The sequence below is a fragment of the Sturnus vulgaris genome, chromosome 8, assembly GCF_052056855.1.
Source record: "Sturnus vulgaris isolate bStuVul1 chromosome 8, bStuVul1.hap1, whole genome shotgun sequence".
Taxonomy (NCBI): Eukaryota; Metazoa; Chordata; class Aves; order Passeriformes; family Sturnidae; genus Sturnus; species Sturnus vulgaris.
Window position 1 is genome coordinate 10,155,955 of NC_142250.1, and position 1,027,417 is coordinate 11,183,371.

Consider the following 1,027,417-nt stretch of genomic DNA (forward strand, 5'->3'; position numbering starts at 1 on the left):
GTTATCACAGGCAGGCCAGTGAAGGGGAAAAAGGAGAGGCTTGGTCCCTTGGCAAGGCTACAAAGTGCCTTATATTTTAATGATAGATACTGTCAAACACTGCACTGATATGCCTCAGAATTAATATATTAGTAGTTAGCACAAGAGGTCCTTACCCATGACTAGGAGATGTCATTACAGAAATAATGCAAATATTGATTGAAATTAGTCATGGGACACTCAGTGCAGTTTCCCCTTACTTTTATATCCTTTTTAATCCTTGTTTCTTTTTTTTCTTCTTTCTGGAGATCTTTCTTTTCACAATGTCATTTCTTTAAAATTCACTGGCTTTCATGATAAGTCTTTGCACTTGGAAATTTTATCATCATAGTCCTGTAGTACAGTGGTTTAGTTCTTCAGGATATCAAGACTGCCCTATGTAATGAATGCTTCATGTGTTTTAGAAACTTTTTAGTAGATGAGTCCAGAACAGAAGTTCACAAATTGGCAGGAGAATGGTCACAGCAATAGTCCTATCCGAGGGGCTGAGGTCATGTGGGTCAGTTTTGATGGAGTGACTTAAGCAAAGTGGGTTTTTTGGGGGGTTGCAGACCTCTCATATTCCTCTCCTGGCTAATGTAGGAGCAAGTTTGCTACAAAAAGTAAAAGAAAGGTGCTACTGACACCTAATTTTATGGAGAGCCCGTGGCCATTGGTCACTTAATCACCTGTCAACATCTGGCCAAATGGCAAGGGGAAGTATTCTTTTACACCTGTTGGGAGAGTTCAGCAAAGGCATTTTCTCTCAGAGGCTGCATGTTCCCAAGGAGAAAACGTTCTCAGTGTCAAATCCTCTGCACCAATTACTGTCTAAGCCCCCAGCCCCCAGCCCCTAAGGCTGTGTTTACGGTTTGGGTTGCTTGGCAGTTTTTCAGTGCCTTGGCACTCCTGTTCAGAGCAGTGAACATGGTTCAGATGGCAGGAGTGCCCTTAAGTCTAGTGCATCTTCTTCCTGCTTTTTGCAGCACAAGAGAGATTTGATGGGTTGCCTTTGGTTCACACAGTAAGCATATCCCATTAAAATCAGTCTTCTGAATCTAATGTTTGTCTAATAGATTGTTTTCCTCACATCTTAACATATTTAACTGCTAGTAAAGAGTTCAGGCCTCTTGGGAGGACTCCCTGTCATTTGGCATCTTCTTAGCATGATTAGAAACACAGATCTTACAGGAACAACTCCCTGTGTACTGGAGCTATTTGGTCAGATGCTATTCATGCCCTGAAATGGGAGGTTTAATCAGGTTTCCTCATTCTGAGAATCAGACTGAAGGGATTAAAAGCTTATCCCTTTTCCCTTGCTGCAGCCTTGCATTCCTGTGCACAGTGTTCCATGTGGCTCCCGTTAGTGACCCTGCACTAGAGGCAAAGCCTGGCAGCAAATGCACACGGGAGGGGCCGTGTCCCAGCTCTGCTGGAGCCCTGCGGGCAAGCAGCTGGCACAGAGCCACTGCTCCCTTTCCTCTACTCCTCCCTTGCTGGAAAAATACCCATTGAAATCCGTGTCTAGCAGAGAGATGGTGCTACCCCAGCACCACCAAAACGTAGGGCAAGGGAGGTGGATTGCTAACATACAGCCTGGAGGCAGATAGGGGCTTTGACAAGGAGCAAAATTGTTTGACATCTTGGTTGGGGCTGAGGGACCTTTAGCAGCACAGCTCTGGGGACTGGAAGAGTTCAGCAAATGATGCTGTGTGTCAGCATGGTTCCATCGTTCTTTCCAGGTAAGGGAAGAAACGTCTCAGGTGAGGGACTGGGAACTCAGTGGAGAATCCAAGAGACAGAGACATCTAAGAGCACTGCTCTTTCTGCTGTACTCAGAGCTCAGTGATCATCCCGGGCAGGTCCTACTTCTCCAGGCTTTGAAAGTGTTGTTTGTTTGTTTGTTTGATTGTTTGATTTGATTTGAAGAGAAACCTAAGAGATGTAATCACCATATTGTCTCTATCTCTGTTTTAAGCAGCAGCCGAGGTGAGTTGATTACACCAATCCCCCTCAAAGTATGGAGCTTACAAGACAGGTAAACAATTATCGAGAGATTTTTTTTATCAGAGCAAAGTAAATTCCCTCCCTTCAATTTCTTCATTAAAGCAACATTTTTGTTTCCTGGCTTACTCAGGTTTACTCTGTGCTGATGTACTGTTTATCTAGATTTCATCTCCATGTGGTTGCCTTGCTGCTCTGTAAATACAAGCATGTCTAACAAAGGCAAAAATCATCCTGAGATTCAATGTTTTGAAGACTGAATCATCAAACCACAGCTTCTGTGTGTTCAGTGTAACATCCTAGCCCCATCAGTGTTGTGTATGCTTCATTCCAGGCAGCAGCTCAAACAGAAAATAAATTATTCAGACTGAAAGTCAGAGGACAGTAAGTTTCCAGAGTTGCCAGAATTTGATTACTCATTGACGCCTTTGTAGAGGTAACATTCTGAGGGACAGTTTTCATGTAAACAGTTTCTCCTTCAGAGTCCTGGGAGCTTTAATAGCCCATCTTCTTCCACATGAAAAACAATGCACTTGGTTTCTGTTTTTCTGGTTTCTATATGTAATAAGGAAAATAGAAAGAGTGATACTGAAGAGAAATGAGATGAAAACCACAGAGGATCTCAGCACACACACAAAACCCCCCCGCAAAAAAAACCACCTAACATGAAGCTCCAGATGTGTGTTTGTCGATTAAGCAGCAAATATCTCAAGAGCCAGGAATTCATTTTTTATGTGCAGATACATAAATGCTGAGATGAAAATCAAGAGATTACTTAGCAAACACCTTGCACCAGGTTCAGCTCCAGTCAGTGGATTTGGTGTTCTTATGATCTGTTTTGCTGTCAACATTTGAATCTGATGCTGAATTTTCTGGCTGTTATTGCACAGAAATCTGCTGCGTGAGCAGTGTGAAGGGGGCCATATGGGTGTGCAGGCTGGTGAGGGTACACAGCAGTTTTATTATTAAGGAGAGATTTGTGTGGCTGCAGTAACACAATTTTAACCAGCTCCCAGCTGATTCCACACTCCTGTTCCCTGGGTGCCTGAAGGATGCAGTAGGATTCTGGAGTCCCACAGAACAATTGTGGTGGTTTCTCTCCTCTCCCCTCATTGATGCTGCAACTTTAACAGTTTCATCAAGCACCAGAGAGATCTCTGATGAGCAGGGGAAAGCAGAGGAACTCCAGAGGTCCTTACAGAAATAATTCAGATCTGCATGCTGTGCCTGAGTTCATTCTAGATCCGGTTTTCCTGTCTGAATGACATGTGGATGAGCAAAAAGTATCTCTCTAGAACCCAGTTTATGCAAGCAAAATCTGAGCTAATGCTCTTCTCGTCCAGAAGGCAGCTTGAGAAAAAGAAAACAACCAACCAAACCACAGCCTTATAATAAGCTGATTTATTTTTTAATACCTTGATTTGCCATTCCTTCTTTCCCAGTTTTTTTTGTTGAACACTTTATCAAAACACATATATTCATTTAAAGTTGTCCATTTGTCTGCTAATTCCTTTGCAAAAATCTTTGCAGGAATAAGAATCCTATCATTATAGATGCTGATTAGTGGCATAATATCTCAGACTCAATAGTTTTGTCCTTTTGACTGAATGTATCTTCTGACTCAAGGCTATGTGTAGCTGCAGTTGAAAAAGCAAAAAGGAAACTAGATTCCACTGATTGTTTTAATGTAACTGCTAGAAATCAAGGGAAAAGCTTTAATTTTCTTCAGAGATACAGAAATCAGATACAAAGAACAGAAAGGTACTTTTCAGCTTTAAATGTGCTTTTTCTCTTCTGATGTGTCACTTGACATATGTCAAAATAATGTAACTGTAGGAATTTAAAATCAGGGAGCCACTGAGTGATTTGGTACAGCAGTAATTGTTTCCTTTTCAAGTTCTTATGGATAATTATCATGAGTGACAGTAATAACTTTTAGCTGAGCTACCAATTGCCAGAAGGACTATATCATGACCCTCATTAGTGATGATGTTGTACCGGTGAGGTTCTATTCAAAATAATACAGTGCAATTGCTGCTTACCCCAGTGGCTGTGCAGGACAGCAAATCTGGAATAAAAAGAGAAAGAAGAAAAAAAGAGGGTTTTTTTAGCTCACATTCTGTTTAACAGAAAGATTACTTAGAACAAGAATCCACAGGCTCCTGGATCAAGCCCAGTGCTAAGCAGAATAAAATCTCAGTTGAAAACTAGAATTGCAGTTCTCAACCAGATGCTGATCGTTGTGTTTTAAAACCAATTCCACCCCAAAAAATCCTTAGATTGAGCTGTTCCTGCGAGAGACTGATCACTGGTTCCATCTGAAGGCTGCAGAGCTCTGAGGTCAGTACTGTACCTATCCAATTCTCACTACTGAGCTCTGGGAAGGGCATTGCATTCTAGAAAAGCCTTGCTGAAAGAGGTGTCACCAAACCAATTTCTCAGGAGGCTTAAAAGTCAGCACCTGTCAAATACAGGAAAAGAGAAATTTAGAGAGGAAACAGTGCTTAAGGCCATTAACAGCCCGTAACAGAGACACAGATAAAATAAAGAAGTAGCAATGCTGAAAGCAGGATTAACCTTAAATACGGGGTTAAAAGTGGTAATAAAGATGCATTTCCCAGACTGACTAAATAATTAGGTGAAGTGATCAAGTGAAGAGGGGCAAAAACTTGCTACACTTCAAATTCTTCCTAATCAGTGGAGATTCATTACGGCTGACTCCAAATGACACTGAATTGAGACAGGTTACTCTGTTGCTGAGGAGAACTGCAATTAGGGCCTAAGGCAATACATTGCGATTATTAGTGTATTTTTAAGAAATATGCCTTCTGCCTGGCTCATGACAAATGTTAAACTTGCACTGAGGAGAGCACAGCACTAATGCAGGAGGTGCCGTCAATTCTCCTGATTATGTAAGTTATTAGGAGCCTGCTGTTTCTTTTGAGTGAAAGGTCAGGGTGGAAAAAGCTGCAACTCGTTAAGTAATTAGTGGATAATGATTGGGGAGGAGATAAAAATCAGTAGAACAGCTCCCAGGATAGGAGTTGGGAGATGGTTGGGAAAGTGTGAGTGGATTTTTTTTTTTTTGGGTGGTTTCTTGGAGGTTTTTGTCTGGGTTGTTGTTTGTTTTTAATAATGTCTAAGCAAAAGGCTGAGGATATTTACCGAGTGTAAAGTATAACAGTGAGAGGGCTGAGTCTAGGGCCTGTTTTTCTTTCCTCTGGGGAGAACGCTGTCTCCTCCCATAACTGCAGGATCTTGATGCTAAATGCTTCTGGGTTGGTTTGCTGGAGTCCACAAGAAGGGTGTCTGCCTGCTTTCAGGAAGGTCTGGGAGCCTTTGTTTTGCTTTTTTTACTGTGGAAAAAATGCAGATCAGTTTTCTGTCTGCAGCTTCTTTGTGCTAAGTTGTGGTCCCTCCCTGCTCTTCCGTGGTAGCTGTTATTTTCTCCTTGGAGTTATCCCTGTCAGCAGTGACCGTGTCTCTCAGCCCTAAACCACTGCCGTTTCCAGGGCTACTGGGATGAGAGAAAAGAGATCCAGTGCTAGCTGTAATCCTGTAAGCCATTCTTTGTTTGGTTTCTTAGAACACTTTAAGCTTCTGCTTGTATTTGAAATTGTACTTTGGCAGACTCTTGTGAGGAGCAGGGGCTGCCTCAGTAGATGGAAAATACTGCCCATTTGGAGCTTTGCATCACAGCATCCCCAAGCATCCTGGACTGCTAACACACTAACAGCATTCCAAATGAGTGTAGCTTTTCTGCATGGAGATTTAGGAAGCATAGCATGGGAGATAATTAGAAGAGCTTAAGAAGCAAGATACAAGGAAATTGGCATTTCTATCTAATAGAAATACAATTGTTCAGATTAAACTGAAGAACTATGGGTTGTCACTAATTTATTACTCTGAGAGGAAAATAAGCTCCCAAATTGCACATAGTGCAGTAGTTGGCTTGCTGAGCACTTTCCGTAATGACTCATTTGTGATATTCTCCAAGTGCAAGGAGGGAGGGGAGGATGATGTTCCTAACTAGACATGGTCTATCGTTTCCTGTATTGGCAATTGTATTGTAACTCATAGGTTGCAGATGAAGGACTTGAAGTACTCTTCAGCTTTGTGATAAAAGGGGGAAATGTAATGCTTTTATGAAAATAACCTTGAAGGTAAAAGAAAACCTACATCCATCCCTGGTGCAGGTCCATTAAATGTTCCCTTGGTACACATCACAATAGAAACATTTAAGCAGGCAGTGTAGCAAAAATTGAAAGAAATATTAAGTTTCTGAAGTCACTGTATCACCTCACTTTTTGCAGGACTGTTTTTGTGTCAAGTAGGTTGATTTTCATGGTTTTTAGTTGCTCTTTTTGTAGTGAAGAAGTAGTCTTGTCTTGTCCTGTGGTCAGGTGGAGAAAATATGACTTCAGAGATATGGGGCTTTTTCTATGTAACATTACTTAGTTTCTTTTCAACTTTATAACTATGTGTGCCCCTACTTTGCTATGAGAATTTAAAATGTTTCCCTGTGCTGCTTCAATTGCATTACCTATTGTCATTTTGGAAAGGCAGATCTAACCTTCTGGGCTTTTTCTTTAGAGGTGATTTATTTGCAGCTGGCTATTAACTGAACAAGAGGAGACTTTAAGAAAGTATAAGAGAGGCAGAAGCTTAAGGTAGTGGGAGAAGAAGGAACAAGAAGCCAATAATGTGAGACTCAGTTGTAGGAGGAGTTTTGGATGTGGAGCCTTTCTGTGACTTAGAGTGATGAGAGGTGTATATGCATCTCTGTATGTCTGTGTATAATGCCTTAACATCCCTTAGGTAACTATGGTGTGAAATAGTCCAACTCAGGCAGGTAATAACAGAGTTTAGTGGTGCTAGACTGGGAAACTTGGAGCCTGAGTAGGTAGGGATGGAGAAGTCAATTCAAGTTTATACCTCAGTCCTGAGGTGTCCTGTCACTAATGTAGAGGACAGGGGACTTGCACAGTAATTCTCCTGTCATGAGACCTGTGGAGAAAACCTGGAGGGGTGCCTGGTCTGAAAGAAGTGTTGAAGGACAGAGCCTTGTGAACTGGACAGTCTATCCATGGCTCAGGATCTGGGAGACTCTGCTAGCAGCCTGAGGGCTCCCAGAAATGTGTGGGCAGCCCCAGGGCCTTCAAGGACAGAGGGGGAAGGCACAGGTCCTTTCCTGCTCTCTGAACACTGCCAGATAAACATTGATTGTGGCTTTGGGGAGAGAAAAGGGATGATGGCTTACCAGCTTGATGCACCAGCCTGGTTTTGTATTAGCTCCTTAGGTGATGTAGATGTGAATTAAAGAAGGGGACAGGAAAGAGTCACTCCAAAAGGAGGTGAAGTCTTTTACCTTTCATCTCAGAGAGTAGGATGTAGTAGTCTCTCTAGAAAGGACCTTTTTTGTGTTTCTGTGTGTTATCTCTACTAAGCTAAACTTTCAAAAGCCTATGGGCAGATGCAGTGACCACAGGCATTTCATAAAATCATAGAGTGATTTGGGTTGGAATGGACCTTAAAAGTCATCTGGTTACAACCCTGCTGACATGGGGGAAAGGCGAAAGCATTCAAAAAACCAGCCTGAGACAGCGTGCTCTTGGCAGTGGGAATACCTTTCCTGACTTCTGTTTTTCTTCTCATTAAAAAAACCCCACAACTCTCCAAAACTTGATTAAAAATTGCTACTACCCAAGCTGAAAGCAGATCTGCCTTTCTGAAATGACACTAGATAATGCAATTGAAGCAGCACAGGGAAACATTTTAAATGCTGGTCTTTAAGTAATGGCACACACAGCTATGAGGTTGAAAAGAAGTAAAAATTATGACTGTCACACAAAGATATCACTTTAAGGTTGAATAATAATGAAGTGAATGAGTTTTTGAGTGGTGATAACAATACAATATTACTCATGATTCCACGGCAGAGTCAAGAGACATTTCCATATATTTTTATTAGGAATATCAAGGCATCTTCTATGAAGCTAGAATGGAGGAAATTACAAAACAAAACTGATAACATATACATTAAAATGTCTGAGATGCTATCAAGTCCCACAAACTAGTACTGTGCAGAAATAATACGTATGAAAATGATGGTGTTTCCCTTTCTTTTCCTTCTTCTGCTAAGTTCTTGGGGAATGAAAAGTGAAAATAGTTTTCATTGATACATTTGGAGGTTTTGAAGCCGTTATAAGGGCTCAAGATGACTTGCTCAGAGTTTAAGTGCTGCTGTTTGCCTTTAAATTTCTGTAAATGAACATGGCTTTAACATTGGAAGATGTGGTCCCAGTAGCAGGGATGAATGTTAGCAGTAAAAGTTAATTTTTACAGCATTCAATTCTTACATCTCATTGATAATATTTTACTGATAGTAAATTCCCTAATAGGAACAATGATGAGATTTAGTACCTACCAGCCAATGCTATGTGACCATCATTGAAATGGCCATGTTAGTGATAATACTAGGAAATATTTAGAAGAAAGAAGTTCATTGGAGGGTGAGATATTTGTGTAGATTTACCCTGGGAATCATGCAAATGCTTTTGGACTATTCTCAGTTCCTTGGTATCAGGGTATTTGGACTAAAGTGATTTCTAGTGGCTTCTGATAACTTCTGGGTCATCATGCTGTCAGGATCTCTTGTTACCGTCTTGGCAGATTCTCACAGAACCGGGCACACTGCTAATTTCAGTGACCTGGGGGGATGGGGAAATGCACTCGGTCAAAGTGAAACATTAATCTATGTTCCAAGAGAAAAGCCTGAGATGCTGAAGCCCAGTTGCAGTACTTGGGGTGTAGTTTTCATTAAGATCTTATTTTAAAATAAATCAGACAATCATTTTTTTTTTAGAAAGAGAGACATAGCACTTACTGCCTTTTCTCCGTGTTCCTTTCATCAAGTGCTTGTTAAATTCTGTAGAATTTAAATGGAAGCACTTATATTACTTTCTTTCCAGTACTATTCTTAGAAGTAAAATTAAGTTCTGTGACTTAAATTCAGGCTTAAATGATGGTTCTTAACAAGAATAAAATACGAGTTTGGGTGCAGCCAAGACCAAGTATTTGCTTCCCAGAAACTCTACTGTATAAATGTATAAGGATATATAACAGTAGCAAATACCTAAAATCTGCATTTAAATAGATTAATGATGGGAAAAATGATATCTGTTTTCATCTGTGTGAAGTTTGATGTTAGTTTGTTGAGGTTTTTTTGTAGTTTAAATCTGAAGTTTTGTGATGGAGGGTTAGTGGGTACCTGCAGGAATTGGGATGATTTACTTGGTTATATACTGGATGTTGCATTGCTGAGGGAGAGTGGCAGGACCAAGGAAGGGTACTGTTCTAAGGCCCTGAAATTAAATGCAATTTTCAAGTTCTTTTTGCCAAGAAGATCCTAAGCAAAGGGGATTGACAGTTTTAATCAGACCACATACGTATAGAGGTCTGAATTAGATGGTATTTTAAGGTACTCTTTTTAGAGCTGCTTGTGTATATTTCATTTATGTAATTAGGATTGAAGTGGGTGTGCTTTCTGACAGTGCACTCTCCAAACAGCAGCACTGTTTTGGGACCCTGATAAAAATGAACCAAACGTAAGAAATTTTTCTAAATTATATGTTTATAGTTAGGAGAGAGAAGGGAGGCAGAAGGAAAGTCAGTGCCTTGTAGGCCTAAAAGCAGACAAAATAAAACCACATTGCTTTGCATTTTTTTTTTAAATTAGTCTTGCTTGGGAACAGAATCTGCTGCTCTGGTCAGGTCATGTGTGTGGCCACCTCCTGCCCCGTGCCCATCCCCGTGTGGCTGTGGGGACAGAAGTGGCACCATCTCCTGTCTCAGCAGGTGCAGTGGGCAGCAGCTCCTGGCAGCATCACAGCCCAGAGGGCTCTGAGGGCTGCTGGGCACCTGCACACAAGACAGGGAGAGGGGAGGGTGTGTTGGTTTGTTTTTGCAGTGCGGGAGGCGCCAGGGCTGTCTCTGCAGGGCTCTGGGAGAAGCTGGGTTTGTGGCACTGGTGGAACCATGTGCCAGGGCACTGTGGGGGCACCTGGAGAACAGGGAGCAGGGGATGGGCAGGTGAAATAGAGCTGTCCCCACCTGTGGGATCCAGGAGTGACAGACTAGGAGTGCTGGGGCTGGCTCTGGGACATTATTCCAGAATTTTCTTCACTGGTGGTCAAGCACTGGGGCAGAGAGAAGAGGTGGAATCACCATCCCTGGAAGTGTTGACAAAGTGTAGATGTGGTACTTGGGGAAATGGTTCCATGGTGGGCCTGGCAGTCCTATGTTAATGGCTAAACTTGCTCTTAGAGGGGCTTTCCAAACTTAATGATTCTGTGAAGTGAGAGGATGCTGTAGGACAGCAGGGCCAGGGCAGGTGGTCTTTGAGACCTGCCACAAAGTGCAGCTGCTTTTGAATCTGAACTGGTTCAAGCAGTTCCATTTATTATTTCCCTCAATTAACAGTTCCTTACAGACTTCCTCAGATGCTGCAGAGGGAGGCAGTCGTGATGAACTGCTACAAGGCACAGGAACAGTACAAAATATCAGGAAATAACAGTTTCTGTGACAGGATTGGAACATGAAGCTCTGAAAATATAAAAGGGTGGCATCAAGTGTCAGAAATAATACTGCTTTGAACTTTACAGCCTTAGAAATTCCTCTTCTGTTATTCAAGCTGTTTAGGATCATAAACAGTTATTCTTGGTACTGCTGAAACCACTGTGACACTCATATTATCAGTTTGATGTCTGTCATGCATCAGAAGGCAAACACAATTACGTATCAGGAATATCTCAGCTGTTTAAGAAATCAAGGTTAGTCACAGGCTTTTGATGCTCCTCCTCTCTCCTGACTGTAGAGTTTTAAGTGTAGTGAGGATGTTCTAGTTAAGGTTTGAGAGATGTTGAGAAACAGGGCAGACACTTCAACTTACATTTCTAACAAATGACAGAGTCAGTGACCTCTTGTCAAACTGTGGGGAGGTGATCAGTAGTACTGTGGGCTCTGGGAATCTAAGGTGAAGAGGTAACATTCCATTTTGGAAGAAGTGGAGTTTTTTAAATGAGCCTTGTGTTGTTTCAGTCATGTTTCTCAGTTACCATTCATCAAAACACCGTATTTTGGACTCTGTCTCAGTGATGCAGCCCATTGCAAGAGCTGCTGCTTTGCCTCAGTAATTTTGTTTTGTGGTTTGAAAGAAAATGGCTCCTACGGTGTTAGAGCATCTTCCATGCAAGCTCACCTACCTGTGCTGATGTAAAACAGGACCAAAACTGCCCTTTCAACTTGGCTAAGAGTGTGTGTGCAACAGGTGCACCATGTTGTACTCAGTCTATTATTTTAAAATTCAATGGCAGAAAAGACAAGGACAACATTGTCTGTTTTGATTATCAAGACAAAGTTGTTTCTAAGGGCCTTTTGAGAACCTGAATGTGTTGAAAATCCTTGAAAAGTCTCCAGCAGTCCTTGGCAGATTTCCGTCTGTGCCTCTTCCCCACACCCTTCAAAACCAGGTCTTGCATTTTGGCACTGAGATTATCAGTGATGATCAGATGCTGCTACTATTGCTATGTTATTCTCTGGGATTGTTTCATCAGTGTGTAAAGTCAGGCCACTATCTTCCAAATGTTTTCTGCTCCTTCTTTTTGTGTACAAGAGTCCCTTCAATGACAATAGAATGGTTTGGCAAGTGCAGTGCAACACAGGTATGAGCACTTCAGTCTCATTATTATGCAAGATGGAAAAGCAGACTGTGAATGTGAAAGCTCAGTGTGGAAAGAGCACTGCAAGATGAAATACATTTATATGAAGAAATATTTTGTGCATAGGAAGCAATGTTGCACAGAAACAGGTGATGCTCCAGTAGTGGGGCATCAGAAGTAAAATTGCCAGATATTTGGAGAAACCAATAATCCTTAGCCCTTCTACAAACACAAGAAAATTTCATTAACAGTGTTGTGTTTTCAATTGTGTGATGGATCATTTAAGGTTTGGCAAACTCCTTTTATTTGTGAGCAAGCTGGAATTGTAAGGATTGATCTGGATCTTTGTTGTTCTCTTGGGCTTAGAGCTGTGTGCAGAATAGAGAAAGAATAATGAACTGGGTGCTAAAATAATCTAACACTGAGGGTGACTTTTGGGAGGAGTTTGAAGTCAAAAGATTTATTCAGCTAAAAGTAAAGTATCAAATAATATGAGAAAGCTGTGTGGTCAGTCTGCCAGAGGAATTTCCAGAGGAAAAAAAGGAGGATGGATTGTGGTTGGAATAATAGGTTTTGGCCATTGGATATAATCAAATCTTCCTCATTTATCTTTGATAGGTTACTTCTCACACCTGTAGTTGTCTTCTCTCTTCTTGCTACCACTTTTATTTTTACTTACTTTTTGATGTGAAAGCCTTTTATTCTTTAAATAGCAGTGGCCCAAGGATTGAACCATGTCTTTATCAGGGAAGTGTTGGGGAATACTTTCCTCTAAAAGGTTGTAACAGCTCCAGTGTTTTGAAAATATAATTAATAATGAAGAGTCAGTGTATCATGTTACATTCCTGAAAAGGAAGTAATAATAATGGTTTCTGTTGGAAATGCCATTATATGCCACTGTGCTGACATGGTACGTACACTCATTGTGTGGCTGTTATACTACTCACATATATAACAATAAATGAAGCTTTTTTTCCTTGCTATAAATTCTGTGTTCACAAGCATAATACAATAATGCAAATGACTGATAGTTTGGGTACTGCTTTTGTTGGCTGTTGCTAAAAAAAAAACCTAAACAAGGAAAAAAAAAAAATCACAAAAAAGAACCAAAACCCCCCAAACAACAAAAAAAAAACCCAGTCAGATTTCCATACTGAATATATATTGTGGTTGGAATCTTCTGGTAGCAACTAAAATATTTTTTGTTTGGAGTTTCAGTAATGGCTCTTTTGCATGGACTCCAAGATCTGCCTATCATGAATTGAGCTCACATTACAGCCTTTCAGGAAGTAATTATTAGGAATTGCCTTCTTTGCTGGCTGTAGTTCCATTAAATGTTTAAGTATTTGACCTTGTCAGATCTTGTTGTCAGATTTGACTGAAATTAGTCATTGGATTCAGCAGATAGCTTGTCCCTTGGTCCTGCTATGGAATGGCTGAAAACACCTGATAGATCTTGTATTGGTTTCTATGACTAGCTAAATGGCTCTAATATTCACATTAATATCCTGCAACAGGTAAATTAAGGTGCCAAAACTATCAGGGTCCATTTAAACCAAATTTTTCAGTGATCTCTACTAAGCCATGCATATAGAGGGAAATATACAGTAAGATGTAGCTTATTGTTCCCAACAGAATCCCTACATATTGTATTATTCTGGTACAATTTAACAGTTTTCAGTTTTGTCTGCTGAGAGAGCTTTTCGAGATACTTTTGGTTTTTGTGAAGATCTCAGGATATGGCAGCTGTACAATGTCATTTGTCATACTTAGGCATAATGAGTGGCTGGAGTGCTGCAGTGGCAAGGATAGAGCAGCCTGCTGCATTGTCTGTTCCTGTCTGGAAAGGCTATTCCAGCCTGTGTCCTGCTTCTCCTTCCATAAAAGTGGAGGCTACTATGGTAAAAGCAGTCAGGTTCTTTCCAAGTGCAGCCTGCTTCTCCTAGGGTGGGGTGCACATTTTCTGTCCTGCAGAGATAGTGGCTGCTGACATGTCCGGGGGAGAGGGGGGAAAGAAAAAGATGGATTTGCTTTGTTGTTTTTGTCTTTAAAATACTTAGAATGAAACAAACCCAAACAAAACTCCCAAATCAAACTACAGACACCAAAGCCTCAAAACCCCCCTACCCAAAAAGAAGCCCAAAGCCTTCAGCTGTTTCCAGGGCCCTTTTGTTCTGGCAGTTCCACACAGCATTGTGAGAAGCCAGCAGATACACTGGATGAAATTAATGAGCTGGAGGAAATCCAGGCGTGCTGCTCAGCTGAATGGGGACACAAACCTGTTTTACACTGCAGAGGGCTGTGCTGTTGAGCCACGGCAATTTGTCCAGTCCTGAGTCTGAAAAGCTGCAGGCACCTCCTGCCTTTTATGCGCTGTGTCCCATGGGATTGTCTTCTTTATGCCACCAGATGGTGGATTTCTGTTGTGATTGTGTGTAGTTAAAGGAAAAGTCAGTTCTACACAAGCACCTTCACAACTATCAAACTGGCAAACGTGTGCCAAGGAAGGGTGGGGGACTGGAAGGAAAAGTCTTTACAAAGGCAGGGAAGAGTGGAGATTGCAGTACAACCTGAGATATAGGTCTCACTTTGGTAAACAAATGTTTCCTTACTGTTGATTTCCTCTTGGGACTTCTCTGATGGTTAAAGGTATGCTGAAGTGGTTTGATGGACCAAAGAACTGATTAAAAAGTGATGTACTCAAAGTCTAACTTGATGTTTGTGTTCTTCCTTCCACATATGATGGGGCCTCAACAGTTGTCTGTGTGGCTTTAGAAAAAAAGGGAAGAAAAGCCCTAAATATTTTTAATAGTAGAGTAAGGATCTTTTATGTTTATGAAACATTTAATGCTGGATCTGGCATTTCTTAACCATCTTTAAGCTACCCCCCAGGCATCATGAAGCAGTTCAATGGTATGCTTAGGAAACAAAAGGAATGACAAGAACTCAGTTGTTCTGATTATAGATACGGTAGGTGATAACACTTGAATCTATGGTGGCCACTTGCTTTTAAAAAGAAAGCTGTGTTTTCATAACCTAGATATTTCCATTAACCCTGTGAAGTTTACAGACACAAAACCCACTTGTTATAAAAACTTATCTTTTATTTCAATCTAGTATACTAAAAATTGCAGTTGCTTTTATTATTTCAGACAAATCACACAGATTTAAGTACCAGTGTCAGAAATTAATTGCCATAATTAATAGGGAGATATGCATAGACTGTTTTAAAGAACTTGAGTTTTGGCCTGCAGCAAAATCTTTCAGTCTTTTCATTTGAGAAATGTTCTCCTTTTTGGTCTGAATGACTCTGAGTGACAGGAAAAAGCTTTTCACCATCGTTCAAGTATGGTTCAGGCTAGTAGTAAGTGAAAGTCATATTTCCTAAGGCATGCTCAGTGATTTGAAACGTGGTTCTGAGGACCAGAGGCAGCTGAGGTGTCCAGAAACAGGGCTTGCTGCTCTAGATTTTAAGCACTTGGTTCTCAGAGGAGAGATGAGCTCTCTGTAGTTCCTAGGACAGGGCCTGGGGACAATGGAGTGCCTTCACACATGGCTCTGTGGCCCATGTGGCGAGGTGAGCCTGCTCAAACTTGCTGAGAAGTGAGAACCTACCACCACCAAGTAGAATGTCTTGGTGAGGAGGATGTTACTGAAATTTTGTCCCATTCCAGGGGTCTGCTACCTGGCTTCACTGTCAACTATTTGTTGATAATAACAAAAATGGGGCACTTCCTCCACAGCTGAGTGCTCCGAGTAGTTTTTTGCATATCCTGGGTCTTCTGTCACTCAGGTTACCAAATTCTTGTCTGGAATGGCTTCAAAAGGAACTGAATCTGCTCTGTTGTTCCAACTTAACTCTTCTACCAAGCATTTGTTCTGGGATTAATGCAAGTCTGCTGTGAGATGTAGCTTTGCAGTCCCCCAGGCAGGGTAGAGGACTGAACCAGGGTCTGCTTTTTCCCAATGGGGTTCTCCAGCAGCCATGAAGACTTTTATAAGTAGAGGGAATATAGTTCATGCTTGCCCTCTGACTGGTCAGTTAATATAAAATGTTAATGCTGCATTTAGATTTGTAGAGTTAGTCAGGAATTGCTATAGCAGTGTTGAGCCATCATAGCATTATAGCTTGAATTTCCAACTTCTGAGAAGCAGCTTGGACATGGGAGCATTCCTTAGATCTTAGTTTCACATTTGCTTTCCATCAGATTCTGTTACAAAAGGGACTTCAGCATGTACATTTGTTGCAAGTGAACACATGTTCACTCATCACATTGGTAGCAACCATATGCCAAAATGCATTCAGTCAAAAATGTCTTTGCATGACTACCCAGGCAAAATCTCCTCACAACTCTCAGAGATGTTTCAGCCCCCCTTAAAGGGTTGATAATGAGCTCTATGTCATGTCTGGAAGCCAGAGAATTTGGCTTTGTTGCACTTAGTCCATCTGTGTGGTCCTGGGTACCATTTGTTTTGTCATTGCTAAAAACACCTTGTGGGCCTTTAGGTGCTTCAGGTGAGTTATGATTGGTGAGGGAACTGGTCTCTGTTCAGCTGTTTCAGGTCGCTTGTGGAGTCATTTGTCAAAGAGTCTGTGGTGCTCACTGCTTTCCTTCGAGTCTGCCCATAGCTCTGAGAGTCCCCTTCTCAATTAAAATTCCAGCCTGTAGAAGAATAGTGGCTGCTGCCTTCATGGCTGTAGTAATTTCATGATTGCTTGAGGAAATAGGTGGACAGGTAGGATGAGGATAAATCAACCATTCATCCCCCTGTCTTTCAAGTAAATGGTCCATTGATCACCTCCTAATAGTCTTGTTGGACTAAGTCAAGGATCTGAACTGTAGCACTCTACTAAAATGGCAATTTATCCTGTGGCTATTCAGATGCTATTAATGACACCAAATGGGAAAGGATATGAACAAACAGAATTTTGAAGTTTTTTTTATAAGGCAGGGCCGGAATGCATCCTTGAGAAGGCAGTTTGGCCACAAGTTCCTTTCTCCATAGAAAAACCTCCTACACAGAATTACTCAGCACTGAAAGGAGGTGTAAAAATGCATTCTAGAAAAATACATGTCAAACTGTTTCCCAGTCAAAATAGTGAGTTTTTTAATTCAAAGGTGTTATGATTTTGCTTCTCCTTCCCTTTCAGTCTAAGCACTTTTTTTGATTGTATATTTTTTCAAGCCATTTCAGTTGTGAAACAGGAGAGGTTACTCTGGGTTGCTATTTGGACATTTGAGTCTTGAAGGTGCAGGAAGACTCCTTCAAAGTTGAGAGCTGGTAAACCTTTCTCCTCCTAGAAAACTCCATCTATTCATCTGAACAAGCCCTTTCAAAAGATACAGGATGCAATTCAAAGCAGATTCTCTTATCTGGAGGAGAGGAGCTTACACAAAAGTTGCATTTCAGACTTAAATGTAGGACAGGGAGCAACAGTTGCACCTAAGGCCTTCTCAGTGCACATATTCAGACCTGTTCCTGCCTTTGTGTTTGGAATTTCCATTAAATTAGATCAATACTTGGCTTCTTTCCTGATGTCCTATCACACTCTGCTGAAGATATTTTCTGTGATCCATAATGAGCCTTGCTACTATTCCAATACTAATCACTGCTGAATATTAGCCAGGTAACAGAAAAAGCAAGGAGCTAGGTGAGAGAAATCTGGGCCTGAAGAGTTTGTTCCAAGTTCTTATGATTTCATATCTTATTTTCAAGACTGTAGATCTGTGTGGTGGGGAAGGAATTAATGGGGTTTGTTTTAAAAAACCCAAAACGTCATACTCAGTATCTTCATTTAACTTTCATTTCATTTTGATGTAGATGCAAAATGGTACATGCTGAGAAGTTAGTGGGGAGGAGGGAGACAATGTGGAAGAATAGCAAATAGCACTGGGTGAGGTATTTCATCCAGGGTAGGGAAGAGACAGACCTTCCTTAAGGGGCTTGTGCACCTTGCTCTTCTTGATACCATGACATTGTTGGAAAGTTTTTTTCTTTTTCGTTCCTTCATGACAGAATTTCTTTCCATTGTTTCTTCATGTTTACACTGAAAGTAGGTGCTGTAGGCTTGCAAAACTTTTGTCTTTTTATTTATACCCTTCTCTTATTTGGGAAGGAAATTGTCAGCCAAAGCCAACCATTTTATATATTTCATGTAAGTTCCATTTCCTAAAGTGTAAATTAGAAGATTTTAAAGCAAACTCATTTTGTTTGTTATAAATAACAATTATTTCATAAGTGGCTTGCTCAAATGTATTAAATAATTTATTAGCAATTAAATATTGATGTCTAACAGCTACTGAGGCCCTACAAGGATAAAGGGGACAGATATGGTCGGCAGGGTGTTATCTCAAATATTGCTGAAATGTTGAGCACAAAATTACCATCTTATTAGGGTAATAATGTTGAAAGAATTGTTCAGACATTTAATTGATATCAAGCAACATGTGATTGTCTGTTGATTAGATATCAATTGCAACAAGGTACAAGCTGAGATTTGATAAGCAATGGTGAGTGATAGCTTGCTTTTGTTACGCCAATTAAATGTCTAAACAGAATTATAAATAATTAGAAATTCCTGACATGTTTGGCAGCTTGTCAAGTTATCTGTAAACATGGGGGGTTCTGCCTGTATGTGGGAACTTGGACATTTTCTCACAGATTGGGACTGTTTAGCATAGACACTTTGGACAACTAAATACCCAATTCCATGAAGTTATGCTATTCCTCACTAGCAAATGAATTTGTTGAAATGGAGGTATAAATGTTTACTGAATTGGGTTAAATGCAGTTAAACAAGATAATTCACAAGATCTTCTTACCCAGTTTTGCCAGCAGACATCCTGTCTGAAAGCTGTTCCTTGTCATGGTTTAATCTATGTATATTTATATACATACCTGCCTACACCTTGACTTACATTTCTCCATGTAAATTAAGATTTCTTCCTTTGTTGAGTAGATCTTTGAGACAGAGTACAACTGAAAGTCATGGAAGAGAGAATGTAATTTTCTTTTGCTATGCAACCAGGATGATATTTTCCCACATGCTCTGTAGAACAAGGATTTTGTTTCAATCTTGAAACAGAGTACTTTTCTGTACTCAGTGCATGTTATAACTGTGACAAGAGATTAATATAAAAAATAAATTAATGAATATATAGGAAAGGGAACTTCTGTGGGAAGGAGAGAAATCTATGGGCATAAGCCTTGATAAGGTTCCTCATTTACTTGTATAAATTAAAATATTTCAGGAGTCATGTTTCAGCCCAGGGCTTACTTGGTTCAGCTACACTCTCATGCTGCAGCACAGAAAGGAAAGCGTGTTCCTGGAAATGTCTTGCTCTCTCTGTAGCTATGTTTACAACCACACCCAGCAGACCTTTCCTATTCTAAAAGAAACCCCAAAGGGTAAAAAAGGGCAGAAAAGGAATATTTCCAGTCAAGTTCCAGTATAGATTTATTCTGGCTGCCCTATACTGTTACACTGAATGCAAAGGTAAAAGCTCTGACTGACACTTGGCAGTCTTTCTTCTGTGTTGAGCCAGGTGATGGTGGCCATAACAAAAGGTAATGCCAGTGATCCAGAGGGACCTGTTTCCCTTTTCCCCTTCTGTGTCCAGAGCTTATTCTTACTGCTTGGGGTCTCCTGAGACAGCTGGCTGCTGATTTGGGTGCCTTTCCTCTTTGGTATTTGCTACCCTGCAGTGGCTCTGGCTTTCCAGTCTTTGCATCTGCACTAAAGAATATATACAAGGCTTACAATTTTTTTTAGTTAACTCAGAAGGAACAAAGGAAGCATTTCTGTCAAATGGCAGATGATGGTGGTGTTTGTCTGAATTCAGTTTCCCTGCATGTGCAGCTGTGTAGTGCTAGATTTCAAAATGCCACTTATTAACTTCTGACTCCTGAAGGTTGTGTCCTATGGCATACTTGCTCAGACAACCAATGCATCTTGCATAGAGCACTGAGAATATTTGTGTGAGTAGTGTTTTGGTGCTTTTTTTCCTGTATGAAATGAAATTATATTTATTGCCTATGAAAAAAATTAATTCATCACAATGCAAGAAGGCTTGTCACTGAAATGTTGTAAATGTCAACAAGTGTTTTTATCATGATGTAATGTCAAAATTAACTTAAAATAGCTCTATTACATGCAAATGAAATGTTTATTTGGGAAATGATCCATTCTGTGTCAACTTCATTACCTAAAATGTCTTTGATTACTTTGATGTATAAGATCTTGCTGTAATTCAAATACCTTAAATGAGTGCTCTGTAATCATCACAAAGCTTTCAGCGAAGGGAAGATGGATAATTATGTGCTGCAACCTGTAACAGCAGAGAGGTAGCTCTTGGCTATTGTTTGCTCAGCTGGGTTATTGCTGTTTGTTTAAAACAATCGTGCTGTCCCATGGCTGGGAGGGTGGAGAGAAGTTTACTTTTGAATAAGCTGGGAGTTTTTTACAAGTTGTCACTAAAAGCATTGCTGATAACTTTGAAATATTCCAAGTGCTACTCAAGCCGATAGCAATCCCACTTTTTGTTATAGTATTGAATAGAAAGGTTATTCCTTTCCTGTTTCAGATCCTAAATATGCAGTCTTCCAGCTCTTCTGTGCATAATGTTGCTTCTGGGGAGAGAAATGTACCAGATGGAGCATTAAAAATTTGTGTTTGATGGTTTGTTTTGTGTAGTTTGCTGAGTTTTCTTGGTGGTGTGGTGTTTTTGTTTGGTTGTTGTTTTTGTGGTATGGTTTTTTTGGTTGGATTTTGTGGGTTTTTGTTGTTGGGTTTTTTATGTGCTTTAAGGAAAGAAAGAAGTCCAGACAGACAGGAATTTTATAACTTGTTTTTTTTTGTTATAGAGACTTGCATGGAATCTGGGCTCAGTCTGTGCAGACCTGTCTACAGTGAAATGCATTATGAGAAAATGTGGTGATTCACTGGTATATCATTTTAGAAGAGAAGAAATAAAACCAATCTGATGTTGGAACATTCTATTTCAATGTTTCCCAAATGGTGCTTTATTTTCTTTTGGCTGTGATTTGAATGTTTTGTCTTTAGATATATTGATACAGACTGGAGAAGTAAAAATCAAAATAAGGCTTTCCAATTCCCCTGCAAAAGTGTTTTGATTAGGCAAAAATGAATAGAAATAATCCCTCCTTGCCTTCCCACCTACAATTTGTCTTCAAAATATTTAAACTTTAAGGGTTTTTTCTATATTAGATGAAGCAAGAGAGTTGAAACAGAGCTTCTGTTGCTTTACTGCTGCTTTCTGCATTGCCTCAGCCGTGCTTTGCTGATGTGTACCTTTTCATATTGAGTACTTTGTGCTTCACAAGTATACATAAAATACATAATTGCTATTAATTTTACAGCTGAATACAGCATGTACTGTAAGAGAGTCATGGAAGTGTGTTGCTCTGTCAGCTCACTGCACTGCAGTAGGTAAGAAGTTCTTTGTTTTTCCCCCTACTCCTCTTGCAGACCAGATTTTTACATTCCTTCCCCCCTGCCCTGTTTCTCATGGTGAGTTTCTCGAGTAACTGAAAGATGCTACTTTGAGTCCTTTGGACCAAGGAGTCACCCAAAATGAGGTAAAGTCACAGCATCTCACTGTCTCTTCACCATCCTAGGGAAAAATCTTCCCTTCAGAAAACTTTGGAGGAGCACTCCTGCTTGCAGCAAACACTTAATTTCTCCAATTAATTAACTTAATTGTAGCCTTGAGCAATCAATCTCATGCTTGTGTTGTTGGGGTAACTTCTGTGCCTATTAGAGAATCTCAATTTCCACTTGTGGCTTGGCAGGAGTGGTTGGAGAAGGGAGAAATCCTGTTGTGAGCTGCTGGAGGTAATTAAAATGCTGACAAAGGTGGTAATTCTCCAGCTGGAGAGGGGAGATAGTGTTAGGGGGTGAATTTCTGGGCCCATTCAGATCACATTTGGTGCCAATCTGAGGCTGGGGGTGAGGAGACAGAGGTGAGTGCCATTTCCCATTGCCTGCTGCTGACAGCCTCACAGCAGGCACTGTGCTCACACATTCTCCTCCGATGTGAAAGGGGATGATGAGAGCAAACTGAGGGGTTTAAAGAGCCTTCCACTTCATCATTCTTCCTAATCTGTCACATTGTATTCCACATTAGGAAAGGAGCCCTTTTTCCATTACATTAGCTGATATGGACGGAGCTGGATACTGTTGGCATCTTGGATTTTCTGTTGTTTCAATTTGTTTCCTAATGTGCTTGCTTTCCATGAGGAGCTTGGACAGAAATGCAATTTGCCAGTGAGTGAGTTTGTGTTTTCAATTAGCTCTTTTCCTTATAGTACATGATATACGACAATGAAATAGTAGTGCAGTTCTCAAAATCATTAAAATGGAGCTGTTCTGGGATGGGGAAGAGCAGTAGCTCTTAAGTAGCTCAACTGTTAATCATTTTGCTTTATCAGATGTCACTTTTTGAGAGTTTAAGGAGTGTTACCACCTGGATGTCTGCTCTGCTCTAGCTGCACTGTAAATTGGCTGTGTAGGACATAGTGCTTTAAAATAACTACATTTATTGATGTAAAGCATGGACTGGAGCTGGTGTGATGGCATTAGGAGCCCCCAGTTTCTCAGCTTGTACTTTGAGGGACATGTGAAGCTTGTGCTCCTGCTCTCAGTAGGACAGATGTGACCCTCTTCCTATTACAGAAGACTTATCCTTAACCTAAATGCCCTTTCTTCCTGGCAGAGGTTTCAAACACTCCTTTTCCCTGGTTGGCTCACAAGAAGGAGGTTGCTGGTGCATTGCACAGGGGAAACAAAGAGCTGCAAACAGTGAGAAAAGCCAACCTGTACCTTTCAAAGTGTGTGTGGGACTGTGGACTCTGATTAACTTCTGTGGCCCTTAGATCACAGGTGAAACTCTGTATTCATGTTCTTTCAGCTCAGTGCTAGCAGCAATACCTCAAAAAAACATAGGAAGTAAGAAAAGATGTGATGTTATGACATGGCAGACTACTAGAGTGCTCTGTCTTAACAGGGAATGCTCATTAGAAAATTCAAATGTAATAAGCTGAGGTGCTGAAAACTACCTACCAGGAAATATTTTTTTTTTTACACAAGCTTCTTAAACTCAGAGGGAGGCTGAGAAACTGAGAGAGTAGGGGAACAAGAAGGGAGATAGGCCCATTAGTCTTCTTTGAATCATAAAAATAAGTGGAAATACCATTTACTTACCTAGGATTTGTTTGAATGGTATGGAGTAACGCTATAAAACACATTACACAGATCTGCCAGGAGGGAAAATAAAAACACTTTGGTGAGAGATGGGCAGGATTCCTTTACCTGAAAGCAGCATTTTTAATTCCTCCCCCACCTTCAAAAACTGCTAGCTGAAGAGCAAATTTCCTCAAAACTGTTCAATAGTTTGGGACACCTGTGTGTCATCATACAGAGCAAACAAAGCTTCACTTCCAGAATTGTCATACTTCTTGTTGCTGTAATTGTACTGAAGCTGAGCAGAATTAGCTAGTTAGCATCTGTTTAACACAGCTTTATATTCTGATAAGTATGTAAGAAGCATCTCTTCAACACCATCGATTTTGTTCTCTTTTCCTGGAGCAAACCAGCTCAGGTGCTTGTCTCAAATCCTCTGCAGCACGTATTCCAGCCCAGGAATAAATGGCTGTACAGAGCCAGAGGAAAGGATCAGAAACCTTGCCATCTGAAAAGTATATCTGAATAATGAATGATCCTTTTTTTTAAAAAAAATCAGTTGTCTAAAACCCAGCCAGCAGCAGCCTGTTTAAAGAAGCTTGCCCTTCAGCTGAGAGTAAGTATGATGAATTGCATAAAGGAGAGCTTTTCAGTTTGAAGCATTTGAAGATAAACTTTTGAAAAAAATTAATAAAGTGTAAATTCCAGAAAACAAACCAGCAAAAAAAAAATCTTCTGTGCCAATGATCAAAGCTCTAGGGCAGAAGATGAGCTCCCTGTTCTCCATGCTGTGTTTTAGCTCACTGGTTATAGGTAAGTGGATTAAACCTGCTGTCTTAAAGAATTCTCACCCACAAAAACTTGGATCTGCTGTTTGTATTCCCTCACCTTTTCCTGGGGCAGTGAAGTGCATGCAGCTGCATTGTAAATATAGGCAAGGATTGCTTGAAGAAACTGAAACCTGAGCTTTCAAAAAACCTGGAAGTCACAATCTAGAAGCAGCCACAAAAACTTGATCCCCGATGAGTAGTACTACCGGACCAGATTTATGAAGTCTTACTTTTTTTAGATGAGGTCATCTGATTTTGTTGCATTTAATGGATTTCAGTGCACATTGCAGGATGGAGACCCAGTTGAATACCTTGTGACTTCCATATGACCCCACTGCTGGATCTTCCTTTGGGATCCATGGTATTGGTCTGGGTAAGGAAGGAGAAAGGTGATGGCAATTTTCAAATTCAGATCTTTTCTTTACATGACATATGATGATACGTATAAAAAAGCTGTATAAAAAATTTAGTTACAATCCTTGAGGTAACACAGCTTTAAAAGTTCAACCTGAGCTTGTGTATGCAGTGTCTGGGGTTTATCTTTGCTGAATGCATATTAATGTTTTCAGTTCTGTTCTGAAAACATCTATATCTTTTAGTGTAGTCCTAATAGACATCATCATTCCACAGATAAAATCTTTACCTTGTGGAAGCTAATAGCAAAACACCTACTATTTTATTGGGTCATGATCGATTGCCAGCTTATTCTGCATTTTTTACTGACACTAGATGGCATTTAAAACTCTCATAGTAGCTGGAAATGGTCCATTGTCTAGGAATTATTTCCTGTAGTAGTCCCAGTTTCCTGTGTAGTCCCTTCTCCTGTGCCTCTTTGGCTAATAGAAATTGAATTCCACACTTCAGATTGTTTGTTATTTACTGGGTTTAGTGCTACTTACTGAAATCCAGGTGCATTTCTTTGCTTTCATTCCTCCTCACGATCCTATATATTGTGAAAATCTTAACTTGCTACATCCTTTGCATACAGACAGTTCTCCATTCTTTCAGTGGTAGTAAGACAGTTGTTATCCCTTGTTACCATTACAAATTTGTTTTTTTGAGTCCAACATTGTGCCCATCGTGGAAATGGAGTGTTGTACAGACAGTGCTCACCTGTGTCAACGAACAGAGTGAAGCTGCAGGGGTAGGTGGGAAATGGAGCTTATGTGTAAATTTATTAGGCCTATATTTATTATTTCTAGGCCTTGGCTTTTCATTTGAGATACTATTTCTTCCTCTGCTGTGCTTTAGAAGGTGTCCTCCATTCAGATGATTTGTCTCTTTCCTTGACTGTCTGCCTCCTGTGTGATGAGAGAAGTGCACTTAGACTGCAAAACTTCTGTTGAAACTTGGTCTTTTTTACCAGAGAAGGTTCCTAAGGCAGGTGTTTACATTTCTTCAAGATTAGTCTTGACGAAGTGGAAGACTAGAGAAAGATGGAGGCTCTTTGCAGATTTGCACCTTCTAATATTTCTCAGTAGAACATGAGGAGTTTCCAAGTGCACATCTCCCACGCAAATGTTTCCAAGTCACAGGTACCTTCTCAAAGCCAACAAAAGCCTGTGTTCTGACAGCCTCTCTGTCCCAATTCCCAGTTCCCACAGCTATTTGCACTAGCTGGTTTTTAATAATGCAAGACAAATAATGTAACAATGTCAAATGAGAAAGCAGGGGAAACACTTTGATTTTTCTGTTCTAGTCAGTACTTTGGCTCATTGAGGTTGATATCCCAGTGTGAAGGTACCTGGGCAGAATACCCAAAGTTTCTGCAGTGCTGAGACGTCTTTATGGAGGCCACTGCTTTACTTTGCAAAGCCTGAGTTAGTTTCTCACAAAGCTTTCTGTGCCTTGAACTCCAATCTCACCATTGCCCTCAGAGTGAGAATCTCTTACTCCACGTTGTGTTCTGAGGTCATGAATGAGGACGTGTTATTCCCTGTGTCGTGTAACACCTCCTCTTGTCACAGCCTGACGTTTGAACCACACCTGCAGCCTTGAGTTTAACTCGTAATGATGCTTCTGAGATGTGCTGGCTCCATTTAACAGAAGAAAAAAGGTCCAAGGCCAAAAGTTCATCCTTCTCTGAGGTCACAGTCAAGTCTGTCATTCAGCTGAGGGCCTATTCTGCCTGCTGACCCATGTCTTATCTCTAATTCCAGAGTATATTTTCCACCTTTGGTGCTTATGGGGTGCTGGGCAGCCTCCTGTTCCCCCATTTATTTGCTGCTTGCCTTTGTACATTCGGGTCATTTAAATATCTTCACAAGGGGCTCTGAAAGAATTGCTCAGACACCTCTGAAGTTGAGAACTGCACAGACACTCAAGTGTGTCAGGAACCAGACTTAATGAATTCCCAAATTTCATAAGAAGGGAGTGTGCTTCTGTGTTGCAGATAAATGCAAGAAACCAAAGGTTGAATTGCAGCCTAGAACTTCAATCTTCCATCAATGCCCTTAAATATAAACAACTTGCTTACATAACTGTTTACCAATACAATGAAGGCTGCAGCAACCCTTTCTCAGGTTTGATTTGATGTTTACAGATAGAAATTTTCTTCTGACACAGCCAGGAGATTACATTATTTGTGTGACATGGGAAGAAAAAGATTACAGTAATCTTTTCTTGTCTAAAGCGCTATGTAGGAGGAGAAAGATTATAGCATGCTTCCATAGGAACATGGAACTGATGAGGGAATTATCTGCAAGACTTTGAATAGCGACCTGGCATACATTATAATATTGTCACACTACTGCTTTTGCCACGAAACAAGTCCCTTGTGAGCCACTAGGCACAGCTCTTGAAAGGGAAGAGAATTATCACTTATTTGTTTGTGAGTGTAGACAGTAGCTTGAGTAGTAGTTTGAGTAAAATCAGGCATTTCAGTGGCATGAAGGAAAAGGCCTGGCTGTTTAATAGAAATGCAGATTTTGAACGAACTGACAAAGACATCCTATTACTTGAATGTGTACGTTCCTTGTTTTTTCCCCCCTTAAAGACCTCAGTCAGGAAATAGGGACACATTAGCATTATAAATGGTATTGGCAAGGAAGGGAAAGGGCTAGAATGATTTATTTTTAACTTTATATTCAGTGAAAAGCTGTAGATACCTTTTTTTTTCTATTATTTTCTTGATATTTGGTGTTGTTTTACCAGGAGTTTCAAGTGAAAAGTATGAGGCCTTTGATCAAAGGATCAGAAAAGAGTGTTTGGTTTCAGAGAAGGAAGTAATCTTTTTTTTTTTCCTTCATGGAAAGCTCCTTTGTGAGCTCTGATAGCAGTGCTTGTCAGGGGATCTCCCAGACTTTGTGGCAATTACATTAACAAAACCAGCACTAAACTGAGAGTTTCCTCCAGTTCTGCAGGATTGTTTCCTTAGGAGTGTCTGAGGTTTCTTCTCTGAGCAAAAACTCCCCTTCTTCCTTTGCTACCACCCAAAGGCAGGGAAGGAATACCCTGGGTCACAGGGTGACCGCCCTGTTGTCTTGCATACCTAAGTCACTTTGAACAGGATTGCTCACTAGAGCCAAAACATGCCTTTTCTAGTGGGTTTGGGCGTGTTTCTTCTTTCCTATCGGTAGAGATCTTTTGAAGCAAATGTAAAATTCGACCAAGTGGCAAGACTCTGAGTGGGTGTGTGGAGGAGTCAGTGTCCCCATGGAGGCCTGGGTGATAGCTTGGTCTGGAGCTAATTTTCCTTGACTGCTGCTGTTTCAGCAGATCTTCGACTGGGCAGGGAGGGGCTTTGTTGGGCTGCAGTTACGTGCAAGGCTTGTTCTTCAGGAGACTGGAGGACAAGAATGTTATCACAACTCTGGGATTTGGTTTCTTCAGCCATCAAGCAGTGTGGGCGTTGCTACCTCTGCCTTCGAAGCTGTATAGAGAATCCTTTATGAAAAATCACTCTCACCTACATCTTTGGTATTCTTGTATTAACACTATAAATCATCAGAGACTTCTGGGTGGATGACATAATTTTTCTTGCATTATTTTTCTGCTTGATATTTATTTTAAAAAATATTTGCTACAAGAGAGAAGATGGAAATAGGAGTGTTAGTGAGAAAGCCAAGAGACTGACAGCAGGAATGAAAAGCAGAATGTAACAACTGGTGGAACAAAACTGTGAATATTAAAGAATCTTGTTACCTTGGTAATCTAGCAACAGTGGGCTGCAGTGCAGACATGGGAATAAAAGGAACTTGTAAATATGAACAGGTCAAGTCAAATCTGAAGCTAGAGAAACTTGTCCATAAATGTGGTGTACCCCAGGAGAGTGTTAAAACCTCTGTTAGGAAAACAGTCATTAAAACTCCTGGGCAGCACAGCTCCAGGACTGACATGATACACGAGTTTCCTGCCTGTAGCTACAATGCCGTGTCTGCTGCAGGAGGGCTTGTTAAACATGTGAAGTGCCTGGTGCTGCCGAGTTTGCAGCCTAATGTTTGCCCACAGTGGCCTTCCCTTTTGTGTCAAGGACATTTGAATCTTCAGATGTCACAGGTTTCAGGTTGGCTATTGGGTTCCTTTCATAGATATTAGGTCTTTGCTATGTCAAGGTACAGATAGCATTTTTCCTATTTTATCTTAATTTTCCACATTGTTTCTTTGCTCTGATCTCTTCTCAGTATCTTGCAGCAGAGACAAATTAGTACTGTCCTTTCTAGGGAAGACCCAGTTCAGACACTCAGGAGTGTGGGAACCTTAGTATTCTCTTGAAGCTGAAGTCTTCTGTGGAAAAATCATTTCTTGCAGGCCAATTCCATTCAATAAATGGGACTGTTTTATGCTGATTCTTACCTGGCAAAGATACCACTAGCAGTGAATCCAATCAGAAATGTTTTAGAAATGTTTTTCTTTCTCTAGTTGGTTTTTGCAGTCGTGTTGTGTTCTGCTTCCATCAGCAATAAACTAATCTGTGATTGAACCATTCTAGCAGCAGAAGTAATAGGTTCTCATTAGAATTACGGATATTTTGTGGTAGTTTCACTAAGGGACATAAAAGTGATTTTATTTTTCCCTTGATGGATGTTTTTCCTGCAGGTTTTTAATAGTTTCTGAGACTGCCTCTTCCAGTTATTACAACCTGTGGTTAGAACAAAACCCAGATGCCTCTGATCTGCAGAAGATTCTGGGCTGACAGAATGTTCCTGTCATTGCAATGTCACAGCTACCATCAGGAGAGGCAGCAGCAAGAGAGCTGCTGCTTCCCTTGTGCCTTATCCAACCTACGCATCTCAGAAACTTTCCTTGGGGTGTAGTGGAAAGAAGTGGTTTGGGTTTTTTGGTTGGGTTTTTTAAAATATATTTGTGAGAGGAGGCTATTTTTACAGAAGATCCTAAAAATATTCTCTGAAATATTTCTTCAACTTCACAGAACTTTCTGTGATTGAAATGTGTTTTAATCAAGTCCCTGTGGATAGATTATTTCCTCTACTGAAGAGGATAGAAAGATCAATGTCCCACTTCCATTCTTACAGCCAAAAGACACAGAGTTGATTAAAGCTGCCTTGTACACCCTGCTAAAGCTGAAGAAAAGCAGTGTCTCCTTTTAATTCAGAGATGCCAGAGGCTCCATCATATGGGGTGGACAAAAAGTGGTCTGGGAAGCTCTGATTGCAAAATACGTGATTTACATAATTGCATCCATGTTTACTTTTGCCCTTCAAAATCACAAGCACAGCAAGAGAAAGGTGCCCCAAAGACACCAGTTAAGAGTTGCAGAACAATCTACAATCTAAGTCATTAATGGGCATCTCCATTATGCTGTAATTTTTATTGATTTTTACGTAGTATAACCATTTTATTCACAGAACTCACTGAATGGATGCAGTAGTCAGCAAATTGATAAAAATGGGTTAGATAAGAGGATTTTTAAGCTTAAACCAGTTGTATAACAACAAGATTCTAAATTGTCATAAATGAAAATAAAAGTAAGAGGAAGAGTGGGCAGAAATAATTGATAGAACATATTGTTGTTTTTTCCCCTCACACTCTGAAAAAGCATGTGTACTCCAAGCCCTACCAAAAAGCCTTCATGATATTTCTGTTTCTTTACAATTGCTTCATTTTCCCAATAGCTTGTATAATCTGGCATTCTATCCCACAGAATGGCCATTACCAGATGCATCAGAGGATAATTCAAAATCAGTGGTGGAGATAATCAGCTAACACTGAGAAGCACAGTTTTTTTCAGGCCTGCAGGCTGAATGTGAAATGCAGCCTGGAAAAGGAAAGAGCTGCTTTACCTACTGGTTTGTGGGGTCACCACTGGCTGAATGCCTTGTATTCACCAGTAGGGTTTGACCCCAAGATTTACATCCATTCTTGCTTCATATCATCAAAAAAACCAAACCAAAACAACAACACAACAACAAAATAAACAAAAAAAACCCGTCAAAATGTTTGGGAAATATTTGAAGAGCTGGCATTTTCTGCCTATTTTTTTATTATTTATTTTTAATTTGATGGTGTTACTGCAACAATTTTTTCTCCACTGGGCAGGATAGTTTGCAGTTTTTCATGTATGTCTACATGCACACAAATGTGCAGAACAATTTTATGGACTGTTGACTCAAAGTAAGCTTCTGTTCATTTTTGGAAATCTTAGGTTAATAAGAAAATGCGGGTTTGGTTAATCTAAAATGATTCTAGGGATGCTGTGAACTAGGATTTAATGCTTATGAAAAATAAAACCTATTAATAAAATTGACAAATTCCCATCACCACAACTCGTGGTGGGGCAATTATCCTTTACGAAGTTTCAACACTCCTTGCTTTATTGCTCCCACCAGCCTCTTGACAGGCCATGGGGTTTTATAGAAATAAGGCTTGCTCTGCCTTGCCTCTGTCCTTCAATGCTCTTTAATCAAATGGAGGAATGGACTGGAGGAGCTTGCAGCTCTTAGATTTGTTTTGCTTTTTCTTTGCTGGGATGGGGCTGTGACTGAGGCTGCCCTGCTGCCCTCTGAGGAGCCTGCACAGCGCGCGCAGTCCAAGATGTGACTGCTCGTGTACTGTCATACATGCTGACTTTTGATGCATATCTCTTGTAAAATTTGCAGACAGGTCCTCTGGGGATCAAAGAAACCTCAGAATAGAAGCAGAGAAGTAAAGTGCTGTTAGGGCAGGGGTCAAAGCCTCCTTCCTTCTTCCATGTATGTAGGGCACATTCTTTTATATTCTTTGAAAACTCAAATTCTCTCCTAGGCAGAGTGTAGCACTATCCTTGTGGGGTTTTACTTCCAGGAGCTGTCACTGAAGACAAATCTGCAGGCTATGAAGGAGAGACCACGGGACCAGCCATTCAGTGTCCTTGGGGAATGACAAATATTTTTTGCTGAGGGGGAGGTGGAGGACAGAGATTGCCAGAAAGCACTTTTTTATGGTAACTGAAGTAATGAACTCAAATGAAAGGAATAAAATGAGGTTTAGAGTGGAAGTGCCATTTCTGTTTTAACTACAGTGTTGCTACTGCAAAGCTATAAATTAGAGCAGGGTAGTTAGGTAGGATGAAATAAAGGAAGAAAGGCAACAGGAAACTTAGAGGAGCCCAACCTCTGATAATTGCTGTACATCCCCCACTGGCATGGTCTGCTCTCAGCTGGTAATTAGCAGGGTTGGCAGAAAGAAGCAAAGAACAACTTGCACAGGAGGGTGTGTGCTTTCCCAGCTGGGCAGGAAACTTGTTTTTGCTGATGATTAAGTGCCTGGTTTTCCAGTCTTGGATAAGAGATTTGTAGCTGATTACTACAGCATGTTTGTCTGACAGTGATACTTACAGAAATCCATAGGCCACCATGCAGTGTCTTCTCCAATAAATATTTCTCATGTTTTTTACCTTCAGCTATTCCAGGTCTCTGTACCCATCTTTGTGACACAAAGTTGTTGAGACCCTGAAATTCCACCATCTTTCTCTGCCCAGGCTGGGAGAAGTCTGTAGAACATATTGACCAAATCAGTTTCAATAGAATCTATTTTTTCCCCTTCTGCTTTGTTTTCTTGTGAGTAGAGACTCGTTTCTAAGAGTTCATGGAAAGCTGGGGGGAGTGTTGGATTACAAGAATGAGGAAAACACAGAAGCTCTTCTTAAAGACCAAAAAAGACTCAGAAAATTCTAATGTGGGTCAATTGGTAGTTAATAATGCCTTACAGACAAAGAATAAACAATTAGCAAATCCCACAGAACACAAAGAGAATCTGCTTCTTTTGATTTAGCGTTGCAGCAGATGGAACTGCAAGAGATTCAAATGCAACCTCCCTGACTCTTTACTGCTCTGTAGTTTATCACTGCTTCATTGCTAATGCTCACAAGTGTGGCTGAGAGGGTACCTATAGACATTAAAAAGAAGGTGAGTTAAGGAGCTGCTAAATCCCATGGAATAAAGGGCATCATTAGTTCAGGGCTTTCCGTGCTCTAGAATGTAAGAAAATGTTTCATTTTCTCTAGAAACCACCTCTCATATCCAAGAACCCTCCTGTATTTGAATTGCTTTGGAGGCTCTAGGCCAGGTTTCCAGCTTGCCTGCATCCACAGGAGCTCTCAAATGAGATTGCTATGCTAATTATGCTAACTTGTGAGAATGCATATATAGTGTGTGTGTGTATATGTATATACAGTACCAGCTCTATATTGTCTTACAACTGGCTTGTATCTGATATACAATGAAGGGAAGAATGGAAGTGCACAAACAGTGATAGCCAGTCACACTGGAATACCCACATAATTATATAATTATAAATTATATCTGAATATTTGCATATCTGAATAATTTTACCTGTGGGTAAAAGTCAATGAGCTGAACTTGGTCAACTTCTGAAAGCTTTGTCAGGTAGCTGAAAGGCTCACACATGTATGTCAGACCTGCATCCTTCTTGTAGCAAACCAGAAATGCTTCTGTCGTTCTAATGTCACAAACAAAATGTGTGCTGCTCAAGGTTAAGTTGTTCTTGTCACAGAAAACTGCTAGATGTCTTGTAAGAGGGTGTTCCTGGAGAATTGATTTCAGGTAACTTCCTACAATACCTTTCATTCTGAGAAACGCTGAGTCACTTAGCAGACTGAGGTCTAAACTTTTTGAAGGAGTGATGAGGTGACTTCAGTGAGTTTCTGGCAAAATGTGTCATCTGCTGCTATGTGACTCAAGCTGGATGTCTCTGAATAACTTGTAGTCACCCCATAATACAACACTCTCCTTACAGGAGAAGGGTTACAGCACTGCTCTGAGTTAGGGAACTAAGCATTAGTTCTCAACACAGCTCAGTCTATACCTGTTTTTCAAGTTACAAAATGGAGTGTTCCCAAAAAAGCATTTGTAGTTTAACTTAGACTTCTTTTCCCCATTCCTCACCCCAACCTGCTGTAGTGCCCATACCTAGTAATTCTGTGTGGTTATGGCCTGAGATTTATTCACCTGAGTCATAGTCAGCTTTATCCTACAACACAGTAAGCAGGAAACTTTACTTGTATTGAAGTGCATATTTTTCTTAGGCAGAACTTCTCTTCTGGGAGTAGGACAGAGTTGTTTTTTTTCCTAAAATGCATAGACTTTCATCTCTCTTTGTAAATCCACTCCATGACAACATCTTGCACTTATTTGCTCAGTAGAGGGCTCAAGACACCTCTATCTGCTGTGTCATCCCCATGCACTTGCCTGCAGTGGACAGAGATCCCTTAAAGCCCCACAAGCAGCTGGCAGCAGGGCCTCTCTCCTGCCTTTCTGAGAGCTAATGGGATCACAGCTCGGGATCAAAAGGTTACAGGAAGTCAATAGTCACAAATCTGCACTCATAAATCTCTGTGCACAGAAGAGCTACCTAGGGGCCTCTGTGCAGGGCCTTACAGATGGATCTCATTCATAAAAGACTTTGCCTTGTTACTGTGGTACAGATACCTGTTTTGACAGAATATCAGTGCTATGGTGAGCAGCCTTCATCAAGCTGTTTGTGCTGAGCTTGCTGGAGATGACCTGCACCTGCCTGTCACTGCCACTACTTATCCTCTCACCAGCTCTCTTCAATTTAGTCTTCATGGTAGTTCTCATACAGTAAAACTAAACACCCCATCAATCGTTGCAGTGGAAGGAATTTCTGGGAAAAGTGAGATAATAGTTTGGGTTTTTTTTTTTTGACTGGTCTCCTAGGAGAATTTGGATAGTCATGTATGAAATATTTCAAGGGACAAAGATCTAACCTGTGGATATTTTCTGTGGAACCTCATATGGCAGGGGAGCAATTTTACAGGGACAAGTCACGCATGGATTAGGTTCACTCTTAGAAGTAAGCAAATATCTTGTATTCAGATGTTAGGTGTGTCTTCACATCTCATCTAGTCCTCTTAACTCTTGTAGAGAGATTTCCATATAATTCAGAGACTACTTTCAAATTTTTGGGTAAGGTTCAAGCCTGATATATTCTCTGGTGCTGAAAAGCAAGCAGACAATGCTCCTGCCAGGCTTGGTGTAACTCGGGCCAAAAGTTTCCTCATTGTACTGCACTGTCAGCTTTATTTCACTGGGGGTTGAGCTGGTCCAGTCCTCTGCTCTGCAGATGGGCAGGAATAGCAGTTCCTGTCCCCTCTGTGTCAGAGGGCCTCCTGTATCCCAGGAATACTCTTTATGGAGATGTAGCTCATTCTGGGGGCAGGGATAACAAATCTGGTGTGACCAAGAACAGGTCAGTGCTGCTCGGGGCACTGCTGTAACAGCTTGCAGGAGCACACTGCAATAGATCATCCTTTCCTGTCTGCTCCATTTTTCTTGAGGAAATAAATCACTTGGTTGTAGGTGAGAAGCCGTGTGGCTTTGACACATATTCACTTTTCTTCTCAGAGGAAAAAGGACTGTGCTTATGAAGAGATGGGACAATGCTGTGCCCTTGATTTGCTATTGAATGTGGAAGTGATTTAAAATAGGATAAAAGATACACTGGGAGGTGTGCAAACTGCAAAGCATAACTTGATGTAGTTTAAAACTGGAGCATACATAGGGCATGGACTTCAGTACAGGTTTGATTTTGAGCCCTGGACTTGGGTCCCTTTGCAGTGCACTTACCAGAGAACATGCATGAAAAGTAAATGTTTTTTTTACCTGTAACTTTTTGTTCAGGAGACAAAAGTCCAGTAAGTCATAGAAAATGGAACTTTAATTTGGTTTTTAATTTTGTATGAGTGCAAACTCTGGACTTGCAGAAGTTTATCTCTCACTGTGATTTTAGTGTTTGGTTCCTGGCCTGGATTTCTCCAAGGACTTGAGCTGAGACAATTTAGGAACCTCAGGCACAGTAGTTGGTGAGCACCAGATGACTAAAGGCCAGAGCCTCTAAAAGATTTGGCACTGTAGTCAAAGCTACAGAAAAAGGAGAACAACAGAAAATGGAGAGGGAAAGAGAAAATATATTATTATCACTGGTGTTACTGATTTTCCTGATAAATGCAGGTTTTTTATAATCTGAAATGCAATTTCTATGGTCCCAAATTGGGGTTTGTTTTCTATTTCCTCTTTATTGAAAGGACTCACAACATGGTGAGAGTACCTGTTTACTGCTAATTATCTGAATCTGAGCAGCCTCTCTTGGCCAGCCTTTTACTACTTCAGATTTTCATGTGTCTCCAGCATATGCAACTCAGAGCTGGCCTTTCTGAATCAAGCACTGCACTCACAGGTTGTTATATACTACAACCATCAGGTTTCTATGATTATTTCTTTTTATTTTTGGGGGATTTTTCCTCCCAAAATTCTTACAGGAGTTGTGTTTTCATGCCACAATAACTCAAGTGACCCTCATCTGAACAGGGATTCATTGCCTGAAAATTGCTTACAGTTAGTTTTGTTTCTTGAGTTAGTGTCGCTTCTCTTTAGTATTTTTGTTTTGTTAGTTTAAATCATGTCTTTTACAAGTACAGAAATCCCTTATTGTGCTCTTTTCTTCAGCATGAAATACTGTTTGAAACAGAACTCTGTATTTTACCTCTTGAGATATTAACTTTTTCCCATGAACTATGAAGAGTTTGCCTGCAGTGGCTCTAGAGCAGCAGGAGGTCTTGTCCTATGGAACTTATTACTCTTCCTTGATTAAGCATGAGCTCAAGGCAAATAACTAAAACAGTGAGGGGGAATTAAGGGTGAGAATTCAAGATGCTTGGCACTGCAGGGGCTGATGCTGAGTGATTTGACTCCCCAGCTAAACTGACAGCCTTTCTCTCAGTCAGTGTTCCCTGGAGGTGTACTGGAGCATGTCCCTGTAATCAGGTGCAGAGCCATGCTTCAGAAGGAAGGGCAATTGGCTGGGTATAAATAGTGCTTTGTTTTGATATCTAAAGATGGGTCCATGTGATTTGGCTTCTTTTTTTTGGATGGACTGTTCTCTGAAAAGCTATGTGACCTCTGTGTTGCATTAACTGCAAAACCTGACAGACCTGGATAACAGTTCTCTCACTTCAAATTTGCTTTCCTATTTGACCATATTTTAGTTGGGAGATTTTAGTATTTCTTAGGCTATGGAGTTAAAATACTTTGCCTCTGTTTTTGTCACCATGCCAGTGTGTCAATGAATTGGAGCCTGCACTAACTTGCAGGATTACCGTTTCTGACTCCATTCACCATTTCAGTTGTGTTTATAATAGGTAAATAAAAAAGCAGGTGTGAAATTGTTAAAATTGAGCTTCAAAAACTACAGCAGGGATGGGGAGAGAAAAAGCTGATTGTACTCAGATGTTTGAGGCAGTGCAAGTTTTATGTTGGTGTCTCTGCATATATGCAATGCTTGAAACTGCTCTGTGTTTATCTTACATCCTTCTTAGGTTATTTATAACTCGTGTATGTCTATTTCTGTCTTGGCATTTAGGAATAAATTAGGTTTTACTGTTCCTTGTTACTTTAGAGTGCTGATGGGACTTATGTGTACTTTAAAGGACCAAAGAGCCAAGATGTTTTGCTAGGCAGACAATTTTTTTTTATTAAGGAGGTAGGAGTCAAGAAGTAAATTAATGTATTTGCAAGAATTTATTTATTAATGAACAGAGCTATGAAATCAATCAGCTAAAGTGCTAGTGACAGACATCCTGTCTTAAACATTCACCCTGTGTTGGCTGACTCATGCTTGAAAGTGTTGCAGTTTCACTTGGGACAGTACTTTTTAGTCAAGAATATCAAACGGTGAAATATATATATATATTTAATTTCATTGTGCTTTAATTTGTCTTGGGAAATAGTTGTTTAATGATGTTCTGGTACTAGGAGTCTCTTAATACAACTGAAAACTGGTTCTCCCTTTGAGTTATCCTGTAGCTGTCATAAATGTGCCCAGCATCTTTCAGTCCAGCAAACTGCTGTGGGGGTTTTTATCGTTTTCTCTGTTTTTCCTCTGAACTCATAATTGTAGCTATCTTTCTAGTCATACTCCTAAACATTAACTCACTAATAACCATGTAGCTTCACTGCTCGAGCCTGGACATTTAACTGAGTTCAGACACAAACTGACACACATGGCATAAACTCAGGGATGAAGTTTAGCCTGTACTACAAAACTGAATGCACAATATTATTTTCCTTTTATATTAAAGGCAAGCCAAATATTAAATAAAGTTTCTGTTGATGAACAAAAGTTTTGAAAAATTTCAGAATGCTTTCTTGAAGAAGGTCATGTTTTTCTATGAGGAAACAGTAATTTTCTGATAGTCCTATGATGTTCCATGTAGTCAGAGAATATCTACCTGTATCTGGTCCATATATGCATATACACATTATGCCTCTCTATATAGGCATACATACATATATAAACATACTGTTTTATTAGTTTATCGGGTTCCAGCTTTCCTTACTACAGAAGACGTGTAGACCAATTTTTGGATTATTTTGTTCCGGATGTCTTAGCTTATGACTTTGCAAATTGCATCTTGCTGGTAATTTCGGCTCATGTTTCTTATCCCTCTAATCTGGAGTTTTCATTACCATGCTGTTTACTATCTTCCTGATCATTATTATAAGTATTAAATAGGACTAGCTATGATGCCTCCAAACCTCAATCATCTGTCATTTAATATTATCTTTTGTTTGCACAATTTAAGCTATCTTGTATTTTGTAGGGCAGATCTCACCTCCAACGTGGTAAGAATTAATTGAGAGGAAATTTATGCAATGCAGTTTTGAATCTCTAAAAGCCACGTCTTTTAAATCTGCTAATGGCCTCCATCTACTGATCTTGTTTTGTCAAGAAAAATAGTAATGCAATTAGCTCAGCTCAAAGAATCTGCCTGCTGCAAGCTCGTTCTAGTTTCTTCTAGAATTTGAGAGTTGAGACCACTGCTGGTTCAAAGATGTCTGTATCTGTTTGCTCAAATTAAAAAGGTGAAGCTGTGTCTCTATTCTGTAAAAAGAGAATTCTGGTGTCAGAAAAATGTATTACATGTTCTACAGCTGCTCTGCAGTTATTAGCTATGCCAGAATATTAAATAGTGTGTTGGCAGGTCTCTGGACTTGCCAGGAAAGTTACGTGAAGAGGATAGGAATCTCCACAAGGAATATAGGAATTTGAAACTTCTGCTGAAGCGAGAGAAACTTGGTCTCAGCGTATTCTTTCCAAAGCAGCAAATTAATTTCAGCAACAGCTGCAGGTGGAACAATGTGAGATGCTTGAAATCTTTTGCAAAAAGGTCATAGTGAAAATTTTACTCCCGCTTGTGAGGATTGACATCCCCTTCTCCCAGCTGTGCTTGCCAAAAACTGGTCTGTATTACTGGCTGTTACTGGTCTGTGAAGATCTGACTTACAGAAGGCTGGTTTTTATTTTTGGGTCTTCTAGCTGATGGTCCAAACAATTATTTATTCTCTATGCATGCAGTGAATATCTTGTGTCCTTTGGCTCCTCCAGTAGGAGTTGTATTTCAGAAATGGTCTGTGTGAACATACTGATTGGCAATTCAGTTCTTCCTGCCTGCTTTCCGAAGACATCACTGTGATAGAGCTGTCTGCTCCTCAGGAAAATGCTGCAGAGAAGTATGCAGAGAGATTTTTTTTTCCCACTGTAGTGGGCAGGTATATGAATTCCAGATAAACTGAAAAATCAATTCTGCCTGGCTTTCATCTAAAAGCATTCACATTCTTGTAAGGCCACATTTTTCAGGGTAAGGACTTCAGCAGCAGCACCCACCATAAGGCAGAGGATAATGGTCTTCTCTGATGTTTGTTTTATAACCAGATTATATGGACTTCATGGGAGGTTTTGTCTCCTTCTCCAAAATGGAATGTCTCCAGTTATGTTGGATCAGGCAGAGACCTAGAAGCAGTCAGTCAGGACAAACATAATTACTCTTTTCTTTGTTAGGGTCACTCTATTTCGATTACTCCCTTCTCAGGCCCATTCATCTTCTCCTGATCACTCAGCTGGAGGAGAAATCTGGATATTCTGTAGTAGCAATGTTCCCCATCGAACAGCCGTGGCAGGAGTAAGACATCTGTGTAATAAGTTCATAAAACCGAGGACAGCATAATCCAGATGAAATCTTCTGAAGGATTTGACCAAAAAAATATAAACTAATATTCCAGAGCTTTCCAATTTGCAGTTTTAGGCCTTTTCTTCTAGATTAACTGGTACTAAGAAAGGCCAAAGAAGAAATAGGGAAAGGAAGGAAAGAACTGATCTAGTCTATTGCTTCTCTCTGCAAGGTACAACTAAAATCTCATCAGGAGCATAATCTGTCTTCAACATTTTCTGTTCTTCCTCTGTTTTTCACTGTGTTTATACATTTCGTCTTATTTAGAGATTCTGGCTTCAGTTATTTTCTTTTGTAAGTTTGGAGAAGAGGTGAGCTGTTGGAATAATCAATGTGTTGCTCCATAGCAAAGTTAAGTTTGTTCATCTCTCTGTAGATTGATCCAATTAGTGCTTATTGGTGTTACTTCGAGAAAATCTGGTTTCATTAAAGTTAGTAGTGACAATAATATGCAGTTAGTCACTGACCTTTTGGGACAGCAGCTATTTCAAATGAGAAGAGATTAATTTTTAAAGTGCTTCTCATACCCTACAGTACAAAAATTTGTTTCAGGCAATACATCTGCCTTGTTTTGCTCCTGGTTTGGTTAACAATTAAAATGCTGTGCTCAAACAAAGAGTTCTGCTTCTCTAGCTGGAATTGTAGCATATCCCTAAATCCTTCTGGACAGGAAAGGAATGGCAATGTGTGCTCACATTATTTTAGAAGAACTGTGTGCAAGGCTTTTTAAACTTTCCCTTTCCTGAGACTGTTGAACAGGAAAGTTTTTCCAGCTTTCTTTCACTCTTGCTTCATTTGTGACTTTCTAAGTATAGATCTTGGTGTTCTCAACAATGCAAAAACTATGGGGGAGAAAGAAAGTTAGTGTGGTTCCTAACGTTAGCTAAGCTTATTTCTGAGAGTCCTTGGGGGAAATGCTGTTAAAGAATTGTTGGGTTTTTTTGTTGGGTGGGAAGAAAGTAATGTATGGACGAGTCAACCAGAGACTGACTTCAGCTCAAACATGCTGCTTTGTGACTTACATGAGTTAGTCATAGAAGAAGTCAGTTTTTGAAGATAAAACACTTTGTTACATTTTTTGACATGCTTCTGGATGTTGAATGCTTGGAAATGTTTGTATTTTTTCCTTGCCTTTTCACTGTGCCAAGTGAATTCAGTGAGACTTTTATTTATTGTTACATCTTTGTATTGGGAAGATGCCTGACTGAAAGGTAAGTGTTCCACTAATGAACACAAGAAGGCAGATTGCAAATATTTGGAAGAACACAGGATGCAAACTGTTCCTGCAGATATCAAGGTTCTACCATGTGTGGGATAATTGATAAAATCCTATTTTGTCATGGTGCAGTAGTAACATCAAAATGCCCTAGAATCTCTTCAATGCAAAGGAGCTTGAGTCACAGATTGTCTCACACAGAGAATTCTATCACTGTTACATGTAATTTAACTTTATTAATACTTGGAAGTGTGCCTATATACATGCTTATAGGACCAGGATAATTTGTTACAATGTGGGGTTTTGAGTCCTGCTTTAGCTTGCTAAATTAAAAGTACCAGTAGAAGGATGCAGAATGCCATGGGGCAGCATAATCCAGAATGCTGATAGTTTGCTAAAGCCACAAGGTAGCCTTCAAAATATGTGTTCAGATTCCCTTTTCCTGGCTTTGTCTGTATTCATCCTAAGGACTTGCCCTGGCTCAGTAGGTTTCAAGCATAGTTTAGGTTTTGAGGTCCAAAATAGTGACTTAATTCAGCCTTTTCAAACTTTAAATTTATCTTCAATTCTTTTGAACCTGGAAATGACTAAATATGTCTGCACCTTTTGTCGTTTTGGGTTTTTTCACCTGATTTTGGACAGTACAGGCTTGAAGTGGATCTTAGTCTACACTGATCTTGTTTGCATGTAGACAAAGAAAAGGCTGCAATTCAATGTGACTGGATGTGGAGGGAGGCTTAATTTAATTCACTCTGTGGTGTTCAGAACAAGTACAGCGCTGGGAGTTGAAAATACAGAAATCGTGGTTGATATTCCTTTTATAATCTATTCCAAAATTGTGATGCAAATCTGTAGGCACAGACCAGAGTAACAATCAGTGGATGTATTTCCTTATTCCATTATTCATCTCTTTCACAAGATTCTTTTGTTTCTGAATGCCAAAGACTCCCTAAGTCTTCGCTACAAAATAGGATGTTAAGATGAACTTTTATGTGTCTCAAAAAATTATGGAAAACTATGTCTCTCAGTTCTTTTGGCCTTTTTTTCTGTCTTTCAGGCTAATGAAAAATGAAGTTTATGAAACACTGTTATGTCCCTGTTTCGTTTTTACCCTTGTTTTCTTTTGACTTGATATATGCTCCTTTCTTATAGGTATAACTTATGTTCTATGATGTTAATTAGAATGAGCACATACAGCAGGCAGGGTGATTTAGCTTGTATGTACAGTTAGAAATCAAATTTTTGAGCAAATGACTGCATTTTTGGCATGGAAAGCATATGGCCATGTGATTGAATGTAAAAGAACTATTTTAATTTGTAACTCTTCTGACCATGCCTCAGAATGAAGGTGAGAAATAAGTCACAGATTTGTATAAATTAAGGCTGTAAATGACTACTGTGATTATTTCATGAGCATTGACCTCTCTTGCATGCTGGTTTTCAATCCAACACCTTTTCTTGAGTTAGACCATGTGCTGTGTTTAAACTTATTCAATTGTGATTTCAAGGTGTGCAGAGAAGGAGAATTCTGGGTAAGCTATTAATGAACCTGACCATATCAAATATACCTCTTATTTCTTATCTGAATATGCCTATCTTCAGCTTCAGTTATTGCAGCCTCGTTCTCTCTTAAATTATGGCACTGAAAAGCTTTCCCTGCCATCAGATTCTGCTCTCCCTGCAGATCCCTATTACACCACAATGAAATCCTCCCCTAGCCACACCTCTAGGATAAACAACTTTTGGAATTTTTAGTTCAAAATCTTAAGTAATTGTTTTGTTGTTGTTGCTTTACAACTATTTTCAATTTTTTTATATTCTTATTAAAAGCTGGCCATTAGGACTGTATGTGGCATTCCTGAAGGTCTTTTTCTGTGGACAAGTACAAGATTGAAATACTTCTTTATCTCAGTGTTTCTTTGCTTTAGAGTGTGTAGCTCTTTCAAACTGTTGCAGTCTGTGCTCAGTTTTCCATTTTGAATGTCTGATAGATGTAAATTGGCTATGAAAATTCTGCCCTTAGCTGCACCTTCACTGCTAAACAAAGACAGGCACAAATCATCGCTGTTATCAGAAAACTTCAAGACATTGGAAACCTCTATCACTATCTGAGGTATTTAAATGTTTGCTGTATCTGTGGTTTTGGTCACAGGTCTACAATAGAATTTCCAAAGATACAATCTTGGGTAGAGCCTTTTGAAAGCAGGCAAAGAGGGAAGGAGCTCAAGGGAGGAAGATGTGAAAAAAGTTGGTGGCAGGGATGTGAGTTTCATACAGTGATTAAGGTTTGACAAAACGTGATGGGGATTGTGGTGCCATCTGTTCTCTCTCTCTCCATTTGAGTACATCCTCTTGGGATCAGTGACAGCTTGATATTCCAGTGGACTTGGAGACAGTACTAGATAGTAGATCAGTTGCTTTGATGGTAAATTTTGCTTCTTTCAGTCCTTCTCTTTTCCTCTTTAGTGTCAGATTAAGGATTGCAAGGCCAGGGATAAGGCATGGAAAAGCTCACTTGTCCATGCTTCATGTTAAACTTCATCCCTGCCCTCCCCGTGTTTCTGTGTTGAGTTGTGCCCCTGTCCCCTGCCACCCATGGGTCAGGGGCTGATTGAATGCAGTCTCTCTGTGACAATTCATTATTTACTTCTCCACTTTCTAGTCACCTGTAGTGACTTCATGGTAACAGTTTTATGGATAGCATTTTATCAGGCTATTGACAAACTTTTAAAATAGATATTTATTAAGCAATCACTCTGGCATTCACACTTGAAACAGTCTCTTAACAATACTAGTTTAACAGTTAAAATTTTATTTTGAGCTCTATAATTGGATGGATTTAAATTGATTTATAGCCAGTCACATACTCTTTCATATAATCCTGATTTCTAGCTATATTCAACTACTCTTACATGCTAGAGCAAAGTTTATATTAGGTACAGCAAAAGGAAAGTAGGCTTATGTCAAGGGCTTCTGAAAACCCTCCCTCATAAAGAGATTTTAAGTGGCTAGAACTGTTGTTTCATTTCAATGGCAAACACAAGAAACTAATAAATACACATTACCTAAATAAATCAAAGTCAGGATGCTTCTGTTGAAGTGCAAATCTGCTGTCATAAAAATTTCTATAAAGTTATCTAATTTCCATAAGCAGGCTTTCTATTGGATAATGATTTATTCATCTAATGTTTTGCCAGAGATCTTAGCTAGCTGCAAGAGAAGATATCTTGAATAAAAATAAATCTTACTGATTTCTAATTTCTGTATAAAACGTTGACACTGCTTTCCAAAGATTTCAGAATAAATGTTTTGGTTCTATTATACTTTTGTTTCAGAACAATGAGGTAACTCAGTCTATTCAGCTCTGTGGTTCATGGATTGTTACGTGCCATATAGAACTTTTTGCAAAATTTTTTGCAATTGTTTCATCTTTCCAAGATGTGAGAAGGGGGCCTTTTGGATGTCCTGTAAAACATCCAGTTAAAACTGTATTTGAGACTGCCAGACTGAATGAGATCTGCTCTTTTGTTTCAATCTTGCAAATTGTATAAAACAAGAGGCCCATAAATGTTTTGGTTTGCTACATGAGACTGGTTTTAGTTCTGCAAGTGCACATCATTCTTACTGAGTGAGAGTGGGAAGAACAGTATGCTGAAATAAAATCACTGAAATAGTTGGAGGGAATACTGTGGTTTCAGGCTTGACCTTTCTCTACTATTGTCTGCAATAGAAGAATTTCTTTGCCCTTTTTTCCCCTCTATTATTCTACTGCTGTTGGCAGCGTACACTGTAATCCTTGTAGAAGACTTCTGACTAAATACTTAAGTAAAGTTTTTATTGTCCATAAGTGGAGATGAGAATGAGTTCTTCAGGATATTTCATCTCTTGGTAAAGTAGTAGGAATAACTGGAAAGGAATAGGAGGAATATTGCTAACATTAAGCTTTTGTTCTTGTGAAAAGAGGGAAGGAATCCTGAAGACTGGTGAAAGCACTAAATGCTCTGCCGGGTGTCACTGCACTATTTTATCCAATAAGCAGCAATCTTAAAGGCAGAGAGTGGCTGGAATATTAGATCTGTTTGCAGGCTAGGCAGCTTTCTAATATTTCCAGGTGGCTGGAAACAAAAGCAGAAGCATATCCACCTTTTCAGGATGGGACAATGCACTTTCTTGTTTTTAAAGCCACAAGCTGCCTTCCCAGAGAACTGTTCTTGAGAGAGGCACCTGTTTGAGACAAATAATGGACCTGTGGAGCTGCCTTTGCTGTTACAGCATGAGCAGTGCACAGAGGGTGATGAGGGAGCATCTGTGCTCACTGAGCTGTGCACTGTAACCTGCACTTCAGCTGAGCTACCCTGTCAGTGAGCACTAAAACTGCTTATAAAAAAATCCCCCACTGCTGCAGATAATTTTATGACCCTGCCTTGAATATGACAGGACATCAATAGCCCTTGCTGAAACAGGACTTCAGATAAGGTGAGCCTCGGGCTATATGTACTCACTGTTATGGTCCTCTTTCAAATCTGGCATTTCAAAAAGTTATTGCAAATATTTTCTGAAGTGAAGCCCTTGGCTGGCTGGCATTTGCCAGTGCAGCACTCCCACAGTGCAGTCCTGCTCCTCAGTTATCACAGGGATGCTCTAGACTGCTGCTTCCTCAATAAGTGAGTAACCTCTCTTCTGGAGCATCATGCTCAGTAATGTTTCAGGATGAAACAGTTCATTTCCATAGAATATTTGGAATATCTTGTCAATGCAGTGGTCTTGCAGCGAAGTGACTAATGAAGCTCACTTGAAGTGATTCATTTTCAGAGGCAGCTTTTTATCCCAGGTGAGGGCAGAGAAACCTTCTCAGAAGTTGTGCCAGGCATTTGAACATTTGCTTGTGAAACCCTCTGAAATCCAGGCATGGTGAGAAACTTTTGTATGCTCTCTCTTCATAGGGATAAAAGTTCAGGGGTTTTAGTTCTTTTTTAAATGTCATGGCTTAAAAATTATAATTACAGATATTTAGACACTTTTGAAAACAATTATGGACTATTTCATGTAATTGTTTATTCTCTCAAATGTAATGTCTGTGTAGAAACATTTATTAACTACTTGCTTACTAGTTATAGAAGTGGAGTTTAAGTGATACACATGCAAGTGCTTGAGAACTGACACATATTTTTTAAAATGTCAGGTTATTTTCTTCTTAACATTAGGTTCAGAGGCACCCGGATCTTCACTCACAATAGGTAGATATTAAGTTGTATAATGTGCTGCAATGGAGCATAAATGTGTTATTTTTTTATTATTTCTAAAAAAACAAAAAGGTGCTTTGTAGAAATAATTTAAAAGAAATGGAGTGTGATCAGTCTTCATGGCTTGAATACTGTGAAAAAAGATTCCAAGTGATATTTACAGAATCAGATTCAACTTAGGATGTGATGCTTTTGTGTGTATTTGCTGCTCAACGGGGACAATAGGAAGTATTTGACATTATGTAGACAACATTGAAGTGGAGGGAAAAGTTGTTTCTGCACTATATCTTTCTGTGAATTGAACAGCAGCACTGTTGTGATGTGGCATTGTATAAATGGCAAATATTTAAATTATGTGCTTGTTATTGTAAGAATAAAGCATGCTACCTACATGATGATGCTTTTAATAATTTTTAGAGATAGAGTTGCTGCAATTTCTCAGTAAATTTCATGGTGTCACTAAAGAATTTATAGGAAATGTCTATTTTTCTGGAGTTTTGTGTTTCTTAGATCCTGTATACTTATTTATTGTATCTGGCTCAGTAATATTGTCTGTCTTTTATAATCTCTATCACGTTCCTGGCCCATAAGTGCATTAGCTGACTGCAGGGCTGGTGATTTTGCTGTGCCTAATGGAAGGCAAATGCTTTTTATATACAATTTTAGCCAAATGATGTCGGCTGAGTTGTGAGCTAAGCAATTTATGTGAGAGGAGAGCTGTGGATTTACACTGAGGGTGAGGCCTAATAGCAATCTCCAGGAATGAGCTTGAAAAGGATGCAAGAATTGTGGACATTTGAAAGCTTCTTGAAATTGTATTGACCCCAAATTGGGTCAGGTTTTTTTGTGGCAGAGTAGTGTTCTGTTGGCTGTAGTCACCACACTTGTGCTAAAGCTTCAGTCTCTTTCTATGAAGGGATTCTTCAATGATCCGAATTTGTCAGCAAGTTTTCCCTGGGCACAGGAAGGAAGCCCTTACTGTGGTGGTTGTCTTTATTCAGCCATATGCCAACATTCTTTTCACTTGTTTTAAGAAGGAAATAAACTGGAATAGGTGCTGATTTCTAAAAGGCTGAAAATACCAAAAAATGGTTGGATTACCTGTGTTAAGTTGGTGCCAGAAGGAGGAGGTTTGGTTCTAGTTCTTGCTGCCTAAAAAAAGGTAAATAAGACTACTTAGCTTGCTCCTTTTTTTAATTTTTTTTTTTATTATTATTAAGGCCATTAAACTGTAGATGGAATAGAATTTAGCAGAATTACCCTCTGTAGAGCCAGATAGCCAAGATATAATGAAATATAAATCTATTATCTTTACACCAAATGGGACAATCAAATGCAGAACTAATCTTCTGTGTGCAATAGTAAATAGAATGAGCAGTATATATTATCTGCTGAGGAGGAAAAAAATGTGGGAAAGGAAAATTTGGCATTAGATTTTAATCCTGTGGTGTATTTTACATTTCTCAAAAGTATTGGGCATCTCCATTTCTGGATCTATAGCATTTTAAAGAGAGGAGCCACCCAGCTAATAGGTTTTAACTATTCACTGTCAAGTTTCAGGCCTAAGATTGTTTCTCTCCATTCTTAAAAAGTGTTTTATATTGTTAAAAAAAAAAAAAAGTGTAGAACTTGTTTAATTGGCTGTAGTGCTTAAACAGTTTACAGCTTTTCCTAAATTAATTTTACTGTTCTAATTAAACCTACTTTTGACATCTACTGTATTAGTACAGGCCACATAAAAATATGATCCTCAAATTACACCTCTTTCCCATCTTGTACCTCTTTTTTTTGGTAAATGAAGGCTCAGCACAAGGTGTGGCAGGTAGGCTGGCAGTGGATCAGTCACCTCTGCTTTGCTCTGCCTGCCTTCGGGGCAGTGGGGAACAAACCCACCCACAGGGATCTCCCAGCTGGCTTGAGGAGAATTGGTGAATTCCTGTTACTGTGGTCACACACGAGCTGCTCTAGCTCATGGATTCCTTGGTGAATAGCTTTCCTGTCAAATTGTTCCCAGAACTGCCAGCTTGTGACAGTGAAGGGACAGTCTAAGAGAAATATCGTGGGTTTGGTTCCAAATAATTGTCTCATTTTGTGCCTTTCAAAACTGAAGAGTGAACATTATGGAAGGTGCTATTTAGCATGACTCTTTGAACATGAAGTCTGGATCTTTAGCAAGCAAGAGAGCATGTGGAAGTGGATAATTCATACAAAGGTGGGAAACCATCTGTGTTAGGCAGCCATAAATGAATCAAGCCCAAGACAAAAAGCTCCTCAGAGTCCCAACAGGAAATATTGAAGTTCAGCTGCCTTCTCTTCCTGTGATCACTGCTTGCTTTTCAGTGCTTCAGCCCTTGTAGCTCGGATCAGTCAGACCAAACATTACTGCAACCTTGATGTATTCTAATTGTCAGCAAAAGTTTGCAGTAATAAGTTACTCAAAGTTTGGAGTAATGGGTCGCTCAACTGTGAATGGCATGTGAGCTGTATAGAAAGCAAAACAAAAGGAGGGGAGAGGTGTTTGCTTCTGCTTCACTGAAGGTATTGATGAGGACTGTGTTTATGTTGGTACAAGAGCAGCATTGATCAAAAGGGGAAAAAAATTAGAGATATACCTACTAAAACCTGTTTGGAACTGATGAGATTGCAGGTAGCTAAATGCATTATTAAACACCATTTTCAATAAACAGGTTTTGGGGCTAGTTTCAGTACTACAAAGTTGGCTTGTATATTGTAAACAGTCCTTCACTATAACCTAGAATTAATCATCTGTTCTTTGGAGCTATTGCTCCAAGTACAAAAATAAATACACCAGAACAGATAAATGAATGTTGGCATTCGTAAGTAATGTATTGTGCAGTTCTTATATGGCATCTGTGGCAAAGCTCCAGCAACAAAAGCTTTGGTGCCTCTGAGCTGCCTGTTATCTCTGAGGGAAGCAATTATGGTTATTTAGTGCAGGAGAGCTAGATTTAGAGACTGCAATAGCCACGGGGACTGTGTGAAGTATGTGGGAGTAGGAAGCATGTATCTACTAACTGTACAGATTATTACTCACAGCATGCACACAAGGAGATCTTTAGATTATCAGGCTCATGTTTTCTATTAAATGTTTTGATTGTTCATTGGGTGTGTGTCAGTAGAAAAGTGATTCACACCCTCTAATTCATGCTTCCCATCCGAAGTGCAGATTGATGATGTTCTACAGGAGCCTGCATCTTTATCTCCCTGTAGAAATACCATCACACTCCAAGTGTCCCTTAAATCCTCAGGTTTGTGCTATTTAGAGTTGTGGTTCTCTTTGCCTGTGGTTTCAAGGCTGTACAATGCATTGGCTGTCTGTTCTGCCAAATTGCCCCACGCACCTTTGGAAAGGTGCACCCCTCTTTCCTTGCTGGCTCCGTCCCTCCTAAAAAAAAAAAAAAAAAAAAAGGTGACTCCAGCACTGACAGCTTTTTCAACCCCTTATGTATGAACTAGACAGCTAAGCTGGAGTTGGGGGGTCTGGAGAGATAGACTGATCTCCTCTGTGTGTGTGTGTGTGTGTGTGCAGAACAAAATACTGACTGACCACGAGTCCTAGTGATGCCACAAGAACTTGAAATAAAAATGACTGCATTTCTCTTTGATTTTAGAATAGGTCTCCCTCTGATATCCATAAAACAAGTTTGCTTAATAGACTTCTGTCCTGAGTTGGAGGAGTCTTGTCTGTGATGAAGGACCCAGCAGGATTGATGATATGTTGGGTTTGGGTGTTTTTTTGTTTTGTTTGTTATTTTTTGTTTGTTTTTTGTTTTGTTTTGTTTTTCTTTGGGTTTTTTTTGTGAGGTGGGCTGTTTTTCCCTCTGACTGGGCTGACTCAGCTTTATTGGAAGAGCTGAAAAAAAATCTGCCAAAAACAAACAGTAGAGAGAACAAGAGCTGAATTTTTTACTTTTCTTGCCTTCTTGTCTCTGGTAATGGAATAAAACTAGGCCAACCCTGATGGCTCCTTAGACCCTATTTTATCTTCTATCTCAGGCTGTTTTGCCTTTCTAAGAGCCTCGGAGGCCCCTGTTCTTCAGAGATTTGGTGAAATAAGGCCATGCATGTACTGGGGACACAGACACCTCACTGAACACCCTTTGTCCTGTCTCCATGCTCACGTTGTCTGCAGCACTCTGGAGGGCTCAGTTTTGCTGTCCAAGTTTTCCAATGGAAACCAGATGGTCTGGGCAGCAGGTAACCACCTTTTGACAGGAAATTAGGACTCCAAGTCTGGGAAGTGTTCCTGGGTTCTTTGCTGTTCGCAAGTGGCCCCTATCTTTTTCTTCAAAAAACACTGTCTCCTGCAATATACATTATTAATTTTGGGGACCAGAAGAAATAAAAAACTACTTAGTAAGCATGGAATTAGAGATCAAAACAAATTATTTGGGCAATTTGCCAGACTGTGGAGTTAAATAGGTTACAGATAAAGCCTTATTAATTAGTATCAAATCTGCTTTGGTGCCATATGGCACCAAACGTTTTCCCTTTGCCTCTTCTTGTCATTATCTCTCCATTTCCTTTTTTCTGATGTGTGCAACTGATTGTGTTACTCTGAAAAGATTAAAAAATGGCTTAATCATATTGAAGGAAAATGCTATGAATCCTCTTGACTTTAATAGCAGTGAAATCTAAATGCAGAAAAGTGCTCTAATTGGCAGGTAAAAATTGTTTGGGTCAAATAATCTTTATCTGATGGAGGAAAGATTAGTAAAGTGGTCCCAATTGATTCTATGGTTCATTTCATATGATCAGCAAAGTAGTGCTCTAGTTGTACTGTAATTAGCATTTTATGTTTTACAGAAACATACAAAAGCATGCTCGAATACCTAATTTTTAATTAATTATTTTTTAACAATATCCTACAGAAAAAAACATGTAAGTGTAGTACAGGAGTTCAGAGGAAGGCAAAATTGAATTTGTTAAAACAATAGAAGTTGTGTTTTTGGCCTTGGAGAAACTTGCTTAATTCATTTGTGGCCCTATTTTTTAACCTGTTTAATTATGTGCCATGGTGGCAATTCAGCACAATGCTTGAAAATTCTGTCTATTTAAAACCAAAACAAAATAACACTCCAAGAAAACTTATTTTTCCCCCTACATTAAAGAAGCAAAATTTTGATTAAATTGCCAAAACTTTGATTTTGAAGAATATGCACAGGGAGAGGCATCCATTACTCACCAGTATGAGTTTTCCTTTTGGAACTTGACAGCCTCTGTAAGTTTTACTGTTTGATGGATAATCCTCTCACAGCTGCTCTTCCATGGAAGGCTAGAGATTAAGTTCTCCTCTTTACCTTTTCCACCATCAGTTTTAACCTCCATAACAGACAGGAGATTTTTAAGTCTAGGAAAAAAAATATGGAACCATATAAATTGACCAACAGTCAAGCTATCACAGAGCTGGTAGACTTACAGCTGCTCTTGTTGCAAAATACTTTTTTATCATTTCCATAAAACAAATACACAGATGTAATTCTGTAGAATAGAAGGGAAGATGGAAAAAATCATATGCAGTTACGGGACTTCTATATATACACAGATGTCTATATTCACTTTATATTAAAATATTAGACACTTAAATGTATACCACCAATTGCTTTATGCACAATCTATGCATTCATGATAAAAAGTGGCAGATTTGATTTTTATGAATGCTTCCCTCAAGAAGGGAAAGATCAAAAATTATGTGAACAAAAGTACATGTTGAAATACAAAAAGGAATATCCTCTTTATTCCAAGTGAAAAGTCACACACACTTCCCAAATCTTGTAATGCTCAGGGAAGCAGCTTCTGTGAGGTGAGATGTAGGATAAGTAGTAAGGTTGTTAAAGAATTAGAGAGGACAGGGTGTAAGAGTGTCTTTATGCACCACTAATCAGTGGTTTGTCTCAGTCTCGTCTGTTTCTGTTCGGAGCCAGGATTATTAGAAAGGTGATTGAGATGGATTCTCGTGTTTGGGCTTGGTTGTTTATTATATCTTATCAAAATCTACAGAAAGCATAGCAGCACCTCCAGCTCCTTGCTAGAAGTAGGAAAAATGGCTCTAAGATGAGCCTGTTTCAAGGCCTTTTAAAGCTAAACAGACCAATTAAAGTTTAACACCTATATTATTTATACTTTTAGCCCAATAATAGATTCCCATGACCCTTAGAGTGACTTTCAACTGACCAATCTAAAGGTAACTACCTAAGTTCTGTGAAGAAGAAGGAAGAGAAGAAGATGAACAAGAAGAAAGACACCACCCAAAATTCTCCATCTTGTCCCATAGCTACCACTATACATAAAACCTCAAATTTAAAACTCATCACCCACTGAAAATACACACATCTAATCCACTACACATTTATAATTTCTAACTCATTTTTTATATTTACAAACCTTCTCCAAGGTTTCAGGTCCAGTGCACTGTTTTTCAAGGGGGTCTGTGCCTGGAAGCACAGAGAGCTCAAAAACTCCAGTTTCCTGAGATCCAACAACAGGGAATATTTTTGAAGGAGTGAGAGCACTGCATGGAAATAGATATCCATGATAAAAAGTTTCGACATTTGGCAATACTGTGCAGTACAAATTGGGATTTGTAATGACCCCAGAGAGCCTTCCCAAACCTTTACAGAACTTGAATAAATCATGTGCTGGAGTGTGGGGGTGTGTGCTGATCTTTGCACCACTTATTAGTGGTTTGTCATCAGTCTCATCTGTTTTCCCTCTGAGCCAGGATTATTAGAAAGGCGATCGAGACAGATTCTCGTGTTCGGACTTGGATGTTTATTATATCTTATCAAAGAATTACAGTACATAAGACAGCACCTCTAGCTCCTTGCTAGGAAGTAGCAGAAGTAGAAGTAGGAAAAAATGGCTCCAGCTGAGCCTGCTTCAAGGCCTTTTAAAGCTAAACAAACCAAGAGAAGTTTAACACCTATATTATTTATCCTTTTGACCCAGTAATAGATTCCTACGACCCTTAGAGTGACTTTTGACTGACCAATCCAAAGGTTACTACCTAAGTTCTTTCTTCTAAGAAGAAGAAAGAAGAAAACAAACAAAGAAAAGACACCATCCAAAATTCTCCATCTTCTCCCATAACTACCACTATACTGTAAAAACCTCAAATTTAAAACCCATCACCCAGTGAAATACACACATCTAACCCACTATACATTTGTGATTTCTAACTCGTTATTCATATTTTCAAGTCTTCTCCAAGGTTTCGGGTTCAGAGCAGTGTTTTTCAGGGGGTCTGTGCCTGGAAGCACAGAAAGCTCAAAAACTCCAGATTCTTGAGATCCAACACCAGAGAAGCACATCAGAGCTACAGGAAACCAGAAGATGTGATGGCTCTGTTCACCTCATATATTGTTTTAAGTTCTGCTGTGGTATTTGAGGACTGGAATTCAGAAACTGGACTTAATCAGGAGTATTATATATTTGTAAGCTTTCTAAGTTAATATAGAATGAATTTTTAATCAAGAGCAATAGGTTGCTTATGGCAAGTGCAGCTTGGAGTGCTCAGGTGTGCTTTTGGAATTTGTCATAGTGGTAAATAAATAAATATATATATATACATATATATATATATATATAAAACATTAAGGTAGCCAACGCAAAGGACTTGGTTATAAACCACATTCTCTTGTGCTATTTCTGAGCATTTTTTAGATAATTCTATCTCCATTTGTAAAATAGCATCTTAATTGACACTGAAGCATTATCCTTTTGTACTAATTTACTGGATTTGTGATCATAAATAGACCAGCACATCAATAGTATTATAACTTGTTGATCTGGAAAGATCAGACAGGCAGGAGACTGGACATTATCTATGCTTCAACAATCTTGTTCTACCCATTGCTTCATTCACTGGAAATTCAGAACATTATCAGCTTGAATAAATGTCCAAATCCCTGTTCCACCTTGGAAATTTTTTCTTTCCTTCCTCCCACAAGTTTTCAGAGAACATGTTAGAACAACATGAAGGTTTCTCACACTTTGTCTGGTTTAGCTTAATCAAAAGCTTTTGGCAGTGCTATATGTACTGGCACTTGGTTGCTCTTCCACCTCAGATCCTGATCAGATGAAAGCCTACATCATTCTCCATGCTCCCAAGGCTTGTCCTAAAAATACACAAGAACTATGTATTATGTAATGCCTGTCTTCTGTCTCAAGCTAAATAAGTGTTAATTAAAGTAGGGAAGAACACTTTAAGTTAAAAGAAAGAAAAACTTTTAAGGCTTCTCTGTTTTGGTTTAATTAAAAAAAAAACCCAAAAACAAAAAAAACCAACCAACCAAACAAACAAAAAAAATCCAAAATCCCAAAAAAAAAACCAAACAGCAAAAAACCAAAAACAGAACCCACCCCCAAAAACAAACAGGAAATATTAGAATTTCATGTCCAATGTAAAGGTAAGGAAAATAATTATATCATATTTCTGCTTCAATTCCCTTCAGTCTGTCCGAAATGCTTTTAGTGCAAGTGAATGTGTTTAATTACTGCTCAGCTGCTCTGATTGCTCATTACACGACAGACTCTTACAAGGAGATCATTTGCCTGTCAAGATTTAGTCACAGTCATTAGCACTCACCTTACCTTGACAGAGAATAAAATGTTTTGCTATAAGCTGCTAGTGATACACTCTATGCACTGCTGCATTTCCTAAACTGGGAGCCAATTAAAACTGCTGTTACCCTGTTACACCTACACCTTTCCTGCTGTATGTGGACACTAATTTTGTTTCACTGACCAATATCTCTTTTCACCCTTTCTGGCACACTTAGATATGCACAAGCACAACATAGTGAGAAGTCCTATACAAGTATTTTGTCAGAATAAGGATGACACACGAGGTACAGCACAGGTGTTCACTTCTGATGCGTTTTGGTTATGTAATTTTTTACTGACTGCTGGCACTAAGAATTCTCTTATGCAATGAAGCTATATGGAAGAAGGGTTAAATATATTTTAATCATCTTTGGTGATATGTGAATGTGTCTGGGTCTTACCAGGTGTTTTGTTCCAGGTTCTGGTTCCTCTGTCGTGTGAAGGTCCCACAGAGGCAGGCACACGAGTAACACCATTCAGTCCTGTCATTTCCTTTGGCTGGAAATAACTGCACTGCACTTGAATGCTCCTCCACAGCTCATTGATCCCAGCTGCTGATACTGACAATACTCAAACACCCTTGGACCTGTAATTTCATAAAGGATTTTTGTTGGCATAAATTAATACAGCTCTGCTGGCTCAAAATTTTGATTGAGTCTGAAGGCTTCAATTATTAAACAACCATATTTTTACACATTGGGAAATGCAATTCTCAAGTACTCTTAAAAATTTAAAAGGACTGAAGTCCACTGTGTTACTTTTAGATCAGCCCAGTGAACAGGGAGTGTGTGATCTCTTCCAGTCCGTATTTCAGGGAACTAAAATTATTGCATCAAGAAAATGTTCCTTCCTCCTCATACATGTTCTTTTATTCCTTTTTCTGTTGCCATTAGTACCAAAAGTGCAACCAATAGTGCTTTATTTAGTCAGGATTGTTTGGGTTTTTTTTTTAAAGTATAGCCTTGACCCATAGAGACAGTCATGAAAGAACCAGTTTAGTGGAAGAAAGAGCTAAGTCTGAGAGAAGGGGGTATGTGTTTGTACTGATTTGTGCTTACAAAAAACAGGATAGAAAAATGTAAATACATTTGGAAATCACAATTTAGTGCTGTTTTACACTGAATTAAAACCTGCTGTTTAATCCTTGTCCCCAGAAAGTACTAGTCACTTTATCCATTGAGCTGGTCTCTCAGGGTGGTTCAGCAGAGTGTGCTGCATTACATTAGGGCTGATTTTATTTTGTTTTCTTTTCTCACCACTGGAATGAAGAGAAGATTGAGGTTATCTAGCAGTATTTGACACAAATAAAATCCCCCTGTTATTACTGAGGCTGTAGCAGTGAACAAGGACCTGCCTGGGAAGAGGTTATGATGGAGAGCACCTGATGGTGAGACAGGAGTAAACCCTCCCCCAGGGTCTGCACAGCTCTGGGTAGCTGTGTGGACTAGTGATGGAAGGAAAAAGGCAGTGGGAGGGCGGGAACTGTTGTGTTCCTGTGTTCAGGGCTTTGGAGTGATGCAGGTCCTTGTTTTACAGACACGTGTGGGTCTTCTTGCAGTTTTGGAAGTATTTTAGCACTTCCATGGAGTGTACTTTATTACTAATGCGAATTTGGCCTAGATACCTACCTGTTTAGTACTCCTCATAGTTGCACCTGAGGTAGAGTTAAAGCTTCTCTTTCAATTTTTTTAGTGTTGGGAATGAGCTGAGAGAAGGCAGCCTACACAGCATAGAGCCTTGGGTGCCTTCTTCAGTGAAATATTGTCAGGCATTCATTGGCATAATAACAGCAAATTCAATTCAGTTTTGTTGATGTTTTCTTCTGCTGAGTATTCAGGAACAGAAATACGTAATTTCCAAGTGTGGAAGAATGCTCACAGCAAAGGGAAAGTCTTTAAAACTGTGAGAGTAAGTGCTTGTGAGAGTGCCTGGGGAAGGAATGAGATGTCTGCAGCGTGTTGGTTGTGCTCAACCAGCCAGTTAAGAAGCAGAAGCAGTGACAGCTCAGGTGATCAGTCTGAAAAATGGCTTACAAATAGCATGAGTAGATGTTGTTTGACATATTAGTTGCAGTGGATTGTTTCTGCAAATCTTTGTATTGGTTGTTAGTGGAATAACTCTCTGTATCAAATTTATTAGCAATGTTTTGTGCTCATGATGAATTTGTGGACAGAAAAATGAGCTCCATTAGTTATGGAAATGGTGAATGCTTCTGGCAGAGGCATTTTGTCAAACTGCCTCACCATTTTCCAGGTATTAGTCAAAGCAGGATCTGACCAGTGCCTGCAGGACTCCCTGTGGCAGTAGGAGAACTGGAGCCTTCTCATTCCGTAGGCTGACAAGACACCTTGTTCCAGAGAAGGATTGTGTCCTTAGTCAACCTAACATTTTTATAGTTGCTTTGTTAATCTTTATCATAATCTTCCAGGTTTATGTTCAGTTTCATTTTGAAATAATACTCAATTTAGGTTGAGGTTAAAGAGGAGTCATTTAGCACTTAAAGTTTATAGTAAATGTGTTTCTGATCAGTCATACTGAAACCATTCCATTCCTGGAATGGACACAGCATGCCTACTGCAGGAAGGGTGAGCATCCCTTAGTGCTAAAACTGGAACATCATGTTTGTCTTTCTTATCCAGTTGCAACCCAAGGTCCAGGATGGGGTGGTGTCTAGAAACATTGCCCTGGTGAAAACTCCAAGGAGCTGCACTTTTTGTGAACTGTACCTTCATTTATGTGCTTTGTGTTTCCCTTACTGCAGTCATTAGCACGGCAGAATATCCATTTCTGATTTGCCACAGGAATTGTCACACTTTTGTTGCCTCCTGTGCTCGTGGTGGCTGCTAAGAACAGACTGGGGAGGGATGGGTGGGGAGAGTTTGTGACTCAGCTCTTTGCATGGTGCCTTCTTGAGCCTGGCTACAGGCTGCCAGGGACAAAGCTCCAGGTAAAACAGGACAGAATTCTGAAAATTTCCATCTGTGCATACTGAGCTTTTAGTGGTGAGTTTTTTCTGTGTTTAAATGAAGCAGAACTTGAACCAGAGCAAGAGCTACATCTGTGCACAAGCAGAAATTCTGACTTTCTAAACAGCATAGCAGTAGTCTACCAAAACACCCTGATGCTGGGCAAGAAGTTGCTATTTTCACCATAACTGAAACTTTAAGAATGAACTTTAACAATGTGGATGATTTTTTAATGGATTTTCCTTTCCATTTCTCAACAATATCTAAAGCTGTCAGTGCAGAACAGAACAATTCTTTCCAGCTATTCACACTGGATAAGTGGACAAATCTTGTTATGCACACTTAACTTGTCATGGTCTGTGATTAAGCCAGAAAGCACTTTTTTCCTCTCTAAAACACTTGCTATCAAATGAGATTTAAAATGCAATCCATGTAAAGCAATTCATGTAGCCCAGGAGATTATCTTGGGAAATTTCATCTGATGCTGGAACCCTTTGGGCTTCACGACAGCAGCAGTAACAACAAGTTCATAATAATAGCTGTATCTACTATATAAAACAACACAGAAACAGTGGTCTGAACAGAAGAAAACCCCACTAGATCCAAGTAGCTATAAAGCATTATTAATCCAGGAATCCTGCATCTTTCCTGTGGTAAAATGGCATTCTTAATTTCTGCTAGGGAATGTTTTCTCAAAGCCACATTTAAGGCAAGTAACACTTGCAAACAGATACAGCTGGTAGCATAATTTGCTTGTGTATTAGTTATAGTTCCCATTTCTTCTTAGAAGTTCTGTTTCTGTGCCCGCAAATACTAATAGTTTAAAAATAGATTTTTGGACTGGAATTCAAGTACTATTAGGAAAGAGGATTTGTTTTGGCCCCTGAATTCCACAGCAGATATTAGTAGTGTGTTGTAACAAGTTCTCCATGTAGCGAGTCTCAAAGAAATGGGCCTTGATTTTGAGTGGTGTGGTAGTATCTGCATCTCTGATACCAATCAAAAAAACCTGGCCCACTGTAAGTGTATCCTCTGGGTTTTAGTTTTATTTCCAAATCTGAGGTGGAATAAACAAGGGTCACTGTTCCTCAGCAGTCTGAATTTTTGAGTCTGTTCAAAAGTTAACGCAGCATGAGGAAAGAAGCTCTGAGAGGGGAAATTATGTCCTAGTGAACTGTGCCTTCTTCCTAATTTTAGTTACAGAATTACAGTTCTGGAATTCCATCATTCTCAAGAAATATTTACAGAACATTAGGATCTTATCCTTTATGGTGAGCTGCAAAGTCTAAATTGCTGTGGATCCAACGGGACTTATGGCGATTCTTGGAGAGCATTCTGTGATGTAGATAAAAGCTGGGACACCGTGTGCTCAGCTGAGAAAGCATCAAACTGTGTCAGCATTTGAGCACAGAGATGTGACAAACCAATAGGTGAGGCAGAAATCTGTAACTAAGATTGCTAGAGTGCATAGTCTCAATTCAGAGGGGAGCGAGCATTTGAAAAAAGAAAGGATCACGATCAGTTTCAATTGAGCAAGCAAAAAGAGTCTTCATAAATATTGTATGAAAGAAGAAAATGAAGGGATATGTGTAGTCCTCTTTAATAGAGGGAAGGAATAAACTGATCTCAGGGAATTCAGGAGAGTTATAGTGCTAACAAATTGTGGTCCTTCTTTCAAAGAGTAGTGGGAATATTATGTGGACAGCACTGTTTTAGGCACTGAGATTCCCCATAGGACCAAACCCCATATAGTGCCAGTTGCTCTTTTCCCATAGGCACATCAGCTGAGGCCTCATTTTTCAACACACTGGTTCCCAGTCCTGACAAAGCAGGAGCTGTGTCAGTGCAGGAATGCTAATCTGTCTGACAGCTCTCATGCAGGACAGTTGGCATCTCTGAATTTTGCATCAGCGTGACCTGGAATGAAATACCGAAAATGGGCAAATGTCTGACAGAATGGAATTAATTGAGACTGAGTTTGCAATCTGCTTTCCTTGGGAAAAAAATAGTTTTTACCAGTGCAAATATTAAATATTTTTTTTTAAGAAATACATAACTAATGAACTTGCATTTGGTAACACTATAATTTTTTTCCAGTACAAGGATCAGTGTTAATACCAAAGCAGGTCACTCATCAGCCTCACAGAAATTGAGGAGATGTTTCTTAGTGTCTCCATGCAATTTCAGAAACAGGTTTACCATTTTGTTCTCTTTAAAATGAGAGTTCTCAGGTCCTCACAATAAGATTTGCAGACAATACTTTGTAAGGATGAAAGGAAGTAAAAAAGTAATGAAGCATCATGAAAAATAGTGCAGAAAAGGGTTCAGAATTTTTTTTCCTGTCTCACTCATGTTTCTACACTCCTATTTTAAATGCAAAGCAATACATTTTCCATATTTCATGCTGACATAATTTTTCTAATGTTTAAAGTATACTGTTTTTACAGTAGGAAAAAAAAATTAAAATGAATAAGAATTATATGAGTGAACAATTATCCAAAGAAGAGTTAGAACTACAACAGGAGTCAGGACATGCATGTGGTCCTGGAAATGTGCCCTAAACATGGAAGTTGGATTGGAATCATGCACCAATGAAAAGAAAAATGCATAACTAAAAGTACTCAAAAGCAAAATCTGAGGGAGACAACCAGAAAGGCCAACACTAAAGAGAATTAGAAGCCAACCAAACAAATGCAAACAACCCTAATAAGATTTTAGTAATATACTCAAAGTAAGAAGGAAAGTAAAGGAAAATACAAGCCTAAGTATGTTCTAAAAAGGGATGAAAGATTCTTTCTGTTTTCATTTAAGTAATTCCTACTTATATTGGGTATATATTTAATGAAAGTGGGATTAATGAGAAGATATAAGTCAAAGCAGGTGAAATATATGTAATAATAAAGAACGATGTAAATCCACTGGGACAGGACCAAGAAATTCCCCCCAGGGCATTTAAAAAGGGCAAGTTAGTAATGAATTCCTAAAGGAATTGTGGTATTCACTTATTTAAAGGGACCTGAGTAAATTTGCAGCTGGTCATCTTCACTGTAATCCCCAGGAGTGTTAGGTACTAAATTATTACCTCAGTAGTTGTCGTGTTGCTTCAGGATAGTGAGGCAGTAAAGTTAAATCCAGCCAAGGTAAACTTACAAGTACTGATTACATTAATTTTTCCCTTACTCTCCTTTTTTTTAGTTACTCATCTTGTAGTCTTGTTTAAAAAAAAATATTAAAAGACAGGGCAAGAAAAAAAAAAGGCAGTGGTAAATGGTCATTTTGGCCAAGGAGTAAAGTTACCAAAAGGACCCCATGAAAATAAGTTGTGGGAATTGTCATTCCATGCATTTGTAGCTGAGCAAAAAAAGAAATTGAGGATTAAAGCAAAAAAATTTACAGTTGAAGAAAAAAGGTCAGGATAGTTCAACATAAGTCTGCTTAGGAAGAGTAGCAAAATGATTATTCAATGCTGAATGACTAGGTGATAAAATGGCAGATGAAATCCAATACTGATACATGTATAATGATACTGGGAAAAATAACTTCTAAGGCATATGCCATGATAAGTTTTACCTTAGCTACTCCCATTCAGAAGGACCTTCTTTAAGGTCACTGAGTATAGTTCACTGCAAATATCATCTGTGTGCTCAGTCACACTGAAAAGGCAAATAGACTCGTAAAAATTATTAAGGGAAAAAAAGGAGATCAAAATAGAAAACATCTTTATGCCATTTATAAATCTAGGCTTTCCCTGCATAGTGAACTCAACAGGCAACTCTGGTCACCCCCTGGAAAATGGCAGAGGGAAAGCAAATACTGAGAAGGGCAGCAGAGATGCTGAGAGGTAGGAAATGCCTTTTTTTGTGCAGATCTGGTCAGGCACACTGTGGGGACTTGTACAAGGAATACAGCTGGGACATACAGACACAGAAAGAACACAAAAAGTTTTGGTAGAATCATTTGTCAGAGACTTATTTTTTTTTTTTATCAGTAAGATATGCATGCATACACTGAAATCTGAATAATTCTAAGGTTCACTGATAATTTGAGTTTACAGCATCCAGTGATAGAGTTAGGCAGTGAGTGCCTTGGGATTGAGCCATCTCTAAGGCAGGCAGCTGCAATAGAGAGGTGCTGGAATTAATCCTGAGAGGTTGTCCTTGTGCCTCACATGTGTCACAGGGACCTCATGCCACTGGAGACCTGGATGACAGTCCTTAGAACAGGCATAATCCCAATTCACAAAAGGCTATGTCCAGTGATGCAAAATTTGTCAGAAAAAATTAGGCTTTGTCCCAGGCACAGCTTTTAGTCAGCTTAATCAGCAGTATGTGATTCTGTGGCACTTCATTTGTTTTAAACCCAAATTAACCTCTGTTACAGAGCCTCTGCTTAGTTTTCATAAATTAACAACAGGATATGACTTTTTGGAGCTGAGGTTATGTTAAAAAATGTACACATGTGCAGAAAATAATAGCCAGCTAAATGGGAAGCTTGTTAATGCTTCTCTTGCAGTTATGTTCCTAATTACTTATTTTAAAGACAAAGTGAAGCTACATGTTTTCTGTTACCTTTGGTTGAAGCAGCTGTATATTGCTGCCTATTTTAATATATTTTTCTTTCTCCTTTCCCTACTGCTTCTTCACCTCCAAAATGACCCACCCCACCCAAGCAAGCGCTGAAAACAAGGTGCAGCAGGACAGCATTGTCCCCTCTCTGCAGTGACTGGGTGAAGCCAAAGCCAGGATCTTGCAGAGCTGGGAATATTTCTTTAGTACAGTTCCTTCTCAGGGCTGGTGTGCTGTTTTGCTCTAAGCCATCTGGCCAAAGAAGTTCTGCAGTTCACAGGGAGTTCCTAAACCTATAGCTGTGACCTCCACAGGAGTGGGTTTGGGGCATGGCTCAGCTGTAGAGAATAGTGTTATGTTCTTCTGTCACCTGTCTCTGTGAGACAGGGTGGTGGCTCTTTGCTCTAAGAGTTATTCCAAGTGCTGACTTCAATTTTGAGATTATTTTTCCTGTTATGACCAATTCTTGTCATCCTTCTGCATACAGAGATGTTCCTCCCCCTCCCAGCAGTAAGTTCAGTACACAGACTGCTCTTAGAATTGGTCCATCTGTTATTTGTCCAATGGATGTCAAAAGAAAGAGGCCAGGTATATAAATGGACAAGTATAAGTCTTGTACAGTGTCTGTCTGAAGTAAACTGAGGTAGACTCTGGAAACGCATGTTAAAGAGTTCTCCCTGTGACCTTGTGAAGCAAGTAGGGGAAAATGCATTTGAAAGTTAGAAACAGGCTAGGAGAGAACAGAGTATAAATAGATTTATGGCAGTGTCAGTGAGTGAAGATGGAAGACAAAGTGCTGTTACAATTGCTGTTCTCAAAATGAAAGCTGTAAGGCACAGCAAGTCCAGTGCTGGCCATCTCAGCATGGTAAAGCTGCCAGCACACAGTTCCTGGCAGCACCAGCTTGTAATCTGAAACCCAGAAGCATTGGAAAAGATAATTTACCCATCCTTGTGTGTACTTCAGAGCTGGTTAAGCATGCAGGTGCCTAAATTAATCCATATGTGGATATTAAGTCTTAATGAATCCAACTGTTTCTATTTAATCTGTTATAATGGACATTTCTTAATATGCTTGTATTGCAACTGGTTTCCAGCTCTGTCTCATGAATCTGTGGCTCCACAGTGAAACACAAACTAGTTTACAGCACAGCAGCCACTCCTGAACTATGCCTTGAAGTCACATTGTGAGCGTGCAGAACTCCATCAGCTCAGTAATTCCAAGGAAGGATTGTAGTGATATTACAAACAGGATAATTGCCAGTAACGGTTTAATGCAAAAAGCCCCAAACTTTTGGTTTCCTTTCGTTATGAAATCTTTAAAGACTGAGCTCTATGTCTGTGTCTGTCTGTCTTCTATGATCATTTCAGTAAGGGGAAAAAATCCTGAGTCTGCTGTGGACCACTGGAATTTACCAGCACATGCATTTTAGGTAAATATATGAGGAGCAGCTCTTCAGCTTGTGTGAAATGTCAGAATATGAAAGGCAGCTTCCCTTATCTGCTTGTCTCTCAAGACTCTTTTCAATATCTAGCTGTAATAGAGAAAAAAAAAGTTGGGAGGAAGGGAAATGTGCTAGGGCTGTGATTGCTTCCCACCTTTTTGAGGAACTTGTATGTGCCACTAGTGATGAGGTAGCAAATGCATTTAGATTTTACTGTGTATTATGCTCCCTTTGCACTGAAGTAAATAACAGGGGTAGTAGAGAGCCAGGAACCTGTATGTTGCTACTCTTCATGCAATATTTTTGAACTCTGCTCTTAGCTTGAGCCACAGGACACTCTTATTTCCCACTTGATGAGCTTGGTCAGTGAGATTACACAGAAACTCATAGGCCCAGCTCTGGAAATTCAGGAGAGAGGTGCTCAGGAACAGCAGAGGGTACAGGGTGCAGTGGAGATTTTTTCACAGGAGGCAGATTTCAGCCAGAACACTCAAGGGAATGGTAGCAATGAATGAATGTTTGTCCATTCGGTTGAAGGAGAAATGAGAGGAAGGATGGAATTTTGCAATTGCCCTTTTGACTAAAATTTCTTTAATGATTCAAGTCTCATCTCTGCTGTACTGACAGAATGGGATTAAAAGGAAGGTGGGTGGAGAGAGGAGGAAGGCATACTGAGTAGATTTTAAGGAGGCCGGCTTCGAAGTTTGGAACACTAAGCACCTATAAGTACACATACAAAAGCATTGAGAAATTAATTTATAACATTGATAGGTTGCATTTTTTCTACTGAGTTTTGCTACTGAAGTGAGAAGTTGCACTTGAGTCATTTCACAGCATGTCAGTAATAGCAAATAATGCAATATGAGTATTGATATCACGTGTGTTATTGAAGATTTCAGAGCAGTGGTGAAAAATTAAACTCAAAAACACATCCAGAGGTGATTCAGTCACACCAAAGCTCCCCTGAAGTAAGCAAATGATACAGCTGGTGAAGAGATGGTGCAAGGCTGTGCCAGTTTGTACCTTTCTGTGAACACTGGGGCTGTGCAGGATAAGCAGGAATTCCATTCAGTGTCCCCTGCCTGGAGCCCTGGAGGGAAATAGAATGGTAACAATTCACTCTGAGCAGAAACTGAGGAAATAAGGCTGGAGTTGGCTCCCTGCCAGCAGCTGCTGAGTGTGATTGGGACCATTTTATGAGATTTTCATGATGTTGGTACAACTGAACCTGCGGGTGCTGAGATTTGTAGGATTTGTTACCCATTACTCACTAAAGGAGAATTGCAATCAAAACAAGTCAGGTGTTCCTTAAGAAATGTGGGACTCCACTCACAGAGCTGAAGTAAGATAAAAACCACGAGAGCTCAACGCTCTTCAGTGGGATGCCAAATCTGAAAGTGTAAGATTAGATCATTAGATTCAGACAGTGGTTTATGAGCTAATAAAAACACTAATGTGCTTTGGTGCAGCAGAAGCAAAAGGCGTGGGACAGACCCTACATCTCGTGTGGAGCAGCACATAAAAAATGGGGTGAATTGTACAGTGTAGGAGATGAGAAGTTCACAGAGGCAGTCAGGAGCTGTGGACTTTGCAAAGTGCAGCTGAAAGGGCCAGGGAGATTTCCCTGCATGGAAGAGAAGAGATACAGTGTGCTTGGCTAGCTAGTGGCTGAATATTCAGTGTATTTTTATTCCTAATCATTCATTTGCTTCATGTCAATGTCAGCTCTGTCAGCTGCTGTAAAAATATTTTTAACTGGAGAGCTGATCACCAGTGAGGTGCTATCTGTGCTTCTGATATTATAAACTGCTAGTATTAATAATCTTTGGCTGTTTTAACATCCTTTATATCATAACATAGGCAGGGGAGAGGCATCATTCTCTAACAGAATAATTCCAGGGAAAAGTTTTAAGTACTTTAAAAGTATTCATTTAATTACTTTTTTTGATTGAGATTGAGATAACATTAAATGAAGATAATTGAATAGTTGTTTCCAAGCCCAAATTTAGGTCTGTTTGTCAGTGAATTAAAATTTATGTGGTTGTCTTGATCTAGTTTTCTTCTGTAACTATCCAAGGACTGTCTCTTCCTGGGTCTATATTCCAAGGGAAATATACGGAGGATATTCAGAGTAGAAGGGCACTTGAACAATGTTTCCCTCTCTCCTCATACTGACTGTAATCATGTGAAGTGCTGAGAGACTGCTGAGATTGAACCAGAGTCAAATAAGAATGCTTGGATAGTTAACATGCTTACTGTGTTCATTAATGACAGATAAGCCAATCAAGAATGAAAATCCTTCTCTGTATTATTTCCCTCTAGGAAAGAAAATGGAAATAAAGTGCTAAGTTTATATGGAGAGGTTATAAGTAGAAACTGTGGAAAATTAATTACAAAGGATTTTATTTTACTCTAAACTTTTTCCTTATTAGTCTCTAAAAATTCTATTAATAAAAAGGGGTTTTTTTGTTGTCAAAACATTTCTACAAAATATTTTGACAACATTTTTTATTCTTACTTGCTGTACAGTTTGCAAACACTTTAAAGCTTTCTTTTTTATCATCAGTGTGAAGGCTGATTTTTTTTTTCCTGGAAGGTAAGAGGAGAACATCTTCCATCAAAGGTACAGTCTGTTTGCTATAAGGCAGAGAAATAAAATATCTGCAGGCTATCTCACTTCTTAATAATTATTCAGAAAGATAGGACTGATATTTTAAGGTCAAGGGTGAACATTTGGAGAAAGTTCAGTGGAGTAAAACTATAAACACCTGATTGGAATTACTGCATGAACAATTCAGTAGCAGAATTTTCCATCATAGAGGCAATGCCTTAATTTTTTTGTAGTGTGCCTAGAGCATTTGTATTGCATCTTTGTAAGTGAGCTGGGTCCTTAGTCTCCCATGAAAGTTATGGTATTTACCTCCTTACAGGGAGATTCCTAAAATCTTATTAATTAGGCTATGTCAACTTTTTCTTTCAGTGCAGATCAATCCCATACAAGGGAAAATGACCAAGTTTTCTGTCCAGTGTGCTCTGTGATTGAATAGATGAGACGTGGTTCAGGGAATCATGAGCTCTAACTTGATTTTACTTCTGTGATATGGCAAGCAACTTGGCAAGTCTGTTGCTTTGGGGTTTTTTACCTCACTAGAAAGGTAGGATTGATGCTCCTCTTGTTGTCTGCATCCTAGGGAAATATCTTAGTTTGTAGATGGGTATCTGTGGAAGGTTTGGACCACAGGTACATATTTTTTAGGGCTCATCCCTGAGGTCAGCTTGATGTATTTGGGCCAGTTATATGCAAGCAGAATTTCCTTTGAGGACTATTTAATGTATAAATGTTCTCTTTGCATAATGCTAGTTTAATTTATGGTAATTTCCTCTACCCTTGCCCACTTTGCTAGTACTTTTCCAGCAGACAAGTACTAGAACAGGACCCTGAAACCATAGCCTAGCTTTAAGAGCTGGTGTTTGGCTCTATTTGCTGTTCAAAACAGCATGTCAAGTCAAAGTCAAAGGGATAGTCTTCTGGATGAAAACGGGGGGGAGTTGTGTGGTCTGCCAGGGAGAATGTCTGACGAGTGCAGTGTGATCCTGATGTCTTTCCAATGGTGTGATGTTATCCTGCCTGACATTATCCTATGAGGTACATGATGTGAAATGGCATCGTGTTGCATGTGATAAAACCATGTTGCATTTAAAAGCTAGAATGGTAATGACAAAGCCAAACAGGCTAACAATAACTTCCTTGAAAGCCAACAAATAAAATAACAGTTTTCTAATCTAACTATGGGTCTTCCCATTCAGCTGAAGTTAATATAATTTCATGCAGGCTTAGCTTTTTACCATTACATGTACCTTCACGCCCACACACAGTTTATTTCTGGTTCTGCCTATGAATTCTTAATGTTCAAGGTTTAATAGAAAATGCACTGGCTGAGTCAATTAGTGCTGCAGCTACTACTACTTGTTTTAGCCCAACTGTAGCTGTTATAAAAGAAAATGTCATAACCTTCACAGCTGTCTCCTGTATCCATCATGAATAAAACAGGACTGCAAGTTCATCTGGTTTGCCAACCTTCCTGTGTCTTAGCAAAACACACTTGAGTTTTATATTGCTTCTTAAAAAAATCAGAATTATTTTGCCATCCAGCCCTTCTCCTGGCTATTGCAGCCATCAGCATGTCCAGAACTTGCCTTGGTCCATCATGAATGGAGAGGTTCTGAGTTGGACTCGTATGAAATTATCACTGGCATTAGGGGAAGAGGAAGGCTGGCCTGTGCTTTTGGACTACAGGTGAATGTCCCAAGGATTTTCCTGTGTGTAATCTGCCACATCCTACCTATTTGCAGATTTCAGGATGAACTCCTTAGGAACTAATCCTTTATCCATTAATGGTACAAACAGAGCACTTTTTTTTTTTTTTTACAGTGTGTATGTCTTTACTGAGCTGTTTCTCAGTTTATCATTTGCAGGTGTCATGTAATTAAAGTTTAGTCTAGCCTAAGGATTTTTTAATGGTACTTTTCCCATTCAAACCATCTCAGGGTACTTCGTTGGATTGGAGAATGATTATATAGGCAATTAACTCGGTCATTATGCTCTCAGCAATAGTTCACACACAGCTTTTTACATTACGACCTGAATTTTATAGATGAAACTAATGTTAGTCTAGACATCAGGGTCATTCACTCCTCTCTTCAAAGAAGCCCTGTGGGACATTTAAGCTTCTACTTAGAGGCCAACAGAGGGTCTGGCTTTATTATTGCTATTAACAGAGAACAGCAGCTGGACTTGCCTAGACACTAAATGCTGCAGTGTCAACAGCTGTTTATAAAAACATGTCCTGATCCCCTCCAAAGCCCATGATCTGCTCCCCCAAAAGGAAGAGAGTCAATCAGTGAGCAGGACGGCGATGATGTGTCTCAGTTTGTAATTGCTTGGAATTGTGCTGTTGGCTCTCTTGGATAGCGTTATAGCTCCAGATGTCCTGAAAGTCCTTTGCTTTCTTTGATGATGAGTAATCATCTGTGATACTGTGATTTTTAGGCCCAGAATTTTGGCCAATCGATTATGCCCATCAGTCACACATGGTAGTTAATGAATCATTCCCATAAAAAGCCCTCTATGAGAGGCTCTCTCGGTGAAAGACAGTCTTGAATTATATGTGAGGAGCTTGTTTGTGTGATTGACTTTCTATTTTAAGAATGGCATAACCATGAAAGGTCCTTTTCAGTCTTAGAGTCCAGAGCAAGGACTCCAATGTGCCAGATCCTGCTTGCTCTGAGAGCAGGATGCCAATGTCCTGATTGACAGACCATGTAACTTGCTGTAAGAACAGAACTGCCCTGTGGCCACGTGGTCTTAAGGCATTTTATTTGGGGTAAAGTACAGGCTAATGAGGTCTGTACACTTGGGTGACCCTCACTGAGGGTAGGGAACACCATCAGTAGGACATCAGTCCCAGTCACAATTAATAAAACTCTTCCACATGTTAGAGATGTCCTTTGCTCTTCCCCATGACCGTGATTGAAGAACCAGGAGAGGGACACAATAAATATTTTCTGAAGAGAGGGACACATCTGGAAGGAATGTAGGTTCCTGCTCATTGGTGAAGATGAGAAAAGAAATTAATTGTGAAATGTGTTTCAATAGCAAACAGCTCTAGAGCAGGAAAAAAGGTCAAAACTATAAAGAGTGTTTGTCTGTTCAAGAAGGGGTAGGCTCCAGTTTCCTGGAAGCAAGCAGAGACGGAGAGAGAACAAACCGAGCATCTTCTCAGCAGTGGACAATTTCCTTCATTTTTTGGGGAAGAAATGTAAAAGTCACTGTGGCTGTGCAAGTTAGAAGGGAATTTACAGCTGTTGTAAACACCTACTGGGCCTAGCTAAGATGATTTTCTACTGCATGTCTATAAACAGTGTGAAGATTTGATAGTATTTCTGGCTGTGGCTTTGCAGCAGCAGGAACCACAGGACAAAATATATCTGCTGTGATTTGTGACTTGTCAAAAAAACATTGATTTCCCTGCAGTTCATATACAATTTCATGGCATTCATTCATACTTTGTGCTTTGTGGCACCTCCTGTGTTTTGTGCCTTGTCTCATATGTTCATAGGCAATACTTTTTTTTGCATTCCCATGTAAATGAACCTGTTCTTCAAAATGTAGATCATTGACACAGTCCTTTCCAAACAGAGTCCAAACTGGGTTTGTCAGTTGGAAGGTGATTGCTTTGATGATCTCTGTGATCTGGCTATAAATTGGAAGTGCCTGATGAAAATCAGTATAGTTTAGAAGAGCTGGCACGTAAGCAGTGCTTTCATAAGAGGGGACTTTTTGACAGCAGTATTAGGGTGTGAGATTTCTCTGAATGTGTGGATCTGGTACTTGTCTGAGAATTACCAGTGTGGCAGCTCTTGGTAAATCTGTGTGTGTCACTAGGTGCACTAACACATGAATGGAACATTATTTAAACCTCAACAAGCCCTCAAAAGGGGAAAAAACAGCCCACAACCCTCTGGATTGCAGCTGATATTCTCACAGATGAAAGTGGATTTGTTTTCAAATACTGTCTGAAGTCAGGATGCAACTATCAATGTCCAGCTAGCACCAGCTTATTTTAGTGTGGATTTTTTTGATAATTTTTTTAGGTATTTTCTTATGTTAAAATATTCTGTCAGGGACTTCTCTTGCCTCATGATTTTTGAAGTGATGTTATCCCCATGCTTGTTTTTAATGGCCATTTGGCACCTGACAGTGCATGTTTTCTTACATATTATCTTCCATTCTGTATGCACTACTGTTTGTTTATTTTGTTACTATTTATAGGAGGGTCTCCCACAAGGCTGTGGGCACTGGTAATGATTTTTGAGAACAGAAATATCCTTGGAGAAATTTCATAAATGGAAAATAACACAGATGATAAACAAATGCATCGAGAGAGCATATATTATAAACTGGTTTTTCATGCCCACATCACTCAGAGGAACCTGTCAGTCCACAGCTGAACTTTTTAGGAATACATGCTTTATCCTCCAAATATGATTATTTCCCCTGCCAAAAGAAAATGCCAGCAGACCTACATTTCTTAGGAAATCTAAGTAGTTTTAAAACAGAAAACATGGAAATCTCTGTAATTTACATGCAACCATCATTGTTTTAAGTGCTTTCCAAAAAGGACCTCATAATCTATAATGCTTTAAAAAAGCATTTAAAAGAGGAGGAAATAATATGTTTGCTAGGAAGAGAGGAAGCCAGTCATAAAGACTCCTTTTTAAAATGTTGTAGATATTGTATATGAGGAAATAGTTATAATCATTGATGAAAAATATTACATTAAAATGCTGATGTGATTCCAGTGTAATAATAGGAGTTTTGTGCACAGCCAGTCCTAAAACACTGGCAGTATTTGAATTCAAGACCAATTGCTCACCTGGCCCCAGATGACAGAAGTCAGCCCTCTTCAGTTACACTGGCAGAGTGCTGGAAGGTTTAGAAAAGCAAATGCCTCTTTCATTGAGGCTCAGCTTTCAAAACTTTTGTCATGTACCTGTCCATAAAGAGAACAAGCAGGCAAAGAGCTTCAAGGAGCTCTCACTCCTTTTTAACTTTCTCCTGTGGCTAGTTCATAGGGACCCCATAGCCAGAAGTGCTGGGGCATGCTTTTATGCTTGGAACAGGGATTTTTTTTTTTTGTGCTGCTTTCTCAGAACACAGGCAATCCCCTATGTAGCTCTTAAATTCTTAATCTGCAGGGCCTGTGTTTGTGTGAGCAGACAATGTGTTTGCAGCGCAAATGCAGGAGGGCTGAACAGACATCTGCTTGACTTTTAATAATTGCTTACATTTCCAAATATGTTAGTTCTAAAATATCCAATCTGTACCCAAATCTCACACTAGGCATTCAGAAACCTAATTATAGAGTAAAGCAAAACATTTAGATTAGGAACAGATGCCTCATGCTAGGCACCTAATTTTGAGTGTGCTTCTTTTCTTGCTTTAAGAGGGCAACTGAGCTGTGTGAGTCATTGTAGTCTTCAGTTCAGGTGATGGGGCATTATCTATGGACACAGCCTTCTTCCTTTCCAAGCCAAACAAAATGCTAATGGCGACTAACTAGTAACAATGGGCCAATCTATGTTTAAGGTAGGTCTTTTCCATCATAAAGCTCTATGCCTACAGTTCTATGTTAAACATAGCTCAAGAACACAGGATGAAATCTTTCATCTGGAATTAATGGAACTTTGTCCAAATGAATTCACGAGTGTGATATATAACAGCTTCTTCAGCACTTTTCTGTCCTGTCCTGTCAATATTCAGATAGAGACACGAAATTATTTTAGCTGCAGGTTGCATCTCCATTCAGCTGTATGCATTAGACAGTTGTTTTCTCAAGTTATCACTGTGAATTTGCCCAGGCTTTTATGTAAGCATGAAAATGTGGACTGGTGCTTGTAAACAGTTTCAATACTTTAGGTACCTTGTGTTTATACTGGGGTAAAGCATGAGCAATAAAGCTGTCTTTTCCCAAGATACGGAAGTGGGTTTTTTATTTCCAAACGTGGGAGCCAGCATGAAGCAAACCACTTTTTACAACTTTTGTAATTAGATCAAATTTTTCTGTTTCATTGGTGCTGACTGAGATCAAATGCCATGATATTGATGGGAACTTTTTTCAGATAAGACATACACAGTTTTCATTACCAGTATCTGTTAGAAAATTCCTCATCAAAGCTCAGTTGGAATTGTGATTGGGCATGTATCTGTGGATATAGATATCTGTATTGAATAGACTACCAAATACAGTTAATGATCACCTCCAGCAAGTTCCTCATACAGAGGAACGCTTAACAAGGGGCAATCAACGATCAACAACTCCCAAACATATTTATGTTATTTCTGACTTTCATCATGTGCATTCCAGTAATAAATATTTTTCTTTTTTTCCACCTGAAACACAATTTTAAATGCAAAAGAAACAGGGTGTTCCTGACCATGGATTGGTGGTCAATCCAGAAGGCACTTTACAATATTATATGCACCCACATTTTTACTAAACAGAATGATCACTGCCTAAAATCTGCAGCTTTTCTAGAACTGGGAATGAGATTGAATCTTGTTAATTAAAAGAGAAATCTGAGATAACTGACAATTTAGAAGTTATTTCTATGTTTTGTTTTGCTGTTTGCATGCTCAATGTATGCTCTCAATTATAACAGTCAATAGAGAGGAGCAAATGTTGTGCTGATAAAAACTGGTGAAGCTGTGTTGAAGTCAGTCCAAGTCTGTCCATTTGCAAGAGTGTTTCACTTCTTTGGACTCACTAAAGGAGATTTTTGCCTTTTGTATGTATAATCAGAATGTTGGAAAAACCCTAAAGAAGATGAACAACGGATTTGATTCAAAACAGTAAGGAATGAGGGGTGATTTCATAAAAAGCAAATATTTGCTCTGGTCTGTAAAGCAAGGAGGACTCCAAATATTTTTGTATTTTCTGCCTCTCCCAGTCTTGTTAGAAAATTCTGGTGCATTTTTATGGCAACAGAACTCTGATGTTGCCAATGCTGCAGAGCCTAGTGATGAATAGTACCTGTCATTTTACCTAGCAGGTTTTTCAGCAATATTTAGCTAAGTCTTGTAGAAATAACTTTAAAAGATTATTTTGAGTTCAAGGTGACATTCTGCTTTGATGGTGTCTTTTTCCTGCTTGTAGTTAGTTTAATTGGTTGGGAGTGTAAGGGGCAAGGTGTAAAAGCTAATTCACCCTGCTCCCTGCCTCTTGTTCATTACAGGGAGCTTCCTGGAGCTTTCTCTTTCCCTTTTTGCCTGGATTCACCACTTTGAGTGAACTTTAAACATCTGATTTCACTTGTCTCCATCACAGCAGAGCTTAGGAACTTTGCTTTGCTGGATACTTGAATATCATGTGGGAAGTGCTAACACCTATGCATGTTTATGGTGTTTGTTCTGCAAACAAGTCACACGTCCTGGAGAGCCATGGCTAGATGTGGTTGTTTCTAAGGAGCTTTTCCACATTTCTCCTCAGTTTCTTTCTCTTCTGTCTCCCTTCTCTAGAGGCTCCTTTTCAAGTATGTGCAGAGAGCCTGAACAGCAGCACTGGCTTATTAGACCCTGCTTATTCTGCATCAGAGGCTTCAAATTTGGCTGTGGGCTCTAGACAAACTGGCGCAGAGTTCGTATTCTCTTTCAAAACCTGCTAGGTGTCTTGGTGGAAACACAGTTTTGTCAGTAGTAAAACATTTTCTCCCAGCATCCAGGCCTTGTTCTCTGTATTGATTTCCCCTCCCCCCAATTTGGAAGTCTTCTAATCAAAAGAAGAACAAGATTGTACTTTTGTGCTTATTACTTCTACTATCCTCCTGGTGCCACATATAATATCTTCCCCCATAATAAAATTAACTTAAACAGTGCACTTCAATTTATAAAGATATTTTCCAGCAAGCTAGGTGTCTATTATCATACACAATAATAAAATAAAAATAAAAAATAAAGAAAACTCTCTCCAGCTCAACTGGGATTTATGTATCAGCCACATTGTTTGTTTCGTGGTGGATCTTTGACTAATTTAAATCTCTGTCACAGTGAAGAGCTTTTCTTAGCTGGGCTATGTTAGAGAGCCCAGGAAGCCTGAGGCAGGGTCAAATGTGAGCACAATAGCTGGAAAGTTTTGAGGGCTAACAGAAACCCTTTTTTATCCAAAAGGCTCTGACAATTTTTATTCTCTTCTTAATAAGCATTGTGGTTATTTTTGTGGAATCAAAGTTGTTTCTGTGCAGGGAGATGGAAGGGTAGGTGGGACAAATCATCTTCCCTTGCAAATCCTCTATGGTGGCTGTGTGTCAAACCTCTCTTCCTAATGCTTTCTGGGAAGTTCTTGGTGTTCTCTTGGTAATTTTTAAAGCTCTTGTTTTGAGTTTCTCCACACTGAGTGAGAGAAGCTGGTACCTAGAGGAAAACATGTTCTCCTTCCTGCCGCTCTTGTTTGGGATCTGATGTAGGTTCCTCTTGTTAATGGTGGACCTAAACCTAATCTCTGCATCTCTTGGAGCCTCAAAACCCTTTCATACTTCCTCAGTTTTCTTATATTCAGTGATTGATGGCTGAAAACTGATTAATTCTTATGAAACCCTTGTTTACATGGAAGGTTTCACCAGCACAATTTCTATGAAGGGCTTACTAAATGATTAAAAGGCTCTTTAAGAAGTGATTAGTCAAATGCCATAGGTTTTCCAATGCATCAATACCATGATTCTCATCAGGAGTCTTGCTTTTAACGTTCTGTGTTGCTCCTGGAGGAATCAGCCTCTCCTCTTGGGTGTAGCACCATGCCCAGAGGAGCTCAGGTGGACAAGGCAGATGCCAAGAGCTTTGTAGCTTACTCAGACTTCTCCACTCCTCGTCTGCTTTGAAGCAAAACCTTTCTGTCATCCTAACAGAAAAAACAGGGATTTATCTCTTATGTTGTAACGTAAGATGAATTCAAGGCTCAATATTTTCGTGGTATTGAAGCTGGACAGCTTAACACATCCAAACAGAATAATTTGGAAATTGTATGTAACAGTTTGCTTGTGTATTTTCATTCTATTTTGAAACCCAAACAGATTTCAAAATGTTAGAATTTTCTGGGGAGCTGAAGGTCTGAATTTTGATTAGTTCTGATGCAGACAGCATCTGTGGCTTGGTGTGTTCTGCGGGTGCTGCTGGATTATCCCTGTAACTCTGTACCCCAGTTGTAACATTGATAGCTCTGCTCAGTGCTCAGGCAGCTTCTGTCTTGCAAATGCAGCCAGGCTGTTTTCAGCTGAAGTAATCACATACAGAAGTTCATCATCATTTTTAATAAAGAGAATGGAAGTTTGACAAGTTAAAAAATGATTAATTTACAGTTTCTCTCAGAAGCTTCCCAGTATCAACAAAGGAGATAGGAAAGAAAAGACTTTACTCATTTTAATGGGATTACAGATTCTCCTCAGCATCTGGGGTTAAACTTGCAAAAAGAAACTTAAGTTGTGGATTTATCTTTTATTATTTTTTCCAGAGAAAAAGCATCATGCAATAGTCTGTGCTCTATGCTCTATTCTATGTATGAAAATTCAGCAAATGGGCAGTGAACAATCAAAAAATGTTGATCTCTGGACTGATGTTTTGTCCCTCATGCTGTAATGTGGCTTTTGTTCCCTGAGGCAGGCAGGCTCACTGGCACAGGTACTGTGGGCCAGGGACATGGAGAGCTGTGCTAATAGTCTGTTCAAATGGAAAACAAACACCTTGGAAGTGGATGTGTCTTTTATCCCTGTTGGTGGCATGCTGGGTTGCACACTGCAGCATCTCTCAGATATGCTCCAGTGTTGCACTGATGCTGTAATCTGCTGCTTTTCTCAGAATCGCTTCTGTTTAGCTGGAAAACTGCAACTGGTCACCACGGAGGCTGCTGTGATCCATCCTTTCCTCTTTGCTGTGTCAGACACTGGTAAAGAGTTTATCATTTAGTGCAGAAGGTGGGCATCCCCCATGGCCTCTCTAGGGTTCTGCTTGTGTTTCTGGTGCTAAATGTTCCCAGATCCAAAGACAGCAGGGCTCACCTGGCTGCTGGTTCCTTTGTGCTGGATGGAGGGAAGGGCAGTGCAGTCAGACAAGAGACCTTCTGCCTTATTCCTGAGGATCCCATAAATAAGTGGCACACTCCTTCTTGGACGGGAGGAGATTCACAAGATTGAAGTAGTAAAAAAAGAGAAACCATGTTTTGGTAACTAGCCTAACCAAATCAGAGTTGGGTTTGTTTTAGCTTAGTTTGGTAACTATGTGTCACTGTTCTGGGGCTGAGATGAACTCAGTAAGCCGCTGAGCAGGGACCTGCAAGACTAAATAAACCAGCTCATTTAAAAGCTCTGCACTGTGCTGTAAATCAAAAACATGCTCAGCTGCCTGTTTCTTCTGGATCCTGACTGGCTTGCTTATAATACCAGAATCATAAGCCTGTTTTGTTTAGATTCTGCAGAGGGTGGAAAAAGAGAGACAACAGGAGGAGGCAGGAACTGTTTGTTATTTATGACCATATGTCATTGTACTAGCTATGCAGAAACCAGAACAGTGACTTTAGAAGGAAACTCACTGAAAAGATTTGAAAAGGATTTAATTAATTCCTCCCTCCCTCTGTTTTATCTCTGTCTGGAAAGAGCTAGCCTGTGTGGCTTTTATATGGCTCTGTGCAGGAGCAGGTGCCAAGCTGTGGTAATTAAAATTGGGAGTGAGGAGGATGTGGTAAGACAAAAAGCCATTTTTCTTGGCACGCATCTCTGTTACAGTATTATAAAAATAATTTGCTCACAATTTTTTCCAATTTTTCAAAGCTTTAAATTCCCTTTCAATCCACATTCTCACAAGGGGAGAAAAAAGAAAAGGTGAAGTTTCACACATTAATTATCTTCTTCAAACTTTGCACATCATTTCAGAGCCTGTTCTCATTATAGCCAGTTTTAAGATGATGTGGCTTCAATAAGGTGTAAATCTAGAGATTCTGAAGGGGGAATGTTGCTACTCTGAGGTGTTCACGTCTGTAACTGGCACACCCCTGCTGTGAAGGGTGTTCCAAAGAAAACTGTCCCTGAAAAGGTGGTAAGCTCAATTAATGGTGCTCCATAATCCATATGAAATAAGTGGGGTGAATTTGTGCCACTGTATGTCAAGAATTAGAAAGAAACAAAGATTTGTTCCTGAAGAGAGATTCAGGCTGAAATGATACAGGATAAATCAAACAACTGCAGAAGCACTTATCTGCACTCCACAATGTCTCTTAAAGCGGTTGTAATATGTTTCATTTTTACTATTTGTGGACATTCTAAGCAATAGTCACAATCATTGATCTTGAAGGGAGAAGGAAAAAGAGCCTATATATTAAAAAAACATTAATAGTATACAAATACATCCTTTATACAGTATCCCAGCATAGCCAGCTTTGCTATGTTTTATCTGTGGGAACCACTCCAAACTCTGAGTGTCAGTCTGACTAAAAGCCCTTTGCTACACAATATAGCTAAAGAAAGCCAGATCAAGCTATTCTATGAAGAATTTCTTATTCTAGTAAGTAAAAGTCTGCTGAGTATGTGAAAGGGTAGAAAAAACAGTTTGGTCTCCCAGCCTACTAATTTCCAGTCCACCATATGGGGATTTTAATGTAATAGCATTATAGGTAAGCAGGGGATTTGTCCTCCACACGAAGGGTGGCTGCTTTTTGCACAGTTTATGCAAAACTCCACATTTATTTAAAGGAAGAAGGATATCCTGGTTACATAGAGAGGGTAAGTCTAGACATGTCTGAGGTGAAAGCATCAGCTGAAGTAGCTTAATTACCCCCAAATATTTTTGCCACATTCTGCACTCTTTCCTAAAGAATGGTTTACACGAAGGGGTTCTTCAGATGCTAAATGGATTGTAATATTTAAATACATATGAAATTTGTCACAGCTTCGACACCATAATGAGTTATTCAGAAAGCACAATCAAGTCATGTTTACAGTGCTTTTATTGGCATTCTGCTGTGAGTTACAAGGTGCTTGACAGCTTTTCTCTCCTCCAAGTTGTCCTTTTTCCTGTTTAATAAACACTGATTTGTGTCTTCAGCCAGCAGAGCTTAGTGTACTGTCGAAGCTACTGTGACAGCATCATTTTGCTTTATCTTGATGAGAATGTGTCCTTTGCAAGGAATCCCAAGAATGCTCAGGAAGACAAATGGGGCACAATGGGTGCAGAGGTGAAGGGCAGAACTCCTGTGTGCTCAGCCCCTTGCTGGTGCTGATTCCCTCCACGACTACTTTATGCTTTGCTGTTTGTGAAGGGCAAGTGCTATAATTCAATACATTAAATATGTAAGTAAGTGGCTTTGCAGGATTAAAGTAGTTATTTAGCCATGTAGCAGGAGAGCCAAAATGTCACCCTGCCTTCCTCCTGGAGATGAATGTGTACCTGTAGAAGCTGTTGTTGGAAGAACATTGAGGTCCTCGTTGAGATAGTATGGGTGCAGTTTTTCTAGCTGGACTCTAGAGAAACAGAAAATATGCTTTCTGTTTCTGAGGCTACTGTAAATGGACCTTCTCAGTCTCTGACATGAAATGAAAGCTCCAGGGAGATTTATATGAGAATAAAGTTCTGATAGACATATTAAAATGTCCTCCGAGGAAAATCCCTACTCATATATTTAATGTTTTTTGTTAACTGAACTCACTGTGTGTTCCCACCTCCTCATCTTAACAGGTATCTCAGGACTTTGACCCATTCTGGTGACAAAGTCAAAGGCAAGGAAAAATGCAATAAATGGCCTGAAAAAAAATGTGTTTTCAGAAGATATTTGCAATGAAGTTGTGCCTATTTTCCCCTGATTTATAGCACTCTCTGATTTCTTTAAATGGAAGGTTTAGCTGTGTAGCCAGGGATGCATGTGTACCTCTTCATCTGATGTCTCACCCTGATTATCTCCAAGGTGGGTGGACTGCCTTGGACTGGTGCCTGAAATGAATCAGATGTGGCAGGAAGAGTGGACCAACACAGGTGTGCTGGTCACAAGCAGGTATTGTTCCTGGGAACACACACACATACACACACACACATCCTCTTCATAGTGTGCATTATTGCTGGTGTAAGCACAAGGCTGCCCCCAGTTTGGTTTTTCTCTGCCCAAGAAAACAGAGGGAGGGCTGGAGTAACAAAGAGCTTGGTAAGTCAAAGAACCGAGATTTACATCAATGTAGGAAGAGCTTATCAAATCAAGATCTAAAAAGAGTGAAAACAAAAGCACACTCCAAACCTTACAGGGCATTAAGCATAGTAGGAGAGCAGTTCATTGAGGAACATTCATCCAGCAAACACATGCACTGTGTGCATTTGGCAGTAAATGAGAGAGAAATTACTTCCCTTCATGCTACACCCCTCTCCCCTCTGCCTTACTTTTTGAAGCACAGGACCTGTGAAGAATGCCAGTGGTTTAGCAAGAAATAATTCTGATCCACAGCAAAACAAAAAACTCAGAATATTTTCCATCATGTGTGGTAGAGATGGATGGAATACACGGGGTGATGCACTGTTGCTTCTCTGCCTCCTAAATCTAGCAGTCTGAGCAATCATTTTGAGATAAGCCCAGTGATTTGTACAGAAACCTGAACACATGGGAACATGCTGTCCTGTGGAGTGACAGGCAGGCGATGAAATCCCCAGAACATGCCTTTGCAGAGAATGGTTCCTTGGTGCAATCTGACATCTCCATCAAACAGCAATTTGAAATATTGCCAGAGGAGATGTTGTCCTTTGCCTCCTCTACATGGGCAAAAAAAATTTAAAAAAAGCTTTATTTGCTTTCTACGGTGACACCTTGCTAGTTGTAAATATGAAATTTCCAAAGTCTGTAATTCACAGCTTTAAAAGCATTTTCTCTGTGTTGTGTTGTCAGCTCTAGATAGGGAGGTGTGACATGCCAGGAACTGTCAAATGATGGTCAAAAGACTTGTGAGTGAAAAATAGCTTTAAAGTGACCCAGACAAGGCCAGGGGTCAGTCAGTTTCAGTCTTGAGCTGTCATTATTTGATGAACTCTACACAATTACTGTGTCTATCACTGCAGTGACAGTCTCCTATTTACTGAGAATTATTTACATAGAAGTTTCTGAATGTGTAGCATTAGTTTCAAATTCTCTTTTTTGAAAGAAACCTTCTGCTATCCAGACCTTTCTGGATTCTCTTCTAAGCTTAGCTGAAAAGGAAGACACTGTTTTCTTGAGGAACTGTTGAAGATACCAGCAGGTATTGGACTGTCAAGCAACTGAAACCCTTCTGCTCTGAGCTGTGCCTCTGCTGGATGTTAGTGGTGCTGCAGAAAGCACTGCTGAATGGGACATGTACCTGCACTGTCACACTGCAGGTCACTGTCCAGCACATCAGCAACTCCCCCTCTGGGGTCTAAATGGACCTAATATGTTTTATTATGTTCTATTCAGTTGAGAGGAACAACTACTGTTGCCACTTAGTCAAATATTCTGGAAGGCATTAAACAAGGAGGTTTCCATCTTGCCCAGCAGCTCAGTTCTCCATTGTTCAGCCAGCAGACAGTCAAAAATGCTGCAAGACTTCCTTCAGTGCCACGCTGTGTAGTGTAGTGATCAGTATGTGAGGAATGTTATTTATTATTTGAATCTACAGCTCATAGTTCAAGTTGCCTTGTGCTTGCTAGACACTGAAAGCAAGTTTCAGGAGATGAGACACCAGGGCCTCACACAGTTTGTGAAATCCTGCCATAATTCAAAGTTGCAGTATGGCTGATTCCCATTTATCCAGGTCCACGGGTTTCTTTTCTTTTTACCTCATTGTTCACAAGGGTGCAGAACTGTAGATTTGAGAAACAATTTGAACTTGACTTTTGGCAAGAATTCCAGAAATAGACTTAATCATGTTATCCTGTACTGCTACCTTTCTGGATTCTTGTCCCCCTATTTTGTTTGGCTGGCAGTATTTTTTTAGGGCAGAAATTACTCACCTAGCTTTTTCAAGGTGAATATGAATTAAAAACCTAAGACTTTCAGGTATGCATATATGTTTAGAATATTTGCCCAGAAAGAAACAGTCTAAACGTAGTAGCACGTGACAGACCCACTTTGAGTGGTCCTTCCAACCCAAACCACTCTAGGATGCTACTAATGGCTTATGCAGTTATAACTGTTTATAACTGCATTTTTCTTGATTAATAATCGAGATTTGTGGAGATCACTAATCTTTTCCCTGTTTGGTGGGAGAGGAAAAGTTTTTCAGGGAGACAGAAGGTATTTTTGAAAGCAGAATGTATGCATGGATAAAGCTTTTCCTTCTTTTCAGAAATAACTGAAGCACTTTGGCTAATATTGAAAGCAGCACCAATATTATATTAAAGCATAAGGCCAAGGGAGATGTCAGGAACATCATTCCAGGTAGTAAATTTCTAGTTAAGCCCAAATGCAGAAATCTTCAAGATGCTCTGGTACTAGAAAGCATCAGAAAAGTCCTACGTGTGTCCTGATTTTGGCAGCCTCCTTTCCTCTCTTCTACACCTCTGCTTCTGCTCTCGTCTGATGCATCCAAGTTGCAAATTCACAAACCAGTGAGTTTCAAGGGTCAAGAGATTTTTTAGACTCTTTGGGATTACATAGTATTAATAATCCACTTTGTTGTTTCAGTCCAATGAACCAGTGACCTTGTGAAGGAAAGGAGTGCTTAAAAAAAATAAAGCAAGCCCCCTGCAACAAACCCAACTGAAACAAAAAATCCCAAGGGATTGGCCTCTTTAGTACATTTGTAATAATTTGTAACATCTGAACCATTAAGAATACAGTTTGGAAGTTTAAACAAGCATAGGATGGTGGAATACTTGCTAGTGAATTGCTTGGCTTTTGACCCTTAAAATTCAGATTTTTAAGGATAAAGATAAATTTAAAACAGGATCTCAGTTTAAAGGAACCTGTCAAGATACTTTCCCATCATCTGTAAAACATCTCCCCTCAGGCTGTTTGTTATATAACAATAAGGATCTTGATATTAAAATCTATTGTGACTTTGTTTTTATTATTTTTTAAATGGTTATTTATCTCTGTTATTTCTCTGTTTATTTTTTAAGTCAATTTGTTTATTGTAGGGTAGTAGAGAAAACATCACCCTTGTTCTAGTGGGATATATGATAAAGGAATTCTGAAGAATAAGTTTGAAAGCAAAACCTGGAGAAATAAAGAATGTGAAATTCTGTTTAAGAATGATGGAAAATTGGAAAAAATACATATTTTACATAAATTTATATATAATAAATAATTATATATTTATAATATATTATATATAAAAATATATCTGTATTATATAAATTCTGATTTTTTTGAGTGTGCAAACACATAAGTGAATTTGTCAAAATATATCTTTCTGGTAATGCTGAAATTAATGCAACACATGTTGCCAGTATACATTGTGTGCACTTGTACAGTTTGTGTGCCTGTGCTCACATGAAGTGATCCACCTAATAGAACCTGAGAAAGCTGGAACAAAATGTCCTCTTTCGTCTTTGAAATTTCTCTGTTAGCTTCACTGAAATTGGCAGGCTCCCTCCCAAACTCCTTCACTGCAGTCAGAACATATTACCTGTTGGGGGAAAAAAGAATCAAGCTGACTAATTCTGAGTGCAGTTTTAAGGATGCCATATGAAAAAGCTTATTTAAATTAGACATTATCAACAATACACAGAAGGGTGCAATGTCATTTTCAAAATAACAATTTATCTTTGGTTTTGTGCATGTTTAGTTACCTTAAGTTCAGAAACACACATATTATTTTGAAGTCTTGCCCAGTGCATGCAGATATTTATGGCTGAAATGGTAGAAGAGCTTTAATTTGATTGGTGGCAAAGAAGGAAGGACGCTCAGGCTGAATCAGGCTTGAATGTCTGTCAGACAAAGGGTACAGGAGATTTAAGGGCAAGTGCATTGACTTGTTTGACTGAAAGATAGAAAACAGAAGGAGCATTAGTTTTAAAATGTTGTTAGGAGTGCTTGTAAGGTGGTATTTCTATCTTACAGTGACTTCTGAAATGAATAGAGACAACTAAATTTTCGTGCATAAACATTCTACCTTTCAGGTGTACAGTGATTTATTCAGTTTCTTAACTCACTTTATCACTTCAGTTTCTAAAATATTGAATCCAAATCAGATGTGGTGGACTCTTCCCAGTGACACCAATGTGTAGCTTAAACATCAGCCAAAGCAGTCAGCACTGGTCCCTGCAGAGCCATAACCTGTGTGAGCAGCTCAGGAGTGGTGGGAGCTCTGGCTTTGTCACAGAGGAACCCTGGGCAGGAATTCAGTCTTGTATCTGCACAGGTCCTGCAGCTTGTTGCACAATGTCACTCTCAAACATTCGATTTTTTAAATAAGTCTCCTCCAAAAAGTCGGAGAGCTGTAGCAGTATTTGGATGGGCATTTTTTTATGTACAAAGTAGAAATTATGGTAACCGCACTTTTTAACACGCATGAAAAGGAACCATGTCCTTCATTAGCTTACATTAGAATTGTCTTGCTAGCTCAGATATTTTATTTTAGCAACGAGGTGGGGGGTTGAGTTATTTCTGCCTTTTTATTGGTGCCCATAATAACTTTTCCCTGGTTCTCTCATTTTTTCACCACTGGCCACAGCATGCTCGTTGTTGCCTGCAGGTCAGTTTGCAAATGAGGCAGCTGTTCTGATTTGGACACAGAGTGGACAGCATCTCCCTGGCAACTGGAGCAGCACAAAGGCTGCCTGCATGGCTCTGCCCGATACTTTTGTTTCTTCCCTCATTTTAGTGGCCATCACTCACATGGGAACAGACACTGCAGGACATAATGCACAGATACATAACGCACATAAGGAATGGAACCTAAGCAATGGCATATGTTTTCATTTCCTGCACAGTAGGACCCTGATATCCTTTCAAAATTTTTTTTAGTTAAAAAAAAAAAAGTATTCTTTTGTGCTCAAACACGTATGCATGTGGATGGGTTTCATTGTGTGTGTGAAATGTTCTCCAGGCACATGCCATCAGGGTAGGCTTGGCTTTAGTTACCCACAGCACTGAAGCCAGCACGGAGGACATGAGCTGCCTTGTTGAATAAGAGACCTTTACGCACATGGATTATAATTTTGCTTTTGTAATTCTCTGTTAGAGAAAATTAGCAGTTGTTTTTGTTGGCATAAACCACTTTTGAATTATAGGAGACATCTCTCTTTCCTGACATCAGCATCCCCCCTGATGCCAGCTCTTTCACTCACCAGTGAATCAGAGGCAAGTTAACACTTTTAAACATTCTTTCCTCACTGTGTGGACACTGTCGAGACTGTAGGAAAGAGAAAATCTGAGGTCGTGGTGTATAGTCTAGATATAAAAACTAGTTGTACCTGGAAAAATGGCTTAAAGGACTGACTCTCCATTTGCTGTCAGTGAATCTTCTCCACTCTGCCCCTATACTTCCTTCTGGGAACTTTCAGTTGCAAGACTGAAGAGCAAATATATAGAAATAAGGTACCATGGCTGTTACCAAAGCCTATGGTGGCTGTTCCCACAATTAACACCTTTCATCCTGTCAGTTCAGTTCTCTCTTCTCATGGAGATTTGCCTTTTAGACACCCTTGAAAGCATTTTAGTTACTTTTTTTCATTAGTCTGTCTACACTAGATAGGTTGCCCGGCTTTGGCTGTAATTGCTGGCAGATGCCTCGTTAGCTTAGGAGTGAAACGTATACTACAGGAAAAAAAACCCTGCCAAGAATCCTTACCTAATGACCCAGCCTCTGCTAATTGCTTGATACTGCAAACAAGAGTTTCACTTGCCAGATACCATGCTGAGTGTTGCAAAACCTGAAACAAAACCGTACTCATGCAAAAAGATATTTTTGGGGGAGTGGATAACAGCAAATGGCATGTCGGAGAGCACTGCCAGACCCTTCACCCCTCTTGCCTCAGGGTCTGATTACTCTTTCCTGGTGCAAGTGGGTGCTAATTACAGCTTTATGGACTCTTGGGGGGCTGAGGAAATCAGGGTCTTGTAGCTCTGCTGCCTGAGAGGGGATCTTTGCTCAGGACACAGGGATTTTCTGTCAGGAAGAAGTAAGAAAATAGATTTCCCTACAGTCATGAAGTGTCTGGCATGCCAGAAGGCATTGTATCGCTTTATTAGAGAACGAGAAGAGAAAAGCAGCATGAGATGGATATGACTAATAACAGCAGGAGCCCTCGGGCCTGGGTTTTTGGTTCGTTCTGGTTTTTTTGGTAGTTTGACTCTCCCTGTGAAGGTTAACTAGGGAAAAACCCTCTTCTCCACCAGCAGGCTTTCCAGACTGAAACATTGCAGCAGCGTCTCCTTGTTCTCTGGAGGCTGCAGAGCCGATTGTTTGGTCGAAAAACTTCGTGGGAAACACAGACAATTCTCCTTCTCTTCTTAGAATTTAGGATTTAAATCCCTTTAGAGCTGCTTCCACGTAGGAAATTAGCACACGTGGTACCGTGTACAGCACAAAAATACTATGTTGAAACCCATAAATGAAAAGGCAGAGAGAGCAATCTAGTATAGGATTTTGAAAACCAACAGTTAATACAATGAAAATGCTTGGGAGAGAAATTTTGGTGGGAGACTTGAAAAATCTAGCTGGAAACACAAAACTGCCACTCATTTATGGAAGTTTTGGATAGTGTCAGCAGAAGAGTAGAGAAGTAAAGTGGTGTCTGGCAGCTGGGCTACCTCTACTCGTGTGTCTAAGCATGGAACAGGCTGGTTGGTGTAATTAGGACTTTTCGGGGGAGGTGGTAATCAAGTTCTGTTGGTGCTGAAGGCTCCCCAGGTGTCAAAGAGAATGGGTCAGGTGATTGCTGGCTAGTACTCACCTGTAAAAAGGCTCTTTATTTCCAAGGCCAGAGGAAATAGGAGCGCCCTCAAACTGGCTGGCTCATGGGCTCCTTTCTGCTTACTGTGTGCTGAAAAGGAAAGACTAATTATCTCTGAATGCCTACTTAGTGTTTCATCTCTCTAGCAGAAGTTTTAGGGACCTTTCTGTGAGCTGGTGTCAATATTTTAGAAGCAGTCACTGTTGAGAGCTCGAGCTTCTGGGACCAGGGCTTGTTAAGGTGCAGTCCTGGCTTTTGCAGATAGGCTGCTTGATAGTGATATTTCTCGGTGATTTCTCATTCCTCTGAGGTAGCAAAGCAAACAGTGGAAATAATTTATGTTTGACTCTGATCCACATCTTCTGTCAGTCCTTGGCATATACCCATTAGGAAACAAGTTGTCCTGGCTGAATTCCCTAGTGAAAAAGAGGTGAGTACTTCATCATATTTCCTGTCAGTGTATATCACAAAATCAGTCTGGCATTAATTGCACAGCAATGGTTGCAACAAAGCATCTCCTACCTCAGTGATGGGAGGAGAGAGGGGTGTCCCAAAGCAAGCCTGAAGTGCCTGGAGTTTCCTCCTAAACCTAATTAGATTTAGAGGACCTTTCTGTTTGGAACAGGCTTTGGATCTGATCCAAGAAGAGCAGCCTGAGGCAAGGATGATCAGTAAAGATAGATTCAGGGAGCTGGAGGAAAGCAGTCCAGATCTTGCCTGTGCTGCTCATTGTTAGAAGTCCCAGCTTGCACAAACATAAAAGACTTCCTCAAATGCTACACTGAGTTTAATTTGTAATCTCTGGTGAAATCTTTTTTCCACTGCTACTTTTAGGAGGAGAAACAATCAAGAAAAAGTTTTTCATGGGAATGCATGAATGCTATAATATCCCATGGGAAAAGCTCTCTGTTTCTACCTGCCTCCTTAATTTTTAAGAAACCTTTTCCACCTCTCCCTTATGGATAGGAGAAGCAGGAAGAAAGACTTTTAAAAAGGATCAGAGTTCTCAAACTTTAATACTGCTCAAAGCAGAGGTCTAAAAAGGCCCCAAGAAGACAATTTGAATAGGAAAAATTTGGTTTTGTATCTGCAAAATTGTTTATTAAGATCCTAGCAATTCCCTTGCTCCATGCCAGAGGAAATCTGACAGCGTTCAAAAATCTGATTAAAAGGCAGCACTCTCATTTTTACAATTTTCCACTGATTGACTTCCTAGCACCTGCCAGATCACATAATCCTGGTTACATGCTTCATCTTTCTGCTTCCCAGGGCTCTTGGTATTTCTCCTGAGGCTTTCTTCTTCCTTTTCAACCTTGTGTACATGTTCTGGTCAGTGAAACCAAAATTCATCTACTTTTCTTCTGGCTTCCCTGTTTCAGACATCAGTATCCTTGTCTTCTATGTTTGTCTTCCCCTCAGAATTCCAAAGGGACATAAGTTTTGCTTTACAATGTGCATGTTTTCCCCTGCTTATTTATTTTATTTCTGAACTCTCTGTGATTTCTTTTGCTAAGGAGTTAAAATATCCACAAAGAAAGCAGCAATCCTAAAACTTTATCTTTTGAAAATTAGAAAAAGAGAAGAATTTAGAGCATCAGCTGTGTGCTTTCAGTTTCATGCTACATAATGGGAGGAAAGCTAATCGAGTCAAATGACATAACACGACATTCAGTCTCAATTCTGAAGAGTAAGAGTTTTGCAGTCCCTGGACGTGAAACTCCAAATTCTGGGCTTTTTTTTAATGATCAGGGTAAATAGCTACTTTAGTTTTTAGAGAATTCACCATGTTAGTATGGCCTCATACTCACATGAGATCCATGAATAGAAGACACCTGGCTGTCTCCAGAGCAGTAATATGTGAGAGCATAAACAAAGACAAAAGGGCTAAACCCTAAATCATTAAGATTAATCAGGTATCTGCAATAAGTGTAAATTATCTCAAAATGTTGCTACATTTGTATGGTTGTGGAAAAACATACTTGTTCAAAGAAAAACAAACAAAAATGATTGGGGATTTTTGAAGAAAAAACAACAAACATTAGTCATAGTGAAATATGATAATCCTCTTTATTTGCTTTAAAGCAATTTTCTGGTATTTTTTTACCAGAAATACAAGCTTACATAAAAGTGGTGTTTCTCTTTTGAATTTCAGAAAGGTATTTCCCCACCCCACCCCGAATCTAGCTGAACCGTGGTTTTCTCCTGTTTTCTCTCAGAATTGTTCTGCACCTCTCACGCTATTTTCTTTAGGCAAATGAATAGCCAGGGAAGTTTCTCTAAGAGGTGTTCACAGGAGCAAACCCATTTTCCCCTCAATTGACTCAGTAATGAAAGGATGGAATCCTGCAAGCATTTATTAGCTGCTAGGTGAACTGGAGAGAGACAAGCACTTTGGTGTGGTCTCAAATCTTTATCAATTAGTAAACGCAGGTGTCAGAGAGACACGGAACAATACAAATCCTGTAGCAGCAGTGGTGCAGTTCACATAACCTGCAGCCTAGACAGATTCCCTGCACCTTAGTTTGGAAAGAAGTGATATTTTAAAAAGCCATTACTGTTAAATCGATGCTATTGACAGAAGATCGGTCTTCTCTAAAGTGTTAATAACTCATCAAAGCACATTACCAGCTGGCGGGTTTAAAAGCTATCTGAATGTGAAATTAAAGTTTGATTCCACTGGTGTAATATGATGTTGGCATTTGTCAGAGATGAATTGCAAACAATGTTTCATTTGCTCGAAGGGTTGCTTACAGCAGTTTTGAGTTGGCACGCTCAGACAGGCAGGGAGAATGAGAAGATAAACTTGCAAAGTTTGCAGCTTGGTCAAGTGGTGTGGCTCTGCCTTTTGTCCTTTTTCGTGTTTGTGAAAGGTCAGTCAGCATAACAGTTTCCATAGTCTCAATCCTTTTAGGGTGCTGGGCCAGCCCAGGAGCTGAGTGCTGGCACCAGCATAAATAATTCCAGTGCTGACAGCATCCGTCTGGAAAAAAAATACATGAACAGTGGTAAAAGACAGCACGTCTCAAAATCCATGCTGAAATAATGAGGTGAACCTTGCCATTATTTTGTTAAATATTTACCTTCCACTTACATTTGAGGTACCCACAGCCCTTCTGTGACCTTAAAGATATTCCCTCGGAAGATTTCTGGCAAAATTTTCACAGTCGAATTTTGTTCCTTCATCTAAGGAGTCTGACTTTTCAAATAAAGAACTATTTTTTCCTCAACTCTTTCATTCACAGCTCTCATTTACCGGCATGCTCCCCTGTGTGTCTCTCCAGGGGCTGGTTCCGTGGCAGCTGTGGCAGCACTCCATGCCACACAGGAGCCTGCAGGGCTGCTGGCTCCCCTCCACAGCCTGTCCACAGCCCCTTTCAGCAATTCTCTGCTGGCCCCAGCAGGCTTCTGGCCACCACACACCCTTTGGGCATGCTATTCGTTTTCCTTTGTTTATCCATCCCTCTGCCAGGGTAATCCCGAGATTAGGGTACATGAGAACATATGTTGAGTACTACTGTATGGAAATTGGAGGTACTGATGGGAGGCTGTTACCTCAGAGAAATACCAATCCTTTCATTTAGGATCCAAACCCTGGATCTAGGCATTCTGTTCTTCTGCCTGGAAGAGAGAAATGCAAAGCATCGATGCCAGAGATTAGTGTACACCATGTCCGATGTTTCTATTTTCTCGCTTGCCGTTTCCCAGCTCTGGTGTTTGCTGCCGAGTAAGTGAAGGTGAAGGCACTATCCTTCTCAGCTTATTGAACAGCACAACTGTAGTTCATTAGCATCCAGATACCTTTAAGGTATTAAGATTGTCTCCTTGGTCACACTGCTCCAGAGCTTACAGGATGAAAGTACCAAAAGCTCAGAAATAATGGGTTGCATTGTTGCTGAAGGGAATATCTGATTAGTGGAGGCTTGCCCATATGCTGTATGGAGGAAATAGAAAAAATGCAAAGGAATTTTCTCTTTATTATTCATGTGTAATCACATTTTAAAAACACTCATAATCAGGCCAACGTTTCTGGAAAACACGAGGCAGATTATTCATAGTCTTCCTGTGTTTCACAAAGCATTGATTTTTATATAGGTAATTAAGAAAGAGGTTATGAAATCTAATAATTGCTAGGGTGGTCTCTTTTAAATAAATAGTTTGAATAGGAGTGAGGTAAGGAAAAGGATTGTGGCCAACTTTTCTCTCTCAGACTCACCTGTGCCAGGCTGATTTGAAATGAGGATAGACTCACTAAGAGGAAAATGGACTAGCATAGCTGTGTTTTGTATTTATCTGTGTCGTATTGTATCTGTATCTGTGGTGGTTGAAATGCAACTGAAGTGTAACATTTTTTTATTGGGAGAGGTGCTCTACTCGTTCAGTAGTGGATGAAAGGAGACACTGCAGTGTGAGAGTGAAGTGCTTGATGTGAGTGCCCCAGCCTGGGATAGCTGGGGTGCTGTGCCTCAGCAAGGAAGTGTTTTACAGATCCATATGAAAGAATTTCTTATGCCTGTTCTCCCCAGGTAGCAGCATCAGACGTTCACTCAGTGATATAAAAATATGATAACCAAATGGTGCAAAGAGATAAAAGCTGCTATCTGCTCATAATATAAAGGTCACGAGGGTCATGAAAAAAACCTTTGCTGGAGCCATTTGCATTGTCAGCTCTTTCTGTGGAAATCCCTGACTGCAAAACTTGGAAGTGGCCCAGCCCAGCAGCTCTGGGATTTACCTTCATAAGGAAGAATAAGAAAATCAATCTGTTAAAGTCTCTGCATGACTTGCCCCATGGAGAATAAGATATTCTGTCTCCTGCAGCAGGAGAGCAGGGGAAATACCTGAGGTGGTGGGTGAAAAGCAGCACCCAGCAGTGTCTGGTCCGGGGGCCACAACCTGCCAGGTTCTGTGTGGCAGCACCCAGCTGTGGCTGGAGGCTGTCTCACCTTGTTTTGCTGACTCAGGCACTGGCAGCTCATGCAGCCAGGTTAATCTGCAACAGGAATATACCCAGGACCTGCCAGCTCAGCCTGTGCGAGGAGCACAATGTGGCCTCTCCTCTTGCTCAGCTGAACGCTTTATGCTTTGCCTGGTTGCACTGCTGGGGCACTCTGTCATTTTTCAGCTTGCTGAACACAGATATAAGTAAGTAATGTATACATTTCAGGCCTGCCACTGCCTAGGGTTATTTATGAAGTAATATTTTCTTTATCATTAGGTAGAAGTAGTGTAAGCCAATACATACTGAATGCATAAATCTGCCAGCTCCACTCAAGTAGGGGGCAGCAGCTGGAAAAGGACATGCCAATTTAGGCAAATTTCAGAGAAAATATTTTTTTCTATTTTCATGGCCTGGGGCGAACTTGATTTGAAGGCTCATTTCTGATGCAGTGGTACAGAGGTAAAGCTTCTTCTTTAAGCAAAATAAATCTTTGGGTAGCAAAGCCTGCTGAGGGTATCAGAGAATCATTAATGCAGGAGAGTTGATCTGCTGTCTCAAAGTGCTCTGCACCAACCCAAGCCACATATAACTGATGCACTGATTCCTGCTTCTGAATAAAGGAACCTAAAATCCAGATGGCCATTTAAAATAAAAATCCATTTTGATGAGACATTTATTTTTCTTTCTAAAGCACTACATGTTTAGCAGACAAGAAAGAGAAAGGCAAAGATAATGTTTTAATTTGTTATCTCCATTTTAAATACAGTGAACAGAAACCTGGGCTGTATTTACTCCATTTTTTTTGCAAAGCAGACAGACCTACTGCAAGCTGCAAATTCAGAGTTACTGTCTGTCTAGATAACTGGAAATGAGTCTCCTGTGCTGACTAAAGATTTCTCTCCAGTGAATGCAATATATGTACCCACAAGTGCCTGGCAGCCTGGCTCTCTATGGCAGCAGCACACAACCAATATACTATTTGCAGAACTTTGGATGCAACCAGCTTTCTGCAATGTGAGTTTCCACCATGTGCTGACTACCTTCATCATATTTTTAGGAAGAGAAGGTGACTGGATCTAATGTCACACTGTCCACAAGCTGCTTTGAGGCATAAACCTTGTCACAGAGATTATGTGGTTTTCTCCTCTGTCCTCAGAACATAAATACATTGCCTTAACAAAAGGCTTTTATTTCTTGCCCATACCCTCAGCAGTGTCCCTCTAGCAGCTGCCTTTCACTAAGGTGCAGTTTAACACCTCAGCAGAGCAGACATTCAGATGCTGTTAAGGCGGGCAGGTAAATTGAGTGTGTCTCCTTCATGGCACAGCTCCTCCCCAGCGTGTGGCAGTGAGCTATGCTGCTGCTCTGAGCTGTAATGCTCTAAAGACATTGAGACCATCTGTTTGAAAAAATGCCTCTTTTACCTTGCTGGGCATGTCTGATGGAAGCCATCAGCAGAGCAAGGTACTCTAAAGCCGTTTATCTCGTCTAATGTTGCCTCTGTTCTCCCTTTCTCTTTTTATCTTTCATTCTCTCTCTTCCCTTTGTGAAGTATCAAGAAACAATATCAACACGTTGCACTAATCAAGGAAAAAGCTGTAGCACCTGCTTTAGCTTTTGCTAAAAAATGTGAATAAATGCAATATGTGACAGGTTTGACAGATGTAACTGTCATGGAAAGGAAAGCAGGAGTCACACTCTGGGGCAAGCACTGGACGAAAAATATGAAGAAAAGGGTGAAAAGGACATCCTTTGTGTCACACTGGCAATTTATATCCAGTGCTTCCCGCATTAGCATGCAGCAAAGAGGAGGGTTTCGCTCTGGCAATGACCTGGGGAAAGCTCGGGAGAGATGAGAAGGGTGAACTCACTGCATCTCTTCCCCCCACAGTTCTGGGGGAAACAGAGCTGTGGTCAGCTCTGAAGCCAGCCCCTGTTCTGTAGCACTGGCCAGGAGCTCCTGTGGACAGTGTTCTGTATAACTGGTGGAGGTCCAGCCCAGAGCCCTGCACTGATCTGACTTGACAAGGCACCCCTGTGGGCAGAGCTGCTACCCTGCACTTCATCTCAGCCTGGGGAGGTTTGCAGAGCTGAATGTGTGACACTCTGCAGTCTGTCCCTGCTCCCTCCCCACGCTGCTGCTGTGGCTAGGACAGTGCCACAAGGACAGGTTTGGGAGGAAGCAGCAGCACAGCTTTCCTTTCCTCATCCTGGCTGTGCTGCTGCTGCCTTCTCCTGCAGGGAAGCCGGAAACACAAAAGTGGGATTCTGCAAGATCTGTTTTATGCCACAAAAGTGTCAGCAATGTTGTAAACAGAGCAGCAAAGCTCCACTGATCTAGCAGACAAGCACAAAAAAAAAAAAAAAAAAAAAAGGAGAAAGCTGTGTGTGTTTTCTTTGTTCTTTTGTTTTTTCTTTCTAAATACCAACCTTGAATCGATCAGATATATTGGGTAGTTAGCAGGGGTGGCCAGTGAAAAGGCAGAAATTTGTAAGGAGATGCATTACCCTGGTAGACAGTGTCACTCCATATGAGAGAAATCAAAGGAGATATTCTGACATGCTCATAGCCCAGAATAGGCTATACTGACCCAAATTATCTATAACCCTGTGAAAAAATCCCCTCCTTTTGTAAAGATTTAAGTACTGTTATGAGTTATGAGGATTATATTTGGGCACAGTTAGAAACTTTAACTACTCCCAAGCATCTGAAATCTATATGCACAGACTGGATTATGTTTCTGTTTAAAGGCAAGAACAAACAAAATACTGCTATAACCGAGTAGTATTAAACTGCATGTTAACAGGACTTACTATTCTCAAAGGTACTTTATTTGATCAAAATCAGGCTTTTGTCTCTAAAGTTTAAATGTCTCAATCTTTCTTTCCTCAACTTTAATTCATTTTATTGAAATGGAAAAAATCAAAGTGCAAAAATGTTTTTGACCCAGTTCAGTCAGAAACTTTAAAAATATTTTTCCCTTTATACACTAAGAAAATCAATAGATATGTTGAATCTCAATCTACAAAGCACGTTGGAACCAGGAGGACAAAGTGACTGGGAAAAATGAATTAGAGAAATGACAATTCTGGCTGCCATCAATTTTCAGCAGAAGTGACATGTTTATCATGGAAGTCACTCCAGCAAGCAGCTGCATTCCCAGCGAGTGTCATATATCTGAGATGATGCAATCTCTCTTTCCCTCATGTCAGATATATATGCCAGCTGTAAAATGGCCTTTGGAGACAAGCAGGTTTGGGCTTTTTTTTGAGCTGACAACACATTATTCATGCGTTAGACACTGTCGAGATGGCTGTGATTGCTGTCAGACTCAGAAATCTTTTTCCAATTTCTTATAGGCAAACATGAGCAATAGCACGAGGGTCAAGCCTTTTCTTCCTCTCTCCTTTCTGCTGTTTCCCTTATTCTCCAGGCCGTGTAACTTTCTGAGCATGACATTTTGATGAGTAAAATACAGAATGTGTTACCTGAGGAATCCCAAAATGCAGGCAGAGCATGGCACTTGACTTTCATGTCCTGTTCACCTTCAGCAATAATTTGGTGTCTTAAGTGGTTTCCATTCTGTAAATTTGATGATGCATGTTATGGGAAGGGGAGACAGTGTGAGGGGGGAGGCAAAAAGGAAGGATGAGTAATGAAGTAGCTCAAAAATGAGATAACTACTAGAAAGTCCCCTTGAGATGGGGATTATGATTTTTGAAGGAAATTATTTCCAAGAAGCAAAAAGAATTTTCAGACTGGAAAAAAGAAAAAAAAAAAGTCCTGCTTTTAGGTTTTATACTTGTCAAGACTTGCAGGCAGTTGCAGTAGTTGGTGCAGCATTTATGTTCGGTATGAGTTTAATGCTGCAAGGTCCAGGCCACAAAGTGGAAAGAAAATGGAGTGTGCCATAAGCTTTGAAAGCTCACAGCTCTGGCCCTAGAGCAGATGCAACATGAGGGGCATCACAGCAGGACAGGCTGGTTTTGGCACCAGTGCAGTCTTCACCACTTTGTTCGTTTTTCTTCTGTAAAGTAGGGATATACTTTTTAGTGATTAAAGACAAAATCTGTAATGGGCCATTAGTTGCAATCCCTGCTTGTCATACAATCTTTTCAGATAACAGATAATGCTATCTTTGATTTGAGCTAAGTGTATAAAAATGTTTGTTTGTTGCAGGGCATAGGTGTCTGATGAACAAAGTCATGAAAGAGAGCAGTAACTATGTCAAGAGGAAGTTTTTTTATAAATAACACGTTTGAAGTCTGTTAATGTTTTTAACTCATTTGCATACAGACTTATGTTTCTGAAAATCTGAATTGCTTTTAAAATATTTGCCTTGAAAATACTTTTGCATTTATGTAGTCAGGGTTTTGTTGTTTGGTTTTATTCCCTTGGGACTGTGGAGCTGTTGGGAGACTATGAAAAAAATGATTAATACTGCTGGTAGACAAAATGCCTATTAGAGAGGGATAGCCCATGCAGCCCTTGCCAGAGCCAGGAACATGAGACCTGCAGGCAGTGATGTAACCTTTCTGACTGTGCCAGTCACTGCCAGTGTGACATTCCTCAGAAAGCTTCATCTCACTCCTTTCCATATCCAGTGGTGCCACTAGTCACTCATTTTGCTGAGCAGGGTGAGCAAGTCTCAGTTCTTAGAAAACACATCCTGTCAAAGCCAAGAAGAAACAAACAGGTACTATAAATGCCTGTCCTGCTGTAAAAAGAACTGTTAAGGCAAATTTTCATCATTTGATTTCAAAAGATTTTACATAAATATAAATATGTTTACCCAAAGAAGCTTAATCAAACAGAGGGTTTCTGTGGGAAACAAGAAGGAAATCTCAGAGCTAGTTAAGAATTTGTCCTGGAAGCTCCTTGGAAGGGTTAATTGTTTTTTCTTGTCTCCCTCTTTTAAAACTGCTCTGTGGAAGGAAGAAAATTTACTTCAGGAAAGTGTTTAAAGTAGTTTAAAATTTATCCAGGCCATGTAAATCCTTTTAGTTCAATTTTTGTGCCACCATTAATTTCTGTGAGCCGCCTTCAGTTTGAAATGCACTTAGGCAGTGTTCGTAGAAATAAACAAATGGAAGTCCCTCTTTCTGCACATCATAAATTGTTCTCCTTTTCCCAGTTAGGAGTGCAGAAGAAACATTGTATATGAGAGAGACATGAGCAGATGAACCAGAATTTGTTATGAGTGTTTGCTGGACCTAGGAGACGTCATTGAAAATGTATCTTTAATTTTCATCTTCATTAATGTTTGCCTTTACGAAATTGCTGATAAATTGATATATAGCTCCTCTTATAAAACAGAAGTCCATCCTCATTTCTAGACCTGTAGGGACTTTAAGTTCTGCATAGGAAGAAGTATAAGTTGTGTGGCAAACTTTCAGGGCAGCTCGGTCACAGCAGGACTTGAGAGACTGTCAGTTCAAAAGGCTGAGAGTGTGATGGGGAGCAAACAGACATCGTTGTTGAGGATCTTTAAAAAAAAAAATCCATCCATGGAATTTTTTTTAATTTTTTTTTTGCTATAGAACTGGCAGAAAGCAGGAAAGGATGCCTCAAAAATATAAAGGCTTGGAAAGTGTAAAATGACTAAACCATAGTCATCAGTGACAGAATATTCAGGCTATTTGGGAAGTTTGGCAGTTTATATTTGCATTTCTATTTCTGACCTTGTATCTTTGCCACTTTTCCTCTTGGGAATTGTATTGACAGTAGAGGTGGAAATGTGCCATGGCAGCAGTGGTGCTTTGGCAGGAGATGGGAAGGGTTGGTTTATTTAAATATTCAGACATGGCCACTGAGGTGTTTCAAAGTGTGGTTGGTTTATGCCATTTACTCATCTTCTGCACAGTGAGGTCTCATCATCTGGAGCTACAGCAGGACCGAAAACTAGATAGAAAATAGAGGATTCCCAAATACCTAGAGGATATGTTCCAGCATGGATGAGATGTTTTCCATTTTCATACTTTCATTTTCAACTAAGAAATTGAAGTAGCCTGATGAAAATGTAAGTGTTCAATTGCATGCATGGAAATTATCTTTAAGTGACTTTGGAGCTAAACTGTAGATCTAGAAGCAGAAAAAGTACAAAGTCTGATTTGTCTTTTCCTGAGCATGTCATTATGGGAAAATTCCTTCTTTCTTTTGCTTTCCTGACCTCATTTGAAATGTCTTTGAACTGCCACCTCTAAGAACAGGGAACCAAGTGGCAGTAGGTGAGAGTGCCTGAGTGGCTGAGAGTTGCCTACGTTTATTAGTAGAATTCTTCTAACTTTAGAAATGAGATGCTCTTTTGGACCTGAAAAATATTATCTTCTGCTTCCAATATTTTGAAAAGAAACAGAATTTCGATTTAATTTCAAAACATTATTTTTATTTAAAATACATTTTGGCTAAATGTTTCACAAGTTTAGCATTTTTAATAAAAATATTTTTAAAACATTATTAATACTGGGTAAAATTTAAATTCTTTTGGAAGCTGCCTTATATATCAGTTTTTCTTACTTAAAAATAAAAACAACCAAGAAAACCCCTTCTTCACTGAGATTTCTGCTTGTCCAACTCTAAACCTTGTCAGATGCTGTCAGCTAAGGATAATTGCAGAGGAGCAGGTCAGACAGGAGAGCTCAATATCCACATTGCAGCCTTGTCTCTTTTCCACATTTGTTCCATGAGTGTCACCACAATGAGTAAATCTTAATTTGGAATTACAATACAGCATTTTTCATTAAGACCAGAGAGCTATTGTGATAGGGATTTATACAAAACCAGAATAAAACCAAATCAACTGTTGATTTAAACCCAATTTTAAACCCAATTGTTGATTTAACCCTCACCCCCAGGAAGCAACCCCTCCACACACAACAAAATAAAGAGCTTGTTTATTGAGAAAAATAGGAATTTGTGTTGGGATATTTTCAATTATGGTGACTGGTTTAAGTTTCCATAAGGCAAATAAATGCTTGAGCTAAAAATTCTTGTAAAGGCAGAATTCACTTCTTCTCACACCTGTGCCACCTGCTTTATCTGTATTTATACACATGTGCCATGTTTATATATTTTTGCAGACAGTTCTCATTATTACCACCAACCAGGGTTGGAGAAGGAAAGTGCAGATGATGAAATAAATTGGAGTGTAGGATGAAAATTCTGCTTTTTCATAGGAAAGCTGTCAGATGGATTAATGGCTGGGCTGAGCCAAATAGCTCCATTTTCAGATCAGATAAAGACCTCTCCCCTCCATGGCTAAAATAATTGAGAAAGGGGGGTCTGATATGGATTTTGTGAGAGATGAACTCCTTGAGAGTAAATTAAAGACAGGATAATAGAGTTCCTCACTACGCATGTGTAACCACTACTCTGATAAATTGGGATGAATGTAATCTTATATAGGCCAGCAACATCCAGGTCTGTCAAAAACCCAGATATATCTGTATCTATCAATACAGATGTGTTTTATTTTCTTGCAGGGCTAGGAAGGAAGTTACAGAGTGTATGAATGAAATGGAAAATCATGCAGTGGGTATACCATACCCACACAGACAGAAAACTCCATTATCTTCCACTCAACCATAAATAATACCTTTGTTCAGGAAAAAGTAAGTGTGCAATAACCTCTCCCAGCCTAGCACAAGGAACACAGGAAAGACAGCAAAGCAATGAAGGGAATGAGCTCAGTGTCCCATCCTGGGCCAGTGTCCCAGCCCAGGGGAGCAGTGGGACCGTGCTTGCCCTGAACCTGCTGGGAGAAGTGCTGTGGGAGGAATTCTAACCTTCCATGCCCACAGTGGTCACTCAGGCTCTGAAGTGATGTGGAGAGCTACCTGGATGTGAGCACAGGTGCTGAGTGAAGGGCTGCTGAGTGCTGCAGTGCACCATTCAATTCCCTTGGAAGGAGGTGCCTCTCACAGGCATGGTCCTGCCCTTCATGTGGCACCAGGGGAATCAACTCCTCCCTGGTCCCACAGTGGGGAGGGATGGAGGGAGGCTGCTAATCTGTGCTTACCTCACAGGGGTGTGCTGAAAAATTAATAAAACAAAGTGAAAGGAGAGGTCGGAGGAACTACCTGACAAGATGAACTTGACAAATGATAAAGGAGGCTAGAAGAACTGGCTGGCTGTGTGCAGAAGAGCTGCAGATGAGATAGGAATGCTCCAAGCAGTGATTGCAAGGTGACTTGGCAATGTTCTGCAAATATTTGAGGGAATAAACATCATTGGGGAAGAGAAATTAGTACAACAAGTTTTATCATAGAGAGCAGGGAGATGATCTGCCAGAAAAAACTTTTTGAAAGACATTAACAAATGAGCCTTTCAGGGGCAAGAGGAGGTGTAACACTGGGTGAGATTTTTTTAGAATTGGAAATCAGCCACAGAAAGCAATCCTGTTTTGGGTGGAAGAATGAAGGTGTGTGTGTGTAGTAGGCGACTTTGGGGTTTTGATTCTCTTGTACACTGCTGCTTCACATGGGTTTGTCCCTCAGGGATGTGGTGTTACAGGGACATGGTAATAACTAAGAAAAGCAAGTTGGACAAAATGCATCAACCCTTTGAAATCATGAGAACTGAGTGTATAATCATGCTCAGCGTTGTTCAGAAGCCCAGAATAACAGCTGGCAGTTGTCTGTGTAGGGGCTTTGTGCCTTATTTGCAGCAGGAATGCTCTGTGTTGAGGACTTTTTTCAAATTGTAGAGGTATGCTGACTCTTTAAAACCAAAGTGCAACACATCTTTGTGACACTGATTTTCTTTAGAAAAGCTGTTACTTCTCCATCACTACATTTATTTGTATCTCCCAATTTTGTTATTTGTTACAGCTTCTAATAATTTATACTATGCCATGCTACAACTATAGTTGTCTCTGGCTCCTTATGCCAGTGGACCCGTGGAGGATTGCTCTCAGCAGAGTTGGGTTTAAATCAGAATCTCTGTCAGATTAATAGGTTATGAGCAAGCACAGAGGCAGGAGTTTGCTCTCTGGAGCCCTGTGATTTCTCTCTTCTCTGCCTGGCAGTGCTCCTGGATGCTGGGGGAGCTGGCTCCCTGTTTCTGCTCACCAGGTGGGACAGCAGATGAAAGTGTGTCTGAGTGTCCCTCCTGGCTGGATCTAAACTGATTCTTTTCCAGAAGTATTTACTTGTCACAGGAATATTATCTGTATTAAGATCTGAACACTGATTACTTTTTTCTTTCATCTATGTTCCTGTGTTTTTACGCTGTTTATCTTCCCTGGGTTTGCTGTACGTCATCCCTTTCAAAATGGTGGATCTTCCTTTTTTTTTCTGTTTAGGGATTTAATTTTTTTCTGTTTAGGGATTTGATTTGCCTCCCGAAAGCTGGTGGTGCAAAAATGATTCTTTCAGGGAAAGCTCTTAAAGGGGATCTGATTGCCTCCAAGTCCACACTCATCATCAGTGCTTTTGTTTGCCACCTTATCCATAATTTCTGAGTCATAGTAAAAATTCAGAGATCTCACTGAAGAATGAAGAATCTCATGCCTGTCTTTGTCATATCATCTCTTTCCAAGCAAATGCTCCATATTATGAAAAGTCTTCTCTCTGTTTTGCCTTAATCTATTTTTTAATTTTGCATAAAATAATTACATGGCCTTGGTAAGAAATACTTAGTAGAAATTTCCCTTCAATTACAGAATGATTTTCTCATCATCTCCCCTGCCTTTCTTTTATTCCCCTTTGAAGAAAAGAAGGGATAGATGGATGTGAGTGAGTCAGCACGATACAGACTGCCACCAGAATGCTCTAGCAAGCATCTCCTATACCAGGGGTATTCCCACTTTTCAGCCTATCTGACCCCTGTTAATTGCAGTGGTGCTTCCCTCTTGCTGGTTTGCAGACAAATGCTTGGAACAAGGTGTAGTGCTATAATCTGTTCTGAAAAGCTTCTCCAAGAGGACAGGAATTGTGGATGCTGATTCGCTTTCCCATGTTGAGAAACCAAGCGGAACAGATTAACACACTTAGTGGGAACACACTTTTGAATCTCACTGGGTTCGACTTGTTCTTCCTTCTTCAAAGCAATTAACTGTATATAAATTTGATTCTGTATGGTATATGCCTTTTTGACTGTTTTAAGATCTTTTCCTGGTGATGGTGAGGTTTTCAATAAAACATGAAGTAATTTACGTGACTGGATTACACAAGGTCCTTTTTCATACAGCCCAGCGTGAGTAATAACAATGTGAGACCTGAAATATGTCAGTGATCTCCAAAGCCATAATATCCATCTACTTAAAACCTATTAAAAAAAAATAGGAAAAGTAAGCTGGTTTTGCTCCATCCTCCTATCTGAGGAATTGACCTGAATAACAATCAGATGCATTTTACTACTTAATTCTTTATTACAGGGTTTTGGAGAACCAAATTATTTTCTATCTCCCATGCAGAGGTTTTGCTCTGAATATTCAATCCTGTCACTCTTTTGTTATCTTTCTTTCCAAGTTCTCACTTTCAGAATTAAAAAAAAAAACAACAAAAAAACCCAAAACACCAAAACAAAACAAACAAATAGAATTGGCTCCTCAACATTATATAGAAGGAAATGGAAGGAAGGCAAAGTGAAGGAAAAGCTTGTGGGAAAGCAAAGTAGTGATCTTAAATCCCTTGCTTCATCTCCTGTGTCTCTGCTGTGGCTATATAACCATTTTGTTTCCCAAGCATCTTTCAGCTGGCTTCCCTCTAGGCCATCTCAGATCCACACATCCCTCATGTGTGCTTCCTGCCTCTTCCCCACGGATTGTGTGCCAGTGTCACAAAACATGTCCCCTTTGTTTGTTAGCAAGATGACCAGCACTAGCAGGCACTCAGAAATGCCAGCTTTAATTATAAATTTTGCTTTCAAGGGGAGCACGCAAATTATGCCTGGGTATCTTAAAAGTGCTTCTTGCTTTTTTGAACTCTGACTTTTGTACTTTGAAAAATAATAGGGCTTCTGTTCTCAGGATTACTAGTCCTTGCTGTGACCCTGTCCTGGGAGGAACCCAAACAGAAGCAAATGAAAACAGACAATCTCGTGCATCTTGAGCTGGCTGATGGTAGGAAATAATGCAATTTCCCACTAAAAAGAAATAAAAAATCACTGGGTTTTATGCAATGAGTTGCTTGCATTATTTTCTCCTGAGAAAACTGACCCTTTGGTTTTTGAGATTAGCCATTGTAGAGGTGTCTCAGAAGCACTTTGTGTGGAACACAGAGCACCACATTGCTCAGTCTGCCTTGCTTTAAGCTTGCATGGCCCACGGCTGCAGACTCATCACTGTGCACAGTAATAGGGAAACAACTGGCTACTAATTTTCTCCTGATTGATGAACTACTGCTAAGATTACCCTGTGTGTAATCTTGCTTAATAAATGAGACCATAATAGTTATGTTAGTCACCATTTTGGCAGAGTAAAGTGGATGAAAGCATGATGATGTTTACTCTGTAGGCCCATAACACTTTCATAGAAATATAAAGAAAATCTGAGAACAGGGTCACAGAAAAATATATTGTCTGAGGTATGCATCTATTGTACTATATATATATATATGTATATATGTATATAAATATATAATCGTATCTACTTAGTACAACACAGGTCCAGGCATTAGATGATGACATACTTCAGATTCAACAAATTTGACATCAAAATTGACTTCAAGCTCTTATTATTTTGGGCCAATTTCACTGCAGTATATGACTCAGATTGTAGAATCTTTCTATGCAATGCTTGAGAAGGATGGTTGGAAATTGATCTGCTTAGTCAGAGTTTATTCTTCAGGGACTTACACAAAGAGGAGCTGTACATGGTGAGCTGGCCAAAGAGTTCAAGGTCAGTCCAGAAGCTTGGCAGGGCCGTGTTCTTTCACCCATGATATTCAATTATCTTGCTGACTGGATGTGGAGATGAGTCCTTGGTGATTACAAAGGAGAAAGCAAAGTTTGGGTATTTCATTAGTATGTTGACAGCTTTTTTAGATTTTGCTGCTGACCTTGGGTATAATCAAATACACAGAATTTTTACAGAATCCACTGCTTTGAAGAGGAAACAGAAATAATCCTGAAATATGAGACAAAGGGTTTTATGGCCAATGACCAGGAGAACTTTTTTCATGTTTTTAAAATTGTAAGGGTAAGAAAGGCTGGAGGAAAAAGTCATTTAAGTGTCTTTCTTTCAAAGTAATGATACTTAATCCCTTATAATTTCTTGGATTCTTATCTGCTCTCTGCTGGTATAATTCCACTAATTTTCTGTACCATCCCAAAGGAATGAATTGTCCGTCACTCAGGAGATATTAAATAAAACCAAAGAAGGTGATTTGCATCATTCTGAGCTGCCTACTGGCACTATTTTTAGCCATGGAAGGTACTGGCTGCACTCCAGCTCTGAGAAAAACAGAGATGAGTGCATTGATTCATTCAAACATTTATGCACATTCTTAAAATTTTTCCTGGCTCACAAACTGGTCACTCAAAAGCAAGTTATTGGTGGTCTTGTTTGTCTGATTGTTTTTTTTTTTTTCTTTTTTGGTTTTGTTTTCCTAAGACAGCATAACATGCATGATGTGCCCTAAGCCACATAGGTTCTAGAAAACAAAGTACAGGCCTTATGCTGAAGGGGTGGAAAGCCACAGCCCTACATTTGCTGCTTCTTGGTTTATGGGCCCAAAGGTGCAAGAATAAGAGACAGAAGTCAAGAGACCAAGTTCATTGCATGTATGGATATGGTGAGCCGAGGTACAATTCTGATTTGAACCATTTATTTTTTTGTGCCATAACTGTCATTAAATTAATAACTTGAGAAGAAAAAGATTAAATTAATTGTTATGGGTTGATTTTCTTTATGGGTCTTATAGGAACAGGTCTAAGTTAAAATCTATATTGTTTTTTAAATTACTTTATGCAACTTTTACAAGGAGATTTCTTTGTCCCTTCTGCTTTTTAAAAAAATTTCGTTCTCTGGTTAAGACTTTCTGGGTCAAAGCAGCTACTTCTAGAAGAGTCAAGCTGCCCTCATACATATTCCATTGCAGAATATTGACATCATGTGAAAACAGTGGTGATTAATCCTAAAATACTCTAAAGTAAGTCACTGAATAGCTAGTGCCAGGGAAATTAATTTTAGCTTAGAAAATCTATACTTACTTTGAGTTGAAAACCAGGGAAAAGTACTACATGGGATTCAGGCAATAGAAAAGTTTTCTTTTGAAGGTAAATATTATTTTCTCATCCACTTCAGTAATTTGGAACTAGGAGTAGTCTTTTATTCTTAAGAACCCTTCTGGCACTCCCCAAGTTCTCTTCCTTCACTGCAGTCCCTGGTTTTGACTAGTGCCATAGGGGCTGGATTTAGGTGACCAAACACAGACTCATCAAAGTCTCACTTAAGAGCCACCCGAAAGAAATAAACACTCCCAGAGCCTGTGTCCTCCCTCCTAAAGTATTTTCACGAAAGCAAATTCTGCTCTAAAACATGTCTTTCCTTCTGCTGACTCCCAGGGAGTTTCTGGTCATTAGCACAGGTGTTTGTACAAAAGCCACCTGAACCTCCTGAGCTGTGTCTCAGACCATGTCTGGAGTGATCATTAGGAGGTTTCTTGGGCTGACAGTGTGAAAAAGAAAAAGGTGGGAAAAATTTATAGAATAAAATGGAAAAATTTGTGCTTTAATTAAAAAAATGGTAAAGTTTTCTGCTTTAGTTAGAATTTCCTCCATAAAGTGCTTAGTGGTTTTGTCTGGTTGTAATGCTAAGGATATTTATGCTAAATCTGGTCTTTTGAAATATGAGAGTCTGTGGGCAGTGGTCACCCTTTTTCAACAAATCAAAATTAACTACCCTTACTGTAGGTTAAAGAATATCCTCACCAAAAAAAAACCAACCAAACCAAACCAAACCAAAACAAACAACCAACCACAACAAAAAACCAAAACAACAACAACAACAACAAAACCAACAAAAACAAAAACTGAACAAAAAAAACCCCATGAGTGAGCCATGTAGGGTGCTCAGGGTATCTCCTAGCTTATTTTCTGATTAAAAAATGACTGTGGCAGAAATCAGTATTGCTTCATCTAATAAACCCTTTGCTACCTCTGTGATGACATATATCCTCTACCCAATTTTATCCTGGTTAAACTTCTCCTAGACTAAACATTAAATACTAACTCAACCAGGAACCAGGTGAGTCATGGACTGAGTGAAAAGTTGTGTCGTCTCATTTTAGCTAGCCCTGGTTTATTCAGGAGTGCCAGAAGCTGCCAGCTAGAGGGGGAGTAGTTGAATATCCATGGCAGAGAGAGCAGGCACAGTGGTAGAGCCTGACTCACTTGTGCCACCCTGCCCAGAGGCAGATCCAGCTGTAGCAGAAAGAGAAATATTTTCTCTTCCAACTCAGTTAGTCTTTGGATCTTTTTGGGAGCTGGGGAACAATTAGAACCAATATAGTATCCAAACAAAATAGTAGGAATATTAATAAGAAAAACAAATTAATCTGTATTAAAAGAAGATAAAAGTATGTTTTATGTACAATGAGTACATCCTTAATGTGCCCATTTTGACTTCAAGAGAATGAAAGAGAAGCAGCTAAAAGGCATGGAGATAGGCTTGTTCCAGCATGTATTATAAATAAATGAAAGAAAAAGAAATGATGTGATCATCCTGCTCAGGTACTGAGAGGTTCCTCTGTGCTGCTCAGCAGGATGGGGGAGGATGCTGGTGTGCAGTGGTGTGTATGACACTAGTGGGGTGGGCTGCTCCAAGCAGCTCTTGTGCCTAGAGCAGAGCATTTCAGAAGAAACCTCTCAAGGCTGTTTCCATATAAAATAAAATGCCTACAAAGTTTTTCTCTGAAGTAGTAGCACGGCTGTGGTCTCCTCAGCTCCATTCAATCTGTTGCTTCACAGTGAGTTTCCCAGAGCAGGGTGCATGTTGTAGCACTGGCTGGGAGCTGCCCAGGACACAGTGGTGGCAGGAAGCATTCATCTTCATTACATCACCTTATAACTGCAGGGAGGCCACTGTAACAGCCTCAATAGCACTTGGAGTTTTTGAAAGCTGGAAATGCACTAGCCACCTGTATCAGCCTTCCAATATCCTGATTGAATAAGTAAAAAGACTGATATTCCCTTTCACTCTGAGGCTTTATTTTATCTCAGAGTTGAGATTTCTTATACTTAAAATGACTGTTTTGCTATAATAGTATAAATAGGGGAAGACTAGAAAATGGTTCATGTTCTGTAAGGATACAGTTTGACATCACTGTATGATATGCAGTAAGAATAATATGGATGCATTACCAAAAATGTTCAAGGAAGTTTGCTTCCATTAAGCTAAAAAAGTAATGTAAATATAAGAAAATCTCTGCAGGAAAAAAGCTGATAAGGAAAATTTCAAAAGAAAATGGTTTTAAAGCATATCACTGAAAAAAGGTATTTTAGATATCAGTTGTATTGTTAAGACATAGCATTAGAGTTCACACGCCTAATCAGGGACTGTGCCACAGAGCATCACACTGAGCAGGGTAAAAGAGTCACAGCTATATCTCTTTTTCCCTAGGAAATACTAAGGCTTTTTTTGAGGGGTGAAGCTGTGCAGATGGCTTCTCCAAAGCATCTTCTTCAGGCACAAGAGCTATTTGTGGTAATTTGTTTCTACCTGCGTTGAACTGGTTTTGAACAGGCACGGTGCTCATCAAAATATTTTTAATTCCCTCCAAAAGAATAGAGAGATGTGTTTAAAAGTATGTGACAAATGAGTTCATTTGGTGATGTTTCTGTTCAATATTCATTGAATGAACTGAGGATAGGTTTGCAAACAGTAGCACTTCAGATAGTGCTCACATCCCTGTGACTCGAAATATTCTCATGCTTCTAGTCTGGCCTTTTTTGACAGTCACAAAGCAGAAAAGCACTGAGGTCCCAGAATCTGATTTCACTTTCTCTACTTCTAGCTGTGGCCCATGCTGGGAGTCTGTCCCTCCTAATGAAGTGCTTGTCTTCATCTGTGCCATTCTAATGGCTATATAGCCCCACCATGTTTTTCCTTGGGAACCTGGGATTCCCAAGTGTTTGGCCATTTTTTTTTTTTTCATGACTTTCTTTTTACATCTTCCTTTCACACGACAGGATGATGTTTTCTCTTTGCAAGTGTCTGGGCCCAGGGACAAGAATTCACATTTGCAGGGGCACTCCCATCACCATGGATGTGTCAGAGGGAGGCCAAGGGCTGGCTGTGTGGGAAGCAGAGCTGTCTGCTTTCTGCTCACCTACCCTGGGTCAGGCCATGGGAGGAGAGCAAAGGGGAGGAACTGGAGTGGGCTTTGCCTCTGATTATGCTGTGCTGACTTGCTGGTGTCTGATAACAGCATCACAACATGTGTCAGTCCAGCAGCTTTTTAAAGAGCAGAATTGCTCTTAAATCCCTATTGCAGATAACGTTAGACTTGAAGATCAAGCCCAATTATTTTCTTTCTGTAACTTCTGCCACTGGTCCTTTTGTCAGCTGCTACAACCTGTTCAATTAGTGTAGTACTGAGGCTATTTTTTATGCACACTGCCAGTTTAACTGGTCTGTTTTTTTTCCTGGAGTACAGAAGAGAAGTGGATGTCTCCAAGAGAGTGAGATTTTCTTCTCAGATTTTCTGTTTTCTTTAAAACTCCTATCTAACAAGAAGAGAACTCTTGTTCTAACTTTTATCTGCTGATGGCAGATTTCAAGGGTTTCCAGCCTGGGATAAGGAGTGGGTTTATACCCTCCCAGTGCATTCTCTGTGGCTGAGTGTCATTGGAGAGGGCAGCTCCAGCTGCCATGAGCCTGCTGGAAACTTCTGTTTTAAGATTATGTCCAACAGAGGAGTTTGCCAGAGTTTGCTGGGTAGTATAAAAGGAGCAGAGTATGACAGCATGACAGTGAATTTTTTGGTGTATCTAAAGTCTTGTTCTAGTTGCCAACTTTATCCCATGCTCAGTTACACAGTAAATTCATTCGTATTTTAGCTCCACCGAAGTCTGTGACCTTACGGAACAAGTGAAGGAAAATAAGTCATCTTTTCAGTTCTGGAAGTGTTGAAGGGGTTCCAATTTCACCCTTGAAAATGCTCCAACCTACTGACATTTTATTTTCTTTCCCTTATTTCTGGCTGTCATAGACATGACAAGTAAAAAAGCTATACTAGATCAAATTCTGATATCATATGTGTGCCAATGAAATTTTTCTCACAGAAAATACCTTTTTACTTACAATTAATCCTCAACTTAGTTGTTTTTAAAACAAATTCAAATGAAGTTTTTGCCATTTTAGCTACAAAACTAAAACACAACAGTGAATAACTTCGTGTGGGAAGCCCTTGACACTTTTTCTTTTAATATGATGTGTGGCAACTTATCACTATCCATATTTCTGATTGCTTAAATGGCTTTCAATCCAGGACTAGAATTAGTACAGCATGTTTTTGTGATTGATACAGAAATTTGGGATATGGGATATTTGACTCAACCCCAAGCACACTCAGTATGTTCCCACTGATTTTGTCATTGCAATATCCCAATCACTTGGGATGCCATGCTTGCTTTGCCAGAGTTGCTTTTGCTGGTGGTAGCATTGCTCATCAGGGAGAAGTCGTGCCTTAGGTGTGCAGTGTCTCAGGAACAGGAAGCCTTTCCTGACGGCTGTGCTGAGACAGGTTTGCACTGCTCCCTGTGACAAAGGGGCATCTGATGTGACTGGCTGCTGTACCTGCAAGAGGAAAAGGTCTGCCCAGGACAAGTAATGAGCATGCTGGAAAAAAATTATTGAGAAGGCACTTCTGCATGCGGGGTTATCTTTTGGTCTGGAATAATAGGTTCAGGATGAAACAGAGAGTGAAAACAAGCAGCTTGAAGAAAAGGAGGCCCCTGGGCTTGCCTGTTCTGTACAGCCCTTAATGAGGATGAGTGATGCCCTAGCCTGAGTGGGGCCAAGTGTTGCCTGTGCAGAGAATGGAATGAGGTGCTGCCACCACTGGAGAGATCATCTGGGATCCAGCTGCAACTCTTGTCACCCATAGTGCAAACCAGAGGACTCTGAAGCACCACAGGCACAGTCTGCAGCCCTCATGAGAGGAGATTAGAAGGGCTTTGTCTGTTCACTTGAGCCTAATGAAGGGTGAGAGACAATATGGAAACAGCCTATAAATACATCAGGAGAGACGAGAGCTGTGTGGGTGAAAGGAGCATGCTGGCACAAAAGTCAGAGCAGGTAGGGTGCCAATGAATAAGCAAAGGCTGTACCAGAGAAGCCTGTTCTGGTCCATAATGGATGGAAGTCTGACATGGTAGAAACAGAACATGGCTTTTGGGGATGAATGTGACTGTTTTATGGGACAGTTCATTTCATAGGTTGTCTACAATAGCAAGTGGACCAGGCTCAATAGTCTAATCTGATCTAATCTAATCTAATCTAATCTAATTTTTTTTCACTGTCCTGCACTGAGTTGGAGCCCACCAGTCAAGTCAGTCCTCTCTCTCTTTACCTTCTTCCCCTGCTCCTATTCTCAGGAGTCTCCTATGCAAGGCTCTGTACCCTCCTACAGTCCTACCCTCCTACATCCCTCTTGCTGTACCCAGGAGGGGAAGATGTCCCCTTGCAATTTCCATTTTTGCCAGTGATTACACCAGACCCTATGATGAATGTACAAAACATTTTGTTTTCTTTTAGTATTTTTCTAAGAAAAGAAGTAGAATCCCTTAGGTGAGATTTTTCAGTGAGATCTTCCTTTATTTTCTGTATAGGGAAGCCCTTTTAGCAGTTGACTCTTCATGTGTCTCCTGCATTGTTTCTGTGATGATCTAATTGTCTAATGTTATACACTGATAATTTACTACAGAAAAAAAGGAACTTTACCTGACATAGTAATAGGAATATGAAATGAAATTGATTGAGTTGGATTTAGCTATTTGACTATGCATGTAAAGATCATCGCTTACCCTAAATTCAGTACCCGTTTATTTTAGCTGCAGTACTTTGCTTATAAATAAGGCATGGGACCTTAGTTCTAGATGCTTCTCTGAGACACTTCAGCTTGGTAGCTTTTAATCTAGCTAGTTAGATAACACAGTAATTACTGACGGGAAAGATCAATGCCTCCAAATCTCAGTGCATCCAAAGAGACCCTTCAGTCATCCTATAGAAGAATATATTTCTGCATTGACCTACCCAGCAGCATCAGAGATGCTGTTGCAGCTGAGGTGGATGAGCGCTTAGAGGAGTGAATATGGATTGAAGTATGGTCTCTTATGTTTTCCAATACTAAAATTCCTTTTACTTGCTGCATCATCCATACTGCATTTCAGCTCCAGGCCTTTTCATATTTTGTTTGTAGCTTTATAAAAACCTAGGGATAAGGAGTTATGTCCAGCTCTATAGTGTCTGGTTTTATTTCTCCACACCCCATAAAGATAAAGGCAAAGAAAGAGAAAGTCTCCATTTGGGTATATTATGAGGGTATGACAGCCCTATGTCTTAACAGGCATATGATTTAATTTCAGGTAGCTTTAATATGTGGATACAACTACTGGCATTGTTTCCAAATAGGTTTCTTGCTTTTATTCATATTGTTGATCATAAAATATGGTGGCTAAATAGTACCATGCCACCCATATGGTTTTGTTCTTGTAGATTTTCTTGAATAACAGCTGAAGTAATGTGTGTATAGTTACAGCAGTTTAAAACCTCTATAAAACCAAGGACAGGGCCTGCTAACAGAATATGAAAGCAGTACTTACTGTATATAGACTCTTTCTCCTCAGACTGAGAAGTTGCTTCCCTCTGCACAAAGGATTCACCTGCTGCAATTTTGGTTTAGCTTTACAGTCTGTTTGTTACTATTTTTGACTTGATTGTTGTTTAATTGGAGATACTTAACATAAAAGTTTGTTACCAAAAGGGACACACGAAGATTGGAACAGGAATTCAAACAGATAGGAACGGAGAGGTAAATCAATGCTGTTTTCCCAAATTTGATGTTACTTCATCCTTGCTGAAACATTTGGAAACCTGCTGGCCTTGTTTACAGCCTCACCAGGGTTAAGGGCCACAAGATGTCAGTGTAGCACCAAACATGAAAGAATGGCAAGCGGGCTTGTGCAGCCCCTTAAATTGTCCTGCCAGTAAAAACCTCTGGTCTCCAACTGCAGAGAGAGGCACAGCGGTCAGGAAATGGCCCATGTGATGAGGAGCATCTTCTGAGCCTGGAGCACGGGCAAGCAGCCAGGGGAGCAGGCGCCGAGCAGGGCTGTGCATCTCCTGTGTATGGAGACAAAAGGCTGAGTGTGCCTGCAGGAGCTGGGCAGTGCAGCTCCCGTTTTCCTGTACAGCACAATCCTCTGGGCTTGCCCAGCTCCCTTAGTGCCACTCAACCTGTTGGCTGCTACTAACTGGCAGTCAGGAGAAGTGTGCTTTATGCCACAGGTCCTATCCTATTACTGTGTCTAAAGTAGTAATTCTTAATACAGTGGGGGGACATTACTGAATAGGGAAAAAGCAAGTGAAAAAAGAACAGTTTCTTGCATTGTCCTCTGGGTGACTGCTAAAGAAAATCTTCTTCCAAATTTCTGAGACAGATAATAGCTAAAGAGACATCTCCAAAAGTTTGGTTTTGTTGTTAATTTGTTTCCCCTTATTTCTATTTCTAGGAAGTACAGTATGGGTCTAATTCTGAACAACAAAACTGTTAAAGGCGTCTCGGCACACTGCAACTGTGCTTTTCCAGGAGTGACTGTTCCTGGGTGCAAAAGGAACACTTGCTATTTGCCTGTATGTATCTGTACCCACAAGTGTGACAATAAAGGAAACCAGAAAAAATGGCACTGGAACAGTGCAGAGATGTCTGGGTTAGGTTAAACCAACTGTACAAACTACAGTCATTTATTTTTTCTCTTCCCTTTGTTCTTGCCTCAGAGGTGATATTTCTTTTGGATTTGCTTAGTTTTCCTTACATGGTTTCCTCTTCCAATTCAGATTTATTCATTCACAGTTTGCGTGATTACAGAAATGAGAGAGAAATTGCAAATCACGGACTCATTGTTGGCCATTGGATTTTAAAAAGGAATTAAAGGAAACCAGATATTTTGTGATGTTCCAGATGAATAATTCCAGAACATATTTTATTAAAGAAGATGAAGTGCAGCACTAATCTTTGGGAAAGTTACCCTTCATTAATACAGAGCTATTAGCACAGTTGTGGCCTGGAGCTAAAGTTGTGACTGAGCACCACTTTGAGACTCAGACGTCTGTGTTTGGGATCCCTTTGGCACAGGTGCTTCCAAAATACTCCCTGTCTCTCTTATGGACTGAAGCTAAAGCCAGTGCCACAGATACGAAGAGCTGAGAACTTAAAATCCAATGCTTGGCCACCATTTTCAGTTTTTGCCTCTTTAAATTTGTGCTTTTTGAATTTTCCAGGCTGTTTGTCCATGAAGACAGGTTATGGATACCACTGAGAACTGGGAAATGGGAGCCGCAGTTTGGAGAAGACCTCAGGGGGAACTGTTAACCCATCTCTGTCCCGCCAGGGCAGAAACAGAGCTCGTCTGTAATGACTGGACATAATGACATGTGAAAACTCGTGTTTTCTCACAAAATCTGTGTTCTGTTTAAACAGGTCTCTCAGTGTTGTGGTTTCTGAAAGTGCTTGGAAAATCTGAACTGAGGTTAACAGATACCTCAGTATTTCTCTTAAGCAAAGTTTGAAGCAGTACTTCATGCAGAGTTACCAGTCTCATCCAAGTAAACTCAAGCAATCTAAATGACAGAAGTGATGTGTGAGCATCACTGAAATGTGATTTCAGTGTATTTCACATCAGTACAGTTTAATTGCATTGACGAAAATTGTAAAAAAGGTCAAAACAGATAATAGTGACACTAAGACCAGACTTGCTCAAGCTCTTTTTATCTCTGTGACCATGCAAGCCAGCAGCTACTGAATGTTGCAGTGCCAAGCTCTTGGCTTTGATGTTTTAGTAAAAATCACTAGATCAGTGACAAAATGACGACCTGATAAAACTTGTTTTATTGCTGTATTACTCATTCCTTTTTTATTACATCTGTGCTATGGTAGGATATAACCATCAAAATACCCAGGCAATTTTGTTTTGCACACTAAAACCTAATCAGGCATTACCTAAACACTTTCTTACCATTGTAAGTGATGGCAAGGTTTGATTCTATTTCTGCCAAAATCGATACATGAAAACTCACAAAGATAATACTTTAGATGAACTATGGCATTCATCAATTCTCCTCTTTTCTTCCTCTGATTTTATGAATATAAAATCTTCCTCTTTACATTGTGGGCTTTTAGAACACACATATATTTGGACTTTTTTGTGATGAGAATACAAAGTGCTGAGTCTTCATTAATATAGGGGCCCCTATAGCAAATGCATATGGATATATACCCTGATTTTTATTACAGCTTGTTAGATTATCACCAGTCTGCTCAGCCTGAGTATTATGCCTTAGGTAGAGGAATTAAGTATAATTAGCCTGCTTTGTTATCTTCACTGTGGTAGTAGAAATGGGTGAGTAGATTTTGAGCCATCAAATATTCTTGACAATATTTTAAGGTTGTTTTTCTTTATGTACTGCTTAAGGACAATCTGGTGTTGGTGAAGCATCTTGTAGCAAAGTGAGCTAGGAGAAAGGAAAATTAAACAGCTTGGCTTGAGGTAGCATTCTTTTCACTTTTGTCAGATGTGTACACTACACTGACTTCAAAAGCTGTGCTTTGATTTCATTTAAGTGTGGCAATTATATAGTGCTATCACCCCCCAAAAAAAATCTTCTAATCATATGGTGGATAAGGAAAAAAAATGAGTTGCTTTTAAGGCCTCATTTGAGAATACTGAACTGAAGTATGTGTCTTGTGCTTAGTGATTAGTATCTATCGATAAATCCAGGCATGAAAAACTGGGAGTGCTGATGCACCTACAAGAACACATCCAAATGATACAGAGATAGCTTTATGCAATGCATTTATCTGGCAGAGACATGAAAGGATCTCTGTTTCTCCTCCTTTTGTATTAACATGAATGGATCTCTGTTTCTCCTCCTTTTGTCTTAATGTTCACCACACTATCCAGTCACCTTTTGGTGTGGAGGTAATTACTTCATTGATGTTCTAATCACCATCAGGTTGTATTGCTGTTCAGTGACAGATGAACACTGTATATTTGACCATAGACTTAAAAACCCCTTTGTCCTTCATGTTGCTCTCATATACATCACAGCTAGCACAAAATCTGCTGTCATCCTTTGTGCTTTTGGGAAGGTGTTCTTTGCAGGAAGGCTGGGGTTCAGAGAAAATCTTTGTCATGCAGGCTTGCATTGCTGCTTTTTCCCTTCAGTTTGCTGTTCCTCTTTAAACCCATTTTCCCAGCCTCTCTGGAAACAGGAAAAACTCCACAAATCTTCTTTGACCAAATACCCACCCACCCCACCTCACCCAGTCTGCAAATCCAGGAGTTGAAAGCTCTAAAAAAAGCTTTGCTCCTGAATGTGAGCCATCTCCCTTTGCTCAGTAGAACCTGACTATTAAAAACACACACTTGCTCCTTTCAGGGCTAGCTTTGGACTATATATGATGTCAGCTGCTGCTCGTCCTTCCGTATCTCAGCCTGGTTCAAAAGAAATGTGGCTGTGGGCCTCTGCCTGCCTGGCACAGTTTGTCCTGCCAGGTGATGCAGCAGCTCTGAGATGAGTATTAATGAGTGTGGGAACTATCAGCAGGTCGTGCTTCCCCTGACAAGGGATGACAAACTGTCCACGTTGTGTATCCTCGCTGATTCGCCCGTGTGCATGACGTTTGTTTCCAGTACAGATGTATTTCAGATTTGCAGTGTTCTAACGTGACAAATGATGCAGGCTGAATGCCATGCAGATGGAGAGAATATCCACTTCTTTGGCAGCAGAATTTTGCAATATTAGTGTATTTATGAATGCGATGTTTGAAATGGGACACTGAAAACTAATTATTGTAAAAAAATACAAAGGATAATAATGCCCAAAGAGAGATCACGGAAAAATGGAAGTTCTGTGTTGAAGAGCTCTTCAGTGTAATTGCCCAGATAACCCCTGGCCAGATGATATCAATAATATCAACACTGCTCATGCCAGTGAACACCTACCCCACTGCATTTTCCCACTGCAACCAACACCACTGCTGGGAGTGCTCAACCTAAGGCTGTCAGCACTGCTGCCCTACAGAGATCCTGGGAGACTTTTAAATGTTATTACAACTCTGTTAATCTCACAGTCACCTCACCAGCAATCCCTATGGGACAGCTGACTAAATACAGCCATTGTAAACCTGACTTCAGGTTCCATTTAATAAGTCTAATTGGATGAATAAAATTAATTCTGCCATGTGAATTACTGATGACCATGTATTTGCAATTTTTATTTCTTTTTCTACTGGTGCTGGGCCAAAACCATACTGGCTTGTCTGTTGCAGATTTCAAAACATGCAAATTTGCCCAAGGATAAAGACAATCTTATGTAAATCAGTTTAGGTCAATATTCAAGTCAATAGTGTGAAGAAACGACCACAATGGCTGAGCTAAATTTCAGTGAGGATTCAGGTTTGGGTGGATCTGAAACTTGTTAAAACCTGGAGAAAGAACTGGAATTCTTATGTAGTATTGCACTGACCTGTATGAATACCTATAGTCCTGAATGCTGCTTATAACTGGTGTTCTAAACAGAAGTGTATTTAAGTACAGCTGCAGTTTAATTTAGGGGAAAGGCTGAGTAGTAAACCTAAAGTAAACTGATGGGAGGCTTGTTCCTTCTAGAAGTTTGCAGGAAATCAACAGCATGTTTTTTAATAAGCCACAATAGTCACTGATTTGCACTTAGCCTCAAACAGAAGTGCTTTATTTCCTTTATCATTACATGAAATTCTTTCCTCCTCCTTTTAAAGGAAAGCTTCAAAGTTGTCAACCCAAAGTGACAATAATGCTGTTTGGAAAAATTCTCTGTGGCATGAAGTTTCACACCAAATGGTATGAAGTGAATAAAATCATCCTGAAAAATAGCACTTGAGCATGAAAGGCCATCTCAGCATATTTGAGTGATTTGTGCAGGATATAGTCAAGATTTATTTGATCTGAGATTTTCCTATGAGCATTAAGATTCCTAATAGCTAAAACAACAATTACTCCTGTAACAGGTTTGGGATACCATCTACTTGCTGGGAAACTTCCTGGAGATCATTTAGGTTTTATTCCACCACTAGTGACATGGCTGCATCATTCCTCATCTTTCTGGGGAATCTGGAGGAAAGCAGTCTGCCGTGTGATTTACTGCAGAAAACAAGCTGTGCACAAAGCAGAACGGTGTTGTGATGTGCACACAGGTACTCATTAATCACTCATTATTATTAATCAATAGATAAAGATGTATCTTTAATTTCAAAGTCAGCAGCCGCAGCCAACCCTTTCAGCGAGTTCCAGTAAATCCAGAGTGTTTCAGAAATAATCTAATAAACTTCAGACTGCATTTTTACCATGGAGAGCTTTCTGTCTTTCTGTCTCTTTCTTGGAGATTTACTTTCTTTTCAACAGATCAGCAATACAAAAAAAAAGTATTTTCTCTGCTTTTTTTTTTGCTTTCCTTTCTTCATGTCTTCTTGAATAAAGCCAATTAGGTCTCTGAATTAGGAGCTTTTTGAGTATGGGGCTTTGTTTAAATAAGAGCCTGGAGGAAGAGGTTAGAACACCTGCAGTCTCTTGATGGAGTGTCACAATTTGATTTTCCCAAGTCATGATATTCTTTCCCTTTTCTCTCTCCTCTTTTGGTTTCAGGCTAATATTTGTACCTTTTGATAAGCAGACCTCCACAGGGACTTCTGGGCCTTAACCCCAGCATTCTCAGGCTGTGTTCCTTTTGATAAAACCAGACGGTTTTGCGATCACTAAAAACTGTGAAGAAAAAATCCAGAAAAATTCTTTTTTTTTTCCTTTCTCTTTTTTCCTTTTTTGGGGGGATTTCAGGCCCCTTAACACTCCTCCAGAAAATGGAATAAATATTTTTAAAAAGAGGAAAAAAAAAAAAGAACTAAGTGCTGTTCCCTTGGAGCCCTGAAAAAGCAGAGCAGGGAGCACAGAATATTTATGTGCCTGATAAATGGCTGTCTTGCAGAAAACTAAAACTCTGAAGCGTCAAGACAAGGCATGGAATTCTTATCTTGTATAAAGGATGATGATGATGTACAGATATTTTAGGAAATCAGATTGTTAGGCTGACTTAGGGCTTTGACTTACCTGAGACTTGATTAATACAACAGATTACATATAAAATAGTTCACATGATGAAAACCAGGAATAGTTCTTCATGGAAAAACAAAAGAATTTGATAATCCCCTAACCAGTCTATGACATGATTCCCTTCCATATGAATCCAGTGATGTGGGACTACTCAGGGAAGCCCTCTTAGCACCCTGTAAAGAACCTAGAGCCTCACTGGAGATTCAGCTGCCCTGAGGATTTTAATTCTGGGGAATTTTTTTGCCAGCTCCTCTTCAAATTATACTTGGATAATACTTTCTAGACAGAAACACTGATTGATGGGAATCTGATGATAGATTTTACAAGCCCTGCACTTGGATTTGTGCTATGTAGAACCCCTGCCTTGTTTGTCTACAGAATAATGCATGCTGTGTTCCCCTTTGTAAGTTTAAAAGTATTGTTATAATTTGGGGCAGTGAAGAGTAGGGGTGCAGTAGAACATGCATGAGACTGGAGCTGTGAAAGGTGGGGGCAAAGCCACAGATTGAATCAAATAATGGAAATGTGAGTTACACCAGAACAGAGCAAAACAGGGCCAGAAACTGGGAGATGTGTAAATCCTGGTTATCATCAGGGACCAGAAAACTGGAAATGATCTCTCAGAAGCAGAAGGAACATTAAAATGAGAAATCAGCAAGAAAATGAAAACTTGGAAAATAAGAGGTTAGGTTGTTATCATGTCTCCTCCACAGGGTGGGGATTACAGGTAAAGGGGCTGAAAAAGCACGGAATGAGCAGCTCATTTTGAAGTGGATCAAAGCCACTGATTTTGGACAGAGTAGGATTTGTCAGGATTGTGACAAGGTTAGAATGTGGACCCTGAACTACTTTAAGGAATGCTCAAAGCCCTGCAAAGTGAGAGAAATTAACCCACTGTTACAGCTCACCCACGGAAAACTGCTGTGTGACAACTTCAGGAATTTAGGCCGAACTGAACAGGGAAAAGCAAAAACATCTTTAAAATTTACTTTGCTATTTTCAAAGTTGCATTGTAATCCAGAAATGCAGGAACTTCTCATTTCCACATCTTTGCACAGAACTTATTGTTTCCCAATTACAATAAGTCATTACAATTTCACTTAAAAGCTGGTCTAATAAGAAAAAACCTCAAAACATTTCAGAAAATTGAAAATCACCTAAATCATAGTACAGTGAGAGGCTTCTGTCTTTCTTAATTAAAACTCCAAAAAGTTAAAATAAGTAAAGTGATTTGCATTTGATCTAACCTTTTTTAAAATTTATCTTCATCCACCAAAGTATTAAAAAAAAAAAAAAATCCATTATTCCCCCAGATCTAATTAGTTCTGGATACAGGTACAGATTTTCTGCCCTTTTTCCTTTTGGTTTCAGCATTCACCCAGTGCAGTATCTCTTGATCTGTCAATTTTTCTGAGCCTGAACTTAAGGAAGATAGAGTTACTGTTGAAAAGTCTATTGTAAAGAAAAAGATTGATTTAATGCTAACAGAGGTATTAAACCCCAAGGAATTGAAAGACACCTGTGGATTTAAAAGAGAGGAAACACTTTCTGTGCAGATAAACTGTGGAAAGAAGAGTTCTATTTACTGCATCTGGCCAGCAGTTGCCCAATATCAAGGTGTGTACTTCAATGGTGCATCCAGGCAGGAGCCAGTGCTTCCGAGAAAAGCTTGGAGTTTTAGCCCTTAGCCAAGCAATCATTAAGTCGTTTAAGCAGCATTTCTGATCTTTGAGACAGCTGTACAGGTTACATAACTTTCCTTCTAGAAAAGCCAGTAAAACTGCCCAGGGCAGCACCTAAGCTTTCCCTGCCCATGTCCCAGAGTCAGACTGGTTTTCTGCCTTATGGAGGATCCCAGCTTTCCCTCCTGCTGTGCTGTCCCAGCTGAGCCCCCACCAAATGCTGCAGAAATGCTCTCATTTTCCTTCTGCCTCCGTGAATGCCTGAGTAGAACCTGTCCCAGCAGGGAGAGTAGGGGATTGTGTACTGGCTCAGGGTGGAATTTGCCATTTTTAATGGACAGTGAGGGTGTATCCACTGGGTCTCCAAATGTACTTCCTTTGTCCTGTCAGTGCAATAAACCACTGCAGGGGCAGTGTTTGGAGTGAAGGAGCTCAGACTCTAGTCATACTTTAGGTTTCTGTCTCTCCCCAGCAAATGGCTATTAGTGGTCAGTACACTTCAGAAAGATAAATGATTGCCAAGCTCAGCAAATCTGTGAAAAGGCAAAAGGCAATTTAGTTGTGCAAAATTTCCCACTCTTCCTCCAGATGAAACCTGTGCCTTTTCTCTTGGTGTTATAATCTGTCATGCACACGTGGCTCAGACTAGGACCGTGGTCCTGGGTGCTGAATCCGGCTGAAGCAGCTCAGTGTGCGACCGAGCCCTGTGTTCTGCCTGCCCTGCGGCAAGAAGGTGCCAGGTGTGTAGCAGGGTCAGCAGACAGGAGCATATGCAGCCCCTCAGCAATGGCTGCAGCAGCTCCTGCATAGCTGCAAGCATGTTGTCACTGCCTTCGCAGGCTCATTGGGCCAGAGAGGTGAGATCACACTGTAAAAGAGCCTGTGAGTGGGAACGGCTGAGGTGTTTGCACACATTCGCTTCTGCTGCTTTTCTTCAGGTGTGAGGGAGGCCGGCCAAGGAGCAGGGAGGTCAGCAGGGTATGGGAGCAGCTTTAAACACTTCAGCTAGTTTCACCAGGGCTCAGGAGTCAAGCCCTAGGCTTTATCCTTGTGGGCTTGATCAAATTACCTATAGTTTCAAGGTGTTTCTTGAAGATCTTTTTTCCTGAAATGCTACTTTTTAAAGTTGGAACATTAACAGTTAGAATTAAAAAATACAGTCACACAACAGAAAATTTGCAGGTCATTTTAAATCTTTCTCTGCCTCAACCTCACATAGATAAAAAAACTATTTTTTTTATCTCCCTCAGAATACAATACTTTTCAGTGACTTTTTTGTTTTTTTTCTTTTCTTCCTTCAATAGAATATGTCCTCTTCATTCATTCTCCTTTGTTTAAGAAAATAACGTTACTCAAAAACACCACTGCCAAATTTTCAACTCCTTGCAACACTCCTCTAGACCAGACATCATCCTGGGGAATGTTCCATCTCCTCGTGGTTGCTCCATTTGATGAGCTGATAATGCTTGGACAACAGGAATATGTGGCCAGGGATTTATGGCTTGGATTACAGCAAGGGATGGGCATCTGTGTCCAAACTTTTAGACTTGGTTCTCTCCTTCCAAGTGAAAAAAGAATGCCATTACTTTCTCTCTGAGAATGCCTGGTTAGAGTTCATGTATTTGTCACTATTTGTCATTGCCACCAGGCAGAACTATGAAGAAATAAAAAGAGATGATTTATTCCTTTTTTGTATTTACCCAGCTGTGGAGACGGGACATCACGCTAGAGCATCCCCTGGTAGCCTCAATGTTGCTTGACCCAGAGCAGATGTGATTTTTCTGAGAGGCTGAGCTGTGTGACAGGGAACAAGCTGCTGGGATAGTGTGGACATCTGGTATGGGCTGTGCTTCAGAAGATGTACAGAAAAGTGGCTGCAGTTTCTGTGCTGCCTGGAGCTGCCCGAAGCAGCGCGGTGGGCGACTCTTACCCCTAGGATGAACTGTGGATGGCAAGAACAGCTCCTCTCCTGTCTTGGCCAAGAGCAGCAAAACTGGGATATGAGCTGGCAGAGGCACAGGCTCAAATGTCTGTGCAATTAAGATATTTCACAGAGATTTCTGTGCCTCTGTAATAAACCCACAACTTTCAGAAATGCAGACATAACTCGTCCCCACTACATTCATCATGGAGCGATGAGACAACTTTTGATTTTTCCTTCCTGATGCCATTTCTCTGATCCAACAAAAAAGGAAAGGAGTCAGTAGGGATAATCCCTTGGGAGCACAGTATTTAACACTCATTTGGCAGGTGATATTTACCCTGTTTTAAGAGGATTAGACAGAGTCATAGCCCAGATACCAGTCAAGGTATCTCCGAAATCAGCGATTGCTTTGCCCAGTCTTTGCCCTTTTAACCACCTCTTTTGTAACACTGGGGGCCACTCCTGGTTCATCCTCTGTGCAGGGACCAAGGTTTTTCAAAAAATGAGAGCGTGAGAGAGAGAAGCTCTGCAAACAAGACACATCTGTGCAGTTGTATTGAAGTTACTATCAAGGCATTTATTGGTATGCCAATTGCACTTCAGCTTTCCAACTGTACAACTTCCTTGTTTTTCAAACCTGCTCTTGCTTGTAGCATTTGAAAACACACCATGGACAAACCATTTACAAGCAATAGTGCAAAATGGCAGCAGAAAAATAAATGGGAAAGTAGGAGAAATTGAGAGGTTTGTCAGTTCTGGGTTGTTTATTTATTTGTTACTTAATTTGGATTTGGAGTGGAAAGTATGTGTAATCATGTGGAAAGTAAATTAAGTCAGCTCACTTGTGGGTGTTAAAGAAACACCTAATTTTTCTGAAAGAGGTGTCTGTTGAGAGATGATAAGGTAAAGCATATTTCCAAGCTGAACTCTACTCCAGAGCCTTTTGTAGGGAAGAGAGGGTCCCTCCAGCCCCAGTCCCATCGGGACCAGCAGATGATCCTGACTCTGTGTTGGCAAGGTATACTGTGAGGCATGGAGAGGAAGGAGAACTCTTCTTGCCTTTATTTTCTTTCTTTGCTTCTTTCTAAATCTTTTTCACTTTCACCTCCTTTCCCCTTCAGCTGAGCTGCCTGGCTGTCCAAGCAATGCTCAGCTGATGGCTGTGCCAGGCAAAAGTCTGTGGAGAAGGAGTGTCTGAGACCATGCCTGTGGCAATGACCCATGTGGCTTTTTTCTGTTTTATAGAAAGGGAAACTGGTATTCTTCCATCAGTTACCTGAACTCATGAATGGGTAAGGAGAGTAACACTTCAGCTCTTGGTTAATGTTCATTGCAGAAGTCAGACCTGCTCCCATAGCTGCACCAAAGGACAGGTGTTTAACCCCTGGGTACAGATTCTCTTGAAACCTTGCAGAAGGGAAAAGGAAAACCTTTTATCACTATGTCTTTTCCTCAAAAGTATGAAAAATGGAGCAGGTTGAAAAAGACAACTCGAAGGCTGCCACATCTATAGCAGACAAACAGATGGGGAAAACAGAGGAGGGATCAAGCCAGGCAAACGAAGAAACAATTTCCACTGAATTCATCTCTTGGTCTGGGTCAACCCTTTTAAGCAAATGTGTCAGATGTTTGAGGCAGTGCACACCTCTGACATCATACATGGAAACAGGGACGTGAGGCCAACTTTGGCTTGAAAGACACGTACAGTATTCTGTGCTCAGGAGTGTGCTGGTGTGAAATGACAGCTACAATAAATGGCAAATACTGCCTTTTATGCACATGCCTGCTATTCCAGCTGCTTGAATAAACATTCCATCAAACCTCAGCCTGGGGAATGAACCTGAGCTCAGATTATATTTTGTTTTGCCTTTCTTATCCCTTAGCTTCCTGCTGAGGGTGGAACTGGCACCTGGAGGCCAAGCCCTCTGGGTTGTTTATCATGGCACACAGTAATTACACATCTCACTTGGCAACCTCGAGCCTGGGCAAGGTATCTCTAGGTGTGATGTATGGAGCATGAGGAGCCAGTTGTCTCGGGATGGGAAAAAAGGCAAAGGATACACTGAGAGGGGAATTTCAGTCAGAATTCATCAGGCATCAGCCAGAGCAATAAATATCCTAGAAAGGTTTTACTACCCATCAGGGAAGTTTTGCACATTTCCTCAAATCTAAAAAGATACAGTGGGAAAGACTAGGGGCTTAATGGCTCATTTTCTGGCTTTCATTATGTCATTTCATCCATTCTTGAAAATTTTCCCACCTATTCTTAAACCTATTTTTCATTTACATTTCATGTACTGAGTTCTGCAAGCACATCTGCATTCATTGTTTTGAATTGTCCAAATATGAAACAATGGACTGAAAATGCTTCATCAGCTACGACATACATTTTCTATTAAATATTTGCAGCTTTTCTTAGTATAAAAAATAAACCTCTGTTGAAAAATCACTCTAAAGCAAATGCTTAATTAAAAAGATATTAAATTAATTACTTTATCTGGCTTTTATAATAAAATGCTAAGAAAGCAAACATTTTGTAATGCTGTAGTTGTAACAGATTGTTTTTCTTTCTTTTTCTTAAGGCAACTGCTTTGATAAATATTTCTAGTTAGTCATAACATCATTATGAATTTGTACTAATAAGATTTTCTCATAATTATTTAACATTACATTAAATATTTCTGAGAAAAGCTGTAGAAACAATAACTGTGATTATGCAAGCAAACAGAAAATCCGAAAAGTCCACAGAGGGTATTTTTATTGTTTGTTGCACTGTGGGTCCTTTTTTGGTTGGCAATGCTGACAGGGAATGTGTGTGTGTGATATGAATGCAGGGCTGTGTCCACAGCCAAGGCTACGGTTGAGTGGGTGGGATTTGAAGTGTGCTAAGAATGTTCTAGGTTTCCAAAGGGAGTTTTTAGCTCTGGTAGTAGCCAGGCTCTTAGGATGAATTAACTACAGGGGTGTTGGGAGGCAGTGGGGGTGTTTAGGAGAATGAAAACCTTTATCTCACTTGCCAAATGTGAAATGAATTGATGCAGTAATTTTGGCACTCTGAGTCAGTGATAATGCCACATGTGATCATTTCTTAAAATGTACTTTTCTGCCTGAACTTGCAATGCTGCTGAGTTCAGTGGGAGAAGTAATGTAAATAAACATACATTTCATGTCCCCCCAGTGACTCCAGAGCAGGGCTCCTGTGCAGAGCCACTCGTGTGCTCAGGCTGTTGTATGTCACATCTCTCCATGTGAGCATGGGGACTGGGGGAGGAATAACACTGTGGTGCTCTTGCCTCTGACAATGACTTGCTCTATGGCCTGTCTCACTATTTCTCTGAATTTTATTTCCTTGGGTTCTAAAATGAGGATAATAGTGATGATTTACCCTGAAATGTTAGCACGCAGATTAATGAGGCCATATTTGTGAGGTTTTCAACTACAGAATGTGCTGTGAAACTCACAATAGTCGCTGAAAGGAGGATTTGAAGGGACAAGTTAGTGACACAAAGGATTGGATGCATAACCTTTGTAACACTGGGTAACCATCTAGAGATGCTGCAGAAGAAAAAGAAGAAAAATCTTACATCACCATTAGCTGTAGATGGGGTCTTCTATCTTCTAAACCAGGGGTGCAGACACACCCTGCCCTCGAAGAGAATGAGGTGTTCTCCTGTGGTTACCTGGGCCTGGGCAGGCTCACTCCTGGGAGAATTTAAGTAGAATTTTTAATGTAAAACCTTTGTAGGCCTAAAGAATTTAGCCAGCTGTTCAATTCTGCCAGGCAGTTGGCTCGCATTCAGGACATGTTTCTTGCTGTTCTGAAGTCAAATAGAAAAGCCAATATTCCTTGTTGTATTTAATGTGTCTGCCTTTGGAAAACCAAAAATTTCCTGTACCAACATTGCCTCTACAGCAGGGCCATCTAGGTCCGCTCTTTTGTGAGTTTTAATATGCCAGTGCTATGCTCACTATGCTCATCTTTTACCTACTTTCTACCTGCTGTTTTAGGAGGAAGGTTTTTTTGGTTTTTTTCCCTCTTTTATACAGTGGTGAGCTGATAGATGTTTTGAACAAGGCAACTTTGGTTTAAATTGAGTGTACTGCTAGGGCAGGGCAAACTGATGAATTGTAAATGTTGGTTTTTGAAAGATGTGTCCAAGGCACTGCAGGTTGTTTGAACTCTAGGACACCACTGCAGCTTCCCTCAAAAAAGAGAAGGAGGAGGGAAGGGAGGAGGCATCTGTAGCAAAAATATATGACAGTGTTGCAGAGGATGATAGCCATAGCAAGAATGAGGGATCTGAAGTTCAGCTGGGGCAGGAATCACCTCACTAAGTGCTAGAAAACTGCTTACCTGCTCCTATGCAGCCAGCCCAAATTCCCCTTCAGAGACAACTCCCCTGGCCTACCAGTGACAGCCATCAAATGAGATTAATTAGCATCTAGGAAGAGCTGTTGTCTTGCTGGACTTGACTAAGGAGAGCGTGGCTGTGTCTTGCTGGTATCAGGTGATTTCCACCTGGGTCCTGCACCGGGCTCACAAAGAGCCAGGGGATTTTTGCACCAGTTTAGAAACCCTTCAGCTATTACAGGGAGTGCTGGTCCTCTGGGCCAAAGGACAGGGACCTGCTCAGAAGCCCCGGGTCAGCAGGGTGGCAGCCCCCGGGGGAAGGTAGGGACACCGTGCACAGCACAAGCTGTAAAGGATGCTGTCCCGGGCTTTTGGGGAGCACTGACACTGGCACACGTGCTGGCTGTGGGACAGACACACCCTGACATGGGAAGAAGCTGCATAATCCACCTTGGTGAAGAAGGAGAAGCCAGCAGATTTCAGTAGTCCTGTACCACCTTTGTGTATGTACCCTGAGCATAGTTCTCCTCCATTTCACAGTGCACTGCAGTGTATTTTCCAGTTTAAGACCCTGATTTGAAGCCAACTGAAACAAATAGGAACATTTTAGATAAAACCATAATTGAATTAAATCTTCGCTGCATTTTCTTCTCAAGTTGCTCCAAAATTCCCTTCACAATAAATTCTTAAAGATGGAAGATGATTCCATGGGTTAAAAATTCCCAGAAAACTGTGTGTTTCCTCATACAAAGTCGACAAACATATAATTTCTTTCTAGTTAAGAACTTTGTTCAGTTTTTCCCTTCATGGATTAAAATACTACCACCATAATCACCATTTTTGTTTTTATTTTGTATTTAGAAGGTCCATTCATTCATAGGATAAATTTATCTAATTGGATCTAGAAGCAACATCTCTTTCATTATACAAATAACTATGGAGACTTTTCCTGCAAGTAAGTACATAAATACTGTCTAAAGTTTCTGTTGTCATTCCTGACTAGGAAATACAGCTACAGGCAAAAGCTAACAAAATGGCCAGCTTCAAAGATGCTGTCTTTCTGCTTTAGTTTTTTGTTCTTTCTTCATCAAAGCACAGTAAAGAATTCATGGCCTTCCTGTGTGTGTGCCACAAGCTTTCTTAGTTCTCCCTTGTAACCATTATAATCCAACAGAACTTTTTCATGTTTTTGTGTGGTGGATGTCCAGGAAGTGTCATTAAGCACCAAGCAGGGAGAATTTTAAACTTGAGAGTGCCAAATGCTGGTACAGCATTTGGCAGGGGGTGGACACAATTATATCCATCCTCTTCTTGTGCAATCCCCTTTTTCATTCCCTCAGTTCCCTTCTCAGCTTCTACCTTGAGCACCAGTTCTGGTTAGAAACTGGAATGTCGCTCCCAAATGGAAACCTAGGATTGTAAAGACAAACCTAACTGTAAGATTCTTTTTTCTTTTTCCTTTGCTGCTGATGAATAGAACACGAGCTTGAAAATGGGATTGTCTTCCTGCTGATAGACTGCAGGGCTTATCTGTAAACAAAAAAGTATTTGTGGAAGTAAGTGTTAGTTGTGGCTTTTCATAGCTGCCTTGAGGTATCGAGGAACTGTGGGAATATCTCTTTTAGGGTTTTTTTTGCCACTCACCCCTCCAGTATCTGTACATCTGCTGTATAAAACAGACTAGGAGAACAAAGACCATTGTGGATCTCATGGGTGTTTGACTCATCAGCTCTCTTTCTGCTTGCAGAGAGTTTGGCTTGGTTGAAAAATATTGCTTGTAAGTGCCAGAAAAGCTTTCAGTTTCTCTGGTCTAGTTTGAGATTTTAAAACTTTTGGAAAGTAAGGAATTTAGAAGCATCTTTTCAAAATACCCCTTTAGACATCCAGCTATTAGATTATACAGAAAGGTGTTAGGGAAGAAACTTTCATGAAGTAGCAACCAGATTTCAAACAAAGGTCCAAACCACAAGAAATATCAACAGGGAGAATTGTTTTTTTCCCAGAATTTCTTTTGGTGAAGTCTTTGTATTACTTGTGATTTATTGTCTAGTTCTGGTCTCAGAAAATGGTTTGTCTCTCACTTTTTTTCATATCAGATGTCCAAATGCATGACTATTGGATTTATTTATTTCCTAATTTCCAGTCTAGAATCTTTACAATGAGTTTAGGGGCTTAGGGTTTCTTTCCTTTTCTTGGCTACTACCAGCAGTAAAGGTTATTCAGGCCAAGCTAGAAAGATAAGTATCAAATTTAACAGAGAAGGAAAACAAAACAAAAAAATTAGACATTAGATATTATCTCATATTTTATGCTTTAAGTGTGCCTGCTAATGTCACTTCCAGTACAAGCCAGTGCACTCTGGCACTTAAGAAAACATGGCAAGGAAATAGGAGAGGAGACACAGAATGAAGAGAATGTTTTAATCAAGTCAGGTTTACCTGCAAACAGGTAGGCTCAGCTGGGCTCAAGTCTTAGTGCTGAAGGACAAAGGAGAGGATCAGGAAGAGTGGGTTTTGGATCATAGGTCCTCTCTGAGTTGTGAGCTGCCCAATATTGCATCCCAAAGGAGGACTAGCTCTGCCAGCTCACTTGCTCTGGTTGGATAGGTCAAGTTTGCTGAAACAGTAGGGTTTTGCAAACATGGCTCATTTTAAATGAGATTGCTGAGGGGATGATTATGCTGGCAGCTTAGCAGCCAGATACAAGGGACAGTGACTTTTAGAAGGCATTTTTTCAAGCTCTTTTGGTCACAAAGCTATTTAACTGGGTAATTTTTTTTTTTTTTTTTTTGTTCACAAGTAACACCCTCAATGGGATGTAGCCATTTTGTATGGCTTTTCTGCTCGTTCTGTGTGTTAAAGAGAACAATCGTTTTCATTGGAGGCCTAGCTGGAAAAGAGAAAATGCCCATGTGGTCTAAACATCCCATTGGGGAAGGCAGCAATGATGCTCTTAGGGCTCTGAGAAAAGAAGCTGCAAACTTGAGACTGAAGGAGGAGAGGAGAACAATTCAAATGCAGATAATTTGTCCAATCTGTGAAAAAAAAATGTTTAAGAGTATCAAAGTCTGTGCTGTGATTAATCAGCAAGTGAAGAGAGGACAATGGACCTGCACAAGATGATACTGAGAGCAAAGATTTTGAGGGATAAAATGGGAAAGGAGGTTTAGCTGAGAATAATGGCCAGATAGTGACATACAAACTTTCTTTTTTAATTCCACCGTTCTTCAAGATTGAAAGTTTTGCTCATCTTGCCAGTTAATCAAAGTAGCTGCCCATCAGGGCTACAATTAAGGAAATTATACAAAGCTGTTTTTTCCTGTGGAAGGTGTTCTGTTGAAGCTAGCATGTCCTTGCTCATTATTACTAAAAATAATAAGTGCATAAACAAATACATGTGAGATGTTCCAGACCATAAGGCTGGCTGTGTGCAGCACATGGCTCACCTACTGGCAGCGTCTGTGCTTCTGGGCTGTGTTACTTTCCCTCCAGTAACAGTCTACACTGATGTCTTTTTCCAAAGCAGAAGTCAAATCCTCCAGAGATGTGCAGTGCATTGGAGCTGCTGTTTTCTGGCCAGCCATCCTTGCTGTACCTGCATGTTAGGAAGAACTCACAAATACGCTAGGCGAGAATTATTCTTTTAGGCATCCCATGAATCAGTAAGATCTGTATTCCAGCTTCATCTCTCTATACTCTTTGCTGCCTATGCAATTATATTTTGTCTTCTGCTGAGGTCACTGTCACTGCAATTGTTTTAATTGCAGCTGATGAGTCGTGGGCTTTTGAAATCATTAGTGGTTCCTATGAGCTCTAGAAACAGAATAGCATCATTTCTTCCTTGCTGTTCTTAGTCTTCCATGAAAGTGAAATCTATACAGAACTTAATTACATTTTATATCTTATGTGTTGTTTTAACTGAACTAATATTTACAAATGGATTTGATGAATATCATTGCATTTAAAGGAAGGACCCCCTCTGTGTTTTCTTTTCAAGTTGCTGAAAAGAAATCAGAAAGAATTAGTTCTTTAGAAAACTTTAATTACTAGCTGATTTCATTGACCTGCTAGGCTGGTGGCATCTGCCTTCCAGTCTTTTTCAAATAATTTCTCTTTCATTTAGATGTTTAGGGATACATTAGCATGTGGCCATAATAATTACAAATTATAATGACTAAAAATTAGGGAGTTTCTGCTATCAAGAGTTTTTCTCATTCCAGCCAAAGGCAAAATACAAGCACAGATTTCTGTTCTTTTCTTTGTATTGAGGGGATGAGATGTGCAGATGAGTGTAGGAGGAAGGAAGCAGCTGATGGCAAGTTTAAGGAAGAAAGGAAGAATTTTGTGGTGACTTTTTGAAATCCCCAACTAACATCCCTCTGTTAGAGGGCACTCTGGTTTCTTGTTTCTGGCCACAATCTGAAGCAGCTCTTGAGCAGTAAAGGTTGAAGTCTTGGTTTCAGTTATACTTCATGATTTCAGTTCTCTGACATCCTTGTCCATCAGTTTTATGTTTTGCCTTTGTGTTTCTAAACTTTTAAACACGATAAATGAAGTGACTGCAGGCATTTAATTAACAAATACTAATAAGTTCATCTGCTGTATTCAGCCTCTTTTCAAGTAGCTGTTCACAGCGAGAAAAGACAACTGTGTGTCAGTAAAAGCAAATTGTGCATTTTCATAACCGAATACATCTGCCAATTAAAGCAATCCTTGAGGCACTCCCTGAACCCTCTCTGACCAGTCCTTTGGCCCCCTCATGTGCTGTTAAACTTCTAGTTAGAGAAATTGAATTTTTGCATTCTTTTCCAATCTAAATCTTCAGAATATGCAAAAGTATGTCCCATTTTACAGCCACTTACATTTGAGATGGGGACCTTCTACAGTTAGACCAATTACCTGAAGACAATTCTCCCATTCTTCTCCTAAATGGGATAGGAGGAATTCAGTTATACTAAGAAGCTGGGAGATGGAAAACATCACCCCTATTCTTCCTCCAGTCCTGGACTTTTCATGTACAAGCCTAAGAGAGGAGTTGGAGTAGAAGTTTTGAATTCTTTCTCATCCTTTGGCTGTCAAAGCTGGAGGGGTTGGTTTAGTCTGGACGGCCAGCACTGCCAGAGCTTCATGCTTGTAATAAAACTTCCACCTGTTGCAGCCCATCTGTAATGAATTCTTCAGTAAACACAGAAGTCCATGACACCTCAAGGATCCCTTGCTTGCCCTGGTGTTCCTGGCTCAGAGCCCTGTGTTCACATGCTGCAGAAATGGAGGCTTGGTGTGTGCAGTGCTCAGAAATCTCTGTAAATATTGGACTATGACTTGCCCTTTTAGCTCTACCACTTGCTTGTCATTCTCGATTTAATAGTAGCAGCTAACTAAAACTTATTTTCTGAATTTTTTAGTAAATGTAATGATCAAATTAATTTTTAACCTGGCTGCTTTCTCTGTGTCAGTTCTAACTTCATACCTTTGTTTCTTTTTTCTTTCCTTTGTCACCTTTCTAGGCAGCTGAAATGTTCCTTTCCTTTAATAATCTGGTCCTTACATTAGGCTAAATTAGGAAGGGAAAAATTCCTAAACCAACCTGAAGACAATTCTTGCTTGATAAGAGAAGAATTAACATATTTCCAAGGAGAAGAGAGAAGAAACCAAACTACCATTAATTTAATAAATTTTCCATCTTAATGTTTCATGGGAGGTTGATGCTTCTTACATAACAGGGGATTTTGTCTACCTTTATTCCAACACAGCTGCTCTTAGCCAGATGTGACCAAGAGTTGCCCTAAATGCATTTTTTTGTTTAATTGGGCAATACATCTCTTTTGGGGCATGTAAAGTGTGACTGACAAACATCTGCCATGAACATGACTGCCTCTGCACTAGAAACATGCAAATAGATTTGCCCTGCTCCAACAGCCACTGGCAGATGTCAGTTTCCAGTGAAAAGTCTGGAAACTTTTCAAACATATTAGTGAATATTTAGAAATGTTTCTGACTTGAGTGTTCTATTTCCTCTTATTTTATTCTCTCAGCATCCTTTATTAGCACAGTCATTTACAGGAAAGTTGAGATGCTGCAGGAGTTTTTCTATTGGTTTTGCCTTTGCTGATGCTATTATTGGTATCCTTTCCTTTTTTCCTTTTTTTTTTTTTTTAGTATCATTCACCTTTATTACTTAACTAAAATTTACAGTACCCTGTCTGTGGCATCTGCTTCATCACCACTGCAATGTATGAATTTTTCCAAGAGTTTACTTTTCTTCCCTTTAAACAGAGCTGTTGTGATGTATGTAGTGAGAGCTAGAGGTAAAGTAAGCCAAGAGTTTCCATAAAGGTGATTTTTTAATTACTTTTTTTGGGTAGAGTGGGGTTCCTAGTGACATTGCTGTCTTTCCCTGGGAGTAGGACACAGGTGTAGCTCTTTGAGGAGGAAGGAGTAGGGCTGGAGGGAGGTAGATTTCTGTGTGGTGTGAAGCAAATATTTCCACCTTAGCAGATTTTTTTTTTCATTGTTTATTTGCAGTAGTTTTGATCCTCAAGTTGCTCTCTCACAATGGAAAACAGAGATGAGATTTCCTGGGGCTTGACAAATCTCCACACAACTCACACTTTTTCCTGCAGCTTCTGAAGCCACAGGGCAGGCCTGGTATCAGTACCCATTCTGCTGCTTTTTGAAGATTGTGACACTAAACCAATGAGTGAATTTGTAAAACAGAGTTGAATGAATCAAAAATTCCCATCGTCAACACCAAATTTAGTTTCTGTTCTGTTTGATTCAGAATGGTTACTAACGATGAGGCCAGCAGGATACAAAGCAACTTGAAAAATGGTGTATCTTTTCTAAATAGAGCATTTAAGGGAAGCTGCTGTAGTATTCTTTTTTTTTTTTAATTTGATAATTTGATTTTAAATCAAACAAATCCTGCATTCAGAGTATTGCTTTCTGTGTGTTGGGTTCACTGTTTTACTTATGTCCATTTAAAACCCAAACTTGTAGTATTACAGTTTACAGCAGGATGGAGTTTTCTGAATTAAGTGTTAAGGATTGCAGACAGAGGCAAATTCAGCAGTCACTACTGCATCAACACAATGGCCATGAAAATAAGTTTCATTGATCCCACACCTAAATAGGTACATAAAATATTTTTGTTTTGTAACTAATCCCTGTAGAAAAGGCTAAGATCTATTTCTAAATAAAAATGTTTCCTGAAAGAGATGAGTATAATTCAATTCTAAAATATTTTGCTTTTGCAGTACTTATAAAACAGCACTCATAAAAATCCCAGAGTAATTGGTCACAAAGCAAGAAGCTGGTTTATGAAATACACACTCTTGTGCAAATAGATAAGCCATAGATCCCGAATGAAATTCTTTCCTAAAAAAGATCCATCTTCACTGGAGTTTCCTTCCAGATACCTCCTCTTGCTGGCAGAAGCAGCCTGTGGCTGCCTTCCACACTCTCTCCACTCCGTGCCAGTGAGCTGCTCACTCTTATTCTGTTGTCACTTGCAGGACATTTTGTGGTATAAATCAAACATTCCTTCTTTGCATGTAAAACATGGCTGGAAGTAAAGCAAGTCTGTCTTTCCTGGGGAAGTGTCAGATGCAGACTGTTGCCTGTACTACAGATTTCACAGGTAACAAAGCAGCTGTGGCAGGCTGGGGTCTGTGTGTGTTGTGGCAGGGAATCCGTCCCTGTCAGGCATTTATGAGTTCTGCCGTGGCCATGGTAAGGAGTTTATCTACCCAGTTTGTGCTCACAGATATGGGGTCTTCAGGGAGGAAAATGCTGCATTGTGGCTGAAGCAGCCCTGGCACAGAAGCCTTCCTGCAGTGTGAACTCACACTGTCAGAGCTGAGCCACGACTCTGTTCCTGGAGAAGCTGCATAATAAGAGCTGGGAAAGGCTGAGCAAAATTTCGACTATTTCTGACACAAGGGCAAAAAGGCAATTACACAAATACTTGTTTGAATCTCTGCAAAGGGTTGATATGGCAAAATCTTGTTATATGCAGACAATCACTAATGCTTTTGCTGCTATTTTTTAATGGGGTATAGACTCCTGGCAATATCCACATCACCTTTAAAAAAAGAATAAAATCAGTTGATATGCCAAAAGTATTATTTTTTATATTAAACTCTCTTTTGGGATACCATCTTAGGACAAAAACATTTTCTCTCCTATGTAAATTAATTTTCTTCAGCTTGCTTGGATGTATACAAAATGAAGATGAAATATCTCTAACGTTTCAAAGTTATTAGAATGGAAAAATAAAAGTATTTTTTGTTCAACTCCGCAGAGAATATTTCTTGAATAAACCAGGAAGCCTTTCCATATTTTTACTTAGTAATGAAACCACTGATGAATTTTGAACTGGTATCAAACATTTCTGCAGTTCTGCTCATTGAGTTCAATCAAAACTCAGTTTACCTTTGAAAAATAATTTCAATGAAAAATTTCTAATCTGGACTAGGTGTTTCCCAAGTAATGGATCTGACACATTTGGAACATCTCTTTTAAGTCGTCGTCTAAAAACCCTGTAACTTGCTTTTCCCATGATCTCTAAATTTCTGCAAATAACTTGGATTAACAACAAAACCTGTGAGAAAAATAATGATTTGTTAGGCTTTGGAAGGTAAAGCACTCTGTGCTCATGCAAAATGGGTTCCTACTCCATCTTCTTGTCTTGGTGATTTTATCAACTGGCAATTTCCAGTAACATGAGGAACGAGGGATGTCAGCAGGTCACCTGCATCAGCTAAAAGGAAACACACTTGGAAAAGTGAGAGAATTTAGAAAGCAAAAATGGTTTGAGAAAGCTGACTGTTTTATCTTTGTCTTTTATTAGTTCTGACTGTGGCCCTCAAAGGAAGGAAATGTCATCACAACATAGGTTTCCAGAAATCTCAAAATCAGCAAAAGGTAATGTTTATGGGTGTAATTTTGTGCCCACTGCTTATCTCTAAATACTGTAGTAATAGGCACAGACAAATCTGTTTCAACTGGAAGAGTCTTTGAAGACTTTCCAGAACAAATATTTAATGTTCCAGTTTTTCTTTCAACGTCCATGTGAGCATAGAAATCTCACCAAGAGCTTCAAAAATCACGCGCCATTTCCTCAGTAGTTTTGCCCTATAAAATTTCTGAATTAGTGTTTTACGGTTCTGCTCAATCTCTCAGTCTACAGATACTAATTTCCCATGAAATGTTTCTTTTTTAAATTTTTTTAAATCTTTTTTTTTGGTGACAATAGTTTTAATCATGATATGAACAGCAAAACATCAGGCCATCAGGTTCTCCTTCAACTTCTGTCACCCAGCCTACATGGCCTCTTGGATCTTGGCCTCTGGGTCTATCTCACATTACGTTTGCAGATGTGTAACAGCTTCTGGTTTTGAGATAAATAGAAAAGAGATACACTTGCATGTATTTTGTGGTGGAAGAAATAGCAGGAAAGAAAGGAAATTTAATCACCTCTTTCAAGAAGCTTGAGAGAAGAAAGTTCCACATGCCTCATTGTCTCTTTTAGGTGACCTTATTAATTTTTTTTTTGAAGATAGAAGGCAAGTTAAAAAGAAAATCTAGCCTACTTAAACACTTGCACTGCCTCAAGGAGAGTTCAAGATACAGTACAAGGCACAATTAACAGTGGCCCTGGCAGTGGCTGCAAACTGTATGCTTAAAATGAGTCACAGAATAAAATGTAGCAGGTAGTTTTACTATTACTGTCAAAAATACACTTTATTATTAAAAAAAATAGGCTCAATTTATTCTAATTAGGTCCCTGTTTTAGAGAGGAGCATGTAAAATAGCAGCAAAGCACTGATGAATTTTTGAATCATATATTACTTTCATTACCACCTGAAGCCCATATTTAACCTCCTGACTACAGCAATCAGGATAGATGATGTAAGAGGGGACTTCTATGTTAGTGTGCCTGAAACATTAATGCCTTCCAGGTTTGTTTTTTTTCCCAACACATAAGCAAATGGAAAAAAAAAAAAGCAGAAATAAAGGATACTATGGTAGACAACAAGGAATGAGGTGAAAAACTAGTGAGAACTGTAGTAAAATTTGAGATGCAGCTGATGAAAACGTGATCCCAAAGACTGGAAAGAGAAGAGGTGTGATTAATGAGCCAGCACTGCAATACCAATTGTGTTAGTAACAGGAGCATGGAGAAAAGTGGAGAAATGGGAGCTTCTGGGGAAGAACCCGAGGGTGGATATCTCAGTTGGCAAAAACCATGGTGAAATAAAGGATTTAATTGCAATGTCAAAGATGAAGTGCAAATCAGGAGAAACAGAAAATGCTTGTAATGGGATGGAAGGAAGATGGCAAAGCATGGCTGAAATACAAAAAAATCCTGGAAAAAATAAAACTGGAAATAATAAAAAAACCCAGCTCCTGGACTCAAACTGCTTAGGGTGAGAATGGTAAAGTAATTTTTAGGTACAAACTACACTAAAATTGTTATCAAATACAAATTGAGGAGAATTAAGAGAAGGATAAAAATAGGTCTGCAAATAAGTATGATTGAGTTGGGAACTTGCACCAGGGGGATGAGAAAAAGACCTTGAAATGGGGTCCTCACCAAGGCAGCACATAAACGGGGATGGCTGGGAGCAGGGTCAGCCTCTGTGGGAGATGGAGATTTGGTGAGCTGGCAGCTCAAAGACAGGAGCAAAGTGTTTCAGGACAAGAGGAAAATATTTTAGAGGCCATTGTCAGAGCTGGCTGAGGAAAAAATGGGCTGGCTGACACACTGGGAGGGCCAGTGTGGAAATGGCAGAGAAACTTTCAAGGAGCTGAGGAGGGAATTTCATGTTGCAGAAATACCTCAGCTTGTGCAGTGATGGATGTGCCGGACACAGCCAAGTGCCTCCCTTAGTCATGGCTTAAGAACAACAAATTAAGAGGATTAAGAAGGATGTTTGAGGACTCTTTGGGATTGTTCTGTTATTGTAGGGCTGAGTAGCTGAGGCTCTGTGGCATTACTGTTGGGGAAAGGAGGAATGATTAACAAACCTAGGGCAGTGCCTATTCTAATAAGGCTCTTGAGCTCAAAATAACTTTGAAAATATGTCAGCTACTCCAAAGCATTTAAATATTAGCAGTGTCCTCAAGTTACAGGTAGAAAAGTCATCTGGAGTTTATTTTAGGAACAGCAGAAAAAGCCTTCAAGGCAAAGGGCTGTGTGTTCAAAGAAGTTATGAAATCACTGAAATGAAATCGGGAGTTATGAGTTAAAGTAATGCAGAAGAATCTAACCAGAAGGTTAAGCTACAGCACAAAAAGTCAGGACAAGGTGATAATAACGTCATCACATTGATCTGGACACCAGTGTGGCTAAAGAAGAGCAAAAACCTTGTTGGTGACATATATGGAAAAGAACTCACGGCCCCAAAATAAAATGCCTGTTTTCAGCAAGGGAGAGATTATTGACCCTGAGAACAAAACCAGGTAGCTGATGAGATGGAAATACATTCAAGGTAGAAGAAAGTCCAGTACAGATCACAGCAAAGAAGGCAGGGAATTTCTGCAATGACTTGGTCATGTGTTAGAAACCAGCTCTGAAGGAGGGCAATTGAGCTCAGACTTGCAAGTGAGTCCCAGGATGTCAGGAGTACCCTGGGAGGCTGGGTATGGACCTGCTGCCTGGTCTAGTTTGAAATAAAAGCTCTTGCCTCAAAGCACAGTGAACCCTCAGAGCAGAAGGGTGATGTGCTGGAGCACTGGGCACTAGACCAAAAACAATAAGCTTGCTGCTGGAGAGTTCAGTCTTGCTAAAAGGCAGGTATGATGCCATAGCCTGATCCAATTGTTTAATACAACAGGGAACTCAGCTCAGAGAGCTCTTGGCTGACTATTTTTCTTTTGTATCCAATAATGATATTCATTGCAGTGTAAGATGCTACTGCCCTGACTTCATTATTCAGTGGCTTAAATGCTTTGACCTAAGTTTCTTGATCCCTGATCCTGTCCTGTCTAAAATGAAATCTCTACCCAGAAAACACCTTGGAGCAGCACTTCAGAGCTCTGTGACAACCAATGAGCCTTATCAGGTCAATGAATTAAAGCTGTAGCAGAACTTATTATCCAGAGATTTGCAATCAGTGATACAATGCAAAGTCAATTTTAGAAAACTTTCTGTGCTTCCAAAAGGCACCTGCAGGATATAAAGTTACTCTAGTTTCTCCTACTTTTTGTACACAAGGTAGTGGAAGGGTTTCTCATATGTCTTTCTTATGATTAATGCATTTGCAGCCATTTACAAAGTCCCAAAACTACACAGGCTGTTGAAAATGTTTATTGGATATGAGAAAACAAAACCATATGATTTGCCCTGTAGCCTAACCACTGGAGCAGTGGGTTAAATTAAATGCAGGTCTCAATGCTAACCTGTTTCTCTGAAACTGTCACATTTCTCTTGCCACTTGTGGCAGGAAGAGTTTCTCCAAGAAAGGATATTTGGACAAAACACTGCTTTTGAATAGGTCAGTCAAAACCAGCACATTTGCTGTAGAGCAGCTACTCTGTGGAATATGGGATGGGTTTTTTTTTATAGTGTCTGCATCTTTTCTTACCTCTGAGGGGTGTCTGTTCCTAGGTAAGCTTTGTTCCTTATGTATTCATGCACTTGTTTTTGAAAATAACTATTTTTATGTACTTATGTACTGAAGTTGCTGTGCCTCAGCTATGGACCACACTGCACTGGCATTCAGTACTTCTGCCTAAATTCATGCACTGAGAAGTGAGACCACAGTAGGACTGTGAAGGTGCTGAAGGGTTCTGCCTTTTCTAAGGAAGGGGCTGGCTGCACTCTTGTTGCTGCACAGCTCACTTAGCCCTTGCTGCTAAGCAGAAATTTGTCCAGCATGCATTGAGTCCACACTAAGAATTGTCTGCCTTGTCTTTTCAGGCAGATTTGGGTCTCCCAACTGGTTCTCCAGAGCTGGTTCAGGAGAAATGAGTCTCCAAGGAATAGTAAATGCTCTAATACTTGTTGTTCTGTAAACTTTTGTGAGACAACAGCTTCATCAGAAATAAAAACTAATAGCAAAGTGCTCTAAATGAGTTGATAAATGACGAGCTGAGTATTCCTATCTAAGTATTAATTTGATTGTATGACACTGTTGATCTCTCAGAGAAGCCACACCTTTGGATGAGATCAAATGCTCAAGGTGAAATCAGTAGAAGTAATTTGTGAGCATCTGAGAAGTATCAAGAGGCAGAACCATTCCACTGTGGTATCAGAGGTTAAGTGCCCTGGCAGTGAGTTGCACAGGAATGCAAATCTGTCCACATCTTAAATCAGAGGGAACATGAAGTATTAAACATAGACGTTTTAATTACCCATCTGTGAAATCTCACAAGCTGCTGTTGATTATTAGCTCTCACATTTACTTGTGGGTGGCCATGGGGCTGCTAAATATATGTTGCACTGCTTTATTTGTTTCAGGAAAAGGGAAGCAAAATGGATGCACTAGAAAAATAAAGATCCTTTAGGCAATTCTTTTTCTACATCCCAGGAGAGAGCTGAGAGCTCATGGGTTCTGATCCAGATCAGCAGGGTGTTGCAACACAGAAATAATTGTGTTTTGAATGAGAAAATGTGTTGCATAAGTCAAATTAGAATTCTACACTAGACGACAACATTTTAAATCTTTTAACTTACCTTTGTAAGGTGATCCAGCTCAAGAGACATTTGACAAAAAAAATAACCTTTTTCAACTCGTATTTCCTGTTACCTTCTTAATAAACTTTTTTTCTTTTCAAAGCTGAAATAAATAAAAGATGGGGAAAAAATCAATATGTAAACAGGTGGAGAAATTTATTGGCTGAGAGTGTGGGCAGAACTAATTTAGATAAGGCTATGCTTTTGCAGTAATCCAAGGTTTCAAAATAACCTCTTTTGCGAATCTTTGACCTTGTGAGTAAATCCACAGTTGATGAAGGCGTACCAGAAAAGTTTTCTTCACTTCTGGTACTTATTGATTAACTAAAAACATAGGTATTATTTGTTTTAATAAAATTTTCTTGGTTTGTTTTTGCTCTGTTTGGTTTGTTTTGGGGGTTTTTGTTTGTTTCTGGGGGTTGTTTTTTGGTTTTTTTCATAATTTCGCACTGAAATATTGTAATTGCCTAGAAGATTGCAGCATGTACCTTCTACTCCTGGCTTCAGAGAGAGCTTTAAGAAGAGTGGAATCTGTTTTTCCATGTGCCCACAAGAAAAACACTATGAAACCATACATTCTGTTCTCCTCTGGACTCTGAAAAGCCTGAGACACCTGACTAAGCTACTTCCTCTCTGCCAGTTGTTAGCCTAAATGTTCTTCCTGGAACTAGATACCAGTTCTTTGACCAGTAGCCCATTTAGGGGTTTTATTTGGAATTATGTAGAAAAAAGCATTTTTATCCCCATGGTTTCAATTTTACAAAAGTTCATTAGTGAGGATCTTTTTTTCAGATAAACAGTTCATTAAAAGAACTTAGAGTGTGATCCTTTATAAACAATTTTTCCATTTGAAGATAGAGCTTTAGGCAGAGCTCTATTTCAGCCAAAGGCAGGATTGATAAAGCCTTCATAGTGGGACCTAAAGAAGAAATGTGCTAAAACCTGTGCTAGAGCCATGTGCTATTGGACTCTGGCCTTATTGGGCTCTGTTTGGGCTCACAATCTCCAATTCTTTACATCAGTCCAGCCTGTGGGGTGCCCAGCTGAAGCCTGGGCAGATCTGACTTTCCCAACAGATCAGACTGCAATACAATAAACAGAGCATTTCCCACTGCTCTGTCAGGGAGGAACAACAGTGGAGGTAAATACAGGAATTAGTTCTGTGATGGCACTGAAAAGCTGTAGCTAATGGGAGCAGCTGGACTCTTGTTCTGTCTCATGTGTTCAACAAGTTTGGAGTTGCCAGGTCTGTCTCTGATCCTGCAGTTGTGCTGTTTATTCCTTGCTTGCACCTCCCAGACAGCCAGGAGGCAGCTGCTCCTTTACTAATGCACCTTTGTCTGCTGCATTTCTCATCAGCCTTGACAAGGGGCCAGTTTTCTGCAGGTCCCTGCTTTCCACACGGTGTCCCTGCAGCTGAATGAGAGGAAAAAATGGTGAGGAGATCCATCTCTACACACCCATGCATGATGGTGTTTGAAGGGACAGTTCTTACATTCTGGGTAATCTCTGGCTGTTTGGTCCTGAGACAGGTGTCAGGTATTTTCACTATATGGCACCAAGCTGAAGACACCAGGAAGGGGGCTGAATAAATAATACAGAATTAGCTAGGTTGGGAAAGACCTTTGAGATCACCAAGTCCAACCTATTCATGTCTTGGCAAGAAGGATGTGTGAAATTCCTCATTCTAAGCAGTGTACAGACTCTGTGAACTGCCATTGTAGACATTCACAGTGTATTCCAGCCATGCTCTAAGCCTTCAACTCACATGGAATAAAGGAGTAGCTCTTGTGGAGCTGATGAAGGAATTTGTATGAATGCCAGCTGGTGCTTTGGTAGCTTTCAACAGCTCAACAGGGCCACTGCTTTTCCTTCTGCTTCCAGGAGAGGTCAGGGAGTTAACCTATACAGAAGACATCCTAATTGCAGCTCATTCTCATGAAACAATTATATCTGACAATCCACCTGCTAAAATCTTCTCAGACTGGGGTAAAAAAGCAACAACAACAACAAAAATCAATGATTCCACAGAAATTGTTAGGCTTCTCAAGAACCCTTACAGACCCAGAGTATCAGACTTTCAGCGTCCCACCCACAAAGATACTTGGTTCTGCAAGAAGTGTAAGGACAAATAAGGCAAAAATGTTACTTTAGTAGAGCTTCCTCCATAGACCAGCATCTCTAGGATTTTATTATTTATTTGTCTGAGTGGCTGTGCAAACTTTATGAAACTTTAGCATTTAAAACTCAAGTAAAAATGAGTAATATTTAATTGGTGTCTTTCTCTATACCATACTGGGCCTGTCACCACTGATTTTAAATAAATGACTAGTCTAGCAAAAATCTTAAATTTTCTCACATCCTCTGCTGCCTCATTATAAAGACATTTCAGACAAGAATACCATAATTTTTTTTTTCAAGTCCTTCTATTTCCTCAGATAGTAAAAAGCATTGGAGAGGGAGAAGCTTCTTGGCTGAACCTGTCAGCCATATATGGGAGAACATGGATCTTGACTTATCAACAGAGTCATCAAATCTCTCAAAAATTAAGTTTTGGCTTGGGTAATATACACATATTATTTCAGACCACTGACTCGCAGTATATTATCAGAAGAGGAGAGGAGCTTGAGATCTGTTTCCTTCACACATTGGCAATGAAAAAGTCACTGCTTTTTTATGTTCTTTCACACTTCTTGAAACAAAATTTCTCTCACAGATGTTTTGTTCAGAGCTCAGCTTGATGGGAAAAGGCATATGTGGGGAACACATGAATTAGCATTTTCACATTCAGACTTGTTTACTGCCACATGCTGTGGAAAGTCTTGGCCAGAAGGTAAGGGGCTTTACCACCAGACAGTGACAAAAAGTGTGACTCTCTGTGACTATTTTCCTCTGGTTCTAGTCCTAGGAGTTTCTGCAGTTTTCTTTTCACTCCTGTACCTCTGTGTGATGAGAGGCACTCCAGGAGTGAAAGCAGCACTGGGGGGCAAGGGTTCAATGAATTCAGCCCTCAGGTCTCCCTGCTGCAGACTGGGCACTGCGAGGGAGTGTGAGGAGCACACCAATCCACTGCTTCCTTTAGGAATGGGGACTTGCACCTCGCCCCATAGCTGTAATCCCAAAATGAATAATCTCCCAGAGCTATGCTGTCAGTGTCAGTAATGGGAATGAAATCATTTCCTGCAGGAATGGTGAGAGCTCAGTTCACCATGGCAAACCCCATCTCAGAGGTCTCTCAGCAGTTGAGCATTGCCACAGGCATCACTGGATGTGGGAGCTCAGCAAAGTTCCCACAAATCCTTTTAGGATTATCAGTCATGTAAAGGTTATAAATCCCTGTGAGATAGCTGTGAGAATTCCAGTCCCAGATATTTGATTGAATACTTCAGCCCTGTTAAGAAAGGGAAAGGTTGCTGCTGGTTTGAGGCCCTTTCTGTGCCTGGCCCCATGAAGATGTGAAGTGTTTCTGAGGAGAAGGCAGTCAGCCACACCATGGGATTCACCACTGGCATTGACCTGAGGCGCTCTTTGTCGCTGCAATTTTTTGGCATCCCTTGCCAAAGTTGTAAAACCTCAATTTGGGAAAAGTATCACTGCATATTACCCTATTAATGTCAAATACTGGTTGTGCTACTTTAAAAAGGCACTGCAACGGGTATAGAGCAGGGCTGTGGAGCTTGTGCACTACTTTTCTCCTGCCTTTTAGACAATGATGGGCTGCCTCTGCCCAGGAGTCTAGAGCATCTAAATATCAGCAATTCCATAAAGTTCCACGCTGGGATTTGGTTTCTTCCATTAAATCCCAGTATTAACATTTGCTATCCATCATGCCGAGTTGGAAAAAGGAATTCTAACATTAAAGAACTTGAATATCTGAATTTGCATAGACAGAGCTATTAATCTCATTCTCTTTCCTTTCTTGACTTCAATCCTGCGTCAAGTTCTTTCTGAACTGATCACATTCCATATGTTATTTCAAAAGTGTTTCTTTCTCTTTTCCATCTCATCTTGCAGATGCAAAATCATGGTTTCCCCTCTAAGAAAATCTTCAATTTCTCATTTCTTATTGTATTTAAGTTCCACTGAAGTGTTTTCAGACTAAAAAAGCAGAAATTTTACAGTGACAGTAGAGCTGGAAACATTTATTTGAATCTATATTATCTAAATATTTTACTTCTGGGTTCCAAGACATGAGGAAATTGTTCTTTGTTTCTTTTCCTTGAAATCATAATTACTACATTGATAATCCCTCATTTTCAAATTCACCAATTTCCTGTTGGTAGTTTCATTTTTATCATCAGTGTCTGGCCAGTTCAATCAACTGTTCCTGTAGGCTACTTTTCTGTGTTTATGTTTATTTGTTAGTGAGGAAAATAAAAAAAAACAAACACAAAACCACACACTAAATAATGTATCAGAAATCACAGGAGGCTGAAAAAGCCCAGTATTTCGCTTGCTCTTTTGTTAGTTTAGAAATAAAATACCAGAATAGAACTTCTCCTGTCAAACTCTATGCAATTTATTTAATAGGGTATCCTATTGCAAATAATTTCAATACATTGAAAATAAATATTAGATTTATATAAACAAGCAGGTTTAGTAACCTAAAGGGAGAGTAAGCTGAAATAATTTTATCACAGGCACAATTTAGACTTTATTTTGGTTTACTTTAGAAGATATATATTTCTAAGTTATGTTATATTAGGGATTTCTTTGCACATCATTTAACATTAAAATATAAAATAAACAAACAAGGTAATATCTTATTTAAATATTCATAAGTGGCTGACTCTGTGCCTGTGTGTACTTTCAGACCTACGCTGTTTCTCTAAGGAGATGAAAAATAATTTATTATTAGTGCATATTCTTATAATCTAAATATCACCCCAGAACAGGAAGTTTTGGCAACACAAAGTCTGTCTTGCACATTCTGCCAGGAAAAGAATTGTCAGGAGGTAATTGTTTGTTCTCTATTGTGTGTTCTTAACCTGATGAAAGGCAAGGTGACCATTTTCTCACACCTGGAATTTCATGGTTTCAAGAAGTCATCAGTAGTCTCAAATATGTCTTCTGGTGGTCACCATGTTTTCTAAAAAGGAAGTTCATAAACTAAATCAGGAGAAACTGCTCTGTCTCTTTACCCTGTTCCTGAAATGAAAATGGCAGCCCATATGCTGCTCAAGATCATCAGAAAGTAATGATCATAGAGTATTATATTTTGTATTTCTGAAAAGAGAAAATGACTGTATTTGGGTTGTTTTTTTGGAGGGGGATATTATTTTTTAACCCAGTAGCAAAACAACTCGTCTCTCAAGGAGAATTTCATATTATTGAAGATGAAAAACTAAGGGCTGAGAAACATCTTATTTCTTCATTTCAGAGTCAAAAAACCTACCAGAACAACTTGGAAAATTACAACATATTCAATGTTTGATCCATTCTGTTCTCAGCCTTAAAAAGAAATGATTAAAAATTCATTTTGAAGTTAGCTTTGCATGTATCCTGTAGATACAAGCCTGGTTGACAGAGTGGGTTCAGATTTGTAGACATCTTTGTACATGTAAGAATAAATAAAAAAGAGAGCTAAGAATAGATGAGAAAGTGCAAACACGTTTGTTGGGTTTTGCTGACAAACTCTCAGGAGTGACATGTAATACATTGGATTTGATGCAAACTTATCATAGAGAGGTGATTTTAAATATTCAATGTGCTGGAATGGGGCAGTATTTCTCACTAGAGATTATCACAGATAACGTAGATTACTTTGCCTGTGTAGCTTCTTTGGAAAAGTTACTTCTGAATTTTACTGCTTCAAATACTCATAAGATGAAACCCAGAATAAGCCAAAACCTCTGCTAGCTGGCTAATGATCCATTCTTATACCTTTCCACACTACTTGCAGTGCTCTTGTGGAAATTGAAATGCCCAGGTTGATCCTTTTTAGCAGAAAATGGGTGGCAGAGGCTTGGTCACTCCTGAAAACATTTTGTCAGGGAAGAAATTCACAGTCAGACACAGAAATCCTGCCCTTTGCCAGTGTGTTCCTGCGAAGTGAGAACACTCTGATAGTGCTGCACTTCTGAGAGGCTACTGCAGCTCAGAGAACTGACTCAACATTGATTTTGAGGACTTTACATTCTCAGTTAATGGAAAAATGCCATAATTAGCAGACTTAGCAGGAGAAAAGCAATATTAACTTGAGAATGCTTTCAAGTAGCCCACTTATTTATTGTTCTTAAAAGACACCATTAAACTCCTTCATAAAGTAAGAGAATGTGCCCCATCAGAATAATATTATTCTATTACAAAACAAATTTTGGCTGTAGCATTTTCACCTTCATCTTCATCTTCTTTTTTTTCCTGTGAGCTTTCTTCTGATGAGGATTAGTTGGGCGGGCAGAGGCTCCTCATTCAGATCAGTGTGATATAAAGTCCATGTCACTCCAAATCCAATAAAAAATGACTCAGGGTTGATGGAGAATTGCCAGTCCCATCTGGTGGTGACACTTTTTCCCTAAGTGAAGTCTTAGCTGACTGTATGTGATTTTATTTGGGATGTACCTTCTGTAATTGAGACAGAAATGACAGCATAGATGTGAGGGCATCTTCATACCTCCCTTGCTGCTCTCTACATCTCAGCCACTTTTCTTCAGCACATTTTTCTTCTCTCCTTATTCCTAAATTCAGATTTGAGCGTAGCTAAGAACTGCAGGATGTATTCCTCTTGTGTTAGGATGAGAACAGAATCACTGAAACAGTCCAGAATGCAGGAGTGAAACTGAATTATGGGAATTCACCTGGCAATTCACCTAATACTTCATCCTTTAACTTGTAGGACCTTTCTGACACAGTAGCCTCATATTCTTTAATTTCCCTTCTTTCACAGGCTGATGGTCTTGACTGTGTCAGATAGCAGAAATTAGGATGTAAGAATGGCCTGTGGCCACACAGAGGGAATGCTGCTGTGCTTCTTGTGGTGCTGTGCTTGGGAGCTGGAGGACGTTTTTGCTGGAATATTAGCTAAGCATTGCTTCAAAAGGCAAAGACAGTAAGTGAGGAGGGAGGGAAAAAAAAAAAGAAGAAGTCTTATACACCCCTAAGAGTTAATATTTGTTTGAAAATCAGAAAAGGTGACTCAGGTCTAAAGGCCCTATCCCTGGAAAACAGTACTGGAAGGCAAAGCAAGGAAAAAAAAGCTATGAATGTAAATTGGCAAATATTTGATATATGAGATTCTGGTATTGTTGTCAAAATAGCTTGATAGCTACAGTAGCCACTGTTGCTCCATGTTTTAGCTTCAGCTCATTGGAGGAAATGTTTTAGGGAGAAAATGCCAAGGGGGTCGAAGTTGCCACATATGAAGGATAAACAAATGGGGGGTGGAGGGGCCAGGAATGAGGGACACAGGGTTATTTAACATGTGCTGACAGAACTAATATGGCATATGAAATCCACATTTCAGTACCTGTCCTGAAGCCTCTAGTTGCCATCAAGAATATACCTAGGACCTAATTTTTCTCTAGACATGCAGTGAAGACCAGAAGATGTGATTTCTCTAACAGTTCACACTGCCATAGTACTCCACTGCATTATTCATGTTTTCCTGACACATGAAACATTTGGTGTCAGGTCCAGAACATATTTCAATTTAAAAAAAAAAGAGTATTTGGAATGAGAGGGAGAGAGAGACAAAAAAAGGACATCAGGTCTCATGCAGAACTATCATTAGTTGTGTTGGTATAACTGGCAGTGTGACTAGAGATCTTGAATTCTTTAGAGAAATAAAACCAGAGCAGTTCACTTTTTGCTTCTTTGTTGTTCTTCTGTTGTTTGGCTTTTTAAGCTGCTGCTGAAGAGCTAAGGGTGTCCTTGAACTTCCATTCCTGACTATCAGGTTAAAATTCCTCCAGATGGGAGTGTTTTTCAGACTGACACTGGGTCTTTGGCTCCCAGCATCATCCTGACAGCATTGTTTTGTGCCACATTTCTGATGTTCTCCAACTTACTACCTTTACACAACACTTCAGCACATTCTTTATTTTCCTTTCTTCCTGACAAACCTTCCAACTCCCCTTTCTCTGTAGGCTTCAAAATTTAAGGCAGCACATTGCAACCTATATGATACCTCTCCATACCTTGCCCTAACAACTGGGCTCTTGAATGATATTTATCATTAATTTGGCCATTTGATTCTTCCCTGCTGAGCAGCTGTCAAATAAAAATTCTCATTTTACTGTGCATGTCTTTGAGTTGATGCAGATATTTGAGCACTTTCAGGAAATGCTTTAGTGTATTGATTTTATTGTCCATGACATGTTTTCTTTTCGGTGGTGAAAATGACATTCTGGGAGTAAGAGAGACCAAAACCTCTCAACTCTCCCCAGAACACCACATAAAACATTGAGCAATGCTAGTGGAAGTGTCCTCACATGAGTTCAGCCTTTCTGCTCATTCTAAATCTGAAGAGATCACTTTGACACAGGGCATTAAGCAGTTTCCTGTGGTGGTTTCTCAGTCCTTGGTCTCTGCAAATAGAGGTGAGAAATTCTGCAGCTGTGATTGTGTTTTGGAAGCTACAGACACTCTTTTTAAAGGAAATTCTGTAATTTCTCTACAGTTTTCTTTTAGGAGTACCTCACTTTCTCCACTCCATCCTAATGGATTTCATGAAAACTAATTAATGATAGAGTCTATTTTTTTTTCCAGTAATAGGAAGATATTAAAAAAGTCAAAGATAAATAATAGCTTTCTGGACTGTTGTGCTAAGGTCTGAACTGCCACCAGAGAAAGCAAAAGGAAGGTGTCCATGTTTTAGTAATGAAATTTTTGTCATTTTTTTGGTATCAAAACTGGACTGTGAGGTTTGGGATTTTTTGGTAATTCAACCAGTCCTCACTTTCTTCAGTATCTTTTGCGAATTTATTGTCAAAGTACATGGTACGCCACCAGAATACGGCATCTGCTTGGAATTTTATATTTTTATCTTCATTTTATTCCTGGGCTTAATTTTCCCAGAAAATTAGGGTAAGGTTCAATCTATGACCTTATTCTGAAGAGACATCTGTGTTTTAATACGAGTGAGGACTATTTTTTGCTCATGTTAACCAATTTGTGGTAGTGCAGTGCTTTGAAATTTGCAGGAAAGAAAGCAGAGTTTGCAATTTAGAGTAGTGATGTTAGGGATTAGCCCTTGTTGGATTTAAGTTGTTAAATCAGGTGAAGTCCACAGATCACCTGTTTTATCTCCTATTTCATTTGACTAATCTAACTCAGGTTGTTCTGTGCATGTATGGACAAGGAAGGAGAAGAAATGAAACAAGATGCAAAGGATTTTTGTATGTCTCCTATTGAGATTGTGGTTGAAAGCTTCTTCCTAATATTCTTGCAAGAACATTTTGTCTCCAAAGCCTGGCATGCTGCACAAGCATTATACTTTAAAGAAGAAAGACTCCATATTTTAAAAAACAAAATCAAAATATATTAACTGAACTATTTTAACTTAACATGAAATTTTGAAAAAATATAGAATGTGATAGTGAAGGTACTTCTCTGCAATTTGTCATGTGATATGAGTCTGAGAAACTGAGGCTTGCCTGGTGTCTTTTCTTCTATTGCAGCTTTTCTACCTTCTCTTCTGGACTTTTTAAATAATTTTTTTTTAATTCTTTTTTTTACCAAGTCTGCATAGACAGCTTGTGAATTGAAGAGTTTAATAGTCTAAAATCAGGTCCTCCAACATCTGCAGTTGTAGTTGAAGGACAAATCAGTTCTTTTTGGAGACTGGAGGGAGCAGGGACCACCATGCTGAGCACAGGGTTGAAATGTAGGAGTATCTTCAAAAAAGCAATTGAATGGCTTCCTGAATTCCCATTCCTGCTCTTTAAGCTTGCTGTGTCACATTGAGAGCCTTTCTCCTCCATCAGTTCATTGCCATGAGAATAAATGAGCTGCCACACACTGAGTACTCTGGGCTAAATCCTGCCTCTAGACGTCTGAAATTTCATTTGTGTCAATAGAAGTTTCATCCACGTGCATATCCGTGCATTTCTGTGCTGTGGTGTGGCATTTGCTTAACATTATGGATTCAGTAGATGGAGAATGGGAGGAGCTTTAATTTTTAAGGGAAAGTCATGTGTTAGACACCTGTAAGTAGGACATAGTTTCTACTTCTTACTTTTTAAATCACCACATGAATTAATGAAAGAAATAAATCCACAATCAAATTTATGAATCTCTATATATAAATGGATTGTTTTTACTGCAGTAAATTAGGTCAGATTTGTTTTGTGTTGCACATGCTTTTTAAAAACCCATGATGTTGCAGCTTTTTGTATTCACAACAGGCATCTGTAATACAGTAAAATGTATTAAATGCAGTATTGAGCATCAGAGGTAGCCAGGTGATTAGAGTTGGACTTTATAGAATCCAATCAGATGTTTTTGTTGACTTCATTAGAGATTTTTTTTAAATTATAGACATAGAAATAAACTGTTGCTATTTCATTATCATATTTTATGCTTCACTTCTACCACTGAAAATAAAAGGATCTATATCTACTTCCAAGAGTAAGCCTTTGAGAGAATGTGGATTTCTTCACAAGTATTAAATCTGTAAAAATATATTGTCTTTGCAACAAAGTAAAATCTCACTATCTAGACCACACAAAATAAAATCTACTATTACAACACTGTAAAAAAAATAAACTTTTCTAAAGGCTACTGGAGTTCCTGATATGAAAGCACTGTATTTGAGAAATAATAGATATCATGAAAAAGTAGATCAGTTTTAACAGAAGTAGCACTCAGTGAAAGATCAAGGGGGCTGGGGAGACGTTGGTGACAAATTTGTTGTGACAATGCTGTAATAAGATGTTTTCATTTGTACTGTGTTCCCTCCTTCCCCTGGCTACCAGAGCATAGTGGTTTTCAGTCTGGAAATGAAAACAAACCTTTCCATGATGGATCAAAACTTGGAGAGAATATTTCTATTTGCTTTTGGGTTTTTTTAGTATGTTTGGCTGAAAATGTCACCTACTCCAGTCTGAGAAAGTAAACTCCCCTGCACCAGACCCTGGCAGCAGACTTGTGACAAGGATGCTGAATGTGCTAAACCAACACCAAGATGATCTATAATACAAAGGTCAAAATAAACTTTACAGGGTAAATAGGAAGGATGACAAGTGCAGCTATTTCAGAAACTTTTAAAATGACTCAAAGCCTGCTGACTAAAATCAATGAGAGCCAAGACTGGGGCATCAAAGAAATGTGAAAGAAATGTTTCTTTCTGGACGTTCTTTTGCTCATCATGCTATTACTTTTAATTTTCTCCCTCCTTTATAGGTAGGGTATGACTGTTTGTTTGTTTTTAAAGTTCTTTTGTTCTTATTCCTTAGTTCTCCTCTTAAAAAGCAACAATTTGAGAACTGAATTGCTTCCAATCCATTGGACTGAAAGAAAATATTATCTGGTTACCCTATACTTTGAGATAAAATAGGTTTAGTATTGTTTTCATTTTAAACACAAAAGCTTGTTAAAGCTGTGTGAAGAAAATTGCAAACAGAAAATATTAGCAAATCCTCCTGAATAACAAGTATATCCCCCAACATTAATTTTTTTCAAGAAAAAAAGCTAAACAAATCTAATAAATTAATTGATAGCTTTAGTTACATCAATATATATTAGGGATAAACTGCCAAGAAAAAAGTTAATCAAGAAACAAACATTGCAATATTTATGCAACTATCCTCAGTATTAAAAACAAAAGGACAAACCCCAGAAAATGTGTGATGAGTAATGCAGTTATTTCTAAATGGAATTAGTTGTTATTTTAAGTTCTCTGTGTCACATCACAATGGTTTTTAGGATATGAAGTGACAGGAAGACCTGGAGGCCAGTCTCTCCCAGTGAGTGCCTGTCTGCTCCTCATGCTCTTAGTAAAGGTAGCAGGAGTTTCATCTGGGAAGTTCTTGCATAAACAGCCCTGGAGTTTTTTCGAGCTGGTTTGGTTTGAATCTATGATTTTGAAATTTTGGAGAAAATAGAGGTCGGAGAGGGTAAGATATCTCAAACCAGACGCTCAAAATGAAAGCAACATGTCTGAAATTAGGGAAAAGAATAATTTTCTGTACGTCTTGGCCAGTATTCCAAGGATGTACTTGAAGGACTTGGCAGTATCTTAAGTATCCATTAACACACTTCCCTTTCGGAATTACTACCACTAACCACTAAAAGGGTTCAGACTCAGGGGATGTATTCAGTGTACAGCTGCAGAAGCTGACACCAGGGCCACCACCTGAGCTCTTTTGGTGGCAGCACAGAGGTCAGCCTGTCACCTGACCTTGGTGGCCTTGGTGGCCTTGTAAATACTCACCTCCAGTCTTTAAAAAGGACATTGTAGCTGAGCTGTGGCAAACAGACAGGATGGCCAAAGCCACCTGTGCCTCCCTACAGGGACACAAACAGCTCTTTCCCTGTCTTTGTCACTGTCTGCTCTCTTTCACTGAACAAGGGAGGCAGCAGGAGAGAGAGGAGCTCTGAATTGCACACTGCTGGCCTGGAGACTGCCAGGTTTGCACCTGACCCAGTGACTCAGCCATGGTGGCCATTGAATATCCTTTATCAGTCGTGTGTTCAGCTTTAGGGCACAAACATCATTATTTATGCTATGGAGAAGGCTGTGTCACAGGAGCCACGTGTGAATTATTTCTGGAAATCAATGGTGACCTTTTGCAATGCAGCCATTGACAGTAGCCCTAGAACAGATGGATCTGTGGGGTGTTCTTTCTTTGCAAAGAGTGAGATATGCAGGTATATGGAATTTTTACGTCTTTATTTCTCCCTACTAGTCTGTATTTTCTGAACCAACACCCAATTTTCAAGATGTTTTCTGTTCCTCTGACCAACTTTCAAGTAACCAGGTCCTTGCTAAATACCTTATGATTTATTTGAGTGATATCAAAAGATATGCTCATGCCCAAAGTGCTAAGAAAAGTGTCAGGTGATTTCCATTATGCAACCTACCCTGTTTTGCGTGAGGAGAACAAGTATTCACAAAGACTTTATGAAAGTTAAGAGCTCTCAAACTGCCAAAACTACTTTCAGAGTTCAGAGTCTGATTCTGCCTCCTTTCTTGGAATTTTCTGACATCCACAGGTATTCCTTTGGAGTCTGCAATATTTCATGAGCTGGAACATCTTTCTCATCCATTTTCTGTCTCAGAAGTGAGGGTGGATGTGTCTCATTGATTCCATGCCCCGAGAGGAGGGTATGTTATCCAGAACTGCACCCATGCACAGGATGCACGCCCCATGCAGTATGCAGACAAGGTTTTAGCTGAAGCTGTAGATTTTCATCCCAGGGTGAAAGGCTAAGTTAAGTTTCCTGAAGAACTTGCAACACATTTGACTGATGTCACTGCTATTTTTCTTCCATGTGCTCAGGGACTATGAATTGCCATAATTTGTTCTAACATTAGCAACCCTCCAAATTCCTCTCCTCTGTGCTGTAAGTTCCAACACATTAATCACCCTGCTGTTAGATATTCTAGGGGAAAAGAACATGTTTTCATTTTATTTGCTCTTTTTGATATATGTCAAAAGTGTGCTTGTGTTTATTTTTTTTTCTACAAGGAAAGAAACCTTTTAGCTTTCATTCTTTTCTCTTACAGAAATCAGCAATGTCAAGTAAGGTCTTCCCTTTTTATGCTGATGTAGGTCCCTCATGATAAAAGTAAGATATGACTCATACATATGTTACTGCAGAAACATCTCTACACAAATAGGCTGAGGTAAAAGCACTCACTGGAAGCTTCTTTTATATGCTATGCAGTGTGTGTCCCGACTGAAAAACAGGCCAAGGTGTGAATGGGTCGTGTGCAGGGCTTTAGCTGAGTTTGATTTCTAGTGAAGCTCTGGCACTGGCTGCACTGCAGGGGCACTCCAGCACCCACACCACAGGCATTGACAAGAGATCCCACCCTAAACAGCTGCATCTGGCACGTAGGGTCTTACAGTGAAACAGGCAGCAAAGATGTGGCATAAATGTGCCCAAGTGGAGGAGCTGGAGAGAGCTGGGAAGGGAGAGGTTCAATGTCTGAGAGCACTGCAGTAGTCAGGAAACTGTGCAGCCCCTTCAGAGTGTTGACAAGGGAATGACAAGCTCAGAAAAAGTTGACTAACAACAATTTGACAGAATTTGTTTTTCACAGACCATTTTGTAATTTTAATTCCTCCTGAGACTCTTGTAATAGCCTAAAATATCTCAGTTATGATTTTACTTATCTCTGTAGTAAGCAAGGGATCAGGATATCAATGCTGACTTCCAGAGCAGTAATGGAACATCAGGGTCATCCCTGAAAAATTCTGTCCATAGGTAGATGGTTAGGTGCAACTCTAGACTTGTTCTATATCATTTTATCATGGTACAGTGACTAGAAATGTATCATAAAATATAGCCCTCCAGGCTACTCATGCTAAAAGTGACTAAATACTAATCATATCATTTTTCTGTCGGTGCATATCTAATGAGAACAGAGTACCAGTAATTATTGTATAAAGGGAAAAACATCTGTTGTGAATACAATATAGGAAAGATAAGTAGTTGAACTGTGTATTTGAGAGTGTTTCCAAGAACAATAAATGTACTATATGTATTCAAGCTTGAAATGTGTTGCTATGGTAGATATACTAATTACTAAAATAGCAGGACATGAGTGAAAAAAAGGCTTTAAAGTCCTTCTGATATTGTGAGGGGAAGCAGTGTGAGCACAGGGGGGATCTGTCTTTTTAAAGTAAATACGTACCTGAACGCATTTTGCTGGCACAGAGGCATTTTGAGATTATCTGGACTATTTACTGCTCCCTCCTCTGTATCTGCCTGATGCATAAGGGACTGTGAGGCAGGAGAACAGGGATAACATCTCCATACCTGTCCAATCAGTCTGTTTCCTTTGTTCCCTACCTCCTGGTCAGAGGGCTGTCTCCCACCCAGCATGGAGCAGAGCATTGCTCTCAAGGAAGTGCCCACTCTCCCATTTGACAGCAGGCAAAGCCGTTCTTTGTCACTGAGCTCTGCTGTATCTGCATATTAAATGAATGTTTGAGATTTGTTTTTGTGAGCCTCACAGTGACCATGCACTTTAAAAAAGAAATCTTTCACCTGAGTGTGTAAGCAGACAAGTTTCCTGACTCCTGAGGCATTACAAAATATTACTGGAGGAAAAAAGTAATCTGTCAGTATCTAGTTCCCTGGAAACCTCATGGTCAGTTCAGGTGCTTAGAGAAAATAGCTGTAATGGAAAACTTGGACATTTAAATGGTCATTAGAAATAACTCAGATGCCCCTGCAAAGCTCATAAGCCTTTGCACAGATGTTCTGAACTGAGAACTTGGTGCTAGAGGTACAATTTTCTCCCAAATTAAAATCAGCATCAGACCTCATCTTGAATGGCAATATAAGAAGAAAATAACAGTAAGATCTAGCTCAGCCATTCCTTCAGAGTTAAAGGACAGTTGGAGCAGCAGTCTAGGAACATCTGTGGGACAGCAGCAGAGCATTTCCTCAGTTGTTCACCTTTCCAACACATGCAGTTTAAATTTCTTTTGAATGATGCTAAGACATAAAAAGGCCCAAATACCACACAACATGTTGGTTTTATGTAATTCTGAGATCAGTGGAAGAAAAAAAAATACCAAGAGAAAATCCAGGAGAAAAATCTATTTTGTAGTCACAGAATTAAAACACAGATCTAGAACATTATTCCAGATTAAAAATACTTTTATACTTTACATAAAAAATATGTATACACATACAGAGTATGTCTGATGTCAAATATGTTAGCGATGCCCACCCAGCTTTTGTGGATGCAGAGGTGGTGTCCAAAATGTAAAATGACATTCAGTGAAATAAGTTTTGGGAAGGCAGAAAGAATGGCTTCACTTCATCTCTGGCTCTGAATCATAACGATGACGGTGTAATTGTCAATGAAAAAATTGCATTTCTATAGTTTTTCATTGCTGGATGCATATGCAGGAACAAGATTTCCTACAGCATGGGTTGCTTTTACTGTTCCATTCCCTTTCTCCCCACAGAAGCCCACTCCATGAGTTATGTTACCTATAGCAGGAAAGCATCAGGATGCTTCTTGGAATCCTGGACACTCATCTCTTTATCAATAACCACAAAATAACAAATCTACCTATGATCAAAATTCTTCTAATAATTAATGTTAACTTCTATAACATTTGCAAAATGGAAATTTATACGTAAAATTAATTTGAGGGTGAATCTAAGTTTTTATGGAAATAGCTTTCACAAATAATCAAATATTAAAACAGAGGAGAAGAGAAAAGATTAAGAAGAGAGAAAAGGAGAAAGAGAAAAGAACATATTTCTTGCAATTTTTCTTAAAGCTTTGCCATTTCAGCATATGACAGTCCATTCCTTCCTAGCCATATGTCTCAGGTATTTTCATATGAAGTTGACCTCTTATAAAACTGCACAGTATTTGTTCAATGATTATTCCCCTTTAAATACTGTTGTGGTTTCTGTGAACCTTCCATCCAGGTGGTTTATGAATATAATACTGTACTTTTATAAAAAGAAAGAGCTGCAAGCAGAACTCTGAAGAGACCTTATTCATGCACGGTGCAAGAGAAGGAACAGAAAGTCAATTAGCTCGCTGTAAAGATCTCAAGGAAAGCAATTTTAGGGGATAAATCCAGAATTGAAAGACTGGAGAGGAAGCGGACTGGGACTGGGTGATTAAAATTTATCAGGGAGGCTAGAGACCAGCAGTTATGTTCCATAACATACACCATCACCTCCCTAATCCACTGAACTCTAATAACCACAGCCATAAAAGGGCTGTTAATGGAGGCTAGTCAAATTGGATTGAAGAAACTTGGCCAGACCCCAAAGAGACTTGGTGCAGCACCCTTTCCATCAAAGTTTCTGATAGGAAAGCAGTAGCATAGCTGAATATTGTAGTAGTAGTTGGTTTTGGTGACTTTGACCCTTAATGCTTTGTTAGAAGTGCAGCTTCAGTGGTAGAAAATCACTGAATGGTGGGGAATGTTTAGCCAGTGAAAGAGAGTTGATATTTCAAACTCTAGAGAAAGAATGAATAGCTGGTCTTATCTCATTTTTCTCCTTGTGAAAGATAATGCTGGATTATTCCTACCACCAAAGGACGTGAGGATATTTGCTGTAGTAGATTACACTTCCTTTTCCTTCTTCCAGGTTCTCTGGGGAAATGAATGTGAAGCTTGCATTTTCATTTACTCTGCTGTTGACCTCAGTCTTATTTAGGCATTGCTTGGTTATTTTGTTTCTTTTAAGATACATTTCTCTTTCCCTGTCTCTAGTGTCTTGATGTACTTTTCCAAGTAAGTGGCTGTCGGAACGAGCTAATAGTGAGAGTCACAGATGGACAGGCTGCACTTTAGAGTTGGCAGATGGGGACTGGAGACAGGAAGATAAATCTCTTTCAGACTGCTGGGTTACTGGGGAGAGTTGATTAGGGGGTCTCTGAAGTAAACACACACTGCTAGGTGTGTGAGGAGCAGAGAGATGGAATGGTGGCTCCGGTGGAATTGAGAGGTGTACTCAGCTGCCAGAGTCACTGCTGTGGGCCAGTGGGCTGTGTGAGATGGCACAGAGCAGGCTGGCCAGGGGACCAAAGCTGCTGTGGTCACACTCTGCAAAAGCAAGCCATGGAATCTGAAAGCATCAGGGAACAGAGTCAGGGACTTAAGGACTTGGGAGACAGAGACATCCTGCTTTCAAACACACTCTGTCAATTCCTGCCTATTCACATTTATGTTTTCTTCCTTCTTGTGTGCAAGGAAAATATCCTACAAACAGGCAGAATGTCATTTAAATGTCACCACTTGCTGTCCTTTTGGCTTAAAAGGAAAATGAGAAGAAGGATTAATTATACCAGGGCTAGAGGTGGGAGTCCTTTGCCTTTCCTTTCCTCTTCAGTGTCAGCAGTAGAGCCCAGAGAGAGCTGTGGCTCGGGCTGAGGTGTGTCTGTTCCACAGACACACTGACACACCTGCAGACACGGTCCTTGGTAACACTGGCATCCCAGAAAAATCTCCTGCAGATAAGCAGGAGACCAATTTACTGGTCTGGTTCTTTTAATCCTGCTTCCCACCGATGCCTAGTGGCAGGGCTCAGGAAATATTATTTTTACCAAAGCTGAGGATTTTGTGCATATTATTGAACAGGCAAGAGTCAACGTCCAAAAAAGAAATTAAATAATTTACCCTCACGATTTGCAGAAGTCAGCCAACATGCAAAACTTTGTATTTTCAGAGCACACGAGAATATATCTCTGTTCTTTAATGGTGTTTTATATGTCCCTTACAAAATGCTACTTTCAGAAACATCATATATATTCCTTGGTAGTTGTGTTAATCAAGCAGTTTTCTAACCTTCTTTTAGGAAGATAGAAGACTGGAAATCATTTGTACAGATATTCAGTTTTTCTTATCTGTGAATAAGTCATGGCAATACAAGGGGATATGATGGGAATGCTTTTAACAGAGCTGTGTCTCTTCTACGGCATTGTTATAAAAGGAGGGAAGTCAGAAAATACCTACTTAGTATATGCATCATTGTGCTAATCCTTGCTTGTTTCCCACGTGATGGTCTCTTGTGATGTTTCAATTTGAAAAAAAAATGCAAAGCGGGAAGATTTTTCTTCTGAAGTTTTAAAATATAATTTGCATAGTCACAAGCCTCCCACTGAACATATTTAGTGGGTTGAGCTGCATTTCCTTCCCTCCTGTTCAGCTCCAATTTCCTTGCTTTAAAGTTCTCTGTTTCCTCCAACAGCAGCATGATCCATGGCCATGGGTTGGACTTTTTTCCTTGCCTGCATCAGTATTGACAGGCACATGCCTATTTTAAAAAAGGCACCTGTTCTTTTTAAAGCTGTGTCAAATCATGAGGCAGTTCTTAGTCACTTTCTTAGGGCACAGAAAAGCAAAGAGAAAAGTTGAACTCGATGAAGTGACCATTCCTGTTTCTGAGTCTCACAGTGAGGGTTGGTGCTTTGTTTGTCTTCCACAAAAAGAGGCAGAGGGTTGGATTTATTTGATATTTTCCCCTGCCACATAATGAAACCCTTAAATCGATAAAATGGAGAAATAAGTAGAAATTAAACTGAAAGAAAGATATAGATATGTAAGGCTAAAATAAATTCTTCGTTTTGTTTCTGCATTGGAGTGTGGTCAGACTTTGGCCTGAGCAGAAGAAATGCTCAGGAAGTTTGGACATGGAAAGACACCTAGGACAGACACCATGGGGTCTCCTGGCAATCCCTTGAGGGATGTGCCCCTCTGTGCAGGCTGAGATCCATATAAATGTATTTAATATGTATCGTTTGTTGTTTCTAAAATACAGAGCACAATGAGTCCTGCCAGGGATCTTTAGTCCCTGATCAAAGAGAAATTTCTTCATTATTATTAGTTAAGCATTACTTATCAGCTGAATATGCACAGTTTGTTAAAACAATTTTCATGTTCTAAAAGTAGATTCATTTTAAAGGGTTATCCCTTCAAAATCCCTTTCTTACCCTTTAGAGTCATCGTACTAAGGATAAAAGATTAGCAAAGACTCATGCCTGTCAAATATCCAAATGACAAATTAGCACATATGGATTTATTGACTTCATTTCACTAATAAAACCTGCTTTTGTGAGTAGCAGTTGTTTCAGCCCCTTGCTGGTGATTGGTATGTCATGTTCTGCTGACAATTCCAACCCTGGGACTCCTGGAGACCTCACCAGATCTTTGTTTTTGGCACAAGAAATTAATCTATTATTTCTATACAACTTCCAGGGAAATTATGATAATTCAAACTATCTTTGGTCCCTATGTGTAAACTTAAAATTTATCATTTTAATAAGAGTCAATTTTGAAGTTGCTGGAATCTTCAAATATAACATTTTTAGCTTCTGGTTTTAAAAGATTCACAACAGTAAGCTTTCTTATTTATTCTTGGAATATTATTTATTCTTTACATTGTCAAAAATAGAGGGTGAGCTGAGATTTGATGAAAAATCCAGAAGATGAGGGCAATCTAGAAAGACAAAGTGTGGAAGTATCTATGAGTGTGTTTTTGTGTCTCTTCACACATCTTGCAGAAATTAATAGAAAGGTACTGCCTTTGTACCCCACATAACACAAGTGCTTTCCAAAGATAAGGCAAGACTCTGGTAGTGTCAGAAAGGTTTTTTTAAGATAATGCAAACTTCCTCCAAATGTGCATTGGTGCATGAGCCTATCTATAGGGTAAGGACAGTCACCTAGAAATGTCAGGTTACTGTTCTTACAAGAAGGTAAAGTTTATTTTCAATGTGTATTTATGTACTTCCTAAAAAACCAATAACTTTATATTTTAATAGTAGGCTTTTCATTCTCAATAATTTAAATATTTAATGTCCTATCAAATTTTAGTTTCTTTTTAATAGCATAAACTACATAACATGCATAGTATAAGGTAAATATTTTTTTACTCTTGTATATCCAGAGACACGTTTTAAAATGTTTTCAAGCACACTTTTCAGGGAAATATGAATTGCACAGAATATAAATTTCCCTGATTACAACTCAGAACTCATCTAAACCCTTAAAGGGAGGGGAAGGTACATGGAGAAAATGTTGCACTCTGTACTGAACCTTAAATCAGACTAAGTGTTTGCAAGTGTATGTGTTCATATTGGCTTTCATGAATCCGAGGCCACATTTATAATTCCAGCTTTTTTTTAGGATGGTCCTAAAGCTAGATTGCACCTTATTTAAAAGCAGGGAACAAATTTCTAATAAGCAGCCTCTAAATAAGGATTGAGAGCAAAACAGTTGCCTGCCCACTTAAGTGAGGGCTGGGTCCCAGCTGGAGCTGGAAGGAAGGCGTGGTGTTTGCTGAGGATGGGAAATGGCTTCAGCAGGGACACTTTCCTCATCACTCCTACCTGAACTTCATGCACTGAGGGTTGGTAATCTTTCTGAACCAGTGACACGTGCTGTGTTCATCATCAGGAAACAGCTGTAAGTCACACAAGCAGTTTGCTCTTGTTGTTGTTTTGGAGTTTATTTATAGGATTTGTTGCTTGCTGTACAAACAAGCTGTATTGTTTGAGCTGCCGGTGGAGGAAAGGCAGATCACTCAAAGGTGCACACTTAGTCTCAAATGCTTTTTGATACGGTGACCTTAAAAGTTGCATGTGCCCTTCTTCAGTGTTGACAACATACAATTAAAGAGTTGCAAATGGAAACCTAACTGAAGATCTTGTCCTTTCGATATCTGTTCAGGATTTCCACTGGTGCCAAGTAAAATTGTATCTATCCTGTATGTAAAGCAGGATGCACAGGCTAAACAGTAATTATACATTTTATAAAGGAAGGCAAATTTCTGAAAAATCTAGGGGTTTCCCCCCATTATTTCCTTCTATATCTTCTGACAAGGTGCACTTGATTCTTCATGAAACAAATTTTCCTTTCTTCATTAATGCTCATGCTTGTCTGGAAAAGCCATCACTGCCAGGTGTGTGAGCCTGGGTTGTGTGATGATTAGTAGGAGGGTAATGAATCAGCTCGGGCTTTACATCAATGGGATAAATCATGGGCTCCAGCTGAATGTAAATAGTGTGTGTTGTTCTGTTTTATAGCATTCTACCAAAACCCCGTGCTTAGGAAAGAAAGATTTTGGTAATCCCCAAAGAGTAGGGATGGGAAAACTTAATGTTGGTTTGCTTGAAACAAAGTCTGAAAACTATTTTCACCAGATAAGTTTTGTAAAACCCTTTCTTGGTTCATGATCTTTTTCACTTCTAAATATGAATGCTATGTAAAGCTTTTTTTATATGGTGAGAAAGCATTTACTTTTTCTCCTAGACTTCATAAGGGAATAGTGTAAAAACAAACACAAATCAAACCTTTATATTTTCATAAAAGCTAGATTAAATTAAAGCTTCAAAAGTTTCAAGTTCTGCTCAGAAATTCTGATTTTTATTTACATTGCCTCTTTGTCACCTGGGAAACACTACTCTATGCAGAATAGCACAGTGGATATGTGGATCCCAATTGCAGCTCTTAAATTTCTCCTTTTCAAAACATCTCCCAGGACTTGCATATGTAGAGGGAAACTTTCCCTATGAGTATTTCAGTCCTTTTCTCCAACTTTTGTGTTTCCATTTGTTAACATTTCTTGTTAACAAAGGGGAAAAAATGACCTTGAAACGTGCATGTACATCTTGCTCCACAGTCACCTTCCTGTGATATAACAAAAACCTTTCCCCATAAGGCAATAAACTGCAGTATATGAGCAATACAGGCTCTTGTTGCTGATGCTGAAGTATTAGGTCTTTCCTGAGACACTGATGTAAGAGAATAGAGAGAGAGACACATATTTCGGCAAAGCAATAATTCAGCCCAGAATTTTAATATAAAGAACACCAAGGCAGTATCCTGTTATCTGAATTTTAATGACTGTATCTTTTTTATCCTGTCAGTTGTAGCAAGGATGTGAGAGGTTTCATGAAACATTAATGGCTCTAACTGCAGTCCTCTCCATTTCCCTTTTTCTCTCTTTTTTTTTGTTCTCCTGATGTGATGTAAAATATGGATTTGTGCAGTGGAACTGCTTTCCTCGCAGGGATGTATTGCTTGCTTGATCTTGCAGTGGTGATTGTGGTTCCTGTTTGGGCTGGGAGCCTCCACACAGGCTGCCTAGGGAGAGGGAGAGGGCTGGAGGTGTGTGGAGAGGAAGATCTTGCTGATGACAGATCATAAACAATTTTAAATACAGTCCATATTTCAGAGACTTTCCAATAAAAGGCGAGTTGGATGTTCTGCAGTAGCCTCAGTCTCATCTGTAGACTGCTTGTTGCTGGCTGGATGAACTGTTCAAAAGGCAAAAAAAGCCACAGGGAACGTCAGATCCTCTCCCCTCCTCAACCCCCAAGAAACAGGACTGAGAATGGGGTAGAGAGAGACTAAACCTGAGCAGTTTTCAGGGCTCATCGGGTGCAAGGGCACACCAAAGCCTGTGGACATTACTGCAAATGCCAGGCACTGCACTGGGGCTGCTGGGCAAAGTCCTGAAGGATAATGGATTCCTGCAGCAGCCAGTCTCTCACACCTAAAACCCATGCAAAGAGTTGCTGCCATTTGACTGAGTGCTCTCACATTATAACTTCAGGGGAGCACTGTAGGAAAACACACAGCTCTCAAGCCAAGTGAAGAAACCTAGAGGCAAACAAGCATAGCTTAGCACAGGCACAGAGACCAAGCATGTGCAGTGCTGAAAAAAGCAAATTCAGCACTCTGATCCACAAGATGTATAATAGGAAATGTTCCTATTTGTTCAGAGGAAGCCTGTTACAAACATAAATATGCATTGTGTGGTGCCATTATATAGTGACTATAACGTGCAGATGTAAGATGTAAGCCCTGGTGTGTTTATTTTCATCCCAAGACAGTATGACACCGACATGTTCAGTGAGAGGGTGTCACCACACCACTGTGACACGTGTCATGCTGTCTGCCATTCCCTGGGACTGGGATATTTGCTAGAAAATTTTCTGCCCTCCATGAACATCATCCTGAGAAACAAACCCACAGGCTTTGGGGTGCAGAGAGACCAACAGTGGCTGTCAGTCCCTGTGCTTCCTTCTCTCCTTGCCTCCCCATTCCTTAGGCAGCTCCATGAGCTGGGAATAGCCTGACCTCCAACAGTTTCCCTGTTGTTGTCTCTGGAAAATAGATGGCAAAAATATGGCTTACTCTTCCAGGAGCTGGAGAGCAGTTCCCTTCTCTCTGTTGGAGTTTGTGTCTGTCTGGAGGTGCTGGATGAATTGGGGATATCAGAGATATGCTGAGTGAGGCTGAGGCCTTCTACCATAAGAATATTTCAATTAAAGCAGAGGCCTGTGTGGAAAGGTGAACAGAGAAAGCATTATCTTCTTTGTTTTGTGTTTCAATAAGCAGTATTTCAGTTTTCTGTGATTTTCTGTTCTGGGAGCTGTGAGGAAGGTTGGAAATGTGCACTGGGTGTATCATGGCCTGTCTGCATTGCATGTATGATGGCCTCTGAGAAGGAGCTTGGGATTTTGTACAGTAAATAAAGCAATATTTAGTAACAGCACTTGTCTTTCAGCACTGAGTTTGGTTAACATGGGCATGCTGAACAGCTGGAGAAACAAATGGTGTGGCAATGTAGTGTGTGCTGTTCAGCCATGGACCAGTGGAGTCTGCTGCTGTTCACAGAGCCAAACTGATAAACGCAGGTGTTAATAGGTCTGATGCATATTTAGACTTCATCCATTAAAATGATCTATTTTGGAATAGGCTTGCAAATGAATAATCAAGTTACATTCTCTGTGGAACAGACTTGACTGCCAGTATACTGCAGAGTTTGATAAAAAGAACTGCAGAAAAGGTAAGGCCCAAAGAAAGTCGATGTGAAATAAAATTCAGTTCACTGTGACTATGCTAATTAAGGGAGCTTACCCATTTCACCATGATTAACTGAGATGCAGTGGTAGAACTCAATATATGTGGGAGTTCATTTAATTGTCTGTAGTTCTACCTTTTCATTTAACAAATGCTTCTTGATTTAAATGGAAATCTCTAATTGCAAAATGATCCCTGATGCAGCATGTCACAACAAATACATACATTCTGTTACAACAAGAAAACTGTCTGTTTATATTATTTTCACTATTGTCCCAGGCTTTCTTAATTCTTCCACTTTCCTTCATTCAGCATAAAGTTCACAGCATGTCTGTCTGAAACAACAACAACAACAAAATGGGATGCCTATTATCAATGAATCAGTGGCATTTACAAGTGGGATTTAAACAAATCTGCTGTAATAATGGTGGATAGTTTGTTTGAAATCTGAGTTTTCTTCCTGATAGAACCAGGAAAGGTTTTGATGAAATAAAAAAAGAAAAGGTGACATTTTGTGCTAGTTGACATCAATATGTTTCCCCGGACTCTAAAGAGATTCTCCTTATTGCAGAATCAGAGCCATCATTAGGAGATTAAGGGTTTATATGACAGGCAATTAATAGAAGGATGTTTGTGGGAGGAATGTCTGGTTTTTCTAGGGTAAAAATGGAGGGAGAATATGAAGGAAAGGAAGGGTAAAAGAGAAAAAGCCAGGTAAAAGGAAGGGAAAGATCCCCAGAAATGGAGTAGGTCAGTCTGAGGATTCCCATGCACTGCTATTTCTAGAAGGAGACTGGATTTGCATGCAGTGTAATGAACAGTAGAGGCACCCTGTGCCTGGCTTGGTCTGTCCCCATCAGTGCAGCAGCAGAAATCCTTGCCTTCAGCATTAATCGGGATTCACTGAAAGCAGTGCATGCAGGGGAAATGCTTCTGTTGCTGTAATATTCTTTGGGAAAACAGGAAGCACTTGTAATGGAAAATGTGCAATATGAGTGATAAAGAGGGTCACTGAGGTTCAGTCCTGCAGAAAAATTTTGTTTACATTTGTTGTCTAAGTATGAAGCAGGAGGGAGATAGTATTTCCCCTATGTCAAAGCTGATTGTTCTAGAAGTAATGTGAAAACCCTAAAGTTGGGGAAACACATTAAAAGGAAGGACATGACAGCCAAAGAATAGAACACAGATTAAGACAATACTTCCTGTCCCATTTATTAAATGCTATTTATAGTTTCAGGTAAGAATATACATGCAAGGCCTGATCATATATAGAAAATCACACTACACTAAAAAAATGGTTTTCTGATCCTATATAGGACTTTATTAATAACTGGCAGCTTTATCACAATATACATTAATTACATGTAGAGCTACATTTGCATAACACCACAGCTGCTGTTTAAAGTAAAACCACACTCAGATGTTTGCTAGATCTAAGCATTTTGTCTGGATTTCAGAAAATGTGCCTGTTAGAAGATTTAAGTAGACCATGAAATAAGACAATTTCCCTGCTGTTTTTGCCCATGTAATTCATTCAGCACAGGTGATGAGGCGATACCAAGTACCAAAGGAGTAATATTCTTTTGCCCTGCGGTTGCTGGGCAGTCTGTTTTCTCCACTTGGCATTAAGTTCACTGCAAAGGTACTACCCAATATGGTATATTCAGAATGTTCAAACAATGCAGGGAATTTTGGGAGTTTCTGTTTCACTCGGGTTTTTTTTCATTTTCTTCATTCTGCCAAATATCAAGTCCTCAAACAGGAAGATAATGACATATATATATAAAATTCCTATTTCATAGTGATGGAAGTTTCTTTGTCATAATTGCATAAACCTGTGAATTAATGTCCTGCCAGATGTGTAATATGTCAAATAATAGCTGGCTGTGGAGGCAGGAGGTGTCATTTGCCTCAGGACAGACAGACAGAGCAGAGCTCCAGGTCTGCCCACTATGAACCATTCCCAAGCTCGGTTTAGATGCTGTGGGGTGCCACATCCTGCATCTGTTCACACTGCTCTGCAGCACTGCCACTGCAGCCTGCACGTGAGGCAAGGCTTGCTTCCCAGATCATTGCCATCACTTTATGTCTATTTGGTGGAGCTCCTACTTCTTCCTGAGTTAGTGTGCTGAAATGTTGACTTTTCAGAAATTCCTGCCATGTGAATAAGTGCAAGAGTAGCAATAAAAACAGCAAGTGTTGAATGCATTCATTGCTTCCAACTCAGCTGCTGAGTATGCAATGCTGTTGTTTCTGACATACTGCTGTCTTGCATATTAAGTTTATATTTTTCTTTTCTTTGCACTAAGTTATTGTGTTTATGGAGTAGCTGGAGCCTCATTCACCATTGCACAGAAACTCTGAACAGAGCATTAGGTTTCAGGCAGGTTTTGAGTATGTTTGAAGATCTATCATCTTCATGCAGCCACTGTTCTCTGTGACAAATTCATGTTAAGTACTTGCCCTTAAGTGTTTCCATTGCTGGAGTCCAATTTCCAGAAAGTCATCTGTCCATTAAATACTAGTTGCAGTTTTTTGGTCTCATATCCCTTGTTCAATTTCTACTGAGAAACTAACTTCGGCTGAGTTGTTCCAGGTATAAATCAGTATAATAGAAGGCAGAATTTGTCCCTTCCCTTTTCAGCTAAATTGTGTGCTTTCAGTGTCTGGAAAACTATAATCTTCCCTCTTTCTGACTTGTTTGATGCTTACCAGAATTCCCTGAAATCTACTACAGAGATTAAATAATCCACCTTACTTGCTGCCTAAGTGATGTAATACCACATCTTTAAATCCTTGCACTGCTGTCCAGCTTGCTACTTCAACAATTTGCTGTTTAAATTCTCCTTTTGCAGGTGAAATACCTGTAAAACTGTAGCTTAAAAAACATGTAGGGATAGGTGCTCTCCTCAAAGACTGAACACCTTTGCTCCTGTTTGTCTCTTGCCTTTCATTTTTGCTTTCTAAGTAATGTACTTTTCTGTCCAACCCTTGCACATTATTCATCCATCTCACCTCATTTTCAAGACCTTCTCCTGAGCTTGGAATTCCCCCTCGGCCAGAACAGTCTACCACCACTTTTTCCTCTAAGACCATCAGTATTTAGTGACTATGTTTCCCCTGCTGATCAGAAGTTCAAAATTTTTGTCCAACTTGCCTATCTCATATTAACCTGAAAACCTAACTATCAAATGTCAGCTTCCTTTTGAGTCAGCTGGTAGAAACTGATCTAATAGGCTGGAAAGTATGGTGCCTGGTGTCCTGGGCATGTGCACTGTATTCCTTTGTGCTAATACAAATGGAATGGGATGAATACAGAGCTCCTGAAAGTGAGATATTATTTGGGTCCCAAGTAAAATGTGCTCCGGGGTGTGTTCCACAGGAGAATGTGGAATATTCCATGCTCCACTCCCTGGGGCTGTGTGGCACTGTAAACAGGCAGCAGTTGTATGTCTGAATTTATGCCAGAAGTAGGTTAACTGCAAGGAGAGACGAGATCAACCCCAGTTAATCCCAGGTCCTGAAGCAGCAGCTCTCACTTTCTTAAAGTGAAAATTTGCTGTGCATAAGACATAATCTCTGTGTTAAAGATGGTATTTATGTTGAATATAAGTGATGATAAGCCTTGTGAATATATGGCAGAGTTCCAGGGTGGCACCAGGCTGTTCTTGCTCTAGGAATCAGGAGGGTTGGCAGAACGCAGTGCAGGGCAGATATTTGCTCTTGTTGTATGCACAAGAGCCACCCAATATTGTTCCACGTATTCTCATTTACTAATGCCTATCCTACAGTGAATGGAAATGACTCTGCCTTTCTCACCAAGTAACCACACAAACCAAGCAAACTAAAATTAAAATCCTGATGGAATCTGTGTAATGATGCAACAGGGTCAATTAATGAAACCACATAGATTCCTGGGCTTGCCTAAAACTCACCCAAATTTCACAGGTGTTTACAGCAAGAAAGTTTCCTTGATCTGGGTTCAGATTAGGGTTTAGGTTCCCCTACCTTATGAATTTTCTCATTTCAGAGAAAGCTATTGGAGAAGATCAGATATTTTTTAATTCCTTTTTTACTAAAGGTTTTGGAGTACAGAAAAATAACCTGTACCCACTTCTGCCTAGTTCTTTATTATTTCAGTCATTTAAGCAGCTATTCTTAGGTTCAAGCAAACAAAGCTTTCCTGTTTTCCATAGTTGCATAATTAATCTGTAAGAACTTTGACATTTCAAAGAATGCGCTGTTCCTAGCCTTTGCTGCTATCTGCATATTTCTCTCTAGATTTCTGGCCTGATATTTACACTTAATGAATGAACATGAACTCAGACTCCTGAGGTCTGATCAGGTTTTTTGTGACTGTCTAAGCCACAGAGGACAAACTTTTAGGTGTTGTTTCTTTATTAATATCAAATCTGCTCCAAATTGCAGTAGTGAAGAATTTGCTGGATCCCTTAGAAGCTGTGAACAGTTCAGGATTTGGGCCTCTTGGCTGCAATAGCAACAGGAAAATTTCCATTCTGGTATTGTCTGTCATGCTTCAAACTGGTGTAAATTTTGTTACAGCACAAAACTTTACACTTTGTGTAAACTTGTGAGGACCATGGGTGAAAGAACAATGAGACAAAGCTGAGCGTTTCTAGGCCCATACAATGAAAGAAATCACCGTTGTACATCTCACAATGTGTGGTTTTATTGGCAGATGACTCAGAAGTGGAGAAGTTTACTTTTGATGACCTCTCTTGTTTTTTTCATGGTAGTATGAAGACTGGTACTGCCACCCCAGGGCATGTGGTACAGAAATAGAATCACATTCCCCTGGTCTGTTGAAAGTGCAAAGAAAAAAATGAGTGTAGTATATTGTTTTTTTTTCTTTCTATCTTATTTCCCTTTTATTTTTTTTTTAATATTCTGGTATGCTAAAGAGAATTGTGTATGTATCTCTCTGAAGAGCAGTTGTTCAAGAACACTGTTTGCTACCAGAAGTCCACTGGAAAATTGCAAAGAGTTGCCCCATGCCCCATGAAATTCAGTCCCCAGGTACCCACTGGGAAAGAAGATACTGTGTAAGTCAGGGCAAGAATCCAGTGAGACATCACCCAGACTGCAAAACCTTGGATGGTAATTATATAAATACTGAGTATTAATTACATAATATAAGATATTGCACTTCCTGGTTAAACTTGGATTCAGCATGTGTAGCTGAAGAGGTAAGTTACCTCAGCATTTATTATCTATTTATTTAGGCAGCACTACTTCCCTCACTTCTTCCCTGGATCTCTGTATGGCTGTGTTCCACTCAGAATAAAAACAACAGCCTCCTTGAGGTTATTCCTGTAACTGTGGGTCTGCAAGCAACAGAGGTGATTGACATTAACTTCAGTGATATTTGGACCTAGCACAGGAAGAGCTGCAGGAAATCCCAGGAATGCCAGGCTTTAACATGCTGGGTAGTACTGCCTGGTGGTCAGCTAACAATGAGGTGGACTGTACTTGTTAGAGGAAACATTTTCTTAATGGCAGAAAAATTCCCTTTGGACACCTTAGTAAATCATCCCCTTGGAGACTTCACTGCAGCTACAAGTACCATCTCCTCCCATCTGGCCACCACCTGTGGGCTCTGCTCTGTCCTGCTGCATTCCCAAAGTTTTCCGTGGCACCACACCAGCCCAGCTGTTGGCATGAGCAGAAGGGAGCTGCTCAGCAGCAGCTGGCAAGGGCATCCCAGCAGCCCAGACCTCACCTGCTACCAGACACGGAGCCCACTGATCCAGAAAGTGCTGGCATTTCAAGGTTAAGTGCAAAATCTGGAGATGTGAAGTGGGAAGGCCATTCCTGTGTTCACAGAGAGTGTGCCTAATATGTATCTAAATTGCTAAATATGGACAACTTCTCCTCAGTAAGTAATGCTGCATGGATGGAGTGCTGAAAATGTTATTTATGGATAAGAAATAATGGATAAGTGTTTGACAATAAGCCTGTGTGTGTGTGTGTGTGTGTGTGTGTAGATGCTGGTGTTGAATTATCAGTGAAAACAGTCCTTTAAATAATACGTGAGTGTATTTCATTGAGATCATGTGTGATTTCATGCCCTGGTAGCTCCACAGAAGGCAATGGTGTGGTGTATGCTACGAGGATAAAACCAAAACATTAAGCTTAATCTATTCATAAAATCAGGGGAAAAATGCTAACTCATTCACTTTGGTCTCTGTATGAAAACCTTCTGTCTGTCCTGTAAAGACATATACATAGACTCTTCCAGGGCAGAAAAACTGGAATTAAAAATGGCAAGAACTATTGTTAAACACAAAACTGCCTATGTTGCATTTCTGAATAATCTTTGACTGTGAGGGCAACTCTCATGAGTGGTTCAGTTTTGGGTTTGTCAGTCTTCTGGGAAGAAATTGTCACCATCTGCAAAGGCAGCAAAAAGCCTCATAGAATATTTATAAGAGTATGTTTTTGTTTTACCATATAACTGATAAAATCATGTTCTTATTAGCATACAGTAGTGTTTGTAGGTAGGAGGTGACATCATAAAACCTTTTCATGAGAATTAGGTGAAGGTATTTGCTAGAATCAGTAATTCATTCTTAAATACAATAGAGAATAATTCACTTTTGATCATCCAACCAACAATCTGGTTTTCAGGGCTTTTTTTAGTAAAATAGATGAAATCTTACATCTGGATGTTTTCAAAACATCATTAGATCTGCTTTTATTTTTTCCTTCTATCATCTTAGAACATGCTCTAGGCTTAACAGTGCAGGCTAATCATGAACAAGATGCACACAAGAGATAAATTCAGTCAAAAAGGGTTATCAGCTGGTCACTGCTAAATTTGGATTGCATTAAAATGGAAATTCTTCAAGTATATCACAATTTTGTTGTTCTTCATAAAGCAGTGAAGTAGCAGAGTGTCCAGTGCAAAAGCTTTGTTTTACCCCTGTGTAACTGAGCTAAGAATTCTGAATGAAAAATCCTGCACAGTTGCACTAGCAACTTTTTTCACATGCTGAGACAGAGCTCTGATACGATTTTCATTAAACATGTCATAATATTTGCAACACAGACATTCATTTTTTTAGTCTTTTAGACAGGTTAAAAGAAGTAAACTTAGAAAACTCCTTATTCTTTACTTTCTTTCTTAATCTATTGCAGGTAATAATTTTTCTCTCAACAATAGACTGTAATTTTGTTATGCCTGCAGAAATTTCTGTATGAATGTGCTAACAGGCATAATTTTCTAATAGCACGATAGATCCATAATAGATTTAGTTAATCTTCTGTTACATTGTCTCCGAGCTGTGCTCATTAATTACAGTGAAACAGCACAGGATTAGATGTCTTGCACTAAACTGCTGTTGCTGGGATCTGGCCTCATGTAGGGGCTGCCCCAGTGTCAGGTGAAGTCAAATCACAGCTCCCATCAATGTCACTGCACGAAATCTGTCCCAAACAGCTGCTGCTGTCATGGGGGCTTCACAGGGTTGGGAAGGTTTGTGTTCTGGCTTAGTGGGATAGAAGGGAATGATCCCTCAGGTCTCTGCCCCAAAGAACACACAACATAAAGAGCACGAGAAAATGGGCAGAAGCAGGATGGGAGGATCAGCGTTGTGAGGGCAACTAGATTTCCTGACAAAAGATAACAGTGTTTCAGATTGTCCTTCAAATTTTAAAGGATTTCATTTGGCTTAAAAATACTGAAAATTGCTAAGAAATGTGAAAATATTTAGTTTCTTAGCATTTTAAACGCAAAGAAACAATAAAAAAATGTCAGTATCATAAATTAAGTTGGACTGAGGATATGGTTTATAGAAATATTTCCAGTTCACTTTGTTTGAAATCCCCCTGAGCATTAGCTCACTCTCAAGTATCAGCATTGCCATGTTTTAATACTCAATCTGCCTTTCTTGCCAAGATTTTTCAAACAACTTGCACGTATAAATTTCAATCAGCATTCTCTACAGGACTTTTTAAAAATACTACTGAGATCAATTTAAAATAACATTTCCAATGAAATTTTAAGCTTCCGACAATTATTTTCAAAAAGTACTTCTCATATACAATTATGTTATTAAATTGTTGTCCATATCACAAAAGGGAAGACAACAAAATTGCTGTTAAATGAAAATATAGAACAATTTTGTACTCATTAAAGAACAAGATTGCAGAAATGGGATCATGATATGACACATCACTTTTAATTTCTACAAAAATGTACCTGCTGTATATTTTGGTTTGTGTGCTTCTTATGCTTTGAAATTCTTCAGGCTGGCTTTGTCTCCAGAAATGTAGGAGTTATGATCACTGAAATGGAAATGGGGAGAAGTGTGTGGGAACCAAGTGGATGTAAAGAAGGGATACACCCTAACACCCCCCAGCATAAATAGATCACTGGAAAATCTATTAGAAATGACTTTGCCATCCATCCCACAACCCCCCAGCTGCCAGACAGTTACACCCTACTCTTAAAGAAAAGGTTTTGCATCTCTCCTCTGGCCTTCCCAAGCAGAGTCACAACCACCTTGTACAAGTGGCTCTGATGCAAAGCTTGTGACACGAGCCAGAGTAAAGTGCAGGGTTTAACTCAACTTTGGCTGAGTGATGCTGCCTTGGAGGAGATGAGGCTGGGGGTTTCTGAGCAGCTGATAGAAGCTTCCCAGAGGCAGAATAGGATGCTGATGGTTGGGATTCCGGGGTTAATTAACCCCGGATAATGAGGTTAATTAACAGGGTAGCAGTTAGAAATAGAATATGACAGGATAGTGATGGCTTACCACCATCTTGTATTGTGTCAGAGCCATCTCTGCATGTCAGGAGATGGGATTCCAAGCCAGTAACTCATTTAGGGTTCCCTCTCATGAGCAGGAAATAACTGTTTGATTAGTTTGAGCAGTGAGGAATCATTTGGGTGACAGTGATCACAAGATGAGTAAGAAAGGAAGGAGTGAGAACAGCAGGACTAGAAGTAAAAGTCCTCACAAATAAAATTTTAGGAAATGGTTAATAACTTGGGTTTCTGAGGTCATTTTGGGGATTGAAGTGTACAAAATGCTAAACCAAACCAAACAAAAAGATCCCAGAAATTGTTCTCAGGGATTAGGCAGGAAAAAAATCAGTGACTTCCCTGATGAAAGGGAGAAAGAAACTGAACAATAGTAAAAAATACTATGGATACATCAGGAGTTTAGAAAAAACTGGACAATGATGCAAAAGAATAAATAAGACACAAGGTTAAGGATGATTGGCATGGACATATTGATAGAAAGCTGGAAAAGCTGAGGCCCAAAATTAATTACCAGAACATAAAAACTGAGTAGAGGGCTGGCATCCTCGCAGAGGAGATCTCAGTGCAGGAACAGCAGCCAGCCCAGAGCAGGGAAGGACTGAGATGAAGAACCTGTAGGATTGAAGTGACAGGGCATGAAGATTTTCATCAGACTGAGGAAGGATTCCTTCTTGCCCCTTGATGTAGTCAAACATCCCCACTGAAAAGATCTCCCACTGGAGATCCTGTCTGGCTCACCTGGCACTACTGAGCAGGTCTGTGTGCAGTAGCCAAGTTCTCCCTGCCTTGGGCCCTCTCCTCCAGCCAAACACCATTTTCCACAATAATAATGAAATGTTTGAGAGTTCTTTTCTTTCAAACAGGATCTAAATTGTTTTCCAGGCTTAGAGGCTGAGTATCTGCCAGCTGTTTTGCATAAGCATTATCTCTGTAGGATAAAAAAAGAATTGGGAAAATTATAAATCTCAGTTGTAAAAAATGCAAGAAAAAATAATTTAGTAAATTTCTTCACACCAGAGGAATGACTTGTTGAGAAGCCTGCACTAGTCTTCTATCTCATAAAAACAGTACCTATATCAACTATGATGTATTTTCCAGATATCTTCAGTTGAACTGTGGGAAAATTTTAAATAAAACCCTATTTGTGGTTATTTTGGTTTTGACAGCCAAGAGACTCGCCCAGCAAAAAGTGGTTTAAGGAAAAATGCAAATATGCAAACCAACTCTCAGGCTGAATAGTTTGCAGCACTTCCAGTTAAATCAGCAAGATTTCTAAAACCTGTAGGCAAATTGCAATTCCTTGTTTGTGCCAAAGACATGGCTTCATACAAGTTCTGTGAGGTCTTGGGAAGTCTCAAGTAGTGTTGTCCTGCATGGCTGAGAGTGTGAGGCCAGCACACATCTTCCTGGAGAGCTTTCAGCTTGGGGCTTGAGTTTTGTAAGGAGACAATTGCCACTTCTCAACTGCTGCTAATAGATGTGTGTGACCTGAAAGAGACCCAGTGCTGCTAGTGCCCAGTAATATCAGGCTTTTTTTTCTCTGCTAGTAAAAACAGTTATTCTCACAATAAGATGCAGTGCTTGCCAAAGGAATAAAAAATGGCAGTTTTTACCTTAATGGGAGCAATTTGAGAAACTGGAGTCATTTTAGGAACACACTCCAACACGGCTGGAAATGCATTAAAGGTGTTGGTGTCTGACTTTGTTGAAAATGATGGCTGGCAATAGCAGGAGCCAAGTTGAAAGTGAGTGCAGCACTGAAGGAGCTCGAGCACACCAGCACCAGCAAACCTGGAGCAGGGTCTGAACAGTTGCTGCAGTCTGAGCAAGGAGACTTTAGGGTAGTGTTGCATTTGTCCTTTCTAAGCATTGATTTTTAATAAATATGACTTCAAAGATTCATTCATGTCGACTCATATGTGTATCTTTGCCATTTCCATCCAACTCTGTCATTCCATGTTTAAGTAAATATTGTTTGCAGTGGTTCTTGTGTGACAGCCCTGGTGAGCCAATGGCAGCAAAGGGCTGGGACTGGGTTGATGTTTATCTGTGAATTATTGGAGTCATATCTGGCAGAAAATTACATTTTAGTGGTTGCAGAGAAGATGACCTGGTGTCTTGGAGATATCATTGAGGCTGCTGGGAGTGCATTGTGGAGTATTAGCACACTTTCCTTACACAGAGAATGTTGGTACTGCACTAATCTCAGCACAGCACGAGGAGTGAATGGCACATCTGGAAATGGTGGTTCCTTTATCTCCAGCACAGGCACTTCCTAAGCAGTAGCTTTGAGTCTGTTTTCACTGTCCTTGTCAGGGAATGGAAACCGCATTTTTCTGCCTTCTGCTCGTTTGTTAGGGTGCCAGGTGACACTCCCAATGCCCCTCCCTGTCCCACCTTTCCTGTGCCAGGATCAGCAGCACAACCATGGCTACAGAGGGGGATCATGACCTGTACAGAGGTAATGCTGAGCTGTATTCTGCTATTACAGTGTTATTATGACTAGTTAAAACAATGTGTCATCTGTAAAGTACAGAACTGGTACATTTTAGAATCCATTAGCCCTTTAAAAATAATTGGATATCTTCTCATCTTTGTTAATTTGCAGCCTTTGGTAATTCACACTGGGTGATCTAGTCATTAGTGCAAATTATATTTAAGAAGTAAAACTTAAATATATTCCATTCTACAAAACCTTCCAAGTATGGTAGGAAAACAATTGTGCTGACAGTTACTTGATTTGTGTGGTATTATATTAAAGAAACCCCAGTAGAATTTAATTTGGTGCTCTGGGTGCATCACAGTTTAAGTTATCATCAAAGAAGTAAAATTTAATTATAACTGAAACACTAAAACAAGTATTTTTTTTTAAATATTGTCAAAAAAAGATATTTACTTGTTTTCTTTTTCTCTTCCAATATCTTGTTGGAAAGAAGAAATCATTTCTCACTGATTTTTTTCAGAGTGGAATAATAAACACAGACAGACTTGCTATTTAGCAACACTGTTGTTAAAGACTGTAGAATTATTGTCTCAAAGAGCTCCACAATTGCTACAGTAAAAAAAAATTCTTGCAGCTCTGGTGCCAGTATAATTTCTTTTTGCCATGCAAATAAACAGGTTTTTAGCTACAGAGTACATGTAATAAAGGTGTTGTCAGATCAGAAAAGAGGGGTTCTCATTAACTGATTCTCAAAATATAAGTTGATGTTTTTCAAATGGATGCAATCAGCAGAATGCTTTTGCAGCTTTAAAAGCAAAGAGTGCTAATGGAGTGAAAGGAATCAAGTTACAAAATAAATTGAAGGAAAATAAGATATCGGAGATTGTCCGTGTATATATAGAGCTGACATAAGGACAAAAATGCACCTACAGATCTTTACTTTTGTGCGTGAACCATTTAATACAGGATCTCAAACAAGGCTGGTGATAATAAAGTGTAGATTCATAATGTATTTCTTCAAAGTAGCAGACAGAAAATGACAGGTAAAAAAAACAGCACTGCTTTTTCTAAATTTTTTGTTTGTTAGTGGTTTGGTAGCCCTAGGTCAGAGTCAGGGCAGGAAAGGAGGCTACAAATTAAACCTGCAGCGTTTAGGATGCAAATCTCAACTCTGTGTTCTGAAGAGTAAAAGGACAATTTTCCTAAGTAATGAAACTGGCACAGCGGTGCCAATTCTTCTCTGTTCCTTGTCCTTCTGTTATTTATCAGGGAAATTACCAGCTGTATTTACAGCCTCTGAAGTACTTGGCTGAGGAGGAGTCCTTGGAGACTGCAGAAAGACTCCTGAAGGATGGCACCTCACACACCACTCAATTGTTAACTCAAAGGAAATAAGACATGAAATGAGAGCAGATTATGGGCACAACATCAGCATGGCAGCATCTGCAATAGTATCTGCCACTGCTGCTGGAATGTGAGACCCAGCATGACCAAACAGCTCTGTCACAGTGGGTGGCTGCACCAGCTCCCACATGCTGCTGCCAGCTTCCCAAATTGTCACGTTCCTCTGTTCTTTTTATGTTTCAAATTAAAGGGGTTTTTTTGTTTTGTTTTTTTTGTTTTTTTTTTTTTTCACAGCCTTCTAAAAATGTAGTATGGACAATCTAAGTCAGTTAAGTATTTGTTATTTCTGTATCATGGGTAAATAATTTTTGATATTGCTGGGGTCACTAGAGGTCTCAGGGTTGGCAAGGGAAGGAGGACGCTGGAGACAGCAAATGTCGGGTTTTTTTCCACATAGGAGAAATGAAATCATTCCCAAGGAGACCCACTACAAATTAACCAATGAATAGATGTATTATGACCTTTACCAGTCCAGAGTTTCTGTGTCTGTGAGAGAGCAATCTTTCCTCTGCTTACTTCAGTTGCTGCAGTGTGGAGTCCGAGGCTGCCCCTCACCACTGTTCCAAAAATTTCACAGCAAGTGCTTGCTTTTCCTCTTAAAAAAAAAGTGCCTGCTTTTCCTCTTCATGTAGGCAGCAGGTATCGGCCCTTCCCAGCTTGAATCTGTAAGGTGAAATGTCTTCCAGGATACTTCAGGAAATTTCACAGGGTCACAGACTCACAGAATATTCTGAATTGGAAGGGGCCCACAAGAATCCATAAAACAAGAGGAAGGTAACCCTGCTTTTTAGTAGCAATAGTCAATTGGCAGATTAAATCTATAGTAGCTATGGGAAGCTGGCTCTTATAAGGAGCATTTACAGCCCCTTTAACCTGTTCCAGAGGAAGCTCTGTGCTGGCACAAGAATGGCTGTCCTAAAGGTATTGCAAGTAAGTGTCTCTATAAAGTGGTCAGGGAGGTCAGTAAATGAGTGGGAACTATTGCAGGGACCATATGAATTTTGTGCTGGCCTCCCCTAAAGAGTTAGCTTCAGAAAATATTTTGTCATATAGCCCAGTAAAAAAAAAAGAAGATGAATTTGCCAAGTCAGAGACTGTCAGAGACAGGGAAACTCTGGTATACTGGACAAAATAACACAGATTTATTCACACAGACATGGGGGAGAAAATCCCATGAGTTTATTTATCATCAGCTAGTATTCGACTGTGTCTCTTAGAATAGTTGTATTAGAAGATTGTAGAGTTCAGCAGGTGATAGTTTGTACTAAATCTGCTTTTGCTAGCCATGGTAAGTCTGACATAATTGTGTCAGACAACAAGCTCCCATTTTATGAGCATATGCTTAAGCCATTGCAATGAATTATGGCACAGCATATCCCCATTATCCTCAGTCTAACCCGTTGATTGAAACCAAAATAATAGTGTCTACTAAAATGGTGATGGGGGTCAGACCCTGACCCATATTTAATGTTGTTAAATTACTGAATGACATCAGTGGAGCGTGGGTTGTCATCTGCTGACATCCTGTTCAATAGAAAACTGAAAACAGGGTTGTCTGGGCTGCTTGTGGTGTATGTCAGAGTCAGTGGATACTTGTAGACATGCAGAGTGATAGATAAGATAAAACAACAATATCCAATGTGATTTAAGGGCCCAGAAGCTGCAGCCACCTCATGAAAATGAAGCTGTGCATGCCTGTGCTGGGAAGCTGTGGCTGCAAACAGCACACGTCAAAACATGTGCCACATCTAACGGTGTGTGTCATCAGGTGTGTGCTGGGGAGAACTAGGTGAGCCTCTTCCAACCCAGGAGATACAATGAGCTGGTGCCACAGAGTCAAAAACCCCAAGGGACTACTTCTAGACAAGGGTCTAGAACAGAATAAAAATAGAACAGTCGAAATCAAAAGACAAAAAGGAAGTCATGCTTTTTTCTCAGGGAGTCAATGTAACCCCAGTCTAAAAAGGGATGACTGTGTGGTCCTGTGTCTGCACCCTTCTAGAAACAGCTCCATGTCATTCCAGGAGAGCCATGCCCAGCTGCCATCAGGTGCATCCTCCCTCTGCCACATCTTTTCATTACTGGGTGATGCTGTTCCTTACCTTTAGAGGAGTTCTTCATTGTAATGGCTGCTTCAGCTCGTAGGAAATGGCATTTTCTTTCTGTGGAGTCTGCTTTGTGCAATGGAGAATCAAACATTGAATTTAATCATAATATATATTCTCTTGGATACAGTGGCTAGTCTGTATATTTAACTATGGCACAGTTTCCTTTTCTGCTCCTCCATTCTCCCCCAAAAAGGAAAGGAGATTCTCAGGCCTGTCCTGTCGTAAAGGTTGAATTGTCATTTTGTGACCGCCTAAAGGTTAGATAATTCTTTGGGTTAAATGCTTCCTCATAGACTCATACTTTGGAATAATATGCTATATAAAATTTAGGGACAAAATTGAACCTTTAGGATGCAGTGATCATCCATCAGATATTTCACTCCTTTCTCAAAAGCAAAGCCTTCAGGGTATTCCTTGGGGCTTTTTGTTATTTGTTTTTTTGGATTTTTTTTTTGGTGTTTTTGTTGTTGTTGTTGTTGTTTTTTGTTTTGTTTTGTTTTGTTTTGTTTTCCTGAGCAAATGTTTCTTTTCAGTACCTGGAGATTCACAGAAACAAAAAAGAGAAGGAAGGAAAGAAAGGAAATGGATGAGACAGATTTAAGGCATACAAGCATGCAGCCCATGAGATTAATGGATGCACCAGCATCCTGCCTAGCTGTGCTAGATCACTAACAGTGTCTCGATGGTGCCATCTGAGAGTTGTTCTGGGACATCAGCTTCCTTTAAGAAATACCCCTACTCACCACTGACCTTATTTTTTGAACATAACGTTAGAGGATAACCTAGAGGGTAGAAGGTAATGGATGGGAACCAATTTAATCTGAGCAGTTGTGAGTGTTGGATGAAGCTGCCCTGACTGCATGTTGACTTTCCAGGTAGTGTCAAGGTACGAAGTTTTGTTCAGATTTCAAAACTGCCATCAGTTCAAATTGCTGTGACAACACATCGAGTCAAGTAAGGATGTTCCAAGCCTCTCCCTTAGCCATCCTGACACAGCTGCTATTTAGCATCCCCAAATGCTGGTGTTCATTTCTTGGTCAAATCAATCTGAGTTTCAGATGTGACAGAAATGCCATGTGGGATACTAATATTTTTTGTTGCAGTTGGTTTCTCCTATTTCCCCTTCAAATTATAACTTCAGAGAAAATTTCTTTTAAAATGCAGTTGTGTTTTACTTCATGCCATGCTGGTGTAGCTTCATTAATGTAATGTTGTTCCTCCTTATTTCTGGGTTAGTATCAAAAGAATACAGCTAATTATTTTTGGAACACAGAAACAATTCTTAACAGGCCACATTTGCCTCTAGCATATACTCTCAACTCAAACTAAATATGTTTTGATATCTAAAAAAGTAATTAAGAAAAAGTTCCTTTGTTATATGTCTCCATTTTATTGGTGTTTGAAAATGCTAATGGTGAAATGTATCATAAAAGAGTAATTTAATTGTGCTTGGAGTCCAACAGAATATAAATAATGGTTTTCTCTACAAAATTAAGTAGTTTATTAAAATATCAATGTATTAACCAGAGATCACTGAGTTGTTTAGTAGCTACTGTGGGAGAGAGCTGAGCATTTATTGCTTAAATTATCAACTTTCTCCTGGTGATGACTACTGCTCTTAGGAGGGACAAGTAGCGTTAGATAAAAATATATTTTTTTTCTTTTATGTAAAATTTTCCAGTATGTATAAATTGTTTCATAGCTCATAGTTGTAAGTACTAGTGATTAAAAATAGTGGGCTATTGTGGCAGTTGTGATGCACACACAGAGTGAGAGAGAGAAACACACCTGACTCCAAGCTGGGTGAACAGGAAAAGAGAACTTTATTTACATGAGATGTCTATTTATAGACATCTAACAATGACCGTGGATTGGACAATGCTGAAAGAACCTCTGACTCCAACTGGCTTGTTACAATGTCAGTCCATCCTCTCTTCCTCCAGGGAGGAATGCAAACAATCCACTGTTTATCAGAAAGAAAGTGTGAGAAAGTATAAAAGAATGTCTCAACATCAGAAGGTGAAAACTCACAGGCAACAGGCTATAAAGTCAGATTCTTTCAAAAGTAAGACACTTTTTGGGGTGGAAGCATATGTAAGAATATTTCACAATATCTGTAAAAAGGTGAAAATTTGTGAAAATACAGATCTTAATTACTTGAATAATGTATTTTCATGTGCCTGTGATCTCTACTGCCAACTGCTTGACAAACCTCATGTCATACAGAAGATCCCATATGTAATATAATTGGTTTCAACTACAAACTGCCCACACAGGGAATTAAATGTGCTTGGTGCTCTTTTGGAAAAGGCCCCACATTGCAGAGATGATGGTTTTGGTCCAACAGTGGAGTTTTTTGCTCATGCCTTCAGCCCACAGGTGAACCTCTATTCACAAGTGTAACTCATGCCAAATACTTGGTTTCGGTTTCTTGTTTTAGGGCTTATTCCAAAAATAGGAATTCCAAAAATATTCCAAAAATTCCAGCAACCACTAATTTGGGTCTCTCTCTCCAATCCAGTCCCCAGTTAATAAATCTCCAAGTCATTTTGGTTGTTTGCTTCTCTTTGAGACATGTCAAGATACTGTCAGGGAGAAAAGGTCCACACTGATGGACTGTGTGGTCCTGTGAGCATCATTTCCTCTGAGCACTCCTGAGAGCTCCTTTCTGCTCCAATGTGTGCTCAGGACTGGAACATACATAGGTGATCACAGTATTTCTCAGCCTCCCCTTCTCCTCAACGATATTAAACTCTGCATTCCTATGTCCAGACATTCATTCTACATTTCTCTGGGCTCCTCAGCCCTCTCTAAGGAGCTAAGTTGGCCAGGGACATTGTGCTTTCCAAGCTGTCTTTCATCTGCTGCTGGATGGCATCCTATTGCACACCTTCACTAGAAAGTGACATTAGATGTCACTTCTTTGATTATTACATGGTGACTAGGATGTGGAAATCACCCTCACACAGCATATGGGGGAGTGAGAATCACAGAAAGCTTCCTAGTCCTGATGTGGGATCCTGTAGAGATAACACAAAAGAAAACAAAAGTTTTAATCTGGGAGAATTTACCGAGTGTGGATTAGGGAATGGGAGAAGGCTCCAGGGCACAGAGGGGAAAATCATCAGGCTGGAAAAAAATGCAGTAACAAGAATAAGAAAAGATGAGCATGATGTGACAAAGAAGGCTTGGATATACATGTCAGCTTTGAGCGCTTGGACAAGCAGAAATTTCTAATAGCTTTTGGCTTTTTCCATTAGCAGGTTTTCAATGCAGTACTCTGTAAACAAGTGGTTAAACCAGCAGTGCAATAAATACTTTTCAAGCTACAGATGACAATCTTCATCTTTCCAGGACAGAGAGCCTCCTGCACTGAGTGGAACCGTGGGATCTAAAAATAACAAATGCTTTGTTCCCTGCTTTTCTTGGAGAGCGCCAACAAGGAAAAGCTCTTTTGCTTTGCCTAAAAATGGGTAGCAGGTCTCATAGCTGTCTAGGGAAAGGAGAAGGAAGAGAAAAGAAGATGGCATTTGCATTTTAACTACAGACAAGGGAAACAGATATTGGCAGAGTTGAGTACTCAGAAGTACAGGGGCTCTTCAGGCAAAGTTGCCGTGGTTTTCAGTTTTTTGTTGTAGCTGTTTTTTGAGGATTTTTGGGAGGTTTTTGTTTGTTTGTTTGTTTTTGTTTTGTTTTGTGGGGTTTCTTTTGTTTTGTTGGTTTTTTGTTTCCTTTTGTTTTGGTGGGTTTTTTTGGTTTTTTGGGTTTGGGGGTTTTTTTTGTTTTTTTTTTGGGTTTTTTTTGTTGTTTTGGTTTCTTTGTATTTGGTTTTGTTTTGATTTTTTTTGTTTGTTTTTGTTTCTTGTTTTTTGTCTTTTGGTTTTTTTTTTTTTGTTTTTCCAGAGAGGAAAGAAGGGCTTTTTGTTTTGTTTCTTGTGTTTACTCAGAAGGGACAGCACTGGAGGGGCGGGAGGGGGTGCGGGGAGAAGAGAGGGCTTTGAGATAGTACATGAAAAGGAACATGAAATGTGCCCTAGGGTTTGCTCTACCTCTTCACCAACACAAATTCATGCCTGGCTCAAGTTCTCCAGACTTTGTGTCTGAATACTTTCAGCATGCTGAAAACAGCCTTGAGGGGTGTCAGGTGGGGCGGAGAGACTGTCACACAGAAACCACCATTTGATTAGTTTGGATACAGAAGTGCCCTGAAACCTGCTGACTTCGAGCAAAGACATTAAAGTAAATTAAGATTTCTTCCCTGTTTAACTCTTGAAACCCATAGCTTTCCCTTTCCACCCTTTAATTGGGAATAAACCAGCACACTGTTCTTTGAAATATCACTGTAATCAGCCCTCCTTTGTCCTCCTCTGCCCTTGTTTCTGGCTGGAATACAACCAGTGAAACTCTGTGGTACACCAAACAGCTGCCAGCTACATAGCAAATTACTTTCTTACAGACTTAGGGTAAACAGAAATACATTTTTTTTAAAAGTGAATAAAAGAAAAGGCAGAAGAAATGAAATGTATTGTACAAATTCCAGAGATTAAAGAGATTCTTTTACAGTTAGGAAGCAGCAAAAAACTATCGGTGATAAAATTACAAGAATATTCATAGTACTACTGCTAATTAATGTGTGAAATATTCTGAAAAAAGCTTTTGAATTATGTATGATAGCTCATTGCTTAACTGGAGACAAAGAAGCTTGGCTTTTTAGTTCTGGCAAAACCTTTATTATGCAGGCTTTTGGTAAATCACTCCCTTTCGGCCTACCCTTTAGTGTCAATGGGGAGCAGAAAAGACAGAATTCAGATGAACCCCCACCTCTTGGCAGGGAGGTTGGAGCGAGCTGATCTTTCGGTTGCTTTCCAGCCCAAACTACTGAATGACGAGATGAGGCAACACCTTGACACCCATTTCTCTCCCAGGTAGCAAAATCACCTCCAAGTACCAGAGAGATGCTCAGGCCTGGCCCCCCACACTTCAAGCCGTGCTTTCACTGGCAGGAGAGGCTCCCAAGTACTCTCTGGTCAGGAGCAGCTGAAAGCAGCTTCAGGAGTAAGGCTGGGGCAGCACTTTACCCATCCTGCAAACCTTGTGTTCCCTTCCCTGCACAACACAGATCAGGGCATTCCTTGCTTGACTTTGCAGCAGATATGTTGAGTCCTACAGGACTACAGTCTACATCTGTCTATTATCACCTTTGTGCCACATACCAGATGTGGCTGGATCTACCACTTTCTAAAAGAATACCCTGTAAGGGAGGAATCAGCCGCTAGATACTCCAAAGTGTGTTCATTTGTGTGACAGGGGCAGCGATAAATGTTCTGTTCTTCCCATCTAAACATAAAAAAATATACTTTGCTGATTTGTCTGGTGTTTTTAACTGGTGAAGGGTCACAAGACTCTGAGATGCACATACACAGGTATTAACGAATAACGTATGCCATAGTGTTGCATCTAAAACCCAAAGTTTTCCCAGCGCTTTGGTTTTCTTTTCAGTCCTATTTTTATTTACATCATTTCTTAACTCCAGCGCTTCTGGGCTCCTGCTGGAACAGAAGGTGTGTTCATCGCACTGGCGTTGGTCACCATAGTTACTGGCTGCTGCAGGGAGGAACGCTGCCTCTGTCTCTGCGACTTTGGGGAAGTGAAATCAGACATATTGTAACCCGAAAGAAATACACGAAAGCGAGACAATTGAGGTTACGTTGTGCTGGTTTGCAGCGGTGTGTCTTGAATTACAACCGTCTTGCGGGTGATTCATGCTGCGGACCATTACTTGAAAATAAGGTGTTGATGATTAACATTCATGGGCAGTAACAAAAGGCAGGAGTGAACCTGTGCTCGCTGGAACAGGATGGGCTCGGTGCTCCGCAGCCCACACGGCACAGCCCCCGCAGCCAGCGCAGGGATGATGTGCTCAGTGCAGGGATGATGTTCTCAGAGCAGGGATGATGTGCTCAGTGCAGGGATGATGTGCAGTGCAGGGGTGATGTGCAGTGCAGGGATGATGTGCAGCACAGGGAAGATGTGCTCAGCACAGGGATGATGTGCTCAGCGCAGGGATGATGTGCAGTGCAGGGATGATGTGCTCAGCGCAGGGATGATGTGCAGTGCAGGGAAGATGTGCTCTGCACAGGGATGATGTGCAGTGCAGGGATGATGTGCAGTGCAGGGAAGATGTGCTCTGCACAGGGATGATGTGCAGTGCAGGGATGATGTGCAGTGCAGGGAAGATGTGCTCTGCACAGGGATGATGTGCAGTGCAGGGATGATGCTCTCAGAGCAGGGATGATGTGCTCAGCACAGGGATGATGTACTCAGTGCAGGGATGATGTGCAGTGCAGGGATGATTGCAGAGCAGGGATGATGTGCTCAGCGCAGCCCGCTTAACTAGGTTGGCTTTAAAGGATTCTCGTCGCCGTTAACCCCATCCACTGCTTTAGGAAGTGGTTTCCGTGCCACAGCAGGACAGGCGGGCAGAGCAGTGGGGCAGGCAGGGGAGAGGGAAGAGTGTACTGCTGTACAAATGCAGGCAGTGCTGCTGCCTCTCTTGGCGAAAATGGAAATATTCACAAAGCCTGATATTTGGGCTGTTTTTTTCTCAGGGTCATCTTCCTCCTCCGGAGCTGTGTGCTCTGAGCGAGGCGGGTGCCCAGTCTCAGGGAACCACACAGAACTTTCCTGTGCAAGTCACACACAGCACCAGCAAGGCCCTTTGCACTGCCTGCTGCTCTAATAACCCCTCCTTGCTGCTCTGTGCTTTCCAGCCTAAATTCTGGCTGCTGCCTGCAGGGTTAATCATTGCCTGAGTTGTTTTACAGACAGGCAGGTTTGTGTCTGGCCAGAGGTTCCCCAGCAGCCAGGCCACCACGAAGGGAATGGCTTTGCCTTTGTGCAGCTGGTCGATGGCCACTGGCCAGGCATTGCTTCATATTCACTCAATCTTCCGTGGGCAAGTGTCCTTGCTGATACTAGTGCTGAAGCAGAAATGTATCTGCAGCTCCTTCTCTTTGATCTAACAATGCTATCTTTCGATATTTTAGGAGGGAAAATTATTTAACTTCTGCTCCTCTTACTCTGTCACTACTGTTCTACCAGCTTTATAGCCAGCTCAAGAGACATCTGAGCAGCCAGAGCCCACTTCAGGCTACGGAAAGGCAAGAGAAAGCCAACATGGCTTTCTGAAGTGGAATTTTTTTATTAATTTGAACTTCACGTTTAAGTGGCAGAAAAAAAATTCTAAGCAGAATTAAAACAAAGTCAGGATTGCCCATCTCCTGTGGATTTGGGAACACAGTGACTGTATTTTTCCCTGGTGGGGAAAATAGTGACCACTTGCTTTAATTAATTTCAGCTAAAAGATATTCTTACAGAGAATTTCTGTCTTTCGGAAGTAACAGTTTAATTAATACCTTAAAGTCTTATCTGGTAAAATCTAGCAAAACTAGTTCATTCTTGCTGCTTCTTTAGGGATAAAGGAATATTTTATGTGGTACAAATACTAAAGGTTTTATAAGAACACAATAACAAGCTGCTCCAGGTTATCAGACTCCTCTTTTTGTATTCCCCAAAGCACCTCACTGAGTCTGGGTCTGCCTCACTCCTACTGACAAACTACCTCCACAGAGCAACCAATTTCTGTCAGTACCTTGAGCAGAAATTTGAGAGGCTTTGCTGTACTGTACAACTGGAATGTTCAGTGTATATCACCAGAGCTTTTTGGAATTAATTTCAGCTGAAATTACACACAAAGTGATGAGCTCTTTTCTTCCCAAATTCAAACATTTTGAAAGCTAAGGTAAATATTTCTGGATAAAGAGAAAAATGATGAAACCTCCAGGGACACTGACACCAAGATTTATGGCTGGAAAAAAAAAAAAGAAACTGCCTTGCTCCTGATGATGTAGAACATTGGGTTTTGGTTCAGTTGTCTTCATTACTGTGCTGACAGGAGAGGAAGTAACCAAAATTTCTCTTCTCTCACTTATGTTATTTTTTCCACAACTAAAAAGGCTTTCTGAGAAAATAAAAATACATTTAGCAATATAATATTACCTATAATTTTTAAAGGGTGATGTATTAGGAAATTCCCAAACCTGAAACCACATTTTGTCCCCTTTTCAGCTTCTAGCCTCTCCTTAGAAGTTTTGACTTTATTCAAGTTCAAATACACATTAATGAAAAAGAAAGAATAAGCATAAATTCAAACTTTAAAAGATGAAATTATGTTAAAAATCTAAGTACAAAAATGAGTGCAACCTGTGCTGGTTTTGTATTAAATTATTTCTTGGTAAGGAAGGAAATAAACCAATTATGGAAATAATTCCCTGTAAGGACCTTGGCAGCTTCCTTTAGACCTGACAAAAAAACAATTAGTGGCTGATTTTTAATATTGACACATTGTTACACCAATGAAAAAGTTAGATGCACCTTTGTGAACATACACGTAAAGACGAAAAAACCCCGGGAACCCCTCTTTTGCTGCCGGTTTCTCAGCAGGTAACTCGTCTGGCCGGGCTGGGTTCCTTCCCCAGTGTGGCTGAAATGCTGCTGCTGCTGAGTTTCACCAGAAATTGTTGGGCAAGGGGGAGGGAAACCCATCAGCCCAAGGGTGCTGCCTCTGAGTTCTGGGATCCCGGCCACCCCTCAGCGTGGCCGCCGAAAAATTCTCCACTGTCAACAGCTTTGGCCGCCAGCCGGCAGGGATGGTGCCACCATCTGCAGGCCTCAGGAGAGATACTGACTCCTTACTGCACAGATGAGACTTGCAGACCTTCCATCCTCTCTCGAGTGGATGAAAAGGACAGAGTAAAGACACATGGAGACATCGAGGTCAGACACGAAGGAGAGTCAGGTCCCAGATGGGAGGGGATGAGGAGATGCCCTAATTTGGACTGAAATTCTCTTGTAAGCTATGGTGATGGACTGTGATATATTGAATATCCCTATAAATCATGGAAAAATCATGGGGCAGTTGAAGCATTCAAATTGCAGATATGAGCAAAGGCGTCTATGCTAAAGCAAGCAGATGCTGAAGTGGATGTGATTTCATGAGAAGTTTGAACAGAGAGAGAGAAGAGTGATGAACACCCTTTGCCCCCAGGAAAGAAGATCTCTGTTCACAGAGATGATCTCAGAGATAGATGAGGAGAGCCTTTGCTTCTGAGCAGCTCATGCTTAAATGTGTACCCTATTAGCTAAAGAGTGAGCCCTCGAAAATAAGCTGTGGGGAAAGCTGTAAATCGAGGGGAGTGACTTTTACACAGTGATCAGATTTCCGTTCTCACAGGCGGCTGATTCACTGTGACATTGAAGCCATGAGAGAAGCGTTTGCTTGTGGAGAAGTCTCCATGGCATGGCAAGAGAGACTCCTCCCTAAGTGAACTGAAGAAGGACAGCTCTAGAGATGGTAAAATGACTGATTTGTTTCTTACATTGTCAGTGTAAAGGGTGTGGGGGAGGAGAAGTGTTCTGAAGGTTTTATTCTGATTCTTATTATTTTTTTGTTTTAGTTTCTTTTAATAAAGTTTTCCTTTATACCCTTTAAAGTTTGAGCCTGCTTTACCTTCCTTCTAATCCTATCTCACAGCAGGAAATGAGTAAATAATTTTAGTGGGTGCACTGGCGATTTGGCCAGCCCTAGAACCACCACAAAACCTCATTGAGATGTTTTTGGAGAGCAGACTGTAGTAGTCTCAGGTGGGTCTCAAGGCAGTGCTGCACTGAGATGGGGGTGATGGAGGAACTGGTCCTAGTGGTGCTGCTGAAGGCACAGGCAGCTGCTCTGCTCACAGAGAAGCCCAGAGCAGATGTGAGCAGACTGAGAGGTCACCCTTGGCATACAATGTGAGACAAGGAAGGCAGCCTTAAATGCACTCCTTGCTGCAGCTGCAGCTCTGTAACTTCAGGAGAAGCTTTTGTGGGTTTGGCAGTGAAGATTATTTTCTGTACATGTATCTTTCTATTCTTTTTGGTTTTGGAGAAACAAGAAAAGAATACTTGTATCGTAAATTGTCTCCAAGAATTGGAAAGTTACCAGAAACTTGTGTGCAAAACAGATTCTTGTTTCCCCCAAGACCTAAACAATTAAAGGCTCATCATTTTATTGCCAATTGTTCTAGAATCATTCCTGTGCATAGTTTTAAGACAGCTCTGAAACAATTTAAACAGTCATAATGTCCCCAGTGCAGAAAGTCACTGTGGCAGCTCCACCTTCAGCCTCAATGACTGGAAATCCTTCTGCTGCTCCTACAGATCTGTCAAACATATCTGATTGACTTTTGTAGCTCAATGATATCAACTTGATAATGTTTAATGAGGCTATTAAATGTTGTCTAATGATTTTTCAGTAATATTTTCTCCAAAGTGTCTAGATCAATGATCAAAATACATTCTTAAAAAAGAATTTTGTTGGCAACTGACATTTTGTAGTTCGCCTGTAAGACCTGATGGTTTTCTTTCAAAAGTACCTGTCTGTCTCTATACTACAGCATAGGATGAAACTGCAGAAAAACTCCAAACCCTTTAGTTTCAGGAATGAAATTTCTAACCTGGAGCCCTGGGATTTTTTAAATTCATATCTCTAATGTGTAGTAGTGAACAGGAAAATTATACACATGGCAAAAGAGAAGACAATGGAGCCATGCCGTTTGTTAGCATCTACTTTCAATGTAGAATTGATATCTGTCATTTTAATCAGTGTATGACATTGCTACAGTAGCAATATCTGGAATATGAAAATTGTTCTAGTGGTTTTTGTAAATATTTTGACAAGTGTCTTCATGCCTGTTTCTATCCCCAGTCCATAGTGCAAGTGCTACCTTGCAGGACCTTGTGCAGTTCAGTGCCTTCTGCTGCTCCTGCTTTCTCCTCCTTCCTCCTTCCTCTCATCATTGTCTTGACACTTTGCTCATTCTTTCCCACCAGTAATTTATTTGTATCTTCCCCCAACCCAATTCAGTCTTGACAACAGGAAAATAATAAAGTTGTTCCTATGACCCTGAGAAGAAGTTATCCAGGACAGCTGTGTTCCCAACCCTTTTGTGTGCTTGGTGTCTGCAGTGGCTTTCAGCTTGTTTGGCTGCGAGCTCTTCAGAACTCACACCAGCTCTTACTCTGTGCTGCACAGTGATTTTGCATAACAGAGCCCTAGACTCATTGTGTCCCTGGGCATAACTGTAATGGATATAATAAACAAAATAACTTATCCACTTTCTTCCACTTGGCTGAGCTTTGTTTTTCACTGTCACTTCTCCATTCGTATACATGAAGATAGGTCTGAGTGAAGAATGTGTTCTTTACTACCTTTAAATCCTTCTCTGTGAAAAAAAGAGCCAGATGGGATATTCCAAATGTACACAATAAACTGTGTTCAGAGGAGGCTTCACTGGGACTGTTTCAAGCAGTATAACCCTCAATTCAGGGCTCTCCTTTTCTCAGCACAAGTGATTGGAAGGATAATTCTTTTTACCATGTCTACTGATCTTAAACTTCTTACCCTCAATATGGCATCATTACAGCTCTCATGGATAAACATGCACTTCCTTAGTATGGAGAACACTAGGAATGTGACCCTAATGTAGTATAAAACCAAGAATTGTGTCAGAGAGCAATTCACCCTACAGTAGTGGGTCTAGTATAGCCTAGGGTCTAACTACATGCCATAAGAAAGCAGCAGCCTTTGAAATTTATTGTCAGGGGGCCTGAAAAATGTCCCAGAGGTGCTTTTCCTTTTTGATTTGTATCTCTACCCTCCCTGTCAGCTGTGTTGGCCACAGTTATTTACACATCTTTAGGGAGAAACAGATGTCAGCAATAAAGGCAATAATAGAGCTGATTCAGTTTTTAGGTGTTAGCCAAAATCTGCAAACACATCTCTTGATGATACTCTGCATTTGCCATGATAAATGTGACAACATTTAACCTGGAAAGCCTTCTAGACAATGCAGCTATTTCCAGAGGGATTTAATGCAACTGGACCATAACCATCTTCAAAATAATTGTGTTTTGCCTTTGGCAAAGGTCCATATTCACCTTTTGAACAATAAGTGGTATTGCCTAAGGACAGCCACATCCAGGAATCCTCCCTTGGAAAAGTCAGTGTGACTTCCAATGTATTTTTTCTCTTTTTTAGAATTTTTACAAGGAGTGGAATTTCAGGGAGAAGAATTGATTATACATACTCTGAATAATTAATTCTCATAGAGAGTACATATCAGTGCTGTTATTGCATGGGTTAAACACCACAGGAGGTGGTGATCAGCACATGGAAATATATTACTGGAAAGAAATTCAGCTTTAATACTGTGTTTATTCTCTTCTTGGGGCTGAAGTGCTCTGTGAAATGAGGTCTCTGAGCCAGCCCCAGCAGCCACCCAAGGCATTTACTGCTTGGGTTATGCAGTGGGTAAGGACAAGTGTGAGGCAGAAACGGGATGCAGAGCCAAGCTGGGCACCAGCTCTGCCGAATGCCTGGGAAGGAGATGAGGGCAAAGCCCAGGCCAAGCAGGCCAAGTCCAACTTTTCACCACTTCCCATTGTTTTGGATATGAAGTGCTGCTGCTGGTCCCTGTAAAGCAGTAATCACATGCACTCCCAACACAAAGCGAGGTAATCAACTGACAAAGTGAAATAATCTGAGAAACCATTAGCTTTCTAATGACTCTTGGAAGTCTCATTAAAATTGGTCACTTACTGATTGTTCACATTGCTGGAAATTTGAGCAAAACATTGTGGGCTTTTTCCATGGCTGAAAAGTTAGAACAATTTTCTCTATTCTACAACAAAATTAAAAACAAAGAATAATGGATTTTTCTCAAGAAGCTTTAAGAGCTTCATTTGCAACCACTCTCTTTATTATTATAAATCCCAGTACCAATATTAACTTTTCTCTCTCAATTCCTCCATTCCAAAACATTTCCTCTTCAAACCCAATCACGTTTTAGTGTAAGGTTTATTACCCATGCTTCTCTTGACCAAAGAACTTGACAGTTCCCTGAGTTTTCAGTTCATGCTCCCTGATCAGACTGTCTCCTGCTAATTACTTTTTCTGCCTAATCATCACTAGCCAGTTTTTCTGCCTGATATAAACTCCCTTCATGGATGGCAAATAGTATGGGAAAGTGAATAAGAGAGGGCTCATTCGCTTCAACAGGGCTCCATTAAGGAGAGAGAAAACGATTAGTGCAACACAATTTAGAAGTTTTGTGTTTTCCTCAGAACTTAGGGAATCTCTACTCTTCTCTGGTTTAGACCCAACTCCTCAATGACTAAATTAGGATAAACTTTTTTTGCAGACATTTTGGTGTCTCTATGCTCATGACTGCACCTCTGCAACTGCTCAACACTTCTTTTCCCAGAGTGGAGGAGAAAGGTCCATGATATTACAAACTAGGGCAGTTCTAGCCCCACATGGGAGCAGAATGGTCCCAGAGGGAGTGAGGGAGACCGTCAGAAGAGTCTACTTTGAAATTTGGTAGCTAGATAAAAAAATTGACAAATGTATTCCTAGGTAGCTGAAAAGACCTCTCAGTTTAATGCTTCAGTGCATTAACTGTAAATGCATCAATAATCAACTTAAGAGGTGCATTTGTAATATTCTTAAAAATAAGAGAGACTTCTCAATTTTCACTATCATGGTTTTTATTTGTTTGATAATGGAATGGAAAATTTTTGTGAGCCTGGAAAACTCATTCTAATTTGCTAGAAATACAGAGAATTACTTCTGTCCTTTTATACCATGCAACACTGGCGGATGGAGCAGTGGCATCCAGTTGACTTCCCCAGCTGTTAGATGAAATTTCACTTGCTCTTGCTTCTCTGTGTTGTCTGGCCCCAAGCAGTTCTGTGGTTTGTTTTTGATAGTGTCCATCAAACTGAATCCATACTCCCAGGCAGCAAATGCAGCTTGATTTGTGCCAAATTCATTGTACATTTACAGGTAGTGAGTGGCTGTCAATGCATGTTAATAACAGGGAATTGGTTGTTAGGGAGTAGGAATTTAATAATGCCTGGAAACTATCTGCTAGCAATAACACTGGAAATAAATAACTACCTGAACTGCCTCTCCAGACAAGAACTGTCTGGCAAGGTTTGCTAGAACTTTGCTACTGGGACTATAGAAATTGAAGTATTTTGTGTTTTGAGGTATATGAAGCCTGTCTGTGCATGTTATACTTGCTAGGGCAGTGAACTACAATTCCTTCAATGGCTGTAATACTGAAAATTGGTGTGTAGCTATCTGCCCTCATGGATAAATGGCATATGTGACACAAAGCCCACCAATGTGTGTCACCCATAGCCTGGCTCACGCACCATTCCCATGACACACTCAGACCAAACTCTGCTTTTTCTGTTCACTCCAAATGATGCCTGAGTTTGCTGAATTGTTCTTTGACAAACAGTGCTACTACAGTCTGTGCTGAGTGGTATTTCTTTGCCCACGTGCATTCATTCCAGAAGGCTTATCTGAGGAGCAAAGCAGTGTAGTAAGTTTTGTTAATGCAACCTGAATCTTTAGGCAGTCTGGAGGCTTTATATTAAAGCAGTCTCTTTTTTACCACAGTAATGAAATGTAGTCACTGACTATTTTATCTCTACATGTAATGTCAAATTTAATAAAAATGCAATGATTTCAGACAGGCAGCTTCCCCAGAAATCTGATTCTATATTCAGATAATCATATCCTGTCGTGTTTCATTGTCAAGTGACAACTGAAATCCTTGGTCTCACTCCTAAACCACAAAAAGATACAGACTGGATTTGGTACTTCAGATAGCCACGGAAACACAGGTGTTGTCCTTGTTATGACGGACTTGCTGCTACTGTGCCCTCTTCAAAACAGCTCCAAATAACTTCTGAGGATGTTTCTTGATAAGAGCGACTGGGGAAAACATGCACCAGGCAGGGAGTTAGAGGATCCTGTTTGAGGGTTTTGCTGTATATGTGGAATAAGGATTCTTTCTAGCACTTTGTTTTGCTGTTCAAGGCACTCTGAGTATTACAGAATAAAGAAATACAGGCTTTCAGTGATAGACTGCAACTGAATAATGTTTTCTTATTCAGCTTGAGCTATCTTGGTCACTAAAAAAACACTGTATGTAAGCATGGATACCAAAGTGACTGGATATTTATTGATATTTTATGGTGTAGCTTCAGTTACCAGGCAGAGAAAAAACTTGCAGAAATTGTTGTGATATAAATGTGGCTATTGAATCTGAGCTCCTTAAGCAAGTCCAGAGCCTTGATCAATGAAGGATTTTCCTTAAGCTGATAAGTTTAATGAAAGTACAGACTAAGCTTCCTATGCCAAAACCCAGCCTTTTTAGTGCAAAAGAGAAATCCTACAATAATTTCTACTACTGGAGTTTGAGTAAGAACTTTTCTTTCAAATGCGTGAGTTTAGTAGCCCGCTAACAGTTTTCAAAGTACTTTATCTGAATTCTATTGCGTTTTCTTCAAATAAAGGTCTTGTTCTAGTTTTCCTTTTTTGTTTTGTTTTGGGTTTTATTGCTATATTTTGTGAAATTCTCTTTGTCCAGTTTTCATTGATCCGAAGTATAAAAAAATCCTCTTTTTGTTTCTTTTAAGAAGTTCTTTCCATTCTTTTAAAAAATCTTCAGGAGCTATGTATGCACCCAGATAACTCAGAATAGATTATCTTAGAACTTCTGTCTTGCCATGAGCTTGCTCCTCAGTAGAGGAAAAGTGGCTTTGACTCAGCTGAAAAAAATGTCTCTCAGATGTTGGAAAGTCAGTGTTTGAGCAGCTCATACTGTGCACAGGCAATAGATGATTTACCACAAAATTAGCAACAGGCTCCTGCATAGTCCCTGGTGTGGAGGGAGTCCACCTGTGGGAGATAAAGAATTCTTGGGGCCTTCTCTCTGAAGTACATGTAATCAACTCGAAACCATAACTGAAACCTTTGGCCAAAATAAAACACAGTAATACCAGAATACTGGAGTCAGTTTTTCCTTTGGATGTGTTGTGGATCTCAGATTCTTAGCTTTTCCACCGCTGAAAGCAGGACAACTTTCTTCTTCTGCAGCTGCTTGTTTTTATGTTGTATGACTGTCCCTGCCTCATTCTAAACTGCTGATATAAAAAGACAATAATAAAATCATCTTACTGCAGAGTTTGTTGCAGATAGCATGTTCAAAATACACATAATAGGAATTGGAGAAAGGAGAAAAACAGAAAAGCATTGCTAGCTGAATTCTGAACTTCAAAGCCAGTTTAATTTAGTTCAGGATCCTAGTTGAAGGCTTTGGCTTTATTTTTCATCTTTGGAGCTGATATTTTGTCTCACTCTTGCATGCATCACAATGCCATTTTACCTTTGAAGACAGTTTAGAGGTATTCAGACATTTTTAGGTAGTAGAATATAGTACAGCCAGGAACAATACGAGTGTACATTCACTTTCAGAGTTCCATTTTCTCTGGGATTTTAAGGCAATGTAAGATCTAAAAGTTGTTTGTTTATGTGCCGTGCAGACTATGGCCTTGACTTTCAAAAGCAGTTTTGAAAGCTTCTTTTCAGCAGCAGTTTTGAGGGCTGAGAGCATGTCACTCAAACACACAAAGGCTGTAGCTTGTCCTGATTGCTTCTGAGCGCCCCAGCCTTGCCTCTATGAGTCTGCAAGTTGCCCTTCATACATGAGCTTTTCATCAAAAAAGATATATTTATCTAGCAGCTAATCACAGGTTTTATTTTAGTATGTGTATGGTGGGGAGCTGAGAAGAGGAACTGTACCTTGTTGATACTGCCAAAGATTCAGAATATAAACGATGTGAGTCTTTCATCTCCATCCCTACAGCCAGAGAGCCTGGGGAGGGCAAGAGCAGCCACAATGACCACGAATCCAGAGAGCCCCCTGCACACCTGAGCCTGGGGCTCTGCCTGGGACTGTGTCTGCTCTGAGCTCTTGCTTCAGCCCTGGCAGTTCATTTTCCTGAATTCTGATATTTTTACTTTCCACCACTCAGCAACACTTCAAAGTGAAACTTCCCATTGGAACATATTATTAATTAAGTGCCCAGTGCCAAGGTTAGTTGTCATTCCTCCAACATCAATGTGATAGAACCATGAACCTTGCCATTTTATTTTCACAGAATTGTTATAGTTTGGCATTTCCAATCATGTCCTCGTGGTACAGTATAACAGAACAGAGATGACATGTTTTCAAAAGCAAAGCCAGAGTTGTTAGCTGATAATGCTTTCCTTTGGCTTGATGGTATTGTAAAGAATTTGAGGGGAACTGGAGATTAATAATGAACAATATCTGTCCAGCTTTGCCTTCTTTACGATGATACTTCCAAATGCAAGTGCATCCTTTCCAGTGTGCTCAACACAGCCATCATCTCAGTTCTGGCCTCTAGATAGATTATATTATATACAAAAATATTTTCTTTGATGCTCTTTATGTGTGTTCAGCCAATAAAAGTAGACATAAAATTGTATTATATTTCCCAGAATGTGAAGAAAGGTAACAAGAATGAATGAATGTGGAAAATATACTAGACTGGTTTTAATATGAAACTAGCTTTTGCAACAAAGAGGTTGCCCATAAAAACTGAAAGTGTCTGGGATTGCTGGGTATAATAAATTCAGGTAGAGAAACACATATAAATTACTGGTTATCAGGTAGCAACAGGCTGGGAATATCAGGATCAAGGGAATATTAACAACTTGATAAATTCCTGTTTTGCATGAGACCATCAAACAAATCAGTGATGACAGACAACTGAAGCTAATCAAAGATAATTTTAGAGGTGACATCCAAATCAGTCTATGCAGTGTGATGAACTGGGGAGTTCGACATGCTAACCCCCAAAATGTATTTCTGTCAAAATCTATTAACAGAAAGGTGATTTTTTAACAAGTGAAGAACACGAAAACGTGGGACATGATGCATGTGAATGTCGGCACAAGGATTGCCTCTCTAACCACTCAGGTCTCCTCTGTGCTTCTCAGGGATCCTTTTAGCAGAGGCCTGATCAAGAAGCTGCAATTAGAAAAATAAAAAGACAGGATTTGGCTGATGGAAAGGAAATTCAAAGTTTATTATAGCAATTTTACCAAAAGAAATGGAAAGATGAAAAGAAAATGAACAAGTTTTATACATTTTAAGGAACTGCAAATGCAGGGTATTTCTTTTCTGATAAAATAACTGAAAAAAAGATGAAGTTTATGAAGGAAATGGCAATCCTCTCATATTAATTTATAGCCAGATTTGCAAAAGATTATGCTTTTGATATAAGATGAAGTGTTATCAAATCACTGGATACTGAGGAAATTCAAAATTTCTACAGTTGGTGAATAAGGCAAGATCACTGGCTTGGCATTTTCTTCTGATCTGGTTACTCTGAACAGCTTCAATTTAAGAAGGAAAATACTGTTAAATAAATGAAGGAATGTGGAAAATTAAGTAAAAAATATGCCATAAACTTTGTATTAGTCAGGAGGCAAGAAAGGACAGTGAAGTGTGGCTAGCTGAGTCTGAGAATCTAAACATGGGGTTTGGGGTGCAAAAGGAAGTGATAACTAGATATTATGAATCTATACATGTAGGGAGGTAGTCAAGACTGTTTTTTGTAAGAACTTAAAATTCAGTTCACACTGAATTTTAAGAAGAATCTCCCTCCTCAAATTAAAACTGGACGTGCTGGACAAATTTGCAGTATTAGGATGTATGTAAAATATCAATAATATTGTTTCTAGGCCAACCTGCCTTTTCTTCTTGTGTCTAAAATATGGATAGCTGTCAAGAAATGGTCAGAATCTTCATAAATACTTTGTTTAATTTTAGTCCTATAATTCATTAACTGCAATGTAGATTGCTATTGCTAGAGGTGAGGCATATATTGATTAACCTAGTAAAAGTATTATCCACTGTTCCATTTGAGATGAAGATATAGATCCAGAATGTGTAAAACTATGGATCTGGGCTTGTGAAAATGAAAGCCAAATATTTGCAAACCTTTTGACAGCTGCATTGGCATCAATCATTTGAGAAGCTTTACGTGAAGAGCTAGTTAAAGAAGAATAATGCCACTGAAAAAAAAATATCCTAAGCAGGCAAACTGAAGAAATAATTATTTGTATCGAAAAAACCCACAAAGACTGAATACTTTTTGAAGTATTGAATTAGTAACAAAGGTAAATACAGAACAATTTTTAGAAGTTGCTCTAGAAGTTCAAGTAAAGTATGCTTTCCCAGGGAATTTTTATCATGGGGCAAGAAAAAAAGAATAAAAACTTCCTATGGTAGAAGTAAGGTCTTTCTTTATATGCAAGGGGACTCTTGTGACTCTTCTGAGGTCAAAATTAGGAGCTATGGTAATCTGTGTTCTTTTGAGTCAGAAAGAAGATACTAGATAGTCTACTGTAAGCATCATAATAGAGATATTAGTAATAAATATGAGAAGCCAGGTTTGACTTTTAAGAAATCCGTAATCATCTGGCCTGGGGGTTATTGTGAAACTTGGTGTGAAAAAAAGTCCTTTCTCAAACCCAGTCTTTCTCAGAAGTACTCAGAATATGGAAGTATTTATATTCTATTTATAGATTTATAAATATTTCCTATAGTTATATTTTATATATTATATATTTCTATATTTATATTGCTTATTTATAAATATTTATATATTTATATTCTGATTTCTCTTGAAAATGTGTTTATTTCTTCAGTTCCACTGTGTTATTTTCTGATTTTCTCTTGTTATGTTTTCTCTTGTATGATTAAACTTTTCTCTGCCTTTTCTCCTTCTATACTTCCATTTTAATCTGTGGGTCTCATAGTGATTCTCTACTGATGTATCTTTATATGAGCTTGGACTACTGTGAATGAGCCATCCTGGTGACTAATGGAAGGTTTTTCTCCTTGAGGCAGATCCACACGGAGCTTTTAGAACAGGTGCCTGGTCAGTTCTTTCCCAGCCTCTCTTGTCAGCCAGTCCTCTCTGCGTGGCAGAAGTAGCTGCCCACAAAACCAGGCTCTGTCACTTTGCTGCTGCTCCAGGTGAGGTACCTGACACTTCAAGTGCTGAAGGTGGCACGTGGCTCCTGGGTCCTAAATCTGGCTTTGCTGCTCTCTGGTGCTGTGGATCTTTGAGCAGAAATGTGTGTTCCTCCTTTGCTGCTCCGGGCCTGGGGACCACGAGTTCCAGCCTGGCAGAGACAAGAGGGTGACTGGCAGGTTTGGGTCTTTTTGAGAGACAGCAGCTCGCCCCTCCTGCTGCCGTTCTCTAGGCAAACTTAGCTTCTGCTTTGGAAAAGAACAGTGCAGTCCAGCTCACTTCTCAGGAAAACTTGAGAAATTCTATGAAAATAAGCAGGATTGCAGAGGTGAAGTATTTTGTCTGAGTAGAAGCACGGAGCTGTCCTACCTGCTGAGCCTGGGACAGCAGGGCACAGTTTGCTGGGACTCTGTTGAATTCCCTGGGGATATTGAAGCACAGCCCTTGCTTGTATGGCGTTGATGCTGGCGCTGGAGACTGCACCAGGTTGGTTTCTGTGGGATCACATCCATATTTTACAAATGAGTCACCGCAGTAAACCCTGCTGTGCGCAGAGCAGTCCCTGCGCCAAAGCAGGGCAGCCGTGGGAGGGGGCACCGAGGGCTGCTCAATGTGCTGCTCCGAGTCCCTAATTTATCCGTGGAAGCAACACATTAATGCCATCAGCAAGGGAAAAGCAAATGTTGTGGTGATGATTTACATGCTGTGAGAGGAGGTTTCCACAGGTTCCTTTTGCTTAGTCACCCGCAGGATGCTCATTTAGAAAGGAACAAATACAGAGCCTGATGATTACTGCAGGTAAAGCCTGTTCAGAAGCTGTTAGGTAATAAAATCAAATACACATCTACAGAAGCCTCACACAGCACAAGCAGCCATCTTTTTACATGGATATATGAATCCTCTTTTTTTCTCCTGAATATAGAAAAATATTACATAAATATGCTTCTCCTCTGTTGGAGGAGAGGAGAACTAGGGATTTTTTACTTCTTTTCAGCAAATAAAGCCAGCATGATCATTCTCTTGTTCATACTATATCCAATTACAGTCCTATGTCCATTTACATACCAGAGATCTGCCTTTATTAAGTTCTTCAGCATTAACTCTCATATGTAAAGAGCTTGAGTGGTCTGTGAGTCAAAATGTATTAGAACATTTATGGTAAAGGCATCTCCTGTATTAAGGGAAAACCTTCAAACAATAAGGAAAATCCTTAAGCTTAACAAAGCCCCAAGAAACAGCCTGGCAGGGATGGAGCAGCATAAGATTTGCCTGTTGTAGGCTGAATACCCTGTCTGGAGGCAGAGGAGCAGCTGGTGACTGATTGCTCTGGGCTCCAGTCAGCCAGCAGCATCTATAGGAAAATGGTCAGTGACAAAGAGAAGTCCCTGGGAGGAAGCAAGAGTCACGTATAACACACAAGTAACAAAGTCTCCAATTTAGAAGATTATTTTATCTGCAGATTGGCCTCTTACAGGTGGGAAACTCTTCAGTTGCTGAGGACCAAAGGTGTGGTTCACATTTATTTGATAGGACATTGAGCAATATTTGCATCATATTACCCCACAATAACATGAAGGACAACAAAACCAGAGACAAGAAATGTGTGAAATGAAGACTGGCTGTATGCAAATTCATCCATAGATTTCCAAGTCTCTCATGGGTTATTTCCGTGCTTCTTTCTGGCCATGGAGAAACTGCTTTGGGAAGGGCCTTGAAATTACTTAGCAAAATGGGATGCTCCCTTCAATCATATTTACTGAATAAATTCTGCTTTCAGTCCTTAACGACATCAACCATCCAAGTTCCTACCAACCAGTGTGACTGCAGGCAGAGTTGGCAGAGGTATCCCATCCCATCCCACTGAAGGCTTAATGAGGGAACAGGGGCTGGCTGTTGGATCACTGGTGTGGAGCAGAAGGCTATTTCCACACCTGCATTAGAGTAGTAAGGATGGAGCTGCTCAACGAACACAACAGCTCTGCTTTCACACAAGAGGTGCAATTAATGCTTTTTAATGGAAATTAAATTCTATAGCAGCTGGTGATCCAAAATGTTGACCAAAAAAATGGACCCTAATGAACTGTGCAATGCTCTTAATTCAGTTAGTTTACATAATTACATTTCTACCTCCTACTCAGCTCAATAATTGCACCAATGCCCTATGTTGAAAACCCATCTTTGTGCCTTAATAGAAATTATGCTGACCCACTCTGCTAATAATAGTGATCAATAGCACTGCTTCATCTCAGTTTGTTTTTAAAGAACTATCTACGTTGCTGTGCTGTTGTCACAGTAATTGGGATTTGCAGTTACAATTAGCTCTTCCAGGTGTTGCAGAGATGGGGAGGCTTGTTTCTGTTCTGGCTACTTGGGACAGTTAGAATTTGGTTTTCTTCCTTTTTCCTTTTGCTTCCTCAGTGTCTGAGAAATCAGTGAGCAATCCACTGTTGTTCTGTAAACAACTTCTTGGAAGCAGCTTAAGTTTACAAAATAGAAGCTTGATGCCAACCAGCTGGTGAGAGCAGCTCTTCTCATGCCATGTGGTGACATGTGAAGTCAATATCAGGTCACAGTTTATACCAGCTGAGGGTCTGGCCTTACAAACCTCCTGATGCATCTGTCTACCTGGCACCTCTCTCCTGACGTCAGGCCTGTGACCAAAATCAGTGCACAAGAACGGACAATGGTTAGAGAAGTGCAAGGTCACAAAATTGTCCCTCCCATTCAAGAAAAAAATATTTTAGTCCTGACCTTGAATATGTGTTTTTGTTGGGTTTTTGGTTGTTTTTTTTTTTTTTTTTTCAGTGTTTCAAGATGAGTGATTGAAACACAGAATCTGAAAAGCATTTATGAACCTGCAGACCTAATGTGCTCTGCAGGAAGTGTTTATAATTGTGTGTCTTCTTGAGCCACTCTGCATATATTATTGTTCTTGCTGCCTTCATAAACACCACCACCCCTTCTGCTCAAGCAGCACACACTCAGCAGTGGTGAGCTCATAGGCTGCAGTAGCTTTGTCTATTTATTTAATTTAGAAATTAAAGGGATATTATTTATTATTTAATTTATTATTTATTATTTATTATTTTTAGTGTTGCAAGGCTTTGAAAAACTAGACAAACAATGGCTGAGCTACAAAAAAAGGGCTTTTTTCTCTTAAACCCCAGTAGAGTTTTTCTTTGGTGTTATTTTTCATTGTTATCCCTGGTCATCCTGTGGTTTTATTGGAGTTATCACTCTAAAAGAAGCTAGGAAAAATCCTGCTAATGATGAATCAGCATGCCAGAAATCCTGTCAAATCACCTTCATATTAATGATCTTTGTCACTGCCACTGAAGCTTTGTTTTGCTGCTGGTGTTTGCCCACTGTCTCTCTATCTTTCAGGGGTCATTTCAAGTCATTCCCTTTTGACTTCTTCACCATGCATGGTGAGCCATGCAAAAATTCTGTCAGCTTTCTTGTCAGATGTATCTGTAGTTGTTCGTGCAGACTTAGGACGCAGTGGTTCAATCAGTTCACGCTCACTGTCTGAGAGATGTTTCAGTAGCACACATAAATCTCATCAACCTAAAACATGGCTTGTGGGATACAGTGATACTCTGTGTATCAGATACTCTGGGAAAATGCTGCCATGGCAAAGAGGTTGAGGTTTAGGTTTCGAGTTTTCCTTTCCTGGAACAAATCCAGTGGTCACTTGTTGCAGTTCGTAGTTTTCTGTTATTACAGTCTTGTCATCTCCTCTGTTAAAATGGTTCATTCCCATGTTGTACTCCTCTAGTTCTACGCGTTATGGTTCGTCCCCTTCCCACCTCAACCCCTGTCCATTACCCTAAACCCCTCCCATACTTCTGGAGCCTTCTCTGTCTGTAACCCTAGACCCTTCCTACCAAGTTGTCAATCCCCTTTTAACTCCTCCCTTTGTTCCAGAGAGTTCTGTGTTCATCATCCCTTCCTTGTAATATGATTTGCAGTTGTGTGTGTTCCCCGCCTATGTTTCCCCCTATTGGTTAGTGATGTGAGAAGCCCCTCCGGATGCCACATCCTCTGTTTAAGCCTACTGGTTAACTGGACCTACCCGCCCATGGGGGAGGCCCCCTATTTAAGTTTGTGTCAGGCAGCTCTCCCTGCCTTTTGTGCTTCCTTCTCCCCGACCCTGGTTGGACACCCCAACCAATAAACCTTTCCCTTGGACCCATAAAAGGACTCTCCTGCTCTCTTTATTCCCCTCTGGACACACCACTGAAGCAGTATCTGGGAGCTACGCTTCTACTTCGGGTTCTCCCGGATCCTGAAGAGCAGCCACTCTTGGCGTGGGCTCGCCCAGAGCTAGCTGGGTGCCCTGTTGGAGTGGGCAGGTGGCGAGCTGTGTCAGTCACTACTGGACAGCACTGTGGTGGTGCTGCAGTTCCTTGTGTGTGGCCTTGAGCTTCTGTCAGTGGACACCTCACATGTTTTTGAACCATGAAGCTGGGCTATCAAACCCAACTGCAAATAGAGGACTTCCAGTTTCAGAAGGAAAAACGTTTTCTGCAAGTTGTGGAAAAGGCCAAGGTAATTGCAGGCAGTGGCAAGTCACTTCTCTGAGAGAGGCAATGTACAAAAGTATATCAAGGGATGAGGAGCAGGCACGGCTCCTAATTTGGAAAAACAATTGCCTCAAGACATCCTCAGGAAAACCAACAGCTTTTTTTTTAGGCATTTCAATGGATGGAGAAGGACATCAGTGGGTTTTGTGTGTCATTATTTGGTGTGACCAGGCAGCGTACAGGAGATGCTGACTTCTGCACATATGATAATTCCTCAGCTTTTAAGTATGAACACACTAGCAAGGCAGAACATCTCAGGGGCTCACCTTCTTGCTGCAAATGCCTAGAAACAAGCTTAGTAAAGGCTCTATGAGCATGGCAAAACAAAGAAGCTCCAAAAGCAGCCCCACCTATGTCAGATCATCAGAAATATGCAAAGTATTTAGTTTCAGGGGAAAAGAAAAAAAAAACCGTAATGTTCTCATTAGTAAGTGAAGCTCTGGTGGTATAAAGAGGACTGTGTTGACTTTGTTTTATAGGAGGATTTAGTTTTGCAGTATGTGTGCTTGGATGCTAAAAAAAGCAGCAGGTTTCTCCACAGAGTGCATAATTTTGCAAGTTTTATACTTACTTCAGGCTGATGATTTCCTGATTATACTGTGTCCTTTTGCTGCAGAAGCTGTTGATCTTTGCAGAAAAAAAAAAAAGAAAATCAGACAAGACTGAAATGTAGAAACTGTAGTGCTGTTATTTCATGGTGACAGGAAAGATGCACCAGCATGCAGGTTTATTCTTATGTGACACATAATTGCTCAGAAACTATTTTTAAAACCAGGCTGAAAGAAATCACAAGGATGGCACAGATAAGCTGTCATTTGACAGACCTGCTTGGGCTGGATGCAGAGAAAATTTTGAGGGGTGTAGGGACCATGACTGCAGCTACCAAGGAAGGAGGAGAGAGGGGAGCAGAGCATCCCTCTCCCTGCTCAGCTCATATCAGTGACCACATCACCCAGCCTGTAACGTCCACTGCTTCCCCTCTGCAGCATGTAATCGGCTCACCACTCCAGGGAAATTCTCACTGAACAAAAGCTTTTTGGATGCTCTGCAGACCCATCTCATTTTTATCTAACTGCAGTTTGCTGGCACTATAAGCATTTATAAATCTCCATAATGCCAAACATTGCCTCCACTTACAAACCTTCCATCACTAATGTTCTTTGACTATTACGACTGCAGCAACATTATCCCCACTGTATCTTTAGTTTTTGCAATGCTTTGTGCTAACAGGAAGTTTAGAATGCCCAGCTCTCAGAGAAGCCAAGCATGCTTTCTTTTATGCTTAAGAAACACTTTTCAGCTTTTCATCTGAATCAAGTGCCCTCTACATTGTGTTATTGTGTTCCCCATTTCCTACAGAAACCCTTGATGTGCACCTCCAGGTATGCAGGATTTAAAGGCATTTTACTTTATTTTGCAACCCTAACCCAGTCCCTCCTTCAGTGAGACTTGATAATATCGAGTAAGATTGCTTCTGTGTCCTGTATTCTGTGGGTATCTGGCATGACAGTCAAACATCCTTCTTGTCAGCCCCTTTAGCCCTCAAGAGAATGAAATATGATCCCTCACCAAAAGAGCAACAAATTTCAGTTGCAACTGAACATTCAGGCTTATGTCTGCTTAGGGGGAGAGTGAAGGTCTTCAACTCCAAGGGTCACCAAGCACACTGACAAGGATCTCCCCATGGCAAAGCTCATTTTACTGAGTCTCTTGGTGCTGGCAAGAACAGAGAGATTTTGAATAAACTGTTGATATGATATTTGAAAAGAAAATGGTTTGGGTTGCATTATGTCCAGCCTGGTACTCACAGCCCCTTTAAGCAATTCTAGATTGCTTTAAAGCACAAACCACTGAGAGTGCACCATTGCTGCTGTGCCATTCACAGAGTAACCCAGAGAAGCAAAAAGCCGGCTTGGAGTGAAAGCTGCAGCTCTTGAGCTGCGGTGTGACACAAGAGACCTTTGCCAGAGAGGTGACATTCCTGGGAGAAGCTCATTTCCCGGGCCACCTTGATAATCATGCTGATTCCATAGACATAACACAAATAATGTGTCCTGTTTCAGAATGATAAGGTACATTAAAAACTTACTAGCCTTTATAAGAAGTAAAGGTGCTGTTAGAAAGGCTACCTTTTAGTATATGTGCAGGTCAGCCATGCTCAGTCAGCCATGATAAGCCATCCATCCTGGGGATCATCTGGTAGCCAGCAAGCTGAACAAATATGTTTATACATAAGGCACAGAACCTTGGTGATGTAACCAAGAAACTGAATTATTATTTCTGTCCCCGAAGACTGACTGTTGTTTAAAATTCCAAGTTATTGGGTTTTATACACTTTGCAATACAATTTATTCACTTATTCTCCCTGTAAATTTTCAAATACAAGTATCAGAACATGATCAAGGGTACTATGGAAACCCACTGATTCAATTTAAGGAGCAAGCAACTAATCCTTATAGAGCTGTGCTTCTATAATTATGTACTTATAGTTTCAGAGAGTCACAAGTATACTTGAGGGAGATGTTCAGTTATTGTGAATTACTCTAATTTATCATTGATAGTAGTCGGACAATCCCTAGAAACTGTGAAGGATAGGTGGTGACTCAATGTGTCCTGCAGAAAATAGGAAGAGAATGTCCATCCAAAATATCTTGTCTCTATAGCCAACACTCAAAGAAAAATGGATGAAAAAACATTATCTTATCTACTTTCAAATATGCTGCTGAGATGGAGAAATGACATGACTTGACCAGAGACATTAAGAAAATCTGAGGAAGAACTTTCTAGTAAACCAAAGAAGTCTTCTGAGAAATTTTCTATTGAAATTACCTTGTACTAGAAAATGGGGGGGGGGGGGGGGGGGAGGAGGATGTTTGCATTTTTTTCCCTTATAACAAGGGTGTCCTTTCCACAATTTTTTTCTGTGAATTAAAAAAGGAAAAATCTGCCATAATTAGTGTTACAGCTAAAATATTTCAGATTTCAGACACCCTTCTTGGAAAATTTACAGAAGAACTTATAAAAGCTTGTTTTATGTCATGGACATTCTCTAATAAATATTGTTAATTTTCAGTTAGCTCTGCTATTGAGGACCCCAGCATTTCAGTAATGACCAGGATATCTGTGTGCTCCTTGAAAAGTGGCCACAATTGCTTCAACAACAGCATCCATCCAAAAGCAAGAATGACTCAAACTTAATTCCTGCCCTTTGTGTGTGATCTTATGTGTGAAACAACAGAGAATGTTTGTGGAGTTCGTTCAGTGCAGTCTAAGAGAAATAACGTGCCTGAAAGTTATATATCTATTTATTTTTTAATATAGGTTGAACATCTGATTGTGGAATATGCAATCCACTGGGGAAGTGGAAAAAGAAAATCCTCCTTAACCTTATAATTAACACAAATGAGTACAGTGGCCTAGGGACAAAAGCACTGTGCCAAGCTCTTGTACCAGTAAAGTTTCTGGCACAGGGACAGTTCCCCAAGAGAAGATCGTGTGAAAGAAAAAAAAATAAATTAAAATATTTGGATCTCTTAGCCCAGTCATTTTCTCCTTATAACAGTTAGAATCCCTTGTAGAGTGCAGTAACCCAGTTTTTCCTGGCATGCAGATGAACTATTCCAAGTGCTGCTCCAGCAGAGCTGGGCATTCCCTGTGGCTCTGGACCACCAAGGACACAGTGCTAGGCAGCTACATTAGCTTTGGGCTGCCCAGCATTTGACCCATTGCTGGAGGGGTGTGCAGGAGGATGGCTCACAGAGAAATTGTACAACAGGGGCTGGGAGACAACTGAGAACTGGGCCAACAGTGACCTGGAGCACATTCAGACAGAAACTGTCGGGTTTTGTGCTTATATACAGCTGTTTCTTGTAGCTCTGGGAGTTATAAAATATGCTCTGCTTTTGCTGTCAAAGACCCTAATTTAAAATCATATTTTTTAGGACCTGGAAAAGCTGTAAAAAAAAAAAAAAAAAGGCGATAAAAAAACTCAACCACCACCAAAAAACCTCAGACTAAGAGAAAGTAATTTGTGACCATGTGCTTCTCTCATCAAGTTAATAACTCATTCTTGTAGTTCAAAATGATACAGCATCTCAGAGATCATAGCAAATAAGGATTTAAATGGCTAGCTACAAGGGAGAGGGCTACACCTTGCAATGCAATAGTTCACATTTAATGGGCTCTAGGAGATAATTTTTTCAGATTTGTAGGACGTTTCTGCATTCTTGAAGAGGCACAGGCAATGCCCCCACTTAAAAATAATGTGAAAAAAAGAGAGGATCTATGCTTTTTGAGATACATATTTTGCATGCACAAATGATCATTAAGTGATTTAGTTCTTTTAATCAACTTATGCTTGCTGTAAAAATACAGCCTGCCTTTGGGCTTGTCATCTAGGAACTTGTGAAAGAATAAAATGCTAACACAAAAAGAGTCAGGAGGACAAAAACTCCAGCTTATATCAATTTCCATGCTTCTAACACACCAGAGGGTCCGTTCAGTGCTAGGAAAAGATAATGGTTTAAGTACAACAGAAGGTTTTACCTCAAAACTTTCTAAAACCAAGTTGCATGTATACCCTGACAGGACTGAGCACTTGTATTTCCTTTCATCTTCTTTGGTGCTGTTGCTTAAGAGACCAGTGCCTTCTGCAATGTAGAACAGTGGTACAGGGAAGCCAGTCTATCCCCCTGTACTTATTCTGCATCAGTTTCTGTACTGACAGCTCCTCAAACCTCTGCCCGTGGTGGTTTTCAACCACCTCACTGGTTGGAGATGTGCTGCTTTTGTGCATTTGAGGTAGCTTAGTAAAGAATTCTGTGGTTTGCTACTTTCAGCAGAATTGGGTAGCCCTCTCATGGCTCTTCTCTGAGATGCATGACACAGGATTCTAGGATTTTTTTTTAAATATATATTATTTTATTATTTGCATCCTTGCTACATAAAAACTTGACAGTACCTGACTGATTAGATGAAATTATGAGACAAATCTGGAATCTCTTTTGACAGCATGTAAGTCCCAAAAACAAAACTGAATGCTGGAGAGGAAACTTGTCCTGAGTGAGACTGCCGAGTTTGTAAATGCTTATTTAGCTTAAAATTATTAATGGCAAAACCAGTTTGTGCCAAAGAAGATTCTGATAAAGATTCACATACTTATGTCTCAAGCTGAGTCTAGTGTTAAACCCTGCTAAAGCCATTCTGAGCTTAGAAAGCAAAGCTACATTTGGTGTCTCTGTTATTGCTATCATCCACAAGCTGTGACAAGCAAACAAAACCACCACTTCCCTTAAATATGAGAGAACAGGAGACACAATTTTGGCAGTTTAGCATGGCTTATCCAAGTCAGCTCTAAATATCTTAAAAAGTGCTGCAGCTTTAGGTATTTATGTTTTCATTGCTCACCTCAATTAACACAGTGATTGGCTGTAGAGAGCACCACAGCTGGCACAGCTTTGAGGAACATATGTTAAGAAAACATCAGTTTGACTGGAAGTTGGTTTTAATGGGCTAGTTTTGTGGCTGCTAGCAAAATGGGGAAATGAGTCAGAGCTCTCCTTTTTGGGGGCTATTTTTTGAATTGCAAAACAAATTTCCTGTTTTATGCTTTATGAAAGGTAGATAGAAACCTGTGATAGTGCAGAGGAAAATGCAATTTAATGTTACTTAACGTTCTCTGTTGAAATAAAGGAGAGATAGAAAGCAATTTTACTCTTTGTCAGAGCTGTAAGGGAAGACTTAAGGATGTGAGAGGAAAACCAAAAGGACCAGGTAACTATATAGGCAATCTATCTACCTACAAATAAAGAGAAGTGATCACTTACTCTCAGTGAAAGGGAAAGGGTGACAGCTGAAGCCTTAGAGGTGATAGACTGAAGACACTCCAGCAAAATATTTGGAGAAAACATTGTTATTTAGAAGTGAAAGGAACTTCTGGCAATGCCATTTATCAGCAATTTGTGGAACAGGCAGATCATCTTTGTCTGCTGTAAGCTAACCCTTGCTGAGGTACTTTGTCTTTCTGAGAAAGTGTGGGTTGAATCTGTAGTGTCATAGAGTTAGAGGGAAACACCAGCCCTTGCTCAGAGGTGTGTTTCTGACTCAGAAATGTGTCAGAAAGTGAGGGGTTTTGGATCCGTCTTTCTACTGTTTTTTTTTTCCCTCTACTCTGCTTTTGAACATCCTAACGAAAATGTGCTTAGTCCTTCTCAAGTAGCTTTTTACCATTGCTGCCCCAAGATTGCTGTTGGATAGAATAAGAAGGATAGCAAGGATAGCTGTCTCACTGTCCTCACTAGCCCACTCCACTCTGCAGCTGAAAAACCTGGCATTCTGATTTAAAAGGACAAAAGATACTTCATCAATTACTAGTTAGAATCAAGTACTTGTGCTACAATGAGTGCCAGAACTGGGGAACTAGTCACAAAAATTCGTGTCCTCTATGTTTAATTCCATGGTTTTAGTTTGTAGCCATACATTAAACCCTCTTTCAGCTTGGCAAATGATTGAAAAAGTATCTTCCTCAACAAAAGTGATTCAAGGATATAAAATGTTTCCAGATACATTTAGGAGATTTGGAGATTATCATTAAGTAAGAAAGCTGAGCAGAATGCATGTGAATAGCTCTGGTTTGCAGTCACTTGTGCAGTGTAAGAGAGGGAATACTCTATCCCTATGCTTCATTTAGTTTCTAGAAGGATTCTGGGTTCTCAGAAGTGTTTGCTGAGCCTACTGGCAGTGAAAACAGAAATAGACTGATTTAATTAAATGATTAAAATCTATCACCACCATGCCAGAAAAACGTGCTCAAGGTAAAGAGCATGCTGAGAAAGAGGCAGATGGATAGCTGTCATTTCTGCCTCTGACAGGTGCCCCTGGGTTCACTTTGGGGCTGAGGGAAGGCAACACCAAGGGGAGGCAACATGAAGGGGAAACTGAATTATTCTTCTTGCTCTGAAGAATTTTTCATATGTGAAAACTGACCCTCACAGGAACAATGAATGGAGGGAGTTCACCAACACTGAGCTGGAAGGACACTTCTTCCTACCTGGTGTGGAGTCTGCAGGCTGCTGCTGTACTCTCACACTATCAGGGTTATGACAGAGCTCTTATTTTCAGAAAGGAGAGAGAAAAATTATCCTGAAAAACCTAGGGTAAGCCTAATGATGTAGGTAGGCAAAACAAAACACTGAAAATACCTTAGTTTAGACTTCAGACAAGCAAGAAAACAAGGAGATTCCCAAAGCTGATGAGTCTGAATGAAAAAGCCTCCACTAATCAATGAGGTGTCTCTAACCCTGGTACAATATGAGGTGGTGGAGACTGAGTTGCTCTGCTGCTCATGTGAGGACCCCATGCTCAGGCAGTGACGTTCACTTACCATGGTAATCACAGAGAAAAAGAAAATAATAAAAAAAGCTAGGAAAGCAGGAGGACTTTTCAATATCTCATAAAGGCAGTCAATTACATGAGCATATTTAATGACTGGAATGAAAACTGCCATTTCCTACTTTCTGGCTGCAATCTAATATTATCCCTTTAAAATATTTTTGTGGAAGGACAGTGTTCCAGTTAACTTTAGCTCTTTAACTTTTCCTCCTGGATGAATTTGACAGCGTAAACTTTTTTTTCCTTTCCTTTCAGAAATAGAATATTTATTTATTTTCTTCCTCTGAAGAAAAGAAATACCATTACTGCAGTAAAATTTTATTATTGGGAAAAGTGTGTCTTGACAAGAGATTTTAGAGTTTATCAATAGGTCTTGAACAACCTAATCCCTTCCATCCCTGCTATTAGAACTTGCTTTTTAATGTGAACTTAGATTGATATGATATGCATATTATATATACATATATATGCATATACCTACCCCAGAAACCTGGAGTATCTTTTGAAATTATTTTTCCAAAGGTGGCATTCTCAGGGTGTTTGTGGGATTTTATTTTAGCTGCAAAGTGGTTAAGAAAGGTTAGGCTGTGAAGAAATTAATAAGTAGAGTAAAGCAGTGTGAGATTTTACACCAGCTGAAGCGAAAGTTGACCCTTTGGGAGAATTTAGCAGAGCCAGAGAGTTATCTTTTCACTGAGCCTGTGTGTAAAGAAACAGCAGTGATGAGCTCCAGCTGTCTCTCTCACTAGAGGCAATTACAGGTGTACTTCCCCACACTTGACATCTCATTTTCTGGATCTGTTCAGCTAGGATAGCACTTAGTTCATTAGCTCCCAGTGGTGGTGTATATATAATTTTTTAGGTTTTAATGAAAGCTAACCATAAAGCCATAATACATTCTGAGCTTCTCCAGTGCAAGGAAACAGGAATTGGTTTTGACAGATCTCATGCCTGTTATATTTTAATATACTGGGGTAAACACTGCTGTAGCCTATACAAGCAATAAGAGGGGAAAAAAACTTGATATCTCTGTGGGAAAGTATAGGATAATTTGGCTTTATAAGTTTAGGATAGTCATTCATGAAGGAACCTGTCAAGATTGGTGTCTTGTTGTGCTAGACATGACATGCAACAAGTACCAAGAAGCAGGGATGTCTTGGTGAGAAGTGATCATCCTGTTTGGGTCACAGTGGCAAGAAGGAGGAGACGAAAAGACAATTCCCTTGGTACAGATATTCAGTCTTTCTTTCTCCCCCCCCACCCTCCCCGCCTTTTATTAAGACTCCTCTATCCTGTTACAGAGTGGTTTTCCCCAAAAAGTAACAAAAAATGACATACTCACTCATTCTCTTCCTGGAAAGGATGTGATATGATTCACAATATATGGAAAACATCAGAATGGTGTTATTTTCCTTTTTTCTTTCATGTACTCACCCTGGAGGGTTTTTTTGTTGTTTTGGTTTTTTCGGTTTTGTTTGTTTTGTTTGTTTCTTTTGCAAATTTGAAAAATTAATTAAAATTATAGTTTTAGGATACCTTTCTAAAATGCTCACCTAGTCCTGGAAGAAGGCCTGGGAAAAGGGACATAGAGGAAGACAAGGTAGACAAGTAGACTAAAAATTAGAATAAAGAAAAGTAACTTAAATACAATTGGGACCTTCTTAGAACTTAAACAGAAATTTTTCATTGGATTACAGAAAAGTTCAGTTCAATTTGGTAAAGATTTTATAGCTTTTGTGGCAAGTGATTTGTGAATGTCAAGGTTTCTTCCCAGTCAGAGCAATTGCAAACATGTTCATAACACCAATTTAATCTCACACAGTTCAAATTGCCTCCAAAATTAGTAATTAATTCTCATATATGTTAAATAGATGCTCTGTATCATGATGAACTTTTTATCAACCAGAAATGTTAAACTGTAAAAACGGTGGGAAATTAGAATGCAATAACAGAGCTGAGACTAAGGAAACATGTTCTTCAATTAGTGTACTCATGCATGTCCTGCTTTTCTACTAAAATGCTATTGATTGAAAAATACTCTTCTCTAGAGGTTATTCTACACCCAGTGAAGTTGTTCATGAGTCAGAGATTAAAACCTTAAAGGATGAGAGAGCAGCACAGTTCAGACCACTGCTGATGGATAGATCAGTGACTGAGAATGCAGTTTGGTCTCTATCAATAACACCACTTTAAGTAATGTGAAAACCGCATGTTTTCCCAGTAGGTACAGGTGAAACAAACAACTTCAATGAATGTATGACTGGGTTTCTTTGCTGACAAACATGGAAGAGATTACACAGCAAAAAATGTAACATTCTCCTGAAATTCCAGCAGCACTGTCTGCTGGCCAGCTGGTTCCAGTTGTACTGTATCAGGAGTGGGTTTAGTGCAGGCAATAAACAGATCAATACCATTGGATATTAGGCACCAGACTTTCCCAGTGTGCACTCTGCTGGCATGGATGTCAGCCACATGGATGGCAACCACAGCCTAGGATGTCTGTGATTTGGTCACACAGGCCAGGAAAATCCTTAGTATGGAATGTGTTCTGCACAGAGCTGTTTGGAACTAAACAACACAAAAAGCCTGGAAATGGCACGCACCTTTCTTTAGGTCTTCATGTCTTCTCAGTGCCTGGCACTGAATGTCTCATTCTGGCTTTATTCTCCAGTTGGCGTTTTCAGTTTTCACATAGGCTGTGCCTAAGCTCTCACCTACATCTTCCCATCTCTTTCTTCTGCCACTCCTCTGCAGGAGCCACTGCTCTCATCCCACACCCTCCACCCTGGCTTTGGTACCGGCCAGGGACCTTGATCTGTGTGGGAGGTGGTTGTTCTGTGTCTCCCGAAGAAATCTAGTTCCTTCACTACGAGAGTCCTAACCCCTTCCCGGGATATTTTCTCCTCATAACTAAGAAAGGCCTGTGTTATTTCTACATCCATTGAAGTGCCCCAGACCCCCACATCCCAGACCTTCTCCAGGTATGTGAGGAAGAACAGTTTTCCAAACATTTAGAAAGTTCTTTTTCCCGCGTGCAGATCTTACTGTGTTACGTGCCATGATATCTGACAAAGTTCACACAGCGACTGCCTGAACATTCCTAAATTTTTAATTTTATCTACAGCTGAGAACTCACTCGTATTGATTTTTGAGTCTCATCCTCACAGCTTCTCGGAAGGTCTGGATGTACCTGTTAAATTCAGACAGCTGGAAGTGTGCTGCTCAGTGCTGAGCACGGGCAGCGCTCGGTGGTGTGCGCCTGGCTGGCCAGCAGGTGGTAACCAGCAGCTGCTCTTCCCAGAGGAGACACCTTTGTCTCCAAGGGATGCAGTGAGAGGCACTGATATTCACTAGGAAGGAGGAGAATGGATATCAGTAATACTGAAAAGAATTATTAGAAATAACCAGCAGTAAATGAGATCTGATTTTATTAGATGGTATGTTGGGGGGAAAAAAGCCCAGCAGGATTTTAGGCTTCTCAACACACAGCTGTGACATACTTACTCCTCTTCCTCTAGCTCTAGGGGTGACACTGTGTTCCAACAATATACATACACCCCCAAAGGAAAAAACAGACAGCCCTAAAGAGATGAGGCATGGACAAGTGCATTGCTCAGACAGTCTGCAAATAAAAGGCTAACAGAAGCCCATGGATTTGTAGTTGAATTACGTGGGGACAGAAAAAGGCTAAGGGATGAAAACGTATATTTATGTCAGATAGATGTGAACACGCCTAATAAGGAAAATGAGTAGAATAAAGCTGTTAGTCAAATTTGACAAGATCTTCTCAAAGTAAGAAGTCAGCAGTCCCTAAGTGGGGTTATTGGAAGTCTCCATCCAACACATTAAACGATTGCAAAAATCCTTAATGAAGAGGAATACAGAGATGGGCAAACTACCAAAAACTCAGGCAAAGAATAGCTAAATGTATGATGTCCAGTTCCTTTGTTTGCCTTTGTCTGGTAAAGCAGTAAGATGCAGTGACACTTTGCTTTTCAAACATATTCCAGGAGTGTAGTGTCATGAAGCAGTGCAGTAGCTCAGAGCTCTGTGCCCAAGTTCAGAAACAACTGTGCCTGACTCCTGAAATTTGCCAAGTATCTAATTTTCTCCTAAAACATCAGTCTTTATAGCTAAGACTTAATAGTCCAGGAGCTACCACTAAAAGAAGAACTGTGAGATAGAGTTTAATCATCCAAGTAATCACTGCAAAGATGGCATTGCCCTGTCTGTACACAGACGTGGTTCTCTTCTGTGAATGTTTAAATGACCAAGTTAAGAATGATGCCTGTTAAATGTCATCAAATGGAACAATTCAATGATTGACAGAATAATTTAATAATTTAGATTGAATAGGATTTCAAAAGAGCGTCTTGTCTGTTTTCTTGCTTGTGCTATGGTCAACATTAAATTCGGACCATAACAAGTTGGGTTTTTTACAAATCCTGAAGTATAAAGTATCCAGACTACCAAGTAAAAGTACTTTTGTAAACAATTGAGCAACAAGTCTCTTTAAAACACACTGAGAAACCTGGTCTTAATAAAAACATTTTCCTAAACTAGCAATTATTTTATTTTAAATAAAAAGAGAAAGCACTTCTGAAAACTGTTAGCACTCACCTTCACCTTCGGCTAGAAGTGCATCTTTTCTTAAACCAGCACTGTTAGATACTGTGCCTGGATAGGAGGTTACTTCAGCATCCCTTGTGTTCAGACATATCCTTTTTTCTTGTGGTGGGAGAATTTTTACCCCAGTTAAACATGGCAAGGACTGTCCCTGATCCCTTAGGAAGAGTGCATAAAACCACAGTTCGAGTTGTCATACAGGAGTTTGCAAACCCCAGAGTTTGTAGAAACAGAATCCAGGCAGTTTGTGGTTTGCCTGGTGTCTCTGTACCAATAACCTGCACTTCAATATGTTCCCACTGTAATGCTTTAAGATCTTCTCCTGTGTCCCCAGCTGCACTCTTTTTGGGTTTTGTATTGTTTGCCTTTTCTCTACCAGTTTTCTTCTTTCACTTTTCTTCTTGTCTTCCTACCCCTTTTTGTCCCTCAAGGCGCAGCATTGCAGCCGCCAGCAGAGCCTGATTTAAGGCTACCATAGTACAGTGAACTGTTTAATTCTCCTAGACATTTCCCTATGGCAACTATCCATAAAAATTTGTTTTGCTGAGGGCAATTCATGTCATCTAATATAGAACCAAACAGGAAATCTTATTTAAGGTAAGAAGGCTGTGCACTTCCCATATCATAAGCATGATGCTAAACTCATTTTGACTGTCACAGATTTTCAGTTTTCCTCTGAGATTATTTCTCCTTCTTGGCCCTCATTTGAACAGAAATAACTTCTCATATTCTCCCACCCATGAAGTGAGGCAGTCAGTTCAAAGGAACCTTTATTCCTCCTGAGTGATGCTCAACAGTGATGTTCCTCTCCTTGAACTGGACCCATCAGGAAAACAGTTTGGACAATATCCTCTGAGACAGCTGTCTCAGTAAGAGAGAGCAGAGCAAGGGCTTGCATTAATATGGGAATGGATCTCAGAAATCTTCCAGAATAAGGAAATCTAGTGTTAATGAATTTGCAAGGCTGGTGAAATCAGGCTCCATTTACAACTGATTTACAAGTTGCAGGAAAACCATTCCCAAATTCCCTGCATGTGAATTTTTACTTTTATTTTTGTTTGTTTTTTCTCCCCTTGGAATACTCAGTAGTTCCCCAGGGGTATTGTCTGCACAAAGCAAGGGCCACTTTATTATTTATTACCATAACTCCATACACCTACCATGTGTCTCACCTACCCATCTAGACTTTTATTTATAAATATTGAAAATCAACATTTTCAAGGTATAATATAGCCCATTCTATAAAGAGAGCTTTAGCTTTAGCTTTAGCTTTAGCTTTAGCTTTAGCTTTAGCTTTTAGCCTGCTCTTATGGGACACTCTGCTCAGGAGGTGTCATCTTATCTCAGAAGCACACATCTACACTTAGGGATGTGTCCCTGCTTTGAATCCTGCCCTGTGCAATTTAAATTTAGTAATTTCCTTCAGTCTTAGAGAAAGAAAAAGCAAGCCATGAATTGTTTTTAAAATCTCATTTCTGTTTCACTTCTTGAGTCACATGATGAGTGCCAGCGTGGTGTAATGCTGAATTTTATGCATTTCAGTGCCTCTCATAGGTTTGGTTTGTGCACTTAAGGAATCATGGCACTGGACAGGTCGCTCTTTTCAGTTTGTGTTTGGAAAAAATTAACTTGTGAGTCGAGATAACACAGCAATAAATGCTACAGTGTTCACTGCATAACAAAATCATCTTCTTTACAAGTCAATATTCCTTTACATGGACAGATTAAAGGCATTTTTCTTCAGCTGGGCAAGAGGAACAAAAACGTAAAACAGTTTCTTTGCTTCTTGCAAGAGAATAATCTTGAAACCATCTGATATCATAGGAAGTACAGTTGTCCCTCAAATACATTATAATAACCTCATGGTCCTTTCTTAGTGTTTTTGGAGAATTGGACCAGAAAGTCAGGAATGAATGATTCTACTTCTTCTAGTCTATACATAAAATATATCTGTGGAGACCCTGAAAGGCATTCCCTAGTTAGGGAGACACAAGAGGCTTCTCTCACAGCAAGCCCTGTTCTGTCATGCCAATGTATACCTATTCTGTTCCCTGGGTCAGCCCCGTGCCCCCTCCCTGTTCCTCAGTCTTTCAGTCATTCCCACCCTGTTTCCCCTTTGGCTCCCATGCCCCAACCCCACCTTTGTGACACCCCCATGTCCCATGGTAATTGGTCTCTGATGTTTTCCCTCACCCCAAAAGACCCATGTACTTAAACCTGGACCCTCACCACGAGCCTTTGCCTTTGCCTCTGACCCTGGACTGTCCACCCACATGGCTGAAATAAACATCTCAGTGGAACCCATACAAAGGCCCTTCCTGCTTCTTTACCTGCAACCATCCTAACAGCTACCCAGACCACAACATATATCCCAGCTGGCACAGCTTCCCTTGCTTGCAGCCTTAGCTTTTGAAATCGGGTGGTGATTGTGAACTCTGTTTATTTTTATTTAAGCAACATCTCTTAATCCACCATACATATTGTTTTAAGTTTTGCAAGTTTAAAGAAAGGCTTGGAAATATAAACCAGGCACAGTGGAAAGCAGCTGCCTGAGCTTACAGATGACTGAAATGCAGCCTTGGAATATGCAGCTGGCTTCTCAGGCAAGACAACAAGTGCAGTAATACTTGGGAGTACAACGTGCTTAGGAGCAGTTCAGGCCTATATCTTATAATGTATGGCCCTATTGTCTTCAAGATTTCCCTAAAATCAGACATTTCATTCACCATAGGAGACTCTCCTAGACTGTGAGGCAGCAGCTACATGACCAGTGTGAAGATGTGAGAATTATTCAAACTGAGTACATTTTTCCAATAGATAATGGATTTGATTATTGTAGCCTCTTCATCTTCAAATTGAATGTAATGTCCATCTGCAGATCACTGTCTGATTGAGTTAAGTTCTTACATTACTACCTATCATACAGCACATATACACATCATTTTCTCAATACTAAAATTTACTTGGCAATTTCTGTTAATATATTTTTCCATTTCCTTTGGCCTCATTATGAAGGAGTCATTGACTACACATGGCTTGTCTAGCCATGAGTTCTATTAGAAGCTACTGAAGCTTTTTCAGAGAATATTTATAACCAAACAAAATAACAGATTCTTATAAAATGTCTTCTTTTTATTCCTATCCTCATGGATCTTGCAAAATACTGACCTGTACCAATATTGCAGCTATGTTAAGTGCATACATACATGTTTATATTGTCCTTGAATGATTGGGTTTTTGATTGCTTTCAAAGCATATTGTTCAAGAATTTAACACAAAGTTTAGTAAAAATATCATTTTAAATAAACTGGCATCAAACAGTGTCAAATATACCATCACTTTTATTGCTCTGAAATAGCTGCAATCATTAAGCACTCTAACAATATTATGAATCTACCAGTACTCCAAAACATCTTTATCAGAGTGTTGCTGTGTTTGCCCAAGTGGATGGGTATTTAGAAAGGCATAAAGAAATAACCCAAATGGTGATATTAGGTGTTATATAACTGCTCGCCCACACATCATTCTGCTCTGAAAAGCAAAGCTCTGTCTCTTTTTGTCATGCTTGATGTTTCATTTACAACTGACTTTCTGAAAATGCTTCCATCAACAATTTTGGAATTTGCTCTCTACTGATAATCATGCAGTAGATAAATCATGCATGTTTCCTGCAGAGCCAGTGTGGATAGAGGGCACACATAGCAGAATATAATTATGCTTCCCTGTGGAGAAGCATTCCCCAAAAACTGGTCACCTGGCAGTGACTGCTCAGTTGTGTCCACTAGAACAAACCTCCTATTTGTTTTGGGTTGGTTAACAAACATTTATTATAATCTTCTGTATCTTAAGAGCTCCTTTCTAGGTGCCATCTCCTGTTTATAACCCCTTACCTATGTAATTTATCTATTTTAAGCACAGAGCATTGTGACTTCACTTTTATATGAGGCTGGTGCATATATTCCGTAAAATTTGCCATTAATCCATCTATCCTGTCATTAGGCATGAAGGGACAATGTTATTTCTGTCCTAGTATTTAAGATGCTTTGTGTCTCTTTGTGTCCCCCAGTGTTGACTGGAAGGTGAAGGATGTTATCTGTGTGCTTTTCCTTTAATCTGGATGGTAGCATTAGTAAATACCCCTTGTACTCTGTGACATCCTTAAAGTTCTCCATTTGTGCAAGGTTGGGGGGCACAAATAACTTGGGATAAAATGCAAATGGTTTCCTAGACAGGTCATTGTTTTTAATGTTCTCTTCATCTTAGTAATCTCATTAAAAGGGAAATTATGGTCCAAATCAGACTCCCTTTAAATGCTAAAACTTGCCAGATTATAATTTCTTTCAAAATTATGTACACTATTAATGCCTTACACTTAATGATATGTAGGGAAATTTTAAAAAGAGGTATAAATTTCATCAATTTTTGGAAAATAAGTATCATAGAAAGTATCCACTTCTGAAGAAATACAGTTTACATAATGAGTCCTCAAAAAGCTTTGTTGGAGCTTTTCCAGAGGGGCAAAAGTACACATTTAATGACACAATAAGAAAGTGAGAGAATATTGCATTAAAAAAATTAAATTCCCCTTTCCTTCTGTACCTTTCTTGACCTACAAGTCAGCAACTTGTCTTCTTAAGAAATATCTGAAAGCACTATGCAGTCAAACTGCTGAGGTACTGCTTATAACACTCAATAAATAGGTCTTAATAGTCACTGTTCTCGCTTTATTGAATATATAGCACAAATTCTTAGGAAATCTTGCATTAGTTGAACAAAGAAAAATGGTAAGTGATTTTATGCAATGCTACAGGACCATTAAAATGTTCATATATTGGCTCATATTTATGACACAGTAAATCTATTGGTGCTCCTCTTAATTCTTCTCCTTCTATCTTCCCTGCTTTTTATCTAATTTAAATCTAAATGTAACAACATAGCCTTTACATATCTGTACTTCAAGCACAAGCATGTATAAACATTGTCCTTGCTCCTTTTTCAGGAAGGATTTCTCAGTCTCTGGGGTATGATTACACTCTGTAGTGTGTGTCAGTTAAATTTGTCAAATCTCGAGAACAATGGCAACGTCCCTATTCATGTCTCCTTGCAAATCCTGTGTGGAAATGAACAGTTTCTGCAGCTTAGCTCGCAGGAATCAGCGACGTGCCCTGCCACGCGGAGGCTGTTCCAGTGAAGTCGTGATAAGTTGAGGAGCTGTGACTGCACCATTGCAGGCACTCTTGCTGTCTCCTGGGGAGCTCTGGTGGCCGCAGGGCTGGAGCAGAGCAGCCCAAGAGCGCCTCAACCTTTGTTTTGGGCACTGAGCGCTGCAGGGTCCTGAGGATGACACCAGAGGAAAGGAGCAGCCCCTCCCAAGAGCATCCCAGGGCCTGTGCTCGGAGCTCCAGCTCCTCCGGGTGCGTTTCCAAGCAGCTCCATCCTGTGCTGGCAGCAGCCGGAGCCTGCAGCGCTCGCTGCCCCGTGCAGTGCCTCGATCTAGGAACAAAGCAAACCCCTCTCACCTACCATTCGCTTCTCTGCTTTCTTGTTGGCCAAGGTCAAACAATAACTCCTTGAGCATAGCATATGCTGCTGGCTTTCTTCTCACACGGCTGATGGAAACAGTTATTTGAAGGTGTCCTGGCTTAGGGCAAATTTGGGAGATAACTTCCAAAGAGCCCCCCACAGGAAGCAAACCTGAGCGGCCCCTCCCCCAGCTGGTTCGGGAAAGCACTGCCCAGCACAAAAAAAACCCCCAACACCGAACAACAAAACCTCTCAGTGCTCTGAAGAGATGGCAAATTCAGAAAGTCTCTCTCCTGTGGTGGTAGCTTGGCTCAGTCTGTTCTCAGTCCCTCCGGCGCTGGAAAATGGCGCTGCCCAGGCCAGGCCCCGGTGGGCTGCAGGTGCGAGCTCCTGGTGCTCCCCCGGGTCCCCAGTCCAGAGCAGGGTCAAATAATTCCAGGAAAAGAAGGAAAAAAAAACTTTCCGGGGAACTTCTCTGCTTCAGTTAGTCAGAAACTAACAAAAAGCAAAGGAGATCTCTCTCCACCGTCCACCACGGTGACACAGTCCAGGAGGACAAGACGATGGAACTCCTATCTCTGTGTTTTGAAAACAACCGCCTCAGACATTCCACCGCTTCTCCTCCCCCCTCCTTCACTCTCATATCCAGCCTTAAAGGTACAAAACTTATTTCTGGGCTAAACAGACAAATGGGGAAACAATTCAACATGACAAAGTCACGCCAGGACAGAAGGTTTCTTATTTAGATTACTACAGCAATGACTTTAACCAACGCTTTTTAAGTCCATCACTAACAAAGGGTTTACAAAGACCTCCATCTTTCCAACAAACTTCCTGTCCCCAGGCTGCTAGAAATGCTGTCAGTCTGACAAAAAAATTCAGCTTTCTGCATTTTCATTATTCTCTTCTGTTCTTTTGAAGACATTTAAAGGCATAAACACTCCTCCGGTAGGAGTGCTTCTTTGTATGTTAGTTTTTTGTGTTTCGTTTTAGTTAAAAGGCCTGATAGCTTTAGGGCAGATATCGTCAATATTTTTCATTAAAAATGTGACCCCTATCTAACTTGTGCTATTTTTTTCTCCTACTTGACTCAGTTACTGCAAAGATCACAGACTCCACCTAAAGAAAACTGCCCAAGACATGTTACCTAATAAGTAAATAGCCATGACAGTCCTGAGACTTTACTATGCAAGTGTTTCTGCTGCAGATCCCAAATAAAATTTAGTTTGTCCAGGATCCAAGCATTCCAGGTTAATGTGTATACCTTTTCTTTTTTAAACAGTTAATAATTTTCTTGTCCTCTGTGGTCTTTAATTCAAACTGGGATTGGAACCAGAACTGCTTGATGCACAGAATGTCATATAAATCTTGAAGTTTCAGGGTGTACCAGGTGGTCATATTTAGCTCCTGGAGCCATCACCATGAGTGATGGTACTTTTGTACTAAGTCTCTTGGCCTGCAGAGCTCATGACCTGCTGCAGTAGGGAGTGAGCAGCCTCCCTCTACCCTATTGAAAAAGCACCTGCAAACCAAAGTCAGTGCTATCCTCAATCCTCCTAGCTGGGGACAAATGGTTAAGAAGAGCCAAATCTCTGCAGAAAATAATTTCTTTGTGTTATATGAAATAACTTCTGGAAAAGAAATAGAAGCAGAGGACAAACCCTTCAGCTATTCAGTCCACCCTTGTCTTGTCTCTGTGATGCTGCTTTTTACAGTTGTGTTTAGTCAAAGTATGTTCAGACACACAGTATGTGAAAACTAAATTTTTTGGTGTCTGGGAGCTGGATGTTCAGATCTTCAGGCCTGAGCTAAGCAGTTCAGAGAAAGTTCTGCAACCCAGTTCCTCATGTCTGAGGGTTCTGAGGTCAGAAGGCTTGGTGGGTTTTGTTCTTACAGAGTTGAGTAGTCCTGGGGTAGATGTTTTGGGATCTCTTTCTGTGTTGTGCATTGAAAGTCCTCAGCTGTTATTTATTGTGTGTCAATGCTCCTTTTTCAATCCCTGAGTCACATCTGAGAACTCGGGCAGAAGCGGCACTGCCTGTATTAAATACTTGGCAGTAAGTTAGCACTTTCTATGCGAGAATATTCTTGTGCTTTGCAAATATTAATTACATTTTACAGACCCTCTGAGGGAAGATGGAAAGCTAACTCTGTTTCTGGAAGACATGCTGATTTTCTTGATTGACTGTATGCTGAAAGAAATGTAAAATCAACCTTTATGTTGCTCAGATATATAACCGATGTAAAGTTAAAAGAAAAAGCAGCAAGATTCCAAACCCTGCTGCTCCAGTGCCACAGAGGAAGAAATGAAAATCAGTTTGTGACTAGAAAGGAGTGCTTTGATAACTGGGGTAATCACTTTACATATGCTACCTGATGGGTCTCGTTTTTGTCCATATATATGGCACTATTTTGTCTAATTATCCCTGACACTTCTTTAGAGCTTTATTTTTGTTTTGTATATACATATCGGAGAAGAAAGGTCTGCCAGTCCCTGGGAATCATGTATAATTCAGAATAACTATTAGCCCTTTGATGGATAGAAAGCATATTTACAACATAGGTACAGAGCAGCAAGCAAAACAAGAAATGGGGAAAAAAAGAAATGCAGTTAATGTGCTCAGCATATCAAATACAGATCCATGTTCTCATGTTCAATAACTGACTGAAAGCGTTAAATACTGCACTAGGGTATTAGCCAGCACGAAGGAAAAGAGGAAGCTCATAGGAATCTCTTCAGGAGTGAGAGATATTATAGCATCATGTCCAAACCCATTCTCACAGCCATCCTCAGTCAGTTTGTGGTGTGGAAGTTGGCACGGGGCTCCTGCCATGCTTCCCTGTAAGCCTGAGCTTGGAGCAGCTCCTTCCTTACCTGTTGTCCTGACCCCCCTTCCCAGCCTGCCCAAGCGAGACACTTTGATTTTTGGTTTCCAAACAAAACAGAGGAATTGGCAGATGTTATTAAGACAGAAATAGCTTTTAAATTACTGTTTAGTTGTTCTTTTACTACAGTCTCTTTTGTAACACATTGTTCTCTTATTATAGCTTAGACATTTCTTCTAATGATAATAGAATCCTTTCGGGTTTTCAGCACCTGTGTGCAGGATGCTGCTACTAATTTGGAATAAGAGTCAAGCTGCTGGAAAACATCTCACTTGAGGCTAGATCCATGTTGTGTTTTAACAGAAAGGAGCAGCCCTTGATACTTTCGTGTTTTTTACTCACAGGAAAAAGATATTATAGAGCTAATGTACTATGATTTTACTCATTTAATTAGAGATGGAATAGTGCATTGGACCAAGTGAAATTGATAAACTCTGAATTAGTGAAACAGGTACTTTGGATGGTACAAGCACCAGTGTAACACAATACATGATCAGTCTAAATGGGGAGCCTGCCAAACAACGTTATATTTGATTTGGTTGTACAATGAGAAGATTATTAGAGAAATGGTATTTTTGCTCACTTTGTGGCCATATTTTTTTGGTGCAAGGAAGGATAATTGAGTTTTGGTTGGATGAGTAATGTATGTGTGGCACAGGGCAGCAATCTGTGGAGGCATTTGCTTTGTACTGGGAAAAATTACAGTGGCCATAACTGACAAATGTATTCATGTTGGTCTGATTCCTGGCAATTCCTGCATGTCGCTCAGAGACACTTTGGCATTAATAGCCTAAGCAAGCACTAGCATTATAACATTTGAAGCAAGCAATTCTTTGTGAAATACGAGGTGTGTATTATGATATATATTAATATATATATAAATAAAAATAAATATATATTAATATATAAATAAACATATAAATACTAATTTATATGTATATAAATATATTATAAAATATAAATATATATAATTATATCATAATTATAGTCTCTATAATATATATAATAAAATATATATCATTTTAATGTATTAATATTAAATTATATATATGTATGATAAATTATTGCATCGACTTCCTTGGGAATTTGACAATTGCACTACTGTTCACAGGACCTGGAGTTCTTGATACCCTCTGAAGAAAGAACTCAGATTGAATCTGGTGAGTTTTGAGTGTTTGTGAACCATGGAATGGAGACGTTGGGAGCCTGAGAGTGCAAGCCATGGGTTCTTCCTGCTATAATCTCTATTATTGAAGCACATAACTCAGCCATGATTTTCTCAAAGTGGAAGCAGGCAGGGGATAGCTGCATGTTCTACAGAACAGCAGTCTCTCCCAACTTATTTGTAAGGCTCGAGATGATAATTAATGAAGAGAGTAACACTGAATTTTAATTGGGCTGTAATTATAATACAGCAATTTATAAAGTGAGACTTTCAAGACTGTTCATCCCCTACAGCACTTTTTTCCTCAGCTAAATCAAACTATAAAAGTTAGAGAGAGATAAATAATTGGTTCTGAAACATACTTACCACAAGTGGGTCAAGTGTATTTGTGTGCATGGGCACCATTTATTATAATTTACGTGGAGGAATCACCTCCATGTCAGATCTGATAGCCTGAAGACCAGGCATTTGCTAATAAACAGGCAGAGCTGACACTGGAGCAGCACTGGACTTACCAGAAGCCAGAGACTTCCAGCTGGATCCAGTCCATTCCCTGAGACTCACAGAGAATCTCAAATATGACCCCCAAAATTGCTTTTTGGAATATGAGTGGGATAGATGCAGGGATTTCCTTCCCCAAATTATTACAAGCTCCATCTAAAAGAAACTTCAGTGCACCTAAACCTGGATTGGCCAAGAGAGAAAACAATGAACCTGATGTAGTTTCACAGATTCTTAACTATTCTTTAATTATTCTTTAATTATTCTTAATTGGGCTTTAGATGTCAAGGAACTGCAGATCAAATCTTTTCCCCTTATTTGGATTTTTGTGTTATCAGCGTGAACAGTGGTGGCTTCTGCTGCTGCAAAAAGGTGTCAGAAGTTATGAAAGGGAAAAGCTCAAGTGAAGTCCACTGCTGGGCTAGCTCAAGAGATAAGATATTTATTTCAAATACCCAACCATTTGAAGATCTTGATCTCAGCTTCTCCTGTGAGATCTCTAATATTTCTTGCCTCCAACTGGGCTAGAAGTATTTGAAGGGTGGATTTTCCTGTGGTGTGGAAGAAAGATGCAAGAATGGTGCTATTACTTGCTTCCATCCTTATTTGTAAAATTCCACCTGCAAACGCTGCTTTTCCTCAAATTAAATCAGTCTCTAGGAGAAAAAGATGGAAAGATGGCCAGCTGGTCACAGTAGGGGTCAGCATTAAGGATTCTTGCAGGAGAAAAGTAAAAACAATTATCTGTCCTCAGGTAAGAAATGTCCCAAGAAAAATTGTAAAGCAAAGTCCATAATCCAAGTTGAATTATGAAACAGGTCAGGTCTAGAAAGCTGTAAAGACCCCTGCCTTCAGCTAACTCATTAACAAGCCTCCCATCTTGTTTAGAGTTTTCAACCCCGAGATTACAAATAATGAAGATAAGTAAATACCAAAGCATGTTGGAGCAGGCTTTTAAACCTGAGCTTTCAAAAGCAAGTTGAGGAGCTGGAATCCCATCACTGCAGATCTTCAGGAGAAGTTTAGAAAATAATCTGGAATGGAATAGCAGATATCCCATAGGAGATACCTAAAGTGGTTAAATTACAAAGGACATTGGCAGACCTACTTTTCTATGATTTGTGGTTAACCAAAATTTTGCCATTTCTTGGGCTATATTTTAAGATGGAAACATAATTTTCCAGCAACTGATAATGAAGGGATTTCCTACTGAGATTTTCTGGAAACTGTTGTGGTCTAATTTTGGTAATTTCTCCAAAGGAGTGAGGAAAAAAAGGAAATATCTACAAATGCCTCAAGCTGAATAAAAAAAATGTGATTTTAAATTGTTGTCCTGGTAGGAATACAAGAGACTTTCATGAAAGACCTCCCTCTCTCTTCACTCACACACATACAAAGTTCCACCACTAATTCTGCATTAGCCATTTCTGCTGCAGACAAGGAAATATCCCACTGGGAATCTTTGCATATACCAAAAGATAAAGCTCTGGATACACAGAAAGCAGTATAGGTGGTTATTGCAACCATTATTTTGTATGGTTGCATTTTTTTGGTATTCCCACAGAAATTAATCGTTACAGTATAATGTGGAGTCAGAGGCATCTTTTCTGTGCAGGAATTGAGAATATCTGAAGTGACTGACATGTGGTGGAAGGAAAAAAGAACAGAATATAAATCTCTCAGAGCTGAAGCCTTCTACTCAATAAACAGTTTTTAGGAAAGAAAAGCATGTTTCTTTGGTGATGCTAGATTTTGATTTTCTTTATTGTCAGCTGGCAGAGGGGGTTTGATGTGCATTGTTTTGCTGGGGAAGGAGTTCTGCCTCTTCTGTACCCGCAACAACAAAATTGAGAATTATCTCAATTTTCCGTGGAGAACTTAATGAATTCAGACAGCACTAATGTGTCATTTCCAGCAAGGGCTTCTGTTTATTTGCTTGGTTCATGGTGTCATGAAACTGTGTCTATTCTGAAAACTATCAAGGCTATGCAATTTGGCTGCTGATAGAAAAATTTCCTTCCGTTATGTTTCCTTTTTCTCATGTAGAAGCATTTAGAGTTATTGAAATTAGTAAAAAATGCTTCAGTTTGTTTCTTCAGATGTGTCAGTTAGCAACAACTCAATTTGCAGCTGCCACTCATGTTTAACCAAGCAAGTGAGCAAGTGAGCCAAGAAAACAAGATTGTGGTTGTGTGTGCTGACTGGTTAAAATGTGCGTTCTGGTACAGTTTCCATTCTTTCAACTTCCACAGGAATTAATTGGGCATGGGCACTGTGATATCTAGATGGGTTTTCCACCAAGAGGAAAAGCTTAATTAGGTTGCAAGCAGCAGCAGAATGTATTCCACAGTGCTCCACAGCAGGTGACACTGTATCCTGAATGACTCTGAGGCTCTGGGTGAAAATCAGGACAAATTTGAGCTCACACTGTCTTTTATGGATACTGTAAGCACTTAACAAGTACACACTAAACACATCCAGGTTTATCACATCCTGCCTTACTGAGGCTTCCAGTAAGGATATGCAGGAATTGGACTAGGCTGGATACACTGGTCTCAGGTAGTGCTGGGAAAAGAATTAGCTCGCTGAAACTCCCTAGGACAGACCATCTGCCTGTATGCAGCCAGGTTCAGGGGTGCACTGAGTCTGTAGCCCCTGAAACCAAAGCCTTGATTAGCACGACAAAACAAGATTACAGCATTGCCAGGAGATAAGAAATGCAAAAATACTGCTTGCAGGTGGTGTAAAATCAAGCTTTAGAAAACGTTGGTCTATGGTTAAGTCAGACTGGTGAGGATAAAGACCCTTTGTACCTACAGAGGAAAGCCAGGACAGGAAGGATTTGGAGTTGAAGAGTGGATATCTGATGTCTGACGGCTGCTAACACAGCCTTGATCTTTCAGCTCTCCATATCTCCCTGCTTTTGATCACCTGAAGCATAAAAAGGCTAAAATGTTGCACCGTTAAAATCTGCAGCGCCTATAAACATGTTACTTGTAAGCAATAATAATTTTGGCTATTGCAGAACAATACTGAACACCTTTCAAAATGCATATACACATAAATCTGGCGTGCATATGCATATTTGAAATGGTTGCTAATCAGCTTTAATTGCTCAGGTCTGTGCTTTTAGGATGTTTCTTAATGTTGCTTCTTATTCTTTAAAATTCTACAACAATTTGTTGGAATATTATTGTCATCTTTGACTAGTTTAATGAACACAGCCCATATGGAGAATCTAATATGCTGCACATTCATGCAGGAGATGAAAGCCAGCAGTAAAACCCAACACCATGGCAACTTTTTAGCAACAAGAATTTATCAGCAAGAATTTTCCAGGATTTTCTAGGACTACAAAATGGTTAGTTAAGGAAAAATCTCCTCATGACCGAGAGAATTTTTTTCTGTTTGTTTCCCTCAGACGTAATATCTTTCTAAATTATTGGTTTTGTCTGAAAGGATTTATTTTTTAATTTATTTGACAACAAGGCTATGAGAAAGTGATAGTCTACCTATTCTTACTAAAACAATATGGGATACTGGATTTATTCTAGCATGCAAACCTGAATAAAATGTAATTAATCTCTAGAGTTTTTCTAACAATATTTTAAATATCTTTCTTTTTACTGTTATTTTCCCAGAAAATATTGTTGTGTCAATTTATTTAGGACTTTGGCATCTTCAGGAGAAGTTCTTGTAAAAATGCAAGTAAGGAAGGCTTAGATATAGGAATTGGTTTATAATGGATTATATGTTAACATACTGAAGCTGCTCTAAAACTAAAAGATTGTAATGACCCTGTTAATTTAGAAATTTAAGAAATTTCCTATTTTTTTAATTACTCAGATTGCTACCATGAGGTTTTTGTGTTTGTGTGAGTGTGTTTTTATTTCTTTATTTTTTAGTTTCTGCTGGTTTTGTAGTGAAGTGCGAGATTAATTTGTAGTAATTACTTGACAGTAGTAATAAATGCTGATACTGGTTTGCTACAGATATAACGGAAGGATTTGTGTTTCTAGAACTGAAACCTTAATATGCAGATCACATACAAGCTTGGAAGTGCTTGAGAATGGAAATAATCATGTAAAACTGAAGTTAGAAAAGATACAAAGACATGCATGAGGTAAACAAATTTTAAAGCTTTCATCAGAGGAATGTTTTTGTCAGAAGACTTTCTTGCTGTGCCAGCTCATGCTAAAAGTAAAGAAGAACTTTGTCAAAACCGTGATGGAAAAGTGCTTTGATAATAAAATATTAGCTTTGTCTTATTCTTTTGCTGAAGAAGGGCCAAAATGATTTGTAATCATTTGAAGGGCAGGTCAGAATCAAAGTTGGTAAAAGGCTCAGAGGCCGTGTGATTCACAGTCTGCGAGGCTCTTACAGATTTCCCAGATCTGGCTGTGGGGCTCTGTGTTACTGGAACCTGGGGAGCTTAAGCCTCTTGGATGCTGCTGTTTCACTGGGCTGGCTGATAGAGTCTGCAGATTAATTAAGGGTATAACCGGATTGGCACTGAGCTTGCATCCTCACAGGAACACAGTCAACTTCCAAACACATTGCTTCTGCCCCCAGAAGCTTTGTTTCCAGGTACAGCCCAGAAGTCAGCATATTTGCTTAGGAATTTTTTTTTATTTTTTTTTTTGTGAGTAGTTGTCACAAGGATCTTGCTATAAAATTCTGCTATGAGTTAATATTGTTGGAATTTAAGACGCTGGTCTTGGCAGAAACTTGTTATGCAAGTAATATCCTCTAGATGTGAAGTGTATTATGAAAAATATTAAAGAATGCATCTCTATGAGTGCAGCAAGAATGTACAAAGTAATCTATGCCATGTCTTTCTATAGCAAGAAACATAAAATAGAAATATGCATTGAAACCCATAGATGACTGTTATATAGGCCTTTACAAAGCTTTGGCCTTGCTCAGATTTTGAACAGGGATTTTTCCTGATACTTTTCCCGGAATCAATTCCTTATAAAACAATGTAAATTACTCAGGCATGCATTCACCTATAGAATCCATACACTCTTACTAGGTGGGCACAAGATATGAGGAAAGACAGACGTGGATACTAAAGAGCTCTTAATGTACCATTGGCTTGGTATTAGGCCATGGTGAGTAAGAGAGGTGTGAAAGCCTTGAAAACAGCAATGAGGTCATCTCTATTTCAAGAGAATTTTTATATAATTTGGAAACTTAAAAATGAAACCCTGATTATTTGTTTATACTGAAGGAGCAGTGCATTCCTCAGTGACAGGTTTTGTCTTGAAACAGAGCAGCAAGGACCCTGAAAATATATCCAGAATAGCAATCAGCTTTGAAATCTTCAGAGCTCCTGTTGCAGCATGTGAAAACTTGGATCACTTTTTGCAGAAATTATAATACTTTAGGGAAATAAAACAAAACAAAAAAAATAATAGCCCTACACTGTAACAGGACTTAAGGCTCAAACATGCTTCAGAAAGTTTCGTGATTTCTACCCTCTGCTGTGCCACAAAGCCCCATCTCAGGTCAGGATGTAATTGTCGGGTAAGAGGGATGAAAATGGTACAGGCTGCCAGGATACAGCAGAAGTGAAATGAAGAGTTCAGTGAGGAATGCTCAGTGCCAACTCACAGCTTGCTTAACAAATACCAGCTCAGCTCAGAGCTGCCCCACAGGGTGGGGATCCTCACCACCTCTGCAGCCTCAGCTTCAAAAGCCATGACTGAGAAATTATTTTAAGAAGGCTGATGAGAAGATGTCAGAAATAGTCCAAGTCCAAAATTATTCATCAGCAATATTTTAGAAAGTTTTGCCAGATCCTTCAATGGATCTCTAAATTGGTCCTACAGTGAACCAGAAGAGCTTGTGATGCACTTTATACAAAATTCTGGATCCTGACCAAAGCTGCTCATAAGACACTACCTGAAATACACCCTTGTCTTCTACCATAAGAGAGTTTTGTTCCTCTTCACATCATAATTGTAAGCATCTTCATTTGTTTCAGCCTGCTTTTTGTTTTCTATTTTTATTTTTATTTTATCACAAAAAGGAAGGTAATTGTAACTCAGTAAACACATTTTTATGCAAAGCTTTTATATCTATCCTATAAACCTCTCATTTGTTTCTTTCTTCTAAAGGCATAAAAGTTTGTTTATTAAATATAATAATAATAATAAAGTAGAAATAAGCTCTTTCTTAGCTGGCATCACTTCAGATTCCAGTGTATTTTTCCCCAGCCTCATTATAGCTCTATTTCCCAGTGCATAACCAGCATGTGTCACACTGAATGAAGGCTGGCTTCAGAATAACATGTCTGTAAGGTGATTGCTCTTGGAACACACAGTGACCTTACTCTATAATTAAATGCAAAACCTGTGTGGAAAAAATTGATGTTAAAAGTCTTAACTTATGCTCACCAGAGACTTGTAGTGCAGAGACAAATGCTGTCATATTAACCTCAGTTGTTTAGTTTTGGTACCAGAGGACTCCTGCCAGAGGTTGGGAAAACACAGGCTGAAGGGGTGTTGGATCCTGTGCAACAGAATATGTAATGGATAGAGCTTTATTCGACAAAACTTTTGTAATTTAATTGCTGCAAAGGATATCAAACCCTCAGATTCCTAGAATGGCATTTTGAGATTAGTTCATTGGGTGGGAGTTTTTCTGAGATAAGAAAGAAAAAGGAGGGGACTGTGCCAGGATTTCTGGGTGCTAGTGTACATCTTGAACTCTTTCATAATTAATTTCAAGCATGATGGAAGATACCCTAACTGAATCAGTCCAATTTTAAGCTAAATGCAGAATATATTGCAATATTCCCCAGAAGTAAAATGTGTTTTAGGAAAGTTTGGAATTTTTTGTAATTTCTCTAGATTCACTTGAAAAAAGTCTGAAATTTAGGTAAATAATTTTAAATAGTAGTTTCTAGGCCAGCTTTTTCAGTCAGTACATCATGGACATTTAGATAAGTGAACTCGCTTTGCACAACGTGAACAGAATGAAATTATTTTTAAAACCATTAAAAATGTGTCATGTTTTTCAATTTTCCTTCACTGTCCCCTGACCTTCTTAGTAGAAGTGAAAAAAGTTTATATTCATCCGGTACAGCTTGTAGACTTCCAGATCTGAAGTTTCTGCCTTTCTTTCCCTGTAATGATCTATTTTTTTTTTTCTTGTAAGGTTACCTTCATCCCTACCAGCCTTTCCATTTACTCAGTTCTCATAAGGCGTAGCCACATCATCCTTCAAATCAGCCCATCATTTCAAGGCTGTGAGGTGCAAGCTCCTGAGACAGCCGACAGGATCTGTTTGTCTGATGCCCTCTGTGTCCTCTCCTGAACTGGCTCCCCACTTCCACAGCCATATTTTCGTTCTGCCTCCCGAGACAAGACATTCACTTTTGATCTCATCTGTGCCTTCTTTCTTCACACACAACTTTGGGTTTTCAGAAAGGCCATCTCAGGCACCTGCCATTAGGAGGAGCCCATCTCATATCCTTCTTGACCTAGCTTTAGAGTTGTACAGTAAAATAGCAAACAGCAAAAGGAGTCGCCTCAGTCACCAACTCAGCCAAGACCAAGGCCCTCTGAGATGTTCAGTGAGAGTTGTTGGGTTTTTTCTCCCACTACCTTTTAAGATCTTTAATTTCTGTTCTTTGACTGTTTTAAGTTGAGGAAGCCTAGTTTTGTTGCAGGCTCAGCTTAGAATGCTGTATGTTGCTGAAGCATGCAGTCAGTAGGACGTGAATGGCTTTTGCAACAGGTATTTTTGGCCGATGAAAATAACAGTGAGAAAAGAAGTGTGAACCTTGGCTGAGAGTCACTGCTATCAGAGTTCATTTTGGTTTTGACATCAAAATGCTCTAAGTGACCAAGAAAATGATCTAGGAGTCACTAAGAAAATGCTATGAAATTTTCTGTGACCTTGCAAGCTCCTTTCACTCCCTTCCCTCACTTCTCAGCAGAAATCTGAAGTTGTATCAAGGGATGAACTCTGAGAGTCCTCTGGGGCAGGTTAGGTAAGCCTTAAGGGTCAGACTTTGAATGGTTCTTAAACTGCTTCTCATCAGTAGCAAATACTGCATTTGGTAGTCTTTTAAAATCCTAGCAAAGATTTTAAATTTTTTATTTTTTACTGCCACTCCAGGCTATCATTCAGGAGTCTCCTTGCCCTCCCTGCAGGAGGCTGGCTGAATAAAGGAGGTCACCAGGAGGGAGGGGCACTGTTGTCACCCTGCCTTGCTCTGTGATGTTTGTTTCCTCTTTCCTTTGAATCCTTAGGTACTACCAAATCCACCTGGTGTAGACCATATTCCAGTAGGTTTTCATTGAGTTTGCAATAAAGGAGCTGGGTATGCAGCACTGCCTTGAAAGTCAGCTGGCTGCTGCTGTGTGATCAAACCTCTCAGGAATGAGTTTCTCAGCTTACAGGGAGAGTTAGGTTTGATAAACCTCATGAAGTTTCCTTGGGTTAAAACTTCACCTCCCTATCCAGCCAGCAGCCAGTAGAGAGCAATATTGCACACACATGAGAAATTAGTTCACTAAACTGTATTAGTCTAAGGGGAATTAGCCACTATAATTATTGTTTTCCTTCTTGGTACTGCTGTAATAACTAAGCTATACATAAAAGAGTTTAAGCTTTGCTAATTTTTTCATTCTTCTCAATACTTACTTTTTATCCTGTGTGTAGTCAATGGCTTGTCAAACCTGAAGCTGACTTATTTGGTATTACGTATTTGAAATGATTTATTCACTAAGAACCCACTAATGGGATGTAATACATAAAAATTAGATTAAAGAAAAAATCCTTTAATCATCTAGTTGAATAAAGCTTTCTGCTTCTATGATGAATTTATATCCACTCCCTGTTTTGTATAAACTAATATTATTTTCAGAATTCAATTTGAATTAGATTACCACAAAGGATTCACAAAATTGCAATGTATGTACATATTACATTAGTACAGTAGTACTTCAAGATCTTCAATTCGTATTTTGCCATTTCCTTTATGAAATTCAGTCAATTTTCTTCCCTGATATAACATTTATGATATAAATATACATATGCAATATATATATGCACATATATAAATATATATATATAAATACCTATATAAAATATACAAGGTGACTGAACTTCTGAAATAAAATAACTTATACCTTAATACCTCTCCGTAATCACAGTTTTTAATCTGAAGTCTTTCAAGTAAAGAATGGATGATCAAACTTTAATAATTTATCCAATATGTCCTGAAGTCTCTGAACATGGTGAAGTAAAAAAAGAATCTGGATACGCACTAAATATATCTTTGTACTTTTATAGTAGACCCTCTGTGTGAGGGACTCTTGATAAAAAATAAAAATCCCAGACCATAAACCAACCATCAGTAGTCTTTCATACATGTATTCTGGAGCAGAAATTATTCTGAACCTGGAATGCCAACATCTCTCCTCATTTGGGTCCAGACTGAGAATGCCCCCTGTCTCCCTGATTAGTCTTTCAGGTCTAGCTCTAGGATGTGAGCATCTGCTCCCAGGAACTGAAAGCCCATCCCTTGCCTGACAGGAATATGCTTAATGAAATAAAAGAGCAGTAAGATCAGCTACATTACTCAAGATTATTACTTTCTGCCACATTGTGTATTCATACTATGATTTACCACCACAGGAGATCCTAGGAACAAACTCAGGCTTTCACAAAGGCCTTTGTGGTGTTGTGGCTGAAATAGGAGGCAGCTACACCATAATGAGGGCAATCAAATCCCACACTCCAGCACGCCTGGGGGCTGCAGAGAGGACTGGAGGGACTTCCCTCCTCTTCCCCACCCACCCAGGAGACTCTGCACAGCTGGTTGTGAGTTACATGGATTTAGGATTTTATTCATGTGCCAAGAGCCAGGGGCTCCTGAAGGCTAAGGAAAAGATGAATGGGATAAATGTCCATTAAATCCATGACAGAATTTCCTTTTGCACGCAAATACTTGAAGATCTATTGATGTAACTGATTACCTACCAGTGAGAACATAAAAGTGTCCTTTGAAGCAGAGAGACATACTGCAAAAGGTGAAAAGAAATTAAAATTTGGAAAGAGCAAGTATATGTCAGGAGAAATAGATATTACCATGTTTTTTGCTCTTCCCATAGAAATGTCTCACTGATTTCCAAGGCATGCAGTTTTTTATCTCCAGATTTCGGGTGATTCCTTTCACCTCGCACATGTTGACTCTTATGTTGGTGTACAGAGCTGTCATCAGCTTTGGGATATCAGCATAAAGCTCACACATCTGAGAACATCTGGCTTGCTGGGAGTGGAGGAAAACATTTGTTTTTTATGGATTCTGTCCAGCTTGCCCAAAGACTTGCAGGGTCATAGATGTGCACAACTGGCTGAAAAGAGTGGGGTGTCCTTGTTTGAATCCTCAGAGCTGGGCAGCAAAGCTCAGCTCACTATAATGATTTCCCCTGCTGCCCCTGTGCCTGTTGGCCACCCCTACTGGGTGGCACATCTGGTTGGTGGCCTCTGTTCCTTCAATGTGCCTTGTGGTCAGCAATCTGTATCATATTCTATGATATTCCTGAAAAAAGGCAGATCAGTCTTTCGCTCTATTTGCTCTATTATTCAGGGTTTTCTTTTTTAGGCACTGATCTTTATTAAATTTTAATCTTCTGAGACATGATTGATACAATGACTGGAGAAAATAAAAGAAGACTGCAGAGCTTCCTCCTTAGGTCAAAAAGCTGTGACAGGATAGCTTGGTAACGTGAAGCAGAAAAGAGCTAACAAATCTCACTCACTCATTTCTCCACTCTGATGAAATCCTTTCAAAAGCTCATTATCTGAGCCCAGATTCTTACAGTCTTCATCAGCCTACCTAAGTGAAGGCCAGGAAGGACCCCATGAGGACACCAGAATCTGAGTTGGGGGTCAGCTGGAATGAGACTCTGCCATCTGCTAAGGTTTGTGATAGCAGCATTTCCCAGGAGGATGTGGGAGTTGGGAGGTGTCTGTGCAGTGGTTACAAAGGGGGAAAAAGAAACCTGAATTCTCTGCAGTGTTTTATTCTCAAAGTGCACATTTTTGTAATGAGGGGTCCTGGCTTCTACCTCTTTCTCAACATTTCCTTCTATCAAAAAGAAAGAAATATAACAGAGAAGTATTTTCAATATGTAGCAAGACAAACGTGAATAGGAAAAGAAATTAAGGGGCATCTGGCCAACTTCTCTCCTACTCCCACTTAAGAATTCTGGCTTTTCTCTCTCTTTAAAATGGTTTCACTATATTGCTCAGGAGAGAGATGATGAACCACTGAAAAGAATTTAGGATGACTTTCTAATAAATCAGATTTATGAAGAGATCTAAGAGTAAATTACGATTAAATTTCCTGGGAAAATTAATCTTGAAAAAATTATGGAAAAAATGTACCTTTCAGAACTTTTTGAGATTTTCTTCCAATGACAACCTTTTGTTTGTCATAGGTTCCATCCAGACCATTAGTTAACTTTAAAAAGTAATAAAATAAGCACCTTAAAATATTCCAACAGCCAAACCTGATTTGGTATATTCATATGGAGATCCTTTTATTTGAGGAAAGGCCATGTCCTGTGTGCTTTGACTCCTGATTCAAACTTTTTTCAGAGGAAGTGAAGGGTTCTGAGAACCAAACAAAAGCCACCAGCACTCTCAGGAGCCTTCCTTCCATTTGACATCATCTTTTGGTGTTAGCATGGCCTCAGTTTGCAGCCTGGAGACTCCATTCATTACTCCAACCTGACCGTTTTCAAACAGGAGTTTGCATTCAGTCTGAATTTGTTGGGTGTTCCAGATACACAGCCTTGTGACTGAGGGTTTGGTGCCCACTATGAATTCATTGAAGAGGAGATGGATGTTCCCATGACAGGGTAGACATCAGCTGTGCTTTTCTGGCCTGCTTGGGATGCCTCCCATGTCGTGGATGTCTCCCAGCAAACCTTCCCACCCACTCTGTGCTGCTCAGGCACATTGTGATGGCTGTGTGCATCCATAAATGCACAGAATTAGCTCACGAGGCTCAATTTAAAATAAATTGCTGTGCAAAAAGTCAGTCAGGCTCTGACCAGAATCCAGGACCTGCTTTGACACGACGACAAAGCAAGCAGCAGAAGTACATTTGTTTCCTTCGTGTTCTTGAGTTCTTTTTCCTTTGTATGGTTTTTGAATTGTGTTTAACAGTAGAACTGTGTCATGCTACAGCTTCTCCTTGCCTCTGAGGAAAGCTCCAGAGGCTTTATCTAGACAAAAGCAAAAGATTTGTACTGTGAAGGTCTAGGGAGGGATTCAGAGAACTGAAGTTGACACTAAGCACCTACAGAGGTGAGAGAAACAAGGCCTGAGAGACAGAGAACATCCTCAGCATAAAAAGAATGAGGAAAAAAACAGAGAGACATTGTCCCTAGAAGGGATGATATGGGGATCTGCTGGGTCAGGTAGAGAGGCAATTCTGAGCAAATTTCTCCTTTTAGCTCATGGTATTATAAAAGGTTATTTTGAATTCTTATTTCGGACTTACAGTAGTTAATCTAACCAAATTGGTTGAATAAATAGAACTGTGCTGTTCTCATCTACTGAACTAAAAAATCTTCCCAGTTTACTGTGGTGATCACCTCCATACTGGTGTGAATAATAATCACTCACAATCAAAATCATAAACCCAGTACCTAATCTCTGTTAGCTGGTGTTTATTTTTCTCATGCTGCCCAGGCTTTCCAGTGCTCTGGGACACAGCTGTGTGTCTGAGTGTCCCAGAGCACTCAGACTGGCAGGGTTCTGCCTGGCAGTGCAGCCCAGCTCTGTGCCTGTACTTTCCCTTGCTGTCAGCGTGGGGCATTGGTTTCTCTACCTCGTGCATCGTTATTCCCAGGCTGCCACGGTGATTCCACAGTGTCACCTCAGAGCCTTAATGCAATGAGAAGAGAAAGAAAAATAGATATTGCTGCTGTCTGAAAGTTCAGAACAGCCACGTTATTTTAACCTAGTAGCCCTATGATGTCAGAAGCCACTTGGACTGCAAAACAGTCTATGGGCTGGTGCATGTTTCTGATGTACTTCATGTACAGCCTTTATGTATAGCACAGATATATTATAAAATGACTAAACAGTTCAACATAGCGAATAGGCAAATGTCATAGAGGAATTTCACATTGATTCAATTCCATTTACAGCTCATAAATTCACTGAACATTTCCACACACTGCTGACTTTGCCAGTGCATGGCACGAACGTTCTGATTCTGAGGAGACGCTCACAGACTCTCCCCTCAGCCTGCATTTGTGGCAGTGGGGATGGGAATATGTAAATGTCTTTTATGCCTTCTTTTTGGTCACCAGAGCGCACAGGTCAGGCAGGGAGCATCCCAGGGACACAACCACGGGATCGGTGCAGGCAGCACAGCCATCCCTGAGTCAGTGTAAAGAGACGGGGGCTGCAGCCGGTGTTCTCCTTTCCTGGAAACAGGCAGTGCTCCCGCTGACATTTGCATCCACCACGTGTTGGAGTGAAGCCTGGCCATCCAAGGAGAGCCCCTGCCCTCCCCGTGAGCCGTGTGCTGTATTGCTGCCACCCTGTGCTGCCAGGTGTCTCGGTGCACCGCTGTACAAGCCTGTCTCGTTCCCTGGGAATGCCATTATCATTATCAGTGCTCTGGAAATGTGTAAGCTGCATATGTACAACCAGCACAAAGCCAGATAAAGCAAAGGTTAATTGGATAAAGCTGTTAGCGGTCGTTGTGCAAGGCAGACAGGAATGTCACTTTTCAGTGTATGTGCATGTTCCCTCAGCAGATGCAAAGGCTGGTCCTACCACTTCTGGCTAATAGCTCATCTTGTTTCTTGTAGGAAGCATAACCCTGTCTTCCATTTAACAGCAGGGATGGAAGTTGCTGGAGTGAGAGAAAAAAACACCATTATTTTGATGTTTTCTTTAAGAGGAAAGTATAATTGTGTGAACACACTAATTTATACAGAATTTTGTGAGTAAGGACAGTAGCAAAACTAAGACACATTTTCCTAAAACTCTGGGGAGCAGCACATTATTGATTTAATATGGAATAATCCATAGAAGAATCTATGAAAAATATTTGTGTTTATTTCAAATGTCTCTTGCTTGGTATATAAAATAAAAATACGTCCTATACCACAATGTGAATGTTATATATCAGAATATTTTAATTAGTTAGAAAGGTTTATTTTAGAAAAAAATAGTTTGATGAAATAAACATATGTGATGGTTTTACATTGCAAATATATTTTGCCATTTTATTAGGCCTGTAAATTCATCTCAGTGGCAGCTGAAGCAAACAAAAGAGAAAAGTTACATGTTTATAGCTGCCAGAGCCAGTAATTTAGAATAAGAAAGTTTTAAGCACCTAATGTGGATGTAGTGATGGCCATGATATTTCAAGGTGATTTTGAGGGCAAACACTTTCATAAAGATTTTGAAATGCCTTGATAGGCTAATCGAGCTCATGGGTGTTGCATATCAAAAATAATCCCTTTCCTTGGAGCTGTGTTCCTCCCACAGTTGACATCCTTGCTGCACCTTCCTGCTAGGTCACTTTTGCAAAGAACAGATGTGGAGATAAAACTTTTTCACCTTCCGAGCTGTTTCTTACAGGTCAAAGCTAAAGGATTTTAATGAAATGTTATGATGAAAAACATGTTATAATGAAAAACTACATGCTATGTAAATTCTTAGGTGTGGATAACCAGAGGTCATCACCAGCTACTGCTGTGAATCTGGCATCTTTTAAAAGAATGGTTCTCTTTTAAAAGAAAAAGCAAGAATTACAGTTAATTCTGTCCTGTACATTGCACTGGAAGTGATATATGAGTCTTATTAGTATGTACAGATTTATGAGAGACCATACAGCCTTGAGAAGAAAAATCTCTCAAATTATTGTATTTTACCTCTCTAACCTTTGCTTTTATGCAATGTTATATTACATATATAAAATGCATACTTGTTACATGCTTTCTTTAAAGATTAAGACTGCTGAAGACTGGCTGAATTTGCCACCCTAAGTACCCTCAACACTGAAAGCAGCATGAAGAGTTTGTCAGGTCATGATTCCAATTTGCCTGAGAGACGAGAAATTATTGCATTCTCTGGTACTCACGTCCCCATTCCAGCAAGGAGAAACTTTTCCAGAGATATTTTTTAAAACAATCAAACCTTTCTTAAGGTTTCTTAAATAGATAAACAGCTGTTTATTGTCATGTTGGAAGAAGAAATTAAATGTAGAAAGAAGAAGAAAGGAAGTAGAAAGAAAGAAGAAAGAAAAGCAGACAGTGGAGGCAAAAGGGAAAGGTAGAAGGTGAGAGGAATGGAATTTAATTTCTTATTTTCCTCTCTGTAATTTGTGTGTTGTAGTTGTCCATTTCAGCATGAAATTTTGCAGTGTATTGCAAGTAATCAGCTATGGGTGTGGGGAGATTCAATAAAACTGATTTCTTGTTGGCAGATTAAAAGAAACTTTCTGAGTCTACAGGAAGTTTGTTAGAAGAGCGTGTCAAAAGACAAGGTTTTGTCTAAAGCCTGATCATGAACAAATTTAGACAACTGGACGTTTATGAACAGGACTGCTTTTAAAATTTAGCTTTTCGTAATAATTTTCATCAAGAAATGCCCAAGCATCCACTTCAGTGGTGAAATAAATCTTTCCCATCCAGTCAGAGGAATGCCGGCAGTGCTGCTGGTTCCTGGGCCAGGCTCACTGCCCACAGGAGATGTTTGGTAAGAAACCAAGCACAGAGGAATTTGTGATTTAGCAGAGATGACTCCATGATAATTCCTATGAAAAGCAACTCATTTCAAGGAGTACAAATGAGGAAAGCTATTTTTTATAAGATTGGCTAATGCTTCTCTTTAATGATCTGGATAATCAATTCATACTAGGGTTAGAACTAGATGGAAGGAAATTCAAGCTTAATCTCATTCTGACACAGAGTAATTAGGCATTCTCCAAGAGCAGATGGTTTGGTACTGTAATTATAGTGCCCTCAAATGAACACTAAAACAATACTCACAATTCCTCTGTGATGTGTCTTGACAGATTCATAAATTGAAGAAAACTTTCCTAGGTCACTGACTTCTGTATTTCTAAGTTTCGTTTAGAAAATGCACTTGTGTGTATATGTTAATGACTTCTCCTGCTTGAATTCATTTACTAGAAGTGCCCTGCAAGAGTAAAATCTTTGATTTGTCCTGTATGCAGGTACCTGGGCCCTGGTTCTGCCAGTGCAGTGTGGAGAGGATTATGTGCACAGGACCCGGCACTGGTTTCCAAGGAGACATGTACATCATGCTTGGGGTAACAAAGACCCTGGGATAGTGACAGTGGGTAGAACAGTCCTCTGTTTATCAGTTTCCTTACTCACTGGGAGCACAAAATCAGAGCCTGGTAGCTTTCTAGTGCCTGTCCCCTGGCAGGCAGGAACTGCCAGCTGTGGCTGTGACCACTTACAACACCAGTGCTGAACTGTTTCTCATCCAAGTTATTTCCATGAAAGGGACACGTGTGGGACCTCCTTGTGCATTAAAAGCTATGGAGGTGTTTGTCACCAAGAACACTCAGTGATTAAGGTGCTGTTTCCCCTCTCTGCTGGTCACCCCACAGCTGGCCAGTGATGGGGCTGTGGTGACTGCACTGAGAGGCACAAAGCTTCTCCTTGCTCCTGTGTCACCCACCTGCTTCCAAGCTGGAATAACCTCCAGCAGGACATGGCAGGGCTCAGATCAGTGAGACAATGCTGGGCTCTGCCATCAAGAATCAGAATAATACCGCAGTGTAGACACTGCCTTTAAAGCAGCAAAAGCTCGTGGGGGAAATCCCCTGGATCAGTGCTGGAAGTGGACTTAGAATAATCTCTCTGAAAATTAAATAGAAGTGCTGTCTAGACACCTTGTTCTGAAATAATCTTTTATTCTGTGGACAATTTAAGTGGATTTTCTAGTCAAATTGCATTAAGCCTGAATTTAACTGTGTGCATGTGAACGTATATATGAAATAAAGCACCAGGCTGGAAAATCGGTGTTTCAAATTGTATCCAGCAGAGATACAGCATAACAACCCAATGTCTTAATGGCTTTAGCGACAACCCTACTACAGCTATGTGGAAGGTTTTTTTCATTCCTCCTCAAAAAGTGAAGTCATTTGTAGGTTATTTTGGTAGGTGTTCTGAATGGAGTGCACAAAACTGCAGTGATGTAGCTGACAGGTAATAGGAGGCAGATATGGACTATAAAAGCAATCACACTCCCATCACAAGGTAGGTTGTAAAATCTGGATTTTTCCTTACTCTGTGAATTCAAGCAGTAACACCCTCTGAAGAAGATCAGAAAGTAGCTGTAAAATACACATTCATTATAAGGTGCTGCTTTTACTTCCTTTGATGTAAGATGTCTCTCAGCTTATCTATTCTTGTTGCCCTCCAGAATCCAGCTGAAGTGTAGATAATGCAGATAGTTGCATTGTTGGTATTTTTTTATTGTCTGCTTTATTGTCTGTATTTATTAAATGACTTATAAGAAGCCAGACCTTTTGAGTACATTGTTTTAGTAGAGAAGGTGAGCACAATAACTCAGTTTCTTATATGAGCCTAGGTGACAGTGCTGTGAATTCTCTCTCAGCTTAATTCAAAGATGATTTTATCAGCTTGATTTTAGTCTTGTACCTTCTCCAGATGTGTTCATTGAGGTAATAGATGGGCAAAGAAAAACAAATCAATGCTCACATCATAGTACATGCTGTATTTGGCTCAGGCTAAATTATATGCAGTATTCTCAGTACATCTTTCTTGCCCTGAAGAAAAATAAGTGGGAAAGGCAACCCTTTTGGGGTTCAGTAATTGCATAGAGCATTTTCTGTAGGATTCTGCAGCTTCTTTTAAATGCCACAAAAATTAATGTGAAGGAAAATCTACACATAGAATGAAAGTGTGAAAGAGAGAGTGCAAGGGAATGAAAGACTCTTCTAAGAAAATAAAACCTAATTAATCAGGGCTTACGGCTGAATACTGGTGTGATGTGTTCAGATGGCACTCAATACACCAAGTATAACCTGTCTGCATCAGGGATGTTACTGCACTGTTTGTGGGTTGATGCTGTCTGCCAAGAGCAGTCAGCCCCACGGTGAATGCAGGGGCCCTTTCCGATGTAGTGAACACCCCTGACGGTGGGTAAATGTCCTTTTCGGACCTCATCGGAGGCAATGCCACGAGGGGAGGAGTGTGAGGTGCAGAGGTGAATGTCTGTGTGGGCACAGGGGGACAGAGAGGAGCAAAGTGAACTTTCTGAATGAAGCACATCAGAGCAGGATTTTATTTCACAGAGCTCATGTTCCTTTTACTTACCAAGGCAGCCGAGCACAGTCTGAAACCCCATACCAGTTATTCTAATGTGTTTTACAAACCTGCTGATTTGGAATGCATATGGTCATTTCAAAACCATGGCTTTGGCAGAGCACTGTGACCACAGGAGGGTGACCATTATTACATTTGCTCTTGTTACCATGCCAATGTGGGACTGTATGAGACACAAATCCCAATGCAAGTCTTTTATAGCCAGGTTGGAACAGTTAAATAAAAGGATTATTTGAACATACTGAATATTAGTGTTCAAGGTATTTTGATGGAAAATGTCTTCTGACCACATGAAACATGTCATGACTGCAGGTTGATTTACTCAGAATTTCGTAGAGAAAAAAGGTAACATTCCTGCAAGACAAAACATTACACTTTCGCACTGCGAAACAAACCACTTCAAATATAATTTAAAATGGGATAAAAATGAAATATTTGTAACAGGGAGGGCAAGAGGGAACATTAGAAGGAAAAGCAAAATGGGATGTTTAGATGAGATGCAAACATTCCCTCATCACTGCCCTTGCTCCCTTCATTGAGAAACATCCTCGTATCTGACCTGATTTTAGAAGAGAGTAGGATGTTACATTTTCTAACAAAAACCAAACAAAAACTAAACAAATGAACAAACAAGCAAAAACAAAAATCCCGACACATTTGTATCTTCAACAAGATGATATTGCTTTCAATATATCTGAAAATGATGTCACTAGTCTAATCTATGAGGACAGTTTGTCGTGGTCTTATAACAGGATTACTCGCTGTGTTTGTTTCCAACCACCATGTCACAGGGTGAGTCTGGATCAGGTCACGGGCATGTGGCTGCAGCTGGCTATTTATCCTTGCAAGGCAGCTGTCCATGGAGACCTGGATTTCCTGCCCAGCAAGGCTTTGAACCAGTATTGCATAGGCGTGCTGCAATGGAGCAGCTGGGAGGGTGGCAGGATCAGGGACAGTCCCCTGCCATCCACTGGGCTAGGTCAGGGCCAGCAGGGCCAGCAGGGCACAGGACACAGGACACAGGACACAGGACACAGGACACAGGACACAGGGCACAGGGGACAGGGCTCAGGGCACAGGGCTCAGGGCACAGGACACAGAGCACAGGGCTCAGGGCACAGGACACAGGACACAGAGCACAGGACACAGGGCACAGGGAACATGGCACAGGGCACAGGACACAGAGCACAGAGCACAGGACACAGGGCACAGAGCTCAGGGCTCAGGGCACAGAACACAGGGCTCAGGGCACAGGGCACAGGGCACAGGGCACAGGACACAGGGCACAGAGCACAGGGCTCAGGGCACAGAGTTCAGGGCACAGGACACAGGACACAGAGCACAGAGCACAGGGCACAGGACACAGAGCACAGAGCACAGAGCACAGGACACAGGGCTCAGGGCACAGGGCTCAGGGCACAGAGCACAGGGAACATGGCACAGGACACAGGACACAGAGCACAGGACACAGCACAGGGCAGCCTCTCCCGGAGGGCTGGGACTGCACTGCGTCTGTGAGTTCTGAGAGACATCCCCAGTGTTCAGAGTTAATCAAGTTCTGGTCTAATTAAACCACATTGCTGCTGTTATGTCTTTCTTCCCATGGTGTCCAAGACAATAATCTGCAATAAAGGAGGCCTGGCTGTGTGGTTTTATGCATCTCTTAGCAGGTCAAATAACTGTGGTATACGAGTGTTAGTCATATAGAGAGACAAAAAGCTAAGATTTGTTAACTTTATCCTTCCTGCCAAGTTTAATTTGATACATGTTTGGCGGTTCTAATTAAACCATATTTCATTCTTTTCCATTCCCTACTAGATAAATACTAACAAACAGAGCTGTCGAACAGCTGAATCTTATTTAAAATTACTTCTTTATCATATATAAAATACAATAAACTCAAAAGAAAAGTTTAAAGACACTAGAATGTATTTATGCTGTCAGTCTCTCTGAGATCTGTAATGATCACCTAATCACTGAGCATCACTAAACTAGGATTTATTTGTACTTCTGGCACTGTGGAGAAATTCAGTACCGTTCAACAACACATGTAAAATTTTCCCTTGATACCTTTCACAGTACTGTAGAAATTATTATACTAAGCTGTAAACAAGAACTATAACAACATAAAAATATTTAAGAAAGTGATGTAGTTTTGGACAAACACAGAACTGACAGGCAGGAATCATTATTAAATACTACTTCCTAGTTTATTGCTATTGAAATAAAATTCAGAGCATAATTTATTCTTTTCTCTGTATTATGAGACAGTGTAAGGGTGTAATGATGGCAGATTGCAAAACTTTTTTGTAAGTTTTCCATACCGGCTAATTCTTTGTAAGTTCAGAATTCATCCAGAACCCCAGTTTGGCTTTTCTTTTTTTTTTTTCCTTGGGTTATTGTTGCCATGCCAATAGCATTGTTTGTATTGTGTTCTTGTTTTGTTTTGCTTGTTTCTATTTTTTATTTGTTTTGGGGGTTTTTGGAGTTTTTGGGGTTTGGTTTGGTTTATTTTTCCAAGGAAATTTTCAGCTTTCTAAAGGAAAGAGCTTGTAAACCAATTCTAATAATTCAAAAGCTAATAAACTAAAGAATAAAAAGACTTTGAACTACAATCACTTTTTAGTACTATGGTCTCATGCTTTATAAATAGTCTTGTTAATGGATTGTCGCTATTTACATTTACCAGTGTAACACATTCAATGCAAGGCTAGACTTTTTTTTTTTCCACTGCTGGCAGACGAGCCTTTTACCTGGAATTCTTTTTCAGTTTTGCACCCAAAATCCTCTTGGAAAAAAATAGAAATGCTTTTAAAAATTGACCAAATTATGGTCTTGTAATAAAGCAATTCAGGTACAATTAGTCTAAAAGCAAGAGAACAAAAATTTTATTAGCTCTTATGAGATCATAATGTGACTCTTTGTTTTTATTCTGTCTGTGGTATGCATAGTAAGTAATTCCTTATTTCTGTAGTGCTTTTTTTCTTTAGTAACCACTGTTACCTCTTAATTCATACATCAAACACCAGAATATCTGCTTACTAAAATCAGTTCGATTTTTCCCATAAGCTACTCTCCCCTTTCTTAGGAAAGCAACACAAAAAAGAAAAAAAATCCAAAACAGAACAGAATGATCTAATTTTTTTTTATCTAAGGGTGATGAGAATTTATATTTGTTTTTCTTAGCTGCCCAGGGTGCAGTGAGCCCCTTTAATTTCTCTTACTGCTGGAGCCACAAAGCAGAACCAGCTGCCATCACAAAGTGGCAGTAGATTTCTGGTTACTTCCACTTTGGACTTCTGAGCCCTGGAGATTCCTGAGAGCTTTGTCTTTCACAATGCAGCTGGTCAATACTTTGAGGACCTCAAAACCATCTACAAAGAATCTGAAACCTTGACACCTGAAAACAGGTACCTTCTGAGAAATGGGAACCCAAAACTGAAGGCTACCTAAATCAAGAGTCTCTTTTCCACAGCTCAGAACCCATTTGGCTACTTTAAACATTTGCCCTGGCAAGTCCATATAATCTCAAATTTAGAAATGCAATGCATATGTGAGAGTCTATTGCAGGGTCACTGTCGCTATAGGGCAGGCACGACACACAAAAGGCACAATATATTTCAGGAGGCTAATATCCCATTTATTACAATAATGCATCACCTTTTATACCCTCAATATAATTTACAATTTCTTATTGGTCACAATTAGTCAACATAGCAGTCATTGGTGGAAAGTTCTCCACCCCTATTCTTCCCAGGAACTTTCTAAAAATACTTTCCACAGCTGTGGAGTTTTTTTCTCTAGTTACCTTCTTTTTTCCTTTCTCTCTTCTTAGTCTCCATGCCAACAGCCTTGGTCAGAAAATACTTCTCAAAACAATCCTCATTTATTAACCCTCTCTAGCCCACAGACAAGCTGTGGGTCCCACTATAGGTCACCATAACTGAGAACCGATTTTACTGATAAAAACAGTGAAAACTCCTCATGGGAGCATCCAAATTGGCTCCTCGTTAGCAGTTTGGATACCAGGGAATATCTAGAATCTCTTTCTTGGTTCTGCAGTATCCTCCTGAATTTGTGTCATAAAAATGCTCCTCTCCATATCTCAACATTGAACTGCTCTGGGATCCAGGACCTGAAGCCAGATGAGGGAGGACAGGAAGAGAGATGGAATTTTGTCAATAACCATACAGATTCCCATTAAAAAAATCCCATTTCAGGTTTGTTGAAACTACTTGAAGGGTATCATTTTCTAATGAAAATGGTTTGGTTGATTAAACAGAGAATAATTGGAATATTTTTTGACCATCTAATTAGGCAGAAGCAGAGGCCACCAAATGTTGAGGAATCAAGCTAATAATGGGAAGAATTTGCATTAAAATGTGCATGAGTGTCATAGTGGCAGAGAAACTGTAAATGAAAGTCATGACAATAGGTTAGCTCCAAGTGTTTGTGTGACATATATAATTTAGAAAAAAACCTTTATATCCATTGTTAACTGGTTTTATGATGATTTGCTAAAGAAATCTGCCATCTCTAGTTACACTAGAGGTCCATTCATCTGCCTGACAACTTCTGTATGATCAGCCTGACAGTGGGACAGACCTCAGAAACTCTTTTACTGTCAACATACACAAAAATATGTGCCCAAATAATTTCCCACCTAATAGGGGGAAGTGGAATATCAGTTCAATCCTGCTGGGAGAGTCCAGAGTATCAGCTCTTGAGAAACCTGTGGAAAAGTAGCCTGTGTAAATGCTGCTAATTGTGCTAAACCTGCCTTTTTCTTGTCCAGTTTGCTATCACTGATTAGCAGAAATGCATTCATCTCAGACCTAGGTGTTTCGATCAGAAAGGGGGAAGGTTGCTACATGAAAGGAAAATCTAAATCAACTGACCCCTCTGCTATTTAAGTTATGACATCAAGAGGTTTCCAAGGCTTAGCACGTTTGCCACGCCAGCTGTAGGCACATTTTGATCAGATTGGTGGCTATCCTGACAAGTCATGCAAACCTTGCAATCACACAAGGGACAGGATATGTGTTGTCAGATGCTATTTTATGTTCTATTTTCTCCCCTCTTACCCTGGTCCCTTCTCTCACTTCCAGGATTTTACAACATCTGAAATGACAATGTCAGAAATTACACAAAACTACATCACACAGGATGTTGCCACCGCAGGAAAAGATGACTGAGGCAAGCTCAGGCTGTCTGAACATCTACAAGAGCGCTGTCATGTCTCATTCATTGCCTGATCAAAGCTGCAGGACCAATGATTTTTCCTAGCACTGTGCTTTATTTCTTGAGAGGAGGCTTATTTGAATGAAAATACTAATACAAGCAAATTCGTTTTGGGCATGCTGAACTCAGGTAGAACCATTTGGCTTTCTGATTTATTTTCTGTTCAGTCATTCAGGAGATATATATGCATTCTGTCTCTGATTTTTCTTCTGATGGGACTCACAGAATTGTGCATTTAGAGTGGGTAGGCTCCTGTAGCCCTGAAGTGCAGTTTGTCACACCGGGGTGCTGATATGCTGAAACCAGACACAATGAGGTTCCTCTGTTCTCTCCTTTCCTCTGCAGGGTCTCTGGCATGGGATAGAAAGCCAGAAATCACCTTTCTGACCATGCAGCCTGACCTCAGGCATCCAACAAAGCTCTTGCCTTCCAACAATAACTCATTCTTTCTCTCCCACGAGTTGCATTTGTTGCATTGTCACTTTATTCTGTAACACATTTTCTCTCTGTCCTTTATCAGCTGTGTGGTTGTTGTGGCCTTTCATGGGCTACAGGAAAAAGAACATAATAGACACCAAGAGAGATGTCATGGAGCTCCCACATATTCATTCTCAGCAAGAGGTGGGCAAAGGGCCATGATCTGTATAGAAAATGCATATGGCAGGGGAATATTGAATCTGGTAGCTGCCAGATTCAATAGCATTTACTCAGGGAACACTTATGAATCAAGAGGATCACTGCATGGCATCTATAAGGACACACATCTCAGGGGTGAAAGGAAAACTGCTGTTAGGGTTATTGTGTTGACTTCCTTATCAAGAAAAGAGATAGCAAGTGAACAGTGTTGAAAGAGACAGAGGAAGTCCAGTAAATGTGGAATAATAGGTGTCTTGAAGTATTAGGTCAAGTTAACCCACTGGACAAGTATTATGGATGTTATTTCTTATTCCTTGAGTTTACTGCTTCTGAAAATAGGCAAGAGGCTGCCGTCATCTTAAATAGCCTGAGGAAATGTGAGAATTACAAAAATAAAAATTAAATTAGAAAGACCAAGTAAGATGAGCTTGCATTCAGATTGAGGGTCTGTGCTTCCCTCTTGCTCTGACTGGGGAATAGCTCCAAGTGAAGTCAAGGTGTTGATAAAATTAAAGCAAGAAGGGGAGATTGAGTAATTTAATTTCATTTTCTAATTAAATATGTCCTTCTTTGGAGGTAAAATATGTTAGTGATTAAAGGAATAACAGAAAAACTAACCATGAGATTATAGGAAGGCGTTGAAGACCACGTCATGATCCCAGCAAGCCTGGACAGTGACAAGGCCAGCAGTCTGTTGTAGGAGCTGGAACATGGGAGCACTCCTCCTGCTCTTCACTGCTCCCAGAGATGCAGTCAGAGCCAGATTCTGGCCCACCATTTGTCCACCAGTGCTTTTCTTTCTTCCTCCATTCACCAGCCTTCATCTGGTGAAGTTTCCATGGTTTCATTGTTGAGGACTGAAGGCTGCTGTATGCCTGGCATAAAACATAAGAAAATGTGTTTACAGTGCTGCAGAAGTTTTAGTGGGTGCTTCTGCAAGCAGGACTCCAGAAGCACAGGAAAAAGAAATTACACAATACTTAAAAATTGTTTTAAAAGAATTTATAAGAAGACTTGTATAAAAAATTGTAAACAACCATTCCTTAAACAGAAGATATTCTATAATCTAGTGGCATATGATTTCCTGTGTACTCATACCTGTTGAACTTCTAATCCTAATTTGTGTTCTCCCCTTGCTTTTTTAGCTAATGTCCGCATGGGCTACTGAAGAAATATTGTGAGACTTCCTGGCTTGTTCCTGACTCCTACAGGATAAATCTACACTGAGTTGTAGCTGACTTTCCTCCAGAAAATAAGTAATTTTTTTCTATTTGACACAGTTGGTAAGTAATGATTTTAGGGACTGGATATATTTGAAAGTTACCTCTGTTGAATTTGAATTTGAAATTGCCCAGTTGCCAGAAATTGTTAGTGAATGGACTGGAACAGACACACGTAGATGGACAGTGCAAGTCCTGGTTTAGCTGGAAACCAGAATGCAAATGAAGCAAAAAAGATATCACTTCAAAGGAGGGTCATCTTGGGAACTGCTGACTGTCTTTTCCCATGTGTTGCAAGTCAGGGCTTGCTTGTCCAAAAGAGAGAGACAGGTTGTAAAGGAGTTTGCTTTATCTTGCTCATCACATATCTGTTCTAGTTAGGGGTTGAGATGAAATATTTAAGGTGCCAGGCAAACAGGATGGCTGCGGAGGCTGCTCCCAGCAGATTCCCCAGCGCGCTCGCGGTGCGGCGAGACAAAGCACAGCAGCTTCTGAAATGCAGACACTCGGTGCCAGAGGCTGCAGGACACGCTGCTGCCTCCCAAAAGGCTGCAGATACCTCCTGCAAGATGTGCTCATCATTTTGCTGTCCCTTTCCCTAAATAATAAATGTGATCACTGTTTTTGCTTGGCCTACATGGCTGGGAGTGCTGGGCTTTCATGTGAGTTGGGGTTTTGTGCAGGCTGAATTGCGTTCAGTTGCAATGAGAGCTTTGTGATCACCTGCTATGCTTATTCATGGGATCCGACATCATCCAAGGCCTACCTTTAAATAAAATCATGATATACACGTTTTATCTTCAATGAAAAAGATATATGCTTTCAGGAATGTTTTTTTCATCAAATTTATAATTTATCTCCTTTTTGTTGCCAATCATGTATAATTAGTTTGAAATGAATGTAATATAGTTATTCTAACTATTGGTCGAGTCACTTCCATGAATAATTCTTGGTTTATGGTTTGCTTCTTTTGTGAAATTCAAACAGACCTGGTAACTGTCTGTTCTTTCTCCAGCTAAACTCTTCAGAATGATCCTCCTGGTGAATCCGGGAAAAAGTTCAAATACCTCTCTCTTTGAACTCATGATGAATTTAATTCACTAAGAAAAAATACACAAGTTCACACAGGAGAACTAAACAGACACAGTAGAAATAAACTAAAATCTGAGTGCCATAGGCAACTATTAGGATAAAAATTATTGTTAAAGTAGTCAAATCAATAACTGGACAGTGTGGGGGAGATATTTCTGAGCTAAATATGAGGTACAGGGCTCTCTAAAAGATTAACATGGCTAAATTAGGTCAGATCATTAGCTGACCCAGGGGTGTCTCTTTATTTAAAATCTCTTGGTATAGCCATGGCACAGGAATGATATACACCTGTATATCTGAGCTATGTCTTGTACTTAAACTTCCCAATGGTACTTTAGCATTAAGGGGAAAAAAGCAGCTACATTTTAAAATTGTTTCTGCTATTAGGAGTGGCAATATTTATGCAGAATTGCAGGACATCTATGTAGTATCTGTATCTAGCTTGTACAAAAATTCCTTATGTGTTGAAGGTAAGAGAATAATTGAATGGCCTTCTATGATAAGGAAAAAACTGTAATTTGAAGATACTTCAAGATATGGAGCATTAGCTTTAGTCCTGGGAGAGAAGGATTGCAATAAGGCAATTAGAGATGCATACTAAATTAATTAATCCCACAGCTTTATCACAGCTGATATTTTTGAGAAATAATTTGCAGGAAAATGTTTCCTCGTGTTCATCCACATATGGGATTTTCTGTTCAGCAGCATGGCTGAACTGGAGGGTTCTGAGTGTGCTCAATACCATGAGAGGTGTGTATCAGAGGTGGAAAGCCACATGAATAGCAAGCCTCATATTCTATAATTCCGTGCTATGTTTTGCTTAATGTCATGGATAAGAAGATTAAATTCTGGGGTAAAAGCTTATCTATTTTGATACTTTAACTTTTACTGTATTTTATAACTCTAAATTACAAGAGGCTTTTTTTTTTCCAAAGGACCTAATACTTTCTTCTGGTTGTAAATTATCACAGAAAATAGACTTTAAAATTGTCAGTTCTCTCTCTCTAAAACTAGCATGTGTAGATATATTTGTGGAGTTATACAAAACTTCAACTCAAATGACATTAGGCATCCAAAGAGCAAGCATTTAATCCAGCCATGTGTAAGATGTGTAAGTCTCAATTAGCTGCCTAGGAGAGAGATGGGAATGGCCCAAGCATCCCCTGTTTTCCACAGGGGGAGATGAGCCCCTTCTGTGATATTTGTGTTCTTCACTGGCTTGGAGGGAAGCCTAGAGAAACTCCCTCAGGTAGAAATCTGAAAGGGGAAAAGGATAGTTCACATTAAGGCTTTTAACTTCCTTCCACCAGAGAGACAAAGAAAACCCCAGGATCATTTATGAGTCCTGTGTATGCCTATTTGCAGAGAGGCACATGTATGCCTCTGATATTTGCCAGCTCTGAACCAATTTACAATAATTGTACTTTACAGAGTGGAAGGGCTGGGCTGGTGCTTGGTGTTATGGCATACTGGAATTTTTCCCAGCCTGTCGACATGTACAATTGAATCTTATTTTTCATTCCTGCTCCTGCTGTGAAAAATAAGCCTTAAAAACATTTATTGAAGTGCAGAATGATGCTGCGGTGTCCACCCACATTTGCAACCTGAGCCAGAGCCAGTGAGAGATGTGAGCTGGCCCTTCCATTTCCACACTTGTTGTGGGGGTTATATGACAGCAATACAGGAGTCAATATTAAGTGCTACTTTGCCAAAGAGTGGGGAGGAATCACATCAGGAAGATTTACACATCTATCTCTAGTGGCCCTTCATTGCCATGCAGATGGAGCTGGGTAACAGTACATCTCCCTCTTCTTGAAGCCATAAATAGCATCCCTGCATGCGAGTGCATATCCCACTCATCTTACACTTAATTTTTAGGCTATAAATAGATGTAAAGCCAAGGTTTCTCTTTAGTTACACTGTTAATATTATTTCTGCATCTGCTTAATATGAACAACATTTTTACTACCTTTTGTGTCAGATTTTCCTGCAGCAAAAACTTATTTTTACTGTGTTCTGAATTAAACTTTCATGCCTTTTCAGCCTGCATACATTTTTTTAGTCAAGGATGATAGTGGAAATATTAAGGAGTTATTAAAAATTATGATTAATCGATTTTATTACAATAGCACTTAGAAGTCCCTGCTGAGACAGGAGACCTATTGCACTGGGCACTGTAGGGACACATAAAAGACTGAGTTTCTGCTTCAAAGAGCTGAAAATTGGACCAGAAAAGACATGTTTCTTCTGGCTTCAAGGGAAACTGAATAAGGGCTTTTGCAATATTCTTGAGCAAGCTGGAAGCCCCATGTTTCATTCAAGCCTTTTCTTTTTAATTCCACTGTTTCATAAAAAATATATAATGAATGAAGCTGTATTGAATTTTCAGTCAAAAGAATCTCAGTCTATCTCTGCTCTCTCTCCTCACAGCCTGCTCCTTTTGCTCTCTCCATTCTTTCTGTGCAGGAGCTGTACAACAGCCCTGTGTTAGCTGTTCAGCAAACCTTTTCAAACAGTTACATTTGTGTCTTCTCATCACATTTCTAATATTGAATTTTCACATTTCAAAAGCCATTTTACTCCTCATTTTTGTTAGCTCTGTAGTTATGTGAAAATACTCAAAACTTTCAAAGTAGTGAAGAAAAGGAGCAAGAAGGGGAAGGCCTCCCCTCTGTCATTCTCCTCTCTATCAGCTCTGTTAGCAGAGGAGTTATCAAAATGAGAACTGCAATGGTTAAAGACTATGCTCTCTCTTACCACTAACCTTGAGCCAGGTTTTCTTCATTGTGCAACAAGAGGAGAAAAAAGGAAGGGAGCAGAGCTGGAGGTTATTGCCTCTGTTGATGCAAAGGCAGAGAGAAATCTACCTTGGGAGGCAAAGAATAGCGAGCTACCAAGTTCACAAAGCAAATCTTCCTTTGTGCTTGGGTTTAGCCTTATGCTTCTGAGGCTCCTGCTCTACATCTGGTGAGTTGTCCCTCTAAGCTCTCTCCCACCAGTCTCAGCAGTTGGGAAGAAGCTGAAATGAGAAGGTAAGGAGAGGCTACATGTGGGGGGCAGCCCCAGAGGGTGCCAGGCAAACTTTGAAGTGACTGATTAGCGCAGACAGTGACAGAACAAGTTCCAGCCAAGTGTGATTGCTGCTAAGAAGAAACGGCCTTGTTTTAACTTGACTATTGTTCCCTGATAATCTGTGAAGCTGGAGTGGAATTCAAAGCAGCATTGGTCTGAGTATTAATCCGAGCACAGTGGTTCCTTGCAACTTGCTCTGATATCCAGTGCCTTTAATCTTGCAGTAAATTTTGATTTGATTTCTTGCTATGATATACCTCCCCATGGAGACAGACAAAGGAGAGCTGAGGGAAAAACTGCCCAGGCCAGTTAAGCATTGGAGGTCCTGCTTGAAGCCATTGTGAAGAAAAAAATACAGCTTCTCAGGCTCTGTAATCTGTTTTCTCTTATGAGTAATAGGCTGGTGGTTTTAAATTGAGTAAAACAAGTGGCTAAATCACCTTCTGAAAATGAACTACTGAACAGGAACGCAATCTCTCCCATGAATTTCTGTAGACGACAACCAAACTCCCTGCAGACTCTCTCTGACACAAAACCCTGTTTAGTTTTCTGTGGAATCTGGTGAATTATATTAGCTGACTCAGAATCCATCAGGATTCCTTCTGTCTGCTCCACGGATCTGGCTTTCAGGGTGTGACCACCATCTCCCCCCCTAAGCATGGTGTCACAGCCCCAGGCCAGCTGCAAGGCTCTCTGTGATGCTCTCTCAGGCAGACTAGGACTGGGTGGTCCAAATTCAGGCAGCAGGACTGGGAGCCAGCTCCTTCCCCACATTCCTTGCTCTCAACATTTTCCTGCTTCTCCTGGAGGGGGGGAAAGCTGCAGCCTTCCATGTGCAACTGTGCCAGGCCCTGGCAGAATTTTGTTCTAGGAGGGGTAGCCCCAACTTGCCCTCAGCTGGGTAATGCTGCCCAGTGGCAGAAATGTGGCTGTGCCCCTCTTCCCTTTGGTTTAGCACATGCTGCTAACAGCCTTGTCTTTTACTCAGTCTAATGAAAACTTGGGTTTAGTTGGGTTCTGCCACTTTAGTGCTTTCTTGGGAAATACAACCAGGCAGCATCTTGCCAGCTGCTCAACTATGGATCCAAATAGAGCCTCTGGAAATATTTTAGACGGTGTACATTTCTTCCCATCCACAAATGCTAGGAAGGTAAAAAAAATCTAAAAACCTTTGTAAATTGAATCATGCTGCTGTGATGAATTTGTAACCTTTTATTCTCATTCTGTACAATTTCAAAACAACGAGCAATTCTTTAATGGAAAATTAATTGGAATCTTTAAACACTTTTAAAATGCTTTCACTGTTTTTCTCCCTCCTGTATTAGGAATTTTATTATAATTGATATTTCCCACTTGTCTTGGGTGAATTTACATCTCTTTTTCAAAAAAAAAAAAAAAAAAACCCTAACAAAAACGGGTGGGAATATTTCTTATTGATAATCACTCCTGGGGTGAACTTGTTACTATTATGCTTATGGATTATTTAGGAACTAGCACAGCAGGAAGGTGGACTGTGCTTAGCCACGTGGTCAAATTGGCAGCAGCTGAAGCTTGCAGAGGAGCCCTTGGTGCCAGGGACCTGGGCAGGGGCTAGAGAGTCATTTCTGTGCCCTGAACATGTGCTGCAGCTCTGCTCTCCTGTCCTGGGGCCTCATCAAGTGTCAGTAGTGGTATATTCAACACCAAGTTTTAGTAAACAGGGTAGTTCAAGACGTCTGGATTAAACCTGAAGCCAAGGTGAAAGCAGGAGGTGTCTTTCAGGCATAGGTGTAGGAGATTTATAGAAGAAGAAAGGACAGTAAGCATAATAGGAGGAATGGATTATTTTGTTCATTTTTTTAATGCCTTAGAGTCCCCTGTTCTGCTGTTTGCAGGTTCTTGGTGCACGCCTTCAGTTAAATATTCATGGTACTCCTCTCCCCGATTAGCCCCTGCTGTGTTGTCTTGCCCTGTAGCACCAGGCAACAAAACTTAATAATGGAACAAACACAGCAATCACTTTAAACTAATGCTGCCCCTCTTTCATTATTCAGGGAGTTACATCCTGGGCTGCTGACAAGGTTGATCTTGGAAGTAAATTTAAATGCATATTTACGTAAAATACACAGTCTGTGTGTGTGTATATAAGTCGGTAATTTCAGTGCTCTTCTTCCGTGCACTCAGTTCTCTTAGGGTAAAAAAGTCTTCATTCAGTGACGACATGAATAAAAGGAAGAGGGAACAGGCACAAACATGAATTCTTTATACACATAATACACATCTTTAAGCTCAGCCTCTTACATTTTTGGAAGGTTTGCATCAGCCTTATGCTTAATATTGTCTTAATTTACAACTGCATTTTGTAATATTATCCTACCTTCAAAAACAAAGTATCTTGAGGATGCGTTAAATCAAGGTAGTACTATTATTGTTCGGTGAAATATTTATAATTAGTTGGTGTAGTGACTTAAGAAAATACCAAGACAATCCTAGTGTTTTTTTCTTTCTTCACACAAATGCTGGGAGAATGAGTGTGAATGGCAGAATTGGCAAAATATTGAGCTTTCAAATGAACACAGTAATGAAATAAACAGGCAAGCTGATCGCAGTATGAAGACATACTGATCATTCCCTTGGCATGTGTGGATTTAGTACTAATTATTTATGATACTTCATACTGTGATAATGAATGTTCTTTGGTATGCTTTGGAAAGCTAATGAAGTTCTACTGCCAGATTCTGACACCTTTCAATTTAATTATCTAGCAGTTGTCATGCTCATGGCTTCCATGATTTAAGAAGGAGTACTGTGTCTATCAACATGGAAAAGAGGAACATGCTTTGGCTGTTCAAAAAATTGGACAGATATATGACATAGGACAATCGGGTTCAAAGAAAGGATTTACACTGATGTTCTGTGAAAGCAAGAAATAGATCTATTTTGATTCAAGAGAAGTCTTGCTGGAAGAGTTAATCAAAAAGAGCTCCAGCAGAGGACACAAAAGCATTTAGAAGAGGCACAATGAATTTTGACTGCCTTTGAATCTATTTATCAAAGCCATAGCTGTTTCCATTTCAACGCAGGTGGAACAATAATAAATATCGAACAAAGCAACTCAATCTGTATTCAGAGCATTTCAATACATGGAAAGTTAACTGCAAAAAGAAAGCAAGCTTGCAGAGTCAGACCTATTGACTCCTGCTACTTCTATTCCTTATTGAAAATGAGTGGTGAATGGTGCACAGAGATCTGCAAGATATTTACATTATTGCCATTAACATATAACAAGAAGTGCATTCAGTAATGTGATTTTATTATTTAACAGAATCAATAATCTTTTACATCATAGGAACCTAATTTAGCTGTAAATCTTGTCACTTTCTTTCATGTTAAGTGACTAACTTTACAATGTCAAATTTCAGGCTCAGTAGGGCTGTGTTATTTTCCTACCTGCCACTTATCCCTCTAGGAGGGACTTTTTTGCCATGAATCCTGTATGATTAGGAGCTGCTTCTTCTGTGGTGGACAGGCAGCAGGAAGACTCTGGTTTCAAGTGAAGAGTTTTGGCTGGCACAGGTGTGAGCAGGCAAGTGTGGCACCAGTGACTCTTTCTGGCAGTCCTCATTCACAATCTTTTCAAGATCACCGTGTGTGCACACCCTTCCTCCCTTGGATTTTTCTCCCACTGTCACTGTAGTAGATACTCATAGGAAATCACTGGAGAGAATTCCACCTGCCTCAGGCAGGGCACAGCTGAGGCTGATGCCTGCCAGGCACTCAGCAGAGACTGTCCTAGAGAACTCTCCCTTAGAGGCAGCCTGGGGTCTGCATAATCCCTACTTCAGCCACAAATCCTTGATGACATAAAGGGAAAACAAATTAACAAAACCTGGATATATTAAGTCATTATAAAATGTAGTTAAATACCTAAAGGACATCATCAGATCACTGACATAAATAACTAATGTTCAGCAGTTCACTGCTGCTGCTGTCTGGACAAAAACCAAACCACAACAGCTCTCGTCCCACCCCTGAAAAAAAAAAGCTTAAACCAAAATACACTACCTTCCCCTCAAGACAACTTAATCTAAAATTATAGTGTAGATCTGGCCAGATCTAAAGTGCTCTGAGACCCATGGCAGAACCTTCATTGTCTTCAATGCCTCCTCTGGCTTTTGGGTCAAGTCAGCCAGTCTAAATGAGTCTTTTATCTCCATGATTAGTGCCTTGCAGCAGATGATAAAAAATTCAGTCTCTCTGTTTTGTCTTGAAATTTCCAAGGCTTATGGGTTTTATCTGATTTCACCTGAGTATTCAGCAAACAGCTTGGCACATCACTGTTTGCTTTTGGTGATTTGATCTGTCCTTTGGGCAGCCATTCAGTGTTTTTTTCATTTCAGATGTCCTCATTCACAGTACACTGCAGCACTTCCTCAAAGCTGGTTCAGACCCTGAGAGCAAAGCAAAGCAGTGGATTTTAATTTTGAGTTGCAGCTGCTGTTGTCAAAGTTCAGTGCATTAAGCATGGATTTCATTTTTACTGCTCTCTCACAACACCAGGAACTACATTAACTACAAAGCACATGCGCTTAAAGTAAGTAAAGTAATGGAGAAATATATTGTTCTCGTTATTTGAAATGTCGCACGAGATCTTGGGCTCATTTCAGTAGCACAATGAAACCAAGCTGCAATTCCCACAAAGGCATAGTTAGGGATGCTTAAAGTGAATAAATGAAATGTTCTTTTGTTTTCTTTTGCTGTTGCTTCACAGCAACACAGCAAACAACTGCCTCCATGTTGTAGTTATGAAGTTATGAAGCATTTTTCTTACTGCCTTCCATTTTGGGGAGTTCAGGAGAGAAGATTTGATGATCCCCTGCCTCATTTGCAGCCATATTCCCTCTATTCAAATGGACCAGCTCAGTATCATCTTTTACTCATCTATTTTCTCAGCTCAAAAGTCATTACACTGCAACTAACTACCATATTAAACTGCAACTTGGATAAAATAGGAAATGGGAAATGGAATGGGTTGAAGAAGAGCCCACAATCTCTGTAAAGGATGGCTTGGATATCAAATGTACAAATGTTAAGGTATCAGTTGCCCAGCTGGCTAACTCAGAAAGAAAGGATGCTGCTGCACACCCGTGTGAGGCTGTCGTGAGTAAAGCTGTGCAGGCTGTAATCTCAGTCTCTGCTCGCTTCCCAGCCTCCTCCCAAATGCTTCTGTTCCCATTGGTAACGATTTTCCTCTTTCCTACTCTGCTTCTGGAGGGCTTTTCTCACCCTTTTCATTCCCTAGCTGTGTCATTGAATAGGTGAGACAATGGCCGAGACAGCCTTGGTGCCTGGCTGGTAGAAAGGAGGAGGGAAGATTGGTGTTGCTATGGAGCAATGCAAAGGTTACTTCAATCCCTTTAGTATCATTTTGGCTGCAAAAATGTTGCAGGGGAAAGCTGCAATAATCCTATTATTCTTTCTATTTGTTTTTCCACCCCTGACTTTAAAAAATAAGTTCTCTAGGAAAAAACCAAAACATTACAGAACAATAACATGAAGTGTTTTAAAGCTCATCCTGTATATCTGATTGCTCTGTTCCACAGACATACTCAGTACATCTCTTTCTGTGGCCATGTCTGCAACCAGAGTTGTAATACAAATCAAAAGTTGTTCAGCTCCACCCATCTCTAGGCACCATATTTAAGAGACTAATATTATGGAAACCTTTTTCAAGTTTGAAGTGTCGTCCTGAGCATTTTAGCCCTGGGATCTCATGTGATATGCTTATCTAAATCTTGTCAGTGGTGGATTCCTATGTTGCCAAGAAAAAACCCAAACCCAAACAAACACTATTTGAACTGCTGGCTACAAATGATGAATTGATACTATCACATTACCAAGCAGAGATATGTAAAACAATGATAGTTCTTTTTACAGCTTGTTAAAGAGGATTTTAAGGCATTGAAACAGTTCCCAATAAGCAGAAGTTCATAATAAAAAAGAGAAAACATTTTTGTTCTTCTCACCCTTATTATAAATCTCAGTCCAAAAGGCAAGGAACGAATATAGAAGGCAGAACCACACAAGTGGAACTGTGGCACTCACTAGTTCCTCCAGCATTTCTGAACTAAGTTTTCAACCTCAGCTGCCTCTGCAAGAAGTTTCCTCGGTTGCAGGGGAGGCTTCACCAGCGTGCCCTGTGCAGCTCAGGCTCAGGACTCAGGCACAGAGTGCTGTCAAACAGGTAACATCAACAGGCATGAATGATCACTCACAAATCAATTAACTCAATGATAAGTTAAATAGTATATGAAGGTTGGCCAAATATGAAACAGCCCTGTGTTCCCACTTACAGAGATTTCTCATCTCCACTTATTGACCTGATTGCATGAAGTACAGAAATCATCCTTCAGATTTCAGGGACCCGAAGGGAAGAGTTTCTTTTTTGTGGAAGATTTTGAAGACCCTTGCCATGGGGTTGAGTTCTTGATGTTTTCATGTACATCTCTTTCAAATATAAAGGTTTATTCTCTCCTTAACAGTTTGAAAACTTTATTTTGTTCTGAAAGCCTCTATTTTCATATCTTTGTTTAGCTTTTTTTTTTTCCTTTCTTTTTTCTGAAACATTTCAGAAGCACCATAAACCAAAAATACTTGAAGGCCATAACTGACTCTAAACTATAACTTCCCCTCAGCAGTGTATGGACTTCCCATGAGCTGATTGCAAGAGAGCTTTCAATGAATAATCTTATCACCTTTCACTAGGATGTAAAGACATCCTTTTCCTGAGATGGAATTCTGAAGGCTATTCTTTTAATCTGTTCCTGGGATTTCCTTTAATACTGTCTGTGTACACCCTGTGGGAGTCTGTCAGGGTGCAGAAGTTTTTCACTCTCCTGCCACCTATTACAGACAATTCTAGCTGGAAACTCATTTAGGTGACTTGAAACTGCAGAGATGTGAGTAGGAACTGAGACGTGTCCCATATTTGCTGTGAACTGGCCTGGCTGAAATGCAGATGCAAGCAATTAGAAAAAGATACACAGGCTTAACATCCTGCTTTGCTGAGTTACAGAGCACAGACAGACACATATGAAATATGAAGGATGTCTCTTTGCCAGCTTCTGAATAAATTATTAGTTACTCATCTGAATGATTGGTTTGATGCAGTTTTGGATTAGTGTCTCATGACATGTTAGGTCAAAACTGAAAGTCTGATGCCCCAAAGTACTGATGTTCAGGTTTTCAATACAGCCCGAGGCAGAAGTTTATAGACTTTTCAAACCTGAAATTTGGTACCTTGGGATCAGGAGGTTTGTTTTATACAAGACAGGCTTTGGAAGCCTGAATTCACAGATAATGAGATATGCAGAAAATGCCAGGGAATTAAACTATTCCAGAGTAGGTTTTCCATAGAACTAATAGCAGAAAATCACATTTGTGGTATGATGCAATTGTCTCAACTAGAATCCCTCAGAGTGAGACAGATGATGCATGGAGAGAGTTGGGAACTGCATAATGTATGAGTTGAGAAAGAATAGTTTTTGCTTAAATGTAAGGTTGAGAAGAACTGCATAAAATTTAGGAGAGAATGAAACAAGCCAAAGCTGTTTTTAAAGGCTTTACTTTTTAGATATTTCCTAACAAAAATTAATACAGAGACACAAGTAAAGATGGTGTAGCACGAAGCCACTGTGCATTATGAAGCCTGGCAAAAATGATGGCAATTCATCACTTCATGCTTCATGGCATGTCTCAGCTCAGACTGACATTTCACGTCTCTGATAGAAACTGCTGCACTCTCTGCCTGAAAAATCTAGAACACTGTCCTCATGGATGAGGAAGGACTTTTGCTTCAGCTGCACACGTAACATGAGCATGCAGAGTCAACTTGTGCCTACCAAGTAGCATTTGTATGCCATGGAAAGATAATTCAGGCCATACAATGAAGTATAAGCATTGCTTTTTGTTTGTTTGTTTTTTCTGCTCACATTTAGGGTCATTGTCATATTATTGAATCTTTCCTTTTCACTGTAATAAATAACATCACTAGTAACAAGCTGAAAGTGCAGCTGTTGCCATAAATGGGTCACTATATTGCTACTAGGAAAATATGACAGACTTAAAAGCTGAGGGTGGGGAAACACAAAATAAAACATCAGATGATTCCAAAGGCTTTTGCAATGTTGGCCACTCTTTCAAACACCATATGTTCAATATCATCTGTACCCACAAAATTTTCTGATATTTCAAAAGCTGTCTGCAAGCTTTACAGCACAGATGCTGTACTTTCCCTTGGTATTGCCATGGAAATGGCAATATGGTACTTCCATGGCAGAGTAGCAGCTCAAAATCTCAGCAAACTTGGATAGTCTTTTCCCTTTCCCTTCTTTCTCTTTCCCAGTCAAGAACTGGAATATGTTCTCCTGCTGCTGAACCTGTAGCAAAGGCGACCTTAGATGGAGACCAAAAGGATGTATCTCCTTGACAAGGACAAAGATAGACCTCATCATACTGCCCATAAAATCTCAAAAACCTCATGAGTTAATCATATAACTGTCATAAAATATTTAACTTGCAGTCCACAGAGCTTATTCATTATCCCAGAAATAGTCAGACAAAGAGGTTACTATTCGTAACTATTCGTGTTTGAATTTGTGACAGTCTTGTGCTGTAATAATTTATTTTGACCTGGTGAGTCAGTAGTGCACAATCATGGCAAACAAGTAGTAGCACAATTGTGGTAGCACAATTTGTAAAAGCACATCTTCCAATAGTAATGGTGTGCATGCATGTTTGAAGAAAGAAACTTTGGGGTGAAGGGAAGATGTCAGAGAGTTAATGAACACTTTTTCCAATGCAAGTAAAAAGACAGTAATTCTAGACAAGGGTGATAAACAGGTTTCCACAGCAATAAGTGAAGTTATCTCCCTCTTACTCTTTCATCACCTGAACTCTGCAAAACTGCAAGTGGCATAAGAGGTTTATATGGTAATATATGTGAGAAAAATCCTGACTGAGCAATCTGCCCTGAGTGCAGCCATAAATGTTCTGTTGCTGTGTAGTCTGCCATAATAATTCAACCTTTTTCTTCACAGTTATGACTGTTCCTTTAGCAATGCAATAATTTTTTATTCCATCATAAATGCAGTTTTGATAAGGCAGAATACTGAAAGTGTATTCATATTTATTCTGTATCTTACAAGCTCTATTGGAATTCTTTTGGTTTTAGATTCATCTCTTGCTCATGCATCCCAGAGCTTTCTATATAGCACCAAACTTAGAAGGGACTTTTTCCTTGAGTTTCTTTCTGCTTTATGCCACTCACCATAATTATCAAAATTGAGCATGAATGACTATGAATACCCCCACCCCATCCCATATGGCTCAAAATGCCTTAAAAATGAGTAGAATCTTTATGAGTCCTTTACAACTGGGAAAACAGAAAACAAAGAGGAAATATTAAGCCTGTGGTCACAGAGTGAATGACAGAGTTTGGAATAAAACTCTAATTTTTCAAACCAGCAAGAAGATTTAATGAGTTCAGGGCTGTGTTGTGTAGACATAAACACTGTGCTGGAGCTGGCGTGGGCACTTCTGGCAGGACAGGCTTTCATTAGCATTAGACCTCCTCTCTGATGTGCAATCTGTGTGTTTGACCCAGTACTGGATAACAAGCACTGTAGCTCATCTCTCATGCCTTGCCCACTTGTATGAATTTTACAAAAAAATGCTTATACTGTGATTAATATTTGCAGAGCTGGTTGCAGAATAGGCAAGCATTAAAATATGCTAGGTAAAATAGAGGAATAAATACGGAGGTGAAAAGGAAAGAAAATTAAATGGTTAGGAGAAGGTTATTTTTTAGAAAGAAATTTGGATGTTTTACTTATATTTGTCATTGTTAGACTACTATTTATTGTGTCACAGTTAGTCTTGGCCAGCATAGATATCTATACATACTTCATGCCTAGAACTGGGAACACCAGTGCCTCTCTCTGTGATGATTTAAGACCTGCCAAAGTTTGCCTTCATTCATGAACTTTCTTAGCAAAAGTGGACTATCTGGAAGAGGATGTTTAATCTCACTTGAGATACCTTTGGGAAAGTAGAAAAAGGATGGCCCAGCTGAGTCAGATCTGATAGGGACACAGAAGAAAATAATGGATGGTGTCTTTATTCAGGGCTTTCTCACAAAGGCATATATTAAAAATTAACAGTAATAATAACAAAAAGAGAGAGGGAGATTGGTCCAAAACAAGAGGGAGCAATAGAAGAGGAAATAGTCCAGTGCTTTGGACCTGAATCCTGCGATGGTCAGGACTCACAAGAAGTATATCCTTGGTCATTAACTTTTATGAAGTGCTGATTTCCCTTTTGGCTTCCACCCGTCCATCAGCCCTGCAGCGAGGGCTGCCATTCTCACTCACACAGCTGAGCCAAGCAATTGCTCAGTGTGATCCTCCAGCACAACATTTCCTCACTACCAACCTCTCCCCATCCACCTAATAGCTCTGAGACAGCCGTGCTCTGTCTGACTGAATGGCCACTAATGGCCCAACTGCTCCTAGCAAGACATAGCAGGATTTTGTGCCAAGACTTTAAATGTTGTTGTTAGGTTTGGCACTCGTTGGGTACGCAGTGCAAAGCCAGCACAAAGCAGCTGGGTGCCCTCAAAGACACCCTTCTTTCCCTTCTTTGTGCGTGTAGCTTCTTTACTCGCTATAAATCACCTGAGGCTGGTGTATACAGCACTCTGAAAAGTGCAAGTCAGGGCTGGTGGAAGTCTCAAAGGCCATTTAGAACAGTTACTTTGTTGGTTTTCAGAAAACAAAACAGTTCTGAGATGAGAAAACTGACTGTCCCATGTTAGGTGTTTTCTGCTTCTCACAGAAGGGCACAGGTGGGTCTGAAGCCTGAGTTGCAGCAGCATAAATCACAATTTCCTCCATAACCTCATATTTTTTCCACAATTCACACAATTTAAAATATCAGACTGAAAAAGCTTCATGCTATGTGCTTTGTAATCATTCAGGGAAAGAGAAGCATATCCCTGTAAACTGTACTCTATACAGAAGGGGTCTTGACACTCCTCCTAAATCACTAAGGAACAGGGATACAAAATTAAATGTTAGTGGTAGTCAAGGAATTCTAAAAAAACAAAACAAAACAAAACAAACAAACAAAAGAGGCAAAGAAAACAAAATAAAAATCCCCAGAAAATGACAGCCATCTGAAGACTACTGGAGGGAATGTGGATCCAAGTGTGGGACCTTTTTATCACAAACTGGTCATGCAAAGGAGTATCCAAGGAAAGCAGACATTCCTAGAAAGGAAGCCTGGGATTGCTCAAAGTACTTGTATATCCTTAAATGACTCTTACACAGTCACCAGATCTTTTATTGTCTTTGTTTTTGTCACACCAGGAGGTTTAAAATCACCCTTGCGTGGCAACCAGAACGATAATGGGTAGAAGCAGAATGGGAGTTGAAAATAAGGCAGCCATCCTTAATGGCCAGAGTGCATGGAAGTGCTACTAATATTCAGCTACTAAAAATGGACTTTTGACTGAACAATTTTCTCCCAGGAAAATAGTCAGTAGTTTTTCATCAAATGTTGTAAAGAAACACAGATTAAAAAATAGGTTGAGCAAATAGAGAGATAGTTTTATAAAAAGGCATTTTTACTTAAGTGTCTGCCCTAGAACAAACTGGGAGAAACAAGAGGAGGATATGTTTTCATACTACAGAAATCAAATGAAACCCATGGAATAGATTAGGTTTTTAAAGATTTAAATACATGTCATCTCTCATGCATTTTTCTCTCAAAAATCCCAAAGAAAACACTTTAATTAGGTATTCTTTTTCAGATTCTCCTTCTTAAATAAGAAAGTCTCCCTTTTTAGGCAGAACTATTTTTACATCTTAAGTGATAAATTGGCTTCTGTAGCCTGAATTCTAAATCTCTGCACTAAAAATCCAGATTTGTTTTGGGGTTTATGAATTCAAGAAATAAGTAATGAAAAAAAGTAGTGCATTAAGACTTAAACAAACTAAATACTTTTTCCAGCAATACATTATATTGAGCCATTTGCAATACTTAAGACATAATACGAGCCAATTTATACTCATTCTGCACCATTTGAGTGTGTCATTTCTGGGTCACTTCATTGCTGGATGTCACTGTATATGACCATCACATCATCTTCACTTTTCCCCTTTAACAGTGCCGTGCCTCTGTCTCTGTGCTTGCACATAGTAGCACAATGCATGAAATGCAGCAGTAAATATGCATTTCTTTCTGAGAATATCTTTCTCCAGGCTGTACCAGACTGATTCTTAGAAAGGAAATAATTTATCTCATGCTTCTGTTGAAGACCTTAGTGGCCTCCTGTGGAAAAGGGGGTGCTTCTGTCACCCACCTCATCAGGAAGCTCAGCGCCTCCTTTTTTTCCTCTTTGCAGCACTGTTCTTACACAAAGGATAAACTTCCCAGACACTCGCTGTCAAGGAGCAGCAACCACAAGTCCTTCCCTGAGAAATCTGGCAATAGATTGTTGGAACAGAGAAGGAAGTCAGTGATGCTACTAATCCTCCTGCACCAGGCAGAAGCTGATATTTTAATAAAAAATGCCTTTTAATATGAACTTTTTCTCTCTCATGTAAAGAAAATTGTTTATATTAAATAAGGGAAAAAAATCCAATTCCCATGTCTCAAAAAGAAAAAAAAATTCCTTCTGTGGGTCATCAGAGCTGAAAATAAACCAAGCTGGCTGCCTCTGGGGATTTATTGAACTTAAAGTGTCCATGACTCATTCCAGTATTACAAAAAGCAGAATAACTTTCAAATTTGCTACATGAGAGACTGAAACAAGGTCCTCAATGCTGTTGCATGCTGGAGAGAGGAAAAATGGAAAGATCATATCAACTCTAGTACAAAATATGGCTCTGGTTTACTTCCCTAGCCTGCAGTGCCCATTGGAACCAGTGGAAAAAGGCTTTAAAAATTATATCTGATTTAAAGAGGAGGCATTTAAAAGTAGCTGTGCACGCACTTCACGAAACTCACCGTCAGAAAGCAAATGAACTCTTTGTGCATTGAGTGTAGTGGATGCAGAAACAAAGATATTGTTAAAAAGTTGGTTTTTGAATACACAAGGAAAGACCAAAATGGCAGAACTCTCATCCTCATTCTGTTGAGGGTGGAAGAGAAAGACCATTGCTGCAAGGAGAGTGCAGATTAAATAATACCCTGGGAGTATTTCCAAATGTAATGGTAAAAAGTGCTCAGAAACAAGGAGTACTCTGAGCACAACACCCTTTTCTACCCTTCCTGAGACAGCCACTGAAGAGTTAATGCTGCTTCTCCCCTCCCAAGGTGGGTAATTAGAATAAAAGGTTGCAGCTCTGCCCTGGGTAGGCCCTTTTTGACTACCTCCAGTCGTAGATGAAATGCAAATGGTGTCTTTTTAAGCTGGGGCCGTGCTTGGTTAGTGCTTGTCACAATTCTTTGTCCTTAGGGGTTATACAAATATCTTTTATATTTGTTGCAGTCAGTAAAACCTGGATCTCTGCTCCTGACTAAGGACTTGTTGTGACAAGATAAACACATATTATAGGTTTGGCTTTTGCAAATATTGAAGTTGGTGCTATGTGCTGTGCATTATAATATAATGTTAACTTTTGCAGAAGTAGCTATAATTGTGAAATAATAGCTAATCCTTTTATTTTTGTAGCTAACTGTCAATAATTAAAATAACTCAAACATATTTGTAAGGTAGCTGATGTTGATTTGGAGTACGTGTGGTTAACTTGCAATAACTGAAATAACTGAACCATCAGATAACACTTGAGGAACAGGCATGATGGGGACCCCTGCTCCTGACACTTGGGCTATCAACAACTGTCACCTGCTGAAACCACGGAACAGGGGCCTTTGCGGGGGCTGACACACGACCCCAACACCACAACCAAGATGACTGCACCTTCTCTAAAGAGGTGGATCAGAAGAGGGGCCATGCTAAAAAGTTCCTGGGACATATAAACTGGTTCAAAACAATGCTTGAATATGTATAGTCATTGATGAATATGTATTTGACCGGTGCAATAGAAAGGGTATATAAGAAGGGTTGCTATAGTTACTCTTATAATTATTGTTATAGTTATAGGTGAACCTCTGGCTACAGCTACACACCCAGCGCTGTTACTTTTGCTTTATTGATTTTGCCCCCTATTGTCCTTTATCACATTTTTAAAAATTCAGCTGAGGAGTGGGCTTCATTTCTCACACATGATAATGGTCTTCAGGTGCTTGGAAGCTGCAGGTGAATTCTGTAAGTGCCTTCTAACTGTTCATAATTCTGCAAGCCATAGATGGAGCACTGCAACGCCTCATTTACACCCCAGAGCCTGGAAACGTGGGGCACATCTACAAGAGCGTGAGCGAGTGCTGCAACTTGAAAAGAGGACAAATCACAGAATAAGAACAATGTATTTGTCTGTGGGGGCACTGCATACTCCTCAGCAGGGGGAGGTGTTTGATGACCAAGGCCTGCAGCTCCTCTTGTGAATATATCTGTAGTTGCTTACACATGAGATGGTCCCTGTATAAATTTCAAAGTCTCTAAATCAATGCACTGGTAAAAAGGATAATAGAGTCTAAGGCTGCTTACTTCCAGTCCTTGTTCCACCAGTCTTATTTCATTCACTGCAGCAGGAGGCACATTACTGAAAAAGCTGAGACAGTTAAGTGAAAAAAATTTGAGGGTATCAGATTTGAAGAAAAAGAATGGCTGCTATTTGATACACTTTTAATGCATTTTTATCTTTCTGGGAGAATCATGAAGATTGATTACTCAACAATCAGTTCTTAAGGGACTGGATAAGTAAGTAGTAGCATGACGCCCATCTGTTTCTGTATTTGATGCCTGCATGCCACAGTGCCGACCTCTGCAGTGGTGCCCTACAATCCACAACAGTGAAATTGGGGTTTCTGGCCCTAGAGAAATGGAGTGGGGTCAGTGGGGGAAGGTGCTGTTAATGTCCCTGGCCTGGTCAGGTGTGAGAGGTCGTGGGTGGCTGCAGTTCAATAACTTTGGGAGCACAGGTGAATACGGCTCCCTTCGAAAGAGGTTCAAGTGACTCCTCTTCTGTGTAGTCACAGTTGTAAAGTGATTTGACTTCCCTGGACTTGTTCAAATAAAATAGACAGAGAGGACAATGGAACATTTACAGAGTAGGACAAGATGTCAGTGGTAATGGTCTGAATTTCTCTCCTTTACCCTTTTTTTTTTTTTCTTGAGTGTTCTTGATTGCTGAAGTGCTGTGCTTGATGGAAGAAGGAGCAGAATTTGCTTTCTGCTAGAAAGAATTTAGAGGAATGGGAAAGGAGTCAGGAGCAGGGTGCCAAATCTTGTGTCTAGTGAAGGTGGTAGTGTCCATGACTGTGGATATCATCTATAAAAGACTGTCCAAGGAAGATGGGAAGGACTGAAAGAAAACAGGAAGAGGTATTAGAACTGAAATATCCTCTTTCTCACTTCAGCCCAGTATTGATCCACTGAAAATCCACTTTACCTTCTCTACAGTGTCTTTATTTTGAAAACCTCACCTCTAATAGAGGATATGATACAGTTTGCTAATGGTTGATCCAATGGGATTGCTCCTTGAAGTCAGATCTCTCACACATGCCAGTCTGCACTGAACACAGCAACTTTGGGAAAAGCACTCCCCAGAAAGCAGTCTGGCTTTTGTCTGGAGACATTAGGAGTTGTCTACTCATTCTCTGAGTAATCTCATTTCTAACCTAAATAAGATCTGCAGAATTGGCTATGTAAGATACTGTGCATCTGGTGTTAGTAAGAAATCCCAGTTTCTGTACAATTTCAGAGTAAAATGCAAAGTAGTGAGTGTGAAGAGTAGACTGAAAAAAAATAATTAAATGAAATTAAGATTCAGGTCTAGCTCTTTCCACACTTATTTCAGTCTGTTGTCATAGCTACTGCAGCATAAGGCTGGCTTAGTTTGTTCACTTTTTGTTTAAAGACATGTTCACCTTTTTAAGAAAATTGAAGTAACTAAGCAAATATCTGGAGAATAAAAATCAAAGTTGTCCTTTGTGCAACCATAATTTTATCATGATATATTATTTGGATCAGGGATATTCAGCCTCTATGAGCTAGGAGCCCTTTGTTCCTCAGGCCACAAAACCAGAAAATAGTTAAATGAATATTAAAGTACACTATAGTTGCAAACTTCAAAAGGGTAAAAATTCAGCATGGCACTGTCCCCTCAGTCTCACTTTGTTAACATAAGTTATCAAATTATATTATTATGGCCTCAAACTTTTGGCTTCTAGGAACAAAATAACATTTTGATTTCTGGACTCAGGAGGTACCAAGGTTTAGACACATTTGAAAACATTAACCTTTTAAATTTGGCTTAAGCTATGGCAGATACATGGTATTACTTAGCTCTTTATTTATACTGCTCATCCTATATCAATCTTTTACTCTAGAATTAGTTTTTACATCCCATTATTGGACAATTAAGATTAAGCATTTTGCTTAGGTAAAATTGTGATCTTTAGATTGGACTGGAAGTTGGAAGGTAATGATTATTTTATTGCAGGCAAAGTATAATTTATATCACCTGCCTGAGTCAGCTTGTGTGCCTGGCCTGTGAGCTTGCCCCTGAATCCTTTGCCTCTCCTGTGGCCCTGCCCCTGTGCATGACTCATTTCTTGAGCGAGTTTCCTCACAGCTCAGGGCACTTTAGCCCTTAGCTGAGCTGGATCCCAGCTTACCACATTTGGGGAATTCCCTCTGGCCAAGAATTGCTTTTTCTATACAATTTGTCAAATAATAGGCAGAGATCTTATGTATCATTGCTGTAATGATCTGACAGATGGGTGTCTTATCTCAAGAAAAGATGGAGAAAGGGATGTCTTGCTGTGCAGATAGGAAATATCTCTAAACCCTATGTGTCAGCCACAACTTGATAACATACCTTGTTTCTGCTTTGCCTGGTGACAAGTAGTTTCCTCCTTGCCCAGTGTTTTTGAACTGTCATGTGAATAATTTGAATCATAATTTAGTCAGATTTTAAAATGTTCCTTAATCTATAATTTCATATATGTGGTTTCCTAAAGTCTGCAGTGCCAATAGCTGTTTTATTCCTTTACTGGTAAACTTTTTTCTATAAAAGTGAGTGAGAAATTAGTAGGAATGAATTGGGGTGTTAATCAGCTTCAAGACAGTTTTCTAGAACTTTCAACTAAGCAATTCTCTGACAACAGGCAAAGCAATGATTGTGCAAAGTGCTCGAGCTTGTAGATAAGCCTGAACCTATGACATATCATTTGCAAAATCTGAAATCCATGCCATATTTAGCTTTCTGCTCTCTTTAAACATGTTTGCTGTCCATAGGCTCTCTTTCTGGCTTAGAGATATGTATATACTTCACTGGATCTGGACCCAATTAAGCAAATTCCATCTGGTTTTGCCCCTGGCTTTTCTGGCTGATAGTCATGCAGTAATTCATGGGGACTGTATTTTCCCAGTTTTTACTCAGTTCTAAAAAATGAGATCGTTAACTTTGTTTTCTTGTGCACTCTTTCAAGGCACGCAGAGTGGTTCTTCATACAGTGTACAGAGAAACAAATTAATGTTTAATACAGTATTTTACATATGGCAATAGTTACATGGTATATATTGCTAACTATGAAATTACTATCTATGAGTGAAAGTTCTTTCATTTTCTTAATTATAATGTTTGCCTGTTCTGGAGCTTGGCTCTCTTTAAGCACAATCCTAGAAACAAACACACTGATGGTTAACTGTCTAGGCTGTGCTCCTGCTGCTTTGGGGGTTTTTGTCCAATATAAATGTGAATATGGCTTATTGCTCAATACTTTATGTTAAAAAAAATAAATATTCTTATGGTAATAACAATAAGCATGGGTAGGTTTGTGTGTTTTGGTGTAAGGGTTGCTTGCTGAATACTTAATGATCAAGTTTTAAGAGAATTGTGTGCTGTGCTGGGGCTAGGAGGGGCAATTTGCATATGCAGGTAAGCAAGCATGCAATTACTCATTGATGTCAAGGTGAAATTTTGTAGAAAAATCAGACTTTTTGTCGAACAATCACTTTTTAAAGAAACTAATTGAGCCATGTTTTGATGTAAAACTAAAAATACTGAACGTACATCTGTTCTTTCTTCCTCCTAGACACTTTTGGTGCCTAGCATAGCACGGATGGATTGGTTTCCCTTAAACCTGGCTGCTTGAGGGGTGGGCAGGGAGATGGATTGAGCAGTTCCTATCCCCACCTCCCTTCAGGTTAGGGAACATCTCTTTAGTATTCAGAGAGCTGTTTCAGCTTTCCCTGAGCTCCCTTTGGCTGGCTGGTGGCCCTGGTGGCACACTCAGTGCAGTGTGACCAGGGGGCCATGCTGTGCTCACGGGAGGATGGTGTTCATGGCAGCCCGGTGTAAACCACTCGTGCAGCACAAAATGCCTTCACCCCACCTGCCCTGGGGGCTGGGGGAGTGTGTGCCTGACTGGTGCAGATGACACTGGGAACAAAGACAGCTGTGCCCCAAGGCACAACACAACCAACCTCCTCTCTTCCTGCACGCCAGCAGGGCCAGGCCGTAGTCAGCAATAGCGATGTATTTTAAGTGTCTTAATTCAGCATGCCATACCAACACGCACTTCACAAAACCTGTAATTTCACTGAAAAAGCTTTGAAGTCAACTGTAATGAGAAATTTTGCTTCTCAGCTGTCTTTGTGTTGCTATGATATTAATATAGCCACACTGCTAGGCAGCTGATCAGATCTGGAAAGACAAATTTTGGATCTGTCTCCCTTTTCTTTCTCTAAGGAGTCAGTGTCCCCCATTGCTGCTCCAAAAAGGCTCCTAGGAGCATCTCCTCCAGCAGATTTGTCCATGAGATGAAGAAATCCCTCTTGAGAGTGAAGATCTTAATGGTGATATGATACTAAGATAGATTTCTACTATCTTATCAATTCCCTCTCCGACATGAGATGACCAGAGAAAATTTGGGCTGCAGCATCATGGCCAATAGTTTCCTCAAGCTGTCATTTAAGCAGAATGGAATTGCTGCAATAACTTCTGTGTCCTATCTGATTTAGTAGAACTAAAACTGCTTGGTTTTATGAGAATAAATGAGTAATCTGGAGTAGATTTGGAAGGAGAAAGACAAAGCTCTCTTTGCTAGTAACAGAACTGAATGAAACATGCTGTATTTGAACTTTTAGATGATTCCTGGAGTCCTGGCAGCACCACTTTAGGCAATTGGACTGTATTTTTCTGGTCATATCTGTAGATTTTGAAGGCTTAATATTTCATTTGATCATTTAGCTTTAAGAAACAATCTACCTCTCCATGAACATGACTTTTCTTTGGTAGCAAACAATCTAGCTGCTTTCTCCTCACTTTGAAAGCTCAGTCATGGTCTACCATTTATGAGGAAAATTCTTAGTTGGTCCAGGTAGGATAAGTGCTCTAAAAAAAACCTATAAAGCACCAAGAAGGAGGAACAAGGAGATTTCAAACCAATTTTTAAATATCCTATTAAAACTAGAGAAATCATAAGCTCAGAGTCTGAAACTGAGATACTATTTCTGTTTTGGAACTTTTAATAAGATATTGAAAACTAAATATCGTCATGTGACTGGCTGGAACTGGTTTTTATAAGCTGCTGTGCCCTCTTGGAGGGGGAAAATGGTGAGAAATTTAGTTAAGACATATCAGTGATAAATCTACCAGAAATGTAATGGTATCAGTCATCATGAAGGTGGTTAATGATGAACTTTTACAGGGTAAAACTCAAACTTTCTGGTTAGTTGGTGAAAAAGACTCAGCTTTTATCTGAGGTGTTCTGAATCACCACTTGGCAAACATCCCTGAGACCACAGAGTGTAGAGTGGTAGTGTAGGTGCATAAGTTAAACAGCAACAGCTCAGCAAGCGTTCCTTGAGTTTTTGCAGCAATAAAATAATTGGATGGTTTTATGTGGGATATTTTTTAGGTAAAATGATTTGATCTGTCACAGAAATATCTCAGTAGGTGCTCGTCAATTTTAAGATATATTTCTAACTTTATTAATATTTTGTGTGGTTGTTCCCTATAAATTCAAATTCTTTTTCTAAATTCAAATTCTTTTTCTAAATGACATGTCCCATCCTTTTCATTTCTAATCCTTTAATATTTTGTCAAGGCATTGTATTTTGACCTTGTGCCCCCATTAAACACTGAGAGCAATTATCACATGTGGAAATCTTCACCTCCTGTGATCCTTGAGCAGTGTAAAGCAGTTGTTCAGGATTATTGCTCATGTCTCTATTTCATTTGCATGTGTAAGCACACCTACTTTTCCTTTTTTAAGTAGAGCAATAGTGCTCCATCTGTAACTTAGCCAAGACCATCTCTCTGCGTCCCCAAGATGATTTCCCTTCAGCAGTTCCCATCTGAAGGTGCCCAAGGGTGGGGACTGCAGGCAATCCAATCGACCATCCCAATGACATAAATTCAATATCACATTACTCAGATGTGTGTCAGCCCCTGCACAGGTATTTTGCTTCTTTAACAGATAAAAAGTTTTCACAGCTTGAGCACTCTCTGGGTGGGCAGTGAGCAGTATGGATGACATAGAATTCTGTAAGAAAGTTGCAATGAAAGTCAGCTTAGATCGTCGTATCCTCTGTTAATTTTTAGTACTGGCAGGTATCTAAATCAAAAGTGTGCTATGAGAAGGAAAAGGAGACTGTGGCATTCACATAAATAAGGCAAAGAAGGGCAGGCTGTGGATGTTTAACCAAAAGCACTGCAGAGAACAGAGCTATGCAGTGCGGCCCCATCCTGAGGCAGTTGGGTGGGCTCCTGAAGAAATCTACTCAGTTTCTAAACTAACTGTAAGGGAGGAAAAGGGTAGATACAGAACATGGGTGCTTTGTGGCAGTCTCATGTGAACAGGAGAAATCCAGATAAGTTGTTGATTACTTGAGCTTATTTTTTCTTTCTAAAGAATAATAGCGTCACAGAAAATCAATTTTCCCAAGGAAGCAGCCAAAGGATATCCAAGGCAACAAATAAGTGTATAGCCATAAAAAATGTGTTTTGCAGGTAGAATTAGTACACTGGGGGACAGGATCTTAATGGGAAATTTAACATGAGAAAAAATCCATCAGAATAACTGAAGAAAATATGGGAAGAGAGCAGCTATAAAGAAGTTCTGTAAGAAGCAGTTTGGACATAAATGATAATCCCAAAGACCTGTAAATAGGAAAGCAACCAAACTCAGTGCACCCCACTACTGCTGAGTGCAAGGAAAGCCAAGTGTGCTGTTCAGGCAAGCTCAAAGAGATAAAAAATAAAAATAAATTTCTAACTGGTCTGTAAAATCCTCAGCTAATGTCGAGACAAAAGTAAACTGCATGGCAGAGGTGAAAGAGAGGGAAAATTCAGCTTGTAGCATAAATATCTGTTTGAGATATGGTACAGAAGCTGTTTCCTCTGCACAGCAGGGAACAGCACCAATATGCACAAGAGAAAAATGTTACCAGCTAGGTCCTGTGTGGCACATGCATCACAAAAAAAAGGCAGTGGGGGAAACAAACCCATTATTTTTCTAGATGTGTGTTTACTTAGGGTAGTCTGCCTGCCCATTGCAAAACCTTCAAGCTGACTCTCATTAGGAGTAATACCAGAAGTGATGGACAATAACGAAATGAAGGAATTTTTGCAAGCTGATATGTGGCCATTTTAAGAAATGATAGATGTGATCAAGACATGTGAAAATCCTCAAAAGGAAGATGCAGAAATGAATCAATTTATTTAAAAAAAAAAGAAAGAAACTCTTTTGTGCTGGCTTTGGATGGGATAGAGTTTTTCCTTCACTGTAGCCAGTACAAAACTGGGTTTTGGATTTATGCTGGAATCAGTGCTGATAAAACAGAGATTTTTCATTAATCCTGGTCATCACTTATATACAGCCAGGGTCTTTTTGGCTCTTCACCCCACCAGTGAGGGGCTGGGGGTACACAAGGAGCTGGGAGGGGACACAGCCAGGACAGCTGACACCAAGTGACCTAAAGCATATCTCATATACCATATGGCATCATGCTCAGCACACAAAGCTGGAGGAAGAAGAAGGAATGGAGAGGGATATTTGGAGTCATGGTACTTGTCTTTTCAAGTAACCATTGTGCATGATGGAGCCCTGCTTTACTGGGGATGGCTGAATCTCTACCTGCCCATGGCAAGTGGGGAGTGAATTCCTTATTTTCCTTTGCTTGCATTCATGGTTTTTGCTTGCCCTGTTAAACTGCCTTTAACACAACTCTTGTGTTTCGTCCCTCTTACCCTTTGGATTCCCTTCCCCATCCCATCCAGAGGTGATTCATTCCTAGTTTCTGGCTTGGATTAAACCATGACATTTGTACAAAACTGTAAAAATATGTTTATTCCGGATTTGGTTAGATAACTGGGAGTCTACTATTTCATTTGGTTCAGCTGGGGAAAAAAAGAAAGATAATTTATTGCTTTCAAAACTCCATTTCAAGGGCTGTCTGTTCAGCACAGGAGAGATTCCAGAGATGATACCATGTAGATTTTGCAAATGGCAGGATCTGAGAGAAGCACAGGATAAAACTACTTGCATGGCTACTCAATGCTGAAAGTGATTAGAACAAGTGTTCTTTCTACCTCTCCTTTCTGATCTTTGGAAATCAGGTTAGGAGTGATTAGACACCACCAATGTCACTCTAGCTAAGTAGAAAACAAAGCACTTCTGTAACACATTAGGGACACATTGGGTGTATCTTTAAGGCACAACTGAGACAGAGAAGATTTTCTGAAGATAACTAAGCTTAGAAAACAGAATGCTAAAAATCAGGCGGTGCAGCTAGAGAAGTTATTGCTGCAAAAAACCTCTCTGGTGGGATTTGGCTCATGAGTGGAGAGGTGAGCTCTGCTGTCCTTAGCTCCTGCCTCTGGCTGTAATAAACATATCAGTCTGCTGCAGGAAGAGTGTGCATTGTGGAGCTGTATGGTTCAAGTATATAACAACACACAAAAAAGGTGTTCTCAGCATAGCAGCAGCTTTTACATTGCTGAAGTTTCTGTTTGATCTTGAGCCCACAGAGGCGAAGCCTAAGGTGCAATATTGTTCTGGAAAGAATTTCCAGTGGCCAATCAGTTCTTGCACTGTTTCAGAGAGACTGAAATAAAACCAACAAGAACAAAAGATAAAATATGGAAGACTCAAAGGAACAAGTGAATGAAATATAGTAATTGTTCTGTATAAAAACATCAGAAGTAAAAATAAATGGGTGAGTGTTTATGTAACTGTCCTGAAAGCATCAGTGCAGGCAAGATTTCCTGTAATGAATTCAGGGCAAGGTAATATCCACCTGATGTTGTGCCATCTTCATTGTGATTAGTGGATCTGCATGTGGTCCTGAAAAATTTCAGCGGTTTTCAGTTCATCTTCTATGGGCAGTCAGAAAAATAAGTCAGAAAAAAAAGTCAGGAACAAAGCAAGTGAGTAAGGCTGGAGGAGAGGATCAAAATTTTTTGGTTTTGCAGAGCATTCAAATATCAGCTTTGTGGCCAGAGTTTCACCCATGCAATTTGACATCCCGAGCATGCTGCTGTAGTCAATAACACCTGAAGCATCTCTCCTGATCCCCAGCATTACCAGTCATGGCAAAAAGAAAGATGCTTGTATGGAGGAAGGCAGTAAAGATCCTGGTATAATAAAATGCCATAGGTTGGGAACCTCTGAAAAGAAACTTCATAGCAGGAATGGGAAGCTGACGTATCTGGAGTTCAGTAGCAAAGCAACTGCATCCCTGTGAATTTAGGGAATAAGCATCTGTCTAAGTGACAGGTCAGACACCTGAGGGTTGCTCTTGCAAGTGCAGCCACACCTGCTGATGAAAACAGTGGCCTGAGGTGCTGAAGCAGCCGGTGAGGAGAGCCCTGGCTGGGATCCTGAGACCCCATTAGCCAGCACCCACGGGGCAGAGAGGACACTGCAATTAGAGCTGCCCCCACAAGGTCCTTGGTGCTGCTAATGGCCATGTGCTCCCTGCACAGGCCTGCTCAGCGAGTGAAAGCCTCATCATGCTTCCACATAAGATTAACACACAGCTTTGTTAGCAGTGACACCTCCCCCCTGCCTGTGTGCCTGAAGTGGATATACTCTACTTATGCCCACAGTGCCCAAATCAATGTAATCAGGTCCTTGCTTTTCTGTCCCTGCTTTAGATCAGCCCTATTTCATTCAGTACTGACATCAGCTCACTAACAATGCTTAAGAATCCTGTGAGTTCCCACACAGCTATTTAAAAAAAAAAAAAATCAAAACTAATCCTTACCTGCAGATGGCAATGGTTGATTCCATGGGAGGAAGGCAATTCATGGCTCAGGCAATGAACAAAACAGCTGCACGTCATTGCAAAGAGGCTCTGTGCACTGAGTGTCCTTTCCAGTCACTTGTAAATTCCTGGAAAGCATTTCTGCAATGCTTTAAAGTCAGTAAAAATTTGCAGGGCAAATTTGGTAAAATGAGAAGACAATGGAAATAACGATAAAGAGAGAATAGTAATCTGAATAGTGAAAATGCTACTATTGAAATGAATAAGAAAATATGATTGTTTTAAAAAGCTGAAGAAATCTCATTCCAAAGATGGTAGCATATATTAATGTTTGCCTGATATTTCACAGCATATGTAATGTAGTTTTTCAGTAGTGATGGCCAAGAAAGCAAATGTTGTCATTAGGGATAGTTTTAAGAAGTAAAGGGTGAAGAGTAGATAAAAATATTGAATTATGAAAATTTAGAATTTTTTAAGATCTCAGGGATTAAGTTAATAGGTTAATGAATATTTGTTCATAAATTAATACATGAAATCAACATGTAGCTGCTATGCTATGGGAAATTTAAAGATTCTCCTTCTTTCAGTACATGCTGATTATTATTATTATTATTATTTTTATTGATTATTGTAATACATACATTATATGTATGGTTGATTACATGCACCCCATAAATCAGCAAATAAAGAACAGGGCTTTCCATGTAAACAGAGGGGGTGCTGGCAGAAGTACCTGTGTGCAAAGGGGAAAGGACACTTCTGAGACAGAAGCCACCTTCTCCAAGTCTGAGTGCAGCAGGAGAGCACTTAGCACTCCCTCCCTTGTGTTTGGCCAGCTCATGCTGAGAAGTTCAAAAACAAGGTTGAAAGGAGATGGGAAATGTTGAGAAGTTAGTGGGGAAGAGGCTTAGAGTGGCTAAGAGGTGGCAGCTGGACCCACATGAGAGAGACCAGCCCCAGCTGCTCTGCCTGCAGATTTCGGGTCTCTCCACACTGCGGTCAAGCGCTTCCCCTCTGCTCCTAACGAGCTGCCCTGCTGAGACTCACGCTGTCCTTTGCCTTGCCTGCCTTTGAAGAGAGCCCTCATCACCTACTAAAATGCCTCTAGACAGAGAAGCCTCTATTTTCAAGCTGGTGCCTACAAAATTTTCCTGACTGTGTGCTCTGTAAACAGCAAGGTGGTTCGGGCATGGAAATTAAGGAATCTCTGTTATACACGGGAGAGGATTGGAATTCTGACTTGGAGTGTTACAACTTGACGTTGTCTTTTCTCTGTACCGAATGTATTTATTTCATACTCAAATTTATTTCACCCTCTCCATTTTCCTGCTAGAAAATAATTTGTTGTCTCAGTTGCAGTTCTGTAATTCCTCAAAGCCAAGGAATTTTTCTTCCTTCGGTGCCTGCTTCTATCCAGCCCATGTTGTTTATCTGAGCTATTGAATTGCACAGAAGCTGAATTAACTGCTTTGTGTCATTTCATTTAAGCTCTAATACTTTATACACAAACTGAGTATGAAATTAGAGGCAATGAACAAGCGCCCTATTAAGAGTTTGTAGCAGTGTCCTGGTACTTGTGTTCTGACATCAGGACAGGGGAGCCTTTGGGCAACATTATTGTTAGAAAGTGATCGTCTTGGTTTCAATTCTGTCATTTCTCTGGGCTCAGTTGTCTTAGTTTTGTGGCTGGTTTGTTTGGGTTTTTTTTCTTTCTCTTTTTTCGTTTGTTTGGTTTTGTTTTGGTTTTCTTCTTAGCTAGTCTTTTACAGCTCTTTACCTGCACACGCCTCCCTTTCAAAATGTGAGATAGCAATGGCCGAACTCTCATCTGATATTACAAGAACTTTCAACCACTGTTTTCCCTTAATTGAGTCCTGTGCTCGTGACTGAGAAGAAAGTTTTGTCTCATTCTAACAGTACAGACAAGTTTCTTATTAGGGATTTGTGTAGGTTCCCAAATTCATAAGATGGTTTTCTGAACTCTAAATCAACTATATGTTTCAAAATCCCCCAAATAATCAAATTCTCCTCTTCCTCCCTCAAAAAACAAACCTCCCACCTTGTCTCCTTTCTATGCACAGTATGGTAGTACGTGTTAGGCTTCTAAACACTCTAAGAAGTCAAATCCTTTAATGTACATGATGTTCATTTTCTCTGCCATGAGGTCTGCACTTCAGGCCTTGTTAGAGGACTTTAACCTTCTAACCTTCTCTTCTCATGGCTCTTGCTGATGAAAATATTGTCACTTTTTTTTTTTTTTTTTTTTTTTTTTTTTTTTTTTTTTTTTTTTTGGTGTTCCTTCCTCTTATTTTTTTCCAGTTTAGGCTGAGCTGTTCGGCTGTTCTGAGGGGTTTCTCGTGTTTGTTTCCATTTGGAATGCTTTCCCCTGTCACAGTCACAGCTCTAGAGGTGCCTACGGGGTGTGCTTCATCCAGTGCCTGCTCAGCAATGAATGACATGGATGTCCCTGCAGCAGAACACCAGCATTCCCAGATGCATTTTGCCAGAGCTGTTTAAAGCACAGCTCTCTACAGCTGGCATGGAGAGTTTGGTAAAGAGGCAAAGCCAAGCCTTAAGGAAGTCAGGGAAACTGGGAGATTTTACACAGAGAAGCAGCAGTTTTGCTTGGAAAACTCTGGAGCTGCTAGACTCCATGGGAAGCTTGTGGGCCTTGCAGCAGTCAGTGGCCATACAGACTCACCACTTTTTTGATGACCTGAAGTCGTTTATCAGCTTAGCATTTCTTTGCAGCCTTTTCAGGCTGACAGTGATTTAGCTCGATAACTAAAATTAGCCAGTGCCACTGTCATAAATATCTTGATACTTGCAGCCCAGCAGAATTTAAAAATACACCTTTCCCACCCTGTTAGGAAGGCTTTATTCTCCAAATGGACTCCTGAGTTTCTGAGAAGCAGGATCCCAAGCCTGTCATGAAGCCAAAGCAGTCAATTATCTCAGGTGACCAGAACTTCTTAGGTCCCTCCTCCAAAGGTGCCCTTGTCTTTTGATCTTGAGTACAGGTCTCAGACCTAGATCCAAAGTACTGAAAACAACTTGCTTTATGATGTAAAGTAAAAAAATATCAGTACCTTTAGCCAAAAAGCTAAGGATTGAATTACCATCAATATGCTTTGCCTTCCAGAGAAGGGCTGAGGCATATTGGCAAGAGAGTGTGCATAGACCTGGCTTTCAGTCTCACAGCTTGGCTTGTGCAGAGCTTGAAGTGTATGCCCACTTCACATTTAGCATTCTCTCATCTGCCAAATGCTGCTATTAGATTTTTTCCTTTACTTTTTTTTTCTTTTAAAGCTGTTATCAGTTTGTATATTCCAATCTGTAGCCTGAACATTACTTGATCACACTACAGATTGCCTCTTGTTGACAATATCTATTGTACCTTTCCTAACTCACAACCTGGAAAGGCCTGGAACCAGTGCCCTCAGGCCAACTCTTAGAGTGCAACTGTTTTGCAATAGGTTTAACTGGACTCTTCTGACAAAGAACACTTCTATTGCCACAAGGATCCCTTAGTTAGTGCTGAGAGTTTTATTCTGTCTCTTTGCATTGCTTTGTTTCACATTAATGGAAAAAAAGGAAATGCATATTTTCATTGTTAGGGAATGAGAAGTGACAAACATTAAAAAATTGTATTACTGTATAACATCTTAAAATATTTGACATTTAACAATGTTTACAAAGAATAATATTATCAACTACATAAGAGCATAATTACTTGTGCATGTTTGATGAAAAATCAAATAGCAATATATCGTTATTTAACCAAATAATCATTCAAGCATCACTGAATTAATAGGGCTAATAATAACATAGAAAAATACTTCCCCTAGGGAAAGCATGGAAAGCTGAGGCATTGTTCCTTCTTCCTATTTTTACTTCCTGAAACACTAAAATCTTCCAGTTCTTCTTTGCAAGAAGACACAGTGGAATCTGCATGCAGTCAGAGGGAAAACCCTGATGGGAGACAAGCACTTGCCATAAATTAGCAGCTTTATGAATATTTGAGTTGGTTGCACTCCTGGAGCATCCTAGTGGGTCAGCTCTGCTGTGGCTGCACAAATGTTCTTCTCTGTGGCGTGCAAGTACTGCAAGAAAGGGATCCAGGCTGACTGGAGGCAGGCTCTCTACACTGATTAACATCTGAGCATGATGTAGGGGAAGATTAAAATGAGGATAAAGGATATTTTCTGTTAAATTATAAAGGAAGAACATGTTGTATGAGTTGCCCTCCTGTAATTTTCACTGTGTACATATGTAATGAGATAATACATGTTAATCCTCATGAATCGACCAGGAATATGTTAAAAAAAGTTTAACTAATTTCTTCCCCTTGTGGGTGGCTTTTGTAAAGATTCCAAATACCCCGGACATACTCCTTCAAAGTAAGACTTGTAAGGGTAATAGCTGTGAACTCAACACTGTATTTCACCTAAGCTCTGAGTAATTTACAAGCAGCCTATTCCAAGGTGTGAAAGTGTTACTACATCACCTAGAACTATATGAGGAACCAGCAAGACACACAGGTCACTATCTAATGTTTTGTTTTGTTTTGTTTCCTATTGTATAGACAGAAATTTTCGAGTTTAGAATGAGAGAGATGACCTAAGAAAGTCAGATGATGATGAGTTCTAGAGATACAAGGATAATCAATAGAAGATTAATTAAATAATGAAGGGCTAAAGTTCTGTGCAAAGGGCCTTAGAAGACACCATAAACTTGAAATGCAGAACAACACAGGCTCTTTCATTTTGCTAGATTGCAAGAGCCCTGAAATACAATTTTCCTTCTCCTGAACATTGGATTTTTACTAATAAAGCATTAGACTGTATAGGCAGCCTATTCCTGTCTCCATTGTTATGCTGTGCTGAAAATACAGTGACTCTCAGGACTGATGTTGGCAGTGAAAGGAACTGTTGTGAGAGAATTGTGTATCTTTTGGTCACACTTCTAGCACAATACCTGTTACCTTTATAAGTCTTTTAACTCTGGCAGATGTTTGTTACCCTTCCTTCCTAGAGTTACTTATGTTGCATCCTCTTTATTATTTAGAGACATATATAATTCAAAAGACATAATTAGAAAATTGAATATAAACACTTTGTGATAACCGTATTATGAATGCTGGGACTGTTACTGTAACTACATGAAGCTGCATTCAGTCTGCTTTACAAGGTTTCTGGTTGGAACAAGAGCAATGGGCTGCCTAACTTTAAAAACTAGTCAGATCTGGGACTTCACATGGCGTCAGCCTGAGAGCAGCCTACTTCTGGCAGACCTTTCCAGGCAACTTTCTAAAGAAGGAGGAAAAAAAAGTCAAAATACATAGAATTGCTAATGTGATTTGTCTTAAAAGGAAGCATGTGAGTGCAAATTTATGAAGCATACAGGTATTTGCTTTTTGGAAGAGGTTTTCTTATTAGACACTCTCTCCACCCTTTAAAGCTCTCAGAATAATCCTGATGCAAAATAGGACAACCTATTAATTATCAACAAAATCCTTCACAGGATGGAAAACTCATTTTACATAAATCCTTATTAGCCATATCTTCTCAGTGTAGCAGAACTTTACTTTTCATGTCTCTTGACAGCTCCCAGTTTGACAAAGGAAGCTTAGCTTCACTAAGAAAAGCAAATCCATTTTTTTGGGATTCCAATTAACACATTGACATTGTGTTATAGAGCTGGAGATGTATGAAATTATTCCCTGGGAGTTTACCACCACTGGGAAAGGTGATTGATTCTGCTACCTGGAGGAAGTAATAGATAACGTATTAAGTAACACAGGGATGGTTTGTTTTGTTCCCCCTAAGCAAAAGACAAATTCCATCTTCATTTTAATTTTTACATGAGAGGCAGCATCACACAGAGGCACAGCTGCAAAGCTCAAACTTCTGCTGCTCCATATTGGGACCCCAGTGAAGCAGAACATTAATCTGTACAGCAAACAAATGACTATCATTTACATAATTACATTTAGTCACAATTTATAACATATTCATAAGAGCATGAGTGAGAATGATGCATTTGCTGTGTAAGGGATAGAAATTGTGGATCAGCCAGGGCTTTGCCAGGACAGGAGGAGTAACAGAAAGAAGTGATTTTCCAGTATGTTAGAAAATTCACACTTGTAATTTTGAGTCCAGCTGTCCTTACCTGTACTTTCTGGTCTTTTTGTACTAATGGCTTTTATTTCTGTGAGTAACTGTGGGCTGAGGCTCTTTTGTGTAAACCTATGGTAATTCTTACAGTGATCTTTGGGAAAAAAAGGCAAAAATGTGTCTTTCTTCAGAAATGTTTCCATTAACAACTCATGATTTACTTGAAAATGAAAGAGAGTGACTAGAAATCAAAGGGACTTCCCATAAATATCTTTTAACTATGGCCCTTACGATTACCATAGTTACACTACACAAGAGATTAAATAGCAGAGAGTAAAGCTTTCATAAAGTTTAAGTAAGTCCTCTTTCCCCAGAAGAGTATCAAATAATAATCTTAGGCATGACTTTTATCCCTACCCATGTTTACTTTCTCCACTCTTACATTTTTTTTCTTGGTTTTACCTCCTTTTTTTTATGCTTTACTGTCCTTTTTCTTCCCCTGATAATTTTTACAAGTCAAAAGGGAAGCAATCATACCAGCAAATGATAGAACTGGTTAAAATCCTGTAACAGTAGCCTATATCTCAGTCTCCATATTTCACACATTTTCCTGTAATTCTGCCACTTTTTGAGCAATTGGGCAACTATTTCCAAGATTATTTTTGTTTTTAACTTCAATTATTTCTCTGAATTTTAGAGTTCTCAAATAAATGTGTCACTCTGTAATTCTGAAGAACATACAACTACAACTCAGATTTTTGAGAGAACAGAAAATTAGATGTTATAAAAAGCATCTCATCTGATATAATCAATTAAAACAAAAAGGCAACATTCCACTAAAACCAGTCTTTTGTTTTCTTCTTCAAATTAGAACCCTGTCAGATAATTATCTGTCCAAAAAGAATCAGTCTCCTAAAATCAGTATTTTTGTGTGTGTGTGGTGGGGTTTTTTGATTAGTTATTGGTTTGGTTTGGTTTGGTTTGGTTTGGTTTGGTTTGGTTTGGTTTGGTTTGGTTTGGTTTTTTTCCACCCAGCAACTTGCTGAAGGATTACCACCCACTCAGAGAGCAGATCAAGAGCACAGCCAGGAGTAGCAGGTTGGAGATTTTGTTCCCTTTTTCTGGCTTTGCCAGGACACTTGGCTGACAAAGTGCTTAGAGGGTGCATGTTCAGCTCTGGGGATCTGAAGGGTTCAGTAGCAAAGAAAAGGATGGAATCACAAAGAGGTAACCCTTTAGTGACTGGAACTACTCAGAAGGCTCTGGGATGAAGAAAAATGTCTTGATTTGGGCTGTACATGATTTCACTCGTCCACTTTGCAAATCAGCAAAGAGCCTTAGATGCTAATCTATCCCCTGCATTTAAACACGAGGTGAGCAAAAGGGCTGACAATTTTCCTTTTGAATCAAAACCTTAGTCTAGAGTCAGCTTTGGGAAGGTTGCCTGCCAGCAGTGTCAATATTCCTGCGACTCCCAGTTACTCATATCTTTTCAGACTGTTGTGTTCGGAAGAGACGCAGTCAAAGAAATCCCGAAGAGAGCTTTTAAATGCAATAACAATGTTCATTTCCAACTCCCACACACTTTATAAAAAATTAAATGTAATAGTTTCTAGAGTAATTCTCATGCAAATCTATTGCATTCTTCATAAAATCCAAGTAAATGCATCCCAGTTGCACTTCACATGACCTCTGTGTTTTCAGAGATTTAAAATCCCAAAATCCCATAACTCTTTTTGCATTCCTAAGCACTGGCTTTGGTTGGGGATTTTTTTGGTTGATGAGGGGTGGGGGGTTTTTTGTGTGTGGGGATTTTTTTTTTATTTGTTCTTTTTGTTTGGTTGGTTGGTTTTGGTTGGTTTTGGGTTGTTTTTTTTTTTTTTGTAAAAAAAAAGATATATTGTGAGAAGAAAACCTGCTTCTAAATTTTTATTTGTTTTTTAATCCTGGAAATTAAACTTAATAAATTAAAACGACATATCATGGAAATTAATTTACAATTGGTGTACGTTTCAGGCTACTGATACTGTGGGCTTCTTTTCTTCTAATCCAAGTAGTCAATCTATCGGGGAACATGAGAAAAGTTCTGTGACCTCTGGACTACTTCAGCCTTTTTTGCTTAAATAAACCTTTTGCCTTTGTGCAACCCTTATTAACCCTCTGGTAGTTCCCATGATATAATGTCGTTCTATGCAAAGCAGGACATTATTTTTCCTTGCAGTGGGGTATCTTGTATTGGTTTCTCTTGTGGTTAATCTCTGGCCAAAGGCAAGGAAGGAGGTGGTTCCACGCTGAGTTACTGCAGAGTGCTGCAAATGAGGTTCCACTGAAGGATTTGGAACTTGCCTCTGGACTTTTGTTAGGATGCCTCTATTTTATCCTTTTGTTTCCTTCTGATCTTGGGAACTGCAGGTATTCATTTTGACTGGCCACCTGGCTGTGTGATGGACCAGGACAGCTGAAATTAGAACCATCAGAGAATAATGAAGACCATGAAAATTCAGACCAAGCTTTGAAGGCATGTTTTCCTTAATTTAGTCAGATGACTCCTGGCTTTCCTTTTTTGCATATTGTCCCAAAAAGCGTCAGGCAAATATTTCTAGAAGTCCAAACTTTGTTAAAACTTATACAGAAATGCATTGCAAAACATCTATTCTCTCTGGACTCAGTCCTTTCAGTCAAATGTTACTGAAATGATATTTGATACAAAGGAAATAAACATTACAGAGGTATCAGGGGCACCAATGGAAAATGTCAGGATTTAGAAAACAATACTCAAACAAGTGAAGATAAAGAAAATGAGGTAGTGAAGGATAAAAAAAGACAATGCAGAAGGCTGAAGGGGTGGGGAAGACATATCATCAAAAATATATAAAAGGCTCCTTGATATGGAGAAAAAAATCTATGGAGAGAAGAGTTATATTGTGGAAATTGTTGTCTGAAGGAAATGGTAGAAATTTTATCACTGAAAATCCGTTTAAGGAGGGTTAGGTTGAGATTTTTATGGGTTTAGGTCTTCAAAGAGGCAAGAGCAGTTGCTGGTTGCTGTAAAATTGTTTATTGCAGGAGCACATCAGTCTCAGAGACAGAGTCCCAAGCTAAAAGTCCTAAAAGCTTTCTGTCATGCAGTCCCAAACAGAAGCAGCTCCCTGGTAAAAAGTCCCGAGCAGAGGCAGGAGCAGCAGCTCTCTGGTGCAGGGTCTTGAGCAGAGGCAGGAGCTCCCCAGTATTTCTTTTTCTTTTCTTCTTGTTCTTCTTTTTCTTCTCCCATGTGGTAGCAGTGATGATGATGATGGTGGTGGAGGAGGAGAGAGGGAGAGAGAGAGTTCTCATCTCAATGCATGTATTTTTATTTGTTAATTACCCAATGACCTAAAAACACAAGCCTAAAACATTTCTTCTAAACCTATTAAAATTCTACTTCTATAGTACGAAAGTGGTGTTAATCCTTATGCATAATTGTGCATGTATCTCTATATATTCATACAAATGATTCTATCTGTTCTCTCTTAAAAATGTAAGCAATTTTCTTACTATGTTTGTTTTAATGTTTTCATTATGTCTGGAGCGAAGTTTCTGAACTTTTACCGAGGCTTACACTTTGTACCAGATTCTAAGGCTTTTGCTCTTTTAAGGCACTTAAAACATATTCTTACTTACTTAGGCTTCTACTTCATATCTATGTGACTTATTAATATTTCTACTCACTTAAAACTAAAGCTTACACTTCTATTTCATGTCTGTGTGGCTTAATATACTTTAATTTCTCCAAAGGTTTCAATTCAATCCCTGCATTCTGACCTCTCTCTGAGGGACTCAGAGACAGTTCTATTTTACACACTCCAACAGGTCAGCAACTAACAAGGTTTTGAAATTACATTCTACAATTCAGTTATGGACCCCTTTACCCCATATATCAATTTCTTTTCTTTTGTCCTTGCATCAGGTGCTGCATCTCTGTCTGCACTGTGCTTGGTCTCAGAAGTGTGGTGCAAATAAGACACATCATTATGAAAGGAAGAGGGATTATTGTGGATTCCATAAGCAATGGGAAAGGATCTAATGGGAATTGTTAAAATTTGTTTGTCTAAAATGCCAGTAAAGTTCCCCTCAGTACTGCCCTACTGTGAAATGTTTCTTCCAGAGGATCTTAGAACCATAGATCAAGTAATTATACATATTTTTTGCTATTTCTTAGTTTAAGTAAAATTTTAAAAATAGGTAAATACTTTTTGGTGGGGGTAGTAGAAATTAGATATAATAGAGACATATTCCACATGATCAGTAACGTTATAGCTTAATACTGGGAAGTGAGTTGTTTTACTACATGTAGTAATGTGTTATTGGAAAATAGAGATGCCTTTCAGCATATGCTTGTGTCAATGAAATTGTATAAAGAAGATCCCTAATGCCAATAAACCTGATCATTTAGTGCTAATAAAAAGCTATCTTCTCATTTTTATTCACTCTGCAATTACTGAACTGTGTTTCGATAGGAAGCTGACAAGCCCCTTGGAAGCAATAAAATAGACAGGTTCTTGGAGATGACGTTCCAACCCAGCCTTCTGTCTCTATAACCTTTAACAGGTTTTAGAACCTATGGGATTTCCAACTGATTCTTGTAAAAATGATCCACGGTTGTGAGGATTAAATAACACTTGGGAAGAAACCTGTTCTCAATCCAAAAATGACCAGATCTAGAATGGTGTTAATATCTCTCAAAGAAATAAGAGGAAAAAATATAATGAAAACTTCTTTTCTAGCCATTATGAAAGAGATCTCCATGCTGAAGAGACAGCATCTGTACTGCACAAGAGAAATCCAGACACATAATTTCCTTCTGTACATCAGTATGCTCCAGCTCTGCCAAGAGCCCTGTTGTGGCACTTTGGGAAGGATAAGAGTGAGAGGAGGAAGGAGAATATTGTTTTAAAGACTGCTTAAGAGAATTTAGTCTTAATTTCCTGATGACAAGATAAATATTGTCTTGGGAAATTCCTAAAACCTAAAGTTTCTTAAAGTATCACAGCACCCTGATAATCAACTCACAGTTGTAACAAATACTGTGGGATGGCTTTTGGTTTTGTTTGTAGAATTTGGGACTTGGCAAAAATCACTTAAAACCCTCAATCATGAAAATGACCAGGAAAGGTTTACAGCTTCCTGTAAAGCTACTGTGGTAGGTGTGGTGGAGCAGAGAAAAAAGAAAGAATTTACAACACAGCAGAGTGATTAATAATATCATGAGTCAGTCATAATTTATGCAAGTGCTGTGGCAAGTCCTTGCCCCTGAGATTTGTGAACCCAGTCCAAGTTCAGCAAGGGATGTGAGCTGCTCATCAGTCAATGCAGAATGAGTGTTAGCTTTATCAAATCTCTGGGAGTCACTGGGCAATTTTATAATCCAATCCAACGTGCTGCATGATGGCATCCAAGAGGCATTCTAGGAGGTTGTCTAGGCCTCCCTTTCTTGGAACCTTGAGGAAGAATAATCTGCTTTGCACATTTCTCTCAGCTCTGTTGCAGTTGCACTTTTTGATGTCGTGGTGCCCATCTCAAAATCCAGGGCCCTTTTTCTCCAATTTGCACAGGTGGTTCAGATCATGCTTACTTTACAGCAGCCCTTGCTGTTTTCTTACCCCTGTAGAGGGCTATGGAAAATGAGTAGAACTTCAAAATTTACCCTGATATTCAAGTGCTGTCTATCTGTCCTACAATGACCCATGGAGAGAACAGGGCCTGATGGTTGTTCCTTTTAAAGTAACACAGCTCAGAGCGTGTCTGCTTCCCCTCAGAATGAAGTCACAATGTGATTATTGTGCTTGATAGCCATCTAAAATTCAACCATAAGAAATCCTGGCTAGTGCTGTGCAGCTTCAGCTAAGCCCTGGCCTGGCAGAGCTCAGGCCTCTGACTTGTTTCTATTTGTCCATCCAGTCTGTGCCCACCTCAGACACATCACAAAAAAACAACATGTTCACCTCAGGATCAGTTTCCCTTTGTTGTCTTTTGAGTTCAGATTCTGCCCATATCCTGCTCTCTATATTGAAATATTTCCATTTCAGATCCTAGTACTGAGAAGGCACATGAATTATTCAAGGAACAGGTGTATGCAGTTGGAGTAATCACAAAACTCTTCAGAAGTGGAATACCTTTTTTTATTTCTTTGAGTTTCAGTAAACTCTAAAAAAGATCTTTTCTAACAAGCTGGCAAAAATGTGTGCATCATTGAAAGAAAGCAGTAATTCAGCAACAATATGATAATACAAATTAGAAGTTATCTTTCATAGTACATTACAAACTTTCATAATTACAAATTTCATAGTAAATTATGAACTTTAAAGGTCACATGACAGACTGATGGAAGATGATAGGGTATATTAAGGAAATGTTTACTGCTCTGGAGGCCCGTATCTCTTCTCATCTCTGAGGCTTTCTTCAGCCCCAACACACAGTAATTACCATTTTCACAAAGTCCAGCTTATTAGAGCATCTGAATGTGTCAGGGCAATGGAGGGCACATTGCAGCTGAAAGATCAGTGAGAAAACAGCTTCCCAGGAAAAGTACCCTGTAATTGAAAAGAATGACCAGTTATAAATTAATAATTTGCCTTCCCTGAAAATTACTGGGTGTGATTACACTTCAGGCCTGCAGTCATTCCACTTGCTGTTGGCTAACATTTAATGTTTGCACACCATGATCCCATTAAACGAGAAAAAAACCTGACAGCAGACTCCTGTGATGCTACTTGCTGTGCTTTTCAGAAAGGGGATGGCCAGGCTCATATGGAAATCAGTTTTGAATGTTGGAAAAAGATTGATCTTTGTATGGCTCACTACCTTTTTTTTGCATGTGGGCAATAAATTGAATCAGTAAAAAACAAATCTGAGGCAGCCTGCCTGTCCAAGGGTCAGGATAAGCTGAGCTCATTGTAGTTTCTCTTGAGTTCCACAGAAGTGGTAAAGTGGGCAAATTTCCTTGGGCATTGCCTGGAGATTATCAGTGAAAGTTTTGCCAGGTCTCCACAGCACTGGGCAGTTTGAGATGCTGTCTTTAAGGCACTCTTTGACTCTTTTACATTCTGAAGCTCAATATCCATCTAGTTTTTGTTGCCAGAGGTCTGGAGACAGACATGGTGCAGTAACTTCTCAGCCTTGAAGCTGTTATCCTAAACCCTCCCCCTCATTCCCAAACCCTCAGTGCCTTTTGTAAGACACCACTATGAGCTGCAATAAAAATGCTTCGCTGCTCAGTAGGCTTTGGGAGAACTCAGCAGTGAAGGTGTAGTGTCTGTCCTTGCTGCTTTTAGTGTGGAAAGGATATGGAAGCATCCATATATCTGTTTCCTTGCCTTTCCCATAGGGCACCAAGCCCTCTGCCAACACAAGGGAGTTAGAAATAGAGAAGGTGGATTAAAGGCTTCTATACACATGCTGCAGGAACTTCTTCAGGACTTAGTTTGCACCAATGGAAATCCCAGAAGTCCAGTGACAGTTCAGTATGGTTGCATACTTTATTGACATTATGAACTCTCGATAAAGAAGCTTCTATAACCAAGAGCTGTAATTGCATTTAAATTTACTAATGCACATTAGGTTGTAAAACCTCTGTTTTAAACTTCAGGACCTGCAAGCTGAAACAAAATTCAAGGTAGAAGCAATTTCAGCTGAAGGGGCATTTTTCTTGGGAGTCGATGCACCAAGGAAGAGGCAGCAATACTCTCTCCTAAAGGTTTCTGAGCAAGAGAGGAAGAGACGCTTTGGCTGATTAGAGGCTATTCTGCTCAGTGTGGGAGGAAAGTGTGCTGCCTCAGACTGATGTTTAGTTGCAAGGACAATGTGACCCAGTCTAATCCCAAGTCTATAAACCTTTTATCTGTACAAGAATGCTTGGTGCTGAATCATAGGAAAAAAAAATAGAATGGTTTGGGCTGGAAGGGAACTTAAAGATCATCTGATTTCAACCCTGCTGCTATGGGCAGGGAACCTTCCACAAGCTTCACTGCCAAGGGAGGAAAGGAATGCACAAAGAATTGACCAACCAGTGCTGAAGTGTGTAGGGCCAGGGAACCCTCATTTGTCAAGTGAGCTTTCATTGACTGAGCAGAATCCAGAGTCCCCCAAGGAATTTTGTCAACAGAGCTTGAAAACATATCTCCAAATCCTGCTTTGTGTTTCTTCCAGAGCTGAGTGCAGAACCTTTGCCACCTTGCCTCTGCTGTGCTGGGAGCATGGCCAGCAAGACAGGGAGGTATTTAGTTTAAATATTTCTCTGCAAACTAGATTCATCAAAAATGCTTCTCAAAGCACCTTCCCCTGATTGCCTTGCTGTAGCTGAAGCCATCAAACTGCTGCCTCAAGCCTGTGGCACAGCCAAAACTCTCATTCAAAGCCCTGTTGGCCTGGCACAGAGCATGGCTTTCTATTGCTACCTGCCCAGTGGTGCTGCTTTACATCCCACCTGCTTCCCAGGAGGACATTCAATGAACTCTTCACCACCTTCCTGCAGGCATCAGCACAGAAACAGCCTCTGATTTTTCTCAGACTTATATTTTTGAGGAATAAGAGGTGAATATTGCAATGTGACTGGGGTACCTGGGCAGCCAATACTGCTTCTCACCCCTGTGCAGACAAACCTCTGAAGGAACGTGTATACCCATGTAGATGCTGCCTGTCTGCTCATCTTCTGTTGGAAAATTGGATAAAAACGCTTGGCTGTGACTTGGAGCACATCAGTAAGTCAGAGTGAGCTCTCCCTCGACAGCCTTAGCCTTTTGCACACTCAGCTGTACGTGAAATGCACAGATATTTTAGCAGTGTAACCAGCTTCTGTCCCCACCCCACCAAAAGGCTTTTGTTTAAGGAACTTGCTGTTTCTCTTTCTTCCACTACAAGCAAGGCTCAAGGATATGCAATAAGGGGAAATCTGTGTGCAGTAATAGCAGGAATCTCTGTTGAAGCTGGTCCTTTCCTTCATTACCTTCTGCTGAAGCTGTGATGAGTAAGATTTAACGACCAAATCTATCAAAGTTCTGTATTTTTTCCTTTTTCCCCCCCTCTCCTCAGTTATCTATCACACATTGAACTGAAGCTGTGCTGAAAGTTATTTTGGGGGAAAAGTTTTCAATATTTCTGTACTTTCCACTAGATGTGAAGGGATTCAAAAGGTTGAAAAAACAGTTTATTACTTTAGATTATTCCTGTTCCTAATGGTTTCAATTTTGCCCTCAGCATCCCAAATTCTATTGCTTAGAAAGGTCTTTGACTAGATATCCAATTGTATTACGTTTTATAGTACATTAATTTCTCATTTTTAACCAGTAACTTGCTAATTAAGTAAAGACATCTCATAAAAAGCATAGAAATGTGTCTGGTATAAAACTGATAAACAGGCATATTCTATTGAGCAGCACCCAATCCCTGTGTACACAGTCCTTTCTTGCAGACCTGGGCAAACTTTAAGACTTTGGACCTGTATTGCAGATTTCTAGTACCTTTTGTGTGTTTTTAAGATAATTCTTTTCTCTTGAAAGCCTTTCCCTGTTTATCCATTTACATTTTTTTTAATATATTGCATTTATTTAATTGCCAATCCATATTTATAATTTTGGTTCTGTTTTCATTATTTACTACATTAGAAACTGCTTGGTTAAAATCTTCCCACATATCAATGTGCAAGTCAAAATATTCAAGTGAAAATGCAGCTCAGATTTTGTCTATTTATGTTATGAAGAATTAAGCCTCAAAGGCAGGAGGTAAACTATTTGAGTAGGTTATTTAATCATTGCCTCTTAAATATAATTAACACATGGTAGTTAACTTCTATGGTCAATCTTTAGTGCTAGAAGATCAGTGTTAGCAAAACTGGAGCTTTCTCTTGAAGAATATCTTCCCAGTTACTCTGGATTGCATCATCCCCCTTATGCTCAAGAAACCAAGTTTGAGCCAGATCACCAGATAAAATAATACAGACTTCCTTACTGGACACCTTAGGAAGATATAGGGGGTGATTACAAATATTTAGTGTTGAAATTCCTCCTGACCTTCTGTTGATCACTCTCTGCAATCGTTCTAACACAGATAAAATCTCTATTGTCCATGTGCTATTTGAGTGATAAAGCAGACTCTCCTTGGCTGCAGGGCACACCGTGGATATTATTTCTGGGATTTCTTTCTAATCACATTTTAATTTTCTTTCACACTCTCAGCTTGCACTGTGTTAAACTCTACTGAGAAATTATTTAAACACAAACAAAAGTTCTCTGCCTTTGTTTTACTCAAAAAAACGTATATATATACATACATATATTTTAACAGGTGTCATGGGGCAACAGCTTTGGGAGGACACTGGGGAGGGTTCTCACATAGGAGACTTCAGTGCTTCTTAGTTTCTGGAGGGCTAAGGCAGGAAAGCCACTCATTCTGTGTGGTTACACATTTTTATAGAGCATTATAGGTCTTCTGTTAATACAATTTAAAAGCTCAACGTTTTGCTTTTTGAAATAAGTACTTTGGATAAACATTTCTCACCCTTGTAAATTTTCCATTCCTTTGACACACTAGACACAATGAATAGGAAGGAATTTTTTCTGCAAGTGAAGGGGAAAAATACATTTTATACAGTTTTTAAAATCAGCAGAAGTGAATTTGTCAAAACAATAGAACAATTTTTATTTTTTTTAGGGAAAAAAAAATTTGAAAAGCCCAAACCGCTATACTCTGCAGTTTTTTATTATAAACAAATCATTAATTCTGTGCTAAGAACCTACAATTTTTTTATACACTTGTCCCTTCGGTTGTCATTGTGGAGTTTGCCTTATGATTGCACAAAGTGATAGCCCTCTTCCCTGCATTTGCTTCAATTTATTTTCACATGTTCTGAGATAACATGTGAAACTTCTCCTACTTTTTTACTTAGTTAGCAAATACAGTGCTCTAGAATTCAAATAAGTAGCACCTCTCCTCCAACAGCTTTCCAGTTCACTGCAAATACCCACCACTGCAAAAATGAGAGCACAGGGGGTTGTTCGTTTGCTTTTACATAAATACACACAGGATGTATACATAGAACAAGAGATCTGTGTTCATATCCTGTGTATAACCCTGCCAGTTAGAAACAACAACAACCTAGTTTTCATTTGCCATTTGTTTGCTTCTTCCAGCAAGTGGATAATGCTGAAATAGTGGCCTCTTCCCCCAGGTCAGGAGGGTGGTGACACCCTTTCCATGCCTTGTCAGTGGCAAGTAAGACATGTCTTTTTTTGCCACTTGGTTGACCTCAGAGCATATGGGATTTGGGCACCAAGTTGGCATGTGTCACTTGTTCCTTTCTCCATGAAGTCTAAGAGGTGGCAAAGGTTTGAGTAAGGTGACACAGGAGTAAAATCCATGTAAAAACAGGTCTCAGGTACCCACTGGCTGGGGAGCAGTGCAATTCCCCCAACAGAGTCAATGTTTGTGTGCTGCAGCACACAAAAGAAAAGAATAAAAGAATATATAAATGCAACACTCTTGGAATGGAGCCTTGTGTCTGTTTCCCACAGTTTCCCTCTGGACTGCAATGGGACAGGAGGGGTGAAATCTGCACTGCCTTTGTTCATCTGGTTCAGGGGATGCTGCAAAATACCAAAAGTGTGGGTTTAGGAGCTTCCCCCTCACTAAATTCACCTCTTTATTGTCCATATGTGCAACACCATTTAACAAAAGACAGCTGGAAGTTTTTTATTTTTTTCATTTTGTACATACAGGTATGGAGAGAGAGAGACAGAAGGAAAATTTTGTTTTCAAATAAGTAAAAATGCATAGTTTCTCCGCTTGGTGAAATCTGCACAGATACGCCCAGATGTGTATGTGCACAAGACATTTCATACTTTACACTTCTTTGTGACATAACTCTGCCTCACCTGAGCACCTATAAAATATTTTTTTATTACAGTAAACTTGTAAAAGCGCTTTTTCATTCACTAGGGAAAATGAGGATGGAAACACGGAGGGCCCCAGATCTCCTATAGTATTAAGACAATCCTGTTACCCTATTTTCATGTACTTTGGTTTTAGCAGCAATTTCTTGGGCTTAAGGGGAGGTGGATGTTGATTTTTTTGTTTGGCATTTTTTAAAAGCATGGAAAGGAGTTTTATTTTCAGAGTTTGAAACTGAGAGTTTAAACTCCATGTACATTTTCACTTTAAAGATCTATCTGCAGCTGTAAAACTAATTCTGCAATAAAAGGTGGGGTTTGGTGCATCTCTTATGTTATTCTTTTCTAAAATTTAATTTCTTGGTTTATGGAACCTAAGAGGGGTGGAGGTGTGCAAGGCAGTGTGAGAGGATAGCTGGTCAGGGTGGAATTCATTCTGAGTTTATATCCTTTCTCCATCTATGTAACCCCTTTGATTACAGCAGTCAGGGCAGCATGTGACTAGAGGAATATATGTGTATAAATTGGATTATGTAAAGTAAGAATTCTGGGGCATGAATTTGTATGGATTATTGCCAGAGTGAGATCAAGAACTCCCACTCTTGTACCTCCCTCTGTTCTTATGGAAAGTGTAATTTTGGCAGTACTGGATATAGAGGATAACAGAAAATGTATATTTTTATAAAAGCACTGTACATTCTTGTGGGTTCAGCCTGTTGCATGACCCTGGCAAACAGATTTGTTTCAGATTTGTTCTGGAAAGTCTGTTGCTGGAAGAGGGCTCAGCAGTGTGGTCTTGGCCCATTTGTCACAGTTCTTCAGCATAAGTGACTGTCAGCCTCTCGTGGACACTTGCCTGCTGGCTCCTCGCCAAGGTCACTCCATGTCTCATTCCAAATAAACCTTTCCCGTGATACTGTCACAAGAGAAGGGATGGCACCTTGGACAGGCACTCACATCTGGGATGAGACCCAACATTTTTGGCTGTGTGTTGACAGGACACTTGATGTCTCTGAATTATGCTAAATTTCTATTATATTTTGTTAAGTATGCACAGCCTGCATAAACCCATGGAAAAAAAAATTACTTAACAAAGTGGGAGGTTTGCTTTTTTCATTCCATACAGAAGTAGACGTGGGTGGATTTCAATACGTGGGCAGTTTTCAAGAGTAATAGAGGCACAAGAACTGAACCCGAGGAAGACAAGGACACCATCAATCCATACTCATCCAAGCAATTTTGTCCATGCCCTGGTGGCCACAGCACCTGGATTTGAGTAGAGGGCAGTGACCTCCTTGTTTCATCACATTGCTAATCATACCTTATATTTACTGTGCCAGCTTCAGTACCTGATGGATATCAAACTTTTCACTCACAACCACGTTAGATCACACTGAATTATATTCTATCATAGCCCTGGGGAATATTAATCACCATTTCATTACATTTGTCTGAAGAAACTGGAATTCATTACTGTAATTTTCAGCTAAACATTATGGAGCAACAATGAGATTGAACTAACATATACTTAGTAATTAGCACTAATGGTAATTAGAGGGAGAGAAAAAAATTGCCAGTGATAGATTTTCCCATATGATTCTGAACAGGGTAGCATAGAGCCATCTGAACTACCTTACTTTGAATACTTTCTAAAAATCATTGCTCAGCATTTCAGAAGTGCAAGTTCTTTCCTTGTGAAATACAGGTCAGATTGTATTAGACTGGAATCTAATTTAATGTAGCTCCTACTACTCCCTTAATTTCCCAAAGCACTTTACAAAGCAATAACAGGAACTAGTAGTGTGATACAGAAGCAGGTAAATCTATAACTTATTTGCAGTGGGCCAGTTCCAGGCTTGTTTTTAGCTTGTGTAGCTCCACTACCTGTGGTGTGAGACTGATTTACACTAGTTAGGATTTGGTCCAAAGCCAAAGGTGTGTACATAAAATGGAAAAGCATATGAAATGCTATTTTAAAGAAAAATGAATGGTCAGCCAGGAGACCCCATTTATTCCTATTACTTTTTAGAGCCTTGTGATCCCACACCCATGGAATTTAATAAGAGGTTTTGGGTCGGGTCCCATGTGAGCAATAAGATCCTAAACTTTTCTCTGAAGGACACTAGCAAAGGAGATTTCATTAAATATCTCATCCACTACAAGCCACTTTTATAAGTGAAGGTGTGTTGCAGACACGGAAGAACATGTGGAAGAACATGTGTCATTATGTGTTCAGAAGAGAAAAAGGAAAACAGAATTTTGTTTCTAAAATGATTTATTCTTTGTCACTGGCACTTTGCACTCTAAGTGAGAGGCAAATCTGAGGATGAGAAGTTGATCTACTTGCCTGAAGTACTTGCAGAATATCTGTGGTCTCCCTGTCTTTGCAGACCCTCCCTCGACAGAGATCAAGGGTTGAGTGAGGAGTTGTTCTTTACACCACAATTAATTTTATTTTTTTGCCTCTCTCTTCTTCAAACATCTTTTCCCATGGAGGGCAGTAGCTGCATGTCTTTACATCAGGTGCCATTGGTGGATACAATCCCAGGGCTCCAGCTTTTTATTTTTTTAAGACTCCTTATGTTTTTCACTGAACTAAAAGCTCAGAGATCACAACTCTGCCTTCTATTTTTAAAGCAAATCCAGTGGCCACTGTAGGTACTCTGGAGTTAACACTTTCCTTGTACATTCTTTTGGCCATTGGATATGTCAGGTCAGTTTGCTTCGTACCTTCCAAAAATCTTGTCCTTGACCCCCGGTGCTGTTGATACCTGAATCAAATACCTTCCCTTTACTGTTTGCACATTTTATTTCTGGACAGGCCAGCATGACTGTAAGTGTACCACAGGAAGGAAGGGTGAGCCTTGTTTAGGGATTATGCATGAAATTTGTTTTCTCATGGATTTCTTCAGTATTATGTGTACATAACAATCTCCCTTTAGCTGTACTTGAGTTTGAACTTTCTAGCTTGAAAATAAGGTTGATGTTATTTCATTTTATACTTTATATTTTGCTTTTTCAGGTTTTAAACTTCTTGGAAAGGGGAATTGCTTTTTCTGGTGTTTTTTCCTAATAGTGTTGTTCATTTTCTATACGAAAGCATTGATTCAAAAACATTTTTCTTTTTAGAAGAACTAATGCTTTCAATACTTTCCCCTTTCATATAATAATAATACTTTTTCCAGCTTTCCAAGGGTGTTCTCTTAGCACCTATCTTTAGCAAACTGGAAAAGCTGACTGACTCTTTCAGCATTTCGGCTGGAGGATTTGGAGGCTTTGGAAGTACTGATTATTTCAGCCTCAGCTTTATCAAAATGTCTATACATTCAGTCAAAAAATATGCAGCACTAGGATCTACAGAGCTGTTAGGTCTCCAGAGAAATGGGAAGGGAAGGAATCTCCTGCGGGAATTCTTCATGAACAGACAACAGCAGCATATCAGCTATTTTAGCTACTTCTTTGCAGACGGTTTGACAATCTGTTGCAAGTTATACCCCAAAATGCAGCCTTCCTTCTCTGCTTTTCTTCAAGTGATGATGTCTCCAGATATCTAGTTCCAAAAAATATTCCCCTTCGATCCACTTCAAATGACACTTTTTGTGTGATGAGCTTTCTGCAGATGCCCACTGATCAGCAGGATGGCTCCAAATCCTATTATAATCTGCCAGGTAGAAATAGATAAATCTATTAGCCCAGACTGGGCTTGTTTCATCATTGTGACAGCTTCCCATGAGCCTGCATTCATCAGATTCCCTCAAAACAGCCAGCTTCCACATCATCTGACAGTTATATTTCCATGACTGGACTCTAGGTTACTACATCTTTAATTTGCATTTAATTAGTCATTAGTAATCTAGGTACTTATCCAACCCCACCCCCTCCTTCTTTCTTTTCTCTTTGTTTTTTTTTTTTTTCATTATTTTAAATTGATTATTGGATACCAAACTGATGGCTAAAATTGCTGCCATTAATTGTTTTATGTGAACTTCCTGAAAATGTTTTCAATGGAAATAAAATAAGCAGTTGAATATCTTTTGCTGCTTACCAAAAGACACTGGGCAACCCAGTTAAGCCTAGCACCAGGTTTCTTTTTAACAGAAGTGGCAGGAAGATTGCCATGCTGCTGTACATGCTGCCACAGCCACTCTGGAGATCACATCAAACACATGGATCACCACTCTCTCTGCAGACTTACTGCAATTTTGCACCTCTATGCCTTCTTTGCTAAAAGAAGGAAAAATAAAATGGTCAAAAAACAATGAGGGAAAGAAATGCTGCTTATAACTGAATAATGACATGTTGTCAGAATTTTACTTTGTAAAGGACATAAATCACATGTATTCCAATGTGTTGTGTATGGGACATGAAACTTTTGATTCTCAGTCATGTGAGAGGACAAGAGACACAAATCAGGTTTCTGCATGGCATCCATGAGAGCCTTCCTGGCACCCAGCACTTGCAGCCTGTCCTGTGGATTTTACTAAGATGTGTAGCAGCTTTAACCCTGTAGGCCAATTCCTTATTAGTCCTTCAGAGCTTTCTGTCTCACCCAAATCAGTCATGAGCCATTTTCTATCTTCTTTTCTACTATTCAGGTCATTGGGATTCATTTTCTACCTTCAAATCACTTTGTTGAATAATTACAAAAGCTAAAATACAAGGAGTTCCTTTAGTTCTTTACAGATGGAGAAATGAGAGGCATTGCTGAGCAGAGCACTGCTGTGGGTCTTCACTAGAAGTGTGTGTTTAGTAGAGTGGCTTCAATCCCCCAGCCAACAACAGTCACAGTGGGTTTGGTTACAGCAAAATATCCATGGCTGGGTGTCAGCTTTGCAGCTCTCTGTGGCTGCAAATCTATTAATGATGACAGGAGATGATTGTATCAGGCCAGCTAGAAATTATATCAAGGCAAGAAATTTTACCTCCTTCCCATGGAAGAAAGCAGAGATATCTAAGAGTCATATTTCCAAGGTGTGTTCTCCAAAGCTCCTCTGCGTTTTGGAGTTTAAATCTTGAGATGTGTAGAGTGCCTGAATGGAGAAGAATCTCTGTGGGATTTTTTCCAGTTACTCCCAGAAGTCACATAAACTTTTAGCATCTCCAGCATCCTGTGATAATGAGCTCCACGGTTTTAATTGCATTTTGTGTGAACTTTTTTATACGCTTTCTAAAATCTGTGATCTGTTCATTTAACTCCCCTTAATCCTTGCATTAGAAGAAAAGTGAATAATTGTCTTCTGTGCTCTTTTCCATTGCTCGATTAATTTTATAGATCTCTGTCATTTCTTCCTCACTTATCTGTACTCCAAATTGAAAAGTCTTAATCTGCTTAGCACTTTCTCATATAGGAGAGCTGTTCCTTACCCTGGTAAGACCCCCCATCTCAGCTAATTATGTAAAAGTAGGCATTATAGTAAGTCTAAACCACTGAAAGATTTTTAATTTTTTTTCTATGCTGGCTGTAAAGTTATACAAGAGGTAACAGCTCTGTGGTGAATATTTGTCTTGAAGGATTTTTTTAGTAATCAATGCCTCTTAAATTTTCTGCATGGTGAGGGGAAGTAGTGCTCCTAGTCTCCAACAGTTGCATAAATATTTTTCAGCCCCAGGATCCTGAACTAATTGAAGGTATAGCTTAGTGCCTGTTGCTCTCTATATTAATCCACAGATCTCATCAGCTATCACAGTCCTCAGGCAGGAGACTTCCATGGAAGGCAGAGGATGTGGAAGAGGTATTGTAGCTAATTAGCTAAATGACAAGAATATCAATTGCTTCATTATTAAAGCCCACTGTTTCTTCACAACAGCAGAGGGAACTGCCTCATGAGCAGCAAAATCTGATTCATGGTTGCTGGCACTCACAGTGAGCCTCTGGCCCTTGCCTGTTTCTGGTCAATGTGCCATTTATCCCATCTCAGAGCTGTATTCTCTGACCCTCCCTTCCACCCTCCCAGGCCAGCAGATCCTTCAGCTGTGCTTGGTCTCCTCAGGGCAGCTTCTCAAATTAAGTTCATCCTCTCCAGAAATTAATCTGGTCCTTTCAAGCCACACTGTCTTTAAACCAGGTCTACATACCTTCTCAAATGCACACTTTGCTCTTTCAGAGGTTTTTCTATCTGCTCCAAAGGAAGGTCTGATACTAACAGCATTCAAGCATGGGACAATAATTGCAGGTTTTGAACCCAGACTCACAGGCCCGTGTGGGAATCCATCTACTGGGAGCAACAGGGTTGTACAGCTTTCTAGGCAGTCACTACACTGCAAAATTTTTGTAAATCTTCATTCAGATTCTACCTCAGGAAGACACTGTGTAGAAGCAAACATGGCACCAAAACCATGGCTCTACAGGAAGGTGCAGAACAATCCTCTCCAGCATGGAGCTACTGGGCTGGGCATCCTCTCAGCAACATTGCTCCAATGGGCAGGAGTTTTTCCCTATATATTCATATATTTCCAAATGCTGGACACACAGGCATCAATCTGTTAAAGCACGGGATGCTCTCTGATTTGTGTTTCTCGAGGAAACTGCCAGTGATCCACATTTCCTGTGCTTGGCATCTAAGGACATTCTGGAGCAGAGAGGGGCAGGGATGAGCAGTGTGGCAGGGAAAGGGCACATGCAGTAAGTCACACACAGGGTGTAACATATGACAGCTTGCAAGTGCATAAACAGAAACTGATAAAAAAAACCAGTTAGCTGTCTCTATTGATCTGAGTCACAGAAGGAGTCTCTCCAATATCTTCACAGGACACTTTTTTTTTCTCTTAGTTTGAGAGACTGAGTTCTCATTAAAATAAAAAAGAGCTGTAGAGAAATAGAAAAAAGCAAACCAATAAAAAACCCAAACACCAATCAAACAAGATAAACACGAAACTGTTTCTTTAGACTTTAAAAAATTAAAAAAAAAAAAAAAAAAAGAGGAAGGATTATATCAGCCTAGCTGTGGAGGCTGTACTGTGGCTGCACCTTTGAGATATGCTGTCCATATTTGATCACCTTGCCTTGAACTTCTCCTTCATGGCTCCCCAGGTGTCTGCCAGAACACTCCAGTGCTGCTATGAAATGCCAAACAAGACTAAGTCCTGGGTCCTCCCTTCCACTGATCATACTTTTGTTGAGGAGTACTTTTAGTGATTAAAGTGTCTGCACTCATTTTCACTTGTGACTCGAGTTGGAATATTCAATTTAAATCTTTAAAATCTGGCAGTTAAAAGCTGTCAGTAATTGATTCAGTACTCAGAATGGTTTCCCTTTAATTTCCAAGCAAGGGTTCAGATTGATTTTTATTTTTAAATCCACATCACCGTGTCTACCGTTATGAATTACAAAGAATCTCCTTGGCTGGTTTCAATCCATTCTAATCTGTCACTCTTCAGAAGAAACTACAGCTACACACACTTGAAATTGGGTTAATTTCTACTAAGGAGGAAAAAAAACCCTGTTTTATTGTTAACATCTGCATCAGAACTTGGCTTTCTGAGCACCACTAGGATGTGGAGTTACCACTCTCAAACCACTGGGCCAACACTTGCCATCAGTGCCACAAATTTACTCCAGCTCAGGTCATATCTGACTAACAGCAGGGTTAGTGCAATGCATTTTGCATTGTGGTTAATGACTGTGTCAATATTTGACCAGTTTTCATCTGCTGACCACGGCAGAAGCAGCAGTGCAGCTCCTGGGGTGTCTGTGGCACTTGGGGGGCTGCTGCTGTGGGCAGGCTTTGCTTGTGCTCCCAGCCCCTTCCCCTGAGAGCACTCATTGCAGCCATGGCTGTCTCCTCATGGCTTACAGGGGGTGTGACCCTGGAAGTCTTTGCCTTCTGACACCCGTGGCTTGTGGTGGGATGTATGGCTCTGCTCCGGATACCTCAATCACATGGCTTGTGCTCCTTATGCTGTCTGGTAAATCTCTCCGTTTTAAATCTATGACTGCTCAATCAAGGGAACAAAGGAGAAAATGCTGACTGCATTGTAAAACTCTCTGGGCTGTGAGGCTCATAGATCAGCTTTATTTGAGCAGTAACACTTTTTGGAAAAGCTACTGGCAGTATGTCCCTGGGTTAGATGCGTGTTGAATGTATAATTTCCTTTCTACCTCTTCCAAAAGGATGCAGATAGAATAGCAACCCAACACTGTTAATAAGCCCTTTCTTCTGTAAAGACAAGTTGTTCTCTTCCTCATGCTGGAGAGTGGCTTTTTTATATTGATGTCCCTTTCAGTTTCAAGAGGATTTCTGGGAGTGAAATGCACAAATAGGTAGTGCAACACAAATTAACATAGAGATGGCAAAGGTTATGTGCCTGGTCAGAGGCCAAATTAATTACTTCATATTTCACGTTTCACCAGCTTTTCTGCTCACCTTCAGGTTAAGCTGGCATGGCTGGTAAAAAAAAAAAAAGAAAAATAAAAGCAGAAAATAAAACTACAGCATGAAGTTGTGTGCAAACTCAATCATTTTTCTCTCTAGGAGATTCTCACACCTGCCTGATGACAGGCAGCCATTGGAAGGAAAATCAATATATCTGAATCTATTTTTTTCGTATGAGTGATCCTATGCAATACAGGGAGGAAAGCTGAGCAGAAAGGTGGCAAGCCAAACTAAATTATTTCTGGATGAAAACTATTTTTCTGTGAACAAATGAAAATAATCCCTTTAGCACTTTCTCGCTGGAAATGATGGTCATTCAGGTTAAAGTACTGTTGTAAATTGAGGCTCCACTGAATTGTAAGGTAGTAGGAACTAAGAGCCACTGGACCAGTATACATAACCTAGAATTAAACTGTTCTATCGACATAAGATTTTTGCTTCTATTAAACTTAATTCTCACAATGTGAAGTAGATTTCATATAGTGGGAGAAAATCTTAGGAAAATTTTAATGGGGTCTGTTTATGTTTCATTCCTATTAGACATTTCACAGCCATAAAAATCATTATGCAGTGTTCTTTCCATGGTCTAGGATGTGGAAGAACATTTCTGGCTCACAGAGAACAGAAAAAAAATCTCTGCTGTAACTTTTTACAAGCATATTATTACCTGCTGAATTTCACTGCTGCATCCAAGTAGTCCATTTAATAAATATTTACTGAGCAGTAAAGTGTATTCAGAGTGAGTTCAAAATAAGGAAGTGCATTGAAATCTGAAGGAGATGAACATGCTAAGGGTTGATCCAGTCCTGGATCTGTGTAAGAGTCCTTTGTTTAGGCACAGAAGAAGAGAATTTGCATCAGTGAAATGAAAAGTAGAGAAATTAATCAGGGAAAATATTTTCTGAATAATGTTCTACCAGCTCAACTTATGATGGATTTGTTGTTGACAATAATGCAAGATTAGCATAGGCAACAATTCCACCTCCCTGTAACAGATCCATGAAGGGTTTGAGCGGGAGCATCTGGTAGGGAAGAGTCTGCAGCAAATCAGAAGGGTACAATTACTGGGAAGCTGTTTGAGTAGAGGTGGACTCCAAACATGCACATCAATCAGGGAACTCTGGAGATGAAAACAATGTCTTGGGAAAAGCCTGAGTGAATCTCAGTCAATATATTGAATAAAGATGGATTTATAATTTCAGGGCTTTACATCTCTGTGAGTTCTATTTCTGTGATACTCACAAAACACAATGAAAAGTTGAACTCAAAATGTTTGTTTTTTTTTAATACACAGTTATCAAAAGATCCCTGCTGCTCTTCTTTTCTTTCCTGGACAACTCCATTTCTCTCTCCAGATATTAGGCCTTGTAACTCTTTCTTCTTGTTAGACAAAAGTGCCATGCTGAAAATAAATAAGTAAACACCTCTTACTCCTACCTGAAGGTTGAAACACTTTCTAATTATCATTCCTTTTAAATTGGTGACATCACTCTATATATTGCCTGCCACCACCTGTGGATCAAATACTGATTTTGGCTTACTTTGACCAGTGATGCTGCAGCTCGTGTCCTACACTCTGCTGTAGCCAACTGGAACATTTAGGAAATAAAAAAAAAAAAAAATAAATAAATAAATAAAAAAAAATAAAAAAAAAATAAAAAAATAAAAAGAGGAAAAAAATCCATGATCATGAATTTCCAAAGAGAGCCCAGGAAAGTGTTCTGGCCAGAGAAAGTACAACAGAAGGATTAGAATATAATCCCAATTGTTGGTTGTATTAGCAAGGCTGAATTTTTCCACGGACATCTTGCGCTCTATTTTCCTTGCTGGTGTTACACTTTGGACATGTTTGATTTGCCATATTTTTAACTTTTACCATTAATTTTTTATTTTTCAGATAAGCACCACAAATACAAATTCTGGGTGCTGTTATACATCTACCAGTGGTGGTCGGCAGTGAGGAAATACATTGTCCATCTTTAGCTGTATGGAAGTCAAAGTCACCTCACCCAAAACAAGTGTTACCCTTTTCCTCAGCTATTCCCGTGGTCAGTGGCAGAAGGGAGGTGCCCAGAAGTGAGTGTGACAGCAGGCTCTTACTTTAGACAGACATTTATCTCTCCAATAGGTGAGATTAGCCCTTCTTCAGGTATGCATGGCTGGCACACAGCCTAAGAGACCTTCCTGGAGTATTTTCATCCGAGCGAGGGGAGACATAACATCCTCAAATCCTACAGCAGAAAGAACTCTTGTTAGAAAGCAGCACTAACAGCTGCTGTAATCTTTTCCTAGGGAAATTAATCCCTACAAAGAACTCCAGCAAAGCTCTATTCGTAACCTGTATTTTTCTCACATCCTCTCAACAGGATTGAGCAGCCATTGAGTGGTGCTCTCTCCAGCAGTTTGGCTGGCATCCTTGGCATGTAAATAATTTCATCAGTAAATTGTGGCATCTTGTGATTTCTTTAGAATCCATAGCACTACGAGCACATGAAATGTGGAGAGCTGAGACTGCTAATCAGAAATCTGTGCCGAGATAAGGAAGAAGCAGTTAGTGGTCTGCAGGGTGGTAAGAAGGTCAAGCAGTCAAAGGTGCTCGTTGGCTTTTGGTGTATGTTCTTGTATTAGCGTTTCATCATCTTAATGTGGATTAGGTCCATTAAAGCCACAGAAACCCGAGAGCAGAACAGCAGCAGCTCCTGACTATCCACAGACTGTCACTGTAACACTCACAGCACAAGGGCTGCTGCTTACACATAGAAATATCCGCGGTTTTTACCTCACTGTGAAAATTCTGAGTGAAACTACAGCGAAGGCAGAATTTTCTTTCTTCTTTCTTTCTTTCTTTCTTTCTTTCTTTCTTTCTTTCTTTCTTTCTTTCTTTCTTTCTTTCTTTCTTTCTTTCTTTCTTTCTTTCTTTCTTTCTTTCTTTCTTTCTTTCTTTCTTTCTTTCTTTCTTTCTTTCTTTCTTTCTTTCTTTCTTTCTTTCTTTCTTTCTTTCTTTCTTTCTTTCTTTCTTTCTTTCTTTCTTTCTTTCTTTCTTTCCTTCCTTCCTTCCTTCCTTCCTTCCTTCCTTCCTTCCTTCCTTCCTTCCTTCCTTCCTTCCCTCCCTCCTTCCCTCCCTCCTTCCCTCCTTCCCTCCTTCCCTCCTGCTATATTTCTTCAGCTATTCTGATCTCCTAATGTCAGACCTCATATATGAGATGCAGTGGACATGAAAGGGATAAATGAAGCCAATAATTCCAGAGAAAGGAAAACAATCCCACACACATCAGTCATATGTTTCAAAGCAGCAAAAAATTCACTGCAGTAAGACAAAGAGATAATCTAAGATTTAGAAGTCAAAAGTTATAAATAGAATGCAAACACCCAGTTTAAAGATAAAAATATCTGGAGTCAAACCATGATCAGGATGTGTACATTTTTAGGCTTTTTGGGCAGAAAAATAAATATAATTCAGAATTCTATAAAATATAAAGTAGCCTTCCTACTTTGTCTTACAAAACTCATTATTTCTAGTCTCTGGTTCATAAATGGAGACAAAAAAAGATAAAGCAAGACAAAGTGAGCCTACAGCCCATGATGTGTTGTTTCACCCATGACACCAAGGTGTCCAGCTAAACATATCATCACTTCCTCTGATGCACCTGGATTTTCTTCAGCTTTTCTGAGAATGCAGTGGCTATTTCAGATGATGAGGTATTCTTCACATGATGTAAGTCAAAGACTGCAGTAAGATGACTTTCTAACCAAAATCATCTGACTGGAAGGTCAAAGCATAGGCTGCAAAACATTACTTGCTCAACTTGTTACCTAAAGGCCAAAAAAAAAGGTCAGAGACAGTTCAGCTACCTATAGAGAAGGTGCATGCCCCAGGCAGCAGCAGAATCTTCTATTTTTCATGCTAGAGAGAAAAGATTTACATTATAGATATATAATTTTTACCATGTAACAATTGGAGGGGGGGTAGTTTCTGTATCTTTTTCTTTCCTATACCTTAAGAAAGTCAATTAAGTAATAAAATGCATTTAAAGGTAAAAGTGACCCCCTAATAGACAGACATTTTCTAATAAGAATCAAATTATCTCCTACTGACTATCACACCAATACACCTGCTTTCCCTGGGAAAATTTACATTCATATAGATAATTCTATCTTGACTTAATGTAAAAAATGAAATAATATTTTCAACTACTGATAAATATCTTTTTCAAATTATAATAGGTAGGAAAGTGGAAGGTGTAGTTATAAACTCTTATCCCAAATGAAAAATAGATGAGACTGCACTGAAATTTGAAACACTGAAATCTACCTGAAGAAAATTATCATAGACTACTGAAATCATAATAAAACTTGGATTTTAAGTGCAAATACCGGTCATTTCAATGCAGAAATATTAATATTTAATTCCCAACGGGTGTTAATATTGTCTAAAATGGAATATTCAGAGATTACACAAGCAGAATCTAAGGTATTTTTCCTCTCTCTAAGGACACTGAAGATTTAACTGAACAGAGACACATTTTACTTGCAACAAAATAATGAGGAATGCCTTGGTTTTCATTTTATAGCTCTTTCCCTAACCCAGTTATTCTTTCTGTTATTTCTCTTATAAAGCCACCCAAAATGTAATTCCAAAGTCCTCAGACGACATTCAGAAAGGTTGCCCAGAGAAGCTGTGGATGCCCCATCCCTGGGGGTGTTCAAGGCCAGGCTGGATGGGGACCCGAGCAGCCTGGGATAGTGGAAGGTGTCCCTGCCCATGGCAGGGATTTGAGCTAAAGGATCTTCAATGTCCCTTCCAACCCAAACATTTCTGTAATTCTCTGATATCACCATTGTCACTTCATATTCAGATGGAGTGCAATACATCTTGTCTTAAAAAGAATGAACATCACAAAATTAAAACGAATTTTAAAAGAGATGGTTCGTGGTTCATTAAATTCAGTGTACACACAGTATATGTGCAGAGATTTTCAGGTGTGAGACACCTGTATCTCACCTCTTGTGAGAATATCACTGGAATATCACTGAAGTCCTTCCTTCCCTTTTACTCTGTTACAAAAGTGTGCAGTAACAGTGACACAAACATAATACACACTTCGTATTTTACTCAGCCTTGTGTAGTGACTGTCCCACTGCAGTTCAGGGAAATCCTGGTTCTCTAATTACTGATGTTAGCCTTTTATTAGAAAACTGTGGATTCCCTTTAAAAATTGATCTAGATACAGCATTGTAAAAAAATTGAAAAAATATAGTTTTGAAAGCAAGTGGCTATGCTGTTTTTTAAAGACTGTTCAATAGTTTATATAGCTCTAGACCATAAAAATAGCATTATTTTATGTAAAGAATTTACTAGCAATATGGCAACAGAAATTGTGAAAGGGACTGGAGAAGAGGGAGAGAAGAAATGTGTACTGGATGACAGGAAGCTGCATACTTTTAATGCTTCTAACAGCTACCTTCTGTGGCTGTGCAGCACTCCAGTTAGAAGTTCAAAGATTGATTAATCATCCACTCAGATGCACCATAAAGTTTTAGAGTTTTTCCCTTGGTAGATGTCTGGAACATGTGGGGAAAAAAGAAAAAAAAGCAGGCAATTTACAAACAAGGACAAAGAAACCTGAATAGCTGTTATGATTTAAAACCAAGCATTTACTGATAAAAGCTGCCTACTCACTTTCAAGTACTTTGATCACAGAGAATTGAGGGAGTTGACTGCAATATGTCCTGCCTTACTGAAGACTTCTCTAAACTGGGGCATGCCAGTCCTATGAGCCATTAAGTGTTTCTTGGCATGATGTGCAATTTCAGAATGTGTTGGTTTAGTAAATGATGCACTTTCATATTCAAGAGTGCTTCGAAAAGGCTAAAAAGAAAAAAAAGAAAAAAAAACACAAAAGGGAGAAATTAGATCTATGCTAATTCAGACTAAAGCAACACAGCTGAAAAGCTGCAGGAAAGTATTTGAAGAAGTTATATCCTATTGTTGTGCTGTCAATAAGGACAATTTTCAGGTGTCAGTGAAGAACTGAAATAGATCTGTGCTCGAGTCCGAGACACCACTATCCTGAAGGGCAGCATCTGGACATTGGGCATAATCATCCTTCTGCATCCTCTCGTTCACTGGGACTCTTGCATAGGAAATCTAATTTAAAGTGCATCCTTGACATTTTCTCCCTCAAAAATAATTTGACATTTTCCACATCTTATTACTGACGAAACCTGACATCATGTCAGTCTTCTAGCATGAACCTACAGCCGCTGCAGTTTTCCTCCTACTTAATTACAACCATGATTGAAGTTGTTAGCTTCTCTTGTACAGCATGCACACTTATGGGTAAATGATGACATTTTCAGATCACTCTTCCAAATTTATTAGCATATTAATACAATAATGAAAATATATGCATATATTTTTATGTATATTTGGCTATGCATGCATGCGTGTTTATCTAAGTGTTTTGCAGCATATGCATCTTTGAAAAACTGTTTTATTTTCTTTTCAGTCTTGTTAAGGTAAACACTTCCAAAGCCATGTACATCAGCACTTTGCAAATACCTCTGGTGTTCAGTTCCCACAGGTTACCTGTGGCTTGCTTACCCCCTTGCAGGCAAGGATTTTCCTAACAGAAAACTCTGCCCTAAATAGAAGTGAAAGCAATGTGACTAATTTATAAGAGATCCTTTTAACTATTGTGCTTTGATACAGCATTATCAGAAAGACACAAAAAACCCCTCTCTTGTGGCTGTGTGATATCTAGAATTTCAGTCTTTGCACCTGCAGCTTTTGGTATCGCTTGTGGCTGTTTGGAAAGCATTAAGTAATAATGAATTTAAAGATGTGTTTTCTGACTTGTTTTTACATGAAGCAGAACTTACATAAACGTTCTGATAGTAAGGAAGTGATGAAAAAAACCGTACAGAGTGAAAATACTAACTGCTTCTCTGTAGAAAAAGCCAGGAAATCTTCAGGAGTTTCCAGGGATAAATGTCTGTGGCCAGAGACACACTGATGGGCCGTGGTGTCTGAGCCACACTCAAGGCAGGGATAGCAAATCCCGTCCTCACTCTGCTGCTCCTGAGGTTGCTGAATCCTGGATGAGATCCCAGAGGCTTTGGGACACCTTGGCTGAGCTTCCAAGCATGGCTGGAGAAGCAGCAGTTGTGTCAGTCTCACTTTGTGCCCCTTTCCCCAACTTCAAAACTCCTGCTGCTTCCTAACAATGGTGTGAACCCTCTGGCAGATCACAGGTAGCACATAACCCTGTTTTACTTTCCCAGAAAATCCAAACCCTGGTGGATTGACCTCCTAGAATAGATATTTTATTCTGCTGACTGAGGAATTTTAAGTTTACCCATGCTCCATATTCAGGCAGTGACACATCCCCATAGCCAGAGGTGAAACAACACATGCTGCTCAAGCGTTTTGGGATGGGGAGCTGGCAAGGGAGTCCCAAACTTCAGGGACAGGCTGGTTGGCTGGCATGGCTGTGCTTTTACCCATCTGCTGAAGTGGCAGAGTGCCTGCTTAAAAATTACTCAGCGCTGCAGAAGTGATTGTGCACGGTAGGTGAAAATGGCAACTTAAACATTCCTATTTGTCTTGTGACAAACTTGTGCTTTGCAGGAATTTTCGGCTGAATTCCTGTACATGTCTGTATGTGTGTAGATATATATATTTATGTTACACATATTATACGTGTGTGCATGTGTATACACAGAGATATATGTCTCTTATTTCGTCCAAGGAGAGAATTTTTCCAACATTTATCTCCTTAGAATTTTAGATCCCTGTTTCTCTGCCCTTCACATGTAACTCAGTGCAGAGAGTGAGGACTGTTCCATTCCACAGTTAGCCAGGCTCCCACCTTAACTGGGAAAGACACCTCCTCCCTTTCCCTCTTTCTGACTACTGACATCTACACTGTACTGTTGCTACAGTTAGAAAAACAAATTCTTTGAAGCTGTTGAGCTCCAGAATCCAACTTTCATATGGACATAGTAATTGAGAAGTTTGGGGTTTTCATGCTGGCTGTTCTGCTCTCTCTGGTGACTGAACAGAAGCAGCTGAGACTGATTTCATTCCCTTACTACCATCACTCACTTTTCATCTAAAAATGTCAGCTAAGTTTCAAGGTGAAGTCTGGATTCATCTGGTCAAATTAACCTTCTCAATAGTCTTAAAGGGAGAGCTGACCTTTGCTGAGGTATAACTTATGTCAAATGCTTTAAAGAAATCTTTAAAGCTCACAGATGGTTCTGCAAGTGAGCTGCTGTCTTGAAATTAGAAACACTATTTGCTGTATACAGAATTTTTGTCAAAATAAAACACAAAAACCCTCCAGTATTTTTCTTTGCATCTTGAAACAGAACCTTTAAATGGAGCCTCAGTTTCCACAGTAGCAAAAAATTTCAAACTGTGAACCTGTTTTTCATCTTATAGGATTGATATATTAAGCAGTAGATTTTAATTTGAAGCATATCATTTTCACCTCTGTCTATGAAGAATCTTGAGTATAATCTTAATTCTTGACTCAGCATTTTGGGAGGAAAGGGAAAGCTGAGAGGAATCTTTGTGTGTCCCAGAACAAGGAAAGGAGAAAATCTATAACTGACATGGTTTTTGCAAGCTGACTGTTGGATTGCATTTTATATAGTAAAAGAAAATAGGGGAAAACACTGGTGGCAATGATAGAAAAGCTAAATTTGACACAACTGCATCAGGATTTTAGATTACAATACTTGGGGCAGCATGCTGTATCCCAAGTCAGTACCCGTTCAATGGCAATTTGCTGGTTTGCTCTTTTTGGTTTGGAATCTGACTAAATATTGACTCTTGACTTGATCAGTATCTTATATTATAGGGGTGTGTAAGGAAAACATACCCAGAGTCAGCTGCAAGAATTCATTCAGATTAAACCTTGCACATGACACTTTTTTTTTTAAAGCACGAATTGCAGGAGTTGCAGGTTCTCTGCTATTCACAAACATCTGTCCCACTTTTCCTCCCAGACTACAAGGAACTGCTTGAAAAGGTCCAGGAGCACAGAAGTGCATCTCTGAGCTCAAAAGTATTCTTGGTATTTTCCTTTTACTGCAAATCTTGAATAGATGGTTTTTTCAGCAACTTAAACCCAGGGGTCTGATGCTGAAGTTTAACTGTCTCTGCTCAGAGTAAAGTCACAAAGCAGAAACAGAAAATAATCTGAGAAAGCTAGAAGAATGCATTTCCATGCATTGATCAAAGAAACTTTATTACAAATGCAAAACAGCCCTGGAAAGTGGATTGTGGATAGTGGATAGCAAAAAGGAGTTATCAGTAGCAGGTTTAGTATCAGCTTGAAATTTAGGTTCCACAGAGATGGACTGAGAATGACAAAGAAATGAGCATCTGTTCAGCTTCCAGTGATGCTAAGCAATCTTATTCCTCTGGCACAGATTTATTTATATGAAGAGAAGCACTGAAACAAAATGTTGGCTTAGCCTCAATCTGTTAATCTGGTTTTTTTTGGTTTTTTGTTTGTTTTTTTTCCAATCCAGTGTCATGAAAACCATTTTGTTTTGCTGCAATTGAAAGTTATGTTCCCATTTTCATTTTTGGCATTGTGGAAAATTGTTCTCACCAGGTAAATATTGACAATTTTAAAAGCCTTACGTGAAAAATGAATGGAAATTGCGTGGAAACTGGGGGGCTGTCCTTAATTTATAAACTTTTCCTGCCACTATCCTCTAGGAAAATAGTATGAAGCTACACTTGCATTTTCAAGTGCTTCTGTATGTGAATTCAAAAGCCCAAGGTATATTTCAAATGCATAGTTTTTGGTCAACTTAGAATTGAAAAGCAGCTGTGTTTCATATCAAATAAGTCCCCCAAGGTAAAATACTTGGTTTAAAAGTAGGTGGTTTTGGATCTGCCTATAGCCCAAGGATTTCAACAGAAAGATTCAAAGGTCTTAATGAAAATTTGATCATTGCCTCCTGAGAGAGCAGGGTTTTGTGTGAGAATTCAGCCTGTCTGCTTGGGTTGGAACAGCCCTTACAGCTGCGTTTCAGCACCTAGCCAGAACAAAAATGAACACATAATTTACTTTTTCTGCAGCCTCATTAAAATTGAACTAATTTTTGAGAACATTATGCCGTAGTTCCATACTTCATAACAAACTGTTTATTTTTTTTCCCATATAAATGAGTGTAAACCATTAAGCTTTCAACAACAGCACCTAAATAATGAGGAGGAACACATTTTTATAATGAGGATAATTGTAATTGCAGAACTTTCCAAGTGATGCACTAAATTTTCTCTCAGCTGTAAGATTGGCCTTTCTGTAAAATAAATGCTTTAGTTTATCTTTAAGTTATTAAGCTCATTACAGAAGCAACTGTATAAACTTTACTGGCCTAAATTTTCTAGAACAAACTGACTAAAGTTTGCTCTGTGCTTAAAATCTTTGAGTCTTTGAAAGTATCGTTTTCCTCATCATTGAAATCCAATATATTTTTGCCATTTTCATCACACAGATTTTTCTCTGCTATCTGCCACATCATTGCTAATTAATATACATAAAAATTATTTATATTGTTCAACTGGAATCAACATTTTCTGCACAGGAAAAAAAGGCACTGGTGTCCAGGAAATGCTAACCCACTCTCACTAGCTGCTATCCTCGTCAGAGATTCCCTGCTGCATTCCCTATTGCCAGCCACATCAAACTCAGGTTTCTGAGGGTGTAGGATAAAAGTCACATAACTGCAATTGAGTCATTATTTGGAATCACGTTTTCTTTCCTGTTTTTTTTTACACAGTAGCCACAGGGTTAGAGTAGCCAACGAGACAGGGTCTGTTCTGGTTCTTCATGAAGAGGGGAGACAATTAATAAGAACACCATCCTGCCCACTCCTGCTGTACAGGCTGTCACATTCCCTCCTTTCCTTAGGCTGTGGGTCATGAAGGCTGAGAAAAGCTCCAGTTCTCCCATTGTCCTTTAAGTTACTCAGCAGAGCTCCACATGTGTGAGAGAATATGTGAAGATGTGGGTGGTTTTCCTCAGAGGTGCAATGAATGTGTCTTCTTGTATTTATTTCTAAGGATATATTTGATTTCCCTTTTCAGGTCAAGGCACATAAGTGATCATACAGCATTTGGTGCTTCCAATTAGTCGCCTTTCTGGTCCAAAATCCAATATCAAAACCTAATGAATGGCCCTCGTGGGTTTAACTGGATTGCCAGAAAAAAAGGAACAAATCTTCCCGCACTTTATGAGGAATTTATTTTCTGTCCCCTTCTTTTTTTCTCAGCTTTCAGGAGCACAGATGCATAGGGCTTAGCTGCTCAGAGTAGCAGACAGATTGATTTGTTCATCTGCCAACTTAAAACAAACAGAATGGACATCTAGAGAAGAAATATCAGAGGGAGCTGAAGAGATGATGAAAAACACTAAATGGTGATACACAAAATGATGTGATTATTTATGTGAGGGCTTCCACCCCCCACACCCATCTATCCACTGCAGTTCAAACAGGTTTTTCCCTTGAATCAGTTCATCATATAAAATATTAATCAGGATCCAGTGAAATGTTTATTTAATTAACTGTCACCAGGCTGAGACAAAAAGGAAAAGTCTATCCTATCAAAATATGCTAAAAATAAGGATGGCAGCACAACAAAGTGATTGTGTCAAGGAACTGAGCTTTTGTGCAGAGCTCTCCTGAACATTGGTTCACTTTTTCTGTTTGACTGCTTTACTGTAGTGTTGAACAGTCAAACTGCAGCCCCAAGGCCTGAGGCAATGGATGTTCATTTTCACCAGACACCCAGCCCAGCACTGTGATTAGCACCTCCAGACTGAGGCTTTAGCAATTTGGGCTGTTAACACCCTTTGGGGCTGCCAGTTCTGATACGGGCATTGGTCTGTGCATTGTCCCCTTTAATGCCATTTTTAAATGTTTAATAATCTGATTGTGATAAATGGTCTGGATATTTATCTCTTTCCTCTCAGAGAGGGATCCCATTAGTGAATTCAATAATTTCACGACAGTCAGGCTCACTTGCCAGAGGCTCAGGTTGAATTTAGCACAGGATACATTTCTTTCCATGCACTATGCTCCTACCAGAGGTATCATAAGGGTCCATTTTTCCACCATAGAGTGCAAGCTGCCAAGTGTTGGTGTAAAACCCAGTCCTGCTGAAAGGATGCCCAGCAAACATGAGGCCCTTCAGCCCAGCTAACCCTTTGTTTCCCCTGGAACTTCGGATGTTTGAACATTGATTTACTAGTTCCTGGCTAGGAGACAAATGCATCTTTTCCTTCAGGACACCTATTTCCGCCTATCTCATGGAAGAGAAATTCCATTTAAGTCAACTGAGAGATTTCAAGTATAATAGAAAACAGCTAGTAAACTTCTCTTGTAAGATACTATGGTGGTTTGCAAAGATTTCCTGAAATTTTTACCTGCTAAGACATGGTCTTAAACTTTAAAATTTAAGCCTGTTTTACCTTCCTTCTAATTCTATCTCCCAGCAAAAAATAAGGAAATAGTTCTAGTAAATACACTAACAGTTTGGCCAATGCTAACCCATGACATAAATTATGAGCATTGACAGAAAAATCTCAAATTAACAAATCAAAACCACTACAAGTACCACTGCAAAACCTCAAAAAAACCTTTGTTAGTTATGTAAATAATGCGAAATTACTGTTATACTATGTGACACTTTATTCTTGCCATTTATTTTAAAATAAAATTTGGCACATGTTTAGATTACAATTAAATCACTCTCAACTACTTATTGCTCATGCCAAAGTAGTAGCTCTAGGTTTGAAAAAATTATCGGAGGCAGGCAAGTTTTGAAAGTCCCTCCTGAGACTGCCAGCACACACTTCACTGAATTACATTGATTTAGCCTTAAGAAATTCCCATTTGCAGGTGTTTTGGGGGCACACTGGCCTTCTCCAAGTGCTGTTTTAATGATTTACTTGGATTTGATTATGGTGACTCAGAGATCATTAAGAGGGTGAGGAACTGCCAGGCCATATCCTGGACCAAAACTAAGATATCATGAGGACTCTGTGTCCCAGGCTTGTTGTGACGTCTGTCTGCTGCCATCACTTTTCTTGCACTGCTGAATTAGTCTTGTAGTACTGATCTGTCTTGCAGATTTTAGTCAACTGATTTAAGTTTAATATCACTGACTTTTAACTAGGTTTTTTTTTTATTCTTTTGCACACCAGTAAATTCATACAGGGAAATCCTTCTGGAGCACAGGCTCGTGTCCTAGATCTCCCCCTCTGCTGATGATAAGTATGAATGGTCCGCATAACTTTTCATGGACAGGAATGGTATTGAAATGTAATGTGAAAAATGATAGACAAAGCAGGAGTAATGAACAACAGTTTTTGTCTGCTCTGAGATTTACTGTATGGTTATAAACTCATCAATGTATCACAGATGAATATTTTGTCCCATATGCACACACACGTTCACTTTATTTTTTTTTTTGCCCAGTGACTGTCATGAAGAGCTGCTATAAAATTCCCAGGGAGAGAGACACCCTATGAGGAATGAAATCAGATGTTTAATGTGGTACCCTGGGCTTCTCTCCTCAACAGGAAAAGCCTTGTAGAAGACATTGAACATGGTACCTAGTAAAGACAAAACTCTCACAGGGGAAATGCCAGTGGAAGAAGACAGGTTTCTTTGTGCAGATGCCTCACCCACATTCATATAAACACAAGGAAAAGTCCAGCCTTCCTAGTTTGTAAGGTTAAAAACATGAACTTGTAGAAAAAGAGCACGGCAGATCTTTCCATCTGCCCAAATCACTTCCCTCTGGCAACCTCCTGAGTGCCTGAAAAACCAGCACTGCTGATGCCTCTCTCCAGAAAGCACATCGTTGGTGCTCTGAGTGCCAGAGGGAGGGAACACCAAATAAAACGGAGTTTGCTGCCTCCTTCCCCGGGCAGAGTGGGCACCACCCTTCCCTGCCCTCCCCTCCCTCCCATGTCCTGGACACAGGGCACAAATCCCTGCTGCAACAGCAGAGCTGCTCCCTTGGCTCCTGGCAGCCCCAGCCAGAGCCTGCCAGGGGGACTAACATTTTAGAAATCACTGTTTGAGAGCACAGACAGCCAGGCAGGGAATCAAGATAGACAACACTAGACACAACTTAATTTCCCTAGGACATTCAGGGTACAAGTTGGATTCACAGAGGCTTTTTATAGCTATGACCATCTTTCTATGTTGAAAGTTCTTTTTCCTTTCTTTTTTTTTTTTTCTTTTTTCGTACCCTGCAGATAGACACAGGTTCAAAGACATTTGCAAAACAGATCTGAAATAGTGTAAGGCTTATTATTATGGACAAGTACAGTCTTACTTCTGGGAAGTGTTTAGCCCGAAGGACTTGCATTTTCCCTCTGCTTTTCCTGAAATTGAAACATATACAGCAGTGCAAGTGATCTTTCACCAGTGTGAAAATCCTGACTCCATTTCAACTTAAAGTCTGAGAGCTGCTGAAAGCCCTCAGTGAACCCTGTTACTGGAATTTATCATGCCTATCTTAAAGCATCTTGTTGAGTTGTCTCGATACCTTGGGTTCCTTCTCTGGGTGGTGGATCTTTGCTAGAAGAATTACCTTGCTTTCTATTCCTAGCTTTTCCATCACTCTTGTCACAGAACTGAATGCTTAAGTGACTCTTCTTAGAAGAAACCTAGGCCTTTTTTCATGTTTATTTTGTAATGGTGGACAGAGATCCATGCCATTTTGGAGTGTTTTATTGTTTTCCTAGTTTATATGCTGCCAACATGCATGCTTCTATCTGATTGGAGTTTTTTATGTGCCTATGACCACTCTTGTTTTCTGCTTTCCTATCAGAAAATGATGACTGAGTCTGTAAGAAGCCTGTGCTGAACAGTCACCCCAAATGCTCTCACTGTGATCAGTTGTTTCCTGTTTGAAAGTGTTAGCAACTCCTGCAGTGGAGTTTCCTCTCTTTTTTTTTTTTTTTTTTTAAAGAAACATTTAATGTTTTACTCAGCTCCAAGTTATCAGCATTTACAACACTACATGCCTTACATGTACCAAAAAAGTGATGCAGGTGCCTTATATAAAGAAAATATTTTGGAGGTGAAGAGATGATTTCTTGACTTGATTGGGGAAGCAGCCTCCAGTTCCAATTTTACTTAAAAAAGAAGGAGCATCCTTTATAACCCATTGAATTGAAGCAGCTGCAGAATATCTTTGTTAGTTAAACCAGCCTGTATTTTTTTCATGGGAAGGCAATATAGGGTGCAGTGTGAGTCCATGTGCCTTATCTCAGATATGGGTGTTGGTATCCACTACACTCAAATTGTCTTGGTCTAGGGAAAAACCATTACACAAAAAGGAGTCTACAGAAGAGCACAGGCAGGCTCAAGGGTGGGAAGAGGAGGTGAAGGGCCCCTCATCAGCCCCTGCAGATGTGCTGGGGCACATCCCTTTGGAGAAGAAACAGTGGCAGGGAATGGGTGTAAATATCCAGTGTTTTCAATGGTGATGGTTTCAGTCAAAAGTACATTTCCTTCATTAACCCACATTTTTTCTTTCTTAAACAAGTGGCACTGCCATTCATTTTTTAAACAAAAACATAGCCAGATAATTCCTTGGCAATGGAAACATTTGTGTTAGATATGTGTATTCATGAACACATAGGAAGTTACTGTAAGCCTAGAGAAGTCATTGCCATTTCATGTCAATCCTATGTAGGTTTTATAAGTCTGTTTAACTCTCCTGCTTCCCCCAAATGATTGTTACCTTAGCAACTGCCAAGTTGCATACACACACTTGCTCCAAGAAGCAGAGCTTAACAAAGTGAAGTATCAGTGTTCAAGGAGTCACCAGGAACACAATGTTTATTGTGAGGCTTTTAACTCTCATATATACTCACCTACATAGATGGTGCATTCTTTCATTTCAAAACTTTATTTCAAAACTTGAAATAAAAAAAATTAAAAAGGAAAAAAACCAAAACCACCTCCCAAACCTTTTAGCAGCTAGTCAGTCATAACATCAATTTTGTCCTTTTCTCTTCTTTCAGCTCCTCAACTCTTTTCAAAAACTAATATTTCATTCATAATAAGGCTGATCAAGACTGCAGGGTCAGTGATGTGTGTGGAATGTATTAGGATTGAGCTGAATTGGGTAAAACAGGAGGCAAGGCTTTGTGTGCCAGATAATTCATATTCACTTCTTGTGTCCATCTGATACACATTTTGATCCACATACAGATTATGACATTTAGCATGAAGGAACATGTTTGGATAGATTCAAATTAATTTTGAACTTTTTACTAACCACTTAAATCTAGTTATTATTTTGTAGGATTTGAAAAAAAATAGGTAAGAAAATAATCTTTTGCTGTCTTATCAGTACTGTTTAATTTAAATGTGGAGGAACTTCAACTTTTTATGCAGTAAATGTTACAGGTGCATTTTACATCTGTTGTGTTATTCTTCCCCTCTGCCCCTGCACAAGATACCCATTAGGCAATCCTCCATCTAAAGAAATGCATGTCAGCTAGGGCTGCCACAGGAGCACATCTCAGGTTGTTCCAAGCAGCTTTCCACAGAGGCCAGGCTTTTCTGCTCGTTTTCCAGCTGATTTCCTGAGATGTAATCAGAAAAGTGATTTATCCAAGGTTGTACACCAAGTCTGGCTAAGCCAAGACTGGAAGATTCTGGGATGCTCCCCTTTCACATGCTTTTGTTTTCTTTACTTCTGCCACAACACTCCATTCCTGTGATGAAGTCCCAAGATAGTGATCTTACAAATGAATATTGTTAATACCAAGGAACATTTTTCTGCCCAGAGTCATCAAGGTGATTTTTTTGTTGTTGTTTTAGTTTTTGTTTTTGTTTATTTGGTTGGTTCTTTTACAGCAATTGTTTTCCTAGATTTGCTTTTAGCTCAACACTTGACTGGAAAAAATCAATTCCTTCAATTTAAATATCCTGCTGAATACACAATTTGGAAGATATTTCTTACTTCATCTTGTTCTGAAACCACTAGAGGCCACTTCCGTGGGACATTATACCTGTAATACAAAGCATGAGCTACTAAGAAGAAATAGACATCAGGAAATTACGCCAAGTGTAATGAGTTTAATTTGAAATCTATTTCAAATTGGTTTTCCTATACAATGACTGAAGAACATCAGTTCAAATCAATTTTCTGGAGGAGTCACATAGCCACACCATTGGTACTCTCAGAGAACCTGTTCTTGGGACTATTGAGACTTTTATGAATAGAGTTACACAGGTAAATAAAGAAGCAGGCAATGCTTTAATTTTGAACAAGCTTTTTAATTTAGTATGTGCTTGAGTCACAGTCATCCAATTTTGTGTTAGCCAAGGGAGGAGAGAAAAACACAAAAGGAAAGGAAGAAGAGAAAGATTAAAATTCAAAGCTTCACTCCCTATTACTTTCTCTTACAGATTGCCCGGTCATAGGCAAAAAGTCAAAATCAGCACTTTAATGAAGTGCATTAGAAAGAATTTGTTTCCCTTTCCTGCAGGTGAAACAGAATTGAGTCCTCCATTTATCACAGCACCACAGCATTCCAACATGGTGTTCAACTAGAGTTTTATTTTATTGAAACATAGTTTTAAAGGCATTTCTTTTATGTCCTGTTCTCTTTCAGTCTTCTAGATCTGGTCTTTTGCAAAATATTTATATCAAAATCTTTTGTGTGGTTGAACATTCTAATCATGTTTCTTGTTCTGTATGTTTTTTTCTGAGCAGGCTGTAAAGGAGTGTAGGACCTCAGAGCTCAACACTGAAATAGGCTAGGTGGGAATACCTCTTGAAAAAGATTTTTAACAAAAGAAAAAAAGAAAAATTAGATTTAAGTCCGATACCACTGATGGTTTGCATTGCAGGGTATGCAATTCTTTCAGCCTGTCATAGGTCTGTTTGGGGTGTCAGGGGTGAAGTACCTGTGCAAAGATGGCACAGAACTAAAGCCAGAGGATAATATAACAGCAAAGAATTGTGTATTTCCATTAAATGTGAGGAAAGAAGTAAAAAAGGCCTAACTTGACAGCTTGGAACCACAAATATTATCAGACAGTGAGCAGAGAGCAATAAACTGCAGCTGGAGTTGGTGCAAAACAAGATGTCCAGCAATGTTGTTTCAAGGAAAAATTTAATTGAAAAATGATGGGGGTTTTTCCAGTTACTGAAAACATGGCAGCATAAACTATTCTTTTGAAATTTTCTTTTGTTTCTGATCTCTCTTCCCAATTCCTGAAAAGACCATCAGCATGACGAAAACCATGAATCAACATTGTATATTCTTTTTCTGTCTCCACCAAAGGTCTCTAAAATGTGAGTTATCAAGGTGAGGTCAAAGGTGAAAGCTGGATCTTAATATAAAAAAAAAATTAAAATCCCCAGGTAACTGAGTTAGTTTTCTTGGGTGGATAACAGCAGAGGCTTGGGTACTGTACTGATGTAATGATGAATCTCACTAATGAACTAATTAGCCTGCCTACACACACTGTGTTGTTCCTCAGTGCTGTATATGATAAAGACATTTGGAAATGAAATTATTGTCATGGGACAGAAGAGCACCAATCCTCTGTTGCTTGCCAAGCTCCAGTTTAGCAGTTGTTTGCCTCACTTAGATTTTCCTTTTATTCTGATACACATAAACAACATTAGTTTGTATTTTCTACTTCCAGTTTTTCATTGCTTCTTGAAAGTCAAGAAAATATAATGGTTATCAGGCAGGACAATAAGCTAGAAAGTATCAGATATCTCAGTGAAAAACTTCTGAAGAAATCACTATTGTGCATTTGCATTCTTCACAGGTATGATAACATTTTCCAGACTTGGAGTTGTGTAAGGGTTAACATTTGCCAAACTTTTAAAAATACTTAAATACGGGCTATGCTGAAGCTGAAGAATAATATTTTTAATTGTTATTAATGTAAATAATGGGTGGACTAACCACTGTGACAGTAGCTCTGTGTCAGCAAAATTGGAATAGATATGAGTGGAATATATATCTACATAAAATACATTTAAAAACTAGCTGAGAGCTTATGAGATAAGAGGTGCTAGTCATAAATTAATAATCTCAACACTGAAAAACTTCTTTTAGCATACTTTGCTTCTGGAGGGTGTACACAGATGCTAAATTCATGAAGAAGGGCGTGCATTAGATTGAATCCAGAAAAGCTCAGTTCCTACCTCTTTATATGTGCTTCACTGTTAAATCTATTAAACATTCTGGCAACAAATGTAGCAGCTGTCATTTGGGATGGCTCTCCATGGAAAGGGACTTGAAGAAAGTCTCTCTGGATCTCAAACATCTATTTCAATGATTCTTTTGAAGAAAGGAAGTAGACCTTCTGAAGTGCCATAGGTGATATTCCTGTCTCATGTCTTTGGGGTCATTATAGTTTATGTGGGAGGAAAGAGATGAAACTAAAACAAGATTTTAGCCCAAGCCCACAGAAAAGTTCAATTCAGATCCAGTTGTCTTCTTTTGAGGTTGGGGCAAATCACACATTCCTTTGGTTCCACTGCCAAATCACTGAGGATTTGAGGTGTAAAAGAACTATCTTCAACCCAGCTTCACTCCCATTTCCACCCAGCCTTCCCCATTTTTGTGCTCTGGGACACCAGTGCCCAAAGGTGTAGATTAACAGCCAGCTGCCATTTAACAAAGTTGGTGCTGCTTTTGAGCCACAATCCTTTGTGCAGCCAAAATGCAACAAAACAATCATGCCAAACAGTGAGAAGGCAGTGGGGAAATTCTACTTTCATTTTCTGAAGTGTCAGAAGAGCGGCAGGGTAATAAAGAGGCTCTTTGGAGAGCAAAGCACCTTTAAATTCATTGGTCCCTTTTCAGTCAAAGGCACACAAGCTGAGCAGAAGCCACACTATCTCAGACAGGAGAAATCTGCCAATCAATCATTCAATAATACTGAGTTCAGTGCTAGCAGAACATTTTGTCAGATCAGTGCTAAACCAAGTGGGGATTTGAAAAGTTAAAAGTAATATTGGGCTTGAGGGCTTTTTCCAGAGCCCAGTGTTTCAAGAGAAAGCCAGGTTTAAGCTGACTTCAGGATAGTGATGATTTCATATCTCATGTCAGATGTGACTTTTGTATCTGATCTTTTTTATACTGTGCTTTTAAAAGTTGTGGGTTTTTTGGGTTTTGTTTTTTGGTTTTTTTTTTTTAACTTTCTGGTACCATACTGAATGACAAAAACCCAAGCACTATATAAGTAAGAAGGGGGAAAAGGAAGGAGTAGGAGTGTGATTCAAAGCAAGGAGGGGTATCATGTCAAAATGGGATTCATTGACTGAGTCAGCTGATGCAAATAACTTTTGGTGATTTTCTCTCCCTTCCTAAAGCCTTGACTAAAGAAATTAAGTAAAGACAACTCAAATGATCTTCCCAGCCTTTTCCTGAGGAAGGCGTAAAGTTTGAGGTATAAAGTTACAGAGCAGTGTGAAACACAAGTCACTGGAAGCAGTGAGACTTCCCCACAAAATGCGGCCAAATGACCCAACAAGTCCTGCCTCTCCAGAGAGAGTTCCTGTGGTTCCCAAATCCCTCCCTCTGCCTCCAACATCTTCCCTGGACAGCTGAGAGATGGAACAAGCAGCTTCTGGAAACAGAGTCAGAGCAGTGCAACAGTGCAATGGAGGTGATGCTGGCAATGCCGAGTGTTTCCTTCATTGCCAGAAGTTGGAACAACCAGTTTCAAAAGGAAAGGGGGACAGAGAAAGGAGCACAGTAATTATCCTCACCAATGACTACAGCAGGGATGGAAACAAGCAGAAACTAACACCTTATTATAGTCTAAGCAGCTACTGTGTGCCAATACTGACGAGAACATAGCATGTATGGCTAAAACAAAGGTATATAAAATGAGGAAAATCCATATGATGAGCTCCATGGGAAGGTGAGAAAATCCAGAAGAAATTCCTATCTGTGCAAATGGCTGGAAAAACTTGTGGCAGTTGCTGGGGGTGAGGATAACTGCTGCTGCTTTACTTTGAAATCCCCTTGTCTGCACCACATTTTAACAAATAAAAGTGAACAAGATCATTTCTTAGCCAGGGATTTCTTTTGTACATACACATACATCCATGCATTGCAATCTTCTAAACATTTAAGTTTTTGCTCCCCTTTCTAAATCTTCCAGGTTACAATGTGGTTGTGATATGACAGGCAGGGTATGATTATTGTATTTTTCCTCTATTGCCTTCTCTCGAAAACCCTATGAAATGAAACATTACATAGATAAGCTATCTGCATGCTTGATGATTTCACTCTATAAATGGAAAAAGGAAAATAAAGCAGAGGAAGTTGTGATTCATGGAATGTCTTTGTTCTGCTGATCTTCTTATCCCTTGAGTAGCTCTTCTTTCAGTTCAAGGGAAAAATCACTTCTCATTCCATTTCTTCAAGTATGCAGGTATGTTACTGCAGGAGTGAGACATCACTTGGAAGCTGGCCATTTATCCAGCTCCCAAATCTAGTCTTGTGTATTGCTGTTAGTGTCTGAGCAATTCTCAAGAAATACACCTCCTCTTTTCACAATTATGTGAGATTTATTTTTCTTATCTGCTTCTATTTAATCGTCAGGGTTGTAGTGGAGAAGAGGAGCAGATGATGGGCTGGAGAGAGGGAGTTGAATTGGGTTGCCTGAAGAAGAATCATGGAAATGTAGCAATGATGGACCCGACCTCAAGTTTTTTCTCTTTCAAAATGTTTTCTATTATAAGTTTCCTGCCAAGTATATTCAAGAATTACTACTAAGGTAAGAAACACTGCAGTAAACACCTTTTTAACAAAAACTATATTGATATTTATATTCTACCTTATAATGAAAACTTCTTTCAAAATTCATACTCTTTCCCTTTAATTTTTTTTCTGTTGTTCTGGCAATTACTAATTTATGTAGTCATACTTATAATCAGTACTTTTATCTCTCTGAACTATGCCTCATTTCTGTTCAAGCATTTTTAAATTAAGACATCTGAAGCTAGAAATAACCTACACCAAGCTTCTGTGGCAGGTGAGAGTGTGATGCCAGGCCTTTGCCCACTTGCAAGTTTACATTCATTGTCAAAGGCAAGATCCCAGCCAGGTCAATGTGTGATAATCTGGCACTGAAGGGCTCACAATTTCTTCTCATGGGAATGTCCTCTAAATACCATCCAAATATGAACACATTAGGGACCAAGTTAAGTTGTGAGAGCCCTTGGGTGAATCCTTTTGTCCTATAAGCGTGAGAACTATAATTTCTGCCTCATTCTTAAGCAGAATGGGAAACCTTATTTCCTCGGAGCTGCTGGAAATGTGGAGCCATGCTGTGGTTTTTTGCTGTGGGTTTTACATCAATCACAGTTTCTCTGAGACAAGGCAAGGCCAGTCCTGTCAAGTATTTCTGCCTGGAAAAGGCACTGTTCCCTCCTTAGGTTTGCTCAGCCTTTTCTTGGGTTGAGTAACCAGCTCATTGCTCACAGAACTGAACAAAACTACTCTAGCATTTGCAATACAGTAAGGATTGATCAGTGGATGATGGGAAGTCACCTCTATCTTTCCTTGCACCATAAGAAAGAATCTGCCTTACATTTATTTTTCTGCCTTTTCGCCTGTTTAAATCTGCATATCTCTAAACAGTGCTTATTCAGGTGTTTCATAAAACTATGTTTATTAAATTTAGGGAAACAAATCCCCAAGCATTTCTATAAACAGGTAGGATGCTGATAGATATCTGGAGTACCTGACAATTTATGGATGTTTAAAGGAACTCAGTTACATCATACAGGGCAAAATGAACAGTACTCATAAGCAAAGTATTTATCATGAGAGCACTGAAACACTTTCCTGGTCTAGCTGATAATGGTGGGTGTTGTAATGACAAAGCATGACTGGTTCTGAACATTTCAAAGTGGCAGACCAAGCAGCTGCAGTATTTCCTATTTTGGAGGATGATAAACAGAGCTGTATTATGAACCCTTCTCCTTCTGATGGAAAAGAATTTGTTTCTACTAAGGCTGCTGCCTCTATCACCTCAGTAGGAAAAAAATAAAAATAAATGTTCTCAGTTAATCCTGAAGCCTTTCAAGATGAAAGTCAGCAAGATGAATGAGCACAGAAAAACCACCATAATATGTGGGCTTACTTTTTCCATACTCTGAAATGGAAATTAATCCCTGCTCTGAGTATTGGGATATGACCATGTAAAGGGTGAAAGAGAGGTTAGAAATGTAGGATTTTTGAAAATTTTGTTTATATCTGAATTCATCAGATAGCCATTTTCCTAATAGGAGAGTTGTGGAAGAGTAACTGCAGGTCTTTGTACTGAACATGTTTTTTCTCAGATACATGTAGTTTCCTGAAGAACAAATTCTGAACAAATTCAGCAACAAATTCTGAAATATATGGCAGCCTCTCCATGATGCCTCATGTTTGCTTTTACTGCCAGGCCTTACAGCTCTCTTGTAAGTATCACCCCTGGGATTAGATCAGGTGGTTAAAAAAAAAAAATACCATGAGGAAAAGATTACCATGAATCAGAGGAGCAAGGAGAGACCCAAAAGGCTGCGGTGATATAGCCCAGAACTCAGGGTGGAGGTCACTTTGCCATTGGAATGTGAGGACAAAAGAGGAAAATTAGAAAGAGAAAGCTAAGACCTGGAAAATACTAGAGGACATTTAGGAAATTGTACTAATATATATTAAAAGGAAGTGTGAAGAAACAATTGTCTGTATTATTGAAGTTTCATTTGGTCTTGAAAAAGGCTTCAGAGAAGGGAAGGGAAGGAGATGAAAATGGCAGGTGAGAAGGCATCAGTCTTGGAGTACCTGGCTGTTGTTCTGGAAGTGGAAAGCAAACAGTGAGCTGGAAGGAGGGCTGTCCTCTATCTATTTGAGATAGTCTGGAAGCATTTTAGAAGCCTAACCTTCAGAAACTCGATATGGGTCACAAATCAGTCTCCTTAGGACAAAATCACTGGTACAGATCTGCAGAGATATGGTACATGGGTTAGGAGGAAAATGACAAGATATAAATCTCTTGAAGACAGCCATTAGAGATAATTGAGAAATGGATGATACAAGGAATGATGAACTCACAAGCTGATACTGAATTCACATTCATCTGTCTCATCAAGATCTATAATTATACAAAATTACAAATTAAGTGTACTTTCATTAGGCTCACACGTAAAAGGAAATGGCTTTTCTAATGATACGAGTAAATCTGCACTGGGGGCCCCTCAGTGCCAGAGCCAAATCTTTTCTGGCAGCTTAGGAGGGCCCCATTACCTTTTTAAGGTGAACTGGAAGAGCTGAACCCCACACTAAATTTGGAAGTACATTAAGCATAACTAATGACACTGAAACCTCCCCTCAGCCTATCTCCTGTTTTGTCTCTGCTGCTGGGACTCTTGTGTCTCATTTGTGAAGTAAATTAAGGCCATTGTTCTGAGACCACTTGCTTCACCTCTTGAGTTCAGTCTTGTGTAAAAACACTGAAGAGTAAAATTTAAATAAATAAATGGGATTGTTTTTTCTCTGGTTTTGCATAATAATATTGCAATTCCCTGTGAAACACTTATTCTCCTATCCCCACAGTCTCATATTGCTTAGCCAAACAGTATAAAGTACACTTGGAGAAGAGAAAGGGGAGACAGGAAAGTATTCCTCTGAGTTACCTGGATCCTTTTCTTTGTGTGAAATCAGTTCGAGATCCTTGTCTGGTGGCAAACCCTGGGGCCAAATCCACCAATTAACATTTAACACAGAACTAATTGCAGTCAGTCTGAGTTCCTGTTTGGTAGCTGCAGCCCAGTGGAAACAGACATTCTTAGTGGGAAATCCTTTGGAAATAAATCCCTTACCAGGACCAACCTGCTGTCTGAAAAGGCACCAGGGCTGAGTTGGGCTGGATGTGTTGTCTTCATGTTGGAATGGGTGGACCTAGGTAGTCTTCAAATACTCTTGAAACAGTTTTTCTTGGATTTTAATGTTAATCTATGGCAACTTTAGGAAAGCTTCCATGTTGCAGAAACAAACATCTGAATCCAAAGAAGTGACAAAGTTAACCAAGGCAGCAACAACTGCATGGCCTTGGCAGCTGCCTTGCCAGAAGCTTGGCCTTGTGTGTCCCCACAAACTGCAATCATGGGGACCTGTCCAGCAGGACAAGCCCTTCATGGAGAGATATCCAGTGGGACACCACATTTCACCTTTCAGCTCTGTGCAGAGCATGAGGAAAGCTGAGAAAAAAATGCCTGAGTAAGTGCTGAGACTATTAAATTATTACTGAGAGATGGGAAATTAAAGGATTGTAATCTTCCCTCTGTCTTCACCAGAGTCAAAATCTCAACCAAGATAGCTAAGTCAATTTAAATATAACTAGAGTCTATAGTGAATTAAAATACTTATATTAAAACATAAATTATGCCAATGAGATTACTGTAGATTTATAAGAAACATAAATTCTGATAAAATATGTGAGTCTCATGTACAAGAGAAAGTTCAGCACTTCCTTAGATATTGCAACTGTAGGCTGCAATGATGAGTAAAAAGAAAAAAAAAACTAGAAAGGGGATATTTATAAAGCCTTATGATCAGTATTTTCTGATTTCTTGACATCTTTTCACAGCTCTAAAATATCCTACTTTCCCATGGAATTTACCCTGAAATAAAACAAATGTCATAGCTGCTGCATCTTTTACAGCACAGAGTTATCATAGGCAGGCAAGGGTCTCTAAAAGGTTGCTGAAATCAAATATGTATCAGACATCTCTCTAATCCCATTAAAATAGAGCTTTAGAAAAGATGACTTTAAAATAATCCCTTCGGATCAATTTGCCAGTAAGTCCCCTTTTGCCACACCCTCCACAGGTTGCATTACGCAGCTCATTTTCCTCCTGTAATCCTACCAGCCTCCTGTGTACTGCAGATCAAACAAAATGGAGAATTAGGAAAGCAAGGAGATAAAACTAAATAGACAATTTGCAAATGTGTACTAAATCAGGGATGGCGTATTGCTTCAGCTTGGTTCTTAAACGGAGAGAAGAATAATGAAGAAAAGCAAAATTCAAGTAGGAAAGGATAAAGGGAAAATAAAGAATGTGTTCCCTTACTGCTCACTCAGAACATAAGAAATACTGTCAATATTTAAACCTTCTTTTTCTTATTGCTAGGAACAGAGTGCTATCAGCAGCTGATCTGGAAATAAAGCGTTTCATTTTTCAGCAGAAACACAAATTTTCCCCTTCCTGAGTGCCAGAGAAGGTCTGGGCAAATATGCTTTGCTCTCAGCAGAGCGCTGATGGGCAGCAGGCAGCTGCTTGTCTCTGTGTCCCGTGTCTCACAAAGCCATCATTTATTAACAGCTCTGTTGACAGATTCACCTGGAGCCCCTTATTTTCCCCAATTGCCTTAAATCCAGATTTGTCCAATGGTGCCTACAATTAGAGAACCAAATTTGGATTCTAGCCTTTTTCTAAGGATTCATGTTTAGGGCTCACATTTTTGCAGCTTCTCCACAGCAGAATGAGTTTTATTTTTCCTCTCCAGAGGGAGACATCTTTTTAGATGTTTTTTTCCTGTCTGAGGAGAGGAAAGATCAGGTCATTTTATCAGCAGAGAGCACCTTCATCTTCTCAGGGCTGGAGCAGCAGGGGGTGGGAGAGGGTGCAGTGGTCACCTCTTTTTTTGTGAGGGACTGCAACTCTGCCTCTGCTGACAGAGATCAGAGATGCTGGGTGGCAGAAAGAAGAGAGAAAAGCCCATCTTACTGCTTCTGCTGGAAAATAAGAAAGAGGTAAATTGTGGGAGAGCTTCTTCAGAATTCTTTGAAGAATTTAGGGGGGGTGAATTTCATCAGATGAAGTGTATTCAAAGCCAAAACATTCTAAAAAAACATTTTAAATTCACATCTAAGTTCATAACATAGACGAGGCTGATGAGTAATAGCTTTTTACATAGAAAACCTAACTATAGGCTTCAACAGGCACATATGTTTTAATTGCTCACACTTCTATGGGAAAGGAATGTTTAATAAACTTTCTTTTTACCTGTCTGCCAGTGGGTTTGCCCTTCCTCGATATCAAGGCCAGATCAATCTCAAAAGAATTTGACTTTTTCCTTTGCCTTTTCTCTATAACTGAACCATCTACACTAACCAGTGGTTTTAGTAATCTTTTTATCATGCAAGAAAAATGGCAGCATAGTTTTATAACTGCATGTATATTTAAAGGCTGGCAAGCTGCCCAGAGCTCTTTTCATACCTGTATGATGTTGGGACCATCACTTGTGTGACTGATCCTTCTTTACCCAGTCTGCTTTTTGCTGTCTTGATATCATCACATTTACAAACAGAAATGGTACCCCATAAAAGAAAATGTTATAGAAAAAGGTGTGTTAAGAAATTAATATTACCTTTCCATATGGTAGTGTCTTCAGTGAGAAGTATCCTTCTATGTGTTCACCTGAGGGAAGTTTCAGATCAGTTTTTGGGTGTTGGGTTTACACACATTTAGATGCAACCGATTACTGAAAAGTGAATGTGTAAATGTTTGTTTTAAATGAGCATTTTTTTCTTTGAAACCAATCTCAGACTTCCAAAAGGATTTAATTTTACTGCCAATTAATTTTCAAATAGTTTATATTGAATAACACTAAAGGCAAAAAGAATAACTAAGTCCTGGTGATCCTAAGTCAATGAGAAACTGATTTTTCAGGTCCTCTCTTCTGCTGATTCATCCAATAGCTATTGAGATTTATATGGTATTGGAGAGAGACAGGAAAGAACATTGATCCAATTGTATGTGCATGAGACACTGCTGCGAACTGCAGTTAACTCCTTATTCTATTTTTAAAACCTTAACCTCATTCATGGCAGCTCTCACATGGTTAGATGCACCTACCTCTATGGGTTTCAATCAAACTGAGCAGCAGGCAAAGTTCCAGTTGTATTCCTTCAGCCAACTAATACCACATTCCATTATCTCTTCTGGAGGAACTGATGCTTTTCACTGATGACACTCTGCTCCCATAGTCCATTCTTGCTACTGTCAGGAAGCAATATCTCCTCTGTTATCCAAAATCTACATTGAACTCTGGGGTTTTATAATCCAATATATCACCAGCATTGTGCATGGAACTTAACATTACACATCTGCAAAGCATGGTTGGGCTATCTCACATTTAATTTCTTCTCTTTGTCTTCATCTCCTTGTCGTGCTTTTTTAGTTGTGCATTAAAATAAATCAATATCCTGTTTCACAGGAACTATCACAAAATGCAAATAAACTGCAGGGAAAGGACTCAGGAGAAGAATTAAGAGGAGGTAAACCCTCAGGTTATAACAACACCGTATTTTTATCACAGTCCCTTAAAAAAAAAAAAAAATGAACATTTCTGTGGCTGTGAGGAAACTTGAGGAAACTTGCACTTGACTTGTCTGTGAGGATTTCCCTGTGATTGTTCCTATCAAACACATATATTTCTACTGAGAAAGCTGTGTGACTTCTGTTCTTTGTCACCAGCTTCTCAACTGCTTCCTAATTTTCATGTGATAACTCAGTTATTTTTAAAACTATCCTTGATGCTGGAAAAACTGGCTACTTTGCCCTGCCCAAAATAAAAGGACAAGGAACAATTCACATATGCTCCTCCTTTGTGTTGACCCCTGAAATGAAGTGCTTTTTGGGCACAGAATTGTCTTGGACAGAGTTTTATTTCTGATTTCCTCTGATATTGGACTTCTGCTGTAAAATGAGAAGTCTTCTCCACACAGAAGACTACATTGCAAAGGGATGCTGGTAAACCTCAGAGGGTTTTAATTTCTGATTCGCTCAGAGGGAATGGGCCTTGCTGAGATGAGGTTCCTCCTGTGTCCCCCTGGACAGTGGCACAGCCAGCAGTGCCAGCTGCTCACACTCAGGTGCTGACACATTCCATAAACAGAGATGTGCCTGGGTGAGTGCCTCCAGTCCTCAGTACCACGCTGGCAATGGCACTGTGAGCATGGAAAGGTGTTATACAGCTCTAATGTGCTCTCAGTGACACCATGAGCTTTGGTGATCAATGCTTCCACCTTCCCTAGGTTTTCCTCATGGAAAAGGAGCTGAATGAAGACATAAGAAACATGGCAATATTCTTTCAGGTGAAGCCAAGCATGTGCTTATGGCAATTGCAACTGTCTCTGGCAATATGAAAGGCAAAAGTATTTAAATTAATATTTATGACGAAGTCTAAATTAAGTTTTGGCTTTCTTTTGCCACGCTTTATTATTACATACAGCTAAAGCACAGTATATAAAGATACATTGAGAAGAATTATCAAACCGTGGATTCTTGAGAATCATTAAAAAATCTTTAGAGAAAATGTCAAGATACAGAAGCTGAAGTATGGTGGCAGTTGGAAAGAAGTTTCAGACTGTGGTTAAAAGGAAAGCCAAGAAATCAATCACAATTGTTAAAAGTTGCTGCAAGAAAGCACTGCATATGACAAAAGAAAGGGCACACTCAGAATACATCAAAGGAAAAAAAAAGCATGATCAAGACATCTTAGAGAGGATTTGATGTCCTCTAATTCTTATTCTACTGCAGAGCAGAAATGAAGAAATGACAAATAGGGCGCATTTAGTTCACCTCAAGCATGTACAAAATTTAAAAAGAGAAAATTAAAAAATTAAATATTATCCACATCACAATTATAGCTGAACAAATGACAAAATAAAGTTACACATCATAGTAGTAAAATGCCTTTTGCGATGGCATGACCCTTAGGGGTAAATTTGAAATGTTCTAGATATTTCACTGTTTTCTGACCAGCCAGTAATGATGAAGAAAATCACTCCCATGAGAAAAAATAAGGAAAAAATAAATGGGGAACAGAAAAGAGAAGGGAGAAATTTAATTTATTCTTTCTCATGAAAGGCTTTTTATGTTTAGATGTATGCCTCGGCCACAGTTAAAATCTCCCCTCTGTAGTTCTGACTCTTTTTCTGCCAGATGGAGCACTGTACTCCCTCAGCTGGATTTCTGCAGAGAAGAAATGACATCCAGTGACTTTCCCTGAGTTTGATCTGTGTAGGCAGCCCACCTGTTGCCGCTTTTCAGGGGCAGTCCCTTTTTTCACAGCTGAATTTCCTCATCCCAGACAAATGCTCATAAATACATTGATGCATCCCTTGCTTTGATACATCTGTCTCCTCTCCCATGGACTCACTCCCTTCTGCAATAGCTTTGCTCCTTTTAATTCCTTCTGTTCAAATGCAAGCCATTGTCCACATGCCTTTTCAGGACTTTGTGCATTAAGTATTCAAGATTACACGGGCTGCTTACAATGACATAATTGCTGCCATGTGCTGCAAGGGTGAGAGTGGCAGAGTCATCTCCCAGCCATACATATTGATTTGCTTTATGGATGCTAAGAACCATTTTAAGGAATTCAAGGGGGATCTCAGAAACCTAAGGCGATTAGAGGAGATGATGATGCAGACATCAATTGGGAAGAATAAAAATGCAACACAAACTGTAAAGAAATGAGTAATGTGAAGGAAGCCCTGTTACAGTGAGTGACTCAGCAAAGGTGTCAGCTCTGTGCTCTGAGGGGAATGGAGCAGAACCATCATGATTATTGACAATACATGCTTGTCTGTTCCAGTGAAGGATGCTCCTGTGAACAAAACAAATTCAACTCTAATGTTCTCCCCACAGAAAACCATATGGCAGCAGAGCTAGAAAGCCTTGAGGAATGATTACTGGATTAGTACAGGAACTTGTAGAGACAAATTCATTTGACGTTGTCTCTAAAGTGTCTCTGAACAAGTTCTGTTTGCTTTAGTGAGAACTATGCATGTGAAGTGTTTTAGAAAACAGTTATATAGGCTAGTAAACATGGATTTATTCCTATTGAAAATATGATGCATATTTGGACAGCTGGATGAGTGTTCTCATTTAAGCTTCTGCATTTTAATCTTACTGTCTTTATCAAGAAGACTTATGGGGTAAAAATGTTAATAGAAGCTGTCTCACAACCTACAAAGCAGAGGGTATTCAGGCATTTAATCTTTAAATTAAGATTACATATATTTCTTTCAACTTCAGGCAAACAACACTGAACTACAAAATTTCAGCCAGAAGTTTATGCATGTAAGTTGACTGTGACAGCTGTAAAGTTTTGAGAAGTACATTTACAAGAGGTACTGACTAATAAGAAACTGTGATTTAGTATAGATGCTGGAGCACACAGCTGTATGTGTGGGGTTTTTACCCTAGTGCAGAACTGATAGGGGCATTCAAACAAATCAATAAATTAAACTCAACCCATCTTAATGCATTATATTCCTTGCCTGAAGACATTAATAGGGCAAGCAGTGAAGTTTTTTCAAAAACACTAGATATGTATCTGAATAAGAAAAAAGCACAGCCTGGCTCTGTTGTGCTCAGATGATATTCTTTAAGTTTCTTAACTTTAAAAAACTTACACAGCAACTTCATAATATCTCAAGGCAGTAATGAATGCCTTGATTCAAGTCAAGTTGAAATCAATGATAAAGTTAATTAAATCAGTGTAACTCCAGTGAAAATTCAGTCAGGTCCAAAATTCTGGCAGGTAGTTGTTCCTGTACAAACTGCTGGATTGTGTCATCCTTATACTTACTGATTTACTTTATCATAATCAACCTCCACGTACTGAAATGTACCTAGAGGGCTGTAGTTTTAATTCAATCTAAACTACTTGGACTGAAAGGGGAGAAAGGCTTTTCAAAGTTCATGGTTCTCTTGACCACACTTGGTCACCAGAATAATCATCTCTCTCACAGTGATATTGACTCACTCATTTAAAAACAATCTGTCCATCTTTCAGTGAGGTATGCTCATGTAAAAACCAGCTAACATGGAACAAAAAACATTTTCAAAAGATTATTTGTACTTCATTAATTTTGACCAAAGGTTTAGTGCTTCAGCCTATGTGAAAGATAACTCCATCAGGTAAGTAAGACTTCTTTCAGGCTGAAAGTGCTGCAGATTTACTTTTAGAATTTTGCTCATTTTTTTAAAGTAGCACATGCCTAAGTTTAATTTAAGAAATTGAACAGCACAGTATATAGTGCATAGTTGAGAGCACTTCTTTGTGCAGCAGTGGGATACAAGACAAGAGCTCCCTGTTTTAATTGAAGCTCCAGCAGTATCTCTGAAAGGAAAACAAAGAAAACAAAAAAAGAGGGAAGAAAGATTAGAATCACAACACTATGCTTGTACAATTTCTTGTTCCTTCAAAATTAGCAGAAGCCAGAGTAAAAGATAAATGATCATGTTACAATTATATCTTTGAACTGTTACAACCCACTAGGATAATGAATGAAAGCAGCTTAGGTGGGTAGATATTCCCACACTGGCTTTGTAGATTGAAAGTGATTTTTTTTGCTATTGTTTTTGACATTACCAGGGACATAATGAATTAAGTCAGTTTTAGTGGAGATTCTGGAGAAGGAACCTAGAAGTTCACAGGAAAGTGGTTACATCTATGCCAGCAGGAATTCAGTTTCAGAGGAATGGGTTGGTTGACCAAAACAACTCATGCAGAGTTGCTATCTGCTGGTATTTTGCATTTCTTGGGGGTTTACACCAGATAAGAGGTAATCTGGTGCTGGAGCATAAATGCCTCTAGGGTTTGTGGTTTGAAGCTTTGTGCAGGAAAGAAGCATTAGGGATGCACTGAGAGAGCCTTGGCCTCCTGGGCTGTGTGACTTGTGGCATGGAGCCACCACCTGGGTTCCCTCCGGAAGGAATCGACCCTGGAGCATCAAGGCACTCCAAGAACTGAACCAAAGGCCTGTCAGGGGTTTCACTTCACAGCTGCCCCACTGGTTTTCAGCAAACCACTTGTTTGAACACAGCCAGGCATCCCCCATTCTGTCTTGGGACACCATAATTTTCCATAAATAATGGCACAATAAGGCATTTTGATGCAAATTAGTTTTGAGTATCTCTGCAGAACAGTGATAAAAGGAAAAAAGAATAAACTAACTGAATGGGAAATAACAGGGAATCTGTCTAGAAATGTCACAAAGAGGTTTCATGTTATTAAACAGAACTGGAGTTACCAGTGAGATAACACAGAAAGAGCCAGCCCTAAAATTCCCTGCATGTCACACCTCCAAGCAATGCAAACAGTAATGCTCACAGTAGCTCTTGTGTTCCAGTTCTTTATTTTTAGTTCATTTATCCCAATGGAGCAGCATGGAGCTGAGTTGTAGGAATCCTTATTTCCACCAGCATTAGTAAGATCAAGACCTTGTTTGCAAATGAGGGAAATCTGACATTTGGAGCTCTGCAAAGAACAGTCAGTTGGCTTGTGCTTTCTGTCAGCTTTTATATATGCACCTAATGAAGGGTGGAAAGTTATTACGGTGGAGACATGGAAGTAAGCATGGGTGCTATAGCAATAAATATGAGCTGATATAAATCAGTGGCATTTTATTGACTTCAGTTCTGCTGGTCTGATTTAAATCAAGAATGAATTTGGCCCTAGGGCCTTGCAGAGAAATCTCTGGGACTGAATCCTGCTGTCTTGGCTCAGATAATTTTTTTCCTAAATTTCAGTGAGAGTCATGGTTGAACAAGGATCTCGGGATTCTGCTCTCACATAACACAAAAACCAGCTCTCATCAGTAGCTCATTTAGATTTGAAATGTATCTAAATGTTTTATGGAAATTATAAGCTTTAAAATCATTCCCATTGTGTTTTTAATGCTGAGGCATTTCCACTCTTCGTATGTTCAGAAATATAAGTCAAATTCTCCAGTTAAAAAAAAATCAGAAACATTTATAAGAAAATCCTCCAAACAAAATAAATTACCTTTTTTGGTGTGTTATCTAAAATGTAGAAGTTGCATATTGAATGGAAACAAGTAAAATACCAGTGGATTCATAGGCACACTGCACTGTAGGTGGGGAAGCCAAGTAATATGAGGTTTCTTCATTTTCCTTTCTTGTGTCTTTTTCTTTTGGTGTTTTCAATGCACACTCATCAACTTTACAGGAGTGTCAGACTATGAACAGAACCACATGTTAAGATAATCACTAATTATGGAGAAAGGAAAAAGGCATGAAAACCACATGATTTTTTTAAGAGACCTGGTCATCTCCAGGTTTTCTACTTCCCAAGGAAAGGTATTTGCATTGCATTTGAAATCACAAACTAAGACCTGAGTGTAATTCCATGTTGCTGTAAGTGCTAAAGGAGATCTACATTTTTATGATCTTCTGCCTCATTTTCAGGAGGCCACCCCTGTCTATGTGTAAGAGAATGCTCAAAACTTGCTCTGAAAGGGCAACATCCATAAGCCAGCATCCAGCATGGGAGCACGCACTCCCTGGGATGGCAGCAGCTGCCAGGGCTCAGGGACAGCCAGCACAGGAGTGTCCCAGCCGGGGCCTGGTGAGCCTTCATTAGCTCAATCAACCCTAATGAGCTAACAAGGTGTGAGGGCAGGAGGGACATAAATGCCTGAGTCAGCAGGTACTCTGCTCTGCTGTGTTGGAGCTGCTTCTCTCCACTGTAAGGGAACTTATTTCTCCTCAGAGTGAGCCAGAAAAAGTAATGTTCTGTTTGGTTTATGACATATATCATAGGTGTTTGAGCATGGTAGGATTGGGTTGTTTTTGTCAGTTTGCTCAGAATAACAATCTGGTTCAGGTTTAATAGGAATGAACTTTCTCTTTGTTTTATATTTTTGGGGGGATGGAGCAAAAGGTGAAAGACAGCCACTGTAAGTAACTAGCTAGTTCAATCTAATCCCCAAATAAGCATTTTATTTTCTGTGGGAAGTGGGAGATAATGTTAAAAAAAACCCACAAAACTTGTATGAATTGTATAATAAAAAATGCTACTCCCCTAAGAGAAAAAGAGAGACTTAATTTTTAAGCTGTTGACTTGTTTGTTTTTGTTTTCTTGCTGTTTTGATCTGTTAAAATTGCTTGACCAGTTATTGTAAAGCCACATATTGATTCAGGCAAATTCACGTGAGTGGTCTTTTTCATGCAAAGAAAGTAGTCTCCTGTAATATTTTCCTATTTCTTCTTCAAAGCACATATAAAAAATTTTCAGCTTGGTCTTTGACTTGATATGGGCCTCTGAAGAGGTCTGAGTGTCCAGTTTCCACTGAAGCCATGCTCAGTATTCTGAGACCATGCAGCATTTCCCAGCATCATGTTACCAGCTCCTGCTGAAACTCTTGTATGTGCTTTAGCTGCTCCTGTCACTGCAAGGCTCTGAAATACTTGTCCCAGTCAAGAGTGTGCTGCTTCTGTGTGTGTGAGCAAACTGCCTGGTTTTATATTGCAATATCTGTAGACAGTGCTTTTTTTTTTTTTCCCTAGTAGATAGCTTTCCAGTTGGGGTTAGAGTTGAGTAGCTCAAGTAAAATGATGAAAATAATTAAGCTTTATTTCTTAAAGATGCTGTGAAGGGCTGTGTCTCAGTCAGAAATCTGGCCTTTTGTGTCTTATGTGCTGTTGTCACCCAAGCTTTTCCTGGGAAAATTTGTGTATCTTTTGGGATGTGATTATTCAGACTTTGCTAGAAAGAGAAAACTCCTGTTTAATTTACTTTAAATGCAACAGAAAACCTGAAGACTATTGTGCAATTCCCCCTAGGGATAAGCACCAGCTCAGCCGTCCCTGTGTCCCTCAGACTCCTTGTTTTCAGAGCAGCCTCTTTCTGCTCATTTCCCTCACCTGTTGGGCTGTTGCTCGTATTCCCTGGCCTGGCTCTGCCCTAAGGCTGCAGCTAGCAAAGCCAAGCTTACTCTGCTGCTTGTATTTTCTGGGAAAGTGCAGCATTAAGCCTAAAGCAACTCCCTTTAAAGCAGTGGTTTGCATCTCCTGGTCATAAATCCAGCCTGTTCTGCTTGTTGCTGTGCCTTTGTTGCACAGGCATTGCTGCTGTGCAAGCTGCAGAGGGGTCAGGGCAGTGCAGAGAGTGCTGGAGCTGCCTGTGAGTGCCCTGAGGAAAGGCAGTGATGCTGAGGATGGAGGCAGCAGCCCTGCTCTCTGGCCCGTGCCAAAACCTGTGCTTTGTGTCACATTCACTGCCTGCACCTGCCAGTTCTGGAAAGCACAAACTTCACCCAGGGAATGTTTCAGATGGTTTGCTGTTCTTGGTTGGTTGCTGTGTTTAGAAAGACAAATTGCATTATTTTTCTTTATGAGGTTGTAAAAATAAGAAATAATTAATGGAGGATGGGAAGTAACGATTGAAGTCAAAGATAAATGTATGGTAATTGGTTTGTTTTCTTCAGTTCCATTGGAACTTTTGTATAATATCCTTGGAGTTCCAGAGTGCCCTTTATCTGCCAGATAAAACTATCCTTGGCTATTAGCATAAGCTTAGCCCTCAAGTAAAAACATGTTGAAGAGATGAGCAAAAGTCAATGACATTTATCAGAGTGGAATAATTAATTATGAGTTTTGTGGCTTAGGCATGGATATACATGGTTAATGTTTCAGCTGAGTGAGAGGACAAAGGCTAAGTTAGTCTGTACTGCCCAGGAGAAGCAGTTGGTTGTACAGTGAGGGCATTTTTTGGCTAGGTCAGGTAAAGCAGCTTTGGGAACAAACATGAGAACAGAAGAGGATTCTGTGAAACCACCTTGTAAAACAAAGAGCTTAGACATGGAAAGAAATACCATGTGATGGTCTTCTCTGTTTCTTTCAGCTTTGAAATAAATGTATTTGGTTCCTGCCCTGTCTGGTGAAGGTAGAATGTTGTGCATATCATCTAAGCCCAGTAGGTGCACGTTTCCATGTATACAGATGATTGACTGAGCTATAGCAAACTTTAGACTCTGCTGAGGCTGATACACGACCCTGAGAGGTCCCAAGATGTTAATTTCAGTGACATTTCACTTCTGTAACAGAAATCTTTGGATTACACATTGCTTCTGATTTATAGCCACATGCGTCCATTATAAGGCTATATAATATTTATCAATAATAAAGAGTTAAACACATCTCTAAAACCCCAGCTGTGAGAAGAAGCCTCTAATGTCAGAGTGGGTAGTTAGGAAAATGCTGGGGATTTGGCTATTTTAAGCCTTAGTACACAACTGCTCTTTAATGTTCTTTGAACCACCCTTTCTGTATTCTCTAAGGGAAAACATGCAATGATTTGTGGACAACATATCACTCTCTTGAAGAATATTTAAATGTTTTTAGTAACAGGAATAGTGAGGGACTGTTCTTGCTGAAAAAATTGTCCATGCTTTGAGGGCAGAACCCTCCTGACACCCTCCATCTCCCTGGGGTGGAAAGCTGGGTAAATGCTTTAGGGCACATGGCTCATGAGAAACGTGTGACAGTCCCATGTTAGGCAGAAGGATGTTCTGGATTGTGATGGGATGGGAAATATCTGGTTGCAGACAAGCACAGAGGATACTGAGAAAATGTGGAGGTCAGCATGAGACACCAGATCAATGTCCCTTAGTTGGGTGAATTAAATATCTTAAAGACAGGCTCTTACATTAAAGTGACAGTGAGGAAGAAGACATCCTCCCCTTGGTAAGCAGAATTTAGTCCAAAGTCACAACCATGTTCAGAGCGTGCTCCAAGCACAGGATCATGCCAGTTCTGGTGACAGCAGCCACCTGGCTGCAGCAAGGTGATACAGGGACACCAGTGCTTTTGAATTTTGTATTGTCTTGATTCTTTTTGGTAGGTCAGGTCTGCTTTTTGTAAGTGCCGTAATCTTCTGTTAAGGTGGAACCATTTATTTATATTTTTTCCCTGCAGTGGAACTGTTGCCAGATGTATGTTGCACTTTACTTTTAGAGCTGTAAAGTTCTAGTGTCACTGCCATAGGTTTGTTAATCTACGTGTGCATGACATAACTCCATCCGAGCTTGGGCAAATTCCATTCAGCAACTGAACTGTATTATATTGTTCTGAAGAGCTCGCTGATGGGTTTTGAATGATTTTGTAATTATCAGTCTCAACCACGATTTATTGTAAAAACTTTCCTGTTAATGTCTGTTTCCTGGGATGTGCAAGTTCTGAAAAATGGAGAGTTAAAAAAGCTGTATTTATCACTTAGCATTTTTAACAGTTCATAAAGCTGAAATATCTAAAAATTGTCATTTTCAGTTCCAAGCAGCCCTAGAAGACCTCAGACAATAGCTTTTAAAGAAAACACTGAGAAATTTAGTAATCCTTCTGGTTTATGATAAAACCACAAACACATAGATTATTTAAAATATTCCTACTGTGGATTTAGCTACCAATACGAGAAAGAAGATGAAGAAATGTCCCTGAAAGAGCAGTCTTTCTCGTTTTAGCAAGCCACAGTTTGAATGCTTACCAGGCTGCTTCCAGCTGAAGTGTTCCATTGCTGTTGTATAGGGGATGAAATACAGAAGAAAAAGGAAAAAAAAAGACCCACAACAAGAAATCCTGTGACTTACAACTTTTACATATGCAGGATTTTCACTCTTTTCACCATAGCTGGTTTGTTAGTTTATAAATTGATGGGAGATTGCAAATTGTATTAGTTTTGTCTTGTTGGGCTAATGCTCCATGTATTTTTTTTTTTTTTTTAATTTCAGCTGAAAAAACTCAAAGCAAATTAAGACTTAAAGAAAATGCCACCTTAAAATTATATTTAGTGAATAGTATTAAGAAATAATAATGTGGAAATAACAAGAAGATACTGATGCTAATGTCTGAGCCTTTGTTCAGCATGCCTCAAGAGAATAAATTTTCTGCTTAAATTGATATCAGAAGAGATACAGTAATTAAATAATAGTATTTAGAAATTAGGCTGAAGATATTTCATGGATTTAGTTGGTTTAAAGTTAATGTTATTTCAATATGGTTATTAATTAAATGTAATTTCTGCTACTGAGTAAGCTAGAACATCTGAATACATCCTTTTGTACAATAGCTCTTTTTTAAACCCTTTCCCTTATCCTTCATAAGATTTAAACGGTGGGAGTTTAATATCCTGTATTTCTGCTTTGGCACCAGCTGAAAGGCACATATCGGTGTTACAAAGCCTCATGGAAAATCCCATCGTTCCTCCCTATAGACTTTGTATTCTCTGCAGAGCCTCATGTTGTGAGGAAAGGTGAGGCATAATCATATCTAGCAGCTGGTGGGAGCTTCCCCTGAGCTGGGCAGGGACAGGTTCTCAAAAGGTGATTATTTTCACAGCAGGGTGCTGGGCTGCTCCCAGATTTACCAGGTTAAGTGATGTGTGGGGTGGGTGTTAGCATCTCTGTTATCCCTGGTGTCCAACTGGCCCTCCAGGAACCACGCGGGAGGCTGGGATGTCCCTTTACCAGCTCCACAGTGTGTGCCTGCCAAAGCCTTGCAGCTTCCTACAGCACAGCTCAGGGGCCTTCAGCCCATCCCTGTTCCTCACAGCACCCACCATCCACCCCCCCCCGCCTCTGTGCAGCAGATAAATTCCCTGGCTTGTTCTTCTCAGAGATTTTCTCCCAGATGTGAGCAATCCCAAGTGCAAGATCTGACCCTTAATGTTACATCTTCCCTGTTTTCACTTCTTTGGATGTGTTGTTAAAATACTAGCCTATTTTGGGGACTTGTGAGAAGAGTCTAAAGATAATTTTGGTAATTTAATTGATATTTTCACTGCCTCGTGAGTTGGTTATGGTGAGAATGGAAGCAGATAAGATTCTAGCACAGAGAGTGACTTCAGCTATTCTAGAGCTAAGTCAGCTCTTTCCTGTAGCCAGTGGGAGGTTACATTTAAAACTCATGAAGATAACCCTGAAAAGACTAGATTAGTTTGGATGTGTTATTCCAGCCTTTACCCATTACACAAGCAGCAGATGGTTCATCATGTTATATTTTATTGACCTACAGGAAGTGAGAGAAGAGGTGTTTTTGTCACTCCTACTTGCTACAAAGCCTACAAAAGTTGCTTTTAGCTGTTAACCAGTGACTTCAAATTGGGAACCTGTCTTGTTTAATGAGGAGAGGAAAAGAGTTAAAAAAAAATCAATGAGAGTAGGGTTTGTAAATACATTATCTGAATCCCCTGGGCTTATTAGGTAGGATAGTCTTGTAGACAGCAAGATCCATATGGAAATCCTTGAGGTAATTTCATGCAGTGTTGTTCCATACTTGTAATTCTTTGGCTGTGCAGATGATTTCCTATCTGACCAGACTAAGTAAGTCGGGTGAGTCACCCATTAAGAGGATTAAATGCTTCTGGCTAGAAGAAAGAAGAGACCAAGCTTTCATGTGTGGTGTGGAATTGAGCTGGTGTGATAAAAGGAATGCAAAAAACAATCTAATTTTCATTTCTGACATGCTTAGATAACAGAAGAATTTGTAGCTGCTCTATTTTAAATGGGAAACATAAATGGCTTACAAAGGACCATTCAGGGGTAAATCAAGTTCAGAATATAAACTAGATGCCTAAAAGCAACCTTTTTAACTTTTCTGTGAGTTATTCTCCTGAAACAAATGACAGTCTGGAACTGTCAGTCTCTTGAATGTTTTATAGCCTTAAAAAGTTATGTCAAAAATCTGTGCTTTGACAAAATTCTGACCTTAGGGCATAGGAACTCCACTTTTTTTATCTTGTACAGAGAAGTAGTTCTGGCCAAGCCAAATTTGGACAGATGAATACTGGGAAATGTGACTGCATTTACTAAAAGTGTAGACAAAACCCATCAGATGGGTTTTCAAGTGGCATAGTTGAGAAAAGTCTACAGATCAGCCATAAAGCTGGAGGGAATTTATGGACATATTCATTTCAATCAGCAGGACATAGGTGGCATGTACATGTTAAGGATTGAAGCCATAGGGATGAACAGATAGAAGAGTGGACTCTAACAAATGGTAATAATCCTGGTTCATATCCAGCTTTGATCTGTTTGGATGCCTGAAACTTTCAGTGGGAAGTTGCATATATTTAATTAAATAATTTCTGAATTATGAAGACTCATGGGGTGGCTCTACTCTGCAAATTGCTTGAGAGGTTATATCCCCAAGGAAAATTTTGGAAAGAGAAGAGCTCTGAGGTATTTAATTTCCTTGGGGCGGGTTTTGAGAGCCTGTCTTGCAGCCAATGGCTCTTCAACTTGAATGGGTCACCTTTGTGTGCTTCCTGCTTCAAATCCCAGAGTTTACAGGAGGATTGCTGGTGATGACTTGTGCTTTCTTCCTGTAGTAAACAAGCCAGTGCTCTCATTTCACACACAGAAAAAAATGAGAGCACACTTCAACAACCCAGAAAAGACAGTTCATTTCAAAATCCTCTTGAATTATGGTTCGTATTAGGGCAGGGTGCCTTGAAAGCAGGCAAATGTAGTTTGAGGCCAAGGCAAACATGGGATGTTGGAGACCTCATGCATCAGTCCATCCTCTTTACTGGGAAGAGGCACGGTGCCTTCCTGATGAAATAAACTTGCTCAGTGAGTTTTGACTGGCACTCTGTGTGTTTTTCAGCTGGGAAATTTCTCATCAGCTCTGTAACAGCTTTCATTGACTGAGGAGAGAAGTCCAATCCAGTCAAAGACACCGAAGCAAAAAATAATTGACTTAGAGTAATGCTCATGTCTTGTGAAAGCCAGCTGTAGTAAAGAGTAGATCAAATCTTCTTAAACATTTTTCCTACTTAAGTGCATTTTGAGTTGCTGAAGAAGTGTAAACAAATAGCAATAAATCAGGGACTGAATGAAATGTGCATTTGAGCCAATTTTCCTGTGCATTCCAGCAGCTTTACTAAAACAGTTTGGCATCTATCTCCTTCATCCAACAAAGCTTTGCCTTCTACTTCTTTTTTAAAACTGAATTAAATCACTCAACTTCAAGACTTTTCTCTAGCAAATCCAGTTGGTCTGTTAAAACAGCAGCTTATTATACATCCATGAAACTTCATGCAAGCTTGGACAGGGAACAGAATGAAGTTCTCCTCTGCTGTTGTGGCACCTTTGTGCTACCCTTTGCCCAGAGAAACTGTGGATGCCCCATCCCTGGAAGCGTTCAGGGCCAGGTTGGATGTGGCTTTGAGCAACCTGATCAAGTGAGTGGCAAATGACTGAACAAAATGACAAAAGTTTGGTGGTCAGAGACCGAATTGCAGTTTCTTGGGGAAGGTGCTTATTAATGCTAGGAAATCCAGCCTGCTTGGGTTGTATTTCTTCTCGTACACTGCAGCCACATCCGAGAGCCCTTGAAGTGGATCCCCTTGCACCTAACCCCCTGTTCCATCTGCCTTGCCTATAGGAATGGGGAGGATGCCCAGTCCTTCGGGGTCTGGGCTCTAATGTGTTGTGTGCTGTGAGTTATTCACAGCCTCACTGGACTCAATATAGGAGTGGAGAGATTCCAGCTCAGAAAGTGTCCATAAATGTGTTAGCTCTGTAACATGCTTGGACTCAAAATGCAATAGTGGGGAGAAAAATAACTCAAATTTACTCACTAGAGGTTCAAAAGGGGGAGCAAATAGTGAAAAATAGCAGAGTGGTGGCTATAGGAGGTATTTTATCTGATATTCTTAGAGAAAAGCCCTGAAGAGCTGTGGGTATGTTGAGTTTAAGCCAGTAATTTTTTTTTTTTTTAACTGCAAGGTTAACTGCAAAGCTGTGTGAAGTCACCCTGCACTCATGAGCAGTGGCTTGAGGCCTGAGAGCTCAGGCTGGTGCCAGGCTCCCTCCAAACTGTCCTGCTTCATTTTCCCTTCTCAGCAAGCAGGTCTCAGTCACTATATTCACTGAATGACACAGCTTGGGACAAGCTATGATCATTTTCTATGTAAGCATTGCTTTGAGCAACCTGTGCATGCCCTGAAAAATGCCTGCATTGCCCAAGTATTTTTCCTAAATTGTAAGCATGCAGTCCTGTTGAGAGCATATTTCCTATTTGAGAGGTGGATATGCACGAGTGGCTTGGCAAAAGTGTTCTGAATAATGAACAAACAGTTGGAAGACCCAGTGTACATTGGCCATACAGAACACATGGTATGTGAGCTATGTTCTTTTTTACAGATTTTTTGACTGGATCTAATATACTTTCTTTCCTTGTCTTGAGGTGAGACCAGGGAATATGTTCTATGGTGTATTTCTGTTTAATTTCTTCTCTCACTGAATGGGGTTTACATTTGAAAATTATCTGCTGCAGATAAACTTTGTGAAAGTGACCCATTCCCTCATGTCAACCTGCCATTATTTTTCTATCTCCTTTTGGTATCCCACTTTTATTTCCCCCAGCCTTTAAAGAGTAGAATAGCATTTCCAAATTCCCAAAGTACAACACATTACCCTAGGACCGTCTTGCAGCCAGAGCCCTCCAAGATGAGGCATCGAGGGGAATTCCCATTTCTCTTGGAGAACAACAGATAGAAAAGCTGCTGTGCTGTTATTTTAAGCAGCTGTGTCTTCTCTTTACTAAAGTTCATAGACCTGTGCATGATCAACTTCAGTGAAAAGGTAGTTTCTTCACTCTATTATTGCTAGAAAAAGTTATTATTTTCTTTTTAAATTAATGGATTTAAATCCTTTCCTCCCAGAGCAGTGAGAGCTGGGGAAGTAGAGAGTAGTGTACCTTGAAGGCTGTCAGAATTCAGATTTGCTCACCTCTTGGTGCTGCACACTCGGTGGCAGTGAGCTGTGTCTGCAGCCTGCTGTTGGCAGAGCCCATGCAGGTGCAGTCCAGAGTTCAGATCATTCAGTATCATTTGCTCTTTCTGGTAGCTCTGCACTCAACAGCAAGAGCCAAACCTCAAAATGAGCTGCTGTCATAAATGTGGCCGTATGGGTCGTTTCTTGTTTGGTGCTTGTTCCCTCTGCCATCCTCGGAGTTTCCTTCTCCTCTGCTGCTGTCTAAGCCAGGATCTGTGGAGTGTTTAGCATTGCCTGTGTGGGCTGGCTCTGCCTGATGTGATGGGGTGCCCCAGCCTGACCCTCACCTTGTACCTGCCTTGGGGCTGCCTGGGCCTCTGCACAGCCCTTGACTGCAAGCCAAAGGGCCCGTGGGACTGATATTTGGTAACTTGCCAGGTGGTGCAGGAAGCAGAGTGTGTGGGAATGCTGGAATGGATCCAGAGCAGAGCTGTGCCCATCACCTGCCCTGGCTTTGGAGGAGAAGGCAAACCTTGGCTTGGCAGCTGGAAACAACTCACCCAAAGCTCCTTCCAGAAGTGATAACATTTCTCTGCCCCGCTCACCTTCCCCCAGGTGCTTGAGGCTGTTACCCTTTTGAGGTATTTGAATTTGATGATTCTCGTGTTCATTCTTTTGGGTGCTTTCTGCCTCCACCTTTTTTTTTTTTTTTTTTTTTTTTTTTTTTTTTTTTTGTGTGGCTTTCTCGACATGATATTTGAAATTATATCTTGAAGTGCTTCGATATTGAATGCTTTCCTTGCAGCAAGCCTTGGCAAGGCATAGGCACAAATATACACACTTTCTATTCTTATTTTGTGTGCAGTAAGTGATATCTATGCTTCCCCATTGCTTATTTTTATCTGCTTACCCGTTTTCATCCTCTGTTGCTACATTGCAGTTTTCCTAACCCTTCTCCCTTTCTGTAGAAAAAAAGGACATTCAGATGAAGAGATCTTTTTCAGCTTCTGGAAAGTTTACATTTTTTGATTGTCCTTTTCAAAAGTGAGATTACAAAAGGTAAAAAAAATAAGGAAGAAAGCATGAATGATTCTATTACATGCAGTGAAAACTTTAAAGTGTAGGGGTTTTTTTTAAAGCTCTCTGCTCTGGGATTTTCTGGTGGGGGGAGTGGGAGGAGAATGTATTAAAAAAACCATTGAAGAAATGAGCATTTGCTATTAAAGACATAACTGAGAATTCAGTGTTCCCCAGCACCAGCATTTGGATGATTAGCAAGGAAATAGTTTTAGTACTCTTGTGAATACCATAAAGGTAATCAGGCAGAATTTGGCTTTTAGTGGCTTCTGGAAGTTATTGAACTGTATTCCTATTCCACAGATTTCATGAGTGTAGTTTGAGGTCAAAGGTTATCAAGAATCAGGAACAATCAGCAGACTGGGATTCTTGCTTTCCAGAGCTGGCTTTTGACCTTGGGTGGGCATTAATTTCTCATGTTGTTGGATAGGAGACATTTTGTTGTTTGCTGAATCATTCAGTAGCTGAAGGTCTGAGCCAAGTGTGTCCATCACTCATCATCCATCGAGGAAAAGAGGATTTCAGCTCTCCCAAGAGCCCTGTGACTCTGTGACAAGGAAGGCTTATGTTCCTGGTGAAACTGGTGATGTTTGGCTTTGGAGGAACCAGTGAGGTTTCTAAGGAATGGTTTGCTCCTCCAAAGGCAGGGCAGTTTTGTGGGATGAAGTGAAGATCATGACACTGTAGGATTTTTACATCCCAGCATACAGGTCTGTAGCTGAGTCTCTCTCTGTTCCCCCCTACAGACTGAGCCAGCAAAGTGAAACAATGCAGCATTTTCATTTCTTGCTGTAGGGCTTGAGAAATTCATGACCAGTTACTGATGCTTATTTTTATTTGGATGTAAACACTATATCAGATGTACATTTATTGCCATTTGTTCCAATAAAAAGGTAAAAATACATAATCTAAATGTAAATTTGTCAGTGAATAAAAGCAGGCCACAAAAAATAGCTAGAAAGTTATCAGTCTTGCTGAACATGAAATAGTATGGAAAAATATCGTAAATGCATACGGAAGGAGAAATGGAAGAAAATGCATTTATTTGGGAAAAAAATGCAAAGAAGGAGACAACTGTACTCCATTCTGTCAGAAGGTATAATAAGCTCTCTTGATTCTTCAGGGAAGCCTTTCAAGGTACTTTTCTGTAGCTCTTAAAACAGTAAACAATAAACTAAGAATGAAACATGGATTACTTCTCTCAGGAGCATCTGCAACTTTCAGCTTTCTCAAAACCCTTGTCACTAGAACTTCTTGGCCATTATGTTAGGAACAAGAAATGTGTATTTGCCATTAAGAGCATCTTCAGAAGAGCAAAGCAAGGCACTAAGTAGATACTTGAAATGACAGGTAGCTTTTCAGCAGCATAGAAGCGTTCTAGCATGCTGCTTCTAAAAGTCTGCATGGCTGGTGTGCCTACCAGATCTTATCTAAATGTAACTTCATTCAGAACTCTAAAATCAACCCCACAACATCTTTGTGTTAAAGCTGTGTCCTTTGCTGTGCTTATGCAGGCTGGATAGTGCTGCAGGGCAATGCACTGTCTGTTCACCTCCATGTTTTGGAGACCCTGGGTAATTCCAGAGGAATGGGTCTCCCCTGGTCCCAGAGGGAACTCCTGAGCAAGCACCACTAATGAAACTGCTTTCTTCTTGATTTGTGTCGCTTGGGTCAATTCATTTTTAAGCTCACTTATAGATGGAGTGTTTTGCTGATTCTGCACCCTCCAAAATGATTTCTCTGCCTTTCCCCTTTTTCCCACACTGAGTATTTGGCAGGATTCACCTGCAGAAAACAGCTGCAGTGACCATCACTGGGGTTTCTAAAGTGCCAGCCTTTGTTCTTTAGCTCCTTGTTTCTGTAAAACTCCTGGGAAATTCCTGACCTTTGAGAGGCAGGAAATACGGGAATGGTTCATGTAGCATTATTGTGTGGTTCCTGTACCAACAAAACCCCTTGCCTTTTTCCTGCTCCTGCATGGATAGCCAGTGAGCTCAGTAGTAAATTGAGGATTTGCAGTTTGGGTGTATCTGAGTGTCCTGTGTTCCAGGTGAGCTGCATCTCAGAAATAATCTCAGGGACCTGTGCAGGGCCCCGGTACCTTGTCAGCCCCAGGCCAGCACTTTGGAAAAGCACATGCCTTTATCTCTTATTGACCTTAAAGTGACCATTTTTCAACTTTGAAATTCTTGGAATTATTAACAACTGGGAGTTATAGGATGCTTCAAGAGCTGCTAGAAGCTTCCATGACACCTGGAAGTACACTTTTATATTTAAGCCCTGTGTAAGGGGACAAACCAGGCTTGATTTAAGGGGTTTTACATGCAGTAGTATTACTTTGGATGGTGAAAGTTCTCACAGTCTAATCTGAGGATAAAGAAGTATTTATCCTATCTGATTGCATTTCAGAGTGGATTTTGGTCCTTTTCTTAGCACATGGTATTAGTTGTACTGCTCCAATGTAAGTTAGGAGACAGTGCTCAGGTTAAAAAGTTCTGAGCTGTTTGATGATGCAGGTTATAATAAAGACAAATTATTTTATCTAGAATAAGACTGGAACAGTAGATTATGTGGGGAATAAATCCCTAAGTAAAAATTTTGTTAATCAATGTTACTGTTATCAACGTTTAGTTATCTATGCCTTAATCACCCTGTTGTTAATGTTCCCAGTTGTCTATCCCCGACCCCATACCTGTATCCTTTTTCCATCTGGTTCCATCTCCACTGCTCCCTAAAATGGCACATGACAATATGCAAATAAGGAGGTATAGGGGACTTATGGGTACTGTGCAAAGACAAAAACCCCTAAACAACGAGCCCAAATAACATCTGTAACTGAGAATAGTGTTCCTAGGTCAGGAAATTAGTGGAGAGAACAAATTTACCATCTGGAGCTGCTTTGTCCCGTCGCCATGACTCAAACAACACTTGACCAACATGATCTCTCTTGATGATGAGCCAGAATTCTCTTCCTGGGACTCCCATGAGGATGGAAGCCCCAGCTCTGTCTCCAGCCAAGGCTGACCACCTCCTCTTCTCCCGACAAAGCTGACCACCTCCTCTTTCCTCGTCGTGACTGGGGAGCGGTGACGGTGCGCACGACCCCTTGAGTTCCACACCCATGGCTGTTTTTAATAAAGACCTTTTCAAAGGAGTTTTGGCTCCTGGCCCATTCTTTACAGATTAGAGCAGTATTTTAGTAGTAATTCATAAAAAAAGTATTGACTTTTATTGCTTGTAAAAATATTCAGAGGCTGCACTTAAGACTTTAAAACAGAACAAATATCAAAGCAAAATGGGAGTTCTCGCTAATAGAGTTAGTGTTACATTTGAGTAAAAATCCTTTGGTTTACACCAGTTGTTCATGTTCTTGATTTTATGTTGTAAGTCTTGTATTTGGATAGTGGCCTTTCCTTAAAGTCCATAAATTTTTTTTTTTTAATTCTCCCTCATCTGACTGTAGGGCAATGTGGCTTAAGGTCCTGCCATGTCAGAAGCAAAGGATTTAAGGATTTAGCCACTGTTGACATGGCTGTTGCACTGCCAGGCCCCTTAGCCTCCCTTCTGAGACCAAACATTTGCTTGAATTGTGAGGGTGGCAATGAGACAATCAGGTGGGGTCAGACCAGAAGTGCTGAACATTATTGTCCCTTTTGTGTTGGCTGTTGTCCCTTCTTTTCTGGGAAGATACTTAGTGTCTTTCCTTCAAGGAGAGCATTTAATTTTGATTTGTGTGGAACAGCATGGAAATGGGATTGAAGGGATCAGCTACTGAATTGTGTGTCCTTTACCTTTTATTAGAGGTGTTAGTTCACATCTTGATGAAGGATGTATTATGTGATCACAGAAATAGAATAGATTTAACTCTTTTAAAATGCCTTTTATCAATTTCCTCTTTCCATAAAGTGTGAATTATTGACAAACCCCAGGCCTTCTGTCACACCTACTCCTCTGGTTTAACAGCCCTCTCCTACACGCCCTTGTTGCTATGGTGCTTCATTTCACAGCTACACTGCCTTATATTATTGTAATAAGTGACATATGCTCAAGGCAGCCCAAAAAAGTCAACACATTGGCAATTGATGACTCTGAATTCTTTGCCTAAGCAAAAAAATTTGAGGGTGTAAGGCAACCAAAGGATTGACAGTACTGGCAAGAGTGCTCAGGAGATAATTATTACTATGCTATCTTCCTCTTGAAAATGCATTATGGGATGAGAGGTTTGCCTAGAAATGAGTAAAAACAGTTTTCTCAGATATAGATTATCATATTTATTGATGTTTTTAATTAAAAGCAAATAAACCTATTTCTTATGCTACTTTCCTTCTGTCTTCTAAGTAAATATTGGCAGGAAGAGTAATGATGTCTTTAATGTGAGATTGGATGTTTTTATGCAACAATTTGAGTGAAAAAATCTGGAATTTTTCAAATAGGAAAAAAAAAACCCTAGAAAATTTCCATTACCTCTTTTCTTAAAATAACAACTCGTATTCTGCACGTTATTTTGCATGTAACTGCCAGGATTATTTTAAAAATAAGGGGGGAAAAAAAAGGAAAGCAAAATGTCTGTCCTGGGAATTGGATCTTTGGTGTTCTGGGTAAGTTTTTGAGATGGTACTATCCTTGTTTCAGAGGCATAGGCTGCTGTCCATTAGGACAGCTATCCATCTAAAAAAATGTCTTCAATTGCAGTTACAGGAACATGCATATTCATTGTAGTGCTAATGAAAAATTTAGTAAAGCCACATTTATTCACTGAATACTAAGGTTGTTAATAACAAAGCATACATTATTAATGCAGAATAAAGTGAAATAATATAAACATATAAAGTAGTATTTGACAGGAACTGCTAGAAGGTGTCAAAGAGAAATGAGTCCAGGTGTAAATCAATGTTAAAACACAGCTGTGAGGGGTCTTTCTAGATGAGTATTAATGCTAACACCATGCTGAAGCAAAATATATTGCCCAGAGTATCTTTTTTTTTTTTAACTTCAAAATTCGGACTATAAAATTGGGAAATAAGCATGATCTTAAAGCTCTTGTTCTCACAAATTAATTGAACTGAAGCACAGGCCAGCAGTTCTCCTGATGCTTGGCTGGGTATGCTCTGTGGTGGGCTGCCCAAGACACACTTTAGAGAAAGTGTTGAGTGTCCAGTCTTGGTGGACATTGAATTTTCCGGCAGTGGTGACTCCCTTGGAGGGCATAACCCACTTGGGGTATCCTCCGGGAGAAGGAGTGAGTGTCTCATTTTATCCCACTTGCTAAGTCATCCTATCGCTGGTTTTTGAGGTTTAACTGCCCAGCCCTTTCTGGCTGCCTGGTGCTTGTGCCAAGCTGGTTCCCAGCTGTGCCAGCCCCACTGCCAGGCAGGTGCTGCTGTGCCTGGCACCTCTGCCTGGCGGGGAGGGCAGGCAGGTGGTGGCACTGTGACTCCCCAGGGTGACACTGCTGCTGCTCCCGCTGTCCCAGCCATGAGCTGTGTCCTGCTGCCAGCACAGAATGAAGCAGGCATTCCTGTCTCCTGTGCTTTTTACCTTGTGTCAGCTTGTGATGTTTATCTGGTGAGCAGGAGTAACCTTAAAAATAACTCTCAGGAAGAATTCTAACTCTGGCTTTGTTCTGTCTTTAACCCCAGGCAGACTGTGTCAGCAAGAGACTTTGAAATTACTTTTTCCCTCATACCAGCTTTTTTCTAACAGATAGCACTGTACTGAGACCCAAAGACACAGACCGTATTCCCAGCTCTGATGTTTTTGGTAACTCTCTTTATCCCTTTCTAAACCTTCTACTGTGTATCTGGCTTGTCATACACCATCCCTCTTGGGCATCAATTCTCTGCTCTTTGCTGCACAATTTTACATCACCTACCAGGTCTCTACTGGGGTCTTCTGGTTGCATGCAAAAGATAAATAACAAAACTAAAAGGAAATTGCTAATAGGACCAATCTCAGTATTTTTTCAAAATATCGTACCAAAAAGCTTTAATAAAAGGCAAGAGGGGTAGATAGGCTTAATAAAAGGCAAGAGTCAAAGTGGCACCTGCCAGGCAGAACTTAACTCCATGGAAATTTCTGATCTTTTAAAATGTATTTTCAACCCAAAATGGACAGAGGCTGCATTTTGAGAACCTTAGACCTGAAATGTTTCTAGTTTTTTGGTATGTCAGATCATTTTTCAGAGTACACAAGACAATTCCTTGCAGGGAAACAAAACAGAAGTCTTTTTTGAAATAGGGTCAAGACTCTATGATATAAACATCAAGTAACATCCATTATTAAGCAGGCTGTATAAATAACAATTGCCACTAAGTTCTTTCACTCATTAACTCATTGAATAATTTGGGTTAGAAGGGGCCACTGGAAGGGTTGAACAGTCAGCTTGCTGAGGGGTTCACACAGCCCTGCCCTTACCACCTTTGTGATGGAGACTCTGCAGACATTTTGGACAACCTCTGTAGTGCTTAACCTTTTCATGCTGCTCTGTTTGGCTTTTTTTCCCCCCCTCTCACCTTATACTCAGCTGTGATTTATGAACATTTCTTCAATCTTTTGCTGACCACTGCTGAGAAAGGTCAGGCTCCATCCTCTCTGGATTGCTCTCCACATGGTTGAAGACTGTGGCAGGTTCCCCTTTCTCCTTGCCTGGAGGCTGAGCAAGCCCAGCTCCCCAGGCCCCTCCTGAGCTGTGTGCTCCATCCTCTTCCATGGGGGTATCAATACCCCTCTCCTAGGGAGGGACAGGATTTTGGGCACTGCACATGCATTTGAATCTTCCTGATGCCCGGTGGTAGGAAATAATTAACTTCCAACCTGCTGGCTGCTCCCTTGCTAAAGCTGCCCAGGATGATGGTGCAGGGCTTACATTTGCCTTTGCTGAGCTCCTTGAGGCTCCCCTGGGTTTTTTTCCCAGTTGTTTGGTCCCTGGAGGAGGTGCCCCTGTATTTATTCTTGAGGATGCCACTGGTTTGAACCACTGCCCACCCAAACACTTCAGCCCTGTTCAGATTTGTACTCATGCCCAAAGACAATCATTACAGTGATTATAAGAATTATTCTTTCTAATTTAATTAAAAGTGAAGGCAAACAGAATGGAAATGGGAGCACTGGCATGTTTTCCAGAATTGAGATGGTGTTTCAGCGTGCTTTAAGCTTGGTGTAAGTTATTTTGATATAGTCATCTTTCCTTTCTCTGCTTTTCATTTAAAATTCAGAGATTGCTAGAATCAACTTCTGAATTATTGAATTTTTAAACAAAATTAAGTAGGCACTGTCTTGACTGTTCTGAAAGTAACATTAAGATATACGGGCATGATCCTTTGAATTTTTAACAGAGAATTTCAAGATGCATATATATATTAATTTTTTTTTGTTAAAGGAAAAAGATATGGCTGCCAGCCTGGATCTGAAATTATGAACACCAAGGAATAATACACTGTTGCTCAGTTTCCTGCTTTTTATTGGCTTGCTTGAGTGTTATGGCTGCTGTAGAGTATCAGTTCTGCTGAGAATGTGTTTGACAGCAGCCAGACAGGTTCCCTCTGCAGAAGCAGCACGAGGCCGGAGTCAGAGCTGCTGCTGCTCGGAATTCATCGAGGCAGCTCTCCAAAGCTGGTCCAAAGGTTGTGATGCCCAAGATTTATCTTGGTAATTTTAGTGCCGGCCCATTGGAAGTGTTTTTTAGCCTTCAGGCATGCTGCTGGTCAAAGCTTTCCAATGGGATGTGAGCCACAGACTTTCTCAGTCGTCATAGCTGAGTTATTTTGCTACTCAGCTATGCAGAAGCAGCAGGCCTTTAGGCTAATTAATAAATCATCAACGCATTTGTGGTGTGAAAAATGAAATATTTATGCTTGCCAGAGTAATGTTTCTGTCTTGCAGCCCCATGCTCTGTTGATGCCTGATGGAGGATGAAGTAAATACCAGCTGGTGTAGAATGAGCAGAATATAATTACTTTCTACAAAGTTAACTGAATATTAAAAATAGAATCCAGAGGAGCTGGCAGAAAGGGAAAAATATATAGATACATGCCTGTAAGGCAGGACATAGCCAATGCATGAAGGGAACACTTGCCTAACTGGTACTGTGGGGCTGGGAAACCTGCAGGATCCATATTGTGTACAAATGTGCCACACAGAGGCTTTTTCAGAGAGCAGTTAGTGGCCAGCTGGAGTAGTTAAAAGGCCTGAAGGGAAGCCAAGGATGCTCTGCTTTTCTGGTCAGTCATCGTTAGGGGACCAGTGAAGGACTTAAAGCATCAGCTGTTGTTGCTTTTCAAAAATGTGTCCACTAATAAAAGAAAGAAAATATTACTTCTAGGTTTTAAGGCAACCAGGAGCTAGTTTTGTTCTTTGTGTTCTGACACAATAGTAGATTTACTGGGGCTGTGCTGGGTGTCATTTTTGCAATCACTGCCCTAGTCGTTCTCCACAGAATGAATGTGTGAGCACCAGGCCAATCAAACCCCTTGAAGAAAAACATTATCATGTAAGAGAAAGAGGATTTAACCCCTTATTTGAAGTGGAGCCTCTTTAAAATAATCAGCTAAAAGTGATTTACACAAGTGGCTGATTTTACGTGCTGGCAGTTGCAATCAGAGGGATTGAAAGGGTGAGCCATCAAAAAGGCTTTTCAGATAGGTGAAGGGGAGGCATTGTGCAGGTCAGGCATCAACCTTCCCCCACCTCCCAGTTGTAATTTCAGGGTTGTTTGTTGGTTTTTTGTTGTTTCTTTTTCCTGGGCAATTTAGTCTGGCTTTTCCCCCTTTGTTTTGTGTGTACAGTCTGAGGTTGTGATAAAATCCCAGTGTTCAAAATCCAAGAACATTCCATTCCTGTAATTGTTTTCATTTGCTTTCACAGCCTTGTCAGCATACTTTGTCCAGGGGTTCAAGTCCTGTTGTGCAAAGAAGCTTGTGAGCCTGTCCAGGCCAAACTCAATGCCAAATCCTTCAGACTGGTAACACCACCTGTTGTACATGTTTGAGTCTGATGATTTGTAGCTGAATCAGTATGGAAGGATGGACTTCTAATGGGAATTATTGGTCTAGTTAGTGAATAATTTCTTTTAAAATAGAAAAGAAGCATGCTTTTCCCTTTTGGTTATGACATTTCTGAAAGCAGGCAATGGCCTGAGGTGAGCATACAAGACAGTGGACAGCTCATCAAGCTGTTCCTCTTAAGGGGAGTGATTGGCATCAACAGGAAGAAAAAAGACTTGTAATTTGTGGGGTTTGGTCTGGTGCTTGATTTTTATCTCCTGTTACAGATTTGTGGTAGAATATTCTTACAGCATCACTGCAGCTGTTTAACAGTTGCCCCTGAGCTCTGATCAACTCCCATGGGATAAAGCTATCCCAAGGTGCTGCTCCCTGCCCTTGAGCACCTTGCTGGAGGAGTGGAGGAAGCTGGAGGTTTTGTCCATTTTCTGCCCATCGCTGAGAGTGTGTGAGCACAACAGCAGAGAGGGAAAGTGACACACAAGAAGCTGGAAGAACTATTCCTGTGTGGCAGCAACAAACAGGATGCAGCCAGGTCCCTTCCATCACTGTCAAACTGCCTGCTAATTAGGATTTGAATGAGCCAGTAGTATAGGAACAGAGAGGGATGAATGCACCCCTTTGCACTTGTCTGACAGAATAAAATCAACTGCATTCAAGGAATTGGAGAAATAGATATAAATATGTCAGGAAGAAGTAAATTTAAGATCTTCAAATGCAGCTTTAAAAAGGTGCTGGACGGTTTGAGAATGCTCATTTTAAATAGAAGAATTACAGAAGCAGCAAATGATCTCTCTTCCCTATTTGCAACAGGGATTAGAACTAAATGTCATATTTTAGGTCCGTGCTTCATGTTTGCTTCTACAAGAACAGACAATTTAAATGTCAGTTATTATAGCTTGTCAATAAATTTCAGAATCTAAGCAAATCTGGAAAACATGACTGACAGCTACAAGTTAATTTATCTGTTAAATAACCAGTCAGCACTTCACTGCTATTGCTGACATGCATCAGAGTATAACACTACTAATTCAGAGTGTGAGCTGTTGTTTTGTCATGAAGTACAAATTATGCAGATTCTACTCATCTCCTAGGAAGAGAGAAATCTCTGAAGCTGTGATGCCCTTTAGGAGAAATAATCAGTTATCCCAAAAGTTCTATGCTTTTATATTCGCAGAGCAGTGGTATGGTTTAAAACAAAGCAGGCTCTCATCAATGCATAAAATTATAACTACTAGAGTGGATGGTAAAAATTAGTATTTGCTGCTTAGAAAGAAAAGAAATAGTGTGGGAATAAAGGCCTTCACAAAGTTAGAAGTGAGTTAAAAGCCAGCATGAGCCACTGCTAGGTAATCAGAACTGCTGAAGCCATTAATTTAAGCACTTAAATAAAGACACAGCAGACTAAATACAGGGGTGTGTGTGTGAAACAACAGGTTCTATCCACACTGGGGTGTTGTACCTGAAAATAATACTAAGATTAATGCCAGTTGTTGGGGTTAGAATTTCCAGATGCTTTTGTTGCATATTATACAATAAACAGTTTCCTTGATAGCAGTCCTATAAAAAAGAGAAACTGTGTAGGAAGGTGTTTTTTCAGAACAGGTAGCCAAACAGGGATGATCTAGAAATACCCAAGTTGCTTCAGGGAGTCTTAGAATGGCTGGGGTTGGAAGGGACCTCAAAGACCATCTAGATCCAACTCCCCTGCCATGGGCAGGGACACCTTTCTCTAGACTGGGATGCTCAGAGCTCCATCCAGCCTGGCCTCCAACACTTCCAGGCATGGAGCATCCATGACTTCTCTGTACTGGATCACATTCTGGTGAAGATTGAGCAAAAAAGTCATTGAGTACCTCAGCTCTCTCTGTATGCTACTGTATGTGTGCTGCTCAAATTCTCTACAAATATTTGACTTTTTTGGTTTTCTTGAACTTTTTTCTATGTTTAGTTGGGTAAGCTTTTTCACAATTTTTCACCATTTAGCAAAACATCATAAAGAAGGAAAAGAAATTCTGGTCTATCATAAGGCTACTTCTCCACCTGCAGAGAGATTCAGCCTGATGTGTCCTCCCCTATAGAAAGTCTTAAATTATTAATCTACAGAAATTACAAAAATGCTCAGTCATCTCAGCTGGCTGTTAATCCTGAGGTTTAATGATAGTGCAATTTTAAAAAAATTATTTCGTAGAGATGTCTAGAAATATTTCTCTGATTTGAAGCCTTTTAAGAGGCCAATCAACAAAAGTTAATTTTGGAGCTATAAAGGATCAGATAATAATCCAGTTAGATTTTTGTGCTTCAGTAGAAAGCCTGAGAGGAAAACAGAGAGGTGTGATTTGTAGAGCTCAGAGGGGAAATAAAGATATTCTAGGAGACTGGATTATTTTAATGGTTGATTTTATTTAAAAGATTCCACCACAGTATGACTGCTGTATTCTATAATTTATTTGGACTTTGAGAGGTGTTGTGAGACCAGGTTTGAAAGCCCTTGAGCAATATTCTGAGGGGAGAGCATAGCAAAGTGGATACAGTTTGTCTCTCTGCTCTAGCAGCCACCATGTAATTTAGCAGTCATCATGTAATTTAAAGTAGCCCTTTCCCATTATTTGCCTTTTATCTGGCTCAGCATCCTTCAGTCTGATTAGCATGGGACTGTGGTACCCTTTGGCTCTACCTGGTGCTGAGCATTTTGAAACTGCAGCTGTTTCTTGAGGGCCCAAAATAAGTGGTGGTGTTTGTTTTGCTGAAGACTGCCATGTGCCACTCCTAGGTGGCAGCCTAGGCTGTGATATCCTTGCAAGTCAGGAAGTGTTTTGAATGGCTCAGTGCTTGCTTAAGCCATTTTCCCTGGATGGAGTCTTATGAACTGAAATTTCTATTAAGGTCAGTCTTTTCAAGCTACAAGCATCCCTGTGATGTCTACTTTCAACCACTGGGCCTTTATGTCCTTGTACATTAAATGAATGTGCTATGACAAATAATGCACCTTAACCCGTTGGGTTGGGAGATTTAGAGCTTTTTCTCCTCTGTCCAAGAGCCCAGAGTCACTGTTCATTTGATAATCACTCTAGTTAGCTGATCAAATCTGCATTCCATGAACATGTCAGGTTTGGGTGGTGTTTTTTGGTTTGACTTTTTTTTCTCTTGTCAGTCGATGGGGGTAAAAAAAAGGTGATATAAATAGAACATGTAATGAAATCAATCTGAGTAGGAAACTCATCAATCTAGAACTCATAGGTGCTGCAAACTCAACAGGTAATAGATAAAAGGTCAGCCTATTTCATGGACATTGCTTTAGATAAAATACCTGTTGGAGTTAATAATTTTCACAATAAATCTTGCTAACATAAAGAGCTCAGTTATACAACTGTAGTTATTTTTATATCAATGAATGTAATATGAATTAATTAATAAGAGCTATTAACTGTACCAAATTTTGCTCTATCAACTGAGCTTGGAGGTCCCCAAAATGACCACTAGGGAGTCTGTATTATTGCAGTATTTAATTTGTATCTGGTACCTTAAAATCTAAGTGTTCCTTTAATTTACAGTGAACCATATCAGATGGATCAGTATTTAGGTTCAGCATCAAAAACAACATTGGCAAGGAGCCATATAAAGTACAATCATTTTGAAGTCACAGCCTGGTTTGTACTTCAACTGACCTCAAAAAGAGGTTTTGGACATGAAAAAGTACCTCTGTAGGTTTTTTGGTGCTTTCAGATGATATGAGTTGGCCTAATGAGAGCTACCACCTCTCACTATGAACCTGACTTCCTATATCATGCCTATACAAGTTAAATTCATTAGTTAAGCATAAAATTAGGCTTGAGCCCTTCTCTGGTCAGCTGTTCATAGGGGTCATGTTTATTCTGCCTGCACTACTAGGGTTTTAAGGTTGAACATGACCTTCTCTCTGAAGCTATAGAGCCAGACCATGAGGAAAAGGGTAGCAAGAGATGAGGTGGTCAATGTTTAGTTTTAATTTAAGTGGCTCTGGTACTGTGTTGTTTGTCAGCACAATGTGCAAATACAGAATGTTATTCTGATTTATGGAAAGCTTGGTTTATTTCTACTCTGTCTTGTGAAAGAGCTGAAAGTTTTCTGCTTTTGTGGAGGAAGACTGAGAAGCACCCTGGGGGATCAGGGTCTGAGTGTTGGTATTTTGTCTTAGCATGCCTCCAGAATGAGCTTGCTGAAACTAAACACAAATATAAAGCATGTTTCCTGCAAAAATTATCCACCTCTTCTTTTCCTGAAAACAAAAACCAGGGAATTACAGGGAAGATTTCAGGTAATCTCCAGGTGATTGCCTTGCTAGCTGTGACCTCGTGCTGGAATTTAACTTGTGTTTCCCTCTTCAGTCACCAGGCTCCTTCATGGCATCAGACGGATCCTGCTCTGGGTGTCACAGCAGGCGTTTGTTCCAGGGCTGGCAAACAATTTTGCTGCTGTGTTTGTGTGAGAGAGGCAGATCTGGAATTAGTTTTTGAGGCTCCAGGACTTAGATTAATTGGTCAAGAGGTCTGATTCAAACTGCTGTAATTGTGCAGCCAGCAAGTGTCCACCACATGTGTTTATTCTTTCCTACTTTCAGCCAGAGGGCTGAAATAAACTTTCTTAATTAGTTTCTGAAAATAGGAAGAAACTGTTGTTCCATCACTTCCTACAGAAATGAGGCACACTGCATGTGAAACAGGACAATGGGCACAAAAGTTGCTTATAGATAAAGGACAAAATGTGTGCTCACTTAGGTATCAGTTGATAGGTGTGCTGCCAGCAATGGCTTATGAGTGTGTAAATCAAGTTCTATTTCTGGGACCCTATAATTTCTATGGGGTTTTTTTCTTTTTTTTCCAAGACAATTCTTGCTTTCTGAGTAAAAAAAATAACTAGGAGAAAGGATTACAGTACATTATAGTAGGGCGCTTATGTGCAAAGGACCTAAGAAGGTTTTGGAATGAAAAGCAAATGAAAGATAACTTATAAAACATTCTTCTCTAGCATATGAGATTTTGTGGTGTTTAGTTAAAGGGAGAACTATGTGAATGGTTATGCTTTATTAAAGTGACATTAGTAGAAAAGGAACTATGGGAAGTACAAGCAAAAAAGTTGTAAGAAGTTAATAGTTACTTTCAAATTTAACATGGAACATTTCAAGTTTTCTGAAGTAGAGATAATCAGACCTTGCTAATCTATTTTACAAATTCTCATCACGTAAGGATGATTATATTAAAATTACTTCTTGGTATCAAAGCAGGATTCACTACCCATACTAATATGATAGATCTCTCAAACTGTTTGCTTCAGTGAGTGTTCCTTTAGTATGGTTCAAGGCATTCCAAAAGCTTGTAGTGAACTAGCAAAGGTGCCTTTGAATACTTTAATCATGCATAGCCATCTTTACCCTCTTTAGACTGAGACTTATCTAGATTACATGATTGGTTAGCCTCTCAGAATAAGTTGACCCTTAAATTAAAATGTTGCCTCTTTGAAGATTACCAATCAAATTAAAACAACCAGTCACACTTTAACCTCTAAAATAAATTGAGTTTTTTTAAGTGTTCTCTTTTAATGATCAGTTCCTATAAAATAATTTATAATTGTCAGCACTCCACACTGCAGAAGTTCAAGCTCATTTGAAGAGTAGAACTGCAATGGGTCCTTTATCAAGCACTTTCTCATCTTTAGAGCTATGGTTTTGGTAAGATCAGAGAACAAATTAAAATAACACTACTCTCTATATTGGGTTCATGGTTGAGATGAACTAAATAGAATGCCTGGAAACCAGTTCTCTTCTGACCACCATGTGAAGAATTCTAACTGCAGAGTCAAGAGCTCTTCTTCAAGGACATTTGGAGAACTTTCCAGCAGACACCTAGTCCAAAGCCTTTTCAAAAGTTTCTGCTTTTCCAGCATGCCTCTGATGCTGGCTTTGTAATCCCAATGCTGGCAAGCTCCTCTCCTCCTTTTAAGTGTTTTTCAGGTGGTATCACCCACAATGGAGGAGGCTCCCCAAGCCCTGGTGTGTTCTGCAACTCCAGACACCAATGTTTCTTCCTCCTGCTCTTTGCAAATTTGTTAAGAGATAGTAGATAAAATGAGGAGAGTATATTCTCTTTTCTTTTTTATTTTTAATTTTCTCTTTCTATAAAATCCCTTAAAGTATTCTGTGAAGTACTCTTATAGTACAGCTAGAGCTAGCTTGCAACAGTTATTTTGTATTTTTTTTAGTGTTTCACATGCACTTTTCAAAAATACTTAATTGTAAGAGAAGTTCATGTCTCTATTGACAAAACTGGTAATTAAGAGCTGATGTAAAATTCTTGCATAAAACTTCCACATCACTCCTTCAGTGTTATGATAATAATGATTATTACTCATCTTGATTTAAGCCTCACCATTGACAATCTGAGTTTGCATCCAAAAAAAGATGATACTTGATTTAAACCAGTATTTTTCAAGTATGCCTGCAGAAGTTATCATGGGGGATATGCTGGATGCTCCTACAAAACATCTTAATTCAAGTTTTTTTTATACAAAGTGATCAGCATCTTTAAAATAATGCAATATTTTCACAATAAAATGTCTGTGTGTCATGATGCCACATGTGAGGTGGAGGGGGGGGTTCTGCTGGATCCTCATTCCGGTCTCTTTTTTTCAGGAAGAAAACTCACTTTCTGTCACTTTTCAAGATATTTTATTGCACACATTGTGCATATGAGCTTATGCCCACTCTAGTCAGTATCATCTATATTATTCCATCAATGGCTACATAACTAACATAATATTATATAATATATAAAGAATTATTTCAGTATTTCCATGATACATGTGATGTCATAGATGTGATGGTGTTCCTGGGAACAGTAATTATTTTAACTCAGAATGAAATTATGTCTTGGGCTTGAGCATAATAAGCAGAGACCTCATGAACAAGCCTTTATACAAAAGCTGAAAGCACAAGCACGTCCTGGTGGATGTGGCTCTACTTAATATCAAATGAACTCAGCTGAAGCTCTGTTTAGATGTTTAGCAAAACCTAATCAAGGTGTGTTCATGTGGATGTATTTCTTCCTAGTGAAAGCAGGCAAAAACAGTACATGAGAGAACAGAGCATCACTACATACAGAAACAAAAAAAATCAATAATTATAAATAATAGAAGGTACAGTAGTAATGAAATAGCCTTTAATGCCAGTTCTCTCTCCACTTCTATAAACTGCTGAGAAGGTTTTTTAACTGCCACTTTCTTCTTTGCCATCTCCCACACCACATGTCCCTCCATGTGGTGCACAGTTACTATACACAGTTTTTTATGAATGGACCCACAAAGCCAGTAACACAGTGTCCTGAGTACAGAAATGTAGTCAGAAAGGGTTTTCCTTCCCACTTGACAGAGATTCAGAGGCTCTGCTGTCTAGCCCAGTGTATTGATCTCTGCTTCTTGCATGTTGAGTAGGAAATTCTCTCCAGAGTTTATTTGTACTGGCTTTGTTTCTCTGTGGTTTCAGTAAATAATAGCATTTCACCAAGGAGTTTCTTCTTTGTAAAAATATTCCTTTTGAAGAAACCAAATAAGCAGCAAACAGATAGAAAGGTGTCTGTTGCTTTGCAGTTGCAGGTTTTCACAGATCTTCCCTCTTTTTTTAATATTACTTTAGGCTTGGAGCTCTGGAGGCAATTCAGAGTAAGACTGAGTAGAAAGTTTATGTAAATGAATATATATTTTCTTCTCTTTCCTAGTGCACCTTGCCACCATATTCTTCCCCTTTTACTCCCTGGTCATCAAAAAAAGTGAGAACTATGTCCTCCTCTGAAGGTTCCCATGTGCTCTGTGATTTTTGTGGACTCTGCAAGTTTTATTGGTGTAAACTGATATTGCTTTCAAAAGGTCCTGATTGTTTTGTCCTGGCTTGGCACATGACTTGTGGTATTTTTGAATGGTTTGTTTGCCCAATCTTCCCATAACTGTCTGGTTGATCTACGACACCTTAGATCAAGTGTTGCAAAAATGACATTGTACATTCTATGCCTCTTTGAGTTAAAAACTTTCTGTCTGGAGTCTCCAGGGGATCACAACCCAGCCACTTCAAAGAGAAGATCTTGGAGTGATTCAACCTCTCAATTCTGCATAGGGTCCGTGTATAGATTTGTGTCTTCTCTGGCTCGTGGGAAATAATTTGCAGTACTTTGAGGAGACAAATGTATGAATATGCATGCACACATATGAAAAACCCCCAATATTACAGGTGCTTTGATTTTTCTACCGCTTTTACTTGACTAGTTTGGGTATGCAAGCAGAATAAAAATTAAAATGCTGTTAGATGACAGAAATGTTGACAACAAAGCAACTGCTTTCAGAACACCATTCTTCTGGGCAATATTCTTACATAATTATTTGCAAAATGGTTTGATTTTGTTATGACCTTTTCTCTTTTAATTGAGGCTTACCCAAATGTATATAATTGATTTTTTTTTTCTTTGTGCTGTAATGTGTTGGGGGTAGTTCTTCAGAGGCCTATAAGCCTTGCCTGCATTATGCTTTTTTTTTACTTTTTTAGTAACCTATGGCCATTGCAGTTTGGAACCTCCAGACAGGGGGTTTCAAATGTGAATTGAAAGTATTTGACCTGGTCAGAAGAAAGTTTTGACTGACTGTACAGCAAATTCCTCATACAGTTTTCTGTGCATAAGGATGATTATTGCTGTTGATTCCAATGCACATGGAAACCTCACCTTCTTCAAATACAGCAATTTTAGGGACACGCTTGAAGTGTTCTTTCCTGCTGGTGTGCAGTCCAGCCATATGTCTGGGGAAAATGGGAATGCTACCTGGGAAGATTAATCCTTGGCACACAACCCTGAAAGCAGCCAAATCTGGGAGAGATTATGACTGAAATTTGTCTTGATTCAAGTTTCTCTGAAGAGCAGAACTAACCTTGATAGTGCATGGAGGACATAGGGGAGCTCTACAACCCAGTGCCCCTATCAGGAACAGTTTATCAGTTTGTGCTTATACAGTTTTAATTCAATAGCCTTTAAAAAAAAATTAAAAGTTGTAAAACATCCCCTCCCAAGCCATCGCTGAGCACAGTAACTGAGATAGATTTCAAGTGTGTTTCTTGCATGATAAAAGAAAAGGTCTTTTAGGAAAGCAGTTTCACAAACATGTTTCAAGGAGTTGGACATCTTTTCCCATTCTTCAGTAAAGTCACAGGCATTGCAGGGAATCTCAGAAGTCATGTTGGGGTGGGGATTTTTTCACTTCATTCTGGAGAAGCCAACATTAGGATGTGGTTAATTTTGTAGGCACTTTGAAAAACATCTTCTAATTATGTGTAAAGACCTTGTTGAGTGTAAGGTTAAGAACATTTTCCATTATCCTTTAGGGACAAGTTGTTAGAGCTGAGGTTCTAATCTCTTGCCTGGTTTCCCTCTATATCAGGTTGAATTTTATTCACAACAGAAGCTGAAAAGTGACAAAGTATAATTTCTCCATCTACTGCAGAAAATTGCTCATAATTTTTGATAGCCATTTAGTCTTGATAAGGTCACATCTTCCAGCTAAACTAGGAGTAGTCATATTTATTATTTATTTCTTTGTATTTAAGGTTGATAGCACACAATATTTAAATTTTAACAAGTATTTATAGTCCAGATTCTGCGCTGCATTTGCCACCAGGGTTGTGACTGATTCCTGGAAGGTGTGAGCTCACCTGCCTTAAGGAATGGACTGCAGGATGAGTGCCCTTTGTCGAGGGATCCCAGGAACACAGGTCCACGTACTCAGCTTAGAGAGAAAACAGCAGTTACTTAGATGTGTGCTGAAGAGTTTGCTGGCATGTGTTTAATTGGTGGCTTGAGATCCTATATAAAATGGAATTGAAAACACAAACACCCACTGAAAAACACAAGCTCCAGTCAGTAATAGGTGATCCTTTATATTTGCCATCTTTGGAGGGGAAAAGAAGTACGACACGTTACAGAATTATTTTATTGAAAGGCATAATAGATTTCACATTTCAAATTCTTGCAAGTAGTTTACCAGTTTGAAATGCATCAATAAATGCATTTGATGCTCCTCCAAAAGGCACTTCCATCATTTGTTCTTTCTCTGAGAACTTAACTGATTGTTAGGTAAGATATCCAACTGCTAATAATTTGGGACAAAGGGTTATTTCCTGGGGGGAAGAGAACAAAAGTAATTCTTGAGGCAGAAGAAGTCCTGTCTGGGGACAGGACTGCTGCTTAGGGTACAGTTTTCATGAGCTGTCTGTAGCAGCAGGAAAAAGGCAGTCTCCTTCCCCTCCCTTTCCCAGGAGCAGGAAATGAGATTGCACTGGCTGGAACAGGAGGTGCACCAGACCCACGGCCCCAGCAGGCAGGGGAACTGCCAGCCTTGGTGGCCATCTGAGGAATGTGGAGTCCCAGAGACGCCTCCTGGGAATCCTGACAGCTTTGTGTCAAGGTGAGAAATAAGAACTAGCATAGATGCTAGAGGTTTGTTTCCCTAATCAAACAGACACAAATGAAACAAAGGACTTTGGGACTGCCAACAACACTGTTTTGAGTATTGCAAGTTAATATGTTTAGCATATAAAATCAAGTTTATGCAGGAATGTTAGATTAATGTAGGATTTTTATCAAAAGTGCAGTAGCTCTTTGTGCATTTGATAACTTAACTTTGATCCAAAAGCCAGTACTTCAAATGAGGGCACAAAAGCTTTCCTTCAAGCCTGAAGGTAGCTAAAGTGACAGCTCTGTCTAAGCTTCACACCAGAGATTCAAAATTCTGCACAGCCAATGTAATCTGGGGTGTTTTGTTTCACAAAAGCTATGGGATCATGGTCCTAAATATTATTTACCTACTTGGTAGTAGATATTTAAGAAATAATAATTAAGTATATTGAAATAGTAAACATATATAAGTGGTTTATGTTAATGTAATAACTTGTTTTAAACTGACATCAAAAATGTTCACATCAAACCCATTTGTTGACTGCTAATTATTTGAGTCTGAGTGTATTTCTGTGTATGTAGGTGTGGGGAGAAGTGACTTTAGCTAACTGCAAGTGCTCCTGTAGTGGATGTGCACAGTGATGTCAGAATGAAATCCTTCTGGTATTGTGGGCTTGTCTCAGTGTTCCTTTGAATTTAATTATTTAAATGACCTACTATTGTTCCTAAATTAAATATTTAAGCTTTCTAAATGGCTGCCATCCTGGTTTAGTTGTCAAGGTAAAGGTAATTATTGGTGACAGAAGAGCTGAGTTGGATGCTGGTATTGGGCGGATTTCAACTCCTCACTGTTTCCTTAGTGCTGCCACCACTGTAAGGGCCAGTCCAGCACCCAGTACTGCACAGGCAAGGAATTTCCATGGAGATGTGTTTGCAGCTCCTGGCTGGGCAGAGGAGTTTCTGGAGCTGGCTGCCACCTCTGGAAGTACCATAAAAATGAATATGATTTCTACATTACCTGAGATTTCTCAGAGCATGTCTTTTGCTTCTCTAATGTTTAATGAGATAATGAAGGAAAGTCACTAGGGGAAGAGAGTCAACCTAGTAATGCATCCTTTCTTTGATTTGCATGGAGCTAGGTGTGAATTTTATACATCTATCTGTTCTTCTAATTATAAGGAGGGGTTGTGTAGGTAATTTCAAAGTCCTAAGGTACTAAGGGTACCCTGCATGCAAGAACTTAAATTTTAAATGAAGAACTAATAAAATTAACCAGCAGTTTAATGCTACCATGGTGCTGAACAGAAAGGGCTGGGAATGTCAGATTCATCTTTGTTGCAAGCCTTCAGCTTTTAAAAAGACAGATGCTTAAGTTCTAGATACATGTTTTCTGACTTTGATTTTCGGGGTGTCTCTTGCAGGCACCTTAAAACTTTTGAGAGCATGTAGAAAAAAGTAATGATTTTTAAAATAATTTCTTACAAATGAAGACTGGAGACAGTCACATCTTCTTGAATATAACATGAGAGATTCTAATAATTTAAATTATTCATAAAGCCCAAATAATTAGTCACTGTACTTTGCAAGCAGACAGAGAAGCAATATATACTACATAACTAAGGTTAGAATTCTGTTTTAGGTGTTAAGTAGCATGAACACATTTATTAAATGTTTCTTTAAGAAGTCCACCTTGTGCTTTTAACAGCACAGACATCACATATTTCTTCTCAAATCTTGTATCATCAAGCACAGATTCCATGCTAGCCGACCTTAATAGTTACAGCAACCTGAATATTTTTAAGCCCTTTCATTTGCTGGCCAGGCTGCATGTCCCACATCAGACCTCCAGCAGACACCTGAGTATGAGCTCAGGAACAAGGCAAGGGCAGACTGATGTCCCCAGAGTACTCTACCATCGATAAAGCCAATTTCTGAGCCCCACATGCCATCTTTTGGCTTCTATGTCCTCCGTGGTTTTTGTTTTTCTCCATAGCTGTATCTTGTTTGCTTTTGATTCTCTGTAGCCCTTCAACTGCAGATATTCAAAAACAGAGCTTTTCTCAGTGTAAATTCACCACACCAAGAGAAGAAATACTTAATTTTGTTTGTTTTGAAACTAGCAACCATTTGCTTTTATCCTTCTATTGCTCCTATCACTTCTTTAGAGATAGTGATGACTGATCTGACATCCACCCTTGCCCAAGGCCCAGATTTTATCATCCTCTTCCAAGTCCTCTTCAGCCACACTTGTGGTCTTGTTAACTTAGTCCATCAAGGAGAAGCTGGTTGATATCTGATCATCCTTTGAACCACCTTTTGTTTCTCTACACCCTTTTATGAGATGGTAAAGGAGGAGGAAAGCAGCACAGCAAGCAGCAATCTCGATGTAAGTGTAGCAGAGATTTATGTATTGCCTAATGATGGCTTGTTTTTGTGCTCTGTGCCCAGCACTGGATTGCTCATATCAGTTTTCCTTTATTCTGTTGTTTGACTGTTAGCACTGTGCTGAAGCTGTCCTAAAGCTGACTCGGAGGTATGGCTTTTCTTGGGCATTAGACAGGTTACAGAGGCAGTCTTTTCATATGAAAAGCTATCTGGGGGCTGAGGGTAAAGGTTTCTCATGTTCACTTCTGTCACTGAATTTCCTCAGCCATTTTTTAATATCTTAAAAATAATCGTCTTTTAATCACTTTGGAGTCACCAAGTCTGTGGTTCTTTCTGTGGTCCTGAACGTGTGCTTCTCTCCTTTGAGAACAGCTTTTATTGTCATGAGCAGTTGTGAACCCTTGTTAAGCCCCTTGAGCCTGTTCTTCAATATCTGGCCAGGAACTGTGTCTTGGTTTGAAAGACAGGTGTCTGCTAAGAAAGGCAGGAGCTTCTCTTGAACTGGAAAAATGTAAACCTCCTCCCTCCAAATTATTATAATTTTGAAATTATGGAGTTTTTAGGCAAAGATATGGGAGTAGGAATCTTTACTAGTTCTTTACTAGGAAAATTTAAATAAAAATACAGTAATACAAAAAGAACCAAAACACTGACAGAGTCAGAATACAACCTGACACCTCGCAAATCAGGGTGATGATAGTAGTCTGATTAAATGTGGCTGCAGTCCTCCTGGATGACAGATGTGGTTCTGTTGAAGCAGTGATCCTGTAGAAGGGTGGATTTTTCCTCCGAAGGTGCAGTGATGATGTGGAAGGGTCTGGTTTTCCTCTGGAATCCAGTGGAAAGGGCTGCCTTGGTGTTCCAAATCTCAGTTTTAAATCTAGGTAGGAAAGGCTTGGCTCCTCCCCCTGGCTGGAGCATCTCCCAATGGGATGACGTAATCTTATCAGTCATGCAGTGGGAGTCAATGGCCCATTAACAGACGATACCTTCCTGGAGGAAGGATGGGTTGTGGAAAAAATAAAGATGACTGTCCCACATGATTTGATCAGATGGCCCATCAGCAGAGGATATCTCCCACAGAGATAAGGATCACTGCCCCACCTGGTTTTAACAGATGGTGATAGAATAAATACTTTTGGGCACATCCTGCTTTGCAAGTGAAGACAAAACTGGTAAAAATTTACCCTGACACAGAGCCTGGCATTTTCCAGTTTCTATTTCCTGGGCAGTGTTATAGCTGTGGATGGGACATGACAGCCAGGTGTCCTGTGGTGGGTGACACCACTGAGCCACCTGCCCTGTCCCCGTTGCTGCCTGGCACAGAGCAGGGTTTGGGGCAGGGGTGGCTGCCAGGCCCTTTCCTGCTGGGCTCTGTGGGGCTGTGACTGAGTCTGAGCAATTGGTGTTCAGCTGTTGGTCCCACGATGGCTTCTACTGCTCGTGTTGTTGTTATTTCCCTAATCCCCATCCCAGGTAAGCATTTCCAGCACAGGACCTCATTAACATTCTCTCACATTGCCAGAGATACCAAGTAAGGATTTATTTTTCTGGTGCGAAGTCAAATATGCACAAAAAAGAAATGAAAACCAACTGTGAGTATTTTAAATCAAAAACCTGCTAGAAATGGCATGGCAGTATTCTGTTGCCCACTTTTATGGGAATTAAATATGGCTCCTGACTTGTAGATACTATTTGAGTATTTCCCTGTGCAATATACTTGGTAATGCAACAAGGACTGGAGCTCAAATACTTTTTCACAGGTAAAGATTTTACAGGAATTTTCTCTGAGAAGAAGAAAAATGAGGCACTGGAGAGCAGAGCAGCCTATAAACCATGCAGAGATGCAGCTCAAAAGTGACCAGTTTTGAAATAAAGGATTTGCTTATTTTCATGAAACTGAATTGTATTTATTTCAAATCTGAGAAATGCAGACACACATGTGGCAAATGAATGTCTTAGTAGTTTTGGACAGGGAAAAAGACAGGATCCTATCTTTTTTGCATCAAAGTCCTAAAATCTGAAGAATTTAATCAAACCAGAAGTGCTCACTGAACTTTATAATTATGGCAAAATAATACCTTCTTTTTCCCTAATAAACCTGATATCTATCAGCATTGTTAACACTTGGCTTTTGATTTATTCAAAATTATTTTAAATGTCACATACTCTCAGAACAGAAGGAATGATTTCTAGTAAGACAACAGGATTGAATCACTCTATAATTGTAATAATTGTATTTACAGAAGAGGAACAATCTCATAGAGAGAATATTTTAATTTGTTCTGCTGTTTGTGATGTCTCCTTTTTTGTTGTTTTTCTTTATTTTTTCTCTTTTTTTTTATTCTTAGTGAGTAGATTAAAAAGTAAAAAGACCGAATTTTCCTCAGGAGACTGATTCTCCCCAGGCAGAATACATATTTTAAAATTACTACCATCAATGTGATATAGTAATAGACCTTCATCCCTAATGCAAGCACTGGCAACAACTGAGGCATCCGAGGCATCATTTACTTGAATATATCTGCGGATGACTTTTTGTGGCTTTTTGTAGCAATCTGACTTCAATTCAAACCATAATCAGCTAATCACTGGCAATTTTCAGATATGAGTCAAGCTAATTTCAAGACAATCTGCCTTAGTTTCATTGAACAGCCCTGGAGATGATGTTTATGTTGATGTCCATTAGTATTCCAACTGATAGTAATGTAAGCTCTGCAAAAAGAAAAAAAAACCCACAAAAAAAAGGCCTCTCTAAAATTTGCAATAACAAAAAGTCTGCCAGCCTGAAGTGCAGAAAATAGAAGTTTATTTTTTGCCCCCCGTGTTCCCCCAGCAGGTGAACTGAACCTGGGATGGAGCTGTGTAAAGAAGCAATGGGTCATTTAGAATACTTACCCTGACTGGAAGGGGTACCTTAGCTCCTCTTCAGCACTGAATATCAAAACACTTGCTGTGCCTAAAATCATGGAAACTAAGAATGGGGCTGGAATCAGGCCTTACGATGTGCCTGTGAGTTTTGAAAGATCTCTTAGCTTCAAACCACAGACAACGTCCCTGCTATGCATCACTGAGGTACATAAATGAGTCTAGAAATTCCTTGATTGATTGATTGATTGATTGATTGATTGATTGACTGATGGATCTTTTTCCCTGTTTATTGTCTCTAACCATTTCTTGATTTTTTTCTCTCTTTGCAGCATATAGATTTAGATACACACAGCACTCCATTTGCAGAGAAATAACCCTCACAACACAGAGGGATGGGTCTTTGAGTCATGCAGCCAAAGTGATGTGCTATGAGACTGAAGTGGGCAACTTAGCCAAATGAGTGTTTTCTTTTATGAAAACACTCTGTAAGTCCATTAGTTTGTGAAGAGGATGGGTAAAGCCTGTCCCTGGCATTGCTAAACACAGAACGGGAGGGTTTGGTATCTATTGCAGGGGAAGCAAACACTGAGGTCCATTTCTTGAAGCAAGACAATATTGTCACTGCAACACGAACCTCGCTAAGAAGTATTGGTTTCATTTTGCCAGTGTGGTTAGCAAATGCAGATTTGGATTTTGCCATTCCCTCGGTGTGCCAGTAATAGGGAATTCAAGTACTGTTGGGTCTCTTGGCCTCTGTTTGGAAGCTGGAGAGAGAAACTTCTCAGTGCCTCTGTGCCAGAAACACGCAGGGTCTGTCCCTCCCACCTCAGACGCCTTAGTGGTCTGGGCACTTCACTGTAGGGAGGAATTTTCACCTAAACCCTGATGGGGAATCCACAGAGAGAGGCGTTGGAGTATCTTATTGAGGCTATTGGTGTCTGATCAAGTTTGAAAACAGCATATCCCAGAAAAACCCATGAAGTATGCAGCACTTAAAAAAAAAAAAAAAAAAAAAAATCTTTATTTCAAATCAATCACCACTTAAGCAGACTGAAATGAACAGTAAAAAACACAACCCTAGTGTTGGGCAATCAGATATTCAGTGCTTCATTCTGAGCAACACCAGCCAGGAAACACTTCTGTGGCCATCTCCTGTTTGTATCTCAATTAACTGTGATCACTGAGGAAGTGGACCTGGAGTCATAAACAGTTTTACTCAGTGTACAAGGGTGGTGGGATGGCAGCCAGAGCAATAACACAGCTAAAAAGGGAATACAGATTTATAGAAAAAGTGCAGAATATCATTTCAGAAATCAGTGGTCTTTCACCCTCAATAGTGTGTTCTGCTGGCTGCATCTTAAAAATCTGAAGAGTAGAAACAGGTCCACAGAAATAAAATGATTGGTTTTGGAGGAAAACTTTCATAAGGAGAGAATGTGAAATGATAGTACCTGTTTATTATGGATGAGAGAGATCAGATAGAACAAGCTCCTGCTAGACAAAGTAATTAATGGCATACTTGTTCTCAGAAAGGTCTTCTTTAACAAGATTTAAAACAAAACAACATCATTCAATTATGGTAGGTAACAGCAGTTGTGAAGCTTGCACTGATCATACATGATCAACATCATATTACATGATGTGTGTTACAGGTCACATGCTACACACTATAACATAACACAATTTACAGAATGTTACCTATCATAGATGTTATGTGGAAAATGGCATAGAATACTTGGATGTATGATATTGGACCACATTAACTTATTGCAATATTACATGGTGATACATTATATATGTATATATCCACGTTACAGTACATCATGTATGATAAGTACAATGTATGCACATGTGCTATAGGTACATCTATATATGAAACAAAATTTTAAATGTAATCAAATGCAGACTTAATATATTAACACCAAATTTCTTTCTGGTCACAAGTAACAAAGATATAGGAGAGAAATTTAAAAAAAAGTAATTTGAGGTGAATGAGAAGACTCTATAGGTATATTAGCTACAATTATGTAATCTCTATAAGACTTTAGATTATGTGAGTATGCATATTTTTATAGAGTGCAGATATTGAACTATATGTCTAAATTGCATATTTTAAAAAATATATACACAAATAAAGCATGTGTTAATTATTTTTGTATTTATAAAATATACAAATCCTACACATATAGAGATTCTTATATACATGACATATATAGAAGAGATGCCATCATTCTCTACAGATACACGGATTGATATAAAAAGCAATTTTTCCCATGCAGGTCATTCCATAATTGCCCATTAGGAAGGAGGTTTCCTGAATAACAAGGACTGAGTAGCAGCAAGGAAATAATTAGTGTGGATTACTGAACACAACTTTTTCTGTGTGTCAGTCTGAGCCACAGTTGAGACAGTTTTACATTGCCACTGTCTTAAAGCAGTTACAGAAGAAAGCTTCTAAGGCCCTTTTTGAGGCAGCTCCCAACACACCCAACTCCCCAGACATGTCTGATTGCAGTGGTTCTGAATGTCATTCCTTTGTCATTGCATGTTGATGCTGTAGCCAGTGGAGTTGATAAGAACATTTATGTGCATTTGACAAGAAACTTCTGCTGCCCAAGGAGGCTCCCAGCTCCCCAGGGAGCTGTGGTGTCCCCACAAGGCACCTCGTGGGGAGTGTGGGACAGTGTAGTGGAAATGTGGGACAGTGTAGTGGGAGTGTGGGACAGTGTAGTGGGAGTGTGGGACAGTGTAGTGAGAATGTGGGACAGTGTAGTGGGAGTGTGGGACAGTGTAGTGGAAATGTGGGACAGTGTAGTGGGAGTGTGGGACAGTGTAGTGGGAGTGTGGGACAGTGTAGTGCCAATGGGACTGGCCCAGAGAGTGATTTAAAATACCTTCCATGCAGATTTTGCACAGCAGCAATGCCAGCTCCATAAATATTCATATGAAGCAAATACAAGAGGAATTTGTACAAAACGAATACATTTTAAAAGGGTTGCATAAAATATTCAGAGGAAATATGTCCAGCATGAGCTAGAGGCCCAAATCTGGGAGTTACTGACACATTCCCTCAGCACTAAGCACCTCATTGCAGCTCCCTGGATTCCTGAGACTGGCCTAGGTCTTGAGCAGAACCAGTACCCATAGTTCAGTACTTTGTGGATTACAGCCCTACCAGATTGCTTGGACCAGAGATATTCTGCTGGAAGCCCTTAAAGTGCTCTCTGACTTCTGGTACTGCTGTAGGCCAAAGTCAGATATTCAATGAGACAAATGTGGAACAACCCCTGATTAAATAGAACAAATGGCAGAATATGAATACAGTTTTGCTATTAAAATGAGAATTTTGTTCCACAGTTAAGTAATTTTTCATTAAAAACACAGCCCAAGCACTAGATCCAATGGTAAAAGAGAAAGGTAATGTAATTTTTGGTTGCAGGAATGCTAAGCTGTATTTATCTGGTTTCCTCTCAGAACTATCTTTTAGCAGGATTAAGATTTATTGAGCCTTGTTTGTTTCAGATGAGCAATGGCTTTCCTTTCATAGCTTTTTGCTGAGGGGGAGGTATTCATTCCAAAGGTGAGGAAATGAATCAATATCTCTTCCATTGGATGTTGATTTATCTCCATTTTGAACTCTTCCTTCCTTGAAAAATGATGAAATATTTTCATCATTTGTGTGTGTGGAATATACCCAGTTAAGCCTCCAACAGGATTAACACTATTCAGGGGTGGTTTTGAGCCATGGCAGACACAGAGGGCACAGAGCTCACCTTGGCCAGGGTGACGAGTGGAGTATCTCAGGTACACAGTGTGCAATACCCGGGCACTGCACCTGCAAGGCTCTGAGGAGCAGAAAGCAAAGGCTGTGCTTCAGCACAGTCCCCAGTGGAAGTATGGGCACAGCCACTGAGAGATTGAAGGGGGAAATTAAACAACAGCAAAGGCCAGTGCTGGCAGTGTCAGCCCAGCTGTTGCTGTGCTGCAGGGAGGGACAGGGACAGTGTCCCAGCCTTTCCCATGCTCAGCTGGCTTGCCAGGGTGCAGTTCCAGCCAGCAGCCCAGTCTCATGGCTGTGCATGGACTGTGTGACCTAAACAGGGGTGAGGAGCTGAGTGCAGGCAGACCTCATTGCCTGCACTGACAATCCCAGATCCAAAGGCTCCAGGTGCTCTGCAGTGATCAACAGTATCACAAAGCATCCTGGTGATGTATTTTCCTGAAAAACACATGCTGGGAATAATCCTAGTGTTCATTAATTTATTAACGTGTCAGATGGCTGTGCAAACACCTGAGTTGAAATCAGGAAAAGTCTTGAGCAAACTTCAGTTGCCTCCAGGCTAAAGTCTCAACTTGGAGTGCTCCTGGGATGTCTGGGAAGGGGGTACACAGAGACACAGTTGTCTCACATGTGCTCTTATTAGCACCCACTCCTCTCCTGCCATATGGCACCTTATGTTGAGATATGCTGTAAACAAAATTGCAGAAGTCTAAATAATATTTAAGTAAAAGCAGCACAGGCCCAAGTGTTTCTTGATACAGCTGAGAGTTGTAATCATTTCTTTTCATCATTACAACTAAGCTGCTCAGCTGCCCTTACAGTGAGTTTCATCTCTGTCTAATTCTTTTCTGAAGTTAGAAGTGAAAGTTCATTTGATAATAATCAATGAATCACACTATTGGCACTGGGTTAGCTGAGTGCTGCTGTGATGGCAGCTCAGCTGGCCTTCTATTGTAGTAAAGAGATTGAATTTTCAGTAAAACTGGCATCCTTGTAGGGCCCGCCGTGAATTACAGCGCCCGTGGGAAGTCATCCTTTCCTGGCAAGGAAAAATGAAGTGAAAAGCAATTTTCAGTTAAGAATTTACTTTCTCCAATACCTGATGAATTCTGGAGCAAGTCTTCAAGTTTCTTTGTGCCAGACACCCACGAACACAGGGCTGCACAGCTGCAGCCCTTCCTGGAGTAATAGGTCAGCACAGCAGAACAAGGAGAAAGAGAAGATGATGAAAGTAGCAGTGGTTACAAACATTATTCACAGAATCACAGAATATTCTGAGTTGCAAAGGACCCATAAGGACCTTCCAGTCCACCTCTAAAGTAAGTGGCCCATAGAGGGATTGAATCCATCTTGGCATTAATAGCACCAGGCTCAAACCAACTGAGCTAATCTCAAGGTTAATTCAAACCACATTTCAAGGAGACTTTTTTTGGTTATTTGGAGACTTGTCTTGTGAAGCAGGACACATAAGTAGCACTTCTAGACAAAAACTAGCCAGCTTCAGCATTTGTTTAACACTGCCAAATCACCAGCTCCTGGATTCCATCAGACACTTCTATTGATTCCTGTCATGCTCACGCTAAACCTACCATTTTCCTGCCTCCTCCCAGTAACTCCTTCCACTCTTAGCATTAACCACAATAAATGACTCTAGTGTAATCTCTGTAACTAAGTGTTATACCTGCATTTAAGCTGAAAGAAGAGACAGTCCAGAAGAAAGTAAAAGAAAATCTAGCTCTAGGTTGGGACTTACCTTTTTCTAAAAAATGGGTCTTAAACTGTGTGAAGTTAATTGCCAATAATTTTTTTTGTTCTGCTTCATTCCTGTAAGGACACTTTTTTACTTCTTCCTGCAATTGACCTAAGCATGCCCTGTTTATACAGTGTATGTGTCAATCAGCTGCACTGACATACGTTTAGTCACAAGTAATTATGTTTGGCCAGATAAAATTGTACAATTAAACTTAATTATCACCAGATGTTTTTCAATATAGCCTTTCAACCTCTGAATTACCCAATACCCTCTCACTCACACTTTTACTTTATCTCATTAATTGACTCAGTAAGTAATCCCAGACAACTGTCTATAGTGTAACCATAATGAGGGAGGATGTAGGACTACAGGCTGGGCTGTGGCTTTGCCTGACAGCTTCAGGATCCTGAAAGCCTGGCTTTTAAAAGGTTCCAGGTTACTCCAGTGCCTTAGGTATTACTTGTTCCCTCCCAGGCACAGCTCCATTGGAATGTGGAGGTGGTTTTGTTTTCATCCCCATTTATGAGTCAGAGGAAGCTGGGGACAGGAGACAAGAGCTGAATACATCACTGTTCCATTCACCCGGCTGAAGAGAAGGCAGAGGAAGGGCTTTGCCTCACTAGACTTTTCAACCAAAAGTCAACCAAAAGCTCGACTTTTGGTTCCCAGGACAGTCCCAAGGACACTTGTCTGTGTGGAGTCCATGGATCATTGCTGGTGTTGGGGTTTTTGTCCCAGAAGAGGCCCTCGGATGTGAGGAGCAGGAAGATCCTTTGAAAAGAGAGCAGCCAGGCCACTGAGACCTTTCCTCTCTCAATACAATTAAGGTTTTGTCCTTTTATTTTTCTATATCTTCCAATCATTTCTTTTCTAAACTTGCATTTCTTCTAGTAATGATGTATCCCACGGGTGGGGGTGGGGGGGGTGGCAGAAAAGGAGCACTTTTAGTGTTTACCTTGGAATCTTTGCTGAATTGATTAAAAGTATGATAAAATATTTTACCCAGGAACCTATAGCCATGATTTATTTAATATGGTTGTATAAAAATAGATATTCCAACACCAAATTCCATTCAGAAGAGATAATTCAGAAGGGATATGTTTTGTTTATTAAAAAGATAATAAAATGAAAGCAACAAATCTTCATAATTCAAAGTATACTAATGGCCGGATTCTATAATCAATAGTGAGTTCTCTCTTCATTTTGTGTGCCAAAGAAATTACTGCTCGATAAGATTACTGCAGCAGATTCATATAGGACATTTCTTTCATCTCCATACCAAGAACGACGTAAAAATGAAGTCATGAAAATTCCCTGCCTTAGAGAAAACTTAAAATTATGAAGGTAACACATTTTTGAAGAGTGTTGGCCCAAAAGGCCTGGGAGAACAAGGTTTAAACTGAAGAGGTGGAAGAAGGGTGGGAGGAGGGGTGTGGAATGATATTGTCAATTAAACTCGGGGTGAGGGAATGAAAAATGACATCACCTGCATATTTCTGACACCCACACCAACACACAGGGCTGATAAACACTGCAAATCCCAGCTTGGTGAAGTGGGACACTTAAGAGTAGATTTAAAGGGACAGTTTCTCAAACATGCTATTTTAGAGGAGGGGAAAAGAGAACAATAAACCATCTTGGCTGTGTTGTATGATGGATGCTCATCCAAAATGATTTTGCCTGGCTCCTGAAATATTAAGCTGCTTGCCTTAAAGGTGATCATTCTCCCCATCCTCTGCTTATTACTTATCCTTTCCCTCCCACAATACGAAGCTCCTTGAGGAAAAAAACAACAAAACTCACCACTTTGAACGAGTTACCTCATCTTCAAGAGACTTTTATAAATGGAAGGCTTAGAGGATTAGAGAAATTAAGGACAGAAAGGAGAGGAAGACAGGCATTTATTTTATTCTGTATGTGCTATGTCATATAAACTGTTAGGTGAGCTCAAACTTCTGTTGTGCTCATGGTTCTCACTACAGACCAGTGGTCTTCCTTGAGAAGGTGAGGAAAAATCTCCCTTGGAAGTCCACAGGATCGTAGAGAGCAGTTACTGAGCCAACAAGGTGGGAGTTCATGGCTTGCCTTTGAGTCCTAACCAACAGAGCATTTAGAAACCTTAGACAATCTAAGCCTTTAGTTAGGAGGTTATCCACATCTGGCTTTCACTGAGTGTGCACAGTCAGACCATCAGGGACAGGAGATGGGCATAGGGTAGCAGTTCCATGCTGAAACCTTACAACTGGAGTAACTCTAACCTTGGGCACCCATGGATTGTGCTGGCAGTGCTGAACAAGACACCTGGGTGGTGCCTGGATGGTCAGAACTTTTCCCAGCTCTGTGCTCACTGCCAGTGAGGAACAGCAGGGAGCAGGGAGGGCCCAGTGCAATGCACAGGCTCTTGAAAATCTCAGTCCTTAGTTTGAGAGAAGGAAAAATCCTAATGATAATTACAGATAAAATGTAGTTTGTTCAGCAGGTGCTGGTTTCCAAAATTTGAATAGGCTCCTTCTCCTGTAGCAAAAGCCCACTAAGATAATAAAAATTTTAAAATTCCCTGTCTGCTGCTCCGAGCAGAGCCGTGAGTCAAGCGTGGTGTGTGCCCTGCAAACCTGTCCAAGGCCCTGGCTCAGGAATCTCCCGTGCCAGGGGCATCCCCTTGCCCCGTGTGGCTCTCACTGTCCTGCCCAGGCTCCACACGTGGCTGCCTTTCCCCAGCCAGGCAGGATCCACGGCTGCCCCTCGTGATAAGGTCTAACACAAAGTGCATTTTCAGCACCATATCCATGGTCGTAGCAAAAGAAAAGCAATTTTCCCCTCAGGAGGTGAGTCCTCTGAGCTCCTTTGCACAGTAACCTCATTGAGCAACTCCAGAAGCACAAGGTTACTGCACTTACTTAATATGCAACCCAGCACTGTGTATTTTCATACTTAATATGCAGATCTAATTGCTTGCTTGCATTTTGATTACCTTCTCTTCCTGGAATTTGCTCTTGTGTGGCTAATCCTAGTGAACTTCAAAGCATGAACTCGGTGGCTTTTGTTTTTTTATTTCTGCAGTTTGTGTCTGAGGCCAATGTCAAAACTCTTTGTAAGGTCCATGAATTAATTTTTTTAGAAAAAAAAATAAAGTCTCTTAGAAGTCAGTTGTCCTCTTTTTTTAACCTCAGGACCTTTACTATTACTGACCTGGAAGGTTACCCATTTGTTCTGGCTTTAATTAGCACTTCCACATAGTTTCCTGCCAGCAGCATCCTCAGTCCTGCCTACCTAATACCAGCTTCAAGAATGGCTCATATCTAGTTCCTTTTAAGAGAAAGGCTATTCTTCATTTCTGAGTGTAAATGCAAAGCAATTTGTCTAAGTACTTCTCTGTCTCAAGCTGCTAAACCCAACCCACACAAATGTATTTCCCTGTAAGTGCCCCCACCTCCCACACTCTCCCTCACTTTTCATATCCTTTCCCATTATCCACCTCACCAGCAATAAAATGCAATAAATTTGTTTGCTTCTTTTAATGTGATGAGTGTCTGCTTTAAATGCCACCTTGTTAAAAGATTAAAAAAAAAAAAAAAGAAAAATAGCCACAGAATAAACTAATCTCCCTTTCCAAATATAAAATAAAAGCTATCTTATTTTTAGGCTTTGCAGCAGCTCATGTGTCATTTTCAACATTTCTTTCTCTCTCGATGACTGAGAAGCAGTGAGAGGAGGCGAGAAAAACTTTTTTATTTTGTTCCCACTGGAAAATACATATTCAGAGCTTTCCCTAACCTGATTTCCTACTGTATTAAATCATCCATAGCCAAAGGTAAAATAAACCTCAATAATCTGACATATTTGTCAACTTTTTGTAAAATGTGTATCAGTGATTAGACTAATATAAGAGCACCAGCAACATGAATCATGGAGGCTGTAATTTTTAGGGTTGTAAATCATTAGATTTGCAGCACATGGCAGCAAGCTAAAGGAAGCAGGGCTTCCAGGGATGGTTGAGAGCAGGCTGTGAAGTAGGGCAATTTGGTCAGAAATGAACCCTCCCTTTACTCCAAGACCAAAGGGAAGAAGTAGTGCAAGAATCAATTTTAGTCAATACTGGGCCCATTCATTATCTTGCATGAGTCACACAGGACCTGTCTCCTGCTCTGTAGGACCAACAATGAGTTGTTCCAGCAGTTCTAAGGACAGCAGATCCAGCCATTAACTCTTTCAATTTCTTGGATCCCTCATGAATAAGAGGAGATTTTTTTTTCCCCTTTTGTTTTTTTTCCAATACCCTTCAAAAGGGAGATACCAACACCAGAGGAGCTTTGAGCTCCTGCTCTTGAGACTTAATTTTCCCAGAATGACAACTAATACCTTTACAGACAGCAGCATTTCTGGCAGGTATCAGCTCAGTGACCACAGGTGGTAATTCATTCTGATGTCTGGATGTCTCTTCACATGAGGTTTTGGTAGCCAGTGTACTATGCTGGTAGAAACATCCAGCTGGGCTGCACAATTACAAACACAACAATCTGTGCCTTAAATATTTCACTTTTAGCTTAAACTGCCAGGAAAGAAAGGTGAAAGCTTGGTTCATACTGCCACAGCTGCTTTGCATCAAAAAGCCTTTCTGGTGTGTAAATACTGATTTTTTCTAAATGTATTAACTACCCTAGGAGAAGAAAGCATGAATACATCCAATAAATACCCTTGAAATCCCTTCTTCTGTCCTCTCAGCTGTGGTGAAGAAGGTTATTCAGGGATGTACATTACAGTGATGTTATTTGTCTTTTGGGACCTTTGGTTGTTGATCAGAAGTTCCAAGTGGAACGAGCGAGGGCAGCTGCAGGAGGGCTGGCTGTGCTGTGCTGTGCTGTGCCCTGGGTTTGTCCTGTGCTCCTGAGCAGCAGCTCAAGACCTGGCACCACACATTGCTGTGGAGGGGTGCTGCTGCTTTGCCCTGACCCTGTGTACATCTCCCCCCTTTCAGCCCTAGAATCAAGTCTATTTGCCTGCCCTGGTAGTGAACCTGGCTATTTGCTGTGTAATCCACAACACCAATTCCTGTTTCTGCCTTAGTCTCACTCCCCAAAATGCAGTCTGAGCTGTCCCCGAGCTTCTTCCTGGAACCTCTGTCCCTGTTTGCCATCAGCCATACACAGCCCTGGTCCCTCTGTATTGGACAATACACCACCTTCCATCACCATCCCACCCTTAAAAATAGAACTATTCCTTTTTCTCTCAAAGACTGCCAATGTCTCTAATAGAGGAGCTGGAATAAATACTTACTCTTTCAGCACACAGCTATCAATTAGAACTGGTGCTTCATCTAGTGTTTCAAAGTCTGATGGATCTATTAATAGTAAAGAGTCAAGGCACCTAATTTCTGGGTACTCTAAAATTCAATTTCAAGCCTGACTGTCCTGGATTTCTATGGAAAATTATCATGAATAAGTGTCTGCTAAGCTGTGTTTCTTTATCCTGGTGTTATCAAGTTTGGTGCTTGTTTGTTCAATGGATAATCTGGATTCTGCAGCAGACTGTCCTCATGACTGATGCAAGATCCAAAAGGATTGAGGAAAATGTCACTCCACCAACATAAAGCCACTGAACCCCACAACAATCTCCTGAGGTTAAAAAAAAAAAAAAAAAGGCAGAAGAGAGAGTCAAAAGTGAGAAGTCTTGAAGGATCTTTTGCAGGACTCCAGTACTGGACATTTAGGAGTCACAATTTTCCTTTAAGGACTGCAATTAACCTCCGACCTTGGCAGCTGTTGTAAGGGTTTTACTCTACTGTGTGTGGCATGAGCCACAGCTGGTTGAGGCCCTGAAGCACAGGGCAGCACAGAATCTACATTTACCTGGTTTTAACTCACAGCAAGAGCATTAGGAGAGGAGTAGGTGCCCTACAGATCTTTTCTTCATATATTGAAGGAGGCAGTTTTCTTTCATTTGAGAAAAAGAGAATATAGAATATATGGATAAATGAGGATGTCTAATAACATGGCCAATTATAATAGTAACCAGTCCCTTCAGGAGACTTCAGGGGCAACATAACATTGCCTCTCAGTTGTATTTCCCTTTAATATTCACTGTTTACCTACTGTCTTATAGAAAGTCCCACCACAATTAGAAATTTCAGTTCTCATTCATTAGTACTTAAAACAGCATAATGTTAATGGTAATTGGACAGAGCAAACAGACATCCTGCTTTTAGAATAATAACTCCTTCTCTGTGCATTACCATTCTTCTCAGAAGTACAGTATGGACCTTATACTTTATATCTTGAAAAAAAAGGAGAAAAAATAGAGAAAAAGCTGTTTCTGAAAGATAGGATAAAGCTTTAACACAATATCTTAAAAAATATAGCATTAAAAGTGAGAAATGCTGAGAGTGAACAAATTATTTTGTAAATTTTTGTATCCGTGAGTGGTGGAATTCACCTGGTCAGCACAGACTGGATTTGTTCCACTGTTTTGCACTGTTCTGGACATAATGCTACAGAAAGTGATAAAGATAAATGGTGATAAAGAAGTGGGACCAAAGAGAAAAACTATGAAAGATGAGGTTTTTATATCCAAAATAGGGACCTGACTTTTAAAGATAATGACACCACATACAGATCAATAAAGGAGTAAATTAGACTTGAATTAGGTCCTGCAATGAATGTGTGGGACTTTGGTCTTATTTAGCTAATTCCAGCCAGCCAGAGGAAGCCAGAACAGAGGTTTGTGTGAACAAGAATCTCCAAGTCAAACCAAGGGCACCAGCTGCATGTATTGCCCTGTTTCTTAGCCACAAAACCAGTACACAGGAAAAAGTGCATTGGATCCTCTGGAAAAGCAGAAATCCAAATGAGTGACAGGGACTGTGGGACCAGAACCAGATGGAATAGATGCTGAAATGTGGAATGATCTCCCCAAGGACAAGATCTTTGCAAACCAACAACCAGGGTTGTGTCAGGACTAAACCCAACTCCTTGTTCAAAGGCTATGGAAGAGTCCTTTGCTATAACTGTGAAAATCCAAATCGCTCTGTTTTATTATATAAACTCTTTTTTTTTTCTTTCAGATGTTACTCAAGAACTATACACCACTGAAATAGATTAGTATATTTCATTCATCCTGAAACTTCTCCACACTCAGCTCTCCCTTATAAATAATGGCTCGTTCCTCTGATCAAACAGTGCCATTTGGAGCACATCCACAACTGTGAATCCAAATCCACTCCTCTTGAGCAGTAAATCATGCCTTGGGAAGTCTCCTACCCATGCTAAGAAACCATTCAGAAGCATAGCTGTCTAAACAAACAGGCTAAATAGAATTTATTATTTTTTAGTATAGTTTAATGCTCTTGTATTTAGCCATTTTTCAAGTAAAAGATCTCTCTACAATAATTAAATAACAGTAATTCCAGGTGCATATGAGGAACAGTGAAAAGTTCGGTACCCAGAATTATTTTGATTTATGATTAATGTGACAAATAGCATACATTTACTGTAGAGAATTTCAAAGAACAGCATATATATAGCTATCACATACACTAGAAAGAAAAGTAAGAAGAGGGAAGACTAGGGAGAAGTAGAATTCTAAGTTTGTTCAAAGGTAGAATTTTGAAATTGGATCATTTTAAAGCTTTTCTCTTTTCAAAGACAAAAATCCATGATATTAATACTCTCCAGCTAAGGTACTTGTTCAAACACTTTGTTATATATCACAATTTTCACAAACAACAACAACAAAAAAGAGTAACACAAAAGGCACTATTCTCCAGAAAAGACACTTCAATAAATTTTGTATATTTTCCACCCTGGACTTCCATTTCTGTCATGCAGTCCACATTCTCTTGATATGGAAAGATGGAAGGAAAAACAACATTTCTTAAAAATGCTCTCTTTGTTACAGTTTCAAATCAAATTTAGTTTGGAGTTAGACAAGGCTTTCAACAAGAAGGTTCAAAAGCAGATATTAGTCACAAAATACCCCAGAGGACTGCTATATTTTTAGTATCTACAGAGGCATCTCCAGGGCAGGAGCTCTTCATTCTTTCTCTCTCAGTTTCCTGACCTCTTGATTGGGAGAGTAATTTCTACCCATCAGGATGTTTTTAATGAGAAACATTAAAAACATCATTACTGTGATAAAAATTGGGGTTTCTGGAAAAACACACTCTGACATTGTATTTAAAACCAAGTCTTTATAAAGACTCTGTTCTTCCAATTCATTAGACATTTCTATTCACAAGACCTAAAAAATGATAATTACCTCTGACATACAATTTGAGTTGAAAATTGAAAATATAAGCTTTAAATTAGGACTACAGTACAGGAAAGGTTCAGTAATAAACAGAGAGTTTATTAAAATAAAAAAATCTTTACAATAAAAGTCATAGAAAAAATAAAACATTTCAGCAGAATTTTTAATAGTATTTTTTCACTAAGTTTTTTGTAAAGAACCTGCACTAAATTTAATCTCCAAAGACCAGTAGTGTTAATCACTGATTGAGTCTTTATATCAATTATATTCAAATTTCCCAGATTGCTTAAAAATATCAATCATTAAACACGATGTCAGCTAATCTAATTACATCCACAGAAACAGGGTTTTCTATTTATTTCTTTTGCCTTTTTCATCTCCATTTTTATCCCTCTTAACCAGCAGTTCGGGTTGACTCTCTCTAAAAACTGTACATGTAATTTCTCAGATCTAAACAGGAAAATATACTCACAGTACACATAACTGCATTTTTTCTCCCCTGTCTGGAGGGTTTGGACCCCATTTGCAACACTTTGCCTCCAAAACCCTCCTACCTTTTCCTCCTGGCATTAACAAATAGACTTTGATGTCATTGTTCCACTGTGACTGAAGTGTGCAGTTCATTGACCTAAGTTAGTTAATTGTTAATTTTTGAGGGCAGTTTGCACACTGAGCCTCCTGGCTTTCCATGAGGGTGAGACTACTTTTCTTTTTTTTTTTTTTAACCTGCCAAAATATTATTTCTATGTTTTAATGACCTTATAATGGGTTCAGCATACTCTGTTTCACATATTGAAGACCAATGGCAAAATTACTACACCGCTGTAGCATGTCTACAGCATGTCTAATGCCAGAGCAGTTAAATTAACATTTTTTGTAAGTATTAATACACCCATGGGTACAGTTGTGCACATTCATAATAGTTATTAACATAAATAAGAAAGAAATTATTGTAACAGTTGAGCTGACCTATGATCGAATTATCTGCTGGCAAGTCCCACCATATATCAAATAACTTGCTTTTATTCTTTAGCAAAAGTGATGCTTAACAGAAGAGCAGTGGATAAAATATTGGAAGAGAAGTAACCAAAAATTCTCTGTCTTTACAAGAAGTAAAAATTGTGCTATTTTACAAAAATAGATTAAAAAAGATATAGCCTGGGAGAAAAACCCCAAACCACTATGATCTTGATATATGCCAGTTAAAATTCATCTGATTCCCCCCACTTTCCCCCATAAATCAAAACTGAATACACAGATCCCAGGGATGAGGAGCAGGTGGTAAAACAGCGTAAAAATCTCTTTTCTATACTTCCAGAGAGAAGTAATTTCATGTTGAAAATAATGGGTCATTTTTACTGCTAGTTTAGCCACATGGCTCCCAGGTACCAATTTTGTGAAGTATTATCCATTTTTACTGTGGGTCATTTGTTTCCTCTGCAGATCTCCTTGAGACTGACAGAACCGACACGCATGGATTTTTCCAGTTCTGCTTTTGAGCGTATAATGATGATTGGGCAGGTTATCTTTCCTTTAATCTGCACAAGTCATGACAGAGAATGCAGGAATTTTATCCTCTGTAACATAAAATGCTTCTCCAATCCCAGCAACTGAAAGAGACACAGGCATGATATGCTGTAAATTGCCCATGTTCCACATTCCTCTAGGCCAGCTGGAGCTGCTAAAACCAAACCTACCAGGCACAGGTATCTCAGAAATAGATGTACACAGTTGGAGATTCGCTATAGAAAAGCTTGGATTCACTTGGGAATAAGAGCCTTGTGCTTTAACAGAAAACTCTTTGCCTTATTAACCTCTGTACTTCTCCAGTTTCTGCCCCAATTACATAAAATCATCTGATTTTCTTAATTTTTTAGTATATGCTCTAAATCTTGAGGCACGTGTCCCAAGTCAAAACTTAATGACATCAAGACTAGCAAGTCATATACCCCTGAGAGCCAGGAGCTGGAACTTGGGTGTCACCGAGTCATGGGTGTCACTGAGACCCTGGACTAAGTAGCAACACAAGAGCCCTCGTGCCACTGCCACAGAAGGCCCCTGGAGATAATCCAAAACAGAAATCTCAGCTGCATTAAGACTTCCAGTTTTTCTTCATTTCTATTTATGTATGTAAAGAGAGCATGGGATGGCTGCTGAGACATTGGCTGTGCTATTGCCAAGGCAGGGCTGTGCAATCCTGGGACCAAGGGCAGGTCTGAGAGTAAAATTCTCCTTGCTCATGGAACATAATGTTCAACCCACAGACACAGGCATGGGAAAAAATCACGGGAAAAACACCCCAAGAGGGAGAAAAGGAAAGCAGTGCAAGGCTGAGCAAGCATTCTGTTTCTATGATCAGTGTGTTCAATCACACAGCACTGGAGAATTAAATAGTATTCAGAAGGCTGAGTGCACAGAATAGAAATTCATATCGAGTTCATTCTACAGTATCAGACATGGTTTGTCACCATGCAAGGAAATGTATTTGAGCTACATGAAGGCTGATGCCTTATGTTTTTTAATAAAGTTGAGGACAGATTACAAACCTTTGCCTTCAGCCCCAGCAGTGGATGGAAGCTATTTCCTCTGACATACTGAATAACTCGCCTTTTTTGAAATTACAATAAGATAATGTAAAAAGCTTTGAATACCACACAATGTGAAGTGCTAAGGTGTTAAGCTACAGCATCTGAAAGAAAATATTGTTAGGTGTTAAAGAAATAGGACACTAAAGCAAAATAGACCAGCAGAATTAAATAAAAAATGACCATGTGGTACCAGTATAAAGGGAAGAGTTGACTGATCTTGCTCCTTTAATTATGGTTTCTTGAGAAGTTCTAACATTTTAACACTATGCTCGTGGATCCTATCTATGTGCTAGGAAAAAAACAACAAAAAGCCAAACCCTTCCAGGGCTGCTAAACCAGGACCTGCTTTTTCTCCTGGTCACATTCCTGAGTCACCGGGTCTCTTCCCTTCACTGATGGCCCAGCCCGAGGCCAGGCTGGCCAAGGCACAGGACAGTGGCACATCTCCCTCCTTTCTCAGTTGTAGTCAGCAGCCAGGAGGGATGCTGCAGGGGTTCAGCTGCATGGACAGCATCCTTCAAGGAACCCACTCTGGAGCACCCTCCCTCTAAGCAGTAGACACAGAAGACAAGTGAGGATAGGAATCAGGAACCCAGCTACTGACCAGTGAAGGGAGTGAAAGATTTTTGTCTCCAGGAAGTTCAGAAGTTCACATCGGTATGGGGATAAAGGCAGGAAGGTTGTAGGTGTCACAGGAATTAAATGACATTGTTACTGACATAAGTCTACTAATCCCTTGAGGCGCCAAGTGTTTTAAGACCTTTGGTATGAGTTATATCCTATGAGTCTGTCTAAAACTCACAAAGCTTAGAGGCACAGCTCCTTATGGGGCATCTGTTTTGTTTTGGGGTTTTCCTTTTTACTATTGCACATGCTTTTATTTAATTTCTTAATTTCAGCCAGTGTTGATGGCCTCTTAAGAGAGCTTTCAAATACTGCAAAGGAAGATTCTGTAGAAGCAGCTTTCAGAAAGCCATTTAAACATCTTTATTTATCTCAGTGGCCCTGGCATCATCCCACCACAAAGCTTTCCAAACACAACACGTGCATTTTTATGGTGTCTCAGAAGAGGCATGTCAGCCTTCAGGGCTGGTTCCTCGCAGCACTGGGGAGGTTGTACAGCAGATGTAGGGAACTAAATCAAGACAGTTGATTCCTGTGCAGTGTCACGGCTGTAAAATCCTCCATGAGGAACAATGTGGAAAGCAGTTGTATTTGTGCATTCATCATGCATGCCATGACAAATGACAGTTTTATGGTTAAATGCACTTGAATGGAAGGTTAAGGTTCATCTCTCTCCTCTGCCCTAGACTTCATATATCACCTCAGGTAAAACTAGGAGTCAAATAATACCTTAAACAGCAGATTTACTTTTCCCTGCCTTGTATTTCAAGTGTGTAGTAGCAATTCTTCCCAACCTTGTCTCTTTAGATTAGGCACGTACGCCTGGAGGTTTGCTTGGGGCTTGGAGCAAGGGGAAGCCTCAGCTCCAGCAGGGACCCTGGCAGCTGCAGTGACAGCAAAACCAGCAGCACATAAAGCAGGCAGTGCCTGAGCTGAGGCCAGCTCCAGTGAGGACAGTGTTGTGCTGTCCCTTTCTGGCGCTGAACACTTCCCTGGGTCAGCTCTCAGCTGCAGAGAGCTCATACAAGACACCAGGCTCTGACGCTATTTCAGAGTTGTATCAGAACTAAGATTGAATTAAGGCACTGACAGTTCCTATGGCATTAGACAGATAACAGACAGATTTTATTTTCTTGTTTAAATGTGTGAATTTCAAAATACTCATAAATCTGTGAGAAGTAAGTACACATATTCTATGCATGCAATGAGGAATGCAATGTGCAATAAGTTTGTTAAAGCTGAATTAACTGAAACAGAAAAATCATTAAATCAAAATGTTTCTGTCATTCTTGTAAACTCAAAGATAAGATTTTTTTATGAAAACTATGAACCTTTATGAATCTTAATATGAACTTCTATGAAAGCCAGAAGGCAGTGGAAAAATGGGGATTTTTGCCAGCTGACCATTTAGCACTTTGAGAAGTTGTTTGTGTCTCTTCTCCGTTATCCTTGCATCTTATGAACAAATGTATTTCTTAGATGCAGAAGTTCATAAGTTCCTTATTCAGTCATGTTTATATGGCCCTCAAAAAACTGAAGTACTGTGCATGTTAAGTACATGAAGATTTCTAGGAAGAGTGACATTTCATGGAGCTGCTCATTCATCTATGGATAAAATAAATTCTAAATTTATTTTTTCCCAGCATGATGAAGATAAGATGGTTGGTGGATAATGATTACACAGAGGCTGGGCTCCAATAGCACTGTGGGCATGATGGAAACTGTAGAATGCAGATACTGCACATGATTTGTAGGTTGTGAAAAGAGAGTTTAGTGGAGTTTTGTACATTTTGCCCAGTGTACTAAAAGAAATTATTTATTTAATAGGCTGATGGGTTTTCTTCAAATGGATGGCATGGTACCTTGAAAGTACTATCTACTTAAACAGACTGAAAATAGGCTCCCTCTCTTGTAACTCCCATCCCAGAGAGATGTTTTAGGGGCTTTGTATGTTCATTCTGCACACACAACTGTCAGGCAGATTTTGCTGCTTTACTTCCAACAGCGAACCAAAAGCCACATTTCTCCACTGGTAATAGCAGCTACAGTTTGGCGTATTGAATAGGAATCAAAGATCACACTCTGGGAAAGCACAACTTCAACTAACAGTACTTACCACAAGAATGATAATCGAACGTATGTTAAATAGAGGTATAATTCAAGCAAAAGAAAAATGCCTCAGCTAGAAAAGATTGGAAGAAACAATCTGGACATTGATTATCTGGCACAAACAGCTTAGAGGAGGAAAGAATCCTAAGTCAGTATTTCCCATGTTATCTCTCTGCTGAATTTCCTTAGTAGTGTAATAGAAAATTCCTGGGTGGCTCATACCCCTCCTCAGCATGTGTTTTCATTTCTGGTTTTTTTGTTTGTTTGTTGCTTTTGGTTTCTTGGGTTTTTTTTTGTTTTGTTTTGTTTTTGTTTTGGTTGGGTTTTTTGTTGTTGTTTTTGTTTGTTTGTTTGGTTTGGTTTTTTGTTTTGTTTTGATTTTGTTTTGTGTTTTTTCCCCTATAATTTTTTCTTTATATCTGTTTTTATCTTCTTTCATGCCTTCACTCCTTTTTCTCCATCTCCTCTCTTGTACATTTGTTTTCTTGTTGGCAGTTCTCTTACTCCCTTTCCTAATGTATTTATTTTTCCAGGTATTTTCCTCTCTCCAGGTTTTTTTTTGGAGGTGATGGAGATGTAGAACAGTGCTGCTAAAGCTCTGGGCTGAGCTGCTCCTTGCTAGGAACAGGGTGAAAAAAAGGCTGAAGAGAGCAGGAAGAGGTGCCTGAATTCTGAGCCTCTCACCTGCTCCTTATCAGCTGTTTCTGCAGGACAGTGCCCTGGGGTGAGGAGAATTCACTGGGCAAGGGGGAAGGATGTGAGAAGCCCACACTGAGGCCCAGAGCCAGATCCAAAAGCTTTTCACAGACATAAACAGTGAACTATCCAGGACTGGCCTCATGCTAAAAGGAGGCAGCAGTTGCCAGGTTTGGGAATTTGGAGCATTTGGAGCATTTTTTCAGAAATGCTGCACTTCAGGCTAATTATTTCACATTTTTCATCCAGAGATGAAGGTCATTTAATGTACTGAGCTATCATCCAGGGACCTGAGGGCTTTGGAGTAACAATTGCCCATTATGAACATCAGCTGTGGTTCTTCCCAATTATGATAAGAGATGTTAAGCCCTAAGAGAGGCCTAAAGAAACAAAACTTGCCAGATTGTAGGGGATTGTATCATTCAGAGGCTCTGATAGTCACCAGTTGGATCAGCCATCATGCAGTGAAGCTCCCATGATCCAGGATTAATCAGCCAGAGCTCAGTCCCTAGAAAACCCCTGCAAAGCAGAAATTGCTAACCAACTTCTCCTTCAGCCCTTCAGCCCTTCAGCCCATCAATATCTCTGAGGCTTTAAGAGTTGTCCTGCTTTAATAAAAATGCAAAGCTATTAATAGAAATCTCCACAAGGAAATTCTTTGTGCTGATTCCATTTCCTAATCCAATAGCTTTATGGAGTCTTGAGAAAAGCAGGTATATCTTGATCAAAATCTTGCATTTTTTCAGAATCAAAAAGATGCAAAATGTAGCAAGACATTTGTCCATTAAAAGAGACCAAATAAATAAAATAATTAAAGAGACCAAAAGATTTAGCATTTCATTGGCCTTCAAGGCTTTTGGAAAAGCCATTCTTGTGGCCAGAGAAAAGCAATGCAAATGTGACTATGTATTTACCCAGCTGCTGGTGTTAAAAAACCCCAGTGTGCTCAAAGTGGCCCTCAGAGCAGAAGATCCTTGTATCACCATCCACTGGCTGATGACAACTCTGTGGCTACAGGCTGTTACAGCAATGGGTGAAGAAAAATATTCAGCACATGGTTTACTGATCTGCAGTGAAATGGTTAATTTTTGTGGGTTTTACTGCACATTCATTACGAGGCAATTTGACTGGAAATTTAATAGGATTATTTTTGACTGCTGAGGTTAATGGTATTACCTGTTTGGCTTTTATAAAATCTCCATAATTTAGCAATATTTATCTAAGTCACCATAAAAGTATAGAAATTGATAGTAAAATTACAGACAGCTGGGTACAGGAGGAAATGAAACAAATTAAACCAAACCTATGCTCTTAGGAAAACACAAATGCCAAATTAAGTATGTTAGGCTAACATTTAAATAATCCAATTTAATGCTAATAAAGGTACTTTAGACCCAAGTTCTGCTTGATTTTCTATGTGAGTGTGCAGAGGAAAATATCAGTGGAGAGGCAGAGAGCCAGGGCCCAACAGGGATACCGAGGGAATGGGCAGCTTGGGCACCTGTAACTTTCCATATTCATTCTTATATTCCTAATAGTTTTTCACTAAAGTATAGAGGCACAGGTTTTATCCTGGAGAATTGCTAAGGGACAACATTTATAATGGAAAAGTATATAGAGCAACAAATGGCTTTGGTGTTTTTAAGGCTTTGTTTGATTATTGTAATATTTCTAATTGGTTTCTGGTTTACACATAGAGGCTATTTAACTCAGAGGTTTGCATCCCTGTCTCATGGCTGCATCTCTGTTTGAAAGTCATGATTCAGAAAATTCTATTTCATGACAAAGTCATTATTCAGATGGAAGCTCCAGCTAAAGCTTTTGCCTTTAATTTGTCCCTTCATTTTCTTTGGATATGGGCAAGCCAATTGAATAGAATACTTACAGCTTTTACAAAGCGGTGCCACTTGGTGAATTTTATTCAATGGCTGTTCAGACAACGTGCAATGCATATAAATCTTCCATTCCCACAAGCAGAATTGAAAGAAAAGGAAATTTTTTTCAAGGTTTAAGAGCTTTGTTTCACAGTACAGTACACATGTACAGTATATGGCCAGGAAACAAAAGTCAAAATAGAATAGAAAAGCAATATAAAAGAGAATTGTTACATGGCATACATCAAAAGATGTCAACAGCTGTTCCAAAATGCAAAATAACTGAATACAACTATCACTCACAAAGGATGATGATGCTGTAACTTTCATGTAAGATGCAATTCCCCAATATCCTTGACTCTTCTTGTTACGTGTAAATGTTTTATACCTTTTCCTGTATTTTCATGTAGCTGTGACACTCTTCATCTCTTGCTGTTTACATCTCAAATGGGTACCTGAGATTTTATAAATGTAAAAGATCTATTTGGATCGGTGCTAGAAGAATGCCCTCACAGGAAGGCATGCAAGAAAAGGAAGCTAATAGAAAATTGACTGTCAATGTGTGAAACCATTCCAATATTCCCCTTAGTACATGTAATTTCACAGACATCAGTAGAGCAGGTCACTTCATGTTGATGAAGAAGATTTTACTGCCAGCACCTTTGATTCAGATCCTCGTGGGTCCAGGTCTCCTGAGGACTTCTGGCAGATTTATGACTGAGAAAAGTTGTATATTTTGGCTTGATGGGGAAAAAAAAATCCAAACAAACCCACAAATATTAATAAAAATATGTTCAACTCTAGAGATATGACACTTGGAGAATTCCTAGGGTGAAATAGCACAAGGAAAAGAGTAGTGATACTTAATTGTAGGGACATTGTAGACTATGCATCCAGGGCTCATTCTATGGCCAACTCTCAGACACAAAGATGAACTTTCCCTTATTCAGGTCAAACTGAAAAAAGTATTTCAAAATCAAGCTAATTTTAAGATTAAGGAAAGAAATTTATTCCTTATAACTGTTTTTTTTACGAAGTGCTTTGTCAAGAGATTTGATACACTTCACGATCTTGAAGAAGGAATAGCAATACAGTCCTGTGCCTAGACTTGTGCCTGGGAAAATATTACCTGTGTGCTGGCAAGTGCTTCAGAGCTGGGTCTGTGGGACTTTCCTGGCTAGTGCCAAGCTGGGAGAGCATCTTCCCTTCTTCTCTTCCTGCTGGAATTCGAGCAGCAAGAAGGAAGGGTAAGACAGGAAAGTTCATGATTGGAAGGGAGACACTCATTAAGTTCAAATGAGTCTTGGGAGATACAGAAAGTGTTCCTTGACCAGACAAAGGGATAATGGAAAGTACAGAGAGTCAAATGCAAAGCCAGGAAAGAGGAAACCTATGTTAGCATCCAGTTCATCCTGCCCTTGTACCACTGCAAATCCCTGTGGTTTGGTTTCCAGCAGCGAGCAGGACACACAAACTGGGCCCCTCTCAGATGAAGTTAAACTGAAAGGTGTGCTCTGCTTGCTCCCCACAGGACCAGCCTAGAAGCTGCCCAAAGCAAAATCTCCCAACGTGTGCACAGGTTGGATTTCAACCACCAGCTGCATGCCAGCTCCTGTTGTCTTCAGACCTGCCCCTTTGGGCTGCACTCGTTTGCTAACATGAGCACAGTCCCAGAGACCAGGACTTCTTGGGATACAGGAATGAGAGGATGCTCAAGGTCGACAATCTGGGACTTTGCTGACTCAGAAACTTGGAAGGGCAATGTCTGGTGAAGCATCAAAATAACAACACAAAAGTTTGATCCCTCTTCAGCCAGTGGAAAAGAATAAAATGTAGTAGAGGAACTGGAGTGAAAGGAAAGAGCTGATGACCTGGCACAAAGCTGAAGAGAGAGAGGGTGGAGAAGGCTGAAACATGAAAGAACTCAGACATTTTAGCTTGAAACTGTGCTTATATTTTACATCACAGTAAGTGTTTTATCAAATATTTCCTTTGATGCCAAAGCAAAAAGTATCATCTCTCTCCAAAAAGCTCTTGCCCTACAATGGAGTCTGTTTAAAGTGTTTTTGAAATAATGCTGAAAATGCTTGAGGTTTCCCTGTGACCAAATTAAAGTGCATGGACTTAGACTCATGGTCTACTAGAATTTTGGTTAGCATGCACATTTTATCTCAGATGTTTTAATAAAACATCTCTGTGTGATGTCATTATTAATGTGTCATTATCTAATGACTTGCTTTTTCAATCACGATAGGTCCCAGGTTTATGACATGCTCCTGAGAGTTAAACAGAAAATAAATTTTCCAGTTCTTACCTGCTGCCCTTCCAATTTGAGTTGGAAGCAGTAGTCTCATGGATGTATCTGATTTGATTTGCATTGCTGAGGAAGTAAATCCTACAAGAAAACTAAGCAAAAAAGATGTGCTACTTTCTTTTCCTTTAGTCAATGTTATTCCATGTTAGATGAGAATATATATATATCTTCAATTTAACTGCATTCTTCTATTTCTCTGCTCCCAGATCTTTTCATCCAATGTCCTAAAAGTGGTTACAAGTGGGCAATATCATGCCTGAATATTACTTGACTGAGCAGCAGGATAAAATGGGATACTTCCCCCATGTCTTGGAATGAACAAGGAAACCAATTAGTTTACAAGCACCAGCTGAGAAAAAATAGGGCAAGTTGGACAGCACTCAAGCAGAGATGCTTGGGAGGAAGAGGAGGTGCAGCACCAAGCACCTCAGGAGGACAGCAGTGTTTGAGAGGTTTAGCTCAACCAGCTGACAAATTAAAGGTTTCAGGACACTGGATGGAGATAAACTGAGACTGATTCTTCTTCAGCATCCAGGAATGCATACCAGAGAGCTGCTTTGGTCATTGGTGATTCCAGGAGAGCCCTAACTCAGGCCATGGCCTCCTGGCAAGGCAGAGCTCAGCCTGCCTGGCCCCAGTAGGCTGTGGCTGATCCCAGACTGCAGAGCTACACTGCTGCTGGGTAACAGGATTTGGTACACATCAGGAGTAACACCCCCATGGTTTATTGTCTGATGACAGCTCCATCCATCACATCCCATCCATCTGTTATTGCCTAGAGGTCTTGACTCAATAAAGGCAGTAAAGAAGAAAGCCATGGTTCCTTAGTCTCTGCATTACTGCTGGTAGTGTTGCAAATGGAAAGGATTTCTTTACATAATTAGGGTATTTTCTGAAAAGTTCCCAAAAATCAAGAGTTCTGCATACAAGAGCAGTTGAACTCACATACTGCTCCCATAGCCAACCTTTACAGACTCCCAGAGAGGCAGATTTCTAGCAAGGATTGGATAAGAATTCACATAGCCAGATTTCAAACATTTTTTTAAGTACTTTGATGTCAGCCATCAGGTACTGGTTTCCACCCTCTCTCCTTTCCCCACAGAAATATGGCTTTGCAACTCAGAGTCCCAGCTATGGGGCTTGCACTCTGCTCAGCTGCCTGCCTGGTGCAAGTTCAGGAACGAGAGGCACCGCTCTGCTGAGCTGCAGTGAGGAAAGCTCTCCTGCCAGGAGGATTCCTGATGGGACACCCTCACCGCAGGACATCTGAATATATCTGTGCCCCACTCAAAACCCAGGCTTAGTTACTGGTATTTCGCAACACTGTAACATGGAAAAAGAAATAACATATAAAATGTTATACAACCAAAATAAAGAAAGCTAGAAACTTACCAAAAATACAGAGGCAATATTTGTGTGTCTCATCATCCCAAAACTGTATGAATGCTGTCCCCACCAGAGCCCTAGAAAATTCAAGAAAATAATATCATTTGTGTTTGTTTACCAAACAGTTTCGATTTATCCAGTTACAGTGATTTTTTTCCTTTTTCATAAAAAGCACATTAAGGGAGGAGCCCATTCAGAGTGTGCTGTTACAACATTCACCCTAATAGGGCAACGGAAGCTACAGTAAATTGATTAGGGAATTCACCATTCAGTGCTCCCCTCAAGTGTTGCATCCATCTTTTACTGATTAATAATGAAGCATTAATGAAAACGCTTCTGTGTCTCCATGTTCCCACCAATTAAACATGGTGCAGAGAAAAACCATACAGCCTGTGGAAATTTTTATTTGTCTCACTTGCCAGACAAGCAGTAAAGTAGTTCTTAACTGGGAATATTGGTAAAACAAGATTTGCATTTAGGGGTTTCAGGCTGGTAAAGATGGATTCTTAAGCTGACATTTAAGAATCACTGACTCTCAAATACCACATTAGCAATCAAGAAATCAACAATGTTTAGAAGAAATGTAATTAGCTCAGCATGCTCTGCTTGAAGCCAACACTGTAGCTACCAGCTGCACCAAGTGCCAGGAGAAAAGATATGGGGAGTTTGTTTTCCATTGAAATACATTACATTTTACTTTACTAGGGCCATGAGAGCTTGAGACATTAATATTTCTGAGAAACTACTGGAGCCAGCTTAGATCAGGGTGGATTTTTCTCCATTAACTGAGCGAATTCTGGGAAAGCAATCTGTCTTTCTCTTGCTTGGTCTGTACTAAATGCATTGCCATGACACTGGGTGAGACAGCCAGGCAGGATGTATGCGAGGTTATTAATGTGTTTTCATTTCATTTATGTACAGAAGTTCCTGAGATTGTGTTTGAGACGTAATTGCATTAGGCTTTATCTAAATTGACCTTCTTAGTCTAGACTTAAGTGGGTAGGATGTCAAGCAAACAGGCCACAAAAGCCAGTGCTTCTGGCTACAGATGGCAGAGCTTACAGGTAGGGAGAGAGGAGTAATTGGAATCAAAGCAGTAAATATTTACTCAAAGCCAGTCAACATTGGTAGGGCTTTAATGTGACCACTGCTTTGAAACTTGTTTGAGTGTATGGTGGCCTCAGATCACTGCAGGATTGAAAGCTGCCACCTTTCCTGGATTTCTTAGCAAAGAAGGTGTGGATTAAAATCCTAAATGTGTTTGGGAATTAAACTGGACACGCAAAGCTGATCCCTCCAGTATATAACATAGGATGACCATTAGCTCCTACTGTACCTCTTCTCCCAGCAAAAAGGGGCTTTAAGTTCCTCACTGTCTATCACTTTAGCACTTCTCACAAGTATCTTTAGTGCATTTGGAACTGGAGAGAGAGCTGAAGCATGAAATCACACTTCTTTAACTTACTCAGTGCCGACACCACACTTTTCTCAGTAGGGAATAAGAAGGAAGTAGCACCTTCATGCCCTTGGACCTCCCGAGCACTAAAGGCTCTGTCCCTGCAAAAACCACGGGGTGCAGTTCCCCAGGGGAAACAGGTCACCCATCACTTGCTGACAAAGCCCCACTTCACCCAACAGGTACTGAGAGAGTGAGAAGTCTGTTGATAAAAATTTCATGTGACCAGAGACTGACAAGGAGTTTGCTAAAATAGGCAAGAAATATGAAAGGCACTGGGTTGGAGGAGAGTGACAGAAACAGGAAATGTGCACTTTTAGGCGGAGGGCAGGGACAGAAGTTGAAGTGAGTGCTGTGTAGACTGAGAGCCAATGTTCCTAGTTGCCTTGGTCAGATAAATAGCAATGCATTAGTTTTAAAACTCTGCTCTGAAATGTCACCTTCATCTTCATTGATCTCTATTACCAAACAGGTCCTTCACTGTCACTTGTGACAAAAGGCATTAGTCAATGAAAAGCTCTAAATAACTTGAGAAAGACAAGAAAGCTCTTGTCTCTTAGCCACACAAAATAACATTAGAAAAAAAGGCTAAGAAAGTAGGGCACTGAAAAAAAGCATCTTGTACTGAAACTAAAAATTGAAATATTCTATTCTAATCCTGTCACATTTATCAAAAATATTTGGTGGTAGGGTTATTTTTTTCTCCTCTAGAAAGGAAGTATCTGTCAATGAGGAAATAGCCTAGTGAAATGTTCTTAATATTTAATCCCCACACTACACCAACTACTACACCAACCAGGACAGCTGGTATCACAAATCTACTGCAAGACTGAAAGTTATCCAAGATGTCCCAAGGCTGAAGTTGCATTTGAGCCACTGAACCATCTCCACTGAAGCACTGAGGAAGCGCTGGTGGCTGGCAGACAGCAACAATCCAGGCTGCTTCAGCAGTGTCTGCACACTGTGCATCCTCTGTCCCCTCTTACTGAAACACAAGTACCATGCTCGCTGGCATCCCTGCTGCTGCAGGACAAGGTATTTCCCCAGCATGTACCCAGCAGGATGTGCTGCTCCTCTGTGTGCCTATGAGCACACCCTTGATTTTAGGATAAGCAGCTCTCTGGCTTGTCCCTCAAGCTGTATGTGCTTCCCAACTTCAAACCCAAGCATGCATGCACCATTCATGGAACAGGCAAAAATTGTATTTTGGGTGAGACCAGGAGAAAGGCTTGCTCACAAATCACACCGTGGGACTCTGAGCTTGGGAAATGTATCAGTGATGTTTAAGCACACCTGCTTATGCTGGGCAGGGGGCACCATTTAAATTTATCCAAATTGCAAAGTCAGTGCTCTGTTTTCTTACTCTAATAGCCTGTTGCAATATTTGTTCTCTGAGCAGCAGACTTGTTGTGCTTGGTGTTCAGTCCAACAAACATTGTCAGCAGAACCAGGGCGAGTCAGTTGTAATGTCCCAGCACTTCTGTCCACCTGCCTGCAGTCAGCCTCCCCCAGGCTGTGCTCCTCCAGCCACGTTAGCTGTGTTACCTGTCTGCCATTGTGCAGACCACGCCACCATTTGGGAGGCACATAAAGTGAAAACTTGGTCTTAGCAGAGTTGTCCATTACAACCAGGTAGGTAGGTAGGTTTAGGCAATGATTTGGAAAGCCAGTTGCAATAATTCCTGTGATCATTTTGGACAGGCACAGCTACATTGGGGAAAAAAAAACCCCAAAAAACAAAACACAAAACAACAACCAACCAACCAACCAAAAAAACCCAAACGCAATCAGTTTTGAAGACATTTTTGTCATTGCTTTAGGTCTATGTGATGAGCTGAGAGCAAGGGCCCTGCTGTAACCACTAACATATCCATGAACTGCCATCACATCCATCTGTCAGAGCTCGGTGTTTCAGAAGCTGTCACCAGAGAGGAGTGTCCAGGGGAATGATGTTTCTCTGTTCTTCCCTTAAACTGAAGGCAGATGAAGGTGGCTGTAAATCTCCCTGGTGCTGTCCAGTCAGAGGGACATCTCCACAGAGCTGAAGGCTGAGGCACAGCCCAAAGCAATCCTTTCTGTGACACAGCCCCGAGACTGATTTGCTCTGCTGACACATCCTTCATAGCAAAGAAGAGAAATGGAAGCAAGAAGATGTTATGAGGGAGGGTGTGCATGTGCTGACTCCACATCACCCAGTGGGATGCAAAGGGAAGGGCTGGGCTCCCTGAGGTGTCCCCAGAGTCACCACTCTGCCCTACAGCTTTTCTTAGATCACTCCTGTGCCCTTACATACCAGCATAAGTGTTGAACTACAGCTTTTGTTCCTTGTTTTCCATAAATATTGCAGTAATTAGCTGAATTTAATTACAGTTATCATGAAATAACAAGCATTAATCAGATTCTAGTAGCAGCTGTATTTTGCTCTTTTGAAAGCAAGAAACTATTTTAATACTATTACATTAAAAGCATAAAATTATTTTAAAATCAAAGCAAAAAGCATTCTATATATAGAGTGACATTATTCCAGTGCACACAAACATCTCAAAATAAAAATAAAAAGGCCATCTTGCTGGGATGAAGAACCTCTTACAGGGACAAAATCTAAAGAAACATTTAGCTGGACAGTGCACTGGACCTAAAAGGGACACAGAGAAAACAACATAAAATACAACAGTTTTCTTATCTCTTCTCATTAGGCTGCTGAGATGTACTTTCTGTAGAGATGCCCATCTAATTACAGCGTCATAAAGTTTTTTAAATGTGCATAAATTGCACTAATTCACACATCAGCTCCTCCTTTGCATTGCAAGAAACATGTCAGTGCAATGTGGATCAAGCCCTTTATAGATAAAAAGCAGTTTGCTTTTGAGATCCTCTGCTCATTAGCTTTCCATTTTCCCTCCTCCTCGTGTAACGTGGGATCCATCTGGGATCAGACCTGAAACGCAGAAGTGCTGTGGGAGGTTCCCACCTGCAGACCCCTGAGGGTGGTGGGCAGGACAAGGTGTCTCCAGGGGGTTTCAGGGAAGTGCCTGCACATGATCACACTCAGCATGGTTTGCTGCTTATCTCCTGCACAGCTTCGGGGTTCTGCACCCATGGGATTCTCCTGGGAGGATTTGTATGCAAAATATTACAGATGTGCGAACGAGTCCTGATTTAGGCTCAAAATTAAGATACTGCAAACCGCACAGCATGTGAAGCATCAGCTATTCTTTGTTATTCACAAGAATTAGGATTTAGATCCCATTTTTGAGCACCCCTTCCAAGCTGAAGGTTGTTATGATACAACTATTACTACTTATCATTAGAAAATGTACCAGGCAGTGCAGCAGTTCCAGAAAGATGTGGAATATCATGCAATGACCTGGGCAGCTACATCCCAGGCAGTGGGAGCACCCGGTTGCTGTACCCTGCACATCACCACGACTGGGTGCTGCCCCTCACTGTGGTACAGCCCCACCGAGCACAGCAGCCTGCAGGACTTCTCCACTCACAGGACAGCCCACCCCTCTGCTTGTCCACAGGATTGCAGAAGCATTTTAACAACTCCCCTGCAAGCTGAAGTGTCCCATAAAATGTGTCAAGGCAGGGTTTCAGTGCTTTACGGACAGGCAATCTGGGGCACGAGGCCAAGGGAAGTTATGGCTTTGCACAACTCTGAAGCTGTAAAACAGCTTACACAGATTGCTATTTTAGCACTGGTACTTTTGACTCTTGTCCTGCCTTTGAAACTAATCCTGCTGCTTCCCAGAGCTTCTCAGGAGAAACATCCCAAGCTGTAATATATTTCATAAGTGCAGAGATATTAAAATGTGAAGTATCAAGTCTCTTCTTATCCCAGGTGAAGAAACTTCCTGCGATTCTTCACTACAATGATACAGAAAGAGAAATACTTATCATTAGCAGACGAATACCTTGAAGCAACATAAGCAATATAAACTCTCTTCTCCCCCTTCCAAGTTGGAAGTTAAAGTTTAAATCATACTTTAGGAGCTCATATAATATATTTATTCCTCCAGGCCACACACTTGCATTAATAGTTTTCCATTTCTAACTCCTGACACACTGTGGAAAGCACTTTGCAGTGGTTATTTCCTCCCTATCTTGATAAATGAGCCTACCCCATAAAGAAAAGTTTGAGACACAGTCCTGTTTTCCCAATATCCAGTTACTAGCTTCTATACATACTTCTTAGAGACTACTAAACATCACGAATTCTTGCTGGGGACACAGGTGGCTTTGGCAAGTAACAGAAAGCACATGCACCCAAAACCTACATAGATTTGGGGGCTGGGACTAGATGATCTTTAGGGTCCCTTTCAACCCAAGACATTCTGTGATTCCACCAGGATGCCAGGAAACCTGCCTGCATTGAATCACATTTACATAGGGAAAGGGGACATTAAATATCTCTGTCTTCCAAGGCAAGAAGGAAAGGGTGCATGCACACCCTTATATATACACACAGACATATACACATATGTATATATATATATATATATATCCATCCTGTACACACACACCATCAGCCTCCTCCACACTGTGCTCCCCTCTCTCTTTGCCACAAACAGACCCCTGCTTCCCTCACTTCCATTGCAGAAGGCTTGATCCAGGGCCCAGTCCAAAGTCTTGAGAGCCTGAAAAGTTCAGACAAGTGTAATGGTGAGGGCGAGATGCTAAAGGAGAACTACCCAAAAATACACCTGCCTTCTGATGCAAGTCCCACTGCCTCCTGTTCTTCTTGGATGACTCCCCATGCAAATTCGCACGAGCAGAGCCTTATTTAGCAATTAGATAAATCCCAATTGTCACTGCAGGAAAACAAAATGGTTGATTGAAGTAACTCCTCTGAATTCTAAAAAAAGTGCCTGGGACTTTGATTTTAAAATGTCCTGTGGTGGGTAAACAGAGAGATGGAATAGGTCCTTGGATGAATGAGTGCTGACAGCCTTAAAAAAAAAAAAAAGTCAAAATCAAGCTTTGGTTTTTGAGCCTGCTGTGCATCAGAACATTAACCTACTTTGAGCAAAGTTTGCTAAGCAAGCAGCAGAGATAGCAAGCAGGGCAAGCTAAAGGGAGCTCCAGGTAACTCCTTTCTCGTTCCTTCAGACCTGCAAGGCCTGAGCACAAGGAGAAAAACCCAGCTGAAAATCTGACTGCCATGAAAAAGTTTAAAGCTTTTGAAAGAACCCTGTGGTGAAAACGAAGGTAACTCAACATTTTGGTATTTCCCCATCTGTTTGGAAAAAAGGAAAAGGCTGACTTTAATTACATTTAGTGGTCAAAAATTGAGACATTTTATGTGTGTGTGAATTTTGGTATTGGTGACTATAAAAATCTCCCCCGGGTTATTTGCAGGGGCTCACATACCAGTTTGTCTCTATGATGAGGTATCAAAAATTATTACTTATTCAAATGTGTAGTCACTGCTGAGAATGGCACTGCTGACATTTCCATCTCCTTCTGAGTACTACTGACATTTCCTAGCTATTGGAAGGGATAAATGAGTATGGACCCCAAAAGATGCTGAGCATTTTTATCATGACAAAAGAAAAGCATTGGACTGTGAAGTGGGAAACAGTTTTTAAGACATAATTTTCCAGGAAAAATTGCTTTCTTTTATGGATTTTTTTTATAACTCTGCAATAAATGCTTCAAAAAAGGACTTTCCAACTGCATCTGAAAAAACCTTATATGCCCCTTTAGCACAACTCCAGTGACTTTTCATTTGTAGCTTGCCTCTTCACGCTAATTATCATGTGCCCTTTAATTATGGGAACAAATTCTTGCAGGGGATGCAATTAAAGATGTAAAAGATACTTCCACCTAGGTTTCCTTTTTCCCTCATGGAGTTTCTAAGTTCCTGGCATTTGATTTTTAAGAAAGCTTTTAAGTCTGACTGTGTGGCATCATTTACAGAGCAGGAGTCTCTCTCATATCCCAAATAGCAGCCGATGAATTTCAAAGGCTTCCTTCAGAACAAACATCTAAAACTCTGGATAGTTATTGAGCTTACACAACCTCCTTGTCTCTGGAAAGCAGAGAGCTGTGTGTGCAGACACAAATTGTGTCACACTCTGTCCAGTAGCTGAATCTCAGGCTGCTGATTTTAGACAGGTGAGAATTCATGTATGGAATTTTGATTTTCTATTTCAGAAAACTTAGATGTATGCAGACCAGAGAACACAGAGCACCTTTTGGCTTTTACCCAAAAACTCTGAAGCCCCTGAAAGGCTTACTTTTGGTTGGGAGCAATAGTCAGATATAGATGCTGATTGCATTTTATTTAGCCCACTCAACTGAAAGCAAGCCCAAATATTCTGCACTAAGCTTTGTCTCTGCTTGAAGCCTAGAAGATGACATTTCTATTTAGTGCATACACAATTTAAAGAAGTGCAGTGATGAAAAGGAACGAAACAAAACTCAGAACTGCAGTGTTCTTTGTAAAAACTCTGTCCTTATAATTTTAGACTAAGATTTAAGATGGAATATATTAAGGGTTGAGGAGGAATGATAGACCATAAATTATTCTGAAGTTTGGGGGGGAGGAAATCAGTGTCATTGGCTGGACAGAGGCCGAAATAAATGAAAAGGGAGCTGCCTGGGTCCATGTACAAAGCACTGTGCAGACACTGAGCTCTGCATCCTGTCCCCAGCAGTCCCTGCTTGGCTGTGTGGGAATACACACACTGAGTTATCTCACCATCTTCAGGAGAGGGATTTTATTTTCCTTTTTTTGCTTCCCTCTGACATCTGTGTACATTAAATCTCAAACACCATGGGCTTCTTTGGGAGCCAAACAAGTACGTGCACATTGGGTGCACAGGATGCCTGTGCCCTGCAGTGTGCAGTGCCCAACACTCGATGACACATTTGGTGGGAGGATGTGAGAGAAAAGGCTGCTTGGTACTTAGATGCTGCCTGGGGTTAAACCACAACAATAGTGGGCTCTTATTTTACTGTTTATAATACGACTGAGATACCAGAAGTGTTTTCAGATCATCTGCTGCAAAGGTGCTTTTTGGAGATGGGTTTCCATCCTGCTTTGCACAGCACTCAGTAAAACATTCCCCAACCCCCTCACTGCAATGACTGGATGTGTGACAGAGAGAAGTGGTTCTTAGAGAAAAAAAAACCACCCTTATGAATGTTGAATGAGCAACACCATGGTGACTTTAGCAAAAAGCCATACAATCACTGTGAAAAACAATCCAGAATAATGGTATTTGTGAAATAACTTGTCCCATAATATGGGGAATTACTCAGTGTCAGACTTTCCCTGGGAAATAAGTTTAATTCCACTTAAGGTTTCCATCTTTAATTGCTTCCTCAGGGGTAAATGTTGTCCTGACTTGGGAGAGAACTGCAGGCACCAAAAGCAGATCTGAACAGAAATTTAAACACTTAGAGGGTTTCTTTTTTTCTTTTTTTTTTCAGAATGGACCTCTCTTTTTGAATCTGAATATCTTTCTGGGGGTAAAAAAAATTAAAACATTAATTTGTGGTGATTCTCATAAAATAATGTTTAACAAAAAAGAAGATTTAAAATGAAGGGGGAAGATGGGGAAGTTTTTGAAATGTTTAAAGGAAGACCCCTTTTCAAACACGACGGAATAGGAAGAGAAACAACAGGGAGGCAGGAAGAGATAAGGACAAAAGCTCTGGTCCGCTCAATTTTTGTGCAAGCTTGTAATTATTCTGTTGTATGTGGGGAGGACAATGGGACACGGAGAAACCTCACAGATAAATTCTGCCATTTTCCTCTGTGCAGGGAGAAGCTGCTGCAGTCAGGCTGGGCTGCTGGGGAGCACATTTGCAGGGGTACACAAGTTTATCTCCCCAGTTTTCCTGGAAGCCTATCACCAAGGGACAAAGCAGAAGTTGTTCCCTGTTGGAATTTCCCCATGGAAGGGTGTTCAGGGCTTGCAGTCCAGATCAGGAGCTCGAGGTGAGGAGGAGATGTTCTGCACCACGGCTGCACTCCTCCAAGCTTAGGGGTCAAGGATGGAGCTGGGCTCTAACCCATCACTCCCATTTTCATGTGATCTCTAGCTGATATGCTAAAAGGAAATGACTTCTGGCCTCCCCAAGAGAGAAGTCAAATTCAAATCACACAGAGTTGAGTTCACCCATCAAGGGCATACAGATCTGAAATTTTTCCTTCCTTAGCCTTGAAAATGAATCTGACTCTGCTCTCTGCTCAACCTCCTGAAAATACCTTGCTCACACCATGCTACGCACAGAGGCTTCATGCAAGATCAGGATTGAAGCCAGAAGTTTCTCACTAAGTAGCACTTCACCAGACTTTGCAAATCACTTCCAGAAATGTTTTCTTGACTGAATTCCAGGGCTCAGAGCAGCAGCAACAATTAACTTGCTGCTGTGCTCACCAAAGACTCACTGTCAAGGGGACAGTGGTGGTCACCCTTGGGCTGCTGCTGAACACATTCTGGTTTTTTTACTTCCTGCTGAGCTAGGAGGTGCAGGTCCAAACCACAGCTTGTATGGAGATGCCAGGAATGGGATTCCTTCCCCAAACACTTCCCCAGGACTTGGGGAAAGACTGAGCTGTAGTGCTGGCTCACTCCCACCTCACCAACTTATCTGGGGAAGACAGAGGACACTCTTAATGAGGGAATCAAGGGAGTTACTTCTATTCTTTATGATCTTTATTGAATGATTTAACTTCAGAGTAATGGAAGATGGGTGGCTTGGGAAGGTAAATTGTGGCTCAGAAAGACATAGGAAATGAAGCAAATGTGCTGTAGGTACCAAAAATCCCTGAATTAATTAGACCAATAAATGCATAGTGCAAGCTAGTTTAGACTTAATGAAATGGGAAACCAAAAGTAGAAGCAAAACAAACAAACAAAACAAAACAAAACAAAAAAAAAAAAAATCAAAATTTTATTGAATTCAATGCATTCCCCTCATTGAATTTTTTGGGGAAAAAATTAATTGACAGAAAACCATTCAATTAGAAATAGACAGAAAATTACCATCTTGAGCAGTTATGTAAAGGTTTGCAAGTTATGCAATTCTGGTTAATTCATTGCTTTAAAATACCTTTCTAAACTGGAAAAAGTGATTTCAATTCTTTCCAGTGTAACCTTTACAGCTAGGGTTCATCTAGAAATACATGCTTTAGTATTTCCGGTTAAATGAAAACCTGTATTAGAGAAATTTGGGAAGTGAGGTAGGGGTTATTGCAAATAATTCTGGGGTAAAGACTGGCAGCTCTCCCATGTGTTTTATATGCTATTTTCTGGATCAGAAGCAACAGTCAAAAAAATCACCAGCACAGTAGCTTTTAATTATATCAGAAAAAATATATTTCTTCTCCTTTTGTAAACAGCATGTTGAGTTCCTTTCCACCATTTAAGTTTCTCTAAGAAGACAGCAGAAAACACAAGCACAGTATTTTCAGATGTCTACACGCATGTGTCAACATTTCAGTTCTTTTAATTTCTGATAAAGTGAATAGATTTTATTTTCAAATATTACTCTTCCAATAACAATTTTTTTTTTTTATAAAAACAGGCTCAATTGTGCTTTCACAGCAGGAATGAACAGAAATGACCTTTAGAAGTTGAAGGGAATGTGTCAAGTTTCAGTCTAAGGGTATAACCATTCTCTCCCTACTGAGAGGAAGTCCCACCCTACAAAGCATGGTGAAATGTGTTTAACCCTGGTAAAGAGAGAATGCAGAGGAGTAAAACAGAAATAGGGGAGGGTTTATGGCTTCTGGAGTTCATGTCAGACTAATGACAGCCTGTGATTGATTTCTGGGGTCCTTTCACCACAGAGGTCAGCAGTTGTAACTCACACCACACGTGTGCTCATGACAACAACTGGCAACAAATATTATTTATTTTACATACCCTGGCACCACTAGATAATGGTTGGCTGTTCAATTGCACAGCCACATTAAACAAATGCTTTAGCATGAATTATACAACAAAACCACCCATTGGTGATTTTGCAATGCAATGCAATGAACCTGGTAAATTCATAACCTGTAGCTGTTTGAAAGATGACATGGTTGAAATAGCACATTTTTTTTACTAGAAGGTTGAACCTACTTTCAGTTTGGGAAAGGGGGTATTTGTGGAGTTTTTTCCAAAAAAAATTCTCAAAAGTAGGAAGCCAGAAAATTACTAGTGAAGCTGTCAAGCCCTGTTGCAGCACATTTATTGACCATCCTGCTGCACACACATTTGTTTGGATTCTACCCGTGCTGGGTTTACAGTGTTACTCATTTCCATACAAGTTTCTGAAATGGCTGTAGGGCTTTCTGGGCCAAATCCACAATTCCTGCTGATTTCAGTGGCACTGGCCCAGCCTCTCCAGGGTCTCCACAGCCAGTGGAATTCACAGCTTACCTTGAACTCCACTGCAAAGTTCCCTGTGCATTTCCCATCCCCGTCCACCTCATCTCCACGGCACCAACATCGCAGCAGGAGTTGTCTCTGTTGCACAGCTCTTTGAGTTTTAGCAACAAATCATAAGCTGCTGTAGGTATGACTATTAGTGCATGAATAGAATGGAAATATTAGATTTTGTCATTAATCACCCTGTTTTTATGTTGAGGTAGGGAAACAAAACAACATACTTATTGCTCAGTAATAAGCATCACTGAATCATAATGTTACTGATACCTAATGTTTAATTTGCTTCTTTCAAAGGCTGTTTGTTTCAAATCTTTGTATATCTACGACTGTTTATGCTTAAGGATATGAAAGTAACAAATTATGGCAGAATGAGTGCTAGAAATCCACTGGGATAATAATGAATGATCAATTACTATGTGGTTGTGAGGAATTTGTTGAACTCTTCAACTACTCTGAGGCATGCACCACTCAATTTACATTCACTTAAGTACAATGAATATTAAATTTTCCTGTACAGAATCTCCCTCTTCTTCCTTTTCAGTATGTAAATGAACATGCACTCCTCTCTGAATAGAAGTTCTTACCTAAAATAGTTTTCACAGTAGTGACCGAGTTGAGCTACAAGTTAATATACAACCTACTGTTCTTGAACAATCCAGATCTTTCTCTGAATTTAAAACCAATTTTGCTTCATAAATTACATGAAAGATAACATTTCTACAGTATAACATATGAAAGTAGACTTAATGTGCTGTTCAAGTGATTGTATAGGTCTGAACACTGGAGCAGAGGAGTTTTATGAGGCAGAGAATGCTCAACTCTAACAAGATCTGCCTGGCTGTGGTTTTGCAACTGGGAAGATGGAAGAGTCACAAAATAGGTTACACATTGGAAGGGGCTCAGCAGCTGCTGACAGAATGCAGGTCAGGATCTGCTGCATCAGGATGTCAGAGGTTGCTGTGTCCTAACAGCAGGGAAATCTTTAAGATGGTCAAGGACACATAGTCAGAAGACATGAAATACCCATATGGTGCTAAATAAATGAACTGTGATGAAATTTATTACAGCAAATAGCAAATTAATTAATAATAGAGATGCCTAAAATGCAGCAAAGCGTTCTGAGCTGGAGAGCCTTTCACTGGAGGGAGCAGTTAATGGAAAAGCCGTGTAATGGTAGAAAGAACTTAGCTACAGGCTACAGTGATGGCTGGTCTCTGATGATAATAATAAGATTAAGTGTCAGAATCCTACAACTAAGATTGATTCCCCCCTCCCCCCCCAACAGAAAGAAGGTGGAAAAATGCAGTTTCTCATCACTTTTCCAGGATGGTCCATTACACCAAGAGGAAACCAAGTTTGCATGTCAAGGGGAAGGGTCAGCTCTTTCTCTGCCTGAGCCAGCAAGCAGGAGCAGCAGCAAGCAGCAGTGGCAGTGCTCTCACCATGCCTGACTCATGCAGTAATGAATGTGGTGTGTCACTTTTGGGGACTGCACAGTTGACAGCCCTGCCTGCAGCTCTGGCTGCTCCTCAAAGCACAGAGAAGGTCACAGTCAGCGACTTCCCAATTCCAGGTCACTGTTGCGCAGAAAGCTCCCCTCCAGCAGTATATGCATTTCACACCTAGCTGCTCCTTTTGTCAAGCTGTCATATTTAATTAAAATGCTGACAGCCTTTAAGGATCTCTACAATGTGCAAAAAATACGTAAGATCAACACTTCACACTTTACCAGCAACTATTCCAGTAATTTAATTTGCTACCTCAAGAACCAGGGGTTTTAAAATTATTTTTTCCTTTTGCTGTTCTTCATATAAGGCAGAGGAAGAGCCTTCTAATCAGTGTCTTGAACTCTTTTGTGCTGGTCTGCTCTCAGCCAGGTCATTCTCCACCCAGAGAAACTCTCCTGCTGTGAAGAGCTTGGGGTGATGAGAATTCTCACTGTACACTCTCTCTCCAGTTCCCTGATCAGAGAAAGATTCTTTTTTAAACCCACAAGTTCTTTACTTGGCATTAAATCCATAGGTGGTTAATCTATCTGACTCTTTATCTGACTCTCTTTGGGATCACCAAAAGCCTTAATCCACTTCTGTGGTATAAATTCAAGTGCTTGGTTTCCCTGACGTTGTTCTTTGGGCTGAACCATGAGGTGATGACTTCACCCCTGTGTGTAACCACAGACAAATCCTTTCACATTTCTTTCCTCCAGACACTATAAAAACTCAAATTTGTCATCTATTATATATGACATTATATAGCAACTAATCACCATCTCTTTTTTTTTTCTTTAAATACAACCATAAGATGCTATTGTAATTACAAATCATTTTCGAGAGCTAGAATTTCTCTCTGCTTTCAAGGAGATCTATGAGATATTAATCTCTACCTGCACAGGGCTATCAGCACTACAATTCTATATGTGTCCTGCCCCTGCATTAACTCGTGCTTTGTTTTGGACATTGATGCATAGCTGTGGGGATTAATGACACCTTGTGATATTGGGTCCCAGTTGCACCAGATGCTCTACCTCAGTGATTTTTATTACAGTGCACCTCTGACCATGCAGATGGACAGACAGACAGACAAGGCAGGCTGAGAGGAGGAAAGCTCTCCCCAGCATGAAACCAGAGACAGCATCTGAAACAGGCCTGATCCCTGTGAGCTCCAGTAACTACAAGTCCATCTACCCCCCTCTGATTCCTGCATCTTCTCATCCATGTGCAAATTTATTCAAATTTTAGCTTGCTCAGGCCGTCAGCTCATCTGCTCAGGGTAAACTTATCCCCAAAAATATGACAGAAAGCCTCTAAACTGAAGACAATTCAGGCAGAAAGCACTGATGAAATAGGAATATTCAGTCCCAGCATCCCCTTCCCTGAGGAAGTTAATAGGAAATCACTCCCTATGCTGTGTTTCCATTTACAGGAGAATGAGCATTGTTACAACAGCCTTCCTCACACAATTTGGGAGCCCCTCTGGAGTGGGTCAGTGCCCAGGCTGTGGGGTGGGGTGGGATGGGGTGAGATGGGGTGAGATGGGGGGCGTGGGGCAGGTGGGCCCTCTCCTCCCACCTGATCATCTTCCATTCCTTCAACTCAGACAAGCAACACCTATCCCCAGCCCCAGCTCCTTTGCTCCATTGCAAATCAAGGGCAAATAATTTCTAAAGCCATTCAAGGGAGACACCTAAAAATGGCCAACATACACAAAAATAGTAGCTTTCAGCAATTCATCTCTATAAAATATGCTCAAGGGAGCATTATGGTAGAAAATGGATTTTGCTTTGCAAATGTAATGATTCATATCATGATTATCTGTGCATTCATCCAATCATAGCAGAAGAACAATGTCATATTACACATCTGACCAAACACAACTAATCAGTATAGATTGAATAAAAATTGAGATACTCACAGAGGGGTTTTGTTGTTCTTTTCTTTTCTTCTTCCAACTCAATCTGCAGAGTTACATAAAAGAAGTATAAGATACCGACCTGGTAATGAAAATTATGATTTTCTAATGAAATTTAAAGTAGAAAATCTGTATAAATTACTCAGGTGTAAGAGCTACTTATTCTCTAAACACATCTAATATCTATATATATTTCTGTAGACTGAGACAGTAAAATAAAACTGGCTAAAAGGTCTAAAACTCTTAGGAGGATATAGTTCAAAATTATTTATATCTGTTATTTTAGACTATAAATACATAAGGATTATTTAAAGCTCCAACTGCTGATTTTAATGGCCATTTTTTGTGAAGACGCATGTTAAAAACTTGGTGCAAATACATTCACATTCATGAAAGAGAAGTCAAGAGGAGATCATTTAAAAGGTCATTGCATGGGACCTGAATGGACATGCTTAAAAAGAGGAAAAAAGATGAAGGAGACAAAGGAATGTGCTTCAGCCCAGTCTGCTTGGAAATACCTCCCTATGTGAAATGTTTCAGGGGGCTTGTGCCTGCACAGTTCTGACTCCTGAGTGTTCCCACAGGCACTTAGAGTCACGAGAATGTGGGGTACTTCACCCAGCGACAGGTCTGCTTAAAGCTGGCTGAGGAGGTACCCCCAAAGGCACCCTTGCAGCCTCTGTTCAGAAGCAGCAGAACACACTGCATCCCTAAAACACAAAATAAAGTCCATTCAGCTCTGCAACGGCCCAGATCCAACTCTCACTAATGGCTTAAACTGATTGTGTCATAGCTGAAGTTCTACATATGTTAGGAATTAGGAAACACGAGGCTGCCAAGCCCTTTGGTGGCTTGTCAAGCTCCAGGATGCTCGGTGCACAGGCACTGGAACAGGCACAGGCAGGTGTTCCAGATGGCATCTGGGCACCCTCCTCAGGGCTGCTCGGTGGAGGGAGTCCACTCACAAAGGCTGCTCCCCTCTGGGGACCTGCAGATTCTGATCCTACCACTTAGAGAGAGGCTCAGTGAAGTGCTTCACCTTTCCTAGGAAGGACATTTTTTTCCACACCTCCTGTTTTACACAGCGTCAAAGCTGGTGCCTGTTCTCTGCTGCTTAGAGCCCGTGAGTTTGGCTGCACCTCCGGCCAGCTGCAGGGTGGAGGAGCTCAGAGCCCTGTGCTGTGCTTGCCACATCTGCTTCCCGATGTACCCAGGTAATGAAGAGCAGGTTGTTCTCTCTCCTCACAGATTTCTGGCTGACACACAGGGCTTTGCTGCCTGGCAGAGGTCCTGGCACTGCTGTGAGTGAGCTGGCGAGTGGCACTGATCCACAATGTCCCTGCTCCCAGGGGGACATCCCAGAGCACGTCACCCTCCCCACACCTGCCAGCCATGCTCCCAGGCAGAGAGGTCCAACCCTTCCTGTTCCAAGCAGAAACCTCAGGCAGAGACAGCTCTACTCGCAGTATCATCTCCTCAACCTGGACTGTTCACAGAGATACTGCCCAGAAAATGCCCTAAGAGCCTCATGGCAATCTCTTTGGCATGTACCCCTGGATGGGGGCTGCTGGCCAAGAAATAATTAAAACAAAGGGTATTCGAGATATTGGAAAGGGAAGGAAAGGAGACCTCTAAGTCATTTTATACACTGTCAGAAATTGGATTTCTGGATGACTCCATTGTTTCCTCAGATAGTTTTTTTCATTTGTTTTGGGTCTTTTTAATCATTAAAGAGTGTCATAACATAGTCAAGGACCTCAAAACACACAGAACTATACTTTGGCATGATTTAAGCATGTGCTCTTAACTATGATTACATAAAATACACATCAAAAAGACCAACTTTCATGAATCTGCTTTTTTTTTTTTGTTTCGTTTTCTTCTTTTCCCTTGAATATACTGATGTCTGTTCTCAGAATTATTCAAAGTCATTGAGAATCCCAGTGACGTGACAGAGGGAATTGAAAGTGATTCCTACCTAGCACATGTCAGGTCATTGTCAGCTACCTGGTCTTCAGCTGAGCACGTGTTACTCCAATTTCTCTGTCAAGCCCTGCTTTTTTATCTGCACATCTCAGCAAAAGCCTTTCTTTCCCCTTCTCTCCCACACTGTAGTTCCATCATAAATCTCAGCATACAATGAAGTGTCACTGTGTTTATCCAGAACGAGTAAGGCAGGAATATATCACAGCATGCAGAACAGGCTCTTAACTCTTCACTTGTTTATTAAACTGCTTGAAATGCATAGGGAGAACACATCGATACTGCTAAGGTTAATGACATTGATTCATAGCAAGAGGGAGCCAGCGTTTACAGTCAAATGATCCTTAGTAATTGTTGTAATAAAGTCTGCAGATGAGCTCTCAAGGTACATGGTTACGTACAGTGTCTCTGTTCAGCTCAGCTCAGAGGAGGGACATCACTCGGGGACCTCCTAGAGGAGTGGCAGGTGCTGCAGGGAGTGGAGGAGATGTCCAGCATTGCCACCAGCCTAAGCCATCCTCTCTCCTGTGATACCAAGCAGGGGAAAGCCCAATGCTCTTCCCAACAACCCTCTGATGAAGAGATTAGTTCTTGTTCCTCCCACACCACAAGAGATATGAATCTGAGGACCAGTGCATGCTCCATTTTCTGTGTGGTTTATAATAGAGATATATGGTGAGGAAAAGAAAAGTTGGCTCTACAGAAACAACCATTCTTTAGAACAGATTTGTGTCACCAAGCAGCATGTGGGAATTAACAGCACTCGCTGTCACTGTTCAGATAATAATGCTGTCCCTTTCTGTAAAAGAATATTCTAGCTATGTAGTTTGTGTCAAAAGAATGAGATTTGCTGGAGAAATGATTTTTAACCTGTAGCTTCAAATGCAATGCAGACAAAATTATAACAATTCCCACCAGTGAATGAATGACATCACAGGAGTTGTGTGAGGACAGGTCAGGTACAGGTGAAAGAAGCAGAAGCAGCTTCTCATCTGATGGTTTAAAGTCAACAGGAGGCTACATTCAATAGTGGGACTGTTTTAAAATAACAACACCTAAAAATTGGGGCTTTTGGTGTCCCTAGCTTTCCTCTGCATAAATACTCACTGAATCACATGCTGCTTCTACCACAAACTAAGCAAGCCACCTGAACTCTTCCCGTCTCAAAGATCATTGCCTTATTTTAGCTGAAATAACCACTCTGAGTCAGAGATGAGATTCAAATCTCCCTTGCAGATTCCTTTAAGCTCTGGACTATTAAGTGAAAGGAGAGCAGCTCAGGGCTGCTCTGTGTGACAAGAACATGCTGTGCTGGCCTGGCCCAGAAAATGCCACAGTCACTGCCAAGACAGCCCTGCCATAGCATCCGAGGGTGTAGCTCAGTACTCAGGCAATTGTGTGTGTGATGAAACAGAGATTGAGGCACTTGCTTTTCTGCCAGCAAACTTCCCAAGTGCCTTTAGAGCAGATGTGTTTCCAATGTGAGGCATGGGAGAGCATCACACTGCCAGCAAGTGTGTGCCAGCCTCACTGAAGGGCTTCACTACAGCACCAAGTGGCAGTAACTTTGTGACAGGGTGGGGAAAAAACTCTCAAACTCTGACTGCTCTTTGTCTCCTGAAAATTCTGTGGTTTGCTGGGGCTTGTTTTTGTGCTTCCCAATCCATCTCCAGATGAGAGAGGCAGTGGTAATACAAGGCTGCAGTGCACCCTCTATGCTGGCTACAGCCACATGTTTAGGCAAGGTAACCATGGACTGGTTGACATTTCATTTAGTTGGTCTTAATAATTCAACACCAGTTGTTCTGGAGTCACTTTATATAAATAATTTCCATCTTTTAATTTTTGAAAGTTGTATTTTTCAACTGTTTCCACAACAGACTGCATAGAAAATATCATTTTGCATAGGACACATGGAGCATTACTGTGACCTTCACTGACATCAAGTCACATGCACTGTTCTCAGGAATAGAATCTCCCTCAGAATAGGTATTTGGAAGGAATATCAGTGTCACCCTGATCTGCTCAAGCCCTAGAAGAAATAGCGAGCCTGTGATAAAAGAAAGGCTTTAATCTCATTTTAGGCTTTAAAATGGGATTTTTTTTTACAGGTATCCTCTCTGCCTCTGAAAACATTAGGAACATCCTTCCTGTGCATTCCTGCATGAGCCAGTCTGGTTGTGAAGAACAAGCAGGAATTTCTGCTTAATTTCAAGGACAGAAGAGGGAATGGGATTTGGACTTCATTTAACCTGCATCCACACACTGTGCTAAAAGAAGATTTGAGCTCTGGCTGAAAGGGAATAATTAGCAATAATTAATTTCTGCTGCAGATCATTAGCAATTTACAACTCCTACAAGCAAATGAAAGGAAAACCATGGTTCATCAAACTCCTAAAATTAGTCCTAACCAAGTCTCTAACACCAAGGATGGCAGCTCTTCCTAAAGGGCTGCAAGGCATAAGAGCCCTCCTGTCCAGCAGCTGCTGCCTGGCTGCAATCCAGCACACGGAGAGGGCTGTGCTTGAATTGCAGCACATTCATGACAGATTCCCTGGCACTGGCAGCTGGGAGTCAGGGGGATCTGAGGCCTTCAGACACCCAGTTTTCAATACCTGTAACTTTAAACACCATCAGTTGCATTCTTGGTGGTTCTTCTTTCTCTCATTAACAATTTTTCAAAGTTAGAAACCAACTCACTACTCCAATGGATTATGTTAAAGCCCTCCAGATTTAGAGCTTTATTTGGGAAAATCAGCTGAAACAAGAGTTTCTGTTCAGCAGGTCTGAAGGAGATGTGACCTCAGCTATTTTCTACCTGGTTTAAGGGACTTGAGAGTTTTCTTTAAGACTGCAGGAATGTCATAATTGATACAATTTATTTCCCTGCATATTCTAACTTCTCTTGGCAGACACCTCAATTGTAATAATAATTTCCTTCATGTGTTACTTGGGGAAAACCCGCAAGGAAAAAGATAAGTACTGTATAAGCATGAAATATATTGTATTATTTGAAATCAGGTACTGCCAGGATGCTAGAAACTTCAGCAGGGGGCTTTACTGCAACTCTCATTTTGCATCATGCCAAGATTCTCTTCAATTAGGAATTCATCTACTGAAACTGGGAGCAGGTCTTTAACAGCCTTGCCCTGCCAACAAAACAAACAGTCCACATTTCAAGACCCTTGAAGAAAATTTTTAAGCCAGAAGTTCACTTGCCTCTTCCCACAGAAACACACACATCTCCACCTGAGTCATACCTGGAATTTATTACTCATACTGATTTCACTGAAACTCTTACTGAGGCTCTGTTAAAATGGATGGGTATTGTTTAATCAGCCCAGCAATAAGCAAAACACTGACTTGTGGTGTACAAAACAGAGATTCAAGTTTCCTACAGCACAGGCTGTCCCGATTCTTCACTAAAAATGTTGCTCTGGTTAGGCTGACACCCAGAAAAGCTTTAGGCTTTCCTTTGGCACTGGAAGTAGGTAGGAAAAGTATTGTTTGTCTTTAACTGAACTCCTCAGATAAGCAGAGCTTCCCATCCCCGTCCTGTGTAGTTTTCTAGACCAGCCATGACCCAAGTGTTGCAGGGATGGCCAAAGCAGCCCAAAGCCTGCTGGAAGCAGAGAGCACCCCCCTGGGACCCCTCTCACTGCCGAATGGGGTGGAATGCTCAGGACAGGGACTCACTCCCCTGCTTCCCTGCAGCAGCACTGCAGCCCCTCACCAAAGCAGGATGCTATCCTGAAGCCAGGATCTCCAATGCCTTTAATGGCAATTAGTAAAAATGACAGCAGCATCTCAAAACAAGATTTTCCATATCACCAGCTGTTACCCTTTCAAATGCATTCAGGGTAGTCTATATACTGTGCATATATCTCAAGAGTTTGAGAGACTGCTAAATTAACAAATGTAATCTATTTCTGCAGGGCACAGGTTTTAGCTTCAGGTAGGACATATTCATGAGTATAGATCTTCCCCCCAGGAAAGATAACTTGAACTTTTAGCTTGCACTTTAATAATTGTGAAATGCCAGAAAGCACATTTTAGATTCTAGACTTGCAGATTAAAACACTGTAATCTCTTTACTCCAGCTACAGCACTGTTTTATTGCTACTTATGTACATATTTACAGATACTCAGCATCAATATCTGTGTGGACTGTTAAAATAACTGATTGTTTATGGATATGGTCTGCAATCTGAGGTGTTTTTGGCTGAATTCCCAATATCTTGTATGGAATTCTTCAAGAAACGTGGAAAAAAATAATTATTCTATTTCAGGTTTCCCATCTGAAGCAAGAGGAAGAAAATAATGGAGATAATGCCTCTTTAGACATTCTTTGTCTTACAGAATTACATATAATAAGAGTAACCTCTTTGAGAATGAAGCACTTTTTACAGTCTAAGTTTGTGCAGAACTTGCAGCCTTGGGGGATCAAGGATAATACTGCAATATAAATGATAATTAATTTATATTTTACTGGGAAATCTTTACTATAAATACATCCAGAACAGCAGTCAATGGGAGATCATGCTATGAATCCCCAAACTAGATGCAGATCAGCTAATATAAGTAGAAGTACATTTCTAAATACAAGAAAGCAGCAAATCAGCATTGCCTATAGTTTTGATTAGCCAGCACATCTCCAGGCCTGCATCTCCAGGACATGGAGCTCTGTGTGCAGAACCCCTGCCAAGGCAGAGGGGATGGAGCTTGTGCAGGACAAGCACTCAGGGATCCCACACCCACTCCCCAGCCACCAGTGCCAGCAGCCCTGCCCCCAGCTCTGCTGGCCATGGCCTCAAATCACATGTTCCACCTGCATCTGCACAGGGCACAGCTTCCCAAAAGCTGTGTGAGAATCACAGAATCAGCTGAGCTGGAAGGAGCCCACAAGGATCATCCAGTCCAACCCCTGGTCCTGCACAGCACCATCCAAGAGTCACCCCAAGTGCCCAAGGGCATTGGCCAAAAGCTCCTTGAACTGAGGCAGCCTTGGAGCTGTGACCACTGCCCTGGGGAGCTGTTCCAGTGCCCAGCCACCCTCTGGGGGAAGAACCTTTTCCTGATATCCAGCTAAACCACCCCTGACACTTCAGGCCATTCCCGTGGCTCCTGTCCCTGTCACCAGAGCAGGGATCAGTGCCTGCCCCTCCTCTTCCCTCACGGGGAAGTTGTGACTGCACTGAGGTCTCTCCTCAGTCTCCTCCTCTCCAGCCTGAGCACACCAAGGGATCTCAGTCACTCCTCATTTGGCTTCCCCTCAAGGCCCTTCATCATCCTCATGGCCTCCTTTGGACACTCTAATAGCTTTATATCCTTCTCAAATTGTGGCACCCAAAGCTGCCCCCAGCACTCAAGGTGAGGCTGCCCAAGTGCAGAGCAGAGCAGGACAATCCCTTCCCTTGCCCAGATGGAGATGCTGTGTCTGACACACCCCAGGACATGTTGCACTAAAATTCTGCTTTAAAGTCCAGTCCTTTGGCAAGAGCAGTTCTGACCTGCCCATTGTGTCAGCTCCACCTGGCATAGGATTCTCTCGTTTGGGGAGTTTTTTTCCCTTTTTTTCCAGCTTTCCAGCTGGTGTCCTCTCTAAGAGCTAGTGAAAGGAGCCTCAGCCCACAGCAGTGTCCAAAGACTTTCCATGGGCTGTGAGAACACATGGCCACATTTGTCATCACACCTAAAAAGCCTTTGGAGCCTGCTCTGTGCTTTCAGTGGCAGATCTGGTTTATCATTTTTTCTTTTTCTTTCTTTCTAGGGGAAACAAAGAAATGAAGAATCTTTAGGACAGCAGCTCCTCCCCAGTCAGCTACAAGGCAGGGAGCACAGACTCACTGACACCATGCAAAATGCTTAGAAAACCAACATTAATGTTTTTGCTATGGGCAAAGTCAGCAGCCTAAACACTCCTAATTGCTCCTGTGCCATCCCCAGTCCTCTGCTGCACTCAGAACCAGCCATGGCACCTGCAGCACTTCAGGACCACAGTCAGGACACACACCTGCCTACCAACAGCTTTGACACCTGCTGAGGTTTTTGTAATGTGTTATTCACATGCTCTACACAGTCTCAGGCATGGTAGTGTTCTCCTTTCAGCATTTTCCACAGAGACTTTATTTTTCCATTTTCATTATTACTAATTACTACTATATTGGTTCCTAGAGCAACAAAAGTAATTTGGCAGAGTCTGTAGGCACCTACAAAACCTGAAACCAACTATACCACAGTGAAAGAAAATGGTCTTTGTATCCATGCCAAATTTGTCATTGCAAAAAATAAAACATTATATCATACTAAGTTTTTTCTCTTGTATTATTCTTTTACTTTGCATATTTTAAAATATTACTAAAACCATTTCTAATTTAAAGTCATATAAACCTTGTACGTCAATGCATTCTTTTAAATGCTGAGACTAGAGTTTTGAATCTTTCAAAAATAGAAAAACAAAATTACTGATGTCAGAAAGTAATAGCAAAACATTCTATTGTTGTCAAGGTTGCATATTTTGTGGAAAAGTTTCGTGTAAAAAGCTTCACCCAGCCCTCTGCCTCCATGAATTTTCCCTTTACAGTCTGTTAGATGTATATCCTTCATGTTACCCTCCCACAGAAAGTGTCTGTTAATGGGTCACTGCTACAGCTGAGAAAGACAAAATTAGATCTATCTCAAAATTAAATATTTCATTCTTTTTGTTTACCTCCATCAGCCCTATGTAAGCATTTCTGTTCTGCATCCACAAACTCTTCTGAATTCCTTTTCCTGATTTGTATCCATTTCACTCTCCTACGGCAAGGATACTGTCTTTCCTCAAATATTACCTCTGCTAACACATCCTAAAGAAACTATTTGAACAGTGTCTAGGTTGTATAGAAATAAGAAATGATGAGCTGAGTCTCCAAGGAGGGCCTGGAGCTACAGAGCCCACGGCAGTCTGTTGGGCAAAACTTCCTTTCAGAGGGGAACAGAAGCAAGGAAGCTCACTTGGATCGCCACCCTCATTTTTGCTGCATGCTTTCTTTAGCCTCATCAGTAGCTAAAGCACCACCTCTGGTGCTACCTGCCCTGGTGCTACCTGTCCTGGTGCTACCTGTCCTGGCAGCTGAGCTCAGGCCATCAGAGGCTTGTGGTGTTTTCAAGGCTGATGATGCAGTGGCTCACGTGGCATTTGAAGTCGCATCATTTCTCTCAATTGCCTTACGAAACAACGTGAGCCAAAACTGATTTCAGAGTTTTGAAATCAGATTCTTTCTAATAATTGTCTGATGAACAACATGAAGCAAAATTGATTTTACGGTGTCAGAGACTGATTTATTCAGCGGTGCATGAGTCATCACCCAGTGCCCGGAGCCTGCAGTTAACTGGCACTTTTGAATGTCCTTTCCAAGCCCTTCTTGCATCCACTTGAATATGATTACAAGTGCTACGTACAAATCAATTTGCTTAATTATGATCAAAGGTTTCGAAAGAAACCCTTCTGAAGTGACTAAATCCATCTAAGTGAGAGGAGAAAGGGCAGCAGAAGAAAGAGTTAAAGTAGCAGCAAAAAAGTTCACATCAGCACAGCCACTGCTCTGTAATAAATAGGGACAATCAAGGATTTCCTGTTGGAGTCTAACAAAGCAGATTTCTTTCTCCATTCGTATAGTCTTTTGCACAACTTGCTTTTCAGAGCAGGACTCTTGGCCTGGAGACACAAGGAACATTTTGGATCCCCATCTAAGCCCCATGGCACTCACAGGTTTTCTTGTCATTAATTACAAAGGTTGTCAGCATGGAACAGCTTCTTCAGTGCAACACATTGGAAAGAGATACAGACTGACACCGGATCAAACATCTTTTGTTCATCCTACTATTACAGCATTTCTGTCAAAGCCAATGCAGCTTAAGAGACAATCTCTTCGTTATACCAAGAAAGTGTTAAAAAATTCATTTAAATGTCTGTTACTCTGCTTTTTCATACTGGTTTAAATTAAGTGACTTTTATCAAGTTGTATCAGATCTGCAGCACGCTAATTATTGGTAATAAGAGTATTATCATAACGTTTTGGTAAGTCCTAAATAACCCCTTTGTTTTCCGCATATACTAATTTTAAAATTCTGATTTAAATATATAAATAACACCAGAAAGCAATCAAGATTTCTTCACTGCATGCTTCTCACAGGATAATTTCCTCATGCATATGCATTAAGACCAAAAGATGTGTTCTGCATACTGACAGTAGTGACACAGCTTGGTGTTCTTGGGTGCTGTGATAGGTCAACATTTTTTCATACTGAAAAACTAAGCACTTTTTTTTAATATTAAAAAAATGTTACTTGCTTTGGTAAGTTCACTTTCTTATCAAAATAAAAACAGGAAGGTATTTCCATGTTAAAAAAATCACCAGTACTTCACAGAAAATGAATATGTGTTTCCCTCCTCTCCTTTATCTGCCATTAAATTACAGTCACACTTCTCACACCACACTCCACTAAGTCCCATCACAAGAGAAAAATCATGATGCGTTATTGAATATAGAATCTGAGGATGGCACAGACAAACACAAGGTACTTAAATCATCTCCCCAGAGGAAACAGTGGTAATTCAGAATTAGAATATTTTTTTTCATTTGATCTGGAATCTATCAGGTTTTGATTTGCAGCTGAAAACAAAAAATATTTTTCAGCTGAAGTTTTTACAGAAAGTTCCACATTTTCCAGTAGTCACTTCTATGGATGATATAAATACCAGCTGTGAAGTACTTGTAGCAGCTGAAGGATATGCACAAACATGCAGTATTTCTGGAAGAGAGACTTTCATTCCAGAAGTTATTAATGAAAAACTGTTTTATTACCCCATCCATGATTCATTGTATGCAGACTGCAGCCAAATAGAGCCATGTAGGTAGGGGGAGAGGACAATTCTCTTCCCTGATGTGATTGCCAAAAAGAAAACATGGTTTATAACAAACACTGAAAGAAATGGTCTCCTTGCACCACTGAAGTATTCTTAACAACTTACTAAGAGTGACAATAAAAATAATCTTGTTATTTTTTTCCAGTATCTTAAAGTTCACCTCAGGGCACTTCCTTTCATGAAGTTGTGTTTTAAAAGCAAGTACACCTTGTCAGCAATGACTTAGGGAGCTAGGCCTGATTTTCAGAAAGGACCAGGCATTCTTTAGTGAACTGGGACATTTTTTTGAAAAGCAATTTAGTAATACCAAATTTCACTGAACATTAGTGTTTGTGAGTGTGGAAATGTCCTACCCTGTATTTCCTGCCAGAAGATGAACTACTCACTGAATGCACTCACCCAATACACACGATATGTGCTTCCATCACACAAAATAGAGCAGCTTCAGCAGGCAAATTTGGGCAGGTTTCAGCACAGATTTTTTAGAGCTGGTCAGTAGGAGAGTTCACACAGGGTCAGCAGCCCAGATTGCCCTCGACAGAAGAGGGAGGGCTCTCCAAAGAGGTCTCTCATTTCATACAGGATCTGGCCCTGTAAACACAGCTTGAGATTTCTCAGAGCAGGAGCTGAAGGAGAAGTAAGGACTTTTGTGGGGTTTGTAGGTCCTGATAGTCCTTAGGCTCCAGCTGCCTAGCCTATAGGGTTTTTCTAGGTGTACTCTGAATAAAAACTGTACATAATAAGGGAATTTTGCTAAGAAAACCATGATCAGTAGCACAATTAAAAGTAGTCCACAGTTCCTTTAGGCTCTGTCTTAGGCTCTGTCACATAGAAAGCATTAGAGACAAGACATTTTCTCCCTGAGGATCCGATCTTTGCATTAGTTAGAGAAATGTTTTATTGCCAATGAGGCAAAAGTAGTGGAAAAAAAGGCTGAGGTTTGTTTGGAGGTAAACCTGTGTATGATCTCTGCCCAGGACAATAGCAGAAGATTCCAAGAAAACTCACTTACCCCATCTTTCATTCCCAGAGAGCCACAAATTACAAAGCTATCATTCAAATTATATTTCCCTCAACCATTTATAAAAAAAATTAAATATTCAGAGGAGCAAACAAAAAAAAACCCCACACAAAATGAACAAAATTAATGGGACAGCCACTTTGCTGCTGCAAGTAGTACCCTCATTGCTTACCTTCAGAAGAAGTAGGGAGGAAAGACAAGGAGGTGAAAATTAATAACCCTTCCAGCAGACAGCAGAGAGCTGTCACAAGTTCTGCAACCTAGGAATTTTTATCCACTCCCCCCATCTTCCAGAAAGACACAATTAATTTACCATCATTTTAACCTGCAAATGACACTTGTACAGTTGGAGGACTGAGAACCAACTTTCCAGGCTGCCAGAGGGGTGCAGAAGTCTGAGTGTTGCAGCATTCATGTGGATGCATTGAAAAATATAATTGATGGGACCTCCTACCTTGTTAAGTGCAGTAGCTATAACTCCACACAAGCCATGAGGGATACACACAGTTCCTTGGCAGAGAGTATCAAAAGAAAATAAATTAAACAGTCCTTTAAAATACTGCCTTAAGGAAGATTTAACATAATACTTGCATCTCTGTGTTTTTACTCATAGGATGTGGTGGTGTGGACATACACAAACTGTCTGATGCATAATTTTATCTGCTTCAGATTGCAGTAAAATTGGGACATGATGTACACAGTTTCTGCTAGAACCACTGTAAATTACAAAGGTTAATGATAGTTCTGTGAGGGGAAAAAAGACTTGGAACAGTAGATGTGTGTGTGCATTTGTATAATAATTCAAGGAACCACAGGCGGCAAGGTCCCTTTTGCTGAAAAATTGTTCCAATAAAAGGAGCCCACTTCAACAAGATTGTAAATACTAGACACCATTTTCAACACCTAGAATACCCAGAAAACAGCCTTAAACTTAGAAACCTCTACAGCTCTCATCACAAGTGCACTCAGGGCTCTATGGACAACACTTATGAGTTGGAACTGCCAGTCTGAAGAGTGGGAGAGCCTTACAATGGCTGAGCCTTCTGCTTTATTGAGCCAGACATTTTTGGTGATCCTCCTGGGTTACTGAAGTAGTGTTAAAGCATTTTAGTTAGCAAATACCCTTAGTGTTTTTGTTAATGGAGGGTGTATTCACCAAAAGGTATGTCTTCAATCAGAATCTGCAGTCTTGTCAGGTGACTCCACATAATTACCAGGAATTTTATGAACAGAATTCTGTGAATTCCTTACAGCTGCACATTTTCATCCCCTTACCCCACTCCTTTCTATCTCTTCTACAGCCTGGCCTTGCATCCAGCATCCCAGGATGGTGAAGACCAGGCACTCCAAGAGAACAGCCTCAAGGTCAGGTTTGCTCGAGAGTAAATCAAAAGAGGCAGCACCATTCAGCTCCTTAAGCAAAAATCCTCGTCCCTTTACCCAGGATGAAAAGATTCCTTTATTTACTGGGCAAGGAAGACGTTTTGTACTTTGCAAAAGTACGTGTGCAAGCAGCCTTCTTTCTGCCAGTTCTGCCAAAGGGTCCCTTCCTCTTCACACCCTTTCCCAGTTTTATGTATGGAGTCAGCAGTACCATGGTGCTAAAGGAGCAATATTCTCTTTATAAATGCACCTGCTGCATGATTGTTCTCTCCATGTCAAAGGAAGAGCCTCTGCCTAAGAAATGTCTAGGAGTGGCAGGCAGGAGAGACGCCCACCCTGCTCTAGTTTGGAGAATATGCACAGGAGATGCTTTTTAATAAAAAAGGTTAGAGAAGCAAGCTTAATCATGATAAATATCTGGTTTAAAGTGGTAGAGAAATGAAATAAGTGGTAATCAATTTGTTACTTCCAAGCTCAGGTACTTAAAAAGTTTTCTTGGTTGTAAAATGTGAGGTTAGTCAGGAATTCATTTTATTTCTTGAGCAGCATAGCAAATATGAGCCTGCCTTCGGGGTGTGGGAGCCCTCCTCTTTTGAGGGAACAGCAGATGCCCTTGGGGCACTTTGTCATATGATACTGTACCACAGAGCTAAAAATAGGAAATTGTGTCAAACTAGATTTATAAGAGATCACTTTCTCTGTGTGCAGACAGCAGGAATTTGGATTTATATAGTTGCTTCAACTGCATAGAAGTGTTCCCTCCTGAACACCTTCAGAGGCCATAAAAAAGTCCACTGTAATACAACTTTAGTGATAGAACTGCCCCACTGCCACTCACTAGGATTAGAGGGGAAAAAATTTTTTTAAAAATTCAAAAAAAATAAAAAAGGAAGAAACCACCTGACAAACAAAAAAACCAAAAAAAACCCCATCCTAAATAAAAAACCTAAAGGGAGAAGAAGGGTAGAATATGCAGCAAATGTCACGAGCACTGCTTTCTGAACCAAAAGTACACATAACCCCAGACATTTAAAAAAGTCATATCAATTCTATCAGATCATGCTTTGGTCTTGGCGTTTTTTATCAGCCCCTCTTCAGCTAATCACTTTTCTTTTAATCACAGCTGAATTTAGTCTCTATTTTAATTCTTCCCTTAGAAGATCTAAAAAGTGTTTTCTGCTATGTCCCTGTTTATCTCTCCACTCCAAGAGCAGAAGACATGACAGTGTAGCATAAAAGTTTATTGGCCTGTATTTTGGCTGACCAAATTACTCATGAGCAGTGAACTCATGAATAAGTTATGAAAGTCATTACTACAAGTGCCAATAAAACCTTTTTTATATGGGATTGCCATATATTCTACATATGCAACTTATTTTACAGGACAGGCAAAACTCTGTATAAGACACTTTTTAGAGAGTCTTAAAAATTTTTATGGGGACCATTTCTTCTATCCTTGCAACTTCAAACCAGGCCTTAATTAAAATAATCCATGCTGTACTGTGCTCAGAGGTACAGAAAATTTAAAATCTCTCTCAAACTTACGGCTGTCAGCTTTTACTTTCTCAGAACTCACAACCCACCAGAATCTGAAGGAAGTGCTGTCACCCTGGAAAATCATAGTTTTCCTTTTCCTACAGGTGAAAAACTTCTGGATACAATTCTAGAGGGTCTTGTAGTTAGAAACATTATACTTATCAAAAATCGAAGATCAAATATGGTATATTCTGAACATTAATCATTACAGTTTCCTAATGCAGGGGGATTTCCAAAAAGAAGAGAGTTAACATTAAACTAGTTTTAATGTTAAACGTTAATGTTTAAAGTTGTAGGTTAAACTAGTTTTATCAGAAAAATACCAACAAGAAAATAATCAATCCTCAGATTAGTCAGGAGAGTGTTAATGAGGATATCCATCCTGCTCCATTTTCATTTACCCCATAACTACAGGACAACAAGAGAGGAAGAAGGATGAGTGTGTACATGTACATTTTCCCCCAGATTTACAAACATCTTGATACATGAACCTGTTCAGCATTCTTCTCAGAGTTAAACGCTTGCAAGTATTTTTTTTCTTGCTGAAATGTCACACAAAGGCTCAAATCCCCAGGAGTTGGTAATTGGCATTGTTTACAGGGAAGCTGCGGGCATACAGGGCACAATTAAATATAAATACAGACAAATATAGGTTTTTCCACCTGAATGGGTTATCTACTTTTTTATTTTTGTCAGTAAAGAATGAAACTAAGAATTACCAGCACCTAAGATAGACCAGTCTGAAGTAAACAATTTGAGCTCTGCAAGTGCTTGCTTTCCCTCAGCAGCAGAGGCTGTCTCCACAGCACTCCACCACCGTTTTGGCATTTGCAGGCAGGCAGAGGTGAATCCAGCCCATAGGCACTAATCCTGGCTGTCAACTTCTCCACCAGTTTTCTCCACACACCACCATTTACACACATGTAAAATTAGGCATCAAAGACCTCTTAAACTCAGTAACATTATTAATTCAGATCCTGCCAGATCTGTGACTGCAGAGCACACATCAGCAGTTAATTTGTGTGTGATTTTCTTTCTAGCAAGATTAGCACTCAGTCAATGACAGGGCTTCTGCTGATGTAGGATCTGCAGTGTGGAGCACATTTTGACATATTTGCTAGTTATGTAAAGATATTTCCTGGTGACTTTTTTTCAGTTATCTGTTGCAGTACTGTAATACCCTTTGCTTGCCCATGTTGATTTCTGAAGTGATTTGCCACTGCTGTCAAAACACCAACATATCAAAGAGCAAGAGTAGACATCAGCAGTCCTTGATGACTGCTAGTTCTGTGTCCCCAGTGTAATTCTTTCCCAAGAAGTTTACAAGCACAATTTACTTAAGCTATTAGTACTCATGTTTTGTCTTACTACCTTTCAAACTCTGAGATGTCAGCTGGACTCTTGTGCTCTTGCCCAGGGACTTTCAAGATGTATTATACACAGCCAGTGCTGGAAAGCAAAGAAATGCCAGATACGTGCCGTGCTCCTACTGTTCTCCTGACTGCTGCATGGACAAAACCTCATTCCTCCTGCCAGAGATCCCAGGGTCCTGCTGCAGAAGGGGGCTCCTGTGGGAAGGGAAGATGTGACAGGAAATAAAGGAATGGCACCATGTGTCCAACAGCTAAATGAATTAAAGCTCTGGTAAAGCACTCTCTGTGCCCAGACAGCCAAGGCAATTCAACCCTGGAAAAACTGGGCTGCTCTAAAGAGCCAGCAGTGACATCCTCCCTCAAACCGATGGGAAATGCTCAGTTCACAGCACAGGACAGCAGGGACACGTGGGGAGGGGACATTTTACAGTAGGATTAGTCTGCTATGAAGAGCTAATGAGGCTGTACTGTGTCTTACTGGCACAGGCTGAAACCTGCTGGACAGTCACACATACACTTCGATGGTGTGTCCTTTATGTTTGCAATAGGAGGCAGTTCGGGATTCATAGGCCAGGGCAACACAGCATCCAAGTGGTGGGCACATGGAGCAATTTAGATTATTTTCATAATGGCTGTTCCCACCAGACTCTTCTAAAAATGTGATCTCATCCTGATTTTTTTTCCCCAACCTTCCATCTTCTAACCTGTGCTTTGCCTCTTGATTTCCATCATGTGTCAGTGGAGATGGCCTCACTTCACCCCACAAGCAAGCGGGTTGACTGCTTAAGGAATTTCCTTTTATTTCCAGTTAAAGTGAAATGACAGGGAACTGCACAACAAGGGAACGGAGCAGAGCACCGATGGTGCTGAACTGCAAAAGCTGGAAGCACTTGGGAAGAGAGCTCCTTCAAGCATCTGTCACAGCAAGCTCTTATCATCTATGACTTAGGTACTTACATCTAAACATCTTGGCAAAGGAGAGGAAGGAAAGTAACGTGAAACATCTGAGTTACAGAGCTTTAGCAGAAGTTAAAGGAGGAGGTACAAAAATTGTTAGTGAGAAGGAAAGAACAGTAGGGAATTGGAGAATTGTGGAAAAGAACATTTACGCTAAGAAACAAATAAAAAAAGCTTGTTTTTAAAATGCACCAAAAGTAAAATAAAAAAAAAAAAAACAAAATAAAAAAAAAAAAAAATTAAAAAAAAAAATAAACAAACCAAAACCAACAGCAACCCCCAAAAAAGCACAAAACAAAGCACCCCTCAAAAAGCAACAAAACAACAAGCTGTGCTTGAAAAAAGTAATGTTTAGAACTATATGATGTGACTTATCCAGACATCCTAAATATTAGGCATTTTCTCCAAAACCTGACTGATATTTGGGATAGTGTCTTGCTCTCTAAGTCCCGAGCCCATTTACTTCAATAACACAATAAAACAGACATGCAAGACAGACAACTTTCTTCTTTTATATGCTTTGTTCTGCAGCCCCATCCATGCCCGCTGTTTGTTTTGTTCTGTTCAGATGCAGTCATACCTGCAGCATAGTTTAGCAAAGCCCAGCCTGGCCCAGCAGATCCAGTGCAAAGCCAAGCAGTAATCCAGACACCAAAGCAGGAAGCTCAGCACCAATTAACTCACCCTGGGCTGAAAGTTCAAAGCCAAGCTACACTGTAACCTGCGCCCCACGCATTGCCATTGTGTTTTGCAGTCCTAAAATGCTGTTTTCTGTTTTTCCCTCCCAGTTTTACTTGCACTGATCTGACGTGCAGCCATAAAGATGGAAAATGAGTTGGAGGATGCAGAAAGAATGTTAACATTTTACTTATGCCATTTTTATTTATACACGGTGACCCAAAATAACTTCTGCATATAGATGTGGCTGTAAACACTGGCTATATTTATGCCAATTATTCTGACTTTATTTTTTAAGGTAATTATTCATAGGTTTAACACTTCCCTGACCTTTTCTAAAATCCAAGAAAGTCCTGCCTGTCAGCAGGGGCAGCCACTACTTTGCTTGAAAGGAAAACATACTGAGGGACCAAGACTTAAGTAACAAAAGTGACGGTTGTAACAATAAAGGAGAATCAATATCAGACAGATAAACCTGATCCAGCTTGTGATCATAGTCTGCGGTCAGTCTTAAGCAACGTGTTTCGGGAACAGTCCTTCAGAGATGTCAGCATTCCTTGTCAAAACATAAGCACCCCAGAAAAACACAAATCATTCTTCCAGGAGACTGAAAGAAGACAGTACTGAAAACACCCGTGATGTGCTCCCTATGTAGGACAGCACTTTTAGACTCCACAAAGGTTTGTGCAGCCCCTGGGGCTGAGATAGGCATGGTAGGCAGCAGCTCTGCCTGACGTTTCTTCAGACAAGCAACCAGCCTCTGCTTGCTTCTGCTCTAAATCTGGGGCACTTTATTCCTTCCTCCCAGCTGAATGCAAATCTCTCCCCAGAAAACCAGACTGAGCCACACTCGGCCATGGCTCCCCAAGGTGGTTCATTTGTGATGGAGGGCATACATGTACACGCAGAGGAATCTAATCTCACTTAAGTCGAGGGTCTGCCTCAAGTCTAGGAAGGCCAATGAGTTATTCCAGATAAGGCAGTTATCTCTGATAGCCCATGGAAAGCAGACACAGGCCTGCTGCATCCAGAGCTGCATCCATTGATCCCTCACCCCCAGCTCTGCACTGACCCCCACTGCCCTGCTGAAGGCAGCCCTCCCGAGCTCAGCACAGGCTGGCACTCAGACCCCTGAATCCCAACCACCATCTCTTCATCCATATGTGCTCAAGCAGCATCCCAGACTGTGCAACAGATGGCTGAGAACAGCTGTCCATGAAACACTCTGAGAAACATGAATGAGCACCAGAAGGAAAATAGAGATTCCCAGGGACTTCTTCCTCAGCAAAGGGGTAAGTTACTGCTTGATCTTCCAAGAAGCAGAAAGCAGGCAAGCTCTTCTGCTCTCCCACAGAAACTCCTTGCAAAGTCGTCAGTGTTACAAAGCTATAGGAACGGTGAACAGGCTGTGCAAAGTGCATTCTAGAGAAAATGCGAACAAAAAAAAAAGGTAATCTAAAACCACCACTTCTATTCCACTCAGAATATGATTTCAATTCAAAACTGGCTTATAGTCCAGTACAAGGTGACATAAACCTTGAAAGATATGCCTGAAACATCACCCTGAAGAATATTTTCACTGACTTCATTAGCAGAAATATCTTTTATCAAACATTGTATCAAAAAAACTAGATACATTTACAAGATTAAACTCAAAGGAGAACTATTGATTTATAAATCACCTTTTCAACAGACAAAAAGAAAGATGAAAGGAGAAGAGCAATAGCTAAAATCTGCCTGTGATAGAAGTCCTGTATTTTTTTTTACAGGGTTATGTTATTCTCTGTATGCCTGAGAAAAATATGAAGGTAAACCAATGTTTAACATAGGCAGACGTTTGGCTAAGTCATTCCATGCATTTGGTGACATGCAGGGAATGGCACCTCCTGAGAACTCCAAAGAGTGAAGTCCTTGTGCAAGAAGGACTCTGTGGCAGCAGCTTTGGAGAACCGAGCACATCCAACAGACTCCATATCCAGGAGCACCTTCTGTGTGCAGTGGGGATTTCAGGTGACTCCTAACCCCACTGAGGCACAGCAGCAGGCAGGGATGGGGGCAGGAACTGGCAGAAATGCACTGGCAAAGGCGCTGGCTCCTGGGTGGGATACAAGCAAGGTGGGGGGGTGGCTGGACAGGGTCTGTGGCTCCGGAGCTGTGCCGGATGGGTGGCTGCCACAGGAGACAGCTGAGGCAGGAACACTCACAAAGCTTCCTGCAGCTCTCAGGATTTCAGCAGGGGTAAATTCAGCTGGGGTAGGGTGGCAGAACTGCTGGAAATAGCGGCCAGCTTAGAGCAGGAGAGGAGTCTGCATGGCAGTGGGGCTCTCCCAGCCTCAGGAATTAAGTGCAGTTAGCAAGGTCCTTAGGCAGGCACAGCTGGGGGCAGAATCCCAGGCCAAAGTCCCAGGCTGTTGTGGCTTGGGTGGATGAAATCTGCTCACCTAATATAGAATCATAAAGGCTGTAAAAATATTCTCAGGTCTCTGGTACAACTGTTAACCCCACACAGACATGCTGACCATTAAATCATGTCCCAGGTGCCACATCCACCTGCCTTATGAATAGGGGATGCAATGCCACCACTTCCCTGAGCAACCTGTTCCAATGCCTGACCACCTTTTCAGAGAAGAATTTTTCCCTAATTTCCAAACTAAACATCCCCTGGGCACGACTTGAGGCCATTTCCTCTCCTCCTGTCACCTGTAACAGATAGTGACCTTGACCTCTGGTAGTCCTAGAAAGCAATAAGGTCTCCTCCAGGCAGGAGGAAAGGAGGCACAAAAGGAGCAAATGGAGGCAGATTTCCTGGATTTTAGTGCATTTCTTTCTTTGCCACTCTGCTTTTCTTCCTCTAACCCTTCAATTAATGAATGTGGAGTAGAGAAGTCCTGTATGTTGCTGTGTGTTTATGGCTAGTGCTAACTTGCGTTTGTGTTGACTATTTTCAACAGAAATCCCTAGAAATGGAATCGCACTCATGTTACAGCCAGTTAGTTCCCAGCAAGCTGACAATGAATGCTTCCTCATCTATTAAAAATATGCATTTAGCTAGCTAGCATACATGATTTCCTAAACACAGCAGGCAATAATACATTGAGTACCGGGTGAGTACACCTTACATCTGTGAAGAGATTTGGTGATAAACAGCGAAGCAAGAGTTTCTGTCATGTGCTTTTCTATACAATTTTAATTGACAGACTGGGATGTTTTGTTCCTAGATAAGGCTTGGATACCTCTCCAACAGCTGAGAGACCACAGAGAGCTCAGAAAGCAAAGGGTCAGGCTGTTTAGTTTGGAACAAGCTCCTTGAAAGCTCTTGAAATTTCATTTGCTTTCAAGGAGAACATTCAGTGGGAAAGAGACTGACTTTTCTGACCAGCTCAGATTGCCAGCTCTGCCACCAATCCTGCTGTGAGACCTTTTGCAAGGCTTTGTTTCCCTATGTCCTCTCTGACTCTTCACAAGTTTTTCTTATTTAGAAACAAGTTCTCCAGGAGGCTTTTTCTCACTACATATTTTTGCAAGTCTTGGCACAATTCATCTTCAATCTCTAGATGATGTCAAATAACACAGCTGTGACCCTGCAGTCCTGAGAGCAAGACCCGGGCAAGGCTGCATCCTCCAGGAGCTCAGCAGCAGCCCCTCCACTGCTGGGGCTGGGGCCAGGTCTCAGCACAGCCCCTCTCCTGTGCCTGGAGAGCCCCTGCTTTGCAGACTCAGACCAAACACGCTCTTGGGTGGTGTCAGCGTTTAACCAAACAGTAGAAGAGAGGAAATGGCAGCCAGCCAAAGTCTTCCAAGCTTGCAAAGCACCTCAGAGACAAGTCCTTCCCTTCAGCTTCCCATTGTTGCACTTGTTAATTATCCCATTTATTTCTGTGGAGGGTACACCGGTAACTTGTGCAATTACATGAATGTGGATGATTTTATAATAATAGCTCTTTTCCAGAAATTTGTACATGGCTGACAAAAAAATCCCCCAAAACAACAAAGTCAAAACTATTGATCTGAGTTACATCTAAAACTGAATGCAGAAAATCACAGTGGACCTAATTTGGCTTCATTTAGTGCATGATCAGGCTGCCTTAATTTTGGCAGGAATTAGCCCAGTGCTGGGATTGCTGGAGCCTGTCACTGTGCATAAACAACCCTGGGCAAGAGCCCGAGACTGACATTGCACTTCTGTACTTGACAAAGGCAGCAGGAGCGCATACTCAACTTCCTTGCAGAAGGCACACACAAAAAGACATAGCCTATTTAAAGGAAAATTAATGGCACCTTTTATTCCTGCCACCAGTTCTGTGGTTACTTGAAGAGCAGATGGCAATGCTGTGTGCAACAGCTCTGCTCCTAGCCAGGGCCTTTGGAAGCACATGGCAAGGGATGCCTGCTAGGGTAGGCACACAGCTGCCCTTCAGTGCCATAGGATTCCTACTCTCCTTTGTCCTGCCCAGAGCAGCCCTTTCCCCATACTCCTATTTGACATAAAAGCAATGAGGTCTTGTGCAAACGCAATTAAGGAACTTTTTTATTCTTTTTTTGTTAATAGGACTTTTCATCCAGACAAAGTGCTACTTCAGTAATAGGGACACACAATATTTCTTTAACCATCCTTATCTCTGCTAATAACACTGGTGCAAGATTGCTGTGCCTTCAAATAGCCCTTCCTGAATAAGAGGGAAAGAAAATAAACTAATTTCCATTGCAAGTGCTTTCCATTTTTAATTTTTTTTTAAACTCGAAATGCAGCCTAAATAGTTGATGCAGTTCTTCTGAGAAAGTAAGTATGTTAGCAATGTCTTTCATGTTGCAAAGGTGACTGAGGCAGGATGTTGGATAGCTTACTTGTAATCCAACAAGAAGCATCTTATACTGCAAAAATAGCTTATTGTAGTCCTTGTAGATAGCCCCTGAACCCTCTGAAACCTGAAAAAGCCAAAAGCAGCAAGTGTGTTCTACAAATCTCACGTCCCTCTTTTCTTCATTCTCGAGCAAACTTTAGGAAATCTTCACCTGGGCATTTTTTTCCCCTCATAATTTATGTGACTCAGTGAGCATCTTCCAGAATTCATGGAATTAAAGTAAAGAAAGACTAGACAAGTTTTGAACTATTTGAACATGTGTCTCAGATAGAAATGCAAAAGACAACAAGCTATGGAAGTTTAAAATTTGCTCTTGCAGCATTTCTCTAGGCAAGTCTTCCTTTGCCCCCAGTTGCACTCACACATCTACCATCAAATATTTTCACTGTGTGATCAACAAGCTATGAATGAGGTGACTTGTACTGCCTGCTTATCCTCCTGCTATATTTTAACAAAAGCAGAGATTTGCAAAGGCAACTTGCAATGTTAAATGCCCGTACTTCTTTCAGCTTCCATCATGTAAAGGATCTGAGCCAGACATCGTGGAAATGTATATTACCATCTGTCCTACATGCATGTTCTGAGATGTACTTGCTTGCCAAGATCACTGGATTATTTGCCATCTTCTGATAGCTGCTTATCTTCTGTCCTTGACCACTCATTGTGAAGCCCTTCCAGTGATTTCAGCAAGGCTGCTTAATTAGTCCTTTTACAGGAGTACTTTGTGTGCTAGATGTTTTCTTATAAGTTCTTAACTATATACATTCCATATTCTACTAATTTATGACTGAAGTCCTGGAGGAAACATATACAATTTAACAAAGCCCCAAATCCCCTTGATTTTTAATTTTTGAGTGGTCCTTGACACCAACACCAATCAACATCTATGCTATTGGCTGGGAATGCAGCATAACTATTCTGTATGGTAGTAAACGTTCTCTTATCACTACATTAAATGTACTGAAGGGGTTTGTGCTTTCATCCTAAGAAACAAATGAGCGTGGACTCAGTTGGGGACCAAGTTGGCAACCTCTTTTCCAATATATTCCAAGTACAGAACACCCACAGGGTTGAAATGGCAATCTAAAGCCTTTGGTTTTTTTTTCCCATCACTGCAAATTTCCCCATGACTTCTTTTAAATACATTCCTTACTATAGCAACAATTATTTTTTATGCTTTTCACAATAACTGAGAAAATCACTGCCATTCATTCCCTTTGTGGGAGCTGCACAAGTGGGAAATATTGATTTCTTCACATATTGTTCTGCTTGGTATTACTGCTTGGCGTATTTCTGCTTTCAGCTCTCATCCCCACTGTACTCTACATTTCCAGTAGTCGAGCACTACTGAGCATTGTCATAGCTACATAATCACATTTAGCTCCAAATAAACTTTTTGGGCATCTGGAAAGAGTGACTGCATTTAGTAATGCATGTGCTTACCACAACCCTGAGTTGGCTGAAAATATCAAATGTATAGGATTATAAACATCTTTTGTTGAGCTTTGCAGAAAAAAAAAAAAAAAAAAAAAGCACTAAAATTATTAGCTTCTGACACACATAGAATTCAGAGTCAGGTAGAGAGAAAAAAAATACTAAAACCCTGACCAGCTGTCCTCCCACCTGCTTTGTCTTTTCAGGCAGATTCATTACATGGTTTTATTTGCTCAATAACATTCTGAATCACTAGACAGAGTGCAGTGCACTTTGGACCCTAAATAAAGCTCTGCTGTCACCTCTGAAGCCAATGTCCTGGCTGCCCTCTTCTCCCCACTGAAATGATCTCCAGTAAAAGTTTATCCATCCAGCTCTGCACCATGTTCCTCACATCCTCGTGGACTTTTCTGCCTCCATGCAGGTGTAGAAGATTCCTGGATGCCTGTGGTGAGCAGGAGCCCCCCATGGCACAGTTCAAGGGATGTGCAAGGGATGACAGCAGAACAGTGCCAACAAAACTGTTTCAGCCTTGGTGAGGATGTACTTATCACAAGGAATAACATAGCCTCGGGCTCCTTGTCAAGAAAAAGGAAATACAGCCCACAAAGAGTTTGAAAACCTTATAAAAATTAAATGCAATCAGGAAATAACAGTCTGTTCACACTAGAAAGAAAGAAATCTCCCTTTACACCTCTGCACAGGCCACCCTGCCCGTGCCTTGCCATCTGCACAATAATGAGGAAAAGTTTTGCTCCTCTGCTGCAGCTGCCCCCCAGCATTATTGTGTCTGAGAAATACTCATCTATTAGCCAAGACATGTAGCCTAAGAGGCTGAGAAGTTTTATTGTTGATATTACCTGTCAGCATGGAGCCTTGCTTCCCAAAAATAGACTGAGGAACATCAAAGCTCCTTCCAGTGCAGGCAGCATCTGGAGCCATTTGCACCTATTAATTTTAGAGCAGAGTCAGGAAGAAAGAGCAGGTTTTTTAACTCTCAAGGCAAATATTTATTTGCCTGGATCCTGAATGACTGGCAACTTCAACCAATCCCACTTTGGTCAAGGGTGGAAGAATTGGGCCACACCCAATGCAAGCAGCTTCCTGGGTCAATTGATGGATTTTCTACACATCTCACAATCACAAAATTCTATCTACCCTGGGATGAAACTCACCAGCTGCCATTCTCAAGGATATATGCCTGCTTATCATTTAGGTAATTTTTCAGTTACTGAGCCACATCTGTGCTGGATGCAGCCCATGCAGAGGGACTCTGCTTTGCCCTGGCACCACTACCCAGCCCTGAGCTACCATCCCTGCACAGGTCAGTGCCAGGGTGCAGGTTCATCAGGAGCTCTGCCATGGCATCACATTGGACCAGAACAATTACTAACAGGCACCTTGTCAAGTTGAGCAAATGTCATTGTCCTTGTTTTACCTTGTACTTGACTGTACATTGATTTCTCCCCTTTATTTTAGCAGTTCCAACTAAGCTTTGACTCCCCCCGATTTTTGCTTTCTTTGAACCACACTGCTCCAATTATTGCTACAGTCAGTGATGCTTCAGTGTTTATTTTGCATCCTTCTATGAGCATGTCTTGAGTATACAGTGATTTTCACTGTAAAAGACTCAGCCTTTAATTTGAGAAATGTTTGTGGTTTAGCTTTTATCTTTGAATTTTATTGGTTTCTCTACATTTGTTAAAATAGTTGAAGAAATATATTACCATTTCTATACTTTTATTTACGTTTGGGGTATTTTTATACAGACTGTGTAGCTAGTGTTGGGTTTTTTCCTTCATTTTTCCTTAACCCAAACCCCAAAACTTCCACTTATAGTTCAAAGCGCTGTTTAAACATTTTCCTTATCTCCTTGGCCTTCTCCATAATTTTAAAGATCAGTGAAGGACTTAGAACTCAAAACTCAAACAGACTCCGTAAGAACATCATAAATGAAAGAAAAGAAAAAAAAAAAAGAAAAAGAGAGAGAGAGAAAAAAGTTCTCCCTCAGTGGGAGGTTCATCAAACCAATGTAATCTGCACTCTCTCCCCGGGCACTGCAATTCTTTGCTTCTCCCATTAACAAGAGCTGAGATACAAATAAAGTGGCACATGTTCCATCATTAATAACAGGAAATAACCACAACTCAACTCTACCTAACATTGAAAGCAGGACCTTAATAGAAAAGAGAGTGACCAAAATCAGTCCATCATGTATCACACCAATAGTGCTGAAGTGTAGCTCAGGGTTTCTTCACTCTGTCAGAGCCAACATCCACTGCATACTTTCAAAAGCAGGTACCTAAATTTCCCATGTAGCCAGGAGAGGTATGTAGGAGAAACAGAGATTATTCAGGGCACCACAGTTCAATGCTGACAAGATAAACCCACACTTTTTTTGATGCCATCTAAAGTTGTCATGTCAGTGTCTGCCCTCTAAAAAGCCCTCAAGGGAATGCTCCTATGCTCTTCACTTACATGGGACATGTTATTGCAAAGCAATGGAATATATCTCCTGCTTGTTGGAGTCAGTAAGTCAGGAGTCTCTCTGATTTCTTCAGAGAGAAATCAGAGTGCAGGGATTGAATTAAAGTCTTTGAATGGAATGAGTAAGTGAATAGTGGAATGAGTAAGTAAGTAAGTAAATGGAATAAGTTTTAAGTGCTTTTAGTGAGTAAAAGGTCTTAGATGCCTGAGAAGTAGTACATGTTCTAGTGAAGGTAGAAAAACATGCTAGTGTTTCCTTAGAGGCTCCAAGAACCTAGCTTCAGACATAATAGAGTTAGAGTTAAGAATATTGCTTACATTTTTCAGTTAGAACAAGATAGGCCGTGTAGTCTATACGTAGCCTGGTGTGCTAAGAAACTAGAATTCTAATAGGTTAAGGAATAGTGGTCCGAGTTTGTGTCTTGGCTATTTGGAAAGTTTCTATAAAATAATATGTATCAGGGAGAGCTGGTGCTCTATGCCATGTGCATTTTGCCATTGCATTTTGCTACTGCAGTCTTGCCATTGCTTTGCTTTGTTTTTGCCTTTGAGACTGATGTGCTTCTGTAATAAATAACTTTATAGCAACTATTAACTTGCTTGGCTTTTTAAAGAAGAACATAACCCAGCAGTGTGGGTGCCCAAGAGCACCCGGAGGTTTTCCTAAACCTCACACCTGCTTCTAATGCAGCTGGCCTGGCCAGAAACACCATGGAAGTAAGATACTGTTCTTTATTAAAATAAGAAGTTCCCAGATGCCATGCCTCGTGTTAAAATTTCTTATGTGTGGAATTCTCCCATGTTATTTATTCCATGACTGAGCAAATCCTTCTGTACAATACCACAAGATATAACAGTGCTGGCCCTGGGTCAGAGATGTGAGGAAGAGGAAGTTGTGCCTTGCCCAGCACAGACCATAGCATGAGGACTTGCCAGTTTATGTGTGCCTTCTGCAGGGCACCTTTCCCCCTCAGTTTATTTTACACCTGCACCTGTGCCAAGGAGCTTCTTTAATTCTGTACTGGTCCTAAGTTCTGGTTCGACAGCTCTCTAAGCTGAAATAATTTATTTATCTAGAGAGCAGCTCTTTCTGCCCTGTTGAAAACATTCAGTTCCTACCTGGCCTTATCCTGTAATAGGGAGGAAAGGACAATTCATCTCCTGATTCATTAGTCATAGATCTCTAATGAGATTCCAGTTGAAACAGCCAATCTGCATCAGGTGAGACAGTGACTACTGCCAGGAGAGGACCCCTGTGAGACCAGGGGTTCATTTCACACAGTGCCCAGTGCTCAGCTTGTGGCTACAGCAGCACTAGAAGCTGAATTCACACTGAAGATGCTGGAAGTTAATTCAGCTCTGGGGGCTTCTAAAGAAGAAAGAGGAAGAAGTTGAAACCAAAGAGCCTGAAATTAATTTTCTAAATATATCTGTGAGCTGTGCAGAGAATGATAATTCCCAGAGAGCTGAGGAGTTTTAGTGTTTTGCTTTATTCCAGTTTGGAAATTTCGGGAACCTTCAATGCTTCAGGACACCAGAGCACCAGTCACACTTTTTCAGAGGTTTTGGATTTTTGTTTCCCCTTCAATACACTGATGGAGTGAGAGGACCCAGACAGACAGCTAACCTGAAAGTCTTGGTCAAGGAAATAATTCCAGTCCCTGCACAGGCATTCAGAAACCTTCCTTCCAGTGCCAATGCTTCTGCTTGGTTTAGGTTTCGCTATCAGGATCACCTTAGACAGAGAAACAAAACCTTGAACACAAAGGAAAACTCCTGAATCTTTCTCACTAATTACTTATGAGGTCAGAGTGGAAGGACCTCTGGAGCACCTCAACTAGAGTCTCATTTCTCCATGCCCAAGACCGACCCATTTGAAGTGCTGCCTCCCTTGCTGCCATTCCATTTCATTTGATAACTTCTGACCATCAGTGCCACCATCAGAGCACCTTTGGAGCCACATGCTGTTCTTGACAAAATCCCATAGCACTATCAAATGCAGCTTATGAAAGCTATCCCAGTAAACACAGCCATTTGTCACTGCTTTCCCACCAATCAGCCATAGCAGCAAGTATTTTGCTTTTCGCCTTCTCTTTCAAAGAGAAGTTGCAAGCAAAAGTGTGAGGCTTAACTGGGTTAATCAGGTCAAGAAAAGCAGAAACAACCACAACAGCACAAAAAGGGCACATTTATTTGCCATGGCCAAAGGGTAGGAGCAAGGCTCAGTGACCCCCTAAGGCAGAAGGGGGACAGGGAAGGGTAACACTGAGCTCAGACCCTGCTTTCAGGTACAGGTGAGGCACCTGTGCTGAACTTCGTCTGATTTGCCTCCATGGTTTAAAACCTGCCAGGCTCTGGTGGGTACTTAGTTCCTGTGCACCCAAAGAGAGAAATACAGTCAGTGCCCATTTCCATTTCATTCACCATCGTCTGTGTGCCCAGGAACTGGTTCTGAGAAGGATCAGATCAAGGCAGGTCAAACAGGGCCCAGAGACCTCTGGAGTTACAGGGAAATCTTTCACACTCATGAAAACCACTATAGAGCCGCTCTTCAACATGGATTTTCCTTTGTTCTTTTTCCCTGGAAATTAGCATGCACCAAGCAACTAAGTCTATTAGAGAAAATTGACCTTGGAATCATTTAGCTAAGGATTTGCCAAATCCCAAAGGTATTTATTATTCTTATAAGCAATGAGGCATATGGTTGACTTTTCCAAAGGCCATTTCAGAAAGAAAAGTAAATGACCATTTCTTGAAATGGAAACAAGAGATATTTAAGAACCTTTAGTCCAGATCTGGGGCAGGACGATTTCATCATAAGGCTATGCATAAATGCACAAAATGTGGAAAATTAGAACTTGAGAGACCCCGTGCTGTGGTTCTCAGAGGCTGCTGCCATTCCACCCATACTGCTAAAGCACTGGAAGGTCAATGTCAACAGATGGGCAAGTGTTTGTCAAGTGGCTTTCATACCTCTGCTCCAAAAGTTAAATGGAGACAGTCTAGCAGAAACAGAGAAAGTTCTTTATTTAAAAGGGGCCCAAGGTCTAACACAAAAGCCTGGAGAAATTTCAGTTTGAATGGAGTGAAGTTTGTAACTCAGATTTGAATCTGTAGGAGGTCAGATTAGATAGTGGGTTCTGAATTTTCACTTTCTATTTTTCTTTACCAGAGATCAAATGTTGTCTATAAAATGCTAAGACAGTTCTTTGGCAAAAGCACAAACCAAAAAAATATCATTGACAGAAATTTAACCGAAGCCAAACATCTTTTTTTACCAAATAACAAAAGAGTTAGCAAAGGAAGATAAAAGATTCCATACCATCAGCATCAAACCTCAGCAACACCTCTGTATTTGACAATCTTCTAGTCTTAGTCAAGAATGCCAGATCTTCTATGCACAAGAACAAGGTAACGAAGCCAGATTTAAGGGGGAAAAAAGTAAATAAAAATCCTTTTGTTCTTTCAGCACTATTCTGATTACTTATCTCTGCTTTGGAAGTCAAGGAAGGCTAAACTTGCCTTAAAGAAAGAGTACAATAGACTTGAATAGTAAAATGCAACATCTGCATTTGAAAAGAAAACAGTATATTTAATGGACAAACTCATTTAACAATTTCATGAGCGTGGGCATCAGTGAATTTTTTTTTATTAGTAGAATAAGTCATAAGTCTCAAAAAAAATCCAGTGCTAGATTTTTACATGGACATAGAATAATAGATATTCTTCAGGTATACTGCACTCAGCTGACTGCTTGTGGCAGGAGTTGGTGCTGCCAAATATAAAGCCAACTTTCCCAGAATTTAAACAGCCCTGGTTAAATAAAGTGGGGCAATAATATCCAGACTAGAGAATTCTACAGAAGAAGAAAGCATGAAACGATGCAAAGAATCCTTCTGCTCAGGGGAAATCAGAGCCCTGTTCCTCCACATAAAGGTGTTCCGTGTACTGATGTTGCAAATTTCATGGGGACACTGAAAGTATATTTGCAATTTTTTTTGCCACGTACAAAGACTTCTATAAACAGGGTTTGCAACCTGCTTGGCCAGTCAGTAATTCTTAAGTTTGGAGCCCAGCTGCTGATGTCTTTTCTAACAAATAAACTGTGCTGCTCTTGTGTTTCCAGTCCTACACTCAGGCATCATCAGCCACCAGATAATCTTCATCGCTATAGACAGTGACATTGACCCACCTTGGAAGGCAGAAAAAGCTCCTGAGCTTCAAGCTACAAAGAATTCTGGTTTGTCATGCACTCAACAAGAAAGAGCGCCAAAGCATTTCAAATACTACAAGAAGAAAAACACAAGCATTGTGGTTCTATACAACAGAAACATTCACATGCCACAGAATATTCCAGGCGTGACATTTTGCTTCACTGAAAGCATTAAAAATGCACTGGGATGCCAAAACAAAATGCACCAGTTCCTATGAACATCATTTGCTGCTTTTACAGAGACATTTCTTCACCAGAAAATAACACTTGGTTAAAGCTCAGCTACTTGTGGAAAGAGGCACTTACAGCAAGTTTTATTTGCTAGATTTTTTTGAAATATTTAAGTTGAAAGAGTGGAATATTATGACCCTGCTAAACACAGCTCCTTTCAACGAAGGAGAACATTTTTCTTTCCCTCAGAAGATAGGTTAAATTAGAGTTAAAGAAACTAGAAACTAAGTGCTGTAAATGAATTTGACTTATGTATCCGTTGGGCATCTTGAACTCCTGAAAGCTTCCAAGACAGGCTGTTCGTGCTAATCTGAGATCCACAACTAAAACCTTCTCATTTAAAACATTGCTTTGCATTACAGATTCATTTCAGCAACCAGTTCTGTTGAAAACAGAACCAGGCCAGTTTGTTGACCTGAGAAGCAATTCTCACGCACAAGATTCTGCATGGCACACTAAACTCATTTGATCCCATTTCCTCTGGAACAATTACTTAGGTTTTTTAGGAGTCACTTCCCCTGCTCTGTGTTCATGATGCAGAGTCACTTGTAACTCGGGATTAACTTTCTTTGACTCAAGAAGCTTGTTAGGTGCGAGTATTACAGTTTTCTTTGAGTTGCTAATATAGTGATGCTAATTAAGGCTTCCAAAGACTGTTGCAATATTCTAATTACAGCAGCTACATGTCCTTTAAATCCATTTACTGTAGAACAAAGTGGGGTTTGCGATCTGTGTTTCTTGGCACTACATTCACAGCAGTATGCTACCACTTCCCCATGTCAGGATTATTTTAAAATTCCAACCATTAGACAGACAAAAGAGGATGAATTGAAGAGGGCAGTAGATATTGAGTATCAGGATTACTTTAACTAACCCTGCTCCTGGAAAAAGCATTCTTGCAACTATGCATCAAGCTACTGTACCCATTAGAGGCACCTCCTGAACCCCAAATGCTCCTGGGATGACAGAATATTTTCCTCCCATCTCCATCCTCCTCCTCTAGACCCAGCCCCAGAATTCCTCCTGGTCCTTGGATTATTACCCATGGCAAGAATAAATTGGTCTTTCCTGGACCTTTCCAGCAGTTCAAAGTCACATCTCTCCATTACAAAAATTTGCAATACAGAGTCAGTTCTCTGTCCAGACAGCTGGGTGCATGTACACTTCCTAGGAGACACAGCTTCGAGGAACAAAACATTCTTTCTTTTCTGATATTTTATTAAAACATTTCATTTTGCAATTTCTGGCTAAACATAATGCTCCCGGGATCTAATATATTCCAAAGCCTCTGGTTTTCTTGCCCACAGTGCTGGAAAGTGGCAGGTTCTCAGTTATTGGTATGTGATTTAGTTTCAGCTCATGGACTTTTAACCATCTTCTTCATATCTTTTGCAATCATTTCTAATCTGTCAGAATTCAGAAGGCTTTATGTTCACTTTACCTATTTTTGCCAAATAGGCCTTGCTCTCAGCACAGTGAGCAACAAGGGAGCAGGAGAATGCAGACAGGACAGGGAACTTCATTCCCTTATTTCTATCACTGTAAGCCTGCATGACCCATTTCAGCTCACAGACCTACAGAACAATTCTGCAGTTTTTGCCACTACGAACCGGGTTAAAAAAGAAAACTCTCAGAGGAGCCAACTGAGAATCCAAAGAAAAAAACAAAACCACACCCCAGTGCATTCAAAACAATTTGTTTTTATTTTAGCTTTCCAATCACAAATTCACTTATTTTTCAAATGGAAAGCCCTCTTGAGGTCCAGAAGCTTCCTTTCCATATGTGCTAGAACTAAAATAAAATCCACTACAGTGTGAAAAGGAAAATGACATGCAGTGCAAAGCGTATGGCTGGTGACACACCAAAGGGCTGGAAACCAGCATTTGAAAAGTTTTTTAGCAGTGCTGAAAAGGGGAGGCAAGATAAGTTTGTGGAGCACCAAAATTTTTCATTCACTACCAAATAAAATTATTACCTGGCACACAGCTGTGAGTAAAGGATGAGGTGAAGTTGTAGGAAGGTATTCCTTCAACGGAGCTATGAACTCATCTCATTAGCTAATGGCAGGACAAAGGGTAAATTGTTTCTAATCTTCTGATGTAGAGCTGTCAGAGGGGGAAAAAAGGTGTAAAACTCAATGTTGGTAATGAGGCTCCCCACACGCCTCAGCACAGAACAAGGGACTCACAGAGAGCACTCCTATATGTCAAAGCTATTAAAATAATATATAAAGCTAAGTATAAAGAAAGATGGGTTAGTCAGATGGCCACTCCATGAATATAATGACACTTGTCTTTTAATATTTCTCTTACTTCTCTCATTTACAGTGTTTTCAACCACGCTATTTGGAGAAAGATGAAAAAGAATAAAGAAAGAGGGAAAGCATGCAAAACCAAGAAAGTCCTCGGCACTATTTCTATCCCACAATTAATATTGATTGCTTTCTGATTTTCATAGGAAATTGTCAGAATCCTGGCAGTGCAAGACTGATTTCTGTACTTCTGGATATGGTAGATTATCAATATAATTGCCACCATCAGAGCTTTTTCACAATCCTTCCTGACATTTCTGCTCCAGGGCCAAATTAGTGCCATGTTGACTATTTCGTCACCTGAAACAGCTACCAATGCATTGGGATTTTATTTTTATTTCCCTCCCCAATAGCAAAGGTGACACCCCAAAGCACCATTTTTCTATTATTACTAAACACCAAAGAATCATTAGCCAAAAGCCTAAAAACCCAAATATCTTCCTGGCACTTATTTCTGCATTTGAATTTTTTCCAGGTATCAATTCTGCATGCAGAAAAATTGCACCTTTACAATTCTTGCACCTCCTTTGGGAGCACAGGGAATTTAGGGAACCCTCAAGCTTATGCTGCATTACTGCACTTCACAGGTAGATAACAAAGCAGTGAGTCAGACTGATGCTGGCCTTGCAGATAAGCACCTGCTGCAATCAAACCTTGGAGATGCTGAGCAGATCCAGGCCAAAAGGAGATTTTAGGTGCTCATCACCTTTCTGCATCTACCTACCAAAATGTGCTCAATCCCCTATCAACTCACACCTCTGAGCAGGGATCAGGTGATCTTCATCACCACCCTTTCATACATGTGACACCCAGATTTTCATCATCCTCAGTGCACTGTGAGAGGAGAAAGCATTCTGCAGGAACAAGAGCACTCATCCACACAAGAACCGAATCCAAAGTGGCTTCCTAAGGCCAAGCCAAGTTATTTCTGACCTTCTGTCCCACTCCCCACCAAGAGCAAAGCACACCATAAGGGCTAACTGGGGACATATTGAAGTCACTGGGCTTTGGAGAAGGCCTTGAACCATGACAGCTTACACATGGCTTCCAGAGAGCTGCCTTGGAAACATCACACCCCAAGTAGCAAAAGCCTCAGACTTGCACTTCAATTGAGCTTTGATTCACCTCTCAAGTGTTAAAGGATTTAGGATCTGCATTGAGAAGCAATAGCAGGAGTTTTACTTCTGTGGTATCCAAGCCTTCATAGTAGTACATCCTCTGAAATACAGCAGGTCAAAAACCTTCCACAAAAAAAAATCAAAAAGGAGTTGCTGTTCTTTGCCTTTTCAATCTGAGGATTTATTAAAGCAGAAGCTTTCTGTGAGAAAATATCAGTTGGAGAACAAAGTATTACTCAGGTCTGAGTATTTCTCAGCATTCTAAATGGAGACCAGTGCTTACACCTCCAAAAAAGTCAGGACATACAGCTGAGTAGAACATGACTTAAACCCCAGCCTGCTTGCCAAAAGGGTGCCTGCAAGTAATGTGGCATCTCTATCCCTGGGATGCTCTAAACTCCAGCACTATTTCTGGAGACCATCCTCAGAACTTTGAACATTCACGTGCTTAATCTCAGTTCCAGAGAATTCAAAAAACAACAGGTGAAAAGTCTGTATATTTCTGTTGGTTCAGTGGGAGTTTGTTTTCAAGCCAAGCCCAGCTCTATAATTCTGACAATTCTCTGCTTTCCTCAGAAGCTTTCAGGCTCCTCCAGCAGCCCTGTCCATGTGTGGCTGCAGCCTGGGGAAGGTTAGGAATTCATTGGATGATAACAGGACTGGCAGCAACACCTTACTGTGGTGAGCAGGAACTCACAAAGTCCCTGATAAAACCCTGCTTCATTCTGTGAAGCACAGGTTTGCTGTAAATCTCTGTAATTGGTATAAAAGTGGCCTGAGCCAACTCAGATAATAGAGTTTGCTGGCAGCCTAGGAGACAGGCTGAGCTGAGGCTGGACACAACACCAAGCCACTGTCCCAAGGTGGACATCGTCCCCTCAGCTTTCCTGTCAACATGTAACCACAAATAATTCACCGTGAGGTCGGCACAGAGACACTGTTTGTAAGAGGAGGCTCATTTGGATGTTAGCAGGGCTGGGGAGCAGCACTCCCAGCAGCATTCCAGCCCACAGACACCTCTGTGCCCGAGCACTGATTTGGCAGCAGCTGTGGCATTGCCAGGTCAGATAAAAATTCTCCTTTACTGAACCCCTGGCCCATCAAACACACATTTACAATGGATAAATATGTGCAGCACAAACAAGTTGGAGAGATTACCAGGATTAGCCAGAGTCTCCTGCTGCCAACGTTTCAGGCAATCCCTCGAATACAGCGAGGGCAGCACAGCACAAATGCACAGTACCTATAAAACACATCCACTTGAACTGATGCACTCACTGTGACGTGTCAAAGATACATGCAAAAAAGGTTTTGATATCTGCTCCTTGCCAAAAGGAAAATATTGGAAACAGTGTACAACTATGCATCACAAGGTCAGCCACTGCCAGGTCCAGCTCCCTGCTGGAGATGACAAACCAATTCCAGCATGCGAATTGTGGGCACACATATTGAGAGAGCAAGAAAATTACAGCCCAAAAAACATTCCAGGCTGGAGCTTCTCAGCTCTGTTCCCAGCCTGATAAGCTGGTCCAGCTCAAGGCTAGGGAGAATCTCTCCCAGGATGATAACTTGGTCAAAATAGAGAGGAATTAATAACAAAGATAGAACACCTGTTGTGGTGTGTGTCCAGGCCCTGGGAATGGGGTGTCTTCTCTCTGAACCAATCATCTTTGTTCTGCCCTTGGAGTTGCGAGTCATGCTGTAAAACCAAGTGTGTTTCTGAATAAACTGGTCTCTTTCTTTCCTATCATGAAAGACGACCATGTAGCTGTGTGTTTTATTTCTACCACATCTAAAGGGTTAATACCCCTTTACACAGCTACATTGAATCTCTTTCAAGTGAAGCCTTGAACATGTTAAATTATTCCTGTTGGTTCTCCAAAACACTGGAGGCCCACTCACTTTGGAAAAGCTTACAGAAGCATCTAGTTATTGCACCTAGTTTCTGCTGTCTGGAGCACGCTGAGGGTGGAGAGCCCTGTGCCACCACTTGGCATTTGATGCTTCACACCCCAAACCACAACATCCCTCTCTGTTCTGGAGAGGAAATACCAGAGGCTACTCCCAGCATTGGAGGTCAGCTTCAAACCAAACAGATTTGGGGGTTGTTTGTTCTGGGATTTTTTATCTTGGTTTTTTGGGGTGGTTTGTTTGGTTTTTTTTGGGGGGGGGGGTGATTTGGTTTTTTTGTTTGGTTTGGTTTTTTTTTTTGTTTGTTTGTTTGGTTGGTTGGTTGGTTTGGTTTTTTGTGGAGGGGGTGGGGGTTTTTTTGTTTGGGTTTTTCTGACTTGGAGAACTTGCCAAGTCTTGCTCCATTATTACAATGTTTACAATGTGAACACTAACTCAGGGAAATATCTCATAGTATTTGGGGTGACTTTGGGTATTTTTGTAACAAGTGACTGTGATCAATTAGAAAGAGGCCCATGTTCCTGAAAACTAGAGGGGTTTCTCTTCCCTAAAATAAAATAAATGCTCTTCTATAATATGCACACACATATCCACACCCACTCACCATATATTTAACAAATAATGCCTCATTTATTAATGCTCTACAGTAGTTAGGCTTCTCTAGTGAAGCACTAATATAACATTTCTCAAACAAAGTTCTTGTTCTGCTTGATCTATTTGGGAAATGTTTGGTAATCTATCTTGATACACTTCTGTCTGTCAGGGGCTGCTGCCTCATTCATGCTTTTTGCTAGACAAGGCAGGCAGCAGCACTGGGAGGTACCTTCCTAGGACACAGTAGCCCTTCTTCCTTAATTCTATATGAGAACAGTTTCATTGATTTTGGAACTGATGTGAAATATGAATAATTAGAACTAAAATGAAGTATCTTTGGTCTGCATTTAACAGTACATAAAGAAATAGCAATGCTTAACATGAACTGGAAATATTGCCAGTCTTGATTCCTACACTAAGGATAAGTAGAAAGTTTTCACCAAGGATTTCATATTGTAAAGTCACAGTATAACTTGCAAGGAAACATATGGCTTAATTTTTGAAATTTATTTCTGCTTCTCTTGGGGTCAAATTTTTGAGTATTTTTTTTCTCCTAATAATTCTGGACTTCATAATCTAGGTTAATTTTATGTCTTCATCCACTTTACTATAAATGAATAATAATTAATTAGATAGACACGTAACATGATTCGCCAAGCATATTTTCAAGGAAAAGACTTCATTAGATTCCCTCCATGGGGTTTGCTGTTCATTTTCCAAGATGTTGGCTATCAATATATGTTTTATTCTCTTGAGAAAATGATAAAAAATTTTGTCTTTTTTTTCTATGAAAACCACAAAAAAGCTCTACATTCCTCTAAATCAAGAAATCTCTACTTCACTATTGCAAGACTATAGCCAAAAGCAGTTCACAATGACTACCTCTGCAGTCACATACACAGAGGTCCTGACACAGCACCCCATTCAAAACCAGCAAGTGACATAATATTCACCGTGCTTTGGGAAGCTTCTGGAGTAGATATTCCTTCTAATAGGTGAATTCTAGTACACCAGCTGTGCAACTGGTACCATCCACTCTGATATCAAGGCCTTTGTTTCTGACCACACAAACCACTTTCAACTAAAGGAGCAAAGCCCAAGGCAAATCATACTAGCTACAGAAAGATATCAGCACCTGTGGTGGTAGGCTTGGCCAATGGACAGGGCACAAACAGAACTCTCACAATGTCCCTTGTCACTGAATACTTGTTAACAACAGTCTAAAGTTCCTCACAAGCATCCAAGTTCCTCTGAGCAAACCTAAAATACAAATCCAGACATTTCAGCACACTGGAGTTTAGGGCGGATTAAGAAAGCAAGAGACAGAAAGAAATTATTTCACTTACATTTTTCATGCTGCAGCTTCAACCAAGACCAAATATTAGAGAACAGGAACTACTGAGACAAGTTCTCTTGGACAAGCACAGCTGTCCCTGCACAGGGAGGGGTGGCAGGACAGGGTACAGCCACCAGCACCTCAGCTGCTCACGCTGGCACAGGGCTGCACAGCTCCAGCCAGGACCACTGGGGGCTCCCCCAGGCAGCACGTGGAGGGAGCACTTCTCCCTGGGAAAGGTAAAACAAAGGTACCTGCAACAGTGCAAAAGAAGGCAAGGATCTGGGTGGGGAAGTCAAATTAGCATGACACTAATGCAAAAGTGTCACACTTCCCCCAGCATAAGTCCTTTCTCCAAAGGGCAAGGCATTGCTTAGCTACTACACCTGTGTAGGCACACATATTGAGAAAGCAAGAAAATTACAGCCTGAAAAATATTCCAGGCTGGAGCTTCTCAGCTCTGTTCCCAGCCTGATAAGCTGGTCCAGCTCAAGGCCAGGGAGAATTTCTCCCAGGATGATAACTTGGTCAAAATAGAGAGGAATTAATAACAAAGATGGAATACCTGCTGTGGTGTGTGACCAGGCCCTGGGAATGGGGTGTCTTCTCTCTGAACCAATCATCTTTGTTTTGCCCTTGGAGTTGCGAGTCATGCTGTAAAACCAAGTGTGTTTCTGAATAAACTGGTCTCTGTCTCCTATCATGAAAGACAACCACATAACTGTGTGTTTTATTTTCACCGGACCTAAGGGGTTAATACCCCTTTCCACAGCTACACACCTGGACTTTGTGTATCTCCTAATACTCCACTGCCATCTGCTACTGGAATTGTAGTGTAAGTGTAAGAGTTCCTAAATGGCCATAAAGTGCTGCAAATAGTGTCTTTTCCATGCAACTTATTAGCACAATCTCTTAAAAACCAAACTGCACTTGCTATCTAAGTTTGAGTGTGTTGGCACGTCCCGGGGTACAATGCAAAAATGTGTATTCTATCACCATCTGTTGAAATGTGGGAGGGGTGGTGATCCTTATCTCTGTGGGAGATATCCTCTGCTGATGTGCCATCTGATAAGATCGGGGGATGATCATCATTATCTTTCCACAACCCATCCTTCCTCCAGAAGATATATTCTGTTAATGGGCCATTAAGTCCTATTGTGTGACTGATAAGATTACATCACCCCATTGGGAGATGCCCCAGCCAGGGGCAGGAGCCAAGCCTTTCCTACCCAGATAAAAAACTGAGGTTTGGAACATCAGAGCAGCCTTTTTCCACTGGATCCCAGAGGGAAGTTGGACCTTTTCCACATCATCGCTGGACCTTCAGAGGAAAACTGCACCTTCTACAGGAGCACTGCTTCAACAGAACCACATCTGTCATCCAGGAGGACTGCAGCCACATTTAATGGGACTGCTACCAACACCCTGACTGACAGGGTGTCAGGTTGTATTCTGACTCTGTCAGTGGTTTTCTTTTGTGTTATTGCATGTATTTTTTCCTCTTTTTTCCTATTAAATTGTATTACTGACTTTGAGTCTCTCACTGGTTTTGCTTTCAAAGCAGTACATGGCAGCAAATTGAAGCTAACATATGAAGCCAGGGCTTGTGGATTTAAGCAGAAGGACTTTTGGTACACAAGAGATAGGACTGTTCATGGTGTTCTGCTGAGCATGGCCTGCATGGAGCACATTCTCTGTTTTTTTTCCGCCTGCCCTGATAAGGCACAGTCTTTGAGTCCCTCCTTTTTGAGGAGAATAGAACAGTTTCCTCTGGATTCTCAAACAGCTTGCCCTTCAGAGACACAAGTGCTCCTACACAAGAAAATAGGGATGGATTTTTCAGAGGAGTTTTAGAGCTGTAGACAATTAGCCTCTCTTTCAGAGAAAGACAAGTCTCCTGGCTGGAAGCCAAGGTCATTGCTAATCAAAGAACGAGACACAATGTTTGGAGAGAAGCCTACTTTTCAGAGAGTCAACACCTCTTGGCATATGGAAATAAACAAATAGGGATTTCATTTGACATCCCCACTTTTTAGTGAGGGGGAAAATGGACCCTTTTTCTGTAAGAGGCAATAGATGCCAAATACTTTTTTCCTCTGTGCAAGACAGTTCCAGGTGAGGAGTTTTGCTGCACAGGGATGCAGGTAGGGATAAATTCTGGAGATCACACTTCCCCAGCACATTTCCACACAGGAAATGTAACTTGTGGTTAACCCCAGACCATGGAAGAAGCAACCCCCTGCCCAGCACTTACACCATGTTCCCCCATGTCTTAAATAAGCTGTGAGTGTGTGCACACTGGCAATCACATGCACAGGGGAAAGACAGACTCTGCTTGCTGGCTGCTTTAGGGGCAGAGGTTCCCCACGAGCTCAGTATGAAACAGTCCCATGTTTTCCATCCAGAGACATCCACATGATATTAATAAGCACTGGAAAAGCAGAGCAGAAGAGGTGGATAGCCTTTAAGATTTTGGGAAAGTCTGAAGGGTAGGGTTTTTTTGTCAGTGAAATAAGATCAGTGTTTAGAAGATACATCTTCAGATCTCAGGCCTGGGCACCTTGAAACAAGAGCAGTTCTTCTCATTTCCGTTTAACCTTGAGATCATAATTGCTAAAGCAGCATCATCGTGTTTCTGTTGGTAATTGGCAGTCACTGAGCTGAAGATTAAACTAGCATGAAGACTGAATTACTGCTCAAGTCTTATAATAAATTGGAAAAAAATAGCTACCTACTCTATATTAGTGCATAAGAACTAAAGGTTAAAAATGGCAACTTCTGCTCTTTGGGTTCATAAGTTACCTGATGCACTGAAAATAGGATCAGTGTTGACTTTAACATGATACAGCCTTCAGCAAAGACAGGGAAGACTTTTCCCAACTACATTAATAAAGGAGTTCTGACTTTTTTTTCTGTATTTTAAGTGTTGCATAAAATATGCAGTGCATAATGAAAGGGTACTAGGAGATTTTGCACTGAGCTCCTTGCTATTTCTGCAGTTTTCTAAGGAGTATTTTACAGCAGTAGAAACTGAAGTTTTTGTAGTTACATAACTCCAGGAGTAGAAGGCCTAGGTCAAGACAATGGGACACATTTTGTGGAATTGAAGAGTGACTCAGATACTGTTTTCCTCTCTCATGGAGTTAAGCCAGCAGTCACCAGCTAAAACCAAGAAAGCTTCTTGAGCAAGGCTAAAAGGAGAACCGATGGACTCCATCAGCTCCCTACTCAAATCTGCTTGTAGTTGCAAGCTGTAATCTACCACAAATAGCCACATTTAGAGAATGCAATTACATGGAACAAAGCTGATGACTCTTTCAGTGCACAGAGATCATTAGAAAATGGTAACCAGTTGCAACCTATTATTTCTTCACACCAGAGAAATTGATTATGCGTCAGCTGATTTTCTGTCACACGTAAGTGGAGGGGTGCTTACAAAAACTACTCAAGCCTGCCAGCTCTAGCCCTGATGTTCACAGGGCAGGCATCCAGAGGGAAGATAAGTTGGTTTGAGGATGCCAAGGAGGCCCAGAAAAACTCCATTTGCTACTGCAGTCACTAATACCCAGCACAGGTGAATACAAATTACAGCATCACTGGAGCTGCATAAGCTTGCCCCAGAAAGCACATTCCTGTCCAGGGCTAGGGCTGACAAATGTTTTAACATGCTATTTGTGCATTAAGGCCTAATAAGACAGTTCCTGAATGAGGCTAAGCTTGGTACACCTTCACTTTTTGCCACCCTTTTCCAGCAAAAGTACTATGGTTAACAATGAAGGACCTCCTGGCCATTTTTTGGGCAGTCAGTCTCACTGCAAAGTGAGGCAGTCAGAGTTCACAACAAATGCTGTCCATCAGGTGACTCTCTAGTTCTTTTCCTTTTTAATAATTAACTTGAAATGTTCATTATGCATTCATCTCACTCAAGAGAGGAGAGCCTAAAGAAGCTTGGACTCACTTCAGAGAGTTTTCTGTGCAAAGGTTGGTGACATCACTGTGGGTTTCCAGGGTAGCCAGAAAAAAGTTTAGGCTCCAAGTTTTACAGCATCCCAAAAGAATGTGCTTAGGTGATTCCCAAACCATAAGCTGTAGTAACTAAATTCTGAGGTACTTGCTACCATTGTTCAAGCATCTGTTCCATTTCCCAGGAAGCAGCTATTGAATCTATTGCTGCCAAAAATGACTCCACTGTCGTTTGCCACGTAGTTCATCTGTCCTAAGTGATGAAGAGCTTTTGTCATTCAGAATGAAGATTCATTGAAAGCAAAGATTTTGCTGCAGAAAATATTCCAGCAAAGTTTCATTTATTTCAGTTATATTGTTAACTCTCAGTACGGGAATAAACGAATATCCTTTATAAAAATTTCCCAATAATTTTCATTCTAAGAAAACTAGATTTTCTCCCCATTTTAACTGGGGGTAAGGGGGGGAAGTCCTCCAGTAATGATAAAACTCACATTTTATCCCCAGACAAACTCCAGAGAGCCATCATTTATTTCAAAAATTCTTCACTGGACTTGTAAAACTTTAAATAGAGAAATTTATGACCATGAATTGAAGTATCAAGGTGTTCATATAAAGCAGAAACAAACCAACTCAAGGAAACCAAACCACCCTCAGAATCTCACTTTAAAAATAAAACCTAAAAAACCTCCCAAACTCACAACAAACAAAGAAGTCAAAGTTTTCCCTTCAAAATAGGATAAATCTTGTGTTACCCATGCAGCTCAAATTAACAAAGCCACAGGACTGAAATGCTCCCAGACAGTGTTGGAGTGACCTGACGCCCTCAGGAGCCTCCAGCCCTCTCCCAGGATATCCTGGCCATTGCTCCACCTGCCAGGCAGGTGCTGCTTATCTCTGGTGCGGGGCTCTGCCCAGAGCCATGACCTTGAAAAGCAATTTTGCTGATCACTACCTGTCAGGGCTTAGATTAAGGGAGAGCATGTGCTGGTGGGGAGGCTACAGAAATCATGATGGGCATTTCAGAGATACCAAGGAAACCTACTGTTTGCCTCAGCCACTCACAGAGAAGGGACTGTGGCTTAGGAATCTGCAGCTGATGCATCTCAAAGATTCCATTCTTTCCTTTAACCCGCCTTCTTACTTGCAATAAAGAGTTAAACACAGTCTCTTTTGGAGCAAACAATAAATTCCCCTTTGGGTTCACAGAAAAACTTATTTCAACTAAGCAATTTCAAGCTTTTCAGACAAAGGAGTTATAACCAGAGGAAATTTTGCAGCAAGTAAAACCTTGGGAAAAATAAAAAAGCATTGCTTTCTAAAAAATATTTAAATAAATACCTTATATAAAAAGCTCTCAAAGAACAAAGCTAAATAAAAGAACACCGGAGAAATTTATTTTCTAGATATCATAGTGGCATGGTCACAGCTTCATTACTGTCAAAAAAAGCTTAATTGCTATTTCCCAGCTCTATCTACCTCTCACTTCCCATATAGACAGCAGTATTAAACATAAAATAGAATGACTTCTCTTCAGGAAGTGTAATTAAATAAAATTGGGAATATAACTAAGGAAATGAGCCCTATAAGACTCATTTAAGGAACAGCACACTGGTACTGGGAACCTAGCAAGGACTGTAAATCCTGGCTGAAGAACAGGCACAGAGACTTCCAGAGATATGGTTGGGAGTCTTCCAGAGGCAATACGTGATTGATAAATGCAGACAGAAAATGTTATGCCCACAGAGACTTGAATGCAGGATTTGCTTAGGGAATTTTAACCCAAAGATGCCAGGTGACTTCACACAGTTCCAGCAGTTGGATGGTCAGAGAAGGGAGGCCCCAAAGGTGGTGGCACCAGGTGTCCCACCTGGTCACCAAAAATCTTAAGCAAACTTCCCAGTGTGACCATTCCCAGGACTCCCTGGCAGTCACACTCCCAACTCCAAGATTTTCACTGCTGAGGCTGAATCCCCTTCACATCAGACAGCTCCAGTGACTAGACAGGTCCATCCCACACTCACAGCCAGACCAGCTTTCCTTACCAGCTCAACCCCATCTTTTTTAATCCCAAATTGCTCAAGCAACATTGCAATAATAACAATAGTATCTAGGAATATAGGCAGAGTATTAGGTATTAATTACTTCTTTCTCCAGGAAAAGTTTCTTGCAAAGAGATAGTGCCTTCCAGAAATACCAGGCTGAATTAAGAGATGTTGGTGCCAAAGCTTTTTCTACCCTTAAAAGACTTCAGATTCAATTGACCATTAGCCTTACTACAGATAGAAGAATAAGGGAATCCATGCCATATGTTAACAGAAGGTGCCTCTGGTATTTTGTCACTCTTTCACCTTCTGAGGCAAGAGCCAAAACCTCTATTTGTGTAATCCTCCAGGGCATCTTTCCTCATTCTACACACAAATTGTTGGGGTTTTTTTTCACATTTAAAAACGATAATACCTAATACCCTCTCTCTGTATGCTAGAAATGACTGCATTTTCTTACCATTCCTAGCCTGTAGAAGTACCCTGACTGGGGCTCTGAATCTTATAAAAATTCAGATTTCATAGGCAGCATAGAAATCCTTTCAGCAAGATCACTCTGAAAATAGATTTATATTAATATACATCTCTATCTCTCTCTCCATTGACAATCAGCTCCCAGTGACTAAGCAGTGACCAGGAGGGTCACCCTTGCAGTACTCTAATTGTGACACCCATAATGATTATTGGCATTGCAAAACCCACAGTGACAGTAACTGACCTTTCATCTCAAACAGGGAAAGGGTTTCCTGCTTTGAGATGCATCCAGGTGGTTTGCACCCATGAGTGCTCAGCATACACATAGACAGCCTCAGCTTTTACAGAGCTGCCCTGGGATATAGAAGGCAACAGCTATAAACTGTTTCTAGCTGAAGGAAACCTGAGCCAAACCAAGTGACAGATGAGGCAATGATTCTTTATCCTGGCCAGAACAGCCAAATTACAGCAGTTAACAAGCTACAAAAATGGCATTTTTATTTTTCATCCTGAGCAGTAGGTGGTCCCCAGGCCCAGCTCCTTCATAATTAACCTTTACAGCAGGGTAGGCCTTTTACACATACCTCAGACTAAAACATCTGGTGACTTTGGTAGGCAAGAAAGGCAATGCTGCAGAGGATGAACTGATATTCTAGAGTGGATTCATCATTACATTGGACTAAAAATATTTTATCTTCCATCCATTAGAATTACTGTTTCTCAGACAGGCAGTGAGTCTTCAGCAATAGGTGTCATTAAAGAGGTTTCATTCCCCTAATTAGCTACTGCTACAAACAAAAATATTTTGCCTAGGAACTGGAAACAGAGTGTTTACCCAAAAGCCACAAATTATAAGATTTCATTTTACCAAAGAAAGTATTGAAAGGATGTAGACATATAGTTGGTGACAATAGCTAAAAAGACAGCAACGTATACAAGGTGGGAAGGGGGAAAAAGCTTTGAATCCAAGCAGACTAAAAGGGCAACAAAAGCACTCTCTAGCTTGCTCAGGGTTTTAACAGCATCTGACACAGGAGCTTTCCACCAGATGACCAGCAAGGGACAGATAAGCTTCTTGCCATTTTCCCTGCCTCAGTACCCTTGGTAACTCTTGACTCAGGTGCACAAAGTGAGCTGTGGGTCAGATTCCAGCTGGAAACACAAGATCATTACCCCTGCACACTCCTGGGGGGAACCTCCACCTAGCAGCAAGTTCCTCACCACTGCACCCCACTTTGTTTTTGAAAGCACAGATAACAACATAACAGGCACTGAAGTCAGGTGAAACAAATCCACTTTCTCCCCAGCTGTATAGGCTGGCCATAGCTGAAAATTGTGCAACCCAAGTTTTCAGACTTTGGGCTTTAAATACTGCACTGGGGAGAGCACACCACTCTGGTGATCCCTTGGGCTCTATCCTTAGCACACATTATTCCCCTGGGGAGAAGAGCTTCAAAGCCTGCCTGTAGGGGTTTTAACTATGCTGGCACTTTTATATGGGTGTTTTTATTTCAAACACCGACATCACCACAAAACCATCTGATTCTGGCTGGACAAATAAGTTACTGCAAGCCAATGTTTGCTTAAAACAGTTTTAGTTTTATAATGAACTTTACTTTAAAAAATAATATTCAGTACATCACTCAAGAAGTGTGGTGAAATATCATTACTCTCTCCAAAATACAGAGCAGCTCTGAGTGACAGGGAATTATTACATCCTTCCAGACAAGAACACAGACAGGCAGCTTCTTTATGAAAACTCTTCTCACAGAGGCACTGGCTCAGCTCTGAGCCAAGAAATATTTTGGACCAGAAATCTCCAAAGGAAACAGTAACAAAGTTCAGAGGATGGGAACTCACCTGGGCAGAAGCTGTATGGTGTGGGAGATATCTACAGCCAGGAAAAGCAGAAATGGTGTCAAGTAATGGGGATCCTATCCGGTAGGGTTTGTTGCACATTCATCCCTCACCAGAAAATTTCTGCATCAACTTCAGACCCAGCAATTGTGTTTCACTGACCCAGACAGCCCAGGGGAGCACAGCACCAGGGCAGAGGGGAGCAGGAGCAGAGCCAGGAGCCTCTGCACACCCTCAGCCCCACTGCAGGCTGGCAGGGAAACTCAGGGAGCAGAGAACCACTCAGGTCTGGCTCTGGTTCTCGTCCCATCCTCTCGAATTACCAGCACAGCCCATGCAGCAGGGTCTGTGCAGGAACAGGTGTTCGAGGCGGGACAAAAACCCATGCCAGCTTTCAGGAGGAAAAAGCCACACTTCTTACACCTCGTGTCCTTTAGAAAGGGTCACAAAGGATGAGCCAGTTGACATAACAAAGGTGCATTTTCAAAAAAACATTTGAAGCTGTCTCTGGAAAGTGCTTCTTAGTGTAAAACTCAGTTGTTAAGAGATAGCAAAAGATCTTTTCTTGGATTAAGAATGGATTAATCTTTCAGCAACTTACCTTTTTACACGACTAAAAAACAAAGAAATAAGGATAAGCCAGTGGTCAGTTTTCAAAGGAAGCACATTCCAAGAAAAGATATTTCTTAGGTTTCTGGACAAAAATAGTCCTCATTCCAGCTTCATACTTCAAAAACATGAATATAAATTCTGAAGGTCTAGAGGAAAACAATAGCTTTCTTTATACATAAAAACCCCCCAAAAATATATCTCAAATAGAGGTAAAAGATGAATCCATTTTTGGCAAAGGGAGGTGTTTTTTAATATACCACAACATCTTTCTTTTCTTTATTATTTGGAAGGGAAAGAAGAAAGGCCTATACTGCTGTATAGGAGTAAATATTTCAATTAAACTCCATTGGGATGTGTCAGAACAATCCCAAACACATCTATATTTTAATAATGTATCGGTGAGATATCAATTATTACGTACCAATAATCCAATTAAAAATGCACTCTGAATAAATAGTCTGGCCCAAATCCAAATCTCCAGACTATTTAAACAAGCTAATGGAAACATTAGGTGTCAGGCTGCATATTTTGTTTTCTAATTAAGGTAGGTTTTGGCTGACATAGAACCAATTTACATGTAAAAGCCAAACAATTAAAAAGGTCACACAACTAAAACGTCGACATTTCACACGTCCAAATTGAACGACGAAGCAGAAAACAAATCCACACAGGCAAACAGGGATGAGTTACACTGCACGTGTAAGTTCAGAAAAGAGCCACAGAGACATACACTGCGATTTCATCAAGGTCTGATAATTGTCTGCAATAAAACCTAAGAAGTTCTATGATAAGATTAGGGTTATGAATGGTAGATAAAGTTTCCAGCCAGAAGCTGATTGCTCGTCCCCTGGATCAGACTGACCACTGAGGCGTTCACAGCTGGATCAATCCTGGGTGCCCCGGCTCAGGTGTGAGCCCGTCTGGGTCTGCAGGGACACGGACAGCTTCCAAGTGCCTAGAGATGCTCCAAGGAACGTGAGACACCAAGGCTGCATAGAAATCAGACCCCAAATGCCTCTGCCCCAGGGTGAGGAGGAGAGTTCTGGTCTGGAGCAGCATCCAGACTTAACTGGGTCAAGTCAGCCCTGCAGAGCCCCAGCAAGGACCAGCCTCTGCCCAGGCACCCCAACTTTCCAGCCTGTGGTGATGCTCAGAACAAAGGGGACTGTGTGATGGCTGAGACGGTAACTTACTGAGAGGGGGAAAAAAGAAAAACAAAAGTAAAGAAAGCAGCAATTCTCACGTCACAGAGCATGACAACTTCCTTAGTTTGCCACTTCATCCAGCACTGACCCCGTGGGTGAGGCCACGCTCTGGTACAGCTTTGTACAAAACCAGCCTCAAGGAGAAGCACAGGCCAGGCTGAGAAATCCTCTTGCTTACAATGATGATTACTTTAATGCAGAGCTGCTAATATACCATACTCAAGGGACAAAGTTGCAAACCTCTACTGGCTAAACAGAATTATCCCCAGACACTGAAATTTACATTTTGAAATTATTTTGCTATTATTTTCTGCTTAATTCTCCACACACACCCCTCATCATTTTTCCACTCCGTCAGCTGCACAAGTATATCAGCCAACAAGAATACAGGTATTCCTAAATCCCCAAATTACTCTGTGAAAAAAATAAGTGACTCCAGTGGAAGAAATATTGTTTATAGGAGCCATGTCAAATATACAGCAGATCACTCCTTCAGGAAGGAAAAGGATTTTCATGCAAGCAAATCCCAAAAAGAGAAGCAAAGAGCAGCTGGAAAGCATGAATAAACTCTCATGGATAACCACAACTGGAACTGTTGAAGTACGTGGGAAGGACAAAATAAATTCCAGCTAGAAATCTCATCTTTCTGGGGCAACAAAGCAGACGTCCCAGCTAATCTTGCTGACAAATAAGTCATTGTCCTACATTGTACCTAGAGCCCCAGTAAGGAGCCACGCCTGATGTGCAGGCACACAGGAAAGCAGCAGCAGCACTGGGAGGAGTGGAATGCTTCTGTTTCCCACTGCTTTGCTTTTCCTTCCATTATAACCAGACGAAGATTTTCTCTGGCTGGAACATCTGAGAAAATTGCCAACTGTGCCTGTGACAGTGCAGAGGGGTCAAGCCTGAAGGTGACACAATTAGGCACTGCATGATAGATCACAATCCACAGAAAATTATCCTCATTTACACCAGCCATAGCAATACATCAAAGCTTTTAGTTCTCTGGGAAGTTGAGTAAGAATTGATTATGACTGAGTCACAGAGAGGACAGATCCTGCTAGGCAGAAAATAATTCCCTGCTCTTAAGGCTGAGACCTGGTGGCCATTTTCTTCACAATGAGAACATTTATACAACGCACAAACAAACAACAAAAATCCCAACCTTATAATCCCCCACAATCTTCATATGCCACATGTATCACAGCAACCTTAAAAATAAACATGCAAAGGAAAGCCAGAGAAAATCCACATTTTGTCTCTTCTCATCCAAGATTTAAAAAAAAAAATTCAAACACTTGTCAGGGAAATTAAAAACCTACCTAAATAACAAAACATTTTAATTTCAAGGTTTCCAAAAGGCAGAAGGACCCTATTATGTGCCCCATTACTCAGAAGTGCTTTTGCTTTTTCAGCCGAACTGATTCACTTACACGAGACAATTCTTTATGCTCTTAAAATTAGTGCACTTTGAACAATAGCCACAATAGAGAACAGGTAAAAATAAATATTCCTTCCTTATCCCATTGAAAGAGGTAACATCACCTTTGTGTTTATACACTAATATAATATTTAAAAAATCTATTCCAACGGAAGCTGCAGAAATTATTGAACTAAATTTACTAAAGAGGACTGAAACGTACAAACAACATTAGTATTAATAGAATATAAGCAATATTTACCATAGTTTATTTAATGGCCTCAGCATTAATAGTCCTTGAAATGCACTTTCTCTCTCTATACACAGCATTAGGAGTGAAGTAATAGCTGCTTACAGTGCTGAATGGCTTCTATACTGCTTTTATTTTTGAACAGTTGGGTTTTTCCATGGGATTTAAGACCTCTAGCCCACAAAGGTGGGCTATACATGATGTCTAATGGAAGACATATGCAAACATTAAGCCTTTGAAGATTCAATCAATCTGAAATATTTGACATTATCAGAATTCAAAAACGCATGTCTTTCTATATTGTGTATTGTACCACAACAGAGACCAAAAGCCCCATGGCATGAGCCTCTGCCCAGACAGAATAAGGCTGAAAGTACTTCAAGAGTTTGGGGTAATAATTATGATTTAAAGCCCTCTTTTCTGTATTCTCTTCTTGCTCGTGGATTCAAAACGTGTCTGAAGTTTTCCAATTATTAAGATGAAAGTGTATTCAAAATAATGAAACTTATCAAAGCAGAAAAAAAACAAACACAAAAACCCAAAACAAAATTAAAAACCCCACCTTCCACAAATATTAGGGTGGGGGTTTGAATTATTCACCCAAAATAGTGAGACAGCTTGGAAGTCTCAATCCACGCATCTGATGTGACAAGTGCAAGAGAACATTGAACTGACTTCTGCTTTGATCAGGGACTATCAAAGGGGCTCTGTAGAGTTAAGCTTATAAGTCCCATTGAAATTTAATAGTTAGGAGATTTAAAATGTTTTTGACTCCATCATAGCATTAACTTTTACCTGTTTTTCTCGACTGTCAGAAGACTTGAGCTATTTCTTCTAGTGCTTGAAAAAAACAAAGGCAAGTGACAGCTAAATATAATCAACATGTGCCAGCATTCAATCTCTCAATAACAACTTAATAAACCCATCATAACTAAAGCCAGGTGAGTAATTTAATGCTAATTATTTCCAATTAACTGCTTCTTTTAAAAACAAAAGCAATGTGAAATTTTAATGTTTCTTTATCAACTATGAATACTTCTAATTTGCATGCAACTCACAAGAGCAATCATTTTGACTTTCGCTGGTGTTTATATAATATTGACCAGCTAATTTAAAACCAAAATCCTATACAATTCTCAACTAGATGAATTATAGATCCTCAGTTCTATTGTAACCGTTGATCAAAAAAAAACAAAACCAAAAAAAAAAAAAAAAAAAAAAAAAACAGAAGCAGAGGAGCTGCAGAGGAAGAATTTTTTTCTGATTTTTTTAAAATACATTGTTATTTTTTCATCAAATCCCACATATACAGAAGCTTTTGTCTTTGAGAAAATAAGCACTTCATTGGTGAGGAAAATAATTCTCCCTCCTTAAATTTTATTAAATATTTTTTTAAAAAATATGTCTTAATGCTTGTTCTTATAATAGTTTGAGGTCAAACAAAAAAAACAACTGAAGTCCCAGCCACTGAAGTGAACTCAGTACCAGTCTGAGTGCCGAGTGCTGAGCCTGTTCCTGCCCAAGGCACCAGTGTACCCTGACAGGCACTGCTGACTCCGTGCCAGAGTAGAACCAATTCCTATTCCCCACCCTCAGCCAAACTAAACCCCAAGATCCCAGTCTATGAGAGGTGGAATTCCCAGCTGCTGGCACTGTGCCTCACACCTTGCTCCCACACACGGGAAGGGAAAGCCAGGCTCACTGCTGGCCGGGCTTGTCTGCTCCACCACAGCTGTGTCTCTCAGCCCTGCTCAGGTCTGCCTCCACGCCTGTGTGACAGCATTCCCCAATCCCCCTCCTTCCCTCTCCCCTGCAGGACCTCTGCAATTCTTCCCTGAAAAGCAGAGAAGGGATTGCCTTTAACAATCCACACAGGTAAAGGGATTACCTGATAAAGAGTAATTAAATTGACAGTCTAATTTAACACTTTGCATTTTGTGTGCTTACACTGGGTGCTGTTTGAGTTCTTAATAAAAGGTTTAATACACTTTTCATGGCACTTAATACTGTGGAACTAAGCAGCTTTACAACTAAAGGTCTGGGACTTGCCCAACCATTTAATATCCCAGCTGGCACTTCAAGGATGTTTCTTTTGCAACCCCGTGGCTTTTCATGGCAAAATACCTCTGCCCTGGTGGAAGCTTTGCTCTGGGGCCAAGCAAGCAAGCTCTTTACCTGTCCCACACTCTGCTACCAGCTCTCCCTAGTTGGGAGAGCTTTCCTCTATCCTACCTTACACCACCATTTTCTGGATGTGATATTCCAGCCCTTAGAGATGTACCTCCATGTCCAAATTTTACCAGGAGGGACACAGGGGAGCCTTCACCTTCTGTGCTCCTACAGAATGTGGTCAGATACTCCCTCCAACCCAAAGCCCTCTTTCTGTCCTCAGGCAGGTGGTTTCACTCTGAAACCCTGGAAGTTGTTTAGGCATTGTCTCACAATAACTCAAGTTATTGACTGCACCAACCTTCAGAGGAGCCCAGGGAAGATCAACAGCTGCATTGAGCTGTCAGGAGCCCAAAATGACATGTCTGTGGATTAATGGCCTGGCCTGTCAGGATGGCATGTATTTGCTGTGTGCAGAAGATGAAACATCTACTTTCCAAAAAGCAGGATTTGCTTTACAATAGACCTCTACATTGCCCAGAGCAGTGATATTTTTCTGTCACTGAATGTCAACAAGCTACAGTCTGGAGTAAAATATGGTTTACTAAGCCACTGAATTGATAGAGCTTCATATTCCTCTGTGGTAGATGTTACAAATATGCAGACAGGCAGTCCTCATTGATCCAAATGGTCTGCAGAAACTCCATTTGAAAGCATATGTTTCTCTGCTTGACATTTTGACATGAATGACAAGACAAAGCTAGGAATGCAAATGCACAAGAAGAAACTGTTCTTGTGTTGTAAAAGCACATTCCCCCTGCCAAAGAGCTGGTAAATGTTGCACAACTAATCACAGCCCAAAAAGATGTGTGAGCTGACCTACAGACACAGAACAGGAGGGGAAATCTGACAGCATGGACTTAAAACAGCTTGATAGGATCTGCACAGCCCAATCCAACCACTACTTGTTCTCTCCGTGTGCCAGGACCAGCCTAACAGCAAGTCCCACCATGTAGAATCACATGAATTTCAGGAAACCTTTATATAAACAATTATAGCAGCATCCAGCAACTCAAGTGCTCCCCAGTCCATAGGCCAGGGTGCATTCATACTCCAAACACAGCATTTTCACTGCTTTATTTCCAAGGCTCACCAACCCATCTCTATGGGCCTATACTCTCAGCACTCCTCTCTGGAGTCCTGCAGCCCCCCAGCTCCTCCCCCTGCTCTCCAGGGTTGTCTCCAATTCCCTTTCCCCAGCAGCTCCCCATCCCAGTGCTCTGGGGTTCCCTGCCCTCCCCTTCTCCCACAGCAGCAAACACTGCCTTTAAATTCCACCTCACTCCACTGTGAGTGGAGCTGGGGGCTGTGCTGCCACATTAGTGTCTCCTAGGCTGGCAGCTTTCATGACCAAAGCACCCTCCAAAAAAATTCTCACCATCATCCAGTCTGGCTTTAGAATCAAGCTAAACATTGCAACATGTTCTCCTGCCCAGCTCTTAAATGGCAGCTGAAATGCAGGAACTACTAAATTTCAGCAGCCTGTAAATGCTCTACCTACCCACACCCAGCACTTGTCAGGAGTTTCTCCTGCCTGCAGCAGCAACAGAGCCAACACTGCACAGCAGCATCCTTCTGCATGGGCAAAATGCACAGCACACACGGACAGACTGCACTGCCTCAGCCCCAGCAGGACACCCCTGTCCTGCTTCTGGGGACAGTGGGCAGCAACCAGGACCAAGCCCACTGGAATCCCTAGTAATGCCCCAGGATGAAAGAGGGTCTTTGACCTGTAACTATAGCCACTACAGCAGACTGAACATAGAAACATCACAATGTCTGCTTAGATTTACTTGCAATTATGCATTTCAGCACCTTGGTGGGCTGGCATATTTTGCTTCTGGTAAGAATTGAATTTGACACAACTGCTTCAATATAAATCATATTAAAACACATTAAATAAAAGCAAATTCCCCTTCTGCTAATATATAGAAAAAGCTGTACAAATCTGGGATCTCTCTTCTTCACAGTTGTCATGGTGTGTAGACTTGTAGCTCAGTGTAGACCCCAGTGCAGCAGAGCATTCAAGACTTAAGGTTAACTTAGAGCAGCTGAGTAGTCCCAGGGAGTTCAATGAGCTCACTCACCTGATTAAAATCAGGCACATATTTAATTTGAAACATAGATTTTTAACTCCACCATGAATCCCTTTTATTCTTTTAGCTGCAGTTCTCATCCAAAGTGTAGGATTCTGTTGTGCTCTACTCCACTTTGGAAATAATTCCATCAGGAAACAAATATGCACATTTTATACAATGAAAATAATTTTAGAAAAATACTGAAACATAAAAGAATTTCCAGGATGCTTCCTTTCATGAATGAGTGACTTTTTGAATCAGAGTCTAAAAGCAGCTTGATGATTACCTACAGCTGTAGGTAATAAACCCTCAGCTTCCATCTCCCCTCCCATGCACTCTCCCTTATAGCACTATAACAAAACAGTTAAAAATTTAATCAAAATTCTTTATCTCGAAAACAATATGGGGGCACAATGAGCTATGTTGTGGGGTTTGCACCTAGAAATGTTTCAGATGGTATCTACACTACAGTCACATAGAGCATATTATTCAAAAATCAGAATCTGTCCCAGCCACTCATCCAAGCATTTGAAACTTCAGCAAGATGGGCAGAGATTTTTTTTTTTAGTTTTTTTATTCAAACTTTTTCCTTACCTTTCTGTGTGTATTTATGATTCTGAAGACTCATCCTCCTCATATGATATAGAGGCCAAACAGACCTCCTCAAAACTACAGAGCTTTGTAACTGCAACAACAGAACTAATCACTGAAAGATAAGACACCTTTCAAAGAGGCTTACAAAAATAAAATTAAAAACTCTCTCCTATTTGTGCTCTACTACAACACAACGTGAAGTTCCTACCTATATTAATTGATTTCAAAGAAAGCTATCAATTTCAGTAGGAACATAAGAAAACAATTTCGGTAGCATACTTGAAAGCACACAGCTAAAAAAAAAAAATAAATCTCTATTAAGGCTGACAGTAAATTTAGGAAAAGACAAAACTCAGTAAAAAAAACTGAAGCTTAATACGTTATTTGCTTCTCTTAATGGCTACCTTGCAAGCTTGGAGAACCCACATTTCTGTTCTACTCCCCTCCAAAACAGAAAAAGCACCATCCATCTGCCAGGAATCCAGCAATACACACAGCACAAAGCCGAGACTCTTCCCCCCAGCCGGGGAAGTGAGAGCTTTATGGGGAGCTGATTGGAGCTGATTGAGGCTGATTTGTCCCAGCTGCAGACCTAAACAGCCCTTGGGAGCGTCTCCCAGCAAACAGCCCACAGCTGCTTTGGGTGAAATCACTCATTAAAGCTGATTCTCCCCAGCTGAGCAACAATCAAGCCAAGAAACAGGAACCGTCACACAAATAATTTCAACTCTTAAATAATATAACAACTGTTTCTGGTAGAACAAATGCTGTTTTTATTTGTTTCCTAAAAATTAAGAAAAATAATAATTAGCTGAGGCAACTGCTTGTATGGTGGAATTGAGGCTTCTCATACAAGTAATAACAGCTTTACTAAATATGAGTTGTAACCATCCTTTTCTCCCTCCCCCTTCACCACATGTCAGTTTTTACCTTTTCTTTTGCCTTTCTTCAGAGTTTTCTTCTGACTTTCTCCTTGCCTTTCCCAGGACGATGCCAAAGGATATGATTTCTCTGAGAAATTTCCAACAGGGTCCCCCAAATATGTTGTGTTTAGATTTATGTCACTCTTTAGCTGCTCACAACATAAGTTCAAGTCAGTAAAACAAAATAAAATAATAAGGTCTGAACACTGTGGTTGCTGTACCATCCCACTAACATGATTTCCTCTGAATGCTTCACTTGTCACCAACCCAACAGCTTTAAACCTATCTCAGAAGAGAGCTATTCTGAAATTAAAAACAGATTTTAGGAAGAATTTTCTTTTTTTCAGCAATCCAGCAATAAAGCTTAAACTGTAATCCATGTTACAAGCTCAAAATTTTAATAAAGTTCCTCTTTGAGATTAATTTTTGAGGCATTTTCCTTTCCTTTATACCCCTGAATACAAGCTTATGGAAAGCAGTACTCTTGAGACCAATATTAAGAGCTAAACCTTCACCTGCTGAAACTCAGTATTTTTGACCCATTCCCTGGAGGGAAGCTGATTTACACAGGTGAGAACCCAGGTTTAAGTGGTTTATTCTATCAGCAAACTAAGGAAAAGTGAGTTGTTTTGCTGAGACTTCACCTACAATGCAGCAATGGTTATCAAAGCAAGGCAGATATTGGGAATTTCATTTTGCAAGACAAGTATTGCACACATGTAGTTGTAACTCAGCATAAAAACATTCTATCAAGTTTCAACTCTGAAATTAAAAAGCACAATTACTCTTTTTTTCCATTGCAATAGGAAAACATGACATACTAAGAAATAAGAGCAATGCATTCTTCAGATTGAAAGCAGGTTGCTCATGGATTACAAGCAAATAGAAGAAACTGAGTCACATTTTTGTAAGAAAATAATTTCTAAACTAATGGGTTGGTAGAACAAGACAGACTAGAAGTGCTGTGCCACAGATGTCACTTTTGTGAAAGCTCATCATCAAAAGAGCACAATAAAAGGAAGGTACATTTCATGTACAATCACCTTTGCAATGTAAACATTCCAGAGGAGTTGGAATATTTGGGATCATATGTTATTCCCTATTTTAAGTACACTCGGGGAAGTTCCAGTTGAAAAAACAGAGCATAGTTTGATCTTCAAAGTTTTCAGAAACTTCTGTAGTTTTTTTATTTTAACTTTCCAGATATTAAAGGTGAAGGGTCAAATCTGCAGGTGGTGTAAATAAGCACAGCTCTGTGAGAGCTTTCACCTTATGCTCATTTACATCACATGGAAATTATATTTCTCACTTCTTCTGTGAGTAATTGCTAATGTATATATATATGCATGTGTGTGGTGAATACATATTATATAGAAGGTGAATGCTTTGATCTGTCAAAAGGAAGATACAAATATAAAACAGGAGACAGGATATGAAAATCATACATTCTGCATTTACTTTGAAAACGGAAAGTTATGGGGAAAGAAACATTGTTGATGCTCAAGGAGAACCTGGTGATTTGCTTAAATAATCTAAAACCAAACCACTAGAACATGAAGGATTTAACAGCTTCAAGCTATGCCTTGCTACCTTTTATATAAACAAATAATTACTAGACAGTGAGAGATCCATTGCAGATTCCTAGTTTTGCAGTATAGACCCTGGTGCAGCAAAGCACTCAAAACTTAAGGTTAACTTAAAGCAGCTGAGTAGTCCTAGGGAGTTTGGCCAGCTCACTCACCTGCTTAAAATTAGGCACATATTTAATTTGAGATGTGCAGTTTTCACTCCACCATCAATCAGCAACGCACTTCTGTGCATAAAGCAGGTGCTCCCTATAGGGCTCACACATGCTTAAATACTTTTCTGAAAGAGGGCTGTGTGGTTTGATTCTTCAAGATTCTGCTCATCTTAGCTGTAGTCATGCAAAGCATTCAAATAGGTGAGTCATATTCTGTGCATGAGAATAAAGGAGCTCTAACGTCACTTATAAGTTAAACCACACTTCTAAACTTTACAGCACATTGCAAGAGTAAGCTAGGAGGAGGACACTGAATATGAAGAATGCTAAAGTTAATCCCCAAAATATTTTGTATTCACAATTTATTCCACAAATGCAGGTCAGTTAAAATTACAGTGTTTTAGTCCATAAAATGAAAAAGATCTAATGTGAAAGCAAAGATGCATCAGTAAAAGAGGGTTCCAAGCCCCTGCTTTGGGCTTTGCTGCAGCGAGCCAGCAGCATGTTTTGTGAGTTAACAGCAGGGCAGCAGCTCAGCAAACCTTCAGCAGGCTTGTGTGCCACATCAGATTGCACCCTCGTAGCCACTCAAGCACCTCCTTGCACGTCCTCTGCAGCACATTCCTCTGCTGCTGCTAAAATCTGAAATTGGTCATGAAACGAGAGATTTTTCCAACACAAATCCTTGCACTCTTTCTCCAAAGCATCTTTACAGGTTCCTGTGTGTGCGTAGTCTTTTAGTGCAGCTATTTCTGCCATAACTAATTAGTGTATTTATGGAAGATTTTTTTCCTGTGGCCATAGATTTGTAAAGACAACAAAGAGAAAAAAAAATGACAAAAGAGAAAAAAAATCAAAAGTTTTTGTGGACTAAACCTCTAAATAGCATAAATTTAGTCAGCTAGTCAGCTTTATTATTATTTTTTAATTAGTGTGAAGCAAATAGTGCAATTTGTGCCAAGCTACAAAATTGCACCATCTTTGTGAGGAACCAGCTTGACAACAGAGACAAACTAATTATCTCCAAGAGTACCCCTTCTCTAAGCCCACCATCAATATTCCTCATTTAAAAAGTGGTAGGCTGAGTATACTCTTCCATAAGGCTGGTTTTATGCACAGTTTGACTTTTCCTCCCTACTGCTTAAAGTAGAAATGTAAAAATGTGGGGACTTTAATCACCCTGTAAATATACGTGTTGTGTAATTATGCAAATCAAATTAGGAGCAGTGAATGGAATGTTTATTTATCCAAACACCTGACCCAGAGTGCCTGCTGACTTTCCTGGGATGTGAATGCATTTTACCTCTTTCAAACAGAATTTTTCACCCTAATGTAGACAGTGATTTTGCTGCACCAGGATCTACAGCCTTTTCCAAATAGCAGTGTTCTAATAAAGTGAAGAAATCCAGCTACAAAGGGAAATTACAACCTAGTCTTAGGGCTACATTTGGGAAGATACTAAACTATCCTAATTTGGAAAGAGAGCGATGGTCCATGAAGAGTAGGAGGGGGGATAGGGATCCGTTATATTTGGCATTCAAACTTCTGTTTGGGAAGGAAACAATGCCTTAGATTTTTGTTTGTTTTTTTTCCTGCAATACGACATTGAACTGGTAATATTTGCATGACAAGACATTAAATAAGCTATATGTGTTGCTCTATCTTTGTCCTCCGTGTTTCACAGACAAAAAAAAAGGGTTTTGTATAGCCATTTCTACCACAATTATAGACGTGGCCATTAAAATACCTCTCTTTATAAAATCAATGGAAAAAAAAGCTGAGCTGTGCTTATAGTCTTGTCATACAGGGATATGACTTCAATAGGGGGCATTGCATCTATTATGCAACAAATTCAGTAAAATCTTAAAGAAAGAGATGGCACCAGAGGGCACAGTCACTGCAGTGCCATTTTCTCCTGCCTCACTCCATTGGTTCCTCCCCATTTTCAGTCATGTACATGAGAAACGAAAAAGAGCTGAGCAGTTTTCTTAAAAGCTTTCCCCTTAACCTAAAACCTGTTCATCAAAGCATTTATATATATAATATATACGTCATAATATATATAATATATATTATATATATATAACAAAAGACAGAAAGTTAAATAAAAAGAGCCACACAGCACAGCAGACACATAAAAACACAATTCAATAATCCTGTGCTTAAATTTAGAAACTGTGTGGAAGCTTAAATCCTTGTTAGAAAGAAAATGTTCTCTGTTTATTGTTTGTTGGATTTGAGTTATAATTCACCTTTAAAGCATTTTTTACTGCTATGCTAATACCAGCTGCTAAGGTCTCTGAGTGAATTGTCATCTTAGCTATAAAACAGGGTTCTGGGGAAAGGAGAGATCTGAGCACGGTGAATTTTTCTAGCAAGAAACAGATAAATTTTTTGCTCTTAAAAAAATCATACCTGTAAGGGAATAAGTGTTTAAATCCATGGAAAAAAAAAAAAAAAGAAAAGTATGGCCCTCAGTCCCAGTAATAGGTCTTCTTTGGCACTTGAGAACGACCACAAGTAGTTTGCCTTTTTATTCATATAGAACAAAATTTACAAAGTCATTCATACATTTTTGTTTGTTTTTTGTTTTGTTTTTTACTTACTTCGAAAATTGGGAATATTCAAAATACACTTTTACCCCACTTCATTCTTTCGTTATTTACAAGTATATACAAGAAAAATGTAAGAGTTTGTTTTCTTTTCCTTTTTTTTTTTCTTTTAAATTTTGTATTAAAAATCTCTGCTGGTTGTTTGTACTGTTTGTTTTCGTCATATGGATGTTCCATGCGAGGGCTCCATTGCTTCTGGAATGACTCCCCCCGGCACGGACTGGAATGACATTGGGATCGGGGTTTTCACGGGGCTCTGCCGGAATAGTCCTCCGTTGGGTGACCTGTGTTTGCACTGTATGGAGGGCATGGTGGCTGAGCTGCTCAGGGGCAGCGGCAGGTTGCTGCCTGAGGCAGCTGTGAGTGTCCTGCTGGCACCATGAGTTGTCTGTTCTGGTAAAAAGGTGGTGACAGACAGTTGCGTGTTCTGGTACTCGCGCACCGGCTCCAGGGTCTGAGCTGGCTGCATGCCACCGATCTCCAGCGCTGAGATCTCGATGGACGCTGGCGAGATCTGCTTGTGGGCAATGTCTTCATCAATTAAACTGTTCATGCGTCTGTGGACCTGCTCCAGATTCACCTCTTTGTCCTAGTAAGGAAGAAACCAGAACAATCAGTCCAAACACAGTCTCCAACCCCATCCGGACCCCCTTCCTCTCCTCTGTGTGACCTGAGTTGCTGATCACTCATTACATCACTTGGATTTCAACTGTGCCTGTGCAAAACCTCAAGGTCTGGCAACATCTCCAAATGAAAAACCTGCTGAAGAAAATGCTGAAGAGAACACCGGCTCCATCTCAGCTTGCTGGAGCTCCTGATGTTGTCAATCCCATCCTCCTGGAAGGTAAACTGATGGCTGTGCTTCAGCTAACAGGGGCTGGCATCAGGGACCAGCACATCCCTCACACCCTTGGCTCACCTTGCAAAAGCTCAGAAAAAAGCCTATAGCAGGCAAACAAATGACCTGGGACTCCAATTCCAGTGGGCAGCTCAGCCCCTTGTCACCACATGACAGCTCACCACTATCTCATCTATCTGCAGAGCATTTTCTAAAGAACACATCAGTAAAAACCCTGACTTCAGGGTAGTTGCTTCATGTGTCAAAATCTACTGGCCAGGGGTTGTGGTGGTGATGAATTCTTGCCTTCCCATCAGGAAGCCCTGGGTCACCTGTGTGGCACACAATATAAACCTACTGGAACAGCACTTCTCTGGGAGCCCTGGGGAGGGGACCACGCACTTGTGTTTGGAACAGTTACATGACAGACCATAAGCTGTCTGTCACCTTGGCATGTCATCTGGAAAAGTCCGTCTGTGGTCAGAGCTCAGGAAAACAGTGTTGGTCTTTAGAAAATGCATCACCACCTTCTGAGAATGTGTTTCCTAAGGTTCCCAGAGTGGTCTCTTCAACTGACTGTCAGAACCCCTCACTCAACACATTTTAGCTTCCCTGAGGAAATACAGCAAAAGGAGTTGTCTTTAAATCCTGAAGTAGCAAAGATCTACAGTGGGCTGTTTATCACCTCAGCACCACATTCAAAATGCTCAAATTGGGAAGCAACAAAACTGGCAGGGTGAAGTCAACCACCTGGGATGCTGTCTGACTGAATTTTAACAGCTAACATTGTATTGCCAATAAAAAAGGTATTACATTATATAATTTCTCTACATTTCATAAAGCACAGATATGATTGCAGTTGTAGTTATTTGATGCAAGTGTAACACACAGCAGAATAGCAGCAAAGCATTAACAGCCCAACAGCCCTGGAACTGGAGAAATTCCCTGATCCAACAAAAACTTCTAATTACTTTACTCAGACAGCAAGACTCCAACCCAGGGAGCAGGACTACCCAAAACTTTTGTGTTCCAGTAATTCCTGACTGCCCAAGGTCAACCTGTGCTTAAATGTTGGTTTTAACCCAACACCAACAGCATTACTGATTCATACCAGGGTCTAGGCTTGGGGAATGAAGAAGTACAAAGTATCACAGCCACTCACTCCTCTTAATCTTTCATCAGTGGTGTTCAGGTGGAGCACAGAGAATTACAATCTTATTCCAGTGGTATCCTCTGCCATGCAACTTTGCTTTCCCCTGTAAATTGACAAGCCAACTCCAAAGTCCTTGATTCCAGTCAACGTCAACTACGGATTCAATTCTAACCTTGTGATTTAACACCCCTTCTACATTACTCAAGAACCGTTGAATTTGCTGATCCCTGCATGGGTTTGGAAATGAATTAGTTTTACATGATATACAGTCCAAACCTCTGTCCTTAGTTTAGGCTAAATCCATATTGATTTCTACTGGAATACAATTGCTCCACAATTACAGAGCTGAGCTGCATGTTGCAAATTCTTTGCTAATCAGTGGAAAATGAATTCCTATTTAATTTATGTTATAAATTCACCAAAATCCCAATGCAGCTCCCAGATACCTGCGGGATATAATCTTCCTCACCAAAGAAACAAATAACTTTTAAAAAATCCCGCTTTTTCAGCCAAATCCTCTAACCCAAAATTATCAGATTAGAGAAAAATCAATGGGTAATAAAATAAAAAATAAACTTATTTGACATGAAGTGATCACACAACACTTGATCAGATAACCCCTGCAGCTGCATTAAGTCCTTCCTGACAAAAAACACACCTGACCTGTCAGGCCCTTCATCCAATACATTAGACAATGCACTAAGCTGATGATAACTCAAAGGCTCTTTCCTAAATTCTGTAGCTAGGAAACTTATGGATTTATGGTACAGTGGCCAGAGGATTACATGCATTTAATTCATAATTTCCTCAGTTCCTTTTCTGGAAGTAAAATTGTAGACCTGGGGCAAATGTGAGAAAAGTTCTTACGTTATTCCCCGATGGGAGTAAGAGCTCGACCTCTCTGGGTGGGTTCCTTTGGAACAGATGTCCAACCACTCACTGCTGCATTTTCCTCACCTGTTTGCCAGCAAAAGCTTGCTGCAAAGTTCTGCTTGTCCACAAACTTCAGCTAGCACCATGTATGATGATATTGTGTCTAAGGAGCTAACTCCTAGAAGCCCATTGTGCAATGCCTCTTTAGGTACCCTGTACTATTTATTTTCTAAATGATGCTGCTAGTTGGGATGTAGACTCCCAGCTGGCATTCTGGGTATCTGGGGTTCATATTCTTGTCAAGCCTCCACTACAAAATAAGAAAACAAAAGAGAACTCGGGTTAGAACTGAGCAAATATTAGAACAAATATTCCTAAATGAGGCTTTGGTGAAATGCTCATGACTCATTTACATTTTTTTGAGCTTTTGCCAAATACTAATGCCTTCTTCAGATCATTTCAAGTGAAAATATACACCAATGTTTTATTTATATTTTAATTTTTTTGATTGCAAGTACACCCTAAGTGTATTCATCCTGCTTTGCAAGTGGAACAAGTAAAATGTGACTTGAATAAAGCCAAGCCAGAGGGAAAGGCAAGGTTTCAATAATTGAAACAAGCAGTCATGAATTGTTTGCAGAGCAAAAATAAATTCGTGAAAGAAGCAGGATCTTCATTTGGAGCATCTGGGCACAGAAAGTCATAAAATTCAAAGCATGAATTAATCTTGGTTACATATTTATCTGAGCCCTTTTAAGATGCAAACATGAAGAGCCAGAGCTGAGATGCTCTTAAAACACATCTCCGGGTCCAGACCATAGGGATTATTAAGAACCACATCCTTTGGAAAATTCCCTTATCCTGGCCCAACGGGCCTTTTCTTCTGCTATGCACAGTCCATTCTGGGACAGCATTCCTCAGGAAACGGTGGATTTGCAGTTGCTTATATTTCACACTACAAACTCATGTTTCAGTGTGCTAAAATTTTCATTCTCGATAAAGATTAAATCCAGTTCCTGCACATAGACTTCACATTCTATCTACATGAGAACACTGTATGAAATACATAGAGAAGTAAATGCTTGGGATCTCTTTAAGGAGCAGGGATGATGATTTCTTTTGCCTACTTCTTTTTCAGCATTAAGGACAACTTGTTGGCCTTATTAAAATCAGAGAAAACTTTTTAAAGGCTTTCAACAGACCAGGAATTCACATTATTCCTTCTTTTCATTGTCAAAATAAAATGTTTGCAAAGGTTGTGGAAAACAACTTGTCTCTGAGGAATTATAAAACCATATTTTTAAAGGTTCTTCCCTTTTTCTTTGTCTTATTAGACAAAGAGCAGCTAAATAACTAAATGTCAAGGTTTGTATGAGATTATCTTAATGATGAATGAATGATTCTTCAAATACTTTTAAAAAACCCTAAGATAAAATTCAGAAACCCTTGAAAATATTAGTTTGGCATTGCACACCATAAAACTGCTTTGAATCCCAAGATTTCTAGAAGTGCAGGTTTTGGGATAGCTTTACATGACAAGTCAACCTTTCAGAATCTGTAAATTCTGTGAACCTAATCTTTTTCTTTTCCTTCATTGCTCTTCTGAGAAATCAGTAACATAGCATATGTTACTGAAAACTAACAAGTTAAATGGAAAAAGGTTTAAATGGCAATAAAGCTAGAAAAATAAATCTTAAAAGTTATGATGTTTTGCTCCATTGTCAGCAACATGTTCTCCTTTATTTTTAGTTCTGTGCTTCTTATTAAATATCAAGTAATTTGTTAAAATTTCTTTTTTGCACTTAATATATAAAATTTAGTTAATATTATAAATATGTCACATCTCAGACACTTCATGCCAATTCAACTTCACTTCTCATCTACAGCTGTGTTGGACACAAGTATATGCTTATGTTGCCAGAGAAGATAAATATTTTTCCTTTGCTGGCTTCATAAATATATTTTCAATATTAATGTTGTACTCCAAATAGATCAGTTGAAGAAATTAATCAGAGGAAAATTGATTATACACCCAGGCTTATCCTCTGCAGGCTCAAAGAGAACAGCTAACCAAACATTGTTCCTGGTCAGGAAATTCTCTTATTCATAAATACCAAGTGAAATGTCAATGTCCCCCAGTGAGTTTGAGTGCTAGCAGGGCGTTTGAAGGGCAGGTTTCTGATATGCAAGCACTTGATCATGAGCAACAGGTTCAATGGCCTATGACAGACAGCAGGAGCACACCTTGGCTTGGAGTGGATCTAGAGGATGCCCACCAGAATTATCTGGGAATGACTACATCTGCATGGCCACACCTGCAAGAAACTAATGACTCCCTTCCAGGAATAACCAAGCCTGGCTTTTCACACAGAGTAAAATTATGGCAAGATATAAATGCTGACGCCACGATTTACAGAGTAATTAATATTTTTTCCCACCTTCCTTGACAGTGGGTTCTAATAAAAGCCTGTGGGCAGTCATATTGAAAGAATATGCTACTAATTGGGAGGTTTGGAGTCAGTTAACCTGATCAAATTCAAGGGTGTTGGAAAGGAGCTACTGGCTCCTTTTGTTTTTAAGAAATTGCCTACAATCACTCTAAACACAATTAATTAGCAGGTAATATGGCTCAGCTGACTGGCTTGCAACACTTGGGATTTTCCAATGGAAAAAATTTTTGAGAAAAATATTTTAATTAAAGACACCATTGTGGTGTCTGGTTTTTCACTTGTGATTTCTGTGAGCTTATCTCAGAGTTCAAGAAAAGCCATTTCAAGACATAAAAATGCTATAAGACGATGAAGCAGTTCCAGTAAGGCAAAAAAGGAAGACAAATGCCCAAACAGGAAGTCTAATATCTGCAAAAATGTGATGCTAAAACTATGCCAGAACTGCGATAAGTTGCATTGGCATCTAACACATGCAAATAAAAGCACACTAGACTGGAAAAGAAAAAGATTGATGGCCCCAACCCCAGAAGGACTAGAATTTCAGAAATGTAGTCAATATGGGCAGACAGGGTGATATAGGGAGGGAATATCTTGCATATGTCAATACCTCCCAGTCAGATGCTGGAAACTGCCAAGAATTAAAAGCCTGTTAAAGTAGTTAATAAGATTCAGGAGATATGCAGAAAACAATGCTTGTAAGGTAATATAGCCTTAATCATCAATCAGGGCACATTTCTGATTTGGTTTTTTGTTTCCTGTTCTGGGTGACAACATGAAGGATTATCTTTTGGTGAGTGAAAGAAACCAAGACATAAGTACTAATATAAGGGTTTCATTCCATGCAAGAAGTATTTTTAAAAGGTTAGGTAATTTTGTGATTACAACTGGGTTTCAAAATTTGACACAAACCCCAGTGTCAGACAGACATTTCCTCTTCTGCCCTTGACCAGGAAACATGCTGGTCTCTCTCCCAACCATATAAAAGTCCTCTTGACTCATACATGTGTGTTCATACTGACAGGTGTCAGAGGTCATGAGACACAGGTGCTGGAAGGCAGACCTCTACCCACTTAGAAAGGAACACTCTAAGGCATTTCCAGGCACAGACAGCCATACTGCTAAACTGAAAAAGGAGGCAGAGAAAAAAACAGCAAAGTTTCCATGCTCAGGTACCCACAAACTATTCTCTTCTTACTCAGGATCAAACCCCACAGCTCCACCCAGCAACCGACTTCAGCCTGTGGGGTTTCAGACATCAGGGACTCCAACATTTAGCTTGTTAAAGAGAAATAAAGTAGCAGTAGCTCTGCATATGTACAATTGTTTAGGATTATTTTGAAATCCTGTATTCACCCAGGGTCATTATCATTACTTTCTGTTATAGCTCCTGCATATGCAAAGCTGTAATTTTAATTTATTCCAGGAGGCTCTGACAGACTGGCAAAAACAGGCATAATTGGCTTGCTCAAGAAGAAAAAGCAGTGATGATATATGTAATAGATGTGCTGCAGAACAATGACAATACAGTATGGTGTTACATTAATACAAATAACCCCTTTTTAATATGACTCACTGTGTGACACTCATTATTCCGGAGATTCCGCAGCCGACAATGCAGTGAAATGCAGAGAGACGTGTAAACAGATGCAGTGGTGATGTATGTCTGCTGTCATTAATTTAACACAGGCAACTGACCCCGTCAAATAGCACTTAATGTTACAGAAAATTTGCTGAGTGGTTTCTGAGTGTGCTCTGCTCGAAGCTGGTTTGACCATAACAGAATCTTATTAGAAATATGCAGGGATGCACCTCAAGAGTCTACTTGAAAACCTGCTTTTAGAAATAGGCCAAATCCTGCAATCAAGCTTCTGCTCTTACAAGTGGAAGCTCTACCATGTATTTTAAATTAGCAATTAGCTAAATTATCGTCCATAAACCAGCTGTTAGAAGAAGGCACTGAGACTGACATCAGGTGAGGTCCAGTTGGCTGTTACCTAATTGAAAGAATAAAAGAAAGTTTTGCAGTATGTTAATTTAATTCAATGTGGAATCATCTGCAAAGAAACAAAACTTCATAAAATTGTGTACAAGAGGCCACCTTATTCACTAGGTGATGCTCTCCTTCATCAAGAGAGCAGAAATTCCTTTATGAAGAGACAGTAACACTCTTTTTCCTTCTAAGTAAACCTGGAAAAAAGTGAGATTTTACAGAATACTGCAAAATTGATGTTAATGTGATAGAAAATTGTTTCAAATGCATTGCCAAAGCTTATTTCCAGCTATCCTCAGCCAGAAAACAGGTGTAAATAAATTATTACCAAAAATATAGACAAGTAACAGAGAATTGCTACAGAGCTGGTGCAAGTAGCAAGAACCTTCATGAAGCAGTTCACATCTTCCCACACTCCTGTTCAGACCTTACTCAGGCTGGATTTATCTAACTTGAAATCACATCTAACCAGGGCTCTAATACAGGTCCTGCCTGTGAGCCTTGCCAGGAATACCCCAGACAGTGATCTCTCCAGCAGGTCAGTGAAGCTGACAATGCACACCACTTTAAACCAGCTAAACCTCTCTCTTCGTCTTATTTACCTTTTCAACTGCATCCCAGTCTCTGTGAATAAATACACAGGACACAGTCCTGATGGGGGAACAGCAGATTGCCCCACAGTGTGTTGCAGTGATCTGCTCCCACATTCACCACCATCCATTAACTAAGTGCAATCAGCAGTCTAGACCTCAAAACTCACAACAGACCCAAACCAGCCAGGGAAGAAGCTGTGATAGCATTTTCATTTGTTACTAAATATGAAAGGGGACATTCAGCCTCATGCTGAGACAGTCAAGCTTTAAAATCCTTACCAACCTTGTTTCACCAGCTGGTAACCCAACGACAAAGAGAATGAGTGAGTGGTTCACATGGTACAGATGTTTCCACAGTTTTCATGATATTAAAATAAACAGGATAATAAGAGAATGCAAAGAAACACTTCTCAACACAAGCAGCAAAATGCAGTACAGAATGAGTGCTGGTTGATGAGCATGCCAATGTCTCTGCAAAGGAACTCGGGAGAAAGGAGAAACCTCTAGTGTGAACACACTACAGACTGCAGTTACAGGCATTTCCAACACCACGGAGGGTAGGATCACAGGGAGTTCCAGGGGAAGGTAAAGATGAGGAGGAAACTACGAGGATTCATCTGTGCAGGCATTTTCAACAGGAAACCAATCATCTGTATGTTTATTATAAATTCTCACCATGCTTCTGAGGCCCAGCCTCACATCATTGGCCATCTCCAGATGGAAAGGGAAAGGAAGATGTTGGGAGAAAAAAAAAAAGGATCAAGATAGTGAGGCTAATAATGTAATTAATATTTCACTCTCTTTAGCAAACATATACTAATAATTTCTTACACTTCTGGTCTGAAATAGCATTGCAACAAGACAGGATGGCCCTCAAGAGGGTGGTGTTTTCAGAATTTGACATAATCTAAAATTACACTGTGATGTGACAGATTACTCTTTTATGAAGAAAAAATTAAATTCATGGAGGTTCTGTTACAAAACTCACTAAAACTTAATGGTTTCTTTACATTTCTTTGCACATTTTTTAAATCCTAAATTATAATCTAGTCCATAAGGGATGCAACTTCTAACTCTAGTGAGCCCAAATCAAAGCAATGCTCTTTTAACAGACTGAATTACTCGACTGGAGCATCAGGCGTAACAGATTGCTCCACACACCCTCCTTCTTCATCATTGCTCTACAGTCACATTCAAATCTCAAAAGTTCCCACTTTTTCCTATTATGCCAGGAGTAGAAGAGAGAGTTGGCACAGGAGACAAAGAATTGCTTCTACAACCTCTTTGATGCCCAGAGTTAGCTGACTTACAAAGCCTCTCATCTCCAGCTATATGAAAGCCTTATGAAATCCTTACTCCTGACTATTAGCCACAATTTTTGCAATGAAAAACCGAATTTTGAAAAGGTTTCTGTGCCCCCATTCAGGGCTGTATTTTGGAAACTGCCCAAGCTCCTATTTTGACATAAGACAAGACATGACCAGTCAAAATCATTGAAACAGCTCAGAATAATAAAAATCTGGCCACCAGTTTCCCAAAAGATAACTCTTGCATACGGAATAATTCTGAAGAAATAGTGCTTGTTATGTTGAGTGAGTTCGTGCAGCTCTTTTTTATGTATGTGCCTATAAATATGGGTCTGGACTTATGGAAAATCTTAACCAAACCATTGATTAATTTAGAAAAAAAAAGAAGAAAATATTTCCCACAATATTGGTATCTGTGATACCTTAATATTTTGGTTGTTTCAGGTACTGTAAAATTATTTAAATTCAATTGATAAATAAGTTTAAAAATTGCATGTTAATCGCACTGCATGGTAAGGTCAAACCTCACCAAATAACTTCAATGCACCTGTAACTCCCAGTTCCTGCTTCATACATGGTGGTTTCAAAGCAACTGAAGTTTGGTCCTATGTCACTAAAAGGAATGGAAATGTTTTGGTGCTCTGGGTGAGATTAGAATACACCTCTTATTTAATTTTTTGTACATGCTTAAATTCTTAGTCAGATCAACACCTAAGGCATTCTACAAACCACAAAAATGCAAAACAAATTTGAGAAAAGTCACATTTTATGCTATTTTTTATTTTAAACTTTTACTGATTTTGTTATTTTACACCCCCTTCAAAAAGTCAACTTTAAAACACCGCCATAGGCTGAGATAAGACACACAAAAATTAGCTCTGTAAACATTGTGTGAAGAATCTAAAAGAATCTGACACATTAAGGCTCCAATTCAGTAAAATACATAAGCTCATGCCAAGCTCATGAGTAGCCACAGGAATTCTCTGGGATAGGCAATGTAATGCAAATTAAGCAAGTACTTACACTCATCACCAAACTGAAACTTTAAACAGGTTACTTCTTTTTGATTTTCCTGCATGGCAACACTCATTTTTCAAGCTTATTTCTGTTGAATAATTTTCTTGCTCCCCCCTAAGGTTCATGCCAGGTAAATTCAGATAATATCCCTAAGGATCCCATTAGCAGGGTTTTCTTACATGACAGAGGAAAATTAAACCAAACACAAAAATCCCTTCCTTGCAGTTAGGAAAATATGATGGTACAAAATTCAATTGCTTCACCACTGCTTTGGGTAGCAGAAGCCTGGGCTCAGTGCCATAAATCACAGGGATGACATGTCACTGTTAAATCCATTACAGCCTTGACCAAAATCTATGGTGATCAGTAGCAGGAGTCGAGTGATTTCATTGGATTCTGGATGTGCACCCTGCCTGGGACCAAGAATTACAGAATATCTGCTTCACTATAGGCACCTCCAAAGAGAAAATCTTGTTTCTTCACTCACATAAAAAGCCAGCATGGAGTTAGTCAAGATGCCCTTCCAGCTATTACTAGGTTCTGTACAAGGTAATTTATATATTATATATTATATTGGCCTATTTTTTTCCTTTTTTTTTTTTATTTTTTGACTCGTTTTTCCAGCTTACACTTTATCATCAAACAACAGTAAACTTTGTATTCTGGGTTGACTGATTCCTAACACTGCCTTGCTGATTTAAAAATGCTAGTTAAATGAAGTTCCTCAGCTTATTACATTCAAAGCTGGTTTGAAACTGAATTTCTAGATGGCATTAAAATGTATTATTTTGCCAATGTTTGCATGATTTATTTCCCCCAAACAAACCTTTATTTATTCTTAGAAAAGCAGAATACAATACAGTAGTACAAACAAATGATAATTTATATGCAACTGAGCAAAAAATGTACAAAGATTTCAGACATGTCATTAAAATACAGAAAAAATAATTTAAAATAAAAACAAGATAAAATATAGAGAACATGCAATGAAGGGAAAATAAAATATCGGTTTGATGATCTTGTGTTTCCTTTCACTCTCAAAAGGAACCATCCCAGGGCAAATCAAATTATCACATAAAAAGATAACACCACAGAGGAGACAAGGTAAATGAAGTGACAAGGAAAAAGACAAGGAAAGTGAAAATAATGGTGAAAGCAAGAGACTCTTTAATAATCAAAACCAACACTGCTGACACCATGCTGAAGATACAGAAGCCTTGGTTGCCATGGAATAGTAACTGGCTGGAGAACTACAGTGAGATGAATACAATGCAAATCACAATTCTTAGCAGTGACAAATTTGGATCCATTGGACTCATGTCTGCCAGCTCCTATTTCCATTGCTAAGGTACATTGGGATTCCTGCTCTTCTAATACCAGATGAGAGTCTTAGTGGGTAACTTTCATGACTGCTAAAGTTGGAAGAATGGATTTCTGAGGTAGGCTGGGATTTGCACATCAGTGGACATGGAAACAAGGGAGTTTAAGGCAGATCACAAGAGGCTGCCCTGGACAGAGATACAGGGTTTTTTCTTTCACCCTGTGTACTGCCAAAATACTTGTGACAATTTTTAGAATAATTTTGCTACCTCCCACTATCTCATTGAGTTCACAGAGTCTAGAGTTTTTGAGATTCAAGACATTATTAAGCTTGGAGTAGTAAGAAATAGGAATTATAAGGTGCTGTTACTAGTACACAAGACCGTTCCCACTCTGAACAGTACCTGTAATGCTGCCCCCTTCTAATAATTTAAAAATAAGAAAGATTGAAAAGTGAAAAGAGTCTATTGAATAAAATTATTTTGCAGAAGCATGAGAAAGAAAAGAAATCACAAACTAAGCTGTGAAGACTGTGATTGTTAATGAATTATAAATTTGACACAAGTTATGAGACAATGACTAGAAGCAACTCAGGAGGTGGAAAATTATGCTATGCCTTAACCAATAAAACCCCCAAATCTTCTTGCACTACAGATTCCCAAAAACACTGGGCCCAGTTTCTGAAAAACTCACATTGCTAAGAATAGCACAGCTGGTTTGGAAAAATAGATTTTTGATTAATCATATATGTTATCTGTGCAAAGAAAAGAATCAAACCAAGAATTTATTTGGGTTATTCTAATATTGTCTTTCAAGAGCTGTATCAAATGTAAGCGAATCAATATCACCTCTTATGAGAGGTGTGTAACAGGTATCAGATCCCAGAAAACAAAAAATCATCCTGTACAAGTGACTAATTTTGTTTGACATGGGGTTGCCTGTTAATTTTTTTAGTGAATAATCTCATGCACAGTGAAAAATATGAGAATTTAACTTTCTTTCCATGAATAGTAGGATATTTTATCTTTGCATATAAGTTTCCATTGTTTTGTAGTATATGGAAGAACTTGTAATGCTTTTTTCATAGTTCTGACGAGATCTCAGAAGTAATAATCTTCAGAGGAATAGCACATCACACAAAGACACAGCTGATAAAGCACAGAGGATGCTGGGGAGCCCATTGCAGGAAGCAGCCACGCTGGATCATAGTGACAACAAAGATGTGAAAACTGCCTTTCATTCCTTCAAAGGGGATAAAAGATACCTACAATCTGATGATGTGGCAAAGCCCTTGGCTGTTAAATCATCTAAATTACATTATGGCTTACTGATATTGTGAAATAAATGCATAGGACTTACAACAAAAAGAAATCCAGAGGCAATTGTCAAAAGTTCAACATTTATATGGTAACCAGGTTTTAATAACTTTATCTGATTGCTCAGTCATTTAAAAGGGACATAAAGTGACTGAAAAAAGACTCCAGAATAAATATTAGTTTTTCACAACTCCCTAATTTTCTGAAGCTTATCGAAGTCAAAAGATTAGGTATCAGTATTTCAGGCTGAGTAGCAGCTGTGTAAATTCAAGATTTTAACACATAGAGATAGAGGTATGAGCTGACTAAATTTCATTGTGGGTATTGGATGGCTGGGTACTAACAATGAGTAGAGGGTGATTATAAATTCCAGAATATCTTTTGGAAAAAAGATGACCTAGTGCAAGTTTTTCTGAGTTAGAAAGTAATAAGGCAATTTTAACATCACCAGATATTTTACAGCTTGAAGAGATTGCAAATTTGAGCCCTAATAGAAGAATATGGCATGGTGTTGCAGCAGTACATTTTTTCCTGATGCTGGAGTTAATCTTTCTTTTGTTAATCTGATCTGATAAGGATTAAATAGGGATAGTATTAAAATTTGTACAGCAGAACTCATTAGAAACATTTTTTTTTAAATCTCCTGCAAATAGAATAAAAAATATCTTGTATCAACATCCTGAAAAAGATCAACCCAGCCGTCACTCTTCTAGCAAGAAATTTCACTATTACTTGAAAGATACAATTGTGAACTAATGGCAACATGGAAAAATAAAGGGAATTAATCTCTCCTGGAGGTTTGTCTTAGTGAACTGACTTAGTGCATAGGAACAATACTAACTTTTTTTTTTAATTTTATTTTTGTAGTATTGAGTTTCTTCATATGCAAAAAATGTAAAAAATATTCTAATTGGAAGCAGTGTCCCCTTGACATAACTCTTCCTATGAAGTCTACAAATGTAAATCAGGTTAATATCAACGTCCAAGTTCTGTTGTCAGGTTTCAAAAGAGGCTTCTGTTCATCTCATAGTTAATAATACATTCTTCACACTCAGTGTAATTAAGAACTGTGATTTATACCATGCAGACATCTGAGTCCTTGGACATCAATGTATTGGCTCAGCCTAACCTCCACAAAAGTCTAAGGAATACAAAGTGGAAAAAGAAAAGACAACAAACTAGCAAAAAGCACCGCCTTAATGTCAGCTGAAAACATTTCTCCAATGCCCATGAAGGCAATGCACATTTTTCTAGCCACAGACTTCACAGGCCCTCTACATAAAAAATAAGAGTCTCTAAAGAATGCTTTTTCTCTCTCTCCAGCAAGCTGCATGCCACCCAACCCTGTCATAGATCTGCCATAGTAGTCCAAACATTTTTTATTTTTGAGTTGGCAATTATTGAAATGATACAACCAACCAAGTGGATCATGCCAAAGTCAGAACGCTACACGAGGGCTTCACGAGTCAGGACAACTCCTCGTTCAGTTCTGGTTCTACTATAATTTTTTCCAAGGGATTTCTAAAGCTCCTAACAGGGTGAAGGTCACAGAAGCCAAATGTTGCCACCTTCTCTTTGCCTCAAAGGCCACATCAAAGTAATCTCAGACTGCAAGAAAAACTGTTTTCTGTGACCCACAACAAGCTCTGCTTCACAGAAGAAAGTGGCTAGGAGACATCCCAGTTCACACCATTTTTAGGTGATATCACAACATTTGTGTTTTGCCAAAGCCTTCCCAAAAGCAGAAGAAAATCAGCAGCATGACTTGAGTTTGCAGCTCTTACTGAACTAATGACTTGGCTGGAGCACCAGACGCAGCTAAGAGGGAGATTTTAATGTTCTGTGTATGCTATTCGGGCTGTAGCTCTGTCAGTAGAGGAGCACCCAGGACTCCCATTAGAGCAGAGGAGCACACAGGACTCCACACCCCCTCACCCCTGGATCCTGTCTTTACCATAGTTTTGAAACTTGGTTCCTCTAAACAAGTCAAAAACCTGCAGCCTATATTCACCATCACTTTCGAAACTTAGTTTCCTACCTTAATTGCAGTAGCCATCAGATATCCCACTTCAATCCCTCCTCACTGGTAGTACATAAAATATAAAATATGTCAGGCCACTAATCTGCCAGGAAGTACTGCTACATTCTTTTGCTAATTTAGTTGAGTGGATGTTGGGGCCACTGCAACGAAAGTCTCCAACCCCTGGTGTGCAGCAGGGCCAGAGCAAATGTGGCCATGTGGCACGTGTGGCCACTGGCCTAGGCAGAGGGTTCCTGAGGATCCTGCCTGTTCCTGGCTCTGGGCAGCTCCAACTGCTCTGATCGACCCAAAGGTGCCTCTAGCTGCCTGCCTGTCACTGCACCCAGCTGTCCCTTTCACGGACCCTCATTCCATCCCATCCTGCCTAGCATACCCTCCATCCCCCTTCCTCCAGCCGGCTCAGCCCGGCGCTGTGCCCTCTCCCTGGGAACACACACCTCCTCGTTCAGCCTTTACACCTGCAGGGCCAGGGCTCACTCTGCTCCCCCTCTCCCGGCAGCAACCCCATCACTGATCTTTCTGGAACCTCTCCATGCTCTGTTTAAGTTTAATTTGCCTCTAACCCAGCCTAGTTGTGCTCCAAGGGCAGGCCCAGCCTCACAGACAGCGATCTCCGCAAGCACAGCTCTACCATGAGAGTAATTTCAGTTTACTTTAAAACACAGAGAGTTAAAAGTACTCTATGTTTGACAAAGAAACTGCCAAAGAGCAACCTTGATCAAGAACACACTGGAGGAAAAGGGGAGGAGAAGGATGGGAAAGGGAGAAAAGATGGGATGGGATAGGCACAGATATGCAATAATCCTTCTTAGCGTTAATAGTAAAAGAAAGGAAGGGGATGGGTGAAAAAGAAAATATTTAAACTCGGGAAGACAGATCCTTTTTCAACAATGGAAACTGAGTATTCAAACTCCTTGCAATAAAAGAGTGAATTATTTCACCTTAGCTATATGAAACTGCCTTTAGGGCATATTCTCATCTCACTCTACAAAGATACACAACAGCAAGTCCCTGAGCATAGAGAGGGGAACACACACATAGCATGGCCAGATAGGTGCTTGTGCACACAGCATGAGGACACTTTAGAAAGCATCCCTGCCTTGCCCTGCAGGATTTCACAGTGGCAGTGAAACACCTACTGCTGGGCTGTAGGCCTTCATAACACTAGCATGGGGGCACCTTTGCAGTTACAGCAGGAGCAACATCTCCAAGGCAGCAGGGAAAAATCATAGGATATGGAACTGTTTGGGTTGGAAGGGACCTTTAAGATCCCCATTTGCAACCCTCTGCCAAAGGGAGAGATGCCATCCACTAGACCAGGTTTCCAGCTTGCCAAAATTGTTTACAGGTGACAGGTATGTCAATTAGTCTACTGCTTCTGCAGCTTGAGAAAGAGAGATTAGAATTGGTGGGCTATGTACTGTTTTTGAGCTGTAGTGTAGTAGTGCAGCTCACTGCTATTATTTGCTTGTAACAAACACCTGTTCCAAGATGAAAGCACCTACAAATGCCTCAGTGTCTCCAAAATTGCAAGAGGTTAGTTTGTTAAACATTAAATCTATGTAAACAAATACGGGCTTCATATAAGACAGATCTGAGAATAGACTGATTATTCTACCTTAGAATAATCTAACTACTACTGGCTGCTGTGCATGGAAACTTCAAACCCAAGAACTTCTCAGATATAATTTCCTAGATAAAACATGTTATATGAAGGTCAGCTTCCTCAGAGGCTCCTACTTTTAGAAATAAAATTGACTTCAAAAGAAAGGACACATTTAAACAGTGTCATGGCAATATGGCTTATTCAATTATTAACTAGCTGATTTATTTTTAATTGTTTGTGTACCTCTTCAAACCCAGCCTAGGTCAGCCATGAAGGAGAGCAGCTACCAGACATCTGGCAGCTGCAGAGCCTGTACAGGGTGGACATGGATGTCCCAGCCAGTGGATGGGGGCTCAGATCAGAGAAAACATCACCACAGATGGCACAGCCAGGTGCCTGTGACTGGCCTCCCGTCACTCACAGCAGAGTGGCCGAGGGCATGTTTCTGAACCACTCTCTTACCCCTAAAGGTGGTCTCTCCAGGTCAGGGCTGAGGCACATTGGTGGGGCAATGAGGGGAAGTTTGCACTGCTGCTGCCCATGCTGTATCTGCTCTACAAATAAATAGAGGACTTTAGTCTCCAGGGCTGTCAGTTTGGCACCTTCCATGTGCACAAAAGACACTTCTGTTTGTTTGTTTTTATTTTCTTAGAAACAACCACCCAAAAAGTTATATGCAAAGCTTAGTATGGCAAATCAAAATAAATCAAATTTATTGCATGAGAGCACCTAAAATCCCAAAATTTCCACTTGCTCTCTCTTTCTTTTGTGTTTTCTACTTTTAATTGTGATAAGAATAAAAGTTATGGACCTCTTTCGGTGTTTCTTGATGACAACGGTTGCTGTTCCACCACAACTCCAATGCTGCCACCAAGCAAGCAAGAAGAAGGCCTATTGCTAAAATGCAGAAAACGCCTGCAAAACTGTGCAGCTTGAGTGCCTTCCCATCTGTCTGTGCATTGGTATGGCTATTCAGGTCACAACGTCCCATCCGTGGCCACCACTTCTGTTTAAGAACATCCAAATCTCCACTTTCTTGCAACTCTAGGATCCTGCAGAAATTTCAAAAGACAAGTATTATTTGCAATGATACTTTTTTACAGTTTTTTTGTCTTTTCCTTATGCTTCAAAGCTCTTAAATCTACCATCCCAGTATTCAAAACTTCATTCCCCACCACCAGAGTGATCTGAAACTCCCTTATAACAAGATTTCTTTCTACTCACAGCAGCAGGTAAACTCCATCGGGTAACTTTAGGAAAAAGAAAGACTGTCAAAAATTCCACTCCAATGCAAACAGCATTTCCAAGGGAAATCACCACTGTTAGTTATGCCTGGTCTGGCTACATTCAGCTGCAGCAGCTGGTCCCACTAGTGAAATGCTCAACTCACTCCACTGCTACTCTCCTACAATAATTCCAAAAATATGTGAGGCTAAACATGCTACTGTCTGTGCACCACTTAGTACAAATCTGTTTAAGCAGCGACCAACTCATTTACTTTAGCAGATGTAGTTTATTCAAAAGGATTTTACTTCAATGCTGTTACTTAATGCCTGAATTACTGTGTTAACAGTTGCTAATTAATCATTGTTTTGTCTCTTGTGAAGTGTCCCTTCTCTGCATGAATGATTCATTTTGGATTTGGTTTGATAACTGTTTTAGCTGTTTACCAACAATCTTTTCTCTTGAGGCAGCTTTGTTTCTAGTTATGCAGCTGGAGATTTCCTCCTTTTTATAAAAGAGTAGCAAGATGGGGCAATCTTGCTTCTGTTCCCTGCCTGGAGCAGAGCACCCCTCATCTTCTGCTAAGGACACAAATGCCTGCACAACCGTGTGTCTTTGTTTCAGAGTACATATTCACATGGACAAGAGATACCCAGCTGATAGCTCAGAGATCACTAAATGGCATAGTTTACAGTCTCCTGGTCTTGTCAGCCTCATGCAATTCTCTGCAATTCTTGTTTCCCTGCACCACTGTGAGTCCCTCAACCCTAAAGGATAATCCAGGGTGCAGGGAGCAACACACTGCTTCAGAGCCTGCAGAATGCGGCATGAACTCAAGACCTCTCTTCAATCTCTCCTCTTCCTCACACCGAGCTCTGAGGACATCAGTCCTCTCAGCCAGAGGCAGTGCTGTCTGAAGGTGTGAGGCCACACATCACCTCCAGTCCCCTCCTCCAAAACCAGATGCACATGGAGCAGAAGGAGCAGCAGCTTTGCTGGAGCCTGAACTCATAACCTTTCTGTTGTCATGTATTCATTGCTCTTTATTAATTAAATGCCAAAATTAATGTGAACAGTTGCTGGCTATAGAGAGAGATCCTATAAAACAAGCTTTCTTTCAGTTTACCTCTGGGAGAAAAGATCTCTGTAGGGACTTCCATGCTGAAGTGCTATCCCATATCCTTTGCTGCTGATGCTGTTTCCAATGACTGTCACAGAGCATTCATCATCTGTCAGTGCAGCATATTCCACCACTGTCACATCCCACAGGAAAGCATAATTTCCTTTCTTTGCCTGCAAATACAACATGAACACAATACAGTCTAAACTAAACTGCATTTCTAGGTAGGACAAAACCTAAGCCAGCAAACAAATCCAGATCCTGTCATTATTCCTTGGTGGTATTTCATTAGGTCACAGTTTATATGTAGACCTTCAATATCTTAATACATTTCTAACAGTCTTCTCTCCTAGCAGGACCTCACCTACTTCAAACCTTGCTAAAATATCTTCCTTTTTTTAGTATGCACATAGGAAAACACAGCCAACTATAACTGTAAGTGAGGCTTATGTAACAGGTTATTAATTATAAATGAAAGCTATTTCTTTAGATGACGAAATTCGATGCACGTTTTGTAGGAGACAAGGAATGGGACTGGTTCCATGCATTCATGTGACAAGACTGGCATAGTATGAGCATTAAGTGATGAGCATCACAGGCACCAAAATTGTAATTTTGCAGCTTTGCTCATATAAACATGTAAATAAACAAATTTCCCTTGCAAGTAAACACAGCTCTTCTGAGAGCTATGTTAGTCCTGTAACAAAAGGCATGCATTGAGCTGAAAGAGTTCCCTCTTTTCTTCACAGGTAAGAAGATCCATAAGCATCTACTACTATCTCAGTTTTAGGATAAATATTGTTTTATTTTAACACATATCCATGCAGATATCCTTAAATATCACTTTTAATTGGGACTGAAACCAAGGCCTGCACACAGTGTATATAATGAATGTAAATCACCTTACTTAACACAAGATCTAAGAAACATATTTGGATAGGGATTCAATAAAGTAAAATAAAATATTGGGTTTTGGTTAAAGGAACCATTGGTTGCCTAATATATTTAAGTAGCTGAAGTCCTGTATATATTTCTTTATGGGAACTGATTCACAAAGCTCCCCTAGCAAATGGCTACAGCTCTGGCTGTATTAGTTCATCCTTCTGCATACTTTCAGTTCTTTTCTAAGCTCAGTTTTGAATTCACCTGTACGTTTGTAAGACTCTATCAGTTATTTCATTACTCTGGATTTCTCAGTTGGGTAAATAAGATAATTTACTTCACCATAGTTTGACATAAATCATACTTTTCTGAAGTCCCTTACAATTGCTTACACATGACAATAAATCAAATGGCTGAAGTATCTTCTAGAAGGCAGAATTCAGGGAAACAAAGGTTAAAATTATGTTGCCTAGACCTCCACCTCTTTTCCCTGATTCCCTTTTATTCACATTGAGGCAGTCAAAGATCCACAAATTCATTTGCTTCTGGGTTAAAACAGAGTAGAAATGTCATATCCTTTCTCTTTTGTAAGATGTGAAAGAGTCTGTACACTGAACCCTTGAAAAATATTATTTTTATTACTCAGCCACATTGTGGTCCATGATAAATAATAATACATAGGATTTTGCTACCTATGATAGGAAACTGTCAGCATTAAAAATATGTCTTTAGGGGATAAAAACCAGCAGCACTTGTTACTGCACACAGAATTTATTCAAAATCCATTATACTAGAGAAGTCCTGCCTGATGGATACATAGAAATCTGACACCCCAGAAAGATTTGGCCTAAGTCACTATGGTAAAATGTGCTTTACATTTCTCTGGGTATTTTTGTTGATTGGTTGAATTTTTGTCTTCTTGTTGTTGTTTTGGTGGGGTTTTTTTTGTTTTGGTTTGGGTTTTTTGTGTTTTTTGTTGGTTCTTTGGGTTTGTTTTAGTGGTTTGTTCCGTTTAAAGAGCTGTATTTGTCTTCTTTCAGAACTGGTCAGTAAATCATCTTTTCAAATTTACAATTTAGAAAAGAACACTGACAACACAATACATTCCTTATCTATCTCTTACTAATACTTGGAGAACACAATGTTCTTCAAATATTTGACTTCTATTACAATGGACTGGCTAAAGAAAAGAACATTATTGATTCTACTTTTCAATCCTCAGATTTCAGTATGTTATCTCATATACAAGAGCTTTGTACACTGACTTTCAATGCTGGACAGCAGATCTTATGTAAAGGTCTACTTTTCTTGTGTTCATAGTGCTGCTATCCTAAATCACATCCTGCAACTGTACATGGTCAATAAACCAAGTCTGCCAGATCTCTTCACATCTATTTTACATATTTTTAATGACATAAATCAGTCTATCCAACATCATCACATCTGCAGAGCATTATTTCTCTGACAGCATGATCATTTTAGCATAATCAGGAATCTGACTTTTAAACTCTTGGTTGTGCATATGTCTCAACTCTCAGAAATCCTGGATACAAGGCTGTGTCCGCTCCCTCTTTTATTGTCAAAACCAGACTCTCCAAAGATCTCTTTTTCCTAAGGGAAGACTCAGTTCTTTCCAAACTTCTTCCACTTGTGAAATTTTCTTCCCTGAAGAGTGAAGACCTCATACTATTAGTGTATTCGTTGTGTGGAAAGTTTTCTTATAACAAAATGTTTATTTGCTGTCTAAATTCGGCATCCTTCACTTCCCTGTTCATATCTGTTGTGACAGCTAAGCACTATCATTTGTTCAATTTAAGGAAAAGCTGTCAAACTTTGAAAAACATATGTACAAGATACGTAAGTGCACACATACATGTGTGTTTGAAGTAGGCTGACTTTTTATATACCTTCACTAGGCAAGCAGTAAAAGCCAAATAAAATCAAACTGACATTTATTTTCAATGAAAAATCAACCTCAATTTTTAAATGTAGTTTTAATTTTCTTTTTTGTGTGTTTTTTTTGTTTGTTTGTTTGTTTGTTTGGGTTTTTTATTAATTAAAGAGTCCATGTGTGCACTTCCAGACCATGAATGCAGGAAGATTGGCAAAAGGGCCTGTGGCAAATGCCAGCTGAGAATAGGTGAGATAGCTTGAATAAAAAAATGACTGAAATAAACAGAGAATAATGAGCTCAAATTTATACTGCAGTCTTACTAATTGCACGTCATATTTTGCTCCTTTGCTGTGGCCTTACTGTAACTCTCAGCATAGAGGCATGCTGCCCAACAAAACAAAAACCTCTGCATGCTGCACAAACTTTCAAAAACCTCTTTATCAGAAAGTCAACTAAAGGTAGCACTCATTTATTCCACCCAAGTAGAACAACTACTACGGTTTACACCAACACCAGATTTATCTCTGGTTTAAGAGATTTAAGAAAACAGATTTAGGAAAGAAGAACCCCCGGATAATATTTACATTAAAAAAAAAATTCTTCTTCGCAATCTTAAAAAAATTAAAAGGCCAAAGAAGATTGCTTCCTAGACAAGACAAGGACCACAAAGAAAATAATACTCCAGGAAAGCAGTAAACAACCCCATAATGTCACTCTTCAGCGTGGATGGAGATAGAGGAATATTGTTCAAAAAGTCTTGGCTTACTGATGGTTAAACAATGTTGCTTCAAAGAAAGCATGATAAGAAATAATAATAACATGAAAAAAGATTGATTCCAGATTAATCATTGATATATCTGTGATTTATCTGAAATGTACGAAGAAGCTATCATACTTAAGACAGAAGTGCCAGTATAATGAAAAATTCATCATTAATTTACTGCCAGAACAAAGTGTCAGTGTAGCTGATCCCATTTTATGGCTGGTACCACAGAAATATCAAAAAGTGACCTTTACATTGGCATTAGTGGAGTAGTTCAAAAACACAGTTGGATAACATTTATTATCTATAAAAAGTGCTTTAAGAGAAGCAACACAGTTCTAATAAAAAGAAAACATGCCATTTAATCCTGTTGAAATGTTTCAAACATTAAAATAATTAAGGAACCACCACAGGATGCAATAGATTCAGGTTGAAGGAAGCATTTGCTTCAAAGGCTGATGGGTCAAGAAATGAAGGAATTTATGAAGCTCTATGAGACCAATCACAATTCACAATATAAAATTCATTGTGGACAAAGTTTTAAAAAACCGTATTAAATGAACTTCTAAATTACTTCTACTCTCAATATTGGAATGAAGAGAGAAGATCGCTCTGATTCAGTGCTCAGTGATCATTAGAGAAGCAAAAAAGAGAAGGAATAAATTCTTACTGTGCCATTGTCTAAATCAATGATCCATTCTCATTTTGTGCTCTACTTGGTTTTGATCGTTTTTGTTTAAAAGTGATACACAGGAAGAAAAGAAACAATTCAGAGAAATTTTGGCACCAAATTGATTGGACAGGGGAACAAAGAATCTCAACCAAAGCAAGGCATTATAAAATGCAATAATGACTTTAATTCTCCTATCTGTATATATAGCAGATGCAGAATCGCAGGGGGATCATATTATTTCATTCTTTCAAAGCAAACATGGGAGCTCCCAAAGGAAATAAAAACCATTTATTACATATGTTGGTGCAATCAAAAATTACCCTGATTGCTAGTGGATGTAAAGCAAACAGTTCACTGAGATGCTGGCTGTAGAAACTTTCCTGATACAGCATTAGTCAATCTTCATCTGTGATAGTCCCAGACAGCTCAAAGTGGCAAAACAGCATTTTGTATGAACTGGTAGTTTCTGCTCCTGTGCTGTGCAGAGGTACTGGTGAATAGGAGGAGGTTTTTCATCTCCAATGATCACTTTCAACTATCTTGGGAATACAGCAAAAGCAATCTTCACCACCCTCAGCTCTCAAGAGTTCTCCTGTCACTTCTGTGACATTGAACTGCATTCCTGTCTTTTCCGTGGCTCTCCCAGTGCTGCAAAAGCCGTGCCTTGCCCGTGGGAGACGGTCACTGTGGCTGCAGGGACCCTGCTGTGTCTGAAGAGACATCTCTGCTGTGGCAACCAAACGCCATGAAAGCTCACATTACTTTCTTCCACTGCCATCCCTTTGTTTTCGGACAGTCAGAGGGAGTAAGAAAATCTCCATGAAATGGAGAAAGATAAATGGAATAGGGACAAACACCTGAAATACCTGTCTGTGGCATAAATAACCAGCACTCCCTGTTTTGCACTGAAGTGGCATTGCTTTGTTTGTAACTGCAGCTTAACTGTGATACTGTCTGAAAAAAATGGAAAGGGGAAGGAGGGAAGAAAGAACAGGAGTGAGTTTTTTCTGTTTTTGCATTGTATCAGGCAAGTCCTCATTCAGAAAAATGCTTTATGAATCTTTTTATGCTGGAGAGATTTAGAGTCCCTATTTCCTATGAAACCCATTTGTAAGGCACACATACATCTCTTTCATGCAGCAGTATGTGTTTATGGATAGAAACTCTCATTTCCTTGGCTGATATCTATTCTCCTTTAGAAAAACCCCAGAATTTCTAGCCATAATACTTGACATAGATAACTTGTCTGTTTATTCAGAGAGTTCAATGAGCTAGGAAGAGTGACACTTAAACACAATAGTTTATTTGACAATGTTATTAAATATTAATGCCAATTTATGTAGGTGTCTAATCAAACAGCAGCCTTGGTCATCTTTGGGAACTGAAGTAAAATTTACTTGTTGTTGACATTAATTGAATGAGCTGATCTAGTTATATAAAAATCACCCTACAACACTGAAATCAAACTTAGTATGAAAAGTTATTATCACATAGATAGGATAGAGCTGCCAGCTCCATACAGACAATATAATTGGTATTCTCAACTGCCTGCCAATCTACAGTTACATTTCTGGCTTGGCAAATGTAGCTATCATAAATGGCAGCATGCACTCGGCTTACAGAATAAAAGTATTTACTATTTCATGGATAAAGAGCATCCACTGCCATAAGAATGTTAGAAAAAAGAAAAGTAAAATACAGTATATTTTTCTAAGGAAAACTGTTTTATTATTGGCTTAAATGCTAGGGTACATAGAAAAGTATTTAATGTCTCTATTTCTACTTCAAATGCTACCAAATCATCTCAAAAGAGGCCTCATTTTCATAAAGTGCTGAGCAGATTAAGAAAAAACCAACAACCACTGCAGACTTTGCTATTGCCAGAGCCCTACCTTGTCCCCAAGGAAGAAAGGATTTTGGAGCTGAGGGCAAAGTGCTTTGGGGAAGCTCATCCGAGGGATGGGCAGGGTGAACCCAAACTTTGGACTGAATACTCTTATGCTAAGACACGAGAGTGTCCACATAAAGGTTTTGTCCAAAAGTTGAGCAAAGAGTTGGGAATCTTTTGCTAAAGGAATTTGAATTGGGAAATGGGATGCCTTGCATTACTTGTGTTCAACCTCTTCACGGCACTGTAAAAACAGTAGATTTTGGATACTGTCCCTCTGACTGTTCAGAAAAGGTTTCAAAAATTCAAAATAGAAAAAGGAAATGCAAGCCAAAACCATTTTATTATGTCCCATGTACAAAAGCATAAAGAACTAGTAAACCAGTGTTTCACTGACAGGAGTATCTCTGATCAAACATTCACTATGGTAATAAAAACTGTTAACTTCTTTTAGGAAAATAATCAATTGACAGATGAAGAGAACACTTTTCACTAAAGAAGCAGCACATCAAGGCTTTCAGCATGTCTGCATCCCTTCGTGTAATGTACTCCTGGACATGTGTTTGATGTAAGGTACTGCCTGTTTTTGTTGAGATTCAAGATGGGGAGGAGAGGGGAAAGGCAGGCTATGAGAGAGAGAGGGAATTTGTAATGGCCAATACTCTTTATCACAGGACTCAGAACAAAGATGCAGCATCCTAAGCTGTTACACATCAGTCCTTGAATCCCACATTAATTCTCTGTTCCACAAAAAAAACCATGTAGTTTTTTCTGAGAGAAATAACATTTTGGTTATTTATTAAAACTCAGTGTCATGTGAATGCATTTTTCAAGATCTGGACTCAACAAAGAAAAATCTTGCATTAATTTTCTGTTTTAAGAGAAATGAGTATGTGTTCTGTGGATCCCTTAATTCTTACTCATGTTTCCAGTAATGAACTAAGAAAAAAAGAAAACAAACTCACATGAGAAAAGGACAGGAGTCATTACTGGATAATGTAAAAGAATTACATCCAAAAAGGCATTATCAAAGCTCCCAGGAAACTGAGAAACCTTATGACCAGATCCAAAGGACTTACATACTGAAACTTAGGCAGAGCTAAAGCACTTAAATTCAGAACAATGATACCAAAATATGATTCTTATCTGCCATCGAAGTACTAAACATAACTTTATAGAGGAATTTAGGGGGGGTTTAAATGACTGTAATTTCTTCCCTGTAACTTAACATTAACTCCATAGAAACAACATTGATATAGAAATTAAATTAAAACCCCTGTGATCCAGTCTTACCTTCCTGATGCCTTCAGAAGGGTTTGATACGCAATTATCTGCCCCATTATTCTTACTGATAGTCCTCCATAGTTCAGCAAATGTGTTATCCTGCTCCAAAGGGTTGGTCCCTTTTGCTTTAAAGTATTCATATACTGCTGAATCCCTGACTGTACCATAAGATATATCCATTTGTTTGGACAGATCCTGAAATGTTCTGAAATTCAAGCGATATTGAGAAATTAGTATTATGTAGTACATTAGCAAGATTTCATTAATTAAAGGTTTCCTTCTGTAGCCGTCATTCATGAGAAAGCACTTAGCCTCACCAAGTAACATTTCCATATTTCATTCCTCATCGTAAAGGAAAGCCAAGTAGTTATTTAATTGTACTGAGATCATATGATTTTAACTACATCCAAGCTGTGTTTCACCCCAGTGAAAGATTTTTTTTTTTTTACAGATAACATTCATGTTAAATATGCCACCAAGATTGCACAAGAATATAATGTGATAAAGACTTACCTGAACACAGGAAGAACTCAGATTATAAATATAAATTTCCAGCCCCATCAACTTCACCAGAAATACCTCGCAGAAATCAGTGGAATTAGTTTGCAGTTATACCAATGCTCCATCTGACTCCAAATCAATATGACTCTTTTAAACAAACAAATAAAATCTTGCTTCCAATTTCCACTAAGTCTTTCTTGCTCTCCCTTTTCACAGCCTCTGGTAAAACAGGCATTTTTCATTCACACAGAGGCCTAACTTTCATTTACTCATCATATACCACTCTGGAAGTGTAAATGGGCCTCACCCTGAGTGGCTGTGAATGCACAATTTATTTTCAAATTGTACAGAATGTAATTCACTCCTGTTTTACAGCCTCTTCTGCACTGGAAGGTGTAAATCACTGCCTGCATCAATGAAAACCAGCCCAAGCCTCCAAACATTTCAGGTGGCATGAGAAGCAGCATCCTGGCTGTTTTCCCTCTCTCAGAGGTTCATTCCCATTCCTGTGCCTTCCTCCTTTGCCCTCAAGTATCACCTCTGTGTGATGCCACCATTTTTACATCTGAGCATAGAAATATACAACACACATTCGACCAGTGACAACCACACACACGGCAGCAGGGACCAAACTGAATCTCATGAATAATGGCCTATTTTCATTAAAATGCTTTATAAATGTGTGACTTCACATATTGACAACATGCTTCTGATATAACCAACTAACATTGCTTGACATCTATTGAACTAAAGTAACCCTCCCTGCCTCACCCCATTTCTTTTTCCCAAAAACAATCTTTCAGAAACAAAAATTTCCTGATCAATAGATATGAAAAGCCCACTCTTGACACCTCCCCCACACTTCCAGCTCCTGGAGCCACAAAAGCAGAACATTTTTGCTTGCAGCTTGTGCACATTTCTTCCCAATGCTCCTGAGGAGTCTTCCCTTGGCCCACGAGCCAAAGCTGTTTTCCATAGCTGAAGACTTGTCATATACAGTATTTTTCTGCCACCCTCTTCCCTGTTTCACTGGGGAGATGCCATTGCTGACACATCACATGCCTGTAAGGTTCCCTGCTACACTATTTAAAGCAAAACAATCTAGGCATATACTCAATGCCACATAAAAATACGTAGAAAGCTCTTCCCTCTTCTCCCTCACATCACCCCCAGGCCTCCTAAGGTGCCCTTCTCTGGGACTCCTGGTGTGGGAGCCCTGCCCCCAGGATGGAGCTGCTTCTCAGCACCACCCCCCTCCCCAAACCCTTCGAACTCACAAGCTGCTCCACACAGTTTAAGTGGTTTAAGTTCTTAAATTGTGTTAAGGACTTTTTATCATTTTAAGCTGTTAAGCAGCTTTAAGTAAGACTGTGTGAACAGTTTCTATATACATTGCATACTTGTGGATTTGGGCTAACTCTAGGAGTTCCACCAAACCCCAAACCTCCTGTTATTTTCCCAGCTCTGTATACGGCAATTATTAAAGTACAAAATAAGCATCCTGGAGGCTGTTGGAAATTCAAAGTGCTAATGAAAAATGGCAGAATTTGTTCCGATTTTATTTCTTTCTTTAACGACCCTGAAAGGTCTATTATGCCCTGCTAAATGTTTCCTGTATATTCTATGGAACTACTTTTCCTCTAGTCTTGATCGACATGATTACATGCCACATATAGTTCGGTTTTTAAAGTAAGTTTCATCCTATCCCATGGAATTGCTTAAACCCCAGGAATGGATCATTTTTGGCTGTTAAAAGACACTTTTCTGCCTATAGAGCAAAGAAAGGTACTCAACACACACAGGAGGGCCTTCTGTGACAACTCTTTCCCACCAGGTTTAGTGTAGAGATTTTGGTGTGTGTAGGGAAGCATGTTTGGTAGAAGCACAGTAGCAGAAATATGTTTAACTAAAATACTTTAACACAGGTTTCAGCTGGTAACAACTTTACAAATGCCTACTGCTGATACCGTTATTCTGTTTGAAAGTTTGAACATGAGGGTTTGAATAGCTGAAAAAAAATTAAATTTGCAATTTTAATATTATCAGTATTTTTTCTTTTCCTTTATTGCCATGGAAGCTTTTATTCAGGAATGTGCATTTTGTTTTAGCTAAATTGCACTTTATTGACAATCAGTATTTTTATTTTAGCTAAATTACATTTTATTGACAATCAGTACTGCACAAAAGCACAGTACATGTTGCTTTACGAGCAGCACAGTTTGTTCAGTTCTCTAAGCATCACAGGGCAGAGAGAGCAAGTCTGGGGTTTAAATCAAGTGCTTGCAATAAACAGACAAGCACACAGGTGGCAGGGAGGGAAGCACAGTGTTGCCCTGGGTGTGGGAGTAAGGTAACCCCTTTAGCTGGCAGCATTTCCTTGCAAAAGAAAATGTGGAGTATTACGTGTCCTAAGGATTTCTTGCAGTGCACTGTTTGATATTTTGGGCCACTTAGCCAAAAACCTATCCCAGAAATAATCCTGACAGGGAGTGGCCTCAGCTACAGTTCTAACTCTGTATGAAAAAATATGTCTGCTGTATTTCTGCACTGAAAGTGGAGATGATGCTCAGCACCTCTATGGCTAGAGAAGTGGCCAAAAGATTTGGCCATGGTGGGCATGGGCACATACATAAATGATATTGGAGGGAGATGAATTATCTCCTACTTTTTACAGGGTGAAGTGAGATAATCACAAGGGTAGGTTTTAAACACCATTATTTTAACTCCCTCAAATTTGCCTTTGCAGACAAAATCACTCACAACTACATTTCAGACACTGGCTGTATCTTACAGTTGTGTCATTCTTTAAAGGCAGCTGCTGTCATTGCTCTTAAGCTTTATTTGTGCAACCAGCTGTTACCTGGACCCATCTCCTTTAGCCACTCAAATGCTTGTCCTACTTTGCTATGGCAAAGATTTCATGCATTTAATATACAAAATTATTTGCAACAAAAATGTGCAGCATAACAAGATGCCCCATTAACCTTACCACCCTAGTTATTGGATCTTACAAGCCATTAAAGTCTCTTTGTAAGTGTGATTAAAGATAAAGCCAGTAAAGCAGAAAAAGCCAATGTCCCTCACTTACAGGAGCTGCAACTTCAATTTGTAAATACATCCATGGTGTGATTGCTGTAATTGACAAGTACATGTAAACCAATTGATTTAAGTAAATGTATCTGCAGTCAATCTAAAGAAAAATGTTGTCTTTTAAACCTGTATTACCAGCCAAAATATTTAATGCCCATATTTATGCCTGCTAGATGAATGCAACAACTGATACGTATTCTGAGTGGAATTGCAATTACTTCATGCAGACTCAACTGAAGACTGGGCTCTCTGCTTGTTTTGTTTGTTACAAACTTATTGACATAAAACAAATGCTGCAGAAGACACAGACAGGCAACAGTGGGATTTGCATTTATAATTAGACCACTAGAAGTAATTGCCAGAATAAAAATACTGGTTAAGATACACTTTTTGGAGACGTTTTCTTACTTGTAAAAGCCTTGTGTAGCTGTAGATACACAGACTAAAAATATGCTGCCAGTACGGGTTTATTTTACTCTGTTGCTGCTATATACCCAAGATTTCTGGATGAATAATAAGTGACAGACTAAACTTGACACCAGGTGTTTTGAGGTAACTGCTGATCAATTAACTCAGCTGGAGGCACCAGGATCATCAGATGTGATCAAAGTATTTTTCAAAAGAAAAATATGATCCTGTCATTAAAAAGAAAAAAAAAGGGTGGATTTTTGTTTGTAGTGACCCTGAGATTTTTGCTCAGTGCATCAAAATATTCTAGGTGATGGCTGCCAACAAGATAAAGTGTCTCAGGGATGATGAGACTTTTTAAGCTGCTCTGCCTAAATGAAGTCTTAAAAATTCATACATAAAATGTATAGTATAAGTCCTGAATTTCTATCTTTAAATGCCTTGAGGCTAATTTATTTTCTTTTAAACTTTTTTTTCTCCAAAAGTTAGGAATTCATTACATCTACAGAATTAAATATAAGCACAGCTCCTAACAGGAACTGTTTTCTCCATACAATTATGTGAGAGGGAAATACGTGTCATGCACTGGGAAAACAGTAAACCTAGTAAATTTCAAAGTAAAACCAGAAGTATCTGAACTGATTTTACAAGCTTATATCACCACTGTAAGCCTAAGAAACACCTATGGCTGAAACCTAGAACATAAAATCCTATCTGAAAGGAGATTTATGGATAAAGGTATACCCAGTGGAAAGCAATGAGTTGAAAGCGAATTCTGCCTACTGTGAACTGCAGAAAAGTGCCGAATTTTGAGACCTAAAATTGCTCAAAACTCCTCCCTCCAAGGGAGAATTTTCTGTGACAATAAGAACAAATAAGAAAATGTTATTAGTTGCTGTTGACCTCATTAATCCACCCACTAAGAGATGAACTTGGAAACCAAGCAAGCATTGCCAGATCAGATTCTCATTTGTAGATGTCCCCCAAGTGAAAAGTCTGCAAAGCTGAATCAATGTTGAAGTAGGTACAGACAGTGTCTACGTGAGCAGATCTTACCATTCAGAACCTTAGTCCTGACCTGAGTCCTGATTAATTTTTATATCCATTTATGAATGTGCAAGGCAAAGGATCTGAGCCTCAGACCATTGTTCACAAATGAAAAATCTTTGAAACTCCAGTTTTAAGTAAAATTTATAAATGGGTAGGGTAAACCTTGTCTTCAGACATCTGAAACTGAGTTCAAACTTTCACACAAAGACATTCTGTAGAGCTGGTCTACCCAAGTTGAGCAGTTTAACTGGCTGAAGAGCTGAAAAAAAGAAATAAAAATTCCCTCCGTTATGGATATAAAATACCACTAGGGGATGATAGTCTCATTGACTCAGAGACTTGCATGAAGAGTTTCACTGTGTTGCTAAATGCAAGTTTTAAAAGCACAAGCCCACTTAAAAATGGAAGAGAATAGAAGTTAGTGTCTCTAAACATTATTACAACTGATATTTCATGAGCCTTCAGGTATACAAGAAAGGGGGATATATTGGCTGAACAATGAGGTAACATTTGACCTATCTTTAGCACCTACAAGACTAAAAAGTAAATATACTTTAAAAAATAAAAAGTATGACGACATATTTTGGTACAATTTCAATGTTTGTTCTAGGCACACATAGGAATGTTATTAGTGTGTGTTAAACTGGACATACAAAAACTAAATGATGGGCTACTTTAAAGATTATTCTTAGTGGGGCCAATGAAACTGTTCAAGGTATTCTTAGAACGGCACTACCCTTAGTACAGAGAATTAAAATGAAAACAAGTTATCTCCACTTCTTATAACCTTAGGCTTCAGAAGAACTGGGTCCATGATTTTAATTTGGGCATCTCAGATTTTCTTTGAAATTATGAATAATTAAACCAAGATCTTAAATCAATCCTTAAATTGTCAGCTTCTCTATAGTGACATGATCGAATTATGCATTGTTCCATTCCACGGCAAGTCACTTTAAATGCTCTTAATTCTGTCTCAGTGCCGTGACATGCAGAGCAACAAGTTTCTTCATCAAATACTCTAAGCAAGATTTTAACTTTAGCAACACAGGTAGTCCAGTAGAGACCAGCAGCAGAACTTGCATGCTTAGGATACACTTTTCTGAGTTAAGTCCTTCACCAGCAAGCATATACTGCTTTATAATTCATATAAAATTCATTTTATCTGCTCTCCATGAAAAATACCATCCACTTTAAACAAAAGCCTTAACAGAAAAAACCTCATGGGAGTTTCTAGAAGGGAAGCCGTAAGTATTGACAGATTAAACTATACTGAATCAGTGGAGTTGCAGCCCTTCACACCAGGACTGAAGCTTTCCAAATCACAGCAGGAGACAAACAGAGCAGACAGTCAGGGCTGTGTCTGCTCCTGTCCTCACCAGTGGGGCAGGAACAGCTGCTACACAGGATTTCAAATAAGCAGTGGCAAAACCAATCAATTGACATGTGTCACAGAACACGTTGCCATGTCAACCACCTACTCTTCCTATAGTTAAAACAAATAGTGATTGAACTCCTCAGCAGGTAATGGCACTGCAGAGCTTTTTTCATGATTATAATGGTCACTGCTGCCAGTGTGGTGGCATCTCTGAGACTCTGATTGGATTGGGACTCACTGCCCTAAATTAGGTGCAAGCAAAAGTAAAATGTAACATTCAGTTCTAGGGAGAGGATGCTAAAGCCAGCTTTATTTCTGTCCCAGGATAAAGGGGTTTGCTACACATCCTGCATGCCATGTGTGATGGCAACAGTCACCCACCCAGCCAGTGCAGCATCAGGACCCTCTCTCTTCTACTGCTCCCAAAGAAACTTCTTTCATAGGCTACCTAGCAGACTGCTGAGATCAGTGAAAATAGGCATGCACACAAAAGCACATGCTCAAGGTTCCCAGGATTAGGACAAAAATACAAACAGTAAGAAAAATGAAAAAAAAAAAAGGCCAAATAATACATACACAAAGTACTAGAAGCACTGAACTTGTACAGCCTCCAAACTGATTTCATTTCTTTCAAACTACTTCCAGTAGCCTCTGTTGTTACATGCAAAGGGAAAGACAAGTAAACTAAACTAAACTGTTTTCTTAACTCCTGATGAAGCACTGGCTTCCCTGCAGACTGAGTGTTTTCACTGGAGCTCTATTCCTGCAGACCTACTGCATGATTAAATTTTAAAAGAAGGGAACAGTTCCTTTCTTTTAGGGAAGGGAAAGAAGGGAATGTAAACTCACTGAAATCCAAAGACAGTCAAGCCACTAATAAATGATACACTGTCGTGTTTATGATTTTAGCAGCAATTTGTTACTAACTACAGACATCGTATTGGCAAAACATTTTGGAGGCTTTGTGTACTTCCTAAGAGTCTGTGATGCAGCAGAAATACATTCTATTAACAGCACTTGAAATTCCACTTTGCTCTGCCAATCTCAGAACAATGTGCAGCACTTTTGTTGAAGTCAAAGTGTGGAGGATGTAGGACAAAACCCCTACAAGTAGGCTGTGCCCCATTGCTCACAGAAGTTCTTAGTATCTTCCAGCAGTTTATTCAGGAAACATGCCCATTTTCAAAAAAGGACTTAACATTATTTCTGGCTATGAGACTCAAATTTGGATTCAAAAATCAAATTGGATTCTCATCATAATCAGTAAAACAGGTTCTTCTGTAAACAAAATTAAACCTCTGGGTATTCCTATCCATTGCTATTTCTAAATTACACCCTCAGGACCACCTCGGCAACTCCAATCATCTGCAGTGGTCTATGTGAGTGTGACTTGACTTGTCACTGGATCCTAAAAGTTCATTTTGCCTAGAGCTGATGCTGGCTCAGCTCCAGCACTGCACATAAAGAAATCTGTTAAACAGCTAGAAATAAGCTAAACATCTCCTGATTGCCAGTCCAGTGTTTCTAACTATACTTCCAACCCTTCTCCTCTCCAAACCTCCTCCAGGCAATAAAAGCATAAGTCACTTAGATTGCTGATTTTTCTTCATTATGTTATTTGTAATTTATTTTTTCGGTCTGGATGTCCCATGTTTTCTGAATTGTTAACACTTTGTAAAGAAACCACGATGGTCCTTACAGTAGAACTTATGATTGTTTTGCTTGAAATGTTTTCAAAAATTTAAAACAGCATAATAAACTATTCCATTAATAGTGATGGCAATGGAAACTAGTTTCTGAGCATTTGCATCTCAAAGATGGATTAACTGGGGCCGCACAGTTTGTGATCCCTGGATGAAGTTTCTCTCGTGGCTGAGCATTTATGATTGCATATGAATTCATCTGATGTCTAACTAAGGGAGTGAAGTCAGAGGGCAATCTTTCCTTTATATTTACAAGGGCTGTTTACAGGACCCCTCTTCACCACCACATTTTTCCATATTTTAAAAAACTTAATAACCTTGAGATATTACCAGTTTTCCTACCATGTTTGCAATTTAACAATGAAAAGTATCAGACTGACAAAGAGACATTCAGAGCGTCTAACACATTAGAGTCTCTTTTAAGATGCAGGCCCAGATTTTCAAAGTCTGGAGCTTTAATTTGTATTCTCAGTTCCACATTTAAACTGCTACATGACTGGGCAGATCTTCAGAACAAATCAAGAAAAGATTTGGCACAACAGCACATCTGTACAACATCGGCAGATTCAGTTAAAAGTCTGGAAAGGGATTCAGAGCAACTATGAGCAGTTACTGTTCACCCTGCAAATCCAGAATAATCAGTCCTGCTAAAAAATCTGAGTAATCCTGCATCCTTTATCCATACTCTATATTCCATTCAACAGTGAGAAGGAAATTAAAATGCAAAGAAAAACTTGGGAAAAAAAATAAATTCAAGAGCATGTTTGGAGGAAAAAATACTCCTGTTTGGATTTCCTTTGAGTATTTTCTTTCTTTACTTTTAAACCACTTTGTCATTGTGGCCTTTCTCTGAGTAGCTCAAAGGGTTAACATGTTAATTAAAGCAAGGTATTCTACTCCTTAAATTATTAATTAAAATAAAAACTGCAGCTGGTGTTTAACAGCACCTCGGTCCCAACAGCAGGTTTTAGTCACTTCACCTAAATCAAACATATCATAAAGTTGGCATGAAAATCATATTGTCTGAATCAAACACATCTGGCAACTGACACATGCTTTTACCTATAATGAAAATAACAAACTACCTATTATATATGCAGATGCACTTTAAATTGTTTGCTACGCTGATGTCTTCTACCGCTCACATTCAGAAGCTAAAAATCCTAATGAAGATTAATGATTAAGATCAAGAGGGAAGAAATTGCTTTCTTCCTTTTCCACTGCTGTTCTAAGTACTGATAACACAGCCGTTCTGTTTTGTGCTCAGATGACAAAGAGTAGCTTTTTATTAAACAGAGTGGGCAACAGATAAGCTTGGCTTCTTGGTGCTGGTTTATAAAGCCTTTACTCAGGTTTAGAGGTACTTTATACAGTGACTATTAGGATATCATTAAAGTCCATGAAATCCCAGTGTGGAGCAAGATCCTACATAACTGTTTATTAAGTTTTGATTTATCAGGAACCCTGCATGTCAGTAGTCTCATAGCTGGGGTGGAGGGGCTGGATGAATTCAGATCTGTCAAATGTACAATGTGATGCTGGAAAGCAGCTTCACACCCTTCCCTTTCCACCGGGAGCAAAGCAGAAGCTATCACTGTTGACAGAAAGAAGAGAAGAAAACAGAGGGGCTCTGAAGAGGCACCTTGATTGCTAGAGCATGTGCTGCATACTCCTGGGAAATCAAAATATAGGGATCATCATTAATACTAAAAGCACATATAACATTCATCAGTTATTATTGATGTCTAAAGTGCATGCATTACACATGCATATTTTAAAGTCGGGAGGCCCACATGCCTGTATCTCAGAGGACCCAGACTGAGCACACAGAGTATGGTGCACTTCCCATCTCATCCTGATGTGCAGGAAGTAACCAGGAAGAGAGACCTTACCCTTTGTCCTGAACACAAGTCTCTCTGAATAGTGAACCTCATACAAGAAAGCACCCAAAAAGCACATCAGAAACAACTCTCTACTCGTTATATTGAGATTAATTAGTTTATTTGGTAGCCTAATTATATACCTTGAAATATGAGCTTGGAAACTGCATTATTGCCATACGTAAGAAACACAGTATTTAACATCCACCCCATTCTGACTGATGGTTTTCTATTCTTTTGTAGATAGACATGACTATTCATAAATCAATTAAATTAAATCAGTGGCACATTCTCTCAGGCTGGTTTTAATGGTTTAGAAGGCAAACAACTTCAATGCTTGTGATTACATTTCTTGTAATGTAAGAAACTTTGTCAGCTGTATCAAAACAGCTTTTCTGAGGCAACGCAGTTCTCTCCCTCATCTCCAGGTGAGTCTGGAAACACTCTAATATATTATAAAGGGGGCACACATGCAGAAGAAGAGAACATTGCTCAGTAAGGCAGATGAGCCCAGGAAATGGAAAGAACACATGCAACCCTTCTCTTTAGCAACACAGTACTATTCCAGAAAATTTTTCTTTCCCTCCAGAAAATATTTTGCTATATAAGAACCAAGAGGATAACACTCATGCTAATAAACAGTGGTATCTTAGTTCCCAAGGAAAATAAGTTCCTTTCTCCCCCAAATATCCATAACCTGCTTTGATTAAAAATGTTTTGCTGGGCTTCTTTTTTTGTTTGGTTTGTGGGTTTGTTTGTTTTGTGTTTGTTTTTACATCATCAGGAATAGTTTCTAAATCTCTTTATAGAGATACTAAATTTTTAAAGCCTTTCTTTAAATGGCAAGTTTACAGATATCCACTTCTTGGCAAGATGGTTGATAAATATTTTAGAATGTATTGGAACAACTTTTTTCAGCAGATGAAATATCATTCTATATATCAGTTAAGGTGTTAAGAGTGTCTGGTGGGAGAGTGAATGCTTTTCTGTCATGGAAACAGACACTTATGAGGGGAGTGGCTATTTTAGATCTGATAGATTTAAATGGAAATATCAAAGAGAAAAGCATCCAGTTTAAAAGTGTCCACAAATTGTTGGAGTTTAATATCCTGAGGCAGAAGAAAAACCCAAACAAGATTAACAACATAAAAATAGTACATTTCAAAAGACCAGACTCAACAAACATCCAGAACTGGAGAAGAAAGTCTCTTGGGGTGTTGCTTTAAAGGATAAAAGATACAGAAGGGCTGGAAATTCCTGAAAGATACCATTTCAAAGACACAGATGCAAACTATCTTAACATGAGGAACTATTAAAAGAAATTGTAAGAAGCTGCAAGAGCTTCTGCAAGAGCTCTTTCAGACCTAGAAAACCAAAATCCTTCTCTCTAAATTTTAAAGAGTAGTGCAGCCATTGGACTAACTAAGCGTACATACTATAAATATATAGGAATTGTGCAAATGCACGAGATAAAAAGGATCAAGAAGCAAACAAAAATCCTCCTCACAACACCAATAAATTTAGTTTGCATGATTTGTCATTGCAGAAAGTGATTTGTGCCATCCCTTAATTGAGTGTCCGGACCAGAAGATGGGAAAATTACCTTTGCTGTTAGGTGGGTGAGAAAACCTAATGCTGAACAATCATGGCACAAAAATGACAGAACCACTGCTCATGTGGGAATGTTGGTGAGGAATTGTGCAAGTTGAAAAGAGAGGCTTTTCACATGAACAAATGAAGCAGTTCCCAAAGTATTTCAAGAGATTAGCAGAGTTGGAGTCCTATGTATGCCCTGTCTGAAGTGACAGTAATTAAAAAACCAACTTTTTAGAAGTGACAACAGTGACTTTCAATTTCATCTCATGGTTTTGCAGGAATGAACTTTCTGTGATTAAGTGTTTACTACTAGTACTTTTGTGAATACAATTTACTTGTTCTGGCTTCAGAAATGCTCGCAGAGAGACCTGCTGGCAATTTGGAAACCTATGCAGTAATATTCACTATACTACCCTGAGAACCTGCATAACTTCTATAATAGGGCCCACTGTTACACTACGGCTCTGACCAGTACTGATAAATGATATAAAATGCACCTTATTTTACAGGGGGTTTGGTTTGGTTTGCAGGCAGCTGCTTCACTTCACAATGTCATTAAGATATCTGCCTGAAAACGTGGAAAAAACCCCCCAGTGGCCAACCTTTTTAATGGCTCATACACAGAATTATTTCCAAAACAGAATTCTCTATGGATTTTTATTTCTTCCTCCTGTTTTTGTCTTTAGAGATGATGGATTGAGCCGTTAGGAGATGTCTGAAGCTTTAAGGCCCTTTCTGTTTGATTTGCTATAGTAATAATTTTTTTGCTTTTTTAATATCCTGCTATATTAGATAGTATTATCAGTTCATATAAGACATTAAATCAGCTTCTTTAGAGAAAAAGTAATAGAAATCTAAGTATCCTATTGAGCAAAAATCTTCTATTATTGTGTTATGTACTGTTTATCCCTTAGGAGTCAAATAGAAAATCTAACCTGACAAAATAAGTCATAGGTGCTACCCATGTAATAAAGAGAAACTTCATCCTACAACAAGGAAGGTGTAAGTCTGGGGCCAGTGGGATTTAATGCATGCAGAAAGCATACAGCTACTATGTGGACAGCTGAGGAATATAACCTATATTAATATGAGACTACCTGACCCAAAAGGTGACTCCAACTGTGCCAAGGAGAGTCTGCTTATCGAATATCAGATTTAAACCAATCCTTGTACATTTTGATGGGCTGTCCTGAGGGCTGCTACTCTTGTTAGATTTTTGTCCTTTCAAAGCAAAAGAAAAAAATAATAAAGATTTTATTACCTGCACAGATGGTAGATTTTGCTAATGTTATATCCAAATCATTTTCTTCTCTAAACTGCACATGCATCTGAATTTTAATGCCTCAACCCACCTCAGTCACAGAACTTCTCAGTAACCAGAACAAAGGAAAAGATGCTATGATACAGGTCTCTCAAAAGTCAAGTTGGAGATAGCAAATCTCTTGATTTGCTATTGATCTCCAATCTACGCCACATTTTTTAATGGCAACTGGAGAGATGGCATGCAAGCTTGATTTTCAGCTGTGCATTCCCTTTTTTCTCAGAAAAATGTCCCTGGGAAATATTTGCACTTAGATGCTTGCCTGCTTGTTCAATTAGAGTAATTAGGATCCATTTTAAACTGTGCTTGAACGGCATATGCCAACATTCAGACAGCTTTTCAAAAGGCTCCAGACTCTGTGGCTTTCCCGGCAGCACCCACTGGGCAGCACCATCAATAGGAGTGAAATGAAAAGACAAACAACGGGGAGTTGGAGCACTGGCAATAGCCCAGTGCCTTGTCCTGAACAGAGCCTGAAGGCAAATGCTGGCAAGCTCTGCCCCTGAGCACTGCTGCCCTGCTGTACAGAGCATTTCTCAGGAAACTTCACCCCATGCTCCAGACAGGGAATGTTCTGGAAAGGAAAAAAAGTTTTGAGTTGTTGCATCTTTCCTAGACTCTTTTTTAGCCTTTGTGTTTATGGAGGGACTTAATCTAGTTATTTAATGATTGAAGCTTTTGCTCACAGGCCTTTAATAATAATCACAATACATTTTTTTTATAATGTTCATTCATACATGCCTCCTGCCAACAGGCCTGAGGTGCTGCACAGACACTGCAAAACATAATACAAATTAAACATAACAAAAGAAAATCCAATGAAATATTTTAAAAGACACATCTGATATTAACGAGAAAAAGGTTATTTTCAAACATGAGGAATATCAAGACAAAATTGCTGTGAATACAGAGGGATTCCAGTGACGTTCTTGCCACCAACCCTATCAAATCCACTTAACTACAGCAGATGAAATGTTTGTTCATTTCCCTCTGGCTGGCATCTTCCAAGTACTTTTGTCATTTTATTTTAAAATATTTTGAGATCGCTTCTGTTTTGTATGCAACCCAGAAAATCTATCTTTTTTGATACCTGCAGTGCTACTATAATATGGTCATTTATGGCCATCATCTTTAAAATAAACAAACTAAACTGACAATATGCCATATAAGAAAATATTATTACTGTATTATACAGAAAGAGAACCAAGACAGAGAGAAGGCTAAGCTTGCCAAGATCAAACAAAGCTTGTGGTAGAAAAAGAATCTGCACTCAAGACTTCCAAGTGCCAGCCTATCACCCCAACTAAGCTTCTCTAAATCTTCAGCTGTCACTAAAACACAAGAAATTGCAGGATTAAAATACAAATAAGGAAATCTGAAATTATGAAACAACAGCTGTGATCTTAAAGCAGATATATCATGCATGTGCATGCAGTCCATGAACACATATAATACAGATGCCTTTCAAGGCATCCATAGCATGTGCAAATGTTAAGGATCAATTTGACAAAATCTTAAATTTAAACATTTTTGAATTTGCAAATAGAATACCTTTTTTATGTCCTATTTTTCTTGCATGATTCTCAACCTCTTGTCAGACAAGCTCTCCTAAACCTGAGTTTCAGAATATCTGTGCAGCTATTGAACTGTGTGTAGTCTGCTTGTTAACAAGAAATGAAGCTGGAATGTAAGTCACTGCTAATTAAACTCATAATTACAAATGGAAGGTTAGACAGCAGATCCAAGAGCTGTTTGAAAATGTAATAAGACAAAAGAAAGAACAAACTCACATGTAATAATTCTGCCTTACTTGGCAGACTGACCCATTAGAAGACTCCTCAGCTGCACACAGTACAGAAGGCAAATATTACAATCGTAAATGCAAATCGTTTGGGCTTAAATGAGTTTGTTGAGGATTAGCACAGGCTCTAAACATTACCTAGATTTCTTATTAAAAACAAAAATTGAGGATTGATCATTTACAAAGTTAGAACATGTATCATACCTTCCTGACCTGAGCTCCAAAGTAGTTGCCACCAGTAGTTGCCTTCCTTTCTTCTTTCCTTTTGCTTTCCCTTTTAACTGGATAATGTCTCTCTCCTCTGCCCATAAGGGGCCAGTAAATCTGCTTAATTTGTCACTGCCCTGCCTGTGGACCTCCACAAACACAGAAATCCCGAGATAACCACAACATTGCTTTTGCTCCCTGGCTGGGAGGTGGGGCACAGAGAACATGAGAAGTGCAGGAGGTAATTTGGACAAAGGGATTAAGAAGCAGCATTAAAAGATCAATGGGGAGCAGAAGTACCAACCACTAGCGCTGAAACATTGAGGGCAGCCAAGGAATGGACACCATATTTCCTGTCAGCTTTGATCTCCTGAGGGCATAGAGGTTTTCATGTGGGTCTCAAACTCTGTGTTTGGAACCATCCCATCACCATGTGACACCAGGATGAACGATGGGCATGCAGGACACGTAAGGAGTAAGGAAGCATGTGCTGTCATGCCAAACCAGAAAGCCAGTGCCTCTTCTTGTTGGCACACTTGAGATGAAGCCTTTGATGGTTTTGGGGAAATCCAAGGGGAAGAATAGCTTTTCTTTCCCAGTTAAGCCCGTTTCTTACTTGGGATCTAGGTAGCTGGACAAAAAAATCCTGTTCGGGATTTACAAAGTATCTGTCAGGAAACAAATACAGGTGGCAGATCAAAGCTGCTTCCTGCCATTCCTCCTACTCTGGGTATTTCACCTTTCTGTGAGCCACAGGAAGCCTCTGAAATTCCCAGCAGGGTAGAATAGCCTTGTGAGACCTGCCGATGGGAGATTTAAAAACCTAAAAAAAGTATTCCCTTATCAGCAGGCTTTCATCTGACACGATAATTCTAAAAATCTGCCTTCCAACAGTTCAACTTCGCTTCAGTGAATGTCTCACCAAGCCCCTTCTAATAAATACTGTTTATGATTTCTATGACACACTTGTTTTGCAGTGAAATTGTGGAGGCAGTGATCACTGGGTTGATTGACACCTAGTTATTCAATCAAACATACTTCTATTTCACTAGTCACAGACCACACATGCCAAATTTGATACTGAAACAACTTCTATTAGGTATTTTGGAGAAGGTTTGGGAAGAAAATCAGTCTTGTAATGAAAATCTTAACTTAGCTGCAGCTACTGCAGCACCATAACACTTATTTCTCTCCTGCTGGCAATTTGGAGGCAACAGCACTGAACACCAGAGGACTTCTCTATGGAGGGAGAGATAACAGCAGACATTTACTGAAAGGATGGGGATTGTTTTCTTAACAATGGAAGTGTACTAAGATGGATTTGGTAGTTCTCAGCTGGTGAGCAAATATTCAGCTCTAGCTCATTGTGGCTCTTTGGGTGGGAAAAATAGATTTCACATAAGTATTCCTTTCTGCGTTCATGAAAGACAGAATGCAGGCAAGCTGAGTGGCAGAGTTAGGGAAAAACAGCCACTGCACATCATATGATGTGAAGCCAGTTAGAGTGGGGAGCTGAGGCACAAGACCACAATTAAGTAATGAAAGGCAATAATTTACTTTGTCAGGAAAAAAATATTTGTTCTAAATCTGACAAATCATTTTATAAGCTGTTTCCCATAAAGAGTGGAGGACATGAAAATCACAGCTCAGAGATGGATACAGGTTCAACAAGAATTTCCAAAGAAACTATTTCTTTACCCCACCTCCTCTCTCCAGGACACTTCAGGAATGATTAGGGAGCCTAAGCCACACCATCCAGGACCAATTTTGACATATCAGGCAATATGAACAATCCACATTGTGGCTGACAACACCTACTAGAGATCCCTGCCCTTACAGCCAAGTAAGGCAGCTTCACATAGGCAGTGAAACTTCTGGCAACTTAAATTTCTTTTGGCATTTATGTTCTGGCACCTGAACGACTCTGCTGATATTTTCTTACTTCTACATCCTCATCTTGTATAAGGGGATGTGATAAAGGAACCTAGGAAGTGGCAGCTACCATTATTTATAGAAAGGCATTTAATTACTATTCTCCAGCTGCCATCTCTATGCCTGAATTCTATACTTGTGAGACAATTCTGAGCAGTTCCTTTACCCAAATAACTTCTCTCCTCCCCAAGATTCTTAGTAATGTTCTTTCATTTTAATAAGAAGGGGATTTAAAATCCCTTGTAAATGTTTTAACAGCTCAGACTCAAAGGCCTCCTCTAAAAATCCATAGTTCTGCTCTTAAACCACTTTTTTTGGAGATTACTCATGTAATTACACTCCAACTTTTGTCCTCCACTGAACTTTGATAAGTTTTGGAAAGTGCTGATTAGACCAAACAAAATTTCTTCTGCAGTGAAGGAAATAGAACCTTCAGAAATTTTTAAGAATATCATTAGTCAAGCCTTCTGGATAGCTATTTGTGTCTTGCTTTTCAAGAGCAATTTATTCACTGAGCTTAACCTTATTCCCAGTACATCCAGGCATCACACATAGATAGTTTTATTCTACATAGTTTCCCATGTTGTTTCCAGAAATTACTTGGAGTACTTATTTCTGTTACTGTTAATACCCAATTATTATGGCCAAACTAATAGAAAGTGAATTAAAAACCAAAGCCTGTTAGGGTATTGGCCTGGTTAGATGATGATGATGATGATGATGATGATGATGATGATGATGATGATATATCCACACAAAGCATTACATTATCTGCAAGTACACATTGGCAAGCTAAAAATTGGAAATTGTGTTGAACTCATGTTTAGAAGAAATGGACTTATGTCCTGTGCAGAAACCACCGACAGCAAAAGCCACTTTTTAAGTGCCAGCCTCACCTCAGTGACAATTCTGCTGTTTCAGGAAGTGAACACAAACATTCAGTGCCAGTCTTCCCAATGCAATCCCAAATGAGAGCAGCACCTCAACTGTGTCACCCTCTAACACCTGAAATCCTTGGCTCTGCACTTTCTAGAAGAAGAACCTGTGCTGCATTGCTACTGCTCCACTCCATCACTACCACATCAAACACGAGATATCAGGCTCTGACAAGGCTCTAACCTTGTCAGCACCGAGTGTGAAAGTTCAATGGCACTCCCAGTACTCCACACCAATATGAAGGTGGAAATTTTGTCCACATTTTGTGAGAAAAAAATTGAAAACCTTTAGTCTTTAAATTTGTAGAAAAAACCCCAAACACATGCACACACGAACTGCAGCCAAATAACCAGCAGTACATGAAAGACCTCTCTTCTGGAAAAATACAGAATTAATGTGCCATTGTCCCCTCCATCAGAACTGGTTGAGGGCTGTTGGAGAGAAGGTGAAGAGGGGGAGAGGAGAGAAAAACAGCCACTGCAAATAAGCAGAGTATTTTATTAGAGAGTTATCTCCTTCTTGCAAGAATGAGTGCTCAAATGGATAATACCTTCCTGTGAAATCCAGGTTTCCAGCTTCGTGTTAAGAAGAGGCTCTTACCTTATGGGATTATCCATCCTTGATACTGTGAGAAACGCTGCTAAATTTGCTGTGTAGGAAGAGCACACAATAAGGGTGAAGAGCCACCAGCTTCCCATTACAATGCGCATCGCCACAGAATTGACAGTGGATTCACCCCCTGCAAATAAACAGATAAATGAAGGGTCTCTCAGCAGCTTCCATTTACCATCACCCTCTGTGTGCCCTGGTATGTTAAACTTTGTTGGAGTTCCTCTCTGCTTCCCCTCCAGTCTGCCCTTTCACTGTGGGAAAAGCACTGCTTGTGTTAAGGCTGATAATTCACAAGTATTTTCTCCAGTCAACCTCTTGCCCTAGACAGTATTCTAGAAAAACATATTTCAAAATATTTCCCTTGAGAATTATTGAGGACAAGTCTAAAGAACATGAAAAGTGTTCTAAATAAAGTTGAATGGTGAAGCACAATATGCAGGAATTAAATCATTACAGTGTTCAGAATATAGTAATATTCTGTTTTCAATTACCCTTTCAGAATTGGAAGCCCCACAGAACTGCCTAATGGTTTATGTACTATCTTTGCTGTATTTAAATCTGCAAAGACTGAAGCATTAGTGTCATTACTTGTTATCCTTTACAAGATTTCAAACCATGTGAAGATTTCTTTCCAGCAGTCTTCAAGCATAGTTATGCTCCAGCATCATTGGAGACTAAACCTTACCGTAGAGCTGGTTCTACTTACTTCAGCATATGTTTGTGCTGATTATATTTTACTGCACTTAAACCCATCAAAGCTGTCACCTTAATGAGATCAGGGACCAAGTTTCATAGCAACAGGATGGATTCTCCAGCTCAAGCTTTAGAAGCTTGCAATCACAATGAAAAAAATGTAGGAAAAAAGTTAACAACTTTACCCGTATGTCAGCATTCAATAAAACCTGCCTTCCAGAATACAACTAACATTATAGATGTGGCACAAAAACTGTGTGGGCAGATTTTGTAAACAATTAGTTACAAAAATAGCTTTGTTAATGGCAGCAGTCCTACTGAATTCTGTAGGATTAGCCCTATGCCTAGAGATTCCTGAGTGTAAAGTTCCTGAGTGTAAAGTTAGTTACATACTCAGTTCAAACAAACAAGAGATGAACTATCTCACATGAGTTCAAAAACATATATGGTTCTATTTCTATTTATACATTAAACAATTGAAAAGGTGCGAGTTTTAGAGCTGGAGAAGTGTTGCAATTCTGCACCAAGCAGCTCTGTAGTTTATTTCTAGTGTAACAATTTTCCCAAAGAGGAAACGTCTGACAGTGCTTTTTCTGGACTTACTGAGAGACAGAAAAGGCATAAAAAAGACTTAAAGCCCCAAACTTGCCTCTCTTTCCCACTTTTGCTCAGCTGGGCTAATAAAACATCATATTTCCCCATACAGGCCTTTCTTCCATTGCTAGCCCACTGAGGGCAGGATGAGATGCCCTGCCCGCTGGCACTGAGGCAGAGCTGCCAGCAGAGCTGGCAGGGGAGAGGTGACATAGGGTGAGGTGAGGTCAGGTGAGGTCAGGTGAGGTCAGGTGAGGTCAGGTGGGGTGAGGTGAGGTGGGGTCAGGTCAGGTCAGGTCAGGTGGAGTGAGGTGAGGTGAGGTGATGTGGGGTGAGGTGAGGTGACATAGGGTGAGGTGGGGTGAGGTGATGTGGGGTGAGGTGATGTGATGTGATGTGATGTGGGGTGATGTGGGGTGAGGTGAGGTGATGTGATGTGGGGTGATGTGGGGTGAGGTGAGGTGAGGTGATGTGAGGTGATGTGATGTGGGGTGATGTGGGGTGAGGTGAGGTGAGGTGATGTGGGGTGAGGTGATGTGGGGTGAGGTGAGGTGAGGTGATGTGGGGTGAGGTGAGGTGAGGTGATGTGATGTGGGGTGAGGTGAGGTGAGGTGAGGTGAGGTGAGGTGATGTGATGTGGGGTGAGGTGAGGTGAGGTGATGTGGGGTGATGTGGGGTGAGGTGAGGTGAGGTGAGGTGAGGTGATGTGGGGTGAGGTGAGGTGATGTGGGGTGAGGTGAGGTGATGTGGGGTGATGTGGGGTGATGTGGGGTGATGTGGGGTGATGTGGGGTGATGTGGGGTGATGTGGGGTGAGGTGATGTGATGTGGGGTGAGGTGAGGTGATGTGAGGTGAGGTGAGGTGATGTGGGGTGAGGTGAGGTGATGTGGGGTGAGGTGAGGGGCGCACCTTGCTGGACGAAGGCGCCGTACACCACCCAGATGGCACTGTGCAGCGTGGAGGACACCGAGGGGCTGGGCTGGGCCGCGCTCTGTGCCCGCACGGCCTGGATGCGGTTGAGCACAAAGATCAGCACCCCCACGATCGGGATGGCTGCGGCGATGCACGCCCACACCGCGAAGTCGAAGGGGGCGAAGAGAGAGAAGATGTTGATTTTCTCCTCGGGCTTTTTGATTAAGATCCCCACGGAATAGTCCATGTAGCGCTTGCTGAAGTCCACCACGCTCTCCCGCTCGGGCGTTATAGTGATGGCTGAGATGGCCAGGTCTGCTCTCTGCAACACAAACGCAGCACATCACATCGCTCCCTGCCACCAGCAGCTTGGCCAGCCTGAGCCTTAAGGAGAAGCTTTCTAAGAGCCAAGGGACTCCATGCTTTTCCTTCTACAATTTAAAACATTTAGATGCATTTATATAAATTTTCTGAAAATAAAACCAGAATCACCTTTTAAACATTAGTTAACTGCACAGGTCTAAAGAAGAGTAATGAAACATAACCTGTCAAGGTACTCTTGAACAGAAAGCACGACCCTGAGTCCTCTCTGGAAAAAGGATATCTTATTTAACCTTTATCCCTCACTTGTTTTCCAATGGAGGCCTAAAACTCCAAACTATATTAACCCAGTGTACTGCAGGCAATAAAGAAAGAAACACCATTTATTTAGCTTGTGTATTTGATAGCAGGGTGGGAGAGTTAATGTTTGTTTTTCTCCCTGCAGAATTGCAAACTTTCCATATTCATGAAGAGATTTCATAGGACAACTTTGGAGATGATTTTGTTTGTTTTTTAAAATGAATAAATTGATGGAAAAAGCTCGTAACAGGAAGACTGCACAAAGGCAAGTTTGTTCCTGAAACTGTTTTGACTTCAATATTTAAAACAAGTAGGTTTTGCGTGTAGATAATCCTTAAAGAGTATGCACACTTGATGAAGGGTGAGATAGGAGTTAATAAATAAGATTCCCAAAGCTTTTGAAGAGCTTCAATTAGATTTTCAATATTTTCTGTCTTAATAAAAAGAGTTCTCTTCAAAAAACCAGAATATACATTTGGTTTCCTACCCCTAATTGTGTTGGGAATGTAAAGCAAATATTAGATGAGGGAGGTTTGCTCTGGAACCCTTTGGAGTCTGTGGAATAAATGGTAGCAGACATACTATTTAAAAAATACCATAATAGATATTTTATTGCTTCAAAGAAAGCAATTTCCAAAGAAATTTAACAGGAGTTCTTACCTTATTTTTAAATCCATGAAATTCAAACAGTTTATGTCAATGCAAAATAAATTAAAAATTCTTTATGCTCCCTAGCACCAACCAAAACATCCAATTATAACACGTTTGCTATTGCTTTAATTGCTTCTATTTCTTCCTAAACATCTCCTTACAGATACTGAACCACCTATTTACAAGATAATAAGAAAGCTTTCACTTTTAGTAATAACCTCCACTGCAGATGAGTAACCTTTTCTATAAAAAGCAGCAACATGGAATATCAATTCCTTTGGTTCTTCTTGATTAACTCTTATCCCATGTCAGGTTGCAAGAACATGAACAAAATATACTCATTTCATTCTCTGGTAGATTCAAACCTACAAATTCCACAACTACTACCATCAACTTACTCCTGGATTTGCAATACTGTAATTAAGAAATGTGGTCTTCTCAGTTTTAAATGAATGAATAATCTTGAGACCAGTTTAAATTCTGATCCCCTAAAAACAACCTTCAAAGACAAAATGACAAAAAATAAAACACTAGTAGCTAATATTTTAAGGGGAATACCTTACTTTTTCTCTATTTTCTATAGTCATTCCCTCATACACACAAATATGACCTCTATTCTTATAGCAATGTAAACGCATAGATTTATACCAATATAATTTATGTTGAGAGCAGCTGGGAACATATAAAACAAGAGGCTCTCTAGTTCCTGTTCTGTATACAGAGTCTTAAATTGCAGCTTATATCACACTCAAACCATCCACAGCTCAGAATCATTCTGCACTGGTTCCTTCATCCTTATTCATTCTCCTGTAATTTTTTTAAATTCAGCTTCTTCTCTGTGTACCTTGTTAATGAGTTCTCCAATCATGCCATTCCAGGAGCTGTTTTGGAGCTGGTGTCCATACTTGCCATCAGGAGCTTGATATATCTCATATTTGAAGCCCAGATTCTTGGCCAGTGCATCCAGGACATCAATGGAAAATCCTTTATATCGTTTTGGCTGCCCAAGGATGTTCTCTGCCACCATCACAAAAGGCTCTTCCTAGAGAACAAAACAGTATCTTAACTGACACTTGAAACAAGATTTTTAGTTTGCTTCTCTGAGCAAAAAGGTGCTTTCTGAGTTAATTCTGGACAACTTGGCACAGATTTTGAGACATCTGTAACCTTCTGAGGCAAAAACTGCAGGTCACATGTGAAGTTTCCCAGCCAGACACCACTGCCTCAGCACTTGAGTCCTATCCATAGCCTTGGTTTTTCCATAGTTCTTGAGATGAAGCCGAGACTACAAAAGAAATTCAACCTCAGATTTAGAAAGCCATCTTTTACATACAAGGCCTCATTGTTTTAATCCAGGACACATACTAAAACACGAACTAAAAACACTGCAATTTTGTGAACATTTAAAATTTTGAAAATTTGAAGAACAACCTTCATGGATACTGGTTTCTGGAGTATTTTCATTTAAGACTAAGGAAATGCTGCATTTTATCGTATGTTTTCTGTTGGAGATGGGTGTCCTGCTCTCCTACAAGGGCATCCCAGGGATGTTGGTGGCATGGCCACTGCAGTTGGCTGCCTTTGTAGCCTGATACTGTCACAGAAGGGATCTGCTCATCTCTCACACCAGCTACAGCATAAATTGAGAAAAGAAAATTGGGGACTGGAGGGAGTGCCTTCATTCTACATATGTACTCTTAGGTACTGCCTATTTGTACCATGATTCCAAAAAAGAGAACTGAAAACAAAAACCCCCATCATATTCTGCAATCTGCAGACTATAATATCTTAGCCAGGAATGCATTCAAGCCCTAATTTGCCCCTAATGTAGCACTTGGATGACAGGAGCTCTTAACTACTCCAGAGAGTAGTCCCAAAACCGTAATGATTTTTTTGGAAAGATGACACCTTTCTAAAAGATATAGTTTATCTCAATGGGAATTTATAAGCTTGATGCAGGAAACACTTGATTAAATTTTACAGCCTGCAGTGTACAAGAGCCAAGATTAGATTATCATAATTGGCCCATCTGATCTTAAAATCCATGAAATGCTGAAAACTGCCTATCCAAGCTGGAGGATGGTATCTGGAATGTACCCCTGTGCACTCAGGCCCTGTGCTTCTATGCCTGGTAGGAATTACAAGGCAGAAAAACAGCATAAGCAAACAAACAAATGTTCTATATCACTGACAGTGCACAGCTTCACATAAAATAATAAAGGGCCATCATCTATGCCATCATTTATCTCCCCTGCTTATGTAATTGATCATCCAAAAATACAGAACTGAAAACGATAGGGGGAAAACACTGCAGGAAGTGCCCAGAATATTCAGTCAGCTCCTTTTTCTTTTGACCATTTTGTTTCCTGACTCAGGAAGGGTCATACCAAGACAGTCACCACTTTGAGTGTCACTCCTTGCAGGTCGTTGCCCAGCCGCCGCTCCTGGAGGCTGCCGTTCAGTCCTTTCTCAGAGTCCCACGTCGCCAGCTGGAACAGAAAGCACCCAGAGGCTGAGGCATTGCCAGGCAGGAATCCTTCAGCATTTACAAAATGTTAACAGCAGCTGGGCCAAATCCAGAACTGATAGAGAGGGGTTGAGAGGTGTGTGGCTTTTTTTAATGTAGAATTAGAATTAGTGTGATTCAGAGGACAGACATAAACAAGTACCTTGCCTGAATGTATGTTCACAGACCGGTGCAATATAAATGCTCTATTCTCTGTAGTATTTATCATATCATTTCACTTAGTTCATGTTGACATTACATTTCTCCTCAGTAAGTTTATATTGCCTGAGAGGCCTCAGGATTACCTGTGGTTGCACTATCCCAGATTTCCCTCTCTGCTCAGAACCCTATTTTCAAATACCCTATGTTTATCAACCTTTTTTCCCATAGTGTTTTAGCTCACCTACAGTCATAAATTCTTGACACAGGTTCTATGGTGTCAAACTGTCTCAACTTGCATTTTCTTCAACTTCTATCTTAAGTCCTGTTTTCTCTGTTCTTGCCCTACTTCTACCTGATCTCTAAAACAGTTACAGCCTCTTGAGCTCCCACGCTCCTGATGAACAAGTATCTCATATCTACCAGATGTATCACATGTATGTTTTCAGGATATCTCTCTGGAACATTACATCTAAATATTTTATTTTTCAATTAAATGTATATTTTAAAAATTAATTTTACTGCATTTTCTGAAGAGAAATACAGTCCAATTCAATAGAACAGGTTCAATAGAAAAGTCAATCTTAAGTGACCTTTGGATTATTCAAACTAATGCTCCTGAGCAGCAGCAGCAGCAACAGTCAGACACTCCTTTTGCCTTCAAACAGAATCCACAGTGTCATTTTGTTCAGAACAGACATAAATAGTATCAAGTAGAAACTGTTTTCTTCGGGTTTTTTTTTGTTTCAGATGTACGCTTAAACACCAATATTATGCTCACATATTTGGAAACAGTGTTGTTAGCTGAAGGCATGCCCTGTAGAAATTAAACACAGTCCAAGATCTGTGAAATATGGATTCCTCCTGCCAGAAGCTAATTTTCATGTAACAAGTCAAAATCTTCTTGGAAAGAACTTATTTCACCGAAAATGCCTATGGCTAGATGTCTTACATGATTTATTTCTATGACTTCAGTTTTATCCTAAAGCCTCACAAATCAAATCAACAAATAAAATGTGATGGAAGAGATCTGTATAGTTTTATTTCTGTTTTGTTGCATTCAACTGATAAACAGGGAACTAGAAAAGAACAAGACATTCAGTGAATATTCAGCAACTATCACAACTGATGAAAATTATTCCAGTGACTAAATCTTCAAAGCTGCGACGCAGGAGAGGAAAGACTTAAGGTACACCTCCTTTTATCCAGATGACCTGGAGGATGGAGGACGAGAATGTATGAATAATTTCCAGCTTTCTAATGACACTCCTGAAAGCTAAAATATCTCAGATTGAACACTCTCCTCCTGTAATGGCAGTTTGGAGTGACAGAGGAGCGTCTGCACATCAAGTGTCTGCAGCAACACAGGCAGATAAATACCTGTAGCCATGGTATCTTTTGAATTTGAATTTAGATGCTTGCTCTAAAATGCTTCCAGATGTTTCTCAGCCCTTGCTACTGACAAACCAAATAGATCTTTCCTTTGACATAAATCAACATGGTTCAGCAGACTTCAAAGATCCGTGTAGGTGTGTATAGCATCTATTGTGTCTCAAATGTGTAAAGAAAATTTACTGTTTAAACCTTCTTCTCTCGTCCTAGGCATATGATCAAGTTTTTCACCAAAATGGCTTGCAAACGGCTTGATGATTGAATAGTAATTAAAAATGGGAAATGCAACACATTCAAGTTATTACTACATCACTGGTGGACTGACAGGTCAATTTTTTCTCCTACACATGCACCTTTCAAAATCTGATTCCATATAAGGGCTTTAGACTTCTCGAATACTGTCTGTTTCATATTCTGCACTACCTCGGGAGTTCCAAAAATCAAAAAATACCAGAGACAAGACAGTGTAAATCCATTAATTTATTCTTCTTTTTTTATTTTATTTTTTTTCAGAAGGAGCAGACAAAGATTCTTCTTCTATGCAGAAGGGGTAAGTGCAAGGAGAAGGAGCATATTTTGCTTCAGAACAGTACTCCAGAGTACAAACTTTTCAGCCTCTTAAAAGCAAACTAAAGAAATAAAAATCATAAATGGAACATAAGGAAAATTATTTCCAGAAGGGATTTTCCCTGTGCATCCTTGTGCTTTGGAATACTTAATTTGTTAAGAACAGTGCCAATTTTATCCTCCACTTCTTTCAGACAGACTTTTGTTTATAGGAATGATGTATTTACAGATATGTATGTCAATTTGTGACAGCTGACCTGTCAAGATCAGTGCCTCAGAAACCAATTTCCAGCATGGTTACACACCATGAGTACTCCTGTTAAGGCCATTAGAGTTTCATTCTTTGTAGAAATATGTACAAATTTCCTACCAGAAGTCTGGAGCCAAAGGTTAAAGCACAGCCATCAGCTGATAGGAGATAAAGGGCTTTTAGATCTGATTATGAGAACTGCTTGCAGAATCAGCACTTGCAGGATGTGTTAAAAAAAAAAAATCAATGGTCTCTAGAACATGTATTTAATGGCAGTCTGGGTGGGATTTTTTTATTCTCAAGTTACCTGGTTATGCGAGTTCAAGTTTTGAAATCAGCTACTTTATGAAAGACTTTCAACTTAAAGCTTCCTAGCTTTTCTTTCTGAAACAGCCCTGTTGCTGGGACTCCTCTAGTTCTAGTCATACAGCAGAAGCTAAACTATCCAGTAAAGACTATCCAGAGGAAACAAACATGGAATTCAGACAAAACAGTGATTTGTTGTAAAATTCTGACTCAAAACATGCTTCCAATTTTAGTCAATATTTACTGCATTTTCAACTAGAACTGCAAGGAAAGGTTTGGAGAGAGAAAATAACAATTTTAACATTGTTTTCACCCTCCACAAGCAAGGCAGGATGAAACAAAGACACTCAAAACACAAGCAAAACAAATGTCTGTCACAGGCCCAACCAAATGGAGATGCAAATTATCCCAAACTACTAGTAAATTCAGTCGAAAATAGACATTAGCAAATAAAGTGTTCAATGTTGCTATTACAGTATTGAATGTGATTATCTCCATTATTTTAGTTTACAATGCAGTAGTTACTGTACAAATAATGCATATCACTGCTATCACAATTTTAAGTACGACACCATCCTAAACGTGATATACTTTTTACGAAAAACGTGATTCACATAAAAAATAAAAAAAGATAATTCTCAGCAGATGCATATTAATGTTTGAAATGGTTACAATCTATCTAGAGTATATATCTTCTATTTCACCAAAACCTAAAAACTTTGATTGGGTGACTTCATTGGAGCTAAGGTTACACTATCCAAGAAAAGTAAACTTGGGAACCCCTTACTTGAAATCTGAAAAACTTCTAAAAGACAGGAAAATGAAAAGAGTGTAAGGCAGGCAGTTCTTACATCATGAGACAGAGACACATCAACCAGAGCACATTTTCTGTGAATACAAAAGCTGTTCTGTCCACGGAGTTAAATAAATTAATCTATGCCGCTCACAGTCAAAAAAATGCTTTTAGATTAAAGTTAGACTCAAACAGATTTCATTTCAATGACAACTTTTTTCTTAACCTTGAAGTCAACAGAGTTTATGTCAAGTATGATGTCCTTGTACCATGCAAGTGTAATTTACACTTTGGTGCCTCATTCCCTTTGTAAGCCTTGCAATACAGCTAAAAGCAGATTTTAAGTGAACCAGATAATAAAACAAAACACAAACAAGACAAGTAATGTTTACAGAAGACAAATATGAAATAAGGGAGTGTGCCATAAAACAAATTGAGTATATTAGACACTTTTCTGTTACAGTTCTAAGGAATAAAAATAATTTCATTTAAATCCTAAAACAAATATAGGTACACTTAAAACATTTAAGTCCACAATTCCTCTTCAAATGAAGTATAACAGTAATCTACAGAATTTTCTGCCATTCAAAGGAAGGTAGTAGTAGGACTCACACTTTGAATTAGTAGTAGCAGTAGTAGTAGTTAAGAACTCTTTCACATTTGTGTAATCCACAATAATATAAAATAAAAAGGTATCAAATCTTTTACTTGCAAGCAAATCCAAACATTGGTACAATTTATTTCCATCAGAGCTACATAATTATTATGTAACATTTCTAATATTTCTACTCTAAAATAAGTTTATAGTCAATATAGGGATAAGATACTGCGTAAGATCACCAGGTGAACTAAGATTTAAGATACATTAAGATAATTTAAGATACATTCTCTGGTCCAGAATAACTCACCCTGCTTGCAGTAAAATACCAGCAAGTCATCTACATCCAGACATTCTAGTTTTATATTTTACATTTGTTTGGATTAAAAACATATCTTGCTTCCAAACATTTGCAGTGTGACTGGAATATCTGTGCACCCACAGCCACAGAGAACTCCAGAACATGTTTAAACTATGAAGCAGAGTATTGAGAACCACGTCTCAAACAGTACATGAACTCCCAGTCTTTGGGTGAAAATGTTATGCCATCCTGCTCAATGCTCAAGAGGCTCAGTTTGCCATTAAGGGGCACGAAAAGGATTGCATCTACTTGATAAAAGGTCAGAGAATGGCAGGGAAACCATGGAAAGCTGCATAAAGTCGGAAAAAGGACACAGGCAGAAAGGCTGCCTCCCCTGGGGTTGCTTTGCCACTGCTGCTTCTACAAGGGGACTCTGGTCTTGTGTCCAGGACAGCAAAGGACATACATGTGGCTGTTGATGCTTTAATGGGTCTTTAAGAATGCAAGACCTTCAGGAAGAAGAATTCCATTTACTCCAATTTCAGCACAATTTTTTTTTGCAAATTTATGGTGCTATATTGAGGTTAATAAAAATTCTGCAGAGAATCACAGGAAGATGAGCATGAGGCAGTAAGACCTAAAAATTACCAAGTCATTCTGGAAAAACTTGACTGCTTTTTCAATAGTACTGCAGAATTAATAGGTAGCTGAAATGTAGAGGATAATACGCTTGTAGCTGAATTTTAGTGTTATTTCATACAAGGTCTTATGAACCCTCACCTAGGGCAATTGGTTTCCTAAAAAAAGACATTATCACATGATTTACAGATTAGCTTCTACGAAACAATGAAGAATGATGTATCAAGATGAGAAGAAAAGTTCTAAATAGGTCAGAGCAAGTCAATATTAAGACTTAATAGCTTTTTTACTGTTTAGAACAGGAAATAGGGAATTACTAATACTAAAATGTCTAAGATGCAAAGATATCTCAAGACTGGGGAGTGCTGGAAATATATCAAACTAGTACAGTGAGAAAAATAAATAGGAGTGGTAAGAACTCCGACATGAAACAATAATATGCATCTTGTATAAGTAGAAGTGAACACTCGTGGAACAGAAAAATGGGAAATAGGCATACTTCAACTGACGAAACAATCACAGAAATTAATGAAGTTGTGCAGGGTGATAATGAGATAGAAATGATGATAAGCTCGTAAAACAATACTGCTGCACAAGTGCCAGCGTGGTCCTGGACTCCACATCTCATGGCACGGGCTGAACAGAGCTGCCACAACACAGCTGAGAGGAATGTACAGTCTTAACACTGTGGTCAGCATCCATCTGAACAAGAGCTAGGCATGCTGGAAGAATAGCAAGGGAGAACAGGACAACTGCCACTGTGATGGAGAATTCAGTTCATACAAAGAGGACGAAAGATGCAACTGTGAGTATTTAAGATAATGATAACTAAGAAATGGGAAAATTAGAAACAAAATTAGATACAAGACAACAGAACTACTGCTGCAAATTTCTTGTAATCTACAGAGACCCTTTCACAGGAAATAAAATTGTTTCTAGATTCATACTCAGTGCAGACTGTTAAATGAGAAACAGATAAAAGGGCAGGGATTTTTTCAGTCTTTCTAAGACAAACAATTTTTCATGGGAAAGGCTTGGCACATCCAGGACATGAGGAAGTACACAGATAAAGGAAATCAAAGAATCCTCTGGTGGTTCTTGAATTCACCAGAGATACCAAATCCAAACAATTGTTTCACACAATACCAGATCCCAGCAAAAGGTGATTAGAATGGTTTTGTCCCATCCTTTGTTCCATGTGGAACAATTTCATTAAAGTCTCAGAGTGCAAAATTTAACCTGTGATCTCCTCAGTTTGCTGTTTCCCAGGTGAGTGGATTGACTGCCATCTTTACAGCTGATATAGGGGCATATCACCCACAAAGTTAGAAGGTACTGGTGTAATTTTTTCAAAGAACATCGTAATTCCAGAATACTTGAAAACCTCAGCTACTTTCATCTCCAAAAGAAAAAAATCACTCCCTACTGCTGAAACGAAACCATTCCTAGAACTCTGCCAGAGAGAAATTCTGTCAAAAGTGCACAGGAGCAATTTGAGGTTCCAGCCTACAACTGTTAACTTCACAAGCCTACATTAACACCACTGAGTCCCGAGAGCCACACTTATATAAAGTTAATTGAGCATAGACCTAGAATAGAAAATAGAGAAAGTTCAAGAACACTGAAGGAGGGATTTGAGTAGGAAAGAGCAATTGACCTGAACTGACATATCTAAGGAAACGGATATACACCACTGCTCGCCTGAGCAGCCAGCGAGACAAATGGCAAATGTCTAGGACTGAGATGCCACATGAAGTCTGCCCTTCAAAACTGTGAGGGAACAGGCTCACCATTAACAGAGAAAAGCTGCACTAACAGCGTCACCACCACAGAGACAGTCCCGTGAAACTCTGATGTGGATGCTGGTGAGAGCCAGGGAAAACAGCAGTTTAAGTTTTCCCAAGCTACTCAAAGGAAAACAGAAAGGAAAGAATTAATAACAAAGTTTAGCACCTGGTGTTGTGGACAGGAGGAGTGCATGAAGAACATGATGTTTTGGTAAAAGCATGTTTACAAGAGGTGTTGCCTTCCTTGGACCAATGAGCTTATTCTATCCTTGGTTCAGTGAACCAGTCTATAAGAATGTGCCTACTCCTACAATAAATCACTTCTTCTGCTTTCTGGATGAAGCCTGTGTTGCTCTATTTTTTTGCCACTCTCTAGCCTTACAGTGACACTCTGATTCAGAATTTAAGAAAACAAATCTCCAGTTGTGCCAACAAAATGTACTTTGTCAAGAAGCTGGATAGCAACAAGCAGAGAATAGGACAAGCGGAGAATATTCCACAAATTGGAATAAAAATTTCAAATTAATTCAAGCCGCTCAAAACCAAAGCAAAACACTAAAAATTACATTGCATTGAAACAAAATGAAAATTAGTATCAGAAGAGTATTTTTGCCATGTAAGATCAAAGACAGTATTTAATTGTCATTATCTAGAGAGTAACTAGATAGGATATGGAGTCTCTCTCTCCATGTCATTTACAATAATTCCTACATAATAAATAGGGAAAACCGAGAGGGGGAAACCTACATTAGTTAGCCCAAAACTATGGGGATAGTTTGGGACAGAGGACTACCAGCAGAGGCATTGGTAGAGGTATTTCAGCATTAATATTCTTATTCTCTAGAAGCCTGTGTATTTATTCAGGTCTTGCTCTTCAAATTCTGCCATTTGCTGCAGTTAACAATTTCAACCCTACCTATCATAACTCCGCAGTACCTTGCTCCACTATTTTTATGGTCCTTCATTGCAGAGAATATCAAATATTTTGACGTGAGACTAAATGTTTTCCCTTACGTTTTTCATTAGCCAAAGAGCAATTAAATTAAATGTAATGACCATACTATTAAAAGCCAACTACTTTACATATAATGGAGCTCTACAACATAAATGAAGATTAGACACATTATGCCTTATACTACTAATATTAGGGAAGCCAAGGTAGTCTCATAGTCTACAGAATTGTGACTGAGAAGTTTCATGCAGAATTGGAGCAATAGTTTTCTTTAACCCCATAGGTCTTATTAACACAGTGTCAGACTTCTTACACACCTTGGGAGTAGATCCACACCATATACTTTATACTGCATATACGTCATGTTTAATATTATGTTGAAGGATTACGAGAATTATCTTTTTTGCTGAAAGAAGATACTGCTCCATTATGTGACAGAATGAGACATTATTTTGCTAGCAGGTAATGAAGCACCAGGGATACCAATTCAGGGCTGCTACTCTTTCCATATTGTGATAGCTGGTAAACAGCTCTGACCCCCTATGCAACACAGAAAAACACCTGTGTTCTACTGTGCTGAGCCTGGACAATACTTGTGTGGGGCAGCAAATCTGCACTTGGTAGAAAAAGGAGCTGAAAGGACATGACAAGATAAATGTATTCTGTAATTCATTGTATAAAAGTATAAATAGGCCATCTTCAGCTCTGCTAGAATAAATTGCTTCAATTAATACTCGTCTTTGAAGGAGCAGTGACTGCAACATGCTGATGTTATTAGTGCTGCAACACAGACACTGAGAAAGATGTAGTACTAAATGAAGCAATCATGAGAGTGATGAAAACAATATGAACAAGAATCTTATCCTCTCATGGCTTCTTTATGAAGGGCAGGGAAGTATTACTCCATCCCAAAATTTTTGTATTTCATTTCCCTGACATAAAATCAAACTGTGGCAAAGAAGGTGTTGAAAGGAAATTGCAGGTATTTTCTTCTTCTCTCACAGGCTTCTCTCTTGAAAAGCAGGCAAGAAACTTCCACCCGTCCTCCTGCAGTTTTGCCACTTTTCAAGGCTCTAACACACAAACAATGTGCCATAGTGTAGAAACGCTCTTGTTGAATCAGATGGCAGCACTGCTATAGGAAAAGATGTGTGTACAGCACTACAACTCTTTTAAGGGTCAAATAAATTAACTGTGAATACCCAAGATACTGCTGAATCAGGCACTTCCCAGGGGCGTTGTAAATTACCCTTTGATATGAACAATCAGATCTCTAAGCATAAAATTAAAACTGATAAGTAATCAGAAAAATTAGCCCAATCCAGGTATAAAGTCCTCAACAGCTGTCACAATTAATTTGCTAAAAACACATTGCCACTGGGTTACCTATTTGAAAGACAAGCAAGCCCCTCTTCTTTTTCCTGCAGTTTAAAAGAGAAAGTCATTGTCCAGTGAAGTCCATCATGTAATGGACTCCAAGGATACTCTGAATGCTACAGCCAATTACTGAAAATCAGGTAGCTCAGGAATAGCTGCTTGTGGACAAAACTGAACCAATTCCCTTTACCACTACTCATTATGTGTAGGTAAAGTGGAAACAAATCCGTTTCACACAGAGAACAGATTGTTTTCAAAGCTTCCAAATGCTTTTTGGTAGAAAATTACTAGTTTTTGAGAGCAGAACTATCCTTGTTATTTATGCCATTGTGACCTCAGCAGACTGTTTGTAAACAAAAAAAACCAAACCACCTCATCATTGAAAAGCTGGATCTTACAAGTACAAATTTATGTTCATTTCCTATAGGTTCTTGTCATGCTCTACAAAGTGTAGTAACCAAATAACTCCCTGCTGTGCTGTTCTAAGAATTTTACTGGGGAGGGAGAGCAAGAGAGGCTTGTGCAGCTGTCAGGACTTGTTCTTTCCAGTCCTATGCAAGGGCTCTGCACGTAGGAATTAACCAGCATGCTACAACGGGCTATGTCAAAACTGCTCTTTTTTTTTGCAATTCCTTACTAGGTTTCTTGGATATTATCTGAGCTGAATGCTTTTGATGTTTCACATTCAAGAATCCCATCCATATTTCTGCAGCTCTAACAACATAACTTTTCCTAGCCTGGCCCCAGAGGTACAGACCACTGTGTGATTTCACCAGCTGTGATTTTCACCTTCTGAAGCCTGGCCAGCATGAATTCACCTGATTCTGGTTAAAGGCACTGAGTCATTTCAGAATGAAAGCAAAGTTCAGCCCACACTTTGGTATCACCTATCAAGCCACTTCTCAATTCTGTACCGAAAACTGCTCTCCTCTCAAGCTCCAGACACCTATGAAAAGCTCCACAACATTGAGTAATTTTTTTGCAGAAACTTATTTAAAAAATAAGTATTGGCATTATCTAATTACCTCATGATATTTTGATGCCTTGATATAACAAGGATATTTTTTTGGAGAAAAAGATAGCCACTTCCCATTTTAGTTCAAAAGGTGTGAATTCATAAATGTAATTTATAAACCAAATTGAAAACTTAAACACAAAGAGGTCAAAGTCTTAGATGAAATGTTGATACTTAAAAATGACAATTAAAAATGCCAATAATATCATAATTACTGTTAACACAAGTTAACACTTTCTCTTGACATCAGTAAAAACTCTGAGCGCCAAAGCTTCTGTGCTAAAGTTTTTAAGTGAATTTTGACCAGCTCTGGTTATTAGCACTGCAATCTACATCCACATCGATGGAACACTGAAAATTCTTGTAATAAATTTTAAAGTTCCATTTTTACAGAACTTTTGCTTATTTTGATCTTTACAGTATGACTTCATCTTTATCCTAGCTTCTCACAGAAGGTGACACAAAATAGCTTAAACAATTTGCAGATATTATTTTCCTCTACAACAAAAGCCACTGAGTTAAAATGGCATAACTTGGTGTTTGGTAATGGATAACTGCCTCTCCAAGAAACAGAAGAATTGTAGATAGTGTTAAGGAAAACATTAATTTTCTTCTCTGTAATGACAGGCATTTAATGTTTTTAATTAACAACAAGCTATATTGAGACAGCTTTCAGAAATGTATTTATCCCTTGGGCTTTTTTACATACATAGAACAGGTTTTGTAAGGCAAATAAAATCATCTTGCTCACAAAGCCAATTAGCAGAGAATATACAAACACCAGATCCACAGATATTATAGTTTATATCAACTATGTACCGGTTGCTAAGTATTCACAAGGAACATAACAATACACTTAGCTAATCTTTGCATAGTCTTCATATAGACTGTGGTAAGCATGAAAAATACTTTTCCATGTTACTGTTTACAAAGCTTTTGCTCACAGCCTATTTCCCCGCTTCATTTTTCCCTGTTTCAAATCAACATTCAGGAGAATTTTTAGCTTAAAAAAAAAAATACTGGACAATGAGAACTTCTGAGCAATTTTGCACAGTGACAGGCACTGCACACAGGGTATATAAGAAAGATTACAGTAATAAATACTTTCTCCCAGCTCCACAAACTGTCACATACCAGCAGAACTCCATCACTAGAAAGGATGGGGTAATTTCAGCAAAGTAGTCAAAGGTAAGAAATAAAAGCAGGTAAGAAATACAGCTTGTACTATGTGTAATGCTTAAAGGGTCTCCTTTCAGTTTCCTTACTGCAGCTTTAAAAATAAACACTGATCTTCAGGAAGCTTTATTAGAGTGCCCTACATCATTTGTTTAGGAGGATTCAATAATTTAGTAGGTTTATGCAATTACTACAGAGCTTATTTAATATTGCACCTGATGCGTTGTTGTTTTCCAAGTCTTGAGAAAAGCTTCTAGAAAGGTCAAAGCTGATCAAATTAGAAAACAAGACATGATTTATGCATGGTCCAAACTTCTTAGTGGAGGGAGAGAAACACTTTGGGCCCACGGAGCGGCACAAATAAGCAGCTCTCTGGGAATGACCCAGCAGTCAGACCTCATTTGAACACCAGCCTACCTTAAAACATTACCAAATTTATTTCTACACTCTAAATGGCCTTTGGTCACTGCAGGGCAGGTGGTTTTTTAACAATGAACAGCACAGCATTTGTACATAGAATTAGGGCTAAAATGGGCAATGCCCTCAGAGAAATACAGATGCAGAAATATGGCAAAGAATTACCACAAACACATCTGAGGAGGAAAAACCATACACGTCACATTCATTAAATCCCTTTCTTACTGCCTTAACTTGATATTCTTTCTGTTGCTATGGTGATTGTTATCCAGCCATTTATACATTTAAAGAAAAAATCAGTATTCCCTCTCATGAAATTCAAAGTGTGAGAAGTATCTCCTTAATACAATGTAAAGACTATTTCCTCACTGGACCCATCAGGCATTCATTTTCCCAAGTTCTTCGAGTCCATTCAAACTTCTCTCTTCTACACATTCTGTGGCAATGAATTTCAAAATATAAGCAGGCAGTCTCTGAAAATGTACTTCCTCTATAGGTTGCAAGCTGCCTACCAGTTCATTTTATTAAGTATCATCTAGGTTTCCTTTATGAAAAAAAATGAATTATTCCTCCCATTTTGTCTTTTAATCTCTTTATTTCCTAACCTAGACACACTCCTTCCTTTTGTCTCCTTACTGAGCCGAAAAATTGTAGGCTGTATGTCTCTTCATATAGAAGCAATCTGATGTCTCTAGGAACCCTTCTCCCTCTTACATCTTTTCTAGTTCTTCCACGTATTTTTTGAAAGGGGAAAAGAAATAAAAATCACAAAAACCCTAACTCAATCCAAATTATAGAGACTGGCCAAAAATAAGCCCATGGAAAATTGGGAAACTGACTTAAGAAAGCCAACTTTTGAGTGCATTATTAAGCCTATATTTTAAAATTATCTTGGAAGAGTTGCCTTAGAAATCTTCAGCACTGCATTTCAGCATTAAAATGCAGAAACAGCTGAACAAGAAAAGTAGAAAGCAAATGTCACCAATAGAAATTGTATATATTTAGATAATATATACCTCGAAAATGGAAAATAAATTCTTACCTACTACATGAATAGTAAAAAGCAGAATTATTTAATGTTTCTTGGAAAAAAAACCACTTTCATTTATTAGAAGAAAATGCTAACACCAGCCATTGTATTTGTTGGGAACTCTTCCTAAATCCCTTCCCTTGCATAAGCAGAAGGTGGTACATACAAAGTAGAAAGCTATGAGCCTGCAGTAATCTCCCTCCTCTCACTACAGTAAAATAATTTGTTGGTAATTACTTCCCATAACTTTTCATAAAGTCAAGGGGAATTTGCAGCAACTGCTGAATTTCCAATTTTTCTTTTCCATAAAGTGCATCAGGCCTCTACAAGTGGTCCAGCCAACGTGATTTTTTTTGGTAACTCACAGAATTGCCTCATAGCTCCCAGAATGTCTGAAGGGTACAGACTTTGCTCAAAAATCCAATTAATTAAAGGAAACAAAATTAACAGTGTGTTAATAATTATGTGGGTTTGTCCACATCTCCATGGCAAAATATTCCTAGCTGCTTTGGAGCAAGCTTGGGACAAGCCCTGATGGCTAAAAGGCCCTACAAGTTGATGGGCTGGCTGCCATTGTGATATTGAGTGAAAACTTGGCCATTACTGAACTCTCAGGGCCTGCATTAGAGACTGACAACCAGCTTCACTGCAAACTTCAAACTGCAGCAGCTGCAGGGAGGGATGGATAAACGGGTGACAAATACAATCATCACATCAGCCCAGGAGATGTGACTAAAATGTGGTTTATTAGCACTGCTAAGGTGACAGTTGAGAATCTGTGCTCTGATGGACCTACAAAATTGACACAGTCCAGAACTGGGAAGAAACTCCAATAGCTGAGGTCCTTGCAGAACAGGCAGCTCCAACCATACAAAACTACATCTGTTCTTTGCTCAGTAGCAGAAGAAGGCCTCCTACACTGAGGACTGTCAGGCTGGTACTAGCAAGAGTACACAATAATTTTTAGAATTCCAGGAAGGGAAAAAGATTTGACTGTTTCTCATCCAAAATATACTGAAAAGCCTGAAGGCCAGAAAGATGGGTACCAAGATCACAGACCCTGCATCCCAAGAGAGACAAGATGAAACTCCTCAGGAGGTCCTTCAAAAGGCAGATTAGAGACAGCTCCCCCAGTGGGTAGCTTTCCTTCACCCTGCTGAGTAACACAGGCTTAATCTAAGATCATAAATGAATTAGCTAAAATGTACTCCTGTAAAAATATACTGCTTCCCACATTCACCTAGGGCTGTCATAAAAATGGCATTTCTTAAGAAACATACAGTTGTCATTAAATATAAATATGATATATATGATATATGTAGACAGATATATACGTATATATGTATGCATAAAGAAGCCTGTGCAGTTATCCCTCATAAGAATCTGGCTGAGTTTAAATTGCCTTTCAATACTAAATGTCACAGCCACTATAGAAAGCTACAATTTAAAAAATCTTACAGGACTGAAAATATTTTTCTCAATACTCCTAACTAGTTTTTTAAAGTTTATCAAACCTAGTTACTTGTCCTTTTGGGATGCTTCTATCTCCTTATGCCAAATCTCCTGGTCTTGAATTGGTACTGCATCAGTTAGGATAAAGAATATCAGATCTCTCCAAAGCAGGAGTTGGCTGTTATTGTGAATAAATCTCATGTTAATGACTTTCATCAGGACTTCAGTCTGTGTTAGTCTGGCAAAATTACAGAGGCTGCATGTGCACACAGAAAATCAAAGAGAACCAAGGTTTAATTGTATAATGGGCTGCACAGCAATATGTCAGAACCTTTTGGTTAAGGAGTCTTACAAGACTAAGAGACCAGCAATCACATCAAACAATGACAGCCACCAGCACATCACCCCTATCCCCCTAACAGCCCACCATATCAACACAGATTTCTTCACAGGCACGTTAAAGGTCACCTCGTGGATGCTGGACAAAGTGCTGACACTACAGCTCACGCAAGACTTCACATTCAATATTCTTCACTGAAATAAACTGACACTCTTCCCATCCCTGGCAAAAAGGGCTTAGGATCTGATAATCATTTCAATGATGGTGTAAATTACCACAGCAGACTCTCTATTAACGTGCTCCAGGCTATCACACTAAGCCGAATAGATGTAAAAAGACTAACACCAGACTCATATTTTGACCAGATTTCCTACGTAACAAAGCAGTTGCATATGAAAGAAATAAGGTAAAAACAAAAAGGAGGAGGTATATTATACTGGCTCTCTTGCTCTTCACAGATTTTCTATTTTTAACTTTTTCCACTGAAGTGCAAAACTAAATTGAAGCCTGCTGTGAATACATTCAAGAACTTCAACAGATCTGCACTCATTTTGTTTGGGCTGACCTGTGGTCCTAACCCTTTTTGTTGCTTTATAATGAACACCTTATATATTGCAACACAAGCCAAAGGCATCTACCTGTCACTGCCACCATTTCTGTGTCATAATTCATGATATCAATGCTCCACATCTTGTTATCTTTCTCCCAGGATACTTGCCCTAACATACCATGAGCAGGACATTTCTCGAGCTTACTGCACACCATGCCATTCCAGCTGTAGAACTGCTCCCCAAGCATGGGAACTCATTTTGTTTATGTATGACTTACACAACTTTTGTCACGGCCAAGAAAAGATTCTGGCTAAGCATCTTAGCATCACTAAATTTGGACCAGCTCTGTTAAGACTGTAATCCAGCTGGCTCCCTCAGTTTAGGGAGCGCCTTAGGCTCCAGCCTGCCACGAGGGTGGAATTGGAAACAGGAGCAGTGCTTATTTTATAGTTCAAAGGGCAATGATATTTCATAACTAGTCCAAATCAAACATGAAGATGGATGCATAAGTGAGGAGAAGAGAATGAAATGGGGAAGTAGGAGCTTTAGGTTTTCATGAAGTGATTATTATGAAATATCATCAGCATATGATATATTGATATATGTGCAGTTCCTGCAGCTGAAATATCAGAATGAGCAACAGTTGTTCTTTCACTACTGTAACCATTTGATTTCCCCCATTTTTAATACGACAGTGATGTTGGAATTGACTTAAGTGCATTAATGTCACTGGAAGTCATAAGGGCTTTTGGCAGAACCTATAAAATGGGAAGAGTTCATTTGTTTCATTATGCTGATGATGTTGAACAGCAAAGTGTGCCAGCCAGAACCCACCCCACATAACCCCAAACCTTTAATTAAGAAAGCCTGATATTAAGTTGTACTCAATTACAACATCTGTAATTTGGCACTGTGCTCCCAGAGCTAGTCCATATGCTTGTGAGGCACCTTTTCAAACCCTCTTTTGGGCACACTATGACTATCATACAATGCACTTGTATTATAATTAAATTTAGTATAATTACTTTACAGAGTGATCAGTGACACTCTATTGTGCAGGAGGAATTAATCCTTTGAGCCTTCCAACATCATTTTAGTTCCTGGTTCTAAATGAGATTTCAAAGAATGTAATTTATAGTAAGCAAAATCCCCAATGCATACTTTCACATAGCCTTCCTTTGTTACAGCAGCTCATTACAAAAATGCTCCTGAGTTAGAGCACTCCTGGTGTACTGATTTACCTACACTGCACAGGACCACTCACACAGGGAGGAAAGCAAGCAGGAATGCTTAACTGATCACCTTGATGCCTTCTCGTTCTTCCCAGAACATGGGTGCTCTAGAACCCTTTCAGAACCAATTCTCTATTTAAATAGAATCCTCCCCTAGGAGAATGCTTGCCTTTCCAGAAGCAACCCAAGAAAACCTCCCATCTGAAATATCACACTAATTCATGAATATATTTAAAGGAGGTGTGATGACTGGACTTGAGAAAAAGCTGGAACAGCTATCATACAAGAAACCAGGAAGTTTGATTTCTTCTGAAATGAGATACTTTTCCATGGAGAGGAATCTAAGTTGGGCAGTGTCAAAACATTTTGTTTAGACTTTTTAAATTCAAGTAAAATGTTTTGACAAGTGGAATCCTTGGAAAAATCCTTTGCAGATCTCATCTATTCCAGTATTGAAATCTATTTCCCTGTTTTGTATACTTTGCAATCCTGGTTCTCAATTTCTTTCTCTGGACTAGTTGTTAAGCATATTGCATATCCCACTAAATAAATTCTTTCAGTTGAACTCCAGTCCCTTAGGACCACCATGCACAGGAAATATATTAGAGAACCTGGCCCACAATACAAGGCAGAAGATATTAAAACAGGCCAATATTGTGGTGTTTTTTAAATTATCTTGTCAAAATTAAACCCTTCAGGCCAGTTAAAAAATTCTAAATTTCAATATAATATTTTTAAACCAAAATAAAAGCTTTTCCTGAAGCAACTTTATCCACCACAACATCTTTTCAATGAAAAATTGCCAACTGTAGCTATCACTACGGCTGAATTTCTTGATGTGATTTTTTTCTAAATACCATGTTAAAAAGCTCTCTTTCAGTCTACTTGACTAATTAATATTTCCCAGCTATTAAGGCTCAGTCCTTTCTATTGTCAGCAATGTTTGTGCAATCAAAGATGCTGGCCACAGATCTTCTGGAGGTGATATTCCAGGAAAATGTCACTGTTAGGATGATCAGCACTCAATAATATGTGGGTATTGAAACTGCATCAAAAGACATGGCAGAACACATTTTGGGCAAAGTCTGAGAAAATCTGCGTATTTCACACTTCTGCCACCTAACAGATAGAAAAAAAATTTTCTCAGCATAAAAATTCTTTTTTTATTGGCTAAAGTAATTTAGCAAAATAAGAGAGAATCACTGACAGTCGTTCTGCTCCTGCCTCGTGCATGACGTTAGCTGGTTTATGAGTTAGTTTGTGAACCCCAACTGCAATGCCACTAGCAAGTGAGAGTAAAAGCTTTAGAGTCTCCAGTGCCAGTGTAATATGATCACATGTCCATCTTATCTCTAATTTTAAAGAGACAAGTCCAAAATCTCTTATAATTATCTTCCTGTCGTTCGTTCTGCATGGAGCTATGAAGGGAAATATTTGTTGGAAAACATAAGAGGTATCAAATGCATTTGCTGGGAGAAATAGAAGGTTTTAGATATTGACACTCAAAACATGATTGTTCAGAGTTCAGCTTACCCTCTTCCCTATGGCAATCTATTCAATAATGAAGAGAGGGACATGAGGAAAGTTGGAGGAGAAAATAGAAATGCCACTGGTAGCTGACTTAGTGGCAACATCTGCAGGTCCTATCTGACTTGCTGCTGAGCCTAAACAGTAATATAATCAGATTTATCAACTTTCCCCTCCATAAAGATCTGGCCACTGCTATCCATACATCAGAAAAAGCACTAATACACAAGAATAAATGCAGAGAACGAAAAAATGTGGAACCTTCAGCTGGAACAAAATCCATCAACTCTGCAGGTTAAATTTCAGTTGCACATTATGTGCCTTCCTCCTGCAGGTTCCCTGTCAACTCTCCATGATCATTTTAAAGTTTCATATTAAAATATTAATTTCGAATATTCTTCACAATTAAATCATTCACTGTGTAAAACTTCAAACATATTTTCATCTATAAAGTAACACCAGAGGCATTCTTCTAAGACAGTATAGTTCACTAGACTTGGGTCACTTCCCAGAAGTGGTGATCAAGCACTCTTCATCATGAAAATTGAGCTGTAAGACAAGTTTCCCAGGTGAGCAGTAAAAAAAAGTAAATGCACATTTTAAAAAATCCAAAACAAAACCACAAACAAACAAATAAACACACCACTTCCTTTGAAAAGTACACTGACAAATTTAATACTAATTCACTATAGAAACAACACTGAAAATGGCACGGCTTTTAAAAGAAAAACAGCTAAAAAAGAAAAGGTGACAGGAAGTTTGTGGGGACCTGATAAGCTGATGATACTATGGAGTGGATGGATGTAAAAGAGAAAACATGACTGTTTGTATGGACACAGTTTAAATCCCACAGAGCAGTGGCACAGAGGGTTGAGAAGAAGTGAGAATAGCCAGGTAACACTGAATAAGAAGGCCAGGAGGTGGAAGGAAGATGCAGAGAGGGAGACAAAAGGGGAGGCACTAAGGGCCGAATAGACAGAATACCACAGCACAGGAGAGATGGCAGGCAAGCAGGGACAGGCAGCTCATTTTCCCTGATGGCAATCAGCAGAAGCATCATTTACTGCTGCTGCACCTGACAGGCAGACCAGCTTAGTAACCAAATAGGATCCTTTAGAAAGAGAGGATTATTTGTTTGTTCCTCCCAGAACACCCTCCAGATGTCATGGCAAAATATTGTTAGTTGTGTCTCTGATGAGATATCTAATAAAGACATCCTCAAGGTTCTTCTTTCCACCATTATGTCACAAACTTCAAATTACTTGGTAAAGATGCCATATTTTAACAATAAAATCTCTCTAAAGTAGAGTAAGCAGAACTCTAAAATATAAAATATCAAGTATTAACATCTGCAATATGTCTCTGATTTGTATTAGACAATATCAGTTTACTATTGCAGAATAAATATTCAAAGGAAAATGGTCACAATTAGACATGTCACAATTATACTACTTCTGTTCATTTTCTCCTTTCTTTTCTTAAAAATTGGAGATGTTAGACTGTTTTGAAAATGTCTAACTTATGAACTATAACAGTAGCACTGACATTATAATTTCATCCATGGTACAATAAACAAGTTCAGTAAATTCTCCCACATTCATAAACCAACATTATCTTTTTATATTATTATCTTTTAATATAAAGAAATGCTAATGCATGACAAAGAGAGCAACAAAGTGATTACATTGTACATTGACACAATCATCACATTCACTCCAGATTTTCTCTGTGGGCTGGAATTCAGGCATTAGCAGCCATCTCCCCTAGGAGACAAGCATGAGGCTCTCACTGGAGTCAGCAAGAACTGAGGATGTTAACAATGGGCAAAGTTTCAGTCCCAACTCAGCAAAGAAATTAAACATTCCAACAGTCACTCTGAATTTTTAGGTTAGACTCAGGTTAAAGGCCTGGCTGAATCATGACCCCTTCCATCAAGTGTTAAACATCATGAGAAATAAATATAATTATTAGCATCTTTCATAAGCTGCCTACATAAGTCCTCAGCTGTTCAGAGAAATCTGACAAGAATAAAATCCACAAAATAAACCTTGGTTTGGGTAGTCAGAATCCTATGAGCAATATAAAATCAATTGGATAAAAAAACCCCAGCCCTCACTTTGAATTTGGTATGCTACTGCTTTCTATGCTTACTGACTGTGAGCATGACTGAGGTAAAATGTGAACACAAGAGGCTTAAAATAAAGCCAGATCAGAATTCTAGTCTTCAAATCCCCCCAGAGTCTTGAGAAACCCACCACAAGAGATGTAAGACAAATCCCACAGCTCCAGGTTTTCCAGAGGGAACATAATCTGCTTAAGACAATTAAATATTTTAGTAGAACACTGCTATTCTCCTACTTAACTCCCATTTATTAGCAAAATGCCAAAAAGAACATAAAATTTCATTAATATGAGCAGTTAATATAGCAGTCTTGTTTACAGTAACTGCATTTTATCTACTGCATCCACATAACTGTACTTGTTAGGTTTTTAGCAGGAACATAAGTGGATTTTGCAGTCTTTGTATGAATTTTATGTTGTTGTGGAAATATGACTAGCAATGCCTAAACTAATTTAAAGCTAGATTAGATATGCCTAGGTGAACTCTTATTACACAGCTTGCAGAGCAAAGAGAAGCTGTAATTCTACTGGGAAAATATTCCAGGCAAGATCCTTAATTGCCAAAATCAGATCAATATCCCTTGACTTGACTGCTCTTCCATGACTATACAAAAACTGAGGTTCCAGCTCACTTTTTACAGTGATATCTTTTCTAAGTGCTCCTAGTAAATTTCCATAGGTGGTAACAGGAACTGGCTCTTAAATTATTGCTACAATATTCTGGACATCCATGTCATAGATTACATTACCAAAGTATCATAGTGAAATCTCTGTGAAACTGCTGTCTTAGAGATTATTTATCTTATTTACAACTTTCTTGTTTTGAAAGCATTTTATTGGCCTCATTTGGTCATTCTTAAATTACCACTAATACAAGTGAATTGCAAACCAATCTCTGTACACCTCCTAAAGTACAGTAGGAGCCTTAAATTGTTTTAATGTAATGAAAGTTGTCAACATGACATTCCATTTATAGGAAAAGGACAGTTTGGAAGAATAGAATAAAATTAAAATGCATTTAACTTTACAAATCTAGAGACTTTTCTAAAGGTTTCTATGTTAAAGGAAAAATAATTTTTACAAATATAGTCTTAAATGTAATGTTTACCCAGCTCAGTATATTGCTCAAGACATACCATAGACTCACAGAAAAATAAGAATATTAGTGGTCTTTTTTCTTTTCTATTTTATGCTGTTCTCCTCAGTTCTGCTCTCAATTCATTAAAAGATGTTAAATATAGAAAAAGCATCCAAACATCTAACAGTGTTACCCACTACACCAGCAGAAATATGACAAGGTTAATAATCTGATTTAAAGGAGTCTGACTTCCCCTTGCAGGAGATTGCTGCTATCAGTTTCCTTATGGAAGAACAGTCAATAATGTCTTCTAATCTCTAATAACAGACACGGGACAAACATTCTATTACAACCTAAATAAATAAGACAAACTTTAATTTTAGACCTGTCTATCAAAGGGTTATTCCAGTAATTATTACTGCTATGCTTGGCATATTTTTTTTTTCTTTTCCAGGTTAATGTTTTTTAGATACTGCTTCAATTAACTGTCATTACAGTTACAAACAATGAGATTAAATTATATTTTGGTTAAAAATACAATTATTTGCCACTTATCCTCTCTTTTCCAAATTTAATTTTTTCCAACTCTGTTCTCCCCTTTCCAGTCACTTCTGTATCTTCCCCCAAAAAGCTCTCTACTTATTCCCCAAGTCAATTTAAGATCTTGTTCTCACAAAAAAGGAGGGGCCAGTGGGGAATGTGAAGCTCCAGAGCAGCCTTGGCCAAGGAGTGACCATGACGTGGTGGAATGTTCAAGTGTTGGAACAGAGAAAAGGGTGCACAGCAAAGTCACTGCCCCAGGCTTGAGGAGAGCAGACTTTGGCCTCTTCAGGGATCTGCTTGGTACAGAGCCATGGGCTAAGGTCTTGGAGAGAAGAGGGTTCCAAAAAAAAGGTTACTATTCAAGGATCACCTCCTCCAGGCTCAAGAGTGATGCATCCAAAAAGAGGAAGCCAGGCAAAAACACCAGCAGGCCTGCATGGAGGAGTTCCTGGACAAACTCAGCCATTAAAAGGATGCCCACAGAGGGGCAGAAGGAAGGACAGGGAACCTGGGAGGGAACAGAGAAATTGTCTGAGCAGCCAGGATCAGGCTAGGAAAGCTGAAGCCCTGACAGAATTAAATCTCATCAGGGACATCAACTTCTGTTGTACTGCTGTAGTGAAGCAAGTTGTTTCTGAATTTCTGAACAGTCACATATAAATGGTATATCACCACCTCACTTTTACATGTATTACAAAGCAAGATATTCAGGGCAGATACAACACACAGAAAAATAACTGTAGCTCAAAATACACAAAACAATCAAAATTGTCGAAGAGGATATAAAACACCACCAAGGTAATGCACCAGCTTTTCACTTCCTGCATTTTGATATTAAATATGTGTTCTGCAATGTGAAATTAAGACACATAGATCAAGTCTAAAGGAAGAAGTCAGCAAGCCCACATTTTGTTTTCACTATTTATGTCCAGATATTAGGCACTGTCACTATTGTGTTTCAGACTTTTCTGTCACAATGAAAAGGAAAAAAGTGAACTGAACAGATTCCAAAATTCAGAATTAAAAACAAAAATGTAAACATATATCTACTAAAAGAAAATTCCAAGTATTTCCAGTGTCACACTAGGACAAAGAATGCCTATTTTTGAAATTAAGTTTTCTATTTAGTAAGGAAAAAAAATCAGAAAAAGAAATACATTTGGATATTAAGGGGTATTTCCATGTACTTCTAGGTTTGAACCTGATTCTGAGCTGAAAATCCCAAACAAGGTAAATCAGAGGCAACTGAAACCCAAAATATGGGGCTTTTTCCCCATGAGGGAGACCAGCTGTGACAGACAATTCCATTACCAGATTTTGGAGATGTTAAACTTGATTTTAAGACCAGAAGAGGTCACTATAATGACTCCACTTTGGATTCCTCTAGTACAAAGTTTGAAGATAAACACTTAGGCCTGTAGTCTGTATTAAAATAATAGCATGTCTCTGAGATATCTAACTTTGTCCTGATAAATGAACTCATGAAAATTTCTTGTCAGTAAATAGGTTACTCTACCATCTATTTTACCTCATGTAGAAAAACTGAAGAGGAAATTCATGCCCTTTTCTCCATATTAAAAATAGAGAAAAAGACACACACAAATTTGAAAGTGCCACTGCTCTGCAGTCTTTGTGCAATATGAATTCTAGAATACAGAATAATTATTATGACTGTGGTGTTGATAACATTGATCAAATCACCCTGAGCATTAACAAAACACTGCATTTTCTGGTAATGAAACTGACCCCATGACATCTTTTCACTGCCATTGAAGTAAAAGGTGACAAGAGAACAGCAGTGAGAGAACACAGATCCTTTGATTTTAACCACAAATCTCCCAACAGTACAAATGGCACCTATTGTTGTGTAATGAAAAAAGCTCTCTTATTAATAATTTCACTCTTTTCATCTTCAACCTACTAATTTTCATGTTTCCTAGAATTTATTTTGCCTTTATTACAGTTCTTGATTCAACCCAAAGTTAGTATCTTGTTTCAAAGATGCTGGTTCATTCTACCTCATACTGGCAGAAAGCTTTTAAACAATCATGAATTCAGTATTACATCTACTGTGCTATTAGCATGGAAATATCTTACTGTTCAAGAATATTTCCTCTGGGTCATAATTATAATAAGAATAGATTCCTGAGGGCATAATCTAACAAAGTACTGAAGTTGAAAGATTGTTTAAAATCTTATTGAGGTAGATGTCTACCATTTTCTTTCAAAAAACATCAGAGGTTTATAACACATCTGAAAATTTTAATATTTTTATTTTTTCTTGTTTTGAAGAAAAAAGAACCACATGCAGTTGAGAGTTTTATCAATCGGCATAATCACTGTAGCATACAGATTTTCATAAAGATTTTTTTTCCTAAAGGGCTCTTCATCATTTTTTTGCACATGTATTCAGTAATTTTTGCAGTAGAAAGTCACAATGTCAACAGTTTGAGATATGACAGGTAAATCATTTCAAAGTACACAATAGTTGGGGAAGGGGAAAGTCAAGGGAGTTTTCAGGAGGATGGGAACTAGCAGCTTACATTTATCTCAATATAAGTCAATTTGCATCACAAATTAATAATACAGCTAAGAATCTGCTTCAAACTCAGAGAGACAACACAACTGAGAATAAACTTCAAGAAGAAACTAGCTAGGCATAAATGGGCTAATTTGCACTGTAATACAAGCAGAAAACAAGAACAAGAGATCATGGCCAATATTATACACCTAAAGGAAACACGATCTAGGCTGGAAAAGGGATAGAACCGGACTGTGATCAGATCCAAATCAATCTGCACTTCATTACAGGATTCCGGCCACCTTAAAGGCACCGAATTTTCACAAGAAGCCAGGCAGCTGCTCTTCCTGGGTGTCCTTTCTCCCCACCCCACATTCTCCAGACAAATCCTTCAAAACATGAATAAAAAAGCAATATATAGTACTGATGTAGTTAGAAGTTGTTTTGTAAGTAATGTGGTTTCTATATACTTGGTTCCATATATCCTGGTTCCCTTATATTTAATTAATCATTTAGATTATATAAGTGGGTCCCTTAGAACTCAAGATAGTCTATAATTCAATATAAATCACTATCTTCCAAACACATCTATTAAGAGAATTAGAAATTATCTAGTTGGGAGATGTCCAGGTAGAGCATATCATCTGTCATTGCAAATAAACAAGTTTGGGTTCTTTTAAGCAGATTACTACAAAACAGTAACAGAAAATATTTATTAAAAGCCATTAAATGATACAGAGTGAAGCAATGCCACATTTGGAGGAAGAGGGAATTTAAAAAATCCATTCAAAACCCATTTTTGAGCCTCATTTTCTACTAAGGAAAAATAAAGATCTGCAGATGTACAAAGGTCTTCATATGAAGGTAACTTTAGGGAGACCATGCTTCTCTGAAGACAAAAGGCAGCAGCAGGAAGAAAGACATCAAAGTCCAGCTAGCTAGGATTCCAGCTAGCCAGAATTCAATATATCAGACTTTGCAAAAGAAAAATTAAAAGGAAAAAACAGTTTGTGCCTTTTCTCTCAGATAATTAAAAGAAATGCCAAGTGAGAGAAAGCTTTAATAAAGGAGACCTTGTAAATTAGAATCAGAGACACATTCATGAATAGAAAATACCTGGTTTTAATAAACTCTCAGCTGAGACATATGGATGCCTGGTAATGATGCACAGCCAATCAAAGGTGTCTGGAATGATTGCAAAGAGAAGCAACAGGCAGAGAAAAACCAGCTAAAGGACTGCTGGTATGTTTGGTGTGTTTATCTGGATGACCTTACATGTGCTGCCTTTCTGAACACAGAACCCCCACTTGCACTGGTTGTACTCACTGCCTGCCATCTACAGTGGAAGGAATTATTGCTTGTTATTGGTGAAACTGGGGTAAAATTTAGTTAGGTTTTTACACTAAAGCCTTATATTTACATGAAAGAAGGTAATATTTGTATATCTACACATAGAAAAAATTCCCTATACGAAATTAGTTCCTGAAACTGAAAATCACATAGATAAAAATGATGGCCAAAAGATTTCATAGCTTTCTGAAAATGAAGAAAAAAAATTGACCTGGAAGATTAACTATTTATTATGCCTATGAAATAAATATATTATTTTTAAAAATGACACCTGATTTAAATAAATATTTGCACAGGCGCTAAGCTAGCCTGCGTTTTCTTTATATCCAAATTTGCCCTATTTTTTATTCTAAACTAATACTAGACAATCTGTTGCCATTTTTCTGGGAATTGTCTAAAAATATCTATCAAATCCTCATCAGCTGATAGGTGACACACGAACATACCAGTTTCCTGTACTGGAGGCAGCTGAAGCATCCCAAATATCCCCAGCTTTCCAGTTTTCTGCACTCCCTGAGCAGACGTGAGGCTGCTCTCCCTGTGCAGTAACCAGGGGTGTCACCCTGGCCTGAGCTCAGATCCTCTGCAGAGTGGATGGGTGAGAACTGAGCCCTGCCTGTGCTCCAGCCAGGCAGCTGGACCAGCCCAGAGAACTGTGAGGGACACTGCAGGACTGTCTGCAAAACACCATGCAGAGATAATACAGAAAAAACTCTTCCTCACAGCAATATTAAGTTCTACAATATAATGTACAGTCTGGAAAGCGCAGCTGTATTTCTAGCTTGTAATCAGCTAAAGGAAGCACTGATATTGTCTGTCAGGTTTATTGATGACTAGTATCCATAAATTCTTTTTGGTTTTCTCATATCCTTGCATTTCCACTGGGCATGTCTTGTTTCTCAACACTGAATTCTTGACAGCATTAGTGAGCACACAAAAGTAAAATAACGAATCCTACAGCTGTGCTTTTTCCATCCTAAAAATGTGTCCTTTAAAATGCTCCCAGAAGAATTGCTTTTTATTGATTTGTATATTTTTAAGCAACTGACATGGAAATCAGATTCTAGTACGCCACAGAAAAAATTAAGAGACAGTGAAATCTATAGATGCAGTATACATCTGTAAGAGTTTGCATGCTTTATAGACCTGCCCAAAATTTAAAGATTCAGAATGTTTATGCAAATGGTTAACAGCAACAAAAATAGGGAGACCATTTGGATTTACAATCAAGCACACTGGGACATAAAAAAGTCTGAGACAGCCAAGACCAGACATCCTTCAGTACAAATACATCAGGAAGGCAACAGAACTAGTTCCTGGAGTGGATTTCAGCAGAGATGCTGTCAATCAAACGAGTATTTAAATCAACAGATTTTGTCAGTTTACTTAAGTTGCAGGCCAGCTGGAGGTCCCTTCCTCATGAATCACTGCATCCCCAAGTTTCTGGGATTGCTCAAATTAACAGCCTGTGCTCCTGGTGTACTTCCACACAGAGCACTGTGCTGCTGCCTGGCTGACCTCTGCAGTGACAGTGACAGGAGCTGAAGGAATGGCCTGAAATTGTGTTGGGGAAGGCTTAGGTTGGATACCAGAAAAAGGTTTTTTACCCAGAGGGTGGTTGGGCACTGAACAGGCTCCCCAGGGCAGTGGCCACAGCACCAAGAAGTGTTTGGACAACACTCCCAGGCCCATGGTGTGATCTTGGGGCTGGTCCTGTGCAGGGCCAAGACTTGGACTTCATGATCCTTGTAAGTCCCTTCCAACTCAGCTCACTCTGTGATTCTGTGATTTTGAGATACTAACAGAAAGGTAAAGAAATTCTGGAACTAAGACAGATCAAACCAACAGCCATCCCAATTTCTATGCTGGAAGACATTGTTAGTGCTTATTTTTGATGACAGGGAGCATAGGGAACAGGGAAGGATCTGAAGCAATGATCGCAGGATCGCAGCTGTACACAAACAGCTTTTGGTTTAAGATGTGTTTACTTCCAATGGAAAGGAGGAGAAAAAAGTCCTTCCTTTCCTCACTGATATGGAGCAGTATTAACCCATGCACTGTCTTTCTGGACTGGACTATGAAATATCTACTGAAGAAAGCCAGAGCTACAGAAGAGAGATATCCTAGAGTGGTGTTTCAAAATCAGAATTAAAACTGCTCACTTCAGCTAGAAAGTCAGGCTCTACCTACTACTAGTCAGCCAGAGAGGTAGAAGGTACATTGATGTACCTCTTTTATACCACCTACATCTAGAAAGATAATTCAGCTACAGGAAAGGACAATTAATCTTTGTTTCGGCCTGACTAACTGCCATGGAACAATGGAGATTTTTAATGTGCCAGGCTGAGTTGGGAGACACAGGAGGAAGGAAGCTGAAGAGATCCTTGCTGCTCCAATTCTTCTTATCCTTCTAGGGGATCCTGCTAACTCTAGTTCTTTGCCAAAAAAAAAAAGAGCAGCTTATCTTCAAAATACAGTATCAATACTCAAAAGACCTACCATAAATCCTCCTGTACAGACACAAGCAAAATGAGTACAGGTTCTTAAGGAATATTTTGCTCAAAATCTGTGAGAATAGAGAAAGATAATCTGGCAGAGAGCAGAAGCAGCAGGCAGGTGAAGATCCTCTCTGGAGTGCTGTATATTATGAAGAACAGGCTGTACTGTACCTGTTCTTGGCAAAGAACAAAGATGTATTTTCAGCAAGAAAATTTGTTTCGTGATAATACTAGGATCCAGCCCTGGGGTCACCAACTTAAAACAAGGATATGGACTTGCTGCTGCTAGTCCAGAGGAGGCCAAGAGGATGATCAGAGGGCTGGAGCACCTCTCCTAGGAAGACAGGTGGAGAGAGCTGAGGTTATGCAGCCTGGACAAGAGAAGACCTCAGGAAGATCTTACAGCACCTTCCACTATCTAAAGGTGGCTACAAGAAAGTTGAAGGGGACCTTTTTACCCTCATGGAGTGACAGGAGAAAGAACAGTCCCTTCCAATCCAAGCTATTCTGTGTTTTGCCTGCAGTGTTTTTGCCTTGTTAAAACAGTTGTAACTCTATCATGAACTTGAAAAATCATAGTAAATTATACAAAAACTATTGTAATTGCAATAATTGTTTTAAAGGCAAAACTACTTATTGCCTTAAAATTTTGATTAGTTCTGAAAAATGCCCATCTAGTGTAATCTGAGCTCCTTTCCTTATGACATCTGACCCTTAATGAAAAATAAAAGAATGTAATAAAAAAAGACCATTCAATCCATATTTCCCATTTGGTCTTCTCTACTGGCTACAACAAATGCCTGTTTCGCACTGCAACTTGGGAGTGGAAGAAATAGAAAAGGAGCATGGCATGTGGATAATGAAAAAGATTCAACAGGAGTCATCATGGATAAAGTGTTATCGGTGTTAAGTCCTGTCTGACACAGTAGAATTGATAATAAAGTCTTGTAATACCACCCGTAGGAAAAACATATAGAAACACACTACATAAAGAATGAAAACATATATGAAAATTTCTCCCTTTCTTCTTCTCCGATTAAACACTAGGCATTTTATGGTTTTTTCCTTACTTTTCTAATAAATCAAACCATAGTTAGCTATAGATCTTTGAACAATTCATCCATCATTCAAAATAGAAACAGGAAGGAAATATTTATAGATTTGGAGAATGGATGGAATCTATTTAATTTTCAGTTCAAGTATGACAATATGTTGCGTTCTATTAAAAAGCTGTGCTTGGGCAGCAGAGGAGGGTACCAGTCTTTCAGAGTCAGTCTGCATACAGAGTCACCTTGGATTTCTTGCCAAAATGGGGGCATTGTGGCTCCTCTCCTCAACAGAGAGACGTTTATGGGGCACAGAACACAACACACAAGTGAGAATCATCAGCCGGGTCTGAAACTGGGGGATGCATGAGAGGAAGAGAAGCAAACCCAGAGAGCATGCCTCTGACATAAGAGACCTTCTTGAGATCCCAGCAGGACTAGACATTTTGTTTCAATTAAGAAAGGAACTGAAATGTGCTGTAATAAGAGCCACACTAGAGTAGCAGAGTCTGTGGGCTGTACTCTAGATTCAGATTCGGTTTTTCATTTTAAGCCAACTCAGCCAGCAAATCTGTGTTTTTCGCTTCACTGTTACTGTGTTCCTATTTGTGTTCAAAAAAAGAAGAAAGCCCTGAATGCTGAATGGTCTGTCAGTGAGTCTATCGAGGAACAGTCCTCCACTGAACACTCAGAAACCAATCAGAGTTAATGAAAAATAACAACAAAATCTCAGTGCACTTCCCTCATGCTCATAAAGTAAATGTTTTGTGTTCTCTTTTGTCCTCTCTTGTCCTAGAAAGAAAACCCAAAAGTCATGCAGTAATAACACTTGTTTCTCTAGTGCAATTACCTTGTAGTATTACTGAGAAAGTTTGGAAAGCCTACTATGAAATACTTCCTATTATTTTAAAATTTAGGAGAAAAGAAAGAAAATAGCAGACACAGCTTCAGATTCTATTCCAGAAGGGAGCTGCTTTCTCTGCAAGTTTGAGCCATGAGCAGCCCTGTTTGCTATACCTAACCTGAAAGTCACACCTTACACCTGATGCAGAGAAATATTTATCCCTGTCTTGGCAAACACCCTAGAGAAGTCCCCATACTGAATGTTCTCCAAACTTAGATTATGACAAGATTTTCCCGTCAGAATGGCAAAACAGCAGTAGCAGATTTCTGAACACACAACCACATGGTTTACATATTACACAATAATTATACATTTAATTACCTGGACATCTCTTGGCATAGCAAAACCACAGCCTCCAGGTGCTACTGAAATGTAAATAGCTACAGTGGCCTTGTAGTTTAGTATTGAACAGCATCTTGAGAGCATGAGCTCAGTTTAGATTCAATACGGCTCAGACAGCAATCTTGCAAAGCAAACTTGGGCCTTACTGTATTATTAATCCTATGGCAGAATAAATTGCACATAAAACTTTAACAAAATTATAGAAGTGGTAGAACTACTCAAACAGAAATGTTGTCATAGAGTTAAACATCACCCACGCTCCTAGTTACTAAATATTAGCTTTTTTTTCTCCCATGTAAGCAATTGCTGATTGTTATACTTGTCTAGGAGTACTTTCTGGTAAGGCTGCAGGAACTAGTCACCTCCCTGGCCAACCACAGTATTTAGAAAGCTTTAGACTGCTTTGTAAAAGCACACTTGTTTTTTAATTTCACCAACCTCATGTGTACTTAGATAACAATCCTTACTTAAAAACAGCCCAGACAAATGCCCAATAACTGGTATGAGCCAGATACCATCCCCAAATTTTGTTATTTCACTTACTTTAATACCCACTTCTCTCGGAGCAATGTAAGAAAATATTACCAATGCATAACTTGAAAACTTGAAAAATTTACAATGAACAGTGCAGGGAGATATTGTGGGCAACCTGCTGAAACCAGCAATTCCCTCGACAGGCTGGTGGAATCACCAGTGCCTTAGCCACCTAACACAAAATGTCATTGTCCACCCCAGACACGGTATCCCAGCATGTAGGAGAAAGAATGTGACTCCCCATTTTTTCCCAAAGTCCTGTGATGGTGGGAGAAAGGGCAGGACCAGAAGACAGCACAAGAATTTAAGACACAGTGAGAACATGGGTAATTGTTGTCCTAAGTAAAACATCCTTTTGGGACCTTTTGGTGGTATTCCAATTGAGAGGAATTTACTGCCTCTCAATAGGCAAGCAAGCTCTCTTTCTTCTCATTTTGCTCATATTCAAGGAAACTGATCTTGACAAGAAAATTAAAAGCAAATAACTGGTGTCAGATTAAACTCTTTTTTTGCTGTTTCTTTTCCTAAAAGAAAACCTGTATACCTGGCTACCTGCTTTGGTTGAACAGCAGGCAATTTCCCTGACACGTTCACTATGACAGAGAATCCCTGGATTATTTGCTGTTTTTCCTCTACTCCTCATTTCATCTGCTTTCCAACAAAGCCCAATGTTCTCAAGTTCTTCAGGCCTCATCAGTAAAGTCTGTGGGAGTCTGTAATTTAACTTTTCATAGGAAACATACTGTTTGAGTTAAGTAAATGTTTGTGCATCACACTCATTAACATATTAAAAATACAGACATACTACAGCATGTTCAGAAAGAATATGCCATTGCAGTTTTTATGTAAGCCTGTCTTCATTCCAGTAAAATGATGTTGTCTCAAAATAAAAAACAAGTTTCATTACATGTCATCTGTGTACTTTACCCAAATACATAAACTCATTCACTCCTATTGCAAGACAGATTGTGGTACTGGACCAGGCATATTTTGGAATTATTTCCTTGACACGGGCTCACACTGATTATAGATTGTACCTATTTTAAGGTAAGACTCAGTGTTTCCTGTGTTGGTTGAAAACAGGAGGTCCTCAATTTAAAGGTAGTTCTGTGAGGAACTGGAACAGCAGCAGGCAATCTTTGCCAAGTACTGTAATTGCAGTGAATTAGACAATAAAGACAAAGAAGCTTAATCAGAACTCTGATGCCCTTTTGAAAGTATCTTTCCAAAAAGATAAATTCAGGAATTAGCATTATTCGTTTTTTAAGCATAACTAAATTAAGGAAACAAGTCAAAGCAAGCCAGATAGTTCCTGCCACTTGGTAATACAGAAGTTCCTCATGTCCCACATTTGGACTGAACACAAAGTAATCTTGTCATTAAGCCTTTCTTTTGAAAACCTGCATGTGAAAATATTTATTCATATACAGTAGTGTAATCTGGCATGAAATGGCAAAAATAAAAACATAAATAAAAGGGGAAATTTAGATAACTTCTATTTATGTTGTTTATTTTAATAAGACTAAAGAGAAACCATAAAATTCTTTCATTCTTCTTAACTACGATAGAAGCATGAGCAAATAGATTAACTACCTATATTTCACGATCCACTTTTGGACATATTGAATATATCAGAGCAATACACACAGGCAGGCACCAGATTTTAATAGCCTGGATTTTAATATTACTGCTGAAATAAATTACTTCATAAATTATGCTCGGCCTAAATGTATTTGCAGTTTATCAAATGATGCAAGGCAGCAACCATTAGAAGAATTAAATACATTTTTCAAATACTGCAGAGAAGACACTGTGCATGGTCTCCCTCGATATACAGTCCTTGCAACTGTCCCTGACACTGAGACCATGCTGTAAATGAAGAGATGTTAGATCTCCTTACTTTATGTCCTTATAAAAGCCAGGATGACATCTATTCCATCTGACAGTTAAGATAACAGTATTCTGGCATTATTATTGTCATTATTATTATAGTTTTCTTTCAAAGCAGTTTTGCTAAACAGACATTATACTAAAAAACGTCATGAATGTTATTCTAACATTCAACAAAAAGTTCTAGATTTTAAACAACAGTCAGGGATCAAAGATATTTCTCAGGGCAGGAAATTAAAAAAGACAGACTGTTCCTCTTTTCTGGAGTAGAGAGCTTGTTGCCTTTGTTCAAGCTTTATACCATGAAAAAGAAAATTGTAAATAATTTCCATTTTTGGATTTCCAAAAAGGTAAAAATAATTTGTGCAGTTTTTTCCCAAAGACTTTTTCTTTGTTAAGCTCAATAAAACTTGACCTGTTGCTGTATGAAAATACTTCTTTTTTCATGGTGTCCACACTTTAGCACAGATTCTTCATGAACTGAGCTACAGAAAGGGGCTTTTCTTGTACTAGAATACCTAGGAGGAAATACCCTCCTAGGATTCATCAGTAAATTACAGGAGCTTTGGTGAAAACTCCATAATTAAAGATGCAACTGTTTTTACAAGGCTGATTTTAGTACTCCTATTATCCAAATTTTATGCCCTACAGCATATGTGTGAAAGAAGGAGAATGTTTTACCACCATTCATTATAACCTGATAGGTATGATATAATATGTGACTTAGAAATTAAACAGAATTTCTAAACATACAGGTAGTGGTGTACGTGGCTGTGGAAACTTCTCCAGCACCCTAATTGTCCTGGCCCCACTCTTACCTCACATGTGGCTGCTTTGTAAAATCTACCCTCAAGCTTCACACTGTGAAAATGTCATAGAAACAGTCTTCCAAAGGGGAAGACCAGCACAATCTTATGCTTGGAGAAATTCCAACTCAAATTTGCAAGACATCCCTTTTCCTTGGTGTTGACACTGGCACAATTTGCAAATATAAATAACAGTTTATGCACAAGCATAGGTCCCATTGGCAATGCTTTCCAAAAACATAATTTAGAATTAAAAAAAAAAACCAACTTTTAAAGAACTATGTATCACATTCCTGCAACAGAAAATATGTTTTAAAATTGCTTATCCACTCTTCAGTGAAATAATTCCGCTAGAATTTTACAATGAATGCATACACAACATTAAGTATATGTCAATTAGAAAAAAAAAAAAAAAAGACCAATTTGCAGAAATTGGGCAAGCAGCGACCCCACTTTATTTCAGGGAAAAAACAAACCAAGATGCTCAAGGTTATTATGTTTCTTCTATGATTTAAAAATTTATCATAGCCATTTCCTATATGTTAAGCTGTATTTTTCACCATGAATAATTCAACTTATGGAATATGCAAGGCATGCATTTACTTTTATTCCTCATACACATCATGCACAGAAAATCAGAAATAAAAATTTAAGGGAGTTTATTATTTTGAGTAAAATACTTCCGTTTTTTTTTCAGTTTGACACAATGTGGTTATAGGATGAATCACAATGCTCTTTTTACAAATTATTCCACCACTCAGTCAGCTCAGGTAGAAAGAGAAAATTTAACCAAATGTAAATATGTGGAAAGTGCATTCTACCTAGAGGGAGAGGACTATTCACTCTTCCCTTTGCAATGTAACAGAGGGATTTTACTGATCAAAAGTAGATACAAGTTCTGTCTTACATTTCTGCTGAAAGATACCTTGGCCAAACAGCTAAAACTGAAATACTACATCCAAGTGCCTGCTTATGAAGTGTTCAAGCAGGGGGCAGGAATCTGTTTTGCAGCTAAAGCCACGGCAATTAAGTTATGTATTTTTCCATGTAAGTAAAACTGGTTCAATTATGGTAGGAACCACGTAATTCTTTTGGTGTAAATATAACTTTTAGCAGCATATGATGGGATTTGGCAATATTATTGGAGGTGAAAGTACTTGATACTGCAGATGTCTAAAAATACCATTCATTTTTGCAATGAACAAGAAGCATAGGACTTGTCTTGTGATAATAATGAGATATTTTCTAAAAGTAAAAATCCCAACTAAACCATGGTATCAGAATTCAAAAATGTGGTTTCAACAACTGTGAAACATATCACAAAAACTACTTACAGTGACTTCTGCAGTCTGCCTCAGAAGTGCTGTAGGAAACAACTATAACTGTTTACAAAGCTGATGATATTTCAAGAAAATCTAATTTTGAAAAAAAAAATACCAACTGACAGAAATGAATAACCAATCATACCAATCATAAACATCATTTTGCACAGAATGCTTCTTATGAAACACAAAATGTGTGCAAACCATTAATTCTGCCTTCATTACAGCCAGCATGGGAAAGAAATGCAGATTGCTTTAGAAAAAAACATGTTCCCTGTCATAAAGTAAACTGAATACCCACATCATTTCACACTTAAAGAAGATCTTCCTGCTAAAGATGAAGATTATCATAAAGCTCCTTACAGGCATTGTCTAACTTAGCCTAATCACATCCCTGTAAGGTGTGCTAGCTGTTACAGTGATTTCTGCACATGTGCTCAAATAAGAATAAAGAGGTTTGCACCTCGAGAGCTCACAGTGCCCTGGTGACTCGCTGGGAAAGCCACCCTGGAGCTCCAGCTCCCTTAGGCTGGCCCTCACAGCTGGATTCTCCAGCTCTCATACTGTGTAGAAACTACCCAAGTGCAGGAACATAAGAAGTATGAAGCAGCCCAGATGTTCTGAAAGTTCCATCAAGCCTGTCATTAGTAAGAGCTAATAATACAGACAGTCACTAAGGAATGAATTGCTGTAGTCCTGCCTTCCTTTCCCCTTCTACAACCATTGGACTATGAAAGTAGGACATCAGCTTTATTTTTGCTTTTTCCTATTTGATATATTCTGTTCCCTTATCAACTCATTAACTTTACATTCACTTATTTTTCTTATTTATTTCAATATACAGATACTCTGGTTGCTATTTCTGAAGGTGTTTATAGACACTAGGAGCATAAATCATAGTGGTAATCGTCAAGCAGGAGACATTTAAGCCTTTTCAGTTTCTCTAGCAATCTTCAACTTTCAAATGCCCCAATAAGCCACAACACAAATCTCTATTTTAAGCATGAATACATGACACTTTCTAAACTTTGACATGTACACAGTGAATAGAAGGCAGTTACCTGAGCCTTCTGTAAAACAAGGTGATATACCTTAAGGGACATACCCAGTCCTTAAGGTATGTACCAATCTTCCTTTTGTTGATTTTAAAATGAGCATGCATGAATTTCACTACAAATGTGAGAGGGACAACAATACAAAATGATATTTGTAGTAAAACTAAAAACTTATAATCAGGGATAATTTAAATATAACAATCAACAGTATTTTAAATTATAGAGACACATATATAAAATTAGGTAATTATAATTCTTTAAACGATTATGTTTTTAGAAGAGTATGTTTAAAAGATTATGTTTAAACCAAAGAAATTAGAGCATTTTCTGAAGTTTCCCTTTCACTAAAGTGTGCTCAAAGGAAAAACAAACAGTAACACACAAAATACACAAAAGCCTCTGTGAGCCTTTACCAAAACCACATAGTGTTAGACTTGAGTAAGAAAGAAGACAAAGTGACTTAAGGAATAAAGAAGCTACCCTGAGCAATGAAATACATATATTTAGGTGCAATGGTAACTAAATCACAGCTAGAGGAAGGAAAAATGGTCTGTGGAAAGACCAGATCTCAGGACAACTGGAGAGTCAAGATGCCTCTGCAAAATAGCTCTGAAAATTTCTGCAGATTTGAGTTACTGACTTGGACAACCTCCCAGGATCTCCAAGAAGCTTTGTAAGGGATGCTGAGTGTTAGAAGTCCAATTAAAAGCCTTTGACTGGATTCCCTCTAAGGTTCAACACTCAACATTATAGTCTTTTGCCCTACCCTACCACTGATCCAACTGCAAAGATTTCTTGTAGGATCTGGACAGGGATGAGTAACTACAGATGCTCTTTATCTATAAATAAAACCATGCAGAAAGGACTCTATTTTCTACCCAAAATACGTGCCTCCACAGCTAAATCTGACCAAAGGCTGAAATGGAAACAACTGACAATAAATCAGAAACTGGTCTCTCACTCAAGTAATATAAATAAGACAAGGATGAGCCTTTAAAACCTGTAACATATTTTTGCTGCAATAATAAAAAGTCAGGCTGCCTAAATAATTGAATTCCAATAGTTACATGGTAATTTTGTTCTAAGAGCTATCATCTCTTCCAAATTCTCCAAATTTCTGTAGCATATTGCTGACTTTTTACTCTCTCTATATATTAGACTGAAAGGATGATTTCCAGAACTTCATTTTAGCTCAGAGCAGTATTCCACAGCCATTAGCTTTTTACCCATTTAGAATTATATTCCCTTTCAATTTTTGGGAACTCTGTAGTGTTCTGCATTTAACACCCAAAGAGCCTTCCTATATTAACCACCTAGCAGCACAACCTCAAAGTAGCACACTAGGGATCAAAAGCAATCAGCAGTATACCAGGGCAGCCATTTTAGTAATTTTCCCATTTAGTCATTTTACCTATTTCTTTGCCTTGTGGTCGCTTTTGAGTGATATTTTAGTTATCTCCACCTCACACCTTTGGATTATGTGTCAATTTGGTCAGTGAGCTGCACATACCAAAGTGAGAGAATTTGTATCTGTAGTACCATATTTGAAATGCACATTAGAAAACACCTAATAATGTACACTCACACATCCCAGTTTGCCTCTAAGGCTCAAACCTGTGTTCTCTCATGTTCATGCCAATGTTTACTGGAAGGTAAATATTGAAGCATCAAGCAATTATGTGACTTAAGCAAAATCACTTGGGAATTCTGTTACAAAATGGGACCAAACTTAAATGTCCCATGACATCCATGTGCTAGGGATAACATAGCACTGACAGCACACTCAGGCTTTTCTGGGCTGGCAGCTGGGAATAGTGGGGTAGTCCACAGCATCTCACATGGCACCAGATCCTTCTGTTTTGCATACTTGTGTATGTAAAAGGAGCATACTGCTCCCTGAGAAACAGGATTGATTCCTACACCTCCTAAACCAACCTCGTTTTATTAAACAGGCCACACTTTTTCCAAAATTAAGACAATATGATAATCTTTTATAATTCACACAGTGTTTGAAACTTAAGACTCCTTCATTTTCAATCTTCTAGAAATGAAAGTGGACTGAAAAGTAGCCTTTCCTCATCACCACAATGTAAGAGCCAAACTGAAGTGTTCGGAGGCATACTTTTGGCAACAGAAAATTTTCAATTATATCTCCTGGAACTTTATGCATTTCAAATACTTGTCTCCCTTCTGTTGAATTTCTAATAGATACTGTACAACTTTGGCTTCATGTCCAGAATCCTTTTGCCAAATTAGACTCTGAAAGAATCTCATGTTTAGCTGATAAAGATGATTATGTAAACACAAGTTCTTTGCTTGTTTTTCCATTTACACTTCTCTAATTCAGACAAATCAAAGCAAATCACAGAAACCAATGGCCAAATGAAAATAAGAAATCATATATATTTTAATTATTTGTGAATTCCTCTTTGGTCAGCTCTGTTTAATGTAGGACCCATTGATCATACCATGGTAATGTCTGCATTTCAACCATCTGAGCAGTTTAGAAACTATTTATAGCATGGGCTCCAATCAGAACTTCACTGTTCAACTGAGAGTTTCATGTATTTTTGAAGCATCTCCTCTGCCTGAGTATGTTCAAGGTAGCCTTTGCAGAATAAGACAATTTATATCAATAATCCCATGGAACCATTTTAACTCCTTCTAATCCTTGGCAGACCTTGTTCCACCAGCTACCACTGATAGGTCAATCTTTACTTTTCATAACAGAGCATCTTTCATTTTGGAAATTATTTTCTCCACAATTTTTAATTTATTTATCTCAAATTCTTGCAGCAGCTATAATTAAAACATCCTAGTATGTTTACGTAATTTATATGCTCAGCTAGCTTCCTTAGTAAGACAAGTGTCACTTGTGTTGTATCTTCCATATTCATATTATAGCAATCCTATCTTAATTAACAATAAAATACATAAGCTAAATGGTGCAGTCTTCACTATTATATTCACAAGATGCTTATGGTATTGCATTGTTACTGCACATGAGAAATAACTTGCAAGATTCCTGCCTACCAATACAAAACCATTTTTCAAGATTTAAGTGTGTAATAAATTAGAAAATATTTCTCATAGAGTAAATGTCTTCTGCAGCATAGCACTAATTCATTCTTGAAGATTAACACTTTCTCCTGTGAGGTAGGATGTATATTATTTAGAGGAAAACAAAAGGGAGAAGGAAGCAGCATATCTTTACCCTCCGCACGTCTTTGCCAAACGTTTCGCTGTAGCTGGTGCCCAATATTTCAAATTGGACATAGGGGTTGGCTCCATCTTCTCTGAACTCCATGACACCAGTTAGCCCAGTTATATGACCCTAAGGAAGTAAGTTGGAGAAATTTCAGAACAGAAGACATTTGCCTTCATAAACACTCTTCTGCATAAAATGTGTGCAAATACGCTTTAATCATGTTTACAGAGAACTTAAATGTAGCACACATGTTCTTCAGTAGCTCAAACCTGGAACCAGACAAAAGACTTAGTTTTTAAATTATTTCAGACAATTACTTTAGCACTAACACACGCAGTATTTATGGCTGTTAGGTCATTATTCTCCACAGAAACAGACCCCAAAGAAAAAGAGAAGGGCTTGGTGGACTCTGAGACAACAGCCCTCCTGGTGCAACTGAGGGCAGTGGGCTCAGTTCTTGGCTTGAGTACCAAGGCATGAACTCCCAGCCCAAAACAAAGGGCATGTCTGCTGTGCCCTCAAAAGAAGCATGAAGGAAAGATAAAATTGCATCTCTGTGAAACTATCAGTTTGATTCTGGCTTTGTAGCAAAGAGGCTTGAAATGACACCAAAGTTCGAAATAATTTCGCAGCAAAGGATGACATCATTAGGACTTGTCAAAATGATCAAATTGCATCATTTTGCTAAAGGAAAATTATTTCATCAATATATATTTGGGAACAGGGGGTTTCTTCTGAACAATGCAAAAGTGAGTATAGTAAAATTAGGTTTTTTTCTACTAATACTTGTGATCAAGCAACTTTTATACAAGAAGTTGTCAGGTGTCTGCAAAGCCACAGTTCTGTCCATATTTGAGTATTTCAGCATGGTGCAAGACAGTGTAACTACTAGTGATAGCTTAGCCAAATCAGATCCTTTTTGTTCTGATCTGGGCTACAGTACACAAATAGATCCTTACCAATGCTCAGCTAACTTACAAAGCTATCTGAACTGTAGAAAATGGAACATACGTCTTCAAACTCATCATTGGTTTCCCCCCCTGACCCCCAAGCTCCTTAAGTTATCCTTTTGCAAAAATGCATGAATCAATTCCTATAACTACTCCTGATCCTACTTCCTCCACAGAAGGCAGCTATGAGAACAAGAGAAGCAGAACACACACCACTGGACCCACGCTGCACTGTGTGTAACTTGTTTATCATAAATCATTTACTTGTTTAATAGCTGTGGATTGTCCTTGGTCGTTGCAGATCACTTGCTTGTAATACATCAAAGAAAAGTTGAATAGAAGTTAAAACCGTCTTCAAATGCTCAAGCAGACATGAAGCAACTCTTTCAATTGCTCACACAATAGTGGTTTGTCTTTTCTCACCTTCTTAATAGTCTCTAGCATGGACCTTCCTCCATTCCAAGGTTTGGTGGATTTCCTCATGCAGTTCAGACTTGCCATGCTGTGCCATTTCCTGTCCTCCAGTTTTCTGTGGAAAGCATTGGCCAGCATGAGCACACTGTCATACAGGTACAGGTTGGAAACCTGCAAACAATAATAAGAATAAACCTCTTTTTTTTGTGAGCACCTTTCAAAGAAACGATAAAAACCAGCAAAGAAAACAAAAGAAGGCATAAGTAAGAACTAAAAGCTGGGTATGTTTGACATGTTCAACAGTCAAAGGATTTGAGACAAATGCCCATGCTCCTGGGTCCCTCTGTCCAAGGGATTCTAGCACACTGGCACTGCCTGAGCATTACTGCAATGCAGTGCTGTAAAGAGAGATCACACTCCACATAAAAACTCAAACTATAGAGGGAGTACAGCTATCTGTCAATGAAAGACAAGGATTGCTACTTTGTCAGTCCTTTCAGCAAGGAGGGAAAGATAGAATGGAATTAAGTTCTTGGGGATTTTATTCATTTGAGCAACTGGTAATTCCGGGCACAGCAAAATACAATATACACACAACTCTTTAGAGGAAGGAGAAATGACAGTATTATTTTAGTCTTAGTATCTCTTTCCACCAAATATACATGAGACTGGTCATGTGCTACTTTTTCTGGAGCTACTGAATTTAGTCTTTTTATTCTACAATTTACATGAGAGATACAGAAATAAACAATTGATGACAAAGACTCCAGTAAGAACAGAACACCACACTAGTAACGCTGAGATATGTATTTAATTTTTCCAACCAAGACATGTCTAGCAATATATTATTAGATCTTTGACAGGCAGTGGTATCCACCTCAAATGGTAAAACTTCAGCAGTGGAAGTTGGCTGAGACAAGTGTTTTTAAAAAAAAAATTAGATACTCTTCACCTGTTCCCAGAGTTCACATGCACTCTTCATTAAACATATGCACAGGGGTTAGATTTAGTCTTTACTAAACTCAAATCTTCACTTTACATCATTGGCCAGATACAGCTTTTCCTATTAATACAACAACAACGATAATCATAATAATAGTAAAGAACAAGAACAAGAATAAGAACAAGAATAAGAATAAGAATAAGAATAAGAATAAGAATAAGAATAAGAATAAGAATAAGAATAAGAATAAGAATAAGAATAAGAGTAGTAATAATGATATTTCTTCTAGCTGTAGGTTTTAAGCATGGTCATCCCTGACTGTCATTTATCTCCTGGATTTTTCTAGTTCACCTTAGAAAGTAATGCCTAGAGATGAGGAAAGGGTTGTAGGTGGAAGTTAATTCAGCTGCATACTTCCCATAAATGTCACTTGCTTGGTGTCCCAATAAAAGTGTCACTCTGTGAAAGCTTAAACATATATTACTATTGAATCACTGGCTGCAAGTAAACTTCTGATGGCTGCAAGATGCTAATCTTCAGAAACAAAATGTTTCATGTTCCATAATCTGGACTTTGACATAAACTGAAAACCTAGGCACTTTGAAATATCTTCTAGTATAAGTAAATCTGAACAAAATATATGTAAGCAAAAATTAATTTTGAAAGAATCAAAATACAAAGAAAAAAAAGATGATTCAAATACACACTTATTTAAGTGACTAAGCATAAAAAAGGATCTCAACATGAAAACAATGCAAAACCTGCGAGATACTATCAGAGAGAATCTCTCTCATCTGGCATTGCCATCTTTTACCCCTTCTTTTCTTTCCAGCCTGCCAAAAAAGCATTCAACAATGCCTGTATTTGCTGTTTTATCCATTTAAACCTTTTCTTCTAGAATATTTTCTGAAGTAGCTATATGCCATACTTCCTCTGGTTTTAAGAAAAGTAGTTAAAGAGTTAATAAGAATCCCAGCAACCAAGTTTCTGCTGCTCAATTGCATTTGTTTCCCTATTCTGCAGATATTTCCAAACAACTTTCAAATAAAGCAACCAAGCAGATCCTTATTATTCAATATTATTCAGAGGGCACTTCTGGGTTAAACAACTCTTCAAAGAAAAAAAATCAAAACAAACCTCAGATCCCACAAGATACACCACTCCAAACCACATGCCACAAAATCTACTTTCTTAGAAATAGGTTTTACATACATAAGGAAAAATGTCATTTCTTACAAGCCTTCATGATCCTCTTTGCTCCCAACTGAATTTTACACACTCACTTTTAACTGACAATAATTGTCTGTTGCCTTGGAACTCCCACAGATCAGAAATGCTTTGTGTTTTCTCCATTTGGCACTGTTCTTGGGTAGTTCTGGGAAACTGCAGCTTCATTCCTAAAAACAGTGCTTGGTTTGCTAGCAGAGAGCTCTAAGGCAAAATATAAGAAGCACTTGGGTACACTGTTTTCTTCTTTTCATGTGCTTGGAGAAGACACCACAGTTTTGCACATGTGACTGACAGAGCTTGGGAGAAGTGCACTGAGGATCTCAGCCTGCACAACCTTGTACCCAACTCAAATTATCTCCTGCTGCAGAGCAAAACAGAACAATCCTGTGTTTACCAACCTAATCCTCATAGTACAGCTAGACCTTTAATGGACTTTGCATCACCATTGTTCCATTAATTTCTTTTGAAAGAATGCTATAAACAGAGATAGCAAGATGGGGTCTGCACAAGAGGAGTCTCCCACTATATTTGTACTTATTCTGCACCTGGAGATCTGGACCAAGGCAGAAGAAAATGTTGCAGAGAATACACCAAGGCACTTTTTCCCATGGAAAGAATATTCTGCATGTTCTCTTGTACTATCCACTGGTATTTTGCTCCTCTGGTTCTCTTCTGCTGAAAGCTTCATCCCAAACATGAGTAAATGGTGCTTTTAAATCAGCAAAATTCCTTCCCTCATATAATCATACTCTATTTACTCCAGTAAAAATGACATGCATGCAAAACTTCATTTTACTCATTACTCACTGAAGAGTCAATATGCTATGGAAGAGTAAGTTCCATCTTACTCATACAATCAACATTTCTATTTTAGAACAGAAAACATGCAAGTTTGGGAAAAAACAACATCAAAATTTCTACAAATAAGCCTGGATTTGGAATAGAAAGAAAAAAAAGACACACATTCTGGGCTGATCTCACAGTAAAGTCAGGGCTATAATAAATTTTAAAATTACATTTAAATAAAGAAAAATCTCTGCATATGTCCTAAATAATAACTGCAATAGGAGTTTGCTGCAGTCTCCAGAATAGTGATGCTGTGAAAAGGATTCAGTAGACATGGCCTGTACGTCCTTATTACTGCACCTGTGTACATGTTTTAATTTTCAGTGATCAGTCAAATTCCCTATGGGTATGGACATGACCATTGAAAGCAAACTTTTGAGATACCTAAAGGTTCAGCTGTACTCTGATTCCACCAGCACTGTCAGAGGCATGAGAAAATAGTTAACTTTAAAAATTCATTTTCAGGTAGCATTCAGAATTGGTAGTAAAATAAGAGACAAGTGAAACAAGGCAACATACTTTGGGATTTCAAAGCTCTGGAGCATTTTTTAATTCCTCTATTTGGAAATTCACAAGAGAACAGAAGAGGAAAGAACATATATCTGTCTGAAGAGATTCACCTTAATAGAATAAAAATTCCTAGACTAGAACAAAGTACTTAATTTTGGTCATGTTTGGAGGAAGTGACAGTAATTTTTAATTCTTCTTTCTCTCTATTGTTGACAATGAAAGCACTGGAGGAACTGAAATGGTTTTTGATCTTCTATAAGAATGATTGTGACTGCTTCACCAATATGTTAGAGAATATACTCTGTGCGTGAATAATTTTAGGCATGTTCTGGTTTATCTTCTTGAAATTATTCCAGACTTTATGAAGCTCTTTTTTGCACTAAAGAAATAAATCCACCATACACTAGTAGAGCACGGCAGAAATTTTCAAGGATGGAAATCTATCACAGTATTAAATGTCATTTTATAGAAGTTTCTATGTGAACTCCATGAGATTTTCCAGAATGATTTTACTTTTAAAGTTATGTATGAAGAAAGCTCTTAGCTCCTTCAGAGGGACTAATCATAGACAAGTGCTCTTCTGAGAAGGCCAGCAAGCCACAACGACTGACCCCAACTCCTGAGTAGCCAGCAGAGCCAGGAGTCCAGCCAGAGGATGCTGAAGAGATTAGCTGGAACACAAGCTGACACTGAGATGCCACTACTTCAAAAACTCATTCCCAAGCTGGGCAGCTGTGCCCTGCTGCTGCCAAAACTGCTCTGTGAGTGGCCACAGCAGTCAGCTCCAAGGATGAAGCAGATGGAAGAGGAGTTCAGAGCAGAGCAGCCTGCCAGAAACGCCTGCTGCCTGAGGAGAGAGATCATGGTGACTGCTGTGCCACCCCAGCGTGCCCTAAAGCTGTGGGTCAACTTTCAGAGCCCAGGTACTGCCCAGTGCAGCTGCACATTTGTGTCTCTAATGACAGAGTGCATCTTAGCAGGAGCAGCAAAGATTGATGGTTTATTCATGACATAATGGTGTGCTAACAAGGATATTGTTAGAGCAGAGGGACTGAAAATTTGACCTGTTTCATTTTCTTAAATACTTTTCAAACAATGGCAGAATTTCTTAGGTTGGAAGGGACCTTTAAGATCATCTAATTCTGACCCCCCTGCTGTGGGCAGGAATGCCATTCACTAGATCAGGTTGCTGAAACCCCTGTCCATCCTGGCCTTGGACACTGCTGAGGATGGGGCATGTGACTGGAGCACTTGCCAGTGAGGACTGAGGCAAACAAATCATTGAGCATCTCAGCCTTCTCCTTATCCTGAGTAACCAAGTCTCCTATTTCTATCAGAGAGTGTTCATATTTTCCCTCATTTTCCTTTTATCACCAACTAACTGTACACATAGAAGATTTTGGCTTTTTCCTTGACATTCGTGGCCAGACAATTCTATCAGGGCTTTAGTTTTCCAAACCTGATCCCTGACTTCTCAGACAATTTCTCTGCACTTCTCACCAGCATCCTGTCCCAGATTCCAGTCTCTGTAGACTTTCTTTTAGTGTTTTGAGTTTGTCCAGGAACTACTTGTTCATCCTGGCATTTTTGATTGACTTCCTTATGGATCCTCCTCAGAGCACTCCTGGCTGTATCACTGCCACTGATGACATGGATCAACAGCAGCAGAAATGGTCTGTGGGCTGTATGGGGTCTGGTAGTCTCTGTCACACCCCTGGTGCACAGTGTCCTATCAGAACCGTGCGTCTCTGTGTTTCTCAGAAGAGTCACTGCTGCTCTCACCTGCTGCCTTTGCTTAGTGGAGCTGCCTGCTACACAGGAGCAGATGAGGCTGCCTTACTCAGCTCCAGCCTCTCTCCTGATGGGAACAGTCTTTTCAGCCTGCAGAGGGGTGAAGTGGCTCTGCAGGGGCACTTCAGGCTTTGGGGAAAATCTCTTCTTCCTGAAGGTCCTTGTTTTTGCAAATTTTCACTCTCCTCATCACTGCCTCCTCCCCCCACTTCGGGGTGTACCAGTGGGAGATTTCGGGTCTGTTTAGCTGTAGGTCCACTGCAGACTGTGCTTGCAGCCAGCTCTCCAATTCCTTCCCAGTCTCCCTGATGTTCCTCCCCCCTTTCCATGGCTCCTGCAGCTCAGCCAGGTATGTCTGGAGGTTCTGTGCCTGGACACACTTTCACTGCAGACCCCTGCACCAGGAGATGGGGCCCGGCCATTCCTGGAGACTGAGGCTGCCCTGCAGCCTCTCCCTCCAGAGCCCCAGCTGTGGCACAAAGAGCCACACCCCATCCCTGTCCTGGTCACCACTGTCCCCAGGGTGCCTCGGGAGCCTGGAGCCGGCTGCTGCTTGTCCTGGTCCTGCCCACCCATCAGCTACTGAGAAAATGCACCGGTGCCTGTGTTATTATAAATACACGCTTGCTGCTCAGGGAGAGCAAAATCATAGCCAGCAGTCCGGCATTCATGGGAAACACAGTCAAAAAACAAACGTTCATTTAAGGCTCAAATGTCAGCTTCAAACTTCCAAAGGGCTATTTATTTATTATCCCTTAGGCAAATGAAATAAAATTCTCCTACAACCACTAAAAAACAGGCCTCAGCTGTATATTTATTCAAGCTTTCTGACAGTAAGGAATCTAACTACTGTATTATTTAATGTTTTGCCAATTCTAGTTTAAGTATCTCAATGAGCTTTCCAAAGAGTGCTTTGTAAGACTGCACTCTCAGAATCTCTTTTCAATTGATAAGCAGCTCTTCTTTCCTTTCTAGTCTTCTCCTGTTTTTACATAGTTACACATATCACAATACTCTTCCCTTCTTACATATTCTATTCTCTGAATGCTCACTGTCCTTCAGCTATTCATTACAGGCATTTAACATCGTTAGGAGTGTTTTCTTTGCCAGTATGTTTTGTAACAACATGTCAACAATAATACAAGGCCTGAATTACCCTGTAATGCTCAAGTTTGTTAGCTGGAGGCATTGGCTTCACTCACTAAACATCTCAGGAATTTGGCACAGCTAACACTAACTGTGCAAGGGAAGTCCGGTAGGAGTGCCTTGATAAAAAAAACTAAACACAACCAAGAGGCAAGCAGGACAAGAGGTAAACGCTGGAATTGCAAAACAGTGTACAAGATTATAATTTTGTCCTAGCTCATTTATAAATAGATATAGGTATAAATTAGGTTTCAGAGGCAAAAACAAACGAAAAATGGAGGTACTGATGCTTTCCTTAAGCCAGTACTGTCTGCTTCCTGACTGAGCAGCGAACAAAAATTCATTGAAATAATTATGCAAATAGAGAAATCCAGCAGTCAAAAGAGGCAGAGAGGAAAAGATCACTGCAGAGCCTACCTGGGGTTTTAGCCTCCAGCATGATCACAAAACCCCCCATGGCCACGGGACACCCACAGTGCTTTGGGGTTTTTAATGAATTCTTCTGCAAACACACCTTGTAGAAAACATGTCATTTGGCTTCAGGGAGAGATTTGTGCTGTGCAATGGGCAGTAAAGTCAGTTCAAGGATATTTTACATTCACATTGTACTCAGAAACAATTTCACCGTGACTGAACATCTGGCCAAAAATCCAAATTAAACTTTGCTAAAAAGACTACCAAATACAGGTTTGCATTGAAAGAAAAGGAAAAATGTGCCTCATCAATCCTTTATGGGAGAAAGTGAATGCTTTAATAGGGTTCAATAAATATTTACTGCTCCTCAGTAGGACTCTACAGTTGTGTAATAACAGCAGTGTTAACAAGCCAAATGAGAATAAGGCCATTTAGTTGGACAAAACTGCAGGATCAGGCCCTTAAGTTTTGGCACTCAAATACATCTAAGAAAATAACTTCACTTACAGTAGTTAAATTGTAGTGACTCCTGAACAGAAACTAGATCAGAAATAAAAAGCCGACTTTGCAGGAGCAGCTGCTAAGAGATGCCTACATAGCTATCTGATGGACACATCATTGAAGAATGGAATTTTTACTCAAGGAGAAGATCAGCTCTTTCAAGGAATATCCTCCCACACTTCTCGACGTCTCCTCAAATATGTCCAAGCAATGCCTGGAATACTTCTTCAGTAGAGAGGCTGGACTCTTAATCAGGAATATCCTCATTAATTTTCTGACACAGGATGCTGGGGTTTTCTTTTTACCTTTTCAATCCTACTATGTATTTTGGGTCATGCTAAATGATTTCAGATACACTGTGTCCTTGCAATCTATTTTAATATCTTTAGATTCTTACATGGATTGAACTCATCAACTACACAAATGGTAAGCAAAAGCAAAAACAAACTAATGGGAATTACATTTCTGAAAATAAATCTTTCTTAAAAAAACATAAACAAAAAAAAAATCTGATTTTGAATTCATGAATGCATTGTGACTAAACTGATGAAAGAAAAAATACCTTCATCAAAAATCAGGTTTGTAGAGTACCATCAAAACTAGTACTTAATGGAAAATATTCTGGAAAGAAGCAAGTTATATGGCAAAAGTTTTTCAAATTGAGTCTGTAAGAACGTTCCTGAAATAATCTAAAAAGTTTAATAGCAATTATACCACTATATGCTATCCAAATACCACGTGGGGATACATACCAGGTCTGGCTAGGACTAACTAGATTTAGCTATAAATCCTGAAGTGCTTCAGTGCTTTCTCTCCAGATGAGGCAACACTGATGGCCTAAACCACAGGACATCAAGGGCCAGTGGAAGAAAGCAAGTTCTAAACTGTGTCTTTTCCATTTACCAAAAGTAAATGAGATGGACACAAAAAATCCTACCTGAAGACTAAGACACAGAGAAATGCAGTCCTCTGAAGTCAAATAAAATGATCAAGACAAGGAACTTTATAAAGCTTTTTCTCCACTTGAAGCAGAAACCCAGCTGAGTACATTATACGTGCAAGAAATAAGGGCATGAGCAAAATTTTGACAAGTGGGTTGATGGAATAAGATTGGATTTCCACAAAGCATTCAGAACAGATGAGTTTTTGGATGAGCTTGCAGAACAGCCTGATCTTTAAAAGGCTTGTCAGAATGCCAAACTGGGATGATCACCCACTGAAAAACAACCTTCCAGGATATGGTACTAAAGACACAGAGAACAAAATTGTTCCAAAAAGATTTTCATTAATTTAGCCAGAACAAAGTTAATAATCCATGACGTAAATGTTTCTTTCTTCACTAGCTTGTTAAAAGTGCTAAATTCTCCCCTAGAAAAATACTACAGCTAGAGGTTGACAGAGATTAGCTTATTCTTCTTCAAAGTCATTAAATAAATAATTAACCAACAGTAGCTGGTAAGTTACCTTGACAACAAACAATTATTAATAAGAGACTGCCCAAGGGAGAATGAGGCAGGGATTTCCAAACTGTGGTGTTAATCAAAGTACTTCAAAGCAACACAAAGACTCGGTGCTGGCAGGCGGTCACTGCCTCTGGTGGATTCATGGAGCCTGACATGGAGCTTGGAGCTCCTGCAGCCTTTGGCAACGGGGGTAATTCAGTGATGTACTTCTGTACAGCAAAAGGTCACCACTCTTTTTTTAAGCAAGAAAAATGAAACAGAAAATTGCAAGTACCTGAATTACAGGACCATTAATAACATGTCAGTCACACTCAAATTAATATGAGCAGTATGTCCACCAGGTGTTATATAAGATATTTTGGCAAAACCTATGAAAAATAAATGCAGCTAGGGAGCATTTCAGGTATAACTGTGCATGATAAAAGCATCCTGTATTCAATCTATAGACACTTAAAAATATACTGGGACAGCTAATTTGGAGAACTCTCACATGTGCTCTTTTTCATGCCAATGCAGTCGTACATGAAAGTTATGGAATCAGCTGCTAAAAACATTTTATCTCTGCACTTCTTTATCTCCCTTGTTTTTAAGTTCATAGAGAAGGAACTAATGGGCAAAACATAGCATTACCACACCATTCTCTCAAAGACAGTTTCTAAGGTGGTATAATATTTCTGGAAGACAGAAACTGAGAGTGTTTTATTTCCCAAAATCCATATCTAGAAATCAGCAGGAAGAGTGTCGTTATCTAAAGGTCCTTATCAATGAAATTTAGTAATAGGACATGAGGCTGCTGGTGCTAGCAAACCGGTTACCAGTTTGCAAATTTGCAAATTAGAACTTGCTCACAGGCCTGTCAGAGCCCTTCAGAGCCTCTGAATTAGATTATGCATAAACCAGCATAGGCAGCAATACTCAAAATGCTGTAATGGAAGATTATTCCCCAATGAGTGATTTGTTGGTGCAGCATAGATAATTTTTCATCATACTGGAAATTGCTTTGATCCTCTGAAATGAACGGCCTTTGTTCTCATTACAGCATACCTCAGAGTTACTAATAAAGATCAAAAATGTCTTTTCTTTCTGAGCCAAGGCAGACATACTTTCCCCTGTGCAGAAAGAACACAGCCACGCTTAGAACTACAGGGGGTGTGTTTGGCTTTTCCCAAACTCTGCCATGGCTAGGACAGAACCTGAGCTTGCAGAGCTTCTCTTCAAGGAGGAACTGCTCATATCTGTCCCTTAAAGAATATCAGTCTCTGCTCCTACTTTTTAGTAGGGTGCAAGTAAGTAAAATTAACACTCCTATCCCTTGGGAAATCTTAGTCCACTTCCCTTCCTGACAATCTCCCTGCCTCCCCTGGTCTGAAACTCTTTGAAGCCTGGATAGGAGTTCCACCTTGCAGGAGTTCTGACCCCACACCACCCTCCTGAGCAGGATGCAGCAGCCCAGGCTGGTGACAGCCCCTCCCCAAGCCCTGTGGATACACATTTAAAGAGCTAGGAAATTACAGCTTGGCAATTCCTCTCAGGCCTGGATTTCTCCTGACTCTCAGGTCCATTCCCAGGCTGACAAGCTGACTACAGCTTCAGTTAAGGGAGGCAGTCTCCCAGAGTGATAACTTGGTGAAAAACAGAAGGGAATTCATAATAAAGATTAACACCTGGTGTCTTTCCCATGGGACATCCAGACATGCTGTCCCAGGAGATGTTTGTCCCAGTCGTCCAATGAACTACTGTCCTGTCCTACCTGCACTTAACACACTTTAAATACGGGCTGTCTGTACAATAAAGTTGGCCTTTTTTCCCCAAAAGAGGTCCGTGTGTGTGGCTGTCTTTTCTCTCTCTTTGCAGCACAGTAACCACAAAGCCCCTTCTTGATCACTCCACCACACACACCCACACTGGACAGCCCACAGGCTCAGCCACTGTGTCCTCACTCAACCCATCTCAGTTTAAGACGAAGTTTGCAATTAAATGGTTTTAAACAAGTTTATATTCAAAGTCCCGCTACAGTTTATAGCTATGTCCAACACCTTTAACAGTGATACAAAAGTGATTTTTTACCTGTGTCTAAAGTAAACCAAAATACACAAGTCTCATTGAAAGTCCAAGACCTTTGTTTTTGAATGATTGCACTGTCATTGGTAAATAGCACCTATTAAATAGTATTTAAATTACTGCATGAAAAATTCTGATATCTGGGACAAATTGCTAAGAAATGTCAAGATGTTGCTAACACCAGAGTCAAATGTGTTACCAAAACCTGAAACTTGAACTAGTAGTGCATATTTTACACACAGACAATTATCAGCTGCTGGAGACTTCTGAACTATTGAAAAGGGACAAACTGAATACATCATCTTGATTCAGTCCATTACCTAAATTTTAAATGCTCTGCAACACAATATTTATCAGAGTTTTATTATCCTCCCAGATTAACTCTTTCACAACAATTAGATGTACAATAAGCAAGCAGTAATACCACAGGACTATGATGATACAACGATTTTCAAATATAAAACCATTCTTAAGAGAATGAAATGCAAAATCAGCTCTGAGTTAGTGCAACTGCTTGCTGCTACTTCATGGATGTAACATCACACCTAAAGCACTCAGCACTGGGAAATGAAATAAAGTCAAGAAAAGTTGACCAAAGGTTACATCCTCAGATTTATCTGTACTCATTTCCTTCCTCCTCCGAGTTAATGCAGCCACAGAAAACTATCCCATGGCAAACTTCTAAGATGGACTTTTTTCTGCTGTGCACAGCTACTGACCTGCAGCATCTGAAGATAGCCTTCCTGTGGATCACACAGCAGTGATGATATCCGGTGGTTGTTCCTCATGCACCTCTGGTTGTTGTCCCTTGACAGAGGGAAAATTTGCCGGATAACTGTCATCCTCCCCAGAGCACTATGCACCAACTCTAGTATCTCATTGTCAGTAATTTCCTGTGAATGGAGACACAGCCATTTAGAAACATTGATTTGTCCAGACATTTTATGTATCTCTTTCATTATTGATTAAATGTTTTTTAAAAGACAATAGAAGAAAAATTTTAGAGATGCACATGCTTAGTCCAGGCCAAATGTTATTTTGTGTTTAATGACAACAACGCTATTTTTTAATACATCATTTGAAACAAAAGAAAACACGGTATCTAACACGGTAAAGTCTAAAGTCTAACACGGTATCATCTATCTTGGCAATACTACAATTTTGCAGTTGTAGTTCCTCAAAGGAAAGCACCAAAATGGTCTCAATAGATTTCTTAAAAACAAAACAAAAAAGAAGCAGCTTTGAAATGAAAGTTATATAGGAAGACCTTTTGTTTGACAGACTAGAACCTCACTATATCCTCAGGACAAAAATAACAACTGAAAAACATAACAGTCTTCAGGAAATATGGCTCTTTCACCTGTGAACAACATTAAAAGAAAGCACTTTTCCCATAAGTACAGTAGATCATTTCTGCAGACTAATCCTGATAATGACTCAAGGAAGTCTTTTGAGGTTACCTGTATTACAAAATAAAAAATAGGAGAAACTTTATGGAGGGGTCTGACACATTTAGGAACATCAGGCTGTGCACACAGAATAATTTGGGAGAAGATATAAGAGACTGCAAGGACAGGTTGCTTTTTCTTTCCAGGCTTCACAACTTCTAAAGCTTCTCTGCAGACCTTCACATACCCCAACCTCCTAATCCATCCTGGGATAAAGCCTGCATCTACTGCTCTTACAGGGAGACTGAAGCCAGCTCAACTCCATGCTTTACACATTTTATGTTTAAAGAAAGACACAAAACCAAACCTCTTTTTTTTACCCCAGTTTGAAAAACACAGGCTTAGCTGATCCTGAAATCATAATAAAGGTGCAGCTTGTGATGTTTTCATCCTGGCAGGAGGCACTGCTGCCTGCACTCACCCCCCAGGCACCTCTTGTACATCCCAGCTCCTCACCAGGGCCACCAGCAGCATCTGCAAGTCACATCAGCCCATCCCCAGCACAGCTGGACTGCCCTGGCTGCACAGCTGGCCCAGCCCAGTGCCCAGCCTGCACAGGGCTCTCTCAGAAATTTGCAGCTTCAGGGGGCTGCAAATACTCGTGGTGCTGCAGGTACTTGGTCAACATGGCCCACACCTTGTGATGCATCAGCAGCAGAATTGAACCTGGCCGTGGACATTTAACATTCAAGAAAAAAAAAATTATTTTGTTTTCTTGCCATTTTCTCTGTCAAGCTGTGAGTGAAATGACCATGGGGTTGTAATAATTACTTGTTATGGTTGACTAGTACTGTACCTTTGCTCAATTTAGTTCTTTGCCAATTTATCTTTTTTTTTAGGAACATGAATTTTTAACTTTGAAGAAGGTGAAATTCATTGCATTAATGACAGACCAACCAGTGTGGCATGAAAACAGTAAATCAGAAAACAAATATATTCTTATAGAAGACAAAGATTTTGAGGTTTAATAGAAAATGCTATTTCGAAAGCATTTTCTAGCCTTGCAAGGAGACAATGTAGCAGACCCCCAAGCTCTACAGACCCCTCCTGATTTCCCCTCTGTGGATCTGAGGGAATTTAAAACCACACACTATATCTAAGCTCAAGTCTGAGGGAGAGACAATTTTATAGCGTAGCTTTAACTCATAACCTCCTCAGCTGCATCCCTTGGTAGGCACACAGACCAAATGGCTGAAAGCCAAAAAAAACCATAATCACAATTTATCCAAACCTTCAGTTCAGCTCTCACCGCACACATTTTGTGTCCCCTCTAAGCGATACACAGCCTTTCAAAGATGTCTCAGAAACACAAATATTGGTCATTTGTGGAATTAGTTTATCTGTTTATTTATCTGCACACACAGAGCTCCAGTTAGTTTGCAATCCCACGTCATACTGCTCAGGGGAATACTTCAATCCGCTTTTGTTGTGCTCAACTATCATAACACAAATCGCAAAATGAGACAATTATGTTTCACATTACAATCTCTATTTTCCTAGAGGTAATGACAGAAAATTATAAATTTTAATAACATTAATAATTTACAGAACCAAAACATATTTCCAGATAATATATATCCCTGAGAAAACTGGAGGATTAAACAGAACACAGTGAGAATAAGGATGCTCATTGAGACAAGCTAGAGATTTATTTGGATTTTTTCAGTAGTATCAATGCTGTTTGGTGAGTTATTCTAACTCCCCTCAATGCACTATTTACATCTATAAATGAACTTGTTTGAACTTGTTGAAAATCCAGAAAACATCATTCAGTTAGCTATTCATTCTAGAAGGTTCACCACAGCTTACCCTGTAGACAGATTCATTTACATATTGCTGGCTTCTCTGCATCCCACATGAACAGATACACACACACATATATGTAAATAAGAAGATTAATCCTTTAAAGAAAGGACACCAGCCACTTTTCTTACCACAGGAAATGTTCTAAGCATGCAAGACCACCTGTCCAACTCCCATCCTCATTGTCCTCCCACACATTCAGTACTACACCTCACTTCTTTTTACACAATGCTCCTAAAAGTCTCTACAGGGATGTAGTCATAATTAAATTTAATTAGCTCCACTTCTAGATATAATGACTCTGCACTGGGTGTCCGGATGTCTTTCTCAGATCATAGTGAGTGCCTATACAGTAAAAGATCCTCTGATTTAACAAAATATTATTCCATACTAAAATTCTCAGGGGAGGGAGGAGGAAGCACACAAAATGATAGTTAGTAAAAGCTGGACAAAACAAGCAAAAAGCCCACTATTTATATTACTGTGGAAGAAATATCCACTGACAAAACAACTCATCACAGCTCATCGATGACCTTGCTCCTAGCTGACTGAGACTCTTTTTGTGTAATCCCACAGCATTTGAATCAGGCCAGTCCTAAACTCTACAAATGTCTTCGGGCAGGATACAGGTATCTATCCAGCTTCAAGTTTATGTACAACTTTCAAGCAGTTATCAGAAAAAGAGAACCCAGAGATTTTTGTGGGAATAAATAAATAATATAAATGCTGTGTTAAAGATGGCAGCCAAAAGGAGAGAAGTGAGATTTCCTTAGGCAAGTAATAAATATAGAGTACCTGGAATACAATTAGAATAAATTGTAATTGCAAATTGCTACATTTGGCATTGAAATGTGTCATTTCCTAAATCTTACGAAATTTCCACACTGTGTTCCTTGTATTTCTATTCAATTTTTAAACTTTTTTACGCTGTATTTTTGTATAATTTGAGAGTATCTTAGAATGCTTGCCCCACTTGCATTCATAAATGATCATTAAAAGGTCTGAATTTTTTAAAGAAAAAGTAAGATATAGGGAAGTATGAAAGGTTTACTAACTTCTGCTTATCAAAGTAAACACAAATATTATAGCACAGATTGGTGCTTTAAAATGAAGCAAAGAAAATAATCTTAGGTACTTCCATTTGAAGAGAAAGAGTAGAACCCCAGTCCTGGCTCTACCCAAGCAAAAATTGGGCCACAACAATCTGCACAGGGACTAACTGTTGATCACCCAAAATGCATATAACATAGGCATTTCTGGAAAAATATTCTCCAAAAAAGTGAAGAATAACCACTGCATTCATAAGTTTTTTTCCTCCCGAAGTGAGCTGTCCCAATATTGCTCCACAGCCATGTGCTAAGAAAAACTCTGCTCATCATTCATTATCTTACACCTTCCTACATGCTGCCCTTGGCAAAAAAATATCTTGCTGAGATAGAGAATTTATCTGATAATTATTATGCTATTTTCTGCTCATTTTTCTCAACTTTCAAAAAATATTTTATAAAGGAAAATAATGAAGAAGTGCCCAGATGACAGCTGAGAAGCCATTTGATTCTCAAATCAAGAGGACCAGTACCTACAGACATACTGAGCACGTCTGATGTGGTGAAAGGAAAGAAAACAAATATTGGCAGAAGCAATGGAAGTGCAGGATGAAAATGGAAAGTAAGATATACATCACATCAGGGGGTTCATGAGACACTTTCTTGTCCCTCATATAGAAAACTGCCTCCTGTAGACAACAGTGGGGAAGAGAGACCTATAAAAACAGCAGAAAAAAGAACTGAGCTTGAGTCCAGAGAAGGATTAGCAGAAAGATGCTCTGAGTGAATGTTCTGAGAGGGAAAAGGAAAAGCATCAATAGCCATTTTTCTGCACTATGCTCTGACTGATCACCTGGGCTGAGCTTGGGAAAGTTTTATCTGTCCACTGAAGATCTATAAATTAATCTGCTGGCAGCACCACCAGCATCATTTGGAAAGTGTCATCTGTCCAAAAAGGAAGAATAAGGTCAACTGCTGTCTAAAATTTTTGACTGGTATTCAAGTGATGAGGACAATGTCATCTCCACATGGGCCAGAGTTCCCCAAGTCCCTTAGCACTCTAACTTCCTGTCTAAGGCTTCTCTGATGAATTGTCTTCTCTTGCTATATTTCCAAAATTTTTTATTACTTTTCCTTCAAAAAAAATTCCAAGAACTTTTCTTCCCACTTTACTTTTCTCTTCTCTTTCTCAGCTAAGAGGCCTTTTCTGACAAATATCATCATTGTTAGGAAGAATTCAACCAAATACATTTGAACTGTCTTTGCTTTAGTACTTTCTCTGTGCTTACTGACTCCATTTTTTTCAAATCAGGATCTTTATTGAGGATTGAAAAAAGAAAATATTCAAAAGCAACTTTTTCTGGGTATTAATCAGAGTTTAGTTTTATTTTTTAATTAAAGCTTACAAGAGTTTCAGGGGTTTTTTTTATTACTGAATACTTTGCTTTCCTATGGACTTGGAATTTGTCTAATACTCTATTTCTACATCTATTTGTTTCTTATAAGATTTCTTATTGAAAACACATTTCTACCAATAACAGACTGGTCCCTTATTTTTTTTTCATTTTATGCGTGTTTTTGCTTAGCACTGTAAAACCTATTGATTATTTTTTAAAAGCCCCAGTTATTAAGCTCAGCTTAGTACATGAGGATCAACTGGTTTTTCACATTCTATTAAAAAATCTTCTTTTTGCAGGGGTCATTACAAATACAACTTACCTTTCCCCTATCCACCCCACAATGTTGCATTGTAAGCTGTTGGATTTTTGTTTGCTTGCTTTTAAATGGGACAAATAACAGCACAACTTTTTCTACAAGATAAAGAAATGAGCCCTTTTCAACCTTAGATTCAAGTTACTCTGCATAGCATTAAACTCGGTTTAAACACAGGAATACAGAAATTCAGTCACCCACAGAGCAGTTCCTGTGAACACCTCCTCACTTCTTAAACCATTGCACCATGAGAAATACCCACAGGGGGTGGCACTTAACCTACAAGGACTTCTTTACCCCATGGTGCATTCCTTTCCAGTGACTAGTTGAATTTCTAGACAGTAAAATACTAACATAATGAAATTTCTACTAGTTTTCCCCACTACTGCTGTGGTTGCAGTTTGAGAATTTAGAAGTGAATATTGAATTTGAGCATTTCTTAATCCATATGGCACAGAATGTGGTGATTTTAAAACTAAAAAAGAAGTTATTTTGTGTTAATGACAAATGCTCCTTTGTATCTGCTCCAATGTGGACTGATCCAAATCAATGAGAATTAATGTAATGTAAAAGCAATAAATGAAAACCGTAGTCAAGAGGGAGCTCTGATCTTTAGCTTTCAAATTTATTTTTTCACCTTACATTTAAATATATTTTTAAAACACTAAAAGTGCAAGTAATTCATTACTAGGCATTCTTTTATCCAACCCAAACACAATTACAACATAATCCTCCATTACAAATGGCTGATATCAGGAAACACGATGCTCAGTTCATCCCTGGCTAAGTCAAATCGCTGAGGCGGCCCCAAGGGTGGATTTGGCTGACAAAATCTAATCAAACACAGTCATTCCAGCTTATTCACTAGACAGAGAAGGATGGAGTTCCGTGATGGCTGGCAATCAACCATGAGTCACAGATCCCATACATTCATGTCTACCACCGAAAGCACTGAATAAATGGTTTGGTAAGAAGCATATGCAGTGACTCTTTGCATAAACAGTCACTGTCACAACCATACTGAAAAAAAGATATGCGGATAGACCTGGAGCAGGAGATGCAGATCAGAAAATACGAAACACAGTTGTATTTGTCTTTCCATACTGACACTGAAATTATTTAGCTGACATATAATGTGAGTAGGATGCTGAAAAATGAAGAATACAAAACAAGAGCAGAACCAGGTATGAAAAGAGATAGATGATGGGACGGAAGAAGGTAACCAAGGAAGTTGTTCCTATACACTCTCATACTTAGATCATAAACCATTTTCCAATACTAGATCTTATTTCCAATGCAGAAGATTAAATTGTATTTCCCTTATATTTTCAGATTGAAGATGTGATCATATTCTTGTTTTATTTGTTCCCAAGTTTTTCAGTCTTTACACGAGTCATATTTTACCAAGCTTTCATCACACTAAGTGCTTTCCTCTACATTTTCAACATTGTTCTGCATGTCTTGTTCTGCTTTAAAGTGTTTTGCCTAAAACTTGCAATACTGTTCCAACACAGCCAAGCTGATGTCAAACAGAGTGAAATAATTGCCTCCCTTATCTTACAAAGGATGTTTCTGGTATCGTATCTGAGGACTATATTTGCTAACTCAGCAGGTTCACAACAGCACTGATTCTTATTCTGTTTTTTATCCACAAGGATTCTAAGCTCCTCCTGCAGATGCTCACCACCTATACCTCATTTTATAGCCACAAGCAAAAACACTTCTCTATATTAAATCCCACCCAATGGAGTGCTTCAAATTAATCTAAAACAACTGGAACTACAACAATCTGTTTTTAACAATTTTATCATAATTAATAGTTTTTATAAAGTCAGAATCAGGGAACTGACTAAAAATATTAAACCCCCATTTTTCAAGTAATCACCTCTCACTTTTCTTTATCTTCTGCTATATATAAACTTTCTCTTATTACTTTCCATGTTTCTCTTATTACTTTCCATGATCTCTGGTATGAGTCATTTTGCAACACAGCCTTATTTTATAGTCCCTTACTTTTTTACATCTTTACAGTCTTCCCTAGCCCTTTTCTTAAACAACTTTTGCTTTAGAATTCATCTCTGATTTCAAGTTCTGTGCCGATAACCCACTGTCACCATAAGGATACATTGTTATGCCTTCATCTTCAGAGAATCCCACAGTTCTTTAGCCACTCTTTACCTACTGTGTTATCTTTCCAAAAGCATTACGAGTTTCCCAGAGGTGTGAAGTTGGACAATCTTTAGATGTCCATTAGCCCCATGGTCCTTTTCCCACTTCTCTCTCTTCTCCAAAGAGTGCATGTTACCATGGCACAATCAGTCTCACACCAGCTATCTTCTGGCTTCCACAGCCCATTCTTCCTTGGCCATAATGAAATCTGAACTGATGGCTGCCTTAACATTTTAAACATGTACAGAAATGCCAGTCAAAGGAAATTTGTGAAGCCCTGTCTGTATCCCAACCCTAATTTCTTGTCTTTGGGACATTTCTGTCAAAAAAAAAAAAAAAACCAAAACAAATCAAAACCAGCACTTTCAAAAATAGTCTTCCTCAGTGCCTTCTGCATATTTCCAGGCAAAGGTTAGTGCCTCACCTCTCCTCAGCTTTACATGGCTACAGATGGCCTTCACATGTTACACTACATTGCATTTTTTTCATCCCTACCTACCCTTCACAAAAAGTGTTCTCCTATACCAATGAGTAGTCCTGTGCTTTGCCTGACCATGTCTTACAGCTTTCAATTAAACTACTGAATAAAAAAGAAGTTAAAAAAGAAATTAAAGAAATTATGTCATAATAGTGCAACAACTAATTTGAATTATCTGTTGAATTCTGTACCATTCCACTTCCAGGAAGAGTAGTTCATTGCTCTTTGTACTGATTTATATGTAAAAACAGTGAATGTGTAGAAATCTGGAATTAGAATTAAATATTTTGATATAAGGGAATAAAATACTGTGTTTAATTTGATTACATTTTTGTTCCATATTCCAGTTTTCTAGAATATTTATCTTTTCTTTACCTTGGGATGGAGACAATTTTAAAACCATGAAATGTCCCACAAAAAGGGAAATATGGTTTCTAATTCTTTTTATAGTCCCAGCCCTACTGCTGCTGCTAATAAAGAAAGAGACACAGGCTCCTGGAGCACTGCTCCTGGTTACAACCACATCCAAATTCAGTTTCAAGTGTTGCTCTTGTACCTCTCCCACAGACGCACGCCCTGGGCAAGGCACAGCATTTTCTCAGAAAAGGCAGAAAAAGAGAAGGAGAGAATGAAAAATGTCATGAGGAGCCAACAGAGACACTTAATGCCAAGTATGAAAGAGAAAGAAAAGTAAGAGAAACATCAAAATAATAAAGAAAACTAGGGAAGAAAAACCCAGGAAATAAACATCCAAAAAACAGGGGCCGTCTGTAACTGTTCCAGTCTTGCCAAAAGGAGCAGCAGCACAGGTCTATCAAAGCTGGCAGGTCACTTCAACCATCAAAGGTACAAACAGCAAAGGTTCAAGCAGAACACCAGATATGTTCTAAGAGATCTTCCAAAACTGCAAATCATTCACAAATGCCCACACAGTCAATGATAATAGCGTTTTGGACTATTTTGGAGACACAGATAAGCATGTAGTAGTCATTGTTTGGAAGAGTTTGCTTTTACACAGATTTATACCGGAATCACAAGTGTTCTTGCTTTTAAAAAGCTATCTGGCATGTTTAACCCAGAATTTAGGTAGAATCACTACCAAAATGAAAGCAAAGAATGATTTAGCATTTCTAGATGAATAAAAACAAAAAGTGCAGATGATGAAATATAAATCAAAAAGGGGATGGTTAGTTAGAAATATTTCTCTTTTTTTCCCCTTCTAACCTCCACTACTTTTGACAGCTATTGCAATATTGAAACACAACCTGTTTGAAACCAGAAGAGTGGACACACAAATATATATATTTTTAAGCAGTAGGTATTTCATGACTTTGGCTGCAAAGAGGACATATGAGGGCACGATACTGCCTGAAAAGATCCATCTCTCCTACCCTAGAAAACCTGCCGGGTAATGTTTCAACCTTCCAACTCCACACAATAAATTTAACTCCCAATTAACCAGCCTTCTTCTAAAGATGACCAAGTCCTTTCTCACCAGCAATGGCATCCAACTGAACAGATACTTTTGCACAGACCTGGGTTATCGAAAACTAGCAAACAGGATTCTGTCAATACAGCTGTTTGTTCATTTGCTGTGTAATTACCAGTCATATAGATTTACAGTTAGCTCATCCAAAGCTTGGTGATCTTGCTTACCTAACAAAATTTAAGTGATAAAATTCGTTCTACCTCTAAAACTTAACTCCTATTCAACTACATGGGAAGGTGCCCAAGGGAAAAAAAAAGAACTGAACACAAATTTTTATTGGATTATCAGTGCAGAGAGAGTAAAGTAGATTTAATTAAAGTAAGAAGATAATAAAATCTCTTATTGAAATAATACCATGCTATACAGTCATTCTTACTATAGCAAGGTAAGTCCAAGTGTCAGGTCCTCGTTAGTTTGACGAGAGGTGGGAGACAGAGCACACTGTAAGGTGCTCTGGGTCAGCAGATCTCAGTAGCCCAAGCTGTCCAAAGCCCTTCAATGGCTCCCTGAAGTGCAAAAGGCCTGAAAAGCCTGTTTACAATCCAGTGCTCTTCACATCAGGAACCTCCATGGAAATAATTGTCTGTGTGTTCTTTTCCTGCTACTGCCTCTTCAATCTGCCAGCCCTACATCTCTCTTTCCTTGCAATGGGATCATTAGGTCCCAGGATGAACAGGGAAGTGTAGGGTCCTCAATCTGCCCTGGACAAAAAAAGGATTAGCTAAGGTTTTGGTCCATTTGCATAATGGACTTCTACTCTCACGGAAACACATCAAAAAGAACTGATTTGACTGTAGGGAATTAAAAGTTAATTCCATTCTGAAAATCACAGAAGAATCAGCATCATCTTTTCTATCAAATACTCACGCAGTTCCCACTACCACTAACTGGAAACATGTACATGGAAAGCTTAATCAGTCTGTCCTCTTGTTAGCATGGCGGGGATGCACAAATAAGAAGCAAGCCCTAAGGAACCGCCATCTTTCTATATATGCATCCATGGAGATGCTCAATGCACCTTCTTCTCACAGTAGTTTAAGCACACACACAAACTCCAACACTTCTCTGAAAGAAAGAACAGCCAAAACATTTCTGCTTCCTATTGCCTGCAAAGACTTCTCCAAAGTGTTGTGAGTCTGAAAAGCTTCTCTAATTGTTTGGACTTAATTGCATTTTGAGATATTTATAAATTATGTGCACTGATATTTTTCACTAGAAATTTGTACTCTAAATTCACATGCTGCTCTCACAGCTTCCCTACCCAGTCTTTAGCCACAAAGGAGAAAAAACAAAAGCTTCCAAAGGAGAAGCAGAACTGACACTCTGTGTGATTTGTGTGTGTACGAGTGTGCACACCTTAGTGCAGAGTGCTGAAGGCTTTTATCACAATGTTACAGATTCAGGCTCCGTGAAGTGAATTTTAACATGTGAACAGTAACAGCAGTAGTAAAAAATTCACAAACAATCCCTCTCTATAAATGTTTAGGGAAATATGCACAGTATTATCTTTATGTGAATATAAACACTGACTCTCTGGGCATCTTGCTGCTGTTTTGTAGTGGGTCATTACAGCAACTGACAAGCCAGGAGGTACTTAAACGTAACAAGGACTAGAAAGAATTTATAAAGCCTTTACAAGCAGGGATTTCACTTGCTTTCCCTAACCCCCATTTAATTACAGAGCCTGTCTAATGCCACACAATACAATTTAGAGTTACTATTAAAAGTTGCCTATCCAAAATTATTAGTGAGGTGCAAAGAAAGGAGTAAGAAATTAACAAAGGAATTGGCTATTAAATTAGAGGCTATGCATTTATAATATAAAAATAGGACAGTGAACACTGTTCTTTTCAAATTAGATATTTTGCTATCTTTAAATAAATCATTATTAAAACAAGGAATTTATAAAATACTGCCATTTATCAGTGATTTGTAAGTTACTATATATGGTACGACATTTCATTGTTTTTTAAATACGAATCCGAACAGATTCCCATTAGGGCATCATGGCACTAAGGTAAAATAAATAATCATTGTAGCAGGACAGGATCCCATTTGCTGCAGAGGGGAAACATTACACTTTGAATTTAAGCTATTCTGGGTCTTGGCCAATATATCAACACAGTTCTGCACTAGAGAAAAAGACTGTGTATCATGTAAATACGTATTTGAATGGACTAAGCTCGCAAGCACTCTTTCCTCTCCTGGCATCTGTGTGCAGGCTTTCACAGCAATGGAGGATGAACTTCTGCCAGAGATGCCTGTATTTGAGATTTCTTTTGAGATATTCTCCTCTTCCTAAACAGCTAATGAAATAGTGCCAGCAGGAAGGTAAAAATAAGTCTCCCAGCTGCTCTGAGGTATATTGGAAGTTTTATCTTGACCTCTGGTGTGCAACCTATTCCAATTTAACTAAGACAGACAAGCAATGACACCACAGAATTTGAACCTTGTGCTATTCAAAAAGCAAAAATGTTACATGTATGCTCTGTTTGGTGTGTCAAAACACATAAAACAAAATATGGTGATGAGTGAATGTAGCAAGCTGTGTTTTCTCTTTTGACTTTCTTACCTCATTTACATAGACCCAGTGACTATCCTTTGATGCAAGGTTGGTTTCCACAGCCTACAAAAATAAAAAGAAACATAACAATAAAAATAAATAAAACATGGAAAATATATTCCAGAAAGAACTTATATAAAAATATGCTATTAAGCTCATTTGGACTGTTTTCATTGCTACTGACATTATTTCAGTATAGTTCATTTCTTCCTCTGCTGCTTCATGGAACAGTAACTAACATTTCTCTGACTTCAGTTCTTAAATCAAAGTACCCTCACTGTGTTCATGTACCACAAAAGCACTCTGGGGCAGGGTGGTACTTCAGCATAAAGGATCCTGTGATAAATAACTGCATGGAACATGCAGTTCAGGAGATCTAACTTCTTTATTATATATCTAATGCATCCTATTCAGCTGGATTTCTTTTCAATATGCCTCCCAAAATATATTGTCTCTGGCCCATTACACCTCTGATAGTTTATCTGTTAACTAGCCTAGTTAATTAAAAACATGACAGTGAGATGCTCAAGGGAAGTTCATACATTTATATGAGAGTTCATTCTCTCTTCATATTTACGTAAGGCTCAAGACAAAAGTAATGATCTGCATGGTCACTTCTTTTGTATTCCTGGCATGAACTTGGATAACCGCTACATATTATAAAGAAACATCCTGTCTAAGCAGTTTGCATATTTATCTATACATGTATAACCCACTGGGAAGCTAAAACCGGAGAAGATTGCACTACTAGTTTAGAAAGAGAATCTCAGTTGAAGGCTCTCACAATATATATAGAAGTTCCTCAGTATCCCCTTTATTTGACATAGATAAGCTCACTTCAAGACATTTAATAGTCTAATAAAGTGATAGCAAGCATGGAGAGATGTACACTACTGATATTGTTAATGTCCTGCTTAGTACACGGTTAAACAATTACTACATTGTGTTCATCTCTCCTAATAAAACAGTGCACACATGTATTTCAGGAGGCAGTTTATTACATGGTTTTGAATGTTCCTGCCATCAACCACTTCTTTTCTCTGTGCCAGTATGACCCCATTTATTGAACAGATATTCTTATCTCTCTGTTATAAATGGCCCTATGAATCACTGAAATGAACCTAGTTAAAAAAAACCAAAAACGCAAACAAATGCAAATGAACAAAATACTTCCAGTTACTGTTTTTTAACCTGGATAATTTCCACAGTATTTCAAAAATGACTGCAGTGGTACTGAGAGGCTCTGTAGACTGTAGCACTGGGCTGAGCAGGAACATCATCAACCACCTTCCTCTTCAGAACACATTTGCATAATAAGCCTCTCAGATATTTAGTGTCAGATGGGATGAATCACCTTCTCTTATGACACTGACTACAGATGACTGGCTTAGAATAAACGCCCACAACTTCTAAGGCTGCAGTGGAATGACAACAGATCCATCCTTAATACAGGCTAAGGGATATCTGATTCCTTCAAAAAAAATGAAGTTAAACTTCACTAAGTAGCCAACACCGCATCTTTAACATTAATCCTAGCTTACGCTGTGTCCTTAACAAAGGTATAAATTACTTGCCTAAGTAACTGTGTTTTAAAATTTTGCTCATTTGTGTACCCCACACAATCATAAGAGAAAACTGTGGGCAACACGCATACCTCCATCCATTTCTCACATCCACAAGCTGAAATACTCCTTTAAAGAGACAAAATCCCAAGAGAAACTGCAAACTCATCAAAAGAGGAAAATCAACACAGACAGAACACAGTAATTGTCTTCATCATGAAGAACATTACAAGAAAGCAACAAAACCTGGTGTCAAAGCAGATAAGAACCACTAGAGATAACACTTCTAGCAACATAATCCTCTCCTAAACATATAGTAAAAACTGTCCCCTTGGTAACTGCCCCCTTTGCAGTTCTTTTAAGCTGGAACATTAAGCTGACCACCTGAGGAGCAGCAGCACTTAGGAAAGATAGCAGTGACGAACAGGAGGGGAAAAATATGTGCATTTTCTCCCTATTCACCTCCTAAATATATCCAGACAAAGCCAAAATACCCAGGTGCTGTAACATATAGAGAAAGAGTAAAGTGCTGCTAGCATTAGCAAAGCAGAATTAAATAATGCTCAGGTGCAGAGTTATTGCACTGGCTACATTTAGTGATTCATCTGCAACAGTGAGCAATTTGTATGAATAAATGCTCAGTCTGGGGAGATGCAAGAGCCAAGGAATTTGAAATAAATTATCGTATCTCATTCTTCTGGGTTCACATATCTGGGCCAAAGTTTTTAAAATGAGGTGCCTAAATTTAGGCTGCTAAGAGTTTATCTTTAGTCATCAGAGTGCCAGACCATTCAGCACTCCTCCTACAGAGCCAGTGGCTCTGCATTCTAATAGCTTGAAATGTATTTAGAAACATCACTGTAGGTAGTCAAGTCTAAATGGCTCTAAACATCTTCTGTTCAGAACTGCAACACATAGCATGAACCATTACTCAAAATGAAAACGTGCTGGGAGGAAGCTGAAACTTTTTGCATTTTGTGCTTCAGATTTTGCACCATATATAAAGACTTGCAATCCAAAAAAACCTTTTAAATAACTCTATTGAAAAACAGCTCTCAGGTTTCAACTTTCTGGTATCATGAGTCTATTGCCTGCTCATGAAAGTTAAGCAGTGTGAAAAGCAAGGTCCTGGAGACCTGTGTTATCATAAGGAAGTTTATTGAGACTTCTCAAAGTAAGAAAGAATTTAATGTTTGTAACTTAGTGAGGCTTTTTACTTGAAAGAGGAAAAAGATATCAACACTTGAGAGATTATGGCCACCAATTTTTAATTATTCAAGCTGTTCAGGATCTTGCCAATTGCTTGAGATTGTGTCCATCCATTAAAAAAAAACCAACAAAACAAATTGTCTATGAAACATCCTTGAAAGACCTATTCCTCCTACTTGATAAATGTACCCTCTACAGAGAAAGTAGGCTATGAAATTGTGAGATCACTGTGCCTGAGTAAAAGAATTGCCATCTATTGGGGAAGGATTCACAGGTTAAAATAGGCAATAACTTTATATGGAAAAATTATTAATATAGGTGTAAAATGTCCTAGTTCTTTTTCTACTTTCTATGTAGATGGTGTCTAGGTGACAGTTGGGAGTAATATTCAAAATATTTCTATCAAAACAAAATCTGTTTTGGAGAAAAAAAACACACTGGAAATTAAAGAGCATCCACCTTTTGCTTGTTTTATCTCAGAGTAGCAAATAAATTCAATAAATTTTGGGGAAAAAAAAGGTTTATTTGAGATTGTGCCCTTCTTCCTCCCCAACTACTTTTCATGAGTCAAATGTAAAATGCAGGACCTAAACAAGAGAATAGTAATTCACTCAGTGGACCACTACAAGTGGCAACATATAAATGACAGTATCAGAATTGGGCCAGAACTGGAAGATGGGAAGGGAAGCAGTGAATGCAGGAAACTGTTTAATTTCTCAGTAGAAAGCATTTGCAATAGAAATTAAAAAGAAAGAAACTGAAAATCAAAATACGAGCATTAAGATTTCAGATTTCATAGCAACACTGATAAAAGAAAAGAGTAAGAAGCTTCATGAAAAATAATCAAGGATAGTTTCACATATACAGTTTTGTTTACTCTTAAATGTATGACTTAAAATAATTTACTGCCAATAATCCACGACAACATTATTTTATTGGAATATAGTGGAAAACAAATATTTACATTGCCTTCATGAATAAGTAACTCGGTTCATTATTTTATCTAATGGCAGTTGCCAAGATTAAAAGGAGTTAGGAAAGTAAGTAGTAAATACTGCTGTGTTCAGAAATAATTCTGCAGGAAAAAAAACAAAACAAAAAAACACAGAAACAATCCTTTCTTGACCTTCTCAAAAAATCTGAAACTGAAAACCTCTCCAAGCACATAATGGCTGACCAGTAATAGGGAAGGTCTTTTCCACAACACCTGGCTGCTTTGCCAGGACCAGCACCTTGCTGTGAACAGCAAAAAGCAGACTGCATACGAAGGGATGCAGGCACGAGTGCCCAGACACAACTGAGAGGAGATGCTGTGGGTGTTCAGACAGACCTGGGCAGGCTGTGTTCCAGTGACAGCAGGATGTGCTGAAGAGTTCAGAATTACATGCAGCAGTATTATAGTTAGAAACTTGTTGTCTCCTCCCTGTGCACCCAGGGGAACAGGCACTAGGAATGTCTGGAAGCCCTGCAACCAACCCTGGTACCCTAAATGGAAATGGCTTGCAGATGGCAAACACAGATGTTCCTGTTGTCTCGATTTTTGAAAACAAAGGCTGCCACCCTGAAATCCATGCTATAGAAGAGCCACCAGGGAGCGGTGTTTTGCTAGGAGGGATACCAAAGGAGCAAAAGTTATTACTTGTACATCCTTTAACTTAATGATGAGGACAAAGAGCATCATAGCTTTCCACAATGAAAAAACAAAGCAGAGGGCAACTGGGGAGTTCACAGAAAATAATTTGAAAAGGATGTCCTAAGAGACACTGGAAGAACTCAAAACCAAATCTCTTGCTCACTGCAATGGTTTAACCACAGTCAGCAACTAAGTACCATGCAGCAACTTGCTCACCTCCCTCCCCTCTCCCAGTGGAACAGGGAGTAGAATCAGGAAAAAAGAAGGTAAAACCTGTGGGTTGAGATAAGAACAGTTTAATAACAAGAACACCACAAAAAATCTTTGAAAAATAACTGCAATGAAAAAGGACAGAACAAAAAGACAGAGAAAAATAAACCCCAGAATGACAATGATGCACGATACACTACTCCCTACTTGCTGACAAATGCCCAGTCCTTTCCCAAGCAGCCACCAGTGCTCCCAGCCAACTCTCCACAGTTTATATACTGGGCACGATGCTCTATGCTGTGAATGTGTCTTTGGCTACTTTGGGTCTGTGTCCTGGCCATGCTGCCTCCTGGCTCCTTGTGCACGTCCTCACAGGAGGAAACTGAAAAGCCCTTGATTTGGAGTGAGCACCTCTTAGCAACAACTGCACCATCAGGGCGTTATCAGTGTTATTCTCCCAGTGAATACAAAACACAGCACTGAACAGCTACTAGGAAGAAAAATTAACTCTATCCCAGCTGAAAGCAGGGCACGAACCGATGACTAATGACAGCTGTCATCAGGGAGCAGATGCACCTGCATTGCAGTGAGCGCTCCGTGTCACCGACTGTCCCTAGACCAGAGCTCTGGGCCTCAGTCTGTCACAAAGCTCCTCCTCCACAGCCGTATTCCCATTGCAAGACCCCCCACTGTAGCCCCCTACATGCAGACAGACAGACCATGGCCAGCCCAGGGTGCCTGTGTTAGGAAATTCCCTGTCCGAGCATCCAGGACTCCCGTGGCTGTCACCCTCGCAGCACCTGAGCTGAGGGACAGAGGCCCCGTCACACCCGCACCCCTGCACTCACACACACCACATTTCTCTCCTGGCTCAATCCCAGGTTTCCCATGGCAGTGACTCAGGCATCTCCAACCTTAAAATAATTTAATCTTAGTATAGTACAGTAACAAAATAACAACAGCTTGAGCTTGTGCATCTGAGGAGAGACGACAAAGAAAGGAACCCCTGAGTTGTATCCCCTCGCAGTGTAAAGAAGGGGATATCTGGGGGTCATTAGCTTCTGCTACATCCCTCAGATACCCTCAGCTGGCCAGGCCACAGGTCCCTGCGCCCCTTGGCATGCCAAGGGTTGTCAGTTCAGGGCCTGAGTCTCGGGCTCCCACGCAGAGCTCCGGCACTAAATATTCCCTTGGCACTGAGAGCAAAACCCAGCACAGAACTGCTGGCCACGGAGCACCTGAGGATCCAGCCTGCAGAAGAGCTGAGCTCTTCCCAGAGAACAGCATGACAATGACTGATAAACCCATTCTTTACTTTTTAAACTTATTTTTACTTATGTTTCATAAAGAAGGTGTGAAGCAAAGGAGGGCTTGGGGAAGTAGTCTTGTCTAAATCTCAGCTCTTTACAAATCTTTCATAGGGGATCAGTCTCAGTAGTTCATTACCTGCTTAATTTACATTTGCCCCTGAATAGCTTTCGAAAGAAAATTGTTGCCAGCTCTTGTCCCAAGTAAGTTTGCTTCCAAAGGAGCTTTTTTTTTCTTTTCCCTTCACATCTTCGGAGATATTATTTGCCTACTGTGTTTTCTTTCTCCCATCCACCAAGATTAAGGAAAAACTTTTTAGAAATATTTCTTTTAGAAAGAATAAGAAAACTTTTAAGATTTTGAAATATACGATAGTAAAACTGCAGTAGGGGAGAAAAAAAAAGTCACTATTTTCTGTATATCATTTTGTAACCTGAGTCAAACATAGGTCCAGCTGTCAGGTTTCATTGCAGGAGATACATCTGGATTCTTAAAAATAGCTTCGTTCTTGATTTAAATGTCCAGGAAGACATCCTAAGAATCAGGAAACTGGTTTTGATCCCAAAAAAGAGCTACAGACCAAGTTTCCACTGCAGTACAACTGACAGTAATTAATTGGACAATATCAAAGTGCACCTGTTTATCTGAGAAGCTTTGTGTATGTCTTGGATACAAATAAGTTAAGATAGCAGATATGAAAAAGTCAATTTTGGTAGAACAGATGGGTTCATTTTATATCCCCTAGATACTAAACTTATATTTAGAAATCTCTTCAATTATAATAGCGCAGTTCTTGTCCAGGTGTGAATTGCATAGGTAATAGCACTTCACAGAAAAACAGTTTTTCTGTACCAGTAACGGAGATTTTTGTACTTCCCTAGAACCTTCTTTCCTTTGTATTTTAAACAAATACCTCTTGGCTCAGTATCTCCAGAGGAGCATTACTAGATTAAAAATAAAGTAAGCACTACTAGCCATAGTAAATCAATTATTTATATAAATACTATAATTCTTATAACATACTAAAGAACACTCCAAACTGATACTATTTCTAAAGTTTAATTGTTAATGGTACCATTAGAACAGAAGTTAAAGCAAAAATTTCTAGTACAACATCCCAACTCTAGATAAAACTAAGATAATTTAGACTAAGAATCTTGAAGACAAACACTCAGTTGCAGTAAACTATATCAAGCCTGTAGGTTTATTTTTATTATTTAATAGAGGCCAACTGAAATGTCTAAATGTAATTTCAAAGTGAAATATGAAAGGTTTTCTTCTCTAAATGGTAAAATGGGAATTCAAAGAGTTTCTATGACGTATTTTTGCAGACAGAAAATTCAGTGAAACTGTCTCTTTCTAACTGAACCTCATTTTCCAACGATTTGAACTTTTACTAAAAAAGTGTTGCCAGAAATTCCATATTCTTCTTTCTTTATGAACTTATTCCCAGAACATGTTACATGTACATGTTTTCTCCAAAGCACCTAGCAGGCTCAGCTGTTTCCCTGATCACCACACCTCATGTCAGTGATGGAGTTCATTTTACTGCACTTACACCAGAAGCTGTCAGTTCTGAATCCTGGTACATAGGAGCTTCCTACAAGCCATTAATGAACCACAAGCATAGCATGCCTTTAGCATCCACATTTTTTGGTATTTCCTCTATGTGTATGACTTCATTCTTGGGCTACACTCTATAAACACATTACTGACGGCCCTCTCTCAGCGGGGACATTTTTTCAAGTTATGCACTGTTACATTAAAACATAAAGCCTGATACTTTCTGCAGAACTGCACTGCTGAGAAAAGCTGTTCTTCCCTCTGTGGTCCCAATGAACCACAAATAATAACCAAAAGGCTATCACGAGATCCAATGGCATTTTAACCATTCCAGGCTCCTCCATTAATACAAGCCTATAAACCTGGCATGTTCAGCCTGAATCTCCCACAAAAGAGAGGCCAAGTCGGTCATGGAGATCTCTGTACTCTCATTAGTCTGAGTCAGTTCTCCAGGGTTTTTGCTCCCCATAAATTCCATAATATTTCATTTATGTTCTGTCCAAACGATATGCGATAGTCCTGTCTTGACCTCTGTCTCAGTTCCTTCACAAGATAAAAAACTCAGCCTAATGGGGTGGGGAAAAAAATAAAGAAGGGTGGGAAGAAGGAAGAAGAAAGAAAAAAAAGGGGGGGGGGGGAAAGAGGAAAAAATAAAATACATTCCTGAGCAAATTCCCAAATACCATCCACAACTGAATCCCATTTTTGGTTGCTAACAAGAGATTTCACACAAAGAGGAGTAAATATAACCCAAACCTTCACCCACTTTTAGCACACACCCCTGGAACTGATGAGTGCTAATTAGAAGGTGTACCTGAAATTTTGCATTTATCAATATAATTTGGTAACAGCTGAAACCACAAGATACAATTTAAGGTTTGTACTGCACTAGTTGCCTGTTACTTCGGTCATAGTTGATTAGAAAAAAAAATACACCGGAGGAAACCTACATAAAAGGTAAATGTTTATCAAGAGAAATACTGGAGATGAAGAAAACTATAGGAAGATTATGGAAGACTAGTGAAACTTCCTCTAGCTACACAGCTGTATTGTTCTTGAGTAACTACTCTAATATATGTAGCACTGCCTATCGTTTTAGCCTTAATCATTTTGATGTAATGCACTGGGATTTCTGTTTAATCTGATTCCCATTTCATACGTAATGCTTATTACCGTCAGTCTCTGCTGTCATTCCATTTAGTGCACATTCCACTGAACAATGCATGAAAATACCGTACATGGAACTCTTCCAAAAGCATTCAGTAAGAATGTACTCTTCAAAGCTCAAATGTCACACAGTATTTATAAACATGGTAACTGCTGACCATTTAACTGCATGGCACAGTAGTGACACGGGATAATTGCACAGCTGTCAGAAAGCAACATTTCCATTAAGACATGAATCTAATGTTAACTAAAGAACAAAACCTCCCAGAAATATGGCACTTAAAATTTTACCACAACCACATGCCAAGTTGAATTTGAAGACCCAATGGATACTTTTAAAAGAATAACTAAATTTTGCTCACTTTGACATCACTTTTTTCTTTTTGAAAATAACAGGCTTGTTTATCTACATTCGATTAAAAAGCCTCTGTTTTTTAGAGACATTTACAAAGAATTTTGTAATGTTTTGCTGAGAACTGTATACCTGAGTCACGCTTCAAAGAAATTCCAAACCAAAATTCCCAGAACTTCCCAGCACGTGGAGGTTGGCTTTTTTGTTGCTGTTTGTTTGTTTGATTTGATTCTCCACCTACCTTCCAATAAGAGAAGAAATTCCCATTGAAACAATATAGCAGTTTAAGTCTTCTGTTTGGAATGCCTACAGGGGATTGACTGGACATTGGTCTGAAGGTTGAAAATGCTTTTACAGGCACAGACTCTGGACAAAGAAACCAATTTCCAGAATGGAGGATTGCTCTCCATCCTCATAATTACAACACTTTAAGTGCATACCACCAGTCCCATTCACTGTGCTTTCTCAGCTCTGCTCAGAGCAACAGCTTAACTCCAGCTCCAGCTTGCACTGGAAGTTCAACTATGCAGAGTTTGCATGGAGGTTTCCAGAGTCTGATCTTTTTTAAGGTATAAACAGCAGATGGTAGCTATTCCATTAAAGATGGAAACTTCTTACCTCTCTGACATGCACCCAACACCAAACAGTGAAAATACACCTTAAATATTCCCAATTTCCCCCTTCAAAAGGCTCATACTTCATGCTGATAGCATGATAGCTGAAGCTCTGAGAGTCATGTACCACAAACTTTGAAATGAAAGAACCAGCTATAGCATGAAGAGACCACATTGATTTTCAGGAACTTACAGTTTAATACTGATTTACTGCCTCTAGCACAAAGTTGCCAATCACACTGCAAAGCTGTTATTTAATGTAGGTTATGGGGGTTTAAACTCTGTGAACTTGGAAAGGTATACCAATATCAAAGGTTGCCCTGTCCAATACCCATATTTTCATCCATTCACATTTATTCTATCTCTTCTCTTAAATTTTTTAAAAATCATGTCTGGTTTTAAAGGAAAGATGGCAATAGTCAGCCATAAACACAATTCTTTTCAAAACAGTCCTTTTCTGCCTACAGCACTCTTCTGCTTTAAATTGCAAAATAAATACATAAATAAAGCAAACTCCTTACAGGTATGAGGACCTTCTTGTCAGTCACAGGGTACTTTACATGCACAAACAGTGCCACAGGCTGTGTGAGCATTAAAGAACACCTTAAAGATCACCTTAACCATCTCAAACCACAAGACTTTTGCTGACCAGCCCTGCCAAGAGAAATGAATATTTGCTGTTCTTTACACTGCCTGAGGATACAGGCCTGCTGTGCATTTGCCAAGAGAGAACTCTCAGGATGCTGGAGGAGGATGGTGACCCTTGGGGAGCAGCAATGGTGGTGTGGAAGGGCTCCCTCTCCCTCGGTACGCCCACAGTGTTGAAGACTTTATGGAAAGCCTTATGAGCTCATGAAGGGCACACAAAGGCAGCAGTCACCCAGCACAGTGTGCATGTACAGCTCGTGCCAACAGAAAGCAGACACAAATAAATTCACTTTTTGTTCGCAGATTTTTCTTTCAAGCAGATGTTCAAATATTCACCACTTGGGTCCAATCCTGTGATGTTTTGCACCTATACTTTCTCAAAGCTTGCAGAGATACACTGGAAGCCCCACGGTGATCTCATTACTGCCAGTCTGCATCAGCTTTATCTTTGGCAGCAAGAATAGTATTAAAAATATACATTACAGTAATGGGGCATGAGCAGATTTGACTGGAAAACATAATTACTTTTCCTAAAGGCTTGCACACAGTTATTCAGAAGCGTATGGCAAAGTTACTAATTTAAAAAAAAACAAACATATTTCATCCTTGGAAAAAAATTCTGCTTCATCTAACTAACACAAGCTCACACTGTGTTTGCAAAGTTATAGACTAATGGAGTTTTGAGATCGAACTCTTCCACACTATCTGGAGCAACAGCTTATCTTCTGACTCAAGGGACACCACCATACATTACAGACTATGCCATGATTCTGCTCTTAGAACAAAGTCATTTTGAGCATTTTAAGTATTGCAATTTTCCCCCCATTGTTTCTGAGGCAGAATTTAGACAAAACACAGATTTTTGTTAGAATTTCCATATGTCTGAGTCTCCCTACAAATCCAGAGGAGGAAGAAAAGGCAAACTAATAAGTTTCTTATTTTAAAACATGAGCTGGTTTGACTTGTGATATACTACCCTTAGCACTGATTTCTATCATTCCATCTACGCAGGTATGAAAGGATGCACAAGGAAAATTTCTATTATGTTTAATTAAAGTGGTCTACACCTCACTGACAAAAAAATAAAGTCCACTATATGGTACATCATTTAGGCAGGATAATTTATGTAGAAGACTATCAATCTATGTCTTAAACCTCTAATGATCTGCTTAGGGAGAAGAAAAGCAGTCCCAAAATATTATGAAATGCACAGAGTTTTAATTTAATAATTACGTTTATGTTTCGAGCTATGACTCGAAAACACAAAAGTATTTCAGTGTTTATCCCATTAAAATGGATTAAAATTTCAGGCTAATGTATGGAAGCATCCATCAAGTGTTAATTTCTTTTTCTGAAGATGAAGTGACAGCAACCTGTTGTGTAACAATACAACAAACAGTGCTGAACAAGGAATTTGGCATGAAATCTATCCTCCTCGAGGGAAAATCTGTAGGAGATGGAAACAAGAACCAAGTCTATTAGTTGATGATAGCTCTATTCATAAGATTTGTGCTGTGGAAAAATTTCTCTGTTTGCAGAATCTACTGAGGCACACCCCACTTCTGAACAAGGCCACACATTTGACCACATATCACAGGTACCTTCGGCTGTGACTGATGCTCTTGTCTGCAAAGAGAAATAGAGATGCTGCAGGGAGCAAACAGAGAAGCAAACAAAGAGACCAAAAGAACTCAGCAAGCACAGAGGAAGATAAAATCCAAGAACTGAGACCTATGGGTGGTGAGGACAACACACAGAAGATTAAAAAACATAAATGAAGAAGAGGGAAAAGAGGACAGGGGAGGTAGGAAGTAACCACAAACCACATGAAGGAAAAATAAAATTGAGAAGATTGGAGATTCACACAATCCCAGGAACTGTTGAATTGCATGAGGGACAAATTGACTGGCCTGCCATCAGAGAGCACAGAGGGAAGAGGTCAGCTGCCTAGGACAAGAATTACAGTCTTGAGACAGAAAAGAAATAATAAAGAAAGAGAAAAAATAGCTTTTCTTCACTTAGGTCAGGTGTCACTGTAAAGTTACTTCTGGATAAAGCAAGAGTTATATATAGGTGAGATAGATGTACAGTGTAAATTGAAGCAGGATGCAGCTAATGAAGAGGAACAGACAGATAAGACTTGTGATAGAAAGAAATGGTCAGCAAATGAAACCACTGAGAAGTATTTTCATTAAGTGAACATTTCTTAGCTGATTATTTTAGATAATACTTCAGTGTTGGGCTAGAGAGACTAAGTCTGAAACTAATAGAAGAAGATTAAATATTGAAAAGCATACAGGGCTTGCAGTCTCTAAAACTACTTTTAATTTGTAAGACTATAAAAAATTTTTAATGAGGATATACTAACAGCCATTTCCAGAGAGAGCAGTGCAAGATGTAAAAACAGCAATAAGAAGAATACAAGTGTGGTGACATTTTATTCAGAAAGAGAATGATACTTACACAGTAAGATAACAGATAAGAAAAAAATTAACAGGGATATCATTGAATCTATGTGAGAGAAGTAAAGATGTCTTGGGACAGCAGCCCTACAGTCAAAGCTGAACATAGAAGAATAAACCTTATCAAAATGTTCTGCAGGGATGGTGTGCATTTAATAAAACTTAAATTCTTGAAGTCAGAGCAAAATAATAACAATAATAATAGTAATAGTTGTAATAGTAATAATAGTAATAAATCTTGTAACAAAATGCAATCATTACTTAAATGAAGCTAAGTACAGTCAAGTTTGCTAGCTTCACAACAGAGGCTGTAAGAAATTCCAAATTTCCTCTGCCATCCTTAGATTTTGAAGTTTTCACCTATCCAATTTACTCAGCAGGTAGTCCTCTGGAGCCTGAGAGCTTTAGTTGCTTATCTAATATTACCAGCAATGAATCTGACAAATACTATCAAAGGAATTAACTACAATAGAAAACTAGGAAGTATGATAAATACACAGGTATTTAGAGAGCATTTAAAAAGCGATGATTTCTGAAGCCAGATAATATAATTGCACTTAAATTCACTACTACGAAAAATAAGGTCATGCACTCAGATAACAAAGAAAAGTCTATTATGTGAAACCTCATCAGTTTGAGAAACACCAGGGGTGTTATTACAGGTTCATTATTTGTGGTCTAGCAATCTGTACACCATGAACAACTAGACCTTAAGATATATATAGATATAGCTGGATAGATAGGTGTAGACAGATATATATGTATAACAGATGATATGTCATCAATAGAGTAAGAGAGTATGCATGCCAACACAGAGAGAGTCCTGAAGTCACTGGTAAGTTGAGAGTAAAGTTTAAGTTTGGACAGTTGAGTAGCAGAATCATAACACAGAATGTTTCCTGTATTTCAAGTACTACATTAAAGACTCCAAGAGGATAAAAAGAAAACATCCCACCTGCTAAACTCACATGGCCACACAAGCAGAAAAATATATGGATACAAGTATTATCATAGATACATTCTGGTCAAGAATAACAAGGTTTCTTCTAATTCTTATGTGGAGATTCTACATTCACCTCACAATGGTAGTGGCAAGCCAAAATACACAGTTTCATGCCAGGAGCATGACCAGTTTATGAAAGTGATTATGGAACACATATTTATATATTTATGGCCTCTCTTCTCAGGAGACAGAAGCATGCAAGCCAGGAGTTCACTTCTTATCTCGTATTGCTGAGTCAGTACAGAAACCCAGCAGCAGCCTCCTGGGTTTTATGAGAAAGATAGAAAAATATCCACTCTATGTGTTATTTACTACAGCAAAGAGTTAATACTGAGGCCCTGTTTCTATTAGGAACTCAGACATTCAAGGTTTAATATCTCAGATGTCGTAAATTGCATCTCCTGGAACTTGGCAAGCATCTTGTCAGCTTCAATATAAGTTGTTTTTCCAAACCCAAATTGTTTTTAGAAGATTAAGGTGTACTAATTTTTTAAAGCATTAAGTACAAAAGGAATAATCCTTTACCATTGTGATAAGGATTGTCTACCATAATGTTTATTATTTACTAAAGCTTGACTGCCAAAGAAAAGGAACTCATTTTTCAAAGTCCATTTTTTAATGTACCTGAATTGCTATATTCTGAATTTAGGCTGAGAAAAGAAGACTGATTACTTCAGTTCTAAAGATGTTGCACAAAATAAATGCGATTCAAGAATTTATAAAATAATATGGGATAAATATTAGCTCCATTCAAGTCTAAGGGGGCAAGGTTTCATCCTCAGGAGTCTTTTGTCTCCCAAATATCACTTCAAATCCTAGACAACTGACAGATTTAGAAGACTATTAAGACCCAGTTTGCCCAGATATTTCAGTAAAGTAAATCAGCTAATAGGTCCTTGTAAAAGACTATCTATTAATTTTAAAAAACCAACAAAACAAAACAAAACAAAACAAAACAAAAAAAAAAAAAAAAAAACAACAACAAAAAATTTTAAAAAACACCAACACACACCAAAGCTAAGTAAAGAAATCTGGGACTTTGCTCTCTTGATAAAAGTAGGTATGGCAGAGAGTTCTGGGGAGGGAGAAAACCCACCCACCACCATGTTCAATCAGGTTGATACTGTTCCCACTGGAGAAAACCAAGATGATAAAGAAAGAGGTTTCAATAGAAAAGAGTAGGAAAAAAACCCATAAACCTTTTCTTGCAAATTGGAAATTAGGGCAGAGAGAAAAAAATGCATAATAAACATCACCCGCATGTGACAGAAAAAGGAGCTCAAGTCACTCATCCTTGTTCAAGACCTTCAACAGTATCCTTGCTTTAAAAACCTGGAATCCTTCTTGCCTTCAGCAGAAGAGTTTGTAAGAGCAAAGGATGTGCTGAACCTGCTGCTTTCTGCCCCACAAGAAGAGAAGACAGCACACTCCTGGAGATACACTGCCAGTGTCCCAGAGGCCCTGACCAGAAACACAACCTTCCTGTGGCTCATTCGGTATCTCTGCTTGAAAAGAGCTTTAGAGATGTGCTCTCCTGGCTACACATATTTATCTGTGCCTTTTACCACTTTCTCCATTTCAGCATTCAAACTGAAAATGAAAGCTTAGCTTATAAGAATATCACTGCAAGTTTGCACTGCAAATTCTACCCTTCTGCATCACTCCTGCAGCTGCTCCTAAGTCTGGGGCTTGATTGTTAATTGAACACTAGAAGGTAGCAGAAGGACTTTTCCTTCATGGATCTGAAGCTCATAGCCAGAACTGTCAATCCAAAACCCATATCTTCCCCTTCCCTGGGTAAATACACACATTTGTGTATGTACATATTTGTGTGGCTATGCTCCCAAAAATATATCTATATACCCACACATCTGTCTGGGGACAGGCACATAAAAGAAAAAAGGAAAATGGAAGGAAGAAAATCAGGTCAGCACTGACATCCAAAGCATAAAAGGGTATTTTAAACAAAGTCTTCTCACCACACTGAATGGAGACTCAAAAATTTACTCTGGGATTTATCATACAATTCCTGGGAAAATATGAGCAAATTTTCTCAAGTTTGATGTACCTTGATAATACACGTGTGCATTTTTATAGATACATACACATATACTCATGCATAAAATATTGCAAATCTAGGACTGACATGGGTAGAAAAACAACTGTTGCAACTTTTCAGGGATCATACAGAACAGGATTGTATTAATAGGTATGCTAACAGGTAAAAAATGTTTGCATGTGTCTTGGCCACTGATTTTAAGTTTGGCTATATCTAAGTAGGATTTATTGCTCAAACTATGCACTTACCTGGAAATCCAATGTAAATTATTAGGGTACAGAGTTTGTTTCTGTTCTACTTATGTGTCATGCATTCATTCTCTTCTGTGGCTTTAGGAAAAGGAAAACAGAGGACAGTCTTTTTGAAAGGGTTTGAATAAGTACATTTTTATGTCATCATTTGTTGCCTTCTGGGAGAGAGATGCCTCTCCTATCCAGGGCAACACTTCTGGGACAAGTGGCACGGAGCCATTTTCCCCACTAGATTTCCTGGTGCCTTGCCTTTGCGAGCACATTTCAGCACTTCGGTTGGCTGTGTCAGATGAGATAGCACATGGCTGAGACCTGTGCAAATTGCCTTTCACAGCAGCCTCGGACCATGCTCAAACATCACCTCCCTCACCTCCCATTGTTCCCTGTTTCTTTTCATTACGTCTATTCAGCAATTCTCTCTAAAATCTGTGTCTTGGCTGTCTCTCTGTCAGCTGATTCCTTCCTGTCCCTCTCAACAAGCACAAGACATTACTCACCTGTCTGTGCTGCACAGCTGAAACAGAAAAACTATCAGTCAAGTGAGAAGACTGCAGCACACTCCTATACCATTATTTTGCTGTCCCTTAGCTACTCTGTACTTCTATTCCACAGGAAGATTTATTTCCCAAATTAATTAAAAGTACACAGCCTGTCTTCATGCTGAAACTCTCACCAGCTATTTACTCCATTCCAAATCCAGAGACAGATGGAGCTGTTTGCCCCTAGCTGTAGATAAACCTCTGCAAACATAAAACTCTTCCTCCTCCTCTACAGCAGCTCTGGCCCCATGTGTCCACAGATAGATTGAAGAGTCTACTGCAGCTGTGTGAAAACTCTAGACCATTGGTTCTCCTACTCTTTTTAAAATGAAAGGCCACTTGGAATTTTGAGCCACGTGCCTCTTGTTTTCTGGGTCTTGCCTAAATAAGGTTATTAGGCTCAGTAAGATGTACTCAAAAAGATGAAATTGTAACATAAACTTTCATTTACTCAGTTTTGGTTACTTCAACACGTGTTCTCCTTGTACTCAAGCCTTCTCGACCAGAGACTTCTGTCTCTGTTCTTGGGATGGAGACAAGACAAGATTCCCCACTCCTCACACTTTTGTTAAGAGATGTGACCTTACACCCCCTGAAACTGCACAGTGAGAAATGAACAAGCAGAACAAGTGTTATTCAGCTTTCAAAAACCAAACAAAATTATTTTCTACTCCATCTACCTACCTAGTTAAAAAATGGGGAGGACATTTCTTTCCTTGGGCTCAGTAAACAGTAATAAATAGCCATTGCAGTTTGCAATTCTCATTTAGCATAATTACAGATACTTAGACTTACCTGAGGAAAAGCTATGCTAATATGGGTTCATACTCTTCCAAATACCCTCTACAACAGGGTCCACCTTTCAGCCAAGCCAAGTGCCAGAAACTTGCCAGAAAAACCCTACTTGTCCAAAAACCCAAAACAGTAACAGCAACCAAAACTATTCTATGGCACTGTTACACAATTCTCATTTAAAATTCCACTGCTAGAACCTGTGGTAGACTAAGAGCAACCAAGAAACAATCTCGAGATGTATTTTTAACTGTTTTATTTCTGTAATTTAAAAACAACTAGAACATACAGCTTTCACAGCCTTCACATGGGCCTGAATCCTTCTCTCTGACTACTGAGCATTATTGATTAACAAAATTTGAACTTTCACTTATTAACTGATTATTAATTGCTCAATATACTGATGCTTCTCAAGTTCTGCTTTTGAACTCCATGCCTGTGCAGCTTGGGAAACCACTACATGAAATCTTGAGCTTTCCTATTCTATCCTATTTGCCAAAGAAGGCTCAAAACCTGTCGCAGATGAATAATTGTAGTAATAACTGAAATAAACTGAAATGTCTTGTTTTTTATCACTGCTTGAATTACTACCACAGAAAATGAGGAGCCTTGGGAAAAAAAATGTTAGAAGCATTTGTCTGATGCAAAAATCAAAGTTCCTTCGACGTTTTAAGTAAAGTGACAGCAAGTCAAAAATGGCTATAAATTTTCAGTGCTGCGCTTTTAAAATCAGTAAGATTTAAAATGCATGACTAATTGGGCTGATACAAATTCCTCTTTTGAATTTACATATGTAAATGTTTGCAGAATTATCCAAGTAATTATGCCACCCTTAGCTACATGATATACATCATATACGATCTGGATAAGATAGAAACATTGATAAATTAGTAATCAATCTTTACAACAAGCTTTTCTTTTCAAGTAATCCTACGACAAGTATGGGTACAAGGAGGAAATCAGAACACAGCACCACCACTCCTTCCAAGTGTGTCAAAGGCACAGTGTATAATTACCATGTGGTATTTTCAGTGCAAGGCAAGACCTGCCAGCTTTTCCTCAGCCTCTGCCCTCTGACAGAGCTGACAATGTGTTGCTACCACCAAAGTGCTTCCAGAAGACCCATCATCTTCCCTCTCTCTCCCAGACAGGACTGCAACACTGAAAGCCTTTGTGCCACATACAACTCCAGGCTGAGGAGACAGACTCGATATCAGGAGCTGTGTTTGATGCAGAAAGAGCAATTAATTGAAAATTTCACCCTTGTTTAAACAGAGACAAGTGGGGATGGCTGAGAAGAGAGCAGCAGGAATTCCCTTCCACCTCCTGTGTAAGGTTTCAGAGGAAATGCTGCAGGAATATCCACCATAATTCCAAAAGCTCTGGGGGCCTGATGACTTGTTTGCACCTCCCTGCAGCTGCTATACCCTAAATTCAGCCTCTCTGACCATGTAGCTTCCAGTTTGCTCCTCAAGGGGCAGTTTTACAGCCCTTTCTGACACATCTTCACTGAGGATGCTTTTCAATGCATCTTTGTTCCTTTTATTGAGTATAACGGGAGTTAAATACTAGAAAAATGACTCCCCTCAGCTTTCTTGAGATATTAGTGCTTTCATCAGAAATCTATTGAAATTAGTGGGTCTCTCTTCAGTTGTTTTCAGCAAACATGGGACCAGACTTGGAAAAAAGAATATGAAAAAAGCAAGAGTTAGCTTTTTTCATTAGATCCTATTATAATCATCTTGGCAGAAGAAATAATCATTTACACGAGAGGACAAATTAATATCTAAATAATAAACTCTCCATGCTCTGGAGTCATCTCTTCACAACTGAGCCCTCTATGCATAATGTAAGACTGCTGAGTTGATTACTTTGAATAATCACAAATGACCTGAAATAACAGCAACACAGAGAACCGAATCTTTACAGTTGTCTCCCACAGGGACTAGAATCCATTGTTCCACACTGTAAAATGTTGTTTTGTGTAGATAATAATTTTATCTTGTCTAACTTTAAAGTTCACATTCATAGGCTTTTTTGATTAATCAAATGTCTCTGACAGCCAGAAGCTTCTTTCCAATATAAGACAGAAAGTGGTGGATTCCAATTTATGATTATTCAAACCTCTAATCTCCTGTGTCTCTGGCTGCTATTATTCCCTTGCCTGTGACCCAGCCACTTAATGAAGTGAAATTAATTTACAGTAATAGGAAATTCTCAGAACTACATGGAAGCACAAGCTTTAATATGAGAAGAACAAATGGCTATTTCATGCAAGGCTGACCACAAGCATTGTAAAGAAATTTGAAAGGACTTTATACCTTTTTAAATAGGTATGGTATTAGCTGGAACAATATACTGCAGTAAATATGATAAATCAAACGCCTCTTCAAATCAGAAAGCACCAACACAATTTTCCCCTTTTGTCACACAGCAGAATTTTCTCATTTACATATAAATATATGACACACATATATTTTATAAAGGTAAAAGCAAGATCTTATCATCCTTCAAATCTCTTTTAACTCTTCTATCATAATACCAATGACAATCTCCCAACAGTAAATCAGTAACAGGGAGATTGACATTTATTTTGCTTACTCGTCCTTTACAAATGTATGTATGGGTGTGCATTAGCACTGAAATAAATATCTTAAATGGCAAAAGAAAGCTCTCATTTTTGTCCAAAGATATTGTTTATCTACAAAATTCTACAAAAGCATCAAACTGCAACTCAAATCTCTCACTTCCTTTTATTTCCTTTCATGTAGGAAAGTATCACTTTCGGATCATTTGCTAACTAGCTCTGATATTTGTTTTGTTATCCCTCTGTATTCTTATACTAATTTGTCAAGCCTTCTTAGGTCCCCTGGGGGAAAGAGTGGTTTTTCATGCAGCAGTTAACACCATGATCCTTCGGGGTAGCTGGGGGCTGTGGGACAAAAGGCACCACTCGAGTGCTGATGTATTCACATGCTCTCATTGCACACATATGGTGGGGATGCTCGAACAACACACTGAGAACATCCTCTGACATTTCCCATCACCCTCTTCCCCAGCCTGACTGAGGCCATCTGATTCCTGGTATGTTGTCACAAGTTTCACCTCCTCCCCTTTCTATTTTGCTTTTCCCTCATCCCTGAGCTTGGGAGAACAGGATAAATATTTTCCCTTCAAAAAAACCAAAAAGTGGCAACAAGATGCTGTGGTGACACTTCTGCTTCAAGTGGCAGCTTTTCTATTTTGCCCAAAGTTTCAGATTATCTCCATCTGAAATCAATTTATCACTGCACAAGTCTCGGCTTTACAATTACCAAGGTTGGAAAACAAGCTGTTTACCATTGTTAGCAAAACTCTGCTCCAATTGCTAACCCTGGATGGATCTCTTTTTTCCCCAAGGGACTGTTAATTTATAGATATTTCATGGGAACAAGGTTTACTTCCTACCAGACCTGGAGGTCTTTATGCAAGGTCTGGGCTGCTACCCAAGGTGTTATCAGCACATGTAATAGGTCCAAGCTTTCTTCTGTATTTATCCTTACAAGCAGGCTTCTGTTCAGGGAAGTATCCAACCTACATCGATAAGGGGAAGGGCAGTCGTACTCCTTGGCAAACAATGCAAACTCCAGCCTCTTTCAGGTCCTTCAGCAAACTGACTGTGATTGACAGACAGCCACAGAGAGATACGTGAAGAAAAGGCTTTACCAAATAGAAAATGATTCATATCTAATGATAATTCAAAGATTTTTCTTTCTCCTCTCTATTCATTTACTTGTTCAAATAAACTGAAAAGCTCCTCCATCTCCTTGATATTACAAATTCATCCTTTCAAAAACTGCTTTTCAAAACTGCTATTTAATTTCTTTTCTGGCAGTGCATCTAAATCTTCTGTAACCCAAACACAGTATACACACATTACCTCACTAAAGCAGAATGGGATGCATTAGTTTGGCAATGTGTTCAAAGTAATCTTTCCTCAGGAATCTTAATAGATAAAAATGAAGAATCTTCAACTGCTAGTCGATGGATGCTCAGAAAATTATGCAATGAAAATATTTCCGTATTACAAATAAATTAAAAAATACAAAAGAGAATATTAAAGGAGTTAACTGACGGGCAGCTTAAACCTGTAATTTCAGCGTTTAACAAATCTCAAAAAGCCCAGAAAAACCCAAAGTATTAACAGTTCTAAAACATGCAAATATAAAACAGTTAAGGGGTAAAGAGAATTGTATGCCATTGATCAGTTCTGATGTTCATGTCAGGTAACAAAATAAGTTATCAATGATTGGTCAACCAATAATTAGATATTTAAGAGTATCCAAGAATTTAGGTATTTAAGCATTTAAATAATAGATATTTAAACCTATATAGAGGTGGTTTTTTTCCTTTAACAGAGTTATTGGCAAGTGTCAGAAAAATAATTTACTGATACAAATTCTTCAACTATATACAATATTTATTCTTTTAAGAGAGATTTTATATGGATTTAGGAGAACAAACATTGGAAGGATTAGTGACTGGTTAACTCCCCTTGCCCTACCACTGTGCTAATTCTATTAAAAGTGTGGAATAATTTAGACACTCTGCAATAGTCACAAAGGCTAGATTATCTTTCTCTACCCTTTAGCATTATATGTTGTGAAGTTATAAAGTATTGAGGCAAACTCAGAGGTAGTTAGAAATGCTTTAACCCAGACATCTCTGACCATTTGCCTGTCCAGCATAAAGGTGTTATGGATTCACAACAGCTTCAGGAAATACTTAAAGCAGCATTTACAAAGGTACTTCTTGACACTTGTACTTAGAAAAAACATGTAGCTTGTTCAACAAACAATCCATGTTTCTGACACGTGAAGACTAGAGGTTACAGGAAGGAAATTCAGTTGAATTATTACACTTTAGAGAAAAAGCAAATTTTAGGCACATTTATAAATGTGCCTAAAAATACTAATTGCAAATTTAAGCCCCATTCCAAAGCACAGTGCATTCATGAGGGAAAATCCAAACCAGTAGTCTTCAATTTACCTTCTACTTTCAGTGTATCAGAAAGCATCTATCTCTTCTACAGAAAAAAAAAAAAATTACTGTAGAGGCAGTATCTTGGAGTAGTTTTACTGTAAATTTTTGTCTATTTAAGCAAAATACAACTGTATAAAAATAAGTAACTGTCCTGAGATTAATATAGACTACTTTAAAACCCTTGACCTTCACAGATTTCATTTGGAACCCTGAACAGGTGATTCAATACCAAATAATTTGTCGGCCAGAGCAAAAGAGCATAGAAATGCTTACTTAGATCATATGGTGCTGTGTGAGTAAAATTTATTTTTTCTAAGGGGTCAGAACCTTTAAGTGCAAAACCTCAGAAAGTACACAAGACACGGATGCATGGTAGAAATTTCTCATTTCAAATATAAATATAGAAATGTTAAATCAAACTCAACATTAAAAAAATAAATATTCAGCTCTACCAACTGATGCAGTCTGGAAATTTGTGCACATAAAAGTTAAAAATATCTAACTACTGTTATGATTTGCCTTATAAATTCCCCATATAACTGTATCTCACTATTTGAAGGTTGATCAGAAGAATCATGAGACACAGAAGACTGGAAAGTCTTGGAAAAGCCAAGGTCTTTTCTGAGCAGCATGCGAAAAACAAGACTGGACTGAAGAAAAGAGAATCCCAAATCACGAAAATACATGAAACTCAACTGTCTGTGTCCACAGCTCCTTTGCAGGCAGCTGCACATGATTTCAAATGGATAAAGTGAAATGTATTTAGAAATCCATCTGTAATTTGGGGAGTTAATGGTTTAAACCTTCCTGCAAAATTCAGACACTGCCTGAATACTAGTGAGGCTGGATCTTAGTAATACTCTGAGACTGTGACTTAGCTGCAGAGAGAAATGTTAACTCAGATCCTGCACAAGGAAAACCAGTGTCAGGGTGTGAACCTCTAAGCAGCAAGTATAGGTAAGGTCTGCCCCTGAAGTCTACTGCCTTGGACACACACAGGCTGGACATTAATACATTTTTTAAAAATATCTTGCTTTTAACAACTAACTCAATCCATAACATGTGCAACAATTAGTAACAACAACAACCTATTAAGGGATGGAATTATTGTTTCTTTACTTCTCCCTCCCTCTCCTCAGCATTTACTCAGCTGATTTAGAATAGTTAAGGCGGGAAAAGGCCTTTAAGATCATAAAGTCCAAATACTTCATTGTTAAAAGGGCTAAATTATGGAGCAGATTTTGGAATCAACAATTCTTAATGACTCCTTCAGCTACAAAGTTCGTATTCAGACATGAATTTGCAGTCTCTTTTTCAGTGGGGTTTGAGTGTTTTCTGCTCTGGGTGTTCCAATAGCAGCTGCCTCAAGAGCATTAATCTAAAGCTATATATGTGCAAAGAGATCATCAGAAGAATGTGTAATAATGGATCTTTCAAAAACCAACTCATTCAATATATGTGTACTCAAATCCAGAGCTAGAATACTATTCTCATGAAAATGTTGCTCAGAAGGATTACTGAAAAGAAAGGCTTCAGAGAAAAATCAAGAACACCTGAAAAATCGTCTGGAAGTGGACTTTTACACATTTAAACACCATCTAAACAAGTCTTTCTTTGCCAAAAGGAATACACAAATTCCCTGAGAATTTACTCATGGCAGGAAATGAAAACAGACCTTTTGTGTTCCCCTGCAGACTTGGCAGCAGAGACTCACAGCCAATTCACACTTGAATGACTCCAGAGCTGATCCAAAGCTTGCAGTCCCTCCAGCACTTCCAATGTGCTCTAAAGAAAAGCTGACTACCCCATAATTAAGTAAATACACAAAGGTAATGTCTAATATCTAAAAGTGATGGGATGGGCAGGATCTGTTGATACAGGATATAATGGCAGAACTCATTAGGATCACTAACAGCTTAATTTCAGAAAAGATGTAAAAAGCAAAAAAAAAAAACAGCCTGCAAATTTTTTTTATTTGGATGAATCATCTGGAAGTGGAAAAAACTGCATGACATTTTCTTGGATAAAGTAACCACTCTGTCTTGTTGGTCTACAGATTTTGAATAGGTCTATGAATGTTGATACATTATGAGACGGGTAAGATTTACCACCTGTATGCCTTCCTACTCTGAAACTGATATATTATAGCAATTGCAAGACCATGGAAAATTTAGAGCTTGATTACTCATAAGTGAATATAGAAATTATATATATGTATTATTGATTTTTATATAAAAATATTCCTCTAAGTGTGAGTTTTTGCCTTTCTCCAAATCTCTGTATTTATCAACTAAAAAATCATCTTCATTACTTCAATATTTTAACAAAACATGACTTCACTCCACTTGTGAACAGAAAAACACCATTGACCCCTTCACATCTGATTGATCAAAATCAGTCTTGGTCAATACTGATCACTGAGCACATGTCTAGTAATATTAAAATCTTTGCTGGCTAAAATTTTATCAAGTCATTTGCTGTGAATAAGTATCTACATTTTAACATATATTTAAATCATATAAGGAGAAACTAAGTAGAGTTTGGGTATGATGGTTCCTTGGTGGAACCTGTAGATTGTCTTACACAAAAATGAAGTTCATTCAATAATCATCTTGGTATAGTATTTCCTGTGACCCCCTAGCACTGTATGTCAGTGCTCTGGCACTTGGGATACACAAACAGAGCTGGAGCAAGCTCACTGATTCCAAAAGGCACATGGTATGTTTAAAATTACTGAAACACTATCCCAGTTATTCCACTCTGTTCCATTGTTGCTGAGGCTATAAAAGACAATGTCCAAAACTGAGTAACTTTCTGATTCCCTTGCCATGGTGTTGCTGAATGCCTTCTCCTACTGATACCATCATACTTGGGAATTCTAACCTCTACTGCTGTTGGTACAGGATTTTGGGAAACAAGTTTGAAGTCTTTGAGACAGGACAGACATTTCTGCTATTGGGTAGCACAGCTTCCAAAATCCCTTTATGAGGTAATGCCACTAGTTTCCTGGTAAATTGATATACAGACTTCTGTGGGCATCCTGGAATGGTTCCACATTTCCACAGTGCGTTGTAGAAATTCAAAGTAGTAACAGTGGAGCCAAGGACACGGGCAAAGACAGGAGGATGGAGTGTTTTTCCAAGGTCAGAGATAGTCAGTGTTGGATGTATGAAGAATGATAGTTATATCTACTAATGGAGTGGTTTATGTTTTCTGTTGTTTCTTTTCCATTTCTTTAGTTTTGTTTTGGCTTTTTATGTTATTTCCTTTTCTTTATGGTTTCATCAGTCCATCCAAAAGGCCCTAAGAGTAGTTACATTGAAGTGCCAATTTCTGACCCATAAACATTGGTTTAAAGTAACAAATGACATTCAGTTTGAATGACACTGTAAATGCCTTTTGGTCTTAACTTCCTGGTTCTTTAGTTCACAGGAAAATAATATCCTTTCACTTGAACAGAAAAGGGAAAGTTTTCAAAAGACTGCTCAGGAAAATATCACTAATGACTCATAATATTAAACCTCTTTTAAACCCAGGGATATTTCCTTGATGCGCAATTAGGTTTTTTATATGTTTCATGCAGTCCTATTTAGTGTTTAAGATACTATGACTCCAATACTTTGCTTTTTGTAAGCAATTTTCATGAAATGATCATTACTGCAAGCCTGAATATCCCATGCCACTAGGTGTCTAAGCTCCAGTTCCTTACAGAGATCTGTACAGCACCCAGCACCACCTAATGGCTTTTCATTTAGGTAAGAAAAGTAAATGGGGTAATGAGCAACATTTTACTTTCAGGAACAATTTTCTCAGCATTAGAAATGTTAGTCTTTGCTTCTTGTGCACTTCTAAGAGACTTATCTCAGCTAAGTCCAAGTATGTAAAATTAAAGCAGCTCACAAAGTCAATAGGTCCAGAGTGACTTATCCTATTAAAGACAGGCCTAATGAATCATCCTTTGAAGGTGTCTCTCTCTCGATCACAAAAGAAACCTCGCTGATAAGTTTACAGAAGACCAGATTACTTTACATTTGCTTTCTTTGTCCATCCCTTGTGTTTTATAGCTCCAATGAAGACTGTCAAGTCAGCACAGCATGAGCAGTAGAAGCAATAAGTACAGCTTTCCCAAACTCTTTTCCATTATGGCTCTTCTCTTTTTCCACTTTTAATGACAGGACCTCTGGCTCTGCATTGCAGCCCCTAAGGTACAGACCCAGTGAAGACCAAGGGAGCAGTGCCAACAGAAGGCAAGAAGAAACCAACCACCAGACTTCTAGAGAAACTTGTAATGCAGGGGCCAAAAGGTCTCTCAAAATTAGCAAAAATGTGAAGATCATTTAGAACAGATATTTGCATATTTATGCAATGCACAGTAGAGAAATCTGTGAGCAGTCTTCAAAGACTGAGTTGCTTGTTGAAGTTAATATACAATAAAAAAAGGAAAAAAATAAACTGAAGGAAGAAAGTTGTCCAGTTTGTGATTTCACAAAGTGGACAGCTTTTCATTACACAATGTTTTCATGGGTGTGAATCACACTATTAAGGAACAACTGTGATATGAGTCATATAATGGAAATCTCACTGTAACTCATTTCTTGTGACTGCCTGCACTACAAAGGATACAGAAGAAATGTATTCCTGCTTCTACCACACCAGAACTGCCAGCCATGCCCTTGATCCAGAAATTAATCATGATTAATTCTGAGTAGGTTATCTCTTGGTCCTGTTTCTGAAGATATCTCTCTGTTTATTTTCAGTTAAATGCACACTTTGGTACTTTCCTGAACAAGAATCTGGTTTTTAACTGAAATTCCTGGGTTATGTTTTTATGTGTTAGTACAGCAGAAAATGCAAAAAAAGCATATGATATGAATACCTGAATCATAAACATTTAAAAACATAAATTCCATATTAAATACTGATTTAAATTTTAAAGTGCTATATTGTATAATCCAAAGGCTCTATATTTGCTAACTTAAGAATGTAACATTAAACAGGTATTAAAAATGCAAGAGGCTCCTGGAAAATAAATAATCCTACTGTTGTAAATCACGCAAAATATATACAAATCCAAACTAAGAAACAAAAGTTTTAGAGTTAAAAGGCTAAAATTAAGAATCCTTAAAAAAGGCTTCAACATTAAAATTCCACTAAAAAGAGCAACACAAGAAGATTTATGAAGAAAGCTGTGAAACTATTTCTTTTTGTGTCCCTCAAGATATGTCCCTCCTTAACACTGTGTAAGCCTTTCTGCAGTTTCTCTCCTTTCCCTGACCATCTCTGTAAAGGCAGAAAGATTTCCAAAGAGATGCCTCCACAAAGCTCTACTTGGATTAGAGTGCTGTTTTTTTTAAATCCTATTACAGAACAAATAAAAGTGAATCATATACATAGATAATGGTGCTATTAACATTTAAAGTCTACCAGGTAATACAATGCCATGTAAGCCTCTGAAGAAAATATCATCTTGCAAAACTGGATTTGAGATGCTCTATGACAATGCAATTTCTCTAATACCATTAACAGCTTGTGCAGTATCTCTTCCTGCCAGCCAGAAAGCAAATAATTGAGGATTTCATAACATCTATGCTAAAATTTTGAGAGCAACATGGACCATGTGAAAACTATGTATTTAATACAATAGTTTTCTCATTTAATAGGTCCACAAAATAATTGGCTAATACACCAATTAAATATATTGATGTTTCCACTCCAGGAGACTTAGAGTAGAAATTTTAATGAGTAACGAATCACTCATATGAAAACTCGGGTTTTGTTTCTTTGTGTTCAAAACTCTTTTATTTCAAGAGTAATGGCAAAAGAAAGAAAAGCACCCCCATTTATCCCTAATTTAACAGTAGGATTCTCCCTTCATAGTAATTAAAGAACACTTTCCAGAAATCTTATTGCTGAGGAAGACAGAGAGGGGGTTAGGTTATATATGATTAGGGACATCAAATATTTTACTTATGTGACATTTGAAAATGCTCTGTTCTTTCATGAAATCACACTTTTTGTGATTGATGCAAAATCTAGTTTTCACACTGATTATATATGAACAAATATACCTTATCTACAAGGAAAGTTACACACTGCTATAATTTCTATGATTAAATATCTTTACTTAGAGCTCAGTTAATAATGGTGGGGTTTTTGTTTGGTTTCCTGGCAGACAATTTTAAAATGCATAAAACAGTTTCAACTTAATTGAAATAATATTTTCTTTAAAGAAGTTTTTCTGGAAAAACTTTTTTAAAATAATGAGAAATTCAATTTTAGGTCAACTGACAAAAGTCATTCAAACCAAAAGATTTGTTTGTGTCCTAAAACGTCCCTGCCTTTCTCCTTTTGACAAAATGTTCTTTTGAAATGAGAGAGAAGTCAAAACTGCATTTAAAAAACATCAAAGCATTTTCTTTTCTCTGAAATACTCTTTTATTCTGAAATGACCAATAATGCCTGTATTTTATGCAGAGGGATTGACTGTAAAATGGTTGGAGGTGGTGCTTTAGTACAGTTCTTACTTAGACTTAGCTACAAAAAGTGCATAAATTAAAATAACAATAAAAGTCCACCAAGCAGCTTGCAATAGGGCTTTGGAATGTGAAATAAATCCTTTCTATTCCTTTCCCATCTCTGTTTGTGCTGAGCTTAGCCATAGTGTAATACACTGCATTAGACAAGAGGGGAGACATCAGAATAATTATCAGAGAATCACCAAATATCCTGAGCTGGAAGAGACGCACAGGAATCATCTAAGCCCAACCCCTGGCCCTGCACAGGACCCCAAGAGTCACCCCAAGTGCCCAAGGGCATTGGCCAAAAGCTCCTTGAACTGAGGCAGCCTTGGAGCTGTGACCACTGCCCTGGGGAGCTGTTCCAGTGCCCAGCCACCCTCTGGGGGAAGAACCTTTTCCTGATATCCAGCTAAACCACCCCTGACACTTCAGGCCATTCCCTTGGCTCCTGTCCCTGTCACCAGAGCAGGGATCAGTGCCTGCCCCTCCTCTTCCCTCACGGGGAAGTTGTGACTGCACTGAGGTCTCTCCTCAGTCTCCTCCTCTCCAGCCTGAGCACACCAAGGGATCTCAGCTGCTCCTCACATGGCTTCCCCTCAAGGCCCTTCAGCATCCTCATGGCCTCCTGTGAACACTCTCTGATGGCTTTACATTTTTCTGATGTGTTGCCCCAAAACTGTGCCCAGCTCTCGAGGTGAGGCTGCCCCAGAGCAGAGCAGAGCAGGACAATCCTCTCTCCTGCCTGCCCAGCAATGCCTGATGCCCCTCAGGACACGGTTTGCCCTCCTGGCTGCCAGTATCCATTAGATACTGTGAGAAAAGCTTTTAAAAAATGCCTTGTACTGAGCTTTATCCATTGATGAATGGATGTAATGACAAATCAACAGAAGTCCTCTATAAGAAACTTTTGGAATTGTTATAAATTGCAAAATCATATCAATATTAATTCAAAAGGCTGAAAGATAAAAGTTTAGCAACTGAAGATGCAATAACCAGATGATGAGACTGGGCCAGGCCACAGCATTTTAAAGAGTGTCAGTAAAACCTCCATAGAAAACTTGAAATGGGTCAGTATTTCACCCCTGTGGCCTTGTTCTTTTTGCAATGGTATTCCAGTCATTCACTTTGGCACAAATTATTATTAATTTTCTTTTCTTTATGAAAAAAATACTAAAGGCTTCAAAAGAGTTTAGCAAAAATTTAGCTCATTTAAATGTCCTCTTTTTCATTTTCTCATTGTCACTTGTGTATTTGTTTATTTAGCATCTCTTGCCAGATTTTAATTTGCAGTGCTGATACCTCATTAGGCTGTAAGGATTTCAAGGACAAAAAAAAATTGCAAGTTAAAAAGATTACAGTTTTTTGACCCATATTTATGACTGAAAACCACAATAACATATCATCAATGATTCTGGAGAGAGGAAAGATTAGGTTTCACTGCTGTTGACTCTGTAGTAAAAGTCAATGTTTCTTCTGGGGAAAAGCTTACCAGAATTTCCTCTGTATTACTCTGTAGATCATTACTCCTGTACAACTCCTTAATGAAAATATAATGCACAGTTTTAAACTCCTCATAAGGTGTTCTCACTTGCTGGGTTTCAATTAAGAAGCCTCGAGTAACTGTTGATAGGCAAGTGCATGCTCTGGGCAGTTTTGCCTTATATTTTGTTAGTGTTTGCTTTTATAATTTCCAGGGATAAAATTTCAGGATGCAGTACCACTTTGTAAACTGAGAACTTCAGGAAGCCTCACACTACAAAAAATGACCAGACCTCTTAATTTTTGTTTCTTCAAATGAGACTTTAAACTGCTCTGAAACATTTCCTTCCCAAGGGCTAGCACAAATTCTCCCTCAAGCATGTAGGAAACAAAACCAAACCTTTCAAAATCTAAATCTTCTAAAGAGAAAATTTCACATTTTGCCTGGCAATAAACAAAATCCCTTGTCTGTTAGTGACAGGAAGAAAGATTTTGTTGTATCTATTAGCATATACAGATTTAGAATTAATACTTAGCACTTTTATTGCACCTGAAATGTAAAGCTCAGAAAAATTTACACAGCTTCATGACTAAAGTTGAAGCTAGGACTTTTTAATGTATGTTAAAAAAATTATTTACTTTGATATCATCTTTTCCTTCCTGTGATGGATTAGTGGCTTCATTCCAACAACAGGGCAAACTCGAACATTACCAACATTGGAAGTTTTCCTTTCCTGCAGAGGCTTTGCTAATTCCAGAACAGGCAGATATGCATTTTGTGTCTGTGGACCAAATGCATCCACATTACAAAAATCCAATGATCACTAGTATTCACTATTTCAGATTTCTTTCCTCAAAGATATGATAACCAAAACAGAGCTGGGAAAAGAGAAAGCAAGCAGAATAAAAAGCATGAGGATACAACAAAAGAGAAAGGTAAAGATTCTTTCCACTTTATTGAGTCTTAGGATGCTCCCACAGTCATAAAAATCAGGTGTATTTAGAAAGCATTACTTGTCCTATAGAGGTCACATAGGGCACCAGCAGAGATAGGACAGGTGCTCTTTAGCTTCAAGCTAAGCTTTCCTACCCATGCTGGAAGTTCAAATTTACTGCTTTTACTACTGAAGGGTCTTTATTAGTAGTCAAGATATTTAGCAAATTCTTGCAAGCAAAGATTCCTACTGATATATAACTGCCAGCAAGATTTTACTACCCATATTTCCCACCAAATGTTCAAAAAGTTATAGTTATCTAAAATTATCTTGCACATAGTGGAATGATGGATCTTAATGCTTTACTACTTTACTGCAGCAAATATGAGATAAGTGAAGGGATTCAACATTATTCATTGAGTAATTCTTAAGAGGGCTTTTACTGTGCATCTACTACTGTGCAAACTACATAGGCTTGAATTTGTAGTTTCTTTCTGCTTAACTACAGGATCAGAAAATGCCTTTTTTTTTTACTATGAAACAATAAATAAAACTTTTCTGTTTACAAAATACGTATTCCAGACACTACTATCAAACCACAAGGAAATCAGCTCTTTTCCAAATCCATGAATGATATGTACAAATGAATAATAATTTTAGTTATGAGAGGGCTACTGAAAGATTAAAATAATAAAGAGAAGTTAGAGATGCTGGGAGCAAAGCTTTTGTTGGGAGTACATTGTACTCCTACCTCATATAGCATTAATTCACTTTCTTGGTGCTGTGCATATCCTAGAGTCTTGATTAAATTACTTTATTATCTCATATGAAAATTTAATTTCAACTTTCTCCTCCCTCCTTTCTGAAGTTTGTAAAAATATTATTTTTCTAAAAATATAACAACTAATTTTAAATACGAGGCTTGATTTAGCAAATGTTAAAACAACTAGCTTGATTGCTTTTCCAGCATGAAATTCTTAAAAAAAAAAAGACCCTGAAAAATATTTTAAGCTTTAATTTAATGACACAGCTTGATGAAAAAGTTAACATCAGAATATTGCCCTACATCTCTAGTGCTGCACACAATGCTGTTAATCCCTAGTAGGCTGCTCTTGAAAGTTTTTTAATGCTTTGAAATATTTTGTTGAAAACCTCAGTGTAAGTGCCAAGTGCATTATTTTCAATGCGGTGTGTGATCAATTCAGCAATCATGCAACACAAATATGCAACTGCAAGCCAGGGAGCCCCCTGTCCCAGGACACACATGCCAAGAGATTTTTGTCCCAAGCAGAGGATTCATTCAGATCTCTAAGGCCCTATTTGTGATAAGGACAGACAGACACTCAGGTTGTCTGGTTTACCCCAAATCCTGTACCAAGCACTTAGGAGTTCTCAGTAGCCAGAAGTCCAAACCTCTGGTAAGAAAAATCTTAAGTACCAGAATTTGCATCGTACCACTTCTTCAGAAGACTTTTAACTCCAGCCATCCAAATGTTTGTCCAGTCACAGCCTAAAGTAGATAAGGCTTTGGGAACAAAGGCAGGCACTATTAGATGGATGGGGGTCATTCCTTGCACTGCTGTTCTCACTGGATATAATTCAACTTAACTACACAGTGAGGGCGTGCTTGCACTGATCACAAAAGTCATAACTACCAACTCCCATAAGAATAGAACAAATAACAAAAATAAAGGATATATATTCTTATTAAGTCTGGAGAGATTAAAGCACTGCATTATCAGTAGTGATAAAGCTTCTGATGAAGAGGCATTTCCTGTTCTGTCGGAGGAGCTTTCATTTGCTGCTCATCACTGTGAAATACTACTGCACAACCCCAAATAAAAAGACAGATCATCTCCTAAGCTCACCCTAAAACAGGTACAGTTCACAGTAAGACAATTCTGATTTCTGAAAACAGGAAAAAAAATTTAAAAACAGCTTTTTTGAAAGAGTATTATTTACTCTGCACATCACCTATATATGTACTTGTAGTCTGGGATGTTTCTCATTACACACACCTTCCTGAACTGCAAGGGGAGTGAGGCAACAATAAAATGAATGTCTGAGAAGACGTTTTCACTTGACTCTCAGGAACAATATTTGAAATCAAGAAATCCACACTGTCAGGAGCAGCATCATACAAAAAATTGGTGTGAATTGGATGTCCAGAGAATCAACACCACCACCTATTAAATCTTTGCCTACCCCAACCCACACTAATTTGAGATTCTTTTATGATTAAAAAACTCAGTAATTTCAGAGTAGTAAAACGAGTTGAGATTGAGCACCAGCATGTTACAAACACAATGAATGTAAGTGTAGCAAGTTAAAAAACACAGAGAGAAAAAAAAGGCAAGGCAGGGATCTAGCAGTTTTAGGAGTAAACTGAAGAAGCTAGTTCCTGCTAGAGCTGAAATCATTCTTCAACACTATTTGCTAATATTGCAGTTATAGATAAAAGGAGATTATTTAAATGCTGCCTGGCTGATGCCACTGCTAGCACAGCATCTGAGACATGGACAAACTTGTCAGCTGCATCACAACCTCACAGATACCAGAGAAAAAAACCCTAATATGGTTAGAACACATTCAGGAGAGAAAATGGCTACAAATAGGATGCAAATATGTCCTTGATAAATGGAAATATAATGGACCTTCATTGTGCAGAGGGTGTAGACTGCTTTTTTTTTTTTTTCATTGAGTATATTGAAGTGAAATAGGACAGTCATTCACTCAAATTCTGCAAAATGTCTATTCCAGTGAAGAGCACAATCTTATAAATGTTTTTAAGTACTTTTGCAAAGGAAATGTTAAATAACACCTACTGTGCTTCGGAGAGTTGTGACTCATACTCCACCTCCAACAATCCTTGGTTTCTGTTATAATTAGGAAATACTATTTGTTTTCATGGAAGTGCCTAGAGACCCTAGTCCCTGGCACAAGGCACCACAGGAATATGTAGGTGACCTTTTTAGTGCAAGCTCACCGAAAGTACTCTAAAAATAGAAACAGCAATATTTCAGTCTACCACTTTGCAGAGGGAACATAAGTAGCACAAGAGTCTCTGCATATTAACGATTTTATAAACATCCTCAGTGCTAAAGATGCTGAGCACTTCAGTGCAGGAAGACCTCCACAGCATATGGCAGTCTGTAAAAATGCTGTTTATAGTGACCACAAGCTTCTTTGTGCTGGGAGCAAATGCTGGTCTGGGATTGAAAAGGCAGCCTGAATCCATAAACTGCAGCTGTGCTCTACATGATTCATTTCGCCCGAGTCATTTGCTGTCTCTGTCCCCTACTTCCCCACTGAAGAGGCAGGAATCTCTGTCAGGCAGTGAATTCAGGACATTTAGAGTAATTTGGATCTCTGAGGGGAGGTGGGGTGTGAGGAGTGTGTGCACAGAATTATCCTAATGGGAGATGATTTGAGCAGAGAACACAGAATTCTTTAGCAGTTCTCCAGTCTGTGCTGTTTGTTTCTAGCCTCTTCCTCCACTGTGCAAAACCTCCTGTTTTAAAAGGAAAAATAACAGTTTCTCTGTGCTGTTTAAGCAACTTTGATCCTTACAAAATACCAGCCCAGGACAGCTTTTAAGTCACCAGAGCAATGGGAAGTTAGGTGTCACAGACAGCTGACAGTCTCCCACAAGCAGCAGAGGGGATGGCAGCGGATCAGGGCGATGGCAGAGCCATGGCAACAAGTGATCTTAGCTGGAACACTGACCCCCTTGTAATTGCCAACCTTAATTATAACACAGACAACACTTTAAAGAGTAAAATCTCTGACCTTAACATTTGTTTATATCGCCTGCTTTAGAGTTTTCTGGAAAAAACTTCCAAACACTTTTGCATTCTTACAAGTGAGATTCACAAAGGGAAAAAAAGAGAAAGGGAAAAATAGAATACAGTAACAAATATAATTTGAAAAATAAAAAAAAAAGAAAAAGAAACCCACAACAAAAACACAACAAGCCAAACTAAAAAACCTAGACAACAACACTCTGGCTCAGTAAAATATTGTTGATTAAATATTGTTGATTTCTACCAAGCTGCAAGGTTTCGTTTAAGTGAACAAAAGCAGCATATCCCCATCACTACTATGTAAGTCTTTTATAACTCTGCATTATGCCCAAAATCTAAGCAGGTGCTCATGTTATGTAAGTTTTATATAATTTTTCTCTCAACTCCTGACAAAAATGAGTTTTCTAAAAAAACATGCAAAGGCTTTCTGAGACTTTGCATAAACAGTTCTTATTTACTGACTTTACAGCCATTATGCAGAACTGTGGTTTCAAGTCAACCAAGACATCAAAGAACCAAATCTGCCCACCAGCCAAAACTGCCAGCGCTAAACTGGAGTAAGAATATCCTCACATTGGTAGCCCAGTATAGAAATCACATGACAGACAGAATTTAAAGTTTCTTACAGACAATGCTAAAAGACAAAGACGTAAAGCACAAAGGGACATAAAAAGTTCACACGTTTTCACATGTTCATTAGCCAGAGAATTTCCTTTTTCCCATTTTTATCCTACAGAAGTCAAAATACAGCGATGACTTGCAACCTTTGAAGCAATGGGAGGGATAAATATACTCAGAGCTCATATCAATTTTAATAAAAATAATTTTCTGTGGAAATTACATACTGAACAAATAAAGATAAGAATTAATGGGTTCTTTCTAATATTGCAAGAACTGTTTTCTGAACCTTCTGTTTTCTCATAAAGTGTTTTAATAAAAGAGAACAAAAACTCCATGTTGTGAACACTCCTGAAGGGAAGTGAAAACTTTTTAGATGTGAGAATACAGTATTTCACCTATGCAGATAATTTTCAAATCTCTTGGTTGTGTATTTAGGCTTATTTTAAATGGAATGCTTTCTCCATAAGATTTCATCTCCTCCTTCTACTTATCCCCTTGACATTTGTGCTCTTACTATAATGGGATTTAGTAGCACAAGTGGGTTAAATTCTTATGAAATAAAATCCCATTTCATGGAAACTTTCCTGGTAATTAAAGCAAGGACAAGGAGAAATACAGAAAATGCATTGTTTGTGGCATGCAAAGAAAATGTGTCTGCCTGGAACATTACACAATCTCAATAGCTCTAATGTAATTCTGAGACTGAAGAATTGAGGGAAACAAGAGAATAAACAAGCCGTAAATTCTCACAGCCTAATGCAAAAATAATAATGAAAAAGTAAATTTGATTCTTTGATTTCCACTGAATTTAAAAGAATGGTGACATTTAAAAGTCACACTGTGAAGAAATAAATATAATTCTATGAACTACTGTTAGTTTAATTTGTATTTTATTCTTGTATCTGGCAAAGAAAATGAATCATATTAGGCATGTTTATGTTCTGTGTGGTTTTCTCTAATGCTGTGCTGGATGGCAAAGAATTCAGGCATATTGTATTGTTTTAAAACAAACTGTTCAATTTAAAATTAAAAAAAAAAAAAAGGAAAAGAAGAGCACAAAACATTTCCATTCATGGTAGGTTTTTTTTTCAAAAAGTTTGAGCTATCCATAGCATACACTGTCAGCCACATCTTGACACATTATTAGTTATTATGATTGTCTCCAGTTTTATTAGTCAAAAAGTACATCCTGCATTTACAGAAAAACCACTGCATTACATTGAATGAAAAGAAACCTACTTATTCTTCAGCACTGCAGTGATGGCAGGTCATATCCTACCTCTGTATCATTAAAAATAATACCTTCAAGCAACTGGCAGCGTGCTTGGCTGAATATTTTGTGTAAATGTTGCATAATCAAAATCTCTGGACTTTGCCAATTTTGTGCTACACAGACTTAAATACTGAACAACCAACTGTCTCTGCAGTATCAGAAAAGTGCCAGCACATCACCATTTATGGCACGAATTAGGAGTGAAAAAGTCAATTTATGAAAATCAGATGTGATACACGCAGAACAAAACTACCTTAGGTAAAGCAATAAACTGGGTTTTAGGTAAACAGTTAAGTTTAGGTACAAGACTGAAACAGGAACTATACCAGAATGATGGACTTGAACACGATATTTTAGTCAAAGGAAAATATTGATATTCCTCCAAGTAAAACAAACCAAAGAGATCTAGATAAATAGCCAAACTTCAATATGTTTATCAAGTTCAACTTTTACATCACCTTAAGTCCACTGCCATAAATTTACTGTTTATTTATTGTATGCTGAGGGGGTAAATAGTCTCTCCAGTATCAAACTTCAGGGCAAAACAGACATAAAGTCTGTCTCATCAATCCAGATACATATTAGAGAAATTCAGTACCCCAGTACATATGGGAAAAAAAAAAAACCACACTAAAATCTCTGATGCTTTGTCATTTGCATCTGTTGTTTTGCAGGGGACTTCTGTTCAATAAACTAACTTTCATTCTCTTAAAAATACAATTTTTAAAGTTAATTAATTCAAGAAAATCCCTTGTCCACATTTTCACCTTTTAACTGACAGCAAAGCCCATTTAACAAAATAGGAGAAAAAGAAAAAGTAGGTTATATAGGCTCCTTAGTATCATTTAGTCCAAGTGTTTCAAATACAGCTGGTCTTTTTGATACCGGGGTTCTAGCATTTTTATAAAGCATTATTAACCATGTGCATTTAGTATTAGTAGAATTTCAGCTTCCAAATGAACACCAATAACAGACATTCTGCATAGAAATCCTGTTTTACAGGACACTTAGGAGCTATGTGAGACCAGACCATAAAAATTATTAACCAGAAATCATGTTCAATTTAGTGTTTTTCCAATTAGCAATTTAGATTGTATTACAGTTGGTCATACTCAACACTGTAACAGAACTGTATTTATTTTAACTCAGGAGCAGTAGCAAAGGACAATTTGGGCCTCAGAGAATGAATCTTTTATCAGTAGAATCTGCACTTTGGACCTTGTGTCTCCTGAAGGAAATGTGCGTCTAGGGACTTCTCCCAAATGGGATGTTGTGAAAATCCAGCTTCTAAAAAACCAAAAGGTGATAATAAAGTTAATTCCTTCTTCTCTGTTCTCAGCCCAGACAGGAAAGCACTTGACTTGGTATCTTACTGCCTTCAAGAAAAACCAAATTGTAACGGGGGGTGGGTCACAAAAGGACGCACCAAATACAAAATACATGGTAGCAGACATAGCAGGCTTGTCCCTCTGGAAGCTTCAAAGCCAGATCTGCTGGAGAAACAAGGAATGAGCTCCTGCAGGGGGGGATCAGCTCTAACAGAGTGTGGCAAAAGACATTGAGCTATCCCATTGTAACAGAAAAGGAGTGTAAAACCTTTTGGGTCTTTAGCTCAAAGGAAAACAACTAGAGCTGGGTTTCCCTTTCTTTATTACCAGAAGAAAATGCAGAGAACCTGATTATAGATACTGAGATGTATCCATATATATATATATATATATATATATATATGTAGATACATATCTAGAAGCTCAGATATATGACAACTGTGCTGCTGCCCTCAAGATTTAAACTAATGGTGCTGAGTTCTCCAAATATTAAAATAAGAAGTATGCATTAAAGTTTGAAAATACTTAATTAAATCTAAAGTAGCTGATTGGGCACTAATGTTTTTAAACGCAATTCAAAACCCACAGACTGTAAAACCATTATTCAAGCAAGGAAACACAATTTTATTTTTTAAACATCAAAATCAGAAAAAAAAGAAAAGACAAATACAACCCAAAAGACAGTATATACACCAGTGGGCCAGTTCATGAGAAAGCTGATCCATCTTTCAAGTGCAGAGCTGGCTTCTAAGTCAAGCCTGTTCTGAGTCTGGGATTGGATCAGAATAGAACCACTAAAACATCAATTCTCTTATCATCCCGTAATAGATAATTGATGTTTTAGTGGTCGTTTTCTGGTAGATTATAGAAAACGTTTACTTTGCTTCATCCATAAAGAATGTACTATAAAATTGTTGCTATTTTGCTTCAATTGGAACTATTCTGCTTCAACCTGCAGCAAGAACTTCTGCTAAATGTCAGTGTTAGATGAATCTGTCAGAAGGAAGGAGCAGACCTGATAGAATAGATTTCCTCAGTGAATTACTGTACATAAGACTTCCTTTTGAATTACTGTACATGAGGCTGTCTTTGGATTTGGGGATTTCTTGTCAGAGAGAGATGGAGGAAAGCAGAAATTTAGCATTGTACACCATTTATGAAGCCTTTTTGTTAGTAGAGTAAAATATTTTAAGTAATTGCAAATACAACCTGCTACTTTCCAAATTTCTAATGACCAAAAATAGTTCCAGTATGATAACTTCTTAGTGAAGAAAGCTGAAAGAAGTCAGTCGTGTCAGTCAATTGACTCCTCCACATGAGAAGAGGCTAAATACAATGTAGCTTTTCAGCTGGAAAATACATGAGTAAGGGGATGTAGGATAACTGCTCTAAAATTTTAAACAGCCTGGAAAAGGTTATAGGAAGTGATTATTCACAATTCAAGAACCAGACAGAGCCAAATGATGTTATCAGCCTGTAGTTTAAAAAAAAATCCAAACCACTTCTCCATACAAAGCGCATTTGTAACTCAGCTCCAAAGAATGAGTAGAGATCAAAAGATCTGCCTGCAAGTCTGAAGGAGACACGTTCCCAACAGTGATACCTCCACCATCCAGACAGCTTTCTACTCAGCAGAGTCACCTGTTTAAGCCATGATCAGCCGGTTTCTCCAGGGGAATGTTGCAGGAAACAGTCTCAATGACTTTGCTGACGTCCAGGTAGACAACATCTACAGCCTTTCCCTCATCAACAAAGCTTCATGGAAGGAGGTCAGGTTGGCCAGGCGGGACCTGCCTTTCCTAAACCCCTGCTGGATGGGTCCCATTCCCTGGCTGTTGTGACTGTAAGGAAACCTGTCCTTCTGCTGCTTGAAATAAACTCACTATGAGGGTGAAGAGAGGAGCACCCATTCCGAGCCTCTGAATCAGATTTGCTGCAACAACTCCCATGTGCAGGGGAAACAGAGCAAGCACAGCCAGCACCAGCTCCCTGCTCCCCGCTCAGCACTGAGAGCGAGCTCCATCAACAGATGGCAGCCCTCATCTGCATCTCGTCAAGATTCATGGCCACATTTTTCAATGATTAAACTATCAGAAATATGTAACAAGCTCTTTAATTGGGAGAGAGGAAGGGGGAAAGAATGCCATGCTTGGCCTCTGTGTTCTTGACAGCCTGACATGATAGTTGTTTAACAGGATGGTTATTTCCAAAATGTGACTGCTGGTGGCTGGAAGCTCAGGGAAGGATCCAAGAGTACCCCCTGAATACAGAGCACCCCAGAGAGAGAAGAGAGACCCCAGTGCAGCCTGACTCTAGCCATGGGGCAGCCCACTCATCAGCCACACTCTGCAGCCTTCACACTTCTCCTCACTTTGAAATTTTGCATCTGCTCAGGACAATTTTAATGCACCATTCCTGCCCCAGCTAAATCCAGGTCCTGGAACCAGTCTGGCTGCACGAATCTCCCAGACCCTGCTCAACAGAGCTCAAAAAAGAATCTCCAGCCAGTGCCATGACCATACTTGACTGCCAATGCCTGGTAACATCATCCCTCTCCTTTTCTCTTGCACCTTTTCTCTGCAGGAGGCATTCAGGTGCTCAGAAGAACTCTAGCATGAAAGACCCACCACGCTTAGCAATGACAGTCTGCCTTTAAGTCTCTCTCTCTAAGTGTGTATTTCTAATTCTATCCTTAACTGTAGCCTTCATTTGAGTTTTTCTCCTGTTTTTAAATACAAGCTTAAAGCAGAAGTGGAAATGTGGTAAGAAAAGTTCTGAAAGTCTCTTAAGTATATCAGTCATGAGGATATATGAAGATGAGAAATCTTAGGTTTCAAGAATGAGAAGAATTTTTAATTACTTGTATTTGAAAAGCTCGCTAGTAAGGATCTCAGGTATTGCCAAAGAACATAAACCAACATATATGATACACATGTATAGGAAACTGTACAGACAATGAATATAAAAGATGATACAATATACATCAGGCATTTTTAAATTTATTGTGCATAAAAAATGTTATAAACCTATTATTTTTACAACTATCAATGATGTTCTGGTATCACTTCATCACCTTAGCAAAGCTCCCTTAGAAATTAGGCTTGATTACTCCAAAGTCTCCTGATGGATACAGAAGGAAAGGACTAATACAATATGTATGGTATTTATCTCGTACTCAAGAGATTTAACTTCACTACTTCTAACTGATAAACATTTAATGTTAGAAAAATTTCCTTCATTTCCATTTTGCCTAATGTTCCTCACTGTAAAATATACAGGACACATATTAACTATGCATAAAACAAATAATTGCATAGTAAGTTCTTTAACCTGTCATTTTAACTCACCTGACATGGTAACAATGCTTAAATAATTTGCATGATGTTATATTCTAATTGTGTATTTCTGCCTTTTCCTAACACCCACCTTGCATTTTAATACAGGCAAGTTTAGCATAATAAGTCGCATGCCATTCCTTAATTTAGAGTGGTAAAAGATGCAATTGTCTTTTATTTTAATGCAAATAAAGCATACAAAAAATAGTATGTGCAAAGAGACCATGTCAGTGAAAAGTTTATACCTACAAAATAGTTACAGATGAGAGGAAAACCACAGACATTTTCCTAGTCCAAGTCTCAAGTAGTTCAACTTCTTAAACAAGAAATATTTACTGCTACCCGGGAAGCTCCAGAATCACAGTATATCTAGCACTTCTGGAGACTCAGGTTTGTGTGCTGGGTCACCAGTACCACTCCACATTTTCAGCTGCTGAAAGCAGCAGAGGCCACTAGACCAGTTTACCCTCCTGATATTCTAATGCTGTCTTTGTCAGCGGAACTAAATGTTTATTGCAAAAGAGGATATAAACTGCCTACCCTCCCTGACATTTATTGAACCAATATTCAACATTAAATTTCCTCTCTGGCATCCTAGAGTAAGATAAATAAGGATTAAAATGGCAGCAGAGCAGCAGAGGAACAGTGGATTTTTATTTATGCATTCATTCTCCCAGAACTAAGAATAAAGATATACCGGAAAACAACATGCACAATGAAAACATTGCCATCAAACTATTGGATTTCTAAAAGAAAAGGGATAAATCAGGTTTGATAATCCCTAATACAAGTTGTCCAATACAGAGCAGCTAAGGGAATTTCATGCAACAAATTAAGCACGTGAATTTCTTTTCTCTACAGAAACTAAGTGGCCTCAGGAGTTTCTACCTCCTATAAGACAAATGGACCCTAGATCTGTGTCTTCCTATAGTCACAGATGATATTTTCCTTTTTTCTACCATGCAATAATTAGATAGATTTTTTCCCCCTGTTGCATAATGGAGTTATGTTGAACTTAGCTATTTCCAGAAAATTCAAAATGTTACCAAAGACTTGTTGAAATAGGTTTAAAGAGTAAGGAGAATCAATCAAGACGTTGAGGCAATCTTCAATTAACAATAACACATACTGCACAGTGGGGAAACATAACTAAAGCATTTGCTGGAATAGACCACTTGCTCTGAGTCATTTACAACAAGAACTAACTGAGCAACTAAAAAGATATTTCTTTCAGATGAGTACTTGAATTCAAGATAATTAATATTTTTAATCTACCTGCCACACATACTGAAAGATTAACTCTCTGGTTTTGCATCCCTGGAAAACAAGGACTATATAATTGTTTTTCATTTATAACTTTGCCAAAAGATACTTCTCTTTAAGCTTCTGAAACAAGTATGTGATGATAGGTATGTCTCTCCAGTCAGCAGGTTGACTGCTAGGAAATATGCAGTTGTAGGAAAAATGTGTTTTAAGAGTCACTGTTATCCTAAGAATCTCCAGAGTATCATCAGAATTTGTCATCTTATAGATTGTTTCTTGGCCTTAAATCTTTAGGAAAAGACAAAGATATGGGTGCTTGTGATCTTTTAATCTGAAAAACCCCATGAGACTGCTCAAGGAATCTTGAAGTGCTGCAGTCAACTTATCCTCAGCCTTCAGCTCCACCATGTCTGGAGAAAGAGGGTCCAACTCATCAGTCCACTGCCACTCACTGTCCACTGTTTTCCTGGAGAGCAGCTAGATGAAGAGGATCCTTCCAATGGAATTGGTGTGTAGGGGGGAATTACATCTACAAACGGTGTTACAGATGTGTGAGAGGATGGTGACACACCTCAAATGATTGTTTTCATTTGGGTTTTGTTTGTTCAGGTCATTGTGCCCTGAACACAAGTACTGCAATCACAACATCATGAGGCCACGAAAGGAAAGATTCTGCAAATTCAGATTTTGTGTCTCAGATTCCATTACTGACAGGATCCCCACTTTCCTTTGACTTCAACGTAACTGGTTCTCAACTTGCAGTTTTGTCATGTGCAGCCTAACATAGATCTGAAATCAGAACTGTGATTTCACTGAAACACAACCATACTAATTGCACTGCATGCTTACTTCAATCTTCATTCCTTTAAAATGTCATTGTCTAATTAAATTTGAATTAAAAGGAAATAAAAGCACAAAATATCTTACTTTGTTTCAAGAAGCATTACCCACCAGAATATGGTTAACTTCAAGTCAGACCTTCTAGAATGACTAAATATTTCTGAGATGCTGATATATATTAAACTAATAGGGGTCCCTGCTTACTTCAGCTGGTGGCTGTATAATTTTTTCCTTCAAATAACTTTAAGAATTGCTGACACACGCAATAATTCTCATGCTCTGTTCTCTTTTAAAGATTATTCTCATTTAAAAAGTATTTCATAACATCACAAATATTATACAGATTCTTTTCTATGGATCCTGCCTTCCCCAGTGAAGAGCAGTGGTCAATAATCAACTCAGAACACTGCTACTGTAAATTCTTTTTGACTGTAAAAAATTCATCCCATACGAAGAAGTTGACAAGTGCTCTTTTTAGCGAGCAAAGCTTTTAACTCTCTACTGGTGAATAATGGAGTAAAATAGAGGGCCCACTGCAGAGATTTTGTTACTATTATTATTGTATTACTGGTCATTTAAAGATAAAATCTAATTTTAAAACTCCAGTTGTAAGAGTAGCTCTAAGTGGCCCATATATTAATAGCCATAAAGGGGCTGCTCTGCCTGCTGCTGGCTGGCATGGAGCCACTGCCCTTCCCAGCCCACAGCCCCAGGACAAGGAAAGGCTCCCTGCCCTGGAATCAGCCCCCCTGCTGCAGAGCTGCTCCATTCCAGGCACAGCAGCACTGCCACAGTCTCAAAACACAATCAGGTCACAACCCAGTTCAGTATCTTGGTATAATGAGATATCTTTCTGTAGTTTCAGTATATTCTGTACCTGAACTAAATCTTGTTAAAGCCAGCAGAAAAGTCCATTCTGTTGCCGTTAATGAGTTTGTATCATACGCTTTGAAACGTCTGCAGATACAGCATACCACAAATAAAACGAGATGATAATGTTTCTCAAGTAAAACTGAATCTGGATGAAAACTAAAGAAATAGCAACATTTTTCTAGATAAATGAGGCTTGCTCAGATTTGGACACATTATATATATTCAGTATGCTGCACTAATCAATAGCAGCTAATTAGTAAAACGAAAAGAGCCAAGTCTACCTAAGGAGAAACAGTTCTCGTGCTACCATTTATTTCAAAAGTCAGCTTGGAAAAAAACAACTACTTTGAGATTTATAAATATTGAGATGGAATTGAAAAAGCACAGATATTATTTTTATTCCACATATGATAATGAATGAAGCTATCAGAGCTGGTTTTGTCTAAATACAAACAGCTAACCAATGATATTTTAACTTATTACTCATAACACAAGCAATTTCTATTTTCCACAACCCATAACGAACAGGATTCACATAACTTTTTTTTATAATTATGGTTGTTACTTTTCCAAATGCCTTTTCCATAAATGATTTGACAAAACATTTCCATGGGGGAAAAAAAAAAACCCAACAAACAAGAGAGTGTCCCTCAGCTAGGGACTAGGTCTCCAAATGAGTCTAAAAAAATGGAAATATTTTCTTCAAAAGGAAAAGGCAAAGACAAGTCTAACTAGTTTATTTCTGTGCTTGTCAGCATTTTTCACCAGAAAGGGTTCCAAGTCAGAACTAGTCTCATATGAAATAAAAAAAACAAAACAAACAAAAAAAACTAAGAAAAAAACAGACCCAAAACAATCAGCTAACCAACCTCAAACAATCCAAACGAAAAAATCCCCACACTTAGCAATATGAGCTCAGATTCAAAATTACAACATGAAGGTAAGAGGCCTTACATGCCTCTCTCAGTCAGCAAGTTAATAGGACTGGGTAATTCTACATTGAGATCAATTTCATGTATTTATAATCTCCATAATGGAATAATAAGAGGAGGCATAGAGTGAAAAAGAGGCAACCTATTAAAAATGTGATGCATGTGACAGGACTGTGTCAGCCATTGCTCAAAGAGAAAAGTGTGAGCAGATAGGGGAATCAGCCACATATTCTGCAGTATGTTAAAAATAGCCAGGTAGAACACACCAGATTTTTAATACATACTTTCTAATCTGATGCGTGTTCCCTCAGCAGTCACTGCAAGCCACCCTCCACTAGATATTTACAACAATGTTGATTTTCTCCAGGACTTTTCTGCTGTTAATAATCCTCACTCCCCCAAAGAAATCCTAAACCAAATGAAGGGTTACAAAATGAAGAGACAGGCAATCACAGCAGTGCATTATGCTGCTCAGGCTCCCAATAAAAAGTCCAGGAAATTTACTATCAAAACTGTTTTTCCAGGCTTCCAGTCATTTAAAAACTTCATATATTACTCTGGAGTTACTTCCAAAATTATTTTTATAATTTTCTTTATTTCCTTACAGCATAACTCTTTGTTTATCTCTTGGTGTATAAATCCAACTTTATTTACATATATATACTGCATCTATTACTAGCTGCCATGCTGCAGGCATTACTGTGCTGCACTTTAAAATTCAATCAAGGCATCCATTTAGGTACACAACTGGGTTCTCTATAATTGGAATTAATCTATAGGAAAAGGTTCTTCCCATAGATACACTGTGTTATCATGCATCAGCCAAATACCAGTAGACATTGCCTTCAACATAAACAATTTTTGCGCATTTATTTTTAAGCCCTACTATTTCTGTGATATAAATCTTCAGGTGCTAGTCAAATTTTCCTGCATGTGAGACATTTTTGTAGATTTATAATAGAAACTATGTAAATATTGAACTCTTTAAAGTCTTTCCCAATAAATTCCTTCTACTTTAGCCTCCCTGTCATGTACTTCTTCAGCTTTCAGCTTATTTCTTCTCTAAGCCATTATGAATTCCTGCAGCAATTAAAATTATAAAAAGAAAAAAACCAAACCATTGACCACAAGATCTACGCATATTTAGATGCAGCCCAAGCATGCAACACTTTCCAAAATGCTTGCACACAAATTACATTTTGTGAAGATACAGTTTTATACATGGTAGTGGAATTTAAAAGGTATCCTGCCTCTTTTAAGCTGAAATGGCATTTTCCCACCACTGCTGCAACTGCACCGACCATTTAACAGTCTGCTAATTTTTAAAATCTCCATCACAAAATGTACTTTCCTTAAAATGCAGGAAATTACAACCGTTTACTGGAGAAAGCTATTGTATACCTCAGTGGGAAGCTGCCTATTTTTCACTTTTGTTTACTCTGCAGAAATTAAAAACTTAGTGCTGAAATCACGAAGGTGACTTGGAGACCTAAACATACCTTTAGCTACTGAGGTCTGATGTCTTGTAAAACTGAATGTCACCAAATTGATCCACAAACCTCTGTCACCAAAAAGCTCAGGACACCTTATTTTATTACAGAAGATGGAAATTAAAGCCTCTAACGAAGGTTCCAGTTAAGCACCACACTATTATTCACATTATTAGCCTTATTTCTTATTATAGAAAAATGGTTCTGGCCTGCTTCCTGACCGTATAGGAACTACAGCAATTTAACACTGCCAGCAGCAGATCTGCTCAAAAACAGAATTGCTACTCAGCAATCGAAGAGGTTAAATAAGCAAGGGTGGCAGAAATGCCCTGAGTAGGATTCTCTCCATCAGGAAATAAACAGACCCGCAAGAAAAGCATGAGAAGGTCACCAGAAAGAGAAAAAGAACCCCAAAAATAAGCATTAATTATTTCAGCAGAGTCTCAGGTCATTGAAAACAAAGAAAATTTTATATGTTACAGAATTTATGCTGTAGGAGAGGCAGGACACAGAACAGGATGCAGTTGGTACCTACAGCACATTCCCAATAAACAGAGTATTACTCGAGGAAATGTCACCCAGCTTGGCTCACAGGATCTTTTAAATGTCTTGATCCATCTTAATAGCTGATAGCAAACAGTCACTGTCCTCTTTTTAAGCAGCTGGTGATTACAGATGGCACATGTTAAACTGCTGCTTTCAGAAGCTGGGGACAGATGCAGAGCATGGCCAGTGCAGTATTAGTTCTGCTGTTCAAATCTACAAATATTCAAATTTTTATCAACAGGATTCTCATTCTCAAAAGTTATTAGTATCTGACAGGGCATCATGTAACTGAATAAATAAATCTGAAAGATTTCAGCTTCCACAAGTTTCATACCAACAACATTGTTCATCAATGTGCTTTAAGAAAAGTAGTGACAATAAACAACAAAGAAGTCTGAAACTTATCTCTTTGTTTCACTACTTTGGTAGTTTTAACTTCTGTGGAACAATATAAGCATTTTAACAGAAGAAAAATCTTGCAATTTCAAAATCTTCTGAACAAATTTTCTAGGTGTGATTGAAGCAAGGGCAATATTTGAAACATTTGTATCTGACAGCCTAATGTTCAAAGCCATTAATTTTGCATTATAACTGTAAGATTTAGAGTCCCTGATAGTGAAAAGATCAATATGAAATTACAAATTGTCACTCCTTGCATGTATGCACGCCCCCCTCCATGGAAACCACTAATCTGACAACAGGAGCGCAGCCCTTTCACAAATCATTTCCCATTAAACACGAAGCTCACAAGGCACAATTAGTTCAGCGCAGCATTCAGGAAAGGAAAAATATTTTTAGACATACACTTTTCTACCTGAATGCGTGTACCAAATTACATGTTATAATTAGTCACTAATTGATGAGGTAATTCACAGTATTATGCAGTGACATTTGAGAAAAAAGTATCTACAACATACTGGTTTGGGAGAATGTTCTCCTGTGACAAGCACCCAAAAAGTAAACAATACAAGTGCTGCACAATACAATTCAGGACTTTGCTGTTGTGAGCCCAGAATCACCTCAGAGAAAACTTGTGAAGAACATAAAGAATGAAAATTACTGCAGAATATTACAGTGAGATTTGAGCACACAAAAGTTGGTACAGTGGTAGCAAGAGCTCCCAGCCATTCATATGAAGCAGAAACACTGTAGTTTCAGCAAAGACCAAATAACAATTCAGTTACCAAAACTCTGTTCTGTCTTTCCAGCAGTGAAAATTGTCAGCATTGAGGTTCTCTGGAAACTTTTGACTGAACCTCAGGGTTTTCTTGGAAATTTTTGTTCATAAAAATTACTGATCTTTTACAGCGATCTTCAACTGTTCATTTAAATTCTATTAGCTAATAAAAAATGAAAATTGTCCAAAGCATGCTTGGGGAGGGAAAACCACCTTGGCCTAACAGACTATTCCTGGTTACATCCTCTTGTGAAGTTTTAACAAAGACATGCTAACATGCCAAAGTGAACTTTCTTCAAAACCTCTCCAGGTTTTGAAAAGCGTTACCAAGTATTAGATTCAATCCTGCTTCACTGCACAACCAGGCTGCATTCACATGCAATTTCCATGATCTTAAGCAGAAAATTTCCCAGCATCACGGGAGATTTCCATTGCCATGTAGGAATGCAAATCCAGACTGATTAAATCAGCCCTGATTTAATTTCTAATCCAGTAAATTAAAAAGTCTGATTCTGAAAACACCTGCTTTTCCAAGATGCAGTTGTATGTCTCAGAGTAACATATTGGAAATTTATCCACCATCCGTTTAGTTTTGATTCAACCAGCACCTCTATCAGTTGAAATCCCACTGACTTTTATTCGAGAAGCACTTTCAGGTCGCAAGTTTACTAAGTTATCCAAATATCAGCAGAATGAAATTATCTTGGGCTTTAATACTATTTCTGGATTTGTAGTATCAGAACTTGACTCTATATCTCAATCAGATAAAACCAAGTGCAGCAAGTTCTGCACAAGAAAAGTCTATAGGGATCAAAAGAAAATATAAGTAGAGCAAATAGGCAAATGAGTCCGTTTTTAGTAATTTTTAACTTAAGGCAAAATTTCATGGCTTTTGTACTAAAATAGCACCAGCACAAAAATGTTCAAAATTAGGTTTTCATTAAAGACTAAAGCACAGCTTACCAAAGCACCTTTCAGGACACTCATTTTAAAGGCTTTTAAACCAAATTATGTTTATATTACATATCCAGTTTGCCTCAAATGCCTTAACAGGATTTATATCACAACCCTTAGATTTAGGAACCTTCACAACTTCTACAACTACTTCCTAAAATTTTTGTGCAAATTTAGCAACAAGGCTGTCAAATTCCTGCCGATAGTGATGACTTTTCATCACAGCTGCAGTGGCTCTGGAGAGTTGCAACTGGGAGTTTCTGAGCAATCCAAATTTCCTCTTTCTCCGAAAAAACCCAACCAAAAAAAAAAAAAATCACAGAAACAATTTGAGCAATTTTTAAAACTCATGAAGAAAAAAAATCGTTTTTAGTCAATGACTGGGCTCCTTATTTTTTCCTGCAGATGAAATAAATATAGAAAATTCTGCTGGACAAATATTGCTAGGGAATACCAACAAGCTGATGGTGTAACTTGGAATTGTTAAGGGAAATGATACAAAAAACTGTAGTTCATTAAGATTTTGTCATTCCAGCTATCAAAAATGAACCGTTTTTCATACTTGGACAAAAAAGTAGGGTTCAAGAAAAAGAACCGCAACAGGCAGCTTAATGGTACTGTAAAATGTAAAAACCAAACAAACATAAACCCCCCCACAATAAACCCCTACAGTCTATCAATACCAGGACTGTTTCAAGGGTACTTTCCTTAATGTACCACCACATGCCACAAATGGAGTAGGCTACCATGATCCAAACTCTTTCTTTCAAGCCAGCTATTGAGGGAGAACAGGAAAAGCAAGTCAGATATGAAGTGTCTAAATGGGTCAGTTTTCAGATGCTGTTGATAACATGTGAAATCAGAAGTATATATACCACAGATGTGATTCATCTCACTACCCCAAAATCACTGAATTTCAAGATTGAAAAGCTCTATTTTCCCATTTCATCTAGTGCTCTGCACTGCACAAGTTTTACTCTACAGACCATTTTCTAGTGTTTTGTCAATTCCAGTTATAAAAGTCTCAGGTGAATTGTTCCCTAAGATGACTCTTTCACAACCTAATGTATCTCTGCCATAAAGCGTTTTCTGCCATACTGTTAAATTTCTCCCTTGTTTGCTTTTGTGCTATGGGAATAGTTCTCTGACCTGAACATAGATCTGCACATGCTTACATTTAAACATTACATTAAGATACTGGCAGAAAACACCTTAATATATGCAACAAAATGAGGTAATGGAACAAAGCTGGCTGGGAGGGAGAATAAAAACGATTGCATTATTAAAGAGCAATTCACCAGCACGATAAAGTTCAAGTATATAAAGAGAAAAATGCTGCTCTATTTAGCCTTGAACAGAGAAATCCATTTTTTACATCTAACGACAGTAATGAATTTACTCAATTCCACCAGTACAAGAAAATTCATATAAAACATCAGGAAAAATGATTTAACTTCTGCTTCAGTTTGCTTTGTAAAAGGGAGAAAATGCTTCCTGAACCAGAGATTGCTATCGGCTTAGATTCAATGGCTATCCATGAGGATAAAAATTATACAAAGAAATAATGTAACTCCATTTCTTTGAGGAGTTGCACAGAATATTCTTATTCACACTTATTTATAAATGCATACAAAATACAAGACTGCAATTTTGCAATTCTGTTCCACACTTTTGCACAGATAACTAGTGTTCACACAAAACCATGCCATTAGCTATTTGATTATTCATTTATTCATTTTTATTTAAAAATTGGTCTAGCTTTTTATTTTAATTCTTTTTCATGCATTTTAGCAGGACTTGCTAAATAATTTGATTACAGCAAAAAGAGTGTTGCCATTTTATCAATATTGAAAGTTGAGCAGCAGATGTGAACCAAAAAAAGATGACATTAGAGGAAGCCATAACAGTAAAAAACTTCATTTCAGACTTTCATAAACATATTGCAGGGAGGGAATCTGTACAACACTCAAATTGCATTTGCTCATGTGCTTAGATTCAACAGGCTGCTTAATTAACATTTTTAACATATTTTTAGATATGGATAATCATAAACAAGTTATTGCAAAAAAGTCTACAAGCTTCTCTTTGGGAGTTTAGAACTTCATTTTCTGTTTCTGGAAAAACAGTACAAATATTTGTCTGAAAACAAATTAGCCACAAACGTTCCAAAATTTGGACTGAATATTGGAGCTACGAGTAATGCTCCGGGTGTTTGACCAGCCACTCTTCAGATAACATAACATTAACTGAGATTTCAAAGCCAAATCTTTCAACTTCAGAACAAGCGATTGACTACAGCTACTTAGTATCAGCTTCGCTTTGTGGAATACACAGAACATTTTCTACTGGAGCAGAAACATGCAAAATGGCTTTAAGAGCTAAATAATTTCCTGGGTGCAGATAAACACTTTGATATGGAGAGAGCTCTGGAGAACGGCTCAGTGCCATCCCTGGTACACACAGACCTGGGCACGTGGAAGTTACAAAATCCAAATTAACGTGCAGATAAGTTAATGTACAAACATACAGGAACAAGTAAAGTGGAAGGTTCATATTCAGGGAGCTGAGCACACATCATAAAAACACAAGCCTGGAATCACTTATGCTGCATTATTGTAATTAACGATTTTGGCCCTTTGCTACAGTATTGCAGCAGTTCTGAGAAAGATGGAATTACCTCTTTTGAAGAATGAAGTTGAAAAGACTTGCTCCTAAAGGGCAGTGCACACATTCTGGTGCTTAATTAAGACTCTTAGTGAACGTTTTCATTACCTTTCTAAACACCATTCTTAGTCCCACTAATTTTCCAACGTTTCCACTGTTACAGAGTAAATTACAATTAGTAAATGACTAACCCACATTAATTAAAGATGGTTGTCATGTAAAGTCTTTCAACCACCTCAAACCATCCCTCTGAATCTTCAAACACCCAAAACTTAAAAACATTATGAAAATTAGATAGGAAATACTGTGGAGGCCTCTTAATTCTCCCTTTGACAGTCATTACAGTTTTCCCCACCGTTCCTGGCAGGACCACCATAATTTACTTTTCAGCCTAACAGTCTTAACTTTTTATTCTACAGCCCCCTATTTCTCACTTGTCAAAGGTTTTCCCTATTACCTTTCCTTCTATTTACCAAACACAAATCTGTGGAAAGTGTCAGAGCAAAAAAACTAAATTGCATTTCAAATTCAACAGTCTGCCGTTTATGTAAGTGAATACAAATAATTCTATGAGCCCAGTCTAGTAAGGAAAAGAGATGTCTTCTAAATTAGTATAGAATAATTTCACATATAAAATATTCAGTAATTTAACAACCACTGATGATCTATACAGACAGTCTTGTTAACCATCCGCTTGTTATAGCTTAGCTTCATGCACCAAGAAGTTATATAAGTAGTATGTTAAATATTACGTATTTGCACCAATCGGACCCATAAGAAGGAAGCTTGGGTCAATTGTTATTTGTGAGCAGCAGCACTGCATTCAACCACTGCCTCTGTGCCTTTCAAGACAGTGCAGGGGTGGGTGAAGGAACAGCAAAGCACGTCTAGGAAAGCACTTGAGCTCAGTGTGGGAGAAGGCAGAGGAAAGCACTCAAAGCTGACAATATCACAGAATCTTTTCTCCCTGTCCCTTTTTCACAACTATCTCCACAGGACAACAGGCTTTTTACATTCTCTGAGTGGTGTTAAATGCACATGATGCGCACCTGAATTTGTATTATTAGCAAGCTAAATGATCTTTTCCTTCTTTTTTTTTTTCCTGTAAGACATAAGCATACATACAGTAATGCGAGAGGAAAAAAAAAAAAAAGAGAATCCCCCAAATACCCAAACCCAGCAATTCTCAAAAGATTATAGAACAATGAGCAAGCCAGGTTGAAAGCAATCAGTGAGAGGGAGCACATCCTTAACTGCACAATCCAGCTGATATCAGTTTCATTATACTACACAAGTGCAGATCAGAAGTTGTATCTTCCCTCTGACACTGCTGAAGTTGCATGTCCAATCTGGTGACAGCTCATAAAGAGCTCAGAGAGGCAGTACTTTAGCTATCCCAAAGAAATACACACTGAGGTTGACAACTGGAAGCCAATCCATCCCAAGAAAATTCCAATTATTAAGTTGATTTGATTTACTCTTGTTCAGTCAAGCCTGTCCAATATCGTAGAAACCTTCTCCAAATGTTACCTAACCAGGAGGGACTATTCAAGGAGTGTATGTAAGACTTGACTTCTGATTAATGAAATTCAATCCAAACAATAAAATTTTGTTTCCTTAGTTCAGAATCCTCTATTTCTGGAGAAGTAATGTATATTTTTCTTCAACAATGTTTTCAACTGACAACTTAAGTTTTATTTAGTATAGAAAGTATTAATTCACATAGGAAAATTTTAACATTCCATTGTGTTGGGTTATACAAGTGTTAAGCTGGTCAGTTCTCACTAAAAATCTTTTCCATGAGAAGACACTGATGTAATGAAATGTTCCAACTATAATGGTTAGTTAAAAGTTGTTAGGTTCCCTTGCCCACAGTTTCTCATATAAGTTAGACTATCCACCTGAAAAGGAATAGATGCTTTTTGTATTCCACTTCATTATAATACTTTAAGTCAATGCACTTGATCAAATTTAATGTTAAGTTTCACTCTCAAAGCATGATTTTAGAAAAGTATAGTACTTTGAAATAAAAATGTAGAGGACTGGAAGGCAAAGAGCAATTTTGATTTGAATATCAGCTGCTGTTGTTAATATTAATAATTCAAAATTACTGACTTAACCTCTTCCTATTGGTTTAATAAAATAACATCTTGAAACTCCTCTAGACTGGCTGCAGATATGCTGTCAGTGGAGCATTCAGATCAGGTGGATATCTGCTCTTAGCTTCAGCTTTAATTCACAGACCCACTTCTGGCCAAGACTGAGCCCACCAGCAATGCTGGTGGCACCACTGGGATAACTGATTTAGGAAGAAAAACTGCACAATTGCAGCCAAAGACAGGACTGGGATTATGTGAGAAAATAGCTGTAGACACCAGTGTTGGTGGAGAAGGAAAGGGAGAAGCAATCCATAAGAGACTAACAAATATCTGAAAACACATTTGTGGAGGAAAAGATATGCAGGTGGGGCCATATCTACAGATGATATTGAATGATGCCATGAAGGAGACAGTACTGTTTTTTACAGAAGTCACAAGTTGGTTGCTTGGGACTTGGGCATCTGTTTGATGGGCAGCACTGGGCACCAGACAAGCATAGTACCCACAGTGGAATCTCACTGCCCTGAGAAATTAACCTTTCCTGACAAAACCAGTACTGGGCTGATCCTGGTCTCTGGGCAGTATTGCCCAAACCAGTTTCCCAAGAAGGATGAACTTACATTGCAAAGCAGTCAGCAGTGTCTGGGGGGAGCAGGGGGCACTCTGTAATGTTAAAAATGCCCACAGCTCTTGCAAGTGGCTGCTCAGGGAGGACAGGCATTAGAGGAAACAATTAAAATAAGGAACCCTTTTATTAGGGCAAATTGACTGAATTGATTTTCTGGTAGTAGATGAAAATCACAGGGAAGTTTCTGTGATGTGTTTCAATGCTGAGTGAACTGAGAGTCCTGCTTACAAACAGGGAATCTGGGGTGAGGCCGTGCTGCACAGTGGATGGCACATCAGGGAGATCCAAGCTAATGCAGATGGAAACATAAGCTCAGTAACACGAGAATAATTCCACCTGGAGGACGCAATTGCAGTGTCCCTTGGGACCATCTATAGTGCCTTCCACTCCACAGTAGGAAGGAACACGCCACAGCTTGCTCCCAGGTCAAGGTGGAAAGACTCTATTATGTGTTCAAAATGACTCAAATATACTAGAGAAATAAATTTCCCAGCAATGTAGGTGTGCCAGTATGAAAGAGTAGGCCTGGTCTGCACTGGGATTTAATCTGAAAACAAAACATTAGAACTGATGACATGATCCAAACCCAAATCTGCTCTATCCACTCTCCCCAGAAATTTCACAGCCTGTGCTATATAAAGGCCATGCTCACTTTCTGGGAAGTGGGTGTTACCATTAGAAACACACTCATCCAGTAGAGTCTAAGAAGGTAACATAAGACAATACTGTCTCACAGCCTTAATTAATTTGATTTTTTCTATAGGAACCAGAATTCTTCCAGAAATTGAAATTGTCATAAATTCTATGAGATTTTACCTGTTACCACCATAACTGCTTTTATTTACACTAGCCTATGTCTGCTAAGGTCTTTTAAGAACCAGATTTAAACAGTGGTTTAGATACCATGCAGTCTCAACTATTACTACAAAGTAATACATGGCTTTTTGTTTTTCACAGCTTGAATTCATGGGGAAAAATACAGTCCCTTAGCTTACCCACAGTAATTGCCATTACCCAGGGCAATAAATATGGATTCCCTCTGCAGCCACGACATTGATTCTGCATCCATCCCTTACTGCAGTCATACACTTAAAACTAAATCTCATGGTTTTTTAACACTGCATGTTGTTGATATATCTGACCAATGTCTCCCTGACAAAGCTCTGAGGAGCTAATGAGCCACAGAGAACACCTTAGCTTAGGCTGTTTTCAAATTTCATTAAGTGAGATAAAGCACGGGAGGAGTACATGTGTGCTGAGCCTTCCAAAGTCCTGATAAGGCATTAATAAACTTTATCAAATACTGATTATGGTTGTCTCATTATGGATATTGTTACACTTTCTACAGATAGCACTGCTGGTAAATTAAATGCCAGAAGTGCAATGTTTGAGTCTGCTCACCTGAGCGAGCAATGATAAGTAACAAAAGGCAACAGACAGAATCTCCCTATTTTTCCAGTGTTCACTGGACCAAAGCAAATTTGTAGACGTTTAACTTCTCTATTTGTTTCTAACAAGTACGTGTCACATTTTAGGATGCAAAAGTGCACAAAATACAGCAGTTTATTATCTAAATTCTTCAAGCACTTCACCTGAAAGCCCAAGTGCCAGCTCTAATCATAAAACAGCATACACTAAGCAAATTCTTTTGCCAAAATCTCTCATATTCTTTATTATTATATCGTATTAGGAAACTGCTGATTCAACAGCAGCTATTTTGCTGCAGAATGGATAAATTCTTAAGTAGGCACAGATGTGTCATGCAGAAAATATTAGTAAAATACTTTACTATTATGATATACATGCAAAGATAGAAGGAAATGCATTCTTATTAAACAGTCTTGTTCATCCTAGGGAACACAAGCTGTGTCAAACATTAAGGTACCTGCCTGTACACAGACATTTTCATAAGCAGGCCAAGCCATGTGATTGCTACCAGCATTTTAGTCTGCTGTTATTTTGGCTGTGTGACCCTGGGAAGTCAGCCTGTGTTCTCTGCACTGCTGTTATGACACTGAGAGACAGAGATGGGAATTGTTAAAGGACTCTAGATCTACAGATGAAAAAGCTCTACAAAAAAAAAAAAAAAAAAAGGAAAAAAGGTATTTTTAGTTATTTCTGCACATGAGTGGAATGCTTGTTGACAGCAGTGTGGCAGAGCCAAGGGAAGTGGATCTTCACTGATGAGTGAGAAGTGGCACTGCAGTGACTGACAGGACTGACAGAGGTATGTGGGACATACCAAAACTATTAGAGAAGTTAACACAGTTTCCCATTAAACAAAAGCCCTAAGGCTGCAGCAAAAAGGGCTGGAGAGGAAATACAAGAAAAGATTGTATTTCCAACATCATGTAATAGAGAAAGTAAGGGAAACAGAGCCTAGACCTTATGGATCTAGAACAAGAGCCTATCAGCCTGGATTTCTCCTTTGCCCAAAAGCTCATTAGCTTTCATAGAGTCATTAAAAGGACATAAAATTAAAAGCCATGTATACATATATAAAATAGATTTTTCCTTTAAGTGGTAAAAAGTGTTTTATGTACCACCATGAAAAAAGACAGGTAAAAAAGCCATATTTTATTACAGCTGATAACTCTCCTCACCCAAACAAAACAAAACAAACACACACACACAAAAAAAAAAACACCTCCCTGGGTGCTCTTTTGCTTTCTTCCACAGCAATTTAGATATTTTTTAGTGAGAGGGTCCTTAGGTATGTCCAGTTACTGCTACCGCAGTTTTAGCACCTCCAACACTTACTGGTAATACTTAGGTTTAATTAAATCATGAGGCTTAATGAATGTTTAGGGGAATGTAATACTTAAATAGTGTCATTCAAGGACAACTTTGTTTTCCAAGGTGGCAATCAGTCTACTCCAATCAAAATAAAATCAATAAAGTGGAACTTAGCAAACCAGACACAGCATTAATAATTACAACAGTAGTCATCCTGTGCTAATAATGAAAGAGTTAGCAATGGTCAACTATGTGAGCAAATCTGAATAAAACATTTTATGCCATCCCTATATAGAAAATCATTGCACTTCTGGAACATAAGGAGCATGCTCAATTACCCTTTGTTCCAAAGACTGCAAGAACACACCACTCCCCACACTTTTACCTCTTCTTGATGTGCAATGACAATTTCCTGTAGAAGGGGACAGAGACCTGCCAATACTTCTTTGGGAGATGTTTGGGGGGGGCTGTGAGGATATTTTTCTTTTAATTATATCAGCAATCAGATGTTACCTCAATCACTGGGCTGCTCCATCCTGGTACTACTCGAGCCTCCTGTCTCTGTAGGTGATGTGATGGCTGCAGAATGTGGCAGAGGAATGTGAACTGAATCCTAAGCAGGACTGGGCTGTTGCTAAAGCTTATGAACAATGTGGGTCCTGAGCAGAATATCAGTAGCACAAACACAGCTGTCCAGTAGACCACATGCCAGCCCCCCCCCCCCTTTTTTTTTTTTTTAGGGAGGCACTGATTTTTAATTCTTTTATTACTGGAAGAATATTGGGAGAATTACTCCACGCAACCTAAGCTTCATACCATTGGTTTTCTATTCAAAACACTTTCCTCCTCAGCTTTATTCATTATGTTCTAGTTAAATCTCTGACATTTCTTGCAGAAGCTTTTTTATTATGGACTTACAACAATCATAAAAATCTGCCCTGGGCAGAAACTCAGCATATAAAGGCTCAGTCAGGGAATACTCACACCATTTAAGGTGAATTTAGTATTTGTAAAGAATCTGTAAATGAAAGAACCCTCAATACCTTCAGTAATTTTATAGTTCAAATGATAACACTAATACAAAATGTCTCCTCTCACTTTTCCCTCTCCTCCTTCCCTCTCAGTACTCTTGATAATTCAAGATGATGGGCAGTTCATCACTCAGGCTTTCTGCTGAACCTATCATTGAGGAAGGATCCTTCTCCATCCAAAAGGGACTCAGCCACAGGGAGCAGAGGGAGGTGCATCAGCTCATCTGTGTGAAGCCTCTCAGAGGCTGTACCTACTGCTCTGATTTTACAAGCAAGGAAGAGCCTTCTGCTGCAAGAAACAAAGTGACCATAAAGAAAAAGGGTTTTCAAAGGCACAGTCAGGACCCTGAACAGGTCTGTGGGTTCCTCTTATGTCCTGTAATCCTATTAATTACTGTTTACATGGTTTAGTTCCTCTCTACATCCTGTCACAAACCTTTTTCAACTGTTTTATCTTAAAACCCCTGAAAACATAGAAACATTAAAAAATCAACACCCTGCCAGTAATATTATGCAAGAAGATTAATTTGACTGTTCTTTCAAAAGTCAAAGTCAGGACATTGTAATTTGCCAAGCAAATGGTCCTCAGCACCTTTTACCAGGTTTGACTGCATGAAACAAACTGGAAAAAATTGCTTAAAATCCATTTTGGAAACCCTGTTTGATACTGAATGATATGTTTTGTTAAATATATAATGTTTTATATCTCTTTACACAAAGTATGTTTTAAAATGTTATCTTTTATAAGCTAAAACAATTACTAGAAAATCAAGCCCTTTTTTTTTCACTTATTCAGCTCCAATTAATGGCATTTAATAATAATTATATAAGCTCAATATACCTAGCCACACACCACCCAGAAGTGTGAGGAATAACTGATTTTAAAAATCTTAAGTGTGAATACTATTAATTGATCGTTTAAAGATTACTATTAGTGGTTCCTTTCTAAAGAGTCCAATACTGCTTCATAGGGGAAATCTCTATTTTACTGGAGACTATTAAATAAACTAAGAATATTACTATTTCTATGGTTAAATGAAAAGTGAAGAAACACAAACATTCTGTCTGCCATAATTTATTGCATCATTTTAATCTATTATCTTCATTGCAGTGCATGAAAAATGGTGACTTTGAAGAATTAAGCATTTTTGTTGTTTTGCATCCCAACTTTATTATCCTCTCTTAGCCCTAAAAGAAGATAACCGGGATCAGACAACAGATTATACATAAACAGAAGTAAACAACAAATGGGTATAAATCAGATTATTGGGATGCAAATCAAGGGAGTGATTCATAGCATAAACCTTAAAAATAAAAAACTATTTTTATGCCTCAAGGCATTCTACTTATTTCCATTATATTTTACAGAATATTTTATAAAGAAAAGCTTTCATACATCTCTGTCAGCAGAATTACTGTAGAGAGAGTGGGTCACACGTAGCATCACTCAGTTTTCATTATAATGCTAAAATACTTCATTCCTTTTGCAACACCCCATCTGACCTAGGGAGGGAACTGGTGACACCACCAGGAATGATTCCTATGGACTCTCAATGCTAACAAACATCTTCACACAATCCCAAATTGTGTGGATGTGTCCAGAACCCAACACCTCACCTGCTATTAAGTAATTCCTTCCATTTGCTGCCAGCAACTGATGAGCAGCTCATCCTTGTAAGCCTCTGGTGTGCTCTAGCACAGCCTCTGTCGTGTCCTCAAGTGAGCCAGGACCCCCTGTTCCCTCTGCTTTTTGGGTATTGCTACTACACCTGACCACCAAACACCTGCCTCCAGATGTTTTTATTGGGTCAATCTATTGCACAGGAAAATGACAGAACCTGAGACAGAAAACTCTTCAATTCTGCCATAAACAGCTGTCAAAGGAGGTACAAGAATGAAGGAAATGAAAAATGCAAAAGCCAGAGAGGGTCATGAAGACCTATATGTTGCTTGATATAGACGCAGGTCAGTTTCCTTGCAAGCAGCTTTTTCCAGCCTGCAAAGCCCAGCACATGCAGTGGCTACTGCAGCAACTCCCCAACCCCACCTGTGTCCCTGTGCAGTCTGCAGCTCCGCCTGTGTTGGGGGTTGAATTGCTCCCTTTTCTTTCTGTGGAATTTTTCCCATTGTTATGTAAGTATTTGTGGCTACACCTTAGTAGTAACAGTTTCTCTCACAGGGAGGTGGGGGACAGGGTGATACCGAAAAATGAAAGGTGGGACAGGGGGAGGAAGACGGCCGGGGCTCCTATCTAGTGTCCCCCCGCAATCCCAACACCAGAAGCCACGTTCCCGGCTGTCAGACATCGCTCTGCTGCTTTCCCATTTCATCCTGCTACCTCCGGGCACTCTGCCGAGCACCACGACCGACACCGTGAGGGGGGAGTGGCTCCTCCATCCCTCTCAGCCCTGGGCCGCCGCCGCCATCACCCAGCGCCTTCAGCTGCGCGGGGCCTGCCCTGCCCACAGCACCGGGAACTGAGCGCAGGGAGAGGGAGCCTGTGGCCAAAAGGGACTGGAACTGAGCTACACTGTTCTGCTGACAATTTTTATAGCTGCTGTTGTTTCTGCTGTTTGCCTTGTTCGATAAATTAGTAAAGAACTGTTATTCCTATCCCCATATCTTCTGCCTGAAAGCCCCCGATTTCAAACTATAATAATTGGAAGGGAGGGGGTTGCACTCTCCATCTCAGGAAAGGGGTTCTTGCCTTTCCTTAGCAAATACCTGTCTTTCAAATCGAGATACCCTGCCAGTCATGCCAATCCTTTGAAGCCCCCAGCAGCCTGGAAATGTACTGAAAAAGTTGGTAACATCTTGGCTCATGACTTTATGTCCAGAAATCAGAAGGGCAAATAAAAAATATGTCCTTAATGTCAGTGGGGATATTCTGACTCCCTGCCCCAGAGAGATTCTCAAATTATAATTTCTCATGGGTTTGATTTTCCAATTTAAATCTACTCATTTTTTGTTGTGAGACAGAACCAGGAGCAGAAGCAAGGCAGGCCTAAAACTTAAAAGGGTATAAAAAGAAATTTATTAACTACACAAAGAAGGGGAGAAAAAACCAAATTCAGAATAAGATTTTCATACCACTCCTTCCTTCCCTCTCCCAACCTTCATAAAAACAAAACAAACATACAAAAAGCTACTTCAGTCAGTTCACTGACTCAGGAGAGAGAAGCTTCCTCTTGTCAGACCACAGGGATTTTTGCCACAAGAAGGAAGAAAACAGTCCTCTCATGGTTTCATTTTCACGATTTGCATCTGCCTGGGAACCTGCAATCGTGGCACTCCTCCCAACTCCACAGCCTTCCTAGAGCTGTGCTTGTGGGCCATGTCAAACTCATGGGGTATTAATTTTAAGAATGAACTGTTCCGAAGCAAAGGTTCTCTTCATCTCTTTTTCCTCTGTTCATGCTTCATCCTCAGAAAACCGAGATCCCCTTCTTTCCTCGGAGCAAAAGATTCTCAACGCAGGTGCTTTGGTCAAATGATCTACCAAATGGAACATCTCCAACCCCCCATGTCTTTCTCCATGGTTTATAGGAATATTCAGTACATCAGTTCATCCCTACAATCTTACAAAAGAATTTTCAGCCATCTTCACAGCATCTCCTCATTCTCCTTCCATCTAAAAAACTTAGCTCTTGCTTCCTGACTTCAGAGGATGTCCTTCTTCCCCTCTCATATTCAAAGGAAGGCTGGAGGTTTTGCAAATCTTATCTGAGCACTAAAGACTTAAAGTTTCACACAGAAGTCACAGGGCTGGGCCAAGCCCAGGCCGTGCTGGGTGAGGGGGCGGCTGAGATGTCAATGAGCCTTTCTGGGGCTTGGCTGCAGCCCCACATTGCCCATGGCCACCCCTGCTTCCAGACAGGGCCCGGCTGCCTCCCCCCCAAGGCCGTGCGGGGCTGGGCAGGCCCGGCCCTTCTGAAGCTGCTCCGAGCCAGCAGCAGGAGCCGGGCCCCACCCGGAGAGCCGCGGGGGAGGAAGCAGAGCTAAGGTCTTATCAATGAGCCTTTCCTCCCCCCGGCCATCGGGTCCCTTGGTTTGCAAACGGGGCCCAGCGGCCTCCCGAGCCCCCCCCCCACAGGAGGGAGCCTGGGCCGGTGTTACCTGCTCAGCCACCGGAAATAAAAGAGGGCTTTTTCCCGGGTTACCTCCTTCAAAATGTGTGTTCACGGAGCGAACTAACTTCTCTAATTGGATTTTCAGGCTGTCAATAACCAAGACAGCCTCCCATCAGACTCAGAGCAGGCTTTTCTCATAGAGAAAAACCTATGAGTCTGTCCTTCCTCAGGTAAAACTAGCACATCATTTTAAGGTACAAAAAGCACCCTTACAAGCCTCACAGTTTACAGCTGACACCAACAAACCCTTTCCTTGCATCCCTTGACAGACACTCTCCACTCCACAACAAACAGCAGTGTGGACTGAGGTACACATTTATCCCAAAAGGTCTGAAAGAGTATCACAGAAAGCTCCTAGGTCTCCATGAGACAAATGAGATTCCATTAAAATCAGGAAGGGAGAAGGATCACTGCTGAGCACCATCTTTAGAGGATGTCTTTATACAGAGAAAGATGCCATGTAAGAATTCTCAAGACAGCCAAGGAAAACTAAGGTTTCCTTAGGAGCACTAAGCACAGGCAGCTCCTGACACCTGAACCAGAAACACTCAGCACTGTGTATGTCCCAGGCCAGAACAGACTGCCAGGCCTGTCCCTCACCAGGGAAAAGTGCACATGAAAGCAGCAGATGCCTACAGCAAAAAGGATGGATGCTGTGAAAAGGATAGAGTGAGATTGCAAGTGACTTTCTCTCATTTTTCTCCTGAAGGGTCCAACCCACAGCAGATGCCATTAGTACAATATTGTTATGCGTTTCATGTTTGAGTACATGCACTTTTAAACCTTTGAAGTTCTTCATTTTTCTTCAAGAAAAAAAAGCAAACAATACCTTCTGATCAGCTCCTACAGACAAAATAATGAAGTGCTCAGGTTTGCACTGCTGAGTACTTTGTTGAGATAATTTTTTTTTTGTCAGAACTCAAGAAAGAAAAGTACAATCAATTTAATCACAGGCTAATAGTGGGACTGGAGAAGGAAATACAAATGATGGGGAAAACCACTGTTAGAAGGAAAACAATAATCATAAATTAATGAATCAGGGGAGTATTTTCAACTTGCAGCTATTTTCTACACATTTGTTATCATTTTTCCAAAGATACTATTTTGCATTTACAAAATATCTGTTAATAGAAGCAGTCTTCTAGTTTTAGAGGAGTCCTCCCTCAACCTAAGGATATTTTGTGAGATCTTCTGAAATAGATGGAATACTTATAGTATATTCTACAATTGACCAAAAAATTTCCAAGTCTTTGTTTCTCAGCAACTAAAAACCTGTAAGTGTGAGGCTGACAATACTGGGGGGCTTTATAATACATACATACATACATACATACATACATACATATATTTTTGTTTCTAAGAGGGTGGAAAAGACTTCCAAATGCACAGAATTTTCTAATTGCCTATGAAGCTCATCAGTGGCCAGCAAAGAGCCAGAAAAGGGCAATCAGTAATGAACACTCCCAAGGTTTAATACACAGGGGAAAACCACTTCTATGTAGCACCCACAATGGCAAGATGTCATGTGTTTAGACTGAAAGCAATGTTCTGAAAACCCAGCATTTTATCTGGTGCTCCTGCGTTTAGCACCTACAGTGCTGAGCTCACGGATCTCACAGCGCATGGCACGGGACATGGAAAGCTGGCACATACACCTGCAGGTTAAATGCTGACAGGTGCTGCTCTGCTGGACCACTTCCCTGCATTTTACATTTTCTCATGTCTTTGCATAAATAGCAAATTTTAAAGTTCAGCTCTGTTTTAAATCAGACTATTAAACAGGTTTGGCCCTCAGTTCTTATGCAATACTATTGTGATGCATCAGAACAAAGCAGAGATGTAGATGAGCTTTACTTTTGCAGAGAATACAAGAAAATAATTGTGAATTGAATTTTCTCACCATCTTTGAAGTCCAAATTATAGAACAATTTTTGCTGTCTCAGGCACAAGTAGCAAGCTTATAAATACATCAGAAAGAGGATAAAAAGGAGGGTCAGTATGATTCAGTGACTGAATTACAAGCTCACTGAAAAGGCCAGTTGTGTAGTTCGGTGCACGGGGTGCTCAGTAATTAGATAACAAGTGTCTGAGGCCAAACAGAAAGAGGAAAAAAGTGCAGCTACCTCACCTACCTATGGTTTTTTTCAGAGACACTGTTTAACACCGACCTTCTGGGCAGTCTCTGCTGTGCTGCCCTGTGATGGATGTGCACAATTTACAAAAAGGCACAAGGGCAAGGGATCTTCTAGGGACAGGGACAAGTGAGCCACAAGCTGCCAAGTGCTCAAGATGAAACCTGCAGGACAGAGGCATTATTGGAAAATATGGAGGGAGGCATAAAACAAGATAACAGGGGAAACACAACAAAGAAATAAGAAGCCACATGCTGCATCACAGACCAGATCTGTCACACATCAGAGATCCAAACCACTGTCCCCTGCAACATCTGCTTGCCCTTTCCCTGACAGGGATGCCCCTCCAACAGCCTATAGAGAGAATGTTCAGACTGTTATGTGATCTCTATTTCTCATTCTCCCTTTAATCACTGATTCTGCACTGATGCTTCACTTCCCACTGCTATCAGCCAACCCTCTCTCAAATTTCTTTAAACATCCCTCAGCAGGACCTACTGTGCCCCTTCCTCTCAATTGTACAGGATCCTATGTAAGCTTGAGGCTCTCCCTCCTTAACCATCTAATGATGCTGAACTCTCCCTTCAAGGATTTTTTACATGTGTGCACATCTTTCTTGTGCCACCCCTTCCCTCCCAAACCTTGTTGATGAGAATCATGTCCCCGTGTGCTGTGGCAGCCAGGAGGGCCAACCCTGTCCTGGGGTGCATCAGGCCCAGCATTGCCAGTCAGGAAATGGAGGAGACTGTCCTGCTCTGATCTGCTCTGGGCACCTTGAGAGCTGGGGGCAGTTTGTAGTACCAAAATATAAAAGAGATACAAAACTTTTACAGGGTGTCCAAAGAAGGGCAAAGAAAATTATGAAGGATCTAGAGGGAAGAACACATGAAGAGTGGCTGATGTCATCTGGCTTGTTCAGCCTGGAAAGGAAGAGACTGAACAGAGACCTCAGTGCAGTCACAACTTCCTCCTGAGGGGAAGAGGAGGGTCAGGCACTGATCTCTGCTCTGTGGTGACAGGGACAGGAGCCACGGGAATGGCCTGAAATTGTGCCAGGGGAGGTTGAGGCTGGACATGAGGAAAAGGCTCTTTACCCAGAGAGTGGCTGGGCACTGGAACAGGCTCCTCAGAGCAGTGGTCACAGCATCAACGTTGACAGAGTGCAAGAAGTGTTTGACAATGCTCTCAGGTACACGGAGTGAGCCTTGGGGTGATCCTGTGTGGGGTCAGGGGTTGCACTCAATGATTGTTGTGGGTTCCTTCCAACACAGAATATTCTGTGATCATTTCTCTTCTTCCTTTCTCTTCTGTGCACTCCCTTCCACTCTTTAGTCACTCCTATGCACTACGGACCAGGCAGAAACTGTGCCCTTCACTGTGCTGCCCCACGAAGTGCAGCCTCCATCCCCCAGGCCAGACCTGCACCAGGCATCTCCCCCAAAGACAGACCTGCACCGTACATTTGTTTCACTTCTTCTGGCTTCTTACTAAAGCAGAAGTAGTGAAAAACATTATTTGCTGCCATAAAAAAGCCTTAACAAATGTCAGTATGTTCAAACTCTGCTATAAGGTGGGATACCTGTTTTCCCTAGGCTGATGTTCTGATGTTTTCCCAAAGCAAAATAAATACTTTGTCAGAGGTGCTAACATCTTCTAGTGTTAGAGAAGTGATCAGTGCAGCCTTCAAGGGCAGCAGTTATAGACAGACAAATTAGGTCCTGCAGCAAGCTTTCAGACTAGGGGAGCAAGCTCACAGGTGAAATTATATAAGAAAAGAATGCAGAGATGCAGAGAACTTAGCCCTTACCTCCATACTCATAACACCGAGGCAAGTGCATTTTAACCCTCAGCTTTTCTAAATGATGCTTTTCATATGGGGGGGGAATATAAGCTAGACGGCACAATCCTTACTAGAACTGAAGCTTTGCTGACAAGTTTGGGCCTAATCTTAGCATTTAAAAAGTAATCTACTAAAATTATTGAGGCTGATCTAAATTTTATTAAAATCCTGCCAAAGTCTATCACTCCAATAAAGAGAAGGGTCTTAAACAAATCAGGCCACAAACATTTGATAAACAAGACTTGCAAAACTTCAATAAAGTCCAAAGGGTAAACCATGTATACTGTGAGCATAACAAAGGAAACACTGGGCAGAAATTTCAAAGTTTGGTCCTACTCTGTGTAGAGAAGTCTTTAGAGGCTTCCAATTATTTGCAAAAAGTAGAATATTAAAAATGATGCTAAATACTAACAATCTCTAGTTTTCACTTCTGCTACAAATGTTCTCCTGAAGTTCATTCCTCAGCTCAAGTTACACAAAACTACAACTCTCCTATTCATCCTCTGCAGTATCCTCCCCCACGCACAAAAGTTATTACCATTTATATTATGCAGAATTGATAAAGGCTCACCTCAATTAAAAAGTTCTTTTTCTGAAGAGCCGGCATTTCTTTTTTTCTTTAGTCTTCTATTGTTTTGGAGTTGACATAATAACATTTCTAGTCAGCAATTAGCAAAGAAAGTCTTTGCTAAAGACCAGGCCTAAAACTTCCCCAGAGCTATAGTTAAAATGTATATAATTACTCAGCTAAAGGTTTGAGATATGATTGTTTATATATTAAATTGTTCTTACAAAAGGGATAGTCTGTTAGGAAGCAACATAATTAAAATATAAACAATAAACTAAACAGGTAATAAAGCATCAATTGGCTCTCCATTATAGAGCACCCACCTTTTACCTGGTATGTTTTATATATTTTGTTCCAGTTATGTTTTTTAATAACGCAAATTAATTCATTCCTTTAACAAGGCTTGAAAGAACATTATTTGCATTTTTATGGCGTACTGGTAGGGTAATTTTGTTGTGTTCTTTTTTAAGACTAACACCACAAAAAAATCTTTTCAAATCCTTTATAAAAGCAACCCCTTTTCCATTTATAAATACAGCAGTCACCACTTCAAGGTCAGCTTCAGTTTTCTAATACTTATGCAAAATGATCAGAGCTTACAAGGGAATTATCTGTGCGTAAGTTGAAACTCTATATTATAATGGAGAGGCAACAGGGGATAAAAGTTGGCTTTTCAAAGAAAAATATATTTTGTGGTTTTTCTTTAAATAAATGAATCAGTGATTCAACAGAGTAACAGAATTCCTTGTCACAGAGCTTGCACCTGAATGAAAATGTACAGATAAAAAGATCTTGTAAAAGCATCTATACATGATAAATATGAGCCTTCAGCTGGATGAGTGCATGGAAAATTACAGAGGGTTTCATGTGTCCACACATGAAAAGAAACATGCCAAAATGAAGCAAAGGAGGAAACGCTACTTATGAGCCACCCTTCTGGGCAGCACAGCAGGGGTGGCAGAGCAGGGTCCCTTTTGGGACATGGGGCAGTGTCCCCAGGAGTCTGCAGCAGCCTGGTACAGCTGTCCCAGGCTGTGGGGAGCCCGGGGGGCTGCTGCCATGGCTGTGGGACGATGGCAGGCAGAGAACACTGAGATGGCTGAGACACAGCAAACGTGGCTGTGGGACAATGGCAGGCAGAGAACACTGAGATGGCTCAGACACAGCAAACGTGGCTGTGGGACCATGGCAGGCAGAGAACATTGAGATGGCTGAGACACAGCAAACGTGGCTGTGGGACCATGGCAGGCAGAGAACACTCTGAGATGGCTCAGACACAGCAAACGTGGCTGTGGGACCATGGCAGGCAGAGAACACTGAGATGGCTCAGACACAGCAAACGTGGCTGTGGGACCATGGCAGGCAGAGAACACTGAGATGGCTCAGACACAGCAAACGTGGCTGTGGGACCATGGCAGGCAGAGAACACTGAGATGGCTCAGACACAGCAAACGTGGCTGTGGCCCTGCCCTGAGCGCAGCCTCGCGGGTCAGGGGCCTGCTGGGGACTCCTCTCCAATTTCCTGGCAGCCTTGCAAGGCTTTTCTCTGTTTACTCTTAACACAGACAAACGCCTAACACAAAACACGGCCAGGCTTGGAATGAGATCTGCTCTGTGACAAGATCCTCCTGCCACTGCACTGCTTGAAACTGAAGGCCTTGATAGGGGTGAAAATTTCTCCTGCACAAGGCCCAGCAACGCTGAACACGTTTTACACCGTTCTCATTGGCATCTGGGCCAAGGTGCTGAGATAAGTGACACAGCAAACAAAGCTCATTTCTTTTACATTCCCTGCACGGTCTGCTCCAATCTCCACCTATGCACTAGCCCCATGCTGTCAGCCATTCACACCAGCCCATGTTCTACTCTTACCCCATTGCCTGCTCCTCACCTGAAGCTGCCATTCTGCAGCACATCACAGTTAAACTTTTGTAGGAATGAGAATAGCTCACAAATGAAAGCAAAATACAGAAAAGTATTAATTAAAATAAGGGAAGAAGCTCTTGAGAAAGAAAGAGCTGCTATACCAAGCAGGAGTTCTTAAAATAAATAATGAGTCAGGAGAAACAAAATATGTTCAGTTACCAAAATCGTTTGTATATAGACTGCTGTAAAACTTCCCATATGGGATAAACAGATGTTAGCACATACTAGGCAACAACAGATACCCCTTGCCTGACATCTTGCACATTATTTGATTGGATTGTATTTTTATCAGATAAAAATAGTGCTTGCTAATATAATGTGAGGGAGGAGGGTCTATACGTTCAAGGAACCAGCTTCTGATATTTTTGTAACTATTTAGAGCATACTACATTATCTTGGGCATTTCATATTTCTTGTGCTCACACGCATTTTTAGGCTCAGAATGATCATTTTTCCCTCACACCTTTCTTGATAAGCACAAGAGACTCCAATTGCTTTTTTACACCGACTCACAAGTGCCTCTAACATTCAAAGCCTCCACTCCAAAGTGCCCTGTAACCCATTTAATCCCGTATTTGAATGAATATACACTAATTATATTTTAAATACCCAGAGCTAAGTGTCAGATACCTTTGCAACAAACTGATGTTAAAATCAGATAGGAAGTTTGAACTGACAGCTGCTCTTGCCCACCTTAATCAACTGAAGAGTAAAGAGAAAGCTGAATCAAAATCTAATCAATATTCTTCATGAACACTTATTCCTAAGCTTCTCTGAACACATCAGAGGATGAAGAGCATAATAGATTTCTTAATTTTTGAACAGAGCAATGATTAGATTTCACTGTTGACCAGGAGCTTCATGATCCCCTCCTGGGAATACACAAAGAAATTAGGCTGAATTATTTTATTATACCATCATTAATTTCTTTCTTCAAAACACATTGTCAAAACACCAAATTAGGAAAGATGTGAAACAGGGATTGGTTTATGCCTTTTGACTGTGCTTGCCCTGGTGGGCCCTTGCTCTCTCATTGCTCCCTGCAGCATTAACCCACCATATTGTGGGGAGCTCCCCCAGGAATGTCATGCCAGACATTTCACAAAACATTTTAACAGGAAAGCTTCACTTCAAAGTGGGCCAGTGCAATGACAGCAGCTGTGATGGATTACAGTCAGACCTACACTGTGCCTGAAATACTCATGCCTCCACAGGAGGGGAGAGCAGAAGGAGAGTACATAAAGATGTGCCAATCCTTTCCTCCCTTATTCCCGAGTGATCCCAAATATTGGCTTCACTTGTATTGTCCCAGAGCCCCTGCAGGACTGTGTCTCCACTGACCTGAAGGCAGGTTCTCTGAAACATCACTTCAGTGACTGATTGAGGACAGGACAGGAGAAAATGCAGGAAACCTTATTTGCTACATCACAGCAGGTTCATTGTACTGCTTCATTGTACTGCTAGAATACAAAGGAGTTTGTGGCAGTAATTGGAAAGAGTATTTTAAAGTCTGACTGACTGTCAGGCATTGTGGGAGAAACAATTAGCAACGTGGTTTTAAAATGCACCAGAGACTGTTTTGAGTGAACCTCAAAAGAAAAGAAATCCTTTTAAGTTTCAAAATATTTGGATCCCAGGTGAGTTCATCCCAACTTTTCTTCTTTTGCAACAGCTTCATCCCTTTTTTTTTAAAGTGGATCCTGTCCTCCTTCCCATCTGCATTCTATTGGAGTTAATTACCAAAATCATTCCAAAAACTTTTGTTCTTTTTTCCCAATTATGATTCTCCCGACTCATTTTTTTCCTCAGTGATGTCTGCACACCATCAAAAGAAGTTACACCTAGCATTATGTCTCATGACAACAGTAACTGAAAATAACTTACCATCAGTATTATATTTAACAGGTAATAACATTCTATAAATACAATAAAAGCATCATTTTGCTCTCGTTGTTGTTTAATACTGCCACTTGATCTTAACGAATAAGCCTATGGAAAACTGGAAACTTTGCTTCCAGAAATGGGTACCATATAATTCAAAATACCTTCCATTATACTCTTATTTCTCAAAATTACATTTTTCTATTCTGCAAAAATATTTTCTATTCTTTGCAATCTCCAAAAGAATTAGTGCTGCATTCCTCTCTATAAACACCATTTCTGTTGCATTTGTGTTCACATCTGCTTCCTAAGACTCACTCCATTGACTTCTGAGGTTTGGTGAAAGTGAGAAATGGTGTATTTACCCTTTTTAATTCAAAAATATTCGGACCCACTGATCTAAATATTCATTTTTATTTGATATTCATATTTTCTTTTTGCAAAAGTATGTCCACACATACACATTTGTTCTATTGTTAGGCAAATCAGGAAAATGCAGCCTCTGTTTACAAGAAGAGCAGCAGCAGCATCCAGAATTAGGAACCCAACACGGGCAACCTTTGCTTTGGTTGAAAGGAATTGATTGGGATACCACAGCATACAACCACACACAAAGAAGCTGCAGCATACCAGTGTGAAAAGCCCAGCAAGATCTTAGGAGCAGCAGCACCCTTCCACAAGTGCTAAAACAAGCATTCAAGGAAGCTGGACTGAGGAATGTGGCTCACACACAGGGACAGGCACAGTGTACTTCATGAGTACATTAAAATAACCTTTTTCTATTTACATAATAACTTACATAAGAGGCAAATGTCAGGAAGTCACTTAAAACTCAAATATGTCTGTTCCTGAGCAGCTTAACTGACATGTTGTTGCTATTCCCAGAGTCTGAATTCCTGGAAACCAGGAGGCTGACACAAATGAACAATTTACATTTTTAAGCCAATATAATTGGATTAATCCAAGATAAAGATTTTGATTAATTGTATTCATCTCTCCTTAGAAGAAGTGCATTAGGTTACTGTAGCCTCAGCCCTAGATTGATTTGTTCATTTATTCTAAAAGGCAAGTACTATGTATTTAAGTGATACATGTGCTCTGTCTTTAACTTTCAAAGTGAAGGGCCTAGTCTAGAAACACTGCTGTGCCCCTGCTCCCACCCAGAAGTCACACTGGAAAGTAGCAACTGATGTTTCTGCTTCTACCTCAAATCTGGCTAAAATAGGTCAACAAGTTCAAATTTCTAGACTGACATGTCCCACGTGCTTTCATTACACAGTCTTGCTTCCTTCTGATTGTTTAGCATCTTAAAAAATGTGTGTGTGTTTGTGTGGGTGGGGAGAGGATACTGTTTAAAAGGACAAATAGAAGTGTGGAATTATGCTAGATGAAAGAATTTTTTTTGGGGGGGGGGAAACAATTATTTATGTGAACTGCCTTTTTTTTTCTTTTTATGGAAATTTTTAAAAGATTCTTTGATTCCATTTGAAGTGATTCTGTACCTGACTTTCAAGGTACAGATCAAGAGTTCCCCTGTCAGATGGTCAACTGTGTATTGAACCTGAAATAAAGCTGTAAATAGCTGGGTTTTAGGTGAGGTTTGGCACTTTAAAAAATCTACTAATGAGTAATATTTCAGCAAGAATAAGAAAATAGAAGTAGTATGCTTTAACTGTGTTATCCTTTTCAACAGCTATAAGCAGAATCTATTTAATGCTAGAAGGGTCTGAGTTTCCTTCTCCATCAGTGTTTATTTCAATACCATCCAGAGTTTTCACAACTGCCACCTTGGATATTCAGTTTGGCTGTCTGCTTTGAGATGGGTGTTTTGGGTAAGGAAGAGCATAAGGGAAAGACAGGAAGAGAAGCAAAGAAAAACAGCAATGAAGCAATTGTCCTCCTCAACTGGTAACAGCTTTGCAACAAATAAGGTATCAGCCCACGCTCATACAGTTCATGTTGAGATTCATTTACCTGACAAATTACTTCCCCCAAACTTCTAGCTTCATTATTTCCTTAGATAATTATGCCGGCATTTTTTATTTCTGGAGTGATTTGTGATGGTAGTGAGCATCTGGCATTGTGTTATACACAACTTTCTCTCCAATTAATGTGAGGAAACAAATGTCATTTTAGGGATGTTTTGTTTTCCACAAAGGTTATATCCTAGGTAAGCTTCAAGTATAAATATAACACACACTTTTTCAAGCACTCAAATCCAGTCCAGTGAATGCAAAATCAGTTGCATAACAGAGTATGTGTAACCTTTTCACCCCTCTATGATTATTATAAACATGGCATGAGCTCTTCAGAAAGAGCAGTAGGAAAACATTCTTCAGAGAGACTCACGTTTAACAAAAGACAACAGGTACTTGTTGGATCTCAGGAAACTGGAGTTTTTGAGCTCTCTGTGCTTCCAGGCACAGACCCCCTGAAAAACACTGCTCTGAACCTGAAACCTTGGAGAAGACTTGTAAATATGAATAATAAGTTAGAAAGCACAAATGTGTAGTGGATTAGATGTGTGTATTTTCACTGGGTGATGAGTTTTAAATTTGAGGTTTTATGTATAATGGTAGCTATGGGACAAGATGGAGAATTTTGGGTGGTGTCTTTCTTCTTGTTCATCTTCTTCTCTTCCTTCTTCTTCACAGAACTTAGGTAGTTACCTTTAGATTGGTCAGTTGAAAGTCACTCTAAGGATCATGGGAACCTATTATTGGGCTAAAAGTATAAATAATATAGGTGTTAAACTTTAATTGGTCTGTTTAGCTTTAAAAGGCCTTCAAACAGGCTCAGCTTAGAGCCATTTTTCCTACTTCTAGCAAGGAGCTGGAGGTGCTGCTATGCTTTCTGTAGATTTTGATAAGATATAATAAACAACCAAGCCCAAACACGAGAATCCATCTCAATCGCCTTTCTAATAATCCTGGCTCCGAACAGAAACAGACGAGACTGAGACAAACCAGTGATTAGTGGTGCATAAAGCCAAACACACTCTTATAATACTAAGCCCTGCACTTACCTCTACCTGAGCACCTCCCTGCATGCCAGGGCATTGCTCTGGAAGCATTTATTGCATTTTCAATGCATCTCACTTTTTGTCTTTTTTTCTCCTCACTAATTTCAGCCCTCTGGTAGAGATCTTATCCCACTCCTGTTTCCCAAACTGAGGATGGAAAATGTTAAAATGTCTATGGAGATATTTATTATACACAGAGATAATTATGTCCCAGAATTAGCTGTGTGTGTGCTGGAGGGTATCAAATTCAGGTATATCCTCAGTGCAGATATTCTCTGCACCCAAGAAAAGGTATCTAAACTAACTGAGTCAGTTGAGGAAAAGAAGCAAGGATGTCTTTGAATCCTTCAGATTTTCAAATCCTTTGCTGAGATTCATATCTCCTGTTCACCTTAGAACTACATGGACTAAGCAGGCAGTTTAGCCAAATTTCCCGTGACAGTTGCAACTGTCAAGTTCTCTTCACAGTTGCAATGAGCCCCTTCTTTGTCTCTTGGAACAGTATTTGACAGGTGGCTTCTCCTTCTTGTACATTTTGTCTCAGTTTAAGATGCCTCCACCTTTCATTTACTTTTTGTTTTGTGGGGGTAGTGGGGTGTTTGTTTCAGCTCATTGTTCAGACTGTGTTTAAAATTGCTTCCTGCCACCACTCCTGTATTTCTACTGCTGTTTCCCAAGATAAAAATTTCATCTGTTTAGACCACATGCATTCTGAGACTTTATCAAAAACTTGTATGCTAACTGTATCTCACAAGGGAAGATAAAAACAATTCTAGACAATCAAGGAAATTAGTGTTTCTTTGAGGATCTTACCTATTTCCTTAGAGATTTGTTCTACCACCCACCGGATATCCATCCCCTGAGCTGGCTCAGCAACATAAGCACTACCCCGAGCTGATTATTTTTCAAGTGTCAACTCTGAAATTGACCAAAAAATCCCAAAATTTTAAGGACTCAGGAGCAAAGAGCTTTACCTTGGATGTGAATCTCTATGAACACATCAGCCCTTTTGGGCACCTCAGCTATATCAGGCCACAGCCCCTGCCCCCATCTGGTGCACACAAGGCCCAGCCCAGGTCCTGCTGGCTGCTGCAGCACCACAGGACACCAAGACAGCCCCTCTTTAGGACAGGATCATTCACAAAGATCAGATTAATAAATCATTCTGACAGAGGAATTCATATTCTCTGGAGCTTTTGTATTCCAAGAGATCTTTACAGAACTGAGCAGTTGCTGAAGAGAGAAGCCTAATAAAAACAAATTTTGAATTGGCGCTGTAAAACTGTTAGTGCTAAGGCTGAAGGGTTTCTGACCAAAATTTAGCCAATGTATCTATGTCTGAAGCCTTAATATTTGTAGCAAATGCCACCTAGGAAAGCTCATATAATCTACCAGACATGCCAGTGCAACAGGTCTCCTTTCAGTCCCAGTTGAATACAGCTACCTGATAGTATCTGAGCTCTCCCTGGTGAAGTTCCATCCAAATAAATATCCAAATTCAGTGTGTAAGGGTTGTCTACAGACTAATTCCTCATTAAAGTACAACCTGAGCAGTGGAGCCATAGCTACTGACGTAGCTGTGGCATCAAAACAATTTTACTGCATAACCATAACCCCAACTGAACATAACAGGAAGAAAATCATCTGTAAAGATGAAAGATGCACTTTAAAGAAATATGTAATTTAAAAACTGAGGACAGCAAATTGGTCACTGAAAAGAAGTATCTTGACCAAAACTCAGCTGTAAACCAACCTTTGCAATGATGGGCACTACACACACAAGCTTGCAAATAGCAATAAACTCAACTGAACCCCAGCTCAAAGAAACTGCAGGGAGGTTTTAAGTAAACTCGACAGCTGTTCATCCAATGTCTTGTTCCTGACAGACTCAATCAGCTACTGTCTGAGCTCCTCAAGATGTCCAGATCTGAAGCTATCATGTTTATTCTCTATTTTCAGCTTTCCAAAATGCAACTCATGAGTGCTGCAAGATAGGGCTGTCAATCTCTAAATATAACAGGGGATTCATACCCTGTTGTCCACTGGTTTCTGCTTTTCTGCTTACAAATCCATGATATAAATTAAATGCCATGAAACTGCTTATTATCTTTTTGTTTTCCATTCAGATCCTCTAGATGTGTTATTCACAGCTAATTTTATTTCCCCCAGTATTGTCTGAAAGGAGGGAGGCAATTACAGGTACATTTACTAAAACTAGGTATCCTTTTCAATTACACTCATCCTGAGCTTTGAAAGTTGGAAGTTTGCTCTTTATTATAGGAAAATAATTTTTACAAGGACATATTGAAATGGAATGAGTATTTGGGGGGAGAGGAGGGAGGGCTTTTGCTGCTTGTGGCTACCTCATTACATGGCTGAAATTGCAACCATTTGTAATGCTGTCTTTGTACAACACACAGCACCAGTCTCAGCATTGCTTAACATGCTTGGACACAGATTTATTGCCCAGAAACTTTAATAGTGGTAAATGTTTAATTTATGGCTTCATTTAAAAATATTAATCTAATAGCAAGGCAGATGGATGGAAACTAGTTTCCATTTCCTCTTGCAGGGCTTTATGCGATGTCGTGAACATGGCTGTCTTCAGCCAGGAATACTGGTATACTGAGGTCAATACAAAATGCAAATCCACTTCAATGATATAAAAATCAATTCTTAAAATCTGTCATGTCCCCAAACCTTTCAAGACAGTTTATTAATGTCAGTTGATGAAGCCCCATAAAGCTGCTGCTTCTTATAAAGAAGAGATTAAACTAAGGTGGAGGAGTCAAGAGTTCACCAAAGGAAGAAAGAAATGCAAATATGTTCAGCTTTCTTGTGTGGTTGTTTTTATTAGACTAATGACCACATACAGAAGTATAACATAAAATTCAATAGAAACATAATGACCTTAAATGGGATTTTGTCCATCTTTTAACAACCAAATTTTTATCCACCCATGAAGAAGCATCAAGGGTCACACCAGACACAGCTACTGCTGAACATCAAAGGCAATCTCTCAAAAACTCAGTGTGCATCAAACAAATAATTGATGTAAAAAACGAGGACCGACTCATCATATTTTGTTGGAGTAAAGGGCATTCAGCTGAATCCCTGGAGAAATTTTACATTGCAAAAACTGAACTATATTCATTAGTCTCCCCATTTACTTAGTTCAGTCTTTCTACAAACTCCATGACAGCTTAAGCCTTTCAATAAAGCCAAAAGCGAACATAAACAACTGAGTGAGTTTCCATAGTGAGGACACCCACACATGCATTGCATGGTAAGACAGTGCCCTGTCACAGTCAAATATCACAGAAGCCCCCTCTGCCTGTGCAGAGCCTGCAGGAAAGGATGGCATTAAAGTACTTCGATGCTCCTCTAACACACAAACTTCCATCTTAAATGACCTGAAATGACTGAGGTATTTAACATTTTTTAGGTTTCCCTGTCTGTAACTCCTGCATGCATATTTTATTTTCCTTGCAACAGGAAAATGCAGAATTGCATTGACAAGAGTGCCGTGGGAACCAGATAGTTTTTCAGAGGATGGTTATAACAGAGATGATTATTCAGTTGTCAGCATCAAAAACAGGACTTAAAAGAATACACATTGGTGCCTGCAGAATACTATCTCAGTAGCAGCTTTCATGATCTGTCAGGAAAAGAAACATACTCACTGAAAGCCATGGAAACCACTTCTAGGAAAGAATCAACAAATCCTTTTTGTCAAGTCCTTGAAGTCTGCCAAGAGCTCTAATATAATTAGCAAAGGTTTCTTTGAGAAGGCAAGGCAATCTAGGAGTTACTGCTTTGGGCTGAGATGAAATAGTTGAGAGTCGATTCTGTGACTGCCACTGGTCTAGCGAACAATTCTGGGCAACTCCGTGTGCTCTCCACTAATTTTGCTGGAATCGAGGGAATAAAGCCAATTGTGACAGTTTGAGAAACATGCCTGTGTCTGCCCATGAGTTTCTGTGGTTTTTGAACAGCATGTATCTTCACCTCCTTCCAGACAAAGTAAAACTTACATTCTGGATCAGAAACACATCAGAACACAAGGGAAAAAAAGCTTAGAAAACTAAAACATGGTTATTGTGAGGCTGTTGACATCAAACACTCTTCCAAAAGAAGACATAAGCAAGAAGGAAACATGGCTAAAATATCAGCATACAGATATATATGTATTATCTATATGCATTTTTATCCATATACATGGCATTCTGTATTATTTATCCCCTCCACATCCCGAAAAAACAAACTTGGCTGAGTATTTTGCAGGCCCAGTTAAAACCAGTGCTGGCAACTTGGCCACCAGCTGCACCCCAGACAGCCCATTTACAAGCAGCTGAACTGAACCCCAGCTATGCTGTGTCAGTGCTACAAACCCAGATTTGAAATGCCTTGATGAGACTCACAACACAACCACTGCATTTTGTGTAGTGCATTCTCCCCTATATCTGTGCAGAGCAGTTCACAGTTTTTCATGAGACTTGGGATGCAAGAAAAGCCCAAGTGGTTCTTTTTCACACTGTTCAGTGCAGAGCCTGCAAACTGAAATACAGAAAAACCAATAAGGAGGTTTATGGTCTGAAAAATAATGTGTCTTTTAGTTTCATTGCTGCTGTGGATGAACTCCTAAACAATGCCCCTTATTGACAGAGAACCCCATTGATGTGTCCCTACAATAAATTAACCCATCACAGTACTTCAGTGAATGATCAGTCCCTTTACAACTGCATTTATTCTACAAAAAGCTAAAATAAGCAATAAGCTTGTACATTTGGAAGGGCTCTAGACACTGGATACCATCCGTGTGATATATGTTCAGAAGAATTTCTCACAGAATAACCAGGGGAATAGAGGAAAGCACTTACCTCCATTTATCTACTACAGGATATAATCGTACCTCTCTACCTCATCTTTAGTACAGTACAGCACTTAGAAGTAGCCCAAGAGAATAAATATTTTGTCCATTATTTAGACAGAGGATAGATATATGCAAATTTTTCTTTTCCTTGCAGCCAGTCCTACTTTAGTCATGTAAAAACACTTTACAGCCCAATGAGCTAAACACTGGCAGACAATAGCTATAGCTGAAACACAGCTGGGAGCAGCTGGATCCCAATCCTGCAATGTGTTTATCTGCAAAAAGTGAGAAAGTTATCACCCACTGTTGGCTTCATTGTTCTTGTTTCCAAATTTGGATGGAGAGAGCATGATATTATAAGCAAATAGATTTGGAAAAAAAAAAACAACAAAAAGAACCCACATTTCTTGATTCTAGGCATTGGGTATAAGAAGAAATGGCAATTAGAACAAATTATCTAAATGCCTCACTAGTGTAGGGATGTGCATTTTAATATAATCATATTATTGCCCTAATTTCAAAAGATAAATTTGTTCTTTATCACTTCACATTAATTTGGTCAAGTATTACTTCCAATTTGAAGCTGAATTTAAAACATTTGTGGTTTTCTTCCAAAATCTTCAAATGAACATCTGTTTTCCTCAAAGCCTGCTAATAGCAATTGAAGGAATCTCCAGGTATACTCCCTTTGTTCTCTTTTTTTTCTTCACAAGGGTTTTGCTAGCCTAATTAACTCACATGCATCATAGCGTTTTATAAGAATGACAGGCCTCAAAAGCACCAGTACTTGAAAAAATTATAACCACAAGGAGCTAAACTACACAAAAGGACCACCATGAAAAGGTTAGGAGAGACAAATCAAGTATTAAAGCAGGAATGCCCTACAGTTTACTCATGGCAGGAGGTTGAGCTCTACAATAAGGATATTTACCTTTGTAACATTACAAAAGAACTGCACACTTCAAATCCCTCCATCCTAAGAAGTGTCTTTTAAAAAACCATACAAAACTGGATGAGAGCTAAGGCTAATTCTGGGAAGCACACTTGCATCCTATAAATCAATGAAAATGTTGTTTTGAGGTTGGCCATGTAACCAATGATCAGTTTTGTTAATTGTCTTAGATGGGGATAACAACCTGCAGCTCCATTCACCAAAAAAAAAAATTGGCATCTCAAAATCTTCCCACAGATACCAGAATCCCAAAGGCCAATCCTTTTCTTTACCCATCAGCCTCTTTACCATTCCTCATCTAGAGTTAGTCAAACTTTCAAAAGTGGAAGCTGAGCACAAATGAACAGGAGCATACGTAGTCTTCATGGAGCACATGGGGAAATTTATTCCAAATTACAGACAAACTCATTTACATTTTCACAGCTGAACATTATTCAGTATTTGGCAGAAAACTACTGAAATCCATTCTATGTCCACATCATTAACTTGTGCTGGGGTTTTATTCTTCACTTTCTGAATCCACTTATTTCCAAAACCAAGTCGACTTTGACCCTGCAGGCTGGCACCATCTTTAATATTTTTATTTTGTTTGTGTCCAAAAATACTGACTGAGGTCCTTCTGCTAAGTGTCATCCGGCCCATCAGGATGAGACAGCTAAGATCACACACCCATGAATGTTTAACATATCCTTAGGGGCTTTACATCTTGGGTCACAAACTAGAATTTGTTGCTAGGGGAGTCTGTGGAGGCAAACATTTCCAATGGGCTCAAATTAATAAATAAAAGGCTCAAAAAAAGAGATAGATAGAGAGAGAGAGAGAGAGAGAGAGAGAGAGAAGGAGTGAGAGTATTGTTGCCTTTTCTCTTTAATGTTCCTAATCAAACAGATGGATGCTGAAATATTGAGAAATAGAGGGTGGCCAGGCTTGCCTATTGTCCTAAATGCATTTTTTACTTAATTCAGTAAAAAATACACTTTATTTACGTACATGTATCCTACAGAATGTTTAATACATGCATGATGTCTATTTAATATGAAAACACTACATCTAAGAATATAACACATTTTTAAGTATTCTTCCATACATACATCACAGTTTAGGCATATATCAAAAAGAGATATCAAATATCACTAAGAAAATGATGAATGATATCCAAATGTATTAAGCACATTATTACTTCAGATAAACAACCCTTAAATTATTCTGATTTATTTTTTAATTTTGCTAGAAAGCATATTTACAAAAATAAGATAGGGTTTTAAGACATGAAACTGGATATAAATCATTAACCAGACAGCTACACTTTTCTCACTCTGAAACTATTGAACTGAAGTATTAATGATTGCTTAAAAGTATAACTGATGGTGAATTTTGAAACTTACCATTACAAAGAGGCAAAAGAAATAGAGAAATGTGGTATAGAAGCTCATTTACATACAAAGATTTAATATTTGTACATTACTCTGGTATAACTGAAACCCTTATTTGAAGCCTCCCCAAATATTGACAACTTTAGGCCATTTAGGGCACAACACTGAAAACAAAGCACAAGTAAATTGTATCTCTTGCACACTATTTTTTTTACTTATAGGTTCAAAACCACTTTAAAAAGAAGGTGATGATCCCTATTTGGCAGATGGGAACAGAAGAAACAGAAGCAAGATAAAGTAATTTCTTGAAGTTAGACCTTCTGCCACAGCCTGGACAGAAAGCTCTGTTTCTGTGTCACTGACCGACCAGAAAACTTCTGGTGTGAAGATGAATTGTATGGTCTCCTTTTAAACAGAGGTGCAAAGAGCAGCCATTGCTTATGGCTGTCTATAGGAACATGTTTGACCTTCAGTACATTTTAAGGAGCTGGTCAGTATCATTAGGTGAATTCTTACAAAGTGGAGACCAAGGCACATGGCACAGTGATGGCCTGCCAGGCTATGACTGGGTCAGCCAGCAAGTGAGCCACAGTGCTGGGAGCTGAAAACAAGGCAGCTCAGCCAAGTCAAATGCCAAACATCTCAGCTCAGGGACACTTACCAAGGGCACACAGTGCTGAAATAAAATTCCAGATTGGTTATGTATGCCCTGCTCAAATTTGGGTCTTTTTTTCTTATGTACTCATTTATTTTTCAAGTATTTATATTTAAGAAACAGAGGTATTTCTTCTCACTCCCCTCAAAAATATACAAAAAGGAGGGATCTCTATTTAACCAGATAGAGAATTCACAAAAAAGTCCTAAACTGCAAACGAAGCATCAGTTTTAAATATCTGAAACCCATGTACTACCATTGTATTATCTATTACAATGTAATACATTATTCATCTTAATTGCAAGTATTTAATTTCCAATGTAATGCCAATATTCCCATAAGCATGAAATATCCTTCCCTTGATTACAGATTTTAAAATATATATTTTATTGGGTTAACTGATGTCTACTCATCAATTACTCATTCAAATGTGCTGAATAACCTTGCTCTTCCATACTTCTCTTTAGGTCTAACTGGCAGATAATATGGAAAGGAAGATCAATGATGGACAGAAGTGAACTGTTCCATACCACAAGTAGCCCACATCTTTAATCATCACTGTTGTCAAAGACAATGTAACTAAGAAAATCTTCAATCATTATTAGTAAACTCGATGAGTATAGAAAAAAACTAAATTGTAACAGGCAGAACTTGAATAATGGCAACTATCATTCATTAATGTTTCAAAATGAAAGGCATTTTCCATGTATCATATATTACACCAAATTAAATACGTGTCAGCCAGTCAAATAAAGGACATTGATTCATTGATAGAAGCCCCAAAGACAAATAGTACATCTGAATGAGTCCATCAGTCTTTACAGTTATTTAAAACAGAGCCACAGTATTTAATGAAAGGTTGAATTTGTCTTTGGCTGGTTAATGCATGCTGTTCCCAGTTCAAATCAGATGAGAGTTTAAGAAAGTTTTCTGAGGTCATTTCTGCACTACACCGCTTTCTTTCTGGTCATTTCCATCCAGTAATATTCTTTTGTGTTGTTGCCCATTTTGCTTCATCATCTTATGATAGATAGTTAGATAAGTTGCAGACATACTTTATCCTCCCTTTATTCAATTTCTTGGTATATTTAAAAAAGAAATGTCTTTTCTAGAGCTCACTAATGGGGTCAATTTGCAGAACAACACAGACAAAGCCACAGTACTTCTACGTTAAGTAAAAGAATTTGAACTCCAAGTGAGAGAAATTCTCAAAAGCCAAGGAAAACTAGTAGAAAGAAGAGCTTAAAGGATGGAAATCATATTCAGCAAGATGATCAATAAAAGGAGATGTAACAGAAATAATCTGAGCAGCAAAGAATCTAGAGACAGCAGTTTTTCAACTGTTTTTTTGCCTCATAGCATAATAATAGAACATATTTTTTTACATGACATTAGGTAAACTAATTTTTTTTACATAAATCATCAAGATCAAGAATTTTGTGAGCTAGAAAAGAAAGATAACTCACTCAGACAAAATATATGCAGAATTAAAAAATTAATTCTAATAAATATCTTGGAAGTGATCACAAATCTAATATGTTGCAGGTCGTCTCTCAAAGAGTATCAGTAACTTTAGCATGTGGGTTTACCTCCAGAGTTCTCCTGATTTCCTTTGGCCCATGTGGTGCTAGGCACCAGCAAAGTTTCATTCCATTTCATTTTCCAACTGGTACATCTCTGGGATCTGGTGTGGCCAGGCCATGACTACAGTACAAGGACTTCAGAGCACCAAGCATCAATTCCCCCATCCCAGGACATCTGAGGCCATCAGGAAGGGAGACCTGAGATCACAATAATTCATTTCTTGGGTCTCAGCAATTGCTTTATCCAGGGAATGCAGAGGTAATTTCAGACATATGAGGAGCCTGGCACACTGATCATCTCTCAGGAGGTAATTACTTCTGGTCAATACCAACTTATTTGCTGCAATCTGGCAAGTGTTTGCCTAAAAACAGCACACTGATAAAAAAGCAATTACCTTATTTGCCCATTGTTGGGGATGGAACACTGTCCCCACTACACCACTGCTGGAAATTCCTTTTCTGAGGGAACTGAGAGCACCAGCAAGGAAGCCTAGGAGCAGTCATGAGAAGCAAAAAGTTAAGAAGATTTTCAAGGCCTCTAATTTAAACTCCATTTTTAGGAATGAAAACTTAGCTCCAGAAAATGAATGCAGTCTGGCCTAGCAAAAGGTACAGAGTCTGTCTCAGATTTGAGCTAATGTAGATGTCAACATACAGACCTAAGACTGGAGGAGCAGAATTTCCTATGACCTCATAGAAGCAGAAACTCTTAAGTCTTTAAATGTCCAGGGTTTGAGGGAAAAAGGGAATCCAGCCCTCTGCTACAGTTGCAGTGAATTTTTACTTCTACCAGTTGTGACAAAAAACCCCAATCTTGCAGTATGTGACACAAGGGTAAGAGATGTTACAGTGCTTCCCCGAGCCTGCAGTCAACACAGAAGAATAAAGTGGCACTGGGAATTCCCCTGGGGAATTCATATTTCTGAATATGCATTTTTAGAACCTACAGCCCTGGATGCACTGGTAGCAGCACAGGAAAAACTTGATCACAGAAATTAGCAGCGTTACTTAAGGATGTGCTACAGACCAGGTGCCAGGAGTTCAATCACTGACACCCCCATAAACCATTACTTTTCTTCTGCACACAACAGAAAGAAGGTCTTTGTGATGTAGCTCTGCTATGTAAGGCCCTAGAGTCACCATCTCATCTAAATTTTTCCTCCTCTAAGATTACTTTGGGGTTTTCTTCCAATGGCATTTATCTCTGATTGACAAACTGAGTTGATTTTAAGTGGCAGGGAGTCAGATTTAACCAATTTTCCAATTGATATATGACCTAAGCTTTTGCTATAAAATGTACTAAAAATCAAGTCCTCACAACAAAGTAAGCTGCAGCAATGGAATTATAGTGTTCTGCTTTATTAATAGAGGGCTCCATTTCACCTAAATTCTCTTATACAATAACCACATGGTTCAGCATCACAAAGCAAGCCCATTGCTAAGCTGGCCTAAGTCAACAGTCCAGCTCCTTGATTTCCTAGGATCAACAAAAAAAGCCAGTGCGAAGCCTGTAACATTCACTGACAAAGAGATAAGGCATCTGAATTGCACTTTTTTGTTGAAAGAACATGAAATAATGATAGCCCTACTACAGATGAAATGATAGAAAGACCTGAAAGAATATTCCAAACAGCATGTGTGTGAGACAGCTGCATCTGTAAATGACCCTGCATCCAAGTATTTCCTATTGATGTGCTTCTCCCACGACCTGGCCAAGCTACTGTGGGCAGACAGGACAACTAATGGGTCATGGAACAAGTTGAAATAACAAGCCATGAGGTTAAATCAGATATTAGTTCCGTTTAGTATAAACCTAGATATCAACTTTCTCATTAGGAAAAAAACCTCTGTGGTAAAACAGTGAAGTAGGAGAGTAAAATAAAATCTGTCCAATGACTTTGGAGCTCTCTGCACACATTCTTTAAGTAGCTCCATACAGATATGACAAGGTTATGTTGGCTGCTTGGTTTCTTTGATATCTAAAGGCAGAAAGTGCAATCTGATCCTAAGTCGTAGGATCTTAAATGAATTAAATGACTTAAATCATTCATAAATTAATATCAAATTCTCATTATCAATTTTCACTGAGAGAGGCATGGCATTGAGTTCCTAACATTTTTCAATCATCTAATTTTCTCAAAAGGACAATTTTCATGGCTAAAACTGGTTCTGATCCTATAAATAAGGATCATCCATCCAATTTTGAGATCTAGTCAGACAAAGAAAGTATGGAAGTCTCTATTATACTTTGTTAATGCATTATTCCAAACTAAGTATTGAGAACTGCAGAGTCTGGGAAACAAGGATGAACACTGGGACCACTTCAGAGAGGGAATAACTGTAGACCAAACAAGGCAAAGTAGAACCCAAATTTCAGAGGAAAATAGAATACTGCCCTTACCAAAACGCATACATTTTATAAGACAGAGCACTTTACTGGCTGCATTTATTAATTTCTCTATCAAACCCCTAAATTAAAATATTATCTTACAGTCTTTCTTATAGTTTATGCATATAAATTCATGCTCATACTATTTAACTACAATCAAAGTCAAATGCATTATTTTATTATATCTAGAGATAGCAAATACACAAAACCAGAAGTTCAGTTCTACATAAACATGTTTATAAAACTTGCTTGCCAATTTGAAGAAACTCATTTGTAACCTTAGCAACATAGCTAATGAACCAGATTCCTATTGGTAGTATTTTTAATAGCTTATATCATACTTCATTTGCTAATCTTGAAGGGAATTTTCTATTTACTGGCAGAACTTCCAGCTAACTCAAACCCTTCTCATTGAATTACATTTAAAATTCACTATTTGCTTATAAATATTTAAATTAAATACCAACAGGATTCTTGCAAGGAAAACCAAAAACACTTCCAAAAAACAACTACAAGTCTCTGCATACTCTCTCCGAATTCATCATTTGCTTTCCATCATAACTTTGCCTTCCCAATGCTGTAGAGTTGTATAGTAGGAATATAGATAAAATAGAAGACCAACAGTTCCAGAAACATTCAAATTATGAGAAGCAGAAGATTCAAGATGTTTTCTGAACCCCTTCCCTCTGCAATACACTTGTTCTTAGACATCAATGGATGTCTCCAAAATATTCATATCTCTCTATTACTCTTAATGTCATCTACACAAAACAAGTAGCCCTCAATTTTCAGTCTCTGCAGTTTCAGATTTCTATTGATCCCTGAGGGCTTAAGGGTGAAATCCATCCTTGTTTAGACAGCTTCCACTTAATCCTGCTGACCTACTCAAGAAATGAGATATAATGGTAATATTAACATTATGAATCTGAAGATGGCATTTCCCCTAATTCTATCAAAATTCTGTGGCTCTGCAGCCCCTTTTAATGCTCTTTAGCCTGTTATGAACTTATTTTTAAGCACCATCAAGAGCCCTCAGCATCACAATCTGAAATCTCATCTTTATTCTATACTTCCTCTTTTGCTGCTGTCCCATGAGGTCTGATTTTGTCTTTGATGCACAGTCAATTTTTTCCAAATATTTTCTCCCAAATGATTTAGAAGACTTTAAAGGGAACAAGAGAAAAAACAACTCCTTTCTTGCTCTCAGACAAAATCTGCCCTTGTTTTGAAGAAAACTGCAATAAATATACAAGCAGAAGTCTGTTCACATAAATGTCTAAGAGTCTCCTTTGACTAGACACTCCTAATTTGAGCAGGAAAAGACAGATGGTCCTCACCTGTGCCTACAGAGCTCATTTTAGCATCAAATAAAAGGGCTGCCCTCACAGCAATGGAGAACACTTCAAAAGCCCAGTACAGACCGAGTGCAAAGGTGGCAATTTGCACTTTCCAAGATCCACTGAGAAATTTGCTGCCATTCTACACCTTGTTCAGCCTAACTGTGGTCCTTGACACCAGGAGCCTGGTGACATGCCCTGGTGGAGCTAAAGAGACTGAGGGGGACACAGGGCAACAGGGAAGTATCTCTTTTATCACAAGGTTTGGAATCCTCTCAAACCAAGAACATTTTGAGTGTCAGAACAGAGAAGTTTTATAGCAAGCACCAAGAGGAAAGCAAGGTCAAACTCAAATGAGGGGACTGGCACCAAGACTGGCTACCTTTGCTGCCAGAATTCTGGATGAATAGGCTCTACTTTAACCTTTCCAGAAGCTGTACTGCCAATAAACAGCAGCACGAAATGCACAAACCCAGCCATTTTGATACAGTTTCCTTGTGCACTAGAGAACTTCATGTACTCTTGTCAAGAGCAACAAAGAGCTGGAGAGAGCTTGCGTGGGATTTTCTTCAATAACATTTTGACATTCTTTAGCCGATTGAGCCGATGAGTGGAAAATCCTAACCTGAATGAGGGCGAGACACATGTGGCACTCCACCATTCCATTCCATTCCATTCCATTCCATTCCATTCCATTCCATTCCATTCCATTCCATTCCATTCCATTCCATTCTCTCTTACTATTGTCTCACATGATGATGATGCTAGTTTACCCAGCTTTTTAAAAGAGAAACCCCATTCCCTTGCTTTCATTCTTGTGCAGGACCAAGGGAGAACAGCACAAGACTGAGGGGCAACGTGCACAACAAGAAGCAGGCAGGTTCAGGAGAAGGGCAGTGCAGTGTGGAGGCCCATGGGCCTGCCACAGCTCCGCCTGCAGCCTTGCCCTGGAGGGATGTCCCTTGAATGGGCTGTGATTAGCTTATCTCAGCCCTCCTGGAAGGATGCTCCTTAGGCTGGCACATCTTTTCTTTTCATGGTGAGCTATCCCCCAAAGGCTTCAGTAATCCCACCATGCCCCAGTACCCATGTTAATCCTTTGTAACCCATTGGTTTTTCCCCCTTGGTACCACCCTTGCTTTCCCCCATAAAAACTCCAGTTTTTCCCCCAGTTCTTGAGGGAGCTGTCGTCCCTGGCCCCCTTCACAGAGCTGCTGGATAATAAAGGAATTTCTGTGGAATCTCCATATGATGCTCCTGTCTCTCTCTGTCCCTGAGTCAGGCTGGAATAGCCTCGCAAGCTGAGCTGAAATCACTGATCAGAGCTGATCACTTGTGGCCACAGCCACGGCTTGCTGAGGTGTATCTGGTGGCTAGCAGACATGCCAGAGACCCCCTTAGAATGCTGTCCCTTGCAGGACCCTCTCTCTGGGAAGGTTGGTGGCTTCCCGGGAATGGAGCATTAGATCTCCACAGACCCTCCTCGCAGCATATAGGGCAGTGCATCAGAATCACTAATTTTCTTCCTAACATTAACATACTGTATGGAAACTGGTTATTCTAGATAAATGAAGAATTTGTTGATTAACAAAAACAGTTTTCAAAGTTTCCTCAAACACTCATTATATGGATAATTCAAACTCAAGACACTGACACAAACATCTGACTTATCCAGTCATCTAAACTACTCCATCCACTTAGCTTGCCTTTTTTCTCATTACTTTACTCTCTGATTTCTTAGGAACATCACTGGATTTTATCCTCACACTTTTCGTGTGACAGGAAGAAGTTATCCCTGAAGTATTCATATAATTATATATCTACTGCAAATAGAGTCTCCATATCCCGAGTCTTGTTCTAGATTAGCAACTGGTTTTGGACTGCTTATATTAATGAGCAAATAATGAGCATTAGCAAAAGCAGTGGCACACATGCTCTGATTTCCCATACTACTTTGTCCTTACTAAAGTAATTGAAACATTGCTGTATTCTTATTCTTTAAATTTCATTTAGTCTTGTTAAGAACTTAAGTATCAAAGTACCTTTCTAGCTCACAATTTTTTGTTCTTTGTTTGGTGGGTTCCTTTTTTCTTATTCCAAGTCACCGTTGCTCCTTATCCTTCCACAAGCAACTGACATTGATAAACAATGAAATCCAGAGCCCTTGGAAAGTGGCTGCATCTTGGCTGGAATATTTTGCAGAAGTAATGGTGATTCCAATAAACACACAGGCATATTAATTTGCAAATCCATACCAGAGTGGGAAACTGAGAGGTTCCATTATACTCTAGAGCCACTGGTCTCTTGATTTAACTGTTTGCTCACAGCCACTGAGGGTGTTCCCAGCTCCAATACTGTGGTAAAAGACAGTTCACCGTGTTCACTTTTAATTACAGCAGCCAGCATGAAAGCTTCAGTGGTTTAGTGAGGTCTTGTGGGGTTTTGTGGTTTTGGAAAGGTTTATTTTTAATAAATTTTTGGTCAAAGTGACAAGAATTTACTTGAGCTTTATACATAAGCAAAGCTCCTGGATACAGCATAACTGGATCATTGCCTCTCTGTAAAGATTTATATATACTCTTAATTCTAACTTTAGATTACAAATTAAAACAATGAAAATATATCTCATTAAATGCCTATGTAGATAATTTTAACATTAACAGCACTATTATTTACTGCAAGCATCTCTGAAACTCTTTTATTTACCACAAGTAGTGAGTTAATCTATCACAAAGGGAAACTCTAGAAAGGGGAGTGAAATAAAAGGAACAAGAGAAAGACATAAATTCTCTGGCTAGCAAAGCTGAATTTCATTTTTGAAAATAGCAAAAACCAGACCAGAGATAAGGATTGTGCACACCACATTGTGGCAATGTCAGTGTGACTGCTATACCCCTGACATATGAGGCAGCTGCTATCAGCAACACAAGCACCAGCACAGCCAGGTTGATTTAAACACATCCATAGATTTTCTACCTAAAAGACTACAGAGCTCAACACTCCCTTGTACCTGCTCAGTAACTTCTAAATTCCATGGAGCCAACCAGACCTTTCCTCTGCAGATGCCAGGAGGGCCAGCCTTGAAATGCCAGAATTGACTATTCAGCCTCAGGTTATTCACAAATTTGTTGATGCTTTGACACTGCCACTGAGTAATTTCATTCAGGATTGCTTTCCTTATCACCTGGGACTGCAACATTCCACAAATTTCATTTGGAAATCACAAACAGCAGTTTCTGCTCAAGTCACCATTAAACTGTGGAGAGTTTTGTGACCAAAGCCTGGCTGATGTTATCACTCACACTGAAGCATTCGTCACATTCTCTAAGAATCCTGTACTTTGCCAGGATACAGATTTTTCCTGCCCACTCATAATAAGGGTTTGATCTTTTTTTATTTTACTTTTTGTGTCTTCATCATTCACAGAAAACTCAGGGCTGATGAGCCTCTGTGAGGTAGTTTTTCTATGCTGCTCCTGTTCCATTTGGTCAGTGTTGCAAATCCCCTGCATGAATAATGCTCAATTCCAAAAGGTTTTAAAGACACAGTTCTTCACCCAGTTTATGCTGAAAGGTGCCAACACTCTTTGCAAATATCAGTAGAGCACATCAGAAATTTGAATGTTCTTAATGAGCTGAAACAGAAAAACCTTGAAGAGATTGCATTCCTTGGTTCATTTCTGCTCCAATATCTTTATTCTCCTTTTCAGCTGCACAGAACACAAACATTTACTCTCTGTTCTTCTGTATTTCTAGACATACAAATTACTTCTTAAGTAACTGACCTGGGCATGGTATAATCTTCAAGTTGTGCATGTGTGTGTATATACATATATATATATATACACGATACATACAGTACCTACGTATTTTTATATTTATATATATATGTATATATGTATGCATGTATGCACATGTATTTTACTCAAACATGCTTGGCACTAAATATAATAGCTATTAATTGGTACTATTAAGTAATTAATTATAAATTAATTTTATGGGGGTTTAGGGCCCTCCTTTTATTGCTATTTTGTCTCCTTGGTAATATTTTTAGCACTTCTGCATGCCACATATTTTTTCAAATTGGAAAGTTGCACTGCTTATTTGCCCCGGATGCTGTAATCACCTTACTTACCCAGGGCCATTTCCAGTGCCAGGGTGCCTCCTGTTTATGGGAGCCAACAGGGATGAATCTGTGTTGAACTGCACACTTTTATTAAGAATTCGTAACTGAATCCAGGCTGAAATGCTCTATTTCCTAGGTGGTTCTTACTCTCAATCAAGATGCATTCAGAACTGACACTGATTTTTAAAATACCTTGAATGCTAGTACAGTTTAGAAAATCAACACTGTGGTGCAATGAATTTTGTTTGGAGGACTTTTTAATGTGTTGATGTACATCTCAAAATAATCTCTATACTCTTTAATAAAATTATGGAAAAACTTGTTAGGGAACTTGTAACATTTTCAAGTCAATATACATCCATTAAACACACAAAGTCATTGTCATATGCCAAGGCTTAAGATTTTTCTCTTTACAGTATTATCTAAAAATAATTTTAATGTGATTTTTTCCTTTGGAAAGCTGGAAGCAAAATATGAATTATATATCAAGACCAATCACTCAAGGTGCTTTCCTAAAGAGTGTCCTTGGAACCCAGTTGCTATTTGCACACACATTAATAAAGTGCAAAGCTTTTAAATCTGATTGCTTCAACTTAAATGGATGGGTGAGTGCCAAACAAATTGATCTCTTTCACAGTGCAGGGTCTATAGCGAACTATAACTCCATAACAATGAAAGGACTCAATTGAATAAATAAAATACAAATTTTTTAAGTTACCTGAGCAGCCCTTTAAATACTCTGTACGACTGTATGTGCAAGCTGAACTGTTTACCTGAAACTAAAGCCAACACACACTATTCAAAGAGAGTTTTAATATTTGACACAGCGTGTAGGGGTTAAAGGCTGAGTGTCTGAAAAAAGGATCACTGGAGTGACAGGACAATCAGTTCTCTCAAATGAAACAACCAGGGGTCAATGGTGGCAAAGACATACCTGGCAGTATCAAATGAAAGGATGACCTTTTGGGCAAGTTCTTGGTTTGACATTTAGAACTTCAATCCCTGTTTCAGGAGAACTCAGTAAATTGCCTACTTTCTCTGTAACCCCATGCCCCAGCTGGTAAAAAAGGGACTAATGACCCTCTACCTCCATATTTAATGTTCTGTAGCGATAATCATTAGGTACCTGCCTCAACAGAAAGGGATCAACCTTGGAAATTGATCCTTGAATAAAAGCTATGAAAACATATCTTGACAAAACCCTGAACAAGCAGTGAACAAAAAAAAAAAAATAAAAACACAAAAAAAGCAAAAATAAAAAAGCAAAACCAGCAAATTTCTATACAGAAACCTGATTATACTTCCTTCTCTGCAAACTTCAGCATGAAGACCTATTCAGTAAAAAGGTATTACTAAAAAAAAGACTATCAGAAATTATCCTTAGGACACAAAGTCCTTCCCCACAGAGGATACTGTCAGAGCTGCTTTTAATCCCTTAGCCCTCATACTGCAAAGGAAATGCTCCAAGACCTGAAAAACTCTCTTTTCTCTCTTAAGAAATCTTGCACATAGCAGAACAACCAGCAACAAAAACGTGTAATTCCTACTGTCTACCAATATACAGCTTTGACTGGAGGACAGCACACAAAGCAGCTGCACATCTGATAAGAACTGCAAAGACAAACTGAGCTCACTCCTAATTTGTCACCCTGGAGCTCACACAGCGCCCACCCAAAGAGGTGATGTAAACCCCAGCCCACACAAAGTGCTCCCACTGCCAGCCTGTCCCTTCATTCCACATGTCCAATGCCTTCCAGCCTTTGGAACCTTTGAAGACATCTTCCACACAGCTGCCATTATTAGACGATCTCACCACATACCTTTAAAGTAGTTTTTTCTTAGCCTGTTTCTCTTCCCAGAAAGTGTTTTAGATCTCTTCAAGTCCCTATACCTATCACCCCATTCTTCCTCTTCCTTTCACTTGCAGACCCTTTAACACATGGTTCACTTGACTGAAACTGTTCCTACTGACATTCAATTTTTTAGCCACAGTTTAAAATTGTTACTGTCTCCTGTTGGACTTTCCAGATGTTTTTAATAGAGATGATCATATTTCTTCTTGATAAATCTCCTCTTCCCAGCACCTCTCTCCTCGTTTTCCTCTTATGACACTCCAGCACAATCTCTCCAGGGAATACTTTCTGTGAAATTCTCCATGTTCCCAAGGAGAGTCCCACACCCATTCATTCTGTAATCTTCTTTTTTTATATTAACTCCATCCAGCAAGCAAATTAGCAAAAAAATCCATATGTCATTCATATGCTGATGAGTCTTGATCTACTTCTCTGTGAGACATTTTTCATATTCTGGTCAGTCTAAACTGACTGCTTTCAGGATATCCCTACAAGCTTCATGTGGATAAGAAGATTTCTCAACACACTCCCTTCAAAAGGCAAAGAAAATCCTTTTTTTCAGTCAAAACGGACAGCCAGAATATCAGACCTGTCAATTTGGACTACAACAGAAGTGTCATCTTTGACTCATACCTCTCATCCAGGATAAGCCCAAAATCTCAGAGATTCTTTAGACATAGTCTTTCTAATAAACAGGTTTTTTAACCCATCTATAATGCAGAAATTCCTTTCCCAGCTCTGATGATATTACGTATTGATTACTTCCAAGTTCATCTTTCTGACCTTAAGAATCACAAGCCTCTCTCATATCTCAGTGAAACTTCTGCTGCAAAGAGGATCTCTAACCCCATTCTTTGATCATTTCACCCAACTCTTCATATTGCTTCCATAGCTCCCTTGTTACCTGTCACATCAAAGATATGCTAACGATCTTCACTTCCAATACCGCACACTTTTTATTCCAATCTTTCAGCTTATCTCTAACTCATTCTGAAGATTCAGGCCTTAGTGTCAAAATTCTTCATCTACCCCTATTTATAAAAACATTTCCACAAATATTTTAAAATCCTTAGTCTAGTTTAGTTAATTTCTTTTCTTTTCAAGAGGCTTATTTCTAAGATTGTGGAACGAGGACATTATTTGTGCTGCATAACAACATTCATCAGCAGTCCCTTTCACTCCACAGATGTCTCTGTCATTTCTTTAGGGACACGAATTCATACAGCACCCAGTAAAACATCCCAATTCATAACAAGCCACTCAAGTACAACAAGCATAAGCACACCAGTTCTAATAGCACCAGGAAAAATAATTATTAGCAGAGGGCTACACCCCCTTTCCAAAACAGCTCTTCAACCCTTGCAAACTTTGTGGTATTTGCCACCCTCCAAGGTACCAAGGTAAATGAAGTGACACCTGGCACTTTGAGCTGACGACCCTCCACACTATTCCTCTGACACAGAACACTCTCTGCCTGAGGAAAAGGCAATCTCTTTGCACAGTTGCCACACTGTCTCAAGTTATAAGCTTAATTTTATCAGATCTAACCGCTTGTCCTTGATGAACAAGGCTCCCAAACATTTCTCCCTTTGCATTTGCAGAGCACTCCCTCGACCCTCTATTTGGGATTTTTTAGGAGCTCTACCTTTTGAACTGAGAAGGAACAGATGTAACATTCAGTGTTGTCTCCTTCACAGGGGGCTGAGCCCCAGCAAGGCTCACCCTCACACCTACACTGGGTGCTGCCTGCCTGGCACAGAACTGCAAGAGGAACACAGCACCAGCCCTAGGATGCCTTCCTTGGGATTCATCTTAAACTCACATAAATCTCACCTGAGCTCTTCTCTCATACAGAGCACTAAGCTGTGTGCTGCCAGCAATTAGTAAAGGCTTAAATAGATTTTTTAGTAAGTTTGAAACTAAAAATAAGTCTTGGGTAAATATAATTTTATTTCACTGGCTAAAGTTGCTAAAAACCTCCTGTGAAAAGATGCCAAGCAGGTGCAAATTATCAGCAATTATTACTCATCCCTTCCAAGGATAATGGCCTTCTTCTGTAACCTCTGGGGCAACAAAAATGAATCAGTGATTTGCTCAATCCAGCACACCAGGTCTAGAAGTGCATTTTGTGGAAAGATGATTGTGCAGACTCCTGTACTCCCAAGTCATTCTCTGTGCTTAGAAACATGGAAAAATCCAACCTATACCTACAGTGTGTACACGCTGGTATTTTAAGTTCAAAAATTTAATATTGAATAATTACAGTATGTATTTCCTAATCCTCAAAGCCAAGCTTCCCCAGATCAGTCAGCTAAACAATTCACTGAATTTATATGAAAAAGTAAAACTGAAAGATGGTAAATAGCTTTTTTATGGCCATTACATCTTCTGATTTTTGTAAGGCAAACATATTTTCTCATGTACCTGTGCTGCTTCTGCCAGTGCCTTACAATAGGCAAACACTGGTATAGTGATGAAATGAGACTGCAGGAGCCTATTTTAAAATTAATCAACCATAATTAACTAGCACTAGCTCCTTTCTGGTAAATTATACCTAAATTGCAGAAAATTATCCTTGCTGAGAATGATAAAGTCATCCACAGCTTTGCAGTATTTCACAGAAACATTTTGCATATATTTATGTATTGTAATGACCACAGATATGTCAGAATATTAAATTCCACTTTACACTATACTAAAAATACAAATGCATAGGAATTTTATCTTTAAATTACACAGTATTCAAGGGATCACTGAAACAACTAGAAGTGAAATAATTTGGAAAACAGATCCATGAAGGGTAGGTGGAGAGCGGGTTAATTTTTGTTAGCCTTGTTTTTTTAGTGCCCACTAGATTCATCCTGTCCCCAGCTCTTGCAAAAGCCAGCACTGAGTGCTTTAAAGGCAGTACTAAACAAAGTGGATTGTCTGTCTCAGTACAACACATGTCTGTTTCCAAACCATGAACAGATCCTGTTCCTTCAAAAGAGCCCCAAACATAAATACAGCTTCTCCTGACAGTTAGAATCTTCCCTATCTTGAGGTTAAAGCTCTTCAGAGATTTAGATCAGCAAATGAAAAATAACAAAAAATGTTGAAAAAAATGGTAGGTTAAAAAAAAATATTGAAGCTCAGAACATAAATGAATGTTAGTTCAAGATATTTTAACAATTTTTTCAGCTAGATGTTTGGCACAGTTTCATTTGGACTTGACATCCTTTTGTATGGAGAGCAGCTTTTGAAATGACTCATGTTCTAGCAGTTGAATACCTGCAATGAAACAAGGACCCAAAAGTGCACCGAGAATGAAGCATTTGGAGCAGGAGGAATGCCTGGTTCCTGTACATACAGATTTAATGACATTTAAAAATACATGATCTTCTATGTGTATGCACCCAGTCACCAGATTCAGAACATGAGCTGAGAAATCAGGTTCCTTCAGACCAGACATCATTGCTGACACTGAGAGGCTTGGTAAAACTGCCAGTAAAGCAGTTATTTAGACTCAAAAGGGCTTTGTGTACCTGTAAACAGTGTATCCAATTTATGTATGTTTTTCTCAGTTGACCCATAAAGCCTCACAAAACTGCTATCAGTTATTGTTAGATACACAAAACTGGGTACAAGCCTCCTGTCTCTCATGATTTCAACATTCAGGCTCAAAATCTCATGTAACATTCTAGTAGAGTAAAAAAAAAAAAAATAAAATTATTGTCACTTCTACCTGCAGCAGTAAAAGGAATGTCATTTAAATGAAGCTAAATAAGCAATTCTAAAGTAAGTTTTTCATTACTCACCCCCCTTCACAGCGTCTACAAATCCATGTAATTGAGTGTTCTAAACACATTTGATTTGGATCCCTGTGAGAATAACCCCATCCCTTGGATTAGTCATAGTGGAGCAAAATGTAGGAGGGCTTGTGTTTTGGGAGGTTTTTTGGCCCAATGAAAAGAAACTTGCTTCAAAGCCAATTTATCCCAGAATGGGAGGGCTTTGTTTTCACTTAGGTTTTAGCAATTCAATGAGGTTTGTTTGGGCTTTAATTATAATTATTATTCTCTTTAAACACAAAGAGTCTTAGCATATTGAAAATGTCAACAATAGCAGACAAGATTTTAGCTCTAAGGAAGAAACAGAATACCAGAGGAGGATTTAGAAGAAATAAGGCGGGCATAATTTAACTTGAACTATTGAAAGAAGAATGTATTATTTCTACAGTTCTGTTACCAGCACTCACAAATCACTAGCAGCTCTTTAAACATAGAAATTGCCTTCTAAAACAGAAGAGGCATAATATTTTTTTCCAAAATTCTTCAACAATATTTCAAGATGTTTATATACTGCATATAAAACAGAGATATGGACTAATATGCTGAATGATGCAACAAAAATTAAAAAAAAAAAAAAAAAAAAGAAAAAAAAGAGAAAGATGAAGTGCTAAGTGCCAGAAAATTAATATTGAATTTTTTTCCTATTAAATTCTGAGAAGTGAATGTCCCTGGAAAACCATTTCATACAATTGCTTGTGGGTGCAAATTGTTCAAGATGCCATAAATAATTCATTCAGCTCCAGTCAAGTAATAGCATGTCACCAACTGCAGAAGGGAAAAGAGAAGGCTGGAGCACTGTTCCCTAACAAGTGCCAGCTGAGAGTGCTCTGGGAGGAAGGAGCTCAGCATCTTCAGTGACCAGAATTGAAGGAAGGCTACAAATCACTGTGAAATGATCCCAAAAGCCCAAACCAAAAGCAGGATATCTATATTTATTTTAAAGACTCCATGAGAACACTTAGCAGGAACCAGGGTGAAAGAGAAACAGGAAAGTTTTACTTTCCAATGAGGACACTGAGATGATTATAAAAACAGGGCAGAGATAAATTACAGCTGTCTAACACAGTGTTACACTGGAAAATTTTAGCTTCAACTCAAATTGGAATCGCTGTGATTCACATAACCCAGCCGCATTGATACAGCAGTTTTGTACTAATTTTTAAAGGAAATAATCTTCTCTCTTTTATTATAGTCTTCTTTTTTAAAATTTGCTTACTATCCTAGGCATGCAAAGAGTTCTGCTTTAGGCTGCTGTGCTGCAGGAATATGCATTTAACCTTCCTGCAGTCAGCTCACCAGCTTACAGGCAAGGCAGGCTCACAAGGAACTACAGCACTTTCAGAGATCCACCTCAACAAAAACATTTTTCACTTCACTGAAACTGCCAAAAATACAAGTAATGCTGAGTTAAAGGTTCTGTAAAGCTGATAATGCCTTCTTTTTTCAAGTCAATAACTACATGCAACTGGGTTACAGCCTCCATTTCACTGGTGTTCCACAACAAAGGTTGTATATAAATACTGCAAAGAAGGAAAAGTCTATGAAGCTATTGATATCGCCTATATATTTATAAAGACAAATCCTATTGAAATATGTGTTCTGTGAAGAATTAACAAACCAAGCCCTCCACAGAGGTCAGGAACTGCACATCTGCCACAGGAAACTGGAGAAGTGCTGAACTATAAGTTCTTTTCTTCCTCCTCAGATAGGTTGTATATAAAAAGTACAAAGTCTAAACTTATTCACACAACAAATGTTTCCTGGCAGGTCTTCAGAAGGGCTCCTGGGTCACCTAGAACAACCTGCACACCAGTTCAGGACAAACTGCTAGCCTGATTGACCAGAGTGTTTTATCCAGTGAACTCCTGAATGCCTTGCAGAACGATGTCTCCCTGAACTCTCCTGCCCAGCACTCTCATTGTCCCACTGACCTCCCTGTTAGAAAGCATTCCCTGGTTAGTTTTGGGTCATTACTTCCTGTTAGACAACCCATGATCATCTCAAGTAATTCCTCCTCCTCTGCTCATGTTTCCTCTCGAGTACCTGGCAGCTCTATTCCCACTGTCTGTAGGGTGTTCCTGAGGCCTCTGCTCAGAGGTCATGCTCTCCCATCATTTCATCATTTTTGTCACCACTTTGAACTTTTTAAACTTTTTTTTTCCATTTATTCATTTCACTGTACAGCCCTTAATGATTAAAGCAATCCATACAAATAATACCTCTACTTGCAATTGAAAAAAACATATCCATTGCTAAGAGAAAGAGGCAGGTGAATTCTCACTATCTCAAGGAGAGAGCCTTTTGAGTCTCAGACTCCTGTGTCTGGACCTAAGAAACTAATAGAAAATGTAAAAGTGCTAAATCTTCCAAGTTCTGAACTACCAGTTTTTCCTACTGCCTTGCACGTGCTTTTCAAGATATAAAACTGTTTTCCTGGCACACATACACCTGTTACAATTGAGGCAGATATATCTGGGATTTTTGCAGATGGAGAAATGAACATTTTTCTCAAGTGTTTAAGGAGGGACACTCTTTAGATAAGGTTTGCTTCAGTGCCTAAATACCCTTTTAATGCATAATCTAAGATATTTAATATTTTATAAATTCATTTACCATCCCTGTTCTGAACAAAGGCTGATTCCAGGTTTACAGCAATACCATCAAAAATATTTTTTTTCTTGTTCTCTCTGTTCTTACAGTCAAAGCAGTTTCATAGCAAAATACTAAATCTTGAAAACTTACAAAAGGTCAATAATTTCTACTGCAGTAACTTTGACACATGACAGAGCCAGGCACTGATAAATGTTAATACAGTTAAATGAAAACCATGCCTAAATAAAAATTAGAGAAATTGAATTCTTCCCTGATTCAAATGTTTTTCACAAATGAGATGGCAGAGTCCCCTAACTCTGTACATCCCAAATCAGATGAGAACTCTCTGGCCCACCCAAGACATGATGAGACTTAAATCCAGATCTGTATTTTTAGTAAGAAAAATATATTACTTGCATTATCAAGCTAGGCAAAATAGATCTTGTACCAGCTTCCAATGGCTGATATCTATGATTTGTGCTAGGAAAAATCTGTTAAATCTGTTCATTTCAGGTTTCATAATCCAAACACTATTCTTATTTTTGTTCTGCATTTCACCAGAGGGTTGTTGTTCAGCATGCAGTTTTCATGAAGATATGCTATTAGCCAACACATTTTAACAAAAATCTGGTTGAAGTTTGCCAGACATTTCTCCCCTACTACGAAATATCAACCCAGCAAAACTGAAAATCTTAGTAAGAAACCTCTTTTTCACTTGAAATTTTCCATTTCCAGAAACAGAGCTTTAACAGAGCTCCGTTCTTCAATTTTTTTTTTCTAACTAGAGTTAAAGAAAAAAGAAAATAAATATGTGCAAAATCTAAAAATAAAATCCTTACATTTTCTTCTGGCACTGCTACTCAGATTTTTTCAGAGGGCTTTTTTTCCCAAAAAACTGGGGGAAAAAAAACAAAAAACAAAAAACAAACAAACAAACAACAAAAAAAAAACCAAACAAAAAACCCCCCTCAATTTCCAAGGTGCAGAGATTGGTAACAACAGCAGTCAGTATAGAGCTATATGGTACCTATAGTAGAAAATACCAACTGTGGAATTGAGTAAAGGCATCAAAGGCATTTACTGCCACATATTGTGAACAATGCATTCAGTAAAATACATAAAAATGTGTATTCCATTTAAGCTGCAGGTTGCTGTTCTAGACTCCCTGAAAATGTGCTGTAGATGATTAGTTGCACTTATTGACTGGGATATTGAAGAACTGCAGTCATTGTAACTCTCCACACAATATAAGTTCAGCCTCTGTCTGGGAAAGATTCTCCCCTATACTCTGCACCTCGTATCTCAAGCCTTTTGAGAATTCCTTTCTAAGATTTAAATTTTGTCTTATAAAGCTTTTCTGAATCAATCAAGATTCAATATAGGAAGATTGCCAAATAAATTACTTTTCGTTTCTGCCCACTGTTAAACTCCTGCAGGGAGCTGGAAATATATCAGGGTCATTAGTCTTAATGCCTATAATACACAGTGCTTTAAGGTGAAGTGAATAGTAAAAGAGTTTAATACAGTTTAATACTGGCCCCTACCCTGGAGACACCTCAGGGTTCTGACAGAGAACTCACCTGACCACCAAACAATCCCAGAGCCCTGTGCCTCCAAGGGGGACACAACTCCCACCCAGCTGGAGTCTGAATAAAACACTTCCTTTTAACCTGGTTTGGATACTTTGTCAGGACTCCCTGGAAAGCCAAGCAAAGTGCATTTCTGCTGGAGGTCTCCTAAGAAACCAACTGACTGAGCTGTGGAGAGCTGCACACACTTTGAGGGCACATAACATCATCCTTCTACTGGAAATACCTTTGTGTGTGCACAAACCTGAGGAGAATTTATCCATGTGCTTACTCTTTTCTAAACTACCTATTTTCCTCATTTATTTAGGATAAAATTTACCCTCTTATTTAAAAAATCACTGATGAACACAAATGTGGATAATTTATTAAGGCTGTTATGGTAGAAAAAAAACTCTAATGAGCTAATTTGAGTTGATTTTTTTTTTTAATTTAACAGCTTTGATGCAACAAAACTGATAATTGGAAACAGGTCCCATCCACATTTTAATTTCTGGATTCAGTCATATCCCTGGGTTAGTTAAAAATATTTTAAAAACCCCTACTTTATTGCCAAAATCTTATCTAATGAATACACAAACTTAAACTGAGGCTCAAACTCTCATTCTCAACTCTGACATATAGAGCACTGTAAAATAATTCATTATTTAATATTAAGAAAGCTGGATAAAACTAATTAATGCCAAAACTTAGCCCACAGCAAATTAATTAAAAGTTTGCCCAACAGCTACCTCCCTGTCCTAATTAGCATCACTGATTTCAAGAAACCACTAAGAAAAGAAGACAAACATATAATTCCAACTTCATATTTCATAAAAATCTCTTTGATTCAACTTTCAAACATCAATAATGTGCCCCTTTAATACAAATTTGGAGATTTCCACAGCAAGGGCAGCTCTCTCAGGCACATCATGTTTCATTTCAAATAGATTATTGCAGATTTTCTGGTCACTTCTTAACAGTGGTTGAAATCCAGGACAAAAGTATTGATACAGAAGACAACCAGACAAAAATAATTATCCCCCAGAGAGCTACATATTATATAATATCTGGCCTATGCTGCCCCATTTGCATTACCCACAAAGCAAGCATTCCATGGAGCATGTGATCTTTCAATTCCCTGGCACTACAGACTGACAATCTTATTTGACATTAAACAACCAGCACTGTCAAAAGGGCAAAACACGGGTCACAATACATGTTTCTGAAATGTTGATGATAAAAAACACTGTGCACTGACCTCATTAATGAAAGTCTGGGCTCCCCGTGGGCTCAGGAGTAAGATCGCCCTTCGCAGCGTGTCCCGATAGCGGTTCAGCTCTTCTGTTTTCATGGTGGTAAAAAGGTTGGAAAACACTCTGCTGATGTTCCTGTCCACTTTTTGTAATGATACATCAAGTCCCAGTCTGGAGGCCTGATCGAGAAATCCCTGCAGTCCACGTATATCTGTAACACAGAAGGAGAGGAAAATAAAAAAAAATAAAATTGAAAATTAAAGAAAAAAACAAAAGAAAGAAAGAAAGAAAAAAAGAAATAAAAAAAGCCACTGCATCAACCTCCTCCAGTTAGGCAAGCAGCACTAATTAGGTAGAAAATACTTATTTTACTTTTTTTCCTGCAGTGCTCTCTGAAGGGGAGCATTCCACACAGCCATTTTCCATAGCTCCTTTTCATAGTGAGTGCCAACAGGGAAACTCCACCAATTACCTTTCCCCGAGGTCTGAGAAGGCCTCTTAGGAAGAGCCAGTTCATGCATTTGGGTGGCTCTGCAAACCTCCCCAGAGGCTCAAGGCTATGGGGTTTAAAATTGCACAAACAACAAAGTCCCACCCCAACAGCAGCACAGTTCAAATGCAGAAATCCAGGAGCAGATAAATAAGCAGGGGATAAATCACTCACGCCTAAACTTCTCATTTTCTGTAACTTCACACAGCTGCTTTTCCCAAGAAAAAAATACAATATCCAGAACATACACAGCCTTTGTTTTGACTTACCCTTTTTCCCCTGTCCTGGAAATAACCTGCCTAACCAGATGTTCACCATTTATCCATAAACTCATAAAAGAATATACAAACCCTCTGTATAATTACAATGTATTTAAGTGTTTTTAAAATAAATAAATAAATAAAAGTGGTTCAAAGAGGAGAAATCATGTGAACAAGCCCCTTCAAAACATATTTCTTTGAGTTCTGTGCCTCAACTTCCAAATTATTTGAAAAACTATATTTCCTTAACCATATTTTTGGGCATTACATGAAGGAATACATTTCATATGTTCATGTTGAAATCTTCTTGTTCAAACTTTAATCTTCATGACTCTCAGCATTTGTCTGCAATAAATGTATGAGGTTTTATTTTGTAGTGAAATTTAGAACAAGAAAAATGTCAAAGCCTATATAGAGCCAAGTTGCTCTCAAAATTAGCAGTGACTCGATCACAGCTGCACCCTGTCCTTAGAACCCTTTAATTTTATGGCAAAAATGTCTAACTTGTCATGAATAAGAAAGTATTGAAGCATCTCACATTCATTTCTCATACTTTTGCCATTAAATTTCAGCTCATGGGTGAAGCCGGATGGTGAAAGTTAGAGCACACTTACTGATCTCATCCTGTAACTAACAATCTCTACAAACTACATTATAACAGCTGGTGGATAGTTTTGGGGTTTTTAAAATCCTGAAGTAAGCACGTTGTGACACTGCTCCAGTCAGAGGATGGAACCCAGTCCCTAAATGTGGTGTTTCATGGCCACAGAATACACGTGAGAAGTCATTTTTATCTCCCTTAAAAATGACATATGAAACCCAATATAAGTAACATCTTGTGAGTATACACCAATTTAGGCCACATTCAAGTGCTACATATTAGAGTCAACTAGCAAATATCAGATCCAAAAGAAAAACATATTGCCTTGAATAGCTTCACACCTCTATCCAAACATGAGAATTCTTGTTAATGTGATTAATTCAGCTTCAAAAATCAGCTGAATTGCAGAGAGACATCAGATACAGTAGAAACTAAGCTTGGGTTGTGCCAACCACAGCAGACTCCATACTGACTTCGTAATTTTGGTTTAGTGGATGTGACCATCCAGCCAGCCAGCCAGCCACACCACCAGGAAAGGTGCATTCACCAGGTCTGTGCTGATCTTTTGCTGCTCAATTTAGGCAAGTCTACAGCAACTTTGTGCCACTGTCATAAACCATAGACGTGCTCACAATTCAAAATCCCCAGTCAGGGGAGAAGGAAGGGGTTTATTGTTATGCAGGCATTTCTGAAAAGCAACAGAGGACTTCAGCATGTGTATAACTCCTAAATATTGCAGGTGTGTTGAAATAATGACAGTGACAAACAACTATCATTTACAGGTTAAAGCATTTTGCTACAGTTGCCAGAGCAAGTTTGGATTTTGTGGATTTAAATTCATTAGACAGCATTTATTACTACACCCATGCAAACTTCATGGATATGTGCGATACAAAACACAAAGATTTTTCTTTCAGTGATGTTTAGTCCTTCAAAATTACTACATTGCTTGACAAGCAGTAAGAAAATTCCCTTTCTCATGGTTCAGTAATGACTTCTCTTTTTGTGCAAGCCTCCAAAGGAAAGCTGTTTACAAAAGATTAAGTGTGCTGATATTGCTCTGGGGGTTTTGTGCCTCACTTTTCAACTGACCTGATGAACAACCAGTTAGACAAGTGCAAAATACGTGATGCACTTGGTAATAGTATGTGGACTTGGAAGGGCATTTTATATTCCCTTACAAACTTTTCCCCCAAAGAAAACACTCTTTTCTAGTTTGAGAAATAGAAAGGATTCTGAGTTTTTCCAGCTTGGTGAGAAAGCAAAATCTGAGATGGATGAGATTGTCCAAGCTCAACTGTGCAAGCACAATCTGTGAGTATTTCACAGATACAAGTGAATGTGAATTTATTCAGTGTTGGCAATTAGAAAGAACTGTGTGATGATATCTTCCTGAATGCTAACATGCCTGCTCCTACTTGACACCAGGAAAAAGAAGGAAGCTTGGTGGGAACTCAAAGGTGGAAATGGGAACTGAAGAGAATTGTTTGAAGAGGTGACTAACAACTTTAGGTACCTCCATAATGGAATCTTTTTTACACAAATAATTATTCACAACAATTACCAAGAGGACAATCATTTCTTAAAATGTATCAGTACACAAATACACAAACACATGTCCATATGCAGGAGCATCTGTTTATAAGACATAATAAATTAGGCTCAGTCTTATTTTATCTGACATCACACAAGGAAGTGAGTGCCCTCATTCTTTTCCCCTCCATTTAGAAGATCACAAGTCCATGCAGCATTAAAGAAAAACTGAGCTTTGCTCCACAGTAGCTGAAACAGAAATATTCACAGGTACAGTTACAAATTTCCTTCCACTCCTCAAAATCAAGGACAGCTAATTCTTCATTTTCTTCAACACTAAAAGGAGTCTGATACAGTTCACATAAAATTTGATTAAAATAAAGGGTTCTGTAAACAGTTTTGTCTGTTAAAATACAATTGTTTCCTGTCTCTTGTAGTTCCTAACAGTGATTTTTTCATTGATAAGTTTGGATTCTAACATTAGAGAGTTATCCTGGACCATTACTAATGAAATAATTCCTCGTGCCATTCATTTCACACTTTGTAGGCAAAGTATAGCAATCCAAATTCTCACTTCTGTCTAGAAGAAAGGACAGACCAGTTTGTTGTAGGTACACAATCTACAGCCACCTCTGCCTTCAGTCTTACTTGCTTTTCTCAGGTTGTAGCCTACACTTAGCCTTTGAAATCACATAATCATATTTTAATTTTCTAATGCCCCTCTGATTTGTGCATGCTCACCATGAAGACTTTCAGAGGCAATATTGAACATTTCCTCTTGGAGAACATGGCTTTCTTGAAGAGGATGAAACACTTCAGAAGGAAAACTGTGCTAGAGAAAATGCACCTCTCATAAAAGAGATCCGTAACACCATCCAGTAATTGGGTATGTTTACAACACTCTAGTGTCAACCCTAATCATGGAATCAGCAGGCTGGAACTGGAACTAGAAAAAAGTGAGAAGAAAAAAAGAAGGCAAATTTCTTATGAACTTTGTGCCTCTTCTGTTACATCTGACCAGAGAGAGAACAGAATCTGTCTGAGAGCCTTCTTCCTACAGGTGACAGATAAACCACATGTGAAGGTCTGACGACAGAAGAACAGGAGAATTTTAGGGATAGCCATTACAAAGAGAGAAGGAAAGCCTTGATACACTGCTAAGATATGAATTCTGTCACTGTGACTACAAAACGAATGCTTGCCATAAATAAAGGGCTTTATTGTACTCTAAGGAATAATGGAATATATAATTTCCTGCTGGAGGTTATGTTGGATACTGTGCTGGCTGACTGGAACACAAACATGAAAGAACAGTACTAAATGTGGCATTAGCTATCTGTAAAGCTTATTGTCACCTACAAAGCACTTCCTTTTTATTACATTATTTAATTTTTTTAATATACAAAAATAAGTTCCTAGAGTTTACTGTAGCATTCATCTTTCATGAATTTACAGGATCTGATTCTTGGATTTGACAAAAGAGCTTGAAGCTGTTATTTCTGTGTGAAACAGCTGTGTGGCTGGGCACAGCTGGCCTTTTAGGATGGCTCACTGCAGAAAAGAATTTCCAGGAGGTAAAGAGCACTATATCATCTTTTCAACACCACCTCCTAACCCCACTTGACAGAAACAGAGGCAGCACATGGCCAGGAAAAATTTTACTTTGGGTGGAAAACAGCTGGAAGCAAACTGAAGTACCAAGCTGGTGCTGAAAGCAGGGCTAAAGAAGCATCAGGATATAATTTCACACCCTGTCATTCTTATGCAAGCAGATTCTGGGAGGACTAAGTGTCATCACCGAGTTCTGTTTTCAAATAACCTACGCAAATCCTTTCACTGTTACATTTGTAAAGGGGAAGAATAAGTGAGTGTGAAAAACAATGAGATCAGGCAGGAGATGGTGAGGTTTGGAGTTTTCTCATTTGCAGATTGCAGGCTCTACACTTCACAGTTTTTTTCCCCAGTGTTAGTTTTATTTGAGCGTTATTTTGACAATATTTAAAGCAGTGAGAAGAGTATCCAGGAGCCTTGGATAGTTTCATTATTTTAGCATTTATACACTTATAAAAATAAGTTTACCCTTTCCAAGAATTGAGGAAGGGTATTCAAGGCATTGTTCTTTATACATAAGCTCCAAGAGAAGAAAAAAATACTGTTGATTCTTTCTCATTCAAAGATATGCTTTATTGTCATTTTGATTCTCTTCAAATTGGACAATTATTTCATTTCTTGGCACAGAATAAAACACACATTTCTAGTCTTCATTGATTTGAAAGATAACACATAAGCACTCAAACATGTTTCCTAAACCACTTCAGTTTCATGGGTTTCATTCTTTTCATTTTACGTTGGCTGCTGTCCCTAATTCTCATAACTGCAAATTGTTTGCATTAGAAATAAGGGATAATATGCCTGGTGTTAGAAACAGAGACACATATCCTGATGATTAGTCTCCTGCTGTATTGTCAGCTTTCTGAATAAATTATTTTTAATACCATATTTGTGTCCTTGCTGCAGATAATAACTTACTTGAAGGATTTGAACATATTCTAGAATTTTAGAAAACTGGAAGTGGACTAACTTCTTCAGTCAATAAATAACAAAATTTTATTTCTCCAAACACTAGAAAGAAGACTACTAAAAATTTTTTCCAAAGGGGAATTATTTTGTCCAAATCATCTAGAAGAATCAGACTTTCAGCAAGCACTCAAACTTCCAATCTAAAATATTCACAGAATGATCTTAACTCCTCAGATAGAGTGATGAGACCAGAAACTACAACAACATAGTCTGTTACAATAGATATGACTGCATTAATATTAGAACATAAATACTTATTGGAGCCAAGTACAAATGCAAAATGATACTAATATAATATATTTTCTACTTTTTTTTCTCAGCTCTTACAATGTCTCTCCAAGCTTGTCTTTCTCACCTCACCTACATCATTTCCTCAGGTGTCTTTGCCTGCCATATTCTCACAATCAGTGCTAAGATAACTTTCTTCTACAAACGTTAGAACTTGCGATTTCAAACTGTGTCTAATTTAGTTACCTCACTCCTAATTAAGTTTTAGTTCAAGAACTTTCTACTAAAAGGAATCCTTGGCTTCTTGCATGCTTTTAGATATGCCAGAGTTCACAGTAACACCTCTGCAATTATATCCCAATTTCTTTGCGTTTTTTTAATAAAGAAATGAAGTCAGTAACGAAGTAGTAATTATTATAGCAAGTAGATACAATATCAAGTACAATAAATCCATTAATTAAATTGGATACTTATTATTATTCAGCTTAGCTAAGAACAGCTGAATCAAATGAGACCAGACAGGAAGTCCTGCTGAGCTCCATGACCTATCTCTGATACACAGAGTGAAAATCGGGAGAAACTGTGGATACTTCCCTTGAATATTCTCCCAACAATTCCGTTTGCAGTGCAAGGAATTCCTCAGACAGGTGTGGTTTCTCTGTATTTCTATGCACTATTTCTCCTCCACAGAACAGCTCAGCTTCCTTTAAGCAAATGTAAACTTCAAGCATCAAAGTCAGTTGACAACCAGCATAAAATCTTGGGAATTTTCAGAATCCCACTGGATCCGCCATTTCCCAATTTTACCTTTCTCTCCTGGACAGTCCTACTAACAGGGATCAAACACAAAGCAACCTGCCAGCAGCTGCACTGCCTGACCAAACAGAGCTGCATAGTCCCTTCTCAAAGACATGAGAGAAAAGCAAGAAATGAGACGTCAGAACAAAAATAAAGCAGGCTATCAGAAACTTAAACTTTGAAAAACACATAGAATATTGATTCACCATTTAAATCGAGATCACAGACTGACATTTGACCACCTCTCCATAGAAACAGAAAGTCCTACCATGTGTGTTTCGATCCAAGCATCAGGATTAAACAAATGCAAACTTCTACTCTGAACTCCTTGTAATATCAAAGGTTGAAGTTTCTATAATGGCAGCAGAAATTTTTGATACTCTCCACGTCAATATTATTTTCAGACTTTCAAAGATAAAAACTACTTTGAATAGAGTCAAATTACAGGTTATTTTCACTCCCAAACAGATGGAAAAGGGACAGAATGCACCATAAAGCCAGATGCGTTGTATGTGTAAACAGATGCTTCCAGACTCATCATAAAAGGTTAAAAATATTTAAGTTATTCTGCACAACTGATGTTTCACACCTGAAACAGCTGATCCAATCTGAAGGTAACTGGAGCTTCTCAGGAGGCCCAGAAGCACAAAAGCCTTTTAAAGGCTACAACAGCCCTTTTGCATTTAGCATGAAAGGTCAACTACAGGTCTCTCCTGCTCGATTTTAACACTTAGCATTCAAAGGCACAAGGGAAAGCACCCCAGGAAATTCATTACTGTTGGAAAAAAATGTAGACATATGCTGCAATTGATGTAAAAAAAGGGAATTCACTGAAGAACCAGCATTTCTAATCAAATCACCCATTTGATTTTGTCCAAGTGCAATAATTGCCAACTGTTTGCCCAATGGTAAACCACTGAAATGAGCTGTAATAGCTTCTCACCTCACTACTGCTATTTATACATTAAAATACCTTTCAAAACACTACACAGTGCAAATGCTGTATCTTCTTGTAACACCGAAAATAGCTGCATTGGCAGAAAATATGCTTTTGCTGATGAAAATATGCTCAGCTGAAATGAAATATTTTTTCACATAAATTATTTGAATCGTTGCATTAGATTGCTGAGTTTAATATTTGCTGTGACTGAGTACCAGAAATCTCAACATCGACCCACCAGTACCTTAAGAAAACATATCTTTTTTTTCTCTTCAAGAGTTGAGATGCAGCTTTCTGAAGCCATGTTATTTTACGTTAACATCTGAATTAATAGGACCCGTTTAAGATGTTGGGACTGTAAGCCCATCAGCTTTCACACAGAAGTAGCTGCTACCGTGTGGTAACTTTGGCTGTTGTATTTTAACATTTAAAAAACACCATCGAGAAATAAGACCAGTAACCCTAAACTAGGGATAAGCAAACGCAAGGAAGAGCATCCCAGAGCAAGCCAAATGTGCAAAGGGCATACCTGACATAGAAAGGCAAAGGTTCTCTCTTCTCATTCAGAGAAAATCAGAAGTCATCTGAGAAATTAATTCTGTGTGTATAGCTAAGTGTCCAGCAGAGAAATCAGAAGCTCATCCCTTTGGATTTAATGGATTGCAGAGTGAGTCTCTCTCTCTTGTTTTAAGTCAGCTTTAAATACTGCACATTCTGGTATCAAGAGAGACAGCAATGAAATAACTGCAATAAAGAAATTAAATCGCCCCTTGAGGAAAGGCTACTGGCAGGAAGACCTTATTCTTCCACATGTGTCACAGTAATTAATGCTTGTGTTCATACAACACCTTTCAGCTAAGGATCTCAGTGTACTTTATAAACACCTGGACAGTAAAAAAAGTATAAATACATGTCAAGAGCTAGCTGCTCTTGTCTACTTAACTACATGCTGGCAAATTAGAATTCAACTATTTATTCGTACAGACTCACTTTTAATATTATGTGCAGTTTTGGGCACCAAAATATAAGATATAAAGCTATCAGAGAGTGTTCACATGAGGCCATGAGGATGGTGAAGGGCCTTGAGGGGAAGCCATGTGAGGAGCAGCTGAGATCCCTTGGTGTGCTCAGGCTGGAGAGGAGGAGACTGAGGAGAGACCTCAGTGCAGTCACAACTTCCCCGTGAGGGAAGAGGAGGGGCAGGCACAGATCCCTGCTCTGGTGACAGGGACAGGAGCCACGGGAATGGCCTGAAGTGTCAGGGGTGGTTTAGCTGGATATCAGGAAAAGGTTCTTCCCCCAGAGGGTGGCTGGGCACTGGAACAGCTCCCCAGGGCAGTGGTCACAGCTCCAAGGCTGCCTCAGTTCAAGGAGCATGTGGACAATCCTCTCAGGCACATGATGGGACTCTTGGGGATGGTGCTGTGCAGGGCCAGGAGTTGGACTTGATGATCCTTGTGGGTCCCTTTCAAGCTTATTCTGTAATTCTGTCATTGGAGAAACTTTCATTTCTGTAGGTTCAAGTAAAATTTATGTGTCTGGGTACACAAATAGCAGAGAGGCCATCAGAGCTGACAGCTCTAATGCTGCCAGGTTGGCACCCTCCACCCCTCCAGGGATGGAGTCTTCACCGAGGAAACATTCTGTGTAAGGTTACTATTTCTCTACCAGTCTCAGATTTTTCATAACCAAGTCCTTAATGATGTTAATTTTGTACTATCTCCGATCTCCTGTGCTGCCACTTGGGCAGGTGCCACGGTTTCTCTCCAGTGCTCACTTTCCAGAGCACTCAGTACGAGGTGGTTCAGGGGCACTGAGCCCGGTCCCCAGGAGCCCTCCCTGGCTGGGTGGGCACCTGGCTGCAGTTATGACAAAGGCTCTGTGTCACCACAGCACAGGCACCAGATGGACACAGCTCACCAGGAGCCCGGGCTGCACAGAGCTCACCTCTGCCAAGCCCATCCTGAACTTGGCCAATATTTGCTCACGAACTGGCAAGGCAAGGACAACGGTGGGGATATTTTTAGCTCAGAAACAGGAAAGAAGGATCCTTTGGACAATCTTTATTTTATTTACATGATGTCCATCAGGCTGTAAATGAGTATGGTAGTATTGGCAATTTGATTTCTTTGGATAGCTGTTTGACTCACAAAGAGCATTCACAAAGAGCATTTTTATACAGACATTGAATTTGGAAAATGAGGAAAAAAATATGCATCCTTCTTTAATTTCTTACATTTTTTTAAAGCCTATTTTTGCAATATAATTACCATAAAACTCTACAGAAAAATGCAAAGGGATAAAAAAATCAATTGTAGACTCTTCTCCACTGTTTTCTGACAAAAGCAAGATGAGAAGGATCCCTACTGAGATAACAAATCTCTTGGCATCAGAAAGAGGGACTTGAAAATAAAAACTAAGTTTATGTCACATATAATAGCAATTACTCCCTCTTGTAGGAATCTGCTAATAACAAAGAGAAAAAATCAATTGCCAATGATTCATTTGCATTATGACAACTACCATAGCACAACAGCAAATACAAGTACTCCATTCTCTAACAACAGAACTCTAAACCCGAGGGCGTGGTGAAAGAACACATAGCCAACAAGTCAGAGAACAAAACCATAGATCATCTTGGTTTTCTTCATCAGCTGAAACCTCCTCAGGCATCCCTCTCTTAGCTCCATGCTTTAGGAACACAATGAGTAACAATTACTGAAAGGACCCTGGTCACTCTGAGGTGAAACACTGCAGCAGGGCTACTGTCAGAAGATTCTCCACTCATCATACTGTAAACAAAATAAGCACATTTTTACAAACTGAAAAATGAGATGTTGCAAGCCTTAGTCCCACAAACATTCAAGTCTGTATTTTGCTCTGTATGAGGAAACTCAATGCCAAGTCTCCTCCCACGTACAAGATCTCTCAACATATGAATGTAGTGCATAGTTACTACACACTGCAATTTATTCCTTGGATGATGATAATCAGGAAAAACACTTAAAATGCACAGGACACACATCTTTCCAGATGTGAAGCCATTCTTTCCCAAAACAGCAATGAAAAGCACAAGCAAAAAAAGCTTCTCAGCTTTTTAATCACTAGTCCCATGCAACTCTTCTCTCCAAGCTACAATCCTGATAGCTCAACAGCTTATGTTCATGATGGAATATCTGGACTTTGTGAGGGCACTGTAGACTTCTTATGCATTTTTTTTTTCTTTCTACAGAGCAACAGTAAAGAGAAATATCTACAGGCTTAGGACAACAGTGTCTCCTCATTAAATACTCAGCTGTAGAAAAGGATAATGGCAAACAGATGCCTGAGGAGTCAACTCTTCACATCCAAGAGCAAGACATATTCGGGGTTCTCAGTCTGTTTCAGTGGCAGCAGGGGAGGTGTATTTGCATGTTTATGAAATTGGGGCTTCCTAGAGCATCTCCTTTTTGTGTATTTATGAGTAAATGAATTGAGAGATCTATCTGCCTCAGTTTGATTGTAAGACTCGGAGAGGAAGCAACTCCCCCAAAATCTGACAAGCTTTTATTCACTTATCACAGCCATCAATCTGAAGGCCATTTAGGAAGTCCAATACACCCTTAGGTTAATATTTCAAGAGGTCTTACTTTTTCCCTCTAATTAACTTAATTCTTTAGCTAATGTCTTCTAATTTACTGGAATGGAGTTAGGCAACTCCAGAAGTCACCAGAGGAAATGTCATCATGAGAAAAGGATGTGAAGGACATTTCTGGCAGAGCAGCACCATGCAGGTGCTGCTACCTTTGCTGGGTGCTGGCAAATTCACGTATCTGAACACAGCTCCCAGGAGCAGACACTGTGCTAATTTCAGTTACTTTAAATAAAGCAATGGCTTGGAAGAGGACAAGATGTCGTGCCAGAAAGGACAGGATAATATGTTACTGCCAGAAATCTCAAAATCCATCAATCAGGTACAGACAAGACTAATGTAATTACTGACTTCTCTTTTTTTTCTATTCTTGTGGAGAAACTGGAAAGGGGAAAACAGAAACCCTTCCTTAAGAAAAGATTACAATTGCTACAATGCAGTGAAAGAAAAACAAAAAATATTAAAACTATAGCTAATAAATTCACATTACTTTCACATATTCCATTTTCTGAGGGAAAAAAAATCTAAATCTGCTGAGTTCACAGGAACAATTCAACTAGGTGATGTTTTATAAAGACATAGAAAGTCTATTTGAACTCTACATGAACCATACAGCATTTTTATTTTTACATTTTGCTCTTCACTCCAGGCAGAATCAATCTCAGGTTTTTATTCTGGGGCACAACACATCAAGCTCTGCCTCTTTATAGCTTTAAGATAATTTCTACATACTTTAATTAATCATAAAAGGAGCAGATGAGAACTAAAAGTTCTCATTCTATTAGCTCATTTATGCATCAAGTATAGGTAAAGCCTCTTGCAGTTGTTTTAGGGTTTCTGTTTATTGATTGTGACAATCACAGTACTTGGTTCTTACATAATATATTCAAGTACTTTGGCATCTGATATATATTTGGTCAATATAATTAATAACTTGGGGCAGGGGGAAGCAGGGTTAGAGATTTCTTGTCAGGAGAATGTGGCCCAGATCTCTGAAAGGCAACTTAAGAATGCCAACTAAAAATCTTTGGAAGGCAAAATAACACTGAATGGTTGAGGTTTTTTGCTTAGATTTCCTTGTCAATTTATCCTCCTAAGTTCCTCCTTTGAGCAAAAATGAAATTCATTTCAGTTCAGGTATTTCTTCAGATCTCTTCATTCACTCATATAATAATTTTTCTCACTATCAAGAGGATGCTCTTAGTCACAGAGTACATGGACAGACTTCATCTTCACCGTCTTCCTTCTCACCCTAAACATCCCTGTACGGGCCATTCATTAGAGATGCTTGTGGGTCCCTTCCAACTCTGAATATTCTGTGCTTTATTTAGATGCATTTCCTGCCACAGCACTACACTGACTTCTAGAGAAGCAGAGACAATATAGCTGAAAACTTCAGGGAATGAGAGAGCCATGTAAACTGCTGGAAACACCCTGAATTCAAAACCTTCTAGCAAGAGGCTGCAGATACAGTTTCACACTTCATTTCTTCTGACATGTCCCCAGAAACACCGCAGTGTGTATCTGGTGACAGTACTGGAAACCACACACCCCAGCCACCTCCGAGCTTCATTGCACTAGCTACTGCTCCTGAAAAAAAAAAAAACAACATTTTTTTCCCCTGGAAGCAAGTGCTCAGTGTTTGTTTGAACAGAGGTCTTTTGCTCAAAAGAGTGGAATGAATGATCAGCAAAATGTGCTTTAACACTGGAAAAAGAGAGAGCTGGAAGTTGAGCTCTTGAGATTTATAAGGTCACTGATTGCATTCTTTAGACAGCAGGGCCATTTTTTTCTCTCTTTTTTATTTTAAAGTAGAACGAGCGGAATATTAAAAATATCAGGTTATCAGTTTCTGGTTATATTATAATAGAATCCTGATTTATGCTTTCTTTTACCCCCTCTCACTAAATCTAACAAGTAAAAAAAAAACAAAAAAAAAAAAAAAAAACAAACAAACAAAAAAAAAATACAAAAATAAAACAAAAATAAAAAAAAAAATAAAATAAAAAAAAAAAAAACCAAAACCAACCAGACATTCTCCTGTGCTTTCTGAATTTAAATCATAATTTTTCTGATTTATACTTCAATGATTGAGTGAAATAGACCCCTGCTCTCCTCTTACAGAGACTCCACCCATCCCTAGATGAAGTGATCAGTGACTGATTTATTGATTCCATAATGTTGAGAGATTTACTTATATATATAGAATGTATATACAAATGTGCAGGTGTATATACATACAACGAATATATAAATACATATATATATACACATAATGTGTGTGTGTATACATAGATGTGTGTATATATATCCAAGGACTCTTTCCCAGCCCCACAAGGATATGTTTGACCAAAACCATGAAAATCTGTTAAAATCTCTGTTAGCACAAGAGGCAGGAGGGAGTAATAGGATTCCACTGCTATTGTAATAAATAGCAAGCAATAAAAGCATTTCCCTTGAGCAGGCATGGTACAGTTTAGTGCAAAAGCTGAAAGAGGAATATTAGAATGAATACAGACTAGTTAATTGAGGATAAACATACCAGGGAAAAAAAAATAGAGACTTCTTGAACTTTGCAGTATGCAGATGACAATTTGAAGAGACAGTGAGTTTAGAAAAGAAGGGAATGAATCATATGAAATTTGCACTGGATTTAGTGAAGTGCATAGTCCCATGGGCTAAAGACATGTGAAGAAAGATACCAAGGTTGACTGTGAAAATGAAAGAACTGGACATTGAAGAGTGCCATGGGAATATTGAGGCAAATTCTTCCAGCAACTACTAAAGAACAGAAAGGAAAGAACCAACATAAAGTGAAGTGTATCCTCAAGCCTGCTACTTCAATTACATTTTTGACCTGGTTCTGAAGAAAGAAAACAAACAAATGAACAAACAAAATCTAAAACCACCCACAAACCAAAAAGGAGTTGAGAATAATCAAACTGAACTTCTCAAAAGCTTTTTATTTTTTCTGATTTTATAATTCACTCCTTACAAATTACAAATTATTTTTGGTAATGTTTATCTGACACTGTCTTTGATGCTTTATATCTTAATTCCTATTCTTTTTTTATCCAACTATCCCTTATTCCCATTGCAATAAATAGTCACTTTGATTTATATTTCCCTTCAGCCAACTGAGCAGGATTATATATATATATATATACACACATATAAAAAAAATAATAAAAGCAAAATGAAAGTTCACATTTTATAAGGTACTTTATTTAAGACAAGGGATTGAACTTTTTTTTCAATTTCTAATTGTATTTACAATTTTAGTGTGACATTGTGAGTGGAAAGATTAAAGCAAGCTTCAAATATAGCCTTTAAAGATACAAGCAGCTGTTTGTTGCATTTTCTACATAAACAATACCACGGGAGAGTCAAAAGAACAGGTTATACTAAGACTTAAAACTCAAGGTTGAATATCATTCTGTTTTCAGACAGATACTACTACTTTCTCCTTGTTAAAGACTTTCCAAAAGTCTGCATACACACTCAGACTCAGCAGATGCATGATGTCTATTTTTGTTACAGCCTGCACTTCAACTAATTTGAATGTCTCATATTAGTGCTCTAATTATAGATTTCATATAATCTGATTACTGTTACAAACATAAGGGTCAAGCTCCTCTTAAAGTTGTCTGGTTTCTTTTCAGCTCTACTGAAAGTAGCTGAAAGTGATGTTAAAATAAAAGTTATTGTATCCTGCAAGCTTAATAAATGTATTACACATAAAAATGTATAATTTTTATGGATTATGCTACATGGAAAGCAGTAATTTTATCATTTTGTTTTCAATAGGCACACATAACTAATGGCAACTTAAAGTTGGAGCTCATTTTTCTTCACAGATGCAATTATCAAATTTAAATGTCATTTTTTTGGTACAGTTCTCTGGATGCAACTGCCCCCCATCTACTCACGTCTACCCCAGAGCACCCTCACTCTTGTTCCTCACCCACATTTCAGTCATTCCCTCCCATGAAATCGTTAATGGCCTACAACTTTCTCCCCTTCCTCCCCAGAAAAGGCTCTGCTCCACCCTCTGAAGTGTCTCTGAAGCAGAGCATGGTCCCCTTAGGGGTTCAGTGGAAGAGCCGGCAGAGCTGTCCCAAGTCAGCCAGGATGGCCACTGACCTGCGAGGAACCTGGCCAGGCAGGGAGCTGGGGAGCCCCTAAAGCTCTTCCTAACTCCCAGTCTCGCTCCTGCAGGTCTCATCTTACCCCTGAAGTGCCCTTGCTACAGGTGACTCTACAGCATTCATCCAGTGGAGCCAGAATCCCATCCTGTGTCCCTGAAGGTCTCTGCACTTTCTGCCAACTGCACCTGGGCTTTGCTTTTCCCACACCTGCAGTACTGCTGCGGCAGGGGCTGGCAGGGGGCAGGAGAAGGAGACAGGGCCGTGAGAGCAGGGAAGCAGAGGGGTTTATTCTGCCAAGGCACCCCCGGACTGGAGAACCACTGCCTTGTAGGATGGAACTTGGAACACAAACAAGCAGCTCCTCAGTGTTCCACTTCGGCAGCACCAAACTCATGCAAGGAGTCAATAACTCACAATAACCAGACCAGGATTATTCCCTGCAAGAACAAATACATTCAGAAGAGGTGATTTTCCAGGTTTAGCATACTTTTTTTTAATATACTGCGGTAGCATTAGGAAGGTAAGAGTCCGTAGCACACCTCCAACCCCCACATCACTTTGGGTGGCAGGGTTCCCTGCCCTTCACATGGACTCGGAAGCTCCGTGTGTGCGAGTTCTTAGCTCAGTGTCCCCCTCGGCTTCCTCTCCATTTGCCTGACAGAGGCTAAGATCAGAAAAGACAGCTTGGTCTGACGTTTCCAGATGGAGAAAGAAGCAGGCAAAGCCAGTCCGTTTGAATGGAGGTGGGATGACCAGCTCACAGAGAGAAAATGCCAGCTCTCCATAGAGGAGCAGATGATTTTTTTTCACGGCTCCCTGCTGTCTTGATCCTGAATAATCTGTAGCTAACTGTGTTCATCAGCCTGTGCTCGTCAGGCTGACATGCCCTTCCCTGCAGGTGGCCATCCCAGAAAGCATCATCCAACTATTTTGCAAAGGCAATAATATTAGGAAAGCAACGGCAAGGAACCTTTTGGTACTAGCAGACTTTGATCATGATAATGCTTATTAAATCTGATGAACACACACTGTTTTATTATTCAGCTAAGGAATTGTATTATCATGCATATAAATAGTCACGTTCTGACATTAATCTTAAGCAAGTGCTTGGGCAATGGTGAAAGAAATAAAAAAGATGTAGGGAAAAACTTTGAAAATGCTGTCAAGTGAACAGATCCATGATTTAAGTGATAAGAATACTCAGTCTTTTCATCACATACAGATAGAGTACAGTTAGAGAGAGTTGAGTATTCTGACCACAAGCAATAACATGCCTGGAAATGCAAAAATTGAACTTGTGATTAAAATGTGATTTATATCACTGACAGTGATAAGTCTTAATCAGTTTTAATAACTGGAACAATACAAAGCTAAATTCTGTATATTTATTACATGTGATTATTAATAAAAAAAGAAATCTTGAAGGGCATGAGCCAGAAAATAAGAGGGAACATTTCCAGACGTCATTTTTACTCCTAAAAAATGCCTAAATGATGCAAAGTAACTGTGATTTTAGATATGTAATTCCCAACTACTGCTGGGAGAAAAGTAAATATTTTCAACGTTCTAGCATTTAGTTTTATCTTGAAAAAAAAATTATAATATCCACACACATTTGTATAAATAACTTGCCAATGCTCTTCACGTTTTGGGTTTTGTTTTTTTTCATTATCAAGTTATCGTGAATTTACTTCTTCATGGGAGCCTAACTTGCATGTCATCCACCCAGTCATAGGTCTTGTCAGCACTTCATGAGAGAAGATTCATTCTTGGAGGAATTACATATCCAAACAAAAAGGAAAAGTGAGGAAAGAAAAAATAGAATAAATTTATTTAGTCTTTAGAATTGCATTAGAAGTAAACCAGAGGAGGTCTTAGAGGCCTCCTACACGTAAGCTATTCATCTCTGGCTTCTGACAAGCCTCATAGGATCATATTCATTGACATACTTCGAGGTCTGATGTTGTAAAGAGGTGACACTTGTGACAATTTCAGAACTTTCCAGTCTATTCCCCAATAAAACTGTTAACCTGCTGGATGCTTTTAATACTATTCTAAAACAAAACCCTAAAATTTAATTCAGGATATCTTTGTCTCCACTTCCCACCTAAATCATTTAAAGCATTATTTTACATGGTTATTGCAGGGACAAAATGCTTTAAGGTGAGTAAATTATCCAGATTCTACATTAACAGCAGTAACATTCACTTCATTTAAATAGATAATTAAGAAACACATCCAAAGGCTCAGAAATCCCTTGCATTTTATCTTCATTAACATCCAAGCATCTGTGGACCTGGTAGTGTTTGGTTAATGGTCAAACTTGACGATCTTAGAGGTCTTTTCCAACATTAATGATTCCATTTAAGGCCAATCACATTAGAGACAAGGCATTCACACATCAACACTTTTGTCTTCTCTGCCTTATCCACCAACTGTATCTTTGCATTGCCCTGTTAAAAGCTGAATATGGCTTCTCCTACAATGCATTTTACAAAAATATTTGAGCAGCTAGTCCTGGAACAGGGCAATGTGGTGCACTGTATTCAAGAGACATTTAAAAATTAAGTGAGAGAAGTATTTTTCTCTTACCTCAACTTCCCGGTTTCAGATCTGCCCTGGAACATCAGCAAGTGTTGCCATAAGCTACTGTAAAGCAGTGCATGGACTGCAGAAAGCTGACTCCATCCCAGCCAGACTTCAACACACATCATCCACTGCATTTCACTTTTGGCAACATTTGTTGCTGTTCCACTCCCTGTCCTGCCTTAGAACAGCCCCAGAATTTAACCAAAGGAATGGATTTTCAACCTCACAGTACTAAGAGACACTCAAAACAGTGCCATCAACTACATTTTAAAATTAAATAGTAGCTAGGTTTCAGTTATTAAGACAAAATTAAGGAATATAAAAATCTTTAACATCCACAGACTGATAGATTAAAACCATTTGCACCCAGTGACAAAATCTATTTCCTTACATTGTTTACTGCCAGAATGAAGGAACTTAGTCTTTAGAGTGACTTATTAGAAATATTACCAGTGATTGTATTCAAAAATCAATTCTTGCTGAAAATATCAAAAAAACCCACTAATTAAAAAGCTATATTGGCAAAATAAAGTTGGGCTAATAGAATCCTGGAAGAATCAATCACTATAATCATCTGCTGCCATAAACTCTATGGGAAGATTACAAATGTGATGCTTCAAAGGAGGAGAAAATTCTTTTAAAATATAATTTGAACTTTACTTCTGAAATACCATGACCATCATGATCTATCACCCACAGTCACTGCCCAGACCCACAATAAATCAAAGCTACAATTCAATGGTTACAATCAATCTTTTGAGAGCAAACGGTGCTGCCATGTCCAGTACATGCATTTCAGATTATTCACAATGAAGGGTGTGTTAGTAAATGGCAAACAAAAAGTTGAGAGAGAACACACAGGACTAATAAAACCTCACACAACAACCAATTAAAGCAAACTGAAAATGACAGAAAAGCAGCACAGAGATGCAGCTGAAGCAAAGCTGCATGGACTAAGGTGTATGGGAGAGCGTGATCACTCAGACACTGGGAATTAAAAGCTTATTCCAATAGATGTTATATACCACTCTATCAGAGGAAGCAAATGACCTTGGAAGAAGTTCTAGCTGTGAAAGAGTCATTCAAGTAGAAAAAATGACCAATTACCAGAATATAATTGATGGCTGTTTTGCAGGAGCCTCAAAAAGTGAAAGTCCTGGGAATGGATTTTATACAGGAACTAAGTTATTTGTCCATTTTTCAGCTTGAGAAAGGTCCGTTTCAGGCTAATCATACTTACAAACAAGAATTCAATTTTTAAAAAATCAGACCCAGTTAGGCCTATAATGAAGTTTAAGTCTAATGTAAGCCTCTAGCAAAAGAAAATCTCAATATGTATGTCCAAAAAAATCCACAAGTAACATTACATTAATCAGCCAAGCTATTCCAGAGACTTTTTAACCAGCATTTTTATGTCTACAGCCATGTATCTTGCTACTAGAAAGCATTTTGACAGTCTCAGTTGCTGTGTTGAAGAACCACCATAGACAAGGTCCTTTAGACAAATACCTGATGCAAAGACTTCACCAAGACAGATGATTCCATACTTGCCTTTTCAAAAAGTAAATCTAAATTCAATAATTAGAATAAATCTTCTTCAGGATGTGCTCATATAATTCAGGCAATCTATTTGAAGTCTTCCAATTCCATGCAATAAATTGTGAGAGGCAAATCATGAAGCACAGTTTCAAAGTAGTCTAACCCGCATTCACCACAGAGGCTGAACTTTCAATAGAGGAATTGCTATCATTTCCTGTGAGGAATTAGAATGGCTTTTCTCCAGTAAACTGTAGATGTCTATTAAACAAAGTTATGGTGGGAAACAGGAGACGAACATTTAAATTCAATGTCAAGAGTTTTCACTTCAATTAAAGCAATTTCCAGTTTAAAGGAAATGAATATCCAAGAAAGCATTTAAAATTAATCCTTCCCTTCAGAAGTAGCACTAAAATTCAGTTAGGAGTGAAATATGATTATTTCACATCAAATCTTGTAATCTAGAATAAAAAAATAAAAAGATTCCATTGCGTATTTATTTGGCAGTAGCTCACCAGAGTAAGGTATCAAAGTCCTTAACAGAGCTCTAAAATTCCAATTTCAGCTTTGCTGCTTTCCCTCATGAAGTATAGATCAGTGAAAGTATGGTGCCCACCTAGTTGTTCTGTACATTTGCTTTCTTCAAATTCCAAGAATAAATATCAGTGAGGAGTACCACTATATTTTAAGGTAGGAAGAAACTGCAAACCCTCTGTCTGCATAAAGGTCATCTTAGCTCTTCCTTTTCTAATTCAAAATGAGACATTTGAGAACAGACAAAGTACACAGTTCAAACATAATAAGAGGGCTAAATGCCATTTCAACTCTGTCTCCAATTACTGCACACAATAGGTATTAATATTAATGTAAGTTTAGAGAATCCAACAAAACAACAACCTGAGCATGAAATTCTCATCATCTTTGGAAGGGCTGTCTTGTAAAATTCTGCTTGTCATTTTGACTAGAATAAGAGTGCAAGAGAATTTGCAACCCAAAGTGATACATGCTCATAAATTTAAGCAAATTGGCATGTTCTAATGAGACATTTTTCTGCAGACAAGCCTTAACATTTCTGACCTGCTCAAATGCTAACCCGTCTTCCAGTATCCTTCCCATGTGGCATTTCTTGCATCCCCTTCTCTCTGGCAAAGCTACAGAAGCAGTTTCTCCATCCTCTTTCCTGGAGACTGTAATGTCTGTACATTGGGTCAGCCAAAAAGTAGCTGCTTCTTTCTTTGTAATATTTTTACTGTCCACTGTCAACACTGATTTAGTCTCCTATTTTTCATGTTGAATATGTTACTCTTTTGAGCTTTTCTAACAGCCACTGCACTTTTTCCAGTCCACACAAAATGCTGCTTATTTTCCTGTTAGACTGCATCACCCCTGTGAGAAAACTTTCAGCAGCAGAAGTGATAGCCTGTTAGTTCAAGCTTGAAGCAGTGTCCTTCCTCATGTTGCTCCCTCTCCATTTCCCACTCTTTTGCAGTGTTGTCTTGAATGTGCTACACCAAAACCATCAGTTTCATCTGCCAGTGTGCAAGTTCCTGATATCTACCCACCTGTACCTTTTGCTGCACTTTCAGGAACTTCTAAAATTAGAAATTTCTAAAACTAGAATTTTATCCTCTCAGACTACAACACTTTCTCTACATGAGTCTTGCTTACAGAAAAGCCAGAAATCTCTGAGAATTATCATCATTAATTACAGATGCAGACGAAACAAGAAAATTAATACATTCCCATGTATTTAATTTATACACATCTATTCACACACGGGCATTCTCTCACCACATTTTTGTGTTACTTTAAAAAGTTCAAAAGAAAGTCTGGTAACAGTTATTTAATGTCTGGGAACTCAGTGCCACCCCCAATGCAGAACGAGTGAGATTTCAGCTGCTATCAGTGGGTACCACTTCATGGCCCACCTGTAGCACTGAACAGAAAGGCACCTGAACTGTCTGGGATATGGTCCAGGGCACATCCTTCAGCTTTTGCCATTCTTGCAGAGTGAAGCTCACAATAGTTTTGCACCACAGTGTTTAGACCTGTCCTCAGCAAGGTGGAAACTCAGTAAAGATGCACCTAGGAGAGCATCCAAATCTACAACTCAGAGATGTTTGTAGAAAGGTACAAAGTCTATTTGACTAATCAAATTGCATTAAATATACTAAATGAAGGGATTTTGTGAGATCCTAGCTTTTCAAAAGTTACACGTACCCACTTGGAAAAATAACATAGCAATAAAGTCCTAATTTTGAAAACTACACTGTACAGAATCCAAAAGATCTCTCTGCTAAGGGGAAAATCTGTCAAGGCCTCTAATCTTCCCTCAATCAGATACCATGATTCTTTCATTATTTTTTCTATTTTAGATGGAACAGGAAAAATAAAGGGTAAACTGGACCACTTGAAAGACCTATTATCTGCTTATTATCTTACTGACTTTGGCTCAGTGTGCAATTTCCAGTGGATTTTTCCTGAAAATAGCCCTGCACTGACAAACTCCTGGAAGGAGCAGCAGCATCAGTGAGACAGAACTAACAGTGAGCTGATCTGTTCTTGGGTTACTCTGTAGCAGCCACAGCCCTTCACAACCTCCACATCTCACATCTCCAAGGAACCAACTCCCTTCCTTCAGGATCAGATATGAATCTATCAGCAATCCTGGCCCAGGAAGGTTGTGCTGAGACACCCTGCTCCGTGTTCCATTTATACATTTAATTATTTAAGAATAAATCTATGAGTCAATATGGAGAGCTCACCACTAACTGGAGCCTTTTAATAAGGCCCCTTAACAGTTGTTTTTTAAACTATTTCTCCTTAAAAATCTTATTTATTTGGAAAAGCCTTGCACACTCCAGGAATTCTGCAACTAATGATTTGAACTGAAACATTTATGCTGTCCTTGTCACCATGGTACCCAACATATCCCAATCATCTATTTGATGATTCCTTCCTGTTTACTTATTTCAAGCATGCTGGTCCAACATTTATAAAGCAAATTCTTTTTGCTGGCTTAAACATATAATCCTGAAGATTTCAACACTAGCTCGCAAACACCTAGCTCTACAGATTCCACAGATTTGTACATTTAAAAATGAAGGCAGAGTTTTGAAAATGTGAGGCCAATATCACTTGTCTGACCACATCAGCTCTTACTGCTGGCTGAGAAACAGCCTCTGAGCATGCAACCACTTTCCAGTAGTGCTAGAAAAACACTCTCTATAGTACATTATCCTGAAGGTAAATGGGACCACACCAAATGATTCAGTAAACAAGGACACAGATAAAATTATATTAACCCCTCAGTGCAATATTTTGCATGGGCTTCCTAAACAAATTGTTTTACAGCCTCCATCCTTCCCCCCATCACTCCACCAACTCAGGCTTTAGATCCTTCAACCTCTGCCACCTCACAGGTGCAGACTAATGCTCCCTCAGCATATGGCAGATACACAGAGATTGATATAATCTCCTTTTTCTCCCCATCTCTTTCCCCAAAATGAGGTCAGACTTAACAGAAAAATACCTGGTTTTCTCTCCCGTACTGACCTGTGCAGTGCCTCGGGCAGGACAATATCATTCCTAGAGCAGGGAAGCAGGGCTGTGCAGTCACCTGTCCCAGCACACCTGTGCACATAACTGCTCACGCCCACTCCCCTATTGATGCATTCCACTTCCCTGTGTGGGACTGCTATGCTCCCCATGTGCAGCATGCACAACAGGAGCTCAGAAGGATTCCTTAATCTTTCATATTTTTATGCCCTGTCATAGTAATCATGGAAGGCAGGAACTCATGAGAAAGGGAAAAAGGCAATATGTGCAACTTCTGCCAGATTTATTTCTTTTCAGGCCGGTGCTGAGTTTTAAAAAAATTTAAAAAGCATTATTCACTTCCTATTATTCACTGTGAGATCCATTCAATTACTGCTCTAACAGTACATCAGAGCAAGTATAGCTCAGACACAGGGAAAGGTCAGTCTGACCTCTGCTTCGAAAGTCTGCCTAACACTGGCTTCCAGATCATTCTCTTCCAAATGCAATGGCAGAAAATGCACACACAAGTGCAGAATGCAACTTTGCAGCAGAGGACTCACTACAGGCAAGAGAGGAGCTGTGAATTTTAGAAAAGAAATTACAGAAGATACTTGGGTAATATTTGCTGTTGGAAATAAACTTCATTTGAGGAGCTTGTCTCCAGATACAAAACAACTTTACCAGTTTCCTAGCTTGCTTAAATGCACTTTACTATGGTCTCCAGTATCCAAACTAATTATTGCTATGGTTAAGCACTAGCTTCAATAGCATCTAATGGGTCTTGTAGCCCAAAGAACTCACAAAAGAAAAACTAGCAAGATATGCTGGGCAAGAGGAAAAACAACCCTCCAGCTGCATTTTCTAATTCCCTCAGTCCTAGAAGGAACACACCTTGTGGTGGCTCTTCCCAAGCTGGGAAGGTGCCAGGGGGAGGAAGTGTCTTGCAGCAAGCCTTCCACATAGAACAGTTTAGGTCAGAGACTTAGGGGTCAACTTCTGAACAAACTGGGACAGATAAAAACATCGATGGAGACCCATGAGGATGGCCTCTCAGAGGGAGTCAGAGAATAGATGCACCAAAGCACCAATAACCATACTTGCAATTTTGCAGTTATCTCATATGTGCTCATATCTTCCTCTCTTGGGGCAGGGGAGTTGGCTACAAAAATAAGGGCTAAGTTTTTTCCTTTTCAATGGTGAACCAGCATAGAAATCTGAGGATAAAGGCTGAACAATGGAGACAACCATTTCATCCTGTGGATTTCAGTTTCTGGAGCTTTCTCCAGCCCCTACTAGCATAGTCCCATCTCTCTTTACTGAATCCCATTCTTATCATGCTCTGTGTCCTTCCAGAGATTCCTGGCATCCCAACCTTGCCACCTGGTCCTGCTCTATCTGTATCTTCACTCTCATTCAGGTCCAAAACCACCTTTGTCCCACAGCCCACTGAGACGCTCAAGCCAAAATACAGAACTAAAATTGGTACTGTTATCTCTGTGTAAGACAAACCTGCTTCTCAAGGAGAGAAACTGATTGTGTTAGATATGTTATGATAGACCATATTCTTTGATTCTCTGACAGCATTCAGATTTTGGCCAGATGGAAGAACAGTGCTGACTTCAAACAGAAGAAGACAAGCACACACCATTTGACAGCTACAAATGATAGACATAATTTTGTAAGCTCTGCCCTGATCTGTTTTCATGCACGTGCGCTAATTCTCCTTTGGAGTTAGCAGGCAGCCCCCATAAGAAGAATAATAATACACTTGAGGCAGTCAGAGAAGAACTTCTTCTGTTTTGACAAGACTGTGTCTATGTTGTCTTTTGTAAAGCATCTTCACAGCTGGATTCAAATTACGTTGCCTATAAGGCACCCACCTTCCCGAGCACATAAAGTGTATTTCAGTGTGCACCTGGATTAAAACCTAAATGGAAAAGTTCTTTTTGCACTGCACAAAAAGGGAGGCTCTGTTAGCAGGAGCAGCTCTCCAGCTCAGAGGCTGGGCAGGCCATGATTGACCAGATGTCTATAAGGAAATGACATTTGACTGTCTACCCTGTGCACTCTGAAGGCTGCAGCATAAAGCAGCCAAAACTCTCCCCTCCAAAGACAAAATCCATCAATTTCATTCCACAGCATCCTCCTCCAGTTCAAAAGACCAAAGCCTCACTGAGTTTACCAAAATGCCTCTTCTGTTTGGCAGGTTGACATACAAACACATATATTAGAGACTACTGACAGTTCAAGGTAAACAATTTCACATAAAAGAGTACTTAAGGGTTCAAGCATTCCTCAAGCATTTAACCACAGTTTAGCTCTTAAATTATTAATATTGCAAGGGGCATTTGCAAAACAATTGTATCTGATTTAAGAGGCAAGCTGCAATCTGCTGCTGCTGATTCCCTCCCCTGTAGTTACACTCCTGTATTTTGACACAGTCATTATTTTAGCTATAACCAGTGATACCACTAAGTGACATTACAACTTCAGGTGGGGAATTTAAAACAGCAGCCACTCATTACAGCAGCACAAAACTTTGGAAAAGGATGAGAGGAATTTCTTTTCCCACATTTCAACCTATTTTAATGCTTCAACCCACTTAGTCCTGATCTTGATCCTGAATTTCACATTAACCCACCGTGTCAAAGTGCAACTCTTGCATTGTGCCAGGCTGCTGCACAAGATTAGAGGCAACTACTGAGTTTCAAGTGACTGTTTTAAAAGTCATGACTTCGATCAGTGCTCCTCAAATCTCAGCTAGGAAAAGCCAAAACGACAGCATTCACAGATTAAAGATTTCCACTCACTCCCTGAATAAATACAGCATAAAATGCTCTAGCATAAGCTGCAGCTGTGCTGTTCTCCACGCCTCAGTTTTGATCCACAAGGATCATTTTGTACAAAGTTCATTTATTCAGCTCAGTTAAGGGTTCAATATATATTTAGTTCCAGGTTAATTTCTACTATGAGGTTTTTTATTAAAAGCAAAACTCACATGGATGATTAAACCTGTGTTCACATACTTCAAATATTAGTGTTTACCACTGCCTTGTAAGGACAAGAAGCTAATCAGTTGATAATAGAATGTTCAGTGCTGCAAACAAAAATTTAAAAGCATTCATACATCAAAGAGTTTATATCTTATTTCTAAAATAACAGAAGTACTAAGATTAGATACATGGACATTTGAAGAATATGGAATTTTCTAATTCACACCAATTGCTTAAAGTAGTCAGAATTAGCAGAGCCAGCAATCCACATCAGTAGTAAAAAGTGCTATAGAAATCTTTAAGAGCTGTTACAAACTAGCCTAATTATCAGAAGATTTCTGTACACTATTTGGATGAATCAAAGATAGATAAATGCTTAACCCAAGGTTTTCACAGGGCAGTAAACCACTATTTATCAATAAGTTGAATGTAAGTGACCCCAAAAAAAGCAGGAAAAGAGAAAAAAAAATAAACCACTTAGAAATCAGCAGCAGGAAAAACTCAAAGGCAACTGTATGTATCTACAGATTCTCAAGTGTTTTTAATATTAAAACCAAACACAGCTAAAAGTAAATTGAAAGGGTCTTAACTTCTCAGACACCAGCAAAATATAGTAGGACTTTACTGCATTACTTACACAGCACTGCCTCATGGAGCAGATCCCTACATGTCACTGAGTTTTTAGTTTAACAGCTTCAAAGTCAAACCAGTGGTAGGAATTTCAGTTCACCTCTGAGAGCTAAACCCACAGCAAAGCAAGCAGAGAAGCAAACAAAACCAAATAAAATCACCTTCTATGTCTGAAACTACCTCACAAAATGAAACAACACCCTCTTTGGTAGATGCATACATTTCACATCTGTGTAGATCTCTTCACAGTCTGTCTGATTCCATATTTTAGTATTTAGGAAAGCAGTGTATAAATATTTAGCACATTTGAAAAACACATGTCAAATTTTGTGAAATGTGTTTAGAGAGCTTAAACAAACAATACTGGTCATAAATTTTGGTTTGCTTTATTCAAGCCAATGCGTTCCTCTCCACACCCTACCAATTATTCATCATCCAGATTGCTTGTGTTTGCTCACACACATTTCTGCACATGTATATGCAAGTGCCTAAATGGAAGTTTGTGCTATATTCAGTGGGTTTGTGATTTTGTGACAACTGCTTCTAATCACAGTTATTACCATTATTTATTACTCAGCTCATACCCCAGGTGTGCACGGTGCCTTACAGGCAAACAAGACAGATGTCAGAGCTAGACAGCTGCCTGCACCAGCCTTCCTACTGCTGAGGAAACAGCCAGCACTGAGACAGTGACAGGACTGACAGGGCAAAGATCTCTTTAGTGAGCATAAAGGTATGTACATAAAACTAAATGCAATTTTAACAAACAAACCTTGTTCCACAGCCCACTTTACGTGTCCAGTTACTACAGCAAATGCTCGCAGTGTTCCAAAGGGAACAGGTGGCGGTGGCTCATTGAGGTACAACTTTCACTTTCCACACTCCCACCCTGTAACTCAGAATTCCAGTTTTTCAGTCACAAAAGTTGCTAGTGATATAACTGTGATAGAGCCATGGAAATTGTGGTCAGAGTAAAAAACCAGAGAAATACCCACTACTCTGTTTGTTCTTTAGAGGTGTCAAAATTGAACATCTGGTTTAACAGGTGCAATAAGATTTTTTTAAGTGTCTTTTACTATTGACCAGGGCCTGGCAGGAAGCGTGTCTTCATATGATACCTGACTTTGGAAGCATCCATGGGTGGCCTGTAAGAAAAATTTGTATCTTCTCCTCCTATCCATTCAGCTTCAAAGACAAGGAACAGACACAGATCTCACCTATTCTATCACCAACACTCCTTTCTCTAGAAACTGCCAAATTATCTGAAGACACCCTAGAACTGAGGAAAACAGTGGATGTGTTTTGACTTATGGCTCTTCCCCAAGTCAAGCAGTCAAGAACAAGAGCTTAGAGTGAAGACTGAGTTGGACTGTGGAAAATGTACAGTGCACTCACACTGGCCTCACTGTGGGCAGTGCAGCACCAGCCTTCCTCGGACACCTGCAGGAACAGACATCTCCAAAGGCCTTTGCTTTCAGTATCTCTTCAGAAAATGAACACCTTGCAAAGAGCAAAACAGTGCTTTATCTTGCCAAGCAGGCAAGCATAAGCCACTTTTCAAGGCGATTATTTATATTCATGTCCACATTATCACTAACGTAATGATGACAATGCAAAGCTCTAACATAGTCTACCCTCACTATTAAAAAACATACAGAATATTACCAATCATATATTTCTAAAAAAAAAATAATAATAGAGTACATCTCACCCTCCTTTTAATTTAAGAGATGATCAAAAAACATTGTTGAGTTGAGGGTTTTGGGGTTTTTTTTCAGTGTGTCTCTAGCAGGGTACTTTCTTACCTCAACAGATTCTCCTTCTATTGTGGTTATTAGAAAACAGTGTTTGGGTAGGTTATCACTTCTTTCTTTGTTTAATACCTTACAATGTTGTTTCCAATAAGAATTCAAAAGAAAAATAAAATTTTATGGGACTTTATTATAAAAATCTTCCAATAAAGTGTCCTTGCCTGAGGCTAAGCATTTACCCTGGCTTTTATTCCCCTCCAGATTTTTACAAGATATCTATTCAGCATCCATCAAAATTACACCAGTGAATGCACAACAGCTAATGATCAGGATTAATTCCTTTATTTCTTTATTTTAGCTGGACAACACTTGGATTTAAATGGGTTGTGGTGTGCAAGTGATCTATAACATGACTTTGCAGCAGTATTAATAAGTTGGAGAAGTTTCAAATGCCAATGCCCTCCTTCCTAGTTTGAGCTGTTATTTCCAAACAAATTTTTCCTTTTCGGCATGATGAGCGAGTTAAATTTGTCAGGATGCTTCCTTTGTATTTCTTTCCCTGAGACTGAACAAGGTAGTGAGCCAGCCAGCATCCTTGTGTACAGTGTGTTCTGAACAGAACACACATCAGTGCAAGGATGTAGCATTCTCCTGAAGAATGAGAGCGAAAGACAAAAGAATGAAACAAAAAAGTTAATGTTCGGTCTGACATGTTTACCATTTTCTAGCTTAAATGGCTATAATAAACCTCTTGCTATTTAACATTCTACAGCTGGAAATATTTGACACTTGTCCCTTGTTGTTTGAAAGAATCCCCTTCTATTCTGCTGTTTCTCTCTATAATCCATGCAATTAAATTTCCAGTGGAAGTTACTTCAAGAACTGGAAGAATTTGCTTTTAATTATAGCATTCAACTGCTCTGCATGGCCGGACCTACGTGAACTCCATGCCCTTTCCTACCTACCAAGGGTGTAGAGAGCCACAAAAAGTTCTTTGGAGACAGGTCAGCACCAAGTTATGCTGCCCAAGGTGAACACAGTAGCTCTATTGCATACAATATCAGGACTGTTTATTTAGGATTGCCACATTTCCACTTGTGGACACTCGCTTAAGAGAGCTAGCCTGGAAAATATTCCAGGCTGGAGCTTCTCAGCTCTGTTCCCAGCCTGATAAGCTGGTCCAGCTGAAGGCCAGGGAGAATCTCTCCCAGGATGATAACTTGGTCAAAATAGAGAGGAATTAATAACAAAGATGGAATACCTGCTGTGGTGTGTGATCAGGCCCTGGGAATGGGGTGTCTTCTCTCTGAACCAATCATCTTTGTTCTGCCCTTGGAGTTGCAAGTCGTTCTATTTAAGCAAGTGTGTTTCTGAAGAAAACTTGTCTCCTTGCTATCCCGAGGGATGGCCATGTAGCTGTGCCTATTCTGCCGCATCTAAAGGGTTAATACCACTTTCCATGGCTACACCACTTGCACAGCCATCACCAGAAGAGGCACAGAAAAGCTCTTGGCTTGTACCTTTGAAACATTACTACCAACTTTATCAGGAGTAATGATAAGAAAAAGCCTGGAGATGCTCAGAGTCCAAAACTCAAAACATTTTCTGAAAACGCTTGGACATTCATTTAAATATTACGGGAAAATCCAGCACACCTCAAAGAAATTATGCAATCGTATCTCATCTAAGAACCAAATACTGTTATTCTTGGAAATTTTACCTGTGGATCTCATTCAGCATTTTCTGTAGTCTCTAAAATTAATTTCCACACAAAAGAAAAATCAAAGCAACCAAAAAAAAAAAAAAAAGCCAGGAGAAAAATAAAGTCTAATTAACTATCCTCATTTGTTCCCCATTTTTAACTGAAGCTTTTGATTGCCAGACCCTTTAGTAGCAATTCAAACATCTGTAAATAGGTGTCTCACAACACTTGAGATAAAACACGGGGTCTGCAAGTGAACCCTGCCTGTTTTGAGGCGACCTAATGGAAAATGGTGTAAGTGGCCACTGTAGACACCCCAGACAGCTAAAATCAGCTATTTTTAAGTACAGAGTTACTATCTCCATATTTTCACAGGTTATATAAAACCAGTTCAACAGAACCTCAGTTCACAGAGGTTCACATAAATGACAAAACTCCACTCTATGTGTCCAAGCTTGATTAAACAGTGGTATTAATCATGTACTCAAAGCACTCTCTAATTTAAGGGTCCATGGAAATCCAAATTAAGATGGCGATGGAAAAAACATTCTGTTATTAATAATGTAAAGTAAGGGATAATTAGTTCTCTCCAATTACTTTCAGAATAACGTAATTTTTTCTATACTTGGAAAATAAATTATTGGGAATGTATGAATTTACTTATTTTGGTCTCAAAACAAACCAACTTTATGCAAAATTTGTAAGTTACAAATTCAATCCCCACTTGCTGCCTCTCTGGGAAAAACCAAATTTGTCAAATGTTCAAACTTCCAGGGTTTCATCAGGGTTTGATCAGATTCTGAAGCAGAAAAAATTCCCCCATGACAGAGGGATGTGCAGCAAAGTTGCCATTCTATGACTCATTGCTCTTTAATAGCAGAAAAAGTACTGGAAGGTGAAGAAGAAAAGATGGAAAATTAGTCCAAGTACAGTAATAACCACATGGTTTCTACCTCTACAGATGCATCTCTCCTCTCATTTTTTCCCTATATAATGCAGGCTTTAAAAACTATTTCTTTCTAAAGAAAGAACATGCTCTTGTTCAGTGAAGAAGATGAAAGGAGTGCATTCTAGACTGGCTGATAACCCAGCTAACAGAAAGAAAACAAAATGCCAGATTGTCTTGAAGCTATGCACACCTTCTGAATCTCCAGAGTCTGAACATTCAGGACCTAATCCATCACCATCTTCAGTCCCTTGCTAATCATTTTATTTCATTAAAAAAGCCTCTTGGAGCCAAAAATTAAGGGTTTTCCCTCCAGCAGAGTCATTTTTCATTTGTAGACTTTGATGGCTACTTGTTTAATGAATCAAATCTGACTGAAGAAGAATAACTGTTGTTCTGTTTACTTTTTTTCTGGAACCTCTGTAGCACTCATTTCTGACAGAAAGGTAACTGCAACCTCTTCATCTGCACATATGCACAACATGAGAGCAGAAATGTCTAGCCCTGAGTCTGGAGGTTTAATCCTGATGGTCAGAGAGCAAAATAATCATATACACAAAAAATAAGTACTTCCCCCACCAAGATTTTTGATAGTCTGAGCAGACACTTGGAAGTAATTCAAATACACCAAGAATTTGGCATTATTCATGTTTTACTATTTTCAGATGGGTCACTTTTATAATCTAATCAGCTAAACTTTGTCTTCTGAAATTGTTTCCAGAATAAGAGCTACATAATTCTCTATATTCATTCCACAAGACAAGCCATGTGTCAGCTCAGAGAATCTGTGGATAACAGGGGATAAATCGCTGCCAGGCTGAAGGCAGAGCCGCCCTGTGTGGCAGTGTCACACGGGTCTAAAGGGCAGCACATGGAAGAGAGGCCCCCTCACGGCTGGGCTGCCTGATCTAAATGTCTTTTACAGCATAAAGGATTCTATAATATTAATATTGTCAATACACTCTAATTCTGACCTCAAAAATTCTGGCATGCCAGGCTCCTAATTCTCTTGGGGAGACTTTCATGCAAATTTGTGATGACTTTTAAGCCAGTTTGGGATAGATGAAAGATGTTTGATTGACAGTGGTGTCAATGTTACAGCAGACCTGCAGGGGACACTGGCAGGGGAATTGAAGCTGGAACAGCATGAAGACTCTCTCGTTTGTTCAGATAAGCTTATTTCTGGGACAAAAGATTAGTTCCCTCTAATGCCCCATACTGGTTTCTCTAAACCAGGATTTGGGAGGTATTAGCTACTATGTAAATAGCCCAGAAGATTTTAACTCAACATGTTAGTGGATGTAAAGACACACTGCCCTACCTACACTGAAAAAAGGCAAAGTAAGAGTCATTCACATTAACCTGTCTCTTCCAAATCCTACACAACCTAACTCAGACTTTTCATGATAATGGCTGGGCAGACAGCTGTCCACCAGAAAGGTAACTTTCCATCCAGTCATCTTGCATTTTTACAGCAACAAGTTGATTACTACCACTGCATTTCAGCATGAAAAGAAATGAGAACATAAAGAAAAAAGCCAATTTGAAACTGAAAATGTATATATTCTGAGTATATAAAAATGTATTATCACAAATCAAATCATGCAGACTAAGGCATTATTAATAATGGCAGCATATCTTCTGGTGATTTTTCTAGTTTAAAATTCACAACTCTGTTCCACCTGTTCATCTCTAAAGTCAATATAACTGAATTTTCTCTCCATATACTTCACTAGAGAAATTACTTCCATTCTAATAAAAAAACCTCTGTCCTTAAAAACTGGTAGATACCTTTCAGAAACTGTACTAATAGCAGTATCTGCTTCTTAAAGCATGAATTTCAGTCTGGTGGGGTTCTTTTACCACTGATTTTTATCCTTTAAAATGCATTGATTTCTCTTCTTTTGCTGGCCTTTACAGTATAAATGTCCCTGTCAGATAAAATAATTGAACCCAGTAATCCATGCACAGACTGGAAAAAAACCTTTGACTCATTTCAACATGCTACATCACAGTCTAATAAGAACCCAACTGTATTTCTTTGACAGACAAGTTCCTTTTCTTTAGTCTGATTCAGTTGGTATATGAAACACAAAGTTTCTACTAGGGAGATATTCTGGGAGTGACACTGGTTGCAAGTTTCCATGGAAATAATAAATTATGAACGTGGTAGACAGTACCCTCTCTTCAGTGCACAGGTAACTGTAAGCAGCACACCATTCCCACCATGATGCAGCAGCAAGGGAAGGCACCAGCATTTAATTTTTCCTGAGACAAACACTAAAACAAACTGAAGCCTACATTGCCACCAGTCAGACAAGTGAAAAACTGTTACCATTTTCTGTATGCATCTAAATTTAATACTTGTGCAATTCCATTCCTCTAACCAACCTCATTAGCACAGAACATGGATGAAGCCATGAGATCTCTCTCCTGCCATGTATTTACCTGGGAATGTCTTATTTCCCTCAACACCTATCAGATTAGGTCTTTAAATAATTAGATTCTTGAGCACAAGCCCTATTTTTGATCTGCTTTCTGCAAAGGGCTTTACGGAAATAATAAGTTTGTCTATTCACTGTACAGTCACTGAAGTATCTACACATCTCAGCAGGCGGGAAAGCAACTTCTCAGCCTGCTTGCACCCCTGTCAAGCTTCATTTTTATTGCTTTGGGTCCACCCCCTCCCCGTCCCCTCTGCCAAGGGTGCTCCACTGCAGTGAAAAGTAGGCAGGATACATCGATCCAAAGAGAGAAAACACAAACAGTCATTTTAACCCATCAGGAGGCATAGCTCTAGTCTGAAAAAAGGGACGAGTGATTATGAGTACAAAGCCTGCACAGTTTCCTCTTTGCCAGGATGTGACACCTGCCCCAGGCCTGCAGCCACAGGTGTGCCCTGTTCCTTTGGGAAATGGGGAACAATCCAGCGCCCAAAGTCACAGCACTGGCTGGCACTGCCAGCAAGGCAGCAGCGAGGCTGTGCCTCTCAGAAAGCACTAGTTTGGGACCCCAAAACAAGCCTAAGCTGACATGGGCCCAAGTGCCCAGTTCTGTGAAGATAGGGACATTCTGGGCACGTGCTAGAAGGGAACATTTTGTGCCTGGCAAACTGGTGAAAATATCGGGAGTTTTCAGCATGTATTCCTGAAACAGCATCTATTCTGCCCATGTTGACTCCATCCAGTCCAGAGATTTCTACTCAGGCTTTAAAATAATTCAAAAACCATTGAAGTTAAGGCTGGAACCGTATTTATCTGCTCCATTGGCTCGGTTATGAGCTTAACTGGAGCTTTATGAATGATGTCAGTCCTTCCTGGAGAAGGCAGAGAGGTTGTACAGGGTGTTCAGTTGGAGCAGCTGCTTTTTCAATCAAGAGATACTTAATTAAGCAGAGAGGAAAAATGAAGAATACATAATGTGCTGAAACAGGCTAGCTAAGGGTTTTAGACAGGCATGGAAAAAATAAGTGAGCTTGTAAGAAAAATACACCTACCTATCTTTTGCTTTAAGCTGGTTTCTAACAGAAACCTGTGAGTGCTGTGAAGCAAGTTAGAAGCACAACAATCAAGAAATAAGGAAGAACACTTCTGGGAAAAGCAGTCTAGTGCACTGTGATCAGGAATGTCTGCGCCATGAAATTTCAGGACAACAATTAATGTATACTTCCACAAATATACAGCTCTTTAAAGCAAATGAAGCATGAAGGAAACCCAACTGCACTAAGCACAGGAATGATCTGAACATACAACAAAAGTCAGTGATCTCGCTGTGCGATAGTGCCATGCTCTGTACCTCCTACCAAATTATGAGTCTGTTTAAATCTATTATCACTTTTTAAACACCCTTTTCTACATTTAATTTCATTGACACATGAGAAGAACTCTCTTCTCATTCTTAATGAATTCAGCAGTTTTGCTATTACTGATGAAATGCCTACAGACTCCCAGAGCCCAGGCAAGCAAGAAATCAAATGATCACAGTAGGTGCAGCAGGCTCTCATCTGCCTCTGGGCATTCACTCTTATCACTGGAAATGCCTGCTTGAGGTCGCACCAGAGTAGAGTTAAATCCTGCATTTTCATCAAAACTCACCTAATCTGGGCTTGCACATGGCACGCAGTTCCTCCTGTGTCATGGTGGCTTAGGTGTGCTTTTGGGGACATTAGCATGGGCTGTGACATGTGAACTGAAAACACAGGTGGCCATTACAGCTCATCCCCACAAACCGCTCACATTTGTTTACACTGATGGGGTGCTCAGCTCCACTCACATTTTACTACCTGAGTCCACTAAAGCTGAAAGAACAACTCTAGTTATACTGTAACCTACACTGCAAGCATTCCACAAAAAGAAATAGAGCAACTCCTGTAGCATTAGTCTCCCATACAGAAAAACAGGCATAACCAAGCAAAGAGAACATTCAAAAAGGGTGAGTCTATAAGTAAATTGGTATAGGAAACATTTAAACTATACCACACCATTACTGCCATGACCTTTCCATATCTTCAACATAAAAGGACGGTTTAAAGTAGACAATCTTCCTCTCTACAGAGCTGACATTAAAAGGCTCTCTGTAGCTTTTTAAAATGTTTTATACATCATAGACTTAAATCATATTACAATTGTTTCCAGACAAATTAACATCTGGACTGCCTCTGCCCGTATAACTGTCATTCACTAATTCACAGTTGCTAAAATTTCTTTCTCTACTGTAAAAACTTGAAGAAAAAAAATAAACCTCAAGGAGAATAAATACATCACTTGTTTCAAGTTTATAATATCTGCTTCAAAATCACCAGTGAGGTAGTCACAGTCCAGACTGTTTTGACAACAATTTATCCTAAGTTTGCCACTTCAAAATTGTCTACACACAACCAGCTCATATTCACCCCTCAGAGCTGACTGCTCCTGAATAATTTCAGGTATTTCTAAGTCTATTCAACATATCAGAGTCATCTCATAGATGACTCAGTTTCAGTGCCAATCAATGGCTTCAATTGTTCAGATTGTGAACAGAACCATAAAATTAACATTAACAGATGAGAATCCATGGAACTGATAAAAATCGCTTTGATGTAATGGTGAGTAACCACTGCTGAAACTCTCCACAGGAACAGGGCAGGGAGGGATGGGTTAATCACGTGTAATTTCACTGAGTATTACAGACAAAATACCCGTCAGCCTCAGCAAGCAGCAGCTTCCCATGCGGCTGACTTTCTTGAAGGAATCTGCAAAAGCATACAGAGGTCTCAGTGCTTTGCTGCCCCTCTCCCCCAGCCAGCATCTCAGCTCCAGCTCATCTGGACGCTGCTGAAAGGAGCCTGGGCTGTAATGTGCACTGCCCTAACCAAGGTATGAACACCTGCCTAGAACAAGGTGCATCACTGGCTTTACCTGCAGGCTGCTGTCTACGGGCTGGGCTACTGTGAGCCAGAAACAAAGGATGAGCACCAAGGAAACACAGGGAGGTTTTTACATTCATCAGGAAAATAGGAGCTAATAGCAACAGGCTAAATGATGGCTTAAGTGAAGCCTATGTGAGTTCTGCCATCTTTCCCCCACACCTGTGAATGCATTTATGATGTGGCTACACCACCACCCATGTTTCAGAACTTCTCAAAAGGAAGTGGCTGCAGAGATGCCCAGTGGGTTTTACAAAACCAGAGGAGTACACTGGGTGCTGACAAGCATAAATGCTGCAGTCAATACTCACACTGAGGAACATTCCCTCCAAGCACACACCTAATAAAAATGTAGAGACCTACAGAAAGACTGCACAGCTGTCTGAAAACTCCCTGGTTCTCTGGCATGGCCCTGCCTCACTGTTTTTAACCATGGATGCAGCAAACACCTATGATGTCACACCACCCTCTGGTTACTCAGTGGCACGAGAGATCCCCGAGGTATTTTTTCTTATTGTGTTTCCTAATATCAATATTATCCTTTTTAGCTTTGTGACTTTGTGCAGTCTGTACTTCTAGTCTCAACCATCCAAGAATAAGGACTCCAAAGCCCATAGAGCTTAATAGAAAAACACAGATAGTTGTGGGAGACATGCAAAATTATTTCTACTTTTAGCTTATCTCACAGATAGATTTCCTAGCATTGAAGTTTTTCACTTCCCTAAAAATCGTATCTCACAGGAGATATTCATGTTAGATAAACAACCAAATGAGAGCTACAGCAATCACATTCTGTTATAACTCCTGGAGTTGGAATGGGAAGAGAAGGGACCAAATAGCACAATACCCTTGATGAATTCACAGAGATTGACAATACACTGCTGACAAGACGGGAGACTTTGAAAAAACCAAAACAATTCCTCTGATGATAACAACCTGAATTTTACTGAATCCTCAACACTCCATCCCAAATGGTCGCTTTTAAAATGCATTAAAATTTATTGCAATAATGCCTTGCTGCCCATTCCTTTACTTATAAAGCACAGAGCAGTCATCTAAATCTCCCATGATAACATCTTCAAGACAGGAGCTTATCAGCAGTACAGAGAAGGAAAAATCCCGTGGGTTGGGATTACACTTTTGATTATAAATTTCCTGAGAGAAAGATGTCATCAATCTACATTCTTTATGAACTCTACCACATGAAAGTACTCTTTTACTCCAATAATAGCTCTCAGGTTTTGTGCAAGCAGCACCTGCAACAACTCTCCCACGTGGAAAAGAAAAAGTTGTTACATACAACCCCACAAAAGAAAATCAGTCAGCATTATTTTTTTTGTCATGAAGCTGGTTTATTTTTATCTTTCCATTGTCATCAGTATACCAGCTGTTACACATCCCTTTAAGGAAGATTAGAGATTAATAGTCCTGTTTTCAAAATATATTGGAGTACTTACTTCCTTACTCTATAATAATATATCCTAACACAGGAAAAATGGAAGGCCTATTTCTAGACATCTGACAAAACAGGTGATGGAAAAAGTTCATCAGGATCTTCCCAGGCACTTTTGTCAGAAATCTGTCAGTTCCACATCTTCCATCCTGGTTCCCATTCTGCTCTTCTGTAGATAGCAATGGCAAAGGTCACCACAAAAATTACAAGTGACTCAGAGCAGGAGAAAGCTCAGGAGCCCCTAGAAGGAGGCCAGCTGCCTGTTTCAGAGGCTGGGCAGGTGCTTCAGCCTGGATTTTAAGGCAGGAATGGGTACTGCACACAGTGAGGGCTGTTCAGATACCCACTAACTCACAAAATTCTGCATTATAGAAACACACCACGCTTCCCCTCATGATAACGTCTATAAAAAAAATAAGACTGGTTCCAGAAAGTAGCCTCAGCTCTCTGACCTATGCACATCACTTTCAGCACAACAGGTTACCCCTTCCTCTTGAGGCACTGATGCCATTCCTGTATCAGCCCCCTTCAAAACCAACAATTTTCCACATGACATCGCACAGAAAACTTTGCCAAGACATAGAAATGTAAAAACCACTGCATTTCTTGTACCTAAGCAATTAGTGGGCTTACCAAGGAAAGATCTCAAGTTAGTACACATTGCCTTCAGAAATGTGATCAGAAATTTCTTTTTTTTACATCCATAAAAATGTATGTAAAACCATTTAAAAAAATACACTCCGCCCTCCTCCAAATTCTAACTTTTTGATGTAGACTTATAAAGTCTGCCTTTCTCTGGATTACTATTTCCCTCTCCCCTCTGCCCCTCCACCCCAAACTTCTAAAGAAATTATTCATCCAGGCTAATGTGTGTGTGTACTGTTTCCCTAAAGAATTCCATACTTCCTCCATGTTAAAGGTCTTGAGCTGTTTCATTCAGCAGCATTAGAGAATTACGTCCTTTACTTTCTCAGAATTACACCTTCAGTTACTATTTTTATTTTTGCTTGCTGCCCAAGCTTCTTTCTTTGCCTAATTCCTTTGTAATACATTGAATATTGCTAGAAGAAAATCTGAAGTATTTTGTTGGCCCAGTGCACATGTAAGTAATGTCATCTTTCTTGGGATAAAACACACCATATGGTCATGCCTACTGACTTTCAGTTTGGATGGACCTCAGAGACCCAAACGCCCTACCTGCTTGATCTTGACATGTCCAAGAAAAAGTGAAAAATATGAACAGACAGGAGAATGAGACTGTGTCTTTCTTTAAACTAAGAATATATGAAGATCAGAGAACACTTTGGGAGGAGATTGGCGATTGTGTAAGCTCTGGGCTCAGGGCCAGTCACCAGTTAAATCTGTGCCCTGGGCTTCAGTTGGCCAGGCCAGAAATAGGGATGCTATTCTAGGGAAAGTGCAGCTGGCTTCTTCTCTGTGGCTCTGGTCACTAGCAGATTGCATGAGGGGACTAACACAATTAGCACAACAGGCTGGGCAGGACACCCCCGTTTGTGCACTTGAACAGGAAACCTCAGGCTTCAGTCTCCTTCCAGTAATCTTCGAGTAGTGACGCTTCCAGTGGGACTTCAAAAAAGTTTTGTGCTGAATCAACACACTGTCCAAGCCAGTTTTCATTTCTTTCTTTGATACAGTGATTATATGCAATCGTGTTTTAAATGAGATTGAAATACAGGACTTAAGTGCTTCCTCTCTGCTGTCCTTGAGAAACATTCAGTTACCTCTATCAGGCTCTGTAGCAAAACGCTTTCAAAACAAATCTACACTTTCTATTAATGCTGCTTATTAAATTAGGCTTTAAATAAATATTTTATAGTAGGTATTCTAGTATTTTTACAAAACAACTCTTAACTAAAAGTATCAGAGGGTTTTTAGAGTGTTCACTCAAAATGTCACCTGACAAGTCAGATGATTCTCAAACACGAGGAAGATAAAACTCTCCCCTTCCCCCTACCATCAGAATAAACTCAGTGCTTCTGTTGTAACTTCTATTGCACTTGCTTCTAAACAAATGTGTATTTAGTTTTTCTACTGCCCTGAGTTATGAAATCTGCATTAAATCACTCAAATAATTAAGCAAGCATCAAGGAGGTCCTCATACCTGCATAAGTCTGTATTCAAAGCTACAGGTGAAAAACACTAATCTAATCCATACTCACTCTTTTTAAAAGTTAAGGCACTTTCTGAAAAAGCAGTATATGGACATCGCAGGGGAATGCTTAATATCCAACCAAACTATTCTTGACTCATGCTTTACTGTGTGCAGATATAAGTGATAAGATACTTGGGAAAAAAAGTAATAGCCATTTATCCTTTCAAAAGCACAGTTCCTTCATTCTGTGCAGTTCAGTGCACAGCAACATAACTCACAAGTACAACACTTACCTTGATCTCAGCTAGATCAGTACATCAGCAGCCCAGGAGATCAACACTGACAGTTATCAGGCATCTACATGATGATCATATTTCACAGAGGTGCTCACAAATTATCCCACACATTCTCAACTCCACTCACATTTTTCAGCATGCAGACAGAAACAGCATCATTTCTCTACCTGTACTGCTCTTAGCAAGCTAGGAAGACTTTCAAAGTTGAAATCAAATAATTTGAAGGCGGTCCTAGAACATAAAATACCATTTGCCAAATACTAGCAGCATTTACTGCTACAAAGTGAAATGCTGCCACAGGAAAACTCCAACACAGCAGATCTGCTGCAGCAATCAGCTGGGATGAGAGTCTACTGTGGCATTGCAGTGTGCATTTTACAAGTGTGTTTAGACCAAGACACCTTGTAAAAAAGAATGTGTTTAGTTTCTGGTATCCTGGATTGCAGTTTTGTTCTCAAGCATTAATGCAGCAGCATTTTCTCAAAAGATCACACACATACAAGCACCACATCAGCCTTCCACACACAGTGCTTGGGAAGATCAGCAAGGGTGTACAGCAGGGGAAGAAGCAATACTGAGAGAAAGAAGCAATTCCTATAAGAAGCCAGCTGCAGACCAGCTGGAGCAAGTGCTACAGTACAGCACTGTGTACACAACTGTCACTTCTGCTGCAGCTGCTGTATCTGACCTGATGCAGGAAAAGAGAAAAGTGAAATCAGGACAATAAAAAAGTTCCAAAACAAAACAAACCAGTAACAGAAAGAAAAATAAAAATGTTAAAGAACATACAAAAAAGAACAGGAGAAATATCTCACCAATTTTTTCCCGTGCCATAAGTCTCTTAATTTTGGCATGATAGTGGCTACACTGACTCACTGTTTACATATACAAACTGTATATTTTATACATTTTAACTTTGGGTCTTCTCTAGTGCACCTTTATTGGAAGTTTGCTAAATATGTACAAATAGTATTTCAGCCACCCCAAACCCCTTCCTGACATTGCTTCTATTCTTATTTTTCCTCAAAAGTAATTTTCTTCACTACAACGAAGTTATGACATCAGTTAAGAGACTCTGCTAATAAATCTTTGTGCACAAGATCACTTCTCAGTATAGTTTGCACAACCCAGAAAAGGACATTTCCTTAGTTTCATAGAAGAACTTAGGTCATTGCAAAAGGGCCATGAAAACAACACAAGACAACCACGTGAGCAGAATGATTCATGACAGTATACAAATTCCAAAGACCAGGAAGAAAACAACTCTGTGGATTTTCAGCAATAATGCTGGCAATAAGCTTAAGAAACAAAAATGCTCTTTTGTGGCCTTTGCACAATTCATTTGCTTTTGTGCAGTAAAAGAACCACAATTAGTGGCTCTTGTAAAAGATTTCCAAACTCTTTCTTTGAATCCTCTCACATTGTGATGAGTTTTATGACAATGTTTCTGCCAATGTTCCTTTCATTTCATTAAAGCTACAAGATCCTGCCACACAGTAAGTAGCCTGTAAGTAAGTAGCTTGAGAACAGATGAACACCATTTTTAACAATGCCTTCTTTTAAATCTTTAATCTTTAAAAAGAATGCAGCTGCCCTACCTTGACCAACATGCAAACACAATCATCAAAGAACAAGAGCAGAGCAGAAAGGAAGGGTCCAAAAGGCAGCAATATCTATCAATTCCTCTTCCTTATTGGAACAAGGAAGATAAAAGATTCAAGTAAACATGAGAGTTGTGTAGAGGGGTTAACAGAAAAAGGCAGTAAGGAGAAATTAAATAGGTGAGAAAGAAGACATCATTGTTTTGGTTTGGTTGCCTTTTTTCTTTTCAGGAGAGAACCAAGTGCAAAGTCTAAAAAGGCAAGACAAAAACAGGCAGGAAAAGGAAGCGAAAATCAGGCTAGTGAAACCATGAGAACCAACTCCCTGAGGCAAATGGCAGCTTCTCCCTCATTTGAGACCCTTTGTTTAAGGTAACTCTCCAAGCAATCTGCTAGAACTCAATCAGTCTTCTACCTAAGTGATATTCAAGATAGATCAAATCAGATAATCCTCTCCGGCCTTAAAATGCATATATTTATAGAAGGCTCAGATAAGGAAGGAAGTGAGCAGAGGTTACAGAACAGGAAGGGCAAAACTTATAGAATTATGTAATATATTGCAAAAAGAGTAAGAAATAAATTCTCACTGTTTTCAAGCTTCAAAACAAATGTGAAACTATACCAGGAATTTTAAGTGCCTAATTCTCGTTTTCATATATATCTGTACTCTCCAATATTATTCTCTTCCCAACACCTCAAATAAATACCACTAGCTATATTGTTTTAGCTTAAAAAAAACAACAACAACAACAACAACAAAAAAAAAAAAAAAAAAAAAAAAAAAAAAAACCAACAAAAAAAACCAGATCTAAAATGCATCTTTCTGTGACACTCTTCACCTTTCAAAGATAGTACCTGGAAGGTTTCAAAGTTTTCCAAATATTTCCTATTTACAATTAATCACTTTCTAAAGATCAAGAATATTCCTCTATAGAGAGGACAAACAACTCTGAACAAACACGAGTTCTCACAAAACAGATTTAAGCCTTTGTATTTTCAAATTTAGCAGGTATTTTTATGACAGTGGATTTTTCCAGTCCAAGTTTGTAATTACACAGCTATTTTGCCTGAGAATCCATTGCACACACGATTACAATTTTCATGACAGAAAATTTATATTTAATATAAAAAGACATAACCCAGTGGCAGATACTTCAAGCACACAAAATAGCAATAAAGTAGCTATTACTAGCACCAAAAGTTGCCTCAGAACATTTCATGTTTCACAGTTAATGTGAAGTTAAATTTATATTTGAGTATCTATGTCTTGTAAAGTTACACTACAGCTACTGTATGAGTGCTAATTTTTCAACCATCTTTTTACACCGAGTCTCCCTGTGTGATATTTTGTCTAACAAAGTAAAGCAACAAAACAAAGCCAGAAAAAAGATACATTGGTAGAAATATAAACTCTGAATGTGCAACTGAGATTTGCAGAACTGCACATTTAGTTAGACATGCAGCAGCCTGTTACTCAAACACAAGACAAAGATCAAAACGTTAGAATAATGTAGTCGGCACACAACAATATTGTTTTATTTTAGAGGCACAACTGCACCATTTGAGTTCATTTCAACACAGAACTCCCAACACAGCCATGGATGTTGTTATTCCATGTGTTACCACTGCTACTTGTACTTGAAGTTTCCCGGCCTGATATTGGCATGTTGAAAATTGAGCACTAAGCAATGAAACATTTTAATGTTCAAATCTCCTTATTCACAAAAAGGACTTTCCTTTGTTAAATATCATGGCCACAGTGTGATAGAAGTTCTTTAAATGCATTACTTAAATTGTTGAAAGGCTTAGCAAAGAATATAAGGAAAATATTACCTGGAGTCTAGGAAAGTATATCCAATAAAGCAAACCCTCAATAAAAATGCATTTCCTCTCAAAGTCATTATGTTAGAACAGGAGAAATGATGGCGAAACAAGTAGCACCAAACTGAAACACAATAATTTTCTAAAGAATTTGCCACAATGACAAGAGCAGCATACAAGAAAAACACTAGCTCAATAAATAATACATTTGAAATGACATGAAACACATTTAGAACCTGCCTCAGCAGCAGATTCAAAGCCCCTTGCAGAAGCCCTACCTGGGTTCTCACAGCACTGCTCTGTACCAGAGACCTTTTCTCAGTCCCATCCCAAAGGTGAGGATTGCTGAGAAAGCAGCTTGATGTTTTCAAAAACTGTGCCACCTACTAGAACTGGGATTTAGATACTGAGCACTGGGAAGATGGGCGACTGCCCCAAGGCAGGCGGTACCCAGCCAACTTCTGCCACCTCCCAGCTCTCAGCAGCTGCCCCAGGGCTGACTGTACACCGTCCCAAATTCCAGCACGCACAGAGTAAGAATCCAGACTGCTGTGGGGTTAAGTGGGAGCAGATTGTCAGAGAAAGCAGAGATGATGGAGAGAACATTGAAGATTTTCTACCTTCTTGCATTCCATCACAGAACACCTCAATTACGACCTAACTAATAATGCTCTCCCCACATTATTGAAGAGACTGACTGTGTGAGTGCTCTGAATGAGGACATGTCATTGCAGCAGCACCACATGAGTTAAAACTAGGAGCTGAAATGTATTTGGTGAAAAGCTCACCAAATCAGTTCCCATCTGAGCATGCAAAAAAAAATCCCCATATCAGATTTCACTGCAAATCCTCACTGTGAGTCAAAAGCCTCAAACTTAGGGCACTCTGAATTCGGCTTGGGGCAGCTCAGCTCTCTGCTGCATTGCCCAAACTGGAAAAAGTAATTAATTTAATTTGCATCATCAAAGTAAATTGCCAACATATTATCTTTAAAATCCCTCCTTGCAGTGTTCAGACACATCAACCTGAGCATCCTATTCTTTTGTCTCCTCTTTTCACTGCTAAGATACTCCTTTCAATCTGTAAGTACCTATTATTCCTCTCATATTGCCAGAGAAAAATAATTTACTTGAAGACATAGAAAAAAGAGGTTAAGCAAACATGCACGAAGGAATTGTGGGAAATGGAGCAAAGTAGACTCATAAAAAATGAATGCTGATAAAATTATTAAAAGCCCAACAAGTACTACAAGAAAGATGGTAACTTCACCCTAAGATTTTAGTCTCAGTCCTTGAAGGAGCAGTGCTGCTTTCACACACAGTAAAAAAAAAGACAGAAAAAAACCCCTAGGAATATGGCTTTTCTAAGACTATTCAAAACCCGGCTCAAAGGCCAAGCAATAAACAGTATAATATTTTAAAGGCCACCCAATACACATAGCAGATACTAAAGACATCACAAGCAGTCAGCAAAATGTTGAGTGCCCTTCACAAATTGCAAGATCAAGCTGAAAATATGAAAAGCTAACGTGAGACACTTAATACATGCAACAGCTTTAAGGGCACACTGCAATACACTGAAATTTGTGTACGCTGAAAATCTCCAATTTCCAGCTTCACACTTTCTCTGCTGAGCTGAGCAAGGCTTGATATTGTCGTTCCAGTTTATTGAAAAACCAACCCACAAGGACATATCCTTTGCTTAATATATCTGCACATATAAGAGTATATTTATATCTGAAGCACACATAATTGTTCTATCCTTAATTTAATAATGAGGGGGGTAGAGGGTTACTGAAGCACTTCAGAAGTACGTTTATGTAGAAAAAAGACACACTTTGTTCAAATTGATATAGTTTCATATTATCATTATGAGTAATATGCTCTCTGAAATCTTATCTAAGGAAGTTTTAAACATCTGAGAGAAGTATGATGCCTTAGAAAATTAACTTCTACTTTATCTACGCCACCAGATGATGGCAGTTTTGCGTGAAGAAATACTGTTTATATTTACTCAACCTCTTTCCTGACAACAACAAAAATACCAGTGAGGTTTGGAGGAAAGGTTGATTTTATTTGTCTGCTTTTAGTTTTGCTTTTGTTTAATATACAAGCGATTCATCTGCAGTGCTATATTCACGAAGGAATTGTGCAATCTGGATCAGAATTGAGTCTTGCTGGAGCAACAGACTTTGTTGTAGTCAATCTCAATATAGGTGGCAAATTATCTGGATTTCAAGCTGCTACTGTCACTAAAGCCCAGGTATCTAAATCATGTGCATTCAAGAAAATTAAATACAAAGAAATGCTATTATTTCCATACTTAAGGAAAGCACCCATACTGAAAACCATAAATTCTTTCACAAGAGGAAGACAGAAAAAAAAAAGGCAGGAGTTGGATACTGAAGTATTTGATCTGCTTTCAACTTGTATATTCATTTTATTTTTAAATAAATAACATGAAAGCAACAGAGATCTCAAACATGAAATGCAAATTGACTGATTACAAAAGATTTTTATTTCCCAAACACTGACATAAAGCTCCTACTCAACAGACCCCAGAGCACCTGAAAGAAAATTAAAGTCCCAGTTTTCAGGCAGAAAAGTCAATGCATGACAAGACAGAGAGAGGCTAACAACAGGCCAACCGAGGACCCAAGAATAAAACCCAAACCATTACTTTATATAATTACTTTTACTTCCAGCAAAATATTTTTAATCTGGTGTCTTTTATCAACACAGCACTACAAAGCATTCATTCTAGTTTCTTTTACAATCAAAGCAAAAAATATGCCTGACATGCAGGATTTTTCTTGAATTGTGGTTCATCACAGTGGAGGAGGAGAGGGGAAAAAGTCCCACAAATATTTTCAGCACCGTGTTTGCAAATCCATGCATGTAAGGACATTTTATTCACTTGTACACATCACCCTTCAAAGTTTGTGTTGAAGTGTCTTTTCTAATCAGTTATGAAAGAGGAGGAAAGTGTTGAAAAGGGTGAAGGAGGGAGTCAGCGACAGCTCTGCCTGTGGAGGTGAATGAGCGGCAGCTTGTGCTCATTCCTGGATGCAGGAATGAACAGAGAATGCAGGTTTGCCAGGATAGGTATTTCTGGTTCCTGGCCAATGGTATTATCCACCCTACTCAAATAATCAACACAGGGGATTACAACTGATGATTTCCAGTTCTTTAAATACCTGTAGACCAAAAGGCCCTGCTGCTATGGAAAGCTCAGTGACTGAGGGGCTGATCCCTGCCCGGAATACTCCGGATCGCTTCTGCAGCTCCCGACTGCAACCATCCCAACCCCAAAGGAATCGATGCAAACTCTCATTTATATCAGAAGTAGAAAGGAACGGGGTGGGTTTCACCTGTTCTCTGTTTCTATGTATAAAAAGTACTCTGCTTCTTATTTTCAAAGAATCCTAATAATCCTAATGTAAAATATGAGACAATCTGGTTCAAACACAAGAAGAAAACCTAGTTCCTAACTTCAATAAACACTAATTTCAATGTTAACACATTTTACAAATGTGCAAAATCCTTCAAATTATATTAGATTGTAATCTTATGTTGGTAATCACTGAGGCTGAAAAAAAATTACAGGCACTAAAAGAAGACTAAAATTCCTTGGCATTTCTCAGTGATTTTGCATGTCTGCAATATATCACTGTAATTGTATCACAGTTATGCCAATGACACTCAAGCCTGCTTTTCTATTTGTGGCAATATATCTTGCAAGACAGAATGTAAACTACCATCTTCTAGCTCCAAAGTTGCAATTGTCAAATAATTTTTTATACCAGACACTGACACCTCTAGATATGCCTTCCTGCTCTAGTTATTTGCATTTGTTTTCTGATTGTTTGGGCCACCAATTTGGGACAATAGTGTCCTTAATCTCGGGGACAATAGATACTTACCATCCATGTCCCTAAAAAAAAGGCATAATGTTTTAACCACTGAAACAGCATGCTAAATTCAAAGTTCGTTTCCAAGGCAAATACCCCAAACACCAAAGAAATAACTAGGTCATATTCTGGTAAGATTGAAGCACGACTTCATTTTATGATAAAAGCAAAACTTTTTTTTTTTTTTTTAAAGTATTTAGATATAAAGAATATTTAAAGGTTAATTCTACTCTCATGAAAGCTGATCTCAGTATATATTTGCAAACTTCTCTATCATCCTCCTTTAGAACTTCCCAAGGTATGCACCAAAAAAGAACCTCAGACTTATTCACTGCACAGTCTTTTATTGACAAGACCTTTCTTTCTTTGCATAACACCTCTGCTGTGCTGCTTAATTTGTCTTCCAATAGCACTCCTTCATTTGGTCTTTTTACTTAAACAACAGCAAAATAAAACATAATTTTTCATTTGTTTTCAAATTTTACAGGGCTACAGACTTTCTTTCAGAGTGCTTTATGGGGTTTGAAAGACAGCAGTTCTATTGTCTCCAGAAGATCAAGTTACTAAACTAAAATTTTTTAAATCAAGATTAAAAATATCTTAATAAGCTTTGAAAATATATAAATATTTCTTTATCTCTGTCAGTCATTGGAAGATATTTGTTTTGTATATGGCCTAAAAACTAGCAGAGCTAAAGTTTAAAAAAATTAAAATAAAAATTAAGCCTTTTGATACTATTATAAATAGTGAGAAAGTTTACCCAACCCCTTGTGACAAAAACTCCTGCATGGTGAAGAGACCAAGATGCTGAGGTCATCAGTATGACATCATTTCAGCACATTTACTGAAGAACATGAGGAGATCAGGTTATCACCAGCAAACAGGCTATTTCCTACCTTTTGTTTCTAAAGTAAAGTAACAATAAAAGCTGAGATGAAGTCACTTTCTTCAGAAGAAAAAACAGTGAAACAGTGCCACGGTGTCTTAAGAGACAGAGAAGGAAAGGAGCACTGTGAGATACCAACCATTTGTGATTGTTATGGTGTTGTGGGTTTGTGGCTTGTTTTTGTTTTAAATGAAGTCAGTAGTTTTGCTTCCTAGCAGTGGCAGAGTAGAATCAGTTTGTTCCCTTGCTGTATATCCTCTCACCGGGAGAGAACAGACCTGACTGTTTGCTGGAGCTGTGCTTAGAAGAGAAGATTGATAAGTTGTGGGAGAAAACAAACCACAATGCAGGCACTTGTCACGTCCAGAATGATTTCTGGCTTTCAGCACGGGATTCTTTGTACAAATCAGTGGACGTTCACTTTGCCCACAAGTCCAGCACTGCTCCTTCGCATAAACTATCACCTGGAGAAGGAGTATCAGAGATGGCAAACCCCATTAGACAACCAGTGCTGTATTCCCAACTGGAATGAAAAGCAACAGAATATTGTGAAGCCTCTGAGTATCTGCTCTAGCACTCCTGGGAAGCAAAAGAGTGTAAAAACTTACTTTGCTCTAAAAGTCACAGCACAAAAAAATTTCCATTAATTTGCAGAATAGTATGAAGGAAGACCCTGAAAAAATTCCCCATCACCTTTGGAATTAATTGAGCCAGCTAATCTACACATTCTGTCCTGCTTCACTCAGCCTGCCCCTTTCTCTCAGTACACTTGGACCAAAACATGTGCTTGTGTCCTTGTGGGCAGAAGCATGATAGCAGTGGGAAGCCAGCTATGTGAGTCTATCTGTGCAAGACATTTCCATTTCACAGGAATCTAATTGGGATTTGATCTTCTACCTGCACAGTTTCTTGTAAATGTTTTTGTCAGAGACAGCTAAAAACCCCTTGATATCTAAAGCATCTCCCTACAAATAAAGAAAAGAACAAGCCAAATCCAAATTACACCAACAAATAAAGAAGAGAAGAACATATGGGGAAACAGAGGAGTCACTTTTAGAAGATTACAATCTCCATCATACAAAACAAACCAAACTAAACAAACGAAAGAGAAAAGAAAATAAAAAACAGTTCAAAAAACGTCTTCAATAAACAAAGATGGCTTAGCAATTGACTGTTCAGAATGATCTCTCTTAATTTCCACCTCATTACCCAGGAGAGGTAGCAGAGAAGTTTGACACATATTAATGGTCCTCAGTACATTTGAACTCTCTTGCATTCAATTACAAAGCATCCTGCCTGAAGCTATTACATCGGCTCTTTGTCACAGACACCTAACAGCCCACCCACTCTATATGAATGCCAACGTGCTACTGTAGGATAATTATCCATTCAGTGGGAAGTCAATGTTAATCTTCCCAAGGACACTTCAAGGACTATCTGTGATAACCACCAGCCACTTAAGAAACACAAATAAAACAGAAAACTCGATCTTTGCAGCTTCTTCTTAAACTGGTGAAAAGTCCCAGAGAGTTTTGCCAATGAAATACCCAAGTTTTTGAGGGTGGGGGGGGTGTGTATATCTATCCTAGTCATATTAAGGAGTCTCCACAGTTTTTAGTGTATGTATCAAAGCTATTTTTTCATGTAATGCACTGAAAGTTACTTCATCTAGTTTCTCCAAAGTTTGACTCTCTTATTGTGTTTTGATTAGATTGCCAATGGCTCCAGAGGTTATCAATAATTAAAATCAGAAATGCTCTCGTTGTGCATCCTATATTTTTAAAGGAAAATAAAAATAGTCTTCCACAGAGAGAATGATAGGGATTATCAAAGGATTGATCAGAAAGACTTTTTTTTAAAGTAAAGCACTCTATAGCTAGAGAGATTGCAGGTCAGCAACATCTACATCAAAGTTACATTTCCATATTCACCTGCGAAGCAACTCCAGCTGGCTGGATACAGAAAGGTGCTCCCACTGCATGAACAGAGTGGGCAAGTAAAGTAATGTGTTTCATGGATATTTAGCTATCACATAGATTCACACAGCACATGAACCGAAGCAGGCAGTGAGGGCAAGCTACATCTTAACATATTTTGGAAAACAAAGGAGAATTGCATGAGAAAAGAACACGCAGGGAAATATGACATCCTAAGGCCCACTACTCCTCCAGTGGACTATAAGAAACTCTTCAGAGAGCTCCTAGAACTGCCGATTAGAATTCTGTCCAAGTTATCCCAACTGTAAAACCTGACACCTAACCTTTGAAGCTGAAAATACCGATCTAAATGTCTGCAGATTGAAGTGTGCAATAAATGTAGCCAATAATCTCTTTCCTTAATGTGACAGTTAATATGAAAACACAGAACATAGCTGATGTAGAAATTCAGACTTTGCAACCTTCACAACTGAAGATACACTAGGCTTGTGGCATTGCAAGGTTTTGCTTAAGAGGCCATGGCCAAACGTATATTTTATTCACAGTTTTTCTGAAAAGTAAAGAAAACATTACAGGACTTCTTCCTGCAAGTCTTCACAAGCCAGACATCTGTTACATGAAAAGGGGCTCTCATTCCTGCCTTGTGCAAGCAACCAAAAGCAACACAAAACAAAGAACCAACAGACTGATCCAGACTTTCAACCTTCTTCAAACCATTGTGACAGAGATTGGTCCAGGATCATCATCTTTTTTTTCCTTCTGATAAGAAGTGCTCCTGTACTCTTCTGCTTCCAAGAAGAACAATTCACACTTCTGTACATTCAAACATGAGGGAGCACCCAGAGGGAAACCAAATGGACAACCAAGATGAAACAAAAAACTAAAGCCCAGACATATCTCAAACTTAGGCTGCTGAGCAAGCCTAATTTTGTTGTTCTTCTAATATTGTTGTTGTTCTCCTGTTCTTCTGGCTTCTTATAGAGAGCACAAGGAAAGGCAGTACCTCTTCCTTCAGCTCAAGAGAGAAAGAGAAACTTAATCAATTAATAAAAAGGTTCTAATGTTTGCTCCTGAATATTAATTTCCACACTGGTAGAGCACCATCCTTGGACCACAATTTTCCTTTTAACATTCGATTATTTGACTCCCACCCCTTCTTTGTCTGTGAAAGTATTTTTAGTGACATTAATGCACAGAATCCAGAGTGCAGAGCAGAGGTTCCAAGTCTGGACTATTACTGTGCATACCTAACCCCTACAGACACTGCAGTTGCATGACATTTCTCCCTTACCGACTCCAGTCACAGGATCTGTACGTTCTTGACTGTTTTCATAATGCCTGAAGCTCCCTGCAACATAAGCCATTATCCTCAACCAGCCAAGTTTAGCAACTAAAATTTTAAAAATTAACAATGAGAGCCCTGAAAAAGAGAAAATAGTTCCATTCTATCCTGACACTTTTGCTACTGTTGGGAATCAATCTATGAAAGCAGAATTTAATTATTTGTATCACTTGTCTTAACTGATGGCTACTCAAAACTGCCATACTCAACCTCAAACCAACTTTTAAGAATTATATGCATACATCAATGTATTATATTGGTATTTTCTTTGCCTATCATTTCTTGGAAGTGACTTAGGTAAAGAGGTGCTTTCCTCACATGCAGTAGGATTAAGTCTCACCAACACACCAAGTTAAATTCTAGTTCTGAACTCAGTGGGGCAGGTTAAGAATTGAAACAAATGGCTTCTTTTACCAGAACAAAATTCATCTATCCAGCGTTAAGAAAAAGTTATACATTAACTTCAGGAATAATATTTCCCACTGAAACCTTCAAGGCTCCACTCAGTTTATAAATCACGGAGAGGTGAAGTTCATTCACTGAGGAGATGATCATGATACTGGTTATCTGTCTCTCCCCAAACTTCTCCATTAGAGACCATCTTACATAGCAGCTTTGAGATTTCAAGTTATATTCTGAGAAATATCTCCTAGCATGAGAAACTTCTGTGCCTAGAACTTTGCTTTCACAAACAAATAATTATTCAAGCCATGCACAGGACCAGCTTACCTCTTTTACATTTCAAGCATTTTCTGGGTGTTGGTTGGAACTCCTAAAGTGATTCAGTGAAAGCACTGTTGGGAAGCCTCTTTCTCACACAAGAAAAGCAAGTGACAGAGAGCAATTCAGGGAGCTGGAAAGTGGGGAGAACAAACCTGGCACGTCTAATTTTCCCCTACAGGAATGCTGTGTGATAGCAGCTGGGTCTGCAGTGATCACGTTCAGTTTGCTTGCACTACTGTTAAAGGTGTAGCTGTAGCTCAGTCCTATGTGAACCAGCTTTCAAATGAAAAGCTCAAATACCAATTACACTGTGACCAAGACAGACCAGCTGGAGAAAACCATGCTAAAGAAGCAGGGCACTGAGACCTCATAAAGCTTGTGCTGTTCTTGATATTTGAGCTAATCACATAAAAAATTGGATGTGGCTTCAAAAGCTGTGGTACCAAAAATCCTATTCCAAAGAGCATTTCTAGACACATAGAACCTTTCCCAGTCATTCAAAAAAATGCATTACAACTAACTTACCAAATTAAACAAGTTCATCTAGTGGGTCTTAAAATATATATATAAAATAATTAGAATCACCAGATCATTAACTGATTTTAATGCTGTCTCATTTCTGAGAATGGAGGCAGAGAGGGATTTGTCAGGAGTAGCTCTTCACAGCAGGCTCTCCTCCTGCTGCCTTCCAGGCTGACAGCTCCTTGGCTCCTGGCTCCTTAACCCACAATTGTACCTGTTATTGTGCAAAAGTTTTCTCTATTTCTGGTGATTGCATGGGTGGATGACAACTTTTTCCTTCTGAGTCATTTATTTCTCCTTGGGCCTTTAAGCTGCTCCTTTACAGTATAATCAGTCTCAGCAAATGACTAGTAATTACCATGTTAAAACACACTTTTTCCAATGAAATAATTTTTGAGTATAGGCTGTCCAAAAACTATCTTTGCATAAAACCCCAAGCTTACTCCATTTCCATCTGCCCTCTGAGTGAAAAAGTGGGAAAAACTTATTTTTCTATTTTCTTTCACTATATCTTTACCTAAATTAGAGGAACTTTCCCCCTTTCTACCCCTCACTCTGGGCTCTGGTCCAGAAGGCCAAAGTGTTTCAGTGACATCAACCTCCCTCAGATTGTAATAAAGAAATGACATCTTTCTTAGAAGAAAATCAGTGAAAATATTCTTCAGAAAAAATGATTGCCATTGGTTTCCTAACTATAAGATCTTCTGCATGTGGAGTATTTACAAGAGGACAGTGACAGGACAAGGGGGAAATGGCTTCACACTGAGAGCAGGTTTAGATAAGATATTAAGAAATTATTCTTTACTGTGAGGTTGTGAGGCTCTGAACAAATTGCCCAGAGAAGTTATGGGTGCCCCTCATCCCAGGCAGTGTTCAAGGCCACGATGGATGGGGTTCTGAGTGGAAGGTGTCCCTGCCCATGGCAGGTGGTTGGAACCAGATGTTCTTTGAGGTCCCTTCCAACACAAATCATTCTGCAACTCTGTGTCTTCTCTCAATATCTACTGATGTGTAGGCATGAAATTAAAGGATGGTACTGCTGTCATATCACTCCATAAAGAATAACACCTCAGCATTGTACCTCAGTATTCAGGTCCAGAGTCTTATTTAAAAATAAATATACTTATACACATAGAGAATGGGATCTTGGGATTTCCTGAGGATTCTCTCAGCTAGTGTGACTCACAAAGAACCTCACTGCCTCCGTGCAGAAATCGTAATACACAGAGAGGCTCCACAGAATTATTAAAAGTATTTGTACTGCATTTTTGCTAGAAATCTCAACACTGATTTGATTCATTTTTTACAGTACCAGCAGACTAGTTTTGACTGTGAACGTCAATACTCAGAAGCAGATAGATAATATATGCAAATTGTAGAAGACAGCACAAGAGGTGGCAGAGCCAAAACCCAACAAATTTACAAAGATTCTTCTAATATTATATTCTACAGACTACATTCTCTTTTTTGTGTTTTCTATTTTCATTTTTTTTATCAAAGGCTTCCCTCAACTAACTAGTAATTAGCAAAGAACTTAGTGCCAAACAGTTTTGAAGAATTAATTTCTTTAAAGGACACAGCCCTATTGATATGGCAACAGTAATTTCATCTCATAGCACAGGCAATATCCACAGGCAGCCCTTTGAAACACCCTTTTCAACACATACTTATCCTACAGCTTTATGCTTACCATGTTCGGGGGTTTTGTTTGTTTTCAACACTGAGGTGATCACATTAAAGGGATTGGGCACCACTGCAGTTTTAATATACAAATACTTGATCTCTTTCACAGAGTTATGAGGAGAAAGTTTCCAACAGGTTTCAAATCCAGCAGGTGAAAAAACAACCACGCAAATCTGGTCTGAACTGATGTGGCACATCAGCTACAGACATGAAACACAGAGGTTTCCAAGGAAATGCAGAGCACTCCGGCCCTCTGGATGTGGCCTCCCAGAGAGAGAAAACGTTGGGTGATCTTTCATTCTCTGGCAATAGATTTTGTCTCTTTACAGAGTAATTTGAGAACTGTCGAGGAATGCAGCACTGAATGATCTCATCGACAACAGGTTAACAGCAAAGACTGATGGGCAGGTGTGGAACAGCCTCAATAAAGTGCTCTGCTACAGGCAGAAGCACACCAGTCAATATACTCAGTCCAAAACTTTGGATTCTGCATTGAGAATAAATAAATATCTCCCAGCTCTTCAGAATACCTTTGAATCCGCTTTTATCCACCATAATTATTGGTTTCCAAAGACCAAACAAACTTAACGCCTACAAAAAAAAAAAAGTCACGTACCACCCAAGCTTTTCCTAATAAAGATTTATCATTTCTGAAAAACATAGAAGTATGAGAAAGAGTTTAATAAACACATCAAATCATATCGCTTATAAATACATTCACATGTATATACAGGTTCATAAAAATAATCAAAAAATTCCTCAAATACACATTTAGAAGATATCTATGTGGCTACCTAACTTCAACAGAATTTAAAATAACTGAAAAATTGAAAATCAAAGTTGGTTCTATAAAGATAGGGAAAAACTGGGACTATTTCTAAACAAAAGCAATTTTTAAGTGCTTTTTTAAAACTGTAACACAAAAGACATAAAATAAATAACCCTTTGTAGTCAATGTTTTCTGTTAACATTGAGTCAATACTAATTAGTTGTTCAAATAATTTAAACTGGAATGTCCAAAGTGGAAACAAAAACTTGAACTCATACAGAGAAAATACATTTTCTTCTGGGTTTTTTGCTTGTTTTTTTAAGTAGCAAATATTCTAAACTGGGCATCAACACATTGACAAGCCAGTAGAGCAGGAACTGTGCCAAGGTTTAATGCCTTCTTTCATAAATACCTCACATTATACTCCTGCATAACAATCTGAAGAGTAATTTTCTCATTTAAAATAGAATAAAAAAATGAGCTCTTGATGTAGAAGTCTAGCTGAACCAAGTCCCCAAACAGTGTTGTTTTTCTAAGGTCAGAGATTATTACTATTTTATTAGTAAAGATAATGTCTTGATTTACGGAATGGGCTTTTTAATAAATACAAGGGTTAATAGGAAACAAGGAAGGAAAATTATGTCAAAATGTTGGTAAAGTGTGCACAAAGTGATATAAAGATCAGTGTGCTGACTGAGCTGTGCAGTGCTGAGACACAAAGTGCCTGCCTGTCAACAAACAGAAAACTACACAGAAATAGTTACAGAGATAAAAGTAAACACTTTCCATTTATGTTTCAATTTAACATTTCAAAAATACAGAAAAGCTCTAGAGATAAAACGAGATGTCTGCCTTCAAAACACCACTAATCATTACTGCTGTTCTGGGAAGGTCAACATCCAAAAAAAGGATCTGCATATTAAATTTATTTGGCCTTTTTTCTCAAGTGTTTTCAGAAAGAGAGCATGCATGAGAAATAATGTTTACCTCTAAAGACGAAAACTGCATCTACTGAAACACTTTATTGTATACACCAACTCAAAATGTCCCAAAATAAATCAAAAATTAAGTAAAATACAAGTATTTTTATATTTTGCACTCATGATCAAGGTAATAAATTCTTTTCTTCATGGACCAAATAGGCCCAACTGCCCCAAGTGTTTATCAGCAGCAGGTCGATACTGTCACAATAAAACCAGCATTTCTGGAGTTTCATCTCCTTGCTAATGTCTGAAGACCAGTGTCCCTCCATTTCTCATGGATAAAGTCACTATGAAAAACTATTTCTCACTTTTGTGAAAGAAAAATACTAACAATTTTCAAGACATTTTGCAGCATAGAAATGACCAAGATCTCAGTAATTCTGCAATACATTGTAGCTGTTTCCTCCCTAGCCCTAACTTGCAAGAAATCTGACTGGATGTAGAGACCTGTCCTGTACACATCCCCAACCCCAGCCACGGTCACCACTGGACAGCAGAGCACACCCATTTGTGCTGGCCATTTCCATTGAATCCATGCATCCTGACTATGTGTGCCAGAGGAGAGAAGAGCTATGAGAAGGGGACCATTTTTTTAACCAAGATGTAAAGCTATTTTTCCATAACCTGGTCCCTGCTATTTGGGTCTCCCAGCACTCCTGGAGCCTTCTGACACTGCTCAAAGCCAAACCTGTCCCAGTGCCAAACCCTTTCCCCCAGCACTGCAGTGTGAGGCAGGGTGCTGTCAGCAATGGCATCCCACTTTCCATTCCCAAGGCACCAAAGTGTCCCCCACTGTCCAGGCATAATGCTGTTCAGAAGATCCTAATAAATAAACCATGCTCCATAGTGCTAGGAGACAATTCCAACACCAATATACTCTTAAAATCAACAGACACAAAAATAACAACCCTACTCTCCTGCTGTCTTTCTTCTCCCCTTTCACTGAGAGACATCTTCAGTAAAAAAAAAATCTTTAATCATGAGAAGAAAATAGGAAGATGAATTAAACACTTGCTATCTACACATATCCCACTCTCAAAAGACAACTACCACTTTCATGCAGGAATCCTCTAGATATAAACGTATTCAACTTTCAATCATCAGTATACAAGGACATTAGAGAAAAAGAACATTACCTAAGGCAGAATTACCTTTTAGTCATAATGTTTGCCATATAAGCATCTGGGTACAATGAAACAGAGGCCAATACAATGGAAACTCAAAATTAATATGGCATGATAGGACTGAGATTATGCAATTATTACCACTTAAATACACACTGGAAAGCAGAAACAAGCTCTCAATTATCAAAATATCTCAGGGAATGGGAACCTGCACAGAAAGCCTCACTGATGTATTACACTTACATCTCTTCAGGCCTGTATACCTTTTGTCACTTGCCTTAATAGCAATATCAAACACTACATGTGACAGAAATAAAATTGTGGAGGGCTTTATTATCAATCATTTTAAGCTTCCAACAGTAAACAAGAGTGTTTAAACAGGAAGGCCAGCACAGCAAAGCAAATGTCTCTCCATGGTCTCCCGAGCACTCGTTCTTCTAACATATGGACATTCGGGTTGAAGTCCTTCAAAATGTGATTAAATACACACTAAAATATTCTACACTCTCACAATTTCAAACATCTTAACATCATATCTGATTTTTATATTTTAATTTAACTCAGGAGATATGTTAATCCTTAAAAAGAAGTTGAATTTGTCCTTGAGACAAGTCCTTTAGGTAATTTTACTTCAGTATCATGTAAGTTAGAACATATTTTACCTTGACTATCATCAGGATTTACAGCCAGCCATCTCCAATATTTATCAGCTTGTCTGACTTTAATTATAATACGCATGGAGCTAATGGAGCTAACTTCCAACACCACATCTATCAGACTCAGTTCTCAGAAGCTCTCAGCAAAGCCTAAGCATGAATGCTAACTCAGGCAACACGGATTTCCTTGCACTTCCCAGTTTCTATCATCCACTAATAACAGAGTGTTGACTGAACAAGGAGATGGCAGGGACAAGACACTTCATACATCCAACGTATGGTGAAGGCAGCATTATCTCAGGAAGCCCCTGACAACAGACTGCCTGGCACACACTGTGGGGTGTGATGGAAATCTTACACTTTCCATCTGAGATACCAGAGAAAGAGAAGGAAAAGCAAGAAGAGAAGAAAATACTAAGAGGTAGTCAGCTCACAGCACTCACAGAAACTCCTCTGGGTTTGTCACATACTTGGTGTTTACAAATCAACATCACATTACCTACATAACCTGACCTTGCCAAAACCACTCACTCTTCAGGACAGACCAAAGACAACAAATTAAATCTGAAAAGCAAAATGGTAAACAGAGCTAACAGGGTTACCTGGAAACCAAGTTGTAACTTCAAAACATTTATAGCTCTAACAGCTGCAGGCAGGACTCATTACCAGCATTGGTCCTTTAATGTGTGCACTTGCAAAGATGACACACACACCTCACATTTGTGTGGTGTGCACACAAAGGAAGCAGCACAAGGAATTGTGCAGTTTCAGCGAAGGTATGTTCCTACAAAGACTGAGTGCTGTGCATTAGTTCCTACCTTCCACTGACTTGCCTGGGAGCCTGAAAAGCTAGATGTTGATTTGCAAAAAACCCAAACAACACAAAACAAAGAAATAAAATACCAAAACAAAAAAATTCCAAGAAATTTGTATTCTTTCCCCAGGAAAAAACCAAACTTTTTAATGTGTCTAAATGGTACCAAACCAAACTCCTATTTCCACCTTTTTTTTTTTTTTTTTGTATTTATGCTACCTCTGTATTCAAAGCTCAATTTCTAATCACAGGTAACTGACATTCGTCAAGACAAGCAAAAACTATCTTTGTTCTTCATTTACACATAGATGTACACATTTGTACATATATCTGCACACATATGTAGAGCAGTAAGTGACAACACTTGGTGTCAGCATTAAGGACATGAATACAAACACAAAAAATGCCCGCTTGAAATAGTCTCAGCACATATGTTCATGGGTGTTTCATTGTTTTTCTCCCAGCCTTTACACTGCCAATCAGACTCAGCAGCATGTGGGCAGCTGTAAGGACAGACACAAAAATCAGCAGAGCTCTCCCAAAAAGCTGGCTCTGCTTTATTAGTGCTTTATTAGCTGCCGTGCCACCTTACAGGCAGCTGTTGTGTCCCTAAGTGTGAAGAGTGCAGGGAAGGAAGACAACCAGCTCCTCATTAGCCCCCAGTTAATGCTGCCCAAATGACTCCACAGCTCTTCCCATCATGAGGGAAAGCTCACAAGAGAAGGACAGAGTAATAACCCAGTCCTCACAACTTGCATTCCAGCGAAGCCTCAGACCCAGCATGTGATTACAAAGGGAGAAAGGCAAATAATTTCCAAGGCTCTGACTTGCAGCCTCAGCAAGTAAAGTGAGATTTAAGCCTCAGTGCATAGTGTGGCAGTAGTTATGGTTTTTTATCAATTACCTCTAATAGGGATGGTTCCATTTCCCCATTCTTGTGTGAAGAGGAGAGAGACAAAGCCTGTATCTTAAATAGAAACACTAACTGCAAGTGCATGGCTGTCAGATGGACAACAAATGAACACAGAAGCCATTTCAGACTTACTAAGTACTGATCTAACTTCCTCACCCACAATACAAGGAGAACCAAACTGCCTGCAAGAGCAGTGAAGCCCCTTCTGAAGCTAGCAGTTCAGAAAAAAAAAAAAAAAAAAACAAAAAACAAACAACCATTGGTTCAATAATCTCTTGCCTAATTAAGCCCTTTGAGTCAAGGTGTCAAAGAGAGGAGGAAGTGCCTTCTCCAACAGGAATGCTAACAAATACAACCTCTATTATGAATCAATAATCAGAGTTTCTTTTCAAAACTGATGACAAAGTGGGGCACACCACCTTTTCTTTGAAAGGATTCACATCAAAGGCGTGAATGACTAGATTTTAGGTTGGCTTCTGTTACTAACATTTTTGTATTAAACATTAGGGGCGGGACTTCAGCTCAACCCTCTCCACAGCCATTGACTTCCTTTGTGAAAAACGTTTGCCACTTTAAAAAAAGCAAACAAATCTAAACCACAGACACAACCTGAACATTTTGAACAGAAAAGCTGTGGAAAAGCCCCAGGGATGTGCCCACTGCTTGCTGCTGCAAACCATGTGGTGACCAGAAGGTTATGGGCCACGAGTGTAAAGCCAACTGATGAAGGCCAAGTGCAAATTACTCTGATTGATAAGGACAAGATGCATTAAAGTCTGATCGACACATGGGATCAGGCTTATGATTGATGAGGACACGTGCATTCAAGTGTGCTTGGAAGGAGTATTTATAAATCCTTCTCCATGAGGGCCTGCAGTCTCTGAACAGGTTAAACTGATACATGGAAGAGTCCCTTAAATTTCAGTAAAATTAAGTCTTGTCACATTTTTCAAAAAGGTTCTGGAAAAATGTATTCAAAAGGCAAAACAATCTGTAGACAAAGTTCTAAGATTGCTTTAAAAGCCAATGAAAATCGGTCATCTCCCTGAAACTCCAACTACTTCTTGGCAATTGAAGTTCAAAGCATAGAGATGTAGCATCTTGCCAGCTTCTGTGGTCTTTAAGGTGAATGACTTTTTGGGCTTAATTTTAATTTATACATATATTTCACATCAGTAAGTCAAGTTCTATAAAAGACACCCTACCAAGAGACAGGCTGTGGGCAGAGTCTGGTGTCTGACAACATGGCTACATCCTACACAAGATTTTCTAACGAAACACTCGCTTGTGTTTGAAACATTAACATGTTTGAAATAAATAAACTAGGAATTAACATCACACATTACCACTTCTATACAATTACCACAGCAATTAACAGCAATAAACATTAAATGTTTAAAATACTTCTTTCAGATCGTTATCAGAGTCTTTCGTTTTTCCTTTAAATAAATAAAGATATTTTCCCCTAACCCACATCTCTTTAGCACATAAAGAATTAGCTAAATAGAAAGCAGCCATCCTCCCACCCAAGACATATGGGAAAACAAAGCTATTTGCATATATCCCCACAGGTCTCCTTTTGCTTGCCAATTTCCAGTCTTTAAATGATTATTAAGGGAAAAAAGCATTTAGCTGCTTATTTTGGTTAGTGTGTTCTGCTAAAGAGAATACTCAAATCAATATTTTTTTATCAATTTTTTTTGTTAGATTGGTAACACAAATAAGAACATTCAGGAGCATGTTGATCTAAACATCGCCAAAATCACTCTCACTCACATGCAAAAAAACCATAGGTATTCTTACCTCCTCACTTTCTAATCAATCCATGACAAAAAAAACATGTCTCTACAGATGTCTGCAGAAGCAATACTTGAAAAACAGCAGTGACCACAACCAGTAGGAAATTCAAATAGGCTTTTTGTTTTCTAAACATTCATTCAGAATCCCCAAATGATTGTCTAACACCAATTTTCATCATTATTAAAAAACAAATATTTAATTAGCTATTGTTTTGCTAGACAGCAAGGGTAATCCATATATTAATATTAAAAACCTGGTATGAAAATGGAATTCTCTCCTGCAAAGGGTCAGAGCTCCTCAAGTAGTCCCCCCTGCCTGAGGTGATTATTAGTTTTGTAAGGATGTTCCTTCCCTTCAGGTGGCACTGCCAGCTCCTCTGCAGCAGAAGGGTCTCAAATTTGGTTTTATTATAAAGTGATTAATATATTTTATGAAGTCCCAAGCAAAGGAAAAGTCCACCTTCAGAGGAATTTAAAAATGTGAACAAGAGGAAGTTAGATCTTGCATTAACCGTGATTAAATTAAAATATTTTTAGCAGATCCTAAACCAATAACTACTGTAGACTCAGGTTTTTGGAACTCTTGTAGAGATGTTTTACTCCATTCCAATCCATGATACAATATAAGAACAGCAATGAACCCTCCTAACATCAGCTGAAACACAGAAGGTTAATTAGCACACAAAAGAGATTAAACACTGAAACATTAGCAACAAACCCTTTCGTGAGCAGCAGCACTCACTAGTCCTGTGACTTTGAGTCTGATGTTTGGATTACCTCACGTTTAAAAATGTCTGATTAAACCTTTTAGTACCCTTGGATGTTCTCTAAGACCCTTTTCTTCTGGAGGGCCCTGGTGTCAAACCTAAGCAAGCACCTACTGCTGCTTAGGTTGATCCTTTGCTGTCTAGGAGTCTGCAATTAAGTTCACAGTGCAATCCTCTGCACAGCAGGAGTTTGGAGCTGTCTCTTGCCTTGATGACCTCTATTTCCTAAACATATAGTATTTAGAAAAACATTTGGATTTCAAGGAGACTTTTCACTCATTTTTCAAGTTAGTGGCACATCAGCTCTTACATAATTTGAGAAAAAGAAAGTAATAAATTTTTCCTCTTTATTATTTAAACCAGCTCAGTCGAGATTCTTTAACTTAAACAAGAAAATAGGTCTCAGTCTTAAAAATAATGTTCCTTCTCTCCTTCCCCCCAAAAGTGAAGCTTTTAGCTAATTTCTGCACTGTTGTGGTTTTTTGGGGTTTTTTTGGTTTTTTAATAAAGTGCAGTGGAGTTGCTGAGTTAGTGAAATTAAGTCCTTCTACCATCTTCACCACAGCTAAGCCACAAAGGGAAACAGGCAAATCTCACTGCTAACTTTGTTGTTTTCTATCCTTCCACTTTACTAACTGGTTGGCTGGCTTTTTATTCAAGCACAGCACGTTATAAACCATCAAACACCTTTCTAATGCATTTATCTGAAGAGATCCTAAATGTCTTACTGTTCTCTGGAACAACCAAAAAACATTCAAGATTTCTCTTACTCCTAATTTGTTAACTTGCTGTCTAAACCACATCCAAAGGGACCTGGCTAAATAATAGGAATCTGAACAGAAAGAGGATGATCTGAGGTTCCCCTCAAAAGCACTTCCAACCCCTAGTATCATCATGGCCATTACAATGTCACATCTCCCTGAAGTTTGTGGTTACTGGAGGTTGCTGAACTTGCCAAACTCGCTCATCTCTGGGTTTGCAGGCTCTTCTGCTACCATCATTTGGAATTTTCTTTCTTTCTAATGATTTAATTAGGATTTGAGAGAAAGAAAACTTAAATACACCTGTCATGAGCACTCAGTCAAACCCACTAATTGGCCAATAATCCAGCATTTTAAATGTTCCTCTTTCCTTGCCTCCCACCCTTCCCATTGCAAGGCTGCCCTTGTTATTCCTATTTTAGTACCGTAATATATTATTTCACTTAATTACAGCTTGCCCAGACTTATATGGCTGCAGAAGATGGGACAGAATAAAAGATACACAGCACCACAAAGACTCCCACAGATACTTCTTTATACTGCAAAGCCACAGTATGTCACCAAATGCTCTTCCTAAATAGGGACAGTGCACTTTGGGTGGTCCAAACTACTTTTAAATAATTTGATGCGCTCCTATATTCTTCTGTACATAAGCCAACCATTACAAAGCATCCTTAATGCAGAGCAAGGGAAAATCTTCACTGAAAATAAAAAGCACACTGCTGTTCCTGGAGCCAAGATTTCTATTGCACCACAAGGGCTTGGTGGGGTGTCCAGTTAGGTGTTGGTGCTCAGGCTGTGCTGACTCATGAATACAATGCCAGAATTTGACCTTTAATTATTCTTCCACAGCAGGAGGGATTATTATCCTTATGATAAAAATAAATGACAGTTTCTTCCTGTAAAGATTCCGTCATTTGAAGGAGAAAGGCGATTACAGAGAAATGTTGGTTCTAGTTAATGGGTTATTCCTTTCTCAACATAGCTCCCTTGACGTTACTATACAGCTTTTGGAAGATGAGGTATGTCTTAATTCCTGTTAATGGCAATGTCAAATATTAATACAAGTGGGCCAAAGCAAAATGACTTTGAGAATTACTGAGGAACTGCATGAGGACAAGTGAGATCACTGGGTTATGGCCTATTATGCAAGGAAGGCATTTTATACTTCAGGCACTGGATATTGCCTGGTCTTTTGGTATAAACATAGCAACCATTCTTCTATTGCACAGCTTCTTTATTTTCCTGACTCCCCATGCATGCTTTGCTAGAAGATACTTTGCCGTTGATATAAGCAAACTGGCCAAAAGCAGAGCAGAAGAAATCACTCAGACTCTGGAAATGAAATTCAAGCCAGCCATAACACACACCAGCACTGAATCACTCTCCTGAATTCCCTTTCTCATCTGCTATGCAACAGCTGAAGATTTATCCACCCAAAGGTTTGATTCCTGCTGATGGATGAGGAGGGGTGCTGGGAAGGGGCCAGGGAAGGCCGTGGAGCAGGGATCTTGAGTGACATCATGCAGTGCCCACAGGAGAACGCAGCTGGTGCAGAGACCAGAGCACAAGTGCTATGAGGAGCACCTGAGGGAGCTGTGAGTGTCTAGCCTGCAGGAAAGGAGGCTCAGGGAGACCTCCTCTCTTCCCACAAATACCTGAAAGGAGGTTGTAGCCAGATGGGGCTCCATCTCTTCTACCAGGTAACAAGTGATAGGACAAGGGGAAATGGCCTCAAGTTGCATGAGGGAAAGTTTAGATTGGATATTGGGAAAAAACCTCTTCACTGAAAGGGTCATCAAGCCCCACAACAGGCTGCCCAGAGAAGAAGTGGGGTTGGTGGAGTCACCGTCCCTGGAGGCTGCAGACATGGCACTTAGGTTAATATCTGGTTAATATTTGGACTCTATGATCTTAAAGGTCTTTTCCAATCTAAATGATTCAATGAAGTGGGGACTGTCGATAGTTCCTGACCCCATAAGACATTCCAAATTGATGAACTCAACTGCTGTCTCCAAATAGTGGGACATAAGCTGTTGCTATTTAGTGCTCTCCCATCACAGGGAATATTCAATGAAATTATTGCAAGGGATGTCCCAGCTCAACTTTTGTCTCTTACTTGAAGCCCTCTATAATTCTCTGTTTTGTAAGAAACAGCCAATTTGAGTCTTGGTTAACCAAGAGACACTAAAACAAAGTATCAAGTACTAAAAAAAGAATCTCTGTAGGACTCAATGTTCCCCAGTAGTGAGACTAATCCTATTTACTCAATTTTTACACAAAAAAGAATGCATTATTTCCACTTAAACAAATGCTATAAGATTACAAACATTAACTCACTCTCCAATAGAACTCAGAGATTCAGATTACACTGGTAATGAGCTCTAACTCTGAAAAATCCAAACTTTGAAGCATTTTTTCTTCTGCTTTTTATTTAATTTTTACAGTCTAATGATGCATTTTCTCCTAAAATGATTGAAATTACTCTTAAAAAACTCCCAGAGCACCAGATCCAAACATTCAATACATAAAACAAATGAGAAGGTAAATGCAGAAGGCATACGCAGCACAATTCAATGAAAGACAAAATTCTGCCCCTTTGCACGTCTCTGGCTTGGAGGTGAAATTTGTGCAGCTGTGGACAGCTAGCTAGACGTTAAAAACTATTTGGACAGGGTGCTGAAGAAAGCCAATAAACCCACAAAAAGGCTTAGCCATAAGAAAAAAAAATAAATAAAACACAGGATATAAATACAAGAAATGCAAGCAGGAGAAGGAATGGGATTTCTGTCTCAATAAGGAAAACAGAAGTGATGGGAAGCCACATCAACTCTTAACTGGGTAAAACAAACCAGAAATAGTCTCCAAACAGGAAAGAACCTAAAGAAGTCCTGCCCATAGTGGCATCAGAAAGATTACTGGGGGACAAAGGCACAAAAGGAGCAGAGGAAAGAGGTTTCCTTGATTCTCTATATGGACTCATGAACACGTTTACACACAGATGTATATACGTGCATGTATATAAATACACACACTCCTTTACTATTTTTCTTGAAATTCATACATAAATATCTATCTATATATATTTCTGTATCTAAATCTATCCATATGTGTGTGTGTATGTTTGCAAATATAAGTACACACACAGACGAATCCTCTCCCCTACTGCTTTCATGAAAGCCAGTAGGGATTGGGAACTTATTCAAAGCTCATTGCATATTGAGATAGCTGAATGTATTTTCCCAGAATAATGTCCCTGCCTGAAGCCTTCCATAGATCCTCCAGGACAAACTTCTGCCTTTCTGTTCAATTTCCAGCTATGCTTTTATCAAACAATTTCTAAGTGGATGTATAAACATGCAGTCCCTAACAAATCTGAACTAAAGAGACTCTTTGGGAATGGGGTCCTCAGATTCCCTGCTCAAGCACACTAAATCATCCTTACATTTCTCCTTGTCCTTTTCACACACTTGAACAAACTGCTTAGCTTCATGCCATTGATCTAAATTTAAGTAATTTCATCTATCATCAGTCAGGGAAAGGAAGTCAAGAACTTCCCTTTCTCATAAGCATCCACCCAGATAGAGACTTCTCAAGTATTTTAAGATATTAAGTGATTTTAAAAATATCTATTTTGAATACAGAATGCAAACCTTCTGTTCTGAAAGTGTTAGTCCAAGAGATTTTGAATTTTCAAAAGATCTTGCATCATCTCTTTGCAAAACATTTTTCAAACTATGTGAAAGCTCAGAAGTATTTCCTGAACTTGCCTTGAATTTATGAGTAAGACAAGATGCCTGAAACTGCCCAAACTCTTGGTCCAGAGACCTCTGACTGGTTTTTGCTACCACTGAACTTTACAGGAGAATAAAGGCTGTACCATAACGTCAAGATCATTTGTATACCACATCAGGAATTGTCCTGGAAGCATTTACCAGCATTTATGGGAAACACTGTTTCTCTGTCCATGCTCCCATACCTTGCTAGGAATTATGGGGGACTAGAGAGGGGGAAATCTTACTGCTGCTATTAGCACACACACTCACATACATTAAAAATCAAAGTACTAAAAGTAATGTATAAGTAATAATTTGAAGTGAAATCGACTTTCTTTAATTACATTTGGTGTTATATACTGTGATGCATTACTAAATAAAAAGAAATACCATCACAAATGACAAAAATCCATGCTTAATTTAAGCAGACCAATTACTTTAAGTGCTGCTACAGTCAGAAAAGTGATTCAAGGATAAATATGGGAACACAGAATGCCATTTCTTCAATAGCTTCCAGATCGAATTCAATGTAAAAGTCAAAAGGTCAATTTTTTTTTTCTCTACCCCGTGGTATCACGAACTCCCTGTTGGACTTGGAGAACTTGACTGAAATCTTTCTTTCCTGGCATTCTCTGCAGCTGCAATGATGATTGTACATTAAAAGACTAACTTTTACAGGAAAGTCTTCATTTTTTTCCAGGTAGATTTTATCTTAATCTGGGAACTAGACATCCAGTATGCAGTTATGCCTGAATAACTAGGTAATGCAGAAATTGTGTAAAAGATTCTGTTCCTTGCTGGGTGAAAAGGTGCTTAGCCCCAGTCTATCCCTCCCCTTTATCACCTCATACAGGAGCATCAATGCAGAGATGTCTGAGGATTCCTAAGTGCTTGCTGTTGCAGGCTGAAGAGCATTTTGTTGCAGTGGGCTGTTTAAAATCTATTTCTCTTATTATGAAAACAGCAATCTCAATTCAAGCTTCTCCACAACAGTTCCAGCTGGTATGCACCAGCCAATTGGAAAAACAACAGGTATTTTTAATAACAAATGCAAACTCTATCAACACAGCTCATGCAGGAAAAGGCAGACACTTTCTGGTAGTGTCAGATTTGAAGAGGCACCTACCAATACATGTGCAGTTGGCTCAACACCTCAGGTATCAGATTGCCTGCATTTACATTACATTACATTACATTACATGCTCACTGGAAATATGGCAGCCAGCGATGCAGAAGTGGTTGTCTGACAGTTGAAATCGTGACAGAGAAAGCAGAAGATAACTTATGTTATAAACACACAGGGATAAAAGAAAACTTAAAGCAGGTAAGGTGCAAATAGCTCATATGCAAATGCTCTGCATTGCTTTTTTGTTGTGCCAGTCAATGTTTCACATCACAAGTGATTTGCAGAGTTCCACGTGGACTGTGCAAAAGCATGCATTTCTCAATTTTCATTACAATACTCCTCTGCAAATTAAATAAATGCAAGGGTAGCAGCCTGCACACAAAGGGATCTTGACAAAAGACTGGCCATTCCAGGACCAATATCTTGTAAAATTATTAATAGCACAATTCCTGTAATTTACAATCATGGCTGAAGCCTTTGACAGGCAGGACTCGGAAATGAAATTGCCACATAATTGCTGTGGGAAACACAACTTGCCACAAAATCAGTCATATCAAAATTAAGTTCTTTCCATATAGCAAGACTGATCAAATATTATTCAAAGTTAATGCAGCATCAATGAAAAAAAATAGACCTCTAATCGTGGTGGAGGGGAAATTTAGAAATCAATAACTGTGGCCTTGGAGATTTTCCTCCTGTAGCAATCAAGCTTCATATATAGGTTTGGAAGGTAAAATGTTCTTCAAAAGTTTCTTCTGTAAAACTTTTGTACAACACTTTTCTTCAGCAGACAACACTCACTTATTGACACCAAAACTTAGGAATAAAATATTACAGCTACTTTTCACAGGTCTAATACCATTTTCGTTGACAGTGGACTCATAAAACACCCTTATTTTACCTTACACTTTGTAACATAGATATGCAGACGTGTATGAAGGAAAGCAGAGTCCTAATCTATCTACAGAGATAAAAAGTGTTTTTCAGTAATGTCCTAGGGTGATGTTATGGTGTTTGTATCTCCAATCGTGTGTCCTGATTATGTTTGGTATTATGTCCTGTGCTTCCAGGACTGAGTCTGAGAGTGAAGCTTTGTTTTGTCTTGTTATCAGCCGGCTCACCTCCCCCATGGTCTATGTTTAGGAGAGGTTTTAGCTCGGCTTGCTTGCTTGCCTGCTTGCTTGCCTGCTTGCTCGCTTCTGCCTCTTTTTCTTTCCTTCGCTTTGCCCTTGCTTTTTTCTTATTAGTTAGTTCAGCTAGGCAGTCCAACTTTTTCCCTGGACTGTTTTCTCTTCCACCCCATCCCCTCCCTCTCCTGGATACCATCTGAACAGACGGGGACCTGGGAAACCCCAAGAAACACCGGGAGTCTGCATTCTGTCACCTGCAGCAGTCATCCCCAGCGCCGGAGACTGATAACTGAGCGACCACTCGCCAGAGAGACTGAGTTTGTCATCCCTTCAGAACGGTGAGAGAGTTTTTTTGTCAGCTGGTGTTGTCTTTTTTCCCTGTGCTGGGGAGTGTCTTGCTTGTTAAATAAACAGGTTTTTTCTCCCACTCTTCTCCGAGGAAATTCTTCCCGAAGCCGGTGGGGTGGGGGGGAGGAGTCGTGGGGTTTGCTGTCTGGGGGCTCCTTCTGGAGGTTTTCCCCCAAATTTGCCCAAAACCAGGACAAGTAGTAAGGTTAATCTAGTGAAAACATAGCTGTTACTCACATTTCTCTTCAGAAATATGACTTAATATTCCTCATTGTTTTCATTTTCACATCCAGCCTCCAAAGCCCTTCTCAAATCTAACCACACATCTGTTTATTTGCTCACCCTAGAAGCAGTTTCAACTGTTTATTTCCCAACTTCATCTTCTGGTGGGTGGCACCCACTGCTTTTAACTGATAGTCATTTTACAGCTTGGTAAGATTCTTTATGAAACTTGCCCCACTACCAATTTTTCTGTCAGAAAATTTGATTACTGATGCTTCTTCATCCAGAAGGTCATCAAAATAAAACATTCCCAACAGGCCTGTGCACATTGTTGCAATATATGTAGAGGCACAAAAAGATGCTCTTGCAGAGGAAAATGTAATTCAAAACACATCAGCATAGCTGAAGCTTCTTAGGATGACACAACAGATCAGAATTCTGTTGTGAGTTCTTTTACAGCTGGGTAGACCTGGTTCCACAGAGCACCATTTGAGAGCCATTGGCAAACTTAGGGGCAGCTGGTTTCTTTCACCAAAATATGAATGTCAGTGTCAGCAGCAGCAACCTCCCGGCGTGGTCAATGGGGAGCAGGTTTCTGTGCATCTTCTGAAACCATGCACAAACCATAAATGAGAGAAGTGGAAAAACAAGGGCTAAACCATGAAGATAAGTACAGGGGAACTGAATCGATAATTATCAGCCAACCTTTCCCCTGTTGGGGAAATCTCTCAATTTCTTGTTGTAGGCTTTAAAGCATTTTTGTGAAAGGATCATATCTTTTTGCTGAAGTCATGCATACATTATTATCTGTCATTTCAGTGTAAAACAAGGCACATTTTATTGTAACCACAAGAATATTAGGGGCTTGTTAGGCTGTTCAGAAACTACTCTGTGTTTCTAGCAGGCAAGTCTGTTACTTTTCCACAGAAATTATAATTCAAAATGTGTGTCAGAGAAGGGACAAGTAACAACTTTAATAAATAAATTTTAGCTTCAATGTAACACAGCAATGCTATAAATGTGGGACTTCTTTAAATTGTGCAATGCTGTTTTGTCTTCAGAAAATCTGACAGCTTCCACAAGGAGGATACCAAGGGCTTTTAGAGATCAGCAAATGAGCAAATTAAAACACTACTCAGAGGAACAGTACAACTTTCAGAGACCAGGTAAAGAAGGACCACTTACTATAAAAAACAACAAAAGCCCACTGCTGGAAACTCTCTGAAGTCACAAATTCATCACCTGCCTCATCATGGCCTGCAGAGAACTCCTGCCCATTGGTCAGGGAGGTGCTGCTGGAGAAGCAGAAGCAGGGCACTGTGGAAGCTCAGTGCTGAGGAAAGGGCCATGCCCTGGGAGCCAGGCATCTGTTTTGGAGCTCAGCACACAATATCCTGGACGTGGGTTATTTATCCTCTATTCACCAATCCACACCCACATCTGGCATGGTTCAGTTGGCTTCTTGATGGAAACACCTCCCACCAAAGTCTTATGAAAAAAATTATTCTAAGATGGATGTCACATGCATGAGGAGAAGGGAAGGGAAGAGCACATAGGCAGCTGCAATGCACACCACACTCCTCACTGCAAAGAGCAGAATGCCTGTGGCAATCTTCCATAACCTTAATGTCTTACTGATACAGCCTGTGCCAAATGGAAAAGATAAATTTGACCATAACTGAATTTAGAGGTATGTGAATTAAGGGTTTCAGGATCTGTTACCGAGATGTTAAGTCTTTGCAAAAGACAAACACAGATGCATCACTAGAATAAGGAATACCATAGTTCAGTAAGCAGGTTGGCTAGTAGGGAAAACAGGCAATAGCAGTTTGCACATTGAACATCTGGGGTGTTTCTAAAACATATTCATAAAACAAAATAAGAATATTTTTTCCTCTTCATTCTTGAAATAACTGTTAGAATAATTTTGACTCTTTAAACCCAATCCCCTGCTAAAGAGCAACCTTCTCATCACTACCACAAGACCACCAAAAGAACACCTACAATGTACCTTGTGACTTCTAGTTTCAAAGTATTCACTGTTCAGGCATTACAGACAGTAATTACAGGACAGTTTATTTGCTGGGTTACTAGATTTTTGAGTCTAGAGATTAGCTTTACAAGCATCATGAAAGTCTTCTCACGCTTAAAATAATTCTAAAAGGATGTTACAGTCTCAGTTGATTTCCTACTTAAAACCATCCTCATAATCTTCAATGTTCCTGTTAAAGAAACAGCAAATAACTATCTAGCAACTGAGAAGAGAAATCTGCACCCAAGACTTTCACAACTCTTTTAAACTCAAGATTGTTGCTTTTTCCTTTGTTCGCTTGTTGGATTTTGGGGATTTTTAAACCAGGACTACCCAAACTTCAAAACCAAAGATGATATTTCTCTCTGACTTGCCACTGAAAATCTGATAGTACACAGGGAGAATGCAAATAAAGACGGATTTTGCAGTGGTGGAAGACGCAAAAACTCTAAACTAGATGCACAGACATACATAAGATTATTTTTCCTACTGTGATTTTAACCTTAAGTTTTCTTGTTATATTCTGTTCATGGTAAATCACCATGTCAAAAGATTACGCATCACATTTTAAAGCAGAAGTGTTAGCAGGGTTTTAAAACATACCATAGAAAATTTATTTTCCCCATTACAGATCCTATATCCTAAGACAGATGCACTGAATATACCACAAGATAGACATACAGAATAGTGTTCATATCAGCTGAGCAGGGGCGGAGGGAATATAAAAAAGAAGTATACACAGCTCCCTTTCCCTCCGAGAGCCCGGCACAATGAGGGATTTGGGGTTTTATTATTCTTTACGCCTATCATAAGGCACCCAGGCAGAGATTCCATTTCCTCAAGTTTCAGCTCAAAGGAAGAATTTTGCTGAAGAAAATGCATGGGATTTAGTGAAAATGCTAACTCTACCTTTCAGTTTAATGCCAGGAATATCACTGTGAAATTTAGTCCAGATACAGAATAGTGTGAGGAAGCATGTGAAAAAAGTAATAGTTATTGTGAAAATTAGTTTTTAAAGAGAATGGTACTCAGCTTTGATAGAAAGTGTTTTCTGGAACAGGTAGAGACCATGCCGAACTTCCTTGCACACCTATGTGACCCCTGCTGATCGATGTCAACCCTTGATTAATATTTTACTGGAAAAGTGTGAGATGATTCAAACTTTGTCTGTCTGGGTAGGTGTTGCTAAGCAACTTTGCTCCTTGTCTGAGAACTAGTCTTCACGGCAACCTTTCCTCCAAGACAAAGACCTGCATCCACTTGAATCACTTTCTTCCTCTATCAGTGAAAAACCCAGCCAGTCATATCCCACCCTTCCCTTTACATTTGGCTCCCCGCCTCCCAGCAAAGAAGAAATGGATGTCATGAAGAAACTAACATCATGAAGAACTGCCGCCCTTCCCTTACCATAATCGCTGTCGTAGAAGACGATGAATTTCTGCCAGCGCAGCTCGGTGACCAGCTTGAGCATGACGTCGTTGAGGCGCACGGGCGGGCGCGCAGCCAGCGTGTACTCCTCGTCCTCCAGGCTGGGGTTGAGCTGGCAGGCCGTGCGCGGCGAGCCGCCCGTGCTGCGCTGCACGAACAGGTGCGGGATGTGCATGGCGTCCGTCAGCGACTGCAGCGCGTTGGCCGACGCGCAGCCCGTCGACGTCACCAGGGCTAGGATCCCCAGGGTCATCAGGTCGCAGGCTGGAGAAGACAAAGACGTAAAGCAGAGTTTGAAGGAGCTCAGCAAGTCCTTTGGCAAACCTAGATGCTAAGAAGGGAACGAGGAAGGTTTTGCCCTTGCTGTCAACACAGGGCTGAAATGATTTATGTTACGCTATCAGCTGAAGCCTTGCAGAGTTAGGTCCTGTACCTTTACAGTAGGAGACGGTATCTGCAATCTGTCCCGATATGCCAAAGTTGAGGACAGATAACATAACTACTGTCAGTCCTTGAGACAGCAGCCTGATGTGGATAGAGATTATGGCCCTTTGCTTCAGGTCAGTCCTGGTGCATGCAGAAACTGAATTCTCATTTTTTTAAACTCACTTCACTGCTTTAACCCCTTAATCCTTGTTGGGCACGTTGGGTGAAGATTTCGGACAATAAAGAGCAATTTCCATTCCGAGGATTTGCCTCTTACAGCAGAGTTTTGAAGGACTTTTTTTAAATTGATAAACATTCACTGTGTGTCTCAAAGCAATGAAGAAACAACAAAGGCATTCTTTAGAACCAAGACAACTCATGAATGACTAAACAATTATTAGCAACACTGTAGCTGTCCTTAAAAAGATCTGGAAAAGCACGTATCATTTAAAAATGCAGCATATACATTTGACCGCATCTGTTTTTGAGAATGAAGCATTATTCTCAAGCTGAGTTTGAAACACAGATCATGGAGAAGCCAGGGCAGTCTGCTCTGCTGCTCAGGACACCCCATGTGGAATGTTCTTCCCAGGACTTCTCCAGATAAGGCAACCTGATCTTCAGCTGCAGGTAGAAAATACTTCCAGCCAGGGCCCTCAGTAACTATTCAGTCAGCAGTGGTGAAAAGAAGGCGTAAGACCATAAGGCAGCCAGCGATGCCAGTTTTTACTAACTCTAGTGAATAAGAGGCAGCCAAGTTGGCCCTGGGAGCTCAGCATAGGAGACCCTCATAGGATAGGCTGGCACCAGCCCTGGGGATCCCCCAGGGACACTAGGAACTTGCCTGCTCCAGCTGTGAAGAGGGCTGGGGGCAAGCTCAGGGGTTCAGCAGCTGTTTCATACCCCAAAAAGCACTGCCCAAACACAGCCTGCCCACAGGAAACCCTTCCTCTGCTCCCCCAGCACAGCAAAGCCCGACAGGAGGGGACTGGGGATGCTCCCCAGCCCTGTGCAGTCTGCACAAGCTCCTTAACAGTGCATGAACAAAAAGCCTCTGGGGTGCAATTCGAAGCCCCCTGGGACACAGAGAGCTGAGCAGAAAATTCAGCTTCCAGCTGGAAAGGAGAGGCTGCCCATGCTGGTGCTTCCCCCCGCAAGGAGAGCGCACAGGCTGGGGGACTGCCAGCGCCGTGTCAGGGCTAGTGACAGCAGGTGACCTGCAGCCACACTGCTACTGACCTGCTGCCTTAGCTCCAGTAGAAAGGCAGAAAAGAGAAGACAATCTATTAAAGGCATTTATCTATCCTCCTCTAAACACTTTTAAGTATATCTCCACTTTCAGAAACCACAAAGTTAAAGGAAGTAGGTTATGAATAATTAATAGTAATTAGCAGTTAAGTATCAATTAATATTAATTACATAAAGCCTCTATAATTAAATACATAACTGTTTCTCACACAAGCAATGAACCACTCCACCAAAAATCTTCTTAGACCAGACAGAAAATAGATATATTTCACTTTGATATGGGATAACAGGACGAAAATGTTTGATCTTCTCTGTGCACAGAATGTTCAACATGTATCCTGATGCAACAAAGATGAAGAGCTTTTAAAATTATTTCCTTGATGGTCTTTACAATAAACATATGTCGGCTGCATTATCTAAATTTACTCTGTGTTGATTATAGTTATATGAAATAGTTCTTTGTTTTTCCTGAGAGCTGACCTGATTTAACAGCAGGGAGGCATTGTATTTGCCAAATGGAAGACCCAAGTTCGGGAACAGATTTGATTTCCCAGGCTTCTTGCCAGAGAAAACTGAACATGTCATACAGGTAATTTATTTAGTCACAGTAGGGGAGGGAACAGAGAAGTGAGAACAGAGGGAGAGAACAGCAGAGCTGAGCCATAAACCCCTGCAGAGATCACCAGCCAGCAAGCTTTGCTGTCACCAAGGGTGAGAGCAGCAAGCCACACGGGGCTGTGGCAGGAACAATTTACTTGCAAACCAGACAGAAGGAGACGAAAAACAAAGCCCTTTCTGATGGGAGGCTGCATTCAGAGAGTCACTTATTTGTGCAATTCAGAGCTGATCATCAGTTGTATAACAAGAAAAACCTTAATTCAGCGACTGACACTAATCAAAAGCTGCTGCTTATGAGCAGCAGAAAGACCAGAGAGGCGACAGATCGCAGCAAATGGGCCCCCTTATCTCCCAGCACAGCCCACCAAACACAGCTGAAATAGCTCAGCAAAGATCATTGCAGCTGAGGCATTTTCCCAGTGTTTTGTAGTTTGTGTCCGTGGGTTAGACTGAAGAATTAGTCAATATGCTTCCACATTCTGATATTTTTTCCATTGATTATGTTCTGCCTGAAAGCATATGCTACTCAGTAAGTGTGTGCTCCTCTTGCCTCTCTGTTTTGAGATAGCAGGCAATAAAAACTGGAATAACTAAAGAAAAAAAAAAAGTTTCATGTTTTCTGAATTGCTTTCTTTAGTCAAATTACAGAATGTGAAACAGAACATGTCATTTCTAATAGAAGACTTTCATTACACAAAAATACAATGGATTCCAAGAAGTTCAACCTCTCCACAATTATTGCACTGAAGGGTGAGAATAAGCTTTGAGCACAGAAAGAAGGAAAGTATTACTTTTTACATGAGTAACACAATGGGGAACAACAACATAACAGACTCCATTAAAAAACTCATTAGCTCTTAACGCATCTCAAAATTCCTTAGCAAGAGAACGTTCAAGGATTATACAATCTTGGGAGAAAATTCTGGTGGATCACGATTTTTTGGTTTTTGGTTTTTTTTTAGGATTCCCCCCACATTCCTACAATTTCTTGCACATAAAACTAACATTAGAAAAGAGATGCAATTTTCTGTGTAACTTCACAATACCTATAGATTTGCAGGAACATCCAAATATCCTTGACTTCATGACTGAGTAAATGGCTAATTCTGTCTATCAGTTGCAGTTTCATAAGCATTCAAAAGAACCTGCAATTTATTACATAAAAATTTCATAACCCTGATCATGATTTTCTTATGAGCTGAATACATGTGATTTGAAATGTTTTGGTCCACATCAAACTATCAACAACATAAGAGAAAGGGGAAACAAAACACCTTGAGAACTTCAGTGAACTTCAGCTACTATAGTTATGATAGTATACATTTAATATTCTTATAACTAAAATGCTTCCATATTCAATTATGGTGCAGATACCTTTACTTAGATAAGTTTTAAGAAATAAGACTTCTAAAGTATTTGTTTCACAGATGAAAAGACAGCAACGTTCTGGTAATCCTGCCCCAGATTTTACTGCTATTTAAAGAGAAATAGGTATTAGTTTACTGTGCTGAGAATTACTTTATCACCATCAAACTTCATTTTAAGAAGATACCAACATCACACAAACCATACAGTAAGAAACGTGCAGTCTAACATGATGAAAACATGAACATTGTCATACCTAAAGAATACATCTTCATTGATCTATTTAAGCCAATTAAATCATGTCATGGTACTTGTTCAGTGTTGACCTCCATCAACAGACTCTCTCTCAGGCTTATTCTTGGATTTCATTGAAGTTTCCCAAAATATTGACTAATCCTGTTTGTAATTGTTTTGGTGAAGTATCTCTCCTAACCTATTCTTTTGAAGTCTGTTTTCAGAGACACTCTTTTACACAACTGCTTGGTATTTTACATCTAGAACAGTTTTTTCCATCATGGTGTTTCACAGGACATTCCATTCTTCTCCATCCATTGCCTCTAATTCTACTTTCACATCATAGCAATATATACAAAACTCTCATTCTGTGACCCACACCTCTAACTCCAGACACATTCCATTAAGACTATACTTAAGCCTGAAAAATAAGCTATTAATTTTCAGACTTTGCCTTATCCAAACCACCTTTCTCATCAGTGGGACTCCTCATGACAAATGAGACAATGCAAGACTTCTACTTTGCTGCAATCATCCTTCAGGTCTTGCATTTCTACCACTGCTTCCCGTACTTCCCAGTTCTGAAGACAGATGTAGATGGCAATATCCTGATTTGGCACCACCTTCATGGGGATATTTGCATTAAGAGCTTTGTCTCAGATCTCTGTAATTCAACCCTCTCTCTCCAAACCACTGGGGATTAAAACACTCCAAGAGAAACTGTTATCTTGCTCCTGGCAATGTGACAACATGACCATCTCTCAGTCTCCCTTTCAGTGATTTCCTATTATCAGAAAAGGGTAGAAACTCATCCCTTTATTTCTTCCATTATCAATAGAGTAGCTGCCAGTGTAATTTCAGCTCTAACAATATATCCACCTACTGGTATTCACACTGCCTCTTCAGACTTCAATATCTTTATGTCTCTCACTTCTGGGCATCACCATCCTGCCCACTCTGGACACCCTTTCATATTTAATAAATCCTCTTCAAGTTTTTAGTTGAATTTTTTCCTTCTTTTTCAGTTTGACTAACCCTTAGGAACTCTTAACTGCACTACAAATAGAGAATCATTCAAATCACAAATAACTTGCATTTAAAAAAAAAAATCACTGTCTGAAAATTGAGGGGCTGTTGCCTTTCTGCTTGGAAAGATTTTCAAAGGAAGGAAGATAACTTCAGACACGCTGTATTACTCTGCAATGAAGTGATTAACTAAGTTGGCACTTAAGAGTCTGTGATTAGGTTTGAAAGCCACCTTCCTGCTGAGACGAGGGACTTCATGCTTGCCTCAGTACTACTGCCTCAGTCAATCTGGCAGAAAACTAATTTTTCACATTATTTATCTTTGAAAACCAGTAGGAAAAAAAATTTGTCACTAAAACAAGGTCTAGAGAACACAGCAGATTCTGGGAAAAAGCCCTGGTTTTGGGAACCTAAATCCTAATATTCCAGTGGATTATCAAGGCCTGGAATATCTACAGAAAGTGCACAGTTAGCAGATCTACCAACTGAACTAGCAAGCAGATGCAGAATGTCATGTGCTATATGCAAATGAACTATTGTTTTATTTATGGGTATAAAATTTAATTAGCAGTTTAGTTCATTAGTCAATTTATAGATAAACAGAGACATGTAAAATTTTGGGGTGAAACGCTAGAACAACCAAGAATTCAGAGATAAAAATGTATCAGTTTGGAAAATTGTGTCTTGAATCAAGATGTAAGGCCTGTGGGAAGCACACCCATAGAGGTATTTTCAAATTAAATGGAAAAAGTCCTTCTGGGAGGTTTGTTGGAGCACTGAAATGAGATCAAAAAGACAATGATGCAAGGAGGAAGACGGCATCCACCAAGCAATATTAGTAACTCAAGAGGATGATGATACAATTCTTCCAGGTAAGCCAAAATAGCAGAAACCACAGAAGTGTTTTCACACATATCTAAGCAAAACCTGAATGTTCCTGCTGTAGTACATGAGAAATATCCATGAAGTTAGGGCACAGGCCCACAGCTAATTCAGTCATCTCGAAAAATGGCAAAATACTATTAGCTACCTACATTTTACTCCTCTTTAGGCCTCAAAAGGCTTTCAAGTTTAATGCTTTTGTGCAAAACCAGCTGATCAGGCAGAAAAAATTATAGAATAATCTCATCTCTATCACTGAGAATGCTTCTATTAAAATACTGATTTTTACAACGATTCTCCTATTATTGGTGTATTAAGAACAACATTAAAATTAGTTATCTAAGCACTCACTGAACCTCATGCTTCACTAATTGGGGTTGCCTGAAGAGTAATTTATTTCTTGCTTCACATTTTATTATGTTCCTTACTCTTCAGCTTCTCTCCTTAACTGAGAAAGTCAATTCGTAATGAGTTTGCATCATTTGCATTTAATGACATGCTATGTAGTTGTTCTTTCTTTGGATACTCAGCAATAAACATATTTTTATTTGTTTCATTTCTGTAGGCTTTTACTAACCATTATGTTCTATACCTACTATATATACTATGCTTTTACAAATAACAAGGAATTTATTATTTTTATTATGAAATCTATACAAATCTATAGTTACTTGTCACATAATGACTAATACAAAGAAAAGATAAAGGCAGGCAGCAAAAACCTTTTATGTAGCACTTTTATTGCTGTATCACCTTATATGTAGTGAAGTTGGATATTTCCTACTCCATTATTAAAACAAAACACATCTTAGAACAAGAAGGAAAATTCACAATTTCTCCTCTGAGGTATTTTGGGACTTTGGTTAGCTTGATTTTCTTTTTTTTTTTTTTTTAATCAAACCACAATGTCCATTTTTTGGATAAAATGTTTGAGAACAATAAATATTCCCTCCCTCCCCTTCTTCTGTATCTGAGAAAGGGCAGGAGAGGTGTACCAGGACATTCATACATTAGTGTGTGCACATAAGAGTTCAAATAAACACTGTGTCAGAATATGTCTGACAAAGTAGCACCTGAGAAACATCTCAAAAGCAAGGAAAGCATGGAAATTTTAAAATGTTTATTAAAAATAATTTAGAAAAATTGCTTCTAAAGGTCATCCCCCAATTTTGGGGCAGTCTTTCTATTGTTTTTCCATTATTTGAAGAGGAAGAATAAGGGAATAAGCTGCTGGGGTCAGCAGCTGGCTCCATCCCTCCAGGCTCAGGGGCTGTCAGGGGCCTCGTCACTGCTCAATGACATCAACTGCTCAACAGAAGCAGTTTCTAGACCTTCAGCTCCTTTCCAACTCTATGATTTACAACCTGATATCTTGTGGGCCAACTCTCAGCATGTATAGACTCTCAGAGCTCCCCTGGCATTACCAGAAGTGTCCTTTACATCTAAATAATTGCCACTGTGCCTCGTTTGCTCCATTACCCCCTTGGCTCCACATTTTCAATACATTCTCATTGCTGGCTGGCACACACACAGACAACTTTTGGTTTGAAGGCTGCAAAATGCTTTCATTTTATAGGACCTATGATGAGCACCAAAATGGCATACATCCTTTCCCTAACATTCACATTAACTGCAACAATTGGAGATTTAAAGCAATATCACTGGAAAGACAAACCAAAAAACCAGTTTCTGTGCAGGACAACATTCTTTGTGTCAGTGCTAACCCACTAAAACCACTAACTGCCATCCTTGAAAAATTAACCAGGAGCACAAAGAGGAGCAGTCTAGACCACTCTTCTGTTTGCATTTATGCAGACAAAGACATTATTTCAAAATGATAAGTAATATACAACAGAGAATAAAAACAATGAACAAAACTAGAGTTGTGGCTTTCATTTAATTTATGGGAGTGCATTAATAACTCTTGTCACTCTTTGATGGTCAAAAATAAAACACCAAGCACAAGTAACACACTGCTCTACTGACAATTCAGTTTAATTTCTGCACAACTGAGTGATGCCATCAAGTGGTCAACAAATGCACCAGTTGTTTTCCAAGTAAGGTTTTTGGCTTAATCTTCGCTAAACACGCTGCATTTTGCATGGAAAAGCTACTGCCATGAAATCGGCAAAAAGCACACTCCACTGATAAAAGTGCATTAATTGAGAGCACTAGTGACAGAGAGGAGATGGCCTTGTTTTTCCAAAAGACAGCTCTGATACTGCTCTCTAGCTCCTCCTAAAAAGGTAAGAGTCTCTGAGAGCACAAACAGCCTTCTAACTGCTTTAGAGTTGATTTCTACTACTGGTTTTGCAGTTGGGTGGATCTAGAAGACCACACCAGGAAAGACTGCATAATGTAGGTATTAAAAGTATTTCCTTTTTTTAAAAAAAAAAACAATTTAGCATTGTGAGTGGTTAAGGATGTGCAACATTGCAGAATTTAAATCTTTTCTAGTTCTCACAATAATAGAAAGATCCTTAAAGCAGCTAAATAGAAATTTGATGGTGCAGAAATTCTGCAGAATAACTGTACTTCTGTTTTCTCAACAAAATGCAACTCCATTAGCGAAAACTTTATCTTGGAATTGTAGTTTGGCATGATTAAAAATGTGAATAAGCATTTCTGGTAATTTTGAATAGTGCATGGTTCTACAAAACTACACATTAATCACAATGGCATCAATACTATTTTAAGGCACAAGGTGGAACTGAATCAGCTTTGATTTTTTTTTCTTTTCCCCCTTCAACACTAGTTCTGAGGTAGAATTAACTGCAAACCATCTCAATTATTCACGGGACATAACTGCTTTCCTGAACACTGCATATTTGATCTCTGTTCTTTGCAAGTTCTTCAATAATTATGTTTTCTTTTGCCCTTCAACACGGAATGAGCTGCACTTTCTCACCCTCTGCTTTTTTCACTAGCCTTTCATGACAAGCCAATGACACAGGAGTATTTTTTACATCCTTGTTAGCATTCTGCAGGGATGCCTGACTTTGTTCCCTCCTTTGGGACTATTTTACTTGTACACACTGTATTATTTTAATGTCAGTGTGGCTCAGGCTATTTGAGCATGCACAAAGGGAAAAGACACTTCTGCCATCTACAAAAAGCAGTCAAATAGAGTGATTCCAGATAAGCTGATCAAACGTCCCATTCTTTGGTACTGAGGGACACATTTGGGTTGGAGCAGCATTGACAATGAAGGAACACATTAGCCCTGCTTGCCTATCTAAAGATATCTATGCACAAATAGGGCCAACAGAAACTTCCATTTGGGGGGGGAGGCTTAAACTCTTCACCTTTGCATCACACCTTAAGCTGAAAGCAAGAGGGATGAGCATCAGCCTAAGCCTCCTCCACTCCTTCTGCACTTACAGAAGATTGCTGTTGTTTCCCCAGCACATTAGGAGCACGTGCCACTCGCTGCACACTCCCACTCATGTAGACATTTTAAGCAAACCAAAACACTGACTCTCCAATCTGCCACTGAGCTCACTAAAGCGCCTCCTTGAAGACAACAAAGTCAAATAACCCCAAACATCTCCTCAAAGTGACACCTTACCTCCTCAAGGTGTAAAGAAGACTGTAGGGCACACCTAATGCTGTCAGGGCTACTGCATTACCAGAAACAAAATACGAGGCTCAAGGTAAGTTCACAAAGGCTACATGCACAGACAGCAAGTTCCACACTCCAATAAGCAGCTCCAGAAATGCACAGCCCTAAAACTTATCCTTACTGTCCCAGCTATGATCTTCCCCCTCCCACAGCTGTTACTTCTAGCAGCAAAGAGGACAGTGGTATTACATAAGGCAGAGGAGACACCAGAAATCATCACAGAGCCAGGGAAGCACAGCCGTGGTGGAGGAGCCCACTTATCTAAACAGCATTCATTTATTTATGCCAACTGCTGAAAGACTTGTAGTGTTTATGAATCTAGTTGTGACTCAGGATGTATTTATAGCATATTTATCGACAAGCTTTAGGGGTTGATCTATTGAAAGATCTCTGCAATGTATCACATACTTACAACTGCATCCAAAGATTATGCAAATAACCCAAGCCTAGCAACAGTCTAAAGCTGCTATGTCATTTTCTAAAATCAACTTTAAAAGGAACACTTTCTCCTTTCCTCACTCACGAAAGACAGAACAAATGCCAAAATTATTTTCGCTCATTACTAAAGAAAGGTTCCTGTCCTCACTCAGCACTAGTATTCATGATATAAAAACCACTTTGCTTGCAAACCTGAAATCCCCCATGGCCATCCAGTGCTATAAACTGGGTAGCATTAAAACACTGCAAATCTGCATTCTCCAGTTTTCCTTTTAGCAGTTGCCACTGAATAACTTCAGACAGCACACACAATTTTCTTAACACCTACTAAACCTACTTTAAATTATTGGAGTATTATTCTGAATTTCTCTCTCTCCTTCAGCCCTGCATGAGACAAATCAGGGGAAAACACCAAAATTCACAAATTGTCAGGAGTTCTCATCTGAATGCAAGAAATTAGCCAGTTGTTCAGATGTGTTTAACACCTGGTAGCTCCCACTGTGAACCTGAGGGCAGATTTTCAAAAAGCCTCAACATTTACACACTTCCTTACCACAGGCTGCTGCAAGACCAGGCCTCTTGTTTTGATGTTTAAATGAGACCTGACCTCTTGAAAGTTTTTCCCATTTTCAACTAGACTTTTTTTTTTTTTTAGTTTTAAACTATGTCAACCTCTGTCTCTGAGGATAAACAGGTATTACACTGGAGATAACCAGGCTTACCTCAAACCAACAGAAATGCAGAATATTTCTTTAATATTATTAAAAAATGTTTAAAAATCAGCCTAATTAGAATTTGCACCTAAGGTTTCTCTCCACATGAAAGTCACTCTATGGTAGACACTAATTCAGACTCATCTAGAAGAAGTCACATAGAAAAGATCTGCTTTTAAAACACCTCACATTCCACAGGAAGAAATTGCTTCACTTAAAGGCTCTACTTTCAACTGTTGTACAATTCCTTCAACTGCACCTGATTTCAGCAACTACAGTATATATATACAATATATATGTATTATCAGAGTGGATAGATAATACAGGATAAATCAAGCCTTGGGGCATGATCTATACAGAAATATCATATTACACTTCTTATTAGGTCTGACTTGGGCTTCATTACTGAGAACACTTAACTGGATGTTGTGTTTTATGTTTGCATTCATATAATCTCATTATATAACACCTTCAGGTAGCTTTCTTTAGTCACAGACTAAAACCAAAATAACTTTGCCTCTGTCCTCTTACCACTGCATTTGAATGTGTTCTACACAAGACCAAGAGAGCCACTAATGCACTGTGGTCAGAGGAAGAGACAGTGACTGAAACATTATCACAAGTAAGGAATTCAATATTGCCCCTTCCTCAATCTGTTTCTACAGGGCTTTGTAACATCAATAACCAGTGCTCATGCAGAGAGTTAAACACAGATAGAAGAAAAATGCTTAAACTAACAAGATAAACCTTGTAACGAAGAAGCTAGTGCCTAATTTCAAGCTGGGCACTCAGAGAGACTGGTTTAAGGAAAGGAATAGATGAACCTCAAATGTAGAAGCAGGAAAGAGTAGGTCAGAGAAGGTTCCTGCTTTCAAACATCAATTTCTTTTACCAGTTAAAAAAATTATGTAACTTATAAGAAAAGTGAATTTCTAATGAGATGAGGAATTTTTGTTTGTTTGTTCATAGGTCACCAAAGGCATCACTAAAGGCATTGATTATTGAATCCAAGATTTTCTGAGAATATGTATTATGGTTGCATGTTCGAGTCATAAACCAAGTATAAAAAATTCAAATGTTAGAAAGCCACAACATCTAGAGCCCTCTTGCAAGCCTCACATTGTCCCAAGCATTAGGAAATTTTACTGTGAGATACACTCAATTTCTAGACTGATAAAAATCAAGTTACAGCAGGATGCCACAGACAGCACAGTGTCAGCTTGAGAGCCTGGACATCCTGACAAGAAGCACAGTATTCCCTGCAGGGCTGAGGTGAGCTCTCTTCAGTCGTCATTGTACAATTGTTATACTCGGATTTCTTCTTTTTTTACTGCACAACATCTTTATAAAATCACTGTCTCGTCCAGAACACATGCTATATACACCACCTAAATTGTCACATTCTTCACAGCATCTATTCTTTTCTCATAATCGCTGAATTGTTTTCTTAAAGCAACCTGACTATAAGGTATGGGGCTGCAGGGAATCACTGCCCAGGCCTGGCAGTACATCACCCTCTTGTCTGATGGATAATAACCTGCACAATTGACACTGTGGGCTTTTGAAGTTTCCCAAATCTCTCCAAAAGTGAGGTATTGCCTTCTGAGGTTAAATCCCTAGACACATCATGAAAGTACAGCCTCAGAGCTCTAACACTGTAGCCTGGTTCTGCAGACTCCATGGTTACTGTTAGCTCTCCAACCTTCCCAATTTACTTCAAATGACCATTTCCCAAAGATCCAATTTCATGAGCATTAGGCCAGAAGACATTTGCTCATTCAAGGATCTCTAACTGACTAAATACACACCATAGATGTAGAAAACACCCTGCCCTCCCCCACGTCACCTAAGGTGAGTTCCACACAGCTCTTGAGCATTTTCTATAGCATTAATTATGCATGCAGTATTATGAACCACTTGTATTTTGGACCTGATTCATCCCAGTAACTACTATGAAATCCAATTAATTTCTTTCCTCACAGGCTGAAACTATTTTGTGCAACCAGGAAAACTGCCTCCTGGATAGACATGTCAGCTGATTTCTCGGGGGGGGGTTTGTCACAGAGGCTCTTCATTTTCACATGGTACAAATATTTTGGTTTTGTCCAAATCTACATCTTGAAATTTTCTGTCAGACAACGACCTTGCACATTTACTAGTCTCAGAAACCCCATGGAGACCACTCTTATTTTTTATATATATATTTAGACTGACAGCTATTTCTCACTTTTACAAGAGAAAAGTGATGGTTTGTTTTTTTTACTACAACAACAGGTTTCCTTAGCTGTAGAGCCCAAGGCAGAATATATTATCCCTGGCCATAGTACCAACAGAAGGTGTTAATGAAGCCCAAGACTGAAGCAGGGTTAAAGTTTGGGGGAAGTCTGGCTCCTTGTTGTACACTTTACACAATTACATCTAGGTGTAGCAAAGACACGTATCAGATGCTCCTTCCTCACAGCCCTCTCCATACCAGACACAGGCTGGACACCCTGGAGACCAAGGCCAGCATCCACTACAGGGACAAATTGCTTCCTCTGTTCCCTGAGCTACAGCAAAGCACAGCAAGGTGTTAAAGCGAGGGCAGGATGGGGCCCTGCTGAGCAGGGCAGTCATTGCTCTGCACATTCAGGCCTCCACCACACAGAACCTGGCCAGTCAGAGAAAAACACATTTTCTCACTTCCACTCTAAGTCCCTTTCCAGTCTAAAAGACGTTTTTGTGCAATGTAACAAAAGGCACTCACTTAAGACTTTCCCAATTTCCTTGGTTCTCTGTGCATGCAGAAGACTGCATTGTACACTTGCTCCTGCTAGGAAAAGGGAGTTCTAAAGAGCAAAAGTGCTTATCATATTTTCTCCAGTTTAATGATTCATTTGATGAACTGCACTGAGCACAGCTAATCAGGTAACTCACAGGACTTCAGTGCTTTTGAACATCAAACTGAAGGAAAAGGTTTTTGTGAGCAATGAACAAATACATCAACTAAATTGTCAGAAAGACTACAAAACAGAAAGGCAGGTAATGGTCAATTTGTAGACTAATTGTAGAACACATAGAAATGCATAATGAAAAGAAAGGCAGTGTCTTCTATGCTCTCAAGACACTTATCTCAGTTTTGCATTAACTGTAAGACAACTTTCATATTTTGTGAAGACACCCTTCTAATATTCAGCACAAAACACTCAGAATCAACCAGTTGAACTGCACTAAGGCCCAGGAGCCAGCACAGACTCCTCATCAGGGACCTGGGTGCACACAGACTCCCACAAGACAAGCAGCTAAAACATCTTTGTGCCCCACATTGTGCTGACGTACTAGGAATCAAATGTTATCCAAAAAGAGCAGGTAATTTGAAGTAACAAATTAACTATTAAACCTCTACATTTCAATTCAGGCAATGCCTTTAAAAAAATTACAATCTAAATATTTGGGGGGAAAAAAAGAAACAAAAATACATTTTTTTAATACAAAAATTGAAACCCAGCTGAAGTCCAAGGCATCAGTCACTCCTCTCCTCACCAACATCTCCCATTCCTGCCTCCCCACTTCCCTCCTGACAGGACTCAGGTTGAGCCCTCAGGTTCTCACCCACACTTACCATCATCCTGAGCAGGAGATCCCAGGTCTCAGTGCAGTGAAATAACCAGTGCCCTCCCCTGACACTTCCTAAGCACATGTGCAACTTCATCCCACAAGACAGTCACATTTCCCAAGGGTCTGAAAGCCAAAAATATTTGGCAACTGATTGGTCCAAGCTCCACTTGGGATGAGCATCAGCTGGAAACTTCTTGCTTCAGTTCTTTGCTATGAAAAATCTGAGCTCTCAAGGGCAAGTCATACAAAGGCTCCAGCATAAAGCTCTCCTCTACACCTTGGGTACATGCCAGATGAGATGGAGACTGGATCTGTCGAACACAATCCCCAATTTCCATCACTCAGAAACCCTAACCAAGAGTGACAGGCTTTCTCCTTCACCAAGAATGCCAGTGTTTGCTTAGAGTGGAGTGAATGGCACAATTAGCACAACACTTCATGCCACTTACACAAATCAGGAGCCACTAAACTTTTATCTTCAGGGTCAATTGGATTTAGCTGGCAAACTCCATTTCTGATCTCTGCACATTTGACAGAAGGCAAGGAATCACATGGATAATTTATACAGATAAATTAATGATAGCAAGGTCCAATTTCATTTGTATAGTCATTTGCTTATTTCTTTTATTTGTATTCTTTCTAAAGTACTTGCATGAAGCATGCAATTGCATTCTGTTGGAGTGGTTAATACAGCATGAAGAGAAATACATACTTGTCATGTCATTTCAGGCCCTGCACAGCAGAATCACATGTTAAATTATTTTTGGCTACTAAAAGTGAAACAGGGCAGATACTATAAAAAGTAAATAACCAGAAATCTGAATTCTTATAAACTATTTTTAATGCAAATAACTGTCCATGTATCCCTTTACAGTCCAGGATCAGCTCTCTTCTATTACAAAGTATGATACAATATGGATTTGCAGCCATCTGTCACAGTTCCACTGAAAGGCTAAGGGTGAAGGTTTTTTGAAATAAAATTTTGGGGCCATTTTTTAAAGACTTGTTATCCCTTAATTGTTCCTCTGTCAGAGTTCAATGTTGTACTTGTGCAAGCAACACCTTCACTGAAGGTAAATAAAATATTGAATCTACCATGTTAGCTAGCTTGGCTTGTCTAGGCCAGTGTCTTTTCCATATCTGTCACTGACACTACACCAATCTCTCTAAAGCTTTTAACATCTTTTGCAGACATACACAAAACCCAATTCCTTTAAGAGAATATTGTCATATTCACTGGCTTTTGTGCTGAAGCATGAGGATTTAAATTCTTTATAATTTCTTAATCCTATCAAGTATGCTTGTGCATTTTCTAATTATCTGTATAGAGTCTAATCCTTACCAAAAAAAGAGAAATAAAAAAATTCTACTAAGATTCTAAGCACTCAATACGTTAACTCTGAGTTCACAAAGTTCTTGCTGGTTTTAAGTTTGATGCTGCCTCCTACAGAGTTGAAATAAAGTCCCTCTTGCTCTCTTCTCTTTGCATCACCATTTCCCCTCCTCCAATTATGTTTTGGTTTTTTTAATAACTCCAAGTCTCTGCTCTTTTCCACATCTTTAATCAGCTTTTGCTTCCCTGTAAATATTTAAGTATGTGTCACATATATCTTCACAAAAGACAGACAGGAAAAAGGAAAACTATGGCATTCCTAACACATTCCCATTGGTCTCTCTCCAGTGACACTTTGGCCCTTTCTTCCATAAGCCCCAATACAGATGTGAAATTCCTTATTTTCCCATGAGCACATCTTTGCCACTCCCAGCAGGGAGTTTCAGATGCCATTACAGTACCCACTGACCTACTCTTGTTGGAGTCACTGAATTACTGCCTTCCCTAGCCTGGCTGGGTGTCACCCACACATAATTGCTCTTCCCAAATCCAGATTAGAGATGAGAACATTATATACTATTTCTAGTACAGAACTTGCACATTTTTCCTATGCTAACCATTTGTGCTCACCCACCTTCACAGAGCTCTCGACTTACAACAGCTTCTCACCTCCACTCCAGAACTGCTTAGATATTCTGCTAGCTTCTGCATTTGTCACAGCATGATTTTTCCATATGGTAACCCATTGACCTATAATAGTTTTGTCTGAACATTCTGGAAAAAAAGCATACCTTAGAGCAAGTGTTTCCATCTTTGATGAAGATCACGTTGTCTCATGTGTAATGTTTACCGTGTAAACCCCATGTTTAATTGGCTATTGCTTTGGGAAATCGTGTTGCAGCTTCAGCAAAAGCCATAAGCTGTCTCATAGGATCTGAAAGGTATTGTAATGTCCTATTTTAATGAAATTGCCCTTGCAGTGTTGCAGCAAAACATCTTGTACATCTCATTCCAGTCCCTTGAAGAGATAATAAACAAAACCAAAAAATAACAGTGAGCTGATTATAAAGCTACACTGCTTCTTTTAAGATTTAGTAGTACCAGATCTTGCTGTCTCTGGAAAGACAAGAAAAGCCAAACCAACATAACCTGCAAATGGACACTTTGTCTACACTGTGCAATGCACAGTTGCACGAGCTACTGGTACACGAGCTAGGTCATTCTGAAGTCACACAGAAGGTTCTTCTGTGCTACAGTGCCCTGAGCAGTGCAGACAAGCTCTTAAGTGGCACATCTCACAAATGCAAAGCAGGACAGAAGGTCCGACGTTGTGGGTAAGTCCCACGTGTTTCTGACACACTCAGTGCAGTTATTATACTACAGTGGCTTCCTCCATCAAAAATTCCTGCAACACGATCGAATTCATAATCAATTTTGAATAGAAAAAAAATACTGAAAAGATTCAACAGGTCTGCAGAACCCACCCTAGAAGCCTATACCCTTTCTTGAGGAAATGATACCACAAAAAAGGAATGACTCAGTGTTGAATTGGATCTACTTTGAGGTTACTCTTGCTCTAGAATTCACAGGCCAAACACATGAGCTAAATTTTCCTATAAAATATTTGAAAATACTGTACAAAACTTTTCAACAAGGTTTTCACCCCATTAGAGTGCTGAGAAGACAAGCAATGTTATTCACTCCGGTACAAATTTCCTTTATGCAAATTTCTCAGGATTTACTACTTAGAAGTGGAAATGAAGGTTCCTTCTCATGTCTGAGGTGCAAGAAATTACCATGTGCTGTTTATTGTCAGCAGCAGAATCCTTATGACTCATTTCTTTATCCTCATAAGACATTTAAATGGAAACAAAATTTCAGGATGTATGGATAACCCTTTTAACAAGGTGAATAATGTTAAAAATGTGCAGACATACGCATGTCACATACCTTAGTATTGTACCCCAATACATTACTGAAGAACACTAACTCCCTAAAGTGCACTTTTAAGAATAAACTTCAAGGAGATTAAAAACAAAAAAAAAAAAAAAAACAACACTTTTTTTTTTTTTTCTGAACCAAAGAGCAGAAAGCAGAATCATGGTCAGAGCTTTTATTTACTGCCTCCACAAGCATCAATTAAAATCTCTGGGTTCATGTACACCATCAGATAAAATAACAAGCAAATAATGGATAGAGAGCCTTGCTACAGCATCAAGTGTTCCTTTGAAGAGAAGCCTCAGAGTTTGCAGCGCTGATTCTGCTCTGTTTGATCTACCACATACTAGCTTGCACAAAAGTATTCGCTTACCCCTGCCAAAACACTCTTCTGTTTGCATTATCTTTGTTGGACTGTCATAATGCCCTCTCCACTTTGGAACCTCTGAGAACACATCACAAATTCAGACTCAATTTATCTTACAGCACTGGAGACAGGTCTCCTATTCAGAGCTGGAATAAGACATGCCACACTGGAATAAAAACAGGACTTTGTATTAAAGTATTTATATATGTATGTTTGCATGTACATTTTCAAGTCAAATGACTTGCATAATGTTCTTCTGTGACCTCTAATAATTGGCTTTTTCTTTATGGGCTGTGCACTCAGCCACAATCCAGCTATAATCATCCAAGAGAAACAATGGTACTGTCAACAATTACAAACAAAGAAATCAAACTCATTCCAACAAACCCTGCTAATCCCTCTCTGACACAGAGGAAATACCATGGCTAAATGGTGCCACTTTTACTTTTTTTAAATTAGAAAAATAAAACCAGTATCTGCCTCTTAGGTCTTACAGCTAAAAACAGAGACCTGCACTACCAAAGAGCCACAATCACTGAATACAAAAATGACTAAGCTAAAAGGGAATAAGAAAGCATCTATCCCAATACTACCTTCCCTTAGTGAATTAAAAACATGAAGCAGAGCATGTATTGCATGACCCTCCTGCCTGTACACTGACAGTGGTTCCAACAGCTTAACAGAATTAACCTGAGTTAGAGCTGGTTTCCAATCCACTCTTTGGATTGGATGTAGCCTACAAAAGAATTAATTTTGATGAAAATACTTGCATTTTAAGTCCTGTATAATTTATTTTCCTTCATATTCTGTGGCAGCAAGCTCTGCAATTTAATTGTGCTTTCCATGAAAAAGGACTGACTTTAAAACATCTATTTTTATTGGGCACCCCTTAGATCCCATATTACAACATGCAGATAATTCTCACTCCCTACCCTTACTTCTCTCCCATCCACATCTTTACATTCTACTACTATACTGTTATCATATCTTTCCATGCAGCAATCCTAATCTATTGTGTTTCTTCTCCTGCACAGGCAGCTCCACACTTTTAACCATCCTTCTTGTCCTTCTTCTAGATTTTATCAGTTTTACTGTGACCTTTAAGAGACAGGATCATCAGATCTGCACACAGAAACTGAGATACTCAAGTACACTTGAAAAATGAGGTTGATTTGTTCTCCATTCCTTTCCTAAAAATCCCTAAGATTTATCTGTCGTTTCTTACTGTCACAAAGCATTCAAGTAGTAGTTTTTGAGAAATATCCACAATAGACACAAGATCTCTTTCCTGAATGGTAATAACAGTTTTCAAGTTTACTACTGTGTACATGAACACATATATATTCTGTATGGAAACACACACAACATATTGCAGCAGAAAATGCTTCTTGACAGCCCCACAATGCTAAGAAAATAAAATGCCCAGGAAAAAGAACAAACAACCAATCTGTCATACCAGATCAAAATAATTACTGAACTATATGCATCTTCTCATCCCTTTGTCCACTCTGCTTCCCCCAAAATTATTATTATTTATAAAAGCAGACAGCCTGAAAAACAGGAGGACACACATTTGGTATTTGGCCAGTGTCCAAACTGAAGTCAAGCACAGGTATGTCCTCCCCAGCTAACATGCAGATCACCATCACATGCTCTTCCCACCACGTGTTGCAGGGAGTTGTCACCCAGCCAGGAATCTGTCACTGCTCTCAGACTGCTCAAACATAAACAGCCCCTCAGCTCAGGGGCAAAAAGTTGCTCTGAAGGCTGCCCAGCACAGGGGCTGCAGGAATAATGCCCAGCCCGATCCAGGGTATGCCCCAAGCCCCCTGGAAGTGGCAGCCCAGCACAAGAGATTTTGACCTTGAGGTCACTCCAGGGTAGTGTGAGGAGCAGCTGGGCGTGGGTGGTCACACAGACCTTCTGGCCAGCGCCTGCAGGGCAGTGTGTGGGTGTGCCCACATCCACACTCCCACCTGTGTGCAGGATTTTTCTCTTCTGCCAAATTCACACGCACCTTTAATGCATCCACCTGTACTAGGAACAAAACTGCAGCACAACAACAGGGATGAACACATCTAAAAAATAACAACCACTAGACAGATACACTGCAGAGAGCAGACATGAATAAAGTATTTGTTAGGAAAGAAAAACATATACCCTGTAGAAAGACAGAACAGTCAAATTCTCTCAATCTCTAGTAACTGCAAATAAATATGACTGTGTTCTTCTGAAAAGTCTTTCTGTGCTACATGTAAATTCATATTTTTCAGAAAATATTGAGAACATCTTTACCTGCCTCAGTGAAATCAAAGAGCATATTTTGAAGCACCAGAAGGTATTTTCTTGCCAGCTTTTCTATTTGTGTTTTCTGATTGTCTGTGTGTTTTTTTCATTTGCACCCAACTGAGCACTGCTACATCACCAGATCCTTTGTTCTGGCCTGCTCATCTGCTGCAAAAAGTTTTTTGTTTTCCAGTTGGCAAGTCCATCTTCTAGCATGTATCATCCTGCTTGGCTACTTTCTTCAATTTTATGAAGTTGCCACTGCAAATTGTTTGTACAAATGGAGAGTTATTTCTATTTACATGAGGTCTCCCCCACTCCAGACTTGCTCCAGCAATGCATTTGGTCGTGCTGGAGTAAATGGTGGAAAAGAATGGCACAAGTACAAACCAGAACAACTGAACTCAAGTGCTCAAGGAGAACCACCCAGTGGCAAAAGTAATATTCATTTTATAAGGCAAGGAAACCAAGATAGCTTATCTTAATTCTACTCATCTTGGAAAAGTATTTCCTTAAACTATTTTATGATCTGTACATGCAGCATAAATCCTCCATTATGCACAGTTAATTTAAAGAAGAGGAAAGAATAGTGAGGTACTTCACGTTGTTCCAAAAAAATGAAAAATTACACTGCAGCAGCAAATAACAACAGAGACTGTTCTTAACATCACAAAGATGCACAATCCTAAGCGGATCTGCAGAATGGGCTATATGTAATCTTGTCTTCAATTTCTGCTCATCAAATGAAGCACTCCTATTAAATGGCCTTTATATGCTCCCAAATTCAAAAAATGCCAAGAAGTTAATTCAATCCTCAAAGCAGACAGTATCAGATGTGTGTCTGGTGCTGTAAACATATAATAGAAAAAGCATCTTAAATTCAAAAATAGAAAATTTCAGGGTTTTTCCATAACATTAACTTCTTACACTTGCCTACATCTCTTTGGCACATCTTACGCAATTTTCAAAAATTCATACTCTAGCAGGGCTGGAAGCCTGGCAGATAAAAAGTATCCCCAGCCACTGCTTTAACTTTAACCGGGTATCACCCTTGTTTGGAGGAGTTTAAAATACTTTGCTTATTGAAATACTTCTTCATTTGTTTCAGAAGCATTAATTGCTCCACATTAAAAAGTTTAGGAAAGCTAAACTCTTCCTCTGAGCACCAGGATCTGTATATATATATATATGTATATATGCTTATTTTTCCCTATTGAAGTAACATCTCCAGAGCACTTGGCTCAACCCACTTATTGCCCACTGGGGTCAGCCTGATTGGTATCACAAACTGATGACATCCCTGTACTTAGTTCAATGCTCTTTCAAAGAGGGTAAGTATACAAGCAGAACAAAAACAGCCTTTGTCTTTCAGGAGGCTTCACTGGTCAGACATATCTTAACAACAGGCTGAGGCTTTATTGCTCACAGGAGACACCTGCCCAGAGGGTTACAACAGAAGGAACTGGAGGAAAAAGCAGGACAGCAGGACCTGGAGGAACAGCAGGTAACAGAGACAGGCTAAATTATGGCTCCTGTGCAGGGAAGGATGAAGACTGCACAGATGATGCCCAGAGGACACAGGGGTCACTCAGGTTCCAGATGTGTGCAGTAGAACACTCTCAGGCACAGCTGTGTGCTCAAGGAAACACAGCTACATTTTAACTAATTGTGTATCTTTGGACATATGAGCAATCTGTCTCATACCAATATTGAGAAAATTTATTCACAAAAAACATTCATTTTTAAATCCTGATGATGTTAATCCTAGTCAGTGGTTTTCCATCTTTGCAGGAAGGCTTTCCAGTGGAGGGATGGGAGACTGGAAATTCCACTGATGGAAGCACAGCAAGGGTCACCATCTCCTGTCTCCACCTTCTCTAAAATGCTGTGCAGTTCTTGAGGGTCCTGCAAGAGCCTGGGGGCAGTTAACTAAAAGTTAGTCATGCAAGATTTTTTTCCTAATTCATGGAAACAGTATGGAAGTGACAGCAACAATTGCAAGATGAATGCACTGTTAAGCGGTCTACAACGAACAGAAGTGGAATCATGGAATAAATTAGAAAGAGATTACAAGAAACACTCTAGAAACCAGATTAAATTAGTTTGGCTTGAAAAAAATATTTCATTTCTGTATTTGAAAGTTTTTAATATCTGGAATAAGTCTTGCATGAATAATATTTGAAATATATTTTAATCATTTTTATGATTACACATAATGAGCAATATTTGATAATGTCTATACAGTACATACTTTAAATTACTGTTTTAAAATATATATAATAAAGTTGGGGGTGTTGGGTATTTTCCCCACAAGAAAATCCATTATCCTTCTTCTACTGGGCACTTAAGATCAAAAAAACTAAAGTGAGAATGTAATACATCTTGAGGAATCACTCTTCTTGATTCTCAGTCATTCCAATTGCAAGACTCCACTGCCTACTGCATAGTAGAAATCATCTTATGATCAAATCCATAAATGTATGCCTGTGCAACTAAAAATTTACAGCAACGTTTCCCAACATGTGTAGCTTTAGGTGTGCAATTAGACCCACCATAAAAAGCCAGTGATATTCAGGCAGGAGGGCAACTGCGTGCTTTTAAAATGCGATTTTTGCACACAACCACTGAAAGCAACAGCCTAAGAGGCAGGTGCACTAAAAGCCTCTGGAGATATTCCCAGCTCACTGCAGCTCACAAATGTCCCCAGAGGGGACAGCAGCAGCTACCCCAGAGCAGCACGGGCCACCCCAGGGCTAGACTGTTATCAGAGCAGAGCTGGCACAAGCACACCCCCACTGCCTGTGCTCACCATGGTGATGGCACGCTTCAGCCCACCTTTTCCAACCAAAAATCTAAGTTTTAGCTGTGATAACAGGCTACATTTGAGCAGATCTCAGGGAAAGGGCACATGCTTTTGTTCTCAGCCTTTAAAACACCTGGCAGAAAAATTTTTAAAATGACACTGGCTGTTGTAGGCAGCTGGTCAGAGGAGATGGCCAGTGAGACACTGATGATATTATTACAAGGAGATCATGGTATGCCCTTCCAGACCTCACAACAGCAATCTTGAACTCAATAATATCTATACATGCCAAAATAAGCTACATTAAATTTACCACCGTGTCAATGTGGCAGATGTCACTGATCACTTGCAAAAATCTAATAGAGACAATAATAATATAAAAATAACAATAATAATACTTCACCCTCCAAACACCTGACATCTTCATTCCACTAACTCAAAATTACAACAATAAATATAAAGTTTCATATTTTTAAGGCCAGTAGATTGCATTATAGCCATTAACGCTGAGGTTTTGTACCATATTGCTATGAAATTTTATCAAATGACACATCAAGTCTAGACCTTCTTCAATTCACCACATGCTCAGCTTCAGTGATCCAGCATTTTATCACCATAACTTTTCAGAATGTGTGGTTTGTTCCAGTCTCCGTTTTTCCAAACTTCAGTTTCTCTCTTTTGTCAAGACTTTCTACACGAGTATGGAGTAACCTACTACCAGAAATGATGTCTCCAAGTCATTACAGAAAAATTGTCAAACTTTCTTTTTCTGAACTAGGCAAACCATTTTTAAGTTCTTAGAGCACCAGACACAGATGTCAGATCAGCCTTGCAGTTCTCAGCACAGTGACTTTCCCATATCCTCCATAAAGCCCACACAACTGAGAAAAGCTGTATTTTAAGACTGCTTACTGTAACAGTGATACTACTGCTATTAATCAATATTCTGCACTCATATCTGCCACAAATCCTTAAAAGCTTGTGTTTAGAAGCCACAGAAGATAATGACTCATATTGCTTACCAAGTCAAAATACACCTCTGTGTTATGTAAGTATGACACATACCCTGCATTCTTAGAAACATAAGTTTACAGCACTTAATATGACTACAAGACAGAAATGCTCTTTGCAATAACAGTAAATAATTAAATTCCAGCCCAAATTACAAATCTTTAGTTAGTATAGCTGTAAATATTTCCCATGTAATTTACCTGAAAACTGACTTGGTTACTCCTTAATCATTCCTCCTCCTCCTATTTACCAAGATATTAAAAGTTGTTCATGTTCAAAGAAACTACAGTTGGTACCCTCAGATGACAAAAAGCCTAAGCAGGGTGTTAGATTCAGGTAGGCATCTGAATTATTGAAAACATAAGTCACTGTTTTCCCACTCTATGCCAGCATTTATGCATATCCAGCCTTTAAATACTGATTCCCTTCAATTTACAGTAACAGCAGCATCCACCAGTTAGAGGGAAACCATGTAAGGGAGAGAAATGTGAAGCTCAGTTTGCCGTTAGTTCAGAAGGGATGTGAATAGAAATTCTAATCCACAGGATGATCAAAGACCTCCAAAACCTCAGAGGTGAGGTTACATGTTCCTCGAATCACTGCTCAGCAGGTCTGCCTACACTAATTAGGATACACCACCAGAAAAGGTCAATTCATAAAATACCCAGAGAATTAATACACAGTGACCTTGCCATTTCCTTTAATGTGACTACATGCACGCTGCCAGAAGACGACTTCATGGGTTGCGTTTTATTCATACCCACTTTTGTCAAACAGCTCTTGTAAAGAGTTTTACTATCAAGAGGCATCTATTCAGACAAAAAACTTTAAAATTAACTTGAGTTACTGACAACGGGGTTTTATGTTTTGTTTTATTAACAGTTTTCTTGTTTCTATTTTTTTTCCACTCACATGCTTCATAGTAACAATCTGGTTAACAGGATTTAAAAACAATAAGTTGTACAAATAGCATTTTAGTCTTTGAGGTCACACTTTCATGGATAGCATTATTTTCTTCGAAACAGCAATCTGCTAGGTAATAAATCCTGCAAGAACTCCTGAGCAGACTCTTCGGAAGAGTCTAACTACACCTCTCTTAGGCAGTGTATTTTAGTGATGCTAGGTGTGGGTTTTGTAGGTTTTTGTCCCTTTTTACTTAACAAAGAGAAGTCCAAAAGAAAAGTTCTTTCAACTGTCAATTAATCTGAGTTAACTAGAAAAGGAAAAATCTATTTCCCGAGGTTCACTGTTTTGTTCTGAACTTTGTTATGCATTATTCTTCCCTTCAGCCATGATTCAGATGATGTTTTTCAACATTCATCTTCCTATTTTTCATCCTCATTTCTAATAATTCTCAATAGTCTTTTGCATTATCTAAGTATTTTCCTCTATATTGGAGATATTCGTGGTTCAGTACTTCCAGAGAATTTAGTTTATATACTTCATTTTCTGTGCTACTAACAAAGATATTAAACATTAGAACACATATAAGCATTATTCCCCAGGCTTTTTCAAAGGCTCCAGCTTCATCTATTCAAGATTATTCTTCGTTTACACTTGCCCTGTCAACTCTTAGATCATATGGCACTATGTCCATCACAGTAAATTTAAATCAATATTTTCAAGTAAGATTTTAAAGATTTTCAGAAGCAAATGATCATGAAGCATTATTAATGCTTTACTTAAGTCCAAATCCATTACATTTCCTGAATTCCCTTCATTCACCAGATTTGTAACTCTATCAGAAAGGTAATCAAGTTTGATATGCCTTTCACACCATACTTTTAACTTTCCCATTTTCTAGCCAAAAGACATTCATTACACTGTACTTGCAAAATACAGAATCACAATACGTGCAAAGCTGAAAAGAAATAGCTTTGTAGGTTTAAATTTTACCATGTGAGTAGAAGCTGAATTTGTTTAAATTTCATCTCCCATGTAAGAAAACTGACCTCTCATTATGATTCAGCACAAACACAAATAAATCTAGGGCTATTAAGTTGCCTTTGAGATAATTTGTGCAATTGTATATAGCTCCAAAATCCAAATCAGAGTTGTATGCAATCAGCATCAATACCCACTTGGCTCTGCATCCTGTTAATTCCAGACAACAAACGTGTCCTCAAATCAACAAACACACAGAATGTAGGGGTTTTTCCTTCCAAAGACAGGCATGATGGCCACTTCTGAGGTCAAGCTGTGAAAACTGTGGAAGCAAGACAAATTATGGATGGCTGTTCTCATCTGCTCACTTCCCTCATTCTTGGCTCTGAAATGCATGTTATAATGGCTAGGGAATCACCCTTCCTCAGCTTGCACCTGGAGGCTCCTGCATGCATTCAAATACAGAAATATATACAATTCCTTTTCAGCATGTATTTTGCACTGTAAGAGCAACAGGCCACAGCAACTGGACAGAGGCACAGGCTGGCTACTGCTATGCAGGACTTTCATCAATATATCCCCATTTCCCCTGCTCAATCACACCAGTGCCTTGTTTTTAAAAGTTAAAGAGTAGCTGCATAAAGAACGCAAGCCAAATATAATTGTTTCCTGAAAGCAACCAGCCTTTCCATATAAGCAAACCAAACAGGGCTTCAAGTCTCACTAAATGAAGTGGATCCCTGGGCAGGCAGATTACAAGGTACACATTACTGGCTCTTTGTGCCAATAAAAATTAAAAAACCAAAATTTTATGTGAGAATACAGTAGCCCTTTGTCCAGAGTATCTGGGTTCTCTGTCCATTCTGCCCTAGCTGCTTTCTTCTTGATTTTTATATTCAGATGCCCTTAGTGAGAGATACATCTCAGATCCACCAGTGGGACATCACTCCCTTGTGAGAAGTTTATGCTCAGAGAAATGTAAAACACATTGTGATGTGCCAGCCCCTCCCTGCAGCACAGTCAGATCTGCATAAAAATAAAAACGACATTTCACAGGCCTTTAAAACAGATTTCTCCTAAACCATGGACAACAATCCTTGCCCAGCCACAACAACCAGACCAAGATAATCACCTGCTATAGGATTTTCTTTTGCCTTTACTATACTGAATCCTTTGGAAATTTCTCCTGCCAGGCCTCTTGGTGGGAGTTACTTGTCCTCTCTGAAGAGCCACTCCTATACTACAGAGAGAGGTGAGCCACTCCTTGGGCACCCTGGGCTGTGTGGCTGGGCCAGAGCCACCACTCCACCTGACTGAGGCATCCTGGGCAGAACACTCCACTCACTGCAAACATCCCTGCACTCAGATCCTATCCCACTTGAGCAGAGGGGCCAGGATCCAAACAAGGATGTTTGGCTTCCTTCATCCTCACCAGCAACAGGCTAAAGTTTACATCACCACCAGCCTTTTTCTCTGACAGCACATGAGCTCTGCAATGCTCATGCACCAGGTTGCAGCACAAGGTTCCTGGCATTCAGAAGAGCCTACCATGGGCTATTTCAAATTAAATATCCAAAGCTCCTTTCAAACTAGAAACACTCAGATCTGTCTCAAGGATACAATTCCACTTCTCTGCTTTTAAAACACTCATCAACAACACCTTAATGTTTTTGAAGTACAGGTGATTAAGGAAGAAAATAAAACGTATTTCATATACTTGGCATTGGCATGCAGATTGACTAGAGAAGTAGATCTAGCAGCAAAAAAAAAAATCTTTGCAAACATACTGCCAGTCATAAAAATGAAAACATTTTAAAATTATGCACTGGCTGTATTCAGCCAGATGAGTAATATAATAATTAAAGGACTTATCACTAATACAGTTTAAGTAACAATAAGAACCCTTATTAAATGTATACTCAAAACAATTATTTTCAAAAGCTTTAGAATCAGCAGCTGCACAGGACAAGCCACATCAGCTGGTTATTGCCAGGCACTTCTGAAAGGTTCAGTATCCAACTAAGGACAAGCTGAACATAGCTTAAGTCAGAATCATCAGTGGCTACAGAGAGAAACAGGCTCTATAAAAAATGAACTTGTCCATCTAACTTATATACAAGAGTTGTATTTTAAAAAAGAAAACAAGGAAAAGCAAGATTTATCCACTGAAAAGCTCTCAGTTCCTGCAGAGATACAGTACAGATAGTTAAAAAGGCAAAACCAACGGGATGCTGATCAATTCTGTGGTGCCCAGCGGAGCAGTAGCAAAGAAGAACAAACCTCCATCATTTCTGACTTAATCACAGTTTGGTACAAGTCGGACTGAGCCAGCCTCACACCTCCTCACTGGCATGCGGCCACTTCTGTGAATGGAGCTGTTGATCTCATTACAGTTTCTAGTAAATTATAGTAGACACATCGATAGCTATCAGCACTACTGTGACATTCTGAAAGGAAGTTAAGGGTTGGAAAGCTCTGCCCCCAAGCAGCCCTTTTTCCCCCAGAAGAGATCCTCATCACATCAAAGTTGGTAAATACTGCTAGATAGGGTAATACTGACAGACACTGACAGATTCAATTCTGTTTTGATGGCAATCCAAAATCTCTATCAGGAAATTAATTCATGCTAAAGAAATAAATCTACTGTCTTTAAGAGGTCACTTTATAATTAATTATACTCCAGCTTTTACAGCATTTTGCAGACTGCAGTTCTCTCTAACATAATTATCTCACAGGCTGCATTTTATGGCAAATCTGAACTGAGAACTCTACTCTGGAATGCCAGGAGTGAGATTACGTTAATATGAAGCTTCAGTAGGTGTTTATAACAAGTATTGGAAAACCAGGTAATAAAATATTACACAGCCTGGAGACAAAAGTTAATGAGACAATAAACAGCAAGAAATTAGGAAGCTAGCATGTATTTTGTTCCAGAAGCAGAAATGACACAATCAGTTGTCTCTGAACACTACCTTTCATACTGACTGTAATGTTCCAGGCCTTGTTCAGACATCTGAATTATCACACCTGGCTTCCCACAGCAGAGCTCCTCAGTCCCCATGCCATGGCCCTCTCCAGCCCAGGCAACAGCCCAACAGCACAACGTTCTTCCATAGGCAGCTCCCTCCACCCAGCCCAGCCCCTTGTGCCTCCAGCACCATCCCAACAGCCCCAGGTAACACACTCACCACGGCCACTGTCCCCAGCACGGTGACACACTCACCACCACCACTGTCCCCAGCACGGTGACACACTCACCACCGCCACTGTCCCCAGCACGCTGACACACTCACCACCGCCACTGTCCCCAGCACAGTGACACACTCAACACCACCACTGTCCCCAGCACGGTGACACACTCACCACTGTCACTGTCCCCAGCACGGTGACACACTCACCACCGCCACTGTCCCACTGCATGTGACACACTCACCACCGCCACTGTCCCCAGCACGCTGACACACTCACCACCGCCACTGTCCCCAGCACAGTGACACACTCAACACCACCACTGTCCCCAGCACGGTGACACACTCACCACTGTCACTGTCCCCAGCACGGTGACACACTCACCACCGCCACTGTCCCCAGCCCAGTGACACACTCACCACCGCCACTGTCCCACTGCATGTGACACACTCACCACCGCCACTGTCCCCAGCCTGGTGACACACTCACCACCACCACTGTCCCCAGCACGGTGACACACTCACCACCACCACTGTCCCACAGTGCCATGGAAGGCACTGCCCATCTCCTTGGGGAACATGGGGACATTTCCCTTGGCAGAGAGCTCTGCACAGCTTATGCAGAGATTCATCCACGCCTGAGCCCCGCCATGGGAGACTGGGACCAGCTCACTTGGCAAGGGGGTTAAAAACCGAGCAAAAGGTCTCCACAGCACACGGGGCAATCCTCCCATCAAAGACATTCTCACTCCTCTTCCCCATCCCCTCTTTCGTCATCACCTCTGCAACCTGGGTTTTCGGCCATCTTTTTTTCACCCACTCTCTCCTTCAGTATTTCTCTAACTCATTCTCCTTGGCCAGATTCTCACTTTTTTTTTGCTCCACCTTCCCCTGGAATAATCTGCAATGTTCCTTCTTCTCAGAGATGTGCAGCTCAAAGCAATTAGCAATCACTCAAGACTCGAATACGAGTTCAACTTAAATTTTTGAGAAATTCAAGACAGATTGTCTTTCAATTTCAATTCCATTTCTCCTTCACATTATGCTAGAAGGTCCTCCTCTGTTTTGCAGCTACAAGTAAATTGGAAATAATAAGACCAAAAATACATTTTTCATTCTATATGAAATCCTGACATTTCAAATCATTTTTTCTTAATCAGTACAAAAGACTAAAGGTCTAAGACTCCTCAATCATACTCATTTCGCAACATTACACAATGGTAGAGTAAAATAGTAAATCAAAATCTTAAACATGAAATATTAGCTACATTATTTTCAAAAACACACGTCATAATAAAAATAAGCAAAACAATGTAACATATCGTACTGATGTTATTATCAGAACCAAAATTTAAAGATTTTTTTCATCACAATACAAACACTGTGATTATGGATTTTTAGTAAAACTGCATTTATCTTCCAGCCCAGTTCTGAGGCCAAAAGGCACTGCACAGTACTGAAAAGCTCTGTGGGTCTACCCAGATTTCAGGGTGCTCTAATGCACCCATAGCATTATAGTCACTACACATGGAAGATGTGTCCTTTACCCCAGCAAATCAGACCTTTTCACCACACACCTCACCCAGTAGGGCTCTGCATGTGCCAACGCTGCTTTTTCTGAATTTGAATTCAACATCTATTGCAGATGTGAACAGACTTCTAGCCAGATTATAGATTTCATAAAAGATTAAAAGAAAGTTTTGTAAATGATCTCTATAGATAACGGAAAATTCTTCAGTGATGGTAGTAGCCATGTACACAAGAACATCTTGGCAGTGCCCAACCCACACTCAAACACCATTTTTTAATACAGCCATTATTACTAAGTGCCATTTGTTTAGTGTTAGTTCACACTGAACTACTGTCACCTGTATGGCACAATGAAGCAATAAGCACAAGTCCTATAACCACATAGCCCAGCCTTTGGGATGGCATGCTGTCCTTGGCCAGGTCAGAGCTCTGATTCCAGAAGTTTGTCTCACCTTTTCCACTGGAGATACAGAGTCCATGTGCTGGCAGTCTGTAGGATCAGACCACCCAAAACTTATTTCTCTGAGCAGTATTTAACCCACTCTCACCCAACCTTTACATTTAAATAAATATGGCAGCCAGGTTTTATATGGTCAACCCCAAGTAAAGACTACATTATTTTAAAAAAGCAATTTAGAACAACTATTATTATTATTATTACAAATTCCACTGATTCAGAAAAAAAACCCAAAACAGCTGCAGTACAGAATCTGTGGTTTCAAAATGTAATTTCAGAAAAATACTAATGATGATCTGAATCCAATTTTATTTTCTATATTCAAATTTGGATGAATAGATGCTATGAGTATTGTCTATTAAAAAGCCTATACAACAGTTTTCTATATATCTCATTTGCAATTCTTCTCTCATTGAAAATTTCTAGTACTGCAGCTGCAAAGGCTGCTATATCTGCCTGGCTTTCTGACCATTTGCAGTTACACACAAATATGTGTGATGCTCAATTCTTTCAGTTATATTTCTGCTACATTACAGGCACTTGTGCTCAGTCCCCCACTCCCTTTCTCACCGTTGGGGCATTGGGTTATGTAATCGGCTGTGATAGAACACAGTAACATGAAATATAAGCAGCTACAAAAGAAAAAAGAGAGACCTTATCCGTTTCCAGTAGTGCAAAGGATATTCTCTGGATGATGTTTGTTCTGTCATCACGTGTCCATGGGTTACAATACGTTTAATAAAAACACACAGAAATGTCTTAAAAGATGTCTCACTAACACAACTCTAATCTCTTCTGTTCTTCTTGTTTAATCCCTGAAGATCTTCTTTAATAAGCCTCTCCCACAGAAACTGATTAAAATCCACATCTTTCATATCTTCTGAATACAAGAAATAACACAAAGAGTAGTTCATACCCAGTGTTAGTAATTATGCTGAAAGTGCACTTTGACTGTTTCTTTTGATTTATTTATTTCTGGATATCCATGAATGAGCATGGTAGGCCATTAAATGACAATATTTCAGCATCAACAGGAAATCACAGGTATATAATTTACTGGATGACAATTCTAGTATGGGAAAGAAATAAGAAATCAACTATATCAGTATATTGATTACAAAGGAAATTACTTTGGTACAATCTGAAATTCACTTAAAAGCATGAATATTTGCTGCTTATGGTAGGTAAAGCCATAACTCCCATTTCAGGTCTCAGGTCAAAAAATTAAGAATTCCATAATAAATTTAAAATTAATCATCTGTATTTAAGAGTACAATAAATTTCTCCATGATGGGCCATCTTAGCTTTCTGTTAAAGCATCTGCAAATTCAAACTTGGCTCTTTTGCATGAAATCAGTCATTAAAAATTAGGTTTTAACTATATGCTTTGTAGTCCTTGCTTCAGTTTAGCAAACTCCCACAGGTGGGCTGGCTGCAGAATGGGAACATCAGAGGCAGCAGCACAGCCAGAGGGAGTGGAAAGGGGTTTCTCCTGTGCTCTGCTGAGATTTGGAGGAGAATATGTATGCATTAAAATGACAAGGAATGACCCCCTTCAACAAGGAGTGATAACAAAGAAAAACCCTGCCCTTTGCTGTATCTATTATTTCCCAAGGCCACCTGAAATTACAATCTCCAAACAGAAGCTCCATCTATAGGAAAAAGTTGCCAAAGCCCAGAGTTGCAAATCCTCCTGAAGTGCAGAAGCAGTGCCTTGTTCCAGAGGAAGATGGATACCCCAGCCAACACTTAGACCTGAACATATGTGCTGCTGAGGCATCAGGGAGATGTGGCACACACCACTGAAAACATGCACTCAAAATGCATCATTTACTGTACAACCCCTCTGCATTTATAGCTACAGAAAAACTACAAGGGAACAAGTTAGCAGCAGCACCTTTCCCTGCTCTGGACTTCCCCTTTGTTCTGTGAGCAGGGTTAATTCAGCTTCTCCCAGGTGAATTTCTCCAGAGAAATGCTACCTTGAAGGGCATCTTTATAAGACTTTATTTCTTGTCCAGCAAAATAAGCCTCATCAAACAGGTACAATTTAACATGAAACTAAAAAACACTGAAAACTGGACATTTTAAGTACATACAAAGTAAAATAAGATCGTAATGCACACTAGGGATTGTTCATTCACACTTCCTTGGTTCAACAGCTCAAAATGATGAATCTCACAATGAATCCATTGGTAATTATCTGAACCAAATAGGAGCTTAATATGGTCCAGGCTGCTCTAACTTCCACCATTCCATGTCTTGATAGGATTGCATGGACTCTAGCATAAATTGCTCTAATCCAAACCATTTTTTTTTCTTCTTTTCTCTTCTCTGGACCTAAGGTAAGTCCTTCAACATTACTGGGTAGGCAGAAGGGAGCAGTATTAACATAATTACACACACAATCTGGAGTTATCTGCAAAAACGCCAAACCTTTGCAAATCAAGTCAAGTTTAAATACCTGTAGGTAATCTCAAGAGAAGTCCATCACACAAACACTTCACCAATCATTTCCCAATCTCTGACCCTCATCACCAGCTCCCTCACCCCCAAGAGTAAATCTGTTGCTTTCTCTTTGTGCATATTATTTGACAACGAAATAACCAACGTTTAAAGATGTTCAATTCACGCACATGAAAATCTCTCTTCTTTCCATGGTTTACAGCTCAATTTTTGATGGAAGAATAGATTTTGAATAATTCTAACAACTCTAAATCTACACATTAATACCTCATGGACGGGGCTGCCTGACCAGCCATGCCTGTCTCCAAAGAGCAGCTCTGCAGTACCCTGCTCAAGTGTGGGTAGCCATATCTTACAGCACAACCAGCAAAAAGGACAAACTGACCCTCAGCTTTGTGACCTTGTCTGACAATTAACAGAAGGGTAAATTCTATCTGGTTTACTCCTGGTAAGCCTTTGTAAAAAAATTATAAGATTAAATTTCAGGTGGCCTGAAATTCTATGCATTTGTAAATATAATATTCTTTTCATGCTTCATAAAAACTAACAAATTTTGGGTGAATTCACTTGCAAACAGCTGATTTCAAAATTATAAGTTTATGACCTCATTCACAAAGTGAGGTGAAAAATATTTGTGCCTTATTATGAATTGCTTACCTACTATACACAGTATTTCTTCACAATTATCCACATGATTGTTCCCATTTAATACTTGACTTCTCTTCTGAGACTACCACTGAAGCTGTCAGGGTCACAAGGTTTTTTCAGATGTCCTGTAAAAACTAACAAGCAGAATGAAGCACCTACCACTTTTCTTACAAGCCACCTAACAGCTTTATAGCGTGGTTAAAATTTGCCTGATGTGATCAAATTGAAACCTCTGACCTAGTGCAGAGGAGGTTCTCACTCTTATTAACAGTCCCCAGGCACGGCTCCTTACTAGAAAAACAATTTGGTCACTGCCCTGTTTCTCAAATAGTTTTGTCACTGAGTACGGTATTTGCACCAATATTATGTAATGATGAAATAACTCAGTGAGGGAGAAACCCAGAAGAAAACAAAGCCAGACTCAATGGGCCCTGCAAAACAGGCTGCAACTCATAAATAAAATTCTCCACTAACAAATTTCTAAGTCTCTTTAAAATCCCACTATTTGGCAAAAAGCACTCCATTTCCCATTTTAAAATCCTCTGGAATAAACTGTCATGCTTTAATTAAACACAGAATGCAAAACACATCCACAGGAGATAATGCCTCTAGCTGCTTCCCTTTAAATAAGTGTGGAAATCAACTATGGCAGTAAAGGAGCGCAGAGAGCAGGGCAAGTGTGCAGCCCCCGGGGCTGAGCTGCCCAAATGCCACTTCAAGGGGCAACTCCTGAAGAGTTCCTGGAAACTTTGCTTCCAGACAGGCTCCCTGCTGGCAAGCAGCAAGCTGTCCATCTCTGCTGCTGCCCTCCTGACTGACAGCCGCACTGCTGGCAAACACGACGCTGAGCCAGGCTCATCTCACACGCGTTTCGCTGCCTCCTGCTGCAAGCAAAAAAGTCTCTACTCCAAAGCTTTGTCCACACTGCAGTTCCCAATGAGAAAGCCCCCACCAGGGCTGGGAAATTAGGAGAGCTCTTTTACACAGCGCAAAGAGCAGACAACACTTGGTGCAGCTGCCATTTAAAACTGCTCTTTGGAGACAGCACCGTGCCAGAATGGCACTCCCATCAAAAACCCTTTTTTCCAGTCACTGACTACCTGTTTATTGGGGAACTAAGAAAAAACACAGACAATATGGAAACCGGAATCATAGTGGCAGAGAAATATTGTGTACTTCCAAGTACCATACCAGGACACTCCATATGTATTCATGTTCTCTCCTCCTCAAATCTACCAGCTCAGGAAAGTCAGACATGTTCTCATAATAAATGAAACTTGGGCATGGGAACGGAACCAAATTGTGTTTAGCTTATCACACATGGAACAAACCACAATTCTTCCAAGGCAGTTTTTAAAAATAAATGACAAATAAATACAGCTTCCACAGAGACAAGACTTGTTATGTCCATGTTAAGAAAGCTGTTGGTTAACCTGGTCTTTGCACTGAAATATTTCACTGATGCTGTCAGCACCACCTTGGCTGAGACAGACATGCAGTACCACAGCAAGTAAATGGAGAGTGAGGGAAAAAACAAGCTCTGGAGGAAGCATCAATTTCACAGGAGAAATAAACTGATTCCTCTAACAGAGATCAAAAGATGTGAAATGTTACATGTCTTTCATCCTGAGCAGGAGAAATAAAGACATTTTCAATTAGGTGTTGCACAAGGTTCAAAAGTTGAGGAAATGTCACAAGTTTAATCTTTAATGAAAAAATCATGAACATTTATTATTGATGATCCATAGTGGTAAATATCTTCATCTAAAATTCTTAACTGATAGGGACTTTTCAGAATTTTTTCACAGGGCAGCAAGAGGAATTACACTTGGCCATCTGTGGCTGTGTGTCCCTTCCTCCTCACTGGGGAAAAGATTATACAGTTAAAGTAAAATACAAAAACAAGACTATGTTTAGGCAGTCATGTCTGTGAATACTAAACATGGGGATGCTCTGAAGCTGGTGAAGTTCTTGGAATTTCCACACTGGCCATACAGCAGAACATCAGCCCATTATTAATGAGCCAGAATAAGACTGGAGTACCCATGTGTCAGAGTTTTCTTTAATGACTCAGCAATAGAACTGTTCTTCAGGCCAAGATGTTTTTCAGGCTAAGAATCAGCAAAATTTGAATTTCTAAAGGCATTATGTTCTTTTGTATTTGTGGTTTTTTGGTGACCCAAATGACACATGATGATTGGTAGATCCAGGATCTGAATTGCTGTGATTCTAAGCAAAATATTGCAGTTTAAATCACAGTGCAGTCAGCAATACTGGAAAATACACACATTGACCTTTCTGCATATGATTTTTGGGAGATGCTGAGCCTAAAACACTGTTGAGGATTTCAGTAAAGTTCCAGATATTTTGCTCCTCAGGGCAGGGGGACAACAAAACATGACACACAACAACCACCTCATCTAGAGACAATAAGTTTCAGATGCCCTCCATGAATCTTTGGCCTTATACACTAAGAATGAAAATCACTACGTGTTTCTTTTTTCTTTTGGCTTTATTAAGGTCTTACTTCCCTGGAAAGCAAAAGAATCACCAATTACTGCAAACCAAAATGTTTGCAAATGCTAACATTCAGGCACTCCACTAGAACAAACAAGGATGTATGTTCTCCAAGCACATCCAAAATCCCTTTTGGGTGATTAGCAACACAACTTTGCTGGAGTGAGTCACCAAAAGAGACCAGTTTGCAAAACACAAATGCTGATCCCAAACTGCCACTGCTACACATGTAGCCTACTTTGGGCAAATAAATGCTATTACAATATTTATCTGAAAAGATTATACACTTGTTCTTACAGGTTTTGAACTACTTTAGAATTTTCCTAGCTAAAACAAAGCACATGTGCATGCACTTTTTACTTTTTTCTTTTTAAGTTATAATTACTATACTGTAATAAAACCACCCAGACTTATTCTCTTCAATTGTTTGACACTTTGAAAGAAAACTAGAAAGCGAATTAATGTTAAGTCAGGTCCTAGGACTCTGTTTTGTGCAATCTCCAGCTAAAATCCAAAAGCAAAAGATGGCATGCTGTTTATTAAAGCCATTTACTGTTCAGTTCATTTTCTCTTCATTTGTTCACATTGTGCTGTCACATTATGGAGACCTTGCTAGATATTCACTTAAATTTATCTCAGAAAAAAATAAAAATAAAAATTCATCGTTTACTTTGTTTTTATGAATATACACATCTCAAAGCACTAAAAAATATTAAAAATTGAAGGCACAGAAAGTATTTTCTCCTCTCAAATTTGGCTTTTTTCCTACTGGCTTGCTATTGCAAAATACTTAGCTTCTCATCAAAATAACAAAAAGCATGGCTTCTGCACTCAGAGGTTTTCCTTTGAATAAGCAAGGCAATTTCCATTTCAAATATATGTTCTGCCATGCTTTCACAAAACAATAAAGTGTCATTTCTCATTTAATGCAGATGCCAGGTTATTGAGGTTCTTACACCTCTCCAGAAAATCATAAAACCATCTCAGCTTGCCCACTGCTCAGCACAGCAAGATTCCATGTCCAGTCTAACGTTTGCCTGCAAAGTTGAAATGTAAAGCCCACCCAAATCCTGGTCTCTATTCTTAACTCTGACTTGGCATAGAAATTTTCTAAAGCTGCTGCATCTCAGTTTCTCCTCTCATTTATTTCCTCATTCACCCAGGAGTATTTATGACCTGAAGTTAGACAGAGACTTTGAAATACCCAGACAAAAGGTGTTGAGTACTGTTCTTACAGAATCAAGCTATGCACCAGCCAGCACTGTCAGTCATGCAAAGTCTTCTCCACCAGCTCATCTTGTTGGAAGAAATAATGCAGATGTTAAAGTGAAACTACAGATCAAAATTTCATGGTGAAGTTTTTTTTTAGAAAAAATCTCCTAAGAAAATAACTTCTTTAAACGGCAGAAGCAACTTAGCAAAGAGTGATTGATAAGTCACTTTGTTTCATGGTGTAAATCTTTAATTTCATTTGCTGCCCTTGTTACTCTGACCCTAGCAATAGTCCATAAATATTTAGGTAGCTTTCGACCAACATGCTTTCAGCTTTTGAATACTAATGCTAGCTGCAGAGAAGAAGAAAAGGAATTGCTATAATGGATCAGGGAACTAGCTGTGAATATCCAACCTGCTGTTTGTAAGGCATTCTGTTTGCTGGAATTAAAGCAGTCATTACCAGCACACAGGAGCCCATCACATTTTTAATGAATGGTGAGGCTGTCTTGGGAAAATAACAAATATCTTTACCTGAATAAGCATTAATGTTGTAACAACCAGAAAAAAAAAAAAAAAATCAATATCTGTATAAAGCCCAAGGCTAAGAACAGAAAAAAAAAGACCAACATGCATACAGATAACCTTACTAGTGAAGAAATCAAAGAGATTCTGGTTTACTCTGCATCTCATCATGCTGCCTGACAGATTATCAACAACTTTAAAAGTATCCTTTGATATAAGTACAGTCAAGGCCCAGGGACATGACCTTCTACCAGCCATATTCCCCCATTCCACAACACCCCAAGCTCATCAGACTTCAAAGAAAGGGTTTGACAAGACCACTGTTGGCAAAAAGTGGCGTGCAATAATGAGGTGAGCCTTCCCCCTCTCCAGCCAGGAGAAATGCAAGACAGAGTCACAGAAATCCCCCAGGCACCAGATGCAGCACCCACCTTCAGTCTCTGAGGGAACAGGGTCATTCAGTCTGTCAGGAGGTACTTCCCTGCCAGCTGGCCAGAACTCTCAGAGACACCAGATGTAGAAGCAATCATTTGCCATTCCCAGCAAAAAAGAGGTGCTGAGCATAAGTAACCATTACTGCTGAAAGAGCAAGCGTGGAAAAGTTACCAAAATTCATCTTTACCTTCTCCCAGCTTCTGCCAGAAGCCTCTTCTAGGCTTTAATTCCTTCTTGTCTTGTACTGAAATTGCCTTAAAAATTACCTTGTTACACTGCTATGCTTTCAGAACTGCAGAAGGGAATTGAGAACACTGCAGCACAGCTCTGGTTGCTCTGGAAAGCTCTTATCTCTTCTTCATGAAAGTAGAAACTACCCTCCTAAGTTTTAGATGCCATCCTTGTATTTTTCTGTGTGTGCAGACCTTGCTCCTTAAATTCTCCTTTCTTATGCTCTGCTTCTTTCCATAGGGGCTATCCAGAGCGAAGAATCACGTACCAAGGACTTTCCTATCTTTGACAGAATTTACCTTTGACTAGAATTCAGTGATGGTGAAACCTCGCCTTTTCCTTTTTGATAATCCTAAGGCTAAATGGAGCCAGGAATTGGGCTCTGCCTTACACAATAGCTGAAGGGGAGCAGAGTCCAACACTTGCCTTTAAGAGTTACTGGAGCAAACTACATTAGTGTTCCCAAATCCTCCATTTGCTTTTTCCCTGGACTGAAAACTCAAAGCTGGCTGCTAAAAATAGATGAGCAATGGTAAAGCAACAAGTCTAACACTAAATCAGCATGTTAAATGAAACTATTTTCTTCACATCACGTTAAGAAGCATTTGCATACGTGGAAATTACTCAGCAAACAACATTAATACTGAGCTCATGTCTGGCCTGTCATAAAAGGCTCAAAAGTGACTTGGCTTGACAAACCCACAGACTCCCAGCAAATTCCTTATCTAAAAACAGAGTGTATTTGTTTGCAGCTTAAGAAAAGGCATACAAATCTTCAAATTCGCCTTCCAACTTCTCCTCCAAATTGAGTTAGCAGGTTTCTGCAATATAGCAGATAGGACTGTAGTTACTAGCAAGATAATGATTCCCTAAACTCTTAAGAATTACAGCTTTTTCTCACTTTACACAACTGTTTCCTGTTTAGTCTGCATTGTACACAACTCTCCCGAGTCCACTACCAGCTGCCCAGCATGCCATGGTGGGGTACCATTTTATCCTTTGAGTTCTGCCACATGAAAGGGAGCAAAGCATTCAGTAGAGCTCACAAACAGCATGGCTCACAATAAAGAAAAGCAGGCTATCTTTACCATAAATTTCAGGCACCACTGAGATAACAAGGACACACTGAGCAGGGCAAAGAGCACATTAGTAGGTTGGAAGTTTTCCTGTTCAAGTACAGGAGCTCTGTTGTTACTGCTGCTGGTTTGCAAGTTCTCTTTTATAGACAATTTAACAGTAAATGTGAACAGCTTTTATTTGCTAGAGTTGCTACTAAAAGGATTTTCATTAAAAGATTTCTTTCCTTGTAAAATGAAAAATCACTTAGGTACTATTTCTCAGAACACATTGATCCAGCAAGGCACAGGTCCTTAATAGACCAGAGCTGCAGAATCCTAACACATCTTTTCAGAACATAAGTCTCTAATATTTGAGCACAAAATCACCTTCAGTGATACATCTTCCTTACAGTATTTACACCTAAAATCAGGGTCTGACATCCACTGTTGCCAGAAGAAAAATTCTAATTATTAACACTGCCTCAAGGCTCTAGGGTCTCTTCAAGGTGTAACTTATCAATGGAGAATGAGACTAACATGCAACCTCTAAAGAAATTGATAAAGTAATCGGTAATTACTGACCACAAGCCAATTTCTTTAAATACCTCCCATTTAACCAGTTTTTAAAGAGATTTAGTGACACACTGGCAAGAGTTAAGTGAGAATTTTTTCACCTTGAACTGCCTAAGCCAGAAGACAATAATAGTGTCAAACCATTAATAATGGGATAGTCAAAAGCACTCAGCCCAATTGTTTTCAACCTTTGCATCCAGAGGTAATCAGGTCATTATGAGGCTCATGCGAAGTTCCCAGCAAAGTATCTATAATATAAAACATATCTCCACTCAAAGCAGTGCAACTTTGCTCACTTAAGTGCTTGAACCTACTCCACAAAGCAAGTATCTAACAAGTGCGTACACACACCCTACCCAGACATAGCATTTTTAAAACCAAAGTCTGGTCATTCAATATTCAACCCTTGGTGTTCTGAACACACATCTCTGTGTTAAACTTTCTTTGCACCAAACCAACACTATGCTGCCATTTCTCTTATATAAAGATTTTGGTGGTTTGCTGTTGGTAATGCAGACTGAACATCCTTTCAGTGCCATATTCTGAGCACTGAGTTGTCAGAGTGAACTGTAAGCCAAGCCTGCAAGTACCACTAGCTAAAAAAAACTTTGTATCACACGTACAGTTATCAGAGGAAGAGTGTCTTTCAAGCCAGTTGCCTTTTACCTACAGTTCTTCAAGTTTAGGGACCCAGCAGCACCAGCAGTGTGGGTACAGAATGTATTAAACACTTAATCAACAACATCAGCTCAGAGGAGTCAGAAATCTGGCTGAACTAGAAGGGAATCATATGTGGAAATCCTCACAAAAACCTGCACTTAAAGTACTCCTGCTGGTGCACTACACAGCATGGGGAAGTTGCACAGCTTAGAAGTGCTGCCTTTCAGGTAAGGACTTACAAGGTCTCCTTTGCTTACCTCTAGAGACTTTTAAAGAGAAATTAAGGACTCTAGGATTCTTAAAAATGTGCAGAGGGAGTTGATCATTATATACTAGCCAACACAGCCTCTTTCAATAAAATGATACCATTAGTCATAGCTTTAGCTATTGCTAACCCTCTAATAGCTGTTGGGACTTGTCATGATCAGTGCAATGCTACTACTTAGCTTTTCATTTTGGACAAAGCTTTAGAACACTTTAGGGACCTCTAGGTTAGCACCTGTAAACTAGAAAGGGAAAATGCTGAGCCTGGCAGCCCTGGCTGGTAGCTATGATACCTTGCACTCAGTGCTGCATTCCATGGGGCAGCTCACTTTCCTCTGCAGCCCAGCACACAGGTAACACTGGCACCTGTGTTGTTTATACCTAGAAGTAAACAAACTATGTGGGAGCTGACATTTTCTCAGAGACTGGGAACATGCCAAAATTCACCCATGGTTCATGGTAAGGCACAATTAACATATCCAGGACAGACACTGTCTCGTGTTATTTGCTCTGCCAGATCATCCTGGAGCTGGAGTTAAATAACTGATTCACCAAAAAGTAATCTCAGTCCTCATACTTCTCACAAAAACAAGGTGCTTATGGTATTCACTCTTTTGATAAAAGCCTGATCAGATGATTACATTCAGGGAGTCAATCTTCAAGGATGTTCTCTGTGATAGCTTGGAAAAGAAGTTGTTTCAACCTTTTCCCTTGCCAGCATGAACTTTTAATGAAAGTAAACCAAATTTGTCTCAGACCTTTAAGTATCTGAACTGCCAGTGATGGTCTCAAAATGTTCAGTTCCTCAACCAGTATTCTTAGAAAGAGGAGCTGTTTTCCCAGCTTATCATTCCTAACCTATACTCCACCGCCAAAACTGCCCTGGGAGAACGAGGTTTACTTTGTCTTTATACTCATCAGCTGCAGCTCCAAACCCCCTTAACTGCTCAGTTAGGCTTGCACAGCCATAGATGGCATCGTCTTCTTTCTTCACCAGCAGCCTGTTCTCCTTGCCTGCTTGGGGATTTGATCACTGGTCTGCAGCCAACTGTGACTTTTACCAAGGCAAAGAGGGTTTAGATTTAGTCTGCTATGTACCAGCAGTTGTGACCAGATTCTGTATCAAATACCTCATTAAAAGCAAACAATACAACAACAAGCCCAGCAGATTTGTCCCATGCTTGGATCAGGCCAGGCAGACTAACCCCAAGTGTGTAATCCCCCAAGTGTGGGATTAGGGTCACTATCAATTCTGTAAACTACTGCCTTCTAAATTCAGAGACTTAAGTTTACTCTAGCATACTATTTTTCCCCCAGAAGACCTGTAAAACCTCAGACATCAAATACAGTTTTAGCATCAGAAGTAAAAGTGCTGTAAAAGTCACTTGTGTCAGTAAAGTGACATTGCAATACAAAGTAAATAAAATACTTGCTAGTATGTTTTTAAGCTTCTCATCTTTTTTTACCAGAAGCTCACTAACTCCACACAGAAAATATGACAATCAGACACGTACACAACATTCATAATAAAGGCACCTTCCAGCTACTTTACATTGATATAATGCTCCTGAAATGGTATAGTGACCTTCTCAGTTACGTTTCAGATCTGATTTTTTATATGCAGCTGCTCTAGTCCCTCAAAGGTGTTTTTTCCACTGTGTTTGTTCTTTGTGGTTTTGCACAGCTGCATCACATAGAACAGATACTGTGATCTGCATCTGTGCTCTGCTAGATATGAGACAAGAGGCACCACAATTCTATTAAACTGATCTTTTATCTACAAGTTTCTAAACACATGGTGCTAGAAGATTGCATTTAAATTCAGCACTTAACTCCCTTAAGTCGGCGATTAAATTCTTTAAGGTGTGAATGAGGTGTTAACTCCATTGCTGAATTGTTCCATATGATATAAATATATTTTTGAGGTAATTGAATTTCATAATGGGCTAATTCTTGGGGAGTAAGAATTCAGTTAACCTGAAATACATTTGAATTGCTATATTTCAAAGAAGCTGTGCCTAAAAGCAAGCATGACACATAAAGCAAAAGGAAAGTATACTGTCAAGGTATTTTACTGAATAAAAGCTGTAAATTATAGATTAAGAAACTACCTTAAGACTCTACAGAAACAAGTATGCAACCAAAAAGTGAACCTATATCTTTAGGATACAGATTTGTTTTCAAGCTGAAATATAATTAAAATTGAAGAATAATTATTTTCTTTGTTTCAAGTATTTGTTTTAAAGCAGGCATGATTCAGGCTGACTTCAAAGCTTGAATTGTTTCTTTCCCTCTTGGTTGATTACTCTTATTAATATTTCCCAGCGCTTTTGTTGGATTTGTTCTAGACTGAATTCAGCCCTGAAAAACAAGTTTAATTATTTTGTGCCTGCTTTAACCAAGTCAAAAAATAATTTCATAAGTTTAATGTAATACATTCACACATCACATGCCTTTACTGGGTGGTTACACATGCAGAAAAAGGACCCAGCTCTAAGGAGAAACTGCAGGAAGGTAACCTGATGTAGTCACAGAGGCAGAGAGAAAGCTGTCATCCCAAACAAATCAGCAACAATCTCACAGGGCTAAAAAGAATTTCACTCATGCTTTAAAACCCACTTCACATGACATAATGGTTAAACCTCACAGTTTCCAAGGGTTCATGCCTTACACCCATCTGTCTTTTACTAAAGTTAAGCTTATACAAGGCTCAATACAAATCTTGAAGGAAAGGCCATCCTGTGGTATATCTTGATGTTGAGCATAAAACTCTCCTGTTAGAATTTCTGAATATTAAAATGAAAAATAATAATTTACTTTCCACCTTCCAGATGTTTATATTCAGCTACATAGCTTGGTTTACACTGGTTTTATTTCCAATTTATCTGTACAACTACAGCTTTCTTGCAGTTCCTGCATAAGAATTTCTGAATAAAGAAACAAGTTGACAGTGATTTTATTAGATCATGAAAATATTCAAATTGACATCCAGCTACATTTTTCAAAACAGATTTGTAGCTGTACCTATGCAAATCACTTCTGAACCAAATCAGTCTATTATCATATTCATACAAGTTATTTGTTTTATAGACTTGAAATACCTCTGTGGTGGATTTTATTATTTGTTCATTGTTACATTAGCACTGTTCTGCCCTTGGAAATACCCATGGCATTAGTTGCTGAATCTTTTTCATGTTATCTGTTCCAACAAGAAAACACATTTTTCCTGTACCTCTTGAAAATAGCAACAATACAGATACAGGAAAAATGATTTATACAAAACACGGTGAAGGGGAGAAGGAAAAACTGAACACTCATAATAAGAGGTTTGGATAAATGACTGAACTTCATGGTATTAATAAGCATATAATGGAAGTCAGAATTCAGATTTAGATCTAAGATTTAGAATGAGTTTCAACTACAACAAAGGAGTGTTGTGTTCTGCCATGAGACTTACCTCTCCCATAATTTAAACCAAGATACATTTCAGTGGTATTGTAGTGAATAGCTGATTGAGAACAGGCACATAGATCACCTTGATGGAGACACATGACTTTGGTCCAGCAGTAAGCAACAAAATTTGAGACACAATGAATCCTATCGTTTTCATAGGGAACAACATATATATATTTATAATATATATTTTAAATATGGGAAATTTTAGAATTTGCTACAAGCTCACAAACAAAATACCATTTTTAAACATTTTGAGCAGCTCCTTATGATAATTAAGGATGTTACAATAAAGCGCTGTTAATCTGAAAGCATCAAGTAAAGCTCCCTTAAGGCAGTCAATGGTCAATGGCAAACCCATCTCCATTTTTTAGTAAATTTAGTAAAGATCCTAATAATTACAGAGGAAAAAAAATTAGCTATTTTTCTACAATCTTTCCTTTAAAAATCTACTATAAATATTTACATCATGCAGACTGATGTAAACACTTCAGAAAGCATTTTCTAGAAACCTTATCCATGCAAAAAGATTACTGAATTCAGCTAAATACATGGATTTTTGTTTTCAGGTACAGTTTTATTTTTTAAGCATAATGAAGTCCAGCATTAAAGAAGTGATTCATTTCAGAGTTCCCTGGTACCTACTCTCAAGAACACAGACTCCTCTAAGGCTAATTTAAAGCACAGAAGCAAACAACAGTCACCTCTATTAAATTCATGTTATTAATCAAAAGACAAATTTGACTCTGCAAAATTTTATGGCCACCCTAAACAGAGGGCAGATAATTCACCTCTTGGAACTGTGAAAGAAGGATTATGGGCAAAATCCAATCCTCTCAAATTATCCTTCAGGGCAAATTCCAGCCAAATCCAGAGAGTGACACAGCGGCTGAGGCTGGAAGTCCACCCATATTCAAAAGGATCAACAACTGCAGATTGCTCAGGACCATTGGAGTAGAAAATCTGTGAGAATCATTTCTCAGGATAAAGGACCTCTAGTCTCTTAGGGGAAAAAAAATAAATACTTGATATAATTCTAGAGACTTTTCAGAGGAAATTCTGTACTGTGTTGCTGCTTTCACTCCCATTAAATTCTTAGATTCCTCTTGTTAGATATTATACAAAACAAACACAACATTTTTATTAAAAAGTACATTTCTCAGTACCTGTTTGCTCACACAGATTGTTACACAATATATTGGTAAAATCCAGAAAGATTAGATTTTCTTAATAATTTGATAATTCCATTTTCAAAGCACACCAGACCCGTTAACCCTTATGTACCTCATGTTTTATACTGTGCAGAGCTCAAAGAGTAAGCTGAAACACTGTGCACTATTTTCCCTCTTGGTGGAACCATGCAAAGGATGGTATTGATATTGGAAACTCAAGTAGATGAAAATATCTCTCAGTTATCACAGGACTATATCCAAAAATTTTATCCATGTTCCCAACTATCCAAATGATGGTATATAGAATCAAATGACCAACTAAACACACTAAAATAAAATATTTCAGACGAAACTGGAAAAAATTTGTGAAGCTGCTTACTGCCATTTGGTGACTACTAACATGCAGAACTCCGGTTGTTCCAAGATTTAATTCTTGGAAATATAGCTCACTATTTCCCAGCAGGCAATAGCAAATTGATGTATTTTAATAGTCAGGTCCCCCAGATCAATTAAATTTAAAAATGAGAAATTCATTCATATTTTAAAAGAAAAGCAACTAGAATATGCAAGCCAAAATAAGGAATGAGAGGCATGGACAAAATGTCAACTGCTTAAATACAGGCTACAATTGAAGGTCCACATGCTTAGCTCAAAAGGAACACGTGGTATTTATTAGTCTAGAAGTGGCTTGAGAAGCAGCAAACCATATGTCAGGGGACATGAGTCAGTAGAAGAGTAATTGTCTGTTAAGAGTAAGAATGATTGAGACATTATATCCATGACTTCTCCAAGACATATTGAATGAGATAGATACTATGAAGAAGAAATTGTAGTTTCTGTAGCCTAAAATTCACTTACATACTTTGTTGTTATACTAACCAAGACCATATTGCCATATAACCTCGATCATAAAACTTCATCTTTGGCAGAATTTAAAACTGAAGATAGGACTTAATATGCATATCCTTAGTTAGGATACAAGGAGATTTTTTCAAGGACATTTCCCAAAATGAATCATCTTCACAGAGGAGAAGCTCTTTTCACTTATTGCACTAGTAAAGAAATTTGGAATTTAAACATACTGCCATTCAGAAGATAATTGTTAGATAACGAATTGAGATAGTGCTTATCACTGCTCTAAGTAACATGGGTTAATGAAATGAGCTAATGAAATCTGTGCATGTACATTTTATGCCCTCCTGAAGTTTCATAGCAAATTTCATGAGTGGCTCTACCTTCTTATTTGCAGAGATGTTCCACATCTAGTTCAAGAACATATTTAAGTTTCTTGATTTCAGAGGATTGGTAGTGTTGAAAATTGCAAGTTTGATTCCCTGTGGGCAACCGTTGGAATTTGTTTCATAATGTTCATCTCATTGATTCAGTTCAACTTGGAAACTGTACATGGCTCCTGTATTATATTCACAGAAACTGCCCTGAACTATTTTGCATCTCCTAACCCAGTACACATATATATTTCAACAATTACAGAGTATATTTAGAAGAATCCAATTTTAAATACGTGTTTTATGGCAACAAGTCACTTTCATAGCACAAGTCCCAAGTTACTGCTGTTACACGTGGTGATTTCAAAATGTCACGACAGGCTCCTCTGTTGCTCCTATTACTGTTTCCAGGGTAACCTGCATTCTGCTCAAGACCATACAGTGCAGCTACTGTCATGAGAGACCTCATGCCTGTACCTCAAACAGATGAATATTTAATGTGCTAAAGACTAGCTTCAATTCACAGTTTGTGGGGCTTTTTGTTTAAAAAATTCCCAAAACAAAAAATACCAGCCTCTGCAACCTGTATTCTTCTCTCACCCCCTTCCTCAGCTTCCCTCTCAAAAAAAAAAAAAAAAAAAAAAAAAAAAAAGACGTTTACCTTGATCAGACATCTGGACGCTGCTCCTCACCAGGAGAGGAGGACATGGGTTTCAATGCAAATAAATGAAGGTTAAAAAATCTATTTATTAGCTTGGACTTAGCTGTGCCTCACCTCAATTAGTTGCAGAACTCTGGTCCTAAATGGTTCATGGCCTGGTTAACACAAGCAAGAGCTCTCAGGAAAAAAAGAAAAAAAACCTACCCAAACCTGCAAGTCGAGATCACTTGGTTGTCAGCTCTTTGAAGCACCAAGCTGCATTAGTCACTACAGAAAACAAACCCATTTGATCTCCCAACAAACAAGATGAAACTGAGCTCATCCAGAAGCACAAAGACTTCATGTCATGTCATTCAACCCAAAAGCACTGCTTTGCCTGACCACGTTCAAGGCATGGCCACTTCAGTAGATCTCTTTGGACTGTTCAGGCCGAGCACATTTTGAGAAGTAAGCTTATCTCACAGCTAGGACTAGCATGAAAACCTAGCACATTCCCCACAAAAGAATGGGGTTAAAAACAGAATATGCCAATGAAACAGCATTTCTAGGCAATAAAACAAAGGAGCAGCAGGCCACTACCCCATAAGCAGCAACAGATTTTGTAAAAGACTTCAGTGTTCTCCAAAATGCTCCTGAAGCAAACATGAGGTCACTGTGCATGAGAAGAGTTCAGAGAAAGGATCATCAGCAACTCAAAAAGTGAATGAAGATGCTGAAAGCTCCTAGTCTGCAGCTGGCTCCTCTGCTCATTGTTCACCCAGGTTACACAGCCTGCAGGGCAGCAAATCCTCCAAACCAAATTAGAACATTTCCTTTGCAGAATACCGCAGGGAAAAAGAAAGGAGAAAAAAAAGAAAAAGAAAAAAAAGATGAAATGCAACACCACTCATCTACTGAGAGTAAGGCAATGCCCAAGTGCTGCTGATGGAGTACAAAGAACAGCCAAGGCAGGGAGTTTTGCTCTATTTCAAATAGCTGCTTATTAAACACAAATCTAATGTCTTGCAAGAAATTGCTTTGGCTTTGTAGAAAAAGCCTGCTTTTTTCCTGAGGTCTGGCTTTCCATGATAGCTGTAGCACCAAGATAGCCTTTATTAAAACTGTTCTGCATTATTCTTTCATTTGTGAGAAAACAGCAGCCATGAACACCTAGAAATCAGAAATCACTTCTGCAAGAATTGGATCCTATATGGCAAGTTCATTGGCTTATCATCCAAATGCAGTGTGCTAACATGCATGTATATACCATTCTTATATTTAAAACTATAGCCAAGGCTAGACATAGACATAGTTAGAAGACAAAAAAGAACAAATCTGTTCGTAATTATTTAGCAGAGGCTTAGTTACTATGGTGATGAGTTTCCTATAAGTACCATAGTCAGAGACAGCACCAAACATTTTTGACACTGTATCCTTATTTTTCCATTGTGTTTAGAAATATCTTTGTCCTGCCCTAATGCTTTTATAACTGACCAAAGTATAAAAAGCACTTAAAAGGACAGTTTTGACAGGTGGGAAGTGCTGAGTACAAAGGGGTTGTAAAGAAAAAAGATTTTTTATTATTCTTATGTTTTAACAGGTGAATATTAAGCAAATACACCACTGAATTAAGCATGAACACTGACCTATTTATTAGAAGTAAATACCAACTGAAATGAAACATTGGTAAGAGAGAGTAAATTAAAATGAGCACTCATGCTCTTTACAATCGCATGCTCTAAATTTTATTACCAATACTTATTATGACATAGGTGCAACTGTGATTTTAAGGTCAAGTCCAATAGGCAGCCTGCACTGAAGAGGAGTTTTGGACTAGATTAGTGCTCAAAATCTCTAAGGGTTAAGGAAATTTGGAATTTTATTTGCAACTGGTGGTTTGAAAGACATACGTGACACCATGGGGAGATATTTCCAGCCGGCCCAAAGGTGGCAGCATCAGCTCTGAACAGTTCTTCTGTCAGTCCTACCCAGTTTGCCATTTCAAAGCCAACAAAGTGCTCTGACCTGGGTTTTCCTAAACTTTTGGGTGGGATAGAGATATCTGACTGCCAGTTATGCAGGCAAACTCCCTTCCTCAAACAAAGCAAGCTAGAGCCTGGAAGTAACACTTCTCACCTACCAACTTATCCCCCAACACTTCAGTGCTGCTACTTCCTTGTACAACTTCATCTTCAAAAGTCCTTGACCTTGTTATTCAAATTCAGACATGGCCAGATAAGTCTGGGGGCTTGAGGGTGGGGTTTTCTTTGTTTTTTAACGGTGTTACCTTCATCACTTGCAAACTTCCTTTCCACATAGGATGACAATGGATAGGGCTGTCTGTCAAGCTAGAAGTGCGTTAATTCAGATAAAAAAACTCAACACGGTACTTGTCCACTAGACCATACTGCAACCGTATTTTGTGAGGGGATTAGCTGTTCTTCACTCGTGCTTCCTAGAAAAATAAATAAAATAATTAGAAGCAGGGAAAGCTGTTTGCAGAGAGCACACAGGTCCTGAGCAGCCTGAGCTGCAGTTGCCGTGGCTGGACTGGCAGCATCCGGCCCCATGTTCTAATATTAGAATGGATTACACTCACTGCACCGACACTCTGCTTCACTCATCTCATTGAGACAGACACTTGGCATCAGAAGCAACATACTAGCTCAAGCATGTGCACATCACCATAACAAACTGGCATATGGCTATTTTCAGAAAATCTGCATTTGGCACACGAGGTGAATAATGTTTCTGGATTCTAGCATGTGACCTTTCTGACACTGGAACAGGGAACTTTGTCCTAGTCCTCCTACTGAGAACTGACTGTAACCACCTAGGAATAGTTAAAGGTTGCAAATACTGTAACAAATGAGGCTGATTCTCTCCCATTCTTCCTCAATATTTTGCTAAATTCAAAAGCCATGTGGTCCTCTTCTTGCTGCCTGCAATGAGCAGTTCCATGCATCCTCCTTAGAAAGGTGAGGAACCTGTGCATATGTATTTTTCCAAATAAAGTTGAATAATGTACTGCTTTGAATTGTTAACGTGTGTATATTTTGATATCCTTTTAATGTGAGATTATTCTGTTATAATGCAAAAGGCAAAACTACTAAAGAAAACCAAAAAAAAGCAGTGACCACAGCAACTGTTTTTGCCTTCTCTTGCCATCTCCCAGCTGTGTGGGGTGGAAGACACCAAATGCAACTGACCCATTTAGCATCACCTACTTACAACCTCTGTCCCCTGAACCTTACTTACCTAAATCCTCAATGACAAGATGGTGTTGCTGTTACTGGCCAATATCACTGCAGTTTTACTGACCATTCTCAAAGGTCAGCCTGCTGATATGCTACTAATTAATGCTCTTTGCAGATCATTTTAGAAAAGCCAAGCACTCAGCTGATCCAGCTTAGCTCCTGTTAGAGCTGGCTTTTCCAGGCATGCTTGACATCGCCTGGTATTGGAACCTTTAAACTATTTCTGGCTGCTTGGTACATAGGAGGACTGTATTTGCCAGGACTCATTTCACCGTTAATTAGAGAGCATGATATCTTTTTCTGCATATTGATGTAACTAAGAGCATGAAAGGAAGATTTTGAATCCAAGCTATGAAAATATCCAACATGACCAAGGCACTGGGAGCATTACACTTCCTCTTTCCCCAAACAACAGTCACACTGGGTTTGATGCTAGCAAAGGAGCAATTTTAGCTGGAATTTACTCTCTTCTCAAGCTGAGAAGGCAAAACAGATCCTGTCACTGAAGGGGGGCTTCTCGGGTTCACAGCCAGCTCAGTAAGCTGGGCTACTGAGCACTGGAATTGGGAGCATCCAGACATGAACCTGAAGTGAGGGAGAGGGGAACAGCTCATCTTTTTCTCATCTAATTAAGTACAGGAAGTATAGCCTCCAGGAGAAGGGCCAGCAATAACAAGGAGCACAGCTTGGTGAAAGCATTATTGAGCCACCAGCTCAGGAAATGGCTGTGGTTTGGAAGCCAGTCTTACTCATCTGGACCAAACTGCCTCCACAACATGTATTCCCATCAAAGAAATCCATGAGCTAGTTTAAGATCAAGACATAATTCTTCTTTTAGCATCAATTACCATCATTTTTCATTTTGTAATAAGTGACACATTTTTCCAGATACTATGTCCAGGTTAATTTGGCCTGTCCCATGCTTTGCATTTCAAATCAATTCTCAACACTATACTGGTTACTGGTCACAGAAAAAGCTATCATCCCTTCTAAAACCATACCCTCAGTGTATACTGGCATTTTTACAACTAATTTCCTTACTTACTAAATGCCGCTCTACCAACTCTTCTAAAGTATTTCCTAATCACTGGTTGTCATTTGTCATTCCTACAACACAAAAATGACACCCTCACATAAAACAGTCTTTTGCCTGTCTCAGAAATCTGAAAGAACTTTGCCCAAGATTTATCCTTTTATTTGATGCACTGTAACAAAATTATTTCAAGGGTTGTTTTTCAGTTGAAAGGTTATTTTGCAGAAGTTAAATCAGATCACGTAATTGCAATCTAATTACATTGCTCTTATCAGCCTTAAAGAAAGTTCTACTGATTCAACTTTATCAAAAACACAACAAGAAAAAAAAAACCACAAAAAAGCACATTTTTTTTTCAGCTTACATAGAAGTACCTTTATGTTCTAAAAAATAATAAAACAAACGAAAAAAACAAAAGAAGAGGAAAAAACATTCCACTGGAACCAGTCAGTTCTTGGCTGCTACAATATTGCCAGGCAACGGTGACACCAGGGCTTGGGAACAGCCTTGGCTCTGCCATTGTTTGTTGGCTGCACAATCAACACAGATCAATTTCAGCGATCTCTAACACTCTAACTTCCAGAAGAGTGCTAATTATTAGCAGTAAGTGAGGGCCAGAAAAGCATAGATAAGGAAACTAAATCCAGAAGAGGGAAGTATGGAAAGCACCCATGCAGGAAATGCATGGCTGGCAAAGTTGAGGCATAGAGGGTACAAGAATGAACAAGCGTCTGGCCCAGGTTTTTTGAAACAGAATTCGAATTGCAAAAGGTGCTATGCTCACCTCAGAAAAGATCTCTGCTTCCCTAGTGCTGATAAAACTTCCACTACATTTACCTAATCTGATTATCACATCTATCTAATACAAAATGATATGAGCACAATATTGGCTCCCACAGGAACCAAGAGAAAAAGTTGTTCTAATTTTTTATACGATTGTCATTTCGTCTTTAATTTGCCGTTTATATTCTTTATTGGTGTTGCCAAGGAGTAATGAGAACTGAAAAAAAGACAACTGAAAGTGCTCACCTGATTCATTTGAAATCACTGAAGCAGCTGTCACAAAATACCGAAATATCTTTCTTTTCTTTCACTCAGTCTACAACTAACATTATGCAACAGGAGGACTATGCAGGGCAACCAGTGGAATTTAAAACAACAGCACTGGTGACACCTGAAGATTTTACAATCTGGTTTTGAGTGGTATTGTTAATGACATTAGACTTTGTGCAGGCTTTAAAAAGACTTCTTCCATTTACAACTCTTATGCTGTACTCACTTTTCTTCCTGCACTGTCTTAATATTGAAATGGAAAATTTGAACTGGTTTTTAAAGTGATTTATTGTGAAGAAACAAGCACATGCTAAGCAACCATAAGATTAACTGTGTGACTATACGACAAATTCAGCTTCTCTCTCTCTTCACGTTTTACTTAGAAGAGCTGTCATTAAAACAATGTGAAAGAGGCAAATAGTATAGTTTAAGTATTCAACAAAACCTGAAGAGATGACAGATCTTCATCAACAATGTAAGGGCAATATTGAGTCTCCCGATGAACTTAATTAAAATAACCTCCTAAGCACACAATTGACATCCAAATATTTTTAGCCCTGCATTCTGCATTTCAAAGTGTTTTCTAAACAATCTATATAGCAATCAACAATAAAATCACAGCAAGTGCAGCTCCTGCATCCTGTGCAATACAGATGCCCTGCATACACAAATCACTATTGCTATCATGTAAAATAAATGCATGATTTATTTCAAATATATAATTCAGCTGAGCAAGCTGCAAGAAGACACTGGAACCCACTCAGTTTTGTCTTCCTTTTTCACCCCTATCAGGCCTTCAGTGCCCCAAACACCAAGTACCACAGCAAGAATTAATAATTCTGGCCAGTCCTGAAGAAAAATTCATCTCTCAGCCACATCCCCCTCACTTGCTCACCCCAGCAAACAGCACCTGGCAGGGATGGAGCCACACTCTAGGGAGCTGCAGGAGAAAGGCTGAGCATGGGGCAAGAGGTTCCCATCACAGACCACGTTCCTCTGGAGTGCAGCAGCTGGGTTTCTTGTCCATGCCCTGCATCCATACAGAATGTATAAATTCCCATGTCCCTGTGCACACATGCAGGCAAGTCTGTTTTCCTGTCAAACCATTTTTTAAATTGTGCACTCGCTAAGCAAACCTGTGTAAACAATCAAATCCCTAAGTGCCAGAAGAGGAAACACCACCCATGTACCAAATGGAGGAGAACTGGGATCCTGCCTGGAATAAGCCCAAACCTCCTTCTTCCTTTTCTATATTTATACCGGGTGCTATGTGTAAGAAAAGGAATTAACAATCTGTCAACTTGCTTCTATGCCTTTTGATGCTCAAAGAACTGCACACAAAACTCAAGTAACCACTGCCCATTGATTACTTCAACCCTTTAATTTTCTTGCTTTTCCCCACCATGAATGAGACGGTCATGTACCAGCTCTTAATTATGCTAGGGCAAACCACAAAGTCAGCATCAGGAACTTTCCTGGCAGAGCTGCTCTCATGTTAGCTAGCTATCAGCTATAGAAAAAAAACAAATTGACAGGGAACTACTAAGCCACATTCACTGGTAACTCCACCATGAGAGTCAGGAGGAACCACTGTCAGGTTCTGCATGTCAAACCGTCCTGGGATACTCCTGTCTTCCAGTTTTACAACGTATGGGATGCAGGTCTTGTGACTTTGGCCACAATACAATTCAGCACATGGCAAAGAAAGCCAATTGTGGTCAGCCCATGCAATTCACCGACACTGTCCCTCCATTCATTTTAAATAGTTTAGACCATGCTCTGTACTGCCCATTAGGCTCAGTAATTTCACACGTGATGTTTCCAAATCTGTCAAATGACAACTAGAACAAAACCAGCAAATATCTGCAAGTACAAATACTGACATGGACAAAGATGATAACAGACTAAAATTTCAACTACCAAGCTGATAAACTTGTCTTTGCAAGTGGTTTAATTCACAAGAGAAACTCAGCCTCTAACCAACTCACCAGAACCAGAAAATGTATTCAAGACAGTCACCAATGATAAGTCTATGCTAGACTAAAACCAATTTTCATTTTATTTTATTTACTGTATGAAGAACTAAACAGATACACGCATCCCAAACCACAAGCACATCTAGCCACACACAAAGAGGATTTTTTAATATATATGTGTACACATACATATAAAGTAAATATTTGGAGATGCATTTCACGCACACAGAAAACAATTTCACTAAAGTCAGCTGGTTCTTCTGGAGGGACAAAGTGGCAGCCTGCATAAACTTTTTACTCTGTCTCTCCTCCTCTCTGAGCATTCGGTGTTCCAGAAGACTTTCTATAGACTAGCAAATTACTTTTTATTACTTTTTGTATCTATTCAAATTGTAAACAATATACAGTGTATAATTAAAGACAAGAAGTTTAAGAGAAATGAAAAGGGCATCCTTAAGCAGGTCACTTCTGATTCTAGTGTTTGCTTCTAAAAAAAAAAAAGTCTAAAAAACTGAAATGTTAATTTACTCATCATTTTGAAATCTCTGACATGGTGATAATTTGAGCCTGTGTGTAGTCACAAAGGGCAAAAATTATTTACTTCATTTTAGTGCAGTCAAAACATATAGAAGTCTTTTGAGCAAAAAACCAAGGTTGTACAATTTTCTAGGCTGATTTCCACTTTTCTATGATAAATCCAGTTATTTATGTTCTGCTACGATGTCCTTCATCAGTTCAGGAAAAACTCCTTCATGCATATCCCTTAAATGCCTCATATTCCACAACTGAGAAGTTTGTTCAGACTGAATTGTGCTTTATATTTTATCACTTTTCATCAAGAGCCCTTGCTAAGAGAGAAAAGTCTCCTTCCTCCCACAGAATAATTATGAGGCAGTAGCTGAAAACCTGGCTGTAATGGACAACAGAGAAATAAACACACTTTACCTGTTTTCTTTTTTGTTGTATTAGAAATTACATGGTCTAGCTTAGCCATGCGTGGCAAGTCTGTATTTGCATAGTTTGTAATCCTAGAGATAATGTTATGGTCTCTGGGGTGTCTCTGGTTTAATGCAAGTTGTCAGAGAATGGCATGAATTATCTCTGCAGTGATTTCACACTGAATTTGCAGTGGTATGTAGCAAGCAGAAAAAAAAATGGACAGACACACACACAATATTTTATCTTCCTTCCAGAAAATAAATGGCAATAACATTTGCAAAATACTCACAGACAGAACCCTAGGCTTATAAGCGAAGTCTGATAACAAAGTACTTAACTAAGATGGAAAACAGTATAACTTGTGTTGAAATCAAAATAAGCATTTTGTCCCACACAACCAAAAAAAGCCATTAGCTACATAAAGTTACAATGAAATCTGGAAGTTACATTCTTTAGTATTTATCTTAGCCATAAAAACAACCAACCTCAAGTTTTTTGTATCTGATGATTCTGTGCAGATACAAAATACTACTGTGTTTAGCCAATATAAGAAAGAGAATGATATTCAGTGTCTTAGAAACCTGTTTGTGTCTCATTTATAATCAATTTTTCTCTGAAATAAAAGAAAAATATGAATCTGTTTTATGCTTCCTCGCCTATTCTTGTTTTACTCTCCTTTCCTTCTATACATTTTTATTTAATCCTTTGTTTGGGATGTTTGCTTTATGAGGCAGAATAGATGACAAGGGAAAAAGACACAATGCAATGAGCTGTTGCATTGTTCCCATTATTTCATGTGCAATAGAGCCAGTGCTCTCAAAAATTATTTGCAAAATAAACTAGTTTTGGCAACAACCTAAGCTGAGGGAGGGAAAACAAAGGAAACTGTGTAATTCATTTTTAAAAATTAATTAAGTTAGCCTAGGATCATAGACACAGTAATACCATTAACAAAACCCTACCACAGAATTCCAGGAGTTCTGTATTAGAATTAACTGTGAGGAAAAATTCACTTTTCTAAGTGAGCATCTTTGGAGCATCTTGAACATCTTTAGAGCAAAGCCTTATCCATTCTGCTCTTGGTTATTTTCCACTTACATTGCTTCACTTAAACCCTAGTAACCCAAAAACAGGCCTTGATTCTACCTCAAGATATTTTTATCTGGATATGACAGAAATACAAGTTAGTTGGTGTATCTTGCTACCATGCATAACAGCTCAGAGACAAGAATTTCTAAGGACTTAGTTTCTCCTTATTGCATGATATTAACACAAATTTAGATTACAGCCTGGTTAATGATGCAAAACTGTTAGCAACTCTCTTTAGACATTTTTCTCCACAATATGAAGTAATACATGTCTGAGCAAGTACAGATGCCCAAAAGAATCCATACTTGGAGATTGTTGGAGTTGTCAAGATAACCAACTCCAAGGATCATATTCTCCCAAAATATTACTGTTTCAACATTTCACGTCAGCTTCCAACTAAGAAATGATATTTTGAAAATTAACAAGTGGGGCTTGGAGAAAGAAATTTTTACTTAATCCGTCATGTATTTCTCAGAAAATCACTGAAAGTCACTGATAGCAGCTTTGAATCATAATTCTCAGGTTAAGGCTCTGAGACAGTTTCTTTAATTCACAGTCTCTCATGGGAATGCACTATCCAAATGCACTCTATCTGCAAACACCCTTGCCCCACACAGTAGTTTTGTTCTGATGATCTGTTTTCCACCCAGTAACACCCATCAAAACTGGGCTACAGGATGAACAAGACATTTGGCTGCAGGAGGAAAACAGAGATGATGACATGAGGCAAGAGAAAAGGAATATGTTCTCCTTGAGCTTTCCCAACTCCAGCAAGCAGAAGGAGTACCACAACAACATTCTCTAGACACTAAAACAGAGGATCTCTGTTAGAAGTATTACAGAAAATCTAAATATAAAAAACATGGACACTTGGAGTATTGTGAGAAATAAGCTCCCACTATATCATTTAACTGTGATTCAAAATGCCAGTAAAGGCCCCTGCTGATGCCAGTAATGAGCCTTAGGCAGAGCAGAGCCCAGCACTTACTTTCCTGTGCATGAGTGTATGTCTTACTTTAGTGTTGCTCAGGCAAAATTTTGGCAAATCCTGGTATTTCTACAAGGAGTTGACTTGATAATTCAGAAAACATTTTTACATCTTCTAATTTCTGATTTTAATGTTTATCTGGTACGTGTAACCTAAATTACCCAAGATCTTACAAGCAGGTCATGTAGAAATGATCTCTCAACTTTCAATTCATCAAGTTTGTAATACGTTTACTTTTTACTATATATCTGTAAAGTACAGAAGAAATTTAGAATCTGAAGAAAAGGCCATCTGTAGCAGGTAAACTTCTATTACCGGCCTATACTAAAAGAAGTCTCTATTTTAAAATGAAGATTCCTGTCCATTAGACTTATCTGATTATTACTTCAGTCAGACAAGTATTTGTGAAGAGAAATCAAGTTTTTCTGTTGAAGCAATAAGGCTGAGATGCTTTGAGAAGTGACAAATCAAGTTCTGTAATGCTCAAATTTATATTAGGCCATTTTTTAAAAAACACAAAAGTTTGGAAAACAGCTACTATCACAGAACCAACACAACCTTACATTGCTTTGTGGTTTTTTGGGGTATTTCTTTCCTCTAATTAAATTAAATTTGGACTGCTGACTACGGAAGCAAATCAAGACAAACAAGCACACAAATCTTCCATTCAGCTAGGAAGAGCAATAAAAATCCTCAGGAGCCAAAAACTTCCTTGTTAATGAAGTCCACACATGCAATTCACAGAAGTGCACAATGACAATAAAAACACATGTATAACCTGCAATACTGCTTAGGAAAATTACAAATTAATTTCTCTTTAACACGCATACTCCCACCTGCAGCACAAAATATCACAGGCAAAAAAAAGTGAAAAAAAGAAGCAAAAGTGTTATTAAAAAGGCTTATTGTTATTAAAAACACTCTGAGGCCTTTCCTGATGGTTACATAAGTACTGTAAAAGCAAGATGTTCTTGGCAATCAGCAGAGCTTCACTGTGCTTGCTACACTGGTTTCATTAACTATTACATCACACTTAATTTCCATAATTGGCTTCAACTTCACTTTATAAGCTAGTCTAATTTAGTTTTTATGCATATTTTAATTTAATACAGTTTGTTCTTCACTGTAAACCCTTCATGGGCCACATATTCATCCTGTACTACCTCATTTAGAGCTTTCCCTAAGAGCAAAACTAAAAGGACAAAGACCACAGTGTCTAGGAAGTGACCTCTAACAGTTGAAACTCTCATCCAGGCCCCAATCACACAGATATTTGACCAACAAAACCTTCTCATTTTGTGCTCTCAAGACAGAGGGATGCGCTCCCCCAGACAAAAAAAATGTAAAAATACAACTATTAAGAGTTGTATTACTTATATTGCTCTATTCTTCCACAAATCTAGGTCTCTGTACTAATTCTCTTTTCCTCACACGTGAGACAGTTCAGCTTTTTAGCCTTAACCTTCTTGACTTCACTGTATATTTCAGTACATTTTCACTCTTTCATCCCGATCCATAGTTAAGCATGATCAAATATTCAGGGACTTGGGATTTGGCACATCAGACTCCACGGAGCACCCGCTTCTCCCATAAAAAACCCTCCACTTCTTGTCCTCAGTTTCACTCTTCAGCTACCCTCAACATACCCATCTGCTCTGCTCTCCTGATTCACATCTCCTCCAGATCTGCTTTCATGCTGACAGCTGTAATGATGAGCTAACAAAGGTCATTCATTCTTTTATGCACTTCTCCTTCTACACGCTCCACTTTTACTGAGTAAATTCAGAGTGTTTACTGATCTAATACATCCAGTTCTCACCTTTCCCCATCTTCACTTCTGTTATACCCTTTTTCAAATGTCTAAAATTAGAGTGACATCTCCTGAGGGAAGAGTACACACTTTGTTAGCTGAAGCCTGACAACTTTGGTAGCACAGCTTTTACAGATACAACATCATCCACGATGCTTTAACACACAGGATGAGTGAAAACGTGACACTAACGTAATACAGAGCCCAACAGACCTCACAGCCCCTGCCTCTCAAAATGCAAGTGCACACTGAAGAAAGCACTGACCTAGAAAGGGAGGAATTATTTGGATGGCTTTGTTATCTATCCACTATGTATCAAACCTTACTCACGTAAGAGACACAGATGCTGTCTGTGCTGGGGAAATGTTTACTTTACTAACATGATTAAGCTCAGTAGTTACTCAAATGTAAGACCTCTACATAACTAGGCCTCCAGCTGCTACTTACATTAAAATAATGGGTACTTGCCCCCTTCTCCAGTGGCCTAATGAAACCACAGTGGAAGAAATTGCCACATTAAGAAGCAATTCCTATGCACCTCTCTCCATCTGAGTGATGCACAATCTGATAATGCTCACCAAATCAGAAACAAAAGTCTTGGTCTTTAGGAGGAATTAAATTTTCATGAACCTTTGGACCTTTGAACTGGAGGCTGAAATAGTTAGTAGCTTATTGGCTTCTACAAAGAAGTCAAATATTAAACAAAATACAAAAAAGAGAAGCTTGTGATGACTAAGAATAAAGTTACATTATGTATCAACTTTCAGGAAAAAAAATCTTATTCTTAGACTGAATGTGATCCAGCCACAACAATTTAATATTTCCCGATAATCCTCTAAATCTTAGATTTGTATATCACGCAACCCACAGCACTTCCCAAATCGTTCTGAAAATAAATAGGTCAGGAGTCATATTTATCTGTTAATATAATATTATAGGGCTCAGATTATGACAGGGACACTGGGAAACTGGCCACAGAGTCACTCTTTGCCATAAGCTAATAACCCATCAGCAATGACACACACTGCTGACTGAGCTGGCTTCGGGAGCCCAGGAGCAGAGTTGTGGCAGATCTCAGAGCACCCAGGGAACATCCTGGTCTGTCAGCAGAATCTCATAACAATGGGAGATACAGGGATGTTTTACACACTGTCCCATTGTCCAACTATCTTTTGGAAGTAAGAGGAAAAATTTATATAAAGTTTGGTAACTGAGTTCCCATATAAGATTTCTACTTTACCAATTTTAGTTCTGATAAAACATGCAAGTTGTTTTAAAGGGGTAATTTTAAGCAGGTATGAGCCACACAGTATGGGTCTAGATTTGAAAAACCTTTACTGGATAAACTTTATTTATACCCTCCTGAAATAATTAGAGTAAATTTACTCACTACCTTTAGTGGCTTTAGGATCAGGGGCCTGATTTACAAGCGGTCAAGAGAACACAGTTACTGAGCTTTTATAGCAGTCCTAAATTATTTCCCATCACAAGATAATTTCTTCTTCCCTGTCTCCTCCCCTCCCTCAAGTACTTATTAACCAAAGGTTTGAAGCTGAAGATAAACCATCAAGTAATAGAACCTTAAAGCAGTTTTTTTTCCCATTTTTTTTTCTCACTAAACTTTCACAATGCCTAAAGCCCTTCACAAGTCAATATTAGTCTGTTGCATTTGTCTCAGATGTAAGGGTCCCTAGAGGGAATGGCAGACAACTCTGGAGCAAGAAAGACATTAAATCACAACAAAAATCATCAGAATAGGTTATACAGTCTTGCAGGGTATTTCTGTAGCATCATAGAATCACATCCTATTCCCCATACCAAAGCCCACACCAAAGGGGTTTTCCCCCTCAGAAATTTAAAGGCGTTTAAGTTAATTTATGGGTACAAAGACTTCTGCCTGGATCCAGTTCAGCAGAGTGGTAATTCCTCAATCTGAGTTAAGTGGGCTCCATTCTCATCATCAGCAACAGACTCTGCTCATTGTGGCTTCTGCACAGCAGTAGCTTCCTGTCCTAGATCTTGGCAGAGGGAGCTGCATTCTGGCAGGAATTATGCCACTTTTGTAGGAGTTGACTTTCAGCCATTGCAGCACTTCAGATACCAAACAAAGCCCTTAGACAAGAAACTTAGAAGCTCAGAAGTCTCTTTTGTGCCACAGACTCAGGTACTTCATTCTAGTGCATGTTTAAGTTTCTTTCTAAATCACAACTATCCCCTTGGCAATACAGGACTCTTTATCCACCATCAGTTTTTCAGCATTTCCAAAAACAGAGAGACACTTTATGAGCCCGTTATTTCTTGGGCACAGTACATAACTCGTTAGAGCATTCAGCACCCTGGGAGACCAGCAGCTATAGGATTTTCTGATTTGCAGAAGGAGAGAGTCAAATGATAGTTTCAAACCCCAAGCAAGCTGCAGGGTGCTTCGTGCCAAGCTCCTGGACAGGCTCCGAGCTGCCTTCCCTGTGCCTCAGAGTCAGCCCTAACCTGCTTAGCCCTCTGTTACCTCACTTTCAGCCTCCCCCAACCTGAGGCAGCCAAACAGGATCGAGCTGTGAAATAGGCTAAGGCACAACCTGAAAACAATTCCACTTCCACACAGTGAAATCAAGTACAAACAGCTAAAGGGGGAAAGCTGCTGTGCACACTTACATAGCTGCCAAGGGCCTATCAACCCTCAGACCTTTTTATCAAAGGCAAAAGTAGATTCTCCAGAACTTTTAAGACTCAGAAGAGCTTTTTTCCCCCACAATAGCTGTCTACTTTAAGAGGACAAGAAGTTGAGGCTGGGTGAGACGTTTCAGCTCAGGCCGTCCTCTCAATCCAGTAAACAAAAAGAATATAGGAGTAACATCAGGATTTGGTCACATGGTGATAAATTAAGATTTGCCTTCCTAACATCAAACTGTCTGCACATTTTTTAAGGCAAAATATTGCTGATGCTTCTAGCAAAACATTTCAATTTTTAATTGGTTTTTAGTCCTTTACATTGATTTTTTTTAGCCCTTTTATTGATTTGAAGCCCTACATTTCACTTATTTTAAAGTGATAAAATTTCTAGTTACAATGCATTACATCTGTTGATATAGATTTAATACATCAATATCATGAAACTATTACTTGGGCTAAGCAAATGTTTCACTCAACCCTAAAGACTTTTTTCTCCTGTTTAAAATCATAAGGAAATATTTCATGTTTTGTCAATGCATGTTTTCTTCCTCCATTTTAAGAATTGCTAAAGTTAGCTAATAATAAATTTAAAAGAAGTGCAACATTAATATATTCTGTATACTAATATGCTTTTGAAAAGGAGTGAGTTCTACATAGACTTTCCAGCCTTCTAAAGCAATGTGTGGTTGGAGATTTTTGTTCATACATAAATACCTCCCAGTCTTTAACTGTGCTTGAGAGAAGCCAGAATCACAGATGACAAAACAAGCTGGTAAGTGGATTCATTTACATACTAGGATATCCCTATCCTGCTTTTTATCATCAGTGACATCAAGAAATTAAATTTTAACTCTTAAAACAAAGCATTTTGAGCTTAGCACTTTGTATACTTTTACATTTTATATTATTTTATAAAGTATTACATATCTTGTATTGTTTAATATTATATATTGAAATAAGTGCATTAAGTTAATTGTACAAATATATTATAGAAATCTATAAAATACAGGACTGATACCACACTACCTAGAAATTACAGGGAAAGCTCTTGCAAAGATCATGGCCTAAAACAGCAGAAGACCACTTGGTAACTATTTGGAATTACTGCCTTGGGAGTTATGGCTATGAGTCAAGAACTGAGGGAATTTCTCCATGTAGTGGCTTACCTTGTATCACTAAATGCCCTTTGGAAAAATGTGTAATTGACACCTAGTTACTGAATATTCACTTATAGAACCACCACATGGTTTAATTAATGTTTGTAAGCTACCCCCTATTTTTGCTTTGCACACGTATCCACAGACACTCCTGCAAAAAAGAAGTTACACAGCACAGATTGCCTAACCAGGCTTGGTTCAGTCTTGTTTGCACTGTTACATAATCAGAAATTCTATGATCCCACTTCCCCCACCTCCACAAGCCTTCCTGTGCCATCCAAGGCACTGAGGAGAAATGGAACTCACTAAGCAGACTGAATTTAAAAAAAAAAAATTTCTACCTCTTCTTTTCCACTTTTACTTTCCAAAGCAGATGTTTACCAGGATTTTTCTATGCTGTTGGGTCTTTTAGTGTTCAGATGCTTAATAAAATTATGTCACTCATTGCACCAGTTCTGCACACGGGATGGTGAGCATACAAACTTACAGAACATGGAAAAAACATTCAAAAGCAGTCAAATCAGCCCAGATATATATCTTCAGTAGTACCTCTGGTATAGCCTAGCTCAGCTCCCAGCCATATTTCTCACATCTGTTGATGATCATGATCATGAGTTTTGCAAAGCAAACTAAGGCATCACGACAAGTCAGATGAAACTACCAACCTGTAGGAAGTTCAGTGTAGGGAATTTACTTGAAATTTTGCTGGAGTTTTCCTACCAATGCACTAAAAGGGCTTCACAAACAGTTTTGTCTTTTTGAAACTTCAGTACAAATCATTCCCCCATTCAAACTCAAAGGCTCCACAGAGATTTTTGTCATTCAGTGTTCAGGGTTGGGTTTTTCTAGTTTGCTCATTCGAGGAGGTTTTTCAGGTTTTTTTAGTCTGGTTGTCATTTTTTTAAGGTTTTCCTCTTTTCTTTTTCTGGTACTTTTTCCTCTTTGGAGGGGAAGAGTTGACTTTGCTGGGTTTTTTTTTCCTCCATTCTGAAGCAGCTAAGAACTCCTTTAAGCTTTGAAAGAGCAACAAAATTGAGATCTCTTATCTTGGATCTAAGTCAAGAAGTTTGTACATACCAGAAGAGTGATATCGTCCAAGGTTATCAGCCAGAGCAACCATGCCTTGGCGGCCAATACAGAGTTTGCACTGAATCCATGGAATCCAGCCCCTACCTGATTATTACATATTTGAGGAACTCATTTTGCTTGCTGGCATAATAAGGTCACCAGAAGGTGACTCCTGCTCTGGTGCTCTCCCACTCCAGAGGTCCACAAGCCACATTCAGCGTGCTAGCACATCCAAGGAGCTGCCAGCACACAGTTGATGCTCTTTTCGATAAGAAGTCCGAATCTCCCTACAACACATTCCCCTTCACACATGCCTCACAGAAGGAGATAAAGATACACAGATAGAAGCCAATTACTTCAGATCAAAAAGAGAAATTAACAAAAGAACAAACGGCAGTTAGGATGCTCAAAGGCGGTGAGAACTGGGCACCTAATTCCCATTTGGCATCTCCCTGTCACGGCTCAATCACTTGCCAAAAGTTTTCTTTCAGAAAAAAATCTGTATTCTGATACTCACATTCCACAGCTTCAACTTAGAAAGAGAAAAAAAAAAAAAGTCACGAGACCAAACGTTGTTACAGAAAAATTTTTCACAAAAAAAAAAAAAAAAGTCTTCCTGAACAAGCCTAGCTTATGGTACAAGACTTCCTTCAAAGGAAGAAATTAGTTTCCATCTGGAGAACAAACTGCAAAAATCCATTTTTTACTGCGTTGTATTTGATGTTTGTTTCAGAAATTTAAACCAAACACTTTAGATATGCCCAACAACTTCCATATCTGGCTCCATTTAGAACTCATTCATTGGCATTCATTCAAATGTGCTTATTACTGTAGACACATATTCTTAAGTGATTACACTTTATGGTGCTTTAGTCTTTGAGGATTGCTAATGGGATACAAACTTTTCCACTCCATTTGGGTAATTATAAACCACTTTCCCCTATATCGAGGCTGAGGCAGTGATCAAATCCTATCTGCTTCCTGGCAAATAAATGAACTGCACAGATAAAAGGACCATGCAGAACAAAAGGGATTAACCTTCCCTTTAAAGAGAGGGAAGCATGCAGCAAGGTCACTTCCCACAGAGGAACTGGAAATCATCACTCTTTCAGTTGAGACTATTTTTCCTTGACAAGTAAATAAGTCTTAAATGTTTTCAACTTGACGCTGCATATTTTTTTAAAACCTAGACTGGAACTGCAGCTCCACATTATATTTTCTTAGTTTTTTGAGCATCAGTTTTCTTCTTGCTTCAGAAAAATCCCATTACCTCCCATCAACATCTTCATCTTATTAAAAGCCATACATCATTAGTCTCCATGGATTATTCACAGCACTCACATAAACTTGCTTTCTGCTTACTCTGTTCCATGCCCCCACCCCTCTATCCGTGGCTCTGGCCAACAAAATATTTGGCTATAAGAAAAGGGGCACTTGTCATCAGCAGAAGAAACAGGCCAGATTCATGAAGCCTTGCCCAAGTAGACTCTTTCAGAAACTGCTGTTAGGAAAAAAAAAAAGTCTTGCCTTCCTAAGTCACTGCAGGGCCTAAGGAAAAAACCTATGGTTTTCTATTCTTAAAAAAAAAGTCCTTCAGGAAGACATTTCTTTTCATTTACACCAACTCATTAGCTGCCAATATTGACCTCTGTTTTAAAACTACATATCTCCCTTTCAAATGGCATTTTCATTAAGATGAAATGCCTCTTGAAGCCTTTGGAGAATTAGGATTTGGTAGACACTGCACACCATCATCAAATTGTGCACAATTAACCTGAAATTAGAATGAACTACAGAAAAGCAATTAAAGTAAACTATCAAAGAAATGAAAAAAAATTGGTAACTCTCCCATGAACGTTTTCTTTGGAACAAATACAGATGGGCTTGCAACAGGTGTATTCAAGAGAGGTCCAAGACACACCATACAGTAGAGTGTAATCTGTCATTCTAAAAGCTTGTCAGGTAACTATGTCCTGCCATACTAGATTTTGCTCAAGTTTTTCTCTGATGTTCTCTTCAGCATCTATCATCAACACTTGAACTGGATGCAACTGCATTCTTCTTGTCCAAGGACCCTCACTGCCTAATGTGAGAATGGACATAACCAGACAATGCATTCTCTAGGGTTTGCTTGGCAAGGTGCTTTTTGTCGTCATTCTGGTTTTCAAAGAAGGCAGAAAGCAATTAAGGAGCCAAGACAGGAACAAGTCACCATGCACTGTCTGGAGGAGGAGTGTCAGTAGCAAAGCTTACAGGCTCCTCAGCTCAACAGCTTGTTGAAAAGTCCTGACAAGCCAGTGGGGTCTTTACATTTACCTCACTGTGTTTTGGATTAACTCCTACAGAGCAGAATTCAAAGACCAGACTCATATCATTACACATTTCATGGAAACCTGCTTTCCATTCTTTACATACAAAGCACCCAATAATGTTCTCAGTGAGTCACAGCCCTCAAGCAGCAAACTATTGTTCTCTATGCCAAACAAGAAACATTCATGGTCTTCTTCAGGCCAACTTCCTTCCCAGAGCTGATCTCAAAATTGCCATTAGTCGAGGCACTGACGTCATACTGGTTGTTAAAGAGCGTGACAAAGGCAGAAAAGACAAGATGATGCTGTGACTTTTCCTTCTATCACAATTACTCTTCCCTTTCTGTGTCTTGTTTGCAAGAGCCAAACAAGCTTCCACTTAACCGTGCTGACTCCCATTTCAACACCAAGTCCCTTCTCTGCATTCTAACAGCCTTTCCTATTGCCACAGTAACACTTCACCTTAGTTCTGGAGCCTGAAGCAATAGTCCCTGGACATAATGGATAAGTACTAGGGATGGAGGGAAGGAATAGAAAAGCTCCCTCTCAGAACAATTGGATTGCTGCTGCATTCTGAGGACATCAAGCACAAAAGAAACCAAGACCTGTTGCTTTACAAGAGTAGTTCAGTCCTAAGTTCCACACACCTCAGGGTATGGAGCAAACTGAGCACAACAGTGATCTCTATGGTAACCAAACTGCTTTTATTCTTTTTTTTTTACCCAGGAGACTCCTTTTAAAATATAGATGCTTAAAGCACATTTCACAGTCTAGTTCTGAAAATGTGGATAGAAACAGAAGAGCTTTACTTAGCACTACTTAAATCACAACAAAAAAATTCTTACAGCATAAGCATGACGACGCATCCCCTTGCCCACTCTCCAAAACCAGCCCAACAATCAAATGTCAACAAGTAGCAACAATCTGAAAAGCTAACCCAGAGTTATGTATTTTACAGCAATCCCAGGGAAATATTATGCCTGGAAGGTTAGCCTCTATAGTCTTGAGTAATTCTGTAGCTTTTATAAATAATCTTAAAATTCAGACCTCAAAGAAACACTGACTACCATTCTTGAGCTTCTCATTAACAGTACATAAATTGGTTTCTTCTCTCTCACCTTTAGATTAGCTTCAGAGAACACAACTGAAATGCTACCAGAAATTTTAAGAGTGGCAGGTAGTATTTTTGCCATTATCACAAAACAAATACAAGTTTCATAGTTAGAAAAAATATGCAGTTCATTGAAGGTTGTCACCACACTCCCTTCCTGCAAGTCATCTCTACACTGCAGCCGTAGCCCTTGGAAAATGACATAACCTTCAACCATTTTTAAGGGAACATTGCTCCATTTCCTGCCCAACTATAATAATCTCACCAACCCATCAATATTTCTTGAGAGATTTGGAAAGCACAGACCATAATAGTCCTACCCTGGCCTCTCCTAATTTCACCTGAATCCTAAAGTTTTGAGATATTTTGTGGGTTTTGCACATTTTCTCCACTTGAAGGATAATGGATCTACCACCTTGCTGTACTTAAGTCATACCATGGATGTTTTTGAATTCTTTAATGTAGCACCTGATCATGTATATATGTCAGCATTGCTGTCTTGTACTACATTACTCTATAAAACAAGCAGAAGTTCAGTTAAAATAAGCTACAAATGCCACCTTTATTTTTGCCTCTGCAAAAATTTCTAACTACACCTGTGGTTTTTTAAATGGTTTGAATTATCTCATTTCTACTTTGTATGTTAGAAACTCCAAGTCCACATATTTTAGTCGAGACCCCAAATTGGAAAAAAAGTAAAAAAGGCAAAAATGCCAGAACAATTTTCACAAGATACTGTTTAAATTATTTGCACCTCATAATCAGAATGTCTAGGGAACACCTACAACATATGGATTTTATTTTCAAATCATTCTAATCTAAACAGTTGGAAAAATTTACCTCCTCACACCACCTGCTTAACATAAGTCTTTTTCTCTCCCAGAGTTGTATTCTGCTTTGGGGCCACACAGCTACTGAAAGTGTTACATTCTGGATCCACAAGCAGGATCCTAAGATTTCTAACTGTTGACCTTCCAGTGTTTTTTTAAAAGTCTCCAAAATAATAACCACAGTAACAGATGCTGGGTAGAATAGGCAACGTCCAAAAGGTTTGTTGTGCCATTTACAACTCAGGATGACAACCACAATACAGCATTCGTATTTGATTTTTCTTTTTAGGTAGCAGCTTCCAAACTAAAGGATCCAACCTGTTCTGACACCAACTAGTTCACGTGACCCTCCATTGCCAGATGGAGCTAAATTACTTCCAAGTCAAACCTGAGGGGGTTGGCTTGTGGTTTAGAGTAGGGGAGAAGGAGGGAGAATGTCAGGTGGGTGTTTTGGCTTTTTAAATTGTACACAGGGCTATTTTTTCTGCACCTGCAGGCGAGACATTCTGCTGGTCTCAGTTAAGTTTTTTGTTGCAGGTATAGCAGAGTATAGCAACAGTAATGGAAAAAAATCACATGAGCTCTATAGATCACTGCAGGCTGCTCCTGATTTTCAAAGGGACAGTCTGTTCATACTTTATGATCCAGGCATTCAGCACACAGTTATTTCACCATCTTTCTACCGGAGCAAGGACCCAAAGACCATCTTGTCCACACAGCTCAACAATGATGCTGCAGCTGGAAATTAAAAGGAGGGAAGAATGATTGCGTAGGGTTTGAGCCACTACATTCTCCTGCTCCAGAGGCCAACAAAAGCAGAAGGTACAGGTTCAAACAATGAGGCTTCAAAAATATCCACTTTTTTCTACTCAAAATAACATGTTTTGTAAGGACTTGACATACTACTTCAACACCCTCTCCCATAATACTTTTATTTAATTCTGGTTGGCCTATCCAGTCATTTGGTGACCTAATACTACTCTTTATGTTGTATCATCTCTTGATTATTTTTAGTATCTGTGCCTGTAATTTGGTATTAATTTTTATATTTTGATTATAAATTCACAATAGAAGGGGCAGAACTGACAACTGCCATTCACAGACCAGTAATAAACCAGTAAATTAACCCATGTAAATACTGAATTTCTGCCAACAGCTCTCAACCTCTCAAATTATTAAGTGTGAATTACAATAACAAACAGATGAGTCAGGAAGGAAATAATTTTAATAATTACTGAATTATGCATATTAAGATAAGACTTAGAATCTGAATTAAACCCTGGCCTTTGCTTAAGCACTGTATAGGCGAGTAAGAAAAGCATTAGTCACCACTGACAAAATAAAATGGGTGAGTATTCACAACTGCAGCCAGTTCTTAAGCAGACTTCTTCCCTGGACTATGCATAAAACTTTAAAAAAAAAAATAATTGAAATGTTCTATGTGAAAGATAGCAATAGTAAAAAAACTGCTAATACTTTGATGCAATAAAAAACAGCATAATATATTTTCAAAGTTTCCATGCTTCTTGTAATTATGCCGTAATGCTTGTTTATATGCAGAACCCTGCTTGGCAGGGCATACAAATATAACAAGGAACAATTTTTCTTTCCTAGTTAGCTATCCCTAATACTTCCTCAGTACAAGCAACTGTGTGAGGCATGGAATTTTATTTACAAAGGGGTTTCTATGCCGCAGTTGTTCTGCATGCAGTGCCACAGGTGCCCTTGGTGCTTTGCAGACAGAGCAGCAAGTCTATAGAATACAGACGCTGGGAAGTACCTGCTGCCTTGCTCCTCGAGTCTGGAAGCGCACCTGCAAGTCTGGTTTCTATGATCTACAGCAAATGAAAACTGCACAATTTACTCATGCCCACAAAGCATCTCAAAACCAGCAGCGTTTATCCCCAGCACTGGCACATGACCCCGTACAAAAGTTACACGTAGAAAAACACACAGATGCCAGGTACCAAGGGATCAAAAAAAAAGGCCTTCTTACAGTGTGCTGCTGGGACTGCTGATGATCAGGGGAAGCCTTCACTGCTCCTGATTCCCCCAGGGAGGATATGAACCACTGTTGTGTCTATCCAGGATTGAAGGAAACACCCAGCCACACCTGCCAATTCAATGCTGTTGATCCAATGAGGCTGGGCAAGAGTCTTTACCCAAGTTCAGTGCTTATGAATCTTGTAAGACAATCCTTTTGACACAAGATACTAAATCTATTCATTCATTCTCTATTTCAACTACACCTTTGAAAAATAGTTCTATTTTACATTGCCGGTTATAAGATTTCCTTTAAATTAATGTTCTGGAGTTGGTCACAAAACCCACAGACAAAACCAAATAAAATAAAAATAGGCACCCAACCAGATCAAATCTCATGGGCACCAGTATAAATCACAGAGATAGCACAGCATCAGCCAGCCTTCATGTGCATTTGCAAACATATCTGAGGGTTTTCGTTTTGTTCATTACTCACTGGCATCAAGCCACAGGTAAACTGCCTCTGACAGCAAAACAAACAAACAAACAAAAAAAAAGGTAGGTGGTAGGAGATGAATACAGAAGGGATAAGGAGGGAATAGGTGATGAAAACAGGTAGAGAAAAGATTTGTCCCTTCTTTTATAGGCTACTTTTTGTATAAAGCAACAACTACCACACAGTTTCAACTTCCTAAGCTAGCAGGACCTGGATATGATAGATAAATAAATAAATAAAGCCACATCCCAAAAATTCCACAGGCTAGCCCAGTAACTGAGCAGAACTCTTTGAAACATTATACCTTTGCCAAATGTATGGTTGTTCAGACTTGCTGCACAAAAAAAAGAGGGAGATGAGACAGAACAGCACTGGATCTTTTCTTCTACTTCCAAGTATATTTCTGCGTAGACACTACCAGAAGAAAAAAAGTTAGTCTTTGTATACGTACTGCATCCTGCATGCAGGACTTTTATTACACATCCCCATTGGCAGACTAAGTCCAGCTGAACAGTAAATGAGGATGTTTCACACTCTCACCTGCTGCTCATACAGTACATTTTTTTCTGCTCCTTACCAGCACAGGAAAGACAAAAAAGCCCTGGAATTTTTATTTGTAAACAGACCTGATCTTCAACCTCTCACCTACAGTTCCTACATTACAGCATACATGACTCAAATACTATACAAGCATTAGATGCTGCTCTAGTAAGTTCTATCACCCAAGATGGAGCCCTGAACTACGTGGGGCTGAACTGATTTTTGAGGGTATTGAAGGGCTGCTAAAACTCAAGGGAATTGGCAGTAAAATCAAGAATTCTTATATTACAATTCCATTACAGCATCATTCAGAGGGATTTTCATCACCATGACTAGACCTTACTTCAAAAAGTAAAACAAACAAACACTCTTGTTAAAGGAACATCTTATCTTGTTTATGAAATAAAGATAAAAAATGTATAAGCTGTTTATACATACTGAAAAATAGGACACTTACAGTGCAATTCCTACCATGAAAACATCTTTCAAATCATTAAGAAGCCAGCTACTTGACAGGGTACTGGTAGCCCTAAAGTAGATGCACAGCTGGACAAGCATAAATCCCCTATTTTAAATTGGGCTTATCCCTTTGCTTGTCAGACAATAGTTTCTGTTTTGCAATTCCACTGCCCAGGCACTACGTGAGTTGTAAATCCTCTCCCACAAAGAGCCGAATTCTCTTCCTCAAGTATTGCTATGAAATAAACATATTGATCTCTGAGACCTTCTAAAGCCAAGAACCAACTCCAGGAAAGGAAACTCCAAGCTATGCTGGCATGCAATACATTGTTCTCCCAATTCTTCCATCAAGTACACAAGAGAGGAGACTGCATCAGAGGAAGTTGGGGAATGCACACCTACAGCCATCTGAGCTGCCTTTGCTCAAATGAGAATACTCTGTGGCTGAGGAACCAACTCTACCACAATAGAGCAACCAGCTGAACCTGATGCCTGGAAAGGCTGACCTGGAACAGAGACAAGGCAGAGTAAAAGAAATAAAATAGGTATTTATTGAAAGGATACACCTTAGGCAGTGCAAGAGCCCAAACAGGGCTACACCCAAGTCCAATCCAAAATGGATCCTGGTCACGAGTTTTTACACTTTTATAAGTTTTGGTTCATCCACACATTGGGGTCAATTGTCCAACCACATCCCCAGGCTATGGAGTCTCAGCCCCCTGCCTTGCCCCCTTTCGTTTGCCCTTGTTTCTGCTTTTTGGGTAATGGTTGTCCTTGATTCTCTAGATAGGAAGGGATTGTTCTAACTACCCTGTGAAGAGAACTCACCAACACCCAACATGAAGTTTCAGAGTTACACACTAAGCAGCAGAGAAGCTGAAAAATATAAAAGCTAAAACCCAAAGCATCAAACCTGAAGAGAAAGAATTACTCAAAGTGTAGATTTTTACATGTAGCTTTCTTGAGATGGAAATTCTTATAGACCCTGATTTCAAATCATAAACCAAAAATATAAGTCCTCCCACTATTTCCCACATCTCTCCCCTTGCTTTTAATACATGACAGATGAAAACAGGCTGTTTCACAGAATCACAGAAGCAACTAGGTTGGAAAAGACCTCTGAGATCATAGAGTCCAACCTATGACCAAACCCCACCATGTCAAGTACACCACAGCATTTAGTACCACATCCAGTTTTCCCCTAAACAGCTCCAGGGATGGTAACTCCACCATCTCTGGGCAGCCCATTCCATTTGTTACTAAAATTCTAGTTTCTAATTTTTATATTAAAAAAAAAATAAAATCCTATTTATAAGATCACTGTTAGCTACAGTTTCGCTACCACCTGTAATATCACACAGGGCAGAGTATGTCTTTATAGGGGAAAATAAGCACAAAAAGCATATGGAAAGCTTAATGGAAGAAAAAGCAAGAAAAAAGGTGAGGGAATGGAACTTTAAACTAAGAAACCACCTGTGCAAATATTTGAAATAGCAGGATACTTGTTCCATAACATGTAACATTTTGTAGTAAGAGCCTGAAAATTTGTAAACGTGAATGCTGGTGCATGTTGTATGTCTTGGACTCTTCAAAGAAAGTATTTACGATGAGCACTTCCATGTACATATGATGAGAGCTGGTTTATGTAAAATGAGCAAGAGTCATCTTGCATTAGCAGGTTAGAGAGAGAGAGAATGTATATGTGTTCAATGCATCATAAAACCCCAGTTTTCATCCAGGATGATTTAGAGGAAGAAAGCACATGATGTCAGCAGATCATCCAAATCTGGAACAGACTGCCTGCTAAATAAAATCTGTTGGGGCTGCTGAATGAAACTAAGTTAATTTGGCAGGTGGACTCCTAACCCAAGTTGCTCTTAATTCACAGACGCTTTTTGCCAGACGAGGGAGTCTTGCTTACAAGGCATTTGCAGGGTACTAGGATGGAATGCAAATTCAAATATGTTTCATTGTTCCTCAGGAAAATTCCCCAAAGGGTGCACTGCACTGGAAAATAACAGAGCATCATGCCATCTGCAAGTTCACAGTAGCATAGACGCAAATAATTAGAGTTCAGAGCTGCAAAGAGAATCCTTCCCCTTTCTCCCACTGGATCACCACACTTTTGTTTCTTCTAATTCAGCCAGACACCCAAAAACTTGTGAACAAATGCAACAAGCAAGGTCACCCCTGACAATAAGCAGTCCAAGGCTTTTGGGGCATTTTTGCCCCTAGATCTTCCAGCTCAGCCACCCTATTAGGAGCACACAGCCCATATTCCTAGAGCACAGAGCTCACAACACTACACTGACTTCTTATCTGCTCATCAGCGTGGACAGAAGGTACAGGAAACCAAATTCACCAGCGAAAGCAACCATGTACCTTGCTGAGCTCTCCCAGATGAGGATGGTGGCTTGGGTCTTAGTCAGTGTACTTGGAAGTGTGCAGAACCTACAGACACAGCAAGTGTGTCTCCAGCAGGAGTATAGCATTACTTCCTTACTGCAAAACACATTTTTCATCTATATAGTGCCACTGAAGAGTTTCACATCAATGTTTATATCTAAGGATTTTCCAACTCCATTAAAGTAGAATTTGAAAAAAACAAAAAGTGGCCTCCTGGTGACTTCAGTGTTCAGTTTAAGACTGTCAGCATACAGATATGTTAGTGATTAGCATCATCCCAAGGGCTGCACACAGACATATCTCAGCAGCCCGTTTGGTCCACAGCTCCTTAATGACAATGCCTGTCTCTCTGCTGAAGCAGTTCTGCAATTATTCCTTTAGCCTGTGACCCAATGACAAGCTAAAATGATGTGAATGAATGTGATGGAGTCCATCCACTCTTTTCTTAATTCTTCTGAGATTACTGAGTACAGGCTGGCAGAGTTTCAAAGTAGTAGAATGTAACATTTCAATCCTGGTTTTTCAGATTAAAAATCTTAGTGTGTGGTAGGGAAGATAGAGAGGAGTGATGGGGCAACAGAGCTGGGTTAGAAGCAGTTCTTATGAAAAGCCAAACAATTACACTGAAGCTTACTTTCAACCAACATTAGAAACGCCCAGAAAAATAACACCATCATTATACTGAAAAATGTGTAAATCATGTTTCTAGTGTGCATGACTGTATATTTAATTAAAACTGGATACAACAGTTATTGTATGTTAAACAGCAATCTAAAAAGCACTTAAGTTGAAGAACATTACAATAAATAAGTACTGACTTCTGCGTGCTAAGTCGTGCACGATTGTAACAGGCTGAAAATGAAAACGTGTCCATTTTCAGCCTCAGAGGCCTTTAATAAACTATCATTCCTCTTTTATTCATTTGCAAGACCTGAAGTAGCTCCTACTCTTCATTCAGCTAGCAGTCCTCTTTACCACAAATCACATTAGTGCTCTTGCCACTCCCTTTTCCTACTTTGTACAGAAATCTTTCACCACTCCCCACCAGCTTCATTACATCCATTCTAAACCCTGCCCAGTGCTTCAACAATCAAAGGTCTGCAGGAAAAAAGGTATGAGAAGTCTCACTTTTCAAATCTTAACTTCTACTGCAGAATGAGAATGAGTTAAAAAAACTCAGGTTTCTTCACATCTATGAATCAAATTCAAGTCCAAGGAAATTACCTGGCTGGAATGGGAAAGTAATTGAAAAAGTGCTAACAATTGCAGTCCCTCTCTTTTTTTATAAAACAAGAATAGAAAGGCCCATTAAATTGCAACTTGATAAGGAGGAAAACAGTACCTCCTTGTATGAGACATTCAAACAGACCTTGAAACAGTTAAAAAAAGTATAACAAGTATTATTAAGAGGAAGAGACTTAACAATGACAAAGTAAACTTGACATTTAGTGCTCCAAAATGTGAAGAAGCAGAGACAAAGCTGAAGAAACTTCCCAAGTCCATGACCAGCATTCTACTTGCTAAACTACCCAACCACTTCTCACTACCACAGTATTGTAACTCCGATCAATGGTATTTATTAATGGAAGGCCTCAAGAGATGAAAATTTCAGGGTGCAACAAGAAAGAACAAATATACATGAAACCAAATCCTATGGAGGACAGCCTCTTTTCCAGCTCTCTTGTTGCATGATATTCTGCATCACAGTATGACATGAATGAATGCCTTCCAAAAGAGAAGCAAGAAGCAAACACAGGCAAAAATGTATTTGGAAATAATTTTGCAGGTCATATTTTGAAAATAAATATCCTTTTAGACTACACGTATCTCACAACAACCTTTTCAAAGCCCCTAACCTACCAGCATGCTGCTTACTTGAGTACTACTGAAAACCAGCTGTGTTCAATGCAGACATTCTATGACCATGTCCTTCCTCCAGGATAAACATGACAAAACCTACACAGCACATCCCCATCTCATGAGGCAAGTAGCCATACAGTAATGTTCCTCAATTTTGGAGATACAGCCTTCCATCTTACCCAAAGAAGAGTAAGCCAAGTTTTCCAGGTACTTGCATGTTAGTAATTCAGCATCCCCTCACCTGAAATCACTTCTGTCCTGTACAAAAGTAAACAACACAATGTAAATTGTCAGATTTAGGAACAGGTCCATAAATCCATGGAAGCTTCACTAGAATGATTCAGAGCTTCACAAAACATCCATTTTCACAGAATTTCATCATATTGGTTGACCAAAAACACTTTCTCTGAGTAATCAGCTAGTTGCAGAGTTCCCTTTAATGAATTTAAGATACACTGTGAGCTACATTGAGAGGACTGCTTAGAACTCCCATTAAGGACAATGTAGCTGCAACAAAAATACATTTCACTATTTCCTTCTCTTCCTTTTTTCCTTTTCAACACCACACCACTGGCACAGCACTATGAAGTATTGTTACAACTATGCTTTTCAGGACATGGATGTGTCCTAAAGGGCCTATCATTGATTGTTCTGAATAATACTTCTTAACTGAAAAGGAAAAGATGTAACAGGAATAAAGAGGTCAGCTATTAAAAAAAAAAAAAAAAAAAGAGGAATTCTTAAAATACTTTAAAATCTCATTATTTAATGATGAAGATCACAGAGATGTCCCTTTCCATGAGTTGTGAGGTCCTCCTGTAAAGTACTTTACCTTTATTTGCCAGACACCATTTCCAATAATTAAACTTCCTGGACTTCTCATTCTACATGGTGACTTCATGCTGACATAGTATTGACATAAATTTTCTGATATAGAACTGATTCTTTGCCAGCTAAGAGGCAACTTTCTGACAGTGAAATTGAATATTGAGGAACACTAACACCATTCTGAAGCATGGAATTTTTTTAAAAAGAAAAGGACAAAAATTTTAAAAAGAAAAAGAATATGAAAGCTTTTATCAGTTGTTTTTGTTTCTAGTGTAGCAGACATGGAAAAACCACTTAACTGTTACTGCAGATGTCAGGAAGAACTGCTGTTAGACAATTTCAATCTCTGCACAGGTTCTCAAAGAAAGCATTTTCAGATGACAGAAAATGCAATAGAGGACAATAAGCATAAAAGAAAAAACACACAAACGTGTCTTACTTTAGATTGAAGGGCACTGCAGGAGAAACTCACACTGATTTATCCTATTTTCATGGAGCTATGAAGATAAATAGTGAAAGAGCAAGCAGAGCTCCATCACCTGTTCCATACAGCTAGGGACAGTCAGAGCTTACAGTGACAAAACCACTGCAATACAAATCATTTAACAGCAGAGAAGCTGAGAAGTACAGACAATGTACTCAGGGAGGTGACTCGGCTCCCTGGGGTTGGGGCTCTATTTGAAAGCCTTCCTTCCAAATACAACTCACAGGGAATGAAATTACTAATTTGAATACAGGTAGAGACCATGGTTCTCTTCAAGCATAACCCACAACCTTCCTGGTAGAAGAACTTTCATGCTTAGTTCACTACAAGTTTTAGCTTTAAACAAATCCTCAAAAAGGCTTCTGAGAGTAAAATGGTTTTCTATTCTTTTTGGTATTCTTCCTCACTGCAGAACTGTTCACACCTTTGTCAGAACAGCCAGACGCACCACAGCCATTCTTTTGGGTAGAAACAAAAGTAAGGAAGATTAATTGGCCACCTTCAGGCACTGAGAGAGATGAGCATTTGAAATAAACATAAGGGTAAGAAAATGAGAAGTAATTAACCTTTCTGGCTCATCTGTCTCCCTGTGCTTGCAACCTGGCATGCAGTTTTGTCACATCAATGAGAAAATATCTGATACAGGTACTGGTACTTTCATCAGCCCAGCACTCTTCAGTGTTCCCTATGAGATGAAAATAAAGCATATTCCTCCTTCTGAACCATCACCAGCATGGAGGTGAGTATAGAGACTATTTCCAAAAGGCAAAAACCATTAAAAAAAATGAATTCTTCATTAAAGGAAAAGCATTTTTTGGCACATTTAAGTATCTGGTACACGTGTGTATCATTGAAAAGTGTTCTGCAATAGCCATTTTTGAACCAATATCCTCTATATGAGGTAAGAGCATGTTGGGCAATGGGAACTCAGCTTTTTATCCCACCAATCACTTGATTTTCAACTCTGAATCAGTCATAACTGGTTGATGTATTGCAGGAGTAGATTAGATCACCAAAAGAGAGTTTTGGGTGGAAGTGTCATGAAGACTTATTCAGTAAGAGGCTAACAATGTTGTTTAAATCATAGAAGGAGGAAAAGCAAAATAAAACCAAAACAAACACGAGAAAATTCTGCATAATATGAAGATGCAGTCTACTGTATAATTCTCGTTTACTAACCTTGCATTTTGTTTTTCCATGATGTCAACAGAAGACTCAGTTCAATAGAAACTACTTACATATGGCCAATGCTTGTTCTAACTAAAAATAAAAGAAGAAAAAGCAACAAACTTCTCATGTTACATGGCTGTGCTGCGTGTACAATCCACTGCACAGCCCCCGTTCTGTACAAATAGCCCAAGAATTTCTCAGCCTGTTACTGTTATCTTCAGTACACGGGCTGGGGAGGCACAAGCACAGCTGGAAAAGTCTCCTCTTGGACATTCAGCCAAAGGAATAGGACAGAAGAGTTGGTTGGGAGAATTAGCAGCTGTAGGTTAAGATCAAGAACTTCCTAGCACAAAAGCAGTTTTCTTAGAAAGTCAGACACCTGTGAATAGCCCTCCAGTCCCCTAACAAGCAAGGACTAAAAATTTTCTAACAACTGAACTGAAACTCACTTGTTTAAATTAAACTCTACTCCTATTGTACTGAGAGGGAAGTAGAACCTCCTATGGGTGTTTTCAGAGTTCACAACAGAGAAGAATCCTTTTTTCTTTAGTATCCTTTTTATCTTAGATAACAATGACATTGTGAAGTGCATGCAGTGATGAAGACCATAGAATTTCACATACATCGAGACTCCTTCCTCTTTTACTCCCTCCCACTTCCCTCACCACACCCCAGAGTGATCATCTTTTTCAATTTGTCATATGAAAGCCGCTCAAAAGAAAATTTATTCTCCATCACCATATAATCTCCACTGATGAATGATCATCACTCTACCAATTTACACAGAAAGACTTCAGCAAAATACAAGAGCTTTTCAAACTAACAAAGACTTGACTGATTTGAGTTGTACATAATCTCTAGCCATCTCGAGTTGAGTTTTCCTGTACAAAACGGGACAGTGATGCTCTCCTGGAGAGCACAGCCACTCACCTCACACACCTCGTTCCCCTCCTGCATCATACACACAAGGGGAAGATCAGTGCTGTGTCCGCAGTGAAGAAAGAACTAGTGACAGCAAGACTGCCAAGCTTTAAAGAGAGCCTTGGCAGTGCAAATTCTACTTTTAGAAAAGCACTTTTTTTGTTTGTTTTTGCTATGGGTCAGTAGTTTGAATTCTGTCCAAGTCAATACCACACAAAGGTTGTTATCTGATGTCTGATCTTGAGGTGCTAAATGATCTCAACTCTGACAGCAGAATCTCACCATCTTCCCTCTCTGGGGGCTACTCTGACATGTCTGGAAGGGGTGATTGCATTCAGCTGCTCTGAGCACAAGCTCATAGAAAAACACCCTCATTAGAACTGTCACCTTACACCCAGCTCTCCACAGAGAAGTTAAAGACTCCAGCCAGCAAGTGACCTCTTCTGTCCTGCAGCAATTCCCCGAGGACTGAGGCAGCTCATGGAACAAGCTTGGAGATTACAACCTGTATCTGGACTCACGGGTTACAATTTTCCCTTTGGTTAATCAAGACCTTTTTACATAGTGCAATAAAAACTAACAAAGCAAAAAATTAAGAAGTAACACCTTCTAAGTAAAAGGAAATAGGGCTAGTGGACCTAATAATTGTGAAGAACACATCAGATTTTGTTGTTGCAAGCGACGACAGGAGTTTCTATTAAACCAACAGAAGTATGGAAAAGGCAAGAATCCCAAGTCTGGTGAAGTTGAAACATTTAATCTTCTGCTAATATACTGCTAATATTTTTGAATATGACATCCAACAGAGGCTATATTCACCCTAAAGTATCTAACAAACCTAATCCCTGAAAAGACTCACAGATTTTTACAAGGTTTGTTTACCACACTGTTTCATTCCAGTCCACTGCTCCAACTCCAGATTTTAAAAAACATAAATGGTATTCTCAGCTCCAAGAAAAAAAAAAAAAAACAGCAGACCACGTTCAGTATTGTTCCATTTACAAGTTAGAGCTTTAGCATCCTAAACCCCCATGCAATTAGAGATGGGAACTGCCCAATAAGCAGCAATGCTTGCATCTCGCTCTGGAAGGTCCCCAGATAGATTATTTACAATCTGTAACATTTTTATAGATCATAAGGCTGGTTTACATCTTTTTTTATGAGATGTTTTAAAATTTATAAGTTTTCATTTCCCCCTCCCTTGGAGTCCAGTTATTAGTTATTAAAGAAGAGGCTTTATAGGTAGCAGGGAAGAAGGAAATGATCAGATTTAATAACAAACAGAAAAAAAACTGTAGAATATTTCAACTCCTTCATTCTATAAAAGAATGGTGAATAAACTACTTTGGTAGGACAGTGCTTAATCTTTTAAGATACTTTTGAACACTTCTGAATCCATTTATAGCCTATGTTAGCAAATATGACACCAACATTATAATTTATTCTAAGTATACAGTTCAAGAAGAACAACTTTAGAACATTTTATTTTAAAAATAGGTTTTAATTGATAATCAAAAATTCATAGAGAACTAGAAATTTCACAAAAACTCAAACCTAGAGCATCATAAATTTTAATGCCATAAATTACTACTCACTTCTGCTATCATGCAGAAGAAAATTTTGACTTAGCAATAAAAACCCTACACACAAACCTAGAATACCTTTGTTCCAACATTTAGAATGGTTTTCTCTCTATTTCTCCTCTTTCTTTTGTATTTAAAATACTTGAACTAGGCGGCTAAGGTTATTTACAGGGAAGAGAGGACAAATACCAATGAAGAACTTCAAATAAATATACTTCATACTGACTCATGAGAATAAAGTGCAACTACAGAAATTCAACTCTAAGCAAACCAGCTCTAAGCTACACAGATAGATTAGGATCTATGACTTAATCATACATTTTCCTTAGAGGGTCTTAGAATTTTTTTAATAAATATTTTACTATTAATAACATGTAGTCTCCAGATCATTTTAAGATACTTATCTTGAAGAACGAATCTTTGTCGTTGAAAATTATGCTTTTATCATATTAACTGCCTTGTTTTTTAAAATCTTATCTACCTTTTTTCACCAAGATATTCATTTCTGTTTTGTACAGCATTCATCTCTATCTTTAAAAAGACCAGCTGAACAAGCGTAAGGAAACTAAAAATACCTTGTTTTTCAATAGGTGAAGTAGCACATAGTGTAGTTATTATCGTTAATAAAAAAAAGTAGTAGTATTATATTTATCTTTGAAGAAAAAAAGAACTTAAGAACCATTTTTCAGTAAGATGCAGACAATATTCAGAAGATGTATATTCAAATTAAATTGAATAGCTTAAGCCATGTCATACAACCCTAATCAAGCACAGTAGTTTTAAAGGATGCATTTTCACAAGAGAAAAAATTCAGCATTTGAAAAAAAAACCCCTCACTACATATAAATGTCACTGCATTCTTAATTTCAAAGATAAGCCATTAACATTCACATAAATGGAGTTTTGTGGCAAATGCAAGAGCAGAAAGCTGAACTAACTTTCTCATACAAACATGTTGCTACAAAAGCAGTCACTCCCTATAATACAAGATTTGAAGAAAATGTTTCCAATTTAGAGTGATATTTTTAAGTAAAAGAATCAGTAGAACAGAAGCCAAATGTCTGATAAATATATAAATATACGTAACAACCACTGTTTAAAAAAAACCAAAACCAAACCAAAAATTTTAAAAACAAACAAACAAAAAACATGAAAAATAAAGCATACAAAGGTCCTGACATACCCAGACAAGCAACAAGTATGCTGAAAAGAATAATTAGCAAAGCACAAATATTTGTGAGGTAGTCAAACACAGCCTTCCACTCACAAGGAAATTGGGCAGTAAAGAGGAGAAACAGAACAGATAAGTGGCAATTTTATTTAGAAATTCAAGGGTTGTTTTCCCAACAAACCTGTGTCTCAGTTTCATTAATCCATAGGTCAACCGAAGTATATTGGCAAAGGTACCTCAAGCCATCTCCACACCTTTTGGCTCAAAAAAAAGATCTACCTCTTCCCTCTTGAGGTCATATTACCACCAGATTCAAGAGAGAAAAGGGGGAGAAAGATAGAGAGAACTTTTGAGTTGAGTTTGGGGCAAAATTTCAGTTTCTGAAGCTCAGAAAGCCTCACAAGGATTCTTACACAAAAAGACAGAAATTAAGCTCAGAGACACGTGACTCCTCTTGATTTCACACAAGGTCATGACTTGCATGCCTGCTCAGCAGCTGGACAAATTCCACGTGGACTATTCTGGAAGGCATTGTGCATGAGGATTTCCATCTACCAGAACATGTCTCATTCAATTTAAAAAAGCAAAGTAGGTTTTAAGCATATGAATCTGTAAAATCAATACCAAAAGGCACAATTTCTATTGTTTACATTCCTTGACCAAAAATGACAATCACATTTCACAGGTTATTCACTGCCTTATCAAATACATTAATAGAATTGCAATAACCACACAGTCAGATATCAGCATGTTCTGTTTGAAACATGATAAAAAATTTTCAGAACTATAGTTTAAGTGGATAACTTTTGCAAAGCCAGTCTTCCACTGCAACTGCTGAGGGACCACATAAATATAAACATAATTCTGGTGGTACTCAAAAACCCCTTGGCCAGATGAAGCAGCAAACTTTAGTACTGGGTTGGCTCCCTTGCACAATTGCTGTCAGAGATCTGTCATAGTTGAAAATCTGCAGATATCAGCTGCTCAGTATTCAGTCCCCAAGAGCAAAGGAGTTATGCACTGCACTACAACTCAGCTCCCAATACTCTATCCAAGACTGCAAGTGTTGCACATAAAGCACCAACTCTAAGTACAGAGGAAAGCACTTTGAGCACGTCAGGTCACAGTATGGAACAGCTGGGACTTCTACCTTCAGCTCTGTTCAACTCATGAGTACTTGATCAAACAATCCAGCACCCAAGACTGCAGCACTCCAAAACATTGGTAATCTGCCTCATGTATTGTTCCATGAAACAATAAAGAGCTCAATATCTCTCCCACTGCTTTATGAGGTCAGCCTTTCTCTCCCTTGAATAATACATCACTGTTATGGAAATGTGTGCTCCTCAAGCTGCTTCCAAAAAAAGTTAAAAACCTCCTCCTCCTCAAGCCCAGTCCACTACAGAATAAGTAGTGAATCATCTTTACTATAAATGCAGACTTTTTTCCAGCTACATTTCCCTTCCAAAGAACAAAATTGTTTTGCTCATGGTTTAACTAATATCACAGAATTGCACCCCTCCCTGGGCAGCTGTTCCAGTGCTCTGCCACTCTTAACATAAAGAATTTCTTCCTCATGTCATTCAACATCAAGTGCCACAAAAGGATTCTCCCACCTCCACTAGTTCCATGCAAACTGACACACAGTTTAAATAGAGAATAGTTGTAAAAAGTTGGTACCAACAACACCTAGAAAAAAACTATGAAGTAGAGCTTTTATTTCTTCAAGTAATATTGCTCAGTTGTTCTGAAATTAATTTAGCAAGATGATCAAATAAAACCTTAATTAACTCAAGTTATTCTCTCAGGTGTTGTGATCCACCGAGAACTTTAACAAAATACACTTCCTACACTTTTTTTCTGGAAGCAAGAGTAGATCCTCACTATTCTGGTGGTTTCAAGAGGCAAGGTGAGGGGGGATAAATGAGAGTGGAGTACAAGTAGCTCTGTAAGTAGGAAAACTAGCCAGAGTCATTTCCAATGGATTTGTGTCCTAACAGGAGCCAATTCTGGAATGTAAAACAAACTCTTTCAGGAACTACAAGGGCTTCCATGGCCAAGAAGCAAATAAGACTGTTCACCTGCTCTTGGAAACTCAGTTGTGGTAAAAAACAGGGAAGAACCTGCTCCAAGCACAGGGCCTCCTTCACAGCAGGGAATCCTAATAGGATCTCCCCAAAACAGCCCTCTCTTCTTCGATTTTGCTCTCCTGTCAAGTTCAGCTGAAATTAAACCAGACTACAAGAGAAGAGGAAATACACATGTAGGCACAAACAAATTTCCCTTGGAAAACAAGATACAATTGTAAAAGTAATATGAAAAGTTTTGTTAGCTGGGATTAGTACAAATCACACTATGTGTTTCTGTTTCATAACTGTGCTATCTTGTTTATGCTACAAGTTCTCAAATTGCCTTAAACTTCACATTTTTATAAATAACTGTGTATGCATGCTTAAACAAAGATCCCTGATTATACAGACATATAAAAACCAGAATGAGTTATACTATTCCTCCTTTTTGGTTACTCAGCATTATCTAACCTCTGAAAAAATGTCTGAAAACACTCTGCATTAGCCAGTTGTATCATGAAGGAAAAAGCCTCCATTAAAAAAAAATACCAGAAATAACCCTTTTAAAGAAAGTAATCCAGATTGAATAAGAGTGCCCATGAATCACTACTCTCTGGTTTACTTCCTTAATAATTGGTAGCATCCTATGTTACGAGACAAAAAAAAAAATATTACTTCTACATACAAAATGCATCATTTATGACAAGGCTTTATTGTAACTTCTCATAAGCATACATAGTTTTATATTTCAATTGAAGTACTTTCATCTGTGCCCCTTCCACAGTTTTCATGCTATTTTAAGATATAAAAGACCTACAAAAACTGCTAATATCACAGGTATATGTGATTTTTCCAGTATGTTGGATTCCTGTTTCCCTTACAGCAAATAGCTCTTCATCACTGCAAAAGGTATAGTCCAGCCCCACAGCAAAAGGACACCATCCATGTCAAACCCTAGAAAGCTTTGGCACGCTCTCAAACTACAAACAGCACACAAACATCACAATTCATCTTTTTGAATAAATAGTGGCAGGAAAGGAGAAATGGCACACTGTCCCCCACAGTCACAATGGCACAACAAGCCAGGAAAAATATATCACCCAGGAGATAGATTAAAAAGAATCCATAAAATGTGATGAAGAGTAAAATTGGAACAGTAGAAGGGAAGATGAAAGCAATACATTCACTTAACCTTAATTACTGAGTTTGGGGCTTGTCTCACCCTCCCCCCACATCTGCATTTGCTTAATCTTGTGGAATTCAAACTATCACTTTCTTTAAACATTCTTTTAAACACAGTCCTAGAAGTGGCAGTCAGATTAATCATCATTATTAAGAACATGACATGTAATGCAAATTGCTAAAGCTGCCCCATTTTGCACCAGACTGGGACCTGGGTATGATTACCAGGAGATGGAGTCATTTTCCCCTCACTTTCTTAGTCTACAAAACATACAAATTTTTGTATGTTAGTGTGCAAAGTGGGAGCCCTCTGTGGGAAATGCCAGAAGCAAAATAACCACCACCACCTCCCATAATCACTTACACAGCTGGCATTTACCTTGTTCCTGAAAGAGTTGAGGGATGTTTAAGTTTTATCAAAGAAGAGATTAAAAGATGTTTCTCCCATCTCAGGGAAGTGCCCTACATGTTTCACTGACTACTGTCTGATGGAGTAGTGCTGTCATAATCATCCCCTGTCCTTTGTGAGTAGTGGAAAAGGCAATATTTTCATCTATCCTTATTAAAATAATAAAAATCCAAATATAAATAGTTTTATTCAAATGAGAAGCATTTATAATCCTTTAAATTCATCTCAATAGATACTTCACACTTATCCTCCATTCCCCAACTTCAGTTGAAAAAAAAAAAATCCTTATTTAAAAAAAATATTAATTAATTCCCATGCTTTATCTATATCAGCAAGTAATTAAAGACAGTGTGAGGAGATCTTGCACTGAGAGCAGTGAACCAGCTGGTGCTGATCACCAAGTGCTCCCAGAATAGGATTACAGGGCTTTACTTGGGACTAGCACTGATCCAGTGCCGTGGGCTAACTTCCCCTTATCAGCTTTGGGAGTGCTCCTGGAAAGCACCTTCCTGTTGAATTTAATTTGAAAAAGCCTGGTTTGTGAAGTCTGAAATTACTTCATGACACAAACCAGAAGGTGCTAACTGGAGCTGAGACTGATTTCAAAATTAACCTAGTGATGTAAACTCGTATCTACAACACACTCACACACTTAAGTCCCTGTTGTGGTATCAATGTTTTTTTGCTGAAGGTCCTCCAAGAAAATGTGCAAAGCATCCCCACCTGCATTAGTGCAAGAATTAAAACAATCTCACAGCTTTCACCTGTGCTGAGAAGTACAAAAGAGAGAGGCTGGTCCAAGGGCAGTTACAACATAGGTGCTGCTTTCCCTGCCCCTAACACACTTCACCTGGCTCTCCACTGCATGGTCTGTTTCTCACCTTCCAAAGCATAAAATCAGTCCTAGATGAAATTGAAAAGAACTATTATGTCAAGAGCTCAAACCTCTTTGCAGGTGTATTGCTATGAGTCTTTGTATCATAAATATCAACTTCCATGTATGCCTCAGCTTTTAAGAGGTCCACAAAAAGTCATAACCAATCCCAACTTGATTTGAAAAAAAAATCTTTTTTTATTGCTAAAGGCCAAAACAATAGCTTACACCTTCAGCTTAATGCTAAAACTACTCAAATATACTCAAAAGTATTAAGACTATTATTAGTAAACCTTAAAAAAATTCAGCAAGAGTTTCTCTATCAAAATAGATAAATGGCTGATTCATTAAGTATAAGAACAAAGTCTGATAAAATTACTTTAATAAATAAGATTTAACTTTGAATTTTAATTCAAAAAATAATAATTTTAAAATTACTTGGCCCAGCATGTAGGAAAAACAAAATACTTGTTTATTCAAGTGTGTTATGCCTCAACTTCCGGACAAGACACAAACTTCTGCTAGCTCAAACCTCTTGTGCTGAAGTATACCCAAAAATCCATTGTTATAACATCCTGCCCTATACTGTGGAATGCCTGGGTGATACGTGATGCCTGAAATTTTGCATGTATCCAGCAGGGAAGATGTTAAATCATGGAAATAAAAGCAGAGGAGTGAAGAGAGAAAGCAGAAATCTCTAACACACCTTATAATGTTTGAACAACCGTATCCTCACCACATCCTTACTTGAGGGCAGCAAGAATAAATCCCTGGCTAAGACTGGATTTCAAGCAGCTGAGTTTATTTCTCCTTATTTTAGGGCTAGAGGAGATATCTCAATTTCTGCTCTGGGTGTGAAGTGGAAGTGGGTTTTTTATTGGTAGCTGAAGGCTTGGCTAGAGTTCCTAAGGGCAGTCTGCAGACCATTCATCATTGATTTAATTATTCCTTTTTTTACATTCCCAGAGCTACTTAAGGTTGGATTTCAATGGCAGTAAATTTGTCTAATAGAAAAAAAGAAATACTTCCTAACAGGCAGCCACAGTAACCCCCCCCCCCAACAACTGCACACATCATCCCTTCCACCCTTCAGGAGAGATGTTGTTTTGGGAGGTAAAGCAACCCATTCTACCAGAGACAGGTAACAGCAGTATAAACTCTCATTACGAGTGGCACTCCAGATAAAAGCTTTCAGAGATGACAGTGATGAAAATTCATGGTTGATAAATCAATACCACATATGAATGGTATGAAATAAAATAATCAATGGATTACAGTTCTGTATGTACCCCATCAAGACAGGAATCAGTCATTCAAAGTGGGAGCTAAAATAAAAACCTCTCTCTAAATGAGCTAGTGGGATCAACAGTAATCCTTCACAGCAGGAAATGTGCACCCTACAGCACTTAACAGAGCTCAAAAAATACAATTTAAGAGTTCATTTACACACTGGTAGTTTAGGAACACTGAGCTGCCTTTCAGCTGATAGATATCTCACAGTTTTTGCAGCCTCTGAAATAAATCCTTGTAATGCAAAGTGTGCCATTGGCATTCACAAAAGGTGAAACAGTCCCCCCAAACAAAATCAAACTATACCCCTGAACAGTTATTCAGAAGCCTCTGGAATAAGTTAATGCAAAGAAACTTCTGTTTATTAACAGCTAGCAATTAAAGCCCCAGAGCATACACCTTGTTTCATTTCAAACCTTTGTAATTTGTATGAAAAAAGTCTCTAGAAGAGGCAGAATAAAAATGAAGTGCCTGTTAAAATGTGAGATAGCTGTAACTAATTATAAACCACAATAAGATTCAACTGGTGCTTTAAAAATATTTGGTCTAAGTTTCCTAATACTAGAGCTTAGCAGTTACCCAGCCAAGCTTTTCCAACAAACCTTCTAACTCTATATCCTCTAGTTTTCCAAAGGGGATATTGTTACAGAAAGAGAGAATGAAGCAGGAGAGAATGAATCCATAGAGTACTGGGTGTAATATCTGCCCCCCAGCATAAGAACAGATAAATCCAAAGTAACTTCTAGTATGCATCATTCAAAATCTGTCTCATCCACCAGTATTCCATAAAACACACAAAAATCTTGATCTCAGTCTACTTTACTAACAATTAAGAGCCAATGCAATAGCCAAGCTGCATTAAGTCAATCAACGTGAAATCTAATGGATTTTACTTTAAAACAGTACATGAAATTATAGGATATGCAATAGAATTGCCTTCCTGGAGGCACAACAGTTACCTACCCATGGTTTCCAGATAGCCAACACATCCAAATACCAGGTAATTAACAATCCCCTACCCAAAAGGGCCTAGGTCTGAAACATGGATAAGTTTTTGTCAATCTTCTAACTAAGGCTTAACTCTTTCCAGCCCAGATACTTTCTACACATCGATCTTCTTACTCTGAGACAGTCCTGGAAAGTATTTATGCCTTACCTAGCTCACAAACACAAAATAAGCCTCCTAATATATACAAAAATGTATGTCACAATAAGCAAAAGAGACCCAAAGTAGAGCAAGTAAGTAAGCCTTATTTGTTACCCACAGAGACAAGCTATACCATCGACTCCTAAAACGCAGAAATCTGACCTGAGAGCTCTTGTTTGAAGGAAGGAAAGCAGGCAGAGCTTCAGCAGACGCTCTCTGGAGCACCCTCAGTGTTGTGCTGCAGCAAGGCCACCTCTGTGCCAGGTGTTTGCCAGTTCCCTTCCCCAGGCTCCCTCACAGCTGCCCCTATTGCTGTTTGCTGAGCCCACACCTGCTGTGCACCTGGAGTTCTCTGGAGCCCCCAGTGCCCTCCCTTCCAGGCCTATCTATGCCAGAAATCCTCTAACACAACACTGCTGGATTCAACGTGTGGGCAAAAAGAATTTAACCCTGGGCTTGACCTGGCTGCTGTTGCATTCAGTGGTAACTCTCCCAGCTGATTTCAGTTCAACTTTCCTGCTGGGGAGCTGCAATATTCCACAGTGTTCACAAAGGAGAGTGTCAGGAGAAAATAGGCAGGGCTCTGTCCTATGGTGATGGGAGCAATCAGTCTTTACACTGCCAGACAGACAGTTATACCAGAACTGCTGTCAATGCAAAAATCTCTCAACAGAAGAAAAGATCTTTCTTTAGCCCAAAGAGCTGAGTATCCACGTCTTTAAGAGAGGCAGAACTGCAGAAGCTTTGTTACTCACCTTGCTAAAGCTTGATCAAAGCTATTTCTTCCTTCAAGAAGTCATATTCTCCTTACTCACTGAATCAAAATAGTGTACAGAAACACAACAACCACTCATTTATTTTATAGCATTCCTATAAAATTTCTGTAAAATATTTCTACTGGTTTTCCTAAACATCATTTTTTCTTCAATACTAGTTTTAAAGATTTAAGAAAATGGAACTTTCATAAAGAGATGGGGACTCAACCTATAAGTATCTGCATAAAATTAAAGTCTTGATAAATCGATGATGCCAAACAAGCACGGGCAATTTTTTGCCCTCCACATCTGAAAGCTCAGATTCTGGAGTTTGTCGGATTCAATAAACACGATCCATTAGATGATGGAGAAAATGAATCCTACTACATCAAGTAATATAAAAAATTCATTTGAGATGCTGGATTTCATCTCAAAAACATGGCCCTTTTCCAGGAGGAAGTAGTAAAAAGTAACACTATTTGCTTTAGCCTAATAGATACTTCATCCAGGTATGTTGTTTGAGATATGGAGCTAAATTTTATTCTAACTCTGAAAATCAAAGCCTGTACTGTTCTGTCTTCTTATCTGCACAAATTAGCATACCCATAAGCATACATAATTTAGTAATTTTGTCAAGAGATTCTGAAAATAATAATAAAAAATGTTTTCTTTAATAAATAATAAATATATGGGTAACAGTTTGTTTCATGCAGAGGGAACTTGAGAAAGAAATGATGCAGTGGCTGCATCCATCAGCAGTCTAGGGAGACATTAGAAGTTCCAGGTATGAAGGGAGTGTAATTTCTTCTTCACTGTGTAGATATGTAAGTAAAGTCACAGTTCTCTGGCTCAAGAAGTTCTGCATCTTTGAACCAGACAACAATACTAAACTTCTCAAGAGTTATATAAGCACTGCTTTCCCTATTTCAGAGAAGGAAAATTGTGTTAAGGCTAAGAAATTTTTTGGTTTTTTTAAATAGGCATGGCTTCAAAGGGGCCTAACTCCAAAAAATGGACTAAAGAGGAGCAAAGAGGTGTAGAGTGAGGAAAGGTTAGTCAGGGCAATGAAGAATGAAACCTGGTTGCCAGCTGTCACCCCCCTGCAAGTGACTGGACTGACTCCTTTAGAAACTTCTGCTGGGGGTTCCTTATCTGTAGGAAAACTTTCTGCTCTCTGAAGGTACAAGAAAGTCAATTAACTTACATTTGTTAAATGTGCTGGGGCATTTATATTGCAGTGCCACAAAGTAAGAAGCTTTATAAGAAACTTTGATGCAGTCATAACAATTAAGCTGTTTTATTAGTACTATACTATTCAAAGTAGGGTATGAATCCTTCGTGATATAATTTAAAAACTCTCTCTGATCCTACAAGCTCACAGTCTAAAACCTTCATCCAACACACATTTAGAACATGCATTCTAGAGCCTGCACCAACATCCACAAAAAGAGAATGGAAATGTCTCTTTCCTTCTTTCACTGACCTTTCTATTTTCTTCACCTGAACTTCACCAGAATCAGTATCTTGTAAAATCAGAGCCAGTTCTCATAACCACAGATTTCATTTCTCAGACAGCAATAACATCTTAACATAAATCATTCTAATTGTTCACCATAATAAATACTCAAAATGAATTCTTCACAGACACTGTTAGTTTTTAAGACCAATTTATGTAAATCATATACAATGGCAAAGAAAAATATATTTAAGACTTGAAATTGTACTGTTTGCATATCAGGCATCTGGGCCCTAGCAACTGGAATATTGCCTACTCTGACTGATATTCATTAGTATCTGTGCTCCACAGAGATCCAAGACAGCGAATACATTCCCTAGATTTGAGGCAGTAAGATGAAGGAAGGAGGTAGACAGAAGGGGAAAACTATACTTGAAATTGTATGGGTCATATCACTGCACCAAATGCCCTTTAGCCCTCCCACACTGTTCCTTTCTATACCTGAACAACCTTTTCCTCCTCTCCCAAGGAGTGTACACAGGAACACTCCTCCATCATCTCCAGGTGACATGGAGAGTGCCCATCATTATCCATCTAAAACACTTTATACAAGTAGTTTATTTAACACATCCTTAATAGCAAAGTTTGTATTTTAAAGACTGTCTTCTAATAAGCAGGAGAACCTTTGGTAATTCAAGTTTACTTTGGCACTCACTACGTGATGGTGTAGTGCCCTTAGGGGTCTGAGGACTAAGAATGCAAGATTAAACACAAGCAGTAAGAGCTTGGTTACCATCAATGCCATCAAAACCTCTAAATCTGCAGACTGTTTTAAAATGCACCCTCCTTTCTAGCTGCAAATAGCAAAGTCCTGATGTGGTTGCCAAGAAACCAGTACTTGCAATTCATAGAGCTCACGTTTAAGAGATATTTGCACTCACAAACATTTACAAAAGCAAAACTGAAGCAAACCAGAAAACGTGGTATAAATTCCTCTTATGATTTCTCAGTATCACCCTAAAACAATGCACACATCCCAACCCTCCTCCCATCTTCAGATTACTGTGCTTCCCTGAAACATGGAATTGCCTCCCCATGTGCTCTGTCACACCCAGCCTTGATGGGTTTCGCTGACGTCTCCTCATCAATTATAGCACGGTCACTGGGGCCTCACCAACATCAAGCTCTTCTAACTCATTGTCCCACTTTGTGGATTACTGCACTAGTTCACTGATTAAATCCAGAGTTAATCATGATTATTGTGCTGTAAAGCACCTTGGGAGACATGACATGAAAAATACTAAAAAATGCAGTTGAATTTGATTATGCTGTATCTTCTCAAACCCATTTATATGTTAAAGACTGTCTTTTATTACATTCACTATTATGTTTCATACGAACTCCAGTCTCAATCCAATTTTCCTGTGCCATTTTTAATTATTAATATTGCTGTTTGCAACCAGAGACTTGACAGGGTTAGGCCCTATTTGTGCTAGGCTCTCTACAGACATAAAACAAATGGCACTTCCCAGTAAAGATAATTCACAAGGTGTAACAGGCAATAAAATACAAAAAAGACAAGATGAAACAACTGCTTGAGACAAACAAACAGGAAGCCAGAAGGAAACCTATGGGTAAATAACAAACTATCCATGTAACTATTTTAAACAAAATTGTTCACTGCTTTTTAAATTCCCCAAAATATATATATTCACCAACTTCAGTCGTGCATTGCTGGTTTATTGCACATATTAATGCATTTTAGGGGATTAAGAATAAACAAAATGTGTAGTCAGAAAAGTTACAGGTAGTGCTGAAAATCCAAATCTAAATCCAATTCACCAGTGATGCCTTGGGTTTTAGCTTTCATATTTCATTGTAGCCCCAGCTTGGCTCTTGCACTGTCCAAAGTGTATCCTTTCAATAAATACTTATTTTATTCCTTTTGCTCTGTCTAGTTTCTGCTCCAGGTCAGCCTTTCCAGGCATCACCATGACACTGGTATGTTTATAGTATGCAATGAGTAGAATCTCATTACAACAGAATACAACTTATACCATGCAATAATTTTCTGTTGTTGGGATTCCATAGATAAATTCTTCACAAAAGGACACTCTAAAGATGCTCCTCGACAGTTCAACTGTTATGAAGATACTCTGTAGTACTCTGTAGGCGACCCTTTGCTGTACTCAGTCACTCAAACAGATGTTTCATCACTTCAGCTTTTCTTTTATATACTTTTTTTCCAATTTTTCATTTCTTTTTAATTTTGTCCAGTAGTGGTGTCATTGTAGAGGTATGAAAATGAAGAAAACTGTTATAAAGCCAGCAAGGCAAATGTCTGCGAAGCTCAAATGGCAAAACTGTGAAAATCTTTTCAGGAATGAACAGCAATTCAGAAAGGGTACAAGGCTTCAGAAATGGTGTGATACACCAAAGTTTTCCCAAGGTGCTTTTCAACACAGTCTCAAAAGGATGGAATCAGATGACCTTCTTCTGTGTGAACAAAAAGCTTCTCCAAGAGGAGCAGATATCAATAAAGACTTCTGCATATCCAACATTAGATGATGAAACTTCCTTTCCAATACCCATTTGCAAATAAAGAAAGATCAAAACTTGGTATAGCAAACCAAGTAATCTAGTCAGAGATTTAGAAACATATATAAGTATAAATTTATATTTTGCCTTTAGGAAATGTTACTTTGTTTAACAGAGAAGAAAAACAGGACTAGGAAAAAGTCAGGCTCATGGCACAACTTTAGCCTACTTAGATGCATTGAATTTTTCAGTTCTTGTATCCCGAATCAATGCAGAAAAAATAATTCTTATTTGATAAAACCCTTATTTTTAATGAAAAAATAGTTCTTCTTCCACTTACATTTGTTTGTCACAAGTAGCACGGTTCCTTTACAAAAAAAATCTAACCACACTAAGTTGATAGTAGCACTTACCTGCAATTAAAAAAAAAAAATATATAGGCAGAATATTAAGTGGTAATTTTAAAAGCATACAAACCCACTCTTTCTTATCTGACTAGTCCTGCACATCTTCCTGTATTAAGGTTGTATACTCACAGCATTATCCTATTTGTAATCTTCAAACATACAGGGCTTTAAGACCATCCTCTCTAGATATCAGTGACAGGCAAGATTCTATCCTGCTAAGGAAGGATTATTGTCTTCCTGTTTAAGAAACCAAGTGGGGGGGAATCATGAAATAAATTAACAGTCTGCCTCTACACGTCAGTGTGACTCCTCTTGTTTTAATTTCTGTTGTTATTAAGTCTTTCATCTAAAGCATATCAGCAGAAACAGTAGAATAGAAATACAAACTGCTGCTGGAACAGGCTGATGCTAGTGATGACTGATGACTTGGATTCATCACTTTTTAGTCACTAGACAAAGAAAGAAGGAGGAATGAGGGGAAACTGTACTGTAGTAATTAGTGATCCAGGTTTATTAGTAAAGGCTGTTTTTCTGCAGTCTAGAAGAGCACTCTGTACCACAAATCAAGAAAATATGCACACATGCAAAACAAGCAAGAATTTTTTCCATAACTTTTTATATAAATATATGAAGTACAATAATAAAGCAAGGAGAGATAATTGTATTACTGATTTAACTACTCAGCAGCTATGCCAAGAATGAAGTCAGTTTATTAAGCAACTTCTCACACTGGAGTAGCATCCGAAATTCTTTTGTATCATAGAATGTATTCTTTTAAATAACCATAGTTGCTCTTTAAACAGACTTTTTCTCCCTTTAGTTGTGCCTGTATCAGACTTTAAAGGATATAAAGGAAATGTGCTCTTATTCAGGAGTTCCTTAAATACTGTCAAATTTGTCACTGTTCACTATAAACCAGACATTTGTCAAAGTGAATCAGCAACTGGCCACTTGCTGGCTAAAGAAAGCTGAGTCACTGCTTCTGATCTAACAGCAGTGCCCTACATCACATTCAGAATACACATCAGTGTGTTGTTTACCAACCTAAAAAGAAAATAAGTTATTGCTGTGAGTCACAGAGGGAAGGGAAAAAACACAGAAATGAAGATGAATGTCTGGAGCCCAGAACAACTGGAAACGATAAACAAAACCCTGACACACAGAGAAGGCAGGAATTGAGTGCCAGGAAAAGACAAATACTGCTATAGATTCAGATGTCTTTCTCTGATAACAACCACAAAGATTAGTGTTTGCTGACAGCTAAATCACAAAGAAAAATCTTCTACTGTCCTGTACTTCAGCCTGGATTATTAGATTGTATTGAACTGTATAATTAGGCTATCACCAAATTAAGCACAGCAAAAGTTCAACTGCACTTCATTACAAATATAAATATGCTAAATTAAAGTGTTTTTTCACTAAAAATCAATAGTGATCTAATCATGCATCTCTTTTAATATTGAAGATGACATGTTTCCTTTCCATTAAAAAACTGCAGATTTGCCATGATTAAAGAATCAAATGAAAAAATATGAACATTTCAGAGTCAGGGAAGAAGGAGCAGCTCAACTCTGGTTCTAGCAGACAGAAACTCATCACCAAGAAAATGAACTGAGGAAGGAGGTGTTTCCAGCATACCAACTAAAAAATAAAATCAGGAAGAGGATTAAAAGCATGCTTGCTCTGAATGATTCATGAAACATAATTTCTGCTCTTGCCTGGGTAATTAGAAGGCTTTCAACTCCAGTTCAGAGATCTGGTTTGGGTGGTTTGGGGCATTTTTTATTCTCAAAACTACTCAGCTAAAAGAGTTTTTCTTCCTTTCAAATGTTGACATCAAGGCAAGAGATGTAGAAATGCAAAATATGCTTTTTATCAATTAATAAGAGTCGAAGATTTTAAGTTCCCCAACACCAGTCAAGGGACAAGAAAAACCCAGATCACTTCAGGGTGAATTTCTGAGGAAGCATCCTGAACTACCACTCCATGACATTCTTAGTTGGGAAGGAAACATATGAGAAAGGCAAACAATATGTAATTTTAAAGAACAGCTACACAGCAAAGCATATCACATTCACTCACAAGCTCTTTTTTCAGTCTGACTTTAGTTATTAAAAATAAAAAAGCAAACAAAGCATGATCAAAACTTAACTGCTGACTCTGCTTAATTACACAGCTACTTGGAAATTCATGGCAACTCTCAGCACAGAAGCCTGATCTGAGTGCCTGTGTTGGCAGACTTGACAAACATTAGGTTTATGAGACAGATCTGTTATTTCTGTGGCCTGTGATGGGCTAATTTATTAATTTGCATGTTGCATTATGCCTTATATTAATGAATGTCTTACATAGGAAAATGCACAAAAATTCTAATATAAGATGAGAAGCTTTCAGACGTAATATTGTCACTGGAGCTCAGAAAAACAGAAAGCTGATAACAAAATGAATGTCACAGATCTGTTGATGAAGCATGAAAAAGCTTCCTGAATGAATTAACTCAGTCTCTTGGGAGAGCAAGAAAACACTTCTTCATACATTAGAAGATCTGTCTTATTTTTAATTCTTCTCCAAGTTCTTTATTTTATTAACTTTTTGTTGCTACAGACTGTGCAAGTCTTTTTTTCGTAAGGTATCCACTAGTGATTCCTTTCCAATTTCAGACTAATATTTTTTAATTCTATAAGTCTGGCCTTAAGAAGTTTCCTCATTCATTTGTATTGCAGTAAGTATTTTTATTGCTAAATAGCTCTAAAGCAGAAGTAGGTTTTATGTTTTGTAAAACATGCACTGCTTTATTTTGCAAAGACTGCTGAGAAACAGTCACAGTTTAACCCTTTTACATGGTTTGGATTGAAAAATATCAGGAACATTAAATATCCTATACTCTCATCAATCATTTCAGCCATACAGTCACAGATCATTATTACATCTCTTCTATAGGGTTTTGGATTCCAGAAAGATTATCCATAACAACATGTAAGGGGAAGAAAATTTTTCCACTCTCTAATCCTTTAAAATAATTGTTTACTTTGTTCTAAAATAAGGTGGTCTGCAAATCCTGTTTCCTGGACCTTTAGCAAACTGAGGTAAGGAGAGAGGGGTTCAAAGTAAGTTCCAATTTTAAGTTACTTCAAGTCAGAGAGGCACTAAATGTCACATAACTTTAATTCCTGGCTCCAGAATATCACTTTGTTAACACTTTGGTCCTTGGAATTTGTGTATCTCTGTGTGTCTGAGCACACACAGAGCCTTCTGGCCAGCCCACATTCAGCTGGGTTACATGAAGATTATTAATTACACTTTCTCAAATCTTTTATAGTTTCTATTATGGTGGCAGAAGAAATAGATAATTTTAGGCAACAAATTGTAACAATCAAGATTTAATGAAAGGTAGAAAACCCATCAATAAATTTATCTGACAACACTATTTTTTACCTCAGCAAAATCACATCAGTGACAGGCATAATGCACAATTTCTCTAGAAATCAGTAATGAAAATTGTTTTTAAAGTAATAATAACAAACTTATTTTTCTGTTTCAAAACAATAAATAAGAGAAGAGTCAAGATTTCATCCTTCCCTGCTCTCTCCCAGAGCTGCATTTCTAGATATGAAGGATGCAGATACTGCACAATATTCATTCCCTATTTAATAGCAATAAAGCAGTCGGAGCTGTTTCAAGGCTGCAAAGCCTTAATGGTCATGGGTACTTAGAGGTGTATTTTTATGACTGTGGCTCTGGGCATTGAACAGACATGAATTGTGGTGCTGTCCAGGGCAAGGAAACATTGCCTTCATTTTACAGCAGGAGAACTGCATGGCCCAGAGAATAAATACCCTGACCAATGCTACACATCCAGGTATCTGTGGTAGAACTGGGAGATTCTGGTTGAACCATCAGGTTAATGAACTTAATAAACTGAGGAGACAGAATGCAAAAGCATGTTTTCTGACTCCACAAAATGTGGTAGGTTTACATACTAGGGAATGGTTATACAATGTACCACAGTGCAGTGGGTAACCCTAAAACTACCCTTACATTAGTTACACTGGGAATATGAAACTTCCCATAAAGCTCAGTTCTCTTGGATATAACCTACAGAAATAAGAGGCAGAGCAGTCTGGACTGCACTGATATTCATTCTGCCATAGAAATTTCTCTCAGTGTCCCAGACAATTTGTTTAAACACAACCAAGCAGGTTCTACTGCAATCTCAAATAAACCTGGGGGCAGCCTTCCAGCCTGGGACACGGGAAACCAAGTTGCTACTTTCTGCTCTGTATCACACATCTTCCTGCACCTTAGGAAAGCCAGAGTCCACCTTGTGTTTCAGTTCCCCAGCTTTAAAATAAGGATACGTTTTTTGCTAAGGATAGAATTTTTCTGCCTCAGAGGCAAATTGAAATGCATCATAAAAATTCAGGGAGCATTGTGAGCATCCCTGAGAAATACTACTTTGTTTTTTCCACAAATTTTTCCAACTCATTATCCTCAGTGGAAGACAACTTACCACTGCACATTAAATCTTTACATTTACTGTTATTAATCTTTTGCATTCTAAATGTAAATATATTCAATTAAACTTATGTCGGATCTCTCTTTGTGAATAATCTCTCATTTATTTTTCATATAAACAAACTTGAAATTCTTCTTTCCCTCAAGTTACTTATTTGTAGGTTACATTGGCATATGATAATACTTCCTAGTTACAAAGGTTAGCCACACTGACAAAACTGCCAGCAACATTCTGTGTAAAACAAATGCCAAAAAGCAAACCAAAAGAAACTATAGTATGTTTCAGAGAAAGAAAACCAGGGTAGAACAACTGTCCTGTAGTAAGTACAACAATTCTAATTCGTAGTTGCACTGAAGTGATACCCTTGATAAATAACTAGAGATCCTTCAGCCTGTGACCTTTCTCAAGTAAGGTCTCGACCCTTACTTGCCCTCTCTGATGTGACGGAGCACTGATTAGCTCTCTTCACTTCCTATCAACTACAGGGGAATGTGCCACCCTCCTTTTCCAAAGACTCCCTTCTCTCTCTGGAGACTCATTTCTCTCCCCTAGTACGAGCAGGAATGTCTACACTATTCCTTTCTGCTCAAAAAATTATAAGCTCCACTGATGTGTCTTTTCCACTGTGTCACTGCATTCAGCACATCTCCAGATTCCAAGACAACAGGATGCTGATCCAGACAACTTCTGGAAAACAGACTGTCTCTTCTAGCCCTTATAATAAAGCCATCAAGAAGACAAAGAGATAGATATTGGAAAACAAATCCTGAAAGGCACCTCAGTTATCACAGCCAGTGAAATATATATAGGGCACAATTAATAAATCGATCAATAAATGAACAAGTAAAGAGTAACTCAGAAACTCAATATGGCAGACAAGAACCAAAGAATGTCCTTTTCAAATCTGTACCCCCTGGACTTCACCAGGTTCCAGAAAGCCTTGATATTTATAAATATTCCTAAAGCCTTTACAGTACATCCTTAGAAATGCTCTTCATTAAGGCATTAAATGATAGAAAAGACACAAGCAGGAAGAATTAGATTCTGGTATATTTAAATGAATCCACGATTAATGACTGTATAAAAACTGTGAGAAGTGACGACTCTGTCATATTTCATTATTTAATTTCATGTATTCTTTCATTCCTTATTATTGCATTGAGGTGAATATCTCCCTCTCTGCAGCAAATTCTTACCCTTGAGATTACACATTTGCACAATAAATATAGGATTATCTTCACCTACAGGAAATGAGGAGATAATCTTTGTGCTGCATACTCCATAAATGACATTTTATTGTTAATACAGACTTTTTTCCTACTGAGGCATGGAGAAAACAACAGCATTACTGTCCTTTCTGAATTATTTTTCCTAGTTACAGTCAATTAAAAAAAAAAAAAACAAATTAACTTGCAGCCTAACCTGGTGGAAAGATCTTTGCAGCCAAAAGAGCTCTGTAACAGATCTCATGCTTGGACTGGGGAAGCGTCAAACTCCTAGCAGGAATTATTTTTGAAGCTGATGAGCACAGCAGCCAAATAACTTGATCAGGTTTGCCTGGCTGAGTCAGTCCACATGCACTGACTATTAGTGATTGCATTCTATTGAATCTACATAGCATCTTTGGGGGGATTCCTTATCCTCAGAGAAGACAAATAGCATGGTAGGACCATTTGAACAATGGCAAGGCAATATTGATTTAACCACTTAACATCTGCAATTTGAACTTCTCTGTTTTCGTAGAGACAGGTTGTATTATTTATTAACTTGGGCAAAACTTAATCTAAGCAAAACCAAAATGCACTCCTGTCCTGCAGAAGGCAAATATGAAGAGTGAATCAACTCTGTGATGCAAATCTCTCCTCTCTCTGATTTATACTGAGAAATGAGCACGTCACCCTCTAAAAGTCACATGGATTGTGAAATCTGCAGCCTTTAAAATACTTAAAATTTAATTTGACAAGATCTTGAGCAACCTTATCTTCACTGGCCCTGCTCTGACTAAGGGGATTGACAACAGAATCTCCAGAAATTCCTTCAAGACTAAATTATCTTTTGATTCCTTTTACATCACTTAGAATTAACTCTTCACTTGGTTGTCTCATCTTAACCAAAGCATTTCATTTAAGTTACCATTTGAAAATGCAACCACAGGCCTTATTATTCAAGGTTTCTTTTCTTACATCTCTATTTCCATTTATTTTAAAATAACAAAGTGACCAGGGCTGAAGTGTTTCAAATTACCACTACTCACTAATACCAAGAGAAAGCAATTTCTTAGGGCTAATTTAATGCACTTCTGAATCCTCTAATTTATTTTGATTCTGTGTTCTCTCTTCCTTTCCAGGCTCTCTGCCAAGGAAGTTAAAGAGGGTCTTTCTGGCTAGATTTCCAATATTCTTCACAGTTTTTTGTTTTGTTTGGGGTTTTTTTTTGGGGGGGGGGTGGGGGAGGCTTGAAGTCTACAAACATAGGTGAATTCATGGCACAGGGCCAAGCTGCAGTCATTAGTGAAGATTAAGCCATGTGAAGCTGGCATTAAAGTAGAGAAAGCAGAGAAAATAAACACCTCTTACTGTGGCAAAGTATGCTTTGATAACAAAGATGTAGACATCTTCTAGGTCAGATACAGAGAACAATAAGAAAGAAATATTTGTTTCTTCAAGAGTGATCTTGTAGAGAGATCTTCAAAGGTTCAGGAGGACAATTGAAGAGTTTTACCTTCATGGCTGCAACCTTGTACTAGACAAGATGCAAGGTATAAATTTTAGGCCATTTTTTAAAGAATGGGCAGAATGGGATCTCAGCCCAAAACCAGGGGCACTATGAATTAAAGTAGCTTCCTCATCATCATCATCATCATCATCTGTAGAGCAATGAACACTGCAGCCTGGTCTCTGGGGCACTATTGAGAGCTTGTGTGCTCTGGAGCCAAGGCTGCCTGTCCCCAGAGGGTCCCTACCAGCATTATGGGCTGGACATCAGCAAATGCCTGCCCACTCTGTTAAGTGCCACGCAGGCACAGACAGACACACAGACACGGCAAGGGCACCACTCAAAGCTCATTTTCCATGTCTAAGGTTGTCATGGAGCACAGATCATCTACAGCCGAGCACCGACCCACAGAGTGGGGGCAGGACCAAACGCTACAGCTGCCTCCTGATGGCCTTTGTAGGTGTGCCAGCTAGGGACAGATGTCAGCCTCCACTCAAAAAGACAAATGCTTTCATTCTGAGCGTCAAGATGACACCTGGTATTCTGTGTCTACCACTGCATGTCTTTTGGTCGGTTTGCTGGCCAGAGAAACTCTTCAGACAGTCACTGACTATCACAGAAAGCATGTTATCCTACAAAGTTCAATTACCTGCCACTGGCCCACAGGAAATTTACAGGTGCTCCATTTAACCTCCACAGGAAGAGCTACAGAAACAGTGTGATCAGCATTTTTAAAATTGGGTTCAAGTCTTCTTCCCTAATACTGGATTAAAGAAGGCAGCTTTTCAGTTTTAAAAAAATAGAAAAAAAAGACATAAAACGACAGAGAATTTCAACACCAATTATCTGACCTCACTGTCAAAGTATCAGATGCTGGGATACTAAGCTCTCTGAAAACACTGATTCTCAGTAACGTGCTTTAAAGGACAAAGTGAGCTGTCACAAATCCTCATCTTTGTGTACTGAAAGTAAGAGATCAAATTTACAATTAGAACATGTCTAAGAAGGTGGATTGTCACCTGCCTAAATCTCCTGATCCAACCTATTATCACCTTGCTGCTGAAAACAGAAGAGATAAATGGGAAGGAGAGATCTCTTGAGCTCACATTTAACTCAGAATATATTCAAAGGAATGAAGGTGGTTACTTTTATGTTATTGTTCCTAGAGATGGAGATTTCTACTGATCCTAGGCCTAAGTGAGCAGTAAATGCTCTTCACACTCTCTTAGGCAGAAAATACTCCTGATGATACCTGCCCTCCTTTGGCTTGGAAGTTGCCCTAACCATCCAAACGAAACTGTTTTAATACTAATGCATTCTCTATATCCCATGTACTAATGAATATCAGCAGAGGAAAAACTTGGCGCAGAAAGGAAAATATAGCATAAGGAAGAAGAATTGTTAGAATAAGGGAACTTATGACTACTCTCTAAATTAACAAATTACATGATTAACAAACTCCTTTTGTTCTATCTGTCCTGAAAAGATGATATAACACCTTCTTTATTTTTTTGAGGCGGAGTAGAAGACAATTAAAGAACGGTTCAATGACATCTCCTGTTCAAGGGCATAAGTAATACAGTGCTCTATAAGACTTAAAACATCTAAAATAATTTAGAATAGTTAATTGTGAGTTGCTGTTAAAAAATAATGATCACTTTAAAAAGTGAACTCTCAGTAGCATCCTTTATTTGTCAAACACTGTTCTTTCAGTCCTTGATATTGATTAGTATTCCACTTGAAGGAGGAGATAATGAAGTAGATTATTTTTTCTGCAGTGCACCTGACACAATCAGAAAAGCTGACACAGAGTATTTTCCTACTTTCCAATTTGTCTGCCACACCTATTTTCTTTTCTTTGAAGGCCATGAGGGAGAATGAATGGGAATTAAATTAACACATCTCAGAAAATAACTGAGAATGAGGTGCATTTAAATTCTACACAAAACACAGGAGGGATGAATAATATAAAGCAAAATTCAGATGTCATACCCTTTGCTAACTATGAAAATACAGAGTTAAAGTTAGTTAAATGGTTTTCTGAGGTTTGCTAATCAGTGTAAATGCTAATATATAGTAATGCAGATGTTCCACCAAAATAACATCCTTCTCACTTTAGAGGTACTTTTCTTCTGACTACATATGCATGCACAAAATCTCAGCCTGTTCACGTATCAAAGACGCCAGAATAAGCGTGTAAGTAACTGTGATTGTTAATTTATTCACAGAGCAAAAAGCAGACAACAACCATATGCACTTCCTCAGCTGGAAAGCACCTGGGGCTGGATGACAAGGAGAACCCTTGGTGAGCTGCAAGACCACACAGCCTTGAAGAGGCTTCTTTTATGTTCCTATCTATGTAGCTGCTGTCCAGCCAAGTGCTATTACATGGCTATGCACTCCTGGCTTCCCAAAACACTTGTGTATTGGGCCAGCAGAGAAAAATAAGCAACTTTGGCACCTGTAACGAGCCCACCATATTCCCAGCCCATTCTCCCTTGCAGCAGGGCAACAGGAGTGAGATGAGCACAGCAGGACCCTTGCGGGGCACAGGTGCACTCAGAGAAAAAAAACCAAACGAACACACTGGTGTGGAGAGCATAAACCAGGAATGTGGCAGACAGAGAATGCAAAGGATTAAAATGCACCATAGTCAGCAAAACAGTCAGGGGAACATTTCACTTCTTTGTATCTTTAAGCCTTCCTAATGAGCCGAACTCTGGGCTTTGTTGACCTCAGCCCTGCAGCAGAGGAGAAATTCTTTTGCTAGTGATTGTAGGTGCTTGACTGCCAAACAGAAATGGGACAGGGAGCAGAATCCCTGCTTCCCAGCACGCATTTAAGGGAACACAAACCAGAAATACAGAAATATATTTGCATTTCCTGACCAGTTTACATGTCTCTTGATGAACTTGCAGAACCACCATAATCCTGTGTTGGCTCTGAAACCCAGCATTTTTGATCTGTCTGAATAGCAAATTACTAAATACTAATTAGCTAGTCATAGGCTTTGAGTCAGTCATGGTGAGAACAGCCCTCCCAGCACAAGCCTTACTTCGCTATATTAGCACAAGTACCTGCTATGTGCTCTCCATTTTCAAATTTGCTACCATTTGTGCACTTCTAGGGATTACCCAATGTTCTCCCACACTTGGGATGTTTGAGTTTCAAATAGGGAAGATAACCTTTCCTTAGAATTCCCTTGAGCATTTAAAAGCACTCTCCTGGCACTATTACAAGGCAAGCCTTATTTAAGCATATTTTTAGGCTGCTAGATGTACAAAAGACACCTTTACTTGGTAGGTGCTCTGCTTCTAAACACTTTTTGATGTATACTGTGACATATCAGCATTTCAAACCTGCATGTGACACTTGTGTTTACCAGTATTTGAAGAAGCAATCCATGAGAACAAAAGCGTGCCCTGAGAGCAGCTCTTTCTGGTACTAGGAAATGACTGAGAAGAACATTTGCGTGTCAAGGTTTAGGATAAAAACAGTTCTCAAGCCTGAACTAAAGTGTACAATGTTATTCCCACGGTGCTCAGCCCTGATTCTTTTCTTCCCACAGCAGTCTCATACAGAGTCCATTAAATCAGCAATGTTGCAAGGAGCTGGGCAGCTCTTTCCAGGCAAGGCTCACAGGGGTTGAGAAACACAGTGAGCATCTTCCCTTCCAGAGGTCTCTCCAAGTCGCATCCATGTTTCACATGATACATAACGACTGGGATGTAAAAGTAAAGAATATCCAATCTGAGCAGAATATCCGTGTCCATGATTCCTCTCCCCAGCCTCTACTCAAAACTCAGCTTTTCTCTTGGGCTACTCTGACCTTCGTCTCTTTCAGGGAAGTTAAATTTCACAAGATATTTTTAGGTTTGGGAATTTTTAAAGTGAATTTTGATATTGCTGAGAATTGATATAATAACCCCCTTCACCAAAGACTGACCAATTAACAATAGCTAACAAGACATTGTATTCTGAAGATGGATTCCTTCTTCCTGTATAAAAATCACTTCTCTTTTTACAAAATAGTTCTCAAAATCATGGGCTAAATCCCAAGGACAAGGTAAAAGCATAAATGGATTTCTGTTTACCTGACAGTCCAAATAAATCTCAACATACTGGAGCTGTTAGCTATAAATAACCAACTCCTACAAACCTTTTTTTCTTTTGTTATCTTCAAACAATGCCCAAATTATCTTTTCCAAACAAAAGAAATTTACCATCTTTTTTTTCCAGTTCTGCCATCAATTCCTTCATTGCCTTTGCCCACAGTGCCCACTGCATAGTCTGCAAGTATGTGAGGTACACATTACCAACCATTGAACAGCCAGTGTTTGCTCCAGAGTGAGTCAAATCACATCTCTTTCAGGTCATTTTACTTGTCAATTATCTCGCAAAATTGCACTTGCATTTTTATTCCTTCTAAAAAGCATTCACATTGTGAAGTACTACATTAATTACACATCAGGCTGTGTTGAATTGCTCATGTGACTAGAACCACATTTGTATTGTGTTATAATGTTTCAAAAGTGATCATGCTGTGTTAAGCTGTACTGTAAAAAAGGTGACATTTCTGAGAAATGTGGAATAATTTCTAATAAAAAGTATTTTCTTAGACATCTGACTATGTTCTAGATTAATTTTCAGGTACATTAGAAAGCACACAGGAAAAACGTGGAAAATAAAAAGAAATTGAATTAAAATCTTCCCTTTTTTAAAAAATTCATTCTGTAAGCTAAAAGAATATTTCACAGAATTCACACATTGCATTTTAAAGGCCTACTAAAACATTCCATTATGGATATAGTGTTGCTTCTACAAGATACAGCCTTTAAAATAAATTGCTAAGATATAGCTTTAAAAAAGAGAATGGAAAAGGAGGGCTTTAAATTCTTCTAAATTGACAATCAGGGCAATTAGGCCAAGCAAAAATCTTTTTCCTATTCCCCTTATCATGACTGTGCCTTTGGTGTGTCACTGACAGGTCCAAAAGTGAGAGATGTCATCATCATCAAGACACAGCCATAGGCCTTTAGCCTTTCACACATTTATAAGTTAGGATAAGAGACCTATACCCTACATCCCAAGCACTTCTGGAATATTGTTCTTTAGGAGGAAAGCCTTCACCAGCTACAAGTCAGAGCAGCCTGCAAAGATCAGCCAGTAGCCTGCTGACCACGGGATTCCAATCCTACCTGCATATTAGCTTTATTTTGATCAATTTAGAATACCAGGTCTCCTACCCCAGCAAGTGCCCTGTCCAAAGGCAGTTAAATATGCAACCTAAAATAGCCTGTCTTCAAATACCACATTCAGTAAACAGCAAAGCAATTCTAAGTGCCATTGATGGTTAGACAGAACTAGCAGGCTAAATACCAAAATCAGTCTCCTTCTAAAGAAATTCTGTTATGGGCCTGGGTATCTATTTCTGATGGAACCATTTCAACAAATTGGCTGTTTCAGATCAAAAGGAATTCTTTCACTCATGTTTTTAAAGGGCTATAGAAACACTTGAGCCGCTTGAACAGAAAATATACATTTCCCTGCTTCCTAGCAAAGTGTGAAACCACCTCTTCTGCTTTTTCAGAAAAAATAAGAGCAACAAGAATTTCTTAGAAAGGAATAAAGCCTCTTTGGAAACAGGAATGTAAGTTAGTACCTGACAGTATTTGACACTTAAGAAAACAGAAGGTCAAACCCACCTCTTTTTACTGAAGCATCAGTGCTAAGGGGCACGAATTATCTGTTTTCAGAGTAGTGAATACTCAATACCTGAGCTTATCCAGATACTATTTTCTTTCCTAATTTGGCTGGGGTCAATACCACCCTTCAATAAAGGCATAAAAACTGACATGAAGGACGCTGAGCATTGTTACCATTATTACTAAAAATCTACTAATCTATTAAACTGAATCTATTAAAAGCAGCACACTACCAGTCCCACTAGCTTAAGGCAGCAGCCAATCTGACAGATCACATCCCAGAATCACAATTGCTCCTTACTGTCCCACATGACAAATTCTGTATTCCTTCACTTTTGGCAGAAGTCGTTTTCACAACATCCCTATTTCTCTTGAGGTATATTGGGAGCTTGAAAGGAAAGCTAGAAATAGTGGTGTTCCTCCTTGGCAGTTAGCCTTATCCAAAAAAAGTAGTAAACTACATTTAAATCAGCAAGACATTTATGACATATCACAGCATACACTTTTAAAATCAGATATCCTGTTGTACCAAGGGTGAACCAAGCCTTCCTACCAGAATGGAGAAATCTTCCCCCAGGGACACAGCCAGAGTGTCAAACCTGTCCCTTCATCAACCCAGAGCGCCGTGATCAACACCCAGACTCCTCAGACTGGGCAAGAGGAGCTCAAGTACCCACGAATACAAATCACAAGACCATGAGGCTCCTAAAGAGTCCCGGTACAAACTGAGTCTACAAAGCGTCTCAACTGTGTCACATAGAAAAGAAGAAAGGAGGCCAAAAACGTTCCCTTGTAACTGATCACAAGAGGGGTCAGGAATTAAGGAGCCCGAGTTCAGTCTGATCCAAAGCAGGCAGAGGAACCCACATTTGATCAGGTTTCCCATCATCTCAGTGTCTTCTGCATGAACAGTGGCAGAAATCTGGACTGAGAGGAACTTTGTATACAAAAGCTTCACCCCTCCATGGAGTTAGAAACGATTTCAGTAGAGGTCATGAGAATCTCCTTATTACCTAAATATTTAACTCACTTCTTGTGCTTGGTACTCAAAATGGTGGCAAAGGAGTTTTCCTCGACCTTAAATCAAGGTTTTAGGCACAACCTTTATGTTCTGTGAACACCTTTAGCAGCCCCTAGACCGCTGCATTTGAATAACCTTCATAATAACCTGAATAATGCACCTTGTGCAGCAGGCACAATCATCTTTAATTTTAATCTCTGATTGACATTAATTTTAACATTGCTAAAAGAAAGAAGAAACTTACTAAAGGACTTGATAATATTTAATTTGCAAAGAATGAACTTGACTCATCTTGAGAAATATTTCACGCTCCGTTTTTTATGCTAGGTATTATTGGGTTATTCCTCTTTTGGGGGGAGGGAGGAAGGGGAAAGCTACAAAAATAGAAAGAATCTTCATGTTCTTAAGTATGTCAAGAATTCCCCTTGAAATAGTAACATCTGGGGAGTTCCAGCTGGAAAATAATTGTGATATTTTTTCATTGAGGATACAATAGTTGAGTTTAATAACTAAATATAGCAAGGAATTATGTTATACTGTTTCCTTAAAAAACAAAACAAAACAAAAAACAAACAAACAAACAAACAAATAAACCACAAAATAATAGTAACGAAAATTGCCAAGGAGAAGAAAATTGTTTTACTTTTCATAGAAAAAGGATGATATGTAAATTCACTAATTGGAGAATTCATTTCACATGGTTTAGCTCTACAGGACATTCCTGTCTGAAATAACAAATGTTCAAGCACCTAATTACAAATGTTGCTATAAATAAAGTACTTTAGTCAACTATTTTAGTCATTATGCTAAATAACTACAGTAATCATTATACTTAGAACATACTGAAATGTAGCAAGTGTTCAGATTTGGTACCCTTGCATTTTTATTCTGTATGTGGAATAAAGTGCTAACAAATATTTAACTTAGTGAATCACATTCAGGTTTGGGTTTTTTTCCCACATATTCAATTCCTGATTCATTTCAAGTCATACTTATTCCATAACGAGCTTCCAACAATAATATCATTATACTGACAGCTCCTATCAATTATTTCTTTTTATAGCTGTTAATTTTTGTGCTGTAAACATCATCAATAATCACATAGGGAAAAAAAATTATGAAAACCCTGACAAACATTATCTCTCCATTCTGTTTTCTTCTTTCCATCACAATTGCTACACAGACAATAAATTCAGCATAAAGTACAAGCAACGTTTGAAGTGAAGCCCTGCCACCTCTGCAATTCATATTAAATGTCTGTAGTTGCTTCGTCCTTCCCCACCCCCAGAATTTCTCATTTCTGTGCTGAACCCCACTTTGACTTCTAGATAAGGTTAGCAACTAAACTGTAACAAAAATAACAAAAACACGAGTCCTGTCACTTGTAAAAGCATTAATCAGGAAAATCCATGACCGATTGACACGTGTATTTCATACAGCTCCTGTGGCCCTGCTGACCAGGGCTAGGCTGCTCTGGGGCCATGAATTCCCTGGAGCCTGCTGCACACACATTCCATGCTTTGGAACAGAATTTGAGTTTCTGTGTGGAAACACAAAGGATTAGAGGATGTTGAAAATGGAAAGGTGTGGCTTTCTCTCTGAAAAGCCGAAGGGGAGGGCACAAGTGCTGCAGCAGCAAGTGGAGCTACACACACGGCAGAGCAAGGGCAACAACCCCAGCAGTGCCTCAGCACTGAGGCTGACACAGCACCGTGGGACGGGCTGGTCTGCACGTTCTGCTCTCGCAGAATAGCTTGCAACAGGTGTCTGTATGAAAACAAAGAAAGGAAGGTATAAAGCCCCAGGTCTGCTGGAGCAAGTACACCAAGAGCATGGCAGAACACAGGAAGATACCTGTAGCAGACTGGCTGCTCCACAACTGCAGCAAAATTAGAATGCAACATCCTGTGACCATCTGATGTAATACATTTAAAATTAGCACTCTTGGGGGAAAATAATGGAAAAACTGTTTGGGGTCTTTTCTGAACAGCCAAGACAAGGAAGCATGTTGGTTTCAAAAAAATATACTGAATTGTGAAGCCTATCCTTGGATCAGTCTGCTACATACTCAGGGTTCCCCTGGGCACTGCTGTTTCATCCAAATCAAGTCACAAAATAACACTTTCTTTTTTATCTTCTTGACTTTCAGTAAGTCACTTCCCACTGGGGTCTTATGGGATTCTGGAGCATGAGGAGGAGCCCACTTGAGACTCAGATAAAACCAAATATTCCTTGAAAATGTGGTCTCAGAATAGGAAAAAATATCCCTCAATACTGTTTCTTCTAGATAAGAATTACTCTGGCACTTGGTTCATTTCTGTAGCTTTGTTAGGCTATCAAAGTGACACTGATTTCATATAAATACCTATACCATACTCATCTAAAAAAAGATCCTAGAAGCTCTGCAGTTCCATATTCCACACCCTTCTTATCTACAAGAGCTTGTCTGCCAAACAGCTACTATTAAAACAAAAAGCACCGATTTTACACAATTTTAATGTTATCCAAATAATTTGCTGGTGTTACATTATCTCCCCTTATTTGCATGCATTTAAAGGAATCCATAACAAGTTTTGTTCTACTTAGCTTGTTTTGCTCACTGTTAAAAGAAGTTAGAGAGATTGACCTAAACAATAATGATCTCAGATGACAATACAAGGGGAAATAAAAATAATCACCTCCAGATCCTTATTTTGTTGCCCAAGTGGCCTATTTGCTGTGTAGTCTTTGATGAGTCTACTACCACAGTCAATACCAGGCAGCCCTTTAACATGGTGTTTGAATGTCAGAGACTATTTAGAACATGGAAAAGCAGGGATGGTTCCAGCTTGTTTCTTTTTGCTTTGCTATGCAGCACGCAGTCTCCACTGACTAAGGTGATAAAACTATAAAACATCGTGACAAATTGACTGAATTTTACAAGCTTTCCCAAAGTGCTTTTTCATATTGTTTAAAGCTTTCCAGGGAAAACATGTTGGCAGTATTAGCTGGGCAAGGTACTGACATGCACAGCATTAAAAGGGAGATAATACAGTGCTCTCTGTGCTAAAAACAGCATTATTCTCCCAGCCTGTAAGCAATCTGCTTCTCTGTGTGTCTTGGATGGCTTGAAAGGAGGAGAGTAGCTGCAAGCAGCTCTAAATAGGAGCAAGCATAAGCATGTGTGATAAACAGCTACTCCTCAGAGCTTTCTTCCCTCTGGTATTTCAATTCTTTCACAATCTCACAGGAGACGAGCACTTTGACAGAGTACTATTCAGGGCATGTTTGGTTTATATTCCTTCTTCAGGCTCTTCACTGCACCTTGTGGTGTTCGACTACCTTCTGCACCAACAAGTGAATTTCTTGCAGCAAAGCCTTTCTTCATTCTATCTTAAGCATGGCAGAGCTCTCCAGATGTCTCTTAAGATTCCCTAAGTTACAAAGGGAAGGACAACTTAAAAAATATGTGAATGGGATAACACATTTCTGCAAATCTGGTGACAACATAAGAAGCAGCTGTATGAGTGGCAGGCTCAGGACATCATTCCAAGAGGCTGCAGTGCTACAGCTGAGTGAAACACAAGTATAAATTGTCTGCTTGTATTCGTGCTCTCCTTCACATTGAGATAATACTTGAAATCAAGATATAAACTAAAAATAGACAGAACTGTGCTCTTTACTGCACTTTTCCTAAACACTGCTATATATTTCAGCTGTTGAAATACATGCTTGGAAGTCCAAATAATGAGCCAAATATGCATCCTCCCTCATAGCCTAACACTCAATCCATTCTAAAGCTCTTTTCTGAACCACTCAGATGTTCACTCTCACCAACACCACTAAACCAAAATCCTCCTCCAGTCTGGCAATACTTTGGCCTATACAGTTTAGAGCACCATTTGCTTTGTGGCATTTTTCAACTAATTCAACCTACCGTTGCTTTTTCCCACTACAACAGTTATAGAAGGTATAGAGAATAAAGCATTAAGTAACTGCTTGGCAAAAGCATGCTTTGTATCTTGGATGGATAAAAATGTGAGTATATTATTCCCTGGAGCTGCAGAACTAAAAAAAAAATATTAAGAGATTACAAGTTACAGACAACTGATTTTTTTTTTCTTTTGACTTCACTATTATCTGAGAAATATTTTAAATTCTTGACCTGCTAAAGTTTATAAATATCTTCCAAATCATGTGGGCAATAAATCTGCTTTTTTATCATCACTTTGAACAAGCTGATTATTCTTCCATCTGCTACCCATACTCTTATTATCTCACCTGTCTGCTTCTCTCCACTCTAGGGGTCATGAAAGGATTCCTACAGAAGAGAGTAAGAAAAGGGTGAACTTGTTACCTGCTCCAACCTAATACTCTCAGCTCAGGAATCCAACAGTTTTCAGACTAGGAGCTGGATATGGTTTCTGTGCATTTAATTACTCTAAGTACTTTTCTCTCTCATTAACTTTTCAAGACATTCCTGCATTGATGTAAAACCTTAAGTCCTCAGCAATCTGGAACAAGAACAGCCCCATTCTCTCATGTGTTTCAAATTTATCACCTACTACTTTCACCTGGTGAATGTGCCTGCATTAGAAAAAATAGCGAGGAGATAATCCCTCTCCATTTCAGTCAAGGTTTTAGAGACTTTTGTCATATTGTTCTACAGCTGTCTCTTTTCTGAAGAAACTCCTTCAAATTATTCGTAATTGGATTCAAAAAGTGTTGGTGTCATGGAGAGAAGACAACATGTCATTTTATTTAACCATCCGAGAAAACAAAGCAGAAAAAAATTTAAATGTTTCTAGGTAACATAAGCACAAATGTCCACTAGATAAATTGGCACACTGAGGTGGGAAGATTAATTTTGTTTACTTCCTGATTAGAACCAAGTTCGTATGAGGCAAAAATAAATTAGGCATGTTATCTTAATAACCTGCTTGATGACCTGTTTCCAGTGAACATGATGGTGGCCAACATGTTACCAGCCACTTTGGCTAGAAGATTCTCAGAGAGATCCTGAGAATCTCTCCCAAATGCCAGAGAACAAATAAAGCTCTCAGCCTGTGATCAGGCAACAATAAGCAGAGAGAAAATTTGGCTAGGCTAACATGGTGATATAGAACACTTCGAAATTTCTGGAAGGTCAAGCCTAGGTCAGCTCTTAAGACTTGATGTATGCTTTCCTTCTTTGTGCACCCTAATAAAAGTAAGGTATAAATGTGTGCATCTATATGGCTACACAAAAACAAATATGTCTTCCTGCAGAAGGGAATTCTTGGTGAAAGGTTGCTCTTAAGTGTCCCATTTCTGTTTTGAATTAGCTATTTACACCTTTAAACTGACTTCACCTTAGGGCTGGAGGTTCTTTGCTTCCTTCCCCTGTCACCAAAACAGAAAAGTATTTGCAAGGAATCAAGAATGTAAGTGCCTTTAGAAAACATAAATACACTGTAAGTAGAATCATCTACTAGCATGGAAATTACATGTCTGAGAGGGAAAACAAGAACCTAATGCAAAACATAATAAATGTTTGTCTAGAAAAAGCATATGATTATTGGATGCTTGACTCTATTTCTTTTTAAATTATCTTCAACACACTATTTACTTGGGCACACTAAAATTTCTCTGAGATCCTTTTCCAAGCCCCCATTAGCCCTCCTCACAATAAAACTTGTGGGAGAAAGAGATCTGTCATCTCCTTTGTTGTCTCTGCCCACTGCAGGGAGGTTGGGCTGGATGAGTTCAGAGGTCCCTCCCAATCCAAACTGGTTTCTGATTCTGTGACTGTTGAATGCAGTGTTGTCAGTGGCACTGAAATAGAAGGATTTATGCAATCAAAATCACAAACTCCATGTTCCAGACAAAGCTAACCTGACCTGTGTTCCTATACTCTTACATTTTCCATTCCCTAGTTATTTTTATTTTCTAGCAATACTCATGGAAGTATAACGTAGAAGATATGTTGAAGAGCTTATCAAAGGTATGCTGAGTAGTTAAGAAATACACTGCTCTTACAGGAAATTTGTCTTCTAAAGTTGTTCATTCCCAATACCAAATATTTACTAATAAAGCCTTTGGAAAGCCTGTGTCTTCACCTTAAATAATGAAAATATATGTTCCCAAAGCTCAGAAGGAATGAATAAATTAAGGAAACAACTAGTTAAGCATCTCTCATCTCCATCAAAAACTGTATGCTGCAAATTAGCATCTGCAGAAAAAGGATTTCCCCTTCTTTCCCACTACCTAATTCTTATTGCAGGATCTGCAGGGCTTGAAATTTCTATGTCACCATGAACTTCTCAGTGTCTTTAAGTACGATAATGAAAATTAAAAGATGCCTCGGTATTTTGTGAATATAACTGAAGAAATTATGAATTTTTTTTTCAAATAGGACCTTAGGGTGCAAATTCAGCTCAGCTGTAAGTGCATTTAAGTGTATGGAATAATTCCAAGAATAAATTTGTCCCACTATCCAGAAGGGCGCTTGCTTTATTGAATTAGGAGAATTGAGTGCACTCATCCTGTCCACAGATCCATTAGTCAGTAGTTATGACAGGCCATAAGCAAAATCTATTATTAGCACATTTACTGAAAATGCAATTTTTCACTTGCAGAATCAGTAGCCATGATATTAAAACTGCTAAAAGAACACTGAAGCCTACTGAAAAAATAAGACCCAGTTTTAATTTCAATTTCAAAAGAGTGATACATATGCAGGGTTAAAGAGGGGGATCTCAGAACATGCTAAAATTTAAGAAAATCTCACTAAAACAGTTTATTTCATCAAAGCCAATTCCATATTTCAGAATAATAAAAAGGAGAAGCTTCCCTGCTGGATCTATATAAAATTCTCTGTGCCACAGTGCCAAGTGGTGGCCAGGCACTAAAGCAGAATTAACCAATTAGCAAAGTGTTCCATCTGGTACAGCCTGGACTTGCTGTGTCTCCACACCTCATGTTACCATGACAGAAATTTCTAAAGGGACATCTTTAGCAAGAAAGCATCTCACTCTCTGAAATATCTTTCTTTTAATCTTTTCTGCACACAGAACCAAACATGGTCACTTTACAGGAAGCCAGAGCATTCAGAGTTGGCCCATTCCCACCATGAAAGGGCTTTTTTATATAGGCTTTGCTATAAGTCAATTCAAATATTCTTCAGCTCTGAGAAGCAGAATAAAATCATATATTTGAGAAATACAGTGGCTCAAGACAAACGGCTTTAAATTATTGAAGAAAATAGAAACCAAGAGACTTGAACATAAATATATCCAATTTCCCATACTCTTGATTTCACTAATTGTTTATTGCAAGAAACCAACAGAAGATTCCAGCCTAACAGCTCTGGATAACAAACTCTTGTCCTCAAAAGGCAGCAGAAGTACAAACTTCCTGTAGTGCCAGTTTTGCACTGCTGTCAGCTTAGAAAGGTATCCTTACTTTTGAAAAAGAAGATTTCATATTGACACTGACTTTTGTCATGGCTGAAATTGCTAAGCTGCCTATTAATTAATAGAGACAAGCCAGTAACATGGATAAAAACCCAGGGGAGACTGGACTGCTGGCCAAACAACAAGGCTTCACAACTGCTCTGACTCATGCAGAACCTGAAATGGAAACCTGGAGATTAAAAACTTCAATGCCTCATCTGTTAAAGCACCTATCTCCCTCCCAATTTGCATAATGTGAAACAGAACTCAGAATTAAGCATTCCTGTCTCTTCTGCAAGAACAACAAGCCTATAAATCAAAGTCTCTTCACTGAGTCTGCAATTTGCAACATTTCAGTAGTCTCATCCCCTGTAAGGATGTGATGCTGAGGCCCTGCCCAGAGCCTGTGCTGTGGAGCTGACAGGATCACTGCAGGGCTGCTCTGGGGGCACAGGGAACGTGCTCAGGCCAAAGCAGCCCTGCAGGAAGGAACCATGTCCCTCCTTGCACTCCACATGTACTCTGGCCATCTGGGAGAGACAATTCCCATTCTTCAGATCAGAAACACAACCCAGGCTGACCTGTCAAACTCGTATCTGTTTCTTTCCTTACTATCATCATCATCATCATCATCCAATCTGCTTTTTCAAAACTAAATTAGCATGGACTCAGTGGAGCAAAGCTTCTGCTACTACGGTTTAGTTAAATTATTGCTAGAAAATCAAATGCCTAAGACCATGCTCAGCGGTGACAAGATACTGAATTATTTTCATTACTGTATATTAAAATATGTAGAAAAATTTTATTAGCATAAAAATTAACTTTAAATGTAAGATTCTCAAGCAAAAACTGATTTGGCATTTAAATTAAGTAAATGTAAACAGAGGACGGTGTTTTCTTTTTATGACAGAACAGCATTTCTACCATGTTAAGTTTGTACATCTTGCTCATAAAATTTAGTAACAAATATAACAGTGACAAAGCTTTCCTAACTCAAAATCAGAAATACTAGGAAATAACATGCTTGCAATGTTGTGGATATAAATTATTCACCAAAAACTTGTTTTCTGAAACTACAGTTTTGTATATGTACATGTCTGTGAATTACAGACATTAAATTTAGGATGTTGGAAGAGCTGTTTCCTGTGGGTTTGTTGGAATAACCTCCTGGGAGGAAAAAAAACCCAACAAACAAACAAAAAAACAACATAAAATTGGGAAACTCATCTAATACCTTTGTCTTGGAAAACGTTTTGGTGATTGAGAAGGTTTTTGAGATGCCTAGAAACAGATGCTTTTTGTCCTAATGATTAGAGCACTTTGCTGGGTTCATAAGAAACTCTACAACATCGTCCATTTTCTCAGGGCACATTCACACACACAAAAATCAAATCCACCTTTTGATCTCCGTCCCATTTCCAAGGGTGCTGTCTCATTACTGACAGCCAGCATGTGAGGGGTGAGCTTGTCTCTTAAAAACTTCATTGAGGAAAAAGAAATAAGGGTTGGAACAATCACCTTGAAAGGGGAATAAGAAATTTTCTGCAGAATCTTATATTTCCTCTAAAAATATTTTTAATCTTAGTACATTCTAGACAAAACCAAGGATATTATTTTAGAGGATGTACTCTCTATTAACAATATAACTATACTTAGTCTTATTATACTTATACGTACTCTTGCTAAAAGTTTTATTGTTTTCTGACATATTCCATCAGTTTTAGTTCTTTTGTTGTTGTTTTTTCGTTGCCAACACTTCTGCAGAAGCGAGGGAAGTAAAAATTCATAATAGCTGCAAATAAAGCTTAGATTTCAGTGCAAATTACCAGATTCAGTAAAACACAGATGCAATCCAAAGAAAGATAAAGAGTTGGGATTACATCTGCTGTGATTTGCCAGATGAATTTATAGTAACTACTGATAAAAGAAAAAGAGTTGTTGAGGAAAGGAAGAGATTTACATCAAACCCAAAAAGTAGGTCAGATACTACTTTAGGTATGAAAGCATGAAATGACAAGAGATCCAGCCCTGTGCTTCCAGAGCAGGCTCTCTCCATGTGTGGCAGGGCTCTCTGGAGGGGCAGTGCTGGTCACTGGCCCCGGGGAGAGCTCGGTGTTGGGGCCGAGCAGAACGGCAGCACCGCAGCCGCACTCAGAGCTCACCTCTGCCACGACAGCACACACACAGCTCGTCTGCTCCAATCACGAGAAGAAATAGATACCAAAGCACCTTAAAACCCATTCTTTATTGGAGATACAATATTTACCTCTTCTTTGTTAAGAAAAAAATATAAGGGCAAAAAAAGGCAATGTTCACAGAATGGAATGAGGAACAGATGAAGAATAACAACCCATGAAACTGCTGGTAGCTGGCAAACAGACCTTCCCTGCTATGTACAAAATGTGGTTTTTAGGAGGATTTCACCATTCAACCAGCAAGTCTGATCTCTTGCCATAAGCATAGGAATACTGAACCCCTGAGCAATTCTGAAAACATGGGGAATTGTCTCTTGAAAAAAGCTATTGTTACTTTGGGGTTTTAAAGCATTGTGACTATTTGCATTTTTCTAGTGTGCATACAATGCTTCATTTTATAAGATACCAACAACACACTTGAGAGAAAGGGGAAAAAGTCATGGTATTGTTATGAAAAAATAAAACGTGCTTTAAAAAACATACACACACACACAAACCAAATAACAACACCACAAGCACAAGAATATTTCCTATCAAGTTATACTAAACCCTTTTCAAGGAGGCCTGGAAAAATGATATCTAAATATTTTTGTTTATGTTCAAACAGCATGAATTTACTATCTACATTCTAAAGGCAAAATATTTGCTAGATACAATTGATAAATTTAAAGAGCTGAACGTAACTCAAATAATATTTAGAGGTACTTTAATGACCTTACTGTGAGTTGCCTATTGCTCTACAAATAGTGCCTTTTACAAGTCAGGCTGTGCTTCCACCACACAGACATTTATCCTTTACCTGAAGACACATGGAACAATGCATATGTAAATAGAAATGTCATATGGAGGGCACACATATGACCATCGGGAGGTAAATTAGGGCTACCTGGTCATAATCCTTATAACAAAAACAATCCTCTAAGACACTGTCAAAACAATAACACTTCATAAACATACAGAGACTGCAGCAAGGCAAATTGGATTTGGCAGCGTTGCCCCGAGGTTTGTTCACCAACACTGCTGTGCTTCTGAGCCAGCCTTGACAGAACCCTGACGTTTCAGCCATAGCAAGGAGCCTTCAAATGAAAAACAAAAGCATAAGTCAATTGAGAAAAGCTGCTCTGGAAACACGCCTGCCTGATACACTGGTGCTCAGAAAGCAAACCAGGCAAACAAAGGGAGGAGGAGAGGCAAGTGACCAAAACTGAAAACTTTTTACTGAGAATTTAACTGAATTAGAACCTTCTACAGGAAAATAGCAATGCCACCAAAACTCAGTGGAAGAGCACCTATCAGTGCCCACTTATCTCACGGGGCAGGGTGCTGGTGCATACAAACCACCTCTGCAAAATCTGACTGCATTCTCCAATAGCTTCACATCTCCTAAAATTCTCCTCTAAATCAATAGCGCAGAGGAAGAAGGAAAGATTTATTGCTTGTATACTCCATTTTCTGCCCCTTGTATGCCCCTGTTTCAATTTTGCAGAGAAAAGGAGTTCAATGAGGAAGAGAGAGCAGAACTTAATCCCTGTTTCTGTGCTTCCAAAAACTCACAAAACTCAAAATATTATTTTTGCATTAATATAGGTTTTCCAACTCAGCTTTTAAATCATGAATAGAATTATTACTAATTAGAATTATTACTAAATAATTAGAATTGTTATTATTTGTGGCTGTGTAAACTTACTAGTTTTAGAAAAAGCCCTGAAAGATGACTGAATACTTGTTCCATTCTTGCATAATTCTGTAATTTCTGCAATATCCAACAAGGCCTCATTAAACCCAAGTCCTCAATGAAATAAAAAATAAAAAATAATAACTTGAAAAGAAATTAATGTCCTTAAGGTTATAGTGGATGCTAAAGGAGACATTCATGTATGCATACTTCCTAGGAGAATTGGATTCAAATTCCCATTTTTCTTATTTGGAAGTGGAATATAAATACAAGAAACAACTGAGCATAATAAACTTAAGAAATAAGCAAACAATCTGAATCATCTGAATCCAGGAATTGAGTCTATTTCTACAGCCACATTTCATTAAACTTACAAGTAACAGAAATTGTGACTTGTACCAACTTCTTTGGGTAACAAAGAAGGTTCAATTGTTTTGGATTTTTGCAAGGGAGGATGTTTGCTTTCCCTCATTACACTAACTTGATTTTGTTCATAGGTATTTTTACATTACTGAAGTTCCTTGGCAAAAACATTTGAAATACAGTGTCTTTCCATCAACTTCAATACTGTTTGGAATAATCTGTTTGCAAGAACTATGATAGCATACAAATATTCCACAGAGAACCAGAGGTAACCTTGTTGTGTTTTATATTCAGCACAAAGCATACATTTATTAAATATCTGTGACCATGATAGATTTCAACCCCAGCATCCTGCCTTTGCCTCATGAATGAATCTCCATCTAAAGTCCCTGAGGTCTGTAGTCACCTTAACAGCTCCAGCTGGCAATACTTACTTGAAAGATTTCAAAAGAAAATTCTTTTGTTGCTCTTTGAGCCAGGATATTTTACATATCCAAACTCTGCTTCACAGCTGGATATGCCCATGACTATAAGCAACCCTAAATTATCACATCAGTCCTTGCCTTCACAAATCAAGTAAGCAACAACAGCATTTCTAACAGCAGAGATTTAAACATGAAAAGGTATCTTTTGACAAGATCCCAGATGAAAATGCACATGCGAATAAAAATGTAATTCCTGAATTTTAAAACTCATCATGCATTGTCTATAAAAGTTCAAAGCTCACCTAAAACTCAAATTCTCAAAATCCTCACACGTAAACCTTGATAAATAAGTCTGGTTTGAAAACCTGAGCCCTCTACTAGAATGATCACCAAGAAAGGAATTAGTACCAGTGTTAGTTTCATGAAATTACACTTTCAAGGTCTGTTTTAGGTGCTGCTATGTCAGATAGCTGTCTTCACTCACAGGGAGGGGAAGATGGGAAAGGTCACATTCCTGTCTTCAAATTTATTAGCATTATACAAATAAATATTTGAAAAGAGCATGAATATTAGATTGCATAAGCAACACTGGTGCCTTGGGCTTTTTACTACTGAATATATTAGGTCTGAACTTTCAAATTCATTTGAAGAAAGGAGGTGAAATCACAGATGTCTTGGGAATATACAAAGGCAGAGGAGAGAAAATTAGACAGCGAGGGACCTTAAAGCATAAGAAAATCCTTCATTTTTGGCAGTTGATGTGTATTGCATGCATTAATATGCAACAGTCCCCAGAAACACTAGCTGATGTTACAGTCACCTCATTTTAAATACTGTTTATAGTAGGGAACAGTCCTAGCTCAGACAACTTAGTGTCTCAATAGGCAAAACAAATTATCTCCATTTATAGAACTGCATGTCACCCGGAGTCAGAAATAGCACTGCATTAGCACCGAGCTCACAAAAGCAAGGGAGAGTCACAGCTTGTGTTAACCACATGGTGTATATATTAAATGGCTTACAATAATTAGTGGTTAGGATTTCTCTTAAATAAATAAAATAAAAATGCACCATATATTGTGAATAAATTTCAATAAATCAAACTCACCAGAGAATGTGGTCAGCTCTACAGAGTTTACTGCATGCTAATACAGAGTTTACTGCATGCTAATCTGGTATCTGTATATTGGTACATGGCTTTTCACAACAGCACATCAGAACTGTTCAGAATACAGCAGTACAGGGGGATCTATGGACAGAACATGGACTGGTATCTCCCCCAGGCTTCAGAGGAATATCTTTACTTTCTATGGCACATGAACTCAGTTGTCCACTTCCAAATAAAGGTGGTTTCTTTAGTTCAATTTTTGAGACAGGAGAAGGGGACAAGAAGAAGAGGAAGACAGAAAAGAAGATTAAGTAATTTTAGAAGAGGAACTGGCCTTCTCAAGCCCTCAGCATGTGTGTCTTATCTGTATTCTGTACTACATTTTATGACCTGAATTATGAACCGTTAGTATTCACATGTGCACAGCATTTATTGCAAGCTAAACTATTCCTTTAAAACAAGATAATTAAAATTAGTTGTGGTGGGCATGAAATGCCTAAGAAATCTTTCTAAAAATGTTCCCAGAGCTTGCCCTTGGATACAAACTCATGACTCCACTAAAGCACCCTGACTACTCAAATAATTAAAACACTTTTGTAATTTTCTGACAGCAGAGGCTATTGAATTATATTGACTCATTATTAGCATTTACCCTTTTGAAGTTATTTCTAATTTGTTATCATTACTCCAAGGGAAAGTATGTTTGACTAGCCAGAGGTGAGGCTTTCAATAAACTACATGGCCTCTAAAGCAAACTAGCAGAGTTGAGTAACTAGTAACAACTACGTGGACTCATTCAGTACCTCAGTTAGTGCAGTGAGATGCTGAGAGATTTTCATTCCCTGGGGAACAAATCCAGCCTCTGATAAAACTGAATGGCTTTTCACAATCCCATTGCCTGATGTGACACCACTCACAGTTATTGCTGTAGCCTTGGTCTCATGCAGAATAGCTGCCAGCACTGTACACAAGCCTGAGACATGTGAGCAAAACTTGGAGGAGAATACACAGAGCATCATCTGAAATGTGCCCAGCAACTGAGCCAATTTGATGATTCCTCAGCAGAAAATGCAATGATGGATTTTTGAAGAAAAGCAAGTGGTCACCAGACTACCCAATGGTTAGAGGGTCATAACCTTTTCTTCAGAGATGCATCCTTAATAAAGGTGTGTAACAAGAAGCACAACAGGGCAGAAATACAACCACAACCTTGGAGGTTTTCAGAAACCACAGAACAAGCTTTTATAGTCCCAAAACAACAAAAATATACGGTGGTCTCTTTCAGTAACTGTCATCACCAGTGGCTCAAGCGGCCCACTTTGAACCAGGGGGAATTTGGACACTCTAGCATTATAGGAAGTAAGCTCAGACATTGACTTGTTTTGAAACAGCTCGATCACTTTCCTGTGGTACCGAATTCCTGACATAAAGGAAAATATACTGTTCCACTGTAATTGGTTAAGGATGACCAGCAGCAAAGCACAGTTACTGGGAGAAAGACCTTTGCTTTCAAATACCGAAGTCAGCAACACAATGTTTAGAGATAATATTTTGATCATGTAATGTCTCATTTTGAAAAGCTATTTATACAGCTTATCTCTGAACAAATTTTCTTACATAGAGCACAACATGCCAGAGCCCACTGCCTTAGAACTATCACTACAGGACAAAATTTAATTTCAAACTCTTTAAAGTTCTTGAAACACATAGCACCAATTACCTGTATTTCTTCTCCATAAAACTCTGTGTCATTAGGCAAACACTGTAGTGCACACTGGAAGACTAAAGTCTGTTTCAGGTCTCATGACGTGGAGAGAGTGGGGAAGAGCATGTGTATGTCAATGCTCCCCAAAATATTCCATGGATGTCTCTGGTGCTCACAAACACAAATGGATCTGAGCAAGAACAGTGATGGCATGTGCCTGTGCAACTTGAGACCACAAAGCTCCTCATCAGTAATATGTCTGCCTAGCACCACACTTAGGAATTCTTCCTTGGTGAAAGAAAAAAAGAGATGGAGCTCCTCAAGCATGAGCCCAAATATCCATGAGGTCCTAAAAACACCCTAAATACTCCTGAATGGTCAATAATATTGCAGACTTCAAACAGGTTTAAATAATCACTACAGACACCTGTCACTAGTCCATTAACCAGAAGGAATCAGTAAAACATGAGAACTTAAATAGCATTTCACACACAGAGGGAGGCGTAGCCAGTCTGAAAAGGGTAAAGGAATTGTGAGGACTCCAGGGAACATCAGGTGAGAATTGTCTTAGAGTTGTCAAAAAACTCAGCAGTGAATATTTTTGATAGGGCAGCATATGTTTAAGTGTAACAAGAGCTGATTCTTGAGCTTTCATATATTACTCATATGAAAGTAAATTTCACTTTGTTTTCCTGGGAGATTCTTTTTATCAATAAGAACTGATGCACCCTCCTCTGAAGCTTTGAATAACCCAACAGAGGTATGTGCAAATATATAATCCCACACTCCAGAGCTCAGCAACAGAGGCTTTTGTTTATTCAAACAGTTGAGATATTTCAAAAATAAACATGGTATGTGTAAATCTAAAATGAAAAAAGTGAGAAAGAAAAGTTTCATGGATAGCATTTAGAATTACTATGAATATTGAATTATAGAAATCGTAAGTATGAAATAATCTAGTAAAATATTCTGCACACTCATTTTTCATTTCTTAAGTTCATCAGAATTTAATAATACTAAATTATGTGAAAATTCACCTTAAATACCTACATATATAATTTTATAACCTTCCACATTCCTGATATAATGAAAAAAATGACAATTTAGCTTTATGACAACAGTATAGCAATAGTCATTGATGAACAGCTTCTAAGAAGTTCTTTGAAAGTATTAGTGTTTATAAATTGAATGGATATATATTATGGGGTTTATAGAATGTAGAAAAGAAAGTTCATTATTTTGGGACTCCACTGGTATTCTAAGTAATGACAAAAACATTATGTAAATTTTAAAAGCAGGAAAAATGTTGAGTTAATATTCAGAATATGTAATAAAGGTAATCTGTATTGCCATTATAGTTAAAAGAATAGGACAAGTACTGAAAAGCTGAAAAGTTTCAGCTGAGATTACAATGAGACTGAAATTGATGACTAGGAGGTGGTCATGAAGTAGAATCATGCAATATCTAATATATGCTAGGATAAAAAGAACATAAAACATATGCATAATTTGACAGCAATAACTCAATAAATTCTCTCCTAGAGTTTGGCTTTTTAGTAAAAGATCTTGTTCAGGAAGAATCCTGATCTTAGTTACACATTTACATAAATACCTTCTTAGCAGGGGGAATTTTTCTTACTTCTGCTAAAAATTAATGAAAGACATTGATAAAAAAAATCAAAATATGCCAAGAAATAAGCAGTAGGGAGAAAAGCACTGGTATAATAAAAGAACTTGCTTTAGAGCTTGTCACTTAAGATTTTATATGACTGGATAAAAAAAGCTTAGAGGGAGTCTAAGGATCACTGGGAAGAAACAAAGCAGTTCTGAGTTTGACAAGCACTATGATAGTAAAAAATGTCAACGGAATTTGGAATAAACCATCCATCTTTGAATAGTTTTGGGTTGGTGACTTCATCAGGTGGCTGTTCCCTACTGGTGAGAATGATGGGAGTTGGTGCTGTTCAGATATTTGAGCTGTGAGCCCTGAGTTAATACTGAGGGAAGAGCTGTAATGTCATTTGGCAGTCCAGAGCAAGGCAGGAATTTCCACCTGGAGCCATCCTTCTGCCAGGCCCACTGAAGTTGCATTAGCACCTCCTGGGAACCCGAGCTCTGTACAAGAGACAAGATGAATTCAGCCTTAGCTGAATAGCTCCTGCCTATTTTCAGTAGATGCTTCAAATACAGATTTGACCAAGCAGATACTGAAAAACTGAGACTTCTTTCAGGACAACATTGCAAAGACAGTATATTTGAACTACAAAACTAAACTTATTTTTTGCTGATTTGCACTTTAAATACCTCTCAAGATGGAAAAAAAAAAGGTGCTTTGATTCTTGTTCAGCATTGTTAAAGTGATTTTTGAAAAAGCTCCGTTTTCTGTCAATGTGAAAGGTCTTTGGCAAGACTTTCTTCCCTCCACATCCTAGATTTTCTTCCCTGATAATGTCAAGGACTGTTCCCTCATATGAATAAGTGCCATTGCACTGGCTCATAGGTCTTACAGTGTGTAAGCTTTGAAACTTAAAACAGCAAAGATCATGCTCGAACAGAGATTGTGCTCTCTTGTGAAGAGAGGAGACAATAAAATCCTTTGCTAAGAAAGACAACTGGAAATTCAGTTCAGTGCAATTTGATTGGAAGGAGAAGCACTTTATCTTTCTGTACAAATTACTGGCTTAGCTGAACTGTGTTTAGTTCAGATGTTAAGAGCATTGCATTAATCCTCTGAACAATTTAAAAGCCCTAAACCCTTCAGAACTGACTTCGAAGAAAGCTACCAACAATACTGATAAATAATATACGTGAAGGACGCTGGCTGTATTTTTGACTTAAAATTTTAGCTCAGAGCTGGCTGATATTTTTTAATCTCAGCCTTATGGATATAAAACATCATTTTCCTTTCCTTCCAGTGAGTAAGGTTTTGATTTCTTTAGGACAGGAATGAAACACAACCTCTAGGTCCTTGAGCCCTGTAGCACATCCAGTGGGATTCATTCCAGCAATCATTATTTTACACAGCTTGCCAGGCAATTTTTCTGACGATGCCTGACCTGGGGAGCTGTGCTGGGACAGGGAAAGATTGGCAGGGAATACCTGGCCTCAAGATCAGGTTCTAGGTGACATGTCTGGATATGTAACATGCTCCAATGTCATTTTCTTATCAGTACAATCAATGTTCCCCTCACAAAAAAGTAGGAAAAAATATTCCTTCAATATATAAGTAATTAAATAGATGCTTTCAATAAATGTTAACTCACCATTCCCTATTCAGTCTTTATTAACAATTCTGAAAAGCAGACATTTTCTCTGTTAAGTGCTGGTCCAGAGAAAGATGCAGTTCTCTTTCTCTTCTTGTCCAAATACTGAAACTAATTTTCCCCTAAACTAATTTTTCCCTAAACAATACTTACTATTTTAAAACATCTAATCACTATCTTAAAAAAAAACAAAACAAAAACAAAGCACCACTTTTTTTTATAAAGAAAATTATTTCTCATCCAAACTCTTCAGAAACTCAAAAAAAAAAGACAAACTTACTAAGAATAAATTAAAGAAGAAACAAACAACTCCATCAAATTGGCAGCGTGTCCAAACTCATAGCGTGTTATTAAATTAAATCAGTGACATTTAAATGAGTGCACCTGTATGCATACAAAAATAATTTCCTAGTTAATTAGCTCTGCAGCTATGGATGCCCTAATAGGTCAAAAGTACATTAATTATACCTAAATGAAAAAGAATAATTTACAAGTGGCCACAAACCAGTAAATACATCTTAACATTTCAGATTCTTGCACTAGGAGATAAGGTCATATGTTCACTTATCATATTTTCCAGGTGTAGAAAATATCATTGGAGGCACGCTGTCAGATTATCATTGAGTGCAGTTATCCAGATGGCACAGGACAGACAGCTCAGACGGGACTGTCCTGGACGGAGGGAGCTGCACACTTGATGGAGGCGGTACAGCCATGTGCTCTGGAGCGCAGCACACTGAGAAAGGCAGAGAGGGGTCAGAAAAGAGCCCAGAGCTGGAAGAGGATGGGAGAGGGCAGCAGTGGATCTGAGAAGGAATCTGAGAGTTTGATAAAGAGCTGCAGACATGGTGATAAAACCCTCAATTACTGAAACAAAAACAACAAACCCACACTTTGCAGAAAGGATGCTAAATATTAATCAAGCATCTGTACAGCCTTGCACTTGCATTCTGTTAGAGGATCTCTGCAGAGCATGAGCATCTATTTGACCAAAATATATTATCTGAGTTCTATATTTAGAAAGTAGAATAACATGTTAAAAACTATTGGATGTTCCAAACTTGACAAAGATTGAAATTCCATTTTTATTTGAATTTAAAGGAGAGAATTCATGTTCAAACAAAACATCTATTCAATCATCCTCCAAAACAAATCTCATTTTTCAGCTTTTATTAACTGAAGAAGCAATAAACTGGAACAGTTTCCTGAAAGTTCCTGTGAAAAGTCCTGTATATTATTTCTATATTGTTTTGCTTCATAAGGAGATGGTGACAACAAAAATATGTGGACTCAGAACATCCATACACCAAAATGAGGAGCTGGAAGTGAAAGCCTCTGATATCCTGACCACCTCTGTACTTCCAGGAGGCTTAAAACAAAAACCACCTGTAGCCAGGATCACTAATTCTGAAGTAGGAATAAAGCTTAGAAAAGACTCAGGCTTGTGTTGCTCAATTTTTCTGTAACTTCCAAAAGCTGTTTCATCTCTCTACTGCAACAGATGACCTACATGAAACTGCAGAAATGGCCCACTTCATCTTCAGGACAGAAGCTAAAAAGGATGAATAGCAGAACAGCTGAAGAACTGGGGAGTATTTCTCAACGGCGATAACTATGCAACAACAAAGAAATCTAAGAGCAATTATTTTTGCACTAATATTTTGTTGATTAGGTTTTTTGGTAGATAAAGTACATGCACTTCTGTATTTAAAATCAGTTGTGTTATCAAGTCAGCACTAAGACCATCCAACTACTACGAGCGCTGTTCTTCAGTATCTCTGAAATCAAGGAATTTGTCCAGAATTTGACATTCTGATAGCTCCTTTCACACTGCAAATTCATCTGCTTCTATTGCTTTACTAAGATTTTTCTCTTTGGGTCGTCGTGTGTATCAACCCTATCAAGGAGGGTCGAGTGTGACAAAACGAAACAGATGAATGTTTCAAAAAATTAGCTTGTTTGGGACAAACATATTATGGATTGATCTTAGATTACATTGTTTCAAGGCTGACTGCATGGTTTCTTCATTCAGAAGAATAAAAAAATCCTTCTGATAAATTTATTCTTCATTCAAAAGAATACATAAATCAAAATTAGAAAGGAATTCCAAACTCTCGCCATCGAACCACATATTAATCAGACCAAATAAAGAAATTTAATTGAGCAACCTAAAAAAAATGATATCAAGGAAATGCATGGAACTGGAGTTTCTGCAAACTATTTGGCTTTCCACTGAAAAATAGAACTAGTCAGTCAAAAGATGAAGAAATAGTCAAGCTAACAGCATATTAATGAAAAACTTACATAACATATTGTTGATAATCAAATTTCTAAGAGCTTTTTTAAAAAGATGGAAAATAGCCACTAAAAATATTAGGTTTTGATGAACATTGTTAGCCTTGACAGAATAATCACTTTATTCTACTCTTTTCCTTTCTCTGTGCATTTTTAGCAAGAAGTAACATTGAAGTACAACCACCTGCATATGAACTGATGTTGCAAAACAACTGAGCAGTGGCTTTGTGACCTTCAAAACTCTTGTCTCACAGGCCAGTGGGAAAATTATAACTCAGAATATTAAATAGGTTCAGTTTTGTTTGCTGAATGTAAGGTCCTGCTTTAGAGCAGAAGAATTAGGCAGTGTGTATATGTAACTGTGGACAGCCCAAGGTACCTCAAAGTGCTGTCACACACTGACGTGTAAAGACTGGCAAGCACATCCCCACTCTCTGATTTTCAGCCAGTTCTGAGATGAAGAAAAGCTATTTAATTACTGCAATTTTAGGACAGGAAATGAGGACACCTATCATAACCAATAAAAACCTCCTCGGATAATTGTATTCTAACTCATTCCTTATAATGAAAACATTGAAAAATGATGGAATTGCCTTGCAAGTGGGGAAACTGCACTAAAAGTAAGTGGCAACCTCTGGAGCTCTCACTATGTATTATGAGAATTTTAATACTGTAAAGTAACTGTGGTAACTATTTTCTTTACTACCCATAAAAGAGCACCTCCAGAGAGGGGCTGAAGAACTGGAACAACACAAGTCCAGTAATGATGCACAATCATGAGACTCCTCTCTAGCACAAAGGCTGTTCCTTAAGGGCTCCCATCCCAGAGCAGAACTGGCCCAGCACAGCAGCGCTGGGCAAAGCTACTCTGCATAATGACCAAGAGAGAGCCAGACAGCCAGAAACTATCACCTGGATACCAATGGTCTCTCAAGGCCACATCACCTTCTACATTTGCCTGAGCTTTTCTGGATTTGCTAGAAACTAAAATTCTCATTTTTGAAAAACAGTGATTCTGCAGTTGTGGCAGACACCACACAACACAATTCTATCAAAACCAGCTTCTAGCAATGCATCCCTCATGGGTGAGTGACACAAGCAGTCCTGCTTGTCTTCACAGCTGTCATCCCCACATCATTATTTTCCAGGTTACAGAAGTACACAATACTTCAAAGAGCAATCAGTCAACATAAAAATTTTCATGTCACGCCACGGAGAGCTTTCACATTAACTGCAAAGACAGGCAGTACATCATGGCACAAAATGTCTTTGTTACATTTTTTCAATGGCACAGTTCAAATCTTTAGGTTACTCAACATGGCAGGAGAAGTACAGAGAGAGAAAACTGAAAGGATATTTCACAATTCTTTTACAGGACTCTCGTGTTCTCTGCAAATACAGCTTTAAGTACAGTGTTAAATTAATCCCTGTAATTTAAGCTAAAGGCAAGCAGCTAAGAAGGGGGAAAGAGGTGGACTATCCTTGCTACTGTTTAACTTTTCAGATATTTTATTTAAAAAATATTGTTATTCTTTTTGTAGACAATTACTGCCAAGCAGGATTTCAAGTGCACAAGGAAATAAAAAGAATAAATCATGTGGCTTCATTAGAAATGCTTCTCAAATTAGTAGTTATAGACATGTTTACTCAAGATTCTACTATGATGTCTGAGGTTTTGTGCCCCAAACACATCTTTGAGAATGTCTGACCACAAAGAAACTTAACAGAAGATGGAAAGAGTCATCACCTCTGAAAAGAAGACTTCTCTAAAAGACCATAAAGTAAGCTACTACACAATCCCTTCATCTGTCATAAATATTAACTTTTCAGAGCATAAATATGTTCTTTGACTTCACCAAAATCAGCACACCAGAATGCAACTTATCCAGCTGTAATGCAGCAGTACTACTGAAATGTCCTTCTAATCAATAAAGTGGCAAACAGGCCTTTTGGCTGATGTCTGTGGGCTGCAAATTCACCTCCCACACGTTATTTCTACCCACTGGAGCTGCAACCCAGAGATTCAACATCATTTGGTTGCCATCCACTTGGCTTTATCACCAAATAAAATTTGGCAAAATATATTTCCTCCATTACATTTCCTCTTCTCATCTACTTTCAAAAAAAATACCATGACAGAGAGGCACCCCTTGCCAAAATGCAGACTCCTGTCACTGCTTTGTGGTTATCAGGCTGTGAGAGGCCATTCAGTGTCACAAGAAGCCAGCACATTCAGTAGCACTACATCCTTGCTGGTTTTGCTATATTCCCACTATCACCTACAAGCTTACAGATGTTTTAGCACTGTAACATCCCTGGAACTCTCCCTACAGTGTATAAAGAAGGTGCATTTTGCTGGAAAAGCCTTAAAATATTTGGGTTTGTGTCAAATCTCCCAACTTTCTGTAGGATTCTATGGTTTTAGAGCACAACTGCTACGATTTTGTCACTGTCACACAGCTGTTCCAATAGAGAGCAGAGCTGTTGTGGATGCTGGCACTTCAGCACAGCAGTGGCACTGAGCTTACTGCCCACACAGGATGAGACAGGAGGCAATGACTGCAATGAGCCACCACAACTCTGACCAAGGCAATATGAAGGAGAGTTGCAAAGAGAAGTGCTCACCTTTGTCCAAGATCTGGGAGACAGCTTGATCCCTTACATTTCACCAGGAATTGAATGGCAAGGAGACACCTGAACCCATATAAGCACATGTGATGTTCTGCTATAAAACTGATTTGTATATTGCCAGTGTCGAATTTTAGTTTAGTGCAAGACTCCTCAGTAAAACCAAGAGTGAGTCTTATCCTCTCCATTCCTGGGTAGAAATAAGGAGGCTCATTCCAGTGGTTTACAGAGGGGTTTGTCCTTCCCTTGGCACCTGCACGTAATTCTCACTAATGGAAGTGTGAGTTCAGTCTGTGCACAAAGGGGAAACCAGCCCCATTTGGACATCATGTTGCAGCTGCCTAAGGGACTAAGTATTCATTGTTACCTTTCAGTAACATCCACTCCCTTCCTGGTAATTTTTGGCACCTTGTAAATCTCCAAAGGAAAGCACTGGTAAATGAAGCTCTGCTCAGCGTACCAGGAGCATTCTGACCTGCTCAGGAACATCCAGTCTCATATGCAGCTCACCTGGATTGCCTTCCCTGGCAGTCTTCAGCAGCTCTAGAGCACCTTGTTACATTAATTTTGAATTCATTACTGCAGAACAAAAACATACAGAACATTAAGATGCTGGCCCAGCCCGCATATTTTCCAGAGTCTCTGAACAAGTTCAGAAAAACAAACCAATAAAAAAATATCCCAAACTCAGTAAATCCCAGTGCTGAAGGTGTAACAAGGACCATCTCATCTGAAAAATGCTACAGACACTTGAGACATGACAAAATACAGTTCAGGCATGCAGTACAAATTGAAAACTCCATTTTTATGTTGTTTGAAATGCAAATATATGAACTCAAATTTTGAGGTCATACCCAAGAGAATTATTCATCTAATTTGCAGATTGATCAATAAATAAATAAAAAATGCTGTCTGAAAGATTTCTTCCACATGGATAAAAAAGGACAAAGCTAACATTAAAACTAGAAAAATAAATCCTTAACATTTCATTACAAAAAAACCCCATAACATTTGATTACCAGATTCCTGAATAAAAAGAAAAGAAGCACATAAACAAATAAAACCCCTAAACAAATCAAAAAACCTCCACAACTAAGGACACATCAGCCAGTGCATTAACAAAGATTTTATTTTCTACATTGCAAATCTAACTTGGAAATAAAACAACCTACAGCCTTTGCAAAGCATAGAAGTCAACACATTCTCTGGATGGCCACGCCATCAAAAGATGCTGCCAAGAAAAAAATTGTATGTCATATGCAAATAGTGATCTTGTCCCAGAAAACTATCCCAGTACAAGGACAAATGCAATGACTTCAACAGATTTCCCAGAAATACCCAGTCAACAACAATAAAATGCAGGTAGACAAGTCACAGAGCAAAAATAGGATCCTTGGTGCAGAGAGTGAAATGAAGGAGAAAGTGATACAACAAAACTCTGTATAAAACAGTAAAAAAAAAAGAGAAATTTCTTTCTCTCAGACTGTCAACGATCATAATTTATTAAAGAAAGTGAAAATAAAAAAGAAAGAGCAGAAACAGAGGCCCAGTTTACAGGAACCTGCTACTACCTGTTCCACATCAAAGGTCCAACAATCTTTACACCCCCCCAAAGGACAGGCCTCTCTCTTCCCTGCTTTGGCACTTTTGCTATGAATGAGCACAGCAACACAGCCTCAAGGAAGGGGCAAAGACAACTGCATTTATGCTCTGCACATTGGCCAGTAATTTTTCATCTGAGATTGCTGAGCTCTTAAAGTCCAAAGTCTTTATGAAAGAACCAGTTTCTGGTGTCTAAATGGGAAGGCTAATTTTAATAATTTTACTGATAGTTTATTATACATGACAACAAAGAATTCTGGTGAGTATATTACATTTTTCTTAAAGAATATTAAAACTTTTTCTCTTCAAAATTAATCTTAATTTAAACTCCTAGAATTTAAAAAATACTAGGTTTTCTCTTCGTGGTTTTTTTGAATTAGCTGTATTTATCTGTATTTTTGATGTTCAGACACCATAGCAACAAATGTACATGGAAAAAAATGGACATAAAACTGTCATAAGAGAAATTGCCTAAAGGAAAGAAGCACAAGAACAGAGAAAGAATTTGAAGTGACAGGAGAAAGGCCTAATAATAATGAATGTAAGAAAATAGGGAATGGTTTGTCACATTTCAACACATGAGTAGTAGATATCATATTTACACACAACTTGTTTTACTAAATTATTTCATGACCTTGGGCAAAGACTGTTTTAATCCTCTGTGGCATATTTATTCCAGCATCTCTAAAACAGATGTCATTCCTCTGCCTCTGTAAATACTGCTCTCACCTATCTACAAAAAGGAATTACCTAAGAGTCTGGCAAGAGCTAAGCCAGATTTGAGTCAACTTTACTCACATATGCCATTCCTGGCTACAGGTCTTCTGCTACTGTTTTACTATCAAACTTATATACTATACTATACTATACTATACTATACTATACTATACTATACTATACTATACTATTATACTATACTATACTATACTATATAGCAATATGCTATAGCAGATAGCAATATACTATAGAACATGCCGGGGCTCTGTCCTTCTCTCCAAAGAAATTAAAAGTTCCATGTCTTAAACACATTCATTCTGTTGGCAGTAGTAGTCCAGCATACACAAGTTTCTGATTCTGAGACAATGAAAACATTCACTCCTGTAAAACAGAAAAATATCCTAGGATAAGAAAAACTGACAGCCAATAGTTTGTGAAATCAAAGGCAGAAGAGCAAAGCCAACCCTATGCTGAGTTAATAAAAGCCTCTTTGTGTAGTTTTTTCATGTCAAGAGTTCTGTATTTTAAAAGAACATAAAAACTTTGTTGTTGGTAAAATGAAACTAAAAAACAAGGCACTTGATTTTCCTTTAGCCATAGCTCAAACTTTACATTGTACTCTAAGGAATCATGCCTTGTTTTATCAATTTTTAAGTATGAATTGGCATGAAATCACCATTTCTTCACTTAGACAAAATCAGTTACAAAAAACAGCTTAACCACAACAGATTTACCTGCCAAATGGATAATGGAAAGTTAAATGCTTGTTGTAGCTCTTACACTACAGTATTGACAATGAAAATTACTTTCTCACCCCCTTACAATAACCATTTTTGGGCCCGTAAAACAGGAGAAAGGAGGGCTACTGCACATGGTGAAAACTAAGGTAATGTGACAAGCCAGCAGGCCAGAAGCTATCTGGCCTTGACAGATGAATAGAAAAAACCTTTTCAGCCTAATGCAAAGCACAGCAGTGTTACTGTAACACAAGAACAGGTAAGTAGCTTCCTTAGTGATGTGACAAATGTGATGATCTAAAATTACAAATGTAATCATGAACTCAATTACACTTCCAACAGTTATATGACTACTATAGAATATTGTCACTAGCCCATTTTATTGGCTGGTGATCCCAAACACAGAAAAGCTAAATATGTGTACTATATAATTTTGCAAATCTGCTAAGATATATTTCTTTTCATGAAAGAATGCAAAGAAAAAAATAGGAAAAGTATATGGATTCCTTGTAGCTGGATGATGACAGAAGGAAAGGCAGAGAGGAAATAAAACTGTATCACATACAGCTGACAGCGGTTAGAGAAATAAAATTATACGTTGATGTTGCAGGGGTAATAGGAGGCAGGAAAAATACACCAAATATCCAAACTCTGCAAAGCTGGTGATGATGGAAGGGACAAGACTGCATATCCTCCAGGTATATCATGCATTGCAACACAGACCCTAAGCAGTCCCAGGTGGGGTGATATTCAGGGACACAGAACAGCCATGGGCACCCAGGAGCAACCAGGGTCTGCTCTGCTCACCTCCTGCTCTCCTTGGGATGAAGGTCTCACCAACCTCCTCCTCATGCTCCCATTTTCTTCCTCATGGTAACTGAAGGCTTCACCTCTCCACTTTTGCTCAGCTGCCAAGTTGCCATCTGGAGCAGGCAGCTTCTCCTGGCTTCAGTCATCACTGTCTTCCCATGCTCCTAATTACTTCTTTTCCTAACCTGGGCTCTGTGTAAGAACAAGCCTCTGTCTTCAAGTGGCCACAGGGCCCTGTGGCTGTCCCTGCTGCTCTCAGACTGCCCTGCTCCCCTGCCACTGCCAGGGTATTAGTGGGAAGCACAAGTGAGCACAAGGCAGCAGAGGCCCCATGCTGACCTGGAGGTGTCAGAGAAGACGCAGCTGACACGTGTCCTGCTCTACCTGTCACACAGCAGGGTCACAGTGCCCATGTAGCTGTGCCTCACCCTGACAGAGCCAGCTGACAGAGCCACATGGGGCTGCCAGCCTCCCCTGAGCTCCTGAGTTAACAGGGACAGAGAATCTTACCTTTTACTGCAATAAGATAAAACAAATTAGCTTCTGTCAGAGGGCTCTTACTTCTCAAATAGAAAGACATTGAGATCTCATTGATCTAACAAATACAGCCTTATTGGTTAATCTTCCCCTTTCTTTCCCTTTTTTATCCCCCACCACACTTTCAGTTGCACATCCTCCAAGAAAATATACCCCAACTGATAATTCTGCTCCAGGAAGTAATTATTTCTGATTTAATGGAAAGGCCAGCACAAAACTGAAAATGTGCAATTCATACATTGAGCAATCAGCAGAGTTTACACAAGCAGACAACATTTAACAGGCGTTTGCAAAACTGTTTTTTGTGTCTTATCCATGTATCTGGAGTGAAAAACAAGGCCACAGAGAGGAAAAAGCAGAAATACTATATGAGAAAAAAGGCTAAAAACATCTACTGCATAAATAATGAATGCTAACCAGTTACAGTGGAGGGCTGCAGTAATGAAGAGGAAGAAAGGAAGTGCAGCTTAAGTAGTTCAATTTGTTATCCTTCACGATTTAACAGTATGTTAATCACAGTATATTAATGACAGATAAATATTAAACACCTTAAACAGCTAAAAAACATTTAGTCCTCATGCTGTGGGTAATATATATCTAGAAAATATTTGTTTTGTAAATTATTTCTTTTACAAGTTACTATTAAAATCGTATTAAATACCTTGTTCTACACACTTATACAGTAGAGTTTAATGGTGTTTACTCCAGGTATTGTCAGTATTCAGAAGTTAACATTGACTAGCAGTTATATTATGTTTAAACATTCGTACTTAATTTTTCAGTTTTCTAAAACAGAATTAACTAAGCTCATATGTTGCTGTCAACCAACCTTCCACATATCCCATTGAGCAAAAAAAGGAATATGGGTTCTATGGAAAATAAGGGTACAACCATGAAATTTAAAAATTTTACAAAATTACTTGGCACAACCGTCTAAATGCATGACAACAAACCATAAATGTGGCAGTGTTTTAGTTCCAACTGCTGAATTTTACAAAAATTACCATTAAAAATAACATCTACCAGGACAGGAGGTTTTATTCTGGAAAATTCCTTCCTCGTTTTCCCAGACAGGATCTCTGACCTGGGCTTTCTCTAGTCTATAGTATCAGTCAACAGGCATGTGTTACCAATTGCAGCTGTTACACTCACTTTGACCATCAAAAATTCACTAGTGTCCTTTCTCATTTGCACATGAAGCACAGCCATAACATAACTTTGCATATATTCCACAGAAAAGTAATTTTTAAGTGTTTCAAGATCATTTCCCCATATTTTCACAGGAAATGGAGAGCAAAAAGTAAACAAAAACATTATAAATCAAGCAGCCACAAGTATTTCACCCTATCAAGTTCTCAGTTGTCATCAGATTTTGCAAGACCCATTTTGAGACCTCTATTTGTTGCTGTTTTACTCTTGCTAACTTCTCAACATAAAACAGTGACCTTTACTTCAGAGTCAGCAGTCCTTTTGATTCTATCAAACCAATGATTTCTTCCGACTGCTAGAAGAAAACTAACCTCTATTTTCAGGACTCTGTGTTAAAAAAAACAACCAAACAAAACAAAGAGAAACCCCCAAAACCTCACAGACCCAGAGTTAGTATATTTTACCTCTTTTATCAAGCTGAAATATTCCTTAAAGCTGCTGGCAAATGTTCTTACCGGTCCTATGTTATATGGCAAATGAGGACATAAACAGAAACAAAAAGCTTTCTGGGTCTTCTTTATAAATAGGTTTTTTTATTCCTTGGTTGTTGCCAACTATTTCCAGCAATAGACCAAAGGATAAAGACAGAACTTTGACAGATGCAAAAAGAGCAAGTTTATCAGAAGATACAAAAGACAAGGTTTCTTATCTAGTTAGACATTTCTGAGGGGTGGTACCACAATGAAAGTATCCACTGTACTTCAGTTACTCACAATCTAAGAGGATATATCCCAATAGGCAGTCCTGCCCCAACCTGTGAAGTCAGTACATCCAATTTACTTTTTACTTTTGTGCTTCAGAAATGCATGTAGGAATTGAATGGCCCAGATTAACAATATTGTTCTCCTTGTCCTCCTTGGCCTCTTTTAAAGATGAAGAAACCTGTGTCTTTTTTCAGCATCACCCACCATCCACAGGCTTCTACAGGACAGCTACTCCTGGCCCTGAGGTTCACTCAAAGAGGTTTTAAAAAAGAAGTATCTTGAACAGAGGCTGATGTGAAAACATTTTTAACAATCAAAGTGCTAAATTCAAAGTTCTTTCCCAAGGTGGAACTTATCATTTCCTTTTATTGTTAGCAGTAATTTTGTTCTTTTTTGTATTTGATCTCTTTCAAAAGACGTTAAGAATAATGGCCTTCTTAACACCATCTCCTGAGAAATCTCTTTTCTGTTGATACAGAAGTCCAAAGTTTTTACTTTTGCTGCTAATGTGATTATAGAAATAGTTCTTGTCATCCTTAATGTTTCTTGCTAAACACATCTAATTTTGAGCCTTGGTTTTCTAAGTACCTCTCTATAAATCTGAGTTACTTTTTTATAGCTGTTCTTAGTAAACTAACTAATTTTCTTTCCTACATAAAACCAGTGGGGAGTTCATGATTCAGTCAAGTTAGTCTTTAATAATCTTCCTCTGCTATCCTTCTTCCACACATGGATAATTTTGAATTATTCTGTTAATGTCATCTGTTTGAAAGCAGGTCACCTTACTTTCTGCTTTCCTTAAACTGTCCCCCAGGAGAATTTGAAGTTTTATATGTCTGCCTTCTTAAAAGCCCTTGTTTCTCTGTTCCTCTAGCAGTTCTCACACAACCTAACTTCCTCAGCACTGGATTTTTCTGGATCAAACTGAAGGCTGTTGGAATGATTTCCATTTTTGCACTGTCCCTATCAATAAACAAGTCAGTTAACAAACCTAATGAATTCTAATACTTTCCTGAGCATCCACCAATTTTTGTTCCCCCCATAATGCCTCCTTATTTAAACTTCACAATCTACCTAATCTCAAATGATTCATCAATATAAATCCATTTAATAAAAACATCTCACCAGACTCTTGATTTCATGATCTTTTGTAAATTATCAAAACGCAAAAATGATCTCCTTGTGGTTTTCTCATTATGGTTTTTGACATTTATACAGTTGTTCAGGTTGTGGGCATTTTGCTCACGTTCTCCTTTAACCTCCATTTAAAGCTTTTACCCTAAGCCAGTCAGCATATATTAAAAACTGAAACCTCTTTAATCAAATGCTCCAGATCATGTGCCACTCTTTCTCACCCATAGACCTACCCAGCCTATTTGGCTAGTAATTGTATGCACATCAGAAAAAAAAGAACTTGTTTAAATTTCACTGTATATTTTCCACAGAATGCAGTCTACTAGAATATATGAAAGAAAGCAATTCGTTGGGATCTTAATAAATTAAAATAGCAATCCCACCAGAAATATTATGTCATTAGCCAAAATCACTTTTTCAAGTGAAAATAATAATGATAGAACCATTTAAGAATACAAACAAGAAACAATATTCACCAGGAAGTTTACCTGATTATTCAAATAATTAACAAATTTGAGGAAGATGTATCTGAATTTATACTACCTAGAAACAGAAAATTAGAGTGAAATTAATCCAGTAGATAGTCCTAAAGGATGTCCTCACTAGTTGTGGATATTTACATGCATGCAGGAACTGCTCCAATGCACTCTGAGAAGTTTAAAGATTAAGAATATGAAAGGTGTTCTCAGTATCACTGACGTATGTGGCCGACAATGAGTATTTTTTACAATTCTGCATTGTCACCAGGGTCTACTTGTTGCGTATGTAAAAGAGACAACAGGACTAAAGCACAGAGTTGAAAGCATCCCAAATGCCCTGAGCAGCATCACAAATGAGCAGCTTCCAAAGTGAAAGGAGCAATCAGTAGGGATGGCAAAGCCCAGGAGTGACAGACAACAGCTGGGATAGTTTCCCTCCTAACACATTCCAAACTTTTGAGTTTTGTGGTTCAGATAGATATTGGAATGGAACTGCCCAACCTTGTTTGGTAAGTGATCAACTTTCTTATGCCATTGTTTTCCTTCTGGTGGATTCAAGGTTCTCCTGGCTAAGGTCTAGTTTCTCTTCTTAAAACAACAATTCACACGTTATTATGTATCTACACTCTTATTTTTCTTTTTAAGCTGAAATACCATACTCGCAATTTAAATTGCGAGTAATATTGTAATCAAGGAGCGCAAACAAGAAACCTCAAGATCAATGTTTCACCATAGAATCATGTTTAAAAAAGCAAAAAGAACGGAAAGAAAAAAAATCCCACCACATCACACTATGAAAAATAAACACAGGATCTATAATGAAGATCACATTACAAAAGTCAAACTTAAGTTTATTTTAGTAGTAAATCAATTGGTTTTGGTAAAAATATTGCATATAGAATGGATTTATGAAAAAAAAAATCTCTAAAACTAACTTTGAAACAATGTTGGCTTTCAAAACTATTTCTGAATCTAGGAATTAAAATAGTTGTTTATACACATTTCTGAGCCTAAACAATAGACTGTCTTCATAAAGGCAACAGCTAGTGAAAGGGAAAGTCAAGAGGGAAAGTCAGCTGGGTGCTTTTAGAAATCTTGCTTTCTTAAGCAAAGTCTTCTGGCATCACAATAGCTCCCAAAAATACATATACATCGTGTGATAAAGAAAGGCCATCAGGAGCTATCTCCAGCCATTGCTTGGGGCCAAGTAGAGAGCAGCTTTGCAAAATAGACCCGAGATAAGGATCGTCTTCATAAAGCAGTAAGAACAAACAATAATGGGGAGAAATAGAAGGGAAAAAGAAGAGGAAACTGATTTTTTATCTATTTTTACTCCAGCTTTGTGTCCTACTGCAATGAAAGACTTTGGTGAAGTGTTTCAATCAAAACCACTGCTCAGACCTGTTATTTTTCCTGAGGTATGGTCTTGAGTGTAGAACTTTGCTCAAGATCTCTTTTCAGTCTGAACTGACTCGTTTTGGTTCATTGCATTCTCTAGTATAATTGAACTATGAAGTGAAGGGCTACTATTCCATGTGAAATTAACACAGGTAAATAAGGAAAACTATTGCTCCAGATGGCCTACCAGAGCTGCAGACAAAATACATGGTGATGCTTATGAAATTAAATTAAGAACGAACTGACTGTGTGTACAATAACAGTAAAACAACTTTGCCTATTCCAGCACAGGAACCTCACAACAAGAGGCTTCAATACACAAATTGCAACTCAAGAGCCAGGTGTGTGTTTATGAGCTCTGGGCCCTTGAAATATGATAAATTCACCATGGGAAATAAAGAAAACTAGCTTTGGAGAAAGTTTGCTTTTATCTTCTAGCACTCATATGCCAGCAGTACCAAACCTTCCCTTCTCCCTCTCTCCTCCTCGCACTTCCCCTGGCAATTCATCAGCCTTTATGGACCGTTTCAATGCTTTACAAAGGTGGGTCTTGACTCGTAGTCGAGTGAAGTCTCTGCACACCGGATCTGCAGGAGCACCTGTTCCAGCAAACATCTCAGTGACGGGCAACTTTGTGAGGATTTTTCGGCAGGTAACAAGCGCCAATGAAAATATTTCTTCTGTTCCCTCAGTAAAAGAAGGATGGGCTCACACTCCATTTATGACACAAATAAAGGTTTGGGGAAAATGAAGTGTCTGGGATCCTTTGTTACCATGGTGACCACCCCCTTTGGAAGGCCAACTGATTTCAATTTGTTGACAGAATGATTTGTAACTTAGTTTCAGAGAAATGTGGTATTCATCATATTTTGACTGAAACAACTCATTCTTAGTTTTGCCTTTTGCCCTGTCTTTGGCTTACAGAACAACACAGCTAAAACACAAGAAAACCTGTTGATGTTATTTACTGCTCTGAAGCCTCTGACACCAGCAAACAAACAGGACTGCTGTTCAGCACCAAAAATGTCTTCACTGGTTAGCATGAAATGCCTTATCACTTGGCCCCACAGGACCAAGGAGGAGGCAGTTTTAGATGCATTGTGCATTACAGTCTGTCTGCAGTGAAAGATTCTGCATCTTGGCTTCAAGTGCTCAGGCAGAATGTAGAGTACAAGTTCATCTACAGATAATAATTGGAAGCTGTGTGCTCAGGACATTATCCCATGCAGGAGAGAAAACAAGGAAGGCTAAAAATCATTTTTATTCAACTAAACAGCATCTGAAATTTAGAGCTGCTTCCCTAACAGAGTAACACCTGGTGCACAGGAACAGCACATCTGATGGGGTACTGTGTACTGCAGAGAAGGGCTCACCAGCTGGGGCAGTACCAAGCCTGGTACTTAAAGGACTCCAGGAACAGCAGGAGTTTAAATATTTTAGGGCAGCAAAAGCAATTGCTGTTACCGAGAGAAGTCCTGCTTTCCTCTAGTCCCAAACATTCCACCTAGCCCATGACACACAGAGGTTTGATGCCAGCATGACTTTTTGTGTGGCTGCAGTTTCATCTGGATCCCAAGGCTGAAATAAGTCTAAAGCAAAAAGGTTCATCATGTGGCTATGGAGGTATGAAAAGAAGGAGGGGCCAAAAAGGAGAGGGGGTTACAGCTTTGTTTTGGTGCCAGTGCTAAGCAAAAGCCCTCCTCCCTCCCCCAAATGTGTTTCCAGGTTTGCAATCATAATTGCATATTTAATATATGAGCTTTTATGGCATTTGAATGCTAAACGAAATTGCTACTAGGACTTCCAAATATTTTGTGCAATATGAATTACTTTTTCTTAGTTTTCTATTTATGCCACAGTATCATAATTCTGTTTTCTTTGACATTTATAAACGGGAACATTATATTAAAGCAATGCAATCATCAAGAACTCTGAAGTTTGTGAAGTGCTATTGCTGATCCCTCAAGCTGGTCATCTGTTTCTCCTCCAGATATTGCAGTCAACATTCTGGAAAGTATTACAGTGCCAAATAGAGAAGATTCATTCTGGTGCAGCATTGCATAGCAGGAGATCATACCTGAAAGACCTAACAGGTGCTTGGCCACCACCAACCAGCTGTAGCTAAAATACCTTGTTAAAACTATAAAGTAGCAAGCAAACTCTGCATATTAACATGAAGATTTCTGAGATTTATTTTAGGTGTTGATTGGTTTTGGTTGGAAGCCAGACTTCTTGTAAAGAAGACTTTACGAGGTTCAGTGAGTCTCACTGGAAAAGAACTTTTGGATTCAGAACCAAGACTAAGAAACGTGTACACCAAAGAACAGTTATGAGCCCAGTGTCTCTGGAACTCAGGGCAATATGGGAAGACAACACTAATGTTTCTGCTCTGTCACTCCAAAACTGGAAGTGACTGCCTTCACTTTTTTTACAGATTATAGCTTCTTTCTCAATTTTTTGGGAGCAAAAGTCCCACAAACATTCATTTTGGCATAAAACAGAAGTTTTCAAAATCATAAATTTTTGCCAAGAACAGTAACAAATTGAGAGGAAGTTCAAATTATGCTGGAGTGAACTATCAAAACCACACTGCTACCCAGACAAGAGAGCATAATATATCCATCACAACTATTCCATATAGTAGAGCACTATCTTAAAGTGAACAGAGTATAATTGAAGAGGATTCTCAAATATAAAAGTAAATTCATATTTTATCTTTTTAAATCCCCACACAACATCATTTGCAACAAGAAAAGCCAGCATTCATAGTGTACCCAATTAACATTCAGATATGCAAAGCAAGACTTCTCCTAAGAAGCCCTAAGGTGTTTTAATACCAGGCAAAAGATGAGAATGAAGCAGATAGATGTAGGGTGTCCAGAGAAGGGCACTAAAATCCATCATTTAAAATAAGATCTACTTCCACATACTCCTGAGCATGCCAATGCTCCAGCTTCATTGCACTTGAAAGCAAACCCTCCAGAAGAGGTAATTAGAACAGTAGCTTGATATTTATCATGGAGATGCCATTCCCCAGCATGTGAGTTGCGTTTACTCTACACTAATACTGAGCATAAATTTCATCTTTTATTGATTTATAAATATTTCATACTATGTAAAATATTGTCAGATTATAATTCTCTCTCCATAAAATGGCAAGCAAACGTCCAGCCATCTGTTTGGCTAATGAGAACAATCACCCAGGCTACTTTTCAAGCATAACGCATCCCAGTTTGAAACTGCTTTCAGTGTAAGCACCTGTTCATACATATCAATTAAAATGATAATTACTCCGTTAGTGAATATAATCAAAACAAAATAGTTACAGCTCTATTGTTTACCAATTAAGACTACAGAGTTCACTGGTGATATATTTCTGAGCTCATTTTTTTTCTTCCTTACCTATTCTAAGATTGGATCAATTTCACACCAATTTAAGGCAGTATGTTTCAATATTTGAGAACTTATATTTATAAAGCAGCAAAACTACACATGTTCTCCTGGAAGGTGTCTATCTCTGACAGATCATGCTGACACATCTTCCCAAGAAAAAGAGAGGACGCTTTTGCCTTGAAAGAGAGGACCATTCTTTCTAAGTTGAACGAGTGAATGATGGAGATAAACAAGAATGGGAATTCTGGTCTTTGTACAGAGTTCTTACTACAGGGTCATTGTCAGACTATTTTCTTAAATACTAATAATTATTAGCATTTAACAATTAACTCATTATACAAATTGGATTATTATGGCTTTTTATAGTAGACATGTTAAAGTGTACTTAACTTCAGCACAGAAAGTAACTCTCAGAAAGCTTATGTAACCTTTCCACAAAATGCAATGCTGCCCTTCACGTGTTCATCAATTATTCAGTTTTGCTCAAAACTCCTCTCAACATAGAAAAAATTCTTCATCTGCATATTGTTTGCTATTTCTCAAAATCTTTCTGAAGTATGACTGTACTTGGATGTGGGCCTGTGCTCCTATGTGGTGACCAGAGGCATTTTGGAGCATCTCACTGGTACAGCTCCCTGGCTACCCTTCACCACAGTGAATGCTGTTCTCTGTTTCTTATGAGGATGCTGGACATTTGCTGTGCCACCCCCAGCTTTGATTGAGTTTCAAAGACTCCTGTTTGTTGAAAATCAGTTTATCTTCCAACAGTCACAACAACCTGAGACATTCCTTCTACCAGTGCTGTATGGGCATCCCTGTAAAGTCACTGGGTATGAAAGCAGTGAAACCTTTTCACAGTAAAAACACATCCTTACTGACTTAATGCCCCTTTAGCTGTCTTCTGTGTTGAAATCAAATCATACCTTCCAAATGCAACATCCTTCTCCAATACGTATTTCCTAAAATGGGTTTCAGGTACTGCTGGAAATACATTTCTTCCTCAGCTAAACCTTCTTTAGTGTTGATAGAGGTAATTGATGTTGAGAATGTAATTGCTGTGATATGAAGTCTAACTTCTAGATGAATTTAATTCATTTTAATGTACACAAAAAAGGGACTTATTCAAAACAATACACTATATATGATAATAGAAAGAAATTTCTTCCTTGCTGGCATGTACCAGATTTAGCCTATTGACATAAGCAAGAATTACATAAACAAAGAAATGTAAATCCAGGTATTACACCCATAATCACATTGATGCCTGAGCTCCTAGAGCAATGCTTGTGCATGTGTAAGAAATTCCCATGTTGAAACTCCTTTTTCATGCACACTGGAAAGTGAAATTTGTTCAGTCCCTCTAACAAGCTGAGAAGCAGCTTTGTGTTTCCATGAAATAGACCTCTGATTCTCATTTTATCTCTTGTAAACTTCCTCCAAGCCCAAGTTTTTCCTCCCTTCTTAGACTCTAACCCCAACAGCGTACAAGTCAGTACTGGAACTGAATTCAGGAGGCCTCATTCCACAAAGGTTAAATGAGTTAACACATGAGGTTAACTCTGACAACTGTGGCTACAGTAAATTTATGCTGGAATATGTGTGGATCAGGAATGTGATTGCTACTCACATCTGCTCTTGTCTTTGTTACCAAATGCAACTCGGAACATCTATCAAGAAAACTATTTTCTAGTTTATGCCTGTACAGTTATCTTTTCCTCCAGGGAAATTCACCTCAGACTTAGGATGTAAAAAGACCATTTCATATACAGTGCTGTAACAAGCAGCACTGTAAAAGATAACACACTTTGCCCATAGATACTTTTCCATAGTTCACTGAAATGTGGATGTTTGGTACAATGGATATTAAATATTTTTCTTCCTCCTTCTACTCACACAATCCATCAAAAGTTGACATCAATAAACATGACTATGTTAACCAATTGCAACACTTTCCAAGATAGGAGAGGCACCTGGAAACTGACAGTGATTTTAATATTAGCTTTGACTGAGATAAATTCTGACATGGCTTCCACCATACATATAATTCTCTAAAGACTGATAAACAGAATCCATTTATGTCCTCAGAGCACCAAGTGCACCCTGTCATGTTGAAAGATTTGTCAGCCTGAAGTCACCCTGAGCCATCGTGACAAAAAAACCAATTGTCTAGAGTACAAGAAAACTGGAATTAAATAAAATTGATTTTTAAAATGGATCATATGTACTTAGTGACTTTAACTTCAAGAATCAAAAATGCCCCCTAGTTTTCTTCCACATGAATAATTATTCTCTGACAAAATAACCATGAGAGTAAACAACCCTTTTTGCACAAAGTTGTCATTAAAATGCAACAGGTAACCGTGGTCATAGAGTGGACAAAGAAAACATTCCCTTGCTCTAGACTTAACATTTAAATTGTAACTTTTTTGTGCAAGTCTTGCAGAAATCATAATATTTTCTTGCAAAAGCATTCATACCTACTTCAAATTAACAGAGGAGCATGAAAAATTTCCATGCAGTTTCACTGATTTTTCCGTCCATTCATCCTATTTCAACTTGCATTTCCAATTTCCCAGTTGTCCGTAGATTTGGTAATTGCTTTTTAATTAACCACATGAACTATGTACTTGACATTCCATTTTTACTGGTTCCTGGTCTTTCTGTAGCTATCTTGTGGTATTTAATTTCTGTCAAATTTCAGATCAGCTTTCATTCAAAAGCAGCATAGGTAACATCAAATTGCATTAATGCTATTAATTAGCTATCTCTGAAACTCAAAGAAAACATATCTGTCAGGGTCTTAGCAGTCAGTGAGCATATTGAAAACTCCATCATCAGCTTCAAAGTACTTTGGATTTTCTCCTAGATAGTATCAACACCATTTTGAGCTTGACATGTCAAATATTTCTTGTAGTCATCTGAGAAAGCTTCATCATGATAAGAGTTTGTACAAAAAGCCTTGTTTTACTAGAAAATAAAAAATATTACATGGAAAATTCAGCTTTATTACTGAGAAGTATAAAAGAAAAATTTTATTGACATTATTTGGGAGTTCATAATGGAACTGACAATACGGGCTGAAAAATATTTTTTTGTTTTTCCCACTTGTAGACAAGGGCTGAGATGCATTGCCCTAAAACAGACAATATGGATAAATTAAGTGACTGGCAGTGATGGGTAACACAAATCACCCAGAACTTACCTCCTGATAGTGTTTCTCCCACTGAGTTAAGCATTCCTAACCAGAACACATCCCTGGCCATATCTTACTGCTGCTTCTGGAGCCCTTCCACCTGCAGTCTGGCTGCCAGGATACAGTGAGTAACAGGAAGAGAGGGGAAGAGAAGACAGGAGAAAGGAATCAGCCTTGGTGCTTTCCTCCTTCCTCAGACTTGCAGCTTTGGAAGTAAAAGAACAGGAAACATTATTTCTAACCTCGCAGTCAACACAAATGCTTCCTTGGCACTTTCCAAGACCACAGCTCCCTGTGATAGCTCCTACTGTGACAGGGAAGCAGCAGGTCCACACTGCACCCTCTTGAAGAGCCCAGGGCTCAGCGAGAATGACAGCAGGGTGTTTTACAATGGCCTTAAGGCTATTCCTCTACTCTGCTGGGTCTCCGAGCCTGCTCGGTTCTCTGTGGGTCTCAGCCATACCTTGAGCTCTTCATGCAGCCACATTCAAGAAGTACAACTTGCTGCAACCTCATCCTTCTTTCATCCTATTCTTCCAGAGAGATTTGCCTGCTTCCTTTCCAAGAATTCACTGAGGCCATTGATGTTGCCCTTCTTCCTGCTTTTTTCTAAGATTTAACTTTAACTCCTTTCTGACTAGAACTTCACCATGTTCACTTTACTGTTTTTCAGTCAACAGCCTACCTAGATTTATGTAATGTGTATCAACAGCATAGCCTGGTGCCCACATACTCATCACAGTGAAAACAACATAGCTTTATATTATTGTCTACACTGGGATGAGTAAAGTCCTCTGCAAGGAAACAGTATGGAGTCTGTTCTGGGAAACAGTCTATCACCACACAGAGTACAGAAAGGAGCATCTGGCAAGAGGAAACCCCAAATGTCCCTTCTACTCCTCACTCACTTGCTTCCCAGAGAACCTAGATAGATCCAACTACTTCAACTGCTTAGGCTCAGGATTGCTGCACATTCACTGCAGAGACGAAACATCACAAATAATAAATTGCTGTCCTGCTACTTTGGCTTTCCTATCATACTCCTCCTCCAAGTTTTCAGATGGAGGTAAGGAAATCAATCCCAGGTCTCATGCATATAATGGACAAGTTCAGAGGTATTCCAAAGCAGATGTTTTAGCTGTGTACACACCTACTCAGTGGCAGATCCCTAAGAAAAGTAGAAAATTAAGAGCCATATCAAATATCTGGGGGCTGCTCAGAAAGTATGTCCTTAAAACATCAATGGACAAAAGTCCTTTCAACAAATCTTGTTTCAGAGAAAATAAAAATATGCTAAAGACAAAAAATAACTGAAACACCAAGTACAATTTTGTGTGTTTTTATGAATAATAAATAAAACAATTAATTTCTCAGAAAATAAAACTCTACTGCAACCCTTATGCATATGTTCTAGCAGTGTGTTTTATTGAATTCCACAGATGTAATTGTGTCATTCATTTGTTCTCCATTATGGTATTTCAGTCAAACATAAACAGTTTTCAGACTTCATTTGCAAGAAAGATACTTTGAGCCAAGTAATTTTCCAACTTCAGAGCAATAGCTTGAGAGGTCTTCACAGGCATTTAACTATTCTTCCTTGTATTCACAAAGCTCTACACATGCACACATGTAGGTAAGCACAAATTTACCATGACACTAACACAGACTAAGTTGAAAGATTCTTTCCCCCCACACACACTGTGATATACGATGCCTTCATGGCATGTTCCTCCTATTCCTGGTAGTTTGTAATATATTTAATCATGCCTCTGATTCAGCTGTGCTCAGTGGTTTCCATTTCATTTGTACAGCTGGAAAACGTGTGCTGCTGGCAGTTATGCAAAAGAGTCTGCTACAGTGAATGACTGAAATGGAGAGGAGGGGAAGGGCATAAAGAACTTGTGAGTGGAACTGGAGTACAGCATTTTAATTCTTATGTTTTAATAAACACGTCCAGAAATCCAACCTATCGAGGAAAGCCCCTTTTATGTTACAAGTGATGTGGCATGACTGTGGTAGAATTCAGCTCAGCCATCATCTGCCTGAAAAAGCTCATTTATAAATGAGGTAGTGATTGCAAAATGAATCCCTGGAAGCATTTTTTCAGAGAGGAGGCTATTGACAAAGCTGTATTGCAAAAAGAATGGACTGTGAACAGAATTATCTGTCACAAGATAACTCACTGCAAGGTCAAACTTTGACCTTGCACCGATGAGGCAAAAGAGGCTCTCAGTAGGCAACAGAAGAGAAGTTGTTTGAAGGCAGCACTGGGCCAGATCAGCTTCCTTTAGAAGACTGCAAGGAACTGTTGCTGCTTTCTAAAAGGATTACCTACCAACACAGGACAGTTAGAACCTTTTGGGGATCTCACCCTGATGAGCCAAAAGTCAGGATTTTCCCATCTCTTGCCTATGCACTTTCTGTTCAAGATCTCAGGAAAGCCCACTCTAATTTATTTCTATTAGAAAAAGGTCTGCATCTCAAACCAAGAATAAACCACTTAGAACAATTTAAATATGAGTCACCAGAATAATTAAGGGATCATGCTTTCAATATTGAGAGCATGCCCAAGATGAATTGGAAAAGCTACCTCAGTCCTCTTCACAGGCTACTAACCAGAATTTCCAGAGCTCCTTTCCCAAGTTTATTTGAAGTCCTGCACCATGACCTGAAGCAATGTGTATTCTGGATTCTCCACAGAGGGAGGAAAAGTTTTGCACTGTGACCTCCTGAAGGAGGAGGCTACTACACAAGTACTCAGCTGCTCCAAAGTACTTTCAGTAGCCCTGTGATGCCCGAGGGCCTGTGAACGTGCTCAGAGCCACTCATTTCACTGACACGTTCGGCCTTCAGCACAAACTCAGTGACTCGCTCACTTCTGTCCTTCACCTTCTTCAGAAGGAATCACACCATGCCCGGAAACAAAGAATTATTTTCAGAAGTCTCTGTCAAGGTGCTACACATCTGTCTATCTGCTATTCCATCTTTAGCAGGACTAGAAAATTTTTAACCTTTAAGTGGGTTTTTTTTAAGTGGGTTATAAAATTAAAAATGTGTTTGCAACATTATAAATCAACTTCTACAAGTACAGTCTGTGTCTTTGGTTGCAGCCTTCTTCCATCTGGATAACAAAGGCAGTGATTTTGGGGTTTTAAGTGAAGTTTGGGGTTGTTAATTAAGTATGTAGCAGTAGCTAAAGCCTTACTTCTTAAAATGTAGAAGATTTTAAAATACAAAAGAGCTCATTTAATCTGTATCTATTTCTGTACTTCTCACACAGTGTGCCACTTTTTAATTCTCTGGTTTAATCTAATTGCACATCATAAGTGAAATGCTTAGAAAAAACATTGCGTAACTACTGGCCAGGGAAAAATTCTAAAATTTAGTCTGAATCTGAGAAAGCAAAATGTGATCTGAGAAAGAAACTGAACGAGATTTTTTTCATGTTAAAATAAATTAGTGAATACTATTGAAACAAGACTTGTCTGATTAGTAAAAATTCAACTGGTTTAATTCAATTACCCCTGTTGGGAGAGGGGGATTGTATTTCAATATAATTTCATTTTTAGATTAATTTGGTATGGTCTTCCTTTATATCTTCCCCCACTAAATTTAACATGGATGTCATTACACATCATAACTGTAATTACAGGTTACAGTGGAAAGATGACATAATTAGGTGTAATTAAGCCCATTATGTAAACGTAACACTATTAAAATAAATATACAGAAAACCAACAAAGAAAAAATGAAATCAAGAGAAAAAAGAAATTTAACAAATCCATGAGGTAATAAGCTTAAAAAGAGAAAAGGAAAATGAAAAAGTAAAAAAGCCTGTCCACTAATGTAAATAACTCTTTTTACCCCTCTTTGTAATTTCATTTTATTTAGTATAAGTTTTTATTTTACTTCTTAAAATGTGTGCAAGAATAGCACGAGATCAAACATCTTATTAGCCCTTAGATGAAAAGCACTTTAGAATACGAATCCTTCTCCTTTCTCAAATGAAAGCACTTTTATTAACCAGGCAGTAAAAGTCCCTGGACTTGTTCATCACTGATACCTGAAGAACCAACAAATTCTCCTTTAGCCATTACACTTTATCCTCTTTTACTGCACTGCAGTTTGTACAGCCAGTCTCCTATATTTACTATAATCATTCAGGTTCTGGCTGACTGTGGAAGCAAATGTAGTTGTCTGGCTTCACACAATAGACACCAAGATTTTAAAGCTGCTCCCACTGTAAGTGGCAATAATACTTCTGAGGTAAATCATACAGAAAACTCTTGACAAAATTAAGGGGCATTAGGAGACACTCCACTATACACAGATGGAGTTTGGTCAGGCTCAGAGAATCTGGTCTAGAAGCCACAGGAACGTGCTGGCTCTGCACTGGGTCATTTAGTACTTTACCACTGTGATCAGAGGCTTGCAAAAGAAATTTGAGTTCATTCTTCAATGTCTTTTCTTGGCAGTGACTGGAAAGCATGAACAGGTTCTATCTTTCATTGCTGACATGGCCAGTTCTATTGACAGGGTGAGTCACAAAACCCAGTACTTAATCAAACAAGCAAAGGGGGGATAGATTCTCCAGTGTTCCTTTTTAAAAATTTGGGTAACTCTCAGTTCCTAAACCTATGGCTCTATTCTGTTCCTAACCTACAGGTCTTAAAAGCTGCAAGAGCTGTTCTTTAAAAGCTTAGCCATTCACATTTTATGGGGGCTTAGCTAGCTGTGAAAGTACCATTTGATTTAATGGCTGAACTTTTGCAAGGTGAGATGAAGGATTTTTTCCTGTCTGTGTCTACAGGAGATGCCAAACTCTCCAGCTCTCAGGATTACAGGTGGTCAGATGCTCAGTCTTAATGCAGTAGCTTCAGTAGCAGCAGGGGTTGCTCACCATATTCCTGCAGGTGACTGATCCTGCAGTCTTCCCTGGAAGATTCAGCCTACAATACTTGTGAATTCTCTACTGATAGCATTGGTAGAAGTTTCAGAAACCTGGATATTATTGCATTCTGTATCTTTTAAATAAACAAAAGCTGTATCCCATAAAAAATTCATCACACAAACATTTTATAACCATTCTTGGGGACTCAGAGGCAGAAGCCAAGGCCTACAGGTAACATTTGCTTCCAAGACCAAAATGTGCAAGTTGTGATGTGGCAGCATATGGGAGGTTGTTGATAAAGAAGCAGATGCATGTTAAAAATCCACTACGGGCTGGAAGAAAACATTTGTTATTTCCCATAGAATAATTCATCATATGTTCATGGACAGAATACCCACAGGGCTCTGCTCACCAAGGAAATGGGAACCATTTTCATACTGCAGGCCCATACTACTCACATCGTAGAGGGTAGAACCTGGAATGGCTGTTGCTCAAGTGTATCTTGATGTCTTTGAAAGGCTTTTTGTCTTTTAGGACAAAATATAAGTAATCAGTCATGCCTTTTGTTCTTATTACGCTACATAAGAAGCAGCTTTACCAGTTCTTTGTGTTTCAAGCACATTTCATCAAGTGCTCTTTTGCACAGTATAATGCTGAACTTGGATCTCTGAAAACTGCATATGCTGAAGAGATGATGTACTTGCCTCAGTGAAGACTTTACTATTCCTTGTACTCATGCACAAAGTCTGAACAAATAAAAAATAAAAGCTTTTTTCAGAAAAAGACAAAATTGTTAGAAGATAAAAGCCTAACCACACATTCTAGAAGCCAGCTGATATTTAAGGCCTGGTCTGAACTCATATTTAATAGAAATAAGCACAGCTGACCTCTTAATCATACCCATAAAAAGCATGTATGAATATTTTTAATTCTAATTAAACCATACATAATAATTCATGCTAAAACCCACCCAAACCCATACACATTTTGTATTTTAAAAAGGCCTCTGGAATAAACTTGTGGTGCTCGACCAGTTAAGCAAAACCCACCAAGATCACTGTGATTCTGTTCTGCCTGAGCTGAAAGAACTATTAGGTTGCTGAGTAAACAGTTCCCCTGTTCCTCCTACCTGCACACTTGTTTCCTGTACTTATTCTCAGCTTTATTTCTTCTTTCGTGCCAGCACCCACACTTGAATCAGCCCACCCACTTTTCATCTGCCAAGCAATCAGCCGTCGCTTCTTAAATCTTACAGCTCCTTGGCAAAGAATCCCAACACTGTTCTCCGAGGACACGCTCATCCTTCCCTCTTTGAACACTGAGCCAGTGTCATGGATGGATTTACACATGCTGTAGTAGAAAGCTCAGAGCAGCAGCTCCAAATGGAATAAAACTATGTTCATGCAAAAGGGAAAAATAAATGGGAACATGCAGTCTTGCCTAAAGAGTGCCTTCATTTTTTCCACCCATATTCTTCCTCACAGAGCCAGCTCTAGCTGGGGATTTATCGTGTACATAATATAGAGCAAGAAAGACAGATGAGAAAGGAAGATGATTTGGAAGCCAGGACAGATGAGTTGTGCACCTGATGCTACACCTACCATTGCTGTCTGTCTTTGGTGGAAAGTATCAATTTAGCTAACATCATCTTCTTAGGATACATTCATTTCGTCAAAAGATTTCTAAGAAAAAAGACGAAAATCCCGACTGACTCCTCAGAATTTTAACCAAGGCTCAAAAGCAAAAGGATGCCTTGGAAGAAGGAAAAGTAGAGAGTGAGTACCAGACACAAAACAGCTCAGCAGTGGCAGGTACCTCTGCTACTGTGATTTCTGAAACAGGAAAATGTGAGGTTGCTTATCTTCTGAAGGGTGCTGGAATCATTCTGCAAAGTCAAAAAAACTCTTGGTCTCCAGTTAAGCAGACAATATACCAGATGTCCTACACAAAAAGTGAAGGTGAACATTTGCAATAAGGCTTCAATTACAACAATCATGCACCTCATCTTGTGTGCTAATGTAAAATCTCAGAGGCCAGAAATTTTTAAAGAAACACCACACACCAAAAGCACTATCTAAGCAAGAGTTCAGCAACAAAAGAGTCTGACAGATACCAGAGCAATTAATTGAGTTATTGATGGTTAGCAATTAACAAATTTCTTCTTAACAAGACTACCATACCAATCATGCTTTTACTAAAACTCACCTTCAACAGGCCATCTACTGAACTCAATTAGCACAATCATGGACAACTCCAAATACTGGAATTGCTTTATACAAGTGCTCCTTTTTACAAATGGTCATTTTTTAAGAGGCCTTTGTCTTCTGAGTCTTTCAAGTAACAAAGTCTGCTCTGCAGCTGACTTTCTGAGAAAGTCACAGAGAGAAACTGAGAAGATGCCACACATGCAATTAAACATGACAATATTTCCATAAATTCTGACAAAATGGATGGTATTCTCCATCAAAGCAAACCAGGAACTAGCTCATGGCATGTCCCATTCCCAGTGTACAAGACACTCAAGGCTTTTCTCTCCCCATCACGTCGTTCAGTTTAAGTTAATGATTTAAAAGTAATTAAATCCAATAAACCATGACAGATTAAATAAAAACTAATCAAAGTAAATAAATTACTGTTTTCGCACATGGCTTTTGTTTGGGCAACAGAACAAAAGGAAGTAGATGATGGCAGTGAACAAAAGTGAATAAATAAGTGAAAAGCAAACATTAGTGTTTGAGACACATTATAACTCATTAACTTTTATGTCTGTTCTGCTGTAAAAAATAGTCTGTATCAGCTAACAAGACAATCTAATGGGACCTATCAGGGGACTGTTATAACAAGATTAGGAGAGGAACCAGTGGCAAGGCTGTTTCTGCACAATGGAGAAAAGGATTTGTATTTAATTAACAGCATTTATCTCAACAGTCCATTCCTAAGGAATAGTCTGATAAAGGCAATCAGTCTCTTGAACCAATTGGTAGTTTAACCTCACACATAGTTTTAAAAGAATAAATCTGGGATAACTCTTTGTTGATTACTGTTGATTACTATTTGTTGAAGATATTTGTTGAAGCTAGAATTTGGTTGACACTGACATCAAAGTAAATTGGATTTAGCCTTTTCCATTCTGCTCCCAAATAATCCTTACCAAAACACATGCACACAGATACAGGTAGTGTGTGCACATGTATAGCTCACGTCATAAGCACAATAGACCAAAGACTTTAGGATTTTTCCAGAATTCCAGAAGCCCCAGCAATCAAAGCATGTTCTTGACTGAGTGATGAAAACACCCTCCCTGTCAAATGGCTCCAATGAGGCAAAAAGATTAACTGCTAAAACCTAAGGATTGCTGCCTGAGTGTAAGCAATAAAATAATTCTTGTATTAATAAAATTAGGAGAATCCTAAGAGAAGAAAATGCCATAGAAGGATTAGTTTTAGTACTGAGATTAAATGTCACAAGTTTCTGCCTCCCAGACCTGCATTTGAATGATACTTCTTGTAATTCTTCACTATTATTTTTGTTATTGCTCCTTGCAAAGACACTGGCAAGTTCTTTAAAAATAGATTCACATCAAAGTACAAAATGAAAAATGTTGAAATATTTGGAGAACAAGTACCTACACAGTTATGAAGAGTTCCTGAACTTGAACAATTTAAAACATGCAGCATTCTGTACAGATGACTGATCTAAAAGTAAGAGAGACTATTGTACTCATCTCTAGCTACAACAGCAATAAAAATACAGTGAAGATAATTCTTTTATTCATATTTTTCAGAACAATTGAACTGACAAGTTCCAATGTGAACCTCAGGCTCTTTACGAACCAGAGCTGTCATCACCCAGGCAAAAAAATATCTTGTTCCTCCTCCCAACCTACCTTGGGCAAAAATAAAAAATAACCTGCCAGTTACTCCAACACCGAAAAACTCCACAAATACAAAATCTTCCTTCTGCTTATCTCTGCTGGAACTTTCAGGTGTATCGTCACTTCCATTGTCATCTTATTTCTTAATTTACTTGCAATCAATATAATTGAGCAGTTAATTGGCATTAATTTTTTTGATGATACTGAAGCCTCTAAGCCTTTTTTTTTTTTTACATAGACAGTAAAAAACTATCTAACTCTTGCTGTCTATAACTCTCACTATTAACATTACTGTCTCCAATTTTAGACTTCTGTAATATGGCTGACAAATGTGGTGCAGGACACATGGCTATGACAGGTTTTTATAACTGAACTTTTTTAACATGAACTTTGGGAAAGATCATTCCCTAAGTTTACTCCATGACCCTTTCAAGAGTTCTGATTCTTTTCACACACTGGGAAATCCTTTCACAATTGTCACTGCAAGGGACTGCTCAATTGCAGCAGCATTTTACATAAGCAGTTTAATAATCAGATTCTACTTCACTGTCTGAAAACAGGCAAAAATTTCGAGCTGCAAAATTCAACTGTGATACATACTTCCCTATGGCACACAGGTTATAAAGCTTCAGATATTTTTTTTTTTTTTTTTTTTTTTTTTTTTTTTTTTTTGTAAACTGTACCTGAAAGATTTTACAAATTAAATGTGAAACTATAGAAGCCCTGGCAAAAGCCTTGGTTCCTTGGGCCGGCAGCAATTGCTGACCACTGAAGGCAACTGCCTCTTACATCTGGCTGTGACCATACAGATAATACTCTCCATGTCTCATTCAGACAAAGGCATTCCCCACTTGGAAAAGGGCCTTATTGAAATCCTGAACTCGGAGCCAACAACGCACTTCTCATCAGCACGTCAGTGCCATTCCCTGCACGCTGCAGCAGCAGTCAGGACAGGCTCAGCCAGCCCTCTTGGCTCGGTGGCCCCGGGCTGCACGGGGCACATGAGGACACAGGAGCAGCTCCCCAGCTGGTGGTGGCTGTTTCCAGTGGGCTGCTCCCATTAGCATTCCGAACAGATCCCTCCCCAGCACTTGCTAAGGCGCTGTATTGATCAGTGGATGCCCGTACTCACTGGAGACCTGATTTCACTGCTTTTCATTAATTTAATTCTCTTAGCTCCAGCTAAGTGGCTTGACACCTTTTTATTACATAAAGACAATCATTTGCAGGCCTAATCTTACATAGTTTTGATCATTAACAACATGCTATTCCAAAGAATCTCGAGTTCATATGGAGGGACTCACTGAACCCCTATGTCAGTGAACACTGGCAATTTTACCAGATTTTTTTTCTTGCTTTCAGCCTCTCCAAAGCATAAAGAAAATTGTTAGTCTTGAATAAACTGCACATTTCGTTTAATAGAATCCAGCCTTACTGAGTACAGATTCAGAGAGTTTATTTCATCTATCATAAAACCACTTTGAATGCATATGTTCTACAAGACTTGGCACTGTACTGCTGCAGACATGAAAGCTATTATTGCAACTGAACAATCAGATGTCAGTAAAATACTGTCTGCTTTTCCTCAGAGCACCTAATGTTGTCACAGGCAGCCCTTCCCACTTTTTATAACGGTGCTTGATAATTCTTCTGTAATCAATACCCCTCTGTTCAAAAGAAAATGGACAGTACTGATGAAAAACTACTGGCTTAGCAGAAATTAAAGCTGGATCAGTTACTGAAACGTACTTAATAACGTTTCAGTATCTGTAAAATCTAAAATAGCCCTTCAATGATTTAATTTTAGATTATTAGAAAAAAAGTTGGAAAGGAATAAATGTTTCAAACTTCCACAGTAAACATGAAGTCAGCAAAAATAAACATTTTATACATATGCAATGCTATTACATTGCACAATGCAGCCAATTCTCAATGAAAAGATGGTACTTGGCAGTTCTGAACTTACACTACAGTCAAAGCTAACATGATGCACGTTCTACATACTCAATTCACACGCGTGGATACACGTAAAAAACAAACACTGACAATTTCATGTTTTATTATCACTAGAAGTGTGAATGCATTTAGAGGCTTGGCATCTGATAGTAATAAAACAAGAAAGAGAAACTCAAACATTGTAATTCTGAGCAATTAGAACATACTGCACCTGTCACACTAGTTAGCCAAAGAGTACAAAAATCCTCTTACATGTTTCATGAACATGCCACACTTCTTGGATTCTTCCAACCTACTGTGGATCTTGGAGGGTGACCAAACTAATCCTTCAGTTTCATGCTTTCATCATCTGAATAAATTATACCCTAAATCTTATCTGTTGTATTCTATGTGATTTATGATAAACTGAGGCATTTCCCTACTATAATCTTTCAGATCTTAATGAAAGATCTTAATTCCCACTGAAGTTTGCCCATGGACAGGGTTAGAACCTTCCTAACCTGCTGCGTCAACAGAAGGCAGCCAGAAATTGGCATTGTAAATTTCCAGGTCAATTTGGAAGAAAATCTCCTGATAAGACAGATACCCTTTATTTTGCAAGAAAAGCTTGTTTCCTTTAAATTGCTCACGACACTTCAGCAAAGTCAGTAGTTTTGACCATGCAGAAGAATTTATGACATTCTGCTGATATTGTGATGCACATTGTGTACGTTTCTGAAGGTAAATAGATCTTCAATAACTTTTTTTTAAAGCCCTTGTGTCATTGAAACTGTGCAGAAATGTTAATTTGAATTTAACAGGAATTTGGTTTTGTTTTGTTACAAACTCCTCCATATTTAAGTGACAAACAAGAGAGAAGTATATTTTCATCACTCCTTTCCAGCACAAACTTGCAAGATATTAATTCTAATTTTAATTTCATAGTATCTATCTTCAAAATTTATTCTAAGAGCATCTGCCAAATTTTTTTTCATAGAACTTGAGAAAAGCGACCATCATGTTTCTTAAAGAAAAACAGGGGCATGAACACAATAAAAATACAGCTATGCAATGCATAAGGACACATCACCAGCAAAAGTGGAACATCCATCTCATATCACTATCTTCATACATCATCAACCCCTATTTAATTACATACAGAAAGAATTCTATCTCACAAGTTGGTTTTGCCCTGATTTTTAATGCACTTTTAAATATTTACTCCAATTCAGAGGTCACAGAGCATTAGCAATTGTTTTTTAAAAGACAAATCTGTTCTCATGAATAAATACTGCACAGGCAAGAAGACATTAGGTTTTTCACACAGAAGGCCTGAGTAAGTCATTGGTGCAGAGTGTTTACAAGTCCTCAGTGTTTATGGGATGTAATCACTCTTCAGGGTGGAGATGACCAAAAGCCTGAATTGCTCTCCCTGCAGCAAGGGCACCTGCTGCTGCCTTAGTCAGTGCTCTGTTGGGCAGGATATGGGTTTGTAAGATGACTGGGGAAGAGAGATGAAAAGAAATCTCGGATCCAACACTCTGTGACCTTTTGTAGACAGCTGAGGTGCAGTTATCCTTTCAACTTAACGATGAAGAAATACAGAATTTGCATTGTGAAAATTTTGAAAATGTCATTCTGAATAGCAAGATTCACACCAAGAGAAAAGGAATCAATTATTCATTTTGACTAAAGCACACAGCAGAAGCTGAAGTAATTGCTCCTTAAATAAAGTACACCATTCCCCACACAAGATTTAATCTTTTAGACTGAACAAAGATTGCAAGTCTTGGCATATCCCACACATGTTTATTGTACGACTGCTGCTGCAGAGGGGAGGGTTAGTGTCTCATTTGGTCTACACAAATCAGTCACAACATAGTTTCAGATTTTTTGTCTGGACCCTGCTGACCAGGTGAATCTGCACAGCCAACAAGAGAATACAGTTCCAGCCTGCAGACATACTTTACCAACTCTCTCAGTTATCCCCCAATTTGTGAATAGTTGTTTATTTTGGCAATTTCCTGTAATTTAAAAATTGACCACAGTTCTCTCTAAACTAATATAAAAATCAATAGGAAAAAATACATGTAGATGAAAGTAGTTTTCATGCTGCACATAGTTTCTTAAACAGAATTAATTTGAAAAATCTTAAAATAGTAGTAATTTTAAGTATTCTTACTGTGACCTGTTCCTTCCTTACTTTTTTAAATTCAATCATGTAGTTCTAGTTTAACTTTCCAGTGTAAAGGCAAATTTCCAACGCTGGAAAAAACAGACATACACTTCTCAGAACATCATTGTTTTGAGACGTTTCCCAAAACATTCATTTGTGGTTTCTGTGTTGCTCTTGCAGTCTCCTGTTTCATTAATTAATCTATATTACAGATCCAATTCAGCAAACATGGATGTACAAGTTTACAGAAAATACCAATTATAAAGTAAAAGTTATTTACATATCTAAACTACAGGATGGTATGCTGCATGCAAGGAAAACATGCAAATGGAACATTCAGGGAAGTACTTTACCACTGCACATGCCAATATACTTAAACACACTTGATAATACTAAACAGTCACAAGACAGGTAGGCATCACTGGAGCTGAGCAACTGAGCTGCAGTTAAAAGATTATTCAAACAATTTCGCTTCCAGCAACATAAGCTGCAAGGTGCTGAGTCATGCACCTTTCTTCTTCTTTCCTCTAGAATAGTTAAGATTCTAGACTTCAGGCTCTTCTGGCCAACAGGAACAAGTGAATGACACGTTAGATCCTGCCTGGATCTTTGTTCTACACCTTCAAAAAACTCCAGCTTTGTGCAACTCAGCAAAGCACCCAGCCACAGGCTCTTTGACACCCTGGTGTTGCTAGGACCACCTTGCAGGGTTATCTTTGTGTAACCCAGCAGCAGCAGGAGGGCTGCAGTTGAGTGAAGGACAAAGGGGCATTCCCTCACTCTCAGCTTTAGACAACTGCAGGACACAGTGTGAGGATACAGCCAAGGGCTACGAATATAAGATACAAGCAGGCCATGAACTCTATGCCAACCACAACATGATTAATGCTCATCCAGTTTTGCCTGCATTCTCTTTTCTCCTGAAAAACAGCATTTACTGTCCTATATGTGCCCATGTTATAGCGATCAAACCAAGCAACTAGCAATTAACATAAAAATAGAATTAAAAGAGCAAGGTAGTAACAGACTCAGGGAATGCAGAATTGCCTGCTGTCTAATGTTTAAAATTTGCAACAGCAGTAAGAAAATCAGAAAGGGACTAATTAATCCTGCAAGTTGCCCTGCAGTATGAGCAGCCTTTAGCAGAAGGGAGTCACTGAAGTGGTCTTTGCATGTGTAGGAGCACATGCTGTGTTACTGAGCTGCTACAAATGAAGCTTTGTTAAATGGCATGACTACAGGGGAAAGGCATAAGGGGTTAATTGTAGTCAAAGGCACGTGAAATATTTTGCTCTCCGTGATTTTTAACCTGAAACTAATAGTGCAAGTAAAACTGTCACCTTCTTGTTAATGGCATGTTGCAATATCATTTATATTAGTTTTTCCCTTAGGAAATAATAAGCTTTCTACTATATGGGGGCTGTTAACAAGGGAATTCAGCAGAACTTAGAGGCTTATAATTTCTCTTTTATAAAATAATCACAGTAGAACTACAGTCATAAAGCCTTTCATTACATTCATGTGAGATCTTCCAGGAGGCTTACTCCTATGAACAGTATGAAAGAACAAAGGTTAAATATTCTTCAGATATTGCATTCTGATGAGTGGTCTGGACATATCTAAACAGTGCCAGACAAAATAGTTTCATCTATGACAAGTCTAGAAAGAGTAAGACCACAGACCTCCAAGAATCCAAACAGTGCCAGCAACTCTCATTATCACTCCTTATCTGGCTGCTTCCTTCAGGTTGTGACAGAAGTTTTCACCAATGCAAATAATTCAAGGAAGATGTCAAATATTTCATACAAAGAATGCAGAATGAGAAAGATCCCAGAATGTTGTTTCTCATTTTAAAAATCCCTAACCCCATATATAATTTTGGTGGAAAAAAAAACCAAAACATTTTGAATAACACTAAGGTTCTTGTTCAACAAGAACATGTAAAGTTTGAACACAGCACAAATTGTCCCAGTGTAGAGGAATCTGTTTGTGAAATGACACCTGTGGGCTTGCACACATTTACAAAAACACTAAACCCAAGTTTCCTGTCAGTGGACTTACATAAGCGACCTTAAACCTTATAGTAGATAGCAGGTTATTAATGAATGCCATCACAAAATCCACACTGTATCTTGCAGTAGTACCTTGGATCATATCCTAGAATAAGAAAATCTATCTCAAGTCCATCACCATAAATAAACCCCATTACCTCACCAGCAGTGTTAAGCGTTAGGTCACACATGGCTTTGGGGACCAGAATCGATGTCCTAAGACCTCTGTAGAGTTCACTGGCACACTTCATGTTCAAGCTAATGGCAGCTACACAACATGCATCAGTGAACCAGCAAGGCTACAAAGACTCAGTTTTCCTCCAACATTAAGTATAATGAAATGTTAAAATTACAACCTCCTATCATATTTTAAAATTTGGTTGAAAGCCAGCACATATTGAATTTCATCTGTTCTCTCACTGAGAATCAGCCTCCAAGTGACAAAGTAACACGGTTTCATGCACCATGCTGAAGCACAACCCAAATAGACATATATTTTTTTTGGTTTTTCTCTGCCATGAAGCAATTCTGTTTTCTTACAGCAATACATCTGCAAGCTGTTCTTTCAATTGGTCCTATATTTTTGCTGCCCAGTAAGATCACGATATGCCAAGTAGCTTTTTCTGCACCAGTCATGGCTGCAATTGAATTACAGACTGGGAACAGTTGGGATTAAATTATATCCTAGAGACAGTATGTGCTATTGGAGCAAAATCTACATTTCTTCCATATTAGCATACTATAAAGTACCTGCCTTCATAGTTGTACAGAATAACACACAGAACAAGACAAGGCCACCAAAAAATTGTATTGCCATGGTAGAAGAGAATTTTCACCTTTGTCTCTTTCTCCTTTTTAACACTGACCTGCCACAGTAAAAATAGTGACAGACACAGGTTCAGAACCACAAACCTGCATGTAGAAAACTGTCCTCTAAAATATCATTGTAGTTGGAAAACACATCCAAGACTGAGTTCCCCTTTTTAGTTCCCAGTTGTCTATCAGTATTTAATGAAATTGCATACCATTAAGTAATACCTCATAAAACATGATGGTAAATAATGCCCACACTTCATGAAAAAAAGCATTTAAATGTCTATCAGAAGGCTGGAGAAATGTATCTGTTTGGTATTTCAATATCATGCCTACTCTGAGCAACAGATGTACAATGTTTTTGTACAAAGAATTAGGACTGCAACTTTACTAAAAAACCTTGTATAAGAATATGGAAAAGCTCAAGGATTAATCACTAAACTGCGTTTTAATATCCATTTTATGTTACTGAAGCCAAGAGTTAATAGATAATTTAAAAGGCTCTGAGTGATATATATTCAAGTTTGGTCATATTCACATCTTCAATTTTGTAAAAATCAACTATTATCTAATGTCTGCATAATTTCGTTCCATTAAGCAATCTGTGCTGAAAGTAATTCTGGGATTATTAATCTAATGAGAACAGAATAGGTCTTATCCTATCTGAGCTAAAAGGTACAGTGGAATGGCTCTGAATCTTCAGTGTAAAGACAATCTCCTACTAAGACACTGCAATACCTCTTCCTTGTAAATAATGGAAAATTGATGTCCAAGTTTTTATTTTTGGTTTATTTAACTTCACACAAGCATTAGGCACTGTGAATATATGGATTAAACAGATATATTTTTTCCACAAAAAATGCTGTTTTCAATGCTGACTTTTAAATCACAAGGAGTAAATATTCAGAAGACCAATTTTAAGTTGAATTCAGGTCCACACAGAGAGGGTGCAGTAACAACAAAGGCCATTTGCTCCTTACTTGTTTACAAAATCCAGCTGGAACACTGGACCAACCCTGCATTTATTACATATTTAGATTGATATTAAAAGAATGAATGCACCACTCTTTCAGGTATCAAGAAAAAAATACAAAAAACTTAAAATAAGAGCAACAATAAATTTATTATAATAAAAGCAAAATGTCAAAGACTGTTCTATTCTGTATCACTGAAGTCCAGAAAGAGTAAGTCACATACAAATGAAGGTTGAAGGCTAGGTCTTACATTATAAAGTGAGAATTGCAAATTCTCACCAGATCCTACCATCCTCCCTCCTAATTAGAAAGCAACCTGAATGAGACAGTGTTTCCTTCCTACCTACAGTAGCCCAAGATTAAATGGTAACTTCTTTGTTTATCTAAACCAATGTGCCTGCCAGCTTTAGGCTTATATTAGTAACTGAGTTCCACTATTACTGCATAAATTACAAGACAACCATATTAAACAGTTCTGCTCTATCCCTTCCCTTTAAAAAAAACCCAACAGAACATCAAAACCTATAAGAAACACAAACCATCAGGCTTTAGAATACATTTCTAATAAAGTGATGTTGATGAGGAATTTAGGATTAAAAATAGTATAAGAACTCTAACATGGCAAAATTAATAAAACAATCTATGGCCCTTGTGTTCTTGACAAATCAGAGAAAAACAGAACTCGAATTAAGAAAACAAGCAGTAATTACTGTTTGTATTTAAACAGTAAATGTTTTAAACACATCAGTGTATCAACAATGGAATGTATGATGTTTGTTCAGAGTAAGGATGCAAGAGGTTCACAGGGACAAGAAGCAAAAGAGCCTAAATTGTATTTTATCCAAACTCCAACTGCAATATAAGCATCAAAAAATGTATTTGGAAAATACAATAGACAAGTAAGGGGTCACAGGCAAGTTTTTCTCTCCTGGTGAGATGCTGCAATATCCTCTTCAAGCCATTCGCTCCATTTATATTGGAGACATCAGTGACTGCACAACAACAGGCAAGCCTTCTCTACTACTACAACTACTAGGAGGAATTTTGAGAACAAAGATACCAGAAATACCCATTCAGAAAGGGATAAAATAATGAAATAATCCAAAATGAGAGCAAAATCACTGTTCTTCAGCAGTAACTTTAAAATATGATTTAACTTCCAACACGGCTAATTCCTTATGGAGAGACTGATAATAACTGAAAGCAGACAAAGGTTGAGAAAATACTGACATTTCCCAAGCAAAGCTGTATAAGAGCAGTAATTATGGCTAATCCATCTGGTGTATTTCTTTGAGTTGGGTCAACAGAACTGATCTTGTAATAGTTATTGAAGAGCTATAAGAAAAACTCTCAAGTTTGTAATTATTGAAACAGATAAAGAGGATTCCACGCCAGAATATACTAAAACAGTCATCCTTGAGCAGATTGATGTGTAATTGGAGCTCCTGTATGATTCATGGGAAAACAAACTTTGTGAAGAGATTCTTCTCACTTGTCCAGTTACAATTCCTGTTTTGTGTTCACTGGGGCATTCACGTTGCTTTTCTGCCCTCATTTCGTTCACAAGGTTTGCAACAAAGGGTACTGGATATGAAAAGGATACTGGAGACGAAGGAAAATCTCACAACAGTACCTGCACTGTATCTGTGTGCAGTCCTGGGAGCTGCACACTGGCATGCAAAGGAAGAGGAGTGTGCCCTTCTTCCCAGTCATGATTTGGATACTGTTAATAGGTGCTATTTCAGGTGTGACAGGTAAAAAGATCCAAGGAAACCAACATCACTCTAGGAGTTACAGAATGACCAAAGGCAGCCTCCACTCTGTAAATGCACTCAAATCTCAGCAGCAGTGAAATAAAGGAGCTTCTTATTTCTCCTTGGCCCTACCACTGTAATTAATCTGGACTACCAGAGCTCCAGTGAAGCTAATTAATAGCTATTAAGGAACATGGTTAATGACACTATGGGCATGCATCAACACAGACATCTCATTTGTAGCTTTGCTGGAAATAAAGCATTTTTATGACAGATAATTTGCAGACTCGATTTCTCACAACGTATTCCCTCCCTGAAGGGAATATCAGAATGCCAGGTTGTCTGCACGTACAGAAATATGCAGAGATTTTTCATTTACCTGTGATTATTTACCAGTTACAGCTCCTAGAATTATAGATGGAGCCAGGTTTAGCAAAAAAATTTTTAAAATTTTTTTTTTAAAATTTAAAAACCACTACAGGAGCAAAATACTGGGGAAAAAAATGAATGTTTCTTTAAAGAATTCTTCTTTCTTAAATACCAAATATTTAATGCAAATGTCAAATTATATTTGACATTTTTATCTTTTCAAGAATATTTCCTTTTAGTTTAGAGAATTCTTAGAGCCAAAGACTGGGATAGAGTGGTTGGTTATAGCTGGAGATATGGGAAAGTTGGCAAAGGTATAAAAACTTCTCAACAACAGTTTTACAAGAACAACTGTTAGGGTTCATCCCTGAACTACATCATCTCTAAAAGTAAAAAGTCAAAATATTTTATGTGAAGATGCAGCCAGAAGTGTAGCAATACATTTTTAATTCCATTTCTTTCTGTGAAAAAATTCTTGCATTTCACTCTAAATTTATCTATTTTCTCCTCCCACCCCAAAACCCCAGCATTTGGCAAGTGTAAAATCTGCCAGTATCTAACTAAGAGTTCACGTCAATAGCACAAGATGGTTTTTGATATCCCTGTACATTATGTGAAATTTGTATGCATTTCCATATTTCTAATTATAACAATGGAAAAAATTAAATTTAGTAGATAAGTTCAAGACTTGGGATCTTCTACATACCCTACAAAACAAAAACAGTGAAAGCACATGTAAGGCCCATATTTCCAAAAGTTACAATGCCAAAAGCTCTCACTGTGCTTTGGTCTCCAAAACCCAAATCTTGCCCCTCTGATGGAAACCTAAAGGAGGTACTCAAGAGAATAGCCCGAATTAAGTGAGATGCCTACTTGATTATCCTTCTTAATACTACTGTCATGAAGACTTTTAATATTATGTCAAAAACCCTACATTTCTATTAAATTATCAAAAATTATAGAGATCAGTGCCTAGTAAAAGTATTTGAAAACAAACTTTCCTTATATCCTTGTCTCTGTCTTCATAAAAAAAGCGGAAGAATTTTTTTTTTAAATACAAAAACCAGAAACAGAAGACACTAAAAGTTTATAAAACAAACCCAAACAAGAGAGACAAACAAAGAAGCACGCTCGGGGACAGTGTGATGTAGATCATAATGCTCCCTACACTGTGTCACATCAAGCTTGCACAGCTTAGCAGCAGGAATTATTTTAGAGTCATGGCAATGTGGCACACATTTTTCCTTCATAGATAAAAAACTAGGGAGAATCAAATGAGAGGAAGAGGGGAAAAATGCTTTCCCAGTAACTTTAATTTCCCATAGATATTTTATAGCTACTGGATTCTATAAGCTGTTCCCTGCAGAAACAACACAAATCTTCAGAAAACTGGAAGACATAAAATAAATTTCACATAATGCAGCTACATGGCAACGGCTGCATGGATCTGGAGTTGATATTTTTCAGACCTTGCAAACAACCCTCATTTAACTGCGACAAACTCAGTCCAGAAGCTCAACTAAGCTAAAAACATTAGTCTGCAGATGCACAATACCTTCAAATACACATTTTGACTAACAGAGACTCCAAATTAGCTGTCTTGAAGCCACTGGAATACATAAAGCTTGACACTTACCACACACATGCAGAGAACCAAAGCATTTGGGTTAGGCAAGTTGAACCATACCCTACTGTGAATGTCCAAACTGCTGAGTTAATTCATCAACAAGCAACTACCAAGTACACAATTAAGAACAGAGCATTTGTGCCTGCTTTGGCTTCCCACCTAAAGAAACTCGTCCTATTTAACAAAATAATCACAGAGAAAGGTAGCAAACAAAAAGTAAACTAAAGCTTTCTTCCTTTACCTACAACAGAAATTTCTTTCACTTACTGATGAATGTATTGAAAATGAAATGAAATGCATTAAACCTCCACCCTTGCTAAGAGAGGGAACCTCACACCAGGAAGACCCAAAAGTCCATTTTTCTCTACCCTGCTCAAGTGCCATGTCCATGACCAAACTGGAGACTGACACTCTGCTCATTTGATACTCACCATTGCAGAACCAAGGTAAAAACTAACACTCATCATTCTTTCTGATTCAACATTGTAGAGTCTTGCCACCTTGATCCAGGAGAAAAACTGAGCATTTCATGTTTATCTATGAAATTCACATAGCCAAGTTAATACAAAACACTTCCCTCGCTGTCTGGGCACTGCCTTTCCTCACTTCTCTAAAATAAAGTTCATTTGAAACGTCACTGTTTTGCTATAGCAGAACAGATCCCAAAGTACTCACCACTCTGAATAGCCTGCAGAAAGGATGATTATTGTTGAATACATTTCTGAAGAGCTTGTCTCTCCATTGTGTCCACAGATAAGATATGTTGTTTAAAGAGGAACAGTGGAAATGAAAGGGATGTCCACTGGGAGGCAAGAGCCAAGCTAGAGCCCATGATGGAAGTGTTTTTATGACTGTAGTGCTTGTTGCTGCAAACAATGTAAGAATTCAGCACTCATTTGAAGTGTATCCTTTAGAGTTACAGCTGGGCTAATGCACAGATGGGGAAAAAATATCTTAAAGACGAAATGCATCAGTTCTTTCACTTTAAATAGGAAATACAGCCTAGATAGAGAGAGAGAAAAGGTGGATAGCAGGTATATAAAATCTGAAAGCATGATTGCTGCAATAAAGATGCACATGCAGTGATTTTGAGATCTGGGTGGTCCAAGACAGTTTATATGACTCCTGCTTTGACCTGCCACATAAGCACATTTATATGCATCCAGTCTGAGAGGAATGTGGATACAAAGAAAACACAAAGTTGTGGAAGATGTGTCTTCCTCCTTGTGAAGTGGTCAGATTTCCTCTGAGTGAGGAACACAGAAATTTTCTTCTGGTGCAAGAAACCCATGCACATTGATTCCCCTCATTACTAAGCAATGTGAGGGTTTGTGTCCTTTTCCTTTCCACATAAGCTTTCTGAAAGTACTAAAGAAACAGACATCCTACATCACAAACATCTGATGACTGTTGCATGTCCTGGTAGGAGAAATAGACGAAACTGGAGGTCCAAAAGTAAAAGTAGACAAGAAAAAAGAGAAAGGGATAGATGAGAACAAACATCAGTAAAGTCTGGAGTGGTAGGGAGGGAAAGAGATGAGACTAAAGAAAGCACTTCACGATGCAGGAATCTGTGATGGCAAGACTAAGAAGGGCCAAAGAGACGTCAACACAGCCAAAAAGGGAATTTGTTTGTGGTGCAATGATTTACAAAATACAAAGCAAGTGTTCTGGAAAACTGCTGTTACCCACATGTTCAGAAATGGACAAAAATAGAAGAGACTGTGTTTGTAAAGGAGCAAAAAAACAATAACATGTTGAAGAAATACATATATTTGCTTCCTAGGGCAATAAAGCTGCAGAACATAATGAGATCTGAAAGGAGATAAACTCAACCTTCGAGGAAGCTGGAAATGCATTCTGGCAGCTATCAAAGATGTGTAGCAAATGGAGATCAGTCTAAAAGGTAAACAGAAATGGTGCAGTCATTTATTTTTCTTTAGAAAATTACAGACAGATACTAAGGCCAAACCCTACCTTGGCATAGTTCTCTGAGGACAAATGTAAGCCAAAGGGACAAGAGCAATGATTGGGAAAGGTTATAGCAAAGAACTGAAAGGCATGATGGACTTGGCATGGGAGTTTAATTTTCATCAAATTACAGGATACAGCCACTCACAAGACATGCAAAATAACAGCCTTTTATCAGTATCATATCCATTCCTTCCATGCAACAGCCTGCCACCCAGGTCATTTTGTAAGTTTAACAAAGAAGGGCTTGTAGCTGATCCCTGGTAACTGAAGAAAAGTCAGAAATAAAAATAATGGTAAGACCAAGGATGATTACTAGGAAAGCCAAGAGTTATTTTAAATAGAAGTGATTTTTTTTGTGATTAACTGATGAATTAAGTATTACTGGTTGCTCTGTAGAAAGCTGTAGCCAAAGATGAAAATATTCTCAAAACAGGTAGCACTGTGCAACCAGGTGGTTGCAGTTTACACAGGACCTTGCCAGTTTTCTCACAAATCATGCTATTAACTTCTCTTTCAGCTTCAAAGTCTGACACCAGAAGGGAAGGGACAGCTATGCTCAGAAAACGTTTGGTGCAAAGCCATCAAAAGGCAATAGAAACAGCAACTTCAGTCTCACAGGAGATGCGGCAGCCAACCCTAACCTCACCATCTGAACACATATCCCTCATGTCACACACTGCAACTCTGTTTCTTGACCTTTTATACATACAGTACATAGAGGGAAAAGAAAAGCACTTCAAGGCAAGATGTCTTGGAATAAAATGCTTAAGAGCGTGCTGAATATTCTAATCGGGACTTGTTAATTAATTCTCACAATGCTCGTTACAAGTAGGTAGAGCAGAAAGATTACATTATTACAGAGCAACCATATCCGAATCTATACAGTGATAGGCAATAAAATTGTCTAGAATGGTTAAAATACTCCTGTTTAAGAAAATACAGATTTACTGGAAAGTGACTAATTTTTTTTTTCTGATAAAGACTGAGACTTTTAAACTCTGATTTACAACCCCAAAACTTATAAACATCCTGAAGAACCATTTACATATATCTTATCTGCCTTTTTTGAAAGATCCAGGCTATAAGAAATTTTGACATTGCTAAAATGACAGACTACATGTGAAACAAGTCAGTACTGGTATCACCTTGTCTTTCAGTGTTCATGTAAATCTCTCTTGATGAAAGCCATTTTAGAGTCCTTCACAGTGACACACAGCTATTATATAAAACACAAAGAACATTTATATAAAGCTAAAAAATTTATCTAAACCAAGTCTTCCTGATTGCTGTGTGATAGGCTATAGTTAGGGGTTTTTTTACTGATTTCAGTCATTAGAGGGTATATGAAAAAAAGAAAAATTCTCTACTGTGCAAAGCTTTTCCTTTTTATGAGATCTTATGGCCCTGTGCAAGCAGTAGTCTCCTTTTCTTTTCAAGTATCTTTATGGAGACTCCAGGGAAGATTTCCTCTGGATAAGAAGACTTTGAGGGGCTGTAAGTCAGACACATACTTTTGAGCCCTTCATGTCACCAGGGATCTGGGGAAGGAAAATTATCTCTCAAGACACTTTCAAAAGGGAAATCCACAGTGCTGTCTCTAGAGCAGTTAACAGCTCAATTTCCGAGGCCTCCCATTAGAGGCAAGAATGAAAGCTTCTGTTTTTCCTGTGCTTTAGAAATGTTCCCTAATCAAACACACAGAGCAGGTACACAGCAACCTCCCCAGAGATTCTTACCATATTTGACACCTCCTTGTTTTATCCTGAGCCTCCAGCTAATTAGTAATTTCTGAACAGAAATTGTTCAGCATCAAAAAACTCAGGCTTGCAGAGGTAAACCCAACCACCAGAGCTATTTCTGAAGCATTTGGCTGAACAAATGGAAAGAACAAAAGTACTTTCAATGGAAATATGCCTTTTTCCTATTGCACCAAATCATCAGGAGCTTTACAGCAAGTCTGCAGCAAGTTACCAGACATATATTGTTAGGCATCACAGAACTTCTTACTGGCATTCAAGTAGTGTTAAAGCTTGTGTACGATGAAAGGGGACATTAAGTGGAGGGTCCAATGTTCTGTGGGAAATGAGGACACTGAGATGGTTATGTAGGCACCTGACTGAAGAGTTCCAGTGCAAATGCAAACACAAGGTTAAGAGCAGCAAAAGCTGCAGAGACCTTGTGCCTCAGCAGCTGATGCCTGGGTCACTTCAGAAAAAAATAGCCTGCCAGAGGCTGGGCCTGCAAGGGAGATAGCTGAGTGCTCAAGAAACTACTGTTCAAGGTCCTGGGAGAGCTGCAATCAGCCTAACTGCAAGGATTTCACTCCCACAATGACAGGGTTTGACATAAAACAAGACATATCTTATAGGAAATATGTACATTATCTTCCTAATGGTGAGCAGTTATTTTAGATATATAAATATATATATATATATATATACACACACACATACATATATATGAAAAGTGAGAAAAATACAGACCAAGTGATCGGTTCAAATTCCAGATTTTGGGACTCACCACAGTTTGTAGCTTTCTCACTAAAGTTAAAAGGGAATTTTGCCCATATACACAGACTTGCATAACAAGTTTTGATAGATGATCAATCATGAGCAATCCACCATACCCTGCTCCCTCATTTGACCGAGGAGTCCCAAGGACAGTTTGTGAGGTTCCTTCTGTGACTGGCCCGGAGTCAGAGTGGATATTGCCAATGGTTGTCTGTGTGCAAGGCTCAGCAATCCCTGGCCAGCGGCGTGAGCAGCAGATCCAGCCACACCACTGTCCTGCTGCTTACCTTCCCCTCTCCCTGCCAGGGGGCCTGCACAGAAACCAGATCAGCAGCACTTGGACAGCTCTAGGTGTGCCTCAGTGATCACTAGCACCAGCAACCATCAACAACAGGGACAGCAAAGCCCACCAAAGCTCTCAGGTCAAAGTCATTCCATTTGCTTTGAATTCTTCTAAATTACTTTGTTGTCAGATATCCAATTAGACTAAAAGAACTAACAGTTCCCTGGAAATTTAGGGGTTTTCTCCAACATATTCTCATGACATGAAACAAAAGAAATTACAGAAGGTAAGAAAAGGCAGTGGTTCTGTGTGTCTACTGATACCGTCCAAGGCAGATCAGCTTCCTAGTTTTCAGATGAAAAATATTTCTTACCACAAAGAAGAATAGGTACTGACAGCAAGAGCTTCCTTGGATTTTGCTTAGGAGAATGAGCAGAGGTAATAGAAAACATCACTGTCACCAAAAATTATACATTCTGAGGCGGGAATAATTTTTTTAATAAGAAGTCTGTAACAGAAAAGCTGCACTATATTCTGCTTTCAAAATACCAAAGATGAAATAAAGGAGTTTTCCAACCACTCTTTCACACTCTTTCATTGAATGAATTTTTTATAAACAGTTAGGGGGGTTAATTTTGTTTGCATTTTCTATTTTACATTTTTCTCAGAATTATGATAAAGGAGCAAAGTTGCTTACATGCCTTTTCAAAGAACTTTTGTTACATTTAGCCACTGAAAGTGCTCAGAAACTAATGACGGATCTCTAATCCACTATGTAATTCGTTCTGTGCTATATGTAACAGTTTTTGTGTATTAAAAAATAGGTTCAGAACTCTCCTGTATGACTTGCACTATCCAGCAACAGCAGCTCCAGCTCTGCCATATCACCTGACATATTTGTTTCCAGATTCACTTCCTGAAGCTACAGTAAATTATTAAATGCAGTGTGGCAATTTGGGGTAAGTAGAGCCTTTCTCTTGGTACAGATTAAAGATATTTTTAAGATGGGATATCAAGCTTCATCTGCATGGCTGACATTAGGGCCTGGGAGACCCCTGTAGGTAATTTTCTGTTTTCCTTCTCCCATTGTCCACATTTAGCTAGCTCTTCCTCATTTCTTGGCAATAGTTGACTACAAGCATGGAAAATCACCTGATATCAAATCTTCAAACAGACTCTCCTTGAAAGACCTAGATACTCTCAACCCCAAATCTCTGAACTCCACAGATCTGACTCTTTAAAGCCTCCTTTTAGAAATTATTTGTCAATGACTAGTAAAACAGGCAATAAATTTTTAAAGTTGTTACCTATAACTTTTACAGTCAGACTTAATACCTACTTCAGATACCATAAAAAGTGTTGTAACAGATGTTTTGGGGTTTAATGAAGACAGTCAAGCGGATTTATTGCCTATTTCTTGCAGAGGTGACTGAGCGATTTTCAACAAGTAACTTCCCCCATTTTAGTCTTTATTTTGTGCCTGCATTGCACAGTACATAGACGGCAGTTCTTTCTCTTAGAACAAACCACTTCAAGTCTTTACAGATCAGTCAAGCCTGCTGAGGCTCATGGAAGCAGTTAGTCCAGTGACAGAGACCTGGTTGTCTTCAGCCAGCACAGCAGAGCACACTGTCACCTCTGAGATGATCACTTGTGTCTGAGGTAAAGGGGTGCAACTTTGGGAACACTTACCATTGTTTCAACTTTGTTCATCGTACCACTCTGTCTTTGGAGTTATTTTCCCATTACTGGCACCTTTGAGAACTGTAGATGCAATTCCCACACAGCCAAAGCTTATGCAGAATTCAACTTCGATGCCGTAAAAATTCTGGTCAATGCCATGTGCTTCTGCCACAGGAAATAAATATAAAGGGACAAACCCCAGGTGAAGTCTCAGTGGTGAACTCAAGTGAGCAAGATCCTATTATTCCTGATGTCAGCTGGGAGAAAATAGAAAATATGAGGGGTGCTCTTACCCTGCCCCCAGCAACAGCTGCCTTTCCTAAATCCCACCCCTCTTATGGGGCAGGGGCCATGCTGAAAAGCCTCACAGAGCAGTGAAATTCATTGCTAGAACTAAAGCTGATGCTACACTTGCAGTCCTTTGTCCCAGATCTGCCTTTGCCATTGCCTTGGGCCTCCTGCCTTTAATTCCAAACATGTGACAAGTGTGCAGGATCTGCCTGTGGAAGAATCAAGTGTCATACTTCAGAAATACCTGCAAAAGACTTCAAGTGACTGCAATAAGCATAAGCAACAAACCAGTTGAGTTGCTCTCTTGAAAAGACACACAGTCACTGAGGCTGAACAGCCAAGCTAACCTGAAAAGAAGGAAGAAATGCATCCCAAAGGAGATTCCCATGACTGAGTCAAGCTCTACTACAGACAGGGTAGAAGTAATCCTAGGCCTGGACGTGGTTCATGCTCACTGTACTCACACAGTCTTGGTCACAGATCAGGTGTAACACTTCTTACACCTTTTGTGCCCAGATCCTGAAAAGCGCTTTTGTGCACAGATCCTGAGCCTGCTTTTTAAAAGTAACAGCGATTTGCACTATTTAGAAACAAAAAGTTGCCATGAGGTTATGTGTGGTCTAAAGCCTAAGCTCCAACGTGCCAGGTGAAAGTTCACATGATTACTGATGGTTATGAAGCTACGTTTCCAAATCTCTGTCAACAAAGAGAAAGCAAGTTGTGGTTCTGAGACTAAACTTCTATGAACTGAAGAAAGCTGAGGAGGCATCTAAAAAATTTAATAAATTAGAGCAGTAAAACATTATCAAATACAGTGATTTATTTACACTTTTGAAAACAGTTAAGTTCATCAAAATACTCACAGAGCTAATTCTATTTTCTATTTTAAACACATTGTCTGAGTTTTTACAAAAGCATCAAACAACTACTGTTTGCTATCAATGGCAACAAATATAATCAAGTTCAAATGTTCACATGGAAGATACAGAGGGAATTTGCTGCAATTGGTTCAAATGAGGCAGGTGGGGAGGAGCACGCAGCTCCTATGATTCAGTGAGTGACAATAGAGACTGTGGCATTAGAAGTGCTCAGCAACGTTGTTGTACAAGAAAGGTCCCATTGTAGCACACTGCATTAACAACAGCAAACCCTTGAGAGTTTTCCAAGCCTTGTCAGCCCAGACTGCTTTGATGAATGATATAAACAGAAGATGAAATAATCACTCACTAGTTTACAAGCACTGAAGTGCAGCTATTAAAGAATTCTAGTCTGCATTATGACACTGGAACAGTCATGCTTGGCAAACAGGCCAGTATCTGAGCTTATAGTTGTCAGACATACTGAATTCTGATCTTCATTTTATATTTCTCAGGCTTATACCTTCAAAGACAGAGGGTTCTCCTCCTTCACATTGTATTTCCCTACAGAAAACAAGACTGGCAATCTCGAGGGAGTTGTTGCTCTGCTTGTCAGCTCCTAGATAAAGGCTTATCGTTCAAGAACAATTTTGCTCGTCTTTGTAGTCAGCTAATGATAAGAGAAACCCTCAGTACCACAAAAAATTATTTAACAAATCATTTTAAGGAAAATAAATATAAGCATGAAGTTAATGACAATGAGCAGACTGTCATTTTATGGTTGGACTCAATAATTTTAAAGGTCTTTTCCAACCTATATCCTTCTACAATTCTGTACTTATGTTCCATGCAAGGGGGGAAAAGTGGAAAGATCATTGGGATCATTGATTGCAATTCTCTACAATCACAGGAAAATAATAAACGAGTCAGTAACACATGGGTCCTGTGAACATCAAGGACTATTTCCTAAGTCTTCTACAGCTGGTATCAATCTGTGGGTCACAGACCAATCTAGACAATTAAAAAAAAAAAAAAAAGAAAAAAACCCTAAAAACTAACGTCATCAAGTTTCAGTAGATTTAAATGATCAATGCACTCCGAAACTTTTCCAGAGGTACAGAAATGAAAAAAGCTTAAAAACAACTGGCCTAGAGCCAGGCCAAAGTCTACAGTAAGAGGCCAAAAGCCAGAACCACAACACAACTCAAGAGCAGAGCAAATGAAACTCGGGCTGTTGTACTGACCTCCAACAATATCAAGAAATGTTCAATGCCAAATAGGTCAGAAAACCCTGAGAAATGGATCACAACCAACAGAGCACAGAGAAAATTAAATAGCAGTTCCCCACTTATCTCACTAAGGAGAAAAATTTCTTCAAAAGTCCCCATCTTGTTTGACTCACCTCTGACTTAAGCAAGTGCTGCAGAGTCAGAACAGAATTAAGCAAGAGGTGCATCAGGCTAATTAACCAAACAGCTCATCACTTCCTCTGGTACCTCTGTGATCAAAGGATGCCTTGCAGTGAGAAGGAAGGGAAAGAAAATAAGGAATGAAGCTAAAGACTACCAAGCACTTTAAGCTATCTTTCAAGAGCAAGATCCCTGTTTTGGGACCCCTCTTGTGCCAGGAGCAGCCATGAACTATCTGATAACACTTCATGAGCACTGGGAAGAGGAACTCCAATCCCAAGGACACACACAGAGCTCACGACGTTCTATCTTCCTAACTGTGTTGTACAGATCAGAATTTGGAAAATATATTGGGACTCACTCCCACTGACTATTTTCATTCACCAGCAACCAGAGTTTGAGTTAAAATTCCACAATTTAAAACTTAATCCAGGATCAGCATCCAGAAAATCAATTGACCTTTCCCTGTATCAAGATAACTAATAGTCTCAACGAGTTTATTTCTATATAAATACTTTTCTATAGAAAAAGAGATAAAATTAGTTTCCTGTAAAATTTCATCGAAAAGAGAATATAATTATGGGGAGAATGAATGGCATCCTTTTTTAAGCCAATATATCCATCTTGAGACAACCATCAATATACTTTAGAACATTTCATGAAATTTTATCAGAATTTAGGAAGGAAAATGAATGCCTTGAAGCCAGCCCTGTCAGCAAATATTTCCCACCATTAACTTAAATCTCAGTATTATTTCAGATGACTGCATTGTAGGCACAATTTTTTAAAGCAGTGTGAACACTCTAGTACATTGATGGCCACACTATTCCCATATGAACCATTATTTGCAAATATGGATACAAAGGTAATTAGTAATCTTTTGGAAAGTTCACAGGCACACTTCATATTAACAATCTCTCATGAACAAACTCACAGGACTGTGTAAAATTAGAATTTATGAGACCAAGATTGAACTACATCTTCATTTGTTCTCTCTCTATGGTTTCATAAAGACGATGATTTTGCAATACCTGTTAGAAAAATTCTTCTGACTTTTCTGACCAAAAGCTAAAATAAATTTTTTTTAAAACTCTCTTTTTTTTAATATATATAACATCACCAGAATTTTTTTTAATTGCCAAGTTTACATATATACTGACCTTTTTGGAGGAGCAATTTCATTTTGCCTCATGCATGTCTGTTTGAGCTTTAGCCTGGCTTCCTCAGATAGTTTCCATCTTATCAACATTATCATAAGTTTTTCTTCAGTTCTCAAGCTACTTATTAACATTGTAATAACATGCTAAATCTTGAAAATACCTCTTAAAATTCAAAGTTTCAAAGTGCATTTGCCAAAGGCTAGGATATATGACTATTTCCCAGTAAATGGGATAATCTGACAAGATATTTGCAAATTATACATTCAAAGTAGCCCTGAAGAGATGGAGATACAACAGAACTTTCTAAATCTATATATTTATTTGTATTTCCTAAGTCTACCAACAAAGTAGTTTGGGACAGATTTAAATGGCAAACAGAGGAGAGCCTTCAGTTTGTGTTAAGGCACTTCTCAGGGGCACTGGAGCCAGCAGAGCCTTTCCAACTGCTGCTGTGCTGTTCTGCATTCAGAGAAACTCCTTCTATTTCTTCTACAACCTCAGATGGAGCAATTTTACCTTATTAGTTCCTCTAATTGTCCCAAAAAGTTAACTGAGTAATCCAGGCTAAAATCTGCCTATCCCTTGATCCTCTCATGACTGAGTTTAAGTTGAATTTTGCCAGGTAAAGTGTTGTTGTGTATGTAAGATACATGTTTTTCTCCAGGGCCTTGTTCAGTAGTTCTCTGGGCTCCTGTGCTGCACTTCACAGTGTAAGAATTTTACAGTTAACTTACACTCCATGCACAGGTTTTGTACAGAGGTAAACTACACCCCTGGGCAATTTAACAATGCTATTTCTGGAGGAGGGAAAAGAAACAAAAAACAAAACAAACAAACAAAAAAAACCCCATAAACAAAACACACACACACACAAAAAAACCAAACCAAAACGAAAACTAACAACTTTCTACATGGTAAGTCTGTCACAAGTTACAGACTGCAAGCCTTTCTCCCCCACAAGCCCAAAAGAATACATCATTTTAAAGCAGTTTCTCTTTTTAGAAACACAAGGAATCTAAGAGAATTTGCTTCCCTATTAATTACCCCATGTCACAGCTTATTCATTTATTCCTCTGAGAAAATATATTTCAGAACCAAAACATGACACACATCCTGCTCCAAGCCTTCCTCTTACAGCATCCTTTAGATGTGCCACTTCTACTGACTCAACATAACCACCCACAACTTCTCCAGGCAAGAGACGAGACTCCAGACTACAAACAGTCTCCCTGCAGGCCAGCAACAACAAAGACCAGTTATCAGCATTACCAAAATCCGGTTTAGAGCCCCACTGCCACCATGAATGCAGGACACGAACTCCCATCTTTGATCAACAAGCTGTTTTTTGCATACCCACCATGTACTTCTCTTTATGTTGAGCTGCCCAAAGTGCAACACCTCTTTGAACATAACTGACACAATAAAGAAAAGACAAACATCCTGAAGTTATGACAATGCATAATGTGCCTCAAGTTCACAGAAGTTTTAGGAACTGTTTTTTGACCAAACTGCCATTTTAGTCTGAATGCATTTAGCTACTAGCATCGTCAGAATGCCCTATGGCAAATACAACTGACCACTGCTGCAATTTCTTTTTTAGATTCCTGGTATTTTGCCATTCTTTATAACTATAGAGATGTCCTGAAGAAGCAGCTCTGGTTTCTTGTCCATGTGTGTTCTCCATTTCCTTATAATGGCAGTTATAGACAACTTTAAATGTTAAAATCTAAAATAATTTTTTTTTTATAAAAAGAGAGGAATGTTACCTTTCATATCAGTGAAAGCAGGATGAGAGACTTAATTCTGTCATGCAAGGCTCACTGCAGCAGGTAACACAGAGGAAGCTACATGAAATATAAAGGTTTCACCTGTTGGTCACTGAGAGACAGTAAGTCTTCCAGAGACACTTTTCATTTCCATAATGCAATTCCACTTCTTGCAATGTAAATGAAAAAGACAAAACCTTAGTTTTGTCATACAGATATAGTAAGCATTTACAAACCTTAGAACATACTCTGACAAAGCATCTGTGTACTGCTGCCAACAGATGTCATCATGATGATTAAAATGCAATGGAAATAAAATAATCCAGTAAATCATGAAAAGCGTGTTCATAAAATCTATTGCATTGAGCAGTGGCGGGAAGAGGGAAGTATGGGGGGACACCATGCTGCCAAACAAGAGAAGACAGGTAAAAAAAAAAATTATGAATTTGAAGAGAAAATTTGCATTTACAAATCTCACCAGGAGGTAGAATGATGAACCTGCTGTTCATACAAAATGAGGCATGGCTAAAAGTGATGAGGTGGCTCTGGAAAGTGCAACCACAGACAGGAAAATCTCCTCAGCTAGATGCTTTTGAGACACTGGAGTTTTAGTTAAGAACCCCAGGCATAAAGATACTACCTACAACTCTGCAGTCCCTGACTTGGCAATAAAACACTAAGAACAAACCAAATGGACAAAAAAGAAACACTTCTAGAGAAAAATATTGGGTTACTAAAAAAAAAGTCTACCCAAAGAGAGTAAAATGCCTTTTGAGAACTAGGCTTGCAGATTTGATTCTAAAAGAATCAGGTATCACTAATTACATTGCCCAGATGACTCTCACTTTCATCTGATGTTACATTATATTTCAAAACAGCAGTGTAAACGCGAAGAGGACATCATGGTTACAAAAATGTAAACTGCTCTCAACACGTAACAAAGCATTAAGCCTTTAGAAAGAGGGTTTTTTAAAGGAAAAAAAATTAAAGACAAAAAAGCTAGGTAGTGCTGAAACATGAGATTACTTTTCATGTGGACTACACAATGTTTTAACCCAGACATGGGCACACTCACCTCAAGCTGTCCTGGGCAAGTGGCTTTCTTCTGCTATACTGCATCTTTCCCATCTCATCCTGTGAGCAAAAATTCCTTTGCTCCTCTTGGAAAGTGAAATGCCTTGCACAGGCTGATTATTTGCAAAATGATTACTGGTCTAAATTGTGGCACCCCTGCCCTTCTCCAGCCTCTTTAAAAACCAGACTCATACTGTGCAAACACTTCGCTCAGACCAGAGATGGGACAAGCTTTTTCTATTTCTGTTTGGGTCACAAAAACACTGTTACTTCCACAGTAAGTGAAGAATTTCAGGAGAAAAGCAAGCTGAAAGGAAAGAAAAAAGTTTCAGAAAAAAAAAATAAGAACAACTTAAAGCACATTATTGAGTTGCTCCCTTTTATTTTTTGTGCACTTCAACATCCTAGCCCTTTCTGGTTTGACCCTTGCAGACATCACATCCTAAATTCCATTTCTCTAAACTTCTCAGATAACTCTTCTCATTCCAAAAATATTTTCAAGTAGGATAGAAAATGGGCAAATCACCAGTCTTTTCAATTAAAATGCAGCTAATATTTCACACAAAACAATGCTTGATTTACACCAGAGTTTATTTTGGAGCTTTGAAGCATTTTTCAAATCAATGTAAAATTAAGTTTAAATAAACTGTTTTAAAATAAAGCATTTGCAAACACACAAAGACACTAAGAAGTTCTGTCTCCTGTAAGCCAACTCCTCCTTCCACCATCCCAAGTTTTACCTTTATTTAGGAGCAGAAAGGTTAAGAAGACAAAGGGCTATGGAAATGCTCTAGATCATTACACAGTTTCTCTACTGTAAGTATTATCAAGCAGCAAATAATTGGTGTTTCCTAAATATCATGTAATGGTATAAAGTAGGGTCATTTACCCACTGACAAAGACAATTCTCATTAATTTTACAAACGTTCAGTTCTATGGAAAATCCTTTCATTCAATCTCTAAATAAGAACAAGCCAGATTGTCAATGAGATTTTGAGGACATTGAAAGCATTCCATCAGCAACGTTACTAGTTAAAATCTCTAAGACTCAGATAAGCAAATTAAAAAGCAAAGGATTAAATTACTAGACTGAGGAATAGGATACTTAATGAGTCCCTGGCCCCACTGGGAGTTTTTGGTTTGAGATTCATGTGTTTATATGAGAGAAATTAATTTCTTAGATATTATTCTGTTGACTATATGGGGGAGAAATTGTTTTACTGTCCTTTTACTCTCTCTATGAAAGGTTGCTAAGGGAATAGTTCTCAGTAAGGTCAAGCAGCAGAAACCCTGCTGTGTGTTTTAATGCAGCCAAACAACACTTGAAATTAATGCCTCTTGGTTCTTTCTACCTTTAAGGACTGGCTATTAGTGCTTTCCAGTATTCTTACTGCATAACTGAATATATAACAGGCAGAAGGGAGAAAATGGACAGGCACAACATGGTCAGAATGAAGGAACTTCACAAAAGCTGTGCTAGTGCAGCCAGCCTCTTCCTGATAACACAAACCCTTTCAGGCTACAAAAGCACTCCAAACCCACCCTGAACCTTTTTCAAACACAACAATCAAGTCTCCAAATTATAATTAAATGCAAGCTATTAGGAAAAACATAAAATAAAGCCTTCATCATAGTTGTCATTTCAGATATTTATTGCCTTAAAGTTATGTGAATGAAAGTGTGGCATATTAGCAGATCATTATTATCTCCCTTTGAAATTATTACAGATCTGCATATGATATAAAATTAGTATCTCAAAATGTTGCATACTACTTAACAATCTCACTTCCATTTTCTTGACAAGATTCCTAATATGAGAAGAGCTACACTAAGTATCAGCATCAGCTGCTCCCTTTCCTCAGTGAAGAGTGAAATGGAAAGGATTCCCAGGATGACACCAAGGATCTCCACCTCAGAGCCAACACAGTTCTGTGTAAGGAAGTCTGTGCCCTGTGCATAAAATGTGTCATTCCTCAGTCTGAAACCTGACCACTTGCAACAGGTTTCCAAACAGAAAGGACGCACAACACTTCTGTGTGTAAGAAAAATCACTGTGAGTACTATTCCATCAAAATAAAAGAAGTGTAAAATGTAAAATTGAACACGTAAACCATTTTTCAAAATCACCAACTCCAATAACTGAAAATTATGGAAAAAATCTCTTGCCAAGGGAGAAAAAAAAGAGCTCTGTGGATCAATTTCATTCTAGCAGGGCGCTTTCACAAAAACACAGACATTTGTAAGTTCAAAAAAAAAAAAGTTACATTTCCTACAATTACAAGACTCACACAGCAGCATGATTCCAACAATCTAAGTAATTTTTTTTTCTGAGGGGTAAGTTGAAAAAACACCTCTAAGCACAAGATGACAGAGACAAATAAAGACACAGCAGGAATTCCCCTCAGAGGAAATTTATTATGAATAAAAGTATGAGAAACATTTTGATTTCTGCCTAAAAAAAGACTTTGACTACTCTGAAATGACAGAAAGTTAAATCTGAAGTAACTGTTCCAGCTACAGTCTTGGTGTGCTGCAGTCTTACAGTCAGGCACTATTATAGCTGTATAACTTGGCTTTGAGGCTTTGTTTTGTTTTCCTTCCAGTAAGCAACTGTGGTAAGCCACAAACAGTTTTAACAAACATGATGACATCCTCTCTTGTTCAAAGAACATGCAACTTGAACTACTTTAACTGTATGGATCAATCTCAGCATGATAAATCACATCAAAATATTAAATTCATCTCATTCAGCAAGTATAAAGATGTAATTTAAAACGTAGTACTTAGATAGTCAATCTCCTAATCATCTGTAGCTGGAAGATCCTGAACACAGAAAGGCTCAAGGCATATTCCCTCCTGGACATATTACAGTGAGTCTAGCAATTAAATTATTTGCACGGGGTACATGGCCATGCATGTATATGCATATATCCAGATTGTATTTCACAGTTCATGAGCCTGTTCTTGAGCCATTATTTTAACTAGATCAGGCTGAGGAAGTTTTGTGTACTCGTTTCACTTTTACAGATCCTCCCCCACATTAATGACTGAGAGCAGCTGCCACAAACAAAGTGCTCTGAAAATTATTTTCTGTAAAAACACAAAGAAAATCTTTAACCCTGAAACATGTTGCCTGACATTTTTATGAACACTGCTTATTTCTGATTTTTTGGGATAATTTCTAACATAATTTCTAGTTAATGATGTAGCATATTTTCCATAATGAAATCCCAGAATAAGAAACCCAACTGCAGTTCCTTGGTAAATGAGCAGGATCAGCAGCAGGATCAGTGGGAAAGACCATTACATACTGAAAAAGAACTGCAGCTTAACCTGCAGCTAATCCTCTGTATGATACCCTTAAAATAGATGGGTCACCCACACCTAACATGAAAATAAAAGTAGTAGCAAGTCTGCAATCAGAAGAAAGAAGAAATGCACTTAACCTGCTATGCAGACAGAGGAAGTAAAATAAAAAAACAACACTATTCAAACTAAGTCTTTTAACTGCAAAGCATGAAAACAGTAAGGGCTACCCTGTCATCCTACAGCAAGCAGGGACTGAGATACATCTCATGGCCTCCTCTCCACCCCCAGATTCCACCAAGCTGGGGCAGGACTATGTGCTCCAATCAAGTGCTATCCACACTGCTGGTGTTTCCACAGAAAGCCTCTTGCTCCCTTGGGATGCTAAGCTGTGACATATCCTTGTTCCCCTGAGTGCCTGAAGCACCCAATGTGTGACACTGTCACACCAAGCTCTGGGCAGCCCAGCCCCAGCCTGAACTGATGGGAGCCTCTGCACAGGCAGAGCATGTGGCTGGAGTGGGACTAACCCCAGTACAGCCTGTAAAAACACCTGTACCAGGGGTGTGCTGCAGTGGGACTGCCTCCCAGAAGTACCAAATATTCTGCACCTGCAGCTAAACTGTGACCAGAACAGCTGTTGGCTACCAAGTAACAAACAGCAAGATGGATGAACCAACAAAACAAAAGGGGATATAAATATTGGCCCATAGTCTATAGCCTGCCTTCATCCTCAGCACCAAAGGGATTCCCTCATGGGCAACTGGCTCCTTTCCTTCCTGCTGCACGTCCCTGCTTTCAACATAATAAAAACACAAGAATATGAGGAGATGGACATTCTAATTTACTGTTTGCTTTAGCTCTGCAAACACTCTTGTTTATAATACACCAAGACATACAACTGTAGAGCATAAAAACATAAGCACAATGAGATAGATGACAGTGTCACAGATGTCTTCACTGTGGCAGTCCTTAACAAGTCATGGTCTGATCTCAGAGGGCTCAAGGAGGTAAAACTGTTAAACCTATTCACCCTACTGAGCAACAGCTTTTAAATGCAGAGAACCAGCAGACAAAAATGTGTAGTTGCACAGCAAGGCCTCTCTGACCACAGGTGGGAACTCCTACCTACACTTGCTGGTTGGCTTTTAAAAACTGTTGAAAGTTGATAGTAAACTTAGGAAAAAAAGTATGTAACAGTATGTGCTTTCCAGAGAGTTAAGAGTGCACCTGTCAAAACTTCCAAACAAGACCTTGCACCTCAATGAAAACGGTGTGAAATCTGTGTTCAAGCATAGAAGAAGAGCAGGTAAAGGTAAAGTTACCAGACAGTGAAAGACTCAAGAGAAAACACTGGAGAAAATCTGACAGTAGATCGATATAAACCAGTCCTTTGCAATTCTGGCAGAGGAATTTTTTTTTTTAATGCTTTACTTTAGGAATCTAGGTATAGCCTACAAGTTCTGCCTATGCACCCAGTTCCCCAAGACAGTGCAGACAAATTAATAAAGTCTTGTTTCTTGGGGTTATTTTTTTTTAACAAAACAAACAAACAAAAAACCCAAACCCACAAAACCCTAGTAATTTGTACATGCAATATTTAATGAATAAATGTAAATAGCAGTGGACCTGCTGAGTCTGGTTCTCCAGGTCTATATTTCATCTTACTTGATCAGCTTATACCTTCTCAACAAATAAAACTGTAGAAAGCAACTGTGGTTGTAACACTAAATATATGCACTGAGACAAGACAGATCAGGAGCCATGTGCTGATGTGTTCTCCCTGAGATCCAGTGACATGATGTGTGGGAATGGTTCAAAGCTGTGCCACAGGAGGTTTAGACTGGACATGAGGAAGCATTTCCTTACTGCAAGGGCAGTCAGACACCGGAACAGCCCTTCTAGAGAGGTGCTTGATGCCATAAGCCTGTCCGTGGTTGAGGCATTTGGACACTGATCTTAACAACATGCTTGAACTTCTGGTCAGCCCTGAAATATTCAGGCAGCTGGACTAGATATTGTTGTAGGTCACTTCCAACTGAAATAGTCTATTCTGTCTATTCTATTTTATGTCAAGTACATATCATTACCAAGTGCTACAGACTATGATAACAGATCACATTCACTCAATGGTACACAGAACAGATACCCAAAGACTCAGCAGCTCTGAGCCACTCTGATACCACACCAGTGTGTATGGGACTAACAACAAACCCATTTATGGAACACCATTCTTGCTCTCAAATCACATTCCGATTTTCCAAATTTGTTCTGGTTTCCAGAACTGACAGCATTTTAACATCAACAAGCACACATACAAGGTCTCTCAAATTAGAAACAATTCATTTGAAATTGCTATGCAGAGAGAACAGCAAGTTTCAGCTCCAGGAAAGCTCCACAGACGTGTAAGCATCATCCACTGAGAAAAAGGGGTTTCAAGTTTTGCAGTTTGAGTAGCAGGCTCCTTTGGATCCCTTCTCCTAAGGGTGCTACAAACAGTAAGTATTGGCTTTCTCGTGTCCCCAGTTTTGACCTACAGCTAACTGTGCCCCCTTTGAAAGCAACATTTTAAAAACTTACAGGTCAGTTTTGTTTGGGTTTTTTTTAGTTTAAACATGCCATCATACTTTCAAGCCCATCCATAAACCTGTTTGCCACCCATATATCATGCATGCAGTGCCTTCTGAACATCAATGACAGGCTCAGAAATCTCAGTTTGAACTGAAAGCTTAAAAGTTTCTCCTAGCTTTGAGCTTATTTGAATCCTTGAATCACAAAAAGCTTACTACAGTACTAGTTTAAATACACACCTCACACAAACAAGCTCACACTGCAATCACTTAACCAAAACTGAGCACATAGCTCTTTTGGAAGCGAGAACCTAGTTTAACTTCACATTTGTGGTTTGAGCTTATTTCTCTAAATCATATGAAAAGAACAATGATTCCCCATGTATATTTCCTCCCATAACCATCAGTGAGAAAACAATTTTTCCCTCAAGTAATTGCCACATACACAAAAGCAATATTCTACAAAATGCTTGCAGGGGCAGACAAAACAGGCCTATTTTATGCACCAGGGTCTGTTCATTCTTTACTATTTCATCCCCTGCCACTGGAGTTCCCTTGCACCCATTTGCCACACTTTGATATAGAATGAGTTTGATGGGACCAAAACAATCTCGTTACTTATCAGCACAACAGGATCTTGTTGATGCAATATACATTGAGATGAAAGACAAAGAAGGAAACAATAACATGAGCGTCCACCAAGTCTTTGAAGAAAAAGTATCTCTGAATTTTATATACCCATTTCAGTCACCAGAGACTATCACTATAGTTCCCTTATCTCACTATCGAAAAGTCCCTAGACTTTTTTTTAATTTTCCCCAAAATCTAGCAATACTTCTCAGCACATCCCAGCACTGTGTATGAAAAGCATGTTTGGCCTTTAGTTCTGTGAATGCTTTGCTCCTCCAAGAAAACCCTGCTGGTACTACTCTTCTGTGCTTCCTACCCATGCAGATGTTCTCTAACTGCACAGTAAATGCCAGGACAAACAGATGCTAGAACTATCTCTATCAGTAATTAAAGTTTCATTGTTGTATAATAAACATTGTTATGTGGAATGACGTTTTTCTGTAATTCTACCTGCACAATATCATTGAAACTAAGGTCCCTCTGAAGTTCTCTTTTAAAAGGACTTATGGATAATTTACAATGTCACCTTATAAGACTGTGCAGAAGACACTTCAAATAAAAACACTACTTGTGATTTGTTTGCGTGAACTATTCTAGTGGTGATATCACAATGTTCTATTTTTATTCCATATTGGTTTTTACTTGTAAAAGAAGTTCCATCCCTCTGAAGCTAAGGGTTGCAACATTGATTTCCATGGCACTGCTTGGAAAGATGCTGCAGAAGAATAATGTGGATGTCAGGGCATTTTCTGTAGCGGCAGCAAGATTCTCTGAGCAGTCTGGGCAGCAGATTTGCTCTGGGTTGTTCTGACTACTACATGCAGTATTTTACCAAAATCCATACAGTGAGATACAATGACAAAACCAAGTAACACGGGGCAATGAGACACTGCTCAGTAAGAACAGACCAGCAACTTGTACATCCCATGGATTATTCTGCTGCATGAATGACAGTTTCAAAGGTAGGAAATTAAATCCTAAATTTAAAGAAACCTGACCTGAACCAACAAAGCAAGCCAGGAACTTGAGCAAAGTCAGGTACTCTTTTCTTAGGCCTCCTATTGTGGCAAGCTTTTACTTGCAGAAAGGATCATTCTGCAGTTATCTCAAAAGAAGACACCTTGATGTGCCTTAATGAAGCAGCGATAGAGAACAAGTACTTTTTGGAATTGTGAAGAATCATCAACCACTTCCTTAATTCTCCAGCTCGGAATCAGTTCATCAAAGAGCAATTTGAACTTCAATGTGCAGTGAAAGACCATCTTGGCAGGGACAGTAGAAAACATCTTTATTTACATATATTCAGATAGCACAAAGCTCCTGTACCATAGTGGTTGAAAATCTGACCAGGCTCTTCTCCTTGGATGCAGCACAGAATTTCAACAAAGAGAATTTATTTTCACAGAAGTCTTTATAAATGCAACCCCAATCTTCGAGGTTAGCAAATAAGTAAATTTAAAAAAAAAAGTATTACTAGACCAAGAAGAATCCTCCACTAGATCATGCTTTCCCGCTTTTAACAAAACTGAGAAGGGACCCCATCCACCAGACTGCCAGCTCAGATCACTGGGCATTCAAAATGGTTTCATACAGTTTTACTTCTGAGAAGAGACATTGTTGAAAGCCATTGTTCAGCCAGCCAACTACTGTCACTTCCATGAATATGAATAAGCTCCAATATAGGACACCGAGTTTTTGTAAATGGAAGAAGATCCAATTGTTCAGTCATTCTTTGCCAATAAATCAACCCACCATTATTTAGAGATTTTTGTTTTCCTCTGGTGTATGAATATGTGGGTGGAATTTTGTTTTCAAATCCCCTTCTTCCCATTTTCATACAGATTTTTTTTCATATCACCTTGCTAAGTTTTCAGAGTTGCTGAAGGAATCCTACTGTCAATGGGATGAGGCCCTTGAAAAGACACATATTGCTGTTTCTCCTGATAATATTAACTAGCACATACTCTGAGGAAAAGAGAGCAGAAGAAATTGTTCAGAGTTCATGAAAATTAACATTTGGTATAATTTTGTAGCCATAATTTGCATGTACACAACTTAGACATAAATACATATGGATTAATGCAAATTTTCATATCGAGAAAGATTTGCTGTGCTCTGTAAAACTAAGGGTAAGACTGGTGATGAATCATTTTTTTTAAATATTCTAGTCTGGATATATAAATAGCTCTCTGTTTCTAGAATAATTACTACTGAAAAACACAGCTTCTTAAATAACCTAGGCCATAATTAACCTTCGCTTCATTAAATCACAAATAATATCTTTTTAAAGTCTTATTTGTAAAGGCAAGCTGATTAATTTAAACGTTTCCCTTTTGCAAAAAAAGGAATCTAATTGGAATGATTTACCAACGTAGCTACTTTTCAGATCTTGCGAACTCTGGGAAAGCTTTCAGTCGGCTCCCTCAGCCCCTGCCCGGCCCCCGAGGGAGCTCCACGCTCTCGCTGCCGCCCCGGCCCTGCCTCCCTGGATGCTCGGGGAGAGGTGCCGGCTTGTGCCCGCACCTTCGCGGCCGCTCCCGCCAGAGCCGAGCCCCTGCCCGGCCCCTCGGAGCCGCATCACCGCCTCCCTCCCTCCCTCCCTGCGGGCGGGACCCTTCGCGTGTCCTGTCCCGCCCCGTCCACGCGTGGCCCTGCGGCTGCCACAGGGGCAGCGGTGCGACCGTGGCCCGGCCTGCCCTCCGCACCGGCGGAGCCAGGAGCGCTGTGGAGCCCCCCATGCCCCGCGCTGCCCTGTCCTGCCCTGTCCGGCCGTCCCTGCGCGGCGCGGCTGCCGCCCCGGCCTGAGCTGCCCTAGCGCGCACGGCCGGGCACAGCTGGGCTGGGTTGGGCACAGCTGGGCTGGGCTGGGCACAGCTGGGCTGGACTGGGCTGGGCTGGGCCGGGCACGGCGCCGCCGCCGCCGCACCGCGCCGTCCCTCCCCTTTCCTTGTATGACAGCGCCAACCCCCGACCGAAGCTAAGTTTCCAGCTGAGCGCCAGGACAGGTCCGGGCTGTCACCGGCGCCCCCTCCCCGCCGATGGGACGGGACGATCGATTCTCCCTCAGCCCCGTCCCGTCCACGTACCCACCCCCCGGCGCCGCGGGTGCCGCCCGAGGCGCTCACCTTCCTGCACCGCATGGAAAGGGTTGTTGGCCTCTATGAGCTTGATGGAGTAAGTGATTTTCTCGCTCTGGAGAATGTCGTCATTGAGGTTCAGATCCGACACCGCCTGCTTGAACACCTCGTCGTCCTTGGCAGCATTGCCTTCGAAAATGGCACCTGAGGGGAGGAAGGCGGCAGAGGGTGAGGAGGGCTCGGCCCGCCCGCCCGCCGCGCCAGGACCCGCACTCCGCTCTGGGCCGTACCGGGCTCAAGCCGGCTCGCCCGGTACCGAGTGGGGCAGCTCCGGGAGACCGGGCGCCTATGGGGCCGGGACACACATGTGGGCGGCCTCGTCCCAGGCACGGGGAAGCGCAGCATTCCTCCCGGCCGCTTCTGTTCCACCGGCATTTACGGTGCTCTGAACCAGAGCCACGGCGGGGTGACGGATTTGCTTCGCCAGTGACGGGAAAGGGAGCAGTCTTGGAAACTCCACCAACTTTTTACTCGCTGCTCGCCTCTCCCTGGGATGCTGCCTTTCGGGCCGCGGTTTTACTGAGGCTTACAAGCACACACGAACGTGAAGCCAGGATTTGTGTCCAGTAACCTGGAAGCTTTAATTTCACTGTCCTGCTTATGCAGTTAACGTGAAAACATCTGGCGATGTGTGTTACATAAAATCCCTCTCCACGGAGCGTGTGTGTGCCCACGCTAGGCTTACTGCCCTGCTCTACGCGGCGCTGGGAGATCTTTTAGAGCTGGCAACAAAACAAGCAGAAAAAAAACATTATTCCCCAGCCTGTAAAAGTCCTGCTGATTCACACCGTGCGTGCCTGTGGCTTGAGCCTGTGTGCACTGCCCGTGTGTATCACAGCTCTGCACACAACAGCTCCTCGCTCCTGCCCAGCAGACCGCTCTTTCTGCCAGCACTTAGTTAGCAAACAGCACTGGGGCTGAAGTTCGTGGGGGGAGAAGCCGAGGTGACACGGTCCACGCGCAAGAGAAGCGGGGCCGAGAATGAGACCCGCGGCGGCTCCTTCACCCACTCTTCTATCCTGGCCCATCCCAAAGCGGCTTCGCCGCCTCCCTCTCTCCCCGCGGGGCTGACCCCGGTGCCACGGGGGACTGCCCCTGGGCCGGAGTCCCCCGCTGCGGTCAGGGCTGACCCCATCTCCTTAATGGCTCTGCAATGCTGTCTGCTTTGGCTGCGCCCCCAGGCTCCGGAGGCGAGCGGCGACGAACGGATCCGCCTTCCCCACCGGCCCCGGAGCCGTCCGTGACGGGAAACTTGTTACAGGGCTAGTCCCCTTCTCCCCTTCCCTGCCTCGGGTCGACACGGGACTTTCTTCCCGTCTCCGTGGATCCTTCCCTCGCCAGGATGGCTCCTACCCCAGCCCCCTCCTTTTTCTGATATCCCATCCTCCCAGAAAGGCTGGTGGAAATTACGGCTTTTCATTTCCCGGACATAGTCCCGTTTCCTCCTCTGTCATCCTCCACAAGTGATTCTCTCCCCCCTCTCCGCCCCTAAACATCCTCATTTTCTTTCCTGCTGGTACCTTTCAACACCAGCCAAAAGGTGACTGCAGAGCCTCGCTTTTGCTTGCCAGGCTTCCCGCGGACATCACCATGCCTTGCTCCCAGAAGCCATAAAAGTTCACATCAGCCTTTCCTTTGCCTCTTATTCATCCCTCTCTTTCTTCCACTGATCCAGCCTTCTTGCTGCCCAGGGGTTTTAATGAGATCTTATTCAAACCACAACAGTTGCGCGCATCGACACACACACACACAGCCGCTGCAAAGCTCGCCTTTCTAACCCTTTACCAGCCAAGTTCCCCCCTCCGCCCCCCGCATTCCGGCTTGGTTGACACCAAGGGGATAGAAACCAGGGGATTATCTCCCCGAAAGTTTTCCCTGCGAGCACGTTCAGATTATGCCTCTCTCCTGCTCGGGTGATGGGGGCGGTTGTTTGTTTTCAGTGGCGAGGAGGCGGGGGGTGGGGGGGGAAGAAAGCCTTTCCACGCAAACAGGTCCAAGCACAGACTCCCCAGCCACATGGGAGACCGCAGCGGCGGCCCCAGCGGGTCCCCTGCCCGCTCCCGGCCCGGCGCACAAGCGGCATTTCGCCCCTAACTTTAAAGTCGGGGGAGGAATACAGCTGCCTTCCTCCCATCCGTCCTCCTGTCTCTCCGCGGAGTTGGGTTCCACCGCTGCCCGTGACATTATCGAGGCTAAACGAGACGCTTCCTTTATATATTAATTTATCTACCGCGTCCCTCTCCAACCCCCTCCCGCTCCCTCTCTTACCAATGTGGATGATGGAGTCCGCCCGCACCGAAACGCACTGAAATATCCAGGGAAAAAGCCAGAGCATCAACACTTCCATTTCCAGCCTCTCTTACAGCACATCAGCCCGGGTTTGGTGGAGAGATGGGGAAAGAAAAAAAAGGCGCAAGGGCAGGTGGAGCAAGGCAGCGGGCGCGGGAGGGAGATACCCAGACACCCCCCTTTCAGAAAAAAAAATCCCAAAATCCCCCAGGGCCCCAAGAATTTTCCAAGACTAAGGAAAACGGGCGGTGGGGAGGAAAAAAAAAAAAAAAAAAAAAAAAAACACCAAAAAAAACCCCGGGGCTAGAAAATCACGGAGGTAAATCCCGGCTTGGCAGGCGGCGCGGCGGAGCCTCCAGCGCTCGGTGTGTGCCGGGGCGCCGGCAGACCGCGAACTGCGGAGCGGCCCCCCCGCCGCCGCCGCCCGCCCCCCGCGCCACGTGACTGCGGAGCCTCGGCGCTCGGTGCCGCCGGGGCACGGCGCGGCGGGCGGGCAGCGGGGCGCACGGGCCGAGCCGGGGCGAGCGCGCAGCGCTGCGGGGAGCGCCCGGCCGGGCCCGCAGCAGGGCAGCTGGCCGCCACGGAACAGACTTAGATACAGCCAGAATTATATGCATAGATATATATACACATATGCATATCTTTATATATAATGTATGTCTCCCCGAGGAAAAGGGTAGGGGACGGACGCTCCAAGCGCAGGAATGCGAGGCGGGTGGGCAGCTCCCGGCTGCCGGGCTCGGGTTGCTCCGCGAGGCCCGCCCGGCCCGGCACCGCGGGACGCCCCCGCAGGTAAGGGCGTGGGGCTGCTCCCGCTGCCGCTCCTCCAACTTCAGCGACGGGGGGCTGCGCGGGGGCACCGCGCCGAAGCGGGAGGCGGAGGGAATGCCCCTTCCTCCTTCCGCACGCTCGAGCCCGGGACATGGTTCGTGTTTGAGGAGCGAAATGGAAATGCGAGGCTTTTATCCCCCCGCTGGGGACGAGGTGGTGAGGAAGAAAAGTGGTACAGCAGAACCTTTTCTTGTTTTGTTTTGTTTTAGCTTTCAATGAAATCTAATTCATAAATTGGACATGCTCAGGCTCAGAAGACTAATTCATCCCCTAAAACAAACGCATCAGTGATTGCAGGCACCCAAACGTGACAAGCGTCTCAATATACCGAGGATCCAGAGAAAACAAATTCATTCAGGAGCCCGAAACGCAATTAAAACTACTGCCAAGAAAATGAGTTGAGAGCAGGATGTTACCAAGATTATTAAGTTGCTGCGGGGATGAGGAACGGACCGCTGTAGTGATACATACAGATAATGTCAGTCTTTGGATAACGGGAGGAAGAGCGATTCCTGGAGGTCGCCGTCTCGCAAGCGCAGGCTGGTAACAGCGCGCCGTGGCCGCATCCTGCTCCCGAGATGGCACCGGCGAGCCCGGGGGCTCGGCGGGGAAGCTGCGGGCCCCGCCGCCTGCTGAGCCCCGGCAGAGTGGCCGCAAAGGGGCCGGCGCCGCCCGTACCCCTAGCACTGGCTACAGCATCCCTGTCGTGCGTATTCAGCACACTTTTTATAACCATCACCTGTACGTGCGCTAGTAAACGCTCCCGATGCTGAGCACTGCTCCCTTGCAGGAGCGATCGCTGCAATGTATTTATTCAATGTAGAAAGCATTTTTTTTTCATGCAGAGCACAGTATGGCAAGAACTGCTCAACGCTAAGGAGTAGGAAATATAGATAAGGGGGCTGAGGAGGCAGAAGGAAGAGTGATGAAGCAGAGTGAAAGGGAAGGAAGCTAAAATGGAAATGATACGAACAAGAATCCCTGTTGATCCACATGCATCAACAACCTCTTATTCAGTGGTAGTTATAAGCACAGCATTTGAGCATGGAAGAGCAGGGGGTAAATAAAACAAGATATGCTTTTTAAAAATAAATCACCTGTTAACTACTCTTACTTACAGTCCTTGTCTTAAATATGCAATTTCGCGCTGATCAATGCAGAATGATATATACTATACTCTGCAGTTCACGTAATAAAAACACTTAATCCAGATAATTGGCTTCTGGGACAGAGATCAATAGAAATGTTCCTTATTTGACTACGTTAGCAAGTCAAAATTAATTCTAATTTACATTTGCTTCAAATCAATATGCACTTAGTGACTTACACAGGCTCTTTAAAAAGTTAAGCACCTATATTGACCAGAGTCGTATATATGTCAGTAACAAGTACATGTGTGGGAATTAGAGAGGGGGAAAGTGTTACTGCAGAACCAAATCTCTGACTTTCATAGAGGAAAGGAGGCTAAATTTATTTGTGTTTGAGAAGTGCTTTGGCGTCCTAGCCTAAAACCTGTAGAAATATGCAGCTATTAATCTCACAATTTATGCAGGCACCCAAACACTAGTCAGTTGCACTCCAAGCACTTGGGAGCAGGCTTGCCTCCTACTTTAGTTTGTACAGCGAGGTCCTGACCTCAGCTGGGGTGCCTCTGGATGTTATTTTAGTAATAGAAAAATAGTAATATAAAATATTAAAACTCTAAACCCGGTGAATTGGACAAGTTACAAAATTTCCTGTGAAATCCAAGAGCAAATGCTCTGAATGCAGAAAGGGATCCAGTCCCAGCCAAGGGAGGGAGAGGGGAAAAGACAAGAGACCAGAATATAGTAAAACAGACCAACTGAAATAGGCCCCAAAAACAGACAGAAGGCTACAATCAGAAGACAAAAACAGACCAGAAAAATTCACAGAAGAAATCTCAAGTGCTATAAAATCTGACATGTAATATGCAAAGTACAATGAGACCTAAATGGCTCCATCACAGCAAAGAGGATTGCAGCTTCAGTAGTATCTCTGCAAGATGAGAAGTTGCCACATCAAAACTTCGTTGTGTCTGGTTTTAATTCAGGTTGCATTACCTTTTCTTTCACATTATTTGCTTTTTTTCCTTTCTCCTCTCCTTCCACTTTTTTTTCCTCCTAAACAAAAAGAATCCAAACAACATTGGCTTAGACTATGTTTTTCATAAATCCCCTATGACTTCCCCTCCTTCCAACAAGCTATCAATGCTACATTTCTAAGCCCAGTGCAAATGAGAGCACTCCTTTCTACCCTGTCATTCATCCTTTGCTATCAGGGGAGCACTGACACTCTGCAGTGGGTGTACATTGTTTAGGTGCAGCACTCAGCATTAAAAGGCCAATCCCTTTGCCAACATTTTGCATATTAAGAATGTTCCAAGCTGCTGTGATATTCCATCATTATCGTGTAGGGGACAACTCATGACACATTATTCCACAAGGTACCACTGGATTTACAGTGCCCATGGAAGAATGACATCTCAACAGAAATATGCTCAGTATAAACTCCACTCCAGCAACAGCCACCTAGTTCTATTCTGTGGCAACAGATGCAATTCTGTGCATGTCTCAGACAGCTCTTACCACCTTTGCAAGCCACTGTGGTGATTTTGAGCTGACCTATCACAAGTTATTGCTGTGCTCATTTCTGTTGTCCGAATGAACATAGTATCAAACCTGTCCCAAATGAGTTTTGCTATGACAAGAGAACGGCTGGAGTAACACTCCAAAAGCTGCATTGCAATGAGAAACATAGAACATCCTAGAAAGGAACTGAAAGGCTTGTGCAGTGCCACACCCAGAGCCGTGTGCCCAGGGCTCTGTCCCTCTGTGCTGCCATAACAAGAATGAAGTACATTTTGAAAGACATCATCAGAACCATGACTGCAGCATATGCCTGGATCTGGAAAGAGCCTCACATTTGCAAAACTTTTTCATAAGCAGGAGCTCTGTAAGACCATAACATTGAGACTTTTATCATAGCCTATGTCCAGAAAAAAGGGAGGGCTTTAAGATTCAGCATTTCTTGAGTCTTCTCCCAAGTTTCATCCATTTACTAAACTGAGGCTTCCCCACATAAAGTCACGTATATATTATTTGCGTACATGTAGCAATGATTTATGCCTTCTGAAAGCAAATGGAACTCCTCCTCTGTATCAGTTAAACAGGTGTAAAGATGCAGCTAATAACTCCAGTTGTTAGCTGCTCAGTCAATAGAGTTGGAAGAATGAAAAAAAATCCCCAAAATATCCTAATGCACACGGTAACAATCTCCCTTCCTTCCCCAATAGTCAAGATCTCTACTGTTAACACACTCACAAAAAAGTAAAATTTCTTATTCTAAAATGCCATGAAATTCAACAGTTGTGCTTCTCTTCAGAAACAGTAATGCAAAACCTCAAGCCTAACTTTGGAATTAAGTTTGTGGATGCTTACATGTAAAAATTCATTTTCTCATTCTCCTGTGGTGACAGCCGGGGGTTTCAGTTGTTTTACTGAAGCTTCTTTTAGCTTATTGAAACCAACTTTTCTCTTTTCATGGTTGATAGGATAGTATGATAATCTTGCAGAATAAATGGACTAGAGTCTGCAAGAGGAGGCTGCTGAATTATAGAGTTCTTTGCAGGACAGTTGACATTCTTGATTAATTTGTTGTGTGCCTACTAACAAGCTGAAACTTTGCTACAGTCAACACTTTATTTGGATTGACATGCCTTTTAAGATGCCATAAAGAAGGCAAAGCACTGTTATTTCCTTATTTTTTAACTGATTTAATTCAGCAGATTTTTTACATGATTTAATCCACAGCTTGGATGCGATTTAATTCGTACTTATGTTTGGTTAATTTCATCACTTCAATATCTGTTGCATCTTGATAAGATTCATATATACTTCCCTACTCTCTTTCAACTGTGACTTTTCATACCCTATTTTTCTTTAATGGGCATTTTCTTTACAATAGACAGGGGTCTCAATAGGCCTTTCCAGCCTCACACATTTTTATAGTTGCATAAATGCACTCTTAATGTAGTGCAAGGCAAACTGTATCAGTGTTGGTAAATGTAATCTCTATCTTGGCATTTGCATTTAATCAACACTTTGATTCAGAAGAAGAGGAATCTCTTTATTCACAACATTTTAATATCACCAATACGTGTTTTATTGAGAACTCTAACACACAGGTGACCAAAGAATACTTTGTTATTACTGTTAAGGGATGGGAGTATAACTCACAGTTACAAGAAAACAGCTTTCTCCTTCATTTCTAAGCAAGCCCCTTGTTGTCATATTCACTGCACACTAACTGGAAAAGGCTAAACTCTGGAAGTTTGCTTTTCCTGAGGAGAAAAAAAAAAAAAGGAAGCAAAGGAGGTATGGTTGCCATCTTTGTAACAGTACAGCTGCATAAGAATGCGGGCTCTGCAAGTAAAACTGCTTTTCAATTGTTCCTAATTTAACAGTAGCCATATCAAGATAATCTCTGAACTAATTTCACTGGCATCCATCTGAGGGAAAAAAACAATTTAAAAAATTCTCCAATATAAAGCCATCTCCAGGGGAACTCCATTCAAAAACATCTCGCATGCCTCACTGATCCATCCACATAGTCCAGTCTCATGAGCTGTTCAATGAGCTGCCTATTACAAATAATGAGACACTGCCAGGACAGCTGTCCTCTGCCATCACAGCAACCCAGAGACAGACACATCCCAAACGGAAAATCACAACAGGAAAAGCCCCAGATGTCACTTCTTGTTCCATAAATACATACTGACCAATCCCACAGGTAGTCATAGGCCAAGAACGACACCTATGTTTTACAGATACTTCACTTTGAATACATATCCCAGTATTTCCACTACTATAAAACTTTCCAACACCTGACCATTAAAACACATCCTTGCTTTGTTAGAGTCTATTGAAGCTGCAGGTGGTTATGCCAGACAAAGGAAAAAGAAAGCTACTAGAATTTAACCTGCAGTTCACCTCAGCTGGGTGAAGACTGTGGAGAAGTCACATTCCTGCTACTTCTCACTTTACTCATCTAGACAGTAACAAAACCAGTAAAGTAGATGCTGCTGCATGCTGAAGCAGAGAACCAGAAAAGTCTGAAAATGTACATTTTAAAAGTTCTGCCCTCCAGCCAAGACCTAGTAACTGATCTTGTGTTTGTTCCTGCTTCACTGCAAACTCCACCGAGAAGTGATGTAAGCAGAAATATTTTGCTATAAGCCAGAAACTTGAATGCTGCCCTTTCTGCATCTCAGGCAAAGAACAGGGACCTTTTCAACTGCACTAATTCAATCCTTTGCCGTCAGTATGTGCAGAGTCCTCTGAAAGCCTCACAATGGAATGTACTCAAAGAGAAAAGTAATTTTTCTTAAAAAAAATCCCTGATCTTTCTCAGCAGTCCATTATAAACCATATTGTGTTTAGTGACTGTCTCACAATGGGCCATTTCTACCAGTAGGTATGGCCTCTCTTTTGTCTTGCAATGCTGTGTCATGGAGTTGGTGGCTTGGGTTTTTTCGTTTGAGGTGGGGTTTGTTTGTTTGTTTCCCACTGTGTTTCTGCAACCATTAGTATAAAATAAGGTACAGAATTGGCCTTCTCAGTGACCCCATTAGCATTAATGGCAGTCATACACAAAATATATTCTCCCAGGGATCTGTGTGCTCTTTGGGAAAAGATTCCCTGTAATGGACTTCATAATTCATACTCATGTTTCCAGGAAGGGTTGAAATGAAGATTTTTTTTTTTTAGCAGAAACACCAGCTTCTCATTGTATACCTGACTTTAAAAAATTATTCTACCAAAGCCTTTGCTTGTTGTACTTTTTGTGCCTCAGAGGAAAGAAAGAAATCAAGCCAAACAGGAGGGTAAATTTTAATGGCATATCTTAAATTTCGTACTCAAAGAAGGGGATACTTTTTTAAAGGCAGTGCAGTCCAGCCATTGGAGCAGAGTGGCCATGATGGCTGGGCTCCATTCCCACCACAGTCACCGATTCATTTCATGACTAATTGAGTGGACTGTTGCATGAACATTGTATTCAGTTCTTATTTTAAGGGGGAACAAGAACATTAAGTTCCTTTCCTCAGTTCCTGCACTCAGTCAGCTGTCCTACTTCTCTAGGAAATATAGGGGAAACACGGTAGGTTTATTTTTGGCAGGTCAAACAAGCAATTTTAAGTAATTTCAAGTTTGTAGATCCTACAGAGATTAAGGGGGTAATTGTCTTATTTTAAATAATTTCAAACAGAAAATGCTCTTCAAGGTACTTGAGACCAACCCATTCCACTTAACTGAGTCTGGATGCAAGTTTTCAGTGTCCGAGCTCCACTGCTGACCTGAGTGACAGGACTTCAGATGTCTAATGATTTATTTTCCTTTCAATTTTTTAAGCATGGTGGGGAAGGTTATGTGAAATAGGGGACAATACCTTATATTGAGATGGATAAGAAAAGCTTTAGAGACAAACCCACTCAGAGCTACAAACTGGTTACACTCCCCTCTAAATTACATGCAAGTAATCTCTTTCTATTCTGCTAGAGTAAGCACCTGAACTAGGTCTCCCACAGGAGAAAGGGGTGTCCTGATGACTAGGTGTTGGAAAAGGAGCAGGAGAAGAATATACACCTCTTCTGAGAAAGGAAAAAAAAGTAAAAACCACTGTGAAATATTTCCATATGGCCTGGTGAGAAAGAGAGAGAAGAAAAAAAAGAAAAGCACACTGCTTCCTTTCTACTTTTGGCTGTAGGTGTTTGTGTGCAAGAACAGCTTTCTAACCCAGGTTTCCCCATGTCAAGAAGTTTGTTTATGTCAGGTTTATTTTCTGTTGACATTTTATGCTGCTCCTTGAAAAGAAACTATTTCTATAAACACACTCAGGCATTCACAACCCTTCCAATGGTTTGAGTCACGTAAGCCACATCTTAGTGGTGCCTCATCCCTTCAACACCTCTCCCTTGCCATTCACACAGCCTAGGCTGAAAATGTAAATGATGTAAGTAATAGATCCGTTTGCAACAGTTTATAGTGTGGCCAGTGGAAATAGGAACCCCAGGACCACCTGACTTCTCAGAATTCCACACAGTGCCATTGGGATGTTACTGCCACAGTGTAGAAGTTTAAGCTACAGAAAAAGTATAAATTAGTTTAAGAGCTCCAAAACACTTCGGTTCCTTGTACGCAACATCTGACAACACTGGAAACAACGACCTCTCTTTACTGATTCTTATTCAAATTGAACTTAAAGCTATTACTCCATATACTTGACTGAATAGTTCTGAGAAAGAGTATAAAAAGTCCAAACATTTTTTCCAGTCTTCTGAAAACTTGGAGATATTGCAGTAAAGGGTTTATGAAAAGGGCAGGGAGGATAAAAAACAGGCGCCACTTTAAGCATCCAGCACTCCGTGAGTTGCAGTCCCTGTCACTACACCCTAATGAAACTTCACTGACCAACAGTTCCCACATTCTCCAACGTCTTCATAATCTCACTAAGTACACTTTTACCTTACTCCCAGTCCAAACTGTGCCACAATATACAGAAATAGATTTTACTACAGCTACATGCTATCCAGCCGAATGCAAGTCTGCACTGGAACTAGCTTTGCTGCAGTGCTGTATTATCACACATGACTAGACCAGGCAACATTGATTCTTAAGCAATGGCATTGATTACAACTCCTATTTTTAAAATGCTGGCAGGATACAGCCCTTAGATAAGCACTTTAAGACCAAATTTGAATTGCATTTCCCAGCAGCTCTCCTTTTTTCACAGAGACTGTATAATAGAATTACGAATAATGCTACTGACTTCAACATGTACTGAGGATTTACACCAGTATAGTTTCAGTAGTAGAAGCTTTTTGTACTTCACACTTACACAACTATAATATGCTTTAGATTATTGTTTTCAAAATGCAAAATCTTTTTTTCCCCTTCACTAGCTAAAAAAAGATGCTTGTTTTCCAGAGAGATAAACTTATTAAATTCAATTTGACCTTTCAGAGCATAGTAAGGTAGGGATTTCTGTTCCCTGGAAACATAGGAAGATTCTTCATGTACTGCTCTGAGTCATGCAAGAGTCCACAAGCAAGTAATCAAAGCAGTCTTGGAAGAACACTTTACATTAAATAAATTATGCAGGGTGAGGGGGCAATGGAAAAAAAAACTTCGAACCCAAAATATATCCTTACACCTACATTTTAAATTACATACTTGAGGGTATGCAATCATGACAGAGTTTTCATGCTCTCAAGCAGCCCTCCAGATTTATCAACACCATATCATTGCTTGACCAATTTCCATGGGGTAGTTCCTGCTCTATTCCAAACATAACCTTTAAATACCTCTCCAAGATTTCTTTGCAGATTATGCTTTTGTTTTCCCAAGCTGGTAAAAACCTCCTAGCTATTTTACTGGTTTGCCAGCTTAATCCCAGTTTGAAAAGTGGGTTGTTTGTAACAATGCACAAGGACCATACTTTTCCACTTGTGGCTTTCTCCTGCAGGAACACAGGGAAGCACATTGATGCCATCACCTGTGCTGGTCTACCTGCAGATCCACAAAACCTGTTGCCCAAGTAGCTAAGCATCCTTTTCCTCATACAGCACATGGTGAAAACACAAGAGTAGCCCATCTTTCCCCTTCATACCACAAGCTCCTTGTTTCACTCAGGACTTACAAGCACCAAAATACAAAAATCATAGGTCCAGAGTGATCTTTGTGTCATGTGCTACAATAAAGCAAGATTCTGTTTCTGAGCCTTGTTTGGAACACTGTCTCTAAATTGCTGTTAGTCATTTACGCTTTTGATGGACTTACCATTATGGATAAATTGGATACCATATGGATAAATTCTATTTTACCCTTTTCCCTATTTTGATCAGAGATCTTTGACCTCACCACCTCCTTGAGCTTATTAAGACATAAGTTTCCCTCTCAAGCAGCAGATTTACTGTAAGGATCTAAAGAAATCCAGTAGAAACACTAAGTGAAGATGCATCCATTATTCAATGATTTCACATAGTTCTCATAATTCACCAAGTAAAATGCCTTTTTAGGAGAGACAGGTGGCATAGCAGGACTTGCCGTCCTATTGTTTACTCCAAGCCTCTCTTTCCAGCCCGCATTCATGGACATCCCTTAATTAACTGCAAACCAGTTAAAATAAATGAATAAAAGACACAACTGCTCTACCACCTTCTTCTGTGTCAACTGAATTAACCAGGCTTACAGAAAGAGGCTCAGGAGAATCAGCAGCAAATGCAATAGTCCTCACGAAGCCCAAAACCCTTTTGCATTTGATTTAGGACAGTCGACACAACAGAATCACTTCTGCCCCCTCTTCCCATCCCCACCTCCCCCCAAGCATTTGGTAAAATCAAAACTTCCATGCAACAACAGAAGAAAACCAGAGAACCAGAGTGTTCTAGCATCACCAGAGTGAAATTCTCACTTCTGCACAAGGGACGTTTTCACGTTTTCACTCTGAGGGGTCCTTACCCCACCCGGCAGAATGCAGCTGCTCTCAGCACTGCTACACCACGGAGACCAGCTGGACAGTTTTGCTTCAGTCACTCCTCTACTTCTGCCACTCTTGGCACCTACTTGGATTTCTTTTGAAAACTCGGACTAGCTACAAACTAGCTACTGATCACCTTTGCCTTACACACATAAAAGAAGCCTCTTAATAAATACATTACAGACACCTCTTAGTGAACTTTTCCTCCCTCTAATTCCACACTGAAGAGCTATAAAAGAAAGGAACAATTTTATCAAGACACATCCCTGCAAAACCCTGCATCTTTGTGCACTTTATCAATTCACAGTTATCCATCCTCTCCTCTGTTTGGGAATACAAACCTCATAACTTTGTTTTCCTAGCCTGACAAGCATATGTAATTGCTATGTGCAATACTTGACTCAAGAGATACCTTTTCCTGCTCATGTTTTTATTTTCAGTCCAGCATGCCCAAGACACTCAATTCAAAAAAATTTTGGAAATGCCTGATATATGTTAATAATGTAGAATTTTCCTTTTCTCTGTTCAAAGTCAAAGTGGATATGGATGCACGGATTTTGTGTCATAATCTGAGATGAATTTTGCATTATCTCAGCTCAGTGTTGTTTTTAGAAGAAGCATTTCTGCCCCAGAAGCCAAAGCCCTTCATCAGCAACATCATTCCTTTTCTTTTTGCCCGCCCATTCACATTATTGCCTGACTACAAAACCACATGAGCAGTGATAAAAATCTGTCAGGTCCTTCAGAGTCACAGATAATCTGCCAATCATGCACTCATATTTGTCTGGATCGTTACTAACAAACACCACAAATTCAGAAGTTTCCCTTATGTGGCTCCAGACCCTGGCCCTGCAGGCCAACCACAGGAACACTGCCACTAGATGGAGAACAATCCCTGGATTTGTCTAATGGTCTTAAGCAGACAGAAATTGCAACCCACCCTGCTCCCTACTGATCTTAACAGAGTGGTTCATGCATGCCACCTGCTGACCAGGTACACAGGTACAGATTGGCAGTACCTCTGCCCCTTGGTGGCAGCAGCCCATTCAATTCCAGTCTTGGACTCCACATTTGATTATGCTTTAACTAATATGGCCTCAGAGGATGCATTTTTAAAAGCAGAGTGAATGATTTCTTCTATTTAGACTTCTAAATGCTGGAGTGGAAGTTCTCACTCTCTGCAGTTAGGAGTGAATCGTGAATTTGTGTGCACAGGATGAAAACACCCTTCTGCTGATGAAGGTGGCAACACAGCAGCCCAAACGATTTTCCATTAGCACACAATCAGACTTTATATTGCTTATAGAGGAGAAACAAATTCAGAATACTGACGGAGTCTAAAAGGGACTCTTGAACACTGGTGGCAAAACAAAAACAAGAGGCAAGCAAATTTCTCATCTGTTGGTTTCTGTAACCTTGAGCTCATCTTGCTGCAATGTAGTGGAATAAATCTGAACTGTGCAATTATGGATATGATGTCAAGGCTGAATAAGAAAAAAATATGTAAATAACCAGTTGTTCTAAGCTGATTCACTTACAGTTTTACTAAACTAAAGATGGAATAATGCAATGAAAAAAATTGAGTGAACAGTTACAATTAAACCAATAGGTTCAAAGAATAAGATCACTAAATTAATACAGCTACTGATAACCAAATCAGCTCACAAGAAGAATAAGCTTTCTAGCTCAGAGGAAAAGGAATTAATTGCTTTGGATTAATGCTAGAGAGAGAGGGTTTAAAGGGAGAGAACTCCCTTTCAGCATAAGGCCACAGCCAGCACTAGCTTCTCTGTAGTTCACAAACCATCCAGGCAAGCAGCACAGGCAGCAGCTCAGGATGCTGTTTCAGATTTCAAGAGACAATAAAGCATTGGTGAGGAAACAAAGCCAAATGGCCAAGAATGGGGCTGAGCTCAACCTAAGTAGCTCAGGTTTTCACCTCTCCAGCTTTCATTTTCCCCACTAGTGAAAAGCTTATCAAGAATATCCTTGTAAGAAGTATGGCTGCCTCTTTGATAAGTACTTTCTATATTTCTTTGCTCTAAAAGGACAACAGGAATATAAAAATCAATCCTCAGTTTATGATTTAATGATCACACTCATAGACAAGGCAGTAAACTGGTTGACTGCACAAGAACTGAGTGTGTGGGCTCATCCCAGGGATAGCCTAGGCTTTGGACTCCTTTTCCAGCCCCACACCCGTGGTTGGCTCAGCACAGTCCTCTGTGGCCACAGCACAGCCTCTGCTCCAAGGAGGGACCTGGAGGAGCCAATTCAGCTCTCCGGGCAGCAGAGTGGCTGCACCAAAAAAAACCTGTAGTGTAAGCTCAAGTTCCACCCATAAAAAGCCATTCATGGCCACAGGTCCAAATCACAGCTCTGTGACCATTCTTCATGCATTTTGACTAACAGACAAATAGTCATTAATGAAACTATTATCGGGCTATTGGTCTCACTCCTCACTAAGACAAAGAAGCAGTTTGATTCCTTTCATGACATTATCTGCTGACAAAAACTGCATAACAATTAAATTTTTAAAAAAGCTTCTCTTTGTATGTTTTCAAGAAATTTTCCTCACAAAACATGTATTTTCTAGAATAAAATAAAGAAATATTCAAAAAAAGTATGACTGTGTATACATATCAACCCCAGAATGTCACAAACCAAAATAAATGCTGATAAGAACCATGTCACCTCTTGAGAGCTGAGGAAGTCTCAGATGACCTGTAATCTGGGGAGAGATTAACCTTTACCAATCACTAGGAACTGCTGATGCAAAACCAAAACCTTTTCATGGATGTAGCACCAAGGCCTTAAATAAGCTGACAGGGCTCTGAATGTGCAAGAAAATGAAATGTATGAAATAATGAGGGTTCTTTTCTGTGTAATACCTTCTCTGCTCCAAAGCACACTTTTGATTTGCTGATCAATTTTCTTTTAACAAGATGGTTTAGTACATTACTTCTGACATGACTAAAAGCAGCACATTGCTTTCCTTCTACAGAAGACAGTAAATAACATTAAGGGAGTTGTATGAGAGAAGGTAGAGCAACTTTACAACAGAAAGAACCTCATAATAACAGGATACAGGATAATAGTCTTAAGGCACCATCATGATAAAAGGCACAGTTTTTATGTAACACCCTTTTAGATTGATTTTTCTACATTCCAAATGCTCCCATAACCATCTTTTGACATTTCTCCTGCACAGCTGGTTACACCATCCATAAGCAATCTCTGTTTACCTTGCATTACTAGTATTTTAAAAGCAATTTCTTTCACTTCCTTTCAACTAAGACTTATGCTATACCTAATTGCCAGTTACCACCCTCCCTCCTAGGAAAAGAAAATCTGGTTTCTAATAATTTGAAATCCATCCTTAATGAAAATGACAATATAATCATAATACCAGTATATGCACATTAAAGGAATATGAATAGCAGAAGACAAAAAAAAAGTGTGTGCTACTTGTGTTCTCTTGTCCCACTATATATGTTAACTCACAGATGAGCACAGTCTTATGATAATAACACCAGATATATTACATACAGAACTAGCAGCAAGAGACAAAAAATGTATTAGTTGCTTGCTTATGATTAATAAAGTAGTTAAAAGAGAAGGAATATTATTCTTGTTGAGTGCTCATTATGCATTTGATAATCTCTATTTATAGGACAATGAAGCATGAGGCTTATAAAATGCCATCTGTTGGTTTCTTTTTAACATATAGGATTTCTGACTTCAGGAGCTGCAGTTCAGCAATGTTGATAGTGCTACAACATGTAATACTAATGCCTCTGGTTATGAGAATTTGAGCCATTAAACATCAAGAAGCAGGTTGGGTACACATGCTGAATAGTGTAACTCCCATATTCTTATTCTAATCTACTTAAAAAGCAATTTATACTTTCATGTAATTGATTTCGATCAGTCATTTAAATAGCACAACACACACAAAATTATATATTGCAATGATCCACAAATGTGACAGAAGTGATTTTGTTCTTTGATCTCCATGAGAGAAGGCGTCTCATGAGAGAAGCTCCAAGAGATCTATAACAACTTCAGGAAAAATAGCAACTACTTTTTAATCTAAAAAATTAAACAAAACCACAGGCAAAAAGGCAAAAAAAAAGTCTTTCTTAGAACAGAGAGAGTTAGAATCAGATCTATCTGCATTAAATTTGTCAGTACCTAAAGGATAAATTTTTCTTACATATTAACCATGAAAATAAAGCATTCCTAATAAAGGTCAATATTAGAGTGTATCAGCTCTACTAAGTTTGACTGTCATTGACTTCTATTCCTAATTAAGTCATCAAATGGCCCAATATCCAGATCTTAGGTTCCCTTAGAGCATTATCTTCTGGTTTTAATGCAATTAAGGAAATAGTGATTGATTTTTTTGAAGTGGGTCACTGCGTGTCCGTATCAGCATAAAGTTATAGGGGTTTATATCACTGGTTTAATTAGGACTTCTGCCTCCAACAGAACCCATAAACACTCAGCTGTTCACAGGGCAAGCTAACACAGAAAAAATAGCTAAGCACTGTCAGGGACAATTTATACTTTGGCAGTTTCTTAGGGAGATCAACCTATAGTTTCTGTTCCCACTTTCAACTGCTTTCACCTCTGCAGTCTCTGCTGTTGCCTCAGCCTTCACCCCTGCCTTGCCACAGCTCCTCATTGTGTTTCTCCGTCAGAGTTTGTCAGATAACTGGAAGCAACAGCTACCCAGGACAGGAACTGTCATCTTTGTATTTCTCTAAAGCACTTTGACAAAGCAGTTTGATGTCTGAACCAACAGGATTATAATGCCTTCCATCCAAGAACACAGGATTTGCTTCTCCCTTAGAGGCCAGAGAAATGGTAGAAATCCCTGCCTTGCTACCAAAAACAAGGTCACTGTGTTAAGCTTAAGACACGTTGATGTAAATATTTGAGGAAAATTTAAAAATTTTGAAAAAATCTTTGCATATTATTTTCTTCATACACCAAGAGCAGTATGTGCTGTTTGTAGCCTGGGCTCATTCAGGCTAAGAAAGGCTATCAAGAACAGCAACAAAACAAACAAAAAAAAGATAGAAACAACAACAGCAACAAAAAGCTGTTTCATGAAAGGGCACCCAAATAACTTTCAATATCTGTCTTTTCAGTGATGCACCCAAAAAGCAAACTGGTGTTTTCCTTTCTCTCAGAGACACAGCATACAGTAAGCACTGGAATTTGGCCAGAAGATCAAGACTAAAGGCAAATGGGACTGTGGGTTTTGGGCTAGGCATGGAGAAGTTCCTATTTGTGTCATATAAAGGAAACATCGTTTTTCTCGTCAATCTGCCGTCAGTGAAGAATTCTTATAAAAGTCCAAGAGTCTTAAACTAATGGCAGTCAAGTTTAGCAGGATATTATGGCAATTCAGTAAACCATATGTCATCACAAATCACAGCAACCTCACTTAGTTAACAAAATGTAATTCAGTAACAAGATGAGGAATAATGAATAATATCAAGAACAGCTGAGATGAGAAACTAAAATGGCACAAATAGTTCTAAAATGAAAATTTATAAATATTCCTTGCAATTAACTTAAAGGGCACTACTCAAAGTTTGTTCACACTCATAAAAATTAATGGTGGTTATCTCACGTTGCAGCAAATAAATAACCAATGTACCTACATGTTGAAATCTCTTTCAAGTAGAACATGAATAGATATTGTTTTCACCACTTTGGGGAATATATAGTCATGATTCATCTTATGCTTGCTAATAATATCCCTTTTTCCCCCTCCTATCATTTGTTAGGTTAAGGGCTGTTCATATATAATCTACCACAGAGTATTTTAGTAGTAACTACTGATAAGGTTGGTAGAGCAATGTTACAGTTTATGCAACATTTTTTCATCCCTACATTTTACTTTATTCTTTTGCAGTAGCCTAGAATCTCTATTTGCTGTGTCTTTAAAAAGTCACAGGATTCACCCTACAAGGAGCCCTAGAGGATGGTAATACCCACTGTGAGCCTGGAGAGAGAGGTCTCCAGAGGAGTTTTGTCTCGCTTTAATTAGATTGTTCTAAAGGTCACCAAGGTGCACACAGATATCAATTAGCCAATACTGAGTGGTTCCCATGGAACTGGAAGTTCTAACCAACTTTCAGAAGCCCTGAAATTAAACAGTTAAGAAAATTTAATTTATCTGAAGGGAAAGGCAAATAGGAGCTCATACATTTCTAGGCGGAAAGAGGGTCCACATTAGCATCATACAGTGTCCAAGTCAAGAGCAGCATGCTCCAAAGATGAAAAGTAAAGTACCAGAGAGTTTATTTACAACATGTACCTTGAGCCTTGTCGAGTTGAACCAGCGAGGCGAAGAGCACACACAGAGCTGCCTTTGGCTGAAAACCCTGCTCAGGCAGAAACTTGCTGCCTTGATCTCCCCCTCACTCTCTTCAAGGGCTCCCAAAAACAGCAAAGTGGAGCCATCTGGTTAACACACTTCCTTCCCACACATCCTTTTCCCTCAGCCCCTGCACATTACACTTTCGAACCTGCCATCCCTTAGACCTCGTCTCAAAAAACGTGACTTTGCTGTCAATTCTGCCTTTGATCAGTTGCTCTAAAGAGAAAGGATGCAGGGATCCAACAGCCCAAGCCGTGCTGACAGCCACTATTGTTTGGCATCTTTAATCATTCCCAAAGACAGTTTCATTATGGGTGTCTACAACTCAATGACCTTTAATACACAACTCAAGTCCTTCTTTTCAAGCAAGCAGCATTAATTGCTGATCAAACATTCTCAGGTGCATGAAAAGATAATTGAAGCACTTATTTCCAATCTTAAGAAGTGAAAAATACCTATTTTATTTTCAAATTATGAGTGATCATGTTAAAGTGGCTAAAAGAAAGCCCTTATTTATTTGAAAATTGCAAGGGTTTTACAAAAAAAGTCCTAATGTGGCCAATCACTCACACTTTGTTTTCACAAGTTTAAATCAGTTGCACTGGGAGACATTTGTTTCTGCTGATGCCTTTAAACAGCATGGCAGCCCAAGTCACCGAATGAGAGGGAAACAGGATCACCCTTGAAACAGATCTTTTCTTTGCAATACACAGTTTAACAACCAAAATACATTGTGCTGTTAGCTACTTTAGGCATCAACACAAATTCTTTAACAGGTTATGAAGCACAATTTTCTTAACAGTGGTCACACAGATCCTACAAAACAGAGAGAACCTTTTATATGGCTCTTGGATCTCAACACCATTAGTAGGCTTAAGTGCCACACCAGGCTTCACTGAGAAACAGTCCACAAAGCACATCAGAGAATTTCTAAGTTAATTTCCTAATTTCACATTATACAGTTGGTGCAAAAAAACTTTGTTTATTTAAAAAAAAAGGGCAACTGAGTTTCCCAACAGTAAGATAAAAGTATATCATATTCTCAAATAACCATTGCTAGTCATAAAGGGTATCCAAAAACGGCTCTGTTCCTTATGCACTTAGTTCCAGCAGATTTTCATTTGCCTTTTTTAAACTCTTTAGCAAGTTCAGTTTAAACTCTGTTATTCAATGAACATAATTTTTAAAAAATTTCTTCAGGCTCAGGGCATGTGTGGCAAACATATGCTTTAAAAAGAAAAGGCATGACTCTACCCACAAGTGCCATGTGCTGGACTACCTTCTAGGCAGAAAGCTAGAATGGACTTGCTCAGGGAAGCCCAGCAGCAAAGCCTTGCATTCCTCAGGGAAACACTGATTCTGTACTAGGAAATTTGTGGAGTCCTAGACTAACTATAACAGTGTTTCATAGTCACAGACCCAGAGCTTAAAAACCCACTGTATTCCAAGAAATTATTCCTTATTTTGTTTTCCTGCATATAAATACTGTGTAATTTAATGGAATTTATCTCCAGAGGAAGAAAAAATATTAATATTTCAGGCTTGTAGTTTAAATGCAACATTTAGAGGCAACAGTAACACAAGGATGTTTGGAAGGAAAATTTTGAGTATTTATCCATAAATCCACAACCTAATCTTGCTGATGTGAGTACTCCCTCTGTAAAGGAATAAATAAGGTGGAGTTAATTTTTCAACAGTGACTTTATGAGGTTTTTGTCCAAAATCCCTATCTAAATACAGCTTTGACAAAATTTACACCTACAATTCCAAACTAGGATTCTTTGAAATGGAATATTCTATATAATCAGATATGTCTTAATGTAGAGACATGTATCTAAGGTACAACAGCTCAGAACCAACTTTAGATGTTAAACACCTGGAATCCAGCAGCATTTGCCTCCAGAGTTCTGATTCATCTCTAGTGATGGCAGATATACAATCAGGACATTTCATAGCTGCCTTTCTAAACCTTATCAGAACCCCACAGTTCAACAGTTTTAAAATAAATAGTGCACCATGAACTAAGTCTTGAAATAAGCATTTCACCACAACACATCATCAGCCTCATTTCAGTGCAGGGGAGGTCATCAACATTTTGACTCAGCTGAATTTCAGCAGCATTTAATGCCTAAGTGCCACATATCCTAAATTAGTTTCACATGGAGCTTCTTCACCATGAATGACAGGCAGAACCTCACTGAAGACACTTGGGGCTCAGACAGGATGTTCCAGAGAGATGTCAGTGCTGTCAGGAGAAAGAAAAAACTGAGGTGTAAGAGGAACACCATGGTTGTGGCCCTTGGCCTGTTCCTAACACAGAACACTTGGAGTTTTGCGTGGCATTCCATAGGATGCTTCCTAACACATATGGTGAGTTTGAAGTCCTAGGTTGAGTTAATATTTTTTACGTGATAAAGTTTAGTTCTTCTTTAATTCCTAGGTAATATTGTGTTCTAATATTTTTAGGAGGCCTGGCCTTGACAGTAAGGCAGTAGTGAATAAACTTGAAGTCTTTCAGCATCTGTGCATTCTTTCCCCCTTTCTGAAATAAAAATGATTATACCTCTAGTTCTAATCCTGTTAATAGCTATAAAAAAGTGCCTGGCATTAGAAATACAGATAGGTATTCTTCCTCTAAATTATTTCACTTTACTCCTGTATTACTTCATTGTTACTAGGTTTACAGTATCATTTCAATGATTTTTCCAGGCTAGATTTACCTGTTTCAAGTTAAATCACCATCACTGGTGACCATCCATTTACCTCAAGTGAAATAATTTTCCAATAGTGCTTCTATCTTTAAAGGTCTGTTTTCTTCATTCCCCATTCCCAGGAAGAAGTAATCACCCACAGACACATACTGCATGATCAGGTGAAGTTCAAAGGCATAAAATCCACTTTGTTCCAAAATATTTTTTGTGGAACATTCCTCAAAGCTGGGATTCTTTTAGTGTATTTCTGTTCATGCTATTACCAGACTAACACATGATGAACATGACCGTGGTGGCACTGCATGGCCAGCAGGTAAATGAGAAATCTGACACAGCGCCCTGGCTGCTCTGCTGGCCCTCAGCCTGTTCCAGTTACTTAATGACTAAAATTCAGGGAATTCTAGGGAGGAAAAAACAAAAGTTTATCACCTTTTCCTTTGAACCTACGTAGTATCTTTCTAAAGGAGTCCTGAGGACAACTATCAAACTCTGAGCCAAGTAAAAGTACAATACAAGTACAGCAAAATAACCAGCCAACATTTCATCTCCTCTCTCAAGGCAGATGGTGAAACTGTTCTTAGCATATATATGCCTTCCCTGCACCTGACCCTTGTATTCTAGGTATGGATTTAGAATAATCCAAGGGACATCTTAGCTAATTATCTCTTTCTAGTGATGGATGAGAATCAGATGTCTTGTAATAATGCTGCTATTATTAGCTTGATTGGCTGCCTTTGATACTCTCACAAAAGCATACAGGTTATCTCTAATCTGATTTATCTTGTCCAGAAAATAAATTGACTTCCTCAGAGTAGGAAGGCCTCAGAGTTGAGTCACCTACACACCTCATCAGGTAGCAATAGGGCCTGTCCTTCAAGTGAGAAATCAAGCTCCAGTAAAGCATCTCACTCTCTCAGTTCTTCCCACAGCTGGCAGGAAGGTTGAGGAGAGGTGGGTACAAGCTGAATAAGTTTTTTGCTGTCCAATACTAAGCATAGTAAACATCTTATACTTGCTTTTGAAACCAAATGTCATGTTGAAACTTTTTTTTAATGCCATGCCAGTGAAATGGTCTGACCAGATTTATCTGTATTTTTCCCTCTCCCTTCCCAAAAATACTCTACCATGTCTCATCACACAGATTCAGTTAAGTCAGTCATACGTTTTCAGAGTGAGAATTTAAAAAAAATTTAAACAGCATGAAAGATAAAGATTTTGATGCAGTTTAACTTTTCAGAGGTGTCATAGTTTCACTTCAGATGGTGCTCCTGCCAATTGTCATGGACTTGGCCCTTTTTCCACTCAAGATTTCACACTGCCAGTTTGAAGTGGTTGGTCAGTGACAGGGGGCCTGGGGAGGAAACACAGATGCCAGTGTTTCTTGTGTATTGACACACATCATCTTTACAGCTACACCTCATCCAAGTTGCATGGTTCACCTTCAGACTACAGCCCAGGCCTAGCTGGAACAGAGATGCAGGTGAACAGCAGACAGGCACCTTCCAGGTAAAACTAAGGGAGTCGCAGAGCACCATTAGCAGAGAGAGGTGGCTGTGCTCCTCTTAAATAAGTTGTTAATTTCAGCAACAGCCTGCTCAGCTTTTCCTACCATCTGTATTTTGAACGCAGACTTTGCCGTTGTTACCTACACTTTCATCACCTCGAGACTGAGGTTGTTACCAACACATCCCAGATGGGACTCCATCTGAGCATGGTGGCACGACTGAAGCAGGGTTAGATACCTCGCTGCCATGTGCTGATGTCAGTGCTCAAGTGACAGCTCTGACTGAACTCATCTAGCAGCTGAAGGTGCTGATCAAGATCTGCCTTACATGGCAAAAGCCCATCCCTCCAAAGAAATTATTTTAGTCCATCTGCCACGTTCCTACAACTGTGATGAGCCAAGACAAGCAAGCTGAATGCTGCTTCCACAACCACCACAGGTGTCTGCCCATGTGGACCAGGCATCCTTCAGAACTGGCCTCTTACCTTAAGCAATTTCTTTGTGAATTACAGGAAACAACAATGCATTAAGGCTTCTGACAAACGAAGTCTGCACTTTCCAGAATAAAAGAAAGGTAGAAAGGAGTTTAAGTGCTTGCTGGTTTCATTTTAAATCTAAAATAAATAAGAATGTCTTAAACTGTGTCCACAGCTAACATCCAATTTAGATACACGTTAACACATTCTTTTGGGGGTTTTATCAAAACGTAAACTTCTCAGAAACCCAAATCTGTTCTTTTATACAGAAATTCAAGAAAATCTTGCAGAAATGCATCTGATTTATCTGCTCCCTTCCCAGTAAATACCAAGCCCTTTTAATAAATAGAGACATTTTGGATGGAAGGCTGAGAAGCTACAGTGCAACAGTGCCATCCCCTGTCTGCAAAAGTCATTGTGTCTCTCTTGGAAAAGCCGAGGACAGAAAGGCTCCAGCTGTGCCTGCCGCACCGACGTGGAAGGGAACCGGAGAGAGGCAACACAAGTGCCACGTGCTTCGTGGGAACCATGCTGGGGAATTCCTCCCTACAAGCTCGGTTCTGAAAGAAGTTTCTAGCTATGGCATCGACTCTGTGTCAAAATAAATTGCAAAGCATTCCACAAATTATACATTGAAACTCAGTTTTCATATTATCCAGCATGCGATCTGGGGGAGGGAGAGCATTTCTCATCTTTTTGTAGTAACCAGAAATTCCCACACACTTCTAGACGTCCCTGAAGAAAATCCGTTCATCTATTCCACTGCTTTGCATGTCCACTTCTGTTTCTACTGGAAGCAAGAAGCACTTCTTACTAAACATCTACCCAAGCACTGCACCAGCTATAACAGGCCACAGCTCAACATTCAGAGTTTAAAACCCGAATTAGAATGAAATACTGCAACACAAAGAAGGGGTCCAAAGAAGTCTGGGAGCAAGCGGGCAGAGGCATGCCCAAAGGTATTTCTCCCCAGAATTTTGGATGCTCTTGTGTATCCAATTAGCATTTTTCTTTTACAAGACTGCTGTAGGGGCTTGCATGGACTAAGAGTATGTGCAAGACACATTTACTCTGAACCTTTCTTGTTTTGTCTCTTCTAGATGCTAAGTCCAGCCTGTCTATGGTATCAGGACAAGAAGAAGAAACTAAAATTAAGCAACAAGCTGACCATGTCAATAGTTACTCACAGATACCAATTCCCTGCATTTAGCATGAAAAATTCAAGCTAATCATTCTTTGCTAGCATTAGGAGCAACTTAAGTGCTGTCTACAAGCGTCATCTTCTCTGAAGGCTTAAAAAAAAATTCCCAACAAACAAAAATTCCCCAAAAATCCCCATGCCACACAATTAATGTATTGCACCATTAGCGCCAGTTTCTTAAACATCTCTCAGTTAAGTGCAAGTAAAGCCAGAGCCATTTGTACAATCTCCTGCAAGCTCTTCTTACACACCAGAACTAAATCAGCCCTGCAGACCAAGAGCAGGCCTCCCTTCTAACCAGGAGGAAGTCTTTATCTCTCACCTGCTATCCTCTCCTACAGGCTACAAGAAGATTACTTTAAAGAAAAGCTAAATCTCAAATGTCAGAGGTTTCCCCTGATTACCCTGTTTCAATCACAGCTCAAACCCATCTTTCAAGCAGCTGCAAACTGATTTGTTGTGTTTTCTCATATCAACTTTATTATGGTGACTTTGACTGAATAGGTCCAGGGAATTAGAGCCTTTTAAATCACCAAAGTCCAAAGTATTGCCCCTTACAATTGGTCTCTTGAGCAACTGCTACTGCAACCTAACTGCAGATTTTGCAGTTCTTATGCAGCTGCCCTGTGATCCCCTTGCTTCATTAGGAATAAATAAATTGTCAGTGACCTTCTATCTTGTTTTTTCTCCACCCACATTGTGCCTCCTTCTGGGAACCAGTGATGGGACTTCACTGGGACCTGGTCACCCCTGCCAAGTCAGGTCACACATGGCCTTTTCAGGGCAACAGAAGAAAAGTCTACAAGGAAAAGAGAAAATAGGCCTTACCCTTTGTTCACTGCTGCCCTTAGAATACTTTCAAGAACCCTCCGCTTTCTTCTTGGTGGTTATGGGTCCTTGTATTAAAATGATCTTCTAGTTAATAAACCTGCATGACAGGTTCAGCTCACTATTAAAGTTCCAGTTCCAATCTGCACCTGGTATTAGCTCAAAGCTCATAAAGTGATTCCATGGGTGATACGATAAAAATGACAGATGCATTGCCTGAAATATTCTATTTCTTATTTTCATAAGCCTGAAATATTTTATTAGAATCCTATCTATATTAGAAGCAGAGTCTGATAGCTACCTGATATCTGAGCTTCCACTACGTAAGTCAGCTTCTACTTCATCGTTAAGAGGTTATTATAATCAAAACTAACTTGTTAGAGCCTTTTCACTAAATAAATCAGGGGGAAGAGGACATGACACAGAAAACAAAATAAAATCTAACCTCTGAAGTTAATATATGGTCAGTCAGCACACAGTAGTTAACTTCATCTTAGACGTATCTGGACATCTGTATGTTTTTTTGAAGACTGATGTTATCTCTTTCTTCTCAAATATTTTGCAATTACCTTGATTTAATTATGTGTGGCCTAACAACTGGTTCAAACTGTTTTAAAAGCTCACAGCAGCAAGTGACTTAGTGGAAAGTCATAGACAGCAAGATAAGATCAACCTACCCAAATAAAGAAAAATCAATGACCAGTATCACATAAGCAAAAAACCCCAGCTACAGACAAAGTGATATGACTGAGAATTAGCTATGTGACATATCCCAAAGAAACAAGTTGATCAGTTACAATTTAATGAGGAAATATTGCTAAGGGAGTCACCAGGTGGTGCTGTTAAAAATGCACATTTTACTAGAGAAATTATGTCTATTTTTTGAAGATATACTGTACTACTGAGCTCTCTCTCTGTTTAGGTATAATCTTGGAGCAGAATTATGCTAGGATAAAATAGTCATTATTTGACCAAATCTCCCAAGAGGCTCTTCCTCATACTCCTGAGATCCTTTGCTCCTACACTGCATTTATAGAAAGTCTTGCTTAATTTATACTAAGAAAATACATAAATTTTGCCATTAACATAGGGAGAATTTACCTATGCAGCCTCAGCTCCAGGATAAAACTGAAAAACAAAATTAAACCCAAAATATGTCCTGGATCTAGGAGACAGCAAATTATTTCCACCAGGTGAACAGAATTACCTGGTTAGTTCTGAGACTTTCCTCTTTGTGTGGTGTTCCCTTTCAGAATATGCCTATAGAATATGGTGTTATTAAACAGAGGAGAGACCATTACTTGAGATATGGGATAAAAATTTTTATGCTTTACAATAGATCTTTTTCAGTTCTGACCACAAGCAGCCTAAGCACCATCCTCACTGAAGACAACATAAAACTAAGGCCTACATGGAGATGCAACTTTTCTTAGTTCATATTGGGAGTTGTGGTGTGCCTGAAACAATTATCCTGGAAAGGGCATGGAAGGAGTTTACTGATGTCCAATTAACGTACTTAGAAACAACTATTTCCAAAGCAGCTTATTTTCCTTCTACTCCCCAGGAATATAACACCATACAACAGTGGAGTGGTACAAAAGTGACATTTGGAACCAGGATGATGAAAATTCTTTGGTGTCTCTGGTGGTAAAATTAACATACATGACACCACTAAAAAAATATTCTAAAGAAGACTATTCTAAAGAAGGAGAAATCTTTCAGAAGAGAAAGGAAAATGCAGTACACCTTCTTGCAGAGAAGGTAACATGCAGAACATCTTCCAGCAGATTCCTTGCTATATATTTATTGCTGCTATTTGAAAAGTGAAGGAAAGTATTTCCTAAGGAAACCATTCATATGAATTTCATATTGGCAATTCATTTTCACACTCTCTTGATTCTGGGTAGGATACTGTTATTTTTGCACTGGGTAGAACAAGGTTTACTTCAAGCCACTTCTCAAAGAGCAAGATTTCCTTCAAAGCTAAAGCAATCTTGCTGGCAGAGAGCTTTACCTTCAAAAGATGGAAAGATAAAGCCAGCATGATGGGAGAGAAAAATATCCTGTGAGTATGGTATGTGCTTCTCTATGTTTCATTTTTAAAATACTTGTATCATGCTAGCAGCAACAGATTCTTCTCCAGGAAATAGGGAGTTCTTACTTCAGAATCTACTAGAAGCATTAAAAAAAAATTAATTTAAAAAAAAATCCTACCAGGAATTTTGCAGAAAATTTAAACTGCATCCCAGAGTAAGTCAATTTAGATTCAATTACCAAATACCAACCCACTCATAGCAGTCATATTATTCCCATGTAAAGTGCCACAGGATCTTTCAAGGTTTTATATGAAAGGTCAAGAATTTAACTGCACATTTCCTAGACATAAAAGTGTAGTATAACAAAGGTAGAAAAAAATATACAATCCTCCCCAACTGACATCCAAAGCCTTTTTTTAATCTTTAATGTCACAATGTTTCAAGTTCAGTATCTGTCAGCACCAACTGAAAATATTTATAGATTCTGAAAATCATCAAGTTTGCAACAAGCTTCTTTTTGTATCATTAAAGACAGTAGCACAGAGTTACAGCTGTGCTTACACTGTCTCAGCCAGGACTCCAAGCATGTCTCCTCTGCCATGGCCATTGGCACTGTCATTCCCCATCTTATGCCAATAACAGGAATCTGGGACTGCTTCAGATTTAGGAAACTCTAGATGAGCATAAAAGCTCTCTGGGTTGGAAGAGATATTTTAATATTGTTTTAATTATTTTTTTATTTTAAATTTTATTCAACAAGACAAAGGAACAAATATTTAAAAGAAGAAAAAAAAAGAAAAATGGAAGAAATTTACTTCCTAAAGTCTTATTTAGATTTTCTTTAAAATGCCATACAACTCCTTGTCTTTTTAAACATAGGCTCCCCACCTGCTCACTACTAGCATTTAATTAATGTACTTCACAGTTTGCTGCTTGAACTTCTCAGCAAGTTGGAGTTTTACTTTCAACCTCTCTGTAGACTACCTTTCATGCCAACAACAGTTCCCTTCTTTCCAGTTAACCTCATTTAGGCCAATTTCAACATAGCTCCATGCTCAGACATTAGGTCAGCCTGCTAAGCAGATCCAAACAACAGGGGCCATTAAAATCACACCTGGATTAATGACTCCAGCAGTAACTGCACCAGAAAAGGGTAAGTCATCTTCATCTTTCTATTATGCCAAAGCAAAATTTCCACCCACTACTTAAGTGATTTTTAAAAGAACAAAATATCTATAGCCAACATACACAACACTGGATCATAAAAATTATTTTGCAAGTGTCCAGTGAGAAGTTAGAGCCATAGTTTTCATATAGGAAAGAGCTCGGGAACACATGCCCTTAAGAAATGTTCTCCAGCAGGACAAGTTAAGAAAAAAAGCCTAGCGAGAACATTCTGCAAGAACTGTTGTCCTACCTCCTACCTGACAATAAATAACTTCAGATGGCAATAAAAAAGCCTAAGGGTCCAATATTGAAGATTCCAGATCCTAAAAAAAAATAAAAAAAAATAAAATTAAAAGGAGGAAAGGACATTGCTCTCTTCTCCCTTCTTGGCTGGAAACATCCAAGCCACAAACAGAACACAATAACCTAGTGCTCAGCCAGGGGCTGACTATAACTGGGGAGCTGTAATTCTTTTTCAGTGGTTACATTCTTCAAGGAAACAAGAGCAGCCCTTTATGGCAAAGTACTGAAGCAGCACGTTGGTCTCCTTTTACTATTTACAATCCCAGTACACTGCCAAATCACTTTTTCAAGAGTGCAAACAGCCTGGCTTCTAACTGCACTGGAATACCTGGGGTAATAGAACACTTGTTATCATCCCATACTTTCAGACCACTCCGTGGTCCACAGAATAAAGGCAAAGTCACTAAACTTTACAAGAGATGCAATGGGGAAATATTGATCAAATGGCAACTTTCCAATGCATATCCAGACTTTAAAAGTTACAAATGCAAGAAATCCTATGTTTATATCATGTTAAACAGATGTTTCTTAAGTCCAGATATATTTAATTGCTAATGAAAATCCCCACAGATGAGGGGGAAAAAAAAGAATCCAAGCACCAGCCAAACTACAAAGGCTATCATCCCTCTATGTCCTAAAGGAAAACAGATCCCATAAGCTCTGTAACCTAGAATGCTGATTTTAATACTACTCTTGAGGATAACAAATAGCATAAAGCACTTAAATACTCTTTGCAGCCTTCATTTGTACTACTTACCATAAAGTGTAGTACACAGTGTTGTATAAATGCTGTTTTCCTTCCATTTTAAACAAAATGAATCCCCAAGCTTCTCTTAAGAGGCTCTCAGTGGACTTATCAATCAGGCTCACATGCACATCAGTTTCAAAGCTGTCATTGCATGTGCCAATTTCAGGTATTGATCTAACATTTCATGCAGCCTACTCTGGCATTTACCTCAATTTTCAGTTCTTGCAATAACTCCTGGAAACGGAGTGAAAAATAACTCTGCTATGGCTTTAGAGCAAACAGCCTAAGATCCAATATTTAAACTCACATGGCAATAAGATCAACAGCTGTGGTAAGCTTTCTTCATTTTGGTAGAGCCACCTTTAGATGCTGATGTTCTTGAGCGCAACCGAAGGTGGTAACTGCAGCTATTATTTTTTTCTCAAACCACACTATGAACAAAGAAAGTCATTCCATGTTCCCCATCTTCTCTGTAGTTGTCCAAAACACATTAGTATGCAGTTTAAGTATTGATCCTGCAAGGTTTGTGAAATTCATGTTACTTCAGGCAACACGGGGGGGGGAAAGCAATATAGAAAACAAGGCAATGATCACTGTTTCTTTCTCATTCCCTTCAAACCAAACCAACTCATCAGAATTAAGAATCACTAAGAAACCCAACTCATTAAGTGCTCTATTCACACAAAAAATTGCCACAAAAAAATCTTCCTGCCAAGCTGTGAATAACTGTACATAATACACTTCTCAAAGAAGCCTGTAGTCAGGTGATGGCAATCTGTACTCTCAGAGGTGGTTTTCTACTTCACAAGAAAAAAAAGAAGCCAAAATGGCACATTAATACAGGCACATATACAATACGTTAATTTCCATTAAACTTATTTTATATCTGAATAGCAATACAAACACATTGGAAAAACTTCACCCCTGCTGAAAACACTGTTAAGTGCTTCTTGTATATCTGCAGTATTTATCCTGCCAGTAAAGAAACTGCCTTTGCTAAAGAGTTTTAGATCTATGTACAAGTCATAATAACCAAGTTACTGGAATTGAAAACTCTTTTCTAGCAGTAAATGCAGAAAGACAATTGAGTTTCCAAGCAACGATTCTGCTACTGAGACTCACAGATGCTGAGCAGGAAGGCTGGGAAATTGCAAGATTCAACATATGGTAACAGAAAGCCCTACTTAAGCAACCATAAACTGTATTTGCTTCTGCAAAGATAACGCAGAGCTGGAGCTTTATTTTATGCACCATTCAGTAATTTGTTTGTTTGGAGTTGGTTTGGTATTATCTTTCAGAGGTGTGCTTAAGTGCACTGCAGTGCCAGACTGACATGCTCCCAAATCAATGTCCTTTCCTGTTTGTGGGACAGCCTTCCTCTGTACACAATTAACAATTAACTCCCTGGCACGGCCTGCCTTGCCAAAGGATCACAGTTAAAAGGGAGGGGGGACTCCAGCATCCAAACCTTTTCTAGTGTACTTCTGGAAGTCATGATGTGTCTGAAATGCAGCTCTCTGAGGTCTTTCAAACTCTTCCACTCAACCGGACAAGCCATCACCTCAGCTGCTCCATCCAACTGCTTCTGTGAGGCTGCAGGCTGTCTCCTGCAGAAGCAGCCACCCTCCACAGGCTCTGAGCTATCCACAGCTCCTGTGTGGAACATCCCACCTGTGGCAATCCTCCTGTATGGTCAGTGTTCCACCCAGGCACTGTGTGCAACTGTGCTCCTCCTTAGGCAGCTTGTGAGCCTCTCATAACATACACTCCCTTTCTACAGGCTAGGTATTACAAAAATAGGGGGGAAAAAAAACCCAAACAACCGAACAAATCAGTCATAAACGCTTCATTCACTTACTTCAAATGAGAACTAAAAGAGATATACCTTTATCTCTTAAAAAAAGCCAAAACCAAACACCAAAAATCCCCCCAAAACAAACAAGCAAAACTCAAACCCAAAACCAGCTCCTTCTCCCCTCTCATTTTACACTTTCTTTACACTTCTTAAATGAATCTAGAAGTGGAAGTTGTAACAGAACAGAAAGGCAATGCAAAAGAAAGACGTTCAGCCAGATTTCCCAACAGCAACTGTGTGGACACACATATACAGTCCTCACCTCTGGGGATTACATCTCCACACCTCAGTTTTGTCCACACAAACTCTTCCTCAAAAATCAACAGAAGAACACAATGCAGAGACTAAGACAATAAGCCTACAAAATATTCACTGTAAGTAAGGTGGGACTAGGGTTAATTTTTGCTTAGTTTTTTCCCCCACACTCCCACCTTTTCCTATTTTAGAGAGGAAAAACACCTTGACAGGATAAAATAACTGCAACCCCCTTCAAAGTTCAGGTTTTCTCTGTGTTTTGGAATAAAAGAAGCAGTGATAGTCCAAAACCAGACTAAAAGGCAGAGGGAAAGAAAATAAATAACATAACTTTGCTCACAACACAACAAACAGAATTTGAATTCTCCACCTTTGAAACCATGAAGTAACTATAAATCCCACTAGGAAAAGGCCATTTGCTGACAGAGATTGTAGACAGCAGGTGTTAAATTACTTACTGTCCATTGCCATGAATACAAATGTATTGGAAATTACATTCCAAAAAATAATAAACCAATAGAAGAACAGTTCAAACTTACTCCCTGGGAAATGATGTGAACTAGCCAAGATAACACTTCACAGATCAGAGTTGATCCTGACTGGCTAGGGGATGTTTGCCCAGCATGTCTTTCACATTACATTAACCTACAGCTAATATGACACTGATTTTTACAAACACTGTATTTAGAGAAGAAAAAAAAAAAAAAAAAAGAAAGAAAGAAAGAAAGAAAGAAAGAAAATAAGAAAATCTAAACTACAAACACACAGAGGATCCCCTGTAAATAAGCAGGTAATAGCCGTTAATTATTCATGGTGTGCAATTACAGTGGAAATGGAATCCCAAATCTGTTCTTATGCACATACACAAAAATCCTAAAAGCCAATCCTCTTCTATACACAGAGGGTATAGACAGCATATCAAATATGTCCACGATTTGCTTGTCACCATATGAGAACTATGTTTTCCCAAATGGTTACCACGTGAAAATCCACCTTCAGGTTCCCACCCATTCCAGTAACACAGTCCACAGCACTGCCCCAATTCAAACAACACATTCAAGTACCTCAGGCACATAATTGTATGGATACACTTCCATTGCCTCTCCTGGACACAAGTGCTGCAGCTGGGGGGGTATCACCTGTAATGCACAGGTGTAACGCCTCACAGAGCAAGCCACATGCCAAGAGTGACAGTAACAGAACATCCATCTAGTGCAGGGTTGTTTTATTTTTGAAAGGAGTAGGAGGACAAGAGAAGACACTTAGAGAAAGCATTTGATTTTATAAACACATGCAGGTTATTCCTGCAGCGTCCTTCAGCAAGAGATCACCAACAAGAACCTCTTTTCTGGGAAGGTGGCAGTGCCTGATGTCTCCCTGGTTACACTGCCTCTCATTTCAGTTTCAGCACATCTTTTAATGTGCTGAAACTTAACTTTCTGCCCCTACAGAGATATAGAAATCTTTACAGAAACTGGTCACATATTTCTGTAATATCATTTTTTAATCTTGCACACAATAAATATTTGTTTCTGTTAGCGCCGCTAGCCGAGTGGCATTTGATAAACAATGAATTCTGCAGCAGAGTTTTCTCATCAATCAAGCTATATAAAAGGCAAATCCAGCAATTTAATCTCCTGTTGCTGCAAGCTGTCTAAACACAGTGCTTTTTAACAAGACAGTTTTGTTCCAAGAGTACACACTCCATCCAAGTCTTGTCATTAATCTGAAAAATTACATGCATGATTCCCAACCCCTGGGAAACACAAAGCTATCTTACAACTATCCTTTAGAACTGAACTTCTAAACAGAGTTGAAATTATCCCTATCACAATAGATGTCAAAGCAGAAAAATAAAATTTTAGAATAAAATATTTTAGAATAAAATAATCTATTTTTAAAATAAAATTATTTCTTATATGGCTCTTGATTTCATAAAGGTTTTCTTTGTTGGGTGGTTTTGTTCTGACAAACATCCAGACTCTAATTTCAAATTTAAACAGAGGTCAAACAACTCAAAACTAATTTCTAAATCACACCCATTACAAAGGCTTGATATTTTCTAAACAAAACAAAAAGCATGCAATTTTTTCCTCTGCTTTTCTAAAGCAGAAGGGAACTCCAAGTACTGGAGCCACTTATAGATCATTTTTTATCACAAAGGGTCAAGAGTCTGTTCAATATCTTTCAGTGACCAGAGCATTTGCTACTGACACTGGACTGCTCTATTCACACAGTGTGCAAACTGTTGTGATGCATCCCAAGTCTGCCCTGCAGGACAGAGATGCTCCTGGGACTTGAGCAGGGAAGTCGGCCCAGAGCAGATGGGAAAGAAGGCCATTAGAAAAATCTGGGGCAGCCTTCCAAGGAGCAAAGGGGACAAAGACCCAGCCTAACTTGACCTAAAATAGTCTCAGTTTATTTCAAGGATTATATTCCACAGCTGCTGAAATTCAGCAGCCCGTTCAGTTCAAGAAGGTATTTCTCTCCCCAGATTATATCACAAACTCACGAGGCCTTCAGATGAAGAATTTTCATAAACTGACCAGTTTTTTTCAATTTGTCTCAAGTTCAAGTTGATGTTTACCACAGTGTCATCATCCTCTTGATAAAGAGAGCTGGTGATGACCAAAAGAGCACCAAGCAGCTGCTCGGTACTGACAGGTTCTGCTGGATTCAAACTACATGGTCTATGGTGGAAGTAAAAGTCTGTCTACTATTTTATCAATCCTTCAAGCATCCCCGTGTGCCTATTCCTTTATCTCCTGCCCCCTGCAGTAAAGAGAAGTTAGGAAAGGACAACCAAAACTTTCTTCCAGGAAAGTTTCCTTTGAAGTTATACATCATTCATGAATTATGTAGAAATCCCTTTTATTTTGATTTGTAAAAGTTAAAATCTCTCCAGACCTGAAAATGGGAACCCAAGACTTTCTGAATCTTTCATCATGGAAATACACTGTAACAAATTAACTTTTTAATCCATTTCCCTTTTCAAACAAATTTTAAAATGTCAAGTATTTCACACTAAATATACTGCCACGCAGAACATTTCTATGCAAGGATGACAGAGTGTCTTTCAGAATGATTCAAAACAAACAACCCATTAGTGAGAACGGCATCATTTCCTAAGGTGTTAACTAACTGGAGAGTAAGTGCAAAAGCTTAATTTCCATGTAGCAAAACAGAAAAGATTAATTTCAAAAGTCAAATTTATTTGCCCCTTTCTGGAGAGGCAGAAAGAAATTTAGGTGGAACAGAAGTCCCATGCATACGCAGGAAATTTTTTCAAACACTTCTGTTCATAGCAGCAGAAGATCAAGTGGCTATTTTGACTTCATTTTCGCTGTTATTCAGGGTATGGATTCAGAAATAGTTTAAGAATGCAGTGAGAGAGGAAGGAAAAGAAGTCTGTAAAAAATTGAGAAAAGCCCTATTGACCCTCATCCCCATCTCATTTGCAAACCAAAAAGGGAAGAACAAGGGCGAAAAAGATAGTCTAGAAGCAGCCAAGTGAAGCAGGATTGCTCTGTGCTACTTGGGACAACATTGCTTGTCTATCATCTGGGAATATTCCCCATGGTAACAGGCCAGTTACAGGTAATGCCACTTAGGGTCCACATAAATACTTAATTCTCCCAGCTGCCTTTTAGTTTTTGCACTGAAACATCCCAGAAGAGATATCCTAGGTGAAAGAAGACATAAGAATTACTATCTAGGAGATAAAACATCAAAATCCGGTGCCACCCATGTGCATATTCTCAGCGGGACAGAACTCACCACCATTAGTCAGTGCTGCAGTAATCACTTCTCTGAGAAAGCCCCAACACAGGAATGAACGCCAACCTGAGAATTTTGAATTCTGCTTGTAATCCAGGTCTCTTTTCCTTACTGTACTCAGGTAACATTTCAACCAGCTCACAATGAGACAATGCATCTTGAAAGTTATTTTGATCTGGTCAGGCTATCACTATCTGAAATAGTGATTACTTTGTATCCTTAAATTCGCTGAAATAGTCATACACACCGCCAAGAGCTACACGGGATTTGTGTGTGTAACTAGAGAGAATGTAGCATCTGACTATCTCAAAGCAGTATTTTCAAGGTGTCCCCTCCCTCTTTATTCAAAATAAAGGTTACAATCATAAGCCTCTATGAACCTTATTTCATAGTGAATGCAGAAAACTAGGTTAAGGCATTATTAAGCTTGTACAGATAGGCTCACAAATACCCCATGAAAAAGAGATCTGGATATGGAAAAAGTCCATCCTTTTTCATTGTCTGGTCTGATGATCCACTCTCTACATAAAAGCACAATTCTTTTAAATAAGCAAACAAAAAGTTTTTTAATATAACATAATTATGAACATGAGGTCTATCCTAAAGAACATTCAAAAGGACAGAATTAAACAATGCATTTGCCCTTTAGTGTCCTGTAATCCATACAGCACAAAGCTAATTTCACATTAGTACAACATAGTGCTTTTTTAATAGAGGAGACATAAAGTACAGAATGAGAGAGGCCCCACTATTCCTGACATGAATTGGCCAGCTATTACCTCAAAAATACCTTTGTCAATGTAAAAAAGCTTTTTAAGAATTTAATTATACAGCTTCTGTACGGGTCCCATTCAAGTATGAGATTTTCCCCAAAACATTAAAGAAATTTTCAACCCTGGGCAGCAATTCCAACTGTCCCATCCTTATAGATTGAGTATGATTAACAAAAGTTCATAATTGAAACCCACCTGAAGTTAATGCTGGACTTTCTTTACAAGGTAAAATGTTTCTCTAAGTAAGACCAGGTCCCTCTGTGCCAGAGGTTGGCATAGCTTTAAGGCAAACACTAAATAAGCCTCCGTAACTCCACGTTTAGTAAACTATTTCTTTTCTCAGGGGAACAGGTCAGAAGTCCCTTTCCTCTCTAACAGTAGCAACAAACCAAAAGTGCATTACCTACCAATTGCTGCAGCCAGCCCTCTTCACACTGCTCTATTTGCCAGACAAGGAGGTCTAAACCACGTCAATTAGCAGCAGCAGAAACCTAAAGACAATACTGAGACGTTTCAAAGGAACACTGAAGTCTTTGGGTGTGTATCCAGTGATGGGCTCAATTACAGCAATTCTGCTCTAAAGGGCCTCACATGCAGCTTAGCCTGGCATCAGAAGACTCAAGCAATAGCAAAGCAAGTCTAGGATAAGACTGGCATTTTATTAAAATGGAGGACACAGCTTTAATGCTCTACTCTCCCTTAGCTTTTTTCATACAAACAGCAGGTAAGAAAAGAAATCCTGCTTCAGGGACATGCAACAGGTGGAATCAGAATGCAACAGGGGGATGCAGTTTGTTATCTATCAGCATTTTACCAAGAGCTTACATTCCTGAAGTGATAGCTGTAAATGTTTTCCCTTCCCTCATGAGAAATCTCTCTGCCCTTTTCAATTTCTCAGAGAAATTTTTAATCTCTGGATATGCATCATATAATTTATCCACCTGATACTTCCTTGGCCAAGAAATAATGCCCTTCATGATAAATAGCTTCATAATGTAAAATCTAGTAGACATGGTGCAATTCTGAAACCTTCTTTACTGGAATTACTCACTGCAGGTCCCCTAAGGAGTGGCAGCCCTACCAGGAGACAGCTGTGATCTCTATGCCCTGCCACTGGGCAGGAGGTTTACTAGCAATAAATATTTGAGGGGGCTTTGCCAGCTAAATAGATTTTGGACTCCCAGTTCACTCGGGAGGGATTCACTCCTAGTCTTATCTTTTTTTTCCTCAGAGCAAATGGCACCAAAACATAAACAGGAACAGGATTAAGCAGCAGCTGAGCACAGATTTTGTAGTTGAGGGAAATGAGGAGTCCTATTAGGCAAATGTGAAACTACAAACTGAGTTGCAAAGGAGTGAATTTGCACTTGACGTAAGTAACTCTGGAGAGCACAAACACAAGTACCTGGACATGCTAAACCATGGCATATTGGTAAACAGAAAAAAATACCTAATATCATAGCTAGCACTGCCAGTGTGCCTCAGATCTGACCATCAATAATATATATTCTCTAGGACTGATGAAATTATGAACAAAAACTGAGGGACAAAGGCTAGGCCAACATTGTTAGAAAGCAAAGTAACTTGTACCCAAATGCTCGAGCTTTAACACCTGTGACATGCTGAGCAAAGGAAACAGCTGGAAGAGTGAAATACAAGCCCTTCATACAGTATAATTTAGAATTCCTGCCTACCCTTGTCAAATTCTCTGCAGTTATATCCCTTAGGTAAAAATATCCAAGCTAATCTAAGGTAAAAATGAAAAACAGTGCTAGTGTTTGTGTTGCTTGAGCAGTTAGGAAATCTAAATAATTGCGACAATTTGTTAGGAAGATTACTAGCTCAAAGTTCTGTATAAGTCAGAACTATTAAATAGTTTAATTAACAGTACAGAGAGTTTTGTTTCCCTCTTTGTTGCAATCTTTCATCTTGAATTGTCACTACCCAGCACTCATCTCCCCATTACAATCTGCAGCAGCCAAGCAATAAGGTTCCTTCTTTACCTTCAAGAATGCCAATTGTTCATCTATCAGTGCTCAGGTTTTGTCACTGGTTCAGTGGCAGTAAAATTGAGTTCTGGGAGGAGGGAGCTTGCATTATGTGAGAACAGTTAGATTGCAAGGACAGCAGTATTTTTGTGATTGAGAAGTCAGCTGTGAAGCCAGCACTTACTATCCATTGGAGTCAGCTGTGAGCATAGAGGGGAACCTGCTGACATGATGATGGACAGTCTGGTTGCTTATTTCCTGTGCACAGAGAGCTGTGAATGTGTTCAGTGATTCTCAGATTCTGCCTGTGTCCCACATGCGCTCTGCAGAGTAGAAACAGTAAAATATACATTACTTTTCAAGCCATATTGATCTCTGCAGGAAAGGAAGCAGTTCAAGACTTCTCATAGGCTCTCAATACCTAAAAAAAACACTTCCTAGTTTTTCAAATGCTTGAATAAAATTCGAAAGCAAGAATAAACAAAAATAAAATAATTTATATGTTTCAAATGCAGTAGTCCATAAGCTTTAAGGGAGTTCAGCCCTGAGATCATTCTATTTCCTTTCTCCTTATTAAGGAATAAAATAAAGTTATGATACAACTTTTCTTGCCCCCAATACTCAAGAAATTTCATCTGTTCTAGAAAGATAATAATTCTTATCTTAACTGCAAGCTTATGAGATTCTTATTGCTACAGTTAAACACAGAACACCATCCTGTCTCAGAGGAATGGTAGGGATGAAAGCACCAGAACTGAAGAGCTTATACTACAGGTGGGATCACTAAATCAATGGCATGCACCATCACATGCTCCTACATTAAAAAAAAAGGCTGAGTCCTCACAGAGTACTTAGGGGGGCTGTGAAATCAGGATCACTGCTCCTGTCTGCCAAAGCATTCATTACCCTTGCACTTCTCACATCTTACAGGTGGATTTATTCTACCCTCATCCTGCAGAGGGAAAACTGAGACACCAAGCAGAGTAAATCAGCCCCTGAAGGGGACAGAAGTGCTTGGTGGCTTGAGTTGGGACCCAGGTTAATTCCTTAACCTGCAAACAAAGGCTTCCAGCTGCTCATATGTCTATGTACCCAAACTCACACTAACGAACCCACTCAAGAACCCTGATGGAGCACAATATCCATTCAAGGTGCACATGCAGCAATTCAGTTTAAGCCACACGAATATATCAATGTCTATTACACGAATTGGTGTCATGGTTGGAGACAGAGACATGACCCTCTGAGATTCATATGACAAAAAAGCTTCTTTATTCTCCTCAACCCTTCTTAAATAGAGGGTTTTAATTTCCTGGCTCATGACAACTGGTTGGTTGGGAGTTCAGACTGTCCATCTCTCTGACCAGGGAGGTGTCTGCAGCAATGGAACATCATTGGGTGAAATCCCTGTTTGGACATGAATGTAACCTATCATTGTCCACCCAGGGGCTGGCCCATGGGACTGGGCCAAGTGTCTTATTTAAAAACCAAATTAATTGTCTAGTACAATCCAGCTTGTACTGCCGCAAATGTCAGTGATACAATGCAAACAGTGGGACAAGACCTGCAACATTTGGTCCTCATTTAAAGAGCAGCTGTATAAGAATGCATGCAAATCCTTCTTAGCATTTCCATATATTATACCCTGATAACTGGAAATTAATACTCTTCAAGATGGAGTCAGTAGGCTGTAATTAGTTACAGAACTATTGTCACATTAATTCTTAAAAGCAGAGAGACAGGATATTTGCTAATTGGGCAGAGAAGGTGCTGAGCTAAATGAGGCCTCAGAGTAGTGCTTCCATGGCCCTTCTTGAAATCATTAAGGACAGAGGAGAGTCTTGCCAGGAAAACATGTCCTGTTCAAACAAACTGTAATATGTGCAAGGACAGCACAAGACTTCCTCTGAAACGGGACTGACTCAGCAGAGCCTCTACAGAAAGCTTTGCCAGCATCTTAAACCCAAAACTGAAGCCTTTGTTTGATTTCCTTGTAATTAAAGCTTTCACATCTGCTATCATTTGGCCTTCCCTCTTTTCTGCATGACATCAAGGTAAACAACTAAGTAATTATTACAGCTGTTCCCACAGACATCTAAAGCACTTACCTCGGGCAACAGATTTTGCTAAAATTATTGGACTGGAGTTGTCATCTGTTACTATAGTGCAAAAAATCTATGTCTCTCTTACATGCAACATACAATAAAAGCTCAGTAAAAGTCTGCAATACACGCTACTAAAACAAATATTTCTTTTCTACAAGTTCATAATCTGGTTGTCAAATCAACAGAGTCCAAGAGAACACCTGACACGCTATGCAAAACTTGAGCTATTCTCAGTTTAGAAACAATTTTGCCTCTTTGCTGAGACTTGAAGGTTTGGGTTTTCATTGTATTATTATGGTAGCTAATATGAAACGTATATAATTACTTGATATTTCTTCTTTTGTTGCTGCTTATTCTCCTCCACCTGAAACCACATTCTTGTGCCATACTCACCTCAGTGGTTCTGAAGAAACAGGAGCCTCTGAATTCTGAAATACTGAATATCATCCCCATGCAAATCTATTTGACAACTCAAAAAACAAAAGGAAGGGAGGAGAAATGCAGCTCAACAATATCATTTTAAAAGTTTACCAGCAGGAGTCAGTCACTCTGTCAGGAAGTTCCTGTCTGTGTTCATATCTGAGATATTAAAATGGGATTGCCTAGCAGGTACTGTGGAAGAAGCCTTAGATGAAGGTACATCAAACAAGCCGTAAGTAAAATTCAGACTGGATAAATTCATTAGCATAGGTTTAACTAAGGGACATACTGAAAGTTTTTCAATTTAAACAATATTTTCCTCAAATAGAACATAATAATCTCCCTCTTCTGCTTAACAACAGCAAGAAGAGCCTGTATGAATGCAGGCTTTATTTGATATTGCAATAGCAGTGTGTGAACTGTTCCAAGAGCTGTAGAGTGTATCCTACTGGTGTCTTTTCGTGAGCATAAATAACATTCTTTATTTCGCAGGAATGGAAGAATAGAGTGTATCATCACAATTTCCACCAGAGTAAAACCTCTCAGCTGGACTAGGGAGAGGGATTAACTGACAGGAGAACTACAGAGAAACATCTCCTGAACTGCACATAGTGCCAAGAAAGTACGAGAGGAATATTATACTCTGAGATAGGGAAGAAAAAACTCCACCAAAGCCATTACAGCTACTGCAATTATTCAATAATATTTGGTGTGTGCAGTTCAATTATCCCACTGCCAGAGTGTGATTAATTTCACTCTCACAAAACAGAAATAATCAAACTTGTAAAATTGAGATAGAGTAATTTTAAAATTAATCAGAAAATCCAAATGATTTGCTGTGAATCTCCACCTGATGAAACAATAGAGCTGCTTTTGTTTGCCATAGTTACTCTATTTGGACTTGATCACTGCCTTTCACACCAGTTCACCAAGTTTTGGCATATGGTCCACCCTCAGTTGCCAGTAAAGGCTCCCTTCGACCACTCCTCCTCCCTCATTAGTTAAAATCCAGAGCTGAGCAATAAATGGGATGTGGGAACCTTCACAACTGAGCACAGGTCAGTGGCTCCCAAGGCAAAGTCACCGAACCACGGTATCTTTGCCAGCAGCCAGCTGCACAGGCTGAAGTCCCTGGAGTTGTCACGGGGCCACCTGCAGCTCCATGATGGCAGGGGGTGCACAAACAAGGGAAGACACCAGCCTGCATCTGCAGCTTGGAACTGGCTTGTAGGTGGTGCTGTAAGCCCGAGAACGGCGCCAGGAAAATTAACAGTTTACTTCATGTAAGGGGGTGTAATTACATAACTTCCAAGGAAGGGCTTCAGAAGCAAGGATGCACTTTCTTTAATATGCATCTTCTACTGCACAAATTCTGGAAGACTGGATTATGAAACTTTAGAGTGTAACACAAACACAAAGGTAATGGTATAGATCTTCCTCAAGACAAAGGATGATAAATGACCCAGCAAAGAATTTCACTGTTGCAGAATACTACACACATTCCAACACAAAAAAATCTATGGAGATTAAAATTCTGAAAGAAACGTGGAGTTCAAGAAAAGGAAGCTTAATGAGCTACCTCACTACAGGCAGTCTTTATATCTATAATTAATCTGATGTTTCCTCTCACATTTATTTTAGGAAGGGGGAAAATGACTGTAACTAATTTTCTAAAAGGTGAACATCAAAGTTTTTAAGTGATCTTATCTCAGGGCCAAAATTTCTAACTGTGTATATGTACATGGGTGAACAACTAGCAACAGGCTTTATAGGAAGACTGATATTTTTAAAAATACTTAGCAATTAAGTGTCTTGGTTTTTGAATAGCCAATTCAACACCCTCACCAGGAGCTGTTTTCTGAGGGTTGGGGCTTTCTTCCCTGGTTTATGGATCCTGGCAGCAAGTCAAACTGAAACTCAGAGTGAAGTACAACTTTCAGAAACCTCAACAAAGATACAGAGAAAATCAATTTCAGGGCTTCTCTTCTGTATTGTCCTATGCTACACTGAGCTTGTAAAGTAACAGGTAGTGAACAAAATTACATTCTCAGCTGCATTTCATTTGCCTTTGCAAAGACATCATCTCTCATACTAGAAAAAAGGCAAAGCAGACCCAAGGATCTGGCAGGCAAATGAAGGATGAATTACTTTTATTGTGATGAACTGAGTCCCTTGTGATAACATAAACATCAGCTCAGTTAAAAATGTGGCATGTAATGCAAGCTCACTCTGGTGATACTAGTTAGACATTGATGCAGTTATGCTGTCTCTGGGTTTCAGAGCTTAGGCTCTCAATGCACACTGCATTACACAAACACAGCAGCTTAAACCTGCTCCTGCCATTGTGTCTTTAGTGTGGATGGCAGTCATAGCAGCTGCAAAAGCCTGGAGTAGGGGGAGCAGGAAGGAAATTCTGGCCCAGACACAACCAGAGACATCTGTAGGACATGGCTGTGTTTCCAACTCTGCTGTTGGTCACTGCATCCCACAGAGAAAAAAGGAGGACAGAGAACTAGATAAAAGCCTTCAATGAAACATGATCTGTAATAAGTACAATGCTACCTGGTTCTCTAAGTCTCTTCCCTGCATTCAGTCTGGGTTGCTAGAACTCTTCTTTTGATCTATTATTTAATCAGTTGATGGAGATTCCAACAGCACCAGAATTTTTAAACCTTCTTCTCCTCCTTCAGACTTCCTATGTCACCCAATAGAACTTTCCTCTCCAGACTGAATTTTACTAGAATGGAATCTGAAATTCAGTATTTTTCTCTGAGAATTAAGGCTTGTCTCAAGTGAACATATCTGAAAAGCACTCGATGCCTACAGTTAGTCTGAACATTCATAGTTCCTTTCAAATGGCCTTTCTTAGCAGCAAGGAGAGTTCCCTTTTACCAGTGTACAGTGTCGGTGCACAACCACCCACAGCTCACCTCTAAAGAGAGGCAGCATTATTCCCCCAGAGCTCCAGGGATGATGTTATTAGAGGTCTGACTCCCACAGCCAGTACACTGCAACCTTAATAAACCATGTATTTGCATCAAGGGATTACGTCCATGAGTGCAGGGGAGTGGACTCATTTAATAGTCTTTCTCTACTGCTGACTGCTCTGATCCCTACAGCAATTCTGCTCTGCAAAAAAAACAGCTACAGAATGACAAATTGATGCTTTCCTTCCTTCTAAAACAAGTCACTTCTGATTTTATGGCTACACCAGATGCATTTTCCTCACTTAGATTTAAGGAGGACAAGCTGGTTATATTTCTCTCTATTTTTGCCAGAAGCTTTGTATTTTGTGCTGGATGCCTTAGGACAGGGCTGATCTAATTCTACAAACTATGGCTGATCTGTTTTGCTTTTGCTGAGCAATAGCTCATAAAAATAATCTCTATGATCCCGACTGCAGCAATTGAGCAGGATTAGACAGTCAAAGGTCTGACATACACAGGCATGTACCTTTTTCTAATTGTGTGCCTCCATTATCAGATGGTAATGCAGATAATTCTCCATTTGAATTTTAGATAAATAACTCCTTGCCCCTTTTTTTCTTTGCATAACTAATGTAGTTTTATCCCCTCTGCATGAATGAAAATACCTTGAGAGCTACTACTGTGAAAATAAAGCAGTCCCCTTATGTTGGCTCTAGGGTGTGTGATCTGAAGAGCCTCTCCAGACTATCAGCTGGCATCAGCTGGCAACATTCTGCCAACCTCAGACGCTGCCAGTGGCAGAGGGACCTGGGAACTCTCAGCTCTCATGCCTCCAGAGAGGCTCTCACTTCCTACAGTCATGCAAAGGCACTTTGGTGCATGCAGGCAGGGTACCCTGTTCTGGTAACACCTCTCTCTGCTGTCTCTATCACATAGATAAACAGCTCCTTTCAGGGTACAGAGCCACCAAATTAATTGTCCAAAACACATTTTTAAGCCTCTTCCTCTCACAAATTCAAAGTTCTCCATCTCTTCAGTGAAAAGTTGTATTCTAAATGTGTCCTACAATGCAGTTAGGCAGCCACACATAGAATTTTGCTCTGTAACCATATCTGTACCCAGCAATGTAAAAACCAGTGATTTCCCTTGGTCTCTTTGCTTGTGGTAAGTGTCTCAGTACCAGAAAGTGGGACCTTACAGACTTATACCTGTGCAAGTCCTAAAGAAACTTTTTACTTGCATAGTGAATATTCAGACAGAATTAAGATTGTGGAGCACATACAGAGGCACTTCTGTGACACTCAAGTGGCTCAGTCTTGTGGCTTTAATCACTAACCAGCTCTCATTTTGCCCAAACTGCCAATTCCATCTATTCTGACTTAGCACATATTACTAAATTCTTTCCTCTAGTCACAAGGGAAGCTTGTAGACCTTCAAAACAGATGCTATCATTTCCCAACCGACTATTTCTGTTCCTGTTTTCCCTCGCTTTCTAAAAGTTCATTACCAATCTCTCAAACACCACGACCTCCCTCTGGTCCTTCACTCCCTCCGAGTGAAATTAGCCCTTGAGCTGGAGCCTGAAACATCCTTATGCAGTCCTAGCGTGTCTCTCATTCAAACCATTCTTTTCTCAGCTTTAGCCCTCAGATAGGTGATGCGATGCCTTCACATCTTTGCTTTTTTTCTCCATTTTTCTTGTTGCCTGCAATTCCTACAGACCTTCTATAAACTCTTGGCCTCAGAACATCTCAGCTCCAGGCTGATGTAACTACAACTTGTCTTAAAGAACTTCACTGCCTTATTATAATTCCCCTGTTTTAAAAGTGCCTTTCCCTTTTCCTTTCATAGTTTTTTTTTTTTCCTCAAAGATTTCCTTTCTTTCAATTATTACTGGATTCTGACAGCAGTTATCCTATTTTATTTCACATTTTACAGCCTGGTATCCCGCCTTAAAATTCAAAAGAGGTGGTGAATAGCTTTGTCAACAGTAAAGGCTCAGGAACGTACCAAAGTAACCCTGTTCTCTGTTTTTTTTCCCTTACATCCTTGTCCATTAGAAACTTCGACCTTCATTTAAAATTAAATTAAACCACTCATATTTGAGACAAAATTTAAACATACGAAGCAATTTCATTGCACATGTCCAGAAAGCACGGAAAAGGAAGCTATGATACATATGTAAATCTTGGGTTTTCATCAGAGCTTTTCTGGAATACAAACAGATGTTTTCTTTTAAAAATTATCCAAGAATATACACATATAATGCCCTTGGTTTAGCCACCTGAGCTGTGGAAGAACTCCCAGCACTGTGGTAACAATATAAAAGGAGGGATGACCATCAGCACCTGAAGTGAATGATGATTACACCAGTTCTCTATCACTGAGCACAGAAACTGAACCTCGACAGAAAGGACTTCTGGTGCTGGTGCAACTGTCTTCTGACTAAAGGGCTCCATCTTCCACTCTTGGATTTAAGGTACAGATGGATCAGACTGCAAATGATCTGAGTGAGGCTCTCTTGACAGACTGCAGTCAAGAGGCAGCCTCTGCAAGCATCACCTTCCCAAGGAAGCAATGGATGTGGTTGTGCTGCACATAACAGTGTTAGAGAGCCTGCAAATGAAAGGCAGCAGTGACTAAGGCCACATCCCCTGTGGGATAATGGAGAACTACATACTCCAGCCAGCTCCAAATCTATTTCCCTAGAACTTTAGCAGCAAAATTTGAACCCCTGAAGTCACAGCAATTACACTTAGGTTCAATTTAGGCATTAGTTAGGATAAGTACACTTTAAAAAATCCAAACAACAAAAATATATATTGTAAAATATATTTTAAACTTAACTTTGGAGTACTTTTTCTTTTCTTAATTCATCTGTAGTTTTTTCAGATTGTTTTGCCTGTTGTCATCTGAAATCTATGTATTTCCTGCACTTATTTTCTTTTTTTGGGAGAATACACTGATTTCTCTATATTTATTCGTTTATGAGAAGTTTTTCCAAAATGGCCGAAGGATTTAACCATTCCAACATAGAATGAACTGTTGAAATCACAAATTTAACTCAACAGGGTTAAAATGTAAAAACGTGCATTACAGAAACAGATCTGCTGAAGGAACAGTCATTTGAGCCTAGAAAATCATGACTAAGAAAGCTGCACAGCAATTGCAAATTACTCCCATTGACCCTCACCTATAATGTTTTAGGTAATAGAACAGTACACAAACCTAAAGTAAGCTGGTTTTCAAGAGAAAGATTTTAAAAATGTTTCTATTCAAGAATTATGCCCTATGTCAGTTAAAATTGTGTACAGAGTAGGTGAAAGAAGCAAAGGTGAGAAAAGGCTGCAGGTAAAAAAATTTATTCCAGTTTAAGGAGGTTATAATTACAAACTGAATCATCACAAATACACACTGAATATTTCCATCATTACCTGCCTTCTGGAGTGAATGACTGAGTGATCAGATTAGTAACTTTCTCTTAAAATCCAGATTTTCTGTAGGCTAAATAGAACTCAGCATCTCTGAATAGTCTGGGAAAAAAAATTGTCTGGCAGCATCAAAAATAATACAAGTCTGAAATGGCAACTTGTGCTGGTAAGGTTCTTTGGTTTGTTTTGTTTTTTGGTTTTTTTTTAAAGCACTTCTTACTTTAGGGTCACAGTTTATATCCTACATCTTATATGAGACCAACTTGGATTTTCTTTTTTTCCATCTCTTTTCCTAATTACTGGTAAAAAATCTGGCATTAAACTCTGCTTCTGATCTCCCAACTTAAAATATTGAATGGAAATCAGTAACAATGAATCTAAGGAAACTATTATCAAGAAAAATCAACAAGTAGGTGACTGCAGTGAACTGCTCCCCTGGCCCTGGCTAGCTAGTCATAATCTAACAGAGAATACATCGATTTTGTAAGGTCACTGAAAGACAAGGCCAGCACAACTGATATTGATGTAAGGGAAAACAAGCTTAGAGAAGTCTAATTGTTAGTCCAGTCAGCTGGATGAAGAACTGTTCAAGTGGGACAGGGCCCACTGCATGCCCTCAGTCTCCTACAAGACACAGAGGTCCCCCATTATCAGGGGCCATGCCTGATTAATCACCTACTCAGCCATTCATCTGCAAATGACCTGAGCTCTGTAATTGACCCCAATGGGACCACCAGGGCTCCCCTAGTTGTGAGCAATTATTCAATGGTCTACTGTGGTATTCAGCTGTCACCCACACACCAAAGAAACCCATTTTACGCTACAAAATGCTTTGTGATACTTCCTTTAAAATGTATTCATGTGAAGACACATTTTGTGAAGCAATATCCTTAAAAATAACCACAATAGAGAAGCAATTGGAGTGAATTAATTCTACCTGATTCAACTGGCAGCCATTATAATTACAAAACCAGCTCAGCTTGCTATAGAATTCTCTGTTGATGCACTTTTATCTTGAAAAGGGGTAAAGAAAGAAAAGCATTTAAAGGCACTTTATTATCTTCCTGATGGCAGATGAGGGCAGGAGCTGAGTCTGGCTCTCACTCTATGCTATCTTCAGTAAGTAGTGTATCAATAAAAGGAGAGAAATGTAACAGAACTTGCAGAGCCCCTTATTCCATAGAAAATGGTTTAGAAGCTAGTTTCACCATTATAGGGAAAAAGTATATAAAAAACCAGCAAAATACTCAAATTGGGGTAGATTCAGGAATTCAACCTACAGGTTAATTTATCTACAGCTCGCTCAAAGTCGGTAGGAGTTTGATATCATAGCTGACATCGAGGCTTTGAACTTGAGCATTACAGCCTACTTTGATTTAAATGCTATCTCCAATACCATTCTCAAGAGACTTATCTCATGGAAATGAAGGTTTGTGTCACATTTACTTATTACAGTACAATAAAAATATACACAGTGATCCTGTCTTCCAAAGTACAATTGCAAATTTAATTGCTCCTCTGAAATTACCCTGAATTAAATACTTGCAAGTTCTAATCTTGTGTGTTCTCAAGACTTTAAGGTAGCAAAATAAGCTATTTATAACAGTTTCATGAAGAGTGCAATGGAAAAATAAATCCTATGATAAATATCTGGCAGTAAAAGGATAATGAAGCCAATATAAAGCGACCTAAGGATTGAAACTGGCCAGGGAATAAAGAACAACATACTGGCTCATATTTTCCCTGCCTCTTGTGGCATTAAATCTTTCTTGAGAGAGAAATTGTACCTACCCACTTTCCTAAAAGAAGGATGGATTACTGGAAATGATAGGCCAAAAGCAATTTATCTACATAACTGTCTAAGAGCATCACATCTTTTCAGCCTATTCTCTTAATGATGCAACATGATAGATACAGTTATTTTGAAGGGTATTATTCCTTTTTGCCCACATGCTAAGAGCAGATTTTGCCAAAAACACAAAAAGTAATACAAAGTTGCCATGAGAGATTTAAAAACAAGTTAATTACTCATCTATGTGAGAAAGGAAACATCTGCCTTATGAAAACCACCAACCAATCAATTCTCATTTTGAAAATGGTCAGACATTATTCAAGCCCAAAACATAAGTGAACATACAGGTAGGCATCAGATCCAATGTGGATTTTCAAAAGTCTTCTGATTTTATAACAGGACCTAGCAATAAAAACATCTGTGCCCACGGACTGCATTTCATCATACTGCTTAAAGCTTCCCATTTGTTTATTTTTTGATAACTGAAAACGCATTTGAATCTGGCTACAGAGCAAAAGAAGTTTTCCTTGATATGAAGCATCATTTTTACTATAACTCTCTGTTCCAAAATAAGAGAATACTACCCCAATAAATAATAATAATTTTAAAAACCTATATATACTTTTATTTCAGGAAAAAAAAAATAGTATGAAAAATTTCAGACCAAATGCCTGAGGCAGAGCTGAGTCATGCCCTGTCCCTGTAACTGCCCAGCAGAGACTCGGTGAGCACAACAAAACAGGAATGTACAAGTGGTTGCCTGAAACCTTCTGGCCAAGGAGAGAGCAAACCATGATCGGCCTCAAGACCCAGGGAAGTCAAGAGAAAAAGTCTCCTGTTGATTTTAAGGGCCTTGTGTTCAGCTCTGCAATATTTGTTTTCACGCAGCCCAAGCTATTCTGCAAGTTTCCAGCCTGGCCAAACTTCCCAGCTTGAATTACAATGCAAACTGGAAAGCATTCAAATGTTATTGGCTCTTCAGAAGTGGAGCCAAATTCACACTAAAAAGCACTGTTTAACAGATAGGAATATGTTGATTTTCCAAAAACTGTGCAGTATCAAATGGCAATGTTAAAAAAAAAAAAAACATAATTCTGTTTTCAGGCCAGGAAAAAGAGTGGAATGGCAATCTGAGCCAGTTCCAACCTCACAAAATGCAGACTATTGCTGGGCTTGCAACACATCCACCAATAACAGAAAGTAGAAGGGGATCACTGCACAGTTTTGCTGTTATTTAAAGGCTTTTAAAATAAGTAAGTTATTTAGATGTGCAATTTTCTAGCTTAGCCATAAAAAAATAGCAGTGTATTTCTTATTAATATATTTCAGCTTTCTTCCCTAGAGTGTACAAACTGCTATTACATAACTTCTAATAAAACACACTTCAGTATTTTAAGCTGGTGTTTTACTTCTGAGACCCTGTAGAGGGCATTAGGAAACACAAACGCTGCCTCTTCCCAAGGCCTACATTTCTGGAACTGTAATGGGAGCAGAGCTAATGAGGATGGAGTGAAATCCAGCAGATACACCCACTTCTTAACACTTCTGTGCATACATTAAGTAAAAGAACACCATCTTTCTGCTGCCAGTAAACCCGCCAGATATAGCAGGATCTGAAATCCTTTTCTTTGACCTGAAATAATTTCTTTTCACTTGCTTGCAAACGTGGAGTTTGTGTATGAGTTTGCTGCAATTCAGTTCTGCAAGCTGAAATTAGGTTCTGGTATTCAGTGCAGTAATACCGAAGCAACATTTCCCCTCCCAATCTCATTATTTTTCTCTTTTTCTTTAGCATTTTCTCCTGTTACTCTAACTTAGGAATGTTTCAAAAGTGCTTGTTTCACTCATTATTCTCCTTCCCAGTCCACTGAGTAGCACCAAAGTTTTTTTCTTAACCCTTGGCTTTTCTGTTTTATTGCAGAGAAGAAAAGTAAGACTGCAAAACTGCTGTCCATCCTGAAGGGTGGTAATCTGTACCTGAGAAGAGATCCCCATGAACATCCACCTGCCTCAAAATGACTCTGAGGAAGAGGACAGGCCTGGACAAAATGTAGCTGGGGTGTTTCAGTTATGGAAAAGGGTCTTTCCCTCACCACAGGAGTGGATGGTTTGTTCTTATGAAAACCTGAAACCCATCAGGGATCATCAGCTCCTTTTTCATCAATCATAAATCTTCTATTCTCAGGATGGTCTATTAATTGAATAAGCAAAACAGACCAAGCTGTCACATCCTCTCCCTGTCTTCCTAGATTTTTGGAACAGTTGAAACTTGCAACAGTCTCAAGCTCATTTTCATTCAAGAGCATGTGGAAATACAAGGCACGATGGGAGGGGCTGTCTTTGCAATAGATTCACACTGAATTAATCCAAATGGAAAGCTGCATGCCTCTTAGGTTTTTTTTTTAAAGAGTGTCTAATAGGATTAATTTCAAAGCTATGGATGTGAGTTACCATGTTTTCTTCCAAGCAAGGCAGAAAGGGTCATAGTGCTGGGCATTATGGGGCTCCTTGCCAGCCAGTTCTGCTTCAGGCTTCTTTGCCAATTAATCTTGCAATGTCTGCCCCAAACAAACAGGTTACCAATGATAAATGAACAGCTAAATGCTCATTTAGCATTTCTGTATCCCCTTTTCACTGTTTTTATGCTCTGGAGTTGGCAATTCAGAGAGGTAAAAGAGGTGAAAGGTAGGAGAGAGACAAACACACAAAAATCTGCAGCACCTCCATTCTTATTCCAAAAGATCTCCTTAGGGAATAAGGAGAATTCTCCTTGAGCAGGTGTGTACAAGGAAGGGGAGAAGCAAAATGAGTCAAGAGAAGCTGTCCAAAGGCAGCTGTCACCGGTCTGTGACCTGTAGGCCACACACTATTTAATGCTAAAGGAAATGTGTGTTTGCAGCTACTTCTCAGCAACTTCACTCTGAAGGATATTGCAATTTATATTAACCATAAAAGCTGGATATTGCCTTTTGGGTTGAGAGGTGTGCAGAGGGGAGGAATTGAGGCATTTCATTTCGACAGAAAAACTACATTGAGAGATGCAGTCAATGGTCATGTACCATGTTCCCCAACTAAGCTTTGATAAAGATCTCAGCCTAGAATTTATAAAAATTGTGTGCTGGAGATTCAGAGGAGCTTAGCAAGGGAGAAAAGAGTCTGTTGTTGAACCAAATGGTAATAGAAGTTTGCAATTCAGAGAATCACTTAACAAGGTATAGCTTTTGGAAGTTTTTGAGCTAAGCAGAAAGGAATCAGTCTGTGCTCCCTACTCCAACATTCTCTGGAGCAAAACATCAGTCTCAGTCATTGAAGTGAAAACTCTTTGAGTTACGTTTTTGCCAAACAACACCTATGCGTGGTAACATTTCAGTTATGAAGACACAGGTCTGAAAGGCTTAAAAGCTCACCACAGCAGCCAGATATACTCATCTTTTATTGGCTCAATTTCCACACCTGCTGTTTCTCATTTCAGAGTCTATGGTTATCAAAAAAATAGTCTGGTTCCTCTTTTTGCTCTGTACCACATGTGACAAAAGACACTGTAAAGCCTGTTTGGGTAAATATTTACCTCTTCCCATCCCTACCACTCCCAATCAATCTCTTTGAGGACTGCTACAAGCCTGATAAAGTGTTTGCCTCATATATTGATGTGTACCACATCAAATTTTCAGGAAGTACTGTAATACAGATCTCAGAATCCCATCATTAATATAATCTGTCCTAGAGGCCTTTTTAGTTTTCTGCAGGATCTCTGTAGCAAAATAAGACAGCAGCTAAAAAACTGTACTGCCTCTGCCACAGGATTCCACATAGGGTCAGCTCAGCTGGGAGGAGGTGATCCTTGAATAGTAACCTTTTTTTTGGAACTCTCTTCTCTCCAAGACCTTAGCCCATGGCTCTGTACCAAGCAGATCCCTGAAGAGGCCAAAGTCTGCTCTCCTCAAGCCTGGGGCAGTGACTTTGCTGTGCACCCTTTTCTCTGTTCCAACACTTGAACATTCCACCACGTCATGGTCACTCCTTGGCCAAGGCTGCTCTGGAGCTTCACATTCCCCACTGGCCCCTCCTTTTTTTATGAGAACAAGATCCAGCATGGCACCTCTCCTCGTTGGCTCCTCTGTCACTTGGAGAAAGAAGTTACCACCAGTGGTAACCTCCTGAATTACCTATGCTTTGCTGTTGTGTCCCTCCAACAGACATTGGGGTGGTTGATAGAATACATGAATACTGGGGCTGCCTCTTCCACTCAGTCTTCCTGGTTAGCACTGTAATGCCACTGTCTCTGTCCTCCTTTCATCCTGACCCATAAGTTCTCAGCCAGCTCCTCATGCATCTCCAGGCAGAGTTCCACACACTCCAGCTGGACATTAATTATAGATGGTAACAGCACTTCCTTGTCCCCATTTCTTGTCCTTCCTGAAGTACCTGAATCCTTTCATTCCAGTACTGCAGTCATAGGACCCATCTCACACATCTCCATGATTCCACAGCCCTGCCGATCTGTACACATTTCTAATTTCTCTTAATTATTCCCAATGCTACATGCATCTGCATCGAGGAATTTAAATCTAGCTCCCAGTAATGCTTTGGACTGGCTGGATTTCCTTTGTGCTGCTCTTCAAGGGCTCTCCTGCTGACATGTGACCCTCTCCAGGCTCTGGGCATCCCTGCCGGCCCTGGCATTCAAATGGCAGGAGTGAGATGGGCTGAAGGCCCCTTCCCACAGAAAACTTCAAAGCCCTGCCCGCCAGCTTGGCAAGCCTGTGACTGATGATGCTCTTCACCTTCTCTGACAGATGGAGCCCATCTGCCCCCAGCAGAGCAGGTTTCAAGCAGAATCCCATGTTCTAGGTAGCTGAATTGGGCCTTGTCCTTGCTGGTGCAAGCTTTTATTCTCCTGCATCACTGGCCTCTCTTCCTCTTTCCTGTGTGTGCCAGCAGGAAAGTTTGGATCTGTCTGGCTGTGGGTTCACTGTGGACTGTGCTTGGAGCCAGCTCTCCAATTCCTTCCCTGACATGACTTGCCCATCTCACCACCTCCTGCAGCTCAGCCAACTGTTGCAAATATGCAAATTGTAATTAGAAGGAAGTGTTAGACCAGCCACATTAGAACTGATGTTGCAAACACACTGCAGCTTGATTTACACAACATTTTGACAGCACAATTATGTCAGTTAAGAACAGGGGGAAGAGCACAGCTACAGCATCTTTGCTATGACAGAGCTGATGAAATCATTCCTTGTTGGGTTCACACTGAATCTAACATATTTTCTTCTGAAGCAGAACTAGAGCTGTACAGGGACTGCTCAGCTGGAAAATGGGCTGTGAAGGTGAGAAAGTACAGCCAGGGAGCAATGACGAGCAATTGGAAGCAGTACAATTAGTATACATGGATCCACAAGAGGATGACCTCCTTTTTTTAAACCTTTGTAATTTCCACTAGAAGAGAAGCTCCCACTGAATTCAGTAGGCTATTGAGGGGTCTATCTAAAGTTCACACAGCAGCTGGGATGAATCCATGACTGTAGCAATTAAATTGTTACTGTTAGGAACCTGGCACAGCTGTAACTGAATATCCCAAGCGCAGCCTACTCACAATCTTTCCTATGCTTGGAAGTGCATATAAAAAGTTAATAACAAAGTGCTTTATTACAGGATAAAAAATAAGTGATTCAGCAGAAATTAAACCTCTGATTTAAATCATTGCTATTGTGCTAACATTTGCCTCACAGTCCTTTGAGATGTCAGGCTTTGCATGAATACTTTGTATTGTGAAATCAATGAAGACACCAAGTTCTTTTTCTAAGATGAACAGAACGAATCCCTATTTTAAATAGAGAAAAAAAGCATTGACATTTCAAGAGCAGTACAGTTTGTACTTCTAAGATGAGATGTGAGCAGTATGAATTATGACTCTGATATTAAGTAGTTCCGGTCCATCTACTACTCTCCCCTCAAGAGCAACTCCAATTTCCATCTCCAGTGAAGTTAAAAAGAAGACTGAATTAGAAGCATGTTTCTTCTCCAATTCAGCTCTCTTTAAAACAGAACAGGGAAGTTAAAAATGTCTTGGACAGAGGGCAAGGAACTATGTATAACTGTAGCAAAGTCAGCAGTATTGTAGCACAAAAAAACAAACACTTGAGATTTAAAATAGAAACTGCATGCCTGGATTTTAGCAGGGAGCCCTTTTCTCTCCTTGTTTAATGGACAGGGACAGGAATAAAAACCCCACAAAGCAAGGTGTGCATTCCATTTAAGTTGTTGCCTAACCACAGAAATCAGAAAGAGCTTTCAGCAGTGAAACTCCTTAAGAGTCAAAAACCTCCTAAGCTTCCAAAACTGAGTAAAGAGAACAGTTAAAAGAGTGATCCCTTTCTATCAATTTGCATATTTCCACTGGAGTCTTACATCTGCAATGCAAATACATTTTGACAAAGGGCTGCCCAGAAACAGTGTCCGAGCCCCATTTTCCCTGCAGATGCACCACAGCAGTCACTCCTCCATTACAGACATAGCCTGTTTTCTTCTCAGGCAGTATCTTCTGTCTCCTACTTCTTAATTATTAATTGCTCGAGCTCCAACCGTCACCCTTTCCTTAGTTCCTGCTGTGTTCAATTAGGCCATTTTCTGTTTTACACGAAGATCTAAATGATGCAAGCATGCTGATCGCTAGCTATTCAAGGCAACTAACTGGGGTTTTTATGAGTACCCCATAATTTCACTTGCACATGAGCAATGGAGAATCTTTTTAGAGGCCCAAACAGTAACATTCCAACCTTCATTTTTTTTTGTTTCCTTTTCATAGAGGCGAGGAGTGTGTCTTCCTCAGCCCTGGTGCATCCCTGGGGCCCAGGGTCTACATCATGTTTGGTTTGCAGTTTGATGTTTATGTCCTTTCACATGAAATTCACACTTACTGGAACAACAGTGTTTGATATTGAAGTAGCTGCAGCTGAATGGACCATGTAATTGGGCATGGATTCACTTGTTGGCAAGCTCCCAAGGAACGTGTGACACCAAGTAACTTTCCTAGCTGTCTACTATGGGTATCCAACAATGCCCAAAATAATCTCTTCTAACCTCTACAGAAATATGGAGGGCCACATACTCTGGGGCAGAGGCAACACACCACCTTCAGAGCGTGAATGTTAACACGCAGAAATGTGGTTTACTCATTTTGTCTGGTATCCTAAGGAAAAAGGAGAATGTAAATCTCCAAACAGAAGACTGAAATAAACATACTTCTGTAAATAGCAAAGAAACTGGATACTTCAACTATATACAAATGATTTTTTCTTACTTCACATCAGGAAACCCAGAATTCACCATTATTTTTCCACAGTTTCAGCTCTAACAGATCACTGCTTTTTCATGAGGGGAATTTTCCACAGGAAATTCACAACTAGGTGTGTCTAGTATGCCCCAAACACAGCCAAGAGAGCGGCAGATGAGCGGCTAGCTCACGGCCAGCTCACCAAGGAAAATGTCTTCTTTACCTGCAGTTTTATCCTCAGTTCTGACCTTTAAAGAGCGCGGCGCCTCATTTCTGCAATCCGTAAATTAGAATTTCAGCCTGTCACCCCCTGGTGGTTACCGAAAGCGAATATAAGCAGCGGATCACTGGGCTGGGGTTGAGCCCTTCGGAATCGCACAGGGTGAGCTTGGCAAGGCCCCGCTCAGGGGCACGGGGAGCCCGGCGCCCTCCTGCCCATGTACGGGCCTGGGGCTGACCCTGTCCCTAAACACCAGGGGAAAAACACTGCCCAGGACCCGCAAGCGCCACATGGCAGCGAGAGCCCAGCCCGCTCACGTGCCTGAGGAACCTTCTGGAAGCCCCCAGCCCCCTCTCACCTACCTGAGGAACCTTCTGGAAGCCCCCAGTCCCCTCTCACCTACATGAGGAACCTTCTGGAAGCCCCCAGTCCCATCTCACCTACCTGAGGAACCTTCTGGAAGCCCCAGCGGCCCCTGAGGGCTGTGGGCAGCAGCTGGCACTGGGCCGGCCCCACCCTGCCCGGGCTCAGCGCCGGGCCGGGGCCTTGGTGCTCCCCTCAGGGGCTCCGCAGCTCCACATCCGCACTCACGGCCTGGAATCCCAGAGAAACTCCGAGCAGAGTCATCCAGGATGGATTTCGTGAGCAGGGGCGGCATCACCAGGTGAGATCCCCCAAGGCTCGGGCGGCAGCTGAGGCTATGGGGTAACACCCCCACAACTCCCAGAGTCATACCCACGGGAGAAGCAGCCACAAGGCAACACAAATTATAAATTTGACACGTTTCCTTCCATCTCTCCCTGCCGGGTTACTGGGCTCCATCCCTCTCGGAGGAGCTGCTCGCAGTGCGAGGGGAAGGGAGGGGCGAGGGCGGTTTCTTCCTGCCTGGCCCATCTGCGGCCGGGAGCCAGAGAGGTGCGAGGTGCCCGTGGGGGCCGGGATGCGCTGCCCTGGGTCAAACCCGGCCGGGAATAAAGCACCAGACAGCCGCTCCCTCACCCCCTGGGAGAGAATCAAAGTAAAACTCTACGTTGTGATAAGAACAGAGTCGAGATAATAGTCGAGAACAAGGTAAAATACAGAAATGACAAGAAATGATAGTAATTATGATAATAAAATGGAAACAAGCAAGTGATGCACAATTCAATTGCTCACCACCCACTGATCAATGCCAGCCCCCCTTCCCAAACCCAGATTGGCCCCACTTCTGGGTAACTCCCCCAGGATATTCCAGGCATGATGTTCTCTGGTGTGGAACATCCCTCTGGCCAGTTCAGGTCATCCATCCCAGCTATGCTCCCTCCCAGTTTCTTTTGTGCACCCTTTCACTGGTAGAGCATGACACAAATAAAAAGAAATAAAAATTCACTGACTTAGGATAAACACAACTTAGCAAAACCCAAAACATCGGTGTGTTATCAACACCATTCTCATTCCAAATCCAAAACACAGCACTGTAACAGCCGGAAAGAAGAATTTAACTCCATCCGGGCTGAAAGCAGGGCACAGGCCCACCGTGAGCTCTCACCTCACGCAGGGGTCTGGCCATTGCCACAGAGAAACACGAGTGTCCTCGTTTTCCAGCCTGGCCTAGAAGCAGGATTGCAGAGACATTTAAGCTCAGAGCTCAAACACAGCGAGCCTTTGGGGATTGGGGTCAGGGAGAGCTGGTAAACGCCTGACTCAATCCCATTTATGAATTAAACTAAAGCATGGGCTTAGCAGCCATGCTGCAGGTTTAATGAAGCTTCAGCTTGTGCAGCCTGCCTTTCGTTAACTTGGACACACTTTCTGGAGTGCCCCATGGAGGGAATGTGAAAGGATGCTTGGTCCAAGTCACTCAAGAGGCCTCTGGCCAAGCACAAACCACCATATTTCTGCCTGCCAAGAAGTGCCTTGGCCCCTCCTGGCTGGAAGCACACCAGGTCTACTGCTTCCCACCCCTGGATACAGAGAAAGAGTACAGCTGTAGCTGCAGAGATTCCCAGCCTCATGGTGCTCCCAGTGAAAACCAGACAAAGCTCCTGAAAATAGACAAAGTGTTATTTAAAAAAAAAAAGTCTGTCTGAAACTTGGGCTATTTCAACAACCTTTTTATAAAACAAAGCATGTTCTCTACATTGTATTAATTTTTAAAAGCTTGGCATTTGGTACTTGTGAGAGTGGCATTTCCACTGCCCAGAATATTTTACTCTCATAGGACAGAGATAACCAAATCTAAAAAAGTACACAGAACAAAGACTGTGAAAAGATTTACCCAGTTATTTGACAGGCAGAGGAATTGCCTCATTTTGCCTTCTATTTTAATAATGAGCACTCTTCTCACTTGCCTAGATTGAAAAGCCTGATCTCACCAGCAAGCTATTTTTCCACTCAAGCATCTGCCCAGACAGCTTGGAGCAAGACCGAAACACCAGGCTGGGTTCTTTTATTGTAGGAGCAGTAATTAAGATCCCAGATGTTGCTGCTCAACACCTGTACCTTATTTTTGTCAGGCATTGCTGAAACTGGAGCTGGAATGTGACACAGCAGAACTACAGTAGCACTTGGTGCATCCTGCTGATGAGACAGTGGCCTGCTGGGGGCTGTGGCCCTGTGTCAGATTCTGCCCCTGCTGGGGACAGCCCACGTGCTTTGCTCTGAGGCCTCAGCACTGAGTCACACTTTGCCTGCTTTGGTAGAACATTTGCTGACCTACCTGCAAGTGTTCTGTTACCTTGGCTTAGCTGTAACAGCATTTTTTCTTCTGAACATGTGGTCATGGATGATTTGGTTTTACTTTTGCTTATCCTTGTATGGTATTACTGTAGTTGTCCTGTCCACAGACAGGACTGACAGGTCATTGTTGTGTGCAGAAGAAGATTCAACCAATATAAATGATGTCACATGGAAAAAACACAGACCCGGGGTGGTAGCAGAGGCCTTGAGAGGAGGAGGCACAGGATACAGTGGGGAGCAGTACAGGAATAAGATAACAAAAGATGAGGCACAGGCTTGCCATTGGAAACCCCACAGCTACAAACAAACCAACCATTGATTTCCATTAAAAACACAAACCTAGAGTTAGACCACCTTTCATGCATAACAGAACAAAAAGCAAGTTTCTACCATACACAAGATACATCAGCAGATTTGGATATCATGCGGGTTGCAAACCAGTGATCAAGCAGCAAGGTGTGAAGGTTTGCTGACAAACATAAAAATGATCCCAAGTGAATCCTGGAGTGAGAAAGATGCAGCCATCATCACATCCCTCCCAGCCAAAAGACTTCGTGTGCTGGAACCAGCCTTAGCACCCCTACCACTACACTGAAGGCAGCAGCATGAGGATCCTGGAAAGTGGCAGAGTGAGTGCAACTCCAGGAAAGGGGCAGGAAGCTGGAACTGTGAGTATAAGAGACTTAGCTGTATTATTATTGTTGTTGCTATTATTATTATTATTGCAATTCTTTCTGTATAGAAGCATTTTTTTTTTCTGTAATAATTCGTTTTGGACTAATAATGATTCTTAAAGTTAAGATTTCAGCCATACTAACAATAAATTCTTGGCTTTATATATATATATGCATATACATATATAATATGTTTTCTCCTTCTTGATTAACGAGATTTTTAGGGTAACAAGCTTTAAAACTACTCTGTGTTGTCACAGTAATACTCAAAGTGCAGTCAAGAGTTACAGATGCAGATGTGTGTGTAGGAGATACCATACTATAGGTCACTTTAGAAAGTACAGCAAGAAAAAAATTAAAGTAGTAAGAACAGAATTTAGCAAGATTTAAAAGTTGTCATGGCAATGTACTCTTTCATGTAAATCAATGTGTGAACTTAGGCAAATTATATGAAGAGCTGCCACTGCTGAAGAATTTTTCTCTCTTTTGTAGGAAAGGTTGCAAACATTGCAATTATTTTTTCAATTTGTTTTTAAAAGTTTATATCTCTTATTGGCAGAATAGCAGATTATTTGTTGAATTTAATTTTAGACATTTATACATTTCTTTGAAAGAATCTCCATCTTGTTGAAAACCAACTCTTCCTGCCTCCCACCTTCTAAGGATTTATATTTATATCCTGGCCAAACTTGCCCTTCTGTGATGTTAGAAAGCATGCCTAGAACTCACACCATTGTTTAGCCTTCCCAGTGGGGAGGGGGCAGGAAAAAACCAGAGGTTTTTAGAAACATTTTTACTAATTGCATAGAATAAAATTAATGAAATATCTGACAATGTGATGAACTTCCACGGGAACAAGCTTTCAGACACGTGGAATCTCATGCAAATGCTTGCTGGAAGTACGGCTCCTTAATACCTAACGCGGAGCTGACGGTGGAGCAGAGCAGTATTGACATTTCCGGCAGCAGCTCCTTGAAGCTGGGTCACTTTGATGTGCAGTTAAGGAACCCGACTTTCCTAACCGTGCCAGAGCCCTCCCACATCCTCGGACGGACTCAGAACAAACGGCGTGAGGCACTGCAGGCCTTGAGCTCAGAGGTGCCGCTTTTTGGGGACGTGAACTGCTGTTGTCATCACTCGGAGCTCCCCGAGCCCGGCTCCTGGCAGCTGCTCCGGCTGCCCCTCGCTGAGCCCCGGGGCTGCACACCCGTCTCACATCCCTGCTTGGCCCCGAGGCTGCCGCAGGGAAAGCAGCTCTGAGGAAGGAGCTGAGCTCCCCCCAAGGCACGCGTGGTGCACCAAGCGGGGAGCAGCAGAAGGGCTGGCTAAGGAGGGTCCTCATCAGCCTGGATTCGTCACACCCGCACTGCTCACGGGGATACGCCTGACCACTGTACTGAGGCCATCTCCAGCCACGGTCAAAGTGGGAGCAAGATTTGCTGCCAAGGCATGTCTGTCTGTCTGTGGCATTTGTTTAGTATTTTTGGAAACGCAATCTGGGTGTAGCAGATGATTCAGAGGGGTCTTGGATTATTTTTGAAAAGAATATAGATTATTTATACAAGAGGTGATAGGCATGTGGAGGCTGGGAGAAAGCAGAGAGGTGTAGGGAAATTAGAGTTAGAAAAGATGCAGGAAAGGGATAAACAGACATATGGTGAGTTGTGGAAAATTCATGCCGAAAGCATGGAAGAAACGGGAAAAGACCCATGCTACCACCCAAGCAGTCGGATGGAAACTGTCTCCCTGCCCCATGGAGGGAGCCAGGGCCTGGCCAGTCTGCCTCTCCAGGATTGTCAGCCAGGGACATGACTCTTTAAGCCCAGATAATCCTGAAGCAGTGTCTGGGACACTGCTGGGTAACTGAAGAATTAGGCTGCAATAAAGCTGCTTGTGCTGCATGTGCACACTGCAGAACGCTCAGGGTGCTGCCAGCAAGGAACGGCACAGCCAGGGCGCCCGGGGCAAAATTTGAAAGGAGAGACGAACTCTTGCAGAAAGCAGAGAGGGTTTGATGCTGCTCCCTCATGCATTGCTGTGCACTTGAGCTGCCTGGCATGCAAAGGCTACTGTTCAGCAGCAAAACATTCCAAGCGAACTGTTCCCAGGATTGTGGGGCAGCAAGTTCCACAGTTTAATTCTGTTCTGTGTTAAAGTGCACTTCCTTTTGCTTATTTCAAATTCTGTTACCTGGTAATTGCACTGGGCTCCCTGTTACAAGAACAAAGGAGAGCACAGGGAGAAGCAGTCATTTTCTATTAATGTTTTCCACATCTTAGTTGATTTTTTTGTTGTTACTGTTGCCAGTCACGTATCTCCAGTCTTTATTTCTTCTTTAAGCTGAAGAATTCTGAGCTTCTGAATATTCCACATTGCTGATGAATCAGAGTATAAAGCAGAAAAAAAAAAGATAAACTATCTGCCACTTGCTATTTCCTAAAATCCATGCTGCGTTCTGAACAAGGCAACATCAGGGATGCATCTTGTGATACAAAGATGGTTCTTGTTTTCTTCTTCTATCTGTTTCCTAATTACACCTAACGTTACAATTGTCGTTCTGCCCTCTGTTGGAGTCGTACAGTTAGACTCACCCCCGCAGGCAACAGTTAATTTGCAGTTTAACCTGCTATAGTACAAAGCTGTTTTTCCTCCCGTGCATTACTTACCAGTGACAAGTTCGTCATTGCCCGTACAGCTCTGGGCACTCAGATTTGTATCAGACCACAGACACCCAAAACCGCAGAGTGCCGAGCACCCGCACTCTCCACCCCTCCCAGCCAGCCCCTCCTCTTGTCAGGGCAGTAATGAACCCAACCAACAGCGCAGCACTCGGCCCACAGCCCGTGGTAACTCAGCATCCTTTCCTGCGGGGATGAAACTGCTGTTTCTGCTCAGCTCTTCTCTTTTAAACCCTTGGAGTGAGGGTTATCAGTCTTCTATTGGACTGATTTTTCTCCCTCTCCGCAGCTTAGGAGCTCGAGGAAGCTTTGGTGAAAACTCTGGTTCTTTTGTTGTGTTTGTTTTTTTTGTGTTTTTTGTTTTGCTTTTTTAAACTTGACATCTTATTTTTTTTTTTTTTCCTAGGAGAGAAGCCCTGGTGTGGATTACCAAGAGAGGCTGTGAAATCTCCATCATTAGATGTTCTCAAGACTTGGTGGGGCAAAGCCAGGGCTGACCTGAACTAGCTTCGAGCACAGCTCTAGACTAGATGATCTCCAGAGTTTCTCCCAACAAACATTTGCATGGTTTTATATTAACTATGTTGGACCTGCCTGCTTACTTATATAAGCTCCTCCGGAGTTTTAAGAGCAATCCTTACAGTTTCTCTTGTTCCCCCCAATATTTAGCCAAGTACCTCACCAGCTGCCTATGTTTTATTACAGTGTGTAACTTTTAGCAATTTCTTTTGGAAGGAGGTTAAGCCTGCTAGCCTGTGGTTAGTAGGTCTGTTTCTGAAGCTCTTTCGAAAGCCACAGTCTTTCCTCTAGTTCCAACTGTAAGTAACATGTTATAAACCACAGTCACTCGCTGAGTTGCTTCGGGGCTCTTGGTCCACAGCAGTTGGCCCTGATAGTGATGGATAGCTCTTTTCATACCTACAGAGTTCTTGCTTTGACAGGACACCTCCTCGACGCTTCTCCCTCCACCAAATTTCCAAGAAGTCTATTTTTAATCAGTGTGCTCTGTTTTGAGATCCTCTGCAAATAGTGACAAATAGTAAGAGCAGAGCACTGTGTGTCTGGCAGACACTGGTGGGGATATCTCCTTAGTAAATCCTGTGTTTAAGCAAAAGTGCTTCAAGGAAGCACTACATACATCCCACATTCATGCACCATCTCTTGCATAAAGTCACCTGTTTGCTCCAGCAGGTGTGGTGGTTTGTTAAAACCATTTAACCCGGTGCAGGACACACTTTAACACCTTATCACTTACCTTTCATAAAGCCTCACATTCCTATCCCAAATCCCACATTATTACCACCAACCCATATGTTCAGAAGATCTCCTTTGAACACTCCTGCAGTCTGACCAGAGTGGTATTTGGTATGCAGTAACATGAGCAATTCCCAGCCACTGTGACCACGGCAGCATAAACCAGCATCACATCTTTAGAGTAGCAGAGAACTCTGCTCTGCCTGTGCTGCATCCCCCCTTGAAAGGCTCCAGGTGCATTTACAGAGTTCCTTGCATAAACAAAGCACTCTGGAGCCCAGCACAGAGACACACTCACCTCCTTTGTCCACACATGCACAGCAGGCAGAGCTCAGCTCTCCCCCACTGCCACGGGCAGAGCATCAGAGACAAGACTCTGGAATAACCCTTCAAGCGTTTTGAGAGGCACAGAAACTCCACAAGGTAATTCCTGGGAGCTATTTCCAGCTGCAAGGGTGACCAGAGGAAGCAGGGGCACAACACGCCTCCAGCAGCTACTGTGTATCTACAAAGATTAAGGCATCAGCATGAAACTTGCTAATGGAATTCTTGTCGCTCTTGAGCTCAGGATCTTGAGCTTGTTTTGGCAAGACAGATTTGAAGCTGTGCTGTTAGCGTTTGCATGCCTCCTGGTTCTCTCCTCCTGAAAGTAAAAAGAGCAGAATATCTGTAATCTTCCTTTTGTTCCTTGCAGTTTGATGCTTATGATGGTTGTTCTGAAATACACCAAAAGATTATGAATTTCACACATTTCAGAGCATCTCAAATAACCAGAGTTCTACTCTAGTATCTGTTCTTACAACTGGACATCGTGGCTGGTGAGTTCACTCTTGAGTAAATCTATTTTCTACTACCACTGCATAGTGCAATAGTCAGTGCTGGTTCTTACTGTGGTGTGAAAATTCAGGATTCCAAACTTCATGCGTGCTCAATGTTTCTGTGAACTGGCACTGGAAAGGTGGGCAATAAACCCAGTGCCGGAATGCAGCCTGGACCTTAAACTGATGGAAGCAGACCTCGGCATTCTAAAACAGCAGTAATTTGAGTCTTTTTAGACCAGGATAGTTCACATCTCCTTCTCTCCCCTCAGCAGCTCCCAGAGTAGAAGAGAAAGTCTAGGATCAGTTTCTTCTTGGTGCTAAAGAACAATTTTTAGGTATTTCTGCAAAGGATTTATCTCTTTTAAAATCTTATTTCAGCAGTGATAATGAAATGAGAGAGGGGAAGATGAATAGAGAATGATGTAAAGAAACTTCATAGGCATGTACCACAATTTTTAATTGCATTCAATGAAGAAAGCAAAGCAGCTTCCAAGGAAGACACCTGGCAGCTGAGTGCCAGTATTGTTTTGGACAACGCTTTACGAGAGATAAAGTTCGCAGATGTTACGCCATGCACTGTCAAATCTTGAGCAGAACTCTGACCTCAGCTTATCCAGCCAAGTCCTCAATGTTGCAAGAAGTTGCTTCTGGTTCAGCAGTTTCCAAGGCACTGCTTGTAGGTGATATGCTCTGCAACCTAATCCTAGACAGCCAGTACTACTGGGATATCATCTGGGAAGCAAGATGCTCATGGGCTAATGGCTCACCCATCTGGGGATCCTCAGAGCTTTCAGAGGCACCTGGCTCTTCCAAGAAATACTTGATGCTTCAGAACAAGGAGTGCTGTGCAATCACACACCAGGCCCCATTGTTGATCCAGCTTCAGATAACATAACTTGCATGATGGTTCTTCTACATCCTGTCAGATCTGTGTCTCTGACTTCATCTCCAGGGAAAGTCTGTTAACCAAGGGTATTTATTTTCTTTCCCCTCTGTTGGTCACAGGCAGATGACAATTTTTTAGCATGCTATTGCTGAAACATAATTTTCTTTTACAAGTCTGAATCTTTACTATTCCTAATTTATCTCCAGAACATCAAAAACTCCATATGCTCCTGAAATAATAAGACATTTACTTACCACTGGTGTTGTGGAAACCTGATCAATTAAAACAGTGACTACAATGTACTGAAGAGTTCTGATCTCTCAGATATCGTTGTCTTGCATATGCCTAAAATTCTGCTTGAAAGGACCTCTACGCCTTGAAGAGGCTTGGGAAGTCAACCACATACTGATAAAAGTCTAAGCAGAATCTCACATATGACAGTATTTAGTGGAATCTGGGCTCATAGAAACTCCTTCTGGCCTTTGACTGTATCATTTCTGGAATCTTAATGCATGTGTTTTCTTGCTTAGACCCAGGAGAGAAAATGCATTGCAATGGTGCCATGTGCTGCTCTTAGTGAAGCTCACATGGCTCAGCACCCAGGTGGGTTTTGAAATCAACCTGGGAAACATGGGGCAGTTCTGGTACCAGCAAGACCTGGTGCAGAAACAGCCTGAGCAGGTGCCCTCCCCTCCTTGCAATTCAGACTCCTCCTGTGTGAACAGCTTGAGCTGTTTGTGAACAGCCAGAGGCCGAGGGCAGCTCCCAGTGACCTGAGCAAAGCCCTGGTGCCCACGCCAGCTCCTGCCATGGGTTTGGCACCGTGCCCTTGCTCCCGGGTGTCGCTGATGCAAGAGCACTTGGGGTCTTGCTGAGAAGTCTGCATTTGCTGAGGGTTTCTTGCAGAAAAAGGTAGACTGAGCTCAGCTTAAAGACCATCAGCACAATACAGGACTGACTGAGCTTAGCAGGCTTTGAACTGAGCATTTTGAAAATGGTGACCAGGTAAAATCTGCAGAGAAGGGTGGGATTGTGTAGACTCTTGTGGTTCAAGAGGTGCTTCACTTGGTCCTAAGTAGCAAAGGTCAGAAACCAAAGCACATCCATCCTATGGCATTGATGGATTTAAAAGAAGCTGAAGATGGATCATGTATGGCAATCAAACAGCACAAACCATTTATCCTGAGAACTTCTGAAGGCTAATCACAAGTATTAGATAAAATTAACATACAGTTCATCTTTGTATAAACCTTTTAACGCTGGATTACAACACCTGGATAGATGTATATTTGTCTCTTCTTGTGAGGAGCATCAAAATTTAGTTCTCTCAACAGAATGATTTTAGGTTTTGGGATTTGTTTTTACAGTCCTAGACTGGATGTATAATAGACTAACAAATCATTCTAGAGTATTGGTCTGCCCCAGTAATTTCAATTTATATTCTACAGGGATACATAAATGACTTGAAGTCCTAATGTTTGCTTTTGTCTCACATTTGAAATTATACTTGAATAACCATTATAACCTACATTAAATAAGGAGGAACTTGTATGATTATCTGGGCTAAAATAGCTACAAATTGATTCTCACAAAAGCCTCAGTAAAGCTCTCACTGTGATCTAAAGTATCACATAAAAAACATTGTTTTGCAATATGAAGCTCCATTCTGAAACTGGATGTTTGAGATGCATGAATATACTCAGCACACAAATTTCAATCAGATTTTTCCCCTAAAAAGGTGACATTTTTCTTATTAAAAATTTATAGCCAGGTTTTAAAAATACTTAAGGTAAAAGAGACTACAAACCATAATTGCATCACTTCTATTTAATTTACAATGTTCAATTTCTGCCGCTAAAGTATGATTTTATTATAGCACTTCAACCTAGATAATTTTGATTTGGGTAAGATAGCTTTGCTTTAAAATATCTTGTCAAAAGAAGACAAAAATTTAAAATATGAGCCAGCAAAATGACATCAGATGTTACACAGCAGTTTTATATAACATATTAATGAACTCCTTTTTAAGGCTCAGTAACCTGAATATTAAGCTTTTGAACCCAAATTCATACCTCTGCTTAGAGCTGTGACACAAAGTGATCTTACCCCAAGTTTTCCTTACGGTTTGTACTTCAATTCAGACTATAAATTTAACAGTAGATCAGAAAACAATTCTGCCTGGATATTTTAGAAGTTTTTGCCCCAGAAATGCTTTCAAGAGACAGGTTTGGGGTAAGAGGCCAACAATACATCCATGAATAAAACCCCACAGTTCCACAACTTTGGCATCATTCCCAGAGGCAAGGTGTGTGCAAGGCTCCTGAATGGTATCATTTGACAAAATCAACTCCTTCCTTCCCTTTTTCATTTCAAAGTTCTGCAGTAATGCCTTTCACCTTGGTTTTCATGCCTTATGTACAGTGAGAGACAACTGCCATTCTAGGACATAATCACAGGGTCAGCTTTACAGGTGAAATGACATTTCATCTGCTTCACACTGCAGGTTAACACTCTTCCTCCCCAGTTTTAAAAAACTAAATGCAGAGACACAACTAAATCTGTTATAATACAGGAAATTTCAAGGATTCCTACACTAAGCAACGTATCTAATAAAATTCCTGTTATTCTTTTACTCTAAGCAGAGTCCCCTTTTAGATATCACCTGATTTTACTCTTCGTAAGTTGAATGAACCTTCCTTTAAGTAACTTGGGTCCACCTAAGACAGACTTATTATAACTCTTCATTATTTACCAGTGTGGCTTTCCACACATGGAGAGGAAGTCTTTGGCCTTCTCCAAAGTGATGAAATGGAAGTTCAAGGTGCAAGTTAGTTATCTGAACTTACTGATGCTGCAAACATCTTAATAAATTACAATCCTGTAGACAGGGGACCTTTAGGGCAAGTAAAAAAGAGTAAGTGTGAAAGGCTTCTGTTCCACAAAGCTAAAAGAACCCAGCAGTGTCCTTTATCCAAAGACAAATTAACATATTATACAGGAGAAGCAGCAGCACCAAAAATTACAGTGGCCTGGTTTTGAAAACACTTGGCTAGTGGAATTCAGGGCAAATTCCAATTTCATTATCTTCAAAAACCCAATTAACAGGCCATCCTATAAGGGCAGGCTTGATGGAGAAGAATGGCAGTTACCCAAGTCCTCTTCATCTCTTGAACTCAAATTCACGTTTTTGGTTTTCCATGCCTTTTAAACAAGAAAATACCAGATTCATGAAAAGAAACTTTACTGGAAAAGCCATGTGGGCTTGTCAGGTTATAGCCCCAGCTAACCAAATATACTCTGGCTTCTGCTTAGTGATGTCCAGAAAGGAAATATGAAATAAATCAGTGCCATATGCATCAGATCACATCACTTCCTCCTATGCAAATCAAGCATTTCTAAACAGATTGAAAGGGAAATAATTTATGAGAAAGGCTGTGACTCCCAAATCTTCTGTAGAAGGGTCACAATTATCCAGTTAATCTGAAAATGTTGATGTCATCCCTAAGCATTCACACACAATGCTTCCGTTACATAACTACCAACAAAATAAGAGGAAATACTCTTATCAGAGTTTTAAAAAACATTTGCTTACATAAAGCTGCACTTGCCTCTTACAGTACCACACACTAATAACACACTGTTCCATATTTCAGACTCCAGTACCATTCCCTTACAGCACAGAAAAGGTTACATTATGCTGCTGCTTGTTCAAAGTGGCAATGAGATGACACATCACATTCAACTCGTGTTACAGTTCACAAATTATTGCATATTGTACCCATAGCTAGTTGTAGCAATTAAGGAAAAAATCCATGGGGAAAAATCCATCCTGAAATGAAAGCATCATTCATGTTAATCAAGAAACAGAGCAACATTCATGGCAATTTCCTCCCTTTTCACTTCAGAAAGCCATCAACACCCCCCATGATGTGAAAACTCTCACCGTAAGAACTGTGCCATTTTTCCTGTGCTCTATCACATTTATGTTATTCTGACTACAGCTCTCCAGAGTTATTACTCAAAGATCAACTTGTGCAGAGAACTCCAAAATGCATCAAGAGACACAATACATCATCTCCAGAAAATTTCCAGCCTTGGCTGGTTT

General features: G+C 39.4%; 1 protein-coding gene and 3 long non-coding RNA genes across 8 annotated transcripts; 2 read left to right on the forward strand and 2 right to left on the reverse strand.

The window, feature by feature from the left end:
• Positions 1-1,521: 1,521 nt before the first annotated feature.
• Positions 1,522-423,286, forward strand: LOC148222987 (uncharacterized). Of its 2 annotated transcripts, XR_015805101.1 has the most exons (8): positions 1,522-1,760; positions 2,000-2,056; positions 21,123-21,192; positions 223,981-224,029; positions 249,938-250,048; positions 397,580-398,015; positions 406,317-406,415; positions 419,101-423,286. It is a non-coding gene; the product is annotated as an uncharacterized LOC148222987 (long non-coding RNA). The 2 variants fall into 2 exon arrangements; XR_015805102.1 differs by lacking the exons at positions 21,123-21,192; positions 397,580-398,015.
• Positions 396,114-400,149, reverse strand: LOC148222988 (uncharacterized). Its single transcript, XR_015805103.1, has 4 exons — positions 399,755-400,149; positions 398,363-398,454; positions 397,178-397,268; positions 396,114-396,503 (listed from the first exon to the last, which is right to left on the reverse strand). It is a non-coding gene; the product is annotated as an uncharacterized LOC148222988 (long non-coding RNA).
• Positions 423,287-470,758: 47,472 nt separating the features above from the next.
• Positions 470,759-960,089, reverse strand: GRID1 (glutamate ionotropic receptor delta type subunit 1). Of its 4 annotated transcripts, none has more exons than XM_014877982.2 (17): positions 959,685-960,089; positions 957,405-957,560; positions 765,979-766,263; positions 692,770-692,975; positions 589,973-590,026; positions 577,974-578,147; positions 566,359-566,520; positions 564,992-565,111; positions 525,788-525,889; positions 524,245-524,442; positions 522,126-522,450; positions 519,918-520,056; positions 501,527-501,722; positions 494,140-494,306; positions 492,601-492,841; positions 492,252-492,338; positions 470,759-475,874 (listed from the first exon to the last, which is right to left on the reverse strand). In XM_014877982.2, exons 1-17 carry the CDS (start codon positions 959,761-959,763, stop codon positions 475,446-475,448), a joined length of 3,120 nt encoding a protein of 1,039 aa, XP_014733468.1. In that variant the 5' UTR covers positions 959,764-960,089; the 3' UTR covers positions 470,759-475,445. The 4 variants fall into 4 exon arrangements, with proteins under 4 accessions (XP_014733468.1, XP_014733466.1, XP_088024948.1 ...); XM_088168823.1 differs by having other exon boundaries at positions 475,744-475,874; positions 492,252-492,343; XM_014877980.2 differs by lacking the exon at positions 492,252-492,338.
• A 352-nt stretch (positions 960,090-960,441) lies between these two features.
• On the forward strand, positions 960,442-961,649 carry LOC148222989 (uncharacterized). The gene is made up of 2 exons (XR_015805022.1): positions 960,442-960,497; positions 960,746-961,649. It is a non-coding gene; the product is annotated as an uncharacterized LOC148222989 (long non-coding RNA).
• Positions 961,650-1,027,417: the final 65,768 nt, after the last annotated feature.

Bases quoted from the DNA above. Each gene is read 5' to 3' on its own strand.
- GRID1 (XM_014877982.2), bottom strand. From the start codon at position 959,763: ATGGAAGTGTTGATGCTCTGGCTTTTTCCCTGGATATTTCAGTGCGTT. The intron at 524,443-525,787 runs GTATGACCCTTC...TTTGTTCTCTAG, and splicing joins TCAAAGTGGTGACTGTCTTG to GAAGAGCCTTTTGTGATGGT. The intron at 492,842-494,139 runs GTAAACTGAAAG...AAATTTCTGCAG, and splicing joins AGAGATCTTTTCTCCCAGAG to GATCCTAGAGTTGCAAGAAA.